The following is a 946,623-nucleotide window of genomic DNA, read 5'->3' on the forward strand; positions in this document are numbered from 1 at the left end:
AAACACAAACTCGGACCGGCGACGGAAAGTGAAGTGCAAACGCGGGTAGCAAACAGTGCACACGATAACGATTGTGACAGCTGTGAAAGTGAAAGTGAAAGTGGCGACGATGAATTCTTCGACAAGATTTTCCACTACCCGCCAGGACTCCACCGACAACAACCTCGACTAACGCGTGGGACTCCAGACCTCGCAGGCTGCTTGTGAAGCCTCAAAAGGACGTCTTTATCTACTACTAATACAGTGCTCAAAAAATAGATGGACACAATGTGTGATATGGTGATATTGTGATGTGACTTTATCCCAGACTGAGCGTGAACTTTTGGTGTGCATTTTTCTTTTGCATTCTTTGTGATGGAGTGTGAGCGAGGACGCTCAGCTTTTTTTGATGAGATTGCGATGTTAGGAGAATAAAATGAGGCTTGCGCTCATGCACGAGAGGTGGCGGCACCAGCGACGCACACAGTAACGGCCGCGTCGGTTAGATGGCGCGAGAAGCGGCGGGCGGGGAGAGCACGCATCTCCCCCTTCCTCTTATCCCTGGGGACAATGCCTCCAGGGTCGGCGAAGCCCCCTTAAAAAGAGGACCAATCGTCCCGTCCAGGCAGAGCTGAGCAGCTTTCTCTCAGGAAGAAGTCGAGGCACGACCCGCCAGACTATCCGAACGAGAGCCGGCCCCGCCCAGCTAGTCGTAGTCGTACGCGTCGCCGCCGCCACCGCATGCGATGAGCGCGTAGTCGATGTCCATGACTTTGACGATTTTGACTTTGTGACTTCTCTGTCGGACGAACCGCGGGAGACTTGTCGAGGCACGACCCGCCAGGCACTGCTCCCCGGTCCGAAAGACCGAGTCAAACACAACCCGGACGAACGCGAAATCTAAGTCGTAACAGCGGTTTTCTGCCGTGTTTGTTTTTTTTTCTCTCATAAATCCCATGCATATTTCGAAGCATCTCGTCGCGGTGCTGTGTACAGCACCGCGACATGTGCATAATACAGCAGTATTATGCACATGTTGTATGAAATATATAACTTTACTTACCGTCACGCGACGAATTCCTCTTAAAGGGAGAGATAAAAAAAAAAGAGGCCTAGCGTTCGCTCCGGCATGTACTCTTACACGTGTTTTGCGATTTTTGCCCTGGGATCTTAAAATAATGCACGAGGGAAGCAGCTATAAGTGGTACAGCAGTATTATGCACATGTTGTATGAAATGTATAACTTTACTTACCGTCACTCGACGAATTCCTCTTAAAGGGAGAGAAAAAAAAAGAGGCCTAGCGTTCGCTCCGGCAGCTACTCTACACGTGTTTTGCAATTCCTGTCCTCAGGGACTTAAAATAATGCACGAGGGAAGCAGCTATAAGCGGTACAGCAGTATTATGCACATGTTGTATGAAATATATAACTTTACTTACTGTCACCCCTAGCAAAAAAATCCGATAGAAAACTAATAGCCTATCAGATTATTGATATTGGTTTTATAGGTCTGCCAGAGTATTGGTCTTATGTGTATCCTAGCCGATTGGTTTTACAGGTCTACTGGAGTATTGGTTTTATAGGTCAATTGTTTACTGGTCGTATAGGCTATGGTTTTATCGGTCCTATGGCATCTGATAAACTGATAGGTCTGTAATGCTAGTACACCCATAGCTGTCAATAATCTGATAGACCTACAAAACCAGTAGGCTTCCTATTGGTTTTGTAGGCCCTATGGAATATTGGTCTCATCGAGTAGCTGCGGGGGTTTTACCTCTCCGGACACCTGAAAGGAGAGGGCAGCTATGTTCCATTTTCTAGGGATGAGTTACGCAGCAGGTGCATGTATACACATTTTAATCCACAATGACAGCGGCAACGCATACTGGCACATAATCCAAACATTGACAGCATCCAGGTAGCCCTCGATTCCAAGATTGCGGATTTCGGCCCGATGATGTAGTCTCTCGAATGCTAAGGCACCTGAAAGAAATAAAAAATTGCGTTACAGCTTGAAAAATAAGTGATTTCAAGAACACGACACCACCATGACTTCAAAAAATCGGTCCACACATATACCGGCAACCGCGATTGCGCGCGTCAGTTAGGAGAGGCGCCGCCATTACTGAACGCCGAGGTAGCTGCTGAACCAGCATTCCGCCTTGCGCCTCACCACAGGTTCTGCCACTTAAACACAGTGCGCACGATATTCGAAAACAGATTAACGCTAAAAAGTTTCATCAATAATTTCAAGAAATCGTGCCGACAACTTTAAAACTCGACGCTGCGTTATATCACACCGCGCGATTCAAATTCCTTTGTTGGCGTGCAGGCAACGGCATTCTGCAACGCAAAGCCACATCATACACTGACAAAGTATAAACGTCAGCCCGAAGTTGCAAGTGATGCACACGCACCTGATCAAAAGCTGAACGTGCGCTGGAACGTTGATATCCTCGAGAAGCACCCCGAAAATCGGCAAAAACTTATAAACACAGGGCACCGACCGAACTGCCGCCCGATCAGCGATCGCGCCAGCGCCAATGCCTCTACGGAGCTGCGCATGCGCGCCCAAAGGAGAGGTGGAAAGGAGGATGAGAAAGGCCAGCACGGGAACGCTTGCGCGGGAGTGGGAGTGAGAGAAAGGAAACCTACCTCTCCGCTGCGACGAAGCGCCGCCGGCATCGCGCTACCGCCGCTACCGCGTCGGCAGCTCGAGCCGTACTCGTCGCGTGCTCGATGTCGACTCCTCTCGCTTCGGCGGCGGTTGCAGCGTTGCAGTTGCTTGGACGCGCGCCTCTCAATCCATTTCACCGTCCTGCTCTGCACATGTAGGTGATTGTGACTGAGCTGGGCCCCGACAGAACCGTGCTATATCCGCGTGCTTTCCCATCTCCATTCAGTGATCCAGTAGCAAAAGCGTCGCGCGTCTTGCGGCTCCAACCGTACGTAGTTTGTTGAGACCGCGCGCAGCGTTCTCAATTGTTATTGCGGCTAATATTGTACGTTACGGCAACACTCAATAAACGGGATGAATGCGTGAGTTTTGGGGATGTGTCCGAGATGGAAAAGGAAACAATGACAAAGACCTAAAATCTCCAACCTACTGATCCTGCATGCAAGACCCATAAACAAAGGCATACTGATGTATCAGACACATGAACCAATATGTAGTGGTCTATAAGACAAGCATGTATCAGCCTATAAGATGTATGGGCTTCTGCACTGGTCTGATACTTTTCTTATACAACCCACAGATAAACCTATGAAACCAATACTATTGCCTATTGGACAAATATGTACCAGTCTATAAGATGTATGAGTTTCTGAATGTCTCATAGAAATGCAGATAAAACACATAGAATACCTACAGAACCAATACCGATTCTTATAAAACCAATAACGCACCCTATTGGTCTTTTTTGCTAGGGACTCGACGAATTCCTCTTAAAGGGAGAGATAAAAAAAAAAAAAGAGGCCTAGCGCGATACTTTATGGCCCAGCACGTCGAAGCGACGACGCTGTACGTGTAGTAAATATGCTGCCTACATTTCCCATGCTGTCGAAACGATTTTCGGACAGCACCGCGACGAGATGCTTCGAAATATGCATGCATCTATAAGAAAAAAAAAATGGAAATGTCCGCGACGATCACATAGGCTTCGCGACAGGAATATTTCAGTATAGTTAGTGCGGTTTTGGTCTGTCTTCTTTTTTTTGATGACTGCAGGACATTTCGAGGGTCAGCGACGTGGTTATCACTGTCTGCTGGCCAAGAATATCCCTTCGACAACACCGGAAAAGTACGTGTCTTCCCGTGGACGGCGCCATTTTTTTTTTTTTTTCAAATAAATGTATTCGATGTACAAGGCCTCACTATGCAAGGTTCAATTGTGCAGTGTGCTTTTGTATTGTAACCGTGCATAAAGTGAAGGGATGCCGTGTTTGAGTTCACTCTTGTTAGCTAGCTGCATTTAATAAAATGTTTGCATTTTTCAGGATTTTAAATGCACAAATATTGATTGTCACAATAAATCTTTCAGTAGGTATCTATAATTTTTGGTACCTCCTGTATAGTGTGTTTATTTTTTTTTTTATTACGTAAGCAATACTACGCCAGGTTTCAGCCTGTCACATAAACCCGGCCTGACAGTCAAGCTGTCGGGTAAACTCGGTCGATAGCCACGCCGCACCGCAGAAGACAAAAGAAAGAACAGAAAGAGAAGCTACGTCGGCTTTGTTTATATGCAACCTACCGGGTTTAACTAAAAGTAAACCCCAGGTAATTTTTCTTTTTCTTACCCAACTCAACGTCGGCTACTGCTCCCTTCTAAATGGCTCCGGAGTGCACCCAGGGAAGTTGTTGGATGCAACATTATTTATCCCTGGAGACTGTCCAATATGCTGATAAATAAAGAACTGAATAAGATTGAAATCAATTGACTCCAATTTGGACTTTGAAATTTGTCGCACAATTTCTAATTGCAAATTTTATTTGAAAGTCTAATTTTTAGGTTTTTATTTTTCCCAGGAATTAAAGCACAGCTAAGGAGTATACTCTGCAATCTATAGCTTGCTTCAGTTCCATAGCAAGTGCACACACACAGATGATGCAATGTAATTCTAATTTGAAAAGAAAATTGAGTACAAAAAAAATTTGGGGTGGCTAAGTAAGCAGTCTGTTTTAGGCTACAGGTCCACTAAACTATAGCTTGACATATATGTCATGTTATGAATGCAAAACGTGTTGCCATGAAGGAAACGCGCAAGACATTAGGTTTGTTTCAATAAATAAATATTGGACATACAAAAACATATGGCCGAACTCAAATGAACCATATGTTGCATTAGAACTAACACAAACTTAATACAAGACATGAACCTTATGGATCTCAATTGACAGCAAACATACACTAACATTTACAAAAACATACAATGCCATTTCTTTTCATGCAACTGACACCACAGTTGTCATCTTATACAAATATATCTTTAAAGCATTCTGCAAAACAGAATAACCTGTTACAAATTACAGTAGAGCCTCGACACATTCCTCGTTCATACGTTCAGAGTTGCAGGAAGTAAATATCTCCCATACAGCTGCACTGTTCCTTTCCTGTTTAATATGTATGTTCCAGATAACACAATTTCCAGATATTAAATTCTAAATTAAAAAAAAATATATGATCAAATGGCTCGTTTAAGCATTCAAATGTGCATGTTTCAACATAGGGCTGAGCCCAGGAGCAGAATGCATGAACTGAAAGCAGCAGCACCCACCCATTGTGGTATCTTCTTCGCAGTGCCTTGATGGAAGGGTGAGGCTAACAATTAAGCAAGGTCATTCACGCAAAGACATGACTTGCAGAGAAGGCAAAAATTGAAAAACCAGTACATTTTTTTTTGCAGTGCATGGGACAAATCATTTGTGAAGAACTATGCGCTTGCATTTCATGAGCAGGCTGGACCCAGAGAATGCAGCGACAGTCAGCCACCCCCATAGTGTATTGATACAAGGGGATAAAGCAACGAGAAACAAGGAAGCAATCTTGGCTTTCCATTGTCCTCAACACATAAAGTGTGTTACTAAACCTCATCTGCAATGAGTGCAACACAACTGTAAGCTGAGTTGTGAGGACTAAACCAGAAGCCTTTCACATATATCTTATGCCAAGAGATGACAATCTATGCTTCTTCAGATGAAATGTTTTCCCAAATAAAATGTTTCTGCCTGCATTTTTGAAGACAAAGTATCAACAATGTTGTACATGTGTTCATGCACAGTGACACACGCACAATTAATACACTATTACTCTGACAACAGTGAAGTCAGACAAATACCGCTAGTTTTAGTTAATAGTTACTGATATTTTTTATCAATCTGAATGACTGTAACCTTTCTTGGAGCACTGACTTTACTAAGCTTTTCAAGCTTGCTCTGCAGCTAAGTTTCCTACCTCTAAAACTTATTTCAGCATCTCTGCGGCAATAAAATTTGCCTAAAATTTTCTAGCGCCACAAATTTTCCCCTCTTTAGCTGCTATTTTGAACAGTGTAACATTGCTATTGTATATCCCCATGATGCAAAATATAAAGTACACATGTTCATCATGCATGCATCTTTGAAGGCTTTACAATTGTTATTTCAGCCGCTGATCAGCATGCATTCTTTACTCGTGATATATCCACTGCATATTCTTCATTTATCACTACAGCTGAATGAAAAGTTATGTGTACTTATTTTTTCAGTCACAAAAGAAGTTATTTCAATTTCTTTCGTTAAGCATATGCATTAACCTAGCTGTACCACATTCTGTGATCCGGTGAAAATTTATATAAATTCAGCAGGAAACTTACAGGTCGTTTTTCTGTCATCTCACTATAAAAATGTTCAAATCATCTCTCAGTTTAGTGTTGTCTCCACCAGTGAGTAAAAAAGAATGAACCTATTTTACCCTCACAGTTCCTGAGGAAAAGCTTTTCAATTCATGTTTTCTTGCATTTTAAGTGCTTTATTTATTTGCTTGGAACAGTAACTGCTTATATATGCTCTCTCTTACACTTGTTGCAGTGACTTACCGTCATGAAAGTACTATGCATTGTGGCAGTTACATTTTCTTGCTCCGTTTTTTACCAATTGTTGAATGACCTAGCATGTCCACTTCTAGCTAGCACTTTTGACTCTTCTTCATACAATTACATGCAGCTTGTATCAGCTTGTATCACCTATCACTTCATCCTCAAGGCATTCCGATCAGCCTCCTCTAGTCATGTTTGTGTAATGACAATTCCTGCAAAGTGAAATATATACATAGGCATGCGCATGGAGGGCGGCTGTCCTCCCGAATTGTCTCAGGGGCACTAAGTCAGCCCATACTTTTACTTTGTTGCACTTGTGCCATCATTTCTAAACGTGCACAATTATGGTCATGCAGGTTTTCGAAGGTAAATACTGGCAGCCACCTGTGATGTTGTTTTGCACAAACTGCAAAACCAGGGGCAGAATGAACCATTGTGAGAAGCACATCGTCACGTCATTTTCAATTTTGCATTCATGGCGAAGCTTGATTTCTTTTTATAGTGCACAACATTTTGTACTGAAATAAAACAAAACAAGTGCACTGAAAAACCCATAAGACAAAGAAAACGACAGGACAATTAACTCTTGCAAGGACATTATTGCAGGCTAGTTGATGCATCCCCTTCATGGATCACTGCCTTGTCGTGGCGGAGGGGCTTGCGAAACTCGATGAAGTCGTGAGCTCTGCTGTGTAGGGCCACCCAAGATAGACAAGTTACGGCAGAGAGTTCTGACAAAATGTGATTCACTGGAGAAGGTAATGGCAACCCACTCCAGTATTTCCTGCCAAGAAAGCCCTATGACCAGTCACAATAGCATTAATGATATGGCGCCGGAAGATGAGCCCCCCAGGTTGGAAGGCGTCCCACATGTTACTAGGGGGGGGGGGGGGGGAAGGCGTCCCACATGTTAAAGGGCGATTCCTAGTAGCTCCAGGGCGAATGAAACGGCTGGGCTAAAGCCAAAAGGACGCTCAGTTGTGGATGTGTCGGGAAGCGACCGGAAGGTCCGATGTTGCAAGGACATATATCACATAGCAACATGGAATGTAAGATCTATGACGCAAGGTAAACTGGATATCGTCAAGCGAGAAATGGACAGATTGAACATTGATATCTTGGGTATCAGCAAGCTCAAGTGGACCAGAATGGGAGAATTTAATTCCAGCGACCATTATGTCTTTTATAGTGGGCACGAATCCAGGAGAAGGAATGGGGTCGCTCTCATAGTCAACAGAAGAATGGGCGAAGCAGTGCTAGGGTACAACCCCAAAAACGACCGAATGATTTCACTTCGGATCCAAGGTCAACCTTTCAAGTTACAGTTATCCAAGTCTACGCACCAACCACTGCTGCTGAAGAAGCTGACGTTGAGAAATTTTATGCTGACCTGCAATGTCTTTTAGACCGCACTCCCTCATCAGACGTCCTTTTTCTTAATGGAGACTGGAATGCTAAGGTGGGGAGTGAAGAAATATCCGGAATTACAGGCAAGTTCGGTCTCAATGAGGCAAATGAAGCTGGGCAGAGGCTAGTAGAGTTTTGTCAAGAAAATAACCTGACCATAGCGAATACTCATTTTCAACAGCACAAGAGGCGCCTGTACACATAGACTTCACCGGATGGTCTGTACAGGAATCAGATTGATTATATTCTTTGCCGGCAGAGATGGAGAAGCGCTATACAAGCAGTAAAAGCAAGGCCTGGGACCGATTGTGGCACCGATCATCAGCTTCTTGTTGCCAAATTTAAGCTTCGATTGAGGAAAACGCAGAAAACTAAAAGGCCTTTCAGGTATGATCTGGATCAAATATGCTGTTAAAGTGAGGAATCGATTTCAAGAATTAGATCTAGAAAACAGAGAGCCTGAAGAGATGTGGACTGATGTGCGTGATATAATGCAAGAAGTTGTTACTAAGGTAGTTCCAAAGCAAAAGAAATGCAAGAAAGCAAACTGGTTATCTGAATAGGCTTTGCAAATAGCTGGGGAAAGGAGGATGGCAAAAGTTATGGGGAAAAAAGAAAGATACAAGGCTCTCAATGCGGATTTTCAGAAAATCGCAAGGAGAGATAAGAATGCCATCCTGAACATACAGTGCCAAGCAGTTGAGGACAACAGCCAATTAAGGAACACAAGAGCTCTGTATAAGACAATCAAAGATATCACAGGAAGCTTCTGTGCTAAGCTGGGCGTGATAAAGAACAAACGAGGCAGGGACCTCACGGAAGCCTCAGAGATAAAGAAGAGGTGGCAGGAATACACAGAACTGTACAAGAAGGACCCGGATGTGCAAACCCAACATAAGACGGCTGTGATTACTGATCTCGAGCCGGGCATCCTGAAGAGAGAAGTTGAATGGGCCTTATCCAGCCTTGCTAAGAACAAAGCTAGCGGAATTGATGGCATTCCAGCTGAGTTGCATCAAAACCTCAACCATGACGACGCTGTTAACAATCTGTATACATTATGTCAGCAAATTTGGACAACCCTGCAGTGGCCACAGGATTGGAGGAGGTCAGTTTACATCCCTATTCCAAAGAAAGGCAGTGCCAAAGATTGTTCCAACTACCGCACGATCGCGCTTATTTCGCATGCTAGCAAGGTGATGTTGAAAATCCTCCTAGGTAGGCTGTAGCAGTATGTGGATCGGGAGCTTCCGGACGTCCAAGCTGGGTTTCAAGGGCAGAGGAACTAGAGACCAGATTGCCAACCTTCGCTGGATCATGGAAAAAGCAAGAGAGTTCCAAAAACCCATCTACTTCTGCTTTATTGATTATGCGAAAGCGTTTGACTGCGTAGATCACAGCAGATTGTGGTAAACTCTCCAAGAGATGGTAGTTCAAAATCGCCTCATCTATCTCCTCAGGAACCTGTATGAAGGGCAAGAGGCCACAGTCATAGCATGGTCTTACTGATTGGTTTCCGATTGAGAAAGGAGTGAGACAAGGCTGCATACTGTCGCCCTGCCTATTTAACCTATATGCTGAGTGCATCATGAGGAAAGCTGGTCTGGACGAGTCTTCAGCTGGAGTGAAGATTGCTGGGAAACGTATCAACAACCTTAGATATGCGGATGATACCACTTTAATGGCAGTAAGTGAAGTGGAACTCAAGAGACTTCTGATGCGCATACAAGAAGAGAGTGAGAAGTTTGGACTTAAACTGGACATTAAAAAGACAAAGATCATAGCGTCTTGCCCCATCAAGCCCTGGAGCATCAAGGGACAAGAAGTGGAAGCTGTGACAGATTTTCTCTTCTTGGGCTCCAAGATAACCCCGGAAGGAGACTGCAGCCATGAAATTAGGAGACGCCTACTTCTGGGAAAGAGCCATGGCTAGCCTTGACCACCTAGTAAAGAGCAGAGACATTAGTCTGCCAACCAAGATCCGTATAACTCGTGCTATGGTATTTCCAGTTGTGATGTATGGATGCGAGAGTTGGACTGTGAAGAAGGCTGACCGCCGAAGAATTGACGCGTTTGAATTGTGATGCTGGCGGAGAATCTTGAGAGTTCCTTGGACGGCCAGAAGATCAAATCAGTCGATATTGTCGACCATAAACACTGACTGCTCATTGGAGGGTCAAATTCTAAAGTTAAATCTCAGCTACTTTGGTCATCTGATGAGAAGAGGGGAGTCGCTGGAGAAAGATTTGATGTTGGGAAAGGTTGAGGGTCACCAGAGAAGGGGTAGGCAGCGAACGCGATGGTTAGATGGCATCCTCGGGGCGTTGCAGATGAAGTTATGTTATGTTAGGAAGATAGTGAGAGACCAGAAAGCGTGGCGTGATATGGTCCATAGGGTCACGAAGAGTCGGACACGACTGAACGACCGAACTGAAATTGATGCATTTCTTAAAGTATGCTTTATGACAAGTATGAGTAGACAGGACAAGGCGCTTGGTGGGACACAGGTTTTTCGACCAGGTGCAGCGCCTTTTAAGTGCGGGCTACCAGCCTTCCCTAGCAAAAAAATCCAATAGAAAACTAATAGCCTATCAGATTATTGATATTGGTTTTATAGGTCTGCCAGAGTATTGGTCTTATGGGTATTCTAGCCTATAGGTGTTACAGGTATGCTGGAGTATTGGTTTTATAGGTCAATTGTTTACTGGTCGTATAGGTTATGGTTTTATCGGTCCTATGGCATCTGATAAAACAGATAGGTCTGTAATGCTAGTACACCCATAGCTGTCAATAATCTGATAGACCTACAAAACCAGTAGGCTTCCTATTGGTTTTGTAGGCCCTATGGAATATTGGTCTCATCGAGTAGCTGCGGGTGTTTACCTCTCCGGATACCTGAAGGGAGAGGGCAGCTATGTTCTATTTTCTAGGGATGAGTTACGCAGCAGGTACATGTATACACATTTTAATCCACAATGACAGCGGCAACGCATACTGGCACATAATCCAAACATTCATCCAGGTAGCCCTCGATTCCAAGTTTGCCGACTTCGGCCCGATGATGTAGTCTCTCCAGTACTACGGCACCTGAAAGAAATAAAAAAATGCGTTACAGCTTGAAAAATAAGCGATTTCAAGAGCGCGACAACACCACGACTTCAAAAAATCGGCCCACACATATACCGGCAACCGCGATTGCGCGCGTATTCATGCGGAGGCGGAGGCAGTTAGGAGAGGCGCCGCCATTCAACGCCGAGGTAGCTGCTGAACCAACATTCCGCCTTGCGCCTCACCACAGGTTCTGCCACTTGAACACAGTGCGCACGACATTCGAAAACAGATTAACGCTAAAAAGTTCCATCAATACTTTCAAGAAATCGTGCCGACAACTTTCAAACTCGGCGCTGCGTTATATCACACCGCGCGATTCAAATTCCTTTGTTGGCGCGCAGGCAACGGCATTCTGCAACGCAAGGCCACATCATACACTGACAAAGTATAAACGTCAGCCCGAAGTTGTGTGTGATGCACACGCACCTGATCAAAAGCTGAACGTGCGCTGGAACGTTGATATCCTCGAGAAGCACCCCGAAAAAACGCCATAAACACAGGGCACCGACCGAGCTGCCGCCAGCCCGATCAGCCGCCAGCGATCGCACCAGAGCGCCAATGCCTCTACGGAGCTGCGCATGCGCGCCCAGAGGAGAAATGGAAAGGAGGATGAGAGAGGCCAGCACGGGAACGCTTGCGCGGGAGTGGGAGTGAGAGAAAGGAAACCTACCTCTCCGCTGCGAACACCGCCGGCATCGCGCTACCGCGTCGGCAGCCCGATCCGTACTCGTCGCGTGCCCGATGTTATGGTGTCTACCGATGTCGACTCCTCTCGCTTCGGCGGCGGTTGCAGTTGCTTGGACGCGCGCGCGCCTCTCAATTTCACTGCCCTGCTCTGCACATGTAGGTGATTGTGACTCAGCTGGGCCCCGACAGAACAGTGCGTTTTCCCATCTTCATTCAGTGATCCAGTAGCAACAGCGTCGCGCGTCTTGCAGCTCCAACCGTACGTAGTTTGTTAAGACCGCGCGTAGAATTAAGTAAGAATATTTTGTGTCGCGGCGTTCTCAATTGTTATTGCGGCTAATGTTGTACGTACGGCAACACTCAATAAACGGGATGAATGCGTGAGTTTTGGGGATGTGTCAGAGATGGAAAAGGAAACAATAAAAAAGACCTAAAATCTCCAACTGGCTGATCCTGCATGTAAGACTCATAAACAAAGGCATACTGACGTATCAGACACATGAACCAATATGTAGTGGTCTATAAGACAAGCATGTATCAGCCTATAAGATGTATGGGCTTCTGCACTGGTCTGATACTTTTCTTATACAACCCACAGATAAACCTATGAAACCAATACTATTGCCTATAGGACAAATATGTACCAGTCTATAAGATTTATGAGTTTCTGTATAAGTCCCATAGAAATGCAGATACAACACATAGAATACCTACAGAACCAATACCGATTCTTATAGAACCGATAACGCTCCCTATTGGTCTTTTTTGCTAGGGTTCACTGATGGCATCGGTCGCTGAAGATAAGCTGAAAAAGCCAGCTATCAAGCCTGATCAATTGGATCAAAGTAAAGTTACGGTTATTCCATATATACATGGGTTCGCGCACAATCGGTTGCGAGGGCTTTCATAAAAGTGGCTTGTTCTGCACCAGATAAACTCTCAGGATATGCAGGAGGGTTAATCGCACAGGACAAGTCTGTCGCTTGTAAAATGCATCACCAGCAGCGCTTCGTGAAGTGTTCCAGGAGCGCAGTGTATTCAGTACCAATCACCAGTGGTAAACGATATGTTGGCCAGACAGGGAGATACCTTAATGAGAGGCTGAGGAAGTATACCAAAAAAATGTTATAGACAAATCAGGCAGCAAAATGACTTAACACATTCGGAAAAGCCGTAACTGCACTCCCGAGATGAGAAACACCACAGTGTTGCACAGGTGCAGGACTCAACTAGGCCGGGAGATTATAGAAGCAGATGAGATTGAAACATTTGATTGTGTGTTCGGATAATGTGTGTGTTCGACTGGGCTTTCAAAAAGGAATTAAACTTTCTTGCTCAGCAATAGGCCAAGCTTCTTTGATACAGGTCTCCTTGTGAGCAGTAATTGTCCGTGTGTGCTTGCTTTCATTTCGTTCATAAGAGCAAATACAGTAGTTAAGCAAGTGGTCTTTCAATAAAACCTGAGTTGTTAGAGCGCCTTCTCCAGTCTACTCTGTTCCTTTTGTCCCGCACTTAAAACATATACTGTAAACAATTAACTCTCATGGGAGTTATTTCTTGTCCCTTTATTCTCTTCCTTCTGTAATCTGTTTTTCCCTTGTTTTTCCCTTAAGCAGTATATATGTGCAATATGCATATCTAGCCCAGATATAAGTTTTGTCAATATTTTATTAATGTTGAAATTCCATTGCATCGAAACAGATGTCTTATAGCCATCGTTTGCCTTTGCGAGGTGTTTTGGTCGTAATAGCTAAGGATGGGGGGGGGGGGGGGGACTTCCTTTAATTCATAACCCTGCACGCGCACGTATGTGTATACATCTGTGAAATATCTCACTTTAAAGATCAGTATCAGATAAAAATGTAACTGATCCAGGGACATAAAAAATTAAGTGGGAAGAATTGGTGGGAAGAATAGTTCCTTAATTAAACCTGTTGAACCAGTAAGGATTTTCTTACAAATAGGGTTTTTATGCATGCATGCTCAGTGCAGCAATTATTATTAATGATTATACTGTTTCTTTGCACCTCATTAGAAATAATATAGCTGTCCCCCCCCCCCTTTTTTTCTTCTTTCATTCACTGTATAATGCAGTGCTCCTCGATCTTTTAATTGAGACCGAGGGGAGGTCAATGTGGTGTGAACTGCAACCACAGTTCCGAGAGCAGGTCGCGGAATCGGGCATGACGAAATAATTACAAAACTTGGAAAGGAACGGATACCCAAAAAAGCTTATTGAATGCGTGTCCAGACATCAGATCGACAAGCATTTGCAGCCGATGCCTACACAAAATGCAACGTCATTATCTCGACCAAAAGGCATGCTTTTGTACATTCTGGGCATAATTAGGCAAAGGCATGGGTCTTCAAGAAGCAAATGTGCATACTGGCCACATGCCATCCAGTAAACTGCGAGGGGCTCTTTTGAATTTTAAAGAGGCTTTGCCCCATTCAAAGATGCCAGGTATCATACATAAGATACCATGTGATGATCATCTTAGACTATGTCTACATAGAGGAGATGAGAAATTTGACAAGTGTGATAAAAGAGCCCCGATGCCACTAGAAACCTGACAGCATACCAAATGCTTTGGTAGAATACATGCAGAAATAAGGGCATGAAACTGCTTGGGATGACATGATAATCATTGCTACCAATAGAAGTCTATCAGCACAACTGTGCTCGCAATCTCTGATACAGTCAATGCCAAACACAGAACAAAGGGGAATCTTCATCGTGCTTATGCAAAATCATTATGTTGACCTGTCAAAGCTACTTAAAGGTTTAGACGGCCGGTTCTTGAATGAGAAACTTGTAGGGTTTCCAAATTTTATACTGTTTTTTGAATTGGTTAGTGGTCTGAGACACATTCTACCATGTTCGGCTGTTGAAACATGAGCCAAAATAGTGACGAAAAAAATATTACATCACAAATTTCTTAGCAGTCTGAAAGGAATACCATGAAATGGTTGATGTACAGTGGACTCTCTTTCGGACAGACCTTAATGGGCTATGTAATAACAAAGTTTAGAAACCAACAGCAGCTATAAGAACATTTTTTAATACCAGCAGAGTACCTGTAATATATTATAAAGCATATCTACACACTGGTAATAACAGCAGACAGCATTAGTTGTGAAAGCCTTTTCTGACCTTCCTTCCACTCAAGCACAAATATGCCACCATACACTCCCGTAAGTACATCTCCATGACTAGGTCTAAGCTGTATACGCAATGCGTCATGGAGTCATCTCTACATGAGGCACTGCTTCTCTTTATTTTTTTGCAAAGGTGCATGGAAGACATCAGGGAGTGCCCTTCTTGCACAGAATCACTGTATACAAATATTTTTTTATTGCTTACTTCCACCTTGCCAGTGGCAATAGGGATGTCAAATTCCTGGAAAATTTAAAGGCTGAGAAAAACCATATTGAAAAATTTGGAAAAATATTGAATATTTTCATTCATGAAGAAATGCATATACTTGCATTAAAACAGCAAACAGTCTTTTCTCCTAGCAGTTTGTTGCTCATGAAAATGTTGCGCCACATTTAGATGGTTATAAAAGACATAAATGACACCTCTGATGGTTCTAGAAGATTATCCTGCCTTATTTAATTTACAGCTTCCACTACTGCAATGAGAAGAAGTGGTCAAAGTTTGGCTTTGTGCATACCAAGGGCAGGAGCAGGTTCATGGGATAGAGTGCAGAAGCTGTGTTCATTCATTCTAACGTAAAGCTTAAAGCATCTAGTTTGAGAGCGGCACCAGAAATGAGAGCAGCAGTGATTCGGAGTATTGCGGGTAGACGAAGTCCTGGGTTTGTTTCCGTGCCTCTTTTCCCTACCCAGACAACCATATCAGATCCAGGAGATGTCCATAAAATGTACCCCTCAAAATATTTAATATTCAGAGGATCTCCATAAATACCCACAATTGGTCCAGTGGATATTCCAGAGATGTCCCTATTGCCTCACAGTGGACGTCCACATGGACATTCATTACGATGTCTAGAGGACGTTGCCAAATCAGTCTCTGGACATTGCATGAACATTGCCAAGATGTACAAGCATGCACTTTTAGCAGAGCTAGGGATAGCTGTTGAGCAAAACACATAGCGTGAATTATAGTTTTATTCACAAAAAGACTGCAAGCTTTCAAACACCTTCCCCTCTTCATGGGTTTCAGTTTGCGTCCGTGCTTGCGCCTCCTGGAAAATATGAAAGATGAAGTGAACAATAAAGTGGGGCATTAAGAAATTGACAGGTAACAGAAAATAGTCACAAAAAAAGGCCGCATGCACAAAACAAACTTGTCTGAAAGCTGGCAACAGAACTTACAGCTATATAACAGTGAAAAAAAAAATGGATGTAAAACCTTTACGTGCGAAGAAAATAAACCTATTAACATGCCCGTAGTTCCACCGTGCCCGTAGTAAAGGAATGTAAAAATTTCACGACCTGTTGTCTCTGTAACAAGGATAGTTAATAATTTGTGTTCACTTCTTTTTCAGTTAAAGTTGGAAATTGTTTTAGAGTGTAAGCTGCACTATTCAGGCTGCAACTTCAGATTTCACCTCGCTGGGACTGAATGACTTCAACCTAATTAAGCATAGGTGTCCACTAAAAAGTGAGACATACTGTGCCTTCCTTTCCCCAAAAACCAACTGAAAATTTTTAAAAAAAATAGCGGAATGAAAAGGTGGTGTTAAGGCACTCTCGCATCTACTTTTAATGAGAAGCTTGAGCACCCCCCTAATTCAAACCGTGTACAGCCTTGGTAAACCATGCGAAATCATGCTTGAGCTTTCGCTCATTTAAATTTGTTCAAGCCATGCTTAAACAGGCATCTAACTGGTATGTACACACACAGTTTTGTACAAAATAGTGGCTAAATTTTCATACCTTGTTTTGCAAGCCTTTCCTGTTGCTGTTTAAGACTGCATGGAGCATGTTGGAGCCATTTCTTTATAATTGCTTGCACATCATCCACTGTTGCAACATAGTACCGCATGTTTGACCTTGCAGCCACTGAAACAAATACAGCAGTATAGTAGCTGTGGTTCATTATTAAAATACCAAAAAGAAGGAAAAATTGTTGCCAGCCGCTGCAGTTGCTATTTAATAACTTAAGCACCTGAGTACTGAGCTGCAGCCAGTGGAATTAAAGGAACAGGGAGAGGAAAACAAGGACAAGTAGAGCGTAATGACAGCAAGAATGGAAAAGAGTTTCATACACTCTTCATAATATCCAGTGGGAACAAGCTGGCACCGCACGCATGGCAAGACAACAATCTTATTCTCTGAAGTGATCTAATAAGAGCCAGCCTAGCTTTTCACACAAAAAAAAACTTGAACAAAAAATGGCAAAGCAGCAACCCATTCTGCGATGAAGGCATGCAAAAAGTGATGTTAAAAAAAAAAATTATATAGCAGGGAGGTCGCGGCCTTCTGCATCATGTTCTCTTCTATACCCACTCCCGCAAAATGCACTTTATGTCAATATCAGCAATTTCGCTCGCACATTTGCTAGGCGACGCGCGCAAAATCTCGCCGCCTAAAGAAAAAGCTAGAGGTTCCGATGACGCAGGTGATCCTTGCGCGGCGGGAATAAACTCTGGGTCAAACATGACAGAGGTGGGCTCCGGGCTGTCATTGCGGGCTAGCTCTCCAACTACTATTTCTGGTTTATGCACTTCTGCACACTCGTCGGGTTCACCAAGAGCAGAAAACGTGGCACGAGTATTCCTCGCAGCTACGCGTGCTGCCCATGTCTTCGCTCTTGCTTAATTTAGGCATAGCAGAAAAAGTCGTGCTCTTAGGTGATGCTGAAACGTACGTACCTTTGAAGAAACGTACTCCACGAACAAGGCAATGCACAGGGCGATTAACAACTTGAAATGACTGCTGCTGTCAACTTCGTCAGCGAAGATGTATCCATGTGACGCGCGTGCGACGATATGTGGCTGCCAGCAACTCGGAGAGCGGTTGAGGCGATGTGAGCTTGTGTCAGCTACGCAACATATGCATGCCAGGCACAATGACACTTCCGGCTTCCGGGGATCGCTTCCGGTTGTACAGGAATGTACTGGTAGGGTGCAGAACTATTACACCAAGCGCAAGCTGCAATACTCGGAAGCGCCAAGATTACCAGACGTTCCCAAAATACGACGACGCCACTCGACCGCTGAGTGTACTGAGATAGGCATGTACTACGGCATGAGTCATCTGTGGACACACGTCAATTGACCGCGTCTTCTCGCTCACAGGGACAACACGTGCATTGTGTTATTGTGTTGTGGTGGCTGCGCAGCGGAGGCAGGGAAGGGAACGAGACGAACGCCGCGGACGCCATCAAAGAAAAAAAAAAGGCGTACTACTCCGCGCTAATTTTGTGGTAGAGTTGCCGAAGATATCATGAAAGTGACAGCGCGTCGCCCAATAAACGCATTATTCATGTTCATAACAAATGTTTCATACAACAAGCCTGCAGGCAAACCATTTAATATTTTTCGCTCGCCACAAGGAATGCACTATTTCTTGATCGCGAATGTAGGCAGCGAGTCTCTCCAACGTTCTCCTCAACCTCTCCGGCACACGAGCTGCCCACGTTTTTATCATGCACTACGGCATGAGTCATCTGCGGACCGCGTCTTCTCACTCGCGGGGGGGGGGGGGGGGGGAGGCAGAGAAGGGAAAACAGGGTTTTGAAGATGAAATTGAGGGGCTTTACTTGAAGACACTGTCTGCCTTTCCACTTAGTCCGAATCAAAATTTAAAGCAGAAATCTGCTGAACTATGCATGTCCACTGAAAGTCACATTATAACATCGAAGTTATGTACACTGTGTGATATCTTCACGACCACACAAAGGTAAGGTCATGAGGATATCCACTAAAAGATGATCTTTTAATAATGGACGCATGGACATCGCATGGGTGTACAAAAATGACGTTTGATATTGAGACCTTTTGTGAAGATCCTATGGATATTGCTGGTTGTGTGGGTAGTGCGTTTTTTTCACCTCATACATTTTCGCTTGTGATTAGCATTTTTTAATGAAATCTTATGTGTAGTTCAATCTACGTCTTCTTTTTTTTTTGCAGTAAATCATGTGGCAATAAGGTCTGACAATGTTTCTGTGGTTTTTTTTTCTTCCTGGTATTCTCGTCATTTTACATTCCTGTGAGTTATCTTGTACTGTTTGAGGTTTATCTCATTTCCCTTATGTCAAACGCATGATCAAATCTACAGGCAACTATTGTGTATGTTCCTCCTGTGTTCCGATGTATGCTTACTCTTGCTAGTGCTTTTATGTTTTTAAGGGAACGCTAAGGTGCAGTTGAAAGATTACCCCATTTGTCCCTAAATAAGCCATGCGGAATAATAAGTATCGACCACACTTCTACATTGTAAGCAATATTCTAATCATTTAATCAGAACGGTGCCTTTTTTTCATTGTGTAATCATGGTACATTAAAGTTGACCACAATTTTCAGTAGTACAAGAAGCCATATGTAACAAATAAAATTCTGCCCTGTTTCTTTACAGTCAATACAAAACAGAAACCTGAAATGTCAGTTCTGTACATTTTCCTGCGATGTTTCTTAGTTTAAATTTCACCACAATTTTTACTCAATCATTGACATGGCAAGGCACTCTAGTATCGACGATGTTTTTGTGTTCGCTTCTTCCTAGATTGTTCTAATCTGTTCATTTTGAGTTTGTTTTTTTTTTCTTCCATTCAAATTCGATCATGTCTTTAAACTGGTTGGGACACCAAATTTTAAGGCTATACAAACATATTACGGGTTTCTGCCTTATGTAAAGTCATGCAAGGCCAAGTTCTGGGCGCAACAAACTTTTATAATATATTTTATTCATCTCCAATGAGCTGTTAAATCTTTCTCCCAACTGAGACTCATCGTTAGCACCATAATTATTGACACATGAAACACAGAAGGGTGACATCACATCTTAGTAACGTGACAGACTATCAACGGCTCAACGACGCTCGACATCTGCATGAAACTACGACCTGACTAGCTTCTCTTCGCACTTCATTTGAAATACAAATAAGCGAAACGAGACTACATTTCATTATGTTAATGCTTTGACACTCAGCTAGTGGAAGTGGGAAAAGCAAAAATGCAGCATTTCAGCATACTAAATTTTTCCAGTAGATTAGGCATTGATCACGAAGCTTCTCAGGCAAGCCTAAATTGTGCAAGCAAACCTAAATAACAGCAAAAAAATATTTTTCTGCATCCTTTCCAGTGTTCTTTTGTATTTAGAAGCAGCCATCTATTAGTACAAATTTTCAAGCTTTTTTTAAGGGCATCATACTTAAAGCTTTTGTTTGTTTTAGCGAGCCCTCCCATCTCTATTGACAATGTGTGGGGTAGCTGTGATTCAGTCACTGGAAAAGTTTGTCTTCACTGAAACATGCATGCAGCACCTAGTTTCAACGGAATTTTGTTTCTGCACAGTCCTATTAGGGAAACCAAACAAATGGTCCCACATCGCTCACCTTATCCTAGAATTTGTTGCATTCTGCGGCCTCTATTTAAATATTGCAGTTAGAATACAAATACCTATTACACTTTCAGTGGTGATCTAACACTTATTTGTATAAGTTTGAAATGTTCTTCTTCAATGTCATAATGAAGAGTTGTGCTGCCATTATGAATTTGCCTTATACCTATTCACTTAGCAAAATGCTGTCTTGTTTCTGCACATATTGCTTGAACTTCATTTAGCAATAGTTCTTCAGTAAGATAGTGCAATTAAGTTAACAAATATTCATATTTCATCATTGCTATTTGCCACTATTGCAGCTTTTCTTCTAGTCTTGAACGAGTATGCAACATCTGGCAAGAGAGGCACCAGCCAAGATCACAAGAACATGATAAAAACTGGTTTGGACAAACAGCTGCTAGACACAGAAAAGTGTTACATGTTAAGTTAATTTTGCAAATTTGTGTGCTTACATAACTATATCTAATTCACTGTGCAACCAATACTCCTGGCTATTACAACAATATTTTGCTGCCATTCATACAAGTGCTGAAGAATGTGGTTCAGCAATGTCTGATGCCTGAAACATGTCATTATTAGGATAAATGATTGTGATTCATTGCAGTGGTGTGAACACATATCACCACCAAGTGTTGTAGTTTTCTTTGTGTTCAGTGCACTGCAGGCAGTGTTGCTTATATATCGAAATCCCTGGAAGCATGCATGTAGGAACAAGTGAGAAGACAACACTTTTGCAAGATCAAAATCAATAAATATTTTTATTGAAGTGCTAGGACAAGAAAATTCCAACATGAGGTGCAGGATGCGAATTACAACCAGATATCCCCATTAACTGAATGGATTCTTGAATGCAATTGTGAAAGGCAGCAATGGTGTCCATGTCTCTTTGCCTGTTTGTCCTCTGAAATGCATTACAGTGGGATTAATTAGCATGGAAAGTTCTGTTTATTTCGGTATGCATACATTTACCTGTCTTGTGATAGTGCACAATGCTGTCAGCCAGAAAATTTGTCTAGAACATGTTTGTATGCAAGCTCCACTCTAACAGCAATTTCTTAATTGCCAGTAGCATGCAGCCATGGACCTGGGTGAAAATAAAACATACAAGTGAGAAACATGACAAGGCATTCAGGTAAAAGCTCTGTTGGTCCGCGGGTGCAAGCACCACTCTTACGAAGCACCATGGCATTATAAAACACCTCGTGTCTGAGCACTCCTTCCTTTGATTGAAGCAATTCTGTTTTTTGTTAGCTGATAGCTCAGGTGCTTGGTTAGAGCCTCCCTATCCGCCACCTGGGAGACGCGCTCTCTAGCAGTCAGGCTCTGCCGAGAGAAAAAATGTTGTCTGGCTCTGCCAGATGCAGCGCACGATGTGAGAGATGCTGCGCTGAAAGAAAAAGTATACTTACCTGCAGCACACATGACCAGCGTGTTAGTGGTGCACAATGATGGGCTGGAAGGAAAAGTACTTACCAGCAGCATATATGGCCAGCTTGGAGGTGTTTCTCGCGCTCTAACGCACACACCAACCAACTGGTACCATACAGCTGCAAACTTCACCTACAGCTAGGTAAGATCATACAGGAAGCACAAGGACCTTTACAAATGTAGTGGCGGTGATTTCGGCAGAGATGAAAGGCTCAGTCAGTCTAAGGCAGTGCTCTTCTCAGAAGTAGGAATTCACACTTATTCCAAGTACGTGCTAGTTTTCTGGGTTAAAAAAAAAGTAATTTGAAGTTAAATTTTCATGCTTGCTTGTGCATTTCCTGCTTCACATTATCTTCATAGATCTGTGCAGAAGAGTGGCATAGGGGTTCCATTGCACTTTTCAAAGATATTCATGTCCTGAAGATGTAATTATAAGAGTATCTTCGGTGGTACTGTCGAGGATTTGCCTTTTGATAATCTCTTTCTGAAGCTCAGTTGGCTTAGAAAAACCTAAGCTGGACAACCTAGGTTTCTTAGTAGTATGAAACCTCAGTTGATGCCCAGCTTTCTTGTTGGCTGGCTCCCTTGAGTTGTGGGACTTTTGTTGCTTGTTAGTTTCTTCGTAGATCTTCAGCACAGGGTCCAAAAGCTTGCACGCTTTGTTGTGCACTTCTTGAGAAATTTCTTCTTTCATTGTATATTCCTTGATTACTTGCATCTTGGCCACAACCAACTCTGAGTTTGCCACGCTTGTTGAGGCTTCTGCTGCCTGAACACTTTCCAAGATGTGGAAAGCCTCACTTATCTTCGAAGTTGACAACACTCCTAGAGCAGTTTCAGGGATTTTCACAGCTGCTATTTCTGGTGTGCTAGCTATGACCACACCATGAATGTGTTTGCAAACTATTATGGACATCAGATGATCATAGCAAGTGCATGCATAGCTATGCACACACACCATGCACACACTGCATGCAAGAGGGCAGCAAGCACCATCTTTCACCTTTGAGACTTTGTATGCGAGGCCTTTTGTGGACTGGGATTGCACAGTCCATGTTCGATCTTCATTCCTCTCTATAGATGCTGGGCTTGCCATGGCAGTTCGATGGCTCTTCTCAATTCGACTCATCTTGCAGGTTCTCTTTTCTTTTGTGATGTGGCCTATCCTCTTCATAAGAAAATGGTATGTCATGTCCATCAGTGCCGAGATGAGCTTGTCGACACGGTGATTCTTCTTGCCTTCCAGAAAATTATGCTTTAAAGTCCTGTGCATTCTTTCAAGATGCAAGTTTGTATTGATCCCGAGGCCAGTTCGAAAACTGTAGGCCCACATTTCTGGGCGGTAAGCATAGTTTGCTTTAAAATACTGCATGAACTCCTGCAGCCTGGGGTCGTTGTTGGCCAAAAATGGCTCAAGAAGCTCAGTCAACTCATTCTTGTCAAGGGATTCTAGCAGTGTGCGAACTGTCCGGTAAATCTCAGCTCCAAGTTCTCTTCCTTTGACTTTCTCCATAATCCTTCGCCTCCAGTTTTTGTCCACATGCCATGAGCAGAGCAGTCGGTGCTGAGGTGGACCCATGACAGTTGACCAAGCCTTGAAGAACTCAGATGCATCATCTGACATAATGCTCCTGTGGAAGACTTCACAGATTCAAAGAAGGCTGTTAAAGTTTTTTCATTTACTGTGCTGGAGATAAAGTATTCCATAGGCAGTCCTGCTCCAAATTCATCCAGCACCAGAACAGTCACTAATTCAAACTGGTATCCTGTTGTTCCATGTGTGGAATCAACACAGACTGTTCCTGAGCCCAAAACCTTCAGAAGGTCTTCCTGTGGCTCCGTCATTAGAGCAAGAGCAAAATCCTTCGTGCTGAACGTATTTGTTGAGTCAACAGCCCCCTGCTCCTTGTACAAGCGAACAACAGGTCGGTTCTTGTTCCTCATGATTTGCACCCATGTGCTAACACTGACAGCATCACTGTCATGACATCTTTCAGGCACATTGAGATTATACTGCCGTTTGATGTTGTGTAAGGTTAAGCGATCGGTCAAATGAAGAGGAGTCAGCTTGACTGTTATTGATGCCCTTATTTTCTTCATTATAGTCTTCATGGGCACTCCTTTTGAAAGGTCACTTGCAATGATTGCTCTTTCCTGGGTGGTCATGGTGAGGTGTGCAATATCTGCATCATGCCCATAATGTGTCCTTTGGTACATCACCTTGACTTCATTCTTTTCTCTAGTAACAATCATAAAAGAAAGGCATGTCTTACCACTCTTGCAGCTTCCCTGGCTCTTCATTGCCCGTACCTTGTTCCCTCGGCTTGGCCTAGCCACTCCTGACCTGTGGCATTTATAGTACACCCTTGTACTTCCACCAGCGAGCCTTTTTTCGCCTTGAGGTGCTATGAATTTGCAGTCCTCATTCACCTCCTCTCTCGTTTTCCATTCCTGGAACTCTGTAAATTGAAAAAAAAAAAAAATCAGGGCTCTGTATCACTGACAAAGTAATTTCTACACTCATCAAGCATGACTGTTTGAAAAACATTGTGCACAACACATACTATTACTTACCGTATAATGTAGTCCACATTCCTAAAACTGCATGTGTGGAATAGCTTTTTTTTTTCCAGTATTGCTGAGTATCTTGCAATGTTCAGGGAAATTCTACCATGAAGGTTTAGTTGTTGCAACCAATTATTCTGCATATTTATCAATCTTGGGCTGTAAAAACCATGAAGGTTTAGTTGTTGCAACCAATTATTCTGCATATTTATCAATCTTGGGCTGTAAAATATTCTGTTCAAACTACCAGACTATAATTCGGCTAAAATGCCAACCACAAAGGTAGCTTTGCTAGTCCACATTTTTCCCCACAGTATTTTAACATTGGGATTTGCCCGCATTTTTTTCAAGTGGCAGAAACCGCAGTCGACTGTGGAAGAACCTTTTTATCTGTAAAATTGCAGATTCACAGGACCAATTAAATTTGACTCTTGTGCCGCTGGCTAGACCCATAAATACTAGAGAACACTGCACCAGACAGATGCGAATTTGTGTACCGAACATTGTGACAGTTATAGTACCGAGTGCTGCCACACCTGAGGACCATTAATTATTACAGCATATACATATAGCCCCCTTATTTTTTTCACAAACGCAGAACATTCACCTTTGTGAGGACTTTTGACCTGGGATTCGTATTTATATTATGTATATATATATAGAAAAGAATTGAAGGGGAACTGAGAACCGAGGGGCTCGCTATATATAATTGAAAGGAGAGAATAGTCTACGAGCCCAAGGCGAACATTTGGACATATATTTTTTTAATGTTTTGTTGTTGGTATTGAAAATGTTCCCCTTGGACTCATAGACTGTTCGCTCCTTTGAATTATATACATATACATTATATATATATATGGTTGAAATACATGCTTGATCTAAATAGTTGCTTACATATATGCCTTACACCAATGCGTTTCTCAAATGGAGGTGGGTGTGCGAAACCCACGCCCACGATAAAAGAAATGAAAGGTCGCGCGATAGCTCTCCGGCTTTTGCTCTGGTTAGAGTGAACTAGTTCACTCTACTCTGGTCTTGCGGGGTCCACGTAGGTTCAATGTCAATGTTAACTTCTCTAAGCGCAAGAGCGCGCGCGAAAGAAGGAGATAGGGATCGAGAGATGATCGTGCGATTGTTGATACCGGCACCACTGAAACTAGCTGATAGACGGGCCCGCAATGCGTGGCGAGCGGCATGATATGTGGAGGAGTCGAATCCCTTATTGTAGCCGCGCGCTGGCATCAAATGCGCGTTGTTTAACCGATCGATTCAATCCCAATTACACAACGTGCTTCTAGTACGCAAAAGATCGCAGCACGAATACAAGATTCGCCCTGCCCTCTACCTTATAGTCTCAATACCGGTCGCAATTGATTAAGGTTCCGCACCACCTTTCCACATGGCTGAAAACCGGTGCACTAAACAAAACCGGCAATTTCACTGAAGTGCCGATCGAAAAGCGTAGACCATTGTTCTAAGTTTCTTGATATAATTTAACATCTGTGCTTGCCTTAGTTTTCCGGAATCGGCGAAAATTGGCAGTCTGCTACAGCAGAATTTTTCACCGTGGCGAGCGGAGAACTTGATTCGACAGGCTGCTCCATACGAGACCAGCCCCCAAACTGTATTGCGTCATAGTTCGCCAGGTAGCGCAGCCTGTAAAATCGGCTGCTTCGGCTGAAGAATCGAGTAAAACAGCGCTAGGGGAGACGAAACACGTGAACGACAGACAGATACATGCTCTGTCGTTCACGTGTTTCGTCTCTCCTAGCGCTTTACTCGATTCTTAAGCATGTACCAACCCAAGCATCCTTGGCCGACCATTTACGTGTGGCCGACGTTCGGAAAATGGTCGGCAGCCTACTTAGTCGGCTAGTAAACCACGGCAAGCGGTCGGCCCGGAGGTAGCCGCCAGCCCTTTCGGCAAGTAGTTCGCAGCGGCCTTTGGCCCGACTTTTTTGGCGGACTAAATGCCGGGCACGGCGCCAGGTTAATGGCAAGAGTGCGGCAATGCGTTGGCCCGACTGTTGAGGCGGTACATTGAAAAAAAGTTATGAAGAGCACGACTGCTACTTTTTTTAAAATTTGCCTGTTACTTGGCTTTGGTTTTTCGCGATGTTATGTAATTTGCGCTTAGTATGGAACAAAATGATACATGCTATTCAGTGTAAATGTTTTGTTACATTAATTAATGCTATTGTTTGTTTAACTTGTCGCTCACATTTTTAGTGAACCTTATAGCTGTTAGTAAAATTATTTACCGAGTTCTGATAAACAGCAAGCCACAAGGTGACCGCGATTTCATGTGTAGATCATGTCATTATACTGTTTACTTATTACGAAGCGCAGCTGTAGGTGCTGTAACATTAGTTATATTTTGGCGCACAAGCTCCGTACACCCCATTTAGCCCGTATCACTCACTGAAATGCGTCCGCTATATGGCAGGGCACTTGAGTAGACGCAACTTCTCGTTGTAAGGGAGGAGAAGGCTATTGTGTAAAATAAAAGAAGCGGACAGAAGAGAAAAAGCACTCGGGGGCAGAAATTATGCCACTGGCAAGCCTTGGCCGCGGGGAACGCTCCGGCAGGCAAGCAAAGAGACAAATTCTAAAAACACTACTTCGCAGCAGGAGAAGAGAAATGCGTACACGGAGGGAGACCCGGACGAAACAAAACCGACCTCACGCTCGGACGTTTCGAAGGAAGGGCGGAAAAGAGGGGGGAAATGGTGGGAAGGGCGGGGCAACTGTGTCACCCCCGCAGCTCGAAAGTTGGTGGCGAGCGTTCCTGACTGGGCGAGAGAAGAGATGTATACACGCCGACTTTGAAGAGAGCATGCAGTTTTGTGGTATTTGTATACTATTTTTGAAGGAGCTCTTTTCGAACAAAGTTGTCTTACGATCAAATACATGAAGAAAAAAAAAACGAAGGAAAATGATTATTGTCCAGGTTATTAATCGCATACTTTTTTTCTCAAAACAGTCTGGTAAAGCTAAGAGCCGCGAGAAAACGGGCCAGAGTCCTTGTCATTTGGTTTTGTTTCTTTGCGTGTGGCCCATTCATCCTCTTTTACGACCTGCCGGGGTGGGACGGGCGGCTCTTTTCATTTTTTTTTTTTTTTTTTTTTTTTCGGAAGTCGGAGGGGCGCATTTTCGCAGCGAGCGGCGAGCGGTCCGATTCTACACCGGAAACTACCCCCCTCTCCTCCCCCGCTTCTTGTCAACAGTTCTTGGAAGACTCGGCAGCTTGTGCTCGTGGGTGCGTGCGGGCTTTCAAGTTCATTGCAGAAGTGTAGAGCGCGACCAAGATACGATCTCGAGCGCGCGAGGACGCTGTACGTGCGAACGAAATGTTGGAAATGTAAGCGCGCTTTCCAAAGTTGCGCGTTATTAGTTAAAATTACAAGACAGTCAACTTTGTTACCTTCAATAACTAGGCGCTGGACAACCAGACCTCTTTTTCATTCGCATTTACATACTGTCAGGACAAGTGACTGTAGTAGTTTTCAACCGCTGTATCCTTTCAGTAACTCCACCAAGCCATCCTGAAGTAACGCGCTCCTCCGGCGCGTTTGGACACAAAAAATCGAAGATGCTCCGCTTTTTCTGTTTTTTTTTTTGTTCCTTTTTTCTTTTTGCTCAAAGAATGGGAGTGTGGTTTAATAGGAACGAAACAGTTGATTTTTATTTATTTTATTAGTATTTCGTTTTTGTTTTACAGATTGTTTTGAATTATGGCTTCTGTATTTTCTTGCTTGTTACTGTCCACTCCTGGTCCGCGAGAGACATATTTTCTCAACGCATCCTGCATATCAATATGAGTTTGAGACCCCTATGTTAGACAGAGTGATTGAAAATTAAGAATATTTATTGAGAGCTACACGAGGTACGCGCAATAAAAGAAGCTAATTGAAAAGAATTCTTTCCTGAAGCAGCTGCCGCAATTTCGGGTTTTTGTTGTGGCTTACAGACTAATAATATGGAGAACTTTTAGTTTTAAGGCGTGAACATGTATCGGAAGTGATTAAAGCGAATTATCTGTCGTACGTACTAAGCCGAGAGATCGCTTGTAGAATAGCCCTGCATATGGAAGGAATGCTGCATAGGTCCAGAAACTTAAGACTTCTGCTTGAAAAGTACCTGGATAAGAGAGTAGAAACGATCATGACGTCATAGGCGTGAACTTCAACCATTTACATAGCAGGCAACCAATAAAATCTTATTGATAAACATGGAAATAGCAAACCACACTGGGACAATAAATAATGTTTCAGTAAAACAGCAAACAGTACCGAACATATAAGCTAGCGGCAAGAAATATATAATGCAGTGAGTTTCTGGTCACACGTTGTATATCAATAATGCGCAGCTGCAACAGGACTCCCTCGGGAGCTCTGACCACCTAACAAATTTCCACACAGTCGATTGCTCGATCCTTTGTGCTCACACATATACGCGTGAGCCGCAGGCTTGCGTCTTTCAAGACAATAGAACCCAGTTCAAATCACTTCGATGTATAAGTGACCTTCCTGAGGTGGATGTGCCGCGTCAACAACCTCCGGATAAAGCTTTGCTCTCCAAGAACGAACAGCTGGCTATATCTAGGTGAGACGCACTAGCATGGGGAACAGTAGACAACGGGGTCACCGAAAGAATACGATCGACCGCGTTCCTATTCTGCCAAATGATCAATACCACGGACTTCACTACACGTTGTTCGAACGCTTCGCGCGGCCTTCCACTGTGCGACAAAAAGCTCACGGCGCTAGGCAGCGGAATGTCCAAGCTGCGACGCAGTCCTTAAGGACACGTGTGTGAGACTCGACCTGACCAAAGTTGATACTGTGCGGATCAATATGCCAGCTGTAAAGCCTGTCTTAATTTGGTGGGGATCGAATACGCCACACTCAGCGCGCCACCGAAAGTCTCTTAGAGCATGCGGGAGATTGGGTGCAACAGGCGTCTCCCACTTCGCATACGTTTGGCACATATGTATAGGGGCGCTGAATAGCAGAGCGCTTCGCAGAGATTAGATACTGCTATGGCTATCCATGCTCCGTCTACAAACATCTCCTCTAACTATGCGAACACGTGCGCCTGTCTTTCCCCTGACCATGCACTACAAGCAACTGCCTTCTACTTCCAAGCCAGTATAAAAGTTAAGGCCGCCCAACGTAACCTATGTGATCCACTAACTCGGATACCCAATAGCGCACAACAAAGGGCATAATGAAGACAAGGCGGAATCCAGATAGGCGCCACCACCTACCCAGACGGCCATAGACGTCCGACGGTCGACCGACGGACGTCCGTTCTCGGACCTTCGGACATCCGACGGAAGTCCGGTTATGTTCGATATACGTACAGCGGACGTCCGTCGGACTATCGTTCGTGGATCCGGATCGCGTCCCACGGACGTCCGACGGGCAGCCGGAGGCGGACATTCGGACGTTTCCCGGAACATGCTTGCAGGGCCCGCTATTCATGTAAAAACTTGCCAATAACATTCGTGTAAAGCTCAGCAAGCATGTGCCATGAAATTTCAGTCACATACTAGTGCTCAATGCCTTTGTTGTGAGAGTAAAGCAGACAATAGAATATGCAACAGGTTCAAGTTTCCTGTTGTCTGCTTTACTTTCACACACAAAGCACTGAACAGTAGTGTGCAATTAAAACTTCCATCAAAGAGGCACACGCTAGCTGAGCTTTACACAAATGCACCATTCCTGAAAACATGCTAAGTGCATAGGCATACCAGCATGCGAGGTTGTAAAAAAAGCATTTTTTTTGCCTTTACTGCAAAAACTGCATGCATAAATAGTCTACACTAAAAAAATATCGATGTTAAGGAATGGCATGGTAAAATGCAGGCCAACTGGAGTATTAAGAATCTACTTGAATCATTTTTTTTTTTAATTATCCTTGGCCGTGATAGCTCTTCCCTTGGGTAGGTGGTGGAGGAAAAGGTATTTATTGAAACCTAATATTTCGGAATTAGCGAGATGATCGAGTTCTGTGTGGGCGGCCTCCGCAGGCCGGGATTCCAGGAGCAGTTACTATCCTGTGCATTTGCTCGATCAGCTGTTGATAGTCTTTCAGGCCTAAGATGGAAAGAGCAGGCTGGGCTCCTCCTGCAATAGAAGGGAAAATGAAATTCAAGTTATCTGTGCTGAACTTTGATTACACATCTCCAAGGGCAACTGCCAGTTTCTTTCAATTGCTTTTTCCAGATGGCACTGTACGCATGCATCTCCATTCAGAACTGTCACATACTATATAGAAAGGTCATATAACTGCAGCAAAACCCATGCAGAATAACAAAAGATACAAACGTAGTTTGACCAGAACCTGGCATTCAGTATTTTAATGTTTTTATATTGTCTCTTTGAACATGCTACTCTGAACAAACATGGCATGTTATGCTTGCTGCTATGCGCCCTCAGCAATGCCCAAGACATGGAGTGCACATGCAGAGAAACTAAGCATAAAGGATGCTGTATATGAACATAAAGCACAGCCAGAGCATTGCAGTATTACACAGGTACGCATTGGCGGCAGAAACCTGCATTTTGAGCGGTTTAACAGGCAGATTTCTAAAGTCATTGTTCCTGCTCTGAAAAGAAGTGATCAATAATAACATCATTTAAAATTGTTACCTTTTTGTTCTGTAAACTGCACATTTCGCTGGTTTCCATGTACCCTCTACTGAAGACATTCCCTGGGCGTGTCGGGGGTATATCGACATCAACATCTAGGCTACAAGCGTCTAGAAAGCGTCTCCTTAGAGCAGCTGCGACGAATTAACTTATCTGATAACATGCAAGCTGCTGCAGCAGAATAAAGATAGACATTTGACATGTGGCTAAAGCCCAATGTGGAAGCATAGCCCGCCGCAGTGATTGCGCAGTGTTCATGCTTCTACAAGAGTTAAAAGTAAAGTTATTTGTTTACCCACAGCGCTATATGTGACATTACAATATCAAGGCTTATAGTTACACAAAACACAAAAACACAAACACAAAACCACAAGCTCCTGATGTATTACCGGCAGCATGCAGCATGGATGTATGTCATGGATTTCTCAACTACGCACAACAAATTACAAAAAAAATAATGGTATTTATAAATGCAGCCAGCTGTTCACAAGAAACACTGTAGCTTTTTTATGGGGAAGGTAGTGGGCGCCAAAGAAACTGCCCCTGTAAAGGCGCCTAATTTGCCCCTATGTAATATCGGGGACAAGTGTGTGGACTACGCAAACTGCAAAGAACATAACTTTCACATCGACCAGGAAACTCAGACCATACTTGTCGATGTGAAAGTTGGACGTTAGTTCTTTCATGTGTGCAAGAGAAATAAGGTCACAATTCGTTTACATCGCGATTCTAGTCCAAAATCTACAGACATACTGTCCAGACTTTCGCCCCCGCAGTATAAGCCACCACTTGGGTAAGAGATTAGTAAAAGAAGTGTATAAAAGACATTAATGCTGTTGGACAGCCATAGCTATAAAAATGGTATCGACATTGGAGTACTACCTTAAGGCGGGGCCTAGGGCATTACAAAAGCAAGAGTTAGTGTCCGCTGATCCTCATTTGAACGAACAAAAAGAGGGGGGGGGGAAGAAATCTACCTCAATTACATGTTTGGAGTGACACCAAGCCGCAGTTAGTATTAAAGATATCACACAGTTTTGTGGAAGATTTGGGAGCGCTTTGCAGCTTTCTTACAGGATTGGACAAAAGAGCTCACCATCTTCAGAAAGGCACATTATATAGAAATGAAAATAGTGAATTTACTGCATCTGGCCACAACAACTTGCACACGGAGAGGAAGATGAACTGAAAATTTTATACATGAATGTACGTATTTACAACAGGTGAAACAATGACCATGATCTATGCCGAAGAGTAAAGAGACCAAAATCTAGCTCAGAACGAGTTCTCCAGGCCGCGGGGCCGTTTCATTAACTTCGGGACTCCACCCACATTTCTTCTCCCCGATGACAACGAACTCACACATGACTGGCTAACAAACATTTTGGCATGTCTTTCCACTTTCATAAGTTCTTCACCCTCTCCCTAATACAAGCAATGCAAAAGGAACAACAAATTCGTTTCACAACAAACGGAATTTAGAGAATGGACCTCGAAATGATTGGCTCACTAGGTCACATGCCAAACTCTCTCCCCTAGAAAAAAAAAAGAAAATAAATAATTAGAACCCATTAAAACGGTGTCCCACGTGCGCAACCATTGCCCAAAGCTTGCATCCTTGGCGGCTCCTTTTACAGGGCAATTATTGCAATTATTGGCGTCCGAGTCAGCACCATTGCGGACCACATCAGAAGAGCCAACCCACATCATACCGTCACTGTTACACACTTGCCCTTTTTCAACGCCACTATCTCCCACCATTGTTAACATCCAGGGTTGGAATCCTCAACGAGACTCCACTCAGCGCGCCTGCACTGAATAATTGTCACTTTTATGGGCTCCCCAACAAGGAAGAGGGCCTTACACCCTTCAACCTGACAGTGTTTTTTCTTTGAACGATAAGCAGTTCTTCCAAAAGAGGTGCTCGTTTCAAAGCTGTGCTGCCTCCGGGTGATGGGTCCAGTCAGCGTACTAAGGATCCCTTAGTACGCTTAGTACTAAGGACCCCTTAGTTGTATACTGTTCGTAAAGCTCCTTAAATAAAAATGAGCCCCCTACATGACACAGCAACGAGAACAAACTGCCTGTCCCCGCGTCTTCGAGTGCGACAGCAAAGTCCTCGGAAGAGGGGACTTCTTTCCCTCTCTGCCTACGTTTCCGTTAAGCACTGTAGCTGCTGTAGCTGCCTATCTGTGCGCGTCTCTCCGCCTCCTGTCCGAGGGCAAGTGGGAGACGGCCGCAGCTGGGCATTGAACAGGTGACCCAAAAAGAGCAGACTAATAATGGTGCCTAGCATACCCACCGATCCCTTACAGAAATCATTAAAGAAATGAAAGCAACACATCAGATAACACTACAATGTTTCTAAGTACAAAGTCGACAACTCCAAGTCATATAAATATATGTACATCTCCGCACATTAACTAGACAGAAACAGTGCAGAGTAAACTAGTAATTCAGTGTCTAGCAACACTATTAAAAGGGGATAAAGGCCACGGGGGGCTACGATTATTAGTACCGTTTTGCCTTTAAACTACAATAACATACTTGTTGCAAGCTTAAAATCAAAGATTCACGCCTGTCCCACCCACGGCAATGGAACACACATCTGACTCAAGTCTGCAGAGAAAGAGCAAGCTAGACTATCGCAGACGCACCCTTGGTTATTTTTCTGGCATTTCTGAGGGTGAAGAATCTGACTTGTCAGTAGCATGTATATGAATAAGAACCCTATGACAGTAAATGCATCAGATTTTCTGGAGTGGCTTTTCTTTGCTGACCACATATGAGGTGAGCTATAATTTATCCAACTTGGCCTAGGTTTATTCTATGAATAACAAAGCTATAGCTGGTACACAGTCGTCCGCTCAGGCTGAACATGCGAGTGCGTGGCATCCACTTTTTGAGATGCCACTGCATCCATCGCAGCTGCACACCGTAGCGAAGAGGCAGACAGCGTGAAGTACCAGCCTCTAGTCCCTCTACCACCACTGGGGTCCCAAACTAGGGACCCCTTGTTTTTGTCAGGACAGGCCCCCTCAGGGTCAGCTAGTAACCTCCTGTATTTGTATCTGATGGCAATGTTTTCCACCACCACCCACAATACGCAGCTGCGCATCATAGCAGATGTGAAGCAACAGCTCCTGGTCCTTCTATGCATAAGCCACTTTGCCTTGATGCATGCCTGCGCACCATAGTAAAGAGGCAGACGACATGACGCAGCAGCTCATGGTACCTTTACACATGAGCCCCCAATTGTACTTCGATACGCACCATAGCAAATATACACACTACGCCACACAGCTGCTCCTGGTCCCTCTATGCATAAGCCATTTTGCCTCAATACGCACCTGCGTACCTGAGCGAAGAGGCAGACGTGAAGCTGCAGCTCCTGGGCCCTCCATGCACAAGCCACTTAGCATCAATGCACGGCTGTGCACTGTAGTAAAGAAGCGAAGGACGTTAAGCAGCAGCTCCTGGTCCCTCTACACATCAGCCATTTTGCCTCAATGTGCATCTGCACACCGTAACAAACAGCCAGATGTGACAAAGAAGCTCCTGGTTTCTCTACAAATAAACCACTTTGCCTCAATGCACGTCTGCACACCGGAGCAAAGAGGCAGATGACGTGAAGCTGGAACGGCTGGTCCCTCTACGCACAAGCCACTTAGCCTTGATGCGTGGCTGTGACGGATGCATTGCTATTTTGCAAACTGCATGCCACACATTCCCATTCAAGCTAAGAGTGGACGACTGTGTCCAATGACAAAAAGTAACATGGTGGACAATGTAAAAAGAATTTGCTGCATAAAGTTTGTTGAAACCAGTTCTACATCCTACATGTAAACAAGCTAAAACCTTAATGTCGAAGGGATGTCCTGTGTGTTTAAAATCATCACGCTCAAACAACTTCAACACTGACAATCATGATTCAATATTAATAATATAGATAATGATACAATACTCACTTTTAGCCATACCAAAGAAATGAGAATGCAAAGGGATGTTGCTGTTTTTCCCCCGTGGATGACAGTTTTCCATGTTCAAAGTGCTGCTTCCTGTTGGCCTACGAAATCGGCTACAGCAAATGGCATCTGAAAAATTTTTGGAAGCCTCATGCTAGTCTTCAACGAGAAAAGCATTGCCATACAGAAGCAGAACACAAATACTTTTACAATACATTAAAAGCACCAACTGCGGTGCTGTTTTTAGGATGACTAGGTAGGTTTTGCTGTAGCAAGCCAAATGTTAGCCTTCAATAAGGAAAGCATTCCCATACAGAAACAGAACACAAAATCTTTTACAACACATTAAAAGCATCAATTGCACAAATGCTTGTAAGATGACCAGGTACAGGTTTCTGCTATAGCCCACATCATGTGACCAGCGGTTATCAGAAGCCTTGTATGTGAGCATGATGCCCTAGATTCAATTTATGGCTATCACTGTATTAACAAGCATGGGTTTAAAGCTACTTTAATATGATAATCTAAGAACATGGTAGGAGCTTTCAGTGCGACACATAAGCTCAGTATCATGCACTATAAGGTGCTGCATGGCTCTAGTGCAGCTTTGGCATTATCTCGCTGTCAATAATGCAGTGAAGTTCTGAGGAGCCATTGAATATCTGTAAGGACAAAGCAACAACAATTTTGTTTTCATCTCACTTTTGCTCAACTCGTTATTTTTTTTTTTATTTTTTTTTTTGAGCCCGCGGCTTGCATGGCCTCCCAGTACGCCTGTTTTGCATAAAAGAAGGCGTTGCAGGCACCAGAGCTCACAGCCCAACTGTATCGCGGCGGCGGTATGTCAAATTCGTGCCAGAACAGCGCAGAACAACGGGTCAAGGAAAAGACAAGTGCTGACTTTTTTTTCTTTCTCTCATCTCCTTGTCCGGTTGTTCTGCGCGGTTCGGTCCCACATGCATAACCAACATGCGCAAGGTGCTGTCCCGGTTTGTCAAAGCTGAAGGAGAGTACTAAACCTTTAGTTATTTAGTAGCTACAGCCGTTCCTTCTAGAAACTGTAGTTGCCGTAAAGCTCGAGAGAGAAAGATCAGCGGCTGTCCATTAAAAAAAAAAAAAAAAATCGCGACGTTTTCACAAGTGTAGGCATGTCGCACGATAGGCTCGAGGAGTGCAAAAGTTTTCTCGTATAGTTTTTACAACTCAGCACGTTGCGCATGGTTAACAAATTAACTCCTTTAAAGCTCGGGCAGGCACTGCTTACTGGCGCAGCGTCCAGTAATGCCGAAAAGATGGCCCTCAGACTTGAGGCTGCACTTTAGTTAGTCGGCGCGGAGCCATCCTGTCAGTCTCGCCTAAAACACTCGACCGTTCGGCTGCTGTATACAGAGCTGTTTCCTTACGCAAAAGCTCACCACTATCGGTGCATCGAAAAGTTCAACTAAAGAAACAAAAGTTCGGTGAAATACTTACTTTGGAATCAGCGGGTGAACAAAGTGTGCCAGCCGCACCAAGCCACAGCAAAAACAATGCTAGCAGTGCATTACAGCCGTAGGTATTTGTAACTGCGCAGAAAATGCAGAACACGGAAACGTGAAGCCATCTTCCATGACTAACTTGTCAGGTGGATTGGATTGGCTCATTTCAGATTTTTTTGAGGATAGGTTCGGTTTCGTTCTTTTTGAGCTTCCTGCTTGCTGCGTCTATTCAGCCACTGATTAAAATTTCACCGAAACATCATGATAGAAACATGTTTAATGGTCATTTAACTTTTAATAAAAAATTTTGGATGGAAGAATTCAACGATGAAACATGCGGAAAATAAAAAAAAAAACAGTTTAATGGAAACGCTTTCTATTGCATCGATTCGCTCTGGCATCAAATAATGCAGACTTGACGGCATTACTGATTTATACGCAGTTCAGACGAGCACGACGACTACAAACTATATCATAGCTGTGTAAAAGCAAATCCAGTGGCGGACGTGCGGCGGCTGTCCGCTGGGCGAACGGATTCGACCATCCGCTTTCGTACGTACGCCGGAATTCCGGCGGACGTCCGAAATCGGCCGCCGAGTTGCGGCCGAGTTCGGTTGTCCGTCGGACGTCAGTGGCCGTCTGGGTAGCTATAGTGAAAATATAATCAAAGTAGATTGACTTTGCAAGAGGAATCCACAAGAAAACACGTGCTAAGCCATGCAGGGTCGTATCATTGGGAGGCTGGATCAATAAACAATCAAGGAACACAGATGTGGGAAAGTTGGCATGCACCTGTGTGCACTAGGCTTTATCAGAAGTTTCGCGCATACGTTAATTAGCTATAACTTTAGGATGAACAAGATGTCCGAGATTATTGAGTTAATAGTCTATCTCGCGGCATCGGCACGAAGCCGTGTGTGACGCATGCACGTACGCACGCACGCACTTACGCACGTCTGCAGTCGCACAGAGTAAATTGTTCCACGACCTTACACAGTGGTACGATGGAATAGTTAATAATATTTGAAAGAAGGAAATAAAAATTTGGGGGACGCTCAAGCTTCCCCTTAACATTCGACGGGATACAACGCCTTCTCATTCTTCTCTCTATCTCTCTATTTCGGTGGACAACCGCAGTTAATTGTAAATTGGTTATAGGAAAGTAAAGGCGCAGCATCTGTCACAGATCCCGGTGGGAACCTGGACCGCATCTCCATATTTGCTACCACATTCCAAATATTTCAGACAAAACCCGACGATACTCAAGCGAAAACCGGGTTAGCGAGGTGGCTTTTGGGCCAAATGAGCTGTAACGCTTCGCATATATACATATATGCTGCACTCTCGATAGACGAAACTCGAGTATATTGCCGACATGAGGATAAATGGAACAGCTTGGGACAAATATTTGCCCGCCTCAGTTAAAACACGGGGATTAGGAAAGCTTTATTCCTTATATATCAATATGCCGAGGCCGACTGTCTTTATCCAGAACACAAATGTGGTCCTGATAGTTTTCAAATTAAAATGAAAGGCACGCAAAGAGCCGATCGCCCGGACGATTCGCCTGTCGAACGTATACTTCCTGCGAACACAAGCATTGTGCAAGAAGTAACCTTTGGTTCTTTTGAGAAAATTCAAAGGGATTGCGTTTTGAGAATCCCACGCAACATGACGAGGATCGATCGGCTCCTGCACCAGTGGCGGTCTACATTGTTAAAATCTTCAACGTCAGCCTCACACGCATAAATATGGTATGAAATGCCAGAATATATATAAAGTTCCTCGAATCCCCTTTTCCCCAGCCGCGTATTCACTGCTGCTATAATATGTCATTAAATAACATTGTGCATATCAAAGTAAAGTCTCCTGCAATACAGCAGGTTTCCCCTCTACGTTCAATGAGGCAGTCGGCTTAGCAGGAGAAAAGTGGAAAATTCGTATCATTGAAACAGCTATTTTTATGCAACATTGAGTTATACCGCGTGCATGATATATATTGACACTATATCATTTGAGCCTGCTGATAGAATTATACATTGCGCAACAGAAGGTGAAATTAACTGTTATTTATACATATTTTGAAATAAAGCTTTAACCGCGCGCTAATTGAGCCGCGGCGGGTATGGTACACTCTGTAGTTGATCGCGAGTTGTCATGAACTTATGCTTGAATTTGTGAACTGGTAGGCGCTGATTGTCTGTTTGAAGCATACTTAATACTAAGTGCCTAAGATTTGCGCGGTAACTGCTATGAACCTACGAATGTAATTGTCCATTTTTTTTATGGTTAAATGGTAACCTCTGAATTTAAACAACCTCATCATAAAGTTAACCTATAACGTAACCCTAAGCAAACCCACGGTAAACCGAAGAGATCACGTGCCTTTAAGGTTTATATGTTAACCGTCAATTACTTTTGCCAGTGCCCTCGAAACCTATCAATCCTAAACGCCCTTAAATTCGTTTCGCAGCCTCCGTGAGTTTACATTTCGTACGGGGCCAAGAAAAGAGGCGGTGAGCTTTTGTGAGCTTTCATCCGGATCCGGTGCACTTTGCCCTGCGACCTTCTACTGATTTTCATGCATCCCTAAAACAAATGGACAAAATATATTTTTGTCGGAAACTTGCAGCAGTTACTATGTGGTTCAGTCGGTATTTACCAGCTTGAGCTCGAGGTCACGGGCTTTAGTCGAGCTGCAGAAGCCGCATTATGATGGAAACCAAACGCGAAAACGGAAATGTGGTTTGCGATTAATATGACAGCCCGAGGGGTTCTAAATAACCCACGTACTGCTTTGGGAAGTATAAATCCGCATGGACTATGTAATATCTGCAAAAGCACTCATAATATACAGTGTTCTGCAACTTAACCGTCTTGGAAAAGTTTCCAAGACGGTTCCGATAAAGTTGCTGAACACTATATACGTAGCCAGGTCTTGCTATTTTGGCTAAATGAAGCTGCAGGTGTTCTACTGCCCCACACTTGGTTTATGTGGAAGATATTCGGTTAAAAGAACAATACATACATTCACAAGCCATATTTTTTTCATGCAAAGAACTACAGCCGCTGGTATCAAGACGGGGGCTCTACAGAAGCCGTAGAAAAAGGACAAGAAAAGAAAAGAAACTACCTCGACGCTTCTTGAACGACGAGGGAGGGGGGGGAGGGGGCGTGAAAAAGAAAGAAAACTGCTTCTCGCTGCGCGGGACCCGCTGCCCCCCTCGGTACATCTCTTCTCCCTGCGGCAAAGCGGAAGAAACCACGGGGAGGCGAAAGGCATCGAGGCACCCTACCGCGGGGGGCGACAGGAATGCCGAAGCAGAGAGAAATAGCGGCGAAAAAAAAAAAAAAATTGCATGCACCGCACACAGGAGATTCTCCCTGCTTTTGTAGCTTCTCTCCCCCCCCCCCCCTCCTCCCTTCTTGAGGTCACGTGGCCAAAAGGCGGGAAAAAACATCCCGCGCGAGCTAAGATGCGCGGCGCCACTCAGTCGACGGCCAGCCTCCATGAGTCCGTGTGGGCGCGCGCGATGCCTACTGCCTAATTTTATCGTCCGCTTTTATTTCGCGCAAATTCAATCTGTCTAAACCTCCTGCAGCAGTCGGCGTTTGAAAAGAACAGCCCATATATGCAGCTGATGATCGCAGCCGCTCTGTACAGATTCTTCGTGCCGAAGTTCACCAAAACATGCGTAAGTACATGATCTTTCGGTCTTGATCAGAGGAGCTTTTTGCTAGATTCGATATTATACTGAACATAATAATGTATTGTTTTGGAGCATATGTTCGTCTTGTTATATACTCCTTGCATCTTTCTTCACATATATATATATATAATTGGTGTGGGCGCTGAACGCGCAGGAAGACTTGCTGAGCCGTTTGGAAACAAGGCTGCGGCTGGCTGCGGTGGCAGAATTGGCTCATTTTGCTGCAGTCTGGGTCCTTGGGTATCTCCTGTCCCAAAATGCTCGCCTTTTAATATGGAGGGACACTCACTATACCGATCAGGTAAGTCCAATTAGCACATATTTTGTTCGATACGACAATATACTGCAACTGTTTCTGGAGCGCGTATATATATGCGCATCTTATTACTACGTACATTTTTCTTTTTTTTTTTTTTAATAATCGATGTGTGCGCATTTCGCTCTGATTGCGCAGGAAGACGTGCTGAGCCGACTTGGAAACGATGCTGCGGCGGTGGAATTAGCTCTTTTCGCTGCAGTCCGAGGTCCGATCTCCTCTGCCCCAAAACGCCCGTCTTTCACTTCTTCACATCGAAGTGCATGCACTGACATGTATACCGACCAGGTAAGTCAAATTATCGCTGATTTTCTTCTATACGATAATTTACTGCAACTAATTATGTATTGTTTTGAGGCTTATGCGCATCTTGTTACTGTAAATGCATATTTTGTAATTGGTGTGCGCGCCTTGCGCTGATCGTGCAGGGAGGCGATATCAGCTGATCTGGAAACTGGCTTCGACAGTGGAAGCTCGTTTCGCCGAAGCCCGAAGTCCTTGGTCTCCTCTACACTAAAACGCTGGTCTTTCGCTTCTTCATGGCGGTGCACTTGCCGGACAGGTATTAGCGCTGACTTTGTTCTATCCGACTCACATCGATGGGACGCATGCAACCCAGTTAAATGTCAAATGCTATCACTGATATAAATATTGCAGCACCCCTCGCCATAGGAGCGATCAGAAGCTGTACTAGCATCATCGCTACTGCCAAGCAAGCTCGTGCCAGGACTGAGTACAAGATTTATGCCGTGTTTATTATTATTTTTTTTTTCTGCTGTAATGATGTATATACGTAAAAATTGATGATTGAGTGATGCGGTATGCTGGCAAGGTAAGTGAGCCAGTGCGTTCATTTTGTGGATTTTGGAATTATATATGTGATGCACACAGATCTGAGCCGTTTCACATTGATTTTGCTCTGTGCGCTTGCTTTCTGGACAAGCACTTGTATTTTCATCGTGCGGATTATTTCCTGGTGCTTACATGCTCATGAGGTGTTCAGCTAACTTGTTTCAAGCTTTAAAAATTTAGAACGGGTTCTATAAGCTTCTAAGAGTTGGGCTGTCTAAATAGCCGTCTTGGCTGATGAGACGATTTTTAAAATAATGCTCGGTTGTTAAATAACGAAAATAAATCAGATGACTTATCGTTAAATATCCGGTCGCTTTTGCTGTAAAAGTTTCATCTAGTTTGAGAAAATTAAGCTGTATTCTACGGAATAAACTTATTGTAGGTTTCATGTAAATATCGCGGAAACTGTTTGTTCTACCGCGTTGGAATCCCTCATACGCGCTCTATGACAAGCGCGGACACTTGGTTTTGCTAGAATTATTAAATTGCAGCATTAGCATGCAAGAACGCGCTTCGGGAGGATAAGGTTTGAGTGCGCTACGGTTGCAAATTGCAACATCATGACTCCAGCAAAACAAAGTGATCGCGCCTTTCTCGCGGATTCACGGATCCTGATTACCTATTGCGACTTTGCGCTAATGCGTTTTCAGTAGGGTCGCATGAAGTCAAGCGCATAAAATATATTGATGTGATAGTGCAGTTGGTGGCAGTGAGCAGACATTATTTTTTCTACCTTTTCACCCTATATTTGCCTGCAATGTAAAAGTGTAGGCGAAAAGGAAATATTTAATTAAAACACTTTTCTTCATACAGCTGACCAAGATGGAACCTGCCGCAGATCCGACCAGTCGCAGACATCAAGTGATCGACAGGCTGCCAAAAGAAGGAGACCAAGCCTCAAACTCATCTTCCATATGTGGCACACGCGCAGTCATATATCCACGCTTATTAAAAAGCAAATCGCGAGCTTTTTCGGAACGCTGTTGACGAATAAATTTTTCACCAAATACTGCAGCTTTTGTTTCTTCATGGCATCAGAAAAGCTACTGCTTTTCTTGGTGCATTTGTATGTGCTACCCCGTTATATATGCATGGGCCACGATATATTAAATGCATGGCATGATACCTGCACGAGGGGCGATGCCGGCCACTAACCGGCGTCGGGAAGCAACCGGCAGACGTACGGTCTTTCGTCAGCAAAATGCTAGGGCAGACGAGCGGCCGACCATTCAGTAACGCTGGCAGACGGCAGGCCCACGTGCGGCAGGTGGTCGATCACGTCGGGCCAAAAGGTCGGGCCGTAGTCGATTGCCGAAAATCGGCCGACGTTAGGTCAGTGTCAATCCCCGACGCCGGCCCTCATTCCGGTGCCGAAGGTCGGCCGGCCACTTTTCGGTCGGCGAGAAAGGTCGGCCCTACCTTTTGCCACACACTTTTTTTTGCTTGGGAACCAGACCGTATTTGCCCTCTTCTGCTTCGGTTTATTGTCTTCACTAAGCTTTTGCCGCAAATGATAGGTTTTCCTCGATTTCGGAAAATGCAGCATGCATAGTAAAGTGAAATTAGTAATGTAAAAACGTAGCCTTTCAAAAGGTACCTGTGGTCAGCGGCTGAGCCGAAATAACGCATTTTTTTCCCAACTCGTATAAATATACGTATATGATGGCGTTGAATTCCAAGCTTCTCGAAGCGTCTGACATGGCAACAAGCGAACAAAAAATAAATGAAAATAAATAAATAAAGAAAAATATCAAATAATCGAAATTATGCTTCCTATACAAAACCGACCACAAATACAGGCAAGAACAGTGCAGCGCGGACATGAACACTATATGTACACAGCTATATAATAAAAACGAGACATGAGAATTAATCAAGCTCTCAGAAAAACGGTCTATTGCGAATATATGGAAGTATTCACGCTTCCTAAAGAACAAGAACTAAAAAAAAAAAAATATGAGACGCGGCAATACAGTCCAGTATGACATTAGTCTAACATTTATATATCTAAAAATGATCGAGTACATCTTAAATACAGCTTCCAGAAAACGCCTCATCAAGCTAAATGAATCGCAGAATGCCCTGCGAAATTTTGAAAGGCAGCGGATTATATACACAGCGCATATCGCCGAGAACATGGAAAAAATAAATTATGCTTACATGTATTGCGCATGCGAATTCGCCTGTACCAAAAGTTCAAGCCGCGAATGCTCACATCGCAAAACCGAATATATATATATATATATATATATATATATATATATATATATATATATATATATATATATATATACATGGAATCACACATGTGCTGATCGAAGAACGAGACAGAAAAAAAAAATAAAAACGAAGTATGTATATAATTACTTACCTTTGTCGTTCGCGAAGGACAGTTGCCGATGTTCGGCTGGGAACTGGTGTATGTCGCTATAGTGACGAGTCAAGTTTTCCAGCGTCGAGAGCCCGCAGTTGCACTCATCACACTTCAGGACAGCTCCTTCTGCCTCCAACTTGTGAACATTTCTCTTATGCTGTAACATGTTCTTGCGCGCAGTGAAGACTTTGTTGCAGATGTCACAGCGCCGATCATGTAGTTGACGATCATCGTGATTGGAATCACGGTCAGCGTGCCGAGGATCGCTTTCACCCTGGTTGGAAATCTCTGCAGCCATTCCGACAGGAGCGGGCAGAGTGAAGCGCGCAGCGAGATGCACGCTTCTTTTAACCTCCCGCGCGCGCTCTCAAAAGCACGGGGAATCCAGGGACTCTAGAGACAATCTGGGGAAAACACGTGTGTCCCCAACAGGACATGACGTCACAAAATGTCACGTGACTTGTGACGTTACACGTGACGTCATGCGTGACGTCACACTTTTTGACCAATCAGCGTTTCCAGCCGATTTACCCAGTCCCCGAGAAGCGTTCAGGGGTAGCTCGGCTGGAAACGCTGATTGGTGGACACGCCGCGGCCTGGCGTGACGTTTTTTGCGTCGGGCTCGATGCTTAATCGGACGTGACGTAGCCAAAAACTGAGTTTGCTTGTTTTTTTAGTCCCTAGACGCTCTAGGGAATCGCTAGGTGCCCCCCGCTCTTGCAACGCGCGCGATTTCGGCATTCGGTTCGTGGATCTCGCTGCTGCATGGCATCGGCACGTTCGGTCACCGAAGTGCTCGACGATGGCGGGCCTGCGCGTTTACGTGAATGCGCTTTCAGCACGCCGATCCGTGCTGTACGTTGGGCGGAATGACGTTGATAATGGCGACGACCTGCGGGAGATCGCAAGCACCGTCAAGGTAAGTATAAATTGCGCAAAATTGTCTCGCATTTTGCTTATATATAAGTGCTGTGTCGCTTGTCTCTCCCCACGTGCTTCCAGGACCTCGTGCAGCAGCAGCTCGTGGCATGGACGCTCCTCGTGTTAAAAAAAAAAAAAAAATCGGCCACGGCTATGGAGACGTCCACGAAAACATCCGCCGTCGGCAACTAACCGCTGCCTGACTGCTATGCATAGGCGCACGTCTGCCGTGCGCATTCTCAACCCTGATTGAGGTACAAGAACGCAGATTTCTTTGTCGAAGGTTTTGTAATATGTTGCGCATTCATCAAATTGCTATGTTCATAATGCAACTTTTTTCTACTCTTACAGCAACGTTTCCTGTATGCTGCGAAGAGACCGAGGATTTTCTTTGTACGCAGCAGCCCATATGTCAGGGATCGCGGCATCGATCAGCTCTCCAAGATCATCGCCGCAACCCTCGTAAATGTCTACAGTAGAAGCATCGCTACAGCATCCAGGGCAGCATAACCAGGCGCTGTGTACGACTTAGTGCACCACTGTTGACGGTGAACGGCAAAGGGCCACGGACGAGTGCAGGGCGTTGTGTTCGCCACGCCGTCACGTCGCTGCGCATCCAAACGGCCCTTTTCAGGGCCGCCCCAATGTTTCCTGGCAGACCGCAGACCTGCACATCCCGTACTCCTCTTCCCTCTCTACGTTGCACGTGGCTTCGTATCAATCGCCGCGGCCACCAAAATAACTTGCGATCTAGGCCTCTTCACCAGGCTATACGTAAATACACGCATGCATAATCGTGTCAAATTTGGTTTAATAAAGTGCTACAGTGCTTGTTACCTGCTTCCCTCACGCATTCTTCCGAGTCTTCGTGCAGCAGCTGCAGAACACGTGGCAAGCGCCACTCTGCTGCCGCGACGAACGCTAAGCCCATACAACAGGGTTAACAGCTAGAGAATTCTCAGTGTGGTGCGGCCTTGTTCAGCGATGTTAATGGAAGTATCGACATTTTATATAATAACTGCCTAATCGTCTTGAATATTGCTTCATAAAGTACTGTACAGCTTAATTTTTACTTACCTCGTGCATTCCACAGCTGCTGCAGCTAGCACGTGGCCAGCTTCGTTCTCTCCAGTGCTGAGGCTACAATATACACCGCGGCTTTGTGCCGCTGTGTATTTTTTTTTTAAATGCATCACATTTCGAAGGTTATAGTCGTCATCCAAGGATCACTTAACTCGAGAGCACGGGAAAAGGCAGAAGTGTACGCACCTGGATTCGATGCCATGTATAACGCCGTGTTTTTTTTTTGTTTTTGTTTTTTTTAACGAAAGCATCCTACGCGTTAGGCGTCCTAGACAAGGTTCAAGTGCAGTGTGCCTTTGTATAGTAACCATGTATGGGGTTAGCGGTTGCCATGTTTTCAGTTCACTTTTGTTGGCTGTTTCTTAAATAAAAATTGCCATTGGTCTTGTGTCTGTAACTGTGTCTAAAGAGCTGCTCCAGCCGAACCACGTACGTAGCGGAGCGATGGATTGCACCGCGGCAGTATGGCTTTGTTCCAAGTTTAACAAAACAGTTGAGGCCAAATCAAAATCGGAAATGACCATTTCCAACTTGGATATTGGCCCCCAGTCAACAATTTGGAGTCCAATTCAATGGCAACAGTTCAGCTCTGTGCCAACATTTCGTACAATTAAGGGAGTCGAAATTGTGGAAATGGCATGCATTTGTGAACATCAAACATGCTTCACATCCAATTAACAGGTCATGCAATGCTAATATAAAAGCTCAATATTCTATCGGGGAACTCTATGAAATCTGCTAGAGCATGGAGCACACGTTCGTAGAGATATTTTTTTTAATTACCAGCACTCGCAAAGGTATTGGAAATAATTGAATCAAGTCCCATTCAAGGAATCAGATGAACAGTAACAAAAACAAATCATCCTCTATATATTTTGTTTAGTACCTCAATGAAGAGTATTAGGCACACTTTTGCTGAATTTGTACATAAATGACATAATTCATATTGACAATAGTGTTCAGCTCATCATACATGTATGCTGATAATAGTGTGTTTATTACTAGCTTTGATCTCAATGAGACTGTTTTACATTGAAATTTTTTACTTGAAAAATCGTTTGCCTGGTCCAATTTCATGAAGAAATAAACACAGAAAAACTATTTTGTTTTGAGTCTGAAATAAGAAAATGATGTAAGAGATGGCTACCGATCTATAAAAAAAAAATATTGACCTTGTAGAAACTCGCATAAGTCTTAGTGTGAATTTTTTTCATTTGAGATAGGAAATTCATATAAACAACACTGCAAATAAAAAAAAAAAGATTTCTTCAATGAGTGAGCTTTACCTTGATGTGGTACTGTCTTTGCCTTTAATTATGCAAGTCTCCACAGATAAGGTATTGCAGTTTTATGTGGGCAAGCACCACAAGAGCAAATATCAATTAAATGATAATTCTCAGTAAATTAAATGTGTGTTTCTTACATAACCGATATTGACTGCCGGTTTACGACATGATACCTCCGTCAGAATACAGAGTAATTATCTTTAACTATGAATGCCACTTGTTGCATGTTTCCTATTTTTCTTGGCAGGACAATAAAAGCTTTCTTTGCTCGATGGCACTGCTGCAATTTAGAGTCACTTCATTTTTAACTCAAAACTCCAACCTCTGGTTTCTCCCGCACTTTCACACTTGATGCAACCTGCAATCAATAAAACACAATCTAATGGTCTTACTGAATGAACTTAAACAAGCATTCCTGAAATTGTGAAAACAGTTATGAATACACTTTTTATGGTTGTAAAATCAAAAATGTTGCAAAGTTAAAGAGCGCTGTAGAATCTGCATTGGAGGAATGCAAAAGAACGGATGCTGCTGCAACATTACATCACCCTCCATCGATTGACACCACTCATTAACCTCCACCACTTCTCAATTACTCACAACTGCTGCGGACATGATTTTGCAGACACGTTCTGCGGATGCGGTGTGCGGACGCGGTCTGCGAACAGAAATCTGTGAAATCTGTGCGTTTGCCAGCGCTGTGTTAATGTATTTTATGTTATCACTTATACTACTTGAGAATTCATTTAGTATTCTATCAGTGTGTTGTGTTACCTTGCTAACAAGTTTCCTTATATCTTCTTTGCATGTGTTATTGTATGTAGTTGTATCCCCCCTACAATAATGCCTCATGGGCGCTGTAGGTACTTACAATAAATAAATAAATAAACATAGCGAAGTAATACTTTCACATTAATAGATCTTCTAGACATAGGGTCTCTAATTCTTGCACTTTTTTTAAATAATGTGTAAATTTTTTTATCCTACTCTGCAGCTAACGTCTGCTGCTCCTTTGTAAATGGATCCAGGACCTAAGTGCATGAGTTGCTCTCTGAAACATTTAATTTAGCTCTCGAGACTATCTAATATGCTCGAATTGAAATCATTGACTCCAGATTGGACTTTGAAATTAGTTGCAAAATTTTTAACTGCAAAGCCTATTGAAATCTAATATGTTTGGGTGTATTTTTACTAGGGAGCGAAATGTACCAGCTTCCTTTAACATCTTAGCCAGCGCACACACAATGCATCACTGAAATGTAGTTTGAATTCCAGTTTCACCATGCATAACAATTGTCCATTCAGTTTGGATGTTCATTAGGAATATCAATTCTAATCCGTAAGATGACCATAACTTAGCAGCCCATAATAAAAATAAATTCCTTCTTTACAGAGCGTTAAAACTATGCAGTTGGGACTAAGTACTTATTCCAGCTGGGAGGTCATTTGGAAACTGGAAGACATTTGATTATGAAAATTCAATTAGGACTGAAAATTCTAATTGGAAAGAATGAAAAGATGCCTAAATGGAATGAGGGCTTCTAGAGAAAGTGTAAATTCTGGAAACTCAATTGGATAATACAAGACTCTTTAGCAGGATCTAGAACACATCTTTTACAAATGAACACTTGAAACTTAGAGCACTGGCTGATGCTCACCGCCGCAGCTTTCAGAATAACTGACAGCATGGTCAAAACTACAGTAGGCGTTATAGCAGTATACACCAGTGTTGTCACTGCGAAGTGAAGAGCCACAAAGCAGAGGACTGCCATCCTTACTACTGCCAATATAAAAGTCCTTCTCAGAGCCACCCTATTGTTTCCTGGCAGATCATGGGCCTTCAACTTCATCGTCATGTTTTCTCATTTTTAGTCTTTTGTAGGATGTATTGGGCCTTCGGTGGTCTGTCATGCAACACTGCATGACTAATCCACTGAGTGCAAAGCCGTTAACCAACAGAGATATCCTTTCACTTCATGTGCGGCACACAAACATCATGCATAAAAGAGGCCACATGTCACTATTCCATCTTTCTTTACACTTTCTTTCTTTAGCACACTCTAAAACCATTCTTGTAAAAAGCTAGAGCTTCTTTTACGCAAAGTGACATGGCAATTATTGTAGCTTGAAACATTTTCAAAATGAAAAAATAAATGCATGAGGCGGCTCACAACCATTGTTTTTTTGCAAAATTGTGTTGCTTCATAGGCAGTAACTTGAACAACACTGACAACATTTCTACATTACTTTGAAACAACCCAGGCAAAAATCCTAACTGATGTAAATGGTTTAAGGAACAAACTTCCAGTTCATACCAGTTGGATAACAATGGATCCCCAACTGGAATTCAACTGGGATCAACATTCATGCGTATGAGGTACCCGTTGCATGCGAGCCTTGCTACCTGTTGATGGTTTGCAACTCAGAAAGAACACAAAAACGAGGGCACAAGTGCAGATAAGGCGCATGTTTGCTGCCTCCATGACCGGTTGTATTCGTTCCTCTGTATCCCATGAGAGCACTCCATTTCTAACCCCCAATGGCGTAGGTCTGCGATATCCGGTGCATTAACGTGGGGAACCCTCCCCCCCCCCCCTTCTTCATGAACACACCGGCTTTCTTCGATTGGGGAAGTTCGTTTTTCGTATCGCACAACAGGTGCAAGGCGAGGCATTTTTTCCCTTCATTTCTTAAGACTTCAACGTAACAAGCATACCCCACAACTGATAATAAGCTGTATTATGAGGGGCATATGTCACATTTTTTCTTTTCTTAAGAAAGGTGCATTTGTGAGCAACTAAGTAGAGGTTTTTGACAGATGAATTTCTAGATTGGGACCACTCAAATAAAAGGGCATATAAAAACTACAAGAATTGCAAACTTTGAGCATCTAGAAATACTTGGTAACACGCACAGTAACTAAAAAGTGGCAAACTGGCAGATGCGACCAGGATTATAACACGGTGCCATTGTGAACAATTTTGTTTACATCAGGCATAGCGCAGTGCCAGCAAAAGCCTTGAGAACTGGCCAATGTGCTGTATTGTAGTTCATATTTTTTATGCTTCCGCAAACTCTTCATAAGGACTGTTGAAAGCTTTGAACATGCACAAACTTCAGTTCTCTTCTGTGTGTTCGAGTTGTCCTTTCACTATTAGCATGCTTACTTCTCAAATGGCATTTCTACGCCCATATTTGCATATGAACGCCCAGTCTAACATTCTAGCTGGTTCGTATTTATTTTATTCTTTGTCACTGTGGCCGATGTAATTGCAGTTGTTTTGTGCATGTTCAAAAGCTTCCAGCATCACAATTCTGACCTAAAAAATTTGTAGAGTCGAATGACCTAGTTCGTATCTCTGTTCCCTTTGTCCTCAAAGCTTTTTTTTTTTGCCCCCTACAGTCATCGACTAGCTAGCTATTGCAGCTAGGATGTGCTTATAATAGCGCCGGCGCCGCGGTGTTGCCGGCCGGCATCATATGCATTCGCCGGCGCATTAGTTTGGAGTCAGGAAATTAGGCCTTTTTAGCCAATAAGAGCGGTCACCGAGCGCATTTCTGGTTAAAACAATTCATAATGAACTATTTCGCTTAGAAAAAGACCGAATTATATCGGGACGCGTGGCAACGGGACGAACGACCGTTGCCGACAGCCTGCGTGCCTGAAAGACGTCGCACCGAGAAAGCTATTTTGCAAGGAAACGTTTTGCAAATATACGAAATGTGCAGAAGAGCGGAATCACCGCAAACATGGTGTGCAGTTGTCACTAGAAAATTCGCCCGGCCGGCCTACGAACAGGTCACACTGCGTTGGCGAACCTCGATTGTTTTTGTTGCCGAAAGGTCTCACACAGATCTAGATAAAGGAAAAGCAATTAAACTGTGATTTCCCCGGCAATTCGTGTGGTGTGACAAGCTGGTTCGGAAACCTCTTCGCGGCTCGAAGCGTGCATATGTTATTTGACGTCGCTGCCGTTTCCACGGTGTCCGCACTGCATGAAAGCTAGGCCTCGTGCCTCTCCGCCGACGGCCATCGGCTGGGCAGCTGCCGTTCGCTTGCGGCGCGCCGCCGACACCGCCGACCATGCCGCCGGGTCGCGCGCGGGCGCTCTGAAAAGCATGGGGAATCCAGGGACAGTCTAGGGAAAACACGTGCGCCCTACATCCGGACATGACATCATAAAATATCACGTGACCCATGACGTTTATTGTGACGTCATATATGACGTCATAAATTTTGGGCCAATCAGCGTTTCCAGCCGAGCTACCCCTAAACGCTTGTGATCCCCGATCCTCGATATTCGCCTTTTCGGCCATGTTGTGACGTACCCGTGACGTGATAATTGGGGCGGTGCTAAATCGCGTATAAACAGAAATTGATGACGAAATTCAAAAAACAAGGAAAAAAGTTACAAAAAATAACGCCGTCGTCTGCTACTTGGCGCCGATTACAAAAATGCCAACGCTGCGATGCCGAGAAGCTGAAGGGTCGGTGCGAACAGTGTTTACGCTGCATACACGCGTCGCGCGGCAGGGCATATACTTACGTATACGTTGCGGCTGTACGGTACTATTATAGTTACGGTCGTTGCGACCACAGTGCATCATAGTACACGTACGCTGTCGGACGTCCAGCAGCAGCTAGGCTGAGCGAACGGTGGTACTCGACGCAAACCCCACAAAAGCCGGTCGTCAAGTGTGAGCGATGCCTTACTTGAGATGCCCACATGTGGCTAGCTGTGCGTGTTTCATAAATCGGCGAGTATCAGGATTAAAGAATTTGGTTACGAATACTGAGAATTGGAAGCGCCCAACAGGTTTTCGGGCTGCAGTAGCCTCTAGAGAAGAGGCGCACCTGTCCGACGACAACGAAACTGCCTGCGGCAGCCCACCGTTTCCATCATGTTAGCAAGTCTGCTACGGGTATACGTGTCGGCTTCAGTGGCGTAGCGTGCGGATATCGGCCCGGTGGAGCGGCGTAGTGAAAACACGCATAGTGGAGAGCTCGATTAGGCCATATATCTGGCGACCTTAGCATGCGCTGACATCGGCGATCACAAAAGAATTAAACTCCAATTTGGCGGGACAGCGGCCGCAACAAAAATGCAGGTATGTGAAAGCAACCAGAAACTCAATGATATGCAGTTGGAAAAAGGGTCAAAGCGCATTGAAGACATAGTAAACCAACAACCAAATAGAGAATGGACATACGATGACCTAGTAGAAGTATTTAAAAGAGAGCTAAAAAAGGGCAAGATTAGAAGAGGAAAGAGAAAATATAAACCAAAAAGCTGGTGGGATGCTGAAGTTAAAGCAGCCATAACGAGGCGTCAAGAGGCATCCAGAGAGCACAGATTAGCAAAGAAGAGGGAAGCCACACCAAGGGAAGTAGAATCCAAATGGGAGGAGTACCTTGAGAGAAAAAGGGAGGCGTCAACCTTAATCCAAATCAAAATAGGAAAAGCTGGGGTCCAGTGGATGATGGACATAAGTAAAAAAGATAAAAATGCTGCAAAGAGGTTTTGGAACCACATAAGGCTACAAGCAAAAAAGACGGAAGGGGTCCAACACTCACTGACCACAGAAGAAGGAAAAAGAGTGGAGGGAGAGGAAGCACAGGAATATGTTAGGCGCACAATAGAAACAGCCTTTGCCAGTCTGGAAATGAAAGCCGCAGAAGAAATGGAGAATAATGAGGACCACAGGGACGAGGAGCAAGAATATAAGGAGATGACAGCAAGACAATGGGAAAGAATAGAACGGAAGGTCCCCTTGGGAACAGCGACAGGACCAGATAGCATACCCATGGGATTGATTACCAGATTAGGACAAAAAAGCAAAGTAAAATTGCGACAGTTGATTGAGCAAACAATAAAGGGCGGTCAAGTACCAAAAGATTGGAAATTAAGCAGGATGAGACTAATATACAAAGGCAAGGGAAGCAGAGATAACATAAAGTCCTATCGGCCAATCACAGTTACATCAGTTATATACAGGGTAGCAATGCAGTTAGTAAAAGTAATGATGGAGGAATGGGCAGAAGGAGGGAATATCATCGGAGAACTACAAAATGGTTTCCGCAAGGACAGAAGACTAGAGGATAATTTATTTGTGGTTACCCAGTGTATAGAAACAGCAGCTGCAAGTCAGAGACCATTATGGATAGCGTTTTTAGATATTAAAGGGGCATACGACAGTGTAGATCAGAAAAAACTGTGGAACCAGTTGAAGGAATATGGCCTGAATAAAAACCTGGTTCAGTTCATACAAGAAGTGTATGCAGATAATGAGGCAGTGATAGTATGGGAGACGGAAACAACAAAACCAGCAAAAATAAAAAGGGGGCTTAGGCAAGGGTGCCCACTGCCACCGCTGCTTTTCATGATATACATGAGCCAAATGGAAAGGCGCCTGGAGGAAAGTAATAAGGGATTCGATGCAAGCTATATGCAGGGAGGACAGAAAGTAACACAAGTTCTACCAGGATTGATGTACGCGGATGACATTGTACTGCTGGCAGATAAGAGGGATGGGTTGCAGGAGCTGCTTAAGATCTGTGGAGAAGAGGGCGAAAAGCTGGGACTGCAATTTAGCAGTGAAAAATCAGGAATAATGGTATTTAATGATGAAAGGGGGGACGTGCTGGAAATACAAGGCACCAAGGTTGAACATGTGGAGAGCTATAAATACCTGGGCATATGGATCAACGAAGGAAAAAATTACCTAGAAAAGCATGAAGGAATTACGATAGACAAAGGGAAAAGGAGTTCGGATATTATGAAACACAGGGCCCTCTGGAATTATAACAGGTATGAGGTTGTTAGAGGGGTATGGAAGGGTGTTATGGTACCAGGACTCACTTTTGGAAATGCAGTCCTGTGCATGAAATCAGAAGTACAGTCAGGCCTTGAAATCAGACAGAGAAAGGTAGGTAGATTGGCATTGGGAGCACATGGCAACACACCTAATGAAGGAGTCCAGGGAGATATGGGCTTGGCATCATTTGAGGTTAGAGAGGCAATTAGCAAACTAAAATATGATCAGAGACTAACCGAAATGGAGGAATCAAGGTGGGCACGAAAAATGTACAAGCACCTCTTCATGAAAAGCCTGAATACGAAATGGACTAACAGAACCCGAAAGCTCAGATTTAAGTACCTAGAGTTTGGAGATACACCGCAGCAAAACAGCAGCATTGAAAAGCAGGTAAAGGAGGCAGAAAGGAAAATGTGGGAGGAAAGAATGCAAGGAAAATCAGCATTGGGTATGTATAGAACTCGAAAACAGGATATAAAGAAAGAAAGTTTATTCGACAACTCACGAGGGAGCTCATTGCTGTTTGAGGCTAGAACAGGGGCCCTCAGAACAAAAACGTACAGGAAAAAATTTCAGGAAGTAGATATATTATGCGCGGCGTGCGGAACTGAGGAGGAAACAACGGAACATGTTGTTCTAAGGTGCCAAAAACTTCGTCCTGCCCTTCCCGCGGAAAAAGCGGCAGATCTGGAGAGAGCACTGGGATTTGCTGGGGAAGATGGACGAATGGATGAGGAACGCGTTCTGATAACAAAAGAGAGGTTAGAGGATTGGTGGAAAAAGTCAAGAGAATAAAAAGAGGAAAAAAAGGGAGGGGGGCAGATACGGGCGAATTAGAAGCTAAAAATGGGGAAGAGATAAATATATTTCTTTTAATTTTTTGGCTAGGCGGCGCAAGCTGCCGCCCGATTCAAAGGGCAGAGCCACTATCATCCATCCATCCATCCATCCATCCATCCACCACCTTTAGCGTGTTAATTCCATCGAAATGCGATCGTCGTAGCTGGGCTACGCACATATTGCGGGTCAGAGAGCCGAGCGTCTATAATCATTACTGAGCCATCGCGGCGGGGATTCACGCAGCCGCAAAAATAAGCAGATAAGATTTTCTGGCAGCAATGAAAATGCAATAAAAAGTGTATCCAGATGCCCACTGGCAGCAACAGCTAGGTTAGCTTTCACGCTGATGGCATTTAATGTGCCCTGAATTAGACATAGCACGCTGTATGTACATTTCACCGCATGCAGAGTGTCACTGTGTTGTGGCAGCTGTATTAATTACCTCGTTAAAAAAAAATAACTGTCGGTATTATTCTGCTTGGTTTCTGAGCATGTTGCATAAAAACATTTTATAAAAGTAGCAACACTGCTCGTCTGATGCAGGTGCACATCACACCACAATGTCACAAGAGAAACAAAATTTGTCAGGTACAGCCTAGTTCCTTTGCTACTGTTTACCAGTTTTGCACTTGCAATAGCATCCGGCACTTTCTTTCAGTGCAGCAAGATTCCTCAGAGGAGAGAAGGGTGATGAGGTCGGCTAGAGAAATGCAGACACGTTCTAGCGCATATGAACGAGGACGAGAGAGATGTAGACAACACGAGCGCTATAAGCGCTCGTGTTGTCTACATCTCTCTCGTCCTCGTTCATATGCGCTAGAACGTGTCTGCAATGCACCAACTCGCCCAACAATCTGTGTTCTAGAGAAATGCCTTCACATATACTATTTGACGACCAGGAAGTGAAGGAACAGACATGAAGAGTGAATATGATATATGATGCCTAATTACAATGAGCTAGATGCAGTATGGAAACCATTTTCTTGCAGCAATTGTCAATTACATGTAGCATTCATGCACACATTAACCAGTGCACATGCTATATCACGGCCGGTCTCGAGGGAGAGAGCGCGCGCTCTTTCTTACGGCCTTCTCAATCGCCGCGTGAACAATGGGAATTTTTCTCCTTGAGTCACGCTCTCCGCCGCCGCAAGGGGCGCGACCTGCTCACTGTTCGCTCCGCATCTGCTTCAGTGGCGGCGGGTCGCTTTTGCCTGGTTTCGCGCTGTCGCCCGCGGGTTTCGTGGTGAGTGCAGCCCCTAAATGAAAGATTACAGAAGGTAGATGCTGCAGCGGCATCCTGTCAACGTGCTACACACGTGAATGGAGTCTTTATATTAAAAAAAACACTGTCGCTCAGCAAACGTTCGACAAGCATATGACATGTATTGCAGCGTGGTATCTACTTTTGTTCATTTTAATCTGAATTTTTTCCCAAGCCTGTACAAGAAGATGAATAAAAAAAAAATGAATGAGCATGATCACATCAAAGCTTCTTCAAGGCAAACATAACAGCAATAATGGCAAAAGCATCTTTCAGCGCTAGATGAGAAACCATCGAGGTAACACCGAAGATGAAAATAATTTTATAAAAATGTAATGTAAGTTGCACAATGCTTACATGACAAAGTATTAGTATAACGTCAGAGTAAACACTTTTAAGTTTTGTTATCAATTTTGCTATGAATTATAGACCAGCAAATGTTTTATGTTGTATTATAAACATTATTTTAATTTTGCAAATAAACGTTGGTTTAATGAAATGTTTACATGATATCATGATTATTTCATGAAAAGCAGGAAATCTGTTTCAAGCACTAATTCCTAGCAATATTTTCTTTCTTTTTCTAGTATGTTTTGAACTAATAGTTCCAACTATCTGTGCAGTATTGCCTGCCTTAGAGAGCAATCGCTGCCCCATTATTTTGGTAAAATGCTTTGCTTATTACACATTCGCCACGGTTACTCAAGGGACACTCCTCAATAATGGATATAAAAGCTTTTCTCTGTGCTATTTATTCAGAGGTGACTATAGGAGTTGTATGTCGCGCTGTATTGCGCGCCTAGTGTCGACACCGACGAAATCATTTCAGCTCTGCCGCAATCAGTAACCGAGGAACTGAAAGAAGTGATGGTATCTCCTGTCATCCCATTACCCCTGTCACGTATTCTGGTTTAGCTTACGTCGCTGGATACATTGTGAAGCTAATCAGTGACTTCGGGTGTGACGCTTGTGCTATCCTTCTTGAAACCAGCGAAAGAAGCAGCCCCATGTACACTATTCTGCGAGGAGAAGATTCTAGCGGACTGCATTATCCAAAACCAGAGTTTATAGCCCTCTTGGACAAGGTTGTGTCTTTTTTTTTTTTTTTTGAAAAAGCTGTCGTGCACCTACCGTACACAAGCGTCCTTGAAGTCCTTCAAATCTTAATCCAGCCAGCACTTGAGAACTCACCTTTGCTGAGTTGCCCGGAAGGCATTGACAATAGACATGCTATAAGGTCCGCTTCTTTAATATGTGAGAAATTTCTCAGAATCCTTCTTGTCAATTATGCTAAGAAAGTGACAGACAGGAACGAAAGGCCAGCTCCTTATGTGCACAAACCGTCCAGAAAGATTTTGAGACATTAATTTTCTAGCCGCATGTACCGTTTTCATGAATGAGTGCAATATGTAAACTTTGGAGGACATTTTTTTTTATTGCTTGTTGCTCTTTTCAATTATGCATATCTGTTTATGCCCATTTCCTTGATTAAATGTTTTTTATCACTGTATTAAACTGACTACGACTGTCTACGTGGGCGTCAGTCGCGACTACGTATACATCTGCTGTCTTTCAACCTACTGATTTGTTTTAAACGAAGCTAGAACAGCCCACTTCACTAGACAACTGAAATTTTAACTGTATGCGTAAATTTTTGTTTCTTACTCTGAATCTGAGACGTGCTATGAATTTTCGTCAGTGCCTCTTTTGCTCTAAACGAATACGGCAGCGGTTGACAGAATATCCACCGAACAGTTTGTCATGCACTAGCGTCAGGTCGCGCTGTACCTGCTTACAGCTTTCAAAGGCACTGCATAAAATAGTAGATATAGTTTTGTGAAAAATTTAGGGGCAAAAAGTGTTGATGCAAGTGCACCCGAAACTTCATTCGACCGTGCGCGACAGCACTGACGAAGGCGCGCGCGCTCTCGCCCACATTATTGGCTATTTTATTGCTCATACACTATAAATCAGACGCTGATTACGGCTTCTTCCTATACGCCATAAGGGGCGAAATGCCAGGACTTGCCGGTTGCAACCGATGCGGGCGGAGCGAAGAGCGAGCGCGCGTTTCCCTTGTGCGTGAACGGCTGTAGCGGAGGAGCAGCAGTGGGGCGGTGGCGACCCCACCGAGGCGCGGCGGGCGGTGGAAACAGACCCCATTGGAGAGGCCGTAAGAGAAGAGAGAAATGCGCTCTCCCTCGAGACCGGCCGTGGCTATATATACACAAAGCCCGAACCTGTCTCTGAGTGAAGCAAGGGAGCCAAAGGGGAAAACAAGCGTGACTTTAAGGACACCGCAAGTAAAAAGTAACAGCAACAACAACAAAAAAAAAACAGAAGCATGCACGGGGACAATATTAGACAAAAAGAGGCATGAATTGCAAGGCTGATGTGGCCTGCAGCACATCAGGGTGGTGTTCTGGATTTTTGGCAAAGGTTCATTAATGCCAGGTGATAATACTGTATGATTTGTATTGGCTTTGCCATCCCCTGTGTGCTCTTCCAGCACTGCATAATGTCCAACGTGCAACTGTCTAACATCCACTCTCTACACTCTGACTCAAAAACATGCTCAAATGAACCTCACCTGAATACGGGCATAAATATGGGAATAAAGCACGAAATTTACTTTTTCGACATTCTGATTGCATATCATTGGAAAACTAAACGTGATTTAAATGAGCGTATGATCTGTAGCTAGTGTGTCTTGTATGCATGGTTTTTCCAACAGGTTGCAGTATAGCTTCTGTCCTTTATTTTGGTAAAACATGCACACTTTAAGAGACCTGCTACTCACGTAACACATTCCCTGTAGCTTTAAACAGCTCGTCGTTGACTAACAATTGGTGTATCATTTGCTTTCGGTACTTTTTGGCATTTTTTTTTTACATGCACCTGACATGAAGCCTTGCTTATAAGAAAACTGAAAATTACAATATACAAAACAATACAAAATTTATTTACAGCACTGCACACTCTACAATACACAGCCTAAAATGAAAGGCTGTCACACATTCAAGTAATTACAGTATTGTTGTACTTGTACAGCTCATCGCCATATCTGAAAGGTGGCACGGCCTTGGAGACCAAAGAAGAGAAATTAGTTATACAAAGCAAGGGAACACAAGATAGGGTCAAAAACCCATTCTCCAAGTGTTTGGCCCAAGATAACCCCAGCACCAGCAAAGCAAGCACCCACTGTTTTACCAATGAGTACCCAACACCACTGAGGATTGGTCCCCAAATGCTCAAACCACTAGGCTGCAACTACAGTCAAGGGATGCTATGCGTTCCGCAGTATTACCAGTATCAAAGATTATGGAACTCAACGTCATTTAAATGGTAGTCGGCACCTGGGACAGAACAAGTATTCCCTGATTCTGTTATGGACAGGGCAAATGTAGTTATAGTGTGTGTAAGAATGATTTTATCTGTGCATAAATGCCTGCCACACCTAGAATGTTCCCTTTATGCAGTCTACCAAAAAGCAGAAATGTTTGTCTCAGGAAGACAAGCAAGTCACTCAATGTGACGGCTATCAGGCAAACCAGCACAGCACTTGAAAACTTCATGCTTTAAAAACAATTGTGGGGACACGCAAGCTCAGCATTTACCGCTATGACACAACAGCTTTTATGGCTCCTGTCTGCAGACTCTCATTCGTGTGAATCGACTTTGCTACTGCTAACACCTAGTATTTATTCTATGATACATATCAGTAGCATATACCTGTAAGTTATCCAATTATGTGGAAGGCCACTTGTCTAGATACCTATAAAGCCTACTCTAACCAAGCTGTACAGATGCGTTTCCATGGCCTAAGGGTTGCCTGTCTTATTACCCAAAGATCCTGCAAGGTTTATCACCTCACACATTCACCTCAAAGGTGAAGCCAGAGACATCACATTGAGTACTCGCCCATGTCACCTGTCTGAAATGTGCCCAAGATTTTCCACTCACAACGTCTCGTTTTGTGCAGAAAAGAGGCTTTAACGTTGCTGCATCAAAAAAAAAAAAGCAAGAAGCCAATAGCTGAACATCTACGCTACATTAGGCTCTGCTGGCTCGCAAGACATTTGACCACAGTGCCAACAGCCAAGTTATAGATGCAGCTGTGGCAGAGGCTGTAGCACAGAAACAACAGATGAATGTGGTCAAGATAAAATGAAATCGCTTTGTTCACAAATTCTTCAATACATCATGAAAAAGAATGGCTCACTTATGGATAGTATGACGTCTACTGTGTTCAATAGGATTGTACTTTCAGGAAGTTATCTTTTGAATGCAATCTTAAGAATATATTGTGGTGCTCAATTTAGGCTGTGCACATAGCAGACGTGCAAAATATGGAACACATTCTGAGGGTTAAATGCAGAGAGGATTGCTGAAGCTGATATAATAGGAAAGCATAGGGATACTAGATAACGTAGAAAACACATGTGACAATAGGATAGGTGTAAGTGAAATTAGTGCAGCTGTCACTTATGAGAGCAAAAAGTTATACAACTCAGTACTAGCACAATGGTACAAAATGTTGAAAAGTGATGATGAAACACCAGTTTCCTTGAAAGTGCTTCTACATAAATGAAATAAAAGTGATTGGCATAAAATTTATGCCCCTTCCTTAAAATTCTCAATTTAAAGCTCACAAAGAACAATGAAGATAAGGCTACAAAAGCAACTAACAGAAAAAAAAATAATGAAGCAGTTATACACAGCTGCAATCATTCGATAAACATCTAGAGTGGTGAAGCCATGCTCCAGTGGCTTAGAGCATGAATATATGAGCTTTACCAACCCTCTTTTAACATATGTGAGTGCCGGAGGGCATGTGGCAGCAGCAAGAATGTGTCAAGAAGCAACTGGCCCAGATAGCAGCCTCATAATAGGGGTATGGAAGGTCTACACACAACGCTATCATGGAGGGAGATATTTTATGGAACAATATATGTAGCAATGCACAAAAGGAGCAAAGCATTTTGTAGAGCTGCAGTCAAAAATTTATGAAGGACAAACTTATCAAAAAGTTTTTATTTCATTCCGGCGCTTGTGCAACATTATTGTGACTATGGGTTATATAGTGAAACATGAAATGTCAAGCAATTTATCTCGTACACAAATGAATGCATTCTTTCCCCTGCGAAGCCACCTTCAAGAACTTTTTCCAGTGGGTGCACATGCACATCAATATCACCTAGTTACAAAACAGAGAAGTCATTAGTTGCCTTTGTGAAAAAACTGAACAATACAAAAATGTTCATTGATAGCCGAGCCACACACATGATGCAGAGGTTAAACAGGTTATCTGTTATCTTGATTAACATCACTACAAAGCATCAGTAATTGCAGTGCAAAAACTGGCAAATTTTGCAAAAGTGGAATCTAAAATTGCCAAAATGGGTTGACAAGTTGGCGGGGGCCTCATTTTCCGGGCATACAACAATGAAAGACAATGACCACCAAATAGATGCACAAATTATCCTTGGGAAAACTAGTTGATTGCTGTTCATCTACATTCAGCATATGAAGGAAGCAATAGAAAACAAGCCTAAAGGCAACCAAATACAAAGAAGCACAGCTCGCTTCACTCTGCAGTTTGTGGAAAAACACAGTGGGCACCTCACGTTTCACCCTAGTAGCACACAAGATAGGTGTAACGAAATGGACTCTGCTATGGTAAACGACTGCAGACACATCCACCAGGGTGCACGTATGTGAAATATTCTCACTGAAGTAGTACATCGCAGACTGCCTGCTTGTCGCAAACACCAAAGTGAATTGTGAACTATTGGTGCACGCACGTCCTACTCAGAATGGCACTTCTGGAGGTAGAAGGAGAACGTTTTTGTACCTTCCTGTATTTCATTGACATGAAGCACTTAATAAAATGCACACTGAGTTTAAGCAGAACACAAAAAAAGCAAAGTATACAACAAAGAATGACAGCTCTCAGCAAGGGCCACAGCACTTGTAGAAGAATACACTCAGTATGTCTACAGATGGTAGACAAAAAATTATAGCACCAAGGAAAGGTTTGGTTTGGTTTGTGGGGTTTAACGTCCCAAAGCGACTCAGAGACGCCATAGTGGAGGGCTCTGGAAATTTCGACCACCTGGGGTTCTTTAACGTGCACTAACATCGCACAGCACACGGGCGATTTGCTTTTCGCCTCCATCGAAAAGCGGCCGCCGAGGCCGGGATTCGATCCCGCGTCTTTGGGAACAGTAGTCGAGCGCCGTAACCACTGTGCCACCCCAAAGCTGAACTTGGTTCTTGCACATGCTATCAACAAAATGTACACCAAAGAGATGGTTATATCTCAAAACCACAGAAAAAATAAAGACTTGGACGGCTTTTCAGCAGTATGCTACCGAACATGAAGCAGTAAGAATGTGCACATTGATCACTTGTGGCATATATCAAAATCATGACAGCGAGTGAAAATTTCAAGTGCAGGTGATCAAGTTGTTCCTGTCCGAGTTAATATAAATGTTGCACGTCCTCTTCCTTGTACTTGTTGATGTTCCTGCTGCGATTACCATTTGCAGGTGGCGTCAATGTCATGTGATCTGCACACACTACAAGCTGTAACGATCTTCAAAAAGAGCTGTCCATCTGCATAGCACTTCACATCTGATGTGGCCGTCCAGGGACAAGGCGCGTGGCCTCCCAGATTATACAAGCCTAGCAGAGAGGTTAATGATGTTGAATATGGCCCCAGGACTTCTCGCCCACATGATGACTCGGATCGGAAGTGCTGCAACGGCTGCACAAGGTCCACATGATCACCTGCAAATGTTTAGTGCCTAAATTATATGCAAATAAAATATAAACAATAAAAAAATAAACAGGAACATTCAAAATCATCAATGCTGCAAGCTAAGCTGCGGTAAAGTGTAATCTATGAATGCAAGAAATGGTCAGTGCAAAACCTATACCTAAGTGAACCATTTCCGTAACAGGTAAAGACGGCTTGGTGGCGGAAATTGTATTGTGACGGCTAACTTTTTCTTTCTTTCTTTTTTTTTGCAATTAAAGGAACGACTTATGCCGGCGATTTCACTTGTTTTTCCTTTCTCGGTCGTCGAAACCATTAACCAAGAAATCTTGACAACTACAAGCACACTGTTTTTTTTTTCTTCTTTTTTTTTTAAGTTCGTGCAGTGTAGAGAAGTTGAAGAAAATTATAATGCGTCGTAGAAATATGCAGCTAAAAGCAACGCAAAATGCTGATTAAAAATATCGGATTCGCCGCATGCGCCCTGTGAGTATTCCTTTAATCTTCAGTCATTTCCCGCCTGCGTACAACTTGAATGCGAATGACGCTGTATGAACAGTCACCTTTACAGGTTTTCCTATTGCACTTAGCTCTGTGATGCTCGACGTGCTGCACCATTTCCAGCAGATTGACTGCGTTGCCTTGCTGGTCGACACCCATCGAGAAGCCCGACACATTCCGGGAGCTCGTCGCTCGGCCGAACGAATACATTTCGTGCCATCCAACATCAGAGGCGTTCACCACTGGCGATCACACCCGAAACACCAGTAGCTCAACAGTTCAACACTCCGAGCGCAGGGCAATTCTCGCCTGGGAGCTTGCAAAGCCGCCACAGTATACACTCCTCGTCAGATGGCTGATCTGACCCCTAGCAAAAAAATCCGATAGAAAACTAATAGCCTATCAGATTATTGATATTGGTTTTATATGTCTGCCAGAGTATTGGTCTTATGGGTATCCTAGCCGATTGGTTTTACAGGTCTACTGGAGTATTGGTTTTATAGGTCAATTGTTTACTGGTCGTATAGGCTATGGTTTTATCGGTCCTATGGCATCTGATAAACTGATAGGTCTGTAATGCTAGTACACCCATAGCTGTCAATAATCTGATAGACCTACAAAACCAGTAGGCTTCCTATCGGTTTTGTAGGCCCTATGGAATATTGGTCTCATCGAGAAGCTGCGGGTGTTTTACCTCTCCGGACACCTGAAAGGAGAGGGCAGCTATGTTCCATTTTCTAGGGATGAGTTACGCAGCAGGTGCATGTATACACATTTTAATCCACAATGACAGCGGCAACGCATACTGGCACATAATCCAAACATTGACTGCATCCAGGTAGCCCTCGATTCCAAGATTGCGGATTTCGGCCCGATGATGTAGTCTCTCGAATGCTAAGGCACCTGAAAGAAATAAAATATTGCGTTACAGCTTGAAAAATAAGCGATTTCAAGAACGCGACACCACCATGACTTCAAAAAATCGGTCCACACATATACCGGCAACCGCGATTGCGCGCGTATTCATGCGGAGGCAGTTAGGAGAGGCGCCGCCATTACTGAACGCCGAGGTAGCTGCTGAACCAACATTCCGCCTTGCGCCTCACCACAGGTTCTGCCACTTAAACACAGTGCGCACGATATTCGAAAACAGATTAACGCTAAAAAGTTTCATCGATGCTTTCAAGAAATCGTGCCGACAACTTTAAAACTCGACGCTGCGTTATATCACACCGCGCGATTCAAATTCCTTTGTTGGCGTGCAGGCAACGGCATTCTGCAACGCAAAGCCACATCATACACTGACAAAGTATAAACGTCAGCCCGAAGTTGCAAGTGATGCACACGCACCTGATCAAAGGCTGAACGTGCGCTGGAACGTTGATATCCTCGAGAAGCACCCCGAAAATCGGCGAAAACTTATAAACACAGGGCACCGACCGAACTGCCGCCCGATCAGCGATCGCGCCAGCGCCAATGCCTCTACGGAGCTGCGCATGCGCGCCCAGAGGAGAGGTGGAAAGGAGGATGAGAGAGGCCAGCACGGGAACGCTTGCGCGGGAGTGGGAGTGAGAGAAAGGAAACCTACCTCTCCGCTGCGAAGCGCCGCCGGCATCGCGCTACCGCGTCGGCAGCTCGAGCCGTACTCGTCGCGTGCTCGATGTCGACTCCTCTCGCTTCGGCGGCGGTTGCAGCGTTGCAGTTGCTTGGACGCGCGCCTCTCAATCCATTTCGCCGTCCTGCTCTGCACATGTAGGTGATTGTGACTGAGCTGGGCCCCGACAGAACCGTGCTATATCCGCGTGCTTTCCCATCTCCATTCAGTGATCCAGTAGCAACAGCGTCGCGCGTCTTGCGGCTCCAACCGTACGTAGTTTGTTGAGACCGCGCGCAGCGTTCTCAATTGTTATTGCGGCTAATATTGTACGTTACGGCAACACTCAATAAACGGGATGAATGCGTGAGTTTTGGGGATGTGTCCGAGAAGGAAAAGGAAACAATGACAAAGACCTAAAATCTCCAACGTACTGATCCTGCATGCAAGACCCATAAACAAACGCATACTGATGTATCAGACACATGAACCAATATGTAGTAGTCTACAAGACAAGCATGTATCAGCCTATAAGATGTATGGGCTTCTGCACTGGTCTGATACTTTTCTTATACAACCCACCGATAAACCTATGAAACCAATACTATTGCCTATAGGACAAATATGTACCAGTCTATAAGATTTATGAGTTTCTGAATAAGTCTCATAGAAATGCAGATAAAACGCATAGAATACCTACAGAACCAATACCGATTCTTATAAAACCAATAACGCACCCTATTGGTCTTTTTTGCTAGGGACTGTACTGACGAGCTATCTTTCAAGACAATTTGACAGCATTGCTGTGCTGCAGCAAATCCTCGATCACTACTTGCAGACGACGAACGGCACGAAGACCACTCATAAGCGTACAAGTTCTTTCTTTTCTTCATGTAAGCTATAGTGAACTAGAATATATATTCTAGCTCACTATAATGTAAGCGTGCCTCCACCAATGCCTCCCTCCACGGCCGCCGCCATTGCTGGGTTATCATAACCGCGCAGACCAATGATTTCTTACCATGGGAAGAAAGGGTTTGAAATAAGACAGCAGTTAGCGTCGTCACGCGGCCGCACGCTTCTGCCCCCATTAGAGATTGTCTCAAGGGTCCTTTATTTCATTCGCGCTCATAATTTGCCTTTCTATTGCGTTTAAAAAGCCATGCAATGTGTATATAAAGTTATTCTTTTACTTTTAATAACAAGCTAATAAACTACGGTAGGCTAACGGCTGCATAAAGCAGCTTGCCTGTCGCCATAGTCTCATTAGCATAATTCGGGCACCTCGGCGAAATTATGGCGGCCAAACGTCAGCATTTTCGATAATGGCGGCACATCAGTTACGTCTTGACGCCTCAATTTGACGTAATCTAAATATGCTTTGCGTATCACGTGTTTCACGTGACATAGCTCCAGCCAATCAAATTTGAGCATCCGCTCCTTCCCAGTATGCCATTATTTTCATCACATTGGTTAATCGAGCGTAAGTGTTCTCCAAACCACCATCAGCAACTTTGCTTCCACTCCAAAATCATTCCTATTTGTCATCCAGGCAACAAGGATAGCTCCAATTGAAATCAATTTTCACGGCTACGTCATTTTGACGTAACCGCTAAAAGTGCTTGCCTCAACTGATGGTTTCGCGCCACAAGTTTGAAGCACGTGACTCTTTTCAGAGCCAATCAGAAAGACAATATGGCGCCGCCAGGGGATGGCGAATATCGAGGATCGGGCCCCTGGAAACGGAATGTCGCGCCCCGCCATGGAGGAAGGAAAGAACTTAGGAGAAGCCCTGATATAGTGCTCTAGCACTATAGCCCTGACGTGATTTTTTTGAAGCCGGCCGCGCCGCGACCGGAAGCTGCAACGTCTCTTCTCCTCTTTTTCCCTCCGCATTTTCTCTTCCTGCGACGCTCTTGTACCTCCTCCGCGCCACGCTCGCGATCAGCCGGCTCAATTTACGCGCCGTCGGGTAAAGGCGAAACAAGCGAAACTTCTCGCGATAGCATCGCGAGCGTAGGGTCTTTGTTCGCCCGTCGAAGGCTGCTGCTAGCTTTTTAGGGCTGGGCATCATGCCGAGCTGCTGCGTCCCAGGCTGCAAGTCGCGTACGCGACTCAAGGAATCGGGCATCACTTTCAACGAGTGAGTATTTCGTCTGCTTTCAATTTGAAGCAAAATTAAGTAGCGCTCTTTCTCTTTTAAAGGTTTTCCAAAACAGAATGTCGTCGGAAGGAGTGGATTGATGTCGTAAAGTGTAATCGCATGAACTGGGTACCTCCAAAGCGAGCGTGCGTGTGCTCAAAGCATTTTCTGCCGGAGCACTTCAGTCGCACATCGCCGCGTCTCGTTCGGCTAACAGCTGATGCTGTTCCTACGCTTTTGGTGAAAAACGAGGTGAGATAGAATTTGCGTTGACGTGCATGCATGAATATGCATGCGGCTAGGTCTGACGTTATGAGCACAATTGCAAGATTCTAGCTTGCTTTAGCATGCAGAAGATCGAAGTCGAGTATTTCGAGAGCTTTCGATTCCTTGCATGGTGTGAACATATATATGTATATATCGCTAACGAATGCCACATAGAATATGAGACAAGCGAGGAAAAGCATTGAACCTATTCAGTTACCATATATAAATGATCCAATTAATTTATATATTTTCTGCAACGATTTCCCGGTACTATGACCATTTGATGTGTACCACTTTAGGTCCCCGAAATGTCACAGCAGTCAACTGAAGCTAGTGGCTGCACAAGGAACGTGGACATGAGCTGCGATACAGAGGTGAGCTCTGGCACTGATTTGATTTCTAAATGTTGAAATTCCATTGCTTTCTTTTTTTATTTTCATGCCGTTTTTAGGAACCTCTTCATACGGAGGAATACGTTCCACAGGAGGCATGCCTACTTGGTTCCTCCTGAATTGACAGTTTCTCAAGATCCTGAGCTTGCACAGGTACCTATTTGCTTACTGCTCGTGTGTAGCCTGTGGTAGATATTCAACAGTTGCTGTCTTTATAAGGCAAAAAGAAAAAAAGCCAATTAAGTTTTAAGCAGATCCATCACTTCTTTAGGAGTCTATGGTTCTTGGGGACGAGTCTGACCTAGGGATCATCTCAGCACAACATGCCATGTGCAGCGTGAATTATCCAAGGAGCTCTACACCCACTCAGGTAGCTGGATTGTCATCAGCAGCCTTTCAGTGTGATGTTTCCTTAAAACAGTTGTCTTCATGAATGAAGCTATTAATTTGCTAATTAATATGCTTCAGATTAATATGCTTAATATGCTTCAGATTAATCCTTCAAAAACTTCTTTCCTTTTATTCACCTCAAGCCAGATAACTATTGCATCATCGCCGTGTATTCGAATTGGCCACCATATAATTACAGCAAGCGATTACTGCATCTACTTGGGCGTGAAGCTAGATTCACATTTAAAATTTCATCTGCATATTGCCCACGTCAAAACTAAACTAGCATATGGCATACGCATACTAATCAGAGCACGAGCTTTCTTTTCACATTCTACACTGATGTCTTTGTATTATGCATTCATACATTCCCACATCACCTACGCCATTGTAGCCTGGGGAAACACTTATAACACGCATTTATTTTCTCTACAAACTATTCAAAATCGGGCACTTAGAATAATTACTTACACCTTCAATGACTCTAGCGCTAAGCATTTACTTCGTAATCATGGAATCCTGGCAGTCGCTGAACTCGTTAAATACAACCTATGCACACTCTTCTACAAGTTACTAAACGACGAACTTCCAGTATCACTTATCCCACAGATTTCACTAATAAATGATAACAAAACGCGATTCGCAAGAAATAAAAATTTATTACTACCTAGAGTACGAACAAATTATGGGAAACAAACTTTTCATTTTTCTGCTATCATGGTCTGGAACGCGTTACCATCCATCGTCAAATCTCTTAAAAAACAGATTTGCATCCGAAGTTAAACAATTCTTTTTAACAACAGAAAACTGATACTGAATAATGACTATGTTATCAGCTTTACGTGGTATGCATTTTTGTGTGGTTTAACATGTTTAAAGTCTGTACTGCCATGCCTTTTTATGCATATATTTTATTACTGTTTGATTTGGTGTTTAACTTGCTTGCTCAGTGTGCTTTTTGTTGCAAAATAATGTTATTTTTATTATGAACTCATTTATTGTCTACGTTCAACTTATTTTACCGTGAATTATTGCTATATTGCTGTCTTGTATACTAATTGTTATCTGTCATTTATCGGAGGTCCCGATACAGTCACTGACTCTGGGACCTCCTTCTGTATGTATAAGCTGGAATATACTAAACGGATATAATAAAATTGAATTGAATTGAATTGAATTATACAAGAATCTTGTTTTAACAGGCAGTCAGCCATCGAGATGACACCAGCCCGGAGGCCTTGCCATCGACGTCTGGACTTTTTCGTAGTGCTTCTGGTCCTTCAGCACTTGCAGAGGTAATTGGCTATACAAGCAGAAACTCTTTAGTGAAATACATTTTTCTCTTGGGTGTTATTCGATAAATCTGTTCAAAGTACCTGACATTACTCTGCATTGAAAGTTTTTCTCACAATTTATTGACTTTTTTATCTTTAAAATCATGCCCAGTTGTCGCCTTCATGCCTCGTTTGGAGAGTGCTAACTTCCATGTAGAATTCTACGAAGACGTAGAACTGGCAATGGGGAAAGTAAAGATGCAGTATACTATAATAATGGGTGACTTTACTACCAAGGTAGGAAAAAAGCAGGCTGGAGACCAGGCAGTGGGTGAATATAGTATTAGTTCTAGAAATAGCAGGGGGAGTTACTAGTCGTGTTTGCAGAGCGCAATAACTTAACTTAGCAGGGTAGATGTGTAGGCCAGTTGGTGAGACATAAGGAAAATAAAACCGCAGCAGACACAGGACGGAGGCTAGAGACAACACTTAAGAATCATGAATACCTTCTGCAGTAAACAGAAGAACCGGAAGTGGATATGGAAATGTCCTAATGGGGAGACTAAGAATGAATTGATTTCATACTGTGTTCGAACCCTAGCATCATGGATGATGTAAAGGCAGTCAGAAAGGTGCGATGCGGTGGCCACAGGATTAGGGGCTCGAATTAGTCTAGATCTGAAGAGAGAGCGGAACAGATTAGTAAGAAAAAAGTCCGTCAACGGATCAGCGAGGAGGAGGAAGGCATAAGAATTCAGGATCTCGCTACAGAATAGATATTCAGCGTTAACCGAGGATGACGACCTTAACCTAGAAGCAATGAACAATAATTTCAGAGATGTCATTACTGAGTGTGCGGTAGAAGTAGGCAGGAGGATAGTTAGGGAGGATACTGGTAAACTATCGTAAGGAGACGAAAGATTTGATTAAGAAACGTCAAATTAAGAAAGGTTCCAACCCAACAGACACGATAGAGCTGGCAGAGATACCAAAGCTAATCAGTAGGCGATAAGTGGCCGACATAGGGAAGTATAACATGGGGAATGTGAGCATGCTCTAAAGAATAGGGGGCAGCTTTAAAGCGGCAAAGTGAAAGCTGGACATAGGCAAAAATCGATATACGCGCTAAGGGACAAGGCAGGCAATGTCATCACAAATATGGACAAGATATAGTCAAAGTAGCCGAGGAGTTCTATACTGATCTGTACAGTAATCAAAGTATTCAGGACAATAATGAGATTAGCAGTAAGGAAAAGCAGTCGGATGTTCCACCAGTGATGAAGAACGAGGTTAAGAAAGCTTTAGAAAGTATGAAAAGAAGGAAAGCAGCTGGGGAGGATCAGGTAACTACAGATTTGTTGAAGGATGGGGGATATATCATGCTAGGAAAGCTGAAACTTCCAATCTTCAAATCGTATGCAAGCTCAGTACATAGTATGAATCGCAGATTCATCGCCTGCCGAGTATGGTTTACATGCAGTGACAATATCTGTTTTCTAGGTCAGCTTTAGCGTCTCATCATCGGAGGAAAGCGGGTTCCCAGATAATGGATGTCATGTGAGTAAAATACCATGCTGATGAGGCTGTCATTGCAAATTTCATTTATTTAAGCATTGTTCTCCTCACAATATCGTAAAATATTCTGCTAACAACAATTTGCGCAAGTAAAGGTGCCTCCACAACTCTTTCGAACCCCAAGCTCTGTTACGACACCAAGAAAGAGAAAGCTAGTAGTGGTAAGTTAGCTAGACAGAAAACACTTAGAAAGAGAGAGTTACCTAAGAAGAGAAAGTTAATCTAGAAACACTATTCAACAGCAAAGACTGCATGTGTGTGTGTGTGTGTGTGTGTGTGTGTGTGTGTGTGAATGGTCTATTTCTGGCATGTGCTTATTACTTATAATCCAATGACACTGCGTAATAAGGGATTGTGAGTGACTGTTTCTAGCTTGATTTTGCACCCATGGTTCTGGCTAACACATCTAACATATATGTATGCTGCTTTTTGATCAATAAATCAATGAATTTTTGAGTTTGTGAGTGTCCTCCACATCAAGCTGAGGTAGCTGCTGTAAGATCTCCTGGTTTGGAACTATGGTGCAAGAAACAGAAGAGCCAGTGAGTCCAGAAAATTTTGATTTTACGTAAGCCACAGTCCAAATTTGCATATCGTTACTGATGAAAGTACATGTGACTGCACTCTAGCAGCCTACAGTTGTCAAAGGAGGCTAAATTTCAGTTCCACTTTATAGGCTGACACTCCAGAAAAAGCCTTCTTTAAAGCACGCGCCAAGAAGTTTGCTGAAGACCATGCAAGGTCTAAAAAAAGATCAAGAGGCTGCAGCAGTGCAGAAGAAGACTGCAGAAGCAGAATGCCGAGCTGAAGGCAGTTCTGCAAACACTAATGCGGCAGAACATCCTACTAAAGGAGCAAGTGGCCATGCTCGACACTCTTGGTGCTGCCAATCAGCATCTCCTTAAAAGGCAGTTATCAAAGCGATCTGGAAAAGACGTACCTAGGCAGTTCTCACCTGAGCTCAGGGCATTTGCCCTTACTCTAAATTTCTATTCGCCACGAGCATATAATTATGTACGTCAAGTCTTCGACACCTGCTTGCCTCACCCTAGAACACTAAGGAAGTGGTATCAAACAGTAGACGGTAATGCTGGGTTTTCCACCGAGGCATTTAAAGCGCTAAAAATGAAATGCGATGACATGAAGAGCCAAGGCCACCAAACTGTGTGCAGTTTGATGGTCGATGAGATGGCAATCAGGCAGCAGGTCCAGTAAAATAGGGGTCATTTTGAAGGGTTTGCTGACATCGGCACAGGAGTAGATAGTGATTGCCTGCCTCAGGCAAAATCAGCTTTTGTTCTCATGGCAGTGGCCATCAATGGACGATGGAAACTGCCCTTAGGATACTTTTTTGTCGATGGTCTCGTTGGAGAGCAGCGCGCAAATTTAGTCACACAAAGCCTGTTGCTTGCTCATGATGCCGGGGCAATGATTGTATCACTTACATGTGATGGTGCTCCAGCTAATTTGGCCATGCCGCAAGAGCTTGGGTGCAGCTTCAGGGATGTGGATTACTATGTTTTTTATGTTGTTCTTAACAACATTCCCTCATCCTGCCACCCAGGAACCTGTGGCTGCATTCCTCGACCCTTGCCACATGCTAAAACTTGTGCGCAATGCTTTAGCACATAAAAAAACTTTCATTGACAATAATGGGAGAACAGTAGCATGGCAGCATGTTGAACGGTTGCACAATTTGCAGCAAAAAGAAGGGATTCACTTGGCAAACAAATTGTGCAGAGCCCATATTGAATGGCACAGACAGCCAATGAAAGTTAGACTGGCAGCACAAGTAATGAGCATTTCTGTTGCAACAGCACTGGCTGAATGCCGAGAGCTGAAACTACCCAGGTAACGCAAAATGTCACTGGAACGTTATCTGAATGGCCACAAATGTCAGAGAGCAACGTTGCCTGATTGTTGCTAATGTCACTATTTTTGATCACCAGATAACGTTATGCACTAATGTTTCTACAACGTTCTGAAAACGTTGACGTTATGTTATTTCAACGTTATACCAACAAAAAATGACGAAAGAAACGTTGCCTGTACATTGCCTTAATGTATTCTAAACAATGCATGCGGTACCTTCCTCAAGGAGCTTCTAGGCAAAAGCTACATAACCCGCACCATCTGTTCCTACTAGACAAGGTGCAGCCATAGCTGATGAATCGTGCATGAGTGCATTCTGCCTTCCTGAAGTGACTAATGTATGCTTATATGTCGACAAGGCACACACCAAAAGGCAGTTACGCAGTAATCGTGGTCTGCTGACCGGTCACTTGAATGACACAGCCAGTGCAAAAATTACGTCAGGTGCACATGTGAGATCATTTACACAATTTATTTGGCATGATTGTACATCTGTTGAGTCAGCAATTCCATGAAGAAACGAGCAATCACATAGCTGCCAGGTCATCCATTCCATGAATTAGGCCACTAAATTAAAAGAACAAAAACACAAAAAAGATTATTATTCAGCCAAAATTCAAGACAGCACTTACAAAGTAATCAGACATCTAAAACTAAATTTGCAGGACCAGAATTACTTGTGTGTGGAGCGTGCCAATATTTATTGGACAGATAGTACAAAAATAAAGAACACCAGGACACCCACTGAATTTCCGCTTTTAAAACCATCAAAATTACAGCTGATGCAACATTGATGGCCTTACACTATATCCCAGAAGTTTACTTTTATGTCCCATAGGTTTTGCCTATGCTGTTCCATATGATATGCTGGTAAGCTAAGTGACTGTGACAAGTCCAGTTTTTGCACAGCTTGATGCACAAGTAGACTAAATGATAGTCCAGCTTCCGTACACAGCATAACAGACCTACCGTTTTTTTGCAGCGTGCTGGTGCGTAGCGAAAATGGTCGCCAATGTCATGTCTCATGTCCACTTCCTTGCCCAACAGGCAAGACTGCCGGAGGGCCACTGCGCAAACAAAACAATATCACAGACTTAGGGCAGTAAACCTAGACACACACTGATATTTACTACAAATTAACAAAACCCATTACATCTGTTATGAACTGTGAACACGCTTATGAATACATTGAATTGTGCATCTCAATCTATTATACGACTCAACGAATCCACACCTTTTGCACAAGGTTCTTCAGAAGCCCTTAAATGAGCAAAAGAAAAAAAATTAGAAAATACATTAGAACGCAGCAGCAAAAATGGACTGCTGGCCAGAATTTAAAAACTAGCCAAATATATATTTGTGCCAGAATAAAACCACAAATATAGAGCTATAACATGCACTGCACAGTAAAATGTTGCTTACAACACCCACTACAGGCACAAGGCAAGTTTTTACCTTGGATGCCGCTTTCTGCTTGTGCTGGTCTCGGTGGAGGACGGCCAACGAATGGTAGTTGCTTGGCTTGTTGTGTAGGAACTGTAGATGGTAGGCGATGATTATCGCAGCTTTCATCGCTTTCACTTTCCTCACAAACAAAAAGAGCCTTCTGTTTCCTTTTTTTTTTGTTGGGACGTTGCTGCCGTCTTCATCCGACACTGCAGTTAAAAATGTTTCAATTCAGTTATTTCAATAGTGGCTTGCTAAAGTAACATTCACAAATATAGCAGCAAAGCAAATGGAATATGCATGATTAATATAGAAAGTGTAAACATATCAGGCAAAAACATTTTAGCAGCAAAACTGGACTCGTACTTCCATACAACGTCTTCTTGGTGGGCTTTCTCGGCCTTTTTGTCAGCCGTTCCTCATCAGCTGTCAAATCTGACACCTCTTCAGCTTTCTTCTCTCTTCTTTTTGCGTCAGCATATGTTGCTGCAAGCAAAGAGTTCAGTGTAGAAAGATTGAATGACACGGCTAAAGGGAAACTGAATTAAAATAGTAAGCAGACCCGTGAAAAGGCAACGTTCACAACTGCTTAGCAACAATATTACTGAAATAAGAGCATAACAATATCACTATAACAGGAACCTTGAGCCAATGAGCAACAAACACGATTACTGATAAGAGTCATTGAATTAAGATGATGTGTGATTATTTCACCATTTTGGCTCAAAAGTTCTCCCCTCTGGCAGTGCTTAACTTATGTGCATCGTTGCCTTTATACACTGCCACAACCAAGAACCTAAAGCTCCAACAGTACCCTATAATCACAATACTATCTTGTGACAAAAAAAAAAAATGACGTACTAGTCTCGCCTAAGATTCGGCATTTGTGTGCAATCCATTCTTTTCCAGGCTCCTCGCAGTCTTTTATAGCGCTTGGGCAACGAGACGGGGTTCGGTATGGCAGCCATAATGCTTCCCCATTCCACACCCAGAATTTTGGGGACGGCAGCAACTCCGTCCGCACTGCTGAATTCGACGATGTAGAACATCCTGCAAGAATACAGCGCAGTTAGCATAACAAGCACTAGTGCCAAGTCAAAGGCATTATTTTCTAAGTGCCTCTGTTGAAGAGACTCTAATGAGTTGCACTTCACTGCTCAAGTTTCCAATCAATGAGGGTCAATTTATGGTCAGTGTGTATTTTGCCAGCAGCTGAGCGAGATGCATGCCATTGAAACTAGTTTTCTTTGCACACTTATTGCTGGCGTTTCAGGAAATTAAATCGCTGCAAACAGTATCTCCTACTCGGCATGTGCAAGAAATTTTCAACAAGAAGTTTACTGCTGATCTCTAAAGTAAAAACAGCGCAACACAGTCGTGGCGAAGAATTTCAGCATACTTAACTTCCAACTATGTTCAGTCCACGCAGATGACACACACACACACACACACACACACACACACACACACACAAAGCGCCAAAATGCTAAACCGGAATGACAAAGGGCGCATACATACACTGAGCAAGTTAGTTAGCGAGATGGCTGGCTGGTGGCCCCAACCGGCGGCCTGTGGGCTATCAAACTAGATGAATTTTCAGTCACACTTCGAGCAAACGATTAATGACACTAATCGGTCACACAGACCTAATGATGCGGCTCTTGCCACGGGCGTGACAACTTAGGCGTTAGCGTGACACTGTCACGGTGACCACACCGCCAAAGAGGCAAAATAATTTCAGCATTTGTCTCCTGATCAGAACACAAGCAGCTCTGCTGAACATCTGTGATGCGGGGCAGCGCAGCACTGTTCTGCTGTGAAAATGTATGGCCAGTCGTTAATGACAAAGAAATTCATGATTAACAAAGCAGCAAGGAATAAACAGAAAACGCGTGGCGCATCCAATGTGGTTCCAGATGCGGCAGTCTGAGATATGCCTACAAGCTAAAAGGGAGGTCACCAAAGCAATAGCAACTCACCTGTGAGCGATGAACAGTGCATGCAGTCGGAAGATTGAGTTCGCACGTGAAATGCGGCTGCGAAGTCTGCACGAAGGCACTCAAAGTCAAAATGCACACGAGCACAGGCAAGTGGCAAGACAAGGCATAACGTGCGAAAAAGCTCCATAAAGCCCCACAAGAGCCATGCCGTCGTGTTTCTTTTGTCCCGCCATATTGAATGTGGTGCCGCCTGAACCAAGCCTGAACTGCCTGAACGCAGCAAAATAATATGAAATAAATATTTGTTAATTTATGCTAATGTTCAAGCTTAGTAATTTACTGCGTGAAAGTTTTTTTATTTGCAAAAAATTGTTTAGTTATGGTTATTTATTACGTAAACGCTTTCGTTGGCCAAGACAAGCAATGTATGGCACACAAACGAGGTGTAGTCGAGCCAAGCTCAAGCCCAGCCAGTGTGTGTTCACATCTCATGCTTGTGTAGCAGCGCGGAAAAGTGGCTTTTTCTCCTGAACACGCCTTATCATGTTGTATCAGCTTTGCGCTGTTATAACCCCGATACTTGTGCGTAGCTGAAGCAAGTGATCATACTGCTCATTCGTCGATGACCTTCAGTGCACCATGATGCGTACCGCTCGTGTTTGCGAGTAAAGCTGTGTCTATCGGCGATGGAGAGGACATAGTGGTGTATCATTGATGTTGGAAGAAGACAGAAATTCTGACGCAGGGCAACCAAAATAGCAGCACTTTGCCAATCTGATAGCCCTACTGTACAGCAGTCCCTTAGAAGCTGAAACTTAGCTACTGCCGAGGAACATTTTGAGAGGGTGGTGTTTCACAGCAGTGAGTCCAGTTATCATAGCAATGACGATGAAGAATTGGTTTCTCCATTGTGCCCCGTTGATCCACCGCCAACTGGCGAAGTTGCCGAGTCTCAAGAACAAATTCTACAGCAGTATTCATGCAGCAGTGAGCTCCGCGATTTTTCGTCAAGCGAGAGTGAGGTGGATTTAGCTCCGGCTTTGCACGACCCACTTCGTTCATGGGCTGTAGATAACATTTTTGCCGCCCACATCACTAAGCTTCTGAAAATTCTGCAGCCGCACCACCCAGACCTCCCTTCTGATGCCAGAACACTGCTGCGGACGCCTCATGCCAGTAGTCACCAGCATGGGAAGTGGCACTTACTGCTTTTTTGGCGTCACTGGAAACCTCATTCAGCAACTAGAAAGTGGAGCCATATCAGTGAGCGCTTCAGTGATTTCCCTGACGATGAACGTCGATGGTGTGCCCTTATCTAGGAGTTCGTCGAAACAGTTCTGGCCTGTGGTTGTGCGGGCCGAAGAAAGCTCGCGAAATGAACCTTTCCTTGCAGCCCTCTACATGGGGGACTCAAAACCCGAGAGTGTTCACTTTTAGAGCTTGGACTGCACCATGGTGAAGCTGTGTTCCCTAGTGATTGTTCATGCATTTGTTTGCGACATGCCTGCGCAGGCATTCCTTAAATGTACCAAGAGACATGCAGCATACTATGCAAGTGAAAAGTACATGCAAAAAGGCATGTACTCTGTAGAGCATAGGAAAGGTATATCTCCTGATGTGTTGGCCCCTCCGCGTACAGGTGAAAACTTCAACATGACACAGCCTGATCATCACAATTGCACATCACCATTGCTCAAGCTGGGCATCAGACTGGTTCCCACTAGACTATATGCGTTTGGTTTGCTTAAGAGTTATGAAAAGACTTCTAGTGCAGTATTGGACATCAACTGCCCCATCAGTGTCAATGCTGCCTTTGAGTGCACGTAGGGCCATTTCTGAGAACTTAGTTACTTTGGCTGTCAACACTCCACAGGAGCTTTAGCGCATTCCAAGGACCCTGAGTGTTCTAGAATTTTGGAAGGCATCCGAGTATAGAAATTTCCTTGTTTACTTTGGCCCCATTGTTCTGAAGCAACACGTTGCTCATCCATTTTACACGCACTTTTTGAAGCTAAGTTCTACCATCACAATACTGGCCTCACCCGATCTTTGTATACCTGTGTGAATATGCTGAGCAGCTGCTACTTAGCTTCGTTACAGAGGCAGGTAAGCTTTATGGCAGTGGCATCTAAAATGTTAGCATACATAGCCTCTCGCATCTGGAAGATGATGTGCGACGGTTTTGCCACATTGCCATATTTTCAGCCTTTCCTTTTGAAGCTTTTCTAGGAAAGCTGAAGCGACTGGCCAGAGGCCATGCCCTTCTTACGGAACAAATTTTTATGCGAGCAGCTGAACTAAAGCAGTTCAAGCAACCAGTGACTCCTAGAAGTGATGGCATCAAGCTGTCCAATATTCACATGAATGGACTAGTCCCTGAAACATTCCGGGGGCAGCGATTCAGTAAGACTACGATTGGGAAAAAGTGTTTTCTACAAAGCCAAAAAACAGCTGTGTGAGGATAACGGGTGGAAATTTTGTCCTAATAAGAAATTTTATAGCAGCTGAAGGTGACGTCCTTATTTTCGGGCAGCACTATGCCGATGTTACTTTCATGATGCAACGCTGTGGTCTGTTGACATAGGTGTTTACAGAGCCCGAGGACTTTCACGGGGTCTGAGTACGTGGAGCATCAATGAAATTGGTACAAAATGTGTGTGCTTACCGGTCAAGAAAAATGCAGATGCTATTTTTTGTGCGCTCCCATTGTAAAAACCATACCTTTGCTTGGTACTCTCTGACAATGACAAAACCATTCCCACAACACGGTGTTTGTTTGCACTCATGTCCATGATATAATTTTCACTGTCTGTTGGGCTCTCAACAGTATTGTAAATTAATAAAAGTATAGTTTGTGATATTTTTGACCATTGTGATCTGATGATTTGTTGGAAAATAATTACTATCTAAAATTGTTTCCATGTTATAAAGCTGCCATTTATCACTTGAGCATATATTCTTGTCCAACCAGGAATTTCGCATTTCACTTTTGCAGCTTTATTAGTTTCGCCAGTAATATCTAACTCGGCCTGTTTATAAATGTTGCAATAGCAATGTTATCAAAACGTTGGTGAGATGTGTACACCCAACGTCAGTGCTGTGTATGCCTATAAACGTTATGATGACGTAAACTCTAAACGTCAGGGCAACGTATGTCTTGCAACGTCGCAGCAATGTGAGATTTTGTCGCATTACGTTGTGTGGAAGTTCATACATACAGGCAACGTTTAGGCAATGTTTTGCGTTACCTGGGTAGAAGGGTTTGCCGACTCTGAACCTACCGAGAAATTTTTAATGTGTATAAACAACACATTTGACGCACTAAATTCAAGGAGCATGCACCAAAATGGGTTCAAAAAACCATTAAATGAGAGAAATCTGAACAGCATTGAGGCCATGTTTAAAACTTCAACCATGTACCTTTCATCTCTGAAAGAATCCATAAATGGTCGAAGACTGGTAGAGACAGCTCGGAAAACAGGATTTATTGGTTTCATTACGTGCATGAAAAGCCTAACTGCTGTTTACAATTTCACTGTTGGGGAAAAGAAAGTTTTGAAATACCTTCCAGCCCACAAAATTTGTCAAGACCATCCGGAACTTTTTTTTGGCCTCATTAGGTCATATGGGGGTCACAACGACAACCCAACTACACAGAAGTTTCGCGCTGCATTCAAAAAAGTAATTATCAAAATGAATTGGGTGATGCTGCCACTGGGAACTGTTTACCGCTGGAGGCAGTCGCAATCTTATCGTGCAGCAGTGTGCCCAGTGCTTCAGCAAGTGAAAGGTTAAATGCATCGACAGAAAGAAGACTGATTTTGGACAATGACACAGCTGCGCAACACTAACAAGTAGCCAGTGACCACGACTACATGCAAAGCTGCTGTGTGAACGTTGCACGGCAGCACTTTTCACAACTCAGCCTGATGCACATAGCTACTCATTCATCCGGAGGAAAAGCAGGGGAGGACTACGCTACCCATCACAAAGCGTAATTGAAATTTGCAAAAAAAGTGAGTCACTTGTGCGGTGGGCACTACATACTAAGTGCATAACATCGAAAAACTTGCTGAGGGATCTTGTGCATGAGGTTTTAGACTCCTTTCAGCAAAGAGAGCTTTTTCCAGAGCTTCATGAGCACATGTTTGACACTGCTCCACTTGAAAATCACTACATTTTACTTGTGCAAAGCATCACAGAGTGCTTCTTGAATATGAGGCTCTTTCATGCAGGCAAAATGGTCACAGAAGGCTTCCAGGATACTCATGTGCGACAAGTGTACAGGAAGCTTACTCAGTTTAAGGGGCAGTAGTACGTAAATAGGCACTGTTTGTTTTCTGAAATCCATAAACAGATTTAGATGAAGCTCGCTTAGTTCGATGCTCAGTGACACTTGCATATCAAGTATTTTTTCTTTTCTGAATCCTTAGTAAGTTGCAGCCGTAGAAGTTCATTATTTTCCCTTTCTGGAACTTGGGCTATGTATTGTGTACAGTAGTCATAGCTTGTGCTGGCCACAAGATCATTTTTCGAGTATTAAGAAAAGAGGTACCTTGATTTCAGAAACCTATGACGTGATATGATGTGACATGTCTGTGATGTGACTGCACTAACTTCGCCCATCCCTCTCTCACAACTTTTATATCCACTCACCCCTTTCCCCCAGTGCAGGGTAGCAAACCGGTTTATTTTACGGGTTAACCTCCCTGCCTTTCCTCCTCATCTTCCTCCTCCTCCTGGTGTCATGACAGCAGTCTGAACTTGTACTATTACAAATCTCCAAGGTAACACTAACCACAAATAGGTTCTCTGTTAGAAGAGCAGAAAATTGTATTAAAAGTTGTTTAAACACTACCCTTTTTTTCAGTTAGTGGGGTGCAATTAATATTATGTGAAATAAAAATGAAAGGAAATATGTAGCTACAAGCAACACATAAGTAAACTTATGCCAGTGTGAAGTTTACTACCCTTAAACTACACTGCAGCTCTAAGAGAAGCCAGAATGTAAGGCTTTTACATATATTTCATCCATGGTGATGGATTTTAAATTTTTTGTAGCTTTGAAAAACCACTACAATTCTTAAAAGGTCTTGATTCCAGGTGCTTTCACTTCCATCCCCTATTGCCTCGCATCGATGTAGAGAAGAGCGCGCGAGTGTATATATTTTAACAAATGACCAAATTCAGTTCGTACCGACTGGCTGTGTATGGAAAAGAGTCCGCCAAAGACAACTGCAACATGATTATCATGAAATAGAGCAGGCACATGAAGAATCTCCCATCTCCCAGTTTGAGAACGTCCTGATCTATGTTTTTAACGTGCACTGGCATCATACGACACATTGTTGTTTTTGCATTTTATAGCAACAGAATTGCTCTCAGTGTAATGGAGGACATGCACAGCATAGCCTCTGTAGCCAGTGAATGAGCATCAAGCTCCAGTGCATGAACGTCAAGCTTTATTCAACCTGTCCTCGAGGTACCAGATGACTATGCAAAGCTTCTGGAAAGTGGTTCAGAGAACATCAACCTTCAAAAGTCTTTGGCGAGCATTGAAATTGTGAACTGCTTTACAGTTCAATGCAACTAAAACGTTGTTACAGTGCCTGCAAGCTACCCTGCAACCACAGACTGTGCATATGTAAACAGTTTTGTGGAGACTATGAATATGTTAATTATAACAGAACACACGTATGTCATTGTTTCAACAGCATGTCTTGCAGATTTGCATATTTTGTAACTGTGCTCACCTGTGAACTAGCTATGCCATATGCTTAACAATGGTTTTCATGTTACAGCAAACTAGTCGGACGTACATTAATTCTAGATGTTAGAAAGCTTTTCTGTGTATACATAAATTATGCAGACCTACTTATACCCTTTTTCATTACAGTTGTCTAAATGTCCTCTGTAAATATACCATGTAAGTATTTGCTACTGTATAAAAAATACTAATAAATACTGTGTTCTGTACTGTATGTCATTCAACACATGCAGCAATTGTCTAAGTGTGCATAATACTCCATATGTCTGTTCACTCGTTGAATGCAGTGGTCGAGCGACCCCGAATAAATGTTTTGGTTATGAAGCATGGTATTCCACTGTATATTTTCATTGTTATAGCGTCCCTATAACAGGGCAAAATTTATACAAGGCTTCTCTATAGAGAATGCAAAACCAGGTCATACACATAATTTTGTTTATGAAGACCTTCCCTTTAGGAGAAAATATATGTTTGCATAAGGAGATAAAAGGTAGGTCACCTTGCATGTATGACTGGTGCAAGAGCCACTTAACTGCAGTATATAAAACAATATTACAAACGCTATGTATAACATGGCTGAGAAAAGTAAAGCATACTGCTAAAAGTGCATGTGCACAGAATTGGTTTCATGTTTGCCCCAAACAATAGACTCGTAGGCAATGAGCCCAAGCTTAAATTACCGAGTGAAACTATTCTCAAACTTTGCTCTAAAAAAACTCTTATGGATGAAAAATTTTACCACTATAGCAGCTTAGTGAGCTAATTCTAATTTGCATAGGCGCACATTATTCTTTTCATTGGTTTCTCGGGCAGACAGTTTTAACCTTTACGTGCATGCATTGGTAGTGCTTGTCTATGAAACCAAAACAATAAACCTACTAGTTTTCTTGTTTTTTCATTACAAATTCTCTTTCACCAGTATAATGCGTGTGCACACTAGCGCTATAGCTGGAATATGTTCCCTTGTGGTTGACCGCTCACTTGAATATGTTGTTCGCTTAGTGTTGATAATCCGTATATGTAAACATGCATGCAGTACACTCGGAGCATAAACAATTCGGGTCTTTGGGTACAAATCGGAATTCATATAGCGGAGCCATCAGCGGCCACAGTTCTGCGGGCGCTAATCATTGAATCTTCCGAGAAAGTGAGCAACATAGCTTTAAAGCTTGCTGTTCAGTGGCGACCATTCCCCATGAATAGAAATATATGCATCGGCGCCTAGAAATACGATATCGCACGCGCCATCGGTGTACGATGCTCTACGGTCATACTTTCGACACGAAGCGCGGCGGCGATGCTGAAAACCGCTTCCTGTCCGTGTTTTTTTGCACAGACCTGGGTAGCTGCAGTAAGGAACTGATCGAAGCAAGAGTCGGTGAAGCACGCCGACGTGCAAGCGATTGACACTAGCCATCGCGGCGCGCCATAAAATTTTCTTTGACGAGAAAAAGCTGCGACTCGGCGATGAAATGAAATGTATTACATAACAAATGAGTGCGTAATATCATGAGACGTGTACGGCTTCCACACACGAAGCCAAAACCCACCATTTCAGATTCAGTCACGGCCACCGCTACCGACTGAGAAGCAGCCGATGCCGCCCGTTTCGCTCGGGCCCTTAGCAACGCTGTTGCTAGTGGCCCGAGTTTTCATTGCAACGCGTCGCCGTTGCTAATGGCCCGACTTAGCTAACACTAAATTTTTGACGTCACTTCCGCCACACTTTCTCCAATGCATTGGGAATAGTAAGGGTAAGGGCCTCTCCTATGTTCTTCCTTCCTCCATGCGCCCCGCCCTTCCCACCATTTCCCCCCTCTTTTCCGCCCTTCCTTCAAAACGTCCGAGCGCGTGGTCGGTTTGTTTCGTCCGGGTCTCCCTCCGTGTACGCATTTCTTTTCCAGCTTCGAAGTCGTGTTTTTAGAATTTGTCTCTTTGCTTGCCTGCCGGAGCGTTCGCCACGGAAGGCTTGCCAGTGCCCTACGCATAATGTCTGCCCCCGTGTGCTTTTTCTTTTCTGTCCGCTTCTTTTATTTTACACAATAGCCTTTTCCTCCCTTACAATGCGAAGTTGCGTCTATACTCAAGTGCCCTGCCATATAGCGGACGAATTTCAGTGAGTGATACCGGCTAAATGGGGTGTACGGGAGCTTGTGCGCCAAAATATAACTGATGTTACATCACCTACTGCTGCGCTACGTAACAGATCTACACATGAAATCGCGGTCACCTTGTGGCTTGCTGTTTATCAGAACTCGGTAAATGATTTTACTAACAGCTATAGGGTTCACTAAAAATGTGAGCGACAAGTTAAACAAACAATAGCATTAATTAATGTAACAAAACATTCACACTAAATAGCATGTATCATTGTGTTCCATACTAAGCGCAAATTACATAACATCGCGAAAAACCAAAGCCAAGTAACAGGCAAATTAAAAAAAAAGTAGCAGTCCCCACACGGCATTTGATGTCCGACGGACGACCGTCGGTACGCCCGCTTCGGACGTTCGGACCTCCGTCGGGCGTCCGGTTTTTGTCCCGAAGTCACCTCTCGGACGTCCTACGGACCATCCGATGCAAGACCGCAGAACTTGTACAGTTAATCCAGCGGACGTCCGAGCGCGGACGAACGGACTATTCTTGGACGCTTCACAGTAGCATGCATACCTAGCAAATCCGCGTGGTTTTTTTCATGCATTTGTTTATAAAACTGTGGCAGGCCACTAATTTTAATAAAAGAACTAGTCGTAAGTGAAATGAAGGTTTTATTTCACGATATGTACATACATCAAGAAGAACGTGCTTAGTCAGATGTGCTCTTGCGGGTTAAGCTGACCGTTCCGATGAATGCCTCGGCCACGATTTCGCGACAGCCTAAGAGGTGCCCCGTGAGTCCGAGTGTAGGCTCCTCACTGCAGCTAGAAAAAATGCAGTTCAAAATACCACAATGAGAACTCGAAATTGGTCGCGCAAAACATTTGCACAGCGAATGACAATTATGGGATGAGATTACTACTATCTATCTAAAAAGATAAAAGCAGTATCTCTGGGAGCAAACAGTAGGAACGTATGCGATTTTAACCAGAGCTGCGTTTTAACTGCTGCAACTCGTAACGCTAAACGCTAATCGTGACATCTTTCTATCGGTTAATCCGCTCGCTTATTCGGCTGTTATATGTCAGATATGTACATAACTGTATCGTTTTTAATATCAGTTTCGGCAATTTACTTGCCTGATACGATTAGAATCAAGCTGAAACCTGTGCCTGCAGCATCGGCGGTCGGGGACCCAGATAACGAGGCTTTGCTGCTTATGGGTCGCCGCAGCAACGATGCTGCAGAAGGATTTCGAATGATTTGTGGTCGAATCAGGCTAGTACATAATCTAAACTGGTATTAAAAAAGACAGACGGTTGTATGCTATACGCGTGCCGAATTCCAGCGTGAATAAGCGAGTGGTTTAACCGACAGAAGCATTTTGCGGTCCGTGTTGACCGTTGGAACACTCGTACCAAATGAACCACTCCCAAAACCAAAATTTGCGCTGTTAATTACTAGACAGATTGAAGAGCACTTAAAAAACACTGATGGGTGCATTAAAAGATGTTTACTTACCACGACACAGCTAGATGCACCGGATTGTGAATCGCACGCCGACGAGCAAAGTTACGGTGAAATCACGGCCACTCGTGTTCAGCGGCTAGTGGCTATGGCTGGCGTAGGCTTAAGCTGGCTTAGCCGAGACTTTGCCTGAACCGCCAGTAACGCATATGTGGCATGTTACCCCATAATGCCAAAATAAAATTTCCAGTTAAAATTTTAATGTGTCACAATAAATAATATGCAGTATTTTGTATGAAAACAATTTATTAACAGCAGTTTATTAGTATTATTTGTACACTTTGAGTCAAGACAAGTCGAAGCCATCTATGATATGTAAACAAACATGGCGGATAAAACGTCGATAATATATTCAATATACCATAGTTATAGTGCGTTCGAAGCGCTGGCTCAATGCATGTGCGATTGAAGTTTATAAACTGAGGACGTTTCTTTGCGGTTAGTGACATCATAAATGTAGTAATTAGGATCAGAGCGCTGTGAGCGCGTCCAACGATCGAGTGGTGCGAAAAGGCCAGTGCACTGCTGAACAACGCAGAACTGCCCTGACAGCTTCTTAAATGGATAGCTTTTCGCGAGAAAACACGACTATTGATAACTTGATATAAATTGCAATGACTGGTAAGGATTATTGCTTTTTCACTGGTACATTGATGTTATGAGTGCGCTCAGGTCGGAATTCCCTTGGTAGCCCGTTCCACTAATGAGTGCCCACCAGTGTCCACACATGAACTGATGAGCACGGGTTCGGTTGAGGTCTGTATCGAGAGACTATTTTTCTGAAATAATTGAATGTTGATCCGAGAAAGATGATCCCTCGTAAATCCTACGGACACCCCAATACGGATGTCCGTTTTCGGCTGTGTTTCGTTCCTACCGGTTTATGTCCCAATTCGGATGATCCGTTTTCGGGTGTGTTTCGTTCTTCCGGCGGTCGTCCCGCTCCGGCTCCGGACGTGTGGACTCTAACCGGACGTCCGACGGACATTATTGGCCGTGTGGGTCATGCTCTTCATAACTTTTTTTCAATGTACCGCCTCAACAGTCGGGCCGACGCATTGCCGCACTGGCGCCGTGCGCGGCATTTAGTCTGCCCGGAAAGTCGGGCCAAAGCCCGCTGCGAACTACTTGCCGAAATGGGTGGCGGCTACCTCCGGGCCGACCGCTTGCCGTGGTTTACTAGCCGACTAAGTAGGCTGCCGACCATTTTCCGAACGTCGGCCACAGGTAAATGGTCGGCCAAGGATAGGCCTTATTTGCGTCGAAGCCACGGCGGACGGCGTTTTGGAATCATCCGCTTCGCTGCGTCTCTAGCGTAGCCGCTCGCATGCTCATGTGCGCGATTCTCGCGTGTCGGTGCGAAAATCAGTGACAACCTGCGCTGCCGAACTGAATGTGCCGAGCTGGTTTGCTGATGTTTTGCGCCGTCGATTCTGGCTCGGACGATGCGTACACATGAGATAAACACGCGTGCACGTTGCGCATTGGCACTTCCTAAACGATGTGCGAAAGGACGTCAAAAAAAAAAAACACACTGCGCTGTCCTTTTTGTTAATCTCAATTTTACGATTCGCGGACGAATAATTCGTGCTCACCTGTCATCCGATATCCAAACTCTGTAGCGGCCGGTCATCAGTCCGTGCTCTCGTCTGTGATACGTACGCATATACATTCCATTCGTTATGCACAAGATATGCCTCTTGCCGACCATAATGAAAGCAGCTCCGGACTAAAAGCGACGACGACATATATGTTTGCACACGGGCAACTCGCACGCTCAATCGTCTGCCAGCATCCATGCAGAGTCGATGCTATCGCGTCAACTAATTTGCGCTGAATGGGACAGGGATATGAAGGAAAATGCTCCCTCCGCGGCGGCCGCCGGTATGTGTGGACTCCCACCTGCAGGTATGCGCTCGCGAACGACCCGAGTCGTTCGGGCTGCTGTCGCACACAATTCCGAGAGGTCAAGAAACTGAAGACATCGGCGGCCGAGGAAGACAGCAGACAAGGTTGAAAGCTATATGCAAACGCAGACGGGACGGGAAAGGCAGACCGTGAATGCATGGGCGACGCTCGGGGGAAAACAGGCGCGAAGACCGGAAGTCTGAGAACAGAGCGTCACCCGATGACGCTTCGTGGGCGGGGCTAGCGGGGCGGAGTTCCCGAGCTGTTTTCTTCGTTTTTTTTTTCTGGTGTCTCGGAGTGGTGAGTTGAGGGGAGCGATAGGAGCGCCATTTTTAATCGCCGATATCTCTGGTGTTAATGAAGCTAGCTAAAAAATTCTTGCGGTGAATTGACCTGTGAGGGAGTACCTATCTCTCGACCGATTTGCTTTACCCCGTTTTAAGCATTGCATGACCCCTTTAATGTATGGATACGAAGCAATTTGAGAACAAATTCTGTGTTCCATATGACAGGAAATGAAGCTCATTAATGTAGCAGATTGAACATGTTTGTGTTGCATAAAGGGATGACAGCACACAAAAATGGATAGGGGCACATATAGCAACAAACGACAAGATGAGCACTCATTTGTCTGGTCATTCCTTTAAGAAAAGGAATCACGAATTGTGTCTTCATCATTTCTGAGCTGTTCATTCCTGTCTGCCAAGGTTTCAATTATCTTTAAGGGAGGAGATAGAAAGAAATATCTAACTACTTACCAATATCCATTCTATCCGATTCTTCAGAAGCTCTAGTTATAGTTAAAAAAACTGAGAACTCTTCAAAAAACACTCTTAATATTAATGACAGTCAGTTCGGCTTTTGCAAACGACGGTCCACTGAATCTGCTCTGCTGCTGCAAAAAGAAATTATTTTTCAGGGTACTGAATGTAAGAATACAACGCTAAGTATGTTTTTAGACTTTAGTAAAGCACTTGATCTCCTCAATCATAAAATATTGCTTAATAAACTTGAAAGGTACAGCATCCGCGGCTCTCCTAGCTTCTGTTTCGATCGTATCTGAGTCAATGTAAACAGGCTGTCTGTATTGATGGTATTCTGCCTAGTTTAAGAGCTATACAATGTGGAGCTTCCGAGGGTAGCCTTCTGGGTCTGGTTTTTTTTAATGCTTGTATTAATGATATAGTTATATAAACTTGCTTCCGACGTTATATATGTTCTGTATGCTGATGATAAAAGCTTTTTCTTACTGATTCGTTCATATGTCAGTAACCTATTAAAAAGAGGAAACATTGCTCTTCAGTCACGGTTAAGATCTAATGGACTTGTTAAAATTGTCAATAGTTAGACATCTCTTTTGACTTTTAAATTCTTTAAAATGACTTTATCAATGCCCATTTTATTTACCTTAAAAATTAATAATAATAATAATAATAATAATAATAATAATAATAATAATAATAATAATAATAATAATAATAATAATAATAATAATAATAATAATAATAATAATAATAATGATAATAATAATAATAATAATAATAATAATAATAATAATAATCATCATCATCAGCCTGATTATACCCACTGCAGGGCGAAGGCCTCTTCCATATTTCTCCACTTAACCCGGTTCTGTGCTAGCTGCATCCACTTGACCCCTGCGAACTTCTTAATCTCATCCGCCCACCTAACTTTCTGCCGCCCCCTGCTACGCTTTCCTTCCCTTGGAATCCAGTTTGTTACCCTCAGCGACCATCGGTTATCCTCTCTTCGCACTACATGTCCTGCCCATGTCCATTTCTTCTTCTTAACTTCTACTAGAATGTCGGTAACTTGAGTTATTTCTCTGACCCACTCTGCACGCTTTCTATCTCTTAATGTTACCCCTACCATTTTTCGTTCTATAGCCCTCTGGGTTGTCCTCAACTTAAGTAGAACTCTCTTGGTTAGCCTCCACGTTTCAGCCCCATAGGTGAGTATACAGGCAAGATGCAACTATTGTATACTTTCCTCTTGAGCGATACCGGTAAGCTGCTAGTCATAGTCTGCGAGTGCTTGCCAAATGCGCTCCATCCCAATCTTATTCTTCTTGTTATTTCCTTTTCATGATCCGGATCTGCGGTTACTACCTGTCCTAAGTAGACATATTCGCCTACTACTTCCAGTATTTCGCTACCTAATGTAAACTGCTGTTCCTTCCCGAGGCTGTTGAACATTACCTTAGTTTTCTGCATATTGATTTTAAAGCCTACCTTTCTACTTTTCCTGTCTAGGTCATCAATCATTATTTGCAGTTCATCCCCCGAGTTGCTTAGCAAGGCAATGTCATCAGCAAATCGCAGATTACGGAGGTATTCTCCATCTACCCTTATCCCTAACTGCTCCCATTCCAAGTCTCTGAATATTTCCTCTAAACAAGCTGTGAATAGTACTGGGGAGATTGTGTCTCCTTGTCTAACACCTTTCTTTATGGGAATTTTGTTACTTTCTTTATGCAGAACTATGGTTGCTGTGCAGCCACTATATATATCTTTCAGCACTTTCACGTACGGCTCGTCTACCCCCTGATTTCACAATGCCTGCATCACCACCGAGGTTTCAACTGAGTCAAATGCTTTTTCGTAATCAATGAATGCTATGTATAAGGGCTGGTTAAATTCCGAGCATTTTTCGATCACCTGATTGATGGTATGGATATGATCGATAGTAGAGTACCGTTTCCGAAACCCTGCTTGATCCTTTGCTTGATTGCACTCTATGGTTGTCCTGATTCTATTAGCGATTACCTTAGTAAATACCTTATACGTAACAGACAGTAAGCTGATTGGTCTGTAATTTTTAAGGTCCTTAGAGTCCCCTTTCTTGTGAATGAGGATAATGTTTGCATTCTTCTAAGGTTCCGGTACTGTCGATGACACCAGGCACTGCGTGGCCAGTTTTTCTAGCACGATATCCCCCCCGTCCTTCAGCAAATCTGTAGTTATCTGATCCTCCCCAGCTGATTTCCCCCTTTTCATAGTTTCTAGTGCTTTCTTGACCTCGTCCTTGGAACGAGGTCAAGAAAGCAACTGGTGGAACGTCTGACTGTTTTTCCCTACCGCCAATCTCATTACGGTCCTGACTACTTTGGCTACTGTAGAGAGCTGTATAGAACTCCTCGGCTACTTTGACTACCTTTTCCATATTAGTGATGACGTTGCCCGCCTTGTCCCTTATCGCATACATCTGGTTTTTGCCTATGCCCAATTTCTTCTTTACCGCTTTAAGACTTCCCCCGTTCTTTACAGCGTGCTCAATTTTCTCCACGTTATACTTCCTTATATCGCCCACCTTGCGCTTATTGATTAGCTTTGATATCTCGGCCAATTCGATCTGGTCTGTTGGATTGGAAGCTTTCATACTCTGGCGTTTCTTAATCAAATCTTTGGTCTCCTTAGACAGCTTACCGGTATCCTCTCTAACTATCCTACCGCCTACTTCTACCGCGCACTCAGTAATGATATCTCTGAAATTATTCTTCCTGGCCTCTAGGGTAATGTCGCCATCCTCAGTTAGAGCTGAATACCTATTCTGTAGCGAGATCCTGAACTCTTCTGCCCTCCCCCTCACCGCTAATTCGTTGATGGGTTTCTTTCTTACTAATCTGTTTCGTTCCTTCTTCAGATTTAGGCTAATTCGGGACCTCACCATCCTGTGGTCACTGCATCGCACTTTTCCGATTACCTCTACACCTTGCATAATGGCGGGGGTTGAACACATTATGAAGTCGATTTCATTTTCGAAGTGTCTAAAGGTACGTCCGACGTATCCATTCGACTCTCGTAAAGATACGGCGGACGTCGATATACAGGCTCATGGCTATATGCACGTCGAACGCGGCCACATTCCGCTTGCTACGCGTGAATGAATCTTATCCTCTATGATGATCAGCTAGCCGCCACTCTCGATGAGGTGCTACGAAGAGTGCATCCGTTCTAACATAGATCACGGTCTTCACTTAGGGTTGTGCACGGCAAGCATCGCTGTCACGCACATAGCTGCAGGCGATGCTACTCCACCAGCTGGCATCGAGATACATTCACGAGCAGCTTTCGCTTCGCACTGAACTATCACCTCGATCTGCCCGTAATGCGAGCGAGCTATTCCTAGCACTTACGCTGACTTAGGTCCTGCATCGACCTCCGAAGATCTAGCGCCGGCACAACACACACACACACACCTCGCCGTGCAGAACATTCGGCAGTCCAAAGTATGTACGTGAAATGGCATTTTGCTCGTTCCTCACATGTAGACCGAGGAAACAGGATGTTTCTAGCTAAATTCTTCGTTTAAATTCTACCTCAGAGCCGTGGCAAAAGACATGCCGAATCTACTAGACGCCGGCGCTGCTACTGCGGCGAGCTGCACATCGACTCGTCGAGGCGAATACCTACTGCACCGCACCGCAAGAGTGCACAACCGGAAAGCCGGAAGCGCGAATGAACCGAATTCCCTGTGAACAGCAATGTTCTTTGGTATTTAGGGCAAGACAAGGGCTTAGCCTGCATCTTTTTCTTGCGTACATGTAGTTTAAACCCCCGCATGCTCGATGTTAGCGTGACCCGACTGAACGGCCGCGCAGCTTTGAAACGATCGGGATCGATATGCATGCATCGCCGGACTTAGGTACGCGGTAGAAAATGTGCGCTGCACATTTCGTTGCAGAAGCTGACTCTTGGAATTTTGCAGAGTGTGCCATGCAAGTGATCGTTGCTACAACCACGCATCCATGTTCCAACGGCTGGCCCACCCCGAGGCGCATAAATGTTCAACCGTGGACGTATCAATGATCGAAGAGAGGACAGATTTTCACAATATTGGGCGCGAAATCGATAGCTACCAGTGCTCAGTGTTAGAGAAATTCTGCCTTGATCATGCGCAATTCAGTGTTTCAGGTGTGGTCAGTAGCTATAAGTTTGAACAGTTCGCCTGTCAAGTCAGCGGCGCCAGCAATGGACCAGCGGAGCAATTTTCCACGCTACACCGCTGTCTTGCTAGAAAGCCTACCTAGGCGGCGTTTGACATTCAGCTGCTTTTTGTGGGCCCCGTAATTGAAAGCAACGCCTTCAGAAATGCGTTAAATATGTTCAAAAATGTATTCTCTTCAACAGTTTCACTCCAGGCTGTCAAAGCAGGCGGACGTTGATAAAACAGTTGAGCACTCCAGTCTTCAGAAATCTGTAGAATCGCCTTCAGTTTGTAAAATTATTGGAATAGGTCACTTTCCGATCGCTGGGACATAGACCCTCATGACAGCGCTTTCACGTGAATAAGGACCACACCAGACCGAAAGCTTGTCTCATATAACATAGCTAACCAAGGTATACCTTACAGCATTGTGTTGATTTTTGTGGTGCATAAGCGACTAATGCTGCCACGCACCAAGAACAAGGTTTAATGCATTTATTTTGTGTGTAATGACTAAAATGTTCTTTAGGATGTAGCTTGTTTAGGAACATTTTAGGAAACCAAAAATGCAGGAAATTTGCACGTCTCTCCTAGGATCATGCTGGGATGGAAAGGGATCTGTTGCAAAATTGTACAAAATGTTTCCTCTTATTTTCTCGACTCTGGCACACGTGTAAGATATGGTTTATTGTTAGTTCATCTCCACACTCCTTGCATATTGGTTTGTCCTCTTTCATAAGTATGAAGCTGTGTGTGAGGTGTGGGTATGTGTTTTGTGAAGATGACCTAAAATGGCCTCCATGTTGTGTTTTTGATTACTGCATGATTTCTATTCCTTAATGACAGGTTTGACAAGTATAGTTTGTAGTTTATTTAAATGTTTCAAAAATCCTGCCATTTCACTCTCACTTTTCTTTGTACAAGCTTCTTGGTATCTTCATGCAGCATATTCACCCTCTGTAATTTAGCATTGTGTCAAGGTAACCTGGTTATTTCTTTTCATCACCTTTCAAGACAACTGTCCCGATTTCATAAAGTGTAGGGTTTCTGACGACAGGAACTCCTTGGAAGTCATAGAAATAAATGAGATCCACAATCATGAGCTATCTAGGGTATGCATATACATGTCCATCGCTCAGTGGAATGGTGTCAGTACACTGTTAGAACAGGCCTTGTGGTAACAACCATTGTCTGAGGTGGTCCTTTAATGGGCATTGAAATGCTATGTAACTACAGGTACTGATAGAACTCTTGATCATGTTATGTGATGATGCGATCCTTGCATGCATATAGGTATACATTTCAGAATCTGCAGTGCACCACTTGATCATTTGCCACCAGTTTGTGTGAAAATGTATTTTTCATGCATGTTAACCAGTATTTAACAGATGACCCCTGGGCACAAGCCAAAAGTGCCACGAGCCAAATGTCACGAGGCCACACGACATGGCAGGAGCTGTTAATTCAAGCTTAAAGTTATATTTGAAATATGTTCTGGGACGTTTCAGCTCCAATTAAGAAAGGTTGAGGCTTACAGAGGTCTATGCCAGGTTGTCTATCACCTAACAGGGCAGCCTACGACCGTATGCTCATGAGTATATCTGAGATAACAGAGACATGAATTAAGGAATTAGTAATTATGTTTGTAGCAAAGGGCATGTAAATTAACGGGAATCCACAGTGGGATCTGCAGACAAGAACCATTAACGCTGGCACACCATACCCTTACAGGTGGAGATTAGGAGTCTCCCTAATTCTTTTTCTGCTCAAAGCTTGTCATTTCCTTCGTTCTTCCAGATGAGGAAGATGTGAAAATGATAGCATCGAAAATTCCAGAAACCATCGTTAACAAGAATGCTGATCCCAACAGTGTAAAAAGGAATTTCAGAAAAGATGGGTGACTAGTAATGCTGGCAACAGTCGAAGCTAAGTGGAAAGGCATGAAATTGAAATGCAACATATGCAGAGATATGTTGCGAGACGACCAGTCTGTGGTGTGCGACATCTGTCTCCGTTAGTTTCATCAAGTGATTGGCCAAAGCAGATGGGGCTTGTGGTTTTGTGATAAGTGCAGTGTAGTAGCATAGATGCAACCTTGCCCATTAATAATTGGAGTGGAGTAAGTGCATTGTTTTGTTTTTGTAAGATGTTCATGGTTTCCATGCAAACATTATGAGAATTTTTTTCCTAGAGAATGTTTGCTGAAATGTGAATATAATGTGCAATAAAACTAGTGTTTTCTTGTTATTTACTTTTCCTTGTATACATTAGTTCTGTGAAGAAAACCACAGGCTAGAAGGAAATGTAATGGCAAGAATTTTGATACTTGGCCCCGTTGTGCTGGCTCAGTAGTTAGAATGCTTGGCTGCTGAACCCAAAGATGCAGATTTGGTTCCAGCCAGAGCAGGAGCATTTCAATAGAGGCGATACAATAGGCCGTCATGCACCGTGTAGTGTCAGTGCATGTAAAAGAACCCCAGGTGGTCGAAATTATACCAGAGCCCTCAACTATTGTGTTCCTCATAGCTGTAGTCATTTTGGGATGCTAACCAGATATATATTACATCATACTCTGAGTAAGATGCTATTCATGGTCAGTTAATCATACGCTAAATGATCAATTTTTTTCTGCATGGTACAGCAGCTGTTGCACAATTTTATTTTAGCCTTCATGAAGAATATCACACTGGCTCCACATGGCCTTCTGTTGACCCTTGATATGCGTCACAATCACACACCCGAGTATGTATTTGTCTAAAGGCACCTATGCATGCAAGGAGGGGACTGTTACTTTCCATTTGTCAGAACTGAAATACACGATTCACATCATTTCTGTAATTCAACTGCCTGCTATTTGAACTGTCCAGCATTGATGCAAGTTTCAAAGAACTGCAATTAGCAAATTAATCCAAGCAGGAAACCATGCCAAGAACTTCTTCGGTTTCATTTTTAACAACTGTTTGAGAACTAAAATTAGCCAAATGTTGCAAAACATAGATGAGAGGTTGCAAAATCTAAAAAACAATGCGGCCTGCCTGTGGCATGTAGGGTTTCACATCCTAAAGTGACATATGTTGCTATGAAAAATACCGTAGTGGAGAGCTCCAGACTAATTTGACTGCCCGGGCTTTGTACTTTGCGTTGACATCTTGCAGGAAACAGAAGCATTTGCATTTCACTCGCACCAAAGTGCGACTGCCATCACTGGCATTAAACATCACGACCTTGGGGCAAGTAGCCGAACGTGCCACTAAGATGTCGCAGCGTCTACGTACATGCTATACACGTCAACCTTTCTAGCATTAAAGCTGTCACATGCATGGCAGATATTCATGTTCAGCTTTGGACTGACAAGTTTAAAAGTGTACTATTTGTATTTGTCTAGCATGAAAAACAAAGGAAACTAAGGAAAAACGAAAAAAAAAAAATGAACATATGTTGAAAAAGCACTAGTCATTAACACATAAAGCATATTCGTTCCTTTATTAATGATAAAGTTGCCTTCAACAATAGTACAAAGACTGAACATTTAGGAAGGTGCTGTGCCAGGCAGCTATTTTACTGAAACCTGAACCATTTCACCTGTAGTAATGCGCATCCCGGCGGTGTGGGCTGGGCACTTATTTTTCGGTCCACTCCAACATGCGAAAACTGCATCATGTGCATTCCCATTTTCCGAGTTTTGAGCTCTGTAGTGCAGGCTAACAAATTGCCGATGACTTAATTTCGTCTGATTGTTGCACAGCGCGTGTAAATAAATTACCACTGCACCTAATAAACACTGACATGCACGTGCAACATCGCCGATCATAAACGGACACACTGATGTCCGTTCGGACATCGGCGCACTCATCACAGCACTCTTCGTAGTCTCACACAGCACTCTAGTAGGACGTAATCCGTACATCACAGCATCTCACGGTAAGCACAAACCACACCTGCAACAAACTCGAATGACGCGATGCTTGGGCTAGAGACACGCCGGCGGCACCCAGCTTTTTCAGTGCCGCTTGTATATATGTACTACGTAGAACTTGCAGCACCAAACCTCAATGAGAGCAGAAAGCGATGCGTTACGTGACGCATCTCATCACAGATGGAAGTGACGAAACTTTGAAGAATCAAAACTACATAACGACCGTCGTAGACGTTAATCTACATGATAACGAGGACCAAATGAGCAGGCGTGCGGGCCGCGGGCTGGCCGTCAACACCGCGATTACATGCGCTTGCGCTCTGGTTGTGCTTGCCACCCTGCTGCGGTCCAACTCACGTAAACCTATCATCATGCCATCACGTAGTATATCCCCCATTCTAGGCACTATTCTTGCCACTGTACTGTTCTTGTAATTTCACATTTCACGCATGCAGTATGTAGTACATACTTCTTGCACCTCGCACGTACACCTCATACCAACTTCGATTTGGCTACATATGGCTACCATGTTGCTACAACTGCTACAACCACATCTGGGGATCTCGGATGTCTCGGATCCGTCCGGCTTTCCCGACGGATCCCAAGGCCCTTATCGGAGAAAAATGCGTTGGGTCCGTCGGAAGAACCCTACCGATCGGGTCCGTCCGCCGTACCTCTGAAAAATATTTGCCGGATCCGTCCGTCGTACCCCGAAGAAAAACGCACCGGGTCCATCGGACGTACCTTTAAGACCATCGATCGGGTCCGTCCGACGTACCTTTAGCCACAGCCTTTCATTTTTAGTCTCTCCGTTAGGACTTTTCCATGTTCATTTCCGGTTCTTCCGTTTGCTGAAGAAGGTATTCATGATTCGTAAGTTATTGCGCTCTGCAAACTCAACTAGTAACTCCCCCCTGCTATTCCTAGAACCAATGCCATAGTCACCTACTGCCTTGTCTCCTGCCTTGTTTTTTCCCTACATTAATAACAGAATAGAAATTATCTACAGCTTTAAATCGTTGGGCATCATTTTTGATGCACATACGGAAGGAACAGAAAAGATTACATACATTGCAAAGAGAGTGCCACAGTCGGTTGGCGTCTTTTGCAGATGTCTCAGAATTTTCTCCAAATCTAAAGTTGATAATCTACAACACAATATTTGAATCTTATCTTAACTATTGCCATTTGGTCTGGGCCTCCACATCAAGCACTAACATTAATAAGTTACTAATGCTTCAAAAGAAAGTATAATTAGATTAATTGTCGGGGACAGTTATAATACAGCTCATAACAGCAGATTTGTTTTCTTAAATATAAGATTATTTGCATTAATGTCCTCACTAAATACCAGCTAGTATATTATCTGAGGTTCTCTTCTGCCACAGCAGCTGCTTTTCTTGTATCCCTCGCTAAATTAAAACCAAAAGAGAAATATATCTTCACCCGATGCACTGATAAATTGGTTCTGCAACCCTTAAGAATAAATTATTCAAGACACTGCAGGCGCTAAAGTAGTTCTCATTGCCTCATTTAATTGGTAAATAAATCTACTTCCAGGGTAAATGATTTCTTTTCCCCATCTCTGAGGGCACTAAAGTTGCATTTTGTCGTGAGTATGGTTGATGTACACCAACATTATTATTCCATTATATATATATATATATATATATATATATATATATATATATATATATATATATATATATACAGGGTTTTGAATATTTGGGGGCTGGGATTTAAAACATTCCTATGCAAAATCTACTACACCATTCGAGCTGAAATAACGTCCACAAAGTAGAAAAATATAAAAATATCGTCTACGTTATCTGATAAGTGATTCAACATCGGTACTTGCCTAGATTTTCCGAAATCGGGAAAAAACTGCTCTCGGCGGCGTGCACAATTTTCGCAGAAGAGAGTCGAAAAGCCAAGTCACGGCCGGTCTCGAGGGAGAGCGCGTTTCTCTCTTCTCTTACGGCCTCTCCAATGGGGTCTGTTTCCACCGCCCGCCGCGCCTCGGTGGGGTCGCCACCGCCCCACTGCTGCTCCTCCGCTACAGCCGTTCACGCGCAAGGGAAACGCGCGCTCGCTCTTCGCTCCGCCCGCATCGGTTGCAACCGGCAGGTCCTGATATTTCACCCCTCATGGCTTATAGGAAGAAGCCGTAATCAGCGTCTGATTTACCGTGTATGAGCAATAAAATAGTCAATAATGCGCGCGCGCCTTCGTCAGTGCTGTCGCGCACGGTCGAATGAAGTTTCGGGTGCACTTACATCAACACCTTTCGCCCCTAAATTTTTCACAAAACTATATGTACCATTTTATGCAGTGTGCCTTTGAAAGCTGTAAGCAGGTATAGCGCGACCTGACGCTAGTGCATGGAAAACTGTTCGGTGGATATTCCAAGTATTCTGTCAACCGCTGCCGTTTTCGTTTAGAGCAAAAGAGGCACTGACGAAAATTCATAGCACGTCTCAGATTCAGAGTAAGGAACAAAAATTTACGCATACAGTTAAAATTTCAGTTGTCTAGTGATGTGGGCTGTTCTAGCTTCGTTTAAAACAAATCAGTAGGTTGAAAGACAGCAGATGTATACGTATAATCTCGCGACTGACACACACTTAGACAGTCCGTAGTCAGTTTAATACCAGTGATAAAAATAAAACATTTAATCAAGGAAATGGGCATAAACAGATATGCATAATTGAAAAGAGCAGCAAGCAATAAAAAAAAATGTCTTTCAAAGTTAACACATTGCGCTCATTCATCAAAACGGTACATGCGGCTAGAAAATTAAAGTCTCAAAATCTTTCTGGACGGTTTGTGCACATAAGGAGCTGGCCTTTCGTTCCTGTCTGTCACCTTCTTAGCATAATTGACAAGAAGGAGTCTGAAAAATTTCTCACATATTAAAGAAGCGTACCTTTGGCTATTGTCAATGCCTTCCGGGCAACTCAGCAGAGGTGAGTTCTCAAGTGCTGGCTGGATTAAGATTTGAAGGACTTCAAGGACATTTGTGTGTGGTAGGTGCACGACAGCTTTTTCAAAAAAAGACACAACCTTGTCCAAGAGAGCTACAAACTCTGGTTTTGGATAATGCAGTCCGCTAGAATCTTGTCCTCGCAGAATAGTGTACATGGGGCTACTGCTTTCGCTGGTTTCAAGAAGGATAGCACAAACGTCACGCCCGAAGTCACATTAACTTCACAATGTATCCAGCGACGTAAGCTAAACCAGAATACGTGACAGTGGGTAATGGGATGATAGGAGATACCATCAATTCTTTCAGTTCCTCGGTTACTGATTGCGGCAGAGCTGAAATGATTTCGTCGGTGTCGACACTATACAGTGCGACATACAACTCATAGTCACCTCTGAATAAATAGCACAGAGACAAGCTTTTATATCCATTATTGAGGAGTGTTCCTTGAGTAACAGTGGCGAATGTGTAATAAGCAAAGAATTCTACCAAAATAATGGGGCAGCGATTGCTCTCTAAGGCAGGCATTACTGCACAGATAGTTACAAGGAACTATTAGTTCAAAAACATACTAGAAAAAGAAATAAAATATTGCTAGGAATTAGTGCTTGAAATAGATTTCCTGTTTTTTTTTCATGAAATAATCATGATATCATGTAAACATTTCATTAAACCAACGTTTATTTGCAAAATTAAAATAATGTTTATAATACAACATAAAACATTTGCTGGTCTATAAATTATAGCAAAATTGAAAACAAAACTTAAAACCGTTAACTCTGACGTTATACTACTACTTTATGTCATGTAAGCATTGTGCAACTTACATTACATTTTTATAAAATTATTTTCATCTTCGGTGTTACCTCGATGGTTTCTCATCTAGCGCTGAAAGACGGTTTCGCCATTGTTGCTGTTATGTTTGCCTTGAAGAAGCTTCGATGTGATCACTGCTCATTCACTTTTTTTATTCATCTTCTTGTACAGGCTTGGGCAAAAATTCAGATTAAAATGAACAAAAGTAGATACCATGCCGCAATACATGTCATATGCTTGTCGAGCGTTTGCTGAGCGACAGTGTTTTTTAATATAAAGACTCCATTCACGTGTGTAGCACGCTGACAGGATGCCGCTGCAGCATCTACCTTCTGTAATCTTTCATTTAGGGGCTGCACTCACCACGAAACCCGCGGGCGACAGCGCGAAACCAGGCAAAAGCCACCCGCCGCCACTGAAGCAGATGCGGAGCGAACAGTGAGCAGGTCGCGCCCCTTGCGGCGGCGGAGAGCGTGACTCAAGGAGAAAAGTTCCCATTGTTCACGCGGCGATTGAGAAGGCCGTAAGAAAGAGCGCGCGGCTCTCTCCCTCGAGACCGGCCGTGGCCAAGTTAACATGATGCGTCATCTGTCGAGCAGTTAGACAAGCTCCATCCCGGCCGTTGGCGCGCCTTCCTCGCTGCCCGACAGATGACGCACCATGTTAAAATTGCTTTTCGACTCTCTTCTGCGAAAATTGTGCACGCCGCCGAGAGCAGTTTTTTCTCGATTTCGGAAAATCTAGGCAAGTACTGATGTTGAATCACTTATCAGATAACGTAGACGATATTTTGCTACTTTGTGAACGTTATTTCAGCTCGAATGGGGTAGTAGATTTTGCATAGGAATGTTTTAAATCCCAGCCCCCAAATATTCAAAACCCTATATATATATATATATATATATATATATATATATATATATATATATATATATATATATATATATATATATATATATATATATATATATATATATATATACATATATATATATATATATATATATATATATATATATATATATATATATATATATATATATATATATATATATATATATATATATATATATATATATATATATATACACACTGCATACATTATCTCAAAAGATTTGGACAACCCTGCAGTGGCCACGGGATTGGAGGAGGTCAGTTTACATCCCCATTCCAAAGAAAGGCAGTGCCAAAGATTGTTCCAACTACCGCACGATCGCGCTTATTTCGCATGCTAGCAAGGTGATGTTAAAAATCCTGCAAGGTAGGCTGCAGCAGTATGTGGATCGGGAGCTTCCGGACGTGCAAGCTGGGTTTCGCAAGGGCAGAGGAACTAGAGACCAAATTGCCAACCTTCGCTGGATCATGGAAAAAGCAAGAGAGTTCCAGAAACCCATTTACTTCTGCTTTATTGATTATGCGAAAGCGTTTGACTGCGTAGATCACAGCAGATTGTGGCAAGCTCTCCAAGAGATGGGAGTTCCAATTCACCTCATCTGTCTCCTCAGGAACCTTTATGAAGGGCAAGAGGCCACAGTCAGAACTGGGCATGGTCTTACTGATTGGTTTCCGATTGAGAAAGGGGTGAGGCAAGGCTGCATACTGTCGCCCTGCCTATTTAACCTATATGCGGAGTGCATCATGAGGAAGGCCGGTCTGGACGAGTCTTCAGCTAAAGTGAAGATTGCTGGAAAACGTATCAACAACCTTAGATATGCGGATGATACCACTTTAATGGCAGAAAGTGAAGCGGAACTCAAGAGACTTCTGATGCGCGTACAAGAAGAGAGTGAGAAGTTTGGGCTTAAACTGAACATTAAAAAGACGAAGATCATGGCGTCTTGCCCTATCAAGTCCTGGAGCATCAATGGACAAGAAGTGGAAGCTGTGACAGATTTTCTATTCTTGGGCGCCAAGATTACCTCGGAAGGAGACTGCAGCCATGAAATTAGGAGACGCCTGCTTCTGGGAAAGAGAGCAATGGTTAGCCTTGACCGCCTAGTAAAGAGCAGATACATTAGTCTACCAACCAAGATCCGTATAACCCGTGCTATGGTCTTTCCAGTTGTGATGTATGGATGCGAGAGTTGGACTGTGAAAAAGGCTGACCGCCGAAGAATTGACGCGTTTGAATTGTGGTGCTGGCGAAGACTCTTAAGAGTTCCTTGGACTGCCAGATCAAATCAGTCGATATTGTCGACCATAAACCCTGACTGCTCATTGGAGGGTCAAATTCTAAAGTTAAAGCTCAGCTACTTTGGTCATCTGATGAGAAGAGAGGAGTCGCTGGAGAAAGATTTGATGTTGGGAAAGGTTGAGGGTCGCCGGAGAAGGGGTAGGCAGCGAACGCGATGGTTAGATGGCATTCTCGAGGCATTGCAGATGAAGCTATGTGATGTTAAGAAGATAGTGAGAGACCGGAAAGCGTGGTGTGACATGGTCCGTAGGGTCACGAAGAGTCGGACACGACTGAACGCCTGAACTGAACTGAATATATATATATATATATATATATATATATATATATATATACACACACACATATTGCCGTGTAATTCGTTAGATTTGTTTGCAAGTTCCCTTGTATGCCATTTTATTGTTTATGTTGCTTTTGCACTGGGTCACTCACTTTCAAGCTACAGAGTGGTAGCTTTTTCGTCTGCGGTCGCTGAGTCACAACCATATATTCTCCAAGCAGAATTTAAGGTACGTGTGGCGTCGAGGGTCCGTCGAAGGGACAGGTGGTGAAAGGTGGTTGAAATTCAAAACTATTTGAAAGTGCTCAGCAGCACTCACTGTTGTGTATGCTATAGACACAGTGGTGCCTTACACTTGCCGGCATGGGCAAAAAGGGGAGGAGGGGGAGGAGAAACAGGTGGAAATGTTTATGGCGTGAACATTACCAACTGCAAGCTGCTGTGGTCATGTGTAAAATATATAATGTTCATTCATTCATTCACTCATTCATTCATTTTATAGATAAGGAGACATGAAGCAGTAATCTACTGCTTTTAAATACTGCATTTACTTTATTTATATTTGCAGTCCTCTGAAAGTGAAGCTTCCAGTACAGCACTTGGAAAATATTATTTAAAATATAAGACTGTTGGGACTGTGGTTGCTTCAAGTACCAGTGAAGAGAAACAAGCCATATATATCTCCTGCTTGCTAACTTCACCTTGAAAATAAACTGACATCTGATGTACAGACCAATTATGGCTAGCCAATTGAACTGAATTGAGCATAGAACTTGCTACAGCAAACAGCTCACGGTTACATTTAAGGAAAACTCAAGTCCCAGTTCGTCTTCCGCAGACGACTGTAATTTTTTCACTTTTATAGTAAATACATTTTTGACAAAAATTTGAAGTGCGTCTGGCCGCGCCGACGTACTTCCTATGAATTAAAATATACCTATAGAATCGCAAAAGCAAAGTTTTTTGAACTCTTTACCACTAGTCTCAGCAGCTCTGATAAGCAGATATAGTAAAGAAATTTGCTGGTTCGAGTGACTTTACTATAAAGGGGTTCTACTATAGTACTTATTCAACCTGAATCAATGCTTTCAGGGCCTGCATTATACGAGCTCAGTCAAAAAAGACCAATTGGATATTTTCAACTGTAACCATGTAATTTTCCAACTGGAACCAATGGTGTTTTTTGACACTTGGCGCATTGCAGCCAATGGGTGAGACCAATTGCACTCAGTGGGCCCAATGGGATGTTCCAATGGTACGTATATACAATGGGTCCAACGGAACATACCGAATGGGACAAAAGGTAGACTGACTTACAATTTGCATGGAAACATGCTTGATGGATATCAAGGAGTACAGGCAAGCATACGTCTCGCATAAGAAATGCAATACTGTACAGTTTCAAAGATGCATATAACACAAGATTCCATACATCCAGCAAACATACTTCTTCCTACTTTCATGCTGGGGCCAGTCTTGCTATTCGAGTGTAGTTATTTCATTTATTTTGTAGGTGCAGCGATAGTAAGAGGAAGAATTGTGTTTTACAGGTTAAGCTACTGATAGTCATATATCCAAACCAACTCGTCCAGTTTTGTCTTCCAGAAGTTTACTGCTGATTGTTGTTATTTTGAATATTGTACTTGTTTTCTTTGTGATATATGGAAATGTTCCCATGGATACACCCAGTGCAGTTGGCCAGACCAATTGGACTCAGATGGTAATTATCTCACTGTATGCAATGGGTTTGATAAAGTGGGCTAACCAGTTGGTAAAGATTCATCTAACCGAGTAATCATTTGGAACATATATGAATTGATTAATACTATAGTTATGCACAGATGGCACTCTATAGACTACTTTGCACAAGTAGTTGCAGGATCCAATTGAGCTATCAAATTGGAACCAACTGGAATGAGATTTTCAAATGGAATCAAGTGTTCCAAATAGACTTTCCAGTGGGTTCCACATGGAATATGAATTCCAACTGAAACCCATTGAGCCCAATTGGGCTGCCCACTTGAAAGGAAAATTCCAATTGGAAAACAATTGAGTGCGTCAGTATACCGATTGACATCCCAGGGGGTTCCAATGTTTTTTTTTTTTTTTTACTGGGGCCACTTTAGCTCCCTCTTTGCCATCGCACAGATGAATTGTAAGTGTATCATACTTTCTTGTGGTACACTAGTTTCGACGTTCACATTTGTTAGCACTACATGTTTACAGAATTTACCAGACATAATTTTCAACCTCTAGTTGCTTATTTCATCTGGAAGTTTTCTAAATGACATGAAATGAGGAAAAGTTTTGGTCATATATAAAAGACGAAAGAATATTTTCCAAGGGCCTTGAAAAGGTTATTCTAAGCCACCTCGACATAGTCAAGCACAATATTTTATCAAAATCTTCGCATGGATTTCGAAAGGGCAGGTCGATCCGCCCTTCTATGGTTACAACATTAAGGCTGACATATTCACTTTTGGCATTTTTGTTTTATTTATTATGCCATGTAACTCTTAATAAATTAGATTGGTATAGTGCCCATGCTCTTTTGCAATTATATCTGACCGGCTTAACTCGGTACATTCACATCAATGGATATATTATTCTAATTTGCTATGCCAGGTGAAAACCTTAACTGGTCTAACTGGTTTAAGGAACAAATTTCCAGTTAATCGCAGTTGAATTACAGTTGGGGATCCATTGTTATCCAACTGGGATGAACTGGAAATTTGTTCCTTAAGCCAGTTAGATAGATTTGCACCTATGTTCCACAAGGCAGCATTCTTGGGCTATTCTTAAATCTAATTTATACATAAATGATCTCATGCATCAACTTAAGTTTGTTTTTTAGCTCAACTAATAAACTTGATATGTTTGAAATGGCTAACAGCTAGTGCACTGTAAAAACTATTTGAACTACCAAATAAACAGCCTAAAAATTGATGAAACTGAAATCAAAGAAATTTTATTTGCACCTAAAAACAAACATGTTTCCCCAAGCCTCAATTTAAAATTAAGAAGTCATCAAATAAACATTGTGATACAGCATAAAATCCTAGGTGTATATTCTCAAGTCAGCTGACATGGGATAGTCATATTGAGCAGGCATCCAAAAAACTGTCCTGTGTTATAGGTATGCCCTCTTTCAGACCCAGTATCAAGTTTACCATGTCATATTCTGTTCCCACCTTAACTATTGCATGCTGGTAGGGAAGGTAAATTACCTCCTTCAGTCTTTTAACTTGTGCAGTGCTGGTTCTACTAAATAAACTGTATTTTTCCAATATCAATCATGTGAGTGACAAAGTCTTGTGTTCAATATTTCTAGAGGGGCCTGTGTTTTCTATTTTACTGTGCAATGCATGGTACCTTGTTCACTGAACCTATAAATTGGAATTTCGTGTGCATTTTGCTATGTTATTTTAGGATTAGTAATGTTGCAGTTTGGTGGTACTTTGGTTCATCTTTCATTTATACGCATGCACTCAGAAAAGGCTGAATTTCTTCGTTAGAAACTTCTTGTTTGAACTTTTGATAATTCTGTCACTGCAGCCTCCCTTACCTCGTCCTAAACTGTCTCTGCAGCTTTTTGTCTGAGAGTTCATAAATGAAATGTTCAGCACAAATTAGATGAATTGAATTAAAATAATTTGAATTACAGCTGGGCTTTTGAACGGGAAATCACTTCTTTCCAGCTGGAAACCATATTTCTGCCACAATGACATAGTTTTCAGGCTCGATTATTGAACTACATATCCATCTGGAATGTATTTTTGTTTCCAGATGGAAATTTACATCTCCAGTCAAACAGCTAAACTATTTTTAGCTAGAGTGACTCCAACAAGTCATATAGTGACATATATATGATCCATGCCCAACACTAACAAACATATACAACTCGGTGCACTCGCGTCGATACCATGCATGGAGCCAAGCATATAATAACTAGGCCATAATTAAGAGGTGCTATATAGTACTTGGTTTTATATGCTAGAGTACTGATTGTGTTTGTGTAATATTATGTAGATATGTTAACGTAATGCTTAATGTCAGACCAGGTGATTCATATGAGTGGGTGAAAATGAGTAGCCGGAGCCCTCTGCTTTATTGTTTATGTAAATAGAAAAAAAAAGGGTGCCCCATGGGGTAGTGATGAATGGGTAGTAAGCAAACCTTTCTAACAAAATACTGTCTGTGCATGCGCTGTTGCAGGCAGAATTTAAGAGATTTAGTTGCAATTAAAGTACTGTTAGTTAAAAGCGTCTTCGCAGTAAGAGACAGGGGGAAAATTCTGCAACCCACTGCTTCAAGTATATTTTTATTATGTTGTTTTATAGTCATTATTGAAAAAGTGCATAACAATGTAGAGAAGACTATATCAAAGGGATTTTGCTTTGTAATGGTAAATAATGTTTATAATACAAAATAATGATATTCTTTGATAATTTATAACAACATAATAATTATAACATTGAAAAGATCAGATAATTACTTATGTAACACGAACAACATAATACAACTTACACAATAGTTTTATTATTCTAATGTTGCTACCAGCTGAAGAATTATTTGGCAATTGCTGATTTGCTTCTTGTTCATTGTTTATTGGCATAGATGAAGCATGTATCTATGCGCGGAAACAGGTCTTGTCATCACCTTTGCATGCGGTTCACTCTGCGGGCAAGCAATTTACATTAACATGACCAATATATGTGCAACAATCCCGTCCTTTGAGCTAAATTGTAGAATATATTTGTAGCAAAAGTTATAAATTTTCAACATGGATCTTTTTTTATCCCATTAACCAATTCCTATCACTGCTTTTCCGGCTTCCGCCCACGATGCAGCATGACAGCCAGTGAAGAGGATAACGGGTACTTTTTTTGTAAAAAAAAAATATCATAATGGGTGGGCTTTACAGCAACATAAGTTGACATGCAGAGAAGCCCCCTGTTTGTATACTGAAAACGTCCTTGCATTCCATCCCACACGGCCAATTATGTCCGCCGGACGTCCGGTTAAAGTCCGCACGTCTGGAGCCGGAGCGGGACGACCGCCGGAAGAACGAAACACATCCGAAAACGGATAATCCGAATTGGGACATAAACCGGTAGGAACGAAACACAGCCAAAAACGGACATCCGTTTTGGGGTGTCCGTAGGATTTACGAGGGATCATCTTTCTCGGATCAACATTCAATTATTTCAGAAAAATAGTCTCTCGATACAGACCTCAACAGAACCCGCGCTCATCAGTTCATGTGTGGACACTGGTGGGCACTCATTAGTGGAATGGGCTACCAATGGAATTCCGACCTGAGCGCACTCATTATAACATCAATGTACCTGTAAAAAAGCAATAATCCCAGCCAGTCATTGCAATTTATATGAAGTTATCAATGTCGCGTTTTCTCGCGAAAAGCTATCCATTTAAGAAGCTGTCAGGGCAGTTATGCGGTGTTCAGCAGTGCACTGGCCTTTTCGCACCGCTCCTTGGACGCGCTCACAGCGCTGTGATTCTAATTGCTGCATTTATGATGTCACTAACCGCAAAGAAACGTCTTCAGTTCATTAACTTCAATCGCACATGCATTGAGCCAGCGCTTCGAACGCACTACTATATTAGCACTACATATTGTCACGGGTTCTATCGCTACCCGGACGGCAGTCCAGAAGGACAGGGTCAAAGGACGGGGTTGAGGCACAGGAGGCAGAGAGCAGGCGCTTGACCAGGCAAAAGCAGCGGCGTCCCAGAACCACGCGCACTCCGCAGAACTTCGTCTTCTTCTCCCTCCAGAACTGACACGGTTAGCGCGGGTTACAATATTATCCACCTTTTATTCGCCATGCTTGTTTACATATCATAGATGGCTTCGGCAGCTTCGGCTTGTCTTGACTCAAAATGTACAAATAATAACAATAAACTGCCGTTAAAAAATTGCTTTATTACAAAATGCTGCATAATATTTATTGTGGCACATTAAAATTTTAACTGGAAGTTTTATTTTGGCATAATGGGGTAACATGCCAGATATGAGTTACTGGCGGCTCGGCCAAAGTTTCGGCTAAGCCAGCTTAAGCCTACGCCAGCCATAGCCGCTATCCGCTCAGCACCAATGGCCGTGTTCTCTCCGTAGCTTCGCTCGTCGGCGTGCGAGTCACAATCCGGTGCATCTAGCCGTGTCGTGGTAAGTAAACATCTTTTAATGCACCCATCAGGGTTATTTAAATGCTCTTCAATCTGTCTAGTAATTAACAGCGCAAATTTTGGTTTTGGGAGTGGTTCATTTGGTACGAGTGTTCCAACGGTCAACACGGACCGCAAAATGCTTCTGTCGGTTAAACCGCTCGCTTATTCACGCTGAAATTCGACACGCGTATAGCATACAACCGTCTGTCTTTTTTAATACCAGTTTAGATTATGTACTTGCCTGATTCGACCACAAATCATTCGAAATCCTTCTGCAGCATCGTTGCCGCGGCGACCCATAAGCAGCCAAGCCTCGTTGTCTGGGTGGCCGACCGCCGATGCTGCAGACACATGTTTCAGCTTGATTCTAATCGTATCAGGCAAGTAAATTGCCGAAACTAATATTAAAAACGATACAGTTATGTACTATCTGGCAAATAACAGCCGTATAAGCCAGCGGATTAACCGATAGAAAGATGTTACGATTCGCGTTTAGCGTTACAAGTTGCAACAGTTAGAACGCAGCTCTGGTTAAAATCGCATACGTTCCTACTGTTTGCTCCCAGAGGCACTGCTTTTTATCTTTTTAGATAGTAGTAGTAATATCATCCCATGATTGTCGTTCGCTGTGCAAATGTTTTGCGCGACCAAACAATTTCGAGTTCTCATTGTGGTATTTTGAACTGCATTTTTTCTAGCTGCAGTGAGGAGCCTACACTCGGACTCAAGGGGCACCTCTGAGGCTGTCGCGAAATCGTGGCCGAGGCATTCATCGGAACGGTCAGATCAACCCGCAAGAGCACATCTGACTAAGCACGTTCTTCTTGATGTATGTACATATCGTGAAATAAAACCTTCATTTCACTTACGACTAGTTCTTTTAATAAAAATAGTGGCCTGCCACCGTTTTATAAACAAATGCATGTAAAAACCACGCGGATTTGCTAGGTATGCATGCTACTATGAAACGTCCAAGAATAGTCCGTTTGTCCGCGCTCGGACGTCCGCTGGATTAACTGTACATGTTCTGCGGTCTTGCATCGGATGGTCCGTAGGACGTCCGAGAAGTGACTTCGGGACAAAAACCGGACGACCGACGGAGGTCCGAACGTCCGAAGCGGGCGTACCGACGGTCGTCCGTCGGTCATCAAATGCCGTGTGGGATCATTCTACAGTGTTCCTTTTTTTTTTCTCTCTTTCAAAAACAGCGTACCTGGAAAATCATTGAGATGGGGCAGTAAGTAAATATTTTCCAGCGGTGAAAAATTCGGCAGATATAATATGTGCCGCGTGACTATAGTTCAACCCGCATGCATTAAATAAAGATTTTAGTTTTTTATTACTATTTTGCATGATCACCACAGCTCGTTTCGTAATATATTCAACCAGCTGTTACGCCCAAATGCGAGCACCCTGTTCTTTCTGTGGTACATATGTCTCACTTGTAATATGTGGCACATATGATAACAGGCCGCGCGCACTACCGCGACCCTAGTGTGATTCGCATTTCATATAACCTAGAATTGCTTACACGGAAGCTCTACGGATAATATATAGCTACGCTTCGGCGTCGTTAGGTCGGATATCCTGTTCACTGCAATTCTCTGAGACACTCGAAGTTGTATACTATTTCGTGTATGGTGTTCTCGTGTCTCCCAGGCCGCGTCGTCTGCCATCTCAGCTGCAGCCATGGATGGTATAACAGAATTGACAGGCGAAAACTAAAACACACCATCTATGCGGACCTTTATAAAGTCTGAAATTTAATTTTTAAGTGCAATATTTTCATTTGCGGTTGCTTTCTTTTCTTGTCAACAATTGGTACAGTGCGGCACTGCTGCAAGCTTTCACTGCGGGACGTATTACAAATGGCGGCAAAGAGATGTGTCGTTGTAGTAGTGGTGTTCTAACCACTGTAGTTAGTGTGCTAGCCTCTGTAGTGTCGTGTCTCTTTCCAGGGACCATATTACCACATTGAGAACACTTCCCGCATTGACTGTTTTGGTAACCCTAGCAAAAAAGACCAATAGGGAGCGTTATTAGTTCTATAAGAATCGGTGTTGGTTCTGTATATACTCTGTGTTGTATCAGCATTTCTATGGGACTTATGCAGAAACTCATAAATTTTATGACTGGTACATATTTGTCCTATAGGCAATAGTATTGGTTTCATAGGTTTATCTGTGAGAAAAGTATCAGATCAGTGCAGAAGCCCATACATCTTATAGGCTGATACATACTTGTCTTATAGACCACTACATATTGGTTCATGTGTCTGATACATCAGTATGCCTTTGTTTATGGGTCTTACATGCAGGATCAGTCAGTTGGAGATTTTAGGTCTTTTTAATTGTTTCCTTTTCCATCTCGGACACATCCCCGAAACTCACGCCTTCATCCAGTTTATTGAGTGTTGCCGTAACGTACAATATTAGCCGCAATAACAATTGAGAACGCCGCGACACAAAATATTCTCACTTAATTCTGCGCGAGGTCTCAACAAACTACGTACGGTTGGAGCCGCAAGACGCGCGACGCTGTTGCTACTGGATCACTGAATGGAGATGGGAAAGCACGCGGATATAGCACGGTTCTGTCGGGGCCCAGCTGAGTCACAATCACCTACATGTGCAGAGCAAGGCGGTCAAATGGATTGAGAGGCTCGCGTCCAAGCAACTGCAACCGCCGCCGAAGCGAGAGGAGTCGACATCGAGCACGCGACGAGTACGGCTCGAGCTGCCGCCGCGGTAGCGCGATGCCGGCGGTGCTTCGCAGCGGAGAGGTAGGTTTCCTTTCTCTCACTCCTACTCCCGCGCAAGCGTTCCCGTGCTGGCCTCTCTCATCCTCCTTTCCACCTCTCCTCTGGGCGCGCATGCGCAGCTCCGTAGAGGCATTGGCGCTGGCGCGATCGCCGGGCTGGCGGCAGTTCGGTCGGTGCCCTGCGTTTATAAGTTTTCGCCATTTTTCGGGGTGCTTCTAGAGGATATCAACGTTCCAGCGCACGTTCAGCTTTTGATCAGGTGCGTGTGCATCACTTGCAACTTCGGGCTGACGTTTATACTTTGTCAGTGTATGATGTGGCTTTGCGTTGTAGAATGCCGTTGCCTGCACGCCAACAAAGGAATTTGAATCGCGCGGTGTGATATAACGCAGCGCTGAGTTTGAAAGTTGTTGGCACGATTTCTTGAAAGTATTGATGGAACTTTTTAGCGTTAATCTGTTCCTGAATGTCATGCGCACTGTGTTCAAGTGGCAGAACCTGTGGTGAGGCGCAAGGGAATGGTGGTTCTGCAGCTACCTCGGCGTTCAATAATGGCGGCGCGTCCCCTATCTGCATCCGCATGAATACGCGCGCAATCGCGGTTGCCGATATATATATGTGCGCCGATTTTTTTGAAGTCGTGGTGGTGTCGCGCTCTTGAAATCGCATATTTTTCAAGTTGAACCGCAATTTTTCATTTCTTTCAGGTGCCTTAATATTGGAGAGACTACATCATCGGGCCGAAGTCCGCAATCTTGGAATCGAGGGATACCTGGATGCAGTCAATGTTTAGATTATGTGCCAGTATGCGTTGCCGCTGTCATTGTGGAATAAAATGTGTATACATTCACCTGCTGCGTAACTCATCCCTAGAAAATGGAACATCCCTATTGCAAAAACCAGCGTCTCCAGTGCGAAACCAGTAAGATTTTCGCGCTGGTTTTGCACTGGATCTGCTGGGCACGCTGGAGGTCGGCGATATTCACTGGAGCAGTAACGGGAAGACAGTGGCTGCACTTGTGCGATGGAAGAAAAACGCTGGGATTAGCCTTTTGACGCTGGGTGTGTCGCTGGCATCCGCGATGCACTGGGAGAAGCGCTGTATGTGCGCTAGGGCCGCACTGGTCCCAGTTCCCCAGTATAGCCGGTGTGGCCTGCGGCGTCAGCCGGAGTAGCATCCCTCGGGGGCCAACAGGGCAACAGCGTACTTTCAATCGACCATCTGGGGGCATATGAAAAATATGGTTCAAGCAAACGCTTTTTGCTGCGAAGTCGTTGCGCATTTGTAAGAAAACAAATGCAGTATCTTTTTTCTAGCGTTTCCATGTTTCGATAGGTCGTTTCGAGAGAGACAACGACCGCCGCGCCTCGATCTCATGACACACTGGCGATAACGCACAACTAAAGCTGGAATTGAATAATGTGGGCTACCATGCATAACCTACTTCACAGCTGATCTTAAGGGCACTCTAACACAATGATTACTGCCAAAATGTTCAATGCGGGCTCAATCGTAGGCGAGCGTAGCCTGCACCACGGCCCAGTATAAACAGCAGAAAGAAAAACTAAATCCAGGAAGAGATTAGTTTACCGAGCGATGGGCCCATGAGAGAAAAAGCAACATCATACAGCGCTTGTAATACATAATATTTGGCGTGTTTCTCAAGCTTTTGCGCTCCTTCTTACTCTGCGTATCAAGCAGCCGAGCCCTCGGTCATCGCAACGCTTCCCGCAATGTTTACATACAAATAACGTTTAATTACACGCAATTATAGGTCATCGCTGCGGCGCTTGTCGGTATCGAAGCTTGGTCGCACTTTTTTCCTTGAAGGCTTCTACTAAAGCTCCGTGTTCAGCGAAAATTACGCCCACGGTAGCAGAGCACCACCCAAGAGCCGGCGTTGGTAAATTTGCCAGCGATGTCAAACTCCACATGTTAAAATGATTCCAGTGCACAAAATAACGCGCATAGGCACCCAGAACATTAGTTGCAAGTCGTGAGAGCAGACAGCAAGCTAAAATGATCAAGAAGTTGCAATTGTTAGAGCGGTAGCAATGGCCTGTAAACTGCAAAACATGAAGTCGTAACCTTATAAATGCGGGTCATGACATAAAATGCAGAAACGTTATAAGAAAATCTAGTTCTCGGCGTTCTGAGTGGTTAGCGTGCTGAGCTAGTGATTGAGGAGTACCTAGGAATGTAGTTCGAGGCGCGCTTGGTGCTCTAAGTTTTTTTTTCTTTTTTTTACATTTTTTTTAGATTTTTTATTTACCTAACTTGTTTCGTTACTTTTTACTTATTAATTTTTATTCCACGGCTTTTTTTCTCCGGGCGAACAGTGCCGCCAGTGAGGAGCGTCCCAGTATGCCGCGTCCCAGTGCGCCCAGTTTCCAGCGTCATACTGGGACCATAATCAGGTATGGCGCTGGAGCGCTGGCACCCAGTGGCACTGGCTTTTGCAATAGGGATAGCTGCCCTCTTTCTTCAGGTGTCCGCGGAGAGGTAAACACACGCAGGTACTCGATGAGACCAATATTCCATAGGGCCTACAAAACCAATAGGAAGCCTACTGGTTTTGTAGGTCTATCAGATTATTGACAGCTATAGGTGTACTAGCATTACAGACCTATCTGTTTTACCAGATGCTATAGGACCGATAAAACCATAACCTATACGACCAGTAAACAATTGACCTATAAAACCAATACTCCAGCAGACCTGTAAAACCAATAGGCTGGGATACCCATACGACCAATACTCTGGCAGACCGATAAAACCAATATCAATAATCTGATAGGCTATTAGTTTTCTATTGGATTTTTTTGCTAGGGAAGGCTCTCTTAGCATTACTGAAAGTTATATAAAAAGAATTCTCAGTGGATTTATTGCATCAGTCATTTATTGTAAAATTTGCGCGTAGATACTGTATTTACTCGCATAATGATCGCACTTTTTTTTAAAATACTGACGCAAATTTCGGGGTGCGATCATTACGCGGGGTAAATTTTGTACAAAAAATTTTTGAGCACCGAAAACGCAAACAAGTTGCAGGTCAGACGTCTTAGAACATATATCTCCATTACAACCAAAAATAAAAGCTGAGTAAGGCTTACCTTCGCAATAAACACGCACATTAAGCATCACATGGAGTGCACAATGCCCATTTATTTTTTTTTCGTCAGTACTCTAATCAAAGTCTGAATCCTCGCCATCCTCGCTTTCACTGCTGCACGACTCATCGGAAACGGCAGTGTCGTCGCTGGGAGCATCTTTACAATCCCACAGGAAGTCATCTTCCGTTCCATCCAAAGCGTTAGATATGCCTGTCTTCTTAAAACTCTTAGCCACTACCTCGTCGGGGATACTGCTCCACGCTTCTGTGATCAACGAGCACAGCATCTCAACGGATGGCCTTCTAATCTTTCCGCTCGGCGTCAAATCATGCTGGCCCTTCGCCATCCACTCAGCATAAAGTCGTCGAACGTTGTCCTTGAACGGTTTGTTCAAAGACACGTCGAGAGGCTGCAGCAGCGAAGTCAGGCCGCCAGGAATGACGGCAATGTCCGTGCGCAGCTCTTTCAGCTTGGCACGCACGCTGTCCACAAGGTGACCCCTAAAACTGTCCAAAACCAGAAGCGAGGGAAGCAGAAATGCTCCTGGTCTTCTTCCCCAAACAGTCTTGATCCAGTCGACCATTAGGTCTGCAGTCATCCACCCTTTCATCTGTGCACGTATATGGATGCCACGGGGAAAGTTTCCCTTCGGAATAGTCTTCCGTTTGAAGATCACATATGGTGGCAGCTTCCGCCCGTCGGCCGTCACAGCAAGCATGACTGTGCATCGCTGTTTTTCTGCGCCAGACGTCTTCACGAGGACGCTCCGAGCACCCTTCTCGTTCACAGTTGTATTCCGGGGCATGTCGAACGTCAGTGGAGTTTGATCGGCGTTTCCAATTTGCAACATGAGGTAACCGCATTTTTCGCGAAGCCTAGTGACGAAGTGATGGAAGTCTATCACTTTGCTCTAATACGCGGCTGGGAGCCGCTGGCACAACGACGTCCGCCGCCTCAGGGAAAGACAATTCTGTCGCATAAAGCGAGTCGCCCAACCGGAGCTAGCGCGGAAATCCTTTGCGGCGATTCCCAGCTTCCTGGCAGTTGTGCGCGCCTGCGTCTGTATCATTTCTAATGACACTGCACAACCATCCTTGCGCAGGTCCCTCACGTATTCTAGGACCGACTCCTCAACACGAGGGAACTTGCCCGTTTTGGGTGCACGGAAAGCCCGCCGTGTCTTGTTCGTAGCCATCAGCTTCTCGCGCTGCTTCTTCCAATAGCGTATCCTCATTTCGTCCACGCCGAAATTCCTACCAGCAGCGCGGTTGCCATGCTCCAGTGCATAGTCGACAGTCTTGAGCTTGAACGCGGCGGTGTAACTGGCATACCGCCCCATGGTGAAATGGCGTAAACTCGCACAAAAACACAAAGCACGTTACGACGCTGCCGAATTGCAAAATGGCGAACGCCGCAAAGCATGGAATCATGGGAACTCCAACGTTACTAGACTAGGTTGGGAACTCGTCGGAATGCATTCGCTGCGGGATGACTGCAGATCAACCACCAGGCGGCTCCATGTTCGGGGTGCGATCATTACGCGGGGAATTTAAAAAATGGAATTTTGACCTCAAAATTCAGGGGTGCGATCATTACGCGAGTGCGATCATTATGCGAGTAAATCATTTGTGCTCCCGGTTTCTTCACGTCGTTGGGATACAAGCGGAACAGTGTGTGTACTTGCGAGGTTTGTGTAAAGTGCGAGTTGCTTACAGCCCTTTCGGGCACGTCTTCTCCAAGTGTGCAGTGCTGCTCTTAAAGTAGTACGTCCGTTCCGTTCAGTCGTGTCCGACTCTTCGTGACCCTATAGAGCATGTCACGCCACGCTTTCCGGTCTCTCACTATCTTCCTAACATCACATAACTCCATCTGCAGTGCCTCGAGGATGCCATCTAACCATCGCGTTCGCTGCCTTCCCCTTCTCCGGCGACCCTCAACCTTTTCCAACATCAAATCTTTCTCCAGCGACTCCTCTCTTCTCATCAGATGACCAAAGTAGCTGAGCTTTAACTTTAGAATTTGACCCTCCAATGAGCAGTCAGGGTTTATCGTCGACGATATCGACTGATTTGATCTTCTGGCAGTCCAAGGAACTCTCAAGAGTTTTCCCCAGCACCAAAAATCAAACGCGTCAATTCTTCGGCGGGCAGCCTTTTTCACAGTCCAACTCTAGCATCCATACATCACAACTGGAAAGACCATAGCACGAGTTATACGGATTTTGGTTGGCAGACTAATGTCTCTGCTCTTTACTAGGCGGTCAAGGCTAACCATTGCTCTCTTTCCCAGAAGCAGGTGTCTCCTAATTTCATGGCTGCAGTCTCCTTCCGAGGTAATCTTGGAGCCCAAGAACAGAAAATCTGTCACAGCTTCCACTTCTTGTCCATTGATGCTCCAGGACTTGTAGAGCAAGACGCCATGCTCTTTGCCTTTTTAATGTTCAGTTTAAGCCCACACTTCTCACTCACTTGTACGCGCATCAGAAGTGTCTAGAGTTCCACTTCACTTTCTGCCATTAAAGGGGTATCATCCGCATATCTAAGGTTGTTGATACCTTTTCCAGCAATCTTCACTCCAGCTGAAGACTCGTCCAGACCGGCCTTCCTCATGATGCACTCTGCATATAGGTTAAATAGGCAGGGCGACAGTATGCAGCCTTGCCTCACTCCTTTCTCGATCGGAAACCAATCAGCAAGACCATGCCCAGTTCTGAATGTGGCCTCTTGCCCTTCATACAGGTTCCTGAGGAGACAGATGAGGTTAATTGGAACTCCCATCTCTTGGAGAGCTTGCCACAATCTGCTGTGATCTACGCAGTCAAACGCTTTCGCATAATCAATAAAGCAGAAATAGATGGGTTTCTGGAACTCTCTTGCTTTTTCCATGACCCAGCGAAGGTTAGCAATTTGGTCTCTAGTTCCTCTGCCTTTGTGAAACCCAGCTTGCAAGTCCGGAAGCTCCAGATCCACATACTGCTGCAGCCTACCTTGGAGGATTTTCAACATCACTTTGCTAGCATGCGAAATAAGCGCGATCGTGCGGTAGTTGGAACAATCTTTGGCACTGCCTTTCTTTAAAATGGGGATGTAAACTGACCTCCTCCAATCCTGTGGCCACTGCAGGGTTGTCCAAATCTTCTGACATAATGTATGCAGAATGTTAACAGCGTCATGGTTGATGTTTTGAAGGAACTCAGCTGGAATGCCATCAATTCCGCTAGATTTGTTCTTAGCAAGGCTGGCTAAGGCCCATTCAACTTCACTCTTCAGGATGCCCGGCTCGAGGTCAGTAATCACAACCGTCTTATGTTGGGTTTGCACATTCGGGTCCTTCTTGTACAGTTCTTCTGTGCATTCCTGCCACCTCATCTTTATCTCTGAGGCTTCAGTGAGGTCCTTGCCTCGTTTGTCCTTTATCACGCCCAGCTAAACACAGAAGCTTCCTTTGACATCTTTGATTGTCTTATACAGAGCTCTTGTGTTCCTTAATTGGCTGTTGTCCTCAACTGCTTGAAACTGTATGTTCAGGAAGTCATTCTTATCTCTCCTTGCTATTTTCTGAAAATTTGCATTGAGAACCTTGTATTTTTCTCTTTCCCCCATAACTTTTGCCATCCTCCTTTCCTCAGCTATTTGCACAGCCTTTTCAGATAATCAATTTGCTTTCTTGCATTTCTTTTGCTTTGGAACTACCTTAGTAGCAACTTCTTGTATTATATCACGAACATCAGTCCACATCTCTTCGGGCTCTCTGTCTTCTAGATCTAATTCTTGAAATCGATTCCTCACTTCCACAGCATATTCTAATGAAATTTTATCCAGATCATACCTGAAAGGCCTTCTAGTTTTCTGCGTTTTCCTCAATCGAAGCTTAATTTTGGCAACACGAAGCTGATGATCGGTGCCACAATCGGCCCCAGGCCTTGCTTTTACTGCTTGTATAGCGCTTCTCCATCTCTGCCGGCAAAGAATATAATCGATCTGATTCCTGTACAGACCGTCCGGTGAAGTCCATGTGTACAGGCGCCTCTTGTGCTGTTGAAAATGAGTATTCGCTATGGCCAGGTTAATTTTTTAGTGGACTCAAACAACTTACTCTGGCACACATCTGGTCAGAATATCCCAATTATATTCACGTATACACCGATGGATGTGTCAGCACAGGCATCCGCTGCAGCTGTGGTCATACCAGCTCAGAAAACGACTCTGCATTCCCTTTTGGGACATACCTCTACATCAACCGCTGCCGAACTTGTAGCCATTTGGGAATCTATTTGCTATATATGTGGGGAACCACCTCAAAAATGGTGTATATTCACGGACTTGAAGACTGCATTACAAATTTTGGAAAACTACTTACACCACACTGCCTATCAGTCCCTGCCCACACGGCATTTGATGTCCGACGGACGACCGTCGGTACGCCCGCTTCGGACCTCCGTCGGTCGTCCGGTTTTTGTCCCGAAGTCACCTCTCGGACGTCCTACGGACCATCCGATGCAAGACCGCAGAACATGTACAGTTAATCCAGCGGACGTCCGAGCGCGGACAAACGGACTATTCTTGGACGCTTCATAGTAGCATGCATACCTAGCAAATCCGCGTGGTTTTTACATGCATTTGATTATAAAACGGTGGAAGGCCACTATTTTTATTAAAATAACTAGTCGTGAGTGAAATGAAGGTTTATTTCACGATATGTACATACATCAAGAACGTGCTTAGTCAGATGTGCTCTTGCGGGTTGAGCTGACCGTTCCGATGAATGCCTTGGCCACGATTTCGCGACAGCCTCAGAGGTGCCCCTTGAGTCCGAGTGTAGGCTCTTCACTGCAGCTAGAAAAAAATGCAGTTCAAAATACCACAATGAGAACTCGAAATTGTTTGGTCGCGCAAAACATTTGCACAGCGAATGAGATTACTACTACTATCTTTTTGGATAGTAGTAGTAGTAGTAGATAGTAGTAGTAGTAGTAGTAGTAGATAGTAGTAGTAGATAGTAGTAGTAGTAGTGCCTCTGGGAGCAAACAGTAGGAACGTATGCGATTTTAACCACAGCTGCATTCTAACTTGGAACTTGTAACGCTAAACGCGAATCGTAACATCTTTCTATCGGTTAATCCGCTCGCTTATACGGCTGTTATTTGCCAGATAGTACATAACTGTATCGTTTTAATATCAGTTTCGGCAATTTACTTGCCTGATACAATTAGAATCAAGCTGAAACATGTGTCTGCAGCATCGGCGGTCGGCGACCCAGATAACGAGGCTTGGCTGCTTATGGGTCGCCGCGGCAACGATGCTGCAGAAGAATTTCGAATGATTTGTGGTCGAATCAGGCAAGTACATAATCTAAACTGGTATTAAAAAAGACAGACGGTTGTATGCTATACGTGTGCCGAATTTCAGCGCGAATAAGCGAGCGGTTTAACCGACAGAAGCATTTTGCGGTCCGTGTTGACCGTTGGAACACTCGTACGAAATGAACCACTCCCAACACCAAAATTTGCGCAGTTAATTACTAGACAGATTGAAGAGCATTTAAATAACCCTGATGGGTGCATTAAAAGATGTTTACTTACCACGACACGGCTAGATGCACCGGATTGTGACTCGCACGCTGACGAGCGAAGCTACGGTGCCACTCGTGCTGAGCGGCTAGCGGCTATGGCTGGCGTAGGCTTAGGCTGGCTTTGCCGAGATTTTGGCCGATCCGCCAGTAACACATATTTGGCATGTTACCCCATTATGCCAAAATAAAACTTCCAGTTAAAATTTTAATTTGTCACAATAAATAATATGCAGCATTTTGTATTAAAACAATTTTTTAACAGCAGTTTATTATTATTATTTGTGCACTTTGAGTCAAGACAAGCCGAAGCTGCCGAAGCCATCTATGATATGTGAACAAATATGGTGAATAAAAGGTGGATAATATGTAGTGCGTTCGAAGCGCTGGCTCAATGCATGTGCGATTGAAGTTCATGAACTGAGGACGTTTCTTTGCGGTTAGTGATATCATAAATACAGTAATTAGGATCAGCGCTGTGAGCGCGTCCAAGGAGCGGTGCGAAAAGGCCAGTGCACTGCTGAACACCGCAGAACTGCCCTGACAGCTTCTTAAATGGATAGCTTTTCGCGAGAAAACGCGACATTGATAACTTCATATAAATTGCAATGACTGGCAGGGACTATTGCTTTTTTACTGGTACATTGATGTTATAATGAGTGCGCTCAGGTCGAAATTCCCTTGGTAGCCCATTCCACTAATGAGTGCTCACAAGTGCCCACGCATGAACGGGTTATCTTGAGGTCTGCATCGAGAGACTTTTTCTGAAATAATTGTTTGAATGTTGATCCGAGAAAGATGATCCCTCGTAAATACTACGGACATCCCAATACGGATGTCCGTTTTCGGCTGTGTTTCGTTCCTACCGGTTTATGTCCCAATTCGGATGATCCGTTTTCGGATGTGTTTCGTTCTTCCGGCGGACGTCCCGCTCCGGCTTCGGACGTGCGGACTTTAACCGGCCGTCCGACGGACATTACTGGCCGTGTGGGTGGCACTAAACATTATGGAGCTCATCACATCTGCCCAGCTGCAAGGCCACATGATAATGTTTCAGTAGATCCCTGCCCACTGCGGCCTCCATGGGAATGAGCAGGCCGATGTTGAAGCGAAAAGCGCACTCATCAATGGCTTCCAAACAGCTGTGCCTTTTTCAAGAGCGGATACGACGTGCCTTCTAAAGAGTTATATGAATATTGCTACAGCAGCTTACTGGGCTCAACCAGACGCCCGACACATCCGTCTAAGAAGGCTCGATCGAACATTTAAATTTAATGTTCCGCGTGATATTCCGCGTCATCAGACATGCTTGATACATAGACTTCGTTTAAACGTGGCTTTCACGCGCAAGTACTTACATTTAATTGGACAGATGGACTTACAGGAATGTTCAACTTGTGGCATCTCAGAGACTGTGGACCATGTATTATTGGTGTGCCCAGAGTATGCGAACGAAAGAAATGTGCTAGCTGCTTCCTTGAAGCATTTAGACAAGAGGCCTCTGTCGGAGGAACTGCTGCTGGGCGCTTGGTAGGACAAGGGGAAGGGCGTCCAGGCAGTGCGCGCTCTTTGCCGTTATTTGAGTGCCAGCGGACTTGATTCACGCTTGTAAAGCAAGCTGCTGTGTCTGTATATATATTTCATATGCCTTCTCCCACATCGTCACCCATCATGACCTTCTTTCTTCTCTCTTTCCCCTTCCCCAGTGCAGAGTAGCAGGCCAGATTTGAATTATTCGGGCCAACCTCTCTGCCTTTTCCTCTATCTATCTATCTATCTATCTATCTATCTATCTATCTATCTATCTATCTATCTATCTATCTATCTATCTATCTATCTATCTATCTATCTATCTATCTATCTATCTATCTATCTATCTATCTATCTATCTATCTATCTATCTATCTATCTATCTATCTATCTATCTATCTATCTATCTATCTATCTATCTATCTATCTATCTATCTATCTATCTATCTATCTATCTATCTATCTATCTATCTATCTATCTATCTATCTATCTATCTATCTATCTATCTATCTATCTATCTATCTATCTATCTATCTATCTATCTATCTATCTATCTATCTATCTATCTATCTATCTATCTATCTATCTATCTATCTATCTATCTATCTATCTATCTATCTATCTATCTATCTATCTATCTATCTATCTATCTATCTATCTATCTATCTATCTATCTATCTATCTATCTATCTATCTATCTATCTATCTATCTATCTATCTATCTATCTATCTATCTATCTATCTATCTATCTATCTATCTATCTATCTATCTATCTATCTATCTATCTATCTATCTATCTATCTATCTATCTATCTATCTATCTATCTATCTACTAGCCTATGCCCAGCTTCATTTGGCTCGCCAAGACCGAACTTGCCTATAATTCCGGATATTTCTTCACTCCCGACCTTAGCATTCCAGTCTCCTATGAGAAAAACGACGTCTGATATGATGGGGTGCGGTTTAAAAGGCATTGTAGGTCCGCATAAAATCTCTCAACGTCAGCTTCTTCAGCAGTAGTGGTCGGTGCATAGACTTGGATAACTGTTATGTTGAAAGGGTGACCTTGGATCCGAAGTGAAATCATTCGGTCGTTTATGGGGTTGTACCCTAGCACTGCTTTGCCCATTCTTCTGTTTACTGAGAGCGACCCCATTCCTTCTCTTGGATTCGTGCCCACAACAAAAGACATAATGGTCGCCGGAGCTAAATTCTCCCATTCCAGTCCACTTGAGCTCGCTGATACCCAAGATATCAATGTTCAATCTGTCCATTTCTCGCTTGACGACATCCAGTTTACCTTGCCTCATAGATCTTACATTCTATGTTGCTACGTGATATATCTCCTTGCAACATCGGACTTTCCGGTCGCTTCCCGACACATCCACAACTGAGCGTCCTTTTGGCTTTAGCCCAGCCGCTTCATTCGTCCTGGAGCTACTAGGAATCGCCCTTTGTTCATTCCCCGTAACATGTGGGACGTCTTCCAACCTGGGGGGCTCATCTTCCGGCGCCATATCATTAATGGTATTGTGACTGGCCATAGGGTTTTCTTGGCAGGAAATACTGGAGTGGGCTGCCATTACCTTCTCCAGTGCCATTACCATCACATTTTGTCAGAACTCTCTGCCGTGACTGTCTATCTTAGGTGGCCCTACAGCAGAGCTCACGACTTCATCGAGTTTCGCAAGCTCAGTACGTAGTACATGTTAATTTGGTGCGGTAACTACTCGTATAGCTACTCGCTGTTGCAGTATTTTTTTTGTGTTGCTTTCCCGAGAACTGGCCCTCATATGTAAGTGCATTGTTGTTGCTTTCAGCTGTTTTAGGCACAGCCTGCCTGTATGCTAGCACACCGTTTGTTGTGTATGCTTCGCCCCTCTGTACCTGTGCACTGCAGAGAAGCACCAGGCCAGATGATCATCACTGTATTTTAGTTCATGTCATGGGCCGCCGGGACTTCATGTTCGGCCTTGTTGTACATGCTTACATTTTAGTTAACTGTTAATTCATAAAATATAAACAAAGGTTAACTTTTCTCATATAGCTGTAAATATTTCGTCATACTGTCCAGGATGCCAAATGAGTTGTTGAAATGTCAGGATGACGCTAGAAATATATTGATCCTTGCTTACCCTTTTGTGCTGTACTACTACCACAAATTCTGAACAAAACCAGTCAATTCATTTTCTATTGCTGTCCAAAAGAACTTAAGTTTAAAAGCACTTCTGCTTTTGTTGCCTCATATATGTTCTGTTTTCACCCAGAACCTCTCCACCTTCCCCAGTACTTCAAGAAATAAAAGTAGTCACTGAGTCGAGCTTAATTGTCCTTTGCTACTTTCACTAGAAACACATGACCCTGCTCGTCCATGTCTTGGGCATGGTTAATGCAGACTTTGCAGAGTATGCTTTTCTTGTCTGCAATATTTGGGCATTTTCAAAACATATTCATCATTGCTCGTAGCAGGCATGCCCATGTGGACGAAAATACTGACTCTTCTAGAAATGAGCCCCACCTTGGCGTATGTGTCATGACATCAACTGTAGTTGATGTTGGGACTTGAGTCACAGGTGCTGACTCTGTAACTACAAAAGGCCTCAATTCAACTGAGAAGGGCATTCTTACACATCTCTTGACTGTGGATCTGTGCACTTGTGCTATTTCGAAAACATGAAAAAATACAGATCAAAACAGCATTGCTGTGCTGGGTGTTTAAATGTTTGGTTACTGGACAGTAGGTGCAGCAATTTCGCAAGAGGCCATGTGCCTGGTACGTTGTCACAAGAATGCACACAAAGGGACATATATATTACTGTGGTTGTTTTTATTCTAAAAGATTTGTGAGCTTGAAAAATTCCTTTATGCTGACAAAAGTATGTTTTCTGTGTGAGTTCAAAGTGTTGTGGTGGTGCCTGCTGGCCACAAGGTCAAAAGACATGCACAGAGAGGGAGAGACCCTTGAAGAACAGAGATTTTAGCCGTTTAAATTTCTCTGACATGCTACTCTGTGTAGGAAGGGGAATTCGGGAGGTAAAGATGGAAAAAGAATCCTGAGGAGATTAAAAGAAATGAAGAGGGAGATAAAATGCAGCCATTAAGTGTGTTCTAAGGTGCATCGTGGAGTAATGGTATAAAATGAAATGATGAAATGCATAGTCCGATAAATGTGTTTATAGAGTTCACAGCGTGAAAAATGCCACAGTGTGACATTCAAGGTGAACTTAGTTTGTCTAAAAGTCCAATGTCTTTCAAATACGTAAATAAAAAGTTCGTTGCGAGTCTCTGTTGCCTAGGGCAGGCTAAGAGACCTAAAACAATGCCCATTGTTAAAGGCACTGGGGAGAGCTTTTCTATGCTATGTTCGTAGTATGCACGCTCGTCAGCGTACGCAGGACACTCAAAAGACATGCACATGTTTATTCAAAGCTTTAGGCACTAAAAAAAGTTATTACTGCTTAGAAGTGTGCTTCCTGTCATAGCAGTATGCATACACATGCATGCCCTTTTAAGAACCAGCTGGCAGTAAATTTACTACCAGTAGATTATTACACCTACAGCTGTATGCGCTCACATTTTCTGTGATTCAGTTAACTTTCTTTTCAGCCGTATAATGTGCTACTCCTGTGTGGGTAAAGAAAGATCACTTGGGGTTTACTTCTTTAGTTAATGGGTTTAACGTCTCAAAGCATAGTAGAATAGTCCAGAAATTTCAACCACCTGGGTTTTATAACGTGCACTGACATCGAACAACTCAAGGGCGCCTTGGTTTACCCATCACAAAAGGGGTCGCCGCGGCATGGAACTTAGGGTCTACCTCAGTCTTTTTGTGAGCCCAAGTATTCAATGTAAGTGTAGTTAATGCAAAAATGGTCATACTTAGATTTGTACTGTAACGAAGAAATGCTGCTCTTTTGCTGTTTTATACACCTGAAAAAAATTTTTAATGTGGGAAATTTAATAAAGCAAGCAAGAACACTAGTTTGGTGTAGTTTATTTTGATATACGTGGTATAAGGTGTATGTAGATGACTTTGTATCTTCTTGCCTGCTGTTCCTTGTATCGCTTAGCACAAGTTTCTCGGCATTTGACAACTGCCACAAAGGACCAGGCCTGCTATTTTAAAGCAGATTGAAGATTAGGACAGTTTACATGGTTAAACCACATGAGAACATATGTCGCTGCTGATGTCACACACACATTTAATGCAAGCAAACACAAAGGCAGGTAAATTTAAGACAGATTATGTCACAAAAACAGCTGAAAAGTGGCCAGCCATGCCACTTGCCAGAGGCATGCTGTGAGGATAGGCCGTAATGTGTGCTGCTCAAGCTGCCAGGAGTGACATAGATATAAAGCCCAACTTTAACCAAGCCGTATGAATGTGCTTGTGTGACCTAGGGTAGCATATGTCTAGCCTGGGACCCAAGAGTCCTAGAAGGCGATTCTGATCTCACCCTCCCATCTCAATGGCGAAGCTAAAGTTAGCAGCAGTTGCCGATTCAGCCGTGACATGCGGTCTTGTGACGTCACAGGAGTCACCTGTTCATGTCGCCTGCCAACTGCTAGAGGCATCCTCAAATAGTTGAAGACAAAGTCCACGGCATCAGACATACCTGACATCTTTATTTACCCCATGCTTTTGCTGTAAATCTGAAGTCGGCATAATGTTTTTGCTTTTTCTTGGTTATTGAAAAGTCCTACCTTTGTTAAGAAACGAAGGTGCCATTTAAAAGCACTTTATGAAGCAGTATGAAGCAGAATGTATATAATAGGTCACAATCGTTTGACTCTTTTATGGGACACAAATAGCCCAAAGCTCAAGATGTATGTAAGATGAGGATGGGTCTTGTCTGCTTCCCTGAGAAACTTTGGCAGCTTCACAAGTGCCCCACTCTGCAGCTTAACTGCACACCCCAAGGCATGGGGTCCTTTGTCCAACCATGCAGGTAACCTGCATGCAACAAGTGTGCTACGAAAGCTTTAGTAAAAGTTCACGAGGAATCTGTGCTTGGCTTATTGACTACTGCTGTCAAGCCTTATGGGCCACAATGTAATGCAAAAGGTGCTGTCACAGATACCAAAGTCAAGGGAGTAGTAGACTGGGCATTGCGACAAAAGCAAGCATTTTTGAAGAGTAACAAAATCATAGGAAGTGCCAGGCAACTCTACTCTTTGCTCTTGCAGAGAATCAGGGTCTGCCGTTATGGTACTCTCGGTGGGGTGGCACAAAGAAAACATATGGGAGAGTACTGCTCTTATAAACATAATTCAAAAGAAAAAAAAAAAACAATCGTAACAATGAGAGCTTCACATGCTTATCAGGAAGGAGGCATTATATGAAAGTGTCCTTTCTGTCAGGGCCCGAAAGGGGCTATCGGATAGCTTTGTAGATGGTGCTTGCCTGCCACCGTCTCTCGCCTTCCTTCGCCATAGTCATTGCATACAGTGCATTAGGAGTGCACAGTAACTGTTCAAGCTTTGCAACCTGTCACCAAAGTTGCAAGATCACTTGACTGGGTGGCAGCAGTGCCCTGAGCACTGCATTGGCTAAGATGGCCTTAGAGCTTGGGTTTAAAGTAGCGGCTCCATACGCAGAATTTCAATGTCTATCTATATGAGGTTTTATGGTGCATAAGCAACTGTGGCTACCATGCACCAAACACAAATGTCTTGGCTTTTGATTCATTATTGTCAAGTGAAGTAAACTTAGGGTGTTACAGCAGAGACATGGATGAAATAAACTATAGTGTGTGCCAAGAAAAAAGTCAAGGTTTATATACCTATTTTTTACTTTTACCCCGCCACAGTGGCTCGGTGGTTAAGATGCTCAACCACTGAACCAGGGTACAGTGGTTCGAGCCGTGGCAGCTGTGTTTGAATTGATGCAGAACGCATAGCACCCGTGTACTGTGCTCAGTCAGTACCTCTTAAAGAAGTTAAACGTGATCGAAATGATCCAGAGCCCCCCCCCCCCCCCCCCCACAGTGTCGCTCATAGCCCAAGTTGGTCTGGAATGTATACAGCTGTTGTTTTCGTCCAGTTCGATCATGAATTCAACCCGTAAAGCTATTGATTAAAAAATGTAATTCCACTGGTTGTTTTATTATTTAGACATAGTAGGTCAAAAAATATGACTGAATAAACATGTTTAGTAAATGCTAAGTAATTTAACTGCATGTGTATGCAACATTCCCCATTTAGGCTCTTGGAACTCCCGATCACTGTTAAAAAGGGAGCTAATCAGTGTCGCGCCTTAACAAAGGAGCACTATTTAACTATTTTCATGGAAACCTGAAGTAAAAGTAGATAACCTTGTTGGTGGAAAGTCGTCCTAATAAATAGCATCGCAGGTCAGTTCCAGCCCAAAATGGGGAGACTCGACTATTCCTCCAGTAGGTGCGCTGAATAGAGCGCCTCTGCAACTCCAGCCAAGGAACAGGCCTACTGGTAGTCTACCAGACATGGTTCCCTCACCACCTTGGATACACAATGCAGTGCCTGCCTATAACGATCGTTTGTGTGTAGAAGTTGAGTGGTCTGGCTTACATTAGCTGTGTACTTGTTCTGGTCTCACAGGAGAATGGCGAAGAAAGAGATTTACGTCAAAGGCTTGCTCTCGACAATGCCGTAAGCTAACCGGTCAAGTGAGTTGGTAAATGAGAACATAGATGTCATTTGCCCCGTGCAAACATCTTTAGCTATTTCTGTCTGCTCGTACAAAATCGTGACTGCGACATGATGAAAAATATTGGTCAACGTAATTCACTGTCCTAGTCACCATGCAGCCACCACACGACACACTATTTGAAGGTGAGCAAAAGTAAGGAACATCCCTTTATCTTGAGCGCGACGATATGCACAAAAGGCCAGAAGGGCTATGTAATATATGCAAAAGACTGGCTCATTCCTACCAAATGCCTATACCTCAATTGAGCAATACTTTACATGACCAACTACTGTTCTGGAGCACCCGAGTTCGAACCAAAGAAACATAATGCAACTTGTAGCGTAGACAAGACAGCAACGCAGCAATTGACTACTCTCCAGCCGTTCTGTATTTCACTTCCTCGTTTTCTTGCGTACACATGTGCAACAACACCGTCTTTATCACATTTCCACCTCACTTAAAAAAAAAAAACAACCTTGCTGGCAAATGGCTCATCATCATCATCAGCCTGATTATACCCACTGCAAGGCGAAGGCCTCTCCCATATTTCTCCACCTAACCCGGTTCTGTGCTAGCTGCATCCACTTGACCCCTGCGAACTTCTTAATCTCATCCGCCCACCTAACATTTTGCCGCCCCCTGCTACGCTTTCCTTCCCTTGGAATCCAATTTGTTACCCTCAGTGACCATCGGTTATCCTCTCTTCGCACTGCATGTCCTGCCCATGTCCATTTCTTCTTCTTAATTTCCGCTAGAATGTCGGTAACTTGAGTTATTTCTCTGACCCACTCTGCACGCTTTCTATCTCTTAATGTTACCCCTACCATTTTTCGTTCCATAGCCCTCTGGGTTGTCCGCAAATGGCTAAATATCCTCTAATACATCACAATCTTTTAAGCCTTGCGGGAAGCTTCTTTTCACATTTACTTCTGCGGGGAGAAGGAAGGGGAGTAGTAGTTGCTGCTGTTGAGGCACACTTTGGTTGAGAGGGGTCTGTCGGTTCTGTGTCGGGCGAAGCCAGGAATGAGCAAGTTCCCGGGCTAACATCTGCATTATTGGGGTTATGCGAGGTTGGACTCTGGTCTGCGTTTCTGATACGTGGACTGGTCGACACTCGGGTGCAGTCAGTGGGCAACAAAATGTTAGCGGGGAGAGCCATCAGAGCCGAGGGCGGAGGTTGGCGCTGAACAACTGCTTTTCTAACAGCTCATAATTTGGACGAGTGCCACACTCGCCCATCATCCAGCAGGTGTGAGACTGGTTCAATTCGCTCCACAACTCTTCGAGGCTCTGAAACCGAGCAGCCAACTTGCTTCGCACAATTGGCTTGCAAACTCGCACGTAGTCGCCAATCTGAAAGTCATAGTGCTTGGTTCCACTCCACTGGTCTGCATAAAGCTTATATTTGGCTTGCTTCTGCTCTAGCCACTGGCAATAGAGCTTCAGCGCTTTTGTACGATCAGTCGAGAAGCACTGATCCGGGCAGGCACACAACGTTAAGTCTTATGCGAGGAATCTGGCCATGAACTAGGATGGCTAATGCGATTCCTGCCGTGGAATGTGGCGCACAGTGGTAGACACAGAGTTATAATAGCGCTACGTAGGTCACGTTTCTCGCAAAGAGTCATCTGAACATATGCCCTGAAAACCCTATTAAACTGTCCTACAAGTCCATTGGGTTAAGGGTCATAAACTGAGGAGTAGCAGTTACGTATACCCCGAGGATGAGAATTGTGGTCCGTGATCCGACACTATTTCTTCAGGGTAATCCTCGTGAACAAATGTACCTAGAAGCAATTCTTGAACTGTGGCAGTTGTGAAAGAAGCCTCTGACCATTTACTGTAATAGTCAATGAGTGTTATTGCAAAGCGACAGTTACTAGGAGCTTGGTCGAAACGCCCCACGATGTCAGTAGCAGGCTTATCCCGAAGCTTGCCTGGCAAAGCAACAGGTTGCAGAGGAACAGTAGAGACCTGAACAATAGCAGTACTGCTGGAAGAATCATCTTCGACTTTCTGCACTTTACTGGAATGATCAGACGACTTGCAGACAGATTCCAAATAGCCTGCACCGACGACACTTTCGTTTGCGAACTTGCCATGTGGAGTCGTTCGCCAAGTGGGCAGGAGAACCGCAGCGATAGCATGAACACTCCGGAAGTGCAGATGAAGATTTACATACGTGGCAACTGCATTTGATGCAAGGGACCTGAAGGACCCGTTCTGATGGGCACTCGCATCCCATGGATGGATAAGGCGGAACCCTTTGAATCGGGCGGCGGCGCCACAGGCCGCCTAGCCATGAATAGTAATATATAGTGTGGACCTATTCTTGCCTTCCGTTCAGCCACCAACCAGCTAACCTTCGTTTGGTTATTTCTACCATTTTAAAGTCTATTTTCCCTTCATTATTTCTAAAGCCTAATGCTTTGGCTAAATCTGGCCCATTGCCTTGAACTATAGGGCGGAGCCCTTTACAGGAAATTATTAAGTGTTCAGGCGTTTCCTCATCCTCCCCACACACCCTGCACAGCGTGTCTATCTCTTGGTACTTGACTCGGTACGTCTTAGTCCGCAATACTCCTGTCCTAGCCTCAACCAACAATGGGCTGCCCCTAGAATTATCGTAAATGCTTTCTTTGGCTATTTCCTGCTTGAAAGTTCGGTACATTTCTAATGCTGATTTAGTCTCCATCCCTGTTGTCCACAGACCCCTCTCTGTTTCCTTAACCTTTTTCTTAATTGATCATTCCTGGCTGGTCCCCCTACTGCTGTCCAAATATTTCCTTGCCAATTTTCTTGTCCGCCTTCTCCATCTTGTGTCAACATTCCTCATGTAGAGGTAGCTGAAGACTTTCCTAGCCCACCGCTTTTCTCCCATTTTCTCAATCGTTGCTCAAACGCTATCTTGCTGCCAGCTTCCCTGCTCTCAAAAGAAGACCATCCCAGGTCACCAGCATCCCAGCACATCCCAGCACACCATGGTTTGGCGTATTCCCATGAGCTCCCAAAGCAAGCCTACCCACCCCGCGCTGCTTAATTTCCAACCGTGCTTGGACCTCTGATCTCATACAGAGGACTGCATTGGCAAAAGTCAGACTAGGAACCATCACCCCTTTCCAAATCCCTCGCACAACTTCATACCTATTGTAATTCGACAGCGCCCTGTTTTTCATGACGGCTGCGTTTCTACTTCCCTTAGCTGCCACATATTTTTCATGCTCCGTTAGGTGTTCAGCTCCAGTATTTATCCACACCCCAAGATACTTGTACTTATCCACTACTTCCAGCATGTTCTCCTGTATCCTATATTCGCCAGCCTCATTATCATTAAAAATCATGACTGCCGATTTTTCCTTGCTAAACTGCAGACCTAACTTATCTCCCTCTGTACCGCAGATATCCATCAACCCCTGCAAATCTACCCTGTTGTCAGCCATCAGTACTATATCATCTGCATACATTAGTCCTGGTAATGACTGTGGGATAAATTCTCCTTGCTTGAATAAAGAAAGGTTGAAGCCGAGTCCACTCCCCTCTAATTTAGCCTCTAATCCTTGCAGGTGCAGAGTCACGCTGTACTGGAGCGACCTCTTCTGACAGCTCCTTTGCTTCACAGGAAGCTTGCTGGCACTGTCTAGTGCGACAGAGTCAAGGAGATGACGTTCACTGAAATAGTGACTAATGGTCTTCACCAGCTGGTCCCTGATGATGTCCGCGAAGCTCCCAAAACCGCAGTCGCCGACAAGCTGCGAAGGGCAGCGATGTACTCATATGCTATCTCTCCGGCAGTTTGTACTCGGCAGTGAAAACGGTGGCGTGCGGCGATCAAATTTACGGAAGATTTGTAATGCGTCGCCAGTATAAAGATAGCATCGTCACCGGAGTGTAAGGCAGCAGCGGTAGGCGCTGAAGGGGACGACGGCGACAATGTGTAGAAAATTCGCTGGCAGGGTAGCACTCTCCGGTTAGCAGAAGTGTGGAGGTATCTAGTGGAGGCACCAGAGGCCAGCAGGTACCCAGGAAACACAAAGCCATCTTCAAGACATCTAGTTCTCTGCTAGTTTAGCCAAGCAGGTTGACTATAAGCTGTCTTCTTCAAGCCATTAGCTGCTATTAGCCGGCTTCAACCTCAGCTTTTTTTTTCTGCTAACGCTCCCTCCAATATCGTCTTGAAGATGTCTTAGTAAGCTTCGGTCAAGAACATCAGTAGATATTGCAGGTCTGTGCTGAAATGGCCTTATTGAATGGCAGTCCGATTCACAGCTATTACTGGATTATTTTGCAGGCCATCCACAAAGAAATACTGAATTGTTAAGAATTCTGCATTACGGTTGGAATCGGTACACTCCATGCATGGTTTCAACCATGCTGCAGAATCGTCTGATCAGTTGAGCGTGTGGTAAATGTCACACTGGGAAGCATGTTAACCAACATTAAAACCAGTAATATATTTATTGCAATTCACAAATACAAAAAGTGTAAAGTTTTCAATTTTTCAGTGAACATAGAAAAACAATATGGACAAGTGGTTCAAAATTGAAATAAAAAACTGATTAAAAATTCCAAAATTTCAAATAAATACAGCAAGTATCAATCTGTGACCAATACTTTCAGAATAAGATACAAAACAAATGGAGTTGAAAACGAACAAATACAGAAATATAGTTCAATATTGCGGAATTGCAAATAAAGACAGAGGCGTCACTGTCATAGGAACTTTCAGTGATTAGAAGACTGTCGCCAGAAATTTCAACAAACAGGATACAAAAAAGTTGAGCAGCTCAAACTTTATATATAAAGAACCACTTGAATATGATACAGCATCTAAACTACAAACAAAGACAATGTTACTGTCACCAGGACATTTAACGACTAGAAAGTATGTTACTAAAAATGACCAAACACAGATACATACAACTGTTGGGAAATTCTCCACAGAACTTTCAATAGCTACAAGATAATGATTAAGTTCTCCAAAGTTTAAAAATAGAAAACTGGTTAAAAATTTCAAAATTACAAATAAATACAGCAGGTCTTAATATATGGCCAGTACTTAATATATCACAGAACTTTCAATAGCTACAAGATGATTAAGTTCTCCAAAATTCAAAAATAGAAAACTGGTTAAAATTTTCAAAATTACAAATAAATACAGCAGGTCTTAATATATGACTAGTAAGAAATTTCAGTTCAAAATTATTAAGACAAAACGCAAATACATACAAATAGTGCAAAATTGTTTACATAACTATCAACGGCTGCAAGATAATGTTCTTAAAAGTAAAGAACTGCTTATGAACTACAGAACTCCAAATGAATACACGTCTAAAATAGTCACAAAAACTTCCAGTCACTAGAAGATACAGAACAAATTGAATTCAAATTCATACTACTTGAAAAAACAAAAATGTGTGAAGCTACCAACAGAACCTTTCAGCAACTAAAGATGTAAAAAGGGCTGCATAGTTTATAATTTATTGCAGAAACTAAAGAAGGCTAAACTGCAAATGCAAAGGTATAAAACTGTTACTGCAACTTTTTGAGAGGCCCGCTGAATGAGTAAGATACACAAGGGGAGCACACCATCCTTGAAAGCGTCACGATTTTCATCGGCTGTGCAGCTGGTTCAGAAGCTGTTACTCTGCAATATTAAAAAAAAAACATTGCGTTTAGCATGAAATAACAAAATGAAAAACTTGCCTCTGAAATGAAATGCAATGCTTAACTTTTTGCGCCATTAACTTGACTAAACACTGACAAAAAGCTAGGAAGAAGATGAAAACGCTCAACAGAAGCAGGATGCACAAGATATATACAGTCAGCAAGTCAGCTTATTCATCTAAGCACACTGAAGTGTTACCATGAACTCTTCATGCACCAGTAAATGTTACTATGCAATGATGTCGCGGCGCTCCCACAGCAGCGAGAAACGGCACCCTGGTGTCACGAAAAGAAGTTTACAGTGAATTTCATGTCCCCCCTGGCCTTTAAAAAATATTAAGGCGAAAGCCTTGATAGGCCCATGAGTGTGCGTGCGTGCATCCGCAGAAGGTGTCACACTCAACCTGTCAAACGACATCACCTAAAAGAAAAAGAAAATTTCCTATAAATTTTAAATGGCGCTGGGATTTGAGCTCGGGTTCTCCCGGTTGAGAGTCAACATTGTTAACCGCTCGGCCACGACGCAACAGTGTAGCTGCATTGTTAAAGCGGCAATATATGTGCAGGCATTTGCACATTCACTTAAAGCGATATCGTGATAACTGAAATTAATTAACACTGCACCATTAAAGCTTTCCCTTCACACTTCAGTGAACCAAAGTGCACCCCCCCCCCCATCCCCCAGAATTTTTCGTTTTACTTAGCCGGCTCAGACACAATCATTGTTCAATGTACATAGCTGCAGAACTGATCAGGTACATTAAATCATTGCTTCAACTACGCAAGCCAGGTTTTAGTTGCGCTAATATGAAACTTGTGGCCGACAGTTCCACATTCATTACACATGCAGTTTACAGCTTTGGCTGGCGCATTTGCTATGAAGAGCCCCACCTGGTTCTGTTTACTACTTTGCTAAATGACACTTCTAACTCAGGTGGAGTCTATGGTATGTGTCTGTGTATATAATACTCTACAGCATGTAGCTGGAAGCACTCACCTGATTGACCACCCAGTGTTACTGGCTCTTCTAGCAGGACAGTATCTGCATCAGAGTGTTGCCTGAATAAAAAATGCAACAATTGAAAATGTGTTTTTAGTTATATCCATATCAATGATGTAGAAAGCCATGTTCATGTAAAACAGCACACAATTTTTAGAATCATGTTCCCACTGCTGCTTTATAAAAAGGCACACGCACACAAAAGAATGTTCCCATGGGTCACAAACATTAGGAATTCAGCTAAAAACATGCTACAAATGGCCCATAGCAAATGGACATGTGACTGCAATGCATTTCATGTTACCATAATGCAAATGTCACAATCATAACAGTATGTTATGTTAGTGAATCTTTAAATAGAATTATGAATGGACCTTCTAGAGGCCACCCTCAATGTGCAATTCTTCAGCCATACTGCCGCTGCTTGTTGTATCCTGTGGGAATCAGCAGAGGCATAGCGCCTGTCCATTCGTATAGGTTCTGTAAAGAGGCACACCTTACTGAAGAATTGCAGGCACTGTCCAACAGCTTATTTGAAAAGTCTTAGTGGCTCATGCCACGAAATGAACTCCAGTTTGGCTAAATAGTAACTGTTTTGGCATTAAGAATATAACATGTAAACTAATATACCATCTATCATTTTATGATAATTTTTCAAATTCAAGCTAACAGTGCAGGCCCTACTGGCATACTTATAGGAATGAAATAATGCTCATGCACTATTTGTAAAAGCCTACCAAATACACACCTTCAATCACACCGAAGACAAGCAGGTCTTTCAAGCTTCTCTTGCCCCGCTGACCGAAAACGCTGAACATCTTCCTCACTTTGTCGGTGAACACTGTGCACAAGATGTTTGCAGTCAAAGCCCTGATGTTTTTTCTACCTATCAGTGAAAGTCGGCGTGCCTGAAAAAAAAATATATTGAAAATATCTGTGCACACAATTTACAAAGTAAAACAACAAGTCTTTTGCAAAGCTATTCAGTGAGATGCATAAAGAAGGGCTACCAAGATTCGTACAGCAACATGGAGAACAATAAAATGCTCATAACTCTTACGAGGTAAAACAGGCTTCAGAACAATGGGACCTGCATAGAGAAGGAAAGTACGCAACTCAGTTGCTTTTCAGCGATCAAGATGCTTTAAAGACCGCAGTGGGCGAGCGAACTCCAGGCACCAGTAACTTTTCAAAGCAAGCAAGGACTCTGAAAGCTGTGCAACAGCAGAAGCTGACAGACGATGGGGCAGCTCACCTCTTGCCCATAACAAGAGGAACTTTTTGGTGACTCCTATGCATACCAAGTGCATATAGTCCAAAGGAAAAGTTGAGACTAATCCAATGGGAAGCCTCTCAAGGACAGTGCTGCCAACATGGTGTTCTGAGTTTTGCTAGCAAAGTCATCATCTTTGCAAAGGGGTGCATTTGTGCGAGTAAAAACAACCCTCTGATCTACAAATTCTCCTTTTTCTGTGCACTTAGTGCAACTGAAATAACCAGAGTGAGTTTTCACACCTAGCACAAAGGCTCGTGCAGGGGCGTCGCATAAAAAAGCTCTAACTTCTATTGTGAATTTTCTGCCCTTTACACAAAGTCCACTCTGATACAGACTGCACATTTTAGCAACAAATGGAGTGAGAAAGGTGTCTGCTGACTCTGGTTTTGACTCTCCGTGGTAGCAGCCGACAACAAATATACCGCTGTTTGGAATTCCCACTGTCCGACATAAAATAGGCCAAAACTGGCTCGTAGAGCTTTTCGGTAAAGGAATTCCGTCAACGAAAAATGTTAGCTTGAGACATGATGGCGCCACTGAAATGTCTACAAGTGCCTTCAGCAGAGTCAGAGACAGGTTTCTACTCCCATATGTACATAACTCCCTGGTGGCACAAGAATAATATCATGCTTCCTAGGTGTTCCGAGCAACGCCCTGGCATCCGAAGGCAAATTAGCGAAGCATGGGCAACAGTCGTGCGTTTTCAGTTTCTTTAAAATATCACTGACAGCCTTGAGGCCCACCCCATTTCGTACTGTCCAGCTTCTCAAAAAGTCGCTCATGCTTTCGTGACCTTTCTCATCTGAGCACACAACACCAGAAAAGCCAGTACAATCTTCACTTTGAACAATGCCAGGCACAGCAGACACTTCTGTTTCTAATTCCACACAGTCTGAATCAGAGCTGGAAATCTGGAAATGTTGCCTCATTCTTGATTAGCTGTGGATGGGTCGCCTGACATAGCTAACACATTCGCACCGACAGTTTGCAACTCTGAACATCCCGGCACCGGCCCTTGCTGCAAAGGATTCGCCGAAACCGATCCCTCGGGCGACGGTTCAGCCTTCGAACGTATGCGCCGACGCTTCTGCCACCGAGACAGTTCATCGAAGCTTTTAGTGCGGCTCGAAGACATAAGAGAAACTTAAAAACTCTACCTTTTGAACTCGCAGTCTTGGCGTGCTGCTGCTAACACAAGTGCAGCAATCGTTCCAACGGAGCAGCTTTTGGCGCGAAACACAGCATAGCAACAAAACTGACAAAACGCGGCCAGTGCGGCGCTCGCAGCGCCGCGACGCATCTGCACAAAAGGCGTGTTTTCAGTGCAATGCGCTTATTAAAACTAATACCAATCAAACTTTGTATATCAAAAGTTTTTACTTTAAAAAATATAATAACAACATTTACTTATTATTGTATATGCAGCTTTGAAGAGCAAGAAATGAAGGTGGGGTGGCGCTACTTTATTTTTGAACAAATGGCGGGAAAACGTGACTTTCGCGCAGTATGCATATAAAATATCAGCATTTCTATAAGTGCTATTCGGACGTGTCTACTTTAATGCTCCCTGCAACATTTTGTTAGCGCCACGTACGTGCAACTGAGATATGTCAATTTTTTTTTTCGCTTGAAGCATACGCGGATCTAATTAATGAAGTATGGGTTACCATATTACAGACACAAATGCCTCGAAGAAAAATTTTTTTTTTAGAATATTGCATCTCATTCAAGCATGCGCATGTACATTATTGTTTAAATTACGTCTATAAGAAAATGTCTACAAGGCATCAAACTTGAGTTGTCTTCTAGACGCCTATAAGCAAATGTCTACAAGGCATATAGTCTTCTAGACGTCTGTTTTGTGGCTAACAGAAGCCGTAGTCGAGTTTAGACGGGTCAAGCTGAGTCAAGCTGTCTAGTAGCCGACATTGGTTTCCTGGGTAGTTGTGGAACGCCAGCCTTCATTACTCCCACGAAGGGCGGAGGCGGCTGAAGACCTGAAAAGCTCATGATGAACGGTCAGCAGTCCACGCCGAGGTCTTGGATTAAGCTAACATCCTCGTCGCCAAAATATGTAGTATCTTACACGAGACAGGAACGCAGCAATTGACTGTTTTTCTCGCTGCGCGCGTGCAACACTTCGCCTTTACCGCACAACTCACAACACAAAATAGCTCATGCGTACCAACAGCAATAATTAACACCGCCGCAACAAAATTAACGCCTTTAAAGTTATGACAACGAGCAAATTTCACACAGATGAAACGCCACTCGGCTACGGTCTTAGTACCACTACTAGTACCACGGTGGTACAGAACACTTGCAGAGCGCCATTTTAAACGGAGCGCACATCCACTGACGTCATCATGCACGGGTCACGTGAGTGTGACGTATTTCCGTGCGTGGCAGCAGGTGAAACGTGTGTGGGGTCGGCTGCTGCCTAGGGCGTGACTCCAGCCTCGGCCTACTTAAAAGCGTGTGACTACAGTGAACTAAAAGTATTGGCGTTGACTCACAATGGAGGAAAAGAACTAGGAAACTAACTAGTAAGTATGCTAGTCACAAGGACGGAGAAATAAAGAGCATTAAGCAACAGGTGAAAAACACAGAAGGTAAAAATTGGATAAATTCGATGGAAAAGAAGCAGAGTGTGGAATTAAACCGAAAGTGAAAAATGGAGATCAGGAAGGAAGATTTCTTTGATAACTCGAGAGGCAGTGCCCTACTTTTTGAAGCTAGATCAGGGTGCCTTAGAACACGCAGCTACAAAAAGAAATTTAACAATGGAGATGATGCATGTGCTGTATGTGGAAACTCCAGTGAAACAATTGACCATATTATACTCGAATGTAATGGTATCCATCCGGAGGTTGATGCAGGCGTAATCACTGTACCTAAATCTCTGGGGTACAGTGAACTAGAATACTTCTAGTTCACCGTACTCTGGGGTTTAGAGATAACAGTGGCAGTTTGAATAAACCGGCAGTGGAAACTAGCAAAAAACGACTGGAAGATTGGTGGCTTAAAAGCAGAAAAGTGACATAATGTTAATATTGTAGGAACAAAAATTTAATAAATAGAATGATGGTTTAGTTAACCATTCTAAATCAATAATTAAGATATAGGGAGAAAAATGAGCATGATAGCTACTGCTACCACCCCGTTTCAAAGGGGACGCTCCTATATTCCATCCATCCAACAGTAGGCAAGTGGTGGAAAGTTCAAGGTATATGTACTATGGTAGCGAAGGCTCCATAGACGCCCATACGTACCGTCTGTTGCAGAAGTTTGCAGCCCAACGCGCCGGGCGGAGGAGCAGTATCGCTCCCGAGAGGCGGCGCTGCGCCCGCCGGCGCTGCCTGGTGACGCAGCTATAAAGAGTGAGGAGGCTTGTTCTCTTCCCCTCATCGCGCGGCTGAGAGCAAAAATGTCCGATATCAACCGCGGGATGAGGGGAAGAGAACAAGCCTCCTCACCCTTTATAACTGCATCAGGCCGCGCCGGCGGGCGCAGCGCCGCCTCTCGGGAGCGATACTGCTCCTCCGCCCGGCGCGTTGGGCTGCAAACTTCTGCAACAGACGGTACAAAACATGGCTGCTCATAGGCTCCAGCGACCAATGAAAATTGGGGGGCCATGACGTCAAATGACGTTACGCATACGTTCACTTTGGCGCGAATTATAAACAAATTATTAAAAAAAAAACCGCCGCGTTGCATTGACGAGCCTGCATCTTTTGAAGGTTGTTGCCTTTCAGCGCGCGCCAACCTTTGCCATCTAAAAGAACTCGAGTTTCTGTTGTTTACGCCTTTGTTTATAAGCAGTTGCTCCAGCACAGTGAACGTGGTTGGCAAAGGTGGCGGCATAGAAAGGCAGCAACCGTTACAAATAGAGGCCAGGCGAGCAAATTCATAATACAAATACTGCTGCTAGTAATGCAAGTACTTTGGCCATTTACTTTGTCCCTCAGCACAGTTAGGTGCGGTCCAGAAACACTGGTGCAATGGGGCAGGCGTGCCCAGTTCGCAACAGAGTGCACCAAGTGAACAATTATGGTTTTCATACTCATGGTTTATTGCATCAACCAATAAAATACAGCAACAAATCACAACAATAAAAATGCGTGTCGAAGACAGCACAAACAGTAGCGCTGTTTAAGCAGGCTAATCATCTCAATGATCACAACCGAGGCATGGAAAAGGCTTGATGAGCCTGCCACAAAACATCACCAGATAAGAAACATGCATGTACAGAAAGCAAAGCTATGACAGCTTCAATTGAAATAAAACTGTGATGAATTAGTAGATGCATCAAAACATACGCGGAGCATAGAGCACTGGGATCACTCTTCACATTTAAATTCTTCGGCAGGAAGTATACAGCAGTTTTCAAGGCAATTTCAAGGTTGCACCAGTCCAGATAGCTTTAGAATCAACAAACGTGCTGAACACAGGAATATTAGAGTATACATTGAGTCTGTGGGCAACCTCCAATTCTGCTCACTGGTGAAAGTCAGCGGGGAAGCGGTAAGACACCGACGGTTGAGTCCACGCTGTCGCAACGTGCCACAGAGCATCGCTTCCTCACTTTGTGCGGGCTCATCTTGCGATAAAACACTAAGCGCAATACACTGCTGCAAAACGACTTCGCACTGCCCGCACGACGAAGGGGACGAAACCAAAAAAAAAAAAAAACAAGGTTACAGGGGGTATTAAATCTCACCAAGCGGCGACAGAGCAGCGACCAGCAAGGACGTCGAAATCTTCGCAAAAGGGACATTTTCAGACTTGCGAACTAAATTACGCTTTCCCGGGCGCACCGAGGCCCGCACCATAGCCGACGAGCAGCAGACAACGATAAGAAACCGTTTCGTGCTTCGTCAGCTTTGTTATCTTCGTTCCCTTGGTTACCTCTGGCAGCGCCTCCTGACCGATGCAACATCAAGGGGGTGGGGCGATAAGAGTGTTGCAAGATCTAAAAAAAAATTGAGAATGTATTTATAAAATACCTCACCTCATTCACAAGCGCAGTTATTAAAATGTCTATTCTTTTTATTTGATTGACACTTTTTAATATGTAGTAGTACAATTTCTTAATCTGAGTGGTTGGCCCCCCGACCTGTGGTTATGCTGCGGTACCGCTGAACCGCTTTTGGGCCCAGCCTTCGCCACCATTCTACTTCCGCCATGCAAAGTTTAGCCACGGCCGGTCTCGAGGGAGAGAGCGCTTCTCTTCTCCTCGAGACCGGCCGTGGTTTAGCTAAGGGAGTTGACGAGATCAGGGAGATAGCACAGCAAACGCAGATAGTTGTATGCACAGTACCAGAGGTGTTAGGATTGAACGGAAAGCTGGAAAAGGACATGGTGACAGTTAATCAGGACATAAGAAAGTTAAGCCTGGAGAAACGTTTCGAAGAGGTTGAGGTAAACAGGGAGGTACATAAAGCAGGTTTTGGTAGGGCTTTTCAGCGAGATGGCATTGATTTTAACAGAAGGGTGGGAGCAGAGATCGGCTGGCGACTGGCAGGCAGGGCTGTAGCTTTTTTAGGGGGTCCGCGAGGACTCCGTGCACAGAGGTAGTTAGAAGTGAAGCGGAAGAAAGTGTAATAATGGAGGCTGAGTCCCCCAAAATGGCAAAGAGGAGGTCGAGAAAGAAAAGTACAAAAAAGAAATTTAGCACTAGGATCAGCTACATAAACATGCAAGGAGGTAGAAAAAGAGTAAAATGGCTAGATAGAACAGCAGTTGAATGATGACAAAATAGGTGTGTACGCTCTTTTCGAGACTCATCTCGGGGATCTAGAAGAGCCGCCGTTTATAGAAGGCTACGTCTGGGAAGGGTGCAACAGAACGAGAACGGAAAAAAAGGGTGGAGGGGTAGGTATATGTTGATACACCAGGGAACAAATTGGCAAAGAATAAAATCATCTTGTAAAGAACATATCTGGGTTTCAGGAACAATTGCCGGCATAAGGACATGGCTAGGGGTAGTTTATTTAGGAACAGGACATCAATGCAGGCAAGAAAACAGGGACCTTGTTGAATGTCTCAGTAACGATATAAGCCAGTTTGGAAACGGGGCCAATATTATTCTACTGGGGGACATGAACGGCCACATCGACGATCTGGATGGATACACGGATTGTAACGGGAAGCTAATGCTAGATTTCTGTGAGCGACACGATCTGGTTATAGTAAATAGAGAAACAAAATGTGACGGCCAAATCACGTGGGCAGACGACCATTGACTATTGTCTAACGTCGCAGGAAATTTATAGCAAGGTCACAAAGAAGGAAATAGACGAAGAAGGGGAGTGCAGTCTGGGAAGTGATCACAAACGTATTAGTCTGCAGATGGGGCCCTTGACGAAAAGAGAAATGGAACTTAGACAAAACGTAAACGCAAATATAAACGACGATCAAATAGCGCAGATAGCAGAAGACATAAAAAGCCCCATGGAAGACTGGGATTATGAACAAGTAGAACTACTCATAAGTAGGAAAATTCAGGAGTTTAAAGTAGCAAACCGCTGGAATGGAAAGAGGAAGCCACGGAGCTGGTGGAATAAGGAAATCAGGGAAGCTATTGACCAACGACGGGCTGCTTCAAGGGAACACCGAATGGCAAAGAAAGCACAGGTATCTCAGGAGAAAATCGACCAAAAATGGGAATCATATCGACAAAAGAAACTTGAGGTACAGGCCCTCGTCCAAAGTAAAATAGAGCAGTCCATCGATCGCTGGATTGCTGACATACACGATGCCTGTAGAGGCGGAGCAAGAAAATTCTGGAACCATATAAGCTGGCTAGGGAAGAAGAATCAAAGAAAGCAGGATCAGATTCAAGATAACGAGGGAAATTAGACAACGCAGTGAACTACATTACATCAGTTATAGCTGAGTCATTTAAGAGCGACGATAGGGTAATCTCCGCAAATCAGGAAGCAACACAAGATAGCAGCTGAATACAAATAAAGCAGCTTAGAACTGACCAATCTAAACTGGAAAAAGGCAGAAAAAAATATTCCTAAAAACACATCTACAGGAATAGATGGAATTCCGATCAAGCTGATTAATGAGCTCGGTTCAAAAAGTAAGGAAACGTTGTTAAAAGCTCTGGAAACAGTCATAACAAATAAGCAAATTCCAGACAGCTGGCGGCAGAGTAAAATGAATTTGATTTATAAAGGGAAAGGAGAAAGGATGCACATAAAATCCTACAGGCCGATTACCATAACATCTGTTATGTACAGGTTAGCCATGCAGGCGGTGAAATTAAAGGTGCAAGCATGGGTAGAAAGTAACAAGATACTCGGAGAACTTCAGAACGGCTTTAGAAATGGTAGGCGCTTAGATGACAGCCTGTTCGTGCTTACCCAATGCATCGAAATATCTAGAGTGGAAAATAGACCTTTGTATTTGGCCTTCCTGGACATAAACGGGGCGTACGACAACGTAAGCAGGGAACTCCTGTGGAACATATTAAAAGAAGAAGGTATCGGTTATGAGATAATAGAGTTCCTACAGGAAATATACCGGGATAACAAAGTAGAAATTACGTGGGAAGGGATAAGAAGTACGGAGGATGTCAAAGTATGCAAAGGATTAAGACAAGGCTGTCCTCTATCACCGGTGCTGTTCATGCTTTATATGATAAACCTGGAACGGAGGATACTAGACAGTAACCTAGGTTTTAACCTGTCATATAGATTAGGTGGAAAGGCGGTAGAGCAGCGCCTCCCCGGTTTGATGTATGCAGACGATATTGTGCTGCTAGCTGAGAGTCTGGAAGAATTGCAAACTCTAGTTAAGTATTTCGGAGACGAAGGGGACGCTGCGCGGCCGCAACTGTCCCCGCGGTGAGGAGAATGGAAGTACCAGGGAAGCGATGGACGCAGCATGCACTTCAAGACGCAGATGGAGTATGTTTCACATTATGTGCTCTCGACTCGCTGTCAGGTGAGGTGACCATGGAAAAGGCCGTGTTCTTTATTGCAGACAGTGCTGGTGCCTTGCATACAAAGACGTTCCTGGTGGGCAAGCAGGTAGCGGGAGCACCAGTAGCAACCAGTGGCAATACCTGCATTAAAATCGAATGAAGCAGTTTTTCGACATTTTTTTGCGCCAATCGCTTTTATGGTGTATACCATATCTGTTGACTGAAGCGCATTCTCATATCAGCATGGAATCATTAGTTTTACACACCTAATATTCTGTGAATTTGTGTCTTGGTTGATAATGAAAACGGTATATATATAGCAAAAACACAGATTTCAGTTCATTTGGGTGTATGGGTTAAGATATATATATCTTAACCCAAATGAGCAGTAGCTATCATGCTCATTTCTCTCCCTATATCTTAATTATTGATTTAGAATGGTTAAATAAACCATCATTCTATTTATTAAATTTTGTTCCTACATTACTAACAATATGTCACTTCTCTGCTTTTAAGCCACCAATCTTCTAATCGTTTTTTGCTAGTTTCCACCGCCGGTTTATTCACCCGGCCACTGTTATCTCTATACCCCAGAGCTTCAAGAACAGTGATTGCGCCTGCACCAACTTCTGGATGAATACCATAACATTCGAGTGGTCGTTCGCAGTGCCGCCGCTGCAGGGGCTGAGAGGCGCGGTCGCGCCACTGGAAAATATTCTAGTTCACTGTACCCCAGAGCTTCAGGAACAGTGATTGCGCCTGCATCAACTTCCGGATGGATATAATTACTTTCGAGTATAATATGGTCATAGAGTTAATACAAAGAAAATGTCACTTCTCTGGAAAAATACAGCGGTGTGTCCTATGTGTCTTCATTTTGTCCTCGTCCTTCTCTGCGCTGTATTTTTCCATCATGAATAACCAACACGCCCAGACTGCTACGGTATTGTCACTTCTCTGCTTTTAATTCACCAATCTTCCAGTCGTTTTTTGCTAGTTTCCACCACCGGTTTATTCACCCGGCCACTGTTATCTCTAAACCCCAGAGCTTCAGGAAGAGTGATTGCGCCTGCATCAACTTCCGGATGGATACCATTATATTCGAGTATAATATGGTCAATTGTTTCACTGGAGTTACCACATACAGCACATGCGTCATCTCCATTGTTAAATTTCTTTTTGTAGCTGCGTGTTCTAAGGCACCCTGATCTAACTTCAAAAAGTAGGGCACTGCCTCTTGAGCTATCAAAGAAGTCTTCCTTCCTGATCTGCATTTTCCACTTTCGGTATAATTCCACACTCTGTTTCTTTTCCATCGAATTTATCCAACTTTTACCTTCTGTGTTTTTCACCTGTTGCTTAATGCTCTTTATTTCTCCGTCCTTGTTACTAGCATGCTTACTAGTTAGTTTCCTAGTTCTTTTCCTCCATTGTGAGTCAACGCTTTTTAGGTACAGGTATTAAATACCTTAGCTGCCCATCTGTTACTGTCCAATTTCCTCAGGCGTTGCTCATAATATTTCACTCTGAGTTTACCGTACTTCGAAAGATCTCCAGCCCATATATCTCCCTATACTGCCTCATTTGTAGTTTTGCCGCGGGCACCTAGTGCTAATCGTCCAACGGATCTCTGATTTATTTCTAATGTCGACTGTACCTCTGATTTTAGGCACAAAACCGCATTTCCGAAAGTAAGTCCGGGCACTATAATTCCTTTCCAAATACCCCTCAAAACCTCATACCTATTGTATCCCCACAATGCCTTATGCATCATTATCCCGGCATTCCTTCGCCCTTTGGCCGTAAAGGTCCCCTGAAAGGGGTCACAAAGAAGGGTAAACAATGCCATAATACTGATAGTTATTGAACCACCCATCATTCTCCCGCAAAAATTTTCGATCTAGCTTCTGCAACACCAGAGATATCGGCGATTAAAAATGACCCTTCCAATTTTCCCTCTCAACTCGTACGCCAAAGGGAGCCATAAAAAAAAAACAAAGAATACAAGCAAGTTCAAAGCTCCGCCCAGAGATACGTCACTTCGACGAACTTCCGGTTGCCGCGCGCTCGCTCGCTGGCGTACTCGCGCCAACCCGTCCTCGCTCGCACACACCTGAGGAGTTCTCCAGTTCGCGCAGCGACGGTTAGTGTAACCGCGAACCCGTGGTTATCCTATGTTTCACGGCGGACCAAACCATGGTTGCACCACTAACCGCGGTTACCGCAAACCTAGCTTGACGACCTCGGTTTGCGTCGTTAACCGAGGTTAGACGGCGTCTGTTGACGGAAGCTACTCGTCGGCGCCCGAGTGCGCGAAGCGTACGAGCGGGTCTGCTTCACAAAGTTATTCATTTGCCCACTGTATCACGGTTAAAGATCGATGTATAGATTATGGTGCCGCCCGACGTCTTCGATTACGGCCGACAGCGCAGCGACTGCGTACTGAAGCCTTGTCTTGCCTACAGTGTCGTTTGAACGGCTTGTTGCTGAGCAGAACGTCAAAAAAATACGCGGCCTTAGCTATGAAAGTACACGAGTTTGCAACGCTTGTAGCACGGGATGCCGCGAGCAGGCTGAGGTACGTTACACAATTACCGCGGGGGTGGAACGTGCGAGCGCGGCGAACGACGGCGCCGTGTGTGACCGTCCCTAGTCGTCGCTAGGCCTAAATTGTTTCGCTTCGAAGCCGCGGAGGTCGACGCTTTGGAACATGATCAACGCTGTCGTAAATCGTCTACTTATGAAACTGCCTTATAGTGATTCCTATCCTGCCATAGTAAAATAATTATAGGATTAACTCTGCCGACGCATTAATCGCAGAGCTAGTACGAGCAGATCGGATCAGCCGAAATGCGGCAGCTGGCTTGAGCAGAAACTAGCTTGTATCACGGCTATCGCTCTTACCAGCAATTTGCTGCTGGTCAGCGATCCTCACGAGGGCTTCATACTTGATATTCGGCTCAGTATTCCAGACGCCAACAAATTTTAGCACGCCTTATTTCGGACATCGGTGCTAACGAACCGCCGTGTCGTTCGCGAACGGTATGCGGGAGGAGGGGCCACAGTGGCGGTGTTTACGGCGGTCGAGGAGGTGCTGCCATCGTGCGGTGCTTGACCGTGCTGTTGACGCCTCGTCGGACGACACTCCGATACTCCTGAAACCACGTTATATAAATAAGATATTTGTAAATGCAGCTTCGTTCTGCCGATCCCTGCGTCACTTCGGTTGTTGCACTTAATGGGCAATGGCCACCTAACCGATAAGGGCGGCGAGCTGTGTAACAGCCCGCACAAAGTTCGAGCAGCGCACGAGCAGACGACTTTCGCAGCTACCGGAAGTGTGTCCGTGACGTCATGGTTGCAGTGACCGCAGCGAATGGCAGCTTCTAGCAAGCCTTGCCAGTCAACTGACCCGCGACGTCACGGGTCAAGGAAATAGTTCCATGCGACACCGCCAAGCGACATTCTCTCTGCCCGCGAATTTCAAAAAACGCTGTTTTTAATAATTATTAATAAATGGCTGGCTTTGTTCCAAGGAGTTATACTTTGCGTTAATGCTCAAAAGAATGTGTTCTACACACTGCACACGTTTATCAGTGGCTTCTTGGGGGCCGTTTCCGTGGACCTTTAAGTGATTGCTCATGCTTTCCAATGTATGTCAATCCTTAGTTTACCCATACCCCCAGATATTTATATTCTGCTACTCTCGGTATTTCATGGCCTTGTATTTTAAGACCCTGATCAGTTGTGCCAATGAAAATCATCAGACCCGACTTAACTGCGCTGAAACTGAAGCCTAGAGCGTCCCCTTCGTCTCCGCAATACTTGACTAGAGTTTGCAATTCTTCCAGACTCTCAGCTAGCAGCACAATATCGTCTGCATACATCAAACCGGGGAGGCGCTGCTCTATCGCCTTTCCACCTAATCTGTATGACAGGTTAAAACCTAGGTTACTGTATAGTATCCTCCGTTCTATCATATAAAGCATGAACAGCACCGGTGATAGAGGACAGCCTTGTCTTAATCCTTTGCATACTTTGACATCCTCCGTACTTCTTATCCCTTCCCACGTAATTTCTACTTTGTTATCCCGGTATATTTCCTGTAGGAACTCTATTATCTCATAACCGATACCTTCTTCTTTTAATATGTTCCACAGGAGTTCCCTGCTTACGTTGCCGTACGCCCCGTTTATGTCCAGGAAGGCCAAATACAAAGGTCTATTTTCCACTCTAGATATTTCGATGCATTGGGTAAGCATGAACAGGCTATCATTTAAGCGCCTACCATTTCTAAAGCCGTTCTGAAGTTCTCCGAGTATCTTGTTACTTTCTACCCATGCTTGCACCTTAAATTTCAGCGCCTGCATGGCTAACCTGTACATAACAGATGTTATGGTAATCGGCCTGTAGGATTTTATGTGCATCCTGTCTCCTTTCCCTTTATAAATCAAATTCATTTTACTCAGCCGCCAGCTGTCCGGAATTTGCTTATTCGTTATGACTGTTTCCAGAGCTTTTAACAGCGTTTCCTTACTTTTTGGACCGAGTTCATTAATCAGCTTTTTCGGAATTCCATCTATTCCTGTAGACGTGTTTTTAGGAATATTTTTTTTCTGCCTTTTTCCAGTTTAGATTGGTCAGTTCTAAGCTGCTTTGTATTCTTCTTGTATTGCTTCCTGATTTGCGAAGATTACCCTATCGTCGCTCTTAAATGACTTGGCTATAACTGATGTAATGTAGTTCACTGCGTTGTCTCCCTTTAAACAATTTCCTTCGTTATCTTGAATCCGATCCTGCTTTCTTTGATTCTTCTTCCCTAGTCAGCTTACATGGTTCCAGAATTTTCTTGCTCCGCCTCTAGAGGCATCGTGTATATTAGCCATCCAGCGATCGGTGGACTACCTTATTTTACGTTGGACGAGGGCCTGCACCTGAAGTTTCTTTTGCCGATATGATTCCCAGTTTTGGTCGATGTCCTCCTGAGATACCTGTGCTTTCTTTGCCATTCGGTGTTCCCTTGAAGCAGCCCGTCGTTGTTCAATAGCTTCCCTGATTTCCTTATTCCACCAGCTCCGTGGCTTCCTCTTTCCATTCCAGCGGTTTGCTGCTTTAACCTCCTTAATTTTACTCCTTATGAGTAGTTCTACCTGTTCATAATCCCAGTCTCCCATGGGGCTTTTCTCTATTGCTTCCTCTATGTCTGCTGCTATCTGCGCTATTTGATCGTCGTTTAATTTTGCGTTTACGTTTTGTCAAAGTTCCATTTCTCTTTTCATCAAGAGCCCCATCTGCAGACTAATACGTTTATGATCACTTCCCAGACTACACTCCCCTTCTTCGTCTATTTCCATTTTTGTGACCTTGCTATAAATTTCCTGCGACATTAGACAATAGTCAATGGTCGTCTGGCTGTTGCGGAATTCCCACGTGATTTGGCCTTCACAGTTTGTTTCTCTATTTACTATAACTAGATCGTGTCGCTCACAGAAATCTAGCATTAGCTTGCCGTTACAATCCGTGTATCCATCCAGATCGTCGATGTGGCCGTTCATGTCCCCCAGTATAATAATATTGGCCCCGTTTCCAAACTGGCTTATATCGTCACTTAGACATTCAACAAGATCCCTGTTTTCTTGCCTGCATTGATGTCCTGTTCCTAAATAAACTACCCCTAGCCATGTCCTTATGCCGGCAATAGTTCCTGAAACCCAGATATGTTCTTTAGAAGATAATTTAATATTTGCCAATTTGTTCCCTGGTGTATCAACATACCTACCTCTCCACCCTTTTTTTCCGTTCTCGTTCTGTTGCACCCTTCCCAGACGTAGCCTTCTATAAACGGCGGATCTTCTAGATCTCTGAGATGAGTCTCGCAAAGAGCGTACACACCTATTTTGTCATCCTTCAACTGCTGTTCTATCTCTAGCCATTTCGCTCTTTTTCTACCTCCTTGCATGTTTATGTAGCTGATCCTAGTGTTAATTTTTTTTTGTACTTTTCCTTCTCGATCTACTCTTTGCCATTTTTGGGGGCTCAGCCTCCATTATTACACTTTCTTCTGCTTCACTTCTAACTACCTCTGTGCACGGAGTCCTCGCGGACCCCCTAAAAAAGCTACAGCCCTGCCTGCCAGGCGCCAGCCGATCTCTGCTCCCACCCTTCTGTTAAAATGAATGCCATTTCGCTGAAAAGCCCTACCAAAACCTGCTTTATTACCTCCCTGTTTACCTCAGCCACTCCGAAACGCTTCTCCAGGCTTAACTTTCTTATGTCCTGATTAACTGTCACCACGTCCTTTTCCATCTTTCCGTTCAATCCTAGCACCTCTGGTACTGTGCATACAACTATCTGCGTCTGCTGTGCTATCTCCCTGATCTCGTCAACTCCCTTAGCTAAACTTTCCACCACTCCTGCAGCGTCACCATTTAGGACATCGTTTAGCCCCGCGGCTACTATTACCATACTGCGCTCTGCGGAATTCTTCAACAGCCTATTTTTACTCTCTTTTAGCACTGCCCTCATTGTTCTCCCTGGGAAGGCTTTAACCAACACTCTCTTATCACCCTTTACACGTTGCGAGATATCTCGCTTGCACCTGTTCATGTTAGAATCTCCGGCGATAAGCACTTGGGCCTTCTCTCTCCCTCTCCCAACTGTTGGCTCCTGCTTTCGGTTATCTGTGTCCTTATCTCTGGGATTTTCATTCTTCCTTACTTCTGCCTTTTTTTCCGGCTTCTTAGCTGCTTCTAAATAACTGTGACGGCTCGGATCCGCCTTACCTACTTTGTTTATGCCTTCTATGCCAGTGCTGGCCCCAGCCACGTGGCCCGCATTGGAATGTTCGTCCTCGTTGGTTCCAAGGATAAAGTCGGCCCTTTTTTTTTTTCAGGAAGCTGTCCAAGCAGTTTTTGATTTTCCGCCCTTAGCAAACGTACTTCATTTTCTAGATCCTCCACACGAGACACTAAACTGCCCCTTTCTTGATCAAATCTATCTAGACGTGCATTCAGTACGCAACACCGACACAAAAAGTCGCTGCCTTCCGCTTCACCTACAGAGGCAAAACGCGTTTCTTTGAGATTAACCTGCGCCTCACACTGAGTACACTTTACCTTCTTTTGATTGCACATCTTAAGCGCTTATCGACTGAACTATATCTATTACGAATTCTCAGTATATACAAATTGCCAAAAGAAGACACAAGAAACGACTATCAAACACGCGTTAAAAACCAATTCTGCGAATGCCAATACCCTAGAAAAAAAATATTTATCTAAACAAGATAGTTAAAGAATGAACGCCAAGAAAACCTAGCTGCCGGCACGAAAAATCGGGCCGCTAGGACAAAGAGCTAAAATCTATCATTTAGGCTGCACCTAACCTAACTAGCTGAAAACGAAATAAAGTTAATAAAAGAAAGAACTCATCTATTTGACGCTTCGGAAGCTCCCGCTGTCGCCAGTCCGTCCGTTTCCGGTAGCCACGTGCAATCGGAGGAGCGATGGAACACGCGTCCGCGCCACACGGCTGTCAACTGTCAACTCATTACTGTCAACTCATTCAACTGTCAACAATGGATGGATGGATGGATGGATGGATGGATGGATGGATGGATGGATGGATGGATGGATGGATGGATGGATGGATGGATGGATGGATGGAATATAGGAGCCTCCCCTTTGAAACGGGGTGGTAGCAGTAGATATCATGCTCATTTCTCTCCCTATATCTTAATTATTGATTTAGAATGGTTAACTAAACCATCATTCTATTTATTAAATTTTGTTCCTACATTACTAACATTATGTTACTTCTCTCTTTTAAGCCACCAATCTTCCTGTCGTTTTTTGCTAGTTTCCACCGCCGGTTTATTCACCCGGCCACTGTTATCTCTAAACCCCAGAGCTTCAGGAACAGTGATTGTGCCTGCACCAACAATGGATGGATGGATGGAATATAGGAGCGTCCCCTTTGAGACGGGATGGTAGCAGTAGCTATCATGCTCATTTTTCTCCCTATATCTTAATTATTGATTTAGAATGGTTAACTAAACCACCATTCTATTTATTAGATTTTGTTCCTACATTACTAACATTATGTCACTTCTCTGCTTTTAAGCCACCAATCTTCCAGTCGTTTTTTGCTAGTTTCCACCGCCGGTTTATTCACCCGGCCACTGTTATCTCTAAAGCCCAGAGCTTCAGGAACAGTGATTGCGCCTGCACCAACTTCCGGATAGATACCATTTCATTCGAGTATAATATGGTCAATTGTTTCACTGGAGTTTCCACATACAGCACATGCGTCATCTCCATTGTTAAACTTCTTTTTTTAGCTGCGTGTTCTAAGGCACCCTGATCTAGCTTCAAAAAGTAGGGCACTGCCTCTTGAGTTATCAAAGAAATCATCCTTCCTGATCTGCATTTTCCACTTTCGGTTTAATGCCACACTCTGTTTTTTTTTCATCGAATTTATCCAATTTTTACCTTCTGTGTTTTTCACCTGTTGCTTAATGCTCTTTATTTCTCCGTCCTTGTTACTAGCATACTTACTAGTTAGTTTCCTAGTTCTTTTCCTCCATTGTGAGTCAACACTTTTTAGGTACAGGTATTTAAATACTTTAGCTGCCCATCTGTTACTGTCCAATTTCCTCAGGCTTTCCTCATATAATATTTTACTCTGACCTTCCCGTACTTCGAAAGATGCCCAGCCCATATCTCCCTGTACCGCCTCATTTGTAGTTTTGCCGTGGGCACCTAGTGGTAATCGTTAAACGGATCTCTGATTTGTTTCTAATGTCGACTGTACCTCTGATTTTAGGCACAAAACCGCATTTCCGAAAGTAAGTCCGGCCACCATAATTCCTTTCCAAATACCCCTCAAAATCTCATACCTATTGTATCCCCACAATGCCTTATGCTTCATTACAACATTACGATGAGCAGCGCGCCTGGCGGCCAAAGTTGGAAGGCATCGCCGGCGCGACCCCCTCCTCCCATTGGGAGACCCCCCGCACGGCACACTAGCAAGTATATTCTAAAGGACGAAGACGGAGGAACACGTAAGACGCAAAGGCGCTGAACTGCAACTTTATTTTTGGAAATCAGCCAACCATGTCATATATATACCCTGTTGTTTCCTTCCTCCATGCCAGAGAGAAACGCCCACTAGAGGAACAAAATCAAACACGGGTATAGGGACCGGACAGCTGAACGGGTGGCGCCGCCTCTCGGCGCATTGGAAGGTACTGTTTGTCGTTGGTTTGTGTGGAAACTGGAAATCATAAGGTTCAGATGACGTTGTGCCTGGATATATCCTCAAGAGAACAGAAAGTTGGGCTAGTTAATTGTGTGAATATGTCCAGTGAAATGAAGTCTGGTCGAACAAGGCTGGCGAAACGTGGTGCGTTATTGGCTCCACTGGCAGCTACGCAAACTCGTCGGACGTTTTTAAGTCGATTCATTTCTACGTGTTTCCACAGAAGCATGAGTGGCGGGTGACCTAAGCATGGTTCTTTGAAAGGCAAAGGCACGAATCTACGTATTTGGTTACTGTGTGGTCATGGAAAGCGCCGAATGTTTAAAATTTCGCTTGCTACCGGATGCTCTCTGCCTTCTGTTCCCCAGGAGTGACGGCACGAGAGTCTCGGAGCCGAAGCCGCACTCCTTCATCTGTAGTCACTTTATTGACAATTGGAAATCGAAGTAGCCCAACAGCGTAAGTTACAACGCTAGCATTGCCCCGCCTGTGTACAAGAAAACCCCAGCACGGAAAAAGAAAATGCAGCTCCACCATCGTCGTTCGGGCTGCGTTACGATCTTCAGTGATGGGCAGAGACAATGTTTGCGCTGATACTTTCGCTGACATAGTCAAAGATAATTAAATTTTTTCTCTTAACAGAAAGAGCAGATAGGAGACATGAACAATTTCTATTGCCATGATCTTGTCATTTTTCCTCTTTTCGTTTGTCAACCAATGAAAATGCTCTGAGAGCTCTGCGTTGATACTCTTAGACATTTGTTTGTGGCATGTCCATTTCGCCTAATAAAATCACTCATTTCACAGCTCAATCAATACCGCATGGTCACAAAATCTGCTATCGGCTTCATATAAAAGTCGAACAAGAAAAAAAATACAATTTAATTTGTGGAAACGAGCATAAACGTAGCATTTTTTTTTTAAATTTCGAAGGCCGTGTACAGTTTTTTTTTTCGCATTCACGTTGCATCTGACACGGCTTTACGTATTTTCTCAGCAGTGTCCATTTCCTGGCCCGCCTAAATACATGTGTTTCTCATCGGCGTTTTAGTAAGACAAGACTGTTTTACCTCTCTCAGAAATTGCTTCTATGGCCAATGTAAACAGATTTAGCAGCAGTCCGGCAAGCTGCTGTGACAAAGTTGTAAAAGGAATGGCTTTCAGTTATCCGGATTCCTTTGCGTGCAAATAGAAAACTACATACATGGTCGTGTCCCCTCACACTCATCAGGCATCGAGGTCAGCTAGGTATCGGCCCCGCAAGTTCGTGGTACGCTGAGAAAGTAGACCACCTTTGCGAACGAGCCATCAGAGGGATTCATTTAACAATAGAACGCTCTCATAGTTGTCGGTGGCTTATCTCACAACACATCACACTGTTTTTTTTTTCGATTGTATTCAACAGTTTGACAGTATTGGACTATTGCTTTCAGATGTTCAAGGCAGGTGCGGTCAATCGCATTGAACTTCCTGCGCTGAGAGAACGCTAGCAGGAAATTTATTTTGTTTTTCTTTTCACAACCTCCGCAGCATGTCGGGAGAAAGGCATGCATAGTATAATATTTTCTAAGTCAATTATATGTAGCAGCTCCGACGTGTTCAACAAGAGCATTACCGTATATGTAAAAATGATGCTGAGGTGGTATTACTCATTTGGCTTATATTATGATTACGTTTGATGGTCTCAAGGCCGGGTTCAGTGAGCTATTGTAGCGTAATTGTGCAGGAAGTCCTGGAAGTATATGTGTGTTTGCTATTCCAACCATAAATAGGATCCTACTTTCGTCTTGCTTGTTTAGTTTTCTCCTTTTACAGCTCTCGTTGCAAGGTTGAAACTGGAATGTCATTTGCTATTATTCTGCTCTGAATCGTTTGAGCCTAGCTATTACCAAAAAAGACAGGTGCAGCATCTTTTTCATTTTACATGAACGCTGACCATTACAATAACTACCACTACTACACGGCTCGGCGGTATTTGATCTTAGGCAGATTCCGACTAGACCTAATATAAGATAGACGCGCAGTGCAGGCGCAATTCCCGTCTTCGAAGTCGCCTTATCAAGTGCCTAACGAAGGTGTTCCTGGCGCTTGGTGAAATCACGCGCGCGGCATTTTCGAGTATATAACAGAAATACCATGCGCCGGGCGGTTTAAAAAAAAAAAACAAAAAAAAAAAACACGCTCCGTGACTTCTATTACCATGCTCCCTACAGCCCACATTGTCATCCGCACTGACGCACTTCAAGCAGTACGTCTGCTCCGACGTGTCAGCCGCTGCCCTAAAATTTGCCAGGACATCCACCAGCTTGCGGCGCGCATCCCACAATCAATACGCGTTGAGTGGGTCCCACGGGATCTGCTGCCTTCCCAAAGTCAAGCTGATTTTGCAACCCGCCTCGTCAACCAAGACGCATCAATCCCGCGGCTTCTCGAAGTCGACGACGCTACCCTCCTTTTGTCAAGAAAGGAGCACCTCCGGCGCCGCACACGTGCACTTATCCCTCCGTGTGCGATATCCCTTCCCCGCGGTCTCACCCGTGCAGAGGAGGTTGCGCTTAGGAGGATCCGGGTCGGTGTTGCCCTTACACCAGCTGTAACTAGGACGTGGTCATACTTCCAACACTTATATCCTCGCCCAGGATGCCCGATCTGTAACAACGAAGATGTCGAGGCCGACATCCACCACTTGCTGTGGGACTGCCCAGCACTCAAGCCAACACGAATCCGGCACCTGAGCATAGCTGGCCTTTCAGCAATCAACCCTGCCTCATACGTCACTTGGACGCAGGGACCTCATCATCGCTCACTTCTGGACTTCATAAAATCAGCCAACCTTTTTCCATTCATTTAATCATTTATTCATCCTTCATCTCATAACCTACTGATGCCCTGAGGCAATAAATATCGACTTAAAAAAAAAAGAAAACACGCACAGCCTGCCGAGAACGGCCCTTTTCTTTTTCAAGATTTCCCCGTCAAAAAATACTCCTTGCGATTACTCAAAGCAGCTCGAAGCTCTCAAAGCCACACCGCAAAACGACGGGTTGGGACAGGCTCAAAAACACCTCGCAGAACGGAAACTACTGCTACAGTGGCTAGAATTCTAGCCACTGTACTACTGCGCCGCTCAGCTGCCTCGCCATTCCGCTGTTTCGGCACTCCGCCGCGGGCGGAGCTGTTCCACCGAGGCGACGGTGGCGCCATACAACGGGCGCCCGGTCCCTATAAAAGATCGATAAATCTAAATGCCTAACACACGATTGACATGATACAGTGACATAACATGATAATAGTGGCCGTAGTGAAAGTGCGTGAAAAATCAACAAAAATTCCCAGTCCTTAACAAGCAACAATGGCTAAAAAAGGTGGATGCGCAGAAAACATTTTTTATAAAAGAACTTGTTTAAAAACCGGAGAAAAACTTATGAGATGGACAAAAATTAGTAAGTTAAACATGAAAAAAGAAGAGAGAGAGATGCAAATGTTGAAACAAAATTGAAAGCCAACAATTAACACTGCAAAACAAAAACCAACAATGAATTAAACAATGTGACTGACTGCAATTCAATATGTATAGTCGCTGGAGAAAGATTTGATGTTGGGAAAGGTTGAGGGTCGCCGGAGAAGGGGTAGACAGCGAACGCGATGGTTAGATGGTATTCTCGAAGCATTGCAGATGAAGCTATGTGATGTTAAGAAGATAGTGAGAGACCGGAAAGCGTGGCGTGACATGGTCCATAGGGTCACGAAGAGTCGGACACGACTGAACGCCTGAACTGAACTGAAATCGAAGGCAAAATAAAATCAAAGATAAAATCAAGCATAATCAGAGAGAAAAGCAATTTCTTTGTTCGAAAGGAAAACTGAGGATGTGCTGACGCATTCATCCTTGTGCTTAGCTACAGTGTTCTAGAAGGCATTGTAGTGGCAAAAGCGGCGCCCTCCCGGTGAGGCTTTTTAGGCGGTTGCCGCGACGTGGCGCTGGCGTCGACTCCTTGAGCAGATGCTGGCCCGCCGCCAGTACGCGCAGCACGCGGCTACGAGGGCCGATCAGACAATCGCGGTGCTCGTTGTGGCGTTATCTAATAAACATTAATCTTTTTACGCAATAAGGTAAGGGCCCCGTGTCACAGAAAATCCGGCGTCGGCGTTGCCGTAGGTTTAACGCGAAAATCAGCGGGAAGCAAAAAAAAGAAAAACAAAATAGCCTTGCAGACCCATTTAATCGAGCTCGATTACATAGATGTGATAATTTAACATATAAAACTGTGCCGCAAACGTTTTTTTTTTGCGCAGGGTTCAGGGTGGTGTCATACCATTTTGCTTCCCACTTAGTATCCATTTGCTAGACAAGTTGAAGGCTAGTCTGCGATATGGATTATAATCCTGACGACATATATACGTACGTACCTCCGACTGCATGCTGAGGATTGTAAGTGTAGGTGTCCACCGAGAAATGAGGCAGATACTGCACCTTCCTTTCCCCAAAACCCAACAATAACAAAACAGGAGGAGGACACAACAGCGCTGTTGTGTCCTCCTCTTGTTCTGTGCCTTCTTTGCGCTGTAATAATGAATGTATGTAACCAACTCGCCCGAAATGTTGTATTATGGAAAAAAATAAAAATTTGTGGATTTAAGGCGGCGTTAAAGGCGCTCCCAAGCAAAAAAAAAATAAAAAGAAAAAGCGCTTGAGCAAGCGTCTCCTAAGCTTTCTTTCTTGCTTTTTTCCCACCTGGCTGGCAATGGAGATGCATAAAACTGAGTGAGTCCTTGCTTCCTACTCTTTTTAAGTAAATCAGTTGGCTGCAGTAGGTATAGTTTTATCTTATTTAATTTTTTTTCAAGATCGGTGGCTACGTGAAATATACACGACTTTCCGACACTCGTTAAAATAAACAATAGAGGTCATCACAATTATTATTGCGTGTATTTAATTGGTATAATTATGCTGTGCGCTAACATATATAAATCTACAAGCGTACCGAAACTCTTGACTGTGGTGTAATAAGGGGAACAATACCAATATGGTTACATATGACACAACTACACAAACAATTATCGCTGCTTTGAGACATGACAATGAAGTAAAACTGCAGAACTGGGAGAGAGATATATATATACTTTATTTCTTAAAAAAAAATAACAGTTAATTGTCCAGATCAAAGCTCTGGGCGTGTTTGATCAGCTGAAATGCCCCAATATAGTCCGACGTTTTCGACGCGACTGGCTGAGTCGGCGACGTCGGCCACGGCAAGTCGGCTACGACGGGCGCGTCAAAAAATTGGAGGCTTATCAAGGTTAAGCCCAGTGGATGCGAAGCATGTTAAGCAGCTGCCTCAGTGTGGATGGGGCTAAGTAACGGAGACGTGGTTTTAGGTTAATCATCGTACTTTATTCTTTGCAGCCCGACAAACACACTCTTATGGTTTCCGTAGCACGCTGCAGCCTTCGTTTTGCATTCCTATTATTAACGTCCTTAGCGTTTGGAGGCATCTTGACCGCATACACGCCCGGCGCAAAGACGCTGGCGCGGTTGCGGGCACAGAGACTGACGCGACGGCGGGCGCGCGCCGCTTCATCCATGGCGTGACGTCACATATCACGTGATGCAGCGATGGTGGCGCCGCCGCCACGTCGCGCACGACGGCGCGAACTACATTGCCTAGAATATAGTGAACTAGAATACTTTCTAGTGGCGCGAACAACGACGCTCAGGCACGCCGATTTTCATTGACGCCGCCAGATGGCGCAACTGCAACATCTACTAGTCGACTTTTCAATGCTTTCTTGCAATAGTGCGACATTGTACCGATGCTTTTGTGCGCCTATTCATTAAAAGGGGTGATTATTTCCCTATGCCGACGTATGTTGACCTCCATCCATGATAGAAGGCGTTTCATTCGACATTATTCGGGTTTTCGCCGTTGCACTAGGGTGAAAGCGCTCTTATTTCGCTGGCGTCTGCTACAGCTCATGCGGGTCGAGTTATCGCGCACTCTAAATCGTTACGGCACATTCATTTGTACGGGACGGGTATTTTTCTGAGCCCTGCAGAGCCCGCTTTATTACAGAGCCAACTCAGCTGTCAGCAGCAGACTGTTAGCAGAGCGGCCAGGCATCGTGCGCAGGCACGGGTTCTCGCATCTCTCCAACCCCGCCGCAGTAACTTTCCTTTAGCCAATAATGATGATTATATTACACTGCGCTATTCGGTATCCACTGGTAACCAGGAATGCTAATTTTAGCTTGATATCTGCTTAGCGTTAGGAAATTTGCCAAGTGGTAAAGTGAGGAGCAGCTTGAGGCTGTTACATTTTTTTTTTTGACAAAGTGGTCATGAAAAAAAAAATCCTACGCTTTGAAACGAATCATCCGGCGATATTCTGTGGCGTCACCATTATTCTCTGTTCACAGCAACAATATCTGTTATAAATCATAGCTGTAAGCCAGGTGCTAATTAAAATCCTTTCATCATCTCATATGCATAACATATATGCCAAAATACATACTACGTGAGGAGGGCAGAACAGTTTTGTTTAGGTACTTCACAAGGCTTCTCCACTGCTGTTTTATTTTATTTGAGTGCATGGGAAAAAAGCCATCAACAATGAGTTGTTTTGTGAAATTATTGACTACACAAACAGTCCTAAGAGCATCCATCTGCTCATCTTCAGGTGCTTTGAATCTTGACATTGCGCTGGTTAATGCATTTTGTGAAAAAGTGCATGCGGGTAGTTAAGCAGTGATTTCAGCTGCACCAATTTGACAGTGGTCAGAGCACCCAAGTTAGCAGGTTTGCTTGGCCAGTTGCATATACTGAGTACAAGCTGTCTGCTTGAATTTAGGCTGAAGCAGGTTGTAAACACATTCTCAAGGTCAGCCACAAACTGGTATCATTTGAAGGGTACCAAAGGCCTCTGTTGTCCTTAAAATTAGTAAAATTAGCCAAGTTTAAAACATGTGGCTTATCTTTTTCTTTTCAAAAAAAGATTAAAGTCTTTCTCACAGTTAGTTTGAGGTAGGATAGAGAGACCACAGTTGTATACAACTGCCAGCCAAGTGGCTCACCCCAGGCAATTTTTTATTTTGAAGTAATTAGTAATTATTTTTCTAATTGACTAACTATTGCCTTTAGACAGTAACTGGGTTTGCAGAATTTGAGAGCGCCTTCTAAAACCTCCATTCCATTTATTTCCGATAAAGAAAGCCTCATCGTTTTTCCAAGCTCTAAAGAAAGCCCGCGAAATACAAAAATTATCAGCCTGTATAGCGCTGAGACTGGGCTGTTGAGTCACGGCCGCAGCTAATTTCTGTCACTCAAACCATGCACGGTTGGGAGCAGCACAATATCGTAGCGCATGAATGCGTCAGTCACGTGATATGTTTTTTTTTCGCGGGCTTTCTATAGAGGTGAGAAAAACTAGGCACGTGAGGTTTTCTTTATCGGGAATAAATGAAATGGGGGTTTTAGAAGGTCCTCCCCAACTTTGCAAATCACATTTATTTGAACGCAATACTTAGTAAATTAGAATTTCAAAATGAAAAATTGACTGCACCGTTTTTTTTATCGATATTTATTGTCTTAGGGCATCAGTAGGGTATGCTATGAAGGATGAATAAATGATTAAATAAATGTGCCAGCTAGAGATCCAACGATATACCATGACTACGCGGAATTGGATTTAATTTAATCTAAGCTGTCTGCTTTATTGAGCCAGTGGTAGTATTCGAGATCACGAAAACAGTCGAAGCTTTCTTCCCCGAAGTCTTCCTTTTGTTCAGACCTGGTGCGCCAGGTGGCTGTCAGCAAGTGGTTTCTGTGGCCTATCTCAAATAGTTTATTTTTAACCCTTGGCTGAAGTTAGCTTGGACACGCGGTATAAAATTTGTCGACTATCGTTTGGTGCCACAGGCTTAATAGCAAGAATCTGCACTGAGCACAACTCTGCAACATCAGTATTGCCCACATCCAGCCTTGGCTTCGCGGGTTTGACGGTAATATTGGTAATATATGCCGGACAACCCAGCAAGAGTGTATAGGCACCGATAGCGTAGCACCGCATCAGGTGCCAGTGATGGCTTTTCACGCGGTATATCCTCACTTCTGCCGTTGTCATATATGTGCGTAGTCACGCAGCAGGATGAGATGTGGCTCGAAATGATGCTCACATACTGACGATGTTTCTGTGGGAGGCTTTTCCTGCCTTTACAAGCTTCGTTTCCACTTTATGCGATGTTTGTTGTCCCTCGGAGCAGCAAACAAAGGTGACTGGAGCATCCGGATAGCCGCGCTTCGGCATCTTGGAGCAAAACAGTGAGAGTTGGTCTTCTTCCTGGCCATTTCGAACATCGCATGGTGCTTTTGAAAAGCTGAGATGTCCTAGTTGCTGTGATGGAAGGCAGAACTGAAAGTTCGAGGGCAAAATCGCAAGAATGTGCAGACTGCACGGCACGCAAAGCCCTTCCCTTTGCGGACGCGCACGGCACGCGGTCCTAGTAAACGTAACTGCAGCGCCACCAGCGGCGGTCAGTGGCGTCCGGCGTGCAAGAGGCGCCCATTTTCCTTCCGTTCGCGCCACTAGAAAGTATTCTATGTAATGCCATTAAGGCTACGCGCAAAAAAGACAACACAAAAAACAGAGGCAACGACAGGACGAGCGCAAACTAACAACTAGTTTACTCAGAAGTTTAACCTCTAAATATAAAACACATAAGCGCATGCGCAGCGGAAAAAACCACAACATGCCTGATAAACGCGAACCACCGTCATACCCTACAAAACAGAATTCAACAAGGCAGACTCGCTTTTGTATAAGGCGATAGACGTATCACTGACACAATTGGCATTACATGGTTCAAGCCCAACGTTACTAGACAGCGCCTCTGGTGGCAAAGCTGGCTACTGGCTGCACCCACCTGTGAAAGAGGGGCACGAACATAATCACTAGGGCATGGTCAGCCGCATTCAGGTCAGCCTGAATGACCTCCAAAGTTGACAAATCCATCAAACTTCAACGTTGATTTGTTGAAATCGACCGACTCCCGCAGCTTGATCTCGTCCAATACAAGGGTGCCACACCGCTCCACAGGACGTACATCTTTGAAAAAGGCCTTGATGGACTCAAGTGAAACCTCATTGTACCCATACTCACAAGGTACACCAGAAAGAATCTGGTTTAGGCGGCTGGGCGTTGGAAGGGGAAGCAGCTTCGTGTTTCGCAGAAGGTTGTAAGCTTTCGGGCTTGCGATGCGAAGTAGGTAGCAGTTCATAACCCACATTCTTTTGTATCGGACACCTCGAGGACCCTTTGCCTTCACCTGCTTCAGTGATGTCTGAAAGGCAAGTTGTTGCACTGGTGGTAGAGAGCTCAGTGCCTCCTCGATCGTAACTGATTTTTGGCTTGCAAGCTGCTTCTTTATGTTTTCAACCTCAGCCATAAAAGAAACTCTAGCAGATGCAGCTCGTATAGCTTCCTTGTGAAGATTTTTTTTCTTTTTCTGTTTTTGCAACGCCTTTGTTTGCTTATGAAGCATTTGCATTTTCTGCTGTTTCATTTTTTTGGCACGGCTTGCACATCGCTTCAGAAGAGAGCACCTTGCACCTGCGTGCAAAGCTCGTACCATTCACTGCTTCTATCCCGTGACAGACATTGAGCTCGTCAACTCTGTCTATTAGCACGGCTAGGTCATTCAATGTGCGGATGCTTACGTTCTTGAAGGCCGCGACCACACGGCCGAGAGTACTTGCAGTGGCTGTATTTTCAGTACCCACCGCAACGCATTTCTCGATTTGCGGGAGCCTTTTTTGCGTTTTCAAAGTGAAGAAGACCACATATTGGCCAGTGTTGTCCTAGAGAGTAAGCGTCGGCCACAAATGCGGTAGCCGGATGCCTTCCATGTCGCTTAAAGTAACTTCCTTGAACGCTTCCAGACCGGAACATGGGTTACAAGCGATTTGCTCTTTTTCACATTGACCCACACTTCAAGGTGAAAGGGTGACACTTGTTCAGTGTTGTGTTCTCTTCGTTTGCGTTTCTTTTCCGGCGGCTTCGACAGGTAGGAAGGGAGGTTCGGGAACACTTTCGGCACCGCGCCCTCATCAAGCGTCCATTTGTCTCGTGGTACCTCAACTGTCTGCCCGTTGATAACGTGCACATAATTCTTTAGGGTGTCTTGCTCATGAAAGTGCAAATCACAAACCTTGGATTTTGCAGAAAGTTTCCGGTCCGCCCGAGGAATCGCTCTGTCCCACGCCGAGCGAAGCGTATCATTGCTGGGAGCACAAAAGAAATGACGCGCCGAACTGTTGACATCGTTCCGGTAGCCGCTCGTGCAGCCAGGAACGCAGCACGTCGGCATCGCCTGCTGTCGGTAATACACAGAGCGAAGGCTAACGCTTCACGAACGGCATGCGGGTTGAAACGCGCCGTCAAATTGCACCCACAGAACAAGACAACTCTGCACCGCGTCGCGTACTTCCCGCCAGTCCGCGGAGACGGCTACCGACGAAGTGAAGCTGTGTGCGACTGCAGCGCCACGAACTCGCGGGCGAGTGGCGGTTCCGCGCGGCGCCGCGGAGTTTGACAACTGAAGCTAGTCTAGTAACGTTGATTCAATCCAACTAACCCGACAACAACTCTTGTTGAGAAGGTATTCTAGTTCACTATAGCCTAGAATATACTGGTTAGTGTGACGAGCGCCCGCGCTTCCCTATGGGCGAGGATGGCGCTATTTGCAATGAAAGCCAATCGTTAGCGGCAATCTGTTGGTGTTGTGCGTGCGTGTTAACCCTGCTTCTGCGCGTCTTTTGCTTTCACGAAGGTGCAGTAGTTTATTTACGGTGTAGGTGTTTGCTCATGCGAGTCATTCCGCACTTCTACCTGCTCGGCGACGATTGCATCGGTTTTTTTTTTTTCTCGTTTTGTGCGCGCGTTCTGTGCTAGCCTGTATCCCTTCTTTTTTTACTGTGTCGCCAGTGGTGAAGCGCGGTTCCCGATTGTTGTTTCCCCAGTGCCTCTCACTAGACTGCAGAGAAAAATGCCAAAGAGAAAGCGGTGGTGCACAGAGAAGACTTGCTTTTTTGGCAAACGGGGCTACCGCGAACAAGGAGCGTACGTATTACTGCGCTATCTGATGCTACGTAAGTACGCATTCTGTACAATGGGAACGAAGCATCGATAGAAATGACGGAAGGTAAACGGCAACTGCTTTTGTTGGCGAGAAACATTTTTAGAGCATTGACAAGGATGGAAACTTGGGCGAGTCGGTAACGGTGCTCCATGACAGTGTGTAGCACAAAGAGTGCACACAATCAGGCGCTACAGACAGCACCTGTGTTGTGTACCTTTTCTGTGTCCCTCGATTGTCCTTTTGCGCTACACCTATGTCATATGGATGCAGTTATATATTAGGCGCATGTTTCACCGTAAGCGTGGCATTACTATAGTGCCTAGTATATTCTAGGCACTATAGCATTACCAGCGAGCTTCATCGCCATTAACCGGCCGCGTCTCGTGCATATTGTGTATCTGAGAAAAAAAAAACAAAAAAACTTCATCAGCTTCTTCATTCAAACGATGGTGACTTCGGCAAAACTATATTCTAGGCACTGTAGCAAAACCTTGTGCAATCGCAAGCCGCGATGTACCTTAATTAGCCGCTGTAAGTAAAAGTTCCTCGTTTGTGTTCTGCTGTTCTTTTTTATTTATTTTTTTTTATTCAAATACCTCACCGGCTCCGATTCGAGTATTATGTGAGGGGGGTTACATAACTGGGGTGCGAAACAGAAGCATGCAGAAGATGGTTATTTGAACATCGTTATTTTCAAAACGTTAACATTATACCCTCCACACCTTGTGCCCAAGACGGCACCAAAAAGGAAGGAAAGAAACATATGCGAGCAGCAACCAGCTCGTAAACGCCATAAGCAGAACGCAGGGACTGGACCCGGCGATTCGGGCTCGGAAATCAACGAGGGCTCCTGTTTTCTCGAAGCTGGCTTTCAAGACTGCAACGACTCCTCCGGCTCCAGTGAAGCGGGCATTGTGGGTGAACAGAGTGGCAGCCAGGCTACACTGCAGACACCTAACCACCACGGAGGCCGTCATCCGTTGGAGGACATTCTCATTCCGGCTACATGGATGCGGATACCTTCCGTGGATAACAGCCTAGCTTATGCTTAAAACCCAATAACTTTGAAAAGATGAAGGTTGACCTTGCATTCCAACTTTTTGGAGATGAGGTTATTAAAGGACTTTTTTTGCACCGGCGGCATGTGGAGACACTCGGGTGCAACCAACAGAAGACTTCGTCAAGCTAATCAATCGCCTGATACGAGTAATGACCTCCAGGATAACCAAGCGTGCACTTAAGCCGGGTAGCCCAGACATGAGTTTCTTGGAAGACATTTTAGGATATCTGGACAAGTGGGAAGAACATGCCAGCATTGCCTTCCACTCGCATTGTCACCTTTTATTAAACATGCTGCCCTCGTTCTATTAAACCGAATCTGTGTTTCGTGACTTGTATTCTTTGAGTTTGAATTCCTCCAAACGCGAAAGCTCTCGTGCGTTTACCGGGTTAGCGTGTGGCTCACGTACCGATTGAGCTTTCAAGTTCGAGCAATCTGCACAAAGCAATTCGATATTAACATTAGCATGTTAAAACGTTATATCAATCCTAAGCTCCTGAAAGAGCTCTAAAACAAAGTATTAAACGTGAGCCAAAGCAACGCGCAGCTCCCTTTCCAACTCTCAGCAGCGCGGCGCAATGTGCGCGAGAAACCGGCTCGCGAGGATGGATGGGATGGAATATAGGAGCGTCCCCTTTGAAACGGGATGGTAGCAGTAGCTATCATGCTCATTTTTCTCCCTATATCTTAATTATTGATTTAGAATGGTTAACTAAACCATCATTCAATTTATTAAATTTTGTTCCTACATTACTAACATTATGTCACTTCTCTGCTTTTAGGCCACCAATCTTCCAGTCGTTTTTTGCTAGTTTCCACCGCCGGTTTATTCCCCCGGCCACTGTTATCTCTAAACCCCAGAGCTCCAGGAACAGTGATTGCGCCTGCATCATCTTCCGAATGGATACCATTGCATTCGAGTATAATATGGTCAATTGTTTCACTGGAGTTTCCACATACAGCACATGCGTCATCTCCATTGTTAAACTTTTTTTGTAGCTGCGTGTTCTAAGGCACCCTGATCTAGCTTCAAAAAGTAGGGCACTGCCTCTTGAGTTATCAAAGAAATCATCCTTCCTGATCTGCATTTCCACTTTCGGTATAATTCCACAGTCTGTTTTTTTTTTCCATCGAATTTATCCAATTTTTACCGTCTGTGTTTTTCACCTGTTGCTTAATGCTCTTTATTTCTCCGCCCTTGTTACTAGCATACTTACTAGTTAGTTTCCTAGCTCTTTTCCTCCATTGTGAGTCAACGCTTTTTAGGTACAGGTATTTAAATACCTTAGCTGCCCATCTGTTACTGTCCAATTTCCACAGGCGTTCCTCATATAATATTTTACTCTGAGCTAACCCGTACTTCGAAAGATGCCCAGCCCATATCTCCCTGTACCGCCTCATTTGTAGTTCTGCCGTGGGCACCTAGTGCTAATCGTCCAACGGATCTCTGATTTGTTTCTAATGTCAAATGTACCTCTGATTTTAGGCACAAAACCGCATTTCCGAAAGTAAGTCCGGGCACCATAATTCCCTTCCAAATACCCCTCAATACCTCATACCTATTGTATCCCCACAATGCCTTATGCTTCATTATCCCGGCATTCCTTCGCCCTTTGGCCTTAAGTGATTGCTCATGCTTTCCAATGTATGCCAATCCTTCGTTTACCCATACCCCCAAATATTTATATTCTGCTACTCTAGGTATTTCAAGGCCTTGTATTTTAAGACCTTGATCAGTTGAGCCGTTGAAAATCATCAGACCCGACTTAACTACGCTGAAACTGAAGCCTAGAGCGTCCCCTTCGTCTCCGCAATACTTAACTAGAGTTTGCAATTCTTCCACACTCTCAGCTAGCAGCACAATATCGTCTGCATACATCAAACCGGGGAGGCGCTGCTCTACCGCCTTTCCACCTAATCTATATGACAGGTTAAAACCTAGGTTACTGTCTTGTATCCTCACTTCCAGGTTTATCATATAAAGCATGAACAGCACCGGTGATAGAGGACAGCCTTGTCTTAATCCTTTGCATACTTTGACATCCTCCGTACTTCTTATCCCTTCCCACGTAATTTCTACTTTGTTATCCCGGTATATTTCCTGTAGGAACTCTATTATCTCATAACCGATACCTTCTTCTTTTAATATATTCCACAGGAGTTCCCTTCTTACGTTGTCGTACGCCCCGTTTATGTCCAGGAAGGCCAAATACAAAGGTCTATTTTCCACTCTAGATATTTCGATGCATTGGGTAAGCACGAACAGGCAATCATCTAAGCGCCTACCATTTCTAAAGCCGTTCTGAAGTTATTCGAGTATCTTCTTACTTTCAACCCATGCTCGCACCTTTAATTTCACCGCCTGCATGGCTAACCTGTACATTACAGATGTTATGGTAATCGGCCTGTAGGATTTTATGTGCATCCTTTCGCCTTTCCCTTTATAAATCAAATTCATTTTACTCTGCCGCCAGCTGTCCGGAATTTGCTTATTCGTTATGACTGTTTACAAAGCTTTTAACAACGTTTCCTTACTTTTTGGACCGCGTTCAATAATCAGCTTGATCGGAATTCCATCTATTCCTGTAGATGTGTCTTTAGGAATATTTTTTTCTGCCCTTTTCCAGTTTAGATTGGTCAGTTCTAAGGTGCTTTGTATTCTGCTACCTTGTGTTGCTTCCTGATTTGCGGAGATTACCCTATCGTCGCTCTTAAATGACTCGGCTATAACTGATGTAATGTAGTTCACTGCGTTGTCTCCCTTTAAACAATTTCCCTCGTTATCTTGAATCCGATCTTGCTTTCTTTGATTCTTCTTCCCTAGCCAGCTTATATGGTTTCAGAATTTTCTTGCTCCGCCTCTAGGGGCATCATGTATATCAGCCATCCAGCGATCGGTGGACTGTATTATTTTACTTTGGACGAGGGCCTGCACTTGAAGCTTCTTTTGTCGATATGATTCCCATTTTTGGTTGATTTCCTCCTGAGAAGCCTGTGCTTTCTTTGCCATTCGGTGTTCCCTTGAAGCAGCCCGTCGTTGTTCAATAGCTTCCCTGATTTCCTTATTCCACCAGCTCCGTGGCTTCCTCTTTCCATTCCAGCGGTTTGCATCTTTAACCTCCTGAATTTTACTCCTTATGAGTAGTTCTACCTGTTCATAATCCCAGTCTTCCATGGGGCTTTTCTCTATTGCTTCCTCTATGTCTGCTGCTATGTGCGCTATTTGATCGTCGTTTAATTTTGCGTTTACGTTTTGCCTAAGTTCCATTTCTCTTTTCATCAAGGGCCCCATCTGCAGACTAATACGTTTATGATCACTTCCCAGACTACACTCCCCTTCTTCGTCTATTTCCATTTTTGTTACCTTGCTATAAATTTCCTGCGACATTAGACAATAGTCAATGGTCGTCTGCCTGTTGTGGAATTCCCACGTGATTTGGCCTTCACATTTTGTTTCTCTATTTACTATAACTAGATCGTGTCGCTCGCAGAAATCTAGCATTAGCTTCCCGTTACAATCCGTGTATCCATCCAGATCGTCGATGTGGCCGTTCATGTACCCCAGTATAATAATATTGGCCCCGTTTCCAAACTGGCTTATATCGTCACTTAGACATTCAACAAAATCCCTGTTTTCTTGCATGCATTGATGTCCTGTTCCTAAATAAACTACCCCTAGCCATGTCCTTATGCCGGCAATGGTTCCTGAAGCCCAGATATGTTCTTTACAAGATGATTTAATTATTTGCCAATTTGTTCCCTGGTGTATCAACATACCTACCTCTCCACCCTTTTTTTCCGTTCTCGTTCTGTTGCACCCTTCCCAGACGTAGCCTTCTATAAACGGCGGATCTTCTAGATCTCTGAGATGAGTCTCGCAAAGAGCGTACACACCTATTTTGTCATCCTTCAACTGCTGTTCTATCTCTAGCCATTTCGCTCTTTTTCTACCTCCTTGCATGTTTATGTAGCTGATCCTAGTGTTAAATTCCTTTTTTGTACTTTTCTTTCTCGACCTACTCTTTGCCATTTTTGGGGGCTCAGCCTCCATTATTACACTTTCTTCTGCTTCACTTCTAACTACCTCTGTGCATGGAGTCCTCGCGGACCCCCTAAAAAAGCTACAGCCCTGCCTGCCATGCGCCAGCCGATCTCTGCTCCGACCCTTCTGTTAAAATGAATGCCATCTCGCTGAAAAGCCCTACCAAAACCTGCTTTATGTACCTCCCTGTTTACCTCAACCACTTCGAAACGCTTCTCCAGGCTTAACTTTCTTATGTCCTGATTAACTGTCGCCACGTCCTTTTCCATCTTTCCGTTCAATCCTAGCACCTCTGGCACTGTGCATACAACTATCTGCGTCTGCTGTGCTATCTGCCTGATCTCGTCAACTCCCTTAGCTAAACTTTCCACCACTCCTGCAGCGTCACCATTTAGGACATCGTTTAGCCCCGCGGCTACTATTACCATACTGCGCTCTGCGGAATTCTTCAACAGCCTATTTTTACTCTCTTTTAGAACTGCCCTCATTGTTCTTCCTGGGAAGGCTTCAACCAACACTCTCTTATCACCCCTTACACGTTCCAAGATATCTCGTTTGCACTTGTTCATGTTAGAATCTCCGGCGATAAGCACCTGAGCCTTCTCTCTCCCTCTCCCTACAGTTGGCTCCTGCTTTCGGTTATCTGTGTCCTTATCTCTGGGATTTTCATTCTTCCTTACTTATTCCTTTTTTCCCGGCGTCTTAGCTGCTTCTAAATAACTCTGACGGTTCGGATCCTCCTGACCTATTTTGCTTATGCCTTCCATGCCAGTGCTGGCCCCAGCCACGTGGCCCGCATTGGAATGTTCGTCCTTGTTGGTTCCAAGGACAAAGTCGGCCCCTTTCTTTTCAATTTGAGTAAGCTGTCCAAGCAGTTTCTGATTTTCCGTCCTTAGCAAACGTACTTCATTTTCTAAATCCTCCACGCGAGACACTAAACTGCCCCTTTCTTGATCAAATCTATCTAGGCGTGCATTCAATACGCAACACCGACACAAAAAGTCGCTGCCTTCCGCTTCACCTACAGAGTCAAAGCGCGTTTCTTTGAGATTAACTTGCGGCTCACACTGAGTACACGTTACCTTCTTTTGATTGCACATCTTAAGCGCTCATCGACTGAACTATAACTGTTACGAATTCTCGCACCACAGCGCCGCTATGCGGCCGCCGCCGGCAGCCACCAACTCTGGTGCCACCGCGCCGCCCGCGCTCAGAACACAAGTCAGTATATTCTAGGCACTATAGCGCGAACCGAAGCGTGGAGGCCTCCGCCGGGCGACGTCCAACGGCGCGATATGAGGCCCCATCTGCAGCTGGTGTGACGTCATCACGTGACGTCACATCATGTGACCTCACTTCAGGGTCAGTGGTGGCCACCGCATGGCGTCGCGCGAAGGCTGCGAAGGCTAAAGTCCCTTAATAATTTGAAAGTAGCGACACTCTCCCCCGCGCCGCGCTTTCCTCCTCGATTCTCCTCGCTCGGCGGCGGCGAGCGCTGCGCACGACACGCTTTTTCCCCTTGACGCCCGCCGGCCGGCCGCAGCAGTGAGTGAAGCGCGAGCTTTTGGGCCAGGTCCGCGCTTCAGGAGTGCACCAAATTTTTGAAAAATTGCGAGAAAAGCATTGAGAATGCCGAAAGTAAAGTTCATGAATTGATTGGTTTCTTCTTAGAACTGTTTGAATGGGGAATACTGATAAACAAAGCTTTCAGGCGAGTTTTGTGCTACAGACACTTTTTAAGTCTCATGATAAGGTTTTACTTTGTGCACCTAATCTAGTACTGCCTCTGACTTTGTGTTTGTTTTTTTAGAGCGTGAAATCTGTCACCGCGGTAAAACTTCGGAAAACGATCCAGGCTGGTGCTTTGAACTTCAAGATCAGAGAAGGTCAAAGCAGGACTTAGTCTATTTCGCTACTGTCAAGCTATCTCTCTAAGCATAGTATATGTCAAGTGATCAACCATGAGATTGGATTACTGGTTAATTGTACATGTATTTCGATCAATTACTGAGCCAATATAATTGATATTTAGTAAACTGTAATTAAAATATAAATTTTAGCTGCAACATCGAACCGTATACCGCTGGAAAGCTTAGGCCAAGTTTAATGGCACTGTGCTAGTTAGCGATCCGCGATAATCTGCGTTAATTAGTTAATTTTGTATAAAACCAAATTTTGAGCTGTTCCTTGCTGCTTCGAGGCAAGGAACAGGTTTGCCACGGCAGTCTTCATATGATGCTGATGGAGAAATTAAATAATTTTATGAGTACGCGGCCCCTCACTGACTTCGCGTGTGGTTAAAAGACAGCAGGGTACACTGGGAGAAGTGGGGGGGCCCTATTGCCGACACACTGAAGTTCTGGGGCAAACATGCTGTGGTCTCATGCGCTATGTAAAAGAGCTTGATTTCATCGAACGCAACAATCAAATAAAATAATTACAAGGTGCACATAGGTCTTCAACGTGCAGAAATGAGAAAGCATATAACTGCCAATTCATTAACTATCGCTATCCTATCTATCACTATATCTACTAATGCCAGAGACCTATCGTAACTGTCACTATCCGCAACGAGCACTATCACCTCACTATCCGGGCCTATTACTATAATTTACTATTATTATCCGTAACAGTCACCACCATTACCTATCACTATTCATAACCATCACTATTTAATCTGATGCCGCCCCATGACCCATTGATATACTTCAATTTTCATTGACTTACGTTGTCAGTCATATCTCGGTTATCTCATGATATCTGACGAGACAACTGTACATTGACTTTTAATTTTTATACGTTCTTGTTTTCTCATAAATGGAGGTGGGAAAAGAGCAAGCCACAGAAATAACTGACTACTATCAGAGCGAGGTTCATGTCTCTGTCGAGGAGGCTTCCTTTACTTCAGGACAGGTCGGTGAGAGAAAATTGATGGAACTGCGTTTGGCCTGTTTTTGTTTCGAGTTCGTGTAATATTGGCGGCTCAAACTGGTCTTCAGTGAAATGTAGCTAGAACATAGAGCGATGAGTTAATCACTCAGGCTAGGTGAAAAAAAAAATCTTCTTGCATACAATTGAAATTAGTAATATGTTACAGTGTTAAGAATTATTGCTCGCAAAATGTTCCTTTATTTTTACATCATAACTATAATCATTATTGATTGTTTAAGTTTCGTAAATACAGAAAATTGATGCAATGATTCCGGCTGATTTGACATCGATGGAATAACTTTTCTCGTAATAAATGAATACGCGGAATCGCGGTTTTAGAGCTCCAGCTTTCAAAGCGAAGGTAACCTCCCAACGCCTAGTAGTCATGGTCAAAGTGAAGCGTGTGTGATCATATGAACACCTCCTGCACATTGGCCGTATCCCTGATAAAACGAACGCATATTTTTTAACCCACGCGTGCGTCGAGGCGTGGCAACACATTCAAGAATTGAAAAAAAAAAATGCCGTACGACCTAACTAGTGCAAATTACCCGCAATACCTCGGGTTTACTTGCCAAAGAGTTTTTCAGGGCCAGCATTCATTGCTCCCGAGTAACCGACGCACACTACAAGTACAAGCTGGAAAGGCTAGCTCCTCTACAATCCCGAATTTAGATTTTTAGTGAAGGAGGCCAGGGATCCTAGCATAATCGCGACAAATGCAATCGAGAGACTGTAATTTTCCAGTTATTTCTGACAGCAAAAAGCAGATTATAGCGCCCTGTTTCTGACTGTACAGAAGTCGAAGCGTGTTAAATGATGGAGCCTTGGAGCCTCGCAGAATATTCAGCATGCTGCAGAGGACAACCTTATTTTTATACAGTGAACATGCTGCCGCCGCAAAAGTATTGAGGAGCAAGCAGGAATAAAAAACGCAGCGTCAGGTGACGCGTTATTACGGGGAGTGAGAAAGGCACCCGACGTCGCAAACAACTCTGTTCTTTCTAGGAATAAACGTCTTTCGACTAATATTGTGACTCCATTGACTCGTGCGCAAGCCGTCACGCTTGCCTCGAGATATCATGAATACCGCACAACCATCTTCAGGCCGCTTGCTGCAGTTGTACGCGCAACAGCACGGCATAGAGCTTGCACGCTGCAATAAAAGCACAGCGCGCAATATTCGCTCGCCGAGACTAGGAGAAAAATGGCGCGATGGAAAAAGAACACACAAGGAAAACGCCGGACGCGCGTCGGTTTCCAAGGGCAACGGCAGGGAGACCAATCGTCGCTCAGGAAATCGGGCGGAGAGCCGGCCTTCAGCGAAGGGGCGCGCAAGGGGCGAGGAGGAGGCTAGGAGGTAGCGCGGCGGCGGCAAAGTTCAATCGTTGGCGTAACTTTCAAAGTATCAAGGGGTTTTAGCGAAGGCTCGAAACCTACGTTAATATGCTTCGCATAAAAACTGCCGCTTCTACAGTCTGGCGCGGCTGGCGTGCCCGGGGCGGCGCGCATGCGCACAAGACGCCCTCGAGGGCTGGTACGTTTTCCATGTGCATTTTCGAGCAGACGACATGGCACCTACAGGAACGAACTGCCTATCGAGGCACTAATTACTGTTGTCATCAAGGCAATGATGCGATGTGTTTACTGCGAATGTTCAAATGGCACAAAACGTTTACAGCCAGCCGTGGAGACGTGCAGCCCAGCAACGGCCTGAGCCCGCGTCGACGACGGCTACAGACGGAACGATGATTGTGTACATGCGTGTTTTACTGAAAACTAATCATGATTTAAGTATCTGTACGATTACAGAAAAATTATAGATTACACAGTAATGAGGATCACTTTCTCGGCCAGCTGCAGTTCCTGTAGAATTCCATAAATTTCCCGAATTCCTTGGTTGTTGAGCCGCTGACGTTCCGTGTGGCCAAATCGAGTACGGCCTTCGATTCCGGCGTGTACCGGTCACAACTCTATGCGAAGCCGCTTCTGCAGTTTTTGCTGCACAGCTGTGCCCGGTCGCACTACTGACAGATTGCATCCCAGGCATTTTTCTTTCCTCTGAACGTCTCTGTAGTCAATCCGCTTGGTATAATAGACGCAGGGCTGCCCTCGAATGCCTTCTAGCAGCTTTTCCGCAACAGTGTCTGAAATGCGCGCGCAGTCGCTGTCTACATGCAAGCCGCCATCTTCACTGCGCGTGAGGAATGCTGGGAAGCGTGGCCGACGCGGTCGGCGAGAAGATTCTATTTGCGCGTCGGCGACGTTGGGCCCCGTCGGCTCGCGCTTCATCACGCCGTGACGTTGGTTTTTCGCCGACGTAACGTCGCGGAGGCCGAAGTGTGCGCGCGCGTGCAAGCCTGAAACGCGTTCTGTGACACGATCGACGACGTTGCTGATTTCTGTGTAATGGAAAGAAGCACAAACGCACAGCTACGAACCAATTCTGACGTAATGGCACTTCGCTCAATTTTCTGAGCACACACGCGGGAAATATGAAAACAGAAAACCCACTGAAAATATATTTTCACAAACATATATTGCAGCAGCAATGAGTTATATAATCCAAATATTGTTCCTTATAAAAATGCACGCATGTAAAATAGCCAGACACAGGCAGATTATATTTTTTATCTTGACAGTGCGCATCAGTGAGAACATACATGACAGCCGTAAGTAAGCATCGCACATTTTAAAAACAATTGGTACTGGTGCAATTTTGGCTCCTTCGGAGGGAGTCACTAGTAATTCGAGCTTGGATGGAGAGGGAATAAAGAGGGGAATTCAGAGAGAAAGCACCGTTTCAAGGGGGAAATATTTAAAAGTGGCTTTCTGCTCAATTCATGACACATACTAGAAAAAGGGAAGGGATAAATACGCTCTGCTAATGTCCTCAACATTATGTGACGTAAAATAGCTCACAATAAAACGAAGCTTTGGCAGCTTTGGCACGAGAGACCATTGTCATATTATTTTGCCATCGATCGAGGAGCATCTGAACAGTCCCGACGAGCTGGAATCGATCGAGAAAAGTAAATACTTGTAAATTATATATCTGAAAACTAATGTCCTTTAAATACACTTTCATAGAAAGTAAATGACAAACTGAGAAGAATATGACTAATTTCCCTGCACAAGTGCAAGAAAATTTCTTTCTCTCTCTTTCTATATATATATATAGATGAGAACTGCTAAGTTGGTCTGTTGGACGGGCGACATACAACCTATATCGCGCGAGCTGCGGGCATATCGACAATTCGCTCAGTCGATGCATTAAAAAATCGGGGAGACTTGGCGCGAGTGCAGAATAAGTTACAGCCTTTGTGCGGCGAAACCGACTTGTTATTTTTCTCCGCCTTGATTCAGAAAACATGTTAATGATTCTTGCTAAAACACTGCGAAATTTTTGAAACGATAGAGAAAGAATGTCAATATTCAGACCAGCACTGACGACAGAATAAAAAATTATTACCTTTTTTTTATATTCATGCAGTCTTTCAATTCGAACGCGGAGGGCCTCAGATCCTTGTCAATTACTAATGGGGGGGGGGGGGGGGTATAAGGCCTTCGAGCCCTGACTTAGATTTAAGCCCTGACAGGTATAGGAAAACACCCTATAATTAACGCATCAAGTCAGGTGCGATCGGCCTACGTTTAGCGACTACGCATGGTAAAATGTACAACGGTGCAAATCTATCACATAAAATGCCATCCTCTCAGTACTCATGTGATTCCGAGGGATCAGAACACTCTCCTGCTTTTTTCTTGTTTTCTATCGCAGAAAGCGATAACGCGATCGAATAAAAAAGGAAACTCGAGTATTTCACAGAAATACACGATGAAAAGCGATCTACATCTGTTTCAGCAACGGGAAAATAGGGCAGGACGAGCAGACAAAAGACCGTCGGTCACACGTACGAGCTCTGATTTTCAAATCAACATGTATTTCCTAGTAGCGACCCAGACGGCCACTGACGTCCGACGGACAACCGAACTCGGCCGCAACTCGGCGGCCGATTTCGGACGTCCGCCGGAATTCCGGCGTACGTACGAAAGCGGATGGTCGAATCCGTTCGCCCAGCGGACAGCCGCCGTACGTCCGCCACTGGATTTGCTTTTACACAGCTATGATATAGTTTGTAGTCGTCGTGCTCGTCTGAACTGCGTATAAATCAGTAATACCGGCAAGTCTGCATTATATGATGCCAGAGCGAATCGATGCGTTAGAAAGCTTTTCCATTAAACAGTTTTTTTTTTATTTTCCGCATGTTTCATCGTTGAGTTCTTCCATCAAACATTTTTTATTAAAAGTTAAATGACCATTAAACATTTTTCTATCATGATGCTTCGGTGAAATTTTAATCAGTAGCTGAATAGACGCAGCAAGCAGCAAGCTCAAAAAGAACGAAACCGAACCTATCCTCAAAAAAATCTGAAATGAGCCAATCCAATCCACCTGACAAGTTGAAGTTTAGTCATGGAAGATGGCTTCACGTTTCCGTGTTCTGCATTTTCTGCGCAGTTACAAATACCTACGGCTGTTATGCACTGCTAGCATTGTTTTTGCAGTGGCTTGGTGCGGCTGGCATACTTTGTTCACCCGCCGATTCCAAAGTAAGTATTTCACCGAACTTTTGTTTCTTTAGTGGAACTTTTCGATGCACCGATAGTGGTGAGCTTTTGGGTAAGGAAACAGCTCTGTACAGCAGCCGAACGGTCGAGTGTTTTAGGCGAGACTGACAGGATGGCTCCGCGCCGACTAACTAAAGTGCAGCCTCAAGTCTGAGGGCCATCTTTCTCGGCATTACTGGACGCTGCGCCCGTAAGCCGCGCAACTTCTCTGTCTCTGATAAAGGAGTGCCTGCCCGAGCTTTAAAGGAGTTAATTTGTTAACCATGCATAATCAATAAAGCAGAAGTACATGGGTTTCTGGAACTCTCTTGCTTTTTCCATGATCCAGCAAAGGTTGGCAATCTGGTCTTAGTTGTAAAAACTACACGAGAAAACTTTAGCACTCGAGCCTATCGTGCGACATGCCTACACTTGTGCAAACGGCGCGAGATTTTTTTTTTTTTTTAATGGACAGCCGCTGATCTTTCTCTCTCGAGCTTTACGGCAACTACAGTTTCTAGAAGGAACGGCTGTAGCTACTAAATAACTAAAGGTTTAGTACTCTCCTTCAGCTTTGACAAACCAGGGCAGCACCTTGCGCATGTTGATTATGCATGTGGGACCGAACCGCGCAGAACAACCGGACAAGGAGATGAGAAAAAAAAAGTCAGCACTTGTCTTTTTCTTGACCCGTTGTTCTGCGCTGTTCTGGCACGAATTTGACATACCGCCGCCGCGATACAGTTGGGCTGTGAGCTCTGGTGCCTGCAACTCCTTCTTTTATGCAAAACAGGCATACTGGGAGGCCATGCAAGCCGCGGGCTCAAAAAAAAAAAAAAGAGCACGAGTTGGGCAAAAGTGAGATGAAAACAAAATTGTTGTTGCTTTGTCCTTACAGATATTCAAAGGCTCCTCAGAACTTCACTGCATTATTGACAGCGAGATAATGCCAAAGCTACACTAGAGCCATGCAGCACCTTATAGTGCATGATACTGAGCTTATGTCTCGCACTGAAAGCTCTTACCATGTTCTTAGATTATCATGTTAAAGTAGCTTTAAACCCATGCTTGTTAATACAGTGATAGCCATAAATTGAATCTAGAGCATCATGCTCACATACAAGGCTTCTGATAACCGCTGGTCACATGATGTGGGCTATAGCAGAAACCTGTACCTGGTCATCTTACAAGCATTTGTGCAATTGATGCTTTTAATGTGTTGTAAAAGTTTTTGTGTTCTGTTTCTGTATGGGAATGCTTTCCTTATTGAAGGCTAACATTTGGTTTGCTACAGCAAAACCTCTACCTAGACATCCTAAAAACAGCACCGCAGTTAGTGCTTTTAGTGTGTTGTAAAAGTATTTGTGTTACGGTTCTGTATGGCAATGCTTTTCTCGTTGAAGACTAGCATGAGGCTTCCAAAAATTTTTCAGATGCCATTTGCTGTAGCCGATTTCGTAGGCCAACAGGAAGCAGCACTTTGAACATGGAAAACTGTCATCTATGGGGGAAAAACAGCAACATCCCTTTGCATTCTCATTTCTTTGGTATGGCTAAAAGTGAGTATTGTATCATTATCTATATTATTAATATTGAATCATGATTGTCAGTGTTGAAGTTGTTTGAGCGTGATGATTTTAAACACACAGGACATCCCTTCGACAGTAATGTTTTTAGCTTGTTTACATGTAGGATGTAGAACTGGTTTCAACAAACTTTATGCAGCAAATTCTTTTTATATTGTCCACCATGTTACTTTTTGTCATTGTCCATTGAAGTAAATATCCAGTATTTTACATTACACACTCGTCCACTCTTAGCTTGAATGGGAATGTGTGGCATGCAGTTTGCAAAATAGCAATGCATCCGTCACAGCCATGCATCAAGGCTAAGTGGCTTGTGCGTAGAGGGACCAGCCGCTCCAGCTTCACGTCATCTGCCTCTTTGCTCCGGTGTGCAGACGTGCCTTGAGGCAAAGTGGTTTATGTGTAGAGAAACCAGGAGCTTCTTTGTCACATCTGGCTGTTTGTTACGGGGTGCAGATGCGCATCGAGGCAAAATGGCTGATGTGTAGAGGGACCAGGAGCTGCTGCTTAACGTCCTTCGCCTCTTTACTACAGTGCACAGCCGTGCATTGATTCTAAGTGGCTTGTGAATGGAGGGCCCAGGAGCTGCAGCTTCACGTCTGCCTCTTCGCTCAGGTACGCAGGTGCGTATTGAGGCAAAATGGCTTATGCATAGAGGGACCAGGAGCTGCTGTGTGGCGTAGTCTGCTTATTGAAGTACAATGAAAAGGGGGGGGGGAGCTCATGTGTAAAGGTACCATGAGCTGCTGCGTCATGTCGTCTGCCTCTTTACTATGGTGCGCAGGCATGCATCAAGGCAAAGGGGCTTATGCATAGAAGGTCCAGGAGCTGTTGCTGCACATCTGCTATGATGCGCAGCTGCGTATTGTGGGTGGTGGTGGAAAACATTGCCATCAGGTACAAATACAGGAGGTTACTCACTAGCTGACCCTGAGGGGGCCTGTCCTGACAAAAACAAGGGGTCCCTAGTTTGGGACCCCAGTGGTGGTAGAGGGACTAGAGGCTGATACTTCACGCTGTCTGCCTCTTCGCTACGGTGTGCAGCTGTGATGGATGCAGTGGCATCTCAAAAAGTGCATGCCACGCACTCGCATGTTCAGCCTGAGTGGACGACTGTGTACCTGCTTTAGCTTTGTTATTCATAGAATAAACCTAGGCCAAGTTGGATAAATTATAGCTCACCTCATATGTGGTCAGCAAAGAAAAGCCACTCCAGAAAATCTGATGTATTTACTGTCATAGGATTCTTATTCATATGCATGCTACTGACAAGTCAGATTCTTCACCCTCAGAAATGCCAGAAAAATAACCAAGGGTGCATCTGCAATAGTCTAGCTTGCTCTTTCTCTGCAGACTTGAGTCAGATGTGTGTTCCATTGTTGTGGGTGGGACAGGTGTGAATCTTTGATTTTAAGCTTGCAACAAGTATGTTATTGTAGTTTAAAGGCAAAATGGTACTAATAATCGCAGCCCCCCGTGGCCTTTATCCCCTTTTAATAGTGTTGCTAGACACTGAATTATTAGTTTACTCTGCACTGTTTCTTTCTAGTTAATGTGCGGAGATGTACATATATTTATATGACTTGGAGTTGTCGACTTTGCACTTAGAAACATTGTAGCGTTATCTGATGTGTTGCTTTCATTTCTTTAATGATTTCTGTAAGGGATCGGTGGGTATGCTAGGCACCATTATTAGTCTGCTCTTTTTGGGTCGCCTGTTCAATGCCCAGCTGCGGCCGTCTCCCACTTGCCCTCGGACAGGAGGCGGAGAGACTCGCACAGAGAGGCAGCTACAGCAGCTACAGTGCTTAACGGAAATGTAGGCAGAGAGGGAAAGAAGTCCCCTCTTCCGAGGACTTTGCTGTCGCACTCGAAGACGCGGGGACAGGCAGTTTGTTCTCGTTGCTGTGTCATGTAGGGGGCTCATTTTTATTTAAGGAGCTTTACGAACAGTATACAACTAAGGGGTCCTTAGTACGCTGACTGGACCCATCACCCGGAGGCAGCACAGCTTTGAAACGAGCACCTCTTTTGGAAGAACTGCTTATCGTTCAAAGAAAAAACACTGTCAGCTTGAAGTGTGTAAGGTCCTCTTCCTTGTTGGGGAGCCCATAAAAGTGACAATTATTCAGTGCAGGCGCGCTGAGTGGGGTCTCGTTGAGGATTCCAACCCTGGATGTCAACAATGGTGGGAGATGGCGGCGTTGAAAAAGGGCAAGTGTGTAACAGTGACGGTATGATGCGGAGCGGGAGGATGTGGGTTGGCTCTTCTGATGTGGTCCGCAATGGTGCTGACTCGGACGCCAATAATTGCAATAATTGCCCTGTAAAAGGAGCTGCCAAGGATGCAAGCTCTGGGCAACAATGGTTGCGCACGTGGGACTCTGTTTTGATGGGTTTTAATTTTTTCTTTCTTTTTTTTCCTATGGGAGAGAGTTTGGCATGTGACCTAGTGAGCCAATCATTTCGAGGTCCATTCTCTAAATTCTGTTTGTTGTGAAACGAATTTGTTGTCCCTTTTGCATTGTTTGTATTAGGGAGAGGGTGAAGAACCTTATGAAAGTGGAAAGACATGCCAAAATGTTTGTTAGCCAGTCATGTGTGAGTTCGTTGTCATTGGGGATGAAAAATGTGGGCGGAGTCCCGAAGTTAATGAAACGGCCCCGCGGCCTGGAGAACTCGTTCTGAGCTAGATTTTGATCTCTTTCCTCTTCGGCATAGATCATGGTCATTGTTTCACCTGTTGTAAATACGTACATTCATGTATAAAATTTTCAGTTCATCTTCCTCTCCGTGTGCAAGTTGTTGTGGCCAGATGCAGTAAATTCACTATTTTCATTTCTATATAACGTGCCATTCTGAAGATGGTGAGCTCATTTGTCCAATCCATTAAAAAAGCAGCAAAGCGCTCCCAAATCTTCCACAAAAGTGTGTGATATCTTTATTACTAACTGCGGCTTGGTGTCACTCAAAACATGTAGTTGAGGTAGATTTCGTCCCCCCCCCCCTCTTTTTGTTCTTTCGAATGAGGACCAGCGGACACTAACTCTTGCTTTTGTAATGCCCTAGGCCCCGCCTTAAGGCAGTACTCCAATGTCAATACCATTTTTATGGCTATGGCTGTCCAACAGCACTAATGTCTTTTATACACTTCTTTTACTAATCTCTTACCCAAGTGGTGGCTTATACTGTGGGGGCGAAAGTCTCTGGACAGTATGTCTAGATTTTGGACTAGAATCGCGATGTAAACGAATTGTGACCTTATTTCTTTTGCACACATGAAAGAACTAACGTTCAACTTTCACATCGACAAGTATGGTCAGAGTTTCCTGGTCGATGTGAAAGTTATGTGCTTTGATTGCAGTTTGTGTAGTCCACACACTTGTCCCCGATATTACATAGGGGCAAATTAGGCGCCTTTACAGGGGCAGTTTCTTTGGCGCCCACTACCTTCCCCATAAAAAAGCTACAATGTTTTTTGTGAACAGCTGGCTGCATTTATAAATACCATTATTCTTTTTGTAATTTGTTGTGCGTAGTTGAGAAATCCATGACATACATGCACAGCTGGTTGCCAGAATTATGCAACCATATTTCAGTAACTAACATCCATGCTGCATGCTGCCGGTAATACATCAAGAGCTTGTGGTTGTCAGCTTTTTGTGTTTTGTGTAACTATAAGCCTTGCTATTGTAATGTCACATATAGTGCTGTGGGTAAACAACTTTACTTTTAACTCTTGTAGAAGCATGAATACTGCGCAATCACTGCGGCGGGCTATGCTTCCCCATTGGGCTTTAGCCACATGTCAAATGTCTATCTTTATTCTGCTGCAGCAGCTTGCATGTTATCAGATAAATTACTTCGTCGCAGTTGCTCTAAGGAGACGCTTTCTAGACGCTTGTAGCCTAGATGTTGATGTCGATATACCCCCAACACGCCCAATGAATGTCTTCGGTAGAGGGTACATGGAAACCAGCGAAATGTGCAGTTTACAGAATAAAAAGGTAACAATTTTAAATGATGTTGTTATTGATCACTTCTTTTCAGAGCAGGAACAATGACTTTAGAAATCTGCCTGTTGAACCGCTCAAAATGCAGGTTTCTGCCGCCAATGCGTACCTGTGTAATACTGCAATGCTCTGGCTGTGCTTTATGTTCATATACAGCATCCTTTATGCTTAGTTTCTCTGCATGTGCACTACATGTCTTGGGCATTGCTGAGGGCGCATAGCAGCAAACATAACATGCCATGTTTGGTCAGAGTGGCATGTTCAAAAAGACGACATAAAAACATTAAAATACTGAACGCCAGGTTCTGGTCAAACTACGTTTGTATCTTTTGTTGTTCTGCATGGGTTTTGCTGCAGTTATATGACCTTTCTATATAGTATGTGACAGTTCTGAATGGAGGTGCATGCGTACAGTGCCATCTGGAAAAAGCAATTGAGAGAAACTGGCAGTTGCCTTTGGAGATGTGTAATCAAAGTTCAGCACAGATAACTTGAATTTCATTTTCCCTTCTATTGCAGGAGGAGCCCAGCCTGCTCTTTCCATCTTAGGCCTGAAAGACCAGCAACAGCTGATCGAGCAAATGCACAGAATAGTAACTGCTCCTGGAATCCCGGCCTGCAGAGGCCACCCACAGAGAACTCGCTCATCTCCTCGCTAATTCCGAAATGTTAGGTTTCAATAAATACCTTCTCCTCCACCGCCTCCCCAAGGGAAGAGCTGTCACGGCCAAGGATAATTAAAATTATTCAAGTAGATTCTTAATACTCCAGTTGGCCTGCATTTTACCATGCCATTCCTTAACATCGATATTTTTTTAGTGTAGACTATTTATGCATGCAGTTTTTGCAATAAAGCCAAAAAAATGGTTTTTTTACAACCTCGCATGCTGGTATGCCTATGCACTTAGCATGTTTTCAGGAATGGTGCATTTGTGTAAAGCTCAGCTAGCATATGTGTCTCTTTGATGGAAGTTTTAATTGCACACTACTGTTCAGTGCTTTGTGTGTGAAAGTAAAGCAGACAGCAGGAAACTTGAACATGTTGCATATTCTATTGTCTGCTTTACTCTCACGACAAAGGCATTGAGCACTAGTATGTGACTGAAATTTCCATGGCACATGCTTGCTGAGCTTTACACGAATGTTATTGGCAAGTTTTTACACCAATAGCGGGCCCTGCAAGCATGTTCCGGGAAACGTCCGAATGTCCGCCTCCGGCTGCCCGTCGGACGTCCGTGGGACGCGATCCGGATCCACGAACGATAGTCCGACGGACGTCCGCTGTACGTATATCGAACATAACCGGACTTCCGTCGGATGTCCGAAGGTCCGAAAACGGACGTCCGTCGGTCGACCGTCGGACGTCTATGGCCGTCTGGGAAAGTACTACCAGAAATAAGCTAGCCTGTGAGGCCTCCTTTGGAGGTCATCTATGCTTCGTTCTTGAGCTGTATTCGACCATAGGAACGAACCAATTAAGGTAAAATAAGAAATGAAAGCGGGTATGAAAAATAAAACGCTCTGTTTTACAGTTTCCTTGGCCCGGGTGGTTTTTCACTCTTCACAAGTTTCAGCGAGGTACTTTGACGATACCATTGCTTCCGTGCAGCTGCATCCATGCTTAAGCAACAGCGCGAAAGGAAGAGTGGAAGGAGGTACACAACGAAGGCGCTGAAAAGGACAGTGCCTTTCCTTTTGCGCTGTTGCTTAAACATGGATGAACTAGCCCCACTCTTCAGGCTGCGTGTTCTTTGGAATGGTGAAATCCCCCCGTGTTCCCCCATGCATATCCTTAACTATCTTTTTTTCACCCCAACAAGACCAGCAGCCGAATTTGTCGCTTTTTTTGCAACGGCAGCGCTAAAACACACTGCGATGCGCCTCCCTCCTACGCCGCGTAGCGAAGCAGACGGCCAACTTTTCTCCTCCAGTATTCGACAGCAGCGCCGAGCGCGGCCAACAGCTTTTTTTTTGCCTCAGCGCTTCCGAAACGCGCCCCGCTCTTGCCACTACAAAGTCTTCTAGAACACTGTAGCTTAGCAATCAAAGCGGCTTCCACTTTTTCGCGTGTAAGCTTGTTATGTGATCGGTTTAGAATGGTCGTTTTCTGAAAGACAGGGGAGCATTTTCTATTGCGGTCGCATGTGCGACAATGCACTGGCAGGTTTTTGGACGATGACCCTGAAAAATCATTGCTATGCTCCATTAAACGTTTATTAATACATCAGCCGGTTTGGCTTTGATTGCTAAGCACAAGGATGAATGCGTCAGCACATCCTCAGTTTTCCTTTCGAACAAAGAAATTGCTTTTCTCTCTGATTGTGCTTGATTTTATCTTTGATTTTATTTGCACTCTTTACATGCCTTCGATTTATACATTTTGAATTGCAGTCAGTCACATTATTTAATTCATTGTTGGTTTTTGTTTTGCAGTGGTAATTGTTGGCTTTCAATTTTGTTTCAACATTTGCATCTCTCTCTCTTCTTTTTTCATGTTTAACTTACTTATTATTTTTTGTCCATCTCATATTTTTCTGCGGTTTTTAAACAAGTTCTTATATAAAAAATGTTTTCTGCGCATCCACCTTTTTTAGCCATTATTGATTTTTAAGGACTGGGAATTTTTGTTGATTTTTCACGCACCTTCACTACGGCTACTATTATCATGTTATGTCATTGTTTCATGTCAATGGTGTGTTAGGCATTTGGATTTATCGATTTATTATACTCGTGTTTGATTTTGTTGCACCGCTTTTCGCCACGTGTCTAGATTTGTTCACAAGCGTTTCGGGGTAGCTCGGCTGGAAACGCTGATTGGCCCAAAATTTCTGACGTCATATATGACGTCACAAACAACGTCATGGGTCACGTGATATTTTATGATGTCATGTCCGGATGGAGGGCACACGTGTTTTCATTAGACTGTCCCTGTATTCCCCATGCTTTTCAGAGCGCCCGGACGCGACCGCGGTGACATTCCGTTTCCAGCCCAGATGAGAGCAGACGCTGACGCCATCGTCGCCGTCACGCGACGTCAGTTCCTTCGTTCTCGGTTGTCGAGGCAACAGCTACGCGTTTCAAAATGCATATGGCGTCACGCATGTTCGTCGTCTGCCTAGGACTGGAGGAATGCGGTTCACTTGGCGTCGGCGTGCCAGCAATGATGAACGACACGCACACCACGCACAACGCAGCAAACAGCGTGCTTGCAGCTGTTCATGGGTCTCACAAGGTGAGTATGTTATTAAAGCGTGTGCTTTTCGGCTCGAACCGAGTTTTTGTGTCAGCGAGATTTGAGAAATGCCAGTCTGTTATGCTAACAACATAAATACATACGGAAATAACCGACTAGTGTGCGTTAGGACCTATCTAAATCAATAACTCTGGTGGCAAACATTGTCTCGTTTCTGGGCAAGCCGCCGTCAAGGGGTCATCGCTCGATCGAGCGATGCACTAGACAGTCGTAGAGTTTTGTACTATAGTTAAACCGTTTTTCGCGGCGTTGTAATCAAGACTGCTGGTATATAATGCGGGATGAACATACAATTTCGAGAAATGCACGAAACTTTGAGGCGCAGTTTCAGCCTTTCGTGGCGCGACTATGTGTGCAACGGAATACTGCTGCGACACTGGCGTCTCATTTAATTCATATGTGCGATCCAAATTGTGAATCAGCTGCAGTGCATTGTTGCGGAGTGTTCTATAGAGAACGCGGAGCCGTTTACCGCAAGTAATGTGATTTAAAGACAGCGACTGGAAATGACACTGTGCTCTGTATTAATTGTACCACTGCTTGGTAGTAGCACTGAAGTAACTATGTATATCGCAAAAACATTACTACTATAGCAATTCATTTATTTCACCATATATACGATAGGAACTCCTGAGTAAAAATCTTTTATGGAACTTAAAATGGTGCATTCTAGATAATGACTGCATGTTTTGTGTGCATGTTAATTAATTGGGCTAAATGATCGCTGTTAACTGGGGGACTCGTGCTGGTTAGAAGTTTCTGAAACGGTTTCTTGTACGGAAGTCTTCCAATGAATGCATTAATTCATCCTAAATTACAGTGTGCCTTGCTCAGAATAGCTAGTCCATGGGATGGTAATGGTGTCGGTGACAAGACTGATCAGCCTGCTCAAGAAAATGGTGTGACACCAATGACAACAGTGACGCATTCTATTTTAGTGCTTTCAGGCATTGTACATCCCCCATTGTTCTGAACCCCAAGGCATGCTGGTAAGCTTGTTGCATAGGGCGCTCAGCTACTATAGGGCAGGCGATCTGGGTTTGATCCTGGCCGAATGCAGTGCGCATCTGTATGTATGATATCAGTGCACATGAAAGAACCTCAGTTGGTTGAAATTATACGAAGCCCTTCACTGCGGCGTGTCCCTCATAGCTTGAGTCGCTATAGGGCAATAATTAAACCCCATAATGGGGCCAACTCGTTGCCAGCTTTATGGGTATCTCACCGGAAGGTCTACTGTGGGCACCTTCAGTAGGGACATTCTGCATCCAGAGTACTATACCCAAACAGCAGAGCCTTACTTAAATAAAATATTGAAGAAAATACTCTTGAGAGGCCCCTATCAGATAACAAGTCAGTAAACCTTATGTACTGTGGAAATCCTACTATACATCATCATTTTGCTAGCATGTTAGCACTCATGGGGCAGGAATGCGCAGCTGGTAGTTACAAGTTGTCGAATATTATATAACGTTGGTATTGTTGCCGTAAAATTTGATCAGGCAGGAAGGCAAGTGCAGCTATACATTGTATACCAGGTGACTTTTTGTTATATGGTGTACAGCTCCAGTAGTGTAGGCCAGAGCAAGTGGAAGCACACTGATCGAGTGTTTTATTCAGTCTGGTTTCACCGAAAGGGGCATTTTCGAAAAGGGTGCAAGTTAGAGAATTTGTGGGCCCTGCTCTGCCACACTATCAATGTGTGTGGCTGCTCAAGGTAATGATGAAGCATACTGAACCAAGAGTGCAGGACAAATCGCAAAGGGAGGAAGACTGCTATCAACCAAGTGCATATGTTTCTTGAGCATGATTAAATGCATGTGAAATGAGCAAACACACATATAAAGCAAAATCAAGACCAAGAGCAAAACAGAGACCTGTCTTTTATGTATCAAGCTGAGCAATGTTCTGGTGAAAGATAGGAATTGAAGGTTTGGTAATGCAAGATGCCCTTTGCATTGCCCTCAACGGTGACCTGTTTCAACAGTGTGATGTACGCTGAGGTACTACTTCAATCCATGGAAATAGAAAATTTTCTAGGTATGCGTTATTACATATGAAGGCTGAGGTGGTACCATGCATTAACAAATCTTTGGTTTCTTTGTCGTGCCATGAGATTGATTATCTTTATTCATGATTGGCAAGTGTCTGGTGTCTTACTCTCGGTAGTCATCAGTTTTTTTTCTGAATTTCCTCTTTGATATGCATTTAATGTGCTCACACAGTAAATGGCTTTGGTTAGTATCATTTAACACCAGGTGCATTGCCTCAGATGCTATGGCTAAGCGAGTGACTTCGTTTAGCCTTTGCCTAACCTTGAATACGATGTCAGGTTTGGCTGCATGTTATTCTCTCGACTTGTTTTATTTCCTTATGTGTTGTGTGCCCATTGCAACGGTAGTCTTTAGCATGAGCAAGATTTGCGATGCAGCATTGCTGATGTTCACAGTGCTTAGCCAGAATTTAAAGCACACAGGAAAGTGAAGGAAAAAAGCTGCCCATCGGCAGTGCAGTGGATGCATCTCATGTCCTTATCGACAATTATTATCTTCATCAAGGGCTTGCAAAAAGTTTCATCGAAGTCTCAAGAGCTGCAATATTATTGTAAAGTGGTTTGAAATTATTAAAGGCCTAAAGGTAAAAAAAGGCTCACTGGCCCATATGATGGGATGCCCTGGCATATCTAGTTTTGCACATCTTCTGTTGGTGTGCAGTACTAGATTTCATTTCATTAAAGGCCCTAAAAGAGATAGTAAAATTAAAAAATACATATCCACAGTTACAGGAAAGCTTTTACGTCTACAACAAAGTGATGTGAGCAAGTGATTATAGCAGCATTGTCTGGAATGCCGTTCCAGTCTGCATACAGATAGCGCACAATGTTGGTGAGGAGCATGTCTGGAACCTTACTTTCCTTAGTTTGCTTGGCTTTTGCTGTTTGCTTATAATATAAACTAGATGGAGATAGCACTCAAATATATCTAGATTTCCAGATTTGTTATAAGGTGGGAATCTCTGTGTGTTGCCTTTCTTCTCTCTTTCATCCTAGCCTTTTGCACTACCTCTGCCACGATTCTAGACTTGGTTCAAGGACTGGCACAGGAACTTTGTCTGGGTCACTGCAACTGACGCCTCACTGCATGGCCAACCCTCGTGCTGAGATAGCGGTGAAGAAGATGGAACATTAAGGGGCTAGTCCTCCTGACTTTTTCCTGTCGGCTGAAGAAATCTAGTCATAGGGCACTTGTCCTCCAGTGCCAGCTCATGGCAGGTGCTAACACTGAGCTGTTAAGGAGCTGCCAAAGGCTCAACAGCTTGATACTTGCAGAACACGCCCCTGTAGCCTGCCCAGTAGCTGCATGCTTAGAGGTCAGCTGGTACCAGGTAGCTTAGAGTCGTCCCCAGTAGCTGCATGCTTAGAGGTCAGCTGGTACCAGGTAGCTTACAGTACTGGTGGATTTGGGCATATGGTATGCTGTAACTTCATTCTGAGGCATGCTTTATTTAGAGATTTCAGGCACGCAATGAAGCAGGTGCTCGAGACCTTATTTTATGGGCTAATTCTCTATGGTGTACATATGTCTCGTTCAGCAGTTGATTTTGAAAATGGCACGCAATGAAGCATGTGCTCGAGACCTTATTTTATGGGCTAATTCTCTATGGTGTACATATGTCTCGATCAGCAGTTGATTTTGAAAATACTGCTACCAGTTATGTGTCACAAATTCGACCAGTTGTATGTTTGTGAAACATTAGGCTTATATCTTTCAATGTTCAGAATGTTGCCTCGGAATAATTAATTGATGATGAATCCTGTATGGTACATACCATGGAGTCATCATCAATTATTACATTATTAGTACGTATCTGTACTAATAATGTTTTGAATGACTGCGCCTCACTTGCGAACATAGCCTGAATTGGTGTATCTCTAGGAATCTCTTGTTGTATTTCTAGCTCTAGGAAGAGGTAGAGTACAGGACCTCCTTTGCTTGTTCTAATTGCTCTGTTTCCTTTGCATACAGTATATGCATATAACATGAATGACATACTTGTGAGGTCATTATGATAATCATGTATAATTAGACAACTTGTCTGACTATCCACACCGGAGAATGGACTTTTTTTTTGCAACGAATCTAAATCCTTAGAATCACAAACCACTGGTTAAAAATACACTATTTTTGCTAAGCGTCTTTCACAGGTGTCGCACATCTCATACATGTACTGCAGTTCAACTGCTTGCTCATCATTCAACCAGAAAGAGTGAAATAAGTCTTGCATATAAGTTGTGATTTCGGCGCACACATACCGAATATTGTTTTAGTAAATTTGAGAGCTCGTATTTGTATGTAATTTTTTGAAATAAATAAACAATTTATATTATTATTATTATTATTATACCATTTTCTTTATGTCATTTTGTGAACTGCAAATTTTACGTCTCTGTTCGCTGTGGCAGTTTCTGGCCGTGAATCTACGCGGTGAATCTGGATGAGGCTGTATTATGGGCTTCATGGACGCAAGGCTCTTCCATGTGGTGTATTATAGCTGAAAGTGGCAAAAAGATAACCCGTAACTCGTGGCAAGAATTTTCTTAGAGAATAATAACCAGCCAAGGGACGAGGACGAAGAAAGACTATGTACACGCTACCATGTGTACATAGTCTTTCTTCGTCCTCGTCCCTTGGCTGGTTATTATTCTCTAAGACAATGTACCAACTGACCCAGATTTCAACCCTCCAAGAATTTTCGTCACGAGCGCACGCAAGCTCAGCAGCAGTAGCAGACAGTAGCAGTAGGGCGCGCCCTCTGCGGTGGGCTTGAGCGCCAATGCCTTCACAGTTTTCGCCACCGGTATTTATATATTTAGTTGCTTTTTACTGTAAAGATAATTAGTTGAACTTATTTGAGCTTATTTTATGCTTGAAAAGTTTCAAAAAGGTTGTGTTCAAAACAAGCAAACGTTTTGTCCATAGTGATTATCATCATTAGCTCAAGTTTGTGTGTCATGGCGCTGTCCTGAGCAGTACCGTGGTCCGTAGCTTGTGCCCACTTTTAAGTGGTTCGACCGCGTACACATCTTCGCCAGAGGTTTAATGTAAAGTTGCTTCGGAATGTTTTGCGCATCATTAATTGAAAACTAAGGATTGGCATAAGTAAAGTGGTAACGGTATGTTGCGCCTTCAGGGAAGCACTCAGGTGAATTCAAGCGTTTCAGCCTCGTAGAGATCGCTGCGGTTCGGCTTTGACTAGAGTTTACTTGAATATTGTTGCTACTGTAAATGATAAAATACGGTACCGGATAGAACTTTGGTGATGTTTTGTAATGCCTGTTCCCAAGTACACTGAAGCAAGCTTACGCGGCTACTTTGGCGACAGCCGTTCCCACCCTTCTACGCACAAAGTCGCGATACTGGTGCCTTTCAATAGCAGTATTAGTAGTAAAAACGGAAAATTCTCTTAGAAAGCAATGCCTAGCGTCTAAGGGGGTGGCCAAGGAGCGAGAGTGAGCGGCAGGAGCGCGATTTTGCACCTGACTATCAGAGGGACATTGTGTCAAACAAGCATCATTGTTCAAGTGAAGAGAAGAAGCACCACCTGATTTCAGCAGCCGTCTGCAGTCTTAATGCATGTACAGTTACTTCCAATATGAAAGGCAATACATTATCAGCATTCAGCAAACAAATGCCTCATATTAAAACAAGCACATTTTCTCGTGTGTTCTTTGTAATCATGCTCTCTTAGTACGGAAATAGCAGACTTTTTTTTTGTTTTTTTTTTGTGCCTTATGATGATACCTGTGCATTTGCAGCATTTTGAGATTTGATAACAAAATACAGTCGTGCCTCGTTAATATGGACACTTTGGTTCCCGACCAAAACTGTCCATAAAGCGAGTCATCCATAATAACGAGTCATGAATAAAAACAAAAAGGATTTTATTTAGAAAAGAGAATTGTAATTAACGACTGCTTTTGTACATAACGGTGTGCACTGGACTCAAAATTTCACAGAACACCAGCACATTTGAGTGCATTATCCTTGTCATTGTTGTCTTCGAAAAATTGTAGTGCAGCCTGAAGCGACTCGCTTACCATGACACCCGTGATGCTGGGCTTTGTGTTGGTCGAACTTTCGAGCACGAACTCCCCACTGGCCGATGAATCAGCGGCTGATTCTCTACTCACCGCCACTTCCAAAATGTGCTCTTCACTGAGCTAAGTAGCCGCTAAGTAGCTGCTTGAGATTCTCCTAAGGCGAGGAAACAGCTGAGCTGTCGATACTAGTCCCTCGCAGCCTGGATTGACTGAGATGGCTTTTGCCGCTTGTATTCACAGATTTCTTCGCGCCTACGTTCAGCTCTGTTCTTTTGCGTTTAACTTCCGCCATGCCAAAAGCCAGACTCAAGTTCAGGGCTACAGGCTCCTGATGTAAAGCTGAGGGGCTTTATCCTGATGCTGTGCACTTTTTTGCCTAGTTAACCTTTCTGCCTTTCCGTTCTTCTGATTCTTTCTTTTTTTGCCTTGCACTGTTTCTGTAAGAAAGCGAAGGAGTCAAGCTGGCAAGCTGCTATGCAGAGGGCAAATCGAACATCCCATCTTCTTGGCGCCGTTTTTATGTGTTCCCATAAAACAAACACTGCAAGCTGAAGTACAGTTTAGAGCGATGGCTAGCCGACTACGAAGAGCTCAGACCTTGTCAAGGCCGCATCGTTGACTCAAAGCGGAGCCGACATACGGACCGCCTAGTGGGCAAAGTTTGGCCGTTTGACAGCGCAACAAGGACGAAAACCAGGAGCATGAGAGGAAAGCGCGTCCAGGACGGGACGCCCGGTCCCGGTTGCGTGTTCGTACGTCGCCTCTTTTGTCGCTGTACTTTGTGAGCGTGTCTTAACTCTCACCGAAAAGCGTTAACGGCTTCATGGAACACACATTGCGCTTTGGGAAAGAAAACTTCAGTTCCCACCGCCACTGTAGGCACTTGTCTTTCTTCCTGTCGTTTCTTTTTTACGCTTTTACCGGCCACTCTGTTCACGTTCAGCAGAATTTATTGCAACCACATGTTGCTGTTTTCCCGACTGCGGCGGCACTTCCGCTGCACCCAGAAGCCTCCTGGTTCCCCTTTCGGGGTCTTTCTTACGCGGGCCCTCGGTTTGCTGTGTACGCTCCTCTCCGCTCTTGCGCTCCCCCCCCCCCCCCCCCTTCCTTAAAACGGCGACACACCGGCTTTGGTTCTTTCCAACCCCACAGGACTCGTTCAGGCATCCCGCCGTATCGGCTGTCGCGTAGGTTCGCGGGCGGCGCGCCCTTCTTTAACTTGCATTCGGACTACTCTGCTTTTTTTCAAGCACTGTCCATATTAACGAGACAAAAATACATAGGCCCAAGTGGGGCGCGTGCATTCTTCCCCTGTCCATTGTCCGGACAGCGAGTTTCCATATTAACGAGGCATAAATACATTGAAAAGGTTTCGTCCCCAGAAAAACTGTCCATAATACGGGTCGTCCATATTAACGGGGGTCATATTAACGGGGCACGACTGTATATATAATTCATAAGCATTACAATTCTTGCCAGATGTTCACATTCTTTGCTCTAAATTTGCATAATCTAAAATTATCCACCAAAGGAAACTGCTAGTCCTAGCCCTAACAAGCTTTTCATGTAACTGTGAAATGTGAAGGAGCAGTCGTTTCTATGCAAGGTAGAAGTGCCAATAGTTGGCTCAACGAAATTGATTTTGGCCGCAGCCACTGGCATCACTAGAGTGCAATAGGCATGATCTTTGAAATTTGTGGCTGGGCAGTCACGAAATTATTTAATCTGCAAATCGTTCAGTTCAGCTATCAATGTAATGGCAGTTTAGTTAGAGCATATCCGTGGCCGTATAACGATCCCACTTATCCTCCGACAGATGTGGTCCAAAATTGAATGCCTTCCAAGACAAGTTAGAAAACAAGCATGCATGGCTTAGGAGGTGATCCTAAGGATAAGGGCTGTTAGTGTTGACCAATGTCACCTAGTTACTGCTTTTCCCACTAACTTTAATTTGTTTTAATCCTGTTTAGCAGGCAAAAATGTTCCATTGAAGGAGGTGGGGTTTTAGTGATTTGTAAGTCCTGTAGGCTTCTTTATGGGTGGTGTTTGGTGGTCATACAATTTTTGTTTAGAACAGTCGCTGTTTCTTAAAATGATATTCATTTTTGGAGGAAAAGTTTGCTGCAAGAGCATGGTCACTGCGATGTCAAGGTGGCGAATATTAGTTGCCGATTACGCCTTGAATTGGATTTTGCAGCATTTCTAATACAATAGTCTAATCTGCTTTCAAGCTTTTTGTCCGATATTACTAGAACCTGTGAAGTTTGTGCAGAAGTTTAGGAAAGGATGGCTGAAGGACGATCAAGACTAAGTACTGGAAGTTTCAAATTGAAATTTGTGCAGTTACAGAGTCGCCAGTGCCCGTAATGGAAATAGGTACACATGAAAAAATTGCTGCCTGTCCAACTGCAATAGATACTTTCATCAGCTGAAACAGCCATGAAAGCTGAGCTTTATTATTGCGTTAGCAATACTGCGCCAGGTTTCAGCCCGTCACGTCGTCCCGGAAAGGGCCACGTTTGACCTTGAGAGACCCAACTTGGCAGTTCCTGCCAGCCCACATATAAAGCCCTTCTTTAACCAAGCCGTATGAATGTGCCTTAGTGGCCTATAGGGGTAATGTGACTGCCAGGGTCCTAGCAGGCTAATTCTGACATAATCGTCCCATGTGAAATGAGAGACCCAAGTTGGCAGCTCCGGCCAGGACCACGGACACGGACTAAAAACAAAAAAAGACTAGAGAAGGAGGTACACTACATGCTGAACCATAAGCGCAGCCATGGAGGTATTGCTGACACAATTCAACCCAGTTTAACCAGATCTAAACCACAGCCAATTTTTTTAGATGAAGTGAACTAGTACAGGGATGCTTCCAACCAAAATCCCTTCTTCGAGCAGGCCGAATTTGCTTTCTCCATGCTGATGCTACTCTGGTAGAACATGACGTATGTTCAGTACCTAAAGATTTTGAAATGTAAACACAGTGAATAGATGATTCTCATCTTAATTATTCCAGCCGGACTCTGAAGGCGAAGTGTAAATGCTGCTTAAACTGCCAACTGCTCGCAAATCTGCAAAAAATTGCGGAACACCTTATAAAACTGTTGAATCAATTGACCACCTTAGAAAGCAAGCTTTTCATTGCTAAAAAAATTGGGCACTTAAAGTTCAGTTTTTGATCTCTTTAAGATGTGTTGTGCTAGGTAATGCTCAGTGTTGCCCTGCTTTCATGACAGGCCTAACTGCCTTAAATGAATAAATTGCATGCTTCCTGAGCAGAATAGTTAGATATCCTAATTGCTACCTAGTCTTTGCTAGTGCATATAGCTACACAAAATGCCGACTTATGTCTTGGAGCCGTGTGACGAATGTAGGCTAGAGATTCATTTATTTGTCCCTTAAAGGCCCGAAGGCATTACATAAGGGGGGGGGCGTACATACAGGTTGGAGGGTAGTAGCAGAGAACACAAAAGAAAGAAAGGGGGAAAAATACACGGGGTACCAAAAAAAGTGTAAAATAATATACAAACTAAAAGCAAGAAATAAACATACAAAAAGAAAACAAGGAACAGTTGGCACTTCGGTGTCGCAGTATGAATATGTTTATGAGAAGTGATTAGCCAGTTTCTCGCGGAAAAGGCGGCGATCGGAGCATGTAATTACGTTGTCGGGAAGGCCATTCCAGAGCACTATGGCGTCGGGAAAAAATGAACTGCTCATTGCGGAGGTGCGGGTTTTAATGCGTGCGATTGGGTTACTGTGGTTTAGGCGGGATGACGTACGTGGGGGTGGCTGCAGCAACAAATGTCTTGGTGAGCGATAAAAGAAAGCGTGAAAGAGGCATAGCCGGGAAATAACAGGGCGAGTTGCTAGTGTTTGAAGGCCGAGGGATCGTTTAAGTAATGTTACGCTGGTATTTCTTGAGTACTGCATTGTAATAAAACGGGCGGCGCGATTTTGAATGGCTTCAAGGTCTGAGATGAGATACGATTGTGATGGATGCCAGACAAATGACGCGTACTCCAATTTAGGACGTACGAATGTTATGTATGCCAACTTTTTTACTTCAGGTGATGCAGATTTTAGATTGCGCCGGAGAAAACCAAGTGTGCGTGATGCTTTGGAACAGATGGTCTGAATGTGTGTTGTCCATGACAGCGATGATGTGATGTGTACTCCTAGGTATTTATAAGATGATGTTCTCGTGACGGCGACCGAATTTATGTTCTAAGTGCTATCAATAACTGTGTTTTTGCCGGAGAATGATATGTATTGGCATTTATTTAGATTAAGAGGCATGTGCCATTTGTCACACCATGCTGAGATAGTGGTTAGATCCTGTTAGTCCCGCAAAGTCATACCAACTGCTTAAAAGAGTTGATTGGTCCTATGGGTGGATTGTAGTCTCACTTTTGAAGGTCACGTTGGTTCAATAATTAAGTCTATCACTTCAAAGTGGGCATCCCCTAAAATTTTTGTTGCGACTTCATGTGCAAGCCAGGCTGAATACTCGTTTTCTGATGCACATGGGTTCCTGCATTACTTTGCCGAAACATATTCGTGACTAGAACATAACCATTCTACTGGATCTGCTGTATAGACAAATACTGAATGTGTAGAAATTACATTTAAGAAGAAAAAGCTTCTTAATTGCAAAGACTATTCATTGGTCAGGTTGTTTCATGAAACTACAGATATCCCAGCCACAAAAAGAACTATCCATGGCAAACTATGAAAACTATAAATGCCTAGAAGGACAATGCTTCAAAGGGCAGTGCATTACCGTGGTCATTTAATTTATCGAGGGAAATGAAAAGGAAGTTTATTTGTGGGAAATAATTACTGGAATAAAAATGCAGCTGCTTTGATTTTTTGTGCTCGTTACCCAGTCCATTACTTGAAATGGCTTCTACTTTACTGCATTCAGCTTTCGCACAGCAGATTATGACAAGTAATTTTTCCTTTAAGTTATGTGCTGTATCCTGTATTTTGCTTCTTTTGAATTCAGTGTCATGTGAAATGACCTAATGAAGCACTCAACACTTACACTGTTCCAGTATTATTGTTTTGATTGTGTGGCTTCATACTGGTTTCTTTTTTTTTTTTATCTTCCTGCAGGTCATTCCCTCAGACATGTGTCAGCAGATGGTCATCTTGGTTTCCCGTGCCTGTTTGAGAGTACCGGTTGGGTTCGGTGACTGTGGAGTCCCTTTCCACGGGTAACTGTAGTGAGCCCAAGTGCAGTAAACAACATATTTTAATGCAGTAGCATCAAAGGCCCTGTTATACAGAAAATCTGGTATTGGCATTGTTAGTTAAAAATCACGGGCATGGCTCTGGCTGGTGGTAGTTGCCCGGTGACATGGTCGTGCACTGATTGGTTGTTGAGTGACGTTATGAGGCGACATGACACGGCTGAAGTGGCAGGTGCTGCCAACTCTCGCTTTTGCCTTTAAGGTCGGAGGAACTACTTTGTAACTGCGTTGAGACCAGAGATTATAAAAGAGTGCCTGGGTTCCTTTTCTGCTCATTAAAAATGGAAGTTGCGCTTCTGTCCTTTTGTGTCTTCCTGTGGTGTTTCGTCAGCGCTATAAGAATCAAGATCATGTACCAACTAACCCGTCAAAAAGTCCTGCTGCAGCAAATTAGAGCGTGCCATAGTAGGATGCAACTTAACAGCAGTTGCCAACTATGCTGCGACTGCTGGCGCATGTGTGAGCCATGATGATGGTGTTTTGTACAGTAGCGTATATCATACAACACATGGCACCCAAGGTGCTGTTTTTTTAAAGAAAAGTTTGGTGCCGCCTTGGTCCAAATTGCTCAAATTTCATAATGTGGCAGCATGGGGCAAGGTAAGCTTTGTGACTCAGTTTAGCATAGCACTCTCATCACTACAGTCTACTTTCTAACATGTTGTGCAGAGCATTCAGGATTTTTAGAAAAAGTGGCTTCAGTACAGAGTCTGCACCTTTCTACCATTTGTTGAGCATTCAGATTTACGCATTATGGTCTTGGTACATCCGCCTAAAAAATGTCTCATGTTCACTAATTTCAAATGGCTGGGAACAATATGAATTGTATTTCTTTTTTTAATGTAGTGCAGACCCCTTTTTGTTATGTTGTGCACTTGATGCATATCATTCCTTAAAGGGGGCATGAAACGGCTAGAAAGGTCACTGACAAACGTTTTCAATATGTAGAACAAATGCTTCCGAGCATTCGTTCAAAGTAAAACTCATCCGAAAAAATCCAGCGATTTATTATCAATTTTTAAAAACAGCGTTTTTTGAAATTCGCGGGCTGCGCCATTTCCGCGTGGCGGCGAGATTTGGGACTATTCTGCCGTGATTACCTACGTCACCAGTCACAGAGTGACAGGCTACGACAGGCTGCCATTGGCTGCAGCCGCGACGCCCTCTACGTCACTGACACACTTCCGGTAGCTGCGAAAGTCGTCTGCTCGAGTGCTGCAATGCATGCGTGAACCCGAGCTTGGCGCTTCGGTTCGCGATGTTAACCGAAAAGGTGGTGGCGTCCGACTGAAAGTGCGCGTCGGTGCGGGAGTGCGAAAAGAGCACTAGCTGGTCCGATTTAACACCGTACCGATTAAATAGGCAGCATCAACCTTTATGTACCGACCGACGGCGCAGCAGCGTACTGTAGTCCCGTCTCGTCTTTGCCGCATCGACCGTTTGTGCGGCGTGATAATAATTAAATGGAACGTGTGTCAAAAAAAGGTGTACCCCCAGCTTCATCGCGAAAGTACACAAATTCGCACCGCTTAAGTTCAGCACCCGATGCCGCCAGGCGCGGGCGCTGCGGCCGACGGCACTCCGGTCGTGCGCTGCTCCCTGCTCGTCGCTAGGCCTTGTTTCTTTTGAAATAAAACAGCGCAACAGTGCAGTACCAACTAGCCCGGCATCTTGCACTTTGTTTCTTTTGCATCGCAGCCACGGCGGACGGCATTTTAGAATCGCTGCGTCTCTAGTGTAGTTGCTCGCGTGCTCCTGTGCACGATTCTTGGGTGTAGCTTCGGAAAACAGTGACAACCTGCGCTGCCGAACTGCATGTGGCGAGCTGCTTTGCTCATGTTTTGCGCCGTTGTTTCTGGATCGGCCGATGCGTACACATGAGATAAAACACGCGTGCACGTTACGCATTGGCACTTCCTAAACTATGTGCGTCCGACTGAAAGTGCGCGTCGATGCAGCAGTGCGAAAAAAGCACGCAGGTCCGATTCAACACCGTACCAATTAAAAAGGCAGCATCAACCTTCGTGTAAATGAGATGTGCGTCAAAAGAGGTCTGTCCTCAGCTTCATCGCGAAAGTACACAAATTCGCACCGCTTATGTGCAGCACCGGATGTCGCCAGGTTACCGCAAAGATGCAGTCCGCGGGCGCTGCGACCGACGGCACTCCGATCGTGCGCTGCTCCCTGGTCGTCGCTAGGCCTTAGTTGCGTCGAAGCCACGGCGGACGGCGTTTTGGAATCACCCGCTTCGCTGCGTCTCTAGCGTAACCGCTCGCATGCTCATGTGCGCGATTCTTGCGTGTCGGTGCGAAAATCAGTGACAACTTGCGCTGCCGAACTGAATGTGCCGAGCTGCTTTGCTGATGTTTTGCGCCGTCGATTCTGGCTCGGACGATGCGTGCACATGAGATAAACACGCGTGCACGTTGCGCATTGGCACTTTTTAAACGATGTGCGAAAGGACGTCAAAAAAGAAAAACACTACACTATCCTTTTTGTTAATCTCAGCGATCATCAGTCCGTGCTCTCGTCGGTGATACGTACGCGTATACATTCCATTCGTTATGCACAAGAGATGCCTCTCGCCGACCATAATGAAAGCAGCTCCGGACTAAAAGCGACGACATATGCTTGCACGCGGGCAACTCGCACGCTCGATCGTCTGCCAGCATCCATGCAGAGTCGATGCTATCGCGTCAACTAATTTGCGCTGAATAGGACAGGGATATGAAGGAAAATGCTCCCTCCGCGGCGGCCGCCGGTATGTGTGGACTCCCACCTGCAGGTATGCGCCCGCGAACGACCCGAGTCGTTCGGGCTGCTGTCGCACACAATTCCGAGAGGTCAAGAAACGGAAGACACCGGCGGCCGAGGAAGACAGCAGACAAGGTTGAAAGCTATGCAAACGCAGACGGGACGGGAAAGGCAGACCATGAATGCATGGGCGACGCTTGGGGGAAAACAGGACCAGACCTTCTTTATTGGAATGCTCCGTCGCTTCTGCGCATGCGCCAGCTGAAAGACGTGAGGAGGAATAACTTGCCGGATGTGGCGTAAAACTTGTTTTATGTTTTGTTTGTAAAATGTCTGCCGCTTCTCGTCGCTGTTTCTAGCGATAGGCCGATAGCTGGTCGCTAGTGTCGCTGGCTCCGTGATCGCTCGCAAGCCGGACTTGGCTGTGGCGCTGGTGGCGGACGGGTTTCTTCGCATCGTAGTTTGAATATCGTAGCCGAGTGGCCGTGTGTGGCCGTGTTCCTTTCCACTTGTTATAATACTCCTTGAGCTTCGGCCTCGCGTACTGCTGTTCGCCAAGCGGCATGCTGTGATATTCCTATGCGTTCTCTTAGTTACAGATAGCACCGTCTCCGACCTGTGGACTCTGCGACGCTAGTTCACGGCCGGTCTCGAGGGAAATGCGCTCTCCCTCGAGACCAGCCGTGGCTAGTTCTGCAATGCGTGTCAGCCCGCCCTTGTCGATGGAACATGCCTGCAGTATGTAGCAAGTAACTGGTGTGGTCAGCATTCCATGTACTTACTTGCATTTCCCGAAATTTATACGAGTCACTTACTTTGGATCATCCTGAAGTACGTATACAATCGGACTGAGGTGTACAGCGCAAGCAGCGCAACACATGGGATGCGAAAAACTCGTCTCCGATCGAGTACTTGAATGGAATCTCGCTGTCATTTTTATCGTTGTCCTCGACTTCGACACCACTATTCAGCAGCAGTGGTAAACTTTAATCACCTCGAAAGTTTTGTTGAAGTTTTGTTAAACCACCTCGAAATACCAGTATAAAAAGGCCGGTGGGAGCCTGTAATTTGTACGAAATTGCCTCTTTATCCTGGATTTCAACAGGTCGGTTAGTGTATCCTGTTGTGTATCGTGGTACTGCCGCTCCAACTGTGTATCGCACATGCTGCCGCTCCATGCGCCGCTTCCCATGCTGTACTTTGTCTGGCCTGAGCATCGTATTTCGCTCAACACCTCATCCCCGCGGCTCTTCGGTCCTAGCATGTACGAAGCTACGCGAGGACACTGAACTCTCTTTACTCCCTCTCTCTCTCTGTCTGGACTGTCTACCCTGCTTGTACGCTTTCGCTGGAATAAACAGTTTTGCCTCAGACTCTGACGTGAGAACACTTCACTGGCGACGAGGATGGGATCGCCGCGATCCCGAGTGCGCAAGTTCAGTCAATACTGACCGCCTCAGGCAAAGCTCCTGGATCCGCTCCAGCCCTGCACAGCCGTCGACATGGCAGCGCTTCTGCCTTCGGCCACGATCGGAGAATTCTCGCCCGCCGAGCCTTCCTCCTGGCCAGTTTACTTAGAACGCCTCGAGTTCTACTTTCAAGCCCACGACATCCACTCCGATGAGAAGAAACGGGCTTTCCTCTGCAGCGTATGCGGTGTCGACGCGTATACCCTGCTTCGCTCGCTCTGCGCACCCAAGGCACCTTCGGAGGTTCCCTTCTCAGAAATGGTTTCCAAGCTCGACAACCACTTCATCGGGAAACCTTCCGTCACTATGGAACGCTTCCGCTTCAACAAGTGAGACCAGCACCCTGGCGAATCGGTACCGGATTATCTCGCCGCTCTTCGACTCTTGGCCCGCCACTGTGAGTTCGGGGATTGGCTGGATCAACTTCTTTGCGACCGCCTAGTCTGTGGCCTGCGTGAAGAGCCTATTCAAAGACGTCTCCTGGCTGAACCAGATCTAAAGCTCTCTAAGGCCATCCTACTGGCACGTGCTGCAGAGGAAGCGGCCGCCAAGACAGAAGAGGTTCGCCGCTCGAGGGTCCCCTCGGAAACGCATCAATTGCAAAGGAACCCCAAGCGCCCGGACGTCAAGCCAGCCAACCATCCTCCGAGTCAGCAATGTTGGCGTTGCACCGGCGAGCATGACGCTCGTACTTGCTCCTACCATTCCACCATCTGTCACTACTGCGGAAACAAAGGACACCTCGAGAAGGCCCGCAGGAAAAAGGCAGCAAAAGAAAAAACTTCCAAGCCTGTTCAGCATCGAAAGGAGTTTTCCCGCAAAAACAAGCACTCTCGTGGACGCAACCACCAAATCTTGCAATCAGCTGATCCGGCTCAAGACGTAAATTCTACGACTTCGGTCAGTTTTCATCGCGAAATCCAAGACCACAGGTCTACGGGTAGTGCCAACAACGTCACTTCTCCGGCAGTCTGCGTGGACGTCTTGATAAACAGTAGGCCTCTGACTATGGAAGTTGATTCCGGGGCCGCCTGCAGCATCATCAGCCAAACACCATGCAGAAACTTCGGCTGTCAAGGCAAGACCTAAAGCCATCTTCTCTACAGCTGCGCTCTTATACAAGGGAATGCTTAGGGATTGCGGGATCATTGGAAGTCACTGTCTCATACAGAACGAAGAACGCTCGCCTACACCTTCTCGTTGTCCGAGGAAATGGCACCAGCCTGTTAGGGAGAGACTGGTTTTCGGCGTTGGGCATTTCACTCTGCGGAATAAACCACGCGTCTCAAATCGAAGTTCCGCTAACCTTGTTGAACGCTGTCTCTGAATACCCAGAAATCTTCGCTGAAGGACTAGGGAAGAGCAAGGGACCATCCGTTCGCATCGAGCTCAAGGCTGAAATCAGTCCCATCTTCATGAAAGCTCGTCAAGTTCCGGTGGCTCTACTGCTCAGAGTGGACGAAGCCATCGACGTTCTCGTACAGGAAGGCATCTACCAGCCCGTGCGATCCTCCAGATGGGCGACACCGGTAGTCTCCGTCGTTAAGAAGAACGGCAAGATCAGGCTTTGTGGTGATTACAAAAGCACCGTTAACCAAGCAATCAAGATGGAAACTTATCCTCTTCCAACCATCGATCAGCTTTTTTCGAACCTTGCTGGATGCACTGTGTTTTCACAACTAGACCTCAATCAAGCCTATCAGCAGCTTGCCGTGGACAACGAAACAGCCGATCTCCTGACAGTCAATACGCACCGAGGACTGTTCAAAGTTACTCGCCTGCCGTTCGGAGTGTCGTCCGCCGTAGCCATATTTCAGCGCTACATGGAAGAGCTCCTCTTGGGACTACCTGGAGTTCACGTGTACTTGGACGATATTATAGTGGGAGGTCAAGATGCCTACGAGCATAACAATCGCCTGCGAGCTGTGCTGAAACGCATAAGGGACGACAACATTCGTCTGAGCCGAGAGAAATGCACCTTCGACACGCCGGAAGTCACCTTCCTTGGATACCGCATTGACGCCGCCGGTATTCATCCGACCGAAGAAAAGGTCGAAGCACTTAAAGAAGCTCCCGGTCCAAAGAACAAGCAGCAACTTCAGTCTTTTCTCGGACTGCTAAACTTCTATAACAGATTCTTGCACGGTGCAGCTCACACCCTCGAGCCTCTATATCGCCTGCTTGCAAACGATCAGTCGTGGAGATGGCGCCAAGAAGAAGCCGACGCTTTCAAGCGCGCCAAGGAGCTCATACAGACATCCGATGTCTTAGTCCATTACGACGTGCACAAGCCGCTCACGCTTGCCTGCGACGCATCTGCCTACGGCATAGGATTTGTCCTTAGTCACGAGGACACTACCGGACACGAATCTCCTATTGCCTTCGGTTCCCGTACTCTCAGCTCGACCGAAAGGAACTATTCTCAGACAGACCGAGAAGCTCTGGCTGTCGTTTCCGGCGTCAAGAAGTTCCATCAATACCTTTATGGAAGGCATTTCAAGGTCTACACGGACCACAAACCTCTGCTGGGTCTGCTGCATCACAGTCGTCCAATACCTAGCGTGCTTTCACCGAGGATGCTTCGATGGAATTTGCTCCTTGCACAGTACGATTATGAGCTGATCTATCGACCAGGGCGTCAAATGGGCAACGCTGATTCACTCAGCCGTCTTCCGCTGCCCTCGACAAATGCTGAAAGTCCCACTATGGCAGACGTCCTGCTGCTCGAAAACCCACCAGAAGCCTTCGCGGATGCATCCAGGATTGCTCAGCTGACAAAAAAGGATCGTGTGTTGTCGCGAGTACTCAAGTGGATTCGTACTGGATGGCCAACAAAAGTAGAGGACCAGTTCCAACCTTACTTCGTGCGCCGCGACGAACTCTCCGCTTATCGTGATTGCATTCTGTGGGGCTCCCGGGTCGTGATTCCACCGCAACTCCGCATGGAAGTGCTTCAGCTACTTCACTCATCACACCCAGGAATCGTTCGCATGAAGGGACTCGCGCGAGGTTACGTGTGGTGGCCGAAACTCGACAGCGATGTGGAGAGCACCGTACGTGCGTGTGAGACCTGCCAAGAATCCAGGAACGCTCCACCACGCGCTGCAGTCCATCCCTGGGAGCAGACTACGAGACCGTGGTCTAGGCTGCACGTGGACTTCGCTGGACCAGTCCAGGGCAAGATATTTCTTATTTTCGTGGACTCGTTCTCGAAATGGCTAGAGGTCTTTGTGGTGAACACTACTTCAGCTGCAGTCGTTATCCGAGAACTCAGAAGGCTGTTCGCCACACACGGACTTCCTGACGTCGTCGTGTCCGACAACGGTTCTGCATTCACCTCAGCTGAATTCCGACAGTTCCTCGCTAGGAACAATGTTCGTCAAGCTTTAGCCGCGCCATACCATCCATCTTCTAACGGACAGGCCGAGCGCTTCGTTCAGGAAACAAAGAAAGCCCTTAAACGACTGAAAGGAGGCGACATCGAACTTCAGCTGAGTCGTTTCCTGTTCCAGCAGCACTTGCTGCCCTGCACGACTACAGGAAGAAGCCCGGCGGAGCTACTGTTCTCACGTCAGCTAAAGTCTGCCCTAGACAACTTGCACCCTGATTCCCAGGAGGGCGACCCGCGGCGTGACCAGCTGTCACAGAAGTTCCGCGCTACACCGACCCGCAAGTTCGTGCCCGGTGACTCAGTTTTCGCTAGGAATTTTTCGCCATATGGGTCTCGGTGGCTTCCCGCTATCATCTGCTCCTCCAAAGGGCCTGTGTCCTATGAAGTCAGACTCCTCTGCGGTACGTTATGGCGCAGGCACGTCGACCACCTTAGGAAGAGGGACTACAACCTACCCGATCTTCCTCGCCGTGCACCAGAACTCGAAATGCCTGAGCCGCGCTCCGAGTCGGAAGAGCAGAACGAACAACCTTCTCGCACTTCCCTGCCCGAGCCAGACGCGGACTCACCAGAACCCGAGCACAGCCGCTCCGACTCAGAGAACGCAGATGCCTCCGACGGAATTCCTCCGGCAACCGGCACCGTTCTTCGACGCTCCGCCCGTGAAAGAAGGTTTTCTTCTCACCTGCGAGACTACTACGTCTAGCAAGGGGGGAGGAGTGTTGTGTATCGTGGTACTGCCGCTCCAACTGTGTATCGCACATGCTGCCGCTCCAAGCGCCGCTTCCCGTGCTGTACTTTGTCTGGCCTGAGCATCGTATTTCGCTCAACACCTCATCCCCGCGTCCCCGCGGCTCTTCGGTCCTAGCATGTACGAAGCTACGCGAGGACACTGAACTCTCTTTACTCCCTCTCTCTCTCTGTCTGGACTGTCTACCCTGCTTGTACGCTTTCGCTGGAATAAACAGTTTTGCCTCAGACTCTGACGTGAGAACACTTCAATCCGCAGGGCAATTGTTTTCCCATTTTCGTTGCCTTTATCGGATGTACAAACAGGAATTCGGTGTCCAATTGATGCAGGCAGCTTGGCACAGCTAATCTATTATGAAGCTCCGGTGCGATAGCCAGCCCGGGACTAACCGGGAAATAGAACCTCAACCGGGAAGGCCAGCTATTCATCACAGCTCTCAAGCGACTCGCTGCCCGCCTACTGAACTAGTCATGCAACCCTGGAACCCAGGTATATTTTCAAGTAAACTTCTGTACTTAGGAGTGCCGGGAGGTAGACCGCCCGCGCAAAGAAAAAATGCTCTCCACATCACCCGACGCAGTCCTGCCTCTAGTTTTGCTCCTAAAGTTGAAGGCTCGAAGCGCAAGCTGTGAAAGTCCTGGTATTTTTGCACAGTATTTATCTTCCAGCTGCTCTAGCTCTAGACAGTTCTTGTATCGAATTCCTGTATTTTTTTTTGTCTCAGAAAACATCCCACGACGTCCTATTCGATCGATGTTATTTCTACCTGCCCTGTTGTGCTCATCATTGTAGACAAGCATCCCAGACGGCCATAGACGTCCGACGGTCGACCGACGGACGTCCGTTTGCGGACCTTCGGACATCCGACGGAAGTCCGGTTATGTTCGATATACGTACAGCGGACGTCCGTCGGACTATCGTTCGTGGATCCGGATCGCGTCCCACGGACGCCCGACGGACAGCCGGAGGCGGACATTCGGACGTTTCCCGGAACATGCTTGCGGGGCCCGCTATTGGTGTAAAAACTTGCCAATAACATTCGTGTAAAGCTCAGCAAGCATGTGCCATGGAAATTTCAGTCACGTACTAGTGCTCAAAGCCTTTGTCGTGAGAGTAAAGCAGACAATAGAATATGCAACAGGTTCAAGTTTCCTGTTGTCTGCTTTACTTTCACACACAAAGCACTGAACAGCAGTGTGTAATTAAAACTTCCATCAAAGGGGCACATATGCTAGCTGAGCTTTACACAAATGCACCATTCCTGAAAACATGCGAAGTGCATAGCATACCAGCATGCGAGGTTGTAAAAAAAAGCTTTTTTTTGCTTTATTGCAAAAACTGCATGCATAAATAGTCTACACTAAAAAATATTGATGTTAAGGAATGGCATGGTAAAATGCAGGCCAACTGGAGTATTAAGAATCTACTTGAATAATTTTTTTAATTATCCTTGGCCGTGACAGCTCTTCCCTTGGGGAGGTGGTGGAGGAAAAGGTATTTATTGAAACCTAATATTTCGGAATTAGCGAGGAGATGATCGAGTTCTCTGTGGGCGGCCTCCGCAGGCCGGGATTCCAGGAGCAGTTACTATCCTGTGCATTTGCTCGATCAGCTGTTGCTGGTCTTTCAGGCCTCAGATGGAAAGAGCAGGCTGGGCTCCTCCTGCAATAGAAGGGAAAATGAAATTCAAGTTATTCGTGCTGAACTTTGATTACACATCTCCAAGGGCAACTGCGTTTCTCTCAATTGCTTTTTCCAGATGGCACTGTACACATGCATCTCCATTCAGAACTGTCACATACTATATAGAAAGGTCATATAACTGCAGCAAAACCCATGCAGAATAACAAAAGATACAAACGTAGTTTGACCAGAACCTGACATTCAGTATTTTAATGTTTTTATGTCGTCTCTTTGAACATGCCACTCTGACTAAACATGGCATGTTATGCTTGCTGCTATGCGCCCTCAGCAATGTCCAAGACATGAAGTGCACATGCAGAGAAACTAAGCATAAAGGATGCTGTATATGAACATAATGCACAGCCAGAGCATTGCAGTATTACACAGGTACGCATTGGCGGCTGAAACCTGCATTTTGAGCGGTTTAACAGGCAGATTTCTAAAGTCATTGTTCCTGCTCTGAAAAGAAGTGATCAATAATAACATCATTTAAAATTGTTACCTTTATGTTCTGTAAACTGCACATTTCGCCGGTTTCCATGTACCCTCTACCGAAGACATTCCCTGGGCGTGTCAGGGGTATATCGACATCAACATCTAGGCTACAAGCGTTTAGAAAGCGTCTCCTTAGAGCAGTTGCGACGAAGTAACTTATCTGATAACCTGCAAGCTGCTGCAGCAGAATAAAGATAGACATTTGACATGTGGCTAAAGCCCATGTGGAAGCATAGCCCGCCGCAGTGATTGCGCAGTGTTCATGCTTCTACAAGAGTTAAAAGTAAAATTTGTTTACCCACAGCGCTATATGTGACATTACAATAGCAAGGCTTATAGTTACACAAAACACAAAAAGCTGACAACCACAAGCTCCTGATGTATTACTGGCAGCATACAGCATGGATGTTAGTTACTGAAATATGGTTGCATAATTCTGGCAACCAGCTGTGCATGTATGTCATGGATTTCTCAACTACGCACAACAAATTACAAAAAAAAATAACGGTCTTTATAAATGCAGCCAGCTGTTCACAAGAAACACTGTAGCTTTTTTATGAGGAAGGTAGTGGGCGCCAAAGAAACTGCCCCTATAAAGGCGCCTAATTTGCCCCTATGTAATATCGGGGACAAAAGTGTGTGGACTACACAAACTGCAATCAAAGCACATAACTTTCACATCGACCAGGAAACTCGGACCATACTTGTCGATGTGAAAGTTGAACGTTAGTTCTTTCATGTGTGCAAGAGAAATAAGGTCACAATTCGTTTACATCGCGATTCTAGTCCAAAATCTCCAGACATACTGTCCAGAGACTTTCGCCCCCGCAGTATAAGCCACCACTTTGGTAAGAGATTAGTAAAAGTGTATAAAAGACATTAGTACTATTGGACAGCCATAGCTATAAAAATGGTATTGACATTGGAGTACTGCCTTAAGGCGGGGCCTAGGGCATTACAAAAGCAAGAGTTAGTGTTTGCTGCTCCTCATTTGAACGAAAAAAAAAAGAGAGGGGGGGGGGGGGGAAATCTACCTCAACTACATGTTTTGAGTGACACCAAGCCGCAGTTAGCATTAAAGATATCGCACAGTTTTGTGGAAGATTTGGGAGCGCTTTGCTGCTTTCTTACAGGATTGGACAAAAGAGCTCACCATCTTCAGAAAGGCATGTTATATAGAAATGAAAATAGTGAATTTACTGCATCTGGCCACAACAACTTGCACACGGAGAGGAAGATGAACTGAAAATTTTATACATGAATGTACATATTTACAACAGGTGAAACAATGACCATGATCTATGCCGAAGAGGAAAGAGATCAAAATCTAGCTCAGAACGAGTTCTCCAGGCCGCGGGGCCGTTTCATTAACTTTGGGACTCCGCCCACATTTCTCATCCCCAATGACAACGAACTCACACATGACTGGCTAACAAACATTTTGGCATGTCTTTCCACTTTCATAAGGTTCTTCACCCTCTCCCTAATACAAGCAATGCAAAAGGGACAACAAATTCGTTTCACAGCAAACAATTTAGAGAATGGACCTCGAAATGATTGGCTCACTAGGTCACATGCCAAACTCTCTCCCCTAGGAAATAAAAAAAAGAAGAAAAATTAGAACCCATCAAAACGGTGTCCCACGTGCGCAACCATTGCCCAAAGCTTGCACCCTTGGCGGCTCCTTTTACAGGGCAATTATTGCAATTATTGGCGTCCGAGTCAGCACCATTGCAGACCACATCAGAAGAGCCAACCCACATCCTCCCGCTCCGCATCATACCGTCACTGTTACACACTTACCCTTTTTCAACGCCGCCATCTCCCACCACTGTTGACATCCAGGGTTGGAATCCTCAACGAGACCCCACTCAGCGCGCCTGCACTGAATAATTGTCACTTTTATGGGCTCCCCAACAAGGAAGAGGGCCTTACACCCTTCAACCTGACAGTGTTTTTTCTTTGAACGATAAGCAGTTCTTCCAAAAGAGGTGCTCGTTTCAAAGCTGTGCTGCCTCCGGGTGATGGGTCCAGTCAGCGTACTAAGGACCCCTTAGTACGCTTAGTACTAAGGACCCCTTAGTTGTATACTGTTCGTAAAGCTCCTTAAATAAAAATGAGCCCCCTACATGACACAGCAACGAGAACAAACTGCCTGTCCCCGCGTCTTCGAGTGCGACAGCAAAGTCCTCGGAAGAGGGGACTTCTTTCCCTCTCTGCCTACGTTTCCGTTAAGCACTGTAGCTGCTGTAGCTGCCTCTCTGTGCGCGTCTCTCCGCCTCCTGTCCGAGGGCAAGTGGGAGACGGCCGCAGCTAGGCATTGAACAGGTGACCCAAAAAGAGCAGACTAATAATGGTGCCTAGCATACCCAGCGATCCCTTACAAAAATCATTAAAGAAATAAAGCAACACATCAGATAACGCTACAATGTTTCTAAGTGCAAAGTCGACAACTCCAAGTCATATAAATATATGTACATTTCCGCACATTAACTAGACAGAAACAGTGCAGAGTAAACTAATAATTCAGTGTCCAGCAACACTATTAAAAGGGGATAAAGATACGGGGGGCTACGATTATTAGTACCGTTTTGCCTTTAAACTACAATAACATACTTCTTGCAAGCTTAAAATCAAAGATTCACACCTGTCCCACCCACAGCAATGGAACACACATCTGACTCAAGTCTGCAGAGAAAGAGCAAGCCAGATTGTTACAGACGCACCCTTGGTTGTTTTCCTGGCATTCCTGAGGGTGAAGAATCTGACTTGTCAGTAGCATGTATATGAATAAGAATCCTATGACAGTAAATGCATCAGATTTTCTGGAGTGGCTTTTCTTTGCTGACCACATATGAGGTGAGCTATAATTTATCCAACTTGGCCTAGGTTTATTCTATGAATAACAAAGCTATAGCAGGTACACAGTTGTCCACTCAGGCTGAACATGCGAGTGCGTGGCATGCACTTTTTGAGATGCCACTGCATCCATCGCAGCCGCACACCGTAGCGAAGAGGCAGACAGCGTGAAGTACCAGCCTCTAGTCCCTCTACCACCACTGGGGTCCCAAACTAGGGACCCCCTTGTTTTTGTCAGGACAGGCCCCCTCAGGGTCAGCTAGTGAGTAACCTCCTGTATTTGTATCTGATGGAAATGTTTTCCACCACCACCCACAATACGCAGCTGCGCATCATAGCAGATGTGAAGCAACAGCTCCTGGTCCTTCTACGCATAAGCCCCTTTGCCTTAATGCATGCCTGCGCACCATAGTAAAGAGGCAGACGACATGACGCAGCAGCTCATGGTACCTTTACACATGAGCTCCCCCCCCCCCTTTTCATTGTACTTCAATACGCAGACTACGCCACACAGCAGCTCCTGGTCCCTCTATGCATAAGCCATTTTGCCTCAATACGCACCTGCGTACCTGAGCGAAGAGGCAGACGTGAAGCTGCAGCTCGTGGGCCCTCCATTCACAAGCCACTTAGAATCAATGCACGGCTGTGCACTGTAGTAAAGAGGCGAAGGACGTTAAGCAGCAGCTCCTGGTCCCTCTACACATCAGCCATTTTGCCTCGATGCGCATCTGCACCCCGTAACAAACAGCCAGATGTGACAAAGAAGCTCCTGGTTTCTCTACACATAAACCACTTTGCCTCAAGGCACGTCTGCACACCGGAGCAAAGAGGCAGATGACGTGAAGCTGGAGCGGCTGGTCCCTCTACACACAAGCCACTTAGCCTTGATGCATGGCTGTGACGGATGCATTGCTATTTTGCAAACTGCATGCCACACATTCCCATTCAAGCTAAGAGTGGATGACAGTGTCCAATGACAAAAAGTAACATGGTGGACAATGTAAAAAGAATTTGCTGCATAAAGTTTGTTGAAACCAGTTCTACATCCTACATGTAAACAATCTAAAATCTTAATGTCGAAGGGATGTCCTGTGTGTTTAAAATCATCACCCTCAAACAACTTAAACACTGACAATCATGATTCAATATTAATAATATAGATAATGATACAATACTCACTTTTAGCCATACCAAAGAAATGAGAATGCAAAGGGATGTTGCTGTTTTTCCCCCGTGGATGACAGTTTTCCATGCTCAAGGTGCTGCTTCCTGTTGGCCTACGAAATCGGCTTGGCGGCACCGGCGCGAACAGAATGAACAATTCACTTCTCACCCTTCTCCAGGTGGTGGCCTATTCTGCACAAGTTCTACCGGAACATGGCCTCGTCAACGTATCGTGGAACACGGCTTTCCTTTGCGCCGCACAAGAAACAGGAGCGGCTGCAACAAGCTTTGACGAATGGCAATTGACCGGCAACCGCTGCGTCGGCACAGCACCAGGAGCATCGACATTATCGGCGGAGGCGTTTTCCTTGAACCAGCCTGTCCCTGATTTCGGCAGTGGGCTTGGCGGCACCGGCGCGAACAGAATGAACAATTCACTTCTCACCCTTCTCCAGGTTAGTGAAAAACGTTATTACAGCAGTATTAGGGACGACTGTCCTGGTTTGCTAGTGCTGCCGAGCCCACATGCCCTCTTGTCTATTGCTGTTGGGTGTTGCGATGTCATTTATGGCATTCTGCTGTGTTGTGGCGATATTGAAACGAACCCGGGGCCCGACACGGCGGCTTTGTTACAAACTATTCTTGATGGTCAAAACGAAATCAAGGCGGATATATCAGAAATGAAGCATAAGCTGTCTAACATGGAAACGGTGGTATCTCATGTGACCGAATTGGCTAAAAGGCTTGAGGAGTCTGAGAATGAACTATCTAGTTTGCGTGCAAGCATGGATAACATGTTAAGAAAGATCGACGACCTCGAGAATCGTTCTCGTCGAAACAATGTTGTTATTCACGGTATTCGTGAGGTTCCAGATGAAACGTACGAACAGCTAAAAACCAGTGTAGTAAGCGGTGTTTTTCATGAAAAACTGGGCGTTTCCGTGGCGAGCACCGAACGTATTCATAGGATAGGACGACCAAGCACAGAGCGTCCCGGGCCTGTAATTGTGCGTTTTGGCAACTACAATGAAAAGGTAGAAGTACTAAAAAATACCAAGAAGTTGAAGGATACAAATTTTTCCGTTCACGAAGATTTCTCAAGTATCGTCAGGAACAGAAGGCAAAACCTTTGGAAGAGTGCTGCAGATAACCGAAAGAACGGACAAAAAGTGGCTTTAATTTTTGACAAGCTGGAAATAGATGGTGTCATGTATGCTTGGAATGACGTTACAAGCGAACGTTATCAGGTTCATCAGCCGCTATCAAATGCTTCCACGTCTGCCCGAGAGAGTGCTTCTACGCCTACCCGGGGGAGTGCTTCTCCATCTGTTCAAGACTGACAGACAAGCGGAAATGAATTTCATATACTAAACATAAATGCACGCAGTCTTGTTAATATGGTAGAGGAGCTTGAGCACGTTTTATTAGAACACCAACCTGATGTCGCAGTTGTCACGGAAACTTGGCTTCACCCTGATATTTTGGATACGGAGATATGCCCCCCTGGGTATGGCGTTATCAGATTTGACCGCAGCAGCCGAGGGGGAGGCGTAGCTATTTTCATTGACAATACGATACAGCACACGGTTATTTCAGGCCCTCATAACATCGAATCCGCTTTTTGCCGAGTCTATCGCGGAACACATGAAATTTTAATTGGCGCTGTGTATCGTCCTCCGGGCGCAACTTCAGACGTCATTGATGCATTGAACGACTTTCTACACCATTTGCGAATTCAAAACAAAAACGCGATAATCGCGGGGGATTTTAACGTTGCGGATGTGAAATGGGATGAAATGATGCCGGGGCAACGTGAACGAGAGGCAGCGCTCGGTCTTCTAGATTTGTGCTTTTCTCATGGGCTTCAGCAGGTAGTACGAGAGTACACAAGAGTACAGGGTAACAGCAAATCAGTCTTAGACCTTCTTTTTCTAACTCAAGGTCTTTTGTCACAGCCGGTGGAGGTAGAAGTGTTGCCTGGTCTTTCCGATCATTGTCTAGTTAGTATGAAATTGTCTTTTGCCTCTTTTCGAAAGAAAACGATTGAAGTGTCATCTTACAGAGATTTTAACAGGGCAGACGACACCGCCGTACTTGACGAGCTAGATTACTGCTGTGGCCCGTTTGAAGAACTAAGCTGTAACGAATCAGTGACTGTTAATGAACTATGGTTAGAATTCAAATCTTTAGTCCATAGGTGCATAACTCGTTATGTGCCACTGGTCACAAAAAAGAAACGTGCGTGCAGTAACTATGGTTAGAATTCAAATCTTTAGTCCATAGGTGCATAACTCGTTATGTGCCACTGGTCACAAAAAAGAAACGTGCGTGCAGTCTGTGGATAACAAGGAACATTATTCAACTAAAAAGAAAAATCGGCAGGCGTAGGAAAAAGTACCGACGCACACTCGATCCGGCTGCGTTGAGTGACATGCTAGCTCTAAGTAGTAATATGAGGTCACACATAAAGGAATCTAAATTTAAGTTTTATAACGTTACATTGGAAAAATTTCTACGAGAATCACCTCAAAAGTTTTGGAGACACTTGGCAGTACCGAAGAAAAAAGTCGCGGAGATAAGCTCAGAGAGCGGACCTATAAGTGAAAAGACTGAAATGTGCGATCTTTTCAATAGATACTTCGCAAGTGTTTTCAGTGAAGACGATAACAAGCCAGCGGATACTAGGTTCGCTGCTGAAACACGCGCAATTGACGACATAAGCTTATCAATAGAAGGCGTACTGAATTCATTGTTGAGCCTAAAAACATCAAAATCAATGGGCCCTGATGATATTCCTAACCTGTTTTTGAAGCGATACGCAGAATGGTCAGCTAGATACCTCGTACTAGTGTTTAGGAAGTCACTATCAACAAGCACGGTTCCCGATGATTGGAAAACTAGCAAAATAGTTCCTATTCTCAAGACTGGTGATTCAAAAACGGTCAGTAATTATCGTCCCATCGCACTAACGTCAACCTGTTGTAAGCTTCTAGAGCACATTGTCTCAAAGCACATTCGACAATACTTAACAGATATTGAATTCTTGAATAGGTGTCAGCATGGTTTTCGACAGGGCATGTCAACGGTTACACAATTAATAGAAACTTTGCATGATTTTAGCGAAATCATTGACCAGAAAGGGCAAATTGACATAATATTCCTAGACTTTAGGAAAGCCTTCGATCAGGTAAATCATAGAAAACTTTTAAGCAAATTTCAATCAGTACTCAAAAACTCAAATATAGTTCGTTGGCTGGAAAGTTTTCTTGTGGGCCGCAGGCAATTTTTAAGTATTGACGGGAGCGCATCCCAAGTGTGTGACGTGACATCGGGAGTGCCACAGGGCTCGGTACTCGGACCGTTATTGTTTCTTGTTTACATAAACGACCTCATTGAAGATTCAGAAATCAAGGCCAGATTATTTGCAGACGATTGCATTATTTATACTAATGTTAATTCAGTTGAAGATCAAGTTAAGCTTAATGGTTACCTGCTCAACATTAGCGAATGGTGTAGAAAGTGGCAAATGTCTTTAAACCCCAGTAAAACAGTATGTATGACAATCACACACAAACATCAGCCACTCGAATTTGACTACTCATTACAAGAAAACAAACTTAATCGAGTAACAGAATATACATACCTGGGAGTGACAATTACTTCAGACCTGCGTTGGAACACTCACGTACATAACGTTGTTGCTAAAGCAAATAAAAGATTAGGATTCATTAGGCGGTCACTTAAGCATGCTACACAGGATACTAAACTTACGGCATATAAGATGCTCGTACGCCCGATAATGGAATATGCATGTGAGGTTTGGGATCCCTACACTCAAACACTTGCAGCTGAACTGGAGCGAGTGCAGCGACGTGCACTTCGCTTTATCTATTCTCGCTTCCGAAGACAAGATCAGGTAACCCCACTTTACACTTTAGCGAACTTGCGCCCTCTTCAATGTCGCCGGAAACAAAAAAGACTCATTCTTTTCTATAAGATTATGAACAACATGGTACATATCGATAAGCAGCAGTACATAAGCGAAACTACTTCACGTATCACTCGGGGTAAACATTGCAGACACGTAAAAGAACAAAAGTTTTCTAAGCACTGCTACAAGCATTCCTTCTTCCTGTCCACAGCGAGAGAATGGAACAAACTGCCAGAGAATGTGGTGCTCGCATCGGATGTGGATGTGTTCTCTGCCGGAGTTCGTGATTGTTGGTATAGTGCCTGATATAATGCGCCTTGGATTTGTGTTGGGCATGGTGTTTTCACATTGTTTTCTGTTTCGTTGCAGCGATATTTTTGCGCATTTTTATTTGTTGCTTAGAGGTCAGTTCCATTTTTGATATGTTAAAACTTGGCACCGACTGGATGGTACTGGTGTTTTGTTTGTCGTGTTCCGCCTTTGTAATCTGTACCCTGTATCGCTCCTATCTTGGTCCTGACCGGACTGATAGTATCACTAATAAATAAATAAATGGCATCTGAAAAATTTTTGGAAGCCTCATGCTAGTCTTCAACTAGAAAAGCATTGCCATACAGAAGCAGAACACAAATACTTTTACAACACACTAAAAGCACCAACTGCGGTGCTGTTTTTAGGATGACTAGGTACAGGTTTTGCTGTAGCAAGCCAAATGTTAGCCTTCAATAAGGAAAGCATTCCCATACAGAAACAGAACACAAAAACTTTTACAACACATTAAAAATATCAATTGCACAAATGCTTGTAAGATGACCAGGCACATGTTTCTGCTATAGCCCACATCATGTGACCAGCGGTTATCAGAAGCCTTGTATGTGAGCATGATGCCCTAGATTCAATTTATGGCTATCACTGTATTAACAAGCATGGGTTTAAAGCTACTTTAATATGATAATCTAAGAACATGGTAAGAGCTTTCAGTGCGAGACATAAGCTCAGTATCATGCACTATAAGGCGCTGCATGGCTCTAGTGTAGCTTTGGCATTATCTCGCTGTCAATAATGCAGTGAAGTTCTGAGGAGCCTTTGAATATCTGTAAGGCCAAAGCAACAACAATTTTGTTTTCATCTCACTTTTGCTCAGCTCGTTTTTTTTTTCTTTCTTTTTTTTTTTGAGCCCGCGGCTTGCATGGCCTCCCAGTATGCCTGTTTTGCATAAAAGAAGGAGTTGCAGGCACCAGAGCTCACAGCCCAACTGTATCGCGGCGGCGGTATGTCAAATTCGTGCCAGAACAGCGCAGAACAACGGGTCAAGAAAAAGACAAGTGCTGACTTTTTTTTTCTCATCTCCTTGTCCGGTTGTTCTGCGCGGTTCGGTCCCACATGCATAATCAACATGCGCAAGGTGCTGCCCTGGTTTGTCAAAGCTGAAGGAGAGTACTAAACCTTTAGTTATTTAGTAGCTACAGCCGTTCCTTCTAGAAACTGTAGTTGCCGTAAAGCTCAAGAGAGAAAGATGAGCGGCTGTCCATTAAAAAAAAAAAAACTCGCGACGTTTTCACAAGTGTAGGCATGTCGCACAATAGGCTCGAGGAGTGCAAAAGTTTTCTCGTATAGTTTTTACAACTCAGCACGTTGCGCATGGTTAACAAATTAACTCCTTTAAAGCTCGGGCAGGCACTCCTTTATCAGAGACAGAGAAGTTGCGCGGCTTACTGGCTCAGCGTCCAGTAATGCCGAAAAAGATGGCCCTCAGACTTGAGGCTGCACTTTAGTTAGTCGGCGCGGAGCCATCCTGTCAGTCTCGCCTAAAACACTCGACCGTTCGGCTGCTGTACAGAGCTGTTTCCTTACCCAAAAGCTCAGCACCATCGGTGCATCGAAAAGTTGCACTAAAGAAACAAAAGTTCGGTGAAATACTTACTTTGGAATCGGCGGGTGAACAAAGTGTGCCAGCCGCACCAAGCCACAGCAAAAACAATGCTAGCAGTGCATTACAGCCGTAGGTATTTGTAACTGCGCAAAAAATGCAGAACACGGAAACGTGAAGCCATCTTCCATGACTAAACTTCAACTTGTCAGGTGGATTGGATTGGCTCATTTCATATTTTTTTGAGGATAGGTTCGGTTTCGTTCTTTTTTATCTTGCTGCTTGCTGCGTCTATTCAGCCACTGATTAAAATTTCACCGAAGCATCATGCTAGAAAAATGTTTAATGGTCATTTAACTTTTAATCAAAAATTTTTGATGGAAGAATTCAGCGATGAAACATGCGGAAAATAAAAAAAAACTGTTTAATGGAAACGCTTTCTATCGCATCGATTCGCTCTGGCATCATATAATGCAGACTTTGCGGCATTACTGATTTATACGCAGTTCAGACGAGCACGACGACTACAAACTATATCATAGCTGTGTAAAAGCAAATCCAGTGGCGGACGTACGGCGGCTGTCCGCTGGGCGAACGGATTCGACCATCCGCTTTCGTACGTACGCCGGAATTCCGGCGGACGTCCGAAATCGGCCGCCGAGTTGCGGCCGAGTTCGGTTGTCCGTCGGACGTCAGTGGCCGTCTGGGATGTAGACTAGTGTCAAAACAATAAATAAACAGTGCTGCGTTCGTGATTCCATCTTTGTCCAGTCATTGCCCTAGTAGCACAATATGTTTCTGTAACATTGCAGCAACATTGTCAATGTTGTACAATGTTGGGATAACATTGGACTACATTTATCCAACATAATGAGAAAACTTTCAACATTCGATAACGTTGCTGCAATGTTAACAAGTAACATGCTGGCAATGTTGCTCTAAAGTGGTCTTTCCACATTGCAGCAATATTGTCAAATGATGTATAAATGTTGAACCACATACGATGACATTGCTATAACATTTACTTTATTGGCTAACTGTCGTTCTTTCAGACTATTTCTGCAGCCCAAACAGAAAAGCCGGTATTAGGTCACTCCATTGACCTTGTCACTTCCCCGCATGACAATGTTTATTTATTTTTTAGTTTGAGTGTAACCTTGCATGTCATGTGCATGCGATGAACAGTACAAGTGTGCTGAACTTTGTTACACTGAGATAGAAATATATATAGATATTTATATGCAATATATTTAGACTGCTGAGATTGCATTATCTTTCAATTAAACATGCGGACTAAAATTATAACTGCTGAAGAAATTCAGTTCTGTTTTCACTAATGCCCCGCAGCCTAATGGTCATGAAGATCGTCGCGAATCCAAATCAAGTCGAAATCGCGGCCGCGCCGAGAGCCATTCCTGCCAAACCGCGTGTAAGCGGCGATCGCGGCAAATTCTTCACGTGCATGGAGCATTTTCCTTCCTCCATGGCTCACGTGTGTTTCCCTTATTTTAGCATAGTTTTCTTGTGGTCGCCGTGTTCTTGCTGCTGTGTTGCATTGCGGCTTCATAAGAATTCAGCTGAAGTGACGGAGGCCTGCACAGAGGATAACATCAGTGGTGAGTGATTTCTAACCTACGTTGTTGAGCTGTGACACGTGTTGCCTGGCACAAAGCCAGTAGTGCATATATGCATGTGTTACCCATGCCCTTCGTGATAGTTTGGTAAAGTGCTACACTCATTGTATCATGAAGAGAGTGAAGTGTTCGCTAAGCGAAGTGTCGATCCGGCAACGACGCCGAAGAATAGCAGAGGCTGTTAACGACGACTAGAAAACTGTTCGGCAGATGTCAGTCCTGATAATGGTTGTGACAGCAGATCATGAAGAGAGTAAAGTGTTCGCTAAGTGAAGTGTCGATCCGGCAACGACGAAGAATAGCAGAGGCTGTTAACGACAAACTAGAAAACTGTTCGGCAGATGTCAGTCCTGATAATGGTCGTGACAGCAGATAATGGTCGTGACAGCTGTCCATGTCAGTGTTCATAGAGCAGCGTAAAAATTTTGTAATTAGAGATGTGCCCACCAAGATGCTTAACTTAGCAATTCGATTTTTTTTTTTGTTCAGGGATGCAGCTTCACTTGTGGCAACATCATGATTTGGAAGAGACCCTCATCGTGACCAGCTGGAGGCTACCAGGGCACAAGCATTTTTAGACATGCTAAATTGTTCAGTAAAATGCTGACAATACTTGTTTGTAGTTTTCCAGTGCAATGGCGCATGTCCAAAGAAGGAAGGATTAAACTAGTCGTAATGTCTCTACTGTTCATAATATGTCTGCTTGTTTCTGAATACTGAACTAGGTTGTACTCCTACTTTGTATATGTATTTGTGTCAAGTTTCTGCACAAAATAGTGCTACACTGTGCTATAGTGTTTGCGTAAATAGTTTACTGAAGTGTTTTATATTTGTAAATGCAAGTTGGAGGGGTGGTGGGTGCATTTTCATGCTCTGCTATTGTGCCCAGTAACTGTTCAAAACATTATCTCTGGTTCTTGTTCCGGAGTAGCCTGTGTGTTGTTTTGTAGCTTTGTTGCAAGTTACTGAATAAAGTAATTAAATAAAATAAATCTTGTCTGTGAAATGTAGGCCCATGTGGCACATTTTTCAATCTATGCCAATGTGCCTGTGTAAATGTTCAGTATGTTATATATCTGCTTCCTTTTTCTGAATAGGCAGTACTGCTGTTTTATATTTTGTTGCAAGTTTCTGCAATTAATAATTTACTAAAGTGTCATGTTTGTAAAACTCAAGTTGAGGGACATGCACATTTTAAAGCTATGCTGATGTGCTTAGTAACTGTCGACATTATTTGTGCTTCCTGTTCTTGAGTAGCCAAATCGGCTGTGTGCTATGTATGATTGTTGAAAGTTTCTGCATAAAACGATTGTCTTGAAGTAAATGTCTTGCATTTGTGAAACTAGCTTCTGTATGTCAAGCTAATGAGTATACTGGAATCAAGCTTGCTGTTAGGCTAATTGAATAAATTCTTGACAAATAAAATAGCGCTAAAAAACAAATGATGGTTATTTGTAATGCAAATGCATATATATAAATCATTCTAATTGCCAGAATAACCACTTTCAGTGCCATTTTCAGGTCACAGCAGCTTATAGTGTCTAAATGAGCACTGGTACAGAGCTGATGAATATTACATTTAAGGTCTCATTCAGAGCAAGCGGCTTGAAAAGTGGGGAAAAGCTGTGTTGTCCAGTGCAGCCTTTTAGGTATTCGTACTCCTCTGCACCGCACTGCCGTGTGGCAACGAGTAATGTTCAGTTGCTCATTCTTGCGACCTTAAGCTACCATAACCATTGTGGTACAACGATACCATTGCACATGGTTTAGCCTTTCACAAGATAAATTTATTGAACAGCAAGCATCGATAGCTAGTGGCCATCAATGCGGCGGAATATTTCAGTAGCTTGGAATGTTGCCTGAAAGTTTCTGAAACATTACAATAGCTTTGCAGCAATATTGCACTAACGTTGTCATGGGAATGTTGCATGTGTGCAAATAAAACATTGTACCAATATTAAGAAAATGTTGCAGCCATGTTGCATTAATATCGTCTTCAGAAGTGGCTTAAACATTGACTAAAGGTTGTTGTAACATTGATGCAATGTTGCTTCAATGTTGTCTTATGTATGTTGCAGCAACGTGGCAAAAAGAGGACACTAGCCACGTTAAGGCAATGTTGAAAGCAAACATTGCGGCCACATTGAGGCAACAAAGTGTGCTACTAGGGTGCCCTTGCGACTAGTTGTAGCATGCACCAAAAACAAAGTTTGCCAAGTAATTATTTCCTCTGTCTTAGGAAACTGCAAAGATATGGACCGATATCCCTTCATATTGTTTCACACAATCATGCTAATGATGTGTTGTATTTTCAAAGACCTGCTTGCCAGCGCAAGACGGAACATTTATTGCGGACTGCATATTGGTTGTGGTGTGTCAAAATACACACATGCATCTCGATTTCAGGACATTCAATACCCTCGGGTGGTTGCAAAATATTCCAATTGTCATGATAGCCAACTGCAGCTATGGGATAAAAAAGGTATAGGGACACAAATGATTGCAAGAGTAACAGAACTGCGTAAATTTGCACTGTTAAAAATATTAAACACTACACAGCGAAAATAGTTTTGCTAGAACCATTCCTGTGACTGACATGGCACACACTGCTTGTTGCCTTTAGTGATGTGTTGAGCACAAGGCCTGCATGGAGATTTTAATTCTTTCAGGTAGGCAGAGTTATGTCCTGTTTTTGTTGTGTTATCATACATGCAGGCCAAGGTAATGCCATATGCTCCTTGGTTCCAACACTGCAATTCTGAAAAAGTGACTGCCAACACAGGTCCGATGTACACCGTCCCACTGCTGACCGTGTATATTCCTAAGTGATGTCCAAGTCTTGCGCAGACACTAATCGACGCAGCTCACAAAGCAACATTCCTGCCAAGGTGGTTGCCTACCATAAAATCCGCATGCCATAGCTGCCATTCATGGCAGCCCAGAAGTAATGAAGTGCTGACGAAACACATTTGAGATGTTCAGCGAGTTTACACAAGAAGGAGTTGTTAATATGGTTATTTAGTCATCCAGTGAAATTTACACTGTATTTATTTTGTTAAACAAAGCTCCTTTTGTTAAGTGAAACAAGCTCCTAGTAGCCACAGGCAAAAAGTAGGCAAATGGCAATACATATTTAAATACATATTGTGAATTGTGTTTTATTGTCGGATTCCTTTGAAGGGACACTAAGGAGGATGGAAAGCAGTTTTCCTGTATCGCTAAGATACAGTGTTCTAATCTCAAAGAGACCACACCAGTCGCTTTGGGACGTTAAACCCCACAAACCATTAAAGAGACCACTTAAAATGAAAGCAGAGGTTTTAAAAGGATGGAAAGACCAAGAAACAGAACAAAGATGCTGCCATTGCCGGCCAATTTTGCAAGTAAAATGCATGCTTCCACACAGAAGTTTTGGTTCAGATTACTGCAAGATATATTGTGTCATGATCCACTCTAATGTGGCAGTGACACGTCCTTTTCAGCAAGGTCATCATGAATCGACTCATGGGAAGGCTTCTAATTTAAATTTTCTCACCAATAAATACTATATGCCACGACTGCTGCCAGACAACACAGCCATAATGAGAGAAATAATCAAATATTTACTGAGACCAATGACTCAATGGAGTTGTACTCAGTGTCCCTTTAAAAGGGTGCACTGAAGCATTCAAGCAAAGTATGCACTGATGCATGTAAGAAAATATTCTGAGGTAACACAATCTTTGCTCCAACAGAAGACTGACAAATTCACCACAAAGAGGGAAAACAGCTGCCCAGGTACACTGGTACAGCATATACAGCAATCGCAATAATTAGCAGACATGCATTGCATTTCACAGAATGTCACGAAATGTGTTCGCTATTTTAAATGTAATGGCATTAAATGTGCAAGCATATTTTGCAGATTGCAGAGATTTATTTGTGGCTCCAATTATTTATTTCATATATACGGCCACACCTTCGGTCAACAAAAAAAAGGGCGTGTAGGGGTCAGATTAGATGTGCTAGGTTTCTCTACTGGAGGAGCGAGGAGAGAATCATTCTCCTTTAACCTGTTGACGGTGGATTCATCCAAATGTGAAGGTCCGATGTTCGACGACCCAAAAGTTACCTAAACGGGCATCTCTGCCAGCCGTCGACCAGAGCATATGCAAGAGAGGTGGTCATGTGTAGCCTAAGCACGGACATCTGCACGAGAGAAGGCAAAAAAAAAAGAGCTTACATTTTGGGTATCACATCAAAAATATGTGTAAGCCCACTCAGCAACCAAAAATGACGAACATTGTGCATGCATAAAACACATGAATATGTCAGCGCAACTTAACAGTGTTGGCCGTTCATGTCATATCGTAATTATGGTGCAGTGAGGCTTGCTGATGAATTAAACAGGCTCTGCTCATCACAAACCTCTCAACAGCACCTTCCCACAATCACTGTCCTGACCTTTCAATAAGACAGCTTTCTCCTCCTAGCATTGCTAGAATGTATCAGAACGTTCTTGCTCATAGCATATAAATACGATCAATATGACAAATACCGGTATGAGGATACCGGTATGCTGTCTAAAGAGACGAAAGATTTGATTAAGAAACACAAGAGTATGAAAGCTTCCAATCGAACAGACCAGATCAAATTTGCTGAGATATCAAAGCTAATCAATAAGCGCAAGGTGGCTGATATAAGGAAGCATAACATGGAGAAAATTGAACATGCTGTAAAGAACGGGGGAAGCCTTAAAGCGGTAAAGAAGAAATTGGGCATAGGCAAAAACCAGATGTATGCGATAAGGGACAAGGCGGGCAACGTCATCACGAATATTATTTAAAGTCCCAAAGCGACTCGTGTGGTCTCTTTAAGATTAGAACACTGTATCTTAGCAATACAGGAAACCTGCTTTCCATCCTCCTTAGTGTCCCTTCAAAGGAATCCGACAATAAAACACAATTCACAATAAGTATTTCAATATGTATAGCCATTTGCCTACTTTTTGCCTGTGGCTACTAGGAGCTTGTTTCACTTCACAAAAGGAGCTTTGTTTAACAAAATAAATACAGTGTAAATTTTACTGGATGACTAATTAACCATATTAACAACTCCCTCTTGTGTAAACTCACTGAACATCTCAAATGTGTTTCGTCAGCACATCATTACTTCTGGGCTGCCATGAATGGCAGCTATGGCATGTGGGTTTTATGGTAGGCAACCACTTTGGCAGGAATGTTGCTTTGTGAGCTGCGTCGATTAGTGTCTGCCCAAGACTTGGACATCACTTAGGAATATACACGGTCAGCAGTGGGACGGTGTACATCGGACCTGTGTTGGCAGTCACTTTTTCAGAATTGCAGTGTTGGAAACAAGGACCATATGGCATTACCTTGGCCTGCATGTATGATAACACAATAAAAACAGGACATAACTCTGCCTAACTGACAGGATTAAAATCTCCATGCAGGCCTTGTGCTCAACACATCACTAAAGGCAACAAGCACTGTTTGCCATGTCAGTCACAGCAATGGTTCTAGCAAAACTAATTTCACTGTGTAGTGTTTAATATTTTTAACAGTGCAAATTTACGCAGTTTTGTTACTCTTGCAATGATTTATGTCCCTATACCTTTTTTATCCCATAGCTGCAATTGGCTATCATGACAATTGGAGTATTTTGCAACCACCCGAGGGTATTGAATGTCCTGAAATCGAGATGCATGTGTGTATTTTGACACTACACAACCAATATGCAGTCCGCAATAAATGTTCCGCCTTGTGCATGCAAGCAGACTGCTTAAATCTTTGAAAATGCAACACATCATTAGCATGATTGTGTGAAACAATATGAAGGGATATCAGTCCCTTCATATTGTCTTCGCTGGATCATGGAAAAAGCATGGAGAGTTCCAGAAACCCATTTACTTCTGCTTTATTGATTATGCGAAAGCGTTTGACTGCATAGATCACAGCAGATTGTGGCAAGCTCTCCAAGAGATGGGAGTTCCAATTCACCTCATCTGTCTCCTCAGGAACCTTTATGAAGGGCAAGAGGCCACAGTCAGAACTGGGCATGGTCTTACTGATTGGTTTCCGATTGAGAAAGGGGTGAGGCAAGGCTGCATACTGTCGCCCTGCCTATTTAACCTATATGCAGAGTGCATCAAGAGGAAGGCCGGTCTGGACGAGTCTTCAGCTGGAGTGAAGATTGCTGGAAAACGTATCAACAACCTTAGATATGCGGATGATACCACTTTAATGACAGAAAGTGAAGTGGAACTCAAGAGACTTCTGATGCGCGTACAAGAAGAGAGTGAGAAGTTTGGGCTTAAACTGAACATTAAAAAGACGAAGATCATGGCGTCTTGCCCTATCAAGTCCTGGAGCATCAATGGACAAGAAGTGGAAGCTGTGACAGATTTTCTGTTCTTGGGCGCCAAGATTACCTCGGAAGGAGACTGCAGCCATGAAATTAGGAGACGCCTGCTTTTGGGAAAGAGAGCAATGGTTAGCCTTGACCGCCTAGTAAAGAGCAGAGACATTAGTCTGCCAACCAAGATCCGTATAATCCGTGCTATGGTCTTTCCAGTTGTGATGTATGGATGCGAGAGTTGGACTGTGAAAAAGGCTGACCGCCGAAGAATTGACGCGTTTGAATTGTGGTGCTGGCGAAGACTCTTAAGAGTTCCTTGGACTGCCAGAAGATCAAATCAGTCGATATTGTCGACCATAAACCCTGACTGCTCATTGGAGGGTCAAATTCTAAAGTTAAAGCTCAGCTACTTTGGTCATCTGATGAGAAGAGAGGAGTCGCTGGAGAAAGATTTGATGTTGGGAAAGGTTGAGGGTCGCCGGAGAAGGGGTAGGCAGCGAACGCGATGGTTAGATGGCATTCTCGAGGCATTGCAGATGAAGCTATGTGATGTTAAGAAGATAGTGAGAGACCGGAAAGCGTGGCGTGACATGGTCCATAGGGTCACGAAGAGTCGGACACGACTGAACGCCTGAACTGAACTGATCAGTCCATATCTTTGCAGCTTGCACAGCTAGCCTGTTTTCCCTAAGACAGAGGAAATAATTACTGGCAAACTTTGTTTTGGTGCATGCTGCAACTAGTCGCAAGGGCAATGACTGGACAAAGATGGAATCAAGAATGCAGCACTGTTTATTTATTGTTTTGACACTAATCTACATGCTTGTCTACAATGATAAGCGCAACAGGGGAAGTAGAAATAATATCGATTGAATAGGATGCCGTGGAATGTTTTCTGAAAAAAAAAAAGAAAGAACAGGAATTCGACACAAGACCTGTCTAGAGCTAGAGCAGCTGGAAGATAAATATTGTGCAAAAATAGCACGAATTTCACAGCTTGCGCTTCGAGCGTTTAACTTTAGGAGCAAAACTAGAGGCAGGACTGCGTCGGGAGATGTGGAGAGCATTTTTTGTTTGCGCGGGCGTTCTACCTCCCGACACTCCTAAGTACAGAAGTTTACTTGAGAATATACACGGTTGCATGACTAGTCCAGTCGGCCGGCAGCGAGTCGCTTCAGAGCTGTGATGAACAGCTGGCCTTCCCGGTTGAGGTTCTATTTCCCGGTTAGTCCCGGGCTGGCTACCGCACCGGAGCTTCATAATAGATTAGCTGTGCCAAGCTGCCTGCATCAATTGGACATCGAATTCCATGTTTCTACATCCGATAAAGGCAACGAAAATGGCAAAACAATTGCGCTCCGGATACAATAACCGACCTCTTGAAATCCAGGATAGAGAGGCAATTTCGTACAAATTACAGGCTCCAACCGGCCTTTTTATACAGGTATTTCCAGGTGATTAAAATTTACCACTGCTACTAAATAGTGGTGTCGAAGTCGAGAACAACGATAAAAATGACAGCGAGATTCCATTCAACTACGCACTCGATCGGAGACGAGTTTTTCTCATCCCTTGTGTTGCGCTACTTGCGCTGCACACCTCAGTATGATCCAAAGGCAGTGACTCGTATAATTTCGGGAAATGCAAATAAGTACATGGAATGCTGACCATACCAGTTACTTGCAACATACTGAGGCATGTTCCATTGACAAGGGCGGGCTGAACTAGCGTCGCAGAGTCCGCAGGTCGGAGACTGGGAATATCACAGCATGCCGCTTGACGAACAGCAGTACGCGAGGCCGAAGCTTAAGGAGTATTATAACAAGTGGAAAGGAACACGGCCACACAAGGCCACTCGGCTACGATATTCAAAATACGATGCCAAGAAACCCGTCCGCCACCATCGCCACAGCCAAGTCCGGCTTGCGAGCGATCACGGAGCCGGCGACACTGGCGACCAGCTATCGGCGTATCGCTAAAAACGGCGACATGAAGAAAGGAAACAACTTAACGGCGACGAGAAGCGGCAGCCAAAACATAAAACAAGTTTTACGTCACGTCCGGCAAACTATTCCTCCTCGCTCCTTTCTGCTGGCGCATGCGCAGAAGCGACAGAGCATTCCAATAAAGAAGGTCTGGTGAAAACAGGCGCGACTACCGGAAGTCTGAGAACCGAGCGTCACCCGATGACGCTCCGTGGGCGGGGCTAGCGGGGCGGAGTTCCCGAGCTGTTTTCTTCGTTTTTCTTCTGGTGTCTCGGAGTGTTGAGTTGAGGGGAACGAGGAGGAGCGCCATTTTTAATCGCCGATATCTCTGGTGTTAAAGGGCCACTGTCCAGGGAAGGCCCTTTTAAGCAAAGGAGCCCAGTGTTTCGATCAGGTACCGGAAGTAGTCTGTGCAAAATGCTACAGTGACACGCGCGCCGCAAAGCATCGAAAATACAATTCAAAGCTCTCTCATGTTCTCCTCTGGGAAGCCAGCTTCCCCGTTTCCTGCGCTGGCTCGACGGGCCACAGCAATGACGTACGTACCGGGAACGAAGTCCATTGGTCCGTCTCGCTGACTGACGGGATAAGGATGGGTGTCTACCGCTCGCAGCGCGCTTTTCCCTCGCCACGACCGGACAATCCAGCGGCGCGCGCTCCCTCGACCGTTTTTTTTTTTTTGCGCTCGCGGAGAGCCACGCCCCACCTCCCGCCAAACGCGGAGGAGGAAGGGGAATTTGTATTGCGGAAGCTAGACGACCTCGGGCAGGAGAGTGAAAAACCTTTGCGAGGGAACGGAAGGAGAGGCATGAGAGAATCGGATGATTGCGGTGGCTGTAACTGCGTTATTAGTTACTCTTTTCAAAAACATTTTGCGGCCTTGCGTTCTAGGGGCGAAGTCTCACAGTCACCGGGGAAGAAAATATTTTCGACCGGAGGGTGGACAGTGGGCCTTTAATGAAGCTAGCTAAAAAATTCTTGCGGTGAATTGACCTGTGAGGGAGTACCTATCTCTCGACCGATTTGCTTTACCCCGTTTTAGGCATTACATGACCCCTTTAATGACTTGGGCCATTTCCTTGAATAAATTCATGTCAATCCATGGATTTGCTATTTTTGGTAAGTACTATACTTGTGCACAGCCGGTCTCGAGGGAGAGGGGACGCTCTTTCCTGTGGTGTTCTCAATCGCCGCAAAAGCAATTGGAGCGGTTCTCTTTTCATTATGCCCTCAGCCGCTGTAAGTTGTGCCACCAGCTCACCATTCGCTTTGCACCTGTTGCAGCAGCAGCGGGTGGTTTTTCCCTGGTTTCACGCTGTCATTCACTGGTTTCGTAGAATGCGCAACCCCGTAGTTGCTTTAGCTGCACGTCTCCAGTGTATTCCACATGTGAATAATGTCCTTATAACAAAATCTGCCAGTTAGAATCATCAAAAAGACGAATCATTCTTAAAAAATATGACGTGCGTATATGATGGATACTCCTCTCTTAAATGCAGATCCATTCTTTGCAAATAGTCATACTGGGCTGACAAGTACTATAAGTAAGCTTCTTAATGCAAGGTTAGCTTGGTGGCATGTCTATGTGGTTTAACACTGCAAAGAAACTCTGGCTATGAGAGGCGCCGCAGTGGAGGTCTTGGAAATTTCAATCACTTCGTGTTCTTTAATTTGCACTGTGTTGTGTAGAAGATGGATGCCTTGACGATATTGCTTCCATTGAGATGTGACCGCCGCTGCTGGGATCGAACCCGAGAGAAATGAAAACCGAAGCTTTTCAAGCTCGCACTCCTAGATATCGCCCTGTAAAAACATCTAGGACGACTACGGCTACGAAATTTCAGTTTTATTGACACCAGTCATAACTTTATATTCTCTATTATGCATGCTGGCAATTGCTGTCAGAATTGACCTAATTTTCGTGGACACCACATTTTTTGCGAGTTGCGCATAGCTCATTCAAAAAAAGCTCTTTCAAATAACCTGTAGAAATTACAAATAATAATTTAGAAAATAAAGTGCCTCCGAGACTAACATGCGTCTTCTGATTAGAACTTGAAATGCGGTTTCTCCCGTGGTGGGTGTGTATATTTAGATGTTTTATGTTCAATAAATCCCTTATGCCCATATGGAGACGCTATTGGCGCATTAAAATCTCTTCAGCGCGGTCAGGTGCTCGATGAGGAGACTCGCCCCGCAGGCGAGCTGCTTTCGAAGCCCTGTGCAATTATGATTGCAACAACGCTAGAAGCGATCCCCTCCCCAAAACGCGCACACACGTGCACACATGCCGTCCTGCCACAGATCATACTTAAGTGAAATAATGGACAGAGCTATAAAGGATTGTTCAGTTTCTTGAAGTAGAATGTAATTTTCTCGTTCCTTAAATTTCCTTAAATAAGGGTCAGCTTTAAAGGAGAATTATCTTCTCATCCGCCGCTCTCCTTACTTCTGCAGACCAAATATTCATGCCCGACGTCGTGATCAAAAGTTGTGTCAGTCGCGAGGCTACATACTCTTTCAGCCGATTGATATTGTTCTGAATGTAACATATTCGGAACTTAGTGAAAATTTCACTGCATTGCACAGCCGCAATTTCAACTCTGAACAAATTTTTGCTCTTTAAGCTCAATCTGTGAAGCGCCAGGAATGATTGTTAATGCTGCTTTTTACCTAGCTAAATAAAACGGCATCGATTGAGATTCCAGGATATTATTTGAACTTCATCATCATCATCATCAGCAGCAGCCTGATTATACCCACTGCAGGGCGAAGGCCTCTCCCTTATTTCTCCACTTAACCCGGTTCTGTGCTAGCTGCATCCACTTGGCCCCTGCGAACTTCTTAATCTCATCCGCCCACCTAACTTTCTGCCGCCCCCTGCTACGCTTTCCTTCCCTTGGAATCCAGTTTGTTACCCTCAGCGACCATCGGTTATCCTCTCTTCGCACTACATGTCCTGCCCATGTCCATTTCTTCTTCTTAATTTCTACTAGAATGTCGGTAACTTGAGTTATTTATCTGACCCACTCTGCACGCTTTCTATCTTTTAATGTTACCCCTACCATTTTTCGTTCCATAGCCCTCTGGGTTGTCCTCAACTTAAGTAGAACTCTCTTGGTTAGCCTCCACGTTTCAGCCCCATAGGTGAGTACAGGCAAGATGCAACTGTTGTATACTTTCCTCTTGAGCGATACTGGTAAGCTGCTAGTCATAATCTGCGAGTGCTTGCCTAAATGCCCTCCATCCCAATCTTATTCTTCTTGTTATTTCCTTTTCGTGAACTTCAGAAGCCAAGCAAATACTTTGATGATGTAATTCAACACACTGCACATGACATATAAATTTTATGTTTGCTCAAAATGTAGGGGCAGAAAGCTGTGATGACAGTAGATCAGGAGGTTCATGCGACCATGCAGTCGCACTGAGGGGAGCCCCTTTTCACAGGATTTATCTGCATTTTATATCTCATAGATCACAAATCTCACAACGCTGGCTGCGCAGTGTTTGTATGAACTATAAAGATTGAACTGTAAAGACTTGCAGGTTGCAAGTGATGTGGGTGGGGCATGGAGTGGGGGTGCGTGCTTTCCTTGCTCGTGAACAGCGCTAGCTGAAGTGGAGCGGTGAGGTAGTGGCGACCCTCCGAGATGTGGAAACAGACCCCTTTGGGGAAGCCGTAAGAAGCACGCTTTCCCTTGAGACAGGCCATGACTTGTGTTGCTACGTGGGTAACTGGCGTGGTCTAAATAGAGAGGGCAGTGTATGCCCATTTTTTATCTTGATGAAAGCTTGAATAAATTTAATTTAAAAGTTAGCATTCATAGCAAAATTCTCCTACTTTGTCCTCCGTTTTTCACTGTGGTGTTTTCTTGAAGTGAAAGGGAGTGACAGCAGAATAGTGCCTCCACTGCCAGATTAGCTTTCAGTTAATGTGTTGCTTTTGTTGCCTTACACAAAAAGATGCTGTATATAAAATTTCCTAGGAATGATTGTGGTTTTTATAAAGTTCAGGTGTACGTGCCAGCCATATTGGTTTGTACACTATATATTACAGCCAATGCCAATGCTGCAGGTGAGTTGGCATAGCCCTACCACTGTTCTACTGCAAGAATAAATACATAGAATGGCATGCAATATTCTTGCCATGGCAGCTATGCTGGATGCATTGAAAGAGTATCATATGTGAATGAAGAATTACAAGACGCAAAAAAAAAAACATTTAGAACAGACAAGTCTTCTTTGTGCTGTGTATTCCTCCATTCACAATACACTAATTAGCATAGAACAACTAGCTTTAAGCAATATTCTAGGGATCCTACAGGTGGCACCTAATCGTAATTATGTCGCTAGGCCCACTGCTGGAGTCTACACAAGGAGTAACATTGACTGGGTGGGCCACTGGTTGCTGATGCAGAGACAGGCCGAAGATAAAACTCATTTATTAAAGCAATAGCTTACAGTCCATATGAACAGGAAAACGTGGTGTTGACAGGAAATGTCTTGCTTGGTGGAGAGGTCAAGTCATGTATATAACCAAGCGCTGATTGGTTGGCGAGGAGTGTGATTTCACAAGACTGCGTCTTGATCTCCCCAGATTGGGTGCAATCTGCATTAATTGACAAAAGTTCTATGCCGGTTCTAAAAGTTATGTATTTGACTCTGCCCTTTTTTATGCATTGTGCAAAGTGGTGCAGGCAAACTGTCACCGAGTCCGTGGGTACTTCAAAGAGATAACAGCAGAATCCAAGGCAGTTTGTGTGCATTAAGGTTGTTGCTGTTCCCATCCAAAATGTGTCACCAGTTGCCTGTCAATTAAAAATAGTTAACTTTTAAACTCCACAACTTGGGCTTTCTGTTGGCAAGCATTGGTGGAAGAGTGATTGTCAGACATTTTACTGGCAGGCATGGGCAGACTAACGGGCGAAGGTATAGGCTGACTAGCATTCTTAAAACCAATCGCTACTCCAAGTGGAGGTACCACTGATGCTGATGCGGAGGACACCTTGTCAAAAAGAAATGGGTCTCCGCATGTTGTATCACAAAAAAAAATTATAATAAAGCCCCTCCCGTCTGCTACACATTCACACTGACTGGCTATATGTGACCACCATAGTCATTAGCACATGGAAAGTGTGGCAGGAAACATGGGAAACACTTTCACTGAAAAAAGCATAACTACAGAGTAGTCTGCAATGGAATAAATCAAGCAGATATTTACACGAGAAGGAGACTTGCAGGGAGGCTGGTACAGATGGCACAAAACCGCACTGACAAATTGTACTTGAGTATGCTCTCAACTGGTGTAGAAAGTGCAACCTAATGGAGCCCTCTGGCCAAATTTACAGGTGTGCTGGTCGAGTCGTATGGCCAAGAACAGTGGCTGGCTCATAGTCACCTTCAATGCTGTCCATGTCTACTGTAGCAGAAAAACAACTCAAAGTCCCTGTCCAGAACCTACTATAAGTGGTAAAAATTTTTGAAAGTACAGCAATGAGCATGTCAAGCTGAAATGACAGAAACCTACAGCAAGCAATGTTGCTTGAATGCTGTCGCATTCTATTCTTAAGGTGACTTAAGAATCCCCATAATTTTTCGTCATGGCAGAAAATGAAGAGCTTTTATGTAGGACAGAGTACATGCTTTGTATGCTGTGCGTTGACTACAGAAGTCCTCCATTCCTTGTGGGGAACATTTCAAGATTTCGAATTGTATGCACGAAGCCTTGCCCCTTCACACGCTGACAGCTTGCGCCCTTTCAGGCCACATGTAAATCAGCTGCTCCGCGTAACTGGCGTCACACATTCCTTGGCTTCATTCTTGTCCAGCTGGTGACAGGTGAAGGCCTCAGGCCTAAAGCAGTAGCTCTCCTTTGCTCAGAAGCCCAAATTTGTGGAACTGGCTCCAGGACTTTTTTTGAGAAGTTCTAGCAGTTGACCTATGCCAATTTTTGGTGTGGCAGTTTGCTACTTTGCAGATAGGAATATGAAAAATGCAGATGTTCAACACGCTACCTTCATATAGTGCATGTGATAAAGCAGATGCTAACCTTTACCATTTTATGCGATAGCTTTAAAGCCTCGTTACCCAGAAAATCATTGTGAAGAAAACATTACGGTCATGGTGCTAACTGGCAGCTGACATGGCCGAGCACCGATACTTCCATGGTTAGTGCAACTTAAGAAGATCACTTATCAGAAAGGTGGGAGGAGCTGCCAACTCTGGTTGCTCATTTGGGGTGGGAAGGTGGAATAAGAATCAGCCTTCCACTGTTCTTGGACGGCTTGGTTAAAGCGGGGGTTTACATATTGGATGGTTGCCTACATCCAGTAGATGGATGAGGTGATAGTTTAGTACTGTAGCTAATAATAATGTGTATATTAGAGGCACAGACCAAGAGACTGGTAAATAAGCGAGGACTACATGTATGCAAATGAACTGTAAGGGGAGCTGCAGACGCTATATAGTCATATGCTTAAAGGAAGAGCTTATGTGTCCCCAGAATTTGCTGTCTTCTACACAGTATCAGAGATAAATTTGTTCTAGAAAAATGCGCCAAGAGACAATTCCATCCAAATTTTGTTTGAAAATGAATTTGTGGCTCTTTCTGGCTATGATGATGTTTCGCCAGCAGCAGAAAAAAAACAAAAAAAAATTACAAGGGTTCAACGCTGCTGAACCAAATATTCAGCGAAAGAATTAGCTGCGGGTGACTGAGCATTCTTCTCTTTCTTCTTCCTCAGCCCACATATAAAGCCCCGCTTTAACCAAGCCGTATGAACGTGCCTTATTGGCCTATAGGGGTAACGCGAATGCCAGGGTCCTAGCAGACTGATTCTGACATAACCGTCCCATGTGAAACGAGAGACCCAAGTTGGCAGCTCCTGCCGAACGCTTGAGTTGGTAGCCTAGCTCTCACCCTAGTGTCACGTGGGGTGCGACGCCACAGCGTCACGTGGGTAAGACATGGCTACCGGCCGTGCTACGTTGAAGTACAGTGGCTATGTAGTTGAAGGCTCGAAACCTAGAGTAGTACTGCTTTCACAATAAAGCTCATAAACTGAATTTGAAAATTTCCTTGACACTCAATTCAAGATTATGCCACCAAACTGATGACTGCGCAATCACCACATGAAAGTGAAAGGTGATGTAGCCTAGTCTCAAAGGTGTGCAAATAACGTTTTCTTCTTGTGGCCCACCTAGGCCACTGCTTTGCTAATGGGCTGCACATCGACTTATACAGATTTAAATTTGAAAGTGGGACAGTATGAGGCCCTTTCCACAATCACTTCAACCCCCCCCCCAAAAAAAAAAAAAAAAAAAGTTGTCCACTATCGTGAGGAACTCTGCACGTGAGGCAGATGCTTGAGCCACTAGGCCATCACTGTGCACCTCAGTTTGCTTACAGGAATTGTCAGTAATGTTGACAACTGTATTTCATTTGTAGACATTTTTATAGCTTATAAAACCCTTGTCTAGGAGAATATGTACCCATGAATGTGAGACTCTGAAACAAAGAACTGCTTATCTATGTTGTTGATTAAACTACTAGACAGTGCTGAGGAGCAGAATTCTGAATGGTCCATAAAAATACCATTGTGTTGTATAGTCCAGAATGAGATCTCATTACTTCAGGACCTTGATCACACCATGCATCAAATTGTGTATTCTGCAGAACAGCAGGCGTTCTCGTTACAGTTGCCATTTTTGTTGGCAAGTAGGTGATGATCACATCAATACTAATTTCATTATTGAAGTCGTACCTAAGTTTGAAACTGCCACAGTCGAAAAGACAAAAATGCAGACTGCTGCTAGGTGTGCAGCATCCCCATGAAATATTCAAAGCTTCTTAAAGTATCCTATTTCACCTAGCTGGGTATGTGGGTTGGGCAACTACAGCTAATCCATCTTTAGTAGGCAACATTAAGGATGGATACAGTGAGTTTATTTATAATGACAAACCACGGCCAATACCTACCATGTTCGTGACTTGTGTTTCAAAACTTGTGCTTATATATTAAATATGTGGCAGCCATTTACTACGCCACATACCAAACTTTGCCCGCTTTATCAAGCATACTGAACCTGTGCTTTTTCGATCCTGTAAGTACAGTTTTTATAAGGACAGAACCAATGCTACCATAATAGAGTTGAACGTTGAGCTAGTTGGTCACGCATCTCTTGGAAGAAGGCAGCAGAGCAGGTAACAACACAAAACATAAGAAGCACACACAAACAAACACAAGGACAACGCTGCACTGACAACTACATTGACCAGAACCCGCATATCTTCTCCCTTCACTTCAACGGCACCAAACAGAGCTAGAGGGATGTGTGTGCGGGTTAGCAACCAGGACTTCAACTCTGGATGCAAAACTTCGCACCGGACTAGGTACTCCAAGTGTATTCAGGGGATTGTTTATCATATTCCTTTGCAATATGGTAAGAAATATATTGTACAGACAGGAAGATGTATCAATGACAGGATTAGAGAACACGCTATGGCAATATCGGACAAGTCTTGCACTAATCTCGCGGTGCACTGCAAAGACTGCGTTGTTTGTAAAGACCAAAAATGTCCAGCTGACCCTCACAATGTTAAGGTTATGAAAAGGATGAAGGATAAGTTAGCAAGAGAGATTTATGAAGCATATGCAATCAGTGACTCGGGAGACCAATGTGTCAGTATGCCTTCAGTGGCATTGTTGAAGAAGGAATTAGAATTTCTACGCAAGTCGGCAGGACGTTAAAGACAAGGAAGAAGTTGGCTGCAGACGTGAAGTGAAGGCAGAAGATGTGCGGGTTCTGGTCAATATAGTTGTCAGTGCAGTGTTGTTCTTGTGTTTGTGTGTTTTTCTTATGTTTTGTGTTGTTACTTGCTCTGCTGCCTTCTTCCAAGAGCAATGCAACCAGCATAATTTGAGTTGCCAAACTTCAGTGTTTCTCTGGCTCAGTAGAGGCTGCAAAGTGGCAGCCTCTAGAATTGATCTGTGAAGCTTACAATATTACAAGGGCACTTCAAAACATACCTCCACAGTTGAAATCGTCAATACTTCAGCACAGAAACCTAGCCCTACTTTGGCATTGTGAAGTGGCATCCATGTGGGAAAGAGTGCTCTTTAAAAATAGGCTGTGTGACATGTTGCAAAAGAAACAGTATGAAGGAAATGACTACACCCTTAGATTTTTACCCTGTTGGGGTGGTGAAGTGGTTAGGGCACTTGACTACTGTGCCCAAGGATGTGGGATCATATCCTGGCCTAGGCGGCTGCTTTTCGATAGAGGCGAAAAGCTAGGCGCCCAAGTGCTGTGCGATGTCAGTGCACGTTGAAGAACCCCACGTGATCACTATTTGCGGAGTCCTCCACTACAACGTCTCTTATAGCCTGAGCTGCTTTGGGACGTTAAACCCCACAAACCAAACCAAACCTTAGATTTTCAACAAGGATTGTGGACCACGTGCAAATTCTTTTAGAAGTCAAAATAAGACCTCGTACAACTTGCACAGTAGTGAAACAAGGGATACTAGTGTCAATGAAACATTTGAACATGGCATCACAGAAACTTGTAATGCTAAGTTTCCAATATGCAAGGATTAGGGCACAGAACAATCTTTATGCCAACAATTTCTAGTAAGATTCCTTGTATCTAGTTTTTTGTGATAACTACTACTTTGTAGTGCAACATGGAGCAAAACTGAGCACGAATGGTGATGTCATTCACTGTGTACTACATAACTTATTTTCCTGAGTACATTTCACAACTGTGTTGCCTCCAAATGTTGGAAGTCTGAGTATTTATGTTTGCATTATGTTGGTACCTAGGAGCGCTTTCGAGTAATGCGCAAGTCAGTGCGACACCCTGCAGGTGTGCTTCTGCTGTGAACTGAACAGCATTTCCTTTTTATCTAACGACCCATACACCTACATCAGTATGATTGACCAGCAGAGCTACACTCTGGTGGTATCTGCAGAGTGGCACTGCAGGCTATATGCCAGCACAAAAGGTATTTCCGTGCATTCCACAGATTCGACGAAGTGCAAGGCTGTTCATGCTTATATGAATGCTCAAGATGATAAGCTTCAGATAGCACTGCACTATCAGACAAATGCAGCACCCTTTCTTTCCTATAATTCGCTCTACACCCCCATGGTGGAATCAAATGCAATGGAATGGATGGTAAAGTACTGCCACCAAAGTGCCCTCAGTCTCCTGCAATGAGAGAGCATGTGTCATTCATGGTGGTTTCATAGCATGAACAGCAGCAAACCACATCACACACTACTGCTATGGCATGCAATAATTAATGGCTGCATAAATTGCGTGCATTGAGAACCACGGTCCCTGCTTATTCTTACTATCTGTAGCAAAACATTGGCAGTGTTGCAGAGGCAAGCAATTAACGTTTAAAACTGACAACGTTCTCATGCGTATTAGAAAAACCGGCAATAGATACAAGTGTCGCGACCTTGAACTCTATCTACTCGTCCTTAACTGTGAACATACACAAAGCGACCGAATCAGAGTCGACACTGACCACTGTTTCTGCAGCACCGAAGCTGTTCATTAATATGTCTTGACACCCCAACCAACGCGAGCAGAATTGTTGCGCTGCCCCTGGCCAGCAGCTATTGATAATACATAAAATACAAAGGTAAAGCAATGCTGAACTATTCGCCGCGAGGTCGACCTAGAGGTGGTGCCACCGTCACTCCGGTAGTGTGGACCCAGCTGAAAAAGTTCATTGGTTCCAGTTGGAATTCCAGCTGGTTTTAACTGGAGTCAAATGGAATTTGTGGGTTCCAATTGGCCACAGCTTGCCCAATTGGTTTTGCTAGCTGGCAAAATGTTCTCCCATTGGAATTCTTAATGGTAACAGAATATGGCAAGGACGTAGTTGTCATGCTTATCACTAGTTAGAAACTTAATTGGTTCCAATTATAGGTCCAATGGGTTCCAGTAGGAAACTAGGCCGATTCCAATTGGGCATCCAACTGTTTTAATTTACCAGTCCCCCTTCAATATTCCACTGGTTCCAAATGAAAATGAGGTGGTTTCTTATTAAAAACAAGGAAATAAGTTTAAAATGTCACACTTTCTTTCCTTTGTTCATCCAGCATGGATTTAAGCAGTTAATGAAAATTTAATTTATGTGCATGACCATGTTGCAGTGTACATAAAGGGAATGCTATTTTTGGCATAGTTTAATCTGTTTGACTCATAAAAGAATGGCATTGCCAAGAAAGTCAAAATTACTGATGTTATATATAATTATAGACATCTGCTTCTTTAAATAATCCTTTGAATACATGAAATATTTTAAACAAATTTTAAGTTCTAGTTTAAAGGGAAAGAAAATATTTTCAAGATTTCCATAGAACACAATTCTTGCAACTATTGTGAACTGATATTTCTTAATTATGTACAGAATTGAAACCCTGCTAATAATCGAGTGAAAAACCTAAGACACTTTATGGCAAAAGTACTGGTGAAAGATAAGCAAACTCAATGCTTTGGATGAGACCAGAACATGTGCACATATACAGGTGCATATCTACCGGCATATATACGATATATTCCACGGGCATGTATATTCTATATGTACGACATTCTTTCAGCTGCTGTCTGCTAGCGTAGCAGACGACGCGAGTTCCGATGATCGCCTACATCAATCGAAGCAAAGTGCAGCGAAAACAATTATTTGCAAAAACTTAAAAATAATTTTAACAGCAGTAATTTTAAATATGTCACTTATCACTTGCTATATAATTTGACTAATGCATGTTTTCCTTGTGTTTTCCGCACAGTGAGCGACATCGCTGTCGTGCCTACGGCTTTAGCCTTCAGAAGCCAAAAATAGCCGTTCCGAAGTCTAGACTAGACGACTAGCGAGGGTGACAATGGCAAGCATGCATAGAGTTCCTTACACTAACTAGAGGGAAAGCTGAGGGCGCTGCACTTCAGCCACCATGGGCGCGCTAAGAATCATGGGCCGGTGTGCTACTTGTTGCGGGACAGTCGGTTTTTCTCGGGTACGTGGAGTGGCGTTACTGCGATGTTTCTTTTTCGTCATCATCATCATTTGAAAGTGCGTACATAGACCGCGAAAGCCATAGTAGCGAAGGCTCAAAAGCAGACGTCGCCAATAAATGGTTTCCGTTTCCCGAAATGCCACTAAAAACTTCCTGCAGTGATTGCGCAACCATAAATATTTTTATAACGTTTTTTTATTTCAAAGTTTGCATATTAAGTGCGAAATATTGGTATTTGTGCTGCTCAAAACTAAGCCAATAGGAGAAAGAGCCATCGCTTATATTTGATAAATATCACACTGACATGCTGTTTCTCTCTCTCTTTACAATTTATAGTCACAATATTCAATCTTAGGGCATTATTTACGGTAGAACAACGTTTATATTTGCATTAGTTTTGGCCAAAAGTTGTAGTTCTGCACTCGGTAGCTCACCGGCCCATGATGCTTTGAGCGCCCATGGTGGCTGTACTGGCCGTCTGGAAACTCCATGTAAACGCCCATAGACGGCAGCACAGCTTTCCCTCTAGGTAAGAGTAAGAAACTCTATGCAAGCATGACGGCATGTTCGTGCAAACGCGTGTTTGCAAATGTTCTGTGCGGCTAGAATCCTGCGCTAATTATCTGTTACCATAATTTAAACGTAGCCGTCATTATGAATGATTTTTCGGCATTTCATCTGACGCACTAAGTGGTATCACAACTTCTGGCAAGACTCAAAAATGTGAAGCGACTTCTACAAGGCCTACGACATGCTACTCTTCGGTAAGTAAAAAGTTTCTTCTTTTGTGGTAATCCCACCCTGTGTAAGTGTTGTAAGGTTGCATTGGAGTTCAGCTAAATTTTGAGCGTATTTAAGGCACTGACAAAGACCAACATTGACTGAAACGGGCCCGATGGCTACGATGACCGCTGCTGATCTCATTCGAGCGAACTGTCCAAGTGAGGTGATAACTTTTGTTCTCCGTGATTGATTTCCGTAGATTTATTGTATTAGCTTGTCGAACTACGTTTGGATTTACCTGCGACCAGCAAAAAACCAACTTCATTATCCGATTGTTGCCGCCTCAGAACCGTCACTGCATATCCCGGTGACTTCACTGTGATGACGTGAAGCGCTGGTAGTTAGCTTTAAAACTAGAAAACTAGGCCAAAAATGTGTGAACAGCCAAAGACCGGTGGCTGAATGATTCAGTCTATACCTATTGCGACTAGGTTTATCCATGATGCGATTGTGTGAGATGCTGCCCCCCCCCCCCCCCCCCCCCCTTCCGTTGCCGAAGTCGGGCGCAGATTTTTTTTTTTTTCTTTTTGAACTTCCGTTAAGCTTGTCTTTACAAAAGGTAGCTATAGTTCGAGAGACTACTTAGCAATGTAGTCGCTGGAGAAAAAAAATATCTGTTTGCTAATAGGAAGGTTACTTTCGCCAGCAGTTTAGCTGGAAGTAGATTGTGCAGTATGATACCTGATCATTAATGCAAAACATTTTTTCATCACTTGGTTTGGCATGAGGCTGCATGGCAGAATCATTTTTGTGAATACTACTGTGTTAGCACACTGTAGCACATTTGAAAAGAATCCAAAAATTCTTGCGCATTTTTTTCATGTGTTGCAGTTAATTGCAGTTAGGGCAACTTGGGTTGATGAGAGCTTTGCTGTTTTTGTTTTGTCGTCATATTAAACTGCGCGCACTCTAACTTTGTGAAAGCCCTTAATCAGATATTTTTTTTGCTAACTGGGTGATATGGCAGATTTGGGGACAAATCATGGTAACAGCCGTTCAAGGTATAAGAATGTGCTTTTAATTTGCTTAGCGCTGCCAGCTTTGGTCCGATTTGTGTAAGCTATGTCTTGGACTCCATCATGGCTCCTGTGACAACACTCGTAAAACCCTTGAAGGAAGAGGCCATTATCAACTTGCTTGTGGCGACTGCATGCTCTCATGCTGTCCTTCCAATAATCCGCATCATAATTTTGAAGGCATGCACTGTGCAGCAGTGGCATTTGGTTAGTTCATTCCATGCCCTTCAGTCTATGTGGGACTTTTCTCAGAGCCAACAAATGTAATCCTTGTGACCGTGCTGCAGTATCATCAAGATGCCTACTTTATTGCATGGTTACTGACTGCACTACCTTTTCACTGCCAAAACTACCATGAGTAGGCTGGCTTTCAGGACTCATTCATTTTGGGCAGGGGGGGGGGGGGGGGGGGGGGGGGGGGGGGCTTTTTACTATAACTACTGCAGGTGGGTGTGTCTCAAGTAGCATCCCAGCTAAGACAAAAGTGTGTGTCACAAAGCAGCCAAAGCCAAGCCTCGCTCGCACATTTTACGTGCAACCTTTACGAGGCATTGATCTAAGACCATGCACTCACACTGCTCCTAGGAATGGCTTTTTCGTTTTTGAATGGATGAAACATAGTGGGTGTATGTGGTCTTTGGTGCAATGTTCATATGCTCACTCAGCATGTACCTCACTCACCTTTCACTTGTTCCATCTGGAAGCACCATTCAAGGAAAATATTTAGAGACCACATGCTTGTACAACACTTCACTTGTCCCTGGGAGGATTCTCGCCACATGTGTTTTTGCATTTTACTCGTTCCAGAGCAAAAACTTGCACTCGATGACTTGTACTTTCTAACTAAACTAAGCTTTGCTAAATGCACTTTTTTTTTCTCTACACGGCTACAGGAAGCGGCTGCAGGACATGGGCATGCCACTGCAAATGGCTCGGGAGGCTGCCATGAAAGACGTGACGGGCCTCATCAACGAAAAGATTGCATATTTCAGAAGGCAAGCGAAGAGGTAATTGAATAATTTTATACCATTTTGTGTGTGACATTCAAAAAGCATCTAAGCTTGTCAGCTCTGTGATTACTTATGCTTGCCTTTATTACTTTAGGGAACAAGCTGCCAATGGAGCACTGCAGGGAGCAACCACACAAGCAGCTACGGCAGATGGCGATTGCTGAAGAATGCACAAAGGCACTTTCAAGAAATTTTTTGAATTTGGATCTTTCACCATTCAGCTGCGCTGTTTTATGGGTAGCTAGTTTAAAAGGATCTTATTTGTTTCAAGTAGAGAAGCACTTTGCATTGCAAGTACATTAAAGTAATAAATGTGAAAGCGTGTTATTGAATAGAGCTTTGTTGTCTTCATTTCAAGTAATTCATGCAGATCTTCTTCTGGCCCACTCCAAACACAGAAATTAGTCCTGCAAGCATCAACATGCACCAAATGATGAGAGTATGGGTCTAGTATTAGTTCCCTGGTTAATATTCATTGGAGTAGGAACTTCCCAGCTATAATGGGGCAGCATTGATTCCATTATGTTATAATGGGTACTAGTTGGAATCGCCCAGTTAAAACCTATTGGAGTTGTCCAGTTAGAACCAGCTGGAATCGACCAATTGGAACCAGCTGGAATCGTCCAATTAGAACCAGCTGGAATCGCCCAATTGGAACCAGCTGGAATTTACCAATGGGTGTCCGAAAACCTAACTGGTACCAATTGGAAAAATTCCAATAGGAACCAATGAACTTTTTCGGCTGGGGATCGGCGGCCGGCGGCGCTCGCAGAAACGCACACTGCGTAGGTCTGCTTCCGAGTTTACGGCGGGTTTGTTGGCGATGAAAACGTGTATTCTGCAGTATTTCTGCAATATTGCAGAAAAAAATCGATGGATTTTGCCAATGCAGCAGAAGAAGAGCGGATTTTAGGAAAACAAAGCACGCAACCACCAGACTTCTAGATTTACTTTGCACGTTTCTTGCGCTGTACCGCGCTCACGCGCCTAATGCTTGGGCCTGCTTAATGACAGCTTTGTTTTTCTTATCGACTTTTAAACAGTTTGCGCGTGCCTCATGCAAGTGAGACGCAATAGATTAGTAAGAAAGAAACCCATCAACGAATTAGCGGTCAGGGGTAGGTCAGAAGAGTTCAGGATCTCGCTAAAGAATAGGTATTCAGCTCTAACTGAGGATGGCGACATTACCCTAGAGGCAATGAACAATAATTTCAGAGATATCATTACTGAGTGCGCGGTGGAAGTAGGCGGTAGGATAGTTAGAGAGGATACCGGTAAGCTGTCTAAGGAGACGAAAGATTTGATTAAGAAACGGCAGAGTATGAAAGCTTCCAATCCAACAGACCAGATCGAATTGGCCGAGATATCAAAGCTAATCAATAAGCGCAAGGTGGCCGATATAAGGAAGTATAACATGGAGAAAATTGAGCATGCTGTAAAGAACGGGGGAAGCCTTAAAGCGGTAAAGAAGAAATTGGGCATAGGCAAAAACCAGATGTATGCGATAAGGGACAAGGCGGGCAACATCATCACTAATATGGACAAGATAGTCAAAGTAGCCGAGGAGTTCTATACAGATCTCTACAGTAGCCAAAGTAGTCAGGACCGTAATGAGATTGGCGGTAGAGAAAAACAGTCAGACGTTCCACCAGTAACGAAGGACGAGGTCAAGAAAGCACTATAAACTATGAAAAGGGGGAAATCAGCTGGAGAGGATCAGATAACTATAGATTTGCTGAAGGACGGGGGGGATATCGTGCTAGAAAAACTGGCCACCCTGTATACGCAGTGCCTGGTGTCATCGACGGTACCAGAAGCATGGAAGAATGCAAACATTATCCTCATTCACAAGAAAGGGGACTCTAAGGACCTTAAAAATTACAGACCAATCAGCTTACTGTCTGTTACGTATAAGGTATTTACTAAGGTAATCGCTAATAGAATCAGGACAACCTTAGACTGCAATCAAGCAAAGCATCAAGCAGGGTTTCGGAAACGGTACTCTACTATCGATCATATCCATACCATCAATCAGGTGATAGAAAAATGCTCGGAATATAACCAGCCCTTATACATAGCATTCATTGATTACGAAAAAGCATTTGACTCAGTTGAAACCTCGGCGGTGATGCAGGCATTGCGAAATCAGGGGGTAGACGAGCCGTACGTGAAAGTGCTGGAAGATATATATAGTGGCTGCACAGCAACCATAGTTCTACATAAAGAGAGCAACAAAATTCCCATAAAGAAAGGTGTTAGGCAAGGAGACACAATCTCCCCAGTACTATTCACAGCTTGTTTAGAGGAAGTATTCAGAGACTTGGAATGGGGGCAGTTAGGGATAATGGTAGATGGAGAATACCTCAGTAATCTGCGATTTGCTGATGACATTGCCTTGCTAAGCAACTCGGGGGATGAACTGCAAATAATGATTGATGACCTAGACAGAAAAAGTAGAAAGGTAGGCTTGAAAATCAATATGCAGAAGACTAAGGTAATGTTCAACAGCCTCGGGAAGGAACAGCAGTTTACATTAGGTAGCGAAATACTGGAAATAGTAGGCGAATATGTCTACTTAGGACAGATAGTAACCGCAGATCCGGACCATGAAAAGGAAATATCAAGAAGAATAAGATTGGGATGGAGCGCATTTGGCAAGCACTCGCAGATTATGACTAGCAGCTTACCGGTATCGCTCAAGAGGAAAGTATACAACAGTTGCATCTTGCCTGTACTCACCTATGGGGCTGAAACGTGGAGGCTAACCAAGAGAGTTCTACTTAAGTTGAGGACAACCCAGAGGGCTATGGAACGAAAAACGGTAGGGGTAACATTAAGAGATAGAAAGCGTGCAGAGTGGGTCAGAGAAATAACTCAAGTTACCGACATTCTAGTGGAAATTAAGAAGAAGAAATGGACATGGGCAGGACATATGTAGTGCGAAGAGAGGATAACCGATGGTCGCTTAGGGCAATAAACTGGATTCCAAGGGAAGGAAAGCGCAGCAGGGGGACGCAGAAAGTTAGGTGGGCCGATGAGATTAAGAAGTTCGCAGGGGTCAAGTGGATGCAGCTAGCACAGAACCGGGTTAAGTGGAGAAATATGGGAGAGGCCTTCGCCCTGCAGTGGGTATAATCAGGCTGATGATGATGATGATGCAAGTGAGACCAGCAAATTTAGTGTCAAGCCCATGCAGATACCTGCAGTACTTTAGATTGAATCGAGAAAGCCTGGTTCATTATATCGTACTTGACTCGAGGATTAAGCAGGTTAAATGTAGCACTGGCAGCGCACTGCATGGCGAGTTGCTTTAGACTGAGTGCACATCAACTCTGGGCCAGACAACCACGCGCAAGTATTCCCCAAAAATGAGATCACGCCGACACTATACAGGAAACCTCGCCGCACAGGAAAGCTGATTGTTCACGTGTACAGCGCTGATGGGATTGAATTTGCCGATGTGCTTTTTGCGGCCACTGTCATAGAATGTGATAGCGTATTACTGCATGCGCCACTAACTGTAAATGATTTCCTGAAACCAAGGAAAGTATAAGGGATTTCTGATGTTTGTGATGTTAATATATAACGGTAAATTAGTAGTCTAATTATTTTGTTTTGCAATGCCAATAAATTTCACCATGTGAGAGAACTTTTACACACTTGACAGAATTTACAATAATCAGCGATTAATTTTCAGTAACGTTAAAGTGCAAGCTAGGAATTACTCGCTGCGAAGACATCGTTATAAACTGCGCATGGGCACTGTCATGTTCTGGGAAGCCCTTTTACAGGCTGAAAATTTCTTTATCACTAATTATTTAGCAGTGATTAAATCTTACTCGCAAGAAGACATCGTTATAAACTGCGCATGGGCACTTTCATGTTGTGGGAAGCACTTTTACATGCTGAAAATTTATTTATCACTAATTATTTAGCAGTGATTACATCTTATACGAAGCAAAAAAAAAATTAGGGTTGCTTCCAAAACAGATGCCGGATATAAAACTATTCCGAAAGAAATGGAGGTCATCTTATCATGCGACTATAAAGATGTATTTATTCCCGAACTAAACACTGATATTTAAAGGGGTCGTGATACGAAAATGTAGCTGCCCAGTTGCAATTTTCCTTGCTTCGGTAAACATCAGGCATGCCGATTCCAAAATATCTCGTCGAAATATTGCTTCTGCATTTAATAATACCATTCTGAAATCACAGCATTTTTGCGTTCCTGAAGCGACCATGCGACCCTGTAGGCCGGAATTAGAAGTACTCGCCTACGTCATGTTTAGCCGTAAGATAATAGGTTTTTGTTAAAGTTAGCAAATAAAAAATAGTGTATCAATTATTCGCTCACGCAAACACATTTCTTTAACAATCTGTACCCGGGCAGTCTCTCGTTGCTGTCACGTGACGCGCGGTCGGCGGCGGCGGAGGAAGACGGGTGGTGTCTGCTTCTCGCTGCGCGCTGGAACAGAGCGAGAGGTGACACTCGAGTTCATTTTCGGTAACGACGACTAACCTCGCTCCGCCGGGTACTCCAAATGACCATGGTTCCAATCTTATTTGTTGTTGTTTTCTTCTTCTTTTTTTTTGGTGAACATTTATGATGGAGCACAACAACGTCTTGAGCAGTCACATACCACCGGTACAACTTGGTTGTGCGGCCGCTGCTGTAATTTTTTTTCTTTATTCTTGGCGTCATTAACGATACGATGTAAATACGGTTTCAGGTCGAAGAAATCGACAAGTGTGTTCAATCCGAGTGGTGGGTGGAGTGTTTCAGGAGCGGGCGCCGCGGCGCGTACTAGTATGTATACTGCTCGCCTCCGCGCTGCATCGTTGAGAATAGCGTGTCGAGCTTCGCTTCCTTTATTTCGGCTCGATGACTTGAACTATGGCACTACACGGAAAGCGGGAAACAGGAAACACCCAGACGGCTGCTTCAACTACGTAGTCGCCGCCGGGATCTCGCCAGATGCTCTCAAGAGCAGTCGGCATCGGCACGCACCGTCCGCAGCTGCACCTGTTCGAAAGCTTCGGTTAGCGATTGCGCACTCTCGCAACGGTCGAACGTAGGCTAGGCTGCAAGACTCGGACATACATACCAATGCTATAGTGCTCTAGACCAATGCGTAGTTCCGAAACGGCTGGGATCGGGAGGCTGGCGGTCGGGGCTTCTGCAAGCCGGAGTTGTGCCGCGGTTACCGTGGCCTCTCGTCGCAAGTGTTACTGTACCGGTCGCAGGCTCCATCTTCGCCGACCTGGCACCCGAAAAGCTGCGTCGGCGTAAGGCTCAAAGCCCACGATGTAACCATGTTTTAACAGTAGCGACTATATACCCATAGCAGCGACGCTGGAACCTGGGACGTCGGCATGGACGTCGGCCATATTAAAAAACCCTGTGTGAGCGTAGAGTAGGGCACAATTAGAACCTCTAAAATACACCGAGCTCTGTCAACTTTGGCTCAGCAGGCTCCGACAACGGGAGCTTCTCATTCCCAGACGGCCATAGACGTCCGACGGGCGACCGACGGACGTCCGTTTTCGGACCTTCGGACATCCGACGGAAGTCCGGTTATGTTCGATATACGTACAGCGGACGTCCGTCGGACTATCATTCTTGGATCCGGATCGCGTCCCACGGACGTCCGACGGACAGCCGGAGGCGGACATTCGGACGTTTCCCGGAACTTGCTTGCAGGGCCCGCTATTGGTGTAAAAACTTGCCAATAATCGTGTAAAGCTCGGCAAGCATGCGCCTTGGAAATTTCAGTCACATACTAGTGCTCAATGCCTTTGTCGTGAGAGCAAAGCAGACAACAGAATATGCAACAGGTTCAAGTTTCCTGTTGTCTGCTTTACTTTCACACACAAAGCACTGAACAGTAGTGTGCAATTAAAACTTCCATCAAAGAGGCACATATGCTAGCTGAGCTTTACACAAATGCACCATTCCTGAAAACATGCGAAGTGCATAGGCATACCAGCATGCGAGGTTGTAAAAACAGCATTTTGTTTTTTTTTTTTTTTGCTTTATTGCAAAAACTGCATGCTTAAATAGTCTACACTAAAAAATATCCATGTTAAAGCTGCATGCAAACATAGACGGAATGGCATGGTAAAATGCAAGCCAACTGGAGTATTAGGAATCTACTTGAATAATTTTTTTTAATTATCCTTGGCCGCGACAGCTCTTCCCTTGGGGAGGTGGTGGAGGAAAAGGTATTTATTGAAACCTAATATTTCGGAATTAGCGAGGAGATGATCATGTCCTCTGTGGGCGGCCTCCGCAGGCCGGGATTCCAGGAGCTGCTACTATCCTGTGCATTTGCTCGATCAGCTGTTGCTGGTCTTTCAGGCCAAAGATGGAAAGAGCAGGTTGGGCTCCTCCTGCAACAGAAGGGAAAATGAAATTCAAGTTATCTGCGCTGAACTTTGGTTACACATCTCCAAGGGCAACTGCCAGCTTCCTCAATTGCTTTTTCCAGATGGCACTGTACGCATGCATCTCCATTCAGAATTGTCACATACTATATAGAAAGGTCATATAACTGCAGCAAAACCCATGCAGAATAACAAAAGATACAAACGTAGTTTGACCAGAACCTGGCATTCAGTATTTTAATGCTTTTATGTCGTATCTTTGAACATGCCACTCTGACCAAACATGGCATGTTATGCTTGCTGCTATGCGCCCTCATCAATGCCCAAGACAAGGAGTGCACATGCAGAGAAACTAAGCGTAAATGATGCTGTATATGAACATAAAGCACAGCCAGAGTATTGCAGTATTACACAGGTACGCATTGGCGGCAGAAACCTACATTTTGAGCGGATTAACAGGCAGATTTCTAAAGTTATTGTTCCTGCTCTGAAAAAAAGTGATCAATAATAACATCATTTAAAATTGTTACCTTTTTGTTCTGTAAACTGCACGTTTCGCTGGTTTCCATGTACCCTCTACCGAAGACATTCCCTGGGCGTGTCAGGGGTATATCGACATCAACATCTAGGCTACAAGCGTCTAGAAAGCGTCTCTTTAGAGCAGCTGCGACGAAGTAACTTATCTGATAACATGCAAGCTGCTGCAGCAGAATAAAGATAGACATTTGACATGTGGCTAAAGCCCAATGTGGAAGCATAGCCCGCCGCATTGATTGCGCAGTGTTCATGCTTCTACAAGAGTTAAAAGTAAAGTTATTTGTTTACCCACAGCGCTATATGTGACATTACAATAGCAAGGCTTATAGTTACACAAAACACAAAAAGCTGACAACCACAAGCTCCTGATGTATTACCGGCAGCTTGCAGCATGGATGTTAGTTACTGAAATATGGTTGCATAATTCTGGCAACCAGCTGTGCATGCATGTCATGGATTTCTCAACTACGCACAACAAATTACAAAAAATAATGGTATTTATAAATGCAGCCAGCTGTTCACAAGAAACACTGTAGCTTTTTTAGGTGGAAGGTAGTGGCCGCCAAAGAAACTGCCTCTGTCCAAGGGCCGTAATTTTCCCTATGTAATATCGGGGACAAAAGTGTGTGGACTACACAAACTGCAATCAAAGCACATAACTTTCACGTCGACCAGGAAACTCCGACCATACTTGTCGATGTGAAAGTTCAACGTTAGTTCTTTCATGTGTACAAGAGAAATGAGGTCACAATTCGTTTACATCGCGATTCTAGTCCAAAATCTCCAGACATACTGTCCAGACTTTCGCCCCCGCAGTATAAGCCACCACTTGGGTAAGAGATTAGTAAAAGAAGTGTATAAAACACATGAGTGCTGTTGGACAGCCATAGCTATAAAAATGGTATTGACATTGGAGTACTGCCTTAAGGCGGGGCCTAGGGCATTACAAAAGCAAGAGTTAGTGTCCGCTGGTCCTCATTTGAACAAACAAAAAGAGGGGGGGGAGAAATCTACCTCAACTACATGTTTTGTGTGACATCAAGTGGCAGTTAGCATTAAAGATATCACACAGTTTTGTGGAAGATTTGGGAGCGCTTTGCTGCTTTCTTACAGGATTGGACAAAAGAGCTCACCATCTTCAGAAAGGCATGTTATATAGAAATGAAAATAGTGAATTTACTGCATCTGGCCACAACACCTTGCACACGGTGAGGAAGGTGAACTGAAAACTTTATACATGAATGTATATATTTACAACAGGTGAAACAATGACCATGATCTATGCCGAAGAGGCAAGAGATCAAAATCTAGTTCAGAACGAGTTCTCCAGGCCGCGGGGCCCAGTTTCATTAACTTTGGGACTCCGCCCACATTTCTCATCCCCAATAACAACGAACTCACACATGACTGGCTAACAAACATTTTGGCATGTCTTTCCACTTTCATAAGGTTCTTCACCCTCTCCCTAATACAAACAATGCAAAAGGGACAACAAATTCGTTTCACAACAAACGGAATTTAGAGAATGGACCTCGAAATAATTGGTTCACTAGGTCACACGCCAAACTCTCTCCCCTAGGAAAGAAAAAAAGAAAAAAAATTAAAACCCATCAAAACGGAGTCCCACGTGCTCAACCATTGCCCAAAGCTTGCACCCTTGGCGGCTCCTTTTACAGGGCAATTATCGGCGTCCGAGTCAGCACCATTGCGGACCACATCAGAAGAGCCAAACCACATCCTCCCGCTCCGCATCATACCGTCACTGTTACACACTTGCCCTTTTTCAACGCCGCCATCTCCCACCATTGTTGGCATCCAGGGTTAGAATCCTCAACGAGACCCACTCAGCGCGCCTGCACTGAATAATTGTCACTTTTATGGGCTCCCCGACAAGGAGGAGGGCCTTACACCCTTCAGCCTGACAGTGTTTTTTCTTTGAACGATAAGCAGTTCTTCCAAAAGAGGTGCGCGTTTCAAAGTTGTGCTGCCTCCGGGTGATGGGTCCAGTCAGCGTACTAAGGACTCCTTAGTACGCTTAGTACTAAGGACCCCTTAGTTGGTGTATACTGTTCGTAAAGCTCCTTAAATAAAAATGAGCCCCCTACATGACGCAGCAACGAGAACTGCCTGTTCCCGCGTCTTTGAGTGCGACAGCAAAGTCCTCAGAAGAAGGGACTTCTTTCCCTCTCTGCCTACGTTTCCGTTAAGCACTGTAGCTGCTGTAGCTGCCTCTCTGTGCGCGCCTCCCCGCCTCCTGCCCGAGGGCAAGTGGGAGACGGCCGCAACTGGGCATTGAACAAGTGACCCAAAAAGAGTAGACTGTAATAATGATGCCTAGCATACCCACCGATCCCTTACAGAAATCATTAAAAGAATAAAAGCAACACATCAGATAACGCTACAATGTTTCTAAGTGCAAAGTCGACAACTCCAAGTATATAAATATATGTACACCTCTGCACATTAACTAGACAGAAACAGTGCAGAGTAAACTAATAACTCAGTGTCTGGCAACACTATTAAAAGGCGATAAAGGCCACGGGGGGCTACGATTATTAGTACCGTTTTGCCTTTAAACTACAATAACATACTTGTTGCAAGCTTAAAATCAGATTCACACCTGTCCCACCCACAGCAATGTAACACACATCTGACTCGTCTGCAGAGAAAGAGCAAGCTAGACTATTACAGACGCACCCTTGGTTGTTGTTCTGGCATTTTTGAGGGTGAAGAATCTGACTTGTCAGTAGCATGTATATGAATAAGAATCCTATTGAAGTAAATGCATCAGATTACCTGGAGTGGCTTTTCTTTGCTGACCACATATGAGGTGAGCTATAATTTATCCAACTTGGCCTAGCTTTATTCTATGAATAACAAAGCTATAGCAGGTACACAGTCGTTCACTCTTAGGCTGAACATGCGAGTGCGTGGCATGCACTTTTCGAGATGCCACTGCATCCATCGCAGCAGCACACCGTAGCGAAGAGGCAGACAGCATGAAGTACCAGCCTCTAGTCCCTCTACCGCCACTGGGGTCCCAAACTAGAGACCCCTTGTTTTTGCCAGGACAGGCCCCCTTCAGGGTCAGCTAGTGCGTAACCTCCTGTATTTGTATCTGATGGAAATGTTTTCCACCACCACCCACAATACGCAGCTGCGCATCATAGCAGATGTGAAGCAACAACTCCTGGTCCTTCTACGCATAAGCCACTTTGCCTTGATGCATGCCTGCGCACCATAGTAAAGAGGCAGACGACATGACGCAGCAGCTCATGGTACCTTTACACATGAGCCCCCCCCCCCCATTGTACTTCGATGCGCACCATAGCAAATATACAGACTACGTCACACAGCAGCTCCTGGTCCCTCTATGCATAAGCCATTTAGCCTCAATACGCACCTGCGTACCTGAGCGAACAGGCAGACGTGAAGCTGCAGCTCCTGGGCCCTCCACGCACAAGCCACTTAGCATCAATGCACGGCTGTGCACTGTAGTAAAGAGGCGAATGACGTTAAGCAGCAGCTCCTGGTCCCTCTACACATCAGCCATTTTGCCTCGATGCGCATCTGCACACCGTAACAAACAGCCAGATGTGACAAAGAAGCTCCTGGTTTCTCTACACATAAACGACTTTGCCTCAATGCACGTCTGCACACCGGAGCAAAGAGGCAGATGACATGAATCTGGAGCGGCTGGTCCCTCTACGCACAAGCCACTTAGCCTTGATGCATGGCTGTGACGGATGCATTGCTATTTTGCAAACTGCATGTCACACATTCCCATTCAAGTTAAGAGTGGACGACTGTGTAAACGTAAAATACTGGCTATTTACTTCAATGGACAATGACAAAAAGTAACATGGTGGACAATGTAAAAATAATTTGCTGCATGAAGTTTGTTGAAACCAGTTCTACATCCTACATGTAAACAAGCTAAAAACATTACTGTCGAAGGGATGTCCTGTGTGTTTAAAATCATCACGCTCAAACAACTTCAACACTGACAATCATGATTCAATATTAATAATATAGATAATGATACAATACTCACTTTTAGCCATACCAAAGAAATGAGAATGCAAAGGGATGTAGCTGTTTTTTCCCCGTGGATGACAGTTTTTCATGTTCAAAGTGCTGCTTCCTGTTGGCCTACGAAATCGGCTACAGCAAATGGCATCTGAAAAATTTTTGGAAGCCTCATGCTAGTCTTCAACGAGAAAAGCATTGCCATACAGAAGCAGAACACCAATACTTTTATAACACACTAAAAGCACCAACTGCGGTGCTGTTTTTAGGATGACTAGGTACAGGTTTCCGCTGTACGAAGCCAAATGTTAGCCTTCAATAAGGAAAGCATTCCCATACTGAAACAGAACACAACTTTTACAACACATTAAAAGCATCAATTGCACAAATGCTTGTAAGATGACCAGGTACAGGTTTCTGCTATAGCCCACATCATGTGGCCAGCGGTTATCAGAAGCCTTGTATGTGAGCATGATGCCATAGATTCAATTTATGGCTATCACTGTATTAACAAGCATGGGTTTAAAGCTACTTCAATACGATCATCTAAGAACATGCTAAGAGCTTTCAGTGCGAGACATAAGCTCAGTATCATGCACTATAAGGTGCTGCATGGCTCTAGTGTAGCTTTGGCATTATCTCGCTGTCAATAATGCAGTGAAGTTCTGAGGAGTCTTTGAATATCTGTACGGACAAAGCAACAACAATTTTGTTTTCATCTCACTTTTGCTCAGCTCGGTTTTTTTTTTAGAGCCCGCGGCTTGCATGGCCTCCCAATGCCTCTTTTGTATAAAAGAAGGCGTTGCAGGCACCGGAGCTCACAGCCCAACTGTATCGCGGCGGCGGTATGTCAAATTCGTGCCAGAACAGCGCAGAACAACGGGTCAAGAAAAAGACACGTGCTGACTTTTTTTTTCTCTCATCTCCTTGTCCGGTTGTTCTGCGCGGTTCGGTCCCACATGCATAACCACCATGCGCAAGGTGCTGTCCTGGTTTGTCAAAGCTGAAGGAGAGTACTAAACCTTTAGTTATTTAGCAGCTACAGCCGTTCGTTCTACAGAGTCTTGAATATTTGGGGGCTGTAATTTTAAAAATTCCTATGCAAAATATACTACCCCATTCGAGCTGAAATAACGTTCACAAAGTAGCAAAATATCGTCTACGTTATCTGATAAGTGATTCAACGTCGGTACTTGCCTAAATTTTCCGAAATCGAGAAAAAACTGCTCTCGGCGGCGTGCACAATTTTCGCAGAAGAGAGTCGAAAAGCTATTTTGACATGGTGCGTCATCTGTCGGGCAGCGAGGCAAGCGCGCCAACGGCCGGGATGGAGCTTGTTTCAATGCTCGACAGATGACGCATCATGTCAAAATAGCTTTTCGACTTTCTTCTGCGAAAATTGTGCACGCCACCGAGAGCAGTTTTTTCTCGATTTCGGAAAATCTAGGCAAGTACCGATGCTGAATCACTTATCAGATAACGTAGACGATATTTTGCTACTTTGTGAACGTTATTTCAGCTCGAATGGGACAGTAGATTTTGCATAGGAATTTTTTAAATCCCAGCCCCCAAATATTCAAGACCCTGTAGAAACTGTAGTTGCCGTAAAGCTCAAGAGAGAAATATCAGCGGCTGTCCATAAAAAAAAAAAACAACAACCACGCGACGTTTTCACAATGTAGGCATGTCGCACGATACCCACGAAACACAGAAAGAGCTAATTGACATCTAGAATATGTCTAGGCCAAGAAATGGGCACTTCTAAAAGAAGACTCATTTGAGACGTTCTGTAGACCCAAGAGCTACAAGCCTTCCTGTAGCTCCAATTTAGCTCTGCTAACGCTACGCCAGTAGAAGTCTTGAAAACTTCTCGCCTAGAAAATTTTTATGCTTGTTCTAGACATTGCTTCTAGCTGTAGCTCTGCTACAGCTGTGCTAGTAGACATCTTTAAACCCTCTTGGCTAGAACGTTTCTATTCTTGTTGTAGATGTGTAACGATTTGCAGTTTGTGCTCATTGTCCTCAATTCTGCATGTGAGGTCACAGTGCTCTGCTTTGAGAGCATTTTTTTTTCTAAATTTAATGAAATTACACAGTTAACTGGGGAGAAGGCGAATTGATGAAGGCTTGCACTTTGTACAACACAATAAGGCACAGCTAGAGATGGCGAAAAATCAGTTGGGCTGAAGAGAATTAAAATTATAATTATTTTAATAGAATTTTCAATTTTACTCCTTTAACACCCCACCGATTATGTGCCATCTCTAGCTGTTTCTTATTGTGCTGTAGAAAATGTAAGCCTTCACCAATTCACCCTCTCCCCAGTTAACTGTAATTTAAAATTTAGAAAAAAAATGCGCTCAAAGCAGACTATTGTGTGATCTCACATACAGAATTGAGGACAATGAGCACAAACTACAAATCGCTACACTCAATAGCGAACGCACATGCTGAATGTATAAAAAACACATGCTTCTCCAGTCCGAATTTTTATTGCACTCCATCTACAAAAGTAAAAGCAATCAGCAAATAAACTTGTTGACAATATGGATTTGAGAAGCCTTTTTAGAAGGTTCTTCTGCAAAAGTAAATTCCAAACAACCTACACTGGCAAAAAAAAAAACAGTTAAGTTACAGGCATGCATGCAAATGCACTGGTGTAAACTCACTGGAACCATCCGCCCAGAAAGTTCTGCATAAAAATATTTTTTTTTTACAACTTGCATAGATATATAAAATTAATGCACATTCAAGGCATTGGCTGATGAGCTAAATTCAATGGCTTATCGTAAGCTCCAGGTTCTGCCTTTTCCAGGGGTCTGTAAGACAGACAAGATTCCAGCAACCTGCAAAGACACAAAAAAAAAAGCTCAAAATAATCAAGCGAGCCAAAGGCAGTGGCAGTTGAGCTACGTGCCTGAGATTTGTGGGGTTTTTAAAGAAAAATATGCACGGAGAAAGGAAACACCAAAATACGGTGATAAGACTAGCATCTATTCAAAATGCCCGGACCTACCATGAACGCCACTGAAATCATTCACCTAGTAGCCCCCCCCCCCCCCATGCATGAAAAAAAAAAAATCCCTCATAGCTCGCACCACAACATGAGGTCGAGGCAGTGGCCTTATGCTTCGGGCATTGACCTACCGTGAACTGAAAGAACAGTCTTTTCTAGTGTGTTTTAAGAGAAGAAAGTTTTATCACCCTGTACATACACAGAAAACCTTAAAGTGAGCTGAGGTTACTGATTTGAAAACGCTACGGTGCAAAGATGACAACAAAAACGAATAGGACACCATATGCGCACAACTACCAACTATTTATTGGAAGAAAACACGAATATTCTACATCTGATGCCAGTGAAGTGCCGGAATTTTTTCAAACAGACTCATATAGTTCCACATCTTCAACACGACCATTAGCAACAAAATAACTCAGATATATTACTTCAGTTCTACATTTGCTACCGCACATACTTAACACGCATCAGTGAAGTTAACAAAGCCAATACAATACAGCTAAGTTGCTTGTTGGGCGAGTTGGTTGGACAGTACGTTAAAACAGCGCTAGAAACATGGACATATAGAAAGACAAACATGCATTGCTATCTACCCGTGTTTCTAGCGCGCTAGTCAGACGCATCTGCGGTTCAACTTCGGCGCGCTGCATTCACCATACAAGAGAAGTGGAAAGTTACTGACTGTTGATAAATATGAGCTCCATATCACAGCGCAGCAGCGGTTGTAAAATACAGCGCGGGAAAGCTGCAAAATCAGCGTAAATGTCTAAGCGCGGCAAACAAAGACAGCACACCGAACACACACCATCGAGAGCACGTTGAGCAACCGTTGAGCATGTCGAAAGACGAGAAAAGATGAGTTGAACGATCGGTGCGCGCGGGTAGCAAGCAGTCGCTAGCGACTGCAACGCCAAAATGCTAATAAAGCAATAACTGCCTACAAAACCCAACTATTACAAAAACAATTATGAGATTAATTTTATTTTGTTTTTCAATTTAGCCTTATGCTTTGCAAAGAAATAAGAAGAAAAAAACCTGAAATAATAAAGCAATGCTGACAAATTGTAAATTGCATCGGCATCGAGCAGAGCGCCACCACGCAGCAGGCTTCAGCGCGCGGAACGATGTTTGAGCGTACGATCGGCTCTCCTGCTGACTGTTCTCTTGCCCAAGCAACAAATTTACGGCAGTGCGGTGGTTTTCTCGTGCTCCCAAGCAAGCCGGAGTAGATGCATGTCATTCGCGTGCCTCCCGTCTTCTTTCAGGACCCGTATGCTACCCCAGTGCGGCCTTACGAGCGGCAATACGGTGGTTTTCTGGTGTTGGCCAGGCAAGCTGGAAGGAAGAGGCATTCGTAGCATAAAAACGTGTTGTCATTCGCGTGCCTCCCCTCGTCTGTCAGGGCCGGTGTGCAACCCAGTGCAGCTTTACGAGCGGTAGGTTAGCTGGACCGTAAATGACGGGGCTTTGGTTCCCGCTAGAACGAACCGCAGTTTCAAAGTTCGAGGTTATTTTAAAGCGGTCTCTTACCTTCTGTTCCTGATTATCAAATAATAAAGTTGAGACATTGGAGTAATGCAAAGCTGTCTAACAATTTGTGCCGTAATTATTGCTTAATTCCGTGGCTGCAATAAACCATGCGTAGAAAATGTTCGCTGTGATTCGTGAACATTCTTTGAATAGGGATTCAACATTCTGAACAGGGGAAACATGGAGTATTTTTTTGTGGACTTTTAGAAGTTAGTAAACCCTTTCTACAATAGTATTTGTGAAACGTTTCTGAATAAAGAGGTGTTTGGAAAAATATCTAATTGATGTCTCTAAAAACCATATCTGAGACGTCTTTGAAAAGGCGTCTTAGTATAGACGTGCTAACGAAGTTTTCCAGGAAACTTCTTTCCATTGACGTCTGTGAGAGGTTTTGTTCCAGAACAAGATGTTTGTAGCCTTCCAAAGCTGTTTAAAGAAGTTTATTAGACGTTATGTGTTTCGTGGGTAGGCTCGAGTGCTAAAGTTTTCTCGTATAGTTTTTACAACTCAGCACGTTGCGCATGGTTAACAAAATAACTCCTTTAAAGCTCAGGCAGGCACTCCTTTATCAGAGGCAGAGAAGTTGAGCGGCTTACTGGCGCAGCGTCCAGGAATGCCGAGAAAGATGGCCCTCAGACTTGAGGCTGCACTTTAGTTAGTCGGCGCGGAGCTTTCCTGTCAGTCTCGCCTAAAACACTCGACCGTTCGGCTGCTGTACAGAGCTGTTTCCTTACCCAAAAGCGCAGCACCAACAGTGCATCGAAAAGTTCCACTAAGGAAACAAAAGTTCGGTGAAATACTTACTTTGGAATCGGCGGGTGAACAAAGTGTGCCAGCCGCACCAAGCCACAGCAAAAACAATGCTAGCAGTGCATTACAGCCGTAGGTATTTGTAACTGCGCAGAAAATGCAGAACACGGAAACGTGAAGCCATCTTCCATGACAAAACTTCAACTTGTTAGGTGGATTAGATTGGCTCATTTCAGATTTTTTTGAGGATAGGTTCGGTTTCGTTCTTTTTGAGCTTGCTGCTTGTTGCGTCTATTCAGCCACTGATTAAAATTTCACCGAAGCATCATGATAGAAAAATGTTTAATGGTCATTATCCTTTTAATCAGAAATTTTTGAAGGAAGAATTCAACGATGAAACATGCAGAAAATAAAAAAAAACAACTGTTTAATGGAAACGCTTTCTATCGCATCGATTCGCTCTGGCATCATATAATGCAGACTTGACGGCATTACTGATTTATACGCAGTTCAGACGAGCACGACGACTACAAACTATATCATAGCTGTCTAAAAGCGAATCCAGTGGCGGACGTACGGCGGCTGTCCGCTGGGCGAACGGATTCGACCATCCGCTTTCGTACGTACGCCGGAATTCCGGCGGACGTCCGAAATCGGCCGCCGAGTTGTGGCCGAGTTCGGTTGTCCGTCGGACGTCAGTGGCCGTCTGGGTTTGCTTAGCGCTATGATGTATCTGTTGAGTTGAGAAGGACGCGAGCTAGGAAACCGAAATTCTGTTTTTGTCGCTATTAAATCAACGCGGGCGATGAAACGAATCGAGGTATATTATATGATGCAGGATAAGGATTCCATTTAGGCAAGCCGTGCAAAATTTCCGGAAAACGTTTCACGACCCCTTTAAGCTCGCATGAGGCTGTTTTACTCCCCTTGTCAGAAACGACGAGTTTGCTCGGAAGACAGCACTTAGACGAAAAGGGATTATAATAGGCTACCAGTAAAGTACATTAATCTAGGTGTATTATGCAATATTTAGGGTAACAATTAGGTGCAGTGAATATGTTTCCCAAACATTCGAGCATTTCTCTAAAGCAAAATGTGCTCACTAAAACTTTTACGGATGCACAGAAGCCAACAATGCATATTGGCCCAGGTTTAACGCATGAAAGCGGCAACGGCTATGACGGATGATTGCAGAGGCTGGTTTTGGTGTCGTTTTTTTTTCATTATTACCATGTGGGATTGTTAATTGTGCAGTCAAATCCAACAGTAGAGGAGCGCCTTTCGAAACGTATGTGATTGAATCCCTCGTTCTCGAAATCAGCAGTCGAGCGCCCTTACCATTGAGACACCGCGACAGAGGTTTAAAAGCACAAAAAAGAGACCAAAGTACTCCCACAACTCTATCGTGCACACAGACGGCATAGCAGACATAGAGTGGCCTGTTCACACGGCATTCTACTATATGAAGCAGTCTGCGGGAAATGCGATTTCTGAGCGTTTGCATTAACTTTTATTGACGGCAGCGACCTGTTTTGCTTTGACACGGCGGTAACGACAGTACCACTTCGTTTGAGACATTGCATGTCAAAGGATCTCAAGCGCCGAAGACCACTACAAGACCGCGATGGATGATGTCCTTATCGAAGCATATGACATGCTCGATATGGACAAGTATATATATATACTGTCAAAACTCGATTTAACGAAACCCGATTTAACGAAAATCTCGATTTAACGAAGGTATCCTAATTCCCCCTCAGACGCCCATAGGGTTCAATGCTTTGACTAACCCGAAATAACGAAACCGATTCCGTGATCTGTCCCGATTTAACGAACCTTTTTTCGAGAAATAAAGGTGGAAAAGTGTTAATTTTTGGTCTATTTTGTAGACAGCACCCCAGAAATCGGTGCGGCCGTTGCTCACAAAGCGCACGCAGGCAAAGATCACCGACTTCTTTGGCGGAAAATAAATTTGTAGTCCCCTCGGGCCTTTCTTGTCGAGTAAGAATTTTTGTTGTTTCTTTTCATACGCGCTAGCGGCGCCGGTCGTGGTGTTGGCGCTACCCACTCGAAAGTAGCGCGGGGGGTCATGACGATGACCATACGGACCCCCAAAGATTGCGCTAGTTGTATGATTACCAACTTTGGCGCCAATTTGTCATTAGCTGTGTGGCTTGCCGTCCCGTCGGCGGCATTTAGGGAAGATTGTCGCGCCGCTAGCCGAACCGTCCTTTGGGTCGGTGCTACCGGCGTGAATTCGTCACGCGCGAGTGCGACGAAAAGTGAAAATGGTACGTGCTAACCGATACGACCGCGATAAGCTGGTACGGTTTATGCGGATGCAAAATGCATTATGTTCAATGGGTGCTCAGTCTGGGACTTGACTTTACTACTTTTAAAACGAAAGTACTGTTTAAGCGGGTACGTTTTAACGAGGTTTTACTGTAATCGAATGTACTGAATTATGTGCCCAAGAAATGCCTCATTCAATTTAACGAAGTTCTCGATTTAACGAAATAATTCCCGGCTCCCCTCAACTTCGTTAAATCGAGTTTTAACTGTATATATATATTTTAATGAAGCGTAGGGTTATAGAGTGTTCATATTTATTTTGCTGAGGCATATAGGTAAGCAAAATCTCACAGTAACCGCGAAACAAACAATAACACTCCTGTACACGCCGCATGCGCGTGCGTAAATCACTGCAGGCTGGCATGCGACGCGAAAACGCATCCACACTGACTAGGTTTCGCCGCTGAGCCGCAAGGTGGCGACTCTCCTCGATCTCGAGGTAAACAGGGAGGTACATAAAGCAGGTTTTGGTAGGGCTTTTCAGCGAAATGGTATTCATTTCAACAGAAGGGTGGGAGCAGAGATCGGCTGGTGCCTGGCACTCAGGGCTGTAGCTTTTTTAGGGGTTCCGCGAGGACTCCGTGCACAGAGGTAGTTAGAAGTGAAGCAGAAGAAAGTGTAATAATGGAGGCTGAGCCCCCCAAAATGGCAAAGAGTAGGTCGAGAAAGAAAAGTACAAAAAAGAAATTTAGCACTAGGATCAGCTACATAACCATGCAAGGAGGTAGAAAAAGAGCGAAATGGCTAGAGATAGATCCATCCATCCATCCATCCATCCATCCATCCATCCATCCATCCATCCATCCATCCATCCATCCATCCATCCATCCATCCATCCATCCATCCATCCATCCATCCCGAGGGAGTTGATAAATGACAGCCGTGTGGTGCGGACGCGTGTTCCATCGCTCCTCCGATTGCATGTGACTACCGGAAACGGACGGACTGGCGACAGCGGGAGCTTCCGAAGCGTCAAATAGATGAATTCTTTCTTTTATTAACTTTATTTCGTTTTCAGCTAGTTAGGTTAGGTGCAGCCTAAAGAATAGATTTTAGCTCTTGGTCCTAGCGGCCTGGTTTTTCGTGCCGGCAGCTAGGTTTTCTTGGCGTTCATTCTTTAACTATCTTGTTTAGATAAATACTTTTTTCTAGGCTATTGGCATTCGCAGAATTGGTTTTTAACGCGTGTTTGCTATTCGTTTCTTGTGTCTTCTTTTGGCAATTTGTATATTCTGAGAATTCGTATTAGATATAGTTCAGTTGACGACCGCTTAAGATGTGCAATCAAAAGAAGGTAAAGTTTATACTCGGTGTGAGGCGCAGGTTAATCTCAAGGAAACGCGTTTTGACTCTGTAGGTGAAGCGGAAGGCAGCGACTTTTTGTGTCGGTGTTGCGTAGCATCGAAATGGTGTGGGTGTCTTTGCAACTAAGTTATCGGAGAATAATCCTAGGCGCATGCTACCGTCCGCCAAATGCCCATCCCACATTTGTTGCCGAGCTTCACGATGCCATTAATACCGTCGTTACGCGCTACCCTTCATCTCCAATTTTTTTATTAGGTGACTTCAACTTTCCGGGTATCAATTGATCTCTAGCACAACCTTCCACGTCTTCGTCTACATGCCAGGAATTCGTTAATTTATGCTCGCTGTTTAGCCTTACCCAAATCGTCAATCAACCTACGAGAATTACTGACGTTCCCGCAAGCACACTAGACCTAGTACTAACCAATTGTCCGGAATTGTGTTCAGAAATAACCTACGTGCCCAAATGAAGCGACCATTCTTTACTAAATTTTTCTGTAAACATTCCTATTGGGAAACCTGTCACTCTAAAACCATACGTTTGTATCATCGCGCTGACTTCAACATAATTAATAACGAACTAGGCTCGTTCTTGGAAACATTTTTCGACGGATTTGACTTCCGATCGGTGAATAAAAACTGGCTGTTATTCAAGAACAAAATCTTAGATCTCGCTAATCGCTATATTCCCACTCGTGCAATATCTTATCAGCAGCACGCACCATGGTGTAGCGCAGCATTGCCATCTATGAGCCCTAACTGAAAATAAAATTATGAGGGAAGCCTGCGCTGATGTCCGACAGGTGGAGCAACAGCTCTAACTATATTCGTTGAATTTAGATGATTACATTATCTCTTAGTTTGTTGGGCGCAGCGTTTATGTAATATGAGGGTATATGAGAGCTGGCAGTTATGACGAGTAGAGTAGAGCCTCGGAGAGTAAAGAGGTTTCAGCCTGCGCTACCAAATAATGTAGCGCAATATAGGAGGACAGTTAAGTTACATGAGGCCTCGAGGAGGGATTAAGAATGAAGAGGAAGAAACTCTCACATAGAGTAAAGCAGGTTTGATAGGGAAGGGCAGCCGGGAGCCAAAGGAGTTCGTCGAGGCCCGGGGCTACCGGGAAGAGTAGGAGCAAACACCTCCCCTTCCGTCAGCTTGCCGTGGTCTACCGGAGTGAGCGTTGTGGCACTGATAGCTATCAGAAGCCCTCACTGCTCCGATGGATCGCGGCTTAGTTAGAGTAGCTTAGTGGGGCCGGCATCGCGGACCTCGGCGTAGCGCCACTGGTGTACCACCAGACGAGCCCTCGCTATATCCTCGCTTCCCTCAGTTAGCGCTCTGAGTGCAGTGGCACTGGCTTCATGCCAGACGAGCCCTCGCTTCCCTCAGCTAGCGGATCAGCCCCCTAGCGCCGTGCAGTTGTTGTCGCCCAGGCAAAAACCACGCCCCCCTATCGGACTCACGCTGCGCGCTCCTTCAAAAACATCGATCTGGGTGTTTGCGTGTTCAGTATACTCGTTCCCAGCGTGTCTGTGAAAATCGTACTCGCGACAAGTGGTGGAGGTGCGGGGTACGACTACTTCCCGACCATGAACAGCAGCTGTAGCGAAGGAAAGTCGCGTACATGGCAACGCCGCGACAGAAGGAAGCAGGCGAAGGCGGCCCAACACTCATATCGCCGATTGACCCAGAAGAGAAGTGGCAAGATGTGGAATTGGAAGATAAACCAAGGTCACTGAACGACCGCTTCGCGAAGATATTCGAAATTGCAAGCGCCGCAGCGACGTGGAAATAAAAGAGAGAAAAAAAATTTAATGATCGGGAATAGTGACGAGCGGGTCTTACGGAGTAGTAGCATCAAAAACACGATGGAAGGCGCCGGAAACGAGCAAGCGTCAAGGCTCTATGGCCCCCCTCCACGTTTTTCTGCAAAATCTGACGAAGACGTGGAAGACTGGGTGCGCCTATATGAGCGCTACGCAACGGCAGTGGGATGGAGCGACGCCCAAAAAGCCAGCAATTTGATTTTCGCCTTCGGCGGCGAGGCCAGTCGGTGGTACAGGCCCTAGCAAAAAAGACCAATAGGGTGCGTTATTGGTTTTATAAGAATCGGTATTGGTTCTGTAGGTATTCTATGTGTTTTATCTGCATTTCTATGAGACTTATTCAGAAACTCATAAATCTTATAGACTGGTACATATTTGTCCTATAGGCAATAGTATTGGTTTCATAGGTTTATCGGTGGGTTGTATAAGAAAAGTATCAGACCAGTGCAGAAGCCCATACATCTTATAGGCTGATACATGCTTGTCTTGTAGACTACTACATATTGGTTCATGTGTCTGATACATCAGTATGCGTTTGTTTATGGGTCTTGCATGCAGGATCAGTACGTTGGAGATTTTTAGTCTTTGTCATTGTTTCCTTTTCCATCTCGGACACATCCCCAAAACTCACGCATTCATCCCGTTTATTGAGTGTTGCCGTAACGTACAATATTAGCCGCAATAACAATTGAGAACGCAGCGCGCGGTCTCAACAAACTACGTACGGTTGGAGCCGCAAGACGCGCGACGCTGTTGCTACTGGATCACTGAATGGAGATGGGAAAGCACGCGGATATAGCACGGTTCTGTCGGGGCCCAGCTCAGTCACAATCACCTACATGTGCAGAGCAGGACGGTGAAATGGATTGAGAGGCGCGCGTCCAAGCAACTGCAACGCTGCAACCGCCGCCGAAGCGAGAGGAGTCGACATCGAGCACGCGACGAGTACGGCTCGAGCTGCCGACGCGGTAGCGCGATGCCGGCGGCGCTTCGCAGCGGAGAGGTAGGTTTCCTTTCTCTCACTCCCACTCCCGCGCAAGCGTTCCCGTGCTGGCCTCTCTCATCCTCCTTTCCACCTCTCCTCTGGGCGCGCATGCGCAGCTCCGTAGAGGCATTGGCGCTGGCGCGATCGCTGATCGGGCGGCAGTTCGGTCGGTGCCCTGTGTTTATAAGTTTTCGCCGATTTTCGGGGTGCTTCTCGAGGATATCAACGTTCCAGCGCACGTTCAGCTTTTGATCAGGTGCGTGTGCATCACTTGCAACTTCGGGCTGACGTTTATACTTTGTCAGTGTATGATGTGGCTTTGCGTTGCAGAATGCCGTTGCCTGCACGCCAACAAAGGAATTTGAATCGCGTGGTGTGATATAACGCAGCGTCGAGTTTTAAAGTTGTCGGCACGATTTCTTGAAAGTATTGATGAAACTTTTTAGCGTTAATCTGTTTTCGGATATCGTGCGCACTGTGTTTAAGTGGCAGAACCTGTGGTGAGGCGCAAGGCGGATAGTTGGTTCAGCAGCTACCTCGGCGTTCAGTAATGGCGGCGCCTCTCCTAACTGCCTCCGCATGAATACGCGCGCAATCGCGGTTGCCGGTATATGTGTGGACCGATTTTTTGAAGTCATGGTGGTGTCGCGTTCTTGAAATCGCTTATTTTTCAAGCTGTAACGCAATTTTTTTATTTCTTTCAGGTGCTTTGGCATTCGAGAGACTACATCATCGGGCCGAAATCCGCAATCTTGGAATCGAGGGCTACCTGGATGCAGTCAATGTTTGGATTATGTGCCAGTATGCGTTGCCGCTGTCATTGTGGATTAAAATGTGTATACATGCACCTGCTGCGTAACTCATCCCTAGAAAATGGAACATAGCTGCCCTCTCCTTTCAGGTGTCCGGAGAGGTAAAACACCCGCAGCTACTCGATGAGACCAATATTCCATAGGGCCTACAAAACCAATAGGAAGCCTACTGGTTTTGTAGGTCTATCAGATTATTGACAGCTATGGGTGTACTAGCATTACAGACCTATCAGTTTATCAGATGCCATAGGACCGATAAAACCATAGCCTATACGACCAGTAAACAATTGACCTATAAAACCAATACTCCAGTAGACCTGTAAAACCAATCGGCTAGGATACCCATAAGACCAATACTCTGGCAGACCTATAAAACCAATATCAATAATCTGATAGGCTATTAGTTTTCTATCGGATTTTTTTGCTAGGGGCGCCATCTTGAGGGATTCACCTGCACGGCAGCTGGAGACTTGGGACCAGTGGAAAGGGGCTCTTCGCGAAAGTTTTGCCGGGGAGGACGTCAGGGATTAGGCCTTCATCCAACTACACGACAGGCGGCAGCAGCCGGGTGAAACTCCTCGAGAATACGTGTCGAGCATCCTTCACCTTTGCGCTCGGGCGAACACCACCATGACAGACGCGGAGAGTGTGCGTTGCCTGCTGCGCGGGCTGCGACCGGAAATGATGGAGAGGGTGGCCATCTCAAACCCCAAAACCCCGTCAGAATTTCTGCAACACCTGCAGCGATTAACACACGTAGGTGCCATATGGCGCAGCATGCTGTGGCGGCCATGCCAACGCACCCCCTCTCAGGATTTGTAGCGGCCTCTCTATTTCTAGCAGCAGACCCTTACCATGCTGCGGTAGGCCCGCCCGAACATAACTGGGAGTCGACTCCGAGGCATAACGCCTCAGCAGCACAGGTCGTAACGACCGAAATGTTTGACGCTCTACAAGAGAGCGTGAAGGCTCTGACATATGCCGTTGAACAACTTGCTCGACCAGGTCCACGCAGGTTCCCGGGCCGACAGTCCCGGAATCAGGCCGCGCAAGTTATGGCGATTTCCACTGGTCGATCGGAGCTGGGCGCCCGAGCCGACCTAAAGCGCTACAGAGCGAATCAGCCTTGGTCGACCAGCGGAACGTGTAGAGCGCGCGGCGGAAGTAAAGCTGAGCCGGTTTCAAAAGTTGTAGCCGCATCCCAGCGCCAAAATGTTTGCGGTTGATAAATAGGCAGGAGTGCGGCCCTCAACAACTTGCTTTCTCATTTTTTTAACGCTGCAGACGTTTTTCGATAGACGCACTTCGACGTATTCGCGCAAAAAAACGGTGACATCCAGCGTCCTCTGCCGATGTCGCTGAAACGGTCAAAAACAGCCAAAAGAATCCAGCAGCATCCGGAAGTGACCGCGTCAGCGACTAGGACTTCCGGCGAGATCCGACTTCGGTCGGCGGATCGAGCTGGAGCGTCCCGAGCTGCCCCAAACGACCAGCGGAATACGCGCAACCTATCTTGGTCGACCAGTGGAAATCGAAATCGTCGTCCCGGAGCAAGAAAACGTGCTCCGTAGCGACCAGTGGAAATCGCCATTAGATGCTCCCGTTGCGGCCGATCCGGACATATAATGCATCAGTGCAACATGCAGCTAGGGCCAACAGGGGCACAATTAAGGCGCCCAGCCATCGGGAAACTAAGACGGCGGGGTCCGCGAGTTCCCCCCGAAATGAAAAAAGGTAACTCCCCAGGAGAGGCGGCCTACGCATGCAGTTCTCACCTCGTCACCCTCCCTGTTTCGGTGAAAGGCCGGGAAACGACAATGATAGTAGACACCGGCGCATCGGTGAACATTGCCTCCCAGAGCTTCGTGGCCAGGATAGGTGCAGAAATGGGCAAAACTACAGCCATTGTCAGGAAAGTCAATGAAAAACTTGTCAGTGCAGCAGGCGAAGTGAAGCTCAATGTACATATCGGACCAATAGAGCTGCAAGAATCATTCCTGGTAATGGATACACTGCCGTATGACCTCCTCGGCGGAATACCACTGTGCGCGAACTCTGAAATGACAATCAGTTTCCCAAACCGAACAGTCACGCTGCGGGGACACAGCCTGAAGTTCCGTCTGGATGATTTCGACACAGACATGGTAAATCCAGAGGTCATTTACTGCCGGCAACATCTACAGATTCCACCCTCTACGGAGGTTATGGTTCCAGTTACGGTTGGCAGAAACGGACCATGCCTGGTAGAACCCTTAAGCCCTACGCCAGACAGGCCCCATCCGAGTGTAGCCCGAGCCCTGGCTAGCATCCAGAACAACATGACGTATATCCGCATCGCCAATCCGGGACCCTACCCCTGACTATTACCAAGGGAACAGCACTTGGGAAAACCACGCCCCTCCTGAACGTTGAAATCTGCGTAAGGCCTCCGACTCAGTCTAGGTCTGGAATAGACAAAGTCCAGTACGGAACCCAGTTAGACCAAGGCCAGCGTCAAGGGTTCCTGTCCTTACTGGAAGAATATGAGCACCTCTTTGTCAACGCAAATGAAGGCCTCGGCCGTACAAGCATAGTTGAGCACGAGATCAACACCGGTGATGCGAGACCAGTCCGGCAGAATCCATATCGCCATTCGGCAACAGAAAGAATCCAAGACCAGGTTTCGGAGATGTTGGAGAAGGGAGTCATAAGGGAGTCCAGCAGCCCATGGTCATCCCCCGTGGTTCTCGTTCGGAAGCGAGATGGGACTTCGCGCTTCTGCGTAGGCTACAGGAAACTCAATATGGTCACGAAGAAAGACATACATCCGCTTCCTCGGGTAGACGACGTTGTGGACCGATTGCAAGGCTCCCACTTCCTTACAACACTAGGCATGGCGTCTGGGTATTGGCAAGTCCCCATACAGGAGGCAGACAAAGAAAAAAACTGTCTTTTCTACAGGGTACGGACTATACGAGTTCAATATGTTGTCCCCTTTGGCCTCTGCAATGCCCCTACCACTTTCCAGCGCATGATAAACAAAGTGCTAGCAAGCCAGCTCTGGAGAGTGTGCCTCGCATATCTTGACGACATCATTGTTTTCTGCAAGACCGCTGGCGACCACCTAGGGGACCTCAGAAATGTTTTCAACGCACTGGACTTAGCAGGCCTTCGCCTGCAGCCCAAGAAGTGCCACATCGCGACCGACAGAATTAAGTACCTGGGCCACATAATCGATGTACGTTCGGCAAGACCTGACCCTAGCAATATCCAAGCAATCGAGCAAGCGATGGCACCCAAGAACGTTAAGCAGGTACGCAACTTCTTGGGGCTCTGCAACTACTACAGACGCTTTGTAAGAGATTTCGCTCGCATCTCACGGCCATTAACCGAGCTCACCAAGACAGGCAAAGGCTGGGACTGGAGCATCGAATGCCAAAACGCCTTCGAAGAGCTGAAGCAGCGCCTTACCAATTCACCAGTGCTGCTACTCTTCAACCCCGAGTTACCTGTTGAAGTCCATACGGATGCCTGCGGGTATGGGATCGGCGCAGTACTTGTATAAAAGAACGGCGTGGAAGAATATGTGGTCAGTTACGCCAGCCGACATCTGAATAAGGCCGAAAGAAATTACAGCCTCTCCGAACAGGAATGTCTCGAGGTAATATTCGCGGTCAGGCAATTTCGTCCGTATCTATTTGGCATACCGTTTACCATCGTCACCGATCAAGCCAGCCTGACGTGGCTCATGACCACCAAGTGGACGTCTCACGCGATGTAGCACGAATTCAACATCAGCCTCAAGCATCGCTCAGGTATCAAGAACTCAAACGCAGACGCGCTATCTCGTCTCCCATATGACACAGAAGGCACACACCGGTTATGTGAAGATATGCCGCTCTTCGTTGCGGACGACCAGAGGGAAAGAATTGCTGAACTCCAGATGGAAGACCACTTCTTCGGACCCATCATTGAGCACCTGAGGAACCCGAGTGAACCTGTCCAGAGAAAAACCCGCCGTACAGCACGAGCCTTCAGCTTACAAGAGGAAGTCCTGTTCAAAAGAGCAAAAGGCTTCAAGGAAGACAGACTGGCCTTGGCAGTCCCTGAACCACTCCGCCGAGAGATTATGGCGTCCTGTCACGACGACATAACAGCAGGGCACCTGGGCATGAAGAGAACCCTAAGCAAGATCAGCCAATGCTATTTTTGGCCAAAAATGTTTGCTGACATAACCAAGTACGTCCGCTCCTGTCCAGACTGCCAAACTCGCAAGACCCCTCCAGCTAAGCCATCTGGCCTGTTGCATCCCGTCCCGCCTGCTCGGAGGCCTTTTCAGCGGCTCGGAATGAATTTCCTCCCTAGCAAAAAAATCCGATAGAAAACTAATAGCCTATCAGATTATTGATATTGGTTTTATAGGTCTGTCAGAGTATTGGTCTTATGGGTATCCTAGCCGATTGGTTTTACAGGTCTACTGGACTATTGGTTTTATAGGTCAATTGTTTACTGGTCGTATAGGCTATGGTTTTATCGGTCCTATGGCATCTGATAAACTGATAGGTCTGTAATGCTAGTACACCCATAGCTGTCAATAATCTGATAGACCTACAAAACCAGTAGGCTTCCTATTGGTTTTGTAGGCCCTATGGAATATTGGTCTCATCGAGTAGCTGCGGGTGTTTTACCTCTCCGGACACCTGAAAGGAGAGGGCAGCTATGTTCCATTTTCTAGGGATGAGTTACGCAGCAGGTGCATGTATACACATTTTAATCCACAATGACAGCGGCAACGCATACTGGCACATAATCCAAACATTGACTGCATCCAGGCAGCCCTCGATTCCAAGATTGCGGATTTCGGCCCGATGATGTAGTCTCTCGAATGCTAAGGCACCTGAAAGAAATAAAAAATTGCGTTACAGCTTGAAAAATAAGCGATTTCAAGAACGCGACACCACCATGACTTCAAAAAATCGGTCCACACATATACCGGCAACCGCGATTGCGCGCGTATTCATGCGGAGGCAGTTAGGAGAGGCGTCGCCATTACTGAACGCCGAGGTAGCTGCTGAACCAACATTCCGCCTTGCGCCTCACCACAGGTCCTGCCACTTAAACACAGTGCGCACGATATTCGAAAACAGATTAACGCTAAAAAGTTTCATCAATACTTTCAAGAAATCGTGCCGACAACTTTAAAACTCGACGCTGCGTTATATCACACCGCGCGATTCAAATTCCTTTGTTGGCGTGCAGGCAACGGCATTCTGCAACGCAAAGCCACATCATACACTGACAAAGTATAAACGTCAGCCCGAAGTTGCAAGTGATGCACACGCACCTGATCAAAAGCTGAACGTGCGCTGGAACGTTGATATCCTCGAGAAGCACCCCGAAAATCGGCGAAAACTTATAAACACAGGGCACCGACCGAACTACCGCCCAATCAGCGATCGCGCCAGCGCCAATGCCTCTACGGAGCTGCGCATGCGCGCCCAGAGGAGAGGTGGAAAGGAGGATGAGAGAGGCCAGCACGGGAACGCTTGCGCGGGAGTGGGAGTGAGAGAAAGGAAACCTACCTCTCCGCTGCGAAGCGCCGCCGGCATCGCGCTACCGCGTCGGCAGCTCGAGCCGTATAGGGGAGAAAACCTGGGCCAGGGGGCGCTGCGCCGCTCTGTGTGTCAGCGCCCTCCATGGAGACCCCGTCAAAATCTACGCGCAGCCCGGCCGCGTCGTCTGCTAGCCGCCGCATAGAAAAGCATGTTGTCGTCTGCTCCGCGCTGCTCTCTAGCACGTGTTTGCGCGCGCGCGCTCGGTTGTTTCTCTCCTCCTCCGGCCGCATTGTGGCCACCGTCGCGCTCTAACAATGAGGGGGGAAGAAGAAAGAAAGAAAAGAACTAGAAGGAAAATAATGACGGCGCACTTTTTTCGCGAAGCTTGTGTGGAAACGGTAACGGGATGGTTGTGGGCCTTTATTTTTTTTTTCCCTTTTTTTTTGGGGGGGGGGATATCTCGTACCGTTCGTGTGTCGTACTTCTCTAACTGGCGGTGCTGAAGCAGCCATCGTGGAACCGGGTCGGCCTCAAGAAACAGATATTCGTCATTAATGCGATCACTTTACGTCAATCATCCTATCCTCATACGCGATCCTGCTTCGGGAGCTCAAAACTGCGCGTTCGCTATAGGAGATAACTGAACTAGGAATTGCGCAGCGTAACAGTGGAATTAAGAAGACAAAGATTTCCGTGGAGAGATGTCCCCGTCTGCATGGAAAGTCGTCAGACATTTCCTCGCTTTTCGTCTCGTGGAGGAAACTGCCGCAAAAATGGCATGCCTCGGCTTCTGGGGAATGACCCAGGTCGTTAAGAAACCCCTCATCGTTAACGGTAGCTAGGTCATTGATTTCGGATGGCAGCGCCGCAGCAGTGAACTTCCCCTGGCCGGTGTCGGCAGGAACCAAAGGGTAAGGCGGCATGCTTTGTGCCTTTGTAGGGAACGCATCCTAAACGCACCGAAAACAGGCCCCACGGCGCCGGCAGCACTGCCTAAAACGTTTGTCCCCAAAGAGCTGAATAGGCCCCTTTCAAGTGACCAGTCACAAAGGGAAAGGAAGGAGCACTCGAAGGCTGGACCCTTCATTCTGTGAACATGGACAGAGGCATCAAGAGGTGCCGCCTCAAGTCCTTCAAGATACCTGTCGTTTGCCTCCCGCCTTCAAGCAGCGAATTCGCGTTCATTTTTTTTATGTATGTCTGAGCCTGCCAACAAGCGCTCTTTGAAAACAATGTCCGGCGATCAATTAATCATAATTTCTTGCTTTCAAAAGCACCGATAAAAAACATGCCTCCAGCCAGCCTCTATGTCAGCCGGGGCACAGAAAAAAGCAAAATTAAGAAATCCCACTGGCAAAGAGCGCCGGCTTTGCGCGCGAGAACGCGCCACCAACCCCCCTCTTCCTCACTCTCCTCCTCCCGCTCCGCGTGCACGCGCGGCTGAACGTAGCACGCGCTCCCGAGCGAGCGGGCTGCACAGACTCCGCAGACAGCCACGCGCAGCGCGGGCGCGGATGCGCGTAGGTTTTGTAGTTCCTCTCCGCTCCGCTGGAAACCGAGCGCTGGCGTCGCGGAGCAAACTCCAGCTTTGGTTCCCTATACTCGTCGCGTGCTCGATGTCGACTCCTCTCGCTTCAGCGGCGGTTGCAGCGTTGCAGCTAGTTGCTTGGACGCGCGCCTCTCAATCCATTTCACCGTCCTGCTCTGCACATGTAGGTGATTGTGACTGAGCTGGGCCCCGACAGAACGTGCATTCAGTGATCCAGTAGCAACAGCGTCGCGCGTCTTGCGGCTCCAACCGTACATAGTTTGTTGAGACCGCGCGCAGCGTTCTCAATTGTTATTGCGGCTAATATTGTACGTTACGGCAACACTCAATAAACGGGATGAATGCGTGAGTTTTGGGGATGTGTCCGAGATGGAAAAGGAAACAATGACAAAGACCCACAATTAACGTACTGATCCTGCATGCAAGACCCATAAACAAAGGCATACTGATGTATCAGACACATGAACCAATATGTAGTAGTCTACAAGACAAGCATGTATCAGCCTATAAGATGTATGGGCTTCTGCACTGGTCTGATACTTTTCTTATACAACCCACCGATAAACCTATGAAACCAATACTATTGCCTATAGGACAAATATGTACCAGTCTATAAGATTTATGAGTTTCTGAATAAGTCTCATAGAAATGCAGATAAAACACATAGAATACCTACAGAACCAATACCGATTCTTATAAAACCAATAACGCACCCTATTGGTCTTTTTTGCTAGGGCTGGGTCTCCTGACGCAGTCCTCAAGCGGAAATCGACATGTACTCGTACTGATCGACTATCACACTAAGTGGGCGGAAACCGTCGCCGTCCCCGAAGCCACAGCTGCAAGCTCCGCGAAAGCATTTTTGGAAGCAGTGGTTCTACGGCATGGGGCACCTGAACAGGTGATCACAGACCGAGGGCAACACTTTGTGGCCGACATGATCGAAGAGCTGTTCCGTCTCACTCAGACGAACCACACGCGCACGACGGCGTATCACCCTCAGACAAATGGCCTCTGCGAACGTTTTAACCGGACACTCGCTGAAATGATCAGCCAATACGTCTCGTCCGATCACCGCGACTGGGATCAATTTCTTCCCTTCGTGCACGTTCGCATACAACTCATCGGTGCATGAGACGACTGGATACTCTCCATTCTTTTTGCTGTACGGACACGAGCTAACATTCCCGATCGACGTAGCCGTAGGGGCAGCCCCGGGGGGCGCTATGGGCCTGACAAGCGAGGAGACGATGCGCCGATGGAATGACGCTAAGGAACTGGTACTAGAACGGGAACGAAGGTCACAGGAGGCAAATAAGCATGCGGTACGATCAAACGCGCCGCATGCTGCCACTAACCCCTGATGATCTTGTTTACGTGCGTATGCCTACATCCAAACGTGGTCACGCATCAAAATTTTTGCATCCTTACCACGGCCCCTTCCGCCTCGTGAGACAAACCGCGGAAAACGACTGGGAAATAGAAAGTCGCCGATTGTGAACATTAACAGGATTAAGCCTTATATAGACCGGGATAGTGAAGTGTTCTCACGTCAGAGTCTGAGGCAAAACTGCTTATTCCAGCGAAAGCGTACAAGCATGGTAGACAGTCCAGACAGAGAGAGAGAGGGAGTAAAGAGAGTTCAGTGTCCTCGCGTAGCTTCGTACATGCTAGGACCGAAGAGCCGCGGGGACGAGGTGTTGAGCGAAATACGATGCTCAGGCCAGACAAAGTACAGCACGGGAAGCGGCGCTTGGAGCGGCAGCATGTGCGATACACAGTTGGAGCGGCAGTACCACGATAAACAACAGATAGTAACCCAGAAGTCGGTTCAGAAGAACACCCCCCCGTCGGGGCAGAAGACACTACAGAGCCATGCCTAGAGGTCACTGAGGACGAGCAGCCATCCGGCATCAGTAACGACGAAGAATTCTTCGACGCATCCGACACGGTCCCGGACGAAGAGTTCTTTGATGCATCAGACACAGTCCCGGACGCGTATTGACAAACCATATCCCGTAGGAGCACTCGAGCAGACGACGCTCTGACGCGCAAGCACGTGACACGACGTCACTTCCTTTAAGTTGTTTTTTGCTTGTTTCAATTTTTTTTCATGCCAAAGGAAGATGGCGGCGCACACGCGCGTGCTGTTGCTTCGCCGACACTGGCGTTGGGCGTTGGTTAACCAGACAAACGCGTATCCTTCTACCATGGCTTAATGGTAGTGCCTGTGGCTTAAGGGGTGCTGCGGCCGCAGTTTTGAGGCTTTATAAATGCAGTGGCCCAAGCCGTGCCATTTGGATGCTCGATACTGTGATGTTTGCAGTTCGAAACAAGTGTCTTGGCCGTCATCTCGAAGTCTGGTGTTTGACTCTGACAGCAAGCGATTTTGTGAAGCCACGACTGCTGAACTTTTGCTGCCTAAACATGCTGGATGCCGACTGTGCTGGTGCTGGATGTGCAAGTGCGTCGATTCCAAGAAAGCTGCGCAGCGCCGTTGGAGCTCGCCTTGGAGCCACTAATCGTTGAAAGTGCCTTGGTTAGTAGCACTGCAATATTTAGATAAGCACCGCTGGAATATGGGGGGTAAAAAGGGGGGAAAAAAGAGAGAAAAAAAAACGTGGTTACGTGGTGTATTTGTGAAACATTTGCTGTGATGCTGCATCGCTGCTCGGGGGTCTTCGCTAAGGATGCTAAAGCTACTGTCCTACCCAAGGGCAAATGTAGACTACTACCGATGCTAAATTACATCTCAAAGGCCGTCTCTCATTTTATGCTACCTTGTGAGCAGCTGTTTTCACTCAGGATCTTTTTTTTTCCCAGTTTCCGGCATTTCAATGCGGAAATGTTTCTATATGGCAATATGCTGGAACAGCGAAGCCAGTTTTCTGAAATTAGCGGTAATAATCCTTGAAATGAAAACATGCTCTCGTTTTGTGAACGCACGCATGATTACGACGCCCTGGTCATAGCGGCAACCACCCTTTTCTGAAGCCCATAATCTGGCGACGTCAAACTATTGATTCTGAAAGTAGTGGGATATTAGGTGAACTCGATAACCAAGTACTCACACTTCTGTGGCTAAAAACAGCGCTGACACAAGACGAAGCAGAGGGTACACGACGCTGTTTCGTCTGCTTCGTCTCGTGTTAGCTCTGTTTTTAGCCACAGATCATGCACCAACCAGCCAGAATTTCCACCCTCTTAAAGTACTCACGCTTGTTTGAGAGCACTGCGTTGAAGAGGCATTTGTTGAGCGCAATAGCTAACTTAACTGCACCTGTTAAGCAGAGGCAGTGGCATAGCATGCTGTGCAATTTGTTTTTTGTAACTCTTTATGTATGTGATTGGTATTCTGCTCAAGTGTCATGGTAAGAAGAAACAACAGTGTTTATTTTTGAAGTTGTGGGCACCCCATAACATGCTTATGCAGAATGGTGCAGTTCAATATTGAGTCAAATAAATAAGTGCTGGTTTTCACAACTGTTTATTCCTTGTATACATCTCAAAGTGACCTACCTTGGCTAACTTGAATTCCAAACTATCTTACAGCCGCTTCAAAAGCTTCCGAATTAGGTGACATGTTGTACATGCACCATTATGCCTACCAATCTTTTTAAGAAGGAATCATTGCTACAAAATTAAAGGATTAAGCTCACAAATTATAGCAACACTTGAAGAGGGGAGAACCAGAGTATTTTGACATCACTCCCTTATGGTTTGCACACTGGTCAGCTAGCAATCCAACATTTCAAAGAAACGCTTGTTAATGTCATCATCATGTGCCACAAGTGTGTTTATAGTAAATTAGGTACTACAAGGACTTGTGGCTATAGTAAATAAGGTACTACAAGGCTACCCCGATGAAAGTCGTCTAGGAAATAATATGAAACAACCAATTTTAGGCATTTAAATTTGAGGAACCTGAGTTCGATCCCAGCCATAGTGACCATGTTTTGATAGAGAAAAATGTAAGGCACCCATTTACTGTGTGATGTCAGTGCATGTTAAAAAAAATCATTGGTCAAAAATGAGCCGGAGACCTACACTACAGAATCCTGCAAAGCCTAAGTCAATTTGGGACACTATACTAAACAAAACTGAAATACACTGCTTCTAAATTTAGGTGAAACAATGCCTTTGCTGTTTAGTAAATGCACGGCAAGCAATACATTGTAAATCATTTATGCAGAAGCAGTTTGTTTTACTGGCAAATGCCTTCAACTTTTTGGCAGGAAAAAGTGGCAGATGTGACTTCAGTTCTACAAATGACACTGGGCAGCCATGCAGCCATCAAAGAACCTACTTTGAATTGCAAATAGCCACATTTGTGTTTGCAAGGAGGCCCAAAGCACAGTGAATAAGCAAGATAGCGATGAAAATAATTCAACGAAAAGAAAGGTGTAGAGTTCAGCCAGCAGCAATATGACCCTAGCGTGCTGCTCCACACTAGAGAAGGGAGAAAAGGGAAATAAAAGGAGAATGAGGATACAAATGGTTGATGACAATGTTGTAGTGCAGTGAATTGGTTCGAGTTATAGAGAAGACCACGCACACAGTGGATTGCACTTGTCTCGCATAGTCGACATATAACACATGAAGTGCATGTTCTCCACATGCACCAGTTGTCATTGCACACACTTTCACTCTCATATTCTGGTCCAAATGCATACACAGGCTCGCCACGCACTGATTCTGAAAAAGCTCAAACTAGACAGAAACATGATTGATCGAACTGTAAGCAGCTGTATAGCATGCGAAGCACAGCACTAACAATTTGTGGTGTGTCACATATGGAATGGTTTGACTGTTAAATTGGCAGGGTACCATGCCATCAACTAATGTCTAAAAGCTGAGATGATGGCTTTGGTTGGAAGTAATCTGAGCCCTTGGCGATGCAAGTACACAAACGTAATCCAAATGCATTGTTCTTGAATGGCTGCTTTCCAAATTGTTGATATTTAAATTAAAGTAGTGTGGTGCTGTATGTTTTTCTGAAAAAATCTTGCTGTGCAGCTAACTTCATCGCAACATCTGATTGAAGCTGGAACACCTGCAGCAGTACCACACAGCAAGACAAAAGTGTCCACGCAGATTGCAGAACTTTTGTAGACATGGAAAATAATAAAGTATGATTCATACTTATGAAACCTTTGCCCTTGTCTTCATTTTGATAGTGCGGCCCTAGGCAGCTGCTGCACCAAGATTTTCATAGGTCAACAGGCCCACCAGAACCAATGCACCCAACCGACCTTCTGCAGGGAGACCCAGCCGCTACCGATTCCAGTGGCTATGGGGAATGTGTTAATATACCAGTACTACTGGTATAGGTCCCGAATTAGCCTAAATCTGAAGAAGGAACGCAATAGATTAGTAAGAAAGAAACCCATCAACGAATTAGCGGTGAGGGGGAGGGCAGAAGAGTTCAGGATCTCGCTACAGAATAGGTATTCAGCTCTAACTGAGGATGGCGACATTACCCTAGAGGCAAGGAACAATAATTTCAGAAATATCATTACTGAGTGCGCGGTAGAAGTAGGCGGTAGGATAGTTAGAGAGGATACCGGTAAGCTGTCTAAGGAGACGAAAGATTTGATCAAGAAACGTCAGAGTATGAAAGCTTCCAATCCAACAGACCAGATCGAATTGGCTGAGATATCAAAGCTAATCAATAAGCGCAAGGTGTCCGATATAAGGAAGTATAACATGGACAAAATTGAGCATGCTGTAAAAAACGGGGGAAGCCTTAAAGCGGTAAAGAAGAAATTGGGCATAGGCAAAAACCAGATGTATGCGATAAGGGACAAGGCGGGCAACGTCATCACTAATATGGACAAGATAGTCAAAGTAGCCGAGGAGTTCTATACAGATCTATACAGTAGCCAAAGTAGTCAGGACCGTAATGAGATTGGCGGTAGGGAAAAACAGTCAGACGTTCCACCAGTAACGAAGGACGAGGTCAAGAAAGCACTAGAAACTATGAAAAGGGGGAAATCAGCTGCAGAGGATCAGATAACTACAGATTTGCTGAAGGACGGGGGGGATATCGTGCTAGAAAAGCTGGCCACCCTGTATACGCAGTGCCTGGTGTCATCGACGGTACCGGAACCATGGAAGAACGCAAACATTATCCTCATTCACAAGAAACGGGACTCTAAGGACCTTAAAAATTACAGACCAATCAGCTTACTGTCTGTTACGTATAAGGTATTTACTAAGGTAATCGCTAATAGAATCAGTACAACCTTAGACTGCAATCAAGCAAAGGATCAAGCAGGGTTTCGGAAACGGTACTCTACTATCGATCATATCCATACCATCAATCAGGTGATAGAAAAATGCTCAGCCCTTATACATAACCAGCCCTTATACATAGCATTCATTGATTACGAAAAAGCATTTGACTCAGTTGAAACCTCGGCGGTGATGCAGGCATTGCGATATCAGGGGGTAGACGAGCCGTACGTGAAAGTGCTGGAAGATATATATAGTGGCTGCACAGCAACCATAGTTCTGCATAAAGAAAGTAACAAAATTCCCATAAAGAAAGGCGTTAGGCAAGGAGACACAATCTCCCCAGTACTATTCACAGCTTGTTTAGAGGAAGTATTCAGAGAATTCAGAGACTTGGAATGGGAGCAGTTAGGGATAAGGGTAGATGGAGAATAACAATTACATACATAACGCAATAACGTACATAACAATTTCCACCAGGTTTCTGTAAAAACAGCCAAGGTCAAGCAAAGGGCGATATCCCTTCTCGAAGAAATGAAACTAGATCGTCTTTCGACTGCAGTTAAGGCAACTAAGGCATTTCATTTAGACATTTTTTTCTCTGTAAAAACACATAAGCCTGACTCACCCTTCCGCGCGATTGTGTCCGAAGCTGGTTCGTGGCAACATGTCATTTCGGGTTTCCTGCTCAGGTGCCTTTCAGCTTTAGCAATCGATGACCCTTTCCTAATTCCCAATTCAGAAAAAATTGTCCAGCATCTACAGATTTCCGACACGGAGGGGCTGCGGGCTTTCAGCATAGACGTAGAAAATCTTTATTATGACGTCCCCCACAACGCCCTTATGCAAAGTGTGAGGGCGTGCATTTCTGACTTTAATGATGAAGCACGGTTCATAAATCATTGTGGCATTCCTGTAGAATCTTTTTTAGAATTAGTTTCTTTTTACCTTAAGTCAACTTTTGTTGGGTGGAAGGGTTCTTTATACTTACAAAAATCTGGCATTTGCATCGGTTCGCGTGTAGCGCCAGTTCTTTCAGACATTTTTCTTAGCCAAATAGACAAAGCTATTCAAAAGAATCTAGATGGCTTTTCATTGAGTATTTTTCGTTACGTTGATGATTATTTAGTCCTTCTCCCTTCCAATCGGTTCAATCTTTGTGTTGTTAATATTTTAAAGGTTTTCAAAGAAAGTGCTCATGGTTTGAACTTTACTTTTGAGTTGCCCAATGATGATGTTCTACAATTTCTTGACTTATCTCTTCATTTTGGGAATAAGCATGTGTGTTGGGGTTATCACCCTAGATCATCTAAGCCTTTACTACATTTTCGCTCCGGACATTCCAAAGTGGTGAAAAACGCAATTGTCTCGTCTTGTTTGCGCTCTGCTTTAATTAAATCTTGCGAGCATAAAATTTGTGAAAGTTTTCTCGATCAAGTCAATAGATTGAGCAATTCTGGTTATCCGCTTCCTTTAATCAGTAGCAGATGCAATAAACTCCTGCTTTGGGTGAAGGGAAAGGACACAAAAAAGTCTAAGTGTTGCAGCAATAGAAGGAAACCAGTTGTTCTGCCGTACGTGCACCGTTTTTCACATGGCTTGCGGAATGTCGCCAATCGCTATGATGTAGGCACAGTAATGTCAGCCCCCACGAAATTGTCAGGTGTGTGTGCCTTGGTAAGAAGAAAGGCAGACGCGTTAAAAAGTGAGCATCGCTGCTATGTCAACCATAAATCTAGGTTTGTACAGTGCAGAACGCAGGTAATCTACAAAATTCCTCTTTCTTGTAAAAAATTCTACATAGGGCAGACTGGCCGTTGTCTGAATATCCGGCTCTTCGAACATAGAAATTCTTTAACCCCTACATCACAAGATAATTTGCCTAAACATTGCACGAAGTGTAAATGCCGCCCCATTTTCGATAAAACTATCATTCTTGGCACATCGCGCAATCAACGCACACGAGAAATTATAGAGGCATACCATATCATGAAAGGAGGGGATAAGTGTGTTAGCGAAGCTTCTATTAACTTAACAAAAGTAGAGATTACATACCTAGAATCAGTGGTCAAGTAGTTTTTTCACGTGTGTATCTTTGCAGACTTGCCTTTCTCCACATTTTTGTCAATTTCTTGTCAATCTCACCACTTTATTAGATGTATTTGATAATATCTTGTATCCTATATATTCTGTTTGCTTTTCGAATAAAAAATCAGTTGTGAGTAAGCGCTCGTGTGTGTTTCCTTCTCTTTTTTGTCCTTGTCTTCTTTGCGCTACGTTTTCCTAAAATGCGAATGCACCAACTCGCCCAATTTAGCATTCTTGTGTAGATGGAGAATACCTCAGTAATCTGCGATTTGCTGATGACATTGCCTTGCTAAGCAACTCGGGGGATGAACTGCAAATAATGATTGATAACCTAGACAGAAAAGTAGAAAGGTAGGCTTGAAAATCAAAATGCAGAAGACTAAGGTAATGTTCAACAGCCTCGGGAAGGAACAGCAGTTTACATTAGGTAGCGAAATACTGGAAGTAGTAGGCGAATATGTCTACTTAGGACAGGTAGTAACCGCAGATCCGGACCATGAAAAGGAAATAACAAGAAGAATAAGATTGGGATGGAGCGCATTTAGCAAGCACTCGCAGATTATGACTAGCAGCTTACCGGTATCGCTCAAGAGGAAAGTATAAAACAGTTGCATCTTGCCTGTACTAACCTATGGGGCTGAAACTTGGAGGCTAACCAAGAGAGTTCTACTTAAGTTGAGGACAACCCAGAGGGCTATGGAACGAAAAATGGTAGGGGTAACATTAAGAGATAGAAAGCGTGCAGAGTGGGTCAGAGAAATAACTCAAGTTACCGACATTCTAGTGGAAATTAAGAAGAAGAAATGACATGGGCAGGACATGTAGTGCGAAGAGAGGATAACCGATGGTCGCTAAGGGTAACAAACTGGATTCCAAGGGAAGGAAAGCGTAGCAGGGGGCGGCAGAAAGTTAAGTGGGCGGATGAGATTAAGAAGTTCGCAGGGGTCAAGTGGATGCAGCTAGCACAGAACCGGTTAAGTGGAGAAATATGGGAGAGGCCTTCGCCCCGCAGTGGGTATAATCAGGCTGATGATGATGATGATGACTACTGGAACTAGTAGGATCCCCGCAAGAAACCAGTAGGAAATTTTTACCTTGGATAAACAATTATCTTCTTTGGCACTTTTCAGCAATTGCTCTGATCCCTAAAAAGATGTTGGCTACATATCTACAGAATATCATTTAATATCTCATCAAGAGATGTGTGGGCATATGTGAGTATTCGGTACATGTCCACTTTCTACTCTCTTCAATGTGGACATTATAATGTATACTATAATGATATATTATTAACATTTGTGGCAGATATTCACTAGATGTTCACTCAGTATAAGTTCTTTGGCTAACACTTTTTTTTCTGTAAACTGATTTTACGAACGTTTACAAGGGAAAGTTATCAGATTGACGGCATGTGACTAGCACTTTGTGTCATCATTTCTACAATTCCAATTCTACAATTGACTTCCTTCAAAAGTCTCTTCTCTCGCGCTTGCCAGCTAACTGCATTGGTCTGCATGGAAACTATCGTCTAATATATTGCGCTCGTGTACTTTCGACTCCAGCATAAGCGAGAAATGTAGCTCCACTTTTTATTAAATTGACTGAAATTCAACCCATATATAGCACTAGCCGAGTATAAATTATTTGACAATGATTGAAATATACTGCTATGAGCAATACTGGCTGATCGGCAAAGTACGTATCTTTCTCCATCCTTTTGAACCTTTTGCGCAATCCAAGACTTGTTGGTTTCGACGCTGTAGGCTTCCAGCCATTCGTTGACGGCTGCCTCGTTTGTCAGGTTCGCGCGATACACTGATCCGAGCCCTTTTGACGCGAGCTTATCTTTTACGAGCTCGAGCGGCTCTGGGAGCTCGTCCATCATCTCTAGTTATCCGCAATTGACATACAAGTTCGCCACGCACAAAATCGCCCTGGTTAGCGCAGCGCGCAACGGATGAGCCAAGTGCACGTGCGTACAACCCAGAAGCACCGGACGAAATGCGTGGAGCTATGCGGATGGGGAGAAGTGCAAACTTCGGGGTGTAGCCGAGCCGAGCGACGATTCCAGAAAATACCAGAACAAGAACAGCCGCGCAAGTGACCCCTGGACTGAAATTTACGTAACACGTAACACGTGACCGGTAACCGACCGACGTTTACAGAACACCAGAGCAAAAAGCCCGCGCAGTGGTCACTGGACCGAAATTAACGTGATCGCGTGACCGAACTTTTAGCCGACGGCAATTCGCGTTATTTTTAAGTGAACTTCAGCCGACAGCCGTGCGAAAAAACGGGCGCTGCGCGAAAACGACACCGAAACATGAGTACCTTTGACAAACACCAGCGGGAAAAAAACGTAAATGCGAGCCCTGCGTGAAACGAAACCGAAACCATGAGTAGTCTCGTCACAAGGCGCTAGGGAGAAACAGCGTCGCTGCTACTCGCGGAAGTGACGTTGTGTCACGTGCTTTCGCGTCAGAGCGTCGTCTGCTCGAGTGCTCCTACGGGATATGGTTTGTCAATACGCGTCCCGGACAACCCTGTTCCAACCAGACGCGAAAGAAGCGGCCGACGTATACTACCTCCACGAAGAGACGACTTTGTGTACTCGTCATCATCATCATCATCATCATCAGCCTGATTATACCCACTGCAGGGCGAAGGCCTCTCCCATATTTCTCCACTTAACCCGGTTCTGTGCTAGCTGCATCCACTTGACCCCTGCGAACTTCTTAATCTCATCCGCCCACCTAACTTTCTGCCGCCCCCTGCTACGCTTTCCTTCCCTTGGAATCCAGTTTGTTACCCTCAGCGACCATCGGTTATCCTCTCTTCGCCCTACATGTCCTGCCCATGTCCATTACTATTGTGTACTATTAGGCTTTGTGTACTATTAGGCAAGAAGTGCGCGCGCGCGCGCGCGTGTGTGTGTGTGTGTCTGTGCCTGCCACACTGAGGGAGCCTACCTGAGGACAACACGTTACGGGACTTAACGCATGTGCGCAGTGCGTGTGTACTAACAAGTACTTCCACAAGAGAGTGTGTGGGTACGCGTGTGCTAAGGTGAACTAGACTGTACGAGTGCAGTGTGTTTCCAGACAGCTGGAAACTGACTTTTGTGGAAAGCAGACTATGAGCCATGGAGGTGAGCTAAGGAGACGGACTACTACCGCCTTCTCCCTATAGTGACTACTGGAACAGTGTTTCGCAGTAACGTTGGACAGTGCATCATCAAAGGAAGATCGTCGCATGTGCAGCATACAGTATTGCAAATTCTGTGTTTTCTTCTGTTATAACTTTGTATAAGTTAACTGACTCTGAGATTGTGAGTGAGGACACTCACCATTGTTGTGTACCGGGAAGGATGGATGGATGGAATATAGGAGCGTCCCCTTTGAAACGGGGTGGTAGCAGTAGCTATCATGCTCATTTTTCTCCATATATCTTAATTATTTATTTAGAATGGTTAACTAAACCATCATTCTATTTATTAAATTTTGCTCCTACATTACTAAGATTATGTCACTTCTCTGCTTTTAAGCCACCAATCTTCCAGCCATTTTTTGCTAGTTTCCACCGCCGGTTTATTCACCCGGCCACTGTTATCTCTAAACCCCAGAGCTTCAGGAACAGTGATTGCACCTGCATCAACTTCCGGATGGATACCATTGCATTCGAGTATAATATGGTCAATTGTTTCACTGGAGTTTCTACATACAGCACATGCGTCATCTCCATTGTTAAACTTCTTTTTGTAGCTGCGTGTTCTAAGGCACCCTGATCTAGCTTCAAAAAGTAGGGCACTGCCTCTTGAGTTATCAAAGAAATCTTCCTTCCTGATCTGCATTTTCCACTTTCGGTATAATTCCACAGTTTTTTTTTCCATCGAATTTATCCAATTTTTACCTTCTGTGTTTTTCACCTGTTGCTTAATGCTCTTTATTTCTCCGTCCTTGTTACTAACATACTTACTAGTTAGATTCCTAGTTCTTTTCCTCCATTGTGAGTCAACGCTTTTTAGGTACAGGTATTTAAATACCTTAGCTGCCCATCTGTTACTGTCCAATTTCCTCAGGCGTTCCTCATATAATATTTTACTCTGAGCTTCCCGTACTTCCCCTTACGGAAATCCCATATCTGCTTCAGATATGGAACATATGCTGCCAGATACAAATATATAAGGCAGCAAATAAGTCCTTATCTGGGCCAGATAAGGTCATATATGTGCAAAATGTTGCACTTATATGGCTCAGATTTGGCCATATCATGCAACATATAATCCATATCTAAACGGCTAACGGGACCTTATATGGCTTGATCAGGGGCATATATGGCATCCTCGCGACCTTATGTGGCCTGATAAAGCGCATATATGGCATCGTCATGACCTTATAAAGACAGACCAGGGCCATATATGCCTGGCATCAACCGGACTTTATATAACCTCATCGGGGCCTTAATTATGTAGATGCCATAGTTATTGTATATTAGCAATATATGGCCTTCGTCTACCTTCTGCAAATATCCAATATTGGCATCATGTGGTCGAGCTTCAATTTTTCTACACTCAGCATGGCCTGCGTGTTAATCGTATCCAATTTAGAAAATAGCTACGACTCATATTTCAAACATTCTGCAGATTTCGCTGCACTATAATTATTACACCATGTGTACCTTAATCCAGGAGGGCGCTGGGTTATAGCTACATGCTCCTCTTTCCGCCTACTAACTCGCATTTTCATTTAAAATGCGGCCGCAGTCCGGTGCACAAAAGCATGGTCGGTTAAGTTGAGCGATTCAAAATATCAAGAAAATGATGGCAGTTCAGTATACGGCCCCCTCCGCGCTGCCAGACGGTGACTCACCCTCAGCGACAGCTGGCGGTTGCTTCGTCGAGGGCCGCAGTGGCTAGACAGTGACTCTTCCTCTCCCGCGTTCCCCTCTTCCCTCTCAGACAGCGGCGGCCCGTGCGTCGCTGGCTCGCATTTCATCTCTCCTCCTCGCTGCCACGCTCTATACCGCGTAGGCCTCGCGCTCTCCGTTTTGTGTGTGCTTGCTTCTTTCCCCTCCCCCTTTCAACTCCGTGCGCCTAAGCACTTGGTATCTCGTTCCTTTTCGGTGGCAGACATCGGAGTTCGGTGCGGCTGGCGGGCGTGCTGCATGTTGTGTATGCTGATGTGTGTGCGTGTGCCAGCGTCTGTTCGCTATTAGCTGTGTACATGTAACAAAAATGCGACAGCAAACCTACAAGAGCTTCAGTCTGACCGTCGGCACAGAGAAAATTGGTGTCCCACTGCGGGTGGAAGCTGCCTCCCCAGCCTTGACAGCGAACCTGATGGTCGATTGAGCTTTTCGGGGATTCTGCGCTGGGTGGCCCGGCCAAATCTCCACCATTGTGTCGGATAGCACCTGTATCGTATATAGCACGGCGGGGCCCTCGCATCAGCAGCGTGTGTGACGCGGCCGATATCTGTATCGCGATCGAGGCATGCTGGCGAGGGAACACTCCCTCTCCACCTCAGTGTATAAGTAGCCGGCTGATCAATAAACGGGCATTCCTTCTGCTCCCCTTGCTCGGTGCCTCTGGTCATGCTTCGTCCGCGGAACACAACGATACATGGTGTCAGAAGTGGGATGAGCGTCGACGTCCGGTCTGGGTGAACCAAAGATACCACTGCAAGGTCGGCCCAATGGATTTCCTGAAGCCACCAACACCGCTGAGCTCGGCCGGGGAAATTGCCAAGAACTGGCAAGCATTCAAGCAAAGGTTCGAATTTTTCCTCGCCGCATCAGAATCAACCGACAAGCCTCGATCAGAGTCGTGCAAGGCGGCACTTCTATTGAGTGTGGCAGGCGAGGAAGCCATCGAGATCTTCAACACGTTCAGCTTCGGCGAGGGCGAGAGCAAGAGTGACTACGCTACGGTCATTAGGAAGTTTGATGCGTACTGTGCGGCTCAGCAGAACGAAGTGCATGAGCGCTACGTCTTCCGCACGCGAGTCCAGGCCCCTGGTGAGTCATTTGAACCTTTTCTACGAGACTTAAAAACCCAGGCACGAGCATGCAACTTCGGCTCTCAGATGGAGGCAATGATCAGGGACCAAATTGTTTTTGGTACAAATGACGAGAAAGTTCGGGAATGTTTGCTGCGTGACACCACACTGACGCTACAGAAGGCTGAGCAGACTGCTAAAGCAGCTGAAGTGGCAGCTGAGCAAAAGAAAGTATGGACACGGGAGGAAAGCCACATTGATGCGATGCACAAGGAACACCTGTGTAGACAAAGAGTGTTGCCCAGACGTAACACTTGTCGTAACTGCGGACGTATGCACGCGCCACGAAGCTGTCCGGCATTCGGAAAAACATGCCGGAAGTGCCAACGACCTAATCATTTTGCTATCTGCTGCAGAAAGGCTGCCGAGGTTGGCGAACTTCACGGCGCAGAAGATAACTTCGACATTCTGGATGTATCGCGCAGCGTAGCAAGCCAACACGACTGGACAGTGCGTGCCCAAATCAAGAACATGCCGTTCGAATTCAAGGTAGATACAGGAGCGCAAGCAAATCTACTACCCTTGGGATGCTACCGTAAAATTCGCCCCAAGCCGCCCCTGAAACCCAGCAGCACGGTGTTGCGCTCCTACGGCGGCGGTGTGATCAAGCATGAGGGTGTCATTCGTACAGAAGTAGCACTGGGTGACCGCTGTGCTGTCCTCGATTTCTTCGTGGTGTCCAAGGGGCGTCAGGCCATTTTGGGCCTACATGCCAGCGAGACGCTGGGACTCGTGTCACGCGTACATACAGTTTCACAAAATAGCTCCGAGGAGATTACAAAGACGTTTCGCCACTTGTTCACAGGAACCGGGTGCGTGGAAAGGGTCTATCGGATGGTTCTGCGTGACGATGCTACGCCAGTAGTCCAAACAGCCCGGCGAGTACCGCTGGCCCTCCAGGAGCCCCTTCGAGAAGAACTAGCGCGCATGGAGCGCGCCGGCATTATTGCCAAGATCACAGAGCCCACAGACTGGGTAAGCCCATTGGTCATTGTGCGAAAAAAAGACGGGAAGATTAGAGTATGTATCGACCCCAGGCGAATTAACCAGTGTATCAAGAGGGAACATTACACAATGCCGCGACGCGAGGACATTGAGGCAGAGTTAGCAGGTGCTAAAGTTTTCTCGCGCCTTGACGCAAACTCCGGATTCCATCAAATTCCGTTGGACGACGACACCTCCCGGATTTGCACCTTTGCAACGCCATTCGGGCGCTACAGATTTCTGCGCTTACCGTTTGGTATATCATCAGCGTCAGAGGTATTCCAGAAAACCCTGAATGAAATTGTTGAGGGCCTTCCCGGCGTCAGAGTATATGTCGATGACGTGCTAGTTTGGGGGTCGTCTAGAGAGGAGCATGACATGCGCCTGCAGTCGGTACTGCGAGCAGCAGAAGGCGCTGGATTGACATTTAACCCGGACAAGTGCTCCATTGGTGTCGACAAAATAGAGTTTCTGGGTGACGTAATTGACAAGGACGGGATACAGCCAAGCCCATCACTGATAAAAGGCATGACACAAATGCCACCACCGGCTGATAAGCTCGCGGTACAGAGAATGCTGGGCGTCGTGAACTATTTCAGTAAGTTCATGTCGTCGTTAGCCCAGAGGACCACCCTTCTCAGAAACATTATCAAGAAAAGTGCTGCGTTTGCCTGGACGCCCAATCACGCTAAAGAGTGGAGGCAGCTGTGCGACAGTCTAAGTACTCCGCCCTTGCTGACCATTTTCGATCCAACAAAACCAACAAAGGTGTCTTGTGATGCATCGCGAAACGGAATCGGGGCCGCGCTATTGCAGTGTCACAACGACACATGGAAGCCTGTAGCGTACGCTTCTCGAGCACTGACAGAGTGCGAACAGCGGTACTCGCAAATTGAAAAGGAGGCGTTGGCGGTTGTGTACGGCTGCGAGAAATTCAATCATTTTGTTTACGGTCGATCGATTATCCTTGAGACTGATCACCATCCCTTGCTCGCTATCTCGCAGAAAGCCATTGGAGACATGCCCCCACGGTTGCAGCGGTTTTTTCTGCGCCTTCTTCGCTACGACGTCAAAATGCAGTTTACTCCAGGAAAGAAGCTACTCCTCGCCGACATGCTGTCCCGGGCAACAACCGAGACCATCGCGGAAAACGACGTCATTAACGACGAGACTGAAGTTCACGCAGTGAGTGTGATCTCTTCACGTGTTACCGAGAGCACTTGGGGAAGGTTGGCAAAGGAAACTAGTCGTGATGAAGACCTAAAGCAAGTGTGTGACGACCTGGCGGCCGGAAAACCACTTAAAGGACAGTGGAAGCCGTTTGAGGGAGAAATTTCTCATGTGAAAGGCATACTCTTAAAGGGGTGCGAAGTTGTCATTCCAACTTCCATGAGAAAAGAAACCTTGGAACGAATTCATCAAGGCCATCTGGGCATTAATAAATGCAAATCAAGGGCACGGCATCTGGCCTTCTGGCCAGGAATAAACTCCGATATAGAAGCATTTATACAGACATGTTCTGCGTGCAGGACACACGCCTACAGACAGCCACCGGAGCCGTTAATGTTGCGCCCGGTACCTAATCAACCATGGCATCGTGTAGGCATAGATATTTTTGAGCATGGCGGACGGTCATACCTATGCATCTACGACGCACTATCAAACTTTCCTGAAATAGAGCTGCTGAAAGATACTTCCGCGAAGACTGTCATTGAAGCAACAAGCGCGATTTTCGCCAGATACGGCATACCAGTGGAAGTTTGTTCAGACAATGGACCCCAATTTTCTGGCCATGCTTTTGCCGCTTTTGCTCGAACGTACGACTTCAACCACATCACTTCAAGCCCTAGGTACCCCCAATCCAACGGTCTGGCGGAAAAGGGCGTTCAAGTAGTGAAGAGGATTTTAAAGAAAACCATTGAAATGAATCAAGATTTTTGGCTCGGTCTTCTTGCTTACAGATCAACGCCAATGGAATACGGGCCATCACCAGGCGAGGTGCTTCAGGGAAGAAGACTTCGGACAACGTTACCCGACGTCCGGCCATCTCCAATCTACAACGTGCAGAAGCGTCATCAGACCGAAAATTCAAACCGACAACTAGCACCGCTTAACCCTGGAGACACGGTCCGCATCAAAAAGGGGGCATGGGCGACGAAAGGTCAAGTCATTCAAGTTTCCGGATATCCCAGGTCCTATAACATAATCACCGAAGACGGCACAATCTTGCGCCGCAATCGCCGGCATCTGCTGCCTACAAGGGAGGCGTTTCGACAGAAAGGCTGCTATCAGCCCGACAACAACCCCTGCCAAGTAGCAGATCACACCTCTTCAGAATCCAGCAGCCGGAATTCCACAGGGTCAACGGCCACAACTGCCAGCATTCCTGCCTCCGTCAACTATCCTGCAACAGTACAACAGCACCAACAATCTGTATGCAGAAGATCTACCCGAGAACGAGGGCCGCCACAGAGGCTTGCTTATGATCGAAACTTTGTGCAGATTTCCTAGGTTCGGTATTTCATTTCTATCCCATGTTTGTTTTCCTTTGAAAGAAAAGGGGATGTATCGTATATAGCACGGCGGGGCCCTCGCATCAGCAGCGTGTGTGACGCGGCCGATATCTGTATCGCGATCGAGGCATGCTGGCGAGGGAACACTCCCTCTCCACCTCAGTGTATAAGTAGCCGGCTGATCAATAAACGGGCATTCCTTCTGCTCCCCTTGCTCGGTGCCTCTGGTCATGCTTCGTCCGCGGAACACAACGATACAGCACCCTCATCGTGCCGCCGCATCTTCACGCCCGATCACCAAATCTGTGAGCGTGAGACTTCTTGTCGGGAACTAGCACTTGCCAGCCTCAGGATATTGTTCACTTTATTGTTTTGATGGAAAATTAATTTTCCAATCAGTAAAATGGGTGGTAATTGCCAGTATGTGATATTTTTTCCATAGATTTCGTTGCTAATTTGTCTTTCGCTCTAGCAATTTTGACAAATTTCAGTGAGTGGATAGGGTCCTTCGTTGTTTATTATTATTATTATTATTATTATTATTTGCACTACCTAAGTAGCTTCATGCTTGATTTGGTTTAGGGGCAGAGTTGTCGCTGAGTTGTCGCTGTCATGATAAATACCATCGGACATGCTTTTTTTTGTTTTCTCTCCTAATTTGAAAAGCAACCACGAGTTAGGCGCGTTCGCTCATTTTGCACTGCAGTCTCTGCTTAAGGTAACACCAGTACTTCCTGACAGCCTATATGTACTTTGCTAAGGTATAGGTATTATCAGCAGTCCCAGCAGTGCGTGTTTTATCGCCCTACGGTTTAGCGCTACCTTTTCCGGGTCTCGACAAACCTTTAAATTTCATTTTAATAGTTTAGTTCGATTAATAGCCGTTTATTTTATTTAGCTTCGCAAGTAAACCAGCTCAAACTAAAAGCATTTACTGGTTAAAGCTGTGTGTGTAAAAGAGCAGAATAAAAATGTAATATCTAATTTAATAGGTCAATGTATTTCACTTTAGCTTCTCGTGTAGACATTATTCTGTTCAGATATCTCATTAGTTTGTTATAGTATCGCGCGTAAATGAGTAGAATATCAATATTTACTAACGGATGAGCATGTCTTTGACCCTCGGTATACACACGTAATTCAGGACCGTCTTTGAGCGATTCCATATAGGCAGGGAAAAAAGAAAACCTGTGGTTTCAAAGCTATTTTCCTGTAAGGTTTGAAATAAAAGGGGAAATTCAGGTTTCCCTTGGCAAACTTGATTGAGCGTGCGTTTAGCTGGAATACTGAAATTGTTTTGTGTGTGTTGTAATGAAGTGTTATGTTGATATGCAGATATATAGACCTATAGTTCAAAACCTAACTGCCATGCGGGCTAGATCTTTAAATCAGGAATTGGGTAGATAAGGCATATCTGACCAGATATGCCTTATCTGGTACTCGAAATCAGAAAATGGGCAGATCAGGCATATACAACCAGATATGCCTTATCTGGTACTCGAAATCAGGAATTGGGCAGATATGCCTTATCTGGCCCAGATCTGTCTTAATATACCATATCTGCCCAATTCCTGATATACCTGATCTGGATTTTTTTTTATAAGTCCAGATATGGCATTTCCGTAAGGGTCGAAAGATGCCCAGCCCATATCTCCCTGTACCGCCTCATTTGTAGTTTTGCCGTGGGCACCTAGTGCTAATCGTCCAACGGATCTCTGATTTGTTTCTAATGTCGAATGTACCTCTGATTTTAGGCACAAAACCGCATTTCCGAAAGTAAGTCCGGGCAGCATAATTCCTTTCCAAGTACCCCTCAAAACCTCGTACCTATTGTATACCCACAACGCCTTATGCTTCATTATCCCGGCATTCCTTCGCCCTTTGGCCTTAAGTGATTGCTCATGCTTTCCAATGTATGCCAATCCTTCGTTTACCCTGTGGGGCCCCACAGCCCCTTTTAGCGTTTCGAACCGCGCGCGCTTTTTTCTGTTTGTGTTGGTGTCCGCCCGGGCAGCGCGAGTACGCATGAGCGAGCTGCCCGGAGCGGGGGCGGCATGTTATCGGCGCGAGACAGAGGGTAGATAAGCGCGTCGGAAGCAGGGCTCGGGGCTTTTTCGCCGGGAGGCCGGCCACAGAAGGGCGGCGTGGCAGCGTCCCAAGCCGGCGGGATGTACAGGGTCGTCCACTTTAAGTGCGAACACGGCTCCGAGTGGCCGCGCTCCGCGGAGCGCCAGCGGATCCGGCGCGTTCGCGCATCGAAGCAAAGCCGCGCAGGCGCACAGGGGTCCGGGGGAGGAGCGTCTTGTCGTCTGCTACAGCGCTGGCGCGCAAATCGCTTGCATTGCTGGAAAGCTGACGACACGAAGCTCCTCCCCCGGGCCCCTGTGCGCCTGCGCGGCTTTGCTTCGATGCGCGAACGCGCCGGATCCGCTGGCGCTCCGCGGAGCGCGGCCACGCGGAGCCTTGTTCGCACTTGTGGACGACCCTGTACACGGACGACGGAGCGGAGTCCTGCGAGGCAGAGACTGAAGCGGCGCCTACAAGAAAGCCTTAGGAGTGTTAGCGTGAGTGCTGCCACGCGAGTAGCAATGCTTTTGTACCGTAGTCAACGCTTTGTACTCGCCCTATCCGCGCCGCAGTGTGTTTTGTGTTGTCGCGGTGAAGCCCTGACCCTTGTTCCGTTTTATTCTGCATAGTCCATTGTCGCGAACTTCGACGGCATGTTTCCAGCGCAGTTTTGACCAATGCTGTTTCTTTTCTATTTTATACTTTTCTGATGATGCGGAATAAACCGGCGTTTTTAAGAAAGACTTGGTTTTCACTCGTCGGGCGAGACCATCGCTCGCGGACCCGTATTCTAGAAGGCGGAGCCTTCAACCCATACCCCCAAATATTTATATTCTGCTACTCTAGGTATTTCAAGGCCTTGAATTTTAAGACCCTGATCAGTTGAGCCGTTGAAAATCATCAGACCCGACTTAACTGCGCTGAAACTGAAGCCTAGAGCGTCCCCTTCGTCTCCGCAATACTTGACTAGAGTTTGCAATTCTTCCAGACTATCAGCTAGCAGCACAATATCGTCTGCATACATCAAACCGGGGAGGCGCTGCTCTACCGCCTTTCCACCGAATCTGTATGACAGGTTAAAACCTAGGTTACTGTCTTGTATCCTACGTTCCAGGTTTATCATATAATGCATGAACAGCACCGGTGATAGAGGACAGCCTTGTCTTAATCCTTTGCATACTTTGACATCCTCCGTACTTCTTATCCCTTCCCACGTAATTTCTACTTTGTTATCCCGGTATATATCCTGTAGGAACTCTATTATCTCATAACCGATACCTTCTTCTTTTAATATGTTCCACAGGAGTTCTGCTTACGTTGTCGTACGCCCCGTTTATGTCCAGGAAGGCCAAATACAAAGGTCTATTTTCCACTCTAGATATTTCGATGCATTGGGTAAGCACGAACAGGCAATCATCTAAGCGCCTACCATTTCTAAAGCCGTTCTGAAGTTATTCGAGTATCTTCTTACTTTCAACCCATGCTTGCACCTTTAATTTCACCGCCTGCATGGCTAACCTGTACATTACAGATGTTATGGTAATCGGCCTGTATGATTTTATGTGCATCCTTTCTCCTTTCCCTTTATAAATAAAATTCATTTTACTCTGCCGCCAGCTGCCCGGAATTTGCTTATTCGCTATGACTGTTTCCAAAGCTTTTAACAACGTTCCCTTACTTTTTGGACCGAGTTCATTAATCAGCTTGATCGGAATTCCATCTATTCCTGTAGATGTGTTTTTAGGAATATTTTTTTTGCCTTTTTCCAGTGTAGATTGGTCAGTTCTAAGGTGCTTTGTATTCTGCTACCTTGTGTTGCTTCCTGATTTGCGGAGATTACCCTATCGTCGTTCTTAAATGACTCGGCTCTAACTGATGCAATGTAGTTCACTGCGTTGTCTCCCTTTAAACAATTTCCCTCGTTATCTTGAATCCGATCTTGCTTTCTTTGATTCTTCTTCCCTAGCCAGCTTATATGGTTCCAGAATTTTCTTGCTCCGCCTCTAGAGGCATCGTGTATATCAGCCATCCAGCGATCGGTGGACTGTCTTATTTTACTTTGGACGAGGGCCTGCACTTGAAGTTTCTTTTGTCGATATGATTCCCATTTTTGGTCGATTTCCTCCTGAGAAGCCTGTGCTTTCTTTCCCATTCGGTGTTCCCTTGAAGCAGCCCGTCGTTTTTCAATAGCTTCCCTGATTTCCTTATTCCACCAGCTCCGTGGCTTCCTCTTTCCATTCCAGCGGTTTGCTACTTTAACCTCCTGAATTTTACTCCTTATGAGTAGTTGTACCTGTTCATAATCCCAGTCTTCCATGGGGCTTTTCTCTATTGCTTCCTCTATGTCTGCTGCTATCTGCGCTATTTGATCGTGGTTTAATTTTGCGTTTACGTTTTGTCTAAGTTCCATTTCTCTTTTCATCAAGGGCCCCATCTGCAGACTAATACGTTTATGATCACTTCCCAGACTACACTCCCCTTCTTCGTCTATTTCCATTTTTGTGACCTTGCTATAAATTTCCTGCGACATTAGACAATAGTCAATGGTCGTCTGCCTGTTGCGGAATTCCCACGTGATTTGGCCTTCACATTTTGTCTCTCTATTTACTATAACTAGATCGTGTCGCTCGCAGAAATCTAGCATTAGCTTCCCGTTACAATCCGTGTATCCATCCAGATCGTCGATGTGGCCGTTCATGTCCCCCAGCAGAATAATATTGGCCCCGTTTTCAAACTGGCTTATATCGTCACTGAGACATTTAACAAGATCCCTGTTTTCTTGCCTGCATTGATGTCCTGTTCCTAAATAAACTACCCCTAGCCATGTCCTTATGCCGGCAATGGTTCCTGAAACCCAGATATATTCTTTACAAGATGATTTGATTCTTTGCCAATTTGTTCCCTGGTGTATCAACATACCTACCCCTCCACCCTTTCTTTCCGTTCTCGTTCTGTTGCACCGTTCCCAGACGTAGCCTTCTATAAACGGCGGATCTTCTAGATCCCTGAGATGAGTCTCATAAAGAGCGTACACACCTATTTTGTCATCCTTCAACTGCTGTTCTATCTCTAGCCATTTCGCTCTTTTTCTACCTCCTTGCATGTTTATGTAGCTGATCCTAGTGTTAAATTCCTTTTTTTGTACTTTTCTTTCTCGACCTACTCTTTGCCATTTTTGGGGGCTCAGCCTCCATTATTACACTTTCTTCTGCTTCACTTCTAACTACCTCTGTGCACGGAGTCCTCGCGGACCCCCTAAAAAAGCTACAGCCCTGCCTGCCAAGCGCCAGCCGATCTCTGCTCCGACCCTTCTGTTAAAATGAATGCCATTTCGCTGAAAAGCCCTACCAAAACCTGCTTTATGTACCGTCTGTTGCAGAAGTTTGCGGCCCAACGCGCCGGGCGGAGGAGCAGTATCGCTCCCGAGAGGCGGCGCTGCGCCCGCCGGCGCTGCCTGGTGACGTAGCTATAAAGAGTGAGGAGGCTTGTTCTCTTCCCCTCATCCCGCGGTTGATATCGCACATCTTTGCTCTCAGCCGCGGGATGAGGGGAAGAGAACAAGCATCCTCACTCTTTATAGCTACGTCACCAGGCAGCGCCGGCGGGCGCAGCGCCGCCTCTCGGGAGCAATACTGCTCCTCCGCCCGGCGCGTTGGGCTGCAAACTTCTGCAACAGACGGTACCTCCCTGTTTACCTCAACCACTTCGAAACGCTTCTCCAGGCTTAACTTTCTTATGTCCTGATTAACTGTCACCACATCCTTTTCCATCTTTCCGTTCAATCCTAGCACCTCTGGTACTGTGCATACAACTATCTGCGTCTGCTGTGCTATCTCCCTGATCTCGTCAACTCCCTTAGCTAAACTTTCCACCACTCCTGCAGCGTCACCATTTAGGACATCGTTTAGACCCGCGGCTACTATTACCATACTGCGCTCTGCGGAATCCTTCAACAGCCTATTTTTACTCTCTTTTAGTACAGCCCTCATTGTTCTCCCTGGGAGGGCTCCAACCAACACTCTTATCACCCCTTACACGTTCCAAGATATCTCGCTTGCACCTGTTCATGTTAGAATCTCCGGCGATAAGCACCTGGGCCTTTTCTCTCCCTCTCCCAACTGTTGAAGGAATGTAGCGCAGGAGCGCCATCTATAAGCCCTAACTGAAAATAAAATTATGAGAGAAGCCCGCGTTAATGTCCGACAGGTAGAGCAACAGCTCTAACTATATTCGTTGAATTTAGATAGTTACATTATCTCTTAGTTTGCTGGGCGCAACGATTATGTAATATGAGAGTATATGAGGGCTGGCAGTTATGACGAGGCGAGTAGAGCCTCGGAGAGTAAAGAGGTTTCAGCCTGCGCTACCAAATAATGTAGCGCAATATAGGAGGACAGTTAAGTTACATGAGGCCTCGAGGAGGGATTAAGAATGAAGAGGAAGAAACTCTCACATAGAGTAAAGCAGGTTTGATAGGGAAGGGCAGCCGGGAGCCAAAGGAGTTCGTCGAGGCCCGGGGCTACCGGGAAGAGTAGGAGTAAACACCTCCCCTTCCGTCAGCTTGCCGTGGTCTATCGGAGTGAGCGTTGTGGCACTGATAGCTATCAGAAGCCCTCACTGCTCCGATGGATCGCGGCTTAGTTAGAGTAGCTTAGTGGGTCCGGCATCGCGGACCTCGGCGTAGCGGCACTGGTGTACCACCAGACGAGCCCTCGCCATATCCTCGCTTCCCTCAGTTAGCGCTCTAAGTGCAGTGGCACTGGCTTCATGCCAGACGAGCCCTCGCTTCCCTCAGCTAAAACCCCTTGATACTTCCCTCAGCTAGCGGATCAGCCCCCTAGCGCCGTGCAGTTGTTGTCGCCCAGGCAAAAACCACGCCCCCCTGTCGGACTCACGCTGCGCGCTCCCTCAAAAACATCGATCTGGGTGTTTGCGTGTTCAGTATACTTGTTCCCAGCGTGTCTGTGAAAATCGTACTCGTGACAAGCAGAGGTGGGCAACCTCATGAGGTCGACCTCAACCTTAAAATGACCTCAAGGTGAGGTCAGTGACAGCTCGAATTTTTTGAGTGAGGTCATGAAATTCGACCTCAACCTCACGCGTGAGTTTGAGGTTGAGTGAGGTCGTCATTGTGTGAGGTCGAAATTGTGAGGTCCAGGCTTTTTGCTGTTGCCGCGACTTTCTTCGAAGAGCGCCCCTTTTGACGCGGAGCTTGAGCGTACTGCCGCGGTGTGCCCGCCGGCTCTCTGTGTTTGGTTACCCTCCGTTCGGACGACCGGATGCCGCAGCCCCTGCCCAGCTTTCGGCATTCCACCGTAATGTCCGCAGCCCGAGGACGCTTCCCTCTGGTCTTCTTGGAAGGAGATTTTTTTTTGTTTACTTCACGAACTCCACATGCCCCCTGCCCGCCACCCCCGTTTGCTCTTACTTGTTTTTGCCGATGCTTGCCGCCGGCTCAAACACCCAGGAGCGCGCAAAGCACATAACTCACGTTGACCTGCGGTGCTTTTGTCGGATGCCGCACAGAAACAAGCAAACTAAAAAGTGAAGCAAACTGTCTTTGCGCAGACGGCGCGGAGCAGAACTGTTTCTCCTGTGCATGCCCGTTTCCAGGCGCTAACGTCACGGCTGCTGCCTTAATTACATTCGATAAAGGACCCCGTTGTACATTACACGGAAACTTAACAGAAAATGGTGCAGCGAAATTGTTAGAGGACGCATACTGAGAGATAAAAAAAAGGTAAACATGAACAAACCAGGAAAACCGGCACAATACCGTCTGAGCATTTTATTGAAGTCCTCCCTTTCGAATTGTACGTCATCGTTCTATATTCCGGTCCTACAAATTTATATTCTTGTATTCTCCAAAACAACCTCTCTTTGGTCTCGTGCTGCTTGTTCCTTCTAACAGATTCACAGGTGGCCCCGAACAACTGCAATGGGATGAAGGTGCTAGCGTTCCGTATATAACCAATATAGCGGTAAAACATGCAAGAGGATGAAACGGACGGCACAGCTTATAAGACGCAGTAGTATACAGGAAAGAAGCCCGCACACGTTAACTATTTGCCGAGATAGAAGAGACAAAAAAATATATGGGGCTTGCATACAGTGAAGCCCATTGAAAAAAAAAAATGATTTCGCTCCGCTAAGGCCCCTTGTTTCTCTCTCAAATTCTAGTGAAATCAAGCAATGCAGGAGAAAGGAGGAGAGTAAGGGATTCTTAACTTCATAATATCAGGTTTCTCTTGAAATCTCTTATTCAGGCGCAGAAAAAAAAAGAGAAAAGCGTTCTCCTACATGTTTTTATGAGCTAGAAAGTATTGAGATGATTTCCGGCTCGACATTTTGGTGTCTAGACGGACGAATTGGTGTAGCGAACTGAGCGTGTCTCTTTTGTGCTGCCGTCTGCTCCAGACGGACAAATCAATCGGATGAAAATTTTTGTGGCCAGATGTCGGAATAATTTTTTCATACATTTGTCTTTTTCTTTAAAAATCAATTTAGATATACGTGAATGAAGCTAATTACATGCTAGCACTTAGGAATGCAGTACTAAGTCGATGTCTCAAACCTTCTATACGCTCTGGGAAGCGCAGTTCTCCTGTTTTTAGTGTGCGACATTTGTTATTACTTTCGTCAACATGGTATTTCTTCATATATATTTTCTTGTTGACAATTAAGTTCGTACACTGCCGAAAAGAGAACAGGCTTCTTCCCTCACATTAGGCTCTTTCTTTGGCATCTTTTCAGAGGCCCATAGCACTACCCTCCTTTCCACTTACCTGCGCGGTCATTTAGTTTTTCTCTTTTTGCAAGTATTGAAAAGCGCGATGCAGTCTCTGGAAGCGGAGCTGACACACATATCCCACTGCCTTTGGTGTGTATTGGTGACAGTTCGGCATTCACTGCATGAGCAAAACCAGATGCCATGGAGACGGACGGCGAAGGGAGGAGCGCGTGCACAGCAGAGGCGCGGTCCCTCCGGGCTGCTCGCTCGCCTCCTTTCTGCTGTTATTGTCTTTATTTTACGTTTATGTGCTGTAACTATACGACACTAACGGGGAAACGGTTTCTCTAGATTCACCTACGGTGCATGCGGCGAAGCAGCTTCGGAGACACCACCGTGCAATTTATTAGTTCAGTCTTGAAAGGAAAACAAGTGAATACGTCACAAAAAAGCTCTCTCAGAGTTGTTGGCGAAATGGCATCCAGTATTCGGTTCGGACGTACAAGTATCTATATTGTGTGTGTGTGTGTGTGTGTGTGTGTGTGTGTGTGTGTGTGTGTGTGTGTGTGTGTGTGTGTGTGTGTGTGTGTGTGTGTGTGTGTGTGTGTGTGTGTGTGTGTGTGTGTGTGTGTGTGTGTGTGTGTGTGTGTGTGTGTGTGTGTGTGTGTGTGTGTGTGTGTGTGTGTGTGTGTGTGTGTGTGTGTGTGTGTGTGTGTGTGTGTGTGTGTGTGTGTGTGTGTGTGTGTGTGTGTGTGTGTGTGTGTGTGTGTGTGTGTGTGTGTGTGTGTGTGTGTGTGTGTGTGTGTGTGTGTGTGTGTGTGTGTGTGTGTGTGTGTGTGTGTGTGTGTGTGTGTGTGTGTGTGTGTGTGTGTGTGTGTGTGTGTGTGTGTGTGTGTGTGTGTGTGTGTGTGTGTGTGTGTGTGTGTGTGTGTGTGTGTGTGTGTGTGTGTGTGTGTGTGTGTGTGTGTGTGTGTGTGTGTGTGTGTGTGTGTGTGTGTGTGTGTGTGTGTGTGTGTGTGTGTGTGTGTGTGTGTGTGTGTGTGTGTGTGTGTGTGTGTGTGTGTGTGTGTGTGTGTGTGTGTGTGTGTGTGTGTGTGTGTGTGTGTGTGTTTTAGGCGGGTGGGAGTTGGACATTTTGCTCCGGCGAAATTTGACGGGCGAACCAATGTTCGCGGCAGCAAAGTGGTTCACGTTTAACCCTTTTTCCTAGCAGTTCCGACCCGTGTAATTTTTTAATGTAAGCGTGGTGTTCGAAGAAGCAATTTCGCCAATTCTTGCAATACGCCACGGGATCACAGAATTATAAACAAACGTCCAGCAGTGGCCGGTTGGGACCTCTTAAGATAAACAGCATTCCTCTTGTTTTCTGAAGGTGTATTCGGCGTTGGCCGAGTTTTATGATTAATTGGTGTTTTGCTGTCTTTTCCTCTTTTGTTTGTTTTGTTGGCGATTTAGTTTTCACAAGTCGTTTCATGAGTGGATATTATGGAAAATTTGTGCCCCGTTAATATGACATCCGTTAATATGGAGGACCCGAATTATGGACAGTTTTCTGGGGCGAAGATTTTTCAATGTATTTATGCCTCGTTAATATAGAAACTCGCTCTCTGAACAATGGACAGGGGATGAATGCACACAGCCTATTCGGCCCACGTAGTTTTGTCTCGTTAATAGGGACATCGTTTGAAAAAACCAGGGGAGTCCGAACGCAAGTTAAAGAAGGGTGCGCAGGCCGGAAACCTATGCGAGTCCTGTGGAGTTGGAAAGAACCAAAGCGGGCGGAGGGGGAAGGGGGGAGGGGGGGGAGGGGGGCGCAAGAACGGAAAGCAAGGGAGGAGGAGGAGGAGAAAAGGAGGGTGGATGGCAGGGATCGTACACAGCAAACCAAGGGTCAGGTAACTAAGAAAGACCCCGGGAGATTTCTGGGTGCAGCGGCAGCGCCGCAACTGAAGGCCGCAGTCGGGAAAATAGCAACATGTGGTCGCAATAAATTCTGCTGAACGTGAACAGAAGAGAGGCCGGTAAAAGCGTAAGAAAGAAATAATAAGAAAGACAAGCGCCAAAATTGGGGGTGGGAATTGAAGTTTTTCTATCCCAGAACACAAAGTGTGTTCCATGAAGCCGTTAACTCTTTTCGGTCAGGGTTAAGGCACACTCACAAAGTAGAGCGACAAAAGAAAGGCGATGGGCCTCCCGTCCTGGAGGCCCTTCCTTCTCTGCTCCTGGTTTTCGTCACTGTTGCGCTGCCGAACTACCACATTTTGCAACACAGCGATCCGGCTTCGCCTTGAGTCAACGATGCGGCCTTCACAAGGTCTGAGCTCTTCGTAGTCGGCTAGCCGTCGTTCTACTTCAGCTTGCAGTGTTTGTTTCATAGGAACACATACAAACGGCACTGGAAAGGGCTGTTTGATAGCCCTCTGTATAGTAGCCTGCCAACTTGACTCCCTCGCTTCCTTATAGAAACAGTACAAGGCAAAAAAGAGAATCAGAAGAACAGAAAGTCAGGGAGGTTAACTAGGGAAAAAGAGTGCAAAGAAGAGCCTGTAACCCTCAACTTTGGTCTGACTTTTGGCATGACGGGAGTTAAACGCAAAAGAATGGAGCTGAACTTAGGCGCGAAGCGGGAAATCTGTGAATACAAGCGGCAAAAGCCATCTCAGTCAATCCAAGCCATGAAAGACTGGACCCAAGTTAAACTAGGCCTCAGCCTCACCAGGTCGACGGTATACCATCTATATATACTACCGGACTCCGATAAATGACTCAACGTCGGCATCGCAGCGAAAGCCACAGTCCGACAGCGCCAAGCACAGTTCGAAGAAATAGAGTCAGCCTTGTTAATGTGGTTCGGGAATGTGTACTCGAATGGTGCTGTCGTGAGCGACGAAATGCTTCAAAGGAAGACTAGCTGCCTCGGCAACATTATGAGTGCTTCTTCTCCTCCGTCTTGATAGGTTTTACCTGTGATGACTTACGGAATTTTTGTTCAGTAAAACAGGGGGATGTTTACTGAGGAATATTATTCTACGCTCTGTCTAGGCGTTACTGACTTCAGCTACTCAAGAGGATGGCTGACAAGGTTTAAGAACAGACATGACGTTTCGGGTCAACGGATCTATGGAGAAGAGGGTAGCATCGACATCTCGGCTGTGTTTATATACCCAAATTAATTAAAACAGCAGCCATTAATTATAAATTTTTCTCAATTATATACTTTTCGTTTTTATTCATGACTCGTTATTATGGATGACTCGCTTTATGGACAGCTTTGGTCGGAAACCAAAGCGTCCGTACTAACGAGGCACGAATGTATTCCTATTTTTTCCTAATTTAATGTATTCTATCGAAAAACAATGTACAGTGTATTAAAAAAAAAAGCTCGGCAATCATCAATTTTTTTTTTCGAATTAAGAAAAAGAGCAAGTATGGAAGCTTGGGCGAGTTGGTGTCAGTTTTTTTGCCTCATAGCGCTAAACAGACAGGGACACAACCAGACATACTGGAAGGGCGATAAAAAAAAGCGCCCGTCCCGTGTGTCTCGTTGTGTCCCTGTCTGTTTAGCGCTATGTGGCAAGAAAAGAAAAAGAGCATACCGTCATTGTTGTCGTCGTCACTAGGGTCAACAGCATTTAACTTTTCAGTTTATAGTAAGAACTGGTTTGTTTTATTTCTAATACGAATCTTTTTCACGTGGGTCAGATGGGATAAACTCTTTGTATTGCATTATGGGCCTATGCGTTGTAACGTTGTACCCATATAGGCCTCAGATTGAAACCGACCACAAAAGGGTAGGCGAGGGGGGGGGGGGGGGGAGAGGATTGCCATTTTAGTGCAGAGTTGGACATGTCAGTACATGTCCAGTCCGGAGCTTTTCTACTTTTATCCGGGATATTAATTGTTGCATAAATTTAGGAGTAAAATACAGCCTTCATACGACAAAATTCTGGCTAGCCTATACCCTAGGATTACCGAGAAATGTATATTAGCTTTAAGTTGCGGTTTAATTTAATGATTCTTTTTTTTTTGAGGTCGAGCGCCCGACCTCAACCTCACATTTTGAGTTTGAGGTGAGGTTGAGTGAGGTCACCAATGGTCACCTGAAAATTGAGGTGAGGTCGAGGTATTTGAGGTCAAATGCCCACCTCTGGTGACAAGCGGTGGAGGTGCGGGGTACGACTACTTCCCGACCATGAACAGCAGCTGTAGCGAAGGAAAGTCGCGTACATGGCAACGCCGCGACCGAAGGAAGCAGGCGACGGGCAGAACACTGTAGCGACGGCGAACATGCGTGACGCCATATGCATTTTGGAGCATATCTGTTGCCACGGCAACCAGTGGCAACTGAGAACGAAGGAACTGACGTAATGTGACGTCTGTCGATGGCGACGATGATGATAGTGTCTGCTCTCATCTGGGCTGGAAACGGAATGTCGCCCTAATGTAAACTACTGTTCCTGCCCAAGGCTGTTGAACATTACCTTAGTCTTATGCCGCTCCACTTATGGGGCGGCATTTCGTGGGGAAGGCAATGAGGCAGCATATGCGACGACAGTAGTGGTGATGACCCGGTATGCCGGATAAGTCTGAGTCAATGCTGGCGCCGTTGACATATCGCTTCATGTTTGACACATGCTCCGGGAAAATGTGGTGGGAAAATGTGGTCGATACTCGGGGAGGTCTTCGAGGCGGTATGTCACGGGGCCGAGCCGTTCAACGACACGGTAAGGGCCGCGGTATCGGGGCATGAGCTTTGTGGCACGGCCAGTCGCGCGGATGGTGCGGCGAACGAGGACCAAGTGACCGGACCGGAAGGAGGGAAGTGGTGGTGTTGCCGCATTGGCCACCTACACACGCGCCTGAGCCGTGAGCAGGTTGCGCTAAGCGTCGAGGCGGGCGTAACGAAGTCGTTGGGCGGAGTCAGTTGGTGACGCAGTCTAATGGGGAAGACCCAACTGCGCGTCGAGAGGGATGGAGGGTGTTCTGCCTAAAGTCCCTTGATAATTTGAAAGTAGCGACACTCTCCTCCGCGCTTTCCTCCTCGATTCTCCTCGCGCGGCGGCGGCGAGCGCTGCGCACGACACGCTTTTTCTCCTTGACGCCCGCCGGCCGGCCGCAGCAGTGAGTGAAGCGCGAGCTTTTGGGCCATGTCTGCGCTCCAGGAGTGCACAAAATTTTTGAAAAATTGCGAGAAAAGCATTGAGAATGCCGAAAGTAAAGTTCATGAATTGATTGGTTTCTTCTTAGAACTGTTTGAATGGGGAATACTGATAAACAAAGCTTTCAGGCGAGTTCTGTGCTACAGACACTTTTTAAGTCACATATTAAGGTTTTACTTCGTGCACCTAATCTAGTACTGCCTCTGACTTTGTGTTTTTTTTTAGAGCGTGAAATCTGTCACCGCGGTAAAACTTCGGAAAACGATCCAGGCTGGTGCTTTGAACTTCAATATCAGAGAAGGCCAAAGCAGGACCTAGTCTATTTCGCTACTGTCAAGCTATCTAAGCATAGTATATGTCACGTGATCAACCATGAGATTGGATTATTGGTTAATTGTACATGTAGTTTGATCAATTACTGGGCCAAATTAATTGATATTTAGTAAATTGCAATTAAAATCTAAGCAACATTGAACCGTATACCGTTGGAAAGCTTGGCCAAGTGTAATGGCACTGTGCTAGTTAGCGATCCGCGATAATCTGCGTTGATTAGTTAATTTTGTATAAAACCAAGAACAGGTTTGCCACGGCAGTGAGTACGCGGCCACTCACTGACTTCACGTGTGGTTAAAAGACAGCAGGGTACACTGGGAGAAGTGTGGACCCTATTGCCGACACACTGAAGTTCTGGGGCAAGCATGCTGTGGCCTCATGCGCTATGTAAAAGAGCTGGATTTCATTGAACGCAACAATCAAATAAAAAAATTACGGGTGCACATAGGTCTTCAACGTGCGGAAATGAGAAAGCATATAACTGCCAATTCATTAACTATCGCTATCCTATCTATCACTACATCTACTAATGCCAGAGACCTATCGTAACTGTCACTATCCGCAACGAACACTATCACCTCACTATCCGGGCCTATTACTATCATTTACTATTATTATCCGTAACAGTCACCATCATTACCTATCACTATTCATAACCATCACTATTTAATCTGATGCCGTCCCATGACCCATTGATATACTTCAATTTTCATTGACTTACGTTGTCTGTCATATCTCTATTATAATATCTGACGAGACATATACATTGACTTTTAATTCTTATACTTTCTTGTTTTCTCATAAATGGAGGTGGAAAAAGAGCAAGCCATAAAAATAACTGACTACTATCAGCGCGAGGTTCATGTCTCTGTCGAGGAGGCTTCCTTTACTTCAGGACAGGTCAGTGAGAGAAAATTGATGGAACTGCGTCGGGCCTGTTTTTTTTCGAGTTCGTGTAATATTGGCGGCTCAAAGTGGTCTTCAGTGAAATGTAGCTAGGACATAGAGTGATGAGTTGATCACTCAGGCTAGGTGAAAAAAAAAAATCTTGCGTACAATTGAAATGAGTAATATGTTACAGTGCTAAGAATTGTTGCTCGCAAAATGTTCCCCTATTTTTACATCATAACTATAATCATTATTGATTGTTTAAGTTTCGTAAATACAGAAAATTGATGCAATGATTCCGGCTGATTTGAAATCGATGGGAAAACTTTTCTCGCAGTAAATGAATACGCGGAATCGCGGTTTTAGAGCTCCAGCTTTCAACCTGCCAACGCCTAGTAGTCATGGTCAAAGTGTAGCGTGTGTGATCATGTGAACACCTCCTGTACATTGGCCGTATCCCTGATAAAACGAACGCATACTTTTTAACCCACGCGTGCGTCGAAGCATGGCAAGACACATTCAAGAATTGAAAAAAAAAACCATGCCGTACGACCTAACTAGTGCAGATTACCCGCAATACCTCGGGTTTACTTGCCAAAGAGTTTTTCAGGGCCAGCATTCATTGCTACCGAGTAACCGACGCACACTACAAGTACAAGCTGGAAAGGCTAGCTCCTCTACAATCCCGAATTTAGATTTTTAGTGAAGGAGGCCAGGGATCCTGGCATAATCGCGACAAATGCAATCGAGAGACTGTAATTTTCCAGTTATCTCTGACAGCAAAAAGCAGATTATAGCGCCCTGTTTCTGACTGTACAGAAGTCGAAGCGTGTTAAATGATGGAGCCTTGGAGCCTCGCAGAATATTCAGCATGCTGCAGAGGACAACCTTATTTTTATACAGTGAACATGCTGCCGCCGCAAAAGTATTGAGGAGCAAGCAGGAATAAAAAACGCAGCGTCAGGTGACGCGTTATTACGGGGAGTGAGAAAGGCACCCGACGTCGCAAACAACTCTGTTCTTTCTAGGAATAAACGTCTTTCGACTAATATTGTGACACCATTGAAAACACAAGGAAAACGCCGAACGCGCGTCGGTTTCCAAGGGCAACGGCAGGGAGACCAATCGTCGCTCAGGAAATCGGGCGGAGAGCCGGCCTTCAGCGAAGGGGCGCGCAAGGGGCGAGGAGGAGGCGAGGAGGTAGCGCGGCGGCGGCAAAGTTCAATCGTTGGCGTAACTTTCAAAGTATCAAGGGGCTTTAGTTCTGCCATAGACGACTGAGAACGGCGTGACATGCTTTGTTTCTTGCCTCGCAGTGTTGAGTGCAAAAGCTGCCGCAGAAACAAAACGATCCCAGTATCTGTGGGACGGAGCCACATAGGAGGCGAGTATATCCGTGAGCTAGGTGCGGTTAACACGCTCCACGAGGCCATTGCACTGGGGATGATTGACGGATGTAGTGGAATGCGCAATGCCGAAGGAGTGGAGGGCTCGTTCAAATTCATGGGACATAAAGCAGCTCCCACGGTCCGTGATGAGGCGTCGGGGCCCACCATGCCGGAGAACGAGATGCTGTTCTACAAACAAAACGGCATGAGCGGAAGAGGTGTCTGGAACGGGCAATGCTTCGACCCTCTTGGAAAAGTAGTCGATCGCGACCAGAATATACCTGTTTCCGGCGGGCGTCTTCGGGAATGGGCCCAAATGGTCCAGTCCAACCAGTTCGAAAGGTGAACTCGGCGGCGAAAAAGCCTGCGGGGGTGGCCTGGTTATTCGTGTGGACGATTTCCGGTATTGGCACGTCTGGCAGGACGCAACGTGTTCCTTGACGTCTCTGGACATATTAGGCCCCCAAAAGCGCTGCGACACTCGTGCGTATAGGCCTTGCCGCGACCAAGGTGACCAGCTGTGGGAGCGTCGTGTATATATATAGGCCTCGCAAGACTTTCGACCGCAGTGTTGCTGGCATCACTGGCAACCACACGGGTGGTCGACCACGGAGCCGCCTCACATGACACAAGAGATTATCTTTAATTCGATAGATACGGCGCAGTTTACGGAGACCTGCGCCGGCGGCGGTGCCAAGGGATTGGACTATGGCCTCAATGTCGGGATCTTGCGTTTGTGCAGTCCTGAAATCCGTCAAAGCCGTCACGGGACAAGGGTGGCGAGAAAAGAAATCGGCATCTTGATGGGCAGAACAGCGCCGATGCACTATGGTGAAATCGTACTCTTGAAGTTGCAGTGACCAACGTACAATCTTGGCATTTAAGTGTATGACAGACTGCAGCCAAGTGAGAGCGCTATTGTCCGTGACTATGGTACCTGTCGCAGTACAGGTAGGGACGGAACTTCTCGACGGCGAGGCACTCGAGTTCCGAAGAGTGGCGGCGGCGCTCTACGTCGGAAAGCTGGCGGCTGGCATAAGCTAGAACTTTGTGTTCACCAGACTCGTCTTCCTGCAGGACAGCGCCGAGCCCATCTTGGCTGGCATCCGTGTGGAGGACGTTGGGGGCCGATTCGTTGTAGTGGGCTAATGTGGGAGGCTTGGGGAGGGCGTGCTTGACGTCAAGGAATGCGAGCTGTTGGACCGGCGTCCAAATCCATGCTGCATTCTTCTTCAGCAGGGCGGTCAACGGAGCGCTTCGCTTGGCAAAGTCCGGAATGAAACGACGGAAATACGAAGCAAATCCAAGGAAACTTTAGAGCTCCTTGGCGGTGGTGGGAGCTTCGTAAGCCGTAAGCACTTTTAGTTTTTCAGGGTCGGGACGGATGCCATGCCGGCTCACAACGTAACCCAAGTACGCCACCTCTGCAAAACCGAAGAAACATTTCTTTGGTTTTAAGCGAAGCCCAGCAGAGGTAAGGGCTTCGAGGACGAGAATTTGAGTCGCGTTTGGTGTTCTTCAAACGTAGCCGCGTAGACAGTTACGTCGTCGATCCAGGTAGATCAACGCCATAGTCCACTTCATATTGACTAAGACGCGGTCCATGAGGCGCTGAAAGGTAGCTGGAGCATTCGAGAGATCGAAGGGCATACGGTTGAACTGGTAAAGACCGTCGGGAGTCACGAAAGCCGTCTTTTCCGCATCATCGAGGTGAACAGGCACCTGCCAGTAGCCCGAGAGCAGATATAGGGTGGAAAAATAACGGGCCCCCTTCAGGCGATCAAGTGCATCGTCGAGGCGGGGAAGAGGGTACACGCCGAGGTGAGTAATAGCATTTAACTTGCGGTAATCAACACAGAAGCGGAGTGTTCCATCCTTCTTGCGCACAAGGGCTACAGGGGAGGACCAAGGGCTACAAGACGGGGCAATGATTCCCTGGTCAAGCATGTCGCATACGTTCTGCTGGATGCCTGTCCGTTCGGCTGGCGCTACACGGCGCCGAGGTTGGTGATGAACTGGCCCGCGGTTTTCGGTGTTGATCCGGTGTTGGGCCCAGGAAGTGCACCCGAGTTCACCGGCGCTTAGAGCAAAGCAACTGCGATGTTGGAACAGCAAGGCCTTGAGAGAGGCAAGCTCTGCGTCGGTGAGGGTGGGGCCAAAGTTGAATGTTTCCCATGGTAGCACCGCCGGCGCTGGAGGGTGCTGAGGCGGTGCTTCAGGTTGCAGAGACGCAACCGGTGATCCGGAGTTCAGGATTGAGGCTGTACCCAATCGAGTTCCAGGAGTCAGCACGAGAGCTGTGTCAAGGTCAATGCTGCGTATCAGTCGTAATGGCTAACAGATCGTCCTTGTTTGTTGCACAGGTCCTGTTTCCGCTCGTGGTGTACAGCATCGGCTTTATCAGCATTTCAGCCGGCGCCAACGTCTCCCTTCATCGAGAGAAGCAGCTGTCTACCGGTGATCTGCCTGCATTCGTCCACCAGGCGGCACCTCTGGGATTCCCGCTCGTTCCTCATCCCTCCTTGGCTACAGGATGGTCATCGACAGCAAGTGCAGCAGAGAAGCCTGTTAAATTTCGTCTTTCTCTTTCTTTCTTACTTCTTCGGACTATTTGACTGAACATTTAGCATAAAATTTTTTCTCACTCCTCAATTTTTTCTACCCGTTTCTCCTGGCCTGATCCAGAACTTTGTGATCCCACGATACAAAGAGGAATGGCCGCATATCAGCATCAGCATCATCAGTATTTAGGCGTTGGTTCCTGCAAGACCGCTTGAGTGGGCACGAGAGCAGCATATCAGTCGTAATGGCTAACAGATCGTCCTTGCTTGCTGCACAGGTGCGTAACTCTATTCCTTTGTATACTAAAAGAAGTGACAATCGATGCTTGATGCTGCTCCTGTGCCCACGAGTTCTTTTGAGCGTGTGCAATGAATGCTTTGACAGCTGCCTTCTTTTGCTATTGTCGGGAGATATTGAGGAAAACCCGGGTCCTATGAACACGCGTGGCACAACCAAAGGCGATTTGCGCACAGATGGTGCAGACGAGAGCAGTAATTCTGCTACTAACGTTGTACTAACACAATCTGAGCAATACATGGAAATTCTGCGCATCTTGAAGGAATTGCAAGTACAGTCAACCTCGCTTTCAACTAGTAACGACGAGATAAAGAACTCAATGGAAGAGTTACGGAATGGACAGAGAAACATTGATTCAGCCCTCGCCAATATCAATACCAGACTTATGACCGTTGAAGGAAAAATTGAAGTCCGCTATAATCAGACTGTCAAGCTTGGCATACACCCACATTGCCGCACCCGGTGGCAGAGTCACGTCGTCTGGCACGTCGGGTCCTTGACTTTGGGAGCGGGTGAGCGGCATGATCCCACCGCTGCCACCAAAATGTTGCGGGACGCTAGAGATAGACACAGAAGAACGAAGGACACCAGGCAAACACCACTTGCCCCGGCGCTCTTCTTTTGTTCTCTTACCCTCGCGCTCGTCCCGCGCCTCTTCTTTTTCTGGCGCAGCGCTCCTCGTTGCGCGCCATAACAATATATATCTTCCAGCACTTTCACGTATGACTCGTCTACCCCCTTATTTCGCAATGCCTGCATCACCGTCGAGGTTTCAACTGAGTCAAATGCTTTTTCGTAATCAATAAATGCTATGTATAAGGGCTGGTTATATTCCGAGCAGCATTTTTCTATCACCTGGTTGATGGTATGGATATGATCGATAGTAGAGTACCGTTTCCGAAACCCTGCTTGATCCTTTGCTTGATTGCAGTCTAAGATTGTCCTGATTCTATTGGCGATTACCTTAGTAAACACCTTATATGTAACAGACAGTAAGCTGATTGGTCTGTAATTTTTAAGGTCCTTAGAGTCCCCTTTCTTGTGAATGAGGATAATGTTTGCATTCTTCCATGGTTCCGGTACCGTCGATGAAACCAGGCACTATGTACACAGTGTGGCCAGATTTTCTAGCACAATATCCCCCCCCCCCCCGTCCTTTAACAAATCTGTAGTTATCTGATCCTCTCCAGCTGACTTCCCCCTTTTCATAGTTTCTAATGCTTTCTTGACCTCGTCCTTCGTCACTGGTGGAATGTCTGACTGCTTTTCGCTACCGCCAATCTCGTTACCATCCTGACTTCTTTGGCTACTGTAGAGATCTGTATAGAACTGCTCGGCTACTTTGACTATCTTGTCCATATTCATGATGACGTTGCCTGCCTTGTCCCTTATCACATACATCTGGTTTTTGCCTATGCCCAATTTCTTCTTTACCGCTTTAAGGCTTCCCCTGTTCTTTACAGCATGCTCAATTTTCTCCATGTTACTTTCTTATATCGGCCACCTTGCGCTTATTGATTAGCTTTGATATCTCGGCCAATTTTATCTTGTCTGTTGGATTGGAAGCTTTCATACTCTGGCGTTTCTTAATGAAATCTTTCGTCTCCTTAGACAGCTTACCGATGTCCTAACTATCCTACCGCCTACTTCTATAGCGCACTCAGTAATGATATCTCTGGAATTATTGTTCATTGCTTCTAGATTGCAGAGCCCACCTGCGGCTGTGCCACTGCACACGTCGCTAACACGCTTACCTTCGCAATGCAGGTTCTCGTCCGAATCTTCACCTGTGCTCTCTTGCCGACCTTCATGGTTGGCACGCCGGTCATCACACTTGCTGCCATGTCATCACGTCAAAATGGCGACATGGCTTCCTGTCCCCGACATCTGGCTGCACCTCGAAACGCCCCCTGTCGACAACCGGACCAACATCAGCAACCCAATCGTCATCGACAACCTGGAAATCATCGCCTATAAAACAGCGACATCCACCCCCCGCGCACTGTGGGCTCTGCGGCTGTGCCACTGCACACGTCGCTAACACGCTTACCTTCGCAATGCAGGTTAGTAACAAGTATGCCCTTTTCTCTAGAAAAACGAGCAATATTTGCCTGGTGCAACTGCCGAGCCCGCAGTGTTGCTTTTGTCTTGCTATTGAATGTGCAAGTGTCATTCGCGCATTGTTATTAATTTTTGGCGACGTGGAAATGAACCCGGGACCATCAGATACAGACAATATCTTGGCTGAACTGCAGAAGTTAACCGCGGGTCAATCGCAGCTCATCATTCAAGTACAGGGTCTCAAAAACCAACTAGCATCAACTGATAAAACGTTATCAACCTTAAGTGACCGCATTGCAGACTTAGAAATCAAATGTCAATCCTTCGGCAGCATGAAAACAGAACTTGAAAACCTTCAGGTCAACACTACAGAAACCAGCCGCCAGCTTTCCGTGCTCGACTCCCGCCTTGATGACTTCGAGAACCAGTCGAGAAGGAATAACTTGATATTTTATGGCCTCCCCGATGCAAATAGATCAGAAACATACGAACAATCAGAAAAGATTATCATAGATCACTGCCTTCAAAATCTAAGCTTGGAATTAGAGCCTAAAGATATTGAGCGCGCTCATCGCCTTGGCCGACATAGCTCAGACAGTCAAAGGCCAGTAATAGGGAAGCTCTCTTCTTTAACCAAGGGAATAATTCTATCAAAAGGCCCAATGCTCAAAAACACCGATTTTAGCATAGGCAAAGACCTCTCGTCCTGTCCGAAATGCACGGAAGCAACTTACTGCATTCGCGAAAAACAAAACCGGACCTTTTTCCTTACGATATAAAACTTTGAACATGAGACCAAAGCGCTATGTTTTTGAGGAACAATCTCAAACCGTGAAAGAAGTCTTGTAGGAATCATTTCGCCGTCCGAAAACGCGCAATCAGCCAGGAACAAACACTCGAAACCTTTCATTTTCGATAATCTATGCAAATGCTCGCAGCTTTCTTCCTAAGCACGAAGTACTGTCAAATATTATATCTTCCTCTGGCAGCAACATACTAATCGTAACTGAAACGTGGCTCACACATGACGTTGCAGATGGTGAAGTTCTAGACGACATGCCGGACTTTAACCTATATCGAAACGATCGCAAAGGTGTACGAGGAGGAGGCGTTTTTATCTGCATTAACAAACAAATATCGTGTTCAACCGTAGCAATCAATTCTAACCTGGAACTAGTATGGCTCAAGTGCAGCGCTCCAAACGAAACCGTCCTTCCTGCCGTCTGCTACAGGGCCCCAAGCAGTAAACCGGGGTTCGCTGAAAAACTAAACGACGCGCTTGTACAAGTTACTACCAAGAATCCTAACACGAAAATTCTCCTTTTTGGTGACTTTAACTTTCCGAGCATCGACTGGCAAAATTTAGGGCCACTGACTGCTGGAAGCAAGAAACTTTGTTGAAGTATGCCTCAATTTTAATCTCAGCCAAATGGTCCTTGAACCCGGCCACTCGCGTTACTGAAGGGACATCTAACATCCTAGACCTAATCCTAACAAACCACCCTGAGAATTTAACATCACTTACCTACCTGCGCGAAATTAGTGATCATAGAGTTATTCATGCCACTTTCAACTTCTCCCCTACACCCCGCCAAACCTTCAGCAGAACTATTCGTGTTTATGATAAAGGAAACTATGATGCTTTTAATAATGAATTACATGCTTTCCTGCCGTCTTTCCAATCTACTTTTCATAGCCGATCTACTGAAGACAACTGGTTAACCTTCAAAAATAATATAAACGAACTAACTTGCAAGTTCATTCCTTCTACCAGTTTTCGGGCCAATCGCCAAAAACCTTGGTTTACTAAAACTCTCAAAAGATTGGAAAGAAAGAAAAAACGTCTTTATAGGTCAGCAAAAATGCAGTCTAATACAGAAGCATGGCAGCGATATCATGCAGCCGAGGACACATACTACATAGCACTCCGTAGCGCCAAAAAAACTTTTTTTCGAAACTGACCTACCAAAAATCCTGGTCAACAACCCTAGAAAGTTTTGGGAAATACTAAACCCACAAGCGACATGTACCATTACCCTTACTAACCCAGCAGATGAAGAGATTAGTGATGCTGACTGTGCCGACGAGTTCAATTGCTCTTTCGCTGCTGTTTTCACGACAGAAACTGACCCATCAATGCCCAGCCTACTTCCATCAGTGCTTCCAGCAATGTCACCTGTTACCATCAGTGCGCATGGCATCTCAATCCTCATTAACAAAATTAAGCTCTCATCATCTGCTGGCGTTGATATGATATCAATTCCAAAGTTTTAAAAAATACTAAAGACATATCTTCCGTATATCTGTCTCTTTTATTCTCACAGTCTCTTTCAACAGGAACGCTACCGAACCTGGAAGATTGGGAAGGTCATCCCGGTCCACAAATCAGGTACAAGAGAATCGCCATTAAACTACCGTCCAATCTCTCTAACTAGCGTGCCATGCAAACTCATGGAACATGTCATCTACTCCCATATCATGAACTTTCTAGATTCACACAACTTCTTTCATCCTGCGCAACATGGTTTCCGAAAGGGTTTCTCGTGCGAAACACAACTGGCAATCTTTACTTTCGATCTGCACACTAACCTTGATCGTAACCAGCAAACTGATTCAATTTTCTTAGACTTTGCAAAGGCGCCTCACAAACGCTTACTATAATGAAACTCGCCGCTCTAAATTTGCCTCCCAACATTCTAAATTGGTTTAAAGAGTTTCTTGCTAACCGCTCACAGTTCGTCTATATGTTAATAACAAAAGCTCAAACACAATCCCCGTAACATCTGGCGTCCCACAGGGATCTACACTCGCCCCTCTCCTGTTTTTAATAAATGACCTACCTCTTCATGTACACTGTCAGATAAGAATCTTCGCCGACGACTGCGTAATCTATCGGAAAATTACTAACGCATCTGATCAAGTAGCACTACAGCATGACCTAACCCAAGTGCAAGAATGGTGCAACCGCTGGTTAATGACTTTAAACGCCAAGAAGTGCAAACTCATCTCTTTTACATCGTCAGCATAACCCCCTTATTTTTTCATATGAAGTTGCTAACTCTTCCATAGAACGCGTGGAATCATATAAGTACCTTGGAATCACACTTTGCAGCGACCTTTCTTGGTGTACACACATAACTAACATCATATCATCTGCAAACAGATCTTTAGGCTTCATAAAACGTCACCTACGTCATGCGCCCCAACAAGTAAAACTTCTGGCATATAAAACACTGATCAGATCAAAGCTTGAGTACGCCAGTCCGATATGGAACCCATTTCAGATATACTTAACAAATGCGATCGGATCAGTTCAAAACCGCGCCATCCGTTTCGTGCATCACGCATACTCGTATTCCATCAGCGTTTCATCTCTAAAGGAAAATTCCAGTCTTGATAACCTTTTACTCCGTCGCCGCATTGCCAGTCTTTGTTTATACTGCACAAAATTCTAAACAGTTCACTAAATCAGGCACCTTACATTGTGCATCGCACCCACATACCTCATCGCGCTTCGCATCAATTTCAGATAACTCGGCCTGTTGCTCGCACCAAAACTTTTTCAGGATCTTTTTTTCCCCGAGCAATTGTGGACTGCATTGCCCTTCCCCACGAAGTCGCCGCCCTCTCATGCCAATCTTCATTTATTGATGCCTTAAAAATTTATTTTCAAACACAATGACCTTGTATTTTCTCATGCTTGTAAACCCACCCCTTATGCAATGCCTCCAAGAGAGGACTTTAAGGAAATAAAGTGAAGTGAAGTGGGGTAATGTCGCCATCCTCGGTTAGAGCATGAATATCTATGCTGTAGTGAGATCCTGAACTCTTCTGCCTTCCCCCTCACAGCTAATTCGTTGATATGTTTCTTTCTTACTAATATGCTGCGTTCCTTCTTCAGATTTAGGCCAATTCGGGACCTCACCATCCATGTGGTCACTGCATCGCACTTTCCCGATTACCTGTACATCTTGCATAATGGCAGGGGTTGAACACAGTATGAAGTCAATTTCATTTTGTTAGGACTTTTCCATGTCCATTTCCGGTTCTTCCGTTTTCTGAAGAAGGTATTCATAATTCATAAGATATTGCGCTCTGCTAACTGAACTAGTAACTCCCCCCTGCTATTCATATAGAGCCAATGCCATAGTCACTATACTGCCTGGTCTCCTGCCTGTTTTTTCCCTACCTTGGCATTGAAGTCGCCATAGTAAGGCATCGCCCACACTTGACGACGACGGGCTGTTTGTGGGGTTTGCGTCGAGTACCGCCGTTCGCTCAGCCTAGCTGCTGCTGGACATCCGACAGCGTATGTACTATGATGCACTGTGGTCGCAACGACCGTAACTAATAGTACAGTACAGCCGCAACGTATACGTATCTCGACGCGTATATGCAGCGTAAACACGGTTCGCACCGACCCTTTAGCTTCTTGGCATCGCAGCGTTGGCATTTTTGTAATCGGCGCCAAGTAGCAGACGACGGCTACCACCCCGTTTCAAAGGAGACGCTCCTATATTCCTTCCTTCCTTCCTTCCTTCCTTCCTTCCTTCCTTCCTTCCATCCATCCATCCATCCATCCATCCATCCATCCATCCATCCATCCATCCATCCATCCATCCATCCATCCATCCATCCATCCATCCATCCATCCATCCATCCATCCATCCATCCATCCATCCATCCATCCATCCATCCATCCATCCATCCATCCATCCATCCATCCATCCATCCATCCATCCATCCATCCATCCATCCATCCATCCATCCATCCATCCATCCATCCATCCATCCATCCATCCATCCATCCATCCATCCATCCATCCATCCATCCATCCATCCATCCATCCATCCATCCATCCATCCATCCATCCATCCATCCATCCATCCATCCATCCATCCATCCATCCATCCATCCATCCATCCATCCATCCATCCATCCATCCATCCATCCATCCATCCATCCATCCATCCATCCATCCATCCATCCATCCATCCATCCATCCATCCATCCATCCATCCATCCATCCATCCATCCATCCATCCATCCATCCATCCATCCATCCATCCATCCATCCATCCATCCATCCATCCATCCATCCATCCATCCATCCATCCATCCATCCATCCATCCATCCATCCATCCATCCATCCATCCATCCATCCATCCATCCATCCATCCATCCATCCATCCATCCATCCATCCATCCATCCATCCATCCATCCATCCATCCATCCATCCATCCATCCATCCATCCATCCATCCATCCATCCATCCATCCATCCATCCATCCATCCATCCATCCATCCATCCATCCATCCATCCATCCATCCATCCATCCATCCATCCATCCATCCATCCATCCATCCATCCATCCATCCATCCATCCATCCATCCATCCATCCATCCATCCATCCATCCATCCATCCATCCATCCATCCATCCATCCATCCATCCATCCATCCATCCATCCATCCATCCATCCATCCATCCATCCATCCATCCATCCATCCATCCATCCATCCATCCATCCATCCATCCATCCATCCATCCATCCATCCATCCATCCATCCATCCATCCATCCATCCATCCATCCATCCATCCATCCATCCATCCATCCATCCATCCATCCATCCATCCATCCATCCATCCATCCATCCATCCATCCATCCATCCATCCATCCATCCATCCATCCATCCATCCATCCATCCATCCATCCATCCATCCATCCATCCATCCATCCATCCATCCATCCATCCATCCATCCATCCATCCATCCATCCATCCGCACTTGCAAGCAAACTGCTTGTAAGTGCGCGCCCGGTTCATGTCAGCGTGGGCCAGGGCCGTGCCCGGGCTTGGGGCCATACGGGCCCGGGCTGGGCTCGGTCTTCGAACAATGGGCCCGGGCCAGGCCGGAAAATTAGGCCTGTGCGGTGCTCTAGGCTCGTCACATCCCCACTTCCAGCACGAAACCGCGCTCCAACGGCCAAGCGCCTAGCTGCTTTCGTTCTTCCCGTGCACTGGACTTCACGAACACCTTGCAGACATTGTGTTTAACCAAAGCTAAATGTTAGACAGAACACACAGAAAGACTAACATTTAGCGCTGTTTTTTTCCATTGGTTAAACACACTGTCACACCAACTAGCCCAGCAAGAGATACTCTTGCAGACATCTCTCAATGAAAACCAAAAGAAAGAAAAACATTAACAGAACACACAGGAGTGACGTAAACACTACATCACTTTTGTGTCCCTTGATTGCACGCCCAGGACTTGCAAAAAAATTATCCCGCCTTAGTATTCGAATCAGTGATGGTGGATAAAGCGATGACATTCTTTTTACAAACCAAATAGAGCTTGTGAATTAATACTTGTACCAATAGTTCCACTCAGTTTCTAGCTCCACCCAGACTTCCAAATGGAACATCGGAACTTCACTACTGGCATAGTTTAAATTGCCGAGAGAAATAAAACAAGCAGAAATTGCTAGGGGCAAAAGGAGAAATCGACTTATGGAATCATCGTTTTGCTAAGTTCAAAAACAGCTGATAACAGAGCGGTAAATTCCTTCCCTCCATCAGCGGTGGCTTATCATTCTGGTCAACCGAATTGAATCTGCAACACATACGGCTGCTATGCACGTGCCATGCGACTCATTGCGATGTCGATAGGAAAATAAAATGGATTCATTTAGTTTTTGATTTGTATATATATCTAAATGTGTAACTTATGAATTATATACTATTGTTTCACAAAGCTCTATAAGCAACACGAGCGTGTGGACTAACCTGCTCTCCTGAAAAATGTCAACTCATAGTCTTTTGCCAGCACACAACACACTTTCCTGTTTGTACCTATTCACATCGATAACCCGCTGTCGATGGTTCCACGATTAAAATTTTCCCGCTTTCGAAGCGCTCCTTGACAAGTGACAGCATCCAGTGGGAAATAAAAGAATCCTCCTTTTGAATTTTGCTTTTGGTTTTATTTTTTCCGCCGTGTCGTGCCTGTGCCGCTGGTCTCAGGATTCAGGTGATTGGGGCTTTTTTTACATCTTGGCATCAAAGTCGTGCGCTGCTGCTGCTGCTTGAAAACGGCACATTTCCATGGAAATTGAAGCATCTGAAAGCTCATTTTTGGATGCGAACAGCAGCAGTGATGATTCTGAAGATGACTTCAGCTCTTCAGAATGCGTCAAACCGACCTGGAGTGTCAACAGCCATGTCCCGATAAGTTTCACTTCTGCCCCCGAATAATTCCCCTTTTGCTGCACGCTGATAGCAGAAGAGATCTGAAGATCACAATTGTTACCTGCAGGGTGTCAACGTCTTTCGGGTGAGATTACTTGCCGCCGCCAGAGCACAGAGTCGTGTTTTCTACTAGAAGAAAGCCAGGGATTGACCTCGGCGTAGTCGACCTCGACTACTGTTTTCTTTCCTAACTCAGCAAATACTGTACATAGAAAGCTAGAATTTGCTGCAATTAGACATTGTTTTAAAAGCTTATATGTTGAAATTTTTTAATATTTTATTTTTGTGAGGTATTTTAACGACAATTTTTGTAGCGAGAGCTACAGCGGCTACAGTCTTGCCATTCCGCCGTGTCTGTCCGAAGAGTGAAGAAAGAAGAAGTCATGGGAGGCAGTATCTGGCAACTGAGATGGCCAAGTACTAACAGGCTTTCCGACATTACATTTGGCAGTAGCTGCCAACTCTCCTTTCATATGGGAGGGTGCTTGAGCCTAGTCAGGACATAAGTCAGGAGCAACCATTCCTGATATGCGGGCCTCCGTAGGCAGGGATGGTGCAGGTCGTGTCGATACTCTGAGGTGCGGTAAAAGTGCAGACACATTAAGCGGTAACTGCATAAAGCGATCTGTCGCGCGCCGCCGCCGCCAACGCCTGTCGTTGTCGCTGGTGCATACCGCACGGAGCGACGGGGCTCAGCGACAGAGCGGCACGTTTTCATTCAGCGTTGTTACCGCCGCCTCGTCATTCAGTCAAGGGGATGTGCAATCACGCCATATCCCATTTCTAGCACTAAACAGAATAAAGTAACGATAAAACACTGATGAAATTTATGTGTAGTAGCGCAGTGGTGCGCTCCTACACAAGCAGTGACTTTCTCCTGCTCCTTTCGAAAATTAACATCTAGCCACACTAGCCTTTTTTTTTTCTTTTACTACCCTTACAAGCTTTTACTGAATTGTCTCGATGCACTCATCAGATGAAGTCAGAGCGTGCAGGCACTAGGTTCTTCGCCCAAACCGCACTAGGAAAACCAACTTCACACGCAAAAACAAACAAAAAAAGCCAGAACGGAAGTTGAGCATCCCAAAGCCTTCTGCGATTGTCTGCCTCGCGAGCTGCTTCAGGGCGACATGCGAAATTTTCTAAAAACCCAGCAACTGAGCGACAGCGACGAGTGGCAATGCTTTGGCGTCCCTTAGCCCGTCGCGCGGCATGTCGCCGCGAATTGTCGCCTCATGCGGTTAGCACTTTAGAAGTCAGACAGTGGGGTCAGTTCGGTGATAGAAGTGCCCTCCGGAAGAACTTGTACAAAAAAGCTGAAGTTCAGGACTGGGATATAAGTGTGGTTATTTGCTATGTACACGATATTGTGAGGAAGAGCTATGCTATACTGCAGAGTCACGTGGAACAACGTACTAGTTGCTATCAGGAATGGAGGGAAAAGGTGACATGAGCACATACACAGTGGCTCCAGGTGGCAGGCGAGTAAATGCTGCCGAGCGAGGACGAAGTGTCATGAGCTTGTTCGTCAGGACAGAGTGGCAGGTTTAGATGAAGCAGTCCAGAAAAACAGTCAATGAGTGTGCAGTTAAGAAGTCGATGCCTAATATAACGTCTTGAGGGCAAATGGTGAGGACTGTAAGTAACACAGGGATGTGCAGTACACATATCAATCACAGTAGCTGTGTTGCCATCCACAACATGAACGGTGGATGAGGTGGTGGGTGTGAGGACTGTCTTGAGGCGTTGGCACAGCGAGGAACTGAGGACAGAAATACAAGCGTCAGTGTCAATAAGTGCAGAAATTGGGACTCCATCCACAGGAATATCAATGAGGTTACGTCTAGGTGCTGGGGTCAGTACCGAGCTGGCAGGCCGGGTCAGTAATGCAGCATCACTCTCGGGCACTGCATTCGCTAGTTTCCAGAGTAGGTGCCGGCGTATGATGGGGAGGAGCTGCGATGAGGTACCGGTGAACAGAATCGACGAGTCCGGGGAGATGGAGATTGGCTGGAGCGACGAGCAGTTGAGACGGTTTTGGTGCGAGGCTCATCTGGGTGAAGAGAAGTGTCCAGGACCATCATAGGTGGGGCGGGGCTTCTCTGGATGGGCAGCAAAGCATCGAGGTCCATAGTAGTACGTAGTACTGGCGGTCAGCGTTGTCATAGGAGTGAAGGGTGGCGAAGGTACAGCCACGGCAATATTGCGAAGTGAATAACGCAATGAAACAGATTGGCCTGCCGCCACTCTGCAGGATTATGACCAAGGTAGCGACGCGGGGAGGCTGGGCTGGTAATTGCAGCAGCCACTAATGGAACAGAGTGCGATGGTGGTGGGGGCGGCACGGGGTTAAAGGAGAGGCCGATGTTTGGAAGTCGCTGGCGGACAACAGCCTATATCATGGCCACGGTGTCGGGCAGCGGAGACGGAAGTGGTGCAGGAGTTAGGGCCTCGAGTTCTCTCCGGACGATCCGAGTCACGGTCGTGGGATGGGAGGACTGGTGCAAAGGGACCAGGTCATCGCAGGATGATATAGCCACCGTTTTTTGGAAGACTCTCAAAGCGATGTATGAGATGTCTTTGCTTAGCCTGCTCGAAATTTTCGGCAGACTTGAAGCACTGAGTCGACGGTGGAGCAATCTGTGCAGAATAGAATGTTGAACGCATCATCCACGATACTCTTGAAGATATGCTCAACCTTGTCACTTACTGGCATGGAGCTGTTAACCTTGCGACACAAAGCAAGCACGTCCTGAATGTAGGTGAGGTAGGACTCCGTGGGGGATTGGACACGAGAAGAAAGTTCCGTTTTTGCAGCCAGAGCCCGCGCAATGGGCTCCCGAACAAGTCCTGAAGGTTTTGCTTGCAGATGTCCCAGGTAACGAGCTCTTGTTCGTGATTTTGGAACCATGTTCGAGCTGTTCCCGCCAAATAAAAGATGTTAGCAAGCATGATGGTTGCGTCCTAGTGGTTGTTCCTGCTGCAGAGCTCATACTCATCTAGCCAATCGTCAACGTCTGGGTTGTCGTCGCCATTAAAGATGAGAGGGTGGCGAATTTTCGTGAGTACTACTGGCTGAGGCAATGTTCACGCAGTGGTAGGGGCTGCCTCGGAGGTCATCGTGGCTGTTTTTGACGTCGTCGTGATCCCAGGCAGGTGGTGGCCGCTGCGCAAATCCAGCTTTTGGCAGCGTAAATGAGCTAATCGGGGCGCACGGAGATCTTGATTCATCTCCATCAAGGCGATACGTGGCAGAAGGTTAGCTCAGGAAAGCACAACAGCTGGTGATAGACGTAGGTGTTCTGGCAAGCACCAACCGTCATTTCAGCTTCGTCATCGCTCTCTCTGTTGTCCAACGCCGTCCTCTTCAGTGGCATATACGTAACAATATCACAATCAGCCTGCCAAAACCCTGCATTCACGTTATGCCTAGGCAACACAGGCACGTTCATACGGCTGTTAAAGCCGGGCTTCATCACGCTATCGTGTCATTGCGAAGGTGGGAGGGAAAACAGAAAGAGGGCTTCGGACCACCGCGTGATAAAGGCTTTCGCCTCATCGCACTGGTCAAATGTGCCCCTTATAGCATAAATAAAGCTGAAACTAGTATGCGCAAAAGCCATGTCTCCACTTTAAAGCCGAACCCAAGCATAGCCATGCAGATAGCTTTCGCGTAACTCTAGGTTTAACCACAAACTAAACCATAGCAATTTTTTTTTTTTTTTCATCACTTACGCAGTAAAGGCGTTAATTGAGACAAATACCATTGCAAAGAAAATTTCCTTCTCTGCAATTTGATACTATACACTCCTGTACCAAGCACGTTTTGCTAAAAAAATTTTAACGACACCATCCAAAAAGCACTACTTTTCCTGAAGACAGGACCTTGCAGAGAGCTATGGGACAGAAAATGGTAGATGTGACATTATTAATAGAAAGCTAGGTAAAAGAAATAACTGGAATGAACGACATTGTAGTAGAAATGGGCATGGGCAGGCCATATAATGCAAAGAGAGGTTAACCGGTTGTCTCCAAGAGAGAAAGAAAGTGTAGCAGGGGGTGAGATTAGGAAATTTGCAGGGGTCAAGTGGATGCAGCTGGCACAGTACTGGGTTACTGGAGGGATACGAGAGAGGCCTCTGCAGTTAGTGTAGCTTGGGCTGGTGGTGGTGATGACTTGCAAAGCATGCATTATCATTTTCAGGTTGGTCGTTATCATGTCATTAGCTGCGGAACATTTAAAGCACCTGCATTTTCTCTGCTGGTAGCTGCCCTGCAAAAGGCGAAGGCTGGACTATTCTTGTTATGGTAATGTCAAATGGCCCAAGCAGTATCTGTATGGCACTAGTGACCAGGAGACATTTTTATTGGATGACAGCTTGAACTTAGTGAACACACAGATGATGACAGTGAAACTGAGCACGAACGATGCTAGTGATGTGACGAAGCCTGAATCTGGTGAAGTCATGTCTGAGGAATGGGCTCTCACAGTATGCCCATGTTTCACATGGCCGCGCACTTCGAGAACTGTGTGATCCAAGGACAGATCAGAACTGCAAGCTCTGTCCCGAAGCAGCACTCATGCAAACACAGAGAAGAAGAGATGTAGACGTGACAGTCCTATCAAAGGGTAGCTTTCACCAATATTTCTTGGTCAAATGTGTCGATGCTATTTTACCACTTCTTTGTATGTTCTTGTGCTATTCCTTTTCATTTGATGCCAATATTTGTGCATCACTCCTTCATGAATTCTTTTAAAAACACCACATCAGCAGCTGAGAAAGTGCATGAGCCTTCTGCAGTGTTTGACTTAAGTTATAAAACCAGCCAAACACAAAGAAGTTGCAGACCACATATATTTTACAGGTGGATTAATCTTTACAAACATCAACCGAAACTCTTTTCTTTAGAAATATGCCTCAGAACGCTGGTCAAAACCTGTGCAAAGTGCAGCTGAAAGTTGCTATCTAGAGAAAAGCACACCTGAGAACACAGAATACCAGTAAGGATATTTTATAATGCTTCAATAAAGAAAAGGAAAATGCTTCATAGCAGCAAGGGCCACTGTGAAGCTGTTTTGCAGCTTTTTGCACAAAAGTTTCTCAAGACAGAAAACCAAATTACACTGCTAAAAGAAGCTTGCTCATCTATGTGGTACACCACATTCACGCCTTCTTCTCTGCCAAAGAACAAGGCTCCTTCTCATGATACTTGCAATATTCTTTGACCATACTTTCCTTGACATGATGTGTTGCAAATATGAGTGGAAAAGATTAACATAACTTAGCAGGTTTGGGCCAGAGGGTACGCTTGATGCTCAATAGTGCGACAAGAAGATGGTGGCATAATTCAAGCACTTGTGGCTGTCCCTCATCTTGTTGCGGTATGGAATGCCAAGCAAAGGTGAAATTGGTCTATTCATGACTATCTATCATGAATGGCCTCTTGAAACTCCACCAGAAAAAGCACTGAATACCCATCCTCTTACCGTGGCCAGCACCAGTGTTTTCGAAATAGGGTAAGCAACATAACCTCTTATTTTTCATAGGCACTGGCTATAGGTTATCGAGCTCATCTATCGACTTGTTTATTTCTGTGATAAGTATGAACCAACTAGCCCAGACCAAGATCCTAATTCTGGTACAAAGGGCACAGAAATGCCAAACATTGCAGCTAAATCTAAGCATTAGAGGATGTTTCACAAAATAAGCAGAGAAACCTACTTCACACTACAAAGCACATACAAAGTAATTTCATAATCCACACATTGCTCCATCAAAGTGGGAGGACCCCATCACATGTGTATCGTTATCTACTGCGTACAACACTGACTTGCCAATTTTTATTACAGTCATGCTCTATAGTGTCTCATGTTCTCATTTTGCATCAGCTAATGAAGATATTCACAGAGAATATTAGAACACTGATTTACATGGCTCTGTAGCACAACATCTTGGGCCATGCAACAACACATGGCATGAGATGGCAGGCCTCATGACGACAAAACCAGGCATGCAGTCACTCGTCACGCACTGAGCGAGCAGTATGCACAGCAACACTGTCCAAGGCCGAGCACTTGCAGCTGCAACCAGTCACGGGGCAGTCAGCATGGTCTCTGCACAAAATTAATCCCACCGTCATAGCAACAAAAGTCCAGCCTCGCTGTGTCACACCTTTGAGTGTCGTATAAGTGAGAAATGTAGGCCACGATAATGTGTACAACCAGGATGAAACATCAAGGACACAGCACACTGCTGCTTAAGGCCCCAAAATGTAGTTTCCACACACAAAAAAAGAAATATCTCAACCCACTATCACACACTGCTTAGTATTTCCTCACAAAATGCTACAGTTAATAACTATGAATGTAATAAAACTGCATGATGGTAGCCATAAAATAATGTGTACACCCTAAAAATTTAATGAAATTCATCAAGAAAAAAATTAAGACACACTTTAATTACCATGTTTACATGCAAAAGTAATGCTACCACGAATAATGTGAGTGGCCACTTCAAAACATTGTGAAGAAAAGAAAAAAAAAATGTTATGATTATAACATGATCAAAGGTTGTTCAAGGGCTCGAAAAAACAACAACAAATATATATATATATACTGTAATGGCTGATAGAAATACCAAAGCAATAGGTACTTCAATACATTAAATGCAATACTTCAGAAATGCATGCCGCATCATTGATGGCAGCAAGGACTCCACCGCGTTAATGTACGCCGTCTCCCACGAAGGCGCAGTCATCCTCAGGCCACCATTGAAATGAGTTGCATTTGCCTTTCTTTCCGTCCCTTACTCTAGTTAGACAGTTTCAGCGCCTACTTTCTCTGACCTGGATGAACCTGTTTCTTTCGACGTTCATTGCACCCTTTATTCTACCAGTGTGCGTCCTGCGGCCCTGGGGTCATTTTAAAGGGGCGATGACAGGGTTGTTCTATGGATTGCCGTTTTATACTTCTATGAATAATATACAGGTCTGTAATTCTACTCGCAAAGTTTTAGTGCCTAGCGCTAAGTGCATATTAAAAAAAAAAAAGCGATAGAAATCGAAACCGGGAAGCTCCTCCCACCGAGAGCGACCGCCATTTTGAGATGCTCATGTGACGTCACAGAGGATACGCGACGAAGCGTCGTCTGCAATGCAGGCTGCAGTATCAAAGGACACGTCTTTTTTTTTTTTGATCGATTGACACAGTAGTCGCCTCTCATGCAGAACTGCTTGATGAAGATGTTACCGCACGAAAGCGATATAGGGTAAGGCATGTATTCTTCAGCATAAGGCACGGACACAGTCAGTGGGCTGCACGGCTTATCTTATCGACTTATCTTGTTTTTCGCATTACACTGGCCACGATGCCAGCACAGCCAACAGTCATCTATCACTGTATTGTGAGGTTTTCTGCCCCGCGATGCCGACCGAACTGATAGTGGACTCCGATCTGTTTTGATCGAATCGGAGGCCGAGCGAGAACTTGACACTCGATGAGTGAATGGCCTGAACAGCTGCGGTTGTCTGTAGCTTAACTGTGTTAGAAAAAAGAAAACAAGAAGCTACACTTTATATGTTCCCCCTTGTCATCAGCAATGACCTTGGCCAGAAATGTTAGTCGGCGCTGAATCAACCTCATGGATGGATGGATGGATGGAATATAGGAGCGTCCCCTTTGAAACGGGGTGGTAGCAGTAGCTATCATGCTCATTTTTCTCCCTATATCTTAATTATTGATTTACAATGGTTAACTAAACCATCATTCTATTTATTAAACTTTGTTCCTACATTACTAACATTATGTCACTTCTCTGCTTTTAAGCCACCAATCTTGCAGTCGTTTTTTCCTAGTTTCCACCGCCGGTTTATTCACCCGGCCACTGTTATCTCTAAAGCCCAGAGCTTCAGGAACAGTGATTGCGCCTGCACCAACTTCCGGATGGATACTAGTACATTCGAGTATAATATGGTCAATTGTTTCACTGGAGTTTCCACATACAGCACATGCGTCATCTCCATTGTTAAATTTCTTTTTGTAGCTGCGTGTTCTAAGGCACCCTGATCTAGCTTCAAAAAGTAGGGCACTGCCTCTTGAGTTATCAAAGAAATCTTCCTTCCTGATCTGCGTTTTCCACTTTCGGTATAATTCCACACTCTGTTTCTTTTCCATCGAATTTATCCAATTTTTACCTTCTGTGTATTTCACCTGTTGCTTAATGCTCTTTATTTCTCCGTCCTTGTTACTAGCATACTTACTAGTTAGCTTCCTAGTTCTTTTCCTCCATTGTGAGTCAACGCTTTTTAGGTACAGGTATTTAAATACTTTAGCTGCCCATCTGTTACTGTCCAATTTCCTCAGGCGTTCCTCATATAATATTTTACTCTGAGCTTCCCATACTTCGAAAGATGCCCAGCCCATATCTCCCTGTACCGCCTCATTTGTAGTTTTGCCGTGGGCACCTAGTGCTAATCGTCCAACGGATCTCTGATTTGTTTCTAATGTCGACTGTACCTCTGATTTTAGGCACAAAGCCGCATTTCCGAAAGTAAGTCCGGGCACCATAATTCCTTTCCAAATACCCCTCAAAACCTCATACCTATTGTATCCCCACAATGCCTTATGCTTCATTATCCCGGCATTCCTTCGCCCTTTGGCCTTAAGTGATTGCTCATGCTTTCCAATGTATGCCAATCCTTCGTTTACCCATACCCCCAGATATTTATATTCTGTTACTCTAGGTATTTCAAGGCCTTGTATTTTAAGACCCTGATCAGTTGAGCCGTTGAAAATCATCAGACTCGACTTAACTGCGCTGAAACTGAAGCCTAGAGCGGCAGGATGTGGCGCCATCATGTGGTAGCGGCGAGAAACACATTGGACGGCAGTGTAGCAGATGACACGAAAGCGCACCATGCGAAATGGCCATGCCAATGCAGGTAGAAAGCGAAAGCTCCCCCCTTTTTTGCCTTCGGGGCAGAAAGTAGTGACAGTGATTGCAGTATCATGTTCACGTAATATGGAGGAATGTTTCAGCATTTTCGCAGTCTACTCATAACGCACGCATGTACTGTCTTCATATTGTAAGCGCGTGTAGCGCGGGCCATGGTGCAGGCTGTGTTCGACGTGACAGAATAAGACACTCTCAGCGTGCGGATTCACGACAGACTTTATTGTAAAACAAAAAAATATCGAAAGGAGAGCGCAGAGGAAGAAAGAGAGAGGCACCTCAAAGGGCAAAGCATCTATGGGTTTGTTGATGCTGCAGAGCTAGGTGGAATCGTCTCCTGTGACTTATGAGCGGCACATATGCGCGGGGTGTCTTGAGTTACTGAGCACAATGCGATCACTGCGGCGCCGGCATGGTGCAATGACTTTCGCTTCCTCCTCGCGTCATCTACAAGCGTGCAGCTACAGGATTTCATCTACGAAGCTTGGCAGAGAGGCACTTATCCACACCCCCTGAACAGGGCCTTGTCCTGGTTGGAATGCACAACAGAAGCCTGCAGGAAAAGCGCGGTATTTTTCTGGCAACGGATGATTCAGCACTGTAGCCGGTTTCTGCCCCCAGAACGGATGTGGTCGCAGTGGTAAAAAGGTTATCGATGCATAGAGAATGGTCATTCTGTTGTGAAAGAATCCACAACCTTTCTGCCTCCGCCACGATTTCTGCGGAATCAACAACCTGGTGACACATGCGCATCTACGTATCGGATGCACATGTCGATCAGGAACCAACGCTGTTCTACGTCCAGAGCGCTCCACTCCGCAAGTGAACGAGCATGAACCCTCCAGGAGACATTTGTGCCGGGCGGTTTCCTTGCCGTTGCAAACGGTTGGACGAAGACGACGATTATCAAGCTCCCTAACGAAGTGCAGCTGATTGCATACACCGAAGGTACAAAATCCGAATGCTTTGGCGAGAAAGAGCTGGTAAGTTCAAAAAAAGGAAATCTGTGCATCGTGCAAGAGTGTCAATTGCGTCATATGCTCTGAGCGGCAAAAACACAGATACTACAGGTATGTATGCATCTAAAGAAAATTTGCATGGTGAAAAGTACCCACTGGAGTTTGCACAATACCAGTGACAGCTGTAATGAGGATTTGTTCGGGGCGTGTTTGCTTTATATGTGACGGGGCCTGATGGCGATAAACAGTCAAACCTCGATATATCGAACACGGATATATCGAATTATTGCGTATATCGAATATTTTCTATATCACGCGGAAAATCGCATGCATTTTTAATTTTTTATTTCGAACGGGGCCGAATGTAAAATGGATATATCGAACTCCACCACCCCAGACCACGTGCGCTCTGTTTACAGGAGGCAGGCTTTCCCGCAACACCCTCGAAGATAGCGGCGACACCGAGAAGTCAGGAGTCAGTGCGCCAAATGCAATGTTTCAAAGGTTTCGAAGACGCTACTATGTTGAAATGGCGCCCTCAGGACAATTGATGTGTGCATCTATCGTGCGCAGCAATTGATGTGTGCAGCTTCGTGCGCAGCATGATAGCTGCACACATCGATTGCGCCGAGGGCGCCATTTCAACGTAGCGGCATACGCACGCGGCGTCTTTGAAACCTTTGAAACATTGCATTTGGAGCACTGACTCCTGACTCCTCGCCGCTGCCGCTTGTACTACGCCACTCTTTGTTATCGTGCTTTCGTGTGTGATCGCTTAGGCCTGGCTTAGGCCTGTCGTACGTGGTTGGTGTTCTGTTGTGATGGCTACAAACGCGTGTTGAGAATGGTGAAAAGAAGTCAAACGTCGCCGAAGCTTTCAACATACCAAGGAGCACTTTGAGCACTCTTTTGAAAAACAAGAGTGACATAAAGGTCAAGGCGAACAAAACCAGCACTCAGGCGTGAGGCGGGTGCGCAAAGCTGCCTATGAAGATGTTGAGAAGACGCTGCACGAATGGTTTATTGACGCAAGGGCCCACAATATTTCTTTATCGTGACCGATGTTGCAACAGAAAGCCAAGGACTTTGCGTTCATTCTCGGTGCTGAGAACTTCAATGCCAGCAGCGGTTGGCTGCAGCATTTTAAGGCCCGCTTTAACATTGTCAGGAAGACAGTCTCGGGGGAAAGTGAGGATGCCAATGAAGGTGAGATCAAGAAGTGGATTGAACAAGAATGGCCTCAGGTTCTCACCAAGTATGAGCCGAATCAGATATTTGGAACTTTGGGACCCGCATACTATGAAGGACACTAAAGAACTCGAGCGAGTCCAGAGAAAAGCAGTGCGATATATACAGTCGAACCCGGTTATATCGAACCCGGATATATCGAATTTTGGTTATATCGAACTCACGAAATATCCCCTTGAAAATCCCATGTAAAAGTATAGGAAAGCCGCGTCATATATCGAACTCAATTTCACCGGTCGTTCGATATATCGAACTTCGCGCCACGCACTGGAAAGTATGCCTTCCCCAAAGACGATCGCATCACCATTGGCCGTTTGCCGCGTGACGTTTTCAAGCCACGCGCGGAAGGAATGAAAGGGGACAGTTCGGCGACGCTGGTCTGGGCAGCGCCGCGCCCTTTCCCCAAAGGCGCGCGCATCTGCAGTTATCGTTTCCCGCGCGCCAACACATGACGTTTGCAAGCCATGTGCGTGGGTGTGCCCATTCTTTTGCCTAGCTATCTCTCTCCTTCAGCACGTGCTACGCATGTGCCAAGCCAGCTCAGCCCGTTTTCAGACAGACGTGGGACGCTTTCTCCAGCGTGTGTTGCGAACCCTCTGCGCGCTTCGCGCGGCTGGCGTGGCTATGGCACCTGCGGAAGTTAAGAAGCGGCAGCTCTCTCTGTTTTTTTTTCTTTTTTGCGAGAGTCATCCTTTCTTATCGTTGTGCTGTAAGCACGGCGTAGTGTAAGATATGGCGGCTGCGGACGTTAAAAAGCGGCAGGTTTTTTTTGTTTTTTTTTCTGCGGGAGTCTTTTTTTATCGTTTATCCTTGCATGTATGAATCAACGAAAGCACGCGGTCAGCTGCTGCGATCATGACGCCTGCCCCAAGCGCGGCGTGATAAATCGAACCAGGCTTGTGCTATCAAGCCATTAAGCCATCATGGGCACTCTGCCAAGTTCGCTCTCCACCACCGCAGGAGCTATCAAGAGATAAACGTGCCCCGACGTTATCGCTGCGCAGCATCTTGTCACGCTGCCATTGAGCTGTGGATGAGACGACCGAAACGGACTGACGCGCGCTATCGACATGCAAGCGAAAATGCTCGCGATTTCTGCCACCGCAACAGAAACCTTGTTTTGAGCTGCTGTGGTGGCTCGAGTGGCGAGAGGGACGCAGTTCCAACAAGTTTTAAATTTTTGCTCTGTCGCTGCCGCTCGTCGCTGAGATCGCTCAGTCGCTTGCATGTGAGCGAGCTGGCCGCAACGCATTTTTTTTTTTTTTCAAATTCTCGGGTGCAAAAGTGGAGGGTGGGTTCATTATGCGAGTGGGTCGATTACGCGACAAATACGGTATCGTTTTTTCACATCGTAGGTGCCGTCACAAGGCGATTTCTGTATATCGAATTATCGATATATCGAACTTTTTCGCGATCCCCTTCGAGTTCGATATATCTGGGTCCGACTGTATTTGCTTGCACCGATCTTCATGAAAACAAACGCTTACAAGTACAGTCTTTCCCTTCGAATGGTGAACGAGTGGAATTCACTTCCCATTTGTGTATTTCAGTCCAACAATTTCATGATTGCAATGCAAAATCATTTTTGTGCAAGTTAGCGATGTTGACGTTTCATTTGTGGTTCTTTTTGTGCATTATGCTCATTTCATGCTACATTTTATACGCTTTTCTGTGGCTTCTTTTTGTTTGTGAATAGCCCCTCTTGCTTGGGCCAAAGTATTGGCCCCGCAGTATTACTAAATAATAATAAAAAAGCGTCGCCTGATCGACATTTTGCTTGTCAAGCTGCGGATGGGCCAAGAGCTAAAGATAGACCTTTTGGGTATCATCCAAATGTTCAAATCCTCTTGGGACAGCGTCAAGCAGTCGACAATAGTTCACTGCTTTCTGCATGCGGGTTTCGTGAGCCGAATTGAAGAAGCTTTGTCTTCGTGTTCGCGCTGTTTAAATTAATAATGCTTACATTGAAGCACTCACAAGTCATTTGCTGGAGAAGCCCTGAAAAAACGCAAGGTGAGGCTCGAGAGTCGGTCGCAGTCATGCACGTGGCTGCAGGGGAGGTGAGACGGAGACTGCGGCAACTGGGAGGCTCTTGTTCGGTGCGGGCATGCAGTGAAGAGCAATCGAATCGCATTGGGTTTTGCGATGACAGGACTGAAGCGGGTGCGGCAGTACATGCTTTTGTGCACTGGCCGTGGCCAGATTGAACATAGTTTTGCAAAAATGCTTTACCAGATGAAAATGATGAAGTTGACGAAATGATTAAGCACAGTAACATGTGCACTTATGTGCACATGTTACTGTACTTAATCATTTCGTCAAGTCAAGAGCTGCTTCGTTCAAAGGTACCACTTCGTTCAAAGGTTTTGTCTGCTCCTTTAATGGAGCAAGGTATGCTCTCGCGTCAAGGTATGCTTGTTTGAGATTTACTCTAGTTTTTGGACCGAAAGAGCGAGGGCAATAGCTGAAAAATCAGGAACATAACGCTAACCCCTACCCACGTTCGCGGCACATGTACACGGCTGAAGGAAACGTTGGACAAAAGCCTTTTTATATGTGGGGGTGCTTGTTGCTAAAACAAGCTCTCATTAAGAATAATATGCTTCTGACTGTATGCCTAAAGTATACAGCATGAGCCCGCCAATTTCGACCTCCTCGGCAATCGCTAGGCTATTTTCCTTAAATCTGAGCCAATTAAAATGAAATTGCACCATCTTGCTCAGTTTTTTGTGCAGATTTCAAATATGCCTTTATTTTTTTTCCACGTTAATTAGCACCAATGTTAGGCAATATTAATGAGTCATTAATTAATACCTCAGTAGAGAGAGAATGGCAAAGTAAAAATTAAATTTTTATGCGTGGCTACATAGTCTAATCAGTAGAGAATGCAATGTTCAAGGCAGTTTTTCCATTTTATCTATCTGTGTAATTTAATGGAACACTGAACATCTACATTCAAGATGTGCTTGTGAAGCATTCAAAAGTTTGCATAATCATTAATTTTTTAAGCCCGATAGAGTAATTCTGCCTTGAACATTGCTACACCTGCACCTTCAGCTTCCTTTAGCAAAAAAGATTATACCTCTATCTGCTCTAGATGCAGAGATATCAATGTCCCAAACCTGATGGGCATCCAAAATGAGAAAAACCCAAATGGGCCAAAATTTATTAATATTCGCGATAATATGTGCATATTTACATTCCCTGAGGGCTAATAAGCGCCAGGCATGTAGTCTGAGCGCTGCTTGTGGGTGGAGTGCCGCTTTTTCAGTGCCTGGTGCACACTTGCAGAAGAGGCACGTTTGCGTGTAGACTCGACAGTTCGTCGCCTGTCCTTCTCAGCCATCCTCTTCCTGGTATTGAAGCCAGGGTTGACGTCTAGCTCCCTCAATATTTGTGAGGATGATTGAAGGTTGCCCGCATTGAACCGGACAGCAGCCTCTGCAACAGCTGACTGAACAGCAAATAATGATGTATGGCGTTCTTTTGGTGCCAGTGACCATATTAGCGAGTGCAAACTCTCGTTGCTATTTTGAGTCTTGCCACGTTGGCAACGCTCCAGCAGCTTTGGCTCTGCCAAGCGCTGGTAGATTGGCAGTAGTGCCTTGCACACATGTGGTGGCAAACTATATCTATGCTTGGGAGTGGGCTCTCCCTTTGCTGCGGCAGCATTTTGGCGGCACCACGAGTTTGGGCCTGTCGGGCACAGGCTGTGGTTCGACACGTCATCATTTGAGGTAATGTGATGATATGTGGCCATCACTGCCTGCTGCATTGCTTGCACATCTCCGGCGTGAGACTTGAGAGTCCAGCTGTAATATGAAGTCAACCACAAGGTCGCCCATGAGCTTACCTTTGCCACTGAGGCTCTGTTTTTCCTCGCCTTTGTGCTTTGCAATCACATTGCGCAGGGCCGTGCCCATGCGCTTTTGAACGTGATTTATACAGTCTTCTTTCGTTACTTTTATGAAGCCGTACACATCAGCCTCCTGCAGTGCCAGAAATGAGCGGCTGTCTCCATCAGACAACACAGTAGTGTATCGAAGGCCATGCTTCTGCAAGGACCTTTGAAACAAAACAAGTGCAGCCTGCACTTCCATCTCGCCAGATTTTTTTTTTTCGGTGTTTTTTTGACACCTGTGGCTGGCCTTCCACACCTGATACGATGGGTCGCGTTCCGCAGGCCCGCGCTCGCACCCCGCACAAAAGTTGCTCAACACAACATAGTCAACTACCAGTCCAGTGAACAGTTCAATCACTGCGCCCACACCAATGTGCGATGAATGTCCCCGGGTCATCCACGAACGATCAAAAGAGACAGCGATGTTTCCAGGGTGATCGAGGTGCAACTCTTGGTAAAGCTCCCGAACGGAACGGGCACTGTCCATGATCACTTTTTCGGCTGCGCGTGTAGTCGCGGGCGTCAGCTTATTTTTCAAATAGCCTTGCCAGGTTTTATTATGGAGCCCCCTATGAGAAATATTCATTATTGCGAACACGTCGTTCAGCGCAGTTTGCCGATTTCCTGTAGTTTGCATTGCCCGTGCAGCAAGAATATTTACAGTAAATGGACTTATTTTTTGGCTGCCTTGGGCGCGCGGCGAACTCCACGCTGCTGAAATGCCACCGCAGTTCACGCACATGAGAGTGAGCTTCACGGCTAGACCGTATTCACGACCTCCTTTTGAAACTTTAATGCCCTCCCCACCACAAACCTTGCACTTGACAGCCATCAACAATTCGTTGAAAGATTCCAAATCCACAACAGTGAACGCGGTATCGTCCAGACCGCCGTCCGTATCCCAAAGCGGGCGGTCATCACAGTCGTTGACGAAATCCAATTTCCTCTTGGTCGCTGCGGCCGAATCCAATTCTTGAAGCTTTTCTTGAGCTTTCGTTTCAAATTCCCGCAAGTCTGAAGGCTGAAGCATCATAGTTTCGCAGCGTACGCAGCCGCTGCGTGTAGCTGTAGCTGTCACCGTCGCCGAGCTCGTTAGGCCTACTTGGCCTACTTCGACATCCGCTGACACTCCTTCAACTGCTGCTGGCTCTTGCACGTTCTCGGAGCGTTCCGATGACACATGACGCGTAGGAAGGTTGTTAACGCGCCTATTTCTCTTCTTTTGGCCGAACTTGTGGCGCGAGTGAAATTTGCTGGGTGGCATCGCTGCGTGTCGGTCTCTCGCCTTTCAACAAAATGGCGCCGGGGACGCGTCCGCTCACCCGCCGCGGCAAGCCTAGCAGACGATGCGTGCAGGAATCCGCCAATGGAACAGCTCGTTTCAGTCACGTGCGCGTATTAGCGAATCGGACCCCATGGTTTTTCGTTGTTTACGCTTCTTTTTCTCGGTGGCCATTCCGGGCAAGCAAGCAAGAGTGGCGGGAAATTGAAGCCTAGAGAGGCCTCTTTCAAACAAGTCCAAGATGGCTGTGATCGGCGCGGTGAAACGAGAGTTCGAAGGAGTAGAAAATGTACCATTTTTATCGTCTGCTGACGCGAAAAATCAGGTGACGCGATGATTTAAATTCAGTAACACGCAAAAATATTGCTGTCTGGGAGACAAAAATTTGTAGACTTGAAGATTAATAGCTGTAGTTTGCAAAAACGCCATTTTCAAAAATTTGATTTTTGGGTCATTTTTTGGTCCCAAAGACCCGTGTCTCCCCTTAAACAAGTCCGAGGATCTCTACGGTCACATATTATAGTGAAGGCTTCTCTAAGAAAAGAGAATATATGAATAAAATATTTTTGCTGAAGAAAAAAAAATCTCACTAACCACCATCCATGGCAATGCATGCAAGAGTGCAGCCGACACCGTGAATAGCAGACGACATGGGGATGATATCTCGTGACGTCAGTGGCCAATGGTTGCCAGACCAGAAAGCTGATTCCGATATTGATAATAAAAACTAATTTTAAAACTATCTACTACACGGAATCAGCTCAAATGTCGAAGATTTATAATTTAACGTGCGAGGAGTCAAATGCAATAATCAGTTTATGCTCAGTTGGTAGCTGTCGTGACACCTTTAAAGTTGATCTTTGTAAGCGTTCAGGAGTCTTGTGGTAATAAAAAAAATTGCCGTTGCTGTATATGCAAGGTTAGTGTAAATGGTCGCATTACTTGGAAGAAAACGTGTGCAGCTGCCTATTGCCAGCGGCATCAACTCGATGATGAGGGCCTCTGCGAACTGTGTGGCCAATTACTAAAGCACAGAAAATAAGATCTGCCAGAACTCCAAAAAACTCAGTTCAGTTCAGGCGTTCAGTCGTGTCCGACTCTTCGTGACCCTATGGACCATGTCACGCCACGCTTTCCGGTCTCTCACTATCTTCTTAACATCACATAGCTTCATCTGCAGTGCCTCGAAGATGCCATCTAACCATCGCGTTCGCTGCCTACCCCTTCTCCGGCGACCCTCAACCTTTCCCAACATCAAATCTTTCTCCAGCGACTCCTCTCTTCTCATCAGATGACCAAAGTAGCTGAGCTTTAACTTTAGAATTTGACCCTCCAATGAGCAGTCAGGGTTTATGGTCGACAATATAGACTGATTTGATCTTCTGGCAGTCCAAGGAACTCTTAAGAGTCTTTGCCAGCACCACAATTCAAACGCGTCAATTCTTCGGCGGTCAGCCTTTTTCACAGTCCAACTCTCGCATCCATACATCACAACTGGAAAGACCATAGCACGGGTTATAAGGATCTTGGTTGGCAGACTAATGTCTCTGCTCTTTACTAGGCGGTCAAGGCTAACCATTGCTCTCTTTCCCAGAAGCAGGCGTCTCCTAATTTCATGGCTGCAGTCCCCTCCCGGGGTAATCTTGGAGCCTAAGAACAGAAAATCTGTCACAGCTTCCACTTCTTGTCCATTGATGCTCCAGGACTTGATAGGGCAAGACGCCATGATCTTTGTCTTTTTGATGTTCAGTTTAAGCCCAAACTTCTCACTCTCTTCTTGCACGCGCATCAGAAGTCTCTTGAGTTCCACTTCACTTTCTGCCATTAAAGTGGTATCATCCGCATATCTAAGGTTGTTGATACGTTTTCCAGCAATCTTCACTCCAGCTGAAGACTCGTCCAGACCGGCCTTCCTCATGATGCACTCTACATATAGGTTAAATAGGCAGGGCGACAGTATGCAGCCTTGCCTCACCCCTTTCTCAATCGGAAACCAATCAGTAAGACCATGCCCAGTTCTGACTGTGGCCTCTTGTCCTTCATACATGTTCCTGAGGAGACAGATGAGGTGAATTGGAACTCCCATCTCTTGGAGAGCTTGCCACAATCTGCTGTGATCTACGCAGTCAAACGCTTTCGCATAATCAATAAAGCAGAAGTAAATGGGTTTCTGGAACTCTCTTGCTTTTTCGATGATCGAGCGAAGGTTGGCAATTTGGTCTCTAGTTCCTCTGCCCTTGCGAAACCCAGCTTGCACGTCCGGAAGCTCCCGATCCACATACTGCTGCAGCCTACCTTGCAGGATTTTTAACATCACCTTGCTAGCGTGCGAAATAAGCGCGATCGTGCGGTAGTTGCAACAATCTTTGGCACTGCCTTTCTTTGGAATGGGGATGTAAACTGACCTCCTCCAATCCTGTGGCCACTGCAGGGTTGTCCAAATCTTTTGACATAATGTATGCAGTGTGTTAACAGCGTCGTGGTTGTCCAAAAAACTAGAAAGTAAATTTATTATTCATGCTCAGGAATGAATGCAGTTTTTGTTTCTTGCGTAAGAAAAAATGTGTCGTATCTATATTAATATTTTAACTTGTTTCTAACGGCCTCTCTTGGCCATTTAGTATCCGCTGCGTAGTTGAGATATGGCTCAGACCAAAGCTTTTTCATCCGCGGTGTGGGTGAGTCATCGGCTCCGGTTCAATGTTCGTCGTTGCGTGCTGCGTACAGAGTGGGTTATCTGTACCAAGCAGTCAGTATTTCGTTCTGCTGGTTGTGGCAGAGCTTTACAGCAAGGCGAAGACTGTGTGTGCCGAAGTAGAACTTGTTGCTGGGCTAGTTGGTTCATGATCGTATGGGAAAGTAAGCACAAAAAAAAATGACAAACACAAGAGAGGAGACTGGACAACGCGCTACTGGCAACTGATTCTTTTATTGAAATAAAAGAATCAGTTGCCAGTAGCGCGTTGTCCTGTCTCCTCTCTTGTGTTTGTCTTTTTTTTACGCTTACTTTCTCGTACGATACTGTGTGTGCCCGATGAGAAACTGATTGCCGCTGCATGTGTGCATTTCCGGACGATGGGAAAATGCTGCGTCACAGCTCGGCCTCTCAGGCACGTCGCAAAAGTGGTGGCTTGTTTTACGGATACACCTTTGAATGAGCGGCGTATCGCTGCATGTTTTAATTGAACGGTGAAGGTGAGATTTTATTGCCCCCAAGACGCGTGTCGCATTGCTCAAAGCCTTCCGTTCCGCTCCCTTTGCTGCGTGTTTTGCTTACTGCATCGTATTACCGCACCAACGTTCGCTGAACGTGCTTTAGGTGTTATCGCAGGGATGTTCCTATTGTCAATGAGATGTTTCTCATGAACATGTTAAATGCTTAAGTTGTAAATTTGTAGCCTTACATTGACTCCTCTCAGTAACAAATTAAGCGCGAGTAAAATAATGGAATCGTCGTATTACCGCACCAATGTTCGCTGAACGTGCTTTAGGTGTTATCGCAGGGATGTTCCTATTGTCAATGAGATGTTTCTCATGAACATGTTAAATGCTTAAGTTGTAAATTTGTAGCCTTACATTGACTCCTCTCAGTAACAAATTAAGCGCGAGTAAAATAATGGAATCGTGAACAGGGCGAGATTTATTGGAGCGAAGCTATATCGCAGGTATTTTCACTTCTCAGACACATTAACTTCTAAACACTGGCAATCCCAATTCTAGCACTAGCGTTAGTTACTCCGTTTGTTTTTCTTTGTTCTTTGACACTGATATGTACCGTCTTTGCCAAAAGTAACCAGGCTGCGGGTTTTGCTTCTCGGACGAGTTGCAGAGAATTCGTACCACTTATGACGCTGGAAATATGTGAAAAGTAAAGTTGAGCTCCTGTCCTCACTTCTTAACAATTTGTGATCCTCTGGAATTCAACGTTGGCTTCAAAATACAAGTGAGAAGCAAAACATGCAGCCTGGTTACTTTTGGCACAGACGATACCTTGCTTGTTAGGAATATCTTTTACCCTTTTATAATCTCACCGCATCTCGTTTGGAGACCTACGCTCAGGTCATTTTGTTATCACGAGGATTTCATTTTGACCATGACGAATGGGCGGTGGTCGCTATCCTACACTTCAAGATTTGCATTGTCGTGAAGCGTCTATGTAAGTAATCGTGAATTAATAAAGCCAGGCTTTCTATGCAGCACAGCTTCACTCATTTATGCCCTTAGTGAAATCCCTCAAGCCATGTGATTCTATCCATGTGCTTGCCGAATTCACTTGAAGGCCCTTGTTCACAAACGTGCCCGAAGAAATAAGCCCCAGAATGCGTTTACATGACGCGCGACGAAAGACTAGGCTAACGACGACGGAGGCAGAACGATGCTAGTATAAGGTGGTTAAAGATGCCGTAACATTTCAGTTAACAAAAAACTTGACAGTAGAGAGATCCATGTCAAGTAAAGTTGGCTGAACAGTTACGGTGTCCATTTATCTGCCTTATCTGAGCATCGTTCTACTTCCGTCGTTGTTGGCCTTGCTTTTCGTTCATAAGTAAAAAGACAATCAAATTCCCCACCAAAAGTATGTCACTGTGACGTCACAAGCAACATCACGAGTTTGTTTTGCCTCACAGTTTGCAGGGGCGCTGGGAAACTAAAGCCTCGCTCAAAGTCGACACGCAGGCTTCTATGGGAGTTACGCTACCATATATTCTTTCTACCATGGTATATGCGTACCCTGGTTCCGAATATAGCACGAGGTGCGTTCTGAAACTGAGGAAACAAATTCATTATATTTGTGCAATACCTAGTGAAGCAGCGCAATGGCACAAGGCCAGAGGAAGAAAGGGACAAACACGTGCTGACAATGTGAGTAACATTGAAGTCTTAAGTTCGCTCAGCCTGAGCAGCATACCTCCGTGATTGTCCTCTCTGCTTTGTGGGGGCTTCTACTACAGTCGGCACAAGTTTTTTTTCTTTTTTTATTTTTATTTGAATGTACTGCCAGCCTAATTGTAGGCCTTAGGCATTGATTCTGGCTGCATTCCAAACTGACAGCTGTCTAGACAAATCTGCCCACAACAAAGTGCAACTGATGATGCAGCATCACATATCCCTCGACCAATAAGCAAACTTATGACAGATGTCAGAGATTGCACATCGCATTGGAAAAGCTGCATCCCCCCTTAATGTGTGATGCTATTTTCTATTCTGCATCTCATGCAATAGAGAATATAAATTTCCTCAGTGGTGCCTCACCGGAACCAGTCCATGAGATGGACGGCGTGTCCCCCGTGACGGCAGCTCTGGCACCAGGTGAACCACGAGGAGAACTCGGCCAGCTTGTCATTTTCCTCGCCTTGCTCTGCGGCACATGACCATGCAGGGCATTCATATGCTCATGAAGGGCTCTGAAGCAGCACACTACTCGTGCAAAGTGCATGCTCACCCAACTGATGCACCAAAATTATGTACTCCTGAGTGGTGCTAGGTGCTCATACAGTAAATTGGGCTTCAAGAAAAAAAGTTGATATTCAATGGGCTCGAAAAAACTCTCAACAGCCATTTGCATCACAATAATTTTATCTAGAGAACACCTGTATGATGGTTGTCAGCATGCAAGATGGAACCCAGGTAAAAACGATGGTCAAGTGCTTTACTTTACGAATACTGTCAGGAATGTCGACACACTCCAAAATCGCAAATGCCTCCGCCATGGGCAGATTACCAGTGGTGAGGGCCTGGTTCATATTCATTACGAGGGCCACCCTCCACCCATTCCCTGCCCCATGTTGCGATGCATTTTAGAATTTCCTACAGAAGAACACACACTACATTTACTCGAAGAATCTGTGGATTGTTTATAAACATAACCTGAGCCTATACTTCCCACAGGGCGTACGGACAGACTGAGCTCTTCTAGAAAATTACAGGACACACAACATCCTTCCTCAAAATTTGTGAAAAACCTATTTCTCGAGCCTGTTCGCAAATTGTTGCTGCAAATACGATACCAGTCGTCTAACAGTTTTGTGAATTCATCTAGCAAGACGAATTGAAGCTCGCCTAAGGCGATGTTTTTAGAGAAGCTGCAATATTATGTCCTATATGATCGCTTAGAATATGGCATATAATGTTTATTACTCCAAATGCAGTAATAATGCAGGGTGCGATATCTTTTGAAATGATGGCACCTGTAGAAAACAACATCGCTACTGAACTGGCACAAAATTTAAGTTTAGCTACGCTCAAAAAATCAGTATAATATTTTTATATTTTGTACACATTGTAGACATTTACAGACAGTATGTTTACATTTTGCACATAATTTGCACTTTTAATATCAAAGGAAGCTCTTTTCTGCTTTCTATTTACAGAATAAGAATACATTTTATATGATAGCATGTGCAGCTTTTTCCACCAAGAAGCTGCGGTCGGTAAAAATAGGATGGACACTTCAGCTCAGCCTTTAAGTGCACATATGACAGCTCCTAATTTTTTTACAGAAGCATTACATGTTTACACAATGAAGCACATAAGTGTAAATATTTCATGGGAGTTCAGCTTTTGAGGCCTTTCTTGGCTCATGTGTGCCGTGTACAGAAAGTGTGATCAGAAAACTGAACTGCCATAAGCAAAAAGGATATGTCGTCTCCACTGAGAGTTATTCCTCCAAACCACAGATGAACGCGCAAACCCCTACTCAATGCTGGGCTCTTGAGAAACTGTAAGTCTTCTTATCTAGCCTAAGGATGATACCAGTGATGACAATGAGGCGGAAATTAGTGATAATGATAATATAATGACGGTACATTTAGTTGGTGATTATAATAGTAGTGATAGCGAAGATGATAGTCGCGATGACAGTGACGATGTAGCTAAAAATAATGGCAGTAGTAGTGGTAGTAGTAGTACAAAGCGTTATTGAGGCGCAACACTTAGGCACCTAATGTGGCAGTAGCGATGGCAGTGTCAATACAGATAGTAATAATAATGATTGTGTGATAGTGATGGTGATAGTGACAATGACAATGCCGATGTGATTAATGAAAAAGTTCTATAAGCTAATTTTTAGTCATTTCCACTGCTAAGCAGTCCTAAGCGCAGTCGCTTGTATTTATATAACACGTATGCTTTTTTTCATCCCATTTATAGGCAAGTGAATAAAAGTTGGTTTACCAGCGGGTACGAGCTAACTCTAAACTGAAAGCTGGCTTGAGCCCCTTTGATTCCACTTATCGCCAACTGCGACCCGCTAACTTCCTACTGGTAGGCATCTGGAACCAGTTAATGCCAGTTGAGTTCCAGCAGGAACCAGTTGAAAACCTGAAACTTGTTATAACTAGCTAAAATCATTTTGGATTTTATTTTTTCATTTATTTGGGCGAGCATAAAACTTTGACTGGCAAAATATGAGGCAAAATATGATTGCGCCCATCCACGTCCGAATTAACGAGCGTCCGGGGCAATAGACTAACATGGGCATCAGCAGGATCCACGCTCCTAGTTCTAATTAACAAGATTTCACTGTGCATCTATACAAATAAAATCTGTGTTGTGATCAAGCGCCACAAAGGATTGAAAAAGCCAGGCACACTAAGGAGAAACCAGTTTCTGCGGTTCACTGCTACTGTACGGAGCATGATCTCCTTCCTGGACAGCTCAGTCAATTTTTGTACAATGCAATGCTGCACTTTCGGCAGCGAATGGTTGCTGCGAAAATTTCAGAGATACAATTACCGAGTGTGTGGTAGAAGTAGGCAGTAGGATAGTACGATACTGGAAAACTGTCTAAGTATATGAAACATTTGATTAAGGAACGCCAAGGTGTGAAAAGCCTCTAAACCAACAGACAGGATAGAACTGGCAGAGCTATCAATAGGTGCAAAGTGTCTGACAAGAGGGAGCATAGCATAAAAAATATCGAGCTTGCTCTGGTGCTAGCCTTAAGTGGTAAAGAGGAGATGAGGCATAAGCAAAAAACAGATCAGTGCATTAAGGGACAAAGCGGGCAGTGTCATTAAGCAGCCGAGGAGTTCTATACTGACCTATACAATAAGGGAGTAATTATTGACTGACCTATATAGCAGTGAAAGAAGTCAAGGTACTAATGAGACTGGCAGTAGTGAAGAGAAATCGGGCATTCCGCCAGTAACGCAGGATGAAGCAAACAAAAAAATTGCAAACACGCCTGAACCTAGTTTACAGAGCGGAAGCTTGATTAAAGGGACCATGCAATGCCTAAAATGAGGTAAAAATAAATCGGTCGAGAGATAGGTACTCCCTCAAAAGTCAATTCACCACAAGAATTTTTCAGCTAGCTTCATTAACACTGGACATATCGGCAATTAAAAATGGCGCTCCTCCTCTCCCCCCTCAACTCAGCACTCGGAGACACCAAAAAAAAACCGAAGAAAACAGCTCGGGAACTCCGCCCCGCTCACGAAGCGTCATTGGGTAACGCTCGATTCTCAGATTTCCGGTTGCTGCGCCCGTTTTCCCGAGCGTCAACACGCATTCACGGTTTCTGCCTTTCCCGTCCCGTCTGCGTTTGCATAGCTTTCAACTTTGGCGTCTTCCTTGGCCGCCAGTTCCTTCAGTTTTTTGACCTCTCGGAATTGTGTGCGACAGCAGCCCGAACGACTCTGGTCGTTTGCGAGCGCATACCTGCAGGTGGGCAGGCTGCTGTCCACACACACCAGCGGCTGCCGCGGAGGAGCACTTTCCTCATATCCCTGTCCCATTCAGCGCAAATTAGCGTGCACTCCTGCTTCTCTCGCACTGCCAGGGTCAGTCTCCAGTGTCAATAGCTTAGGTACCGTCTTCTGCGGTTTAACCAACGGCGGTCGGTGACCTCTCGCGGAGTTGACGTGATAGCATAGACTCTGCATGGATGCTGGCAGACGATTCAGCATGCGAGTTGCCCGCGTGTAAACATGTGTTCGTCGTTTTTAGCAAGGAGCACTTTCATTATGGTCAGCGAGAAGCATCTCTTGTGGCGCATAATGAATGGAATGTATACACATATCACCGACGAGAGCACGGACTGATGATCGCTACAGGGTTTGAATATCGGATTACAGGTAAGCACAAATTATTCATCCGCGAATCTTAAGAATTGAGATTAACAAAAAGGGTAATGTAGTGCTTTCTTTTTTTTTTTTAAAGTCCTTTTGCACATTGTTTAGGAAGTGCCAATGCGTGTCTTCAAAATTTTTCAGTTTTTCCTGTATTTCGAATAAATAATTGGTCACTTTCTCCCTCTAAATTTTCTTGATTAGTATATCAAGCATTGACTTTTTGTTTTATAAAATTTAGCCCATTTCACCCCATCTTTTTTGTTACTTTAATTTTCTTTATTAAATAATCAAACATTGGCTTTTCGTTGTGAACATTTTGACAACTTTGAAGCCCCTTTTTCTAATTTCTTATATTTTAATGAGCGCACTAAATAATTGATTAATTACATAATCTAAAATTTCCATTAGCATCATCATGCTAATAGAAATTGGCTTGTGTTTCATTCTATTCATGAGCTTATTTGTGCATGTCCCTTTTTTTTCATAAGGAGGGGAGGGATGCCGTATTATGACAACCTGCCAAACCGGCAGGGGATGCTTTTTTAATGGCTATTAATAAATATACTGCGGCCGGCCTAGTCAGTCGGGCACCTGCACTGAACAGCTGACATTGTCGTGTCATTCCTTGGATGTGAGAGTGGTGGCCGCTGACCACTCTAAAACGGTCGACCATACAAATACGGCCGAAATTTTGTTACCGCCGACACAACTGCAAGGCACTCCTTTTCAGTAGTAGAATAATTTGCTTCGGAATGAGACAGGGTGTGGCTGGCGTAAGCAATCCCCCGCTCAACATCTTGCCACTAAACGAGGTATTGTCAACATTACTGGCGTCGGTATGCAATTTTGTGTCCGCCTCCTCGTCGAAGTGCCCAATTATGGGCATTGTTTGGAGGCACTTGCGAATCTCTTCAAAGGCCCTTTGCTGCTCGTCGGCCCAGATGAAAGGCTGTTCGTTCTTTGTTCGACGAGTCAGTGGTTCGGCTATCCGGGAGAAATCGTACACAAATCATCTGTAATATGCTCAGACGCCCAAAAACCAACGAACCGAAAACTTTCGGCACCTAACCAGCTGGGGATGATATGCAAGAAGGTAAACAACGCGTTCGTTTTGGTTTCACCCACCGCGCTAACACATAGAACGACAGAAAAGACAAACACCACGGAGCACAAACTAACAACTGGTTTTAATGGAAGAAATGGAAGTAATTTTATACACAAAAACGTGATCATCATCAAACAAACATAAGCCATGAGGAAACATCAGGAAAGCAATCATCACAGGAAACAAAGGCATATAGCTAGACACACTCATCGCGATAATCTAAGCAGATCAACTTCTTTCGCAGACAACGACAGCGATACGTTGCTGATACACATATCGGCTCCGACGGATTTTATTTCGAACGCTTCTGTGATTTCTCTTTCAGTTTTATTATTAGAATGCGAAATAACAGCGTTTTTTTTTCAAATTGAGGCTGACATTTGCAGTGCTGAGAATGCGTAGCCAGCTTTTCTGGATGCACAATGAATTTGCAATTGTTGGCATCCTCATTTAGCCTTTTGTTTATGCACCGACTCGTTTGGCAGACATACTTTAATCCGCATGAGAGGGGAACGGAATAAACCACGCCTGTAAACAGCCACAGAGTTGCCTGTTCAAAAAGTATTCTGCTACGCAGCAGTCTGCGGTCGCATGCTTCAGTAGCTGTGGTATTCCAGACAGAAACGGGAATATGTGATTTCCGAGCGTTTGCATTTAGCTGTATTGATGGAAGCGACCTGTTTTGCTGGGACATGGAGCCTGACAACAGCACTGCTTCGTTTGAGATGCCATGCGCCAAAGAATTTCAAGGGCCGAAGACTGACTGATGATGTCCTTATCCAGCACGACATGCTCGATATGGACAAGTATATATTTTTTTAATGGAGCATGAGATATGATAGCCTGTTCACATTTCTTTTACGAGCTGGCACATGACACGAACACGCATCCACACTGAGTAAGGTTCGCCGCTGCGCTGCAAGGTGGCAACTCTGCTCGATCTCGAGGCCAATAGTGGCTGCACAGCAACCATAGTTCTGCATAAAGAACGTAATAAAATCCTCATACAGAAAGGCAAGGAGACAGAATATCCCCAGTGCTATTCACAGCTTGCTCAGAGGAAGTATTTATAGACTTGGAGTGGGAGCAGTTAGGGATAAGGTTTGATGGAGAATAGCTCATTTGCTGATATCATTGCCTTGGATGCAGCTAGCACTTAATTGAAGGAGTTTGGAGAGGCCTTTGCCTAGAAATTATTCTCTGCAAAAGGACGTCAGAGTGATGCTCACCACTGCTGTTCCTCCACACACTCCCGGCAGGGGTGCCCATGTTAGTCAGGCACAGAGCACACCGGGGCAGTGGCTTTCTGCAGTGCGGACAGCACGTTACCTGCAGTGCAAAGCAGTCCGACTGCCACTTGAGGCAAGCACAGGTTCTTGAATGTACAAAGGCCTGTGACATTGTATTGCAATTTCTTAACACCAGCCAATACATGTTTGTTGTCAGTGTGCACCCACAGAGCCATCCCTAATATTACTCTCAATTTGAGCAGTATCATCCATTGCACTTGTGGTCATCTATTTTTCGTTGGCTTTTTGAAACGATGAGGAAGCTCCACCAGTTGCAGCCATGCACTAGTGCTGAGGCAGTTACTTGCGATTGCCAATAAATGCCACGCTGCAAGGCCAGTCATCTTCAAACATATGCACATGCATTGCAGCAATGTGCTCCTTATTTGGGCTGCTTGACAAGAAAAAATAACAATAGCAGAGTAGTCAACATGCATGATGATCCTTAGTCTGGCCACTAAAAACACGATTGGGTTACCACTCAGGTGAGATTCAGTGACAGCACGGCCACTTGATCTGTGTGATGCAAATTTTATACCATTGCATGGAGAAGCTCTGGTGCAGTAAATGTCATAAAAACTAATTGCTTTTGTTGTACACCTTCCTCTCATTCAAGTCACAAGAACACTACAAAAATGTGGCGGACGCTTTGCCTCTCACCCTTTGCAGTGCCATTGATTACTCCACTGAACCTAGGGCCGGCATCCTATAGGGCTGTCCCTTGCTTTACTGCTCGTTACATGTGAAAGAGCCCACAAGGAGGGTTCCCATCTCGAGCCACACTAACCCAACACCATATTTGGAAAATGGACAACCTTGGTCTTGTTCTGTGAGGTGGCCGTGGCGAGGTGGGCAGGTGCCCCCTTGAGGGCCCCTGGCTGACGTCCCTGCTGCAGCAGCTGCAGGTAAGGCGAGGCAGCCAGGCTGCAGAAATTGCAGCTCACCAGCACCTGCTGGGCGGGCATGCTGGCTGCGTGCTGCCGCACCCACTGACAGTCAAACTGACACCTGCCAACAACAAGAAAGAAACAGCTGCCGCACTACTTAGCGACATACAGTGGAAGAAGCAGGCTATAATAGCACCCGGTTATATTGGACTATTGCGTCAATTTTTGAAATCTTTATTAATTGCAGTAGTTTTTACCAGCCTGCAGCCTCATCACTGCGATTGTAGAGCACAGACTAATTTTGCACCCTCTATTTGTTCATGCTCGGTATCACGGTGCTTTTATCACTTTCTTTGTAGTGCGATATGTGCCAAGATTAGTCTGGAATGGTCATAGGCAAGCACAACTATTTCTGTATCATTCCGGACATTTCCAAAATTCCTTCACTACTTTATCCAGATCCAGACAAAATTGTAAAAATACATCACAGCCACAAATTTAAATAACACCAGAGTATACAATCCTAGTTATAGCTTCACGAAACACCTTGTAATTGCTAATGCCGGGAATATATGCAGAAAGGCAATTCCAGTCACATGAGCTATGTGGTAAGAACGAGAAAAAATTTTGGTGTTACATGAATGAAACTGGCTTTGTTGGGGTCGTCACTATGATGGAATTTATAAGGCGATCGTGCAGTAGAGGATGATATCCTTGTGGAGCAATGTGATACAAGAAACTCTTCGATGAAGTAATAGCAAAGGGAGAGAAAGACTAGATCTCATAGTGAAACCTCGTTATAATGAACAGTTAAAAAATCGGAAAATAGTTCGCTCTATCCATAATTCGTAATATAAAATTTCATTGAAAATCCATGCAAGAGCAGCAAAATTCAATCAGAGAAGGCACAGCAACTCGGAGGCTGCCTTCTTGGGTCACGTCCGTTTAATTACGCGCAAAGAACAGCGTTATCGCAGCCTGCTTTTTTGTGTTGATCGCGTTCCGTATCACGTCCTGTTCTACAGTTTGCAAACGCTCAACAAGGGCAAACCCACTGCTCTCAATAGCACTGTAGTGGCGGCGCAGTACATCCAATGCAGCAAGCACTTCTTGTGAAGTTGAAATGTTCTCATCGTTTGCACGGTCAGCCTGAGCTTCGTCTGCGGGATGTTCAGAAACTTCCACAGCGATTTCGGCGTCCGTCAGTACAGCCGTGGTCGCCGCGATGTCGTCGCCGCCTACAAAGTCCTCTACAGTCATTGTTGCAGGCATGTCACCTCATCGACCTCGCGGAGCTCTGCTTTTGCTTCGTCCCCATCGTCACTTGATGCGCGGGCCTCTGCTGGAACAAAAGCTGCGTGCCGAAAGCAGTTGGCAATCGTTTCGCCTTTCACGCTGTCCTATGCCGCTCAAGCAAAGAGCAAGTCGATCTTCAAGTCCTGCTTCATAAGAAGCTTCACGAGAAGAGTGTCAATCAGTCTCCTCTTGTAAACTGCCTTTATCTTGAGCTTGGTCTTTAACGTCAGTTCTGCTCTTTTTTTCACGTTCACCGCCATCACAGCACTACGCACACCCGCGCACCACACTCGACACAACGACCGACACAGCCACCGCCGAACGCTACGACGGCCCGGCCATGCCACTGCTAACACTAAAACCAAAAAACGCGAATGGCGCAAAAACCAAAAGAGCAAATTGTTTCCTTTCTCCGTCCAAAAAGGCAAAAAACAACATTCGATCGTGCCGCTGCCGAAGCGGCGCTGTCGGCGATTGTGAGATGCAAACGATTTCTTATGGCTTCAGAGATCACCTCCGTTTGCTTTAGTGTACTCTCTAACCCTTTCATTGAGGCATCTTCCTGCTTGTTCAATATATTTCTTTCCACAATGCAAGGGAATCTCATAAACAACCCCCTGAATACACTTAGATTAGAGAGCACGCTAAAGCAATATCGGACAAGTCTGGCACAAATCTGGCTGTGCACTGCAAAGACTGCGTTGTTTGTAGAGACCAAAAATGTCCGGCTGACCTTCACAATGTTAAGGTTATGAAAAGGATGAAGGACAAGTTAGCCAGAGAGATTTATGAAGCATATGCAATCAGTGACTTGGGAGACCAATGTGTCAGCATGCCATCGGTGGTTTTGTTGAAGAAGGAAGTAGAATTTTTGCGCAAACCAGCTGGATGTTAACGACAAGAAAGAAGTTGGCTGCAGACGTAAAGTGAAGGAAGAAGATGTGCGGTTTCCAGTTAATATAGTTGTCAGTGCAGCGTTGTCCTTGTGTGCTTGTGTGTGCCTCTTGTGCTTTGTGTTGGTGTTACCTGCTCCGCTGCCTTCTTCCAAGAGATGTGTGACCAACTAGCTCATCGTTCCGACTCTATCACTGCTGATGTCGTGGAAGAAATGCTCCGTCTTTGTGGTTCACACTACCGACACTCGACACCGTATCATCCGCAGACCAACGGTCTCATCGAGCGCACCAATCGCACCTTGACAACCATGCTGTCCATGTACGTCTCGTCTGACCATCGCAACTGGGATGCAGTGTGATGTGACATACGCTTATAACACTGCAAATCATGAAGTTACCGGCTATTCTCCATCCTCCCATTTTCCCCCAACGACGATGCGTCTGTTTCCCAGATACTATGCCGTGCCGAAGAAGCCCGTCGTATAGCCCGCTTACGCACACTGGCTTCTCAAACCCCCTCGAAGGAACACTACGATCTGCATTGTGCAGTTGCTTGCTCCCCTGGCTTTGGACGCCTATTCGCAAGTGAGGATTATATGAGAAGTTTCTTTGCAAGTACGATGGCCCCTTTGTCGTGTTGGACCAACTGAATGACGTGAATTACGTTATCGCCAAAGTGACGATGGATAACCGCCGATCCCGCAAGACTAAAGTTGTTCACGTGGCTCGCCTGAAGCGCTGCCATCTTCGATCTGCCTAATTTTCTTGAGGACGAGAATCGTTTGCCCGGGGGGAATTGCGCACTGAGAAGCAGCAGAAGCAGAAGAAGAAGCGAGGCAGACTGATCCGGGTTTTTCTGAGCCGTGCGTGTCCGTCCTTCATATGAAGTTCACCTGTATTAAAACCCTTTCATCCGTTCAAGCAACTTTGAAATTGTACTAGTGAGCGAGATCGGGCGATGATTGCTAAGAGAACTATTTCCGCTTTTATGGACTGATATAACTTTTGCTCACTTCCAGTCAATTGGGAAGCAACCGCTAGTAAAAGAAAACTGAAATATTTTGGTCAAGTGTTTAGATACCCATTCAGCGTACCTATATAAAAACTCGTTAGGAATACGATCTGGATCTTGACTTTTCTTGATGTCAATATGTAATAGCAGATTTAGAACACCTTGCTCATCAATTTGTATGTCAGTAATAGGAGGCCTTTCAGTTTCATCATTAAAAGGAGGCAGTACACCATTATCACGTATGTAAACATATAAAAAACATAAATTAAAATCTTCGGCGCGTTTATGGGCATTCTCCTCGGTCTCAGCATGGTGCAGAACCTTTGACAGATTTATATAGCGCCAAAATTTACCAGGTGACTCGCAAAGAAATTTTGTGAGCGTCACATTATAGAATCTGTCTTTTGATTCCTTAGGAAGTCTCTTTAAATCCTGGCTCATGCGGCGAATACATAGTTTATGTTCGGGGTTTGGGTTGTGTGAAAAAGCCTTATGTTTACGTTTAATTCTTCGCTTGAGATGAAGAATGTCTCTCGTTATCTAGGGGCTCGTTTTATTGGCACTCTTAAATTTCTTAGGAACAAATTGATTAAGGCACTGCTCTGCTATTTCCGAAAAGAATTCCCATAATTGGTCAGTACTAGCACCAGAGTCATACAGCTGCACAAAATCTTCAAAAGAATAATCGAGGCAGTCAATCACAGCAGCATCATCAGTGTCATGAAAATTAAAGAAATGTTTTTTGGACAAAGTACCTGTGGAATCTGGTGATGCCTTTAAGGATAACAAAACCATCCTATGCTCGGACAAGCCATCCAAGATTTCACATTCACAGAGAGAAGTTTGTATATGTTCAGAAACAAAAATCAAATACAGTATAGATGATGTTGTAGGACATATCCTTGTGTAATCAGATATAACTTGAACTGAATTATGACAAAAAGCCAGATCAAGTAACTGCTCACAACTAAGCACTTCTCGTGTTCCAGGTAATTTCGAACACCAGTCAATGCCGGGTAGGTTGAAATCTCCCAGTAATAACGTCCTACTATCGTGAGGCAGGTAGGAGTTTATAAATGTTCGTAGATTTACCAAAACGTCTACCGGAGCATTTGGGGCCCTGTAAACATCCCCGATGAAGACTGTTCGTTTATCTAGTTTTATTTTGACCCATAGCACTTCTACGCCATTTACACCTGGAAGTACAGAAGAGGCTATGTTGTCCTTGATAATTAATGCAACTCCATCACCTCTGTCTTCTCGGTCCTTTCTTACTATTTTATAATTAAGAGGAGTAAGTTCAATGTCGAGTATACTACTATGTCTGGTTCATATTCTATGATTATGCTTTCTAATTCGACAATTTTATTTAATATGCTTCTGGCATTAACATTTATGACTTTGAACGGTTTCGATCCTGTGTTCCTGCGTCAATCGCTACTCCCAGAAGAGGTATGACAATTGTACCTTTGTTTCCTAGTTTCGTCCCAGACGTAAAGGATTTTGTTCACCTTCATCTTATCGAATACCATCCTAACCTTGGCCCCGTTTTTCCTTTCGTTTACAGTGCAATTCCAGAGGTTCTTCCATATATCATACACACTTCTAGAATAGTCCTCTGAAATGCTTATTTGCCCTCCTTTAGGCTTGTAGCAATTATTCATAATCTTAGTTATTTCCCTAAAATCACAAATCCTAAGGATAACTGGGTGATGCTTTCCCGGAGACAGATTACCAAGACTGTGTATTCTTTCAATGGTACTTAGCTTCCATCCGAGTTTTGCCTCAAGAACTTTATCATTTACTTTTCTCAGCAATGTTTGTTCGTTTTCATTTTCTGCTTCCAGTACACCTCTTACAATCAGGTTGTTCCGCTGGGACTGATTTTCCAAGCCATCAAGTTGTTTAGCTAGTGCAGCGATTTCTGCCTGGCAATCACTCATAGTAGTTTCAGTATTAGATAGCCTTATTTGGGATTCCTCTAGGACCATGAGCTTCGATGAAATCGAGTCTTGTTTGCATTTTCACTATACCTGCCTCAGACGATGTTTGTTTTTCTTGAATTACAGTAACTGTAGCCAATATTTCTTTTTGAGTTTTAAGGATTTCATTTAGGATAGCTTCTGAAACAGGCCCAGGGTTTTCCTCTACACCCCCTGAAAGCTTCAGCAGCATGAATACCAATGAAAGATGTCGTTGACACTAGACAAAAGTGGTCGCTACAAAAACCGTATCTTTTTGCACTAACCTGCACAAACAAAGGCACTTAAGGTGACATCATCACGGCAGGGCTGCCGTGTCAACTGGTGAACGTTGGTCGGGGCAGCAGACTTATAGCCGGCAGGCTCCGTGACGTATGTCGGTGGTGTGATGTCACTGTGCTCACTGAAGGTGCGCAGAGGACGTTTTCCACAAGGCGATGATCGGCCACGCTTGGTGCATGGCGAGAGGCATCGACGATAAATCTAGGAAGCCGCCACAGCGTTTTGTTGATCGCAGCTGGGGAATAAGATTGCTGCTGTACGACGGCCTTTATAATTGTCGGTGTGTCGGAGACTGGGATCAGGAGCGATGCGCAAACCTGCACGAACAAAGGCACTTGAGGTGACATCATCACAGCAGGGCTGCTGTGTCCACTGGCGAACGTTGGTCGGGGCAGCAGATTTATAGCCGGCAGGCTCTGTGACGTATGTCGGTGGTGTGACGTCACTGTGCTCATCGAAGGTGCGCAGAGGACGTTTTCTACGAGGCGATGATCGGCCATACTTGGTGCACAGCGAGAGGCGTCGGCGATAAATCCAGGCAGCCGCCACAGCGTTTCGTTGATCGCAGCTGGGGAATAAGATTGCTGCTGTCCGACGGCCTTTATAACTGTCGGTGTGTCAGAGACTGGGATCAGGAGCGATGCGCAAACCTGCGCAAACAAAGGCACTTGAGGTGACATCATCACGGCAGGGCTGCCAGAAGCAGGCGTGCGTCATCACGCTTCTGAGTGCCATTCATATTCTGGCTCATGTGTGGGCACACACGCTAGACACTAGATTTTTGCAGTCTACCACAAGCTTGGCCTGAGTCGTCAGCCTGCTCCCCACCGAAGCGAATCTTGCTGACTACAGTTCCATCGATGACGGTGTTGTCGTTGGCCAGTTACCGTATTTACACGATTGTAAGTCAACCCCCTAATCGCATGTCCCGAAAAAAACAAAACAAAAAAAAAACACACACACCGCGGTGGATGCTCTCAACAACGAAAACTTATTGCCTGGCTGTACAACTCGTCTCCACTTTGAATCGTGTATTTCGGCGATATACGTGGCAAGCTTGGCCTGGATAGCATTCGTCTGTATATCTTGGAAGCCTCTTCGCTTTGCATCAAAGTTCACAATTTTGTCTCGCTGCCCCCGCTACCACCACCACTCCCGCATGACCCGTTTAGAAGCTTCGAACTTGTGGCCCACAGCGCAGTTGTTGCTTCGGCATAAATGACAGCCGCCTCCTTGAACCTTACACGCTTGGAGGAAAGAAACAAGTTTTTTTCTTCCTCCATAGTTGCATGAAACAAGCGCCGAATGCTTCTTGGAGCGGAGAGCTCGGGACGAAGCATGTAGCCGGTCGTAAAGTCAAAAGTGCGAACGAGCAACGAGCCCGAACTCAACAAAGGATCGGTGTTGGCTCTTCCGTCAACTATCGGCACTCCCTGGAAGTGCCGCCGTGTCATGTGACCCGACCCGACGCGACTGACCAATGCCTCCTCTAGAAAGATGCCTGCTGTATGCGGCGAAAACCCGCTGCCTTAACCTTTCCACCTGAGGTGGTAGCTCGCGATCCTTACGGCGCCCGCCTGCAACACGCATTTGCGCATGTGCTTTCTGGACAGCTGCTGCCGCTTCGACACCACACCACCCTAACCCCCTTTGCGGAGATAGGGGGCTATCTGGCGCCATCTCTCATCGACGCCTGCAACTGAAGGCACAGCGACTCCAATGGGTAAGCGAGCGATGCCGCAGGCATCTTTCTAAAGGAGGCGATGGACTGACGTGCCGAAAGGGCGCGTCGCCGCGACTGGAACAGCGGCTCTTCCAGTATCGGCACTCCCGCAAGTATCGGCACTCCCGCAGTTGCAGTTTGTTCTCTGCAGTAAAAATTCTTCCCGAGAAGCACGCGCAATAACTGAATCTTGCACTTGAAGCCGTAGAACAAACAAATTAGCCGTAGCTTCCCTGATATGGTTATTGCCTTACTCTTGTTATCAGTGCCATGCTTTGGTTTTGATTGTAATCATCATCATCATCAGCCTGACTATACCCACTGCAGGGCGAAGGCCTCTCCCATATTTCTCCACTTAACCCGGTTCTGTGCTAGCTGCATCCACTTGACCCCTGCGAACTTCTTAATCTCATCCGCCCACCTAACTTTCTGCCGCCCCCTGCTACGCTTTCCTTCCCTTGGAATCCAGTTTGTTACCCTAAGCGACCATCGGTTATCCTCTCTTCGCACTACATATCCTGCCCATGTCCATTTCTTCTTCTTAATTTCCACTAGAATGTCGGTAACTTGAGTTATTTCTCTGACCCACTCTGCACGCTTCCTATCTCTTAATGTTACCCCTACCATTTTTCGTTCCATAGCCCTCTGGGTTGTCCTCAACTTAAGTAGAACTCTCTTGGTTAGCCTCCACGTTTCAGCGCCATAGGTGAGTACAGGTAGGATGCAATTGTTATATACTTTCCTCTTTAGCGATACCGGTAAGCTGCTAGACATAATCTGCGAGTGCTTGCCAAATGCGCTCCATCCCAATCTTATTCTTCTTATTTCTTTTCATGGTCCGGATCTGCGGTTACTACCTGTCCTAAGTAGACATATTCGCCTACTACTTCCAGTACTTCCCTACCTAATGTAAATTGCTGTTCCTTCCCGAGGCTGTTGAACATTACCTTAGTCTTCTGCATATTGATTTTCAAGCCTACCTTTCTACTTTTCCTGTCTAGGTCATCAATCATTATTTGTAGTTCATCTCCTGAGTTGCTTAGCAAGGCAATGTCATCAGCAAATCGCAGATTACTGAGGTATTCTCCATCTACCCTTATCCCTAACTGCTCCCATTCCAAGTCTCTGAATACTTCCTCTAAGCAAGCTGTGAATAGTACTGGGGAGATTGTGTCTCCTTGCCTAACACCTTTCATTATGGGAATTTTGTTACTTTCTTTATGCAGAACTATGGTTGCTGTGCAGCCACTATATATATCTTCCAGCACTTTCACGTACGGCTCGTCTACCCCCTGATTTCGCAATGCCTGCATCACCGCCGAGGTTTCAACTGAGTCAAATGCTTTTTCGTAATCAATGAATGCTATGTATAAGGGCTGGTTATATTCCGAGCATTTTTCTATCACCTGATTGATGGTATGGATATGATCGATAGTAGAGTACCGTTTCCGAAACCCTGATTGATCCTTTGCTTGATTGAAGTCTAAGGTTGTCCTGATTCTATAAGCGATTACCTTAGTAAATACCTTATACGTAACAGACAGTAAGCTGATTGGTCTGTAATTTTTAAGGTCCTTAGAGTCCCCTTTCTTATGAATGAGGATAATGTTTGCATTCTTCCATGGTACCGTCGATGACACCAGGCACTGCGTATACAAGGTGGCCAGTTTTTCTAACACGATATCCCCCCCGTCCTTCAGCAAATCCGTAGTTATCTGATCCTCTCCAGCTGATTTCCCCCTTTTCATAGTTTCTAATGCTTTCTTGACCTCGTCCTTCGTCACTGGTGGAACGTCTGACTGTTTTTCCCTGCCGCTAATCTCGTTACGGTCCTGACTACTTTGGCTACTGTAGAGATCTGCATAGAACTCCTCGGCTACTTTGACTATCTTCTCCATATTCATGATGACGTTGCCCGCCTTGTCCCTTATTGCATACATCTGGTTTTTGCCTATGCCCAATTTCTTCTTTACCGCTTTAAGGCTTCTTCCATTCTTTACAGCATGCTCAATTTTCTCCATGTTATATTTCCTTATATCGGCCACCTTGCGCTTATTGATTAGCTTTGATATCTCGGCCAATTCGGTCCGGTCTGTTGGATTGGAAGCTTTCATTCTCTGGCGTTTCTTAATCAAATCTTTCGTCTCCTTAGACAGCTTACTGGTATCCTCCCTAACTGTCCTACCGCCTACTTCTACCGCGCACTCAGTAATGATATCTCTGAAATTATTGTTCCTTGCCTCTAGGGTAATGTCGCCATCCTCGGTTAGAGCTGAATACCTATTCTGTAGCGAGATCCTGAACTCTTCTGCCCTCCCCATCACCGCTAATTCGTTGATGGATTTCTTTCTTACCAATCTGTTGCGTTCCTTCTTCAGATTTAGGCTAATTCGGGACCTCACCATCCTGTGGTCACTGCATTGCACTTTCCCGATTATCTCTACATCTTGCATAATGGCGGGGGTTGAACACATTATGAAGTCGATTTCATTTTTAGTCTCCCCGTTCGGACTTTTCCATGTCTATTTCCGGTTCTTCCGTTTGCTGAAGAAGGTATTCATGATTCGTAAGTTATTGCGCTCTGCAAACTCAACTAGTAACTCCCCCCTGCTATTCCTAGAACCAATGCCATAGTCGCCTACTGCCTTGTCTCCTGCCTGTTTTTTCCCTACCTTGGCATTGAAATCGCCCATTAGTACAGTATACTGCGTCTTTACTTTTCGCATTGCCGATTCTACATCTTCGTAGAAGCTTTCAACTGCCTGGTCATAATAACTACATGTAGGTGCATAGGACTGTACAACCTTCAGTTTATACCGCTTATTAAGCCTAATTACGATGCCTGCAACGCTCTCATTAATACTATAGAATTCACCTATATTACCCGCTATATACTTATTGACAAGGAAACGTACTCCTAGTTGTCGCCTCTCTGGTAAACCTCGATAACATAGCACATGCCCATCGTTCAGTGCAGTATATGCCTCATTCGGCCGCCTAACCTCACTAAGCCCTATGACATCCCATTTCATGCCCTCTAATTCCTCTAACAGCACTGCTAAACTAGCTTCACTAGCTAGGGTTCTAGCATTAAACGTTGCCAGGGTCAGTTTCCAATGGCGGCCTGTCCAGCGGAGCCAGGCTTTCTTAGCACCCCCTGCTGCGTCACAGGTCTGACCGCCGCCGTGGTCAGTTGTTCCGCAGCCGCTGGTGACTGAGGGCCGGGGTTTTGTGGAGCTTATCATGCATGAGAGGTTGCGGCCAATTACTGCACCAGGGTGGCCAACTCGTGTTCTGGTGAGGGAGTGCGTTGCCGGAGGTGTTCACCGGCATCTGGTCGCACCCCAAACCTGTTTATGCAATTCCATCGACACGCGGATTTTTTTTTCTTTTTTCTTTTAAATCCAGTGGAGAATTGCGCGGCACCGGGATTTGAACCCCGGTCCTCTTGCATGCGAGGCGGATGTTCTACCGCTACGTCACCGCTGCACCCTCCGTTTGGGGGTCGATTGTAAATCGACCCCCAAACTTCGAATTTTCGAATGAAAAAAATGGGTCGACTTACAATCGTGTAAATATGTAAGCGATGATGAGATAATCAGCGGTGCTCTTGATGTGGCAGATGAGGTGTCCGGAGAAGAGGGCTCGCTCGATAATGATGAGCCCTTGGTGCGTCGTACCGCTACAGAAGTCACGAATGTTCTCGCAGGTTTAGAGGACTTCTATTATGATGCTCCTGGCAACATGATCGCCCTGGAAGGGTTGTCCCATGTCCGCAAACTGGTCCTCATAGCCGAGGTTTCCGCGAAAAAGCAAACGAGCATTTCTGACTTCTCAACGAAGTAAAGGTATGCAATAAAAAAAATTCACATGCAGTTTTTGTTGCTCATTCGATAATTCGATATTCGGATTATTCAGAGATTTTTTTCACTCCTGTGAGATCCGAATTAACAAGGTTTTACTGTAAAATTAACAATGAGCTGTTTGAATGGGATATCGCCAGCACAAAAGGGTTCCCGTCAGCAAAGAGGCAAGCAAGCAAAGCCCCCAAAGTTTAATAGAACATCACAATAAAAGACCTATTCAATGCATCACCCTTAATGCTCGGAGCATCATCAATAAATCTGAAGACCTAGAAAGCATAGCATTAACATACAAACCCCACATAATAATCGTTATGGAAACTTGGTTAAACTGTAACATTAGCGACAGCGAGATTACACCACATAGAAAAGACAAATTCTAGAGGTGGCAAGAGGGTAGCTATTATATTTTAAGAAAATTTGAACGTAATAAGACTACCTGACACACCTACAGTCGAATGCGTCATAGTCAAAGTACATCTAAATGAGTGTAACATCATCGTAAGTGGATTCTACTGGCACCTAAACAGTGATAACAGGTTCTTCGATGAACTTAACGTCAAAAGTCATTCCTGTAACGTGCTACACTAGGCGGCGATTTCAACATTCCTTCTATCGACTGGAACAGCAATTTCCCTGATCCCCTCTTTAAGGCAGCTGAACCACTTGCGGACCTAATATTTTGCATGGCTTAACACACTGGATAAAGGAGCCTAACCACAGCCAAAACGCCACTGCATCGATATTAGATCTTTTTTTAGCCGGCAATAGTCTACTCCGCGATGACCCAAAAATAAAGGTTGATGGCATATCTGACCACAAAATGATATGCTTATTATTTGAACAAAATCACATGCCAAAAAAACAGAAAGGAAGAACGTCCAGTCCCAATCTTCTCACGCGCTGGATGGATGGATGGAATATAGGAGCGTCCCCTTTGAAACGGTGTGGTAGCAGTAGCTATCATGCTCATTTTTCTCCCTATATCTTAATTATTGATTTAGATTGGTTAACTAAACCATCATTCTATTTATTAAATTTTGTTCCTACATTACTAACATTATGTCACTTCTCTGCTTTTAAGCCACCAATCTTCCAGTCGTTTTTTCCTAGTTTCCACCGCCGGTTTATTCACCCAGCCACTGTTATCTCTAAAGCCCAGAGCTTCAGGAACAGTGATTGCGCCTGCACCAACTTCCGGATGGATACTATTACATTCGAGTATAATATGGTCAATTGTTTCACTGGAGTTTCCACATACAGCACATGCGTCATCTCCATTGTTAAATTTCTTTTTGTAGCTGCGTGTTCTAAGGCACCCTGATCTAGCTTCAAAAAGTAGGGCACTGCCTTTTGAGTTATCAAAGAAATCTTCCTTCCTGATCTGCATTTTCCACTTTCGGTATAATTCCACACTCTGTTTCTTTTCCATAGAATTTATCCAATTTTTACCTTCTGTGTTTTTCACCTGTTTCTTAATGCTCTTTATTTCTCCGTCCTTGTTACAAGCATACTTACTAGTTAGTTTCCTAGTTCTTTTCCTCCATTGTGAGTCAACGCTTTTTAGGTACAGGTATTTAAATACTTTAGCTGCCCATCTGTTACTGTCCAATTTCCTCAGGCGTTCCTCATATAATATTTTACTCTGAGCTTCCCATACTTCGAAAGATGCCCAGCCCATATCTCCCTGTACTGCCTCATTTGTAGTTTTGCCGTGGGCACCTAGTGCTAATCGTCCAACGGATCTCTGATTTGTTTCTAATGTCGAGTGTACCTCTGATTTTAGGCACAAAACCGCATTTCCGAAAGTAAGTCCGGGCACCATAATTCCTTTCCAAATACCCCTCAAAACCTCATACCTATTGTATCCCCACAATGCCTTATGCTTCATTATCCCGGCATTCCTTCGCCCTTTGGCCATAAGTGCTCATGCTTTCCAATGTATGCCAATCCTTCGTTTACCCATACCCCCAAATATTTATATTCAGCTACTCTAGGTATTTCATGGCCTTGTATTTTAAGACCCTGATCAGTTGAGCCGTTGAAAATCATCAGACCCGACTTAACTGCGCTGAAACTGAAGCTTAGAGCGTCCCCTTCCTCTCCGCAATACTTAACTAGAGTTTGCAATTCTTCCAGACTCTCAGCTAGCAGCACAATATCGTCTGCATACATCAAACCGGGGAGGCGCTGTTTTCCACCTAATCTATATGACAGGTTAAAACCTAGGTTACTGTCTTGTATCCTTCGTTCCAGGTTTATCATATAATGCATGAACAGCACCAGTGATAGAGGACAGCCTTGTCTTAATCCTTTGCATACTTTGACATCCTCCGTACTTCTTATCCCTTCCCACGTAATTTCTACTTTGTTATCCCGGTATATATCCTGTAGGAACTCTATTATCTCATAACCGATACCTTCTTCTTTTAATATGTTCCACAGGAGTTCCCTGCTTACGTTGTCGTACGCCCCGTTTATGTCCAGGAAGGCCAAATACAAAGGTCTATTTTCCACTCTAGATATTTCGATGCATTGGGTAAGCATGAACAGGCTATCATTTAAGCGCCTACCATTTCTAAAGCCGTTCTGAAGTTCTCCGAGTATCTTGTTACTTTCTACCCATGCTTGCACCTTAAATTTCAGCGCCTGCATGGCTAACCTGTACATAACAGATGTTATGGTAATCGGCCTGTAGGATTTTATGTGCATCCTGTCTCCTTTTCCTTTATAAATCAAATACATATTTTACTCTGCCGCCAGCTGTCCGGAATTTGCTTATTCGTTATGACTGTTTCCAGAGCTTTTAACAACGTTTCCTTACTTTTTGGACCGAGTTCATTAATCAGCTTGATCGGAATTCCATCTATTCCTGTAGATGTGTCTTTAGGAATATTTTTTTCTGCCCTTTTCCAGTTTAGATTGGTCAGTTCTAAGGTGCTTTGTATTCTGCTACCTTGTGTTGCTTCCTGATTTGCGGAGATTACCCTATCGTCGCTCTTAAATGACTCGGCTATAACTGATGTAATGTAGTCCACTGCGTTGTCTCCCTTTAAACAATTTCTCTCGTTATCTTGAATCCGATCCTGCTTTCTTTGATTCTTCTTCCCTAGCCAGCTTATATGGTTCCAGAATTTTCTTGCTCCGCCTCTAGAGGCATCGTGTATATCAGCCATCCAGCGATCGGTGGACTACCTTATTTTACGTTGGACGAGGGCCTGCACCTCAAGTTTCTTTTGTCGATATGATTCCCATTTTTGGTCGATTTCCTCCTGAGATACCTGTGCTTTCTTTGCCATTCGGTGTTCCCTTGAGGCAGCCCGTCGTTGTTCAATAGCTTCCCTGATTTCCTTATTCCACCAGCTCCGTGGCTTCCTCTTTCCATTCCAGCGGTTTGCTACTTTAACCTCCTGAATTTTCCTCCTTATGAGTAGTTCTACCTGTTCATAATCCCAGTCTTCCATGGGGCTTTTTATATCTGCTGCTATCTGCGCTATTTGATCGTCGTTTAATTTTGCGTTTACGTTTTGTCTAAGTTCCATTTCTCTTTTCATCAAGGGCCCCATCTGGAGACTAATACGTTTATGATCACTTCCCAGACTACACTCCCCTTCTTCGTCTATTTCCATTTTTGTGACCTTGCTATAAATTTCCTGCGACATTAGACAATAGTCAATGGTCGTCTGCCTGTTGTGGAATTCCCACGTGATTTGGCCTTCACATTTTGTTTCTCTATTTACTATAACTAGATCGTGTCGCTCGCAGAAATCTAGCATTAGCTTCCCGTTACAATCCGTGTATCCATCCAGATCGTCGATGTGGCCGTTCATGTCCCCCAGTAGAATAATATTGGCCCCGTTTCCAAACTGGCTTATATCGTCACTTAGACATTCAACAAGATCCCTGTTTTCTTGCCTGCATTGATGTCCTGTTCCTAAATAAACTACCCCTAGCCATGTCCTTATGCCGGCAATGGTTCCTGAAGCCCAGATATGTTCTTTACAAGATGATTTAATTATTTGCCAATTTGTTCCCTGGTGTATCAACATACCTACCTCTCCACCCTTTTTTTCCGTTCTCGTTCTGTTGCACCCTTCCCAGACGTAGCCTTCTATAAACGGCGGATCTTCTAGATCCCTGAGATGAGTCTCACAAAGAGCGTACACACCTATTTTGTCATCCTTCAACTGGTGTTCTATCTCTAGCCATTTCGCTCTTTTTCTACCTCCTTGCATGTTTATGTAGCTGATCCTAGTGTTAAATTCCTTTTTTGTACTTTTCTTTCTCGACCTACTCTTTGCCATTTTTGGGGGCTCAGCCTCCATTATTACACTTTCTTCTGCTTCACTTCTAACTACCTCTGTGCACGGAGTCCTCGCGGACCCCCTAAAAAAGCTACAGCCCTGCCTGCCAGGCGCCAGCCAATCTCTGCTCCCACTCTTCTGTTAAAATGAATGCCATCTCGTGATGGCATTGATGGCATTGGCACGTGATATATTGATGTCACGTGCTAGTGACATCAATATATTAGATGCCTTAGATGGTTCATTTTCTGATTTTGTTTTCCTCGCTGAACAAGCTCATGCTCTGTAGGCAACTTATGGTGCTTTTTCAAGGAGTGTGTTCTAGGGTGCATGAAGCACTTCATACCTGTACGGCTTAAAAGACAGCACCAAACGAATGCGTGAAAAACAAAAAAAATAGTATGCCTAGGAAGAAATGCGCGAAAAAATGAGAAAACAGCACCGCAAGTGTCCATCAGAAAATAATGCATGCAAACTTTCCACATTGCGTGTACAGTTAAAAAAGCCAGAACATACTTCCATGCTGTGTCTATGAAGAATTTTTTCCTTTCTTCCCCGACAAAGTTCTGGCGCTATTTCCCTTCAAAAAAGGAGCCATTGCCCAGTTTTTGCATAAATGATAAAACTGTGAGCTTCAGTATCTTTCAATAAATGTTTTTTATTCTGTGTTTACAAATGACGATGATATAAACTTCAACCTTGGCAGTAATTATTTGCCTTCCTTATCAGAAGAAGATGCTAAGAAATCTCCGGGAATAGATGCCATACCAAATGCATTTCTTGTAAAGTATGCCAAGTGGTCGGGAGCCAAGATACCAAATGATTAGAAATATGCTAAAATTGCACCAATACCCAAAACTGGAGGTCGCTCACTAATTACTTCTTACAGGCCCATTTCATTACTCTGCACGTGTGCAAAGGTAGTCGAGCACATTATCTTCAAGCATATATATTTCGACATTTCTTCAACTTGTTAAACAACATCATAGATAATAGGCAGCACTGGTTCCGTAGAGGGCTGCAACACAGCTAATGAAAACTGTTCACGACCTTGCGGCAGTTCTAGATAAACAAGGACAAATAGACATAATTTTCTTGAATTTTGAAAAGACGTTTGACCGCGTGAGTCACCAAAAATTGTTTCTAAAGCTAAAACCAATATTAAAAAATGACAGTCTGCTCTCTTGGATACAAGCATGTTTCTTTCAGGAAACAGAGCGCTTCCATCAATGGAGTGTTTTCAAAACCTGAACTTGTTCGTTCTGGCATCCCACAGGTATCCGTCCTCGGGCCGTTATATATTCTTATGTGTATTAATGATATAGTCACAAATATACCGGTAAAAATCCGACTGTTTGCAGATGAGTGCATACTCTATCATAGAATATGAAGCCTAGACAAAGAGGCACACCCAGCAAGTAATAAAGGAAAGCATTTGTTACAGTTTCGGTTCGTGTTTGTTCGTGGCGCCACCCTGTGCCGGCGCGATAGAACTTGCGAGGCAGCAAGGAAATAATAAGGACACGGCTTGGGAAGTCGTTCGTTGCGCAGTGAAGCGCGGTGCATCATTGTCCGTTTTTTGGAGCCGCCTCTTGGCATTGCTCGGTCCACCAACTCTTAACAAGTGGCGACGAGGAAAAAAATTCAAGTTCAAGTTCGTCTTTCATCCGCCCCCTTCTGTGCACGTGAGTTCTTCGTTGTTCTGACGAGTCAACGCGCAAGAATTCCGTCATGCCAATGTTCGGCACCCTCGAAGTGTTCGACGGAGGAGGGGAAGATGCGTGGCCTTGCTACGTTGATTGCCTTGAAGCTTTTTTCATCACGAATGACAACGCAGAAGAGAAAATGAAGTCAGTCTTCTTTAGTTGCTGTGGACAGAAAACATATGCTCTCTTGCGGGATCTCGCGAAGCCCGCCCAACCGCAAGACAAAACCTTGCAAGAAGTTCTTTCTGTTCTTGGTGACCATTATTGCTCCAAGCCATCTGCTGTCGCGTAGCGTTTTAGGTTCAACACGCGTGTTCACGCGGACGGCGAGTCAGTCAGTAACTTTGTGGCGTTGCTCAAAAGCCTCTCGGAACATTGCAACTTCGGAGCTGAGCTTAGCAACATGTTGAGGGACCGCATCGTCTGCGGCATCAACGACACAGCCGTGCAGACGAGGCTGCTCGAGAAAGCAGACCTTACGTATGAAGACGCTGAAAAAACTGCCCTTGCCATGGAAACTGCGAAGAAAGATGCTGGCGAGATAGCGAGCTCAAGCCGAAGTGCGCTGCCCACTTATCAAGTAGCGGCATCAAAGGGGCGTGTCACATGCTACCGCTGCGGAGACGAACACCTCGCGTCCGTGTGCAAGCACATCAGTAGTTCGTGCAATTACTGCAGGAAGAAGGGACACATTGCTCGAGTGTGCAACTTGAAGAAAAAGCACGCTTCATCACAGAAGGAAAAATTTACAAAGCCACATGCATCCGGAATGGGACAAACCCATTCCAGTGCAAGCATCACTACGAGTAGTCAGATGGGCATTGAAAATTTCTGCATACAAGTACAAGCTTGTGTACAAGCCTGGTCTGGACTTAGGTCATGCGGATGCTCTCAGTAGGTTGCCGTTGCCTGCAAACAACGTGAATCTACCTGCACCTGCTGAAATGTTCATGTTTGAACAAGCATACCCAGGACTTGTCACCTGCCATTGTGGCACCAAGCTACAAAAAATGAACCATTCCTGAGCCATGTAGCTCTTGCTGTCCTGCGAGGGGAACAACTTCCAGCAGGACCAGAAGGAAATCCATTCACAGCAAGGAGCAGCGAACTCAGCCTCCACGAAGGTTGCTTGCTGTGGGGTTCCCGAGTTGTTACCCCAAAATCTTTGCAAGCCCAAGTCCTAAGGATACTTCATGCTGGGCATCCTGGCATTGAGAAAAGCAAGACAACTGCCAGAAGCCACATCTGGTGGCCGGGAATTGATGGAGACATCGCTGAGAGTGTAAAGAGCTGTGAAACCTGCCAAGCTTACCTGCGTGCACTGCAACGCATTCAGCACACGCCATGGCCGTTTCCACAGAGGCCCTGGTCAAGGCTTCACGTTGACTTTGGGGGCCCATTCATGGGTCATACATTCCTGGTCATCGTTGACGCCTATTCGAAGTGGGTCGAAGTTTTTCCAGTGGCGTCAACGTCAGCGCATGCTGCTGTCAGTGCCTTGCGAACAGCATTTGCGCAGCATGGGCTGCCGGATCTCATCGTGTCCGACAATGGCGCTGCCTTCGCAAGTGAACAGTACTTAGAATTCTTGACACGTAATGGAATTCGTTGCATGCTTGTGCCTCCCTACCATGCAGCTTCGAATGGTGCGGCAGAGCGCGTCGTACAGATTGTCAAGAACAAGATCAAGAAGAGTGGATCCGGATCTTTCCGAACCTAGATTTCGCAGTTCTTATTTCATTACAGAACCACGCCACATGAAGTAACAGGCAGAGCACCGTGTGAAATGCTCATGGGAAGGATGTTCAAGACACTTTTGGATGTTCTTCGCCCAAATGTACACACTTCAATGCTGCTGAGACAGTTGAAGCAGAAACTACAGGCCATAAAAGGGTGCCGTTCTCCATTGCCGAATGTGGGAGACAACATACTCGCAAGGAACTTTCGTCGGGGGCCACCGTGGGTACCCGCATGTGTCGCGAGCACCACAGGTCAGTCAGCAGCTACAGTCTGTCTCAGTAACGGTACTCTCTGGCATAGGCACGGCGACCACCTACGTCCTCAAGTCGAAGAAATCGCTGAGCCAACCACTGGACTATGGAGGCTTGGACCTACTGGAACACAGGGCGTTTCCAGCCACCCATCAACTGAGCGTGACACCAGCTGGGCTGTTTCTGTGGACTCTGACCCCACCGTGAGTGCTACTAGTGGCACAGAAGAGACAACTGTGAACGTGACTGGTGGTACAGAAAAGACTGCTATGAACTCTCCCAAGTCAGCGTGCAGCACGCCTCAGTTGCGAAGAAGCACGAGAAGCGGCAAGCCAGTGCAGCGCTACTCTCCATAATGCTCTTCCTGAACAAACTAATGGGGGAGGACTGTTACAGTTTTGGTTCGTGTTTGTTCGTGGCGCCACCCTGTGCCGGCGCGGTAGAACTTGCGAGGCAGCAAGGCAATAAAAAGGACACGGCTAGGGAAGCTGTTCGTTGCGCAGTGGAGCACGGTGCATCATTGTCCGTTTCTTGGAGCTTAGCTGTTGACGGCGACCGCCGAGCCGGTCTGTCTTTCGGCATTGCTCGGTCCACTAATTCGTAACACATTTCACTAGCGCAGACATGGGCGCTGAACAGCTGCAAAGCTGAAAAAAAAAAATAACAGAAGACAACTCGGAACAATCACAATAGAACAGTGTCATGTTGAAAAGGACAGCCCAACGTATGCACTAGATCACTTTGATTTATTAATTTATGCCCTAAATTTGAATAACATGTTTTGAAATCACTGAACTCATTTTTGTCAGACTGAACATTTTGCTACAGCACAACTGTTAGGAAAACTACAATTTCCAAACTCTTTCCCCAAAGTTTGCTTCAAGGTGGTTTCTGGACTAAAATATTGTTGGGAACAAGATAAGGTGCTTTCTGGATTCCTAATTATTCTCTAAGAAAAAAAAAAGGGTATCAAAATGTGACATAATGGCATTTCAAGAATGTTCGTGCTACAATATACACAGATACAAAAGAAAGCAGGAACCACGTACACAGGACAAGCGGTCGTCTCATCCACAGCTCATTTCTTGGCAGCGTGCCAAGATGCTGTGCAGTGAACGTCACGGCGTGTTTATCTTTTGATAGCTTCTGCGGTGGCGGGGAGCGAACTTGGCAGAGTGCCCGTGATGGCTTGATTGCACAAGCATGGTTCGATTTATCACGCCGTGCTTGGAGCGGGCGTAGTCCACTGCCACAAAATCATTGGAAAGCGTGATAGCTGCAAATGCTGTTTGAAGTGAAAAATGCTAAAAGCCGGTGTCACGATCGCAGCTGGCCGCGTGCTTTCGTTGATACATACATGCAAGAATAAACGACTCCTGCAAAAAAAAAAAAAAGAAAAATGCGCTTCTCAACGTTCGCTGCCGCCATATCGTACGCTACGCTGCGCGTACAGCACAATAATAGAACGGACGACTCTCGCAAAAAAAAAAAAAAAAAAGAAGATAGAGAGAGAGATCTGCCGCCTCTTAACGTCCGCAGGTGCCATAGCCACATCAGCCGGCGCGCAGAGGGTTCACAACACACGCTGGAGAAAGCGTCCGACGTTCTGTCTGAAAACGGGCTGGCTTGGCGCATGCGTAGCGCGTGCTACTGCGAACGAAGGCCAGGAGAGAGGAAGGAGAGAGACAGCTTGGGCAAAAGAATGGGCACAGCCTTGCGCTTCGCTCTATCGCGTTTTCCCCCTCTTGTTCTCACCGGTTCTCTCTGGTTCATCCATGCACAGGGCTTGCAAAAGTCATATGCTGGCACGCGGGAAACGATAACCGCAGATACGTGCGCTTTTGGGGAATGGGCTCGACGCTGCTCTAGACCAGCCGTCGCCGAACTGTCCCCTCTCATTCTTTCCACACGTGGCTTGAAAACGTCACGCGGCAAGCGGCCGAGGGTGATGCGATCGTCTTTGGGGAAGGCACACATTCCAGTGCGTGGTGTGGAGTTCGATATATTGAACGACTGGTGAAATTGAGTTCGATATATGACGCGGCTTTCTTATACTTTTACATGGGATTTTCAAGGGGATGTTCTGTGAGTTCGATATAACCAAAATTCGATATATCTGGGTTCGACTGTAACTGGTTCACAGGAAGGGAAAGGTGCAGTATCTATCATACTTGTTTCTGTGGGTGCCTGAACCGCACCACAAGAGAAGGGAGGAAGGCGGGAGTGAAAGTGGAAAGAGAGAAATAGGAGCCATAGTGGAGGGCTACGGAGTAAGTTCGAAAACCTAGGGACCTTTAACGTGCACTGACATCACACATGTATCAGCAGCGCGAACACAATCAGAGGAAAAGAAGAATAAGAAGGACAGAGCGCAGGTCCTTCTTATTCTTCTTTTCCTCTGATTGTGTTCGCGCTGCTGATACATATGGATCGTTACCAACTAGCCCGACAGATCGTGTGACATCACACAGCACCCGGATGCATCTACGTTTTGCCTTCATCGAAACGCAGTCATCAGCGGTCAGGACTGAACAGGGTGAAATTGAGGTTAATTGAAAAATTTTCAGTGTATTCAGTAGTTTTCAAATATTTTGAATGCGAATTGAATATACTTGTTATCCGATTCGTATTTGTATTCGAAAAACTGATGGTACATATTTGAAATTTTTTTTTAATATTTGAAAACTGCTGTATACACCGAAAATGTCACCAAAAGAAAAAAACATGATACAAATATGAATCGAATAACAAGCATATTCCTATTGGCATTCAAAATTTTGAATATTCACACACCCAAACTGTGATAATACAGCATGTCGGCTAAAATGCCGGCATGTATAGATGTCGCGACGATCGCTGCGTCCGACTCATGTGACGTCACACCTGAGTATATATATGAACGTCAGCACTGAATAAAGCAGTTTACTCTCTGATATGACTCCCTGCTGACGAGGTGACCTGCATAGGCAATGACCGACGGCGGATGGAACGAGCAAGCGAGTAACTGAACGGATGGCAAGGACGGACGGAAGCAAGCGAGTGGTGCCTTCGATCAGTGTTCCAGGAGGACAAACATCGCCTTGACTTTAGAATCGTTCAGCCTTCCAGGAAAAAGGAACGAACTAGTATGTGCTCTCGAGGTACAACTACCGTCTGCAGACGCTTACAGATACAAGCAAGCATTCCAGAAAAAGGGAACGACGTAGTACGTGCTCTCAGTGTACGACTACCACCTGAAGGCGCTCATGGATACAAGCATTGCCTTGACCTTCGTCCAGCGTTCCAGGAGGACAATATCGCCCAAAGCGGCCATAAGGAATACGAACAGCAGTCTCCGGAGAAAACGGATGAGTAGCAAACTTCTGTGCTTCGATAAAGATGCCGTCAGTGGGGAAGATATCAGAATTCGACCTCAAAATGCAAAACTTCGAGTCGTACTTAGAGCGCTTTGAGCAATTTTTAACGAAAAATGAGATAACCAACGAAAAGCGTCTCTCAGTCTTCTTGAGAGTAATAGACCCAGAGGCTTATGAAGTACTAAGAAGTATCACAGTATCTACATCGCCGGGAGAAAAATCATATGAAGAAGTGAAGGGTCTCCTGAAAGAGCACTACAGCCCCAAAAATTCCGTCATAGTGGAGCGGTGCAAGTTTAATCGACGCGTGCAACAGGAGGGTGAAAGAGTCGAAGGGTTCTTTGTGGAACTTAAACGCTTAGCCAGGAAGTGTGACTACGGTGACTTCTTACAAGACGCCCTCCGAGAAAAGCTGGTTGCCGGCCTACGGGATGAAGAGACTCAGCGTGCTCTGTTCGCGAAACGAGACATGACATTTTACAGCGCATGCAAAATCGCCCTTGACAGAGACCAAGCGGCGCGAGACAGTGCACAACTGCGATCAAGAGAACAAGACGCATTAGTGCACATAGTGAAAGGTCGACAGCGTCCCGAGCCGAGGCAAGCTAAGCCCATGAAAAGGCAAGTCTGCAAGAGCGAGAAGTGTGAAAGATGCGGTAGGGGACACTCATCGGAAGTTTGTTGGTACAAAAACTCGGTTTGTCATGAGTGTTCAAAAGTAGGCCACTTGAGAAAAATGTGCCAGAGAGTTAGGGCAAAAGCTAAAAGCACGCACTTCTTTTTATGGGCTGTTACAGGGTGGGAAACAAAGTGAAAATACAGAAGAAGGCACGCACATTACTACAAGAAATACAATTCTAGCTTTTTCTCGAAAGCCTCAGCTGAGCTGATGTTATGAAAAATCTGGGGGTTCAAGTTATTAAATTCAACAATGGTTTTCGGAAGAAACGAGTACTTAAACAAGTAAATTCTAGGTGTGTACGGCATAATGGCAAATGAGTGATTAGTACGGGCTGATAACCTTCCTGGGGGTCGGATATACAGAGTACTCTAAGTTAAAATTATTTTCACGAAGCATATAAAGAAACTTGAGGTGTGCTATTTTTCTACGTGTGGCTAGTTCAGGTAGTTGAGCTTGGATGCGTAGAGCAGTGACTGACTGTGTTTTGCGGTAAGTGGAAAACATAAATCTTAAGGCTAATCTTTGCACCTTCTCGTGTTTATTGATCTGGTACTGGCAATGTGGGTCCCATATACTTAAGGCTAATCTTTGCACCTTCTCGAGTTTATTGATCTGGTACTGGCAATGTGGGTCCCATATAATACTTGCATACTCTAACTTACGTCGGACCATACCTTTAAATGCTTGAAGTTTAACATCAGGTGTTGAGTGTTTCAGATTACGTTTTAAGAAGCCAAGTTTTCGTTGAGCTGAACCACATATCTGATCAATGTGTATGCCCCAATCTAAAGTTTGAGTAGTTGTGACGCCTAAGTATGTTAATTTGTTAATACTATAGGTAAAAAGCAGGGGAGATTTCTTGCTGGTTATGGTTACGGCAACAGATTTCATTGGGTTGATTTGCATATTCCATTTTATACACCATTCATAGACCTTTTTCAAACACTGACTCAGCAAAATTTGATCATCATCAGTTCTTACGTGGCAAAACAAGAGACAATTGTCTGCAAACAACCGCACCTCCACATGACAGTCTATATCTTCAGTAATGTCGTTAATGTATATTAAAAGTAACACCGGACCTAAAACAGAACCTAGAACAGAACAGAACCTTGCTCGGTTGTTCTAACGAAGACTCTGAGCATGAACTGTATCATTTAATTAACTCAAAAGTGAAGTGGGCGTTAACATTGAGGGGCACACCCTCAATATGCAAATTGACACGGGAGCAGCTGTCACAATCGTGCCAGAGCAAGTGTACCAGTCCCACTTTTCGCACATAAGATGTGAGCCATGCAAAATGTCGCTTCGCACTTATACTGGGGAACAGATGCAACTTAAAGGGCGGTGTGACAAGGGTCAGAGTATGACGCTACCTGTCACTGTTGTAAAGGACAACAGAAAGAGGAAGAGGTGAAATTGGCTGGAACGTCTCAAAGTTGACTGGCTGAAAATGGGACAGGTGTCACTCGAAGACAGAGTGTCGGTTCTAAAACAGAAGTACCCTTCGAATGCAAAAGTGGCAGATGCCTTGTCAAGGTTGCCCCAGCCGGTACCCACGGAAGACGTGGCATCTGAATGCCTATCAGTACTTCAATGCCTTCCGCTCACATCTGAAGAGATTTCAAAGGCCTCAAAGCGAAGCTTAACACTGGGTGGCAGACTTCATATTGAGCGGGTGGCCTAGACAGTATGCAGATGATTTGAAAGCATACTATGTTCACCATGACGAGTTATCGCTGGAACAGAGTTGCGTGACGTGGGGTATGCGAGTTGTAATCCCAGAACAGCTGAGGCGACGCGTGTAAACTATGCTACACGAGGAGCACTCAGGTGCCAGCTGCATGAAAATGCTAGCGAGAAGTTTTGTCTGGTGGCCCGGGTTAGACGCAGAAATTGAACAGTATGTGCAGAGATGCAAAATCTGCCAAGCAGTTCCGCCCGCCTCCTGGCCGGTTCCTCTTCACCCATGGCCATACCCTGAGCACTGTTGGTCACGTGTCCATGTGGACTTTGCACAGAAAGAAAAGACCATGTTTCTCGTACTCGTAAACTCGTTCTCAAAATGAATTGAAGTGTGGCCAATGTCGACAACCTTGGCAGGAAAAGCCATTGGGAAATTTTGGGGTGCTTTTGCCGCTTACGGCTTCCCTGAAGTATTGGTGAGCAACAACGGGCCCCAGTTTACCTCAACTGAGTTTGCTAAATTTATGAGCACCAACAGCGTAAGGCATGCTTGTACCCCTCCTTATTACGCAGCGTCCAACGGGGCTGCTGAATGAACGGTACAAACCGTGAAAAAGGCCTTGCTGAAGCAGGTGCTTGAAAGTTAGGCATCCGATAAGAAGCTGACAGTGAAAGAAAGAATTGACAGCTTCCTCATGTCATTTCGTAACACACCTAGCAGTGTGACGGCCAAGTCACCCGCAGAACTTTTTTTAAAGCGCCAGCCGCGCATAAAGCTTTCTCTACTGAAGCCAAATTTCGCAAAGACCATGCAGCAGAAACAGGAGCAATTGAAGGCGCAGTGCGATTTGGTTCATGGGCAAGACCGCGCGTTTGTGGTGGGCGACCGTGTTTTTGTGAAAACTGTGCAGGGTGAGTGTGTCGCCTGGGAAGAAGGTGTTGTGTCCCAGGTTGTGAGTGCTGTGACATACGTGGTGAAAGTGCGCGATGAACTTCATGCATGCCGATCACCTGTGTCCTTTGCACGCCGATCCCAGCGCGAATCCACAGCACTTGGATGTGGGTGTCAAGCCGACCCAACAGGAAGAGGTGTCACCATTCCGACATGACTTGAACCCATCGTCATTGTTGCCATCGGAGCCAATCAGTGGCGCAGCCCTGGTGCCTAACCCAGCCGGAGCCTGCATCGCAGGATTTGGAGGCTCCCTTGTCCAACGCCGCCCAGACAGGAGGAGCAGCCAGAGCTACTTAGAAGTGCTCGCGTGCACAGGCAGCCAGACTGGTTTCGACACGAGAACTTTGAGTGACGGCGTGTTACTTAATTGAGCGGGAGGGAGTATGATAATGCAGCATGTCTGCTAAAACGCCGGCATGTATAGATGTCGCGACGATCGTTGCGTCCGATTCATGTGACGTCACACCTGAGTATATATATGGATGCCAGCACTGAATAAAGCAGTTCACTCCCTGGCATGATCTGCTGCTTTTAGAAAGCAACTCGAACTAAGGAAGAGCATTTAGAAAAGCAACTCGAACTAAGGAAGCCACAGACTGGGAAAATTACAAAGGAATTTCAAAAATAGCGGAAAAAAAATTTTATGAAGCCAGAAACAGATATTTTAATTGCACACTTCCTATTTTGATAAGAACTGATCTGAAGAAGTTTTGGAACACGGTTAATCCGAAAAGCTTCGGTGCGGCTCCTGTTCTTTTGGATGCATACGGCAATACCCTAACTATAGAGAGAGAAAAAGAGAGAGACAATTTTATTGTTGGGAGTAGTCTTAGTGGAAGAGCCAAGTGGCCGTTTGCTGGTGGCTTGCGGCGATTTCTTCAGCGCAGTTTACGGCGCCCAGTTGTATATCGGGGCTCGCGTTACGCAGCACTTCCTCCAAGGATTCAAGTGAGGGAGCTTCTATGAGAGCCTTGGGTCCTCTGAGCAATCCCACAGGATATTATTAAGGTCGGCTTTCTCTCCGCACTTAGTGCATGATGAGCATGCTGTCCGAAAATATGTGTGAGTAAACCGCAGGGTTGGGGAAGGAGTTCGTTTGTAGTTTCCTCCAAACAATTTCTTGTTGTCTTGTTAGTGATATGTGTGGTGGTGGGTATACTCTCCTAGAGAGTTTGAAGTGTTGTGTAAGGTCGCTGTATGTGAGCAATCCTTCCATTTCAAGTTCCTCGGCATTAGGCTTCACCGCTCGGCCAACAAAACCTCGAGCGTGTTGGTGAGTAGCCTCATTGCCTCGGTTCCCTGAGTGGGCAGGTGTCCATACGAGTTCCATCTCACTGTCGAGTCTGATATCTGCGAGGATGTTTCTGGCAGTATTTGATATTCTGCCACGCGAGAAGTTATGTATGGCAGTTTTTGAATCAGGGACATTATGTCTGCATCTGTTGCAGCGATGGCTAAAGCGATTGCGGCTTCTTCCGGCTGGTTCGAGTAGCGAACTTTGACCAAAGCGGCTGATACGCATTTACTGACGTTACTGTACTGCTTAATTACACAGATGGCAAAGGCACCTTCAGCCATATTGTAGTCCGAGGCGTCGGTATACACCACCCATCGTGATTTCGGTACTTTCTGTTTAGGACCCTAGCTCTAGCTTTCCTCCTGCCTTCATGGAAGGAGGGATGCATGTTTCTGGGCAAAGGTTTGGAGATAATTTTGTCGTGCATTCCTCTTGGCAGTGGTCCTGGGTGGTTGGCTAGTGGTTCGGCATTAATTCCTATGCGGTTGAGAACTTTTCTGCCAGCTTAGTCTTTGTAGCTGTGCTGTCTTATGTGCTGTGATCAGCTCCTCTACAGTGTTGTGTATCCCAAGTTTTTCGGCTGAAGTGTTTCTGGGTAGACCCAGCCTTGTAGGTGCCTCTAATAAGTCTAATTTCTCCTTGTCAGATTGAATGAGGGACTGAGTATGTGAATCGACTTAGTAAAATGCGCAGAAAAATTTAACCACTTCACAGAAGCTTTCACAGACGAACTGCCACTTCAGGGTCACTTGCTGCTTCCTGAAGCCAACATCCGGTTCCCCACCCATTCTCGTAAGAGCACAACGCGTGTTTCGCGCAATTGAACGCTTACCCCTCAGCACCACCTGATGGCATCAACGCGAAACTTTTAAAAATAGCCTGTCAGCACTCGGCTTTACTTCTCTAATTTTTCAGTAATCACTCATTACAACATGTGCTTACATTATCCCGCTTTTTAAATCTGGAGACAGATCCGTTCCCAATAACTACAGGCCTATTTCACTGACTTCGATATGTTGCAAAATTCTTGAACACATTATCTACACTCATATTATGGCTCATCTTAACCAAAACAACTTGCTTCATATCAACCAGCATGGCTTTCGGAAACATTTATCATGTCAGACACACTTATTTGAGACCTTCATCAGGCATTCGATTCATCTCTGTATATTGACTCCATATTTATTGATTTCGCCAAAGCTTTTGATTGCACCCTCCATAATCGCTTAATGATAAAAATACGTAATCTGCAACTTGATCAATATACTACACAGTGGATAGACGCGTTTCTAACTAACCGATTTCAATCAGTAAAAATACATAACCGCTTTTCAAATCGCTCAAGAGTTGCTTCCGGTGTGCCTCAGGGTTCGGTGCTGGGTCCTTTGCTACGTCTAACATTACATCTACAATAAGATTATTTGCAGATGACTGTTTAATTTACAGAAAAATATCTAACCTTGCTGATATCATCGCTCTACAGGCTGACATTGATGAGCTGACTCTTTAGTGCGGCAGGTAGCAAATGGTAATTAACACCGATAAAATGAAACGTCTTAAATTTACTTCCGCTGCTTACTCGAGTCCAAATGCCTACACAATTAACAACTCTCTCATTGAAACTGCTGCATCGGTGAAATATCTCGGCGTGCACTTTAACTCGAATTTATGCTGGAACACACATATAGAGTACATTGCTTCCAAATGTTTTAAAAAATTTGGTCTTCTTAGGCGCCGACTGCATCTTGCCGACAAGAACACATGACTACAGGCCTTCAACTCGTTAGTCAGACCCACATTAGAATATGCATCAGTCATTTGGAATCCTTACCAAGCCTATCTTATTATTATGTTAGAATCAGTCCAAAGTAAAGCAGCGCGGTTCATTCTTTTACAGTACTCTTGGCACAAAGCGTTACAGCGATGAAAACAACACTCAATCTCCCGCCCCTAGTCATGCGCAGAAAATTCAATCGTTTATCTAGATACTTTTTCATGCTCTCTATCACAGCAGCACACCATTTGGATGCTCACATATCTTTCAGGCACTGCACATCTCTGCTCGTGTAGATCACATCAACAAGGTTAAACCTATTTTAACGCGAACAGAAAGATTCAAGTACTCACCTTTGGTCCTCTCTATTAAGGAGTGGAACTCACTTCCTTCTAGTATCGCCATTATTCCTGAAGCATCATCTTTTCAAGCAGCTCTTCTATCGCACTTGAATTTATAAACCTATTCTGATGCGCATTTTACCTTTCTAGCTCTTCAATTTATCGTCTATGTTACGTGCCCTAAAACGCTTCCCTGTTCCATGTTCCGCAACTTCCAACTGCAATATTTTCATCTTTTTTTGAAGTGCTGTATTTCCCTGCTTTGTTAGATGTGCATTTTTATCATTATTTTTTTAAATCTCCGAAAACCTGCTCCTGTCGACTGTATAAATTGTTCATGGTTTTTTGTGCACCTATTTCTGCTTACAGCTTTTCATTTGCTTGTACTGTAAATTATTTGTGTATATTTGATGAATCTCCCCCTATGTAATGCCTGCAAGAGCCCTTAGGGTATTTGAAATAAATAAATAAATGAATAAACTGCAGGGACCCAACAGAATATTTGCAAGATGAAAGTGTAGTGTACAGAGCTGTTGTGATGGCACCTTGCGATGATTTAGTTTCCTCTCACAAGAGTGATGGTCATATCCAAAGGTTTTTTAAGCGTACTCTCACAGGAAGGCCAGGCGGCCTCAAATTTCAGAAACAGTCGGGAAATTTACAAATGATGCTGTATGTGCGGGGCATGAATTTTATTGATACAGTGCCCAGTGTAAATATAATTCTGTTCTTGCTGTGGCATGAGCACACAGAAAGAAAAGTATACCAAAAGAGAGCAGGTGAGCTGCATCATAAATGACCTAAAAGAAGATTCTGTAGGACCGTCGCTGCTAGTGTCCCACCCTGTGTGCATCATGGGAAGTGGAAAGGGCAGGAGCACTGGTTTCACAACAGCACAGCTGCATGAAGCAATGATGCAGTTTCTTTCTCCAATGCTCACAATGGCTGTAAACAAGTTTCTTTCACGTGCAACGCCTGTTAAGAAATGCTGCTCCTTTGCTTTAGTGCGGTGCAAAAGTGACTGAATTTTTTAGCAGCATGTAGCATCATTTTCTGCGATGCACTGCACCACTTCTGCCGATGCACGTGGGTAGCCCACACAGTAAAGATCCTACCTTTGGTACCACAGCTGCCACTCATCCAGCAGCTGGCGGTAGTGGTCCACCCAGAGCTGGGCACGGGGGCTCGAGCTCAGCGGGCTCGGGTGGCTCTGCAGGGCGGCCACGCTCACCGTCTGCACATCTCCAGTGCGATCCAGGTAGCGCTGAAGCAACTGCGAGCCTTCTTCGCTCATGCCTGCATGACAGCGCACCCTGTAGTGGGTGCACTTACTCGTGGGAAGAAGTGCATCACCTGTCAAAAGGACACCATCCAGGTTTCCTTGCTCGACCAGGTTCTCCTTGAGGCCTTCGATGTATTCCAACAGCTGCGTGTGCAAAAGGCTACCAGTTAGGCCTGGCTTGGCTATATTCTTGCCCAATTCGAGGGCCACAAGTTCAAATACGCTCCCAGGGACCAAAAAGACTCAGACGAGAGCATACACATGCTTCCCTATTGTGCCACAATCGAGATCTTCTTTGATATGACTCCAGTCTTGCCTTCAACCAGCACTGGCCAGTGAACATCAGTAGACGAGTGCCCGTGCAGCTGCACTCATTTACAGAGTTGTTCCTTACAAATGAGACAAAAGGCGCTGCATCACTCTGTGTGCCAGCACCCTATGAAGCTCCGCGCAGCACAGCCGCGTCCTCTGCTCTGCACTACATTAAAGCGTGCGCGCGGTTGCTGCACTCCTCCTCCCACTACGTTCTGACTGCCATCGCATTCCCAGAAAGAGGAAAAAAAAGAGAATTAAATTACGGCAATCTTTTTCGTACAACTTGTGTGGTAAATGATAATAGGGTGGTTGCTGGCCCTTTTGTTAAAGTATCTCGCACTGCTGTCTGTCCGTGGCGGTATCACAGCAGCCATCACGAAACCGAGTTGGCCTCAAACAGCAGATATGTATCCTGCTTTGGGAATTCACAACTGTGCACTCAGTCAAGAAGCTAACTGAACTAGGGATTGCACAGAGTAGAACTATAAAGGCAAAGGCTGCATCGAAAATCATCAAGAATTTCCTCGCTGTTCCTCTCGTGGGGATAGAACTGCCGCAAAAATGGCATGACTCGGCTTCTGGTGAATGACCCAGGTCATTAGGAACCAGTGATCGTTAAAGGTAGATAGTTGATTGATTTCGGACAGCACTGCCGCAGCTGAAAAATAACTTCTCAGGCTGCTGTCAGAAAAAAAATACCAAAGGGTAAGGTGATGTGTTTTGTGCCATTGTAAGGGACATGTCAAGAACGTGCTGAAGACAGGCACCGCGGTGCCGGTAGCATCCTGTGTAGTCGCCACCGTGCTGAAGCTAATGGGTCATTGTGGGTGGCAATGTTTACTTTTATTGCCTTTGTTCGGGGGTGCCTAAAATATCCCCTTTGAAGTGAGCAGTCACAAAGGGAAAAGAGCACTCGCCACTGTGTACACGCATATCAATGATTCTCCACAAGAAGGCTGCATCCTTAATTCTCTGAACAGCACGGAGAAAGACATTATTCTTCACTCTCCCACACCTTAACAAGAAAGGAGGTCCCTCAAAATACCTGTTGCTTGTCTCTCACCTTCAAGTAGCGAATCCATGTTCAAGTTATTTTTTTGTCTCAGAGCCTTCCAACAAGTGCTTTTTAAAAACAATATACGCGGCGATCATTTTTCAGGACCTGAAGCGGCGTGCAGTTATGACAGTATATCAGTTAATCATAATTTCTCGCTTTCAAAAGCATCGATAAAAAGCATGTTTCCAACCAGCCTCGTCAGCAAAAATGAGAAACCCCACAGGCGAAGCTTTTATGCGTCTCTACGCGACTGTTCCCTCTCATTCTCCCTCTGCTTCATGTGCACTGCAGTGCAGAGGTTTCTCTCCGCTCCATCAGAAACTGAGCGCTGGTATCGTGGGGCACACCCTTGGCCCTCTGCACTCTCCCTGCCAGTATGTGCTGGGATCATGGCAAACTGTAAGCCACCTGACAAACCCTTCCTGGAGTGGAAACCAGATTGGGCTGTGCAGGTCTCAAAAAGTTCTTCGGCACCCCCGCGTGCAGGTTTATCATTTATTTATTTTATTTTCACGTTATCACGAATATGGACATGATAGTCAAAGTAGCCGAGAAGTTTTATACTGATCTCTACAGTAGCCAAAGTAGTCGGGACAATAATGAGATTGGTAGTAGGGAAAAACAGTCAGACGTTCCACCAGTGACGAAGGATGAGGGTAAGAAAGCAATACAAACTATGAAAAGGTGGAAAGCAGCTGGAAAAGATCAGGTAACTGCAGATTTGTTAAAAGACGGGGGATATCGTGCTCCGAAAACTGGCCAACCTGTATACGCAGTGCCCGATGTCATCGACAGTACCAGAACCATAGAAGAATGCAAACCTTATCGTAATTAATAAGAAAGCAGACGCTAAGGAACTTAAAAATTACAGACCAATCAGCTTACTGTCTGTTACATGGTATATACTAAGGTAATCGCTCAGGACAACCTTAGACTGCAATCAAGCCAAAGATCAAGCAGGGTTTTGGAAATGGTATTCTACTATTGATCATATCCATACCATCAACCAGGTGATAGAAAAATGCTCGTAATATAACCAGCACTTATACATAGCATTCATTGATTACGAAAAAGTATTTGACTCAGCAGAAACCTCGGCGGTGATGCAGGCATTGCGAAATCAGGGGGTAGACGAGCTGTACGTGAAAGTGCTGGAAGATATATATAGTGGCTGCACAGCAACCATAGCTCTGCATAAAGAAAGTAACAAAATTCCCATAAAGAAAGGTGTTAGGCAAGGAGACACAATCTCCCCAGTACTATTCACAGCTTGCTTAGAGGAAGTATTCAGAAACTTGGAATGGGAGCAGTTAGGAATAAGAGTAGATGAAGAATACCTCAGTAATCTGCGATTTGCTGATGACATTGTCTTGCTAAGCAACTCGGGGGATGAACTACAAATAATGATTGATGACCTAGACAGGAAAAGTAGAAAGGTAGGCTTGAAAATCAATATGCAGAAGACTAAGGTAATGTTCAACAGCCTCGGGAAGGAACAGCAGTTTACATTAGGTAGCGAGGTACTGAAAGTAGTAGGCGAATATGTCTACTGAGGACAGGTAGTAACCGCAGATCCGGACCATGAAAAGGAAATAAGAAGAATAAGATTGGGATAGAGCGCATTTGGCAAGCACTCGCAGATTATGTCTAGCAGCTTACCGGTATCGCTCAAGAGGAAAGTATACAACAGTTGCATCTTACCTGTACTCACCTATGGGGCTGAAACGTGGAGGCTAACCAAGAGAGTTCTACTTAAGTTGCGGACAACCCAGAGGGCTATGGAACAAAAAATGGTAGGGGTAACATTAAGAGATAGGAAGCGTGCAGAGTGGGTCAGTGGGCCAGAAAATAACTCAAGTTACCGACATTCTAGTGGAAATTAAGAAGAAGAAATGGGCATGGGCAGGACATGTAGTGAGAAGAGAGGATAACCGATGGTCGCTGAGGGTAACAAACTGGATTCCAAGGGAAGGAAAGCGTAGCAGGGGGCGGCAGAAAGTTAGGTGGGCGGATGAGATTAAGAAGTTCGCAGGGGTCAAGTGGATGCAGCTAGCACAAACCGGGTTAAGTAGAGAAATATGAGAGAGGCCTTCGCCCTGCAGTGGGTATAGTCAGGCTGATGATGATGATGACGAGTAACGGTGATGGTTGGAATGCAAGTTTGAGTTGGATCATGCATTTTGTTTTTAAACGGGAGCCAGTTAGATTAAACATCGTGATGGGAAAATACAGGTAGGAATGAGTCACCAAAATTGGCTAGTTCTTCATTAATAATGTTGTAGTTCCCTTTGTCGTAGACCTTCTTCTTCATCTTACTCGAGTAGTTGTGTGAAAATGGAATGAAGCGTGGATAATGGCGTGATGACTAATCTCTGGCAGGTGGGTTAGCGATGTAAGGCGATCAGGGTAAGGAGCAAATCACGGACGTTGGACGAATGAGTAGTCTGTCTAGTTGGTTCAGATATAAGTTGTGATAGCCCTAGCGTTAGACATGAATTTACGAAATTACTTTTGGTGTGCTGGCAGGGGCAGTGGATTATCAAACATGCAGAGACCAATTTTTCATTTTGATGGAAATAGCACGCAACACAAGAAAAACAAGGAACACAGGACAAGTGCACCTCGTTTGTTTTGTCATTCCTGTTTCCATCAAAGTGTACAATCAACCAGGCCGCATTGCTGCTCCCAATTTTTCATTTCTGCAGGAAGATGAGCATCCACGAGTGCCCAACTATGGTTGCCTTGTGATAAACACATATTACATATATTTTCAATATGTGGTTGGAAGTATATTGCCCCAACCCCCCACCCATCTTTTTCTCCCACCTCTGTAATTGTTGAGCAAAATCAGGGTTCCATTTCATTCCTTTGGTGCCAATTTTACACATCCCTTGTGGTGTGTGCACCTACGTTCATACATCCCACATGCACCTTAATTGCACAAGCGTTATCCATCTCCTTGACTAAAATTGCAGTAATCATGACGTTACTGCCTATCTTCCATGCATTCAGGCTCAAACTGAGATGATGTGGCACACCACCAAAGCGACTCGGCCAATCCTTGGTTTCACTGCGTCTGTAGGCTGTGTGGCGTTTGAGAAAGCGCCAAATGAAAGGCACTGCGTGGATGTCTGGATCGGTATGACGCGATATCGTAAGCTACCAGCCCTGCTTTATAGGGACCTTGTGCTGGAGTTTTGTTTAGGGTGGCGCCACCTCGTGGCGGCCAAGAAAAGCATGACTGGGTAGTACAACGGCGGCTCTGCCTATGCTGCAGCGCATATCCCGCAGGCGTTCTACGTTGATTTGCGCTTCTTTTTGCCCCTTCGTGAGCGTGAAAAGAGTCGTCATGTATCATGGACATCATTATAAACCAGCAGTAGCCTAAAAAAAGAAAAAAGAAGCGCTGTGGCTGCCTTCCGGCGAAATGTTCAAAGCATGCGGCATTGATCTTGCCATGCACCATCCGTCCCGAAACATCGTCACCGCTGCTATTTTCGCTTTCATCGTAGGGTGCCACGGACAAGTTAACAGTTTCATTGTTCAACTCTACTACTTTCTTTCAAGCCGGACGAAATGGGGCTACGGTCGATTGGTACGGGCGATCATGTCCATGCATGCACTGGTTAGAGAAACGTCGTTTGCTCTAAGCTGGCCCCTCCGCCGGCTTAGAGCTGAAATATGTAGAGTACAAGTATACATGTGTTTATTTGTGATCGAGAGCGATACCGTCCGTTATACTATACTGTTTTCGGCAGCTGTGTAAGTAAAAACTGCAAGTGCGTACGTCAAGCAACGAAAGGTGAGGACAATAAACTAGAGTTTACTTAAAACGTTTGCTATCTGGATGAAAGCAGCCATTCACTTTCAAGAGAAAACAATAATAGACGTCATTTCGGACATATTTATAGCAGTCGACAATAGCATTTCAGTCAGGCACCGCGCGTTCTTGATCTAATAGAGCACTTAATTCTAATATTCAATTCCCCATGCACTGCCATTAACAGGCAAAAGCTCTGGCTTGAGAGTTGCAAGCACATAAATCGAAGGCTATTAGCAGTAGAACGAGGTCAGCGTGCCTTCTGAATGACGAACACAAGCGCCTGCCGCGGTGTAATTCAAACGTTTCTGCAGCCCCAGCTTCAGCTTTCTGTGGGACTTTCCAGTACGCGGACTGTATTTCCAAACATTACGAGTGTGACTTATCAGCTAAATGGTGCGTAAAAAGTACAACCCAGCTTAGGATCAACTTACAAGCTCACATTGAACACAAACCCCAACGGCCCATGCATGGCCGGATTAAGGTGTCCGTTGGAAGGACTGATGTACCTCAGAGCGGTTGTTTACGCTGCCTATCCGTGTTGCAGTTTCGTGTATTCACTTGCTTAAGCTCAGCTGCGTGTAAAGCTTCCACAAATTTGCATGACACTCGCCTGGCTATATCGATTGGCAGTGCGCCGAAACTTGGCCTCCGATTGCTGCATGTCGTATAATGCCCGACGTTGGATTACTTATTGCCTATTTTTACGTCATGATAGCCCTATAAGAATTGTCAGCACCTTAAATTCGTTGTAATTCATACATAATAGAAATTAAAGCGGTGGATCCATACTGACTCCATACATTCTTTTAGCACCGTTTTCGCGGCGCCCCCTGGGCAGCGCTAGGCTCCTATCCAAGCCGTATGAGCGTACCTGCGTGGCCTAGGGATAACGTGAATTCAAGGGTCTTGGCAGGCTGATTGTGATATCCCATATGAAATGAGAGGCCCGAGTTGGCAGTGCCTGCCAAACGTAATGTCAGGAAGGCCTACGCTACCGCCTCTCACGTAACATAGGTTAAGGTAGGCCACCTCCTTTCGAATGGCCTACCTTAACCTAGGGTGGCCGTCATCCTAGGTGGCATCACGTGACCTAGGGTTGCTGCAAAGTGTGACACCTTCTGCGAACGACAGCATGAGCCATTAAAGGTTTTCACTTGAATAGAACTGTCCCGTCTGCACTGCCAACTTGCACAGCAAGCATCTCATGAACACAGTATGAAAACTGACTGGCTTCCTGGAAGGAGGTAGAGTGAGAAAAACCTACTATTTCCATCATGGTGCCATAATGAGATTTTATCCATCGTGATCAAATGTCAATGTGCAGATTTTAATTAAGATGGCATTGAGCCAAGGGCAGTGCTCCAATCGTTATAATAGAAGAGGTTTCAGGGGTTGCATCCTATTGAGATGCTAATATCGAGCAGCTGCTCAAAAAGCTGTCTTCTGCTGTTGGCTTACTACAATTGACCTTTTTGCCACCAGCATCAAACTTAAAACCTTTCACTTCCTGCTTCAGTCACACATTAACTACTGCAAGTCAATTTGGACCATAACAACTAAAAAAGAAACAGTAACATATAGACTGTTTGCTCAATTCATGTAAGTACACATTAAATTTAAAGTTCTTCTATTATACCTGCTGTGCTTTTAAAGCGTATATTAATAGGAATTTCTGAAGCATTTCAAACTCCTATATATCCAGCCAGGTGGCCATCTGAGGAATGGCACATGCCGCAAGCTAATTACCTTCTGCAAACACATTTAAACATGGTTGTAGTCTCACGCATGCGCACACACACACACACACTGCATTAATAACATCTGTCCTGATCATGTGTTGCGCTACAAGAATGTTTAAAGTCAGAACAAGCCCAACGTATCAATGTATACTAACATTTCTTCTATATAAGCTGGAAACACATTTTATTGGTTCCATGGACCTAACTTGCAGAGCCTCGCACAGCATATTTGTTACTACATAATTTTATTAGTACCTAGTTTTCATTGTGTTGTGGAAATTCTGGCAATTGATGTGTGAAGTGCATTTGTTGTATTGTATGCCTTTTATATTGTATGCCATTTCTTGTAGAATAGTATTTCTTTGTAGAGCAATTTGGTATATGCTTCTCATTTCTGGTTTTTGTTGCGTAGTTATGTTGAATAGCAGACATAATGCACTTTCATGTCAACCACTGTGCTGTGTACATAAAGCTGCTGCTGCCAAAATTGGCTCCCTAGCCTAGCGAAGCTGTGTTTAGTTTTTTGACTGGGAAGTCATTAGCGTTGTACTAATGTTGATTTGATCTAAAACAGCCTAACTTTATTATCTATTGGAAATTACAATAGCAAGTATAAAGATATGCAATCCTGATACTCTTAATGCTTTCCAAGAAATATATATCATCGCAGTTTTGGCAATCGTTAAAATGAATTGAATGCTTGACCCCAGACTCGTTAGATATCATCACCGTCATCAGCTGCAGCAGCTGGACTGTACCCACTGCAGGGCAAAGGCCTCTCCCATATTTCTCCAATTAAACCGGTCCTGTGCTAGCTGCATCCATTTGACCCGTGCAGACTTCCTAACCTCATCCACCCACAGGACTTTCGGCAGCCCCCTGCAACGCTTTTGTTTCCTTGGAATCGAATTTGTTACCTTAAACAACCATCGGCAGTCCTCTCATCGCACTACATGCCCTGCCCCGTGCCCATTTCTTCTTGATTTCCACTGGAAGGTCACTAACTCGAGTTATATCTCTGACCAACTCTGCATGCTTATTAACTCTTAATTTTACGCCTGCCATTTTTTTTTCCATAGCACTCTGTGTTGTCTTCAACTTAGGTAGAACTTTTTGTTAGCCTCCACGCTTCAGCCCCATAGGTCAGTACAGGTAAGATGCAACTTCTCATTTCAAGAATTTTCGCGCTACAATATACACAGATACACAAGAAAGCAGGAACCACGTACACAGCGCGCTTGTCCTGTGTACGTGGTTCCTGCTTCCTTGTGTATCTGTGTATACCGTAGCGCGAAAATTCTTGAAATGGTAAACCAACTAGCCCCCATTGCTGCTTAAGATGCAACTGTTGTATACTTTCCTCTTGGGCGATACCAGTAATCTAGTCATAATCCACGAGTACTTGCCAAATGTGCTCCATCCCAATCTTATTCTCACAGTTATTTCCTTTTCATGGTCCAGATCTGCGGTTACTGCCTGTCCTAAGTAGACAAATGTGCCTACCACTTCCAATTCTTCGCTACCTATTATAAACTGCTGTTCCTTCCCGAGGCTGGTGAACACTGCCTGTATTTTGCATATTGATTTTCAGGCCTACCTTTCTGCTGTTCCTGTCTAGGATATCAATCATTCTTTGCAGTTCATCTCCAGAGTTACTTAGCAAGGCAATGTCATCAGCAAGTCACAGATTACTGATATTCTCCATCGACCCTGATACCTAACTGCCTCCATTCCATGTCTCTGAATACTTCCTCCTAAGCAAGCTTTGTAAATAGCCCTGGGGAGATTGTGTCTCCTTGCCTGGCACCTTACCTAATTGGAATCTATATCGTTTTCACAAGGAAGAAACAAAATTACGCATATTCCACACGACAACATACCCACCCTAGCACATCAGATACTACCAAACATCGCAATACACATGCCATTGCCACCTATGGCAGTGAGAGCGGCTTACTTCGAGTAGTGTGAAAGGTTTGTTTGTTTGTTTTGTAGGGTTTAACGTCCCAAAGCAATTCAGGCTATGAGAGACGCCGTAGTGGAGGACTCCGGAAATTTCGACCACCTGGGATTCTTTATAACATGCACTGACATCGCAAAGCACACGGGCGCCTTTCTTTTCGCCTCTATCGAAAAGCAGCCGCCGAGGCTGGGATTCGATCCCGCATCCTTGGGAACAGCAGTTGAGCGCCGTAACCACTGTGCCACCCCGGCAGGGCTAGTGTGAAAGGTTGATTTACAATCTTTCACACTAGCCCCGCCGGGGTGGTTGACTTACAATGCGTAGATCGGCAGCATGGCAAGCAACGAGAAACAGCTTGAAGAACTGTGAAGAAGCGTGCGTGCTTCTTCAACAGTAGCACCTGAAGAAACAGCCGTCTCATTTTCATTATACAATCCCGGTCCACGTATTCTTCTCAGATGCAGGGCAGTGTTTGCTCAAGCTACTCCTGCCTAGCATCAACATCGAGCGATACTGCCTCGCCCATAACTGCCATGTAGACAATTCCATGTCTCTCCATGCCTCCATGCCTCTGCACATACGTGTAACTAACTGCCTTGTAGACGATTCCATGTCCCTCCATGCCTCTGCACATCCGTGCAGAAGCAGGAGAGGAGCGCTCAAAGCTCTCCCTCAGAACGGCAGTGCCTAGCAGCGTCTTACACCTTCTCCACTCCTGTGAAGAAGTGCTCTGTCCTACCCCTTGTCTCCGCGGCATGCAAGCTTCCCCGGCGCAGCTGACCAATGCATTGACTTGACACGCTCTGTCATGATTTTCACTTTTTTATTTTTTGTCTGCTGCGTCTCCGTGTACACATGCGCTTCTGTGGTTGCTGCGTTTCCGCGTTTTTGTTGACTTTCAGTGACCATATTTGATTGTTATAACTGATAATGTAATAAAACAGCATTGTAATAGGCGGTTTATTTCACCATAGAACACATGGCAAATCTTATGGTGCAGCAGCTGCCCATTGTTATAACCAATATATTGTTAAAACCGGTATTATTATAAGTGCGTTTGACTGTACTGCTTGGACACAGGCACTGAACCACTGCCGACTCCTCAAATTCATCATATCAGCTAACAGTCTTTCAGTTTAGTTTAGTTCACGGTATTCATCATATCAAGGTGACTCGGGCTATGAGAAGTGCAGGGCTCTGGATACCTTTGATCACGTGGAGTTCTTTACTGTGCATGGGCATTTTTCTCTTTTCATTTACCCCTCGTCTTTTTTATTGCATGATAGCTTTACGCCCTGATGCTTTAAGCACAATAAACAGCAAAGAATTCTTCACTGCCTCTTCTTCAATGTTTCAGACAAACTAATCCGCATCCAAAATTATGCTAAAACAGTCACTGTCAGTGTGGGATGACGGCAAACTGGAAGAACTATGTGCCCTTTCTCGGCATAATGACAGAGGTCATTGCCTTGTGCCAGCAACAATGAATCATGCAATTCAGGTTTCAGCCGGCCTGGTCACGTGTCTATATGGACTGATCTTTTTCCTCCTTTATTCAGTTTTCTAGAGCAACCAAGAAACGAACTCCTATGAGTGATTTTTTTTCCCCTTATGACCTGGGTGCTTTACTTTCACACTGTTATCTTTTTCACTATATGATATTGCAAATATCATCTTTGACACGACTGTCTATGCATTAATTGCTTTTACAAAGACTGCTCTCCCAGGGAAACAAGACAAAATTATACATACTCCAGACATGCCCTATCCATTACTGAATGTAACATAAACAGCCATGGGAAATAATACTTGTCAAAAACAATAGAAATCAAGACAAAAGGAGGAGTTGAGTCGCACATGCCGCAAGCTTGACTAGAAGTGCAACAGATGGCTGCAAAAGGCGTTTTACAGCAGAGTGGAAATCATGCAACAACTAGGGATTAAGCAGTAAATACTACAGGTGTGTGAATATCTGTTTTATTAAAACACTCGCCAAGTCATACGTGCACCCGATGATGGATCAGGTCTGCATTGATCCTACTGGTATCGTGAATTTAATTGACGCAAATAAAGTTCATCTAGCCCCAGTACCGACCTAATCATTACCCAATTTTTAAAAAGCACCCGCACCTCCACATCACTCATGCTGTGCAAAATTTTTCAGCAGTCTATCAACACTGGCGCTCTTCCTACTGACTGGAAGATCGGAAAAGTAGTCCCTGTCCACAAATCAGGTACCAAAATTCCCCTCTCAATTACCGTCTGATATCATTAACAAGTGTACCATGCAAACTACTTGAACACATCCTTTAGTGAAATATAGTCAACTTTCTTGAAACTAACTCGTTCTTCACCAACTCATGTTTTCCGAAAGTCTCTCTCATGTGAAACACAACTGTTATTATTCTCTCAAAATATTCACATTATCATTGATCGGAATTCACAATCCGATTGCATATTCCTCGACTTCAAAAAGCATTTGAAAAAGTTTCTCACAGACTCCTCCTCTTTAAACTATCACAACTAAATATTAAGCCTAACCTTCTATGTTGGATAGAACACTTCCTTTTAAACCATTCCCAGTTTGTGTCTGTCAACAGTCGTAACTCCTCCTTAAGTTTCGTTGGCTCTGGTGTGCCGCAGGGCTCCGTCTTAGTTCCTTTATTATTCCTCATTTATAATAATGACCTACCTAACTGTGTATTCTCTAACATTCCTTTGTTTGCTGATGACTGTGTTGTCTTTCGTAAAATTAACAGTTCCGACGATTCTAAAGCCTTGCAACTTGATATTGACGCTACCTGTAACTGGTGCAATTTGTGGAAAATGGATCTTAATACCTCTAAATCTAAATTCTTACACGTCTCCAGAATTTCATCATTTCTTACGCTCTACTTTTTAAATAACACAGTTCTCGAATCCGTCACTTCCTACCGTTATCTAGGCATTGAAATCTCTTCAGGTCTCACTTGGTCACTTCACATTAACATGATAATTAACAATGCTAATTGCATGCTCGGTTATCTCCGTCATAATTTTTCTTCTGCCCCTTGCTCTCTTAAACTCCTCTTGTACATTAGAATATCCTGCGTCCATCTGGGACCCGTGTTGTGCTAACCTAACCCTTGAAATGGTTCAGTTCGTTTGCTTCAACCTGCACCACTATATCATCGTACTAGTAGTATATCAGCAATGAAGCACATTTTAAACATCCCTTCATTGGCTTCTCGTCGTGCATTTATTCTTTTGATAAAATATTTCATACCTGCACCCAGGTTCGTACCGCACTCATTCCCCCGCCTTCATACATACATGCTCACAAGGTTGGGATCTCTCTGTTCAGTACTAAAACAAGCTGCGAGTCTTTCATGCCTCGTACCTCCACGCACCGATCGACAGCACTGAAGACATTGTTCATTTCCGTACTGCCATAGCTAACATTGTATATGTAGTTGACTGATTTGTCTGCATTATTTTCTTTGTTTTTTTTTGCTGTTATTATGTTTTGTAATCTCCACTCCCTCTGTAATGCCTCTGGACTTGAGGGTAAAATAAATAAATAAATAAATTCCGAATTTCGAGTACGAATCAAATATGCTTGTTATTCGATTGGTATTCAAATGATTGATATTAGAGATTTCTGAATATTAAAACATTACCAAATACATGGAAAATATTTCAATTTACTGCACTTCATCGCAATGCCTGACTGTGCAGCGAAGCATACAAGGGGGTCAGTTTGTGAAGAGGGCTTTCCCAACAGGTGCGAAACGTGAAGCACTTAATGAAACCAGGAAGAAACATTGTTCGCACTTTAGTTTGATGTCAAATGCAGACAAGATATTCATCAGATAAAATTACTGTGATGCCAATGGCTCTTGGCAGTTTTTTCAAGTCCAATAATTCGAGCTTTCGATTAATTGGGAAATTTGTTTGGTCTCTTATAGGCCGAATTGATGAGAGTTTTCAGCAGCAATATGACAGCTCTAGCTGGTTTCAAGCAGGTTCTTCCTGCACACAAAAAATTGCCATATGGAATCCTTCATGAAATTTATACTCAATTTTTCAGCTCAAATTTTTCAGTTGCATGCAATCTTAGTTCAATTTTATTTTGCAAATACTGTGTGAATTCTGAAATAAACAAGGTGAACAGTGTTTGCTATTTTTTAATTTTCCATTTTTTCCCCTACTAGATATTCGATATTCAAAAGCATTTTTTCCATATTTGTATTTGATTCATATTCAAAAATTTCAATATTCACGCACCACATCCTATTAGACTGAATGCATTGTGTTGTGCCTCAAGTGGAATTACTGCAATAAAAAGCTGCGCTAATAAGACACGAACGAAGGAACGGCAGGACACACACAAACGCGTTTGTGTGCGTCCTGCCTTTTCCTTTGTCCGTGTCTTATTAGCACAGCTTTTTATTGCATTGAACTATGAACCAACTAGCCCGACAAATTTTACTCGAATTACTGCCTGTGCTGATGCACACATGCTCTACATGGTGATGATCACCTGCCCAACACTCACCTTTGCGTCCGAGAGGTGGAGACAGGCAAAGGCCACTCTGTCTTCGATGGCCATGTTGCAGTCACGCTGCAATCAACAAGGCACTGCAAACTAGCCGCAGACAAGTCAGCACTTGGCTGTCCACTGCCCAATACAGAATGCAACATGCGATCCCCTCCAATGCATCTATGTTCTCGGACAGGCCACCAACTTGCTCATCTTGCCAGTGTGGCTTGGTCCACAAGCCTTTAAAACGCAGCAGAACCTGCTTGCCTCAAAATAGAAAAAATTCACATGTGGCTGAACTGAAGGGAAAGTTTCTTCTGAGTAGAAAAGTGGCTGCTGCCTCCTGTGAAATTTGCTAAACCGTCATGCATGGCAACTCTCCAGTTTAACCCTTTGAGGGTAAAAACATTCCTAAATTATTTTAATGCGCAAAGTTCAATATGAGTAAAGTCAAGGAAAAGTTGCAGAAAAGTATTGGAAACCGTATTTTCGAGTCAACGTTGCTCGACACTCCAAACTCGGGAACCTTGGGAAACGCACTAAATAGGGAGAGCAGAAATACCTCGTGAGCGTCGATGATAAACAAGCTAACAGGAGCCCCCAAAAAAGAAGAAAATCAGCTTCTGTGGCCCCTGCAAGGGAGTGGCCATAAACAAAAAAATCAAGTTTGTGCGCCTCCATTGCGATCTCGTGGCGAAACCGAAACCACAAAAGGGTCGCAGACTGGGCAACATGCTGCAGCTAGGAATCACTTCTGTTTATCTTCGCAAGAAGGCAGCGCAATAAATTTCAGTCCTAGGATTTGGCAGCACCTCGCAGTGAGCATGTATCGTCAATAGGGTGTGAAATTTCAAACGGAGGATTGAAACTACCGGTACAGCAAAGACCTTGCGGGACAGAAAACCACCGCCATACATTTACGGCAAAAACCGTGAAGCCGTTAATTCCAGCTATATCCCACTCGCAGCAATGCTCCAATGTTCTATGTTTTTAATGAGTCGCTGTCCCATGCACATGGGAGTGTCACCACGTTGGTGTTTTCCACAAAAAAAAATTTGCACAGAAAGCAAGCGGAGTGGTATGGTGAAGGCTTACATTTCCCTGTCAAGGATAAGCAGGCGCAGACTTAACAGCAGTGTTGATTTGCTGACAACAGCGACGGACAAATCCTGTGCATCTCGGGATGCGTTGTGCAGAAGAGCGACTTGAAGAAATCTAAGTTTTTAATGCTGTCATATGCGTAGTGAAATCTCATTGATTCGATTTAATATGTTTTTTGGCATAATATTGTTACTGTGTGCAGTATCGAGACGACGTGCTGGTGTGATGTGGTGAAGAAGACGATGCTCAAGCTAAGCTGGGTTCGTTCTGGTGGTGTGTGCATCTAATAGTGAACTACAGTAGAATCTCGGTGATACGAAATTCAAAGGGAGACGAAAATTTTCGTATCACTCGAAATTTCGTATCACCAAAAAACGAGCAAAATCTGTTTTCAAGCCTTCCAACAGGTGCGAAATATTTGTTTTCGTTGAAAGAAATCGCGTATATCCTTCTGCACCTTCTTTTCCGCGAGATCTGATAAAAGAGAGTTTTGAAAACTGAAAAATTGGGCCGCTGTCTTCTCCCGCACAGACTCGGAGGTCACGGCGCGCCGCAGAACATCGATGGCGTGCATCGTTTCTGCTGCCGTCGGCGGTGGGTCACCAACGCTTTGGTCGTCGTCATCTTCGTCACTGCATGGAATGCCAGGCTGTGATGACGCTTCCTCCGCAATATCTTCAACCGTGCGGAGACCACAGGTGGCGAGGTCGTCGTCCGCGGTGACGAAATCGTCGACGCAACAGTTGACGTCAAGTTGATTCCAGACATCGATGGGAATCGGGTCTGGCACTTGCGAGGCAGTAGCCACAGCGGATTCGAAAATCCCACACTTCGCGAAACAAATGGCAATGGTTGTAGGAACGACGCGATCCCAAGCAATTGCAAGAAAATGCACAGCGTCCAGAAGAGTGATCTGGAGATTCGCGTCCTTCCTTTCAATCTTAGCGAGGAGGCAGCGCACCAACAAAGCTTTAAAATGGTGCTTAACATTCCTTATAATCCCAGCATCCAGTGGTTGCAAATGACTTGTTGCGTTCGGGGGCAGGAACACCACCTTAACACTCTGTAGTGTCATTTGTTTTGGATGGGCGGTGCACTGGTCCAGCAGCAAAACTATTTTTCTGTTGTGGCAAGACATCTTGCGGTCTTAGATTATGACGCACCTTGAACCGGTGAATCCATCCACCAGAGGCCTGAAAGTCACCAATTCCAAGTGTGAGTGCGATGTCCGCTGCCTTCTCACGAAGCACTTTTCCGTCGATGTTGACGCTGGCCGCCGTGACCTCTCTGAACCACGTTAGAAGAACCTCTTCCAACTTCACATGGTGGGCAGTTTTGGCTTCTTTAGAATTCATCGCAAAGTGCTGCACATTCTGCATAATTTGGTCGCACTGACCAACGATCGTTGACAACGTTGACAGCGGCAGGCCTAGCTCCTTGGCCATGTCAGTGCGCCTTTTCTTGGGCTCTTTGTCCACCTTATTTAAAATTTCGAATTTGTCCATAAAGGTCAGCCCCTTTCTCTTCCGTGACATTGCAGTATGATGTACCTTTTCGCGTTGCCGAGATGATCACAAAACGACGCGCTATCAACGCGGTGTCAGCCTCAACAAACGAGAAATTGAAGCAATGTGTAGCAACGTGTTGCCGCTGCAGCGCAGACTCCGGGAAGCGGAAGGGCGTGGCCTGCGGGGCGTGGCCTGCGGGGCGGCGGAGAAATGTGGAGAGGGCCGCATGGCCGTGCGCACAACTAAAAAAAAAAACAAAATGCGGGGGGAGGGGAGAGAAAGAAAGAGAGCGGGAGGGGGGGGGGCAAGATATCACCGCCTTCCTTCGCCAACTTCGCTGCTGCCGTGGGTTGCCAAGCCGGTTTTTTCCCCGCTGTAATTTTTTTTTTCTTTCGCGCGCGTGTGCGTGATCCGTGCTATCAGTGCTGCGCCGCTGCGCACGCTTTTCTCGCTGTGCGTGTGTGCGTGGGCCTCGACCGGTCGTGATACCAAAGTTCGTATCACCCGTAGCGAAAAGAAAAGTGTTCGAAACATTCGATTTTTTGCCCACTGAACACAATGCAATTCGGCCGGGGAATTTTATGAATTCGTATCACACCGAATTTCGTATCAGCCGAGTTCGTATCACCGAGATTCTACTGTAGGTAGAACGAGAGGGAGAAGATGGTTTACACGGTATGAAGGAGCACTGAACAAGGGCAATGGGGTACGCCTCATTTCGACAAGTCCACTTGTCGAAACGTTGGCTCGACCTGCGAACTGAGGCGTACCCCATTTACCCTTGTTCAGTGCTCCTTCATAATAGTGAACTAGCGTTTACTGCTGTGTACTTTTCCTTAACATTTGGTGGAGGATTGCTCGGAGTACGTAAACAGCCAAACCTGGATCTCCGTAGTGGCTGCCAGATTGGTACTCTCACTGTGCCATCCGATGCGACACCTTTTTCAGCGGCACCACCAGCTTCCATTGTCATCATGACGGAGCCTCGTGATTAGGGCACCTTCTGCGGCACCGATCACGTTAACGCAGAAGACTGGCTCACTATGTACGAGCGCGTCAGCAAGCACAACCATTGGAATGCGACCTTCATGCTCGCCAATATCATCTTCTATCTGGCGGGTATGGCATGCGTCTGGTTTGAGATGCATGACAACGATCTCACATTCTGGAATATGTGCAAGGAGAAGCTTCGAGATGTATTTGGCAAGCCGATCGGATGCAAGCTCAGCGCACAAAAAGACCTCGCATTCTGTGGCCAGTCTTCGACCGAATCACATTTGTCATATATTCAAGACATTCCAGCCCTATGCCGAAAAGTGGACAGCACCATGTCCGAGTCAGACAAGGTGGGCCAGATAATAAAGGGAATTGTAGATGATGCTTTCAATCTGCTGCTTTGCAAAGACTGTCCGACAGTCGACTCAGTCATTCAAGGCAGTTTGAGCAAGCAAAACACTGTCGTATTAATAACCGCTGTGACCGCTTGCCAAACACTCAGCTGCTACATCCTCGTGCAAAGATAGCCCAACACTGCAGCAGCTATCTCATACTTCCAACTTGACCAGGATTATTAACAGAGAGCTAGAAGCTATGACACCCGTTGCATTCGCTCCTCAGCCAGCAGATGCTACTATAGCCTTAATCCAATCTGTCTTTCTCCAAGAGTTTGCAAATGTGGGCTTCAACTCTGGCCAGCCTTCCACACAGCCCTCGCACCAACCTAACGTTCCAGTTGTACCTGCTGCGGCTCCTACCACGCTCTTTCCGATGCGATACCGCTACCGCAACCCGGCCGAATGGCGAACCTGGGATGACCGACCAATCTGCTTCAACTGCTCATGTATCGGCCACATTTCTCGTCATTGCAGCAGCCGTTGGGTTCTGCTACCTCAACCTTGCAATCCTGATCGCAGCGCCGACTGTGGTCCACACCCAAACTCGCCACCCCCGCGCATGTCCAGCTGCTCACCGTCTCCTCAGACCTGGCGGTCCTGCTCAGCCCAACCTCACCGTGCATCATACCCTCACATCTCTGGCTCTCTTCTGGAAAACTAACCAATGCAGCTCCTGGAGGTGACGCTGCATTGACGACCCGGCCCAAAAATCCTCTACTGACCCTCGTTCATCGCCGCAACCTTCTAGACATCTATGTGGATGGTGCCTCTGTTACTGCCCTCATTGACACTGGTGCCCAAACTTCAGTCCTCAGCTCATCTTTTCGCTGCAGTCTCAAAAAGGTTGTCACACCCACCGCTTCATCGCCGTTTGTGTCGCTGATGGAAGCGTCACTGCCATTGTGGGGCTGTGCACTGCGCACGCGAGTTTTTCCGGTCGCACTGCCCTTCTTCTCTTCACTGTCATCGACCGCTGCCCTCATGATGTGATCCTCAGCTTCGACTTTTTAACAGCCCATTCTGCCCCGAGTGATTGCTCAAATGGACTTCTTCACTTTGTGGGATTCGGGCTTGCTGCGGCTGCCCTTTGCGCGGCCGCCGCCCGCTTCCCAGTTGTTCTCCCCGTTCCCTTTCTCCCGCCTGAGGCGGCGGAGAGGGGCTCGGACGACTTGTCACTGTCGTTCGGGCCACAGCTCCGCCCTGGCGTCCCAGTGGCTGTCCTCATTGGCGCTTTTGGCGGGAACACGGCACCGCTTCGACAGCCGCGCTCGCGCGACTGTCCGAGCGGAGCCCAGAGAGAGACCCCTCCGAGACATCGTAAGGAGCGTACGCTACTGTTCTTGTCTGCCGGCCTTTGTCCGCGCAGACCAGTGTGTACTCGAGTTCGTCTGCTCCGGGTCGTACCTGAGAGCGCAACTCGAGCCTGTCGATCGTGATCCAACAATCCGAGACAGGCGTACCTTGCGGTGGTTGCCCACCCTCTCTCAAAGGGACCCTCTGGTCACTGCGAGAGAGCACAGCACGCCCTTGCGTGCTTGCGGCGCGCACTCCGTGTCACTTGTGCGTTTTGTATATTATGGATGTTGTGCGTGGAGTTTGTGTTTCTGTTAGCGTGCTTCTGTCCTCGTTTAGTTTGTTTTCTTATTAAGTCCGTCCGCGTAGTTTTTGAAAATGTAGGCAAATATTTAATCGGATAAAGTTGTTCTTGGCTGGAACTGAGGCGTAGTGTGTGTGGATGTATTCTTTTCTTATTTTTTTTATGCATGCATGGGGACCTGCCGCGCTTCCGCTGATGGGTAGGAGGGCAATTAAGGAGAGGAGGATGTGGGATTCGGGCTTGCTGCGGCTGCCCTTTGCGCGGCCGCCGCCCGCTTCCCAGTTGTTCTCCCCGTTCCCTTTCTCCCGCCTGAGGCGGCGGAGAGGGGCTCGGACGACTTGTCACTGTCGTTCGGGCCACAGCTCCGCCTTGGCGTCCCAGTGGCTGTCCTCATTGGCGCTTTTGGCGGGAACACGGCACCGCTTCGACAGCCGCGCTCGCGCGACTGTCCGAGCGGAGCCCAGAGAGAGACCCCTCCGAGACATCGTAAGGTGCGTACGCTACTGTTCTTGTCTGCCGGCCTTTGTCCGCGCAGACCAGTGTGTACTCGAGTTCGTCTGCTCCGGGTCGTACCTGAGAGCGCAACTCGAGCCTGTCGATCGTGATCCAACGATCCGAGACAGGCGTACCTTGCGGTGGTTGCCCACCCTCTCTCAAAGGGACCCTCTGGTCACTGCGAGAGAGCACAGCACGCCCTTGCGTGCTTGCGGCGCGCACTCCGTGTCACTTGTGCGTTTTGTATATTTTGTATGTGTGTGCGTGTGTGTGTGTGTGTGTGCCGCTGGAGGATGGCGTTTCAATAAACGTCTCCTTTGTGAACTTGGAGGTTTGTGTCCTTGCAGCGAAGTGCTCTCCTCCCGGTGGAGGTTGAGTGCGCGCTGCGGTGTTTCAGTGTGCGCGTGGTGACGGCTGATCGGGGCTTCGGCTCGCGCGACGCTCGAACCCGCGGTGGTTGGTGGCCTATGTCCACGTAGAAACCACAACTTAGACCTGCCCTTCTGCTCCAAAAACATCAATGTCAAGCCCCGCTTCTGATCCGCCAAATGTTCGTCTACCGCCCGAAGCTGCTATTTATGTTCCGCTGGCCCCGTTCTCCACAGTTCCTGACGCCACTTGTCCAATTACCGATGTTGTTCTCGCAACGTCATACTCCCTCATACCGTCGTGACTGTCACTGCTAACTGCACCTATCTGCCCGCCCTTAACTTCAGCCGCTCGACCCAAATTTTACCCCATAGCATCGCACTCGCTGATCTGTTTCCTTTGGCAGACTGCAAAATTGCTGCTGTAACACCTCACCATCTGTCGGAGCAGCATATATCGGCTTCTTTCCATTCGAACATCTTTTCTGGCATGATAGCCGCAGACCTGCCAGATGACCAAGCCAAAGTTCTCTCCGACCTTTTGCTGTCGTACAGTGATATATTTGATTTCGGGGACCACCATTGGGCCAAACATCCATTGTGATCAATTGCATCAATATTATACCGAAAATAATTGACAAGATGCTGGCGCAAAACATTATTGAGCCTTACTGCAGTTCCTGGGTGTCTCCTGTCATTTTAGTCGAAAAGAAAGACCAAAGTTCGAGATTTTGTGTCAACTATCGCCACCTTAATCAAATAACAAAGAAAGATGTTTATCCTCTTCCGCGAATTGATGACACGCTTGATTGTTTACATGGTGCCATCAACATGCCTTCAGGCTACTGGCAAATTGCTGTCGATGAACGGGATCGAGAGAAAACCATATTTGTCACCCCCGACGGACTCTATAAATTCATGGTGATGCCATTTGGCCTCTGTAACGCTCCTGCGACATTCGAGCGCATGATGGACTTGCTCCTCCGTGGCTTCAAATGGCCAGCATTTTTATGCTACTTAAATGAAGTCGTCGTTTTCTCTCCCACGTTCGCAACCCACCTTGATCAGCTTTCTACTGTCCTGGCCGTTTTTCGCCGCGCCGGTCTTCAACTGAACACCAAAAAATGCAGCTTGGGCAGGCGCCAAATCAAAGTCCTGGGGCATTTGGTTCATGCGAATAGTGTGCAGCCCGACCCTGAAAAAGTTAGAGCCATGCGCGAGTTGCCTACCCCACGTAGTTCCAGTGACGTGTGAAGCTTCCTTAGCCTTTGCTCCTACTTCCGCCGCTTCATTCGGAACTTTGCAGACATCGCTCGTCCGCTTACCTCTCTTCTGCAGAAAAACATACTTTTCACATAACCAAGCCTATGCCTTCATAACGCTTATTTCCGCCCTCACCACTCCACCTGTTCTGGCGCACTTCCATCCTTCTGCACCTACCGAACTGCGCACCGAAGCTAGTGGCCATGGCATTGATGTTATCCTTGCCCAGTACCAGCATGGTTCCTCTCACGTAATTGCTTATGCCAGCCGCCTGCTTTCGTCCTCTGAGCGCAATTATTCAATTACAGAGCGGGAATGCCTTGCACTTGTTTGGGCGCTGACCAAATTCTGCCCTTATTTGTTTGGGCGGTCCTTCTGCGTAGTGACAGACCATCGTGCTTTGTGTTGGCTGTGCTCACCTAAAGACCCCACTGGCCGCTTAGGTCACTGGGCCTTGCGAATACAAGAGTGCACATTTACTGTGGTATACATTCCGGCCAATTACACCAAGACGCTGACTGCTTATCCCCGCCATTCTGTAGATCTTTCCGATTTGCCCGACCATATTGCTGACGACTACGTTTTGTCCATCTCGGAATTTATCAATATCGGCTTCGAACAGTGTCGTGATCCTGCCCTGCAACCAGTTATTGACCAGCTGCGAAACAACTCCGATCCTTCCACCAGCATGTTTGTGCTCTATAACGAGACATTATACCGACGCAATATGCATCCAGATGATGCGGACCTTTTACTAGTCGTTCCGGCTCATCTGTGCTCTACTGTCCTCGCCAACTTCACAACGCCCCTACAGTAGAACACTTGGGAGTATCACGCAGGTACGACAGTGTGCGACGCTGATTTTTCTGACCTGGTCTCTACTGCTCTGCCCGTTGCTACATCGCCGCTTGTGAGCTGTGTCAGCGCTGTAAGACCTAGTGGGCCCCTGCAACCAATCCCAGTGCTGACTGAGCCGTTTTCTAGTGTGGGCCTCAATCTTCTTGGGCCTTTTCCGACGTCGACTTCTGGAAACAAATGGATTGCTGTGGCGACTGATTATACCATCCAATATGCTGTAACCAGGGCTATCCCCACCAGCTGTGCCTCTGACATTGCCAAATTTCTTCTGCATAACGTCATCTTGATTCATGGTGCTCCACATCAACTGCTCACAGATCGTGGCCGCTGCTTCCTTTCTCAAGTAGTTCATGACCTTGTCCGCTCATGCGCTACTCGTCACAATTCACCACGGCCTACCATCCGCAAACGGTCTTACTGAGCGCCTTAATCGCACATTGACCGACACGCTGTCAATGTATGTGTCCGATCACCATCGGACACAACCTTTCTTAATGTTCGCCTATAATTCCTCACGCCATGATACCGCCTAATATTCTACCTTTTATCTACTTTTTGGCTGCGACCCTTTACTCCCCTTTGACACCTTGCTGCCTTTGACGACTCTTCCTGCAGCTACGCTTTGGATGCCATCGCCCTCGCTGATGCTGCCTGCCAAATTGCTCGAGACCGGCTTGGAGTGTCTCAGTACTCTCAAAAGCGTCGTTATGACCTTCATCAACGTGAAGTCCACTACCTTCCTGGTTCCTTTGGCTCCCGGCTCGCTGTGTGAGGATGTGCGAGGAACTTCTGCCTCGTTACGTGGGCCCTTACCGCGTCTTGTGGCAAGTCACCGATGTGACCTACGAGATCGCCCCTCTACAGCCCAAGTATCCTTCCACAACCCCTCATCCAGAACTCATGCATGTCGCCCGTCTGAAACCGTATTATTCAAGTTTTGTGTGCACCGGGACGGTGTTTTTCCCGCGCGGGGGATACTGTTACGGTGTGTAGTATCGAGATGATGACGACATGCTGGTGTGGTGTAGTGGAGAAGACGACGCTCAAGTTAAGCTGGGTTCGTTCTTGTGGTGTGTGCATCTAACAGTGAACTAGCGCTGTGTACTTTTCCTTAACGATATGTTGTTTTCATTTTACTTCCTGCCGACATCCCATTTTTTGTACAGCTAATGTTTACCAGCAGCTCGTAGTAGCTGTCGTCAGCGGCTGTGAGAAAGGCGAAGATGGCCTGCAGGTAGGGGTCCCCCAAGGAGAGGCGCAGCGAATGCCACACCTCCCGCCACGCCTCCCGGGTGTCCTTGGTGTAACCGGATAGAGCCAGTGCGACCATGCCCAGGCCAGTGCTGCCACCATCGGTGCCACCTGGGTCATTTGATTCACTCAACCACACTGCAGGCCATTGTAAGAGAAAAAAAAATACAAAAAGACAAACTGGAAATGCAATGCAGACAGACGGCCTGTGTACATAAATTGTTCAAGAATGCATGATCATCATCCTGACTATACCCGTTGCAGGGCAAAGGGCCCTCCCATTTCCTCCAATTAACCCGGTCCTTTGCTAGGTTAACCCCTGCAAACTTCTTTACCTCATCAGCCCATCTAACTTTCTACCGCCCCCTGCTACGCTTTATTTCCCTTGGAATCCAGTTTGTTTCCCTAAGCGACCATCGGTTATCCTCTCTTCGCACTACATGTCCTGCCGATGCCCATTTCTTATTGCCTTCCACTAGAATGTCAGTAACTTGAGTTATTTCTCTGACCCACTGTGCACGTTTCCTATCTCTTTACATTATCCCTACCATTTTTCTTTCCATGGCCGTCTGTGTTGTCCTCAACTTAAGTAGAACCCTCCTTGTTAGCCTCCACGTTTCAGCCCCATAGGTGATTACAGGTAAGATGCAACTGTTATATACTTTCCTCTTTAGCGATACAGGTAAGCTGCTAGTCATAATCTGCGAGTGCTTGCCAAATGCGCTCCATCCCAGTCCTAATCTCCTTGTTATTTCCCTTTCATGGTCCGGATCTGCGGTTACTACCTGTCCTAAGTAGACATATTCGCCTACTACTTCCAGTATTTCGCTACCTAATGTAAACTGCTGTTCCTTTCCGAGGCTGTTGAACATTACCTTAGTCTTCTGCATATTGATTTTCAAGCCTACCTTTCTACTTTTCCTGTCTAGGTTATCAATCATTATTTGCAGTTCATCCCCCGAGTTGCTTAGCAAGGCAATGTCATCAGCAAATCGCAGATTACTGAGGTATTCTCCATCTACCCTTATCCCTAACTGCTCCCATTCCAAGACTCTGAATACTTCTTCTAGGAAAGCTGTGAATAGTACTGGGGAGATCGTGTCTCCTTGCCTAACACCATAGGAATTTCGGTTCTTTCTTTATGCAGAACTACAGTTGGTGTGCAGCCACTATATACGTCTTCCAGTACTTTCACGTACAGCTCATCTACACACTGATTTCGATATGCCTGCATGACTGCCAAGGTTTCTACTGAGTCAAATGCTTTTTCACAATCAATGAATGCTATGTATAAAAGCTGGTTATATTCTGAGCATTTTTCTATCATCTGGTTGATGGTATGGATATGATCAATAGTAGAGTACCCTTTCCAAAAACCTCCTTTTTTGCTTGATTGCAGCCTAAGGTTGTCCTGAGCGATTACCTTAGTAAATACGCTGGGGAATACTGCACTACTTGATAGACAGGGAACAAGTGAAAGACGACACATGAATGAAGCGTAATCCTTTTGCGCTTAATTTTTTTGCTCACTTCACTTCTACCAACAATTATTTCTATTAGCAATATGAAACATGCATAGCTTGTTGCAGTGTGAAAGACTGGCAGTGGCAGCATAGCATGTGAAGAAACTGGATAGAAAGATGGTGCAGTGGCCAGTGATACTTGTCTCTTTGCCTCGGTTCGAGATTACCACAAGCAGCTGCTTTTAATGGCTGTTCGTTTCCAGCCGCTTTGGCAAAATCCAAGAATGCTTCTGCATTAAACAGACTGACACTGTGTGTGGTTGCAACTGCTGCTGTCCTGTTTCATAAGGAGCCACCAACCCACTGCCACGGCCGCTCGATGGAAGCGCACTAGGTGCGGCCTGCTACATCGCCCGAAACCGGCGGGAGGCGCCTACTACCAGTCGCCACCGCCGAGGCGCCACCGTTCGGGAACAGCCGCGCGCGGAGAGCTGCGCCTGGCTGCGCTTTGAGGGAGGCGTAGGCGTGGTAGAAGCGCTTTATTTTGAGGATAGAAGAGCTCCGCTTCACACAATTTGGCAACAAGAATTAGTATATACTGTCATGTCTAGTGTGACCATGTCAGCACTTAGCGCTTGCTCGGTAAGGATGTATACTGGAGTGTAGCCCGAGAAACTTATAGTGACAGTGGTTCAAGGCCACTCGATTAGAGAGCTCGCATTACCGTGATGTTGCATTTGGATCCAGTTGTTCGTCACATTAAAATGTGACCAAGCTGTGAACAATTCGAAGCTGTTCAGCTGCCATGGTAGCCTAATGCATAACCACTTAACTGTGTCGCGAATTCCGTGTGTCATTTTCATATCATTTACTCATTTCTGCATACAGCTTTTATACACAAATTGATGTCAACCTGTTCTAAGCTGCCAGCGCTATACAATAAAAACATGTCCTACTATGAGCAACCTCTGTGAAAATGCGACATGTAACCAACCCTTCTATCTCATTGTGACAAATTTTACTGTGGAAATACAAAGATGTTTATTAGGTTAGATCTAGATGATAACCTGGGATCTTCGACTCAGTTGGAGACCACTTTGTACGCCAGAACGCTATCCGTCATGGCTTCCCGCATTTTGCATGACTGGACAAAGTAAGCGCGATTGATAGAGCCGGTCTGCCTCAAGGTGCTACATATATGCGCCGAAAGTTTTTAATAATAATTTTATTGGCTGCTCGCAAACCCATACAATTTTGCTGGTTCGTAATTTTCAATGGAAGAACGCGCATCGAGTGTTGCTGTTGTGAAACTATTAGCTGTGATCACAAGAATGTTCACGCGTCAGAGCGCAACTGCAGCCGAGATTCAGCAAGCAGCCAAGTACGCTTATTTAATGGCCACGCAAAAAAAGGAAGAAAATTACCAATCGCAGACGGAAAACCTTTCTTGAGAGAGGTTTATGCCATAGCCATACACATCGCTCCACTGTTGAGTTGACATTTCCAGCCCAGCTCGCTATCAGTGGGGACAGCAACTTAAAGATATCTTGCATAGCGCCTTAGCATGGGCACAATCATTGTTTTATAGATTAGCTGCAGGTACTGTGTGCAGTGAGAACACAATGATGAAACCAAAAGTTTCCACAGCTCGCTACTTCATCGGACCTCTTCAGACTTCATCATCCTGTCAATGAAGGTGCTCGTAAGCTGACAAAGCTTGATTACTTCCTTTGCGGGGTATATCAAGCCTCCATAGTCCACGGTTTTCATGAACCTGTAACTGATCCAGTTGACTCATATTTCCTGCAACATGCTCTTGCTCGACTGACATGTCGCCACAAAATCATTACCAAATATCGCATATATTAAGCAACAACCTGGTAGTGATAAACAAAACTTGGGGCTCTTAAGTCTCCTTGAGGAGCGTCGTTAGAGTGACCGCACTTTGCTACCTGCTTATTCACCGTATCACGTAATTGCTGCCTCTGTCTCATATCATTAGAATGCAGCCTTAAGCCACCGCATTATGTGAAATAGCACCCTACACATAGCTATATAAAGCCCCTTTTTACCGCAGCCGTACGAACGTGCCCTATAGGAGTATAATGTGCCTGACTTGGGATCCAAGGGTCCCGCTTTCAATAATTCCCATTTCACCTTTACATCTTATTGACTCTTTCTGGTTTGGCAGCTCCTGCCACATTGAACATGTCATGTGTTCTCATTGCGCCGAAGGTGTCTGGCCATGTCACCAACTAAAGTGCCTCTTACCAGAGAGGTTTTTTCCCGACTGTCCGCCGACAGAGCGGGCGCCGGATTTTCTGTGTAACGTGGCTTTTCATTTTATCGCATCGGCTCAGTCTCAACAGCATAAACAAATGTTGTATGCACACGCTCCTTTATTTGCAAGGCCACTCAGACTAGCGCGGCAAAATTTAGAATAAATTGCATGCTTATATATATATATATATATATATATATATATATATATATATATATAAACCATCGTAGCTTTTTCTGATATGTCCTCGCAACATAACCTGCGAGAAAAGCTTCTGGTGCTACCTCATCGTGTTCATCTGCTTCACAACACATAGTTAAAAATCCTAGTTCACTGGCCAGCTCCCTGGTAACTAAGTAGGTTAAACAACGTGACGGGAACACAGGAAAAGAGGACGACACAACTAGCGCGGCTATGCCGTCTTCTTCACCTGTGTTCCCGTCGCGTTGTTTTCACGGTTAACCTGTAATTAATCACCAACAAGTCCAATCTGCTGTCCCTTGTAGCAAATTCAATGACTGCTGATAGGGCATTATGCTTCAGCATCTGGACTTTTTAACCGCAGCGCCGCTTTCATTTCAGAGGAAGCGAGTGCATTTCCACTCCTCGCTGCTGTCTTTGCCTGAAGCAAGCTCAGCAGATAAAATTAGAGGGTCTCTTAGATGTCTCTTAAGCGCAGGACGGCGAAAGCCTACCTTTCTCCTATCATTTGCCTCTCATCGTTTGCCACAGTTCGTCATTTCAAGTCGTCGTTTGATATATTGGTCGTTTCTCAGTCATGATGAGTCTGCCTGCGTAGTCATTGTAGCCCTTATCACTCATAACTAAGCAGGTTACTCATTTAGAATCAGCAGTGGTCATTACATGTCGTTTCACATATTGATCATTTCGTTGTCATTAACCGTAATGATGAGTCATGCCTAGCTATTATAGTCATTACCACACATTGCTAAGCACTTTTACTCATTTCTAATCAATTGCGGTCATTATATGTCGTAGTTTGATATACTGGTCATTACAAATCATTTTAGTCATTATTAACCATTATTAGTTATTAGCATTAGTCATTATCTCTATCAATGTCTATAACTTTTATTGATTACCTATCACCATCAATCATTTTCATTCTTAATCTCCCTCCTTGCACGTCCGCTTTTGCGACTGGCACACCAGTGCACAGATGCGACGTGACACAGATAACAGGCACAGCTTCTGCGCATTGATTTTCGTTTCATGGGCATAGAACGGCTTTCGCCTTAAAAAACAAACGCATCCAGTCTCAACGTTAACGTGCTTGCACACGCGCGCACAAAAAAGTTTGTGTTAACCACGCAGACGCGAGGCGGACGCTCTCAGAAAGGAAGCAAACCGCGCTCTCTGAACCGGCGACCCCGGCGGCGACGTGTCCCTGAACAGTGGCGCCCTCAGCAGAAATAGCGGGCGCAACTGTAAACTCCTCAAGGACGCGCTTGCCCATTGACGGCAGCGCGACGCAGCAGGCCGCACCCAGTGCGCTTTCCATCGAGCGGCCGTGCCACTGCACTTACTCTGCAGTTTGTGATGAGCATTCCCACATGTTTGGTGCAAGCTTGAGTTATTATCTGGTAAAATGGCACACGGGAGTTCAAATTAACCAATACCAAATTATCAGAGGTTTGAGCAGAAATCCCAGCTTGTCCTGTGTGGCTGCCAGGTACGCATTGTACTGCAGGCCACTACGCCTACTTGTGTTGGCAGATGCTAAGTGAAGAAGTAATGGGCATGGGCAGGACATGTAGTGCGAAGAGAGGATAACCGATGGTCGCTTAGGGTAACAAACTGGATTCCAAGGAAAGGGGGCGGCAGAAAGTTAGGTGGGCGGATGAGGTTAAGAAGTTCGCAGGGGTCAAGTGGATGCAGCTAACACAGAACCGGGTTAAGTGGAGAAATATGGGAGAGGCCTTCGCCCTGCAGTGGGTATAGTCAGGCTGATGATGATAATGAAGTGAAGTGCTGCAAAGGAAGGGCTACTTTGCACTGTTGTATTGATGCAATCATGCGAGCATCCAAAGGATGAGTTATCTGCAGTGGCGGCATACGCTTGCAAACACTTCTGCAACTCTCTTATTCAGACGGCATTCTTAGCGCTAAAAATACACATGTACACGTCTAAAGTTCTTTTAAACTCTCTTACTGTACACAAGATACGTCCGACCACATACACCCACACTTTATCAGGGGACCAGAGCGGCCGCAGTGCCCAGATGGGACCTGGATAATCAGCTGTGGCTGACTAAGATAGCAGCAGTCTCTGCTGGAGCCCTGGACTTCTGACCTTGAGTCAATTCCATAAGATTAAGCAAATGAAGATCAATGCCTGCGGTGTGTAAACAGCAGCAGATATTAAGAATTGTGAGCACAGCTGCTCACCCTGTGCAGTGGCTGCCTCCTTGAGCACAGCGATGGCGTCTCTCATACGGAGGTTGAACATGTGGATGGCTGCCTTGCGTGCATAGTTGCCCTCTTTCTCCAGCCTGCAATGCAAGGTCGGGCATATATCCTGCCCTGGGACACAGCGGTCGAACACACTCTCCCTAACCAGTGCATGGTGGGGCAGAAAGGAGACTGCAGAGTGAATGGGGAGTTACTGAGCTAGTCCATTCGCCACATAACAGGGATCAAAACCCGTCACCTTGCCTTTCCTGCTTTCGCTGCAGAGCCGTAGAAAGTTGTTCGCGAGTACTGGCCGTGAGGACATACCGTGGCGCCACATCTTGGAAGTGGGATAACTTGCATTGAACTGCTGCTCTGTGATGCTTTCCTAGGCAGTTTAGTTGTGCGGTAATGCTCAATTGCCTTATTTCTTTCATGTACACTTCAGTTTAGGCCTATTTAAGACTGCTGAGGCCTTAGACCAACTCCATTCTGTATGAAGGCATTTCATAGAGCCCATAAGCTGTCGAAGCGTAGCCCAGTGAGTTTGAACTACTGCTACGATGCCGCACACCTGCAGCATTGTTGTCACTGTTGATAAAGAAAGTGAACATGTGACAGATCCAGACAAAAATAAGTGGCCATAAATAACGGTAATCATTTTGAGAAAATTATGCGCTGCACCAATACATCACTGTTTTCCTCGGCTATTTCTCTCCTAGAGAAACGGAGCTCTCAAGTGGTGATAGATGCAGTGCACTTTGCGCAGTGCCGGCAGCAGTGGCGCCATTCGGCTGATCCTTGAATTGTGAAGCTCTACAATGAAGACGACGCGAAAAAATTGTGTAAAGCAACTGTGCAGAGGTGTGTTCCTTCTTGCACACTGACCGTCATCTTTGCTACTCGAGCTTCGTGTGGGTGTTTGTTTTTCCACGCAGTTTTGTTGACACTTAAGTGAGCCGATCACGGTGTGCATGGTTGTTTGTTTTCTGGGTAATTTGAAATTACTGCTGAAGTTGCATAAAGCGAGCCACAATGCGTACCACTGTGTGTGGCAGCAGGAACATTGTTTCGGGCATCAATGCCTTCAGTGAGAAGAAATTTGACACTTTTGGACGAACATTCCTAGCTCTGGGTAGCTACTGCTCGGCAAAGAAGCCAGTATATGTTCTATCCCGCCAGCAATCGGACTTCACTAGCTGCACAAGTAATAAGTGCAAGAACATAAACTTTAATTAGTGCAGTCCTTCGGCCGCAAGTCACTAAACTCTCCAACTCCATATAGATGAAATCTTGCTCAATAAAACACATGTTGCACACACAACAATAACCACTTACTTCACACAATGGCAACTTGCGTACCAAGCGTCCTTCAGCTAATTTTTTTTGTAGAAATGGGGAGCATGCGCTGGGTTCCGTCACAGAGCAGTAACAGACCATGTCAACAGCTTAAATAAACTAAAGCAACAACAGTGACCACGCAAGATAAAAGTGTGTGATCCTGACACATGTCAAAAAGCAAAACTGCAGAGAAAACTGTGACTTTAGCTTTTAGAATGCACAATCCAGCGCTTGCTTCAGCAGCAGTAAGCGGAGTCATGTGATCCCACTTTCTCCCCTAGGCTGATGCTAGCACCACCCGCTCCAGTAGTGGAGCTCGCACCCAATTGTGGCTCACGCTGATCATTGTTACAATGAAGTATACAGTAGGTAGCCCTTTGATTGGCGTAACATCACCTTGCTATGCAAAAAAGTAAGAAAGCCACCGCTGTTGGCATGATCGTGCATGATGCACTGAAGATAAGGGTGTGCAAATATTGGAAATTTTTTAACAGTGAATCAAATGTCCTGGTATTCAATAGGGTCTAAAATTATTCTAAATGAATAAAACCATTTAAAAAAAACAGGGTGCACTTTAGCAGCGTGAATCATGATGCCATGACCTGTCTGTGCACGAGGATTCAGTATTGCAAGGAAAGGGCATTTTTGGAAGGGAAAAGGTGAACAAAAAAATGTGACGAGAATGAATGTTGACTATATTATCACCTGCTGTGTACAGAAATGCTTCAAGAATTAAATTCAGTTGTCAGTTCAGTGCGAAGTGGGTGCATCTCATCCATATCTTCTAGTGTTGTTTGAAAGAAATGACAGCACAGTAGAAATTTGTAAAAATTCAATAAATTATTTACAACCCAATCACCGAGTTTTTACTGTACTTTTTCCTATGATACCGACTCTAGCACTGTCTTCGACACTTTCATAAGCTGTATCCCTTGTCGTCGTCCTGAGCAATTGCTAAATTTGTGTGCAGTCATCCACATAGAAAACAAAATTGTCCCGTGCTAAGTGCAAGGCTGGGGGAATAGACAGAGAGAAATTTCAATGAATGCAGGAGATATTTAAAAAAATACAAAAAAGTGCAAGGCTGGCTTCACAGCTGATGAGTGTGCCAAAGGCACTCACACTTCCAAGCCAGCAGAGAGTTTGAGAACTGACAAATCTGTGTCCTGCTTGTTGTAAGCGACCGCCTGTGACGGTAGACGTTTGATGAAGAGGTGGTAGTTTACTAATGGCTTCCACAATTGACAATATTGTGCAAGCGACTGAGGAGAAAAAAAAATGGAGGGAACCAATGAAGAGTTGAGCAGTGAGAAGACAATGGAAGGAAAGCTTGGCAGTTACTATTAAAAACCACAGAGCTTTGCCGGCATTTTATCATCCTCAGAGCCCATGAGGCAACATGTTGTAGGCCTCGAATTGGTTCAGTGGTAATTGCTCACTGGATTAAAAAAAACAACATAAAGAAAACATTTATTTTTATCTGTTTATTTATTAAATTTCCTTATTTGGGAAGAAAAAAGCTTCATATCTTTCAGTATGCCTGTAATTTCTTACTATGGCAGCCTTCGGGTGTGTGGTGATTACACTGAGGTGGTGCTTATCCAAGTGGTGTACGACGCAATCATTTACACGAGTGCTTGCCACATATAATGCTTTTCTGCTCTGCAGTAACTACGTGCAACAATCTCCAGACACATCTTAACTCTTTCCCTACCGTGGGCAAAATGACTGTTTTCTGTAGGTTTGAGTATATTTTTTTTTCTGTAAAAACTATCCGGTCTAAAATTTTATGCAATACACGAAACGAAAGATAAATAGATTCGCTTTTTAGGCATATAACTTTGAATATGAAGTTTTTGGTTGTAACACACAATATAATTTCCTCAAAACCACATTTTAGAAAAAAATTGAGCAAAACTTGACGAAATGCACTTGTAAATGAAACAAAAAAAATTTTTAAAATATTTCGAGATATACAAAATTCAGAGCATTGTATTGGCCACTTCCTGTAAAAAAAAAGTAAAAGTTCCGTATTGAATAGTGTTCTTGACGCAAAATGAGCAATCAAAGAGGGCCGCTGCAGAGCCCCATGCGGATGCTGTGGTCAGAACGCCCCTCCCTGTTTTGCGGGAGGCAAGATATTGTGCCCAAATGATGTTGACACCCTGGGAATGAGATAAATGACACCAGAAACACAAACGAAACATCCAGAGTATCTGAACTAATCCAGAGCGGTTCCAGACGCATGCAAAACAGGCCAACAAAGTGTGGCCGCCGATGTTCCGTGCCGGTTTCCATAGTCTTCGGGGTAAGAACTGAATTCTGACGATAATTGGCAGTAAATTCAGAGTCGCTTCCGCTTGGGTCATCGATAAAATCGGTTGTAGATAGTGCGCAGTTGTCAGATTTGCGAAGCTTCAAAGCGCACGGCGTAGACGCGGATGGCGCCATTCTCGCATGCTACCGAGACGTTTCCGCGTGCTCAAAAACTTTGCGGGAAAAATGTACACAGCATCAAAATCTAAACTTCAGTCCATGAGCGACACGGAAGGGTTAAAATCATCGGTAGGGAAAGAGTTAAACTGAGGCAGTAAACTGTCCACTGACCTGTGGTTGAAGACATTGCCTTGCAAACCATCGTGTCTCTGCTTCCAGCCACACAACCAGAGCACACGTTCGCTGTGGAAAAAGTACGAGCAGTCAGTTACCATTGATGCCTAGCAACATCTTTTGCATTCAGATGTGCCCCTTTGTCGAACAATATAGCAGCACATCCTGAAAACGTTCACTGTGCTGAGTGCAGGCCACATTATTCGGGACATGCACATGAAAGTGCAGGCTTGCCTTTCAGTCGCTCTGTAAGCGCATCTTTGCCCACAATGCCTTCCTATCTTTCCAACCCACACCTAGACAACATACTGAAGTTCTTTTCCAGAAAAACAAAATAGTAAAAGCTGACAATATTTACAAATACAAACTCATAAGAAATTACTCTAGAGCGGTACAAGGAAAGCTCGATTCTTTTCTCACACTAGCCAATCTACAGAAACAGCATTATACTTACCCTCCCCGCCATCAACTGCCATGGAAAATTCCTTTCTCGCGAACCAACTATGGCCGTCAACGAATTGCTCACACACTTCCAAACACACTAAACGACTTCACAAAGAAAAACATAACCGTAATTAAACTGAGCAAAAAGCATATCTTAGAAATATTTCTGTAAACAGCTTGCCTCAAAGATTAAAAACGTATTTCTATCCTGTATTTTTTTTTTCTCATTGTGAATCAGCCTATAATATTTACTTTACTCATTGTATAATATTAAATGTGTTTGCGTACAATTTTGTGTTTGTGTTTGCGTAGTTTTGCGTACAATTATGTATTATTTGTATATTGCATCTGTATGTGACAGTGTAATGAATTTTAATCTCTGCAATCATTGAAGAAAATGTTACGCCAAACAGTGTGTCCCTGTTGCCTGGGTGGCCGGAGCATTGTCAAGCTGCTGCTGTGCAGCTTTTTCTCCCGTCCCCCTTTTTCGCCATGCATCCCTTTCTTGGTGAAAATAAAATGTGCGTGAAAAAAAAAAATATATATATACAACCTAACCTGCTATGCTATGCACCACTGTGAATGCAATACACACCATACAGTGCCTTCAGCACTAACACTGCCAGCCTAGAAACGAGTGCAAATGCTTGCACTATACAGAACAGCATCACTGATTTGCAGTGCTGGCTACTAGGTCACCCTTAATAAATAGAATTCCTTTTTTGTCCCACATTTGGTGACCCCCCAATGTTTCGCACTGCAAGCTTCTACCAGCTTTACATCCTGCCCTCACACACAAGTCACAAATTCTCCCAACATGTTCGGTGAGGTCTTAACCATGGCTGGCACTTGGAAATTTTCCACTATTTTATGTCCCCAGCCACAAATGGCACAGCTTTGGTTGCTGCCACTGACCAGTTTTAAAAAACACCAAGTTTGGAGGACTTCTAGTTTGACTGCAGTTGAAGCTATTAGCAGAAACTAAATGAGAAGCTTTACTACCCAACCCAGATTCATGAGCAGCTTAGCAGAATTCACCGAAGCTGGACTTGGAAGGCCAGGCGTCCACTTTCACCGCTGCCCAGGCAAAGCCTAATAAATGAAGGCAGCCTTACTCTTTAATGGAGGTGCACCAATGCTAAGACTAACCTCCTCTTCGATTATAGGCACCCTGCACACCACCCACGACGCAATGCTGTGCCGTGCTGCAACTCTCTCTCAACACCAAATGCCACACAAAAACAGCCGGACATGTTGGCCTGATGGAACAAAATTTTAGGGCTTCCTAATGCCGCACTGGGATACACAGCATTGGATCCGAAAAGCAAGCTTTATGCATATCATGCTGTCTTAAGTTGTGCAAAAGGGACATCTGCACGAGGAGGCCTTCTTTGATGTCCAATTGAGAAGTATCAGATGTTTCCCATTTTTATAACTATATTTAATTTCATGTAGAACATCAGAAGGCAGAACCAAGTTTCACTACTGTGGCGTTAGGGGTCGCGATCAAGTTTTTGTTTCTACAGGGCAAGTCTGCAAAAGACATTCACAGTGAGATGTCACAAACACTAGGAGAGAAGTGTCCTTCCTACAGCGCTGCCAAAACCTGGATTGCTCGTTTCAAGACTCCTAGTGGGCACCTCACAACCTCCAACAGACCCAGCAACAAGCGATTCTTGAGAATCGGCAGATATCCACCAAAAAGATAGATACTGGACATCTCCCGGGAGCATGTTGGTTTTATTATTACCAATATCCTAGACATGCACAAGCTTTCAGCGAAGTGGGTGCTGAAATGTTTGAATAGTGAACAGGAGGAGCTGAGGCATCCAGAGCTCTTTTGACCCATTTTGATTCTAAAAAACTTTTTGGATAGATTAATGACCGATGATGAAACATGGCTCCACATTTATGATCCCGAAACTAAGGAGCAGTCAAAGCAATGGCGCCAAAGTGTGTCCTCGCAACCGAAAAAATTCTGGCCAAAAAGTCATGGCGTCCATTTTCTGGGACAAAGATGGTGTTCTGTTGCTGGAATACCTACCTCAGGGCTGTAGTATGAGCGGAGAATATTACCCCCGCCTCCTCGACAAGCTGAAAGAGGCAATTAAGATGGAACCCTTTTGTTGCAGGACAATGCACCTGCACACACGTCCAAAGTTGTGGCTGTCAAAGTGAAGGCCCTCGGTTTCCAATTGGTCCACCATATCCCCCATTTCACTTGAACTGGCTCTCTCTGACTACCATCTGTTCCCCAACTTGGAGAAGCATCTGAAGGGTCATCATTTTGACGACATTGCTGACGTCAAACTTGCCGCTGAAAGTTAGTTTTAGGACCTGTCACATAACTTTTTTCAAATGGAGTAGAAAAGCTGTGAGAACGATACAACAAGTGCATCATACTCAGGGGAGAATATGTTGAATAAATGTGCACTTTCAATACTCTGACTACAATCTTTCTGTCCAAAGCCAGGAACTTCTCAGCACCCCCTCGTACATGGCACTGGATAAAGGAATCGTTCATGCTGCTTATTTGTTTTTAATATGCTTACCTCTGCAGCGAAGGTGCCTTTGGAGAGGACAAGGCGGGCATCACATAAACGACCATAGCTTACATTGTGAGACTTTCTTGCTGGAATCATAGCAAGGAAACAAAACTGTACCCAGGATCCCTTCCATCTTACATGCATTCAGTGACTCAGTGAAAAAGAAAAAATCCTTGCCTCAGCTTAAGATACCAAATGCAGCGGCTGGCAACATTTATTTTTAATAACCACCACAAAGAACTCGCCTGCAGTGATGAAGGAACCAAGTAGGTTCTGAAACGTCGCGTGCAAGTTCTTCCCTTTTTTTGTTGCCGTTCCTGTCTATCACACTTGGGTAATCTGGATTGCATAAAGCTAGCAGCACACTAGTCAGCATGCTAAAAGCCAGCAGATAAATATTTCTTACCTTTAATTTGACAGTTTTTGATGCCGCCCTGATGCCTGTCTGCGCAACGCACCGGGCTGTTATATAGATCTCATCACTGGAAATTACCTCCTTCACGTCGTGTACATGGCCTGCTTTAAAAAGTTTTGTCCAATTTCGGATATTTGCACCTTGAAAGGATTTTGCAACCCCGTTAACAGATCCAAATATCACTTGTACAATCAGCGGCACAGCAGACGACATCCCTGCGGAAACGAGGAACCACCGCGCAGGGCGCTGAACGCAGCCTCTACGGTGGCGGCGCCTAGTGGGTGCAGGGTGCCTATAGCTCACAAATTACAGCACTGCTGCTTGTACTTTAAATTTTGTTTTGCAGCATTTCTCAATTTGTACAAATATTTTCACGAGTAGAAAACATACTTGATTCGATCTTATCAATACTTGATTTTACTATTCGGTTTGGAAAAAGTACACTTAACTGTTATGCTGTCCCAGTGAGCGCCGCAACACAGATGAAAAAGTCTTTACTGCAGAGTTACCATAAAATGTTTCGGTCCAAATGCAGATGAAGCAACAAAAATAGATTTGAATGTGTCATGTCATTTTTATGACGTTTTCCATCCTCACTTATAAAAATGAGAGCAATGTGGGTGATAATGAGTCACCACATTCTTAACCACAGCCAACCAGAGCTGTAATCTGATGATCAAAGGGACTGCATTCATTGTATCTGAAGTTTGTAGTAAGAGCCCAGCTAGAACAAAAATAACAAAGTTACGTTCAGACATTTATACCATTCAACTGCATGCCACCTTTCAGTGGCTGATGGCCATATGAAATAGTTTACCTGGTCTACGCAGCTACTTTTGAGGAACACACCTGAAAGTTATCCTCTACTGGCATTCCTTTAAAACCTATAAACTGCTTTTTCAGGTTTGCCCAAGTAACATACTTAGGTCATGTCGTCGACTGGCATGGCATTCGCCTTGATCCTGATAAGCTGAGATTCCTAATGGCTTATGAAGCCCCAACTACTCCCAAAACACTCAAAAGTTTGCTCCCTATTTCCTTCGCTTCATCTCGAACTTTAAAGGGAAGCGTACTTTGGCTGCACTACTAAAGAAGAATGCTGCTTGGACATCGACCTAACATTGCGCTTTTCTGCCTCCTACCTTGGCCCATTACGATGAATCAGTACCAACTATTTTTTACACGGGGGACGCTAGCCAAGGTTGCTTTGGAGCAGTTCTTCTGCAGGAAGATCAGTCTGGTGAACGCGGGGCTTAGGCCAGCCGCCAACCTTTCAGATGTTGAATGCCACTCTTCCGAACTAGAATGTCCCCATCCTTGTTTCATGATGCCCTTGACGGACTTGCGGGAAAGGGAACATCTGCGTCTTGATGAGCAGCAGTGCGCCGATGCATGATATTGAAATCAAACTCCTGAAGTTGCAGGGACCAGTGCACAGTCTTTGCATTCATATGTTTTGAGGACTGTAGTCAAATACTATTGTCAGTTACTACGGTAAAGTGATGGCTCTAGAGGCAGGATCGGAACTTCTCGACCAACGGCGATACACATATATATGGCTCTTTCCTCTCCATTGACACCAATAGAAGGGGGCGGGCCAATGATATAGCTGCTTAGTTTTTCACAAAAAGTAAAGAAACTTCCCCCCATTTTACATCATTGACAGCGAAAAAAGAGAAATGTATCGCAATTTGTAGTCGCTACTTGTCTCAAGGAATCCTTGGGTTCCGCTACAAGGTATCAAAATTGTCAAATGGAGACTTGCTGAGCAGAGATCAAGAGTCCAAAATTGCAAACATTGTATCATTTGGGGACGTCCACGTGCCTGTCATTGGAAAGAGAGTAGAAATTGTGGGGCTCCGCAGCCCCTTTAGGTGTTTTAAACCACGCGCACGTCTTCCTATAATTATTTCCCAACCATGACACCTGCTAATTACCACTTTCCTAAAGCATGTTCATGTTTTTTGTGCCATGACATCTCCGGGACTCGATTTTGTGCGGATGGGATATATAATGTTTTCTCATTGACGGTAGAAGACGCAGTAATAACGGGATTAAAAATGATGGTAAACTGATGCCTTTCACACGCTTCCAAAGTAAAAAACAGGATTTTTAATAACGAGTCAAGGGGTGTTTCCTTCTACACATGGAGCAACACTCCGTTAATGAGGCCATGATTTACTCCCTCAGCTCCAATGATGAGAGAAACAACCGAAAGCTGCACCGGGTCTATCGGGTGGAGGACGGCCTCTTGTACCATGTGAAGAGGCTCTGGGGCCGACCTCCTGTAGTTGCACACAGGTGTTGTAGACACAGGTGTTGTACGGCTTGCACAATTATTCCATGGCAGGTCACCTTGGTCGCAGCAAGGCCAGCGCTCGCGTGGTGGAGTGCTTTTGGTGGCGTAATATGTATATATTTGGCCTCTAAAAGCAGACCATATATGGTAGCCTAATATGTATGTATTAGGCCACCATATATGACCTATGACCGTAGTTAATATGTATAGAGATGTCAAGATTCCCTTGGCATCGTGCCATACCTGCCAGTGCAGGAAGCAGTCTAAGAAGGTGCTCAAAGTAACCCTGCAGGCTTTTTCACCAGAGTTGGGCATTCGAATTGGTTGGGTTAGACCATTTTGGCCTGTTTCCGAAGACGCACTCTGGCAACAGATACATCCTTGTTGCAATCGACCACATCTCCAAATGGGTTGAAGCATTGCCCGTCCCCGATACCTCGTCTAGTTACGCAGTGTTGTTTGTGGCAATTTGTTCTTTGGCATGGTGCACCCCGCCGCCTCGTAATGGACCGTGGGAGCTGCTTCATGTTAAATGAGTTTGAGTGAGCTCTCCGCCCTTTTTGGCATTCAGCAGTGCCCAATGTCAGTCAACCATCTGCAGTGCAGCAGCTTCATAGAGCACGTCAATTGCACCCCAACAGAGATACTTGCCTCCTATGCAGCTCCGTCTCAAACCAACTGGGACCTCTTTGTCACTGCTGCAGGTTTTGCCATCAACACTGCAGCCCAGGAAACGGTCGCGAATGGCCGCACACCATCCATTCCTCTCAATATGCAGTTGGGCCTGCCTCGTCCTAATGTGTCTGCACCCAACGACTTCGTATCACCTGCCTCGACGTGCAGCGCAACCTCATAAAAGCTCATGCGCGTGCTCAATTCTCCAGTAAAGCGGCTCCACCAGTTCCCTCCTTTTGACCCTTGGTCCTCGTTTGCCACACTACCTGCGCAACTGGCCATGCCGCTAAGCTTTTGCCCCAATATTGCGGCCCTTAACATGTCTCACTGCCCAGCTTGGCCCATACCATCTCGAGCGTGGTCTGCGTCGCATTTTTCCAGAGCATGTTTCAAACATGAAGCCATATGTCTCCGGTGCTGTCACGAGAGATAAAGAGGGATGAGTAAAATACTGGACCTAAGGAAAGCCACGTTATTCGGCACATGGCACTTGAGAGAAACAGAAGAGGGAAGAAAAGAGAGTGCAGTGGTATTTTTGGGAGATGGAGAAAATGACGACAAAGCCGAAAATGAGTAGAAAGAAGAAGAAAATGAGGTAGACATGTAATAAAAGGAATGGCGACATGGACAAGAGAGGAACGTTCCAGGTGCACACGTTGGCGCACGGCTATCAGCTGCTGCAGGAGTTGTTGGTCCCCAGGGTGGTCCCCATCGGCTGCTGCTCCAGTCTTGTGGATCATGACGCTGACCACGTCTTCGCAATTCGGGCTCTGCATCAACGACTCCGAAACGCCAACCCAGCCAGCAGCTGTTGCTACCTCCAAGACCTCGTCACCAGTACGAGGACGCTCTAATGCCGACATCCAGCTAAGGCGATGTGAAAGTACCAACTCTCTTCCCCTAGTCCTCCTCAACACTCCTCTTGTGGAACAGAGGCATTTCTTGAGACAAGGTACCACCTGGATTTTTGTCCGTACTCCGCATCCGAGACAGCGTGCGAACCACTCACGCTTTGTAACAGGACGGTATGAGTGAGACTTTGTGGATTACGCATGAGGACCATTAGTGTGGTGGGACTGCAGTGTTTTCTGTAGCATTATTTACATGTATGCTTAGTGTGCTGTTTTGCTTGTTGTTTAGTTATGCATAAAGTGTGGCGTCTTGAGTTTCCAGCTGAAGTTTTTGTACAGAAGTTTTTGATGCGTACCAGCTTCAAGCCTGCAATATTTTTGAAGGAGAGAAGTTGCCGAATACTAGTTCATGGCGGCACAGGGGATTCTAGACCGTCAGCAGATTTGTCTGACAGGTGTCCAGAATGACTTAGCTACCAGGTCGTGCTTCTCTGTTCCAATGGCGTCGGTAAGCCCACAATTGAGCATATCTCGGCAGTGTGCATTGTGGACTCACAGAGCCGCTGGTGGATCGCAGAAGCCAGCGACCAGCAGCGCTGGTGATGGGCCCGCAAAATCAGGATGACCCCAACAGCCACAGGGTTAATTGTCAAGTGCCAGACAGGCGGCATCATGTGCATCGAATGGCTTCCCCAAACTTGGACTGTGATTTTGTTTGGACATTCCTGATTAGTGTGGTCTCCTGCTTGTTACCGTTCATTCCCTGTCCAGTCTTTGCGTGTGTATAGCCGGGCACATTCAGTGCGTTCCCTCTCCTGGGAAAAAACATCTCACTTCATCTGAAATGCAGACATACATCGTGCAGGTGTTGATCAGATTAAATTCTTGTGATACAAATGACTTTTGAGAACAGAGAACTGGGTGAATGGAATCATCGTAAAGCAGTGATGCCCAAGCAAAGAATAGGTGCATGGGTATCACACAATAAACCGTTTGCTGACACCGGAGTGGTGTATTCCATCCCGCTTTCCTGAGGTAAAACATACTGGCCAGACAGGCCACTGTATAAATGAACGGTTTGAACATGGTAGATATGTTAAAAGAGCTGTTTCCTCCTACCTTACTGCACACTGCTATAAGTGTAAAGATTGCTTTCCCTATTTGAATAGGAAGGGTATCTTGTTCAGTCACCCACATTGGAGCTAGTTGAGGCTTTCCTGATAAGAAAAGTGTAAGACACATGCATAGCTTCACCTATTATAAATCTTGTGGAAAGAAAAAGAGATTTACACTCTCGGTGAACCATGTGGCGACCAGGTGATAGCGGAAGCACGTCATGTAGGAGATTGCTGGCTTTCTTTGTTAGGTTGACGCGATTATTCCTCAGGATAACGACCTGAGGTACGAGTTGGTGCATGATGAAATGAACAGCTGTGCAACAAGGACATTAACAAGAACGGGACATCATATGCGTGCACATGTGGTGTCCCTTTCTTGTTAGTGTCCTTGTTGCAGTGCCATTCATTTCACGATTATTCCTCCTTCTGCGCACACGTAAGGTTTTTAAAGGGCTTCACAGTTTCATGATGAGTTTGGCTTTGTTGTGTGTGGTGGCTATTTAACTTCAGTTGTTAGAGTGCTGGTGTTGTCTCCTGTTCCTTTTCGTCTTATGTTTCATGCTAATTTACAATGAAATAGTTTCTGACAGTTTCTTCAGCCACATTCAATAATTCCAGCTTTCAAATTCGGACATGTTTTCCATTCCCTTGAAGGCTGAATAAATGAGAGTTTACTCTATTCAGCATTGTTTCATGCAGGTCCTCCCTGTACAAAAAAAAAGAAAGACAACACATGGAATCCTGCACATTACATATAACAGAATTTAGGGGATGCCCTCTTGTGCAATTCTACTTTTATTTACAAATACCCGGGGAATTCTGAAATAAACAAAGTTTGCTATTTTGTAACTCGAAGACATTTTTTTCCCTACACTTGTATTTGAAATTTCAATGTTACCTTGAATGGTAACACAGGAACTGGAACGAGGCCCTCATGCCTACCTGTGTTCCATGTGGGGGCAGATTAATTTACGGCACCTCCTTTGTTTACTATAACCGAGTGGTGCTGCCATGGTTGTTTGTTTTATCTGAGCAGCGGCTTCACAGCCTTAGCTAATACTCCAGCTTCCTATGTAATAAACAAGTGTTCATTATAAATGACTTCATTTTTTGTACGAAACTGCAAATTCATCATCGTCATCAGCCTGACTATACCTACTGCAGGGCGACGGCCTCTCCCATATTTCTCCCCTTAACCTGGTTCTGTGCTTGCTGCATCCACTTGACCCCTGCGAACTTCTTAACCTCATCCGCCCACCTAACTTTATGCCGCCCCCTGCTACGCTTTTCTTTTCTTGGAATCCAGTTTGTTACCCTAAGCGACCATCGGTTATCCTCTCTTCGCACTACATGTCCTGCCCATGCCCATTTCTTCTTCTTAATTTCCACTAGAATGTCGGTAACTTGAGTTATTTCTCTGACCCACTCTGCACGCTTCCTATCTCTTAATGTTACCCCTACCATTTTTCGTTCCGTAGCCCTCTGGGTTGTCCTTAACTTAAATAGAACTCTCTTGGTTAGCCTCCACGTTTCAGCCCCATAGGTGAGTACAGGCAAGATGCAACTATTGTATACTTTCCTCTTGAGCGATACCGGTAAGCTGCTAGTCATAGTCTGCGAGTGCTTGCCAAATGCGCTCCATCCCAATCTTATTCTTCTTGTTATTTCCTTTTCATGGTCCGGATCTGCGGTTACTACCTGTCCTAAGTAGACATATTCGCCTACTACTTCCAGTATTTCGCTACCTAATGTAAACTGCTGTTCCTTCCCGAGGCTGTTGAACATTACCTTAGTCTTCTGCATATTGATTTTCAAGCCTACCTTTCTACTTTTCTTGTCGAGGTGCAGGCCAATTATGCATTTATGCATTAACAAAAAATGCTGGAAGGAGTGGCAATACAGGCTAGTAATATTGCGATTTCAACACAGTGGAACCAGCCAGAAATATAACTAGGAGAAAGAATGCAGCTAAGACAGCACTGGACATTAATCTTTCACTGAAGAGATTGGAAACCTCGTAACCAGTGTGCTTAGCAAACACAAAGGGACAGAAGAATAAAAAACACTGATTAATCCTTAGTCCTCCATGACACCAGCATAGGACACAAGCAGCTTCAGCATGTTGAACTCATAGTTCCCACGAAAATGCAGAGGAACACAAGGTTTTTTTTCTTTTTTCTCCTTATTATGGAACATTTCCTTGCCACAACGGTTAGATTTGCCACTGAGTGACTGTGACAGTACCACCCAGGTAAAAAATGTAACTATTCGGCAATGCGAAAAGTAAAGACGCAGTATACTGTACTAATGGGCGACTTCAATGCCAAGGTAGGGAAAAAACAGGCAGGAGACAAGGCAGTAGGTGACTATGGCATTGGTTCTAGGAATAGCAGGGGGGAGTTACTAGTTGAGTTTGCAGAGCGCAATAACTTACGAATCATGAATACCTTCTTCAGCAAACGGAAGAACCGGAAATGGACATGGAAAAGTCCTAACGGAGAGACTAAAAATGAAATCGACTTCATAATGTGTTCAACCCCCGCCATTATGCAAGATGTAGAGGTAATCGAGAAAGTGCGATGCAGTGACCACAGGATGGTGAGGTCCCGAATTAGCCTAAATCTGAAGAAGGAACGCAACAGATTGGTAAGAAAGAAATCCATCAACGAATTAGCGGTGATGGGGAGGGCAGAAGAGTTCAGGATCTCGCTACAGAATAGGTTTTCAGCTCTAACTGAGGATGGCGACATTACCCTAGAGGCAAGGAACAATAATTTCAGAGATATCATTACTGAGTGCACGGTAGAAGTAGGTGGTAGGATAGTTAGAGACGATACCGGTAAGCTGTCTAAGGAGACGAAAGATTTGATTAAGAAACGCCAGAGAATGAAAGCTTCCAATCCAACAGACCGGATCGAATTGGCCGAGATATCAAAGCTAATCAATAAGCGCAAGGTGGCCGATATAAGGAAATATAACACGGAGAAAATTGAGCATGCTGTAAAGAACGGGGGAAGCCTTAAAGCGGTAAAGAAGAAATTGGGCATAGGCAAAAACCAGATGTATGCAATAAGGGACAAGGCGGGCAATGTCATCACTAATATGGACAAGATAGTCAAAGTAGCCGAGGAGTTCTATACAGATCTCTACAGTAGCCAAAGTAGTCAGGACCGTAATGAGATTGGCGGTAGGGAAACACAGTCAGACGTTCCACCAGTGACGAAGGACGAGGTCAAGAAAGCACTAGAAACTATGAAAAGGGGGAAATCAGCTGGAGAGGATCAGATAACTACAGATTTGCTGAAGGACGGGGGGGATATCGTGCTAGAAAAACTGGCCACCCTGTATACGCAGTGCCTGGTGTCATCGACGGTACCGGAACCATGGAAGAATGCAAACATTATCCTCATTCACAAGAAAGGGGACTCTAAGGACCTTAAAAATTACAGACCAATCAGCTTACTGTCTGTTACGTATAAGGTATTTACTAAGGTAATCGCTAATAGAATCAGTACAACCTTAGACTGCAATCAAGCAAAGGTTCAAGCAGGGTTTCGGAAACGGTACTCTACTATCGATCATATCCATACCATCAATCAGGTGATAGAAAAATGCTCGGAATATAACCAGCCCTTATACATAGCATTCATTGATTACGAAAAAGCATTTGACTCAGTTGAAACCTCGGCGGTGATGCAGGCATTGCGAAATCAGGGGGTAGACGAGCCGTACGTGAAAGTGCTGGAAGATATATATAGTGGCTGCACAGCAACCATAGTTCTGCATAAAGAAAGTAACAAAATTCCCATAAAGAAAGGTGTTAGGCAAGGAGACACAATCTCCCCAGTACTATTCACAGCTTGTTTAGAGGAAGTATTCAGAGACTTGGAATGGGAGCAGTTAGGGATAAGGGTAGATGGAGAATACCTCAGTAATCTGCGATTTGCTGATGACATTGCTTTGCTAAGCAACTCGGGGGATGAACTGCAAATAATGATTGACTCAGAGTAGAAAGCTCAAACTGCACTAAGCCTGTATTTTACTTCTGTTGCGTATGGTATAACTGACCGCTCTCGGCTGGTGTAGGTGACCAGGTTAAGTGGTCCCTGGCCAGACCGGTATACGGGCTCCGATGGTCGGGTGGAACCCAGGTCACCAAGCATGGCACGCACACCCACCGCATAGTCACTCTTGTTGACCAGCTTGAGGCGGGAGTTCTCTTCCAGAGAGCGCTGCAGTGGACGTGCGTCAAGGACAAAAGACTGGTCAACCACACATGGGTCGTAGCACAGGGGGCACTGTGTGCGGATGAACAGTGCAAGGGTAATCCTCCCATGTTAAGATTTCATGGTGCGCTGCCTCATAATCAATGGCCTACCAACTAGCCAGTACCACTGCTGTCCAGAATTTACGAGAGGGGTATGCAGCAGGCAGTGCATCTAACAGACCGATTTCTCCACTGCCATATTAGCCGTAGTCACCACCTCGGACCAAGCATTCCACCATTTTCTGCCGTTCATCTCTCATATTCCTCATATGCATTGCTTCCATCAGTTTCACTTTTAAAGATAAGTTGCGACTTTACCCGGTTGGGTACCATCAGTTATGGGAGTGACCCTTTATGGCTTTTTATGGCGCAATAAAAATTCTACACTGTCAAGAAATAAGAGAGAAACACTTTCCAACATGTAGAGACAGCATCCACTGCAGCAGTGGTGGCCTAGCGAAACTCCTAGTGAAATCAGTCTATTGGCTGATGATAAAAATTCAATACAACAGAAATGCTATCAAAGGTGAAAGTGTATACTTCCACAATTTGTTTTTTCACAGCTTCAGCCGGAAGACTATGCAAGATAATTAGGCAACAAATCACACCGAGATGCCCTCCTCCTGCCTGTCTTTCTACACAGCTACATGCGGCCTTATTCAGGAAAGCTGACCGTTAGCAGCAAAGATGGCGAAGGTATGTGTTGAACAAATATGGCGCCAAATGCAAACCAGCCACATGAAGCTGTCTCTAGTGTGGTGAATGGCAGACTTTGGTTCTTGGGCACATCATTGATCATGGAGGAGTCAGACCTGACCCACAGAAGACCGCAACCGTTGCATCATTTCCAACACCTTAGAATGTAAAGGAATTTCCAAGTTTCCTCGGCCTTAGCTAATATTTTCACCGCTTCATTCCCTGTTTCACTGACATCGCTCACCCGCTAACGAGCCTTTTCCGCAAAGACGCTCCCTAAGGGTGGACGTCCAATTTTGACTCTTCTTTTCACCAACTTAAGTTTCTACTCACATCACACCCGATTCTTCAGCATTTCAACCCTTCTGCCTCTACGGGAGTGCATACTGACACCATTGGTGTTGGCATCGGTGCTGTGCTGATTCAGCATTATGGCAACAAGGAACATGTTATAGCTTATGCCTGTCACTCTTTAAGCAAACTTGAGCGCAATTAAACAATTACTGAGCAAGGGTTCCTCGCCGTTGAGCAGTTTCACTGCAAGAAGGACTATTGTGGCCTCCGCTCTGGTGGTACCTGACAGCCTACGATCCTGTTTTGGGCACCATGCATGACGATCCCACTTCAGGACACCTGGGCGAGGATCGCATCCAAGAATGCTTCTGTTGGCCGCGGATGCAGGAAACCACTGAGAAGTATGTGGCTAGCTGTGCCCAGTGTGCCAGTAACAAATGTACCACTGGTGCTCTTCCTGGTCTACTCCTTATCATCCTCAAACAAATGGACTGAACGAGCGAACGAACCGGAAGCTCACCAACATGATCGCCATGTACATCGCCGCCGACCACAAGAATTGGGACACTGTGCTATCATTTATAACATATGTATACAATACCGCTCAGCAGGAAACAACGCGTTACAGTCTGTTTTTTCTTCTTTATGCCAGTTCTCCTCGATACACCCTCGACAGCACCCTACCATTCTTCACAGATGCCGATCCTGAGGTTGCCAAGCTCTGCCGGGCAGAAGAACCCTCTGGATAGCCTGCCTCTCTCACCTCTCAACAGCACTTGAAATCCTGCTACGACAACCATCATCGCCACATTGCCTAGCTCCCTGGCGAGTCTGTCTGGCATCCAACGCAGAAACGTGGTCTAAGCCAGAAAATGCACTATACCGGTCCCTACGTAATATTGGACAAAATTAGTATCAGATTGCTTGCCTCACCAAATGCGGCCGCACACACTGAGGTTACCCACGTCGCGAGACTAAAACCTTGCCATCGTTGCCCAGACTCATCCAGAGGGCTTCGTCTGCGATGAAGGAAGTGTCAAGAAAGGAACGAAGAAGAAGAGATGCTGCCTGTGTCGCTGTTCGCTGTGTGAACAACCTGCCAGGTCACCGTGGCCATGTTAAGGGTTACGCAGTATGCTAGAGCTAAAGCTGTTGCCATTTTTACTATCAGAAAGCGAGCCAGAATAAGCATAGGATGGTTACTGATGCCTCCCGGGGCTCTGTGGATGGCTGCAAGAGAGTGTATACTGAGACAGTGAATTTACTACACCACCTACGTGCAATGCTTCATGCATAGCACTCATGTGCCACGCCCACATGGCACATCAGATGACCAGCTGAAATGGGAAGCTCAGTTTGAGAGACACTAAAGAAATCTCAACCGCTTGCCACTCCAGGTAGGGTGCCATTTCCTGGAAGCAAAATGGAGGCTAGCACCATCAGCCTTTCTTTTTAATTCCTATCAAATGAGGCCCCAAAGTAAGCTCAATCTCTTTTGCTACAAAACATGGGCCAAAGGATATAGTCAAGCCAAGACCAGAGGCCACGTAGATGGGAATCTCCAGGACAGAGTTCTGCATTCTTGCCCAGGTCTTCTGGCTGTAGTTGAGAAGTACAAGGAAGGATACATCATAAGCAGTACACAGCAAGATACACAGTCCCCATCACCAATACGCCTCAGGATACTGGTTGCAACACAAATGGAACAAGATGCACTCTCTTGCTACACAGCAAGTCCTCTCTGTGGAAGGCATGGCAATTCATGACATGTACTGCGCAAAGGACCCGTTGCTTTTTTTGGACTTCTGCCAACTCCCGTCCCCTTAGTTAGGTAGGGATCAGTACTGGACACCGATTCCCCCTGCTTGGTTTCGTAGCGTTCGCAGCCAAACTCCAAAGGGTTGCATTGCATGGTTTGGGAGACATGCATTTGTGTACCTTTGTGCAGTCGCTCTACCACTGTGCACCAATAACCCTGTGGCCAACGTTTCCAGAATATGTGAGACTCGCAGCCACTACCGATCCGAGTGAGTGGTGCCAGACATTCCTGGTGCTGCCAGCTCACAGTGGATGCCAGCTGTGAATGTCACACCAATGCAACTTAGTGGTGCCAGACATTCCTGGTGCTGCCAGCTCACAGTGGATGCCAGCTGTGAATGTCACACCAATGCAACTTAACTTCCCTTGGAATAAATGCAAGCACTGTTGAGGATGTTCATTTTCTTGGAGAGGATCCATATGCATGCGGCAACAGCAAATCAAGCTCCTTCTGTCCGGGATGCTCGAACTATCGCAGCAGAGCCCACTCTTGGGTTGCACAGAGGAAGCACTGCAAGTGTATGGACAGGTGGTGACTGCACCACCAAAACCCACCACTTGCATCAAAATGGTCCAAACAATGTTCTTCTTCCTATCAAATCCTACGACAAGGGGGGGTAGATACTGTTGTGGGACACTGTGCCCGTCTAGAGATAGACACAGAAGAACGGAGGACACCAGGCAAACACCACTTGCCCCGGCGCTCTTCTTTTGTTCTCTAACCCTCGCGCTGGCACCGCGCGCTTGTCTCGCGCTCGTCCCGCGCCTCTTCTTTTTCTGGCGCAGTGCTCCTTGGCGCGCGCCATAACATCTTTCCACCAGGGGGGGGGGGGGAGGGGGGGGAAGAAAGTGTCGGTGAGCTGCTGCAGGCGCTCCACTTATGGGGCGGCATTTCGTGGGGAAGGCAATGAAGCGGCAGGCGACGACAGTAGTGGTGATGACCCGGTATTTAAGTCAGAGTCAATGCTGGCGCCGTTGACATATCGCTTCATGTTTGACACATGCTCCAGGAAAATGTGGTGGGAAAATGTGGTCGATGCTCGGGGAGGTCTTCGAGGCGGTATGTCACGGGGCCGAGCCGTTCAACGACACGGTAAGGGCCGCGATATCGAGGCATGAGCTTCGTGGCACGGCCAGTCGCGCGGATGGTGCGGCAAACGAGGACCAAGTCACCGGACCGGAAGGAGGGAAGTGGTGGTGCTGCCGCATTGGCCACTTGCACACGCGCATGAGCCGTGAGCAGGTTGCGCTGAGCTTCGAAGCGGGCGTAACGAAGTCGTTGGGCGGAGTCAGTTGGTGACGCAGTCTGATGGGGAAGGCCCAACTGCGCGTCGAGAGGGATGGAGGGTGTTCTGCCATAGACGACTGAGAACGGCGTGACATGCGTTGTTTCTTGCCTCGCAGTGTTGAGTGCAAAAGCTGCCGCAGAAAAAAGACGATCCCAGTTTCTGTGGGACGCAGCCACGTAGGAGGCGAGTATATCCGTAAGGGTGCGGTTAACACGCTCCAAAAGGCCATTGCACTGGGAATGATTGACGGATGTAGTAGAATACGTAATGCCGAAGGAGTGGAGGGCTCGCTCAAATTCATGGGACATAAAGCAGCTCCCACGGTCCGTGATGAGGCGTCGGGCCACACCATGCCGAAGAACGAGATGCTGTTCTAATACCGTTTCTTGGGCTAGTTGGTTCATATTTGTACTGTGAAAAACTGCGCCGAAATAAACACACCACAAGACAGAAGACAGGACAAAGGCGCTACTCACAACTGAATTTATTGAAACCCACGAGTGATCTTATATAGGCGAAGTTTCCAAAGGGAAAGAAGGATGGGGAGAAAGATAGGGGAAATCATCAAACGACCATCGAGAACGCAAGGAAAAAAAAAAACTCGGTTAATGGATAGCAGAATCTAAAAACCTAATTTCGGAGGCCAGAAGAGATAATGAGGGGATGCTGATTATCTCTTCTGGCCTCCGAAATTAGGTTTTTAGATTCTGCTATCCATTAACCGAGTTTTTTTTTTTCCTTGCGTTCTCGATGGTCGTATGATGATTTCCCCTATCTTTCTCCCCATCCTTCTTTCCCTTTGGAAACTTCGCCTATATAAGATCACTCGTGGGTTTCAATAAATTCAGTTGTGAGTAGCGCCTTTGTCCTGTCTTCTGTCTTGTGGTGTGTTTATTTCGGCGCAGTTTTTCACAGTACAAATATGAACCAACTAGCCCAAGAAACGGTATTAGAACAGCATCTCATTCTTTTTCGGAGGCCAGAAGAGATAATCAGCATCCCCTCATTATCTCTTCTGGCCTCCGAAATTAGGTTTTTAGATTCTGCTATCCATTAACCGAGTTTTTTTTTTTTCCTTGCGTTCTCGATGGTCGTTTGATGATTTCCCCTATCTTTCTCCCCATCCTTCTTTCCCTTTGGAAACTTCGCCTATATAAGATCACTCGTGGGTTTCAATAAATTCAGTTGTGAGTAGCGCCTTTGTCCTGTCTTCTGTCTTGTGGTGTGTTTATTTCGGCGCAGTTTTTCACAGTACAAAGAGATGCTGTTCCACAAACAAAACGGCATGAGCGGAAGAGCTGCCTGGAACGGGCAGTGCTTCGACCCACTTGGAAAAGTAGTCGATCACAACCAGAATATACCTGTTTCCAGCGGGCGTCTTCGGGAATGGGCCCAAATGGTCCAGTCCAACCAGTTCGAAAGGTGAACTCGGCAGCGAAAAAGCCTGAGGAGGTGGCTTGGTTATTCATGTGGACGATTTCCGGTGTTGGCACGTCTGGCAGGACACAACGTGTTCCTTGACGTCTCTGGACATATTAGGCCCCCAAAAGCGCTGCGACACTCGTGCGTATAGGCCTTGCCGCGACCAAGGTGACCAGCTGTGGGAGCGTCGTGTATATATATAGGCCTCGCAAGACTTTCGACCGCAGTGTTGCTGGCACCACTGGCAACCACACGGGTGGTCAACCACGGAGCCACCTCACATGACACAAGAGATTATCTTTAATTCGATAGACCCGGCGCAGTTTATGAAGACCTGCGTGGCGGCGGTGCCAAGGAATTGGACTATGGCCGCAATGTCGGGATCTTGCGTTTGTGCAGTCCTGAAATCCGTCAAAGCCGTCACGGGACAAGGGTGGCGAGAAAAGAAATCGGCATCTTGATGGGCAGAACCGCGCCGATGCACTATGGTGAAATCGTACTCTTGAAGTTGCAGTGACCAGCGTACAATCTTGGCATTTAAGTGTATGACAGACTGCAGCCAAGTGAGAGCGCTATTGTCCGTGACTATGGTAAAATGACAGCAGTACAGGTAGGGACGGAACTTCTCGACGGCGAGGCACTCGAGTTCCGAAGAGTGGCGGCGGCACTCTACGTTGGAAAGCTGGCGGCTGGCATAAGCTAGAACTTTGTGTTCACCAGACTCGTCTTCCTGCAGGACAGCGCTGAGCCCATCTTGGCTGGCATCCGTGTGGAGGACGATGGGGGCCTATTCGTCGTAGTGGGCTAATGTGGAAGGAGGCTTGAGGAGGGCGTGCTTGACGTCAAGGAACGCGAGCTGTTGGACCGGCGTCCAACGCCGCGCTGCATTCTTCTTCAGCAAGGCGGTCAACGGAGCGCTTCGCTTGGCAAGGTCCGGAATGAAACGACGAAAATACGAAGCAAATCCAAGGAAACTTTTCAGCTCCTTGGCGGTGGTGGGAGCTTCGTAAACCGTAAGGGCTTTTAGTTTTTCAGGGTTGGGACGGATGCCATGCCGGCTCACAACGTGACCCAAGTACGTCACCTCTGCAAAACCGAAGAAACATTTCTTTGGTTTCGAGGACGAGTTTGAGTCGCGTTTGGTGTTCTTCAAACGTAGCCGCGTAGACAATTACGTCGTCCAGGTAGACCAACGCCATAGTCCACTTCATATTGCCTAAGACGCGGTCCATGAGGCGCTGAAAGGTAGCTGGAGCATTCGAGAGACCGAAGGGCATACGGTTGAACTGGTAAAGACCATCGGGAGTCACGAAAGCCGTCTTTTCCGCATCATCGGGGTGAACAGGCATCTGCCAGTAGCCCGAGAGCAGATCTAGGGTGGAAAAATAACGGGCCCCCTTCAGGCGATCAAGTGCATCGTCGAGGCGGGGAAGAGGGTACACGGCGAGGTGAGTAATAGCATTTAACTTGCGATAATCAATGCAGAAGCGGAGTGTTCCATCCTTCTTGCGCACAAGGACTACAGGGGAGGACCAAGGGCTACAAGACGGGGCAATGATTTCCTGGTCAAGCATGTCACATACGTGCTGCTGAATGACTCTCCGTTCGGCTGGCGCTACACGGCAAGGTTGGTGATGAATGGGCCCGCGGTTTTCGGTGTTGATCCGGTGTTGGGCCCAGGAAGTGCACCCGAGTTCACCGGCGCTTAGAGCAAAGCAACTGCGATGTTCGAGCAGCAAGGCCTTGAGAGAGGCAAGGTCCGCGTCGGTGAGGGTGGGGCCAAAGAGTTAAATGTTTCCCATGGTAGGACCGCCGGTGCTGGAGGGTGCTGAGGCGGTGCTTCAGGTTGCAGAGACGCAACCGGTGATCCGGAGTTCAGGATTGAGGCTGTACCCAATTGAGTGCCAGGAGTTAGCACGAGAGGTGCACGGCTGATGTTAAGCATAAATATGTGCGCCTCTCCTTTGAGCACAGGCAGAAGGCTTCGAGGGAAGGTCATCTCACAGGCTGGAGCTGAACACCGGATGGGTTCGAAAAGCACGTCCGCTGTGATCGGACTGTCAAGCTTGGCATACACCCACATTGCCGCACCTGGTGACAGAGTCACGGCGGACGCTACAGTCACGGTAGTGACGTCGATCGGCTTGACTCGACGTGGCCACTTCGTTGCGAGGTAACGCACAGATTCTGAGGCACGCTTGGTCGCCGATACCAGGGACTGCCACAGGGCGACACCGAGACTGGAAATCCGGCTAAGCCAGCCCGGCCCACGCAGAGTTCGGCTCGCCCGTGGTTCTGTTGTGGTAAAATTAAGGACGACTCCGGCTTGCTGGCACCACCCGCACCCGAGGACCACTGGCCAAATAGGGCTGTCTGCTACAACAAACTCGGTGGAGAAGGTCTTTCCGAGCGCTATCAGATTGACGCTGACACGTCCGACTTGCTCCACCGAGACGCCGTTAAAAGCTAAGAGCCGGGTTTTGGCGGCTGGAAGAAGCCGGTGGGGCTCGTTAACAATAAACGATTTGTCCAGCACATTGACAGCCTCTCAGGTGTCGACCAAGGCCTCTACGTGCCGATCAAGCAGAGCGACGTCGACGAGTACGTAGGGAGCTTCAGTTGTTATCGAAGCCGACGAAAGGAGGGGACAAAGCGAACGAAGGAGTGTGGGGACGGACTTTATTCGGCGGAACGGTGCCCCCTGAGTTCCGCCAAATCGTTTTCCGACGTCGGAAGGCTAGCACAGTCCCTCGCGTAGTGCCCCCTCAGACCGCAGTAGAAGCAGGTCGTGCGGGTGTCGTTACGCCCACGTCGGTTAGAGGCCACTGTAGGGACTGGCAATCGAGGAGTCTGCACTGAGACGGTGCGCGCGGCAGACGGTGGCAACCCCCGCGTGGCCAACAAAGTCAATTCCGCCTTGATGGCGAGCGCGATGGTGGCGCGGACACTCAGGACGCCCAAAACGGACCAAGCGCTGCATCTCAGGGAGTAGGATGGCTTCGACAAACGCCTCGGTGCTGACCAGGGCCACGACGTTCTGAGGTGCCCCCGGCAGCGACTGCAGAACCAGGCGCTCAATGGCGGTGGCGAGGTCCTGGTATGTCTCCCCGGGCTCTTGACGGCGGGTTCGCAGGCGGTGGTACTGCGCACGGGGTTGACCTGAAGCACTGTAGTGGTCGGACAGGAGGCCCACCCGGACGGTGTAAGAGCCCAGCTGGTGGGGCGGCACGTTCTGCAGCAACTCAGTTGCCCGGCCTCTCAGTTTGGAGACGAGCATCCATGCCTTTATTTGCTCGTCCCAGCCTCTCGCCGTCGCAATACCTTCCAGTTGGATGTGGTAAGCATCCCACGAGATAGTACCGTCAAACGTGGGTAATTCCACTACGTCCAATGATGCACACGCACTGAGCACGATATTGGCGGCTATGACAGCAGGCCCAGCGACGGCAGGGCTGGAGGCAGCGGTGGCGGTGACGCCTAAAGACTCATGACCTGTGTTCAGCTCGGCTGGCACAAGGCGACCGAAGTCGCGCAAGAGAGCTTCCATCTCCATAGCCTGGGCAGTCAGACGGGCCTCCCTTGCGTCCATCCGCTGAGTAACTATATCCAGGAGGCGCTCAATACCACCATCCAGCTGCTGCGAAGGACCGAGCCCCTCCGAGCGTCTAGGTCTAGCTGCGCTAGCCGCTGCGTCGGCGGCGGCTAGCGCAGTGTGGGGTGTGCAAAAGAGAAAAAAAGGCAGGCACTTCACTGCCAATTTCTGTCGCTATAGACTTGGGAAGGGAGCAGTTAGAGATAAGGGTAGATGGAGAATACCTCAGTAATCTGCGATTTGCTGATGACATTGCCTTGCTAAGTAACTCAGGGGATAAATTGCAAAGAATTATTGATGACCTAGACAGGAAAAGTAGAAAGGTAGAATTCAAAATCAATATGCAGAAGATTAAGGTAATGTTCAATAGCCTAGGGAAGGAACAGCAGTTTACTTTAGATAGCGAAGCACTGGAAGTAGTAGGCGAATATGTCTACTTATGATAGGTAGTAACCGCAGATCCGGAGCATGAAAGGAAAATAACAAGGAGAATAAGATTGGGATGGAGCGCATTTGGCAAGCACTCCCAGACTATGACTAGCAGCTTACCGGTTACGCTCAAGAGGAAAGTGCACAGCAGTTGCATCTTACCAGTACTCACCTATAGGGCTGAAACATGGAGGCTAGCGAAAAGGGTTCCACTTAAATGTCGAAAATGTTTGAAAAATGTTTACCCCCAGTGTCAAATTTTTTTATTCCTGATTTTATACAAACAAAATTGTGAATGTCCAGAAAAATAGCCGAACATATATAGGGAGAGTATTAGTCATGGCATCAATGAAACTAAATGGGAAAACGATGGCATGAGTGTCGATGAGCGAGAAAGCACCAACAAAGATAAAAATCAGCCTTCATGGTCCCCTACTAGCACCCCAACAAAGATAGGACCAACTTTCGCGTTTCTGTTGCAATCACCAGAGAAAACAAAACCGCGAGGACAAGTTGCCGTAAATCATGCGTAAAACCGAAGGTCACATCGGTCCTTTTTTTTATGCAGGATGGCAATTTAAACAATCCTAGAAAGTATTCACGAGCCTCTGCTAGTGTCCTAACAAAGACAGAGATCAAAGTTCATGCGTCTGTAGCTATCGTGTGGAGAAACTGAAACTGTGGTGCGCAACTCCGAACAGAGTGCGACACGACAATCACGGTCAGTGTTCTTTTCCTACAGTGGCATAGATAATTTGTAGTACTTCTTGTGCATTCTAGAAGGTGGTAGCACCTCTCAGTAAGCGCATATTTTCAATAGGGTGCAAAATTTCAAATGCGTGCTCACAGCAGTACCATATTTACCCAATTCCAACGCGCCCCCGATTCTAACGCGCTCTCCCAATTTCGGGGACCAAAAAAAAAACACACAAAAAAAAAAACAACTGCGAGCTCCGCTTCTAACGTGAATGTGATATCCGCGAAGAAAAAAAAATGTGTAACCATCTATATATTTTCAGGTGGGAACAGGCAATTTATTCACTCAAACGTATCACTGTCACTCTCGGACATCTCCTTCTCACCTCCGACCACATCTAGTCTTCAGTGCCGTCCATGGCATTAAGAATTCCACATTTCTTGAATGCCTTCACAACCATAACTGATGAAATTCCAAGCCAAGCTTCAGCCACTCACCTGGCCATTTCCTCGATTGAGGCACACTTCAGCCTATTGCTGGCTGTGAAAGTGTGGCAGCCATTCATTAGCCACTGACTGTACAGTGCCTGGTCTTTCACAAGCTTGTTGATACATACATCTAGTCGCTGTAGCTGGGAAGTCATCCCACCCGGTATCACCACAAGGTCAGTCTGGCAAGCTGCAAGCTTGTCTTTGACACGCTGGTCAAAGTGGCACTTGAAGGCATCCAAACCAAGCATGATGCGGAGCCCCAAGCTAGCACCCAGTCTCTTGTGGCACACACAGTCAATCCAGTCGATGACGAGATCTGTGTCCATCCAACCTTTCCCGTTGGCACGCACTATAATGCCTTGCGGAAAGTTTGCAGACTTAGGGAGTGTTTTGAGCTTGAAAATAAGAAAAGAAGCCAATTTGCTACCATCTACAGTACAGGCCAACAATGCGGTTTCCCGAGTCTTTTCGTTGCAGGACGTAAGCACTCGACTTATTTCACCTCAGTCGACTCCAGTGTGGTATTAGCAGGCATATCAAAATAGGAGTTTGGTCAAAGTTTCCGATCTGCCCAAGTTGATATGCGTTGCTATGTTGCAACGATAGAATGTATCGCTGAGAGGAAATCAGCTTCTCCTCGAATGCCTCCGGCAGCTTCTGGCACACACCAGTCTGCTACACGGTGAAAATCCTTTGCGCTTCGTGAATCTTGTTATCCGATTCCGGCTCGCTTTGAAATGGCTTCTTGAGAAGCCTTGATTACGCGCAAACTCGAGGGCCTTCACCTTGAGCACCTCGGTGGTGACTGGCATGTCATCCACATGCAGCTGCCTCGTGAAGTCAGCCAGCTCATCTTCAAGGTCGGGAAACCTCCCCGCTCGTGGACTGTGGCGACCTTTGCTTAACATTTTGCACTCAAAGATTGAAGTTCTCAGTCTTCGCCAGTCGCTACCACAACTCTCTGGCACATCAAAATGACGGGCTGCATGCCTACTGCCGCTCTTTTCTGTGTGCAGAATAACGTTACGCTTAAAGCTATTCTCGTGGTGAACACCACGAGAATAGCTTCATGGCCGTTGCATTCATTCTCAAAAACGATATCGTACGGAGAAGCTGCCAGAGAACACCACTGTCATGCTACGGACGACGAACTCATGCCACAAACGTAGCAAAAGTGAGGCAAGGCGGTTCGTTCCATGAATTCTTTTGTACCAAGCTCGCTCGGAGGAATGACAAGTGACAAGCACCACACCAGTTGCAAGTGGCTTCTGCAACGCAGGAAACGACGTGATGATGATGATGGTGGCCCACCAGTGGGTCGTCGGTTTAACTTCACAAAGTTAAAGACGTGGCCAAAAAGTAAAGAAAAGCCCACAAAAAATCACTGTAGCAGCGGCCGCATCACAGGAATGTTGCTCCTTGCTGCTCGTCACCAAAACTTCAACCGTCTCTTTGTAGCCTCAATCGCATCCACTGAGGCTGCCTCTCCACTTCCAAGCCTAAAGCCGAGTGCTATAGGTAGTGACATCGTACGGGCAGGCGGAGAGATAGCTGGACACTCGAGTACCACGTGGTCTGTTGACTCCTCTGCCACCCCCCAGAGGGTGCATACAGTCGTGAGGCCAGCCGTGAATCTCCATATCTACAGCGCGATAAACGGGACGAGAGAACACAATAACGACAAACACAGCGCTGTTATTGTGTTCTCTCGTCCCGTTTATCGCGCTGTAGATATGGAACATCGTCACCAACTCGCCCAACAACTGACCGTGAATCTCGCTCTCCACCTGCATGTACGTAACGCTCCCGAGTGTGCCTCTGCCAGCAGACCAATTATCACACCACAGGCCCTTCGAATGGTGTCCTTCTCTGCCCAGTACAGGTCCAATAACACTTTTTCCCCGGATGTCTTCTTCCGTTCCTCCTTCTAGACCAGCTAAACCTGGATCCGGATCTCCTGCTCTGCTCTGCAGTACAGCTCAGACACTTTTGTTGCCAATGATACCGTCGGGAGCCGGTACATGCTCCCATGGTTGCCAGCAACACGTGAGCTCCCACCTTGTATAATGGCGATGACGATGGGCAGCTATGGGGCAGTTTTGGTTTGTACCCGAATCTAACGCGCATGCAATTTTAAGACTTGTTTTCCCCGAAAAAAGGTGTGTGTTAGAATTGGGTAAATACGATATGTGTACAGCAAAAACTCTGCAAAATGGAATGCGAACGCAGTACTTGTATGGAAAAAACACTCAACGCAGACAACGCAGATAGCTACGGAACGAGAAAATGGTTAAGAGATAGGAAGCATGCAGAGTGGTTCAGAGAAATAACTGGAGTTAATGACATTCCAGTGGAAATCAAGAAGAAGAAATGGGCATGTAGTGTGAAGAAAGGATAACCAATGGTCATTTAAGGTAACCAAGGGAAGGAAAGCGTAGCAGGGGCCAGCCGAAAGTCATGTGGGTGGACGAGGTTAGGAAGTCTGCACGGGTAAAATAGATGCAGCTAGCACAGAACCGGGTTATTTGGAGAAATATGGGAGAGGCCCTGCAGTGAGAACAGTCCAGCTAATAATGACAATGATGCACATCTAACTCCCTTGAGCGTACAGAGTGGGCGGCCGTTGAATACGTTGTGGCAAAAGGGAGAGGTGGCATTCAGAGCTTAAAGGAGTTTCTTCCATGAGAAAATCTTGAAGAAGGTTATCCTTGGCACGAAGTATGTGTTTGGCGCTTTTTTCTGTCATATACTTGAAAACGCTACACGCGCGATTTCCCCATGTGCTAGGAATGCCTTTGTTAGGCGGTTACGAAGACGACCTGCACATTCATCTTGTTCTTGTCGAAACCCACCAGAAGATCCCATGAAGTCAGGCCGTGAAATGATGACGCCACAGTAGTGGCAGTTGGAATGGCCTGCAGTTCATGAAAAATGAAAAAGCCATATATACGTCTCGTGTGACAATAGGCTCAATGATTCAGAAGAAAATAACAGCTGATGACTTTCCAGCCTTGCAACGAGAGCTGGAAAAGTAGAAAAATAAACAAACAAGACAGACGTATACAGGATTACGTTTTTGGTAGGAAAAGTAAAGAAACAAATTTCCAGGACTCCCTGCAAAGTTGCGCTACAATTGCTCACTGAACATGGCCTTAAGACAATGTAACTATCATACGAGTGAAATTACTAATACCACCTCAGCACCAATGTTACATGTTCTGGTTGAATACGTCCGAGCTCCTACAAAGAACAGAGTTCAGAAATACCATAGTATGAATATAATATGAATACATTCTTCTCGACATGGTGCGAAGGTTGCGAAAAAAAAAATTTAATTTTCCCTTTAGCAACGCTTGTTTTCAGACACCTGCTATGATACATGCATTCCTAGGAACATTTTGATTTTGTTCATTGAGGCCTTCTCCCAGCAGTGATATATTAGTGGCCTCTGTCTAGAATGTTTGAAGGTGCTAGTCCAGAACTGCCAAAACTGTAAAACACATTACAAAAAAACAAAAAGAGAACATACTAAAGGGCGTTCTATTTGCAAAGGACTTACTGTGATGGCTCGCTCTCTAGATATTCTACAGTCGAACCCGGATATATCGAACTCGAAGGGGATCGCGAAATAGTTCGATATATCGATAATTCGATATAGAAAAATCGGCTTGTGACGGCACTTACGATGCGAAAAAACGATACCGTATTTGTCGCGTAATCAACCCACTCGCATAATGAACCCATCCTCCACTTTTGCACCCGAGAATTTGAAAAAAAAAAAAAAAATGCGTTAAGGCCAGCTGGCTCACATGCAAGTGACTGAGTGATCTCAGCGACGAGCGGCAGCGGCAGAGTGAAAATTTTCAAACTTGCTGGAACTGCGTCCCTCTCGCCCTCGAGCCACCCCGGCAGCTCAAAACACGGTTTCTGTGTCGCCGTGGCGGCAGAAATCCCGAGCATTTTCGCTTGCATGTCGATGGCGCGCGTAAGTCCATTTCAGTCGTCTCATCCACAGCTCATTGGCAGCGTGCCAAGATGCTGCGCAGCGATTACGTCAGGGCGCGTTTATCTTTTGATAGCTCCTGCGGTGGCGGGGAGCGAACTTGGCAGAGTGCCCGTGATGGCTTGATTGCACAAGCCTGGTTCGATTTTCACGCCGCGCTTGAGGCAGGCGTCATGATCGTAGCAGCTGACCACGTGCTTTCGCTGATTCATACATGCAAGGATAAATGATAAAAAAATAAATAAAATAAACATCCCCGCAAAAAAACAAACAAACCCTGCCGCTTCTTAACGTCCGCAGCTGCCATATCTTATGCTACGCCGCGCGTACAGCACAACGATAAGAAAGGATGACTCTCGCAAAAAAAAAAAAAAAAGAAACAGAGAGAGCTGCCGCTTCTTTAAGTCCGCCGGCGCCATAGTCACATCAGCCGCCACGCCGCCGCACGCAGAGGGTTCGCAACACACGCTGGAGAAAGCGTCCCACGTCTGTCTGAAAATGGGCTGAGCTGGCTTCGCGCATGCGTTGCGCGTGCTGAAGGAGAGAGATAGCTCAGCAAAAGAATGGGCACACCCACGCACATGGCTTGCAAACGTCATGTGTTGGCGCACGAGAAATGACAACTGCAGATGCGCGCGCCTTTGGGGAATGGGCGCAGCGCTGCCCAGACCAGCCGTCGCCGAACTATCCTCTCTTATTCCTTCCGCGAGTGGCTTGAAAACGTCACGCGGCAAACGGCCAAGGGTGATGCGATCGTCTTTGGGGAAGGCACACTTTCCAGTGCGTGGTGCGGAGTTCGATATATCGAACGACCGGTGAAATTGAGTTCGATATATGACGCGGCTTTCCTATACTTTTGCATGGGATTTTCAAGGGGATATTTAGTGAGTTCGATATAACCAAAATTCGATATATCCGGGTTCGATATAACCGGGTTCGACTGTATTTTCTCAGTGTACTACGAATTTGCGGGGCCGATACTTGGCCGCCGTAGCCGCATTTCAATGTATGTGAGGGGATACACCCATGTGGGTAGCTTTCTACAGTCGAACCCGGATATATCGAATTTTGGTTATATCGAACTCACAGAATATCCCCTTGAAAATCCCATGTAAAAGTACAGGAAAGCCGCATTATATATTGAACTCAATTTCACCGGTAGTTCGATATATCGACTTCCGCACCTCGCACTGGAAAGTGAGCCTTTCCCAAAGATGATCGCATCACCCTCGGCCGCTTGCCGCGTGACGTTTTCAAGTCAAGCGTGGAAGTCATGAGAGGGGATAGTTTGGCTAGGGAAGGTCCGCACCCATTCCCTAAAGGCGCGCGCATTTGCGATTATCGTTTCCCGCGCGCCAGCAAGTGACATTTGCAAGCCATGTGTGTGAATGAACCAGAGAGAACCGGTGGGAACGACAGGGGGAAAACACGATACAGCGAAGCGCAGGAGTGTGCCCATTCTTTTGCCGAGCTATCTCTCTCCTTCCTCTTTCGCGGCCTTCGTTCGCAGTAGCATGTGCTACGCATGCGCCAAGCCAGCTCAGCCCGTTTTCAGACAGACCTGCAGAAGTTAAGAAGCTGCATCTCTATTTTTTTTTTTTACGGGCGTTGTTTATTCTTGCATGTATGAATCAACGAAAGCACGCGGTCAGCTGCGATCATGACACCAGCTTTTAGGATTTTTCGCTTCAAACAGCATTTGCAGCTACTGTATCACGCTTTCCAATGATTTTGTGGCAGTGGACTATGCCCGCCCCAAGCGCAGTGTGATAAACCGAACCAGGCTTGTGCAATCAAGCCATCATGGGCAATGTGCCAAGTTCGCTCCCCGCCGCCGCAGGAGCTATCAAAAGGTAAACACGCCGTGACGTTCACTGCACAGCATCTTGGCACGCTGCCAAGAAATGAGCTGTGGATGAGACGACCGCTTGTCCTGTGTACGTGGTTCCTGCTTTCTTTTGTATCTGTGTATACCGTAGCACGAAAATTCTTGAAATGTCATTATGTTTGAAATGTCATTACTTTTTGTTGCTGTCCTTTGTGTTTTTCCATGCTAGTTGCAATGTCGCAGTCATTAACGAATACACACCAACTAGCCCAACTGTCTTCTATAATCTATTTGGATGTTAAGAGTCCCGGAAGATCAAAAAGGAAGCCCTTTACATACCATGTCACTCATAATCTGTCGCTTTTTGGAATGCCGTTAAGTCTTTTGTGCAGCATATTAGTCATATGAGCAATTTCTGTAAGGTAAATAATTGACTTTTCTTACTGCATACTAGTCAGAAAATCTTGTGTTCAATTAAAATGCTAATGATAAACACCATGCTTAGAAATTGGCACAGCTGAGAAACCAGGGTTGTGAAACCAGCGCTCGTCCTTCGTGTCGTCCTATTTGCACATAACCTTTCATGGAATTACAAAAAAAAAAGTTTTAATGCAACACGAATATGAAATAAACAACAGAGAAATATTTGTTACTTACCGTATTTAATACTCACATAATGCTCGCACTCGCATAATGCTCGCACCCTCAACAATGGGCGTCAAAAATCGAAATTTTTTTTTCCTCACATAATCATCACACTACCACCTTTTATAACAAGTGTAAGTTCCTCTTGAAAGTAATGTTTTGTTTATATTTACAATAGCCGACCTAAGAATCCCGATTCGCACCTATTTAAATTTGCTTTTAGCGCTCGAAAACATTTTCTCAAAATGTTCCCTGCATAATTATGGCACCCCTCAACTTAGCATCAATTTTCCGCGAAAAAAGTGGAGTATTATGCGAGTAAATAGGTAAGAAGAAATGTGTGCGGGTCTATTAAAGGTCCACAAAAATGGTCACAAGAAGGGTAAACAACGCCATAACACTGATAGATATTGAACCACCCATCATTCCCCCGCAAAAATTTTCGATCTAGCTTCTGCAACACCAGAGATATCACCGATTAAAAATGATGCTTCCCATTTTCCCTCTCAACTCGTAAGCCGAAGGGAGTCATAAAAAAAATAAAGAATACAAGCAAGTTCAAAGCTCCGCCCAGAAATATGTCACTTCGACGAACTTCTGGTTGCTGCGCGCTCGCTCGCTGGCGTACTTGCTTCAACCCGTCCTCACTCGCACACGTCTCACCAGTTTGCGCAGTGCACGAGTAACCACGGCTAGCGTAACCGCGGTTACGTGAAACCGTGGTCAAACCATGGTTACACCAGTAACCGCGTTTATCGCAAACCGAGCTTGGCGGCCTTGGTTTGCGTCGTTAACCAAGGTTATGGCGGCATCTGTTGAAGGAGGCTACTCGTCGGCGCCCAAGTGCGTGAAACATACGAGCAAGTCTGCTTCACAATGTTATTCATTTGCCCACTGTATCACGTTTGAAGATCGATGTATAGAATATGCGGTGTCTACTGTGCCGCCTGACATCTTCGATTACGGCCGACAGTGCAGCGACTGTGTACTGAAGCCTTGTCCTGCCTGCAGTATCGTTTGAACGGCTTGTTGCCGAGGAGAACATAAAAATATGTGCGGCCTTAGCTGTAATGAAAGTACACGAGTTTGCAACGCTTGCAGCATGGGATGCCGAGAGCAGGCTGAGGTACGTTACACAATTGCCGCGGGGGTGGGGCACGCGAGCGCGGCGAATGACGATGCTGTGCGTGACCGTCCCTAGTCGTCGCTAGACCTAAATTGTTTCGCTTCAAAGCCGCGGCGGTCGGCGCTTTGGAACTGGTCAACGCTGTCGTCAATCATCTACTTATGAAACTGCCTTATTGTGAATCCTATCCTGCCATAGTAAAAGAATCATAGGATTAAATCTGGCGACGCATTAATCGCAGAGCTAGTACAAGCAGATCGGATCAGCCGAAATGCACCAGCGGCTGCTGGCTTGAGCAGAAACTAGCTTGTATCACGGCTATCGCTCTTACCAGCAATTTGCTGCTGGTCAGCGATCCTCACGAGGGCTTCACACTTGATATTCGGCTCAGTATTCCAGACGCCAACAAATTTTAGCACGCCTTATTTCGGACATCGGTGCTAACGACCCGCCGTGTCGTTCGCGAACGGTATGCGGGAGGAGGGGTCACAACGGCGGTGTTTACGGCGGTCGAGGAGGTGCTGCCATCGTGCGGCGCTTGACCGTGCTGTTGACGCCTCATCGGACGACACTCCGATACTCCTGAAACCACGTTATATAAATAAGATATTTGTAAATGCAGCTTCATTCTACCGATCCCTGCGTCACTTCGGTTGTTGCACTTAATGGGCAATGGCCACCTAACCGATAAGGGCGGCGAGCTGTGTAACAGCCCGCACAGAGTTCGAGCAGCGCACGAGCAGACGACTTTCGCAGGCTACCGGAAGTGTGTCCGTGACGTCATGGTTGCAGTGACCGCAGCGAATGGCAGCTTCTAGCAAGCCTTGCCAGTCAACCGACCCGTGACGTCACGGGACTAGGAAATAGTTCCATGCGACACCGCCAAGCGACAGTCTCTCTGCCCGCGAATTTCAAAAAACGCTGTTTTTAAAAATTAATAATAAATCGCTGGCTTTGTTCCAAGGAGTTATACTTTGCGTTAATGCTCAAAAGGATGTGTTTTACACACTGAACACGTTTATCAGTGGTTTCTTGGGGGCCGTTTCCGTGGACCTTTAATGTGCTTTGAAGATCCCTGTGACAAATTATACATTAACATTTATAAGCCATATATTTGAAATGACATGATAAGTGTGTGTTATGAAACAGGGCATACCCTTGACAGGCACTCTGTGAGCTGGCCCTTCTCGGAACTGCACAACCTTAGTATGGTCGTTTAAACTGGGCAGCCTAGCACTGCTGGGCGCCTTAGCAGTGACTGGGATATCATCTGCACCATCGTCTAAAACGGTGCGTTTGTTTTCGTTCATTTGTCATGCTGTCTCAGGGATGCTTTTCGCGTACAGCATCTAGGCTGCCTAGTTTCAACGATCGGACAATGAACCAGTGTTGCGCACGTAACAGCATGTTGTTGGACTCCACGAGAAGACTGTGCGATTTAGAAACACCAGCTGACAGAAAGCCCGTTACGGGTGTGCCTTGCTTCACGACATACACTTTCTGTGCTGTTTTAAACATATTGTAGAAGATGAAATGGTTTTAATACAGATAATGCTATACGAATGAAAACTAGTTGCAGGCCCCTCTGAGCCCAGATCGGTCTGCACGCCTCCCGCTTCTTCCTTCACCTCCAACTTCTCAGTAAGCCGCTAAGCAGCGTAACAATTTTCCAGCGTTGTGGTGTGTGCCTTCCTTACTCTTGTCCTGTGTCTGTTTTCGATGGTTTCCTTTCTACGCAATATCAACCAACTAGCCCAGCAGTTTACTCTTCTGATCGATGAAGGCAGAGTTTCAGGTACACGAACCACTTCTGTCTTGTGGGAATGGCGGTTATCCGCTGTCACTTTAGCAATGACATAATTCACGTCATTCAGTCAGTCCAACACTACGAAGGGGCCATCGTATTTGTACAAAAACTTCTCGTACAATCCTCGCCTGTGGTTAGATGTCCAAAGTCTCCAGGAAAGTAAGTCACTGCACAATGACGCAGGTCGTAGTAGCCTTTCGTGCAGCTTTGAGAGGGCTGTATGACGGGCTTCTTTGGCACAACAAAGTATCTGGGCCTCTCAAAGCTGCGCGAAAGGCTAGTTCCATAAAACCCCAGCCCTCAGTCACCAGCGGCTGTGGAACAACTGACCACGGCAGCGGTCAGACCTGTGACGCAGCAGGGGGTGCTAAGAACTTCTGGCTCCGATGGACAGGCCGCCATTGGAAACTGACCCTGGCAACGTTTAACGCTAGAACCCTAGCTAGTGAAGCTAGTTTAGCAGTGCTGTTACAGGAACTAGAGGGTATGAAATGGGATGTCATAGGGCTTAGTGAGGTAAGGAGGCCGAATGAGGCATATACTGTACTGAAGGATGGGCATGTACTGTAGGATGGGCATGTACAACTAGGAGTAGGTTTCCTTGTCAATAAGTACATAGCGGGTAATATAGATGAATTCTATAGTATTGACGAGAGGGTGGCAGGCATCGTAATTAGGCTAAATAAGCGGTATAAACTGAAGGTTGTACAGGCCTATGCACCTACATGTAGTTATGATGACCAGGCAGTTGAAAGCTTCTACGAAGATGTAGAATCAACAATGCTAAAGGTAAAGACGCAGTATACTGTACTGATGGGCGACTTCAATGTCAAGGTAGGGAAAAACCAGGCAGGATACCAGGCAGTAGGTGACTATGGCATTGGTTCTAGGAATAGCAGGGGGGAGTTACTAGTTGAGTTTGCAGAGCGCAATAACTTAGGAATCATGAATACCTTCTTCAGCAAACGGAAGAACCGGAAATGGACATGGAAAAGTCCGAACAGGGAGACTAAAAATGAAATTGATTTCATACTGTGTTCAACACCCGCCATTATGCAAGATGTAGAGGTAATCGGGAAAGTGCGATGCAGTGACCACAGGATGGTGAGGTCCCGAATTAGCCTAAAACTGAAGAAGGAACGCAACAGATTAGTAAGAAAGAAACCCATCAACAAATTAGCGGTGAGGGGGAGGGCAGAAGGGTTCAGGATCTCGCTACAAAATAGATATTCAGCTCTAATCGAGGACGAGGACATTAACCTAGAAGCAATGAACAATAATTTCAGAGATATCATTACTGAGTGCGCTGTAGAAGTAGGCGGTAGGATAGTTAGAGAGGATACCGGTAAGCTCTCTAAGGAGACGAAAGATTTGATTAAGAAACACCAGAGTATGAAAGCTTCCAATTCAACAGACCAGATAGAATTGGCCGAGATATCAAAGCTAATCAATAAGCGCAAGGTGGCCGATATAAGGAAGTATAACATGGATAAAATTGAGCATGCTGTAAAGAACGGGGGAAGCCTTAAAGCGGTAAAGAAGAAATTGGGCATAGGCAAAAACCAGATGTATGCGATAAGGGACAAGGCGGGCAACGTCATCATGAATATGGAGAAGATAGTCAAAGTAGCCGAGGAGTTCTATACAGATCTCTACAGTAGCCAAAGTAGTCAGGACCGTAATGAGATTGCCGGTAGGGAAAAACAGTCAGACGTTCCACCAGTGACGAAGGACGAGGTCAAGAAAGCACTAGAAACTATGAAAAGGGGGAAATCAGCTGGAGAGGATCAGATAACTACAGATTTGCTGAAGGACGGGGGGGATATCGTGCTAGAAAAACTGGCCACCCTGTATACGCAGTGCCTGGTGTCATCGACGGTACCGGAACCATGGAAGAATGCAAACATTATCCTCATTCATAAGAAAGGGGACACTAAGGAACTTAAAAATTACAGACCAATCAGCTTACTGTCTGTTACGTATAAGGTATTTACTAAGGTAATCGCTAATAGAATCAGGACAACCTTAGACTGCAATCAAGCAAAGGATCAAGCAAGGTTTCGGAAACGGTACTCTACTATCGATCATATCCATACCATCAATCAGGTGATAGAAAATTGCTCAGAATATAACCAGCCCTTATACATAGCATTCATTGATTACGAAAAAGCATTTGACTCAGTTGAAACCTCGGCGGTGATGCAGGCATTGCGAAATCAGGGGGTAGACGAGCCGTACGTGAAAGTGCTGGAAGATATATATAGTGGCTGCACAGCAACCATAGTTCTTCATAAAGAAAGTAACAAAATTCCCATAAAGAAAGGAGTTAGGCAAGGAGACACAATCTCCCCAATACTATCCACAGCTTGCTTAGAGGAAGTATTCAGAGACTTGGAATGGGAGCAGTTAGGCATAAGGGTAGATGGAGAATACCTCAGTAATCTGCGATTTGCTGATGACATTGCCTTGCTAAGCAACTCGGGGGAGGAACTGCAAATAACGATTGATAACCTAGACAGGAAAAGTAGAAAGGTAGGCTTGAAAATCAATATGCAGAAGACTAAGGTAATGTTCAACAGTCTCGGGAAGGAACAGCAGTTTACATTATGTAGCCAAGTACTGGAAGTAGTAGGCGAATATGTCTACTTAGGACAGGTAGTAACCGCAGACCCGGACCATGAAAAGGAAATAACAAGAAGAATAAGATTGGGATGGAGCGCATTTGGCAAGCACTCGCAGATTATGACTAGCAGCTTACCGGTATCGCTCAAGAGGAAAGTATACAACAGTTGCATCTTACCTGTACTCACCTATGGGGCTGAAATGTGGAAGCTAACCAAGAGGGTTCTACTTAAGTTGAGGACAACTCGGAGGGCTATGGAACGAAAAATGGTAGGGGTAACATTAAGAGATAGGAAGTGTGCAGAGGGGGTCAGAGAAATAACTCAAGTTACCGATATTCTAGCGTAAATTAAGAAGAAGAAATGGACATGGGCAGGACATGTAGTGCGAAGAGAGGATAACCGATGGTCGCTTAGGGTAACAAACTGGATTCCAAGGGAAGGAAAGCGTAGCAGGGGGCGGAAGAAAGTTAGGTGCGTGGATGAGGTTAAGAAGTTCTCAGGGGTCAAGTGGATGCAGCTAGCACAGGACTGGGTTAAGTGGAGAAATATGGGAGAGGCCTTCGCCTTGCAGTGGGTATAGTCAGGCTGATGATGATGATGATGAGTATCTGGGCAACCGACACATTGTCGTTTGGAGAAAATGGGAAGATGGTATTGAGCAGACTCCAGAATAACGGCCTGGGGAGCGAGTTGGTGCATGATGGAATTGAACGGCAGCACAACACGGAAACGAACACAGACAAGAAAAGGACGCCATATGCGCAAAATGCGGGGAGTTCTGGCATACAGCAAATAGAAAAGAGAATTTATTTATTTATTTATTGATACTGCAATCCCAGTGTTGGGATTTTAGCAGGGTGAGATTACAAACTAAGCAAACTAAACAGGCAAAAACAGACAATAATTACAGTGGAAGTTGAAGCTCTTCTGCACAATTAGGAATAGAACCAAACAAATACAACACAGCAGTGAAATAACAAATACAATAAAAAGAAATTAGGTCATATGTTGCGAGGAGAATGTCAGTGATGGCTGCAGCACTTCATTCTAAGCGAGGTTATTCCAATCGGAAATAGTTCGTGGAAGGAATGAGTAATTAAAGCAGTTATTTCGAATGCGAAAAGGAGTTAAAGTTAGCTGGTGTCGTCGGGTTGCGTACCCAGAAAAAACAAGCAAATTGGTGAGTTCTGATCCGTAGTGTTTTAATTGGTACAGAAATTTAAGTTGTGCACAACGTTATGAGCTCAACATGTTTATTCCAACTAAGATTGTTACTGACCCAGAGCCCTAGATATTTATATTCTGTTACTGCAGTTAGTGTCATGCCGTTAATACAATAATCGAAGGGTAAGACTTTCTTTTTGTGAGTGACAGTTTCTTCAAAGTTAATGGACATTTGCCATGCTTCACACCATGCGAAAACTGTTTGTAACACATTATTAAGTAGTTGTTGATCAGATACATTTCTTACTTCTGTATAAATAACACAGTCATCAGCCTAAGGTCGAATTTTCACAGGAATGTTAACGACAATATCATTCAGTTCAGTTCAGTTCAGGCGTTCAGTCGTGTCCGACTCTTCGTGACCCTATGGACCATGTCACGCCACGCTTTCCGGTCTCTCACTATCTTCTTAACATCACATAGCTTCATCTGCAATGCCTCGAGGATGCCATCTAACCATCGCGTTCGCTGCCTACCCCTTCTCCGGCGACCCTCAACCTTTCCCAACATCAAATCTTTCTCCAGCGACTCCTCTCTTCTCATCAGATGACCAAAGTAGCTGAGCTTTAACTTTAGAATTTGACCCTCCAATGAGCAGTCAGGGTTTATGGTCGACAATATCGACTGATTTGATCTTCTGGCAGTCCAAGGAACTCTCAAGAGTCTTCGCCAGCACCACAATTCAAACGCGTCAATTCTTCGGCGGTCAGCCTTTTTCACAGTCCAACTCTCGCATCCATACATCACAACTGGAAAGACCATAGCACGAGTTATACGGATCTTGGTTGGCAGACTAATGTCTCTGCTCTTTACTAGGCGGTCAAGGCTAACCATTGCTCTCTTTCCCAGAAGCAGGCGTCTCCTAATTTCATGGCTGCAGTCTCCTTCCGAGGTAATCTTGGCGCCCAAGAACAGAAAATCTGTCACAGCTTCCACTTCTTGTCCATTGATGCTCCAGGACTTGATAGGGCAAGACGCCATGATCTTCGTCTTTTTAATGTTCAGTTTAAGCCCAAACTTCTCACTCTCTTCTTGTACGCGCATCAGAAGTCTCTTGAGTTCCGCTTCACTTTCTGCCATTAAAGTGGTATCATCCGCATATCTAAGGTTGTTGATACGTTTTCCAGCAATCTTCACTCCAGCTGAAGACTCGTCCAGACCGGCCTTCCTCATGATGCACTCTGCATATAGGTTAAATAGGCAGGGCGACAGTATGCAGCCTTGCCTCACCCCTTTCTCAATCGGAAACCAATCAGTAAGACCATGCCCAGTTCTGACTGTGGCCTCTTGCCCTTCATACAGGTTCCTGAGGAGACAGATGAGGTGAATGACAATATACATTAAAAACAACAGAGGACCAAGAACAGAGCCCTGAAGGATGCCAGAGTGAACTGTAAGCCTGTGAGAAGAATGATGGTTAAAGACAACGACTTGTTCTCTATTTGAAAGGTAGGCTGAAATCCATTTTACTAATTGTTTGTTATGAAGTATTGTATCCAGCTTATAAATTAACTTTTCATGAGTAATCTTATCAAAAGTTTTTGAGAAGTCCATAAATACGGCATCAATCTGCGTTCCATTGTTAATTGACGAGGCGAAATCATACCCTAAAACATCATGATTTGCTCTGTTGTAAGCGTACGTGACATACGGCAACACTACGCCCCAGCTCAGATGGTCAGACAAGACGTACATGGACAACATTGTTTCAATATCATTAATATACATTAAAAACAACAGAGGACCAAGAACAGAGCCCTGAAGGATGCCAGAGTGAACTGTAAGCCTGTGAGAAGAATGATGGTTAAAGACAACGACTTGTTCTCTATTTGAAAGGTAGGCTGAAATCCATTTTACTAATTGTTTGTTATGAAGTATTGTATCCAGCTTATAAATTAACTTTTCATGAGTAATCTTATCAAAAGTTTTTGAGAAGTCCATAAATACGGCATCAATCTGCGTTCCATTGTTAATTGACGAGGCGAAATCATACCCTAAAACATCATGATTTGCTCTGTTGTAAGCGTACGTGACATACGGCAACACTACGCCCCAGCTCAGATGGTCAGACAAGACGTACATGGACAACATTGTTTTCAGGGTGCGGTTTGCTCGGCGAGACCGTTGGTCTGTGGGTGATACAGCGTGGAGTGTCGGTAGTCTGATCCACAAAGCCGGAGCATTTCTTCTACGACATCAGCTGCCATCCATGATCACTGATTATAACACAGGGTGTGCCATGGCGAAGAATATTAGAGTGTAACGAGAGCAGCGGTCTCGGCGTACCTGGTGAGATAATCTACGCAGACAATAACCAAGCGGCGGCCCTCTAAAGTCTAAGGATCAAGCAGGTCAATTTCAGCCCTTTCAAAAGGTGAAGTAGGTGGTCTGATGGGCTGCAAAAGACCGGCAGGTGTGGTGGTTGTTGGCATTGTTCACATGTTGCAATACTGCTTGGTAGTCTTATAAACTTGAGGCCAATAAAAATGCTGGCAAATTCGTTGATGTGATGTCATCGTGCACGCGGAGACTTTTCGGGAAGACCAGAAGCAGGGCAACATCGTCAACTGAGTACTTCTTGAACAAAATATCATCTTTGATGGTAAATGGCGTGGAATCTGGTCCTCCTGCCTGTTCTATAAGAGGCTGCAGTGACTGGTCAGTGTGTTGCTCTCACCTAAAGGTCGCCGTACTGGGAAACGGAGCGAACGAGGCTAAACATCCTTCAAAGCTGTCTTCATTGTTGCGGCGTGACAAGCAGTCCGCATTACTATGATGTTGCCCACTTTTGTAAGCAACATCAAAGTTATATTCTTGCAGGCGTAATGTCCGTCAGGCCAGACGACCAGATGGATCGCGAAGTCCGATGAGCCAGCATAGAAAATGATGATCGGTCACTATAGTGAAGTGGTGTCCACATAGGTACAGTCGGAACTTGTGCATCGCAAACGCAACTGTGAAGCACTCCTATTTAATGATTTCATATTACTTCACAATTCATATTTTGTTAACGTGCGGCGGTGTAGACAACCCCATACTAGCCCCGCTATGCAGCTGGACAAGCACCGCCCCAATACAGTCGAACTTCGTTATAACGAACACGGATACAGCGAATTATCGGATATAACGAAGTAAAATCAAAGTTTGGTTGGCTGTGCTTTATTTCTATGGGAGTTCTATCTGTATAACGAAATGAAAAACTGAAAATTTGACACTAAATCGGTTATAACGAAGCATATTTCGTATTCACTCGACTCAAAATCCGCAAAGAAGCAAAAAAAAAAAAAATTTTTCAAAACGCTAAATTTCGGTTTTATCAATCGCCTCCACCTAAAATGTGTTTGAATCATCCGCGCTTTCGCACGCCACGCCATCTAGGGACCGCGAATGAATGTAGCATCAACGGCTGCCTGGCATGTGACCTGCACGTGATCGAACCACCGCCCGCGTGCCCCTGCCCCTACTTTTTGCCGATCCGCGCGTGTGCTCACTTTCCTCGAGATTGTGCCGTCGTCCTGCAGCATGGCGGCGCCGAAACTCAAAGCAGTTTCTCTTGAAAATAAGATAAAAAATAAGATAAGGGCGGTCGACAGCGGGCGCAAGAAGAAAGAGATTGCCGCAGACTTCGGCATTGCGCCTAGCACTCTGTCAATCAACCGTACTGAGCGCAAGGCAGAAGATAGAAAACGTGCACTCTGCAGGCGCCGTGAAGAACGACAGGAAGCGCGTCAGGTATTGTCACCACCAGGATGTTGAAGATGCCTTGTTCGCGTGGTTCAAGGACGTTAGAGCGCGCAACCTGCCTGTGTCTGGTGCCGTGCTTCAAATGAAGGCAAGAAGTCTCGCTTGCGTCTTAGGCCACGATGACTTCTATGCAAGCAGTGGCTGGCTGCAGCGACCAGATTGTTTGCCACACCTTATCGGGCGAAGAAGCAGCCGTCGATGTAGAGAACTGCGAGAAGTGGGCAGAAAGCTTCTGCATGCAACTGGATGGCTACGAGATACGCAATGTCTACAACGTGGACGAGACTGCGCTTTTTTTTAAGCTGCTTCCGGAAAGGTCACTCGTTGCGAAGAACGAACTGTGCCGAGGAGGCAAGAAAAGCAAAGACCGCGTCACCGTTGTTGTTTGTGTCAACATGGATGGGTCAGATAAAAGGCGGCTAACTGATATTGGTAAATCTGCTCGCCCCAGGTGCCTGCGCAATGCCCGGAATGTCCAAGCGGACTATCGCTCGAACAAAAAGGCGTGGATGACGTTGTCACTCTTTGAAGCATGGCTGAAGGCCTTCGACAAAGACATGGCAGAGCAGCGCAGGAAAGTGCTCCTTATATTGGACAACTGCTCTGCCCATAAGGTGTCTGTACCACTTGAAGCGGTCCGCCTAGTTTTTTTGCCGCCAAACTCGACCTCAGTGCTGCAGCCATTAGACAGGGGCATCATTCGCTCACTAAAATGCTGCTACCGAAAGCGATTGGTTACGCAGCTCGTATTTGACATAGACAGGGGCATATCAACGGCCATAAACCTCAAAACTACGCTGGACATGCTGTACGGTGCATGGAACGAAGTGGGACAGTCGACAATAAGAAATTGCTTTGTTGATGCTGGCCTAGCCCCATCCACCAGCGAGACTGAGCCCAACGACGCCCACAATTCTGAAGGTGAAGCGGACAATTTCGACGAGACGACATGGCGTCAACTGGCGGTTCCGAATGTTACGTTCGAGGACTTTATTGCTGCCGATGACAACTTGGCTGTGGCGCCCGAATTGACCGACCAAGAAATTGTCGATCAGCTGCTTCCTACAGATGATGCTACGAGCAGCAATGAGAGTGAAGAAGAAGGCGAAGAGCGAGCTCTCAGCAGCACCGAGGCCGCCGATATGGCGAGGAAATTGAGAAGGTACCTTGAGAACCTACCTGTGGCCAAATCAGCTGACATTGGGAAAGCGCTGCACAGTGTCGATTTCGTTGAGAAATTTATTCGATCGAATAGTGTGAAGTGCCGCCAAATGAAGATTACGTCGTTTTTTAAATAAATCAGTTCTGCGTGGCCTAAATCCCGATTTGTGTGCTCATTTTTGCTTGGCAGTGCAAAATGAAAGGTAAGGTTTTGCGTGCTTATACCACGCTTTAAAGAAAAAAAAAATGCAGTTTTTTTTCAGCTCTGTGCTTTCCATTTTAGGGTAGCCTTTACTTGGGTTTATGAACAGAATTATTTTTTTGTAGGAATTTGTGTGTACTTTTACAACGAATATCGGATATAACGAACAAATTTCCATGCAAAATGAGACTTCGTTATAACGAGGTTTGACTGTATTGACACCATTGGCGTCAGAGTGAATCTCTGTCACAGCTGAAGGGTCGAAGTGGTGCAGGAGTGGTGCTGAGGTCAGAGAAGACTTGAGCAGGTTGAAAGAGGATTCACACTCGAGGGTCAACGCCAACTGCGAATCCTTATGAAGGAGAGAAGTGAGGGATATTTGCGCAAAGCCCGCAATGAAGTGACAAACATAAGAAGAGAGTCTGAGCAAGCTCCGAATGCTTTTCTGGGTGCATGGAGTTTCGAAGTCTCGTACTGCAGTGACCTTCTGCAGATCCGGCCTGATAGTATCCCTGTTAACGAGGGAGCCAAGAATTAGATTTTTTCGGTCTCCAGAATGGCACTTGTTTGAATTCAAATTGAGTCCTGCTTTGTCGATGCATTCAAAAACAATATGGAGTTTCTCATTGTGCTCAGTCTTACCGAAAATGATGACATCATCCAGGTAACACATGCATATTTCTCATTTTAAACCATAAAGGATAGTGTCCATAAATGGGAGCATTGCATAATCCGAACGGCATCACATTAAATTCGTACAAACCAACTGGTGTTATGACGCAGTCTTCTCACAGTCGGATGGATACAGAAGAATTTACCAATAGCCAGATCACAAATCAACAGAGGAGAAACATGACGCCGAATGCAGGCAGTCGACTGCACCATCAATGCGAGGTAACAGGTATATGTCTTTCTTTGTTACCGCATTTAAATGACACTAGTCTAGGCACAATCGCCAAGAACTGTCTTTCTTTCGGACTAGGATCACAGGTGCAGCCCACGGACTGGAAGATTCTCGAAAGATTCCTTTCTGCAGCGTTTTGTACGCCAGTTCTTGAATCATCTTTCGTTCTGCTGGGGAAACGCTGTAAGATTTTTGGCGAATAAGGGGTGCGTTTCCTGTGTTAATTTTATGCTGTAGTCGAGAGGCGGAGAAATGATTATCCGATTCAGTTAAGGCAAAGTCTTGGGCATGAATGGTCAAAATGTCTTGCGGCTGTCACTGGACGGAAGCACAATACGCTCAAGCTCAGCAGAATATTTCGACTTCGCTTTCGCAGCTGCTCTGTAATCAGAAATAGTTCCAATGGTGTGGGTCACATGGTTTTCAATCTCGCAAGTGCCAAAACAGAAGGCTCTGCTCATACGTTCACAGTTCAGAGGTGTGTGCAACCATCCACTGCATCCACGAAGGCGTGAGGTACCAAAATATTTTTTCGCTCCGTTTGAGACATCTGGCTCGACGAATATTGCGTTTGCCCAGATGTCCTAGTGATTTCATGGGCACAAATGTTGCCGTCATTGCAGGACAGCATATCTTCCTTCCGGGAGAGAACTCCTTCATGACTCTGGGAGATGTTCTCCACTACTGAGGGGGTAACGTTTGGCTTCAAAAAATTAAACCGGCACTGAAGTCTAAAGTAGTACCACTCGGGCAAAAAGTCAACACCCAATATCACGTTATGCGTGGCATGTCTCAACACCATGAATTCTGTTCTGTAGGACTAAGCCTAACAGAAGCTGAGCACAGGCCAACTGCAATTAAAGTTTCACTCCACAAAACGTACTGTTTTTGTCCCACGCAAACATAACTTGCTGTCGAAGTGGCAGTTCTTAAATGAAAGATTCATAACTGACACAGCGGCACCAGTGTCAACCAACGCATCCGTTTTACCATTGTCCGCAAACACAATGATGCTTTATTTTTTAGCATGACGATAGGCAGAGGTATTTGTAAAACTGACCATCCGGCGACCTTACCTATATCGGTTGTACCACCTAGTTTTCCCAGTAGTGAAGAAACGAAGCGGCGGGGGAGTGATGCTATGATCGGACACAGGGGAGTCATTGCATGTTGTGGGGAAGAAGGCCGATTAGCGGGGGGGCTGCTACCACTGGTCGCCATTCCTAAAGTGCGGTGCTCGTTGTAGAGATGGTTGAGAAATTTGGAGACGCGGGCAAAAGTGGGAGATGTGTCCGCTTTACCCACAGCCGCAACATATTGGTGGCTGGCGGCTCTGGTAGCTGACCGTAGGATCCCTTGGACGCCGAGACGAGGCGACAGACGCACGACGAGGCACTTCATCCGGATAGGATAGAAGCTGCTGAAAATAAGGGTGCGGCGTTGGTTGCTGGGTCCGCCCAACACCGCAATTGTGAGACGGTTTGCTGTTATATGGTGTTATCAATGGTGTATGCTGCTCCCATGATGGCATCGACCTCGATTTCTGGGGTAAATCAAAACTTGTATGTTGCCACTTAGTGCCCAACTCCTCGCGTACAATCCTCCTGGCCATAGAAGCGATGTCTTCAGCCTCTGGGATGTCAATGCTGGCAATGGTTGTGCCATTGGAAAGGTGGCCAAATTTGGGCGCTATCCGGTGTACTTTGAGCGCCTCAAATGCACGGCACTGATTGATGACATCTGCAGCCGTAGCAAGGCTGTCTCGCGAAATAAAAAGTTATAAATGTCCTCAGCAATCCCCTTGAGAAGGTGCCCTATTGTCTTCTTCTGATATCTGCTGGCAGACAATACGACAAAGTTTCAATAGTTCCTCGATGTATTGTGTGCACATCTCACCGGGCAGCTGGGCTCGCTGAGAAAGCTGGTGTTCAGCACATTCCTTCTTCGCAAGAATATCTCCAAAGGACTTCGTTATCTCTTTAACGAACTGGTTCCAGGTCATGAGGATTTTCTCATGGTTGTCAAACTAAGTCAGCAAGGAAGGAAACAACGTTGTACAGGTGGGCGGTTGCACTTGCTGCACATTTTGTTATGTCGGAGCCATGTCATCTTCGGACTCACTATGGAACGTACGCTGATGGGGTCGTCCCTTCTTCAGCTCGCCATTCCCGAGTCTTCCTTGGGTGTTAGCCATTGAAAGGTGATAATGATGGCAAACCTGCTACACGGCGGCTTCAACGAGGTACTGGCAAATCCAGGACCCAGTGCCTAGCATCAAATGTAGCAGATGAAATAATACAGGTGAATGCTTTATGAATAAAAACTGGTTGCAGCCACCCCAGATCGGTCTGCGTGTGCCTCCCTCTTCTTCAGGAAGCAGTGTAACAACGTAGATTCGAAATGGCACATGCCAACTATGCTGCCTACATGATGACACGATGAAACGAGAACCTCTATGCATTGTCCAGTGCTGGCCGCCAGGTGACTCCCACGCACATGTGTTTACATTGCTTTTGAAATGAGGTTTCATAATTTTGCAATCTTTTTTCGTGTGTACTGAGTTTTTCTTCATGAATGTCGTATTTGCCGTGTGAAATCAGAAAAATGAGTTTAAGACTTTTCCTATGGGGCGCCAACCGACTCGCGATACAAAAGTGGCCACCAGTGGTGCTGAACACAGCACTGACTGTTGTACGCTTGGTGGCATGCATGCAGTCACCAAGTGGTCATTCACTTCGCACAAGATAAACAAAGAAATAAAGAAAACCACTGCACTGAGTTCCTGAACCTTAAAACGATGGCCTACAAAACTGCAGCTTGAATTCAAGATATGCAGAAACATTTACAGCATTTACAGTAAAATCTTGTTGATTCAGCACCTGATATTTGAAAATTCAAATAATTCAAATAGGAGCACAGTCCTGGCCATGGTTAGGATCAATCAATCAATCAATCTGGTCAATCTGGATGGGCTATGTCATGCTGTTCTAATGCATCCACATGCTGCTTTCAGTACGCTGGATATGCACAGTTTCGTCGCACTGTTCTCTGCTCTCGGCAATGCTCCACTGCATCAACTGTGCAATGAAGCATCCTCAATATGCTGTTCTTTGAACCATTGCCACCACATTACAGTGGGAAGCAGAGGACTTTACAATTTTAGTGCACTTTCCCAGCTGTGCGCAAAGCACTTGACGAAAGCAGCAAAAAAGTCCTTCTCACTCGCGTTTCACTTTAAATGCGCATCATATCATAAGATAAAGCTACTCTCATACCAAGAGCTTTTGTCAGTTTTCTTCAGGCCCATTTAATTAGTAGAAACTTTGGTTACTTTAATAGTAATTTTTCTCTTCCCTGGAAGTGGAATTGACGAGAGTTTACTACACTGTTTTATTTTATGCACTGAAATGAACGCAATATGCACAGCACACCTGCGTTACAAGAAAACGCTTTTATGACTGTCAAGGCATCTACAGCCGCCGACTGATTTTTCAGACCCTCAAGGGGCCAAAAAAGTGTTCGTAAAGCAGGCCAAAGAAACAAATGATGCTAAAAGCATCGCTACATTTATCGAGTGGCTTGTAAAACGGGTCAATCCGTTTCTGCAGAACACGCAACGGTCAGAGTGACACAATGTTCAAACAAGAAGGTGCCAAATCAGCTTAGACAGAGCCTTGCTGCTCTCATGCGAAAGTATGTCAGAAGCTCCCCCTTTCCCCCTTTTTTCTCCCTGCCTGAAATAATGAAAACAAAAAAGTGCCGGGGGTGGCCATGGTGGCTGTCTCCGCGGGAGTGGTGCAAGTCGCCTGCTGCGTGCGTTGGTAAAAAAAAAAATGCGACGTTGTCTCGCAAGCTTCAGCAACATTCTGCAGATGGAACGCGAGTTAGAAAGCAAATGTCTGGGGGGTATTGCAAACTGAAGTAAAACCAGCATCTGTTCCCAGTTGGCAGCAGGTGTTTCGGGGCCCAACACAGGCACGCAATATTATATATTTTTTCGTGCATCGCTGTCTGAATGCGGATTCATGCTGGTGGCTCTCTCACTCGCAGCTACACCCAAGCTGTGAGGTCACGTGATATCCTTTGTGGAGGTCCGTCATGGAACAGTCAAGCAGAGGCTCCCCATAGCCTACTGGCAAGAGCATAGGGGGCATCAAACATGGCTTCAAAGTTGTAGAAAAACAAAAGGGCAGAGATGTTGTGGCAATTTTTCGTAGCTTCTGACCTGCGGTCGATAGGAAAAATTGAACAAGAAAAGTCTGGGGTGCCTTTTTAAGGGAGCATAGCATTGCATTACAACTAGGGGTGTGCAAATATTGCAATTTTTGAATATGAATATGGAAAAATAAAAAAAAAATTAAAAAAATGGCATTGCTTACATCATTTATTTCAGATTTCGCATGGTATTTGCAAATAATATTAAACTAAAATTACACAGAATGTACTGAAAATTCCACCATAAGTAGTAGTACAACAAAACTTGAAGTTGGGCTAGATGGTGCATTGTAATTTGACTGAAGATAAAGCGCACGGGAAGACGCACACAAGAGAAAAAGACGCAGGACAGCGCGTGTCCTGTGTCTTTTTCTCTTGTGTGCGTCTTCCCGTGCGCTTTATCTTCAGTCAAAGTAGTAGTACATTTATTTATTTATTTAAAAGTACTGCCAGCCTAATTGTAGGCCTTAGGCAGGAGTGGGCGATACAATGGTACGAACAGAACACAGGATACAAAATAAAGACATTCTCAACAAAGGTTGCACATAAAAAAATGGAAAGAAATCAGTGCTACCTGTACACCATGGCTGTAACATAAAACAGTGCAGCATGGTAATGCGAGAAGCAGAGCGAAAACGTAAACAATAAAAAAAATTAATCAATTAGTGGACAGGGTACTGTTTCATCACTGGGCAGATATATTTCACATACTTGCGTTCTGCTTAAGTGCGTCGCAAAATGACTCAACTGAGGACCTTTCCACAGTGTCCGGATTTAACAAGTTCCGATCTCGGACTGTTCGCCAGTGTTTTGTACAGAAGGACCTGCATGAAAACTGTCATATCGCTGTACTGAATGCAGTACAGTCGAACCCGGTTATTTCGAACCCGGATATATCGAATTTCAGTTATATCAAACTCACGAAATATCCCCTTGAAAATCCCATGTAAAAGTATAGGAAAGCCGCGTCATATCTCGAACTCAATTTCACCGGTCCTTCAATATATCGAACTCCGCACCACGCACTGGAAAGTGTGCCTTCCCCAAAGATGATTGCATCCCCCCTTGGCCGTTTGCCGAGTGACGTTTTCAAGCCAAGCGTGGAAGGAAAGAGAGGAGACAGTTCGGCAACGGCTGGTCTGGGCAGCGCCGTGCCCATTCCCAAAGGCACGCGCATCTGCAGTTATCGTTTCCCGTACGCCAGCACATGACGTTTGCAAGCCATGTGCGTGGGTGTGCCCATTCTTTTGCCGAGCTATCTCTCTTCTTCAGCACGCGCTACGCACGCGCCAAGCCAGCTCAGCCCGTTTTCAGACAGACGTCGGACGCTTTCTCCAGCGTGTGTTGCGAACCCTCTGTGCGCGGCGGCTGATGTGGCTATGGCGCCTGTGGATGTCAAGAAGCGGCAGATTTCTCTCTCTCTCTTTTTTTGGGGGGGGGGAGAGTCATTCATTCTTATTGTTGTGTTGTACGCGTGGCGTAGTAAGATATGGCGGCTGCGGACGTTAAAAACAACAGGTGTTTTCTTTTTTTTTTTTTGGCGGGAGTCGTTTATCCTTGCATGCATGAATCAACGAAAGCACGCGGTCAGCTGCTGCGATCATGACGCCGACCCCAAGTGCGGCGCGATAAATCGAACCAGGCATGTGGAATCAAGCCATCACGGGCACTCTGCCAAGTTCGCTCCCTGCCATGGCAGAAGCTATCAAAATATAAACACGCCACGACGTCATCGCTGCGCAGCATCTTGGCACGCTGCCAAGAAATGAGCTGTGGATGAGACGCCCGAAACGGAGTGACGCGCGCCATCGACATGCAAGCGAAAACGCTCGCGATTTCTGGCGACACAGAAACCCTGTTTTGAGCTGCCGCGGTGGCTTGTGGCGAGAGGGACGCAGTTCCAACAAGTTTGAAATCTTTCACTCTGTCGCTGCCGCTCGTCGCTGAGATCGCTCAATCTCTTGCGTGTAAGCGAGCTGGCCTTAACGTTTTTTCTTTTTAAATTCTCGGGTGCAAAAGTGGAGGGTGGCTTCATTATGCGAGTGGGTTGATTACGCGACAAATACAGTATCGTGTTTTCACATCGTAAGTGCCGTCACAAGCCGATTTCTGTATATTGAATTATTTCGCGATCCCCTTCGAGTTTGATATATCCGGGTTCGACTGTATAAGCATTTGCTAACTGGGCCTGCAAGAGACCATAAAAAATGTTCAAATTAAAAAGCCAAAAACTATTTGCATTCCAGTAATTTTATCTGATGCACAGTCTGCATTTGAAATGAAGGTCCTCTTCGCAAGAAGGAAGTTTTGAAGATGCTTCACTGAACACTCAACACGGTCAAGCATTGCGGTGAATTTGAAAATTTCTGGTGTACTCAATAATTTTCCAATATTGGGAATTACAAATATCAAATTTTCAAATAGTACGAGTACGAATCGATTAACAAGCATATTTGATTCATACTCAAAGTTTAGAATATTCGCACACCTTAATTATAACCACACAGAATTTCCTTGGTAAGATGGGAAAGGCAGTGTCTCAAAATAACAGCTTGAGGGGCCAGTTGGTGTTGTGTTTCGTCTCTTGTGATTGTTTGTTGCGCCACATTTCTGGGTACTGTGCAGTGTTGCTGTCCCCATCCTTCCACACAGACTGGCGCCACAAATATGAACGGAGCGGTTTTCTCAACAGTGAATGCATCTTTTGCTGCCAAAGAAATATAGAGCAGTAGAACTCATTTTTCACTGAGAACAAACATCCCTTTTTTAATGCTAAAAATGCCTCCACACACACATCTTTGAGCAAAACGTGCCCACAGTGGAAACCACACAAGCTCACTGGGCCCTGCTGCTAGCACACCAAAAGCAGTGCTGCATACACTGAGGGCACTCATGTCCTCCAGAGAAATAAGCATGCTTGTTTATGTAGGAGCTTCTTTGTATCATGTGCAGCTGAATATGTTTGCAGTAATGATGTCACCATGACTGGGCGTGACATCATTACCGGATGGTGTGACGTCATCACGATGTCACATCTGGTCATGTCTAACCGGAACTGACGTCATGATGACGTCACATTGTCAGATTCGTGCTTTCGGCGGCTGTCTTTTGTGCGGCCGTCGCCCACTCCCCTTACTCCCTAAATCCTTTCCCGCCTTAGGCGGCAAAGAGGTGTCCGAAGGTGCCCCGTGAATTTTCTCATTGGCGCCTTTTGGCGAACACGACCCCACTTCGACGACTGCGCTCACGCGACTGTCCGAGCGGGGCAAGGTGCGTACGCTACTGTTCTTGTCCGCCGGCCTTTGTCCGTGCAGACCAGTGTGTACTCGAGTTCGCCCGCTCTGGGTCGTACCTGACAGCGCAGCTCGAGCCTGTCGATCATGATCCAAAGATCCGCGACAGGCGTACCTTGCGGTGGTTGCCCACTCTCTCTCAAAGGAACTTTTTGGTCACCGTGAGAGAGAGAGAGATCACAGCTCGCCGTTGCATGCTTGTGGAGCACATTCCTTGCCACTTCGTGCGTGCAGCAAAGCATTGCTCCTCACGCACTCCTGGGACGCGGTAACTGAGTGTTTGTGTACCGCTGGAGATGTTTATTATCGCGTTGAATAAATGTCTCCTGTGTGAACTAGGAGGCTTGTGTCTTTGCAGCGAAGCACTCTCCTCCCTGCGGAGGTTGAATGCGCGCTGCGTTGTGTCAGTGTGTGCGTGGTGACGGCTGATCAGGATTTCGGTTCGCGCGACGCTCGAACCCACGGTAGTTGGTGGCATATGCCCACGCAGAAACCACAGCGTGTCTTGTTGTATGTGACGTCACCACGACCGGATGTGAAGTCATCGTGACGTCACATCCGATCATCTCTAATAACCGGAATTCACGTCATCATGACATGACATCCGGTCAGGACCGATGACTTCACCAGGCAATTCATACATGTAAGAAGCTGAACCCGTCAGGCATGCGGCGCCTTTCATTTAGCACTTTGTCGAATGCCGCACTATAGAGCATACAGAAGCAGTACAGCAGGCATCAGCGGCGTTTCAAACTGGTTTCAAGTACCTGTCATACTTCTCCGCTGACGACAACAGATAGAAATGACGAGTCTCGAAGTATTATCACGGATAACTTAGTCGAACCAAATGCATTGCTGTGTCATCAGTCTCACATGAGAAGAGTGTAATCTGCCATAATTTTTTTTTACTATATCTGCTTTTTCCCAATTTATTTTGCTTTGCTTCCAGAAGCAAGCCAAATGCAAGGACACTCACTTTTCAAGCATGATGAATTGACTTTGGCTCTATATTTTCTTTGCAATCCATGCCCCAACAAAAAATGACAGCTACAAATCTGCACTGGGAATAGCCTAGCATTCATTCAAAAATCCACTAACGACTCAGACCTAATGCATGCTTGCAGAGACAACTGTACTCGAGATATAAGGCCGAATTTACCTCGACCTTTTGGAGCCTTATAAGAATAATCTTGACCAAAATGTGTCAAAAAGAGTTTCTCACCTCCAGGCCGTACCCGAGGAGGGCCCGCTTGCGCATCTTGACCGCAATGTCCCCCGACAGCTCGTAGCTGTTGTCTCGGTCGTCCCAACAGTGCACCAGCTTGCGGCCCTGGGTCCACACCAGCTCCGACAATGGGCTCCAGTTCTGGGCACAAAACACACCCTTTTTGTTGAACTTCTCTCGTGAGGTGGAAGGTGCAGTGTCATAAACAAATGCAGTGCACAGTTAAATCTTTAGGCTCCGGAACGGTGAAAGACATATAGGTGGGGACACAACGAGCTGTGCCGGTGTCAAATTCCTCTAAGCCCTACAAGACAGCAGTTCACTCAGCAGCTCATGATGTAGTGGGAGGCATGGGGAATATCCGCTTTTTGAGGGCCATTTTCTCGTAAATTGTGGCCGATGATGAGAGGCAAATATTTTTGCCGCATTGTTTTTGTCTAGGGCCATTATTAAGTGCAGTTTTGTGAATCAGTAGTGTCGTGCATGCTTAAAAACATTACAAGGGTTGAACGGAATATGGAGCGAAAGCATTAGCTGCAGGTGACCAAGCGTTCTTCTCTTTTCCTTTTTCTTCAGGTTGCGTGAAGTCAGCTTAATTGACTGATTTATTTAACTATTTAGTATTTGATACATTTCAACGTCACCCTGATTGACTGACTTAACTGTTTTAGTATTTGATACATTCAAATGTGGCGCCAAGCCATTGGCTCACGGTACACAAGCGGAATAATGAAGAGCGTTTCACAATTCGGGGCGTGGCACAGTGGCAAAGCGCTCGGGATTCAAGGAATGGAGGTACGATTCCCAGTGGAGACTAATTTTTTTTTTTTTAATGAGGAGGACTCGCACACAGCTTTGCTAGGCAACACTGGCACAGCTTGGCGAGAGGGCTGTGCAGCTGGCCTTGGCTGTGACTGCGGTAGAAACAGATGTAGAAGACGAAGAATTTTTCGCGTGTAATTTGACCTTGCTGCACGAATAAGCAACGGTGGCTTGTTGACAACAAATAATTAACATGGGCATGGAGTGGGCAAGGCAGCACCCGTGGGATGCAGTCGCAGCTAAATCCTTTCGTCTTTTTTATGCAGGTCTTTGCCTCGTGCATCGACCCTGTTTCTGTTCAGCTCGTCGGCGGCGAGTGTGCTGCTTCTTGGAATGAACGATATCGGCATGTGCCAGTGACAGTGCTTTTCCCCGCCAACGCCGGCTTTTTTAATGACAGCGACGGCCGTTGTCCGGAACTTTTTCGACGTCCGCACTGGCTATCCCAAGGAACATCGACATCATCAGATCCTTCGGGAACCGCCCCTGAGGTTTTCTTTGCCAGTGGGCAAGGCAGCACCCGTGGGATGCAGTCGCAGCTAAATCCTTTCGTCTTTTTTATGCAGGTCTTTGCCTCGTGCATCGACCCTGTTTCTGTTCAGCTCGTCGGCGGCGAGTGTGCTGCTTCTTGGAATGAACGATATCGGCATGTGCCAGTGACAGTGCTTTTCCCCGCCAACGCCGGCTTTTTTAATGACAGCGACGGCCGTTGTCCGGAACTTTTTCGACGTCCGCACTGGCTATCCCAAGGAACATCGACATCATCAGATCCTTCGGGAACCGCCCCTGAGGTTTTCTTTGCCAGTGGGCAAGGCAGCACCCGTGGGATGCAGTCGCAGCTAAATCCTTTCGTCTTTTTTATGCAGGTCAGTAGATATCGCTACTCCAATGAATTTAAAAGTGATTCTCTTTGTTTGGTCGTGCTGCCTTGCCCAGGCATTTTGCTTGAAACAGTTGCAGAGTGTTTTGACTCATTTTGTTTGCTTGCACTTTTGCTTAGCGGGGACGTTGAGCTCAATCCAGGCCCAGAGGTAGCAAAAAAGCTCGATGAAATTATCGAGAATCAAAAGGTTTCTTCATGTGAACTACAATCTCTAGGAGCAAAACTTGACCTACATATATCAGAGACAAATCAGAGACTTGCTTCAATTGAAAGCAAACTGGAAGTACTATCACAAACAGCTCAAAGGGTTGAAGCCTGTGAGCACTCGTTGGCAGAATTGAACAGGGACATAGTTTCGCTAAGAACAAAGGTGGACTATCTTGAGAACTACTCTCGTCGAAACAATCTACTCATTTATGGCATTGAAGAGTCAGAAACAGAAACAGTAGATGACCTTAGGAAGCATGTTCTAACCGAAATCTTTGAAGGTAAACTTGAAATCAAAGTAAGCAGTTTGGAGAGGATACACCGCTTGGGAAAGAAAGCTGAAGATAAAAAACGTCCCGTGATTATGAGGTTCTTTGATTTCGCTGAAAAAGAAGAGGTTCTCCGGAATGCTTCAAAATTGAAGGGTTCCCAAACGTCCATTTCAGAGGACTTCTCGCCTAGGCTACGGAAAACGAGAAAGCTACTATGGGCTACTGTTAAGGATGTTAAGAAGCCTGAAGATAAAGTGTACCTCAAGTATGACAAATTAGTTGTCAATCAAGTGGTGTATGCTTGGGATGAAAAGAAAAACCGAAGGTATAAAGTAAGTCGTGCCGGTTCACATGATATTGGTCATAGCTCTCAGAGTGATGCAGCAGCAACCCCTGAATTGATGAAAAGTGCCGGGCGTCCGCGAAGGAAATGTGCTCATGCTTCTACTTGACAAGCTGCCAGTTCAGCTCGGTCGTCTTTCAACGCCCTTAGTACTCATCATCAAACTAAAAAGATACCGTCATGTATAGAGATTACCGTTAGAAATTCCCTTGGTAGTCAGGCGAAACGTCCACCTGAACATAGCCAATTACGTGTCATATCTTTGAACGCCAGAAGCATTGTGAATAAATTAGATAGGCTTGAGGTACTGCTCTTTTCATATGATCCCCATCTACTGGTTATAACCGAGACGTGGTTGCACAGTGGTATTTTTGACGAAGAAATTGTGCCTCCGGGCTACGTCATATACAGACGTGATCGCGGTTCACGTGGTGGAGGGGTTGCTGTGATTGCCAAGCGTGAAGTGAACGTAACGCTCCTTGATCAAATTGATCAGCATGAAAGCTTGTTTTTGCGCCTGATAACACATGGCTTCACCTTTTACCTTTGTGCTGTGTATCGCCCACCTGATGCTACGGATGATTTTATGTCTAGTCTTTTCGATCGTTTGATGCATTACCAGAGTCGGAATTTAATGCTTACCGGTGATTTCAACCTCCCTGCCATCGACTGGGACAAACCGTCGTATGGCATATGTGCCTCATGTGATGTTATTTTAGATATTATGTTCTCATTAAACCTTAAGCAAGCTGTTCGTGAATACACCAGAGAGTCATCTGTTCTTGACCTATTCTTTGTTAGCGAAACCTTTTTTGATGGAGTGCTCGATGTTGAACCGGGAATCTCTGATCATCGTCTATTACAGTTTTCTTGTACTTCGCCTACTGCTTCCGGGATGCGTCCAGTTAAATTGATAAAGGACTACGCCCGTGCTGATGATAATGCAGTTATCGACGCCTTACAATCACTGTTGAACAGCTGTGGCGGGAATGACGTTCATAGCTTATGGCTGCATTTCAAGAATGCAGTGCAGTACTGTACTGAACATTTCGTTCCGCTTAGAAAGGTTCGCACTCACCGTCACAATCCTTGGGTAACTCGTGAAATTGTTCAAATCAAGCGCAAAGTGAAGCGATGTAGGAAGAAAAAAACAGCTTCCTTACAGCACTTCCAAGTTTTGAAACAGAAACTTGCCTCAAAATTAAAACTAGCGAGGTCTCATTATTTCAATACGACGCTCCCAGAATTCATCAGAAGCGACCCCCAGAAATTTTGGAATTTTCTAGATCGAAAGGTTGAGCAGTTGAGTAAGGTTCGCATTGATAATGACATTGTCACCGACTGCACGAAAATAGCACAAGGTTTTAACCAGTACTTTCAAAGCGTGTTTCTGACGGTGACGGCAACCACAGCTAGAGTTCGAATTGAAGACCAAGGTAACATACCAAATATTTCTGTAAATGGTGTTCTGTCTATGCTGCGTAAACTCTGCGATAAAAAATCTGCGGGCCCTGATGGGCTCTCAAATGTGTTTCTTAAACGTTTTGCGGCGCAATTATCCGAGTTTTTAGCAAAAATCTTTCAAGTTTCTTTACTTTCTGGTGAAGTGCCGGAAGACTGGAGAATGGCCCGTGTTGTTCCAATTCATAAGAAAGGCGATAAGCTAACCATTTCTAATTACCGTCCAATTTCTATCACTTCTTCTTGTTGCAAGTTATTAGAACACATAGTCTCTGGTTATCTTAACTCCTTTCTAGCTATAAATAACATTTTATCCTCCTTGCAACACGGCTTCAGAAAGGGTATGTCCACTGTCACGCAGTTGGTAACTACAGTTAATGAATTTCAAGTAGTTCTCGATAAATCTGGGCAGATTGATGTCCTCATTTTAGACTTCTGCAAGGCCTTTGACACAGTTTCCCATAGTAAACTCATTTATAAATTAGTAAGTATCGGCGTCCCTAACTACCTTGTTAATTGGATTAATGCTTATCTTACAAACAGGAAACAATACGTAGAGGTTAATGGTTTCAAATCAAACGAGCTTCCAGTCACATCAGGTGTACCCCAAGGGAGCGTGTTAGGGCCGCTGCTTTTCATAATTTATATTAATGATCTGTCTGTTTCTCTTCCTGATAATGTCTCTTTAAGGCTTTTTGCAGATGACTGCATACTTTTTAAGACCATAAATGAGCCCAACGATCACTACACCTTGCAAAATTCGCTATTAGCTGTTCACCAATGGTGTCTTAAATGGGACATGAAATTAAACCTCGACAAAACAGTCCTATTGCGAATTTCACGTAAAAAACATATCAGTCATTTCTCGTACAGCCTGCTTAATCATTTAATTGAGGAGACTACACATTATAAATATTTAGGGGTAACCTTAACTCATGATTTAACTTGGTCTTCTCATATTTCCGACATTTGTTCCTCCGCATTTTCCAAGCTGTGCTACTTGAGGCGGAAACTTAATGATGCTCCAAGTAAACTCAAACTTCTTGCATACACATCATTTATTAGGTCTAAATTAGAGTATGCTTCAGTTTTATGGGATCCTTATTTAAAAAAAGACATACATAAAATAGAGATGGTGCAAAGGAAAGCGGTTAGGTTCATTTACAGTAAATACAAGAGGTCAGACTCACCTACTACACTAATGAAAGCTAATCATATTCCACTACTTGAACTACGCAGAAAAATGTCCCGTTTATTGTTTATGCACAACCTCTTAACACACAAATTAAACATACCTCGCCCTGAAATCCTTAAACAATTGTCGCGCAGGACACATCATTCAAAAAGTAACCTGCTCGAACCCATTTTTGCTAGGACTGACTCTTTCAAGCACAGCTTTTTTCCACGGACCATTTCCGACTGGAACTGTCTTCCTGAGGCCATTCTCCAGTCTTCCAATTTCAATAAAGCTCTTGAGTTATATTTTTTTGAATGATACAGTGTTGTATTTTGACTTGTTCATTTACTCTAATCCCGTGTTTTGATTTTTATTTTTATTTGTTGTTAATGCCTTGTATATCCACTCCTGCCTGGGCCAAAATATTGGCCTGCAGTATTTTGAAATAAATAAATAAATAAATAAACATCACCCGTCTCGCTCACTTTTTACCTTTCCTCTGGTTTGCGCATCAATGTGCCCGCTCATCTCTTTGCCTGCTCCGTGCAAACTCGTTTGATTCACAGTTAGCTTGCTCCTTTACTCTTTCCTTAAATGAGGTGTTCTCCCTTCCTGCCCTCTATAAGAATTTCCATTTTGTTGGTTCGTTTTTTTCTTTTCTCCCTTTGATTCTTTTGTCCTCAGGGTAGCGTACATTACAGAGGGGAAGAGACTTTCACAACAGTGAAAAAGAACATCAATCATAATTTATACAATACAAACAATAGAGGTAAAAATTATGGTTAACAATTTTCTTAAAGGTACATTAGAGATTTGGTTAAGAAAAATGTGATGTAGTGCACCAAATCAGCATAATAAATCAGTTAATGAACACAAACACATTACTTAGCATTGCAAGGACCTTTTTAAACTGAATGAGATCATGGATGTTAGTTAATAATGTGGGTAACGAATTCCATTAGTTACAGGTTCTTAGAAAATAAGATTTTCACATGCTACAATATCACAATGATGCACAGACTTTTTCTTTGTCATTGAGATGATAAGAAATGAAGAGTGGTTGCTGCCCATACAGACCACGCATCATGCCTAGTTCTTTAAGACCTATTTTAGAGCGTTAACTTTTTTTTACCTAGCTAGTTCAACTAGGGCAAGATGCTGTGCATGACAGCTTGTTATGTTGACAGAAGCGTTGGTGGCAGCAGCCCTCCCGGTGAACTTGACCGCGTGCCATCTCACTTCGTCATTGCCTGAAGTTCAACAACCCTGATCAGATGCGCAAGGGGGCACGATTGGTTAAGTGCTTTGGGGATCGTGCAGTTCGTGTATAGTTGGGGTTCTGGCAAGTATTGATGGCTGCTGGGCTCGCTTGAGGTAAAAAATCCTTTTTGCATATGCAACTCGTTTGCTTATTTGTTTCGTTTGCACTTTAGTGATTAGTGCGATACAAAAGCAGTAGGAGGCACTGCCATAATTCCTTCAGTAAATAAGCGGTTAAGAATGCCCCGAGACTTTATATGTTTCCTGCCCCTTATAGAAGACAAGATTCGCTTTCCGTGCCATATTTACGCTATCCAATGCGAGAAAACTGTGCTTCCCTTCAACTCAGTGGTTGAGTGATGTGCTCCACTGTATTTGAGCATAAACTTGAACCTTTTCTTCGCTACATTGTTATGATATAAATTGTGTGAATAGTAGTCATAGGGCTTAGTGAGCTTAGGAGGCCGAATGAAGCATATACTGTACTGAAGGATGGGCATGTACTGTGTAATCGAGGCTTACCAGAGAGGCGAGAACTAGGAGAAGGTTTCCTTGTCAATAAGTACATAGCGGGTAATATTGATGAATTTTATAGTATTAATGAGAGGGTAGCAGGCATCGTAACTAGGCTTATTAAGCGGTATAAACTGAAGGTTGTACAGGCACCCACATGTAGTTATGATGACCAGGCAGTTGAAAGCTTCTACGAAGATGTAGAATCGGCAATGCGAAAAGTAAAGACTCAGTATACTGTGCTAATGGGTGACTTCAATGCCAAGGTAGGGAAAAAACAGGCAGGAGACGAGGCAGTAGGTGACTAGGGCATTGGCTCTAGGAATAGCAGAGGGGAGTTACTAGTTGAGTTTGCAGAGCGCAACAACTTAAGAATCATGAATACCTTCTTCAGCGAAAGGAAGAACCGGAAAGGGACATGGAAATGAACATGGAAAAGTCCTAACAGTGAGACTAAAAATGGATTTGACTTCATACTGTGTTCAACCCCCGCCATTATTCAAGATGTAGAGGTAATCGGGAAAGTGCGATGCAGTGACCACAGGATGGTGGGGTCCCAAATTAGCCTAAATCTGAAGAAGGAACGCAACAGATTAGTAAGAAAGAAACCCAGCAACGAATTAGCGGTGAGGGGGAGGGCAGAAGAGTTCAGGATCTCGCTACAGAATAGATATTCAGCTCTAACCGAGGATGGCGACATTACCCTAGAAGGAATGAACAATAATTTCAGAGATATCATTACTGAGTGCACTATAGAAGTAGGTGGTAGGATAGTTAGAGACGATACCGGTAAGCTGTATTACGGAAAGTTGAGCTAGTTGGTACATGATTGCAAATTACGAGCACTGCGACGGAGAACAACAACGAGAGAGTAATGACAAGGACAGGTAAGCTGTCTAAGGAGACAAAAGATTTGATTAAAAGATGCCAGAGTATGAAAGCAATCCAACAGACCAGATAGAACTGGCAGAGATATCAAAGCTAATCAATAAGCGCAAGGTGGCCGATACAAGGAAGTATAACATGGAGAGAATTGAGCATGCTGTAAAGAACGAGGGAAGCCTTAAAGCGGGAAAAAAAATAAATAAAAAAATTGGCATATGCAAAAACCAGATGTATGTGATAAGGGACAAGGCGGGCAACGTCATCACGAATATAGATAAGATAGTCAAAATAGCCGAGGAGTTCTATACAGATCTGTACAGTAGTCAAAGTAGTCAGGAGAGTAATGAGATTGGCGGTAGGGAAAAACAGTCAGACATTCCACAAGTGACGAAGGACGAGGTCAAGAAAGCATTAAACACTATGAAAATGGGGAAATCAGCTGGAGAGGATCAGATAATTATAGATTTGTTAAAGGACGGGGGGGATATTGTGCTAAAAAAACGGGCCACCCTGTATACACAGTGCCTGGTGTCATCGACGGTACCGGAACCATGGAAGAATGCAAACATTATCCTCATTCATAAGAAAGGGGGGCTCTACGGACCTTAAAGATTACAGACTAATCAGCCTACTGTCTGTTACGTATAAGGTATTTACTAAGATAATCGCTAATAAAATCAGGACAACCTTAGACTGCAATCAAATAAAGGATCAAGCAGGTTTTCAAAAACGGTACTCTACTATCGATCATATCCATACCATCAACCAGGTGATAAAAAAATGCTTGGAATATAACCAGCCCCAATACATAGCATTAATTGATTACGAAAAAGCATTTGACTCAGTTGAAACCTCGGCGGTGATGCAGGCATTGCGAAATCAGGGGGTAGACGAGCCGTACGTGAAAGTGCTTGAAGATATATATAGTGGCTGCACAGCAACCATAGTTCATAAAGAAAGTAACAAAATTCCCATAAAGAAAGGTGTTAGGCGAGGAGACACAATCTCCCCAGTACTATTCATAGCTTGCTTAGAGGAAGTATTCAGACTTGGAATGGGAGCAGTTAAGGATAAGGGTAGATGGAGAATACCTCAGTAATCTGCGATTTGCTGATGACATTGCTTTGCTAAGCAACTCGGGGGATGAACTGCAAATAATGATTGATGACCTAGACAGGAAAAGTAGAAAGGTAGGCTTGAAAATCAATATGCAGAAGACTACGGTAATGTTCAACAGCCTCGGGAAGGAACAGCAGTTTACATTGGGTAGCGAAGCACTGGAAGTAGTAGGCGAATATGTCTACTTAGGACAGGTAGTAACCGCAGATCCGGACCATGAAAAGGAAATAACAAGAAGAATAAGATTGGGATGGAGCGCATTTGGCAAGCACTCGCAAATTATGACTAGCAGCTTACCGGTATCGCTCAAGAGGAAAGTATACAACAGTTGCATCTTACCTGTACTCACCTATAGGGCTGAAACGTGGAGGCTAACCAAGAGAGTTCTACTTAAGTTGAGGACAACCCAGAGGGCTATGGAACGAAAAATGGTAGGGGTAACATTAAGAGATAGGAAGCGAGCAGAGTGGGTCAGAGAAATAACTCAAGTTACCGACATTCTAGTGGAAATTAAGAAGAAGAAATGGATATGGGCAGGACATGTAGTGCGAAGAGAGGATAACCGATGGTCGCTTAGGGTAACAAACTGGATTCCAAGAAAAGAAAAGCGTAGCAGGGGGCGGCAGAAAGTTAGGTGGGCGGATGGGGTTAAGAAGTTCGCAGGGGTCAAGTGGATGCAGCTAGCACAGAACCGGGTTAATTGGAGAAATATGGGAGAGGCCTTCGCCCTGCAGTGGGTATAGTCAGGTAGATGATGATGATGAAGAGTACTGACAAGCCAAAAAATTATTCTGGACTTAACTTCTGCAATGATGGAATGGGCACGACTTATGAATGAAGTACATAAAAAAAATATTAAAGAGCACTGCAGAATCTACATTGGAGTAATGCAAAAGCACGGATGCTGCTGTTGGTTGCTTCTGGGTGCTTCTAGTAGCTTAATTCACTTCTTGTTTGCCCATTTGAGTCTTTGGTACTTTCAAATTGCGTGCCAATCCCTTCCTATGCCCTTTTTTCGACTCTAGTTCCTGTTGCGTGATGTCACATCCTTAAAATCATATCCACTACGGCACCGTTTCTCCCTTTCCGCTTTCACTCCCACTTTCCTCCCTTCCCTTACGATCCGGTTCAGGTGTCCACAGAACAAGTATGACAGATACTGCGCCCTTCCTTTCCTGTGAACCAGTTATTCATATTAATTTAACTAATTATCTTATTGGCCTAATTATTTTTTCTGCAGCAACATTACGTCAGCCTCTATCGATTGACACCACTCTTTAACCTCTACCACTTCTGAATTACTAGCAACTGCTGCGGACACGATTTTGCGGACGCAGTCTGCAGATAGAAATCTGTGAACATAGGGAAGTAACGCTTTTGCGTTAAGAAGATATGTATCACCTTTTTCCTGTGGATTGGATCTAAATGAAACCAAGAAACTTTGCTTGGCTGCTAGGCTTTCCTTGCATTTTAACTGTAATCATGTTTTTTTCTCAGTTTAACTGTCTTGTACATTTCAATGATGTAGAAACAGCTTTTGAAAACCTTAAGACGAGCATCAGAAAATTAATACCAAGTATACTGATTGATTTATGGTGTTCAATGTCCCAAAGCAAATGGAGGGCTCTGGAAAATTCGACCACCTGGGAATCTCATCGTGCACTGCCATCACACAGCACATGGGCGCCTCGTTTTCGCCTCCTTCGAAAAGCAGCTGCTGTGGCTGGGAACATATTGAGACTGATAAATTTGATCAACTACAAGAAATTGCCAGAGAGGCATGCTTGCAGCACAGTTTCAAAATGTCTCCTTCTTTGGCGCAAGAGAGGCTTTCTTCAGTTTCCCCATCAAAGATTTTCGGCCAAGTTCAGCTCCATTCTCCCTGATCGCATCTGAGAATAGCATTTCATCTTGTGGTTCTTTCGATGGAAGCGATCGAGATGTCTGCACAGCCATATTTTTGGAGCAAAACGACAGGACGACATACAGACAAGACGAATACGGGCACTTGTCTTTTTGCTCTAAAAATATTAAGACCAGCACAACATTTAACTCCTTTGATCAATTTGGGTGTGAAGAATCGCCAACCTTGATGCCTACGAAGGTTAGTGCAAGTTGACACATGAAAAGCACATAGCTGAACATAAAAAGGCCTTTGAGGTGTGAATGGGCTTTTATAGGCTCCAGGGATTTAATTAAGGGATGGCACAGTAGTGACAGGTGCAAAATTTTAAAAGCGTGAGTACTTACATTTGTCCGTTTCTCTGTCAATTGCAAATTCACGATGGTGGAGAGGTAACATAATCATAGCTACAGCATTAGAAATAATTTCTTAGCTACCACGTGACCACCCATACAATGGAGTCCATCACCTGGTCCACCACTTGTGGCGTCATGATTCCCTAAAGACACATGACCTATTCCCCCCCTATTTTCTATCTATTTTTGAGGACACTGCATCGCCCTGAGGACCCAGTCTTACATTTCAGTGCAAAGCCACAATATTGTGAGAAGAAGTTTGTAAGAAATTTGAGAAATTTTCCCTCTCACTTCGTCCAGTAGCGTACAAGCTACGGAGGATGTTTTGAGGACAATGGGCTCTGATATGCATTCAAAAGTTCCTTCAAATGTCCTATTTGGGACGAGGATGTTTGCGCCATTTGAGGACGTCCTTTGAGGTATGAAAACCGGATTTACTGCTGAATATTTGCGAAAGTATGAATCAAATAACTACCCTTCAATTATTCAAAATTATATTCAGCATATTTAATATTTGCACACCCAGGATCATTATTGTCTTCTCGACTAAGCTGCTTAACGCAAGAAAGTTGTAAAGGCTGAAACGTGCTAGCAATTGCCACACTCCAGAAGCAGTGCTTCCATTGTCATGTCACAGCAACCTGCTGAATACTGAAGTGATGCACCTGTGAGCGTGTGGCATAACACGACTGCATGTGCACTTTTGAGAAGCTAACAAACATGGTAAGTGCTGAATAGAAGCTTTGCGAGTGTTTAGGCTTAGACCGTGGCCACAGCTGCCTCCAAGGCACTATCGAGAGCGACTATAGTAGTTTGTTTGACAAATTCTGAATGTGCTCCACTATACTTTTTCTTCCACATCCCCTCATCCTTCTTGCCAATCAGAAAAGTCTCCTTCTTCCTCTCTCTGAGTGTTTAGAAGGGCCCAATATTTTGGACCGAAAAAATGGCATGCAGGTCAAATGAAACCGTAACAACTATTTACAAACTAGTCCAACTTTCAAAGTGTGGCAGTGTGCGGGATATGCATTACCAGTGTTGTATCAGCTGGTACTCCACAAGTAATGTGCGACCCATTACCGATGCTGCAATAAATCTGATAAATTCGTCAAGTGTAAATAGTCTGATATAAATGCATTCCCTGTGTTTTAGCAAGTGAACTGCAATTGCTTTTTGATGACCACATTTCGGATAGCATGAAGATTTTTCACAATAGTGTCATGCCCCCCAAAAAAAGGGGGCACGACACCGGTCAACACACTATACTCACCGCACTCGTGATGTTTCAGGTACTGACGTATTGGCCACCTGCTTGTACGTGCTCTTTCCTGGACCATCCGAAATTTCGACTGCACCCGCCTGGAACTTTGGACCCGAAGATGCAACTCACGCCACGCTCGGGATGCCGGTCTCAGCGATAATCACCGACCCCATCTGGCAACCACCGCCGTCCGTAACGTCACCAATCACGGGACGCAACGCTACCCTATATAACCAGCAAAGCCGCTCGGTCCACACGGGGCACAACACCGGTCAACGCACTATGCTCACCGCACTCCTGATGTTTCAGGTACTGATGTATTGGCCACCTGCTTGTACGTGCTCTTTCCTGGACTATCCGCCATCCGAAATTTCGACTGCACCCGCCTGGAACTTTGGACCCGAAGATGCAACTCACGCCACGCTCGGGATGCCGGTCTCAGCGATAATCACCGACCCCATCTGGCAACCACCGCTGTCCGTAACGTTACCAATCACGGGACGCAACGCTACCCTATTTAACCAGCAAAGCCGCTCGGTCCACACGGGGCACAACACCGGTCAACGCACTATGCTCACCGCACTCCTGATGTTTCAGGTACTGATGTATTGGCCACCTGCTTGTACGTGCTCTTTCCTGGACTATCCGCCATCCGAAATTTCGACTGCACCCGCCTGGAACTTTGGACCCGAAGATGCAACTCACGCCACGCTCGGGATGCCGGTCTCAGCGATAATCACCGACCCCATCTGGCAACCACTGCTGTCCGTAACGTCACCAATCACGGGACGCAACGCTACCCTATTTAACCAGCAAAGCCGCTCGGTCCACACGGGGCATGACACCGGTCAACGCACTATGCTCACCGCACTCCTGATGTTTCAGGTACTGATGTATTGGCCACCTGCTTGTACGTGCTCTTTCCTGGACTATCCGCCATCCGAAATTTCGACTGCACCCGCCTGGAACTTTGGACCCGAAGATGCAACTCACGCCACGCTCGGGATGCCGGTCTCAGCGATAATCACCGACCCCATCTGGCAACCACTGCTGTCCGTAACGTCACCAATCACGGGACGCAACGCTACCCTATTTAACCAGCAAAGCCGCTCGGTCCACACGGGGCATGACACCGGTCAACGCACTATGCTCACCGCACTCCTGATGTTTCAGGTACTGATGTATTGGCCACCTGCTTGTACGTGCTCTTTCCTGGACTATCCGCCATCCGAAATTTCGACTGCACCCGCCTGGAACTTTGGACCCGAAGATGCAACTCACGCCACGCTCGGGATGCCGGTCTCAGCGATAATCACCGACCCCATCTGGCAACCACCGCCGTCCGTAACGTCACCAATCACGGGACGCAACGCTACCCTATATAACCAGCAAAGCCGCTCGGTCCACACGGGGCACAACACCGGTCAACGCACTATGCTCACCGCACTCCTGATGTTTCAGGTACTGATGTATTGGCCACCTGCTTGTACGTGCTCTTTCCTGGACTATCCGCCATCCGAAATTTCGACTGCACCCGCCTGGAACTTTGGACCCGAAGATGCAACTCACGCCACGCTCGGGATGCCGGTCTCAGCGATAATCACCGACCCCATCTGGCAACCACCGCTGTCCGTAACGTTACCAATCACGGGACGCAACGCTACCCTATTTAACCAGCAAAGCCGCTCGGTCCACACGGGGCACAACACCGGTCAACGCACTATGCTCACCGCACTCCTGATGTTTCAGGTACTGATGTATTGGCCACCTGCTTGTACGTGCTCTTTCCTGGACTATCCGCCATCCGAAATTTCGACTGCACCCGCCTGGAACTTTGGACCCGAAGATGCAACTCACGCCACGCTCGGGATGCCGGTCTCAGCGATAATCACCGACCCCATCTGGCAACCACCGCTGTCCGTAACGTTACCAATCACGGGACGCAACGCTACCCTATTTAACCAGCAAAGCCGCTCGGTCCACACGGGGCACAACACCGGTCAACGCACTATGCTCACCGCACTCCTGATGTTTCAGGTACTGATGTATTGGCCACCTGCTTGTACGTGCTCTTTCCTGGACTATCCGCCATCCGAAATTTCGACTGCACCCGCCTGGAACTTTGGACCCGAAGATGCAACTCACGCCACGCTCGGGATGCCGGTCTCAGCGATAATCACCGACCCCATCTGGCAACCACTGCTGTCCGTAACGTCACCAATCACGGGACGCAACGCTACCCTATTTAACCAGCAAAGCCGCTCGGTCCACACGGGGCACAACACCGGTCAACGCACTATGCTCACCGCACTCCTGATGTTTCAGGTACTGATGTATTGGCCACCTGCTTGTACGTGCTCTTTCCTGGACTATCCGCCATCCGAAATTTCGACTGCACCCGCCTGGAACTTTGGACCCGAAGATGCAACTCACGCCACGCTCGGGATGCCGGTCTCAGCGATAATCACCGACCCCATCTGGCAACCACTGCTGTCCGTAACGTCACCAATCACGGGACGCAACGCTACCCTATTTAACCAGCAAAGCCGCTCGGTCCACACGGGGCATGACACCGGTCAACGCACTATGCTCACCGCACTCCTGATGTTTCAGGTACTGATGTATTGGCCACCTGCTTGTACGTGCTCTTTCCTGGACTATCCGCCATCCGAAATTTCGACTGCACCCGCCTGGAACTTTGGACCCGAAGATGCAACTCACGCCACGCTCGGGATGCCGGTCTCAGCGATAATCACCGACCCCATCTGGCAACCACTGCTGTCCGTAACGTCACCAATCACGGGACGCAACGCTACCCTATTTAACCAGCAAAGCCGCTCGGTCCACACGGGGCATGACACCGGTCAACGCACTATGCTCACCGCACTCCTGATGTTTCAGGTACTGATGTATTGGCCACCTGCTTGTACGTGCTCTTTCCTGGACTATCCGCCATCCGAAATTTCGACTGCACCCGCCTGGAACTTTGGACCCGAAGATGCAACTCACGCCACGCTCGGGATGCCGGTCTCAGCGATAATCACCGACCCTATCTGGCAACCTCTGCTGTCCGTAACGTCACCAATCACGGGACGCAACGCTACCCTATTTAACCAGCAAAGCCGCTCGGTCCACACGGGGCATGACACCGGTCAACGCACTATGCTCACCGCACTCCTGATGTTTCAGGTACTGATGTATTGGCCACCTGCTTGTACGTGCTCTTTCCTGGACTATCCGCCATCCGAAATTTCGACTGCACCCGCCTGGAACTTTGGACCCGAAGATGCAACTCACGCCACGCTCGGGATGCCGGTCTCAGCGATAATCACCGACCCCATCTGGCAACCACCGCTGTCCGTAACGTTACCAATCACGGGACGCAACGCTACCCTATTTAACCAGCAAAGCCGCTCGGTCCACACGGGGCACAACACCGGTCAACGCACTATGCTCACCGCACTCCTGATGTTTCAGGTACTGATGTATTGGCCACCTGCTTGTACGTGCTCTTTCCTGGACTATCCGCCATCCGAAATTTCGACTGCACCCGCCTGGAACTTTGGACCCGAAGATGCAACTCACGCCACGCTCGGGATGCCGGTCTCAGCGATAATCACCGACCCCATCTGGCAACCACTGCTGTCCGTAACGTCACCAATCACGGGACGCAACGCTACCCTATTTAACCAGCAAAGCCGCTCGGTCCACACGGGGCATGACACCGGTCAACGCACTATGCTCACCGCACTCCTGATGTTTCAGGTCAGTTACCTAAACCATTGTAAGACATTTCGAAGTAGCGACCCTTTTTTGTTAGAGGTGTCATGCCCCTATGACTTCGAGTGGCGTAGTGCTTTTCGCATATTAATTGATGTGCTAGCATTCAAATACTTGTCGCAACTGCTGCTGTTGATATCAGGCGATGTCGAACTCAACCCTGACCCCGTTGAAACGCGCGTGCAGCGGCTAGAAGAAAGTCTTGAAGCACTGCGTGCTGAAATAGATCACCTCACCGCCACTCAAGTTTCACAGGGAAAACAAATACAGTCCTTAAGTAATCGTATAGCCAAATTAGAGTCATCAGAGTCAAAACCTAACACCGATACACCCCCCAACGAAACAGACAACATCCAACGCGAAATAGCAGTCTTAAAAGCTGCCAGCATTGATACAAAAATTCGAATGCGCTGTAACAACTTGCTTTTCTTAGGCCTCGATGACACAAGCACGGAATCATGGTCTGAATCAGAAAACAAAATTGTGGCACTCTGTGCCGATCACCTCGACTTTCATCTTGACCAAAACAGCATTGAACGTGCCCACCGCATTGGAAATCACTGCAACGACAAAAAGCGCCCCATAATTGTAAAATTCATGCAGTTTAAGACCAAAGAGAGCATTCTGTCCTGTGGGCGGAAACTTAAAGGGACCAATTACGCAATAAGAGAAGATTTTGAATTTCCAACCCGGCAGGCACGTTCCGAACTGCTTCAGTTCATTCGCCCGCGGAAATGTGCCTTTAAACTGGCTTTTGACATGCTTTACGTAGGCAATAAATGCTATATTTACGACCCGACCACTGAAAGCGTAATAGAAAACACCAACTCTGCAACCAGCACGCGAAGAAGCGCAGGACCTTCATCTGCAAGCATTTCTGAAAGCAAAACATGACGCTCCAAAAAGCAGGTACTATCTTCTGTCACCGTCCGGCGCCCATCGCCATGCCTTGATCTAAATATCGCGTTCACGAACATCCGAAGTGTAATCCCAAAACATGATCATCTTGAAAGTTTCATTACGGATGTTGACGCTGATGCTGTGCTATTAACAGAAACTTGGCTGAACGCAGATATCGGAGATTCCGAAATTTTTTCCCCTAATCTTAACTACACTATATACCGGCATGACAGGAAAAACAAAAAAAAGGGGGGGGGGGGGGGGGGGGCGTCCTCATAGCTATCAAGAACACCCTATCATCATCTCACATTAATAGCGACGACACTCTTGAACTCACGTGAGCATGCTTGAACGACAGGGCTAGAAAAATTGTTCTTGGCATTTGCTACAGGCCACCGGATAGCAATTCAACATTCTGTGATGCTCTGTATTGCTCTTTAACCAATATCAGAAATAACTTCTCAAACTCCCCCATATATTTATTTGGCGATTTCAACTTCCCAAACATTAGCTGGCCCCTACTCTCAGTGCTTAATAGAACACTTACCACCGACGCAAAACATTTCCTCCTCCTAACACTTGACTTTAACCTACGACAAGTCATCACAAGCCCAACAAGAGGAAACAACATTCTTGACCTACTCCTTACCCCCGACGACGTAAAAGGTATAACCACGTTGCCAGGCATTAGCGACCATAACTTACTTCACATCCGCCTCTCATTCCCATTAAAAAACGATCCCCAACACAAAAGGTAATAGCCGGCTACAAAAGGGCCAATTTTGACGCCATCAACCGTGCACTATTAGAATTCTACAGCTCTTTCCAGAATTTTTATCATTCTCACACGGTCAATGCCAAGTGGGAATATTTTAAGACCACTATGCTAACCCTGAAAAACATGCACATTCCATCCTTCATTGTAAAATCAGATTCTAATAACGAATGGTTCAATAGAGAACTTAAAAGGCTTCTTAACTCTTTCGCTACCGTGCCCATTCAAATCGATCAATCTGATCGACGGTTCACATTTTCGCGCTCTCACGCGCTCGCGCGGTTTACGGGCACCTAGTGCCATCTAGGTTATAAAGTGGGAAACAAACAACGTGCTCCGCCTTGTTTTGTTGGTTTTTCGCTTTGCGGCACTTCTCCACGTGCCGCGAAAGTTTCGGGTTGCCGAGCCCGCGCTTCGATCATGGCGTCGTCATCGCGCGCGGGCGCTCCTAGAAGACGTCTTGTTTCTCGCCAATTGAGCGCTTCGGGAGCTGATTTTACGGATTCAGTCAGCAGTAGTGAGCCAGAAGATGTGGACACGTCTGATTTCAGCACCGATGAGGAGGATGTGCCAAGCCAAGCTGGAACATCCAGCGGGTGAGTATCGGCTCTATGCGCGGCGCATATTTCGGTTACTAATAAATAGTTATGAGCGGCGGAGCATGTGCTCACAGCTGTGGTATTTATTTTCAGGGTCTCAACGTCATACAGACGTGATTCCTTGCCAGCAGCTGTGAAGCGCGTGCAGTTTTTACCGAAGCGAAACCCGGGAGTCGAAGTTGGCGGCGCAGTCCGGAGTGAGGCACGGCGCTTCGCGCGGGCCCTTGATGTCTTCAAACTATTCTTCACCGCTGAGCTGATCAACACGATCTGCGACAACACAAACAAATATGCATCGACGCATATTTCAGAGAGGCAGTCGTACACAGAAAAGGACGGCTCATGGAAAAATTTTGGTCCCGACGAAGTGATGCAGTGCATAGGAATCCTGATCTACATGGGAATTGTGGAACTTCCTCGCCTCCATCTATACTGGAATACCTAAGAGTTATTTTCGGGCCTCATTCCTTCTAAGATTATGCCCAGGAGCCGATTTTTTGCGTTCCTTGCCTTTCTCAGTGTCATGGACCCTGAGAAGACCGACCCCGTCCGCGATGGCAAGCTGCACAGGATCGCACATCTACTGCAGCATATGAATGATGTCACGTCAGCATTTTCAGCCATACTGAAATTTGTGCGTGGACGAACGAATGGTTAAATCAAAAGGACGATCGGGAATTTGGCAGTATATGCGTGACAAGGGGGTCAAATGGGGGTACAAGCTGTGGGTCCTTGCAGACTCAAGCACAGGCTACACTGTGCAATTCAGTGTTTACACCGGGAAGCGAGAAACACCCAGCTCAAATAGTCTAGCTTATGACGTTGTAACCCGCCTGTGTGATGCATATTTAGATCAAGGCTACATTGTCTACCTTGACAACTTTTACACGTCCACCTCCCTCTTTGAACATCTCCTTGAGAGGAAAACTCTCTCTTGTGGAACAACACGCAAAGATCGTCGGGGATTTCCCTCCCAGTTGAAAGACACCACTTGGGAGAAAAGAGCAACTCGAGGGGACATTCGCTGGCTGCGGTGCCATGATGTGCTGTATTTGCAGTGGAAAGACAAGCGCGCTGTAAACATGATGAGCACAGCACACACTGCCAATAGTCACGTCACTGCAATGCGAAAAGTAAAGCAAGGAGACCGATGGACAAAGATCCCCATCAGGAAGCCGCTCTTGATAGAGGACTACAATAATAGCATGCTTGGTGTTGATAAGTCTGATCAGCTTATTGCTTCTTATAATGTGTTGATGAAGTGTGTCAGGTGGTGGAAGACACTGTTTTTTCACTGTATAGACATTGCTGTCGTCAACAGCTTTATCATATTCCAAGGACATAGGCAACATCACCCTGAGATAGAGGAGCTCACCAGAAAGAGTGGCTTTGACCAGCTTGCATTCCGAGTTGAGCTGGTCAACCAGATTTTTGGAATGGATGACAGATATGTTCACCCTCCCCCTCCTCCAAAGAAGTCGGAGCACAAGCCCCAGGTGCATGAAAAGCGCCGTAACTGCAAGCTTTGCTATGAAAGAAGCAAAGTTGAAAGGAAAACTGGAGTTTTCTGTCAGCCCTGTGGTGTGTATTTGTGTTTCATCCCTACGAGGGACTGCTTTGCACAATGGCACGCAACACACCCCTGCTAACTTTTTTTTTTGCCGAAAGAACACTTTTGCGCAATACCCTCCGACAATTGTACCATCTTTTTGACACATAATTAGCTACAAAATGTATATCTTCAAAACATTTTACTCTTGATATTTTTTGTTTTGCTGTTTTTTCAAGAAGAATGATACCCTCACTGTATAAAATTTTGAATTATAAACATTTTTTCACTAATTTGTGTAATAAATATATATGCAACGCTTATGTTATTGAGTAGAAGATTCTCTTAGCTACATTTTGATACTAAACAATGTAAATAAGGCATTAGTGTCTACTCGGCAAAAAATATTTCCTTGCACCCAGTAAAAACTGCCCTTTTTCCCGTGGTAGCGAAAGAGTTAATAGGAAAAAACGATTGTATCGAACAGCTAACTTGCATAAGCATCCCGAAGCATGGGAACGGTACCATCAGTGCGCAAAAGTATATAACGAAGAATTGACCTCCGCCAAGGAAAAGTTTTTTTCCTCCGATTTACATTCAATCCTCTTAACAAACCCCAATAAATTCTGGCGCATTCTCTCCCCTAAGACACGATCCAATAGAATTCAGCTTCTACACGTTAACCGTGAACCAATAGACAGTGATAAGAGCGTGACAATCCTAAATGACTATTTCTGTTCAGTGTTCTCCCCAGCAGCTGGCAGTCCAAATCCTTTTCCAGCCATCTCAACAGTAGCCATGCCCCAATTTACAGTCACTCCGGCAGGCATAGCTAATCTAATCAGTTCACTCAATACTTCTTCATCGTCTGGTTGCTACCAGATAATCAGTAAACTACTAAAGAATACCTGTGTAGTATCATGCCAGATACTGCATCTAATATTTGCCCAATCATTAGAATCCGGAGACGTCCCTGACGACTGGAAAATAGCAGAAATTGTCCCGATCTTCAAAAAAGGTGACCGCACAAATCCTTCCAACTACCACCCTATTTCTTTAACCAGCATCCCTTCCAAATTACTTGAACATGTTTATATCATCCAGCCTAATGAGCCACCTTGATTCCATAAACTTCTTTTATCCCCATCAACACGGTTTTCGAAAACACTACTCCTGCGAAACTCAACTGGCTGAATTCACTCATGACATCCTTCACTTTATGGACGAAAACTTTCAAATTGACGCCATATTTTTAGATTTCTCCAAGGCCTTCGACCGTGTTCCGCACTCACACTTGCTCGCAAAACTTTCCTCTCTAGGTATCCCTGATAATATAATAACCTGGCTCAATCAGTTTCTTCTTGAACGCAGACAATTCACATCAAGCAATGGCTACCGCTCATCCCTTTCTGATGTTACATCAGGTGTCCCCCAGGGCGCCGGCTTATCCCCGCTACTCTTCCTCATTTACATCAATGATCTCCCAGCTAATATAGATACTAAACAAAGACTATTTGCGGACGACTGTGTCATCTACAGTCCCATTCGTCATCTCACCGATAGCCACCTACTACAAAAAGACATTGATGCAATAGCCACATGGTGTGACACTTGGCTCATCCCTTTGAACCTGGACAAATGCCAACTCTTGTCGTTCTCCCGCAAACGAACAGTAATTCAGCATTAATACACCATCAACGCTACCCCGGTTGCCGAAACATCATCCTACAAGTACCTTGGATTACATCTTTCATCTTCATTATCTTGGGTCAATCACGTCCAAACAATATGCTCTGATGCCTCACGTGTTCTAGGTTATTTACTGCGAAACCTCAAATCGGCATCCGCGGAAGTGAAAAAAACTGGCTTATCAAACTTTCGTCCGTCCCAAACTAGAATTTGCATTATCAATCTGGCACCCATCTCAAGCCTACCTCATCGCCGAACTCGAAGCCATCCAAAATCGTGCAACCCGCTTCATCACTTCTGAATACCCCAAAGAAATCAGCATTACTGCACTTAAACGCTTTGTCTCCCTGCCCACTCTAAAGTCGCGCCACATCATCTCCCTCTTTGCCTACTGCACAGCTTCTTTTACCACCCTGCTTCCAGACACCCTTTGCTGCAACCACCGCTTCGAACGTCCAATCGCCTAAGCCACAGCCTCCCCATAGCAGGTATCAGGAGCCGCACTTCAGCTATGAACAGTTCATTTTTCCCCAACGCGACTACTCTCTGGAATGCCCTACCTAACGACATAGTTGCATGCGACGATCGCAAAACATTTCGCACAAAACTCTAAGATGTGTAAGCATTTCATCTGTGTTACCACCAATCATTCATTGGCTTTCAAATTTGCTTGCCGCATGATCCCACGGATGCCTTGATGGTCTTTATTTTTCTTGCCTTTTACAATTTGTAGTGTTTGTGTTAATTGTGCCTGCCTTCATCAAGATTGTATTTACCCCTCGGACCCTTAAGGATGACATAAATGAAATGAAAGAGGTTGCACAGCCCTCCACTGAACCGCTCGGACGAGGAAAACATGTGTCTGAGAGAGGACACACCCACCAGTGTGATCCGGTCAAAGACCGTGTAGTCTCGAGCCAAGCTGCTTGATGTCACAGCCAGCATCCGGTTCTCGTCGTGGGGATGCCAGGCGAAGGAGCTCAGCACCACTGCACTTGGGAATGCTGGACAATGCAGAGACAAACATGCACATGTGTGGACAAGTGCTAATTCAGTTGGTAATAGCATGCTGAAATCATTTTGTTAGTGGTAAAAGAACACGACACAAAAGGGACACCCACAAGGGACACTAGCGGGTGTCCCTTGTGCGTCGTGTTCTTTGTGTCCGTGTGTTTTTTACCGCTAACAAAATTATTTCAGCATGCTACTTCAGACTGTGTGCAAATGGCACTTAAATTTTTTCTAGCCCAGCAGCTTAGTGATCTAATGAATGAAAGAAACTAAACAGCCTGCCACAGCAAACCTCAATCTTAATCGAGGGCTCTTGTTTGCTTTATGCTTAGTTTGGCTTATGGGCCTTCAATGTCCCAAAGCAACATGGCAAAGTCCACATCTATCGAAATTCCGCAGCCGTGGTTGAGATCAAGCAGCCAAGCAATCCAGCCACCCGAGCCTCCACGATGAGAGACTAGCACAAAAGAGGTGCAGGTAAAAGTGAACAACAATATAGGCGGTTGATTATTCTTCAGATAAACTTCGTTACTCTCCTATGGGCATTATTGCCAAGAACATAGAACAGTGCAAAACAAATGCAACAAAGGAGTGGCACTTCCAGGTTGTGTAGGCACAGATTAGGTGACAAAACTAGCTTGTTTACATTCTTGGCCACATATGTACCAAATGATAGGTATGACAGTAAAAATGCCTTGCCGGTGTGGCCCCTGTTAATTGGCCAAAGCCATAGCAAATGTCAGTTGGACTGCATGTTGGACTTCTCGCAATCTTGAGGGCAATAAAGAAAGATTTCTCTTCCATCCTCATTCTGATTTCACAGCCCCTTGAAACTAGCAGGCACTTTTATGGCAGTGTCCACACTTTTCACAAGTCCATCACAGAATTTCCACTCCACATCAGCATGCAGAACGCCCTCGGGTGTATATACCTGGCAGTATACAGGTGTGATAACTGCCAGAACAGACAGGGGTATGGCTGAGACAGCTATAATCAGCATGAGTGCACATACGCTGCACTGTGCGTTCCACCATGGTGGGCTCCACATCATCCGCCACGCCCTGCGGGTGCTGCACATCATAGAGCTTCACCACGCTGCTCTCCTTGGTGAGCAGACTCAGCACATTGGACCTGCACGGCACACACTAGTTATGCAGCTAAAAAATAAAACACTTGCTTACATAAATCACGGTCAAAATTCAAGAACTTCAGGAGGGCAAGGCAGTTCTGAACGGGTGAAATAGACGACCAATGTTGCACTCGTGAAATTTAAATAATGCATCCCACTTTCAAACGGGGCTCAGTAGCTGCGTATAAAGGTACTGGTGCAAGATATTTAAATGAGTCGAACCATAAAAACATATGCCTTAAGCAATGACAGAGCACTGTGTTAATGGCTAGTGGTGTCTTATGTTTATGACGTTATTCTTCCAAAACTGTGGAAGCAAATATCATTACAGCTTTCTTTTATATACACACAAATATATATATATATATATATATCTTGATAACAATAGCTTTGATGGTGATGCATACAGTATGCCTAATTCTTTGAATGCCTGCTCTGAGCACGTAATGTACCAACATGTTCAACAGATCAAGTAATACGACAACAAAGCATAAATCCTTGTTCATAACAGAGCAAGAGGTTTTGCCATATGCTATTGGTTGGTGAAACATACCATAAATTAATCATCTGTTCTTTTTGCCAATTTCTAAGGAGCCTTAGATTCTGTCTCAGACTGCAAACTGAGAGGCTAAATACATGATCCCAAATCGACAGCCATATGGTTGAAACCAACCAAGACAGTTCGAGGCAGGCGACGAATCAATCTTGGGACCAATCAGTAAGTTATTATATGGGGCTATGATACGGCAAACACAAGGTTAGATGATTTGCTATGCTTAGATTTATGACACTCATATTTCATTCAATCTTAAGAAACGTACAAACTAGAGAAAAATCGACAAATGCTTGTTTGCCTAAAAGCAATGCAGGATGAAATGGAATGTGTTCATTATAAAATACAGTAAAATCTAGTTTCCTAAGATCCTCACGTCACGGGCATGAGATTAAAATGTGACTGACAAAGAGCTCATCTCCGCACATTTGACACAGTGGCTTGTCTTTTTTTGTCAGGAGAAAATTATGCATGATGTGTGTGTGTCCTATGTGTAGATGACAAAGTAACTTTGATAAAACGTTCTTGGTGACGGTATATTTCCATTCTCCTACAATGGACTTGACAGAATGCAGCTTGTTCTTTACCCAAGTAGTTCGACACCCAGCTTTTAGTTTATTGCGTACTAACTTTACACAATCCTTGTGTGGCAAGTTCACGTCATATTTGCATGGTTCTAGCTTGTGCAGCTTTCTCATTTTATTTATTTATTTATTTATTTATTGTACATACTTTCAAGGCCCGTAGGCACATCAGAAAGAAGCGGTAGAGTTACATTATTTGCATAATGAAAAAAAAAAAAAAAAAAAAAAAGAAAAATGAAGGAACTATAAGGCACTTTGAACAGTGAGCTTGAAATTGGCGCTGTCACAAATGGTGACTGAGGAGGCAGGAAGGCAGTTCCATTCAGTGGCAGTTCTTGGTAAGAAGGAAAAATGGTATAAATTAGTGCGGCAAGATGCCACTTCAGCTTTGTGTTGATGATCGAAGCGAGACAAGATGTAAATTATCATCAGCCTGACTATACCCACTGCACGAAGAAGGCCTCTCCCATATTTCTCCAATTACCCTGGTTCTGTGCTAGCTGCATCCACTTGACCCCTGCGAAATTCTTAACCTCATCCGCCCACCTAACTTTATGCCGCCCCCTGCTACGCTTTCCTTTCTATCCTTTTTTTCAGGAAAGGATTGAGGTAGTATATTCTATAATGAAGTAGGTGGTAGGATAGTTAGAGAGGATACCGGTAAGCTGTCTAAGGAGACCTAAGATTTGGTCAAGAAACGCCAGAGTATGAAAGCTTCCAATCCAACAGACCAGTTTGAATTGGCCGAGATATCAAAGCTAATCAATAAGCGCAAGGTGGCCGATATAAGGAAGTATAACATGGAGAAAATTGAGCATGCTGTAAAAAACGGGGGAAGCCTTAAAGCGGTAAAAAAGAAATTGGGCATAGGCAAAAACCAGATGTATGCGATAAGGGACAAAGCGGGCAATGTCATCACTAATATGGACAAGATAGTCAAAGTAGCCAAGGAGTTCTATACAGATCTCTACAGTAGCCAAAGTAGTCGGGACCGTAATGAGATTGGCGGTAGGGAAAAACAGTCAGACGTTCCACCAGTGACGAAGGACGAGGTCAAGAAAGCATTAAAAACTATTGAAAGGGGGAAATCAACTGGAGAGGATCAGATAACTACAGATTTGCTGAAGGATGGGGGGGATATCGTGTTAGAAAAACTGGCCCCCGTATACGCAGTGCCTGGTGTCATCGACGGTACCGGAACCATGGAAGAATGCAAACATTATCCTCATTCATAAGAAGGGGGACTCTAAGGACCTTAAAAATTACAAACCAATCAGCTTACTGTCTGTTACGTATGAGGTATTTACTAAGATAATCGTTAATGGAATCAGGGCAACCTTAGACTGCAATCAAGCAAAGGATCAAGCAGGTTTTCGGAAACGGTACTCTACTATCGATCATATGTATGTGGTCGAAATCTCTGATAATTCTGTGTTCAAATCTGCCTTACTCAGCCTATCAGTATCATAAACACATGAATTTGTTGCAATGCCATTTTTTCTTTTCTTTCAGCTATTTTGAGATCAGCCAATCTTTTTTAAAAACTTATATTCTTTGTTGCGTTATTGCTTTTTGAGCGTCATTTCGTCCTTTGCAAAAGTTACTTTATGCCCTGTATACTTAAGTGCTAACCGCATGAGGCGACAATTCGCGGCGACATGCCGCGCGACGGGCTGAGGGCCGCCAAAGCATTGCCGCTCGTCGCCGTCGCTCGGTTTCTGGGTTTTTAGAAAATTTCGCGTGTCGCCCGGAAGCAGCTCGCGAGGCAGCCAATCGCAGAGGGCTTTAGGGTGCTCAACTTCCGTTCTGGCTTTCTTTTTATTGCGTGTAAAGTTAGTTTTCCTAGTCCGGTTTGGGCGAAGAACCTGGTGCCTTCACGCGCTCACATCGTCTGATCCGTGTATATACATGAGTGCATCGAGATAATTCAGTAAAAGCTTGGAATGGTAATAAAAGAAAGAAAAAGGTTAGCGTGGCTTGATATTGTTAATTTCCGAAAGGAGCAGGAGAAAGTCGCTGCTTGCAATGCAAGTCGGCATCGCAGTGTATAGTAACGCACCGCTACCCTGTGACCCTTTAAAATATGATGCGTTACAAGAAATTTCATCAGTGTTTTATCGTACTTCATGCTGTTTAGTGTTGAAAATGGGATATAGCGTGATTGCATTCCCCTTGACCGAATGACGAGGCAGCGGTAACAGAGCAACGCTGAAAACGCGCTTCTGTCGCTGAGCGCCGTCGCTCCGTGTGGTATGCACCAGCGACGACAGGCGTTGGCGGCGGCGTCACGCGACGGATCGCTAGGGGTTGTCGCCTCATGCGGTTACCGCTTTATGTGTTGTTCCTTCTCATGTGTGGGTGTGTACTCAGAATGTTTAATTGCTTATTCCTTTTATGTAACCTCTCTCTCTCTCTCTTTTTTTTTTTCTTTCTCGGGAGCGTCATTTATATTGCCACCTGACGGTTCGAGGTAGCGCTTGAACGACGAAGAAGTTGGAGACTCTCGCGCGCTTCGGCTAGCTAGGACTGTGGACTCTTGAGCTTGTGTCTTCGTGTTACCATTTCCCGGGAACCTCTGTCTTGACTGTGTGTATCTGCCCCTGTTGCCGATACTCATAAATCCCTGTCTTCGTGACAGTTTTGGTGGAGATGCTGGGTGTTTGTCCTCTCAATGTCGCACACCCCTCCGCGAACCAACGACTCATAAATCCCTGTCTTCGTGACAATATGTTGACATGTATTTTGTTGCTGTTTTTTATGTTATAGTTTTGTAATATAACCCACTCCCCTCTGTAATGCCATCGGGCCTTGAGGGTATTGAAATAAATAAATAAATAAATAAATAAATAAATAAATAAATATCCATACCTTCAATTAGGTGATAGAAAATGCTCGAAATATAACCAGCCCTTATACAGCGCGTGTGTTGTGTTTGTGTTTGTGGCGCCACGTTTCTGAATAAGATGCAGCACCAACTAGCCCCTCAAGCCGTTATTTTGTTATACATAGCATTCACTGATTACGAAAAAGCATTTGACTCGGTTGAAACCTCGGCGGTGATGCAGGCATTGCGAAATCAGGGGGTAGACGAGCCGTACGTGAAAGTGCTGGAAGATATATATAGTGGCTGCACAGCAACCATAGTTCTGCATAAAGAAAGTAACAAAATTCCCATAAAGAAAGGTGTTAGGCAAGGAGACACAATCTCCCCAGTACTATTCACAGCTTGTTTAGAGGAAGTATTTAGAGACTTGGAATGGGAGCAGTTAGGGATGAGGGTAGATGGAGAATACCTCAGTAATCTGCGATTTGCTGATGACATTGCCTTGCTAAGCAACTCGGGGGATGAACTGCAAATAATGATTGATGACCTAGACAGGAAATGTAAAACGGTAGGCTTGAAAATCAATATGCAGAAGACTAAGCTAATGTTCAACAGCCTCGGGAAGGAACAGCAGTTTACATTAGGTAGCGAAATACTGGAAGTAGTAGGCGAATATGTCTACTTAGGACAGGTAGTAACCGCAAATCCGGACCATGAAAAGGAAATAACAAGAAGAATAAGATTGGGATGGAGCGCATTTGGCAAGCACTCGCAGATTATGACTAGCAGCTTACCGGTATCGCTCAAGAGGAAAGTATACAACAGTTGCATCTTGCCTGTACGAGGCTAACCAAGAGAGTTCTACTTAAGTTGAGGACAACCCAGAGGGCTATGGAACGAAAAATGGTAGGGGTAACATTAAGAGATAGGAAGCGTGCAGAGTGGGTCAGAGAAATAACTCAAGTTACCGACATTCTAGTGGAAATTAAGAAGAAGAAATGGACATGGGCAGGACATGTAGTGCGAAGAGCGGATAACCGATGGTCGCTTAGGGTAACAAATTGGATTCCAAGGGAAGGAAAGCTTAGAAGGGGGCGGCAAAAAGTTAGGTGGGCGGATGAGATTAAGAAGTTCGCAGGGGTCAATTGGATGCAGCTAGCACAGGACGGGGTTAATTTGTGGCACATGAGAGAGGTTTTTGACCTGCAGTGGGTATAGCCCAGGTGATGATGGTGATGATGATGCAAATAAACATAAAAATATTCATCTTATCAGCATTACCCAAAAAAAGAATTTTTGGCGACATTCATTCCATTTGATGGGTGTGATTGAGCCAGTGAAAAATAAAAAAATAAAAAATCTGGGTCTAATATTTATACAAGCATACACATAAACAACGGTTCCGTTCAGTTCAGTCGCTCAGTCGTGTCTGACTCTTCGTGACCCTATGGACCATATCACGCCACGCTTTCCGGTCTCTCACTATCTTCCTAACATCACATAACGTCATCTGCAGCGCCTCGAGGATGCCATCTAACCACTGCGTTCGCTGCCTACCCCTTCTCCTGTGACCCTCAACCTTTCCCAACATCAAATCTTTCTCCAGTGACTCCTCTCTTGTCATCAGATGACCAAAGTAACTTGAATTTGACCTTCCAATGAGCAGTCAGGGTTTATGGTCAACAATATAGACTGATTTGATCTGGCAGTCCAAGGAACTCTCAAGAGTCTCCGCCAGCACCACAATTCAAATGCGTAAATTCTTCGGTGGTCAGCCTTCTTCACAGTCCGACTCTCGCATCCATACATCACAACTGGAAAGACTATAGCCTGAGTTATACGGACCTTGGTTGCCAGTCTAATTTCTCTTCTCTTTACTAGGCGGTCAAGGCTAGCCATGGCTCTCTTTCCCAGAAGCAGGCGTCTCCTAATTTCATGGCTGCAGTCTCCTTCCGGGGTAATCTTGGAGCCCAAAAAGAGAAAATCTGTCACAGCTTCCACTTCTCGTCCTTTGATGCTCCAGGACTTGATAGGGCAAGACGCCATAATCTTTCTCTTTTTAATGCTCAGTTTAAGCCCAAACTTCTCACTCTCTTCTTGTACGCGCATCAGAAGTCTCTTGAGTTCCACTTCACTTTCTGCCATTAAAGTGGTATCATCCACATATCTAAGGTTGTTGATACGTTTTCCTGCAATCTTCACTCCAGCTGAAGACTCGTCCAGACTGGCCTTCCTCATGATGCACTCAGCATATAGGTTAAATAGGCAGGGCGACAGTATGCAGCCTTGTCTCACTCCTTTCTCAATCGGAAACCAATCAGTAATACCATGCCCAGTTCTGACTGTGTACTATAACACTATGTACTATAATCACGCAGTTATACACAGAGATCAAATTATTAACGTATAAGTTTGGTGCATATTTGAGAACATTTCTTGGTAGATGTTCTCACAACAGCTCTGCACAACCAAATGGCACACACAATTCCTTTCACCACACACAAAAAGAGGCCTTTCACACACCAATCTCAGCTTACTGCAACTGTATTGACCTGCATCCTAGCCCAAGTCAAACATCTGGAAAGCTCTCACCTTGTTGGTGACCAGGCAATTTTGACAATGTGGCTGTTTTCTGTCTGAGTTGTTACCTGGGAGCATCGTGCTAAGGACATACGGCTCTTCAGTACTCAAACCGGTAATTCGCAATATGGGTATGCAAACGCTTTTTGCTATGTCTAGAATATAAATACATATCTAATGCTGCTGGGAGTTAAGGTCTCACTTCCACATCAGCAATTCTGTTGAAAAAGTACAACTTTCTTGCTTGCACCTAGTAATGCGTAGTCCCCTCGTTACATCTTTATTGCAGCCGCGACAACTGTACGAGTTGTGGCAGTGGCCTCTGAACTGAACTGTGCGCTTTGCAGAACAATTAAAACACTCAATTTGACACAAAAGTTGCACTACTCCCAAGCCTCTAGCTGACAACCATCAGAAGTGCACTTTCCTGATTGAACAATCCCACAATGAAGCATGAAAAGAAAGCAGGGAAGAAGGATACAGGCTTCTCAAAGTTCCGGGTGTCCCATAAGACAAGCTGGTTCTGAAATCAGCAAAAGAAACCATGAGGTGACTCCTTCAGACAAAAAGCAGTAGCATTCAAGTTCGCAGCTGCACTTGGTTTGTGTGCTTGCCAACATGTCACCCAACACCCATTAGTGGCTGAGGTAGATTTTTCATGTGGGCCCATTTGCGACCTGGCCTCTATGGTTCCTCGGTTGGGGCTAAAAGGGAATTGTCTCAACGGGAACTCTAATGCTATCACTTTGCCATTGCTACTCTCTGGGACAGCCACCCAAATCCAGCAATCAAAGCATCTGACTTTTTGTTTTAAAAAGCTCATCTTGGCAAGTGATGCTCTGACAAAGGTTCAAGATCAAAACTGTCCAAAATAGACATGCAACGCTCACACTACTAGGATATCTGCAGTATACACCCTTTCTGTCTCCTCCCACAGAAATCTAGACAGGACGAAGGCAGGGCTACAAGGTTCCTTGATGACATTCTCTTCTGTTGTGCGCGGCAAACATTTCCACTGTTTGGTTACTTTGCCTGGGAAACATGTTTTAAACAAACCTCGTATTGCACAAAATTTTGACAACAGCAAATGCATAGACAGTAATGAAAGGGGTGTGTGAATACATATGAGAAACTGTGAACCACTTGAGCATATTTTTCGTCATCAGACTAAATAGGGTTTTTTATTTGTTTCAGCCTTATTTCTGAGACAGACATGAAGGCAGGCCGCCTCATCAAGGTAGAAGCAACAGACGACTTATTTTTTTCATGTTTTTACATCTAGGTTGAAAAGATGCAGTTTTGAACAGATTAAAGTTGTATCCCTATCAACACATCAGTGCTACCAGCATGACGGCAGCTAACTCGTGAAGGTGTTTCTTCTTTTTATTAGGACCCATGCTGGCCCCTTTGCGATGGCCTTAACTGTAAATTTTTCACCTTTCAGTTGTTCACTTTTGATAGGTGCACTTAGCCGTCCCTCTGTGCTGCTGCCGACAACGTATTTCAGCTTGATTTGGCCTCCTTCACTATAGCTAGAAATTAGTAACACATCCCTCTGCCCCAATGAGATCATTTTAAATGAGAACCTCTGGGCAACAGTGAGAAAGTATAGAAATGTGATTCAGCAGAAGAAAACATTTTAGTACTAAGCCAAACTACAATAGTGCGAACTTTCAATAAGCTACACTGGTGCCATGCTATTCCTTTATGCAATGCCTGAGGGGCCTAAAGAGCAGGGATCATGACGATGATGACAAATACAATTTTAGTGTGCAAAAAAATGTATTTTCTGCATGGTTGTGTTCTGTGAAAAATCTCCTTTTTTATATTCGAGCTACCTGTATTCAAATTTTAACCTATATAATAATATTTGGCTATATGCGCAATTCATTTTTGTTATTCCGAACACGGCCTACTTGTAAAGCTTTAACAGCCCAAAAACCCCATGTCTTTCTTGGCAAGAATCTGAAAACTTGTGGCCATTAGCAAGCATTAATAAAATTATCACAGAGAGGGAGCTGCCAGCACATTAGGACAGATGAATGCAATATATGTTCATGTGACACAACCAGATTGTTCAACAAAAATTGTAGGCACAAATATTTAAGATGAGGGTGTCAAGTTGACAGCTGCCAAGTATGTGTGCCTGCAAGGCCATTAGCTTGTGTAAAGGCCAATACTGCGGCGAAATGCCGCACACTGAGAACAAGTAAACGAACAGCGTCTATGAGAATAGTTTCACCTTTACGACCTTCATGCCATTTATGGTAGCTTGCAGTGCATCAGCCAGCTGGCTGATTCATATTGGAACATGTCCTTCTTCCTGTCCCGTCTGTTTCCATAGTTCCCTGATCATAGTGGCACAACGCGTTTTGGGTGGCCGCAATTGTGTCTCGGGTTCTTCCCCTGCTCCGTGTGCTCGTTAAGTGCATAATGCGGTGAAGCACCCTCACAGGTGACACAGGGCACTGCCGCATCTCACTGTGCCCTTCCCAACAGTGTGCATGCGTGGGTGGAAATGTGAAAAACAGACACTGTCGAGCTGTTCTCATCTAAAAAGACCACTGCCCAGTCAGCTCTTTATCAAATAAATTTGCCATAATGCAATTGGTTCTTTTCAGTCTTTTTTTGAGGCCATTCGATAATTGCAAATTTTCTCCCGTTCCAGTCAAGTTCAAATTAACGAGCTGAATATCGTAACCAAATGCAAACAAGCCCACTGTGGCCAAATGGTGAATAAATTTCCCCCTGTGGTGATATTCTGGTGGCAGTGAAGAATAGCACTGACCATGTAGAAAGAGGCAATTCGGTGCTCGAAGAAGGGGTCCACGCTCAGCCCATTGGTCGCCTTGGTGCTGGCCACACACGACCGCGAGGGGTCTGCACCACAAGGGCACGCTTTCACTCAAGACCAACTACCATCACCAGAATTATGCACTGAGTAGCCTGCTAGACAGCTGGAACTAGCTGCACACGACAGAAAAATCAGCCTTGAGCTGGTTTCTGGTAAATTTGCACCATATGCAAAAAAATAGAAAGTGCAATCACAATCTAGGAACTCTCATTTGTTAAACCTAATCCTTCAAAGCTCCTCTTTTATAAAATGCATAAATTCTTTTTTCCAAGGGCTGGTATGAAACCACTAAAAGTACCGGCTCAGTGAGTGTGCAGAGCGAACAGGCAGTACATCCACTACATCCAACTGTCCAAGCAAGAATTCCAAGCAGTTATTTTTTTTTTTTTGCGCAATACCAAGTAGCATCTACCGCAGCAGAGAAACAAGCACCTGGCAGCTGAAAAGCATCAGCACAGAAGGACACCTTTCGGTAGGTAAAGCAACACAGAACGTAATGATGAAAAACATTTCAATATTTATGTATAGAGAAGCAGTGGCTTTAAGTAAAGCCTTCTTCCTGAAGTGCATTATGTAATTGCATTTGAAATAAATAAAGTTCGAGGATGCACCAAAATCCAGTACAAATGTGCATGGGGATAAAAAGTTGAGGAAAAAACGAGCAAAAACTGGAAGTAGAGCCTGACTCCACAAAATGGTATGCAGTGGTTCATTGTTAACAAGCAAGACAATACAGTAGGGCAAGTGACACCCAGCAGCTTGATAATCTCAACCACTGTTTCATTCTCCAAATCAAGAGATGCTTGGTTGCACCCTCAGTGAAGGAGAACTCCTTTGAGCATTCACTTAGCAGCCCTGCTCAAAAAGCATAGCAAAGGAACAACAGGACAAGCGCTAACTTTCAGCAGAGAGGACCATATATGCCCTTTGGGATCAGCATGGGAGGGGGAGGAATAAGTTGCTATCAAATAGCCATGTGCTACGCCAAAAAATCAAGCTCTTTCCTTGACAATGCCACAGACGCCTTATTTATCCCCTGCCCGAGCTATCTCCAGTGCTTCCACTATCTCCCTTGTCAGCTCGTTGCGATGTCCACACAAGATGATCGTCTGATGAAACAGGGAATGGCAAGGTGACAATGTTACCAGCTTTTTTATTGTGCTCTACAAGACGCACCTTTGAACATCTGCCGGTTTGGCCAACGTAGTGCTTTCCACATGAAAGTGGAATTTTGTAAACACCCCCCTCCTGCAGGGCACTCTGGTTTCCGTGTTCGCATAGAACAGCTCTTCCTGCACAAACTCAAGATTTTTTTAGCGCTGTAAAGAGGACCTTGATGCCAGAATGTTGCCCTACCTTCCTTAGGTTATAACAAATCTTATGCAGGTAGAGAATGACAGCTACTTTTTCTTTCTCATCTCTTCCACTCGCTGCTCATCATTCATGCGTGACACAATTTTCTTTCTGCGATGCAGGCTTTCAGCGACTGAGACAATAACATGTTTAGGGTAGCCCGCCGCATGGAAATGCGCCACCTGCATACTGATACTTTCATCCATGGCATGATCACATGACTTGCAGAGAACGTTAGACAAAAAAAGAAAGGATAATGCTTCTCTTCACCAACTTTGAGTGTACAGAGCTATACAGCAAGGGAGGCTTGTTGGCTCTAGGCTCATACAACCAACTTGGGTGATCATGGCCAAAACGCAATCGCAAATCTAAAAACCCAATGCTGTCCTGTGCGGGCAATTCACAGGTAAATGTAAGCGGCCGGAAGCATGCATTAAGAGTCTAAAACAGGCAAGACAATATGGTCAGTAAAATCAGATTTGTCTAAAACAATTAAGAAGTCGTCAACATAATGGAAAATATTTAAAATCCCAAGATCATCTAGCCACTCAAAAAGAGCATTGTCGCATCAAGCTAAAAACAAATCCCTCAAGACAGGTGCAATACATGACCCAATGAAAAGAAAATGAAAAAGAAAGAAAATTGCGGAAGAGATGAGAAAGGAGGAGGAAAGAAGGAAGATAGAAAAAGCAGCTGTCATTCCCTACCTGGTTTCTCATAACCTAAGGAAGGTGGGGAAACGTTCTGGCATTAAGGTCCTCTTTACATTAATTAACAGAGTGCACTAACTTGACAAAACAAACGGAAAAAAAATCACAGGACACGAAACACAAAGCACTTTGCATCTCGTGTCGTGTAATTTTTGATTCCGCCTGCCTTTTGTCAAGTTAGCACACTCCTTTAATCAATATGAACAACCAACGAGTCCTCTTTACAGCGCCAAAAAAGCTTTCGAGTTTGTGCAGGAAGAGCTGTCCTATGCGAACATGGAAACCAAAGTGCCCTGCAGGAGGGGAGTTGTTTACAAAATTCCACTTTCATGTGGAAAGCACTATAATGGCCAAACCGGCAGATGTTTAAACGTGCAGCTTTTAGAGCACAATAAAAAAGTTGGTAGAATTGCAGCAGACAGCCACCTGGCTGCGCATTGTAAAAGAAGTGACCCAGAACCACCTTGCCATCCCCTGTTTGATAAGACAATCATCTTGTGTGGACACCGCAACGAGCTGACAAGGGAGATAATGGAAGCACTGGAGATAGCTTGGGCAGAGGATAAATGTGTCAGTAAGGTGTCTGTGGAATTGTCAATGAAAGAGCTTGATTTTTTTGGCGTAGCACGTGGCTGTTCGATAGCAACTTATTCGCTTTTTCCCTTGCCTTCCCTGCTGATCACGAAGGGTATATATGGTCTTTTCTGCAATAAACCCTCTGCTGAAAGTTAGCGCTTGCCCTGTCTCGTCATTGTGCTATGCTTTTTGAGTAACGATGCCTAACCAACACACCCGTTCCTATTCACTTTTGCTTTAGTAAATCTTTTGCTTTTGCCCCTCCCTTCTGTATGTTAAGGAGGCACAGTCAACAGTATCTCTTGCTGGGCTAGTTGGTCTGACATTGTGTTTAACCAAAGGAAAAACAGCGCTAAATATTAGACAGAACACACAGAAAGACGAACGGGACAGGCGATGCTTTCACCACACCGCACAAAGTGCGCTTGGGCAGCTGTACTGTTGAATGCTCCATCTCTAATTACAAGATCTGCTCTCAGAGGTGTGTCGAGTAGTGCTACACTGCAGCACCCTTTTCATGGGAGGCTTTGCATGTTACCCTCAATAAATCACTGACACCGGTTGCTTGAAGGCATTGCTGGCCCTGTCAAATTGTCAATGAATCTAAGGGGACCAGAGTTTCCGTCGCTATCTCCCTCGAGTCATCTGATTGGTGGAAACGCCAGAACCGGTTTCCACCAATCACACGACTTGAGGAAGCAGGAATGCACGTCTACAATATGGACGCATGAAGGAAATAAATAATGTGAAGGCTTGAGGCTACAAGCCCAATCCTTGCGAGTACACCCACTGCCAGTCCCAATTGCTCATCAATTCCTTTACAATTTGCTGCCTCTACTCTACTCACCTCTTGTGTCGTATATCCTCAGCTGCTTGTTGTTCATGCCAGAGACGAAGGTCATCGGTGACTGGCAGAACCAGCCCAGTGACTGGGTCGAGTCAGAGTAGCCTGCACGTAGGGGTGATAGCCGAGATGTACAGAGTGCAACAAATTGCATTCTAAGGGGTACCCATAGCGAGCAGTCTGCGGCGCCACGCGGCTGGCACATCGCCGTCTCTTGTTGTGCTGTACGTGCAGCGAGAAGTTCGCGGAGGCACGCGGCCCGCACGTCACCGACGTTGACTCGACAGCCCGCTGTGTTCGCCGCGAGTGGCGAGTGGCGAGCTGTGACCGCGTGACCATAATAAACCTTCCCAGACGTAAAAAGATATGTGCGACTGCCTTTCCTATGCTTCTGCATACTTATTTTCGTTCGTTTTGATGATACCAATTTTTTCGTATCACTTTAAATTTTCGCATCAGATTCGTATCACCGAGGTTCTACTAAATATGGTCAAAAAAGCATGGCCTACTGGTGCATTGTTTACAAAAAGAGAACTGCCAGAGAAGCAACACATGTGAACGACACTGTAACACTACACAAAAAGAAAAAAAAAAAGACAGCCCCACACAACATGAACAAATCTGCCCACAAACTGCAGTGACTGCAAAAATGACACCTTTCTCTTTAGCAATGTGAGAATCCTTGGTCGCAGCTGAACCAAACTCGAGCAGAAAATTTTGAGAGTGTTCTCAATGGGCATGATAACTGTGTGCCCATCATGCTTTGATGCACAAATTTCTGGTCACTGAATAGGCCTAGTTTGTTGGCGAGTTTCTGGAAGCAGTGTGCATGGGCTGCAGTTAGACTCGCCCACTACAGACAAAAACACCAGCAATGCCATGCTGGTGTTTGCCTTGACAGTACAGTGAGTCCAAGAAGGCACATCCCTTAAGGGAGCACGCATGAGCACACCAGTGACGTGAAGTCTGGCATGCGAGGATGGATCAGGCACTCAAAAGGTGCCGTGCAGAGAAGTGAAATTGTAAGACGCGTTTCCTGATAATAATTGAACTCCAGCGTAGCATCAAAGTAATGATGCTAACTGCACAAACATAAGCGCATTGTCCTTAACAAAGCACCTCATTAGGATGCGACGTAATTTGCTCTGCATCATACTGCTCGTGCACTCCAGAAGAGTACGGTCAACTCTGTGCTTCCCGAGTGTCACTAGCTAAAGAGTGACAAAAAGTACAAAAGGTCCTTGAAGGTATGTGTACGTGTGTCTAGAGGTGGTGACATGAACACAATAGATTGTAATGCTTAGTTGTCATCTCTGGTTCTGAGTATTATGCGACTGTTGCTACATTTTCTTGCTGATGAAGTTGCTGTTGCTATCACATTAAAAAAAAAAAACCAAGAGCTGTGAGCTAGTCAGTAGTCCAGCTGCAAGGTTAACATCTTTGACCCTTATCAGCACTGTGGGAAAGCACATACAACAGAATGCACATAACTAAGAAGCAGTGACTGCACAGAATGTTGACACAGGAGAAGACAACTGCTGCGTGTGCATGCATTTGAGCATTCATCAAGCCACGCACTCTCAATCAACCCTTGCTGAAGCGTGGGGTTTCATTGGCCCGTTCACATATCCCACACGCAACTCACCCTGCTCGAATGACCGGCTGCCCACATTCTGGACGTCCCAGATGTGAATCGAGTAGTCCCCCTTGTGCTTGTCCAGGCAGGCTGCCAGCTATGGGGACAGAAACAGACATGCACGCCAGCAGATAAAAGCAATGCTGCACCCAAGGTTCTCTGCGATCAACAATTGGTGCAGTTGCGGTTTAGCCCTTTGACTGTTTTTGTTGCGAAAGCAACATAACGCCAGATTTCAGCTCATCACATACGCCGTGGCCACAGCCACGAATGACCTTGAACAGCCGCGTTTAACAACTACTTAGCCGAGCTTCGCTAGATGGCACCGCAGTTGGCGCCGCGGAGAGGAGGTGACGGTTCACAGGAAAGAAAAGACGCAGTATCTGTCACGCTTTTGTTGTGAAAACAACACTATGCCAGCCAGCTCGGCTCGTCGCGTGTGCTCGTATGCCGTAGCCACAAATGGCAGGCGCATTGAAACCGTGGCAGGAGATGCCCTCTTGGGTCTCACATGGCACGCCTGGTATTCACGTCACCCGTATAGGCCCACATTCATACGGCTTGGTTAAAGCGGGGCTTTATATGTGGGCTGGTAGATAGCGTCATAACCTTAAAGGCGGAGCTTATATTTATATGCAATAACCGTATTTATGACTACCAACTAAAGCGCCGAGAACGCTCTCCAACAGATGGCGCCGCCGTTGCTATGTAAAACTGTGCTAGACGGGGGTCGTAGTAACCAGGATGTATATACCTCCCCAGGCCAGCGTTGAAACTGCGTTGAACATTCTGGGAATGCCTAGCCGAACTGAGAAGAAGTTGGTTGTCGTGATGGGGGACTTTAATAAAGACAAGAACTCCGCCTTCGTTCAAGCTGCAGAGGAGCGGTTTCTACTCGAGTTGAGCCAGCACCACCTCAAACCACCACAGATTGCGGTAGCAGTTTAGACTTGGTTTTACACAGAGCCTTGGAAGATACAGAGCACGTTGTCAGCAGAGTGGAAACCAAGTCCCACTACTTCACTGATCATCGCAGCGTCATCATTGGTATAAGGAATAAAAGCCTAGTCATTACTTCAACAGTTTATCTTGTCTATACAATAGAGCTAAACTAACAGAGCTAAACCACAAGCTTAGCCATGCAGCCGTTGCTTTCGCAATTCAACTAGGGTTAACCAGAGCTAAACCACAGCCAACTTTTTGTCAATTTTTTTAAACGCATAGTGTTTAAAAAAATTTGACACTGGGGGTGAATTTTTTTTTGAATATTCGATAGTCAAAGGGTTAACAGGGTAATAGAACACATAAAAGATGGATAAGTCTTTGACATGGACTGACCTTCAATGTACACTATAAATGGCAGAGAATTCTTCACACAATTTCCTCAGAACAATTCGCTCACTATAACCACAAGATATTGTCCAGTAGGCGGCGCGAGGACTCATCGACCGCGTCCCTCCTGTCTTCCCCGCTACTCCACAGATCGAGTACAGAGATAAATTATTCACGCACAACGAGCTCACTAAGCACTTTCACCTAGGCAGACGAGCATTTCCCCTCCCGGAAAAGAAATTAACCCGCATTCAGTCGGTCATGTTACGCTTGCTCCAAATGAACTCACACCCAAACCCCTGGTGCATGAAGCATATCGACCCAGACTACGACGGACAACATGTGCGTGAAAGGTGCAGTGAACGTGTAGACTTGAACCATATGCTGTGTGGTTGTGCATAGAGCGACGCCTACGCCAAGAACAAGGAACATTGGGAGAAAGTGCTAAAAAGTGCTTCCCTACACAATCAGCTTCAGGCTGTCCAGGAGGCCTGCGCGGCGGTGGAGAGCTTCGGGCTCTCTGTGCCAATGTGGGAGCTGCCCTCTACATCTGGCGCCTAGTCGAATGTCCATCAGGACCCCTACTGTGGGAAATAAAGTTTTACCAAACCACGATCACAATTTTCTCTCCAAAATCTACCTCAGCCTGCTCAACAAACAAGAAAGCTTTGAGCTCGCCCAAGCAGGCAACATCACCCATGCTCATTTAATGATGTTCTGAGAGACTATGCATAATGGACATAAGTCAGGTGGGGTTTCCCCGATTCTGCTGTTTCTGATGCAGCTATAGAAGAATCCCTCTTGGGCCCTGAGGAAACCTCCTTTCACAAAATTGGACCTAATATTTACGAGAGCTTCCAGTTTTTGTCAGTGCCCAAATTAGCTCCGCATCACCCACGTTCGTTGGCAAGGACATAACAAAGGCTGCCATACTTTTTCCTCATTAAAGTCCTTTTTTTATTTGGGTTAAAAAGACGCCCGTTTCGTGAAATTTGCATTGTCTTCTTTGAGGATGACGTTTGGAGCTTGTTTCTGGGCCACACTTCAGAAGGCACTGTTCAGCATGTCAGTGTACCTGGCACCTCAAGGCTTTCATTTATCGCCACAAAAGAGCGTTATTATGGCTGTCCGAGAAAAGTCCATGAACCAAACTCGGAAGGTTTCTTGTGATCAACACAGCCTCCTCTCCTGACCGATTTAAGAAAGTGCACACAAATATCTGCACTGCCACAAATGTTGCAAGGCCTTGTTGCACAAATGTTGCACTGTAAGGGGTGTGATTGCTGCCATCCTTTTCTAACACAGACTGGTATTTTGGATGCCCATCCGGCACAGATTAACCTGAAAATCATTGAGGAAAGGCATATCATGCGATTGGGTGAAAAATGTGTTAGTGAACCGTCAATCGCTTTAACAGATAATGAGGTTGGGTTTCTTGAACGTGGTGTGTTTGTGGGGTCATCATGATTTGGTTTTTGTTTAATGTGTGGCTTGGTGCTGCTTGGCTGGGTTATTTATACTGTGTGTTTTCAATAAACTTCAGTTGCGAGTCAGCGCGTCCTGTTTGTTCTTCACCTCCGTCCAAGTCTGTAGCGCTGTTGTTTTCATCATGCCTTTAAAAGTCACACGTCGAGGGAGCACTCTGCTGTGCTTCTCTGCTTCTGCAGGAGAGCACTGACATTTCGACAGAACCACTTTTCGCAAGGTTGCCTTGCAACTCCCTTGCTTGGGAATCCCAGCATCCACCTCTGGCCCGAACCCGCCGCAGTAGCGACATCTCGCACCGTGGGTTGGGGGTCGCAGCTCTGTCTGTCAGGGCTGCACGATGGGGCTAGACGACTGTAGCGTCTAGCCCCCCGTGGCGCATTATTGCGAGGATAAACTAATTGCAAACTCCCTTGTAATAACGAACCATCAGAAGCTGCTAAACAAATCCTGAGAGAACCAAGGAAGGAAGATGTTCACCCACAATGACAGCATACTATGCGCAGAAAACTCCTCAATCTGTATAGCCTTCTGTTAGCAAGACAACACTAAATTTTTCCATTACAACCCCCCCAAAAAGCCCGTCAAAAGCTCAATAATTTGAGGGATAAAGTTACAGTTGAAAAATATTTTGTGACAAAGCAGAAGCTGGAGGTACCTCACTGATCCACAGATGTGTGTATCCTCCTAGAGGCATCATGCCTTACTCTTGCAGCACTGATGAATCACACCATCGTATTGCTGCAAAACCTTCAAAACTGTATTTGTTGTTTTTTAGCAGCCGCCGGCATGCGGCCTTATCACTCTGATTCTGGCACCCATATCAACTCTGCATTCTTTGTTTGTCAATGCTCGATGTCACGAGACACACTTTTATCAGTTTCTTTGTCACGCAAGATGTGCCGAGATCTGTTTCGAAGACTTCGGCCACTCACATATGTTTCTACAATGTTCCAGGTTGTGCTAGTAACAGTTTGTGACATTATCTAGATGGTTCTAAGCCGCCCTTAAATTGAGCATTGACATATGCGACAGGCATTGTTTGTTCGACGACCGCCAAGCACGAGTGTTGCTTTCGCCGCCGCCGAATCGCTTAGCAATTTTGCGGGCGCAAGTTAGCCCAATAAAGAATTTCTTCAGTGCACTCACAAACTCTTCATTTGTATCATCGACCCTGTCATCATCCCGTGACAGTATCAATAACTATTCCAGGATTTCTGCTTCCTTAGCACAAACAATTCTTTTTCACCCCCCCTTTTTTTTGTAAACTTACGTCACTCACTCTGACAAATAAAGAAATTGGCCTGAAAAAGTCATTTCAAGTCCAGAAATTTTAGAGAAAGTTGGAGGGCTTGACACAATAAAGCAGAACAGAAAGCCAACACATGGATGCTCGCAAAAGGGGGTTGGGAAGGCACCACTGATCAGTCATCAGCTGACGAGCAAGGACTTCCAAAAACGTGGGAAGGAAAATCGCACATCAAGACTGTTGCCACATTTCTCTCTCCCAGTGGCAGATAGGAACAGGGTGCTCATCACCAGAACATTTATGTTGTGCAATTTCGTGCAAAATTTCATAATTAACTTGCGGAGTTGATACTTTGCCCAAATCTTTGACAAATTTTTTGCAATTTCAATGCAATTTGCAAACCAGTGGCATCGCGAGGGGGGTGCGTGAGGTGCAGTCCGCGTCAGATGGGTGCAGGTGGGCCGTGAGAGGGAGGAAAGGGCGGGGGAGCGAAATGAATTATAGTGTAAAGACGCGAAAAGGCGCACAGTGGTGTCGCTGAGGGGGCCTGTGTACGTGCGTGTAGTCTGGAAGCACCAGCATTAACCAGACACCTGCCGGAAAACCGTGCACGACAGGACATCCGTAGACACTCGCCAGCGGCTGTGCTGCCACATTGCCTCTTTTTCTGTATGTGCAGTTCACTTTCCTTTCCGAAGAGAGGACCGCTGGCAGTATCTATCCAGCAGTCTTTTGTCCTGTTCGTATATCTCCCATGCCCTTCTCACTCCTCGGCCCAGCCACATATCCACCTCACACTTTCAAAATGCCGAAAGGCAAAGAATGCCTTTGCTCAGTAGAATGGCAAGTCTGATCACTACGCATCATCATCATCAGCCGGATTATATTCACTGAGAAATAGAACCCTTTTGTTAACCTCCTTATTCAGCCCCATAGGTCAGTACTGGTAGCATGCACTTTCCTTTTGAGTGATACCGGTAACGCGCTGACTAGAAAAAAATAATAATGAAAAGGAGGGCATGTTGCTGGGTGAGTTGGTTATTCATTGTCAGAGAAGGAACGCTATAGTAGACGACGGACCAGGAAGCTGAGGACATATGCGCTAACAACTTTATTTTGGAAAACAGCCGATCCGTGCCGTATATACACACAAAGACTAAAAATGCGCTGTGCGCATGCGCACTTTTAGTCTTTGTGTGTAAATAAGGCACGGATTGGCTGTTTTCCAAAATAAAGTTGTTTGTGAGCACATATGTGTGTGTCCTCCTCTTCCTGGTCCGTTGTCTGCTATAGCGTTCCTTCTCTGAAAAGGAGGGCACCTTTAGCAAGGCCAGGGGAACTGAGAGTGAATGTATCCAAGCGTGGTCACGTAGCACATTGTGCAGTTCTTACCTTCTTTTCTATGAGAAAGGAAAAGACATGTTAAAATGAAAAACGCAACTAAAAGCGTTAAAAAATAGCCTGGAGACGCCCACGGTCTCACAGCTCCAAAAGGCTGTTTTGCGCTTATTATTTTCTGCTGGTATGGCATCAATGCCCATTGGTAACTTTGCAGCCTGGATGCGGAAGTCACCTTTTGTAGGAGAGCAGAAAAGTTAAATGTAGACAAAGTAAAAGGCACGTGGCATGAGAAAGGCTCTGCCTGGCATTGAAAGTTTTGAGGAACGGGTTCGTTTACAGCGCAAGCTGAAAGTGTTTCTCTGTGAACTTCCACTACGCAACCTCGCTTACAACCACCGCCCTGTTGGTACTAATCAATTTAGCCGAACACTCAGGCCATTAGCTGCAGCATGACAATGATTTTCGGTTGCAACATATCAGAGGCACCTTCACGTACATCAGTTCAGTTCAGCCGTTCAGTCGTGTCCGACTCCTCGTGGCCCTATGGACCATGTCACGCCACGCTTTCCAGTCTCTCACTATCTTCCTAACATCACATAACTTCATCTGCAGCGCCTCGAGGATGTCATCTAACCATCGCGTTCGCTGCCTACCCCTTCTCCGGCGACCCTCAACCTTTCCCAACATCAAATCTTTCTCCAGCGACTCCTCTCTTCTCATCAGATGACCAAAGTAGCTGAGCTTCAACTTTAGAATTTGACCCTCCAATGAGCAGTAAGGGTTTATATGGTCGACAATATCGACCGATTTGATCTCCTGGCCGTCCAAGGAACTCTCAAGAGTCTCCGCCAGCACCACAATTCAAACGCGTCAATCCGTCTTTTGTGCAAGTTTTCTGCGCATGCGCGATGTCGTATCGGCGACCGATGAAAACACATTGGACAGCGTCGATGGAGTTTCTCGGCGCAGCCAGTACACAGGGTCTGGCGGCACCGGGTGGCACGGTGACCGTCACAGGCTTGGCAAAGCAATGCCAACCACATCTGCCGCGTACGGTTGCCACTCTCTAGGCGTGCCGGGATGCAAGACGCGGTTTTTCAAGTTTCCTTCGGCGAGCTGCGACCAACGACAACGTGAAGCTTGAATTAGGGCCACCAAGTGTCAAGATGTGAATGGCCGACCTTAGCAACCGACTGCGCACTCTCGACTGTGCGAAAAACACTTCATTACAAGTATGTATGCATCTAAAGGAAATGTGCATGAATGAAAAGTATATACCGGAGTTTGCACCAAGCCTGTAACCCACCAGTGATAGCCGCAATGAGCATTTGTTCGGTGCTTCTGATGGCGATGTATTTTGTCGTTTGTTTTCTTTATGTGCGAAGGGACCGGGTAGCGCAGATATCACAGGTGGCTGTGTGCGATAGACCATAATATTTAGCATGTTTTATCGTGACTGCCACCTGACTAAAAGAAAAAAAAAATAGGGCGTTTGTTGTGATGCACCGCCGTTAGCGAGCCAAGTGGTTGAGCTGGTCATGCTCGCGAACGGCAGTGCATCAAAATGCCGTATTTTTTTTTCTTGTTAGTCAGGTGGCAGTCACGATAAAACATGCTAAATATTATGGCCTAGCGCACACAGCCGCCTGTGATATCTAAGCTACTTAGCCCTTTCGCACATAAAGAAAAGAAACGACAAAATACATCGCCTTCAGGCCCCAGTGCAACTTAAGCAAACACGCACCGAAGAAATTCTCATTGCAGCTATCACTGGTGCATTACAGGCTGGGTGCAAACTCTAGTACGTACTTTTCATCATGCATATTTCCTTTAGATGCATACACACCTGTAGTATCTGTGTTTTTGCCGCTCGGAGCATATGACACACTTGACACTCTTGCACGACACACAGTATTTTTTTTAACTTAAAGGCTCGCCTTCGTGCACGCCAAAGCATTCGGATTGTGTTCCTTCGGTGTACGCAATCAGATGCACTTCGTTAGGGAGCTTGATAATCGTCGTCTTCGTCCAACCGTTTGCAACGGCAAGGAAACCGCCCGGCACAAATGAGTCTCCCGGAGGGTTCATGCTCGTTCACTTGCAGAGTGGATGGCTCTGGACGTAGAACAGCGTTGGTTCCTGACCGAGATGCGCATCCGATATGCAGGAGATGCACATGTGTCATCAAGTCATTGATTCCGCAGAAATCGCGACGGAGGCCGAAAGGTTGTGGATCCTTTCACAATAGAATGACCGTTCTCTGTGCACTGAGAACCTTTTCACCACTGCGACCACATTCGTTCTGACTCCTGGGGGCAGAAACCGGCTACAGCGCTGAATCATCCGTTGCCAGAAAAATGCCACGCGTTTCCTGCAGGTGTGCATTCCGGCCGGGACAATGCCCTTTTCAGGGGGTGTGTATAAGTGCCTCTCTGTCGAGATTCGTAGATGAAATCCTATAGCTGCACGCTTGTAGACGCAAGGAGGAAGCGACGCCCATTGTACTATGCCGGCGCAGCGGTGACCGCATTGTGCTCGGTAACTCAAGACACCCCGCGCATATGCGCCGCTCGTAAGTCACAGGAGACGATTCCACCTAGCTCTGCAGCATCAACAAATCCCTGGCTGCATTGCCCTTTGAGATCCCTCTCTGCCTCCACGCTCTCCTGTCTGCCGAAAACCTGCACGCTGAGAGCGTCTCATTCTGTCACGTCGAACACAGCCCGCGCTACACGCTCTTATAATACGAAGATAGTATATGCGTGCGTTATGAGTGGATTGTGAAAACGCTGTAACATTCCCCCATACTGCGTGAACATGATATGCTGTAATCACTGTCACTACTTTCTGCCCCGAGGCCAAAAAATGGGGGGCTTTCGCTTTCTACCTGCGTTGGCGCGGCCATTTCGTATGGTGCGCTTTCGCGTTGTCTGCTACACTGCCATCCAATGTGTTTCTCGCCCGCTCCCGCATGACGGCGCCACATCCTCCCGCAAAAGGCGGATTCTTTGGCGGTCAGCCTTCTTCACAGTCCAACTCTTGCATCCATACATCACAACTGGAAAGATAGCACGAATTATACGGATCTTGGTTGGCAGACTAATATCTCTGCTCTTTACTAGGCGGTCAAGGCTAACCATCGCTCTCTTTCCCAGAAGCAGGCGTCTCCTAATTTCATGGCTGCAGTCCCCTCCCGGGGTAATCTTGGAGCCTAAGAAGAGAAAATCTGTCACAGCTTCCACTTCTTGTCCCTTGATGCTCCAGGACTTGATAGGGCAAGACGCCATGATCTTTGTCTTTTTGATGTTCAGTTTAAGCCCAAACTTCTCACTCTCTTCTTGTACGCGCATCAGAAGTCTCTTGAGTTCCACTTCACTTTCTGCCATTAAAGTGGTATCATCCGCATATCTAAGGTTGTTGATACGTTTTCCAGCAATCTTCACTCCAGCTGAAGACTCGTCCTCATGATGCACTCAGCATATAGGTTAAATAGGCAGGGCGACAGTATGCAGCCTTGTCTCACTCCTTTCTCAATCGGAAACCATGCCCTTTCTCAATCGTAAGACCATGCCCAGTTCTGACTGTGGCCTCTTGCCCTTCATACAGGTTCCTGAGGTGAATTGGAACTCCCATCTCTTAGAGAGCTTGCCACAATCTGCTGTGATCTACGCAGTCAAACGCTTTTGCATAATCAATAAAGCAGAAGTAGATGGATTTCTGGAACTCTCTTGCTTTTTCCATGATCCAGCAAAGGTTGGCAATCTGGTCTCTAGTTCCTCTGCCCTTGCGAAACCCAGCTTGCACGTTCGGAAGCTCCCGATCCACATACTGCTGCAGCCTACCTTGGAGGATTTTCAACATCACCTTGCTAGCATGCGAAATAAGCGCGATCGTGCAGTAGTTGGAACAATCTTTGGCACTGCCTTTCTTTGGAATGGGGATGTAAACTGACCTCCTCCAATCCTGTGGCCACTGCAGGGTTGTCCAAATTTGCTGACATAATGTGTACAGAACGTTAACAGCGTCATGGTTGAGGTTTTGAAGCAACTCAGCTGGAATGCCATCAATTCTGCTAGCTTTGTTCTCAGCAAGGCTGGCTAAGGCCCATTCAACTTCACTCTTCAGTATGCCCGGCTCGAGGTCAGTAATCACAACTGTCTTATGTTGGGTTTGCACATCCGGGTCCTTCTTGTACAGTTCTGCTGTGTATTCCTGCCACCTCTTCTTTATCTCTGAGGCTTCAGTGAGGTCCCTGCCTCGTTCGTCCTTTATGACGCCAAGCTTAGCACAGAAGCTTCCTTTGATATCTTTGATTGTCTTATACAGAGCTCTTGTGTTTCTCAGTTGGCTGTTGTCCTCAACTGCTTGGCACTGTATGTTCAGGAAGAGATTCTTATCTCTCCTTGCTATTTTCTGAAAATCCGCATTGAGAACCTTGTATCTTTCTCTTTCCCCCATAACTTTTGCCATCCTCCTTTCCTCAGCAAAGCCTCTTCAGGTAACCAGTTTGCTTTCTTGCATTTCTTTTGCTTTGGAACTACCTTAGTAGCAACTTCTTGTATTACATCACGAACATCAGTCCACATCTCTTCGGACTCTCTGTCTTCTAGATCTAATTCTTGAAATCGATTCCTCACTTCCACAGCATATTCTGATGGAATTTGATCCAGATCATATCTGAAAGTTTTCTGCGTTTTCCTCAATCGAAGCTTAAATTTGGCAACAAGAAGCTGATGATCGGTGCCACAATCGGCCCCAGACCTTATTTTTACTGCTTGTATAGCGCTTCTCCATCTCTGCCGGCAAAGAATATAATCAATCTGATTCCTGTAAAGACCTTCCGGTGAAGTCCATGTGTACAGACGCCTCTTGCGCTGTTCAAATGAGTAGGTTGTTTTCTTGACAAAACTCTACTAGCCTCTGCCCAGCTTCATTTGGCTCACTAAGAACGAACTTGCCTGTGATTCCGGACATTTCTTTCGGATATTTCACGTGCATAGTCTGACATTATTTGTGTTCACAATTCCTTTACTCTGAATAAATATTACCGGCATAATTGCAGTTGTTTATTGCACTATAGAAACTTATTGCTAATGCTAATTCGTGTAACCAGCAAAAGAAGCACTAGCCCAAGGAGGACACAGAAAGGCGCTCTTTATACTGGTTCTCACATTTTCTTCGCTGATTCTTTTTGACAGTCTCTAAATATGCATACGAAATAGCATTGCTACTCTGTTATAGTCATTGTAGCATTCACCACTTGACATTCTTGTTATACGGCTACAGTGATTGCACAGGCTTAATGTCTACACATTGCGTAGCTCATGAGGCCCCTTTTTTCTTATGGTCTTGTATTGGGCAATCAAATGCCTATTGCTCAGTGAATTTCCTTGCAACTTACACAAACTAGGGTTTCTGCCTTCTTCGGAAATATGTGCTTTTGGTGTGATGTTTTGCTGAATTATCAATCGTGGGGCATGATTGCTGCGTAGAGGTGTTGAAAAGAAGCCACTTCACTCACACTGCATGGTTGGGTGCACAGCGAACCTAACTTAAAAGCTTAAAAGCAATCCATGAGGACAGAGTAGGCAGAAAGGAAGTTGCAATTCAGTGCTTAAAAATGGTTTCCGGGGGGGGGGGGGAGTCGTGCCTTCGCACCGTGTGCGGGTGACCCTAGCGACACTGTTGCAAACAAATAAAAAAAAAAAGAGTAAAAATTGCGCCCAGATTAGTACCATCAGAAAGTGCCGGTGGGCTGGCCCAACCATTGTAACCAAATAAGAGCCACTACAACAATTTAACAATGTTCTTGCATCTGTGCTAGAAAATTCTAGCTTTAAATTCAATACCTTTATTTATTTTTTTACCTTATCCTAGACACAAAATGAAAAGGCAGCAGAGACTTACAATGTTATAATTGACAGGATTCCATGCCACCATGTTACACCGGCGTGACTGCTTGGGCACTGCAATGGCAGGAACACAAATCATCAGTCTGTGCAGCCTCTTGCTTGCAGTGTGGAAACCCATTTCAATGCATGACACTGCACCTGGCTTCAGCCACCTCTGCAGCATTTCCTCTAAAATCGCAAAGCCTGGCAGCAGGAAGCGATGCTACCCACAGGAGGCTAAGGTTGATGCAAGCCAACATGGATGTATGAATGGGATATAGGAGTGCCACCTTTGAAACAGCTGCCACAATACTCAGCTTGTTTGTTCCCAAAATATCTCAAGGATTATACAAACTGGTACTGCACTTTTTTTTTTTTTTTTCATTTCAGTTATTATGTTCTTCATTTAAAGCCTTATGTCCCCTTTCGACTTTTCAGCCACCAATTTTCCATTGGGTGTCAGGGAGGGTGAGTGCCTGCATCAATATCGGATGGATAAAACGACACTCGTTCCTTCAAATTTACCACACACTGCACATGTGTCATCTTCTTGGTTAAATCCCTATTTTTGTTGTTGTAGCTGCTTGTCCTAATACACCCTGATCTACTCATTCTTACAAAAAGGCAGCAGAGACAGAAGAAGCACACAAAGATACAAAGGCAATGCTCCGAGGCAGCATTGTCCTTGTGTCTATGTGTGCTTCTTCTGTCTTGTTGCCTGCTCTGCTGCCTTTTTGCAAGATGTTCGACCAACTTGCTCAACATTCCACTCTATTATTACCCTGGTCTAGCTTCAATAAGGAGGTCTTCAGTGTGTGTAGAACAATTCCTTCCTGATCTGCCTTTTCCGATTCCAAGACAGCTCTACACTCTGCTTCTCTTCCAATTCTTCTGGATATTTTGTTTTTAAGCCTCTTTACTTCTCTGTCTTTGTGTCCTGCATACTTACTGGTTAACTTCAGTGTTAGCAGGTAAGCAGTTAAAGGAGTATAGACACCATTTTTTGAAGCGTCGGAAGGAATACGATTGCTTTCTTGGTTATACAGAGATGCTCCCCAAGCAATCCCAACCTCGCACGTTTCCGCGAAGATATTTTAATTTGACTTTAAAAACAAGCCAGGCAAGTACTCCGTTTTTCAAAACCCATTGGCATCGACATCTCTGTGACGAAAACGTGTACATAGGTAAACAACATGACGTCATCAAATAACTATGACGTGGAGTCGGCAAAGCAAAGAGCAGTGACGACACATGGCCGGACTCGAACAGCGCCGCCGCCGCTTCCGGCCGTGCCCAGAAAAAGAACTCCGCTTCTGCTCGCTTTACTCGATGGCTTCTACGTTGGCGCATGTTACAATTACCTCACCGATGTACGTATGGAGACTGCCTGCTAAACTCAGGCCCCAACAGCATGCCTGCACAAGTGTAGGGCTTACGGGAACGGTGCCTGTCGATGGCGCGCCGGGAACATACTGCGCCGCTCCCCGCCTATAAACGTCGCTAGCCCTAGCTGGTTTCACATCAAAGCGCCAGCGAAAGGCGCTTCGGAACGAGCTAACGCTGTAAAAAACTCCGGAGTTTAGCGCCGCTTTACTGGCAAGCCCATCTCTTAAAATAATTTCTTGCTTTGCGCGACGCCTTCAGCAGCGGAGCTAGCTGACATCAGGTGCGTCGCACCGGGCAGCAGCTGTCGGAAAAAAAAAAGTTCGCTTGTATCACTGTAATTATTTCTACAGGACCTCCGTATTGGCCGAATAATCCTCGCAATTTAATTGTGACTGATAGTCCTTTCTATAAATAGCTATGTAAGCGAATGAACAGCGATCTGCGATAGCTAGATTACCGATAGCGGATGCTGAGGCAGCTATGACTTGGGAGCCGATCGCGGCGGCCACGGCTTTACGCACCCAGATTGCCTTGACTGCGCCAGATGGCGCCACATGCTGAGACGGTGGCACGCAGGCCTGCCGCGTCGGGACCAATCAGCGCGTGAGCACGGGAGCCATCGGGAGAGCTTAAGGGTTACGGTGGCTGATCGCGTCATTACTAAAACATTTTTTTAGAACAGCGTTGGCCAACCGGACTGATAAAGCAGCATCTTTAAAGGGACACTAAAGAGAGAAAGGAAGTGGGTTTGCATCGATAGAATGCCAGTTCCTGATTACAAAAAGACCACTCTTAATGAAAACAGAGCTGTTATAAGGTAGTAAAGAAGAATAACAGAAATACAGGTATCGCCACCACAGCCAAACGGCCGAGGCTCGCAACTACAAATCACGTGACGCGCTAGGGATCCCGGAGGCTGACAAATGCGAATTACGTTGCATGTTTGAATGCGGTAGTACGTTTTTTCTCAAACATGATAACACGCTTTTATCATACGTAAACGACGGCGAAAAGACAACGTAAACGTTGCAAGGCAAATACAAAAATATACTTGGAGGCGCCACAGGCGCCCACTTCAGTTTTGGTTATGTTTCGGCTCAGGCATTTCGTGCGCACTCGGATAGTTTGTTTGAACCTTCAGCGCCTGAATTACGAGCTTGGAGCAGCAGATGCGCCTTGATGGTTCCCATTTGAGCATTCGGATGCACGAGCGAGCGAAATCCGCTACCGCCGACACGCTCCTTCGTTCACACTTCTGCGCCAACATATCGCCGCCGTTGCCGCTTCGACTGCGACCTGACCGCTTGACTGCAGCTACGTGCGCCACGAAAAGCATATATATGCTAAGTACCGAGGGAAAAACGCATTATCATTCAATTGTTCACTAAATCATGGCACATCTCACCAAAATATACTGTGTCAACAAGACCTTCAACGTGCTATTTGCAGGCGTCGTAAACAAAAGGGGCATACTTGCCGCTCATACCAAGGAGAGCGTCGATATATTGCGCTCGTCGCCCGGCGAAAAAAAAAGGGCCTCGCGTAAAAAGTAAAAACTAAAAATTACGAAGCACCAGAAATACATTACAAAAGGTTAAAAAAAAATCGATTTGTAAAAAAAAAAAAAAAAAAAAAAAAACGCCAGTAGCGGGGAGTATCGAACTCGCTAACTGCTTGCTCTGTAACGTTCGGCGCTAACCGCTCGGCTACGCAGCGCCAATGGAATCTTGGAAATATTTGTAATTTTTATGTTATGGCCCCATTTACAATAAAGTGTTTCTGCTGCCGGTCTAAAAATTCTTGATCATCGGCGCATGCTGCTTGCTCTCACGTCTTGCAACTAATGTTCTGGATGCCTATGCGCACTATATTGTGCACTGGATCCATTTTAACGTGTGGAATTTCATAGCGCTGGCAAATGTAGTGGCGCCGGCCCTTCGGTCATGTTCTGCTATCGTGGACGTAATTTTCGCTGAACACGGAGCTGTAGCACAAACCTTGAAGGAAAAAAGTGCGACGAAGCTTCAAAACTGACAAGCGCAGCAGCGAGGACACTATTTTGCTGGTAACTAAATCTTATTTGTATGTAAACATGTTGGGAAGAGTTGCGCTGACCGAGGGTTCGGTTTGTTTATACACAGTGCAAGAAGGAGCGCGAAAGCTTGAGAAACATGTAAAGTATTGTGCATTACAAGCGCTCTATGTTTTTTTTTTTTCTTCCTTTATGGGCCCATCGCTCGGTAAATTACTCTCTTCATTGTTTTATTTATTTCGGCTGAGGCCGTCATTGCGAGTACGTTGTTGCCATGTTGGCCCTTGAGGGATGCGACGCCGCGGGCCGCGCCGGCTCGCTAGCTATCACGGAGTCTCCGCTTACGTCGTAGTGTGCGTCACTCAACTCCAACTACGTAGTCGGAGGGCACAGTTTGAATTCGACCGGCGGGAACAAGAAAAAAACCTCAACTTCTTATCGCAATATCTCAGCAATTATTCGATTTTTTGCTGCCGGATATGCGGCGACAGTGTCACCAAATGTAGTTTATTAGATTTTCATACCATCTTTGGCTGTCTTTAGTGTCCCTTTAAGGTACCTTTGTTCAACATTCCTACCAGTTGACATTTCCTGCGCGTCAACCCACCAAGCTTTCGTGGCTGCTGCTGATTCCTGCTTCGTCGCTTGAGTCGCAGGCGAGCGGGTCGGGATTAAAGTGCCCGGCAATGTTAGCAACATCCACGCTATTGGGCGAAACAACGTCGCAGTAACAATTATGCTACGCTGAAGCGCTGCTCGACGACGATATTTTCATGCACGTGCGACAGCAAGCAGACGAAAAACGCGACCCGAATGCGTCATCAGATTTTGTGTTTACGCGATCACCAACCTTGCCAGCAGGGGGCGCTCGTGTGGCATTCTCGTATCTTTGACGTCATCGCGCGCTCGTGTCCGGAGAGATCGAAACCGAAACTGGCCCTGATAAATGCACTGATAACAAATTACTTGATCTGTGCTGGGGCTTTTTGGGTCGCAGTCCCTCTGTTTTGGACCACTGTGGATCGATTAAAGCAAAAATACCGGAACAGAAAATGTACGTGTCTATACTCCTTTAATAACGCCAGCAGCAATTTACAGTAAAACCACCAAAGCAAACCATATGCAGAAAAAGCGAGGGCAATTTATTTGGGGCCTTAGCTCGTGGTGACACAACATGAATGGCTACTGCAAATTGCTCCCTCTCTGTACAGAGCTTGTGAAGTCAACAACGTGCGGGCCATGCGTAAGTCACGGTCGCGGCTCGCGCATTGGTATCATCCTTAGTGGTGGAAGAGATCATGCTAAACATATGGAAATAGACTCGGTGTGAAGAATTTTATCACTGAGATTCCGCTATATTGACAACTGCAGTATTCAAAAAGCCTAGCTTGTCGGGCCAGTTCATGCATGGTACATGGAAAAAAAACAGCAGAAGGGAAGCATTCACAAGGAGAACATGGGACTGAAATTGTCTTTACGTGGCCAACAACAGTGCACATGTGCCAACCACAACTGCAATATGGCCAACTATGCCCCATTCATGAACCCATGCACTTTTGCCATGAACCTGATAGAGCTGACGCATTCAGTGCCTCTTGATTTTAAAAACTTTCAGTGGGCTACTTACCAGTGTGAGCGCCAATTCTGCTCTTTCTGTGGACATCTGTGTGAGACCACATCGAAAGCTAAGTTCCTTTTTAGAACTTTTAACTTGTTACCTTTCTTCCACTGTGGGAGAACATGAGAAAGAAGCTAGGTGCTCCAATAGGCTCGTGTGTGGCTGACGTTTTGTGCCCTGTATTTTGATTTCCTTGTGTGACAAGCTCAATGACGACTGGGTTTTTAAGTATGTGGATGATTTCTTCTTGAGGCTAACTTGCCGTGAGAGCGTTGAATTGTCCACAAATGACATCTTGTCCTTCCTTATCAAAACTTCTTCAGCTCATGAGGTGCCACTCAATCAGGTTCTTATATTTGATTTGGACCTTCTCTGATAAAAGCCACATTTGCTGGAGTTACTCTCCTAGGACTAAGAAAAGCCTATAAACTTGTGAAAACCTTTGCCCTGCGGAGAACATGCAGAAGAGTTTCTTAGGGCAGCTTGACAGCTACGCTGAGGAGGTTTCTATTGTCTAGCAAGATTAGTACATACCTAAAAAAGGTGGAACATCTTGTGAAGAAACTAGACCTGCTGTAATGCCGTACTTGCATAAAGTCTCGCATAGTGCCAAAATAGTAGCCATGAAATACGGGGTTAAGGTTGCCTTTCCTGCACCCACGAAACTTTCATCACGTATCTCTAAAAATAACAGCACAAAAAAGAAATGTAAAGTCAAGCAGCATAGCATGTTCAGTAAATGCACAACAGATGTTGTATACTTGCTTCCACTGTCCTGTGGAAAGGCCTACATAACGAGTGTATAAGGCAGCACTGCTCCAGCCAGGAAACACAGCAAATCTGCCAAACATTGCAACCACTGTAAGACTCACCCATCTGTTGCATAATTTCAGAATCACTGCCCGCAGAAAAACGCAGATAGAAGAAAAATATTGGCACTGAAGGCACTGAATGCATCAGAAATAGCTATGTCAGGTTCACCACAAAAGAGTTCATGAATGGAACATATGTTATCTTCTCAATTTTTGTTCTTGGTGTTTTGGTAGTGTTCGTGGTTGCTCTCACCCATGTGCACTGTTGTTTGGCAGTTGCCTAAATAAAGAGAATTCCAGTTGTCCTGTTTATGAATACCCTTCCGCTGGTTTTTTCCAACTGCAGCTTTCTACAGTGTAGCAGGCTAGCTAGCCAGGAGCTTTCAAAGGCTCCAAGGCTCACATGATGCACCAAAAGTGGATGGAATCGCCACTTTTTAATTCATCTTTTAATGTTTCACAACATGCCCTGAAGCAGAGCATAAACCGGTGCAGCCCAGCTTGCCACACTCCCCACATTCTTGCACATCATGAGCACAAGCCATGCACGTTTATTTATCTAATAAATACATACTGCAGCCCCTGCTGGCACTGTTGCAGGTCAGTTCAGTTCAGTCGTTCAGTCGTGTCCGACTCTTCGTGACCCTATGAACTATATCACGCCACGCTTTCCAGTCTCTCACTATCTTCCTAACATCACATAACTTCATCTGCAGCGCCTCGAGGATGCCAGCTAACCATTGCGTTCGCTGCCTACCCCTTCTCCGGAGACCCTCAACCTTTCCCAACATCAAATCTTTCTCCAGCAACTCCTCTTCTCATCAGATGACCAAAGAAGCTTGAATTTGACCTTCCAATGAGCAGTCAGGGTTTATGGTCGACAATATCGACTGATTTGATCTCCTGGCCGTCCAAGAACTCTCAAGATTCTCCGCCAGCACCACAATTCAAACGCGTCAATTCTTCGGAGGTCAGCATTCTTCACAGTCCAACTCTCGCATCCATACATCACAAGTGGAAAGACCATAGCACGAGTTATACGGATCTTGGTTGGCAGTGTAATGTCTCTGCTCTTTACTAGGCGGTCAAGGCTAGCCATGGCTCTCTTTCCCAGAAGCAGGCGTCTCCAAATTAGGTGTCTCCTAATTTCATGGCTGCAGTCTCCTTCCGGAGTAATCTTGGAGCCCAAGAAGAGAAAATCTGTCACAGCTTCCACTTCTCGTCCTTTGATGCTCCAGGACTTGATGGGGCAAGATGCCATGATCTTTGCCTTTTTAATGTTCAGTTTAAGCCCAAACTTCTCACTCTCTTCTTGTACGCGCATCAGAAGTCTCTTGAGTTCCACTTCACTTTCTGCCATTAAAGTGGTATCATCCGCATATCTAAGGTTGTTGATACGTTATCCAGCAATCTTCACTCCAGCTGAAGACTCGTCCAGACCGGCCTTCCTCATGACGCACTCAGCATATAGGTTAAATAGGCAGGGCGACAGTAAGCACCCTTGTCTCACTCCTTTCTCCATTGGAAACCAATCAGTAAGACCATGCCCAGTTCTGACTGTGGCCTCTTGCCCTTCATACAGGTTCCTGAGGTGAATTGGAACTCCCATCTCTTGGAGAGCTTGCCACAATCTGCTGTGATCTTCGCAGTCAAACGCTTTCGCATAATCAATAAAGCAGAAGTAGATGGGTTTCTGGAACTCTCTTGCTTTTTCCATGATCCAGCGAAGGTTGGCAATCTGGTCTCTAGTTCCTCTGCCCTTGCGAAACCCAGCTTGCACGTCCGGAAGCTCCCGATCCACATACTGCTGCAGCCTACCATGGAGGATTTTCAACATCACCTTGCTAGCATGCAAAATAAGCGCGATCGTGCGGTAGTTGCAACAATCTTTGGCACTGCCTTTCTTTGGAATGGGGATGTAAACTGACCTCCTCCAATCCGGTGGCCACTGAAGGGTTGTCCAAATTTGCTAACATAATGTATACAGAACGTTAACAGTGTCGTCATGGTTGACGCTTTGAAGCAACTCAGCTGGAATGCCACCAATTTCGCTAGCTTTGTTCTGAGCAGGACTGGCTAAGGCCCATTCACCTTCAATCTTCAGGATGCCCGGCTCGAGATCAGTAATCACAACCATCCTATGTTGGGTTTGCACATTCGGGCCCTTCTTGCACAGTTCTGCTGTGTATTCCTGCCACCTCTTCTTTATCTCTGAGGCTTGTGAGGTCCCTGCCTCGTTTGTCCTTTATGACGCCAAGCTTAGCACAGAAGCTTCCTTTCATATCCTTGATTGTTTTATATAGAGCTCTTGTGTTCCTCAGTTGGCTGTTGTCCTCAACTGCTTGGCACTGTATGTTCAGGAAGGCATTCATCTCTTCTTGCTATTTTCTGAAAATCCGCATTGAGAACCTTGTATCTTTCTCTTTCCCCCATAACTTTCGCCATCCTCCTTTTTTCAGCTATTTGCAAAGCCTCTTCAGGTAACCAGTTTGCTTTCTTGCATTTCTTTTGCTTTGGAACTACGTTAGTACCAACTTCTTTTATTGTATCACAGACATCAGTCCACATCTCTTCAGGCTCGCTGTCTTCTAGATCTAATTCTTTAAATCGATTCCTCACTTTCACAGCATATTCTAATGAAAGAACGGCTGATTGGGCGAGTTGGTGAACCATGATTGACAGTAAAATAAGTGCGCAAAAAGACAAGACAAAGAGGAGAAGTGGACAACTACGGCGCAGAACTGACAACTGATTTAATCAAAGAACGGAGAGCATATATATGTACACACACTTGTTGTACCCACATGCGCATAGTCAAAATGTATAAAAATATATATCAACATATAACACAAATATATATTGTTGTCCACCTGTCCTCTTTGTGTCGTCATTTTTCGCACATATTTTACTGTCTATTCTGATGGAATTTGATCCCGATCATACCTGAAAGGCCTTCTAGTTTTCTGCGTTTTCCTCAATCGAAGCTTAAATTTGGCAACAAGAAGCTGATGATCGGTGGCATAATCGGCCCCAGGCCTTGTTTTTACTGCTTGTATAGCACTTCTCCATCTCTGCCGGCAGAGAATATAATCAATCTGACTCCTGTACAGACCGTCTGGTGAAGTCCATGTGTACAGGCGCCTCTTGTGCTGTTGAAAATGAGTATTTACTATGGTCAGGTTGTTTTCTTGACAAAACTCTACTAGCCTCTGCCCAGCTTCATTTGGCTCGCCAAGACCGAACTTGCCTATAATTCCGGATATTTCTTCACTCCCGACCTTAGCATTCCAGTCTCCTATGAGAAAAACGACGTTTGATGATGGGGTGCAGTCTAAAAGGCATTGCAGGTCAGCATAAAATCTCTCAACGTCAGCTTCTTCAGCAGTAGTGGTCGGTGCATAGACTTGGATAACTGTTATGTTGAAAGGGTGACCTTGGATCTGAAGTGAAATCATTCGGTCGTTTTGGGGGTTGTACCCTAGCACTGCTTTGCCCATTCTTCTGTTTACTATGAGAGCGACCCCATTCCTTCTCCTGGATTCGTGCCCATAATAAAAGACATAATGGTCGCAAAGACATAATGGTCGCAAAGACATAATGGTCGCCGGAATTAAATTCTCCCATTCCGGTCCACTTGAGCTCGCTGATACCCAAGATATCAATTTTCAATCTGTCCATTTCTCGCTTGACGACATACAGTTTACCTTGCGTCATAGATCTTACATTCCATGTTGCTATGTGATATATCTGCTTGCAACATCGGACTTTCCGGTCGCTTCCCGACACATCCACAACTGAGCGCCCTTTTGGCTTTAGCCCAGCCGCTTCATTCGTCCTGGAGCTACTAGGAATCGCCCTTTGTTCATCCCCAGTAACATGTGGGACGCCTTCCAACCTGGGGGCTCATCTTCCGGCGCCATATCATTAATGCTATTGTGACTGGCCATAGGGTTTTCTTGGCAGGAAATACTGAATTGAGTTGCCATTACCTTCTCCAGTGAATGACATTTTGTCAGAACTCTCTGCCGTGACGTGTCTATCTTGGGTGGTCCGACACAGCAGAGCTCCAACTCCATCGAGTTTCGAAAGCCCCTCCGCCACGACAAGGCAGTGATCCATGAAGGGGTACCAAAATGGTAAGGTACAAAACAAGCTTAGTTTACACACATAGCAGAGCTAATATGGTACAGACACGGTGAGATGAAAAACCCCCTCCAGTTTATAAAGAAGCCTCATTACTCACCAAACTCCTTGCTGGCCCACTCTTGGTCTTGAAATGAGCGGCCGAAACTGCGACAAGTGGGGTCAGAAAAGCAACTCTAGCACCACGACAAAATGTCGGCCACAGAGCAGGACTCACACTCTATACACAAAGTGCATCACCTCCGTGGCGCAACATGTATACTTGGTAGGGGAGGCACAAGATTAGGCCGTGAAATATGTGAGACATATCACATTAGCAGGGAAGGTGATAAGACTTCAATTGCCTTGTCCAGAAAAGTGTAGCTAAAGAACAGTTTGCCACATTTTAATTAGTGCTTGCTCGTATGGTTTTGACCTAGTGTGTGCATGCGCCATTTTTATGTACCTATTTGTCCAAGTAAAATCTCAATTGATGTTTAGTGCCCGTCCCGTCTTCTTCTATGTCTGTGACCTTGTTACATGCGCTAGTCTTTTTATTAATGATGACACACTAACTAGCCCAGCTTTCTGCCTTGAGAGAGAGCCGTCTTACTAAAAGAACCCCCATTCACATTTAGTGAGCCGCTGCTCACCCGCTCTTTTGAAAGAGCCGCTCAAAAGATCCGGCTCGCTCCTTAGCGACCCTTCTCTACCGACCAGACTTTCCAACGCTTCATAAATGAAGTCACCCGTGATCTGCACTTTGTCGTTGCATATCCTACTAGTGGCTACTAGTGGCCTACTAGTGGCTAGTTCGTCATTCGAGCAGCACACTATCTGCGGTTGCTGCTTTTAAGACTTAAAGGGCAAGGATTGACCATCAACACAGCAAAATGTGTATTTGGCGTTGAATCCGTTGAATTCCTCGGACACCTCGAACACCTTGATGCAACCACTGGAGAGGAAAGTTCAAACCGTGCGCGATTTTCCGCTTCTCATGTGAAAGAACCGTGAATTTCTTGGACTCCTAAATTTTTGCCGTCAATTCGTACCAAATACAGCCCACATTCTTCTGCCTCTTACCAACAAAGGTGCCACCTGCATCCTTGGAGCGGAAACCCGCAGCAGAAGCCGGCTTTGTAGACACCAAAAATGCCCTTGCGACTCTCCTTGTGCAACTAATCATCGATGCCTCCTCCCATGCCATTGGTGCAGCAACTTCACAACTTGTGGTGCCCACTTGGTTCCCATATACAGAAGCTGAAGCAAGCTGAAGCTCGTTACAGCACATTTGACCACGAGACCTTGCCATTCGGCACTTCCGTCATCTGCTCGAAGGCACCATGTTAAGAGATCACAAGCCACTGGCATTTGCGTTTTGCAGTAACCACAGCACGCACACGTGCCGATAAGTTTGGCACTTGCAGTTCATCTCTGGATTTATGGTTGACCCTTGGTACATCTAAGAACGTGTTAATGCAGCTGCCAACACCCTATCACGTGTCAATGCGGTTTCTGTAAGTGCTGTTGATTTCGAAATCGTCACCGAGGCACAACACACTGAAAAGCTTTGTGACTTGCGTGCCAGACCCACATCTCTCGCTTTCTGAGAAGCCACTGCCATTCTCCTATGGTATGAATGTTTGCGACACGGTTACTGGTTGTGCCCATCCTTTTGCACTGTCATTACACAGTCATCAAGTATTTGACAAACTACATGACTCAAGCTGCCCTGGCGTTTGTGCCACTCAGCATATCACCTCTCGTTTTGAGTGGCCCGGCATAAATGCAGATGGTCGCTGTTGGTCTCGAGAGTGTCAGCGCTGCCAACGTGCGAAAACTACTCGACACACCAAGTCACCACTTCAACCCTTCCGGCCGCAAAACTCGCGATTTGACCATATTCACATCGACACTGTAGGGCCGTTGCCTTCGTCATGTGGTAAACGATACATCCTCACCTCTCTTGACTGCTACACGCGCTGGCCTGAAGTGTTTCCAGTCTCTGATGTTACAGCGACACACCACCGTGGCGCCTGTTTTCGTAGCTGGTTGGATCTCTTGTTTTGGTTGCCCCAGCATCATAACAACCTACTGCAGTTGTCAGTTTGAAAGTGACCAGTTCAAAGTGTTGATAAGAATTCTCGGCATCCGCCACATCCACATAATTGCGTACCACCCACCTGCTAACGGCATGGTTGAAATGCTCCATCGGCAGTTGAAAGCCACCCTCATCGCTCGCGATGTGCAAACTTCATGGGTCAACGACCTTCCGCTCGTTCTTTTGGGTATTCAGTCAGTGGTAAAGGAAGACTTAGGGTGTACTGCTGCCGAAATGATTACGGAACCACTCTACGTTTACCCAGTGAATTCTTCACCTCACCTACAGAACCATCCATCTCGCCTCCAGTCTACATTGAGCAACTTCGGTCACTCTTTAAGTGCTTGCGGCGAACACCACCTTGACATCCCTCAACTTACGATGTTTTCATAAGCAAGGACCTGGTTTCCTCAGTTTATGTTTTCGTCCAGCGGGAAGTTATTCGGCCCTCCCTCAATGCACCGTACAATGGCCCATTCGAAGTATTACAGCATGGAGAAAAGACTTTCACTGTGTCTGTGAATGGCCGTGAGGACGTGATTGCAATCGCCCACGTGAAACCCGCGTACATGGCTAAGTCGTATGTGTCTGTTCCAGCACCCACTTCTTTGTTGTCTGACTCTTTAGCGTCCTCCACAGAATGCCCCGTAAGCAAACACAATCTTAGGAATCAACTCTGCAAAAACAACCTTCGCGACTATGTGGGAGGGAAGCCCTGTAGAGGCTCCGCTTCCGGCGCCGCTGTTACGTCTCCGCAGCCAGTGAATGTTAGCAGCGCCATTCTCCTTAGCGCGCTGCGGACCCATGCAAAAAAAGATATTGTCAGTTTCAAGGCTGCCCTGCTGCTCGGTAATCACATGTTTCGCTCCATTCCTCGCGCACACTGTTTATAGCGAAAGCACCTCGCGTTCCTATAAATAAACTATTGTTACGGTTATATAAGTAAGGGGGTGGTTATTTACAGTGCTATGCAGCAGGACAAGGTGAAGCCTACTAGCCCCCAGGCACCAACGCTTCTTCCTTTTCTTCTGCCACACCAGCACAATCCTTCCTCGTCGTCAGTAGCGTGACATTTCCCCCCTACTCAGCCTAAACCCTCTGGGCGTGTTCGTGAGTCGTGCGAGGCTGACACGGCTTCAAGCGGGCAACATGACATAGTTCGGTTTTGGCAGACCGACGACCAGATGCTGTCAGGCGGGCTATTGCATAAGTTAAATCACTGATGCGTTTGAACCACATATGGGCCGTCATAGTGGGCTAAGAGTTTTTGATGTAGGCCACGGCGCCGAATCGGACGCCACAGCCAGACTAAATTGCCTATAGAGTATGTGACCCGCCAGTGAATGGCATCGTATCATACTTTAGAACGTTCTTGTGAAGCACCAGACCGTAATCGGGCGATTCTCCGAGCTACTTCGGCGAAACAGAGGGTCTCAGCCAGGCTGGGGTCTTCCCGGCTTGAGAAGGGCAGGATAGTATCCAGGGAGTAGCGTGGCGGTCTGGCATACAGCAGGAAGAATAGACTGTACCCAGTCGTCTCATGCGTGGCGGTATTAAACGCATACGTGATGAAGGATAGTATGGTGTCCCAGTTATTATGCCCTGCATCCACATACATGGCTAGCATGTTGACAAGCGTTCTGTAGATGCGCTCAGTCAAGCCATTTGTCTGGGGATGGTATGGCGTCGAGTGTCGGGAAGTTATGGCGCATAAGTGCATGAGCTATTCAACATCAGCAGTGAATTGTCGGCCCCGATCAGTGATGACAATTCGTGGCGGCCCGTGTCGTAAGATGACTGAGTGCAGCAAGAAAAGCGACACCTGATGCGTTGTAGCAGATGGAAAAGCGGCGGTTTTACAGTAACGTGTGAGATCGTCCACGCAGATTACAATCCAGCAATTTCCATCCACGGACTTCGGAAATGAACCTAAAAGGTCAACGCCTACTTGATCAAACGGAGCTGTCGGGGTCTTCACAGGATGTAGCAAGCCAGATGGAGTTGCAGCGTTTGTAGCGTTGACATTGCTTGCAACTGGCAACATATTGTTCCATCGTCGAGGGCATTCTGGGCCAGTAAAATCTTTCTTGAGCACGGTGGAGTGTTCGAACCGATCCCAAATGCCCAGAAGTTGGATCATCATGCATGACACGCAATACGTCCGTGCAAAGCGTCTTGGGAACTACGAGTAGGTATCGCTGGCCAACAGGCGAATAACTCTTTTTCCATAGGAGGCCATCACGCACACAAACACGGCTTGTAGCTGCGCTGGCTTGGGTGGTGGCAAAGAGATGCTGCAGACTGCTATCACTTTGCTGTTCCATTTTGAAAACATTCGTGTCGGGGAACGCTGGCTCGAGGGTCGACATATAATTGTCGAAATCGTCGCTGTCAGGTCCGGTCGTGGCCATTGGCATCCTAGAAAGACAATCTGCGTCTGCATGACGCCTCCTGCTTTTGTACACCACAGCAAAGTCATATTCCTGTAACTGGAGGGCCCAGCGTGAGAGGCGACCACATGGGTCTCGATGGTTTCGCAGCCAACAGAGTAGATGATGGTCTGTTACGATAGTAAACGACCGTCCGTACAAATATGAACGGAAACGCTACACAGCGAAAACTACAGCCAGGCATTCCTGTTCGGTGACTGTGTAGTTTCACTCCGGCTTGCTCAGCGTACGACTTGCGTACGCGATAACATGCTCTCTTTTATTGTGCCGTGCCCTGAGACCGATTCCACTAGCATCCGTGTAAACATGTCACTGCAGCAGGATCAAAGTAACGTAGGATGGGATTCGATATTAAAAGAAACTTCGGTTGACGAAATGACGCGTCGCAGTCTGGTGTCCAGTCAAAAGTGAAGTTTTTGTTGAGAAGGCACGTCAATGGGTAAGCAACGTCAGCAAAGCGATGTGTAAAGCGTCTAAAATACGAACACATCCCTAGAAAACTGCGCAACTCCCTCACTGTCTGTGGGGGTTTAAAAGACTCAACAGTGGCAGTTTTCTGGGGATCCGGCATTACACCATCACCATTGACAAGGTGTCCTAGCACCAGCGCTTGGCGCTCTTTAAAGTGGCACTTTTTCGAGTTTAGAATTAGGGCGGCGTTGTGCAGACAATTTAAGATGTGTACTAGATGGTCACTGTGTTCCTGGAAGGACTTCCCAAATATGATGGCATCGTCCAGATAGCCAAGACAAATGTCTCATTTTAAGCCGCGCAAAACTATCCATAAAGTGTTCAAATGTGGCAGGCGCATTGCATAGCCCGAATGGCATAACTTTAAACTCATAAAGGCCATCTGGCATTACGAAGGCTGTTTTTTTCTTATCCACAGGGTCCATTGGAATTTGCCAGCAGCCAGATCTGAGATCAAGACAAGAAAAGTAGGCCGCACCAGAGAGGCAGTCGAGGGCGTCGTCTATGCGAGGAAGAGGATAGACATCCTTTTTTTGTAACAGAATTTAGATGCCGGTAATCGACGCAGAATCGGCACAAACCGTCTTTCTTGCGTACGAGAATAACAGGGGCAGCTCAGGCGCTAGACGACTCCTGTATCACCTTTTTCTGTAGCATGTCCTCTACTTGTTCATGAATGACTTTGCGCTCAGATGGGGACACGCGATATGGCTTTTGACGGATGGGACAAGCCGAACCAGTGTCGATAGTATGATGGGTCCGATGTGCAGGGCGAGAGGTTGGTCCATCTGTTTGAGAAAAGTCAAACATAGGCGAAAAGGGTAGAAAAATATCCACAAGAGTACGGCGTTGAGGTGAGCTGAGATCGGCGCTGATCATGGGGAAGATCGAATTTCATCAGCATCAGGTACAGTGGCACTCGTAGCATCTGTGACCAAAGCAACGATGCGGGGCGCATCGGGTCCACAGGAGGCAAGCTTCAATCCCGTTTTTAAAACTGCGGGCTCGAACGATGGATTGATTGTCTATAACAAGGCACTACCGTGATGCACGGAGATCATACAGTGAGGAATATTAACATTTTTCTTCAGGCACGCTGAGTGAACTGGGTGCACCACGACCTGAAATGAAACCTGGTCAAGAAGTAGAGCAGACACGGGAACGAACATGGCAGACAAAGGAGGAACTACTGTGTCTTTGGTAATACTAAAGACAGTTTCTTCCTACGTTTCAAGAAGCGTTGGTGTCTGGGGGCTAGTAGGCCTCACCTTGGTGTGCTGCATAGCACTGTAAATAAACACCCCCTTTCTTATTTAACCATAACACTATGTATACCTAGACTGTTGGGACCCCACCTTTCATTGGAACGACTTCAAAGAACTTAATAAAAAACAGTCACCATGGGACCCGTATGGCACGCTCTTCTTCCCTGTGTCGGAGGATACATCGTGGGACCTCATGATCCTGAACCTCCACGCTGTGTGGAAAACTCGAATGCAGTTTGAACACGTGGACTTGGTCATTTGCACAGTTTGTGAAAATTTCATTGAGAGTATTCGTGCTTAATAAATGAGTATCCATCACAATGGATGTCTCTGCTGGATTAACTGGTACTGCTTAAAGTGAGGCTGACATTCTTATTTTTTTGTAACCTACTGATTTGAGCACTGAAATCAGCAAAAAAGGAAAAAAATGGTGGCTCAGTGCATGCTTGGCTACTGAACCTGAATACCCAGGTTCAAGCCCGACCAGTTCCAATCCACTTCAATGGCTTTTTACTTAGTGTGAAGGCACTGCAAGAAGTCATGGTAGGTTAATGTTCAGCCACAGACTCAATCACTCACTCTGATGGCTGGAAAACTTAAAAAAGCCCCTCGGGGAGACTTGCATGCTGGAGCCGCTATACCGAACTTAGTTTGAATTACCCACATGGGGCCACCTGACCAAACAGCTTAGTAAATCTGAGCAACGAAAGATAGGCTAAGACACTTGGTGAGCATACGAGTGCTTTCTACTAAAAGAAGAGAACCACATCTGTCACACCAAAAAAAAGGTCCTTCACAGAATGGTGGCTAAGGAACTAAAAAATGGAGGTAATGGGTTTGACTCCACATAAAGGTAAACTGCAGTCCACTTATAACGCTATTGAGGAAACTGGAAAATGCGATCGTTATAACCGATTATCGTTATATCTGGACCGACTAAAAAAGAAGCCCACACATATATTTTCCCATGCATGTAGGCTTGCTACTTACCAGCGATGAGTAAATCGGGTTGAACAGCGCTAATCATCGTAAAGAGCACAAAACACTTTATTACAGGATACACCAATAGCCATAAGATAAGTTAAGCATACTTAAAAAAGTCGGACATTCACGCTCGCTTGCGTAGCTGCTGAACCTTGACAATTGCTGTGAGCATGGCTTTCAGTAGCGCATACTATACTACGCTGTCGGCAGTCCTTTTTGCGCGTCCGAAACTGATTAGCAACTGGATGAGTGGCAGGGGATTCCCAGCCTTGATGATCATTAAAATCATAGAGCGCGAATACCCGCACTTTTTCACGAGGCTTCCAACCTTGAAACCCTGCCAGAAATACCAACGACTCTGCTTTTTCATCCCAAGAGCTATCGTGCCATCAATGTGTCAGCACCATCATCCATGGATGCACAATTGGCTATGACCATACGTCCACACCCTTTGCGCGGCAACAGGCAGTGATTACGATGATAGTCATCATCATCACCAGCCTGACTATACCCACTGCAGGGCAAAGGCCTCTCCCATATTTCTCCACTTAACCCGGTTCTGTGCTAGCTCCATCCACTTGACCCCTGCAAACTTCTTAACCTCATCCGCCCACCTAACTTTCAGCCGCCCCCTGCTACGCTTTCCTTCCCTTGGAATCCAGTTTGTTACCCTAAGCGACCATCGGTTATCGTCTCTTCACACTACATGTCCTGCCCATGCCCATTTCTTCTTCTTAATTTCCACTAGAATGTCGGTAACCTGAGTTATTTCTCTGACTCACTCTGCACGCTTTCTATTTCTTAATGTTACCCCTACCATTTTTCGTTCCATAGCCCTCTGGGTTGTCCTCAACTTAAGTAGAACTCTCTTGGTTAGCCTCCACGTTTCAGCCCCATAGGTGAGTACAGGTAAGATGCAACTGTTATATACTTTCTTCTTTAGCGATACCGGTAAGCTGCTAGTCATAATCTGTGAGTGCTTGCCAAATGCGCTCCATCCCAATATTATTCTTCTTGATATTTCCTTTTCATGGTCCGGATCTGTGGTTACTACCTGTCCTAAGTAGACATATTCGCCTACTACTTCCAGTACTTCGCTACCTAATGTAAACTGTTCTTCCTTAACGAGGCTGTTGAACATTACCTTAGTCTTCTGCATATTGATTTTCAAGCCTACCTTTCTACTTTTCCTGTCTAGGTCACCAATCATTATTTGCAGTTCATCCCCCGAGTTGCTTAGCAAGGCAATGTCATCAGCAAATTGCAGATTATTGAGGTATTCTCCATCTACCCTTATCCCTAACTGCTCCCATTCCAAGTCTCTGAATACTTCCTCTAAGCAAGCTGTGAATAGTACTGAGGAGATTGTGTCTCCTTGCCTAACACCATTCTTTATGGGAATTTCGTTACTTTCTTTATGCAGAACCATGGTTGCTGTGCAGCCACTATATATATCTTCCAGCACTTTCACGTACGGCTCGTCTATCCAATGATATCGCAATGCCTGCATCACCGCCGAGGTTTCAACTGAGTCAAATGCTTTTTCGTAATCAATGAATGCTATGTATAAGGGCTGGTTATATTCCGAGCATTTTTCTATCACCTGATTGATGGTATGGATATGATCGATAGTAGAGTACCGTTTCCGAAAACCTGCTTGATCCTTTGCTTGATTGCAGTCTAAGGTTGTCCTGATTCTATTAGCGATTACCTTAGTAAATACCTTATTCGTAACAGACAGTAAGCTGATTGGTCTGTAATATTTAAGGTCCTTAGGGTCCCCTTTCTTATGAATGAAGATAATGTTTGCATTCTTCCATGGTTCCGGTACCGTCGATGACACCAGGCACTGCGTATACAGGGTGGCCAGCTTTTCTAACACTATATCCCCTCTGTCCTTCAGCAAATCTGTAGTTATCTGATCCTCACCAGCTGATTTCCCCTTTTTCATAGTTTCTAATGCTATCTTGACCTCGTCCAACTGGTGGAACGTCCGACTGTTTTTCCCTACCGCCAATCTCCGTACGGTCCTGACTACTTTGGCTACTGTAGAGATCTGTATAGAATTCCTCGGCTACTTTGACTATCTTGTCCATATTCGTGATGACGTTGCCCTCCTTGTCCCTTATCGCATATATCTGGTTTTTGCCCATGCCCAATTTCTTCTTTACCGCTTTAAGGCTTCCCCCGTTCTTTACAGCATGCTCAATTTTCTCCATGTTATACTTCCTTATATCGGCCACCTTGCGCTTATTGATTAGCTTTGATATCTTGGCCAATTCAATCTGGTCTGTTGGATTGGAAGCTTTCATACTCTGGCGTTTCTTAATCAAGTCTTTCGTCTCCTTAGACAGCTTACCGGTATCGTCTCTAACTATCCTACCACCTACTTCTATAGTGCACTCAGTAATGATATCTCTGAAATTATTGTTCATTGCTTCTAGGGTAATGTCGCCATCCTCGTTTAGAGCTGAATATCTATTCTGTAGCGAGATCCTGAACTCTTCTTCCCTCCCCCTAACCGCTAATTCGTTGATGGGTTTCTTTCTTACTAATTTGTTGCATTCCTTCTTCAGATTTAGGCTAATTCGGGACCTCACCATCCTGTGGTCACTGCATCGCACTTTCCCGATTACCTCTACATCTTGCATAATGGCAGGGATTGAACACATTATGAAGTCAATTTCATTTATTAGTCTCCCGTTAGGACTTTTCCATGTCCATTTCCGGTTCTTCTGTTTGCTGAAGAAGGTATTCATGATTCTTAAGTTATTGCGCTCTGCAAACTCAACTAGTAACTCCCCCCTGCTATTCCTACAACCGATGCCATAGTCACCTACTGCCTGGTCTCCTGCCTGCTTTTTCCTTACCTTGGCACTGAAGTCGCCCATTAGTACAGTGTACTGCGTCTTTACTTTTCGCATTGCCGATTCTACATCTTTGTAGAAGCTTTCAACTGCCTGGTCATCATAACTATATGTAGGTGCATAGGCCTGTACAACCTTCAGTTTATATCGCTTATTAAGCCTAATAACGATGCCTGCCACCCTCTCATTAATACTATAGAATTCATCTATATTACCCGCTATATACTTATTGACAAGGAAACCTACTCCTAGTTGTCGCCTCTCTGGTAAATCTCAATAACACAGTACATGCCCATCCTTCAGTACAGTATATGCCTCATTCGGCCTCCTAACCTCACTAAGCCCTATGACATCCCATTTCATGCCCTCTAGTTCCTCTAACAGCACTGCTAAACTAGCTTCACTAGCTAGGGTTCTAACGTTAAACGTTGCCAGGGTCAGTTTGCAGTGGCGGCCTGTCCAGCGGAGCCAGGCATTCTTAGCACACCCTGCTGCGTCACAGGTCTGACCGCCGCCGTGGTCAGTTGTTCCACAGCCGCTGGTGACTGAGGGCCGGGGTTTTGTGGAGCTTATCATAGGAGGTTGTGGCCAATTACTGCACCAGGGTGGCCAACTCCTGTTCTAGCGAGGGAGTGCATTGCCGGAGGTGTTCACCGGCATCAGGTCGCGCCCCAAACCTGTTTATGCAATTCCATCGACACGGGGATTTTCTTTTTTTTTAAATCCGGTGGAGAATTGCGCGGCACCGGGATTTGAACCTCTGTCCTCTTGCATGCGAGGCGGATGTTCTACTGCTACGCCACCGCTGAACCAATGATGATAGTGCTTATTTCCTAACCGCACGAAATGGTGCTCACAGATTTCTCCACGACAGTCTATTTTTTCCGCATATGTCAAGTTTTCACGTTATTCTCTTCTGAGTATTTTATTTTTATAAAACATTTAGACAAAACAAATTTTCGTGGGAAACATCTACCGGGCAGCAATAACGCTACTGTTGTATCCTATTTACCGCCAATGATCGATTGTTATATCTGGTTTATTTTTACAATGGGCCAATGGGAAGAGTGATAAAGCCCAAGAATTTGATCGTTATATCTGGTATCGTTATAAGTGGACTGCATTGTATAGTATGTGCTGTTGGGCCAGTTGATTCCACATGACTGAAGCAACCAGTGCGGAGGCAGGGGCAAAAATTGGACACAACACACATTGCTGGTTGCTTCAATCCGCATGAACGAATAATAAATTTCTTTTTGCTGCTTTTATTCCTCTAGACCTGCCCTCCCGCCCAGTACTGGGCACTAACGAATGAAAAAATGCGACAAAAACAGCGCATCAAGTGAGCGAGCGGCCGGTTGTCAAGCAAACTGCCTGGGTAGAGTCCAAAGTACACATAAAAAGACCAGGGGAAAAAAGGGGGACGAAGAAACAGAAAACGACATGATGAGTAAACAGTGCTAAAGATGAGGATGAAGAGCAAAGAAGCAAACAGGAATAAGGTCCCAGAAAGAAGCACGTGATATACAGGATTCTGTTATCTTGTGATAAAGTGTATGTGGGTCAAACGGGCAGCTGTATTAATGTTCGGTTACGAGAGCATAAGAGATCATTAGAGATTGGTAGAGGCTCCAATCTGGTTGCGCATTGTAAGGTGTGTGATGGCTGCCATCCTTTTCTACCACAGACAGATATTTTGGATGCCCATCTGGCACGGATTAACTGGGAAATCATTGAGGCCAGACATATCATGCGATTAGGTGAGAAAGTGTTAGTGACCCATCAATCGCTTTGACAGATAATGTGATTGGGTTTCTTGAATATGGCATGTGTGCTGTATCGTCATGACTAGGTGTTTGTTTGGAGTGTGGTTTAGTGCGGCTTGGCTGGGGTTTTTATTCTGTGTGTTTTTTCAATAAACTTCAGTTGCAAGTCAGCGCCCATCCTGTTTGCTTCTTGCTCTTCGTCCTCGTTTTTAGCACTGTTTATTTATCATGTCACCGTACCAACTTGCCCAGATGTCTCTCCTATTACAGAAAACGACAGGACGGGCGCTGACTAGCAACTGTTTATTCCCAGGAAAACCAAGCACCAAGCCCAAGAATAAACAGTTGGTAATCAGCGCCCATCCTGTCATTTTGTTCCTTTGTCGCCGTTTTTTTTTTTTTTTCACGCCGGTCTTTTGTGTGGTAGTATGATGAACCAAAGAGCTATTTTGATCAAGAGGAACAGCTCTGTCGAGCCCAGATGGTGAGTGCACTGACAGTCACTCAACATTCGGATTGGTACAGTGTGACATAGCAGACTACTTAACACTGAGTCAGTACTTTAGCAAAGAATTTCCTCACATTTGTGGGGCTCTGCTCCATGGATCTTTAAAGGCAGCGGCGTGCAACATCGTATTTAAAGGGCGCACCGCTTCCCGGCATCCCCTTCCCTCAACTGCCGAAGAGAAACCGGTCCCCAATTGGTCCTCGCTGGGACCCCATAAAACGAGGTGCGTGGGCGTCTCGCTCCCTCTTCATTCTTCGGCCCGCTTGCTGCCCGCTCCCTGCCTGCTCTCCCGACCTGGCAACGGAACAACCCCCTGACCCCTCGGATCTGCCTGGATGGACCTGCCTGCCCTCAGTCCTAGCTCAGTGAGATAAAGATGTTTGTTTCATTGCCCGCTGCATGTGTGTCTTGCGTCTCACTTGGGTCGTATTTTTTTTTTTTTACCATCATACCTTTCTTCAGCAGAGACCACTCTCTTTGTGTCCTTTGCTTTCCCTCCAGCCTCTGCCCCCTTCCCCAGCATGGCTGTTGCCAACCCCATTAAATGGTGCACCATGTGCTTTCCCATCTGCTGCCAGCAATGTGCTCCAGTATGTGTTGCCATCTCCACACCATTACACACACACCCATCAGTTTAAATTTCGGCTCACAACCGTGTAACCTCTATATACCTCTCACATGGGCCTTGTCAGATCACTGTGCCAGGTGCTGGTCCTTGCCTCACTTGGCAACAAAACTTCACCTCCTGAATGGTTGCTGCCAAAGTTTGTCTTGAGAGACACTAAGCTTATTTGAATGATGTTCAATTCTATGGAAATCAACCAAAATGTACTTTTCATCCAAGTCTTAATATGCTGCAGTGAAGCTGCATTATGGCTCATTCTTCCACCCTTCCCCAGGGAAGGCAGTCTCTCGACAGTAGAACTGCAGATTGGGCTACTTGGTGTTGCTTCACAATGGTGGTTTAACAGCACAAAGCAAAAACAAATCAGATGCACCTACCTGATGAGGCTGACCTTCCCAGTGTCCTGGCCAACAGCAAGCAGGACATCAGTGCGAGGGTTCATGTAACAGCTGTAGCACTGTTCATCATGGAACAGAGGAAAGGGCTCATCAGCAAAACAGTCTCACACACAGCATGCTTGCTGTGTTATTCCCAGTATGTTCAACGAATTTCCAATATAGGAAGCTTTGCAGTCATTTAAAATAAAACACCTGCTTAGATATTGCCCATACATACACTAAGCAGAAGCGTATTTTTAAAGCACTGAAACATACTTTCCTCCAAACAATACATATGATCTTTTTAGCTGTTCATTTCATGGGTGAAATAACATTTCCTATCAATGCTAGAAGATATCATCTTAAGCACCGCAAGGCACCGAAACATGGTTGCAATCAGAAAAAAAAAAATTGTGAATGCAATACAGCAAGAAATGTCAATTACCATTTCTAGTAATGATTTCTAGGTATGTTATGTCCGAGTCTTGCAGCCTAGACTACGTTCGACCGTTGCAAGAGTGCGCAATCGCTAACCGAAGCTTTCGAACAGGTGCAGCTGTGGGCGGTGCGTGCCGATGCTGACTGCTCTTGAGAGCATCTGGCGAGGTCCCGGCGGCGACTACGTAGTTGAAACAGCCATCCGGGTGCATTACAGATCATCCACATTTACTTCAAATGCTTCTTGATCATGGACTGCCCGTCGAGAACACAAGGCAAGAACCTTGAGCGAAAGATGACATAGCTTGAACAAGCGACCGCCTGTTTTTCATTTTCTCAAGCAAGAAACGCTGTAATGAAAACTATTGCAGAAAGCAGTGCTAATAAAAGAAGGCTTCCCCTTTAACATTACCTACATGTGGTGTCTACACAGTCTCTTAGGAAAGTGCGAAAAGAAAAAATGCTAATGTTGTGCTTGCACTGTGTTTCAGTGTCGAGTCGACACTAAGCTGCCTCAGTGCAAACAAAACATCGCTGGCTTTCTTATTTTTGTTTTCGTACAAGGTGCGCATGAGCACGAGGTTTCACCACGCAGATTACTGGTATCCTTAATTCCATGCACGGGTAAACGAGAAAACATGCATCCTCTGATAGTGTGAAATTGCTAAATGGGAAGGGCATGCACACTGATATGAAGTAATGGCAAAAAAAAAAAAAATCCTGTCCAGACACATTTGCTTTATTTATTAGCCAGGTATGACCTTCAACAAATGCAGCACTTCAAAACAGGAATGCATAAAGAAGGCCACAAGAAATACAGTAAATAGGTACAAAAACAGTCTCATTTTGGAGGAGCCTGTGCTAAGTGAAATTGTATGTCGCGAAGTAGCCTGTCCCCTGCAGAAGCCATGGGAAAATGCACTAAAAAACGACACAGAAGAGAAAACACACAGAGCAGGACGAGCTTCTGCAGACAATCACTAACTAGACCGACTACTCTTGCTATCGCCTGTCCCCACATGCTTCCAGAACAATCGCCATACCAGCAATTAAAGCTTTATTTAGTATTTTTTGCCCCCTTGCATTAGGTGGCAGTGTTGTACAGTGTGCAAATATAACTTTTAAAAAATTGTCTAACTTCATTGACTACATCATCAACCTCCACTGATCTGTGGATGGTTTGGCAGAGCATGGTACAGACAGCCTGCAGCTGAGCAGCCACAGAGTAAACCTCTACAAAATGTTCTGACACTGACACCTTACATGTGCTGAAGTGTGGGAACAAAAAAAAAAACATTCTACCAAAGGCCAGTACAACGTAAGGAAAATTCCACAGCTTAAATGTAGGACACTTTACAGTTAGCAAATAAAGTTGACAAAACATTATGTCATAGAGTAGTTTTGCGGCACTTGTAGAAATTTGGCACCAAAAACTAACAGTTTTACCGCTGCCTCCTTATGTGCTTAGAGTCGTTGACACGAATGGATTTGCCGTTTATGGCTCCTTCAAATAGAATGACTCTATGCACACGGCTGCTTAACACATAAGTTAATGCTTAATTTTTGCAATGCTTTCATGGTTGCTGACTTTGCCTGCTAAAAGTGGTCCAGAGTGATCACTGACACTTAGCGGGATGTTGTGTTCAACTAAAAACGCCGTGGTATGGCATTCTGCACGAATCACACCAAGGTCGCTAGCACTGCATACAAAACTTGTCAGGTTTGGCTGGCTGTCCGCGACTCGCACGTATCCTTGGTGCTTTTTCGAAGCGATGTGAATCTTGATGTCGGACTTGCCACCATGTGAAATGTTAACATCACAGGCACACATAGTGCAAAATCCGAACTTCTCACCCTTCTTAGACGGCACGAAGCATGGAAATTCTGACGTGTACGACTTCAAAAATACTTGGAAGTACTGTCGTGGCTTTGAGCACGCCATTGCACCGCGAAACCGCTACTGCTAAAATACCAGTCTCACTGCGTCTGATGCGGCCGCAGATCACACAAAAACGGGCCAACACCCAAGTCGTCCAAACACGTGAACAAAGGTTTGCGGAGGCCGCATGGAGGCCTGACCAGCCAGACTACCAGCCACTAGGCTGGCGGAGGCGGTATCGAGTTTTGGATATGGATTAGTGTCCCCCGAGTAGACGACAGAAGTCACTACAACTTTTGGAGCCGCTGATGATGATATCAGAATATGTGATGCCCTCTCGTGGCCGTGAAAGGTACCATAACAGTGTTCCGTACTTTTATTCCAAAAATTTCACGCAAGATTCGTAAAATCATAAGACTGGTGAAAATTCGTACATTTTACGGAAAATTCAGAAAACTTGGCAGGTATGGCTAATAGTGAGCTCATGGTATATTGCTGGTATTATTGTCTGCGATCATTGAGGCCTGCTTCATGAATAGGCAGAAAGCTTATAAGCATATGTCCTCTGTAGGTCCGCTAGGGATATTCGGGGAAATCACATGGACATCTGTCGGACATCCGTGGGAGATTCATCGGAGGTTGGACATCCGTATATCCAAAAACGAACGTACATCGCATGTCCACTGGACGTACGGTGGTTTATTGGGTTGCCTTCCCCTGGACTATAAGACATAGATAGGCTCACTTAGAATGCATTTTGTGTATGCAAGCCTTTTTCTTACGGCTCGGTTAAGGTGCCCACGGGATGCTTGCCCGTTTGCTTGGACTGTGAGGACGTGCCTCACATGGGCTCCTGCGACGAGAACTTTTCTGTTCGCGAGTTTAGTCCTTCAAGAATGCTGGTGACAACGGAGGGTGACTGTCAGTTGACAAGAACCGCCCTGTGGCCCATTTTTGGGCATTTTTGTGATCATCGGCTACGCAGGCGAGCTAGGCTGCCGCGTTTCAACTGCATTCCACATCAAGTTCCACACCACTGCGATCCGACACCATGGTGTACATGGTGGAGGGGGACGAGATCCCCGAGGAGGAATATAACAATCCTGCATTGTGGACCTTGGCCATCAAAGGCCACGACAGGGCCCATCCAAACCTGGGAACACATCGCCGATTCCGGCCACGGATGCCAACGCAGCTCCTAAGCATATCCCGGCCAAGAGGCAGCTACCAAGAAGGAAGCCGCAACCTCGACTACCGATAGAAAACAATAACACGGTGTTTAGGCCTCAAGGTGGTTTTAACCTCCGTGCAACCACTGCAGAGACACTCCTGCACGCCGTGTGTAAAGGAGCAGAGCAAAACTTCGAAGAAGCCCAGTACCTCGATCTGGTGAGGATCAATCCCACCAATAATTCTTTAACCGTAAGCTCGCCTTGCACTAAAAGGACCGAAGCATACGTAACCCTGCAATACGTGCAAATCGAAGACCAGAAGCTATGCATTAATGTATACATCGCGGCACCAGACAACTTCATTAAAGGCGTCCTACGTGGAGCGCTCGATGGACAGAAGCACCAGCCGATTGCTGAGAACATCCAGTAATTGAAACCGCTATATGAGATCGCCGACACCAGACATATAGGAAAGTCAAGGTCTGTCGTGGTGACCTTCACAGACATTACGCAGGTACTCACAGGAATGCGGTTCGCTTCGGGACTTTACTGGTGCGAACCCTTTAGAAACAAGGTGGAAGCGTGCTTCAAATGCTGGAAGCCGATTGTTGAGAACATCCAGTAATTGAACCCGCAATAAGAGATCGCCGACAACAGACATATAGGAAAGTCAAGCTCTGTCGTGGTGACCTTCGCAGACATCACGCAGGTACCCACAGGAATGCAGTTCGCTTCGGGACTTTACCGGTGCGAACCCTTTAGAAACAAGGTGGAAGCGTGCTTCAATTGCTGGAAGCCCGAACACTGCACCGACGTCTGCATAAAGGAGAGGAAAAGTCGCTGTAGGAGGTGCAAAATGCAGCATCCACCGAAAGACAAACCCGACTGCACGCCAAGGTGCATCGTATGTAGAGGCCAACAACTCACCTTCACCTAGAAAGTGTGAACCCCGCTTCGAGCGATAGCCGGGCAATGGCATGACTATGAAACCTGGACACCGAGCCGGGAAGCCAGACACTATGATCTAGGCCGGACCGACCAGCCTAAAGCCCGCAGCATGGACAAAGGAAGGAATGGGCCAAGCATTCCCCCTGCTTCTAAGACAAGACACCTAGGCACAGGTGAGCAGCACAGCCATTATGGCGCCTTCCATTTCTCTAAAAATGCAGCTGGCAGAAAAAACAAACTCCTGAGAGAGCAGTTAGCTTACATGACGAAAAGAATAGAAATCCTCGAAAGAAGCACTAGAGCGTCAGTTCCTGCATCAAAACAAACGGCAAGTCCTAAACCACTCCTACCTACTGGCGTTCTTAACGCGTGTGTCGTAAACGCGACAGTGCTACAAGATATGGAGGTTGAACTATCCAATAGCATAAACGCCTGGCACCCTCGGACAGTGAGCCGAAAGTCATAACTAAAAAGCGGAAACCTCCCCCGAGGGAACCCCTCAAGAACCAATCAGGGACGAGCAGGAAGTCAAAGCCAAAAAACCTTCGGAAAGCTCCCCTGAGCGAACCCCTCAAGAACCAACCAGGGACGAAGACATCAGGAAACTCGAAGCCATAATTAATGCCAACAAAACTGACCATTACGTCACACTCAATGCCTTAAACAAAAGTCTCAATGATAGGGATAATTAGCAATGTCCGTATGGACACATGGAACGAAAAATGGTAGGGGTAACATTAAGAGATAAGAAGCGTGCAGAGTGGGTCAGAGAAATAACTCAGGTTACCGACATTCTAGTGGAAATTAAGAAGAAGAAATGGGCATGGGCAGGACATGTAGTGCGAAGAGAGGATAACTGATGGTCGCTTAGGGTAACAAACTGGATTCCAAGGGAAGGAAAGCATAGCAGGGGGTGGCAGAAAGTTAGGTGGGCGGATGAGGTTAAGAAGTTCGCAGGGGTCAAGTGGATGCAGCTAGCACAGAACCGGGTTAATTGGAGAAATATGGGAGAGGCCTTCGCCCTGCAGTGGGTATAGTCAGGCTGATGATGATGTATGGACACACAGGACAAAATTTTAGGCAACGTAGCAGCCATAGAAACAGCAATTGCCAGTCAATCCACCAGACTAGATATAATTATCGACAGGTTGTCAACAACTCTGGCAATATTGCCAAACCTTCAGCACAAAGATGGCCCCTCGCCAAGAAATTGAGGTATGGCAGTGGAACTGCAGGTCATTCCACAGAAAGCGGGGCAACCTGCTGCTCCAGATTCAAAACTCAGTTAGCAAACCAGATGTAATAGCACTCCAAGAAAATAGGAGACCAATCAATTTACCAGGCTACAAATCTTTTGTACAAACAGGCGAGTCGAACAAGCAGGACCAGCAGGACTTTCATTCAGCGAAACATCACTGCCCTACAGCACATATTCGACGACACCGACGTCAATTACACTATGAGGGAAAAAAGGAAATACAAAGCTCTTCATTCTAAACTTGTACAGCTGACCCAAAAGACGCAGCCTCAGGAATACCACGTCTACTCACGGCCACGCCTCGATCGGCGCGTGCAGCGGTGCATGCTCCAGCCGCCCCAATCGCATGGAGAGAGCGTAATTGCAGAGAGGGGCCTGTGCGCTCCTGTCGCCGCACCGCGGCATGCGCTCCTCACCCCTCGCTCCCGCTCGGGCGGCCACGTGCAATGTGTATCGCAGTGCCTGGGAAGCTTGCGTGATATGCAATGGTGGAAAACCGTGATAAAAAAAAAAATATTGCAAGGGCCGGCAGTTTGCACGAGCTGCGTAAGGCAGTAATGATGCCATCGAGACATGGTTAACATTTTTAATTGAGTGGCAAGAAAACGCAAAATAACAGGCATAACGTCATTCGTACTGAAAACATTGATCATGGCTATGTAGACGGTAAGTGTTAAAATGAATGAATATGTAGCTGTGTCGTGATACATGCATGCAGTGAACAAGTCGTAAGCAAACATTTTGACAGGCTCTATATTCCGACGTCCGTGCACGCGCTGCATGGTCTGCGCCGTACGGAAAAAAAAATAAGACCAGGAAACCACACAGAAAGCGCAGACCGATGTACTACAGACATAGCGATGCCACGGAGAAAAAAAAAGATAAACGAAAAATATTTAGCTAGCATATGCGCGTTGCTGAATTTGTGCTCACCCACCTGATTCAAAATAATTGCATGCCTGGACGGTCTCTGCAGTGAAGTGACTCGGAGAAAAAAATCACATACACTACAATGTTTGCCATGCCCAATAGTGTAAGAGCACCCGCATAAGCCTGGAGGACTTCCCAATGTGTTTCAGACATAGCAAATAGGAGGATGCGGAGGTGGTGAAGGGTGGCAGTTCCTGGTCCTATAGGGCTGGGACGGTAGGTCAACGCCGCTTGCGGCGGGCCCCATTGGATTTTATTTGTTGTAGGCCGTCATTGCACCCGCCACTGCTTTGATGGTGGATGACGGCTTTTGCGGCCCGTGTCTTTCTCTCCCTCTTTTTTTTCCTTTCTACTCTATTTTCTTCTCTGTCCGCACGAGGCAGGGGAGGTGACTCAGCTAAAGAGCCAGCAGCAGGCCCGTGCATTTTCTTTCTCTTCCTTTCTTCCTACAGCCAAACAACAGCAAATGGGTCCGGGTGCACAACGTCGTCAGTGTACAGCTTTTCATTGTAGCGCTGTTTATCCGATTCCGGCATGCTTTTCACGTAGTCCGACATTGCTGCATCACACACCACATTCCCTTGCAAGCACTGAAAGTCTGACGATTTACAGGACTCTTCACAGCACGATAAACTGACCGCGGACAGTTACAAACGACCATGCACCACCAGCGCTGTCGCTAACAGACGCTCCAGATCTGGAGGCGGCTACGCCGTCGTCTGCTGCAATGCACAATTCTCGTTCGGTCAATATTGTCGTATGGCATTTGACAGCTGCGTTTGACACCTGCTTAAGCGACAGTATTATCAAGCTAACTTACCCATGGGGCATATCAGACTATAAACAAAACTGTGATTCGCTACACCCAGCTTTCTTTTTGGGGGTGTCTGCGATTCACAACACAGATTATTTGGAGAGTTTTAAAACTAGATTGCCTCCGAAATGACGCAACATACTTTGTCACACATTTCTTCAAAGTGCTGGCCAACGTTTAACGACTGGCTACCACTTCTTGTGCTCTGCGAAACGAGAAAAACTGTGTTTACATGCTTTCTACGGGTCGCCCTCCGAACTCGCAGCCCCATACATTTAGCGGTATTTTTAAAAATACTTCGCCATGGTAATGAGATGTCATACTTTCGTGATCTGTTCTACGATGTTCATAGTTGCTTTGTACTGACTAACCACATCACAGGTACCCCGTGAAATGAGAAAACTGCTTTGGAACTTTTCGGTTCCATGTATTCCTATGGGCGCCAGCCCTAATTTTCACCCCAGTCAGCTGCGGCGTATCGAGTTCCTCCTTTATTTGTAAACATGTTGTTGGCTTATAGAACGACGTATCTTGACTTCCTTGTGGTTTCCTTCAACTGTCACCAAATTTTACAGCGAAGCTGTCTCCAGATGCCCACGTGCACCTTTCGAAGTATGCGCTTCTCCAGCGATATGCCATGCCGCGCCGTCATCGACTATAGTGGGAGGAGAGCTCCCCCCCCCCCCCCCCCCCCCATCGCGGCGCGCAAAAGAACTTCTCTAACTACATTTTTTCAATGCGGTGCGCGCCAAATAAGACAGCCGTAGCAAGCCCTGCCGCACAAACGCCGATCAAGGCTGCCGTGGTCTACTAGAGAAAGTACTAAAGCTCACAGCCAGGGTGTAGTTACTGGAGGTAGGCGATTTTAACGCACGTCACACGGCATGGGGTTACAACAAAACCACGCCAAAGGCACCAGAATCTGGGAAGCAGCCCAAGATTTTGGCTTCTCTATTGTTAACGATCAGCAGGAAGTCACCAGAATAGGCAACAGCGTAAGTGCAGACACCTCTTCTGATTTAATCCTAAGCAAAAACATTCAGGACGCTTGCTGGAACAACACACAACACTCGCTAGGCAGTGACCACTACAACATCTCCGTCAAGTTTAACACAATGCCACATAAATGCTTAACCGCAAAATTCGCAATTACGGACTGTGACAAATTTAGACAACTGAGGGAACAAACCGCCCCCTCCAACATAACGGACCTGAAAGACTGGACCAGTGTACTTATTATTGACGTTCACAGCAGCACAGCCGAAACACAATGCGCAGGTCAGGACAACACAACCACGGACGCGCTACTACTGCACATGTGGGAGGCTCACGCTAGTTTGTTTCACCGTTGGAAAAAGCAGTGTTTAAACAGAACGCTGCGACAGAGCACTGCACAACTAGAAAAGATTGAGGCACATGCCAGCGACCTGGAGAAACAACAGTGGGGGCAAATCTGCGACGGAATGAATGCACAGCTCGGCAGTAAGAAAACCTGGCTCTTGCTCTGACACTTGCTTGACCCAACACAAACAAAATCTGCTGCGCGGGATCACCTCGCACAAATTATACAAAAGTACAAAGTTACGGACGCGGAGCTACTAAATACATTATGCCAAATGTACCTGAACACGACACCTAGCACTATACTCGGGGACACTTTTTCTTGGCATTAGGCGCTAAGGTAGAGAGGCGGGACGTCTTTAAACATGTCGTTCCGCCATGTAGTCCGACAGCACAGCTTTCGGCCTGCATAAACGTTGCAGATCATTTCGTTCGTTTACTTCGACAGCCAGCGTCTCTTAGACTTGACTCGAATCTTGTCTCTTGAAAATGCTTCCAACCGTTGCAAGGTGGACGAACCAGAACGACCCGAACAGGCGGCAGTCGCCATCTTGTCTGCAAAGTCGGGGCGCGCCTCGAAAGCCTGCGACGAACTTAGACATCAGCTCATTTTCGGCCCTAATTGCCCTCATGAACACTTATTGGAGGAAAGGAGAGGTACGACAGGAATGGAAACATGCCAAAGTGACATTCATATCGAAACCAGGGAAGAAGCTTAACATAGAAAACCTAAGAACCATTTCGTTAACGTCGTGCCTCGGCAAACTAATGGAACACATCATTCTCAGCAGGCTGCAGGGTTATGTAGAGGACAATGACATCATCCCCTCAACCATGATAGGATTCAGACCCAGCCTCTCCACGGAGGATGTCATGATCCAGCTGCCAAGGGATGTTCTGGATCGCAGGTACTGTCATGGAACGAGGGCAATACTAGGGCTTATCTCTGTAAAGCCTTCAATAATGTCTCGCACGAGGCGATATTAGAAAACCTCTCGCTTTTGAATCCTGGACAGAGTCTTCGGGTACGTCCGGTCCTTCTTTTCGAACAGGACGGCCGAGCTCACTCTCGGTGCAATCGAACCAGACAACATATTGTAACAGTCTTGAAGAAGATGAAGCTGACAGCACAAGCGAAGGAGAAAGATGTTGAAAAAGACTCTCGTGCCGGACGCGCTGCCATTGACCAGCTGAGCTCCCTGCCGTATCGACCTGTTGTTCAGCGCTCCGACGTAAAACCCCCGTCGTAACAATATCTCTGGGCGGAAAGGGAACACCACAAGGCTCTGCGATGTCGCTGTTCCTCTTCAGCACTGCACTGATAACACTGCCCCCCAGACTCGTTGCAATCGAGTGGCTACAGCATACGTTTTACGCAGATGACATTACCTGTGGGTGAACAGTAGAAGTGATGCCCTAATAGAAAGTGTGCTTCAGGAAGCAGTCGACTGTTCACACTCTAAGTCCAAACTTGTAGTTCGAGGAGGCACCAATCGAAAGAACAGACCTCCGCCTCCTGCAATCAGGGTAGAGCTCAAAGCACTACAAAACAAACAAGTAGAGCCCTCAGAATCCTAGGCATGTTCATTCAAAGTAACCACAAAAATTTAGCAACATTAGATAAACAGACCGCAACAGTCACCCAAAAAGCCAAACTAATCAAACGAATAGCCATCAAGAGGAGGGGCATGAAAGAACACGACACCTGTCGACTCATTCAGGCTTTTATCATCACCAGGCTAGTCTACACCCTGCCCTATCTGCACCTTTACCAATACGAAAAGCAAAAGGTTGAGTGTCTTATCTGTCAATCTCACAAGACAGCACTAGGAATATCGAGAAACACCTCAACCGATAGTCTCCTAGCTCTTGGAATGCACAACACACTTAATGAACTCAAGGAAGAGCATTTAATATTGCAGTACTCCAGATTGGCGCGCACCAAAGCCGGGAGGCTTGTCTTGCTGAGGCTAGGCATCAGTGCCGAACCCATGGCAGACGATCCTAGGCAAATACCCACAGCAATCAGGAAGGAGCTTGTTATAGAGCCCCTCCCAAAGAATATGCACCCCATTCACCGCAAAAGCAGGCGACTAGCACGCGCACATGCACTACACACCAAATACAAAGGAAACCAGTCAGTTGCTTATGTAGATGCGGCTGAATATGAAGAGATGGACCGAGGTTTCGCGATTTGTGCAGTGACTGGGGCTCGTGAGTCCACACCTTTCAAAATCTTAGCTTCAGCTACTGTACGCGCAAGAACCTCCGAGGTTGCAGAGGAAGCAGCCATTGCGCTAGCCGTCGCTTCTACCGAAGCAGGTGTTTAGTCAGTGACTCCAAAACAGCCGTATGGTATTTCGGGAGCGGCCATCTGTTGGCTGCCGCAAGGAATATCCTTAAAAGCTACCGTCCAGTTCCTGGTAGAACTGGTATGTATTCCGGTTCACTCGGGCAATCCCGAGAACGAGAAGGCTCCCAAATACGCCCGAGGTTTCGTCGGCCAGGCGGTGAGTACCTCGTTTCCCGCGGGCATGAGGGAGGCCTTGCTTTCGTTCCAACTACGAGCGGGTGAGCCGGTACAATCGGTGGGACGCGATTGTGAAACTAGCGAACGTAGTGTTCTTCTTGGAAGGCACTGCCCTAGTTTGGTTTGAAAATCATAAAGACTCACTTACCAGCTGGGATTGTTTCACAGAAGAGATAAAGGACTGCTTTGGCGACGGATCCGCGAAGAAGAAACGCGCAGAACAAACGTTGATGCAGCGGGCCCAGGTACCTGGCGAGACATGCACCGTATATATCGAGGATATTATGAAATTGTGCAAGGTAGTAAACCCTTGGATGTCCGAGGAAGATAAAGTGAGGCACCTGCTTAAAGGTATCGCTGTAGATGTCTATAATTTTCTTATCAGCAAAGACAATTTGAACTCTACAGCTGACTTCATCAGGCACTGCCGCACTTTCGAAACCTTGAAGTTGCGCCGTATCACTCTTAAATTTGGGTGACTGGCCAACGTCACATCTGTTGCGAGCGTTGATGTCAGTGGTCCGGAGTCCATGGCTCATCTGATACGCAGGATTGTGCGGGAAGAATTGTTGCGTGACAAAGACTCTGCGTGCCGGGACGAACACCAGTATGATGGTTGCGCGCTGCAAGCAGAACCCGCGACCCCATCAACTTCCTGGACTCCGGCTTTAAATGCATCACGCTTTGGCGAGGGCAGACAGCATAATGATTTAAACACTTCTCAGCCACGGATGGGCCGAAGAACCACCTACACACGCCAGCTGGTTCGTCAGCAACACCGTCCCGATTACTACCGCCAACCAGAACTAGTTTCCGCCCGCATTTACTCGGACCGGTGGCGCCAGCAACCCGTGTGTTATAGCTGTGGCATGACCGGACACATCTTCCGGTATTGCCGTCGGCGGGGCCTGCTACCACAAGATCATCGACCGCTGCCCAACATTTCTAATCATTTTGACACTGAATTTTATACGACACCAACTCTGGATACATACCGCCCGGCAGAGATGCGAAACGGATCGCCTGCTTCGAACCGCAGCTTGACGCCGCCAACCCAAAGACAGCGACAATCACCGTTTCCTCGGCGCCGTTCTTCCCCTTCGGGAAACTAGAAGACGCAGCCGATGGGGGTGAGGTCGCCGGAAAATCAACGTTCCCAATACCTCTGCCTGTGTTTATGTTAAAGAACAAACTCGAAGTATCCATTGATAGCATCCCCACGATGGCACTAATTGACACTGGCGCAACAGTCTCTGTTATGAGTTTAGCATTCAAGAATCGATTAGGACATAAAGTGATGTTTAGCGTGAATCAAGCTGTGGTATTCCGTGGTGTTGGCAGTGAATCATTGGTGCCTTTGGGTGTGTGCTATGCGAAAGTTGTGATTGGGGGCCAAGCGTTTCGAACCGAATTCACAGTGTTGCCTCATCCCACGCATGAAGTAATTCTAGGTATAGACTTTTTGCAACAGTGTGGTGCAACGTTAGACTGCCGTAGTGGACAGATCTCGCTTAATGCTGCGTTGATGTCGGCCCTTGTCGAAACCTCGTCGCTTGATTTAGGAGCGTTTTCTGTGTCTGAAGATACAGTTGTACCTGCGATGTCCGGAGAATTCATTCAAGTTATTTCATCTACGAATTTGTGCGAGAATTTCGACGCCGTAGTGGAACCTACAACGCTGGCCTGTGCAAAGAAGAGTGTCTTGGTGCCTCGTTGCATAGTTTCAGTCACCAGAGGCCACACCTTGCTGTGGACTGTAAACTATTCAGACGAGCCAGTCGTCGACGTCCTCATCAGATTTTCCACCAAATGTGCGCGGCTTGCGGTAGTGCTGCCAGTTGCTCACCGCAGGTGTTGTTCGGACAGCGTCGCCGTCTTGAGCCATGTCAGATGGTAGGGGTGGCAAACCAGCGAGCCGGCGGCTTCGTCGAAGACAACGGGGATCCGTGTTGATCTACACCGCAAACTCCACCACAACTGTTACGTACTCAGTACGTAACGGGGGTGTTTATAGGTAGTCTAAAGCGCTGCGAGTCACGCAAGGAACACCAGCACACACCACTGTGTCTTCTGTTTCTTCTTCTTCTCTCCAGCCTCTTCTTCCTTTCCTGATGCCCCGAAGCACGTGACAATATAACTCACCATTTTAGCCTGAGAAGGAGCATCTTCCCTCCCCTACATAATTCATTAAGCAAAGCCCAGGAGATACTCTGGCACCAGCTACAAACCCGTTCCTTCCCCTGCCCCAAAGTATATTCATATATATTCAAAGAACAGGTTGACCCTAAATGCAGAGTGTGGCGTCGACACCACTTTAGACCCGACCTATTCGCCACCTGCAAATTTGCTGCCAAGAAATGGGAGGCCGTGCTGCGCTACTCGGACCCGGCCATCCAGGCTCAGGTCACTGAGTGGCCATCTGGCGCGGCCAACAATCAAACTGAGCCCTCACCTCTTAAAGCCAATGAAAATACAGTCGAACCCAGATATATCGAAGCTGGATATATTGAATTTCGGTTATATTGAACTCGCGGAATATCCCCTTGAAAATCCAATATAAAAGTATAGGAAAGCCGCGTCATATATCGAACTCAATTTCACCGGTCATTCGATATATCGAACTCCGCACCACGCACTGGAAAATGTGCCTTCCCCAAAGACGATCGCATCACCCTCGGCCGTTTCCTGCGTGACGTTTTCAAGCCACGCGCAGAAGGAATGAGAGGGGACAGTTCGGTGACGGCTGGTCTGGGCAGCGTCATGCCCATTCCCCAAAGGTGAGCACATCTGTGGTTATCGTTTCCCGCATGCCAGCACGTAACGTTCGCAAGCCATGTGCGTGAATGAACCAAAGAACCGGTGGGAACGAGAGGGGAAAAACGCAAAAGAGCGAAGCGCGAGGATGAGCTCATTCTTTTGCCGAGCTGTCTCTCTCCTTCCTCTCTCCCGGCCTTCGTTCGCAGCAGCACGCATGCGCCAAGCGAGCTCAGCCTGTTTTCAGACAGAACCTCGGACGCCCTCTCCAGCGTGTGTTGCGAACCCTCTGCGCGCAACGGCTGACATGGCTATGGCGCCTGCGGATGTTAAGAAGTGGCAGATCTCTCATTTTTTTTGCGAGAGTCGTCTATTCTTATCGTTGTGCTGTACGTGTGGCGTACCGCAAGATATAGTGGCTGCGGACATTAAGAAGAACCAGTTTTTTTTTGCGGGAGTCTTTTATCCTTGCATGCATGAATCAACGAAAGCACGCGGTCAGCTGCGATCATGACACCGGCTTTTAGCATTTTTCGCTTCACACTGCATTTGCAGCTATCATGCTTTTCAATGATTTTGGGGAATGGACTACACCCGCCCCAAGCGCAGCGTGATAAATCGAACGAGGCTTGTGCAACCAAGCCATCACGGGCATCTACCAAGTTCGCTCCCCGCCACCGCAGGAGCTATAAAAAAATAAACACGCCATGACGATATCGCTGCGCAGCATCTTGGCACGCTGCCAAGAAATGAGCTGTGGGTGAGACGACCGAAACGGAGTGGCGCGCGCTATCGACTTGCAAGCAAAAACGCCCGCGATTTCTGCCGGGCAACACAGTAACCTTGTTTTGAGCTGCCGCGGTGGATAGAGCAGCGAGAGGGACTCAGTTCTAACGAGTTGGAAATTTTTTGCTCTGTCGCTGTCGCTCGTTGCTGAGATCGCTCAATCGCTAGCATGTGAGCGAGCTGGCCTAAACGCTTTTTTTTTTTTCAAACTTCTCGGGTGCAAAAGTGGAGGGTGGGTTCATTTGCGAGTGGGTTGATTACGCAACAAATACGGTATCGTTTTTTTGCATCATAAGTGCCGTCTCAAGCCGATTTCTATATATCGAATTATCGATATATCGAACTATTTCGCGATCGCCTTCTAGTTCGATAGATCCAGGTTCAACTGTAAATATTTTCCCATCCATCCATGTGTCCGCAACCCTACCTACACCTTTGATGGGTGCAATTTTTTTTAGCACTGACCGCAAATACATCATAGTTGTGTAGCTGTATATACCTGTTTGTATAAATGCCTCTCCCATATACATCCAAATAACCCGATCCTCTGCATCCATCTGATCCCCGCAAACTTCCTAATCTCATCTGCCTGACTGAGTTTCTGCGGCCCCCTGCTATACTTGCCTTCAATGGAATCTACAACACATAGGCTCAGTTAGAATGCGTTTTGTGTGTGCAATTCCTACCTATACCTTTGACGGGGATAATTTTTTTAGCACTGACTGCAAATACATCATATTTGCGTAGCTGTACACACCTGTTTATATAAATGCCTCTCTCATATTCCTCCAATTACCTGATCCTGTGCCAGGTGCATCCATCTGATTCCTGCCAGCTTCCTAATTTCATCTGCTTGCCTGAACTCATGCCGCCTTCTGCTACACTTGCCTTCCCTTGGAATCTACAAGACATAGACAGGCGCACTTAGAATGCATTTTCTGTACTCAATCCCTACCTATACCTTCGACGGGTGCAATTTTTTAGCACTGATGGCAAATACATCATAATTACACAGCTGTATAGACCTGTTTATATAAATGCCTTTCCCATATCTATCCAAATAACCCAATCCTCTGTCAGCAGCATCCATCTGATCCCCACAAACTTCCTAATTTCATCTGCCTGCCTGACTTTCTGCTGCCCCCTGCTACACTTGCCATCCCTCAGAATCTACAAAACATAGATAGGCTCACTTAGAATCAATTTTGTGTACTCAATCCCTACCTGTACCTTTGATGGGTGCACTTTTTTTTAGCACTGATTGCAAATACATCATAATTGCAAAACTGTATATTGACCTTTTCAAAATTGGCCAAAGGGAGCTGCCATATTGGAGACTGGGCTGTGCTCATAACACAGGAAAAAGCTGCAGATTCGCCCCCCACACCTGGTTCTCAGCCCAGTCAAACCGGTTTCTCCAAGGGTCGTGAAAAGGTCTATAGCTGTGTGTATAAATGCCTCTACCATATCCATTCAAATAACCCTGTCAGCTGCATCCATCTGATTCTGATCCCCGCAACCTTCCTAATCTCATCTGCCTGCCTGAGGTTCTCCCAATTTAATCCCACAAGCACAGACAAGCGATACTCATACAAACTGAAATATATAAGGGAAGGAACTGAACTGCAGACTTCTCGGTTCGACAGTCCAAACTTTTGCTACATGTGCTTTATGCTGTGTGTGCTAGCCCGCTTGGAATCTGATCCCCCGAGCCAGGAAAATGGTGCACACCCATATGTGCACCCCTCCCAGTACTCTTTAACATGCACTTTTTTGGCTTCAAGCTTTACAGCGTAGAAGTGCAGGTGCTTAGGGGAAACGTTGGCTGCTGCAATGCACCTCAAACAATGGCACGCTAGCCAGAACAGTAGCTTGGGCTTGTTGGTTTTCCATCCTGAGGTAACAATGCAAAACATGGACGGGAGCACGAGAGGACAAGACAGGTCTTGTGCTCCCATCCACATTTTGCCCTGTTACCTTAGAATAGCCCAATATCAACATACTTGTCACACGAACCACTATATGTGTATTTACGCCTACTTGCACAACACCACTGATAAAGAGCAGCTGAACAGTAGTTTTTCACATATTACCACACCCAACCTCTGTGTGTAATGACTCAACCTTTGGTTCCTTTGCATGCTCTCGGGATGCTGAAGAAATCCATGGTACCAATTAGCAACTTAAGCTATCGGTCCAAATATTCTTTATGTATTTCTTTGCGTACAAATAAAGATCGCTTTGGTTGATTGATTGATCAATTGAAATCTGACACACATCTGGTGAGAATATTAGAGCTATATATCCATGTATAGGGAACCCAAGCTCAAGTTTCGCCGCGCTACGGCAGCGCCGCATTCCTGGCGTGGAGGCGAAATGTGAAACTATGGGGCTTCGCCGGAGCAGACGCTCCGCTAGATTCCTGTGCACGCGCGGCGATCGCGTTGTGCCTGGCGGTTATTTGGCGATACAAAAACGCTTCCGCTGATGCGGAACGGATGTACTAAGTAGCATTGTGCCATGGGAAGCCACAATAGTAGGCGAAGCACCCAAATTCGAGGCTCACATGTGAAACTTTGCAGATTCCTTTGGAAGCGTGTCCGCAAGACCTGTTTTCCAACCCCATGACAGCGTTCTGAGAAGTCTCGCGTTCTTTGTGGAAACGAAAAGAGCCAATTTCCCCTTTCTTCGTAAACTCAGAAATGTTGACAGTTGACAAAGACGGCTTGGAGAGCCATCAAAAAAGTACAGTGGTTAAACACCATGCATAAAGAGTGAAGAGGATGGAAGATTATCCTTCTCTTCACTCCCCGCATGTCTAGTTTTGCCGATTTTTTGTGCTATCTCCCTGCTTTGTGAGTGCTCTGAAAGCAACCAAATTAACAGATGTGACGTCCGCAATCGAGACTGATGTGTAAATGTGCTCTAAGTGTCCACAGCTGCCTTTTCATTTTTAGATTGACCAAGAAAATATCTAGGAACGAGGCCTTTTTTTTTTCTGGGGTGGGGGCGGCGTTGGAAAACATGCCTTGCTGAGACGCTTTTACAGATTTTCGCAAATTGGCCAATACGTGAACCAATTATTATAATTATTATTATTATTATTATTATATTTAACGAAGATACGTCGGAAGTGCAGTACAAAAGTGATCCTAGCTATGGCTCGACTAACACTACTCGCAAGGAACACCCCATTCGCGTCACAGGGTTCGTGAGTGCAAACCAAATATTATAAATGAAGCACTACCATTTAATAAGAACCAAAATAAAACACTGTGTAGTACAAGCTTGGATTTCACCTGCCTTCCGAGCCAGCTAGCCGGTTATATCGCGTGTAGCGCACGGAGCACGCATGTGCTTATGAGATTGCTAGCGTTCTTGTATTTGAAGAAACACCTCCTTCGAACTATATACTTATTCTTCTACTGCGAAATTTCCTTTGGTAACGTCGTGATAATAAAAAAACAAATCCGTATATAGATCGCATGCTACAGGCCAAAACGATGGTCAACGAGCGGGCCACTTTATTCCATAGTACGGATGATACTTTAGCAGTTTTTAAAGATATTATGTACGACAATATAATTACATAGCGGACTTACCTCGAGATGCATTCCTACCTTTTTGCTAACGTGGGACGCATTCACAATCAATATTTACTCATCCCCGTCTGTTGTCTGCTCTACAGTGCAGACGTGAATAAAAAGTTTCCCGTTTATAATAAAGTATTCTTCATGGAAGTACGCGTCAGGTTGCCCAATCAAGACGGAATGCGGGTTGCATGTCGCGGTGCACCTGCGGGGGCGCGTCAATGCGCGTGCTCGTGCGAGAGAAAGCGCACGGCGCACGCCGTGAAGGCAGCGAGCGAGCCGGCGGCGTCCAGTGAGTGCCCGCGCGACAAAGCAGCACGAGACGTCTGCACGTACGCAGAAGCGAGCGAGCGAAAGGAGAAAACTTGCACGGGATGCCTAAGTGGTGCCGCCGCGTTTATCCCCAGTTTCTATTTTTCTGTCAGAGATGGCGCTTCCTGTCAGGAGCAGCAGCGCCGCTCGACGGTGCTTTGGAAGCCTATACACAGATGGATCTGTATCACCACAAGTGTCGCCTGGAACTGTGGTGATGCCCGCTCAGAACACGACTCTTTTTTTTTTTTTAGGGCCTGATTCTCCGCCAACTGCTGCTGAGCTTTTAGCCCCTTGGTAAGAGGTTTGCCACATCTGTGGGGAACCACTTCAGAAGTGGTGTGTATTCACAGTTTCAAAGCCAGCATTACAAATTTGTGCAAGTTTTCTACGCCACAACCCTACCAGCCACTGAGTTCCTTATAACTGCTCGTGCTCAAGGCCACAAGACAGTGCTTTAGTGGATCCATGCACACTGAAGGCTTGATGGAAATGAGCAGGCCAATGCTGAAGCAAACGGCACCCTCAGCAGTGGCCTCCAAACAGTTGTGCATTTTACTAGAACGGATACCACTTGTCTTCTTTCGAGCTTTATCAGAAGTGTGGCAGTGACTTATTGAGCCTAGCCAGACACCGGAAACATCTATCTTTGAAGGCTTGACCCGACATCGTTTTCTGTTCCGCGTGGAATTATGTGCCATAGTGCATGCTTTCTCCATAGACTGCACTTAAAACATGGCTTTCATACACATATATGTATACTTAATTGGACAGTCTGGAATGTTCCACATGTGACATTACGGAGACTGGAGCGTGTATTAGTGGTGTGTATAGGCGTGCAATCCAATAACTCGAGTTACTTCCTTGAAGTGTTTTGGCCCCTCTCAGACGACTTAACTTTTGGCCGCTTGGACAGAAACGGAAAGCTCTACAGGCAGTGCAGGCTTTCTGCTGCTTCTCGAGTGACACAGGACTCTACTCGTGACTGTGGTGCAAGTTATTATTCCTCTGTATATTTTAATCAAGTCACGACCCTCTTTGGTTTTCTCTTTCCCGTTCCCTGTACAGAGTAGTAGGCCAGATATTCAACTTTTCAGCCAACCTATCCGCATTTCCAATCAATAACTTGACTTTTTAACCCTTATGTGAACATATTTCTCCTGGATGGTTGATCTGATAATCATAGCATCATAATGCAAGGACAGGCAGTGCACGAGCTTTTGGGGTGAACAATTTTTACCCTAGGAATGTCTTGTTAAATGATGTAAAGGATTCTGAGCTGAACAATTTTTGCCCTAGGAATGAATGATGTGAAGGATTCTGAGCTCTGCTTAACATGATCCTCCTCTTTGGGGTCTAAGGCACCAGATTCTATGGGACTAGACGAGTGCTGTGGAATGAATGTTATCAAAGTGGAACCAAGGGGCCTGTTCTGAGTGGTACAGTATGCTGGTAAGGGCACCTGTTATGCTGGCCTCATGATGTGTGTGCACCTGTATATATCTGAAAGTTGATAAAATGAGAATTAAACATGTAATGACGAATGTAATTTTTTATGCAAATATAACATTACTGATAAAACAAACAATCTAAACAATGATAAAATAAGACAATATATTTCAGATAAATTTTCTCTTGGTACATTATCAATGGATGCCTCAATATCGGCTAATGATGGACATATGACTGCCAACTTGATAGTATTAGCCATACTATCATTACCTGCATCTGAAATGCATGACCGCCTTCACTGGCTCAAAAACTGGTTTGACATGCCTCCACAACATTACCACCCCAGGTTGGAAGCATTCAATTATATCACTTGAAAATAGGAAACTAATCAATTCCTGCTCCCTCTTCGAGATCCTGAACATTGGAAACACCACAGAATGGGCCATTGTTAAACTATAGCCTAATTACTTGGACACAATGTATGCTCGTGACATGAGAAGAAAATGAGCATATTACTGCTATAAGGGCAGTCTGGCAGGAAATAATCAAATAGGACTGGTCGAGTAGCTCTCAAATAGGCATATCTATTAGCAACTGAAAGTTAGGGCTACAAATCACAACTACTTTCACTACTTTTATCACGCGAACTTACCTCACACCGCCTGCACTTGTTTTGCCGATTCACTGGGCCAGCGGTATGACGTCTCGTTTGAGGTGAGCTTTCTTCGTTTCCTTACCAAGGCTTCGAACTTCTAGTAGAAAGTAGTCCCAACACATGAACCCAATCTGTGTGCCCAAACTTGTGAAAGCGAACGTTATTTCCACTCAGAGAAGTCGTGCTGCAATCTCGCGATGCACACGATTGGCATAGCGAGCACTCAATTCCGCACAACACGGAAAAAGAGGCGAAGATTGAGCACGGTAGAAGTTGTAGGAAGTATAAAGGGAACAAACAAACCAAACATGAAAGAGCGCGGGCGCGGGTTCCGGACGCAGCCATTACCGCCTGAACAGCAGACGGAGTAGGCACGATCGCGGTCACATGCTACAAATGGACGGAAGACATTAGCGCAAGCAAATAATTAGTGCACTCTTTCTTACTGGCTAAGTTTAACGGAAACCTATTATTTTAGGTCCAATAAAGTTTAAAACTGTGTCTAAGTATATGTTTCTGAATGTATCAACATGACGTCATTGAGAACCGTTAACCCGGCCTACAGGGTCGAATGGTCAATCTAGGAATGCGAAAATGCAATGATTTCAAACGGTCGTTAATAAATGTAGGCTCAAAATTGCGCAGAAATATTTAGGAATCGACTGAAGGAAAAAAAAATTACGACTACATTTTCTTTTCACGATGTCTTGTTTACTTCTTGCTCTTGGTCTTATTCATCATGTCACCCAACCAACTTGTCTCCTCCTAATTCTTGCTGCTTGTCCATTAATATTTATTACAGGAAATATTGCAACTTCCTAGTCTGTTGGCTATAAAGCTGTTTCAATGTTTTTGAAATGCTGTGCACACTCAATCAGCAGTCTGTTTTCCATTCTGTGGTCACGTCATGGTAGCAGTACAGTTCACAGCCCGGCACTGGCACTCTCGAGGTAGGAAAGTATAAGCAACAAATGACTCAAAGCAGGGCTTCTCAAACTTTTACAATTGGGCGATGTCGCTGATCAGCCCTCAGTTTATTCTGTCCTTTGGTTCAGTTTTGCAAGCATTAATTGTTTTTGGCTATCAGGTTGTTGCCCACTGCTCAGAACGAATGCTGATAACTACAGTCACAAGATCAATGTGGCTCAGCTGAGCACGAATCACGTGACGGCTTGTCAGGCTTTCACTAGTTATCTGCCGTTCCCTCTTTGGCAGCAGCGTACTTTCCTACTTCACCAGGTACTGAATTTTTGAAGCAATTGGGCTCGTTGGTGGCAGAACTCCACCCTGGTGCCGCTGATGCCATTGGAATGCCAAAAAAAAATAACCAGTGTGACGTGCCATTTTTTTATTCTGGCTTGGCTGACTTGGCTGTGTAACCCACGCCTTCAGTGTCTACACGCATAAGTGCCCGAAAACCCTACATGGGTTCTGTATCCCTTTTTGCCGACATGATAGAACATCTTGGCTCTGGTGAGCCACTGCTGCCAAAGCTTCCTTCAGAACATACACAAGCTGGTGGCTCTAAAATGGGTTTTAAGGAACTCTGTGCCTGGCCCGAAGTGGGACAGGAGTGAGCAGGAGCTCATTGGACCCAGGCCTGCTTGAGAACCCCTTACTCAAAGCAATAATTTAGGATTCTAAGCCTGAAAGCATATCACCTCACCCTGACCCTGAGTTTTCACACTGTGCTAATACTGTGTGACGATTCACTCACCCGAAAGTATTCCAGGTCACTCTGGATGGCCAATAGCTCAGCACCTGGCAGGACATCCCGACCTGGTGTGCAGAGGCACAACTGGTAAGTAAATACCCCCAGGGGCAGCATCCAAACAAGATTTCTGTTCTATAGCAAAACACACAGAGGCAATTTGAAATGTTTCACTGAGTTGCGTTCAACCAATTGTGGGATATTTCTGCACAGTATGGGACACTTGAAACAATACACTTGTTGAACACATTAGCCAGATTTGTCTTGGCAGAAGGGAAAGCATGAAAGGTGGGCTCAGGTGAGAGCCAAAGGAAATTATGGGAAAAACTGGCATTATCTATATGAAAGAACTTCATTATGTTTCCTCGCACAGTCATGAAATTTGTGAATATTAAGCACGGACTGGCACTTATACAAACTACTACTTTATTAAATCAATCCCAGAATGGAATGGACTGAGGGAAGCGCAGGTGTGTTGTGTAAAGAAAATGTCTTTTTTCCATGTTGTAACTCCCCTGCTGTAATGCCTTCGGGCACTGCGGGGTAACATATGAATGAACACTCAGGCTACTTTGTTGTCTTCACCGGCTGTCATATGGCAGTACCAGTGGGCATGGACTGCTTTGTAAACTGAGGTCCCATAACATCTTGTGTGTAGCACCTCATGTGAAGCGTGATAGCGTAGGGCCCAGTTTCTATTTGTGGCTTGATAAAACACTGAAACCATGGAAGAATGTGCACAGAAATATTAATGCTGACAGATGAAAGTACACACTGGTGATTTGTTGGTGACAAGGCCTGCATTTTGATTTGGCTTAGGAAGGCGGCAGTTTGGCAACATACCCAAACTAACCTGCACACCAGACAGCAAAGCAGTGACTACTCAGTTGCCACAAGAAAGCACGCATCCACTCTCTTCCAGGAGGACGACTGTGTAAGCCATCATTTCTCAAACAAGGGAGAGAGGCACTAGAAAAGCTATCACTTGAAAACATGAGAAGCAATTTTTCACACATCAAATGGTGACATCTCCCAGTCCAACCACACCAATTCAATTAAATATGCTCTATAGGCAATGATATGCTCCCAGCAATGATCAGTCCTCAGAAGCACATAGCTGTTTTGCGCATCCTGAGGCTGCAAAGTAAGAAGTGCATCTAAACACCCACAGTGTCAAAGAGTTGAGTTGCAAGTGAAATGATCATAGTTTGCTGTTGACACACCATTTTCCTCTGTCTTGTGTGCACAAGGGTGCAGAGATGCTATCTAGATTAGGAGAAAACCTGACACTATGCAACACTAAAAAGGTGCAAAAGTTATTTGCTAGTAAACGACAAAGGAAGTTATATCTGTTAATTTCTCAAGGCATTACGGTTTAAAAAAGTTGTCTGCTGGGCTAGCTGGTACAGAATTGTAAAATTTGAAAGGGCTCGGAAAGGCATGCTTTTAGAGTGGCACAACTAGGGGTGTTAACCCTTTTACTGTCATTAACGTAGCAATATGTTTTTGCATGCCCCCTACCCTTTGCACAGTGTATATTCTCTAATAAGGGTGTGTAGCAAACCACTATTTTCAAAATACCTGACCAGGTTTTCCCTGATCATTTCTGTTCAACTTCCCTGACGAGTGAAGAGGCTCAAAAATGTAACTGCTGATGATAATGAGCACAGATAAATAATTCGCAAACAAAAAGCTATTTATTAATCACATTCTGCAATTTAAAACAGTGAAAGGCTGTTATTAGTATTAATGGCCGGTAAAAACGTCAAAAGTTTGCTGAAAATTAAAACTGCACTGATGAAAGCCTCAGCACAACTCTTTGATACTTCCTATAGGGTCCATGTTTCAAAACACGCCGGTTTTGATTGGTCAAAATTCGGGTGCCTCAATGTGAGGCACACTAGGTGTATAATAGTGGCGGCGGCCATTGCAGGAAACTGCGTCTAAGCTGGAAACTTTCAGATTGTTGATAAATGTGCAGTCACGTGGAAAATAAAATTACTTGAAGACGTGCAGTAGCGAAAATTCTTAAAGATAACAGCTGCAGAGTTAATTAAGGGGAGACGCGAGTCTTACAACGGTCTAAAATGGTGTAAAAATTATTTTGAGAAAAACTCATTTTCGGAACACTTATCCTTTCGAACAGCTGCTCAAATTATTAACGCTGAATTCGGTCTGGAAATGCGATGAAATCGGCTTTTAAAACATCACTGCAGCCACGAAATGCCCTCCGAAAAGAGGAAATTTGTTTGAAAATCCCATGCATGTGTTGTGAAAGTGTTTATGATTTGAGCGAATGCCTCCTAGCAAGGAAGAGAACTGTCCACGTTTGCAAAGTTCACAGTTCATCACACACTGTGTTTTCCTAATGCTGAAATTAACTTGGTGACCGCTAGTTGGCACCCGTTCCGCTGGTAGCAGAGACTGCGACAGAAACGAGCACACGATGTGTTTCCCCGACGTCGTGTCGATCACCTGTGTTGATCGCGGTTCGTGTGTGTGCTGTGCTTGACAAATGCCATGTGCACGCCGAGCACTTTGAAAACGACATTGCACAAAAAAGGACATTAGCTGCACAGCTGTTGGGCTACTTGCCACTATTCTGCGATTTGCGCTTTGTGCAGATATGGGTGCTGGACGGTACTGTGTAAACTGTGAAAATATCTGCGCACTTTCAAGGCAGCTGTCCCTTCGAGAGTACCTTCCTGTTTATTTATTTTTATTTCTTGCTAGTTATGTGAACCTATGTCTGCAATAGGTATCTGTGCGATGAATCGGTCGACTGAACACAGCTTCACCCCATCAGGTCTTTTCAAAATAAAAAAATTTTTGACGCGATGCCCAAGAAAAAAAAAAGTACAGTATGGCGGGAGCAGACAATTGAAAGGGAAATGAGGGGCTCATTATGAAAGAATTTAAAGGAGTGAACAGTCTACGTTGGTTAGATGGCATCCTTGAGGCACTGCAGAGGAAGATAGTGAGAGACTGGAAAGCGTGATAGGGTCACGAAGAGCCGATCGTCGACACGACTGCACGACTGAACTAAACTCAAGTCAGAATCGACATCATTCATTGCCGTCTCCTAGGGTGAGCATAATTTCCTGCTCAGTTTTGTTTTCCGTTCCAGATGCTTCAGGGGCTCAACTGCAAAGTTTTCTTCAAATCAGTTTATTCAAACATCCTACGGTGCTTACGGACACAAAGCCGCTTGACAAGGCCCCCTACAAGACAGCGTTTGATGCGTCAATAGCAGAAATACACTAGCAGCTGCTCATAAACAGAAAAGCATACAAAAGGATAAAAGTGTGATGCCAATAACAATGACAAACTTTTAGAAAATTGCATAGCACTGGGAAACACAGCCTGATGAGTACCTATGATATAGTCAGACAAGGAAACTAACAATATTGCCACATATATGCATTTGTTCAAAAAAATACTGCGCAAATCCCTGAAACATTTAGAGCCATTTTGAGTGTGTCTTCTTTCTCCCTTCTTTGTTGTTGCGAGGAATGCGCGCCGCTACAACCCAACGTGACATTTACAAGTTCATTATATTATTTGTGCATAGCAGTATTTAAAACCACGCTTGAAACAGCCAGCACAACAAGCCATCGACCTTCCCGCAATGCCACACGTGTGCAGGCAGGTTCAGCGTGCCTGCCGAGGGGAGAGTGAAATCCCAAAACTGAGGAGGTAAGCAGCCCAAGAGAGGAGAGTGTCACAACCTTTAGGATGAAGGGGCTTTTTTACCCTTGCCTCCCATCTATGCCCCTATAGAATTATGATTTGGAGAAAACAAAATGTGTATTCTCCGCTCCATGTCATTTCTTTCAATCAAAAATAAATGCCTATGTTCCTTCCCTGATATCCTTGAAACCAAGCCGACACTGGGGACGTGGTCAGAAACACCTGACAGCAAAGCAAACACTGGTGGCAACAGTACTAAAAGCATTCTAGAGAGGAGTGTTCACACTCACTGGCTTCCCTGCTCACTGAATCCTTTTCTGGAACTTGGAACAAACGAATGTCGGTGCCCACAAGAAGGAACCTGCAGAGAAAAATTGTGTGCTGCATGAAACGTTTCCATGCTGAAAAAACTTAACGGCAAGAATGAACAGCTGCCACCTGGAAGGTGTGTCACACAGTGGTCTGGTCCCATAAACCCTTATACACTTCATGAGTAGGACTCCCGTGAGTCCGCATCCCAAAATGCAGCTGAGGTAAGACTGTCAGAAAAAGACCGGCTAAGCTTGGTTTAAATTCACTGAGAGCAGACACACCAAACGATCTCAAGTGATAACACAAGAGAGATATTTATTGGACTTCTGTTTGTTTCCAAAGTTGTCCTACCTAGTGTGCAAAACAAGGCTGGGAGAGATATTTCACACAATTACAATGCATCCTTTCTGTAGCACTGCAGCTATGGCTTGCCATTGAAATACCGTATTTACTCTCATAATGCTCGCACTTTTTTTCACGGAAAATTGATGCTAAGTTGAGGGGTGGAATAATTATGCGGGGAAAATTTTCGAGCAAATGTTTTGGAGCGCTAAAAGCAAATTTAAATAGGTGCGAATTGGGATTCTTAGGTCAGCTATTGTAAATATAACCAAAACATTACTTTCAAGCAGAACTTACCCTTGTTATAAAAGGACAGGGTCGTCAAAAGCACTTTATTTACCGCACGCAGCCTCATCATCACTCCCTGCGTTCCATGGTATAATGCTCACAGCAGACCATACAGTTCTACTCAGAGACTTGATCCGAGTCCGTATCGACACCGCAATCGCTGTCTCCAGTAGCGCACTACGCAGAACTCGTTGACGCCCAAGTGCCTGCTAGCAGTGCAGTTGCTATGCTGTAGCCCGTACTCGAAAGCTTTCAGCTTAAAAGCAACACGGTAGACGGTGGAACAAAGCAAATAACATGGACGGAACAATGCGGACACCTCGCAAAATGGTGACAACTACAAGCATCATGGAGGTAATAAAAAAAGACGAGCATAACTGATGATGATATACCCGAGCACGCTATCGCCGCCTGGCAGCGCATGCACAAAGATGCCGCTTGTTACTACTAGCAGACGACTCTCGTGTTGGTGGTGCAATGATTATGCGAGGAAAAAAAAAATTCCTATTTTTGACGCCCAATGTTGGGGGTGCGAGCATTATGTGAGTAAGTATGGTATTTGTGTTTGCAACAGCTGTGGAGTGGGGAGAAACCCTTTCTTTCTGAAGTAGCCACAAGCAAAGTGCTGCAACTACACTTCTGCAGAGCCCAAGGGCGGTGATGGAAGCGTGTCACGCAGTGCAGCTCACCAAAAAAGACACTGAGCTCCTCCAGGCTATCTCCGGAAAGGTACTGTCTCTCCCTGGCACTGGGTGCCATGCTCATTTTGGTGTGCTGCAGACTTATGCTTTGCTTCTGTCACTTCAATGAGCGCTTTTCTGAAGGACGCATGACATGCACCCTTTTTGATGGAGCCCCCCTTGAGGCAAGCTGAATGCAAGTAAAGGCTACAATAAAGCTCCACCCAGATTAAGGACTGCCCCCACACAATTCCTCCGCAAATAAAAATACACAGCCCACTGTTAAAGCCTTTCTTGTCAACCAAACATACTGTTACGAGCGAGGTTCGAATTGGAAGCGTAACAGACATTGAAGACGCAACTATGTCCACTTGAGAGTCCCAGCACGAGCCACTTCTTCATCGACCTCATCTTCTCTTATTTCCATTTCTGGGTGTCACACTTCCCCCGACACAGCAGGAGCCCGCTGGGCGACTTAAACAGCGTGGCGTGATCGGTAAGCCTTTAAACAGACGACGTGCGCGACTTTACTTTTCGCTGAGCAATGGCTGCTTTTGGTGAGGCGAGCGATGCGATAGTTGAGCTCGCTAAGTTGAGCAAGGACGACAAATGGTCCGTCGTAGTGGCACAGCAGCCTTTGTGACAGACCCCCCTTCCTGATAGGCCGCCACAGCAAGACCAAATCTCCAGGATGGTAAATAATGTGGTGCTGGTGGGCATCATACCGTGCTTTTGAGCGATCCTGAAACGCTAAGATGCGAAGGCGAGCAAGTCGGAGGGCTTCTTCGGCAAAACAGGTTGCCTTGGCTGCCAAGGGATCTTCACTAGTGGCTGAAAACGGGAGGACGGTGTCTAAGGTATATCGTGGGTGGCGAGCGTAGAACAGGAAGAATGAACTAAAGGCAGTGGTCTCGTGACGGGCGGTGTTGAAAGCATAGGTAATGAACAGTAGGACACTGTCCCAGTTCTAATGATTTGCGTCGACGTACATGGACAGCACGTTGGTGATCGTACGGTTGGTGCGTTAAGATAGACCGTTGGTTTGTGGATGATAAGGGGATGAATGGCGAAGATGACAGGCACATAAACGGAGCATCTCCTCCACGACGTCGGCAGTAAATTGGCGACCACGGTCGCTGATAAAAACTCGTGGTGGTCCGTGACAAAGAACTATCGCCTGCAACATAAAGCAGGAGACTTGATATGCGTTGGCCGAGGGTATGGCTGCCGTCTCACAGTATCGAGTGAGGTAGTCCACGCAATGATCCAACGGTTCCCATTATGGGATAGTGGAAAGGGGCCAAGTAGATCAATGCCCACTTGCTCAAATGGTGCACGGGGGGTGTGATGGGTTGAAGTTGCCCCGCTGCAATGCTTGTGGGACGTTTGTAGCGCTGACACTGGGTGCAGCTGGCGATGTACCGCTCAGTAGTAGTTCGCATTTTTGGCTAGTAGAAGCGCTCCTGGATGCGGTGGAGCGTTCTCGCAGTTCCAAGATGCCCCGGAACTAGGGTTGTCATGCATGGCCTGCAATATAGAATGGTATAAGCTCCTCGGAACAACCAGGAGGAAGCGGGGGCCGAGAGGAATAGCTTTTCTTCAAGAGGAGGCGATCACGCATACAAAATTGGTGTCCACCTAACCGATCTTGAGCCGCTGCGAAGAGAGGTACCAAGGTGGGATCCCTCCGCTGTTCTTCTATAAACGTGGGGATGTCAGGAAAAGCAGGTAATACCAACGCGACACAGTTCTTGAAATCATCAGCGTCAGATTTCGTTGTAGGAAGAGGAAGGCGGAAAAGGCAGTCTGTGTCAGCGTGCTTACGGCCAGTTTTGTATGTGACTGTAAAGTCATACTCTTCTAACCGTAGAGCCCATCGTGCAAGGCGGCCACACGGGGCCCTGAGATTAACTAACCAGCAGAGGGCATGGTGATCTGTGACAGCAGTAAATGGGTGTCCATAAAGATACGAGCAAACGCGCTGTGTGGCAAAAACGACAGTTTTTGCCACACAGCGCGTTTTACTGTATTCGGTTTTACTGTATTCTGTCACGGATTCCTGTTCCGTGACAGAATACAGTAAAACCTCATTAGAAGTGACACTCAAGGGACCCGAAAAGGATGTCTCTTGTAAGCAAGGTCTCTTGTAACCAAAAATTTTAAAAGCACTGTGTTGATCAGTTTATTGCACATCAGCATATAAATGCATTCCCATGCATTAACAGGGAATTGTCCAGGAAAGCTTAAAGAAGTAATTCATACTAGTGCGTATTTTTGTGAGTGCAGAGTGTGTTCCTTCCTTCCCAAATTCTGGTAGTAAAGCACTTGACTTTGCAAGCCTTCCTGTTGCTCTAATACCTTTGAAGCAATCTTACATGCTCGTCACCCTCATATGTTGACACTTTTCCTCTGAAATGACCTCGTAGTCATCCTCTATGGCACATGTGCCATTTACTTGCGTGATAATTGCATAGTCTGTAAGCTCTTCGGACGCACATAAGATCTGCATCTGCAGATACGAATTCCTCAATAGATTCTGGTACCTCAGCAGTCTCTTGGATGCTCGCCCAAGCTTCATCTGCAAGAAAGCTTTCCACAGTATCCATATATAGGCCCTCTCACATCATGTCATCGCATTTAAAGCGTGCTTGTTTTTCACAGCATCACTTCTCAGGCCACTCCAGACACCTGAAATCACCTGAACAACAAACTTCGCATGAATTATTATTGTACAGTCTTGCTGCCCGTCAAGCAACAGGTGTTCTACCAACCTTGTTTTGTACAGCAACTTGACAGAGTGCATAATGCCTTTGTCTATTGGTTGAAAGTAGGGTGTGAAGTTTGGAGGGAAAAAAATAACTTTGGTGGCTTTGAGCACGAGAACTTTGGTGCTGCAAGAAGCATTGTACACAAAGAGGAAGGCATCAGGATTCTGAGCTTTCATCTTGTGATCAAATTTTAACAGCGAGGAGTTAAATATGCTGGATGTCATTCATGCATTTCGGTTTGCTTCGAAGGTGACAGTAATGCGATGCCAGTGGTTGAAACAACAGGGTCGTTTTGACTTCCCAATAATGGGGAAGCACTCATTCTCAGTTCCTGACATATACAACAAAAAGGACGCTGATATGGAACAGAATTGAGCTAAGGAAATCCAAAATGCATCATTTATGAGTTGGTGCGCTTCAGCTGCATTGTATGAGCACACCTGGGTTGTCTCTTCTAAATAGTGAAGAATTTATTCCAGGGACCTGAAAAAGTTGTGCTTAGTAACCGAGTGTCTCTTGTAACCATGACTTTTGTATGCAATGCTGTCAACATGGCAGACATAGGAAAACCAACCAAACCATTTTCAAGTGTCTCTTATAACAGAGTGTCTCTTGTAACGAGATTTAACATTGCGCTTTGGCTTCCTAAGGGAGCGACTCACGTACGCCACGACGTGCTCCTTGCTGTCACAGCACTGGACAAGAACCGCGCCAATTCCAACAACGCTGGCTTCGGTATGCACTTCTGTGGGCGCTGGAGGATCGAAGTGGCGGAGCACAGGTTGCGACGTGAGCAGAAATTTCAGGTGGCGGAAGGCGGAGTCGCACTCAGGTGTCCACTCGTAAGCTACATCTTTATGAAGTAGGCTTGTCAGGGGATGTGCGATATCAGCAAAGTGGCGAATAAATCGACGAAATTACGGGCACAAATACAGGAAACTCCATACTTCTTTGGCAGACTGGGGTGGCTTAAAAGAGGCGACCGCTGCTGTTTTTGTGGGATCCGGTCTGACGGCGTCTTTATCGACGAGATGCCCGAGAACTAGCGCTTGGCGTGCTCCAAAATGACACTTCTTGGAGTTCAGAACGAGACCAGCTTTGCGCATACAGTCCAGTATAGTAAAACACCGTTAATTTGGATTTCGTGGGACAGGAGAAAATGTCCGAATTAACCGCATGTTGAATTATCAAGAGGGGGAAAAAAAATAACACAACAAAGTGTCCCACATCAACATACCTCTATTTTTTGAAGAAATCAGTGATTGTTGACTGCTTTGTGCAGGTAACTTGCATCGAAACTACTACCTTGCACACTTCTGCCAAATGATACAGTGCGCGCACACTGTCCGCGAAAACTGCACTCTACAAGAACACTCAGGGCCTCAACAGCCGCCTTCACATTATGACGCGGCAGTTCATCACAAGCATCATCGTCATCTTCGGAACTTGGCTGTTCACTCCCTAGAGCTTCCTGAACGATTTCACTATCCGTGAGATGGCCGGCAACGTTACTGTCGATTGAGACATAATCGCACAGCCGAGCATTCGATGGCAGAATGCTTGTAAAGTCTCTCTCTTCCTCCAAGTTGGAATCCACGTCATCCGCATCAACTGTGTCAATGCTCTCAGTGAAACCACTGTGCTTGAAGCTGTTTGCAATAACTGCCACACATTCACTAGAATGTGCATTGCACTAAGAAGAGTCATGTCGTACTGGCGTCCTGCTTCCAAATATAACAACATATGTTCGAGAATGTACTTGCGGTTTTCAGGTTCTGTATTATTCCCATGGGTTGGAGGGAGGCAGTGGTGTTAGGGGGCAAAAAAAGCATCTCCAGCCCTGACATGTTGTAGTGCGCACTGCAATTGTCGAGGACAAGCAGAATCTTGCGTTTTTTTCGCTGAAAAGCTGCGGTCCAGTTGGCGTAGCAAAGCTTGAAATATCTCTGCCGTCATCCAAGCCTTTTTGTTTGCTCGGTAGTCTACCGGCAGCTGCTTGAAACACCGCGGTTTTTGCGATTTTCCAATAACCAGCAGTGGCAGACGTTCCGTGCCAGTCATATTAGCAGCAACCAAAACCCTTTCTTTACTTTGTTTGCCGCCGACGCAAGGATCTCCTTTAAATGAGAGTGTCCTTGTAGAAAAGTGCCGCCTCATCTGCATTAAATATATTGCAGGGCAGCAAAGCGCCTCGGAAGCTCAGTTTTCGATGCTTCTATGCATAGCTCCTTTTTCGCCACAGACGCTGCAAAAACCAAACCATGCCTCTTCTTAAAGCGGTCGAACCACCCTTCTGATGCACTGAAGGGGAGACGAGGGGTCGAAAAATCGACATTATTTTGAAATTTTTCAATTTTTTGGTTTTGCTTGAGTTATTGTCTTTGGGCTTCCTACTTTCATGAAGTATGAAAACAAGATTTGCACGAGAAGTTAGTTAAAAACGGGTCTGAATGACTCGCGGTGACCGAAAAAATCGCGAGTGCTGCCATTTTTTTGGCCACCTTTGAGCTGCTGCCATTCAAAGCAGCCGCGCCGGCCGCCATTACGGCCACTTGCAAAAAATGGCTGAAGCCATAGAGGAAGGAAACAACTTAAACCCCTGTCAAGCGCGAAAATAAAGTGCACTTACGGCGAGTGGGAGAGCCCCTTGCCATTCCCAATGCATTGGAGAAAGTGCGGCGGAAGTGACGTCAAAATTTATGGTTAGCCAAGTCGGGCCATTAGCAACGGCGATGCTGTTGCTATGAAAACTCGGGCCTCTAGCAACAGCGTTGCTAAGGGCCCTAGCTACGTGAGCGTCGCGGAGAAAAATATGAGGAGGAGAGACGTTGGAGCATCCGGTTGTGGCGCGGCCACGCCGGCTTAAAAAAAAAATGACGTCAGGGCCTCTCCTACGTTCTTTTCTTCCTCTACAGTGTTCTAGAAGGCTTTGTAGTGGCAAAGGCGGGGCGCGTTTCGCTGGGAGGCACCGAGGCAAAAAAAGCGGTTGGCCGCGCGCGGCGCTGCTGTCGAATCAATGCAGGCAAGTAAACAAGGATCTTGTTGAATGTCTCAGTAACGATATAAGCTAGTTTGGAAACGGGGCCAATATTATTCTACTGGGGGACATGAACGGCCACATCGACGATCTGGATGGATACACGGATTGTAACGGGAAGCTAATGCTAGATTTCTGCGAGCGACACGATCTAGTTATAGTAAATAGAGAAACAAAATGTGAAGGCCAAATCACGTGGGAATTCCACAACAGGCAGACGACCATTGACTATTGTCTAATGTCGCAGGAAATGTATAGCAAGGTCACAAAAATGGAAATAGAAGAAGAAGGGGTGTGTAGTCAGGGAAGTGATCATAAACGTATTAGTCTGCAGATGGGGCCCTTGATGAAAAGAAAAATGGAACTTAGACAAAACTTAAACGCAAAATTAAATGAAGATCAAATAGCGCAGATAGCAGCAGACATAGAGGAAGCAATAGAGAAAAGCCCCATGGAAGACTGGGATTATGAACAGGTAGAACTACTCATAAGGAGTAAAATTCAGGAGGTTAAAGTAGCACACCTCTGGAATGGAAAGAGGAAGCCACGGAGCAGGTGGAATAAGGAAATCAGGGAAGCTATTGAACAACGACGGGCTGCTTCAAGGGAACACCGATTGGCAAAGAAAGCACAGGTATCTCAGGAGGAAATCGACCAAAAATGGGAATCATATCGACAAAAGAAACTTGAGGTACAGGCCCTCGTCCAAAGTAAAATAAAGCAGTCCATCGATCGCTGGATTGCTAACATACATGATGCCTCTAGAGGCGGAGCAAGAAAATTCTGGAACCATATAAGCTGGCTAGGGAAGAAGAATCAAAGAAAGCAGGATCGGATTCAAGATAACGAGAGAAATTGTTTAAAGGGAGACAACGCAGTGGACTACATTACATCAGTTATAGCCGAGTCATTTAAGAGCGACGATAGGGTAATCTCAGCAAATCAGGAAGCAACACAAGGTAGCAGAATACAAAGCAGCTTAGAACTGACCAATCTAAACTGGAAAAAGGCAGAAAAAAATATTCCTAAAAACCCATCTACAGGAATAGATGGAATTCCGATCAAGCTGATTAATGAACTCGGTCCAAAAAGGAAGGAAACGTCGTTAAAAGCTCTGGAAACAGTCATAACGAATAAGCAAATTCCGGACAGCTGGCGGCAGAGTAAAATGAATTTGATTTATAAAGGGAAAGGAGACAGGATGCACATAAAATCCTACAGGCCGATTACCATAACATCTGTTATGTACAGGTTAGCCATGCAGGGCAGTGAAATTAAAGGTGCAAGCATGAGTAGAAAGTAACAAGATACTCGGAGAACTTCAGAACGGCTTTAGAAATGGTAGGCGCTTAGATGATAACCTGTTCGTGCTTACCCAATGCATCGAAATATCTAGAGTGGAAAATAGACCTTTGTATTTGGCCTTCCTGGACATAAACGGGGCGTACGACAACGTAAGCAGGGAACTCCTGTGGAACATATTAAAAGAAGAAGGTATCGGTTATAAGATAATAGAGTTCCTACAGGAAATATACCGGGATAACAAAGTAGAAATTACGTGGGAAGGGATAAGAAGTACAGAGGATGTCAAAGTATGCAAAGGATTAAGACAAGGCTGTCCTCTATCACCGGTGCTGTTCATGCTTTATATGATAAACCTGGAACGGAGGATACAAGACAGTAACCTAGGTTTTAACCTGGTGGAAAGGCGGTAGAGCAGCGCCTCCCCGGTTTGATGTATGCAGACGATATTGTGCTGCTAGCTGAGAGTCTGGAAGAATTGCAAACTCTAGTTAAGTATTGCGGAGACGAAGGGGACGCACTAGGCTTCAGTTTCAGCGCAGTTAAGTCGGGGCTGATGATTTTCACTGGCTCAACTGATCAGGGTCTTAAAATACAAGGCCTTGAAATACCTAGAGTAGCTGAATATAAATATCTGGGGGTATGGGTAAACGAAGGATTGGCATACATTGGAAAGCATGAGCAATCACTTAAGGCCAAAGGGCGAAGGAATGCCGGGATAATGAAGCATAAGGCATTGTGGGGATACAATAGGTTTTGAGGGGTATTTGGAAAGGAATTATGGTGCCCGGACTTACTTTCGGAAATGCGCTTTTGTGCCTAAAATCAGAGGTACAGTCGACATTAGAAATAAATCAGAGATCCGTTGGACGATTAGCACTAGGTGCCCACGGCAAAACTACAAATGAGGCGGTACAGGGAGATATGGGCTGGGCATCTTTCGAAGTACGGGAAGCTCAGAGTAAAATATTATATGAGGAACGCCTGAGGAAATTGGACAGTAACAGATGGGCAGCTAAAGTATTTAAATACCTGTACCTAAAAAGCGTTGACTCACAATGGAGGAAAAGAACTAGGAAGCTAATTAGTAAGTATGCTAGTAACAAGGACAGAGAAATAAAGAGCATTAAGCAACAGGTGAAAAACACAGAAGGTAAAAATTGGATAAATTCGATGGAAAAAAAAACAGAGTGTGGAATTATACCGAAAGTGGAAAATGCAGATCAGGAAGGAAGATTTCTTTGATAACTCAAGGGGCAGTGCCCTACTTTTTGAAGCTAGATCAGGGTGCCTTAGAACACGCAGCTACAAAAAGAAATTTAACAATGAAGATGACGCACGTGCTGTATGTGGTAACTCCAGTGAAACAATTGACCATATTATACTCGAATGTAATAGTATCCATCCGGAAGTTGGTGCAGGCGCAATCACTGTTCCTGAAGCTCTGGGGTTTAGAGATAACAGTGGCCTGGTGAATAAACCGGCGGTGGAAACTAGCAAAAAATGACTGGAACATTGGTGGCTTAAAAGCAGAGAAGTGACATAATGTTAGTAATGTAGGAACAAAAATTTAATAAATAGAATGATGGTTTCGTTAACCATTCTAAATAAATAATTAAGATATATGGAGAAAAATGAGCATGATAGCTACTGCTACCACCCTGTTTCAAAGGGGACGCTCCTATATTCCATCCATCCATCCATCGGAGGAGAAAAGTTGGCCGTCTGCTACGCTGCGCGGCGTAGGAGGGAGGCGCATCGCAGTGTGTTTTAGCACTGCCGTTGGAAAAAAAGCGACAAATTCGGCTGCTGGTCGTGTTGGGGTGAAAAAAAAGATAGTTTAGGATATGCATGGGGGAACACGGGGGGATTTGTTACACATGGGGGCACCATTCCAAAGAACCGCGAACACGCAGCCTGAAGAGTGGAGGTTTGGGCTAGTTGGTGGTCATCCATGTTTAAGCAACAGCGCAAAAGGACAGACACGTGTGGAAGGAGGTCTGCCCTTTTCAGCGCCTTCGTTGTGTACCTCCTTCCACTCGTATTTGTCCTTTTGTACTGTTGTTTAAACATGAATGCAGCCTTAACTGGACACCGCACGGAAGCATTGGTATCGCCAAAGTTAGGGTGCCTCGCTAAAACCTATGAAGAGTGAAAAACCACCCGGGGCAAGGAAACTGCAAAACAGAGCATTTTATTTTTCATACGTGCTTTCATTTCTTATTTTGCCTTAATTGGTTCGTTCCTAGGGTCGAATACAGCTCAAGAACGAAGCATAGATGACCTCCAAAGAAGGCCTCACAGGCTAGCTTATTTCTGGTAGTACTTCGCTACTAGGAAATACATGTTAATTTGAAAATCAGAGCTCGTACGTGCGACCGACGGTCTTCTGTCAGCTCGTGCTGCACTATTTTCCCGTCGCTGAAACAAACTATAGATTGCTTCACATCGTGTATTTCTGTGAAATACTGGGGTTTCCTTTTTTATTCGATCATGTTATCGCTTTCTGCGATAGAAAACAAGAAAAAAGCAGGAGTGTTCTGATCCCTCGGAATCACATGAGTACTGAGAGGATGGCATTTTATGCGATAAATTTGTACAGTTGTACATTTGCCCAGCGTAGTCGCTAAACGTAGGCCGATCGCACCTGACTTATACCTTTAATGCATTAATTACAGGGTGTTAGCCTATACCTGTCAGGGCTTAAATCTAAGTCAGGGCTCGGAGGTCTTATACCCCCCACCAATTAGTAATTGACAAGGATCTGAGGCCTTCCGCATTCGAATTGAAGGACTGCATGAATATAAAAAAAAAGGCAATAATTTTTTATCTTGTCGTCAGTGCTGGTCTGAATATTCACATTCTTTCTCTATCATTTAAAAAATTTCGCAGTGTTTTAGCAAGACTCATTAACACGTTTTCTGAATCTCAAGACTGAGAAAAATAAGTCGGTTTCGCCGCACAAAGGCTGTAACTTATTCTGCACTCGCGCCACATCTCCTCGATTTTTTAATGCATCGACTGAGCGAATTGTCGATATGCCTGCAGCTCGCGCGATATAGGTTGTATGTCGCCCGTCCAACAGACCAACTTAGCAGTTCTCATCTATATATATATAGAAAGAGAGGGAAAGAAATTTTCTTTCACTTTTGCAGGGAAATTAGTCATATTCTGCCCAGTTTGTCATTTACTTTCTATGAAAGTGTATTTAAAGGACATTAATTTTCAGATATATAATTTACACGTATTTACTTTTCTAAGATCTCGATCGATTCCAGCTCGTCGGGACTGTTCAGACGCTCCTCGATCGATGGCAAAATAATATGACAATGGCCTCTCCAAAAATATTAAATACGTTAATTGCAAGTGCCAAAGCTTCGTTTTATTGTGAGCTACTTTACGTCACCTAATGTTAACGACATTGGCAGAGCGTATTTATCCCTTCCCTTTTTCTAGTATGTGTCATGAATTGAGCAGAAAGCCACTTTTGAATATTTCCCCCTTGAAACGGTGCGCTACCCGCTTTCTCTCTCAATTCCCCTCTTTATTCCCTCTCCATCCAAGCTCGAATTACTAGTGACTCCCTCCGAAGGAGCCAAAATCGCACCAGTACCAATTGTTTTCAAAATGTGCGATGCTTACTTACGGCTGTCATGTATGTTCTCACTGATGCGCACTGTCAAGATAAAAAATATAATCTGCCTGTGTCTGGCTATTTTACATGCGTGCATTTTTATAAGGAACAATATTTGGATTATATAACTCATTGCTGCTGCAATAAATGTTCGCGAAAATATATTTTCAGTGGGTTTTCTGTTTTCATATTTCCCGCGTGTGTGCTCAGAAAATTGAGCGAAGTGCCATTACGTCAGAATTGATTCGTAGCTGTGCGTTTGCGCTTATTTCCATTACACAGAAATCAGCAATGTCATCGATCGTGTCACAGAACGCGTTTCAGGCTTGCACCTAATACCCTGGTCAGACGAGCAAGTTTAGTGTCACTTTCAACGAGTGCACTCGCCTTTAGTGTCATTCGGATCGTGTCACACGATGAACTTTAATGACACTCACTGCCGAACACACTCGGTGTGAAGTGTGTTTGGCGAACTCACCACACTTTGTCCGGCAGGCGAGTGTGTAGTCTCGACAACAGGGCACTACATATAGCTCATCCATTTTTTGAGAATTACAATGTTTTGAAATGTTTATCGTAATTTTATGAGCGTTTCTATTAATAGGCAAGATATTTAAGTTGTCACCAACTAAAAACGATGCGTACACTTGAATAGCTACCCTTGCTCTCAGTGCTTGCGCTAAGGCGAAGGCGTTCGTCTGCTGCTGCACGGTGGTATGCGGCATCTCAAGCTGCATCAACGAAGTTGGAGTTATTTGTAACCCAATCTCTAGAAAGTCGTCACTTGACACGGCAGCATTTCGCTCAAGCGCCGGCCGAAGACAGCACCGCTTCTGCTCCCGCAAGCCGCCAGCTCCAAGCCAGCACCTTTAAGGCGCATCCGGCCCCGCTGTCACCGGCGCCAGAAAAGTGTGCGAGAATTCGTTTTTCCCGTAAATAATATACCTTGGAGTAAAGAAATGTCAGAAATTAATCCTTCTTGGGGATCGGTGACCCGTACCGAGTCGCTAGCAGGAGTAATTGCTGCGATACAAGCAAATTTCTGCTCACAACTTCATATCCATCGTCGCCGGCGGCGCGGCGCAGCTCACCCTTGCAGTACACTTATACGCTAGCTACACTCCTAAGGAGTGGTCGATTTGAATTGCACATTTCTCTCACTATTCTCATTTCTCTCAAGGCAGTGCCACAAGTGAGCCATATATCCTATTAAGCTGGCCATAAGAAAGCGCCGCCCACTAATACTTTGATGTGAAACGAACTATAGGCCTATCGACGACCACGGAGGCGCGCACGGCCAAGCGCTACTTGCTCCGCGCGCTCTGCCGTGAACGGCAGAGCGCGCGGCATTACAGGCGGCATTACTGCGAAAAGCTAGTAGCATCCGGTGCTGTGAACGCTGCGAACTTCTTGCCTACTTTCGTGATGCTGCGGAAAGTGGAGATTTTTCGACACTTGTGTTACAACTACACGCCAAGCAAACGCTGTGAAAACGTGACGATGCTGCCGTGCATGGGTGCGGCGCAGCTGGACATTTTAGGCTGCATAGAAGCGCCGTAGGACATGATTTCGTGCGAAAAATGCACCCTGCTCTGAATCATACAACTCGTGCACATTTAGCGCTCGAACACCCGTGATTCCGTTCAATACGTAGGCGCTACCGGCATTTTCTCTGTTAACGATGCAAATCAAAGTCTCAAAGCTACGTTTACAATAACCGCAATTAGTAGCGTAACTATATATCATAAGCGAGGTTGGTTTTGCATGTAAACAGCAGTAACCACGCACGTTAGTGAAAAGCGCGTGCGACATCGCGATGCTTTTTTAGTGAAAACCATGTACTCAAATGCACAAATAAACTGAACATTAGCTTGGGGTAATTCTGCTTGCAATAAAATTGAATTTTAACATATTTTCGTGAAAACTAATTACTTTCCACATAGGGCTGCAGCATCCGCATCAGCACTGCCGTCATTTCAAAATAACACTTGATTTTGCCGTGTGACAGTGAGCACCGAAAGTGTCACTCTTCCTAGCGACACTTCGTGAAAGTGTCACTAAACTTGCCCGTGTGACTGGGGTATAAGCTGATCAAACACGCCCAGAGCTTTGATCTGGACAATTAACTGTTATTTTTTTTTTGTTTCAAGAAATAAAGTTTATCTCTCTCTCTCTCCCAGTTCTGCAGTTTTACTTCACTGTCATGTCTCAAAGCAGCGATAATTGTTTGTGTAGTTGTGTCATATGTAACCATATTGGTATTGTTCCCCTTATTACACCACAGTCAGAGTTTCGGCACGCTTGTAGATTTATGTTAGCGCACAGCATAATTATACCAATTACATACACGCAATAATAATTGTGATGACCTCTACTGTTTATTTTAACGAGTGTCGGAAAGTCGTGTGTATTTTACGTAGCCACCGATCTTGAAAAAAAAAAATAAGATAAAACTATACCTACTGCAGCCAACTGAAAAAGAGTGGGAAGCAAGGACCCATTCGGTTTTATGCATCTCCATTGCCAGCCAGGCGGGAAAAAAGCAAGAGAGAAAGCTTAGGAGACGCTTGCTCAAGGGCTTTTCCTTTTTTTTTCTTTTGCTTGGGAGCGCCTTCAATCCGCAAATATTTATTTTTTTGTTAATGTTGGGTTTAGGTGAAAGGAAAGTACAGTATCTGCCTCATTTCTTGGTGGACACCTACACTTACAATCTCCAGCATGCAGTCGGAGGTACGTACGTATATATGTCGTCAGGATTATAATCCATATCGCAGACTAGTCTTCAACTTGTCTAGCAAATGGATACTAAGTGGGAAGCAAAATGGTATGACACCACCCTGAACACTGCACAAAAAAAAAAAAAAGTTCGCGGCACAGTTTTATATGTTAAATTATCACATCTATGTAATCGAGCCCGATTAAATGGGTCTGCAAGGTTATTTTTCTTTCTTTTTATTTTTTTTGCTTCCAGCTGATTTTCGCGTTAAACCCACGGCAACGCCGACGCCAGATTTTCTGTGACACGGGGCCCTTACCTTATTGCGTAAAAAGATTAATGTTTATTAGATAATGCCACGAGCACCGCGATTGTCTGATCGGCCCTCGTAGCCGCGCGGCGCGCGTGCTGCACGTACCGGCGGCGGGGCAACATCTGCTCCGGATGGATGGATGGGATGGATGGAATATAGGAGCGTCCCCTTTGAAACGAGGTGGTAGCAGTAGCTATCATGCTCATTTTTCTCCCTATATCTTAATTATTGATTTAGAATGGTTAACTAAACCATCATTCTATTTATAAATTTTTGTTCCTACAATACTAACATTATGTCACTTCTCTGCTTTTAAGCCACCAATCTTCCAGTCGTTTTTTGCTAGTTTCCACCACCGGTTTATTCAACTGGCCACTGTTATCTCTAAACCCCAGAGCTTCAGGAACAGTGATTGCGCCTGCATCAACTTCCGGATGGATACCATTACATTCGAGTATAATGTAACGTGATGCCAGCGCCACGTCGCGGCAATCGCCTAAAAAGCCTCACCGGGAGGGCGCCGCTTTTGCCACTGCAAAGCCATTACAAAGCCTTCTAGAACACTGTACTTCCTCCATGGCCGAAGCCTTCCCCATGGTTGCGTTCCAATACCCCCTCGTAGACGTCTACTTAGACCATAGAACTTCTTCCATGGCCGAAGCCTCCCCCTTGGGTGCGTTCCAATACCCCCTCGTAGACGTCTACTTAGATCATAGAGTTTCTTACTCTTACCTAGAGGGAAAGCTGTGCTGCCATCTATGGGAGTTTACATGGAGTTTCCAGACGGCCAGTTCAGCCACCATGGGCGCTCAAAGCATCATGGGCCGGAGAGCTACCGAGTGCAGAACTACAACTTTTGGCCAAAACTAATGCAAAGATAAACGTTCTACCGTGAATAATGTCCTAAGATTGAATATTGTGACTGTAAATTGCAAAAAGAGAGAGAAACAGCATGTCAGTGTGATATTTATCCAATATAAGCGATGGCCCTTTCTCCATGGCTTAGTTTTGAGCAGCACAAATACCAATATTTTGCACTTAATTGGCAGAACTTGAAATAAAAAAACGTTACAAAAATATTTATTGTTGTACAATCGCTGAAGGAAGTTTTTAGGGGCATTTCGGGAAACAAAAACCATTTAATTTATTGGTGACGTCTGCTTTTGCGCCTTCGCTACTATGGCTTTCGCGGTCTATGTACGCACCTTCAGATGATGATGATGACAAAAAGAAACATCGCAGTAACGCCACTCCACGTACCCGAAAAAAAAACCGACTATCCCGCAACAAGTAGCACACCGGCCCATGATTCTTAGCGCGCCCATGGTGGCTGAACTGCAGCGCCCTCAGCTTTCCCTCTAGTTAGCGTAAGGAACTCTATGACTTAGACGGCTACGCGAGCAGCCGCGATCTTGGGACACGTTCCAATTCTCGCAAAGCAGTCTCGCGAAGGGGAGAGTATTTTTGCACACCGTGAACGCGCAATCACGTGAAACAAAAGTGACGTGACTACTACGTCACTTCTGCATGTCCTGTCGACGTGTTTTTCTCTTTTTTTTTATTCTACTGGGGCACTGAGAAAAGCGCTTGGCCGTCGGAAAGAGGCTTCGAGCTGGCGGAGGGAGAGCATCTAGCCGTCCGCACGCTTTCTTCTGTATTTTTATTTGCCTGTTAGTGGGGAGAGGTTGAAAGGAGGGGTGGGTAAAGCTTCTCAATAAAGGGGCTTTGGGCGGGCAGGCTAGCCAACGTAGACAGCGTGGTTTCAAACCAGTGACAGCTTGAAGCTGCCCTCGGTAAAGCAGTATGCATGCTTGCTTCCTTTCTTCTTGTTTGCTAGCTGTGAGGTATGGGCTGGTTTGGTTTGAGAAGCAGCGGAGGGAGTGCTGAAGATTTGCTGTCGTTTACCTGGCTCAATCAGCCGCTTTTGCACATTAAAACGCTCAATTATGTACATACAACAACAACACTATATATATATATATATATATATATATATATATATATATATATATATATATATATATACAGTCGAACCCGGATATATCGAACTCGAAGGGGATCACGAAATAGTTTGATATATCGATAATTCAATATACAGAAATCGGCTTGTGACGGCACTTACGATGCGAAAAAACGATACCGTATTTGTCGCGTAATCAACCCACTCGCATAATGAACCCACCCTCCACTTTTGCACCCGAAAATTTGAAAAAAAAAAAAAAAATGCGTTAAGGCCAGCTCGCTCACATGCAAGCGACTGAGCGATCTCAGCGACGAGCGGCAGCGACAGAGCGAAAATTTTCAAACTTGTAGGAACTGCGTCCCTCTTGCCGCTCGAGCACCGCGGCAGCTCAAAACAAGGTTTCTGTGTCGCCGCGGCGGCAGAAATCGCGAGCATTTTCGCTTGCATGTCGATGGCGCGTCAGTCCGTTTCGGTCGTCTCAGCCACAGCTCATTGGCAGCGTGCCAAGATGCTGCGCAGCGATAACGTCGTGGCGTGTTTATCTTTTGATAGCTCCTGCGGTGTCGGGGAGCGAACTTGGCAGAGTGCCCGTGATGGCTTGATTGCACAAGCCTGGTTCGATTTATCACGCCGCGCTTGGGGCGGGCGTTATGATCGCAGCAGCTGACCGCGTGCTTTCGCTGATTCATACATGCAAAGATAAACGATTAAAAAAATAATAATAAACATCCCCGAAAAAAAAAAAATAAATAAATAAAAACCTGCCGCTTCTAAACGTCCGCAGCCGCCATATCTTACGCTACGCCGTGCGTACAGCACAACGGTAAGAAAGGATGACTCGCAAAAAAAAAAAAAGAGAGAGCTGCTTCTTAACATCCGCAGGCGCCGTAGCCACGTCAGCCGCCGCGCCGCCGCACGCAGAGGGTTCGCAACACACGCTGGATAAAGTGTCCGATGTCTGTCTGAAAACGGGCTGAGCTACCTTGGCACATGCGTTGCGAGTGCTGAAGGAGAGAGATAGCTCGGCAAAAGAATGCGCACAGCCACGCACATGGCTTGCAAACGTCATGTGCTGGCGCGCGGGAAACGACAACTGCAGATGCGCGCGCCTTTGGAGAATGGGCGCGGCGCTGTCCAGACCAGCCATCGCCGAATTGTCCCCTCTCATTCCTTCCACGCGTGGCTTGAAAACGTCACGCGGCAAACGGCCAAGGGTGATGCAATCGTTTTTGGGGAAGGCACACTTTACAGTGCGTGGTGCGGAGTTCGATATATGACGCGGCTTTCCTACTTTTGCATGGGATTTTCAAGGGGATATTTCGTGAGTTCGATATAACCAAAATTAGATATATCCGGGTTCGATATAACCGGGTTCGACTGTATATGTAGTGACGTATCCGTAAGCTAAGCAACATCTTGTATAATTTCACAGCTTAATTCTAAACATCAACGTTACGCGCAAGATGCTGTAAAGTTATTTGCTTTTTTCCACTAAGAAACTGCATGTGTGTGGGCGCGCGTGTGCAAATAACTCATGCGCAGGTACTCAATATATTTGAGGCCCCGCATAAGGTCAGTACTCTTGCACGTTTTCATTGTAGTGAGGAAGCAATCACAATCCCTGCAGCGCGCTGCGAAGAAGCAGACTCGTGACTCGAAGTCCCTGCGTCGGTCAGTACTCTTGCACGTTTTCATTGTAGTGAGGAAGCAATCACAATCCCTGCAGCGCGCTGCGAAGAAGCACACTCGCGACTCGAAGTCCCTGCATCGGTCAGTACTCTTGCACGTTTTCATTGTAGTGAGGAAGCAATCACAATCCCTGCAGCGCGCTGCGAAGAAGCAGACTCGCGACTCGAAGTCCCTGCGTCGGTCAGTACTCTTGCACGTTTTCATTGTAGTGAGGAAGCAAGCACAATCCCTGCAGCGCGCTGCGAAGAAGCAGACTCGCGACTCGAAGTCCCTGCGTCGGTCAGTACTCTTGCACGTTTTCATTGTAGTGAGGAAGCAATCACAATCCCTGCAGCGCGCTGCGAAGAAGCAGACTCGCGACTCGAAGTCCCTGCGTCGGTCAGTACTCTTGCACGTTTTCATTGTAGTGAGGAAGCAATCACAATCCCTGCAGCGCACTGCGAAGAAGCAGACTCGCGACTAGAAGTCCCTGCGTCGGTCAGTACTCTTGCACGTTTTCATTGTAGTGAGGAAGCGATCACAATCCCTGCAGCGCGCTGCGAAGAAGCAGACTCGCGACTCGAAGTCCCTGCTTCGGTCAGTACTCTTGCACGTTTTCATTGTAGTGAGGAAGCAATCACAATCCCTGCAGCGCGCTGCGAAGAAGCAGACTCGCGACTCGAAGTCCCTACGTCGGTCAGTACTCTTGCACGTTTTCATTGTAGTGAGGAAGCAATCACAATCCCTGCAGCGTGCTGCGAAGAAGCAGACTCGCGACTCGAAGTCCCTGCTTCGGTCAGTACTCTTGCACGTTTTCATTGTAGTGAGGAAGCAATCACAATCCCTGCAGCGCGCTGCGAAGAAGCAGACTCGCGACTCGAAGTCCCTGCTTCGGTCAGTACTCTTGCACGTTTTCATTGTAGTGAGGAAGCAATCACAATCCCTGCAGCGCGCTGCGAAGAAGCAGACTCGCGACTCAAAGTCCCTACGTCGGTCAGTACTCTTGCACGTTTTCATTGTAGTGAGGAAGCAATCACAATCCCTGCAGCGCGCTGCGAAGAAGCAGACTCGCGACTCGAAGTCCCTGCTTCGGTCAGTACTCTTGCACGTTTTCATGGTAGTGAGGAAGCAATCACAATCCCTGCAGCGCGCTGCGAAGAAGCAGACTCGCGACTCGAAGTCCCTGCTTCGGTCAGTACTCTTGCACGTTTTCATTGTAGTGAGGAAGCAATCACAATCCCTGCAGCGCGCTGCGAAGAAGCAGACTCGCGACTCGAAGTCCCTACGTCGGTCAGTACTCTTGCACGTTTTCATTGTAGTGAGGAAGCAATCACAATCCCTGCAGCGCGCTGCGAAGAAGCAGACTCGCGACTCGAAGTCCCTGCTTCGGTCAGTACTCTTGCACGTTTTCATTGTAGTGAGGAAGCAATCACAATCCCTGCAGCGCGCTGCGAAGAAGCAGACTCGCGACTCGAAGTCCCTACGTCGGTCAGTACTCTTGCACGTTTTCATTGTAGTGAGGAAGCAATCACAATCCCTGCAGCGCGCTGCGAAGAAGCAGACTCGCGACTCGAAGTCCCTGCTTCGGTCAGTACTCTTGCACGTTTTCATTGCAGTGAGGAAGCAATCACAATCCCTGCAGCGCGCTGCGAAGAAGCAGACTCGCGACTCGAAGTCCCTACGTCGGTCAGTACTCTTGCACGTTTTCATTGTAGTGAGGAAGCAATCACAATCCCTGCAGCGCGCTGCGAAGAAGCAGACTCGCGACTCGAAGTCCCTGCTTCGGTCAGTACTCTTGCACGTTTTCATTGTAGTGAGGAAGCAATCACAATCCCTGCAGCGCGCTGCGAAGAAGCAGACTCGCGACTCGAAGTCCCTACGTCGGTCAGTACTCTTGCACGTTTTCATTGTAGTGAGGAAGCAATCACAATCCCTGCAGCGCGCTGCGAAGAAGCAGACTCGCGACTCGAAGTCCCTGCTTCGGTCAGTACTCTTGCACGTTTTCATTGTAGTGAGGAAGCAATCACAATCCCTGCAGCGCGCTGCGAAGAAGCAGACTCGCGACTCGAAGTCCCTACGTCGGTCAGTACTCTTGCACGTTTTCGTTGTAGTGAGGAAGCAATCACAATCCCTGCAGCGCGCTGCGAAGAAGCAGACTCGCGACTCGAAGTCCCTGCTTCGGTCAGTACTCTTGCACGTTTTCATTGTAGTGAGGAAGCAATCACAATCCCTGCAGCGCGCTGCGAAGAAGCAGACTCGCGACTCGAAGTCCCTACGTCGGTCAGTACTCTTGCACGTTTTCATTGTAGTGAGGAAGCAATCACAATCCCTGCAGCGCGCTGCGAAGAAGCAGACTCGCGACTCGAAGTCCCTACGTCGGTCAGTACTCTTGCACGTTTTCATTGTAGTGAGGAAGCAATCACAATCCCTGCAGCGCGCTGCGAAGAAGCAGACTCGCGACTCGAAGTCCCTGCTTCGGTCAGTACTCTTGCACGTTTTCATTGTAGTGAGGAAGCAATCACAATCCCTGCAGCGCGCTGCGAAGAAGCAGACTCGCGACTCGAAGTCCCTACGTCGGTCAGTACTCTTGCACGTTTTCATTGTAGTGAGGAAGCAATCACAATCCCTGCAGCGCGCTGCGAAGAAGCAGACTCGCGACTCGAAGTCCCTGCTTCGGTCAGTACTCTTGCACGTTTTCATTGTAGTGAGGAAGCAATCACAATCCCTGCAGCGCGCTGCGAAGAAGCAGACTCGCGACTCGAAGTCCCTGCTTCGGTCAGTACTCTTGCACGTTTTCATTGTAGTGAGGAAGCAATCACAATCCCTGCAGCGCGCTGCGAAGAAGCAGACTCGCGACCCGAAGTCCCTACGTCGGTCAGTACTCTTGCACGTTTTCATTGTAGTGAGGAAGCAATCACAATCCCTGCAGCGCGCTGCGAAGAAGCAGACTCGCGACTCGAAGTCCCTGCTTCGGTTCGGTCAGTACTCTTGCACGTTTTCATTGTAGTGAGGAAGCAATCACAATCCCTGCAGCGCGCTGCGAAGAAGCAGACTCGCGACTCGAAGTCCCTACGTCGGTCAGTACTCTTGCACGTTTTCATTGTAGTGAGGAAGCAATCACAATCCCTGCAGCGCGCTGCGAAGAAGCAGACTCGCGACTCGAAGTCCCTGCTTCGGTCAGTACTCTTGCACGTTTTCATTGTAGTGAGGAAGCAATCACAATCCCTGCAGCGCGCTGCGAAGAAGCAGACTCGCGACTCGAAGTCCCTACGTCGGTCAGTACTCTTGCACGTTTTCATTGTAGTGAGGAAGCAATCACAATCCCTGCAGCGCGCTGCGAAGAAGCAGACTCGCGACTCGAAGTCCCTGCTTCGGTCAGTACTCTTGCACGTTTTCATTGTAGTGAGGAAGCAATCACAATCCCTGCAGCGCGCTGCGAAGAAGCAGACTCGCGACTCGAAGTCCCTACGTCGGTCAGTACTCTTGCACGTTTTCATTGTAGTGAGGAAGCAATCACAATCCCTGCAGCGCGCTGCGAAGAAGCAGACTCGCGACTCGAAGTCCCTACGTCGGTCAGTACTCTTGCACGTTTTCATTGTAGTGAGGAAGCAATCACAATCCCTGCAGCGCGCTGCGAAGAAGCAGACTCGCGACTCGAAGTCCCTGCGTCGCTTTGAATACCAGCTCTAACCTCGCCAGACCACCGGAAGAGAATGAAAGCAAAAGACTGCGAACACACAAAATCTGCGCTCACTCATTCCCCCGGGGGAGGAAAATAATGTTTACTGCTTGGAGCCATGGGGGAGGGGAGAAGACTGTGTTGAGGGAGGAGCCATGGCGTGGACAAAACCAACCGCCGCGAGCGCTTCCTCTTACAAGGAAAAAAAAAAAGAAAGACTCCGCGAGATACGCGTACGTGACGTGTAGGCTACGTCACCTATGTGTCACGTGATTGCGCATCGTCGACCTGCAAAAGCATTCTCCCCCCTTCTTCATTGGGAGGGTATTTTTGCACACCGTGAACGCGCAATCACGTGACACAAGTGACGTGGGGCTACTACGTCACTTCTGCGTGTCCTGTCGACGATTTTTGTTTTTGTTTGTTTGTTTTTTATTCTACTGGGGCAGTAAGAAAAGCGCTTGGCCGTCGGAGCGCGGCTTCGAGCTGGCGGAGGGAGAGCATCTAGCCGTCCGCACTTAAAGGGCCACTGTCCAAGCACGGCCACTCGATGGAAGCGTACTAGGTGCGACCTGCTACGTCGCCCGAAACCGGCGGGAGGCGCCTACTTCCAGTCGCCACCGCCGCGGCGCCACCGTTCGGGGACAGCCGCGAACGGAGAGTTGCGCCTGACTGCGCTTTGAGGGAGGCGTAGGCGTGGAAGAACCCTTTTATTTTAAGGACATATGAGCTCCGCTTCACACAATTTGGCAACAAGAATTAGTATATACTATCATGTCTAGTGCGACCATGTCAGCACTTAGCGCTTGCTCGGCAAGGATGTATACTGGAGTGTAGCCCGAGAAACTTATAGTGACAGTGGTTCAAGGCCACTCGATTGGAGAGCTCGCATTACCGTGATGTTGCATTTGGATCCAGTTGTTCGTCACATTAAAATGTGACCAAGCTGTGAACAATTCGAAGCTGTTCAGCTGCCATGGTAGCCTAATGCATAACCACTTAACTATGTCGTGAATTCCGTGTGTCATTTTCATACCATTTACTCATTCCTGCATACAGCTTTTATACACAAATTGATGTCAACCTGTTCTAAGCTGCCAGCGCTATCCAATAAAAAATGTCCTACTATGAGCAACCTCTATGAAAATGCGACATGTAACAAACCTTTCTATCTCATTGTGACAAATGTTACGGTGGAAATATGAAGATGTTTATTAGGTTAAATCTAGATGATAACCTGGGATCTTCGACTCAGTTGAAGATCTTAAACTTTGTACGCCAGAACGCTATCCGTCATGGCTCCCCCATTTTGTATGACCGGACAAAGTAAGCGTGCTTGATAGAGTCGGTCTGCCTCAAGGTGCTACGTATATGCGCCGAAAGTTTTTATTACTATTTTTATTGGCTGCTCGCAAACCCATACAATTTTGCTGGTTCGTAATTTTCAATGGAAGAACTCGCCTCGAGTGTTGCTGTTGTGAAACTCTTAGCTGCGATCACAAGAATGTTCACGCGTCAGAGCGCAACTGCAGCCGAGATTCAGCGAGCATGGCCACACAGCGAGATTCAGCATGTGCACACAAAAGAAGGAAGAAAATTACCAATCGCAGACGAAAAACCTTTCTTGAGAGAGGTTTATGCCATAACCATAAACATCGCTCCACTGTTGAGTTGACATTTCCAGCCCAGCTCGCTATCAGTGGGGGCAGCAACTTAACGATATCTTGCATAGCGCCTTAGCATGGGTACGATCATTGTTTTTATAGATTAGCTGCAGGTACTGTGTACACTGAGAAAACAATGATGAAACCAAGTTTACACAGCTTGCTACTTCGCTGGACCTCTTCAGACTTCATCATCCTGTTAATGAAGGTGCTCGTAAGCTGACAAAGCTTGATTACTTCCATTGCAGGGTACATCAAGCCTCCACTGTCCTTGGTTTTCATTAACCTGTAACTGGTCCAGTTGACTATATTTCCTGCAACAGGCTCTTGCTCGACTGACATGTCGCCTCAAAACCATTACCAAATATCGCATAAATTAAGCAACAACCTGGTAGTGATAAACAAAACTTGGGGTTCTTAAGTCTCCTTGAGGAGCCTCGTTAGAGTGCCCGCACTTTGCTACCTGCTTATCCACCGTATCCCGTAATTGCTGCCTCTGTCGCATATCATTAGAATGCAGCCTTAAGCTACCGCATTATATGAAATAGCACCCTACACATAAGTATATAAAGCACCTCTTTACCGAAGCTGTAAAACGTGCCCTATAGGAGTATAGTGTGCCTGACTTGGGATCTAAGGGTCCCGCTTTCAATAATTCTCATTTCACCCTTACATCTCATTGACTCTCTCTGGTTTGGCAGCTCCTGCCACATTGAACATGTCATGAGTTCTCATTGAGCCAAAGGTGTTTGGCCATATCACCAACTAAAGTGCCTCTTACCAGAAAGGTTTTTTTCCGACTTTCCGCCGACAGACCGGGCGCCGGATTTTCTGTGGAACGTGGCTTTTCATTTTATCGCATCGGCTCAAACAGTCTGAACAGTATAAACGAATGTTGTATGCATAGGCTCCTTTACTTTCAAGGCCACTCAGACTAGCGTGGCAAAATTTAGAACAAATTGCATGCTTATATAAAAAAAAGCCCTTCGTAGCTTTTTCTGATATGTCCTCGCAACATAACCTGCGAGAAACGCTTCTGGTGCTACCTCGTCGTGTTCATCTGCTTCACAACACATCATTAAAAATCCTAGTTCACTGGCCAGCTCCCTGATAACTAAATAGGTTAAATAACGTGACGGGAACACAGGAAAAGAGGACGACACAACTAGCGCCGTTGTGCCGTCTTCTTCTCCTGTGTTCCCGTCACGTTGTTTGCACAGTTAACCTATAATTAATCACCAACAAGTCCAATCTGCTGTCCCTTGTAGCAAATTCAATGGCAGCTGATAGGGCATTATGCTTCAGCATCTGGACTTTTTAACCGCAACGCCGCTTTCATTTCAGAGGAAGCGAGTGCATTTCCACTCCTCGCTGCTGTCTTTGCCTGAAGCGAGCTCAGCAGATAAAATTAGAGGGTCTCTTAGATGTTTCTTAAGCAGAGGACGGCGAAAGCTCACCCTTCTCCTATCATTTGCCTCTCATCGTTTGCCACAGTTCGTCATTTCAAGTCATCGTTTGATATATTGGTCGTTTCTCAGTCATGATGAGTCTGCCTGCCTAGTCGTTGCAGCCCTTATCACTCATAACTAAGCAGGTTACTCATTTAGAATCAGCAGTTGTCATTACATGTCGTCGTTTCACATATTGGTCATTTCGTAGTCATTAACAGTAACGATGAGTCATGCCTAGCTATTATAGTCATTACCACACATCGCTAAGCACTTTCACTCATTTCTAATCAATTGCAGTCATTACATGTCGTAGTTTGATATACTGGTCATTACAAATCATTTTAGTCGTTATTACCCATTATTAGTCATTACCTCTATCAATGTCTATTTATAACTTTTATTGATTACCTATCACCATCAATCATTTTCATTCTTAATCTCCATTTTTGCACGTCCGCTTTTGCGACTGGCACACCAGTGCACAGATGCGACGCACAGATAACAGGCACAGCTTCTGCGCATAGATTTTCGCTTCATGAGCCTAGAACGGCTTTCGCCTTAAAAAACAAACGCATCCAGTCCCAACGTTAACGTGCTTGCACACGCGCACACAAAAACGTTTGCGTTTACCACGCAGACGCGAGGCGAATGCACCCAGAAAGGAAGCAAACCTCGCTCTCAGAGCCGGCGACCCCGGCGGCAACGTGTCCCCGAACAGTGGCGCCCTCAGCAGAAATAGCGGGCGCAACTGTAAACTCCCCAAGGACGCGCTTGCCCATTGACGGCAGCGTGACGCAGCAGGCCGCACCAAGTGCGATCGAGCGGCCGTGGTACAGGGAAGGCCTTTTTAAGCAAAGGAGCCCAGTGTTTCGATCAGGTACCGGAGATAGTCTGTGCAAAATGCTACAGTGACACGCGCGCCACAAAGCATCGAAAATACAATTCAAAGCTCTCTCATGCTCTCCTTCCGGAAGCCAGCTTTCCCGTTTCCTGCGCTGGTCCGTCGAGCCAAAGTAATGACGTACGTACCGCGAACGACGTCCACTGGCCCGTCTCGCTGACTGACGGGAGAAGGATGGGTGTCTACCGCTCGCTGCGCGCTTTTCCCTCGCCACGGCCAGACTGAATCCAGCGGCGCGCGCTCCCTCGGCCGTTTTCTTTTCTTTTTTTTTTGCGCTCGCGAAGTGCCACGCCCCCCCTCCCGCCAAACGCGGAGGAAGAAGGGGAATTTGTTTTGCGGAGGCTAGACGACCTCGGGCAGGAGAGTGATAAAACCTTTGCGAGGGAACGGAAGGAGAGAAGCATGACAGAATCAGGTGATTGCGGTGGCTGTAACTGCGTTATTAAGCCGCGTTCAGACTATGTGCGCAACGCACGTATCGTCCGTCCGTAAGGATCGTAAGCGTAAGCACAAAAAACGTAACGTGTCTGTTCAGACTTGTCGCATTGTGCGTAAGATGTGTAACGTCCGCACCGAGCGTGGGCGTAAATGTTGGAGGACCCGCGACTTTTACGTCTAGAGCAGATACGTCTGTTACGTGCGACCAATGCGCACAGCCATTTTGGTTTTCCCTTTCCGGTCACGGGGCTTCCGGTCCTCCCAGATTTCGTGCGTAAACCACTAGTAGGCGACATCATCCGACACTCTTACTCTGCTGCAGTGTGTCGGCTCGCCGGTGTTACTGGTGTTGTGTCGGTGATTGTGTCTGTCCGCAGCTTGATCATGTGCAGTGTGGAATCTTGGCTGAGGAATTATCAGCCTCTCATGAAAAAAGTTCGACAGAGGCCGGCTCTCTACTACGAGTAGCTGAAATCGCACAGAGAGAAGTGCAAAACGATGCCTGGCTGCTAATTGTGAGTGCGCTGAGTCAAAGCAGTAAGTGATTTATTAATCCGTTTTTTCATGTGCGAACAAGCTCTCAACAACGAAAATGTTTTCTCTAGTTTAGAAAAGTGAGGTTATGGAGGCGGGGGATGCCCGCTTCATCCCCGTGCATTCTCAAAGCCCATCGACTCCGTTGACAAGTGAGGAAACAGTTGGCCTGCAGCGAAAGGCCGATGCGGGGCGACGTTGCGGTCGGGCCGCAGAACGAAGCTGGTGCGGACTCGTCGAAGTTTGAAAGAAGCTCACCGTAAAAGAGAAAAAGAAAACAGCATTTTCTGAGGGGGGACGAGGTTCCGCGGACGTTTCCGTGTCTGCCGCGCGCCCCGGCTCATTGTTTGGTGTAACTAGTGCGGCCTTTGAGTCACCGCCCCAGCCCGTCTCCAAGATCGCTTCGGGGCGCTGGTAACATCACAAGCAGGGATGCAGGCGGACCGTACGCCTGTTTTGGTGCAAAAGAGTGCAATCATGGGACACCGAGCAGGAGTGCGCTGTACGTCGACAATGAGAGCGCGCGCGTGAAGAAATGTGCGAAGGAGTGAGTAGTGCGTCAGCACGGTGAGCGGACGTTTGAAAACTGTGTGTGAACGTGCGTGTGCGACACGAAGTGTATTTGTAATCGAGTGGTTAATTGTTAATATACCCATTGTTCTTTTTCGTTTTTTATTTGTGTTTCCAGTCATTTCTTTCACATCTCATTTTGAGCTTCAAGAGCCCAGACCTCGGCTATCAGCCGCTTGCTAACCGGCGCCATGTTGAGAGCGGTGATTGGCTGGTCGTAAAGAACGTATCCTACCGAAAGGCGACCATCGGTTATCCTCCCTTCGCACTACATGTCCTGCCCATGTCCATTTCTTCTTCTTAATTTCCACTAGAATGTCGGTAACTTGAGTTATTTCTCTGACCCACTCTGCACACTTTCTATCTCTTAATGTTATCCCTACCATTTTTCGTTCCATAGCCCTCTGAGTTGTCCTCAACTTAAGTAGAACTCTCTTGGTTAGCCTCCACGTTTCAGCACCATAGGTGAGTACAGGTAAGATGCAACTGTTATATACTTTCCTCTTTAGCAATACCGGTAAGCTGCTAGACATAATCTGCGAGTGCTTGCCAAATGCGCTCCATCCCAATCTTATTCTTCTTGTTATTTCCTTTTCATGGTCCGGATCTGTGGTTACTACCTGTCCTAAGCAGACATATTCGCCTACTACTTCCAGTATTTCGCTACCTAATGTAAACTGCTGTTCCTTCCCGAGGCTGTTGAACATTACCTTAGTCTTCTGCATATTGATTTTTCAAGCCTACCTTTCTACTTTTCCTGTCTAGGTCATCAATCATTATTTGCAGTTCATCCCCCGAGTTGCTTAGCAAGGCAATGTCATCAGCAAATCGCAGATTACTAAGGTATTCTCCATCTACTCTTATCCCTAAATGCTCCCATTCCAAGTCTCTGTGCAAGCTGTGAATAGTACTGGGGAGATCGAGTCTCCTTACCTAACACCTTTCTTTATAGGAATTTTGTTACTTTCTTTATGCAGAACTATGGTTGCTGTACAGCCACTATATATATCTTCCAGCACTTTCACGTACGGCTCGTCTACCCCCTGATTTCGCAATGCCTGCATCACCGCCGAGGTTTCAACCGAGTCAAATGCTTTTTCGTAATCAATGAATGCTATGTATAAGGGCTGGTTATATGCCGAGCATTTTTCTATCACCTGATTGATGGTATGGATATGATCGATAGTAGAGTACCGTTTCCGAAGCCCTGCTTGATCCTTTGCTTGATTGTAGTCTAAGGTTGTCCTGATTCTATTAGCGATTACCTTAGTAAATACCTTATACGTAACAGACAGTAAGCTGATTGGTCTGTAATTTTTAAGGATCTTAGAGTCCCCTTTCTTATGAATGAGGATAATGTATGCATTCTTCCATTGTTCCGGTACCGTCGATGACACCAGGGACTGCGTATATAGGGTGGCCAGTTTTTCTAGCACGATATCCCCCCCATCCTTCAGCAAATCTGTAGTTATCTGATCCTCTCCAGCTGATTTCCCCCTTTTCATAGCTTCTAGTGCTTTCTTGACCTCGTCCTTCGTCACTGGTGGAACGTCCGACTTTTTCCCTACCGCCAATCTCATTACGGTCCTGAACACTTTGGCTACTGTAGAGATCTGTTTAGAACTCCTCAGCTACTTTGACTATCTTGTCCATATTAGTGAAGACGTTGCCCGCCTTGTCCCTTATCGCATACATCTGGTTTTTGCCTATGCCCAATTTCTTCTTTACCGCTTTAAGGCTTCCCCCGTTCTTTACAGCATGCTCAATTTTCTCCATGTTATACTTCCTTATATCGGCCACCTTGCGCTTATTGATTAGCTTTGATATCTCGGCCAATTCGATCTGGTCTGTTGGATTGGAAGCTTTCATACTCAGGCGTTTCTTAATCAAATCTTTTGTCTCCTTAGACAGCTTGCCTTTATCCTCTCTAACTATCCTACCGCCTACTTCTACCGTGCACTCAGTAATGACATCTCTGAAATTATTGTTCCTTGCCTCTAGGGTAATGTCGCCATCCTCAGTTAGAGCTGAAAACCTATTCTGTAGCGAGATCCTGAACTCTTCTGCCATACCCCTCACCGCTAATTCATTGATGGGTTTCTTTCTTACTAATCTGTTGCGTTCCTTCTTCAGATTTAGGCTAATTCGGGACCTCACCATTCAGTGGTCACTGCATCGCACTTTCCTGATTACCTCTACATCTTGCATAATGGCGGGGGTTGAGCACATTATGTAGTCGATTTCATTTTTAGTCTCCCCGTTAGGACTTTTCCATGTCATTTCCGGTTCTTCTGTTTGCTGAAGAAGATATTCATGATTCGTAAGTTATTGCGCTCTGCAAACTCAACTAGTAAATCCCCCCTGCTATTCCTAGAACCAAGGCCATAGTCACCTACTGCCTTGTCTCCTGCCTGCTTTTTCCCTACCTGTGCATTGAAGTCGCCCATAAGTACAGTATACTGCGTCTTTACTTTTCGCATTGCCGATTCTACATCTTCGTAGAAGCTTTCAACTGCCTGGTCATCATAACTACATGTAGGTGCATAGGCCTGTACAACCTTCAGTTTATACCGCTTATTAAGCCTAATTACGATGCCTGCAACCCTCTCATTAATACTATAGAATTCATCTATATTACCTGCTATATACTTATTGACAAGGAAACCTACTCCTAGTTGTCACCTCTCTGGTAAACCTTGATAACACAGAGGCATAGGCATATTGACCAGTTTTTCAAGCCGCTCGCTCAATAAAGTGACTTTTTTTGCATGAATTTGTTTTTCGGACTGCCTGATTTTCCGGACGCTATCTCGGCCCCTTGAGGGACCGAAAAATTGGTTGGCGACTGTATATCATTTGCTGCGCCACAAGCCTCAATTATATAAAGAGAATGGAAAGAGCACAAAGAGCACTTTCCTATGTTTAATTATGACCTTGATGGCCAGGAAGAAGAGAATGGATTTCTCAGTGGCCCTCCCACACGGCCAAAGGACTCACCTGTTTGGGTACCTGTGGCACCAGGTGACGTCAACCTGCAGGCCAGCCATGGATTACCACACTGTTGTGCCCTCCTTGTCAGACAGGCTCTCACACCACCATGCCTTGAACAAAGAAAAGATGCACACTTAGCTGATCAAGTGGTTTTCCTTCTTCGTCTTTTATCAAATTCTCCCCACTCACACACATGTTCTTCACATGGTGCCACAAGACCTGCTTTCATTGGTCACAGTTGTTATGAGCACCCATGTTGGTTGTTCTCTTGCGAGGGTTTTTCTCAAGAGGCCACAAGAATCTCTTCGTCCCACAGAAAGATACAACAAACATCCATAAAAACAAAACTGCAAACACCCGCCTATACTCTAAAACAAACTGCAACTTGTGACACGAGAAAAGTAACACACGCTGAGGGAATAATTCCCACCACCTGCACGAGTTCTCCAGCACGTACTTTGCTTACTGTACTTTCCTCTGTCAATGCATGAGCCATCCAGCTGAGAGTGGATAATCTGCCAACATTTCACGAGCCCATTCTCAGCAATGAAAATTTCCCAATTGTAGTGATGGTTACCATTCTGGTTTCCTTTCTGCTAACTGTGCTTTTATTTATCTGGTGTTTTCCCTGTCCACACCTTCCTCCTGGGTATATTGAATAACAATTCATAATTAATACTTAATATGCAGTGCAATTAAGGAATAATCTTAGTCATGAGAGCATTAATATGTTTACATTCATGTAAGAACAGCAGTATTCTACAAAAAAAGACCAACTCGGTAAACTGGCGGAGGTCTGATGACGGCAAAAATGATTCCCAGAAATTGCTCATACTGGTCATCCATCATTTGGATGCAAATGAAATTATGGATTATTTTAATTATTTATTTTCCATACCTCAAATGCCCCTGTGATGCAGATGAGTTTTTCAATGACGTGCTTCAAGTGGATATGATTGCAATGACTAACAGCGGTAGTAGGAAGGTCATTCCAGTCCTTTGGTGTCTGTACAAAAAACGAGGAAAGATGGGCTGATGATCGGGCTGAAGGTGGCTATACCATCTTGTCATGGCTGAGGCAAGAGGAGTGGCGGTGGGCTGGTAGAATGGCAGAGTTTCGAGGGGATTCATAATAGAATTTATGGAAGTGGGAGAGGCGGGCAACTTTGCGACGGTGAATAAGGTTGGGGAGGTTAGCTTTTTCTTTGAGTGTACTACAGTGTATTTCGCAGGTGTACTACACAAGTGAACCATTTTTACAAGCTTTACTCATCATTCAAAGCAAAAACAAGAACTTTGATGATGCTAGCGTGCAATGTGCGCAAAGAAATGTGCCAACCGCATGAAAAAAATCACTAGGCCTCTGCACCAATTGCAATAGGCTATACCATGGCCAGAAAAATTCTCTTTGATTCGAAGTGATTGAACTCATGAAACTGGTTGTCTTAGTGCCTTTCCTAGCAATTTTATTTCACACTGATCATTCCAGACAGAAGATGGCTTTCCATGGTGCAGCAAAGCATGAGTCTGCTAAGTATGCTTGATGATAGTGCCTAGTCAAAATGAATTTGTAGGATGACCACGTCTGTGGAAGATACTACACCACACACCTGAGAGTGAATCCAGAAAGCCTACAACTGTGGTTAATTTACACAGCTCTTGCGCCTTGTTGTATTTGCTCTTACATTTTGTTACTTGATTTGTATGCCCCAATGCACAAGGAGCCTGTGAGTAATTTGAATAAATTAAGTAAGGATGAATAAAATGGCACAGTTTATCTAATATCTCACTGCTGCAGAAACTCTGTAAATGGATAGGACCCACATAAGTTTGTCACAACTGCGATGTGAATGAAAAATAAGGATCTAATACGGACTGACCTTTCTTGGAAACTGGCCCTGGAGTCATTAGAGAAATAACTGCATGCGTTGTCACACGAAAGGAATAAACACAAGTAGCACCTGAAAAACTTCTCTGAACAGTGCTGCATTTGGGTTGGCACCAGCTACAAGGTGGTCATTCAATGTCAGCAACTTTTGTATCTTGCAATTTCTTTTGTATTTTTGTACCTCAAAGTTCATGCTATCTGCAGTGTTTGTACCTTATAGAATTTTCAAATAAAAAAAAACATTTGGTAAGAAAAAAACTTTCTGCAACACCTCTTGGAGCATTCTTTCATGAACCAGCAATGATATCTTGCAGCTCAAGGTATTGATAAGTCTGAGCCCTGAGGCTTGCAGGGTTTTCATGGAATAGAACAAATTTCTGCATATTTATGAATTTTAAATATCTTTTCTCTGAAATGTTGCATTTGCCATTTTTCCACCCAGCTTTCTATTAAACACACCAACTTTAAAAGTAACATAGAATATTTCGAATTGGGAAGGATACTATAAAGCAATAAGATCATTTAGCTCAGTGATTTTTTAATTAAAAAACAAAACAAAGCATAAGATTTTCCAGTATGAGGGAGCACTGAACAAGAGTAAAGGGGGTCAAGCCAACGTTTCGACAAGTGGACTTGTCTTCGCCTGGGCGCCCAGGCGAAGACAAGTCCACTTGTTGAAGCGTTGGCCCTTGTTCAGTGCTCCTTCATCTTCATCTTCTTCCTCTTGTACTACCTCAATTTTTCCAGTGTTACATGTTGAGAGACCTGAGGTGGGAGGCAGAAAACAAACGGCCATCACAATTTTCAATTTTTCTATCCACTTCCTTTCTTCAAATATTAGTGAAACATACAGTACAAATAATGGACCTGACACACTGTGGATTCCAATGAGTTAGCACTGTCAATCCAGCATCATCCATGAATAGGAGAAATCAGAGCTTCCACCGCTGACAACAATCCCACATTTCTGAGAAGAAAATCAAATATGAACAAGGAGGCAAAGAGAGAAAAGACCCTTTTTTTACGACTGCTATCACTCATCCCTCCGGCATTTCATAACGAATGAAAGTAAAATGATTCGGTTTCTGGCACATGAAATCAGAAAAAGTCAGAAGTGCGCCAAAGCTGTTGCTTTGTCTACGTATTACACGCTCAAAGCAATATTTGTAAAAAACATTTTCATGTCAATATGCATGAATATTGGGCATCTCAAAGTTGAATGGCCTGATAGTATCAAAGAGACTGAAATTTCTCCACTATCATAGTGAGAAGCAACCAGCTTAATATTGTCACGCGCCTTCGTAGAACGTCGACGGAAGATGAAAAAGAGCGGTCGGGTAGATCGGTGAAGAAGAAGAAAAGAGCAAGGGCAGAGGAACGTTTGTACGCTTCGCCGCAGTCCTCTTTGTACAGATCCCTGTAAATAAACCCCCCGTGCGTACAAAGCACGTAACATCTTGGTGGAGGTGCTTGGGTGGCGACCACGGAGCGTTTCATCTACCGAAGAAGCCGTAGACTTGCTGGCCTACCACCAATGCGATCAGACATGGCTGAAGACGGCAGTACCGAGCAGCCAGGACCATCCACGGCGATACCGATACCACTGACGCAAGTGGTATCGGTATCGGCGCTGTACTTATACAACGCCATGGACGCGATCAGCACGTGATAGCGTATGCCAGCCGCTCGTTGAGTAAATGTGAAAGAAATTACACGGTTACGGAGCAAGAATGTCTAGCTGTTGTTTTCGCTGTACAGCACTTTCGTTCCTATCTGTACGGGAATGCTTTCACGATTGTGACCGACCACCATTCCCTTTGCTGGCTCGTGAGTCTTCGTGACCCCAGTGGGCGGCTCGCTCGATGGGCTTTACGCCTACAAGAGCTTAATTTTACTGTGGTGCATAAAAGCGGCCATAAACACTCAGATACTGACTGTCTTTCGCGTTTGCCGCTTCAAACGACTGATAATGACTCAGACAATTTCGATGAATATTTGGCTCCAATTTCACAAACCTTTCCCGATCTCCGATTTTTCCGAACCGAGCAACGCAAAGGCAAAACATTACCTTCACTGTTTGATTCCGCCAACGATCCTATGAAGAACACATTTAGCATTCGCGAAGGAGTGCTTTACAAGAAAAATTTCGCCTCTGGGGGAGCATGTATGCTTCTTGTCGTTCCGGAAAGCCTACGTATCACAGTTCTAGAAATGACGCATGATGACGCCACGTCTGGTCACCTGGGAGTGGCCCGAACACTCCACCGCACACAGCAGCGATTTTACTGGCCGCACCTCCAACAGCCCCGTTTGAGCAAGTTGGCATTGACCTTCTTGGACCTTTTCCAAGGTCCTCTAGAGGAAACCGATGGATTCTTGTGTGCGTTGATTATTTAACCCGCTACTGTGAGACAGCCGCGATACCATCCGCTACTGCGTCTGAAGTATCAAATTTCTTACTTCGACTCGTCATTCTTCGGCACGGCCCTCCTGCAGTCATCATTAGTGACCATGGACGCCAATTCACAGCGGACATTGTCGAAGAACTTCTTCGCCTCAGCGCCATATCATCCCCAAACGAACGGTGTGGTAGAACGAACTAATAGGACGCTTACCACCATGTTGGCTATGTACGTCGCTGCAGACCATAAGGACTGGGATGGCGTTCTACCGTTCATTACACATGCATATAACACAGCGCAACATGAGACAACAGGCTACAGTCCCTTCTACCTTCTCTATGCTCGCACGCCTCGCTGTGCCCTCGACACCATACTGCCATTTTTTATTCATGACGAACCTTCTCTTGCTACCACACTCTGCAGAGCTGAAGAAGCCCACCAGCTGGCCAGAGTTCGAATTTTAGCTTCGCAAGAACGTTCTAAGAACCGCTACGATGCCCGACACCAACAAGTTTCCTATGCTCCTGGTGACTATGTGTGGTTGTGGACACCTCTCCGTAAGCGTGGTCTTTGTCAAAAACTGCTGTCACACTACACCGGACCGCTTGTTGTGTTAGAGCGCATCAATGACCTGAATTACGTCATAGCATGCATAACGGCAAATGGTCGACGGTCACGGCAGTCGCAGGTGGTGCATGTAGCCCGCCTCAAGCGATTTCATTCCAGAGGATCTCTGTAACTCGCCCGACGGGCTTCGTCTGCGAGGAGGGAAATGTCACGCGCCTTCGTAGAACGTCGACGGAAGATGAAAAAGAGCGGTCGGGTAGATCGGTGAAGAAGAAGAAAAGAGCAAGGGCAGAGGAACGTTTGTACGCTTTGCCGCAGTCCTCTTTGTACAGATCCCTGTAAATAAACCCCCCGTGCGTACAAAGCATGTAACAATATAAAATGATGCATTGTGCACAACTGCTATTACACAAAGTCATACTTTCCTTATTTGCTTTTGCTTTGGTTTTCAAGTATAAATGCTGCCTTTTGAAGAAGTCCCATCATCTCTGCCTTCAGTTTGCAGTGTCACTCCATTTCTTCAGTAGTAATTTACCTTTGCCTAGCACGTGGCAAAAGAGCCAGGGAAAGTTTTCACAAAAAAACCGAGCTCGCCTAATTATTGCTCATATTGAACTAAGTAATTGAATTTCTAACCAGGCCAAGCCACTGCGCACATTTTCCATTGACGTCTATTCCATACCTCATCACAAGTGAAGCAAATGCCACCTTTCAGAATGCTTGTGGCATTTCTGCAGAAAGCTTTTTAGATTCAGCCTATGCAGAATGGGAGGGCACTGTTTTTATTCAAAACAAGGGGACCTTCTTGCATCGCTCCATTGCTAATTCTGACATTTTTCGAAAGCGCTAAAACAACACGGATTAAGAAACAGACAGGGACGAGTGCTATTTCCAACTGCCTGTGTTGTTTTTGTTTTAGCACTTTCGAAAAATGCCAAACCTGCGCCAACTAGTCCGATCCCTTCTATTGTTAAGTGACATCTTTCCTGAAAAGCTTGACAATGTCTCATGAGCTCTACAGTTGCAAGAGTGAGTACCTTCTCTCAAGTGCTTTCACCGCTAGAAATTACACATCAAGTGTTTTGATCTGACCTTGTATTCTAGTGATTTCCATGTATGTTGGGCATTTCAACCTATGAGTAAAAAGCCATTACTTCCGTACAGCTCAGCCGACTCGAAACTCTTGAAAAGGGGCATTGTGGCGCCATGCTTTCAAAATGCCATGAAAAAAATCTTGTCCACACATGAATGCTTATAGTTTCGCCAATCAGGCTGAAAGACTAACAGATGCAAAATACCCCTTTCATATATAAAGCAGATGGGATTCTGAAAAAGCCGAAGGTGGGCAATGCTGTCATTCATTCCAAACAAATCTGGCAGAAATACCCTATCCCTGTTTTGTCCCACAATTTGAAAAGAATAGGTAAAAAGGTTGATGTTTTTTCTGTGAGATTGAGTGGCTTGTGTGCGAGGGTAAATGACACGAAAAAAAGTTGGGAATCTAGTTTTAAGTGCAACAATGCAAAGAAAAGTGGTTTATTCAGTCCCTTCGGAAGGCACATACTTCAAAGTGGTAAGACGCCCCACTACTGTGCCCCCCGGGTTCGATCCCGACGGCTGCATTCCGATGTCCCCAGGTGGTTGAAATTACTCCGCAGCCCTCCACTACGGCTCCCCTTTCTCTCTTTCCACCTTCCTCCTTTCCCTTACAGAACGGTGTTCCTTCCTGTGAACCAATTATTATTATTCAATCCCTTTGGCGTGTGCTGGATCATACATCAGCCGATTTGGCCATTGTCTAAATGAAAGGGAGCATGTTGCTGCCTGCGACATAGGTATTTACTGTCGTTCATGCTTTTCCAGAGTTCAAAAACAGCCAAACACAAGGATACAAGAGAGATGCTATCACAAAACAGATATACACACGATGCATGCAACCATTTTTGACCGAGATTAACAAGAAAAATAGGCACATCCGGAATAAACATTTATTGTCCCCTCTGAATTGAGCTTCTTGAATAGATAAAAAAGTGGTTTACATTATGCTTGACTAATCAGTAGGTCCCCAAAGCTGCAAAATATTAATCACTGACCAATTCTTAAATCTCCTCAATCACAAGCTTAGTAGGACAAACCAGAGTTAGTTCGTATCGATAAGAGTACAATAATGTTTCAACGAGAGTGACGAGGAATGCTGCCACCACATCACATCTTCAAAACAGAGTTCACCAAAAAATTTTTCCAGTAGAAAATGTTTAAATGATATTATCTCGGTACAAAGATCAACACAATCAGAAAGAAAAACCACAGATTAGATTTTCACTCAAAACGGGAATTGTCGGGACACCTATTTTATCAAGATTGTTTAGCACATCAATGCTACCGTCAGTATCCGAGCAAATCAAGGCATATTTAGTATTTATTTACTAATACTGTCCCCCTGGGTGGGACCTTTATAGGAGAAAAAATAAAAGTGAACAACAAGTAGCAAATCCTAAGTTGATAAAGCAGGCTGCTCGAATCCATACGGGTCAACTCCAATTTGTTGCCAGTGTCCCATAGCCCACTATATTGTCCCACTAGGCTTATGGTTGGGGAGGCATTTCTAAAAAGGATCGTAATGCTACTAAAAATAGAGCAACAGACAATACTACAGAGCAGGCTGGTGTGACTTCCAAAGCATTTTTCAAAGTAGCGAATAAGAGTGACTAAACCACGCAGCCTGCAAACTGCCAGACAGCATTACCACTGATGAGGTATTACCATTCCGAGGTACGACGCCCTATGCAGGCTGCGCTTCCCCTCCCACGGAAATTAAATATATATGGGGAGCCAGGACTCAAAAGTAACAAATTCTGTGCAGACGAGTGAATAAAAATAGGGCTGCACCATTAAGCATCATTTGTTTCCAGTGACGTGAGGGATGCTGCTGGATCAGGAAGGGTTTTTTGCAGAAGCATTCCCTAACAATTGTGGATCCCTTCCTGATCCTTAGGCAACAGAACCTGCTCTGTGCCGAGTATTGACGTGGAGGACCTCTTCTACTCACTACCACATGACAGCATGAATGCCAGCGGTGTCGCTGTTCTTGCACTGCTTTCCTTCTCTCTGGCCTCAACCTTCGTGGGTCCTACGTGCAGGAGTGTGTTCAAGGGTGGCATCATATTTCTTGAAGACAACATCAAGCTTCTAGCAATCAGGGTTATGTACCTGGTGTTCATTAGAGCAGGAAGTGACATGAGAAATCTGTGGAAAGAGAAAGGATAGGAAGTTTACCTGCGAGTTGCCCTATAATCAGCACATCCAGTTTCTGGACATTACCTTGCTCATTAAAAAAGAGCACGTGTTGGAAATATGCACCGTGATCAGAGAAGCCCCTTTTGAACCACAATTCCGGTCACTCGAGGCTTGTAAAAGATGGCCCTGCCATGTCATGCCTTGGGTCGTCGCTGAACAATTAATGCCCCCACTTGGTGGAAGACAGCTTCAACACACAGGTTGGAAGACTAAAAGAGGCTACGTTTCTCGAACAGCGTCTGGCCCGCCTGTCGGAGAGGCTCCTGATGAATATGAAGGGGGTTGGCCGTAAAGCGCGAAAAAGTGCCGATGGAATAAGGAAAAGAATTGTACCTATCCCTTATACGCATGGCCTCTCACACAGCCTCAAAAAAGTGGCTGGAAGGTTCGGCATAGAGGTGGCCTTTACTACCAAGAACAAGGTCGGCAAGATTTGTGCCGCTGTTAGAATTTGGATCCCCGCTCCAGGCAGCTGCGGATACGTGCCGTGAGTGAATATCAATTAAGACAAAAACAAAGCTAACGTAAGTGGGCCCTTAGTCCAGAGCCACAAAAAATATATATATATATAAAAAAAAAAGAATTAAGGAAGGACGTGCAACACGGGGGTCGTGTATAAAGTATCCGCGTCTCGTGTGGGAAAGTCTATTATGGACAGACTGGAAGGTGCCTCAGCGTTCGCCTGAGGGAACACGAGAGGGGGACCTCGACTGCCTCTTCAAATCTCGTGCTTCATTGTCGCGACTGCAGCAAAGAAAATATTGTATGTGCACCGGATTTGGCGCGTGCCGTCTTTAGACACAGAGATTAAGTGTGACAGGAGATATATTTAATTGCCACGTCGAGCACCTCGCGTGTTGCTAAACCTTCGGTGGCATTACACCAGATAGAAGTGGATTATCTTCGTGGCAATCTACCAGTGCAGTGAGTTTTTGCGCATGTGTGGTTTTGCTTGTCCGTTTTTTGTGTGCGTATGTTTTTCCTGCCTTGCGCGCCTTAATCTTAATAAAAAATCTTAATCTTGCGCCTTGATCTTAAAAAAAAGCACGAGTTCTTATTAAAAAATTCAGTTGTTAGTCAGCGCTTGGTTTGTCTGTGTGTGTTTCTTCCCCGGTCTTCGTTTTTCGCGCTGTGAAAAATGCTTCCCGCACGTGCGGGGTATTCCTTACCTGCACGCGCCGGACGTTGGAAATACCGAGACATCCAACGTAAACAAAACAGCGCGACTGCTCAGCACGTGTGTGCAACAGGCCGCAGTGACGATGTCTGCAGAGCCTGCATTCCTCACCTTTCAGTTCCAACTTGCTGCTTAACACCTCTCAGAAGAACGGCTGTACCAAACCAAACAACCAAACTGTCACAGTGCACGACAGCTGAGCGGCTGAGCTGAGCCGAGCTGAGGCTGAGACTGGCTGCCAGGTGGAAACGGAAACCATTTGTCGATACTTTTCGCTTCCTTTTTTTATACCTGCATTTAAAACACAATTTGCTATGCAACTTGATTTTATAAGCACAATAAACGCAGTAAACGGTAAACCTGAGGTATAATAGTTAGTACGAGTCTATCACTGCATCAACTGCGCTTAAACTGCAAAGATGGCGTGACTCACAGCATTGCGAACTCGCCCACCCAATCTAATCGCTACCTGCGTTTTTCGCGATATGTCTTTGGAAGTGTGTTTTTGTTCAAGCATTTTTCTGTCAATAAACGCCTTCATTCGAGGACGCCCTGGAAGGCCTTCGCTGCGGTGGAAAGCGTGCCTCTGTTGTGAGCGGCGTATCTGAGGAGCCATGTGAACGTTGTTTTGGTTTGTCGCTGGCACCTTGCAATGGCAACTCAAGGAAGCACGCCTGCGGACTGGAGGGGCCAGATCCTCAAGTCGCTCCAAGACAGGAATAGCATGCAGTGCAAGCAGTTCGAAGACATCATCGTGTTCAGTGAGTGCTTTCGGCCTGCGCTATGTCCCACTGCCCTCTTCTAGAGGGAAGGGTTTTCACGCGCATTTTGTGAGCCACTGGCATTTTCCATAGCCTCATGACTGCCGAAAGCTACCTTGTTTAATGGACTCAATACTGAGAACATGCGGACTTTCTCCCTCTTTTCGTGCGACGTATCTGGGTGCTGTCAAATAAAAACAGTTTGTTGTTTCGTTGACACGTACTAGATAAAATTTCTTAACTTTATCTGATTATTCTTCCTAATCTGCATTAGTATATTTGTGCTTCAAGTGTTTAACAAAATAGCACTCTTAGAACAAGTTAAATGGCATCTTGATAAAACATTTGAGGAGTATTGTCATTGCATCAAATGTCGTAGGGTTGCATAGCCAGGAATATTTTATCTTATTTCATTCATTGCGATGCCCTTGCACTAAATATGACTCAAGAAATCGGCAGCAGCAATAATGTTGGGACAACTCGAAGGGGTTTAAATATCTATCGTTTATGCAGCCCCCGCAAGCAACCCCTACGAGGAAAACTGGGGGGTGGGCCTTGCAGTGCAGGCTGCATTTTCTGTAAATGCAAAGCAGTTCTCTCACAGTACTAGGTGACCCCTGCCGCCTCAAGTAGCATGTGTCGACCATGAGGTGAGGCTGAAAATGTAAATGGGAGTCGTTTTTCACCCTCACCATGAAAGTTGATTTCTGGTGCACACTTGCTACTTGATGTGTCTGTGGCAGGAGTGGAGACAGACAGTAAGTGAAACAAAAATGCAGCAAACAAAATGTTGGTAATCCATAATGCATGCAGTAACAAGTATGAAAGAATTGTGTAAATAGTAAGCAAATAAGGATTAGGAAAAAATGGGCTTAATGTCCACCAAAGTATTAGAAAAAAAAAATGCAGCATAGAAACAAGGTCACAGATGAACAAATAATACATGAAAGATGGCTCTCGTTTCATACAAGTACAGAAAAAGGGCTCAATATCTGTACACTGTTTCCTTTGTCAGTTTCATTTCCAGCAAGAACTGATTCAGCAATACTATGTAAATCTAAAGTTATGCTCTCCCTTTTCTGGATAGAGGCCTGCCAATTTTCTAAGTGTCTAGCATCATTTAGAGAACTTCTTCAGGAAATGGCAGACAGGCTGGGAATGTAACTTGACTGAAGATAAAGCTCACGGGAAGACCCACACAAGAGACGAAGACACAGGACACGCGCTAACTCACATCTGGTTTATTGCAGCAATAACAGCAAATATATGCTGAAAAGGGGTCATGCGCAGTACATAACAATCGCATAAAGACAGAAAAAAAAATGTATTATGGGAAAGCATTATGTGACAGCCACATTGTTAGAGGTGTGAGTAGCCTGTTGTATTCAGCTGTTACACACGTATGGACTGCAAATGAAAGCATGCTGTTACGTGCACTCTGACCACATACAGAAAACATGTTGCAATAGCAAGAGTAGAAAGGTATGTAGTTGATTGCAGCACATGGAACTCACTGTGGGCATTTGAAGCAGGGCATAAAAGGGCAGTGCAGTGGAAAGGCCGTGCAGAATTGCAGACGTGCATTGCCGACAGTTGCTTTAAAAAGTGAAGCAGGACCTCTATCCATGGTTGAGTTACACAAGTGGTCAGCCTTGCATTTGAAAGTATGGGCAAAAATGTGCCTTGTGTTTGAAGGGTGTGTTACAGTATTGCCAAGCTACAGCATGTTTTGAAGTGTATATTGGCGTAGATTAGTGTCCATCATGGTTCATCAACTCGCCCAATCAGCCGTTCTTCTACATGGCAAATATGTTCGTGAAGCCCACGGTACTGATTGTGTTCAGGTGGCACTTACGCTGACCTGCACATTTGTGCAGTCATCCACCACAGCACCTGTGTGTTGCATAGTTTTTTTGTTTTTTTAATAGCGAGGCAGGGCTACGAGGTATGTGACAACTGCGTTGCGGGGCCATTGTTAGCCATGCATGGCTGAGCACGGTGTGAAACTAGTCTGTGCCTTTTGCCCTCAGGCGGCCAACTTCCCTTTCTTTTCATTACGTTGTGCATTTGTCCGGCTGACTTATCATTTTTTCAACACCAAGTGACGAAATCCAGCCTTCTACTTCCGGGACTTCTTTGAGTAACTGCATGATCTGGTTCATTTAACAGTTGTCAAGGGCCAGAAAATTGTTCTTTTTTTCTTACTTGAAGGAATGCAATTGGAATCGATAACTGCAGTTGACAGAGTGCAAAGGCACATTTCTGTATTGTGTGCTTGTTGGAATTGGGAGATCAGTGGCACAGTCTAGCATAACCTGTTGCTGCTCTTTGTGAAATTTATTCCTTCACAATTTTTTACAGAGTGTGAAGTTCATCAGCATTATCAGTTGTCAAAAAAACTTGTCACTTTTTGATATGAAATTTAATTAGTTTAATTACTAGTTTGTTCTTGTTTTTTTCTTTTTTTTACAGATATTGAATGTGCGGCAACTGTCACACTTAGTGCAGTATTTAAGAGGTCATTGGCAATAATGATTGTTTTGTTTGTTGGTGTCATAAAGGACAAGCTGCCTTTAAAAGTTTAGTATGTGGAGCAAAGTGAAAAGACAATTTCAAATTGACCTTTAACAAAGTAGTAGGTGAATATGTCTACTTAGGACAGGTAGTAACCGCAGATCCGGACCATGAAAAGGAAATAAGAAGAATAAGATTGGGATGGAGCGCATTTGGCAAACACTCGCAGATTATGACTAGCAGCTTACCGGTATCGCTAAAGAGGAAAGTATATAACAGTTGCATCTTACCTGTGCTCACCTATGGCGCTGAAACGTGGAGGCTAACCAAGAGAGTTCTACTTAAGTTGAGGACAACCCAGAGGGCTATGGAACGAAAAATGGTAGGGGTAACATTAAGAGATAGGAAGCGTGCAGAGTGGGTCAGAGAAATAGCTCAAGTTACCGAAATTCTAGTGGAAATTAAGAAGAAGAAATGGACATGGGCAGGACATGTAGTGCGAAGAGAGGATAACCGATGGTCGCTTAAGGTGACAAACTGGATTCCAAGGGAAGGAAAGCGTAGCAGGGGGTGGCAGAAAGTTAGGTGGGCGGATGAGATTAAGAAGTTCGCAGGGGTCAAGTGGATGCAGCTAGCACAGAACCGGGTTAAGTGGAGAAATATGGGAGAGGCCTTCGCCCTGCAGTGGGTATAATCAGGCTGATGATGATGATGATGATGATGATTGAAATTGAAGTACCCTTTCCAAAAACCTGCTTGATCTTTTGTTTGGTTGCAGTCTAAAATTGCCCTGATTCTATTAGTGATTACGTTGATAAATACCTTATACGTAACAGACAGTAAGCTGATTGGTCTGTAATTTTTGGTCTGTAAGTCCTTAGCTTCCCCTTTCTTATGAATTAAGATAATGTTTGCGTTCTTGCATGGTTCCGGGATCGTGGATTAGACCAGACATTGCGTATACAGGGTGGCCAGTTTTTCCAGCACGATATCCTCGTGTCCTTCAACAAATCTATTGTTACCTGATCCCCTCCAGCTGCTCTTCCCTTTTTCATAGTTTCTAATGCTTTCCTAACTTCGTCCTTCGTTGCTGGTGGAACGTCTGACTGCATTTCCCTGCCGCCAATCTCATTATTGTTGTGACTTCATTGTCTGCTATAGAGATCGGTACAGAACTCCTCGGCTACTTTGACCTTCTTGTCCATATTTGTGATGACATTGCCCGCCTTGTCTCTTAGCGCATACATCTCATTCTTGCCTATGGCCAATTTCTTCTTCACCGCTTTAAGGCTTCCCCCGTTCTTTACAGCATGCTCAATTTCCTCCATGCTATACTTTCTTATATCGGCCACTTTGTGCTTATTGATTAGCTTTGATATCTCTGCCAATTCTATCATGTCTGTTGGGTTGGAAGCATTCAGACTGGCATTTCTCAATCAAATCTTTCATCCCTTAGATAGTTTACTGGTATCCTCTCTAACTATCCTACCGCCTACTTCTACAGCGCACTCCGCAATGATAAATTATTGTTCATTGCTTCTACACTGAGGTTGTCATCCCTGATTAACAGTTCAGTTCAGTTCAGTCGTTCAGTCGTGTCCGACTCTTCGTGACCCTATGGACCATGTCACGCCACGCTTTCCGGTCTCTCACTATCTTCCTAACATCACATAACTTCATCTGCAGTGCCTCGAGGATGCCATCTAACCATCGCGTTCGCTGCCTACCCCTTCTCCGGCGACCGTCAACCTTTCCCAACATCAAATCTTTCTCCAGCGACTCCTCTCTTCTCATCAGATGACCAAAGTAGCTGAGTTTTAACTTTAGAATTTGACCCTCCAATGAGCAGTCAGGGTTTATGGTCGACAATATCGACTGATTTGATCTTCTGGCAGTCCAAGGAACTGTCAAGAGTCTTCGCCAGCACCACAATTCAAACGCGTCAATTCTTCGGCGGTCAGCCTTTTTCACAGTCCAACTCTCGCATCCATACATCACAACTGGAAAGACCATAACACGAGTTATACGGATCTTGGTTGGCAGACTAATGTCTCTGCTCTTTACTAGGCGGTCAAGGCTAACCATTGCTCTCTTTCCCAGAAGCAGGCGTCTCCTAATTTCATGGCTGCAGTCTCCTTCCGAGGTAATCTTGGAGCCCAAGAAGAGAAAATCTGTCACAGCTTCCACTTCTTGTCCATTGATGCTCCAGGACTTGATAGGGCAAGACGCCATGATCTTTGTCTTTTTGATGTTCAGTTTAAGCCCAAACTTCTCACTCTCTTCTTGTACGCGCATCAGAAGTCTCTTGAGTTCCACTTCACTTTCTGCCATTAAAGTGGTATCATCCGCATATCTAAGGTTGTTGATATGTTTTCCAGCAATCTTCACTCCATATGAAGACTCGTCCAGACCGGCCTTCCTCATGATGCACTCTGCATATAGGTTAAATAGGCAGGGCGACAGTATGCAGCCTTGCCTCACTCCTTTCTCAATCGGAAACCAATCAGTAAGACCATGCCCAGTTCTGACTGTGGCCTCTTGTCCTTCATACAGGTTCCTGAGGAGACAGATGAGGTGAATTGGAACACCCATCTCTTGGAGAGCTTGCCACAGTCTGCTGTGATCTACTCAGTCAAACGCTTTCGCATAATCAATAAAGCAGAAGTAGATGGGTTTCTGGAACTCTCTTGCTTTTTCCATGATCCAGCGAAGGTTGGCAATCTGGTCTCTAGTTCCTCTGCCCTTGCGAAACCCAGCTTGCATGTCCGGAAGTTCCCGATCCACATACTGCTGCAGCCTACCTTGGAGGATTTTCAATATCACCTTGCTAGCATGCGAAATAAGTGTGATCGTGCGGTAGTTGGAACAATCTTTGGCACTGCCTTTCTTTGGAATGGGGATGTAAACTGACCTCCTCCAATCCTGTGGCCACTGCAGAGTTGTCCAAATCTTCTGACATAATGTATGCAGCATGCTAACAGCGTCATGGTTGAGGTTTTGAAGCAACTCAGCTGGAATGCCATCACTTCCGCTAGCTTTCTTCTTAGCAAGGCTGGCTAAGGCCCATTCAACTTCACTCTTCAGGATGCCCGGCTCGAGATCAGTAATCACAACCGTCTTATGTTGGGTTTGCACATTCGGGTCCTTCTTGTACAGTTCTTCTGTGTATTCCTGCCACCTCTTCTTTATCTCTGAGGCTTCAGTGAGGTCCTTGCCTCGTTTGTCCTTTATCATGCCCAGCTTAGCACAGAAGCTTCCTTTGATATCTTTGATTGTCTTATACAGAGCTCTTGTGTTCCTTAATTGGCTATTGTCCTCAACTGCTTGGCACTGTATGTTCAGGAAGGCATTCTTATCTCTCCTTGCTATTTTCTGAAAATCCGCATTGAGAACCTTGTATCTTTCTCTTTCCCCCATAACTTTTGCCATCCTCCTTTCCTCAGCTATTTGCAAAGCCTCTTCAGATGACCAGTTTGCTTTCTTGCATTTCTTTTGCTTTGGAACTACCTTAGTAGCAACTTCTTGTATTATATCACGAACATCAGTCCACATCTCTTCGGGCTCTCTTTCTTCTAGATCTAATTCTTGAAATCGATTGCTCACTTCCACAGCATATTCTAATGGAATTTGATCCAGATCATACCTGAAAGGCCTTCTAGTTTTCTGAGTTTTCCTCAATCGAAGCTTAATTTTGGCAACAAGAAGCTGATGATCGGTGCCACAATCGGCCCCAGGCCTTGTTTTTACTGCTTGTATAGCGCTTCTCCATCTCTGCCGGCAAAGAATATAATCGATCTGATTCCTGTACAGACCGTCCGGTGAAGTCCATGTGATTAACACTGAATATCAATTTTGTAGCGAGATCCTGAATTCTTCTGTCCTCCCTCTCACTGCTCATTTGTTGATGGACTTCTTTCTAATTTGTTCTGTTCCCTATTCAGATCTAGACTAGTTTGATACCTTACCATCCTGTGATCACTGTATTAAACCTTTCCGTTTACCTCTACATGCTGCATAATGCTGGGGTTTGAAGACAGTATGTAGTCAATTTAATTTTTGTCTCCTCATTAGGACTTTTCTATGTCCATATTTTATTTTCTGTGATTATTCACGTCATACCAGTATCACAGCCTTGAAAAAATGCGCAGATTTTCATGAAATATATATTTGCCAAAAAGTTGCATGGTTATCACTTTTTCATAAACTGTGTCATCTCTCAGCACTCCATAACACCGTTTTTTGTTTGCCTTCTTCTATTTTTCACCGACGCGTGATCCTTTCAAATTCAAGTGCATGCCATGTAAATTTAACTATGTATGCACATTCATTCGTACCACATACTACGACTGACTGGAACGCTCTGCCGTTGCATATTTGTGCTACCATTGACTTTGATAAATTTTACAAACTTTTACTTCCTTGGGTTCATTGTTATTAATTCATTTGGTCTTGTTACCTTGCATTTTTATTAATATGAATTCACATTTTATTTTAATGCTTTTAATTCCCTAAAGTTGTATAGTTGGTAATAATTTTTTCAGTGTATGCTCTTCTGTTCATATATTGTTTATTTGGTTCTTGTTTTTCCTCTATGCTCGGATGTTAATTGTAACTAATTAATATTTCTCTTCCGATGTCATATGCTGTGTGATTTGTTTGTATAATTTGTGGTTCTTGTCTATTTTTATCATTTGCCATAAGGGGCCTTTAGGAATGAACAAATAAATAATTATCTCTCTGTCCCTTCACTACGTATGCACTTTGTGGAGTGCATGATGAGTCCAGCCTCTATGCCTTGTCACCAACATTGGGCAGTTGTGAAAGTTCAAGGAGGTCCCAGCCCCTTCACGTAGCCAGTGTGAAATGCACTCAGATCATAGCCACTCACCTACAAGCACACAGCAACCACCCAGTGTGGAACAAACTGTGAGCAGCAGTACAGGGACAATGACAGAAGCAGACCCCCTGCAAGTCCAGAGAAGCCTAACATGCTAAACTTATTTACTTTTGCAGTTGGTTGCTGCAGGCATTTTTGATGTTTTTATGTTAACCAGGTTGACAAATGGGCACATTATAAACCAGGATCCATATTTGCGTCATTATCGTAACTGGAGTCATCTGATTGGTGGACACACCAGAACCGTGTGTCACCGCTTGCGATGTTTCCACCATTCAGACGGCTCCAAGTCAAGGAGATAGCAACACACTGTAAGCTTGCTTAAAAGGCACACGGAGAGAGCACTTTGTGAAACATCTGAGATTCTTTGAATGCATTGAGCACACTATGTATTGTAGCACAAGGGTTACCTGCATTCTGTTAGCTACACCTGTCTTTGAGGGGATGTCAATTTGTGGGAATGCTTCAGCTGCATAGAAGTGTTATGGCTGATGTGTGTGGCTTCATGCACAGCGTCTTTTCATAGCAGCTGGCTGAGGCTGCTACGTGCCTGGTGCTTTTTGTGGTTGTATTAGCCATATTAGAGACAGCTACACCTGCTACCAAGGTTGTTTGAATTGTGGCTATTGTCCATCTTTTGCCGAGATGTAATGTGTTTCAAAGGGTTTTGCTGTGATCTTTCCCAATTGTCACTCTTGGTGAAAGGCTCAGTTTTGGGAAGTAATTTCAGGGTGTTCCCTTTGTGTGTTTCAGGCACGCAGCTGTTTGAGCGTGTGGATGCCCTTCGCGCGGACAATGTGCAGCTGACAGTACAGAAGGAGCGCCTGCAGCAGGAGAACCTGCAGCTACAGATGAACTCCGAATCCAGGTGGATGCTGCACTTGCATGCATTCAGATGATGACACTCGTAATGGGGTTGAGAAATGGTAGGCTTATGAAATAGGGCCTACGTCAGCATGCACTTGCTCATAGCTATGAATACATTCCAAACTTGCAGCATTATTTCAGGGCATAGGAAGCCAGTGCTATGCGTGTAGAGGTGCAGCCACAATGGCCCTGAGCACGATTACCAAATGACTTCCAAGTTTACTGTAAACACACTTTCGTGGTTAACTCTTGTTTCTATTCTGAATTGTACTTTTCATTTCTCACGCGAAAATTTCATAGAAATGTGGATGTAACAAAAAATTTGGGATTTTTTCCAATTTTGTTATGACCAGGTGTAAACAAGTCTTCAATGTTGCAGTGTCATTTCTGGGATATCTGTAATTTGAAGGATGTCAGATGCAAAACTACCCAAAACACTTTTTAATTCATGGGTGGCACCCACTGAGAGTGACAGCAGAGTGACGCATTCCCCTAGCATTTAGTGGAATGTGAAACCATATAATATGCTTTTTCCATGGAAACCCTACTTTTTGTGGTATCACAATCTGAAGCTCGCCATATTTTGCTTGCAGCATGGGGAAACCTCGAGCAGCTTTAGAGACCAAAATCTACCAGCTACAAGAAGAGATGACCGAACTGCTGCGGCGCAAGTCAGAGGTGAGGAGCAGCCTGCACATCTCCTGTGCCTTATTGCCATTGTGCCTCAGCGTCAGCACTGTTTTCTAGCTAAGCTGATTAGTATGGTGGATGTTTCAATAAATAAGTCTGTGCGGTTGGCCTTTCTGTCAGCCACTGAAATTGAGTGTTCTTGATATCTTTGTGTGTTTTAATTGACTCTCAAAAAGCTTACCAAAATTGCTTACCTTTTAAAATGTAGTCGTGTACTTAAGCTGCAAAATGCGCTTTTTGTGGCCAACCCTCTAGAGTTGAAAATTGCAGCCGACACAGTTGCCGACTCCTCTTTGGTGCTGGGAACAACACGTTGGGCTGGGCGACTCTTCATCGATAGATGTGTCGTATTCTTTTGAGAATGCTCCAAGGGCTAGACACAAAAGGCACCTTCTAGCACCAGCCCTAACAATCAGAGCTGTGACTGCCAATCCGCAGTGCGGTAAGCTGTCACCATGGCAGGTTTGGGCCAAAGGAGAAAGACACTCGAAGCAGGCTTTATTTTGCCGAGTAATTTCACGGCAAAGACAGCGCTCAAAAAGAACAGCACATCGAGCGAACATCCTGCTTTCGTGAAAGAAAGCCACCAAAATAGGGAAGCACACGTGAAAAGGGAAGGAGAATAGGCTCGCACTCACAGCCTGTAGTGCGTACAGTAGCTGGTGATTCAGGTGATGCTCTCTTCGGCAAAAAGACTGAACTGCACACGTGCACCGGCCATATAGGCCAGAGGAAATGGCAGGAAGCTCCCAAGTTATGGAGGGGCGGCCTCTATGGCTATGCCAGCACTGTGGGGTACTGGGAAGGTCTGCCCTCCTCTCACCATCCTTCCTAACAGCACGCGCGTAACCTCGTAACCACCGTTACAGTGGAATGGAGGACTCGTGTATCCCCACTACCAGTATGACGAGCACAGTTCTCGTGGTTAAAGGGCTGTGCCAGATAACACAGTTTTGGAAGGCAAAGATTCTAATTGTAATGATAGTTGAACCAGGTATGTTTTAATGGGCTGCATGCCACAATGAGCCCCAGTCCATGTGGCTATGCGAGCACGTCTGCACAAGAGCACTGTGGTGGTCTGTGCAGTGCATCCAGCTGCTCCAAACATGTCACTGCCTTCTTAAGGTGGTCCCAAATACTACTAAGGTTTCACTGAGGTTTAACCTTGAAACCCTGAAATGCCTGACGAGAGAAGGAACAGCGCTCAACTGACAACATTCAGTGTGCCATCGCTATATATACTCTGGCACCGCAGAACAACGTCAAATGAACACATGTGACAGACCTCTCTGACATGCAGATATTTTTTCGTCAGATCCAGCCATTACAAAATAGCAAATAGTTGAGCTCTTTCTCTGATATGGCAACAGACACATTTCGCACCAAACTTCATAATTTCTGATGCCTCAATAACCTTTCTTGTTAGCTTATCTTTGTGGGTGGTGATAGTCTGTCTTTTATTTTTCAATAATGGATAACATGAGCAGTCGCGGCAGTGAAGCAGACAGCATTCTTGCTCCCTAAGTTTGTCATTCAGACAACATGTTTGGCCGATGTACGAACAGCCGCAAGCCAGGGGGATTGAGTAAGCAACATTATTCATGCAAGACACATATTTACTGTTAGGATTTTTCTTGCAATTATTAACATCTTTTTTTGTCCTCTTTCCAGTTCCATTTACATGCAAGCACATGACACTTAATCTGACAGGGGCTGAAAACACCACATCAACACCGGCTCTTTTTCCTATTCTTTTCAATACATGGATACTATAGGGTATAAGTGGTATAACGGCCACATTCCTTTCGACGTTGCTATTTGACTCTGTCGCCAATCCCTATCTTAACATTCTTTTCATTACTGAAGCAAAAATTTCAAGAGGGTATCCTGCTTGAACAAGCCTATCTACTGCATTGCAAAAATAGCTTGTTTTAGCATTCTGTAGTTGCTTTCTTAAATGCTATTGTGCGTAGAGATCTGATTTAATGATTGGAGTGGGAATAATTCAGTCGCCTGAGTGCTTTTGAATGGTATAATCTTGTAATAAGCCCAGATGGCTTGGCATGCTTGCTCAAGCGCACTGTGTCAGGCACTGCGGCTCCAGCGAGTGTGCTCACATGCTTGTGCGGTAAGAGGCACGATACTGTCGCCTCGCTATAGTGGCTATGCTTCAACACCTGTATTGATTGAAAGTATACAGCGTACATAAGGGCAACGTGACTTTTTCTTGCTTGTGTTTTTTCCTAAAGAGGTGATGATAGTATTAGTGTATTGCTTCGTTTTTCATCTCTCTGTGTCTGTTCTGCTGATGCCACTCTAGGTCTGTATCAGCCAGCTCAAAAACAGAACGAAGTGCCTTCCAACTAGTTTATTGCACACACGAAGCTAAGCTTGAATCGTCAGATCTGGTGACATGTCACCTGTGATCTTGTTTACCGTGTAGCACAAGAAATTTCCTTTCGCCCATGTACAGAGAAATTGTAGTAGCAAAGCTGCCTTTCTTTTCTACATCATCATCATCAGTCTGACTATACCCACTGCAAGGCAAAGGCCTCTCCCATATTCCTCCAGTTAACCCGGTCCCGTGCGAGCTGCATCCGCTTAACCTCAATTGCGCTTAACCTCAGCGTTTGTCCTTTGTCCATGTACAACTAAGCAGTGCAGCATTTGTGAGAAGATCTCAAGCACTTCTTATCCGCTTGACCCCTGCAAACCTCATCCGCCCCCTGCTATGCTTTCCTTCCGTTGGAATCCAGTTTGTTGCCCTAAGCTACCATCGGTTATCCTTTCTTCGCACTACATGTCCTGCCCATGCCCATTTCTTCTTCTTGATTTCCACTAGAATGTCAGTAACTTGAGTTATTTCTCTGACCCAGTCTGCACTCTTCCTATCTCTTAATGTTACCCCTACCATTTTTCGTTCCATAGCCCTCTGCATTGTCCTCAACTTAAGTAGAACCCTCTTTGTTAGCTTCCACGTTTCAGCCCCATAGGTAAGTACAGGTGAGCTGCAACTGTTGTATAGGCGATGCGCAAAACGCCGACAACGCCGCCTGTCGCCAATGCCGCAAAGCGTAGGCGGGCTCGGTCGGGCGCTGTTCGTGTCAGCCTCTATGCGCGCGCGTCGCGTTTTCATCTTTGGTCGTGGTTTAACTGATATAACGCCGCTGTCAATCTTTAGCAATGTCCGGGAAGAATTGCTGCGAAGTTGATTTTTCAAACAGACATAAAACCTTGCCAGGAACACGTTTGTATAAGTTTCCAGTGATGCTTCACGAGAACGACGGCGGCCGTGAATCGTGGTTTTTCGACGCAGAAAGCAAGAAATCGCACCGAATGACATTTGTTCAGGTTAATGCCATTTTTTTTTCGATGCGCTGCTACACGACCAAAGCTAATGTCATTTCCAAAGTATGGTAACTGCGATTGACATGCAAATGTTGGTGCGCCTTCAATATGTTGCGAAGATCACTGCGCTGTAAATGAAAGCTACCTTTAAATTGACATTCCTGTCTTGCATGCCTTGTAACCAACCTGTTGATTAGTACTATCAATTACGAAGTTAGCGGCAGTGTCGGCGGCGTTTGTTTTCGAAAGGGCACGGAAGGTGCACACGTCTGCGCTCGACTGCGAAACGCGTACGAGTTTCAACAACGCATACACTTTGCGCACTAAACCAAGTGTCAAGATCAACACGTAAAATAGGCAGTATCTAGTGTACTCTCCGAAGGCGCTTCTATAGAACCTTCGAGTATCGCCATACGACGCAGCATACTACAGCACCGTTGACTCCCGTACGTTTTCGCCAGATCGTTCGCTTGGCGTATTAAGGCCCGTCGAAAAATGCCCTAGCTTGTCCTCATCAAGAAAACATATGGCAAATTCGTAACGCTTGCCACATCGGATACCGCGAGCTTACCGCAACGACGCTTCCCGCGAAAGCAGCCGACGACGGCGCTCTGGCCGCGTGCTAGGCCCTAGTCGTCGCTATGCCTAAGCGCCTAAACGGTTTCACATCAAAGCCGTAGCTGGAAGCGCTTTGGAAATAGTATTTTTTTTATTCCTTCATCAAATTAGGCGCTTATTATCCATAATCAACAGAGCATGCGTTTTGAAGGTGATGAAAGAAATTCGCCGTGTCGGCCACTCGGCGCCGACAGACCGCGGCAGCAGGAGCGACCTGTTCCGCCCGCGCTGGGTGCGGTGGCTACGGATTGGCTGGCAGCAATGGGTGCCAGTTTTTTCTTTTTTTTTTTACAATGGTATTTGGCATATTTCACATAGATGACAAGCTGCACAATTATAGGAGCACAGTAGCATTTATTGCAGGTGGCACGTTTGTAGTTTATTTTGGGTGTATCTTCTCATCGAGTCTCGGCGTCGAGATAACACATTTCCTCGTTGATCGCATTCGGATGAGTACCTCACACTCATTCGATACCTAAGGTCGTTTTCATCGAATGTCATTATATTTTCTCGGGTAGCAGCAAACAAATATCATTTTGAACGAACGTCATTCGATGGAAAAGGTACTAAATTTACCGTGTGGCAGGGCTGAGTGATAACTATTGATAACTATGTTTTTAGTGTTTTCTGCTTGTCATTGCACTTTCCATGAACACTTCTTGTTTAAATTTGGTTGACTCCGCTACCGGGAATATACAATACGCATTAGATTTGTTAAATGCTTAGCCAGACAATATTTAGCGTGCATTGACATCGCACAGCACACGGTTGCATTTTGCGTTTCGCCTCCACTTAAACGCGGGTGGCGCGGTCGACTTCGGTCCCGATAACTCGATCTTCCTCAGTAGCCTGAGCCGCTGCGGCAGGTTATTGAACAGACAATTTCCAATATGCGTTTTGAAACTTTCCATGCAATTACTTTGAAGACCAGAGCCAGTGTTCTTGTTGGCTGGCAAGATTACGAAAACATAACATGTCACTGTACTTGATATTCAATCTAAATGTTCTAGAGCTTGTTATAAAGCGCGCTGTAATTCTGCAGTTGGGCGCGAGGGTGATACAAATGAAATCAACATGATATTACAATAATAAAATAGGATATAAAGTTTAAATCTAATATGCTCTTGGCTAACCTGTGATGCGGCTTTTCAGATATGCTGATATCTCATTCCCCCATGAAATTATCTACCCGGTCTGCCTTTTTGACGACGGAATACGTGAAATCCATGCCGTACAGGCAGTGGTAAAGCGCAAGCATGAAAAATCTGAACTCTAATTACAGGAGCCCAATATGCGCTATTTATCTGATGCTCAGAATTTGCAAGCTCGCTGGCTTTTCCTGCGGTCGCACCGCTACGAAACCGCTCGCAGTTTCGAAGACGCTACCTAGTTTTCTGTAGCAATTTATTGCATGTAAACGAAGCAAGCGTGTACCATGAAGCAAAGAAAGAGCATTGGTTCATAGGTCAAGGAATGAACGAATTAGGGTGGCGTTGTAATGAAAGCGGGGCACCCAAAATGAACTGCACTTCGTATATATGCGCAACCTTGTTTACGCCAGTCTGCAGGAGACACTTGACGCATATGGAGGCGATGCAGTTTCAGACAGCCGTGATATCAAACACATGTCCGCTATTATAAAAGGCGATCCCCTTGCGCACACTGTCACCGCGGAAGTGCCCGCGAGACGCGCACAAACGGCAGATCGCACGCGCGCGCCACGGCCAGGCTTGCCGCATGAGGCCCGCCTCGGGTTCCGACTGCCGCCGCTAGGCGCAGCGCCCCTATAGGCGCTGCGCATGGCGTATACTTTCCTCTTGAGCGATACCGGTAAGCTGCTAGTCATAATCTGGGAGTGCTTGCCAAATGCGCTCCATCCCAGTCTTATTCTCCTTGTTATTTCCCTTTCATGCTCTTGATCTGTCCTAAATAGACCTATTCGCCTACTACTTCCAGTGCTTCGCTGCCTAACGTAAACTGCTGTTCCTTCCCTAGGCTGTAGAACATTGCCTTAGTCTTCTGCATATTGATTTTCAAGCCTACATTTTTACTTTTCCTGTCTAGATCATCAATCATTCTTTGCAATTCATCCCCTGAGTTACTTAGCAAGGCAATGTCATGAGCAAATCGCAGATTACTAAGGTATTCTCCATCTACTCTTATCCCTAAATGCTCCCATTCCAAGTCTCTGTGCAAGCTGTGAATAGTACTGGGGAGATCGAGTCTCCTTACCTAACACCTTTCTTTATAGGAATTTTGTTACTTTCTTTATGCAGAACTATGGTGGCTGTGCAGCCACTATATATATCTTCCAGCACTTTCACATACGGCTCGCCTACCCCCTTATTTCACAATGCCTGCATCACCGCCGAGGTTTCAACTGAGTCAAATGCTTTTTCATAATCAATGAATGCTATGTATAAGGGCTGGTTATATTCTGAGCATTTTTCTATCACCTGGTTGATGGTATGGATATGATCGATAGTAGAGTAGCCTTTCCGGAAACCTGCTCGATTTTTTTCTTGATTGCAGTCTAAGGTTGTCCTGATTCTATTAGCGATTACCTTAGTAAATACCTTATACGTAACAGACAGTAAGCTGATTGGTCTGTAATGTTTCAAGTCCTTAGCATCCCCTTTCTTATGAATGAGAATAATGTTTGCGTTCTTCCATGGTTCCGGTATCGTCGATGACACCAGGCATTGCGTATACAGGATGGCCAGTTTTTCCAGCATGACATCCCCCCATCCTTAAAAAATCTATAATTACCTGATCCCCTCCAGTTGCTTTCCCCCTTTTCATAGTTTCTAATGCTTTCCTAACTTCGTCCTTCATCACTGGTGGAACGTCTGACTTCATTTCCCTGCCGCCAATCTCATTATTGTTGTGACTTCATTGTCTGCTATAGAGATCGGTACAGAACTCCTCGGCTACTTTGACTATCTTGTCCATATTCGTGATGACGTTGCCCGCCTTGTCTCTTAGCGCATACATCTGATTTTTGCCAATTTCTTCTTCATCGCTTTAAGGCTTCCCCCATTCTTTACAGCATGCTCAATTTTCTCTAATTTTCTCCTTATATCGGCCACTTTGCGCTTATTGATTAGCTTTGATATCTCTGCCAATTCTATCTGGTCTGTTGGATTGGAAACTTTCATACTCTGTCGTTTCTTAATCAAATCCTGCGTCTCCTTAGACAGCGCACCAGTATCCTCTCTAACTATCCTACCGCCTACTAAAAAAAAAGCACTTAAAAAAAAACACATAAAGCACCTAAATAAGCTCCCTAGCTGTCTTGTCTTTGACGAGCTGATTGAAGCATTTTATAAACAAAAAAAGAAAGACAGCTGATCCATAAGTGATACTACGATTGCTCTTTACATGGCAGAAAAGAAATTCCTTGAGCATGTGCTGTCACGTTACCTTAGGTGTCTGCATAGGTGATGATAAAAGCTACATATATACATATACGTTTCGTGTGTGCAATAAATTAGTTGGAAAAAAAAGCTGCTTCATCCCATCATCTTCATGCTTGTCCTGTTTTTTCGCCTTTAAGTATTAAAAAATGGGCTATAACCAACTAGCAGAACAGCAAGTTCTTTGATACCAAATTTTCTCAGCTCTGTTTTTGACCTTGTATTTGCACACATATCCTCCTCACCTCGGCATTGCTCTTTATTGTCGAAAAACTTCCCTTCATGCATTGCACATACTCAGGATGTCTAGCAACCAGGAAAACCGCGCATTGTCAGGGAAATTTTATGCACAGGGAAATGTCAGGGAAACCATCAAAAATTTCGCCAAGTCAGGGAAAATCGCACGATATATTCTGCAGTGCATTTTCATTTTAAGCCGGCGCAGAGAAAGTATCTTATTCATGCAGATTTTTTTTTTTTTTAGCTGTCTCGCCAGCGCGCGGCAGCCGCGGCTGCCACGTCGCAAGGAGAGGCACGATATATTACTTTGACGCTAGCGTATGGCTGAGCTGCCACAATAGAAGAACCAATACTTCCATGAGTAATAAATTATGCGCTGCGTAGAGTAGTGCACGAAAAAAGCGGGAATAACCGCACTGGCAGTGGCCAGCGCAGATGTGCTCCTCAAGCTGCGCTGCTGTGGTCGCTGGGAAATGTCAAGCGCAGCTACATTGGAATGGTTTTGATGTTCTTAATGGCCTTTTCACTATTGTAAATTGCTGAATTAAATGGCTTTATTGTTATTAGGAGGGAGGTACATTTCTGAGCCTCTTCACTCTTCAGGGACAGTGAACTGAAATAATCAGGGAAAACCTGGTCAGGGATTTTGAAACTAGTGGTTTGCTAGACACCCTGATATTTCAAAGGACTGGAACTGCCTTCTCGGGTTGCTCACCTTCATTGTTGGTCTTTTTTTAGTGCCTTAGCTGACATAACCAGGAATGTAACAAACTTGTAAACTGTATATAGCTAATGTTGTAAAACCAGAAAACATTTGTGCCTGCAATACCATGTTTTTCTAACTACTGTAAGGCCTCTCGCCCTGAAAGTAATCCAAGTAAATAAATTGTCAACAGCATTCAGCATATGGTGGACAGCCACAGGTGAATTAAGCCTTATTTTAAGGTAGTAAGCTTTTGATATGTGCAGCATAAAGGGCCTTATGTTGCCACTCTTAACAGGTGCACTTGCCTTTCAGCATTCACAGCAGCTGATTGACGTCAAGAACAGCCTAGAGGAGAAGGAACGGCAACTCCAACAGAAGGAGGCAAGGCAAGCACCTCCTTCTTGCTCCCTATTGGCTGCTGCGGTCATTCGTGTGACGAGAGTGTTTGCTTTGTTTTGTTCAAGCGTCGTCAAGTCACTTTCTGCATTTAGCACAAATCTAGTTTGGCCAATCGGTTACTGGATGGCAGGAATAGATTTTTTTAGAACTCATTCTAAACAATGTTTGGGGTGTTCTTTTCTGTCTTGACACCGGTAGTTCTAATGAAAGAGCAGGGAAAGTCTCGGCAGTGAATGCTGCCCAACACGTGTCAACACAGCCAGAAAGCCACCGAGTCCACTTCTACTGCAAATGACGATGGGCAGGCAGAGTGATAAGAGGGCAGCCAATGTGAGTTACTGTGGGTGAGATCAGCCCATTCCCTTTCCTCCTCCCACAGCAGCAGCAGCTGGATGGCAATGAGATTGAGGCTCAAAAGTAAGGCTTTGTTATCTACACCACTGTTCCCAGAAATGTGGGAAGGGCACTTTGGGTCTTCTTTTTTACAGCTGTCCAACCTAAAGCCAGCCTTCTCACAAATGGCTTAGAGTAGAAACTGTGTGGCAGTTTCTGGTTGCAATCACTGCCATTCGCTGAGGGAAACAAAATTGCCCCAGGTCTTGAACTTGTCTATCATGCAGTGCTGTTTGCTTTATCGACCCTGCAAAGAAGGAGGGAAATCAGGAGGACATTGACAAAGGGATGGCATGCCATACACATGCACTGTTAATGTTAATCAGAAAATCCATCATGAGTGGATGACGTTTGGCAGCAGCTGCCTTGCATATCAGAATCCACCCCTAGGCCGCACAGCCACGTTTATGTGGTTTGGTTAAAGTGGAGCTTTATGTCCTTCATAATTTTTAAAATGTATTAAGGTCTTCTCATGGCTAATGGGGAAGATGGTCACAGTGGAGCTCATATGCTGTTGCATACAAAGGAATCTCTTCTTGTATGTGGGTGCATGAGCAGGTAACTGCAATCCTGCATTGTGTGTCTCTTCATAGTGGCCAGTTTAGTTGCGTCGGGCATAATGTTATACACAAAAGCTACTGGCAGCTGTTTTGGCAGAAATGTGCTCCGTTATGCAAACTTATGTAGTCGAAATGAATTAAAAAATGGGAAATAAAAATATAAATTGCGACTAACTAGAGCGATAAATTGAGCTACCAGGGGCGTGAAAGCGAAACCTGAATTCAAATTTTTATCTGCTTCCCATTTGCCTTTTGTCACTCTTATAACCAAGGTCTGATATTTTTTGTGTAGTTCTAAAGCGGGCTTCTGCTGTAGTATTTTTGAAAACTGACTAATAAGAATTGCAAAGTTGGTCGTGCGGGGAGCATGTAGCCAGGCATGGTGGCTTCAGATATTGGCAGTGATGATGCGAGCAGTAAAAGAAATGGCCATAGTATTTGCACATGCAAGATGAATAAGTGTGGCTTCTTGGATTTGAAGGAGGCTACTTGTCGATCAGTTATGCATAAAACACTGGTTGAAAGCACGCTGTCCAGAGCATGCTTGCACTGGAAAGGGAAATGTTGTGCATGCCACTCAGTGACACTTAGGAGCTGAAGGCATTCCAAGCGAGACAATACAAACTGAATTTTGTGCATCCAAACCAACTGCTCTGTATTGGGGTGCATGATTACTTACGGCTGTAGTGATGTCGTGAGGACTGCAGTCGATCACCGCTAAGAAGTCCAAGCTGACAAAATGAAGAATATTTTTCTCAAAGTACTTTCATGACAGCAGCTATTGTATTTTTTGCACAAAAGAGGGATGTCACCATTCCCAAGATGCACATTTACTAAAAGATGGAAAAATGATGTAAGGGGTTCTATTTCTGATACTTTCCAACAGTTGAGGTTTCATTTGTGTATTAATCACTTGACAAAATGTGATCCCTCCATGGCACGGACAGACAACTTTGGCATGTGGTCGTACTTGCTTGTTTCAAGAAAGAGGGCTTCTGTGCTTAACAACTTATGAGCCACATACACTGATTCATTCAGGAGAGCCCACTATTGTGTCACATATTGTGTGAGATCCTCGTTTTTCTGCCTGACAGCATGTATAGCTAATCTCGACACAGGGTTTGGTTTGATCATATCCGACATTGCACTCATTGCTGCCTCATCAAGGTGCCTAGTTTTGTCTAGTTGGGGGGTGCAAATTAAGTCGGCATTAAGTTCCATACCGCGCATGCATGGAGCAGCAGTGACCGACAAAGGGGGACGTGCGGATACCACCTGAGAAAGGATACGGCTGCACACCTGGGCTTCAGTTTAGCAGCGGCACGCATCAGAGGCCCATTCAAGCCCTATTTTCTCCCTATTGAAGTCCTGCAAGTGCGCTGATTCTATCTTTCGAAGCGCAAGAAGCTTTCAACTATCCATTTAAACATGCGCAGTTTAAGAAACAAGGTAGATGATTTAGTGCTATTCTTCCAGTCTCTGAAAGTAAAATTTAGAGTAATAGTTTTAACAGAAACATGGTTAACAAAGGGCGACACACCTTATCTGCCAGGAAAACGGGGAGGTGCTGTATATCTTGAGGAAAATATACCCTATGAAGTTATAGACAATTTAACGAGATGTGTCCAACATACATAAAGCTTATTTGTTAAGTTAGCTAGTATCACGATTGGAGCACTATACAGACCGCCATCTGGCAACGTGTCTGAATTTTGCGATTTCTTTGAAAATGCACTTGGCTTGATTGGATGCATCACAAAATCTTTGCTATTTTTGGAGATGTAGATATTAATACGATGTCTGACAGTCCACATGCAAATGAATTTCGTGACCTTGTCCACCTGTATGCTTGTACTAATGTTGTTACAATCCCAACAAGAGTGACCATCGACACAGCAACATGTCTTGACATCTGTGTTACAAACATGAATTGTGAGGATATTGATGCGGGTGTTGTATTATGTGACCTCAGTGATCACCTCCCTGTTTTCTGCTTGGGACCATCTCTAACTAGCAAAACTAGGCAAAGCCAAGAAAAGACTTGTTATCGCATAAGTGATCAAAACATGATTAATTTTTGTTCACTCATTGAAAACAAAAGTTGGGACAACGTATATAAGGAACAAAATGCCACAATTGCCTACAAAATATTTCTCAACAGATTTTTACAGTGCTATGATGCAGCTTTTCCCTTGAGCGAGTGTAATGTTTGTTCCGGCGTCCAACAACGAACACGCAGCATGGAAGCAGCAAGAAGAAGAGCATTTATTTGAGACAAGCGTCCTGTTTGTAAACAAAGGTGGCGCTGCGATCGGCAGCGACATGGGGTGTAGGCAAAAGCGCAGCGTGCCTACACTGCGCAAAGCGACGCTGCCTTCGAAACCAGTTCACGCGTGCGAATATTTTGAACCGTAGGCTTCGCTTATACATAAAAATAGCTCTGGTGAGTATTTCCGCACGTGACTAGCCGATTGCAGCTTGAATTACCTTCTGCGTGGCCTCAACAGCGTGGCTACGGTACGTAGGCGACTGCCGTGAGTGATTAAGTTAAATAAAAACGAGAAAGGGCAATGTAGAAGAAGACTTATAGTCAACACTGTTGAACTTACGGGCAGATTCCTAGCGCATGCAAGGAGGACGACAATATGAATGACTGGAAGTGCGCTTTTCATATGACGACTCAATTGACTGGCTTTCTGCTGCTTCAAGCACTCACACTAAGGAACAATATTATCGGCAGCTATATATAGTAAACTAAAAATCACATTTTTAGCTCACTTTACTGGCAATTTAAGTCACAGAATTTCATATAGAAGAACTCAATCTTTTTTTTCTTTGTAACATGGTGGCAGAGTGCGCTGCCAACTTGTTTTCGCCTGCTCGATAAAAAGACGTTTGACGTCTGTCTCATCTTACAGACGTAGCAAGGTCATTCACAGTACATTATGAATGCCAGTAAGAAAGCTCTGATTTTGTTCTCTTTGCTCTCTAGGAGACACGCATGAGTGCAGATGCAACGTTCTCCACGATCGCTTGCAGCGAAAAATGCGCGATCTGCTGAGATTTTTTTAATATACTTGGAAATTTTTTATTCAAATGCGCGTCATCTTATTCTGCTTATTTTGCACCCATCATAGTCGATTCCATTTTGGGACAATAAACTCCATGTACCAACTATACTTAAAATATCCTGCTCGATCAGAGCTAGGTTGTACGTGGATATTTAATTCGTTCATCAGGATTTTTATAATGACCTTCAAAAATAAAATTTAAAAATATGAGAAATAACGCTGCGCGACTGCCGGAATTATAACAATGTTTACTATATAGAACTGGTGATGAAGAGTCACTCGTTGAAACTCGCGGAAATAAAAACAGAGAAAAGTTACTTTACAAGTCCGGGCCTGTTCTTGCCGGCAATATCGCACTGGAGTAACCGCTCAAGGTACTTGCAATTACTATCCCAGCAGCTTTTGTGTCATTTCTGTGTGAACATATGCATAGGCAGTACTGCAAGTGAATGGAACTCACAGTGCAGCTTCCCTGTGGGATTATACACATACGGAATATATCGCGTCTGATCTTCGTATGACTTGATAGTATATCAAAACGGGCACGAGCTGCAGGCGTTTGTTCTTGCGCTATTCATCGTGCCGCTGAAAAGCAATCATGATAATTAAGGGTTGCAAATGAACTGATCTAGTTTCGGTGAAGAACTGCAAGGCATGTTAATCGCGAAGGCAATCCGTCCGAATAATAATTGGTTGAGAGGAATGGAAAGGCGCAGTATCGGTCACACTTGTTGCTGTGGACACCTGAACCGCGCCGTAAGGAAGGGAGGAAAGTGGGAATGAACGTGGAAAGAGAGAAAGAAGAGGTGTAGTGGAGGGCTACAGAGTAATTTCGACCACCTGGGGATCTTTAACGTGCACTGACATCGTACAGCACACGGACGCCTCTTCATTTCGCCTCCATCGTTTCGCCTCCATCGCTGAGGTAGGGATCGAACCCGGGTACTCCGGCACAGTAGTCGGGCGTCTTACCACTGCACCACCCCAGCGGGGCGGCAATCCGTCCGAAGAGTCTACTTTTTGTCGCGTTCAGCGCAGCTGCCCTTCGCTCTCATCTTTATCCTACCGCAAGAAACATGGTAAAACAAGTGCCAGTTTGCTTTTTGAGCCTCGAGGCGCAATCAATCGCACAAAGCTCGCAGAAATGTTGGGAATTATGCCCGAAAGCACAGCAATCGCTGCATATCCAATGCAGATGGCCCGCGCTTTTGCCTACACCACGAAAGTCACTGCTGTCGCCAGCGCTGCTGCATCTTCTCTGACATCACGGGCTGACGCTTGTATATAGCCTACAAGCGGCTACATGATAACGGCCAGAGCGCATGCACGACTGATACAATACATCTCCCTCGGTTTTAAAAGTCTGAGAGCACAATATGTGACACTTGTTGGAAATTCTCGTCGTAGTGAAGATGATTGGGCTGTCTCTTTTGTCGGGTGGATCGCCTTGGCACAAATTGCATGGGCTGTATTGTAGACTGGGACGCTTCCAGTTTTCCTGGGAAATGTCTTCGCTGCCAGGGTCATCTTCCATTAAATCGCTTTGGAATGGCTCACGTGTGGCTAGAAGATGTCGGTTGCGTCAAAGCACTTTGTTGTCCTCTGTAAGGACACGATAGGACTTTGGTGCCACCAGGCCCATGACTCGAGCCTTGCAGTCCCATACATTCCCTCATCCTCTTACGACTGCATCTTTTTTGAGTTCGGGCAGATTTTTTCCTTTGGAGGGCCTTTGCTGTTGTGGTTGGCGTCGGGACTTCTGTTGACTGGAGCATGACACGAAGTCTGGTAGCCGAGTGCGTAACTTTCTGCCTTGAAGAAGCTCTCCAGGGGACCGGCCTTCGGCTAGTGGAGTCAAGCAATAACTGAGAAGGCCCAACCAGAAGTCCTCATTGAGTTCGCCAGTCTTCTTCATTATTCTTTTGACAATTTGGACTCCCTTCTCGGCGAGACCATTGGACTGTGGGAATCGCGGACTGGACGTCACATGCTTGGAGTCGTATATAGAGGAGAACAAAGCAAATTCATGTGATGAAAACTGAGGACCGTTTTCGGTGCAGACTTCGAACGGAATTCCATACCGTGCAAAAATTGAGCTAAGCTTAGCAATGACACTGCATGTCGTTGTGTCGGTAAGCTTTTCGACTTCAGGGAAGTGTGAAAACGCATCGAACACGCACAGGTAGGAGTTTCCGCCGTACATAAAGATGTCAACACCCACCCTGTACCAGGCATGGTCTCAGATATGCCTAAGCACCACTGGTTCGGTTTCTTGTTTGTATGTGTATTTTTGACTAACAGAACAAGTCTTCACCATGGTTTCAATGTCCGTATTCAGTCTCGGCCAGAATACTAAGCGACGGGCTCTCGCTTGCACTTATTTATGCCTAAGTGACCTTCATGAATGCGACCCAGTATCTCAGCTCTCATATTCTTCGGAATGACGATCTTTGTCCCCTTCATAATAATACCCTTAACTTCTGATAACTCAGGACCAAAAGGTTTCATCCAGCCTCCGATTTCTTCTCCATTCCTTAGTTGCCGCAACACTGTCTGCAAGTCTGGGTCAGAGGCTGTCGCTTCTGCCAGTCGATCAAACATTTTCTTGCTCACCAGCTCTAAATTCACGCTCAGTGCATGAACGTCGACATCATCAGTGAATTCATCACGTTCGCTTGGAATGGCTGGCGACGATCTTGAAAGCATATCGGCCAGGAACAGCTGTTTGCCTGGAACAAAGTGAAGAACGTAATCGTATCTTTGCAAGCGAGGAAAAATCGTTGCAGTCTTGGTGGCATGTCACCAATGGCTTTCGAAGCAATTGCTATCAATGGTCTGTGGTCTGTTTCGATGGCAATCTTGCAGCCGTAAACGAAATGAAAAAATTTTTCACAGCCAAAAGTAATGGCAATTGCTTCTTTCTTGATTTGCGCGTATCTTTGTTCTGCCTCCATCATTGTGCGTGATGCAAAGGCGACAGGCCGCCAACTACCACCGTAGTTCTGAAGAAGGGCAGAACCAATCCCATTTTTCGAAGCATCAGCAACGCCCTTGGTCTCTTTAGCAGGATTGAAAATGGCTAGCAAAGGCGGACCGCTCAGTGTGTCACAGACAGCTTTCCATTCTTTACAGTGGTTTGCAGGCCATTCAAAAAGGGCGTCTTTTTTAATGAGGCTTCGTAGAAGCGTCGTCCTTTCCGCTAGATGCGGTATATATTTCCAGAAATAGTTCACTACCCCGAGCATTCTGTAAACGCCGGCTTTGTCCTTTGGCTGAGGCATTTCACCTAATGGTGCGGTCAGTGCGGGGTTAGGTCTTATTCAGCCTTTGTTTTTTGTTTGTGACGTCACCCAGAAAGTCAATTTCTATGACACCGAATTTGCATTAACCCTCATTAAGCGTCAGGCCGGCCTTTTTGGCTAGTTGCAAGGCTGTGCGGAGGCTCGTGCTCCCCCATATCAATATGTTATCGACATAGATTCGGACCCCTGGAGCCTGGTCGAATATTTCATTCATCAGTTCAGTTCAGTCGTTCAGTCGTGTCGACTCTTCGTGACTCTATGGACCATATCACGCCACGCTTTCCGGTCTCTCACTATCTTCCTAACATCACATAACTCATATGCAGCGCCTCAAGGATGCCATCTAACCATCGCGTTCGCTACCTACCCCTTCTCCGGTGACTCTCAACCTTTCCCAACATCAAATCTTTCTCCAGCGACTCCTCTCTTCTCATCAGATGACCAAAGTAGCTAAGCTTTAACTTTAGAATTTTACCCTTCAATGAGCAATCAGGGTTTATGGTCGACAATATCGACTGATTTGATCTTCTGGCAGTCCAAGGAACTCTCAAGAGTCTTCGCCAGCACCACAATTCAAACGCGTCAATTCTTCGGCGGTCAGCCTTTTTCACAGTCCAACTCTCGCATCCATACATCACAACTGGAAAGACCATAGCACGAGTTATACGGATCTTGGTTGGCAGTGTAATGTCTCTGCTCTTTACTAGGCGGTCAAGGCTAGCCATGGCTTCCTTTCTCAGAAGCAGGCGTCTCCTAATTTCTTGGCTGCAGTCTCCTTCCGGGGTCATCCCCAGTAACATGTGGGATGCCTTCCAACCTGGGGGCTCATCTTCCAGTGCCCTATCATTAATGCTATTGTGACTGTTTTCTTGGCAGGAAATACTCGAGTGGATTGCCATTACCTTCTCCAGTGAATCACATTTTGTCAGAACTCTCTGCCATGACCTGTCTATCTTGGGTGGCCACAGCAGAGCTCACGGCTTCGAGTTTTGCAAGCTCCTCTGCCATAGCAAAGCAGTGATCCATGAAGGGGATTTCATTCGTAGTTCTCTGGGAAACCTCAGGCGCTGAAGCAATGCCAAAGAGAAGTCGCAAGAACCGGTAGCACCCAAAGCGTGTTCCGATTGTGCATACCTTTGTTGTAGCTTCATCGAAGGGGATTTGGTGGAACCCCGAATGCGTGTCGATGCGAGAGAAAAGGGAGGCCCCGGCAAGCTCAGCCTCAATGTCATCTCGCTTAGGCATTTGATAATGTTCTGGCTTTAGGCAGTCATCAATTTGCCTGGGGTCAATACATATGTGCAGTTTCCCATCTTTTTTTTCTTGCTGCAACAAACGGACTCACCCAATCAGTGGGTTCGGTGACTTTGGCCACGATGCCAGCCCACTCCATCCGATCCAGCTCTTCTCGCAGGGGCTCGAGCAACGCCAAGGGTGCCCGTCGCACCGGCTGGACTACCGGTGTTGCATCCTCGCACAGAACCATGTGGTAAGGGCGTGCTAGGCAGCCGATGCCCTGAAACAACTCGGGAAATTCCTTAACCACTTGGTCAGCGCTGTTCGTGAGCACAGTGTTCACAGAACGCTACAACAGACCTAACGCTTCACTTCTAGACAGTCCCAATATGGCCTGGTCGCCCTTTTTTACAACGAAGAAGTCGAAGTAGCCACTTTAGTCGTTCACAACCACTTGGAGCGTAGCCACGCCGATGTGCTTTATAATGTCACCGGTGTATGAATGGAGGGGATTGCTCTTTAACCAGACTTCGCTTTGAGCCTTTGAAAAACTGAGTAAGGCAATAAATTCGCTTGCGAGCTTGTGTCTACTTTCAGAGACAGTAGTTGGGAAGCCACTCTGGCATGAATGACCCAATCAGCTCTGTTGCCTAAGCTGACGTCGAGTATTTCAAAACCTTCCTGCTCGCCGCGTACTTCGCTTACTTGGACACGTTTTTGCAACAGGCTGAAAAATGGTTAGCGCCACGGTACCGGAAGCGTGTTTTGCTGAACGCTGGGCATCTGCCGCGTTCGTGCAAGCGATTGCACTTAGAGCATTTGAACGGCCTTTCGTCGACTCCGTGGCCTGCAGGAACAGCTCAAACCGCTGCTTGAAGAGGCTCCAGTTCTTCGCGAGGCTATGGGACAGCACCAGCTGCTGCGGTGGCTTCACTAAATCTATCGTGCAGTGCACAGTGACACCACCGCTTCGATCAGCGCGTTGCTGCATATGTAAACGCGATCCCACTTCTGACACCATGTTCCGGCGTCCAACAACGAACCTGCAGCATGGAAGCAACATTGCTTGCTGATATATACAAGCGGCTGCATGATAACGGCCAGAGTGCATGCGCGACTGATACAACGCTAAGCGGAAAAGGATGCGAAAACCTTGGATGACACTGGAATTGTACAAACAAATCAGAGAGGAAAATGAGAAGTTTCATGCTTTTATTAAAACTCGTGATTCGAAATTGCTTTCCAAGTTCAAAACCTTCAGGAACAAACTGAATACAGATTTAAAGAAAGTAAAAACCAAGTATTTTCAGGCTGAAATTCTTCGGTCTCGCAATGTCTATAAAGGGCTATGAGAGGGGGTAAATAATCTAATGAACCGAAAACACTCGTGTCATTGCATACCAGATATTACAGTTGATGGTGAACGTCCCTCTGATGCACAGCTTGCAGAAGAAATGAATCTTAGCTTCATTAGCTCGGGAAGGTACACAGGTCCTCTAGCTAGGCGATACAATTTTCCACATACAAACAATCCAGTGAGTTCCATCTCGCTTTTTCCAAGCTCTCCATTTACAAAATAATTTGGAGCTTAAAAAACGACGTATCACCTGGACATGACGGCATCAAGGTATTGCCAATTAAGCATGTCGCAAGCTATAATCAACCTGATGCTTCTGAATGGAGATTTTCCAGAAGATCTAAAGATTGCAAGAGTAGTTCCCATATATAAATGTGGTGGTGCATCAAATATTAATAATTATAGGCCAATTTCTGCCTTAACTATATTCTCTAAAATATCTGAGCGCATTATTTACGACAGACTCACTGCTTTTTTTTTTGGAAACATCACATAGTAGCTGACGCCCAGTATGACTTCCAAGAAAAAAAGTCAGGCACTTCTACATATGAAAGATCAAATTATTGAAAACATAGAAAAGAAACTTCTAACTCTGGGTTTGTTTATAGACCTTAGGAAAGCATTTAATACTGTGCAACATGATATATTGATAGAAAAGCTAGAGATGTGTGGAATCAGGGGTGTTGCTAATTGAGGCATACTTAAAGGGCAGATCCCAATATGTAATTATTAACAATCATATATCGAGAAAATTGGAGATCCAATTTTCTGGAGATCCAACAGATCCAAGGATCAGTTTTGGGCCCTCTACTATTTCTGGTATATGTCAACAACATAACTATGATCCCCTCTGCTAATCATGTATGCAGATGACACTAACATATTTTTTACTGGCGCAACAAAAGAAAATCTAGAAAAATGGTTAATGATTACTTATTAAAACTCTCCACGTGGTTGCAAACCAATCGTATAAGCCCAAATGTAACAAAATCTAAATATGTAATCTTCAAACCCATCAGTAGGCGAGACCTCAGCTCTGTTAGCATCAAATAGGAAGATACCCTGCTGGAGGAAGCAGAAATTTCTGGGGGTTTGGTTTAGCAGTGATCTTTCATGGAAAACCAACATCGATAGCCTTAAGTCTAATTTGTCACGAGGTTATCTTTACAGAATTCAACACGTAGTCCCATTGTATTACTCTCTTTTCTACTCAAGAATATTAGTCTGGGGCACAACTACTGATGACAATTACAAAAAGTTAATTACTTTACAGAAGCAGGTATTGCGTATATGTGAAAAGTATCATGATGAGAAACAAACTAAGAACTCACCCACTCTTTCTGAAATACAGTATACTGAAGGCAGACAAGGTTTACTACTTTAAACTGCTGCACTGGATACATAAGAATCATTTACACAACACTCCTACAGACAGAGTAAGCTTGTACGTAATCAGGGATCCTAAATTAAAGATGCCTATAACTGGAACAAATTATAGATGCCAAACACTGGCCTTCCAGGTTAAAAAAAGGCTCAATAGAAGAGATATCGCTATAAATTACTATCAACCCTTTTCTGCATTAAGAAGATTGTAAGAGAGTTCTTTTACACAGTGATATTGCATACTCAGTAATATTACTCTGCACGCGCATGCTTTTAACGATTTGTTGGTCAGTGTTTCTTTGTTTGCCTACCAGTGCGTTATTGTACTTGAATCGTTTGTCCAGTGTAATCTGTAATTAATTTTGTATTTGTTTACATTACCTATTGTTTAAAATTAAAAAAAATAATAATAATAATTCTATGATATAGGGTTTTCTACTGTGTATATTTCTTTTACTTTTATTATTTTTGCATGTCTGTGATACTCACCGTAAAATTGTACCTATAAGTGTCCTCATTCTATTCATATTCTACCTATTTTGCACACAGTGCGCACAAATGTCGCTATTGTTTTGTTTCGTCCCTTTTATGTCCTGATCAAGGATACTGTTGTGTGCCAGCCTGCCGTAATATCTATTTTCGATGCTTACTGATCATGTAGCTGAGGCCACATCAGGCGACCGAGCCTTTAGCCTCAACCACTTTCTAGGCAAATGTCTAAGAAACAAACAAAAAAAGAAAGTACAATCAGGGTCTTCTGCAGAAATACCTACTTGGCTTCTTTATCAAGATGCGAGTGTGAGGGAGTTGCAGCTTGTTGACCTTCGAGCCACTGAACTTATATCATGGGTGTAGAAAGAGGGTTCCTCGTGACTCCTGAATGTGGCATGACTCCACTATCTCCAGTACAGAGAGAGAGAAAGCACTTTATTTGCAGCCGTCAGAGAGTATGGGTGATCAGGTGAAACTCAGCTTCCCCTTTCACCGTCTATCTCCCCCCTAGACATCGGCTGGAATTAGTGGGCTTCCGGCGGCAGCCTAGGCTTGACCAATTACTTTTTTTGGGCTTGTTCTTTCATATCTATTAGCAAAAATGTACACGGATGACTTTAACTCCGCATGCAGGTTTGCGTTGATCACAGCAGATTGTGGCAAGCTCTCCAAGAGATGGGAGTTCCAATTCACCTCAGGAACCTGTATGAAGGGCAAGAGGCCACAGTCAGAACTGGGCATGGTCTTACTGATTGGTTTCCGATTGAGAAAGGAGTGAGACAAGGCTGCATACTGTCGCCCTGCCTATTTAACCTATATGCAGAGTGCATCATGAGGAAGGCCGGTCTGGACGAGTCTTCAGCTGGAGTGAAGACTGCTGGAAAACGTATCAACAACCTTAGATATGCGGATGATACCACTTTAATGGCAGAAAGTGAAGTGGAACCCAAGAGACTTCTGATGCGCGTACAAGAAGAGAGTGAGAAGTTTGGGCTTAAACTGAACATTAAAAAGGCAAAGATCATGGCATCTTGCCCCATCAAGTCCTGGAGCATCAAAGGACGAGAAGTGGAAGCTGTGACAGATTTTCTCTTCTTGGGCTCCAAGATTACCTCGGAAGGAGACTGCAGCCATGAAATTAGGAGACGCCTGCTTCTGGGAAAGAGAGCAATGGTTAGCCTTGACCGCCTAGTAAAGAGCAGAGACATTAGTCTGCCAACCAAGATCCGTATAACTCGTGTTATGGTCTTTCCAGTTGTGATGTATGGATGCGAGAGTTGGACTGTGAAGAAGGCTGACTGCCGAAGAATTGACGCTTTTGAATTGTAGTGCTGCCGGAGACTCTTGAGAGTTCCTTGGACTGCCAGAAGATCAAATCAGTCGATATTGTCGACCATAAACCCTGATTGCTCATTGGAGGGTCAAATTCTAAAGTTAAAGCTCAGCTACTTTGGTCATCTGATGAGAAGAGAGGAGTCGCTGGAGGAAGATTTGATGTTGGGAAAGGTTGAGGGTCACCGGAGAAAGGGTAGGCAGCGAACGCGATGGTTAGATGGCATCCTCGAGGCGCTGCAAATGAAGTTAATCTCTAGGTTTTCTTTGGTGTGTGTGCCACTTTCTTTGGGTTTCTTATTCACTTACGGATGTGTATTTCTTTTTTTTTTTGTTGTTGTTGTTGTTTTTTTTTGTCTTTTTTTTTTTTTTTTTTTTTTTTTTTGTTTACGAAGTTCTTGTTTACAGAATGTGATGTTAGGAGGATAGTGAGAGACCGGAAAGCGTGGCGTGATATGGTCCATAGGGTCACGAAGAGTTGGACACGACTGAACGACTGAACTGAACTGCAGGTTCTGTGGCGAAACAGCCACGTATAATCACATACTATGGCAATGTAAAGAAGAACCTCTACCGGAAGATCTTGTACAAATTCCTTCTCTTGAGTGATGGGAGGCCGTTTTGATGAACTCGGACCCGGGCATTCAAGCCTTGGCCATCGAGTGGGCCACTAAGGTCGCCGCCAATTATGGACTGGAGGCCATCTAGAGCGTCTGCATTTTGACAAAATAAATGTTTTCCAATCCAATCCTGGCTATGTAGGGAGGATTCCCATGACTCTTTGTTTCCATGTAAACCGCTTAGCGCTGGACAAGCCCAGAGCATGTGGTTTAGGGTTGCTATGCCTTCATAGTTTTTGCATTTGGAAGAATGCACTTCAGGATGCCATTTGTGTAGGATATATGGATTTGCCTGTCTGCAGTTTTCGCCAGATTACTTCTTCCTTTTTTGTTAGAGATCAATGGAGGGGAAGGAGGGTTCTCCTAGCCATTCTGTAGTGTTCTAGAATTTCTCTGTATATGGTTATGTCTCGCTTTTTGGACAGGGAGTAATCTGCCCGTTCTGGGGCCCGGTGTGTGTCTTCAGGCGACCTCGTTCCCTGTCAGTCTACTATGGCTGGGTTTCCATATTATTTTTATTAGGTCATTGTGTACGTTCTCCTTGCTTTCTTGCAGAATTTTGCCGGCCTCTTTGGACACCTTACCAGTGTCATGGGCTTTGATTGCAGTTTTAGAATTGGTTTCGCCTCTCACATTTCCTCTAGGGTGTTTGACGCTCCTAGGTTGAGGATCATCTCGGTTGATGTGCGCTGGTAAGCCTAGGGCTGTTTTGACACCTTTCCCAATGAGGATGTCTACCTTCTCTGCATTAGTTGTCTTTAAGTACGGAATAGCATAGGTGATTTGGCTAACGATGAAAGAGTGTTTTTGTTTGCTATTCTTTTGAAAAGCCTGCAAATTTGGTTGGTTGTGGCCTCTAGTCTGTTGTATCCACATACCCAGTATTCTGATCTTGTCCAGCCTTGGGACCGGGTTGCTGTTGACCAGGAGCTGGATATTGGCCTGGTGCTTGCTCATGATTAGCATCTCCGATTTTTCTGGCATTTTAGCCCTGTGGGTCTCAGATAGCTTTCCCAGCTTGCCCCTTTATAGGTTGTCTTCTATTTGGTCCCCCCTCCGTCGACCCAAAGGGTGGCAAAGGCCCTCCATCTTTCTGAGTCGTTCTGGCAGCCCGATCATTGCAATGTTAAAAAGGGTAGGGGATAGCGCTGATCCCTGCGGCGTTCCTTCGTTGCCTAGCTTAATGTTATCTCTTGTTATGCCCCCTATTTCTGTGTTCACGGTTCGGTCTGTGATAAAATTTTTGATATAGTTGTATAGCTTGCTTCCTACATTTAGATGATTGAGGTCTGATAGGACCGCTTGGTGTTTGATGTTGTCAAAAGCTTTGCTGATCCCCAGTCCCACTATGACTCTCAAGCCGCTAGTCTTCCTCTTCAATACTTGTTCTTTGAGTTGTAGCATGACGTCGTTTGTGGATAGTTGTTGTCTGAATCCAAGCATGCTGTCTGGGTAAAGTTCCTTACTTTCCAAGTGTCCGCAGAACCTATTCTGTATGACGGGCTCCATGAGCTTGCCTACACAAAGTTAACGATATTGGCCTAAAGCCGCATTCAGACAATGTGCGCAACATACGGATTGGTCATAAGATCATAAGCGTAAGCGCAAAAAACGTAATGTGTCTGTTAAGACTGCTGTTGCATTGAGCGTAAGATGCGCAACGTCCGCAGCCAGCCTGGGCGTAAATGTCTGAACACCCACGACTTTTACAACTAGCACAGATACGCCTGTTACTGCGCGACCAATGCGCATCAGTTATCCCTTTCTGGTCACGGGGCTTCCGGTCCTCCCAGATTTTGCGTGCAAACCAGCTAGCAGGCATCATCCAACGCTCCTACACTGCTCACTGGTGTTATTGGTGTTGTGTCTGTGATTGTGTCTGTCCGCAGCCTAATCATGTGCAGTGCAAAATCCACTTCGCTGTGGAATTGTCAGCCTCTTTTAAAAAGAATTTGGCAGAGGCTGGTTCTCTACTACCAGTGGCTAAAATCGCTCAGAGAGAAGTGCAAAACGATGCCTGGCTGCAAATTTCCAGTGCGCTGAGTCAAAGCAGTAAGTGCTTTCTCAATCTTTTTTTCACGTGCGAACAAGCTCTCAACTATAGTGTACTAGAATACTCTCAACAATCAAATGCTCCCTCTAGTTCAGAAAAGGGAGGTTATGGCGGCAGGAAATTCCCACTTTGTCCCAGTGAATTCTCACAGCCAATTGGCTCCGTTAACAAGTGAGGGGAAAGTTGGCGTGCAGCGAAAGGCCGATGTGGGGCGACGTTGCGGTCGGTACGCAGAACGCAGCTGACGCAGACTCATCGAAGTTTGAAGGAAGCTCAACGTAAAAGAGAAAAAGAAAACGGCGTCTTCTGAGGGGGGACGAGGTCTGCGGACGTTTCCGTGTCTGTCGCCTGCCCCGGCTGATTGGAGTCAGTAGTCCGACTTTTGAGTCACCGCCCCGGCCTGTCTCCAAGATCGCTCCGGGGCACTGGTAAACTGGATATCGCAAGCAGATATGCAGGCAGACCACACGCCGGAACTACGTGCTAGCGGGGTTTGTTAAAAAAAAAGTGCTGCCTTGCTCCTTTGACCATGTGTTATGCGGCAGCACGGCATCTGACGTTTGCCAAAAGAGTGTTGGGGAAGCGCGAGGACGGAAGCTGCCACTGTTGGACCATGTGGACAGGCATGAGCTATCGAAGAGATTTGACAAACTCAATTTCTTCTATTATTCGTGCATCTGCATAAGCTCATTTTGAGCTTGAAGAACCCTGACCTCCGCTATCAGCCACTTGCTAACCGGCGCCATGTTGAAAAACGCTGCAGTGGGTATAATCAGGCTGATGATGATGATGACTCGCCGGGTATCTCCCCCCCCCCTTTGCAACACTTTGAATGAATGCTATTAGTTGCTGGAGGGAGTTGTCATCAAGGTTTCTAAGCATCTTATTGTTGACCCCATCTGAGCCAGCCGCGATTTTTCCGCTGAGCTTGTTTAAGGCAGCTTGGACCTCTCTTATGGTGATTGGTTGGTCTATCTCCTCATTGTTTTTGCCGCTATAAGCGGGAAATGTATCGGTGTTTGTTTCCCCTATGTACCTCTCTTTTATCTGGTTGATCACATCCTCCTCTGACACCTGGAAATTGTGCGTTAGTCTTTGCATTTTTTCCTGGTCTCAGCTTTGGTGTTGTCTGGGCCCTGGAAGTGTCTCAATACGTAGCTTAATTGCTCATCTAGTCTATCGCAGATGTTGTTCCAGTGTTGTTCCAGTGCTTGGGCATGGCTCCTAATTTCCTTGTTGAGAGCTGCTATTCTCCTTCTCGGGTTGCGGTTGTTTTGGGCGAGCTTGGTTTCTGTCTCTTTTTCCTTTTTTCCACAGTTGTCTCATGTGGCTATCAACTCAGTTTTGTTCCTCATCTAATTCTATTTCCTCCTCGGCCTCTTTGCACGCCTGCTTGATGCCATTGGTCCATTCAGTTATGTCGGTGATCTCCCCGCAACCTCCTCCGCTGTTGCAGAAGGACTGCCAATTGATGGATTTGAGGGTTTTCCTATCACGTTTGATTTTGGCCCAATTTTGGACAACAATCTCTATGATTCCGTGATTACTGCCTAGGTTTTTGGTCATGTTGTGTCATGTAGCCTCAATGTCCGCTCCGATCATGATCAGGTCGTGTGACACGCTGTTCCCCTCCCTGGTTGGTGCGAATGGATCGTTAAGGAGTGTTAAATTCCACTGTACGTCCCATAATTCGCTCCCCTTTATCTGGGACTTGGTGTGGCGCATTAAAATCTCCTACTATTATGAGCTGCCAGTGCTTGCGTTTTGGCAAAAAGCTCCCTGAAGCCTTTCCTTGTTGTGGACATTCAGCATTCTTTCCGCCTCTGTGGTATAATCTGCGTGATATTTCTCTTCACCAGGGCCACTCAGCTTAATGTTTTTCCCAACACCGACTGAAATAAAGACCTGCGCTGCTCCAGCGCACACCTCCTAGTTCATAGCCTTGTCGCTAGGGAAAGAACACTATAGGCAGCCTGGCGCTACTGTGAACCTGTTGATAAGAAGGGTCTATTAGATTTGTCATTTTTCTTCATTATAGTTTAATTATCTGTCCACACTGTAATGCACAAGCACCTGTTCTGCGTATGTGCAGCGTGTAACTGCAGTGCAGTCGCACAAAATAGAATCTGGTATGTCCCTGGCGAGAGAAAAACATAAAAATAAACATCATCATCATCAGCAGCAGCAGCAGCAGCCTGACTATACCCACTGCAAGGTGAAGGCCTCTTCCATATTTCTCCACTTAACCCGGTTCTGTGCTAGCTGCATCCACTTGACCCCCGCGAATTTCTTAACCTTATTCGCCCACCTAACTTTCTGCCGCCCCCTGCTATGCTTTCCTTCCCTTGGAATCCAGTTTGTTACCCTAAGCGACCATCCGTTATCCTCTCTTCGCACTGCACGTCCTGCCCATGTCCATTTCTTCTTCTTAATTTCCACTAGATTGTTGGTAACTTGAGTTATTTCTCAGTTTTCTCCATGTTATACTTCCTTATTTCAGCCACCTTGCACTTATTGATTAGCTTTGATATCTTGGCCAATTCGATCTGGTCTGTTGGATTGGAAGCTTTCATACTCTGGCGTTTCTTAATCAAATCTTTCGTCTCCTTAGACAGCTTACCGGTATCCTCTCTAAATACCCTACCGCCTACTTCTACCGCGCACTCAGTAATGATATCTCTGAAATTATTGTTCTTTGCTTCTAGGGCAATGTCGCCATCCTCGGTTAGAGCTGAATATCTATTCTGTAGCGAGAGCCTGAATTCTTCGGCTCTCCCCCTCACCGCTAATTCGTTGATGGGTTTCTTTCTTACTAATCTGTTGCGTTCCTTCTTCAGATTTAGGCTGATTCGGGACCTCACCGTCCTGTGGTCACTGCGGTGGTCATTTCTGTGGTCATTTCTCTTCTTCTTTTTTTTTTTCTTTTTTTTTGAAGCTTCTATAGTTCCAATGCCTATGTATTTGCCCTAGCGTTGAGTCTGGCCATGATTTATTTATTTATTTAAAGTACTACTAATCGCATTTGGGATTGTTGTAGGTGGGCATCTGTTAGTACAAGTGTATATAGAGCATATAAGGAACACACAGCGACATGATCTTATGTACAAAGCAAATCGAGAGTATAAAATGCATAGAGTACAAAAACGATGAAAAATATTATACAAATGAAAACAAATATGAAGCAGTTGTTCCTAATAACATGAACAGACAAGAATTATACTGGTATTACGACTACACTAAGAGAAGAAAAAACAAATTACTGTTATCATATGTATACACATAAGTCACAAGGAACAAAACAAGAACAGAACCTAATGGGCGGCATACTGAGAACATGAGCAACGTTTTGCTAATAAGTTAAAGATCTTTCCACTGCGATTGCAAACTTGGTAAACAAAGATAAATTAGTAACAGATGAACTCTCTCGTAGCTAAAGGGAAGAATGAATACTTGAAGCAGTCAATGTGGAAGTGATATTCAGTTAGCTTGTTTGAATGCTTATTATGTGTCGGTCTGGTTGCAGAGAAAGCGATGTATTTAGCAGGATCAACTTTTCTGTGCCGGTAAAGTAGTTCGTACAGGAGTTTGAGGCGGGCGATTTTAGCTCGGGTTTGAAGTGTTTTTATTTTCTGTCTTTTCATTAGTTCAGTTGGCGAGTCGGTTGTACTGTATTTATTGAATATAAATCTAACTGCCTTCCTTTGTACTGCTTCAATTTTGTTTATGTCATGATTGGTAAAAGGAAACCTGATAACATTAGCATATTCGAGGACAGAGCGAATCAGTGCATTGTAAGCTAATAATTTAGTTTTACAAGGAGCTATTTTGAGGTGGCACTTGATAAAATATAGTCGTTTTAGTGTAGTTGAGGTTATATAATTGATGTCGCCGTTCCATCTGAGGTAACAGGTTATGCCAAAGTATTTATGTTAATTAACTGCCACAATAGGTTTATAGTGTACCAAAATCTCCATATTCCTAGTTACTGACATGACAGCAGATTTAGTTGCAATAGATGTCCTCTGCCAGTCAGTGCACCAGATGCTCCTAGTGCACTGTGGTCATCAACTGAGTTTATTTCTCGATATATGATCTGATTGCTGTTCTGTCATTTGGTTCATTCTAATTCCCATTGGGATGACTAATTGGTCTATCCTCTCCGCTGAGTAGCCTTTTGTACTACCTTTTTGAGTTGCTGCATGTTTACCTCAAGTTTGTCTGCCCTGCCCTTCTTTTAAATCGCTTTTTCTTTGGTTGGGTTTCAGATGACTCATCGTCCATGGCCTCCTGATGCTCTTCCTGAGTTGAGCTTTGAATTGTTCTCCTTTTGTAGCTCGATAACGCTTCCATTGCGCCTGTTACTGTTTCATCATTTCGTGTTGTTGTTTCATTTACTCTTTGAGCTCCCTTACTGTGGGAATTCCCCGCTTCTCTTTGGTGGGTGGTGCCCCTTGCTTCTTGGGCGGAGTAGCCTGCTGCGGTAGGATGTGGACCAGACTCGCTTCTTGCTCTCGTCCCGCCTGCTGCAATGTTCTGGTAGTTTCTCCTCTTCCTGTCGCTGGAAATTCTCCCATTTTCGTTTCTTAATGATGTATGGGGGTTCTAAAGATGGAGGTTCTAAAGTTTGGCAGCAGTGTGCACATAGCATGCATCATATCTAACTTTTCCTGCTTTTGCAGCATTGTTACGACGCTGCTCGTACTTCGTGGAGCAAGATCGTGGCCGGCATATCGTCTACGGGTGGGAACCACCGCGTCACCGCACTGATAGGCGTATCACAGTTCCGGCTGCGACGACCTGTCTGCGTGGGACTCCCGCTGTCAGCTGCCTTTAAAACGGACACCGCATTGATCTGCTCTTCAGTTTGGCAGCCGTGCGCACGTCGCATGTATCATACCTAACTTTTCCTGCTTTTGCAGCATTGTTATGACGCTGCTCGTACATCGTGGAACAAGATCATGGCCGGCATATCGTCGACAGGTGAGAACCACCGCGTCACTGCAGTGATGATAGGCATATCACAGTTCTGGCTGCGACGACCTGTCTACGTGGGACTTCCGCTGTCAGCTGCCTTTAAAACGGACACCGCATCGATCTGCTCTTCAGTTTGGCAGCAGTGCGCACGTTGCATGCATCATGCCTAACTTTTCCTGCTTTTGCAGGTAAGCGAGTTATTCATTTATAGTGCCGTTTCACGCTGCTTTTTGCGCACTGCTGCCAAACTTGAACCTCGTTTGAGCCGTGTACATGTCTAAGGAGTTCATGAAAGCCCTTGAGGATTTTAAACGAGAAATGAGGCATGAACTGCGCAGTTTCAAGGATAGTGTCAAGTTCTGTAGGGATACATGTGACGAGACAAAAGTAATTAGCACAGACGTTAAAGCACTCAGAAAAGAAATTGCTGAGCTTTTGAAATGCAATGAAGACCTGAGAAAGGAAAACAAGCGCTTGTCCAAAAGAGGAAATGAGCTTGAACAGTATAGCCGCCTGAATACCTTAGAGATAAAAGGTGTGGACTCAGATGAAAGCCCAGTGGACATTGTGATGAAAATTGGGGAACTAATTGACGAGAGCCTGTCTCTGAAGCGGACATCGACACGTGTCGCACGGTTCCAACACAAAATTCTGAGACCAATATTCTAGTTCGATTTGTGAAAAGGGACAAGCAACATGCCTTTCTTTACAAAGCTAGGAAACAAAGGATTTCAAAAGATTAACTTGGTTTTTCTGGAAAAGAGCTAGTGTTTGTTAATGAGCACCTCACACAAGCCAACAAAAAATTGCTCGGAGCTGCTATTGCACTCAAAAGGCAAGTGAGAATGAAATTTGTTTGGACCTCTGGATGTAAGGTGTTTGCATGCCAGAATAAGACAGGTGATGTGCTGAGGATCCGTGATCTGTCTGATTTGGAGAAGATGACTGAATAATGTGTGCATCTGTAGAGATATATTGTTGCTGATATTTTTTCATCGACTTTGAACCCTCATGTCAGTATTATAATAATGATGCTTTCGACCTAATGTTTGGCCCAGACAAAACTAGATTTTCTGCAATTCTTATCAATGCTCGTAGCATGAAGAATAAAAGCGATTGCCTCAATTTGTTTTTGGAATCTTTAAAAGTAAACTTTGATGCACTTTAGTTTACTGAGACCTGGCTGATTGTAATGACGATCACGTTTCTTTTCCTGGTTATAATTACAATGGTTTACATAGGTCAAGTGGCTGAGGTGGTGGTGTTGCAATTTATGTAAAAAATTGTTATGCTCACAGCGTAATAGAAGATTTTTCAATCATGATGCCAAATGTTGAATGTTTGGTAATAGCATTGCCCCACATTATGGTTGCTACAGACCACCTGCTGGCAGCAGATCCCACTTTTTCCTGTTCTTGGAAAATCTAATTGAATTCCTGAGTTCCACCAAGCTTACTTTTGCTCTTATGGGGGATGTTAACGCAAATATAAATTCTGATGATAACATTTCATGGGAACTACAGTATCATTCATACATATGCGTGTTCTAACAACATAACCTTACCGACAAAAATAACTCCAACTACCTCTACCTTGCTAGATATCTGCATTACAAATGTGTTAGTTTCTGAAACCATGTCTGGTGTGTTGACTGACATCAGCGGCCATCTACCTATTTTTTGTTTTGTTCCTCTTAGAATGAATAAGCAAAACCTTTCCGCGTTTCCTTATAAGGTAAGAGATATTAATGAAAAATCCCTCGATATATTCAAATCACTTATCGAGAGTGCTTCGTGGGATGATATATATGAGATGAGCGATGTAAACGAAGCATACGAAGGCTTCATTCACAAATTTCTTGTATATTATGACGAAGCATTTTCGTTGAAAGAAAAAAAGGTGAAAAGTAAGAAGTTTAGAAAACCATGGATCACTAAAGCACTATACGAGAAAATTAAGATAAAAAATAAGATGTACCATAGGTTTATTGAGACTAAAAATGCTGATATTTTTACTGAATTCAAGAAATACAGGAACAAATTAAATAAGGAGCTAAAAAGTCCCAAATCCAATTACTATGTTGATCGCTTTTCACAGCTGAGTAATGATGCAAGGAAATTGTGGCATCAAGTAAATAATCTACTCAATAGAAAAACGTGCTCCGATTACTTGGAAGTAACTACCATTAATGGGATAATGACTGGCACCGACTTAGCCACAGCTATGAATGAGTTCTTTGTTAACGTTGGCAACGCAGATTTCAATAATCCAGTGTCATGTACAACATACTCAAATTTGGTTAATCTATTACCAAACTCTGTTAACTTTTATTCTGCAACTACAAAAGAAGTCAATGGTTTAATTAAAAACTTGAAAGACAGCGCATCAGCAGGGCATGATAATAACAAAGCATCGCCACTAAAACACGTATCAATGCTTATGTGTGATGTCCTGACGTATATCATTAACCTAATGCTTCAAACTGGAACGTTCCCTAATCAGTTAAATATAGCTAGAGTATGCCCGGTACATAAAGGTGGAAATAAGATTGAAATTTCTAATTATCATCCAATTTCCATATTGCCTGTATTATCCAAAGTGTTCGAGGGACTAATCAATACTAGGCTCAAAAAGTTCTTTCACAAATACAGTATTATAACCAGCTTTCAGTATGGGTTTGTTAAGCGAAGGTGCACTGAACAAGCATTGTTAACCATAAAAGAAAAAATAATTGATAACATTGAATGTCTGAAATATACCCTTGGTTTATTCCTGGATTTTCGAAAAGCCTTTGATTGTGTACAACATGATATTTTATTAAGTAAATTGGCTGATTATGGAGTCCGTGGTGTGCCACTAGATTTATTAAGAAGTTATCTGTGGAACAGGCTACAGTTTGTACGAGTTAATAACTGCTGCTCTACTAACATGGTTATACGGCAAGATGTTCCCCAAGGATCAATTTTGGGACCACTGTTATTTTATATTGATGATATCATAAATATTCCTAACTCACCTGATTTGACCATGTATGCGGATGATACCAATATTTTTTTTGCCTACTGTGCCTTGTCTAAATTTGAAATTATGGTCAATGAATATTTTAACAATTTAGAGATTTGGTTGACGGCAAATATGGTCAGTTTGAATCTTAATAAAACTACCTACATCATATTTAGGCCAATCAACAGCACTCTTCAATGTAGTATAGTAATTAAGTATAACAGCAACGTTATAAAGCAAGTTACGAATCACAAGTTTCTAGGCGTTTGGTTCAATGAAAACCTTTCATGGAATACGCACATTTTAAATTTAGTAAAGTACTTGAGCAGAATTGTAGGATGTCTTTACAGAATTTCTAATTTGGTACCCGTTTGGTTTAAAATTTCAATTCATTATGCTCTTTTTTATTCCAAACTAACATACTATATTCTCATATGGGGAACCACAACTTGTACAATTATTAATAAGTTGCTTGTTCTCCAAAAAAAAAGCCCTTGGAGCTATTGAAGGTTATTACGGTATACCGCGCGACTTGCGTACAGAACCCTTGTTTAAAAAATATGCCATTTTAGCCGCTAATCAGATTTACTACTTTTGTCTTCTGCAGAACATTCACCATAATAGGCTGTATACTACTCTACCTGATAGATCTACAGTAATGTATGATCTGCGAACAGGAAAAATACTTGTACCTATTACTCGAACCAACTAACTTTCAGGTGCCATCAACAAGAGGGTATTTAAAGAGAACGTAAAACAATATCCCCTATAACTTCACTGTAGTTTTCTCATATGTAAATATTTTTCTGCTATCAAAATGTGTTATTGAGTTTATTTGAATATCTAATGAATACTGCATGTATTGATACCTTATGTAACACTAGAGGTGCCTTGAAAGAGACAGAAGTAAACTCCTCGGTTGGCCCTGCATTGCATACGTGGTAACAAGAGGGCAGTCAATGTAAGCATGATGGTCCCCTGCTTGATCTTTTGCAGTGAGCTTTTGAGTCCGTGGATGACTAGAAGTCGTTTCCCTTCAGTGTCCAGGTGTGTGAACAGCTTGCTTCTTGACCAGCTGGCTCGGTCAGGGTCACCCCTTGGGGCAGAAAAGTAATTCTCTCATGCATTTGTTTGTTTCCATGAAATTGTTTCCCAAGGTCTTTCCTTCAGAACAATAGCTTTTTGGGCATCCAATTGTCAGCTTGTGCATTTTTCGTGCCTCTTCCATGAATAGGGCCATGGTTCTGTAAGGGCATTTGAATCTTTGCAAAATGCCTTACTCATGGATAACAGGGCAAGTTTTAAGCGGCTGTAAACATCGACATCGCAATCAAGGTGCCGCGCTAGTTGGCTGGTCACTTGAATGAAAACAGCGTGCCATAATCGGTTTTGCAGCTCTGTGAAGTGCACGCAGTGCAGCGCTCAAGCCTTATTGGCAGCTCCTCCAGTCATTGGTGTCAAATGACATCGGGGCCCTTGTGGCTCAGGTTGCATATTTGTGCCAAAAGGGCTGTTGGCGCATTTTTCTGCCCAGTTTCAGTTCGAAAAATTGCTGCAATGTTCCTTAACACTGATCAAAGGAGTTGCCAACAATAGTTATAACCATGTAATGCAGTGATTCGGATTTTGCCAGTAATTGCCACAAGTGGATAAATTTATATCATTACCAAAAAGGTGATTTGAACATAATTTAGGTTAGTATCTTGATTATTTAATTATTCCAAAAAATAATACCAAGCATGAACGTGCAGGCGCATTCAGTGAATCAAGAACAAATTTACCACTGCCTAATCAGTTGCCAGTGCTGTATGTACTGTGTTGATCAAAATTCTTGGCTATCTTTCTTTGTTAGTTCACCCTAGGTTAAACGTGCGAAAATATGCATGTACACAAGGAAGGTAGGGGACCAAATGCTTAGTCCCTTCGCCTTTCTTGTGTTCCTGTGTGTTTTAACCTAAGAAGAACTGTCACCAACTAGCCCATCAACGCGTTCTTTTGTTAGGGTCAGATTTTACACGATTTTACCTCTGAAGCAGGCCAACTGTACGTTGTGGGGTTGTAATAAGGGAATAAATACATTTTCCCCGCTGACACTCCAAAACGCCGACCCCACCCAGTGATCGCGTGCGCTACCGAGCGCACGCCGACCACTACGGGCCGTGCTCTTGGGAACAAAGGAACTACATGTGCTGACAACAAACAGGCATTTATTGCTGCAATAACAACGCCAGCTAGCAATAAAACACACTAATGAATACAGGTCGTCTGACTCACCAGCAGGGCTACGGGCGAATGTTCGCCCATGCTAAGGCAGGGGATAAACTCCTGGGCCGGACAAGACGGGCAAGCGGGATAAGTCCCGCGAGGCTTCACCTCGCTGATGACTGCGGAGTGCCGCGAGGAGACATTCGCTCGCGTCCAGTTCCTGATGCCGAAGAGAGTTGGCTTTGTCCGCGAGCGCGGTGAGAAGATCAGGGGTGGCGCTCATGCTGCCATCTCTCGATAGTTAAACTACCGTGGGGGGGGGGGGGAAAGTGGGAGATCGTTCCCCACAACGTCTGGACAAATTGATCGTTGCGTGTTATAGCTATGCTGTGCAACCTGTTTGCATTTACGTTCTTGTTTCATATAGTTCTGCAAAATGAACATATATGCTCACATTTTTACACTTTGTGCAAACAGAGCTCGCATATACCTGTGTGTATATCATGTAGTTCAAGAAAATTGAACAAGGGTTGAGGGGGAGCCTCAGCCCGCAAGCATACAAGAGGGCTCGTCTTCAGCTGGACATTGTTTAAGCAAGATTAATTGTAGCTGTTGATGTGGATGCCATTTGTCCACTTTGTGCAGTTAGGCCTTTCACATAAGAGCAGTGGCGGGTGTTACCATATTATGGGATTGCAGGATCCAGGAGCTTGAAGCAGAGGTGGGCACAATGAAGCAGAGTCTGAACACCACAATGAAGGAACTCCAGGACATGAGGGATGCCAATCAGGTATGTAACACTCTTGTGTCGCTTCTTTGATGCTTTTTAATATTAGTAGGGTGCGCACACTGATGGTGTTTGAATAGTATACCTTATTCAAAACGAATTGAATATGGAGGGTGTAGCTTTTGTATCATATTAAATATAGTTTGGCCAAAAAGCAAATGAGCACAAATCAAACCAATAGCTGATGCATATTCGCCACTTGTGTGGATACTTAATCAGCAGTTTTGCGAAAAATCGAAGCATGAGTGGTGGCATGGTGTTAATACTTATGCAGTTACAGCTATAGCTGTTAAAAGACACAGTACTGGTCTCCACTAAGGGATCATATCAGACTTCATTTCTACATGAACAGTCCACTTTCTTGTGGCCGTTCGTACAATAGTCAAACAGGTCAGTGTATCAATTGCATCAACTAAGGGAGCGTGCTGCAGCTATGAGGTCTTCAGGTTCTAAGGACAGAAACAAAGACATGCCATGGTGTCCCGATTGTCAGAGCAATAGTGGAGGTGTTGACAAAGTCATCCTCGGGTGAAAAACATGCAGTCTTTCAAACAGTGATTGGTTGAAGAGGCACTGAGGCCAGCCTCTATAAGAGTAACCGCACCCCGTACTGCAGAGACAGCCAGGAGGAAACCCATTCTCTGTGGCTACAATATCTTGGAGAAAAACAGGGGTCAAGTCACAATATGCAAACAAGAGTGTTCTGTGCACAATTTTCAGTTATGCTGGACAGTTTGTTTGCACCAGCATAAGAAAGGGGCCACTAAGGGCGATCAGCTTACCATTTGTTACATATGAGGTATTTACTAAGGTAATCGCTAATAGAATCAGGACAACCTTAGACTTCAATTCAAGCAAAAGGTCAAACAGGTTTTCGGAAAGGGTACATTACTATCGATCATATTCATACTATCAGCCAGGGCCCGTATTCCGAGTTTGCGTCATTATCGAAGTGTCGCTATCTCACGTGACCTCGAGTCATCTGATTGATCGAAATGCCAGAACTGGATGTTGCCACTACGAAACCGGAAAATGTGGCAGCATCATGTTCCGGCATTTCCACCAATCAGATGATCCGAGGTTGGGGAGATGGTGACATTTTCAATAACGACGCAAACTCGGAATACGGGCCCAGGTGACAGAAAAGGCTTGGAATAAAACCAACATAGCACTCATTGATTACGAGAAAGCATTTGACTCAGTAGAAACCTTGGCAGTCATGCATGCATTGCGAAATCAAGGGATAAACGAGCCGTACGTGAAAGTACCGAAAGATATCTGTTAATGGCTGCAGAGCAACCATACTTCATTTCATTCATTTCATTTTATTTCCTTAAAGGCCCCAGGAAGGGGTGTTACATAAGGGGTGGGAAACATTATAAAAACATTGTTATTGTACATATTGTTTTACACTTTCAAAGAACTTTGATGAGCAGGTGATAACAGCGATGTCACCTGGAAGGCCGTTCCAGTCTGCAGCTGCGCGGGGAAAAAAGGAATTCGAAAAGGTAACGGTGCGTGACAATGGACGGGTGACGTGCAGGCGATGACTGGTGCGGGGTGATATGCGTGTTGGGGGAAGAATATAAGGGGCTGCCCGCATGGGACTGTTGAATATTTTATGGAATAAAGAAAGGCTTGAAGTGCGACGACGGAGAGATAGTGATGATGAACCTGAGGCTGTTTTTAGGGCAAAGACACTAACATCATAAGAATACAGGGCATGGATGAACCTGGCAGCGCGATTTTGAACGGACTCGAGAGAATTAATGAGGTAAGCTTGATGGGGATTCCAAATGGGTGACGCGAATTCCAGTTTAGACCTGACAAATGAATTATAGGCTAAGAGTTTAACATGTTGAGGCGGCCAATGTAGATGACGTTTTAAGAATTCTAATGTTTTATTGGCCGATGATATTGTGTTAGTTACATGCAAATTCCAAGGAAGATCACTAGAAAGTGTTACGCCTAAATATTTATACGACTGAACAGGTTGTACGGGCACTCCAGAGATTAGGTAGGAAAAAATAAGAGGATTACGACGACGGTGGAAAGATAAAAGTTTACATTTACGTGGGTTCAGTTCCATTAGCCAGTTGTCACACCAGTTATATACAGCATTAACGTCATTTTGTAGTGTTGATTGATCAGTGGGACCTGTGATAGTAGGATAAACTACACAATCGTCAGCAAACATGCATATGTTAGAGATTACATGTGTTGGTAGGTCATTAATGTATATAAGAAAAAGTAGGGGGCCAAGTACTGATCCCTGGGGAACACCTGACGTCACCGGAAAGGAGTTAGAGAACTTATTGTTAACAGTAACAAACTGGGAGCGATTAGTTAGAAACTCTTCAATCCATTTTAAAATGTTGGGGTGCAGATTTAATAGGGAAAGTCTTATCATTAAGCGTTTATGGGGTGCTTTATCGAAGGCTTTAGCAAAATCTAAAAATATGACGTCGGACTGTTGATTAGAATGTGCAGGTCATGCACGAAAATAGCCAGTGGGTTTCACAAGAGTAGCCCCTACGAAACCCATGCTGCGCGGGGTGAAAAACATAGATAACATGCTCCATGATTTTGCAGGGTACGCTGGTTAGAGAAATAGGGCGGTAATTTAATGGCGAGTTCTTGTTACTTGATTTAAAGACTGGAACGACCTTCCCACGTTTCCAATCGTTGGGTAGTTGGCCTGTGAGTAGTGACTGCGTGAACAACAATGACAATAAAGACGCACATGTGTCTTTGGTGTTTTTCAGTATTTTAGTGTTGATATTGTCGATACCAGCAGAAAATGACAGCTTCATGTTTTCTATCAATGATAAGATTCCTGCAGGAAAGAATATTAGGGGAGGCATAAGGTGGTGAATTGATGGCATTCCAGCTGAGTTGCTTCAAAACATCAACCATGACGCTGTTAACATTCTGCATACATTATGTCAGAAGATTTGGACAACCCTGCAGTGGCCACAGGATTGGAGGAGGTCAGTTTACATCCCCATTCCAAAGAAAGGCAGTGCCAAAGATTGTTCCAACTACCGCACGATCGCGCTTATTTCGCATGCTAGCAAGGTGATGTTGAAAATCCTCCAAGGTAGGCTGCAGCAGTATGTGGATCGGGAGCTTCCGGACGTGCAAGCTGGGTTTCGCAAGGGCAGGGGAACTAGAGACCAGATTGCCAACCTTCGCTGGATCATGGAAAAAGCAAGAGAGTTCCAGAAACCCATCTACTTCTGCTTTATTGATTATGCGAAAGCGTTTGACTGCGTAGATCACAGCAGATTGTGGCAAGCTCTCCAAGAGATGGGAGTTCCAATTCACCTCATCTGTCTCCTCAGTAACCTGTATGAAGGACAAGAGGCCACAGTCAGAACTGGGCATGGTCTTAGTGATTGGTTTCCGATTGAGAAAGGAGTGAGACAAGGCTGCATACTGTCGCCCTGCCTATTTAACCTATATGCAGAGTGCATCATGAGGAAGGCCGGTCTGGACGAGTCTTCAGCTGGAGTGAAGACTGCTGGAAAACGTATCAACAACCTTAGATATGCGGATGATACCACTTTAATGGCCGAAAGTGAAGTGGAACTCAAGAGACTTCTGATGCGCGTACAAGAAGAGAGTGAAAAGTTTGGGCTTAAAGTGAACATCAAAAAGACAAAGATCATGGCGTCTTGCCCTATCAAGCCCTGGAGCATCAATGGACAAGAAGTGGAAGCTGTGACAGATTTTCTCTTCTTGGGCTCCAAGATTATCTCGGAAGGGGATTGCACCCATGAAATTAGGAGACGCCTGCTTCTGGGAAAGAGAGCCATGGCTAGCCTTGACCGCCTAGTAAAAAGCAGAGACATTACACTGCCAACCAAGATCCGTATAACTCGTGCTATGGTCTTTCCAGTTGTGATGTATGGATGCGAGAGTTGGACTGTGAAAAAGGCTGACCGCTGAAGAATTGACGCGTTTGAATTGTGGTGCTGGCGAAGACTCTTGAGAGTTCCTTGGACTGCCAGAAGATCAAATCAGTCGATATTGTCGACTAAACACTGACTGCTCATTGGAGGGTCAAATTCTAAAGTTAAAGCTCAGCTACTTTGGTCATCTGATGAGAAGAGAGGAGTCACTGGAGAAAGATTTGATGTTGGGAAAGGAGGGCCGCCGGAGATGGGGTAGGCAGCGAATGCGATGGTTAGATGGCATCCTCGAGGCACTGCAGATGAAGTTATGTGATGTTAGGAAGATAGTGAGAGACCGGAAAGCTTGGCGTGACGTGGTCCATAGGGTCACGAAGAGTCGGACACGACTGAACGACTGAACTGAACTGAAGGTGGTGAATGAAAGTCTGTTGTACAGGAAGAGGTGGATCACATTCGTTAATAAATTCGGATGAAAACGCTTTATTAAATATATTGGCGCAGTCTGTATCGGAGATTGTTTCACCTGACTCATCAGCAATTGAAATGGTATGCGCATGTTGTGGAATAATGACTTGCCAAAATTTCCGGTGGTTAGTGGTCAGCATTTTAGGTAAATCGGAATGAAAAAAGGTGCGTTTGGCTTCACAAATTTTCCTTGGGTATACTTTCTCGGCCTCGTAATACTTATTCCATGAGTTGTCAGTGTGTTGTTTTTTAGCTGAGCGATAAAGGCATTTCTTTTTGTTTTCCAAACGTATTAATGTGTTGGTGAACCATGGGTTTTGTTGGTTGTTTTGTACGGTCATTTTAGGAATAAATTTTTCAACCAATTCTTCAATTTTTCTTTTGAATAGTGACCAGTTGTCATGAACTGTTCTTTGGTTAAAGTTTGACTCAAAAAAAAAGTTGGAAAGCGCGAAGACCGTTATTAATGGCAGTATAGTTTCCCTTATCATATAGTTTAATTGTTTGCTTATTGATTATTCGAGAAAGGGGTTTAATGGTGAAACATGCATGTATTATTTTGTGATCACTGATACCTGGATGATATGTGACAGATTGAACATTATCAGGACGGTCCGTCAATATGAGATCGAGGGTATTAGCGCAGTCATGGGTTACACGAGTTGGTTGGGATATTATTTGTACGAGGTTGAAATTAAGGTAAATATCCAGAAATTCGTTAGCATCGCTGTTACCCGTAGCTGTTAGTCTCCCAATTGATGGTAGGAAAATTGAAATCGCCAAAGAGTAGAATGGTGGCATTAGGGTGCTTTATTCTGATTTCATTCAATGCATTGTTAAATTTACGAGGGAAATCTGAACTGTTATTAGGGGGGTTATAGCAAACGCCAATGAAAACTGAGTGTGGTAAAGAGTCAAGTAAGATCCTCAATATTTCGATATCTGATGACAAGCATGATATGATATGTGCATGATATATGCATGATAGTTCCAGCCTAGTTGCAATGAGTACTCCCCCTCCCCTCTTGTCTTTACGGTCTTTGCGGAAAAGACGAAAATTTGGCAAGTCAGCTAGGACCTCCCTGTCAGAGATGTCAGAGTGCAGCCACGTTTCTGTCAAGATTACTAAGTTGCTGGATGATGATAACACCAGATTAGAAACAATGCCGCGCTTTGAAATAAAACTGCGGATATTCGTGAAAATCGCTGATAAAGAAAGAGTGGGTTGCGGTGCATGTTTAGAACTGTTTGCCGAATGTTGACGGAATGACTGCTATTTAATCACTTTTTTGGTTTGTGAAGCCTCGTTGTAAGTGTAACGCTTAGGACCGATCTGCAGGGTTTTAAAACGCAAGGCGAATTTATCTGTTATTGTTCGTGCATAGGTAACTAGCTGTTTTTGAATGTTACGGACCGCAGGGGAAAAGTCCTCACCAATGCTATAATTTGTGCCTTTAAGCTTTTTGCCATAAGAAAGGATGGTTTCTTTGGTCTTGGATGATGAGAACTTTACAATGATTGGCCTTATGCGATCTGTGGAATGACGGCCGAGACGGTGAGTGTGCTCGATTTGATTCGGGTCAATTTCATAATCTAGATGCGTGGATTAGTGGTGAATGATTGTTTTTTCTGAGTCCTGATAGTTTTCGCATGCATTAGTGTCAGGGATATTATAAAATATCAGATTGTTGCGCCGGGAACGATTTTCTGCGTCATCAACGCATTCTTCTAGTTTAATGATCTGCTGGCTCAGTTCAGTTGTTAATGTTTTCAGGCTGTCTATTTCAGAGTCAAGGGCAGATAGAGTGGCGCAGTGCGATTCGAGGGTAATCATGCGTTTGTTTAAATCGGCTAAGGTTATGTCAGCTGTTTTGAGCTGTGCTTTTTTCCTGCTAGTCGGAAATTAGCGTTGCTTGTCCAGTTGTCAATTCCTGCAGTTCGGACAATATAGTCTCAGAATTCTCGGGCCCAGGGTTGGTCTCCACATCTCCCGACAAGAGTAGTAGTAAACGAATGGCACGAGAACAATCAACAACAACACTAGCGCAGCACTGCAGGCTCGGCAGCTGCATTAGGAAGTAATTACCAGTTTTTTTAGCGAAAAGGGAGAACTTGTTACCAACCTGCATTACGAAGACAAGCGGATTAGTAGTCTGTGCTACCGCTACCACAGCTACCGAGCCCACAGAGTGGCGGCGACAGATGCGGCACATTTATAGCTGCTTCAGTCGATGATGGTTGTCTCGCTGGGGATGGCTGTGCACGATCCAGGATGAGGTAATCCAGCGGCGGCGCATGCAGGTCTGGTGCCGGTGACGAGTAGCAGACAGGAAAGCTGCATTTTCATGGTGGCGAGTGGCCACGCGGAGCGGGGAACCAGGTGAAGCATGCAGTAGGGTAAGGAGCAGCAGGGGAACGGTGACTGTAAGCGCCTGCATTATGAAGACAAACGGATTAGTAGTCTGCGCTTTTGCATAGCTACCGAGCCCACAGAGTGGCGGCGACAGATGCGCCACATTTATAGCTGCTTCAGTCGATGATGGTTGTCTCGCTGGGGATGGCTGTGCATGATCCAGGATGAGGTAATCCAGCGGCGGCGCATGCAGGTCTGGTGCCGGTGACGAGTAGCAGACAGGAAAGCTGCATTTTCATGGTGGCGAGTGGCCACGCGGAGCGGGGAACCAGGTGAAGCATGCAGTAGGGTAAGGAGCAGCAGGGGAACGGTGACTGTAAGCGCCTGCATTATGAAGACAAACGGATTAGTAGTCTGTGCTATTGCACAGCTACCGAGCCCACAGAGTGGCGGCGACAGATGCGCCACATTTATAGCTGCTTCAGTCGATGATGGTTGTCTCGCTGGGGATGGCCGTGCACGATCCAGGATGAGGTAATCCAGCGGCGGCGCATGCAGGTCTGGTGCCGGTGACGTGTAGCAGACAGGAAAGCTGCATTTTCATGGTGGCGAGTGGCCACGCGGAGCGGGGAACCAGGTGAAGCATGCAGTAGGGTAAGGAGCAGCAGGGGAACGGTGACTGTAAGCGCCTGCATTATGAAGACAAACGGATTAGTAGTCTGCGCTTTTGCATAGCTACCGAGCCCACAGAGTGGCGGCGACAGATGCGCCACATTTATAGCTGCTTCAGTCGATGATGGTTGTCTCGCTGGGGATGGCTGTGCATGATCCAGGATGAGGTAATCCAGCGGCGGCGCATGCAGGTCTGGTGCCGGTGACGTGTAGCAGACAGGAAAGCTGCATTTTCATGGTGGCGAGTGGCCACGCCGAGCGGGGAACCAGGTGAAGCATGCAGTAGGGTAAGGAGCAGCAGGGGAACGGTGACTGTAAGCGCCTGCATTATGAAGACAAACGGATTAGTAGTCTGCGCTTTTGCATAGCTACCGAGCCCACAGAGTGGCGGCGACAGATGCGCCACATTTATAGCTGCTTCAGTCGATGATGGTTGTCTCGCTGGGGATGGCTGTGCATGATCCAGGATGAGGTAATCCAGCGGCGGCGCATGCAGGTCTGGTGCCGGTGACGTAGCAGGCAGGAAAGCTGCATTTTCGTGGTGGCGAGTGGCCACGCGGAGCGGGGAACCAGGTGAAGCATGCAGTAGGGTAATGAGCAGCAGGTGAACGGTGACTGTAAGCGCCTGCATTACGAAGACAAACGGATCAGTAGTCTGCGCTTTTGCATAGCTACTGAGCCCACCTCCATAAAGAAAGTAACAAAATTCCCCATAAGGAAAGGTGCTAGGCAAGGAGACACGGTCTCCCCAGTACTATTCACAGCTTGCTTAGAGGATGTATTCAGAGGTTTAGAGTGGGAGCAGTTTGGGATATGGGTAGATGGAGAATATCTCAGCAATCTGCAATTCATTCCTGACATTGCCTTGCTAATTAACACAGGGGATGAATCTCAAAGAATGAGTGATGACCTAGACAGGAAAAGCAGGAAGATAGGCCTAAAAATTAGTATGCAGAAAACTAAGGTAATGTTCAACAGCCTCAGGAAGGAACAGCAGTTTACAGTAGGTATCGAAACACTAAAAGTGGTAGGCGAATATGTCTGCTTAGGATAGGTAGTAACTGTGGATCTGGACCATGAAAGGGAAATAGCTAGGAGAATAAGATTAGGATAAAGCGCATTTGGCAAATACTTGCAGAATATGGCTAGCATCGTACCTGTGTTGCTCAAGAGGAAAGTATACAACAGTTGCATCTTACCTGTACTCACCTGTGGGGCTGAAACCTGGAATCTAATGTAAAGGGTTCTGCTTAAGGTGAGGACAACACAGAGGGCTGCGGAACAGAGAAGGGAAGGTCTAACATTAAGAGATGGGAAGCGTGCAGAGTGGGTCGGAGAGAGTGAGAGTGGGTCACTGACATTCTAGTGGAAATAAACAAGAAGTGGGCATGGGCAGGACATGTAGTGCGAAAAGATGATAACCAATGTTTGCTTAGGGTAACAAACTGGATGCCAAGGGAAATAAAGCGTAGCAGGTGTCGGCATAGAAGTTCGGTCAAGTGGATGCAGCTAGCACAGGAGGAAACTGGGGGAGGCCTTCGCCCTGCAGTGGGTACAGTCTGGCTGATGACAATGATGTTGATGGGTGGGGTTTCATTATTGTCGGGAAAGTTGTTGTTAATTATATTCCAGCAATGATTGTGCTGCACAGTGTGAAGTAAACATGCAAGAAAGCTATGAAGTGTAGCCGCACAGATCTTTGTGCATGACTGCTGCATTTTCTGCGATTGTGGGCATTACAGTGGAGCTAACTTGCGAAAGGTATAAGTAAAGGCGTACCAAAGTGTTGCTTAATCTCGAGCTTCTGCCAAGTCTTATCCGCCTTTATGCACAGGTGCACAGAAAATGCAGCCGCTACGCACGCCAGTTAAAATTCGGGCAGCTGTAGATATGTTGAAAATGGACGGATATAATATTGTAGGCAATCCCAGCAATACTATATCAAATTATTGTTAAAAGTTGCATGAAAGGTATAGCAGTACTGAACGCCCATAATGGGGCATTTGATGTGTTGGATGGTGCAGTCCTGCCCCACAGTGGCCCTTCTTTGAGAGGCGCTCACTTTTTGAGTGCAGTGCAGTGTCAGCGAAGCTTTGGGCATTCCACTTGAAGATACCATAAAACTGTGTAGCTTTTGGTCTGGCATTGCCATTTTTCACGCGGTAGGCTTTCATTGCTTGCCAAAAGCATTGCAGAAACCACCTTAGCCTGAATGTAGTGCGCCTTCTATGCCACCATCCAACATCAGCAGGGCTAGGCCTGGCAACTTTTGGCGAGCGTCGCACTGCCAGCAGATGGCACTCTGCAGAGCACTTCCTAGTCTGCCTCTTTCATTGCCATCCACGCATGTTTCCTGCAACAGAGTGGCACTTAGATTGTTGCACACTGTATTGGAAATAGTTCAACTTGTGAAACAGCACAGCTAAGGGAAGGCGCTATTTAACAGCCGGAGGTTAATTGAAAGAACACAGGGCACTTATAAGGTGAAAATATGTGGAACAGAGGAAAAACACTAAGGATTACATTGCTAGGGAAAGGCGCTTATCAAGGAATGTTATCGTGTTTTCCGGTAACGCAGCTGACAGTTTTGCCACACACCTGTCTGAATTTGCAGCACTGCAGTATGCTTCAAACGTTTCCCCGCCTGTCTTGTTACTGCGGTAGTATTCGTATTATGCAAATCTGGCAGGCAAAGGTGATTTTAGCATTTGCAGCAGTGCTGAACGAGATTAGAAGGAATTCTTGCATGCCAAGGGAAATTTTCATGCTCTTTCAGACTGATGTTAATGCACTTGGCCATAATTTATCTTTTCGCATGTGCACTGACAAACATCTTTTTTGTAAGAGGCCGGCTTCTTTGTGCCGTGTGTCAGTTGATGTGAAGTATTGTTTACATAGTATGGGGTTCTGGTGTCCGTGAGGAGAAGGCATCTTCAGCTTACCCAAGAGTCTTTCTGCCAACTCTCTGGATAGCCTGCTTCATGGGGTTATGGCAACCTCCTCAATCTGGCGGGGACATTTTGGCTATCCTGCTGAGAGCCCTCAAAATCATGAGCTGTCACTATCGCAGTTTGCCTGGTTCAAATATCAAGTGGGATCATCATACTTGAAACATATTCCATGTTTGAGGCAGCTCGTTACATTTACTACACAAGCTTATGTGCAGAAGTACACTGCATGGAATTTCAGCTTCACTCCTCTTCACTTTATTACAGAATAACAGCTTGAGTTAGTGCTGCGTGGTACCCAGAAATGTGGCGCAGAATAGAAAACACAATACCAACTGAAACTGCACACGCACTTCCTCTTCACCACTTAGCTACAACACCCTCTTCTACACCCAAGTACATCTTCTTTGCCAAGCAGTTAGTAGCACACTCATACCTGTACAACACTAACGTCGTCCAATCATGACCGTCACAAATTCCACCACAAATACGCACACTAGAAAAAACCACGACACATCTGCGGCTACCACATATGACGTTCACATTCACTTCTAGCACGAATCCAGTCTTTAAAGATCCGAATTGGCCTCCATAACTCTGATTTGAAAATTTGGCAAACCCCCTTGATGACACCAAAAAAACCATTCACTTCTGCAGGAACCAGTCTCTACATAAACAAAGAAATGCATCTTGCCCGGCATGTCTAAGAAGCGGTGCGAGCAATGAGCACATGTACTTGAGTATAGGTAGGATCAAAACAGGGCCCACAGTACAAGAAAGGTATGTCAGAATAACAGCTTTAGGGGCTATAATAAACTCAAATGGATTCCTCAATAAAAGAAATTTCTTTCTTGTGTAAAGGCAGCCAGGCTTCACTAACACATGTGCCATCTTTCTTCTGAATCCAAAATTCCTCTAACATTTTGCAGGCAATCTTGTCCAGACTATTCCCTAAAATCTTAAGCCTACTAAACGACGGCTCACACTTGCACTTATGACAATGCAGGGGTAAATTTGACCGCTATTCTCTGTGGACTTCTCATGTTCCCTCGCTCCATCATTAATACATCTTCAAGTCTGGCCTATGCATACTTTTCCACACATCAGTGGAACCTTGTAAACCACACCCACCACACAGCCTATAAAACTCTTTACATGCTTCTTATCACATTGGCGTTTCTTTCTCCTCCTTATTCTTGCACACAAACCGGCCAGTTTTTTTGGCGCAGAAAACACAACCGGCACCTCATACCTGCCTGCCACCTTCTTCAGGCAATGCGCCTTTCTATGCATATAAGGAATTACTTTTCTATTCACGTGACTATTCGTTGCACCGCATTTCTAAGTCACTTTGTTTGTTTGTTGTATGTAGCGAGCGGGAGGGAAAAAATTTTTTACAGTTGAACCTCATTATAACGAAGTAGTACAGGGCGCAACAACCTGTTTGTTATATCTGATACTCGTTATTAAAGTATGCGCCCGATTTCCTGTGAATAGGTCTGCTAGATAGTGCTGTTAGAGGAACTAGAGGGTATGAAATGGGATGTCATAGGGCTTAGTGAGGTTACGAGGGCAAATGAGGCACATATTGTACTGAAGACCGGGCATGTACTGTGTTATCGAGGTTTACCGGAGAAGCGAGAACTAGGGGTAGGTTTCCTTGTCAATAAGCATATAGCTGGTAATATAGACGAATTCTGTAGCATTAATGAGAGGGTGGCAGGCCTCGTAATTAGGCTTAATAAACGGTATAAACTTAAGGTTGTACAGGCCTACGCGCCTACATGTAGTTATGATGACCAGGCACTCGAAAACTTCTATGAAGATCTAGAATTGGCAATGCGGAAAGGAAAGACGCAGTATACTATACTAATGGGCGACTTAATGCCAAAGTAGGGAAAAAGCAGGCAGCAGATCAGGCAGGGGGTGATTATGGCATTGGTTCTAGGAATAGCAGGGGGGTTACTAGTTGAGTTTGCAGAGCACAATAACTTAAGAATCATGAACACCTTCAGCAAATGGAAGAACCAGAAGTGGACATGGAAAAGCCCTAACAGGGAAACTAAAAATGAAATTGCCTTCATAATGTGTTCTAACCCCGTTGTTGTGCAGGACATAAAGGTACTCGGGAAGGTGCGATGCAGTGACCACAGGATGGTAAGGTCTCGAATTAGTCTAAATCTGAAAAGAGAACGAAACAGATTAGTAAGAAAAATGTTCATCAACAAATTTGCGGTGAGGGGGAGGGCAGAAAAGTTCCGTATCTTGCTACAGAATAAATATTTAGCTCTAACCGAGGATGACGACATTAGCCTGGAAGCAATGAACAATAATTTCAAAGATATCATTACTGAGTGCGATGTAGAAGTATGTGGTAAGATAGTTAGAGAGGATACCCGTAAGCTGTCTAAGAAGACGAAGGATTTGATTAAGAAACACCAAAGTATGAAAGTTTCCAATCCAACAGACCAGATAGAATTGGCAGAGATATCAAAGCTAATCAATAAGCGCAAAGTGGCCGATATAAGTATAACATGGAGAAAATTGAGCATGCTGTAAAGAACGGGGGAAGCCTTAAAGCGATGAAGAAGAAATTGGGCATAGGCAATAACCAGATGTATGCGATAAGGGCCAAGGCGGGCAAAGTCATCACGAATATGGGCAAGATAGTCAAAGTAGCCGAGGAGTTCTATACTGATCTCTACAGCAGCCAACAAAGTCATGACTATAATGAAATTGGCGGTTGGGAAATGCAGTCAGACGTCAGGTAACTATAGATTTGTTGAAGGAGGGGGGGGGGGGGGGGGGAGGGAGGGGGGGGGGCATGCTGGGAAAACTGGCCACCCTGTATAAGTAATGTCTGGTGTCATCGACGATACTGGAACCATGGAAGAACGCAGACATTATCCTCATTCATAAAAAAGGGGACGCTAAGGACTTGAAAAATTACAGACCAATTAGCTTACAGTTTGTTACGGACAACCTTAGACTGCAATCAAGCAAAGGATCAAGCAGGTTTTCGGAAAGGATACTCTACTATTGATCATATCCATACCATCAACCAGGTAATAGAAAAATGTTCGGATTATAACCAGCCTTTATACATAGCATTCATTGATTACAAAAAAGCATTTGACTCAGTTGAAACATCGGCGGTGATGCAGGTATTGTGAAATCAAGGTGTAGACGAGCCGTACGTGAAAGTGCTGGAAGATATATATAGTGGCTGCACAGCAATCATAGTTCTGCATAAAGAAAGTAACAAAATTCTTATAAAGAAAGGTGTTAGGCAAGGAAACACGATCTCCCCAGTACTATTCACAGCTTGCTTAGAAGAAGTATTCAGAGGCTTGGAATGGGAGCAGTTAGGGATAAGGGTAGATGGAAAATGCCTCAGTAATCTGCGATTTGCTGATGACATTGCCTTGCTAAGTAACTCGGGGGATGAATTGCAAACAATGATTGATTGATTTATTTATTTTATTAGAACCTCAAGGGCCCCCAGGTGGGACATTACATGAGGGGTGGGCACTTGAACGGTGGTTAAAAATGGTTTTTGTGAAATGATTACAAAGATGATGAGGCTTCTTCGATGGCAGTCTTGAAATGAGCAGGGTCGGAGATTAGGGCAAGGCTGCCGGGAAGTTCATTCCAGTCGCGAGCTGTGTACACGAAAAAAGACTTCTGGAAAGTAGTAGTGCGGGATGACGCTGTTAGAATGGCCTGTGTGGGATGTTCGACGTACCGGTTGGATGAGCTGGAGGTGAACTATGAAAAACTTGTGATGAAGGCAGAGGCGTAAATTTTGGCGACGGGAAGTGAGAGAAGGCAGTTGAAGTTTTAATGCGGATATGCTGGAATATCTTGAGTAGTTTGATAGGATAAAGCGAATAGCACTGTTCTGTACAGATTCAAGAGCTGTGTTAAGGTTAGTCTGATGAGGGTCAAAGATAGCGCTGGCGTATTCAAGTTTAGGTCGCACAAGTGTTTTGTAAGTTAAGTTTTAAGGAAGAAGGAGCCATGCGTAGATTACGACGAAGGTAGCTAATTGTTCGGTTAGAAGAATTTGTTATGTGGTTGACGTGGTACGTCCAAGATAAATCTCTAGTGAGGTTAATACCAAGGTATTTAAAAGAGTTAGTGGAAGTAACGGCAGAATCAATAATTTTATAAGCATGTGGGGTATAATTTCGGCGGCAATGGAAAGAAAGTAGTACGGTCTTTGTAGTGTTTAGAGACATTAGCCACGTTGAGCACCATTGGTGTATGCTATTAAGATCATATTGATGGAGAGAAATGTCATCGGTGTTAGTTATAGGGCGGTAGATTACACAATCATCCGCGAAAAGGCGTATGACCTCGACAGGAAAAGTAAAAAAGTGGGCTCAATTTGCAGAAGACTAAGGCAATGTTCAATAGCCTAGGGAAGGAACAGCAGTTTATGAAGCACTGGAAGTAGTAGGTGAATATGTCTATTTAGGACAGATCCGGACCATGAAAGGGAATCAACAAAAAGAATAAGATTGGGATGGAGCGCATTTGGCAAGCACTCGCAGATATGACTAGCAGCTTACCGGTATCGCTAAAGAGTAAAGTATATAACAGTTGCATCTTACCTATACTCACCTATGGGGCTGAAACGTGGAGGCTAACCAAGAGAGTACTATTTAAGTTGAGGACAACACAGTGGGCTATGGAGAGAAAAATGGTAGGGATAACGTTAAGAGAACCAGAGTGGGCCAGAGAAATGAGTGAAGTCAGTGACATTCTATTGGAAATCAAGAAGAAGAAATGGACATGGGGAGGACATGTAGTGCGAAGAGAGGATAACCGATGGTCGCTTAGGGTAACAAACTGGATTCCAAGGGAAGGAAAGCATAGCAGGGGGTGGCAGAAAGTTAGGTGAGCGGATGAGGTTGAGAAGTTTGCAGGTGTCAAATGGATGCACCTTGCACAGGACCGGGTTAATTGGAGGAATATGGGAGAGGCCTTCGCCCTGCAGTGGGTATAGTCAGGATGATGATGATGATGAGGTCTGCTAATAACACCAAAGAAAATGCGCACTAATGTGGATAACCCAAAAGTGCAAAAATGTACAATTTTGTTATTAAAAGCTTTGTATAACCACGGCCGCTCAATGGAGGCACACTTGGGTGCGGCCCGTCGCGTCGCCCAGAAGAGCCGTATTGCGCCTAGTTCTCATCGCCACCGCTCCGGGACGAGTCCGGGCGGAGAGCTGCGCGCAGCGGCCGTGGCTGTGCTTTCGTTTCGGCGTCCGCGTGGTTGGCGCTTGCTCAATTTAGGATTATGAGCGGCGTTTCACACAGTATGTGATGCTATGTGCAAGTTTGCTATTGATAAGGTGATAGCGGCAAGTTATCATCACTAGGCTTTTCCAAGTCATTCGTGGTCTTCCGTTTACAACGAGAACGGGGCAGTCGTGTGCATTTAGTTGCGTTTCAACCACTGTAATAACGTATTAGATATTGCAATCTTGAAATCGGGACATGGTTTGGGGCCATTTATTCAGCGTGCACTTTTCTGGAAACTTACAATTCCGGCCTGTTCCTCCGTTTTCACTGGAAATAATATTCAAGTGGGTACCACCACCAAAACATACTAGCTAACACAAACTGTTGCAAAAGAAACAACACAAGACAGCCAGTTCGACGACACGCCCGCAGGATCTGGCAGTTTTTTTCTCGTTTGATTATGAAGCCGCGTGATGCACAGAAGACACGTAAGCTTATTTTACAAGCGAAGAACTTTTCTCGAAAAAGGTTTATGTGCAAGCGTGATTTTTTCCACTGTCTGATTAATGTTGCCTGTCCAGTTGGTCAGCAGTGGTCGCATTAGTTTATTTAGGTCCTTAGTGTGATTGCGGTCTTCTCTCTCGCAAATCAACTCCGTAAATTGCACAAAATAGGGAAGAAGGGATGAAATTAACATGTTGCATAGCTTGCTGCTTCTTATGACCTGCAGGAACTTCATCACCTTGCTAACAAAGGTGCATGGTGATTTTCAGATACCTTAGGCGTCCATCATCAAGAAATTTGATAAGTCCAGGGTTTTGCAGGAATCACAAGGCACAAAGTTAATAAATGGATGGGGACTAATAAAATAAAATTATTGACACTCTAAAGTAAGCACTAGAAGTTATTTAAACTTTTGTAATATATAAATAATGAAAACACGGGCAGGCACTGAAAACAGAATAAATAAAAATGTTTCATGAGGTTCTGTAAAACTATTCATACTTTCTCTTCAAATGGACGTGCAAGGTAACCAGCCAAGAATTCAATCGGTGCTAACTCTGTCAGCTGCTGGTTCACACCACACATGAATGAATCCAAGCTGACTCGAAAACTCTCTCGCAGCAGACGTGATATGGCAGTTGACAAGGTACGACTTTCATAATCACGAATGCCAAGTTTTATAGCTGTCTATTGTTGATAGGTGCATTTGCAGACTGATGCTTGCAAGATGCCAACCTGCACAAAGCATGGCAAAATGTGTATAATCTCAGTCAATATATTTTTTTTTTCGCTAGTGGTACCATCAGTATTTTCTCCGAGGTGAAAACTGCAGCCCTTGCGTCAACTTTGTCGTTCCCGCCTTTGAATTGCCTTAGGCTGCTAAAAAGCAATACTATAGACCCGCTTTCAGAGCCTGCTTTAGGGCGTATCGGAAGCTGAAAATAAGATTCGGTTAAATGCAATGCACTAATAAGGCACACAGAAGACATTTTTGTAAGATACATGATGTGATCAAAAAGGTACTTAATTTGCGCCACTGTGGATCTGGTTGTCATGATTGTTGCTTCGTACGTTTGCTTGGTTAGCCTTTGCTTCGACGTGCCTCCTTGGACCTGAATGTCTTCGATATGCCAAAGTCCAACCCTAACCAAGAGAGTCACTCGTCATCTGACAAATGGAGTGGCTCCTCTTGGTGTCTCCATGGCTTCACTTATGCGATGTTGGGCAAGGCATACCATTTTGATATCATCGTCATAAAAGTGATCGTGGCACAGCTATCTTGAAACACACATGCTTCAGGATGACACGGGGGGTTGTCCAGGAGGAAATGAAGTGTAGCTATAACAAGTAAGGAAAATAAAGCTATTGACCTGCGCACATTAATTTTTTCAAGGTTGTTTGGCTCAACATGAGCCCGCATGAGTAACTTAACTTGTAATGTGAGCAGTTCGGGAACACGGAGGGGACAGCTGAAGGAAGCAGGATCTTCCGTTTTATGTTCTTCCTGTAATCGTCATTTGTGAAGTGCAGTGAGTATACCAGTGACTTGTCACTCGGCTCCCACTGGCTTCCTTTTCCGTCTTAACCTTCCCAAGATATGTTTTTCAGCCATGCTGCTCGACATTGTGAATCACACGGGAACCCATGGTAACCGATCTTTTCTTGCTTTCGTGGTGCACAGCGGCACACAGCAGTTGCCTGGCATGTGCTGCATACGCTTAGGATGCTGTTGACACAGGCACCGATGGCAAGCATGCAGAACTATCAGAACCACGTGGTTATGCTGAGTAGTCAAAACGATAACACGCGCCAACCCAGCCAGCGCGCTCCTTCCGCGTCGTCTGCTCGTCCGTGCCGGCGGCGCCCTGTCCTGGAGTGGTGGCGCCCCCGCGGAGAATGACGGCGGAAACTGTAACTTCTCCCAATACGCGCTTCCCCAGCCATTGAGGCGCGACGTGACGGGCCGCACCAAGTGCGCCTCCATTGAGCGGCCGTGGTATAACCATGAAATCTCGCCTTTCGTTTCTTGCTGGAGAGCAAAAATGAATACTCAAGAAGGGATGTTGATTCCGCGCACAATTTGCGTGACGGAGCCAACGGACGCTGGGGGCGTAGTGTGCATGCATGAGTCGGGCACCGTGGCAAAGGCACGTCAGTTTCTCACGGCATGACTAGGCAATGGGGATGACATGCCAATCAAATGCCTGTCAACCGTTGCACTGCTCGAGTCCGGTCGTGGTGTTCATGACCTCTGAGATCGCTTGAGTCCGGCCATGGCCGTTCATGACCTCCAAGATCACCGTGCACAGGATTGTGTTCGGGAGGTGATAAGTCGTTGGTGGTATAGTTTTTGTTGCCACAGCCAGATGACGTGATATGCAAATGCGCGGATGATTTAAACACACTTCTGCGGCGGGTAATTCGATGGATAGAAAAATTTAGTTTCTCGATGTTTTTTTTAGCTCTGCGCATCTTTTGCCATTTTAATGAAAAAGCTGCTTCGTTATAACCAATCGCGTAAAATTTTGAATTTTTCGTTTCGTTATACGAAAGAACTTCCATAGAAATAAAGCACAGACCAATCAAACTTTTCTTTTAGTTCGTTTTATCTGATAATTCGCTATATCCGTGTTCGTTATAGTGAGGTTTGGCTGTATGTGATTGTCAAGTGAATTAATGTGCACACATATGGTTGAGCCCGGGTATTTTAAATTTGTGGCTACGTCAAACACACTGGTTATGTAATAAGGGAGCAATTACTCATTGACATTCACCCTAGCACAGCCATACGGCTACAAAGGAAAGCTACCCACCTTTCTCAGAAACTTCGTAGTTAAAGAAAAATTCGTCCTGGTCCACGAATTGAACCCGGCACCACCGCCTTTCCGGGGCAGTCGCTCTACCGACTGAGCTAACCAGGATGGCTAATAGATCAGATGGTAGGGCGAGAGTGGGAATGGTGTTAGTCAATTATTTAGAGGAATCCCCCAATGTGGAGTAGATTTCTAATAAGGGAGCAATTACTCATCAACATCCACCCAAAGCGCAGCCATACGGCTACAAAGGAAACTTCGTTCCCACTTCGAGTTACAGATCAATTCGCTCTCGTCCTACCATCTGATCTGCTGGCCGTCCTAGTTAGCCCAGTCGGTAGAGCGGCTGCCCTGAAAAGACTGTGGTGCCGGGTTCGATTCCTGGATCAGGATGAATTTTTCTTTAACTACGAAGTTTCTGAGAAAGCTGTATAGCTTTCCTTTGTAGCCGTATGGCTGCGCATTGAGTGATTGTCAATGAATAATTGCTCGCTTATTACAAATCTACTCCACCTTCGGGGATTCCCCTAAATATTTGACCAACACTGGTTATGCACTCGAACAATGCAAGTTCAGCTATAGGAAACATGCACAGTATAATGAAATGGTGCTTCCCCTAAAGGCACCCTTTAGTCACTTACAGAGGTCATTGGCGGTGAGACCATGTGATAAGGTTGAAGGGGTCCTTATACTTGCTTCCAACACCTGTAGTAGAGCCAGCCTAACCGACTGAAGCCTTATGTGCGTTGCTCAGTTCATTGTTAAAGGCATTGTAGAAAGTGATTATTCTCTGTGTACTCGTAAAAGAGGTCCTATGATGGACTTGTTCGAAAGCCATTTTGACTGCAATGTGAAGCAGGTTCAGCGTGCCTTGCGAATGGTGCGCTGCCTGCAAAGCATGCACTAGTGTAGAGGCAATGTATTCTTTCCCATAGGTAAGAGATAAGCTGTATAGATTTATCAATACTTGGAAGTATCTTGTTGGCTATATCTGGGTATGACTGTGTATAAAAATAACCATATACAGCAGCCAGCTGATCATAGCTGTGGACACTGTGTGAATTGGCTACTCGAGGATGCGGTTTGCATGCTTGGCTCCAGACGAGACCAGAATGGCTCTGATGTGCTACCAGCAAAATAAACGTCTCCTGTCCACATGTAAAACTAAAATACTTATAGTGGTTCTTCTCCCTGGCCTCGTATCATTGCTGAGGCTTTCACTCCACGATATTGATAGTGCGATCTTTCCATCTTGCCTCTGGAAGCCATGTGCAAACACAGTGCCATGCACTTGCTCCAAGGGGGCCTAGGGCAATCTAACCCTGAAGCAATCTAACGCTTCAGTGCACTGCACCATTTCAGTTAATATAGATGTAGGTCCAAACCTTGCATTTGGGTTGTCCTTGCCTTATGAATATGTCCAAAATATTTTTAAAATTGAACGGGAGAGGAGGAAATTAATGTAGGCTGAATAAACTTAGTTTTCATGCTGACAAATTTCACATACTTGTGACATGTGAAATTTGTCAGCATGAAAGCATGATGAATTTCAAAGGATTTTAAGTAATGGACGTCAGACGATACATTTATGACCTCTGGAACAAGTGTTCTACTGAAATCCAAATCTACAGGAATCGTTGGCACTTCAGTCTACCACATAACAGCTGAGCCGCATGAGTGGAAGGCGTGCCATTGATCTCGGTTTGCCTCTGTCTGGGGCTCTTGCTGTTGTGTTGTTCTGCATCTACTGCTTTGAAGAGCGCACACTGTGATGAAGCCATAATTATGGCATTTACTAGATAATTTTGACCAAAATTGGGCTCCTTGTATGGCTATCTTGACTTTGTATGACTCTGGCGCCAAGTGGCACATGCCTTGCGTGATTTATTTATTTATTTATTGTAAGTACCTACAGCGCCCATGAGGCATTATTGTAGGGGGGATACAACTACATACAATAACACATGCAAAGAAGATATAGGGAAACTTGTTAGCAAGGTAACACAACACACTGATAGAACACTAAATGAATTCACAAGTAGTATAAGTGATAACATAAAATACATTAACACAGCTCTGGCAAATGCACAAGATCTGGAAGAAATATATGTGTGATGTTATGTGATGTGATGATGAATGTGCCATCGCATTAAGGAAGGAGAAGACAGGAGCGGCTTCATGTATCTCAGATGCATTGTGAGAAGTATGGTGGAAGTCACGTGCCATTCCCAAGCCTAATGCTTCATAGGGCAAATAGTGACGTCATTGTGGGGTCATCAAATGTGAACTGGAGAGGAGGGGCAGCGGTGTTGTCCTCCTTCTCCACTATATGCAATAGAGGTGTGACACACACGTGGTGCCTGTCCATGCAGCTACTGCGGGATGAGCACGAGGCCCTGCAGCTGGCCTACAACAGCCTAGAGCGCAACTTCAACGCCTTGGATCGGGAGCACCAGGACCTCATCAAACGCTGGATGGCCCTCAAGTCGCGCGACGCTGATAAGCTCAATGCCGAAAATGAGCGCATGCTGCGGTAAATGATGTCCCCTATGCTTTAGTATTATTTGTTGATGCTGCTCACAGCCAGCATGGTAGTTGCTGCAAAGTGGTCCTGCTCCACAAGCTGTGGTGACTGGCACATCTTTGTCTTAGTTGTGCATGAGCGGGAAAAGGGAAAATAAACTGCTCTTTTCTGTCTTAAGGGGGACATCACTCTTGGGACATTTTCCTTTACATTTAGACTAAATTAAATGAAAATACACAACCTTATCAATTTTTTAGGCTGATTTCAACTATGTACTCAGTACTGTGATGCATGTATTAGTTTCAAAATATTCAACTCTTTCACTCCTTTGTTTATGGGAGCAATATAGAAAAAAACTAATAATCAGAAAACTATTATTGACATTTGACTAGATAGTACAGGTTAATCTCGTTACAAGAAACACTCTGTTATAAGAGACACTTGAAAATGGTTTGGTTGGCTTTCCTATGTCTGCCATGTTGACAGCATTGCATACAAAAGTCATGGTTACAAGAGACACTCGGTTACTAAGCACAACTTTTTCAGGTCCCTGGAATAAATTCTTCACTATTTATAAGAGACAACCCAGGTGTGCTCATACAATGCAGCTGAAGCGCACCAACTCATAAATGATGCATTTTGGATTTCCTTAGCTCAATTCTGTTCCATATCAGCGTCCTTTTTGTTGTATATGTCAGGAACTGAGAATGAGTGCTTCCCCATTATTGGGAAGTCAAAACGACCCTGTTGTTTCAACCACTGGCATCGCATTACTGTCACCTTCGAAGCAAATCGAAATGCATGAATGACATCCAGCATATTTAACTCCTCGCTGTTAAAATTTGATCACAAGATGAAAGCTCAGAATCCCGATGCCTTCCTCTTTGTGTACAATGCTTCTTGCACCACCAAAGTTCTCGTGCTCAAAGCCACCAAAGTTATTTTTTCCCTTCAAACTCCACACCCTGCTTTCAACCAATAGACAAAAGCATTATGAACTCTCTCAAGTTGCTATACAAAACAAGATTGGTAGAACGCCTGTTGCTCAGGGGGCAGCAAGACTGTACAATAGTAATTGATGCGAAGTTTGCTGTTTAGGTGATTTCAGGTGTCTAGAATTTTTTCCCTCCAAACTCCACACCCTACTTTCAACCAATAGACAAAGGCATTATGCACTCTGTCAAGTTGCTGTACAAAACAAGGTTGGTAGAGCACCTGTTGCTCAACGGGCAGCAAGACTGTACAATAGTAATTGATGCGAAGTTTGCTGTTCAGGTGACTTCAGGTGTCTAGAATTTTTTCCCTCCAAACTCCACACCCTACTTTCAACCAATAGACAAAGGCATTATGCACTCTGTCAAGTTGCTGTACAAAACAAGGTTGGTAGAACACCTGTTGCTCAACGGGCAGCAAGACTGTACAATAGTAATTAATGCGAAGTTTGCTGTTTAGGTGATTTCAGGTGTCTAGAATTTTTTCCCTCCAAACTCCACACCCTACTTTCAACCAATAGACAAAGGCATTATGCACTCTGTCAAGTTGCTGTACAAAACAAGGTTGGTAGAACACCTGTTGCTCAACGGACAGCAAGACTGTACAATAGCAATTAATGCGAAGTTTGTTGTTCAGGTGATTTCAGGTGTCTGGAGTGGCCTGAGAAGTGATGCTGTGAAAAACAAGCACGCTTTAAATGCGATGACATGATGTAAGAGGGCCTATATATGGATACTGTGGAAAGCTTTCTTGCAGATGAAGCTTGGGCGAGCATCCGAGAGACTGCTGAGGTATCAGAATCTATTGAGGAATTTGTATCTGCAGATGCAGATCTTGTGTGCTTCCGAAAAGCTTACAAACTGTGCGATTCTCGCGCAAGTAAATGGCACATGTGCCATAGAAAATGACTACGAGGACATTTCAGAGGAAAAGTGTCAACATATGAGGGTGACGAGCATGTAAGATTGCTTCAAAGGTATTAGAGCAACAGGAAGACTTGCAAAGTCAAGTGCTTTACTACCAGAATTTGGGCAGGAACACACTCTGCACTCACAAAAGTACATATAACTTCTTTAAGCTTTCCTGGACAAATTCCCTGTTAATGCGTGTGAATGCATTTATATGCTGATGTGAAATAAACTGATCAGCACAGTGCTATTAGAATTTTTGGTTACAAGAGACCTTGCTTACAAGAAACATCTTTTTCGGGTCCCTTGCGTATCTCTTGTGACGAGGTTTTACTGTATACAGTATAAGGACAATAATGTAGGAACTACTTTTATGATTGCAGGGGTGGAAGTGCGGCTCCAATTGCTCCATTCTGCTCCAAACTGCTTTGCCTGCTTCATCCTGCTCTGAAATGCAATATTGCTCCAAAACTGCTCCAAACTGGCTGCCTTGATTTTCTGCCATCAAATTTAGCAGAACTCGGGAACAATGTCACAGCGCCAGGGGCAAAGATATAACACACCTTGCACTGGGCTTAATACAAATGAAATTTTTGTAAGGGAAGGAAGCATGGAGCATAATAAATATTTGTTCGCAAGTAAATTTAGTATGAGCCACAGGTGATTAGAGATAGTTAATTTCAAAAGAAATGCTCTATGTATGTGACGTAGCACCTCCTTCCAGCCTTTTGAATTGCCAGTGGAAAGAGTAGCAAACGAAGCAGATAGCGTAAACTACCACGAGCTGTTAGGAAACTGATCTGGCCGCAAAAAATACACAAGTCTTTGTGGTGCTTTTACTATGAAAACAAGCCAATACTTAAACCTCGAGCTCCTTTGTCCCTGAGAAGCATGTCAGGCCTACGTCAGACAAAATCATACTTGAAGCGTTATGGGTTGGAACGCCAAAGCTGTCAGTCAATAGGCAGCTTCTCAAGAGCGTAGGAAGGGCATTGCTCAAGCAAAGACTGATAAATTATTGGCAGGAGGCAGTGAAGTAAAGCTGAATTATGATATATACCCTTCAATGCTATTTGTCTATATCCCAAAGCTGCTCCAAAATGCTCAAGCCGCTTCCACTCCTGCAGACCTCCTCCCTGTTTACTAACAAACAAGGCGATCGAGGTGGCGCTGCAGTAATCTGCGATTCCACAAAAAAGTATGAGAGTGGCACCAAGCTTATCTAGTCTGAAGGCGCCTTTTTGGCAGACCAAATAACAAATTCTCTGGAATTTATCAGCTACGGCCAGACATAGGATCAAAAAAGATCATGTAATACCCCGTATTTGAGGGCTTTGAGCTGTATTCTAAATAAAATAGGTAGATATGCACAAGATGTCATGCCCATTCATCTGGACTCCAAATTAATATCACTGCTCAAGCGCATCCAAGTGGTAGACTCGGCATTTGAATCCGTCAAGTCAAAATAAGTAAATACATTAGAAGTGCACCAGCAAGCGTTACGTTTGCTGCTGGTCTGTTCCAAGTGGTTGCTAAGGTCATCCTGTGTTGTATATATATATCTTTACATGCTTTGGCCGTTTGTCTTGTCAGAGATGAGTTGGAAAGGCATTGAACTTGCATAAAAAGGAATTAGGTTGTAGATTTTGTAGTTGAAAAAACGAAGACGGCAATTATCAACGGCATTTGACCTTAGAAACGTGCTCCAAAATGCTCGAGCGCTGTGATTGAGGCAATATTAGCCATTTTATGACTTGTTGAAGTTTGATGTAGGCAAAAGTGATGTATGAGCCATTTAAATTGCATTAGCAAGCACGAAATGCCAAGTCTGTTCCCAATACTGTGTAACTTAATAACACAGGAAATCGCAACACTAAAGGTTGCTCCTTTGTCTGCTCTAGGTGCTCTTGTAAACTAGTAAAACTTGACTAATTTGTTTTGAGATAACAAAAAAATGTAAACACAGGTGGGATTTATTCAGCTCATTTGCGTCTTATAAAGGGGAATTAATGACCCATGAGCTATAGATTTTCAAAATGTCATTTTCAAAAAGTAGCACTTTTTTTTGTGTGATTTTTAGGCCACCCTTAAAGGGACCCTGAAAGTGGGATTGCCTGTGGAGCAAATGGCGTCGATCATGTATGAGGCATGCAAGTCCACGCGCAATAATTTGCAGATATGGCTTTTCTATTTCTGTGCCTCTTAGCACAAAGCCACCAGGTTTCTCCTGCACTGTGTGCATGAGAGCACAAGAAACAACCACATGGGCAGAATGCAGTGCATGTCTGCTTTTGCCCACTAAGTGAGTTGAAGCCTTGTTTTGGTTTGGGTTGTCCCAAAGTGTTTGGCCTCCTTCGCAAAGTCAATCCTTGGGTGCAGCAGTTGAGCGCTCTGTAGGGGGGAATCTAGGGAGAGTGTCATCCTTACCGTTGTGGACAACCTCTCAGTTTATGATTTGAAAACATATTAATCTTCCATTTTTGTTCTCTGGCCGCAGACTTGCTTTCAGATGTCTGCACCTAAAGAAGAGAGTCACAGCAGATAGTGTTCTGTCGATTTAGGAATGAGAGACGCCTTTTTGTCTCGGGCAACCCTTTACCCGGCTGTTAATTGTTCTTACACAAAACAACCATTTTTGAGAATGGCTAATGTTGACAGCTGGCAGTGATCCACATTTTTTTGTGTGTGTGCTATAATAAAGCATCTAAGTGAGTCTGTGCAGTAAAAGCTCGTTAATTGAACCTCAATAATTCCAACTTTTGGATAATTTTAACTACATTGCTGAGGCCGGCCAAGCTCCAAAAGCCCATTAATTCAAATGAGTCGGTTCCACTACGGATAGTTGCGCTGCACCGCGTGTCGGCGACCTGGTGACCAGCACATGGCGAAAGAAACACTGGTTAAGTGGCTACGCACTTTGACAAACATAAGAAGAGTGAGTAAAGCTGGAGGGTAGGGAGGCGGTTGCTTGCGATTTGTTCCGCATGACCTCCAAGACTTGCAACTCATGCTGGTTAATTCCACCCCTGTTAAATCAGAAATACCGATACGTATTTTGTCAGCGCGGCCCCACCCGACGCCCATGTCGCCTGACAGGCACTACGGGTTTCGCACCGGTTAGGCCGCGTGTGGTTATGATTACAAGGTACCATAAGTGATCGTCAAAATAGCACTCCTCAAACCTGAACTACATGTTGCGCAGTTGACCGTGCACCTCTGACGTGTGTGCGACGGCAAGTGTAATGAAACACGAACAGCCCCATTCAAAGCTGCCTTAATAGACCGACTATGCCTTAATAGACCGCAGCAACATCACTCATTGACCGCGCAGCGTGCAGCTAGCCGACCGCAGTTGTGCGACATTTCGGATAGTGGGCTTTTTATGCATTTCCATCGCTGTTATTCTACTTCTTTCAAAATGTGTGCCCATCAAGTGCCATTAAGCATTTAAACATACCATGCCTTACATGTGACGCAGGCTGCCCTACCGCGTCGCATCATGAAGGGCTAGTGCTGGAGAGGAGTAAGACTTAAGTTTTTGTCAAGACTGCTTGCACTCTGCCAATTCCCCCTAATATCAAAAGATACACATACTGTGATGTTGCAACAGATGTTTGGTTTGGGCTAGTTGGTAGCAGTTTCTTGAAGACATAGCGCAAAAAAGACGGGGACAACACAAATGTAGACAGGACAGGCGCTAACTGACAACTTTATTTTCGAGGGAAACCGCAGCACAATTTATGTCAAAACTCACGTGACAATCAAGGGGCCTTATACTACGACCAAATACAGTTTGACAAAGGGCGGCCGACAATCTTGACCCGGAGAACCAAAAAAGAAACAAGGGGGGCCGGAAAGCGTTATCAACAGATTATATAAAACTCATTGTGAATTTAATACAACAGATGGGGTGCGAACAACATCGTGGCCAAGGGACGGTGCCACCCAACCACAGCAACGAGCGAGCCTAAAAGGGCTCAAAACAAGGGAAGTAAAAGCAGTCATAGGTCAAAACCAGAAAAAACGTGCGAGGCAAAAGCAGAGTCAGAACTAAAAACAGATAAAACGTGCGAAGAAAAAGCAGAGTCACTACTAAAAACAGATGACATGTGCGAAGCAAAAGCAGAGTCAAAAACTAAAGACATATGACACGTGCGAAGCAAAAGCAGAGTCAAAAACTAAAGACATATGAAACGTGCGAAGCAAAAGCGGAGTCATAAGCTAAAACAGACGATACATGGGAAGCAAAAGCAGAGTCAAAACTAAAAACAGACTCAGGAGTGTAGAAGGCTCCCCGCTAAAACATTGAAATGCTAAGCAAGAATGATCAGGATGGGCGAGTGGAAGAACAATTATGAAGAATGAGAAAATCAAGGGAGTAAACACACCAGAAACCGGGAAGTAATAAAAGAAATTCCACAGACGATAACTCGTTTCATATCAGTCAGCAACCGGTTGCTTGTGGTAATAAAGCAAAAAGAGTTATAACACCTACATGTGGCCATCAAGGAATTCAAATTCGCTTTCAAGAAGGTTGATAGATGGTACGCTGATGCAATCCTGACCGGCCTTCCTAATGAAGTATGCCTCCATGACTTCGCGCTCAGTTTTTTCTTTGGCTGATCTTAAGAAATCTGTGCTATCTATGAGCGGATAACATGCGTTAGTTTGATCAGTTTTACAAGCTTTACAATGTTCGGCGAGGTTAGTACCCGATTTGTTGCGTACGCATAGTCTGTGTTCTCTCGCCCTCTCATTGAAACATCTTCCAGTTTGTCCGATGTACTGGAGCCCGCAACTGATTGGAATCCTGTACACAACATTTTCCTTGCATTCCGTGAACTTAGTTTGATGCTTCTTCGTGCATGCTACTTGCTTTTTCATCTTTCTAGTGCATACTTTCGATAGTTTGCATGGTGCAGAGAATTGATTTTCTCATTCTTCATAATTGTTCTTCCACTCGCCCATCCTGATTATTCTTGCTTAGCACTTCAGTGTTTTAGCAGGGAGCCTTCTACACTCCTGAGTCTGTTTTTAGTTTTGACTCTGCTTTTGCTTCCCACGTATCGTCTGTTTTAGCTTATGACTCCGCTTTTGCTTCGCACGTTTCATATGTCTTTAGTTTTTGACTCTGCTTTTGCTTCGCACGTGTCATCTGTTTTTAGTAGTGACTCTGCTTTTTCTTCGCACGTTTTATCTGTTTTTAGTTCTGACTCTGCTTTTGCCTCGCACGTTTTTTTCTGGTTTTGACCTATGACTGCTTTTACTTCCCTTGTTTTGAGCCCTTTTAGGCTCGCTCGTTGCTGTGGTTGGGTGGCACCGTCCCTTGGCCACGATGTTGTTCGCACCCCATCTGTTGTATTAAATTCACAATGAGTTTTATATAATCTGTTGATAACGCTTTCCGGCCCCCCTTGTTTCTTTTTTGGTTCTCCGGGTCAAGATTGTCGGCCGCCCTTTGTCAAACTGTATTTGGTCGTAGTATAAGGCCCCTTGATTGTCACGTGAGTTTTGACATAAATTGTGCTGCAGTTTTCCTCGAAAATAAAGTTGTCAGTTAGCGCCTGTCCTGTCTACATTTGTGTTGTCCCGGTCTTTTTTGCGCTATGTCTTCAAGAAACTGTGATGTTATCGCTGCAGGGAATCTTGGCGCACTGCTAAGAAATGAGCTGGGGGCTGCAACAGAGGGACGTGCTAACGACTTACACTTATTTTTTTGGAATACAGCTCTTTGGTGCCCGTTCCTGTGTTTCAAGGCGTTGCCATCGGCATTGTCCCTCGTAACCAGGTTCTGCATTGCGCGCGCAAAAGGGCTGACTAAGTAGGGCAGGAAAGCGTCCACCGGCATCGCATACTCCCGGCATAAAGATCGATTCTGCCCAGAATGCGGTGAACTTTGATGCGTTCGGCGGAACGCTGGTTGTGTTTGATGCAACGCTCAATAGCCTGCACCACCCGAGCCGAAATGCATAGCCGTCGCCGTCCGTCACTGCAAACCGCTTGCCTGTATAAGTAGTTTATTCTCTGCCAGTTCTTTCTAACCCATGAGTGAGGCAACCGGTAGAATTCCTTCGTCTGCCACTGCGTGCAAGTTCCTCTGCCTAGTACCGCCGCCTTTCAGTACCACCGCCTTTCCTGTTGTAGCGCAGGTCACGTATGCGTTTAGATCAAGAACTGTTAGGGAAGCGTTTCTTGAAGAAGGAATACATGTGAACATAAAAAGTTGTCTGTAATCGTACTGCATGTCTTGCTTGAGTTTTTTGCCTCAATCTTGAAAAGCTGAAAAAGGAAGAGCTGTGCTGAAATTTCGCATTAGGAAGTAACGTAATCGTCGGCAATTTTTTTCTCAAATTCTCAGTGGCAAATGGGGGGGTTAAGTTAATTATGTGTTTGGGTTCATTGCACTAGTGAATACGGTAAATTTACCATAATGCAAATGGTTCTTGTCAGGTTTTTCGAGGCATTTCAACAATGTTCGAATTAGCGAGCTTTTACTATACTTGCGCATACAGTGTTAAGTGGGGATAGGGCACCGGGCCCCTGAGGATATGTACCACTGCCAATGAGCTGACAAAGTATTTTATGTGATAATGCCAGGGTTCCATGTCTCATAAAGGCAGCATCATTGTGATCATCATTGTTAGCACCACTGGTTATGAATTAAAAATTTTAACGGTCATGACGTCACCGCTACATTACCTCACAGAGGGACTTGAAACACCCCACAATGCTCATGTTAATTGTGACGTCAAGCGTAGCATAAACCCACGACTCTTATAAAGGTGAGCTGACAAAGTATTTTATGTGATAATGCCAGGGTTCCATGTCTCATAAAGGCAGCATCATTGTGATCATCATTGTTAGCACCACTGGTTATGAATTAAAAATTTTAACAGGGTCATGACGTCACCGCTACATTACCTCACAGAGGGACTTGAAACACCCCACAATGCTCATGTTAATTGTGACGTCAAGCGTGGCATAAACCCACGACTCTTATAAAGGTGAGCTGACAAAGTATTTTATGTGATAATGCCTGGGTTCCATGTCTCATAAAGGCAGCATCATTGTGATCATCATTGTTAGCACCACTGGTTATGAATTAAAAATTTTAACAGGGTCATGACGTCACCGCTACATTACCTCACAGAGGGACTTGAAACACCCCACAATGCTCATGTTAATTGTGACGTCAAGCGTAGCATAAACCCACGACTCTTATAAAGGTGAGCTGACAAAGTATTTTATGTGATAATGCCAGGGTTCCATGTCTCATAAAGGCAGCATCATTGTGATCATCATTGTTAGCACCACTGGTTATGAATTAAAAATTTTAACAGGGTCATGACGTCACCGCTACATTACCTCACAGAGGGACTTGAAACACCCCACAATGCTCATGTTAATTGTGACGTCAAGCGTAGCATAAACCCACGACTCTTATAAAGGTGAGCTGACAAAGTATTTTATGTGATAATGCCAGGGTTCCATGTCTCATAAAGGCAGCATCATTGTGATCATCATTGTTAGCACCACTGGTTATGAATTAAAAATTTTAACAGGGTCATGACGTCACCGCTACATTACCTCACAGAGGGACTTGAAACACCCCACAATGCTCATGTTAATTGTGACGTCAAGCGTGGCATAAACCCACGACTCTTATAAAGGTGAGCTGACAAAGTATTTTATGTGATAATGCCTGGGTTCCATGTCTCATAAAGGCAGCATCATTGTGATCATCATTGTTAGCACCACTGGTTATGAATTAAAAATTTTAACAGGGTCATGACGTCACCGCTACATTACCTCACAGAGGGACTTGAAACACCCCACAATGCTCATGTTAATTGTGACGTCAAGCGTGGCATAAACCCACGACTCTTATAAAGGTGAGCTGACAAAGTATTTTATGTGATAATGCCAGGGTTCCATGTCTCATAAAGGCAGCATCATTGTGATCATCATTGTTAGCACCACTGGTTATGAATTAAAAATTTTAACAGGGTCATGACGTCACCGCTACATTACCTCACAGAGGGACTTGAAACACCCCACAATGCTCATGTTAATTGTGACGTCAAGCGTGGCATAAACCCACGACTCTTATAAAGGTAAGCTGACAAAGTATTTTATGTGATAATGCCTGGGTTCCATGTCTCATAAAGGCAGCATCATTGTGATCATCATTGTTAGCACCACTGGTTATGAATTAAAAATTTTAACAGGGTCATGACGTCACCGCTACATTACCTCACAGAGGGACTTGAAACACCCCACAATGCTCATGTTAATTGTGACGTCAAGCGTGGCATAAACCCACGACTCTTATAAAGGTGAGCTGACAAAGTATTTTATGTGATAATGCCAGGGTTCCATGTCTCATAAAGGCAGCATCATTGTGATCATCATTGTTAGCACCACTGGTTATGAATTAAAAATTTTAACAGGGTCATGACGTCACCGCTACATTACCTCACAGAGGGACTTGAAACACCCCACAATGCTCATGTTAATTGTGACGTCAAGCGTAGCACAAACCCACGACTCTTATAAAGGTGAGCTGACAAAGCATTTTATGTGATAATGCCAGGGTTCCATGTCTCATAAAGGCAGCATCATTGTGATCATCATTGTTAGCACCACTGGTTATGAATTAAAAATTTTAACAGGGTCATGACGTCACCGCTACATTACCTCACAGAGGGACTTGAAACACCCCACAATGCTCATGTTAATTGTGACGTCAAGCGTAGCATAAACCCACGACTCTTATAAAGGTGAGCTGACAAAGCATTTTATGTGATAATGCCAGGGTTCCATGTCTCATAAAGGCAGCATCATTGTGATCATCATTGTTAGCACCACTGGTTATGAATTAAAAATTTTAACAGGGTCATGACGTCACCGCTACATTACCTCACAGAGGGACTTGAAACACCCCACAATGCTCATGTTAATTGTGACGTCAAGCGTAGCATAAACCCACGACTCTTATAAAGGTGAGCTGACAAAGCATTTTATGTGATAATGCCAGGGTTCCATGTCTCATAAAGGCAGCATCATTGTGATCATCATTGTTAGCACCACTGGTTATGAATTAAAAATTTTAACAGGGTCATGACGTCACCGCTACATTACCTCACAGAGGGACTTGAAACACCCCACAATGCTCATGTTAATTGTGACGTCAAGCGTGGCATAAACCCACGACTCTTATAAAGGTTGCCACATGTGAAAAATGATTCAACTTTACAAAGTACTAATCGATTTTACCTTTAAAAAACTTTTGAAAAATTTTAGTCGTCATTTTAACCCACACCCTTTCTTAGTTTGTGAGCCAGACATGCTCCTGACGAGGGCACACAAGGCTTGGGAATGAGCTTGATGGATCTTTCATGTAAAGTGTAATCAGAAGGACCGCCCTTCAGCAGCGCTTAAGTATGCCTCTAATTGTTTTAATAGATGCACTGCACTTTATGTATTACTCATGAATAGAGAGCAAAAATGACTTCACATACAATCAGTGAGAAGTATGCTGCCTATATGCATAAGTGTTACTTTTCTATTGTGTGGTCCATCTATGGAAAGAGATACTAGTGTTCATTTCTGACTTCTTACTTCCAGTCTAGCCTGCTCTTAGTGCTGGGCTGGTAGGGACGAAAGCTGCACTCCGTGCTGACCAAGTGCATTTCTGTGTGTCCACCCAGTATATGCTGCGCCAGTGCATCGTCCATCTCCCCACTCCTGTCTCTCCCCAGTGCTGTGTGCATGTACATTGCTTAGGAGTAGCGTCTTGTCGTCCCCTGTCGCAGCGCCGGTAAAATATGGAAAATATCGGAATAGCGTCCCTGACACGGGGTGCAAGGATCCCGATGTCTTCAATTCCCATCTGCCCATGTTGGCAGTAGGGGTGTACATGAGCCGAAATTCTGAGCCTGGATCTTTCCAATCTGAATCCATATCATGAATCCAGCAGCGCTCAAGTTTCTTCCGCTGCTCTAACTTGTGGCTGGCACAACTAATACCTTCTTACCAAGAAGATCAAGTTTTTTTGTACACAGCTTCCTTGCTTCTCTGAAAGCATGCAGGCTCTATGAGCAAAGGGTTAATTCTATGGTGAGCCCATCGTGTGCCTTTCATGGCACAACGTGGGCACTTTGGCTATAGGTGCTACGCCCCTCTTAAGCCAGGAGAGGCACAACAAGGCGCAAATCTCGAAATTAATGAAGTGACTTGGTTGGGGTGCGTGGTGGACGTCTGGCAAAAACTCAGAGGCTCTGGCATTGGCAGGAAACACTGTGCAGTCGACACCCCTATTGCACCATGGCTATATTTGTGCTTTTGCAAAAGTTGCGTGTAGCACTCAGAATTGCTGTGTCCTACCCGTACCGCCCAAAACAAATATACCCTTGGGGGGCCCGAGCTTGGAACAGAGGGCTTCAGAGTGGCCCATGCACACCTCTAGCCTGCCAACTTGACCATGCCACCTGATCTCATGATGTCGCACAACGTGATAATCAGTCATGTCATCTGCCAAAGTATGCTCACGATTTTTCAAGGCTACGAAAGCTTTCAGCGGTCAATGCCACGATACCACTGTTTGATGTGGCCCCATCGGTAGCGTAGGCCTGCGGCTCCGTGGCCTGGCGGAAGGCATCAGCTGTCCCGGCGAGGCGTCTACTAACAAAAACAACGTTTAATACAGCATTACGTAAGAGCAGGCAGAGTAGCGGGCCCGGAGTGAAAATTGACATGTTCGCAAAGCAGGTGTCTAGCATTGTCTTTGCATGGTCTCCCTCGCACCGGAAATGCTCGTCAGTTCAGATGGAAAGGGATTGATGTCAGATCAGGCTCTGATGACTCAGTGGCGCGACAGAAACTCCTCCTGTTGACGGGAGGCCAATCCTCGAGGGATTGGCCAGCGTTTGCACACACACACATGACGACACGTTCCAACATGGTGGAACGGGAGGAAGCGTTGGGCGGCCGATTGCACAGCGCTGATATGGTCGAAATTCTTGCTGCTTCTGATGCACTGGCGTTCGCTGCCGCATATGCCGGTGGTGAATTGTAACACCACCGAACAGTTTCTTCAACCTATCTTCAAGCGGTACAAGAAAGTTCTGTGGACCTGTGGATTTTATTTGGGCGTTAGATAGAGATAAAGCCCAGGGGCTGACCAAGGTTCATCTGGGACAGGGTATGTTGCAGGGTGAGTTGGTTATCTATTGTCAGAAAAAGAACGCTAGCAGACGACGGACCAGGAAGAGGACATATGTATGTGTCCTCATCTTCCTGTTCTGTCGTCTGCTAGCGTTCTTTCTCTGAAAAAGTTCATCTGGGGCTGATTTCATATTATCACAGTGCAACTATTGCAGTGGTTGCTCAAGCAGCTAACTTTGTGGCATTACTTGGCCTTTTCAGGCTGAAGCAGGCCCAGGTAAAGCGGGATTTGGAGGATGCCGCCCGAGAGCCAGTCGTGGTGCCTAATGACAGGTGAGCAGCAAACCCACCATTTACAATTTTATTTTGTGCTGTAGTGATGCCAACAGAGCTCGCAGCGAGTGCACAATTCCCACTAGGCTAGAAGGAACAAGCTCCGTCTGTCGTTTGTTTTTCCTGGAAAAAAATGAAATTAGATTCTCCTTCTGGCTGAATCGTTATTTGCTCGACATAAAAAAGAAGAGCCAATTATTGCCCGAAAAAATTGCATTTAATAGCTTTTCTTCTATCGCTTCATCATGGCTGTATTTTTTCCAGTTTTCCCGCGGAAGCGGTTGGGGCAGACTACACACTCATTTCATTTGTCAACCTTTCTGCCCTCAGCCACATTGTCTTGCAGCGAATGAATTGTTTTCAGAGAGGGTGCAATGTGATGATCAATCCCAGTTTGATTTTCTCTGTTCCTGCAAGGATGGCATTTCACCACAGCTGTGTCTCCATTTTTTTGGCCCTGTGATTGAATTGAGCTGTGCGTTGCATTGTGAATGCGTTAAAACCAGTTTTGGGGGCAGAAATCAGGAGGCTAAATAATGCCACTGCAGTTGCTGTCACGGTGATGGACAGCTCTGCCAAGTTCCTGTTGCAGCCATGAAGGAAGTTGCCGCTCGCCACGTTTCAGTGCTACACTCCCTCTGGCTATGCTACGATTCTGGCTGTGCAGGAAAGCCGACGCAATAAGGTGCACAAAGGGCACCTGAGGCTGCTTTTATACTTTGTGCTACTCAGTGCTGCTATTGTTAGCACATTAATAGCCAGCTCTTTTCCCACACATGGTGCCATGGTTTTAGCCTTACAGCTCACAAGCCCGGTCGTGCTGCTGGTTGCTCTGAGATGTCATAGACTGCATGCAGGCTGCGATGTCAGTGTTGTGCAGGAAATGTGTCATTATAGCTCAGTAATATTTAGCATGACCATTTCTTTATCAAAATTATCTTTATTAGGTGCATAGGTCGAACACGCATTCAAATGGACTTTGGTTCAAATCCCGGTACTGCCCAATTCTCCACCAGATAAAAAACAAAGAAAAGGGACTGCATGTTGATGGAGTTGCTTGGTGACCACCACCAAAAATGCACTCCCTCACCAGAACAGAGTTTGGCTAACACCCAGACCTCAGTCCTCAGCGGTTGCAGAGCAACTGACTCCAGCAGCAGTCAGTGCTGTGATTTCACTCCAGACAGACTAGAAGCTGAACTTGGCAACGTTTAATGCTGGAGCTCTATCAAGGGAGGCTAGTCTAGCAGCAAGGAATGAAAAGGGCTTGGTGGGGCTAGGAGGCCAAATGAGACATATACAGTCAAACCCGGTTATATTGAACGGATATATCGAATTTGGTTATATCGAACTCGTGGAATATCCCCTTGAAAATCGCATGTAAAAGTATAGGAAAGCCGCGTCATATATCGAACTTAATTTAACCGGTCGTTCGATATATTGAACTCCGCACCACGCACTGGAAAGTGTGCCTTCCCCAAAAACGATTGCATCACCCTTGGCCGTTTGCCGCGTGACGTTTTCAAGCCATGTGCGGAAGGAATGAGAAGGAACAGTTCGGTGACGGCTGGTCTGGGCAACGCCGCGCCCATTCCCCAAAGGCGGGCGCATCTGCAGTTATCGTTTCCCGTACGCCAGCACATGACGTTTGCAAGCCATGTGCGTGGGTGTGCCCATTCTTTTGCCGAGCTATCTCTCTCCATCAGCACGCGCTATGCATGTGCCAAGCCAGCTCAGCCAGTTTTCAGACAGACATCGGACGCTTTCTCCAGCGTATGTTGCGAACCCTCTGCACTGGGCGGCTGACGTTGCTATGGCGCCTGCGGACGTTAAGAAGCGGCAGCTCTCTCTTTGCCTTTTTTTTTTGGGGGGGGGGGGGGGAGTCATCCTTTCGTGTTGTGCTGTTCAAACGTTAAACGGCAACAGTTTTTTTTTTTTTGTTGTTGTTCAGCTGCTGCAATCATGACGCCCGCCCCAAGCGCGGCGTGGCTTGTGCAATCAAGCCATCACGGGAACTTTGCCAAGTTCGCTCCCCGCCACCGCAGGAGCTACCAAAAGATAAACGCGCCCGGACATTATCGCTGCGCAGCATCTTGGCACGCTGCCAAGAAATTAGCTGTGGATGAGACCACGAAACGGAGTGACGCACGCCATTGACATGCAAGCGAAAACGCTCGCAATTTTTGCCCGATTTCTGCCGCGGCGACACAGAAACCTTGTTTTGAGCTGCCGTGGTGGCTCGACCAACAAGTTTGAAATTTTTCGCTCTGTCGCTGCCGCTCGTCGCTGAGATCGCTCAATCGCTTGCACGTGAGCGAGCTGGCCTTTATACATTTATTTTTTTTTTTCAAATTCTCGGGTGCAAAAGTGGAGGGTGGGGTCATTATGCGAGTAGGTTGATTACGTGACAAATACGATATCGTCTTTTCGCATCGTAAGTGCCGTCACAAGCCCATTTCTGTATATCAAATTATCTATATATCAAACTATTTCGCGATCCCATTCGAGTTTGATATACCCGGGTTCAACTGTATACTGATGTTTTTACTATACCTGAGTTTGATTAATGGGGTTCCACTGTACTGCCAAAGCTCTCGCTTGGGGACCTTTGTATATCAGCTGCATAGCTTGTTTGAACAGCTTATTGTGCCTTCGTTGCAGTGTTGAAATGTGGACACTTTATAGGCAAAGCGCCATACCTATTGAAGGCTCCTTTTGGATTGCCCACACTTGAGCACTTTCATTCACTTTTTACTCATTCTGAATGCAGCATTCCTGGTTGAGCAGCACCTGGCAGTAGTGAATAAAAGAACAGTGAAAATGCTGTGATTGGGCAAAGACACTCACCACTGTCAGATAGGTTCGGCACTCCCTATACGTGTTTATTTATCTTATTATTTGAACATACTGCAGACCATGCATATTGTCACGTGGTGGTGACAAGGTCGATGACGCAAATCAAGAGTCTTGGAGTGCAGGGAACAAATTCTTTATTGGGCTGTCTTGCGCCCGCAAAAGAACTATGCAACCCAGCGGCGGCGATAGCAACAAATGTGCTCGTCAATCGTCCAACTTTGAATGCCTGTCGCACACATCAACGCTCAATTTAAAGTCTGCTTTGAACCATCTAGATAACGTCACAAACTGTTACTAGCTCAACCTGGAACATTGCAGAAACATACGCGACTGGTCTTAGTCTTCGAGACAGATCTCGGCGCATCTTGCGCGACAAAGAAACTGATAAAGGCGTGTCTCGCGACATCAAGCATTAACAAACAAAAAATACAGAATTGATACGCGTGCCAGGATCACAGTGATAAGGCCACATGCCGGCGCCTGTTAAAAAACAACAAATACAGTTTTGAAGGTTCGCGGCAATATACATGGTCAAGGCAGGAGGGGCATCCTTGAAAAACGTAAATATACAAAGAACTAGCATATGGCTGTACAAGCAGATCACATACATATCGAATATTCATAACGAGCGAAGTGCAATCAACACAAAAATTCATGCTCCAACTCTTTGACAATGTGAAAATGTGGAAGGGCAAGGAATTCCACTCAAAAACTGTTTAAGGATGTTTGTTCTTGCAAAAAATGGAGCCAAGGAGTAACTTTTCTGGTAAAATGTGGCTTTAATCAAACCACTAAGTTTAACTTACCTGAGGTATGCAAAAGAAATGTTATGCAAAGTGTTGGGCAAACTGTTTTACAGCCTTTTGAAAAAGTGGGTTGAAAGTCATTTGGCCAGAACTTCAAGGTAAGATGTGTGGCAGAGTTAAAATTGAGTCAGGCTTTAAATGTATGCACACACACTTCCCCTGTCAGCAGTTTCCCCTTTGTAGCTTTCCTGGGTGGTCACAGTGTTTTGGGACAAGGGTCATCAAAAATGTCCCCCTCCTGGTCAGCACAGTGCCTCAGATGGTCGAGGCGGGGTCTCATCGTGCCGCTGCTCTCCCTCCTCCTCCACCTTGGGGCTCCCTCCCCCGGCGGGCTCACGCCGAAGGTCAAGGCGTGACCTCGTAAGGATGCTGCCCCCTGCACCACACACAGGGGGTGATGAGACAAAACAAGTCCGAAAATCGAATCGGTGAGTTGAGGTGGGCTGTCTCAGTTGTGCCCTGGGGGGATTCTCCCAAAGCTCCTGCCATGTGTGTGACAGTCCTGTGCCTGTACTTGTGACTTCAGGACGTCAGCAACTCTCTGTTCTTCTGTGCCGTAGTCATACCACTGTTTCTGTTCTCATTTCATACTCTGGAGGGCAGGATGAAGGGTAGTGCCACTACTTGCATTGCACACTTATGCTTGGTCACACAACAAGGTGCATGCTCCAACCTCAATCCCTCAAGGGATCGATCAGTGGTCTATCAGGTTCAGTTGCAATGCATAGCGTAATTGCATTAGCAGCTAAGGTTGTGCGGTGGGCACTGCTATTTGGCAGCTTTTTCTTGTTATATGTCCTTTGAGACTGCTGGCAGGGCTGCAGTATCGACAGTCTTGGAGGTGGGTCAGCTCCGGAATTTTCGCTCGTAGCATCAGGCATTGCTGCAGCTGCACATCTGCACACAAGGGACAAGGCGGGCAATGTCATCATGAATATGGACATGATAGTCAAAGTAGCCGAGGAGTTCTTAACTGATCTATACAGTAGCCAGAGTAGTCAGGACGATCTTGAGACATCCCGCCAGCCACAGTTAACAAAGCTTTAGAAGCTATGAAAAGGGGGAAGGCAGCTGGGGAGCAACAGGAGTGTATCAATGACACCAACTAAGGGAGCATCTATGAGGTCTTCAGGTTCTAAGGACAAAGACATGCCATGGTGTCCCGGTGTTGACAAAGTCATCCTCGGGTGAAAAACATGCAGTCTTTCAAACAGTGATTGGTTGAAGAGGCACTGAGGCCAGCCTCTAAGAGTAACTGCACTCCGTACTGCAGAGACAGCCAGGAGGAAACCCATTCTCTGTGGCTACAATATCTTGGAGAAAAACAGGGGTCAAGTCACAATATGCAAACAAGAGTGTTCTGTGCACAATTTTCAGTTATGCTGGACAGTTTGTTTGCACCAGCATAAGAAAGGGGCCACTAAGGGCGATCAGCTTACCATTTGTTACATATGAGGTATTTACTAAGGTAATCGCTAATAGAATCAGGACAACCTTAGACTTCAATTCAAGCAAAAGGTCAAACAGGTTTTCGGAAAGGGTACATTACTGTCGATCATATTCATACTATCAGCCAGGGCCCGTATTCCGAGTTTGCGTCGTTACCGAAGTGTCGCTATCTCACGTGACCTCGAGTCATCTGATTGATCGAAACGCCAGAACTGGACGTTGCCACTACGGAACCGGAAAATGTGGCAACATCATGTTCCGGTGTTTCCACCAATCAGATGATCCTAGGTTGCGGAGATAGTGACACTTTCAATAACGACGCAAACTCGGAATACGGGCCCAGGTGATAGAAAAGGCTTGGAACAAAACCAACCCTTATACATAGCACTCATTGATTACGAGAAAACATTTGACTCAGTAGAAACCTTGGTAGTCATGCATGCATTGCGAAATCAAGAGATAGACGAGCTGTACGTGAAAGTACCGAAAGATATCTGTTAATGGCTGCAGAGCAACCATACTTCTCCATAAAGAAAGTAACAAAATCCCCCTTAAGGAAAGGTGTTAGGCCAGTACTATTCACTGCTTGCTTAGAGGATGTATTCAGAGTGAGAGCAGTTTGGGATAAGGGTAGATGGAGAATACCTCAGTAATCTGCGGTTCTTTCGTGACATTGCCTTGCTAATTAACACTGGGGATGAATCTCAAAGAATGAGTGATGTCCTAGACAGGAAAAGCAGGAAGATAGGCCTAAAAATTATTATGCAGAAAACTAAGGTAATATTCAACAGCCTCAGGAAGGAACAGCAGTTTACAGTAGGTACTGAAACACTAAAAGTGGTAGGCGAATATGTCTGCTTAGGATAGGTAGTAACTGTGGATCTGGACCATGAAAGGGAAATAGCTAGGAGAATAAGATTAGGATAAAGCGCATTTGGCAAATATTTGCAGAATATGGCTAGCATCGTACCTGTGTTGCTCAAGAGGAAAGTATACAACAGTTGCATCTCACCTGTGGGGCTGAAACGTGGAGGCCAATGAAAAGAGTTCTGCTTAAAGGGCCACTGTCCAAGGAATGACCTTTTAAGCAAAGGAGCCCAGTGCTTCGATCAGGTACCGGAGATTGTCTGTGCAAAATGCTACAGCGATACGCGCGCCGCAAAGTAGCACCAGCTCTCTCATCCTCCCCGTCGGGAAACCAGCTTCCCTGTTCTCTGCAAGCCGCAAGGCTGACGTCGGAGTAGCAAACGACATACATTGGTCCGTCTCGTTGACTGACGTACACCAACTGTGTCCACCGCTCGCATACATGCTTTCCTCTTGCCACGGTCAAACTGAATGCAGCGGCGCGCTCTCCTGCGGCCGTTTTTTTTTTTTTTTTGCTCACACAGAGTACCATGTCCCACCTCCCACCAAATGTGGAGAAGGGGAATTTGGCTTGCGGAGGCTAGACGACCGGTCAGGAGAGTGAAAAACCTTTGCGAGGGAATGGGTGGAGAGAAACAGCAGAATCGGATGATTGTGGTGGATGTAACTGCGTTAATAATTACTCTTTTCAAAAACATTTTGCGGCCTTGCGTTTTGGGGGCGAAGTCTCACAGTCACCGGGGAAGAACATATTTTTAACCGGAGGGTGGACAGTGGGCCTGAGGACGACGCAGAGAGCTACTGAACGGAAAATGGTAGGTGGAACATTAAGAGATAGGAAGCATGCAGAGCGGGTCAGAGAAATAACTCGAGGCAATGACATTCTAATGGCAATCAAGAAGAAGAAATTTGCATGGGGCAGGACATGTAGTGCGAAGAGAGGATAACCGATAGTCGCTGAGGGTAACAAATTGGATTCCAAGGGAAGGTAAGCATAGCAGGGGTTGGCAGAAGGTTAGGTATGTGGATGAGGTTAAGAAATGCACAGGGGTGAAGTGGAAGCAGCTCGCACAGGACCGGGTTAATTGGAGGAATATGGGAGAGGCCTGCAGTGGGTATATATAGTCCGGCTGATGATGACTCAAAAGCAGCAAATAAATTTTGGTTTGTTTTGCTAATAAGCAAAGTTATATTCCCTCTTATATTTTTACCAGTTTTATTAGGCCCATGCGAATATTTGGTTATTTTAATTATTTGATCGAAAGTAAACATTTGATATTCCATTGTCTGGTTTTTTATCTTGAGTGAACATCATTTCTCACTAATGGAATGACGCAAAGGAAAAGAAGAGGGATCAGCCGTTAGTGTGAACCAACTGGCAAGTACTTGTACAGTTATTTCTGTCTTGGTGTGGTTTAGGTTCAGTGTCTCAGAGGGACACTTTCCAAGTGTGCCTGCGTACAGCAGCAGATGGAATCAGACATGCTGCATATGCACCAGCATAGTCATTCGTAGGATGTGCTACAGCTGCTGCTCTTGGCATGGCTGGTCAAGCATGACAGGAATGAAAGTGCTCCTACCCGACACCTTACTGAGCATGGGTGCCCAGCAGGTGTCTGGAGTCAGAAGCAACAGTTGTGTAGCCATGCAGTTGAATATTGTTTAAAACTGAACTGGTGCTGCATGTACGCACACAAAAAGACGAGATGACGGGCAGGCGCCTCCTCCTCTTTTTGCGTGTGTACATGTAGCACATTTTCAATTTGAACATGCAAAACCAACATACATTACTGATATTGTATTTGAGCCCAGCTATCGCAGATGCGCATTGCCGTTCCCCGAAAACTGCACCGATGGAAGTGCTGGGTTTGTCTCTCAAAAATAGCACACAACTTTACGCCGTATGGAATCTGAAATGACGTTTTAATAAAATAGCATTATGGAATAAAATTACTTACTGTAAAAAGCGTAATACATCAGTGGCGTCTGCTGAGCCATCTTTGCGACATTGATTAAGTTAACTTAAAAAATTGCCGCAGCGTAAATCCGTTAAAAAAAGTTTAAAGCATGCTGAGAGCTGTCTCTGAACGCAACCTAAAGGTAACATACACTCACTGAGCACAAAAATTGATTACGGTGAAGGTAAATTTGTACTGTAACCATTGTCATACCGTCACATCCTGGCCGCGTTCGCAGCTGGTTTCGCTGGTGTTAAGAACAAAAAAAAACATGGTGTTTTGCAACCTACAGGGTAACATACCCCAGGAAATATGGTCGTAATTTATTTAAATATATTGTGAATTTTTAAAAAAATTTTAAAAAATAAAAAATCAGGTATGTGGTGTGAATCTAATGCGCCACAGAAGCGATGGTTAGTGCGGTCTTTAAATGAGTTCTTATTCGTTTTGATTCAACATACTAAAGATGGCGCAACGGACACAACTGGCATGATCAGAGGATTACTGCAAGCAATTTTAATCCAGCAAACTATTTATTGTGTATGCATTTTAGTTTATGCTCTTCAAAGTATACTAAAACGAAACGTATACCTTTATGACTTGCTTTTTGTTGTGTTTTATTTTTAGTGACGCCACCCGGCACTTCTGTTGCTGCAGTTTTCAGGGAATGGCAATACACGTCGCAGATAAGCCTCAAATCTCACAAATGCATCTACTCTGCATATAGGTCGACTCTCCAGTTTCTGGTGGTCACTCTTACATTAGGTCGATGCAGCTTCTACGAGTGTAACAAAGCTTCAAGGCACCCTCTCCCTCTTTTTTATGTAATAGCCTTGTGTTTGAGAAACATATGTGATTTTGCAAATTCCCATTATGCTGTTAAAAATTTTTTTAAATGTGGCGCCAAAGTATTCGAAATATTCACTTCAATATTGCTTGCAGACATTTACTGTGTTGCTTTTTTTCTTTGGGTTCACTTCGAAGGGTAAAAACACGATTTGCACGTGCCTAGTTCCTATTAGTTCACTCGTCCTTGTTTGTGTTGTGCTTTCATCACAGTAGCTGCTAGTGCCACATCATCTAGTTTTACTAGGTAACAGTAGCAGCTGGTGGTAATAAGTGCTTAAGTGGCATCCACAGAACAAAGAAAAAGCTTTCTCATAGGGGTGTGCGAATATTCCATGTTTTCAATACAAATTGAGTATGTTTGTTTTTCGATCTGTATTAAAAAAAACTGATCTTCGAATTTTTCAAGTGTTGGAAAACTACCGCATACACTGAAATTTTCCAATTTACTGCACTCTCCCTCGCACTGCATGCTTCACCTCAAAGCTTGACCGCCTGGGTTGTGCAGTGAAGCATCCCCAAACTGTTTGTGACCTTCCCGAAAGTGTGCGAAAAGCAAGGCATTATCGAAACTTTGTTCTTACTTTGGTTTCATCTGAAATAATGACATCTATCATACAAGTGTTGATCAGATGCTGTGATGCTGTGATGCAAGCTCCTCCTCGAAAGTTTTGTCTTGAGGTTTTATTGGTGTCCTTAGGCAACATGGGAAAGGTCTAAACTTGACCCACCAATTACTGTACAATTACAAGCTGCAGTTTTTAGATGTTAACGTGACTTTATAATAAGATCACATGTGCTGGATGTGCAGTAAAACCTTACTGATAATTTTTTAATGTGGGAAAAAACATATTGTTACGTGCTTAGTACACACGGGGGGTATATTTACAGGAATCGAATGAAGCATTACTGCCCTTCCTCTACCAATCTGTCCAACCGTTCTTCCTCTTTGGTTGATGCTCTGCAAGCTCGTAACATTTCCCTGCTCGCCGACGAAGCCCATCAGGCGAGTTAGGTAAATAGAATCTCTGGGATGAAATCGCTTGAGGCGAGCTACATGCACCACCTGAGACTAGTGTGACCATCGACCACATGCAGTTAAGCATGCTATAACATAATTCAGGTCGCTTATACACTCCAACACAACAAACGGTCCAGTGTAGTGTGACAACAGTCTGACAAAGACCACGCTTACATAGAAGTGTCCACAACTGTACGATGTCACAAGGAATATAAGAAACTTGTTGGTGTCGGGCGTCGTAGCGGGTCTTACAACGCTCTTGAGAAGGTAAAATAAGCTTCTTCAGCTGTGCAGAGTGTGGTAGCAAGAGAAGGCTCATCATGAATGAAAAATGGCAGTATGGTGTCGAGGCCACAGCGAGGCGACCGAGCATAGAGCAGGTAGAAAGAGCCAGTTGTCTCATACTGCGCTGTGTTGTATTTGTTGTGTTGTTGATAATTTAAAAGTTTTCAATGAAAGTGGTCAAGGTTTGAACTTTACTTTTGAATTGCCCAATGATGATTCTCTTCAATTTCTTGACATATCCCTTCATTTTGGGAATAAGCATGTTTGCTGGGGTTACCACGCTAGATCCTCTTAACCTTTACTTCATCTTCGCTCCGGACACACAGAAAGTAGTAAAAAATGCAATTGTCTCTTGTTTGCACCCTGCTCTAATTAAATCTTGCGAGCATAGAATTATGGTAATTTCCACTGGTCGATCGGAGCTGGGCGCCCGAGCCGACCTAAAGCGCTACAGAGCGAATCAGCCTTGGTCGACCAGCGGAACGTGTAGAGCGCGCGGCGGAAGTAAAGCTGAGCCGGTTTCGAAAGTTGTAGCCGCATCCCAGCGCCAAAATGCTTGCGGTTGATAAATAGGCAGGAGTGCGGCCCTCAACAACTTGCTTTCTCATTTTTTTAACGCTGCAGACGTTTTTCGATAGACGCACTTCGACGTATTCGCGCAAAAAAACGGTGACATCCAGCGTCCTCTGCCGATGTCGCTGAAACGGTCAAAAACAGCCAAAAGAATCCAGCAGCATCCGGAAGTGACCGCGTCAGCGACTAGGACTTCCGGCGAGATCTGACTTCGGTCGCCAGATCGAGCTGGAGCGTCCCGAGCTGCCCCAAACAAACAGCGGAAAATGCGCAACCTATCGTGGTCGACCAATGGAATTCAAAATTGTCGTCCTGGAGCAAGAAAATGTGCTCCGTAGCGACCAGTGGAAATCGCCATTAGTAAATGTTTTCTAGATCAAGTCGATTGAGTAATTTGTAGCAGATCTGATAAACTTATGCTTTGGGTGAAGGGACTCAAAAAGGTCTACGTTATGCAGCACCAAAAAGAAACCAGTGGTTCTTCCGTGCACCGTTTCTCACATGGGTTGCGAAATGTCGCCAATTGGTATGATGTTAGCCCCCACGAAATTGGTTAGAAGAAAGGCAGATGCGTTAAAAAGTGAGCACCGCTGCTATGTTAGCCATAAATCTAGGTATGTACAATTCAGAACGCAGGTAATTTACAAAATTCCCCTTTCTTGTGAAAAATACTACATAGGGCAGACTGGCCGTTGTTTGAATGTCCGCCTCTTTTTGGACATAGGAATTCTTTAACCCCAACAGCACATGACAATTTGCCTAAGCATTGCTCAAAATGTAAATGCCACTCCCAACGCACAAGAGAAATCATCGAGGCATACCATACCACAAAAGGAGGGGGCAAGTGTGTTAGCGAAGCATTCATTAACTTAACAAAAACTGAGATTACTTACCTTGAATCAAGTAGTTTTGCACACGTTTTGTGTATCCTTCCAGACTTGCTTTTTCCACATCTTCTTTTCATGTTTTTGATTTGTTTTGTCTTGCGCAGTATTTATTCTGTTAGTATTTCCAAAAAAAAAAGTTCAGTTGGGAGAAAGCGCTCATCCCTTATATTGTGTCCTTGTCTTTTTTGCACTACGTTCCTAAAACAAAGTGAATGGTGGTCAGTGAAAGGATTCCCATGCAAACAGGAGCAGAAGCGCTCTACAGTGAAAACAACGGCGAGATATCCTTGCTCGGTAATCGTGTAATTTCTTTCTCACTCAATGAGTGGCTCGCACATGCTATCACATGCGGCCATGGCGTTGTATAAGGACAGCGCCGATACCGATATCACTTGTGTCAGTGTGTCCTTCAATTGGTGCTGATGGGCAGAAGTGGCATAGAATGGGGCCCGATCGCTGTGCTTTAGCATCTCTTGCACTTGCTCATCTATTACCTTATGTTCAGTTGCTGAGACTCTATAGGGCTTCTGACGTATCGGAGGTGCCAGCCCGTGTGTGGATCGTGTGATGAATACGACTGGTAGGCAGCAGCGGTGTTGAGTCGTCCTTGTCAAAGTTGAACACTGTCACGTGCTTCAGTAGTAGTTCCACTAAAATGCGACACTCCGTTGTGGAAAGAAACTTATTAATCATAATGTTAACTTGGGTCTCCATGCCTGGTTGCACCTGCTGCTGGATGACAGAGCTGTTTAACGCCGTGACTGAGCCTGACGAGTTCCTCAAAACGGGCAAGTTTTAGGCCCGAAGGCAACACAGTTGGCTCTTCAGAGTGTAGTTGACTGTCCACAGCTCGGTGCGGCCTCTGGTCACTGGAACGACACAACGAGGCACAAGGATACTCTTCTTAGAGCAGGTGAGTATCGTAGGTTCGACTATAGCTTCAAAAGTTTCACACTGATTGCAAATAGAGAAAACCCGCAAAAATGCTGCAGATAAAGCTGACATTCCACTCCAAATGCTCCAAAATCGGGTGTCGAGTCATCCACAAGGAGGGAAGAATTCAAAGCCTCCCGTACGACAGTCTTAAGTTGCTCCACATTCTTGCAGAAAATCAATCCCAAGAGTCACATCATGTGTTGACCAAGGCAGCACTGCGAATTCCTTCCTACATTGCGGGGTTTTATTAGAGGGATGAATGCGTTTTCCCCGCTTAATTGCGGTTAACAGTCCAAACCGCCGACACCACCCACTGATCGTGTGCAGTAGCGTACGCCGACCACTGTGGGCCTTGCTCTTGGGAATAAAAGAACAACACGTGCTGACAACAAACAGGCATTTATTGCTGCAGTAACAACAACGCCAGCTAGCAGTAAAGCACACTAATGAATCTAGGTCGTCCGAGTCACCAGCAGGGCTACGAGCGAATGTTCGCCCACGTTAGGGCAGGGGATAAACTCTGAGGCTAGACAGGGCGACAAGGCGGGAAAAGTCCCGCGAGGCTTTCGCCTCGCCGGCGACCGTGGAGACACGCGAGGATGCGTCCGCTCGCATCGAGTTCCCCAGGCTGAAGAAACTTGGCTTTGTTCGCATACGCGGTGACAAGATCAGGGGTGGCGCTTGTGCTGCCGCGACGCTGGTGCCATCACTTGATAGTTAATGTTAACAACCAGTGTTGGCGCCACTCCACGATAGCTAGAGTAACTACAGCGGAGGGAAGCCGACCTTAAAGGGGCTGATGGGAGATTGTTCTCCACAAAATTTGAGGCCACCAATAACAACATCCAAAGCACACACACCAAGTGGAGTCAAAGGTTCGCCACCGACACCACAGAATAACACTACACGATTACCACAACACATTACTTTCCTGCCTAAACGGTTCTTAAACCTCAAACTCGTAACAGTTACCGTAGCTCCAGTGTCTACAAGAGCCATTGTTTTCACACTATTAATAAACGCTTCCAATTTGTTCTTTAACATAAACACGGGTAGAGGTATGGATGCCATCGACTTGCCGGCAGCCTCGCCTTCATCGGCCGCACCTCGTAGTTTCTCGGAGGCTGAAGGGAAGGTGACCTGTGCTGGCGCTGGAGTGGCAGCATCACACTTAGATCAGATGCAGGGGATGAACTCAGCAAATACGTCGAAGGGCACATGTCCCAAGCGGACATAGTCAGGGATCGCTGCTGTTCAGTGTGTGGTCGTCTGTGAATGTTCGCCGGAGGTTGATAGTCTTGAGCAGTCGGGAAACGGCGCAGCAATATCTAGCAATATGCCCTACAAATATGCAGCACCAACTTGCCCCTCAAGTGGTTATTCTGAGATGGCCTACAATGCCACACCTGTAACACAAAGGCGGAGGGCGCGAGCGATCAGGATAAGGGTTTTGGGTGACAGAGTCGTGACGTTGGTTGCAGCCAGGCTCTCGCAGACAAACCACGTCTCGAAGGTAGGTGGGCCTCCTTCCTGTCGGCCGGTCAGCATAACGTTGGGCAGAGTCGCTCTGATCATCCATATGCAAAGCGCCGCTAGGTTGGATCCACGGAGTGGACAGGGTGGCGACATCTGCTTGCGGTGCACAACTGCGCCGCAAATGTTCTTCATGGCAGGCAGTATCCTTGGATCCGGACAATTCCTTGCATGCAATCTCTCGTATCATGTCAGCCATAGAAAGTGGAGAACAGTCTTCAACGCTGGCTACAGAAGTGACATTGGGCAGTCTTCCGAATTTAGGGGTGATCCGACACAGCTTCAGAGCTTCAAATGTTCTACAAAGGTTTCTAACATCGGCGGTGGTGCTCAGGCTCTCTTTGCTAATCGGGAAGTTATAAACGTCTTCCGAAATTCCTTTTAGGAGGTGGCCGATTTTGTCTTCCTCAAGCATACTGGGATTCCCTAGCTTGCATAGCTTTAAGATAGGTTCGATGTATGCAGTGCAAGTTTTTCCTGCTACTTGCACTCAGTGAAGCAATGTCTGCTCTGCACGCTTCTTTGCAGCTTTGTCCCCAAAATTTTTCTTGATCTCTCTTGTAAAGGTAGCCCATGTACTTTGGTGAAACCTCATGATTCTCGAACCAGTCAAAAGCAGTGGCGGCAAGGAAGAACACCTCATTTGCCGGTTTAGTAGCAGCGTTCCAGCGATTATATTTGCTTACTCTTTCGTAATGCTTCAGCCACTCGACTACATCCTCCTCAGGTTTTCCAAAGAATGTCCAGTGCTCTCAATAATGTGGCCAGTTGTTCGCCGTGGATGGTGATGGTTGCTCGGCACTGCTGTCTTCGGTCATGTCTGATGGCACTGGCGGCAAACCACCGAATCTGCGGCTCCTTTCCATTTGGTTGCAGTGAGGAAAGTGGCCAACTGGCGTGGCGTGAGGGCCGTTTTTAGGATTCCGAATCTGCAACTGAAGAAAAGGTGGTTGCCAGATAAAGCACAACTCTCCGTTTTCGAAGTGTTCTGTTGGAGTGGTCTATGCCATTCCCTTAGCGTGTGGAAAGCTTAATGTTGGCCAAACTGGCTGATGCGTCAACGAGCATTTAGGAGAATTTTATCTGATTTAAAAGAGAAGTATGCACATAAGATTGTGCACATAATCAAATGCAACGAATTTGAGGTGCGGTTGAATGAGATGAAGGTTCCTGGAAAGAGTAAGGATAAAATGGCACGTATTAGTTTGGAGGCATTTTACATTAAGAAGTTTAGCAGAAGGTGTGTCAGCACCCCTTCATTATCTCTTCTTGCCTCCAAATTTAAGTTTTAGATGCTGCTATCCACTAACCATTTTTTGGGGGGGCTGCTTCCTTGCCACTGCACTCCTGATGGTCGTTTTTTTTTTTTGCCTCTAATTACACCCTTCTTTCTCTTGAAACTTCACCTTATATAAGCTACCTCATGGTTTCAATAAAATTTAGTTATGAGTAGCACCTGTGTCTCATGGTCTTTCTTGTGGTGTGCATGGCTTGGCGCAATTTTTTCTCCAATTCAAGTATGCACCAACTAGCCCAAGAAGCAATGTTAATGCATAGTCTTTGACATAATAGTTTTATACTATGAAATATGCATCTTTTATTTAATAAAATTCAGTTTGTTCTTGCTGTTCTTGATCCTGGCTGTATGTGCGCAATACCCTTTTATTTATCATGGTTGACTGACTTCTCCAAAACGGCACTCTGGGCATGTGCGCTTGTGGCACGCAGTTCTGCAGAATATCTTGCTGCATATGTTTGGTCCACATTGTCGTGTTATCTGCACTTAGGTAATTAACCACACTTGGGGGCAGAATGTGTATTTTGTGTTGAATTTCACTGTAGCTTCGGATATCATCGGAGGTTACTGCTGTGGCCAATGGAAAAAATTGTCTGTCTCAGGAAGTGAACACAGGCCCTTGCAATGTCATATTACCTGTTATATGACACATAACTGATGATACCATATTTACTCGCATAATTGACCCACTTGCATAATGAACCCACCCCTTACTTTTGCTGCAGAGAACTGACTGACAAAAAGCCTTCAACATTAGCTCGTCCCTCAGTTCTGTGCCGTTGTCGCAGCCCAGTGGGTCAAGATGCTGTGCAGCAATAAGATCACCTCTTACAGCGTAGGTGACTCGCATGGTTAACTTGGCAGGGTGCAGAGACACTGTAAGGAGTGCCCAGTTGTGTATTGTTCAGTATGTTTGCTTTGTCATGTTACAATTGGGCTGGGTGCTGTTCACTGTCACGTAATTGTTGGGATACCAGCAAGCACCTTTTGAACTGAGGGGGGTGCATCACAATTGCAGCTGACTGCATATTTTCAGTGGTAACTGGTGGATGGATGGCCAGAAAATGAGAGATGTCTGTGAAGTTTAGGCTCCTTGAAAAATCTATGAACTTTTTCCCCACATGATGAACCCTTCCCCCAAACTGGTATCAAGTATTCTTGAAAAAAGTGGGCTCCTTGCATGAGTATATACGATACCTCAGGCCTTAATTTTTAAAAGTGGCATGCAAAACTAATGTGTGCAGTTGTGAATTTCAGCATGATATTGATGTTTACTGAAATTTTTCTTGCCAAAATTCTGGTGGCAATGATTTTTGTGTAAATAATCTCCGATTGTTTTTTTGCATTCTGTGAATCTCTAATCACTGTTTGAAAGGACATGCAGCCAAGCCTTGGGCACTTGTTGCACTGCTTGAGAGGCCAGCTGGCATCACTCCTGTTTCTTCTTTGTTCAATGAAAGTGCAGAGTGGCAATCTATCAATACAGGCCAAGTTCAGTCCATCCTGAGTATCCCTGTTACCCCATACCTTGCTTTATTCCTTAATTTATTCTAGTACTGTTTAATTTTTTTCTGCAAATTATTGGAATGCCTTATCAGTATATTTGGTCTTGCAAGGATTATTTTTGGCTATACCACCGTTACCTTTGTTAGTGTTTTTGTTTCCACTTTGACATTGCAGTTGATTGGGCCTCTGATATATATTGCGACAGGAGCGGGTTCAGTTGAGTTATCGGGTCAAAAACCGGTTAGGCGCAGGTGTTTAATGCAGCTCTAAAGGCGTTGATGGAACTGAGACGAGGGAGCTGAAGGAACGAACAAGTCTCTGGGAAGCCGCAGGGGTGCACCAAAGACAAGTTCGGTACCCAACAGCTAAGGTCATAACGAAGAACGGCCAAGAAGTACCATAGGAAGGTGGTTAGCCCAGCAGTCTCGACTATGCCGTTGGCACAGGGATGGTATGCTGTGGTGGGGCAGTGTTTAATGCCGCTGCAGGTGTAGCTGGAAACCCATGCTCAAACCAAGGCTTTGGTAAATGTTTCCACAGTAATGTCCGGAATGGCTACTGCTCTGGGCCAACGAGTGAAGCAGTCGAACATTGTCGGAATGTACCGGTAGCCATGGAGGTCCAACCTAGTCAAAGTGACAACCAGGTGGCAGGATGGTTGGTTGGTTCACAGGAAGGGAAAGGCGCAGTGTCTGTCACACTTGCTCTGTGGACACCTGAACCGCGCTGTAAGGAAGGGAGGAAGGTGGAAGTGAAAGTGGAAAGAGAGAAAGGGGAGCCGTAGTGGAGGGCTACGGAGTAATTTCGACCACCTGGGGATCTTTAACGTGCGCTGACATCGCACAACACACGGACGCCACTTCGTTTCGCCTCCATCGAAACGCAGCCTCCGAGGTCGGGTTCGAACCCGGGTACTCCGGCACAGTAGTCGGGCGTCTTACCACTGCGCCACCCCGGCGGGGCAGGAAAGACTGGGTCTTTGTATGGCGGATCACTTTAGCAGACTGGCAAGCAAGGCACGAGCGGGCCCACTGGTGAACGTCAGTGTTAATGTTTTGCCAGACGTACCTTTGGGTAATGAGCTGTTGTGGGGCTCTGATTCTGGAATGGCAGATGTGGTCAAGTGAATTGGCACGATAAAAGGCCTCCGGTATGAATGGATGCGGTAGAGCCAACGATATGTCACACCAGAGCAATCCGGGCACAAGCAAATGAGACACGAGCTGCAAACGGATGGTCACGCAGGGCTTGCAGCTCAGGGTCTTCTAGCTGTGCCAGACAGAGTCCATTGAGGAGAGCATGCTGCCAGGCTAGTTGGTGATCCATTAAGTCAAGAATTTAGCGCAAAAAAAAAGAGCAATGGACAAATAAGGACACATAAGACGATTGACGAGCGCTAACTACCAACTGTTTATTCATGCCAAAGTACAGAGCACATATAAAGAAAAATCAAGCATACGCAGAAGAGGACAGATAAAGAAGCAGTAGTTAATGCAAAAACATGTCCAGAAGGCATATTTCGCTGAGTACATGTGAACAGAAGTATCGCTAACGCAACGATCGAATAGCTTATCTACATGATATGCCTCTAATAGAAGAAGCCTTGTCTTATAATTCCCACTTTTGCCCAGAATCATTGTCTTCTCAAACCCTGCCCTACTCTTGCATGATGCAAAGTGCCGCACGGTGTTGGTGTTTTGGTCTTTAATTTCAACATTTCGAGCATGCTTCCGTAACCGGTCATTGACACAGCGGCCAGTTTGGCCAACACATTATTACGGGGGTAGTTCAGCTTGAGGTTGCAGAGAGTGGAGGCGGGAGACAAGGCTTTCACACAACAGGCCTTTCCTGCAGGTACCAGCCGACACTGCTCGAACATCGTCGTCGTCTTCGATAAACTACCGAGATTCTTCTTTTTCCTTCTTATGCGCATATTAGTGCATGCATCGCCTAACGTAACACTACCCCGCCGGCTGAAAAGCACCATCCCGGTGCGAGGAGGAGTCTAGGAGCTGCCGCATGCTAGTGAGTAGCTGGGGAGGTGGCAATCTCCAAGCTGCTGGAGGTACGCTGTCTCATATGCCGTGGTGCAGTCCAGAATGCACTGCTTAGGTACAGAGGGTCGTCCAAGGGTCTAACAATGACATCCGCCACCTCTTCAGCCACCTCAGGTTGGATAGTGACGAAATCAAGATCCCTCCAAGGTAACATGGCTCAGATGGAAGATGCCTTCCAACTGGGCAAGCCAGATCTGCAGATGCTTGGGCCAGAATGTCAGCAGGCGGAGCTGGATAGCTGCGACGTACCGTGGGTGCAAGGTAGCGTCAGGTAGAAGGTCACTTGAGGGTGGTAGGTTGCTGGGGTCGATAATCTCATAGGCTGGAGTCACCACTGTAGGGAATTTATGGGATTGCAGCGGAGCATAAAAACAAGAGGGCCAGCATGGCAGGCATCTCAGACTGAACAGTCCATGCCGTGCGTGCACACTGAGCACTCGCCGTTCAACTTTATTTTGTTCTTTCGCCAGCTGGGGATGCCGATCTTAGCTCTTTACAGTGTCGCTGTGCGCTACAGTGTTAAAGTCCCCATTGACTGAAAATCTGGCGTTGGCAGCTACTCGCCAGCATTGGCATTGTGAGCAAAAAATGACAAGCATGGCATTTGCAGGCGGTAGCTGGCATGGACTGACTGGACGTAGGGTTTCCTGACGTTACATTTGGCAGGAGCCGGAATCTGCTCTCATATGGGAGGGTGGTCACTCCTCATCAGCCATCACTCCTAGGCCATGCAGGCTTGTTTGTAGGCCTTGGTTAAAAAGGGGCTTTATATGAGGGCTATTGCATCATACCCTTAAAGGCAGGATGGTGCTTCACTTGCACAACAAATCAACTTGTGATGAACTGGCATTTCCTGGCCCGTGAAGCACCTTGTGTTTGTGGCAATGCCTTCCCGATGCCTCACCATGTGATGCCAGGTTGACCCTACTTGGACTTTGCAAGAGGGACCTTTATTCCAGGCCTTGCAGGGTTTGGGTTAGAACCCATGTGGCAACTTGGGCCCTGCCTCTGGCCTTTATCAAGATAAACTGTAGATCTTCTCAGGAAATGAAAAAAAAACTAATTGCTTCCAAGGTGAACCTCATAGTGCCAGGTGGTGTGAGTGAAATGCATAAATGGAAAGCCAAAGGATGAGTGTGCCTTCATTCTTCTCTTTGCAGCACCCGGTCAGTGCCACCGCTGTGCCTCCAGTCGTTTGTGCCCAACCGGCTCCTGCTCAAATATGTACGTGTCAACTTTGCTGGGAAATCATACCTGAATAGCAGCTGTTTCTGGAACTTGCACTTGCTGCCTCAGCAGTCCCACAATTAAAGCCCTCTCTGGCCTTAGTCTGATCTGGAAGGGGCCAGATCAGGCAGAAACAGTGAAAATACTTGCAACGTAGTTTTGCTTGCAGGTATATTCACTGTTTCTGATATTAAGTGTCTTAGCATGCTAAGGAAAATCATCAAGATGCCTTCTTTATCATTAGGGAGAAAAACTCGTCAAAACAGGATGGATAAGGAAGTTTCGGTTGAACAGATTATTTCATCACTCTACTTACTGATGGATTCTAAATCAACTGGCTCATTGTTCCTATGTGTGAATACATTTGTTACAAGAGGTGTTTCTGCATCTAGCTTTGATTGCTTATCAGTTAGCGTTGCTTGTTGGCTGACTGAAGCAGCAGGAAACTCGTCTAGACGTGAGTACTTTGAAGTAGTGATGGCAGCAGCAACGCAGTTTCTGGGCCTAAAAACGATCACAGCAGCTGTGAGATGGGGCACTTTTCTTGCTGTGCACTGAGTCATTTGGCTATGCCCCCACTGCACATGCGTCCATTAGCATAGCAGAGGCTCCTGTGGACTGACCAAAATAACACCTAGGCCAATTGGTTATTTGCCATGTGTGCAGACAAAGTGCTGCACATTGGGTATATGTTCATAACACTCATGGCTGTGCATGGCTTAGTGCAGAGTCGGCCTGGCTGTGTGTGTGTGCAGGAGGCGCATGATGGGGAAGTGAATGCCGTGCAGTTTTCTCCATCTGGCCGCATCCTCTGCACGGGCGGTGGAGACCGCAAAGTGAAGATCTGGGAGTTCACCAGGGGTGAGCAGGCTTTTTAATCTCTTGTGATGCACATGGAAGGCACCATCCAAAGCATATCAAGCCACCAGCGTGAAAGAAACTTTAGATGATGGCAGTTCATATACAAAAAGGCCCTAATTTCATTTCCATTCATTTATACTTTCAGCCAGGGCTGTAACAGGAATGGAAAATACAAAACTAATCTTAACAGAAAAATGAGCAATACAGAATAACCATTAGTCAATCAAAAATCATCTCTGATTACGCACGCAAACTGTGCCTCCTAGCGGACGGACGCACAGCCGCTCCAGTTTCAATGCTGAGTCGTGCGTAACTGGACCGTCCATGCGCATGACCAGGGCACGAGGAGCAACACCTCCTTTACAAGTGCTCACGCTCCCCTGTTTTCTTCTTTTCTCCTCTCTCTACCCAGCAACCGAATCAAGAGGTTCCTCGCTCAAGGGGCTTTCAACGCCCCAAACATAACACAAACAAAACAAAGATGCATCACACAGAAGTCGTTACAAAAGCCATCTTACACAACAGCCCTGGGCTAGTGCCATAGATGAAATTTTCTAAATGGCATAGAAATTCACATAATGATGATCACCGAACAGCATAATCTGCAAGAGTTGCAGTCCTTACATGTTCGCAGAAAATCACTAAACTTAAAACAATTACTTTTTATAGCTGGCAATTACTATAACGATGCCTTGATGTGTCATTAGTTTTGATCTCAAAGTAATCGAATTTATTTATTTTTAGGCGATTATTGATAATGTGGTAAAGAGCTTTTAGTCTTTCATACCTGGTTCTGCTTTCTAGCATGGCTAGTTGCGCTTGTTGGCAGAGGTCTGTTGAAGAATGGCTTGAAAGTTAGTTTTGCAGAACTTGTACAGTCAAACCCGGTCATAACGAACTGCGTAATTCAACGCAATTTGTTCGCTATATAAAGTATTTCGCTATAACCAAACCCATTTATAACGAACTTCAGTACCAAATTCGTTATACACGATGTCCAGACAGCGCAGCGAAAACGCACTAACTAAAGAAAAACCGTGCCGCTCACCATGAATCTACAAAAGAAATTTATTGCAGATAAATGCTCACTTATTTGCAGTAGGCAGTGATCTTCGCCTGAACACTGCATTTAACTCCATCAGCGAGAATCGCACTTTCCACACGCGACATCATTTCCACAAACACCAGTCCGCTTCCCTGTATTCCGGAGCAGTATCGGCGCAGCAGATCGGTAGCAGCGAGGGCTTCGTGCAACGTCGGGCGAGGGCGATCGTCCTCCGGCGGCGGCTCCTCGGTCTCCTCGTTCGCACCAGATGCCAGCATGTCGGCAACAATTTCCGAGTCCAACGGGCTCGCTGTCACGGCTACGTTGTCGTCAACAGTGAGAAAATCCTCCAGGGCAACTTCTTCGGGCACAGCGTCCGGAACATCAGCGAGTTCTTCCCACAGCGTGGCAACATCGCTGTCATCTTGCACAGTGCGCGCTTCACTAGCAGCTTCTGCATCCTCTCGACATAGTCCAGCATGGTGGAAGCAGTTGCGGATTGTGGATTGCGTCACATCTTGCCAGGCACAATTAATCATTTCTATTGCGGCCAGCAAATTATTCTTGAGCTCGTCGTTAACCCGCAATTTCACCAACAGCCGCTCAACGACGCGTTTTCTGTAGCCCAGCTTGAAAGCGCGGATGATCCCCTGATCGAGGGGCTGCAAAACCGCTGTTGCGTTCGGTGGCAGGAAACAAAGCTCGATGTTCTTGAGCGTGACGCCGCAGTGGTGCGCAGAACAGTTATCGAGGAGGAGGCAAATCTTTCGCCCGCTCGTTGCAAGTTCCTCGTCCCAGCCACGCAGCCACGCTTCGAACAACGTTCTGGTCATCCAGGCCTTAGAATTTGAGTTGTATGTGACTGGGAGTGAAGTGCATCCTCGCAGGCACATAGGAGACTTGAACTTGCCTATGACAAGCGGCCGCAGCTTTGATGAACTGTCCATGTTTGTCGTGAGAAGAACGGTGACTCGGGCCTTATTTAATTTGCCGCCATGGCACTTCTCATTCTTTAGCGCCAAGGTTCTGCTCGGCAGCAGTTGCCAAAACAAGGCAGTCTCGTCGGTGTTAAAAATATTGCACGGTTCGTATCTCTCCGTGACAGCACGTCACACGTCTTGCACCCACTTTTCAGCACTCTCAGCGTCCACTGCTTGGCTTTCACCTGCAACCACCTTCCCGGTGATGGAGTAGCGGTCTTTAAATCGTTGGAGCCAACCACTGCCCGCTGTAAACCCCTCGACGTCCAGGACGAAGGCAAAATCTTTTGCCTTCTGTTGTAGCATGGGGCCAGAGACCGGCAGATTTCGCGCGCGAACGTCCAAGAACCATTGGTACAGCGCTTTCTCTACTTGGTCGTAAGCCGGCTTGCGGTGGCGAAAGCCGTCACCATTTGGTCGTTCCTGTGCATTGCCTCTGATGGCCGCCAGGTTTTTCAAAATGGTGCTTAACGTGCTCCGCGGAATCTTGAAATGCGCGGCAACGTCAGACTTTTTTTCGCCGCGGCCAACGCGGCGAATTATCTCCAGCTTGTCGGAAAGCGGTAGGGCATGCCGCTGCTTCGTCGTCATCTTGCAGGATGTAGCGCCGGAATGCAAGTCAGCAGCAACGTAGGCACGTCCGGAATCGTGAGGATAGCAGCAGCACGACTTGCAAACGCGAACAAAGAAAGCTCCGAGGATGCGGGAAAGTTCGCCACTGACGCGTTCGTTGTTCGGAGGCTGCCTTCCCTTCGCCCAAACTTGAAACCAGTTCTGGCTGGTGTTGCTTCTTTCTCGAAGCGCAATAGGTCCGGAGCTGCTCGAACGTCTTTGATCACATGGTAGGCAGCTGCCGAATAGGAGCGCTGCAAAGAGAGGCTGGCCGATGGCGCGGATTTTAAAGGCTACTCACGCTACTCCGGGCGACGGCCGCGCATGCGTACAGGAGGGTCCCTCGTGGAATATGCTGTAGAGAGCCCCTCCTGCTTTTTTACGGAAGCGTGGCATCGGCGCAGAAGCAGCAGAAGCACCCTAGCGGGCGCGTGATGACGTATGAGCTGTGTGAGACCTTGGGGAACGGAGCCGTCGCCAATCCCCCTCCCATCTGACAACGGCATGCGCTAGAAGTATTGCGGCCCGGCAGCGTGGGCTACCCGGAGAGAACTCGGAGCCGGCACAAAGGGCTGCCCGTTGGCGGGCGTTTGGCGACCGATCGCACGCGCTGAGTTCGCTATATCCGATGTGTAGTTCGTTATAAAAAATACATTTTATATGCATAATGCTAGCGGAAATTCGAGTGTTCGATATAAAACATAATTCGCTCTATCCGAGTTCGTTATATTCGGGTTTGACTGTAGGTGTGCAAGATGCTACATAGCCCTTGAAAGGGATAATGATTCCTTTCAAAAGCTATGCACCATCTTGCTCATCTACAACTTTTGCAAACTCTTTGGGTGAACAAAATATTTGGCAGAATAATATTTTAACATCAGAAACACTCCTGATGCAGTACTCTGTTTTTTTTTTGTTTTTTTTTTAAAGTAGGATAAAAATATTCTATCACATTAACATGGAGTTTATGGCAAAACACACCTTGCTACAACATACAGGAATAGACAGTGTGGTAAACCCCACTGGCATTACTGCTTTCAAGAGTTTTTGACAGTGTGGTAAACCCCACTGGCATTACTGCTTTCAAGAGTTTTTGATAGCACTACCAGTGACAGCACAGCAGACACAGCAACATCTGCTAATTTCGTTTTTCAAGTGAACTCTGCAATTAATAAAAAATAGACAATTTCCATGGTGCCGTGCTTTGCCTTAATGGTATTCGCCGCACATTACACTGCCTCTTGTAGAGCACTGTAACCTTGCTCTGCTGTTTAACAGTTGTGCACATAAAGTGTTTTCTGGGAGTGTGCTGCCACTGACAATGATTTCTTTTTCCCAGAAGAATCTAACATCCTTCGTGATGCACATGGGATGCTTGCGTTTCTTTTTTTAATGCAAAAGCATTAATAGGAAATTAGTAGGTGCCTGAAGTGTTCATAAATTGTGTCGCCAGACATTGGTCCAATCGTGACATCACCAAGTGATGTCATCCGTCAGTGACCGGATGAAAGTCATGGTATAAAGAAGTATCGAGTAAAACAGCGCTAGGGGAGTACCATATCATCTACAAGTCATGAGTCATTAGTCACGTGACATGAAAGTGCCGAATCAGGTAATTCATGAGTCACGACCATGTGAATCATGAGCCATGAAACAAAAAAAGCGCTGAGTCACATTGCTAGGGGGGTGCATCAGAGGTTTAAAAGTGACGATCGACTAGGAGCCGCCAACATCACGCCAATGCTAATGCTCCCACTGCAGTTTCGGCAGTGAAGCATGGTTTAAAATAGCGGGCACTATGCAGACAGATTTCACCAGCGATAAATGGTGTAAATATAGCGAGACTGTAGCGCAAAGCAGACAGGACACACGAGAAGAACGAACAACATATATTTTTGTAAATATTTTTTCTGAATTAAGTTTTTGGGTTAAGGTCCCGAAGCGACACATGGGCTAAGAGGGACTATGTGAGGTTCTTTCACATGCGCTGAAATTGTGCAGCATACAGGGAAGGTCTCACCTCCATCAAAACTTGGTACTGCTAGGTAGCCGAATGTTGAAACAACTGAGCGAGGGCAGCTTTTTTTCTAGCACCACATGCATCTTAAACACAGGAAGTGATTCCACTTTCTTTTTCGGGAGATGCTACAATTTTCAGTAATTGTGAAACTTTGGATAAAATTTGGTACATGCCTGTAAAATGAATAGCTTTTGGTGTTTTATGCTTTAGAGTTAACGAATTGGACTCCTTGAAGTCACTACTGTTTTAGGCATAGGTTTTTGTTTTAATAGCAATAATAAGCAGGACTTGAAAAGCATTGATCATTGCTAAAAGTGTGAATCAAGCGGTGGGCTTTTCTGCAGCAATATACGGCTGTCGCAAAACTGGTCGAATGAAGGTAGCATTTCCTGCAACGGAATTAATTCGAACAATTTTCTGCAGTGACTTTGAATGGCTGATTTGCTTTGTTGTTATGGTTTGCCCAGACCAGGCTCTGCTGAGGGGCACTTTAGGCGGGAGCAACGCCACCATCATGTCTCTCGACATGGACACTGAGGTGAGACACTGGAAGCTGAAAGAGCTCCACAATTTCATGCATTGTGCGGCTGGTTGCTGACCGTGTACTTACTGTTCATGGGTAGCTTTAAAATATGCAGAAATATGTAAAATGGCTGTGGATGGTTTACATTGCATCCTACAGCAGCCGACTGATTTTTCAAATTTGAATAATTCCAACTTTGTTGAAACCCTGAAACCCTCTTTTTTGATGACAGTTTCGTTTTGCCCACCTGGTCACATGAGTGGGCATGTGACCAGACGGGGGAAATGTGAGGCAAGGAACCACTAGGATGGTTAGTCAAAATAGGAGTGGCTTCTGCTTCTATGTGCAATACGTTTTTTCAAGTATGCCTACAGTTGTGCTCTTTTATTTTCTGTGTCGTTGATGCTCACCCAGACAACAGTTTTTTGCCTGGGTGGCTACAAGTCTTGAAGCTGTTTGGTACTCCCAAGGATGAGGTAGGAAAACTGCATATTTTGCACTTGGATGATACATTTGAGCAAAAGAGCGAGACCTTGTTGCTTCTGAAAGTGGTGCCTGCGCAATATACAGCCCTTCCAAATACTTATCCAAGGCAAGCAGCCAGGAAAACATGATGTAAACCTCGCCTTACTGAAATGCTCTGGGGCCATGCACATGTTGACCACTACGCCTTTGACTGTCGCAACCAGGGCAGGATGAAAACATACCAAGTGTTCTCTCAAGAAGCAAACCACGTCAAACTAAACATGTTCTTGGGGCACTGATGTTTCATCTCTTCTGAAGGATGTCGATGGAGTGGGTGCCTAGCCTCCAAAAAAAACATGCCTGGTATACTAGGCATTGTTTCCCTGCCAGGCATTGTGTCCCTCTGGCATTTTCTGCCCCAAACAAGCTGTCTGTGCTCCCGCACGTGCGGTGATGGAAGGCATGGTTGCCAAATCAGGCTACGTCCCATACACTATTGGAGTCGTTTATTCCATGCCTCTTACTTGTGGAAAAATCCACGTCGGGCAGGCCGCGAAATGTAACAAACAAAGATGACAAAGGTTTGCATCTTGTGTCATACATTCTCGATCGCAGGTTTGCGATTTTCTAATATGCCAATTCTGGGCAGAAGCAGAAATGAACGTGCACTGGAAGCCCATCACATCTTTATGTGTTTCCAGTGCCGAGAAGGCAGAAGACTGCATTAGCGATACTTCCACTTCACTTTACACAGATAAGTTTTTGTGCTTGTGGCATTGAATGTCTTGCATTGAATTCAATGCAATAAAAAGTTGTACTAACAACAAACGCTGACTGACAACTTTATTTCGTGAAGAAAACCAAGGCATATATACGTGATCTCCGCTACTATCTAACCACAAAAAAAATTAGAAGAAAGCAGCACGCAAATGAACAAAATAAAGAAAGAAGAAAAAAAGAAACCAGCGCTCGAATTCGTGAAATAAAGTTGTCAGTCTGCGTTAGCGTGCGTCCTGCCTTCCCTACGTCCGTGTGTTGTTAGCGCAGCTTTTTATTGCATTGAACTATGAACCAACCAGCCCGACAAGTTTTACTATTGCATTGAATGAGTTGTCGATTTTTGCTTGTTCTGCTCTGCTTGTGCAGTGGTGGCCGAGGGCGTATATGTGCGTTATCATGAAGAGTAATGCAGTTGTTAGTTAGCGCCTGTCCTTGTGTTTGCCTCTTCTTTGTGGACTGTCTTTCATTTGCGCTTCAATTTACCTTAGGATCCACCTGTTGCCGGCAGAAGAGCAGGGAAGAGGCCCATACAGGTCGATTCCAACATGTGCAAATGGCCGAAGGGGACGCGGTAGAGGCTGCAGGGGAGCTGAAGGGCGTGGTGGGTTCTTGCGACGCTGACAGTTGATACAGAGCGGAGGTACTGGCGAACAAACGATACATGCCCTGCCAGCAGTAGTGATGACGTAGGCGAGTAAATGTTTTCAGGAATCCAGCATGGGCGCACTGTGGATCAGCATGATAGCTTGCGCAAATTACTGACCGGAGATATTGGGGAATAACAAGCAGCCATTTTCGGCCATCAGGGAGGTAGTTTATGCGATAAAGGAGGTTGTCATGCGGTAGAGGCTGCAGGGGAGCTGAAGGGCGTGGTGGGTTCTTGCGACGCTGACAGTTGATACAGAGCGGACGTACTGGCGAACAAAACGATACATGCCCTGCCAGCAGTAGCGATGACGTAGGCGAGTAAATGTTTTCAGGAATCCAGCATGGGCGCACTGTGGATCAGCATGATAGCTCGCGCAAATTACTGACCAGAGATATTGGGAAATAACAAGCAGCCATTTTCGGCCATCAGGGAGGTAGTTTATGCGATAAAGGAGGTTGTCATGCGGTAGAGGCTGCAGGGGAGCTGAAGGGCGTGGTGGGTTCTTGCGACGCTGACAGTTGATACAGAGCGGACGTACTGGCGAACAAAACGATACATGCCCTGCCAGCAGTAGCGATGACGTAGGCGAGTATATGTTTTCAGGAATCCAGCATGGGCGCACTGTGGATCAGCATGATAGCTCGCGCAAATTACTGACCAGAGATATTGAGGAATAACAAGCAGCCATTTTCGGCCATCAGGGAGGTAGTTTATGCGATAAAGGAGGTTGTCATGCGGTAGAGGCTGCAGGGGAGCTGAAGGGCGTGGTGGGTTCTTGCGACGCTGACAGTTGATACAGAGCGGACGTACTGGCGAACAAAACGATACATGCCCTGCCAGCAGTAGCGATGACGTAGGCGAGTAAATGTTTTCAGGAATCCAGCATGGGCGCACTGTGGATCAGCATGATAGCTCGCGCAAATTACTGACCAGAGATATTGGGGAATAACAAGCAGCCATTTTCGGCCATCAGGGAGGTAGTTTATGCGATAAAGGAGGTTGTCATGCGGTAGAGGCTGCAGGGGAGCTGAAGGGCGTGGTGGGTTCTTGCGAAGCTGACACTTGATACCGAGCGGACGTACTGGCGAACAAAACGATACATGCCCTGCCAGCAGTAGCGATGACGTAGGCGAGTAAATGTTTTCAGGAATCCAGCATGGGCGCACTGTGGATCAGCATGATAGCTCGCGCAAATTACTGACCAGAGATATTGAGGAATAACAAGCAGCCATTTTCGGCCATCAGGGAGGTAGTTTATGCGATAAAGGAGGTTGTCATGCGGTAGAGGCTGCAGGGGAGCTGAAGGGCGTGGTGGGTTCTTGCAACGCTGACAGTTGATACAGAGCGGACGTACTGGCGAACAAAACGATACATGCCCTGCCAGTAGTAGTGATGACGTAGGTGAGTAAATGTTTTCAGGAATCCAGCATGGGTGCACTGTGGATCATCGTGATAGCTTGCGCAAATGACTGATAGGAGATGTCGGGGAATAACGAGCAGCCATTTTCGGCCATCAGGGAGGTAGTTTCTGCGGTAAAGGAGGTTGTCAGGGATTGTAAAAAGATGAGCTTGACGTCGGAGAGCTCGAGAAGGGAGGCACTGTGATTGGTTGGCCAGAACATTCATGAGTGAAACAGTCTGTGGATCTTTTGCGCTGCTCACATGCCATATCCATGGTTTCAAGGGAGAAGAAAGTATCACCAGCGTCGAGCACCAAATTGACACTTCAAGTTTAGCTGCAAGCCTGCACCGCTCAGACATCGAAGAACACTCTCGAGGCAAAGAAGATGAGATGGAAAGTCCGTGGAGAAGATGACACCATCATCTAGGTAGCAGAGGCATATCTGCCACTTCAGCCCACAGAGGATGTGGTCCATCATGCGCTCAGATGTGGCTGGAGCGTTGCACAAACCAAAAGGCATGACATTAGTAAATTCATATTGTAGCGTGTGCAACAGCAGCCGCTAGGCGGCTGCTCATCGAGCGTCTCGTGCGCGGACTCGAAGAAGTGGCCCCATGGCGTTCGATGAGAAGAAGCTGAAGTCGGCTGCTGTCACTCGGTGCTCTGGACCTGCTCTCCTGTGCCTGCTAGATCAACCCCCTATTAAAAACCAAACTTCTGGTTACGGGCCTAAACGGCTACGTGACGCTGGCGGAGGTGAGGCCTTGAACTCCATGTCTCGGGGCTCTCACAGCCGCTCATCTAGTCCTAACCGGCTTCCGCTCGTGTCTACACCTGTTCATCGCTGCAGCCGTCGCCTCTGGGGTCTGGCGCCGGAATTCGCTCCTCTACCTGAACCGACGCCAGCTGACAAGCAGTTCGAGACTTCTGCAATGGCCCAGGCAAGTCAACATCAGTTGCTGCTTCAGCAGCCTCGTACGCCCCCCAGTTTCCATGGCGGTACTGGGGAAGATGTCGACGACTGGATCGACCAGTTCAAGCGAGTGGCGCAATTCAATCAGTGGAGCTCGGCTTAGAAGCTGCACAATGTATATTTCGCACATGAGGACTGTGCTAAAACATGGTATGAGAATAGGGAGGCCAGTCTTCAAAACTGGGATTCCTTTCGCCAGCCACGACCGCTGTGATCGCGCACGCTGCCTCCTAGAAGCTCGTGTGCAACTACCTAACGAAAGCATGGCCATGTTCGCCGAGGACATGACCCGTCTTTGCCGACGGGCTGATCCCGACATGACAGAATCAGCGAAGTTGCGCCACCTGATGCAGGGCTTGAAAGAACCCCTCTTCGCTGGTCTGGTTCGCAGTCCACCTCAAACCATCGCGGACTTCATCAGTGAAGCTACCCTCATTGAGCGAGCCCTGCAGCCACGATACTACCGGCGCATGGAGTCTGCCTGTGGTCAGCCCATCAGCAGTGTGGCCACATTGAATGGGTCCACTGAAGATCACTCTCTGCGTGAGCTGATCCTCGAGGTAGTACGCAAGGAGCTCCTCAAGTTCAATCTTGGATCGCCTAACCCGACTGCCGCGGCTGTCACCGAAGCCGTGCGTGAAGAAATTTGTCAAACATTTTCACCGCCTGAGTCACTATCGGAGCCACGTTCTGTGAACTACGCAGCGGCTCTTCGTCGGCCTGCAGTGCCTCCTGCGCAACAGCTTCGTTTCGAAGCACAGCCGCCGCCCATTCTGCAGCCACCATTCTACCAACCTTCCTACCAGCCGCCATCCTAGCAGAGCCTCGTCATGCAGCAGTCCGTTCCTCAGCCGCTATTCTACCAGCCGCCATCCCAGCAGAGCCCCGTCATGCAGAAACCGGTTCGGAAGGCAGACGTCTGGCGCACTCCTCGCCAATGGCCGCTGTGCTACCACTGCGGAGAACCCGGCCACTTGTACCGTCGTTGTCCATACCGTGAACTCGGTCTTCGGGGTTTTGCTCGTGATTCCCCGCGTCCCCGGTTCGGCGAACGCCCTCCAGAAATTGAAGAATACCTAGCAACCCGTGCAACCTCTTCGAGCAACAGTACACAGTCTTCTCCCGTGCGCTGCTCGTCACCCGGCCGCCGTGAGTTTAATGATGTGCTGAGGCGCCGGTCGCCAAGCCCACGCTGGGGAAACTGAAGGCGGCGATTTCAGGGGGGCTGGTTGCTGACGAACGGAATCGATGTCCCGAAGACCCTCCCGTGACGACTCAGCCCGATGCTGTGACTATGATGCCTCTGCCGCCGCATGAACCCGAAACTCCCAATCAACCTCAAGCCGATCACGTTGTTAGCGCCGACCTTTCCGTTCTCGCCGACAGACACCCAGTAGCCGCTTTGGCTTTGTTAGACACCGGAGCAGACTTCTCAATAATAAGCAAGAATTTCGCAGATCGGCTCTCTAAGGTGAAAACTGAATGGCTGGGGCCGCAAATTCTTACTGCTGGCAGTCACCTTATGACGCTGATCGGACGATGCACTGCCCGAGTAACCATCGCCGATTCAGCCTTTGTAGCCGTTTTTGTTATTCTGCCTCACTGCTGCAAGGACCTCATACTCGGCATGGTCTTTTTACGTGAGCATGGGGCCATTATTAATGTTCTTCGCCGTACTGTCACGTTTTCGACGCCTGCAACGATGACTGCTGACTACGAACGATGCCACGCACCTTTACGCATCGTTGACGCGGATGTATCCATGCCGCCACGTTCGTCTGCTCTCGTCACAGTCAGGTGCGACGACCAGTCCTGTGCTGCCGGCGTTGCCGAACAGAACACAGAGCTTCTGTTACATCATGGAGTCTGTGTTGCAGGCGGTATAGTTCATCTTCTGGAACGAACAGCAACGCATCGCTAAAGGCACCACGGTAGCCTACTTTGAAGGTGTCGCAGCAGCAGCCCACGACTGCTTTGTTCTTGAGACCAACACGTCTGCCAGCCAAATGCCCAACTTCGACCCTGATGTGAATCCCGCTCTATCACCGGCAGAGAAGGACAGGCTCATCGGGCTACTCTTTCAGTTTCAAGACTGCTTCTCATCCACCTCCGCGGTTAAACAGACGCCCCTGACCAAGCACCACATAATAACCGACGACCGCACCCGACCAGTCCGACAGAACCCCTACCGAGTGTCACCGCGGGTACGTGAAGTCATTGCCCCACAGGTAGACGAGATGTTAAATGATGGTGTCATACAGCCATCGAGGAGTCCCTGGGCTTCTCCTGTTGTCCTTGTTAAGAAAAAAGACGGAAGTTTAAGGTTCTGTGTGGATTACCTTAAGCTCAATCAGGCCACGGAAAAAGACGTCTACCCGCTGCCACGCATTGATGACTCATTAGACCGGTTGCGCCACGCACGCTACTTTTCATCGCTTGATCTTAAGAGCAGTTACTGGCAGATCGAAGTCGATGAACATGATCGTGAGAAGACAGCGTTTGTCACGCCCGATGGACTTTATGAATTCAAAGTCCTACCTTTCGGATTGTGCTCCTCCCCAGCGACATTTCAGCGATAGATAGACGCAGTTCTATCTGGTCTTAAATGGCAGATGTGTCTAGTCTACCTGGACGATGTTGTTGTGTTTTTGCCAATGTTCGAGGAACACCTCCAACGTCTCTCCGCTGTGCTATGGGCCAACTGATCTGCTGGCCTCACGTTAAAGCCCAAAAAGTGTCACTTTGGCTATGAAGAGCTCCTGTTCTTGGGCCACGTCGTCAGCCATCGAGGAGTTTGTCCCGATCCCGCTAAAACAACAGTAGTCACCAAATTCCCTACTCCGTGTAACAAGAAGGCGGTTCGTCGTTTCTTGGGCCTCTGCGCCTATTACCGCAGGTTTATTGAAAACTTTTTGCGCATTGCCGCTTCGTTGACACATCTCACCCGGGATGATGTCACCTTCACCTGGACGGACGAACAGCAAAAGGCATTCGACAAGTTACGGCACCGCTTGCAGACAACACCTGTGCTTGCCCATTTCGATGTGAATGCCGAGACTCTGGTCCACACAGATGCCAGCAACGTGGGTCTAGGCGCTGTACTCGTCCAGTGGCAAGACGGTGCCGAGCGAGTTATCGCATACGCCAGCCGGACTTTGTCCCGTGCCGAATTGAACTATTCCACAACCCGTGGCGTTCGATGAGAAGAAGCTGAAGTCGGCTGCTGCCACTCAGTGCTCTGTACCTGCTTTCCTATGCCTGCTAGATCAACCCCCTATTAAAAACCAACCTTCTGGTTACGGGCCTAAACGGCTACGTGACAGCATAGACCATCTAGCGTTATAAATGCGGTTTTCTGGCGGTCAGCTTCAGCCATTGGCACCTGCGAAGGTCTAGCGAAAAAAAGTATTCAGCTCCCTGCAAAGGGTCAAAGACATCGTCGATGCGTGGGACAGGATAAACGGCCCTTCGAGTAATCTTGTTGAGCCAACTGTAGTCGATGCAGAACTGAATGGAGGCGTTATTTTTTTTTTTTTAATAGCATGATGGGTGAAGCCTATGGGCTGTGAGAAGGCTGGATCACTGCTCGCTCGAGCATGTCACTCACTTGGTCATCGATGACGTGGCATTCAGCGGCTGAGACTCTGTAGGGGCGCTGGCGCAGTGGTGCGTGGAGGCTGGTGTCGATATGATGCTGAACTGCTGTTGCATGTCCCAACAAAGTTTGGTGAGAGTCGAAGGAGGCGCTGAATCGTTGAAGCCAGGCGACAAGCTGGTCACACTGGGTAGGCAGCAAAGGTGCGTCGACAGAGCCATCAAAAATGTCAGATGGGGTCTAGTCAGTGACTCCAGTGGGAGTAGTGAGGGCGGTAATGTGATGCACTATAAGGTCTGCAATAACACCAGAGGCGCCGTCGTGATCAATGATATTGTTATGTAGTGACAAGCAAAGAGACGGCACAACATGGTGACAGGATGAACGATGATTTAATGGCTGGCCTAGCGCGAGGGCTTTTCTCGCACCAGGGCCGATCTTCTTCACAACACTTTCCAGGGCCACCGAGCGATCGTTCCGATCGGTTCATTGAAGTTGGCGGTGACGCGACGCTGAGAATGTTCAAGAAGAAATAGAAGAGAATGATGTGCTTGGCACCACAATGATGATTGGGTGCTCTGCCTCCCCTGGAGCTCCTCAGCCATCCGCCACCAAAGCATTCATGAGACCGATGATTCAAGGTCGCATCGTGCGTCTGGGCGGGGCGGGGGTTCCGTGTTCTGGTCTTTCGGTTCTTCAGGTCCATAGGGTCTGATCTGGTCTCTGGTCAGTTCGTGTGTGCGCCTTGCCTTCAGATCCAGCCTAGGGGCTGGGCGGCGGTAGTTGCGACTGTCGGGTCTGGGCAGGAAGGGCTGGGGCGAAGCTGCACAGCAATATCCCAGGGCTCTTAGTCGATGGTCCCGGCTTACAGATGGCGTCGATGCTCCAAGGCGAGGATGACGTACGCCGCATTTCCAACCAAAATGTTACGTGGTGACAAGCAAAGACACGGCACAACATGGTGACAGGATGAACGATGATTTAATGTCTGGCCTAGCGCGAGGGCTCCTCTCGCGCCACTGCTGATCTTCTTTGCAACAATATCTAGTGCCAAGCAATTCTCCTCATAGTAAAGTCATTGGAAAAGGCATACAGACGTACAGAGCACTACGTAAAATTCCGAGCAAGCGCCCCCCCCCCCCTCTAGCAAGTCGAATCACTGGCAAAGTAGGGGGGGGCGCTATCCCGGAACGGCGCCGAAATTCAAGATGGCGGCGACATTTCCCCGCCAGAAAAAAAAAAAACGCAGTGCACATGGATTGAAAATTTTATTTACCTTTAGGAATGTGAACTACATTGATACTGAGTGAAAGATTTATGATAACTATATCAATCACTTTGGAAACCATCAAAAGACTCCTCCGAGTCAGTCGCAAAGAAAAGTTCACAGCACTCGGCTTGAAGCCCACCCCGGTCTTCTGGCACCACGACTCCAACATCTGCCAGTCCGCCATGCAGGTCGCCGTCCTCCGAGCCATCGAGTGCATTAGAGATGCCGCATCCCTTGAAGGAGCGTGCCACAGTCTCCTCGGGTACAGCAGCCCACGCCTGGGCCACAAAATCAAGCACATGCTGGCGCGACGGCTTCTTCAGGTTTCCTTTGGGCGTCCGCTCTTCTTCATGCATATATTCTTCCCACAAACGCCGTAGGGTGGACTTGAACGGCTTGTTCCAGTACACGTCAGCTGGCTGCAGGATGCTCGTGCACCCCGCAGGCACATAGAGCACGTCGGTATCGCGCTCCTCAAAAGCATTCTTCGCAGCTTGCGTTTTGTGGATGGGCGCCTGGTCCAGTACCAGCAAACGCCGCACGTCATCGACGTTTGGTCCCCAGATTCTTGATAGCCACTCCTGCAGCTTTTCAGATGTCATCCAGCCATTCTTTGTGGCGGTGAGACGAACATTTCCTACGAGTGAAAGAAGAAGCGAAAAAAAAAAAAAGTCGGCGCTTTAATAGAACGAACTTTACGACATCGTGATTCCTCGCCCCACTGAAGAAAAAAAATCATTCTCACCTGGTATGCGAAGGCTCGCGAAGGCCCTGGCTGGAATTTTCCCGGTTGGCTCCTTGAAAATAACGAAGGCCGGGAGCTTGTGGCCGGTGGCGCATGCGGCTAGGCAAACCGTGAAGCCGCGTCGGGCACATCCAGTGTTTCCTATCCGTATGGTGCTTTCGCCGACCACGTTGTTCGTCCTGTTCGCTGGGTTATCTATTCGGACCATCGTCTGGTCCATATTGGCTATGTTGTACAATGTGTAGTCGTTGCGCCGTCGCAGGGAGTTTGCGGCAGATCGAAAGGCACTAGCTGCCTCCGCAAACTCTTCGGGCGTCTTCTGACTTTCGTTCGTAGAACGGCGCATTGATACGCCGAACCGCTGCTTCCATCGACTTACGTAATGGCTGGAAGCAACGAAGTTTTCCAACTGCATGTTTTTGGCTATTCTGACAGCCTCTTCAGAAAGAAGCCGGTTACTAACAGCACGTCCTGCCGCTCTTTCCCCCTCGAAGAACTCGAAGAGCGCATCGTCCACGTACTCGCTGAAAACTGCCGCGCCGTTACTCAACTTTCTTCGGAGTTTTGCTCTCCCATAGTTTTGTTGAAGCAACTTCTCGAAATCTTTGTCCCATTCTCGTACCCGTTTGCGGTCGAGCTTGAAATGCCGAGACGTTTGGTGCACGTTTCTTCCGTTTTCCCGATGCCATCGCACAACCTCAACTTTCTTCGCCACTGTGTACGAATGCATCGGCATCGCGAACTTCTCTAAGCAAAAACAAGTCGACAAATGGCGCGTGCGAACAAGCATATGCGGGCATGCATGCGGGTGGATTGAAAAGCAGGATTGGATTGGATTGTTGGACGGGATGTGGTAGACCAGTGTTGCTTGGGCGCGATGCGTGACAAGGGCGGCGGGTGGGAGGGGGCGCTTTCCCGAACGGCGCGGAAATTTGAAGTTGACAGTGAAATTAGGGGGGGCGCTTGCATGGGTGGGGGCGCTTGTTCGGAATTTTACGGTCATACCACCAGGAATAATGAGCACGGCATGCAAGAGCAGCACATATTGGCGATGCGCACAACGGATGGACAGTGTATACATTACAGTGATGGCATACATGTCACAAGCACAAAAACAGAACAGCAAGCAGGGATGTCATCGGCAGAGAAGATGGGCGCTGCTGGAGCAGGGCTTGTGTCTACGAGAGTGTCACAAAGCAGCAACAAATCAATGTGAGCACGTGCGCAGTCGATGATGGCATGATGCTTGGACAGAAAGTCCTATCTGAGGAAGATTTTATGAGGAGAGAGCGAGAATGATTAATTCAATAATGTAGGAGAGACCTTGTATAATGAGCCATGCGATGCACGCAGCAACTGGTCGAATCTTTTCGGCGTTCGCGGTTCGCAATGAAATGTCAGGGATCAGCGTCGTCACTTTCCTAAGTTTGCGGCACAGGTTGCAACTAATCACGGACACCGCAGCACCAGTGTCAACAAGCGCATCAACAGCAACACCTTCGATAAATCTTTACAGGGCTTGACACAGTTACTGAGGGCGCAGTTCTTGCCTTCAGAACTGCGGCATCTAGTTTTCCAGCTGAAGGGGTGGTGATAGGCGGATCTAGGAGAGCGGGACCGACGACGGGGAGATGGCGAACGGTGGGTATTTGCATTGGAACGTGTCGGAGAGTGATGCAAAGGCAGACGACCAGACTCTGGGTCTGAAAAAGGTATGTCGTATGCTGGAGCGCACCCGTAGTCATAAAAACGGGATCCACGTGCACGGCACTGCTGTGCCATTTGGCCAGCTACACCGCACACGTAGCATATAGGGCAGTTACCTTGTGTGCGTCGCGGATTCGGATTGCGGGGACCGGTGCAAGGCCAAGCAGGCTGTGTAGATGTCACTAGAGGGGCGGCCGGCAATTGAAGATGTGGTTTGGGGTGCATACGTTGACGGGACAGGTGAAAGTGGTAGGCGACTTGCGATTTCGGCGTACGTCAGCGGAGCGGCGACCATAGGGGGTGGGTTGGTACTTGGCAGAATCTCGGCAACCTGCTTCTGGATGACACGCTGTAGAGGAGGTGACAGAGATGAAGAGTCGGGCCGGCAGGTAACCGAGGACAACTGTCGAGCCGCCTCTTCCCGCACAAACTGTTGTATTCTGCTGGAGAAGCGCTGATCCTGAGAGCACCGGGAAGATCCAGTTGCTTCATTCGAGGAAATGGTACGGCGCATCATGATATGCTGTTTGTGGAGCTCGTCATAAGTCTGACATAAAGAAATGTTGTCAGAAACAGTTTGGGGGGTCATGTGGAATGCGTCCTCTTCAATTCCTTTGAGGACATGCTTGATCTTCTGTGATTCAGCCATAGGTGGGTCAAGGCCGACAATATCATCTATGTAGCTTGTGAAATTTTCGCCTTTCTGCTGGACACGAGAATCCAACCATTGTTCAGAACCACAAGCTGGCGACATCACTTAAATTGAAGACGACTTGGTGAGCTTGACGTGGTCATCCCACTTATTGTAGGCACTCAAACGCTGGTATGAAGTCAGCCAGTCCTCTACGTTGCTGTCGTCCGTGCCGCTGAAGATGGGTGGGTCGGGCTGCCGCACTGGTCCCGAACAGGTGATAGCACTGGGAACAAGCAGGCCAGACTGGGTTGTGGCGTCTGTCATAATGGTAGAGCTGGGCAAGGTGCGACTTCGGAGGCAACACCTCCGGAGGCGACACCTCCACCAAGTGTAATGAGGTGGTTTAGGTAGTTTGCACGGCAATATATTTATCTTATTAGCAGCAGCTACAAAGGCCTGCACTCTGCAGTGACAGCTCGAGCTTCGTCCACTTTGTCATCTTCACAACTTCATCGTCTTCGGCGTGCGATGTCTCCGTTTTCCTCTTCTTTCTGCTGTTTCACAGGTCAGGCATCTCTTACAATATATACGTAACAAACATTCTCTCCTTCTTTAATGTACATCTGTACCCTCGGTATTATATATAAATAAATAAATATTAACAAATGGAGAGAGATTAACATGGAGAGATATCATTACTGAGTGCGCGGTAGAAGTAGGCGGTAGGATAGTTAGGATACCGGTAAGCTGTCTAAGGAGACGAAAGATTTGATTAAGAAACGCCAGAGTATGAAAGCTTCCAATTGAACAGACCAGATCGAATTGGCCGAGATCAAAGCTAATCAATAAGCGCAAGGTGACCGATATAAGGAAGTATAACATGGAGAAAATTGGGCATGCTGTAAAGAACGGGGGAAGCCTTAAAGCGGTAAAGAAGAAATTGGGCATAGGCAAAAACCAGATGTATGCGATAAGGGACAATGCGATAAGCGGGCAATGTCATCACTAATATGGACAAGATAGTCAAAGTAGCCGAGGAGTTCTATACAGATCTCTACAGTAGCCAAAGTAGTCAGGACCGTAATGAGATTGGCGGTAGGGAAAAACAGTCAGACGTTCCACCAGTGACAAAGGACGAGGTCAAGAAAGCACTAGAAACTATGAAAAGGGGGAAATCAGCTGGAGAGGATCAGATAACTACAGATTTGCTGAAGGACGGGGGGGATATCGTGCTAGAAAAACTGGCCACCCTGTATACGCAGTGCCTGGTGTCATCGACGGTACCGGTACCATGGAAGAATGCAAACATTATCCTCATTCACAAGAAAGGGGACTCTAAGGACCTTAAAAATTACAGACCAATCAGCTTACTGTCTGTTACGTATAAGGTATTTACTAAGGTAATCGCTAATAGAATCAGGACAACCTTAGACTGCAATCAAGCAAAGGATCAAGCAGGGTTTCGGAAACGGTACTCTACTATCGATCATATCCATACCATCAATCAGGTGATAGAAAAATGCTCGGAATATAACCAGCCCTTATACATAGCATTCATTGATTACGAAAAAGCATTTGACTCAGTTGAAACCTCGGCGGTGATACAGGCGTTGCGAAATCGGGGTAGACGAGCCGTACGTGAAAGTGTTGGAAGATATATATAGTGGCTGCACAGCAACCATAGTTCTGCATAAAGAAAGTAACAAAATTCCCATAAAGAAAGGTGTTAGGCAAGGAGACACAATTTCCCCAGTACTATTCACAGCTTGTTTAGAGGAAGTATTCAGAGACTTGGAATGGGAGCAGTTAGGGATAAGGGTAGATGGAGAATACCTCAGTAATCTGCGATTTGCTGATGACATTGCCTTGCTAAGCAACTGGGGGGATGAACTGCAAATAATGATTGATGACCTAGACAGGAAAAGTAGAAATGTAGGCTTGAAAATCAATATGCAGAAGACTAAGGTAATGTTCAACAGCCTCGGAAAGGAACAGCAGTTTACATTAGGTAGCGAAGTACTGGAAGTAGTAGGCGAATATATCTACTTAGGACAGGTAGTAACCACAGATCCGGACCATGAAAAAGAAATAACAAGAAGAATAAGATTGGGATGGAGCGCATTTGGCAAGCACTCACAGATTATGACTAGCAGCTTACCGGTATCGCTAAAGAGGAAAATATATAACAGTTGCATCTTACCTGTACTCACCTATGGGGCTGAAACGTGGAAGCTAAGCAAGAGAGCTCTGCTTAAGTTGAGGACAACCCAGAGGGCGATGGAACGAAAAATGGTAGGGGTAACATTAAGAGATAGGAAGCGGGCAGACTGGGTCAGAGAAATAACTCAGGTTACCGACATTCTAGTGGAAATTAAGAAGTGCGAAGAGAGGATAACCGATGGTCACTGAGGGTAGCAAACTGGATTCCAAGGGAAGGAAAGCGTAGCAGGGGGCGGCAGAAAGTTAGGTGGGCGGATGAGATTAAGAAGTTCGCAGGGGTCAAGTGGATGCAGCTAGCACAGAACCGGGTTAAATGGAGAAATATGGGAGAGGCCTTCGCCCTGCAGTGGGTATAATCAGGCTGCTGATGATGATGATTAACAAATGCAAATACAGTTGATTCCGGATATACTGAACCTGGATATATCGAATTATTGCCTATATCAAACAGTTGAAAACTCCCCTTAAGAATCTCATGCAAATGGGTAGTGCTATTTTTCGCGTATATAGAAATCTTTCGCTCCGGCATATTGATAGATCGAACTCCGTGCTGCACCCCCGGCGAGCCGCCGCTTGAGTCTGGCCATCCCCTCCTCTTTCTGCATGGCGGCGACGGTGTTCTATGCAGTCACGTTATCTTGACTCTCTAGCGGCGTCAGCGGCATCCAGCGGTATCAGTCGGTCGCTGCTAGCGCTGGGGGGATGAAAGGGGGGCGGAGCTGGTTACGAGGCCGATGCCGACGCGAAACCCAGGAACGGACGCCAAAGAGCTGCGCTCTAAAACTATGTTTGGTTGGGATAGAACTGTCATATTTCGAGGTGTAGGGGGAGAATCCTTGGTTCTGCTTGGTATTTGTTATGTAAATGTCGCAATTGCTGGTCACGTGTTTAGAACTGAATTTACGGTGCTTCCTCGCTCTACGCATGAAGTTATTCTAGGTGCTGACTTTTTACAAGTGTGGGGCAACTCTCGACTTTAACAGTAGCGGGATATAAATAAGCCCTAGCCTTCGATCAGCCCTCATAGAAGAATCGCCGCCGACTCCCCAAGCATTTTCTGTCTTGGAAGATACCGTCATTCCGGTGATGTCCGCCATCTTTGGCCCAGTTGTATCCTCGGGAGCGGTTTCCAATGCCTTCGACGCTCTGGTGGAACCTGCTTCTCTTGCTGGCGCGAAACAGAACGTGTTGGTGCCCCGCAGTGTTGTTCGAGTGAACGGGGGCCGTGCCACGGTTTGGATCGTCAACCTTTCAAACGAACCTGCCGTATTGCCGCTTGGTTTGAAGCTCGCAGACTTCGAAGAAGAACACCTTTCTATGCACATTGCCGCATTCAGTGACGGCGCTGCTCGTTCAACTCGACAGCCTGATCTTGCCGATTCCCAGTTCCAGTCCATGATAAATAAATCGCTACCCATGAGCGACCGCCAGATATTGATGGAAGTTCTTAAAAAACATGTGGACGTGTTCGACTTTGCTCGAGATCAGCGACAACCGATTCCATCTTCCCACACCCATCACATGATCGACACTGGGTCTGCACACCTGATTAGATAGACACCATACCTTGTCTCACCTTCAGGAATGCAAGATAATTGACGAACAGGACCGTGATATGATGCAACGGGGAATTATTCAGGAATAGTCTAGCCCGTGGGCAGCCCCTGTGATTCTCGTGAAAAAGATGGCACATGGAGATTTTGTGTCGACTATCGCCGTCTCAACACTGTCACAAAGAAGGATGTATATCCGCTCCCACGCGTTGATGATGCCATTGACTACCTCCATTCAGCTTCCTACTTTTCTTCTATTGATTTACGGTCTGGATACTGGCAGATCCCGATGCATCCGAAAGACAAAGAGAAGACTGCGTTTGTGACTCCAGATGGGTTATATGAATTTAATGTAATGCCTTTCGGGCTATGCAACGCTCTGGCTACCTTTGAAAGATTTATGGACACCCTTTTGCATGGACTGAAGTGGCAAATTTGCATGTGTTACTTAGATGACGTGGTGATTTTCGGGAGGACATTCGCTGAGCATAATAGCCATTTAGCTGTTGTACTTAACTGCATGGAGAAAGCCGGTCTCGTGCTGAACTCTAAAAAGTGCCGCTTCGGTGAACGCCAGATCGTTGTGCTTGGGCACCTGGTTGACAAAGACGGTGTTAGGCCCGACCCACGAAAAATTGAAGCTGTCAGCTGCGTCAAAGAGCCGAAGTCTCTGAAAGAACTGACTTTGCTCTTACTTTCGGCGCTTCATCCCCAAGTTTGCTGACGTAGCCTACCCGCTCACATGCCTCTTGCAGAAAGATATTCCTTTCAAATGAACTCCCGAATGTGATTCTGCGTTTCACCAGCTCAAGCTTCTTCTTACCTCGCGGCCCATTTCAGCCCGACAGCTCCCACTGAACTCCACACTGACACCAGTGGCATCGGCGTAGGTGCTGTGCTCATACAACGGCATGGAGGGAATCAACTTGTTGTCGCTTATGCTAGTCGCACCCTCAGCAAGTCAGAACGCAATTATATCGTGACGAAGCAAAAGTGCCTTGCCATTGTTTTCGGCGTACAGCAGTTTTCGCTCGTACCTTTATGGACGTGCTTTTACAGTTATCACTGATCATCATTCGCTTTGTTTTTTTTTGCTCAAAAAACACGACTTAAAATGAACGAGGTAGACAGGACAAGCGCTTACTAACAACTCAGGTTTTTATTGACGGAACATTTGCTTAAATACAGCAGCTGCTCTTATCAACAAGGAGAAGAAAAGAAGGGACTTCGCATACATACATATCAGATCAGCACAGATCCCATCATCGCACGAGGGAATGCATGCTTCGAGTTTTAATTCTGCGCAAGATAACTGAATTCTTTTTTTGAGAGCAAAATTGAAGGATTGCTGACACATGAGTTACCCGATTTTTCTGTCTCATTAGCCTCAATTATCTCTCTTCCAAGTTGTGTCTTGCAGTCTCAAGTGAACACGTATGTTGGGCCTTCGAGTCCAGAGGCAACAAGCCCTTGCTTCCCTTCAGCACGGCACACTCCAAAGCTGTAAAACGAGGCATTGTGAGATCGTGCCTTTCCAACGCTCTGAGCAAGTCCTGCCTGCATTTGGTAGGACGCAGCTTTGACATCCAGTTGCAGCGCCTTTCAAGCGCAGGTTACCTGCCGGCCTTGCTGGCATCAACTGCCGAGAACCTGCTGAAGAAACCAGCCAGCATGCCCGACCAAACTGACCGGAAGAAAGTGGCGGCTATTCCGTACATTCACGGAATCTCGCATAATATTAAGAAGATCGGTGCTATGGCTGGTGTTAGAGTGGTTTTTACCGCTCCAGAAAAACTCTCCAGGATTTGCAAGAGAGTGAATGCGGAGGATGCGGCCGTCGCTTGTTCGAAGCGTCGCCAGCAGCGCTTCGGGGCTTGTAAAAAGAGTGTTGTGTACTCGATACCGCTTGCCTGTGGTAAGCGGTATATTGGCCAGACTGGGAGGTGCCTTAATAAAAGGCTGAGGGAGCACGCAAGAGATGTCAGGAACAATTCAGGTAGCAAAATGATTGACCATATTTGGAATTGCCGCAACTGCACTCCCGCGCCCGAAAAAACGTCAGTACTGCGCCGGTGCAAGACACAACTTGGAAGAGAGATAATTGAGGCTAATGAGATAGAAAAATCGGGTAACTCGTGTGCTAGCGATCCTTCAATTCTTCTCTCAAAAAAAGAAATTAGTTATCTTGCGCAGAATTAGAGCTCGAAGCATACATTCACTCGTGCGATGATGGGATCTGTGCTGATCTGATATGTATGTATGCGAAGTCTCTTCTTCCCCTCTTCTTGTTGATAAGAGCAGCTGCTGTATTTAAGCAAATGTTCCGTCAATAAAAACCTGAGTTGTTAGTAAGTGCTTGTCCTGTCTACCTCGTTCCTTTTGTGTCGTGTTTTTTGCTCAAAAAAAACTGAATGTTTAGGCACCAACTAGCCTGCAAAAGCATACTCGCATCATTCGCTTTGCTGGCTTGTGAATCTGCGCAACTCCTGCGGTCGGTTGGCTCGCTGGGCATTACGCCTTCAGGAGTTCAACTTTACAGTGTCGTACAGAAGTGGTCGCCAACATGCCAACGCTGACTGCCTCTCGTGGCTACCTCTCGCTACTACCCTTTGCGATGGCAACTTTGACGACTATCTTGCTGATGTTTCCATCCAATTTCCGGATCTTGTCACATTCCAATGGGAACAACGAAAAGATCAAGATTTGGTACCACTTTTTGAAAAAGCTCGTTATCCGGCATCTGAAAACCCTTTCTGCATTCGCAATGGTTTGCTCTACCAAGAAAATTACTCATCTGGCGGTGCGCGCTTTCTGCTAGTCATTCTGGCTAGCCTCTACTCCTCTGTTCTACACGCTATGCACGATGACGCTACAGCTGGGCACTTGGGGTTTGCCAGGACACTTGCCCGCATTAAGGAACGTTTCTACTGGGCAAATATGCGTCGAACTACTCAGAGTTACGTGAACTCCTGCGTGCAGTGCCAGCGGTTCAAGCTCCCCACGACTTCTCCGCCGGGCCACTTACATTTGGTGACACCACCGACCACACTATATGAGCAAGTGGATGTTGACCTCATAGGCCCGTTTCCCCGCTCGTCCAAAGGCAATCGTTGGGTCATCGTGTGCGTTGATCACTTCACGCGTTTCTGTGAAACTGTCGCCATCTCTTCCGCCACCGCCGCTGACGTCTCTTTCTTTCTTATTCACACTGTCGTCCTTCGTCATGGGCCTCCTCGTGTCATTATCAGTGATCGAGGCTGCTAGTTTAGGCATATGTTGTGGAAGAGCTTCTGCACTATTGTGCTTGCCAGTTGCGTCACTCTACGCCGTACCATCCCCAGACAAATGGCCTCGTTGAATGTGCAAACAGGACACTGACGAACATGCTTGCGATGTATGTTGACTCGCAGCACAAGAACTGGGATGACATGCTTCCATTCATTACTTACGCCTATAACACCTCGAAGCATGAGACAACTGCTTATAGTTCATTTTTCATCCTTTACGTTCGTCCGCCTCGACGGTCTCTCAACACCATTTTGCCATTCTCTCTTGACACCAAGCCTTTTGTTTCAAGCACCCTCTGCCGTGCTGAAGAGGCTCGTCGGGTCGTCCGATTACACACCCTGGCCTCGCAGGACCGCTCTAAGCTGCGCTACGATCGTCGGCATCAGGATGTCTCCTACCTTCTTGGCAACGTAGTGTGGCTCTGGATACCTGTCTGCAAGCGTGGTTTGCCTCAGAAGCTGTTGTTGCTATACACAGGCCCATTTATTGTGCTCACACCCATCAATCAGTTGAATTACATCGTGTCTCGCCAGAGTTCCCAAGGCCGCCCCTCTCGGAAATCACAGGTAGTCCATGTCGCAAGAATGAAGCGCTGCCACTCTCGGGACTCTGACTGGCAGCCCAGGCAGGGGCTTCGCCTGTGAAGGGGGAAATGTCAGGCATGCGCACAGAAGAAGACAAGGAAGGGAAAAAGAGGCTCTCGAGAAGAGAGGTTGAGGAAGAGGAAACTCACTAACGGTTGGTTAGCGCACCAGGCTGTGCTCTGTAAATAAACCTTAACAATATTATATGAAAATGAAAAGCAGTGATTCATTTTTCAGCCTTCCCACTGTGGCATGAAGCATTCCCTCTGTAGCGAGGAAATAATGCCACATGTTGGATCTTCTTGTCATTTTTTGGCCCCAATCATTAGGTGTCATTTGATGTAGAACCCTATTTTACTCTTCTACTTTTGGCTTTAGTTCTGTACTCAAGTGACTAGCCAAGATCATAGAAAGAGCGCATTCTGTGTATACATTTAGGCTTTCATGTTTGAGAGCACATGCTGGTTGTGCCTTTGCTGTGCGAACAGCTAGCATTCAATGGGGATGTCATGGAGGAACAGCGTGGGGTTAACAAGCTGAACGATTCACATATTCAGTTACTCACAGATTGTTATCATTATTGAAATTGAAAAAGTCAAAACTCTAAGCTGCTTGCAAAAACGTTGACCGCTTTATTTAATTATACAGTAACAAAAAAATATAGAACGCTATTAGCATGTGCATCACATATATGTGTGTTCGGTTAATTGTTTTGTTACCACCAACCATACTGGTAGGTACCTCTTTGTTGTTGAAAGTGTCCCTTCCAACGAGATTCTCTCATTGTGGGTGTGTCTCAAGATAACTGTCTGGTCTCCTCTCTAGAGCGGCTTCGCAGCTCTGTGCCTGATGGTTGTGCCAACAATGACTTGCAGGAGAACCTGATCCTGGCAGCCTCCAATGACTTCTCCAGCCGGGTGTGGACGCTGAGTGACCAGCGGCTGAGGGTAAGCACCCTTTCCCCTTGTGTTCAGCACGGGAGACAAACCTGTCTGTGCCCTACTGCTTCGTGATTAGGGCGCTCGACTGCTGATCAGTCCCAGCTGCAGCGGCTGCTTTTTGGAAGAGGTGAAAAGCAAGGCACCCATGTACTGTGTAATGCCATCATCATCATCATCCGGACCATACCCATTGCAGGGCGAAGGCCTCTCCAATATTCCTCTGATTAACCCATCCCTGTGCTAGCTGCATCCACTTGCCTTTGCGAACTTCTTAACCTCATCCGCCCACCTAACTTTCTGCCGCCCCCTGCTAAGCTTTACTTCCCTTGGAATCCAGTTTGTTGCCCTAAGCGACCATCGGTTATCCTCTTTCTGCACTACATGCCCTGCCCATTTCTTCTTCTTGATGTCCACTAGAATGTCAGTAACTTGAGTTATTTCTCTAACTCACTCTGCACACCAAGATACTTTGTTGGGCGAGTTGGTAAACATCCATTCTTAATAAAAACAGCACGAACAGGAGGACACGAGACAAGAGAAAAGGAAGCAACAGGACAAGCGCTGAGACAATCCTTGAAGTGGCGGAGTGCCGTATATTCTTGTCTGAGATGTGGAGGCAAGCCCGCCACTTCAAGGATTGTCTCAGGGCTTGTAGTTTCCTTTTATCTTGTCTTGTGTCCTCCTGTTAGCGCTGTTTTTATTAACCACTCTGCACTCTTCCTGTCTCTTAATGTTACCCCCCTACCATTTTTCTTTCCATAGCCCTCTGCATTGTCCTCAACTTAAGTAGAACCTTTTTAATTAGCCTCCACGTTTTAGCACCATAGGTTAGTTGTGGTAGGATGCAACTGTTATACACTATCCTCTTGAGTGATACCGGTAAGCTGCTAGTCATGTTTGAGTGTCTTCCAAATGCGCTCCATCCCAATCTTATCCTCACAGTTATTTCCCTTTCATGGTCTGGATCTGTGGTCACTACCTGTCCTAAGTAGACATATTTGCCTACCACTTCCAATGCTTCACTACCTATTTTATCCTGCTGTTCCTTCCTGAGGCTATTGAATATTACCTTAGTCTTCAGCATATTGATTTTCAAACCTACCTTTTTACTTTTCCTGTCTATGTCATTGATCATTCTTTGCTGTTAATGCCCTGAGTTATTTAGCAAGGCAATGTCATCAGCAAATCGCATATTACTGAGGTATTCTCCATCTACCCTTATCTCTAACTGCCCCCATTCCAAGCCTCTGAATACTTCTTTAAGCAAGCTGTGAATAGTACTGGGGAGTTCATGCCTCCTTGCCTAAGGCCTTTCTTTATAGGAATTTTGTTACTTTCTTTATGCAGAACTATGGTTGCTCAAGTTACCGACATTCTAATAGAAATTAAGCAGAAAAAATGGGCATGGGCAGGACATGTAGTGCGAAGAGAGGATAACCGATGGTCGCTTAGGGTAACAAACTGGATTCCAAGGGAAGGAAAGCGTAGCAGGGGGCGGCAGAAAGTTAGGTGAGCGGATGAGGTTAAGAAGTTTGCTGGGGTCAAGTGGATGCAGCTAGCACAGAACCGGGTTAATTGGAGAAATATGGGAGAGGCCTTCGCCCTGCAGTGGGTATAGTCAGGCTGATGATGATGATGATGATGGTGGTGGTGGCTTTGCAGCCACTATAGATATCTTCCAGTACTTTTATATACGGTTATCCGCCTATCCCTATCCATCTTTTTACAGACGATTGCGTCCTTTACCACCGCATATCTACTGACAATGATCAGTTTCTGCTTCAACGCAACTTAGATCTCATAGTAACCTGGTGTTCTACATGGTTAATGCAACTGAACATTTTTAAATTCAAGTTCGTGCATGTATTAAGAAAGCATAACAATCTCAGATATCCGCACTCATTAAATTCTGCACCACTCTTCGAAACAGAATCATACAAATATCTTGGTATCATTATGAACAACAAACCGGGTCCGAACATATTGGAAAACTTTGTACAGATGCTTCCAAATTGCTTGGTTTTATCAGACGATCCCTCGCCTTTTCACCCCATTCCGTCCGTAAACTCGCCTACGAAACTTTCATTCATTCTAAACTCGAATATGCAGAAGAACGGCTGATTGGGCGAGTTGGTGAACCATGATGGACAGTAATGTATATTGCGCAAAAAGACGAGACAAAGAGGAGAAGTGGACAACGACGGCGCAGATCGTTGCGCCGTCGTTGTCCACTTCTCCTCTTTGTCTCGTCTTTTTGCGCAATATACATTACTACTCGAATATGCCTTGGTGATCTGGAATCCCTATCAGACCTATGTAATCAATCACCTTGAAGCCATCCAAAATCGTGCGGCTTGTTTTATCGCATCCCATTATGACAGACGAGATAGCATAACTAGTATCAAGAAATTTCTCGATTTTCAGCCCTTTGCACTTCGGCACAAAATTTCACAGCTTTGCTTATTTCATAAATTGTACTGTAACTTTCCACAGCTAAGAAACTCTGTCTTCCATCTGCTGCTTCGCACTTGACGCCGACTTTTTAACTCTTTAAGCTTACAACGCATACACGGCTCCACAGTGTATTTCAGGTACTGAACTATGTTCCGCGGTTCATGTGTGTGTATGTGCATTTTAATCTCTTCGGGTTGTTCTAGAGCCGCTGTGTCTTTTATATTGATGCGTTGACTTCCAATTTTTTTTTTTCTCCATGTATCTTTTGTATCTTATCACATCCCATGTGTCTACATGTATCTTTTATTCTGCTCCATGTCACTGGCCATGTATTTTGTCACGTCTGTTCCCCCTTATGTAATGCCCTAACCTAAGGGCCTTTAAGGGTAAATAAATGATGATGATGATGATGGCTCATCTACACCCAGATTTCGCAATGCCTGTATGACTGCCAAGATGTCTACTGAGTCAAATGGTATCTCGTAATCAATGAATGCTATGTATATGGGTTGGTTTTATTCCAAGCTTTTTACGTCACATGTTTGATGGTACAAATATGATCGATAGTAGCGTACCCTTTCTGAAAACCTGCTTAATCTTTTTCTTGAAGCAAAATCTGAGGTTGTCCTCATTCGATTTATTTTATTTTTTATTTCTTTTATACTGTGAATCCCATCAGGAATTGTAACAGGAAGTGCTGTGAGCTTATGTACACTAAAGGTTAAAAGCATACATAATAATACATGGTGTAGAGTGTTACATACAGCTTACAGCAATCGAAGTAAAAAGGGCATATCACATATATTAATTACATGATTACGTATGATAACAATTAGTACAAAAGGCTTATGACAAGAAAAAATTAGTCGCAGTGACGGAATCAGTATTAGTTCTAATTAACAGTCAAGGCACAATTAAGATTTAAAATACTAAAAAAGGAGAAAGTCGACTATGATGAATTTACAGCTTGAATCAGGAGAGTAAGAATAACAAGAGAACAAGGAAGCATAAAACTAAGGAATGCAGTTATTACTGCGATGGGTCATCTGCAATAAGGGAACTAAACTCTGCTAAGGACGTGTTGTTAGTAATGCGTGTGTGTAGATTGTTCCATTCTCCACCATTTTTAAATGACCCGCCGGAACGCTGCCGTTTTGGTCTCGATTGAAAGAACGTCTCTTCTTGTTCCTTTCCACCAGAGCTGCGCATGCTCAAAGCTTTGTTAGCCATAAGAAATTAAAAAAAGATGCCAAACTCTGTTGTGTCATTGGTCATAGGCTATCACTTGAAGAAATGGGTGCATCTCGTTGGTCCGCGCCATTTTGCTAGGGTTACTGCTCCCGTCATTGGCAGTGCCATTTTAAAAAAGTTTTGTGTTATTTCAAAGTGGATAATCCCTCGACCGTACCAAAGGTTCTGGAGTGCGCACAAGTTTGGCAAGAAACGTAGAAAGGCTTTTGAGAAGCAAGGCGACGCAGTGCAAGACCGCCTGGCGGTTCCCGAATGCAGGACTTCTAAGAATTCGGTGTCTATTCGAAACCTGAAATTCAAAATACTCTCAAAATTTCCAAGTGCAGGTTTAGACAAGCATAATTATCTCTAAATTAGTTTTGAACAAGTCGAACTGCGGTGTGTGGAGGCCAGTGAGACCAAGTATATGGAGCATGAGCTTGGTTCTATAGTTTTGCACAAAGCATTTCTTGTACCGACTACTCAAGCTACTCAAGAGTTTCCTTCCCAGGCTATAGAGCGTTCCATCATAAGTAGCATCAGCCAAAAAACTATAACGACCTTACTTATGGGAGCTTTATCGTGTAGTGCCAGCTTGCCCGCACGCTTCAGGCATGGAGGTATAAAATGTATGTGTGTTTTCGTTGATGACGCCACAACATCCATAGCGGGAAATGCACCGGCCTTCCTCTATGGCCGTGTCGAAAATTGCGCACCACGAACAAGAGTGTTCGTTATGGTATTAAGTTGTAAAGTAAAACCCTGAGGAAATTACTATGCTGCTGTAGAGAATAGGTTTGGGCATGTTAGTTATTCATTCTAAGTTGGAAATATCAGTTAAATCTCGTTACAGGAGACACTCGGTTTTAAGAGACATTTGAAAATGGTTTGGTTGGTTTTCCTATGTCTGCCATGTTAACAACATTGCATACAAGAGACATGGTTACAAGAGACTAAGGACAACTTTTTCAGGTCCCTGGAGTAAATTCTTCACTATTTAGAAGAGACACAACCCAGGTGTGCTCATGCAATGCATCTGGAACATACCAACTCGTACATGTGCACTTCAGATTCCCTTAGCTCAATTCTGTTCCATATCAGTGTCCCTTTTGTTGTGTATGTCAGGAACTGAGGAGTGCTTCTCCATGATTGCAAAGTCAAAATGACCCTGTTGTTTCAGCCACTGGCATCGCATTACTGTCACCTACGAAGCAAATCAAAATGCATAAATGACATCCAGCATTTTTAACTCCTCGCTGTTAAAATTTGATCACAAGATGAAAGCTCAGAATCCTGATGTCTTTCTCTTTGTGACTCATCTGAGGGTGACGAGCATGTAAGAGTGCTTCAAAGCTATTAGGGCAACAGGAAGGCTTGCAAAATGAAGGGCTTTACCTCCAGAATTTGGAAAGGGATACACTCTGCACTCACAAAAATACATACTAGTATGAATAACTTCTTTAAGCGTTCCTGAACAATTTCCTATTAATGCGTGTGAATGCATTTATATGCTGATGTGCAGTAAACTGATCAACACAGTGCTTATAGAATTTTTGGTTACAAGAGACCTTGCTTACAAGAGACATCTTTTTCGGGTCTCTTGTAATGAGATTTTAATAGCTCACAAAGGCAGACGGGGCAAGCGAGAGTGGACACGGACAAGCGCTAACTATCAACTGAGATTTTATGGAAGATCAGGTGCAAATATGTACAGTCCCAAAAATGCAAGAAAAAAATAACAGGACGATGGATACCCACAATCGAAGTGCATGCTCCCGTTCGTGCCAAAAATTCAAGTTCTCTTACCAACAGATAGTTACGGCGTGCTGACACATCCAGGTCCTGCTTGCGCAATCTTAGTCTCTCAGGTGAGTTGGTCACAGTGAAACTAGATGGCCACAGTTGGCAGGCAGGCCTACTGTCACACGTTCTGCAATGCTCAGCCAAATACTCGTCTGCGGCAAAACTGCTGACTTTTTTTGGGTGCTTTTTCAGGCGTACATTTAAGCACCTGCCCATTTGCCCTGTGTGGAATTTCCCTCATGACAGGAGAATCTTGTAGACCCCCCCATGCCAGCAAGAGACAAAGGTGGCTGGTAGTACAGCTAGGATTACGCTTCTTAACAGGGCAAGTCATCCTGCACAAGCTCAGCAATCTATCGGGGCCGTAAACACCACTTTCACATGTGACAGCAGACCGACCATCTTAAAATTGTAAGAAACCTTATGCATGTAAGGTATCACAGCTAACTTTTCTTTCTTCCTTCCTGCTTTTCTCTTTTTCCTGTCCGCTGCTCTTTCTTTTTTCGTCACTCGAGGGGCATTCACACGGGGGAGAAACCCACCCCTCTCGACCGCGATGTTGTGAAAACGAGCCGCCTTCTGGCACCTGAACTGGTTTCTTGGGGGCCCTTCAGCCCCCCAAGCGATAGCCAAGCAGCACAAAAACTCATTGCGCAAATTATTGCTAACATGCCATTGCATAGCTTACCATAGTCAGGTAAGCACCTTACAGCATGCATAGAACTGCTCTTTTGGTAACATTGACTGTATACTTAAAATGCTCCATTTATTGGTACACGCCTGCTTATCCAGTGCAAGACCACAACTTTTGGTCCTTTCCACTCTGCTGCACCACTAAACATACGCAATCATTGTGCTGCAACTTTCCGAAACAACTGAACATTCTTGCCAAAGATCAGTTCAGTTCAGTCGTTCAGTCGTGTCCGACTCTTCGTGACCCTATGGACCATGTCACGCCACGCTTTCCGGTCTCTCACTATCTTCCTAACATCACATAACTTCATCTGCAGTGCCTCGAGGATGCCATCTAACCATCGCGTTCGCTGCCTACCCCTTCTCCGGCGACCCTCAACTTTTCCCAACATCAAATCTTCCTCCAGCGACTCCTCTCTTCTCATCAAATGATAAAAGTAGCTGAGCATTTGACCCTCCAATGAGCAGTCAGGGTTTATGGTTGACAATATCGACTGATTTGATCTTCTGGCAGTCCAAGGAACTCTCAAGAGTCTTCGCCAGCACCACAATTCAAACGCGTCAATTTTTCGGCGGTCAGCCTTTTTCACGGTCCAACTCTCGCATCCATACATCACAACTGGAAAGACCATAGCACGAGTTATACGGATCTTGGTTGGCAGACTAATGTCTCTGCTCTTTACTAGGCGGTCAAGGCTAACCATTGCTCTCTTTCCCAGAAGCAGGCGTCTCCTAATTTCATGGCTGCAGTCTCCTTCTGAGGTAATCTTGGAGCCCAAGAACAGAAAATCTGTCACAGCTTCCACTTCTTGTCCATTGATGCTCCAGGACTGGATAGGGCAAGACACCATGATCTTTGTCTTTTTAATGTTCAGTTTAAGCCCAAACTTCTCACTCTCTTCTTGTACGCGCATCAGAAGTCTCTTGAGTTCCACTTCACTTTCTGCCATTAAAGTGGTATCATCCGCATATCTAAGGTTGTTGATACGTTTTCCAGCAATCTTAACTCCAGCTGAAGACTCGTCCAGACCAGCCTTCCTCATGATGCACTCTGCATATAGGTTAAATAGGCAGGGCGACAGTATGCAGCCTTGCCTCACCCCTTTCTCAATCAGAAACCAACCAGTAAGACCATGCCCAGTTCTGACTGTGGCCTCTTGCCCTTCATACAGGTTCCTGAGGAGACAGATGAGGTGAATTGGAACTCCCATCTCTTGGAGAGCTTGCCACAATCTGCTGTGATCTACGCAGTCAAACGCTTTCGCATAATCAATAAAGCAGAAGTAGATGGGTTTCTGGAACTCTCTTGCTTTTTCCATGATCCAGCGAAGGTTGGCAATCTGGTCTCTAGTTCCCCTGCCCTTGCGAAACCCAGCTTGCATGTCCGGAAGCTCCCGATCCACATACTGCTGCAGCCTACCTTGGAGGATTTTCAACATCACCTTGCTAGCATGCGAAATAAGTGCGATCGTGCGGTAGTTGGAACAATCTTTGGCACTGCCTTTCTTTGGAATGGGGATGTAAACTGACCTCCTCCAATCCTGTGGCCACTGCAGGGTTGTCCAAATCTTCTGACATAATGTATACAGAATGTTAACAGCGTCATGGTTGAGGTTTTGAAGCAGCTCAGCTGGAATGCCATCAATTCCGCTAGCTTTGTTCTTAGCAAGGCTGGCTAAGGCTCATTCAACTTCACTCTTCAGGATGCCCAGCTCGAGATCAGTAATCACAACCGTCTTATGTTGGGTTTGCACATTCGGGTCCTTCTTGTACAGTTCTGTGTACTCCTGCCACCTCTTCTTTATCTCTGAGGCTTCAGTGAGGTCCTTGCCTCGTTTGTCCTTTATCATGCCCAGCTTAGCACAGAAGCTTCCTTTGATATCTTTGATTGTCTTATACAGAGCTCTTGTGTTCCTTATTTGGCTATTGTCCTCAACTGCTTGGCACTGTATGTTCAGGAAGGCATTCTTATCTCTCCTTGCTATTTTCTGAAAATCCACATTGAGAACCTTGTATCTTTCTCTTTCCCCCATAAGTTTTGCCATCCTCCTTTCCTCAGCTATTTGCAAAGCCTCTTTAGATAACCAGTTTGCTTTCTTGCATTTCTTTTGCTTTGGAACTACCTTAGTAGCAACTTCTTGTATTATATCACGAACATCAGTCCTTATCTCTTCGGGCTCTCTGTCTTCTAGATCTAATTCTTGAAATCGATTCCTCACTTCCACAGCATATTCTAATGGAATTTGATCCAGATTATACCTGAAAGGCCTTCTAGTTTTCTGCGTTTTCCTCAATCGAAGCTTAATTTTGGCAACAAGAAGCTGATGATCGGTGCCACAATCGGCCCCAGGCCTTGTTTTTACTGCTTGTATAGCGCATCTCCATCTCTGCCGGCAAAGAATATAATCGATCTGATCCCTGTACAGACCGTCCGGTGAAGTCCATGTGTACAGGCGCCTCTTGTGCTGTTGAAAATGAGTATTCGCTATGGTCAGGTTGTTTTCTTGACAAAACTCTACTAGCCTCTGCCCAGCTTCATTTGGCTCACCAAGACAGAACTTGCCTACAATTCCAGATATTTCTTCACTCCCGACCTTAGCATTCCAGTCTCCTATGAGAAAAACGACGTCTGATGATGGGGTGCGGTCTAAAAGGCATTGTAGGTCCGCATAAAATCTCTCAACGTCAGCTTCTTCAGCAGTAGTGGTCGGTGCATAGACTTGGATAACTGTTATGTTGAAAGGGTGACCTTGGATCCGAAGTGAAATCATTCGGTCGTTTTTGGGGTTGTACCCTAGCACTGCTTTGCCCATTCTTCTGTTTACTATGAGAGCGACCCCATTCCTTCTCTTGGATTCGTGCCCACAATAAAAGACATAATGGTCGCCGGAGTTAAATTCTCCCAGCCCGGTCCACTTGAGCTCGCTGATACCCAAGATATCAATGTTCAATCTGTCCATTTCTCGCTTGACGATATCCAGTTTACCTTGCGTCATAGATCTTACATTCCATGTTGCTATGTAATATATCTCCTTGCAACATCGGACTTTCCGGTCGCTTCCCGACACATCCACAACTGAGCGTCCTTTTGGCTTTAGCCCAGCTGCTTCATTCGTCCTGGAGCTACTAGGAATCGCCCTTTGTTCATCCCCAGTAACATGTGGGACGCCTTCCAACCTGGGGGGCTCACCTTCCGGCGCCATATCATTAATGGTATTGTGACTGTCCATAGGGCTTTCTTGGCAGGAAATACTGGAGTGGGTTGCCATTACCTTCTCCAGTGAATCACATTTTGTCAGAACTCTCTGCCGTGACCTGTCTATCTTGGGTGGCCCTACACAGCAGAGCTCACGACTTCATCGAGTTTCGCAAGCCCCTCCGCCACGACAAGGCAGTGATCCATGAAGGGGCTGCCAAAGATGGCATGACCTAATTAGCTGTAATACCTCATCTCTGCATGTAAATTTTTTCTTGCCGTTTTCGTGTCTTTTGTTTCGTGCTCAACCTTTTTTTTTTTTTTTTTTTTTTTTTTTTTTTTTTGCTGCAAGTTTCATGTAAGACTTCTAATATGTTGCTTTTTGTGTACAAACTAGAAATCTCATACTACCCCGCGAATGCTCAAGCTGGTCGCCGTGTGAAGAATTGGTACAGGGAGTTTTTCAAGCTGTGGCTGGCAGTCTTTTAATCTTTGTTGTGCGTTGTAGTATTGAGCAAATTAAATAAAATGCTTTGATTTCATTTCATTTTTGAAGTAACTGCACTCCTCATCTAGGGACCTAGTAGTAATGGAAAAAAGAGGGTATGCATTCTAGTCTGTTCCTGTTGTGGCTCTGATGCCTGCCTTGTGTCTATGCTCTTATTTTGACACTGAACTGGTGTGATATTTTATATAAAATATTCTCGCTACTTCATCGTGAACCCATCCCCGGCTTCCTCGTCTCTTCTCCACCTCATCCACACTACCAGAGTTCAAAATTGAACCTGGCTGCGGCAAAGGAGCGAGGCAGGCAGCGCACACAGCGAGCCTCCATCGTCTGGCAACAGTGACACCCCTCTTGTACTTCATCGCTCCTGTGAATGTGGGAGCAAGGGTTTCTTCTCATATAAACTTCTCATATAATCCTCGCTTGCGAATAGGCGTCCAAGGCCAGACGTAGTCTCTAGGGGAGTAAGCAATGGCACAATGATGCAGATCGTAGTGTTCTTTCGAGGGGCTTCTCAAAGCCCCTCGAAAGAACGCCCCCCTCCCAGTGTGCGTAAGCGGGCTATACGACGGGCTTCTTCGGCACGCCATAGTATCTGGGAAACAGATGCATCGTCGTTGGGAGAAAATAGGAAGATGGTGTCTCAGAAAACATGGGGAGTTCTTGCATAGAGTAAAAAGAAAGGAGAATAGCCGGTAACTTCATTATTTGCAGTTTTATAAGCGTACGTCACACACGGTAGCACTGAATCCCAGTTGCAATGGTCAGACGAGACGTACATGGACAGCATGGTTGTCAAGGTGCGGTTGGTGCGTTCGGTGAGACCGTTGGTCTGCGGATGATACGGTGTGGAGTGTCGGTAGTGTGAACCACAAAGTCTGAGCATTTCTTCCACGATATCAGCAGTGAGTTGCCGACCACGATCACTTATAATAACACGGGGTGCGCCATGGCGAAGAATAACTGAATGCAAAAGAAACGACGAAACATCAGCAGCCTTTGCGGTAGCGAGAGCAGCAGTCTCTGCGTATCTGGTAAGATAGTCAACGCAGACGATAGCCCAGTGGCAGCCACCTACAGTCCTTAGAAAAGGAACGAGCAGGTCAATTCCAATCTTTTCAAAAGGTGAGTTAGGTGGCTTGACGGGTTGTAAAGGTCCGGCCAGCGTGGTGGTGCGTGCCTTAAGTTGTTGGCATTTTTCACATGTCAAAACATATTGTTTGGTGGTCTTATAAATTTGTGGCCAATAAAAACGCTGGCGAATTCGGTGCAGGGTACGACAGAAGCCTAGATGTCCAGAGGTAATATCATCGTGCATGGCATGCAAAACTTGTGCACGGAGACTTCTTGGAACGACCAAAAGGAGGGCAGCACCGTCAACTGAGTAGTTCTTGAACAAAGCACCATCTTCGATAGTAAACTGCGTTGACTCTGCTCTTCCTTCTGCCTCTTGTATAAGAGGCTGTAGTGACCGGTCGTTGCTTTGTTCTCTCCTAAAGGTCACCATACTAGGAAACATTGACGCGATTGAGGCTAAACACCCGTCAAAGCCGTCTTCATCGTTACGGAAGTTGGCAATGAGTGCCGTGACAAGCAGTCTGCATCACTGTGATGTCGTCTACTCTTGTACGCAGCACCAAAGTTGTATTCTTGTAGGCGTAATGCCCAGCGCGCCAGACGACCATTTAGATGGCAAAGTCCGATGAGCCAGCATAGCAAATGGTGGTCAGTAACTATGGTGAAGTAGCGTCCATATAGGTATGGTCGGAACTTGTGCACAGCAAACACAACTGCGAGGCACTTCAATTCGGTAACTCTGTAGTTCCGTTCACATTTTGTCAACGTGCGGCTGGCATATGCAACGTTAGAATAGCAGCTTGGGCATGTTGGTTATGCATCTTGAAGTAACAGCGCGGAACACAGGACGGGAGCACAAGATTAGAGGACGACACAACGAGCGCTGATTTTCAACAACATTTATTTTGGAAAAACCCTCAACTTCTTATACCCTAATGCCACAGATCGCGTACAAATGACTTGCACATATCAGCAAAGTTAAAAAAAAAAAAAACATAATAATAGATAAATAAATACACGTGCCGTATAACCTTCTCTTGCACACAGTGTGGTGCACTCTCTAAACACTCATGGAGACGATTGCACATTCAGCAGTTCGATTTCTTTTTGTGTTAACAGTAGGGACGGTTTGCTTACACATCGTTCCTGCAGTCTAGCTATCTCAGCGGCTTCAATTATCTCACGAACCAGCGCTTCATTATGTTTTGCTAACACTTTACATTGTGTGAATTGCACGCAGCAAGTTTTTGACGCGCAGTCTCTTACATGGATCCCCAAATGCCTGCTTTTTTGTTCGACGTTGTTTTTGTGTTCTTTCAGCCTGTCATTTGTGCACCTTCCAGTCTGTCCTACGTATTCCTTCCCACACTTCAAGGTTATGGAATAAACAACGCCTTCCGCGCACTCCACAAATCGACTCTGGTGTTTTGTTATGCACCCCCTCTGCCTTTGCGATCCATCAGCGTTTACACGTCGGCAGAGGCTTTTCAATTTTTCAGGAGCAGTAAGCACAACATTAACGCCTGCTCTACGACCAATCTTTTTTAAGCTATGGGAAATGTTGTGCACATACGGTATGGCCACAATCCTGCGCTTGTTTGCTGTCTCCCTGTTCTCGTCACCTTGTTGGGCACCGACACGCTCGAGTCTCAACTTCTTGTTCAAACGTTCCGCAACAGAAACAAGCAAATGTGATTGGTACCCAGCTCCTGTAAGGCGGTCAACCTGGCGATGAAAACTGGCCTCCATGGTGTGAGTGCATGACTTCTTGAGAGCATTTGACAAACAAAGGTTTGCAACTGCTCTTTTCACAAGTTTGGAATGAGCCGAGTAGAAAGGGAGTGGCGCCTTGTCACCTCTGGGTTCATAAGCCCAGCAGACCTTACCTTGCCCGAAATCAAGTCTGAGATCTAGAAATCTCATAGACCCCTGTACCGGGATTTCGTGGGTATTCGTGAGCAGCTGAAGAGCATGGTTAAAGCGCGCCACTACTTCCTGAGCTACGTCTTGGGTGTTCGTGCCGCGGCCATCACAGAGCACAAAGTAGTCATCGACGTACCTAAACACTTTGCGGACGTTTGTGCCGGGGAGGGCGTTCAGAAGGATTCTGTCTTTCTGGGCGAGGTACAAGTCACTGAGGATTGGTGCAATACAAGAACCTATGCACACGCCGCTTTTTTGGAGATACATGTTACCCTCCCAGAGGACATGGGTAGACTTCAAACAGATAGCAAGCGAAGTCAAATGCTAAGAAGCTATGCAAAAACCTTAAACTTGACCACCTAGTGCGCAGAATACGACGTTCACTATATGGGAGTGATTTGTTGACCATGCCGTCAAACTCAGCACAATATTCAGACTCGTCTTTCGCGGCTCTTCTGCAATCGGAAATAATTCCAACGGTATGAGTCACATAATTCTCAAATCTCGCGAGTGTCAAACCAGAAGGAAGACGAACAGGCTCTTCTGACACGTTCACAGCCCAGACGTATGCGCGACCATCCTCCGCCTCCACGACGGAGTGTGGCACCAAAATATTTTTTTTCGCTCCATTCGAGACATCTGGCTCGACGACTATTGAATGTTTACCCATGAAGGATTCAGATGACTTCACGAGGAGAAACGTCGCTGTCATCGCAGGCAGCAGCACATCTTCCTTCAAGGCGAGAACTCCTTGATGACTCTGAGACATGTTATCTACTAATGCGGGGATAATGTTCGGCTGCAAACGAATTTTACCGGCACCAAAGTCTAAAGTTGCACCATACTCGCCCAAAAAGTCAACACCCAAGATAACGTCATGCGTGGCACGTCTCAATACAACGAATTCTGTCCTATAGCACTCGTCATCAATTACAACTGAAACTGAGCACAGGCCAACCGGAACTAAAGTTTCACCCCCAACTCCACAAAATGTAGTGTTTTTGTCCCACACAAACATAACTTTCTGTCGAAGGCGGTTCTTAAATGAAAGGCTCATAACTGACACAGCGGCACCAGTGTCAACCAAAGCATCCGTTTTAACATTGTCTACACACACTGACACATTGCTCTTCAGCATGACGATAGGTAGAGGTATGTGTGAAATTGAACGTCCGGCAACCTTACCTCCATCGGTCGCACCACCTAGTTTCCCAGCGGTGGAGAAACAAAGCGGCGACGTGGGGATGGCGAACGGGGTTGTCGCTGCGGTGAGGGAGGGATGCTACGATCGGGCACAGGGGAGTCATTCCGTCGGTGGCGTTGAGGGGAAGAGGGCCGATAGAAGGTAGCGGGTGGCTGCTGCTCCCACTTGGCACCATTCGTGAAGCACGGTGCTTGTTAGACAGGGTGTTGGGCAATTTGACGACGCGGGGAAAAGCAGAAGATATGTCCGCTGCTCCCACAGCCGTAACATACGAGTGGCTGGCGGCTCTGGTAGTTCACTTCAGGATCCCTTGGAGGCCGAGATGGGGCAACAGAAGCGCGACGAGGAGCACCACGAGGCACTTCATCCGGATGGGCTGGACGCTGCTGGAGATATGGGTGCGATGTTGGTTGCAGGGTCCGCTCCACGCCGTTGTTGTAAGATGGTTATTGGCGTATTGGGCACACTGCAAAGTATTCTACGGAGACCTGATGCGCTTCCATCTTGGCATGACTTCACAATGACACAGCTTCAGAAGAAACATCAGCATATAATTCAGGAACACTTGGACCAAACTGCACTTTATGCAGACGGGTAAAAATTGCCATGCCTTGTTGGAGGTTCACTGATACCAAAAATAGAAATGCTAGAAAGCGATGTTGTATACTGACAACCTGCCAATCCGTCAGGGGTCGCTTGTTAAACAGCTATTAATAAATTTGTTGCGGCCGGCCAAGACAGTCGGGTGCCAGCACTGGAACAGCTAACTTGTCGTGTCATTCTTGTGGACGTGACAACTGGCGACGAGGATGGGATCCGGTGGCAAATTGGTTTAGTGTGCTGCGTGGCAAGCGCGCGCCATTAACAGGTAAAGATGACCACCGGAAAGCTGGAACCGTTTGACGCGGGCATAACAGAGTGGGCGAGGTACCAGGAGCGTGCTCAGCTGTACTTCGCTGCCAACGTCACCAAAGAAAGGCAGAATGCGGTATTCCTGACAACCTGCGGGCCGACAACATATTCGCTGCTGAGAAGTTTGCTTGCACCTACGAAGCCTGCGGATGTGACGCTCACGGCAATTTTCGTAGTTTTGAGTTCCCACTTCAAGCCGAGGGTGTTTGAAGTCGTCGCAAGTTTCAAATTTTTCTCGAGGCGGAGGCATGGAAGTGCGTCTGTCAATGACTACATTGCGGCACTTAAGCTTGTTTATGACTGCAATTTCGGACAGGTGTCGCGTGACCGCATGTTGAGGGATCAGATTGTCTGTGGTACCAATGATACAGGAATGCAGACACGTCTCCTGAAGGCCGCAAATTTAACCTTGGAATCGGCCAAGCGGTTGGCGACTGCCATTGAAGCCGCGAGGAAGGATGCAAACGTACTGTGCACGCAAGCAGCGTCGACAAGCGAGATAGCGACGGCCAATTTCGTGGAATGACTGCCGAGAAGAGTTGCGGTTGAGCGGCGGGGTTGTGTCCGGTGCGGTGGCAAACACTCAGCGACACGGTGCCGGCACCGCACTAGTGTTTGTTTCAAATGTGGGCAGGTAGGGCACCTTGCAAGAGTCTGCAGCGACCCGGAGGTGGACCAGAGAAATCGGATGAGACCGCGTTCAGTGCACAAAATGGGCGAGGTTGCCAGAGACAGACGACACCGATGCACGACATGTGGACGTTACAAGCGGCCGGACCGTACCCCATGCAGGTCCAAGTCTTCGTTAATGATGTACCACTAGAGATGGAATTGGACACTGGAGCCAGTGTCTCCATCATAGGTGAGGACAAGTTCAATGTCATGTTTCCCGGAGCGCAGCTAGAGCACTCTGATGTCAAGTTGAAAAGTTACTCAGGGCAGCTCTCGGCAGTTCTGGGGAAAATTATGGCCGTTGCGAAGTTAGGAGCCCGTAAGGCAACGCTGCCACTGTTCGTTGTGAAAGGACCATGTCCGACGTTGTTGGGGAGAGACTGGATGGAAGCGTTCGCGATTGCCATAACTAAACCAAAGGAGCTTAAGGCAGTCTGTTCCATGACAAGCCTTGTCAAGGAATTCGTCGACGTTTTCTCGGAGTCGCTTGGTACGTTAAAATGCGTACAAGCCAAGATTTCACTACAGGAAGGGGCAAAACCAAAGTTTTTTTAAAGCGAGGCAGGTGCCATTTGCATTGCGAGACAGTAATAGAAGAGCTGCAACGCATGCAGAGGGAAGGCATCGTACGTCCTGTCCGGACGTCGAGGTGGGCCGCACCTGTCGTGCCTGTCGTCAAACAAGACGGCAGAGTACGTATTTGTGGTGATTTTAAGGTCACCATTAACCCAGTAACGGTGAGCGAAAGCTACCCGATTCCCAGAATTGAAGAACTGTTTGCGAAACCGAGTGGCGGTGTCAAGTTCACTAAGCTTGACCTAAAGGATGCGTATCAACAAGTACAGTTGGAACCAGAGTCACAGGAATCGGTCACAATCAATACGCTGAAAAGGCTTTTCCAATTCACCAGGCTTCCATTTGGCGTGGTGTCAGCGCCCGCATTGTTTCAGCACGAAATGGACAACTTGCTGGGTGATCTGCCGCACATTGCTGTTTACTTCGATGACATTTTGGTGACTGGCCAGACCTATGAGGATCACTGGAAGAATGTGTGCAGTGTCCTTGGACGCCTGCAGGAAGCAGGGCTTCGCCTGAAACTGGCCAAGTGCGAATTCATGAAGGAAACAGTTGAGTACTTGGGCCATGTCATTACAAACAAAGGCCTGCAGCCGAGCCCTAAAGAACATTGAAGCGGTCCTTTTGGCTCCAAAACCACGAGACTGCAAAACGCTTCAAAGCTACATCGGCCTTATTAATTTTTACAGGAAATTCATTCCTCAGCTTTCAACTGTACTTCAGCAGGACTTTTTGACGGGTTAGTTGGTACATGATCTTGATTCTTATAGCGCTGACGAAACACCACAGGAAGAAAGACACAAAAGGACAGAAGCGCAAGCGCTTCTGTCCTTTTGTGTCTTTCTTCCTGTGGTGTTTCGTCAGCGCTATAAGAATCAAGATCAACTGTACTTCAGCCGCTCAACCACCTGCTGAGTCCAGGCACACCATGGTCTTGGGAGCCAGCTCAGGAAGATGCATTCTGCCAAAGTAAGGCATTACTGGCATCAGCATCGACGTTGGCACATTTCGATCCGTTGAGAGGTACAGTGTTAGTCACGGATGCGCCACCCTATGGCCTTGGCGCGGTTCTCACACAGAGGGAAGCAGACTGAGTGGAGCGACCGATAGTGTTTGCGTCGCGAAGCCTGACCTCGGCTACAGGAATGCTACAGGACCTCGGCTACAGGAACTAAAGTCAGCTGGACAAAGAGGCACTCGCTGTTGTATTCGGAGTTACGCGCTTCAAGCAGTACCTTTGGAGTCGCAAATTTGAAGTTGTGACTGATCATAAGCTGCTGCTGGGTCTTTTGGCAGCAGACAGGCCTATACCAGAGTCATGTTCTCCGCGTGTCCTCCACTGGGCATTATTCTTATCAGGATACAACTATGTATTGAGGTATAAGCCTGGTGGACAGATTCTTCACGCTGATGGCCTCAGTCGGCTGCCCCTGCTAGTGAGGAAGGCTAATGTTGAATGCCCTCCAGGGTTGTTATCCAAAAGTGCTATCAGCATCAGTCGTGGCAGCGGCCACTAACAAAGACCCATGTTTGGTACAGTTGCGAGAAGCTTTGTGGACGGGTAGAGGGCCTCCCTTGGGAGAGCCTTGGAAAGCATTTGAAGCTAGGTTCCCAGAATTGAGCGTCCAGAGTAACTGCATTTTATTAGGGAACAGAGTGGTGATTCCTGCATTGCTACAGGCTGAAGTACTGCATCTTCTACACGAAAGTCATCCCGAGATTTAAAAAATGAAAGCTGTTGCCCGCAGTCATGTTTGGTGGCCGGGACTGGATAGAGGCATTACGTCAGCGGTCCAGGCATGCCGGGTTTGTCAGGAGAACCAGCGGGTGCCTAAGCCAGCGCCTGTTAGGCCATGGCCTTTCCTTGAGAGGCCGTGGTCTCGTTTGCATGTGGATTTCACTGGTCCGGTGCGGAATGTGTATTTGTTCATTGTGGTGGACGCATTTTCAAAATAGATAGAGGTCTATCCGGTAACCACTCCGTCCGCAGCAGTGACAATCCAGAGTCTGAGACAGATTTTTGCAGGTCAGGGCTTGCCAGACGTCGTCATGTCGGACAACGGCCCGGCGTTTGCGTGTGAGGAGTTCAAGGTATTTTTACAGAAGAACGGCATCCAACAGGTACTGGTGCCATCGTACCACCCAGCATCCAACGGCGCAGCGGAGCATGCCATGCAGACCATCAAGCAGAAACTGAAGAAGGCCAGATCGGGAGATATTAGTACACAGCTAGCTAGAATCCTGCTAACATATAGAACCACACCGCACGAGGTAACTGGATGCTGTCCTGCGGAGCTGTTACTGGGCAGGAAGCTGAAAACAGCCCTTGACTTACTTCGACCGGATCTCCAGAAGGCAGTCATGGTGAAGCAGCTACACAAAAATGTTCGCAGGAACCGTATGTCAGTTAGGGTGACTAACCTGGAGCCAGGAAAACAGGTATTCATGCGGAATTTCCGACCTGGGCCGAGTTGGGTGCCAGCGAAGGGTTTACAGCAGTGGTGAGGCTTCCGGATGGCCACGTGGGGACGAGGCACCACGATCATGTACGAGCAGCACCGCACGCGGTTTTCCCGAGCACTTTGGCTGACAACGTCGTTGCTGGGGAAGAGGATGTGCTGTCACCTGACACTACGACTGCTATTGCTGCTGGAGACATCGCCTCAGGCTATTCTGAGGAGAATGCGAACTCACCGCATGAGTCTTCCTGTGCGGACGCTGGCGCCTCGGGGTGTATCGGAACAACGCAGCCAACGCAGCGGACACCTCTTCGTCGTAGCAGCCGAACCCGGAGGGCTGTGGTGCGATATTCGCCATAGACTTTTTCGTTGTGGTTCGTTTTGTTCATGAATTTTTATTGTGTATGTCCCTTTCCTGTAAAGGGGGGAGGGATATTGTATACTGACAACCTGCCAATTCGGCAGGTGGCACTTGTTAAACAGCTATTAATAAATGTGTTGCAGCCGGCCAAGACAGTTGGGTGCCAGCACTGGAACAGCTGACTTGTCGTGTCATTCTAGTGGACGTGACAGCGGTTAAGTTACCACAGTGTGCTTTCATTTCCTCTACTGCTGAGTATTACGTAGGTGATAAGTGAGAACAACTTGATTCTCTGAACATGCTCACAGCACTCTAGTCGGGAAGCACAGTTATACTATTAATCTCTCTTTAGCACTGTGGAACTTTTTCCTTAGTCTAAACACACCTGATAAGGATAATAAAAAAAACGCATCTCAGGAGAATGGAAGTCAAGCTCACACCCAGAACATTTTATTGAAGCCACTTTATGTTGCATGTGCATTGGGCGTACACACAGTTTTATTCTTACGAAACAAGAGATCAGCGTATGAGCTGTGGCAGAGGTGGAAATAAATCACATTTTCAATTCTTGCACAAAACTTTCGATAAAAAAACACTGCCCACAGTTCTTCGATAAGCATGTCCCGTTTTATCCTAGAGGGCAAATTCATCTTTACAGTCAAACCCAGTTAAAACAATATAGAAATGCCATGGAACCGAAAAAACAAAGAAAGCATTATAAACTGCACATTTAAGGGATAGCTTACACTTTTTACTCTTACTCGCACTTTCAAGCCAGGTCCCGGTGGTAACCACCTTTAGACGACCCCAAGCTGGCAGGAGCTGCCAACTTGGGTCTCTCGTTTTATAGTCCGTAGGGACATCACACCGAGAGGAGGAAAGACTGGAGACCAACTCGGCTCGTCGGCGTGGCCCCGGCGGTAACCACGGCACGCCACGTGACGCTGTGACATCACACCCCACGTGACACACGAGCTGGCAGGAGCTGCCAACTTGGGCTCATAGGCGTGGTCCCGGCGGTAACCACGGCACGCCACGCACAAGACGCTGTGACATCACACCCCACGTGACACACGGGCTGGCAGGAGCTGCCAACTTGGATCTCTCATTTCAGATGGGACGGTTATGCAAGAATTAGCCTGCTAGGACCCTGGCATTCACGTTACCCCTATAGGCCACTAAGACACGTTCATATGGGTTGGTTAAAGCGGGACTTTATATGTGGGCTGAAGAAGAAAAAGAGAAGAAGAATGCTCAGTCACCCGCAGCTAATGCTTTCGCTCAATATTTGGTTCAGCAGCGTTGAACCCTTGTAATTGTTTATTTCGTAACGGGAAGAAACTCGTAATTCATAAGCGTTGTCTGTTTCACGGCAATCTGGCCGACATCTTTCTGCAGGGCATCTGACTGCTGAACATAGTGCAGTGGAACTTTTTTTCAAAAACAAAGTCCTGCAGGGAGTCTATCATTCTCAAAGGCTCCTGGTGAGATGCAACCTGCACAAGTTCCGGTTCATCGCCGATGTCACTACTGTAACCTTCTTTCGCGCCAGTGACTGCTGCGACGATAGCCTCGTCTGTCAGCTCTTCTGTTGTGACTGTATAGTCAGGATGCAAAAATACCTCGAGTCCTAACGCATCGCCGTCACTACCGCTCACTGTGGGCCAAAGTTCTGTCATCGCTTTGTCGGCAGGAGCTTCGCGACCTTCCGCGTCACCGGCATCTGCAGTGAAGCCCGCTTTCCTGAAGCAGTACATGATGGGGCAGGAGCTTACTTCTTCCTATGCTCCAGAAATGAACTGCACTGCCATCAGGAGCGAGATCAAGTCTGGCACCAGTCGGCATTCTCGGAGAGAAATTTCAAGGTTCAGCGCGAGCCTGCTCAAAACACGTCGGCGATGCAGTGCCTTGAAGCAAGCAATCACGCCTGCATTCAAGGTTGCAAGCCTGCAATGGGGCAGGAAAAAAACTTCCACATGTGAGAGCTCTGAGCTGTTTGGTGCGCAGTGCAATTGTTGAGTACCAATGCCACCTTTCAGCCTTTGCGCTGCTTCCGATGATCAAACTTGACAGCCACTCGCGGAAAAGTTCATGCGTCATCCATGTTTTCCCGTTATAATGGTAGCAAACTGGGATACTCGTGGCACCACGAAAAGAGAGGGTTAGATTTCCCTAGGACAAAGTCTGGGCACTTGTCGCTGCCATTCATGTTGGCATGCAAGAAAATGGTCAAATGCAATTTGCCTTGCTTGCCACCCTTACAGGGATCACCTGTGACAGCGTGTGTCTTCGACAGTAGCATCTTAAAATACAGCCCAGTCTCGCCTCCATTGTACAAGCCCCGGTTCGCGTATTCTCGGATGCAGTTTCCTCTAGCCACTTCTGCCTAGCGTCTGCATCGAGCGAGCCTGCCTCGCCCTTGACTGCCTTCCTTAAACCGTTGAATCCAACCACGCTGGAAATCGGTGTCGCGCGGGAGGTGTGCGAAATGCTTTCCCTTCGCCGCTAAAATCGGGCCACTAATCGGCAGGTTTGCCGCACGGGCGTTCAAGAACCACTGGTAGAGCGCCTGTTCAACGTCTTGGTAGGCTCCGTGTCGAACCCTTTTCCAGCCTTTGTCCATTGCATGGGCAGCACTTTCATTCTCAATCTTGAGTGCATTGCAGATGGTTGTCGATACTGTCAGTTGTGTCAGGCCGTACTTGCGCTCACGTACATCATCATCAGCCTGATTATACCTACTGCAGGGCGAAGGCCTCTCCCATATTTCTCCACTTAACCCGGTTCTGTGCTAGCTGCATCCACTTGACCCCTGCGAACTTCTTAATCTCATCCGCCCACCTAACTTTCTGCCGCCCCCTGCTACGCTTTCCTTCCCTTGGAATCCAGTTTGTTACCCTCAGCGACCATCGGTTATCCTCTCTTCGCACTACATGTCCTGCACATGTCCATTTCTTCTTCTTAATTTCCACTAGAATGTCGGTAACTTGAGTTATTTCTCTGACCCACTCTGCACGCTTTCTATCTCTTAATGTTACCCCTACCATTTTTCGTTCCATAGCCCTCTGGGTTTTCCTCAACTTAAGTAAAACTCTCTTGGTTGGCCTCCACGTTTCAGCCCTATAGGTGAGTACAGGCAAGATGCAATGTACAATGTTCCGCTTAACTTCTAGCGGTATTGCTGTTCGCTTCCTTTTCTGCGCCGGTTGTGTGGCATTTCCTGAAGGAGGATTCTTCATATCTGTTCGCAGAAAATCCAGGGCCAGCAAGATCGTGGCAATGATGATGGCACACTAGGAGAACCACGCTAGAAAGACACGTGCACGAACGCTGTTGCACGCCTGCCACAAAACATGCCACTACGAAGGGACAAAGCATATGGGGGAGGATAGTGCTGCGCCCCCTCAGAAGGGACTGCTCCACCGTGCAAAGGCAGAGAGGGCGTGAGTTGCCTATGCCTTGGCCGGTCTCAAGAGGGCACTGTTCCTCAGAACAGCCATACCTGGCAGCGTCTTACGCCTTCCCTCCTCCTCCGCATGAGGAAGTGCTCCGTCCTCCCTCGCATCTCCGTGTCATGCAAACTTTCTGGCGCTCCTGACCAATGCATTGGTTGCATCGGCATTGTCGGCGTAAGCGCATGCTTTTGTGGTCTCCATGTTTCCACGTTTTTGTTGACTTTCAGTGACCATAATTAATTGTTATAACTGTGAAGAAGATGGGCCCCTTCACTGGACACTGATGAAGAGGAAGAAGTTGTGAAATTGCTATCGCGCAGATTGTGTTGGTCTTGATCGCCCTGTTTCCCCACCGTCCTCGACATTTGGTGGAGGTGCAACCTGATATCCTTGCCTCACGCTGGAGCTTCACACCCGCGCGCTCCCGGTAACTCGCATGGCTGGCGACGAACATCCCCCGGCCCCCCCAATGACCCTATCGGCTGTCTGCTATGGCTCCTTACGCCAGCGAGACCCTGCGCTCTTCAGCGGGACCGACGACACAGACTGTGATGACTGGCTTGAGTCGTATGAGCAATTGAGTTCCTACAATAAGTGAGAGGACGCCACGAAATTAGCGAACTTCATGGCGGAGGCCCTTCGATCTGCCCCTCCGCCAGCACCTATGCCTCAGACCGCACCGGCTGTAGAGCCCCTGGCATACGCCGACGTCCCTGTAGCGCATGACCAGTGTCATGCGCCCCCACTCTTGTCGCACCGCTGACGCACGCTGCCATCGCTGCCCGACCACGGCCACCTAGCTACCCTTTGGTCTATGCTACACCTCCAACGCCTGTGCAGGAATTTCTTCAGGCACCACAGCCTTTGGTTCCACCTCGTCCGCTGCGCCGCAATCCATGGCGAACCAGTGATAACCTTCTCATATGTTATTCCTGCGGATTTGCTGGCCATATTTCCCGGTACTGCCGAAATCGCTCTCCCAATGATTTTCTACCGCGCCAAATGTCAGCTTCCTGGCAGCCGCCCCGAAATCAGTACGCGGCTAGCGACCCTTCTACAAGTTCCGTCGCGGATGACAGTGCCACCTTTTCTCCTCGCCGCTCAGCCTCGCCGCATCGCCATTTTCTATCTCCTCTGTGACGTCGCTTCAACCTTGCGCAAGAGGAAAACTGAATGCCGCAGTTCCTGAGACAAGAACTGCGCAACGAGTGAACTATCAAAGGCCTCGCGTATCTCTCGCCAATCTGCTTGAAGTTTCTGTTGAGGGCGTTGCCGTACTGGCTCTGGTTGACACCGGTGCTGCTGTTTCTGCCATGATTGCAAGTCTTTGCCGTACATTGCGCAAAGTGACGACACCAATCTCAGGATTCTCGCTGTGCACGGCAAATGCCCAGCCTATAGAGCCTATAGAGGTGTGCACAGCACGAGTCGTCATTCAAGAAGTTGTGTACGCAATAGAGTTTGTCATTTTGCTTTCCTGCTCGCATGATCTTATCTTGGGCTGGGATTTCCTGTCGCGTCATAATGCGGTGATAAACTGTGCTCGTGCCGAACTGGAGATTTTTGCGCTTGACGAACCATCGCCAGGCGTTCTTTTTCCCAAAGCCGTCGTAGCCGAAGATATTGACCTCCCTGCGTGCTCTTTCGTTCTTGTGCCCTCCGCTCGTGCTGTTTTTTTCTCGCAGTACCGATGTCCTTTTCATACCATTACCAATGGTCCTAAACCGCAAAAGCCTTCCCCTGCCTTATGCCGTACTTTCTATATCAGCTGGCCTCACCACGCTCTGGATTTCTAATCCGTTCTCATTTCCCGTATCCCTGCGTCGCGGTGAATGCCTGGGCACCATCCAGCTCATGGATTCTATTCTCACCGCTGACGAAACTCCCCCTTCGCAGTCCGCTGACTTGGCTGCAATCACACCACCTGTTCTTGCGCAGGACTAGTCTTCTGCCGATATTTTTCTCCGCTCCATCGATGCCAGATTTCCTGGGCCCCAACGCTCTGAACTCCTCGCACTGCTTCATCAGTTCCGTTCTTTATTCGACTCTCACCACACATCAACTGTTGCCCACCACATTGACACCGGTTCCCATGCTCCTCTGCGCCAGTGCCCCTATCGAGTGTCGGCCACCGAGCGCCGAGTTATTGAAGCCCAAGTTCATACTATGCTTCAGAATGGCGTGATTGAGCCGTCTAACAGTCCATGGTCCTCCCCTGTTGTCCTGGTGAGGAAGAAAGATGGTTCTATACGCTTCTGCGTCGACTACCGTTGCCTAAACAAAATCACGAGGAAAGACGTCTACCATCATCAATGCATCATCGTATAGCTGATGCATTGGACTGCTTACAAGGTGCTGAACTGTTTTCTTCGCTTGATTTACTATCCAACTACTGGCAGGTGCCCATGGCTGTGGAAGATCGCCCTGAAGCCGCATTTGTCACCCCCGATGGCCTCTTTGAATTTACCGTTCTGCCTTTCGGTCTCTGTAATGCCCCTGCTACATTCGAGTGTATGATGGATACTATACTGCGTGGCCTGAAGTGGAAGACGTGCCTCTGTTACCTTGATGACATCGTGGTGTTCTCGCCGGACTTTGCGACCCTTCTCTCTCGCCTGAAACAGGTCTCGACATGTATTGCAAACGCCTGTCTGCAGCTCAACTTGAAGAAGTGTTGTTTCGCTGCTCGTGAGCTGACCATTTTAGGCCATGTTGTGTTCAAGGAGGGTATACGTCCTGATCCCGCCAAACTTTGAGCTGTGACTGAGTTTCCGAAGCCTACTACCATCAAGCAATTAAGAAGTTTTTTGGGCCTGTGCTCATACTTTCGCCGTTTTATACGGAACTTTGCTTCTATTGTCGCCCCGCTGACTCAGCTCTTCGGCAATACCTCAGATATTTCGCTGTGGTCACCAGCATGCGACGACACCTGCGACACATTGCGCCGCCTTCTCACAGCCCCGCCCATCCTGCGCTATTTTAACCCTGAGGCGCCCACCGAAATCCATGCAGACGCCAGTGGTGTTGGCATCGGCTCTGTGCTTGCTCAACGCCCCTCCGGCTTCGGTGAATACGTAGTTGCTTACGCCAGCCATACTCTCACAAAAGCCGAAGCAAGCTACTCTGTAACGAAAAAGGAGTGCTTGGCCATCGTCTGGGCCCTCACAAAGTTTTGCCCTTACCTCTACGGCCGTTCATTTGAGGTAGTCACGGACCATCATGCCATCCGCTGGCTTTCATCACTCAAGGACCCATCCGGCCGCTTGGAATGGTGGGCTCTTCATCTACAAGAATGTGACATCCGTGTCATTTACCGATCTGGTCACAAGCATACAGACACCGACGCTTTGTCTCGTTCACCGCTGCCAGCCGACCTTGCCAGCCTCTCCGTCTTGGACTCCGCGGCATCTTCGCGCGACATCAGAGACATGCCCTCCGAACAACGAAAAGATCCATGGATCGCATCCCTTATTGACTACTTTTCCAACAATTCAGCGATTACCCCTTCATGCGCCCTTCGCCGTCAAGCTTCCCACTATGAGATTCGTGATCACCTCCGTTACCGGCGCAACTACAACTCAAGTGGAAGGAAATGGCTCCTCTTGATTCCGCGCCATCTACGGACTCAAATGTGTACAGCTTTGCACGCCGATCCGCAGTATCGGTTACGCCGGAGTTTTCAAGACGTATACTCGAATCCGTCTTCGCTACTATTGGCGTTGTATGTACAACTCGGTACTAAGATATGTCCGATCATGCTTGACTTGCCAACACCGCAAACCTGCCTCTCACCGTTCGTTTGGTGAGTTACAGCCTCTCACATATCCGCTTAGACCCTTCGACCGCATTGGAATTGACCTCTACGGCCCTCTTCCGTACACAGCTGATGGCAATCGCTGGGTGATTGTTGCCGTCGACCACCTGACGCGATATGCTGAAACTGCCGCGCTCCCAGCTGCAACAGCCCGAGATGTGGCCAATTTCGTACTGAAGAACTTCATTCTCTGTCATGGTGCTCCTCGGGAATTGCTCAGCGACAGAGGCCGTGCTTTCTTATCTGACGTCGTTCAAGCAATGCTCGCTCAGTGCGAAATCATTCACCGCACTTGCACCGCCTACCACCCGCAAACAAATGGCCTTACTGAACGATTTAATCGCACCCTCGGTGACATGCTCGCGAAGTACGTCGTATCCAACGACACAAACTGGGACATTGTCCTTCCTTATATCACCTACGTGTACAACACTGCTACGCAATCCAGCACGGGTTTCTCTCCATTCTTTTTGCTTTACGGTCGGCATCCGTCTGCTCCCCTTGATACTGTCCTATCCTACAACCCTGACGCATCAGAATGTACCACAGTGACCAAAGCTTTACAGCACGCAGAAGAATGCCACCAGGTTGCACGGACATTCACAACTGACTCTCAGTGGCGACAAAAATATCACCATGACACCAATCAGAAGAATGCACCACCCTTCGAGCCTGGCTCACTCGTGTGGCTATGGGTTCCATCCGGCAGCTCGGGCCTCTCAACAAAACTGATTTCCAATTATCATGGGCCCTACCGCATCGTCAAGTGCACTTCACCAGTGAACTATATTGTTGAGCCGCTTACGCCAGCTTCCGATTTGCGACGCCGGGGCCGTGAAACTGATCCCATAGTATCCCATAGTATCTTTGTCCCCTTAAGTCACCAGGATGGCTCTTTCCTGGGGGGCATTGTGAAGAAGAAGATGGGCCCCTTCACTGGACGCTGACGAAGAGGAAGAAGTTATGGAATTGCTATCGTGCAGATTGTGTTGGTCTTGATCACCCTGTTTCCCCGCCGTCCCCGTCGTACTACTTCTACATAACCGATAATATAATATAACGCCATTGTAATAAGCGGTTTATTTTACCATAGAACACATAGCAAAGCTGATGGTGCAGCAGCTGCCCATTGTTATATCCAATATATTGTCTAAACCGGTGTTGTTATAAGTGGGTTTGACTGTTCTTAAAGAAAGCAAAACTTCTAAATCAGTTAAAGTATCTTAAGATAACCTTCTAGCCTCTTCTCGCATATATGACTGATGAAAACTTGCATTTGGTGCATGATGGCCTGCGTGCCGTTAAACCCATCACAGGCTGTCGTGGTTGATGCGTCAGAATTAACCAGCTGGTTGTCATGAAAAGGTGCACGAGAAGGAGTGGCGGAGTTACTTTGGCTACCCACTTGAAAAGCTAGCTTTTTTGTTTTGAAGTTATGCTTGTCATTGTCAATAACAAGTGACTATAAATCAAAGACAGCCATTTTTATCTTGACATAGGAAAAATAGTGCATGTCAAGTTATGTCATGGTTACTCATGCTGTTGCCATTTTTGCTGACACTTAAAAAATTTAATGTTCTGTCACCTTGAAAAGTGTTCCCTGCTTTGTGGAGAGTGATGAATTCCCTTTCCAGCACACTCTGACAGGCCACAGCCGTAAGGTGCTGGCAGCCAAGTTTCTGGGAGACACTGGCCGGGTGGCATCAGGCAGCCATGACCGCACGCTCAAGATTTGGGACCTCCGAAGCAGGGCCTGTGAGTGGCCATATCTCCATCATCACCTCCCTCAGCTTACATTGCCACCAACAGATGCGTACTCTTTGTGTGCACCAAATCGTGTTCTGGTATTATTAAAGTCATCTAGGGAATGCACAAGCCATTTGTTGAACAGGCAGCAGAGAAGTGAGCAGTAAATATCCAAGTCAGTTATGTCTTAGCGCCTTCTGCTAAGCCGCCTTCCAGTTTGTTCCGCCGCAGCTCCCGCGTGGCTGTGCCACATCCTTGTCTAGAAAGGCACATTTCTGGAATTTAAATTGTTATGATACACCTTTTATGGCTTACCTGTGACCTAGAAGCATTAGTACAGCACAATTACAGGCGTGCTGTAAAATGCTTCTGCCAGCTTAACCGCTGAATCCTCATAGCTCAAATTTTGTACAGAAATGCATTTGGTCTGTTAGTATTTTTTAATACCAAATTTGTTTGGGGTATTTGCCTGATTCATTCTGAAGAAGCCAGACGTTCTTATCGTAATCGGCGGTGGTGAAGCGAGAGAAGCCGCTGCCCCGACACTGCACTGGAGGCTCCATCTTGTGCTGTGTGCAACAACTCTGTCACAGCAGGAGAGGTGATGGAAGATTGCAGGGGCAATGGCAGTTTTTGCTATTTTTTTTTTTTTTTGCTTTTTTTTTTCCCTTCCATGATCGTTTTTTGCTTCGTTTCAACTGAATACGATAAGAACATCTGGCTTCTCCTGATTGAATCAGGCAAGTACTCCAAATAAATTTGGTATTCAAAATACTGACGACCAAATCCCATTTCTGTGCGAAATTTGAGCTGCGATGATTCCGCGGTTTAGCTGGGAGAAGCATTCTTCTCATATATTTTCTTCTTAAGGGTCCATAAGGAAAGGCAAATTAACATATTTCTTGGAAAAAGTACAAAATAGGAGTGAAGCGCTTAGATTGGCTTCACCCCCAGGCCTCACCGTGGCAGTGCAGTGGTTAAGGACTACTGTGCCCAAGATCGAATCCCGGCCGTGGCAGCCGCTTTTCCATGGAGGCTAAAAGCAAGGCGCCTGTGTGCTGTGCGATGGCAGGGCACGTTAAAGAATCGCCCTTCACTATGACGCCTCTCAATTAGCCTGAGTCGCTTTCGAACATTAAACCCCACAAAACAAACCAAACCACACCACACCCCCGCTAGCATGGATCCACTGTAGTAAAGCTGCTTATCTGTTCATGTTTTATATATCGAATTATTGATAAGTGGAAGTATTTTGTGGTTTCCTCTTAGTTTGATATAATATCCAGAACCAATTGTATTGTTTGTTTAGCAGTTGCTACATTTTTTCTTTTGTATGATGTTTTCTGACCCCCCTATGGTAATGCTGTTGGAGCTGTATATAAGTAAATAAATAAGAGACATTTAATAGGCATTGGAACAAATTTTATCTGTTTATTCTTCCTTCAGAATTTTCTGTAAGTCTTGTGAATGGGCTTATGTGTCACTCATACGGCTTTTGTGTGTAGATGTGTTTTTCTCACTCATAACCCATGTCTGGATGAGGGAGTCCTTTCATGATCTTTTCGTTTACACTAGTTGCATCGCCCAAACTCTTGGCTCTGGGCGCAGGCATCCGGACAATCTTTGCTGGCTCCTCCTGCAATGATCTGGTGGCGAGTGACGGTGCGGGCACGACAATCATCAGTGGCCACTTTGACAAGCGTATCCGTTTTTGGGATTCCCGCTGTGAGAGCAGTGCCAACGAGATCGTGCTAGGTGGCCTGATCAGTTCGCTGGACCTCTCGGCCGACCGTTGCCAGCTGCTGTGCTGTGTGCGGGATGACAGTGTCAAGCTCCTCGACGTGCGCATGAACCAGGTCCTCGTCGGCTTCCAGTGCGTACTTGCTCTGCTCTAGACTCCATTCGTACTGCTCTTATCTTCCTCAGTTCACATTAAGTAATTGCATGTAAAATATATTATAGAATAAATGTGGCAGTTACAAAGTGTGGATGGTTTCAGCAATGTCGTGTGTTAGGATATTGCAGTCTAAGGCTGAGCGAGGAAAGAATGTTGTATAATAGGATGGGCAATTTGTAGGGGATTGCAGAATGAAATGTGTGGAATTCCAAGTGCACTGGAAAGGCACTTGTGGAACAAACACAAGGTACAGCCTGAAAGACAAGCAAGGTCTTTCAGACTGTACTTTACTTTGAAACGTGAAATGCTGTCGTTGTATGAATAGCAAAAATTAGTGAATCTAGTGGCTCTGTAAAGATGCAGTGAAGTTTAGACCAGATGGATATTCTAGGGACTTCTATCTATTCCCTTTGGTGGTGCATAAGAAAGGAAGATTATAGACCAATCAGCTTACTATCCGTTACGTACAGGGCATTCATTAAAGTATTCTCTAATAGAATCAGGACAGCCTCAGACTGCAACCAAGCAAAATATCAATTAGGTTTTCGGAAAGGGTCATATCCATACCATCAACCAGGTGATAGAAAAATGCTCTGATTAGCATTCATTGACTACAAAAAAGCATTTGACTCAATCGAAACCTCTACTGTCATGGAGGCATTGTGAAACAGGTTGTAGAGTTATATATGAAAGTGCTGGAAGATATATATAGAAGGTGCACAGCAACCATAGTTCTGCATAAAGAAAGTAATAAAATCCCCATAAGGAAAGGCATTAGGCAAGGAGACACGATCACCTCAGTACCACGGCCGCTCGATGGAAGCGCACTGGGTGCGGCCTGCTGTGTCGCGCCGCCGTCAATGGGCAAGCGCGTCCTTGGGGAGTTTACAGTTGCGCCCACTATTTCTGCTGAGGGCGCCACTGTTCGGGGACACGTCGCCGCCGGGGTCGCCGGCTCTGAGCACGCGGTTTGCTTCCTTTCTGAGCGCGTTCGCCTCGTGTCTGCGTGGTAAACGCAAAAGGTTTTGTGTGCGCGTGTGCAAGCACGTTAACGTTGAGACGGGATGCGTTTGTTTTTTAAGACGAAAGCCGTTCTAGGCTCATGGAGCGAAAATCTGTGCGCAGAAGCTGTGGCTGTAATCTGTGCGTCGCATCTGTGCACTGGTGTGCCAGTCGCAAAAGCGGACGTGCAAGGAGGGAGATTAAGAATGAAAATGATTGATGGTGGTAGGTAATCAATAAAAGTTATAAATAGACATTGATAGAGGTTGTGACTAATGCTAATGACTAATAAGGGTTAATAATGACTAAAATTATTTGTAATGACAAGTATATCAAACTATGACATGTACTGACCGCAATTGATTAGAAATGAGTACAAGTGCTTAGAGATGTGTGGTATAATAGCGAGGCATGACTCATCATTACTGCTAATGACTACGAAATGACCAATATGTGAAAGGATGACATGTAATGATCACTGCTGATTCTAAATGAGTAACCTGCTTAGTTATGAATGGTAAGGGCTACAATGACTACGCAGGCAGACTCATCATGACTGGGAAATGACCAATATATCAAACGACGACCTGAAGTGACGAACTGTGGCAAACGATGAGAGGCAAATGATAGGAGAAGGGTAGGCTTTCGCCATCCTCCGCTTAAGAGACCTCTAAGAGACCCTCAAATTTTATCTGCTGAGCTCGCTTCGGACAAAGGCAGTAGCGAGGAGTAGAAATGCACTCGCTTCCTCTGAAATGAAAGCGGCGCTAAGTCCAGATGCTGAAGCACAATGCCCTATCAGCTATCAGCTGCCATTGAATTTGCTACAAGGGACAGCAGTGGACTTGTTGGTGATTAATTATAGGTTAACCGTGCAAACAACGTGACGGGAACACAGGAGAAGAAGACGGCACAACCGCGCTAGTTGTGTCGTCCTCTTTTCCTGTGTTCCCGTCATGTTGTTTAACCTATTTATTTACCAGGAAGCTGGCCAGTGAACTAGGATTTTTAACGATGTGTTGTGAAGCAGATGAACACGATGAGGTAGCACCAGAAGCTTTTCTCGCAGGTTATGTTGCGAGGACATATCAGAAAACGGTACGAACCGTTTGTTTTTTTTTTTATTTAAGCATACAATTTGTTCTAAATTTTGCTGCGCTAGTCTGAGTGGCCTTGCAAGCAAAGGAGCCTGTGCATACAACATTTGTTTATACTCTTGAGACTGTTTGAGTCGATGCGATAAACTGAAAAGCCACGTTCCACGGAAAATCCGGCTCCCGCTCTGTCGGCGGAAAGTCGGACAAACAACTCTCTGGTATGAGGCACGTTCATTGGTGATATGGCCAGACACCTTTGGCGCAATGAGAACATAAGACATGTTCAATGTGGCAGGAGCTGCCAAATCAGAGAGAGTCAATAAGATGTAAGGGTGAAATCGGAATTATTGAAAGTGGGACCCTTAGATCCCAAGTCAGGCACACTAAACTCCTATAGGACACATTCGTACGGCTTCAGTAAAGAGGGGCTTTATATAGCTGGACCGTCTGGACCTGGCCTTCTTTTACACTATGTGTAGGGTGCTATTTCACATAATGCGTGGTGGCTTAAGGCTGAATTCTAATGATATGCGACAGAGGCAGCAATTACGGGATACGGTGAATAAGCAGGTAGCAAAAAGCGGGTACTCTAACAATGCTCGGCAAGGAGATTTAAGAGCCCCAAGTTTTGTTTATCACTACCAGGTTGTTGCTTAATTTATGGAATATTTGGTAATGGTTTTGAGGCGACATGTCAGTCGTGCAAAAGCCTGTTGCAGGAAATATGAGTCAACTGGACCAGTTACAGGTTGATGAAAACCAAGGACAATGGAGGCTTGATATACCCCGCAAAGGAAGTAATCAAGCTTTTTCAGCTTACGAGCACCTTCATTAACAGGATGATGAAGTTTGAAGAGGTCCGGCGAAGTAGCGAGCTGTGTAAACTTTTGATTTCATCATTGTTTTCTCACTGTAGTCAGTACCTGCAGCTAATCTATGAAAATAATGATCGTGCCCATGCTAAGGCGCTATGCAAGATATTGTTAAGTTGCGGCACCCACTGATAGCAAGCTAGGCTGGAAATGTCAACTCAGCAGTGGAGCAACATTTATGGCTATGGCATAAACCTCTCTCATAAAAGGTTTTCGATCTGCGATTGGTAATTTTCATCCTTTTTTTTTTTGTGTGCCCATTTAATAAGCGTACTTGGCTGCTCGCTGAATCTCGGCTGCAGTTGCGCTCTGAAGCGTGAACATTGTTCTGATTGCAGCTAAGAGTTTCACAACAGAAACATTTGATGCATGTTCTTCCATTGAAAATTACAAACCAGCAAAAATTGTACGGGTTCGCGAGCAGCCAATAAAAATAGTAATAAAAATCTTTCGGCGCATATGCGTAGCACCTTGAAGCAGACCGGCTCTATGAAGCGCGCTTAGTTCGGTTATGCAAAATGCGGGAAGCCATGCCGGATAGCCGTCTGGCGTAAAATGTTCTCCAACTGAGTCGAAGGACCCAGATTATCATGTAGATTTAACCTAATAAACATCTTTATATTTCCAACGTAAGATTTGTCAGAATGAGATAGAAAGGTTGGTTACATGTCGCATTTTCAACAGAGGTTGCTCACAGTAGGACAATATATATTTTTTTTTTTGATAGCGTTGTCAGCTTAGAACAGGTTAACATCAATTTGTGTATAAAAGCTGTATGCAGGAATGAGTAAATGGTATGAAAATGACACACGGATTTCACGGCATGGTTAATTAAGTGGTTATGCATTAGGCTACCATGGCAGCTGAACAGCTTCGAATTGTTCACAGCCGGGTGACATTTTCGTGTGACAAACAACATGATCCGAATGCAACATCACGGTAATGCGAGCTCTCCAATCGAGTGGCCTTGACCCACCGTCACATTAAGCTTTTCGGGATACACTGCAGTATAAATCGTTGCCGAGCAAGCGCTAAGTACTGACATGGTCACATTAGACATGACAGTATATACTACTAATTCGTGTTACCAAATTGTGTGAAGCGGAGCTCTTATATCCTTAAAATAAAAGGCTTCTACCACGCCGACGCCTCCCTGAAAGCGCAGCCAGGCGCAGCTCTCCACGCGCGGCTTTCCCCGAACGGTGGCGACGGGAAGTAGGCGCCTCCCGCCGGTTTCGGGCGACCTAGCAGGCCGCACCTAGTGCGCTTCTATCGAGCGGCCGTGTCAGTACTATTCACAGCTTGCTTCGAGGAAGTATTCAGAGACTTTTATTTTGTCTCCGCTCCTTGCAAACAATCTAGTGCGTCGTCAATTCGTGGTAGTGGGTAAACATCTTTGCGGGTTATCTTATTCAGACGCCGGTAGTCCACACAGAAGCGGATCGTGCCATCTTTCTTCCTCACCAACACTACGGGGGAGGCCCAAGGGCTATGAGATGGTCGTATGATGCCCGGTTGAAGCATATCGGCGACATTGTCACGAATGACGCGGCGCTCAGTGGGCGACACGCGATATGGTCACTGCCGCAGGGGAGCATGAGGACCAGTGTCGATTGCGTGAGAAACGGTCAAGGCACGGCCCAAGGAAAGCTGGGACACGTCAAAAGATGCACTGAAGCGCTGAAGGAGGGCGACTATTTGGTCCCGTTGGGCGGACGGAAGGTCGGTCACGATAGCTCGATGAAGGGCGTCGACAGGAAGCTTATCACTTGTAGCAGCACAAGACGTCAGGGCAGCGACGTGAGGAAAAACTTCAGGTTTGGAGAACATGTAAGTGCGATCAGGGTCCAACTCTTCAATGTAGCCGAGGCACTCCCCGCGAAGAACAACCGTCGGGCAGGGAAAAGGGTTGGAAGCATAGATGACACAGCTGCCCTCAGAAATCGTTAGAACGGCGAAAGGAAGAAGGAGGCGGTTATGGTGGGCTGAGGCGAGTTTGGGCGTAAAGAGAACAGGACTAGGGAGGGCACATGTCGAAATAAGGGGAACGAGAACAGAAGAAAAGGGAGGAATGTCGGTGTCTGCAGCTACAAGGAGTTTAGCAGGGCGCACAGGCGGGTCACACAGGGAAAAATTACACAGGGGAAAGCTCAACTTCAGCATGGGCACAATCAATCACAGCACTGTGAGTCGACAGAAAGTCGTAGCCGAGGATGATGTCGTGGGAGCAGGCGTAAAGCACCACCATCTCGACGAGATACATAATGTCTTTGATGCAAACTCGTACCGCGCACGCTGCCACAGGGGTGATGCGCTCTGAACTGGCCGTACGAAGCGAAAAGGCAGAAAGCGGCGTCGTGACCTTGCGAATTTTGCGGCGAAGGGCATCACTAATTACGGAAACGGCAGCACCTGTATCCACCAGCACAAGAACGGGAAAACCTTCTACGAACACTTCAATGACGTTGGCGGGAGGAGGCGGAGGACTTAACGAGTTCGTCAAACGCGCAGTTCTTGCCTCCGGAACTGCGGCATTTAGTTTTCCCCTTGCGTAGGGCCCTGTCGCCGGAGCATCGGCGAAATGGAACGTCGGCGAGGCGAAGGCGAACGGCGTGTCGAGTACTGAGCCCGAGGTGGAGACGATCCAGAAGAGACGTTGCTCAAGGGCGGCTCGGGATCATAGTGGTACTGACGGACTGTGTTCTCAGGATGAAGCGGGCGCTGACGGCAGAGGCGAGCGACGTGACCCGGGAGCCCGCAAGCATAGCAAATTGGGTGATTGTCGGCGGTTCGCCATGGGTTCGTAATGCGGCGTCGCGGTCGAGGGATCGGAGACTGAGAGGCCATGAAACGAGGTGGAACATAAAATGTAGGGCCGTTCTGGTAAGACGATGTAGGAAGCGGACCGCGCGTTCCAGCGGTTACTTGAGCGTAAGTGAGTGGGGCTTGCATAGGAGCGATGGGAACACTAGAAGGCAGCGCTTCGGCGACTTTCTCCTCGATAACTTGGCGGATAGCCGGCGATATGGATAGCGCGTTGGCCGGCGCTAATTGCGAAGTGCAGACGGTCGGCTGAACTAGATGGAGGAGGGACAGCTGGCGTGCAACTTCTTCGCGGATGAAGTCTTGGATATTCTGCATAAATTGAGACTGTTCCGCCGACAAAATAGCCAGTGCCAAGCCAGCAGTGCCGGCAGGTGCGGCAGCCCGCCGCGTAGAAGCGCGTTGCTTTCGTAGCTCGTCAAACCTCTGGCACAGGGTTATAATGTCGGATACGGAAGTAGGGTCCCTGGCCGACATCATATAGTACGCATCATCAGTGAGACCTTTTAGAACATGTGTGACTCGTTCGGGCTCGGGCATGGATGGATTGACCCGCTTGCAGAGGTCAACCACGTCCTCAATGTAGCTGGTAAACGTTTCTTCGGGAAGTTGAAGCCGTGCATTGAGGCGTTGTTCGGCGCGGAGTTTGCGTACCGCAGGACGGCCGAAGACATCCGCGAAGCTCTTCTTGAAGACAGACCATGTCGAAAGATCGGCTTCGTGGTTTCGAAACCACAGATTTGCCACGTCCGTGAGGTAGAAGAGGACATTGCTCAGTTTTATGGAATCGTCCCAGCGGTTGTAAGTGCTGACGCGCTCGAAAGAGGCCAGCCAGTCGTCAACGTCGTGGTCGTCGGTACCACTGAAGAAAGGTGGGTCACAGGGGCGTTGTGCCCCGGGACAGAAGATGGTGGCAGGAGTGGCAGGGATGGGCGCCGATGGTTGGCTGGGAGCGTCCTGCATGGTTGTGACCGAAGGCGGTAGCGTGCGGTTCCGAAGTTCCAGGGTGAAATTTTCGAGGAGGACTGGGGCGACGACCGAGACACCTCCACCAAGTGTAAGGTGTTTATTGGAGCACCAAGACCGCATGCAACGTCCGCAAACCAAAGCGACGCGGGTAGCGTTCGAACCAACAGCTTGCCAACAGTGCAGTGCCAACAAGGCTCCGGCTCCACTTCGTCTACCTCTTCGGGTTGGCGCACGAGCTGATGGCGATCGGGATTACTACAATTTATTTATTTATTTATCATCATACCCACAGTGCGATTGTCTGGCATTACATTGGGGGGGAGGGGGTTGAAAAAGAACAAGTGTACAAATTCCACTGCGCATGCAGGTGGCTACAAAAAAAGATAACATTTATATAGAAAGAACACGGAATTATTATACACAAAAAATGGAAGAAAATGAATCGTTTCATAATATGGACACTACTTCGTCGGACAGCTTGTTCCATTTTGAAATCGTTTCGGGAAAAAAAGACGTTTTGAAAAGGTCAGTCCAGCATCTGTATTCTTTAACTTGAAGTGAATCATCTCTCCGTAAAGGCACATAATCAGAGTTGACTAAATATTTATTCCTGTTCTTGAATGAAATCTATTATGAAATAATTTTAAACGCAGAACTTTCCTACGTTTTTGATGTGAGTCCCAACCCAAAGCTTTTTTCGCGCTAGTTTCTGAACTCTTTCTAGCTTCTGAATGTCAGTCAAGGATTTCGGGTCCCAGACTGCGCAAGCATACTATGCTTCTATGCCTAACGTTTGTATTATACAGCACTTCTTTTGTCTTTGAAGAGAAAAGTTTAGCGTTATGTCTCAGGAAGCTCAATATACGGCTGGCTTTGGCAGTAACAAAATCCACGTGACGATGCCAAGACATTGCACTGGTTAAATGAACACCAAGATATTTAAATTCGAACACTGAAATCAATCTACTATTATTGATATTATAAGTGAAATTATGTGAAACCTTCTTTTTAGTGAAACACATACATTCGAACCCGGATATATCGAACTCGAAGGGGATCGCGAAATAGTTCGATATATCGATAATGCAATATACAGAAATCGGCTTGTGACGACACTTACGATGCGAAAAAATGATACCGTATTTGTCGCGTAATCAACCCACTCCTATAATGAACCCACCCTCCACTTTTGCACCCGAGAATTTGAAAAAAAAAAAAAAAGCGTAAAGGTCAGCTCACTCACATGCAAGCAATTGAGCGATCTCAGCGACGAGCGGCAGCCACAGAGCGAAAAATTTCCAACTTGTTGGAACTGCGTCTCTCTCGCCGCTCCAGACACCACGGCAGCTTAAAACAAGGTTTCTGTGTCGCCGCGGCAGAAATCGCAAGCGTTTTCGCTTGCATGTCGATGGCGTGCGCCACTCTGTTTTGGTTGTCTCATTCACAGCTTATTTCTTGGCAGCGTGCCAAGATGCTGCACAGCGATGTCACGGCGTATTTATCTTTTGATAGCTCCTGCGGTGGTGGGGAGCGAACTTGGCAGAGTGCCCGTGATGGCTTGAGTGCACAAGCCTGGTTCGATTTATCACGCCACGCTTGGGGCGGGTGTGGTGGTGGTGGTAGTAGTGGTTTATTTTTAAATAATCAAAAAGAAGAAATATAGTATTGCCGGCCGTGGCAACTGCTATCTAAAAAACTGAAGCACTTGAGCGGCGGCCGGCGGGAAAGAAAAGGGGATAAAGAGAGGATAGCGAGGGGAAGTATAGAGGGAGCGATAGGAAGAAAGGACAGGGGGAGCTTTGTACATTATTTACAAAGCACAGACGGTCAACGAGTTCACGTCGCGCGCGCGCAGGTGTCCGAGCACTGTCCACAAATGCCTGTGCGCGAGCGGCCAAACGGGCGTAGTCCACTGCCACAAAATCATTAGCACGCATGATAGCTAAATGCTGTTTGAAGCGGAAAATGCTAAAAGCCAGCATCATGATCGCAGCTGACCGCGCGCTTTCTTTGATTCATACATGCAAGGATAAACGACTCCCCTCCCCCCCCAAAAAAAAAAAACTGCCGCTTCTTAATGTTCGCAGCCGCCATATCTTTACACTACACCACGCGTACTGCACAACGATAAGAATAGACAACTCTCGCAAAAAAAAAGAGAGAGAGAGAGAGAGATCTGCTTCTTAATGTCCGCAGGCGCCATAGCCACGTCAGCCGCCGTGCACAGAGGGTTCGAACACACGCTAGAGAAAGCGTCAGACGTTCTGTCTGAAAACAGGCTGAGCTGGCTTGGCGCATGCGTAGCGCGTGCTACTGCGAACGAAGGCCGGGAGAGAGGAAGGAGAGCGATAGCTCGGCAAAAGAATGGGCACACCCTCGCGCTTCGCTCTGTAGCATTTTTCCCCTCTCGTTCCCACCTGGTTCTCTCTGGTTCATTCACGCACATGACTTGCAAACGTCACATGCTGGCGTTCGGGAAATGATAAACGCAGATACGCGCGCCTTTGGGGAATGGGCGCGGCGCTGCCGTAGACCAGCCGTCGCCGAACTGTCCCCTCTGATTCCTTCCGCGCGTGGCTTGAAAACGTCACGCGGCAAATGGCCGAGGGTGATGCGATTGTCTTTGGGGGAAGGCACTTACCAGTGCGTGGTGCGTAGTTCGATATATTGAACGACCGGTGAAATTGAGTTCGATATATGACGAGGCTTTCCTACACTTTTACATGGGATTTTCAAGGGGATATTCCGTGAGTTCGATTTAACCAAAACTCAATATATCCGGGTTCGATATATCCGCATTTGACTGTATGTACAGATTTTTGTAAATTAACATGCATTCCCCAATTCTCACACCACTGGGTGAAATTGGGTGAGTTGCATCGCAGTTACTTCGATCGTATACAATACACAGTCGTCCGCAAAAAGACGCATGCATGAAGAAATACCTGAAAAGATGTCATTCATGTAAATAATGAACAGTAATGGGCCCAAGACTGATCGCTGAGGCACCCTTGATGTTACAGCCACCTCATGCGACTGTTTCCCGTTGACAACAACACATTGACGCCTAAAGCTCAAATATTCCTTTATCCACCTAATAATGTTCTCATTTATGTTGTAGCAGGATAATTTTTGTATTAATAAGGAATGTCATACAACGTCAAAGGCCTTCCTGAAATCTAGAAATATAGAGTCGACAGAATATCCCTTGCACTTGACAGGTTATGTACGAATGTCGGAAAGTTGGATGACTCACGAGTAACCACTGCAAAAGCCATGCTGATGGTTATTTAATAATGAGTGTATACTTCCATAATATCAGTATAAAAAACGTGCTCTAAAGCTTTACATACTACACTGGTCAAAGACACCAGTCGATAATTTGAAACAGCATTCCTAGGTCCCAATTTATATATTGGTTCAACATTAGCAAGCCTCCATTCATCAGGCAAGGAGTAATGATTTTGTGAAAAGAATTTGCCGGTACCTTGACAAAGCAAGAGCACAAGAAGAGAGCAGCACCGTGGGTAAGCCATCCGGTGGCACTGTTGTCCTCCAAGAGTGACACAATTCCTTGCTGATCAAATTCGATGGTCGCCATAGGTTCAGTACTGCTCAAGTTCAGGGCAACTGTTGACCACAGCAGAAAACACCGAGCTGAAAAATATGTTAAAGCACTTGGCTTTCTCCAGATTATCATGAACAATAATTCGGTTATGATCGACTGGTGGGATAGACAATTCATCCTCTCTGTTTATTTTAATGTACTGCCAAAATTCTTTAGAGCAATTTTGGATACGCATGTCGAAAGACTGAAAGTAGCAAATTTAGCCTCTTTGACCGAATCATTCATATCTTCTGTAATCTTCTTGAACTGATCCACGTTTTCTTGTGATAGATTCCTTTTGAAACGTGAAACGTGCTGCCTCTTTTCAATGACTCTGCGCACTGCTTTTGTAAACCAGGGCTTCCTTTTGCTGCGACACTTCGTCATCACCCATGACGGCACATATTGTTCACACTGATCAAAAAGTTTATCTTTCAGTGTACACCACAGTTCATCAACGCTGAGTGAATTCATATAAAGGGGACGCTAAGGACTTGAAAAATTACAGACCAATTAGCTTACTGTTTGTTGCGTATAAGGTATTTACCAAAGTAATCGCTAATAGAATCAGGGCACCTTTAGACTGCAACCAAGCAAGAGATCAAGCAGGTTTTCGGAAAGGATAGATACTCTACTATCGATCATATCCATACCATCAACCAGGTGATAGAAAAATGTTCGGAATATAACCAGCCCTTTTACATAGCATTCATTGATTACAAAAAAGTATTTGACTCAGTTGAAACCTCGGCAGTTATACAGGCATTGCGAAATCAGGGGGTAGACGAGCCGTACGTGAAAGTGCTGGAAGATATATATAGTGGCTGCACAGCAATCATAGTTCTGCATAAAGAAAGTAACAAAATTCCCATAAAGAAAGGTGTTAGGCAAGGAGACTCAATCTCGCCAGTACTATTCACAGCTTGCTTAGAGGAAATATTCAGAGACTTGGAATGGGAGCAGTTAGGGATAAAGGTAGATGGAGAATACCTCAGTAATCTGCTATTTGCTATGACATTGCCTTGCTAAGCAACTCTGGGGATGAACTGCAAATAATGATTGATGACCTAGACAGGAAAAGTAGAAAGGTAGGCTTGAAAATCAATATGCATAAGACTAAGGTGATGTTCAACAGCAGGAACAGCAGTTTACGTTAAGTAGCGAAACACTGGAAGTGGTAGATTAATATGCATACTTAGGACAGGGAGTAACTGCAGATCCAGACCATGAAAGGGAAATAACCAGGAGAATAAGATTGGGATGGAGTGTTTTTTGCAAGTACTCGCAGATTATGACTAGCAGCTTACCAGTCAAGAGGAAAGTATGTAATAGTTGCGTCTTACCTGTACTCACCTATGAGGCTCAAACGAGGAGGCTAACGAAGAGGGTTCTAGTCAAGCTGAGGACAATGCAGAGAGCTATGGAACCAAAAATGACACATTCTAGTGGAAATAAGGAAAAAAAAATATGTGCATGGGCAGGGTATGTAGTGCGGAGAGAGGATAACTGATGCTAGGGTATGTTGTGCCCTACATGCACAATTTGTCCCATCGCCTCAAAAAGGCTGCGGGAAAGTGCGGCATTCGTGTCATCTTAACAGCCCCACAAAAGCTGTCTAGGATGTGCCGCATGGTCAACAATGCGTACCAAAAAACATGCGCAACGAAACACGCCACGCACTTTGTTTGGTGCGTGCACCATATACCCACTGACCTGTTTTAAGTGTTTTATTGGGCAAACAGGCCAGTGCCTGAATGAAAGGCTGTGAAAACACCGTACTACAGTTGCAGCTCTGATGGCCGGTGGCCGTTGGGCCACACATTGCCGCAAATGCAGAATGAAAACAACAGGCAGTAAAGAAGAAAAATGTGTTCCACTTTTTAGCCACACGAAAGTGCTGAGGCGGCTTCATAGGCAGGGTGATAGGGAGATATTTGAGGCATTTTGTATTGATAAGGCAGAGGATAAGTGCGTGAGCACACCCTCAATAGCCCTCACGAAAAAAGAGATAATCTATTTGTCAAAACACCTGCGCGTCAATTTGTTTTAAATGTTTAGTCTTTGTTATGTCAACATGCTTCTTGATAAAGGAAAAGGGAGGGGGAACAGTCTCCTGAGCATGCGCCTAATGCGAGTGTATAAATTTTGTTACGTGTGCATTAAACGTCAGTTGAAGTCTAACGTCGGTACCTTTGTCGCTGTCCTCTGTGTTTTTCCACGCTAGTTGCAATGTCGCAGTCATTAACGAATACACACCAACAAGCCCAACTGTCTTAAATGACCACATTTATAGCGTCGTCTGCACTTCTGTGAAGCGAAAGGTTGCTTCACTGCATCCCTTAACAATTGTCTTCATGATGCGGCGTCCCGTCGTGCTGTTGAGCCGATTGCGCGGGAGGTAAAAAGTAAGAAAATAAAAGGTAATTCTCGGTGACATCACGGAGCATTGATCCACTTGACCAATCGCTGTTCTTGAATTTCACTCTCTGGGAGAAAGCGTCACGGGAGTGAGAGAGGGAAAGAGAGGCGATAGCGTTTCCTCAGCTTTCGTGGATCTTTGTATGCACTTCTCTTGCTGACGCCATTATGCCCTCCTGCCTTGTTCCGCTTCTCACCTTTGATATCTCGTGATACCTGACTTCGCCTGGCCAATTTTTAGGCGAGGGACCTACTAAGTTATCCCATTTTTCGGACCCGATCCTTCGATTTCTCGGCAATGTCGAGTCTCGCGAGCCCAAGCACCTCAAAGGGAAAGAGAAAAGTGTTGTCATTGAAGATGAAGTGCGCCGAAACGTGAAGGAGAGTGGTATCGCACGAAAGTATGAAACTGCCACACACAAATGGCAGCAAGATCAACATTGTTCTTGATGACAACGATGGCAGCGGGGACCGAAAGAGGATCCGGTGCACCATGTGCGCCGACGTAGAAGCTGCACTTTACAGGTGGTTCTTGGATGCCCGATCAAAGAACATCCCGCTTAGTAGACCCATCTTGCTAGTGAAAGCTAAGGATTTTGGTTTCGCTTTGGGTCATGATGACTTCCAGCCGGGAAATGGAGCAGCAGCGCGGACATGGTGCCTGCTGAGGATGAAGCTGCCATAGTTGACATCGCTGCAACACCTGGTGGTTTTGCTACGACAGCCTGCGTAGAGAAGCTATGGGAGCCTGCTAAAGAGTTGGACCTTGTGCCTCCAGGTCTGTCCCACATGGACTTCATTTCGGCCGATGACTAACTTGTTGGCACGCAGGACTTCACAACTGACAAAGTTGCCGGAAAAGTCATGGAAGGGACGGATAGTTCCTCCAAGAGTGACTGTGACGACGCTGGTTGCGCCCCTCAGCAGCGACCATCGCTATAGCTGACACATTCGGGCTGCAAACTTTTGGTAAAGGCTGTAGCCTTTATCAAAAGTTTGCAGCCCGGGGGGTCTACTTCTGAGTGATACTATGTGGCAGGTTTCCATACTTGCTTAAGGCAAGATTTTTCGTCCTACCATCTCCAATGGCTAGGGCTTCCACGATTATTGCAGAAGTCATATTATACGGCTTAAAAGCAAACCCTCTGGGCTGCAAACTTTCGATAAAGGAGTTCAGAAGCAGAACTTCAATTGGACGAGATGGAGGCCACGATCCTGAAGACCGCACTTGCAAAACGTGTTCAGGGAACACTGGACCACTTCGTCCAGCAACAATGAAACAATTTGCTCACATTTGTCGTTTTTTAATAGTCCAGGTACAACGAAATAGCGGATATAGCGAAGCAATTTCCAATTCCCGCCGACTTCGTTATAACTGGGCTAGACTGTACATACTTTTGGATAGGTTTTTTAAAGGGATACCTGACAGTTCGATATTAGCATTTAGGGGTGTGAATATCAAATATTCATGGTAAATGCAAAGCGAGTATGAATAATAAAAATTTGGTGCAAATTGAATAACTGTAGGTGTTTTTAAGGGATTTTGAATATCAGTACAAATATTTAAAAAGCTTTAAAAAGAAACAAGGCTGTGGCAAGTAAAATGTTTTGCCCATTATCAGCATAATTTACTATGTCTGTAAAGTCTCTCAGGCATCGGAATCGTGCGGTACAATAGAATCTCGATGATTATGGTTGATCCGAATTTCGCAATGATGCGAATTTCAGAAGTGTCCTCACGGTCTACATTGTACAGAATACGTTAAATTCGAGATTACACGAACAGTTCCTCAAGTCCACACGGATTATACAAACGGGGGACCAACCACCCATGCAAGCGAGCACAGCTGCGAGGAGGGCATCTCTTCACCTCTTTCCCACCACTCACGTCATCAGCCGAACTGGCTGCTGGGCTGCCAACAACAGCGAGGCCAGCTGCAACACGATCGGCAAAGTGCTGCGAGAGAAAGACGTTGGCATCGAAAAGTTTCAGCATCGCTTCAAAAAAGGCATAGGCTTGTTTACAAAAGGCAACAAAATGGACGAGACGGCTGTTGGCAACTGTACTGACTCGCTACTGGTGCTGACCTTGCGGTACACGCCACGCGACATTTTCAATGCCGGTGGATCCAAACAAATGACACTCACCATTACTATTGGCAAGGCAACCAAGATCGACGTTAGCCCAGGCTCGGCTGATTTTTGACATCGAGCCCAGGAAAGCGCGAACCAGCATTATTGACTTCTTCAGCCAAAAAGTAATTAAGCAAAATAAACTTTGTGTTTCATTTTCATGTTAAATATTGCTGTTTTGGATGACACAAATTCAGGATAGTTAAGCAGGCAAGTTGGTGATACATCATCCAAAAAAACAGCGCGAACAAACAGGGACGACAGGAAGAAACAACAGGAACAAGCACTTTTAGGGTACATAACAGAGCCCGTAGTACTAGAAATGAAATTCAACAGGATAGTTAAGCGGGCGAGTTGGTGATACATCATCGAAAAAAACAGCACGAACAAACGGGGACGCTTGTTCCTGTTGCTTCTTCCTGTCCCCGTTTGTTTACGCTGTTTTTTTTGGACAAATTCGGGATCATACGAATATTTTTCGGGGTCCCGTGGAATTTCTATCATCAAGATTTATTGTAGTAATAGTAATAAACCTTTATGTGTATTCGAAATTTCGAATGCAAGTCCAGTTTTCATTATTCGATTCGTATTCAAAAACTGATATTGGACATTTTCAAAATTTTGAAAATTATGAATACACTGAAAATTTTCGAATTCATCTCTACACACCGCGTGGGCTGTGCAGTGAAGCATCTCAAAATGCCGTTTTGTGAATAGGGACAGAAGGAATTCTCACTTCGGTTTTATCTCTCCACCATTTGGTTTTTGTCGGTTTTCAGAACCATTCAATAATTTGAGCTTTCAGTTAATTGGGACATCTTTTCTGGTTCCTTGAAGGCTGATAACGCTGGCATTCAAAAATTTCAATATTTGCGCACCCCTACTTTAGTGGTTGCACTCAGTGAAAAAAGCCTGCTAGTATTGAATTGACCTGCTGTCATGGCAAGGCACTTTCAAGGCAGCCCTAGTGATTAGTAAACTTCTTCCTGCAAAAGTTTCATCCACTTATTAAAGAGTATAACAGGTGAACCTCAGCGATGTGCAGGCTACAGCCGTGCGCAGCTACCTTGTGCAAGTAGTAACAATGGTAGCACAGTTGGTTGGTCATATTTGGTGACATACTAGTTACACAAGGGGACGATGATATAGCTGTTTAATCCTAACCAGAAAAGCGATCAAGATATGATAACAGTGCTGATGCGGAGCGTGGTTACACGCATGAAGGACAAGCATTCTACACCTTTCCGATAAGAATTAAACACATGTGTTGTGTTTCATCCATCTCCTTATGTAGCTATAGTAGTGAACAAGTCTCCAAATAGCAACTAGCAAGCATTGGCAGTTTGCAAACCTTGTGCCACCGCTTGCTGTGATAGCGATCATGGCAGATACAGACGGCGCTTAGTGTTCAAGGGCGCAATCACAGCGTCCGTATCATACCTAGACATTCTGCACACAGTGCACTCCAAAGGGAGAGCCTCACCAATTGGCATTGTATCCTTTCACCTTGACTTGAAGTTGTTCAGTGCACATGATGCCCATTTCAGGGATGACAACTTCAAGGTGGCCTGTGACTGGACCAGGGCCAAGTTCAGCCCAGACTCCAGCTACGTGGCAGTGGGCTCCCACGATGGCACACTTTTCATCTGGAATACGCACTCGGCCAAGCTGGAAAAAAAACTCAAGGAGATGAGGTGAGATTGACATTTTATTGGTTACTAATCCACATTTCAATAAGAATCTGGTGGCTGCTGACAAAGGGAGGCCGTGCATTTATTTGCTCATATGTGTGGCTTGCTACTGTTTCGTAGCTGTGCAATCAATGCCGAGTTCAACTGATTGTTACTCAGTATTTGGTCAAGTATTTATCTCAAGCGAATAATTTTGAACCTCCTCCAGGATGGCACCACAGCACGCATTCCAGCAGCAGGTTGTATGTTTCTCTGGCCTACATGGCACCAGTTAGAGGACTCCTTTGCCTTCTGCAGGACAAGTCAGAGCTGACTGCCTCTTCTTCACGTGATAATGGCTGCCCATTTTTGATGCCGGGTGGCACTGGATACACTTGGCGCCTAGTGTGTGGAATGACCGTGTAACAGCAGAAATTGTGCAATGTGGCAGTCGCAATTAAAAACAGCATTCGGAGGTTCTACAACTATTTAAGCTCCGGGTTGGCTAATGCCAAATAGTAGAGCAACTTCAATGATTTTGGCAAAGCTTCAATGCACTCTCTCCTTTTATGTGCCTTATATTGGGAAATTGCATATTGTACACTATAAGTTGACCCTCGCAAAATCTCCTCGGCCAAAAGAAGTTTCACCCTTAATATAGGTCGACACTAACTCACACTGCAGTCATAGCTTTCCAGTAAATTATTCAGGAGACCAAGTCATTCAGAGAGGCATTTATTCGTACATGACTCACCTCTTGCAATTGGTCATTGCTTGCAAGGATGCAGTCACCGTCATCCTGTGAGCCACTGCTGCTGCTTCTTTGCTTTCTTCAATCTTTCATGAACTTCTCCAATATGTCCACCTATGAGGGGATACCCAAAAGAAACCGAACCTATTTCCTTTTGAACCTATTTATTCACATTTTATGCCCAAACCTTTAATGCACTTGTCTAACCTTTTATTCCACTTTTCAAAAAATTGTTTAAATTCATCTTTTGTGATGCTTGACAGCTCCTGCATTTTTTTTTCTTTGCCTCCGCAACATCAGCAAAACGCTTTCCTTTCATGCATTTTTTTCATTCTGGGAAACAAAAAAAGTAACACGGGGCAAGGTCCGGTGAATATAGGGGGTGAGGAACAGGGTTCATACCATTTTTGGTCAAATATTGATGATCGCACGAATTTTTTTAACATTTTCATGTCTTCAAGCCGTGGAAGGACGACCAGAGCAAGTTTGGTCATCAATTGACATTTCACCAATTTGAAAACGGGAGAACAACTTAAACACTTGTGTTTTCCCAATAACATCATCCTTGTACGCCGTTTTAACGTTTCAAGAGTTTCTGTTCCCAATAAACCCCTCTTCAGTTCCAATTTTTCCGAGCAGAAAGCACAATTTCACCGCTGCACGCTGTTCACGAAAATCAGCCATTGCAAAAACAACGCTCACAGAAAACAGTTGTCATTATAAACTCTGCCGAAGCTGGTACAGTCGAACCCGGTTATATCGAACCCGGATATATCGAATTTTGGTTATATCGAACTCACGAAATATCCCCTTGAAAATCCCATGTAAAAGTATAGGAAAGCCGCGTCATATATCGAACTTAATTTAACCGGTCGTTCGATATATTGAACTCCGCACCACGCACTAAAAAGTGTGCCTTCCCCAAAGACGATCGTACCTTCCTTGGCCGTTTGCCGCGTGACGTTTTCAAGCCATGCGCGGAAGGAATGAGAAGGAACAGTTCGGCGACGGCTGGTCTGGGCAGCGCCGCGCCCATTCCCCAAAGGCGCGCGCATCTGCAGTTATTGTTTCCCGCGCGCCAACACATGACCTTTGCAAGCCATGTGCGTGGGTGTGCCCATTCTTTTGCTGAGCTATATCTCTCTCCTTCAGCATTCAGCACGCGCTACACATGCGCCAAGCCAGCTCAGCCCGTTTCCAGACAGACGTCCGACGCTTTCTCCAGCGTGTTGCAAACCCTCTGCGCGCGCGGCGGCTGACGTGGCTATGGCGCCTGCGAACGTTAAGAAGGGGCAACTGTCTCGTTTTTCTTTTTTTTTTTTTTGTCATCCTTTTTTATCGCTGTGCTGTTCGGACGTTAAGCGGCGGCAGGTGTTTTTTTTTTTTTTTTTTTTTTTTTGCCGAAGTTGTTTATCCTGCATGTATGAATCGACGAAAGCACGCGGTCACCTACTGCGATCATGACGCCCGCCCCAAGCGCAGCGTGGCTTGTGCAATCAAGCCATCATGGGCAGTCTGCCAAGTTTGCTCCCCGCCACCGCAGGAGCTATCAAAAGATAAACGCGCCCGGATGTTATCGCTGCGCAACATCTTGGCACGCTGCCAAGAAATGAGCTGTGGATGAGGCCACTGAAACGGAGTGACGTGCGTCATCGACATGCAAGCGAAAACGCTCGCGATTTGTGCTGCGGCGATGCAGAAACCTTGTTTTGAGCTACCGCGGTGGCTCGAGCTGCGAGAGGGATGCAATTCCAACAACTTTGAAATGTTTCGCTCTTTCGCTCCCGCTCGTCGATGAGATCGCTTGCATGTGAGCGAGCTGGCCTTTACGCAATTTTTTTTTTTTTTTTTTTTTAATTTTCGGGTGCAAAAGTGGAGGGTAGGTTCATTATGAGAGTGGGTTGATTACGCGACAAATACGGTATCGTTTTTTCGCATCGTAAGTGCTTTCACAAGCCAATTTCTGTATATCGAATTATCGATATATCGAACTATTTCGCGATCCCCTTCGAGTTCGACATATCCGGGTTCTACTGTACGTCCGACCTTCAGCGATGCCATTCGGCTAACTGACTCTGGAATGTTCACTCTATGCGCTCCTAGCGGCAAAACACGGTACTATGAAAGTGCTGCCCACCAAAAAATTAGTTCGGTCTCTTTTGGGTGCCCCCTCGTATTGCAACATTGTTTTCTGATTCTGTATAGAGGATCACTTATCTCTTGAAAACTGCTCTGTATTGGTGCTGAGGCTGCAGCGGCATGGTTACGTCTCGAACACACAAGTCAACTACCCAACTTCAATGAATTGAATGGTTACTAAGCATTAAAAAAGTGCCAAGATGCTTTTGAGAGCATGTGGCTTGTCATAGGATATTGAATTGGATTGAATTGGATCTAAGGCACGATGTTGCCAGTTTTAGGTGAAATACCCACGATTCGTCAGCAGAGCATTTCAGTTTTATGAAAACAAGAATTTGGAGCATATTTCTATATAAATTCCTGTCATTCAAGGGCCTGCCTAAATGGGAGGGGGGCATCACCAAGTATAAGAAATCTAGAAATGCTGATAGATATTGAATGATCCATCACCCTCCCGCAAGAATTTTTGATCTAGCATGAACGGAACCAGTGTAAGCGGCGATTGAAAATGACTCCTGAGTTTTCCGTCTCAACTTGTACGTCGAAGCGCGCTGCAATGAAAGCAAAAAGAATAAAGATTACAGGCCGGCACTGTGCTCTTTCCACAAACACGTCACCGAGCAGTTGGTTTGTTTAGTTCCAATTGGAACGCTTGCTTCATCTGTTCACCTTCTGTGGCTTCTCTCAGACATGAGCCCAAACTGAAACAGCGGACGTGCAAAACACGGCGAATGGCTCTGGAGCCATCATCATCATCATCAGCCTGACTACCCACTGCATGGCGAAGGCCTTTTCCATAATCCTCCAATTAACCCATCCTGTGCTAGCTGAGTGAACTCTTAACCTCATCCGCCCACCTACCTTTCAGCCGCCCCCTGCTACGCTTTCCTTCCCTTGGAATCCAGTTTTTTACCCTAAGCGACCATCGGTTATCCTTTCTTCGCACTACATGTCCTGCCCATGCCCATTTCTTCTTAATTTCCACTAGAGCGTCGGTAACTCGAGTTATTTCTCTGACCCACTCTGCACGCTTCCTATTTCTTAATGTTACCCCTACTATTTTTCATTTTATAGCCCTCTGGGTTGTCCTCAACTTAAGTAGAACTCTCTTGGTTAGCCTCCACATTTCAGCCCCATAGGTGAGTACAGGCAAGATGCAACTGTTGTATACTTTCCTCTTGAGCGATACCGGTAAGCTGCTAGTCATAATCTGCGAGTGCTTGCCAAACGCGCTCCATCCCAATCGTACTCTTCTTGTTATTTCCTTTTCGTGATCCGGATCTGCGGCTACTACCGGTTCTATGTATACTTATTCAACTGCCACTTCCAGTGCTTCACAACCTATTATGAACTGCTGTTCCTTCCCGAGGCGGTTCAACATTACCTTAGTCTTCTGCATATTGATTTTCAAGCCTACCTTTCTACTTTTTCTGTCTAGGTCATCAATCATTATTTGCAGTTCATCCCCCGAGTTGCTTAGCAAGGCAATGTCATAAGCAAATCGCAGATTACTGAGGTATTCTCCATCTACTCTTATCCCTAACTGCTCCCATTCCAAGTCTCTGAATACTTTCTCTAAGCAAGCTGTGAATAGTACTGGGGGAGATTGTGTCTCGTTGCTTAACACCTTTCTTTATGGAAATTTTGTTATTTTGTTTATACAGAATTATGGTTGCTGTGCAACCACAATATCTTCCAGTACTTTCATGTACGGCTCGTCTACACCCTGATTTTGCCATGCCTGTATGACTGCCGAGGTTTCAACTGAGTCAAATGCTTTTTCGTAATCAATTAATGCTAATTTAACAAAACTTGATGTTGGGCTAGATGGTAGCGCGTGTCCTGTGTCTTCTTCTCTTGTGTGTGTCTTCCCGTGCGCTTTATCTTCAGTCAAATTAATGCTAATCAGAGTATTTTTCTATCACCTGGTTGATGGTATGGATATGATGGATAGCAGAGTACCCTTTCCGAAAACCTAATTGATTTTTTTCTTGGTTGCAGTCTGAGGCTGTCCTGATTCTGTTAGCGATTACCTTAGTAAATACCTTATACGTACCAGACAGTAAGCTGATTGGAATTTTTCAAGTCCTTAGCATACCCTTATGAATTAAGATAATGTTTACATCCTTCCATGGTTCTGGTACCGTCGATGGCACCAGTTTTCCTAGCACGATATCCCCTCCGCCCTTTAACAAATCTACAGTTACCTGATCCTGTCCAGCTGCTTTTCTCTTTTTCATAGTTTCTAATGCTTTCTTGACCTCGTCCTTCGTCACTGGCAGAACGTCTGACTGCTTTTTATTACCGCCAATCTCATTATTGTCCTGACTACTTTAGCTACTGTAGAGACCAGTATAGAACTCCTCGGTTACTTTGACTATCTCGTCCATAGTCATGATGGCGTAGCCTGCCTTATTCTTTAGTGCATACATCTGATTTTTGCCTATGCCCAATTTCTTCTTCATCGCTTTAAGGCTTCCCCCGTTCCTTACAGCATGCTCAATTTTCTCCATTTTAAACTTCTTTGTATCGGCCACTTAGCACTGATTGATTAGCTTTGATATCTCTACCAATTCTGTCTGGTCAAATCTTTCGTCTCCTGAGACTGGTATCTTCTCTTACTATCCTACCGCCTGCTTCTACAGCCGCTCAGTTTGATATCTCTGAAATTATTGTTCATTGCTTCTAGGCTAATGGCGTCTTCCTCGCTTAGAGCTGAATATCTATTCTGTAGCGAGATCCTGAACTCTTCTGCCCTCCTCCTCACCGCTAAATCATTAATGGATTTCTTTCTTGCTAATCTGTTTTGTTCCCTCTTCAGATTTAGTCTAATTTCAGGCCTTATGATTGTATGGTCACTGCATCGCACTTTCCCGATTACCTCTACATCCTGCATAATGGCGGGGTTAGGACACAGTATGAAGTCAGTTTCATTTTTTGTCTCCCTAATAGGACTTTTCCGTGTCCACATCCGGTTCTTCCATTTACTGAAGAAAGTATTCATGATTCTTAAGTTTTGTGCTCTGGAAACTCGACTAGTAACACCCCCCTGCTATTCCTAGAACCAGTGCCATAGTCACCCACTGCCTGGTCTCCTGCCTACTTTTTCCCTACTTTGGCATTGAAGTCTCCCATTACAGTAAAGCTTGTTAATTTGAACTTCATGGGACAGGGCGAAAGATGCAAATTATCTGGCGTTTGAATTATTGAATGGCCTCGAAAATACTGACAAGACCAACTTACATTACGGTAAATGTACTGTATTTAGTCTCATGACGAATCCACTCGCATAATGAATCCATACAGCCCCGATTTGTGCCTCAGAATTTTAAAAAAAAAACTGCTGCTAATGACTGGCACGTTAGCGCACCAGTCGTTAGCGCGTCCTCCGTTTCGCGTCGTCATGGTCCACAACACATTTCTTGGCATTGCGCCAAGATGCTGCGCAGATAATGGCGTATTTACCTTTTGACATTAGCCCCAGCAAGGGGAGGGGTGAGGGGGCGAAGCAAACTTGGCAGAGTGCCAGCGCTTGCCCGGTTGTGCAAGCCTCGTTTCAGTATGTTCGCCTTATCATGCCATGGGCGATTGGGCCACTCAATCATTGGTAGTAAGATGTGTTGTCGGCCTAGTTGGTGCAGTACTTCAGACATCTTATAGTAGCGCGAAAAAACACACACAAGACAGGGTACAGGACGAGCGCTAACTGCCAACTGTTTATTGGAAGGAAAGAGGAACGTATATTTAATCCCTCGGCCACTCAGGTGTTCGTAGCCCCAATCGCACTCACCCCACCCGGTATCAAAATTCATCAATGACAAGCCTAGGCATGTGTGAATAAACAAAACAAGGAAGCGATAAATAAACGATACAGATCTTAACAACAGTCAAACGTAGCAAAGCAGTGTGAAGACTTGAAGCAAAAGCAGACAAAACTAAACAACGTAAAAATTAGAGCTCACAACAAAGTAATAACCAAAGGTAACTAGCAAAGAGGCAATAGCAGTCAATCCCTCGTAGCAAAAGCAGTGTCCATAGCAAAGCAAAAGCAGTCTAACAAAAAGCCGTAAAAAACCCGAACAAAACACCAAGGTAACAAAAGCACTTTAACAAAAAAACCAACAAGGTAAGACCAAGGTAAAAAACCAAACCCCAAGGGTAACTAACAAAAAAAAATTGTAGCAATAGCAGTCAATATCTCGTAGCAAAGGCAGTGTCATGTATACGAAGCAAAAGCAGTCAAAATCTAAAAATTAAACAAGGTAAAAAATCTATATATAAAAATATAAAAAAAAACGCCACAAATATATAGATTTTTTACCTTGTTTAATTTTTAGATTTTGACTGCTTTTGCTTCGTATACATGACACTGCCTTTGCTACGAGATATTGACTGCTATTGCTACAATTTTTTTTTGTTAGTTACCCTTGGGGTTTGGTTTTTTACCTTGGTCTTACCTTGTTGGTTTTTTTGTTAAAGTGCTTTTGTTACCTTGGTGTTTTGTTCGGGTTTTTTACGGCTTTTTGTTAGACTGCTTTTGCTTTGCTATGGACACTGCTTTTGCTACGAGGGATTGACTGCTATTGCCTCTTTGCTAGTTACCTTTGGTTATTACTTTGTTGTGAGCTCTAATTTTTACGTTGTTTAGTTTTGTCTGCTTTTGCTTCAAGTCTTCACACTGCTTTGCTACGTTTGACTGTTGTTAAGATCTGTATCGTTTATTTATCGCTTCCTTGTTTTGTTTATTCACACATGCCTAGGCTTGTCATTGATGAATTTTGATACCGGGGGGGGTGAGTGCGATTGGGGCTATGAACACCTGAGTGGCCGAGGGTTTAAATATACGTTCCTCTTTCCTTCCAATAAACAGTTGGCAGTTAGCGCTCGTCCTGTACCCTGTCTTGTGTGTGTTTTTTCGCGCTACTATAAGATGTCTGAAATCGTTGGTAGGCACAATAACAGCAATCGCCTTTTGAAGTGAACGATCCTAAAAGCCGGCGTCATGATCACGACTGACCGTGTGCTTCCGTTGATGACTGATGGGTGGAAGGATGGATGGCTGTCACAAAAAAAAAATAAAAAATGTTTACCACGTGCTGTCTAAGATCATAGCCTTTCATGGGCATTGGCTGGAACCGCGCCGACAGTACTTATTCGTATTTCCAAATTAACAGGGCTGGAATTAACGAGTATTTAGTTCTGTGCTTCAGAGGCTATGTGGAAAAGAGAGCAGGCAGCCGCCACTGCGGCCGCCATCTCCTCCCTCCAACGCCTCTAGCCACAGCGCCGGTCATGGTGCCATTGAGATTTTACCTGGCTCCATCTTCTGTCCCCGTTTTGGACAACAGCCTCTCATCTAGCCTCCCTATCAAGTAGGTTTTTGTTGTTGTTTTTCCACGTGATGTGTGCCAAGCCACTCAGATGCGGCGGCGCGTAGTTCGAATTATCCATAACGAAACCGACTCGCGTTCGGAATAAGGGGCTTTTTTGTACACAGATCTCTATGGAGCTTGGCCGGACCAATTAGTGTAGTTCGAATTATCGAGGTTCAAATTAACGAGCTTTCACTGTAGTACAGTATCTATGTCTTTCTTTTCCGCATTGCCAATCCTACATCTTCGTACAAGCTTTCAACTGCCTGGCCATGATGACTGCATGTAGGTGCGTAGGCCTGTACAACCTTCCGTTTATACCGCTTATTAAGATTAATTACGAGGCCTGCTACCCTTTCATTAATGCTATATAACTCATCTATATTACCCGCTATACAAGGAAACCTACTCCTCGATAACACAGTACATGCCCGTCCTTCTTTACAGTATATGCCTCCTAACCTCACTAAGCCCATTTCATACCCTCTAGTTCCTCTAAGAGCACTGCTAAACTAGCTTTCACTAGCTAGGGTTCTAGCATTGCCAGTTTCCCATGGTGGCCTCTCTGGAGCAAGAAATTCTTAGTACCCCTCTCTGCGTACCAGGTCTGACTGCCGCCATGGTCAGTTGCTCCGCAACTGCTGGCGACTGAGGGCCTGGGTTTTATTGGACAAGTTCGAAAACTAAATGGCAGCTTCTCCCCTTTCACAATTCCATTTCTAACAGACCCTAGCACACAAACAAGCATAAAGGAGCAAGCAAATATTTTAGGTTAACATTTTTTCACAATTTCAAGCTCCTCGCATTATACAGAATCCTTTAAAAAGTTCAAATGCATGGCCGAAAAACAAAAGCTTCCAACAAGCGGAAGCATAGATGAACCATATAATGCTTTATTTACAGTCCAAGAAATAAATAGGGTGCTGTCCTCCGGGAAAAGGACAGCCAGACGAAATACATTATCAAATGCTTGCTCATCACCTGCAATAGAAGCACTTATGAATTTGTTTATTAAAATATGGGTAATCGGAAATATCCCTGATGCCTGGAAGAAAGCTATTATCATGCCATTCCTGAAACAAGAAAAGCCACCAACCTCCCCTGGTAGCCATAGCTCTCACAAGCTGCCTTGCAAAGTCCTTTGAAAGTGTTTTAAACATCAGGCTAGCATTTGTCCTTCAGTGTCGGGAACAGTTGTAGAACATGCTTTAAGAAAGCATGTTCTACAACTGACCATTTATTCCGCCTAGAAAACACTGCCTTGCTATCTTTTTTGATATGGAAAAGGCATATGACACAGCCTGGAGGTTTGGTATTCTCTGTGACAGCAGATTTGGGCATCTGAGGCAAGATGTTGAACTACCTAAAAAACTTCCTGTCGAATTGTTTATTCCACGTGCGACTAGGCTCAACATTCTCAAGAAGCTTTGTCCAAGAGAATGGAGTTCCTCAAGGGTGCATCCTAAGTACAACTCTTTTTATTGTGAAAATGAACTCTATAAGCAAAATAATACCAAAATGTGTAATTTATTCAGTTTATGTGGATGACCTGCAGATAGCATACACATCCTCGAATATATCATCATGGGAAAGGCAACTGCAGTTCAGTTCAGTTCAGTCGTTCAGTCGTGTCCGACTCTTCGTGACCCTATGGACCATGTCACGCCACGCTTTCCGGTCTCTCACTATCTTCCTAACATCACATAACTTCATCTGCAGTGCCTCGAGGATGCCATCTAATCATCACGTTCGCTGCCTACCCCTTCTCCGGCAACCCTCAACTCTTCCCAACATCAAATCTTTCTCCAGCGACTCCTCCCTTCTCATCAGCAAAGACAACTGCAGTTGACTATAAATAGGCTTGCATCATGGGCAGAAAAAAATGGATTTCAGTTTGCTCCACAAAAAACAGTGGCCGTTTTATTCTCGTTCAAACGAGGCTTACAAACTGAACCAACCCTACGACTAAATGACACCATATTACCTTTAAAAAATGAGTTCAAATTTCTGGGAGTAACCTTTGACAGGAAACTGACATTCCTACAACACATAAATAATCTAAAGAAGTTTAAAAGAGTGCGTTGTTGGACAAGTCAGTAAGACATATCTTCAAGGTATACTGCGCACACACAAAGCAAGGACGAGAAAGATACACCAACAAGCGCAGACTCGCGACTGAAATTCATAAAAAAGGAAACACATCTTATATGCCTTCAAGCGTCATATCTAATCCCATGCGCAGTTCAGAAATCTGCCTTCTTTTTCATTAAGGTTGATTGAACGGTCGCTTAAACAATCATCCCCACGCTTACCAATGAAGAACGCCTCGGCAAGTTCATGTGCGACCTGGTCTCTGCTTCTCTTTAAAATTTGTTTTCTTCAGCAAAGGTAGGCACGGCTTGTCACGTGTAGCTCCCAGACAAGCGCCACAGCGCAAGGCTAAATTCGACCCTGTCTTAGTCCTCATAGAAAGCTGGTGTTCCCTTAAGCGGTCATTTAAACATCTGCCCATCTGACTGATGTATGCTCTTCCACAGGTTAGGGGGACCTCGTAAACAATGCCCGTCCGACAACTGACATATGGGTTGGCATGACGCTTCATGCAGTCTTGCCGAGGCGTTTTTCATTGGTAAGCGTGGGGATGATTGTATAAGCCACCATTCAATCAACCTTAATGAAAAAGAAGGCAGATTTCTGAACTGCGCATGGGATTAGATATGACGCTTGAAGGCATATAAGATGTGTTTCCTTCCTTATGAATTTCAGTCGAGAGTCTGCACTTGTTGGTGTACCTTTCTCGTCCTTGTTTTGTGTGTGCGCAGTATACCTTGAAGATAAATCTAAAGAAGAAGGCTTCTCAAGCTCTAAACATACTCAAAGTGCTGTCACGAAATCACTGGGGCTTTGACAGAACCTGGCTTATGCGCACCTATCATCTGTAGTACACTCTTCCTTAGATTATGGGTGCGTGGTGTACGGGTCAGCAGGACCGTCCTACCTACAATGTCTTGACCCAGTGCAAAACCTTGGCCTGCGACTCTCGACAGGTGCGTACAGAACATCTTCTATAAATAACCTCCATGTCGAAACCAATGAAACACCCCTCGAAGACAGATGGACAATGCTTTTGTGTACTTACGTACTAAAAATTAGATCCTTACCGAAACATCTGTGTCACCCGATTGTCACAAAATGCCCATCTAGAGCACTCTTTAACAGCAAGCCCCATGCAATAAAGCCGCTAATCCTCCGTTATGAACAGAAATGTCAACAAATGAATATATTTAATGCACTTCCAAATATTGCCTGCAGCCCGGAACCACCACCCACTTGGTACAGTTTACGTTGTGTATTATGGAAAGTTTAGCTAGTTGGTACATGATTGCAAATTACGAGCGCTGCGACGGAGAACAACAATGAGAGAGTAATGACAAGTCCTTGTCATTACTCTCTCGTTGTTGTTCTCCGTCGCAGCGCCCTTCTTTTTTCTATCAGTGGCTTTGAGCCACTGATAGAAAACTTCAGCAGTGGTAATCAGATAATTGACTGGGAGTTGATATATCCAGACATGCACATGCTTACTTCAACTAGGAAGCTTTATGTTTACTAAAAATGACCCAGTGACTGTGGCTTGGCCGCCAGCATGCCCGTCAGACCAAGTCTCACCAGCGCGTCATGGGGATTGTCCTGCAATGTAAGCAGTTGTCAATTACAGCTCACTGTAACCAAAACTACACCATTTTCATTCATTAAAACTTGTGAAGACTGCCAGAGATGGCGCGCCCATGGTCGGCTGACATAGTTAATTTCGGTTGCCGCAGCTGAGAGCAAGGAGCGGCACAGCATTGAAGGGCTGCTTGGTTTGATACGTAGTACATGTTCGTATCAGAAAAGGCCAATGTTATCGTAAGGACTGCCTGCTATACTCGTGCAACAGCAGCATATGCCTGCCCAAGTGTGGAATTTTCGACGACGCCTTCCGCAGATACGTTAGGCAGTTGATTTCAGTGGACGGCACTTCAGAGTGGGTCAGTGCCCTCACCGTTGTAACAAAGGTTCATTTTCGTCATTGCATTAAAGGGAAGCCCATCTCATTACAAAATAAGCTCGACAAAACGTGCATTCGACAACAGTCCTCAACTCAACCGGCCTAATTTGCTCTTCACAAGTATTGCCGACAACTCTTGCCAGCTGCTTGCAGTAGCGTTGAGCGGATCAGGTCACACCACCGCTTTGTGGTACACGCCTTCCGCAGTGTAAGCAGTCGTCGATTTCGGTTCACTGTTGCTATACTCGACGTCCATTCTCACTCACTAAAATTTGTGAATTTTCTCACCACTGTCACCAGATTCGCACACATGAAAGTGATGCTCTGTACGGTGCACGAAATCAGTGCCTTATCAGTGCGGTGCCCACGAGAATTTATATTCGTGCCCTCCTTCATCGTTACAGCACATTCAGACTAAAGGAAAGGCTTTTCCGCTATTTAATTTTTCACAGCCTTGCATATAGCGCAGGAACTTGGGCAAATTGTATTGATGCGAGCGGCTTCTACTAACAAGGGCGCGGCACTAAGCAACATGCTTCTGCGGTGCGGCACATTATTGCCCAACTGTCGAAGAGCAATGGCGACAGCTGTTGGCAGGCAACATGTTTCCCAATAGTTCATCTTTTCGCAGTGTGACACTGCTTGAACCATTTGCGTGAAGGCATTGACTTTTCTTGCACATCCCTTAGGGGTTCCCGCAGGGCATGAGCAGATGACTTTCACGGCTACCAGGAGTGTGTTTGTGACGTTCCGGCCATCTTTGGCTACAGCGAAGGGCAAGCCGACACCAGTGACATCAGCGACGTCATGAATACTTCCAGTGTTCACCACCACGTTCCACCTCCACTGCCCGCACTTATACTTTGGGAGATTACTCAAAAGCGTTAGTGCTGCACAGTGAACATGTTCATCAGTGGCCTTACGACGTTCGCCGTGACATTTGCCAGACCACTAATTCCAGCTGGCCTCTATAGTTCCTTACACCTTCCCGATGCCCCAAAGCCCAGTCATAACGGCGAAATTGTAGCACCTAATATTTTAATCCGCTTCAATAATCAGCGTTTTGGCATCGATGTGGGCGACACACGAAGACGAAGTTCGTTAACGGATATGACGTTTCGTTCTCGCTTGGGGGTGCTGCTTCGCCGATTGGTTGGGCACGCACTTTACATTTTATATTTGAATGTTCTTCAAGTTACTATACAGAAAACAAATAAAAGGTGTTTTAATTCTGTGTGTGTTCGTAGAGTGCTTGTAAAGATGGGGACTGTAAACTCAGGTAAATGCAGTGTTGTCAACACGCGCGATGGAGCGTCTGCTTGCTGTGATGATGGTGATGGTGGCTTTGCGCTTCGTAGCGGGTCACCACTGCCTTCTGGCGCGGCGGAGCTAAAAATTAAAAAAGAACAAAAAAAAGAAAAAAAAAGCCAATTCGCTGTCCCGGCTCTGCGGTCACAAGCACAAAGGTCACTCTTACAGGCTCCTCAAATCCCAAGTCAGCTGACAACGTTCGGATTTCGGAGGTTGGCAAAATCGCTGGACAAGCCAAAATCACGTAGTTGATCGTTTCTGCCAACGCTCCACAGATGGCACTAGTTGTATCGAAGTCTCTCGTGCCAGCACGCTCGCTTCCCTACCCTGTACAGGTACAGGGTAGGATTGGCTTAGCTCGTGTACGCCATTCTCCCGTCTTCGCCTTTCGCACTCGTTCTCGAACTTTCACACAAGTAGCGCTCAAGTGATCTGTGACAGCAGCAGTGATGGACGCTGATGGAACACCAAAACGGTGACGCTGATTTCCTGACTGTTGGGCTCACCTCGTTGACACCCCTGCAATTGGATTGGAAAACATTTATTGTCAGCATTGAACGATATTTATTTATTTATTTTATTTATCACATACTGCAGACCCTTGGGTCCAAGCAGAGGGGCATAGCTGAGTACAAAAAAGAGCAAAGAACAACAACAAAAGTAATAAGAAATTATACAATAATAATCGAGCCATCTGTAAATTAGTGTTCCAATCTGATATTGTGCGAGGGAAAAAGGAAAACATAAACGTGTTCAAGCATAATAGGGTGTCAGTGAGTCAGGATGATGATGTCTCGTATAGCGTGTTGATGCAGGAGATATATGAGGGGACTGGTTTATTGACAGCTTGTTATTTATCAGGAGAGAAAGGAATTCTAGCCTCAGCTGTTTTCTGCGGGATTCAAGTGTGGGAATAGAATTATCTGTCATTGTTTGAGAGGGTGAGTCAAACCTAGCGAATTTATTAAATATAAACCGAACTGATTTTCTTTTCTCAAGGTGCTTGATATCTGACTTGGTGTAAGGATCCCATGCTATGCATGCATACTCTAGCTTAGGTCTAATGAAAGAGATGTAAGAGAGTAACTTTACGGAAGAGGGTGCATTTTTTAGTTTGTGTCTCAAGAAACACAGTTTGCGGAAGGCAGAGGAGCAGATAGTGTTAATATGTATATGTGAGCACTACACTTAGATGGCAAAGATGGTTGGGAGCAGCATTTGGTGGGCTAGGCTAGCTTTGAGCAGATTAAGAAGCCAGTCCTCATAGCTGTGCTTCGCCATGGTACCATAATAAAAATGCTGCCAAAACGTGCAGCTGCAGATTGGGTTGGACAGGCAACCATGGTGGATAGCTTCCAATACATCAGCAGAAAGCTGTGTTTCTCATAGGTTCCGCCCAGGTTGAGCCCTGGGCGAGTGAATGGGAGAGGGACTCCCTTTCGTACCAGCTGAGACGCGCTGTTTTTTTTGTTTTTTTCTTGTATTTAGAATGTTATAAACCGAACAACTCTCGTTTCCGTGCGCCGTCTTTTTTAATTCTTTTTTTTCTGACATCAGCATGGTGCAAAAAACCTAGAGGTTGGCTGGAATTAACCGCCTTACGCACGTCACTGCGCCCCTTTAAGCCGGCCACTTTTATACGGTGTCTGAAAATTGCAGTAGAACCTGGATATTTCGAATTTTGGTTGTATTGAACTGCACTTAAAACTCCCACATAAAAGTATAGGAAAGCTGCGTCATATATCTAACTCCAATTTAACTGGTCGTTCGATATATCGAACTCCGCACCATGCACTGGAAGGTGCGCCTTCCCCAAAGACGATCGCATCACCTTCGGCTGTTTGCCGCGTGACGTTTTCAAGCCACGCGCAGAAGGAATGAGAGAGAACAGTGCAGTGACGGCTAGTCTAGAGGAGCAGCGCGCCCTTTCCCAAAAGGCACACGCATCTGCGGTGATCGTTTTCTGCGCGCTAGCATGTGACGTTTGCAAGCTATGTGCGTGAAGGAACCAGAGGGAACCGGTTTAACTATGGCCGATGTGAAGTATATGCAGCCCATGCAGCCGTGGTGTTCGAGGTATGGGAAACAACGCGATAGAGTGCAGCGCAAGGGTGTGCCCATTCTTCTGCTGAGCTTTCTCCTTCCTCTCTTTCCCGGTCTTCGTTCGCAGCAGCAGGTACTATGCATGTGCCGATAAGCCAACTCAGCTTGTGGCAGACAGAATGTGACTTGAAAACGTGCATTAGACATGCGCCATGCCTCTTGTGTCGTGCTAAACGTGTGGTGTAGTGTAAGTTATAGCAGCTACGGACGTTAAGAACCAGCAGATTATTTTTATTATTATTATTTTTTTTGCAAGAGTTATCCATTCTTCTCGTGCTGAACATGTGGCGTAGCTTAATCTATGGCAGCTGCGGACATTAAGAAGCGGCAATTCTTTTTTTTTTTTTTTTCAGGTTCGTTTGATTCACCTGCGCTATATGAATTGATTCATGTGGTGCTGCCCTTTGCCAATTGTTTCAGCAATGCAGCATGGCACCCACTGCACGATGCTGTTTATTTCAAAAAGTGCAGACGTCGTGCAGGTCGAGTTCACGAAAAGTTCAGCAAAACTGTGCACCTCTTCAGTGGTCAGTGCTGAAATGGTGCAGCTGCAGCCGCCGCATGAAAGACAGCTTGCACGACGATGGCTTGCGTGTTGTGATAAACAGTGAAGCAAGCCTAGTTATTCCACTCGTCAACGAGAACGATGCCAGTGCTCGCCAAAGAAATGGCGATGCGAACTTCAAACTATTGAATTGTGGATTTACTAGTCGATTGGAACGTCTAGCGCTGGCAGTAATTCGGGCACAGCAGGATCGGAATACCAGCCGCAGGGCACAGCTTCAGCGCGAGAGAGATGGGCGATGCCGCAGCGTTGTTTCTTCTTCGTCTTCTTTACATTTCCCCCGCGTGAAGAAGTCGGCATCCTGGCGACTCACTGAGAAGAGACAACCAGAGGGTTGTAATACGGCTTGAGGCGGCTAACATGGACAACCTCACAGCCGCGGCGGCGATGGTTGGAAGAAGGGGTGACTGGCTCGATGACGTAGTTAACAGGGGATGTGCGTTCCAAGACGCGATAAGGTCCGTGGTATTTCGTTTCTAGTTTGCTGGTGGCAGGAACGCATAGCCAAACGAAGCTGTCGGCCAGGAACGTCGGAGTAGGGGTATCGCTATCATGCTGATCTTTGCGATAGCCTTGGGTGTTGGAGGTAAACGTGCGAGCTAGCTGACGGCATTCCTCAGCCTTCTGTACAATATCGGACAAAGCACTGTACTCAGAGGCATCTGGATGGTATGGCAAAATTGTATCCAGAGTACAAGGTGGTTCACGGCCGTATAAGAGAAAGAAGGGCGAAAAACCAGTTGTTGCTTGGGTGGCAGTGTTGTACGCGAATGTTACGAATGGCAGTACCTGGTCCCAGTTGGAGCTCCCAGATTCAGATGTAACATACATTGCGAGCATGTCCCCAAGCGTACGGTTGAAGCGCTCCGTGAGGCCGTTTGTTTGCGGGTGGCACGCAGTTGTAGCCCGATGTATCGATTTACAAGACGACATGAGCTCTTGGACTACTTCGGAAAGAAAGACACGACCTGTATCACTCAGTAGCTCGCGAGGGGCGCTGTGTCGAAGAATGAAGTGGTGCAGAAGAAAATGGGCTACCTCTCGGGCTGTCGCCGCGGGAAGTGCAGCAGTCTCCGCATAACGGGTCAGGTGGTCGACGGCGGCGATGACCCATCGATTACCAGCGGCACTGCATGGTAGTGGACCATAGGTCGATTCCCACACGATCAAACGGGCGAGCTAGACACGGTAAAGGCTGGAGAGGACCAGCGGGGTGGCGAGAAATCTTCTTGATGGAACAGCGCAAAACATCGGGACAAGAGACAAGCGCTGACTTACAACTGGTTTTTATTTCGAAGAAACATTGCTTCTTATACCTTCATCACCCTCTCAAAAAGCACATGTGCTTTTTGAGAGGGTGATGAAGGTATAAGAAGCAATGTTTCTTCGAAATAAAAACCAGTTGTAAGTGCTTTTTGAGAGGGTGATGAAGGTATAAGAAGCAATGTTTCTTCGAAATAAAAACCAGTTGTAAGTCAGCGCTTGTCTCTTGTCCCGATGTTTTGCGCTGTTCCATCAAGAATGAATAACCAACATGCTCAAGCTGCCGTCCTGGCTGAGAAATCTTGCGTTGTTGACAGGCTGTACAAGAGCGAATGTAACGACGAACGAAATTGTACATTCCCCGCCAGTAATACCTCTGACGAATTCGATCATAGGTTTTCAGGACGCCGGCATGAGCGCTTTGCGGGTCAGTGTGATGGTGGGCACAAACCTCGGAGCGGAGGTGGCGCGGAATGACAAGAAGCCATTTTCTGCCGTCTGAGTTGTAGTTCTTCCGGTAGAGGAGGCAGTCCCGAATGGTAAAATGGGAGGCCTGTCGGCGGAGTGCTCGAGGATGCATAGCCGGGGTCATCTAGCAGGTTAGAAACCCAAGGATCTTGTCGTTGCTCGAAAGGCATATCCTCAATGGTGAGTGCTGACAAGGAGGCTTGAGAAGGGAATGATGAGTTAGGCGAACGCACCGGTGACCGAGAAAGAGCATCGGCGTCAGAGTGCTTGCGGCCAGAGCGGTACACTACACGGATGTCGTATTCCTGAAGCCTGAGGGCCCAGCGCCCAAGATGGCCAGACGGATCCTTGAGAGACGCGAGCCAGCAGAGAGCGTGATGATCTGTAACTACCTCGAAGGAGTGGCCATATAAGTAAGGGCGGAACTTCGTTATAGCCCACACGATTGCTAAGCACTCCTTTTCGGTAACGGAGTAGTTGGACTCGGCTTTGGTAAGAGCACGGCTTGCGTAGGCGACAACGTATTCGGAGAAGCCAGGCTTGCGCTGGGCGAGGACGGCGCCGAGGCCGACACCACTGGCATCGGTGTGAAGTTCTGTAGGTGCAGTAGGGTCGTAATGGCGAAGGATTGGCGGTGACGTCAGAACATTGCGCAGTGTCGCGAATGCATCATCGCAGGCTGGCGACCAAGAGGAGAGGTTAGGGGTGCCTTTCAAGAGCTGTGTAAGGGGGGGCTATGATGATTGCGAAATTGCGAACAAAACGACGAAAGTACGATCAGAGGCCCACGAAGCTTCGCAGTTGTTTCAAAGTGGTCGGTTTCGGAAAGTCGGCAACGGCGCGGAGCTTCTCAGGATCAGGCAGAACTCCATCTTTGCACACAACATGTCCAAGTATTGTGAGCTGGCGGGCACCGAAGCGGCACTTTTTGAGGTTCAGTTGAAGACCGGTGCGGGTTAGGCAGGTGAAGACCTGGCGAAGTCGAGTCAGGTGGGTCGGGAAGTCGGTTGAAAAGACGACGATATCATCGAGATAGCATAAACAGATGTTCCATTTCAGGCCACGCAGTACAGTGTCCATCATTCTTTCAAATGTGGCTGGGGCGTTACAGAGTCCAAACGGCATAACATTAAATTCGTATAGTCCGTCTGGAGTAATAAAGGCGGTCTTAGCACGATCCGCCTCTGCCATGGGCACCTGCCAATATCCAGAGCGCAAATCGAGTGAGGAAAAGAATTCTGCGCCTTGCAAGCAGTCTAGGGCATCGTTGATTCGTGGGAGGGGATGCACATCACGACGAGTAATTTTGTTGAGGCGGCGATAATCAACACAAAATCGTATGGAGCCATCCTTCTTCTTAACTAGGACCACAGGACACGACCATGGACTACATGATTCTCTAATTACTCCGCGTTGCAGCATGTCATCGACTTGTTGGGCAATAACACGGCGCTCAGTCGGGGACACCCGATACGGCCGCTGATGGAGAGGTGGGTGAGCGCCAGTGTCAATGAGGTGAGAAACAGTCTTCGTGCGGCGCAAGGAAGATTGCGGGATGTCGAAGGAGGAGCGGAATTGGTGTAGAAGGTGAAGAAGTTGCTCGCGGTGGCGCGGCTCTAGAGAGCTGTTCACAAAATGGTCAAAAAGGTCCCGCTGTAGCGGATCTGAAGCCACACGAGTTGGAGTCAAGGCTTCAACTTGGCAAACAGGGACTGACACATCATCAAAGGCGAACAGAAGGTCCACGGGCTCGATGCGGCCGAGGCACTCCCCTTCGATCAATATAACGGGCGACGCAAGAGGATTGGCTACCAGAAGTGTGCAAGCGCCGTTGTTCATGTCGAGGACGGCAAACGGCAGCGGTAAGTGGCGGCGGCTGCCGACAACGTTAGAGGGTACAAAGAGGACTGTCGTGGCAGTGGTAAAAGGGGCAGTGAGGGGAACCAGAACAGCGCTAACGGGTGGGATGGTTGTGTCATGAGCTACGAGGAGTGTGGCCGCAAAACGAGGATACGACTCGTGGAGCAGGGCATCAGATGGTGCATCACTTGGTTCAATGAGCTTTACTTGAGGATTGGCGCAGTCAATGATAGCATGATGCTGGGACAGGAAATCCCAGCCAAGAATGACGTCATGAGAACATGTGGGGAGAACGACGAATTCGATGATGTACAAGGCTGCAGCAATGACGACGCGAGCAGTGCAGACAGCTGTCGGCTGTATACTGTGAGCGGATGCGGTACGAAGCGATAGTCCCTCGAGGGGCGTAGTCACTTTTCGGAGGGAGCGGCAGAGTTTTTGGCTGATAACTGATACAGCGGCACCGGTGTCGACGAGCGCAAGAGTATAAACACCTTCAACGATGACAGCAGTAACATTCGCGGGATTAAGACGAGGACTTTGAAATTCTGTCGAATACGCAGTTCGTGCCTCGCGAACTGCGGCGGTTAGTTTTCCGGCTGGGTAGCGGGTCGTCGGCGCATTGGCGAAATGGAGCGGTGACGTGGTGATGGCGAACGACAAGACACGAAGTCCGGAGGATCGGGGGATGCTGTTGGAGGACCCGATGGAACAGGGAACTGGGGGGCCAAATAAGATGGTGCAGGCCGTGTAGCAAAGGCCATATTTATTCGGCGCCGGCAGTAGCGTGTAGTGTGTCCAGGGATGCCGCAGTGGTAGCAAATAGGCCTGTTGTCTGAAGTGCGCCATGGAGATGGTGTCTGACGCAAGGAGGGAGCAAAAGCTGTTGGTGCCGAACGGATAGGGGTCGAAACATAGGCATATGCTGGCTCAGGAGGTGGACTTGAAGTAACTTCGGCATACGTGCGACGCAATACCTGAGGAGGAGCCGGCGCAAATGCTGGAGCATAGCTCAGTGGCGCAACGCCGGGCGATGAAATTGTGGCCGTGAGGAACGGCATTGAGGGTGCGACTGGAGCTGATTGAGGAGGAGGATTAGGGACGACTTCAGATACATGTTGCTGGATTGCGCGGTGAAGCTCCGGAACAAGGCCAGTTGGTGTCGCTCCTTAATATATGGCTGCAGAGACAGTTATCGCGCGACCTCCTGACATACAAAAGCCTTGATGCCTTCAGAGAGGCTAGATGATTCCCTCTTCGCGGCTAGTTCAGCAAGTGATGCTTGAGACTGGCGAATCAAAACACGCTCCTTGCGGAGTTCGTTGTAGCTTTGACAGAGGTCGTATATTTCCTTGACCGTAGTGGGGCCTTTGGCGACGAGCATGTTGAAAGCGCCGTCATGAACTCCTGTGAGGACATGACGTATTTTAACGGCCTCGGTCATGGTCGGGTCAACGCGGCGACACAAATCAACAATGTCCTCAATGTAACTGGTGAACGTTTCAACGGGCAGCTGTAGTCGCGATCGAAGACGCTGCTCCGCGCGGAGTTTTCGGACGGTGGGGCGGCCAAAGACATCAGAAAATTTGGTCTTGAAATGCGCCTAGGTGGTAAAGTCCGACTCGTGGTTTCGAAGCCACAGATTAGCGACGTCGCCCAAGTAAAAGATGACATTATTGAGCTTACAATTTTCGTCCCAGTTATTGTGACGGCTGACCCGTTCGTAAGTGGACAGCCAATCGTCGACGTCGTCATCGCTGCTTCCGCTGAAGGTAGCGGGGTCCCGTTGACGAAGGGCGCCTGTGCAGGTGACTGGCGGATGTAGGTGCGATGAAGTCGGCTCCGTCATTGGGGTAGTCAACGTTCTGCTGCGAAGTTCCAGGGCGAGATGGGTACAGGGAACCTCAGCTTGACCTCCACCAAGTGAAATGTGGATTTGCTAGTCGATTGGAACTTCTAGCGCTGGCAGTAATTCGGGCACAGCAGGATCGGAATACCAGCCGCAGGGCACAGCTTCAGCGCGAGAGAGATGGGTGCCGGAGACCAGCGATGGTGATGGCGATGCCGCAGCGTTGTTTCTTCTTCGTCTTCTTTACACTATGTCTAACAAGTAAGCTTGTGCATGTGTTGTGGTTCATGCTGACTTCAGTTGTGATAAAGTTTGTTTGCGCTTCGATTAGAAAGGTATTTAACAGAAACCAAGGCCTTAAAGAGAACGATGCCATGCGCCTGATACGCACGTTCGTCGTGTCGCGGGGTATCTACTCTGCCCCCTATCTCCAGCTGACGAAGGCGAATAGGGACACCCTAATCATGATGCTTCGTAAGGCAACGAAGCAAGCACTGGGCATGCCCATATACTCGTCCACGCAAAGAATGCTAGACATGGGTGCCCACAACACGGTGGAGGAGCTCATTGAAGCCCACCTCTCTAATCAGAGAATCCGGCTTAGTCACATGGACGAGCCATGCTAGGATGGCAGATTGAGCCAGTACCCATCAAGGAAGCCCTTTCGGAAGACGACCATTCGGACCAAACCCCTTCCCCGGAAAGCCGGGCAAGGACGACAAGAGGCGCACCGCGCGGGCCAAAGCCATAGCCCGGAAGCTGGTAGAGAACCCCAGGGTCTTCTACACGGACGCCTCGCTCGGAAAACACAGTGACCATGCAGTGGTGGTGGTTACGTCAGTTACCCCGCAGTTGCCGAAGAAGCAGCCGTGGCCCTCGCACTCGTACAGCCGAGCGTGAACATTGTGCTCACCGACTCAAAAGCCAGCCTACAGAAGCTTCTGCAGGGGGGTAATCTCCTCCGCTGCCCGAGCCATTCTATCCAAGTGCTAGCCTCAGGGAAGAATCGGAGCTTGTGTGGGTCCTGGCTCACTCGCAGGTAGCAAGCAACACCATCGCAGGCTACCATGCCCGCGAATGTCAATCCGGATGAGCACGAGCCGGAAGAGCTACCGCATGCGGTTACCAGCTTTCGGAAGATTACCCAGATATACAGAGAGGAAGGGTGCAGACTGCCAGAACTGCACCCCATACTCACCAGGCAACAACAGACGATCCTGCGCCGAGCGCAGACAGGATCGCTTGCGCATCCCGTACTGATGAACCGCATGTACCCTGCGGAACACGGTATGCTCTATCCTTTTTGCAAAAATAAAAGGCCACCCTGTCGCACGTTTTGGCAGAATGCACAAAACTCATGACCCCCCCTCCTCCCCTTCCCGCCAATATCCCCAATCCCCAACCCCTTGAGCGATGGGAGACCTTGTTATCCAGCCCCGCCCTAACGATTCAGCTCAAAGCTGCTGGGAACATGTGGGTCCCACAACTAGGGAACCATCCTGTTTGGTGCCTGCATGCACCACCGAAATATTTCGGGCTTAATAAATGTTGATTCCTCCTCGTGCCAGTTGCCACATGTGCACATACATCGAGGCTGGTTCGTGTCATTAACGCTTCACTCCGATGTGCTATTTGAAAATTGATCTTATTCGGTATGTTGGCGCCGGTTGATGTGAATGGCAATATAATTCACAGCTTAGCCGACCACATGAATGCGGTCGGCTTTTGTACATATATGCACTGCATATTCATGAATGAATGAATCCTATCGTGTGTGTATATGCCGGTCAGATCAACGGCGCTAATCATCCCAAACATGAAGATTTTCAAATAGCATATCACATTAAGTGCAAATGCATATATATGCACCTTTTGCGGCAGCCAGCGATCGAAGCGCAGCCATGATTGAAGTATATCAGCATGCATCACATACAACGCATGCATGTTACTTTGTGAGTATGCGTAGCCGCTTCCTTAACGAACTCAATCGTGTTCTCCTCGACAAGTGGAATAACATCTAACATCAGGTCTTTTCGCCGTTTATTACAATCATCATCATCATCATCATCATCAGCCTGATTATACCCACTGCAGGGCGAAGGCCTCTCCCATATCTCTCCACTTAACCCGGTTCTGTGCTAGCTGCATCCACTTGACCCATGCGAACTTCTTAATCTCATCCGCCCACCTAACTTTCTGCCGCCCCCTGCTACGCTTTCCTTCCCTTGGAATCCAGTTTGTTACCCTCAGCGACCATCGGTTATCCTCTCTTCGCACTACATGTCCTGCCCATGTCCATTTCTTCTTCTTAATTTCCACTAGAATGTTGTTAACTTGCGTTATTTCTCTGACCCACTCTGCACGCTTTCTATCTCTTAATGTTACCCCTACCATTTTTCGTTCCATAGCCCTCTGGGTTGTCCTTAACTTAAGTAGAACTCTCTTGGTTAGCCTCCACGTTTCAGCCCCATAGGTGAGTACAGGCAAGATGCAACTGTTGTATACTTTCCTCTTGAGCGATACCGGTAAGCTGCTAGTCATAATCTGCGAGTGCTTGCCAAATGCGCTCCATCCCAATCTTATTCTTCTTGTTATTTCCTTTTCATGGTCCGGATCTGCGGTTACTACCTGTCCTAAGTAGTTATATTCGCCTACTACTTCCAGTATTTCGCTACCTAATGTAAACTCCTGTTCCTTCCCGAGGCTGTTGAACATTACCTTAGTCTTCTGCATATTGATTTTCAAGCCTACCTTTCTACTTTTCCTGTCTAGGTCATCAATCATTATTTGCAGTTCATCTCCCGAGTTGCTTAGCAAGGCAATGTCATCAGCAAATCGCAGATTACTGAGGTATTCTCCATCTACCCTTATCCCTAACTGCTCCCATTCCAAGTCTCTGAATACTTCCTCTAAACAAGCTGTGAATAGTACTGGGGAGATTGTGTCTCCTTGCCTAACACCTTTCTTTATGGGAATTTTGTTACTTTCTTTATGCAGAACTATGGTTGCTGTGCAGCCACTATATATATCTTCCAGCACTTTCACGTACGGCTCGTCTACCCCCTGATTTCGCAATGCCTGCATCACCGCCGAGGTTTCAACTGAGTCAAATGCTTTTTCGTAATCAATGAATGCTATGTATAAGGGCTGATTATATTCCGAGCATTTTTCTATCACCTGATTGATGGCATGGATATGATCGATAGTAGAGTACCGTTTCCGAAACCCTGCTTGATCCTTTGCTTGATTGCAGTCTAAGGTTGTCCTGATTCTATTAGCGATTACCTTAGTAAATACCTTATACGTAACAGACAGTAAGCTGATTGGTCTGTAATTTTTAAGGTCCTTAGAGTCCCCTTTCTTGTGAATGAGGATAATGTTTGCATTCTTCCATGCTTCCGGTACCGTCGATGACACCAGGCACTGCGTATACAGGGTGGCCAGTTTTTCTAGCATGATATCCCCCCCGTCCTTCAGCAAATCTGTAGTTATCCGATCCTCTCCAGCTGATTTCCCCCTTTTCATAGTTTCTAGTGCTTTCTTGACCTCGTCCTTCGTCACTGGTGGAACGTCTGACTGTTTTTCCCTATCGCCAATCTCATTACGGTCCTGACTACTTTGGCTACTGTAGAGATCTGTATAGAACTCCTCGGCTACTTTGACTATCTTTTCCATATTAGTGATGACGTTGCCCGCCTTGTCCCTTATCGCATGCATCTGGTTTTTGCCTATGCCCAATTTCTTCTTTACCGCTTTAAGGCTTCCCCCGTTCTTTACAGCATGCTCAATTTTCTCCATGTTATACTTCCTTATATCGGCCACCTTGCGCTTATTGATTAGCTTTGATATCTCGGCCAATTCGATCTGGTCTGTTGGATTGGAAACTTTCATACTCTGCCGTTTCTTAATCAAATCTTTCGTCTCCTTAGACAGCTTACCGGTATCCTCTCTAACTATCCTACCGCCTACTTCTACCGCGCACTCAGTAATGATATCTCTGAAATTATTATTCCTTGCCTCTAGGGTAATGTCGCCATCCTCAGTTAGAGCTGAATACCTATTCTGTAGCGAGATCCTGAACTCTTCTGCCCTCCCCCTCACCGCTAATTCGTTGATGGGTTTCTTTCTTACTAATCTATTGCGTTCCTTCTTCAGATTTAGGCTAATTCGGGACCTCACCATCCTGTGGTCACGACATCGAACTTTCCCGATTACCTCTACATCCTTCACAATGGCGGGGGTTGAACACATTATGAAGTCGATTTCATTTTTAGTCTCTCCGTTAGGACTTTTCCATGTCCATTTTCGGTTCTTCCGTTTGGTGAAGAAGGTATTCATGATTCGTAAGTTATTGCGCTCTGCAAACTCAACTAGTAACTCCCCCCTGCTATTCCTAGAACCAATGCCATAGTCACCTACTGCCTTGCCTCCTGCCTGTTTTTTCCCTACCTTGGCATTGAAGTCGCCCATTAGTACAGTATACTGCGTCTTTACTTTTCGCATTGCCGATTCTACATCTTCATAGAAGCTTTCAACTGCCTGGTCATCATAACTACATGTAGGTGCATAGGCCTGTACAACCTTCAGTTTATACCGCTTATTAAGCCTAATTACGATGGCTGCAACCCTCTCATTAATACTATAGAATTCATCTATATTACAATGCACAGGCCAAAATGAATGAATGTTATGATCAGCCAGTGGTTAGACTGGTCTCTTTAAAACTCCCGCAGCGACAACAAAGGCCATTCGGGAGGTTCTGCAGCCACTTTTTGAATGCCAATAAACTACAGCAGGTCTGGCATCCCTGTCACAGTGATAGCCTGACGTTCCGGAGTGCCATATACAAACCCCATTTTCATTCTCTGTGCTTAAATATCGAATGCCGTGCGAGTCTAGTGGCAAATCCTTCTTTATGGTTTGTTGTAATACATCCCAACAATCTAAAAAAGCATCATCTGTTGTTTCCGGCTGCTTATCGGTAAAAAAAAAACCCCTTCCCTCCAAAAACTTCTTTACTGGTAATGTTCCGGTATGTAATCTAAAATAAAAAAAGGTCTTGGCTCCTGGCAGCCGCGGGGCAGGGCGCCACACCCCGGATCGTGAAACGCTCTTCGTAATTCCCCTGGTCTACAGTGAAAATGATAGCAAGATTCCGCGGGTGACAAATACTGCGCCTTTCCTTTCCTTTAAACGAATTATAAAGAGCCGGTGACCTTTAATGCGTTCAATGAAATGCTGGTTGTGCTCGACAAGGGGCGCGCAATGTACCGTCACAAGGCGATTAATACATATACAAAGCTGACCCCACCGGGCATCCGATCCAAGCGTCTGTGCGCCCTTTCATTTGCCGCTTCCTCGAACGCCGCACTACACAGCAAACAGAAGCAAATCCAGATGTCTAGGAGGTGTTAGTACAGCAGGCATCAGCGGCGTTTGAAATTGATTTACAGGATAATAAAGGTGCAGCATCTGTCGCGATTCTCCACGTACACATGTACCATGCCATAAAGGAAGGTAGGAATGTGAAACAGTAGTCACCCTCTTTACTCAAAGCATCATCCACCACCCCATTCGCAACAAATTCGTATCGTAGCAGAATGCGGCACTCAGGCCTTTCACCACTTTGGTCGCCAAAGTGTCTCGTAATTTTGTGTTTCTTCCTACAATGCAGAACGTTTATTTTTGCCAATCTTTTAGTTTATATTTGTTTAAGTCAGTAGGGCTTTAGGTGGTACAGGCTGGATTACTTTATTTTTATTTCTTTTCAATTGCCCACACTAGACGACTTCACTTGTGCCAGCCAAGGAAACAGACCTGTGGGATGGTCAAACAGATAAACTTGGCATACACTGCAGAGAAGTGTTTATTTTAACCTTGGTGTTTTCTCGCTCATATCATCATCATCAGCCTGATTATACCCACTGCAGGCCCCTCGCCTATTCCTCCTGTGCTACCTGCATCCAGTTTGTTACCCTTCGCAACCATCCTCTCTTCGCACGCATGCCCATTTTTTCTTGTTTATTTCTACTAGAATGTACACGTTTCCTACCATAGGTAAGTAGTACATGTAAGACACTTTCCTCTTGAGCAATAACATCGCTATGTTCATGCACCAGCAAGCCCAAAAAGCTACGCTAGTCATAATTTGTGAGTATTTGCCAAATGCGCCCCATCCCAGTCTTATCCTCATTTTTCTTTCGTGATTTGGATTTGCGGCTACTACCTGTCCTAAGTGCGTGTAAAAAGGGTTCTGCAGCGCATGCTAAATGTTTGCTTTTGATACATATAAATCATTGCACTGATTTTTTTTTGTTTCCTGTGATGTGACAGCACAATTTTGTATCTTTATGCTCAACCACTCCTGTATTGGCCCACTCTAGGACTTGCAGTATAATAAACTAGCAAAAACATTTTTTCATCATTCTTTGCAGTTGATCCCCCCGAGTAACTTAGCAAGTCAATGTCATCAGCGCAGATTACTGAAATATTCTCCATCCACCCTTCTGCTGAATACTTCCTGTAAGCAAGCTGTGAATAGTGCCTAACACCTTTCTTTATGCAGGGTGCTATAGATATCTACGCCCTGATTCTTCAATGACGTTTCGACTCATTCAAATGCTTTATTGTGGGATTGGTTATATTGATCGATAGTAGAGTATCCTTTCAGAAAACCAGATTGATCCTTTAGTTGATTGACATTTAAGGTTGCCCTGGTTCTATTAGCAATTACCTTAATGAATACCTTGGTCTATAAATGTTAAGTCCTTAGCGTCCCCTTTCTTATGAATTAAGATAATGTATGCGTTCTTCCATTATTCTGTTACCGTCGATGTCGCCAGGTGTTGCATATTGTAACGGGTATTGCACCCTCCAGGAAACGCCCTGATCCTAGAAGGCTGCCCAAGTCCGAGAGCGGTCCGAGCACGATTCCAGGCAACCAACTTCGTCTTCTACGCCAACTAGCCACTGACTGTCTCCGCTTCGTTGTCAACTATAGTTTGTATCACTGCCCCCCTCCACTGTAGCATCGACTCGATGCAACACGGTGCTAGTAGAAAGAAGTTAGCGAAAGAGTACACAAAAGTGTCACAAGGACCCAGCGGCGTTGACGAAAAGTTCAGTCATGCACGATCGTGATAGGGCCACGTGCACAACTTCGGGATAGAGCTGGGGCTACAGGAACAACGGCGTAGGTGACGTCAATGATGCGGCGGACGATATCGTAAGGGCCGAAGTATCAGCGTAAGAAACTTTCCAGATAAGCCGCGAGGATGAACAGGCGTCCACACCCACACGAAGTCGCCCGGCTCGTAAGTGACAATTCTTCGGCCGAGGTTATACCGAGCAGCGTCATTCCCCTGTTGTCGGTGGATTCGGAGGCATGCCAGTTGCCGCGCTTCCTCAGCACACTGAACAAAGATGTCGCCGTCAAGTACGCCACGTCAGAGCCACAAGAAGGACCAACTGGCATCATGGTGTCCAACGGCGTGCTCACTTGGCGACCGAAGACAAGCTGGAACGGTGTCAGTCGCATCGTCTCTTGAGTGGCAGTATTGTACGCAAAAGTTACATACGGCAAATTGCAAAGGGTGGCCAGTTTTTCTAGCACGATATCTCTCTGTCCTACGACAAATCTGTAGTTACTTAACCCTCCTCAGCTGCTGTCCCATTTTCATAGTTTCTAAAGCATTCACAACCTCGTCCTTCATCACTGGCAAAACATACAACTGCTTTTCTACTTTATAGATAACTATAGAACTCCTCGGTTACTTTGACTATCTTGTCCATATTCTTTATGACGTTGCCATTAGTGCATACATCTGATTTTTGCCTATGCCCTGTTTCCTCTTCACCGCTTTGAAGTTGCCCCCGTCCTTTAGACCATGCTAGATTTTCTTCATGTTTACTTCCTCATGTTGGATACTTTGCACCCTTTGATAGCTGTGCCAATTCTATTCTGTCTGTTGGGTTGGAAGCTTCATTTCTTAACCAAATCTTTTGTCTCCTTAGACAGCTTACCGGTATCCTCTCTAACTATCCGGCCTCCTACTTCTACCAAGCACTCAGTAATGATATCTCTGAAGGTATTGCTCATCCCTTCTACACTAAGGTCGTCATCCCCGATTAAAGCTGAAGATCCTGAACTCTTCTGCCCTCCCTCTCACTGCCAATTCATTGATGGACCTCTTTCTTGGTAATCTGTTGCGTTCCCTCTTCCTGTGACCATCCTGTGATCACTGCATCGCTCGCTCGCTTAGTTTTTGCATTTTTATACTTTTTTGTTTTTGGTTACCATCTTTTGTGAATGTTGGCAGATCTTCTCTGGAAGCTAGATCAGTGTGGCTGAAAGATGTTTGATTGGTGAGCTGCAGGAGCCTTTCTTGCAAACGCTGGATTGCGTCACCCAAATCTGCAACTTGAACAAGAGTCAGCAAAGCTATCAGGCGGCTTCATGGCATGATGATGCACCAGACTTCTGTCGCGGCAAAAGCTTGATCTGCTTTTTGTTCAGGAGCAGTTTATCATCGTCGTAGATTGTTGACATATAGGGATGAAACAGTGAGAACACACACTAACTACTCAGAAGAGCAAGCAGAAATCTAAAAGCTGCTTACCATAGACCACTAGTTGAAGCTCCAGTCTCATCATGGTCTAATTACCTTCAGAGCTCAAGTCAGAGCTCATGAGATCACTTTCGCACTCTTTGCTACGGTTTTCATCCAAAAAAGCCACAGCAGAAGCAGCGAAACAGCATGACTGACACTGACACCAAATTCTTAAGTGTGTTCTGATGCGAACTTTGTTGACATTTGAGACCACCATGCTCGAAAAAAATTCTTCCCGCAAATTTGCTGCCCAGTGAAAAAAAGAAAGGGAACTACTCAAACTGAAACAGAGAAATTTGAGTTATGCAGTGCATACAAAACCATTGACCATATGTGATCAATATGAATCATCCGCCTCGCATGCAAGAGGACCATGGTTCGAATCCCGGTGCCGTTTAATTCGCCACTGGATTAAAAAAAAATAAATTGCCGCATGTCGATAGATTTGCATAAAAATAAATTTGAGGTGCGACCTGATGCCGGTGAACACCTCCAGCGACGCATTCCTTCACCAGAGCAGGAGTTGGCCACCCTGGTGCAGTAATTGGCCACAACCTCTCGTGATTACTCCTACAAAACCCTGGCCCTCAGTCGCCAGCGGCTGCGGAGCAAGTGACCACAGCAGCGGTCAGACCTGTGACGCAGTGGGGGGTGCCAAGAATTTGGAATTCCGGGGACAGGCTGCCATTGGAAAACTGACCCTGGCAACGTTTAATGCTAGAACACTAGCTAGTGAGGCTAGTTCTGTTAGAGGAACTAGAGGGCTTAGCGAGGTGAGGAGGCCTATACTGAGGCATATACTGTAGTGAAGGGCAGGCATGCACTATGTTATCGAGGTTTATCGGATAGGCCAGAACTAGGGGTAGGTTTCCTTATCAGTAAGGATATAGCTGGGTGTTTCCACGTAAGATCGAACAAAGGATGGTCGGTCTACCTTCAATATTTATTTAAAAATTTTATATATTGTTACCTGATAACTGGGAAGTAGAGATCTCCAATTGGTTTTGCTGTCAAAAATTTTTTTCGAGGCACAGGGAATTAATAATGATGAAGAGGTGGAGTGCTGCGCTTATCTTTGCTGTTTTGGCCAGATTTGATTATGAGTTACACAAAGGTTAATGTTAGGCAGCCGAAAATTGTCTGACTAAATGTACGCATGTTTTATTTGTATTCGGTTAATTTTCGCTTTCCCGTGTAGTGTAGATGTTTTTATAAAATTTCTCAAAATCGACTCTAGAAACGAAATTTTACCTACTTTGCAGGCCTTTGTTTCAAAAGCAACTTATGGCAGACCAACAATAATTCCGCACTAGGTTCTCAGCATAGTTATCTGTCAAACAGCTAAAGCTTATATTTATATAACGTCTCAATAGAGAGATACAATCTCGCTAATTTCAAGAAAACACCAGACAGTGACTTCTGAGGACAATTAAAAAAAAAAAAAACATTCTTGATACTTATTAAACTTTGTCCATCTATTCTCTACCTCAGCTTTCAAAATCAGTAATAACATATTGCATAATTTTGTTGCACTAGTAATCATGGCCACTTCAATAAGGCCCTTGTGCAAGGCATAGGCACCAAGCAGATCTGAAGATTCTACGGCATTTGTGAATTGCCCACGATTTTTAAATTTTGGCTTAATATTGTAACAGGTAGAAATATATTTACAAAAGAGAATTAAAGATATATGCATTGAGAGACAGCTAAGGAACCAGGCAATGAGGGCCCAGTGTTCGACGCACTTCTCTTCACCTTCCACAAATGAGCTCGCCACTTGGTCCTAATCGTTCTTTACCTGCAGCATTGTTGCGTCTAGTCATTTTTTGTCTCGACGTTGCAAATTAGCTGTGACAGACACAGCAGTGAATGATTCATAATCAGTTTTGTATGCGTAGAGTTCCTGATGCGCTGCAGCATTGGGCAGCACAAAGGCGTTTTTTGCAATCACATTTACCATAAGGTGGATTACAAAGAAAAATAATAAAGTTCAATGAATAAGGAAGGTATTCCAAATAATTTTTAGTGAAATGTAAAAATTGTGAAGGGTATGGAGAACTGCCTAATTAAAAGAATGTTTCTGGGCTGCATTGATTTATTGGAATGATTTGACAGCGCGCATTATTTTCATTCCTGTACACACAGTTTCTTCCATCCGGCATGAAGTGTGGACAGCAGACCAAAGGCCGTCTGGATAGCTCGCTTTGGAGCGCCACTTTTATGCTTTCCACTGATCGCATCTAGTTTCTTATGCTCTCCTCTCTTCCTTCACCCCCGTGTTATCGGCGACAGGTTGGGGTGTGAACAAAGGGCACATGCGCTCAACCCAACAAGTTTCCAACTATGTCGATGGCTCTCGTTGCGCCCACTATTAAAACAAGCATCTGGGGTGAGCATGCCCCCACACTCCGCGTCGGTTCCGTCGATATCTTTTCTGCACTGTTGAGCATTTCTTAACAACCTGAAATTCAATCCAGCTTGCATTTTCAACGCTTAGCTGGCAAAAAGTCAGATCTACAACAATTGCAAATTCTTGTGTAAGGGTCTTATTGGACTGGCCATAACTACTTTCATAATATTGAAAGCTGACGTGAAGGAGAATACCTAGGCAAAGTTTAACAATGATCAAAAATGGGTTTTTTTTTAATTGTCCTCAGAAAGGTTCATTTATGGTGAAGGTGATTGCAAAAAGCGTCTGTGTGCTGCCTGATGCTATCAGGCACTCTGTGCGTACAAAACTGATTCCGAATCATTCTGTGCTATATCTATCACAGCTAATTTGCAACGTCGAGGCAAAAAAATGACTAGATGCAATAATGCTACGGGTGCAAACGATCAGGACGAAGTGGCGCGCTCTTTTTTGGAAGATGAGAAGTGAGTCGAACACTGGGCCCTCATTGCCAGGCTCCTTAGCTGTCTCTCAATGTATATATCTTTAACCCTCTTTTGTAAATATATTTCTCCCAAGAGGGAGAAAATGGCAAAAATTAAAAATCATGGGCGAGAATCTTCTGATCTGCGTGGTGGGTATGCCCTGCACAAGGGCGTTATTGACAAAGCCGTAATTACTACTGCAACAACATTATGCAACATATTTTTAATGATGAAAGCTGAAGTAGAAGAAAATAGGTGAACAAAGTTTAAAAAACCAAAAATGTTTCTTTTTTCTTCATAATTTTTCATTGTTCACTGTTTTCTTGAAATTAGTGCATTATATCTCTCTATTTAAACATTATATAAATATAAGTTTTAGATGTTTGATAGATAGCTATGCTGAAAATATAGTGTGGAATTATTGTTACTCTTTCATAAGCCTTTTTGAAATAAAGACCTGCAAAGTAAAGTAGGTAAAATTTTGTTTGCTGGGCCGATTTGAGAAATTTTATAAAACATCTACACTACCCAAGAAAGCAAAAATAATACAAATAAAACATGCATATATTTAGTCAGAAAAGTTTCAGCTACCTAACATAAACAAATCTTGTGTAATTCATAATTAAATTTGGCCAAACAGCAAAGAATATAAGCGCAGCACTCCACCTCTTGGTCATTATTAATTCTCTGTGCCTCGAAAAAATTTGACAGCAAAACCAATTGGAGATCTCTTCTTTCCAGTCATCAGGCAACAATATATAAAATTTTGCAATAAATAAAAAGGTAGACCAATCATCCTTTGTTTCATCTTACGTGGAAACACCCAGCTGGTAATATAGATGAATTCTGTAACATTAATGAGAGAATAGCTGACGTTGTAATTAAGCTAAATAAGTGGTATTAGCTGAAGGTTGTACAAGTATACGCACCTACATGTAGTCATGATGACCAGGCAGTGGAAATGTTCTATGAAAATGTAGAATCGACAATGGGAGAAACAAAAACACATTATATTGTACTTGAATGCCAAGCAAGCTGGAGGCCACGCAGTGGCCAACATAAGAAATAGGAGTTGAGTTTGCTGAACGCAGTAATCATGAATACCTTCCTCAGCAAAAGGAAGAAGTGGACATGGAAAAGCCCTAACAGGGATTTCATACTGTGTCCTAGCCCCAGCATTATGCAGGATGTAAAGGTAATTGGAAAGGTGCAATGCAGTGACCACAATACGGTGAGGTCTCGAATTATTCTTGACTTGAAGAGGGAGCGGAACAGATTAGTGAGGAAGAATTCCATCAACAAATTAGCAGTAAAGGGAAAATTAGAAGAATTCAGGCTCTCGCAGCAGAACAGATGCTCACTGCTAACCAAGGAAGCTGACCTTAGCCTAGACGCAATGGACAATAATTTCAGAGATATCATTACTGAGTGTGCGGTAGAAGTAGGTGGTAGAATTGTTTGAGAAGATATCGGTAAACTGGATGGAATATAGGAGCGTCCCCTTTGAAACGAGGTGGTAGCAGTAGCTATCATGCTCATTTTTCTCCCTTATCTTAATTATCGTTTTAGATTGGTTAACTATACCATCGTTCTATTTATTAAATTTTTGTTTCTAGATTACTAACATTATGCCACTTCTCTGCTTTTAAGCCACCAATCTTCCAGTCGTTTTTTGCTAGTTTCCACCGCCGGTTTATTCACCCGGCCACTGGTATCTCTAAACCCCAGAGCTTCAGGAACAGTGACTGCGCCTGCATCAACTTCCGGATGGATACAATTACATTTGAGTATAATATGGTCAATTGTTTCACTGGAGTTACCACATACAGCACGTGCGTCATCTTCATTGTTAAATTTCTTTTTGTAGCTGCGTGTTCTAAGGCTGGAGTGAAGATTGCTGGAAAACGTATCAACAACCTTAGATATGCGGATGATACCACTTTAATGGCAGAAAGTGAAGTGGAACTCAAGAGACTTCTGATGCGCGTACAAGAGAGAGTGAGAACTTTGGGCTTAAACTGAACATTAAAAAGACAAAGATCATGGCGTCTTGCCCTATCAAGTCCTGGAGCATCAAGGGACAAGAAGTGGAAGCTGTGACAGATTTTCTCTTCTTGGGCTCCAAGATTACCCCGGAAGGAGACTGCAGCCATGAAATTAGGAGATGCCTGCTTCTGGGAAAGAGAGCAATGGTTAGCCTTGACCGCCTAGTAAAGAGCAGAGACATTAGTCTGCCAACCAAGATCCGTATAACTCGTGCTATGGTCTTTCCAGTTGTGATGTATGGATGCGAGAGTTGGACTGTGAAAAAGGCTGACCGCCAAAGAATTGACGCGTTTGAATTGTGGTGCTGGCGAAGACTCTTGAGAGTTCCTTGGACTGCCAGAAGATCAAATCAATCGATATTGTCGACCATAAACCCTGACTGCTCATTGGAAGGTCAAATTTTAAAGTTAAAACTCGGCTACTTTGGTCATCTGATAAGAAGAGAGGAGTCGCTGGAGAAAGATTTGATGTTGGGAAAGGTTGAGGGTCGCCGGAGAAGGGGTAGGCAGTGAACGCAATGGTTAGATGGCATTCTCGAGGCACTGCAAATGAAGTTATGTGATGTTAGGAAGATAGTGAGAGACCGGAAAGCGTGGCGTGACATGGTCCATAGGGTCACGAAGAGTCGGACACGACTGAACTGAACTGAACTGTTCTAAGGCACCCTGATCTAGCTTCAAAAAGTAGGGCACTGCCTCTTGAGTTATCAAAGAAAGCTTCCTTCCTGATCTGCATTTTCCACATTCGGTATAATTTCACACTCTGTTTCTTTTCCATCGAATTTATGCAATTTTTACCTTCTGTGTTTTTCACCTGTTGCTTAACGCTCTTTATTTCTCCGTTTTTATGACTAGCATACTTACTAATTAGTTTCCTAGTTCTTTTGCTTCATTGTGAGTCAACGCTTTTTAAGTATTGATATATAAATACTTTAACTGCACATCTGTTACTGTCCAATTTCCTCAGGCGGTCCTCATAATATTTTACTCTGAGCTTCCCGTACTTCGAAAGATGCCCAGCCCATATCTCCCTGTACCGCCTCATTTGTGGTTTTGCCGTGGACACCTAGTGCTAATCGTCCAACGGCTCTCTGATTTATTTATAATGTCGACTGTACCTCTGATTTTAGGCACAAAACCGCATTTTCGAAAGTAAGTCCGGGCACCATAGTTCCTTTCCAAATGCCCCACAAGACCTCATACCTCATACCACAATGCTCTATGCTTCATTATCCCGGCATTTCTTTGCCCTTTGGCCTTAAGTGATTGCTCATGCTTTCCAATGTATGCCAATCCTTCGTTTACCCATACCCCCAGATATTTATGTTCTGCTACTCTGGGTATTTCATGGCCTTGTATTTTAAGACCCTGATCAGTTGAGCCGTTGAAAATCATCAGACCCAACTTAACTGCACTAAAACTGAAGCCTAGAGCGTCCCCTTCATCTCCGCAATACTTAACTAGAGTTTGCAATTCTTCCAGACTCTCAGCTAGCAGCACAATATTGTCACGGTGTGAAGTCTGATCAGAAGTCACCGCGGGACACAGGACTCACAGAAGTCACAGTGCGGCAGGAAACTAGCAGGCCCGCTTCAACAGAAGAACTTCAGTTTCTTCGCCTCGAGGAGACGAACTTCGGTTTCTTCGCCTCGAGAAGGCTGACGCTCGCGATCAGCGCAGAGGGAAGACAAAGAATGCAGCGTGTCATTGCCCCCCCCCCCCCCCCCCGTACAAGAAGCATCGCCCCGATGCTGGAAGTGTGGGTAGAGATATAAAAAAACCATTGCACGAAGGGCAGTTGCTCACGCATAGAAAGAGTCAACACTATCGGTCGTAATACGGTTTCAGGCGGACCACGTGGACCACGTCCGGGAGCGTGGAGCGTTGGGACTTTTTAAATCCATCAGGAACAACCTCATAGGTTAGGTCCCCAACTTGGCTTACCACTTTGTACGGGCCAAAGTAACGGCACAGCAGTTTCTCGCTGAGGCCTCGTCGACGTACAGGAAACCAAACCCAGACACGGTCTCCAGCTGTGTACCGGGCGTCACGGTGTCGGAGGTTGTATCGTTGGGCATCGCGGCGTTGCTGATTCTGAATTCGCAGCCTGGCCAGCTGACGGGCCTCTTCGGCGAGGTGCAGAAAGGTGTGAACATCTGCTTGTTGGTTGCCGTCGTCTAGATGTGGTAACACGACATCAAGCATTGTAGTCACCTCACGGCCATGAACCAGACGGAAAGGTGTCATGTTCGTTGTTTCCTGGACCGCTGTATTGTATGCAAAGGTAACGTATGGGAGCACTTCATCCCACGTTTTGTGCTCTACGTCGACGTACATTGAGAGCATGTCAGCGAGTGTTTTGTTCAAGCGTTCGGTCAAGCCGTTTGTTTGAGGATGGTATGGTGTCGCCTTCCTGCGTTCAGTATGACTGTGAATTAAAATCTGCTGCAGCAATTCGGCTGTAAATGCGGCTCCTCTGTCAGTGATCAAAATCTCCGGTGTGCCATGGCGAAGGACAACGCAATTGATGAAAAACTTTGCAACCTCTAAGACAGTACCGTTGGGTAGAGCGGAGGTTTCCGCATATCGTGTAAGGTAATCCGTAGCAATAATGACCCACCGGTTACCGGAGTGTGAAAGGGGAAATGGCCCCAGCATGTCCATGCCAATCTGCTGGAAAGGCCTCGACGGTGGGTCTATTGGCTTCAAGAGTCCGGTGGGCTTAGTCGGCGGCACCTTACGACGCTGACAGCTGCGACATGTTTTCACATAGTGTGAAACGTCTGAGTTAAGTCGAGGCCAGTAGTACTTTTTTTTTTTTTGCTTGAAAAGTAGTACTTTTCCTTGAGCCTTGCAAGCGTGTGGGTGACTCCCAAATGTCCAGAAGTTGGTTCATCGTGGCAAGCTTGTAAAATTTCATCACGTAGACACATAGGTACAACAATCAGGTACGGCGTTTGGCTGGCGGAAAAGTTTTTCTTCATGAGGACACCATTGCGCACACATAACGATGACAGAGCACACTTGAAAGCTCTCGGAGCGGTTGTACATGCACCGTTTAGATAGTCCATGATGTGACGAAGTTCGAGATCTGCAGATTGTCTTTCAGCGAGGCACTCTGTGCTGATGGCATTTAACAGTATGGCATCATCAGGAATTTGATCTGCGGAGGGATCTACAGGGGCCCTTGAGAGGCAGTCGGCGTCCGAGTGCTGGGGGCCAGACTTGTGCGTGACAGTTATGTCGAATTCCTGTAGTCGTAGACTCCATCTTACAAGACGGGTTGAAGGGTCTTTAGGGTTGCAAGCCAACATAGGGCATGGTGGTCAGTAACTAATTTGAATGGTTTCCCATAAAGGTATGGCCGGAATTTCGACCTCGCCCACACAATGGCTAGACATTCTTTCTCTGTTGCAGAATAGTTCGATTCCGCTTTAAACAGACAGCGACTGGCGTAAGCGATCACACGTTCTTGTCCGCCCTGGATTTGAACTAGGACGGCGCCCAGGCCTATGTTGCTTGCATCGGTGTGAAGCTCCGTGTTGGCGTTTTTGTCGAAGTGAGCCAATATGGGAAGTGTTTGTAGGCGGCTTTGAAGCTCTTTGAATGCTTGTTCCTGTGGTGTGTCCCAAGTGAAAGGCGTGTCTGTCTTTGTCAGACGTGTTAGGGGCTCGGCGAGTCGAGCAAAATCTTTGACGTAGCGCCGGTAGTAGGCACATAAGCCAAGAAATCGTCGAACAGCTTTCTTGTCTTGGGGCGGAGGGAAGTTGGCAATAACTGTCGTTTTCTCTGGATCCAGCAGGACACCAGCGTGGCTTACGACGTGTCCCAAGAACTTGAGCTCCGTATAAGCAAAATGACACTTCTCGTTCTTTAACATAAGGCCAGAGGATGTTATGGCTTGCAAAACAGTTTCAAGACGCCGAAGGTGCTCCTCAAACATTGGAGCGAAGACCACAATGTCGTCAAGGTAAACGAGACGCCACTTGAGATCTGCAAGTAGAGTGTCTATAAGCCGTTGGAAAGTAGCCGGCGCAGAGCAGAGACCAAAGGGCTTAGCTTTGAACTCATAGAGCCCATCCGGAGTAATAAACGCCGTTTTCTCACGGCCCCTCTCATCTACCTCTATTTGCCAGTATCAGGATTTCAAGTCCATTGAAGAGAAATTTTCGTGGAGCAGAGACGATCCAGAGCATCGTCGATGCGTGGCAGGGGATAGACGTCTTTCTTCGTAACTTTGTTTAGCCGGTGGTAATCCACACAAAACCTCAGCGTACCATCCTTTTTCTTCACAAGAACGATAGGTGCATCCCATGGACTCCGCGAGGGCTGGATGACATCGTCGCGAAGCATCTCTTTCACTTGGCGGGTGATAGCGGCGCATTCAGTCAGAGACACTCGGTAAGGTGACTGTCTGAGAGGTGGCACGGTATCATACGTAATAATGCGATGCTTGGCAAGATCAGTTCTGCCAACACGTGAAGAGTTGGAGAAGGTCGCCCGATAGCGCTGGAGGAGCTGGTTCACTTGGCGATGCTGTAGTTGAGAAACCGCAGGGTTAATGTTGAAGTGTAAATCGGTGGTAGGCCTCTCCATCTCGGTCAGTGACAGCGTCGCAAGTTCAGAGGCTTTTCGAACATGCATGATATCGCAAATATGGGCCACTACAGTCCCAGTGCTTAAATGCTGGTGCTCGCCGCCAAAATTTGTGAGTAGGACATCTGCTTTGCCATCTTCGAGGCGAACGACTCCTCTGGCTACAGCAAGACTGCGTTCGAAAAGCAAGATCTGTTTGCTCTCCACGACACCTTCAAAGTTTTGCAGTGTATTCACAGCTACAGACGTCATCACACTGGAACGGGGCGGAATAGTGACGTGATCATCAAGGATGTGCAGGGCTGTCGGTCGCTCTGAAGTACTGCGTATTGCGTTCTCAGTCAATAAGGTCATTGACTTAGTCTGCTGGTCGATAACGGCTCTATTCTCTGCTAAGAAATCCATGCCAAGGATGACGTCGCAGGAACACTAGACAAGTACGACGAAGGTTGCTAAGTACTTCTTGCACTGTTACCCTAGAAGTGCAGGTACCGGTCGGCGTTATCAAGTGGCCTCCGGCAGTACGAATTGGTGGGCCTGTCCAGGGTGTAGTCACCTTTTTCAAAGTGGCGGCGAAAGGCCCACTCATCACAGATTAATCGGCACCGGTATCCACGAGCGCTGTCACGTCGGTTATGTCCACTGAAATGTTCAAGTCGGAGGTTACGGCTGTGGTGTTGCCGGAACGTCGCCGGATCCGGTCACGGCTGCGGTGTGGTACTAGCTGATTTCGTGTCGTCTGAGAACTAGAGCGCCGAGGCCTTCAACTACAAATTTGTTGAAGGACAGAGGGGATATCATGCTAGAAAAACTGGCCACACTCTATACGCAATGCTTGACGACACTAAAGTACCCGAATCATGGAAGAATACAAAAATTCTCTTAATTCCCCAGGTGAAAATTTCCAGTTGGGAATCAGCTGGTCCCAACTCAACTGGTTTTTTGGAAAATTCCCAATTCAGCTGGGACCAGCTGCTGTTGGGACCAGCTGCAACTGTGACCAGCTGCAACTGTGACCAACTGCAACTGGAACCAACTGCAACTGGAACCAACTGCAACTGGGACCAACTGCAACTGGGACCAGCTGGTGTTGGTCCCAGGTCCCAGCTGCTGCTAGGCTCAGCAGCAGCCAGCGGAACAAGCTGTGGCCTCCCCAAATGTGCAAAAAAATTGCACTAGCAAGAAACACACTTCACAGTGCTGCTTCTCAGGTGCAGCAATATAGAAGACACAATATAAAAGAAGCCAAGAACATTTATTTCAGTGTCGACAGGGTACATGTGCAGCTTTCAAGAACAGTGGCTTCTTCTGTCTTGTATTTTCTTCGAAGCTTTGGTATCATAAACAGCATCGCCACTCTGTCCACATCTTTCAAACAGCCCTTCGGTGGTGCGCGGCTGAAATAGAAAACCAGAAAAAGATATGTTACTCACACCAGAAGTTTAGGTAAATAATTTCGTGAAGCGGAAAGTTAAATTAGAAAATGCAAGTTTCCAGCATATCACATGCACAAAAGCCGACGTTTAGATCAGCTTAACCATAAGCTATAAGTTCAACGCACAGCTTGTGGACAATTTGATCACTGACTTCATCTTTGCTTAATGCAGTTTTTGATCGAGGACTAGCTCGGCAGGGAATTATTTTGCTTCAGTTCACGCTGTTTACCGCATATCGTAGAGATACAGCAGCGCGAAAATTTGATGTCCGCGCTAAAGCAAATAAATTGGTATTTTAACTGCATGGCAAAAATAATGCCACGGTAGAGCAACGAAAGTTGCGGAGGATGGCCTGGACACATGAATCGCAAGCCAATACGGCACTCGTGATTTGGCATGACTCGAACCATCAAAGGCGTTAAGCATGTCAACGACGTCGAATACCAGAATCATCGATCGCTCTTGGCGGCGCTCAGTTTCATGAGGACAACTCTCGAGATGAGCTCCGGAAAGCAGCGACAAAAACCTCGAAGCTCATGAAAACAGCTGCGCGATTGTCATCTTTTCAGAAAAATCTTGATAGCTGATATATTTTTTTGATCGTGTGCTCTCATTTAACTGCAGAACACATTTAACGAACAAACAAAACAACCTCTTCCGGTTACTTAACGTGCAGATATAAAGAACACAAATAAGTATCTCAATATATACACTCTTCGGGCTGCTCTGCTGATAGGTATCCGTCTTCGCCATGCGATGACATCCAAAGCGTTGTCTTCCTCTCGCCTAGAGAACAACTGATGAACGATTTCGGCTTCGGAGCAAGTTTGTGAAGAATAGGCGATAACACGAGTTTCTTCAGATAAATATAACGCTCACGCACCACATATATCAAATCAACAAGTCGCGCCATGCACGTATGTACGACCGCTCCTGGGCGCCGCCATGCTGCTGTCAATGCGGTTTACTGCGCACGAAACTAATTCGCGCAATCTTCATTTTATATCATATTATGCTGCTTACGGCAGCAGAAAAAATATAACATAATTTTACCTACTAGTTCGTTGCTAATATTAGAGCTTTCGTTGCAAATAATGAAGTACGCAACTGACCACCATACTGAATTTCAAATTGCTCAGCAGCTGGATGCCAGCTGGAACTATTGAGTGCTAATAAAATTATTCATTCAAATTGTACCTGTGTAAACTGTTACTAAAACTAAAACCAACGATGCTACTCTTACCATCAAGCCCGGAACAAAAACAACACTTGCTAGACCAACTACTTTCTCAGAAACCAATTAGTACCAACAGATGCTGTTGGGACCAATTCCTGCCGAGACCAGCTGGCCCAGTTGAAAACCACTAGAATTCCTGTTGGGACCAACTGGCCCAGCTCAAACCAGCAGATTCCCAACTAACCCAGTTGGAAACCAGCTGGTGTTGTAGCAGATTCCCAACTGCCCCAGTTGGAAAGCAGCTGGTTTGCTTTTGGGACCAGCTGGCCCAGCTGAAACCAGCAAGGTCGCTGTTGGGACCAACTAAAACCAGCTGATTCCCAACTGGAAATTTTCACCTGGGTCATAAGAAAGGGCCCGCTAAGGACTTGAAAAATTGCAGACCAGTCAACTTACTATCAGTTACATAGAAAGCATTTACCAAAGTAATCGGCAATAAGATCAGGACAACCTTACTTTAATCAATCAAGCAGGCTTTCGGATAGGGTACTCTACCGTCGATCATATCCACACTATAAACCGGGTGATAGAAAAGTGCTCTGAATATAACCAGCCCCTATACATGGCGTTCATTGACTACGAGAAAGCATTTAATTTGGTTGAAACCTCAGCGGTCATGCAAGCATTGCGAGATCAGGATGTAGGTGAGCCATATGTGAAAGTACTTGAAGATATCTATAGTGGGTGCACAAGTTCTGCATGAAGAAAGTGATAAAATTCCCATAAAGAAAGGCAAGGAGACACAATCTCCCCAGTACTATTCACAGCTTGCTTAGAGGAAGTATTCAGAGACTTGGAATGGGAGCAGTTAGGGATAAGGGTAGATGGAGAATACCTCAGTAATCTGCGATTTGCTTATGACATTGCCTTGTGAAGTAACTCAGAGGACGAACTGCAACTAATGATAAATGATCTAGACAGGAGAAGCAGAAACACAGGCTTAAATATTAATATGCAGAAGACTAAAGTAATGCTGAACAGCCTGGGAAAGGAACAGCAGTTTTAAATAGGCAGCAAGCGTTGGAAGTGGTAGGCGATGATGTCTACTTAGGACAGGTAGTGACTGCAGATCTGGACCTTGAAAGAGAAATAACTAGGAGAATAAGGGGGGATGGAGCGCATTTGGAAGGTACTCAAACATTATGACAAGCAGCTTACTGGTACCACTCAAAAGGAAAGTGTACAACAGTTGCATCCTCCCGGTATTGGCCTATGGGGCTGAAACATAGAGGTTAACGAAAAGGGTTCTACTTAAGTTGAGGACAACGCAGAGGGCCATGGTACGGAAAATGGAAGTGGGTCAGAGAATTAACTCAAGTTATTGATATTCTAGTTGAAATTAAGAAGAAATGGGCATGGGCAAAACATGTAGTTCAAAGAGAGGATAACCGATGGTCTCTAAGAGTAACCAATTGGATTCCGCGGGAAGGCAAGTGTAGCAGGGGGCGGCAGAAAATTAGATAGGTGGATGAGATTCAGAAATATACAGGGGTCAAGCGGATGCAGCTAGCACATTACTGGGTTAATTGGAAGAAACTGGAAAAGGCCTTTGCCCTGCAGTGGGCATAGTCCGGCTGATGATGTTGATCAATAGCCTATGGAGTGGTCCCCTTTTCGTTTCAGCCACTTTACATTTTGCTAGAGATGCATGAATGTTGAAATTTCTGAATACAAATTGAATAAGAATAAGGGAAAAAAATATCTCCAAATATCTTATATCTGATCAATGGAAAAAAAGTTAGCTGTGGTTTAGCTTGTGATTAAACCTGGTTTGTCTTGAAAGTAAAGATATGGCCTTTGCACATAGTAATATATTCTATGGTTTCAGCTGTATTTATGCCATAAGGTTTGACCACTAAAGTGGGATGAGGCCTCTATCGCGCGAAGATCCGAAGCCTTCCACTACGGCACCTCTTTCTGTTTTCACTCCCACCTTCACGATGACGGGACAGTGTAAGCTACCAGCCAACATACAAAGCCCCGCATTAACTGAGCCGTATGAACGTGAATGCAAGGGTCTTGGCAGGTTGATTCTGATATCACCCTCCCATATGGGGCTTGAGGGGGCAGCACCTGCCAAATGTGATGTCAGGAAACCCTATGTCCATTTAGTGCTCGGCCATGTCAGCTGCCAGCCTTTCGCGACTTTCTTCTCGTTCTTCTGCTTCCTCCTCTTCTATCTTTTTTCCTCTTCAGACAGGTATGGCGAACTGGTGAGACTGTGGCCAATGTAGCTCTCGCTACTAAATGAAAAATTAAAAAGTAGCAAACACTGTGCATCTCGTTTATTTTTGAATTCACATAATATTGGCAAATAAAATTGCACTAGAGCTGATAAATCCAGTAAAAACATTATACTACCAGTTCTTTTGTACAGGAAGCGCCTGCGTGAAACCGGGTGGAGCTGTCATACTGCTGCTGAATACAGTCAACTCTTGTTAATTCGACCTTCAAGGGACCAGCAAAAATGTCCGAATCAACTGAAAGCTCAAGTTATCATAGGGGCCTGCGAAAACTGTTCGCATCACACTAATTTTGTCTGACGAACACTTGTACAATGGTTTTCAGCATTTGAAATGAAACCAAAGTGGCAAGCATATTTCTTTTTTTTTTTTTTCTTTCCGTTTTTTTTTTTTAATGCTTCGCTTTCCGTGCATTGTCGGGAAGGCTCTCTTTGCAAAACGGCTTCATCGCATTTTGAAGATGCTTCACAGCACAGACTACGAGTCAAGCATTGCAGTGAAGCGTGCAGTGCAGGAAAAGTGCGGTGAATTGGGAAAAGTTTGGTTGTTCGGTAATTTTTTGAAATTTTGAATGTCAGGCTTTCAAACACACATATGAAACGAATAATAAAATATTTGAGCTGTATGCAAAATTTCGAATATTCGCTCACTCCTACTTTTTGCTTTCATTGTTCTACTGTACAGTATGAAGGAGCACTGAACAAGGGTAAAGGGGGTACGCCTCAGTTCGCAGGTCAACAAGTGGACTTGTCTTCATCTGGGCATCATCACTGGCAGGTGTTTAAATACACTTTTGCTTCCGATGAAGAAAAGCTGGGGAGGGGGAAAGTGGGGGAGAAGTAAGTAGGTCATGAGGTGAAAAAGGAAAAAAAAAAAATCTTCAGTATGAATTTCTCAGCCTGGAACCAGGGATCCTGTAGCCTGCAAAAGAAGTAAAAGCAGCAGTACCAGGAAAAACTACAATACCGGGTAGATGATTAGTCACCACTTAAGCGGGTTTGGTGCAGATACACCTGATAAGGAGGACAATTTATTTATTTATTTATTTATTTATTCAATACTGCAGGCCTTTACGGCCCAAGCAGGAGGGGCATACAAATGACATCAGCGTATAGAACGAAGATAACAAATAATAATTTCAAAACACTTGCTCTATGGGCAGTAGAACATGAGCAAAACAAGGACTAAACGAAATGCAAACCGAGCTCTTCATTTGGGAAAGTGAAACATAAACAACAGAAGTAAGCCAATGAATGAAATGAAATGTGAAACTTGCAGTAAGGCAAAAACACTATCAGTTTGGGCAACCAAAAAGCAGACAAGAAAATATTCAAGAGCAATTCAAGGTTTCAATTGAATCAACACTGGCTAGAAGAGGCAGAGGTAAGTTGTTCCAATCTGTTATCGTGCGAGGAAAAAAAGAATATTTAAAAACATTAGTTTTGGTGCTGTATGGCGTTAGAGAGTCATCGTGTCGATGTCGTGTTCGGCGTGCAGTAAGTGGTGTTATGTACGGATCAGGAGTTAGAGCAAGAAGGTTATTTTTAAGAAGGAACATAAATTTTAAGCACTGAATTTTTCTTCTCAGTTCCAGTGTCGGTATACCATGTTGTTTCATTAGTGCTGTCGGGGAATCAGTTGTACGGTACTTCGAAAAAATAAACCTGACTGCCTTACGCTGGATTCTTTCGACAGCGTCAATGTTAGATTTGGTATAAGGGTCCCATACTACGCATGCATATTCAAGTTTTGGTCTTATTAATGATGTATAAGCTAAAAGTTTAGTTTCGGCGGGGGCATGTTTCAATTTATGACGGAGAAGGCAAAGTTTCCGAAAAGCTGTGTCACATACGTTAGTTATGTGAGTGTTCCAGTTTAGGCTGTTTGTTAGTGTGACGCCAAGATATTTATACTCGCTGACTTCGGTTAGTGGTTCTGTCCCGAGGGCATAGGGAAAAGAAAGGTTATTAAGTTTCTTGGTTATTTTCATATACACTGTTTTGTCAGCGTTCAATTGCATATCCCAACAATGACACCAGGAAAGAATATTTTGTAGATTATTGTTAAGAGTTATCTGGTCATCCTCGCTTGACACTTCCCTGAACAGCACGCAGTCGTCTGCAAACAAACGTATTTGGACGGGTTCGGTAGTAACGCTCACAATGTCATTAATATATATTAAAAACAACAGTGGTCCTAGCACACTGCCCTGAGGAACGCCGGAAGTAACTGGAAGTTCATGGGAGTAGTACGTATCAATATTAACAAACTGTCTACGATCAGTGACATACGCAGCAACCCAGTTAATAATGAAAGGAGGAAGGTTAATCATTTTAAGTTTTTCAATAAGCTTACAGTGTGAAACAAGGTCAAAGGCTTTCCTGAAGTCTAAAAAAATAACGTCCACCTGGCCGGATTTGTCTAAAATTCTAGCAAGGGAATGGATTACCGTTGTTAATTGTGTCACCGTAGAAAATCCTTTACGAAAACCATGCTGCGCAGGTGAAAGTATATTGTTGTCCTCCAGAAAATCTCTGATGAAGTTGGCTATGGCGTGTTCAAGCATCTTACAACAAGATGATGTTAACGAAATTGGTCGGTAGTTAGTAATCATTGTGGGGTCTCCCTTCTTAGGCACTGGTACTACACGTGCCGTTCGCCAGTCAGGGGGAAGGGCTGCAGTGGACAGTGACGCACCGAAAATAATTACCAGAAAGTGTGACAGCATTTCTGCGTATCGGCGCAGAAAAACATTCGGTATGTTATCTGGTCCTGGGGTAGATTTTGTTTTTAGATTAAGGATCATAGAAAGCACACCTTGAGCGGATACAAATTCAGGAGATACATTTGATAAAGGTGAAAAGGGAAGTGCAAGCTCTTCTGAGTTAATAAACACACTGTGGAAGAATGCATTAAAGTGTTCGACGATACTCTGCTTTTCGACAACGGGAATGCCATCTTTAATTATTTGATCCACTGCCTTGTTCTTTTTGCTCAGAAATTTCCAGAATTTTTCTGGAGCCGTACGAATAAAGTGCGGCAAAGTGTTATTAAAATAATGGCGTTTGGCATGCCCAATTGACGAGCTCAGCGTAGCTTGCAAGTTCTGTACTGTAGTTCGTGAGGCATTCCGTCGTCTTAAGCGTTTTATTTTTCTTTTCAAGTGAATGACTTCACGCGTTATCCAAGGGTTTTCATTTCCTGTTTTCTTTGTTTTCGTTGGAACGAAATTTTCGATGCAATAAGTGCAGATTTTTTTGAACTTGTCCCAAAGTTCTACTACATTGCTTCCTTGAAAGTTGCTTAGGTGTAAATCGAGGTAATCTAACACGCTTTCGTCTCTGGCACGTGTGAAGTCCTTCACTTGTACAGTTTTTGCCTTCTTAGCGGTACATTTTTTTAAATGACACGAATAGTACACCATCTCATGATCAGACATTCCATGTTCAATTGATACTGAAAAATGCTCGATTGTTTTGCTCACGAAGACAAGATCAAGCATTGATGATGAAGAACCATGCACTCGCGTTGGTAAGTTGACAACTTGGTGCAAATTGTGGCATAAGATTATTTCACGCATATAATTAACATGAGTGCTAAATTCACCACTAGAAGAACAATGTTCCCAGTTAACTCCTGGAAGATTAAAGTCCCCCACTAAAAAAATTTTTTTATGTACGAATGAATTGACATGCTCACGTAAATCACACAGGAATTAAATCTTTCTTCTATCTTATTCTTATTCTTATTATATTCTTAAATCTTTGCGCAAAAGGGGGGGGGAGTACAAAGTCACAGAATAAAGCTTATGCTATTGTGGAGGGGAATAGAGTGTACATGTGTTGTAAATAAACTGTACAATTAACGCTATGTGGGAATGTTTTCCCGAATAGTTATGATGCAGAGGGAATATACTTAAGGGATTATAACATTCCCTTAGATATATTTATTCCTGCTAGTTCCAGTGTTCTAAATTTATGAATTAGATATGCCTCTCTATGTTTTCGGTCCCTGGCAGAATTAAAGCTTGACTAGAGAATGTATAATTTAATTTCTTCGAACTTGTCGTCTTTCTGATTAAAATGCTGGGAAACTGCTGTCGGGAGGTTTTTGCCTGTGTCTACTTGATGTCCATTCATTAAGCCTTATGTTCATTGGTTGCCCTGTCTCTCCGATGTACTCTTTATGACAAAAGGAGCATTCTAGAAGGTAGATAACGTTTGAAGATGTGCAGTTAAAGCCTTATTTTATGTGAAAAGTGAAATCGCTTGCATTACTTTTAACAGTAGTGTCTTTTTGTATATGACTGCACGTCTTACATCTAGGTCAAGAGCAAGGGTATGGTTGTTTTGGATGCTTGTTGTTGAGTTTAGAATGTACTAGAATATCTCTGAGGTTTGCGTTACGTTTGTATGTTACCCTTGGTGCCTCTGGAAATATTTTCTTCAGGCATTCATTTCAAGTTAGCATGGAATGGTATCTTCGCAAAATATTGTTTATGTTTGGAAGGGCACTGTATTTCTGGCATTCAGTGTTGACCTTTGGTCGTTTCGTGAGCACATCGTTGCGGCTTAAAGCGCTTGCTTTTTCGAGGGCCATATTAACGGAGTGACCGGGATAGTTTCTATTTTCTTCTCACCCACTTTCCCCCTCCCCAGCTTTTCTTCTTCGGAAGCAAAAGCGTATTTAAACCCCTGCCAGTGATGATCGCTTTGCCCAGACAAAGACAAGTCCACTTGTCGAAACGTTGGCTCGACCTGTGAACTGAGGCGTACCCTCTTTGCCCTTTCCTTCATACCGTGTATACCATCTTCTTCCTCTCGTTCTACCTGGATGCTGTACAGGTAGTCATTTTGGAGGATTTGTCATTTTTTGATGGGTTACCATTGGGCTGAAACGTGGAGGCTAACCAAGAGAGTTCTACTTAAGTTGAGGACAACCCAGAGGGCTATGGAGCGAGAAATGGTCGGAGTAACATTAAGAGATAGGAAGCGTGCAGACTGGGTCAGAGAAATACCTCAAGTTACCGACATTCTAGTGGAATTTAAGAAGAAGAAATGGGCATGGGCAGGACATGTAGTGTGAAGAGAGGATAACCGATGGTCGCTTAGGGTAACAAACTGGATTCCAAGGGAAGGAAAGCATAGCAGGGGGCGGTAGAAAGTTAGGTGGGCGGATGAGGTTAAGAGTTCACTCAGCTAGCACAGGATAGGTTATTTGGAGGATTATGGAAAAGGCCTTCGCCCTGCAGTGGGTACAGTAAGGCTGATGATGATGATGATGATGTGGCTTCCCTTGGCAACCATGTCGGGCACAAAGGTACAAAAACTGGGTTCCTCGGCACCGTTTGTTGGTGCTCCCCGAGACTAGGAATGCCTATTTTAGTAGTGTAGTTGTTTTGTGCACCTGTGATATCACCCTGAGGCTCCACTGCTATTCTCTTTCAGCTCACCCATCATTGCATGCTCGTGGAGTCCCAATGGAGACTACATTGCCAGTTCCGACCGAGACAAGCGAGTGTCTGTCTGGTCCCAGGTCTGAATGCCAGAGTTCTCAAGAAAGGCTTTGTGTGTCTACCCCTTCTACTCTGCCAACTTCGGCTGCAGCTGAGCGATAGGAAGGAAGAAAGGGACGTTGCTGGCAATACTCATTGTCCTCTGCTGGTGCTGCACAGAGACACTGGTTCAATGCCAATGAACAGATGCTGCTCTCTTTTGTGTCTGTCTGTGCTGTTTTCTGAGCAAAAGTCTTGTTTCTAAATGTTTTGGCAGTGGTGCCCAAACTTTCTCTTGTTTTGTTTACTCTGCCAGAAGTTGTTCCCCTTTCTAAGGAGGAAGGGGCAGAGTGAAAGATCAGGAGGAAAAAATTAACAAAAGAAATAAATTGCAGTGGTGAGGGCAAGTATTAGATTCCCTGGTGTTGTGCAACTAAGAATGGGTATGGCCACAGTGATGGCTTCTTAAGGCCCTGCTCCATGGACACTTCCTAGGCATTTGTGCCATGGGTGTGCCGCACAAGCATGTGCGAGGACCAGGCACGAGCGCAATGCATATACCTGTACCTGACAAATATCAGCGCTTGTACTCGCACACACGCGTGCCCATAGGAAGCGCGGTCCAGTTTGCAACAGTTTGAGGAGGAGTTCATGGCTTTCCCTGACTTTTCTTCACATCGGGGTGGCGCAGTGGTTACGGCGCTCGACTACTGTTTCCAAGGACGCGGGATCAAATTCCGTCCTCGGCGGCAGCTTTTGCAGACGAAAAGCAAGGCGCCCATGTGCTATGCGATGTCAGTGCACGTTACAAGAACCCCAGGTGGTTGAAATTTCCGGAGTCCTCCACTATGACGTCTCTCATAGTCTGAGTTGCTTTGGGACGTTAAACCCCGCAAACCAAACCAAACCTTAATGAATTGAGTTTTCCCAGGTCCGGAGTGGCGGTATAGCTTATACTATTGCTGCTTACCACGGCTGTTAACACTCGTGCATTCTCATAGTAAGCTATAGGCCTGGTACATGATGTTCTGAAATTCTCTGATAACTGTGGTGATCTCTGTTGTTTTTGTGCTGCTATATTTGCATTAGCCCACAGGAAAGCTTTAGCGAATGCCTTCTGCCAAGTCTGTAGCTGGCTGCAGTAACCAACCATATGGAGTGTAGAGTAGGAGTGCAGGGCAGACATGTCGCATGCAGAATGGCGTATGGGCCGTTACCTATGATAGAGAAGTGTCGGGCTGTAATTTTATGGAGACTAGTAGACTGGCATGAGCAATGACTTTCATAGTGTAGGCAAAAGCTGGAACTGTCCGCATTTATTGTACCGCACATGCTTTTTTTTTTTTTAACAATACGCAGTGCTGGGACAGTGGCATGAGTTGTACCATTTAATGCAAATGCGATTTCGTGCACCAAAAACAATAATTTGACCAAACTTGCATTGCATAAACTTGCACCAGAAAAAAAAGCTATTAGCGGGGCCCCATTTTTTTTTCATACCCTATGTTGCATCACAACTTTAAGAGACAAGAAGCGTGCCGATTGAGTCAAAGAACTAACTTGGGTCACTGACATTCTAGTGGAAATCAAGAAGAAATGGGTAGGGTATGTAGTGCATAGACAGGACAACCAATAATCACTAAAAGTAATCATCTGGACCCCTACGGAAGGAAAGCGTAGCAGGGGAGACGGGTGGGCGGATTAGGTCAAGTGGTCAAGTGTATGCATAGGATAGGGCTAATTGGGGGGGACATGGGAGTGGTGTATAGTCCGGCTGATGATGATGTGGCAGTTTCTGTTTGTCCAAACGCTTGAGATGGTTTGAAACACTACTCCTTTGCACCACACTTCAAATATTTTAAGTTCTGTTCGATCCATCGGGATATTCAAGAAGTAAGGGAATTTTTGTTTATTTGCACTCGTGGCCAACCATCTCTGGCGTTGTCTATTACAGACTTTCACGTGCATCACATCAGTTGAATTGCTCGTTTTTTGTGGAATCGGCAGCTATGTCTTGACAGCATTGATGGCAGTCGAGAGCCAGCCAGTGCAGTTGCTAGGCACTAGAGCCACCTGGATTACTTTCTAGGTGATATCGGAAAACAAGGTGCCACATATAGCTTCGGGCCATTACACAGCTCTATGAGTGGTGATGACAGCAAAGAAGGCGAGCTAGTTAGTGTGAGATCATTTTTTCTCGGTGTCATGAGAGGCGCTGCTCATTTCTCATGCAAACACATCTTGGAAGATAGCGGGCAAAGCTAACATTTCATGGTGACTGATTTAATCCTACACAGTTTTTGTTTGCGGAGCACAAGAATTGTCTCTCACGCCACTAGGAACAAGAAAAGCGGATGACAAATATTTGGCAGCACTGTTGCCATGTCAGTGCTGCAAGGCAGCTTACATCGGCACTGATTCCCGTTTCAGGGTGATGGGGTGCATTAGGACTTGTATTGCATAAGCTTCTCTCTGTGTTGCGAGAACGCATTGAAGGAATGATCGACGCCGTGCGTTAGCCGTGCCACCATTAGCAACCTTTGACGTCACTATGCAGATGTCTTGCCACATCGCAATGCATCAAGATTCAGCACATAACAATGCAAGACAGCATTCAGTGAGCTTTGCCATTTAGCCATTAGCGAGTGAAATTTTTCAGTCATGCACTTCAGTCTCCCTACATGCGGAAATGCAAATTATGAGCTCATTCCACTTTTTTTGTTTTTCCAGTGTCTACGATATTACTTTTACTTCTAATGCTTTTGCACAGCCTACGATGTCGACAAATCGAGACTCATTTGCAGCTTCGTGGTGACAACTGCACTAGATTGCTGCACTGTGGTGTTTTGTCTCAACCGCACAAGATGGGGCCATGCGTCTTTCTAATGGGATAGCTTTGTTTTGTTTTCAATTTTGCATTTGCAGATTTCGACACTTTTATTGCCTTCCATAGGCTTTTAAAATTTTCGTTATCTTTTTAAGTGCCGCTATTGTAGAGATGGAAGAAATAGCTCACTGAAATGAGCCAGTTCATTTTGACGGCTCACTTAAATCTGCAACTGTGACTGAATGAGCAGTTTCCTCAGGGGTGAGTCTGAAGTTTTTTTTTATGTGCTTTGTAACTCAAGTCTGCATTAATCCCTTTCCTCTTTTCTGACTTGCGCTTCTTTGGCCCTCCTGCCTCCCCCCTTTCTTGCTTTATCTTTTTCGTTTTTCAGCCTTACAACCCTTTTGTTCAACTTTATGGCAGTTTTTCTCAAGGACCACGGCTTTCTGCAGAATCTGCACTGGAGAAATGCGTAAGCCTGAGCGTTGCTGTTTTGTCCGCGAGACGTGTCAGTGGGATTCCGCGAGTAGTAGATACTGGGGCTTTCCTTTCCTGTAAACCACTTAATTGTCTCTAATTAACTGCCTAATTAATCTACACTAACCAGTTTGTCACTTGCACATCTTTTCTTGATGCTCTATCCGATGGTACCATTCTTTTTTCTTTTACGGCATGGTTAAGGTGTCCACAGAACAAATGTGACAGACATTGCACTTTTCCTTTTCTGTGAACCATTTACTATAGTTATAGCCTCTAATTAATTATCAAATTAAACCACATCAACCATTTTGCACATCTTACCTTTGCGCTCTATCCTATGGTACTTCTTCCCATACACCACCTAGTTCCTCTTTTACAGCTCCGACAAGGTCATGCCCGTGCGAAACCTGCCTACATAGCCGTACGTGCTTACGCATTAATAATTCATTTGAAATGCTTGTAGCATGACAACTCCTTTGTGTTTTGCTCTCGCGTTAGAAACATTTCGAATGAACAGTATGAATCAACTCATCCAACAAAAAGCTTTATTAATAAAGATAGTGAAGGTTGGTGTGGTGTTTCCGAAGGTAGAAGCAGACTCCAGCCGTCCCGAACGAACACAACCCGTTTATTCACACCACACATACACACATATATAACAACAGAAACGCCCCCTGAGGAGCAAAGAATACAAACCGAAAATGAAACTGAATACAACATACTCCCCCCCTAATTTTTAATAATTAGTTGTAAGTTAGCAAGGAAACGCACACTGTACTTATTTACACATATTTACAGACTATGTACACATCAGTTCCAACTAATTGGTCTGATAATCTTGGAGCCAGGCTGGTGGCCGGCGCTCTCGGGTCGGGCGCTTCTCGACACTGGCGACAGGCTCGTAGGCTGCTGCTGCAGTATGCCAGGAGACTGAGCCTGCGTCCTGGATGAAGGCGGCTGCAGTATGCCAGGAGACTGGGGCTGCGGCATGGCAGGAGGCAGCACGCCAGAAGACCGGGGCTCTGGAACCCTGGAAAGCTTGGAGGTTTTCTACGTACGGCCGTCTCCAAGTCTGAAAGAAGCTGGTCCCCCCTCTCGATCACTTTTGTTGGTGAAGAAAAGGCGCAGTCTCCCTTGAACCGAACTGGTGGTTTGCTGGCATGGACAAAATCGCCTACGGCTATCTTAGTCTTCTTGGCAGCTCTCCTTTTGTCCGTGTAGTGTTTGCTGTTCTGCTGTTGACGCCGGACCCTTTGACAGAGTCACGCCAACTCCTTGGCTGGGTCTTCCGCAAATGCTGGTGCTGAAAAGCCCACAACATCCAGCCTGGTTCGGGGCATTCTACCATGCAGCAGAACCGCTGGGGCGACCCCTGTGGTGACATGTGGAGGTACTCGGTGACTGCTTGCCAGAGTCTTTCGAGGAGCGAGACTTAAATGAAGTCTTTCAATGTGCGATTGAACCGCTCTATTTGCCCATTCGCTTGAGGATAGTGCACCGACGAATGTGAAAGACTGATGCCTCTGCTTTGCAGGAAGGTGATGAATTCGTGTGAAGTGAACTGAGGTCTTTTAGATAGCCTTTACGGGCAAAAACACCTTTAAAAAGGTATTTCACGGTGCTTGCAAAAATGTCCATTTGAATGGTAGTCAACAACCGATACAGCAAATCTGCTGTTGTAAGCTGCATGCGCCAAAGGACCAACAATGTCCAAGCCAAGTTTTTGCCACGGCCACTCAGGCCATTCAACAGATTGCAATGGTGCTGTTGATGTTTTGGCGGACTTACGGCCTCCAGGCAGATGTGACAGTTTTTTATTGCCATTTCCTCTTGCTGATCCATTCGTGGCCACCAGAACCGCTCACGCAGTCGCACCTTCGTGCGCGTGATACTAGGATGTGTCTCGGTTGCGGGGAGGTTAGCTGCATAGAAATATCTGTTCACAAAAACATGCTAGCAACAGCACTATTCTGTAATTTAAAAATGAACAATTCGAAAACCAGCCACTTAAGAACCATGCATTTGATGAGAATCTACATTGGAACATGTCAAGTGATACAATCATGTCCTTTAATAAAATTTTTAGTGAAGGGTGCTTCCCCTGGAACGTGTGAAAAGGTTGTAGGTGATTCAAATGTTGCATGCACTCGTGCACATTGCACCAAAGCCCCTCCGCTATGTTTCATTCATTCAGCAATGAGAACTCCCTTCCTGGGAACAGTGCGAGTGCCTGGCCTTAAGGTGAAGTCTCTTCACTGCAGATATTATTAATGAGGTTACAGGTATACATGGTGCTGGCGAGACCTGGCTGCTCAATGTGGCAGTATTTTGTCTTATGGGATGCCACCATGGTAGGAAGACCTGCAAAAATAAACTCGCACTGAAATCTTAAGCTTGTGTTGGGAGTACTAAATGCAGTGCACTCAGTAAACATGTGATTAAATAGGTAACTTCACACTGCACCATAGTCGCAATGAATACATTTAACAAAGTTTAGAACAGTCCCACAAAGTATGCAAATGCACTGAACGTATGCACTGAAATATACTAAAATACTGCTGCTGCGCAATGCATATGCTAAAAAAAAAAAAAAAAAAAAACATGAATGCATGGTGACCAGATGTTCGTGAAACGCTTTGTACACTGGTTTCACGTGCCATCACAGGCTCCATAACCAAGTCCAACACACAGCTTGTACAGTGCATTTCGAAGCATGCAGTGATGAGCAGATTAAGAAAAACGGCCAGGTTTCTGCCATGCATACTTCTGGTATAGTGGCTAGAATATACTTGCTAGTGTGCCGTGCAGAGGGGTCTCTCAGTGGGAGGGGGTGACAGCACCGGCGATGCCTTCCAACTTTGGCCGCCAGGGGCGCTGTTCATCGTAAAGATGAGCAGTTGACAGTTGACAGCCGTGTGGTGCAGACGCGTGTTCCATCGCTCCTCCGATTGCATATGGCTACCGGAAACGGACGGACTGGCGACAGCGGGAGCTTCCAAAGCGTCAAATAGATGAGTTCTTTTTTTTTCTTTTTTTTATTAACTTTATTTCGTTTTCAGCTAGTTAGGTTAGGTGCAGCCTAAAGAACAGATTTTAGCTCTTGGTCCTAGAGGCCTGGTTTTTCGTGCCGGCAGCTAGGTTTTCTTGGTGTACATTCTTTAACTATCTTGTTTAGATAACTACTTTTTTTCTAGGCTATTGGCATTCGCAGAATTGGTTTTTAACGCCTGTTTGCTAGTTGTTTCTTGTGTCTTCTTTTGGCAATTTGTATATTCTGAGAATTCGTAATAGATATAGTTCAGTCGATGAGCGCTTAAGATGTGCAATCAAAAGAAGGTTAAGTGTACTCAGTGTGAGGCGCAGGTTAATCTCAAGGAAATGCGTTTTGACTCTGTGGGTGAAGCGGAAGGCAGCGACTTTTTGTGTCGGTGTTTCGTACTGAGTGCGCGTCTAGATAGATTTGATCAAGAAAGGGGCAGTTTAGTGTCTCGTGTGGATAAATTACAGACCAATAAGCTTGCTGTCTTACGTATAAGGTATTTACTAAGGTAATCGCTAATAGAATCAGGACAACCTTTGACTGCAATCAAGCAAAGGATCAAGATGGTTTTCGGAAACGATACTCTACTATTGATCATATCCATGCCATCAACGAGGTGATAGAAAAATGTTCGGAATATAACCAGCCCTTATACGTAGCATTCATTGATTATGAAAAAGCATTTGACTCAATAGAAACCTCGGTGGTGATACAGGCATTGCGAAATCAGGGGGTAGACGAGCCGTACATGAAAGTGCTGGAAGATATATGTAGTGGCTGCACAGCAACCATAGTTCTGCACAAAGAAAGTAACAAAATTCCCATAAAGAAAGGTGTTAGGCAAGGAGACACGATCTCCCCAGTACTATTCACGGCTTGCTTAGAGGAAGTATTCAGAGACTTGGAATGGGAACAGTTAGGGATATGGGTAGATGGAGAATACTTCAGCAATCTGCGATTTGCTGATGACATTGCCTTGCTAAGTAACTCGGGGGATGAAGAAAATGAAGTGCGTTTGTTAAGGGCGGAAAATCAGAAACTGCTTGGACAGCTTCCTCAAATTGAAAAAAAAGGGGCCGACTTTATCCTTGGAATCAACGAGTACGAACATTCCAATGCTGGCCACATGGCTGGGGCCAGCACTGGCATGGAAGGCATAAGCAAAGTAGGTCACGAAGATCCGAAGCTAAGAAGCTGGAAAAAAAGGAAGAAGTAAGGAAGAATGAAACTCCCAGAGATAAGGACACAGATAACCGAAAGCAGGAGCCAACAGTTGGGAGAGGGAGAGAGAAGGCCCAGGTGCTTATCGCCGGAGATTCTAACATGAACAGGTGCAAGCGAGATATCTCGGAACGTGTAAAGGGTGATAAGAGAGTGTTGGTTGGAGCCTTCCCAGGGAGAACAATGAGGGCAGTGCTGAAAGAGAGTAAAAATAGGCTGTTGAAGAATTCCTCAGAGCACAGTATGGTAATAGTAGCCGTGGGGCTAAACGATGTCCGAAATGGTGACGCTGCAGGAGTGGTGGAAAGTTTAGCCAAGGGAGTTGACGAGATCAGGGAGATAGCACGACAGCAGACGCAGATAGTTGTATGCACAGTACCAGAGGTGCTAGGATTGAACGGAAAGCTGGAAAAGGACGTGGTGACAGTTAATCAGGACATAAGAAAGTTAAGCCTGGAGAAGCGTTTCGAAGTGGTTGAGGTAAACAGGGAGGTAATAAAGCAGGTTTTGGTAGGGCTTTTCAGCGAGATGGCATTCATTTTAACAGAAGGGTGGGAGCAGAGATCGGCTGGCGCTTGGCAGGCAGGGCTGTAGCTTTTTTAGGGGGTCCGTGAGGACTCCGTGCACAGAGGTAGTTAGAAGTGAAGCAGAAGAAAGTGTAATAATGGAGGCTGAGCCCCCAAAAATGGCAAAGAGTAGGTCGAGAAAGAAAAGTACAAAAAAGGAATTTAACACTAGGATCAGCTACATAAACATGCAAGGAGGTAGAAAAAGAGCGAAATGGCTAGAGATAGAACAGCAGTTGAAGGATGACAAAATAGGTGTGTACGCTCTTTGCGAGACTCATCTCAGGGATATAGAAGATCCGCCGTTTATAGAAGGCTACGTCTGGGAAGGGTGCAACAGAACGAGAACGGAAAAAAAGGGTGGAGGGGTAGGTATGTTGATACTTCACTTCACTTTATTCACCTTAAAGGCCCCCTTCCGGGGGTATTACATAAGGGGTGGGTTAATATATACAACAATAATAAATACATGTCATTGCCTTACGATAAAAGTAGTTATAGCATGTAAAAAAGAAGATGGGCACATGATAGTGGCGACGTTGGTGGGGAGGGCATTCCAGTCCACAGCAGTGCGGGGGAAAAAGGAACCTGAAAAAGTTGCAGTACGAGATAGGGGCCGGGCAATCTGAAACGGATGTGCAGTGCGGTGAGATATGCGGGTCGGATGAGTAATGTAAGGTGTTTGATTCAGAGTGCTGTGGTACAACTTATGGAGTAAACAAAGGCTCGCGATGCGGCGGCGAGCTTCGAGGCTTTCGAGACCGGAAATATTCTTCAGAGATGAAACGCTGATGGTATACGAATATGCAGAATGAACGAAGCGGATGGCGCAGTTTTGGACTGATTCAAGTGCATTTGTTGGGTACATTTGGTGAGGGTTCCAGATGGGACTAGCGTACTCAAGTTTAGGTCTGATAAGTGTTTTATAAGTGTTTAACGTGCTGCGGTGCATGACGAAGATGACGTTTTAGGAAACCTAGAGATCTGTTGGCAGAGGATATGATTGTGGTGATGTGTGTTCGCCAAGAAAGATCGCTAGACAGGGTTACACCGAGGTACTTGAAGGATTGAATGCTTTCTATGGGTGAATTAGCAACTGTATAGGAAAACATAAGGGGGTTGTGATGACGTTGGAATGAGACGAGTTTGCATTTTTTGGCGTTTAGCGTCATTAACCAGTTGTTACACCATTCATGGACACAGGTAAGGTCATTCTGAAGGCCATTTGATCACAAATGTTAGTAACGGTACGATAAATTACACAGTCATCGGCGAAAATGCGAATATTACATGATACTTGTAGTGCCAAATCATTAATGTAAATTAAAAACAAAAGCGGGCCGAGCACAGATCCCTGCGGAACGCCGGATGTTACAGGCAGGGTGCCTGAGCTGTGATTGTTATTAGAAACAAACTGAGATCGGTTAGCAAGGAATTCTTTAATCCACTCTAGAACATTAAGGTTTAAATTTAAAAGGGCAAGCTTTAGTAATAGGCGTTGGTGTGGTACCTTGTCAAATGCCTTTGCGAAATCTAAGAATAATGCATCGGTCTGCAGGTTGCGGTCAAGGTTACTATGCAAGTAAAAGTGAAAATTGCCAATTGGGTTTCGCAGGAGAGACCCTTGCGAAACCCATGTTGAGCCGGATGAAGGAAGTTGTGGCAATCTAGAAAATTTATTACATGAGAATAGATGACATGTTCCATGATTTTACAAGGTACGCTTGTTAAGGAGATGGGGCGATAATTTAGTGGAGAGTCCTTTGTACCTGACTTGTAGGCCGGAATGACCCTCCCCACCTTCCAGTCGGCCGGTAGGGTTCCTGTTGAAAGCGATTGAGAAAACAACAATGAAAGATAAATGGCTGAGGTGTGTTTCATGTTTTTAAGCACTTTAGAGTTTATTTCGTCCACTCCTGCGGCTGATGAAAGTTTAATTCTGTCAATATGGTTTATGATGCCTTGCACAGTAATTTCGATGGGTGACATTGCTGGTAATGATACGCTAGGCGGGGTAGGCAATGAGGAATCAGTTTCATCTGTGAAGACGGAAACAAACGCACGGTTAAATATGTCAGCACATACGTCATCAGTGGCTTCCTCGCCCGCGGCACTTGTAAGAGCGGTGGGGCACGTTGCTTGCGGGTTTATTATTTCCCAAAACCTCCTGGGGTTGTTTTTTAGGATATTTGGTAGGTCATCGTGAAAAAAGCACGTTTGGCGGAGCAAACTGCAGCATAATAAGAGTCCTCAGCTGCGTGGTACCGTTCCCATGCTTCAGCACTTGAGTTCCGTTTTGCTGTACTATACGCCATGCGCAGCGCCTATAGGGGCGCCACTGAAAGCCGCCTAGCGGCGGCCGTCGGAACCCGAGGCGGGCCTCATGCGGCAAGCCTGGCCGTGGCGCGCGCGTGCGATCTGCCGTTTGTGTGCGTCTCGCGGGCACTTCCGCGGTGACAGTGTGCCCAAGGGGATCGCCTTTTATAATAGCGGACATGTGTTTGATATCACGGCCGTCTGAAACTGCATCGCCTCCATATGCATCAAGTGTCTCCTGCAGACTGGCGTAAACAAGGTTGCGTATATATACGAAGTGCAGCTCATTTTGGGTGCCCCGCTTTCATTACAACGCCACCCTAATTCGTTCATTCCTTGACCTATGAACCAATGCTCTTTCTTTGCTTCATGGTACATGCTTGCTTCGTTTACATGCAATAAATTGCTACAGAAAACTTGGTAGCGTCTTCGAAACTGCGAGCGGTTTCGTAGCGGTGCGACCACAGGAAAAGCCAGCGAGCTTGCAAATTCTGAGCATCAGATAAATAGCGCATATTGGGCTCCTGTAGCAAGAGTTCAGATTTTTCATGCTTGCGCTTTACCACTGCCTGTACGGCATGGATTTCACGTATTCCGTCGTCAAAAAGGCAGATCGGGTAGATAATTTCATGGGGGAATGAGATATCAGCATATCTGAAATGCCGCATCACAGGTTAGCCAAGAGCATATTAGATTTAAACTTTATATCCTATTTTATTATTGTAATATCATGTTGATTTCATTTGTATCACCCTCGCGCCCAACTGCACAATTACAGCGCGCTTTATAACAAGCTCTAGAACATTTAGATTGAATATCAAGTACAGCGACATGTTATGTTTTCGTAATCTTGCCAGCCAACAAGAACACTGGTTCTGGTCTTCAAAGTAATTGCATGACAAGTTTCAAAACGCATATTGGAAATTGTCTGTTCAATAACCTGCCGCAGCAGCTCAGGCTACTGAGGAAGATCGAGTTATCGGGACCGAAGTCGACCGCGCCGCCCACGTTTAAGTGGAGGCGAAACGCAAAATGCAACCGTGTGCTGTGCGATGTCAATGCACGCTAAAGATCGTCTGGCTAAGCATTTAACAAATCTAATGCGTATTGTATATTCCCGGTAGCGGAGTCAACCAAATTTAAACAAGAAGTATTCATGGAAGGTGCAATGACAAGCAGAAAACACTAAAAACATAGTTATCAATAGTTATCACTCAGCCCTGCCACACGGTAAATTTAGTACCTTTTCCATAGAATGACGTTCGTTCAAAATGATATTTGTTTGCTGCTACCCGAGAAAATATAATGACATTCGATGAAAACGACCTTAGGTATCGAATGAGTGTGAGGTACTCATCCGAATGCGATCAACGAGGAAATGTGTTATCTCGACTCCAGAGGCTCGATGAGAAGATACACCCAAAATAAACTACAAACATGCCACCTGCAATAAATGCTACTGTGCTCCTATAATTGTGCAGCTTGTCATGTTTGTGAAATATGCCAAATACCATCGTAAAAAAAAAGAAAAACTGGCACCCATTGCTCCCAGCCAATCCGTAGCCACCGCACCCAGCGCGGGCGGTACAGGTCGCTCCTGCTGCCGCGGTCTGTCGGCGCCGAGTTGCCGACACGGCGAATTTCTTTCGTCACCTTCAGAAACGCATGCTCTGTTGATTATGGATAATAAGCGCCTAATTTGATGAAGGAATAAAAAAAAATTACTCTTTCCAAAGCGCTTCCAGCTACGGCTTTGATGTGAAACCGTTTAGGCGTTTAGGCATAGCGACGACTAGGGCCTAGCACACGGCCAGAGCGCCGTCGTCGGCTGCTTTCTCGGGAAGCGTCGTTGCGGTAAGCTCGCGGTATCCGATGTGGCAAGCGTTACGAATTTGCCATATGTTTTCTTGATGAGGACAAGCATTTTTTGACGGGCCTTAATACGCCGAGCGAACGATCTGGCGAAAACGTACGGGAGTCAACGGGGCTGTAGTATGCTGCGCCATAGGGCGATACTCGAAGGTTCGAGTACACTAGATACTGCCTATTTTACGTGTTGATCTTGACACTTGCTTTAGTGCGCAAAGTGTATGCGTTGTTGAAACTCGTACGCGTTTCGCAGTCGAGCGCAGACGTGCGCACCTTCCGTGCCCTTTCGTAAACAAACGCCGCCGACACTGCCGCTGACTTCGTAATCGATAGTCCTAATCAACAGGTTGGTTACAAGGCATGCAAGACAGGAATGCCAATTTAAAGGCTGCTTTCGTTTACAGCGCAGTGATATTCGCAACATATTGAAGGCGCACCAACATTTGCATGTCAATCGCAGTTACCATACTTTGGAAATGGCATTAGCTTTGGTCGTGTAGCAGCGCGTCGAAAAAAAATGGCATTAACCTGAACAAATGTCATTCGGTGCAATTGCTTGCTTTCTGCGTCGAAAAACCACGATTCACGGCCGCCGTCATTCTCGTGAAGCATCACTGGAAACTTATACAAACGTGTTCCTGGCAAGGTTTTAAGTCTGTTTGAAAAATCAACTACGCAGAAATTCTTCCCGGACATTGCTAAAGATTGACAGCGGCATTATATCAGTTAAACCACGACCAAAGACGAAAACGCGACGCGCGCGCATAGAGGCTGACATGAACAGCGCCCGACCCGAGCCCGCCTACGCTTTGCGGCATTGGCGACAGGCGGCGTTGTCGGCGTTTTGCGCATCGCCTATAAAGTCGTTTTTTTCTTCTTTCTAATCTTTTCAGATTGTGTGAGAACCACGGCTTCTGGCGGTTTGCGCGAAAGCTGATACAGGGAATAAATTTGTTTGTTAGTTCGTTTATCTTGTTTTTGAAAAGTGACCAGTTATCAGTAAGAGACCGGAGATGAAACGTGGATTGAAAACAGGGCAGAAAAGCTTCTAGTTCGTTGTTGATTGCTTGGTAGTTTCCTTTGTCGTACAGGCGGATGGTTTTCTTGAACGTTTGGCGAGATGCAGGCGAGAATTTGAACGTGGAATGAATAACTCTATGATCACTGATTTCACGCAAGTAAGTAATCGAGGATAAGCTTTCAGGGCTGTTGGTTAGTATTAACGAAGTGTCTAAAGGTACGTCCGACGTATCCATTCGATTCTTGTAAAGATACGGCGGACGTCGATATACAGGCTCATGGCTATATGCACGTCGAACGCGGCCACATTCCGCTTGCTACGCGTGAATGATCTTATCCTCTATGATATCAGCTAGCCGGACTCTCGATGAGGTGCTACGAAGAGTGCATCCGTTCTAACATAGAATACGGTCTTCACTTAGGGTTGTGTACGGCAAGCATCGCTGTCACGCACATAGCTGCAGGCGATGCTACGTACTGCACCAGCTCCACCAGCTGGCATCGAGATACGCACATTCACGAGCAGCTTTCGCTTCGCACTAAACTATCACCTCGATCTGCCCGTAATGCGAGCGAGCTATTCCTAGCATTCATCGACCTCCGAAGATCTAGCGTTGGCACAACACACACACACCTCGCCGTGCAGAAGCAGTCCAAAGTATGTATGTGAAATGGCATTATGCTTGTTCCTCACATGCAGACCGAGGAAACAGGATGTTTCTAGCTAAATTCTTCGTTTAAATTCTACCTCAGAGTCGTGGCAGAAGACATGCCGAATCTACTAGAGGCCTGCGCTGCTACTGCGGCGAGCTGCACATCGACTCGTCGAGGCGAAGACCTACTGCACCGCACCGCAAGAGTGCACAACCGGAAAGACGGAAGCGCGAATGATCCGATTTCCATGTGAACAGCAATGTTCTTTGTGCTTAGCCTGCATCTTTTTCTTGTCGTTGAATTTTGCGTACATGTAGTTTAAACCTCCGCATGCTCGAGGTTAGCGTGACCCGACTGAACGGCCGCGCAGCTTTGAAACGATCGGGATCGATATGCATGCATCGCCGGACTTAGGTACGCGGTAGAAAATGTGCGCTGCACATTTCGTTGCAGAAGCTGACTCTTGGAATTTTGCAGAGTGTGCCATGCAAGTGATCGTTGCTACAACCACGCATCCATGTTCCAACGGCTGGCCTACCCCGAGGCGCATAAATGTTCAACCGTGGACGTATCAATGATCGAAGAGAGGACAGATTTTCACAATATTGGGCGCGAAATCGATAGCTACCAGTGCTCAGTGTTAGAGAAATTCTGCATTGATCATGCGCAATTCAGTGTTTCAGGTGTGGTCTGTAGCTATAAGTTTGAACATTTCGCCTGTCAAGTCAGCGGCGCCAGCGATGGACCGGCGGAGCGATTTTCCACGACCTAGGCGGCGTTTGACATTCAGCTGCTTTTTGTGGGCCCCGTAATTGAAAACAACGCCTTCAGAAACGCGTTAAATGTTAAAAAATGTATTCTCTTCAACAGTTTCACTCCAGGCTGTCAAAGCAGGCGGACGTTGATAAAACAGTTGAGCACTCCAGTCTTTAGAAATCTGTAGAATCACCTTCAGTTTGTAGAATTATTGGAATAGGTCACTTTCCGATCGCTGGGACATAGACCCTCATGACAGCGCTGTCACGTGAATAAGGACCACACCAGACCGAAAGCTTGTCTCATATAACATAGCTAACCAAGGTATACCTTACAGCATTGTATTGATTTTTATGGTGCATAAGCAACTAATGCTGCCATGCACCAAGAACAAGGTGTAATGTATTTATTTTGTGTGTAATGACTAAAATGTTCTTTAGGATGTAGCTTGTTTAGGAACATTTTAGGAAACCAAAAATGCAGGAAATTTTCACGTCTCTCCTAGAATCATGCTGGTATGGAAAAGGATCTGTTGCAAAATTGTACAAAATGTTTCCTCTTATTTTCTCGACTCTGGCGCACGTGTAAGATATGGTTTATTGTTAGTTCATCTCCACACTCCTTGCATATTGGTTTGTCCTCTTTCATAAGTATGAAGCTGTGTGTGTGAGTGTGGATATGTGTTTTGTGAAGATGACCTAAAATGGCCTCCATGTTGTGTTTTTGATTACTGCATGATTTCCATTCCTTAATGACAGGTTTGACAAGTATAGTTTGTAGTTTATTTCATTGTTTCAAAAATCCTGCCATTTCACTCTCACTTTTCTTTGTACAAGCTTCTTGGTATCTTCATGCAGCATATTCACCCTCTGTAATTTAGCATTGCGTCAAGGTAACCTAGTTATTTCTTTTCATCACCTTTCAAGACAACTGTCCCGATTTCATAAAGTGTAGGGTTTCTGACGACAGGAACTCCTTGGAAGTCGTAGAAATAAATGAGATCCACAATCATGAGCTATCTAGGGTGTGCATATACATGTCCATCGCTCAGTGGAATGGTGTCAGTACGCTGTTAGAATAGGTCTTGTGGTAACAACAACCATTGTCTGAGGTGGTCCTTTAATGGGCATTGAAATGCTATGTAACTACAGGTACTGATAGAACTCTTGATCATGTTATGTGATGGTGCGATCCTTGCATGCATATTAGGTATACATTTCAGAATCTGCAGTGCACCACTTGACCATTTGCCACCAGTTTGTGTGAAAATGTATTTGTCATGCATGTTAACCAGTATTTAACAGATGACCCCTGTGCACAAGCCAAAAGTGCCACGAGCCAAATGTCACGAGGCCACACGACATGGCAGGAGCTGTTAAGTCAAGCTTACAAAGTTATATTTGAAATATGTTCTGCGACGTTTCAGCTCCAATTAAGAAAGGTTGAGGCTTACAGAGGTCTATGCCAGGTTGTCTATCACCTAACAGGGCAGCCTACGACCGTATGCTAATGAGTAGATCTGAGATAACAAAGACATGAATTAAGGAATTAGTAATTATGTTTGTAGCAAAGGGCATGTAAATTAACGGGAATCCACAGTGGGATCTGCAGATAAGAACCATTAATGCTGGCACACCATACCCTTAAAGGTGGAGATTAGGAGCCTCCCTAATTTTTTTTCTGCTCAACGCTTGTCATTTCCTTCGTTCTTCCAGATGAGGAAGATGTGAAAATGATAGCATCGAAAATTCCAGAGACCATCGTTAACAAGGATGCTGATCCCAACAGCGTAAAAAAGGAATTTCAGAAAAGATGGGTAACTAGTAATGCTGGCAACAGTTGAAGCTAAGTGGAAAGGCATGAAATTGAAATGTAACATATGCAGGGATATGTTGCGAGACGACCAGTCTGTGGTGTGCGACATCTGTCTCCGTTAGTTTCATCAAGTGATTGGCCAAAGCAGATGGGGCTTGTGGTTTTGTGATAAGTGCAGTGTAGTAGCATAGATGCAACCTTGCCCATTAATAATTGGAGTGGAGTAAGTGCATTGTTTTGTTTTTGTAAGATGTTCATGGTTTCCATGCAAACATTACGAGAAATTTTTTCCTAGAGAATGTTTGCTGAAATGTGAATATAATGTGCAATAAAACTAATGTTTTATTGCTATTTACTTTTTCTTGTATACATTAGTTCTGTGAAGAAAACCACAGGCTAGAAGGAAATGTAATGGCATGCATTTTGATACTTGGCCCCGTTGTGCTGGCTCAGTAGTTAAGAGTGCTTGGATGTTGAACCGAAAGATGCAGATTTGGTTCCAGTCACAGCAGGGGCATTTCAATAGAGGCGAAACAATAGGCTGTCATGCACCGTGCGGTGTCAGTGCATGTAAAAGAACCCCAGGTGGTTGAAATTATACCGGAGCCCTCAACTATTGTGTTCCTCATAGCCGTAGTTATTTTGGGATGCTAAACCAGACATATATCACATCATACTCTGAGTAAGACGCTATTCATGGTCAGTTAATCATACACTAAATGATCAATTTTTTTCTGCATGGTACAGTAGCTGTTGTACAATTTTACTTTAGCCTTCAAGAAGAATATCACACTGGCTTTGACCCTTGATATGCATCACAGTCACACACCCGAGTATGTATTTGTCTAAGGGCACCTATGCATGCAAGGAGGGGACCGTTACTTTCCATTTGTCAGAACTGAAATGCACGATCCACATCATTTCTGTAATTCAACTGCCTGCTATTTGAACTGTCCAGCATTGCTGCAAGTTTCAAAGAACTGCAATTAGCAAATTAATCCAAGCAGGAAACCATGCCAAGAACTGCTTCGGTTTCATCTTTTACAACTGTTTGAGAACTAAAATTAGCCAAATGTTGCAAAACATAGATGAGAGGTTACAAAATCTAAAAAACAATGCAGCCTACCTGTGGCATGTAGGGTTTCACATCCTAAAGTGATATATGTAGCTATGAAAAATACCGTAGTGGAGAGCTCCAGACTAATTTGACTGCCCGGGCTTTGTCTTTACGTTGACATCTTGCAGGAAACAGAAGCATTTGCATTTCACCTGCACCAAAGTGCGACTGCCATCACTGGCATTAAACATCACGACCTTGGGGCAAGTAGCCGAACGTGCCACTAAGATGTCGCAGCGTCTACGTACATGCTATACACGTCAACCTTTCTAGCATTAAAGCTGTCACATGCATGGCAGATATTCATGTTCAGCTTTGGACTGACAAGTTTAAAAGTGTACTATTTGTGTTTGTCTAGCATGAAAAACAAAGGAAACTAAGGAAAAACGAAAAAAAAAAATGAACATATGCTGAAAAAGCACTAGTCATTAACACATAAAGCATATTCGTTCCTTTATTAATGATAAAGTGGCCTTCAACAATAGCACAAAGCCTGAACATTTAGGAAGGTGCTGTGCCAGGCAGCTATTTTACAGAAACCTGAACCATTTCACCTGTAATAATGTGCAACCCGGCGGTGTGGGCTGGGCACTTATTTTTCGGTCCACTCCAACATGCGAAAACTGCATCATGTGCATTCCCATTTTCCGAGTTTTGAGCTCTGTAGTGCAGGCTAACAAATTGTCGATGACTTATTTTCGTCTGATTGTTGCACAGCGCGTGTAAATAAATTACCACTGCACCTAATAAACACTGACATGCACGTGCAACATCGCCGATCATAAACGGACACACTGATGTCCGTCCGGACATCGGCGCACTCATCACAGCACTCTTCGTAGTCTCACACAGCACTCCAGTAGGACGTAATCCGTACATCACAGCATCTCACGGTAAGCACAAACCACACCTCCAACAAACACGAATGACGCGATGCTTGGGCTAGAGACACGCCGGCGGCACCCAGCTTTTTCAGCGCCGCTTGTATATGTACTACGTAGAACTTGCAGCACCAAACCTCAATGCGAGCAGAAAGCGATGCGTTACGTGACGCATCTCATCACAGATGGAAGTGACGAAACTTTGAAGAATGAAAACTACATAACTACATAACTGCATAACGACCGTCGTAGACGTTAATCCACATGATAACGAGGACCAAATGAGCGGGCGTGCGGGCCGCGGGCTGGCCGTCAACACCGCGATTACATGCGCTTGCGCTCTGGTCGTGCTTGCCACCCTGCCGCGGTCCAACTCACGTAAACCTATCATCATGCCATCACGTAGTATATCACTCATTCTAGGCACTATTCTTGCCACTGTACTATTCTTTGTAATTTCACATTTCACGCACGCATGTAGTACATACTTCTTGCACCTTGCACGCACATCTCATACCAACTTCGATTTGGCTACATATGGCTACCATGTTGTTGCTACCAACGTTACTAGTTGCTACAACCATAGAGTTAATACAAAGTCTTTGTATTAACTCTATGGCTACAACCACATCTGGGGATCTCGGATCCGTATGCCGTCCGGCTTTCTCGACGGATCCCAAGGCCTATATCGGAGAAAAAAGCGTTGGGTCTGTCGGAAGAACCCTACCGATCGGGTCCGTCCGCCGTACCTCTGAAAAATATTTCCCGGATCCGTCCGTCGTATCCCAAAGAAAAACGCACCGGGTCCGTCGGACGTACCTTTTAGACCATCGATCGGGTCCGTCCGACGTACCTTTAGCCACAGCCTTCTTGATTTCCAGCTGAGAAGGCGTGGTTGCGCTTAGAACAAGATTTCGTGTTGCGTTGACTTATGTCCGCACCTGTACATGGCGTAGTAGGTAAAAATGCGCATCCAGTTCATACTGGATTCCAGAGAAACATCATAGCGTTCGCCAGAAAATCCGACGTCGCCGTCGGGAGTAAAAAATACCAAGCATGGAGCTGGCAGGCAGTAGCTGCCAAATGTCATGGCCACGCACTCACTGGCAGTAGGGTTACCTGGAGCACGGCCGCTCAATGGAGGCGCACTTGGGTGCGGCCCGTCGCGTCGCCCTGAAGAGCCGTATTGCGCCTAGTTCTCATCGCCACCGCTGCGGCGCCACCGCTCCGGGACGAGTCTGGGCGGAGAGCTGCGCGCAGCGGCCGTGGCTGTGCTTTCGTTTCGGCGTCCGCGTGGTCGGCGCTTGCTCAATTTAGGATTATGAGAGGCGTTTCACACAGTATGTGATACTATGTGCATGTTTGCTATTGATAAGGTTATAGCGGCAAGTCATCATCCCTAGGCTTTTCCAAGTCATTCGTGGTCTTCCGTTTACAACGAGATCGAGGCAGTCGTGTGCTTCGCTGAGTGCGCGCCCATTTAGTTGCGTTTTAACCACTGTAATAACGTATTATATATTGCAATCTTGAAATCGAGACATGGTTTGGGGCCATTTATTCAGCGTGCACTTTTCTAGAAACTTACAATTCAGGAAGTAGCGTTCAACATTATTGTTCAGCCTGTTCCGTTTTCACTGGAAATAATATTCAAGTGGGGACCACGACCAAAACATACTAGCTAACACGAACTGTTGCAAAAGAAACAACACAAGACAGCCAGTTCAACGACACGCTCGCAGGCTCAGGCACTTTTTTTCTCGTTTGATTATGAAGCCGCGTGATGCACAGAAGACACGCAAGCTTGTTTTACAAGCGAAGAACTTTTCTCGAAAAAGGTTTATGTGCAAACGTGATTTTTTCCACTGTCTGATTGATGTTGCCTGTCCAGTTGGTCAGCAGCAGTCGCATTAGTTTGGTTAGGTCCTTAGTGTGACTGCGGTCTTCTCTCTCGCAAATCAACTCCGGAAATTGCACAAAATAGGGAAGAAGGGATGAAATTAACATGTGGCATAGCTTGCTGCTTCTTATGACCTGCGGGCACTTCATCACCTTGCTAACAAAGGTGCATGGTGATTTTCAGATACCTTAGGCGTCCATCATCAAGAATTTTGATAAGTCCATGGTTTTGCAGGAATCACAAGGCACAAAGTTAATAAATGGATGGGGACTAATAAAATAAAATTATTGACACTCTAAAGTAAGCACTAGAAGTTATTTAAACCTTGGTAATATATAAATAATGAAAACATGGGCAGGCACTGAAAACAGAATAAATAAAAATGTTTCATGAGATTCTGTAAAACTATTCATACTTTCTCTTCAAATGGACGTGCAAGGTAACCAGTCAAGAATGCAATCGGTGCTAACTCTATCTCAGCTGCTGGTTCACACCACACATGAATGAATCCAAGCTGACTCGAAAACTCTCTCGCAGCTGACGTGATATGGCAGTTGGCAAGGTACGACTTTCATAATCACGAATTCCAAGTTTTATAGCTGCCTATTGTTGATAGGTGCATTTGCAGACCGATGCTTGCAAGAGGCCAACCTGCATAAAGCATGGCAAAATATGTATAACGTCAGTCGATATATATATATATTGTTTTTCGCTAGTGGTACCTTCAGTATTTTCTCCGAGGTGAAAACTATACAGCCCTTGCGTCAACTTTGTCGTTCCCGCCTTTGAATTGCCTTAGGCTGCTAAAAAGCGATACTATAGACCCGCTTTAAGAGCCTGCTTTAGGGCGTATCAGAAGCTGAAAATAAGATTCGGTTAAATGCAATGCGCACTAGTAAGGCACACAGAAGACATTGTTGTAATTAAGATACTTGATGTGATCAAGAAGGTACTTAATTTGCGCCACTGCTGATCTAGTTGCCATGATTGTTGCTTCGTACGTTTGCTTGGTTAGCCTTTGCTTCGACGTGCCTCCTTGGACCTGAATGTCTTCGATATGGCAAAGTCCAACTCTAACCAAGAGAGTCGCTCGTCATCTGACAAATAGAGCGGCTCCTCTTGGTGTCTCCATGGCTCCACTTATGCGATGTTGGGCAAGGCATACCATTTTGATATCATCGTCATAAAAGTGATCGTGGCGCACCTATCTTGAAACACACATGCTTCAGGATGACACGGGGGGTTGTCCAGGAGGAAATGAAGTGTAGATATAACAAGTGGGGAAAATAAGGCTATGGACCTGCGCACATTCATTTTTCCAAGGTTGTTTGGCTCAACATGAGCCCACGTGAGTAACTTAACTTGTAATGTGGGCAGTTCGGGAACACGGAGGGGACAGCTGAAGGAAGCAGGATCTTCAGTTTTATGTTCTTCCTGTAATCGTCATCTGTGAAGTGTAGCAAGTATACCAATGACTTGTCACTCGGCTCCCACCGGCTTCCTTTTCCAACCTAGCCCTTCCGAGATATGTTTTTCAGCCATGCTGCTCGACGTTGTGAATCGCACGGGAACTCTTGGTAACCGATCTTTTCTTGCTTTCGTGGGGCACAGCGGCACACAGCAGTTGACTGGCATGATGCTGCATACGCTTAGGACGCTGTTATGCTGAGTAGTCAAAACGATAACACGCGCCAACCCAGCCAGCTCGCTCCTTCCGCGTCGTCTGCTCGTCCGTGCCGGCGGCGCCTTGTCCTGGAGTGGTGGCGCCCCCGCGGAGAATGACGGCGGAAGCTGTAACTTCTCCCAATACACGCTTCCCCAGCCATTGAGGCGCGACGCGACGGGCCGTACCAAGTGCGCCTCCATTGAGCGGCCGTGCCTGGAGTTACGAGTGGCAGGAGCTGCCAACTCGGGCCTCTCGTTCCACATGGGAGAGTGACATCAGAATCACTCTGCCAGGACTGTTACAGCATGGTTACCCATACGCCACGCAAGCACGTTCATAGGGCTTGGTTAAAGGGGGGCTTTATACCTGGGCCGGTAGCCTACGGTCATAACCTCACAGGCTGAGCGTAAATGCCCCCCATAACTTTCCTCACTGCAAGACGTTGCTGCGGACGCTGCGTTTCCACTGAGCTGCCTGCGCTTCCAATTTGCTCTTTGTTTTGGCTTTGGGCGTATAAAGGTGTCTCCTTTTTTCTCGTGCTGCAGGGTTTTGAAAAGGCTGTGGTACTTCGGACTGACCCAGTCCTATTTTTTTTTAAGGCCTGTCGGACGAATCTGACCCCGCTGCTGTCAATAAATGCACGTCGGACGAACTCGGTACTTCTTTCTCTCGGGTTCGTCGGTTTTGAAAGTCCCGACATAAGAGTGAAAATCCAAGTTTATACACGATTGCAACAGTGCAGGTCAAGCGGTGGCTATTTTAATCCACTGTTTTTCTCATTCCTACTTATTTTCCGGATGAGGCGATTAGATACTTCGAGTGAGTCAGAAATAAACTGTTTATCCCAGTTTGTGCAGCTTCGTACGCTGAGTAGGGGCTATTAGATCGTACAGTTTCGCTAACCTCGAACCTACGGGAGTGTAAGGTTCGGAACCTTGCCACTGTATACGCCCGCACAGCGCGTCAGCCATACTTGGTACCCGCGCTTCAGACGACAAATTAGTTGAAGTCACGATCTGGCATTCATTCAGGCATTTGTCTGATACGGCACACATACCTGGAAGCTGGAAGAGGTCAGCTATGCGAAGAAGGAAGCTTCATGAGGAAGACACTGTGAGAACATGTGCAGTATCCTCTGCCACCATGCACATAACAGTCAATTTGATCGCCAAAACGTCAGCTGTGATATACCGCCAGTTAGACTGAACTTTGGAGAGTTCATAACTGACGTGTATGGATGCAGCTATGATGTTTGCCGCGCGGGAGTAGGAGGCGAGAACTTGCAGTCACGACCGCTCGCGTTGCCTGCAGGATCCAGAAGACATTCACGACTCTTGCAGGACGTCTCGGTGTCTCCTGCGTCGTTGCTTGAGTTTCTCCCATAGAGAATGTATTTATCTCCTGGCCAACCGCGCCCTTCTAACGCGTGATGGGTTGGTGGTCGGCCAGGTACGTAATGACGGAAGAGAAAATAGCATTTCGACATCTTTGATATCGCTTGTGGAACTCCCTGACAATGCCAGACTATACATATGCGTGCCATCTTTGATGTAGTATGTAAAGTGTAGAACTTTTTTTTTTTTCCTGTAATTTGTTCCTTCTCTTTTTCGTCATTAGCCTAGCCGTCTCTCTGGCGTCGACTGCCCTGGATTTCCTTGGTTTTAGCGTTCATCGCCTAGAGCCGCGGAAGACCGCTTAGAAATCACGTACCGGCCCATTAGGCTTAAGCCTCGTACCTGGGCGTCCGCGGATTCTGCTCTGCGGGTGGTGGAGCAACGTACCAGGGCACGAAGAGCCCCGTCCCATGTTCTCTACAGTTGCCGAAATGCCCTGTTATGCTGCATCCTCTTAATAGGTTCGATTTTGTGACAATATGAAAGTCCCTCCTTCGGTTCTATCAACGTTTTCAGTTGTTTTATAGTGTCAGTCTTTTCAATGCAGGGCATGATCTTGTATAGGCAGGATGATTGCTTTCACTAGCGGTTTACACAAAGATATGATTCAATTTCAAATATGTCACTAAAATGATCATGGGAAGCATAATTGGCACAAGTGAGTTGGCCCTAGCAACTTAGTTATCTTTGGCCATACTTATTTATATGGCAGCACCATGGTTTAGAAATGCATTGCCCAAATTTGAATTTTTTCTTACCCACCTTCATAGAGTCGGGAGCATATATGAAGATGTGTCTTAAAATCGTTTGAATTACTGTGTTTTTTTTTTCTCGTGTGATTTTGATTCCATAGAGATTTGTGATATTTTGTTCCTTCAGTCTATCTAGCAATTCCTCCTCAGCCAGGTACTTGGTCATAACCTAAAATAGCCCTGCGAACTGTATTCATTAAGGTGTGTGGCCCTATCGTAATGGAGATTTATTTAAGAGATGTGACTTTCTGCCAGTTTTTAATGCTGATGGTTATTAATACATACAGCACATCTATAATGTCCCCTCTTGCTGGTTGTTTTTGATCTTGTAAGCAGGACATATGGCGTCTGTTAGTATCTTTGTGACTGCATATCGCGAGAATAGTCCTGCTGTTTTTTTTTTTTTGTTTTTTTAAGTGTTCGGAGTGAACCATATGGAACCGAGTGTATGCTTTTTTTTTTAGAATTTCGACGTCATCTAGGTGTTTTCCCCTTTCTATCATGCGAGGGTGATCAGTTCCAAAAAAAAGTAGCCATAAAATGAATATTCTTCAGTTATGGGGCCAGCGACACATTGTTGCAAATGGTGGCTACTTTGCGACAAATTTCAGGTTGGCTGCCTGGCTAGTTTGAACTTCTGCCTTTGCGCATTTACTATAGTTATTCATTTTGTAATTGGAGGTACAATAGGAAGCGAACATAACAACGATACGATATTTCCAAACTTAGCGCACTTGTTTTGCTGTCATGCTGACCAATCCACGCGCGTATCCTCCCAGGGACTCAATCTTTTGCACGTCAACTGGGGAGGATAACGTGACAACAAGGGTGACGTAGAATCTACGTCACGTCTGTTCTCTTTGCCCTCTCAGCAGGCTTTTTTATTGCGAAAGCAACACTACGCCTGGTCTAACCGCTCTTCGCGTGGTCCGTGGATCCCCCTGCTCCTCGACCTCCTCTATCAGCCTGCCATGACATTTGAATTCACGTTACCCATATATGATACGGGCAGCAGCTGCCAACTCGGGTCGCTCCTCTCATATGGGAGGGTGATATCAGAATCAGCCTGCCAGAACCGTTTGCATTCTCGTTACCCCTATACGACACGCAGGCACGTCCATACGGCGAGGTTGCAGCGCGACTTTATATGTGGGCTGGTAGCTTGCGCTCTCGCGTCATACCCTAAAAGGATGAGCTTAACTGTCCACAATAATGTAGCACCTTAGTCTGATAGGGCGTGATGGGGGAATAATGTGGCAGGCAAAAGAAGCTTCCGCCGTTGCTTTCGCAATTCAACTACGGCTCACCAGAGCCGAACCACCGCCAATTGTTTTTCCGTGCTGCCCCATATTTAATGTCCTAGGTTTGAATGTGCTTTCTATATGTACTTTTTTTCTTTTTTTTTTTAATTCATTAACCCCCCTTTGTACCGGTTTCTATTAAACGCACTTACCTCATTGCTCATCCACGACCTCGCCTTGTTTTACATAGCGCAAATCTGCAGGAGTTAACCTTCATGGTCTGCACAGGGTTGTTCAATAGGTAAAGGAACAAAGTTATATCATGCAAATTAATTAATTAATCATTCAAAGAATTAATTTTGGCGTATGTAATGCCCAAAAGTAATTTTCGACTTTAGTGCAGAAGAACCACAGCCCACAGCGCCGGAGCCCCCGTCGCTAGTGACGAAAAAAAAAAATCGCCAAAGAAAAGTATGCCGCCTACTCCCACTCTCTCCCCGCCCTGTCATCAAAGCGCCGAAAAAAAAAATTACCGACGATTACGTTACTTCCTAATGCGAAATTTGAGCGCAGCAAATAAGCTGTTTCACCTTTTCGATAGATTGAGGCAAAGAAATCGAGCAACACATGTAAGCGCTATCACAGAATTTTTTTTTTATTTTTCGCACGTATTCCTTTAACAAAGACTCCCTTCTCGGCGGCGGCGATGAGCTTCTGCTTCAGCCTCGCTTACACCTGGTTGCTCTCGACGGTGGCGATGAGCCTCCGCTTCGGCGGTGCGAACGGCAGGGTCTTCTCGACGGCGGCGATGAGCTTCTGCTTCAGCCTCGCTTACTGCTCTGGATTCTGGCGGCGACGGCGCTGGGCCTCTGCTCTGGCAGCTCGTTTAGCAGCAGCAGCAGCAGCAGCAGTAGCAGCAGCAGCAGACGGAGGACTTCCACCGGTCGTCTCGCTCATGGCTCAGAAAGAACTGGCAGATAATTTCGCAGTGGCGAATGGCAGCGGCGATTTCGGCTCGGGCGGTGCACATATACAGATCCGCCGCCACCGATCTGGCTCTCTGATTGCCACCGCACAGGGGTTGCATTGGAGGAGGAGCGAAGAAAGGAATAAAGTTCGAGCCGGCGCTTTGACAACCGGAGACTCGCAGGAAGAGGGGGGAGGGGGGCGGCGTGTACACCCAGCGGCAAACGATGGGGGCAGAAGCGCGCGCAGCAAGCGGACAACGCGATAAAGGGAGGAGGGAAGAGATAGCAGCGACTGACTGATGCTGCTGACGCCGATAGTGAGTCAACCCCAGCTGCGGAGTTGGTTTCAGGGACAACGCCGCCGATGCCGACGCAAACAATATGATACCCTCGCTTCCGCAGCGCCCGTGGGAAGGTGGTCACGTATTCGTCGACGTGCCGGGGCCTACGTGAAATAACCGGGGCGTCGGCAAATGAAGAGCACCCTATCCGCCACACAGGAACAGGAAGGGGGGGGGGGGGTGACCCTCCCCTCCTCTTTCTGCATGGCGGCGACGGTGTTCTACGCAGTCACGTTATCTTGACTCTCTAGCGGCGTCAGCGGCATCCAGCGGTATCAGTCGGTCGCTGCTAGCGCTGGGGGGATGAAAGGGGGGCGGAGCTGGTTACGAGGCCGACGCCTACGCGAAACCCAGGAACGGACGCCAAAGAGCTGCTCTCTAAAAAAAGAAGCACAGAGGGAACAAGTTCAAATAGAAAAAGCGTGTTGAGAGGGCAAGGATGGACCATATTCACAATGCCTAGACGTGACGTAGGTTCTACGCCACCCTTGTTACGTGATCCTCCCCAGTTTATGTGCAAAAATTGAGTCCCATCCTTCGCGCAGGCGGCTGTTTGACACTTATTAGAGGGAAACTGCGAGCGCATGGCTTCCGGGCTTTCAGAACCGATCGTTAGGAGGCGAAAATGGATGACACCAAAACCCACGTGCGGAAAGAGCTGCCAACCATGGCATTTACGCATGCCTCTTTGCAGTGCACTGCGGTAACGCGCTCCCAATATCCCTCCAAGTGTGAAACAGTCTGTACGCATCGAGACATGCGCGTCCGGGGCAGTCGTGCGCGGCGGGTCATATGCGCTGCTGCTCCTGGGCCCCGTGATTGGAAAGAATCGAACATCTAAAGTACTGGTGCCCACATAATTAATTAGGACAGCTTTACAAGCCGCCAAGCGCGTCAGAACACGGCACCGAGAGTAGAGCCACAGTCCCAAATGAGCGAGCCACGCTTCCTAGTGAACCTAGACAAGCGCTGAACGCCACCAATTGGCAAACTTTAGGGACCGTCCAAGCCTTGCGCAGAGAGTTGAGGACTCTCACATCAACGCTGCATCGGAATAGCGGAGACTACGTGATTTACAGTCACCGTTAGGCGCCTATATAGCATTCGAGGCACGCAGCGATGGACCATTTTTCTGTGTGCGACCTCCGCTGTCTGTCTAATTATCACACTGGCAACCCCTTTTCATTTATTAATGCGAAAGCATTACTTCGCTATGTTCACAGATTTCTGTCTGCAGCCGTTGTGAGTATTTGAGAAGAGGTAGAGGTCAGTGAGTGGTGTTAATTGATAGAGGGTGACGTAATGTTGTTGCCAAATAAATAATTATGCCAATGGGTTAATTGGGTGATTAATTACAGGCATAAAATGTGAAAGCTGTCCGCAGCAGTTGTGAGTAATTGAGAAGTGGTAGAGGTTAATAAGTGATGTCAATCGAAATAGGGTGACGTAATGTTGTGTCTGAAAAAATAATTACGTCAATAAGTTAATTATGTTTTAATTAGATGCATAACATGTAAAACCGTGTCCGCAGCAGTGTGAGTAATTAAGAAGTGATAGAGGTTAACAAATGGCTTCACTCGATAGATGGGGGCGTAATGTGTCCGCAAAAATAATTAGGCCAATATCTTAATTAGGTATTTAATTAGAGGCAAAAATGTAAAAGGAAAGGCGAAAATGGTCTCATTAGCAATGGCTTGGCGCCACATTTGAAAATATCAAATACTAAAAATAGTTAATTAAATCAGTCAATTAATGTGACGTCAAGGATGTGATGTCACGCAACCTGAAGTCGAGCCAAAAAGGGCATAGGAAGGGATTGGCGCGCAATTTGAAAGTACCAAAGACTAAAACGGGTAAACAAGAAATGAATTAAGCAACTAGAAGCAACCAGAAGCAACCAACAGCAGCATCCGTGCTTTGGCATTACTCCAATGTAGATTCTGCAGTGCTCTTTTTTCCTACTGCAGTGGTCTCTTTTCCTACCGCAGTTCGTTCGCGTTTCCTTTTTTTATTTTTTCGTTAATGCGAAAAATAAAATGATGGGACCTACCGTCAGAAGGAGTTTACAGAAGTGCGATGGAAAAGTTCGTAGAAATAAATGAAGCCGCGCGTATATCTCACTGTCATGTTCTTGCACATAAACCTCTGTGCATTCAGTCCCAAATAAAGGTTATGCTGAATCTAGGCCAAGTTCTCACAATATTAATTCCGTTAGTTCTGCTGGTCAATCGATTTGTATTCTCACTCGTGCGTCCAGATTTATTGACGCAGAACAATCGTTTATTTAGGGCACACTGCGTTCGAACATAAATAAAAAAAAAAAAAAAGGATGCGAGTAGCAAGGAAGTAAACAATGAGACGACCGCAGCGCAGTTATGTGACAGAAAACGATGTCGGAGTTGTTATCCCTGCTACGAAGAAAGCGATACTATAGAAATCTTAACAGTGAGTTTCCTCAAACCTGGCGACATGTGTTTCGTCAGTAAACCGTCAATGCGCCCTCCACACGGACGACAACCTCCTTCGGGCGGTGTAGAGAGTCATACAAATCTTTTAGAAATCCCTCCGTACTTTGCCGATAACACTGCCTCCCATATAGCTCGTTTGCGCTGACAGCCCACCAAACTCTTGTTGGACAAACTTTGTTTCATGGCGCCCCGCACATTTTCAATGATTTTGAAGTCCGCTACTCGTATCTTCTTGGATTCTTTTTTATTTGCGATTCCACGCGTCGCGACCTATAAAAAAGAAATATTATTGATCGCCGGCAATATATGTGGACTAACGATTGAAGACAGAGCTATGGAAATATTCGGTGTCGCGAGTCGAAAGAAGCGACTAGTAAAACTAACTGACCAATATACAGATAATTGTCAACTTTGACATATCTATGGCCTTCAGAATATCACGTGGGACAGAGCGTACGGATTGTGATGCGCAAAAATTTAGTGGCGAAAAACAGGTTGCTTCCCTTATTTTTGCATGCGAACCGTTTCAACGCCGCTTCGCTAGTCCCGCTATTGCGGAATACGTCACAATCTGCTCAATGATTTTGCACTCGCAGGCAATGAAAAGAAATAAAAACTCACAGCAGCTGAGCAAGAGGTACACGAAAAGAAGCTGGTAGGGGAGGGGGGGGGGGGGGGGGTGAAGGCAGACTGCGCTACCAGCGCACACTGACGTGGCGCCTGGCTTATTTTTAGCCACGGCTCCAGATAACGGCACAAGCCGCACGCGTTAAACGTTATGAGCCGTCTGACGGCGCATACCCAGATGTCAGCTGCGTAGCCTTAGTCTCGGTTAAATCCTTCCCCAACGAGGGGAAAATGACCGTTTTTTGTAGGTTTCGCTAGTGTTTTTCTTGAGCAAGAATTACTAAATTTATTATTTTATGGAACGCGCGAAGTTGAAGCTAAATAAACCTGCTTTTTATGCATATCAGCTTTAACAACGGCAAATGTGTTGCAACACAAAATGTTTGTTGCTCTTACGAAAACATTGAACACAAGTTATAAAAATATTTTTGTGCTTGAAAAGAAAAGAAATAATGATTTCTGAAATACTGAAATACTGAAAGAAAGAAATACTGAAATACTTCGGAATGCAGTACGAAAAAAAAAGAGAAATAAGCGCTTTGATAGAAAAGAACTTAGGACTGGTTTGGTTTGTGGAGTTTAACGTCCCAAAGCGACTCAGGCATTCCGAGGCGCCGTAGTTAAGAGCTCGGGAAATTGCGCACCACATGAACCAACTGGGGTTCTTTAACGCATATAGACCTGACGTCGAACGGCACACGATCGTTTTGCTTTCCGCCTCATCGAAATGCGCCCGCTGCATCCGGCATTCGATAGCGCATAATTGTGCACAGTTGTTGAGCGCCCTAACCACTGCGCCACCCCGGTTTTCTTTTTTTATTGTACTCAAAATATACAATATTTACACAGGAACCGTCAGCCGTATTTGACTGACGTACCAGGGTTAAAATTATTTTAAAGAGTACAAAATTTCGATGTGCGGGAGCCACCCAGGCGGTGTAGTACAGCATTGCGCTTAAGCGGAAATGGCGGAAACTTCCTTACAGGACTGTTTTCACTAACTGCTTCGTCATTGTTATCCCTACTATTATCCTTATCAACAGATTGCACCGTCGTTCATTGTCATCGCGACTATAATCATCATCATCACCGCCGCTAACTGCATCATCGTTACTATTACCCTCACGCTAGACAAGGAGAATTACGATCGGTCACACACGGGCACGGCAGAGACAATTGACCGCTGTTTTATTCAATACCGTGATGCTGGGGAAATACTGAAGCGGACGCTAAAGAAGGACATTGAAATCATGCCATATGATATTCCCTGTTTGCCTGTTCGGACTGTTCGGACTGGGATGTGCCTTATGATTCATTTATGTTGATAAGTCTATATAGTGTGTGGAAAAACCGAATGATGAACCGTCATGCTGAATCACCACGATCGTCGATGTCTTTATTGCGAGAGCTGTGCGCGTTGGTTCGGGGAGTGTATGCTGCCAAGAGCCGCCTATAGTCGGCTTCCGCGTCTTGATGCTTGTGTGTGTGCCTCCCTGAATCTTTACACTTGTTATGGTGGGAATTACTGAGTCGTAACGAGATTGCATTCTACAGCCCGGTGATTTTAGGCATCAGCTGCTTTAGTTTCTCTTCCTCGGAAGTTTTACCATGCAGTAAGGAAAAAAGAAATCCCGCCATGGCCGAGTGGTTTGCACGCTTAGCTAGCGTATACGAGGTACAGTGGTTCGACTTCCAGTTGGAGATGAGGTGTGGAAGAGGTGATTATTTTTTTCTTCTTAACTGTCATTTCGTGGGAACATTTCCTTGGAATATTTCCGCAGCCCATGAACCTAGACGAACTTTCGGCTTAAAAAGAAAACGGCGTAACTTCATTTCCCTGATTACATTCCAAATGGAGCAGTGTGTCCATAAGCAAAGCAGAAGGCTCCAATATCATCGCGCGACGTTACCGTTATTGGGCTAACGATGCTCAATAGGCACGGTAGAGAAAAGACCAAGTAGGAACGATCCCTCCAGCGCGTGCGCAGACCGAGGCCGTATATTGTTTCGCTGGCGAGCGGCCGCCTGCTCAGCGCTGCGAATTAATCTGTAAACATCTGTGCCTCCTCTTTTAGGATCGCGCATCCCAAGTCAGTGACAGCACCACGGGGAGGCGAGGGGTGCCGGTCGCCACCCCAATAGTTGTCCGGTGTACAGAAAATTTCGAACAGTGATGAGAATGGTTGACACTATAGTGCAGCCCTCATTTTCTCACAGTGGTTATGCGCAGCTCGTTTTTTTATTTGTGAAGAAACTATAGCGGTGCACTTAAGTCTGCTTGCGTGCAGAAATGCGAAAGCAGCGACTTCCGTGCATAGTTTCGTTATGAGCTCTGCGTTTTGCTAATTAATACCGTTACTTAGTTGCCGTTTCTATTGGTCAAATTAGGACGAAGTCAAATTTTTGGGGTAAAGGGCCCCAATTCTGGGCGTGGCCCACCTGAATTTGGAAGTCAGCATTGGGTTGACCATGGTCAAATTAGATTCCAATATTTGTCAATTCCGGACGAGGTCGAATTCCGAAGGTCCAGTGGGGCCAGATTTATGAGGCGGCCCACCTAGGACTATAGAGTGGCAATGTTTAGCCAACGTTATGAAATCAAATCTACATTTCCCAGTAAATAAAAAAATAGTATGCACATTGAATTTGCACCCAAATTGCACATGTTTGCGGCCTTGAACTGAGCGTTAAAAAACTTTGTATGGTCTTCCATTGTGACCACAGGCCTCCCCGCTCGCGCCTGAGAGGAAAGGGGTAAACGGGGGCTGAGATGGCGAGCGCACGATTTGAATACTGCCCGAGCCCCACATATCCCCCCCTCAACGTCCCTCCGACCCGGGGTCCGGCAGCACAGCCGGAGGCAATGCGCGAGGCTGGTTTGGTGTCCAATGGTGACTCCTTCTTAGGAGTACAGGAGAGTAGCGCTTCAGGCGCCGTGACCAGCTCTGCTCAGCAGGTCCGTCAGGCAGCAGGCGAGGTGGGACTGGCCTCCCAGGTCCGTCTCCGGCAGTGACTTAATTTTTCAGGGGTTACAGCGAGGCTGTGGGCTCAGCTGCCAATACAACAGCGGCCCGGTGCTTACTCCTCCATCGGCTCCGCCAGGCAGGCAGCAGTCTGGCTCGTGCTCTCTCCTCGCTGCTGCCGAGCCGCTCGACAGCATCACTTTGCTGCCGATCACTCTCCATGTGGCGCCATGCCGGATTCTTCGGGAACTCCTTTCTGCAGGAGTTTCCGACCCTGACTCTTCTTGCTCTCCGAGGCCTGTGCTCCAGGCCTGGACAGTGGGCTCCAAGACCTGACACTGGACGAGGACCATGCATGGCCAAAGCGCAACGAACTACGGAGTGTCTCCTCCCCGGGTTGTCTGAGCGACCGCTTCTTGAAACAGGCGCTGGGTGCGTTTTCCAGCCACACCGGCAGTCTTCCTCACATTGACTGCTGCAAACTCTTATCAGAATGAATTCTGAAAGAAACAAAGACGCTAGACGAAGTGGTGCACTACCTTGGTCTTAGGTTATAGCTTCGGTTGCGAACCGAGTTTTTACCTGTACGCCTTACTTGGGGGAGATCACTGCATCGCCTTGAGCTTTCACCGCTTCGCAGTTACCCTCTTAGCGAAGGTGGTAAGCTTTCAAGTCAGCGACGCGCCTGGGACCGGCGGTTGCACATAATGCTGCACATAACCCATTTTTTTGCGGAATACGCTTCAGCTTCCCTTTAAAGTGAGTACGACTGAAAATGCCAGCGTGAAGTAAGGCTGCGCTGACCACTGGGACGTTTTGCATTGTAATTACTTGTGTAACTTAACTGCGCATATTTAGATATTTTTCTGAAGCACTGAAATTTCCAGTGACAAATTAACGATTGGCCCCTCATATATTATCAGTCATTCGATTGGCTGGTGGTGTCACCGATATCCCCTGTCTATCATAAGCATCGGAGTTTGTCGACATATCTCAGAATATTTTAATATCTCACTGTTCGCTCTTGTGTAGGCGTCTGAGTAGGCACTCACAAAGCTGATAGCAGTATCATCAGTCTGTGGAATAAGGCATACTTTAGCGTTTAATGTCCCTTGCGGTGCAGAGACGCTCACAACTTTCGAGTGAGTCAGGCGTAAACACCCAAGGAAGCGTTGAACGCAGGGCAGCTCTGCTAGTTCATATTAAGAAGTACAAGAAAGAAAAAAAAAAAAAAAAACGAAGGAAACGGAAGAAATTGTGCAAAAGAGTCTCTTTTTCTTTAATTTTCTGCCACAGTTTCTCCCTTGCTACTAAAAACGAACGTAGGTAGCAGTCATTACTTGTCAGCCGTAGTGGTGACTCGGCCATGTCAGCGGCTGCACCCATAGCTTCGCTTCCTTCCGACAATGCCGCCTCGTTGGCATTTGGACTTTCTTGGTATCCTGCCAGTTAGGCCGCTTCAGGTTCGAAACAGTTTCGCACACTCTCATCATCATCATTATCAGCCTGATTATACCCACTGCAGGGCGAAGGCCTCTCCCGTATTTCTCCACTTAACCCGGTTCTGTGCTAGCTACATCCACTTGACCCCTGCGAACTTCTTAATCTCATCCGCCCACCTAGCGTTCTGCCGCCCCCTGCTACGCTTTCCTTCCCTTGGAATCCAGTTTGTTACCCTCAGCGACCATCGGTTATCCTCTCCTCGCACTACATGTCCTGCCCATGCCCATTTCTTCTTCTTAATTTCTACTAGAATGTCGGTAACTTGAGTTATTTCTCTGACCCACTCTGCACGCTTTCTATCTCTTAATGTTACCCCTACCATTTTTCGTTCCATAGCCCTCTGGGTTGTCCTCAACTTAAGTAGAACTCTCTTGGTTAGCCTCCACGTTTCAGCCCCATAGGTGAGTACAGGCAAGATGCAACTGTTGTATACTTTTCTCTTGAGCGATACCGGTAAGCTGCTAGTCATAATCTGCGAGTGCTTGCCAAATGCGCTCCATCCCAATCGTATTCTTCTTGTTATTTCCTTTTCGTGGTCCGGATCTACGGTTACTACCTGTCCTAAGTAGACATATTCGCCCACTACTTCCAGTATTTCGCTACCTAATGTAAACTGCTGTTCCTTCCCGAGGCTGTTGAACATTACCTTAGTCTTCTGCATATTGATTTTCAAGCCTACCTTTCTACTTTTCCTGTTTAGGTCACCAATCATTCATCATCATCAGCCTGATTATACCCACTGCAGGGCGAAGGCCTCTCCCATATTTCTCCACTTAACCCGGTTCTGTGCTAGCTGCATCCACTTGACCCCTGCGAACTTCTTAATCTCATCCGCCCACCTAACTTTCTGCCGCCCCCTGCTACGCTTTCCTTCCCTTGGAATCCAGTTTGTTACCCTCAGCGACCATCGGTTATCCTCTCTTCGCACTACATGTCCTGCCCATGTCCATTTCTTCTTCTTAATTTCTACTAGAATGTCGGTAACTTGAGTTATTTCTCTGACCCACTCTGCACGCTTTCTATCTTTTAATGTTACCCCTACCATTTTTCGTTCCATAGCCCTCTGTCCTCACCAATCATTATTTGCAGTTCATCCCCCGAGTTGCTTAGCAAGGCAATGTCATCAGCAAATCGCAGATTACTGAGGTATTCTCCATCTACCCTTATCCCTAACTGCTCCCATTCCATGTCTGGATACTTCCTCTAAACAAGCTGTGAATAGTACTGGGGAGATTGTGTCTCCTTGCCTAACACCTTTCTTTATGGGAATTTTGTTACTTTCTTTATGCAGAACTATGGTCGCTGTGCAGCCACTATATATATCTTCCAGCACTTTCACGTACGGCTCGTCTACCCCCTGATTTCGCAATGCCTGCATCACCGCCGAGGTTTCAACTGAGTCAAATGCTTTTTCGTAATCAATGAATGCTATGTATAAGGGCTGGTTATATTCCGAGCATTTTTCTATCACCTGATTGATGGTATGGATATGATCGATATAGAGTACCGTTTCCGAAACCCTGCTTGATCCTTTCCTTGATTGCAGTCTAAGGTTGTCCTGATTCTATTAGCGATTACCTTAGTAAATACCTTATACGTAACAGACAGTAAGCTGATTGGTCTGTATTTTTTAAGGTCCTTAGAGTCCCCTTTCTTGTGAATGAGGATAATGTTCGCATTCTTCCATGGTTCCGGTACCGTCGATGACACCATGCACTGCGTATACAGGGTGGCCAGTTTTTCTAGCACATAATCCCCCCACCGTCCTTCAGCAAATTTGTAGTTATCTGATCCTCTCCAGCTGATTTCCATCTTTTCATAGTTTCTAGTGCTTTCTTGACCTCGTCCTTCGTCACTGGTGGAACGTCTGACTGATTTTCCCTACCGCCAATCTCATTACGGTCCTGACTATACTTTGGCTACTGTAGAGATCTGTATAGAACTCCTCGGCTATGTTGACTATCTTTTCCATATTAGTGATGACGTTGCCCGCCTTGTCCCTTATCGCATTCATCTAGTTTTTGCCTATGCCCAATTTCTTCTTTACCGCTTTAAGGCTTCCCCCGTTCTTTACAGCATGCTCAATTTTCTCCATGTTATACTTCCTTATATCGGCCACCTTGCGCTTATTGATTAGCTTTGATATCTCGGCCAATTGGATCTGGTCTGTTGGATTGGAAGCTTTCATACTCTGGCGTTTCTTAATCAAATCTTTCGTCTCCTTAGACAGCTTGCCGGTACCCTCTCTAACTATCCTACCGCCTACTTCTACCGCGCACTCAGTAATGATATCTCTGAAATTATTGTTCCTTGCCTCTAGGGTAATGTCGCCATCCTCAGTTAGAGCTGAAAACCTATTCTGTAGCGAGATCCTGAACTCTTCTGCCCTCCCGCAGAAGAGTTCGCACACTCTGCGTGGGGCGATATCGCTGAAGTCCAGGTCGGTATTCGCCTCGAGAACTTCGTTGTCTACCTCAAGAACTGGATCTATGGCTGGTGCAAAGAAAGCGACGGCTGCGACCAGGGGTAGCGCGCCGGTAATCACAGTGTCTTGTAGGGCCCTACGCCCAACTTCACAGGGCACCACCGTGCCAGGCTACTCAATGTGATCGCACAAGTGCGCGTCCATTGAGCGGCCGTGACAGTGCAAACTGCAGACGGGGGCTCTACTGCTGAATAATCAAAGTTGTTCGCATGCACGGATGTCGATTTGGAGCATTTCCGCGGTGTATAGTTCTCGTGATAGCCGAGCTTAGCGCAGAATCCAGCCATTTGCAGACCGCTACGACGTACGAATACTTTGCTCCGGTTCATGCCCCGCGTAATTCCGATCTCTCAACGGTAGGGTCCCGCAGCTTTTTTCTCCTCACTGTTTGTATGTCAGCGCGTTAAAAGGATATTCTGGCACATAAATTTCTTTGAACGCAACTTAAAGGTAACACAAGCCCACTGAAGGCGGGAAATAATTACGGAATTAAATATTGCGAGCATTGCCATACCCCAGCATTTGACGTTGCCTCTCCCCTTCTTTACTGCTGGTTTTACGGCTACTTATAATAATAATAATAAAAAAATCATATAATGCAACCTAGAACGGAGCACACCCCTCTGGAATATGACAGTAATTTATTTTATTGTTGTGAATTGGAAAAAAAAGAAAAAGATTGCAGAAAATATGTCGTGGTGGATTAAAATCGCTCTTTCGGCGTTCGGCAACGAAACATTAATCCATTACGCCACAGAAGCGATCGGAACAGCTGGACTTAATTGCGCCTCTTCATTTCAACAACATTTGTGCTATTTGTAGTGTGTGACGCTATATTCAGAGGACCCTACCGTCGAGAGCGAACGGAATCACCTAGTTTGATGGTGCCAGGGGCTGACCCCATTTCATTGACCGCGTAATGTTGGGATATCTGTCCTATGGCTTCTATAGCTTTCCAACTTTTAACCTTTGTTATATGGACGGGAGGGCGCGAAGAAAGTCACGCAGACATTTACACAGTAGTAGGCAGCCCGTTGCTCGCAAACAAGGATATGTGCGTCTTCAGGTGAAGTAAGGTTTTCGGCCACCAACAAAACGGAATAGAAGCAGCACAATAACACTGTTTTACTAATACGAGCGGAAAATTGTGCAGAAAATAATAATAAAGACAGACTACACGATAGAAACGTTCCGAGTTTGTCGGTTGTGGTACCGATTACCACTGTATTCTTCCTGCGTGCCATCCGACGCCCACAGCTGGAGGCCGTGCAGCAGCAGGAAGTTGATAAATCCGAAAAAAGAGGCGCGCGGGGGAATTCCTTTTCCGAGTTTAGATATAGGCAATGTCCATTTAGGAGTAGTCCTGTTAAGGTATGTCATCCATATAGATATCTACCTGGTTCCGGACCTCCAGGCTGTACCACAGGCTCAACAAAATTCCGTCCGATCATTAACAACAACAACCGTGGCGTCTTCAGAATGTGACACCCAATGCTGTGCCACCCTTGCACTCGACCATCGCACCCGAGAACAGCGTCAACTACGGTTCCACCACCAACAGTAACGTGACGTCGTCGTGGAAGATATTCTAGCAACCCAAGGTAATTTCGTCACGTCCGCACCAGATTACGATGAAGACAATACAAACGGCGGTCCGGTTTTGAACTTCTGTCCCTTTGGATCAAGTCACGGACAATCATGGCCGGCAGCCGCAGACGAGACCCCCACACTTTCTTGAAGCGCTGGGTTGTCTTATCCATCCGCATCGTGCTGGGACTGTTAACCGTCGTCTATTTCCTTTTGCACGGGGGCAGGGTAGCTGCAGAGTCCGATCCACTACTAGATCCCAGGCTCAACCCAGACAAAAGGGTCAATACCATAACGGTGCGGATAAACTTCTGCAGATGGCTGACGGTGAAGGCCGTCGGGCAGCTGAGGAAGTGGCGCTGCACCGCCGGGGCCCCTTGGTGTTCCGTTTGACTTCCGGAGTCGGTGGCCTCTTCGCTCTTCTCACCGGAATTCTGCTCTTGTCTGCCCGTGCCGTGCTCCAAGAAAACGCTGATCGTGTAATCGGGGCTTGAGATGAGCCTCGACGCGTCGTCCACGACGCCCCGGTCTTCGTGGCACTTCACGCCAGCATCTGGCCCTCTGTGTTTCTCATTGAAGTCGCGCCTTTTATTCATCTCTCTTTGGTAGAGACCAGGAACCAGCTTGTAGACGATGTCCTGGAGAGTGTTGTCCGGCCGGATGTAGTATTGTGGCTTCATTCTGTGCACCGGCACGTCGCAGATGGGGCACAGGTTACTGGCGTCCAGGTAGCGCACGATGCACACTCGGCAGAATGAATGCAGGCACTCGACGGGCGTGGTGGCATTCATTAGGTGGCGGCCACAAAACACGCAGGAAATAACCGCGTTGAGGTCGGCCAGCCTCGCACCCGGCATCGCTCGAGGGGGGCACCTGCATCGTGCTGTGCACGAACACGCAGTGATGCCCACACCAGCAGCAAGCACTTGCACAGGTGCAGCACGGCCATACCGCGGCGATAAACTCAGCCGGGGCTGCTTCCTCTCACATCTTCGGGGCCACGCTTGACGCGTCGTGAAGATGGCTACGCGTTCATCGTTACACGATGCTGTACTTCCCTCGGTGGTCTGCTTGATGTTCAGGATGCTGCCCTTGATTGTAGTTTTTTTAGGTGAAGTGGCGCAGGTCGACACAGCCGTCCCGTTCGACCACATCGCAACGCACGGGGAGCTTCGGTTGTTGCTCGGGAACTGAGGAGTCTCCGAGACGATCACGATGCGGAGTTCCTTCGTTGTCCTGGTGATGGAGCTGTAAGTGAGGCCCGACATATCGGGCCAGAATCCTTCCTTAGACGTCGGGCGAGCGTGGCGATGGATGGTCCTGGACGTCTGGTCGGAAGCTAGACGGTGTGCCGTCGCCATGACACGTTACGGTGGTGAGCACGTAGATCGCTGATGATGCTCGCTGGAGACATCCAATGGCCAGGACTGCCATCGAGAAACAGGCCAGTGCCGTGAGGAATAGCCTTCAGCTGAGCAGGGTGTCTTGATCGTTGGATCCCCGAAGGCTGCCCGACGCCCCTATCAGAACCAGTTCTCGTGCGCCTGTTCGCGTGGCTGCTTGTTCTCACGTGGCCGCTTCGCCTCGACAGCCTGAGGCACGCGCTACTCGGCTACCTTTTCTTTGGCCGTGTGTAATGTGCTTTGCTGATTGCAGTAAAACGTCTTGTACCCCATTAGTGTAAACTCATCTGGTAGTAAATTTTTTGGTGAACACAAGCGCTCCAATCCCTAAATTCTGCTGTTAGGTGCTTTGCTTTGATTGCACGGCCAGCCGTGACAAAATAAGGTCAATAGAAATAGAAACCTGAAGGTTCGGGATTTTAAATTTTTTTTTGTGTGTGTGTATTGTTTGCTGATTTTGTGTTTTAGTTGCCAACACACCAGAGCACATATGAGCCAGTTAATGCGAGTAGTCTATGTCTAGGCGTTGAACTTAGTGGTTTTTAAGGTCTTGACAATGCAGCACACTTTATTCGGCGAATAAATGTTTTCCCAGCGATGCTTCAGTGAATGCAGCTACTTCTATACATCACGCGTGATAGCAGACCCTCAAGTTGCGTAGCTTTGCTGACAGTACTTCGACAGTTGGCGTTTGTCAGTGCGCAATATTTCTTTGTAATTATAGTAGGTCATTCATTGTTTTTAGATACGTGATAACGCTCGTTCTTTTGTTAGTCCCATCCGAACATGCAACCACCAACAACAAATAGCATATCAAATATTAGGCCCTGTTGTTAACTGAGCATTGTTAAGTAAAGTAAGTTTTGTTTCGAAAGTGCGTGTGCAGTTTCATCTCGCAAATAGGACGGCAAAAAGAGCACCTCAATGTTGGAAGACAAAGAAAGAACACGCGGCCAGTTTCGTTTCGGTATGCTTCGCGTGGCAGCTGAGGCAGTCCATGTTCTCCTCGGACGAAGTTGATGCCTCGGCAAGCGATTCCTTACTGCAAAATTTGTTGGCGGCACTTAGACTACCTCTCAAGTGCGGTACGGCGAAAGCTCTTATGCGACTCGTTCTACTCATTTGCTGCCTTTGACCTCATTTGCTTCTCTTCTGTTTGCGTTGTTTTCATTTGCAAACGTTTTTTTTTTTTTTTTAACCTAATTCAACACAAATCCGGCATTTTAACGCGATAGCAACAATGGCCCCGTGTCGCAGAAAAGCCGGTGTCGGCGTTGTGGTTGTAACGCGAAAATCAGAAAGTAAAGAAGCAATAAAACTTTTCCGGAAACCCGCGGAGTCGAATACGATTCCTTCGATCGTAGTGCGAGGCGACCACGCAACCCCTCCGCTACAGAACCTTTCTTTTTTTATTTTTTTTTTTTGCCAGGCTTTGACAGACATCAAAATACATTTCAAAAAAAAAAAGTAAAAGCCGCCAACTCCTACGAGTACAGCTTTGTCACGCTAAAATTCTCTAAGCGCAACCGAGGGCTCTAACCTTGGTAACCAGTCCCGGAAAAATATCTGAGTTTTCAATAACTCAGTAAACTTGTGAATAATTTCATGAAAGTGCACATGCGTGCAGGCCGCGCATCCGCAGAACCACATTGCTTATCTCCAAATAAAGGTGTACCTATATAATGTACGCATTGTCTTATGACTGTTAGGTAATGTTTAGGTGCTTCATTAGAGAGAAACGAATTACATAAGTAATAGTTAAGCCAGTAGCAAAGAACATTTCCGCTTTGCTTACCTTCAATGCGGCGCTCAAAGGAGTGAAATTTCACCCTGCACTAAATAAACAAGATAGGAGTGGAGAGTAATGAGAAGTATGTCGTTGCGAGGCTGAAGGGCATGAGAAGGTGATGCGAATTGGGCCCGACAAAGCTATTGCTTTTAACTCTTACAGGCGAAGCTTAAGCGTCCTTCAATCTTTTTGTGATTTCTCATTTTAGGAAATCTCAAACTGCCTCAACGTCTTTCCGCCGGATGTGACGTCTCATCTAAATTTCTTCGTTTTTTTGATCCAAACTATAGGTCCTTGAATGACCTTAAGTATTCATTAATCGTAATTACACGTTCTTAATCTAATATTCAACACAAATCCGGTTTGTAATCCTATTTTTACGTTTTTGTACTATTTCGACGTTGTCGTGCCAGTGGATCCCGCAGCTGCCACCAATTTTGTGCCGGTGGGGTTATCACACAGTAGCCCACCGTCAACAGGGCTGTGCCAAGGAGTTGGTAACGCAGCGCTCGTCACCCGTTTCGTGAACGAGGGCTGTCAGCTCCCTGGGCGGTAGCGATGAATCCAAGTCGGCGTTGGTGAGATGAAGAAAAGGCTTTATACACTATTTACAGGTATTTAAACAAGGATTTCGGCTCTGGGGCCGAAAGCTAACATAGCCATACGCGACTGTTCTCGCGCAGCGACGGCCGGGGAGATTCCGCCGCGTCCGCACTGTCAGGGGGCGAACTGCTCCCGATGGACGCTAGTGACGAACTCACACTCGGAGTCTTGAACGGAAGCACTTGAGACTCCGTCGCCGAGAACCGTTGACGCTCAAAATGGTCCAATCCGACGGCAGCACTTTCGCAGGGCCAATGGGAGAGCTTGCTGCGCTCTCGCTTCAAATATGCCGCGGGGCGAGAAGGGGTTCACCGTCAGGGCCACACGGCGCCGTGCTGTCTGGATGCTCAGCTCATGTTGAAACACGTCGCTTCTCTCCTTTTGGTACGGCTCGCCTCCAGTGCACTGGTGCTTTGCAGAGAGGTATCCAGAGTTTGTGAAGGAGGCGTTCGCCGAAGAAGTTTGGCGTCCGGCTGAATTTCTGGACGGCTTTGGCCAGGCACAACAACGTCCGAACTGTTGACGCCCGGCGATATTTCGACATAGATTTGACATTTGTGGCTGTAAATTAATTACCTAATTAGTCTAGTCATAGAGCTTGGATTCTAGGTTGATTTTGTCTTCATCTATCTTATTCAATTATTCTTTTTCTTCTATCTTTATTTTATCAAGCGCTACAGCGCGGACGCACAGTTCCTGCGCACACCCATGAGCCTAGAAAGGCTTTAGCCTAAATAGTAAATAGAATAAATGTTCAAAGAGAAAGTATCCCTAGTTCACAAGTTTACAGACAGCCTATGCAAAATGTTCGCTCACATCTTTGTAGTTCCAAGATGTTCTGTAGTCGGAGAGTCGGTCAGTAGCGACGGGTGTACGAAATGAGCTGATCGCGGGTTCGAAAAGCTTGATTTTCCCAGAAAGGGTTGGTGCGACAGTGATTACCAAGAGATAATCTCCGCAGAGCACACTGGTATCATGGGCAATCGGACTTACCTCTCAATTCCTCGGTCGGTTTTAGGTCGGTTGCGCCGCGCGCGCTCCTCAGTGACGTGGCCGGCCGGTCCAAGATAATCATGTCGGATAATGTACGGAGGAGATGCCGTATCATCTGCGCTATAAGAGGCAGCTTGTGACAACTGGGACTTCCGTGCTATTGCAATGGAGGATACTCTGCCGCCTCAGGCGAGTTGTTTTGAGGGAGAGGGCGTCGCTTCGTCACTCGTGCATGCAGCGTCCACCCATGCGCAGTCTGGCTCATATCCTTAGTTCTTTCGCCCGGGCTTTGTGGAGCTGGTCAAGGTGGGATAGGTGCAAATTTTCCGGAATGGCTTGATAAGCAGCTCTCGTTGGAGGCACCCTTGCACCTCCACCGTTGATATGGCCTTGTTCGTAGCCGATGTCCCCATATCGTCCAGTGAAAGTTTATGTGAGTGATCCATTGAACCTGTCGTGGTCCTCCACGAGCTTCCCTATCGTGTTGTGGACGCCCATGCCTGGTAATCTGTCTGTGGGCGTATTGAGGGGAAGGTGAAGTGTGACCTTGTATTCAGTACGGATAAAAGCATCAAAAACTCCGGAGAGATTCAAAGCTAAGCTACTTTGGTGTGACCAGGAGAAGAAGGGTCGAACATTTAGGTGAATTGTATCGCATGGCGTCCTGTGAAGGCAGATGGGGGCGTAATACCACCATGTTGTGCGAGTATGATTGCCTCCCATGTGATACCTTCACTCTAGCACTGGTTGAAGCAATCCATAATTTGTGTGATCGATTCGTCACCCAGATTATGGAGCATGGAGTTTGAGATTTGGTCTGGACAAGGTGTGGAGTTGGTTCCGAGAATCAGGAGGTCCTGATGCGAGTGTCGGTCGAGCAAGAACGGTTTTCTGCGCAGGTACAGCTTGTACCACTGCCTCAGCTTTTTTGGACACTCGGTCTAATTTACGACCCTCTGGCCCCTTCGAGCAGGACCCTGCTCGACCCCCTGGGCCGCGCCAGCCGCTCCAGGCTATTGGAAAACCTCGTTTCAACGCCGGAGCCTCGAGTGGCAAGAAGGGAGCGGTATGCGGGCGTGCACTCAGTGAGCGAGGGAAAAACGAAGAAGGAATCAGTGGGACGCAGTCGCTAGACGAACCTTGAGTGAAGAGAACGTGTTTAAAAGTGCGCCTTTTCTACCCAATAAATTCAGTTGTTTGCTCATCGGGTTACTTTTATTCCTCAACGCCAACGTATTCACGACAAGAAAAAAAAAAGAGAGCGAAGAGAAGAAATTTAGAACAAATAACCGTGGATACTCAAGCCAACACAAATCCGGCACCTGAGCATAGCTGGCCTTTCAGCAACCAATCCTGCCTCATATGTCACTTGGATGCAGGGACCTCATCATCGCTCACTTCTGGACTTCATAAAATCAGCCAACCTTTTTCCATTCACTTAATCATTTATTCATCCTTCATCTCGTACCCTACTGATGCCCTGAGGCAACAAATATCGATTAAAAAAAATAAAAAAAAAAGTAACCGTGGATATTTGCCTCATTGTGGTCTTTTGTTGCAATGAACAAGAAGTCTACCCAACGCTTCCACATGAAGTCGTCTCAACTCCTGATTATCTGAAGTAATTCCGGTGATCTATACAATGACGCATGGTTGAACGATGGAGCAACTCTGCAAGAAACAGAAGGTCCTGTGCACTCAAGTTACCAAAATTATCAAGGAATGCCTTGAGCGACTCGACGAGCTAACGCAAAGCGATGCTAGTCCTGCACGCTCGACTAACGTCTCTTCATGCTGAGCTAAACGCTGCGAACAGTCAGTTCGAGGAGTCACTGAACGATGAGCAGGCCGAGACAGAGTACGAACAAGTTTTCGAATGCAACGATCGAGTGGTAATCGTCTTGGCAAAGCTGCAACAACGTATCTCCAACGCGGCTAGAAACCCACGGACTACGCGAGAAAACAGTGCCGCCCCCATAACGACGACCTCACAGATTACGGTCAAGCTGCCAAGCACCAGACAATCGACATGGCTGGCAGCCCTTGGTGCTTGAACAAGTCGACAATTGGCTGTGGTTTAGCTCTGGTTAAACCTGGTTGAACTGCGTTAGCAATAAGTCCTGGCTGCGCTTATAGTTCAGATTGTAGTGTACCTCATGGTGTAGCTTGAGATGTTTAGCTATGTAAAGACATATGGCGCACAAATGAACGACTAGTCTTCATTGAACGACGCCGTGTCCATGGTCCCCTGGCAGGAGCTGCCAACTTGGGTCTCTCGTTTCACATGGGACGCCTATGTCAGAATGAGCCTGCTAGGACTCTGGCATTCACGCTACCCCTATAGGCCACTAAGGCACGTTCATACGGCTTGGTTAAAGCCGCATTCGGCTCGGCTGCGGCTCAGGTCAAACGTGGCTCTTCCCGGGACTACGCGACGCGCTGAAACCGGGCGTAGTTTTGCTAAAGCTATAAAAACGAAAAACTGTCATCTGTTGACAAGTTCTACTACCTGAAGGCATCTGTCACCGCCGGTGACGCCGCCGCTGCACTCGCCAGAGTTCCCTCGACGGCACGATTCTACAGCGACGCCGTAGAGCTCCTCAAAAACCGCTTTGGAAACGAATTCTTGAGCTTCTAATCCAAAATCACAGAAAGGATCTGACTGATGACCAGCCAATTAGTTCTTTGGACCATGTACGCGGACTTCGTCGCCTCTATGATGCCCTGGCTGCACACACCAAAGGCTTGGAAACAATGGGCCAAAAGCAGTGCTCCGACTGTACAACGAGGTCTTCCAACGGACAGCCTACTCGAATTCAGCTGTAAATGAATCATCGAGGCTAGTTTCAGGGGCGGGAAAGAGGAATCGACCGACGGCGTTTCGGGAAAGCTCGGACGCAAGTAACAAAGGTATACTGTGGCTTCCTTTTCACGACTCATTTCTTTCTTTAAATTCAAAGTCTAAAACCGAAAAATTTGGCTGTCTTAAAAAGCATATGGACTTGAAAAATTACTCTAGATCAACCGAAGCCCATGGAAATCGAACAAGCCCTTCCCAACCGCTACAACCCTGCATAAAAACGCAGCGAAAGAAAGATGTTTCTTTTGTTACTGCGAATAGAATCCGACGCAGGAATGCGATGCCCAAAAAATGCATGACGGAAAGAAACGGTGTCTACAAGCTACAGGAAGGTGTTTCAAACGCACCCGAGGAGGGCATCGGTCAAGAATTGAAACGTGCTCATAAAATTCATGAAGTTCGGGAAGAGACATGCTACTACAACTTGTAGTCCGTCTTACTCGGTACCGTGCAAAAGGGAAGCAACTAACAGAGTAACTAACGCGCAAGTTTGCCTTGAAGCTGTATCAGGAGCAGAATCCGCTTCCGCGAAGACTATCTAACATCAAACGGCGTGTCCTGAAAACCTGGGCGCAACTGCAAGCCCTTTTCGATGGTGGAAGCCAACGCTCATAACTAACATCTGATCGTCAAAGAGACTCAGATGCAAATTTCTTGGCGATGAAACGCTAACTTTCGCAGACTTTGGCGGCCACCGAGAAGAGTGTTTATGAGAGTAATGGTGCAAGTAGAAACTAAACGGGGGATGACATACAAAGTAGAGGTTCCGGAGATCTCCCGCGATATTAACAGGCTGAGAATGCTCGCATATAAGCCCGCCGATTTCAGCAACGAAAGAGGGCCTGGAGATATTACGCTTCTCATAGGATCCCATCATATTTAGGAGCTAACGACCGGCCGATCCACCAAGATCGACGAAAAACTGAGAGCAGTTGAAACGGCTGTGGGTTGGACCATTCAAGGACCTGTTCAGGGCATGCACGAAGGACCCCACTGCATGCAAACGGTTGCCCTGAGAACATCGGTAATGAAAGAAACGCAACTGACATACGAAATTCTGGACCTTAGAAGCGATTGGGATAAATGGCAATGAACAAAACACCGTAACAAATGCTGCTGTGGAGGCTTTTTTTAGGACACAGTACAGATGAAGATCGTAGACGAATGACAGTGGCGCAAACCTTGTATTTCACATGCCGCATCAGGTTGTAATCCGCGACGCTCACAGGCTACACGTGGTTTTCGACGCCGCATTCCACGATAGGTGAGCAAAATCTAAATGATAACCTGGAAAGTGGACCAAACTTAAGGAATGACCTTGTGGGCATGCTGTTAAACTTCCGCAGGCACAATGCATGTAACTCTAATAGCGGACATCGAGCAGGCGTTTTTTTTTTTTTTTTTTTTTTTTTTTTTGCAAATTGCAGTGAGATCGGACAAAGACGCCCTGCGCTTCTTGTGGTATGAAAAGAAGTCTGAGCCAGGTGGATTCCTTCCATCAATCTTGACATGACGCACGAAGAGAGTACCATTCTGCAAGTCCGTTCTTACTCTCGGCCGCTCTCCAACATCACCTAAAGAGCGCAGAAGAGCAGTTCCCGATCACTGCAAACCGACTGCAACGTAGCCTTTATTTCGACGACATACTGATCGGAGCCGAAAACGAACAGGCCGCAATGAACATGTATAACGAGTCTAATGCAATTTTCGGGGCGGCCTCAGTGCATTTGCACAAATGGGCATCTAACAGTGAACAGCATGTGTCAGGTATTTGAGCAAGACTCGAAGGGAGCCAAGCCCCTTGGCTACCTCACGTGGGAATCAAGTACGGACATGTTAATCTCCTGCCCTTGCACCGACAGAATCGTAATGACAGAACCACCTACCACACGATACGTCCTGCGAACCACCGCGCGGATTTACAATCACCTAGGGTGGCTATCCCCTTTCATCGTACGAGCCAGGATGCTATATTCCAACAACTTTGGCGCCTGAACATCGGATGGGGTGAAGCTCTGCCCGAGGGAATCGCGGCGGAGTGGTCAAATTGGACTGACGAACTCCCGTACCTCCCCGATGTCAAGGTATAGCACGATTCTACAGAGCAAAAGCAAGCAGAGACGCAGCAGCCAGTTTGCATATTTTTGAGGATACGAGTAACGAAAAAAGTGCCTTTGACGTAAAAAACAATTGAATCTGTTTAATCGCAGATGTACACAAAAACTTCAAGACAAACAATATATATATATATATATATATATATATATATATATATATATATATATATATATATATATATACAAACTTAAAGTAGGTGACACACAGTGGAAAAAACAACACTATTCCGACGTTTCGGCCGGGGTCCTATATATATATATATATATATATATATATATATATATATTGTTTGTCTTGAAGTTTTTGTGTACATCTGCGATTAAACAGATTCAATTGTTTTTTACGTCAAAGGCACTTTTTTCGTTACTCGTATCCTCAAAAATATGCAAACTGGCTGCTGCGTCTCTGCTTGCTTTTGCTCTGTAGAATCGTGCTATACCTTGACATCGGGGAGGTACGGGAGTTCGTCAGTCCAATTTGACCACTCCGCCGCGATTCCCTCGGGCAGAGCTTCACCCCATCCGATATATATATTGACACGCCGCATTCTTTATCTTCCCTCTGTGCTGATCGCGAGCGTGTGCCTCCTCGAGGCGAAGAAACCGACGTTCGTCTCCTCGAGGCGAAGAAACTGAAGTTCTGTGAAAGCGGGCCTGCTAGTTTCCTGCCGCACTGTGACTTCTGTTATTCCTGTGTCCCGCGGTGACGTCTGATCAGAGACTTCACACCGTGACATTTGGTGGAGGTGCTGGGTAAGATGGTGGCGGCCTCGCAGTACGAGAAAATTGTAGAGGGTGAATCCAGGATCAAGCCCTCGAAGCCGTCGGCTACTCTGATGGGTAGGCGTAATCCCGATGGTAGGAGATCCTTGAGGGCTGGAGTCTCGGCTGGTTGGAGGTGTTCGGAGCATGGGTTGCGTTACCCAGCAGCTCCACCAAATGCCACGGTGTGAAGTCTCTGATCAGAAGTCACCATGTCAAAAAATACATGCTGCAGTTTCTGGTCGTCGCCCCAGCGATTGTACTGGGCTACTCGCTCAAATTTATCTAGCCAGTCTTCCAAGCCTTTCCCGGCGACGACCCGGAAGACTGGCTAGATAAATTTGAGCGAGTAGCCCAGTACAATCGCTGGGGCGACGACCAGAAACTGCAGCATGTATTTTTTTCGCTCGACGGTGCAGCTCGTACATGGTTTGAAAATCATGAGACTACTATCACAACGTGGAGTTCCTTCAAGGACCAGTTCCTGCAAGCTTTCACCACCGTTTTTCGGAAAGAACGCGCCGAGCTGCTCCTACAGACGAGAGTTCAGCTCCCTAACGAGAGCGTCCTCGTTTACTTCGAGGACATGACGAGGCTATTCCGTCGCGCTGATCCAAACATGTCCGAGGAAAAAAAACTTCGCTATCTCATGATGGGAATTAAGGAACAGATCTTCGTTGGATTAGTGCGATGTCCCCCCAAGACCATCGGGGAATTTGTATCCGAGGCCACTACCATTGAGAGGGCTCTAGAGATGCGATCTAAGCACTACGAGCGGCCGTCCATCCCTATTGCTGCCGCCATCGCGGACACTGGTAGCACTGACGTGCTCCGTGAAACCATACGGGCCATCGTACGCGAGGAGCTGCAAAAACTATTTTCGACGGCAGCATCCTCTCAAGTATCCAGCCTTTCTCAGATGGTTCGGGAAGAGGTCAACCAGGCACTCAACCCACCCGAGCCCCTCCCGGCAATGCCACCACAGCAGGCCATGACCTACGCCGCAGTCACTCGTCGTGCCTGTCCACCTCCCAGTCAGCATCCACCTCCCAGTCAGCACCAAGCAGCCCCTGCATACACTCGTCAAGCACCTCCCGCTCCAATTTCTCAGGTGCGTCCACGCAAAAGCGACGTCTGGCGCACTCGCGATAATCGCCCGCTGTGCTTCCACTGTGGCGAAGCTGGTCACCTGTTCCGCGATTGCTGTTACCGACGAATGGGTCTGCCGGGATTTAGCGCCGACGCGCGAAAGCCGCAGCGTGGTGAACGACCCCTGCCATTGACGCGTACTTGGCTGAATCATCCGGAACGCCCTATGACTACTCGCGGTCGCCTTCACCGCGCCAATACTCCTCGCAGACACGTGGTAATGCCGGCCTGACGCGGGTCCGCTCCCCTAGCCCCCATCGGGAAAACTAGACGCGGCAACCTTTGGAGGGAAGGTTGCTCATCGACGAAATTCTCAAGCTCCTCCACCGCTGCAACCGGATGGCCACTCCGTTTCACGACGACACGACGCGCCCTACAATGATCCGCTGCCTTGGCGCTCCAGTTCTCCGACGACACGAAATCAGCTAGTACCACACCGCAGCCGTGACCGGACCCCGCGACGTTCCGGCAACACCACAGCCGTAACCGCCGACCTGAACATTTCAGTGGACGGAACCGACGTGACAGCGCTTGTGGATACCGGCGCCGATTATTCTGTGATGAGTGGGCCTTTCGCCGCCACTCTGAAAAAGGTGACTACACCCTGGACAGGCCCACAAATTCGTACCGCCGGAGGCCACTTGATAACGCCGACCGGTACCTGCACTTCTAGGGTAACTGTGCAAGAAGAAACATACTTAGCGACCTTCGCCGTACTTGTCCAGTGTTCCCGCGACGTCATCCTTGGCATGGATTTCTTAGCAGAGAATGGAGCCGTTATCGACCTGCAGACTAAGTCAGTGACCTTATCGACTGAGAACGCAATACACAGTGCTTCAGAGCGACCGACAGCACTGCACATCCTTGATGATCACGTCACTATTCCGCCCCGTTCCAGCGTGATGACGTCTGTGGCTGCGAATACACTGCGAAACTTTGAAGGTGTCGTGGAGAGTAAACAGATCTTACTTTTCGAACGCAGTCTTGCTGTAGCCAGAGGAGTCGTTCGCCTCGAAGACGGCAAAGCAGACGTCCTACTCACAAATTTTGGCGGTGAGCACCAGCATTTAAGCACTGGGACTGTAGTGGCCCATATTTGCGGTATCACGCATGTTCGAAAAGCCTCTGGACTTGCGACGCTGTCATTGACCGATATGGAGAGGCCTACCACCGATTTACACTTCGACATTAACCCTGCACTTTCTCAACTGCAGCATCGCCAAGTGAACCAGCTCCTCCAGCGCTATCGGGCGACCTTCTGCAACTCTTCACGTGTTGGCAGAACCGATCTCGCCAAGCATCGCATTATTACGGATGATACCGTGCCACCTCTCAGACAGTCACCTTACCGAGTGTCTCCGACTGAACGCGCCGCTATCACCCGCCAAGTGAAAGAGATGCTTCGCGACGATGTCATCCAGCCCTCGCGGAGTCCATGGGCTGCACCTGTCGTTCTTGTGAAGAAAAAGGATGGTACGCTGAGGTTTTGTGTGGATTACCGCCGGCTAAACAAAGTTACAAAGAAAGACGTCTATCCCCTGCCACGCATCGACGATGCTCTGGATCGTCTCTGCTCCGCGAAATATTTCTCTTCAATGGACTTGAAATCCGGATACTGGCAAATAGAGGTAGATGAGAGGGACCGCGAGAAAACGGCGTTTATTACTCCGGATGGGCTCTACGAGTTCAAGGCTATGCCCTTTGGTCTCTGCTCTGCTCCGGCTACTTTCCAACGGCTTATGGACACCGTACTTGCAGATCTCAAGTGGCAGACATGTCTCGTTTACCTTGACGACGTTGTGGTCTTCGCTCCAACGTTCGAGGAGCACCTTCGGCGCCTTGAAACTGTTTTGCAAGCCATAACATCCTCTGGCCTTACGTTAAAGAACGAGAAATGTCATTTTGCTTATACGGAGCTCAAGTTCTTGGGGCACGTGGTAAGCCACGCTGGTGTCCTGCCGGATCCAGAGAAAACGACAGCTATTTCCAACTTCCCTCCGCCCAAAGACCAGAAAGCTGTTCGACGATTCCTTGGCTTATGTGCCTACTACCGGCGCTACGTCAAAGATTTCGCTCGACTCGCTGAGCCCCTAACACGTCTGACAAAGACAGAGACGCCTTTCACTTGGGACGCACCACAGGAACAAGCATTCAAAGAGCTTCAACGCCGCCTACAAACACCTCCCATATTGGCTCACTTCGACGAAAACGCCGACACGGAGCTTCACACCGATGCAAGCAACATAGGCCTGGGCGCTGTTCTAGTTCAAATCCAGGCCGGCCAAGAACGTGTAATCGCTTACGCCAGTCGCTGTCTATCTAAAGCGGAATCGAACTATTCCGCAACAGAGAAAGAATGTCTAGCCATTGTGTGGGCGACGTCGAAGTTCCGGCCATACCTTTACGGGAAACCATTCAAGTTAGTAACTGACCACCATATCCTATGCTGGCTTGCAACCCTAAAGGACCCTTCAACCCGTCTTGTAAGATGGAGTCTACGATTACAGGAATTCGACATAACTGTCACGTACAAATCTGGCCGTCAGCATTCGGACGCAGACTGCCTCTCACGGGCCCCTGTAGATCCCCCCGCAGATGAAATTCCTGATGAGGCCATACTGCTAAATGCCATCAGCACAGAGTGCCTCGCTGAAAGACAATCTGCAGATCCCGAACTTCGTCACATCATGGACTATCTAAACGGTGCATGTACAACCGCTCCGAGAGCTTTCAAGCGTGCTCTGTCATCGTTATGTGTGCGCAATGGTGCCCTCATGAAGAAAAACTTTTCCGCCAGCCAAACGCCGTACCTGATTGTTGTACCTATGTGTCTACGTGATGAAATCTTACAAGCTTGCCACGATGAACCAACCTCTGGACATTTGGGAGTCACCCGCACGCTTGCAAGGCTCAAGGAAAAGTACTACTGGCCTCGACTTCACTCAGACGTTTCACACTATGTGAAAACGTGTCGAAACTGTCAGCGTCTTAAGGTGCCGCCGACTAAGCCCACCGGACTCTTGAAGCCAATAGACCCACCGTCGAGGCCTTTCCAGCAGATTGGCATGGACATGCTGGGACCATTTCCCCTTTCACACTCCGGTAACCGGTGGGTCATTATTGCCACGGATTACCTTACACGATACGCGGAAACCTCCGCTCTACCCAACGGTACTGCTTTAGAGGTTGCAAAGTTTTTCATCAATTGCGTTGTCCTGCGCCATGGCGCACTGGAGATTTTGATTACTGACAGAGGAGCCGCATTTACAGCCGAATTGCTGCAGCAGATTTTAATTCACAGTCATACTGAACACAGGAAGGCAACACCTTACCATCCTCAAACGAACGGCTTGACCGAACGCTTGAACAAAACACTCGCTGACATGCTCTCAATGTACGTCGACGTAGAGCACAAAACGTGGGATGAAGTGCTCCCGTACGTTACCTTTGCATACAATACAGCGGTCCAGGAAACAACGAACATGACACCTTTCCGTCTGGTCCATGGCCGCGAAGTGACCACAATGCTTGATGCCATGTTACCACATCTAGACGACGGCAACCAACAACCAGATGTTCACACCTTTCTGCACCTCGCCGAAGAGGCCCGTCAGCTGGCCAGGCTGCGAATTCAGAATCAGCAACGCCGCGATGCCCAGCGATACAACCTCCGACACCGTGACGCCCGGTACACAGCTGGAGACCGTGTCTGGGTTTGGTTTCCTGTACGTCGACGAGGCCTCAGCGAGAAACTGCTGTGTAGTTACTTTGGCCCGTACAAAGTGGTAAGCCAAGTTGGGGACCTAAACTATGAGGTTGTTCCTGATGGATTTAAAAAGTCCCGACGCTCCACGCTCCCGGACGTGGTCCACGTGGTCCGCCTGAAACCGTATTACGACCGACAGTGTTGACTCTTTCTGTGCGTGAGCAACTGCCCTTCGTGCAATGGATTTTTTTTTTTTATCTCTACCCACACTCCCAGCATCGGGACGATGCTTCTTGTACCCGGGGGGGCAATGACACGCCGCATTCTTTATCTTCCCTCTGTGCTGATCGCAAGCGTGTGCCTCCTCGAGGCGAAGAAACCGACGTTCGTCTCCTCGAGGCGAAGAAACTGAAGTTCTGTCAAAGCGGGCCTGCTAGTTTCCTGCCGCACTGTGACTTCTGTTATTCCTGTGTCCCGCGGTGACTTCTGATCAGAGACTTCACACCGTGACAATATATATATATATATATATATATATATATATATATATATATATATATATATATATATATATATATATATATATATATATAAATCGGCATTAACATTTTAATGTCTTAAATAAGGAGGAGGTTACAGAACATTCACAGTAAACATAACATGCAAAGCAGTGATAACGGAATTCAGTCTCACGTAGTCCCATAGTTTGTGGCTTTTACGTGGGCACGGGCCACCAACCACCGCGGGTTCGAGCGTCGTCGTGTTGCCGCCAAAAGGCGCCAATAGAAAAGCCAGTGGGACGCCGGGACGGAGCTGCGGCCCAGCGACAGTGATAAGCCGCCCAACACCACTCCGCCGCGAGGCGGGATAAAGGGAAAGGAGAACAACAACAGGGGAACGGGCGGCGACCGCGCAAAGCCCGAATCCGACAAGTTACAGCCGTTTTCTGCACGGGACGAGCACAGTAGCTACAAGTGTCAAAATGCTGCAAATTCTACAACTATTGCCACTATACATGGGCGCAAGGATGGAGAACAATGTATATTCTAGGCGCTATAGTCTCACTGCAGTCTGCATAAAAAATAAAAAAGAGGCACTCAAATTTGCGACATGTCGCCTAAGTCGGGGAGAAAAGTCTCTACGTGCTCACGACGAGTTTTCTTTTTTTGCCTACTGGAAATTATATTGACTGCTTAACGCAGTGTTCTCTTTTCCAGCGCAGCGTTTCGCGCCGTTTTGGCAAAGGTTTGACTTTCCTTGAAGTTTGAATAGCTTTTTTGTTTTTTTTGTGTCTGCAGTTCGGCAGTTTAGGCCTTCACTGCAGCATTCAAACTCGTTTTCTGTACGCGCGACTTGTCCTTACGATTCCCGCTGCTTTCAAGGCGTTTTTGCCCATTTTACAGCATTAGGCAGCAGCGTTCCACTTATTCGATTTTGCATGGTGCAATTGTTTGACAATCTCATTTTTTTTTTCTCGCGTCCTCACTAAAAAATCATTCCAAGCATTTGAATGCCTTCTGGTTTCTGGAGGCATGATGTAAAAGCTATACAAGTGTGCATACTGTATTAACTCCCGTAATACACCCATCTAAAAAAAAATGTCAGATTGGGGGAGGGTTCATTACGCTGGAAGGGGCAAAACTTGGCTTTTTTTTTTTCTTTAATCGTCCATCCTTGCATTCGTCAATTAACGAAAGCACGCGGTAAGCCGCGATCATGACGTTGGCTTTTAACACAACAGGTTTGCCGCTAGCACGCATTTCAATGATTTCATGACAGTGGACGGCACACGCCCTAATCGCGGCGTGATACAGCGAATGTCCTGACACCTTCAATGCAGACTTGCACAGCCGAACGAGTCGAGAAAGCTACCGCCTGAACTCTGCCCCCCCTCATGCCTCCCTCCAAGAGCGCAGGAGCTAACCAAGCTAACTTCAAAAGATAAACATGCCGTGACATCGCTGCGCAACATCTTGACGCGTTGCCAAGAGATGCGCTGTGGGCTGCGTCGTCGCGAAACGTTGGTAACGTAGGGACGCACTAATTGTTTTTAATTATCTGCGGCAAACGCGTGCGCGTGCTTGTGTGTGTGTGTGGGGGGGGGGGGGGGGGGGGGTCACTTGATGCATTACGAGAGTAAATGCGGTATATCGTGTCACTCGGTCAACCTCTATGTCCTTTTTGTCCAAGTTCATCAAATGGAATGTTTCAAAACGCTTGGATTTCTTAAACTTTTCGGTTTGTTGTTCGATGATTTGGCCCGTTGAATTATGCTCCAAATGATCATAAAGTTTATCTAGTAAGTGCCAAAGAAAGTTTACCTTTCCTTTTCTTTGCAGACCGAGTTTCCCATCGAGCCTGTCTGGCAACAGTTTTTCAACAGACGCTCGAAAGCATTACCTTGGACAGAGGTAAAGTTTCTTCTTTTTCTTTGATCCTGCCACACTTCGACCTTTACTGCACACTTATCAGCAGCACATACGATGGCTTCAAGGTACTTATTTTTGCTATCTTGTCAATAGCACTCTCGCGGTCCTGTGCTCAGCCATTAAGCCATCAATCAGTTGGTTGACCACACTAATCTTTACGTGCAAAACATCATGCAGGTTCACTGGCAAATAATGGCAGTGCCTTCATACTGTGTTCTTCGGTCATGTAGTCCTCTCTCGTGTTTTTGAGACAGCGTGACTGTGACAGATGATTATGTGCTTCCAGGTTCAAAACAACTCCGTTTTGTTCATTTAAATTGGCTTGAGAGAACAGGACATGGATGTCTCGAAGGCGCCAACTGCACGCTTAACACGATTATCAAATGTTTTAAATATGAGCCGAAGCAAACAGAATCTGCGACATTCTGTCCCTCCACGTTCGCACTGCCTATTTTCGCAGCACTATTCACTTCAACAATCAAAGCAGCGAAGCTTTCAGTGTTTCTCTTCTTATCAGAAAGTACTCAGTGATCTCGACTACTGACAGCAGTCGGTGCAGTTTGTGGTTCTGCAACCCCCGACTGCTGTCAATAAGGAGAGATGTTTTCCAACTGATTTGTTTACTCACAAGGCAGCCACCTCCTTTTATTTTGACAAGGACGGAATGCCACCGAATCTCCGCGATGGCATACTCAAGTTCGGGTTCAAAAGATAGTTGAGCGCCGGCAAATATTTAAGCTGTTCTGTACACAGCAGTGCCTTCATCTAGCTTGTTCATATTTGACCTAATGCGAAGCTATGGTAAGCTAGGAACAGCTGAAGAAATGTTTTTCTTCACAAAGCACACTGCTTAAAAAAATTATTGTTAAAACGGATTTCACGGACGCTTCTTTTGCAACTTTACCATTTGAACGGCATTCTCTTAGAAAATCTGCCACTGTCAGGCAACGTGAGTTTGTCCAGTAACTTTCCAAGATCTGCAACAATCGATCGGCATATGATCAATACATAGCGTTCTATATGCATCCTCTGGTGCTTGGGCGATCACGTTGCCTGATGCATGCAGCTTCCTCTTATCTGTACTTCTGGAACCTTCTCCCGCTTGTTTACCATAGTTTCGAAGCATGTAACACTGCTTTACTCGGGACCCAAGTTTGTAACTTTTTTTTTTTTTTTTTTTTTTTTTTTCAGTTTGCGACACTTCTCAAAACAATAAATGGAGTTAGGAGTTCAGAAGGAGATTCGTGGGCTGCCATATTCCACCATGTATTTCTTCTTCTAAAGCTTAGATTATGATGTCCCGAATCGCATTACGCGGGCCTTGTACCGAATGAATTTTCTTTGTCCGTATCAATCTGAAAGAATGTTCCTTTTTAAGAAAAGCTTCTTTCACCCTGCCCTTCAGCTTCCTTGTACTGACATCTGCATTAAGCACAAAAACTCTTAAGCGTTTGCATTTCCAGCCTCAATAACCCGTTCGTTTCAGGTAAGTGTGCCGAAGACACACACACGCACGCACACACAAAAACATTCTGCGCCTATTAGGTTCTGCTTGCAGTCACCTTCGACACAAAAAACAACTGGATACTTTCCACTGGGTATCCACATGGAAGATACTTGGAAGCTTTCTGACGTGTTGCGGTAGACTTCACACGAACTGAAAATTCAACAGCCACAACAGTTCCAAGATGGGTCTCGCGGGAGTACCATGCAAAAGGAAGATTCAGCGTTGAAAAGACTTGCTCTTCTTTCAAAAGCCGTTTCACTTTCCGCTGAAAACCCATCTGAAGATATCCTGGTCAAAGTTCACCTTCACAGGTCCATTGAAGTGGCGACTCCTGGCTATTTCTTTTTCTTTTTTCTATATGAAACTTCTTCTTAAGAAGTGTTCAGTCGCTGTTGCGATGGCTTGTTGGTGTTTAAATTGGCGCTGGCAGGCCGCGTTCAAGCATTCCTTTGGCTCCAAGGTTAGCAAGATGTCTGAAAAAACAAAAACAAAATAAGCAAGTTACGCCAGGTGTGTGACACCTCTGAATTAAAACAAGAATACGTAATTGCATCTCAATATTGCATTGTTCAATTACTGCTAAAATAACGGGCCTATTCAAGAACCAGACCGCTTTATTTTCTCCCGAGGACTTTCTCGTCAGCTGTCAGCAAAAAGGAAATAACATCGGGGTAAAACATCTTGTCTTCTTTGTGACGATCGAAAATTTAAACGGGAAATGTGAAAACCGGTTAGTTTCTATGGGCTTGGGGACTCAATTACGCACGCACGCACGCACGCACGCACGCACGGACGCGCGCGCGCGCGCGCGCGCGCACGCACACACACACACACACACACACACACACACACACACACACACACACACACACACACACACACACACACACACACACACACACACACACACACACACACACACACACACACACACACACAGGGTGTTTCAGGGAAGACTAAGTAATATTAGAAAATGGAAGCTTCAAAACAGACAAAATATTTGCAGGAACACACACACTCTGCCCCAGCGGACATACCATGCTGCAAGATGCCGCTAATTATTCTTGCAATTAACAAATATTCAATAATTAACTTCTTAATTATCCTAGTTCTTGGTTAGTATCAATGGGCTGCTTGATCCCATGAACGAGATGATGCCATAACAGTTCTTGAAACGAAGAAAAACTCGTTTTCGAGTCATGCGGCTCGATGAAATCCGACGCTTTTTTCCGCACGCAACCGAAACTGAGCACACAAGGAGCGCCGGCAGTATGGCGCTAGCGAAACGTCCGCTGGTGACGCGCGCAGCGCGCAATTTTAAACGCATGTGCAAGTTCTTTCCTTCCTCCATGGCATGTGCTAATTTCCCCGGATAGAAAGCCTCGGCGATTTGCTTGGACCGCGGCCGGCGTAATCGCATGCTTCGTCACTCGGCGTGAGGAAAAGGATAGTCATCGTCAGCTATAACAACGTCGCTTTGAAAACACTGATAAGCTCAGGCCTGGCGCTCTGCCTGTCTGGCTACCTTCGGAAGGAACTTTTTTTTTTCCCCTTTTAAATTAATAGCTAGCATAGGGAAATAAATAACGCCACGCCTCTGTGATAACGTGCATATGGCTGTTTAACGCTAAACGGTCCGGTATATTGACATGCATTTCATTATTTGTGTCGGGCGTCTATTTCTTTTACGCGGTATTGCCTTAACAGCTAAAACAAACGACAATGTTTTCGTAAGTTGAAAAGATTGCTGAAAACCTTGGTATTTTCGCTTTGCACAGGCTAGCTCGATATGGTTGCTGTGTGTTGGATCACACACGTCTCATGTTTTACTAACTGGTAAGCCTTGACGGCCGATGTTTTAAGCATGCATGTTGCCTGTATAACAGTCGGGAATAAACAGAATTGGTTGACTTTAATGACTCAGTTCCCTGCAACTCTACTTGCATACCCCACGAAAGTAAATACTACTTGGGATGAGAGCAAATGATTTTCAGATGAGTGTTTGAAACTCGTTGCCGTCCATTGTGATGCACAGAAGAATGCAGTCTTTAAAGAAGTTCAATGCAGAAATGAGCATCTCTCCGTAAATCTCTTCGGCTGATATCTTGACATGCGGCTTCAGGTCTTCGAGGTTTGTTGGCTCTGTATCGAAAACTTCGTTCTTAGCATATCCCCAGAGGGTATCCAGCGGTGACAAATGGGCGACCTTAGAGGCCAGGGTACCCCTCCCCTCCCCCCCTTTTCTCCCTAGTCATTGGTTGGAAAAGGTGTCTGCCGGGAATGGCGAAAGAAAAAGTCTCTACGCGGCTCCGTCATGCTGAATTCACTTTTTGTTTCTTTTTTTTTTTTCTTTTTTTTTAACGACCACTGGTAGCCCCGAGGGAAATTCAGAGATAGCGCCTTTTAGAACGCAGCCTGTTTTTTTTTTCTGTTTTTTTTTTTTCAATTAAGGCTTCCATCGTTGAAGTAGCGACCGACAAACGGCTGTTACAAATGCCACACCAAACATTTGCTGACCATCTTACATGGTTCTTGTGCTGACGTGGCCAATGTGGGTTGTTGTCGCAGCAATGACGTGCATTGTGCAAAATGACATTCGAGTCCCTATAATATTGGACCTCGTCTGTCAAAAGCATTATGTTCAGAAATTCGGGGTGCTCATAACATTTAATTAGGCACTATTTGTAAAAATCGAGTCGTTTCTGAAAGTCATTCGATGACAGTTCCTGGTAAAAACACACATGATTTAGGTGGCAGTTGTGTTTTGAAAGTGACCTCAAAACTGAAGCCGCGCGCTGGCTGGCAACGTACACATTGGAAATTTACTTGACACTAAGCTTCCGGCTTGACAAAAGTGAGCGAGGTCATCAATACCAAAATTATCGGTTCCACCCCCTTGCCTTTTCCTTTTGAGAACATATACTCTTTGTACGAATCGGCACATAACGGCCAGGACTTTGGGCGGTATACTGTCTGGTTGCCAGCTCCGCGTCCATTCCCGCGCTGAAATAAGCGATCACAATGTCCACCTTCTCGGCAGTGGAGTATCGGAGTTGTACTGGCGTGGCCATTCCCGCAATAAACACGATGCGACGTGACGCTTTAATATCAGTCGGCACTTCACACATTGAAGTGATTTGAAATACTGACACTACAACGGCCTTGTCACATGTGCACCTCAAATGCAAATATACGAGCTTTTTGAGAAACAGGGGGTAACACATGCTTACAACAACCGCAAGAACAACAGCCTGATAGCATACAGCCACTGCCGAGTAAGCCCTCTTACCACGCGGACAGACCTTTTTCGGACACCGTTCATCACGTGCAGGGGATTATAGAAAACTGGAAGCTCAACTTAATGAGTAAATGAATGGATGTTCAGTTCAGTTCAGGCGTTCAGTCGTGTCCGACTCTTCGTGGCCTATGGACCATGTCACGCCACGCTTTCCGGTCTCTCACTATCTTCTTAACATCACATAGCTTCATCTGCAATGCCTCGAGAATGCCATCTAACCATCGCGTTCGCTGCCTACCCCTTCTCCGGCGACCCTCAACCTTTCCCAACATCAAATCTTTCTCCAGCGACTCCTCTCTTCTCATCAGATGACCAAAGTAGCTGAGCTTTAACTTTGAAATTTGACCCTCCAATGAGCAGTCAGGGTTTATGGTCGACAATATCGACTGATTTGATCTTCTGGCAGTCCAAGGAACTCTTAAGAGTCTTCGCCAGCACCACAATTCAAACGCGTCAATTCTTCGGCGGTCAGCCTTTTTCACAGTCCGACCCTCGCATCCATACATCACAACTGGAAAGACCATAGCACGAGTTATACGGATCTTGGTTGGCAGACTAATGTCTCTGCTCTTTACTAGGCGGTCAAGGCTAACCATTGCTCTCTTTCCCAGAAGCAGGCGTCTCCTAATTTCATGGCTGCAGTCTCCTTCCGAGGTAATCTTGGAGCCCAAGAAGAGAAAATCTGTCACAGCTTCCACTTCTTGTCCATTGATGCTCCAGGACTTGATAGGGCAAGACGCCATGATCTTCGTATTTTTAATGTTCAGTTTAAGCCCAAACTTCTCACTCTCTTCTTGTACGCGCATCAGAAGTCTCTTGAGTTCCACTTCACTTTCTGCCATTAAAGTGGTATCATCCGCATATCTAAGGTTGTTGATACGTTTTCCAGCAATCTTCCCTCCAGCTGAAGACTCGTCCAGACCGGCCTTCCTCATGATGCACTCTGCATATAGGTTAAATAGGCAGGGCCACAGTATGTAGCCTTGCCTCACCCCTTTCTCAATCGGAAACCAATCAGTAAGGCCATGCCCAGTTCTGACTGTGGCCTCTTGCCCTTCATAAAGGTTCCTGAGGAGACAGATGAGGTGAATTGGAACTCCCATCTCTTGGAGAGCTTGCCACAATCTGCTGTGATCTACGCAGTCGAACGCTTTCGCATAATCAATAAAGCAGAAGTAAATGGGTTTCTGGAACTCTCTTGCTTTTTCCATGATCCAGCGAAGGTTGGCAATTTGGTCTCTAGTTCCTCTGCCCTTGCGAAACCCAGCTTGCACGTCCGGAAGCTCCCGATCCACATACTGCTGCAGCCTACCTTGCAGGATTTTTAACATCACCTTGCTAGCATGCGAAATAAGCGCGATCGTGCGGTAGTTGGAACAATCTTTGGCACTGCCTTTCTTTGGAATGGGGATGTAAACTGACCTCCTCCAATCCTGTGGCCACTGCAGGGTTGTCCAAATCTTTTGACATAATGTATGCAGTGTGTTAACAGCGTCGTGGTTGAGGTTTTGAAGCAACTCAGCTGGAATACCATCAATTCCGCTAGCTTTGTTCTTAGCAAGGCTGGCTAAGGCCCATTCAACTTCATTCTTCAGGATGCCCGGCTCGAGATCAGTAATCACAACCGTCCTATGTTGGGTTTGCACATCCGGGTCCTTCTTGTACAGTTCTTCTGTGTATTCCTGCCACCTCTTCTTTATCTCTGAGGCTTCAGTGAGGTCCTTGCCTCGTTTGTCCTTTATCACGCCCAGCTTAGCACAGAAGCTTCCTTTGATATCTTTGATTGTCTTATACAGAGCTCTTGTGTTCCTTAATTGGCTGTTGTCCTCAACTGCTTGACACTGTATGTTCAGGAAGGCATTCTTATCTCTCCTTGCTATTTTCTGAAAATCCGCATTGAGAACCTTGTACCTTTCTCTTTCCCCCATACCTTTTGCCATCCTCCTTTCCTCAGCTATTTGCAAAGCCTCTTCAGATAACCAGTTTGCTTTTTTGCATTTCTTTTGCTTTGGAACTACCTTAGTAGCAACTTCTTGTATTATATCACGAACATCAGTCCACATCTCTTCGGGCTCTTTGTCTTCTAGATCTAATTCTAGATCTAATTCTTGAAATCGATTCCTCACTTCCACAGCATATTCTAATGGAATCTGATCCAGATCATACCTGAAAGGCCTTCTAGTTTTCTGCGTTTTCCTCAATCGAAGCTTAATTTTGGCAACAAGAAGCTGATGATCGGTGCCACAATCGGCCCCAGGCCTTGTTTTTACTGCTTGTATAGCGCTTCTCCATCTCTGCCGGCAAATAATATAATCGATCTGATTCCTGTACAGACCGTCCGGTGAAATCCATGTGTACAGGCGCCTCTTGTGCTGTTGAAAATGAGTATTCGCTATGGTCAGGTTGTTTTCTTGACAGAACTCTACTAGCCTCTGCCCAGCTTCATTTGGCTCACCAAGACCGAACTTGCCTGTAATTCCGGATATTTCTTCACTCCCGACCTTAGCATTCCAGTCTCCTATGAGAAAAACGACGTCTGATGATGGGGTGCGGTCTAAAAGGCATTGTAGGTCCGCATAAAATCTCTCAACGTCAGCTTCTTCAGCAGCAGTGGTCGGTGCATAGACTTGGATAACTGTTATGTTGAAAGGGTGACCTTGGATCCGAAGTGAAATCATTCGGTCGTTTTTGGGGTTGTACCCTAGCACTGCTTTGCCCATTCTTCTGTTTACTATGAGAGCGACCCCATTCCTTCTCTTGGATTCGTGCCCACAATAAAAGACATAATGGTCGCCGGAGTTAAATTCTCCCATTCCGGTCCACTTGAGCTCGCTGATATTCAAGATATCAATGTTCAATCTGTCCATTTCTCGCTTGACGATATCCAGTTTACCTTGCGTCATAGATCTTACATTCCATGTTGCTGTGTGATATATCTCCTTGCAACATCGGACTTTCCGGTCGCTTCCCGACACATCCACAACTGAGCGTCCTTTTGGCTTTAGTCCAGCCGCTTTATTAGTCCTGGTGCTACTAGGAATCGCCCTTTGTTCATCCCCAGTAACATGTGGGACGCCTTCCAACCTGGGGGGCTCATCTTCCGGCGCCATATCGATAATGGTATTGTGACTGGCAATAGGGTTTTCTTGGCAGGAAATACTGGAGTGGGTTGCCATTACCTTCTCCAGTGAATCACATTTTGTCAGAACTCTCTGCCGTGACCTGTCTATCTTGGGTGGCCCTACACAGCAGAGCTCACGACTTCATCGAGTAAATGAATGGATGATGACGCCTCAAATCGAGCTCGCCGGGCCAAGGGCCGGGCAGCCATACAGAAGTGGCAAATACAAAAACAACACTGCGGCTCAGTCCATCGGGGCTCTTAGAACCGAAGTCCTCGCGGCTGACGATGACTATCATTTCCTTGCGCCGAGCGATGAAACACACGATAACGCCGGCCGCGGTCTAAGCTCAAGCGCCGAGGCCCCCTAACCAAGGAAATTAGCACACGCGTTTCGAATTGGGCGCTGCATTCATTACGACACGTCATGAGCTGACGTTTCACTTGCGCCATACATCCGGCGCTCCTCGTGCGCTCAGTTTCGGTTGCGTGCGGAGAAAAACGTTGGATTTCATCGAGCTGCAGAGCTCCAGAAAACGAATTTTTCTTCGTTTCAAAAACTGATGTGACATCGTCTGGTTCACGGCATCAAACTGCCCATTGGAACTAACCGCCAAACTACGATACTGAAAAGGTTAATTAGTGAAATTTTGTTAATTATACCCATAATGAGAGGCGTTTTGCAGCAAGTTATGTCCGATGGGGGAAAGAGTGTATTCCTGCAAATATTGTTTTTCTGTTTTGAATATATTTTTTATTTCTAATTTCTTAGTTTTCCCTGAAACTTCCTGTTTATAGATAACGCATATGCATTGTGATTTTTACAGCAAGCAAGGAATATTCAGAACAAATATTTTTGCATTGTTTTGATTCATTTTGTTACCTGAAGAAGCGGCCGTTTTTAACTTGTCGATATTCATGAGAAACATCCCATTTTCAATGGCTTAAACTTATTTCACTAAACGGTTGGCATTATATTACAACAGCATATTTCAGGAAAAAAAATTGAATTAAGAAATAAATGTGTTGTGCAGCAGTGTTTCTAAATTCGAAATTTTTTCGCTCCAAAAATTTTGTACTCTAGTTTCTGGTTAAAATATTAAATGTGGCCCGTCTGCAGGTAATTGTAATTTTGCTCAGCGATTTTTATGGAGCCGTTTTTGTTTTAAGCGAGTGTGTGTATCGTGGTACTGCCGCACCAACTGTGTTATCGTACTACTGCCGCTCCTGGCTCCACTTCCCAGTATAGTACTTTCTTGTCTGGCCCGAGCGCCGCATTTCGCTCCATTCCTCATCCTCGCATTTCATCGGTCTCATCTTGTACGAAGCTACACGACGACACTAAACTCTCTTCGATCTATCACGTGACTCTCTTCCCTGCTAGTACGCTTTTGCGCCAATAAACTGTGTCGCTCCAGAATCCGACTAAAATCCGACTTAAAGCCCCCTGTATCCGCTCCAGTCCTGCACAGCCATTGACATGGCAGCGCTTCTGCCTCCAGGCACGATGGGCGAATTCTCGCCCGCCGAGCCTTCCGCCTGGCCAGTCTACTCAGAACGCCTCGAGTTCTACTTCCAAGCCGACGACATCAGCTGCGATGACAAGAAACGGGCTTTCCTCTGCAGCGTATGCGACGCCAATGCGTACACCTTGCTGCGCTCTCTCTGTGCACCCAAGGCACCTTCAGATGAACCGGAAGTTGTTGCCTAGCTCAACGGCCACTTCGTCAAAAAAAAAAAAAAAAAAAAAAAAAAAAAAAAAAAAAAAAAAAAACCTTCCGTCACAATGGAACGCTTCCGCTTCAACAAGCGACATCAGCAACCTGGCGAATCAGCGCCGCACTACATCGCCGCTCTCTGACACCTTGCCCCGCCACTGTGAGTTCGAGGATTGACTGGATCGTCTGCTCTGCGACTGTCTACTAGTCTTGGTCTGCGTGAAGAACTTATTCAAAGGCGTCTGCCTGGCTGAAACGGATCGCAAGCTCTCCAAGGCCATCCTACTGGCGCGTGTGGCAGAGAGAAGCATGCAGCCGCTAAGAGAGAAGAGCTTTGCCGCCCAAAGGTCCCGTTTGAAACACATCAAGTGCAATGGAATCTTCGCCAGGACGTCAAACCAGCCAACCATTCTCCGAGTATGGAATGTTGGCGTTGCGCAGGTGAGCATGACTCATGTACTTGGTCATACATTCCGCCATCTCTCACTACTGCGGCAACAAAGGACATCTTGACAAGGCCTGTCAAAAGAAGGCAGCGAAAGATTAAAATTCGACGCCTGATCAGCATTGAAACAGATATTTCAGCAAAAATAAGTCGTACTTTTGTGGACGAAACCACCAAATTTCGCAGTCAGCTGATCCAGCTGAAGAGGTAGATGCTCCGACTTCAGTCAGTTTTCTTCGCGAAAATCAAGATCGCAAGTCAAAGGTTGGTGCTCTGACCAGCAACATCACTTCTCCAGCAGCATCACAAGCGAGAGGACCACGAAAAAGCTTCAGCAGTCAAGGCAAGAACTAAGATCCTAGCTGTTTTCTACAGCTGCGCTCGTGCACAGAAATTAACGCTTAGACATTGCGAGATCATTGGAAGTCACCGTCTAGTGCAGAATGAAGAGCAGTCGGCTTCATCTTCTCGTTTCCCGAGAAGGTGGTACTAGCCTGTTAGGGAGAGACTGGTTTTCTGCATTGGCAATTTCGCTCTGCTGTATAAACCACGCACATGAAATCGAGATTCCACTCTCCTTGTCGAACATCCTCTCTGAATACCCAGAAGTCCTCACTGAAAACCTCGAGTAAATGCATTTTGCCCTATCGGTGGAGCAAGCAGCGCAGTCAGGTGTTCTTTTCCAGCGTTACATGCGCAGATACGGAGCATTTAGTGCTTTGAATAACACGAGCCGACATAATATTTTACTGAATATTTACGGAACATTCCTCTGTAGCATGAACTAATTAATAAAGGCTAAGAATGTCACAGCGACATTCTCTGCCATGGGGCAAAATCAATTTATTCTGTATTTGGATTAAGGACTGTAGTGAGTCATTATTAGGGGAACAAGTAGCGCAAGAAAATTTGGGCACAAATGCCGAGATGCTTCCTTCCTGAAGTGACGATATTCATTTTTCCCGATTGCCCTCGCGTCATTTGATGCCGCTCTCGATAAACCCAACGCAGAATTCCGAGCGGCGCCACGGCCGTGTTCTGCAGTGCAGTGGCAGTACAGAGCACTCCTGCAGCTGCAGGTGTGTGGTGGTTTTTCCAGTCTGTGGCTATGTGGCGGAAGTCGTGGCTGTCATGCTTGGAAGATGGGAGTGATGGACTTGGATGTGAGTGCTGCTAACATTTATTGTTGGCTAGACATCTGCTTGGGAAAGAAGAGGTGTGCGGGTGTGATGTACTTGGGAGTAGAGGAGGAAGTTGTGGCTGAGTGGTGAAGAGGAAGTTTGGGTTCCGTTGCGTATTACAGTTGGTACTGTGCGCCTGTGTTGTGCTTCTATCTACGTGTTTGCTTACGTTGCGCCGCAGTTCTGGGCGCAGTACAGAGCAACCAGAGCTCGAGGTGCGGCACTGACGTTATTTTTCTCGCTTAAACAAACAAACAAACAAACAAACAAACAAAAAAGGCTGCATAAAATCGCCGAAAAAATATTACCATGAAATTAGCTATCAAACGGGCCACATAGATAGATAGATGGATTTATTGAAACGAAAAGCAGAGAGGTTGGCCGGAATAATTCAAATCTGGCCTGCTACTCTGCACTGGGGAAGGGGAGAAGAAAGAGGATCATGATGGGTGACGATGTGGGAGAAGGCACATGAAATACATATACAGACACAGTAGCTTGTTTTACAAGCGCGAACCAAGTCCGCTGGCGCACAAAAAACGGCAAAGAGCACGCACTGCCTGGACACCCTTCCCCTTGTCCTGCCAAGCGCCCAGTAGCAGTTCCTCCGACAAAGGCCTCTTGTCCAAACGCTTCAAGGAAGCAGCTAGCACACTTTTTCGCCCTGAACACCTGAATCTGAACATCTGAACACCGGAATACAACATTTATGGCAGAAAGCGCGGTATGCACTTTTTCTAAATTCGACGTTTTTTTTTTCTTCTTAACCGTGCTTTAATACAGCTCAAACTATTTAGTGAAATAGTAGGATTTATAGAGACCCATTCAAAAATGTGATGCTGCTCATGAATGTCGCGAATGTGTAAAAAAAAAAAAAACGGCGCTTCTTGGGGTACAAAAAGATGAAATAAAACAACGAAAAAATATCAGTGCCCATACTCCTTGCTGCAAAAACAACAATGCATAGGCATTATCTGCAAAAACTTTTCAAGCGAAGAATTAAGTAAAATACTCGATTCTTTGAAAAACGTTTAGTGAGAAAAACTTTTGCACTTGTCTGAAAAATTCAGACGTGTCACATGACCAAAGTTTTCTTTCCTAACTCTGTGACGGGTAAAGCAGGCGGTACAATAAATAGTCGCAAATTTTATGGAAACGATCAGAAGCGGTCGAGCGCAAATTCTGGTAAATTTGGCATGGAATGACCTCCATCAAACGGCGTCAGAGCCGCGTCACCTTCACTGCCAGGTCACCGGTATGTGCTCACAGCTGCTCCTATCCCAGCCTGCTACAGCCGATGCATGACAAAGAAAGTGAAATGCCGTCACCGAGTGACGACATTTGATGACCGCCGTGAAGCGCGCGTTTTTCGAATTGCGCGAAAAATAATCAAAACTCTGAGCCACAGATCCCAAGCTCATCGCGTTTTGGAAATTCTAAAGACGAATATGACTGTTAATGCACTGACCAGCAACAACCGGGTGCTTGCCAGAACTGCTAATTCCGCAGAAGCAGTATCTACCATGTCGAAAACCCTATATTTAAATATTAGGGTCACCTTGACGCAAACACGCGGTATACAGAGACATGTGTGGTGTTTCGCTGTGATCTGCCTACTGTTATGGAAACCGCAGTCACGCTGGCGCCCCGCACGAGCCGGAAACCTTTTGCTCGGTGTACGTCTAGTGTGTATCGCCCGACTATTCCGTCTCGCGTTATCAGGGACTCATTCCGGAAACAATGCTTGAATAAAGTAGTCGTCTTTACACCAACATGCGTCTTCTGCACATAGCAGGGCACATAACACACGCGGCTACAAATTCGACCGTGAAAGATTTACGCGAGACCTCGCGTAAGAACCTCTAAGGTGCCTTATGGCTCCATTGAAGGGGATCTCGAGTGATTCGAACATGTGTGGAAAGGGAAATAAAGAGGGAGATAGACAAAGCAACTGGTGGTCTGCTTTACACATCGTTTCGAACAATGCGAAGTTATTTTCGAAGCTGTTTTTATTTTTATTTTTTTTTTTTTTGTTAATTATGACACAGACCTGAAACAAGCATTCCTCATGCTCTTCCACTGTGCTCGACGGTATCTGTCGTAGAACAGCTCACGGTGAAGCAAAGCGTCGGCACTTGTAATATATTCAATATGATTCGCGAACCAGTGTTTTATAGCACTCTGGACATCGAAGATAACGGAAGCATTGTTGAACAGTCTCGATGAGCTGGTGAGAAGGAGACTTTGTAAAGGTAAATAACTGCAAATAGAATTTTCGAGACATTTAGTTTAGGCAAAAAGCGCAAGTTTTCGTTGCACATTACAAAAAAAAGAAAAAATAAAACGAGGGGGAATTAATAAATATAAAATTGCTCTGCAAACGAACTAAACGAAAATAACAAAAATATTAGCAGAATAACAAGGTTCTTCTGCTTGACTATATAGGCGCCAAGTACAGCCAACCATTTGTTTTTTTATTATTATTATTATTATTATTATTATTATTATTATTATTATTATTATTATTATTATTATTATTATTATTATTATTATTATATCCCGCGCGCCTCGACAGTTCGCTCGTTCAGCGCTTCAGCCACGGCGAGAGTGCGTTTGCGCACTAAACATCGATCTGAAAGTCGTCTGTTCGCTGGAATGATTGGTAGCCCGACTGCGATGTTATTTTTTAAAATGGGAAAGTTTTACACTCCACGTTTGAGAGGGAAATGAGCGGTGCGACGACAGGTAGGGATTCCCAACGAAAACAGATGAAACAGTTTAATGAATAGTTGTAAAATACTAACCACAAGTGCTTATACTCATAGCAAAAAAAAAAAAATAATAATAATAATAATAATCCTCGGCGAAACCAAGTTGACCGCAGTAGTTTATGGATAAAAGCACAAAAATTTTCGACCATCATTCGCGTAAAGTCCTTGAAGAAGAAACGAACGAAATAAGAATAACACAAGCCTTCCTTCGGCGCTGTCTTAGAATGAGACCAGGCTCAGGGTAGTAAAATTTGGAAGAATTTGCTTTGGTTTGTGAGGTTTAACCTCCCACAGGTACTCAGGCTATGAGGGACGCCGTAGTGGAGGAGTCCGGAAATTTCGACCACCTGGGATTCTTAACGTGCACTACTGACATCACATACCTCACGGGCGCCTTCCTTTCCGCCTCGACCGAAAAGCGGCAGCCGCGACCGGGATTTGATCCCGCGTCCTTAATTGGGTTCAGTAGTCTATAGCGTCATAATTCCACTGAGCCACCGTGGCGGAGGACGAATTTTGATCGTACCGATGTCTTCGTTGTTCGTTCAGAGGGTCGTCATGATGCCCCACCCACCACTCAACAACGCACGTGTACAAAACACCATGAGCAACAAACTTAACAGGTCCACTATACCCAAATAACAAGCCAAGCGCGTGATCAAATTATAAGCTCAACAATTTTGATACCTGTGGCTTGTTTCGGATGTCAGAAATTAGTTTCTTGTACTGTTCAGCGGGGTAATATACATGCCGCGTATCATGGCCCATAGTTAACAACCGCCTTTTTTTTTTTTCTAAATTGTATCCTACTATACAAAATGAAGACTCGTAGACGTGCATGTGAGCCACAATACAAATCAAAAAACGAAAACAAAATTCACTTGAACTGTACCGTTTATTAAAAAAAAAAAAATTGTGTGCAAGGTTAAATGTGACTACAAACATCTTTAGAAATGATCCTGTTCTACACTCCAGACACCAGATTTTCGGGCTGAAGCTCAGGTTTATAGTGCAGAGCGCCTTCTTGACAAAAGCCACGACGTCACGTTCCTATCTGGATCAAAACATTGCAGCGGTGGACAATGACTAAGAGCACTGACAACTTCATTATCGACTGCGACGACTTCAGAGGCGTCATGACAGCGTTCATAGCACTGGACCCTTGTTCACAGTCCAGTGGTTGGCACTGGGATGCAGTTGACATTCGTCAGGAGCTCTCGAGCTTCCAGAGAGAGAGAGAGAGAGAGAAGAATTTATTCGGAGCAGGCGTGAAATATTCAGCCCTAGGTGGGGAGCCTCCTCAGTCCAGGAAGCCGTGGGCCCGAGCCATCTCCCGAGTCCAGCTGACCAGACTAACTACGCTGATCATCCAGGCTGGGGCTTGACAGCCGAGTCTCCCACTGCTCTTCGGTTAAGAAAGCATTTTTTTTTGTCTGTTTTCAGTGTACTCCTTATACTGAGATGAGTCTCGTTTGTACAAAACCTCTGGGCTAAGCGAGCTATTTCGTCGTCGCCTTAGAGGACGTGCACCTCAACAGGCCAGGTCGATGGATGCGACGTCACAGAATGTCCTGAATCAAACGCAGGTCAGCATTGGTGCTGCAGGAACTTTGAAAACACTGTGATTTGAAGTCATGTATTTATGTTCTCGGCTAAGCTCTGATAGAACTGCGTTGCATTTGTTTCCAGGGTGAATTTTCGACCAGGGTGCAGTTCTACTACGGCTTTAATTAAGCGCTTCGTTTCATTTACTTGTTACGACAGTTTGCATGTCGGAGCTTTCTTGCTTTAAAAACAGCGAGTTATCTAGCTGCCACGTTGTGCACCTCAGGTAACGTAATCTCACGCCTCTGAAAGTTCAAAGAGAGCTCGGAGAGTTCAGCCCAGCATCATAAAGCGATGCCAAGGTCCTAAATCTCAGCCGTTCTACCTACTTCTAACTGCGCTCTCTCGTTAGCAAAGCTTCAAGAAGTGGTGGCACAATACACAGAACGACATTGTCACAGCACTCTAAGAAAAAAGGGTGTGCGAAAGGGGTAAAAAGGGCATAGCATGGTCCTTTACCCCCTTTAGAAGGCCTTGGGGGTAACTTTGCACCTGCTGGAAGCAGGTCCCTATTCATTTACCCCCTCTTAGAAAACTTGCACCCTACTGCAACCCTACTTACCCTCTCTACCAGCGTTTGTGTGTTTGTGTGTGTGTTCGTGCCCCTAGACGGTGTGAATAGTTTGGGCACATGTCACGATGGGGCGCTCGTGCAGCATTCTGTCCCATCATGTCTCGTTCCTGCACCGTCGCTTTCAGAGAGGGGACCTTTTGTGCCTTTTGTGCCACCTTCGCCACCGTTTTTCTCTCGCGGCGTTTGGGTCCCTCTCCATGTTTACTCTCCCCAGTCAGGAACTGCAAACTGCAGGTGTGTTTTGGTTTCTATGGGGTGACGTAATGACTGCAAAACTGCTTCTAAATTGTAATGAAACAGCAGATACTTTTGTTTTGCTTGTGGGAGTGATGCTCTGACAGTGCACAGCTTGTTTCAGGCTTATAGTGGAGCCACTCCGACTGCATAGCGAACTGTCACGGGCCGTTCTGCAAACGTATTTCCTAAGCTGCTTAAAGGAAAGAAAAGGCACAGTATCTGTCACACTTCCTGGTGGAATCCTGAACCACACCGTAAGGGGAAGCTTGAGAAGCTTCGAAGGAAGGTGGATTAAAAGAAAAGAGAGAAAGATGTGCTGGTTGTGTTCAGCAACAAAATTATGCACATATTTGATTTTACCTGAAGCGCATACAGCTCGTTCGGCCGAAAAGGCATCGCCATTGCCATGGTCGTCGCCGAAACTCGCAACTCGTGGAAAAATATATGCTCTGTTTTATATTAAAATCTTGATAAAATCGATTCCTTATACAGCTTTCAGGGTGGTGTCATACCCTTTTCGCGTCACATTTAGAATCCATCTGCTAGTCATGTTGAAGGTTAGTTTGCGACAGAGATTGTAACCAACGACCTATGTACTGCTGCCGAAATCTTAACTGACGTTTGTGACGGCAGTACTTTCTGTAATTCTGAGTGTTACAGAGCAGCTAACCTGCGAAAAGTCAAGTATAAGAAATGGCTCACCAAGCTTTTGCGTAATCTTGATCATCTGGCAAGTATTGTCCTTATTAATGCGCAGGAGCATAGAAAAGGAGGTCGTCATGCGCACGCCAGTTAAAGATTTGGGCGGCTCTACCTCCGTTTTTATGCCTTTCATTTATAGTTCGCCGTTCACCGAGAAGTGAGGCAGATAGAGCACCTTCCGTTCCTCCAAACAAAGCAAACTAAAGGCGTTAATCACATTGCCAAACAAACTCTGCGTCTCTTAACGGCAAGAATTCGCGGAATGAAAACGCCGTGTTAAAGGCGCTATCGCGTCTACAGCTTTGGTGTCATGCTGGCTTGAAATTATTTAATTTTATTGCGTTAACTAGAGGCAGGCTGGTGGGCAGCTGAAAGCTGAGACATCATCATCATCATCAGCCTGATTATACCCACTGCAGGGCGAAGGCCTCTCCCATATCTCTCCACTTAACCCGGTTCTGTGCTAGCTGCATCCACCTGACCCCTGCGAACTTCTTAATCTCATCCGCCCACCTAACTTTCTGCCGCCCCCTGCTACGCTTTCCTTCCCTTGGAATCCAGTTTGTTACCCTCAGCGACCATCGGTTATCCTCTCTTCGCACTACATGTCCTGCCCATGTCCATTTCTTCTTCTTAATTTCCACTAGAATGTCGTTAACTTGAGTTATTTCTCTGACCCACTCTGCACGCTTTCTATCTCTTAATGTTACCCCTACCATTTTTCGTTCCATAGCCCTCTGGGTTGTCCTCAACTTAAGTAGAACTCTCTTGGTTAGCCTCCACGTTTCAGCCCCATAGGTGAGTACAGGCAAGATGCAACTGTTGTATACTTTCCTCTTGAGCGATACCGGTAAGCTGCTAGTCATAATCTGCGAGTGCTTGCCAAATGCGCTCCATCCCAATCTTATTCTTCTTGTTATTTCCTTTTCATGATCCGGATCTGCGGTTACTACCTGTCCTAAGTAGATATATTCGCCTACTACTTCCAGTATTTCGCTACCTAATGTAAACTCCTGTTCCTTCCCGAGGCTGTTGAACATTACCTTAGTCTTCTGCATATTGATTTTCAAGCCTACCTTTCTACTTTTCCTGTCTAGGTCATCAATCATTATTTGCAGTTCATCTCCCGAGTTGCTTAGCAAGGCAATGTCATCAGCAAATCGCAGATTACTGAGGTATTCTCCATCTACCCTTATCCCTAACTGCTCCCATTCCAAGTCTCTGATTACTTCCTCTAAACAAGCTGTGAATAGTACTGGGGAGATTGTGTCTCCTTGCCTAACACCTTTCTTTATGGGAATTTTGTTGCTTTCTTTATGTAGAACTATGGTTGCTGTGCAGCCACTATATATATCTTCCAGCACTTTCACGTATGGCTCGTCTACCCCCTGATTTCGCAATGCCTGCATCACCGCCGAGGTTTCAACTGAGTCAAATGCTTTTTCGTAATCAATGAATGCTATGTATAAGGGCTGGTTATATTCCGAGCATTTTTCTATCACCTGATTGATGGTATGGATATGATCGATAGTAGAGTACCGTTTCCGAAACCCTGCTTGATCCTTTGCTTGATTGCATTCTAAGGTTGTCCTGATTCTATTAGCGATTACCTTAGTAAATACCTTATACGTAACAGACAGTAAGCTGATTGGTCTGTAATTTTTAAGGTCCTTAGAGTCCCCTTTCTTGTGAATGAGGATAATGTTTGCATTCTTCCATGCTTCCGGTACCGTCGATGACACCAGGCACTGCGTATACAGGGTGGCCAGTTTTTCTAGCACGATATCCCCCCCGTCCTTCAGCAAATCTGTAGTTATCTGATCCTCTCCAGCTGATTTCCCCCTTTTCATAGTTTCTAGTGCTTTCTTGACCTCGTCCTTCGTCACTGGTGGAACGTCTGACTGTTTTTCCCTACCGCCAATCTCATTACGGTCCTGACTACTTTGGCTACTGTAGAGATCTGTATAGAACTCCTCGGCTACTTTGACTATCTTGTCCATATTAGTGATGACGTTGCCCGCCTTGTCCCTTATCGCATACATCTGGTTTTTGCCTATGCCCAATTTCTTCTTTACCGCTTTAAGGCTTCCCCCGTTCTTTACAGCATGCTCAATTTTCTCCATGTTATACTTCCTTATATCGGCCACCTTGCGCTTATTGATTAGCTTTGATATCTCGGCCAATTCGATCTGGTCTGTTGGATTGGAAGCTTTCATACTCTGCCGTTTCTTAATCAAATCTTTCGTCTCCTTAGACAGCTTACCGGTATCCTCTCTAACTATCCTACCGCCTACTTCTACCGCGCACTCAGTAATGATATCTCTGAAATTATTGTTCCTTGCCTCTAGGGTAATGTCGCCATCCTCAGTTAGAGCTGAATACCTATTCTGTAGCGAGATCCTGAACTCTTCTGCCCTCCCCCTCACCGCTAATTCGTTGATGGGTTTCTTTCTTACTAATCTATTGCGTTCCTTCTTCAGATTTAGGTTAATTCGGGACCTCACCATCCTGTGGTCACTACATCGAACTTTCCCGATTACCTCTACATCCTGCACAATGGCGGGGGTTGAACACATTATGAAGTCGATTTCATTTTTAGTCTCTCCGTTAGGACTTTTCCATGTCCATTTTCGGTTCTTCCGTTTGCTGAAGAAGGTATTCATGATTCGTAAGTTATTGCGCTCTGCAAACTCAACTACTAACTCCCCTCTGCTATTCCTAGAACTAATGCCATAGTCACCTACTGCCTTGTCTCCTGCCTGTTTTTGCTGAGACACTCGAGGACAAATTTCATCAAAAGTTGATTCTTTCTACTAGTTTTTTGTTGAATGCGACCAGCTACACTGAAAATAAGGATTTCTTCACCCTCATTCACTGTACCGCGGAAAGTATGTCAGTCGGACATTCTTAGTTTACAAATGGACACACACACACGTATGTATAATATATATATATGCTTAAACTGAACATTAAAAAGACAAAGATCATGGCGTCTGCCCTTATCAAGTCCTGGAGCATCAAGGGACAAGAAGTGGAAGCTGTGACAGATTTTCTCTTCTTGGGCTCCAAGATTACCCCGGAAAGAGACTGCAGCCATGAAATTGGGAGACGCCTGCTTCTGGGCAAGAGAGCCATGGCTAGCCTTGATCGCCTAGTAAAGAGCAGAGACATTACACTGCCAACCAAGATCCGTATAACTCGTGCTATGGTCTTTCCAGCTGTGATGTATGGATGCGAGAGTTGGACTGTGAAGAAGGCTGACCGCCGAAGAACTGACGCGTTTGAATTGTGGTGCTAGCGGAGACTCTTGAGAGTTCCTTGGACGGCCAGAAGATCAAATCAGTCGATATTGTCGACCATAAACCCTGACTGCTCATTGGAGGGTCAAATTTTAAAGTTAAAGCTCAGCTACTTTGGTCATCTGATGAGAAGAGAGGAGTCGCTGGAGAAAGATTTGATGTTGGGAAAGTTTGTGGGTCACCAGAGAAGGGGTAGGCAGCGAACGCGATGGTTGGATGGCATCCTCGAGGCGCTGCAGATGAAGTTATGTGATGTTAGGAAGATAGTGGGAGACCGGAAAGCGTGGCGTAATATGGTCCATTATATATATATATATATATATATATATATATATATATATATATATATAGCTCAAAATTTCGGGCAGAAATGGCATTTTGTCGATGGTATGGTTCTTGCGTGATTCGATCAGAAGTCGGATGTTCCCATTGTATCCGGCGGCAATGCCGGTGCTATCGCTGAGGCAGTGGCTTGTCTTGCATCGCAGCCGCCGCATATTTTATGGGAACATTCGACTTCTGATCGAATCAGGCAAGTACGCCAAACAACTTTATTATTAAAAATACCAACGGCAAAATTCCATTTCTGTGCGAAATTTTAGCTGCGAGGATTTTGCGGTTTAGTTTGGAGGAGCATTCTACAGCGCGCTGGTAATTGTGCAACGCCCTGTATATTCCTGGGTCTCCTCTTTTAGAGAGTTTTTATGTTTCTGCAAACGACCTACCTGCCTGTCTGTCCTATAAATGCACTTTTCCACGGGCCGTCGGAATGCGGTAAATAACTCGTCTTGCCTCGACCAAGGTTTTCATTTGCTTGATCTTACTGTTCTACATACATGCCCTCTTCTTCATTCCTTTTTTTTTTTAATTTTCAAAAATAGGCTAATCAGTTTGGAAAGTGAAGAAAACAGAATGCGTACGCCGTGCCGTATTGCTCTGTATTAATATTGCAGGAGACGTTATTTTTGCATGTCATCATTCATAATTTTTTCATTCGTTCCGATTTCAGCAGGTTCTTTTAATTTTAAGGTGTACAAACTGCCCCAAGAGCTAGCTCTATTGTTCTTAGTTTACCAGGGCTCCTTTTTTTCGCAGTGCTTCGGCGTGTTTCGTACTTGCTGCACCAGGCTGTCGGGTGGTTCCAATCGCCACTTCTCCGGCGCTTTTGTGATGAAACACGACGCATGCATGTTTTCCGCCACGCCGCACACAAGGCACTTCGCGTTTTTCAGTGCAGCACACACGTGTTTGCAGCAGCATTGTGCGACACGATGCCTTCGAGGATAAGTTGAGTGGAAAACTTACAAAATACCAGCTAGCTGGCTGCGGAGCCACGTACAACCTGTGATACTTGCACCTGGTCACTTATCCTTTCAAGTTCCGAGAATTCAGGAAACTGGGCATTGATTCCTTCGCTCGCCGTATGACACAGCGCAACAGTGACGCACGCTCTTTTGTCCTGATAAGCTTGCCCCTTCAGTGAACATCAGAATTTTGGACACTGAATCTCAAGCGCCAATGATGTAGGTGGGGTAAGGAACTATCAGAAGAACCTGCTGCTCCCCGGAACTCTTTTCTTCACAGCATGAAGTCATTTTTCGCCGGACTTTCGGAAACCAGTTTGGCTGTAGCTTCCACAGTGCCTAGGCGGGGTACACAATACTTCATTGTGAACAATATGACAGGTCCCAGGGAGCCCAAAATGCGTGCCTCTTTTCGACGGCGAGCACATGGTGGCTCTGAACACATACTCCTCTCAAGGCTCCGTGGGGTCACGAGTCATTCCAGCAGAAGCGATGTCCTGTTCGGACGCGGAAGCATCGAGTGGTCTCAGTCTTATGCCTATGGGCTGCACTGCCCTTGAGTTGTAAATATTTGTATCATACTCAACATACAAATAGATATGTGCGAGCAAAGTCATTCGTTGTCACTGCAGGGAAGTACCCCCTGTAAAGACGTAATCTTAAATTAACTGACGCGGCAGAATTCTGTTAAGGGCACAGCTCACGACGACTCTGCAATCAGCGACGACGTGGAGCTTGGATAAAGCAAGAGGTACGCATCTTCTAGTGCTGCAACAGTCTTGTGCTGCCCAAAAGCAGCAGCGGAGGAGAGATCACGTTAGCAGATTCGCTGGGCCAGCGTTGAGAACAACTATGGACTTGAAAGGTTGCTGCTGCTGCGGTGGCGCCATGTACCAGCTTCGGACTCCATTCCGCATGTCAATGATGGGCGACAGCAGCAGGTGCGGCGGCAGCGGTCAACGTAAACCGGCGCATGGTGCTTGTAAGTTCCATTTTTCAAACTTTTTGCTGCCCTTATTGTGGGTTTAAGCCGGTACTCGTTTAACCAGCATGCGTCGCAATAGTGAGCACAGTGTTAAGTCCGAGGTTCGAGTGGTCCCAATCTCTATGATCAGCAGGCGTGACTGCATTTGAGTGACCACCCATACGTATAGCATGTGTTTCAGCGAAGGTGAGCCAGAAGTTTTAAAACTGCTTTTTGTGATATTGAGGTGGTTTCAAATTGCAGTTGTTTACATCAGGATACATTTTAATCAAGCTAATTTGGTGGTTAACTAAACTCGTAACAATTGACTTCTTATGGCACTTACGTAATCAATATTCGTGGTTACCCAAGTTTGCAAGTGCGAGATGCCGGGCTAGTGGATACTGCATTCTTAAAGAACAGCGCAAGGAACAACACGGAAACACACAGAATGGATGGACACTGCCGCTGACTATACTTCGTCTCACAAGATGCTTGCAGCACTGCGAAAGGCAGAGGCACCCCAGTGTAATCAGGATCACGCGCACTGCAATAGGCAATTGTGCTCCTACGCGGCTCTTGCCACCAAATTGGCGGGGGCAACAGTATAAAAGCACAATTCTCTATTATAGTGTGCAGGGGCGAGAGGCACTTCGGAGCACAATTGCAAGGACTCCTCTGCCTTTTGCAGTGCTGCAGATAACTTGTGAGACGAACAACAACCACTGAAATTTTATTACCGAGCAAAACATATATAAACATGCATAAAGAGCGATTACTATAGACTGTTTTCGGTGATCGCACAGCATCACCTTGGCTTCACACCTTTGTGCATGTTTATATGTGTTGTGCTCCGAAATAAAATTTCAGTTGTTATTGAGCGTCTGTGTCCGTCCATTCTTCTGTGTGTTTCCCTGTTGTTCCTTGCACTCTTATTTAGGCATACCTAAGTTTGGTCTAGTTTTGGGACATGTCCTTCAGAGTTATCTGGCGTTGAGAGCTTGCGTTGTTGATTACTGTGTCATATCCTTTCTCCTACAGTAAAACCGCTTAACAGAATCATGCACACAGCTTTGAACTTCAGGCCAGTTCGCGCAGCTTAATTTCATGTCTCATAATGGACATTTTTGCTGTAGCTTCATGCAAGTGCACAAAGCCCCCTCATCTACCATTTTTGATGACCATGCTTGCGAAAATGGAGGAGTTTTCTGAGCGTAATTTTTCACGAACGTCCCCTCAGTTATCGACGCCCTGGCCTGCTGCACAATAATAGACCTTTTCTCAGCTCCGCACCCCTCTTGTGACCGCCAGGTGAAGTACCCTTGACGGGACGGCTAGCTTACTGAGGTTCCCTCGCATATTTCCAGCAAACATTTTTTCACAATAGTTGAGTGGGCTTATTTTCTGAGCAGTAGTTGAATGCAGGGCTGTCATGTAGGAAGCAGGTCAAGTGCAGGGGGAAGGTATATCAGGGCGTGTCCACAGATGCCTAAAGCATATCACTACACATGCTAGCTGAAAGTAGCCCAGCACTTATATATACTGCTTGGAAAACAGGCCGGCACCACTACTGCGAAAGAATTTGTGCAGAAAAAATAGGAGCGATACTCGGTAAGCCGCCCCGTCAGATGTTCCTCGCTTGGCGGCCACAAGAAGGGTGCGGTGCTGGAAAAATGTTCTCCATGCAAGAAAAAGCGCTTGCTGTATCTGCAGCCGCGATGCGGTTCCAACACGCTTCCATTTTTTTTTTTTTTTTTTTGCCGCGCCGTCGCAGTTTAGTCGCCGAGGTGTTTCCATCGCTTGCATGTGTATACATTGTGAATGTCTATTCCCTCCACATCTCATTTTTCTCTCGTTTTTCTCTCACACAGGTTCCCTCGGAGTATGGATTCAACCACGACGATGACAAAAGACTGCTCGGTTATCCTGCCATTTTCAAACGCAATAAAAAGTAAACCCTGCCATCCGTTCTCATGTACTAATATCGGTGTGCAAACTGCACCCTGAATGGCTACATGGCCCGTCACAAATATGTCGCTCTAGCACGAAGAAACCAACATAGCGGAAGCGATGGCGTCTGTGACCGGCTGACGAAGACACACATATTTTCACCAAACGTTTTTCTTCTGTATAGGGCGTATGTTAAGGCTGTCTAATGTTGCAGCGGAGGCAGCATTACCATGCCAAACGGAGTCGCTTGCGTTGCAAATAAAGAAAATGTATGTCTCGTATCACTTCGATAGCGGCGATGTCTTGTGACTGAGTGTACAAAGTGTGGTTTTTTTTTTTTTCAAATTACTGGCGTACTAGTGTGCGCCTAGACTATATTTAGAAGGGCGCAAACATACCCTTCGAAGGAAAAGAACATTATCTTAAATGGGTGTAAAAAACACTATAATATGAATTTATTTTATTCCTCTGGGTGGTAATATTACCCTTCCAAACAAAGCATAAATATGAACGTAAAAGTGCAAAGTTACGCCCATTCATAGGGTGCAAACATGCACTTACGGGGTGCTGTAGTAAGCCCATTACGCTGGCATAAATGCAGGCCCTGTGAGGGTAAGTTTACGCCTTATGATTCAGCATAAGCTTATTCCAGCTGGGAGCAAACATGCACCCGATTTTAGAGCATATTTTTGCACTTTCATGGCCTAACCTTTAGTCCTTCTGAGAAAGGGTAACGTTACTCCCCAGTAGCATATACTTGCACTTCACCATATGGCATAACGTTAGCCTCGTTGTAGCGTAAACTTTACACCAGACACACTTAAGCCCCCGTCGAGGGTGTAACTTTGCACCCAAAGGGGCTCCCCAGTGCGTCAGTGGACTTACCCCCCTAAAGGGGTAAGATCACACCTTTTTTTCTTAGAGTGAGCGTTCACGGGACTGAAGCCTGACGCCATCCACCTGGCGTCCGGAACCCTCCCTGTGAGGGAGAGGGATGCGTTCAAATCTTTGGCGCAAATCTCCAGCCATCTGCAGTTGTTTAGGGAACTGCTATACAGCTTGTCCATGAGGATTTTGCAGTGATTTATCCCTTTGCTGTCGTGAACTAGTCTCCAACAGCTGAGTCGAGCAGTGCCATATGATGACGTTAGGAAACATTCTCCAGCAGCTAGTGCCACGCCCGAACGCTTTCCAAGCGTCATCGACGCACCGTTGCAAGCTTTTGCTCAAGCCGGAAGAATGAAGGCAAATCGGCAGGCGTTCATCTGTTACTTTTGCAAAGTCCAGAAAAAGTTGTTATTGGCTTCGCGTTAGTGATTTACGAGCGCACGTATACGATCACAGTTTAATGCTAGCTAATGGAGGTGCTTTCGTCAATCATTTCGGACAGCTTTTCACTTCCTTCCATCCGCTCTCTACTCAGGTTGTTTCTCAATTTTTTTCCAACGTGGTCGGCGATGTTCGGAAACAGACGTTCGCTTGCAAAACCACGTTCCACGCTAATCGCAGCCTGCGCGTCAATGTAGACCCCGAAATCGAACGACAATTTTTCGCTTGTTTGTAAGCGATTCGGAATATTTTCTTCGTGACTTTGTGGTTTAGTTGAGCGGACTCGACCCAACCGGGTTTACATGAACCAATAGGATATATGGTTCTTGTTCCAACAGGCCGTCTTGTCCCCAGACATCGTGTCGTCAGTGCCTGGTGGCGGAAACCCTTCGCGTCACGGCACATTTCAAGAGGGTGACCAGCGTTCCCGCTGGTTGGACCTCTCGGGTCACCGAGAAACGCTGCCTTCGATTTGGACAGTTTGAGTAGCAGAAGCGTTGCCGCTTGGAAAGCGACCCCGTCACGAGAGTCCGTCGAGTGCACTGCCACGGTCACTCGATGGAATCACTTCCATCGAGCGGCCGTGGCAGTGCTGCTCGCAAGGAGGGGACGCCACGGAGCCCCGCCGGCCGTCGTTGTGCTAGAGCAGTCGCGTATTGCTGGTAGCCCTCGGCCCCTCTGCCGAGCTTTTTCTGTACAGTGTCCTCTAAATGGTGTATAAAGAAGATTTTTGTTCATCTCACCGACGCTGATTCGGAGTCATCGTTACCGCCAAGGGAGCTGGCAGCTCTCGGTCAGGAAATGGGTGACTAGCACTACGCGACCAACTGCACGGTGTCCGCCTCATGCACTCTCGTCTGCACTGGCAGGGGCAATTTGCACTGACTTTCCTCTAGAAACGGGAAGCGAGAAGACCAAGATACGCTGGACCCGCTTTGCACAACTGCGTTTTAATGCAGTTGATCGAGTTGAAAACAAGGGTGGCGCTCCCACCGCTCATCGTTCATGAGATGCAGCCTCCCCTTTTATGCCAAGTTTCTTTGTGCCTCCCGCGCTTCATATGACGGCCACCCACTATCGCCCTGGATGGCACACGCCCATGGCCAGGGGCTTAGCCAGAGAAGATATTTCGGTGTCAGAAAACCCTCCAAAATGTCCTGAGCGCTGCATCCCTCCTTCACTTCACACTTCTTTTTCGCCCATTTTTGTTTTCCCCGACCGGCGGCGTATATAACGCCCCCTGAAAATTATTGCTGGCTACGCCGCTGCCCTGGCAGCTTAACGCCACTCGGCCAACAGTCTCTTTATGGCCGCTCCAGACCTGCTTCGCTATTCGCTGAAATGGTGACCCCCGGATCAGGACGAATTTTTCTTACTACGAGGATTCTGAGAAAGCTGGGTGGATGCCAATGAGTAATCGCTACCTTATTACAGATTACTCCACCTTGGAAGTTTCCCGTAAATATTCGACCAAATAGTGACCACGGTGTTAGCGAAGATCGGTGCCGGTACATGTACAGCTTTCCTTATTTCGCGGGCCAGTGGGAAACGATTGCAGCCCCAGAGGGTGCGTGGCAGAGGAGGTTTCTACAGGCCTGCGCATCTTGAGGCCTGCCGGAGTTTCTCCTCATGTGTTCCAAGGTATCTGCCCCAGCACTGAATGTGACGCCCAGGTACCGGTACTGAGTCGAGCCCATGGTATCGGTCCACCATTGGCAAGGGTGGAGAGGGAAAGTAATTTAATAAAAGGAAGAGCCGTGTGCTGTATCTAGCTGTGGATTCGAGAACCGCAGCACGGCCGATTTGCTGGTGCTAAAATAGAGACCAAGATGTAGATGAGTCGCGGCCAGTTGCAGCAGACACTGGCAAGTAAGACCACGTGTGTCATCCGCAAAGGTGAGTCCAGGCAGTGTCCATGTCGGAGCAAAGGCGAGGAAGAAAGCGTGAGCCTTATTTCGGGCTCCCTGGGCGCTGCCTTATAGTTCACTGGACAGTCGTGTGCACTCCGCGCAAGCACCGTAGAAACTACAGCGGAACCGGTTTCCGCCTGTCCAGAGAGGAGGAGTTTCGGCACTCAAAGGTACGGGGGCGAAGCTCCTAACATTTGTATTAGTGCGCCATGTAGTCCGTACGAATGTGCATGGCTTTCGGTTTCGCTGTCGTTTCTGGTGAATACAGGCCCTCAGATGTGGCAAGCTTGAGGGCATTGCAAAAGATATGGCAGTCTGAAATTCTCTATGGTTGGCACAGAATATCGGCGCGTTATTGTGAGTTGTCTAAAATGTGAGGCGGTGAATATAATAGTGTGCGTAACAAAATTTATTCTAGGTTCCACAAGCAGTGAGAATAACTATAGAACCATGAAAGTAGAAACAAAAAAAAATACGAAAAATTTAGTACCAATGCACCTGTCTTGATGACCCGCAGCAGAAATATTCGCAAGAGAAACAGTTGCAGCTCTGAAGGCAAAAAGCACGAAATGGACGAAATTAAAAAAAGCATGAAATTAAGGAAGCGACACAGTAGCTCTTTCGATAACGTTCATTTCACGCTCACTGTCCTCGCTAGAAGTGCTGGAGTCCGCACGCAAAGAGACCACAAGGCCCTCGCAGCTCTCGACCTCACCGTCGCTGTCTCGGATTTTTCGCAGCTAGAGCTCAGATTTCACCGCGTTTTGCCGTGAACGCTCTTTCTCGCTCTCTGCCGTTGCGTATTGGGAGAGATTCTCTGCAGTACGCGCCACATGGGTCTGCTCTGCGCATGCCTGGCCGTTGCCTAGCAATGGAGACGCGGAGCGCGGGAACAGGCGTGTAGCTGTCTGAGCCGCAGCGAGTTGTTTCGCGCCACTTTCCCTGTGGCACGGAGCACTATGGAGATTGTCGTGCCGACGGCCCCCAAAGGACTTGAAAAAGTCTGGAAACACCTGGCCGGCTATGCAGACTCCAGAGAGGTATATGAAGAGCTGTTAAGGGACCTCGCCGCGATCAATGTGTGCTTCCAGACAGAGCACTCCGTCAAGCCAAAAGGTATGTTCGTTCATTGCCGGCGTTCAACTCGCACGTGGTTTATTAAGGCGAAAGCCTTTATTGCCTCATCGTTGTCGTCAGCAAAAGTGTCACGCTTTTGCGGCGGCTCTGATTGGTCAAGACGGGATGACGTCATGGAGATCTCGACCAATCACAGAGCATCACCACAGTATGCGCGAATGCGTGCCTTGTATGGCCATATGCCTATCAATGATCAATAACTAATTAATGACTAATTAATCAAGTACTAATCAATTACTAATTAGTGTCTAATTATTCTAAGTGTTTAAGTGCTTATATAAGAATGCATGCGACCATTGCGAGGCCCATAAGTTCTAAATTCTTGCGGATCGGCTGTGAAATTCACATCATCTGAAAAGTCTCACTGAAGCCTTCAGAATGGCAATTGCTTGAGATTCTGAAATTGTCATCGAAATAAATAACACGAGAAAGACTAAAATACTGGACCATTTTTTAGTGGAGAGCATATTTCACGTCCTCAGTACGGTGCCATTTTTTATAAGAACCGCGTTTCGGCCTCTTTTATGCTAGCTATACTGTGCGTACAATACCCACGAGGGTTAATTGAACGCAAAAATGAGACAATTAATTTGGCGGAAATCTAAGCATACAGCCTGCACCAGAATGGTGTGGTGAGCGCTTCCCTGTGTGACCTGTAATGATCCATCCCGCAAGCTTTGGTGGGCACTTGTACGCACATACTGCCTTTTTCTCGGGAGTTCGCGGCCTATTAGCGACTGCTTGGCGAACCGCTGCAAATGTATCAGGATTGAGATGGCGGCGCTCGGCTTTAGAAATCTGTGCGAGGTGAAATAGGAGGAGAAGGGGGGCGGTTGGAGGGGTGGGGTGGGGGGGGGGGGTGCCTTGCTACGTGCCTGCCATTAAGACCCGTTGGTCCACGCTGTGCGGTGAGCTACAGACGTCAAATGGTAGTTGAAACAGCATAGAAGGAATATGTAATGAACGATCGACGCAGTACGATGCACAACGAGCCAGTTAGGACCGGTTACATGCTGTGAATGCTAAAGCATTTGCTTTGGCGTTCACATTACATAAGCAGATTTTTTTTTTTTTTTTTTTTTGGGGGGGGGGGGGGTGAACTATCAGCAGCATTCCTATTACTGAGTTCCTCTCGCGATTTTCTTGAGATATGCAAATAAATGCGAAAGTAACTCACATAACCTTCTGTAGGCTGCTTGGCGTTTTTTGTTTTGTTTTTTTTTGCCGAAAGGGCAAAAATCGCGTTCCCTTAGTATGCCCGTATACATAATTTCATTGCAAGCAAGCAGTAGATAAATACTTTTCAACCAAATGCGTACACCGCCGGTCAATTGTTGCTCACTCTTGAACTTCATAAAATCAGCCAACCCTTTTCCTTTCATTTTCCTCGCAACAGCGGCCTTTTTGTTGCATGCTTCACATAGTCCAGCACCCAAATTCGGCCAAGTACCAGACGACCGTGCGGAGAACAGCTAAAATGGCGAGTTTTTATGTTACTGTTTGGAAAACAAAGTGTTAGGGTTCATTTCTGGTATTGTGCAACTTTAGTGGCGGTGATTTTACCAGTCAGTTATCAGTTCAGTTAGGGGTATACATCGCTAAAAATACACGACGTTTTGTCGTTGCGGTTCGATCTAGGATGATTGAACCGTCCATTCTTAGCCTCTAGAAAGCAACGTGCGAGTGTGGGATAGGGTAGCCAAGCTGGAGGCAATTAGATGCGGTTTTGGGTGCGTAGAACAGCCTGAACTTGCATAACACACTTCGCAGAGCAGTCCCGCCACATACCATATAGCTCTAGAAGACGGTTCCGGCCTTGTCTTGTGATGGTGAAAGAAACTGTCAAGAGCCGCTCATTCATTGCTACTCTCACAAAGCATGATGGCAGGCGTTCAAGAAAGATTGAACGTTATCTACAAATTACAGAAGGGCTTGGGTTTTGATAGCTGCTTAAGTTCTTATGTTTAACTTTGCTATGCTTTTGCTCGTTTGGAAGTCAGCTACAGATCTAAAATTTTTTGGTGTTCTTTCCTTGAAATTTCCTTTCATTTCAACAGTATCTTTTGCTGGGCTAGTTGGTGTGACATTGCGTTAAACCAAAGGAAATACAGCGCTAAGTTTTAGACGAACCACACAGAAAGACGGACGGAGTTAGCGCCTGTCCCGTCCGTCTTTCTGTGTGGTTCGTCTAAAACTTAGCGCTGTATTTCCTTTGGTTTAACGCAATTCCTTTCATTTGTGTCATACTTCGCGAGATCCTGGTGGTCTTGCATGTTTTAAGAATTTTGCCCTGTGAACACTGGAAGATTGCATCAAAATCCTTGCCACTGTTTGTGAGGCCCAGCAGATGTTTACATTGTGTGTATGCGTATATTAACACCTCTTAGTAGCCTTCTTTATCGCTCTTCGATGCTGAAGTCTTCGTTTTAGATGCGACATAAATTTCTCACCCTTTGAGTGTCTTGTTTTATTTGTTGTTGTTTTTTGTATTTTTCTAGTGTTGCTTGCTCGTGTGTGCGCTATATGTTTCTGGTTATCTTCACGATCAATGGCTCCTTTCGTGTCTCCATCAACTCTTGTGTATATAAGGTGATGCGTTTCTTCAATAAAAATCAGTTGACCAGCGCTTGTGTCTCGTTGGTCGTCTATCTTTTGTGGATGTGTGTGTTAGCGTTGTTTCAAATTTTCCTATAGTATGTGTATATTGTTGGTATAATTACACAAATGAACATGTTTCCTTCGCAGGATACCCACCATTTCACTGTTTTTTCATGTCTGTGTTAAAAGAGCTGTCGTTACTTCTTGCAGTGTGTTTACAATATGGTGTTTGCCATGGCTCTTCAATATATTTTGTGAAAAATGCAGTGCTGTTTCCACAAGTGTGCATGCTTAGGATATACTGCCAGTGCATTATGACTGCTGCTTCGTTCGCAGCATACCCACAATTCTACTTTTTTCATGTTTGTGTTAAATGTGCTGCTATTGAGCATACATATATATATATATATATATATATATATATATATATATATATATATATATATATATATATATATATATATATATATATATATATATATATATATATATATATATATATATATATATATATATATATATATATATATATATATATATATATATATAATATGTGTGTGCATTTTTATATTAACAGGTCATCAATGTGCACCCCGAACATGATATCACAGAGGCAAAATAAAACATAAATGACCATATAAACTTGACTGTACAACAACAATGATTTTAATTGGTGAATTTCAGCAGTAGCTGCAAAGTATGAAATCCATATAAGCTATGAAAGTGCACTCCAAGTGTATTTATGGATATCTCCCAAGGAGAAGTGTATTTACAGGATAGTAGTAACTGCACAATAACGTTATGATTCTGCTTGGGTGGACATATTGAGCAATTACTCGCTTAATATAAAGTAGTATACTCCCAGTGGTTTCTTACGTGGGCATAGGCCACCAACCACCGCGGGTTCGAGCGTCGCGCGAGCCGAAGCCCCGATCAGCCGTCACCGCGACGCGCACATTCAAACACCGCAGCGCGCACTCAACCTCCACCGGGAGGAGAGCACTGCGCTGCAGGGACACAAACCTCCAAGTTCACAAAGGAGACGTTTATTGAAACGCCATCCTCCAGCGGCACGCACGCACGCACACACACACACACACACACACACACACGCACGCAACGCACATACACACACATAGTCACCGTGTCAAGGGAGCGCGCGAGGAGCAAGGCTCCCCTAAGCGCACGAAGTGCGCGCCGCAAGCACGCAAGGGCGTGCTGTGATCTCTCTCTCGCAGTGACCAAAGGGTTCCTTTGAGAGAGAGAGTGGGCAACCACCGCAAGGTACGCCTGTCGCGGATCGTTGGATCACGATCGACAGGCTCGAGCTTCGCTCTCAGGTAAGACCCGGAGCAGACGAACTCAAGTACACACTGGTCTGCGCGGACAAAGGCCGGCAGACAAGAACAGTAGTGTACGCACCTTGAGATGTCTCGGAGGGGTCTCTCCTTGGGCCCCGCTCGGAGGGTCGCGCGAGCGCGACCGTCGAAGCGGTGCCATGTTCCCGCCAAAAGGCCTCAATGGGAACAGCCACTGGGACGCCAGGGCGGAGCTGTGGCCCGAACGACAGTGACAAGTCGTTCGAGCCTCTCTCCGCCGCCTCAGGCGGGAGAAGGGGAACGAGAACAACTGGGAAGCGGGCGGCGGCCGCGCAAAGGGCAGCCGCAGCAAGCCCAAATCCCACACCCTCCTCTCCTTCATTGCCCTCCTACCCATCAGCGAAAGCATGCGGCAGGTCCCCAGCATGAAGAATAGAATGCTATCCTCACGCAACAAGTCAACTACGCTTCAGCTCCAGCCAAAAAGATCTCGGAAAGACAGACACTCAAGAAAGACAAACATTAGCAAGGCGCACAAAACAAACCAAGATGGCATGAAGAATAATGTACAAAGATTACACTGAGTTCCGCAGGCGAAGTAAACACAACTATGTATGTACAAACACAACTATGTACAGAAGTTCCAAAGTTCGTCGGTGCACCTCAGGGAGCCTGCGGTGACTCACTGCTCGTTGACTTCTGGGTGGCCAACGTTCATCGTTGGCTGCAAACAATTCCCGTCAGTGGTGGTGCAGGTTAAAGGGCAGCTGCATCACTTAAAAAAAAAAAGAAAGAGTTCGGAATATAGATATATAGTTTACGACCCCCTGAACACGAATACGACGTTAAATTTAGTCATAAGTGACCGCAAACTACTTTTTAATCAGAAAACGTGCACCAATGCCGTGGAGCGTTTTGAAAGTGGCGCTCTTGCCCCTGATTGGTCAAGCGCGCCGTGACGTCAATGACGGCGTGCCATTGAGTGGTAGCGGCGGTCCAAGCGATTGTACATGCACGCACGTGCTTTTCTGTGGATGTATGCCGCTGAACATGCAACGATCACGCTGCTCAGGGGAATATTATATTGAGCCGTACTTGTTCGAACCAGCGGCGGCTTCGGAACAAGGTGACACTGGCGGCAGCGGCGACATGACGAGCGAGGAGACAGCGCTAATCTTTTCCCGCATGGGAAATTCACACCGGTACGTACCGCTGCGCTGCACTGCTGTATGCGCCTGTGATCCGCTCTCAATTGAACATATCTGCGTTACTCGTGCCCTAAATCTCCTGCCTGACTCGAACGAAGCAGTGTCACGTCAATGCGCTTGATGTGCCGATTGTAAACAAATGAATTCATCCAGACGAGCCGTCGCTCCAGTTTTGTTGCGTGAATTTAGTCATTTATATGTCAGCAAGAGCAGCAAAAGTCATGCTCTCGGCTCCCGCAACCTCGAGTACGTATACATTTTATTCTGGCGGGATTTAGCAAATTAACGCGGGAGCGCGGTATATACGAGAAGTCAGGCCGCTGCCTTGCTGCGCGCGCGTAATCCCTAGAACACCGGTAAAAATACCGAAACGCTAGGACAGCTATCGGCAGTCACGCGCTGCCATGTCGCAAGTTTAGCGCACTTCATTTAGCTGCGCTTAAAATCGCGACTTCGACCACAGACATCAAGCTGCCCCGATTTCTTTTCTTAATTGGGATAGTTGTTGAAATGAGTCTGACAGTGGGTAGCTCAAAAGAAAGATGAACACAAAAGGCAGGGGGACAGGACACACACTAGACTTGCGACTGAATTTTACTCCGGAAAGAACCAGTTTATACGCATTTTTTATCTTTATCCAGGTGCAACCAAGGAAGATAAAAAACTGCATAAACGCATCCTCTTCGGAGTAAAATTCAGTTGCAAATCTAGCGTGTGTCCTTGTTCCACTGACAGAGATATATAACGCGCCCCAGTCCGACGCGCGCGGCTAGCGCGGTCGCTCGCGTTCTCCTGGTTCAAGCTACGAAGCACGGCGCGCACTTCGTGCACTGGGTGCGGCGTTGGGGTTCCTGGCTATGCATGAGCGCGTGGAGAAGGTATGGCGCTCCTCACATCCCACTAATTACCCACTCCCTCCTCTTCAAAAAAAAAAAAAAGTCCTACTCTCTGACATTACTTCTCACAGTTTTCCAGCCGCGTCAGCGGGCGCTAATGCTGAATAGTTTTACTTCCACCTGTGCCTTCATCTGCCCGGCCACCCATCTGCCCCACAGAACAAAAACGTAAACAGAACAGAAGAGCAATATGATGTATTGGACCTCTTACCTAGGGTTTTCTTCTTTTTGCGAAAGCAGCTCTTGGCGGCGGAGAGGTGCTCTTGTGTGCGAAGACGGAAGGCACAGCACCGGTTTTCAATCGCGCAGATTTGATCGGTATCCCAAACGATCGCATCAACGACAAGCTTTGGTGATAGTCACTGTCGCGAAAATGATCTGAGCAGATCACCGACGAGTTTGTAGGCGTAAAATCCTTCCTCTTGACCGCGGCAACTCACTGCGCCGATAGCTTGCGCTCCTTTGGGAATTTATGAAACGCGACATGCTCTCGGCCGCCAGTGTTCGTGCAGCCATAGGCTGCGCAGAACCACGGCATGGTCGTTATTTTCGTGAAGAACGGTGCAAGATGCACTGAAAAAGCTTGCGGTAACGTTCGCAAGAAGAAAACAAGCGCGAGACAACAAAAAGGTTGCACTGCGTAGCCTGCAAGCGACAGGTGATGCAAGGCCTGCTCGGGCAATAGAAGCGGAAGAGAGGTAGACGCCGTCCTTGACGTACTACCGCCTGTCGTACTCCTGTCGTCTGCTACTGACATCCCCCCTCCAGCGCTGTGCACTGCGGAGAAGCCTGAACGCGGTAGCAACTTTAATCGATGATTACGTCACTATTTCAAAAGCTAAAACCAAAATATTTTGTATACTTAACATACAAACCATGCAGATTCGACCCTCTGAAGCGCATCAAATTCTAAAACCGGTGCAGCTTCCCTTTAAGCGCAGGAACAGCGAACCCGCCGAAGGGGCCCCAAGCGTGGAAAGTCCGTGACGATCCAAGGCGCACATGGGAAGACCGCGCGGGGTTTCCTTTCCACCGCACTCCGCACACGCCGGCAAACACATGGCGCGACGTCGTCGCCTCCACGTCCAGGCACGCACACGCACAGCCACTCACACACCAAACAAAGGGTGATGCCGACCTTCCGCGGCGAACCTGTCCCGAGCACCTTCGCAACCGCGGCGTCCTTGGGTGAAAGGGGCATCGTCCATGCTCCCCGTCCCCAAACGGCCCCAACTTCCTTTCCACACACACCGGAGAGGCCGCGCGTCGGGGCTGCCTAATGAGCAACCCTCGCAATTTCAAGAAGAAAGATGAGTGAAGACGCGCTGTACAAAAGAAGGCACTCACTGTACAATATTTACAAGATAAGAAGCAAGAACGGAAACAGAAGAAAGCGAAAAATGGGAAAAGAGACACAAAAACAAAATAAAATACAAAGGCTGGAACTGAGCGAGCTAGAAAAGGGAGAGACCAACCTTGCTTCCGGGTAGGGTTCGACGAGCAAGCTCGCTCGGTGAGGCGGTATGCCTTTGGTTGCGGAAAAGGCCCGCCGTCCGGCATCAATCATATAGGTGAACGTCGCCTCACCTTGTACCGGTGCGGGCACGGCTGCGTTCAACCGCATCGAGTGTGCCTCAGCGCTTGCCTGTGGTGACAATGGGCACCAGCGCAAGCTTGTCAGACCGTTACGGATAGGCCTTCAGGTCTGCAATGTAGGCACGGCTGGCATTTCCCGTAGGGGGATTCTCCAGCGATGAGCCCCTGCTTGTTACTGAGGAAATATGCCCCATGAAATCGCAGGTGGCCATCTGCCACGGACGCACACTGTCAGTTGGTTTCGTCATGCCCGGTGGCTTGCCACCCCTCGACTTCTCCATTTGACAGACATGGCAGGAACGGCAACAGCGGAAAATGTCGCGCTTCATGCCGGGCTGCAGTAACCGATTGACTCAGTTTCTTGAAACCTTGGAGCCACTCAGATGACCAGCCAATGGTTTGTCGTGAGAGAAACGCAACAGAGCGCCGCTCAGACATTGGGGAATAGCCACTTCAAATGGTTCATGGACTCATCATCCGTGGCTATGTATTTCAGCGCGAGCCCGTCATGACCCAGCAAACATGAATCCTCGGGGCACGCCGCGACACACGCTGGCTCGTGCCCCCCTGCGCTCGCTCAATACAAGTAGCGTAACGGCGCTGCGCGCGCTGCAATACAAGCAGCGTAACGGCGCTTCGTCTCCCAGAGACCGTCGCTGACATCGCGACAAAACGGGTCATTTTGCTGGACCGTCGTAGCTCTTCATGGCTGAAAACGATCCCAGTCATCCCAAAGGAGAGCCTGGTTTCCTCCCCCCGCAGGTTCGCAGCAAAACTTTCGCTGGCATCGGCGTCTCAGATGTGCTCACAAAGAGCTTTCACCCTCGCCTGCTTTGCGAAGCGCTGCTTACCCGGATAGCGGAATCGGGAACCCGTCTGCGGGCGTCCCCTCCGTGCCGATTTGCGGCTCGTCCGCTGTTTCGCCCCTTTCGCCCGCCGGCGTAAAGACCCAGCCGCGGGCGAGTGGGGCACGGGATAGCGCGTCAGCTACCACGTTCGTTCTCCCCTGTAGATACTGCACCGAAAAGTCGAAATGCTGTACCAGGAGAGAATGGCGCGCCAGCCGGCTCGCAAGTTCACGGAGCCGCATCAGCCAACTGAGCGCCCTGTCGGCGCGGTTTCCAGAGGGAGCCCGGCCGACGCTTCGCCGTTCCCCGAACAGAAATGACTGCAAGCGGGGTACGGGTGCTGTTGTGCGGAGATGCCGGCAGCGGCGGCGTCGCGCACATTGCTTCCGCAACGGCGTAAAGCTGAAACAGCGGAGGCATATATGGTCAACGTTCGCACCGCAGGGTGGTCCGAAGAACCATGTAGCGTGTTTCAGTGCCTTTGCCGAGTGCCGCGCAGGGGGCGGCAGGCGTGGCGCATGAGCTTGATCGTCAAGGCGACCGGCTCGGCCGATGTGCTGTCCAACGACTCGAGCCAGGGACAATTCACGTTGGGCGCCAGTTGTGGTTTCTTACGTGGGCATAGGCCACCAACCACCGCGGGTTCGAGCGTCGCGCGAGCCGAAGCCTCGATCAGCCGTCACCACGCGCACACTGAAACACCGCAGCGCGCACTCAACCTCCACCGGGAGGAGAGCACTGCGCTGCAGGGACACAAACCTCCAAGTTCACAAAGGAGACGTTTATTGAAACGCCATCCTCCAGCGGCACGCACACACACACACACATATATACAAAACGCACATACACACACATACTCAGTCACCGTGTCAAGGGAGCGCGCGAGGAGCAAGGCTCCCCTGTGCGCACGAAGTGACACGGAGTGCGCGCCGCAAGCACGCAAGGGCGTGCTGTGATCTCTCTCTCGCAGTGACCAAAGGGTTCCTTTGAGAGAGAGTGGGCAACCACCGCAAGGTACGCCTGTCGCGGATCGTTAGATCACGATCGACAGGCTCGAGCTGCGCTCTCAGGTACGACCCGCAGTGGACGAACTCGAGTACACGGACAAAGGCCGGCAGACAAGAACAGTTGCGTACGCACCTTGCGATGTCTCGGAGGGGTCTCTCCTTGGGCCCCGCTCGGAGGGTCGGGCGAGCGCGGCCGTCGAAGCGGTGCCATGTTCCCGCCAAAAGGCCCCAATGGGAACAGCCACTGGGACGCCAGGGCGGAGCTGCGGCCCGAACGACAGTGACAAGTCGTCCGAGCGTCTCTCCGCCGCCTCAGGCGGGAGAAAGGGAACGAGGAGAACAACTGGGAAGCGGGCGGCGGCCGCGCAAAGGGCAGCCGTAGCAAGCCCGAATCCCACATCCCAATGCACAACTCGCAGCACCTATATATGGGTGTCCACAGGTGTCAACATGAACATTCTGTGGATGCTATGTCAATATAATATCAACGTTTGTAAACATCATGGATATCAGATATCTAGTGGTGAATGCTCACTGAATGTCCAATAAATATGAGATGGTTTGCTGGGATAGTACCAGACAAAGTAAGGTCACCTGAGCTCTCATGTCCATTTCTTGGCCAGAATTTCTTGAGTGTTTAAGTACTAATAAGATTTCAGCATGAAGTGTTGGAATTGTTTCTTGTCTGAAGTGGGTGAACTATGATTGCGATCACCATGGGAAATTTCCAAGGCAGCTTCTTTTGTTTGTTCTTCTACTTCGAAACTTGGCAAGCAAGATTACGTCATTTCTCTCTGTGTTATTTCTGGCTCAGGCAGATCTTCTTGTGATTTATTCCCATCATGATATACCTCTACTTGCTTCCTCTTGCTGGCGTCCTCATGATAGAAGCGGTTCAAGAATTTATTTTTCCTTCATTGTTTTCATGAAGTGCCATCAGAAAATATTGTATATTACTTCAGGCCAATATTGTTTCCCTAAGTATGCAACTATTGCTTTGAAATGTGAATGTACTGGACGTACAAAATAGCTGTTGGCTCATGACTTGCACAAACTGGCTCCAAATTGAGTATGTGAACCATAATATTAGGTGGTAACAAGTACATGTATTGCAGTGAAGCCCCAGTTTGGCAGAGCCTGCTGCTGTCGTTGGTTTGAAATTTAAAAAAAAGAACACTTGGAGGTCACTGGAGAAACTGCATTGGCAAAATGTGAAAGCATAGCGTTGTTGCGAAGGACACTGTGCTTCGAAAGACACTCAGCCCATGTCTCCCTGTATTGCTTCATTCATAGTTTTTTCATGGATACCAAGTGTTAATTTTCCCACAGATCACCGATTTATTTCTAACCCCAACAGAACAGAAACCACATTCCCGAAGGTAAGCCCTAGTACCATTATTTCTTTCCAAATACCTTTAGCACTTCATATCTGTTGTATTCCTATAACGTTTTGTGTTTAATTATCGCAGCATCCCTTCGACCCTTCGCCCTGGTGGTCTGTTCATGTCTTTCCATGTATAACTGCCATCCGTTTATCCATAAAGTGAGATATTTATATTCCAACAGTCTAAGTACCTTACTCCCTTATATGGCAAGCTTTTTATCAGTGAAATTGTGAAATACCATTAGACCTGACTTATACCCCTGTCAAGCGCGCAAAATAAAGTGCACTTACGGCGAGTGTCACTTACGAAAAGTGCACTCCACCGCTGCTAAACAGCGTAACATAAGTGCACTTGCCAAAGTGTGTACTCAGGTCGGAGTGCGTTCCCAAAACAGACTTCGAGGGCTGAGCGCGTAGCCTCGCCGGCAGAACTTTCTTCGTCACAAATGCATTATGTAATAAGATATGTATACAAGTTAATTTTACGTGTTTTGTACATATTTTCATTTGATGAAGTGTTTTATAATAGCGACGGGCAAAATATCAAATAACAAAAACGTGATGTAACCGCGTACGCAACTTCCACATTATGAGTGCTGCGCTACTGCGGCTACGTCATTTTCAGTTAGGGGGCGGTTGTCTACGAATCATGGCCCGGTGTCAAATTTTAAGCATTTTTTTAATGTTTTACTACTTTAAAAAGCAGCTCCCTGAACTTCGCGCTTGGAGGTTTCAATTTCTCTTTTAAAACGTTTTTCAGTTGCTAGTTTCGTACCAACGAGTGCTTATGCGAGTGCACTTCACTTTCCCGTTTAGCACTGCGTAGAGTGAAGTCTATTTCAAGCTGCGAAGTGCACTCCGCGGAAGTGCACTTTAACTTGCACGCTTGACTGGGGTATTACTTGCGCTGAAAGTAAAGCCTACTGCATCTCCTTTGTATCTACAAATATTAACCAATGCTTGCAAATCTTCATGGCTATCTGTTAAAACAATGTCGTCTGTGCACATTAATACTGGAAGCCTTAGTTGTACATCCATTCTGCCCAGCTTATATGAGAGATTAAAACCAAGAAAATCATGAACAACAGCGATGATATCAGACATCCTTGCCATAGTCCTTCGCACACCTCGACAGTAGACTTCCTTCTTAATCCCTGTCATGCAAGTTCAACTTTATTATTCTGGTATATTTCCTTCAGTAATTTAATTACCTTTTGACCGATGCCTTCAGATGTGAGCATACTCCACAGAAGTTCCCAATTTACGCTGTCGCATGGATGGTTTATGTCCAGAAAGGCCAGATACATCGGCTTGTTTTCCACCCTGGCTACTTCGATGCACTGGGTTATCACGAAAATGCTACCATCTAGGTGCCTACCGCTTCTGTATGAGTCTGCATTTCACCCAATACATTACTGCTTTCCACCCATGCCAGCATTTTTAGTTTCACTGCCTGCATTGCCAGCCTTTGCGTAACTGACATTATCGTGACAGGTCAAAATGATTTAATGTTTTTCCTATATAGATTAAATTCATCCTACCATCCCGTGCTGTCCAGAATTTATTTGCTTTGACTGTTTTGAATGCCTTTAAAGATGTTTACTTGCTTCTTGGTCCAAGTCCATTAATCAGCTCGATTAGAATTTCGCCCATCCCTACGGTTGTGCATACAAAAATATTTATCTCCGCATTCTTCAAATTAAAACTGGTCAATTCTAAGCTCCTTTCCATTATACTGTCGGATACTGTTTCTTCATTCGGAGGGATTACATAATCATTGCGTCTAGATGATTCGGCTATAAGTGAAGTAATATATCTTACAGTCTCGTCATGCTCTAGACACTTTCCCTTGGCGTCCTGAATCTGTTCCTGTTCTCAGATTCCTTTTACCCATGCAGCTTATATGGCTCCAGAATGGCTCCTCTCAGTGTTCTCTGCAAGCCACGTGTCTTTGTTCGATTGCCCGCTTAATTGCTCTATTCCACCAGCTTCAAGGCATCCTCCTACCTTTCCACCATTTTGACTCTTTTATTTGTCGAAATTTTGTATGGATGAGTTGTGCTGACATTGCCTCGCTAAATAACTCAGGGGATGAACTGCAAAGAATGATTGATGACCTAGACAGAAAAAGTAGAAAGGTAGGCTTGAAAATCAATATGCAGAAGACTAAGGTAATGTTCAACAGCCTTGGGAAGGAACAGCAGTTTACATTAGGTAGCGAAGCACTGGAAGTAGTAGGCGAATATGTCTACCTAGGACAGGTAGTAAAACAGCAGATCCGGACCATGAAAGGGAAATAACAAGGAGAATAAGATTGGGATAGAGCGCATTTAGCAGACACTCGCAGATTATGACTAGCAGCTTACCAGTATTGCTCAAGAGAAAAGATACAACAGTTGCATCTTACCTGTCTATGGGGCTGAAACGTGGAGGCTAACGAAGAGGGTTCTACTTAAGTTAAGGACAACGCAGAGGACTATGGAATGAAAAATGGTAGGGGTAACGTTAAGAGATAGGAAGTGTGCAGAGTGGGTCAGAGAAATAACTCAAGTTACTGACATTCTATTGGAAATCAAGAAGAAGAAATGGGCCTGGGCAGGACATGTAGTGCGAAGAGAGGATAACCGATGGTCGCTTAGGGTAACAAACTGGATTCCAAGAGAAGGAAAGCGTAGCAGGGGGCGACAGAAAGTTAGGTGGGTGTATGGGGTTAAGAAGTTTGCAGGGGTCAAGTGGATGCCGCTAGCACAGAACCGGGTTAATTGGAGGAATATGGGAGAGGCCTTTGCCCTGCAATGGGTGTAGTCAGGCTGATGATGATGATGATAATCCCACAATTCTATGGGGTGTTCCTCTAGCTTTGAGGCTGCCTCAATGCCTGATGCTATTAGTGCTAGTTGTCTGCTGCTTAAACTTGTGTTGCCTCTTTGTGATTCCCAATTTATTTTCTTTGGGAATCACCACAGACGTATTAGCCCACCTGCAGGCTAATACGTCTGTGGTGACTTTCCAGGCAGCACATGCTTTCATCATCTATTTTCATCCTCGCGAGCTTATTGTAGATTTCGGGTGACAGTAAGCAGTAATCAATAGTCGTTAAGTAATTCTGGAATACCCACGTGATCTGTCCTTCATGTTTCCTCTCTCTACTCACAATAACTAAGTTAGGCTGCTCACAGGGTTCTAGCACCTGCTGCCAGGTGGCACCACTCTGCATCTACACCACCTGGCGGCAGGCTTCAAAAAGGGAAATCCATCTTCATGTTTCTGGTACTAAGGCGCCTGGATACCTTCGCCGATGAGGCAACCTATGTAGCTTGAGCTGGCTGTCGCCCCTGGCATCGAGTGAAAAAATGTCAAGCCGTGAAGAAAGGAGTAGGGGAAAGCTGTACGGTCCCCTCCTATTGTTGTAAACCAGTCACTGTTTCCAATGCACACAGCACACGCGAAGGACACATTATTGAGATGGGTTCAGGATGCTCTCGTCGGGCCCTACGCCATTCATGTGCAGACCAGCTCTTGCTGACGTGCATGACGATGTCGGCGCGGCATGGCTTGAAGCAGTTTTTGGAGTGTGGGCTTCAGATGCTTAACTTCAATTTGTCTCATGCAATATGAAGGTAGCACACTACTTATTAACAATAAGCGCTGCCCAGAGAAAATATGCCACACATTTAATGGGCTGTACTGCGCCATGAATAAGTGCAGTGATGAATGGAAAACATTTCTACATTGTAAATTTACATTCTGCGATAGGCAGCTACAAGCACGGTTCTTTCAATGTGCGCTAGAGGGCACAGTTACTATTATGATGCATAATATGAAATATCAACAAAGAGAAATTGAGAGCCGCACTATGAGGCATTGACAATCAAAGAAGCCATTAGTCCTTGACAGCAAGTAAAGGGAGAGGGTATTTTTTGCGTTAATCAATTTGAAATAATAATGTATCATTGGACATGCAGACAAAAGGAGTGAAAGAGAAAGAGGCACACATAATTTTCAAGGTGGGTCCAAACAAATGTGTTAGCGGTGCTTTTATCACATTGACAGAAGCTGAAATAGATATTATCAGGAACAGACAGACAGGAGCGTATTATCAGGAACAGGTGCATCATGTACAATAACTCCATGATATAGCACACTTTAAAAATGCATAAAATAAGTGTCAAAGTTTCATTAAACCATTGTGAGTTTACGCATTATTCCTACCGCCTGTTTCTTTGTACATTTCTCTTGTGCTGTAGTACCTCGTGGTAACCAAGAGCGCCTTTGTCTTCTTCTCCCTCCAGAACTGACATGGTTAGCGCGGGTTACAATATGCACTGTATGTGCTCTTACGCTTCGACGCATCAATCCTGTGCTGAGACTTGTCCCTCTTGTAGAGCCCAGCGACCATGTGTCAAGCAGTGTCGGCTACGTAACCCGCATGTCACGCGCCTAGTAACAACTGAAAGTCTTGCCACTAAATTACCAAGCCAGCCAGAAGCTGCACCTTTGACTGCAGTTTCTCATGAGCTTGGACAAGATGGTCGGATGATTGAGAAAATTATAGTAATCTGAGGCACCGCCATAACTCAGTCATTACTGGCACTTGAGCAGACTGAACAAAGTAAGGCGAGGGGGAAATTATCGCTTTCTAAGCAGTGCGTTTAACGAACGCAGCATCGAAAGCATCAAACGTATTCTTTTTGAAAGCACTGCGATACGGCATACAGGCTAAACATGATGTCTGACAGTATCACTGTTCAAAAGGCGATCAGCATTTGTTTTATTATTGCAAAAACAATACTACGCCAGATCTAACCACTCGTCGCTGTGTGCAGTGTCTGTGGTCTCCGAGCCGGCGCTGCGCCTAACAGAAGAAGAAAGAGAAGGAGGGGGAGAAGGAGGAGAAGAAGAACGCTCGGTCACCCGCAGCTAATGCTTTCGCTCCATATTCGGTTCAGCAGCGTTGAACCCTTCTAGTGTTTTGATTTCTACACTAGTAACAAGATAAAATATCATATCAAAATGTCCCAGTAACAAGCTACCCCTTTAAGATGTGTACATGGGGCTCTTGACGTTCAATTTTTTTTCTCATTAACAAAATGTTAGCTGGAGACATCCCACTTTTGTGTTAACATTTTAAGGACTACCATCATTTCTGAGGGGCTAACAAGCCAGCAGTAATAACCACCGTAATATAGCATGGCAACTTTGGCATTTGGATGCTGTGCTCAATTTTGCCAGAAAAAACCCCTAACAAAGCCCCCATTGTTAGATAGAAAAGGGATGCAAAAGCATCGCTGCCTTAATTAAACAATGTTAGTCCATGTTAAAGAAAACCAGATGGTCAATTTTAATTTTGGATCTGTCCACTATGACATTCTTGACAGCCAAAGTGCAGCTTTGGGATGTAAACTGTCACTACTAAAACCTATAAAATACGGCTGAACAAAAAGAGAACAAAACAAGATGATTACATTTTGAGAGTATTATTAGGCTTCCTCAATCAAAAATGAGAATTTTTGTGCTTCATTACACTTACATTCTGAGTTGTAGAGTAGTATCAAGCCTCTTTGACAGGATCAGCCACATGTGTTGCAGTTAAGTTCATGTAAGCAAAATCAAAAGTACATTTAAACATTAATAAGGTAAAGTAAGAGTACAGGACTGACTCAGCAGTGCAACATCACATAAAGTAAGCTGGCGCAGTAAGCGCAAACATATCCAATGCCACTTATAGCGACCAGCATGTCAGCTATGTCAGTTATTGCTCAGTTAGGAGTTTTGCATGTTTAACAGCGTAATGCTGTGCATGTTGAAGAAAAAAGCATGCAGGCATGGTCAGACAGAAACTGATTGCATGCCTATACCAGGTTCACTAGTTTTTTTGTTTGTTTTTTTCTTACGATATTTCCTTAAGATCTCATGTAGTCCTATGCAAGGTCGTACCCAGACAGTTTCGACATTTCCAAGGTTAGAGTTTTTGAACTAAATTTTTCCCCATAGTTTATTACTTCACAATAACAATGAATATATTTGGCAGATCCCTTGACAGGCTTTTAGCTTTTTTTTTTATTTTGCAATCAACTTTTTAAGAAATGTGCCCAACTGGCTTTTATGGCATTCTGATTAATTTTTTAAGTGCAGGACAAGCTTCAGAAACGAAATTCTACTATTCATCAGAAGCTGAGAGTATTTTTATCTATACATTGATTGAACGTATTACAATATTCCACAGTTGCCTCAAAATTATTTAAATATACAACCAATGGGTTTTGTATGGCAGTCCTGATTATCTCTTGTGAGCACAGAACAAACTTTAGAAAAATATTTTGCACTGCATCGGTAGCTTAGACCATTTATATCGATGTGTTTATAACATTCCATAGTTGTCTCACAATTATTTTCAAGGCCACAGCCCATCATATTTCTATGGTAGCTTTAACGACTTGCTGTAAGTGTAGGAAAAGTTCAAAAGCAAATTTTTGCCATGCATTGGAAGCTTCGACCATTCTCATCAGCACGTGCATAAATTATCTCACAGTCGCCTCACAATTAAAACGTGTCACAGAAATCTGGACTTCAGTAAACCTAATTTCCAGAAGAGGGGAAATTGGCCTTTTCAAGAATAAAGTTGCCTCTTAAGTTAACAGCATGCTGATCTGATTATCGCACTATTTTGTAAAGCCTGCATGGTGGCAGATGCAGTTAGGTCGATGCACGATCAAAATGATAGAAGACAGCAGCAACCAGCCAGCAGCAAGCAAGTGGGAGCATCACCGCTCCTTTGCAAAAGTGACAGGCAGCGCTGCTGGAACTGCGCTCATGGCCTATAGCAGCACCAAGGACACCAAGTTGACATCAACAAGTACCGGTGCAGACTTTCCAGTTTGGTTCATACAGGACACCACCATCAAATTAAGATATATAATTGCCAACACATCAAAACATCCTCCCCTCCTGACACCTTATTGGATTTTTTTTACTTTGTTTATGGCGGGATGGCTGTGCAGCCGCTAATATTCTAGTATATTTACATATATTTGCCCTACGCCCTCGTTTCAAAATACTTGCATGACTGCTGAGCTTCGACTTAATCAAATACTTTCTCGTAATATTATATTACGAGAAAGTATTTGATTAAGTCAAAGCATATATTATATATGAAGTTGGCTCACTTCCTTCTTGCATCAGTAAACATGCACACACACACACTATTAAGCACTGTATAGACCATATGGACCATGAGAATGCGAGAATGACCCTGGCGTTTTCTGAGAAGTTGTATATTGCGCCTTTGCACTGCTGCTGCGTTATTTTTGCAGGGCGTTAAGAAGTACCTTGACGTGGCTATTAATGTATATGCATTTATAAGAATTGATTGTGCAGAGAAGGAAAGTCAATGTGGGCATGTCTGTGAATCTGTTTACTTTAAGGCTGTGGCTAAAGGTACGTCGGACGGACCCGGTGCGTTTTTCTTCGGGATACGTCGGACGGATTCGGGAAATATTTTGCAGAGGTACAGCGCACGGGCCCAGTCGGTGGGGTTCAAGTTTAACATCCGATAGACCCTATGCATTTTTCTCCGGGATACGCAAGGTAGATGGATGGGGATGGGCCTTTTGGACTTGGATACGTCGGAAAAGCCGGATGTGTAGATTGCAGTGGTTACTTGCATAGAGTTAGTACAAAGGCTTTGTATTAACGATAGCGATAGCCAAATGTAGCCAAATCGAAGTTGGTACGAGGTGTGCGAGGTCAAAGTAGTCCAAGCACGGTGGATCCAAGCATACGTGAAATGTGAAATTATGAAGAACAGTATAGTGCAAGAATAGTGTCTAGAATGGGTGATAGATTTACGCGAGCTGGACAGCGACAGGGTGGCAAGCACGACCAGAGCGCAAGCGCATGTAATCGCGGTGTTGACGGCCAGCCCGCGGCCCGCAAGCCCGCTCATTTGGTCCTCGTTATCATGTGGATGATCGTCTACGACGTTAGTTATGTAGTTTTGATAACTCAAAGTTTCCTCACTTCAATCTGCGATGAGATGCATCACGTAACGTGTCGCTTTCTGCTCGTATTGAGGTTTATATGTGCTTTGCTGTGCTGCAAGTTCTACATACATACAAGCGGCGCTGAAAAAGCTGGGTACTGCCGATGTGTCTCTAGCCCAAGCATCGTGTCATCCTTGTTTGTTGTGCGAATGGAGGTGTAGGCACCGTTTTGTGTTTTCCGTGAGATGTTATGATGTCCGTGCTACGTCATAACAAAAGTGCTGTGTGAGACTACAAGAGTGCCGTGATAATGTGATGCGTGCGCCGATGTCCGGACGGACATCAGCGTGTCCATTTATGATCGCCGATGTTCCGAGTGCATGCTAGTATTTATTAGGTGCAGTGGTAAGTCCCAAAAAGTGGCGTAATGAGATTTACACGCGATGTGCAACAGTCGACGACAATAAGTCATCGACAATTTGTTATCAGACTGCACTACAGAGCTCAAAACTCGGAAAATGTGGTGTTTCTACAAAGTGCACGCCTATTGTTTACATTATAGTGCGTTTTGAAGGTTCGAAATAAAAAAATAAATGGCAATACTTTAACCTGGCCTTGCACAAAGTTGTTGGGAATGCACATGATACAGTTTTTGCATGTTGGAGTAGACAGAAAAGTGCCCAGCCCACACTGTCGAGATACGCATTACTACAAGTGAAATGGAAATATCTGGGAAATATCAGCTGCCTGGCACAGCATCTTCCTAAATGTTAGGCTTTGTACTATTGTTGAAGGCCACTTTATCATTAATAAAGGAATGAATATGGTTTATGTGTTAATGACTAGTGCTTTTTCAATGTACTATGTTCCTTTTTTTTTAGTTTTTCCCTTAATTTCTTTTGTTCTTTGATGCTAGACAAACTCAAATGGTACACTTTTAAACTTCTCTGTCCAAAGCTGAACATGAATATCTGCCATGCATGTGACAGCTGTAATGCTGGAAAGGTTACACACTGCAACATCTCAGCGACCCATTCAGCTACTTGCCCCAAGGTCATGATATTTAATCCCAGTGATAGCAGCCGCACTTTGGTGGAGGCTAAATGCAAACGCATTTGTTTCCTGCGAGATGTCAACGCAAAGTACAAAGTCCAGGCAGTCAATTTATCTAGAGCTCTCCACTGTAGTATTCTTCATAGCTACGTATGTCACTTTAGGATGTGAAACCCTACATGCCACATGTAGGATGTGTTTTTTTTTAGATTTTGGAACCTCTCATCTATGTTGCACAACATTTGGCTAATTGTCGTTCTCGAACAGTTGTTGAAGATGAAACCAAAGCAGTTATTGACATGGTTTCCCGCTTGGATTAATTCACTAATTGCAGTTCTTTGAAACTTGCATCACTGCTAGACAGTTCAAGTAGCAGGCAGTTGAATTACAAGAATGATGTGGATCATGCATTTCAGTTGACAAATGGAAATGGTCCCCTCCATGCATGCACAGGTGCCCATAGATAAATACATAATTGGGTGTGTGATTGTGACACATATCAAGGGTCTACAGAAAGCCATGTGGAGCCAGTGTGATATTCTTCATGAAGACTAAAATAAAATTGTACAAAAGCTGCTGTCCATTGCAGAAAAATTTGGTCATTTTGTGTGTGATTAACTGACCATGAATAGCATTTTAATCAGAGTGAGATATAATGTCTGGTTTAGCATCCTAGAACAACTATGAGGGACGCAACAGTTGAGGGCTCCTGTACAATTTCGACCAAGTGGATATAATGTCTGGTTTAGCATCCTAGAACAACTATGAGGGACGCAACAGTTGAGGACTCCTGTACAATTTCGACCAAGTGGGGTCCTTTTACATGCACTGACACCGCACAGTGCATGACAGCCTATTGTTTTGCCTCTATTGAAATGCCTCTGCTGTGGCTGGAATCTAATCTGCATCCATGGGTTCAGCAGCCAAGCACTTTAACTACCGAGCCAGCACAACGGGGTCAAGTAATAAAATGCACGCCATTACATTTCCTTCACAGAACTAATATATACAAGAAAAAGTGCATAGCAAAAAAAAAAAAAAAAAAGAGTTTTATTGCACATTATATTCACATGTCAGTAACATCCTCTAGGAAGAAATTTCTCGTAATATTTGCATGGAAACAATGAACATCTTACAAAAAACTAAACAATGCACTTACTGCACTCCAATTGTTAATGGGCAAGGTTGCATCTATGCTACTAGACTGCACTTCTCACAAAAAACAAAACCACAAGCCCCATCTGCTTTGGCCAATCACTTGATGAAACTAACAGAGACAGATGTCACACACCACAGGCTGGTCGTCTCGTAACATATCTGCATTCATTGCATTTCAATTTCATGCCTTTCCACTTAGCTTCAACTGTTGCCAGTATTACTATATCACCCATCTTTTCTGAAATATTTTTTTAAGCTGTTCAGATCAGCATCCTTGTTAACGATGGTCTCGGGCATTCTCGATGCTATCATTTTCACATCTTCGCCACCTGGAAGAATGAAGAAAATGAAAAGCCTTGAGCAGACAAAAAATTAGGGAGGCACCTAATCTCCACCTGTAAGGGTATGATGTACCAGCGTTAATGGCTCTTGTCAGCAGATCCCACTGTGGATTCCCATTCATTTACATGCCCTTTGCTATAAACTTAATCACTAATTCCTTAATTCATGTCTGTTATCTCAAACATACTCATTAGCATATGGTCGTAGGCAGTCCTGTTATGTGATAGACAACCTGGCATAGACCTCTGTAAGCCTCACGTTAACCAAGCTGTAACATGCCTCCATGGCCTTGGAGTAAGCTTTCTTACTCAAAGTTGGAACGTCCCGGAACATATTTCAAAATATAACTTTGTAAGCTCGAGTTAACAGCTCCTGCCATGTCGTGTGGCCTCGTGACAGTTGGCTCGTGGTACTAACCAAGAGAGTTCTACTTAAGTTGAGGACAACCCAGAGGGCTATGGAACGAAAAATGGTAGGGGTAACATTAAGAGATAGGAAGCGTGCAGAGTGGGTCAGAGAAATAACTTAAGTTACAGACATTCTTGTGGAAATTAAGAAGAAGAAATGGGCATGGGCAGGACATGTAGTGTGAAGAGAGGATAACCGATGGTCGCTTAGGGTAACAAACTGGATTCCAAGGGAAGGAAAGCGTAGCAGGGGGCGGCAGAAAGTTAGGTGGGCGGATGAGGTTAAGAAATTCGCAGGGGTCAAGTGGCTGAAGCTAGCACAGAACCGGGTTAAGTGGAGAAATATGGGAGAGGCCTTCGCCCTGCAGTGGGTATAGTCAGGCTGCTGATGATGATTATGTCTTTTGGATTGTGCACAGGGTCTGTCTGTTAATCATGATGGCTAACATGCATGAAAAAGACATTTTTGCACGAACATTGGTGGCAAATGGTCAAGTGGTGCACTGCAGATTCTGAAATGCTCACCTATATGCATGCAAGGGCGGCATCATCACATAGCATAATCAAGAGTTCTGTCGGTACCTGCAGTTACATGGCACTCCAATGCCCATTAAAGGACCACCTCGGACAATGGTTGTTGTTACCACAAGACCTGTTCTAACAGCGTGCTGGCACTATTCCACTGAGCGATGGGCATATATATGCATACCTTAGATAGCTCATGATTATGAGTCTCATTATGAGTTCCAAGGAGTTCCTGCCGTCAGAAGCCCTACACTTTATGAAAGCGGGACAGCTGTCTTGAAAGGTGATGTAAAGAAATAACCAGGTTACCTTACTACAACGCTAAATTACAGAGGATGAATATGCTGCATGAAGATACCAAGAAGCTTGTACAAAGAAAATTGAGAGTGAAATGGCAGGATTTTTGAAACATTGAAATAAACAACAAACTAAACTTTGTCAAACCTGTCATCGAGGAATGGAAATCATGCAGTCATCAAAAACACACCATGGAGTACATTTCAGGTCATCTTCACAAAAGACACACCCGCACCTGACACACAGCTTCATACTTATGAAAGATGACAAACCAATATGCAAGGAGTGTGGATATGAACTGACAATAAACCATGTCTTACTTACATCTGTGCCAGACTCGAGAAAAAAGGAGGAAAACATTTTGTACAATTTTGCAACATCCCTTTCCATCCCAGCATGATCCTAGGAGAGACTGCACTAGTCCAAATTCCCTGCATTTTTGGTTTCCTAAAATGACTCAACGTTCCTGAACAAGCCACATCCTAAAGAGCACTAGTCATTACTCACAAAATGAATACATTAAACCTTATTCTTGGTGCATGACAGCATTAGTCGGGTATGCATCATAAAAACCAACACAACGCTTATAAGCTTTCAGTCTGGTGTGGTCTAATGTCCCAGCGATCGGAAAGTGACCTTTTCTAAATGCTAGCATAAATTTAAAAACTGTGAAGGCGATTCTACAGATCTCTAAAGACGCGCGGGTGTTTGGTTTCGACTGGAGTACTCAAGTGTTTTATCAGCGTTCACCTGCTTTGTTGGAAAGCCTGTAGTGAAAGTGTTAAAGAGGAGACATTTTTGAACAGTGCGTTTCTGAAGGCGTTGCTTTACTTTACGGGGCCCACAAAATGCAGCTGAATGTCAAACGCCGCCTAGGTAGGTTTCCTAGCAAGACAGCGGTGTAGCGTGGAAAATCGCTCCGCCGGACCAGCGCTGACCGCGGACTTGAAAGGCGAACTGTTCAAATTTTTGGCTACTGACCACACCTGAAACACTGAGTTGTGCATGGTCAAGGCAGAATTTTTCCACTGAGCACTGGTAGCTATCGATTTCGCGCCCAATATTATGAAAATCCGTCCTCTCTTCAGTGGAGCATTTATGCGCATCAGGGTAGGCCAGCCGTGGGAACACTGATGCGTGGTTGTAGCAACGATCGCTTGCATGACACTCTCTGCACAATTCCAAGCATCAGCATCTGCAACGAAATGTGCAGTGCACATTTTCTACCGAAGTCCGGGGACGCATGCATATCTCCCGCGCTCGTTCGGGTCACGCTAACCTCGAGCATGCGGGCGTTTAAACTACATGTACGCAAAATTGAACAACGAGAAATAGATGCAGGCTGAGTACTTGTCTAGACTTCCTCTAAATACCAAAAAACATTGCTGTTTGTAGGGAAATGGATCATTCGCGCTTCTGGCTTTCCGGTTGTGCACTCATGTATTGCGGTGAAGTGGGTCTTCGCCTCGATGAGTCGACGTGCAGCTTGCCGCTGTAACTGCGCAGGCTTCTAGTAGATTCAGCGTGTCTTTTGCCACCTACGGCTCTGAGGTAGAATATAAAGGAAGGATTTAACTAGGATAATTCTATTTCCTCTGTTTGCATGTGAGGAACGAGCATATGACGTATATGTCACATACTGACATAGAGTATATATACATACTTTAGACGGCCGAATGTTCTGCACGGCGAGGTGTGTGTTTTGTGCCGGCGCTCGATCGTCGTAGGTCGATGCAGGGCCTAAGACAGCGTAAATGCTAGGAATAGCTCGCTCGCATTACAGGCAGATCGAGGTGATAGTTTAGTGCGAAGCGAAAGCTGCTCATGAATGTGCGTATCTCGATGCCAGCTGGAGCTGGTGCAGTACGTCGCATCGCCTGCAGCTATGTACGTGACAATTAAGCGATGCTTGCCATACACAATCCTGAGTGAAGAGCGTGATCTATGTTAGAATGGATGAACTCTTCGTAGCACCGCATCGGGAGTCGCGGTGCGACATACGCGTTCGACGTGCATATAGCCATGAGCCTGTATGTCGACCTCCGCCGTATCTTTACGAGAATCGAATGGGTACGTCGGACGTATCTTTAGACACTTCGTTACTTTAATTAGGTACTGTTCCCAAGGGTATGCAGGATCGAATCCCGACCCTCGGCGGCTGTTTTTCGATGGAGCCGAAAACCCAGGTGCCCGTGTGCTGTGCAATATCAGTGCACGTTAAAGAGCCCCAGGGGGTGGAAATTTCCATATCCTCCACTCATAGCCTGAGTCGCTTTGGGATGTTAAACCCCACAAACCAAACCAAACGTTAAATAGACAAGCACTGCTGCAATACACAAAATAACTGCTGCTTTTATGACGGCTGGCTGGCTGGCTTGTGGGGTTTAACGTCCCAAAGTGACTCAGGCTATGAGAGACGCCGTAGTGGAGGACTCCGGAAATTTCGACCACCTGGGGTTCTTTAACGTGCACTGACATCCCACAGCACACGGGCGCCTTGCTTTTCGCCTCCATCGAAAAGCGGCCGCCGAGGCCGGGATTCGATCCCGCATCCTTGGGAACAGTAGTCGAGCGCCGTAACCACTGCGCCACCCCGGCAGGGTGCTGCTTTTATGAAACTAATGCACGGGCCAATAGTGAAATTTACCATGATAAGATTTTTTATATCCTCGCTTGCTTGAGCTGCCGCCTACTGTGGGTTCTGAATTCCGGTGTAGTTTCCAATCACTTTTGCCCGAGCGCAGGTGAACGCCACTGAGCGCCTGATGCGGCCTTCAGGCAGCGTAATAGTCTTTTGAAGCCAGGACGTTTACAGGAGGTAAAATTATACCTTATCAATTGTCGGGGATTATGTGTGTATCCATATTGAGCAGTAAATATTGTGCACAATGTTAAATGGTAAACATTCATAATGCGTCTCAGCCAGCACGGCCTGAACATGTGTTCGCCCTTTGCGCAAGAAAATTTTAAAAATAAGTTTGAGGGGATAATCAGTTTGTAATCTATTCAGTTTTACAGAAAATGTTTTCTGCAGAAAAGTGTTAGAGAGGGAATTTACAAAAAAAAAAAAAGCCGACGGTTGACTGGTTTCTCGACACGTTCTAGCCAATGCAGACATTCAGAAGGACGCAATAAATGAACTACATGGTTAAGTTAAACATTTTGCAGCACCTACACATACTATGAGCATTCACATGAAGTTTTTGTGCTGTCTACAAGCTTGTCCCCAGCGATAGCGGGTATGCAGCACTGTGCAGCCGGGTGCCAGTGCGCCGAAAGCCGTCAAACCAGAAGGCCCGAAAGCCGGCTATAGCGCAAGGGTCACATGATCAAATATGGCAGCACCCATGCACTCGTGCTGTAAAGGGTCTATAGAGGCTAAGATCATGTATGCTGTGGATGCTCTATCAAAAGATCAATTTATTGTAGCAAATGGATAATGTTTACTAATTCATTGTGGGCATAATAAGGAGAAAATATGCAAAAAGAAACCAAAGGTGTGTACAAGTAAATTTGGCAGCGCCACAATCATGCGTCCTTAACAGATGCATACTTTGAATACACTTGGACATGCACACATTAACCAGCCTTTCTCGCCAGCAATGCCTGAGCAAGTGGTATTGAACTTTGTAAACACCTACCAGTATAGACAAAGGAAGACAGTTCAGAATGGCCTGTGGCTAGTAGACTATTCTGGTTGGAACACCACACCCGAGTAGACAAGAAAGGCTTGCTGTATTTTTCTATCTGCATCAGCTGCCCCAAGGCTCCGGCACCAGGAACAGTGGTGACACGTCATTTTCTGCGGACAAAAAAGGAGATTTCGTGCTGTTCCCATTGAAAGTGGAACAGAAGCATGCAACAGGAAGACATAAGGAAAGCACGAACACACACACAAAAAAAGAGAAGTGCTCAGAATCACTGCTAGGGATGCCATAACTCATTACTCGAAGACTAGTCATGCCATTGTATAATTTTGCATCTCACACTTTCATTTTGGTGATAAAGTAAGTTATTTTTCAGTACTCTGCACTATTACACCCCCTTCAAGGCAGCCAAAAATACAACTTGGCAAATTTTCAGTCAAGGGAAAAAGGTGCACTTGAAAGTTAGGACAAAAAAAAGGCCAAAATGTTTTGGACTTGAAGGTTCCTTGTAGGTTAAGGATTGGAAAATATCCTATGTATCTATGCAGTGAAAAAAAAAAGCTAGGCGAGTTGACTAAAATGTACATGAATTTCAGGCATTCAAGATGACACGAATTCTAATGGATTTATTAGATCATGGCGATCCACTGACTCATACAAATCACATTGTCTAACTTGGTCTGCAGATGCCAGTTGCGGATTCCAATTAGTTTCCAGATTTCAACTGGTGTCATGTCTCCCAGTTAAATAATACAATAGGAAGGGATGATTAACTAAAATGTTAGGAACCAATTGCAATTTGCAAAACCAGTTGGATAAATTAATTAAGTAAACTCTTCAGATTCAAACTATACCTAAATTCTAATTGCTTTCTAATATTGGGAAAGTCTTTTCAATTAAAATATTTAGAATAGTGTATATGAAAGGCCCAATTGAGTGGTGAAGTTGGTTCGAAACATGCAGTTGAAAATTTTTGAAGTTGAAAGTCCAATTTGAAGTTAAGGCTGCCTTCGCTAAGACTAGTGTATTGACCTGTGTGACCTGTGTAAACACAGAACAGTGAAGTAACTGGGGCTTTATGCACTGAAATTATTCTAACCATTTTCATCATCACCACAAGTATGATTAAATGAAGTGCTGCCTTGTTTGCTTGCCTTCACTTCCAAGGAATGCCTGCAATGCTATGAGAAAACCTTATTGGTTCAAACTGATTTTAGAAACCAGTGAAATCGAATGGAATCACATGAATGTGAAATAAAATGATTGCAGTTGGTTTTACACCCATTTTGTCCTAACAGTTTCCAAAAATGAAATGGTTCTTAATGGAATTTTTAGTGGTTGTTCATTTTCTACTAGGAATTCTTTAACGTCCTTTAATCAATAGACCAGTTGCAAAACATACAAGTCAGTTTGTCTGTACCAAAGGAATTCCTGCATAATGGCGTCATAGACTTACTTAGGGGTAATAGTTGGAAGCAGGGCTGGTATCCCACCCTATAGGCAGGGTAATTGCAACACCCCTCACGCAAAACTCTCTATTCTGGACATACTTTTCTCACTCTCAGGGTGGTAGTGCTGCTCCCTTTTTTCCCTGGTCAAGAATGCCAGTAAATCTGTTCTCGCACTATGGCCTGTGCAACAGGGACTGTGTGGTAGTAAATGAATGCACTGCACCTAAATATTGTCTACCTCACAGGGAAGCTGGCTTGTAGGTTTTGCAACTGGTTTATAACCCCCCCCCCCCCCCCCCCCTCCAACAAGCACACGCATCTTTCAGATCTTAGCAAATTGAAACATTGCACTTATAAATTGTATTGTGCTTTGATTTTTGTCTTGGCACACTTTTTTTTTGCAACACACTGCATATCTTTCAGTGCTCAATTGTTTCTACGAGCAAGCAATTGACATAAATGCTTGTAAAATGCACCTGCTATATTCTGTACATATAGCTACCTCTTGAAAATCTCTTTTGCATAAGAATTCTTTCTATAATCAACTTAAGTGCTCAACCACAGTTGGTATATAACGAAGGAGCACAATAGGTTCTTGAACGTGCCTCGCAGCTATTTTTCTTTGTGTTCCCTGCCCAACATTTATAATTGTTCAGCAAGAGAAATAAAGTTAATTTAAAATTACTGTACACAATAAGGTAAAACATGGTTCCTGCACTCTAGTGCATGTCCAGTGCTCTATGGGAAAATTTAGAAAGAAATACAAAATACTACAAATGCGGGAGAATCAGACTGCAAGTGCATGAAGGAAACATCGTTGTATGAGCAAATCAGCGAGTTGAATTTGATTGTACCTCATTATTTTTAAGTACACTTCACTGCAACAAAAAGCTGCAACTTTTTTCAGTGCTTTACTACACCAGTATTTCCTCGTGCCCGAACATTGCTGACGAGAGCTTAAAGTATGCTATTCATGTGCTTCCTTCATGGAAGTATTTTAAGGAAATTTAAACAATGATTGAAAGTTTCAGAACCCATGGAGGATAGAACTGCAATTACTACATAAAAAATTATTATTAAAATTTTTGTATGAAACTGCTGCCACTCAAAGTGCTCAAGATATCTTGTGCATTGTAACATTGGTTTTCAAACTTTGGCGCCAATAAGCTACGGACTTCCTTGGAGCACTTACTGGTTTCCCCAAGCATGATAGTCCAAACATGCTTTAACCACCATTTTTCCTACATCCAGTCCATTTTGACACCTTATCAGTTGTTTGAAGAGACTACATCACTACACAGCAAGTTGTTAAGATTGAAGACATCACGCAAAAAGTGCCAGACGCTACAGGCGAAGTTTCTTGACACCCTCTGAAAGCTATGGGAGCTGCCTAAAATTCAAATGAGTGACGATCCCAGCGTAAGAAGCCTGTGGAATAACAGTTCAAGCCACAATAGTTAACTAGATCAAATTCCATCTACAGTATTAGGTATGATATTGTGAATATAGGGCTTTTGATGCAGTGGCCGCTCACACACTTATTTACCTGCCAAAACTGCTAGAAACATGATGACTGTAGTGTGTTTTGCCCTTAACTAGGGGTATTTCTCTATAGAAGTAACGAGTCTGCAATCAATATGTGTGTTGGCCTTGTAAATGGAGTGGCCAGGCTTGTATTGTATTACCAAATGCATCATTTTTAAAAGCAGATAACAGTTCAATGAAATATGGGGGCCACTTCATAAATATATATTTAGAAATTTCTCATGTCATTCTGATTTGATGTGCTTGACATCTTCCTCATCAAATTTGAAGGAACAGACAGACTTTGAAAAATAAGTATTTCCACGAGCCAGCAGAAGGCAATGCATTTTTGAATGTCTCAAACCAATGATGCATGCATGTGAGATAATAGAGCCAAAAAGGGCTTCTTGCAAATCAAAAGAGAATTAGTACCATGAACTTTTTCAAATATAAAATATTTTCCTGTCTAGAGCATTGTTGGTTCCATCGACAATCTTCATTGCTAATTTTGTCTACCTACGCAGATATTAGTATGTGCTACTTAATCAGTAGTAATAGCCTTTCTGTGAAACAGGCAAGATCCTTTTATCCTAAATTGGATGCCAGACCAAGTGGGTATAAAATCTCAGTAGGATGGAAAATGGGACATGTTACGTCTTTGTGACTGCTGACAAAAGACAGTCAGTAAACAAGCACGAGCACTGCATCTTCCTATAACATGTTTAATCTTCCATCCTTTTTTTCTACTTCATACTCCAGTTGCCAAAAATCTTAAGTCTGATCAAAGATTCCATTGTTACCTGGAAGCATGGGGTGGATTTCTTAGTGGGCGTTCAGTATCTACTCAGGACCTCCTTGAACTTTACCAGAAACTGAGCAACAAACTTGGTTTCAACTGAATCAGCTGTTTTATTTAAAGTTGGCTAAACAAGATACATTAATTTGGCTTTCTGTACAGCAACTAAAGAGCACCAGTGCCCACACCTGTGTTACTAATACCCCATCCTTGGTAACTTTGTACTTTTCTGAGGCTTGTCAATGTTCTTGTGAGAATTCTTGCAAGGCAGAGTAAATTTCATACAAAAGATAATTTCACTTAAGTATGCACACCCCTTAGGTTTTGCCAGGAAAAAAAGTAAAGGCAAATTATTTAATTTATTAACATAATTTTGCTATGAACCCTGGTTCTCAACCTTGGCTGGATTAGGCAAATTCGAACCGACCTTTAACAGAGGTGGACACTTTTCATCCTACACAGTACTGCACTCCAACAAACATTACTTAGTTATTTATTTCTTTATCTTACTACCAAGATAAGTTGAAAGGATTGAGACAGCTCAATAGCACATGTATCTGTACATCTATGATGAGACACATATGTCAACTTATTTTAGCCATCTCCTTTAAGGAACTCTGTGCTTATCCTTACAGCTGCAGAGCTGTGGAAGGCCAACAAAGATATAATATGAAGAGCCCTTTTTCGTGCTTTGGACAGTCCAATTCACTGTGCAGCTACAAATACTTCACCATTGTTTTTACTAACATAATCTCAAGCTGACGACACGAGAGCAACAGCAAAATTAGGCATGAGCAGAAATGCTGAGTTTTGGTTGGTCTATGAAAATTAATGTCCCAAAGAGACTCAGGCTATGAGAGACTCTGTAGTGGAAGGCTTAGAAAATTTCGACCACCTGTGGTTCTAATGTGCACAGATATTGCATAGTACACGGGCACTTTGCTGTGCGTTTTTCAAACGAAAAGCGACTGCCGCGGCTGGGATTTGATACCGCATCCTTGGGCACAGTAGTTGAATGCCCTAACCACTGCAGCACTATGGAGGGTGACGTCCTAGCTTTCACAGCATCTTGGAAATAAATGAAACTTATCTATGCTCCCCATAATTACTAAGTTTGAAATCTACACAAAGCAAGACGTAAAACTACGCCGAATGCGGCTCACTGATATTGGACAAAGTTGGACAACAATGCTAATTGCCGCCTTTATATCTATCTGTTGCATTCTTGTTTCTGACACTTTTTGTATGCTGCTATGACATCTCAGAATAAAAACCAACCTGCTGAAAAGCCTTTCTTTATTTTAAGGGGCTAGCTTCAGTATGCTGTAATAAACTCACACAATATGACTGATGATGGTTGATGGTAGCGCAAAGCTCCGGTTATATGCTGATGACTGTATACTGTATTCTGTTACTAATTCCCATGAATGTTATGATAAGTTGAATATTGGCCTCAATCGGCTTCTGAAGTGGTGTGATATCTGGCAGATGTGTGTAAATTATGCCATAAGTGTTGTTTTAACTGTGACAAATAAGAAGCGTCCCCTGACTTGACTAATCAGCTCACGGTAATCAACTTTGTCAGAGCTTCTGAGTACAAGTACCTAGGTCTTCACATAGCTCACGATTTGCGTTGGGACCATCATATTACACACATTGTTAATAAATCTATGACAAAGTTACATTACTTGAAGCGGTGTCTCCGTAACCCACCAAAGGATGTTAAGCTGCTAGCATACAAATCTCTCGTGTTACCTCTTCTTGATTACGGCAATATAATTTGGGATCCGTTTACTTAAGTAATATTATTAAAGTGGAATGAGTACAAAAGAAAGCAGTCAGGTTTATCTTCAATCAATATGGCAAAATGTTGGTTAGAGAACTCTGGTTATACTACAAGACACAGAAATCCTTTCACTTTGTTTCCTTTTTCAAACAAAAAATAATGTTTTTAAGCATCCATCTTTCCTCGTACGAATGTGGAGTGGAACGGCCTTGATGGTGCGTGGGTTGACGTGGAAGACATGCAGCAATTTCAGGCATTCATTGAGCGTAGTGTGTGAAATTTGGTCATTGTCATTCACAGCCACTTTTTTGTCTTGTAATTCCATTCATGTGTCTACTGTTTTATGTATTTTATCCTTTTGACATTATTTTATTATTGCTTTTGCTATTTTGATGTTCACTGTAGTGGTTCCCACCTTGCCATGGCTCATACCTTGGGACTAGCAGTATTGCAAATAAATAAATAAATAAATAAATAAATAAATAAATAAATAAATAAATAAATAAAATGCAGTGCACATCCTCACCCTGTTACCAGCACAATGATATTAGCATAGACAGCATCAAAATAAGATTGCAACCTGATTTATAACAATTTCTAAATGACACATTTTAACCTTATTGAATTACTGTACAGCAAAGAGCATTTATCAACAGTCGACATGTAGACCCATGTATTACATGTATGCAGCTAGAACAAACCTCCAGTTGTGCAAAACCTGGAAATCAAAGCACTTCCCGACAAGTTCTTTTTTTCTTTTGGCCAACACACTTCGACGCAGCAAAATGCTGGAGCTGGTCAAGTTACAATGGTGAGCGCTGCGCGCAGTTTGTAGTGGACACGGTAGTGTAGCTCCATGCATCCATTAAGCCAGCTTCCTTCAGAGGTCGGAGCCTACACAAATTCTCGACTCTATAATTTCTGCTCACGGACATATGCATTTATAGCTTGCAAAAGTACACCCGCGGATATGCACGTAGACTTTGCAAAATGACCTTAGGCCGCAAGTGACGGCGCCAAAAAGAAGGCGAGTGGCTGCCGCAAAATGCCGAGAAACACCAAAGCCGCAGATGAAACCCAAGATTTTTATCCCCCCACCCTTTAATTTTGTTTGTTTTTCCACGCCACCCACTCCAATTTTCATCGCATAAGTTCGAAAAGAGGCACCTCAGTCTCTCTACGCGGCACACTAGACCAGCCGCGTGCCTTTCCCAAACTGATGAATGGAACATAAAGCACCAGGCAACACGTGATCGGCACCAACGTTACCTTAAGTAAAGCTGGCTCTAGTAACGTTGATCGGCACTGCGTGCACACTGAATCATGGGGAAGGTCGCTCTACGGACGTTGCCGACAGTACCCATGGGGCACCCGAAGCACCGCATTGCGCGGCAGTCAACACGTCGTCTGCTAACACCACAGATGGTGCGGTTTGGAGGCGCTTGCATTTTCGATAAAGGCAAGAAGCCTTAAATAAATTCTGTGAACGTAGTGAAGCTACACGGGATCAGTTTGACGAGAAATAAAGGACACACTGAACGTTCCTCTTGCTTACTCTCGCAAGTAAGAGAAGCCCTCCGTCGGACAGCGGCCTCGCTACAAAGCGAGGAAACAGGGAGGTGAAGAAAATTAAATAAAACGCACCTTCGATACCTGTTCCTTCCCTCCAGTAAGGTTATGAACCGTAAAGATGATGCATACGCTCCATACACAGCGCTAAATCAAACAAAATGCGCACGAAATTGAACTGTTACCTGCAGGCAGAAACGTGAACTACACTCTTCCACTTATAATTTTATTACTTTGCCGTTTGGATCATAAGCATATTTAAATCTGTTTGTAATTGCGTCTTTGTATGTAAATCACACTTGTGCTTCTTAAATTACTGTTAATAATAATAACAGTGTTATCAGACTTTCGTAATCTCATTGTGGCCAGACATTCAATTACCTTAATTTATTTAATTCTGTAATCAATTGTAAAATCAATTATATAAAATAATTTATTTTTTAATATAA

At 45.6% G+C, this 946,623-nt stretch overlaps 5 protein-coding genes, 11 long non-coding RNA genes and 2 pseudogenes across 28 annotated transcripts; 7 read left to right on the forward strand and 11 right to left on the reverse strand.

Annotated features, from left to right (window-relative positions):
• Positions 1–1,820: 1,820 nt before the first annotated feature.
• On the reverse strand, positions 1,821–2,517 carry LOC146201443 (uncharacterized). Its single transcript, XR_014704885.1, has 2 exons — positions 2,398–2,517; positions 1,821–1,963 (listed from the first exon to the last, which is right to left on the reverse strand). It is a non-coding gene; the product is annotated as an uncharacterized LOC146201443 (long non-coding RNA).
• Positions 2,518–15,603: 13,086 nt separating this feature from the next.
• LOC146201444 (uncharacterized) lies at positions 15,604–18,109 on the reverse strand. The gene is made up of 3 exons (XR_014705356.1): positions 17,608–18,109; positions 16,670–16,795; positions 15,604–15,975 (listed from the first exon to the last, which is right to left on the reverse strand). It is a non-coding gene; the product is annotated as an uncharacterized LOC146201444 (long non-coding RNA).
• Positions 18,110–20,537: 2,428 nt separating this feature from the next.
• Positions 20,538–43,944, reverse strand: LOC146201445 (uncharacterized; annotated as a pseudogene). The gene is made up of 3 exons (XR_014704700.1): positions 43,644–43,944; positions 21,272–24,189; positions 20,538–21,203 (listed from the first exon to the last, which is right to left on the reverse strand). The product of XR_014704700.1 is annotated as an uncharacterized LOC146201445 (transcript).
• Positions 30,248–36,533, reverse strand: LOC146201446 (uncharacterized). The gene is made up of 3 exons (XR_014705357.1): positions 36,390–36,533; positions 34,920–35,045; positions 30,248–30,426 (listed from the first exon to the last, which is right to left on the reverse strand). It is a non-coding gene; the product is annotated as an uncharacterized LOC146201446 (long non-coding RNA).
• On the forward strand, positions 40,245–42,205 carry LOC146201447 (uncharacterized). Its single transcript, XR_014705358.1, has 4 exons — positions 40,245–40,405; positions 40,559–40,708; positions 40,849–40,982; positions 42,086–42,205. It is a non-coding gene; the product is annotated as an uncharacterized LOC146201447 (long non-coding RNA).
• Positions 43,945–44,420: 476 nt separating the features above from the next.
• On the forward strand, positions 44,421–45,349 carry LOC146201448 (uncharacterized). Its single transcript, XR_014704886.1, has 3 exons — positions 44,421–44,565; positions 44,649–44,821; positions 44,919–45,349. It is a non-coding gene; the product is annotated as an uncharacterized LOC146201448 (long non-coding RNA).
• An 18,549-nt stretch (positions 45,350–63,898) lies between these two features.
• LOC146201449 (uncharacterized) lies at positions 63,899–64,711 on the reverse strand. Its single transcript, XR_014704887.1, has 2 exons — positions 64,489–64,711; positions 63,899–64,041 (listed from the first exon to the last, which is right to left on the reverse strand). It is a non-coding gene; the product is annotated as an uncharacterized LOC146201449 (long non-coding RNA).
• An 8,364-nt stretch (positions 64,712–73,075) lies between these two features.
• LOC146201450 (uncharacterized) lies at positions 73,076–76,292 on the reverse strand. 2 transcript variants are annotated; one of them, XM_084595854.1, is made up of 6 exons: positions 76,071–76,292; positions 74,953–75,141; positions 74,458–74,577; positions 74,101–74,300; positions 73,615–73,712; positions 73,076–73,212 (listed from the first exon to the last, which is right to left on the reverse strand). In XM_084595854.1, the coding sequence occupies exons 1-5, from the start codon at positions 76,216–76,218 to the stop codon at positions 73,668–73,670; spliced, it is 702 nt and encodes a 233-aa protein (XP_084451980.1). In that variant the 5' UTR covers positions 76,219–76,292; the 3' UTR covers positions 73,076–73,212; positions 73,615–73,667. The 2 variants fall into 2 exon arrangements, with proteins under 2 accessions (XP_084451980.1, XP_084451982.1); XM_084595856.1 differs by lacking the exon at positions 74,458–74,577.
• Positions 76,293–84,549: 8,257 nt separating this feature from the next.
• Positions 84,550–85,533, reverse strand: LOC146201451 (uncharacterized). Its single transcript, XR_014705359.1, has 2 exons — positions 85,417–85,533; positions 84,550–84,719 (listed from the first exon to the last, which is right to left on the reverse strand). It is a non-coding gene; the product is annotated as an uncharacterized LOC146201451 (long non-coding RNA).
• A 91,552-nt stretch (positions 85,534–177,085) lies between these two features.
• LOC146201452 (uncharacterized) lies at positions 177,086–184,193 on the forward strand. Its single transcript, XR_014705360.1, has 3 exons — positions 177,086–177,220; positions 178,651–178,776; positions 183,336–184,193. It is a non-coding gene; the product is annotated as an uncharacterized LOC146201452 (long non-coding RNA).
• Positions 184,194–240,341: 56,148 nt separating this feature from the next.
• On the forward strand, positions 240,342–242,944 carry LOC146201453 (uncharacterized). The gene is made up of 3 exons (XR_014704888.1): positions 240,342–240,563; positions 242,492–242,605; positions 242,703–242,944. It is a non-coding gene; the product is annotated as an uncharacterized LOC146201453 (long non-coding RNA).
• A 5,755-nt stretch (positions 242,945–248,699) lies between these two features.
• On the reverse strand, positions 248,700–259,045 carry LOC146201454 (uncharacterized). 3 transcript variants are annotated; one of them, XR_014704889.1, is made up of 4 exons: positions 258,915–259,045; positions 253,587–253,712; positions 252,944–253,102; positions 248,700–249,001 (listed from the first exon to the last, which is right to left on the reverse strand). It is a non-coding gene; the product is annotated as an uncharacterized LOC146201454 (long non-coding RNA). The 3 variants fall into 3 exon arrangements; XR_014704891.1 differs by lacking the exon at positions 252,944–253,102; XR_014704890.1 differs by lacking the exons at positions 248,700–249,001; positions 252,944–253,102; positions 253,587–253,712 and adding exons at positions 255,927–256,407; positions 257,263–257,325 and having other exon boundaries at positions 258,915–259,040.
• A 28,079-nt stretch (positions 259,046–287,124) lies between these two features.
• LOC146201455 (uncharacterized) lies at positions 287,125–290,702 on the forward strand. Its single transcript, XM_084592531.1, has 3 exons — positions 287,125–288,579; positions 289,594–289,773; positions 290,550–290,702. The coding sequence occupies exons 1-3, from the start codon at positions 287,242–287,244 to the stop codon at positions 290,700–290,702; spliced, it is 1,671 nt and encodes a 556-aa protein (XP_084448657.1). The 5' UTR covers positions 287,125–287,241.
• Positions 290,703–324,209: 33,507 nt separating this feature from the next.
• On the reverse strand, positions 324,210–603,835 carry LOC146201456 (GATOR2 complex protein MIOS-like). 3 transcript variants are annotated; one of them, XM_084595858.1, is made up of 27 exons: positions 603,719–603,835; positions 594,283–594,386; positions 563,316–563,386; positions 559,342–559,403; positions 536,766–536,845; positions 523,473–523,519; positions 513,398–513,456; positions 502,093–502,180; positions 500,451–500,552; positions 496,899–496,990; positions 494,592–494,633; positions 494,123–494,178; positions 487,453–487,571; positions 486,312–486,433; positions 463,673–463,816; positions 427,460–427,535; positions 424,748–424,916; positions 412,329–412,400; positions 408,378–408,481; positions 402,151–402,335; positions 392,405–392,470; positions 379,042–379,114; positions 378,804–378,984; positions 348,468–348,660; positions 347,593–347,692; positions 341,438–341,543; positions 324,211–325,958 (listed from the first exon to the last, which is right to left on the reverse strand). In XM_084595858.1, the coding sequence occupies exons 2-27, from the start codon at positions 594,330–594,332 to the stop codon at positions 325,862–325,864; spliced, it is 2,556 nt and encodes an 851-aa protein (XP_084451984.1). In that variant the 5' UTR covers positions 594,333–594,386; positions 603,719–603,835; the 3' UTR covers positions 324,211–325,861. The 3 variants fall into 3 exon arrangements, with proteins under 3 accessions (XP_084451986.1, XP_084451985.1, XP_084451984.1); XM_084595860.1 differs by lacking the exons at positions 523,473–523,519; positions 563,316–563,386; positions 603,719–603,835 and having other exon boundaries at positions 324,210–325,958; positions 594,283–594,357; XM_084595859.1 differs by lacking the exons at positions 523,473–523,519; positions 594,283–594,386; positions 603,719–603,835 and having other exon boundaries at positions 324,210–325,958.
• Positions 353,097–354,354, reverse strand: LOC146201457 (uncharacterized; annotated as a pseudogene).
• LOC146201458 (uncharacterized) lies at positions 370,973–374,644 on the forward strand. The gene is made up of 2 exons (XM_084591808.1): positions 370,973–371,571; positions 374,356–374,644. The coding sequence occupies exons 1-2, from the start codon at positions 370,973–370,975 to the stop codon at positions 374,642–374,644; spliced, it is 888 nt and encodes a 295-aa protein (XP_084447934.1).
• A 197-nt stretch (positions 603,836–604,032) lies between the features above and the next one.
• On the forward strand, positions 604,033–828,057 carry LOC146201459 (autophagy-related protein 16-1-like). Of its 6 annotated transcripts, none has more exons than XM_084595861.1 (17): positions 604,033–604,368; positions 612,533–612,647; positions 613,240–613,324; positions 621,977–622,050; positions 648,744–648,834; positions 670,128–670,288; positions 683,608–683,679; positions 687,593–687,769; positions 703,717–703,780; positions 704,539–704,644; positions 709,769–709,839; positions 730,565–730,636; positions 758,602–758,722; positions 760,322–760,586; positions 777,079–777,225; positions 785,302–785,463; positions 827,418–828,057. In XM_084595861.1, exons 1-17 carry the CDS (start codon positions 604,260–604,262, stop codon positions 827,509–827,511), a joined length of 1,986 nt encoding a protein of 661 aa, XP_084451987.1. In that variant the 5' UTR covers positions 604,033–604,259; the 3' UTR covers positions 827,512–828,057. The 6 variants fall into 6 exon arrangements, with proteins under 6 accessions (XP_084451987.1, XP_084451988.1, XP_084451990.1 ...); XM_084595862.1 differs by lacking the exon at positions 827,418–828,057 and adding an exon at positions 790,201–790,901; XM_084595864.1 differs by lacking the exon at positions 687,593–687,769 and having other exon boundaries at positions 827,418–828,052.
• Positions 828,058–883,441: 55,384 nt separating this feature from the next.
• LOC146201460 (uncharacterized) lies at positions 883,442–946,380 on the reverse strand. 2 transcript variants are annotated; one of them, XR_014705361.1, is made up of 3 exons: positions 946,250–946,380; positions 939,043–939,203; positions 883,442–885,709 (listed from the first exon to the last, which is right to left on the reverse strand). It is a non-coding gene; the product is annotated as an uncharacterized LOC146201460 (long non-coding RNA). The 2 variants fall into 2 exon arrangements; XR_014705362.1 differs by lacking the exon at positions 946,250–946,380 and adding an exon at positions 945,875–946,217.
• Positions 946,381–946,623: the final 243 nt, after the last annotated feature.

Source organism: Amblyomma maculatum, chromosome 2 (assembly GCF_055883805.1).
Source record: "Amblyomma maculatum isolate TAMU_Amacu chromosome 2, ASM5588380v1, whole genome shotgun sequence".
Classification (NCBI taxonomy): Eukaryota; Metazoa; Arthropoda; class Arachnida; order Ixodida; family Ixodidae; genus Amblyomma; species Amblyomma maculatum.

Excerpts from the sequence above, each read along its gene's own strand:
- LOC146201455 (XM_084592531.1), top strand. The coding sequence starts at position 287,242 with ATGGATTTCCTGAAGCCACCAACACCGCTGAGCTCGGCCGGGGAAATT. Across the intron at positions 288,580-289,593 it reads TCACAGAGCCCACAGACTGG|AAAGCCATTGGAGACATGCC; the intron begins GTAAGCCCATTG and ends GCTATCTCGCAG. Across the intron at positions 289,774-290,549 it reads ACGAGACTGAAGTTCACGCA|ATCAACGCCAATGGAATACG; the intron begins GTGAGTGTGATC and ends TCTTGCTTACAG.
- LOC146201458 (XM_084591808.1), top strand. The coding sequence starts at position 370,973 with ATGCCGTCAGTGGGGAAGATATCAGAATTCGACCTCAAAATGCAAAAC. Across the intron at positions 371,572-374,355 it reads CAAGCTAAGCCCATGAAAAG|CGCGAATCCACAGCACTTGG; the intron begins GCAAGTCTGCAA and ends CGCCGATCCCAG.
- LOC146201459 (XM_084595861.1), top strand. The coding sequence starts at position 604,260 with ATGGCAACTCAAGGAAGCACGCCTGCGGACTGGAGGGGCCAGATCCTC. Across the intron at positions 612,648-613,239 it reads CAGATGAACTCCGAATCCAG|CATGGGGAAACCTCGAGCAG; the intron begins GTGGATGCTGCA and ends TTTTGCTTGCAG. Across the intron at positions 760,587-777,078 it reads CAGGTCCTCGTCGGCTTCCA|GGATGACAACTTCAAGGTGG; the intron begins GTGCGTACTTGC and ends TGCCCATTTCAG.
- LOC146201456 (XM_084595858.1), bottom strand. The coding sequence starts at position 594,332 with ATGGCTGGCCTGCAGGTTGACGTCACCTGGTGCCACAGGTACCCAAAC. Across the intron at positions 487,572-494,122 it reads ATTGCCTGGTCACCAACAAG|GTCCAATGTGCTGAGTCTGC; the intron begins GTGAGAGCTTTC and ends TGTGCCGTGCAG. Across the intron at positions 348,661-378,803 it reads TGGCAGCTGTGGTACCAAAG|GTGTCAGTTTGACTGTCAGT; the intron begins GTAGGATCTTTA and ends TGTTGTTGGCAG.
- LOC146201450 (XM_084595854.1), bottom strand. The coding sequence starts at position 76,218 with ATGGAGCTTTTTCGCACGTTATGCCTTGTCTTGCCACTTGCCTGTGCT. Across the intron at positions 75,142-76,070 it reads GCACTGTTCATCGCTCACAG|GATGTTCTACATCGTCGAAT; the intron begins GTGAGTTGCTAT and ends GTATTCTTGCAG. Across the intron at positions 74,578-74,952 it reads CCGAATCTTAGGCGAGACTA|CAACATATGCTGACGCAAAA; the intron begins GTACGTCATTTT and ends CTTTGCTTGCAG.